Genomic DNA, 1096496 nt, shown 5'->3' with positions numbered 1-1096496 from the left:
TGGATCGATTGGAAAATTATACACATTACATGATTGGAAGGTGATTGGAACGAGATTATTAAACAGTACGACCAATCAAATGAATCGACAATCTGCACTTTGGAGCGACTTTCGACCGTCGTGTATTTATACACACTTAGTCGACCTCCGAATGTACAGTGGTATGTCGGCTGCTTCTTAAAGGTAATAGACTTGAGAGGCCTAAATGTTGGCATTTTTAGGGCTACAGAACAATGGTCAAACACAAAGGATGATTCTTAAACTGAACACGTCTCTTTAACCTCTGCACTGCTTAGTACATATAAAGCCCTGTCACTGCGCAGGGGTGGATCTACATTTTTTGAGGGGTATGATTTAGTTCCCGTCCCTTTTTTGCTTCTATCAGTGGGCTGCTTGCGGCCACACACTGTGTGCAGGTCTGTATTGGCAGGCAAAGTATGCTGCCCGGCTGCTCTGATCGTGTTTAAAACACATCCACCTGCACATAGTGTGCTGGGGGGACAATTGCCCTGATCCTATCCCCCCTCCCCCCGGATCCACCATTGTCTCTGTGTGCAGTCTGAGATATGCATGAGGGCAGCAATGCATCCACTCTCCTTTGCTCTTCTATGCTCTCTCAAGCTTGTGTGTATAGACATAAGTGATCAGAAGGTTCCCTTCAGATGTAAGGACAATGTCTCTAGTGGCTGGACACAAGTGTAGAAAGGTGGTTATGCAGTGTAAAAGTTCTAGCAAAGTTGGGCACCAGACCATCTCTTTATCACAAAATAAACTATTTACACTCCTTTAAAAAAACTTTTAATCGCCATTGGCATCAGAACGCCCTCGGTCTGCCCTTACTGCACATTGCCTGTGTTAGTCCGCCCCTTCCCTCCCCTGGTCCACCTGTAAAGTTGTAGGCGGTCGTCAGTGTAATTTGTAATGTAGAATTGTCCCCAAAATATTGGTAATATAAAAGAATCTATGGCTATGATTCACTATAGTAATCTGTCTCATGGTATAAATGGTGTTCACTCGAGGCAGTTATGCAGACAGACTGATAGTAACACTGTCCAAAAAGCAGAAACAATTGAGCACTCAGAAAGAATAGCGACACTACTGAGGCTCAAAGTTCCTCAGTGTGGTTGGAAGAAATGCTGAACCATGAGTATGTACTCTCTATGAGAGCTGTAGCAGACTTAACTCATATTACAGTGCTGTAGAAGGAGGCGGTATATGCAGGGCCGCAGAGAGGGGGGGAGCGGGTACATTTTACGCAGGCCCGGGCTTGCCAGCGGGCCCAGGCCGGGCCCTCACGTGCTAATTTGTAATTTTTTTGTTGACTTTATTTTTTTTTATTTTTCTATTTTATTTTTCCGTGGGGGGGGGGGGGGGGGGGGAGGGGGGGGATTTAGGAGCTGGAAAGAAAAAAAAAAAAAAAAGATTCATACCCACGTGATCGGCGCTGCGTCCCTCCTTCCTCTCTTCTCCATTCACACTGACTGCCGGGCATGACATCATCAAGTAACGCCCGGCAGTCAGTGAGGAGCGCCAGACAAGACCAGAAGAAAGAAGAGAAGAAAAGAAAGAAGGTGAGTAAAGAAGCGGAGAGGCAAGGGGAGGGAAACAGAAAGGGACAGTGCTATAAAGAAGAGAGAGTAAAAAAAACAGGAGGGAGGCAGAGAGTATAAAAAAAAAAAAAAAAAAGGGGAGAGAGACACTAAAAAAAAAAAAGGGGAGAGAAACACAAAAAAAGGGGAGAGAAACACAAAAAAGGGGAGAGGAACACAAAAAAAGGGGAGAGGAACACAAAAAAAGGGGAGAGGAACACAAAAAAAAAAGGGGAGAGGAACACTAAAAAAAAAAGGGGGAAAGAAACACTAAAAAAAAAAGGGGATAGAAACAGTAAAAAAAAAAAAGGGGATAGAAACACTAAAAAAAAAGGGGAGAGAAGCACTAATTAATGGGCGCTATTTTGTTTGTAGGGTGATGGTGGGGCAATTTAATAGTGGGGACTATTTATTTAAGATGGGGTGGTTTGGGGGCTATTGAATATGCGGGTGAGTTTAGGGAGAATGAGATCTATTTATTACATGTGACTATGAGTTATTTAATGGCAGTAATAATGATTGCGGGAAATAGGTATTGCTGTTTGCAGGAAGGGAATAGGTTTATTTATTAAATGTGAATACTATTATTTTAATGTTGGGGCTGGAGGAAGGCTTAATTATTAATCGTGGGTGCTATTGATTCAACACCGGAGCTGGCTGTAATTTTCTAAATGTAGCCATTTTTTTTTTCCAAATAGGTCCTTCAACATTCCAGGATCCGGACAAGCCGCAACTAAAGAAAGCAGCAGTCACAGGTGGTGAAAGTGAGAAGAACAGGTAGGAGAGAGCAGCAGAGTGTGTGAAATGTTGTGATTCTAGTAGGGACAATGTCAATTTTTGGTGAGTGTTGTGCCCAATGTAAGGTGCAAGCAAAGACTGAACTTTTTGTGTACACACTGCATTCTTTGTATACTACACTGTGGTGCTAGATGTCTTAAAAGTCAGGAGTGCTGGGACATATGTGACACTCTGGTGAATTCAGGACCTAGTGATTTTGATGTGCTAGCCACACCCCAACGGCGCATTGCCATGCCCCCAAATGTATGACCACACCCCGAAAATTTTTGCACCGCCGTTAGGCTAGCTACGCCCCTGAATGTATGTCCACACACCTAAAAAAAAATTGCGCCACCGTAAGTCGGGGCAAAATTTTGGGGGGGCTTACTCGACTATGAGGGGGGGCCCCATGAATTTGCTGTACCCGGGCCCTGAATTCCTTTTGGCAGCCCTGGGTATACGAAACTCAAGTTGAAGTTTATCACTCAGTATCATTAAAAGGTAATTAGCATTGCCCTTGCCTTATAAGAGAATAACTGCACCAAGACCATGCCAGCAAAATGTGCTTCAAAACATTACAGAATCACCATTTACTGTTGGGAACAAGCACTTAGGGATGTAGGGCTATTTAGTTTGACACCAACGGTGTGTTCTCTGCATTACTGTACTTATAAGCATGCATTGCCAGGTTTGATGAGCATTTTATGCATTGCGTGACAAGGATAACACAATAACAGTCTTGTTATATGCACATGAACAGACTTGCAGCAGGCTGTGAATCAGTGGAGGCACAATAGAGAGAAACAAAGTCTTTGTAATATGCACAAGGTGATACTTGCAGCAGGGGAGTCCCAGTAGAAGTGCACCAGCACTAGGCAGAGAAATTAAACTCATCCACAGCAAAGACACAGGTTCAGGATACACAGGAGTCCAAGAAATCAGGTTAGCAACAAGTTGCACTGACAGTGAGCAGATGTCAGTGCTGGGTTTAAATAGAGCAGGTTAGAGTGACACGCCCTGAGGGCGAGTCATGTGATGCACAGAAAAGCAGAGCAGACAGGGAAAGGAACAAATCTTGGTCAGGATTGTTACAAACTGCTTGCCTGCTTTTCCTTGCACCTTGAATTAATGCATGGATAACATGATCCTCAAGTATGCACTTCTGATTGCTGTTACCCTTTGCTGATGATGTTTTCAAATTTCAATGCCAACGTCACCATAGATACTGTTGTTTATAAAAAAAAATAGCAAGTTGAGCTGACTTGGTCACTGAAGCGCCCAGCAAATCATCTCATTGATCTCTTCTCTTCCAATGTCAATGAATGTCAAAAATATACTCTTGCAGAAATACTAGCCAAAAATTAATGGTCACCAATACAGTCCTAACATTGCAAATCACATATTGCATATAAATAACTCCATTCCAAAGCACACAATGCATAGAATTACAACTAGTTACAAACAATAAATATTATAGTAAAATACAAACCCAGAGTATATCCCTAATTGCAGACTATGGGTTAGATTTACTAAGCTGCGGGTTTGAAAAAGTGAGGATGTTGCCTATAGCAACCAATCAGATTCTAGCTTTCATTTATTTAGTACTTTCAACAAAATAACAGCTAGAATCTGATTGGTTGCTATAGGCAACATCCCCACTTTTTCAAACCCGCAGCTTAGTAAATCTAGCCCTATGTGTTGCAGAAATATATACCACTCCTGCAAAACACATATTACAGAGAAATATCCCCCTCATTGCAAGTCATATTTCAGATAAATAACCCCATTGCACACCATATATTGCAGATAAATATTAATGGGAAATTCACTCATTTGCAATTCCCCCAAGGGAGACCAGGCCAGGGTATTTTGTACCAGCTCTCCCATATATAGATTAGGGATGTGCACCGGCGACTTTTGAGGTCTCGTGTTTTGTGTTTTGGATCCGGATTTTCGTTATTTTTGAGGTTCGGATTTGTCTCGCAAAACACTTGACGAAAGGTCTCGGTTCGGATTTAAGGTATTGGATTCGGATTTTTTTTGAAAAAAACATAAAAAGTTTAAAAATCAAGTTTTTGGGCTTATTTTCACTCCTAGGCTATTATTAACCTCAATAACATTCAATAACAAGCATTTCCACTAATTTACAGTGTATTCTGAACACCTCACAATATAGTTATTAGTCCAAAACGTTGCAACAAGGTATCTTTCTGGACTGCGTAGAGGAGTGGGTCACCACAATATATATTAAAAACCCTGAACTTTTATGATTCGCACCAATAATTGTACCTGGACTGCGTAGAGGAGTGGGTCACCACAATATATTAAAAACCCTGAACTTTTATGAATCGCACCAATAAATGTACCTGGACTGCGTAGAGGAGTGGGTCACCACAATATATATAATAAGAAAACCATCAACTGGTTTGATTCGCACCAATAAATGTACCTGGACTGCGTAGAGGAGTGGGTCACCACAATATATTAAAAACCCTGAACTTTTATGAATCGCACCAATAAATGTACCTGGACTGCGTAGAGGAGTGGGTCACCACAATATATATAATAAGAAAACCATCAACTGGTTTGATTCGCACCAATAAATGTACCTGGACTGCGTAGAGGAGTGGGTCACCACAATATATTAAAAACCCTGAACTTTTATGAATCGCACCAATAAATGTACCTTGACTGCGTAGAGGAGTGGGTCACCACAATATATATAATAAGAAAACCATCAACTTGTTTGATTCGCACCAATAAATGTACCTGGACTGCGTAGAGGAGTGGGTCACCACAATATATTAAAAACCCTGAACTTTTATGAATCGCACCAATAAATGTACCTGGACTGCGTAGAGGAGTGGGTCACCACAATATATATAATAAGAAAACCATCAACTGGTTTGATTCGCACCAATAAATGTACCTGGACTGCGTAGAGGAGTGGGTCACCACAATATATTAAAAACCCTGAACTTTTATGAATCGCACCAATAAATGTACCTGGACTGCGTAGAGGAGTGGGTCACCACAATATATATAATAAGAAAACCATCAACTTGTTTGATTCGCACCAATAAATGTACCTGGACTGCGTAGAGGAGTGGGTCACCACAATATCTTAAAAACCCTGAACTTTTATGAATCGCACCAATAAATGTACCTGGACTGCGTAGAGGAGTGGGTCACCACAATATATATAATAAGAAAACCATCAACTTGTTTGATTCGCACCAATAAATGTACCTGGACTGCGTAGAGGAGTGGGTCACCACAATATATTAAAAACCCTGAACTTTTATGAATCGCACCAATAAATGTACCTGGACTGCGTAGAGGAGTGGGTCACCACAATATCTTAAAAACCCTGAACTTTTATGAATCGCACCAATAAATGTACCTGGACTGCGTAGAGGAGTGGGTCACCACAATATATATAATAAGAAAACCATCAACTTGTTTGATTCGCACCAATAAATGTACCTGGACTGCGTAGAGGAGTGGGTCACCACAATATATATAATAAGAAAACCATCAACTTGTTTGATTCGCACCAATAAATGTACCTGGACTGCGTAGAGGAGTGGGCACTGGGCACCACAATAAAATATATAAAAAACCTTCAACAGGTCTGCATTACACTACACATACGGCTGCTCCTCCATCCTCTCCATCATATACATGTTGGAGTTTTAGCATGTGACAACCTCTTGTTTTTGATAATGTCAGTGCATTTTGAATATTTTTCAATTTGCCCCACACCACTGAATGTACTTTATCTATGATACGCATCTATCTATCTTGACTGCGTAGTGTGGTGGCCCCGGTACACAATTTGGTACCGGGGCCACAATAAAATAAATACACCCTCCACGTGTCAGAATTCCACCAAACAAGTATCTGGACTGCGTAGTGGGGTGGCCCCGGTACCCAACTTGATACCGGGGCCACAATAAAATAAATACACCCTCCACGTGTCAGAATTCCACCAAACAAGTATCTGGACTGCGTAGTGGGGTGGCCCCGGTACCCAACTTGATACCGGGGCCACAATAAAATAAATACACCCTCCACGTGTCAGAATTCCACCAAACAAGTATCTGGACTGCGTAGTGGGGTGGCCCCGGTACCCAACTTGATACCGGGGCCACAATAAAATAAATACACCCTCCACGTGTCAGAATTCCACCAAACAAGTATCTGGACTGCGTAGTGGGGTGGCCCCGGTACCCAACTTGATACCGGGGCCACAATAAAATAAATACACCCTCCACGTGTCAGAATTCCACCAAACAAGTATCTGGACTGCGTAGTGGGGTGGCCCCGGTACCCAACTTGATACCGGGGCCACAATAAAATAAATACACCCTCCACGTGTCAGAATTCCACCAAACAAGTATCTGGACTGCGTAGTGGGGTGGCCCCGGTACCCAACTTGATACCGGGGCCACAATAAAATAAATACACCCTCCACGTGTCAGAATTCCACCAAACAAGTATCTGGACTGCGTAGTGGGGTGGCCCCGGTACCCAACTTGATACCGGGGCCACAATACCTCCTCCAAACATGCTACAGACAATTCGTCATTGAGATCCCATTAAGTATGTTAAAGACAGACAGGGTCCAAGTGTTATTAGTTGACTTTGTAAAGAAAAAAACTGTCCCTGTTGCACATAGTCGTGCAATGAAGACTTACTTTTTCATTTAAAGGCACGATCTTTCAAGTGTAGTGTTTGTAAGTCTAAGTCATATTATACTTTTGGTAAAATTGGTTTTTTTGGTTCCTCTTTATGGTAATTAATTAGTAATAGAATTAAAGTAGGAAATAGAATTAAATAGAATTAAAGTAGGAAATAGAGTGGTATAGAGTTGTAGTGTGGTATAGATAGAGTGGTCCACACAATATAATAATAAAACCCTCAACTGGTCTGAATTCCACCAAACAAGTATCTTGACTGCGTAGTGTGGTGGCCCCGGTACACAATTTGGTACCGAGGCCACAATATAATTAAAAAACCCTCCACGTGTCGGAATTCCACCAAACAAGTATCTGGACTGCATAGTGGGGTGGCCCCGGTACCCAATTTGATACCGGGGCCACAATACCTCCTCAAAACATGCTCCAGACAATTCGTCATTGACAGACCCCAGACAGACAGGGTCGTAGTGTTACTGTTTGACTTTGTAAACCCAAAAAAATGTCCCTGTTGCACTTGCACATAGTCGTGCAATCAAGACTGACTTTTTCATTTAAAGGCACGATCTTTCAAGTGTCAGAAAGAGAGAGAAGACACAGGAGAGGAGAGTTGTAGCTGGGGACCTGGGGTGGAAGCTCCCAGGCTCCCCCAGCATTGCCTGGAAGTCTGAGCGTGGTGACTGAGCCAGGGCAAGGAATGTGTGCCCTGGATGAGGGGGAGAACTCCATGCCACTATAGTGAACCCAAGAGAGAGGGGGACACTGCACATGGAAGAGGCCCTGGAGTGAGGGCTGCTACAAGAGGCATGGTAGCTGTAGTGTCAGATCCTGAGGCTGAGAGTACACAGAGTGACGTGTCAGAGCACAGGAGACATTATCCCCGCAGAGGAGGGATGAGCTGCAGTTGAGAGGTCTGCTGTTGAAATAGGACATGCACACTTTAACAAACCAATCATTTCAGCGACAGGGCCTACCAAACAACTTTGACTGAAATGATTGGTTTGTTTGGGCCCCCACACCAAAAAAGCTATTCATCTCTCCCTGTACAGACTAAACAGGCTCTACTGAGGCAAGATGTCGTCCTCATCCTCAACCTCTGATTCCTCTCCCCCTACAGTGTCTACTTCCTCCTCATCACACATTATCAATTCGTCCCCGCTGGACTCCACAACCACAGGTCCCTCTGTAGTATCTGGAGGGCAGTGCTGTACTTCATTGAGGAATTGATTATTCATTTTTATAAACATCATTTTTTCAACGTTGTGAGGAAGCAACCTCCTTCGCCGCTCACTGACCAGGTTCCCCGCTGCACTAAAAACTCTTTCCGAGTACACACTGGAGGGGGGACAACTCAGGTAAAATAGAGCCAGTTTGTACAGGGGCTTCCAAACTGCCTTTTTTTCCTGCCAGTAACAATATGGACTGTCTGACATGTCTACTTGGATGGTGTCAGCAAAGTAATCATCCACAATTTTTTCTATTGTGACAGCATCCAATGCAGCGAGAGTAGACATGTCTGCAATGGTTGGCAGGTCCTTCAGTCCGGACCAGATGTTATCAGCATCCCCGCCAGTGCCTCTTTTGGGAAAACTGAGCTTTTTCCTCGCAGCCATAGATGTGGAAGAAAATGAGGGTGGAGCTGTTGGCATGTCACGGTCCTCTTCAGAGGACAATCTCCTGACCAGCAGGTCTTTGCACCGCTGTAGATTTGTGTCCGCCGGAAACAGAGACACAACATACGCTTTAAACCGAGGATCGAGCACGGTGGCCAGAATGTATTCCTCTGACTTTAAAAGAGTGACCACCCTCGGATCCTGGCAAAGCGTACGAAGGGCTACATCCACAAGAGCTACATGCTTGCTGTAATCGCAATGGCTTACCAGCTCCTCCCTCACTTTCTCCAGCTGCTTCTGCAACAGCCTGATCAGGGGAATGACCTGACTCAAGCTGGCAGTGTCGGAACTGACTTCTCGTGTGGCAAGTTCAAATGGCTGCAGAACCTTGCACAACACGGAAATCAGTCTCCACTGCGCTTGACTCAGGCGCATCCCCACTCCTTTGCCTATGTCGTAGGTGGCTGTGTAGGCCTGAATGGCCTTTTGCTGCTCCTCCATCCTCTGCAGCATATAGAGGGTGGAGTTCCAGCGCGTCACAACCTCTTGTTTGAGGTGATGGCAGGGCAGGTTCAAGCTTTTCTGATGTGCCTCTAGTCTGCGGTAGGCACTGGCTGAATGCCGAAAGTGTCCAGCAATTTTGCGGGCCACCGCAAGCATCTCCTGCACACCCCTGTCACTCTTGAGGTAATGCTGCACCACCAAATTAATGGTGTGGGCAAAACATGGGACGTGCTGGAAATTGCCCATATTTAATGCCCGCACAATGTTACTGGCATTGTCTGACACCACAAATCCCCATGAGAGTCTAAGTGGGGTAAGCCACTGGGAGATAATTTCCCTCATTTTCTCTAATATGTTGGCAGCGTTGTGCCTCTTATTAAAGCCTGTAATGCACAATGTTGCCTGCCTTTGCATGAGCAGCCATTTTGTAGATGCTGCTACTGATGCAGCTGTTGCTGTTGCTGCGGAAGGGGATGCATCTACCCAGTGGGCTGTCACAGTCATATAGTCCTTCGTTTGCCCAGAACCACTTGTCCACATGTCCGTGGTTAAGTGGACAGTGGGTACAACCGCATTTTTAAGAGCACTGAGGACACTTGATCGTACTTCTCTGTACATTTTTGGTATCGCCTGCCTAGTGAAGTGGAATCTCGAGGGGATTTGGTACCGGGGACACAATACCTCCATCAACCCTCTAAATCCCACTCCACTGATGGCGGACACCGGGCGCACGTCTAACACCAACATTGCAGTTACAGCCGCAGTTATACGCTTTGCAATAGGGTGACTACTATCGTATTTGGTGGTCATGGCAAACGACTGTTGGACGGTCAATTGTTTGGTGAAAGACTTAGCGGTCTTACGACTTCCCCTCTGGGAAGAGATGACCGACTAACAGCAGCAACAGCAGCAGTGGCAGTAGTAGGCGTACCGCTGCAGGATTCCTCGGATGAATCCCGTATTGAGGAGGACTCAGTCTGGCTGGTGACTTGGGCTGCAGGACTGAATCTGATGGAGATTGTGGAGGAAGTTGACGAGGAGGGTGTTGCTGGTGTGTATCCAACTGGACCACGGGATTTAGGTGTCCCTGTACCGATGAGGGTCCTAGCCCCAGTTCCTGAACTAACCACTGAACTATGAAGGTTATTCAGGTGACGTATAAGGGAGGATGTTCCTAGGTGGGCAAGATCCTTACCCCTGCTTATTTGAGCTTTACATAAGCTACATATTGCCATACATTGGTTGTCTGGATTTGGATAAAAATAACTCCAGACCGAAGAGGTGCATTTTTTGGTCTTCTGACCAGGCATGACGATGGGCTTTTTCATCCCATGGACATCAGCTGTTTCCCCCCCTGGTGCCTCATTTACAATAACCACATCACCATCCTCATCATCAAGTTCCTCCACAGCGCCAGCTACATCATCAATAGCCTCCTCCCGAGCCACCTCTTCCCGTACAGTGATGGGAAGGTCAGGCTTGACAACCACCAACACGCTTGGACTCGCCTTGGGGATTTGTGATAATTTCTCTTTAGAAGGCAGAGTTGTTTGCTGTTTTGTTGCTGACAGCATAACTCTCTTCAATTTTTTGTAGGGGGGGGGAGGAGGAGGAGGGCTAAGATCCGTGGGTGAAGCTGAACCACTAGTCATGAACACGGGCCAGGGCCTAAGCCGTTCCTTGCCACTCCGTGTCGTAAATGGCATATTGGCAACTTTACGTTTCTCCTCAGATGATTTTAAGTTTCTCTTTTTGCTACTTTTTCTTAACTTGGGCTTTTTGGATTTTACATGCCCGGTACTACGAGATTGGGCATCGGGCTTGGAAGACGACGTTGATGGCATTTCATCGTCTATGTCATGACTAGTGGCAGCAGCTTCAGCATTAGGAGGAAGTGGGTCTTGATCTTTCCCTACTTTATCCTCCAAATTTTTGGTCTCCATTATATGTAGCACAAGATACTGCAGAATGTGTGAACTTGGTAATATTGCAGTACCAATGGACTTATAATGCTGGATTGGTTTTGCAAATTTGGTTATAATTATTATATATATTTTTTTTTTTTTAAATTTTTTATTTTTTTTTACTTTTTTTTTATTTTTTACAAACTTGGGAATAATGGGGAAATAACTATGCCCTTAGAAGCACAGAGCACAGGACACAGCACCACTGGACTGAACAGGACACGGCACAGGACCCAGCAGCACTACGGAACTCAGCAGGACAGAGCACAGGACACAGCACCACTGGACTGATACTGCAGAATGTGTAAACTTTGTAATATTGCAGTACCACTGGACTTTTACTGCTGAATGTGTGAACTTGGTAATATTGCAGTACCAATGGACTTATAATGCTGGATTGGTTTTGCAAATTTGGTTATAATTATTATATATATTTTTTTTTTTTTTAATTTTTTATTTTTTTTTACTTTTTTTTTATTTTTTACAAACTTGGGAATAATGGGGAAATAACTATGCCCTTAGAAGCACAGAGCACAGGACACAGCACCACTGGACTGAACAGGACACGGCACAGGACCCAGCAGCACTACGGAACTCAGCAGGACAGAGCACAGGACACAGCACCACTGGACTGATACTGCAGAATGTGTAAACTTTGTAATATTGCAGTACCACTGGACTTTTACTGCTGAATGTGTGAACTTGGTAATATTGCAGTACCAATGGACTTATAATGCTGGATTGGTTTTGCAAATTTGGTTATAATTATTATATATTTTTTTTTTTTTTTAATTTTTTTATTTTTTTTTACTTTTTTTTTATTTTTTACAAACTTGGGAATAATGGGGAAATAACTATGCCCTTAGAAGCACAGAGCACAGGACACAGCACCACTGGACTGAACAGGACACGGCACAGGACCCAGCAGCACTACGGAACTCAGCAGGACAGAGCACAGGACACAGCACCACTGGACTGATACTGCAGAATGTGTAAACTTTGTAATATTGCAGTACCACTGGACTTTTACTGCTGAATGTGTGAACTTGGTAATATTGCAGTACCAATGGGCTTATACTGCAGGATTGGTTGTGAAAATTTTGTGGTAATTAAAAAATATTAAAGTAGTTTTTGGTATTTTATAAAAAAAACTTTTTTTTATTTTTTTAAACACAGGGGAATATTGGGGAAATAACTATGCCCTTAGAAGCACAGAGCACAGGACACAGCACCACTGGACTGAACAGGACACAGCACAGGACCCAGCAGCACCACTGACCTCAGAAGGACAGAGCACAGCACACAGCACCACTGGACTGATACTGCAGAACACAGCACAGCACTAAACAGCACAGCACTAAACAGCACAGCACTAAACAGCACAGCACTAAACAGCACAGCACTAAACAGCACAGCACTAAACAGCACAGAACTAAACAGCACAGAACTAAACAGCACAGAGGACCACCTAACACACCCTCCCTCTACCCTGATCAATGCCCGAGTGAAGATGGCGGCGACTAGCGGGGAATTTATAGGATCCGAGTATCGCGAGATCCGACAACGGGATTATGAGTCAGAGCCTCAGTTTCACTTTTGAATTTGGCGCCAATACCCGGATCTGTCTCGGATCCGACTCGGATCCGCAACGTTCGGGTGGGCTCGGATTTCAGAAATCCGAGCGCGCTCATCCCTAATATAGATGGCTCAGTTTGCTAACCATCCCACAACTGTAATGGTTTGAGAAAATTGTCCTATTTTATCCTCAATGTTATACAGCATGAAAGTGTTTTCCAGTGTGCTAGAGTAAGGTAACATGGCCCGCCCTCTCTCTATGATATGTAGGTCCTGATGGATTGCTGTTGCTCCTGTTGCTGAAGCATCTAAAGTGTGGAATTTCACCTCATTACTACCTCTTGCTTCAGTTGGTGGCGTGGCAGGTAATTTTTTTGCACCTGCTGCAATGATCTACATGCAGTTGATGAATGCCAAAAATGCCCAGAAATTGTAAGGGACAAAGATAGCTCCTGCACTGATTTGTCATTTTTTAAGAAAATCTGAATAGTTAAGTTTATTTTGTGTGCATAGCATGATATGTGCTGAAATTCACCCAGTCACACACAATATTTGCTCCATTATCAGCAATAAGAAATCCCAGAGAGAGTCTCAGCTGGGTGAGCCATTTTGCTATGACATTCCTGAGTTTTTACAACAAATTAACACAGGATTTTCCATACTAAAGCCAGCAAAACAGAGAGTAACTTGCCTGTGGATTTAAACAATCTATATAGCAGGGTTTCCCAAACCCAGTCCTCAGGACTCCCCAACAGTGCAGGTTTTCCGGATCACATGTGACATAGTTAGGGCCACCTGTGGGTCTGTTACAATGTGTCAGTCAGTAATGAATACACCTGTGCTCCAGCAAGGAGATATGGAAAACCTGCACTGTTAGGGAGCCCTGAGGACTGGGTTTGGAAAACCCTGCTATATAGCATAAATGTAGGCTGTGTTCAGCATAGCTCAACAAATGAATGCATACCCTTCAATTTAAGTTATAATATAAAGTAATCTCTAGGTAGAAGCCACCTGAGAATAAAAGTAAACATATTAAAATGTATCCCAAATTTGCTATAAAAAAATCACAAATGAATATGTAATAAAGGCTTCCTTGTTAACAGAGTACCGATCACACTAATTATTTTTTTGAAAAAATGTTGATTTAGATTCAACTAGTAGGTACTGCTCAATCATGAGACAATGCAAACTACAGAATACTAGTTTAAATGCATGTACAAAGGAGCAGAACAATCCGACTACTTTTAATTATAGGATGCTCATCACAGATAAGTGAGTAACATATGGGGCTAGTTTTACTAGGAATCGAGTTTGATGGCGGCTTTAAACCACCACACATCACCGGCGGTTTAGTGGCTCAAACCGCCACATTTACTATAGGGCGGTATGAGGCTGCGATTTTAAAATGGCTGGCGATGTATGGCGGGTTGAAAAAGCTAAACCACTGGCGGTTTTGTCCAAACTACCAGCGGTTTGGTTAAAACCGCCATCAAAACTGCCATCCAAAAGACAGGACAGGACAGATTTAATACCTGCTTCTGAATGACTTGATAGCTCAAACATGTTGTTTGAGCTATTTTGCCATTTAGAACATAAGAGAGAGGATTATTGACAATTAAATTATTTGGGCAATCCTTATTTATTAAGGGGCAAAATTAATTTAATATTAACTTATGGGGGATTTTTTTCCCATTATATTAAGGGAACTAAAGTATTTAATTATTATATTATTCGGTCACCATGTAATGCCAAATTGTGCAACATAAATAATTACGCCCACCATTAACAATCAGTTAATATTATTATATATTCACATTTCCCCATAATACAATGCTATAATAGTGTCCCCTTAAAAAAAACCTGAGAAGTTAATATTTAATAAATTTTATCCCTTAATCAATTAATAATGATTGCCCAAATAATTTAAATGTCAATGGCGCTTTCTCTTATGTCCTTAATGGCAAAATAGCTTAAACAGCATGCAATTTGAACAATGTTGTCACTCACATTCACCTCTTTTGTTTTGGTAATTTGGATGGCGGTTTTGTGGCAGTTTTGCAAACCCCCAGCTAAATCTGTGGTTTGTATGTTCATCATTGTTAAAATTGGGATAGCGTTTTGTAAAATGGTGGTTTTGAAAAATGTCAATTCTGACTGTTTTAATGATGGTTTGGGCTTTCGTAAAAACACCACTTGGAAAATCTAAAACATCCTTTAGTAAATCAAGCCCATAGAGTATGATTCATGTACGGACATAAGTCCTGTTTGAAAAAGCTCTGCCCATACTCAGAAACAGATCTCACACCAATGAACGTAATTACATGCAATTTATGTTTGGATACAAAAGACACTTACTACTCCCTAGAGAGATGGAGTAGGGGAGGGAAGAGGCAGACTAATGTCATACTTACCAACTTTCTGTTGGTGAAATCCGGGAGCCTGCAGAGGAGGTGGGCGTAACTGGTGGGCGGGGCTCCAAGTGGCGTCATTTTGGACCTGCCCCCATGATGTGATGACGCAAAATGCGTCATTTGACAGCGGGGGGCGGGGCCAAATGCCGCGATTCACCGGGAATCGCGGCGTTTGGGACTTAATGCTGCCCACTTCACTAGGAAGTGGGCAGAATTATCCAGATGCGGGGGATTGCCACACTCGCCCGGGAGCCCGGGAGACTCTCGCAAAATGCGGGAGTCTCCCGGATATTTCGGGAGAGTTGGCAAGTCTGACTAATGTAGCCCAGGTATAGTAAGGGCATTCCCACACAGTATGCTTCTTGTCAGACTTAAAGTTTCACCAGCTCCAGGGCAGGTGTAACTGATGGATGATAGTAATGACCAAACACAGCATTACCTCTCACAATATAATGGGATGATTGCCAATTCAGCTGCACACCTGACATCACTCATCTCATCAAACAACAAGATCACTGCAGGGGAACTTGACTGTGCCATGCTGTTTCAAAACAGCCTTTCATTGTGTGCTAAAGAGGTAGGTGTAACTTTCACATATGCATCTCAGTAGCAATTTTTTTTATTTTATTTATAAAGCATTGCATACATTAGCATGTGCAGATATTTCAGATATTTTAAATTGTTTTTCTGACCCATTGAAAGTATTTGCATACATTCACTTTGCTATTTTGTTATATATAAATATATATATAAAACAAAACAAATGGGAGGGGGCGCCACATAGTATAATGCTGTATTTTAAAGCCAATACAGAATGGTGTACCACAAGCTGGAATATTAATCAACCACGTGGATATAGATAAAAGGTGATCATATGATACACAGAGTATACAGTATATAGTGTGCGTACCAGATAGTATAACTTTAAAGCTTATCTGTTGGTTTAAATTATGTCATCACTTAGATGAATGCTCTTTACCACTTATATGTGTAGTGAACAGATTCTTCAAACAACTCTTGTGAGGTCCGGTACAGGCACTTCATATATAGCTGTAATCTTTAATATTACTACTGAGGTCCCTCAGTGGTATACAGGATGTGTTAAAGGAGAAAGACTCACATAGTGTAATGCTGTATATACAACACATTTATTGCACATAAGATGTAGGTATCACACTTACATAAGTAAAAATATAAAAAGCTTATCTAGGTATCTTTGTGACAACCATCAGAGAATGGATCACTCTGTTTAGCTCGGCAGCTGTATCCAGGCAATAATAGCCACGCTACCAGAAAACAGGAAATGGAGTCTACAAGGTCCCATACACGATAGCACAAGTCCTCAACACGTTTCGTCTTATCAGCAAAAGACTTCATCAGGAGGTAATAGAATGTGTGACTCTCCTGGTCACAGACTTAAATAGTGTGCGCCGCGCCATCTTGCGCATGCGCACAAGCAGCGTCTTCCGGCGCTTTGTACAGGAACGTCTGTGCGTCGTAGGTTTAAGGTCACATGATCCAAGTATCAACAAACATTACTGCATTCACATTTCAAAACATGATGGGATGTGTCTATATCACTAGACTACAAAGAGGCTGACAAGTAGTACTAATACATTAGTTCAATGTTGAATGAACATTCTTCGTAAAACAGACATAGCACAAATATACCAAGATATTAGAAATCTATAAAAAAGGGGCTATTTCATAATTATCGTTAAACCCTTGGGGCATAAGTGTACCCAATGTATAAATCCAGAACATCTCTATTTGGGAGAGAAGTTTCTGCAAATTTCCACCTCTTTCGCCCAGCTCTACATGTTCCAATGCTGTGAATTTTAAATATTGGGGATCCGCAAGGACATTCTAAAAGGTATACAACAGATGGATATATATATATATATATATATATATATATATATATATATATATATATATGTAGTTGCATACATTAGCATTGTTATATATTTTTCCAAATGTATATACATAGTTGCATACTTTAGCATAGCGGTTTTGTTTCTAAGTGTAATATTTGTTCAGAAAGTATCTCTAACATTACACACTTTATTAATCTTAATTGCAATTAAATTTTTTCTTATAAAATAAAATTTACACACAGGACATTAGAAAAATAGTGAAACAAATATGGAAGATGCTGAGCTAGCTATATTTTTGGTTTATAATGTATCATTTCAAAGGGGCCCCAAAAATCTACAATGCATATGGTAATTTGTATTTATTATTTCCTCTCCCCTCCATCTTTCTCACATATAGCCATTTGTTGCGCAAGCAATGATTCTGGAGGATGACAGATGTTGTCCCCTCCAAAATCAGAAAATGGTGCAACGTTGCTGGGACCAAGGGACCATGTCTTCAAGACATGAGTCAGACTCATTGGAATGTCAGATGTTGTAATGATCCATTGCTATCAGTTTTCACCTCATGTTATAATGGATACAGAGTGACCAAGAATCTCTGCACAACATCCCGATAGCATTATCACCACTGACCAAACTCTTGGCAGTGGTACATTTCTGTGTGTCTGGATCATTCCACACTACAGTGGGTATAACGGTAGGACTTTACCAACCCACCTTTAGTTGTGGGTTGAAGGTGTTGCTGTCGGCTTTCCTGTTGCACATTTATCAATTTATCCATCTGCCACTCAATAAGGTGCCCATATATAAGCAGTTTTCTGGCTTTCTGCATGCTATAGGGGCAGTAGATGGTACAAATATAGCCCTGATCCCATCAATTGGAAATTAATCTATTTTTCACAAAAAAGCCATTTCCATTCGATACATTTTCAGGCTATATGTGATGAATCTCTCCAGATTCAATGCCTATTGCTAAATGGCCTGGAAGTAAACATGATTTCTTTGCACTCATGCAATCAGGCTCGTGGCACAAATTAGCCCAGAGGTAAGGAGGCGCAAGGCCACATGGAGACATGTGGCTATTAGGTGCAATTTAAATTTACATACTTGTTTATTGTTAGGCTAGTTTGGTTCCAAAATAGACTCGTATAAAATGGACTTTTGCAACTGTGCAAACCTTGTCGTTTATGTGAACTCTGTTTAAAGCAAATTGTGCTAGATTAATGCTAGGGAGAACCAAAGGCTTCCTAAATAAGAGTGTCAGCTCTTGTCCGAAAAACCTTGGTGGTGGTAATTAGTATCGCAAAGCTAGTATGTGGCATAGATAGGGAAGGATTTAATCATTTTAGACAGACCAGGTGGTTGTTGTTTGGTTAACCCTGTGTCACATAAGCATTACGCAGACTCAGGTGAGTGCTGTTCGTGACAATGTGTAAACACACAATTGAAGAATTTTAATAACACCTCTATGTCATACAGGGGCAGGCTGTGCTGGGGTTCAGGGGGGCAACTGTCCCCAGGGCCGGTCCTATGGTGGGCTACCTTGGGCTGGGTCACTGGGTCACCTGCATTTTTTTTCCTTTAAAATAGGCTGCTGAGTCAAATCTTGCCCCCCGTGCTGAAATTTGCCCCATATATCATAGGTACTGTATGCAAGTGCTCAGTTTAGTAAATAAAACAAAAAACAAACTATCTATCAATCTATCTATCTATCTGCATCTAAGAGAGAGAATATTTATAACAATAATGTGTGAAATTTATATTAATGTAAGTGTCTTAATTGAATAATATAGGAGAATATTTTAGCATGTTGCTTCAGGATAAAAAATTGGCCTCACAAATTATACTTTTCTCATTCTGTATTTGACTAGGCCTAGGGAAATGCTGCTACTATACAGGTGTATGAGTTAATGAGCCTAATAACTATTTGCCCTTAAGTAAAACAAGTCCACCCTAATAAAGCTGCATTAGTCCTTTCGCTAGTACTTTGTTAACAATAAGATGAATCTTTATGAAATAATAATGTAGCACCTCTCAACTCTGTAGAGCTCTAGAAATGTAGGACCACACTACACCCAAAGAGCTTAAATATGTTTATGTCATATAATAATGTTGTGAAGTTTATGAAAAATATAAATATTTTTGCATGTGCAGAACCACCTCCCCTGCACATTTTATTATTAAAAAAAAAGTAAAAATCCAAAAATACGTGGATCTGATTGAAAATATAATGTCAAGTTGTTTTTTATTTACATTTGTGAAAAGTTTAAAAATATTTTTTGATATAAAAGTTATATGTTGTGTCAAAATTTTTTGTGTATCGTTTATTGTTAAACTGCCAAATGTGTAATAATGAGACATATTTGATTAAGATTGTGATAAAGAGGTAAATGTTAGAATTATCCCTTACAGGTTAATGAGGCAATTCAGTGAAAGGGTTAATAATATTTCATTGTCAAGAAACATCAGTGTTAGGACTAATAAGAGCAAATAAGGAAATGCACGCATGTGCATTCAGATGTGAATTAGGAGTAAATACGAATGTGGGGGAAAACAGTGCAATTGCCCAAAACACCATACCAAGCAGAAAAGAAATGCACTTATGTATGTGGGCGACTTATGTCTTGTAAGTGATCTACTACTGTATTAACTTCCAACCGTATCTTAGGAAACATGTGCATTTTAATAAAAGCCTACATACGAAGTTCCGTTTTAAAAACTTATGCGCAAGAATTAGGCCCATAGTGTCCATCCTAAGACAGTTCTCTATTGCCTTGGTGATTCTAAGGTATATGCCAGTCAAGGTTTCTGATTCTAGGAAACTAACCTCAAGCAATGAAGTAAACCAAGTGTAACACCCCCCCTAGTGGCGTGTTAGTAAAACCCTGCACCTCAGTGAATTCAGGAGGGGTCACCTAGAGGGTATGCTAATAGTTTATGAAAAGTTACATAAACAGGTTACCATGGTGATAACCCAGCCCAGCCTGGAGACTGAGGGAGAAGAAGGAGGGGCTGTCAGCAAGGGGGAAAAGAAGATAGAGAGAAAGAGGAGAGAGTTGTAGCTGGGGACCTGGGGGTGGAAGCTCCCAGGCTCCCCCAGCATTGCCTGGCTGTCTGAGCGTGGTGACTGAGCCAGGGCAAGTAATGTGTGCCCTGGATGAGGGGGAGAACTCCATGCCACTATAGAGAACCCAAGGAAGAAGGGGACACTTTGCATGGAAGAGGCCCTGGAGGGCTGCTACAAGAGGCAAGGTAGCTGTAGTGTCAGATCCTGAGGCTGAGAGTACACAGAGTGACGTGTCAGAGCACAGGAGACATTATCCCCACAGAGGAGGGATGAGCTGCAGTTGAGAGGTACACAGAGTGTGTCAGAGCTGCATGGAGGAGAAGCTGCCTGCCTATTAGCATCCATGTGGGTGCCCCTGCAGAAAGGGTGATCTGCAGTGAGTATGGAGTGTAAGAGAGACCTATGATTTATGTTATATAACATCTGGATAACATTAAGAACTGTGCAGGAGGAGAAATGAGATATATTTGCAACCATATTCGTATTGCTCATTAAGAACTGTGCTGGAGAGAGTAAGGAGATGTACATATATTTCTTTATTGCTGCAACCACTATGATTATCGTGCTGGAGGAAGAGGAGTGTAAATAAAGAGTTGAGTTTGTTGTAGAGATGGTCTGGCGCCCAAATTATTGTGACTTCTATTACACTGCACCACAAAGTGACATTCCCTGTGTCCCACTAACTACAGAGAAACACCTGCATGTGCAGGGACCCCCTGATCATTTACACCCATGCCCATCAGCTAGCCAGGGCTTGAGAAGGAGGTGCACTGTGTACCCACTGCACCTCATACTACACACAGTGACAGGGGGTTACACAAGTACAGCATGTTAGTTAACGTTCATTGTGCTAAAACAGCTTCAAAATGATTAAGAGCAACATCTCTGAATAAAAATAATTGTGTAGGTTGTCTTGTATCAAAGAAGCTTTATAATAATTAAGAACAACACTGGACACCCTCTCTCCCAATCTAGGCTTGTAGGGGGCATTGTATGTATCATTGTGTTCAAGGTATGTGAAGGTCACTGTTTCAATCTGATATTCTCTATACTCCTTTCCCCCTCTTGGATCATCACCTAATCAGCTACAAGTTCTCCCTCAGTTCTTTAACATCTCTGCTGTCTAACACTATCAAGCTTTTTCATACACGCAGAAATCTTAACACTATTAATTTTCGGTATTGTTTCCACTGTTAATACACTTGTAACATTTATGTATCAATACTGTGTAACAGTAGTACTGCTGCAGTTAAGAGACTTGTTAAAAAGCGCAGAAGGCAGCTATCCTTCACTCACTGCTAATACCTATTATTCCTATTGGTTCATGGATTTATGCCATCGGTCATTCCTCGTATTATGTAATGCCTGTCAAATGGATACCAATTTTGTTTGGTTCTTAATTAATTGAAAATCTCATATATGTATATATAGAGAGAGAGCATTTGAGGTTTTTGACAATATTAAAAGATCAAATTCAAGAACAAAGCAGGTTATATTCCAAATGAAAAAAAGTCCAGAGTGTTCACAGTGTTATTAGGCCAATTCTTGCAAACGTACATCGCAATGTTGGCGGAAACATATCATTAATCCTTCAGGATTTTTATATACCATAAATAAAGAATATCCCGATATACCTAACATCTAAAAAGACATGACCCACAGCATTTGTATAATATTGTAAGTTTCCTGAAAATGCAGTGAGTAAAATGATCTATTCTGCCTGTATGCTTATTCTGGTAGTTAACCCAATGTGTTCAACCTGCTATCCATTAAACAGCTTCACTTGTAAAAAAAAAGCATCCTGCCGTTTCCAAATTGTATCTTATAACCTCATCAAAATTGCATTGAATAGCCAATAGGGATCAATTGAGTAAGCATATATACAATTAATATGTTTTTTTTAAAAATATTCCACTTACTTAAAGGAATGCTTCAGTGGAGATTTGCGTGTAATTACTAATTAGAAAATAATGTGAGTGGCAGTACTTAAACCCATATCTGTATATGAAGCTGAATAAATTTGACAGCGATGATACTGAGTGATAGATTGGATCTTCAACTTTTATCAGGTCTGTAATTTTTCTGTATTGTTTAATTAACAGCAGCGTCCAAGGTGACTGAGACCACTTTTAAATCACTTCTTATGGTGATATTATAGATTATAAAATATCAAGCTATCCGTGAACTTGTAAAAGTGTCACATATTTTCCAGCTGAAATAAAAATAGGATCTGATCTAATTTTCAGGTAAAGTGAATCCTAAACTAAATTCTCCTTAGCTTTATTTTTCCACATATTCTCTAAAAACCTAGCGTACATTTCACTTAGTGCTTCATCTTATCATAATGCTTTGAACACTGCAAAACAAACATGCTTCCAATCTCTCATGCTCGGGCTTCAAAACCCAAATGCCTTTTTAACATATTGAAATCTCTTCTCAAGCCTTCCACCACTAACCCCTCTGACTACTATCAGTGCCCAAGATCTTGCTTAATACATCAAGGACAAGATTGTTGAAATATTACTTGACATGGGATCAACTTCCTCGACAAATAGCCAGCTCAATTTCTTCCCAGACCATCTTACACCCTCTATTCATTTGATCCAACAAATGAAGATGAATTATCCACTTTCTTCTTATCTTCCTAACTTACCACCTGTCTTCTTGATCATATATCCTCACAAATCGGTATATCTTGTCTCCTTTGCTTATTCCACACCTAACTAAAATCTGTACTTTCCTCTCTCTTGGTATCTTTCCATCATTATTGAAGCACGCTGTAATTACTACTGTTTGGGAAAAGACAAAATTCTAACCTAAATTACCTTACCATAACTCAGCTCCCATGCGCCTCCACTCTTCTTGGGCAAGTTGCCTATACTCGGCCGATGATGATGATGATGAAGGTAGCGCAACTTTAACAGTTTATATTTGATTGCATCATATATGTCTTTGTCTATATTATCATATATGTCTTTGTCTATATTAAGTATTGTCCATACTTAAATAGGGGTTCTGGGTAATTATCAGGAAGATCCCTGTCACATGTCCTACAGAGGGCCGCAGTACCCGGTCCCACCCGGTGGCAGGAAGTCATGATCAACTGGTATCCAGGTTCTGGAGTAAAGTAAAGAAAAGGATTACATTTTAAGCCGCTCAGTCTTTATCAAGAATCAGATGCTTAGTTAACCTAATTGGGGCCCCATTGTTCTGTGCTGTTGCCCAGGGCCATCTTTTCCATTGGGCACGATGGGCAGCTGCCCGGGGGCCCCATGGGCAAGGGGGCCCCATAGGCGCGGCTCTTAAGGAGAATAAATAATCCTGCAAAAGAAAAAAACCTGCAAAAAAAATCTACAAGGGTCACTGAGCAAGTACATCTATCTATCTCTATCTCTATATATCTATATCTGTATCTGTATACATCTATATATCTATATCTATATCTAGGGGCCCCGGTGCACTGCTTTGCCCGGGGGCCCATAATGTTGTTAAGATGTCCCTGCTGTTGCCAGCTAGAAAGTCCAGAGTCATACCAGCAGGAGGGCCTGTGGTTAAGTCCATTTGGGAAAATACAGTCCCATAGCAGTCTCCGTTTTACAGCTACCAATTCCTGTTAGGAACCCTATCTAAAGATGCCCTAGTCAATAAGCGTGGGTACCAAACTGAATAAAAAAAAAGAAGCAAGGATCCAAGCTGAGAGGCTGTGTTTTGCTTGGGACAGTCTATGCATTGAAGGTTAGGCTTATGCTAGACTGAACATATTGTTATTGCTGTTGAAGATCACTGAAAACCTGTAAGTACTGTTACTTGGTGAGCATGCTGAAGCTGGAAGACCTTTGGCTTGATTCCTACCATGCTGGTAGAGGGGAAAATATTGGGCCAAGCAGCTAGGACCAAGGGACACAAAACTGAGATCAGTGAGTGTGGTTAATATATAGTAACACAAAAAAGAGTCTGCTTATTGAGGGGCACACTGGACATACAATAATAATAAAATAAATAAAAATGTAAGGTAACTTCCCACTAAAGATTGTGTCTAAGTGATTCTAAGGTAGAAAATAAATCTGGTTTATCTAGATGGAATTCTTATCTGAAAATAATGTTGAACACTGCTATAGCCTTCTACCTCAGTCATTAAAAGAGGAGTCCAATATAAATCACTCCAAATCCTTGCACAATATATTAAATATACAATAGGGGGATCTAATCTATCCAAAAAGAAAAGATCTATTAATTTGGCAAATGAACCCTCTAGGAGTTTTCAACCTAACAAGAAAGAAACTCATAGAACAGCAGCGCAGCTTATTAGGCAATGGATTAAACTTTGCCCCTGGCTCTTCTGTTTACAAATGTTTACAATATGTAAGAATGAACTTTATTGTTTACATAATATTCATCCAAAGATTCCAATCTTTTAGCACATACCTTAAGTACATGTGTGATTGGATTCTCTGCCAGGACACCCGAAAATCTCAGGCATTCTTTATGTGTGTGAATTTATCTAATTTTATAGATTTAAATCTACAACCTTATGTTGAGGTCATATTTGAGGGGCTTAATATCAGCTTTGCAACTGTTAGAGGGATATAAGTGGCAAAACAGTTATGTTTGGGTGACAATCTATGTAAAGGACTTATACACCTCCACTCCCCATGCTAAAGGTATCAGTACAGTTAACAATTTGTTAGTTACGGATGAGAATTTCATAGCACAAAATATCTGATGGTAGGAATACATTATATTCTTACCCATAATTACTTTTTTTTGATCACCAGTTCTTTTTACAATTTCAAGGCACAGCAATGGGCCCCCAGTTACGCCAACATTTTTGTGGGGTGTTGGGAGGATAATCATATTTTTTTATTTAATCCTTATATGAATGTATCAATTTGCTGCTTATACTACATTGAGAATATCTTGTAAATAAGGGACTCTTTCCTCCTTAATCAATCATTGATACAGATAATAGCACAATCGTGTAGAATGAATGAACAGTGAATGCCGTTTATACAAGATATTAAGCAGCAGTCTCTACAGTTTAGGCTGTCTGCTTGAAAACACTCTGGGGTTTTATGACTCTGAAGAGTAAAATTACTGCTCAATCTTTTCATTGTGAATATCTCGGGAGTGACTATATAGCATCCTTATATAACATTGTGCCCTAACATTATAAAGTATCATAAAAATACTATTGTGTGAATGAATGGAATCATGTTAGTGTACTGACAAACAAATATTTCATAATCTCTCCGCTTTTCAACAAGTATCACTCTTAGAAACAACAATGTAGTCTTCATAGTATAGATTGTAGTTAGACCTTGTCTCTGTCTATTTGAGGCTAAATTAGTGAATTTAACAGACATCATACATTGTGTGTTAAGGGATATAGAAGTATAGGAATTTGATATGTTATTCGAGTGAAAGATAGTATCAATAGAAATATTTTATGTGAGGTGCAGTACTACAAGTTTGATACATTTTCTGTATTCAATATTAGTTAAGATGGCAGCAGTTAGATTTATAAGACAAGAACCAATGAAGATCTGTTATTGGAGATAGGACTTCTAATTGACTCTGCGTGTATATTAAAAAGGTCAGGACTCCACTGACAGAGAAGAATCCATGGCCATTATATTATTTAGTGGGCAAAATTATTAGAAGGTCAGTATTCCCAAGGATAAGGACTAGATGCCTTTTGTAAGATAGATATCCCAATATATTATTGTAACATAATAAGCATTCAGAAAGATGAAGTGCTAGGAGGGACACCTCTGTGTCTAATTAACAAACGGATTCTCAGCATATTATGGAAATCACAATATTTTATTACACTATTTGAATTTCTTTTTGCATTTCAAAATTATTTCTTATATTTTAATATTTCGCTGTCTATCTTATAAGCCATGTGGAAATGTAATTAACTATTTTAATAAATTAAATTAAATAATTAAATTAAATTTAAAATTGCATAGATTTTTCTGGCTAACACAGTACTGTAATAATAATAACAAAATATTTTTTGCTATACATTTTAATACATTAAATAAATTTTTTGATTCTACAGGTAAATAAAAATGTTAGTGTGAGTTTAGAGTGCCCCCACATTTTTCTCCCATTTTTTCATATTTATAATTCATTAACTTATAATTCACTAGTAGTTCTACCAACATTATATATATATATATATATATATATATATATATATATATATATATATATATATATAACTGAAGAAACCACCCTTAGCGTGGGATTCAACTCACTCAGGCAGAACAGAATATATCCAAAATAAGACTTTATTACAGCCGCACAATACCATAAGATTTCCATTATAAAGTCCCCTTTTTCCTATTACAGTTATTCAGGTCCGTTTTGAACATAGAGCAATGGATTTGTTGGGGCCTTGGAAAAGTCTGCTCATGAACACCAATATATCCTAGTTTTTCTGGACTATGTCACTCAATATCCAGATGCAATTTTATTAAGAAATATAAAATCCAGTAACATTGCTAAGGAGCTGCTTCTTTTTTATACCCATCTGGGAATCCATCCCAAAAGAGATCCTGACGACCAGAGCACCCTATTCATTTTTAAGCTCATGAAGGATCTTTTATGAGTTCCTAAACGTAAAGTGCTGCATACTGCAGTTGTAGCATTCACAAACTGATAGTTTGGTGGACCGCTTTACTAGGACACAAATGTGCATGATTAGGAATGCAATGAAGTCATCTCTATCTATGAATCTTTGTTTTAGGAATTCAGATTGTTCAATAAATGTACCAAAACTAAATCTAACAAACAAATAGCTGTGGTACTTGTTTTAAAGGTAAAATAAAGATTCCAATCATACTCATTTAGTTACATCACAAATTTTTCGATTTCAAATAGCTGATCTGTTCCAAATCAAAATCAGGTGATTGTAACGAAACGGGGCCCTCTGGACTGAGGACTTTTTATTCATCACCCGTTTCTCACAGTTTACTGTACCTTTTTACTTTGGCTTAGTCTAAGTTTCTACACCAGTGCATCGGTGTATTATGTGTATTGTTATTTCAAGGCATAGATGCAGCCTTATCTGGTTCCCTTTCTTCAGTAGTTTTCTTGTTGACTCCCTTCGAAAGGACACAATAACCTGGCATTGGCTTTGGAAACCATGCCAGAGGGGGTTAATTTTATAGCCTTTGTTGAAGTCGTATAATTGGATGAACAAAAGTATATTGGTTTAATATTGTTTTGCCGTGTAATTGCGATCCGTACGCCACGTAACACGTGGCGTGGTGCGATCGCACGGTAAAATACGCACGCACACACTCGCATTACAACATTTAGTTATCTATATAATTAGTATTCATATTGGTACCGTTACACTGTAATTTATGAGCAGATAGTATTTGGTTTATTATTAGTTTATATAATATGATTATATGTACATTTTAGTGTTATTAAAGGATTAGGTTATAGGAAAGGTGTCATGCCTGATATCATATTGATCCCCTATTCATCAGCAGCTGTCCGGTGCAGTCGGCGAAGAGATCGCACATTGCATACTTTAGTTATTGATATTAGGGAATAATCCTTTGTATGATGCTGGCTATGAAAGGAGCAGACCCCCTGGAGAGACGACCCCCACCTTTGAATTCCTTAGATTGAATCAGCCTATGACCTGTTTACCCTGGACCCACCCAACGTCTGGACCTATAGAAACAATCTACGTCATCTCTATTGTTCACTGTGTAACACTGTACTGTATATAATCATCGCAGCACTCCCCATGGCTCTCAGTCAACTCTGACACAGTATTTTAACAGATATACTGTCCACCGGGTCCCGTGGGTACGCAGCGAGCGCATGCGATAGCATCGGTATGTATTTATCTTTTGGTATTGGCTGTACTGTACTGTATCATAATATAATAATGTATTGAAAAATTAACTGTTTACATCTGCTAAAATAAATCTCTTTGTGCTTTGGAAACACATACAATTGATTGGGCAATGCTTATTTGAAAATGATAAAATTACTTTAATACCTTCAATTGTGGATAGTCAGAGACTAGTGTCTCCTCCAAGTCCATGTTAGTGTCCTGGGCTTCCAAGTATGCTTCCACATCAACAAAAGCTGACATTTTCTGTAGACCCGTATCAGACTGAGTAAACCTGTCACAACTCAGCTGGTCAACTTGAATTTGAACGGATAGCTTTTCTGGATATTTATCTAGGATATTTATCTAGGACTTCTAAAGGAGAACCAAGAAGAAACATGCATTTATAAATCAAAATTGAAGTGACTTCACATATTGAAACTGCAACAACATTCCAAAAAGAAGCAATCTTTGGACAGGACCTTCAGATATGGAGGAAGGTACTCTGATTCCTGCAACCTCTCTGTGATGAAACGAGTTTAATAACAGTATAGTGGCTCAGTGGTTAGCACTTCTGCTTTACAGCACTGGGGTCATGAGTTCAATTCCCGACCATGGCCTTATCTGTGTGGAGCTTGTATGTTCTCCCCGTGTTTGCGTGGGTTTCCTCTGGGTGCTCGGGTTTCCTCCCACATTCCAAAAACACACTGGTAGGTTAATTGGCTGCTAACAAATTGACCCTACTGTGTGTGTGTGTGTGTGTGTGTGTGTGTGTGTGTGTGTGTGTGTGTATGTTAGGGAATTTAGACTGTATGCCCTAATGAGGCAGGGACTGATGTGAGTGAGTTCTCTGTACAGCGCTGCGGAATCAGTGACGCTATATAAATAAATGATGATGATGATCTTAACCAGCCTGTCACTCATTTAGTTTCTCACAAATTTTGGAGTATAACAACATGTACTTTTTATATGCATATAAAAGAGACTTCTTCATTCCATGTTGCCCACTGTAAAAATGTGTTTGTTGTTATTGCAGTGATGCTATTATTCATTATTCTTAAAGTGAAGCCAAGTAGGTTTTGGGTAAGGATCAGATTGCAGGATACAGTTGACGGGGTTGTAGCTACATTCGTTCTCACCCTCCTTTCTTTATAGGAAGCCATGAACAGTTGAAAGCTAGGTTGGGCTGAAAAAGCTTGTAAGGAGTTAATTTCAGGAGAGTCTTACTGCAATCCTATATCGGGAGGTGGGAAAGGCCAATAACTATCCATTGTCCTCCTCAGAATTAGTCCAGACATTTAGTCTAGAACCCAGCAAGGGAGCCATTGTGGAAGGACAGCTCATCTCCACTCCCCCTCCAACCCCTTGATTCAGAACCTCCCAATGTTTCAGAGAGAGAGAGAGAGAGCCAGGTGTTTGCCCAAGTAATAACCATAATAGTCTCACAATGTATGTATATGCATTTGATCCTGGAATTTAATGGATACATTTAACACATTTACATCTTATGGTGTCAGGTTATCATTATTAACAATAATATTAACATTTGTAATGAGTACATTGAGAACATGCCTGTAGCTCTACAGCTCTGTATGAGTGTGCTCTTTAAAGCTAAGAAAAGCCAGACCGGGTTAGTACCTGGATGGGAGACTTCTTTGGATTTTTAGATAAGAAGTCTATTTAATTGATTTTTTTTTACTTAATATTGGGTTTGGCATTTTTGTATGTTCATTTGTCCTATATAATATTAATCTTTTCTTTATAGTTTTGTTTGGTTTATAATTATTAAACTTTAAATGCGGGGATCATGAGTCTTTTCAAATTATAATATTGTTAGTATATTTAATACTGAATTATGTTTGTGATAGTATTTATTTATATTTGTTTTAATATTTTTTATATTTTAATGTATCCAATCCCTGTGGGAAAGGATATATAGCTCTGACACTTTATGCGGACAGAGACCAGTAATAAAGAACTGCGGGATGTCCATTAATAAAAGACACAGGAATTTTTCTAGGTAGCTATCACAGCGAGGTCATGTGATCATCTGAGACTGGATGTGATCAACAAAGTAATTGGACACCTGTGGGATCACTTAAATATCTTCGGAATTTTTTTAGGTTGAACTAGCTTCTGAAGAAACGGCTGTAGAGCCGAGAAATGCGTCAAGCTTTTGCTCCATACATGGTATATCTGTTTTGGCTATTGGACTCACTTTGTATCAGTACGGACTATTATGTGTTCCAATACAATCGGGTGCAGTGAATAAGACGGCTCCTCATACACCAGACTCACAAGTCGGATGAAGGAACAGGTGATTTAATATTACCGATATAATATCAGCCTTCATCTAATGCCTGTGTTGAGAACTGCAGGAATCCATATACACACACAGCTGTGTTGGACCAATGTACACGGAGTAAGGTTGACTACTCTATTGGCAGTATTATCGGGACATATGAATATATCACTAAAGGGATTTTGAGAATTATCTCTCCTTGTGCCACAGGCTGGAATGTATACGGACTATTGTGATACATCCCGTTTTAAGTTCCTTCTCCGCCATCATTATTCCTGTTATTCTATCATATATCTGTGAGCCTAATCTCTATACTAGCCCCGATATACCACATTTTCTAGTGTTGTGAATTGATTTTTTTTATATATATGTTTTTTATCAGCAATTATATGCTTTATATGCGATTGTTATGTGCTATTTTTAACATTTTATTTGTATTTAGATTTATAATAAATAATTGTGAAGTGATTTACCTAGCGCTCCTATTTTCTTTGTACATTTAGGTAGGGGAAAGCACTGTGAAAATGTGACCCTGGATATAATGAACCACTTAAGGGGGATGTTTATTCTTAGAAGTCATTCCTGGAAGGTGCAACATGGCTGGTGCTGAGTTGCCATTCTCTAGTGGACAACAGTCGTGGCAAAAAGTTTTAAGAATGACACAAATATTATTTTTCACAAACTCTGCCTTAGTTATTATGATGACAATTTGTATATACTCCAGAATGTCATGAGGAGTGATTAGTTGAATTGCAAACAATTTCAAAGTCCCTTTTTGTCATGACAATGAACTATATCCCATATACAAAATTTCAACTGCATTTCAGCCCTGTCACAAAAGGACCAGCTGACATCAGGTCAGTGATTCTGTCGTTAACACAACTAAGAGTGTTGACGAGGACAAGACTGGAGATCACTCTGTCATGCTGATTGACTTAGAATAACAGACTGAAAGCATAAAAATTAGGGTGGTGCATGAAATCATTGTTCTTCCTCTGTTAACCATTGTTATCTGCAAGGAAACATGTGCAATCATCATTGCTTTGCACGAAAAGGGCTTCACAGGCAAGTTAGTAAGATTGCACCTAAAACAACCATTTATCAGATCATCAAGAACTGCATGCACAATGAGGCGAACACTTTTGGAGGATGGCTTGGTGTCAAGAAGGCCAGCAAAGGAGCCACTTCTCTACAAGAAAAACATCAGGGACAGACTGATATTCTGCAAAAGGTACAGGGATTGAACTGCTGAGGACTGGGGTAAAGTCATTTTCTCTGCTAAATCCCCTTTCAGATTGTTTGGGGCATCTGGAAAAACGCTTGTCCGGAGAAGGAAAGGTGAGGGCTGCCATCAATCCTTTGTCTTGCCAACAGTAATTCATCCTGAGACCATTCATTTGTTGGGTTGCTTTTTAGCCAAGGGAGTGGGCTCACTCACAATTTTGCCTAAGAACACAGCCATGAATAAAGAATGGTACCAAAACATCCTCCAAGAGCAACTTCTCCCAACCATCCAAGAACAGTTTGGTGATGAACAATGCCTTTTCCAGCATGATGGAGCACCTTGCCATAAGGCAAAAGTGATAACTAAGTGGCTCAGGGATCAAAACATCAAAATTTTGGGTCCAAGGCCAGTAAATTCACCAGATCTTAATCCCATTGAGAAACTTGTGGTTGAAAAACCCCCCACAAATTCTGACAAACTCCAAGTATTGATTAGGCAAGAATGGGCAACCATCAGTCAGTATATGTCCCAGAAGTTGATTGACAGCATGCCAGGGCGAATTGCAAAGGTCTTCAAAAAGAAGGGTCAACACTGCAAATAAGGACTCTTTGCATAAACTTAATGTAATTGTCAATGACACTTATGAAATGCTTGTAATTTTGCTTCAGTACACCATAGCAACATCTGACAAAAAGGTCTAAAATCCCTGAAGCAGCAAACTTTGTGAAAACCAATAGTTGTGTCATTCTCAAAACCTTTGACCATGACTGTACATATGCAGCTGAGAGACTGTAACTCCTTAAACTAGTGGGGTAAGGGACAAATAATGTAGAAAACTGCCTGGTATTTATTTACTGTTTGTATATTTTATTCAAGTGATTGTTTTTATTACAACAAATGTATTGTGGTATATTTCCCGAGTGACTATGAGGACCCTAGGAGGTAATGGGTAGGCTTCACTGGCATAGTAAAGCACCCCTGGGTGGCCAGCCAGCATTAAGTGGGTAGAATTGGGCCAGATACACCTGGTATCCTCACACTCTCCAACATAAGTCAGAAGTGGTTCCATATATTCTTTTCAGTTTAGTGTGAACCAGATACCATCTGTAACATATTTTGTAAGTATTTTCTTTAACTAGAGAGGAAATAGAGGATTTGGATATCCCGTCTCTAATCATTGTCCAAGTAATCCCATCTGGTGGTTTGCCCAAGTCAGGTTCCCCTCTAATTTCATGTATAGGGTTGGTGGATTGTGTGGAGGAGATGAGGAGATTTTATAAAGTGTAGATAATACCTTTATGTAGGGGTCTCTATTGAAGTTAAAGGTCTGGTTATGTCAAGTTTAGGAAGGGAGTCAACATAGTTCCTCACTTGTAAATAAATAAATGGGCTTACAATTGGAAGGATACATATTTTTCTCATTTCCTGCAGTGAGATACACTGACCTGGGGTTATTATATTACCGACCATCCTGAGTCCTTTCTTCTGCCAGGATTTAAAATGAGAGAAGCATTGTCCCGAGGTGAAAGCGGGGTTGTCCCAGAGAGTTATAGAAGAGGCTATTGAGGCAGTTTTAAATTGAGGTCTACAATTGTTCCATATTTGACAAGCGAAAGTAGTGACAGGGTGGGTTCATAGTAAAGGAGTTCTGTCATCTCTCAAAATATTGACTAAGATTTCTTTAATCTTCTGTTAAGCAATAATTGAGATAAGCAGATTTCCAATATAATATCTTTTGTTTTAATATAAGATGAGATACAGCCATTTACTAAGCAAAGCAGAATGCTTAGGGTCTCAAATGCCAATTGACAATGTATCTTTAGTTAGATCATTTTTTTTTATAGAAAACGTTACTTATCATTGCCAAAACCACTAATTATTCTTTCCAAATCCAAACCCTTCCAGACAAGGCTGACATATCTTTTTTCATTACTCTTCATTAATTTGACACGTTGCACCTTAATTTTGGACCTTATTGTTGGAATTATTTTATCCAAAAAGTCATGGAAATTTACTAAACATCTAGGGCCTGATTCATTAAGGATCTTAACTTAAGAAACTTCTCATTTCAGTCTCCTGGACAAAACCATGTTACAATGCAAGGGGTGCAAATTAGTATTCTGTTTTGCACATAAGCTAAATGCTGACTGTTTTTTCATGTAGCACACAAATACGTGACAGCTTATTTGTACACTGAAGTCTAAAAATAATATTTGTGTGCTACATGAAAAAACAGTCAGTATTTAACTTATGTGCAAAACATGGTTTTGTCCAGGAGACTGAAATAAGAAGTTTCTTAAGTTAAGATCCTTAATGAATCAGGTTCTTATCTGTGTCATACAACGTGTTTTTATCTTATTTATTGTGTAATATTTTTTTGTCCTTTCTCTTAAAAGCACAGACATATACAATTCAAGTTCATTAGTTCATTCAAATAGGCTTTGTAATTGGTAATATAGGTTTTTGTTAATTGTTACTTCCCTAATTCCACCCTTTTCATATACACATAAAAAGGTACTTTTTCATGTGATTATAATTAGCTAAATGGGAGTATATAATTCTGTCAGCATAATGTTTTTGGGTTTAGGTCTGGTTTTCGCAAGTCTTTGTATACAATACAAACCATACTTGAAACAAACATAAAGAAACATTATTACCAAAATAAATTTATTGTAAAAATACAATAGGTTTGATAACCACTTTCCAAGTCCAAAGAACAATGTGCTGGATTTAACCATAATCATGATGTATCATTTTCAGAGTCTTTATCATAATTTTGTTGTTGAAATTCTTATTTCATATTGTGGGTATAACTTGTAATTACAGTTTCTGCATCAAAAGTGTCTTTAATCAGTTTAATAAACAATGGACTCTAAATTTAATCTCATGGATTAAACAATATCCGCATTTTTAAGCCATTAGTATAAGACTAAACGATTTTACAAAAGTTAATTTTTTTTTGGAATACCTGTAATTCATAACAAAAGAAATCATCAAAAATTCCATTTACATTATCAATAAAACCAGTTAAATGTTCAATTTCGTATTGATTAGTCATAAATCCAAAATTTCAATAAATAAACATATTGCCAGTACTTATACCAACTTTATTTCTTACTGACTTGTCAATAAGCGGAACATATGTTTACTGACTGGCACATTTTCCTTTTTCTTTCTAAACACATTGTACTTTTTTTTCAACTCATCATGTGATATTGTATAAAACTGAGGAACCACTCTTCCTAAATGGCATAATTTTTCAGAATTAATTGATGACCATTTATATACATATTTTCCATATAAATAATAAATGTCTCCTGGTAAAAGAAATGGAACATGATATTTTAACACCATGGTTAAGACTGACATACCTAAATGACATTTTGTATCTGGTATAGTATCTCCTTCGTCTGAATCTAGTTTTATAATTAATTTTATAGTAATACATAGTGCATTGTGTACATATTTTACTTTTAAGAGCTTTGCTGACATACAGGGGCAGGCAGTGCTGGGGGGCAGGGGGGCATCTGCACCCCTGGCTGGTCCCATAGTGGGCTACTTTGGGCTGGGTCACTGGGCCACCTGCATTTGTTTTCCTTTAAAATGGCATAGTAAGGCACCCCTGGGTGGCTAGCCAGCATTAAGTGGGTAGAATTGGGTCAGATAAACCCGGTATCCTCACACTCTCCACCATAAGTCAGAAGTGGTTCTATATATTCCTTTCAGTTTAGTGGGAACCAGATACCATCTATAACATATTTTGTAAGTATTTTCTTTAACTAGAGAGGAAATAGATTATTTGGATATCCTGTCTCTTATTGTTGTCCAAGTAATCTCATCTGGTTGTCTGACCAAGTCAGGTTCCCATCTAAGTTCATTTATAGGGTTGGAGGATTGTGTGGAGGAGATGAGGAGATTTTATAAAGTGAAGATAATACTCTTCATTAAGTTGACACATTGAACTTTAATTTTGGACCTTATTGTTGTAATTTTTTCATCCAAAAGGTCATGGAAATTTACTAAACATCTATTTCTTATCTGTGTTATACAACGTGTTTTTATCTTATTATTGTGCAATATGTTCTTGTCCTTTCTCTTAAAAGCACAGACATATACAATACAATCTGTTTTAGATATGACGCTGCCCAACTGTACTAGAGACTGCCAAGAACCGTGCCAAGAATGGTACTTTTACATTTGAAAACTCGCAAAATCCGATGACGCAACAATGACATTTTGCCTCGTTTTCACATCCAAGGGTGATTGAAAGTACCGGATACTCGGTACTCGGATCGACAAAGTTCTATTGGGCTCGGTTCTCGGAGAACCAAGTTCGAGCATCCCTAATTAAAATCCCTTTTCCCCTTTCCCCCACACTTATATTAAAAGTTCCTCCAAGCCTATGTTTACAAAGGTACTATTACATTAAATCCCCCCACATTAAAATCAAAGAAGAACCCCCCCACCCATACCCATACACACACACACACACACGCACACACACACACACACTCACCCTCTTCAACTAGTGTTATGTCTTGTGTCCTCCTGGTGGACACATGAGAAATGCAGGCAGTGGGAGAAAGGGGCAGGGACACACAGTAGGGAGAGAGGAGCAGGGACACACAGCAGGGAAAAGATGGCTGTGAATAGTGCAGACAGAAACGATCTGCACCCAAGCTGCAAAGTGGCTGGTCCCGCCACTTTGCAGTGGACAGGGTCAAGCCACCTCAATCATACAGTTCCCCAGGCTGGGAGGGGGGTCCAGGCACTAGGAACCCCCCCTCCCCCCTCTCGGTTTGCCTATGTTAGTAGGCGTTAGTAGTGCAATTTAATTTCCCATTGTGAAAACCTTGCTGCACACATAGTCTAATCTGTCCACTAAAATAACCCATAAATCTAAGTTATGTGTAAATTTACGTAAAGACTCTTAAACATCCTAAGCAGAGTTCTCATCATCAGTACAGTACAACTGAAAAGATTTCTTATAATTGGAAATGCCTAACTCCAGGGTAAAGGCCAAGAGTTTTTTAATCTCTTAAAAATGCCTCATGGATTCAGGAGTGTGTTCAACCTTATCTGGCATATAGCTAAGGCTGAAAATCCTGGTATCCACTAACAGAATTATCACATACCAAGGAATGAACTTACTCCTTTTTTTTTCTTCTCCTTTTCGGGGTAAAGAATGTTTAAGAATCAGGACCACCCTTTAGGAAACCTAAATGTTTCTGGCCAAGTTTCAAATAATTCAAACTTTTCAGTGCATAGCTACCAAGCCTAAAATGATTTGGAACACAGCAGAAAATTATCCAGAAATTCAGGACAGAACCACCTATGGGTACAAAAGATTGCAAATTATTTATGCAAACATTATGAAAAATAATTCTCTAAAGCCTTGTGAAGACAAGTCAAGGTGTATTCAACCCCTGTAGGTAGAAACAAAACAATGTATTGTGACTAGTTCTTATTAGTATTAAAAAGAACACTTCAGAAATCTTTGACTGTAATAAATATTTCTTATCTGCAGGGATCTGTATCAGAATACAGGACAGGGTTCAGTCATTTGTCCATTTTGTGGTGCAAAAGACTATGAGATATCCATATACTGAGCTCAAAACTCCTCTTGGCAAAAAACATCCAACTCATTCAATCGAATGAGAGAGATGGGAGGAGAGACAACTTTGTAACATGGGGAATAATACAACCAAATGAAAAAACTGACGCAGTCGAAGATCCCACTGTGTAACACTACACAGATGCTTTTTGCAAACGAGTTTATTATTTTGCACATAAGGAAAATACTGTCTGTTTTTTACCTCTTTTTTATGTAGCACACAAATTCTTGATAGTTTATTTGTACACTTAAATTTAAGGTTGATCTAGGACATGCCCTAACCCAAATATAAATCTGTCATCACATTTTAAATATTCCCCCCTCCAATGCAACATGGTTTTGTCTTACTTGCTTACTTTTGCCTAACTTTCCTTAATGAATCAGGCCCATGTGTTTTATGATCGAAGATTAGGTTCACACTGGGACGTGGATTTCTACAATGATGTGCCAAAATCCTAACATAGCACAAGCACATTTATCAGACTTTACATTTGCAAAATCACGATTTAAAACATATTTACTTAACTTGTTTTCTTTTGAAAAAAAAAATATTATTTTCATGCCTCACTTAATTCATCCATAAAAAGTCCTTTAATCAGGGGCGTGACCTGGCAGCCATCGTGAAAGGACACATAGAAGCAGAGCTCTGTCCTTGTACTTAACAAACACCCTATTTGAGCACCGAACTGAGCATTATAGAACCACGTCTATTGCTCCAGAGACCCACCAGATTACACTGCACACGTTTCTTGTTCCTGCTGGGGTCTCCTGCGGTGGCCATCAACATCCGCAGCTGCTGACACAGATCAGTACGCTGTGTCAAACCAAGTTGCATCAGGACTCAATACGGGCTAAGGCAAAGTGGCTGGTTTCCACTAGAAACTACCCTGCTCATTCGGAACCTCTCTGAACTGCTGACCTCTCACTGCTGCTCCTATTATCTCGTGCCAGACTTCTGTAACTGCAGTTAAACATCTGGACTGGTACTGAATGACAAGCCAAGTCACCTCTGGTCCTGGGACTGATCGGAAAGGAGATCACCACTCCAGTGGTTCTGGTTCCTACGGTCCACTGATGCATATTCCAGCAGCAATATCTTACTGCACTTAGAGGTACCTCAAGCCTGACATTGAGTGCTGCACTGAGGAGGACCTTTTAGGGATCATTTGAGAAACCACGATAACTAAATCGGTCCTGCACAAATATTCTTGTAATATCACAGTGTTAACGCAAAGAAGAAAAAAATCCAGTCTTTGCATTGTCTGTCAAGCTACTGCTCAATCTAGTCACTCTGCAAATTGTTTTTCTCTTTTTCCCGCCATTGCTCTCCCAGGCTCATAGCACTAGCCGCCATCTTGAATCTAGGTCCCTTGTATCTTTAATGCTGAGCTTATACTCAAATGTAATAGCTCTTTATTCCCACATTTATGTGAAACAAATATTTGTGTTAAACTATAGAACACTGCAAGGCTTCATTTCTTCATCCACATCAATAGACTTTTAAATATATCCAAAATATCTTAAATTGGATCTTCTGCTTTTCATTGGATATAGCAAGACTAAAAATATATGCCAACTTTTCATACTGTATACTAAATTTTGAGTGCCATCTCTTCAAATCATTAGATTCTCACCAGACATAAAGCTTTGTGGAACTTTACTGCCAACTAGAGGCTGTCACGGGCACTAGGAGTCTTTACCCAGGGATCACCAGGTGATAGGCTTACCAGAGCAGTATAGGTGGTAATATGGTACTCTGGTAGCAGGGTGATCACGGAACAGGAAATAGCAGATGATGAGATGCTCAGGAAAGTCTATGACTAGCAGCACTGGCAATATGGAAGTAGTAATACACGAGGAACTGTATGGACAAAGGACACGTGAAGGTAGTCAGTGGTCTGCGGTAGCAAGTTGTACCACTGCTATAGTGAGGAGGAATGTCCAACAGAAACGAGGAGGTGATGAGAGTCAGCGGTCTGCGGATAGCAAGTTGTACCGCTGTCTGAGTGAAGGAATGGAATCCAAGTGGAGGTATCCGGGGAGTCAGTGGTCTGCGTTTGCAAGTTGTACCACTGCTATGTGAGAGGATACTGGAACGGGTGAAACTGTAAACAGGAGTCAGTGGTCTGCTACTAGCAAGTTGTACCACTGAATATATATGTGAGGAGGTGCACGGGGAGAGACTGCAACACAATATATACACGGGCACCTTGAGTTTGATCCACAGTAATATGCACAATATAAATGTATAAATGACTGAACAACACTGCCAATATAGAAAGTCTCTTGAAGTAATCCAACATGAGATAACACAGTCAATGATGGCAATAGAGTCAGCAGATAGTACACTCCAGAGGAGAACCAACACAGTCCAGCAAGGTATGCAATACACAGCACAGTCAATGGGAAGTATGCATACCGTGGTTCAGGAGAAGCAGTCAGACAGGAGTGCAGAGATACCTGAAGGGCAGGAGGCCGGCAGGATCCAAAGTCCCTGGATGGGTGAAGCGGTGGTCTAGCAGGTGCAGAGCACAGGTAGGTAGACCAGCAGGGAACACAGGAAGGCGTGGAGAGCGGATCAGCAGTAGATGGATGAGTAGCGCTGAGATGTAACAGCAGCGGGTGTCTGCGGGAACACGGAGGTAGCCAATAGCAACCAGCAGGTGCAGTAACGATGGCACACCGGAGCAGAGATGAACTGGAACAGTAGGTCACGGAGAGTAGCGGGTAGCAATAGTGGCAGCAGACTCAAGGAAACACGGGAGAGTAGACAAGAGCTGAAGACTGAAGCGCACAGGGGCAGCGGATAGGAATCAGCCAAACAGTCACGATGAAACACAGACGGGTTGCAGGTTGAAGACTGTAGTGCACGGAGGCAGCGGATAGGAATCAGCTAAACAGTCACGATGAAACACAGACGGGTTGCAGGTTGAAGACTGTAGTGCACGGAGGCAGCGGATAGGAATCAGCTAGCAGTCACGATGATGAAACACAGACGAGTTGCAGGTTGAAGACTGTAGTGCACGGAGGCAGCGGATAGGAATCAGCCAAACAGTCACGATGATGAAACACAGACGAGTTGCAGGTTGAAGCCTGTAGTGCACGGAGGCAGCGGATAGGAATCAGCTGGCAGTCACAATCATGAACAGGTGAGTGGATGTGAATGAAAGACTGTAGTGCACGGAGGCAGCGGATAGGCATCAGCTAACAGTCCCAATGATGCATGGTAGAGTTGAAGTGATTAGAAGACTGTAGTGCACGGAGGCAGCGGATAGGAATCAGCTCACAGTCACGATGAAACAGTAGATGGTAGAAGTGGTATGGGAACCACAGTAGTAGAAGTGGTTTGGAAACCACAGAGGTAGAGGTGGTTTGGAAACCACAGGAATCAGCTGGGCTGAATAAACGAGGAAACACAGGAACACCTTCAGAGACTCATGGGGAATGAGACTCCAAGATCAGGCAACGTGGTGTTGACCACAGGTGCTTAATATAGGGAGGTTGCCTGATCTGCCAATTTAGTTAAAGGAACATACTCTGGAGGTATGGAAAGGGCTGCGCATGCGCAGTCCCTCAGGATGGAGGACGGCCACGGTTCCTAAATGTCCGGGAAGAGGCACTCACGGTCCGGTGAGTGACAGTACCCCCCCTTTTAAAGGTGGGCACAGAACGCCTGGAACCGGGTTTGTCCGGATTTTTGGAATAAAACTTCTTCAAAAGGGCAGGAGCATTAAGATCTTCAGCTTTGATCCAAGAGCGCTCCTCCGGACCAAAGCCCTTCCAATGAACGAGGAAACGGAGGACTCCTCGCGAAATTTTTGCATCCAATACCTCAGTAATCTCGAAATCCTCCTCCTGATGAACTTGAACTGGCTGCGGTGCTGAGGGAGGAGTCGAGAAACGGTTGATGATGAGAGGTTTGAGCAAGGACACATGGAAGGCATCGGAGATCCGAAGATTCTTAGGAAGAAGAAGTTTAACACATACTGGATTGATAACTTGAATGATCCTATATGGACCAATAAAACGAGGGGCGAATTTCATAGATGGAACCTTCAAACGAATATTTTTGGTAGATAACCAGACACGATCTCCAATTTTTAGTGGTGGAATAGCCCGCCTCTTCTTATCTGCGAAAGACTTATATTTGTTAGATGTTTTCTTTAAACAGGTTTTGACCTGAGACCAGATATTTTTGAAGGTCTGACAAGCAGTCTCCACAGCAGGAACTTGGGTGGGCGGGAGGGCAGGAAATTCCGGAAAAGACGGATGGTGACCGTAGACCACAAAGAATGGAGTTTTGGATGATGACTCATGGTACATGTTGTTATGGGCGAATTCAGCCCAAGGGAGCAATTCTACCCAGTTGTCTTGGTTGGCTGAAGAGAACATCCTAATAAAGGTCTCAAGATCTTGATTGACTCGTTCTGTTTGTCCGTTAGATTGCGGATGGTAAGAAGATGAGAGTGCTAATCGTATGCCCAAGGTTTTACAAAGGGCCCGCCAGAATCTGGAAACGAATTGTACTCCTCTATCCGACACAATCTCAGACGGACATCCATGGATGCGGAAGATTTCTTTAATGAAATGTTCAGCCAGAGTAGACGAGGAAGGTAAACCGGACAGAGGGACGAAATGAGCCATCTTCGAAAATCTGTCTACCACTACCCAAATAGTATTGTGATTCTTACTTGGTGGCAAATCAGTAACGAAATCCATACTAATATGGGTCCAAGGCTTGGACGGAATGGGTAGTGGTCGCAACAACCCTGCTGGAGTTCTGCGGGAGGATTTGAACTGAGAACATAAATCACAGGAAGCAACAAACTCTTTGACGTCTCTCCTCATTGAAGGCCACCAGTAACTACGAGAGAGAATCTCAAAGGTCTTGTGTTCACCGGCGTGTCCAGAAAAACGAGAGGCATGGAACCACGAAAGGATTTTCCTCCTCAGAGTAGGAGGCACAAGGGTCTTCCCAAATGGTAGCATTTTGGTGGATGAAGCAGCCAGAGAAATACATTTGGGGTCTAGAATAGCATGGTTGGGAACCTCCTCTACCTCAGAGGACGTCACAAAAGCTCGAGATAGAGCGTCAGCTTTCTTGTTCTTAGCGGCTGGTTTGAAGGTTATAATTAATTCAAAACGGGAAAAGAAAAGAGACCATCTTGCTTGACGAGGGTTCAAGCATTGAGCAGATTGCAAATATGACAAGTTCTTATGATCCGTGAAGATCGTCACCGGATGGCAAGCTCCTTCCAACAAGTATCTCCATTCCTCTAATGCAACTTTGATGGCCAGTAACTCCTTGTCCCCGATAGTATAATTTTTCTCTGCGGGCAGAAGACCCCGAGAGTAGAAGGCACAAGGATGTAATTTTTGTTGCTCCGAGTGTTGGGAGAGAATAGCTCCTAAGCCCACATTAGAGGCATCTACTTCTAGGAAGAAGGGGAGTGTCACATCAGGCTGTCGCAGAATGGGAGCAGACGAGAAGGACTCTTTAAGGATTTGAAAGGCTTGGAGAGCCTCAGATGACCATTGCTTAGTATTAGCCCCTTTCCGAGTTAGGGCCACAATGGGAGATGCAATGGATGAAAAGTCTTGAATGAAGCGTCTATAGTAATTGGCAAAACCTAAAAAACGCTGGATGGCACGAAGAGTAGTTGGCTGAGGCCAATGTAGTACAGCATTTACTTTGTCTGGATCCATCTTCAGGCCAACTCCGGAGACTATATACCCCAAGAATGGAATCTGGGGTAACTCGAATGAACATTTCTCCAATTTACAGAACAACGAGTTCTTCCGTAGTCTGGAGAGGACCTCTGCCACATGTTGGTGATGAGAAGGCAGGTCCTGTGAGAAGATCAATATGTCGTCCAGGTAGACAACGACACATACATATAATAAGTCCCGAAAGATCTCATTGATGAAACCCTGGAAAACCGCGGGGGCATTACACAGCCCGAAGGGCATTACTAAATATTCGTAATGCCCATCTCTGGTGTTAAACGCGGTCTTCCATTCGTCACCGGAACGGATTCTAATTAAATTGTAGGCACCACGAAGATCCAACTTAGTAAATATCCGAGCTCCCTTGATGCGATCAAATAGCTCAGTGATCAGCGGAATAGGATACCGATTCTTGATAGTAATGGCGTTGAGTCCACGAAAATCTATACAAGGGCGTAATGATCCATCCTTCTTTTTGACGAAGAAGAACCCAGCTCCAGCGGGAGAGGTGGAAGGTCGAATGAACCCACGCTGGAGATTCTCCTGTATGTACTCAGATGTGGCTTGAGTTTCAGGTAACGAGAGAGGATAGACCCGACCCCTGGGAGGAGTCTTGCCAGGTAGAAGGTCGATCGGACAATCCCAAGAACGATGAGGAGGAAGACGTTCAGACTGAGCTTTATCAAACACATCGGCATATGAAGCATACTGAGGAGGGAGTCCCGGGGAGGAAGATGAGATGGAAGATTGCTGTACTTTAAGAGGAATAACTTGAGAGAGGCAACGATGGTGACATTCAGACCCCCAAGACGTAACTTGAGGGGTGCGCCAGTCAATCTGGGGAGAGTGACACTGAAGCCATGGAAGGCCTAAGACAATCGGACTTGTCGTAACTGGAAGAATTAAAAACGAAATTTCTTCATGGTGTAGTACACCAATCTGAAGGGTTACTGGAGACGTACTCTGGGTGATGAGACCATTGATGAGGCGTGATCCATCTATAGCCGTCACAGTAATGGGTGTTTTTAAAGTGATCACTGGTAGGGACCATTGATTCACTAGTGATTTAGAAATGAAATTTCCTGCTGCTCCGGAATCAATCAATGCCTGTGACTCAAAGGATTTGGTAGCAAAGGAAATCGTAACATCGAAAGCGCAGACTTTAGATTTCATAGACAATGGAGAGGACTCCAGGGACCCTAACTTCACCTCTCCAGAACTAGTTAGGGCCTGGCATTTCCCGATCTCTTAGGGCAAGAGCTGAGCATATGCGTGGAATCAGCACAATAGATACAGAGTCTATTCTTTACTCTTCGTTTCCTCTCCTCTGAAGATAATTTGGAACGTCCTATCTCCATGGGAATCGCAGAGGATGGAGCTGGACGAAATTGAGGGTTAGAACGAAGAGGTGCTTTGACAGCCGTTGTTTTCTCAGACTCTCTTTCACGAAATCTCATATCTACACGATGGCAAAGAGAGATCAAATCTTCTAGTGACGAAGGAAGTTCTTGGGTAGTCAGTGCATCCTTAATTTTATCGGAGAGCCCCTGCCAGAAGGCGGCAACTAATGCTTCAGAGTTCCACTGAAGTTCAGAGGCTAAGATCCTAAATTGAATGACATACTGTCCTACTGTATGGGAGCCTTGTCGCAAACGAAGAATGCTGGAAGCAGCGGAGGTCACACGACCTGGTTCATCGAACACACTTCGGAACGTGGAAATGAATTTAGCACTATCTTGTAGAATTGGATCGTTTCTCTCCCACAGAGGGGAGGCCCAAGCCAGGGCTTGTCCAGAAAACAATGAGATAAGATAGGCCACTCTGGAACGATGGGTAGAAAAATTTTGAGGTTGAAGTTCAAAATGGACTGAACATTGGTTAAGGAAACCTCTACAAGTTTTGGGGTCCCCGTCATATTTTGACGGAGTAGGCAGGTGTAGCGTAGGAACTGTAGACACCTGGGATGGCACTGGGGAAACGGAGGAAAGCACAGGAGCTTCAACATTAGCTGTAACGGTCTGTCCAGATGTTCCTTGGGAGGTTAAAGATTGGTAACATTGAAGTAACAGCTGTTGGCGAGCATCCTGTTGCTCCACACGGCTGACCAGATGCTGCAGCATCTCTTTAGCGGTAGGTTCCGTATCTGGGTCTGTCATGGCCTGATCTTACTGTCACGGGCACTAGGAGTCTTTACCCAGGGATCACCAGGTGATAGGCTTACCAGAGCAGTATAGGTGGTAATATGGTACTCTGGTAGCAGGGTGATCACGGAACAGGAAATAGCAGATGATGAGATGCTCAGGAAAGTCTATGACTAGCAGCACTGGCAATATGGAAGTAGTAATACACGAGGAACTGTATGGACAAAGGACACGTGAAGGTAGTCAGTGGTCTGCGGTAGCAAGTTGTACCACTGCTATAGTGAGGAGGAATGTCCAACAGAAACGAGGAGGTGATGAGAGTCAGCGGTCTGCGGATAGCAAGTTGTACAGCTGTCTGAGTGAAGGAATGGAATCCAAGTGGAGGTATCCGGGGAGTCAGTGGTCTGCGTTTGCAAGTTGTACCACTGCTATGTGAGAGGATACTGGAACGGGTGAAACTGTAAACAGGAGTCAGTGGTCTGCTACTAGCAAGTTGTACCACTGAATATATATGTGAGGAGGTGCACGGGGAGAGACTGCAACACAATATATACACGGGCACCTTGAGTTTGATCCACAGTAATATGCACAATATAAATGTATAAATGACTGAACAACACTGCCAATATAGAAAGTCTCTTGAAGTAATCCAACATGAGATAACACAGTCAATGATGGCAATAGAGTCAGCAGATAGTACACTCCAGAGGAGAACCAACACAGTCCAGCAAGGTATGCAATACACAGCACAGTCAATGGGAAGTATGCATACCGTGGTTCAGGAGAAGCAGTCAGACAGGAGTGCAGAGATACCTGAAGGGCAGGAGGCCGGCAGGATCCAAAGTCCCTGGATGGGTGAAGCGGTGGTCTAGCAGGTGCAGAGCACAGGTAGGTAGACCAGCAGGGAACACAGGAAGGCGTGGAGAGCGGATCAGCAGTAGATGGATGAGTAGCGCTGAGATGTAACAGCAGTGGGTGTCTGCGGGAACACGGAGGTAGCCAATAGCAACCAGCAGGTGCAGTAACGATGGCACACCGGAGCAGAGATGAACTGGAACAGTAGGTCACGGAGAGTAGCGGGTAGCAATAGTGGCAGCAGACTCAAGGAAACACGGGAGAGTAGACAAGAGCTGAAGACTGAAGCGCACAGGGGCAGCGGATAGGAATCAGCCAAACAGTCACGATGAAACACAGACGGGTTGCAGGTTGAAGACTGTAGTGCACGGAGGCAGCGGATAGGAATCAGCTAAACAGTCACGATGAAACACAGACGGGTTGCAGGTTGAAGACTGTAGTGCACGGAGGCAGCGGATAGGAATCAGCTAGCAGTCACGATGATGAAACACAGACGAGTTGCAGGTTGAAGACTGTAGTGCACGGAGGCAGCGGATAGGAATCAGCCAAACAGTCACGATGATGAAACACAGACGAGTTGCAGGTTGAAGCCTGTAGTGCACGGAGGCAGCGGATAGGAATCAGCTGGCAGTCACAATCATGAACAGGTGAGTGGATGTGAATGAAAGACTGTAGTGCACGGAGGCAGCGGATAGGCATCAGCTAACAGTCCCAATGATGCATGGTAGAGTTGAAGTGATTAGAAGACTGTAGTGCACGGAGGCAGCGGATAGGAATCAGCTCACAGTCACGATGAAACAGTAGATGGTAGAAGTGGTATGGGAACCACAGTAGTAGAAGTGGTTTGGAAACCACAGAGGTAGAGGTGGTTTGGAAACCACAGGAATCAGCTGGGCTGAATAAACGAGGAAACACAGGAACACCTTCAGAGACTCATGGGGAATGAGACTCCAAGATCAGGCAACGTGGTGTTGACCACAGGTGCTTAATATAGGGAGGTTGCCTGATCTGCCAATTTAGTTAAAGGAACATACTCTGGAGGTATGGAAAGGGCTGCGCATGCGCAGTCCCTCAGGATGGAGGACGGCCACGGTTCCTAAATGTCCGGGAAGAGGCACTCACGGTCCGGTGAGTGACAGAGGCCCTACAGACATTAAGTCCTCACTACTCATTCTCATTGACTTTCATCTACATATTTAATAATCTACTCTCTTCAAACTCTTTGCATCTATTTTGTTTATTATCCCTGGAAGATATGCCTGTCTAACTATAGGATAATAATTGATGATCTTTCTTTTGATTTCAACACGTAACTTTACTTGAATATGTAATACTGTACCTGTACTGAGCTTAGGATTCATCTTACTGGACTCTTGCTTTTGACTCGTTCTTTATCTGTATTTTTCTAGATTAAGGCAATTAGTTGATATGTCGCATAGACAGAAAAAAGTAGTCCAACCCGTGATGTTCTTGCATAAAGAAAAAACAAACCCAGATTCTCGTGCATCATGGTCCTCGCAGTCTCCAAGTTTAGATCATGAAGAATGTCAGCCCTCGGGACTCATCTGTTCCACCTCAGAACTGATGAAACTGATATAGACCACTATCCAAACAGAAATGAGGGCAATAATCCAGGATATTAAATCCGAGGTTTAGGTTCTCGAACAGACTCTTTAGAACATAAAGTGGATGAAGTCTGGAATTATCAGGAATCTGTTGAGAGACAACTCACAGAATTATATCAAACCATGGTGGACATTTAAGATCACATAGAGGATGTTGAGAACCGCTAAAGACGTAACAACGTGCAGATCAAAAACATACCTTAATCGATGCTGACACCCTTTTCAAAATACTTAGAAGGCCTTTTCCACCAAATTCTTCCAGATTCTCCTCTATCAGATTTCCCTCTGGATCGGGTTCATAGAGCTCTCTGAGTCAAACCATCAGCAGATCAACATTCTTGAGATGTAATTGTGAGATTTCACTACTATAGATTTAAGAAACTGTTCATCACCTCCACACGCAATGCACCAGTCATCCCATACTTTACAATTTTTTTAAGATCTATCCCCCTCTACTCTTCGGAAGCGTTGTAGCCTTGTTAACATCTGAAAAGTTATCAGAAATCATCGCATCCAGTACCTGTGACAGGATGGACCGCCTATGCCACCCTGTCTGTTGTTGCTGCGAACCGGCTGGGCTTACTTTGCCACCGTTCCCTTTTGTTATCCCGAAAGCACCCTCTTGCCGCAGTAGGAGGGGCTTATAATGCTTATACCACTGAGCTCCTTCTATGGTACTCAGAACCACATTCCTTCTGGGTCACTGATGCTGCTACTGTACCTCGTTGCTGGTGTACCCAGGCTGGTAACTCCAGACCTTTTACTATGGATCTGGGTTGCTTTGAATGGATCCCCCCTGGCCTATCACACTAACCAGGCTGCATGGGTAGCAGGCAGAGCGGTGGTAGTGGAAAAGCTTGGGTCCAAACCTCAGACACAGTCGGAGAACGGATTAGATTTGGGTCTAATCTGTAGATCACAGGAATACAGCGATATTGAAGATGTTTCCAAGCAGGTCTTTGAAGCAAGATGGTTTATTTTCTCTCACCATAGTTGAAGGTACCAGGGTGATCAGGTCAGATGAAGTCAGAAGAATGATTACATACTCACACAGCTCATCTTTTATACAGTTCAGAAATAGTCTATTTTTAGAATCAGGATGGAACCCTGCTAAGCAGAATATAAATTTACATGTATTGCAAAGCTAACAATATTTACATTTATCTATGAAATTCTAAAAACAATGTGATCGTTTTCAGATGCCAAGAATCCAGGAGCCAGTCTTAATTAAAAATTCCTGCCTTCAATGTTGAACCTTCATACATCAAAAGATCTAATTAACATGTGGAATTTCATCAGACCATTCGGAATACATATTCACACAGAACAACAAAAAACAAAAACAAGCTAGTTTCCCACATCGCAATGCACAATAGGCTTTGTAAACACAGGCTCATTGTATCTGATATATATATCAGAAATAGGCATATCCTATAGCAAGGTTAGACAAGAGACAAATTTCTTCCCTGGTCTCAGAAATAACGATTACCTGTCCCACAATATAAACAATATCAAAAAATAAGTGCAAATGCAATTACATAAATAAATGCCCTGCGCTATTTGCTTTAAATAAATTTTTAGCAAAAGTTATTTAATAGTGATCCAGTCACAGTACCATTGGGGGCTTCCAATTTCTCTTCATATCTCCCACAATGATACCACTTACAGAGTCAAAACTCACCAAGAGCGCCTTTCTGTTTTCAAAAATTGGGAGTGCCTTTAGCTCCCCCTAATTCTACAAATGACACCTCTTCTATGGCTCGGAAAGCACTCTTGGCTTCCTGGACTAAAGCCTAAGTTTCATTGTGGGCCCAATGTCAGCTGGATCAATATGTAGTGCATATATTGTTGCTTTCTGTTTCTCTCTTGATATTTTCTTTTACAGGTTCTTCAGTGCTTTTCAGTGCCTACACAAATGAAGTTGAAATTGACTTGGTCTTGCACAAGAATCTTCTCGTGGTCTGATTCTTCTACACAGTAATTGATGATTGATAATATATCTTTTCCCAATGTTTTCTTGCAATAGTTAATGTAACAAGTTAGGCTCAGCAAGTTATTTTTTCTGCAGTCTGACATGGGTCCACCGTTTGGCTCCTCTATTCAAATGTTTAAATGATCAATTGTTCAAAGTTCAAGTATTGTTCACTTATAACATTTTACTTGGTAAGATGAGATAAACAGAAAATTATTTGTTTGACTAGTTAAACAAGATTTTATATTCTTATTCAATTTTCGTTTTGTGGGTTGCATAGCGGCAACTGGAGTGGCTTATTGCGTTTTTTTCTTCTGTACTGAAAACTATCACTTTCTGTCGTAAGTTTAACATATACAGTTTTGGCTGCCCTGTTGCTGGGATGCCATCCTGTATGCTTGTATACTTGCTATTTAATTGCCCAGTCTCTTAATATGTGCAACCTCTTCATTAGCTCACTACTCACATAATTGCCTCACCGATCTGTTTCTTTTTCTTCCCCAGTAAGTCCCCCCCCATGGCTCAATATCTCTCACTTATTCAGTTATGTGTTTCCACTTTCTTCTCACATTATCACTTTGGGTTTCAGTTACAGCCCCCACTACCCTCTTTACACACAGGATGTGTCCTACTATCTACAACAGACTGGTAGTTGATCACTCAGCTTTCGTCCCAAACCGACTTACCTCCCCTCTTCCTTACTAACATCCCCATTTCCTAATAACTCAATTATTTACTTCTCAATCTATGTTTTCAGACTCGGTCTACACAGCATCCATTAATACCATTGTTGGAGTATCGGAGTTCACCGATACTTCTATCAATCACCTTCAATGTCAGTCAGATCTTCCTTGAGTTTTCAGTCAACTTGTGAACAGAAAAATACTCAACACCTGTATGATATAATGCTGAGCAGCTTTTATTCTGTTCCAATTTGAGACCACGTCAGCATCCATATTTATACATATAAGTCTAGGGGTATAGATGCTGAACAACCAATTATAAGACAGTAGATTATGAAAGTAAGTCAATCAACAATTATATATATATTGCAGTTTTCCAACAAAGTTCAAACAATTCTTTCTTCTTTCTGCATTATCTCTTTCCAGGTGTTCTGCCAATATACTTGTGCTACCCCCAGCTTTGAGACCTTGGGTTTTATCTGTAAAGAACGTCTCACTTTGCTGTGTGTCCTTGGTCTGTTTCTGTTCATGGGAACATCCTGCTATGTAGTTTCACAACCTTGAATAATTCGTCTTTAAAACTGAACATAATATATGCTAATTTCTCTTAAGGTTATAGCATAACATATTAGTTTCTAAAGCTTAATATATGATAGATATTGAATCAATAATCATACAATTTTACCCTTACTCTCCCTTCTTTGATTAAATATCTACTATTAACTTTTACCTATCAGTCATGGCGATACTCAGCAGAAGACAGTTAGTACCTACCTTTACACCATATGGTATCTTAAGGACCCCATATAGGTAGAGCAATAATTCATTAAGCACATATCTCTGGTACTTTATCACCATAATTTTTTTCCCTATTTAATGTTTTATCTAGGTACATAGAGGGGAATACTTTGCTGATATCTATTTAAAAGCTTTCTTGTATTACATGTTAAGTAGCAGTTCCATATAATCATTATAGTTAGTACAAGAACAATTAGTAACAATGGATGAATCAAGATATTCATTGCTTTTTTCATAGAATAAGATCCATTAACAAATATGTCCCACTAATGATGTGACAATTCATTTTTCAATTTCATCCTACAATTGTCTGTCCATTCTGCTGATATTTTTTTTTTTAACCAACTTAGTATTTGACCCAAGGTCCACTCCTGCCCTAGGATTCTCATCAATACTATCACAAAAAGAATATAAATTTTCACTCTGGTTTCTCGATGGTCACTGTCAATCTCTTGTTGCAGGCTGTGCAGGTTTTTGGTTTGATTGTTGACCATTGTTCATAATGTTCACTGTTTGTCTCAGGCATTAAACTTGTAGAAATTTCTGTGATCCTTACTGGTTCAGGAAGCTCATTATTTTTCCTGCAGGAACAACAATCAAGTGTCAGTAATTTCTTAATTAGCCATATAACAATTTTCTCTACCACATATACAATGAGCAGGATTGCCAAACCCTTTGCTACTAATGGCAATATTCTCAAAATCCAAAATGAATCATTGCTGACAACTTTGCCAATGAGTTTATGTATTCACAAAGGCATTTTCAGAGTTTACTCTCCTATGAGTGCAAATTGTTGAGCACTCCTTCCCCTTTTGTTTCTCACAGTGGCATAGAATTTTTTTTCACTTATCTGTCTGTTTCACACTGGGTTAGGGAGGCCTTGATCCCTACTTCAGTCACAACTATTCTGGTAAGACATATCAATACCATAAGAAAGTACATTTTTATTTATCAGAACAAGACTCCCCTGATTTGAAGACTTTGCAGTGTGATACATGAATTCAGGTGTCTTATTCCCTGCACTTTCACTGCCTTGGGAGTTGTCAACAGGACTTGATAAGGACCCTTGTATCTGGGTTCAAGACTTCTTATGACGTGCTTTCTCATGACCACCCAGTCCCCAGGTTGCAGTTTATCGGTACCTGTATCAAAATTAGGGTCTGGAATGGAAGAGAACACTTTACCATGTATTTCAGTTAGTTGTTTCTGTAATAAGGCAACATAGTTCAACAAATCACCACTTACATGTTGTAATTGCTATGGAAAATATCAGCCTGTTCTGTGTGCTGTGCCACACAGTATCTTTGGTGCTAAACCTGTGTCTCTTCATAAGTGTAGTTCTAATGTTAAACAGAACTATTGGTAAACATTCTAACCAAGTATTTTTGGTTTCTTCCATCATTTTCTGTAGTTTCAATTTAGTGTCACCATTAAGCCGTTCTACCCACCCACTTGCTGGTGGCTATAAGGAGTGTGAAAAGCTTGTGATACTCCAAAGTCCATCATTACATGCTTCATTATCTCTCATGTAAAGGTTGTACCTCTATCTGATTCAATAACTTCAGGTATGCCATATCTACAGATGACTTCTGAGATTAATTTCTGTGCTGTATTTTTGGCAGTAGCTTTTCCTGCTGGCCAGACCTCTGCCCAATGGCTGAAAATGTCTGTGGCTACTAACACATACTCATAGGTACCACATTTAGGAAGTTGTGTATAATCGATCTGAAGTCTCTGAAAGGGATAGAAAGCCTTTGGAATGCTTCCTCCTGGGGTCTTTACACTTTGCCCTGGATTGTGTATTCCACATACCCAGCAAGCTGCCACATAATTTGTGGCCGCAGAGTTGAATCCAGGGGCAATCCAGTTTTTCCATACCCTATTAGTCATTGCTTCTTTAGAATGATGTACTTGTCCATGTGCAATTTGAGTCATTACTGGGTATAAAGCTCTTGGCAGGCACCATTTATTTTCTTTTGACCATATTCCTTGCTCATCAAGCTGTGCACCTTCTTTTTCCCACTTTTTCTTTTCTTCCTTTGATGCTTGTTTCTGAAAGTCATTAAGGCTTTGTAGGTCTGGAAATTGAAATACGTCTGCGTCCCCTTCCATTGAGTCTGCTAGAAAAGTAGTATTCTTTTGTTGGAGGGCTGCCTTTTTTGCTGTGTGATCTGCAAAATTATTTCCTCTTGCTTCTGGAGTTTGCTCTTTAGTGTGAGCTTGAACTTTTATAAATTCCCACTTGTTTAGGGAGTTCGAATGCTCTAAATAGGTCATTAATTAAATTGACGTGTTTGATGGGTTTTCCACTTGACCCTTGAAAGACTCTACTTTTCCAAATGGGACTGAAATCTTGCGCCACTCCCCAGGCATAACGTGAATCTGTATATACATTGGCTATTTGTCCTTCTGCATATACACAAGCCTTAGTTAGAGCTATCAATTCTTATTCTTGTGCTGATGTTCCATTAGACAGTGTTACCGATTGAAGCACCTCTTCCCCAGTAGTGATGGCATAGCCTGTGTATGGAACTCCATCCACATAGTATCTAGATCCCTCTACATAAAGAGTTAGGGTTGCATCTAAAAGTAGGGAGTCACTGACATTATGCAAAGCTGAAGTTTCTAATTTCATAAGTTCCAAACAGTCATGTGAAAATTTTTGTGTGTGTATTGTTTCAGCTTTTTCTGTTTCTTCTTCAGACGCTTCACTCAGGTCCTCATATCCCATCTGATGATTCATCTCCTTTGTGACTCCCCTGAATCCCCTCTTCTGAATCATCAATGGGGAGCAGGGTTGCTGGATTGAGGACTGTGCATCTAGTAAATGTCATGTATGAGGCGCTAAGCAAGTGTTAAGTGCGTAATGTAGCTAACCAATAACGATTGTCGAATCTCGATTTGTGTTTCCAACGCACAAAGATATATTCTCAAAAAGTAGCAGTAGATATTCAAGCGAAAATTATAATAAGTACAGCCGTTCAATCCTGAAGTCTGGGGACGAGATGTCTGCACACTAGATGAGGAGCTGCTGTTTATATGCACACAGAAATACAGTAAAACAATGCAGAATGGTATAGCTTGCTTCTATTGGTCCAGGTTTCAGGAAGGTCCAAGGGGTTGTCAATCATTGGCTAGTTCAACCTAAAGAATCCAAAGGAGGGGGTCATCTCCTCAGGGGGTATGCTCTGATCTTCCCGCCAAGATTCCTTAGTCTTAAATAGTTCATAATTCCCTATCATTCATAACTTGCGTATGCACTCTGCGATTCCTTCGCAGTGTGGCCCGGACAGTTGCAAATGTTAAGAGGAGTATTATGATACCACACATGATATGATTCCTTCAACCTGTAACATATGTTTTACTGATATGCATATAACTTATGATATTACACATAAATACTACTATATTTCGACATAAATGACTATGTGTTGCAACTACCATTAATGTGTACTATTTTACAAGTGTGCGTGTGTGCGAATGTATGTAAAAGACTAAATACTTTTGTTGCCACGTGTTGCAGCTGCGTACGCCCTTTTACGCCGTAGCGTGCCCTTTTACGCTGTAGCGTGCCGTACGCATCTTTTCAGACAAAGACAACCAAGTTTGCTCGATTTTAATTGAAATATCCAATATGCTGACTTCGACACAAGGCTACCTCATATTTAGTTAGTCTAGCTGCAGACAAATGTCTTGTCCTTGCTTGATTGATAATTTCTGTGACTGCATGTGGAACTTGAATAACAAGTGCATGGTCCAAAACCATATCTGCTACCTTTTCTTTTACTATTGCTGCTGCTGCTACTGCTTTTATACATGATGGACAGCCTCTTATAACTGGATCGAGTTGTGCCAAATAATTGGCCAGTGGTCTTTGTTTCATTCCATGTTTCTGTGTGAGGACTCCTAGAGCATGTCCTGACTGCTCTTGGCAGAACAATGTGAATGGTTTCAGGTAGTCTGGTAGTCCAAGTGCTGGTGCAGTAGAGATGGCGTGTTTCAAGGCTTGTACTGCGTTTTCTCTTTCAGTTAAACTTTAACTCTTTCAGTTGTAAGATGTCTTGCTCCTGCAGAGATACAATGTCCCAAGAATGTTACTTTTTCCTGTACTAGTTGCAACTTGCTTGGTGATACTCTGCAGTCTTGTTGAGCTAGGAAACAAAGTAATGACAGTGTTTCTGCTTTGCATTCTTTTTCAGTTTCCGCAGCCACCATGAGATCATCTAATGAGTTGAGTAGTTGGATTAATAGGCCTCCATCCTTGGAGAATTAGTGCCATTGCCACTGAAAATTCTGATGGGCTGGTGGCTCCTCTTTGAGGCAGTCTTGTAGAACAGTATTGGTTTCCATCATGGGTGAAGACTAGAAGAAGTTGACTATCTTCTGTAATGGGGACTGAGAAGAAGGCGTTTGCCAAGTCTATTACTGAGAACCATTTTGCATTTGGAGGTATCTGATTAAGCAAAGTGTGGGGGTTGGGCACAATGGTAGTGTTGATCAGTAATCTTTTGTTGACCTCTCTTAGGTCATAAACCATCCGGTATTGCACCCCTTGTCCGACATCTCATTTCTTTACTGGGAATAGGGGTATGCTATAAGGAGAGCGACATTTTCTTAACACCCCTATTTGTAGGTATCTTTGTATTTGTTCTGAGATTGCTTTAGTTTGAGCTGCAGCAAGTGGGTACTGTTTAATTGAGACAGGATGTGTTTCTGGTTTTAGTGTCAGTTTTATAGGACTTACTTTAAGTGTACCCACATCCTGTTTTCCTTTGGACCATAACTTGTCTGGTACTATGTTCAGCCAATCTGGTAGATTAACAGTCTTATCCTTTTGACATGTGCTAATCTGCTCTAGCATGTAGATTGCTGCTGTAAGCTCTTCTCGGACTGGAGATGGGAGTTGACTTTGGAGTTTTACTCCCTTTGGGGTGTATTTGATACTGGATTGTATCATTGAAAGTACATCTGCTCCCAACAGATTAGAGAGACAAGACGAGGAAGTGAGAAATTGTATTGGTACTTCAATTTTCTCTTCACCTACTAAAAGTGTGGCTGGTTTACTTTCTGTTAATTGTACTTCTTTTCCTGCTAGGCCTGAAGCAGGTAAATCAATTTTTGCTAATAGTTGTTGACGTACCTCCTGTTTTCTTAATACAGTGCGACTTGCTCCAGTATCAATTAGACACTTACATTTTTGACCATTAGGTAATATGACATTCACTAGGCCTTTAGTCAAGTCGTCTTTCAGAGTTTTGTTATTTGTGAGCTGGAGGTACGTTGGAGTGCCAATTTTCTATGCCAGTTGTTGTTCTGTAGCTTGTTGATTTCTTCTTTCCAGCCATTTCTTATGCTTAGTGCAATCTCTTTTCATGTGGCCTCTCTGTTTGCAAAAGAAACAAACTCCTTGTTTTTTCACTTCTTCCATGTTCCATGAGTCATGTTTCCTTTTTGCTTTATTTGTTGCTCAGGTGCACCTTTTGTGTCTGTACGAACCTTCCAGTCTTGATTTTCTGGGATCACATGAATGGTTTGGCACTTGTCTTTGACTTTCCTCTGCTTCTCCTTTTTCCGGTCTGCTATACCTTCCAGGACTTGGAGCATGGATTGCATTTCCATTGTCGCTGCTTCTGGTCTTATAAGGAACAATTGTTGATGATATGTTTCAGAAAGGAATCTCGTCTTAAACAGTCTGCGATGTTGGGCATTATCTCGAGTAAAACCTTCATCTTCATGTGCTTAAGTAGCTCTGTCATAATCTGGCAAAGCTGATTGGCAAACAGTGCTGGTGCTGAAGTTACTTTAGCTTAAAATTTGTTAAACATTTGGTTCTGCTCAGCGGAGAGTGGAAATGGCTTACTATCATCCAGAAATGCTAATGCAGGAGCACGGATAATAGCTCATAATGTCTTAAGTTTTTTTTTAAATTTATGTACAAACGTTGAATTCCCAACAATGCATTACCATACCCAAGATACAAAGAAGTACTTGCAGTATATGACGATTATAATGCAGTAAATAAGGGCAGTGAATGTGTTTACAACACTGATTGCCTCAATACTATTATGAGGATAAAAATAAAAACCTTTTTATCTACCATAATTTAACATTACATTGCATTACTTTCTTTCAAACCATCTAATGAAAAATTTGGTTAAAAAAAAACAAAGACAAACACAATCACTATTTCATATGCAACTATGTTAGTCCATTTCTCCTTTTTTCTTTAAAAACATACCTTCTGACCTTCTACGACATACAGAAAAACCACCTAGTTCATGCATTTGCTATGCGAATAGCCCATAAACTCTAATATCTCTTTCCAAAACAAGGTAATCATTACTCAGCAGAGTCTACGTCATTTAAATCCTTCATTCAAACTTCTATTCATTGGAAGTTTGTTAAATTCAATCTGGATTGAAGGGGTCTTTGTAGCTGGAGACCTTCTGTGAAGAAGAAAAACTTTTGCATAGTGATTAACCTTTATTCATTAAAGATTACAGTAACTATCATTAATTCTCATTTCCCAATCATTGTGTATTGCATGTAACATGCTTGTCAATTTCAGTACACTATTATCAGGTAACCAGTAAACATTTTTTGCAGTGAACGGCTGCTAATAACTGTGACGTTATGCGTTCCATGCGATGAAAATATGATTTCCTCAATGGGGCAGTCCCTAATCTCACAAACAGGGAATGTCAAAGTGACGTGACCTGGACTAGTATTCAAAGCCGCTCCTTTTCTCATCATCATCTAGTACAGCCTCCTTGAATGACTCCATTAAAATCCAGGAAGAAACAATCATTCATTCACCAACAGACCCTGGAAAATTTTCTAAGCATTTAGCCATTTTAAAAGCAACACTGCTCCTCTTATAAATCAGAGTACTCTCGTTAGACACCTCCCATTGTGTCTGCAAATCACTCAGCATTTTCTCAACAGAATCTCTCATCACCAAATATTCACACATATTTCCAGATTCTGTGATTTCCATGTTGAAAGTACAAATATATTCACAATTCTCACTCACAGGTGACATTTTATCTCATAATATTTCTTTATGGGCATAACAAACCCTCCTGATTTTTGAGAACATTTATTAGCACCATTTTCACACAGATTAAAACCACTTGTAATCTGCATGTCAAAGCTCATTCCCACAATTCTCTTTTAACTTAAAGTGAAAGCTACCTTTCTCAACTTCAGAAACAAAATTATTTTGTTCCAATACAGAAACGACTTGTTGGACCTCAGCCAGCTTGTCCGTCCACTGAATCGTGCAGTGATGGACCAAACATTTCAACACTTGTTTTGCATCTCTTCAAATTCTAACAATTAAGCAATGCAGGCATTATATTTTTACAAATGTATGTTACAGCTCACGCCCCAGGTATCAACTCCTAGAACCGCTTCAGAGGTCTTCGCCTATAGGAACCACTTTTCCCATAGAGCTAGGTGCGCTCACAGGTACTCTGATGCCCCCAGGTCTTGTACTCTAGTAGTAGGAGCTGATAACCTACCTGATAACGTAGCGCAGATGTTCACACAGAGGTGGAGTGAAGATCCGGCAAAGGTATTGAGGGTCGCCGGCAATACAGTAGCGTCTAAGTCCAGGCCAGGGGTCAAACAGGTCACAGGCAATACGGCAGAGTCAGTATTCGAGCAATGGGTTAGGGTCACAGGCAAATAAGAGGCGTCAGTATCCAGACAAGAGGTCAAGGGTCACAGGCAAAACAACGGTGTCAGAATCCAGGCAAGGGGTCAGCAACGATAATAGAAATGACAGGAGCAACAACTGAGCAGGAGAAGTATGCAGGGTAGCAGGTATTATAACCAGCAGGGAGGCTAATCTGGTAACATATGATTTTGTGGCCAGTATGTAGTATTTCTTCACTCAAATGGCACCCCAACGTACAATTTAGTTCTTTTTCTTCACTTACAAAACCGTAATATGCATTTGTAGTTGTAACACCCTCTTGCAACCTGAATATTTTCTCAGAACAATGCAGCAGAATCAATTCTTACATACACCTCTCTTATTATCTTCTAACTCAAATTGTCTACATCCATCATAATCTACAGTATCCATACATTTATAATTTCATTATCTTTTTCTCTGACTGACCAATGGGTTCATAGAATACCCTCTAATCACCTCAACTGACTTTCCTTAGACATACAAAGAAATACTGAACTGAGTAAGATGATAGAAATCTACACTTTTCTTACTCACAATACGGAATTTAGTTCAGCAGTTCTCCGAACATCATTGGAGTCTGCTGTCAGGGGTGGAGATATTGGGGCATCTCAGATGCTAGCCCCCAGAAATGTTGGGGTATCGGGGTTCACCGATACTTCTATCAATCACCTTCAATGTCAATCAGATCTTCCTTGAGTTTTCAGTCAACTGGTGAACAGAAAAATACTCAACACCTGTATGATATAATGCTGAGCAGCTTTTATTCTGTTCCAATTTGAGACCGATTCAGCGTCTATATTTATACATATAAGTCTAGGGGTATAGATGCCGAACAACCAATTATAAGACAGTAGATTATGAAAGTAAGTCAATCAACAATTATATATATTGCAGTTTTCCAACAAAGTTCAAACAATTCTTTCTTCTTTCTGCATTATCTCTTTCCAGGTGTTCTGCCAATATACTTGCTACCCCCAGCTTTGAGACCTTGGGCTTTATCTGTAAAGAATGTCTCAGTTTGCTGTGTGTCCTTGGTCTGTTTCTGTTCATGGGAACATCCTGCTATGTAGTTTCACAACCTTAAATAATTTGTCTTTGAAACTGAACATAATATCTATTAATTTCTCTTAAGGTTATAGCATAAAATATTAGTTTATAAAGCTTAATATATGATAGATATTAAATCAATAATCACATGCGTTTTACTCTACATCCCCTCGCAATACTTGTGGTACCGCCATTTTAATTCACCAATCAATTATGCTTACAGTACATTCCTTGATATTAGATGACCAAGGAAGATACACGCTCTTGATTGGATCGATTTCCCAGACACCAATGACTATAGCTACTCTCTACGCTCCAAATGGGGAACAGGGCACCTTCTTTACTGACTTTTTTGCCAAGCTGTTTCAATTTGCCAAGAGAAAAATTATTCTGTATAGAGACTTTAATACCACGTTAGATGCAAAATTGGATCGCTCTCCGCCCTCTCCATCCTCTCTGTGCTCCTCCAGAAACTCTCATCAACTGAACTCCCTGATTAAGCTACATGACTTATACAACACATGGTGAGTTTTGAATTCATCTGCACATTTCTCAGTTCCTCACAACATTCATACTCACATAGACATGATCCTCACTGATAGATCTACCACTCCCTTGTTTCACTCCTCGGATGTTGTTTCCATTACCTGGAGGGACCACTTAGCGGTCTTGCTTTATTTTGATATTTTTTCTACTGTTTACCCCTGCCGATTTTGGCATCTATATGATAGCCATCTTTCCAAAAAAGAAAACAAACAAAAGGTTATGCAGGAGATTGTGGAGTTCAAGGAACTAAACACCTCCCCAGATATTTCTTACTCTGTAACATGGGAGTCTCATAAAGCCACAATTGGTGGTCTACTAATCAGCATGTCCTGAACTCTGAAAAACTTCAATCATCTCGTATACAGGACCTTGAAACCGAGATATCTTCTCTCACTGAAAAACATCAGCGACACCCAAAAGTTAAAACCTATTTAACAATCTTGGCTCTTTAAGGCAAGCTACAACAAATGTTATCAACCAAGCCTGCCAATATGCAGAAATGGCTACGCCAAATATATTACGAAATGGGAAACAGTGCTGACTCTCTTTTAGCTTGCAGCTTACGCTCTAAGAGAACTCGTAATAGAATTATCTACATTCAGGATGCTTCTGCTAACAAACTACGATCCACAAAAGATTGCCAACCGTTTCCAAGATTTTTACTCAAAACTTTATGATTTGCCGGCAGATAATCCTCCCCCTAAGGACCTCAGACCAAGAATTAAACATTTTTTGGTAACATGTAATCTTCCTACGTTGAGTGACACGCAGATGTCCACTCTAAACCAAAAGATAACGAACCGAGGAACTGAAACTTACAGTCAAATCCCTCAGAAACGCATTTGACCCAGGCCCGGATAGCTTCACAGCTACAGATTATAAAACAAATGCTTCCTTCCCTTTCTCCCATGTTTATAGACCTATTTAATTCTATTCTCCTCGGAAGGAAATTTGATGGAGCCACTACAAGAGCGAATATAGTTGTAATTCCAATGGAGGGAAAATACCTGCGTCAGTTTGCGAGCTACCAGACAATTTCTTTATTAGATGTTGATTTAAAGCTTTTTGCCAAACTTTTAGCTAACTGTCTTGCCTGTGTGATTCCCTCCCTGGTCCACCCAGACCAAGTGGGTTTCATCTCTAACCGCCAAGCAGTGGATAACACAAGAAAAGTCATTCATTTAATCCATGCTGCTAATAAATATAAGACTCCTGTTCTGGTGGTGGCTCTTGATGCAGAGAAAGTGTTCGACCGTGTCTCGGGGGCCTTTATGTGCAAAATTCTTAACACATTCAAAGTTCTTTCATCATTGCTGTATTACAATCTCTCAGCAATAGTCCTGGCTAATGGCTGTGCCTCTCCGGCTTTTACAATACGAAATGGTACTAGACTTCCTCCCCCTCCTCTTTGCATTAATGATGGAACCCTTTGCTGCTAGAATCTGCCTTAATAAAAACAGTACTGGAATTGTATCTGACTGTAGGTCACCTAAATTAACCCTTTATGCGTGACAATGTACTCGTTACCCTCATGAATCCATACGTTTTAGTTCATTCTGTTTTTTTCTGAAACTAAAGATTACAGTCTATTCTCCAACTTTAAAATTAACTCAGACAAAACTGAAGCCCTAGCTCTTAACTTTCAACCTAATACCCAAAAACTCTTGCAAGACACCCTTAAGTTTAATTGGAAATCACAGCATATTAAATATTTCGGGATCAAGCTAACCAAATGTTATGATAAGCTATTTGCGGCTAACTTTCCCCCTTTAATAGCCATCTTGAACCACAACCTCTGCTCTTGGACACCTCAATGCTTATCATGGATTGGTAGAGTCGCCTCAATAAAAATTAATATCTTACCCAGACTTCTTTATCTATACCAAACCTTACCAGTACGAGTTCGCTCATTCTCAAATATATACAGTCTAGCATCTCCCAGTTTGTATGGTCTGGTAGACACCCAAAAGTTTGGCTAAAAGTTCTTTTTCGACATGGTAAAAATAGTGGCTTGAGTCTTCCCTGCCTCCATAAATACTACTTATCATCACAACTCACTCCAGCTGTTTTAGCTCACGCACGTCCCCACACAAGAAAGTGGGTCGACACAGAAGCCAACCTTCTCCAGATGTTATCTCACAGTATTTTGTTCTGGCTTGATATAAAAGACCATCCCCCTCTTCACACTCTACCTACAACAGTTCGCTTTTCACTTGAAATATGGAAATATTGTACCTTCAAGCTTACAGACAATGCCAACAAATGTTCCCTCTCTGGAATAACCCAGTATTTCCTCTAGGTATTAACCCCAAATCTTTTTCCCACTGGACAAAGCATAACATTATGTTTTTACCCAACATAATTCAGATTGCATTTTTCCCGACCTTCACTGAGCTCCGCAATCGTCTCCATCTTACATCCTCAAACTGTTAACAATATTTGCAAATACGTCACCTATTCAACATCCAAATAGACCTGCAAAGTCCTTGGCGTCTATCTCCTCTAGAGTCTTTCTGTGTCCATAGATCGACTTCTAAAGGCCAAATATCCACCTTTTACTCGCTATTGATGCTGATGAATAGCAATTTATCTGATAAAGAGTTGCATGAGCTGCGTTGGGAGGAAGATATGACCGAGGTTCAAGATCCTGAAGAATGGACAGAAATCCGAGAGGCAGTTGCCAAATCTTCAATTTGTACTCAGATAAAAGAAAATTCGCACAAGCTATTATTTTGTTGTTATTTAGTCCCTTCCAGATTGAAATTTATCCGACAGTTTTTGATTTTTGCTGGCATAATTGTGGTCATCGGGGTTCCCTGTCTACATCCACTGAAATTGTTCAAAAATAATCCGTTTCTGAAGAGAGATAGCTGATCTTATCCACAAAATATCCTAATAATCTAAAGTTTCCATTCCATCTTTCTTACTGTCTTCTTCCCCGTCTTCCCCTCCTGACACTCAAACTTATTTGGAAACTCCCGGCCCACATACTCACCGCTGCTAGATGTGTGATAGCTAGAAAATGGAAACAAACTGAGAGTTCTACAACCCAGAGCTGATTCAGAGCGTGTGGCAAATATATAACTTAGATTACATGACTAGCATCTTAAATGATAGCTCTAACCAGTTCCTCTCAACATGGGATAGTTGGTAGGACCACTTTGCCTCTTCACACTACATTTCTTAATGTATTACACCACCAGAAAGTTTTGAGAACATGACTATTTGCATTGAGTCTCTCTTTACTTTCCTTTACCACCTCCTTTTCTACTCAACCCTTTACTAACAAACCCTCCTCTCCGCCCCATCCCTTTTTTTTCTTTATCTTCTTCCCCCTTTCCTAGTCCTTTCCTCTTTCCCTCCCTGGTACAGATTCTCCCTCACAATGATATTTACTTAATCTGAACTATCCCCTTAGCTTCACTCTAGACTGAGATATGTAAAATATTTGTGCTATTATTTTAAACTTAACTGAAATGTATTTGTTTTTTTCTCATATTATGGGATCTAGTTCCATTTCATTTTCTGTACCTCCTACCTTTGAAAAACCTCAAAAAATATATATTTTTTAAAAAAATTATTCAAATTTACATATTCCTTAATATATAGCAATATATTGAATATGCTATTCAACAACTGTTTCTGACACACATATGAATACAACTTTCCACTGAATCTGAAAACTGCTTAATTGTATCTCCATGCCATTCTGAAATTAAAGGCACAGAAACCATTTTCTTATATGATCTTTCTACCATCTGACATTACATTACTAAAACCAGCTGTTTCTAATCTTTCTAAATACACACACAAAACACACAAAAACTCCTGCTGGAAACACTAAGCTTGATCTTTGCAACAGGACACATTGATGTATATAGACTTTAAAACCAAATTTGATTACTGCACAAGTCTTAACAGGAACTACAGAACATCAGACTGTATTTCACAAATAGACTTATTACACATACAAATATTTACAACTGCTGTAAAAAAAAATTAGGATCGGGAATTGCAATTGCAAATCTGTTTATCTCCAAGGTGACTCCTGCATCATATTGTATTAGATAACCTGTCATATCACGTCTGTATTAGATAACCTGTCATATCACGTCTGTATTAGATAACCTGTCATATCAAGTCTGTATTAGAGCCTGTCAAGTGTAGAATAGTATGAACCGGGACTTTTTTGTCATAGAACGCTCAGAACGGCGTTCCAGCACCTTTTTTCCATGGGTTTTCAAAGTTTAATTAACTTTTTAACACTTTATTTGTTTTTCTCTGTGTGTTTTTTTCATCTTAGTGTGTGTCTTGCTTCTGGCTCCGGCAGCGGTGTGACATCACAGCGCTGCCAGTGAGAGGGGCCACGATCAAGCAGAGAAGTGAGAAAAGAAGCATAGAAGGTAAGTACAGACTTCAGAAAGCGGGGGAAGAGCCGCAGAAAGAGAGGGCTACAGAAAAATGAGGGGGCAGAAAGAGTGGGCTACAGAAAAATGAGGGGGCAGAAAGAGTGGGCTACAGAAAAACGAGGGGGTCAGAAAGAGAGGGCTACAGAAAAATGAGGGGGCAGAAAGAGGTGAGTTCCAGCTAGGGATGAGCGGGCTCGGATATCTGAAATCCGAGCCCACCCGAACCTTGCCGATCCGAGCCGGATCCGAGACAGATCCGGGTATTCCCGCCAATTGCAAAACTGAAAGCGAGGCTCCGAGTCATAATCCCGTTGTTGGATCTTGCGATACTCGGATTCTATAAATTCCCCGCTGGCCGCCGCCATCTTCACTCAGGCATTGATCAGGGTAGAGGGAGGTTGTGTTAGGTGGTCCTCTGCCCTGCTATATCCTGTGCTGTGCTGTGCTGTGCTGTGCTCAGTCCAGTGGTGCTGTGTCCTGTGCTCTGTCCTTCTGGGTTCAGTGTGCTGCTGGGTCCTGTGCTGTGTCCTGTTCAGTCCAGTGGTGCTGTGTCCTGTGCTCTGTCCTTCTAAGGGCATTGTTATTTCCCCATTATTCCCAAGTTATAAAAAATTTTTAAAAAGTTATAAAAAAAAAAAAAAAATTATAAAAAAAAGAAATTAAAAAAAAATATCCAAAAACAATCCTGCAGTATAAGTCCATTGGTACTGCAATATTACAAAGTTCACTGATTCTGCAGTATAAGTCCACCAGTGGTACTACAATATTACAAAGTTCACTGATTCTGCAGTATAAGTCCAGTGGTACTCTCCTGTGCCGCATATAATTTTTAAAGGCTTTGCCGAGTGTGTGTGGCTTAGGGGTACGCTCTCTTGTGCTACATATAATGAAAAACAAAAATTTGGAGGATAAAGCTGCGGGGAAAAAGCTCAGTTTTCATAAAAGACCCGCTGGCGGGGATGCTGATAACATCTGGTCCGGACTGAAGGACCTGCCAATCATTGCAGACATGTCTACTGTTGCTGCATTGGATGCTGTCACAATTGTAAAAATGGTGGAGGATTATTTTGCTGACACCATCCAAATAGACATGTCAGACAGTCCATATTGTTACTGGCAGGAAAAAAAGGCAGTTTGGAAGCCCCTGTACAAACTGGCTCTATTTTACCTGAGTTGTCCCCCCTCCAGTGTGTACTCTGAAAGAGTTTTTAGTGCAGCGGGGAACCTGGTCAGTGAGCGGCGAAGGAGGTTGCTTCCTTACAACGTTGAAAAAAGGATGTTTATAAAAATGAATAATCAATTCCTCAATGAAGTACAGCACTGCCCTCCAGATAGTACAGAGGGACCTGTGGTTGTGGAGTCCAGCGGGGACAAATTGATAATGTGTGAGGAGGAGGAAGTACACACTGTAGGGGGAGAGGAATCAGAGGTTGAGGATGAGGACGACATCTTTCCTCAGTAGAGCCTGTTTAGTTTGTACAGGGAGAGATGAATTTTTTTATTGGTGTGGGGGCCCAAACAAACCAATTATTTCAGCCACAGTTGTTTGGTAGGCCCTGTCGCTGAAATGATTGGTTTGTTAAAGTGTGTATGTCCTATTTCAACAACATAAGGGTGGGTGGGAGGGCCCAAGGACAATTCCATCTTGCAACTCTTTTTTTGGCATTATGTGACCATTCAACAGTCATTTGCCATGTTCAAAAAGTAAAACAAAATGTCAACAAATTCAAAAAATTAAATCAAAAGTTAAATGCCCTGTCATTATTTAAAACAAGAGGTATTGATGTGCTAGAATTAGTGTAGTGTTAATATGTTATAAACACTACACTTGGAACTTGGAGGAGGTATTGTGGCCCCGCTACCAAATTTAGTACCGGGGCCACCCCACTACGCAGTCCAGATACTTGTTTGGTGGAATTCTGACCAGTTGAGGGTGTATTAAGTATATTGTGGCCCCGGTATCAAATTGGGTACCGGGGCCACCCCGCTATGCAGTCCAGAATTTATTTATTTTTGGGAATTCAGACCCGTGGAGGGTTTTTTATTAATTATATTGTGGTGACCACTCCTCTTCGCAGTCCAGATAAATTATTTGGTGTGATTCAGACCAGTTGATGGTTTTCTTATTATATTGTGGTGACCACTTCTCTACGCAGTCCAGGTACATTATTTGGTGCGATTCATACAAGTTCAGGGTTTTTAAATTATATTGTGGTGACCACTCCTCTACGCAGTCCAGGTACATTTTTTTGGTGCGATTCAGACCAGTTGATGGTTTTCTTATTATATTGTGGTGACCACTCCTCTACGCAGTCCAGGTAAATTTTTTGGTGCGATTAAGACCAGTTGATGGTTTTCTTATTATATTGTGGGGACCCACTCCACTACGCAGTCCAGAAAGATACCTCGTTGCAACGTTTTGGACTAATAACAATATTGTGAGGTGTTCAGAATACACTGTAAATTAGTGGAAATGATTGTTATTGAATGTTATTGAGGTTAATAATAGCGTAGGAGTGAAAATAAGCCCAAAAACTTGATTTTTTAACTTTTTATGCTTTTTTCAAAAAAAATCCGAATCCAAAACCTTAAATCCGAACCAAAACCTTTCGGCAGGTGTTTTGCGAGACAAATCCGAACCCAAAACCTCAAGCAAATCCGAATCCAAAACACAAAACACAAGACACCAAAAGTCGCCGGTGCACATCCCTAGTTCCAGCACCATTTTTCTTACAAAAAAAGCACTGGTATGAAAACAGTGGGGGTGTTTACAAGCAGCTAAATAGAAAATGATATATGACATGTTTTCTTGTTTAAATGCTGCAGAAGACTGTCACGAAAAGTGCTGGAATATAATAATCCATGTTAATGTGTTTCTGTAGGTAGGGGGCTGCAGTCATTAGCTGTAGTGGCGGATGGTCTGTGACGTGGCAGCAGTAGGCGACTGCTGTTTTTTTATTACTGGACTCGCTAACCATGAGCTGCAGCTTCTTGATATGTTAATTATGGTTAATTTTCTTTCCATGTACATGGGAACAATCAATAAAATAAACACACATTTTCTTTCAAAACAGCATTTACACTGTGGTCTCAAATATTTGCAGATTCAGGTTCATTAGTGACCCTTCCTGTGTTCATTTAACAGCAGTGGTTCTAAACAATTTACGATCCCTTTTCTGAGAGAGATGTTGCATGTAATTTATAATTCCTGGCACCAAACACTACGAATCAGTTAGAGATACAACTTCACAAATTCTTTTGTTTTCTTCTTCTTTTTCTTTAAGCATCCTCTTCCACATTTGCCCCTCTCACAAATAAGCATGGCGGTACTGTTAAGCATGCTTTGTGATTGCTCCTAAGTGTCATCCACTTTATTCCCTTCTTCCACAGCTTCATCTTCTTTATACTTCCACGTTGTCTCCCTTCTCCACCCTGAAACAAGCATAGGTCTCATTATGTTCTATGTATTATATGCAGATTGTGGCGGTGAGTTTTTTGTATTACCTATTCTTTTCCTTTAGCTACCTGCATAATCATCTCATATTGCACAGTCTGCGTTCCCGCTGGTTGTGAAACTTTAGCTGTAGTTCTCTGCTCAGCCGATCTCGTCCTTATCCTACTAACATATTGGGTGACCTTCTGCCGGTGACTCCTGCATCAGTTTACAAAGCTATGGATGAACAGGTGAGAAGGAATTTGAGAGGCTGAGGTGGCAATGAGATTATTTTTCTGGCAGTGAGACCAAAATGTTTTGGAGGTCAGAGGAAATGGTCAGATGCAAAGATGGGGATATAGGGGCATACCACTGTGTAAGCTTACGCCCCATAATAGCATAGAGATATTGTAAAAGTTTGGCTTGACAGTGTTAGTAGTACATGATAAAGTTGTATTAACTTATTTTGAGACATTATACTAACTCTATTATTTGCTAGATACACTTGAGAGAATAGAGTAGAGCACATTTCAAAATATATGGTAAATTTGTATTTTACATAGTAAATTTAATTTGATATAACCTGAAATGCAAATCAAAAAAGCATATGCAATGTTTTTCATTTAAAAATGGCAATCATCCTTCCTTTAGTACTGCAATTGGAAATGTCAAGTAAGTGTTTTAATTTGTTTTTTGCATATGTCAAACTATACCTGAGCTCCATAATGTTAACTGAAAATATATTTATTTATTTAATTAATGTACATAATGAGAGAAATAGCCTTTAATATATTTTCTCACTTTTGCTACATTCAAACATATTTCCAATAGTCATACACCCATAAAAGAAATATGGATCAATTTGTTATTAACAATTAATAGAAGATTCAACACAGTTGCAGCTCCTATGAATGTTGAATTTAGTGATTGGCTGTGTGTGTGAACAGCTGGGGGTGGCTGTTGGCTGTGTGTGTGTGTGTGAGAGCAGCTGGGGGTTCTGTTGGCTGTGTGTGTGTGTGTGTGTGTGTGTGTGTGTGTGTGTGAGAGAGCAGCTGGGGGGGCCTGTTGGCTGTGCGTGTGTGAGCAGCTGGGGAGGCCTGTTGGCTGTGTGTGTGTGAGCAACTGGGGGGGCCTGTTGGCTGTGTGTGTGAGAGCAGCTGGGGGGGCCTGTTGGCTGTGTGTGTGAGAGCAGCTAGGGGGCCTGTTGGCTGTGTGTGTGAGGGCGGGGGAAGATGACAAAGTTGTGTATGTGAGGGCAGCAGTGGGGGGGGGGCTGATGGCAATGTTGTGTGTGTGAGGGCAGCAGTGGCGGGGGGGGGCTGATGGCAATGTTGTGTGTGTGAGGGCAGCAGTGGGGGGGGGGCTGATGGCAATGTTGTGTGTGTGAGGGCAGCAGTGGCAGGGGGGTTCATGGCAATATTGTGCGTGTGAGGGCAGCAGTGGGGGGGGCTGATGGCAATGTGTGTGTGAGGGCAGCAGTGGCGGGGGGCTGATGGCAATGTTGTATGTGTGAGGGCAGCAGGGAGGGGGCTGATGGCAATGTGTGTGTGTGGGCAGCAGGGAGGGGGCTGATGGCAATGTGTATGTGTGTGTGTGGGCAGTAGGGGTGACTGGTTGCAATGTTGTGTGTTTGCAAAGGGGGCTTGTGGCAATGTAATGTGTGTGTGTGTGTGTGTGTGATGGCAAGGGGGCTTGTGGCAATGTAATGTGTGTGATGGCAAAGGGGGCTCGTGGCAATGTAATATGGGTGTGAGGTAGGTGTTTAATAGCGGGGCCTATTACTTTAAGATGGGGTGGTTTGTGGCTATTAATTGAATGTGGGGCCAGCTGAGTTTGAGAAAGAGGACTATTTATTAAATGTGAATATGAATTATTTAATGCAGGTATGGTTGTGAGAACTGGCTATATTTATTAAACGTAAATGCTATTAAATTTATTGCTGGGGCTGATTGGAGGGAGTGAAATTGGTTTATTTATTAAATTTGAATACTAGTATTTTAATGTTGGGGCTAAGGGAAAGCCAATTTATTAAATGTGGGTGCTATTGATTTAACACTAGAGCTCATTGGAGTTTTCTAAATTTCATGTACTCATTTTTTTACCCAAATAGAGCTCCAGCATTTCAGGATCCAGACAAGCAGCAACTGATCAAGAGACACCAGCAGCCACAGGTAGGGAAAGCAACAAGAACAGGTAGGAGAGAGCAGGACAGTCTGCCAACTGTATTTTTCTATATTGGCAGTTCCTCTGCACCATTTTATTAAATAAACACGAATATGTATATTGTGATGACATTCTCTGATATTGGGTTGCTACTGCTACATTTAGTTGCTCATTTTGTCCTACTTTCTATGTATTCATGTACCCATCACTTGTACACAGAGGAGTGGGTGAACCAATAATCATATATCCCAATTTCAGCGGGTCAGTCCTGTTTTAGAGCTTTGTCCCGTGAGAGGGAATGTTGGGAGAAGGGTGGTATGTAATGGGCATTCTAGCACTTTACAGCCCTCTGGTGGCATATTCAACTTTGTACTAATCCCGCCTACTTTTATGTTTGCCCTGCCTACAGTTGATTTGGTCCCGCCTACATGAGGCCACTTCCAGATTTTTTTCCAGGGACACTTTATGTTCCCAATCCACCCCTGAGAGTCAGTATATCAAGAAAATACATGGCAAGTATTTTGCAAGTAAACTTACATGCTGGCAAAGCAGAACAGACCTTTCACTGATTTGCCAGTTCTTTTACGTTTACACGTTGGATGTATCTTGCAATCTGATTATTCATGTGCTGATTAGAAATGTTCACTGGCCCCCGTGTTCTGTCTTTGGTTTCGGTTTTTTATCTGGATTAACTTCGTGGTTTGGTTTTGGTTTTGGCAGAACTGCCCTTGCGTGTTTTGGTTTTGGTTTTGGATCCCTATTTATTTTAAAATCCCTATTTTTTTGCTAAAATCACATAAGTTTGCTCTTTTTTTCTACATTATTATTAGTAACCTCAATAAAATTAATTTCAAATCAATTGCAGTCAATTTTGACCACCTCACAGGTCACAATATTATTTTCATACACTTTCAAACAAAGACTGCAGCGACCTGGCGGGATGCTAAGCGACAGAGGAATGACACAAACACACAGCAGTTCAAAGCACATCTAGGAAACATTGCAGTGGCTGCAAAAAAAAGAAAAGTGGTGCAAGATGGAATTGTCCTCCCACCCACCCGTATGTAAGATATTGAAAAGGACATGTACAAAGCAAGCACTCCTGCGACAAGCAGTGCCACTTTTGTGGCTGAAGTCCTTGTTTGGGCCCTCACAAAACAAGCAAACAATGGGCTTAAGGAACCTAAGCAAACAGTGCTGTCAATGAACTCTACTGTGGCAAGTCATGCACAAGTGGAAGCAGTTCTTGTCAGTGATAAGAAGAAGACCATTGTCATGCCTGGGCATGGAATTATTTTTACATAAATCCTGACAACAGTTGTCTAAAATTTGTAGCATTGTAAAGTCACAGTCAGTAGAGGTAGGGACCTTAACCATCTAGGAACCTCATCCATGTTACGCCATTTGAAGCGACTTCATGGACAGCTTTAGTTAAAATCAGAAACTTATGCTAAAAAATAACAACAAGCAGTCCAGCATCAGCTACCACCCTTCTCTCAGCTAGATCCCAGCACCTGCAATCTACAACCCCAACACCATTATCATCATCAATATCCTCACAAGTGATCGGAGTTAGTCCTGCATCCAAGTTGCTAAGGAGAGATGACTCCTCCCCTATCCAACGCTCCTCATAAGAATCCTTGAGCATTAGGTCCACTGCTGCTGCTCTTGGTGCTGGGGGGTGGATCTTCAACCCAGAAGTAGACCACGAAGAAGACTACTAGTTGTTTGCAACAATTGACTGCTAAACAATCCTTTGCAAGAGGAAGCAAGTATGGCAACTGTCAACCAGTTGCACAGCGGATCACAGGCGCCATGGCGACTATACTAGTATTTGATCTGCGTCCAATATCCACCATTAATGCAGCAGGAATAAGACAGTTAATTGAGGTCCTGTGTCCCCGTTACAAATTCCATCTGAACACCATTTTACTAGACAAGTAATTCCTCACCTGTATCAGGAGGTTACAAAAAAGAAAATTATTGGGCTAAAAAATGCCATTCAACCCACTGTACACATAACCACAGATATGGGGACAAGCGGAACTGGGGAAACTAAACATTATATGACTGTATATATGACTGTATATGAGTATAATCTGCTTCACTAAGAAGCATATTATTATTATTGTAATTATATTATTATTATTATTATTATTATTATTATTATCATAGATTTGAAGGCGCCACAGTGCTCCACAGCGCAGTACAGTAGGGAATACAAGGACATACATAAAACAAGACATACGTAAAACAAGAACAGACAAGGCAGACAAAATGAATGGAGAAATGAAAACAAGGGGTATGGAGGACCCTGCTCTTTAGAGACCTTACATTCTGAAGGGAAGAGCTGAAACACGAGGAGCGAGTGTGGCTCAGAGTGGAGACTGGGATAGTTGTGAGAGTGCATTAGTGTGAAAAGTGTTATCGAGGATAAGGTCACCTCTAAAAAGGAAATGGGTTTTCAAAGAGCATCTAAAGATTTAAAGCCTTTGGGAAAGTCTGATTGAGCGTGGTAGGGAATTCCATAAGTGGGAAGCAGCACGGGACAAGTCTTGTAGGCGGGAGTGAGAGGAGGTTATCAGAGACGAGACAAGGCACAGATCAGAGATAATACCGCTGACAACCTGTTTGAAAAATTAAGGGATGTCAATGCAACATGGCTTATCCTGCTTGGACTCTCCTGTGGATATGTGATTTCTGATAACGCCACCAATATTGTTAGAGCATTACAGCAGGGGGTATTCCATCACATTTCCTGTTTTGCTCACACAATAAACTTGGTGGTACAGAACTTTTTAAAAAATGACAATGACATGCAGGAGATGCTGTCTGTGTCCCAAAATATTTTGGGTCTTTTTCGGGATTCTGCAACAGCATGTAGCAGAATGCAGCAGCTGCAAGAAGAGTAGAGTTTAGGGGGAATGTACATTAGTCCAACGCAGTGGAGAATACTTTCCGTGCTGTGCAAGGTGCTGAAACCACTCAAAGTATTCACCTGTGAAGAGAGTGCAGACACTGTTTGCTTGAGTCAAGTGATTTACCTAATTAGACTTTTTGAAAAGCAGCTTGAGAAATTGAAAGAGGAAATGAAACAAAACAATTCCGCTAATTATGTTGGACTTGTAGATTAAGTACTATTCGCTTCGCCAGGATCAAAGAGTTGTCAACATCTTGAAATCAGATCATTACATTTTGGCCACTGTGCTTGATCCTAGATTTAAGAGCTATGTCTTCTCTTTCTTTAGAACTGACCCAGTTTTCAAGAGATGCAATGAGCTCCTGATCAGCAAGTTGACGGCTCAAGTGGTACATGACACAATGACGTCTCCTCCTTCAGTTTCTCTGGAAATTGATGCTAGGAAAAAACTTAGCTTTCCCAAGACAAGCAGTCGTGATGCAGATGAGTATGTACAAAATTTTGACATTTGGTTTGGTGTAAAACTATTGCCGAAAAATCGTGACAGCTCTTCCGTAAAATTAACTACAAATTCCATGAGGAAGGCCATTACCGGCAATTACATCAAAGTACATAGACTTTCGTGATGGTGGATTCCAGCGAGGATGAATTAGTATTGTTTGAGGATGAAGTACACAATGATGAGGGTGAATATGATGACATTGTAGATTGCAGGTGCTGAGATTTAGCTGAGAGAAGGGAACTAGCTGATGCTGGTATGCTTGGTAATAATTTGGGTAGAATGGCATGTTGGCGATTTTATGTTTTTCTACAGTAAACTTTCAGCTTTATTAGAGAGGTTTTTTTTCTTTAAAAAGGTACAAGCTTTTTATTTACATTTTTGTTTCCCTGACTTAAAACCACTATGCACTTGAAATAGTGCTGCCTACAATTAGCGGCGGTGGTGATGCTGAACACCACCACCGGAATTACTGGAGAGCCCAGCAACGGAACGCGACCGCCGACCCGGAAGTGTGCTCGGTTGCCTAGACCAAGCAAATCTCGAAAGACATAATTTATAAAATGCTGGAAGGTGGCAGGGGCATTACATAACCCTAACGGCATCACGAGGTACTCATAATGTCCATACTTTGTTCGAAAAGCTGTTTTCCATTCATCACCTGGTCGAATGCGTATTAGGTTGTACGCTCCTCTTAAATCGAGCTTTGTGAAAATACTTGCTGTCTGCAGTCTTTCCAATAATTCTGGGATGAGAGGAAGTGGATGTCTATTCTTTATAGTAACTTTATTTAATTCTCTATAATCAATGCATGGACGCAAAGAACCATCTTTATTTTTCACAAAAAAAATAGGAGCCCCTGCTGGAGATTTTGAAGGACGTATAAAACCTTTAGTTTCATTTTCCTCCAGGTAAGTCTTTAGAGTCTTTAATTCAGGTTCAGCTAATGGATAAACCGAAAGGAATAGCAGCCCCAGGTAGTAGGTCAATGGGACAGTCACATGAACGATGGGGGGGGGGAGGGTAACTTGTCAGCATTCTGTTTGTTACAGATATCTGCAAAATCCTGATATTGAACAGGCAGTTTTTGCTCCACAGAAGAGGGGGAGACTGAGATCTGATTCTCTTTTTGTGCAACAAGAGGGACCACACTGATTATATCTTGAAAATGTAAGGTTTGATACTCCCAATTAATGGAAATTTTGGAGAAGAGATGAGAAAAAAAAGTGAGTTCCTCCTTATGATTAGGTTCTATCATCAGGGACATAAGTTCTGTCTCATGTGTGATGGGACGAGAATTCAGAGGGGAACCATCAACTGTCTCCATCAATAGTGCCAGAGTATTAGGTCCCACCTGTCTCCTTTCTTGCTTGAAATACTATATTGTTTTGTTTAGCAAAATCTATATCCATGAAGTTACCATTGCCTCCAGAATCCAGCATTGTCATGATTGAAATAAGTCAAGAGTTTATTTGAAGTTGTATTGGAAATGAAAAATGATTTTTTATTCTTCTGCTCTCTCTCTCATTTGTAGACAGCGAAGAGATTTGAGGAATAATAGCATTCAGTTGATGTGAACAGCTTGAAATAATAGATTATTGGTCAGAATCTTTAGGTTCCATCAAAGTAGCAACTGTCTTGCGAGGTCATTGAGAACAATTAGATACATAATGTCCAGATTTACCACAATACAAACAGAGATTATCTTGTCGTTGTTGATCTCTTCTTTCAATAGAAATCTGCTTGCGAATGGTATCTATTTGCATTGGCTCAGGCTCCTCAATTTGTTGTGTTGCAGGAGTTGCAGAGTAATTTGATATTAATGGTTCTGAATAATTAGGGTGAGTCCACATGGAACCCCATCTATCCTGTTTCCTCTCCATTTGACGAGCATCAATACGAATACAAAGTTTAACAAAGGCTTCAAATTCAGTCGGTGCATCAGCTCTAGATAATTCATCTTTAATGAACTTAGCTAACCCCTTTCGATAAACAGACAGTTTAGCTGCCGAATTCCAATCTGTGTCCAAGATCCATCTTCGGAAATCAGAGGTGCATTCAGCCACTGAACGTCTTCCCTGACGCATCTTTAATAAAACTGACTCAGCAGTAGCACTTCGATTTGGATCATCAAATATCTGATTCATTGCATCCATAAAATTAGAAAGATTTTGTAATATTGGACTTTTTGCTTCTATCAAAGGAGAAGCCCATGCCAAGGCATCATCTTTCAACAATAAAAGAATACAATGTACTTTTTGTACATCAGTCAAAAAATAAGTAGGATGTAAATCAAAATGCATATTACATTGATTAATAAAACATCTGCATTCTTTACGATCACCTGAGAATCGAGCCGGAGGTAGTGGAAGTGTGGGCTGATGTACTGCAGCCGAAGGTGCTACAGCATTAACTTCTTGAAGCCGCATCTGTAGTTCTGTAATAACTCCATTTTGTAGCATTATTTGATCTTTGAGTTCATGAACATTTATTTGCAACTGTCACACTTCTGGTATCACAAACGGAACCCAATAGCCAGGTATTTCTGAAATCAACAGGATTTATTTTGGTATATAAATAAATCTCCAGTGTCCAACAAATAAAGTCCAAAGTCACAAGAGGATAAAGGTCTGGTGGAAGTATCAAGTACTTGTAGTCCAAATCACAAGGAAGCAAGGTTCTGTGGAAGCATCTGGTTCAGATACAAACACAATACACGTTCAAAGGCTTCATAACAGGAAGTGCCTTTTCTAGGCCCAAACAGGAAATGGGATCCATCTTGGATAAGGGCTATTGTAAGGGCAAGTTCATAACAGAGATCCAAGATGGAAACTTCATGAGGCAATCATGGCCATCTTAAATGAGGGCAAATCTAAGGGCAAGTAAATAACAATGGTCTTCCTGTCACGGGCACTAGGAGTTTTACCCAGAATTCACCAGGTGGAATTTCACTTTACCAGAGGCGTGGAGTCTGCAGAGTCGACAGTGGCTGGTCTTCTTCAGGAACACCCGCAAGGGAGTATGGTTTTAGCGGCTGTCACTGTGCAGGTCGCGGCCCTCTGGGAAGTGTGGTGAATATACGAAACTGTACAACTGAATAGGAAAGAGAATGTCAATGATATAAATGCAGCGTCTCTGAACAATGGAAACAATGGTAACACGGTAGACTGATGAGCAGTAATAAAAGGAGGAGAAAGTTCCAAAGTGCATTAGCACACAGGTAGCATACAGCAGACCAATATATGACAACTGGATAAAGTCTATGGAAGGACCAATCAATAATGCAGCAGGAGAGTCAGCGACTCGCAGCTATACTTCAGAGGCACTATAGGCTTTAGTCCTAATAACAGGTACCATGCAAAATAGTAGGGTAAGCTACTCCTGATGACATATGTTCCCGCTGGTAAATGTAAAGACTTGTGCAGATGCTGGTATAATACTAAATAGCGTGGAGCGGTCTGTGACCGGTAAGTCTCACCACTGAGGTGGAGAGAAGACTTGTCCAGGTGCAGGTATATTACCGGGTAGCATAGAGTGGTCTGCGGCTGGCAAGTTGTACCACGATATGGAGAGAAGGCTTGTCCAGGTGCAGGTATGTAACAAGGTAGCGTGGAGTGGTCTGCGGCTGGCAAGTTGTACCACGATATGGAGAGAAGGCTTGTCCAGGTGCAGGTATGTTCCACAGCAAACAGAGAGCACGAGTAGAAACCGGAAATGCCTCGGAGTCACAAGGGAATGAGAACCAAGAACAGGCAACGGTAATAGAGTAACAGGTGCCTCAAGTAGTGAGAGGTGATTGATTGACCAATGAGACTACGAGCAAGGTTTTAACAGTCCGTGGTTTCTGCACATGCGCAATCCTTGGTCAAGATGGCATACGGCCGCAGCGCAGAACAGGTGCCGGCAAGAGAGAGAGAGACCCACGTCCCAAACCAGAGGTACTAACCGTCCGTGACTGACACTTCCAAAGTAGACATTTGTTTTGAAGACAATTCATTGAAACAGCTTTGTGCTTTCTTCCAAATTCCAGAAGTCCAGGGAACAGTAGGCAGTTTTGGGAGTATGTCAGTTACTTATCAAACAAAGATGACACAATATATGAGCAAATAGATGTTTTCAACACAATAATAATATCCGCCGGCGAATGTGAGCGCTCTTTCAGTGTTATAAACGACATTCTGACAAATAGATATTCATTGTCTGTGGGAACAACATTTAAGCTTATATTCATAAAACTGTAGGATGCCCACTTGAGCTTTTTAAACCAGGAGCCTACTTTCGCTCTTGGCTGGGAAAAGGTCGGCGACATGCGGACTTCACTGGTTGTTGCTTACGACGGAGAAATAAGGCATCTGAAGTCACGGCAGCCATAAAATTGGTTTGGGAGCTGCTAGGTTGATAAACATTGTAACTAAAAGGGTGAACTTGAGACATCCAGGAGGCTATGACCATAAACTATAATCTTTATTATATCAAAAATGTAATTATTTTATCTATCAAGTCGTAGATTGATATATAAACCAATTGAATTGTAGTCATGAGACTTATTTTTTTTTTAAATAAAAATGATTATTGTTTTTCTATTATCTATATAAGGATACTTCCATGATAATTTTCTTCTTATTAAATAGATACATGAAAGGAATGTTTTTAAAATAAGTGTCCCTTTGTACAACTTATATGTGTAACTCTTAACACAAACTATAACACAGGAAGCGCAAAGTTTAGTTAAGGATAAAAAGGTACAGTTTGTGTAAATTGAATTGTACAGACCATAAGCAGTGATAAAAGTGGGGTAATATGTGGTGGTATGCCAAACCACCACTTCTCCTACTCCCTTCATAGTAAGATTATCAAATTCCATTCACTTATATTACATTACATTTTTAAGGCCGCCACTTCAAAATTTCCATACCCCCACTTCTGAATTTCCTCTTTGACACTGGATGAAAGACAAACAAACTTGCAACCCTAGCACTGACTAACACAGCAATACTGTCTAGTCACTGGCCCACTAGTTAGGCATTGGTCACTGAGCCCCCAACAAAAGCACACATTTACATACCTAACTTTAAAGCAAGGAAAAATCAAATCACCCATGAAACATAGGACTTCCACTTTTGTGAGTTTACACTCTCTGTATGCCTGTCTATGGCGATCACCCCACACTGCAATATGTCACCCACCCTTTTCAGCCTTAACATATAACAGTAATGCCCTGTTTGCCAATATGAGTATATATATATATATATATATATATATACATACATACACATATATATATACATACACACATACAGTGGTCTTCTGGGGTGGTTTACTTTTTTCCTAATGCTTTCATTGTAAAACTAGAAAATTCAAATCACTCTTAGGCTGCTAGTGGTTAGATAACGAACCTGCAGAACAGACTGGCGGAGGTCTTTGCCTATAGCAGCCGCTTTTTCCGTAGAGCTAGACACGCTCACAGGTACTCAGATGCTCCCAGGACTTAACTCCTGTTAAAGAGTGCATAAATAATATATTATTTATGTTTAATTTTATAATATATAACAGAGATTCAGTCACAGTTGAATTAGCACACTAGCTTTGCACAAAATCAGCCATCCTGCCCCCACTGGAAATATTTGGCCTGCTTGTAAAAACTTGATAAACAGGTTTGAACATTTGGTCTGTATTTAGCATATGAACGCCTGTAGCAAGCTTCTAGACTCCGCCCACAAGAGGGGTTTACACTGTACAGAGAAATTAGCCCTCACTCCATGCTGGATTTCGGACTGATGCAGGTCATGCAGCTCCTAGGTGAACAGGCCAACATAGGCCCTAAGTAGTGTGAATTATGGAACTGGAATGTAGTAAAATGTGAGTGAGTGGATACATGAATGTTGTAACTTTAGAATGAATGTTGTAAGTGAAAGTTTAAGTGAGAATGAAAGTGTGACATAAATGCATGCCTGGTTGGAATAAATGAAAGCATTTATGTTATACATAGGCAATGCTGTGATTTGTGGAGTGCTGTACTATACATAGTGTGAATTTGTGTTTGAATTGCGATCGATTGGTTAGGCATTGGTCATGGAGACATTTGTGCTATGTGTGAAATATCATGTGTTAAAATTGGCCAGTGGACATTGTGTGTTAACGGCTGAAGAGAGAGCTATTTGTGGTGGATTGGCTAAATACTGCTTGTAATGAGTAATGGGTCTGTACTGAGTTCACATTGTTAACTGAGGCCTTGTGGGCCTACAATGCATGGCAAGTTAGCCATTTTGGATGGTGACTACATTGCATAGAAAGTGATGGATTAGGAAGTGATCAGATCGTTAAATATAACATTTTGTATTGGTGTTATACATAATCCTGTGTGGTTTTGTGTTGGTTTAAGGAAGTGATCAGATTGTTAGATATGCATAGAAAGTGCAGTAGTTTGAACTGGTTAAAACCATGTGTTTGAAAATGGCCGCTGAGTGAGATGAATGGAGTGAGTGTATCTGTATGGATTCTTCCCCTCCCCCTTCACTACACAATGCATGCGCACACACACACACACACACACCTTTAGACAATAGTTAGTCGACACACACACAATTACATATATATCTATATTACAGGCAATGTGTATGATATATTGCACTAAAATCTATATTGTGTGTACAATATTGTTACGCTGTTTATTGTTCTATAATATAATACAACACACTTTAAATGAATCTATATCTTGTCGTGATTATTCTTGAAACTTGTCGATATAAAGAAATATAAAAATTATATTTCTTGGGTTAATTCAGAAATACCTTTTGCGAGGAGTTGGTTGATGGTAATAGTCATATATATATAACGGTATTAAATGGTCATACATACATTTGCCAGTATATTAAGGAGATTGTAACCCAAAAGGAGGGAAAAATCCTTTTATAACTCCAATGTAGTGTAGGTTCGTTATACTAACCGCAGCGCAGACCTGAAGACAGTATAGATGGTAAGGGATGGTCAGACGAAAGCCAAGGTCAGGTGTCACTTGCTAGGTGGAATAGTGAGAAAACACGTCAAGGGTCGGGGTCACAAGCAAATCAGTAGAATCCAAGGTTCAGGCCAAAAGATCAGGGGCACAGGCAATAAGGCAAAATCCAGTAAACAGGCAAAAGGGTCAAAACAGGAGTCCAGCAGAATATCAGAGCAGGTCAGCACATGTAACACACTAGGATGCTATAACCGGCAGGGAGGCTAAGCCCTCCCTTCCTTATATACAGAAATTGGCCAATCAGGGCTCAGCCCTGTAAAGAGCAACAGGCAGCTCTTCCTAATGAATGGTGATTCATTAGCCCGCAGACTATACTTGCTGCAGCACTTGCCGGGGCGCAGCGCATAACACACTTGGCGTCTGGCCGTTGCCTTGGCAACGGTCGGGCCCGAGTAACTGTAAGTGACGCCCCGGCCATCGCCATGATGAGTGGGGCGTCACTTACAGTTACCCAGGCCTGACCGTCAATACAGGAAAGGGGAGAGGCACTGCCGTGGCTCCTGACAGTACCCCCCCATTTGAGGAGGGGTTAAGAAACCCCGACATCCTGGTTTTTCAGGAAATTTTTTGAAAAATATCTTAATAAGTCTATCCGCATGTAGACATCTCTGCGGCCCCCAAGAACGTTCCTTCAAGTCACGGCCCTTCCGTTGAATAAGAAAGTGAACTTGTCCATGGACTTTCTTGAAATCCAATATTTTTTGTATCACAAATTCTCGGTGTCCTTCCACATCAACTGAAAGAGGCCTCCGAGGGTGAACACGTTTGAATTTACTAGAGGAAATTACAGGTTTGAGTAGGGAGCAGTGGAACGTATTAGGGATCTTCAAGGAGCTTGAGAGCTTCAATCTAAAGGCCACCGGATTTACTTGTTTGATAATGACAATGGGACCGATGAATCTGGGACCAAGCTTTTTACAAGGTTGTCTAAGCATGATATTACGGGTGGAGAGCCAGACCTTCTCACCCACTTTCAAAGAGCATGCACTACGGTGTTGCTCTGAACATTTTTTTGAGTAAAAAGAGCCCTATTTTAAGGCAGTGTGAACATTTTTCCAGATGTTCTTCAGAATTGCAGCCGTAGAGCAAATGCCAGGAAGCCCAGAGGAGTCAAGCACAGCCAGAATGTTGGATCTGGGATGAAATCCAAAGTTGCTGTAGAACGGGGAGGTACAAATGGAGGAGTGACAGGAATTGTTGTAGGCGAACTCTGCCCAGGGTAACAGAGTTGACCAGTTGTTGTGGAACTCAGTGGTGTATAACCGTAAAATTGTTCTAAACACATTAGACTGTGGATGATATGCCGAGGAGTGACTGATGTTCTTTCCCAGGAGACTACAGAAGGACTTCCAGAACTGAGCAATGAACTGGGAACCGCGGTCAGAAACAATTTCCAACGGTAAACCATGGAGCCAAAAAATGTGTTGAACAAAAAGTGAGGCCAAGGTCTGTGCGCTAGGGAGTTTGGTCAGAGGTATGAAATGGACCATTTTACTGAAGCAGTCGACCACTACCCAGATAGTATTGTGGCCTGCTGAGGAAGGGAGTTCCACAATAAAATCCATCTACAAGTGAGTCCACAGTCTAGTAGGGACAGACAAAGGTATAATCTGGCCAGAAGGACGACTCCTGGGGGTCTAGTTTTTAGCACAAATTTCACATGGCAAAACAAAATCTCAAACATCCGAAGACATGGTGGGCCAACAAACAGGCATGAGAGATTTTCTATGGTTTTCCGGATACCTGGATGTCCAGCGGTTTGATGGTCGTGGACCTCAGTGAGGACAGAGTTCCGGAGATGGACCGGTACAAATAAGCGGTCAGCAGGGGTCTCTGAGGGTGCCAATTTCTGGAATCTGAGAAGGGTTACCCCCAAGTCCTGAGCTAGACCGGCATGAATAATTGAAGGTGGTAAGATAGGCAGTGGTTTAGTAACTGATGCATGATGAGCGGTAAAGCCTCTGGATAATGCATTAGCCTTAATGTTCTTAGACCCTGGTCTGTAAGTAATAACAAAGCGAAAGCGGGTAAAGAACAATGACCAACGAGCTTGTGTTGGATTCAATCGCTTTGCTGTTTCCATATATTGCAGATTCTTATGATCAGTAATAACTGAGATGACATGGATGGCCTCTTCTAGCCAATGACGCCATTCCTCAAACGCCCATTTGATGGCTAAAAGTTCTCGATTACCAACATCATAGTTGGCCTCTGCGGAAGAGAACTTACGGGAGAAGAAAGCACAGGGAAACAGTCGGTAGTTACCAGGATCCTTCTGAGAAAGTACAGCACCCGCACCAATGTCAGAGGCGTCCATCTCCACAATGAAAGGCAGCTCCGGATTAGGATGCCTTAAGACAGGAGAAGATATAAATGCTTTTTTTAGCGCCTAAAAGGAACTGATGGCCTCAGAAGACCAATTATCAGGAACTGCGCCCTTTCTGGTGAGGGCCACGATAGGAGCCACCAAATCAGAGAACCCCTGAATTAACTTGTGGTAGTAATTGGCGAAGCCTAAGAATCTTTGTATGGCTTTCAGGTTAATGGGTTGCACCCAATCTAAAATAGCTTCCACCTTATTCGGGTCCATAGATAAACCGGAGGCGGATATGACATATCCCAGGAAAGATACTCTCTGGAGCTCAAACTCGCATTTTTCAAGCTTGGCAAACAAATGGTTGTCCCGTAACTTGAGGAGTACTTGCTGGACATGAAGCCGATGTTGAGACAATGAATGAGAGTATATCAATATATCATCTAGGTATACCACGACGAATTGATAAAGTAATTCCCGAAGAACTTCATTAATAAGATCCTGGAAAACTGATGGTGCGTTGCAGATGGACACTATAACCGGCAGGGAGGCTAAGCCCTCCCTTCCTTATATACAGAAATTGGCCAATCAGGGCTCAGCCCTGTAATGAGCAACAAGCAGCACTTCCTAATGAATGGTGATTCATTAGCCCGCAGGCTATACTTAGCGCAAGTGCTACAGCCGGGCGCAGCGCTTAACACACTCAGCGTCCGGCCGTTGCCTTGGCAACGGTCGGGCCCAAGTAACCGGAAATGACGCCCCGGTCATCATGGCGACGGCCGGGACGTCAATACAGGAAGGAGGAGAGTCGCGGCAGTGCCCGTGGCCGCCGCGGCTCCTGACAATCACTTTCAAACTTCCACTTCAACCACTATATATACTATGCATTCATATGTCTATATCTATATATATTTATATATTTATATATATATATCTATCTATCTATCTATATATATATATATATATATATATATATATATATATATATATATATCTACAAGATCAGGGTATGGATGGCAATTCCTAGGGTAGATAGATGGGCAACTAGTCCCAGGAACAAATAGCAGTTTTTCTTCTCTCTATGGGGGAATACAGCCTCTTTCCCTAGCTAATGAGAGAAACTAGCTTAGCAAACAGACTTTTAAACTACACTTTCTAGGTGCAACTATTAAATCACCAGCTGCGATCCGAAATGGACCCAAAAAACCAACTTGGGACATACGGTAGAGAGAAAAGCATGAGCGCTTACATACATACTGTGTATATAAATTAGAGATGGGCGGGCTTGGTTCCCCGAGAATCGAACCCACCCGAACTTTGCCTATCCGAGTACCGAGCCGAGCAGGCTCGGTACTCTCCTGCCTGCTCGGAATCCAAATCGAGGCCGAACGTCATTGTGACGTCATCGGATCTCGGGGCTCGGTTTTCGCGATATTTGAAAATTATAAATCCCTGCTTCCACAGCAATCCATCCCCATTTGACAGAGGGAGAGAGCGGGGTGTAGTCACAGGCTGATTAGAGCAGGGACAGAGAATACAATTCTGATTACAATTCTGATTACAATTCTGATAACAATTGATAGAGAAGAGAGGAGAATAGAGGAATCTTTTTTTTCAATATTTGGCACTACAAGTACTTTGGGGTGTCCCCCATGCTTTTGCATTAATATGTCTGGCTGTCAAATATCCTGTTTATCAGCAGTCTCAAAAAATAATATTTAGCACTCCCAAGTGCTTTTGGGGTGTCCCCCATTCTTATGCATTAATATTTTTGGCTGTCAAATATCCTGTTTGTCAGCAGTCTGAAAAATAATTTTTAGCACTCCCAAGTGCTTTTGGGGTGTCCCCCATTCTTTTGCATTAATTTTTGTGGCTGTCAAAAGTCATATTTGTCAGCAGTATCTAAAACAATTTGTAGCACTACAAGTGTTTTGGGCTCATAATGGATTCAAAGCAGTCCACATATGTGCAGAATGAGCAACCAGGTTCTGTCACCAGTCCTGATGGTAGTGTTCCCAGTACTTCATCTGGGAAAGGCGATGTCAAACTACACAGTCTTTTGAAATCAGTCCAAAAAACACACACCAATTTTTTTTTTACCGTGTTGAAGGGAAATAGAAGTGTAACTGAGGAAAAGTTGACTGCCGATAAAAAAAAATTGCCAACATGCCATTCTACACACGCAGTGGCAAAGAGAGAATGAGGCCTTCACCTTTGTCTATTAGTGGCAGATCAAAAAATGTTACTGAGCCTTCTTCTTGTACGGACACTCGTGACAAAGCAAACCCAAGTAATTTAGAGTCTAAAAGTGGTACACAAGTTCTGTTATGCGTGAAAGCCGAGCTGCAAGAAAACAGTAAGGCATTAGAGGATAATGTATGCTCTGAATCAGAAATGACACCAATCCCTGTGGAGAGTCCATCCACTAGTGGTATGTCTAATCGTGAGCATTCTGTTAGTGACAGTGTACCCATAAAGAAGGTTCCTTTCAGCAGTTCTGCGGATGTGTGCCAAAACAGCCCGAGTGTAGTTGGTGATACACCAATTGAGGATGCCACTTTTGAATTAGAAGAGGATGAGTGGGACATTTGTGTAGGCGACGAGGACACTAATGATGATGTTGATGATTATGATGCAGACAGATACCAAATTGCCTTTCTCAATTTCTATTTATATTCTAGACTCTATAACGGCTGAATAGTTTTCTATTTTACTCCTAGTGGAGAGGGGGTCTGAGGCAGACAGATACCAAACTACCTTGGTCCATTTATTTTTACTTTCTAATTCCACAGTCTATGCAGGCTGCTTTTTTTCTATTCAACTACAAGTGGAGGGTGGGGGGGGGGCATAGATAGCCACCAAACTACCGTGGTCCATTTATTTTTACTTTCTAATTCCACAGTCTATGCAGGCTGCTTTTTTTCTAGTAAACTACAAGTGGAGGGCAGTGGAGGCATAGATAGCCACCAAACTACCTTGGTCCATTTATTTTTACTTTCTAATTCCAAAGTCTATGCAGGCTGCTTTTTTTCTATTGAACTACAAGTGGAGGGCAGGGGGGCATAGATAGCCACCAAACTACCTTGGTCCATTTATTTTTACTTTCTAATTCCACAGTCTATGCAGGCTGCTTTTTTTCTATTAAACTACAAGTGCAGCGTGGGGGGCATAGGTAGCCACCAAACTACCGTGGTCCATTTATTTTTACTTTCTATTTCCACAGTCTATGCAGGCTGCTTTTTTTCTATTCAACTACAAGTGGAGGGTGTAATATATACCCAAAGACGATGGCTACATTGCCAATAATCAAAGATAGAGGAGGTAGACAACCAGGTTTGTCTGTATAATTTGCAGGCAAGTGTTCGCATTAAGGGCGGCCTACCAGGAATTAAACTGGTTTTTTTCATAATTTATTAGCTGTAGAATTACCTCACTTATCCAAGAAACTAGTGGAGCACTAAATTAGGTTATTTTAGACGAAAAAAAATTGTATTATTTTCAAAAACTGGCAAAACAAAACCAAACAAAACCAAAACCAAAACACGCAATGACGGTTTGGCAAAACCAAAACCAATACACGACGGTCATCCAGATCCAAAACCAAAACCAAAACACGGGGGTCAGTGAGCATCTCTAATATAAATATATCATTATCTAATGTTGGGTTGAAGTCCTCCATTAATGTTTATAGAACATTTGCTAACCATGCTCTTCCTCATAAAACCAAACAATGCATTTCTTATTATTTTTTTCAGAAAGTTCTCACCTGCCAATGTAACAATTTAGCAGTATAAAATACATGATTCAATTATGCAGTCAATACTTTCTTACTGTAAACAGTGGAGTCAGAATGGGAAAAATTAGTATTGACTTTAAAATTCAATATCTGGATACGAAATAACAGCATGCAGTTTTCTAAGATTAATTATTTATTCATTTCTGAAAATGTAAAAAAAATATTTTTTGCTGTAATACTGATATAAAACAATACATTATGCAAATGCTTAACTTATATATAATGCTAATATATAAAGATCTTATAAAATTATACTTTTACTATACTCTTCATTTAGTTACCATTGTGTGGCAAAGATGTAACAAAGTGTACCTGCACCGATGGCCAGAATGATCAAGGGTCCATTTGCAGCACCCTAATGTTCTTTCATGATAGCACATACTGTAGGTTCGTACCAGCTTCTAATTGGCCACTCTGATGGGCATATGCATGGCATTTTACTATCAATGAGCAACCCCTGGGAAGCATTCAAAACCTTTGGATTGCTACTGTCATTCTGATTGGTCATTCAGTGATTACCAATTTTAACTTTAAACCATTCATAACATTGGATTAATAAAACCATGCACACATTAGACAACCCAAGCCAACATTAATTTGACCACCCCTTGGGCAGAATGTGTATGTGGGCACAGCTAATTACTGTGTATATGTGGGCATAGCATGTATATGAGCACTCGTACGCATTGACGGGCATAATGTGCAGCTGGCAATGTCCAACATAATGCTTATGTGGCCACTGCGGAACACAGTGAATCTGCTGAACAGTTTGAACTGTCTGAGTACATTGGGCACAATGGGGTATTGACATCTGCTAAATATATTGAGTATGTGGGTTCTGCTGGGCACAATATACATAGAGTAACTGCTAGACACAATGTTGTGAGCACTGCTGAGCACAATATGTGTATACGTGCTATTGGAAAATCATAGAATGTATTATAGAGGAAATATAAAAATTAGGAATGTGCTATACACACTTTTTCAAACTCAAGGGTGGGTCCTCACACTAATTTCTTTTGGTGGGCACAGTCTAAGGAAGAGTGCTATATTACTACCGAAGGGTATATTGGCATATTACTGGCATGTTTCTAGTAAAGGATATATTCCTGGGCATTACTACTCTTGCTGTACATTATAATGGGCATATTAGTGGCATATTCCTACCATTTATGTGCATAATATTATTGTATTACATTTCATACTTGCAACTTTTCTAGTGGATAACATGTTTTCACTGAAGCGTTGAGGTCTTTAGAAAGCGAATAGCTGAGAACAGGACTGATCATGAGGCACAAAGTTCCTGCAAGAATACCGCAGGTCTTGTTCGTGGAACAGGTAACACAGGATACCAACTGAGAAGTGGTGAACTGCAGAGAACTGATGCACGGAGATCCCTGGAAAGTGAATAGCTTGAGGACGGAACCGATGATGAGGCACAAGGTTTTTGCAATAATACCACAGGTCTTGATTGTGAAACAGGTAACACAGGATACCAATGTGCAGACAGGTGCCTCGGAGAACAGCGTCCTAACAGATAAGGAGACCTGAATATGTGGCAAGTTAGTTAAAAAGCAGGTGCTTTAAATAGACAGAGCTGACAGGCATCTAGCCAATCAAGAGAATGCAGGAAGTTTTGAAAAGACCAGGGGGTAAATGTATCAAGCTGAAAGTTTTCCGGCGGGTTTGAAAAGTGGAGATGTTGCCTATAGCAACCAATCAGATTCTAGCTATCATTTTGTAGAATGTACTAAATAAATTATAGCTAGAATCTGATTGGTTTTTCAAACCCGCCAGTAAACTCTCAGCTTGATAAATTTACCTCCTGGTGTGTGCATGCTCAGTTCAGACCAGCAAGTGAATGCAGGGAGTGAGAACCAAGGGAAACAGGTAAGAACAGTGATTAAAATGCAGGTTAGCTGGTGCAATGTGTGACAAGAGGTCAGGAACATTCCAGGTTAGGGTTAATTCACAAGAAATACTGAAAAGCTAGAGTAAAGATTTGGAGCCTAATACTCTGGAACAGGACTGAGCACTGAGCAAACTTAATTAGCTGAGCTGATGAATGGGGCAGGTCTCAGGTCAGAACACATGATCACAGGTTCAGAGCTCTTAAAGGGCCATGCAACTTCAGTTAGACAAAGTATTATTATTACACAAGGTTCTGCGCCAGGACCTGAGGAAACAGTAGAGGGCAGGGCCAGACTGGGACTAAAAATCAACCCTGACATTTAAAGAACACAGACCCACCTTAGTTCCAGCAGGAAAGGAACTATGTGCCGCCGCACAGTGGCTGCTCCGAAAAGAGTGTGACCACATTGTGTTGTGGGTGTGGCCAACATGGGGCATTGATACATACATTATAATAAAACATTACATTTATCACGCCCTCTCAGCCACATCACTCCATCCTCCCCCAGCCCACTATACTTATCTATGCTTCTGGTGCTGCTGACATCCATAAGGGTGGGAACTTCCTGTAGAGTGAGCAGGGAAGCTCTTTGTCTCACGAGATTACCAAATCTTGTGATACTTAGAGCCTCTTTAGCTTGCTCTACAGGCTGTGTCCTGTCCGGGAACTTGGGGCATCTAGCAGTTCCCTTCCCCTAACTAGAGGTGGATTAAGGCTAAGGCCCCTATTATGTACATGGTTATTATTTTAGACAAATACACAGGCAATACTGTGTGCACTACTGTTAGAAGCACACTGCTCTGCCTTCACAAGCAGTACGTTGTGAAGCGTGACATACCTCCCAACAGTCCTTGCAGTCGGACCAAATCATGACTATGTGAGACAGTCACCCAAATTCAAGACTACCCCACCAGATTCAGGACAGTTGGCAGACTGTTCTGTTCATTCCAGACTGTCTTGGTCACTTTCACCACTTGTAGCAGCTGGTTTCTTTAGCTTAGTACCTTCTTGTCTTGATCCTGGATTATTGGATGCCCTATTTTGAAAAAAAATGGGTACATGAAAACTCCAACCAGCCCCGGTGTTAAAACAATAGCACTCACGTTTTATAATTAGGCCTTCCTCCAGTCCCCACAATAATAATATTCACATATCATAAGTAGACCTATTTCCCTCCAACCAGCCCCAAAATTAAATTAACAGTACACACATTTACTCAAAACATATTTCCCTCCCTCCAAACAGTGCCAGCAGAAAATTAAATATCATTAAAGTTTAATAAAAATAGCCATTTTCCACAACCATCCCCGGCAATAAATAATTCATATTTACATTTAATAAATAGCCCTCCTCCCCCAAATCAGCCCCATTCAAGTGATAGCCCTAAACCACCCCAGCATTAAATTAAAGGTTCCTTCACCTCACTAATAATTAGCCCCCACCTACACTCCACCATTAAATAGCCTACCTCCCACACTATATTAAGATCCTCCTCTCCCTCACATATTATATTAAAATACTGCGTGCACACATGCACACTATAGGAGCATGGCCCCACACACACACACTATAGGAACATGGCGCCACGCACGCACACTATAGGAACATGGAGCCACACACGCACACTATAGGAACATGGCGCCCCACACACACGCTACAGGAACATGACGCCCCACACACACACACTATATGAACACGGCTCCACACACGCACACTATAGGAACACTGTGCCACACACGCACACTATAGGAACCTGGCGCAACACACGCACACTATAGGAACATTGCGCCACACATGCACACTATAGGAACATGGCGACACAGACTGACACATAGACAGAGACACACACTTACCTTGTTATCCCTGCTCGGCAGACAGAGTTTCAGTGATGTGCGGCCGATGCAAGTAATCACATGGGACGCGCACAACATGACAAATGTCATCCCATGTGATTAAAATCACATGGCTGCACATCACTGAAAGTCCGTCCACGGAGCAGCAGCAGCAGTCGCTGCTCGCGGGCGGTCATGCTTCCGGCTACATCAGTCCAACTAGCCATTGGCCCTTCTGGCATTTGCCAGGAGAGGCGGATGGCCAGTCCGGGCCTGGTAGAGGGAGTGTATTGGATAGCAGGTTTGAAAAGTAACAGACTGACTCCAATGTGTGACACATACTACTGTGCATGATTCAGGATATATCAACATTGCTGCCATCATACCTTACCTTATACAGCTGAAAAGACTGATATCAAACCTTAATATTGTTTCTTTCGCAGCTACATAATCTGGGCCTTTGTGATTAAAAACATGTTTTTGTGGCTCCAAACTATAGCTAGTGGCTCTTTATTATGACATCTATTGTAGCTCTTTAATGTGTGATCTATTATTGCTTTATAAAAAAAATGACAATTGAATATTATTTGGCTCTGTGTATGTGGCATAATATGTAAATATTTTGTGTGTGTTACCATTTTTGTGCTTCATTAAATATTGTTTACATACTAAGTTGGGTAATACCCCTTTCATACTGCACCAAAAACCCGGGTTTTTGCAGAGGCACGCTGAAAAACCCGGGTCTTGGTGCAGTATGAATAGTCCAACCACAAAATCCCGGGTCTAAAATCCCGGGACTTAGACCCGGGATTTTGCGAGGGGTAATTCCCGTGCTGGACCCCGCTAGCCTGCAGTATGAATGGTGCAACCCGTGTAATTCCCGGGTCTCACCATTCATACTGTAAAAAAAAAAAATTGTGAGGTAAAAAAAAAAGATTTTAATTAATAAAAAATACATAAGAAATGTTTACTTAACTTATTTTCAGCCAGCGGTGTCTCCGGTGCGTTGCCGGCTGTCAGGGGGACCTCTGGGTACTAAAATGACGTCATTTCTAATGGACTAGAAATGACGTCATTTTAGTACCCAGAGGTCCCCCTGACAGCCGGTAACGCACCGGAGACAACGCTGGCTGAAAATAAGTTAAGTAAACATTTCTTATGTATTTTTTTTTAATTAAAATCTTTTTTAACACTTTTTTTTTTCTAAAACCTGGGTCGGGCAGGTGCAGTATGAACCCGCCCGACCCGGGAATCTTGTTATCTATACTGCCTTGTGCCCCGGCAATATCCCGGGTTAACAACCCGGGATATTGCCGGGGCGGCAGTATGAAAGTGGTATAATTGTGAGCACCAAGCACAACAAGCTCTATTGCGTTACTGGGTTAGTCGACGACTGCCACTACGAAATGTTTTCCTGAGGTCACACCATCACGATTACACTGTCCACAAAATATACTTATCACAATTCAAATGCTCTGTATACACTTTCCCTTTTTGAAAAGTCAAATCATCCTTTCTTTTACCTATACTTTCAGCACCTAGACAATGCCACTTACTGTAAAGATAAGATTGGAGCCATCATCACTCAGTCCTTAAACTTATTTAATTCCTCTTCCAAAAGAGCACCACTACAGCTGAAAACTCACACCAAACCACAAATCTCTACTTGATCTTATGTATTTTGTCAAAACCTCTCTGCAGTCACTCAGTCACACTTACCTCAGCACTTATACAAATATTTAACATCTCATTCTCTATTTATGTATTTTACTTTGCGTTCTAAAGTCCAATAATCATTCCAAGTTTTGGAAACACTATTTTGGTCATATTACTACCAGCTGTCATATTGTCTCCTTAACGTCTCGTACTCCATATTCAAAATCTGGTTTAAAGACTAAGTTTATCTTCTTACAACTATCTTCTGTGCTCCTTCTAACAGTGATTCTACATTTAATACTACATCAAGTCAACACTTAAAAGTTGCAAATGACAGTCAAGTTCACTGGACAGTCCTTCCTAATTAGATCTTTCTTTTGCTTTTGATATGATCAACCATACATTATGTCTCACTAAATCACAAAGCACCTTAATGAATTTTTATTTAAAGCGGCAATGTCAGGGCCCCTCTCTTAACAGTTAACATGCATGGTCCCGACATTGCCGCTTTAAATAAAAATTCATTGAGGGCGCACTGACGTCAGACACTACTGCCGGACACCTGCGCATTCGGAAGAAGCTCCTATCATTGTTTTGCTAGGATTGGATATGTGGACAGTCGCTGATCAGGTAAGTCTGTGTATATTCTTGTCGTTTTCTTCTCAAATCGGTTTTCTTTTGTAGGTGTCCTCAGCGTCAGATTGATCAGCATCGGCGAAGAGACTGCCACCGGCTACAACTTGCTCATATCCAAGCTGTATTGGATAATTGAAAGGGCATTTATGGTAGATATTTTTTATCCCTGTGACACTGCAAGTTGTCGCTTATACTTGTGATACACAAACACAAAATCCAAATGTATCCTTACATTCGTAAGGATACAACATATGGTCAGTCAACAGATTACATATTTCCCCAAATTCTCAGGGCAATCAAAGAATAACCAGATAACTAAAATATAAAAATCTCTAATTTCTTAAACAATGAATATAAAATATAGTTTCTTTTTAAACTGGGAATAATGTAAAATATAATATACAGTTAGTATGTATATATATATCTGAATATATATATATATATATATATATATATATATATATATATATATATATATATATATGTCAGTTTACTAAGTACACAATGTTTATATTCTGAATATATATATTTCACTATTTATTTTTATCTAAAGTGAACTTGCGCTAGTAATATATCCTTAGACATACAGTATGTTACTGTTGTCCAGACTTAGTGGCTTTTAAGAGAGGGACTCTAGAGACTGGCTGAAAAAATGTCAGCTTCTTAAACTATTGATTAATTTATACATTTATTCAACAGTTCTATTGACAGGACTATCCAAAGCAGTGTATCTGAGCTTTAGTTTATTGCTTTCCCATAATTTTTAGTATATGCATGTGAATGTGCTGAGTGCTATGATTTGTGTTAGTGGAGTATAGAGAAGTCTAATTATCTTTTTGCTTGATTAATGTATATTGTAGTTTTTCAATAATAGGCTTTAAAACATAGACTTATTTCCCAGCATTTAAAAAATATAAAAACAATTATATTTAAACACAGTATGTGCTGTTTATACGTGCAGCTGATGTTTTTACATACTAATAACTTTATTTCTCCCAGAACTGTATAATTATTTGCTAAATATATTAATAGTGAGAAGTCCCATAGGTTCACAGATAACCAAAATAGTCATGTTCTTATTCCTACACACCCACGCAATTAGATCAACATTGGTAGAATGTGTACACTGATGATGCTGTTGTATGTTATTAAAGTACCCTCATATTATAGTATGATAGACAGATTTTAAATATGTTTGTTTGCTAAACGTTAGATTTCGTCAATTTGCGTCACCAGATCATAAATGATAAATCATAGGATTATGCAGCAAATTAGACAGCGACCTACTTTATAGAGTACAAGCCATCAAGTCTGTTCCCTAGACCAGAGTATGCGGGAACCTCTTGGAATTACACTGCTTTCACACATTTGTTATACATGTCTCTTACAGAATGCATAGGATTATATTTCTCCCAGACTTGCTTTGGCTACATAAACATGCATGGTTTACAAAGAGGTGAAGGTGCTACAATTCAGTTATCTTCAGACACAATGGCCGTTGCCTCCTTCTGTGGCCCATTCTCCAGGCCCTCCTGTTGCCCCTCCTCAGATACCTCATCTGGCACCTCCTCTGCTACCTTTTCAATACAGCTTAACTACACAGGTCTAATCACACTTAACTTTTCTTTAATTGTCAGTATGGTAAAGTAATTGACAGCATAGGGTTCCACATTCTTCTTGTGATCCTAACACTAGATAGACAGAGACCAACTACCTAGCCACCGGTCACTATCTGACATTGATCACAACAGTGCAATGAAACAGACAGGTTCAAAAAGTTTACACTCCTCCCACTGCCCTAACTTGATGGACAGATGACACTCCCACCTTGCCTTTAAAAGGGAGTTTGTTGCTGGTGTTCTGTTTGACTGCAGATTCACCCTGTCAGGCTGTTGCTTGCTGTGGAAAAGACCACTTCAAAATATGTAAGTTAAATCAGATTGGTTACTATTATTTTGTCACACATATGTCCTCCTCCTGTATCTCTTTAACTTAGGTGAACTACTGTACAAATGTGTAACTCGGTTTGCAGCCTTTCTCTGCAGATTGCCCGCTTAATACCTACCTCCTCTTTTAGAAGCTTGTGGAAAACACGTCCCTTTGTCACACTCCAAGGTAAAAATCTTTTAGGTTTTTTAAAGGAACTACTTTAGCTTTACTGCATTACTTTATTACACTTTACGCATGGTGCAAGTTCTTTTATTTTGAATTGTAAATTTACCGAAGAAACCTATCCATGCACTCTTTAATAATCAGAAAATCCTCTCTGCACTACTTAGCAGCTTGCATGCTTACATGCTTGTTAATGTACTCAAACTGACTCGCTGATGCGGAATGCCTAAATCCCTTAATTAAAATGGTGATTGAGCAAACATTCTTGATCAAAACTATAACAATACTTGTTATTAAGGCACAACACTACATAATTGCTACAGCATACTAGAAAAAATAGCACCAGCCATTTGTGTGAAAATTTCCTAGAATATGATCATACACATATCTACTCATTCTGGGCCCAATTCATGTCCAAACACAACTTGGACATAAGTTCCATGTTTAAAAAAAGCATGCAACTTGTGCGTAGTTATTATTATTATTATTATTAATTTTGATTTATAAGGCGCCACTCAGTGTCCGTAGCGCCGTACAGGGATAAACAAGTACAGTACAAGGTGGGACGGCAAAATACAGTAAACAATAAGCACAGTAACTCAGTAAGCTCAGAGCACAGCTAGAGAGAGGGGGGAGAGAAGACCGGCAGGCGCCAGAGCCCAAGAGGAAGGGCGCGGATGACGGGGAGACCCCCAGAGGGGTGGGGGGAAAGGTAGCTGGAGAGCAGAGTAAAAGGTGCAGGAAACAGGAGGAGAGATGGCCCTGCTCAAGGAAGCGTACAATCTAAGGGGAGGGGTAGACAGACAGAGAGACATGGGGTGAGAGGGAGAGAAGGGGGAACGGAGGCAGATTCAGGGGAGGGGGAAGAGGGGAGGGAGACAGAAAAGGTAGGAAGTTAAGTGGGAGACTGGAAGGCTTTGAGAAAGAGGTGGGTTTTTAGAGCCAGTTTGAAACTGGACAGAGTAGGGGATGTTCTGATGGAGGGAGGGAGCTTGTTCCGCCTGTATACTAAAGCATGCATATTTCAAGATACATTGCAATTTCAATATGGATGGAAATACATTCTGTCTAACCAGTACTTGCTGTACAAAGACATACAGTATATACTCGAGTATAAGCCGACCCGAATATAAGCCGAGGCACCTAATTTTACCACAAAAAATTGGGAAAACTTATTGACTCGAGTATAAGCCTAGGTTAGGAAATGCAGCAGCTACTGGTAAATTTCTTTAATAAAAAAAACTTGTCAGCTGACCCAATGCCACTGTTTGCAGGATAGACTGTTATAATAGACCATTATGCTAAATCAATCGCTAACACTAACATCAAATAACACTAACACTTTTTAAGACACTGTGGTACACTATTCAGAAGAGCATACAACTCAAACTTCAGGACAAGTCAGGCAGAGTAGACAAATACTTAGAATACCAATTTATAGGAAATAAAACTGTAACCTTCATGATCTGCGCTTGTACAGAAATGTTCTAAAATTGAATGGAGCTCATTGATGCACTGCAAACACTCACAGATTCACAAGTGTATGTGCCACGTTATCAGCACGGTAAGAGACACTCCTCTATCATCCCACACCTCACTCAAAGGGAACTAACTGTTCAGGAAGTACTTGCTTTTCTGTATTAAACAGAACATTATGCAGCATGCAGCAGCTATATTACACACAATACATAACATACATGTCCTTTATATATACACAGTGTCCTCACATTAACCGTTTACTAGCCACTGACTACAGGATCACGCAGCCCTCTAGGAATCTTGTGGATAAACAAAGGCTGCTTATAAACAAAGGACTTCAGTACTACTGAAGTCCTTTGTTTATAAGCAGCCTTTGTTTATCCACAAGATTCCTAGTCCTTTGTTTATAAGCAGCCTTTGTTTATCCACAAGATTCCTAGAGGGAGAGAAAAAGAGAGAACTTTCACTTACCTCCGCAGTGGAACGCATGTGCGTTCCACAGACAGGAAGTTCGGCATTTGGAACTTCCTGTCAGTGGACATGCGTTCCACTGCGGGAGTTAAGCTGTTGACTCGTGTATAAGCCGAGGGGGGGCTTTTTCAGCATTAAAAATGTGCTGAAAAAGTCGGCTTATACACGAGTATATACGATACATAACAAACTGCAGTATACGCATATGCATACATACAAGAAAAGTTCACATCAGAAAGTATAAAACTTTTATTTAATCATAAATTAAAATTAGATTTGTTAACTGTATAAGGGGCCAATTCAATTCTCAGGGTGTGTAGCCAAACACCATAATGTCCAGCCGTAAACATTTACATGTACTATGGTACCAAACATAACAAATTTTCCTGCATACCTCTGTGTGGTTCGAGGTAAAATGTTACATTGCCATGGAGTGTCCCCGCGATCGTTCCAGAGGCACTCCCTGGCACATTGCCAAGAATTGAACTGGTCCCTAATAATGTAAAAATGTATTTTTGTACGTACAGTACATACAATGCGTCTATATGTTATATAGTTGTATACAGTTGTTCTGTGATCCACCACGACCCTTCCCCGTAGGGATTCACAAGTGTCACTTGTGTGCTGATATGAATTGCCTGCAATTTTATTCATTGATGTAATATCTGTTTCTGGGCATGTGCAATGTGAAATAGTGCAAGAAATGCTATGCAAATCGATATACGTCTGAACATGAATCAAGCTCACTATATATAAGCCACCATAGGCATATCACAAATTGAAATGCTTGTAATTTTCATAATTTTCATAATATAGCAATAAATTGCAAATTATTTAATAACACAAAAAATAAAAAAATGTCCCAAAATGAGTAAAAGGGACTAAACTTATTAATAAAAAATGGCAATAGCTGCAGAGTAGGCATACACAACGGCTTAGCCTAGCCAAATACAATTGTAATGCAAGTTCCTAAGTATAAACATTTGTGGACATTAGCTGTGCTAGAGAGACACGCATGCACTAATCGGTAAACTCACTCTGCATCTGCACCTATATCTCAAGGTTATGCTTCCCACTTAATGTTCTAATAGCATACACTAACAATTATGTAGCTGTAACTAGACATACAACATTTTATGCTGTTGCATAATACGTGTCACATGATACAATCCTGCATATTAGAATAAAAATATAACCATTTTGATTTATGCTTTAGAGCGGGTAACCTACTATATTTATGTGGCGTCATATACAGCCTCTGACTTCAAAGGTCTCCCCTTAAATTTGCTTAAAATGGTAGTGTCAGATGACTCCAATGAAGTCCAATAAAGTTACTATGATTTGGGGAAAACTCGCCTTGAAAAGTTTTGTTTAGGTACAACTCATTTGTAAAAAGCCTTGCAATAGCTGTGTTGAAATTCTAATTGAGTACACGTACAATTTTAAATAAACATTATTTGAATAAACAGCTCCCCAAAACCCTTTTCTAAAATATATTAAATATAACATAAAATCTTCTTTTCTTATTTCTTGATCTTCAGCAAATTAAAAGAAATGGAAAACCGTAAAAAATCCTCCATAAAAACATTACACACCCAAACACTAGTGCTGACTGTCACTTATATGTTCTAAGTCAAAAGTCCCTGAATTAGTACTATCGCTGGGCAACGCTGCTTTATTAATGGGAACAGGGTTGACTGATTCTCCAGTTGGTGTTATATAGTAGCAGAAATTTCAGAATCAATATGCAAGTTAATTTAAATCTCTGAAATTTGGTTAAATTTGCCCATCTCTATTTATATTTTCTATATATAAAAAAACAATGAATTTTCAGAACAGCACTACTGTTACATTCACAAAGCATATATACTCCAAATGTGTGTATTAGAGGGTAAAATACAAGAAGAAAGAAACAGGAGAGGCACTTTAGTCCTCAGAAAAGTCATTAATGTTAAAAACTTAATTTTATTGAAAACTTGATTAAAAATATTTAATTTTCAGACATAAAGGTGAAATACTTGTTAAAAGTAGTAGTATGTATGCATGTATGTATGTATGTATGTATGTATGTGAACCTAATGTATATTAAAAGATAATAGAGAAACCCTTCAGCGGCGTTGCCAGCTAATATTAGAGCAGGATGCTTGTAAAAAAAATTATCTTATATAACAGTCATCCATTGTGTGTTCGAACGCAGTACGCACATTATTCCAACAAATGGTTAATCAGTACTGATGTGTCTTAATAATAATAATTTAAAGTGCTAGACCTCTTATTTGCTCATTTAAAGCATTCAAAGTCCCAAATTGGGTAATTGTGGGAGTGGGCATAAAGTATCAAGGGCCTTGGAGGAAGTAAAAACACTAGAAAGGAATACCCTATTGGAATAAAAAGAGAAAGTCCATTTTAAAACTGAGGATGTTAAATTTATTACCCAATGTAAAAGCAACATAGGGATCTTCAAATCCATCATTCAAAAGCACTGGCATGTGTTGAAGATGGATGAAGATGATAATAAAATTTTCAAAGACCAACCCCGCATTGTCTATAAGAAAGCTAGAAATTTGAAGACTATCTTGACCGACAGTTACATTCTGCCTATTGTAGTCAGTCAAGATACCCTTTATACAAAAGGGTTTTTCTTTTGTGTGAATTGCAATGTCTGTAGAAATTTAGGTCATAAAGATACAAAATCTATTAATAAAATTAAATCTAAAAGTAATGGAAGAAGTTTCTCAATCAAATCACATATCTCATGTAATACTGAGGGAGTTATCTATGTATTAGAATGCCCTTGCGGCCTTCAGTATATTGGGATGACCAAAAGGAAATTAAAACAAAGAACAACTGAACATATTTATAATATTAAAAGAGGATTGAAAACTCACATTGTGTCAGATCATTTTAGCAAAGCACACAAACAAAACCCAAAGGGTTTAAATTTTGTGGGAGTAGAATATATTCCGCCTGATTGGAGAGGAGGGGATCATGTAGAAAAGATTGCAAGGACTGAATCTAGATGGATTTTTAATATGAAAACATGTACCCCCTATGGATTAAATTTGGACTTTGATTTAAGTAATTTTCTCTGATTCATTGTCTTTTTTTATCTCTTTTTGATATTTTTATATTTTTCTATATTTTTATACATTTTAAATATATATATATTTTATAATTAATACTTTCCTTCCATTACATTGTTTTTGATATAGCATTGATATCTGTTCACATTTATTGGTTATATCTGCCTGAATCAAGCTGCATCAGCGCATATAGTACTTCTTAATTTTTTAATATTACCTTCTATTAAAGTAATTTTATCGTTTTCCAATAAGCATTGTCTAAGCGATTTCTTGTGTTTCCAAAGCACAAACAATTTATTTAGCAGATGCAAAATTTAGCAGTTCAATACATAATTATAATACAGTACAGCCGATACCAAAGATATATACATACCGCTGCGCTCGCTTGCTCAAGCTGTGCTCTGCTGGTACCAGCTTACAGTACTTCACTCCAGAATACTGTGGTCAGAGAATGACTGAAGCCAGTACCAGCAAACCTGTATTATATACACTTAGTGTTACAGAGAAAACAATGCAGATGATGTGGCTTGCTTCTATTAGTCCAGGCTTCAGGAAGATCTAGTGTACTGCAGGTCATAGCCAAGTTCAAACCAAAATATCCAAAGGTGGGGGTCATCTCTCCAGGGGATGTGCTCCGACTTTCCTGCTAAGAATCCAGTTTCAACTAGTCTATTTGCATTTTACAGTCTGGATCACTTTAAACATTTATTCCCTAACATCGCTAACTAGAGTATGCAATGTGCGATCTCTTTGGCGAATGAACCGGACAACTGCTGATGAATAGGGGATTAAAATTATACTAAACATGAAATAGTTCCTGCAACCTGAACCTTAAATATCACTAAAGTGTACATATAACCTTAAAATATATATAACTATAACTTAAATACCATCTGCTCATAAATCACTGGGGAATGGAACCATTATAATATAAAATATATAAATAACTAAATGTGAGAGTGCGAGTGTGTGCGCGCGTATTTTACCGTGTGATCGCGCCATGCCACGTGTTACGTGGCATACTGATCGCAATCGCACGGTAAAACAATACTAACCAATATACTTTTGTTCATCCAATTATACGACTTCGACAGTTCTACCCTTTGATAGTATAATAAACTATCACCTTAAAGATTTTATATGCAGGATCTCAGTACCAAGTTTCATTGCTCTGTAATGTAAGTCCCCCTTGGTGTATGACCACGCTGTCTGTAGATCTAAACAGGTTTCCATAAGAGAGAGTCTTAATCCTCAAAACTTTTACTATAGATCGTATACCTCTGGAGCTTGGAGATAACCTTGTTGTATTCCCTTCAAGGGTACAACAAAACATGTAATACATTATTTGGAAGGGTACAGAGTACGATAGAACATGTATCAGCAATATAGAATATTCTACTACAGTTCTTCATGTCTAACAGGTTCATCCGTCCAACACATGTCTTTAAGCTCAGACAACATTTAAACACTTCATGGTCACTAATAACATCATCAACCTGAGTTAAAATATATAGATGTTGATTCAATCGTGATCAACATCGGGATCTATTTCAGGGGGTAAATGTATTAACATGCAGGTTCTTCAACACCCGCGAGTTCAGCGTCTTCTGCGATTAAATTTAAAGCGGCGCTGCATTGTAAAGGGAAACTTCCCCTTACAATGCAGCGCCGCTTTAAATTTAATCACCGAAGACGCTGAACTCGCGGGTGTTGAAGAACCTGCATGTTAATACATTTACCCCCAGATGTTTTAATATATGTGCTTTATAAGATATTTTGTGATACCCACATAAGAGTGTAAAAAATTGAATCTTTTTATAATTATAATCTATGCTTTGCGCTCCCTTTTTTACCTATGGTTAATTTGCAATTTTCATGACAGATCCAGATCCTGTCTTTAGAGAGCTGCAGCATTGAAGTATACTATAAGGGTCTTTTTGCAGCGCCTTACATTGGCTTTTTTGGCTTGTGGAAAAAATCCTACTTCCAATGTTCTACACAGAGATGCATATCTGTATTTCTAACCTCCAGCAATCTCCTGTCTCCACCCGTTGTGCATATATATAAAAGCACACTTTGCACAGGAGACAAAAAAGGCAGATATGCGATCTATAAAACATGAATCATATTTCCACAATAAAAAACCTTTCTGCTTAAACTCAGCAGCTTCTATACACATAAAAACAAACCCCTAGCTGCTTCTGTGACTTATGTCAATCTAGTGTGTGAATCCCTGAGTCCTTCTGAATCCCTGAGTCCTTCTGATGTCACAAACATCTTAGCCCCATGAATGAGACCATGTCTATGTCTTTTTGTATCTCTATACAAGAGAATAGAGAGATACTAACAGAGATGTAAAGAATGAGAAATAGGAAAGCAACAAATAATACGAATACAAGGATTTGAATACAAGGATTTGAAAACAAACAGAAAGGCAGAAAGGAAGATTTTACAGCAAACATGACAGCAGGATTGGACACTATAGGAAAATGGCTGTATTTATTCCACTAATCCCCTTTGCTATTCGCTAAACTATGACCCCTCCCATACTTAACTAGAGGGTCTTACGTCAACCGAGCTATCCAGTGTCATTCGTCGTTAGCTCATATGGAACTCGGTATCACCATAACCATATACCTTTGTGACAGACTTCCTAGCTTATAATAGAGAAGCGGAAAATTAACTCTGAGTGACTCATACTTAGTATCTCACGTGTTTCTATCTGAAATACATAAAACGACATTTTAGAGCAAAGTATGTACATACTTCATTTTTGAATAATGACTCTCAGCCAAACAAATTATCATGAGCTACTACAGCCTAAAACAAAGAGTGTTACAATGATCCATTGTTAATTAGTCTTTCAAGAGTAATTTTTTCACTTCTCCATCTCACCCTTTAATTACTAAGCCTATATTTCTTTTGTTTACCCTTATCTGTGAGAAGAAAAGACAAGATAGTTATTTTTAAACAACAAATGAAACAAACATTTTCATTCTTTACCATCGGCCAACGATCGGGAAAGCAAACATATGACAACATAAAACAAACAAGCACTAACAACAAAATATATTTTTAAATCTGTTTCTTTCTAAACCTGCACACTGATACTTACCATTGATTAGCATTTGCACTGGTCCTAATTTTCTAGCTTTCGCTCTAATATTTTCTTTGCAATCTTTCCTCAAGTGTCCCTTCTTAAGGCAGATTCTTTTGTCCCTTATAGTGGTTTTTATAAATCTGAGGTTGTGAATGTAATCTTTCTAAAGCCTGGATACTCACCATCATTAGCTTATCCCTCTGCGCTTTTTCCTTCTTACATATATTTTTATCATGTTCTACGGCATGCTCTCTAATTTCAATTACCGAGAGACCGCTCCAATTAGGAAAAGAGGCTTTTATCCTGGTCTTTAGATCCTTCCGGAGACCATTCACTAGTACTGCAATAGCTACTTCCCTGTGTTCCACATTTTCCTTTATATCTGATATCCCTGTGTACTTAGTCATGGCTGCTACAGCCCTAGTGAAATAGTCAGCTGTAATCTCACTACCTTTTTGTTTGATAGTGAAAATTTTTCCCCATTCCACTATCACTGGAAAATATATGGCCAACTGTGTGATTATACGTCTAATATTGTCCTGATTATCATCCTCGGTTAAGGATTTATCCTTCTCCAACATACAATCCTTAATGAGCATTTGTATATCAGTATCGCGAGGAAGACAGGCTCTAAACACCACTCGCCAATCTTTATTAGTAGGGTCATGTGCATTACCTAAATGTCTGATAAATTTCTGACACTTGGCCAAATCTTTTCTAGGATCAGGGAAATCAGACAGACATATTTGTAAACAGTTCCGTCCTAGTTCATGGAAAATGCATTGCTACATGTTTTATGGGAACTACACCATCTCTGTCCGCCTTCCCATTGGAAACTGCTGTTGTGCGGACAGGTTGCAGACCTACCAAATCACTACATTCTGAACTAGTTGCTGGAATTGCTGTTGCAGTATAATTGATGTCCCTCATTCTATTAATTTCTATATTATTCTCACTGATTTCAGCCACTGCCCCTGCTGGTGAAACCGTTCCCTTTCCTTGTCCGTGTACTGCTTCTTGTATGTTACTGGCATGGGCAATGGCTGAAATGACGGTGGGTACATTTTCTTCTTCTAAAACATTACTCTCATCATAACTTAAGACATCATACAAATTACTCATTACATTTTTAACATTTTTGGTGTCGGCTGTACTTACCACCCAACGCATTTGGCGGCAAGGGCGCACATGCCCTCAGTTCTCCACACTTTGCAATGCTCACTTCCATTGTGCGTGCACTTTGTGCCACGCCTACTTCCGCTGAGCACGCGCTCCCTTGCCACGTGTACCCTTCTTGTTGCCACAATTTTAAACAGTCATGTTCAATTCTCGTTTTTGTTGATTTAATCAACCGCACTTTATTTCTAACATTATTTAACACCTCTGACTCGAAAAACTACCGATGTTTGGGAAAGGTTTCACACACTCCCGGGTCATCTTGACCAATTTGTCACAGTACGCCGTTGTGTATGCACCATACTTATTATGCATAACATACTTTGCCGCAGCAACTGGCCATTCCTTAGGCAGTACACAATTAGCCATCTCTTCTTGGCCCTGGACGCTTTCAACAGATACGTCCCCTCAACTCCACGTTACTAAGTACCACTGAACAATAAAACGCAATTGTCAATGTACTCACTGGAGAAATAACCTAACACAAATGGAATCAGACAAGTACCAACTTCGCAATACCCTGCCTTTCCTAGTTTGAGTACTTTAGAACTGTTAGCACCCGATACTTATTATGAATATCAGTGGTTGCAGAGTATTTCCCACATCTACCAAGTCACAAAAACGGCTGCACAATCAACCATGCAGTTCGATTGCACCGCCTACAGATACTAACTATCAGTAAGCTTTGCAATTACTATTGGGAATGCCGCGAAAACCTGTTATTTATGCTTCGAGTATACCAGCTGTGTATACTCTGTGGCATCTCTTTTTCTCCTGTTCTTTGTTAGAACAGAACGCCACTCACACAAAGATTTCTTTATATCCTGTTCACCCTTAGAACAGAACCTTTGTTTTCTGTTCCTCTTTTTGCCATGCCTTGTCAGACACACCTGAACAACATTTCTGTCTCTTTTCAACAGTAAAAAGGCCCCAGGAATACTGCAGTACCCTATGTATCCAGCCACTAATTTTACTTTGTCTCTTTTAAACAGTAAATAAAATCTTGTCTTTATGCATACCATTCACATACACATACAACCTTTTGTTTTCTGCACATAAAAATTATTCCCAAACAATAGTAATTTCTTTTCAGAGGCTGTAGCAAGTCATTATACTATACATATAACAAACTATAAAAACGACTGTTTAAACACGTGGCAATATCACCAGAAGTGTGCATACTCAATGCATGAAGTACATATACGCTATGCAATGCAATACATTTTAAAACTGACATTAAAAAGAAACAGTTTTCTTTTTTGTCCCTAGATTCAAGTTAGCGCTCCTTTAGATTATGCAACAACGGACATTCGGTATCACAGCACAGAATAAACAACAGGTTTTGAACACATTGCATTCTTTCCCGTATGTGACGCGTCTTCCACCCTTTGTTGAGGAACCGAAATCCGTATACGTTGCATATCATACGGTAGCGTAACTTCCGACAAGAGCCCCCAAATTATTAAAGTAATTTTATCATTTTCCAATAAGCATTGTCTAAGCGATTTCTTGTGTTTCCAAAGCACAAACAATTTATTTTGTAGATGCAAAATTTAACAGTTCAATACATAATTATAATACAGTACAGCCGATACCAAAGATATATACATATCACTGCGCTCGCCTGCGCTAGCTGCGCTCCGCTGGTACCAGCTTACAGTACTTCACTACAGAATACTGTGGTCAGAGAATGACTGAAGCCAGTGCCAGCAAAGCTGTATTATATACACTCAGTGTTATAGATAAAACAGTGCAGATGATGTGGCTTGCTTCTATTGGTCCAGGCTTCAGGAAGATCTAGTGTACTGCAGGTCATAGGCCAGTTCAAACCAAAATATCCAAAGGTGGGGGTCATCTCTACAGGGAATGTGCTCTGACTTTCCCACCAAGAATCCAGTTTCAACTAGTCTATTTGCATTTTACAGTCTGGATCACTTTAAACATTTATTCCCTAACATCGCTAACTGGAGTATGCAATGTGCGATGTCTTTGGCGAATGAACCGGACAACTGCTGATGAATAGGGGATTAAAATGATACTAAACATGAAACAGTTCCTGCAACCTGAACCTTAAATATCACTAAAGTGTACATATAACCTTAAAATATATATAACTATAACTTAAATACCATCTGCTCATAAATCACTGGGGAATGGAACCATTATAATATAAAATATATAAATAACTAAATGTGAGAGTGCGAGTGTGTGCGTGCATATTTTACAGTGTGATCGCGCCATGCCACGTGTTACGTGGCATACTGATTGCAATCGCATGGTAAACAATATTAACCAATATACTTTCATTCATTCAATTATACGACTTTGACACTTCAATAAAGTGATTAGGGAAGAATGAATAAATAGCTTCTCTTTCATTGCATCATAATTCTTGACAAAGTCCCAAAGTGGATGAAACGCATTAAAACTGACTGCCTCTTTTTGACCCAATGATTACACTGTTTAACAGGAAACTACCACCGAGAGAAGTTGCGAACACACAGAGGAAGCATGTGTACCAGCAGACCTTGGTAAGAAGATTTGGACCAGTGCTACCCCGATCCAATGCATTACTGAAGGATAGGGTATGCACAGTTAGTTAGGTTGAGGGTGAGACCTATCTGAATGAATTTAAGTGGACCTCCGAAATCTCGGCAAAAGGCTATAAACATTAAACATTATACCATTTATTACACTGTTATACCTTCCTTCTATTAGCATTTACGTCTGCCTACCATTGCATCTATCCATCTTTTGCTGTCCTTTCTTCTTTATTTTTGGAATCTGGTTTATAGGAGCAGCATTGAGTTCTCTAGAGAGCGCTCACCTGAAGTGTATTATGTTTATAGATATGCAGCAGTCTGTAATAATTGTGTGACCTTTAGTCAGAAATATAGAGACATATACACCAATCAGCCACATTAAAACCACTGAAGAGAGAATAACAGTGAATAATAAAGATTATCTCCTTAAAATGGCACCTCTCAAGGGGTGGGATAAATTAGACAGCAAGTGAACAGTCAGTTCTTAAAGTTGATGTGTTGAGAGCAGGAAAAATGAGCATGCATAAGGATCTGACCAACTTTGACAAAAGGCAATTTGCGATGGCTAGACTAGGTCAAATTATCTCCAAAACGACAGGTATTGTGTGATGTTCCGGGTATGCAGTGGCTAGTAGAATCTTCCAAAATCCAAAATTGGTCCATTAAAGGATAACTGATGAACCAGCAACAGGGTCATGGGCAGCCATGGCTCATTGATGTGCCTGGGGAGCGAAGACTAGCCAATCTGGTCCAAATCCACAGAAGAGCTACTGTAGCACAAATTGCTGAAAAAAGCTAATGCTGATTGATAGAAACACACAGTGCATTGCAGCTTGATGCATAAGAAGCTGCATAGCTGCAGACCATTCACAGTGCCTATGCAGACCTCTGTCCACCGCCAAAAGTGTCTACAATGGGCACGTGAGCACCAGAACTCGACCATGGAGCAATGGTAGAAGGTGGCCTGTCTGATAAATCACATTTTCTTTTACTTCATGTGGACAGTCGGGTGTGTGTGCGTCGCTTACCTGGGAGCCAGGATGCACTATGTGAAAAAGGCAAACCAGTGGAGGCAGTGTGACGCACTGGGCAAAGTTCTGCTGGGAAACCTTTGGTCCTAGCACTCATGTGGATGTTATTTTGACTCTTACCACCTATGTTCTGTCCTCATCATAAACTTTGGCCTGAGTATAATCAGACAGACAACATAACCACTCCTACTTAAATAATCCAATCCAGACGTGATGATCTGAAAAATGGTGTTTATCTAAGAAGTAAAGAACATGTGAAATCAAGTGGTAAAACTGTAATAAATAGATAGTAGAATGCAATCAAAATGTGAACAGATATAATGTAATGCAAACTAAAACCATGCAATAAATACATAACTTGACAGGAATATTACCATCGATGCTGTGCTAAGGGAAGAAATATAGTGCATATCTGACTTAGCATGTTAAAACTGAGATGGTGACCTTCTGTCATTCACCGAAGTTGACCTGATATTAGGCTGGCCACTAGATGGACTTTACATAGAAATAAATGAATATGTAAAACAACACTGTTGAAGGCATAAAAACTTACCTAAACATTGTTGCAGACCAATTAAACCCCTTCATGATAATGGTATTCCCTGATGGCAGTCACCTCTTTCAGCAGGATAAAGAGCCCTGCAAAATGTGTTTAGGAATGGTTTAAAGATCATGACAAAGAGTTGAAGGTGTTGACTTGGCTTCAAATTCCACAGATCTCAGTCCGATGGTGCATCTGTGAGATATGCTGGAAAATTAAGTCTGAGCCATGGAGGCCCCACCTCGCAACTTACAGGACTTAAAAGATCCGCTGCTAATCTCTTGGCGGCAGATATCACAGGACACCTTCAGAGATTTTGTGGAGTCCTTGCATCAACATTTCAGAGCAGTTTTGGCGACTCAAGGGGGACTGACACAATAATAGGCAGGTCATTTTAATGTTGTGTATATGATATATAATGTATACAATGTGTATATAATGATCGATGTATATGTGTATGTCTGCACCAGTATTTAGTAAATATTTGCCACTATACATAGCAACATTCTAAAATTTGGACATTTCGCACAGGTGGCAGAAGTTTAAGTGTTGAGTTAAGGACAATCTCAAAAATAACGTGCAAGGGGGATAGGTGGTAGTCCAATGGTGTTTCTGGACCTGACCCCTCTGGTCCACAGCATTGCCCTGCATCAATGAGCAACTTGTGCAGGGTGTGAGACTGTGAGCTCCTATATCGCCGCTGATGAAGCAGTCGCGGAGAATGGAGCTTGAACCACACATAATGGCCGCTAGCATTCCACTACTGTTTACATGCACCGAACTTATGTGCAGATTAAGATATGAACTGGCTGAAAGCCAGAGCAATTCAACCAAAGAAATTGTCTCTCATATATGGCTCCACAGTAAGTTAGGTTCAAACAAAGGAAAAATATGTGCTCACAAGTTAAGAAACACAGAGCAGCGAGTCACATTGCAGGCAATGTCCAGCTGCGTGGTGTGGTAAAGGTCACAAGCCCCACCTGAAGCAATGCATTCTGGGTACAGGTTTATAAGCCATTGAAACAGGCAATCGAGTCCTCTTTTGATCATACCACATACACACTTGGAAGTTGGGGACTTATCTTCCGCCTGGAACCCACAGGACACACATACTCCACAGTAAGATTATACCTTATCTGTCTGCAACTTTTATCTTCTTATATCTGTCTGTATATCTTATTATTATTAACGTATCTCTTTATTTACCATATATGTATTATTAATGCAACTTATAATTACTTTGCTTGCACGTATATGTAAAGTTTTTCATTTAACGCTCTGAATCTTTAAGTAACCTTTTCACACATACTTTACAAAGACTAGCTTCTCTGGAATGCTTGCTATCTACACTACAATGGATTCCCATCCCCCATCTTTCTCTCTAGGCAGCACCACATGATACACACACTTGCATTATGTATTCTCTCATTTATCTCATATCTTTCTCTCTCTCATTTAATCTTTGTTTACCTACCACTTAAACACATTTGTACACATTTAAATATACACTAATGTGCTTGTTTACACATTTAAACATACACGAACATGTGCTTGTTTACATATTTAAACATACACGAACATCTGCTTGATTAAAACACATTCTTTCTCTCTCTTGTTACCTCTATACACACACTACACAAAAGGGCAATACTGACAATACACTCCTATACATTTCTGTCTTACAGCATATACACTAGTACATATAAATATATATATATATATATATATATATATATATATATATATATATATACACACAACAGAATATCATATTATATACTTACTTCTGAAGTTTTAGCATTGTCTGTTTAATCTATAATGTATTATCTGTATTGTATGTATGCATTTATGTACTGTTTGTTTTATTATCTTTATAAAGTAAAAGACTTGTATCTTTATGTCTGTTTTGTATGTTTAGATAACTGGAATGAATAGGATGAATGGATGTTTATATAGATAATGCAGTATAGGGAGGTATATATAGCCTTGTCAAACACAGGGATCACTTAAGTTGCTCTCACAGATCTCTAGTTGGGATGCGCAAGCATAAGAACTGGGATACCTTGTTTATGGTTGGCATGGTATTAGGCGAAAAACGCAAAAGATTGAGTGCAATAATGTCTCTAAAGTACATCTGAGATGTCACAGGTGCGTATTATTCGACGTGACTAAAATAGCGAAAAAGATGCAAACTGCATTATATCCCAATAATTAATGAGATTAGTTATTAATAAGATCAAAGGCATTATATCATTATTATGGCAGATCCCAGGATCCTATTACAAGGACGGATAGATAATGGTGAGAGTCCTCCTCAAGCCACACAATAATCGGCCTTTGGGTAAATATCATATTAATGTTGTGACTAAATAAATCTTAATACTAGACCAACAATGCTTATTTTCCAGTATTTGGCAAATCCTCTCCACTTGGCTTTTTAAAAAGGTTGCAATGATTTTGAACCACCCCCTTTAAAGATTAGTACCCTAGACTGCAGCCTAGTCACCTTTTTGGATAAACAGGCCCTGTGGTCAAGTTTACTATGAATTTTCTGTTATGAATAACTAATTAAAATATATGCATATGTAAAATTGCTATCAAGCCAAATAAATGAAGTTTGCACTTTATGTATATTGTCAATCTATTTGGTCCTTTACTTTTTCTCTAAATGACTCTACATAAACACATATCAAATAAAGAGTATACATCTCACAGTGAAATTACTAATGTGTGTAATGAAGTTTACAAGTAAGGTAATCTACATATATGATGCAAATTTTTGGATAAATTCGTTTAGAATGTTTATGACCAATAATAAAGTCAGATTATGGACTAAAACACACATGATGGTAATTACTTTTGTTGTTTCTATTATGTGAGCTGTAGATGGTGAGGGTGAAGATTAACTCCGTGCCAAGGACTGCCGTGACGGTTAGATAGATCAAGAGACGCCTCAGAAAAGCCGAAAAACTGCAGCTCCTGATAGTAAAGCTATGACAATTACACAACAAATCATAAGCAAGATGAATGTGAGCAGCAACAATTTACAAAATAAAATGAATATGTCAGAACCTAAAACATATTAATTTTACATTACAAAAATTGTGTGAAGCAATCATCACAATTTGAATAAACAGAGTTGCGCAACACCAGCCCCTGTGGTCCCACTGATTCTGGGAAGCCTGAGCAGGCAGAGCCAGAGGCTGTATCCTCTGCATTTGTGCCTATTCCATGCCCTGCTTGGGTGGCTAGGAGGCAACTGCGATCCAGCAGCGCTGGGAATATTGGGACAGGGTGCAAGCGAATGCGCAAGTCAAAATTATTTTTTGTGTTTCATTTGTGTTTGTGTGTGTCACCATTTTGCCTGTTTGTTCCACTAAATGTACTGTTTTGGGAAAATAAATAGTATCATTGCTTTTCGTACATTTATTGTAAGCATTAAATTTTAAGTCAAAACCAGAAATAAGGCTGCACTCAGTATATCCCATATTATGTATGGTACCAGCTGCATGGCAATATAAATGCCCATATATATATGGAAAGCAAAAAGACAATAGTTGTCAGGGCTTATCCTTAACACTGCATATCAATGTGTATCTAGCAAAATGAAAACATGACTTATTAGTTAAAATTTTGATCAAAAGATTTAAGGTGAGTGCATCTAATTGACAATGACGCAGTCTTAAATGTTTAGATTAAAATATAAACTAAAACCTCATGTTTTCATTCATGTGTATAAATGAGAGCGAAACTTTGGCATTGTATGGCACTATTATAATCAAATAGTATTCCACACATTCAACCATAATGCAAACAATCTGGAGAGATGCATCACATATAGCCTGAACATTAATCCAGTGGAAATGTTTTCTCTCACAGAATATAAATCAGAGCTATATGTGTACCATCCACTGGCCCAATAATGTGAGGAAAGGCAGCTATTTTTAAAAACTGTTGCTTTATGGGCACCAGGGTCTGGGTGTGGGGTAACAAAATATGTTTTAATATGTTTTAATAATAAACACACCATTTGTGTTGGCATACTACAGCTCGCAGGGCCCTCAGGTTCCTCAAGTGCCAGCATGCCCTGGCAGCCATGAGTATGCTGGTGTTTATAGTACTACAAGCACCAGCATTTCCAAACTGTTAATGGCAGCCTGGACTTGCTGGAATATGTAGTGCACCAATACAAAATGGTGTCTTTATTGTTAAAACAAATTTTATTACTCCACACCCACCACCCAGGGGAGTGGGAAGAGCCGTAGTGCTTTCAACACGGGACTGGTAACCCCTAAGTGGGGCCTGCATTTTAATTTTGCGTACCTCATCTCCCTAGGGCAGGGGCCGGCAACCCCTAGCACTCGTGCCCGATATGGCACACAGCGCTGTGCTGTCTGGCACGTCGGCGCGTCTTTCACTTATGCAGAAGATACCACAGAGAGTGTCACCATTAAAAGAGATTTATATTTGACAAAGCTAAGGAAAACTGACTCCAATGAGTCTGGAGCCTTTTCTATCATGCATGGTCTACTGTTACTGGGATAGAGAAGTGGAGAGATATTTGGTTGTCATTAATTTCTTCATAAGACCACTAAATTGCTTTGCATGCTAAATATGCATATGTTGATGTATAGCATGTTAAGTTAGTGGAAGCATATGTATAGAGTTTAGAATGTGCTATTGCTAGACATTATTACAGTTAGACAATAATTGCAAATAAGCATTTAAGGGAGAGGTACTATATTTCAACTGTTTTAAAGGGATACTTTTAAAATACAGTTTATATAATAAGAGATAATAAGAGAGAATATAAGAGATAATATATTTTTTTGATATATAAAAATTCTAATGAGACACGAAAATCCTTTAAGAGCACGTGCCTAATCAATAAAAGTACTGGTGTGGCTTTCAAATACCAATTTGCCAATTGTTGTCTTTTTCCTTATGTGCCTGTGGTTTTGTTTGTAGGGGGTCCTTGTTTTCCCTCTGGTGTTGCTTGTCAAGAACACTACCCAACGAAGAGCCTACTGCACTGAGACCTAGGTGAAGAAATTGCACTAACTGAAAATAAAGGTAAAATAAAGGTAATAGAAAAACCACAGATCACAAAACATTTTACTTAGACACCCAACTGATCTACTGGAAAGGGGGTGCTATGTTGGAGGCACTGCTGTGATCGAGTCCCAAGCTCAGACTTGCTTACAGAAAAGAAAGCAGTTATCAAGAGATATGGATAGTTGCTTTACACTGAATGATGAATTATTACAGATGAAGAAATGGTCAAGATGGCTGCTGAACGGATATGGATGCCGAGGCCTAAAGTCATTGACAAGAGAGGTGATATACAGAGTTTACCACATATTGTGCTACTAGAGGGTCAAAGCAGGTTAGACAGAGAACTTCTTCCTGACGCCATCTCTGACATGGAAGAACAACGATAGAGTGTGATACTACGCCTAAGACACAGTGAAGAAAGAGTCGCACCAGACCTGAGTTCCAGTGATCAGGAGAAACGTCACTTGGGTGTACAACATCTAGACACCCAAAGTCAATTGTTTCTAGCTACAATTGATAGGCTAGCTGAACAGTTAGGGAAGTTTCAACAGGACGATAGTTACAAAAGGTTGATATGCTTCTCAGGAAATCAGCTTGTCCCAGCTGGAGAAGTTTCATATGAGATGTAGAAAGACTCTGCAATGATATATCTAGAGGAGTGACACTGTTCTGAAATCAATAAGAAGCAGAGGTTAATGGAAACTTTGCAGGATCCTGCAATGGAAATTGTACAGGCTGTTCCTCAAAGTGATCCATTGGCTATAGCAAGAGTAGGGGGAGAAATTGTCAACGTATATATACCGGCTGGATAAACTGATCTATCGTATTGTGGAAAAAAGCTGGCTAACTTTAGAAGAAGTGGATGAGAGACACCTGAAACAGTTACTAAGGGGAGCATTGTATTTGGACCCACTCACTTTGAAACTGAGAGATAGTTGTGCTGCAAAGACTGCACCCACTTTCAAACAACTGATGCAGGAGGTCAAAGAGGAAAAAGCTTTAACAGAAGCCACAGATTGGGTGACAAAGAAAGTGGAAGTGGTCAGTTTAAAGCCTGAGCCCAGCACGAGAGAGGAAGAGCTAACTAAATTCTTTCATGCGCAAAAAGAGCAGATAGATGATTTGATAGCTTTACAACTTGCCAAAGAAACTCCAAAGCCAATGATTACTCCATAAACAGATAAGAACAGTGACCAAAATTCAGGTTAGCTTGTGCAATGTGTGACAGTAACCCCCCCCCCTTTTAAATGTGGACACCGCACACCTAGCTTTGTTGGGATACTTGGCATGAAATTTCTTGACCAAAGATGGAGCATGACATCAGAAGCGTCCACCCAGGACCATTCCTCAGGTCCATATCCCTTCCAATCCACTAAATAATTGGTCTTGTCCCAAAAGTTTGTGCAATCCAGGATCTGAGAAACCTTGAATTCTTCAGATTGCTGAACAGCCAGAGGAGGAGACCTATTCTTATCGGAAGAAAACTGGTTAATGATTAGAGGCTTGAGGAGTGAAGCAAGAAAGGAATTCGAGATGCGGAGTGAGCTAGAAAGCTTGAGTTTGACGGATACTGGGTTGATGACCCAAAGAATTCTGAAAGGTCCAATGAATCGGGGGGCGAACTTCATGGAAGGGACTCATAGGCGGATATTTTTGTGGACAGCCACACCTTGTACCCACCCTTGAGGGGAGGAACCGCCCGACATTTTTTGTTGAGACACTCAATCGTCTGGTTCCAAATAGCAAGTAAATCGTGATGGAGATCATTAGCAGCCAGAACCTGGGTGGGAGGGAGGGCTGAGAAATTGGGAATATTAGGATGAAGGCCATAAACAATGGAGAACGGAGTGGAAGAGGTGGATTCGTGATAAAGGGTGTTATGGCCAATTTCTGCCCAAGGCAAAAGATAAACCCAATTATCCTAGGAAGCAAAAGAATATAGACGAATAAAAGTCTCCAAAACTTGGTTCACTGTTTCAGTTTGAAAATTGGATTGTGGATAGTAAGATGACGAGAAGTTCAGCTGGATATCCAGGAGTTTACAGAGTGCTCTCCAAAATTTGAATGTAAATTGGACTCCTTGGTTGGAGACAATCTCAAGAGGACATCCATGTAAGCAGAATATTTCCTTGACAAATATATTTGCTAAACAGGATGCTGATGGAAGGCCAAAAAGAGGGATACGCCATCTTCGAGAAACGGTCTACGACCACCCAGATTATTTTAAACTTCCTGCAGGGAGGTAGATCAGTCACAAAATCCATGGTTAAGATATATGGATGTGACCATGGTTTGGATGGAATAGGAAGCGGCATGAGAGGACCAGCAGGTGACTGGCGAGAGGTTTTATGTTGTGCACAAAGCTGACAAGCCGCCACAAACTGTTTAACATCTGACTTGAGGATGGGCCACCAATAACTCTCAGAGATGAATTCAATGATTTTGGTGGATCCGGTATGACCGGAAAATCGAGAACAGTGAAACCAACGCAAAAGCTTTTTTCGAAGATGCCAAGTCACAAAACGTCTCCCAGGAAGCGATACTGGGTCAGGAGACAAAGACATGCCCAGAAGAAATTTGGGTTAAAAAATAGGCCGATTCACAACATCCGGAGATTAAGGTTCACAAGGGAATGCCCTCGATAGGGCATCATATTTTTTTTTTCTTGAGCAAAGAAGAGAGACCACCGGACCTGGTGGGGGTTAAGAAATTGCGTTGACTGGAGATACAGTAGGTTTTTCTGACCGGTAAGAATGGTCGCTGGAAAACGTGCACTTTCCAGGAGATACCTCCATTCAGAAAGTGCCAACTTCATAGCTAGGAGTTCTCTGTCACCGATGGTATAATTATTTTCAGCCGGCAGGAATTTGTGTAAAAGAATGTGCAAGGATGAAACTGTTTCCCAGCAGATGAGTACTTGCAAAGAACTGCGCCAACTCCCACTGCTGAAGCGTATACTTCAACTAAGAATGGTTGAGAGGGATCAGGTCGTTTGAGAACTGGAGCTGTGGAGAACGCCTTCTTGAGGGTGCGAAAAGCAGACAGAGCCAGCTGAGACCAATTCTTAGTGTCAGCGCTTTTTTTGGTCAAAGCAATAATGGAAGCAACAATAGAAGAATAACTTCGAATAAACTGTCTATAATAGTTTGCGAACCCTAAGAAGCGTTGAATGGCCTTCAGGCCTAACGGAATAGGCCACTCAATGATGGCTCATGCTTTCTCAGGGTTCATGCGTAAGTTGTCTTCTGAAACAATGTATCCTAAAAAAGAAGTCTCCATGACATCAAATACACATTTCTTGAGCTTGCAATAGAAGTGATTGGTCCTGAGCCTTGAGAGTACCTCAGCCACATTTTGTGTGTGAGAAGGTAGATCCGGGGAAAAATTAAAATATCGTCCAAACAGACTACTACTGAAGAGTGAAGAACGTCTGTGAACAGCTCGTTCATAAAACTTTGAGCATTACTAAGCCCAAAGGGCACAACCATATATTCGTAGTTTACTTAGATTTTGCAAAGGCCTTTGATACAGTGCCACACAAGAGGTTGGTTTGTACTTGGATCGAAAACTGGTTAGAGAATAGGGAACAGAGAGTTGTGATAAATGGAACATTTTCTAATTGGTCAAAAGTCTTAAGTGGAGTACCTCAAGGTTCCGTGCTGGGACCACTCCTTTTTAATATATTTATTAATGACCTTGGTGATGGTTTAGAGAGTAAAGTTTCTATTTTTGCAGATGACACTAAACTCTGTAAGGTAATAAAATCAGAGCAAGATGTAGCTTCTCTACAGAGGGACTTAAATAAACTGGAGCATTGGGCGGCCAAATGGAATATGAGGTTTAACACAGATAAATGTAAGGTTATGCATTCAGGGATCAAAAACAAGAACGCAATCTATAAATTAAATGGAATTAATTTAGGAGAATCTATAATGGAAAAGGATTTGGGAGTGTTCGTAGACAGTAGACTTAGCAATAGTGCTCAATGTCAAGCAGCAGCTGCAAAGGCAAACAAAGTATTGGCATGCATAAAAAGGGGCATAGATGCAAGGGAAGACAGTGTAATTTTGCCACTGTATAAATCGTTGGTAAGACCTTATCTTGAATATGCAGTACAGTTCTGGGCACCACTCTATAAAAAAGATAATTTGGAACTAGAAAGGTTTCAGAGAAGGGCGACAAAATTGATAAAGGGTATGGAGTCATTAAGTTATGAGGAAAGGTTAGCCAGTTTAGGTATGTTTACTTTAGAAAAGAGGCATCTAAGGGGAGATATGATTACTATGTACAAATACATTAGGGGTCAATACAGAGAGCTTTCATGGGAACTTTTTACCCCAAGGACCATACACAGGACATGTGGTCATCCCCTAAGGTTAGAGGAGAGGAAATTTCACAACCAGCAAAGAAAGGGGTTCTTTACAGTAAGGGCAGTCAAGATATGGAATTCATTGCCAGGGAAGGTTGTGATGGCAGATTCAATAGATATGTTTAAGAAAGGGTTAGACAAATTTTTAGCGGAAAGGTGTATCCAGGGATACAACCGTTAATTTAAAATGAAGGATAGTAGTGGATATAGGGTAAAAATAGGACTGCAATATTGAGTCTGGGGGGATTTTCAAAATTGAAACAAATTGGCGGTTGCTTACTCTGGATTAATTTCAAATATAAGTGCAGGATCGCAGGAGATCCAAAATAGGTTGAACTTGATGGACTGGTGTCTTTTTTCAACCTCATCAACTATGTAATGGCCGTCTCTGGTATTAAAAGCGGTCTTCCACTCATCTCCTTTTCTAATTCTGATTAATTGTATGCACCCCTCAGGTCTAACTTGGTAAAGATTTGAGTTCCTTTTATCCGATCAAACAGCTCAGTTATCAGAAGAATTGGATAACAATTTTTCTGAGTAATAGTCGATGCAAGGGCATAATAATTTACAAAAAAGAAACCGGCACCAGCTGGGTAGGAGGAAGGATGAATGAACCCCCATTGAAGGTTTTCTTTGACGTAATCTGCCATGTCCTCTGTCTCGGAAACCGACAGAGGATAGTCACGGCCCCTGGATGGCATCTTGCCAGGAAGGAGATCAATGGAGCAGTCCCAGATACGATGCGGAGGTAAAAATTCAGATTTCTGTTTATCGAAAACATCAGCAAACAAGGAGTATTGGGAAAGAAGAACCTCTCTGGTAGATTCCTCAATAGTAGCAACAGAATGTAAGGGCTTAACATGTACCAAGAACTTGTAATGACAGGATTGACCCCAAAACAGAACTTGAGCGAACGACCAATCAATATGAGGTGAATGCAGACAAAGTCAAGGTAAACCAAGGATAACTGGACTGGAGGTGTCCGATGACACTTAGAAAGATATTTTTTTGAACTGCAGTTCTCTGACTTAGAGAGACAATGGTTCCGTATGTGTAAAAATTCTCCCATTAGTAATCTGACTCCCATCAATGGCTGTGAGCACCACTGGGGTAGGTACTAACGTGGTAGGGAGTGACAAGGATTTCACTAGATCGGAAGAAATAAAATTCTCGGCTGCCCCAGAGTCCAGAAGAGCAGGCAGTTGTTTAGATTCCCTAGGACCATGAAGGGTAATGGGAATTAAACAAGCAAATGATTAAATTCTGGAGAGGACTTGAAACTCCCCAATATGACCGCTCGATCACAGATTAAGGTTTCGCATTTCCCTGGCATTTAGAGCATGATACCAAGTGATGCCCAGGTTCAGCATAATAAAACTACACTTGAAATTCTTCTTCCTCTCTCTTCAGGAGAGAGCCTAGAACGCCCTAACTGCATAATCTCCTCTGTGGCACTAGATAGTAAGGTCTGTTTTGATTTTGCCAAGAAGGTTCTTTCTCTTAAGCTAGGATGCACAGAATAGGGCGCTAGGATAGACCTAGAAAGTGTAAACAGCTGTCCCAAAGATTAGAATACAAGCCTAAAATGTAACAGAGAAATAAAAATAGGGCACTAGTATAAACACTTCACAGTAATTTTATTAAAATACAAATGTAAATAAAATAATCAGATACATGGCCATAAATACCAAAGGAGAAGAACAATCAGTGCACATGGAGCTGTCTCTTATAGATAGTAAATATCTAAACAAATGCAGCTACATCGGAAGAATGAAGCAATGACCATTGATAGATTGTGATGAAAATATAAACGTCAATGTTCACATTTAGAATCCAGTGGAGCAGAACCGATGAAGGAACAGGTAAAAATCAACAGATTGCAGAGGTATGAACTGCGTATAGAGAGCTTGTTGGAGAAAAGTTGTAGTCGGTTTCCTTGGTATAAACGGGACTTCAAAGATATATCACATTTATTCACATATCTCCAGCCTGTGGAATATAGGGAAGATGTAACAAGTATCCCTCATTGTGATGAATTCAAATGTCCCACTGTAAATGCCAATATAACGGTGGAATAATTCCGAATAAAATCGATCCAACCACTTTGCTTAATAAAGCAGTCTTTCAACCTGCACACAAGTGCAATCGGCAGGTCTGATGAAATAAATTGTACTTCAAATCTGCATTATCTGGCAAGACTGCATAGATGTAAAGTGGTCTCGCTAACAAAACATAGCGTGTATTGTGCCCAACTGAGCCAATAGAAAAGAATGTATATCACCTGTTCGCTTGTACGGCTAGACGATCCAACCTGGATAAAGTTCTCTCCTGTATTTCACCATAAGGAGTGCGGTACGTACCAAACCAAATGTTTCTTCCGATGTAGCTGCATTTGTTTAGATACTTACTCTCTATAAAAGACAGCTCCATATGCACTGATTGTTCTTCTCCTTTGGTATTTATGGCCATGTATCTGATTATTTTATTTACATTTGTATTTTAATAAAATTACTGTGAAGTGTTTATACTAGCGCCCTATTTTTATTTCTCTTTTTCTTAAGCCCTCTCTCAACATCAGATGTTAACTCTGTGGCACAATGAGATCAGAGTCTAGGGTAGTAGGCAGTTCCTGCGAAGCTAAAACATCTTTATTTCGGTCAGCCAGCCCTTGCCAGAATTTTGCCATGAGGGCTTCATTATTCCATTGCAGCTCAGATGAAAGTGTACGGAACTGGATAACATACTGAGTAAGGTTACGGGATCCATGTCGGAGTCTGAGTAAACTTGAAGCGGCTGAGGAAACGCGACCTGGCTCATCGAAAATTTTTCGGAAGGTTGGAGTAAATTCAGCATAATCCTGCAATAAAGAATTGTTCCTCTCCCACAGAGGGGAAGCCCATGCCAGAGCTTGTCCAGAGAGGAGCGATATGATGTAAGACACTTTAGTGCGATCAGTGGGTGAATTTTGCAAACTAAACTGAACATTGGTTCAAAAACCCTAGACAAAGTTTAGGGTCACCATCAAACTTTTGAGGAGTAGGTAAACGTAGAGATGAGGATGATTCAGTCTGGGTAACTTTACTGGGCTCGGAAACCGGTGATGCCTGGGCGACCGGTAAGACAGTTTGCAGAGAATCTAACCTAGAGGCAAGGGCCTGTATGCACTGAAAAAAATGCAGTTGCATAGCCTTCTGATGTTCACTGTAACCGACCAAGAGTTGCAGCATGTCTTTAGCAGACAGTTCCGGATCAGGGTCCATTCCTAGTTTGGCCATATCTTACTGTCATGTTTGGAATAGACCTCAAAGCCCCGCTCTAGTTAGACTTACCCCCGGAGAGGTGTTGAGTCTAACAGTAGAGAGGTATTCACTAGGGATCCCCGCAAGGGAATATGGACTTAGCTGCTTTCTAACCGCAGGTCGCGGTCCTCTAAGGGGGATTAGAGCAGGGTGAGATGGAACCGTTCAGTGGAGCAGGACTGCTGGACGATAAATGCAGAGATTCAAGTGGACAGCAGTGAACCGAAGCATTTAAGTCTTTAGAAAGTGAATAGCTAAAAACAGGACGGATAATGAGGCACAAGGTTCCTGCAACAATATCGCAGGTCTTGTTGGTGGAACAGGAAACACAGGATACCAACTGAGAAGTGGTAAACTGCAGAGAACTCATGCATTGAGATCCCTGGAAAGTGAATATCTTGAGAATGGGACCGATGATGAAGAACGAGGTTCTTGTAATAATACCACAGGTCTTGATTGTGGAACAGGTATCACAGGATACCGTTGTGCAGACAGGAGCCAGAGAGAACAGCGTCCTAACAGGTAAGGAGACCTGAAGATCAGGCAACTTAGTAGTGAAGCACTTGCTAAAAACAGACAGAGCTAACAGGCAATTAGCCAATCAAGAGAATGCAGGAAGTTTTGAAAAGAACAGGTGTACGCATGCTCAGTTCAGACCAGCAAGTGAATGTAGGGACAGAGAACCAAGGGAAACAGGTAAGAACAGTGACCAAAATGCAGGTTAGCTGGTGAAATGTGTGACAAGTATATCGCTCTGTATTGTACAGTTGAACCCATTCAAGGTTCAAAATTCAAAGTTTAAAATTATCTAGGCAAGTGTCTAAAATAATATAAATAGGTTTATTTAACAAAATGGTAGCACCAAATAGCAATAATAATATTGAAAAAATAACCCGCAACCAGTGGAGGCCTGGCAAATTTTAACCCGGGGGGCAAGACTCGACTCACCAGCCTATTTTAAAGGGAAAAAAATGCAGGTAGCCCAGTGATCCAGCCCAAGGTAGCCCACTATGGAACCAGCCAGGGCCGGATTTACCGCTAGGCAACTTAGGCAACTGCCTAGGGCCTAGCGGTACCCAGAGGGCCCAGTCAGGACTGGCGGTGAGCGGGGTAGGCAAGGCGGAAGGCCTGCCATCCCTCTCTGTCCGCCGACATACTAAAATAAACTGCGGCCGGAAACAGACTAAAAGACAAAACAGTCACGTGGTCGCATGCGCGGCTCCCAGCAGTCTCTCCTGCTGTCTGTTCCCACTGAATGAGGAGGAGAGACTGCCGGGACCTGTCGCGCAATCACGTGACTGTTTTTTTTTTAGTCTGTTTCCGGCTACTGTGAGGACTAACCGAGGAGCCACGCGCTGGAGAAGAAAGAAGACAAGAAGACAAGAAGACCAGAAGACCAGAAAAGAGGAAAACAAAAGAGAAAAAGACAGGTAAGTAAAACGGAGGCACATTGGGTGAGCTGATAATGAAAGGGAACAGAGTTGACATAATGAAAGGGCACAGAGGTGAACTAATGAAGAGGCACAGAGGTGACATAATGAAGAAGCACAGAGGTGACATAATGAAGGGGCACAGAGGTGACTTAATGAAGGGTCACAGGGGTAATACAATGAAGGGGCACAGAGGTGATACAATGAAGGGGCACAGAGGTGATATAATGAAGAGACACAGAGGTGACATAATAAAGGGGCACAGAGGTGATACAGTGAAGGGGCACAATGGTGATATAGTGAGAGGGCACAGAGATGATATTGTGAAGGGGCAAAAGCGGCATTAAATGGGCATAGTGTGATGATTGAGGGACAAAAGTGACAAGGGCACATCCTTGGAATTATGTGTATTATTTTTCCAAACAACTTAATAAGTATTTCTGTCCTGACTTAAATACTTATTAGGTTGTTTTGACCCAACTACTTAAAAAACAGGATTGCTCTGTAATTATTTAGGGGTGCCTTTTTCTGTAGCAGGGTGGCCTTGCTCTTTTCACATGTTAGGTATGCCCCCAAAGATGCAAGCCACGCCCCCACCTCATGTGGCGGCGTGCCGCGGCGGTACATGCTTTCCCTTCTACTTAACTATAGGGTTATATGGACAGCACGGTGGCTCAGTGGTTAGCACTTCTGCCTTGCAGCACTGGGGTCATGCGTTCAATTCCCGACCATGGCCTTATCTGTGAGGAGTTTGTATATTCTCCCCGTGTTTGCGTGGGTTTCCTCCGGGTGCTCCGGTTTCCTCCCACACTCTAAAAACATACTGGTAGGTTAATTGGCTGCTAACAAATTGACCCTATTCTGTGTGTGTGTGTGTGTGTGTGTTAGGGAATTTAGACTGTAAGCCCCAATGGGGCAGGGACTGATGTGAGTGAGTTCTCTGTACAGCGCTGCGGAATTAGTGGCGCTATATAAATAAATGATGATGATGATATGGTAGGCTACAAAAATATAGTGCTATGGATTGTTTCAGGGAGAGGGCCCAAAACCAGTATCCTGCCTAGAGCCCTATGAGGTCTATATCCGGCTCTGGGACCAGCCCAGGGGAAAGATGCCTGCCTGCCCCCCAGTCCAGCCTGCCTCTGTCCGCAACAAATAGCACTACAGTCTGGCACAGACAACATACAGGGTATAATGAAAACACCTCGCCAGTATCCTAGTCACTCTCAGTGCCATCTATCCAAACTTCCCCCGGGTGGCAGACCCTCTCTCCTCTGAAGCTACCAACAAGGCAGCGGTCTTGGGTTACTGTCACTCTGCTTTTGGCAGACACACAGTTCCCCAAAACCTGGACAGGTAGATAAGAACAAATTTAGTACTCCAGGGAACGATTGTCACTTGCCCATCTCATGGCAGAGATGTAAATCTCAGCGTCAGCCTAACATGTATATACAAGATAAGAAAGCCATGCTACCCGACATATTAACACTTAAAAATACAATATATACAAGTTTAAACATGATTGACAAATATGGGGAGCCAGAGGGCTAGAAAATGTATACGTTTTTATAGCCCACACTTTGTGAGAAAAAAAGAGTAGACTGGTTGAGGTGATATTAATACCTCAATTCATCACAACTTGCACCAGCTACAGGGCAGGTGTAAGCGCTGACTGATAGTGATGACTGACATATGCATGCCAGAACATGTGATTGCTAGTAAGAGAAAGTATAGAAGTGCATTTTATGTGCAGTATGCATTGAGTTGTTAATTTATTTGAAAGAATAATAATCTAAAAAAAAATTTCATGCGTTCTGATGGGACTTTATATTGCACATACGCATTTGCATATCCTGCAGTGTGTCCTGTCTGTTTGCATACGGCAAGTACTGTATAGCCCAGATATGCTTATACTCATATTGAAATGCAAGCGTTTCTTGAGATGTGCATTTACTTGAATATGGGTGGACGGGCGTTACATCAGATTTTTTTAAGTGCAATTTGCGTTCATATTGAGTTCAGAGAGGATTTAGACCCTATTTAATCAATGGAAATCTGATAAAAAATTTCTTACTGCTTTTAAACAATAAAATCCTATATTATTATCCATCTCCTAACATGCAGAAAGTAAAATTGTGTATACTTTTTTACTGCAGTTATGTAAAATAATAAAACAAAAATATTCTAGCCCTTTAAATGCAGATATCAACCATCAGTGCTCAATCTGTGAGCTGCTTTATGTATTTCTGTGCACAGTAACGCGCATATCTCACTTTTCCCTCACAGAAAAGGACGTAGGCAAAACGATGGATCTTAAATAGACGCACACTGTCTGCTGCGGTCGTCACCAGCATCCTTATGACTCCTGCATTAATTGCTGCATTACTACTGCCCGGTTAGACAGACTCTCATTCCTCTCAACTCCACTGCTCTTTACTGAGTCTCCCGGAGTGCTACAATTTATCAACTTCTATTCATGACACCCCAGAGCCACAGGACATGAAATATTGTGATTCCATTCATACAGTGTATGCAAAAAAAAAAGGAATGAAAACGCATTCAGGACGGAGATACCTAGCCATAGCTTAAAAAGCACATTTAAAGGGAACATCACAGATTAATAGAAATTTTGATCTGTTCAACCCCAGATGAAAACCATCAGCATTGTTTTATAATTTGAGTAGTTTTCTCTCTGTTTAAAAGTTTTGTAAAGTCTTCTCTATTTACTGACACCGGCTTCAGGAAGATCCAGGACTGCAGAGATCATGAGTGGCAGCTGTTCTAGGAGATGTAAGCATGGACTCTTTCGTTGTTTCCAGACCCTTTATAAGCTCCTGACAGGTACTCTCCATAAAGGTAAGACACGGTGTCCCTTCTTTTATCATGCTGGTTTCGGAGCTATACAGAACGCAGGTACAGTTATGCAGAATGAGTATCAAGGAAGTTCTTGTGTATGTTACTATATTGGTCTGTAGATTGAGGCAAACGTGGTGCACTGCTTGCGTTGTAGCAGTGAAGATGGTGATATTTATCGGTGTTGTCGCTGACTTTGGCATATCTGGTGCAATGTTGTCCTGCACCAACCTTGCTTTAGTAAAGAATTACTCAGGTGTATACTGTTGTTAGACATGAATCTCTGAGGCAGTTACTATTGGATTTAAGTCACAGAAAGCAGATGCACAGCCTGCGCTGTGGGCTATGACATTTGTTCTGAAATGAAATGGTTGGAGTGCTGTTAGAAGCATTGGGATATCATTTCATCTGCTGCTGATATCTTTTCTATGAAATACAATGACATTGTTCCAGATAGAAAATGAAGTTCTGCCTGGCATGTCCTTGCTGACCTGAAATTTTATGATTAGCTCAGACTTCAATTGCTGGATGCTTATGACTAGTGAGATAGATGGTTAAGGTTAACGATTCATTTAATGATGTGTCTAGCTAATTGCATTTTAAAGGTACAGTGGTGTCGATTGCACCGTTCAGCATGAGAAAGTACATATATTAATTAGTTCATAGAATTGTTTCCACCTACTGTGTTTTGTGTAGCACTTTGCAATGCCTACAAATGTCACATTATTACTATGACTATTACCATCATATCATAGCTCTCCGTATCTGTTACTGTTTGTCTTGTATTATAAAATTAAATATATGGTAGAATGCCAATAATAACTATGCTGGCTTGTTAAAATATACATTAATAAAACATAAAGCATGCTGCCATAAATGTGTGCAAAATCTGTTTTTTTATATGAATCTTATCTGCAAACATAATTTTAAAACATTTTCACATAATTTATTTTAAACTAATACATGTTCATTTATACTTATACTTGATTGAATCTGCTTATCATGTATAACCACTTAATTGAATAAGTTGCTAACTACAGGCATGTGAACATTTCATCATTCTGCAAATAGTTTATTTTATTTTGGTCAAGTTTGCCTTCAGTTGGATGCTGGAGTCATCATTTTAAGTTGTAGGGTTTTCTGAAGAAAATATGTTGGCAGTTCCAATCATACATATTAAATGAGTACAGTTGAAATTCCCCATCATGGTTTCACTTATCTTGAAATTCATCTCCACTCTTGTGTCTATTCACTTGATAATCTATATTTATTTAATGGGTTCAAATTTCAGTGTATATAGCATACTCCTGTAGAACAGAATTGATAGATACTTGCTGAATACTCTTAGACCTCATACTTACTGGCGTTGTTAAAATGCGCTTTACAAGTTTTTAACATTTGTGAGGCCATGTACCTTCCGGGAATTCATGTGCTAGTAGAAAGGCTATTAAAATGCTCCAAAAAAACTTGATTCGCACGTCATGTGTATTTTTCCTAGAATTAATAGGCTTTCCGATGCAAGTAAAAATGGCAATGGGTATGGTAAATCTAGAAATAATGTTTTTTGCACATTTTAAAAAGATGTGTAACTAAAATATATCAATAGGTATGAGGTCTTATACGCTTGTAAACAAGTATGGCACTAGAAATCTGTGTTAACTACGCAGTGGAGTTTTTACTTCAGTTGCCTTCCATTGTACTGCAGTAGTGTGTTTTTGAAAAGCCACTTTTTTAATTCCTGTGCCCTCCGGTGTTTTAAGGCATTAGAAATCCTATTAACGTTCAAACGTGTTTTAGATGCGTTTCTATAAGCATATTTACTAGCATTGAAAATAAACTTATAAAACGCCAATGAATATGTGACCCAAGCTGTCTTATGTAATAATTTGAAATTGCAATAATAATCCATTATATAAATAAATATATATATCTATATATATCTATATATATCTATATATATATATATATATATATATATATATATATATACTAGGGATGTGCACCGGCGACTTTTGAGGTCTCGTGTTTTGTGTTTTGGATCCGGATTTTCGTTATTTTTGAGGTTCGGATTTGTCTCGCAAAACACTTGACGAAAGGTCTCGGTTCGGATTTAAGGTATTGGATTCGGATTTTTTTTGAAAAAAACATAAAAAGTTTAAAAATCAAGTTTTTGGGCTTATTTTCACTCCTAGGCTATTATTAACCTCAATAACATTCAATAACAAGCATTTCCACTAATTTACAGTGTATTCTGAACACCTCACAATATAGTTATTAGTCCAAAACGTTGCAACAAGGTATCTTTCTGGACTGCGTAGAGGAGTGGGTCACCACAATATATATTAAAAACCCTGAACTTTTATGATTCGCACCAATAATTGTACCTGGACTGCGTAGAGGAGTGGGTCACCACAATATATTAAAAACCCTGAACTTTTATGAATCGCACCAATAAATGTACCTGGACTGCGTAGAGGAGTGGGTCACCACAATATATATAATAAGAAAACCATCAACTGGTTTGATTCGCACCAATAAATGTACCTGGACTGCGTAGAGGAGTGGGTCACCACAATATATTAAAAACCCTGAACTTTTATGAATCGCACCAATAAATGTACCTGGACTGCGTAGAGGAGTGGGTCACCACAATATATATAATAAGAAAACCATCAACTTGTTTGATTCGCACCAATAAATGTACCTGGACTGCGTAGAGGAGTGGGTCACCACAATATCTTAAAAACCCTGAACTTTTATGAATCGCACCAATAAATGTACCTGGACTGCGTAGAGGAGTGGGTCACCACAATATATATAATAAGAAAACCATCAACTTGTTTGATTCGCACCAATAAATGTACCTGGACTGCGTAGAGGAGTGGGTCACCACAATATATTAAAAACCCTGAACTTTTATGAATCGCACCAATAAATGTACCTGGACTGCGTAGAGGAGTGGGTCACCACAATATATATAATAAGAAAACCATCAACTGGTTTGATTCGCACCAATAAATGTACCTGGACTGCGTAGAGGAGTGGGTCACCACAATATATTAAAAACCCTGAACTTTTATGAATCGCACCAATAAATGTACCTGGACTGCGTAGAGGAGTGGGTCACCACAATATATATAATAAGAAAACCATCAACTTGTTTGATTCGCACCAATAAATGTACCTGGACTGCGTAGAGGAGTGGGTCACCACAATATCTTAAAAACCCTGAACTTTTATGAATCGCACCAATAAATGTACCTGGACTGCGTAGAGGAGTGGGTCACCACAATATATATAATAAGAAAACCATCAACTTGTTTGATTCGCACCAATAAATGTACCTGGACTGCGTAGAGGAGTGGGTCACCACAATATATTAAAAACCCTGAACTTTTATGAATCGCACCAATAAATGTACCTGGACTGCGTAGAGGAGTGGGTCACCACAATATCTTAAAAACCCTGAACTTTTATGAATCGCACCAATAAATGTACCTGGACTGCGTAGAGGAGTGGGTCACCACAATATATATAATAAGAAAACCATCAACTTGTTTGATTCGCACCAATAAATGTACCTGGACTGCGTAGAGGAGTGGGTCACCACAATATATATAATAAGAAAACCATCAACTTGTTTGATTCGCACCAATAAATGTACCTGGACTGCGTAGAGGAGTGGGCACTGGGCACCACAATAAAATATATAAAAAACCTTCAACAGGTCTGCATTACACTACACATACGGCTGCTCCTCCATCCTCTCCATCATATACATGTTGGAGTTTTAGCATGTGACAACCTCTTGTTTTTGATAATGTCAGTGCATTTTGAATATTTTTCAATTTGCCCCACACCACTGAATGTACTTTATCTATGATACGCATCTATCTATCTTGACTGCGTAGTGTGGTGGCCCCGGTACACAATTTGGTACCGGGGCCACAATAAAATAAATACACCCTCCACGTGTCAGAATTCCACCAAACAAGTATCTGGACTGCGTAGTGGGGTGGCCCCGGTACCCAACTTGATACCGGGGCCACAATAAAATAAATACACCCTCCACGTGTCAGAATTCCACCAAACAAGTATCTGGACTGCGTAGTGGGGTGGCCCCGGTACCCAATTTGATACCGGGGCCACAATACCTCCTCAAAACATGCTCCAGACAATTCGTCATTGACAGACCCCAGACAGACAGGGTCGTAGTGTTATTGTTTGACTTTGTAAACCCAAAAAAATGTCCCTGTTGCACTTGCACATAGTCGTGCAATCAAGACTGACTTTTTCATTTAAAGGCACGATCTTTCAAGTGTAGTGTTTGTAAGTCTAAGTCATATTATACTTTTGGTAAAATTGGTTTTTTTTGTTCCTCTTTATGGTAATTAATTAGTAATAGAATTAAAGTAGGAAATAGAATTAAATAGAATTAAAGTAGGAAATAGAGTGGTATAGAGTTGTAGTGTGGTATAGATAGAGTGGTCCACACAATATAATAATAAAACCCTCAACTGGTCTGAATTCCACCAAACAAGTATCTTGACTGCGTAGTGTGGTGGCCCCGGTACACAATTTGGTACCGAGGCCACAATATAATTTAAAAACCCTCCACGTGTCGGAATTCCACCAAACAAGTATCTGGACTGCGTAGTGGGGTGGCCCCGGTACCCAACTTGATACCGGGGCCACATTACCTCCTCCAATTTCCAAGTGTAGTGTTTATAACATCTTAACACTACACTAATTCTAGCACGTCAAAACCTCTTGTTTTAAATAATGACAGGGCATTTAACTTTTGATTTAATTTATTGAATTTGTTGGCATTTTCTTTTACTTTTTGAACATGGCAAACGACTGTTGAATGGTCACATAATGCCAAAAAAAAAGGTGCAAGATGGAATTGTCCTTGGGCCCTCCCACCCACCCTTATGTTGTTGAAATAGGACATGCACACTTTAACAAACCAATCATTTCAGCGACAGGGCCTACCAAACAACTGTGGCTGAAATGATTGGTTTGTTTGGGCCCCCACACCAATAAAACAATTCATCTCTCCCTGTACAAACTAAACAGGCTCTACTGAGGAAAGATGTCGTCCTTATCCTCAACCTCTGATTCCTCTCCCCCTACAGTGTGTACTTCCTCCTCCTCACACATTATCAATTCGTCCCCGCTGGACTCCACAACCACAGTCCCTCTGTACTGTCTGGAGGGCAGTGCTGTACTTCATTGAGGAATTGATTATTCATTTTTATAAACATCATTTTTTCAACGTTGTGAGGAAGCAACCTCCTTCGCCGCTCACTGACCAGGTTCCCCGCTGCACTAAAAACTCTTTCCGAGTACACACTGGAGGGGGGACAACTCAGTTAAAAAATAGAGCCAGTTTGTACAGGGGCTTCCAAACTGCCTTTTGGAGTTCTACCACGTCACTACCTCTAGTTAATTTAGATTGCAAGGCTTGTAAATATAAATACTTTGAAGATAAAAAAAAGCAGGCTGCACAGACTGTGGAGCTAGAAAGTGAAATTAAATGGACCACGTTACTTTGGTGGCTATCTATGCCCCCCCCCCCCCCCGCCCTACACTTGTAGTTGAATATAAATAAAGCAGCCTGCATAGACTGTAGAACTAGCAATTCAAATATACAAAGAAATGGACAAAGGCAGTTTGGTATCTGTCTGCATCAGATCCCCTCTCCACTAGGAGTAAAACAGAAAACTTTTCAGCCGTTATATAATCTAGAATATAAATAGAAATTGAGAAATGCAATTTGGTATCTGTCTGCATCATAATCATCAACATCCTCCTCAGCGCCAGCTACATCAATATCCTCCTCCCAGTGCACAACATTCACACCTTCATTAGCCAAATCTGTAACTGGACTGTGGGTGATCCTTCCAGCATATGCAGAGGGCGTGCTGCAAATGCTGGATGGAGTCACCTCTTCCCGTACAGTGATGGGAAGGTCAGGGTTCACAACCAACAACACCCTTGGACTCGCCTTGGGGATTTGTGATGTCATCTGTTTAGAAGGCAGAGTTCTTTGCTGTTTTGTTGTTGTTGCTGACAGCATAACTCTCTTAAATTTTTTGTAGGGGGGGGGAGGAGGGCTTTGATCCTTGGGTGAAGTTGGACCACTAGTCATGAACACGGGACAGGGCCTAAGCCGTTCCTTGCCACTACTTGTCGTAATTGGCATATTGCCAACTTTACGTTTCTCCTCAGATGATTTTAAGTTTCTTTTTTTGCTGTTTTTTGAGAACTTGGGCTTTTTGGATTTTACATGCCCTGTACTAGGAGATTGGGCATCGTGCTTGCCAGACGACGTTGATGGCATTTCATCGTCTATGTCATGACTAGTGGCAGCAGCTTCAGCATTAGGAGGAAGTGGGTCTTGATCTTTCCCTACTTTATCCTCCAAATTTTTGCTCTCCATTATATGTAGCACAAGATACTGCAGAATGTGTGAACTTGGTAATATTGCAGTACCAATGGACTTATAATGCTGGATTGGTTTTGCAAATTTGGTTATAATTATTATATATTTTATTTTTTTTTTAATTTTTTATTTTTTTTTACTTTTTTTTTATTTTTTACAAACTTGGGAATAATGGGGAAATAACTATGCCCTTAGAAGCACAGAGCACAGGACACAGCACCACTGGACTGAACAGGACACGGCACAGGACCCAGCAGCACTACGGAACTCAGCAGGACAGAGCACAGGACACAGCACCACTGGACTGATACTGCAGAATGTGTAAACTTTGTAATATTGCAGTACCACTGGACTTTTACTGCTGAATGTGTGAACTTGGTAATATTGCAGTACCAATGGGCTTATACTGCAGGATTGGTTGTGAAAATTTTGTGGTAATTAAAAAATATTAAAGTAGTTTTTGGTATTTTATAAAAAAAACTTTTTTTTATTTTTTTAAACACAGGGGAATATTGGGGAAATAACTATGCCCTTAGAAGCACAGAGCACAGGACACAGCACCACTGGACTGAACAGGACACAGCACAGGACCCAGCAGCACCACTGACCTCAGAAGGACAGAGCACAGCACACAGCACCACTGGACTGATACTGCAGAACACAGCACAGCACAGCACAGCACAGCACTAAACAGCACAGCACTAAACAGCACAGAACTAAACAGCACAGAACTAAACAGCACAGAACTAAACAGCACAGAGGACCACCTAACACACCCTCCCTCTACCCTGATCAATGCCCGAGTGAAGATGGCGGCGACTAGCGGGGAATTTATAGGATCCGAGTATCGCGAGATCCGACAACGGGATTATGAGTCAGAGCCTCAGTTTCACTTTTGAATTTGGCGCCAATACCCGGATCTGTCTCGGATCCGACTCGGATCCGCAACGTTCGGGTGGGCTCGGATTTCAGAAATCCGAGCGCGCTCATCCCTAATATATACACTATATACTATATGCTGTTGGTCTCTGTTATTAGTAATTTGGGCTTATATAGCCTGACACCAATCTCCTTCAATGGTCATGTAGGCAGGACGTTTAGTGCAGTCCATAGGTAAAACATCTCTACCATGATGAAAGCCTCATATTAAATATCTTTAGTTCTCACGTGTGCCCACATTGTTGGCATATACAATTGGTAGTTTGTTATATAAAGTAAATATCACAACTTTGATTTTAGGTTCAGTATCCAGGTAACTTCTGTTATTTGGATACCTTTTATTCTGATATTATAGTACAGTGTTATGCAGTCAACCATTACACGTGCATTTTAAACAATGTTTAATTGATCCTGCTCTGACACATTGTGATTGATGCATCTTAAACATACAGAGCCTATGAGGACTATTAAGAGTGTGTAAGTGGTAATCCTGAAACACCATTCATTACTGTTTATCAGTTTGGGAGTGGATACATTTTGTGTTTAAAACAGGCATATATTAATCAACAGTCTAACACTAAATTTAACTGATTTTGATATAGGAAGATTCTCATTTTATACAGTATGTCTTCACAGTGTTATCAAGGTTTGCTTCAGTAGAACGTCTCTAGGATAATCAATATGTCCTGTTATGAGTTTGCTGAAACAGGACTATAGCACATAGGAGTCAGCAGTAATGATAGGTTTCTATAATACGTAGGAGTCAGCATTGATGACAGGGTTTAGTAGTACAGTGGACCACAGGTAAATGCTTAGAACTGTTGTAACAGATAATGGAAAAACTCTGCTGATGATTTCAATAAACATCTTCCCTGATCACAACATAAATCCTGACTAGTAACAAAAGCCAAGGTGATGAACTGAAGTAGTTTTCAAAATAACACAGTACTGAAATAGTGTAAATGTATATTTGTATTTGTAGTCCAGGTCTAAAGACTTTTTGTTGTTATTTTAACAATTCTAAAGACATTGACAGCTTTATTATCTTATGATAACATACCTTTCCTACTTTTATACATGTATGTTTATTATAGTAAACAAATTCATCTATTTTTACATTTCAAGTAGTGGCCTAGGATTTAAAGAGTACCGCAGGCCATTCTGCAGATGAGGTAAGGTAATAATCTCATTTCATGTGGCACCATTTAAGGGGTTTCACAACTGGGATTTTCACCCTTATGCTCCAAGTCTACATATGTCCACCTAGTATAGGTCTGGCAGTATATCTCTCCTGAAACATTGGACAGTAATGGGATCGCAATCATGTAAACTCACTTGCACAGTCAGTTTACCCCCCTGACAAAGTTCTATATAATGAAACAAGTTGGGGGTTGCCTAACATCATTCACACTTAGGTAACAAATAAAACGTCCATTTATCATGATGTGATCTTCACAGATCACAGATTTCTACATGTTTTGTCATTGTGTTTATCCGCTATGAATCTTTAAATGCACAAGAAGGGTTTTTAAAAATAATGTAACATTAGTGCACAATTATGGAGCAGCACTGTTGTGTGTATAAACGTATATATATATATATATATATATATATATATATATATATATATATATATATATATACAGAGAGAGAGAGAGAGAGAGAGAGAGAGAGGGAGAGACTAAGTAGAATAGATAACACTAGGTATTCTCCTTTGACCTTTGAACAGTTTTTAGATAAGCTGGGATATATATGTATATATATATATATATATATATATATATATATATATATATATATATATATATATCAATATATATACCCAGCTTGACTGAAAACTTTTCAAAGATCAAAAGAGAATGCCTAGTATCGTCTTCTCTCTCTCTCTCACTCTCTCTCTCTCTCTCTCTCTCTCTCTCTCTCTCTCTTTCTCTTTCTCTCTCTCTCTCTCTCTGTATATATATATATATATATATATATATATATATATATATTTATATATATATATATATATATGACATGGATTACTGCTGTGTTTCTTTGACATTAATATATGTTTATATATCCCACCATGCAAGTTTAAAGGATGTGCTGTGGTAAAAGGTAATGTGTTACCTTGTTTATGTTTATGTAAATTTACACTCCTGAGAGGTATGCTGTTTACATTGACATTTACATTTAGCTCTTGACTTGCATAAAAGCTTGTTCACGACCTCATCCACATGATCTCTGAACACTCATAGAAGGAACTCATGTGAAACTCGTAGAAGGAACTCATGTGAAAAATGATCTCTTTGAAAACTCACTTGTGTATGTTGGGGCACAATGATACCCACAGCATTGACAAAACACAAAAATATTTGATGCATGCAGCTGGTTGGACAGTACTGCATGTGTATACTCCAGGCCTTTATGTGTAATAGTCAGGAAAGTTACATCTATTGTATGTGTTTACCAAGGAAAGCCAGCTGAAAATGTTCCCTCCCCATACAATGGAGGCATCCATTTTGTGGACTGAACTAATATGCACCCTATCAATCTGATTAACATTCATGAGACCTGATTTCCATTCATGAGGTATTCTTTCCTAGAGAATACGAGGCTAGATTCTTATGAATATTAGTCCAGTCTACAAAATAGATGTGTAGCCGGTAGGTCCATCTAAACCTTTATTAGACATATATTACTGAAGTAAAAGAGTTGCAAACTTCAACCTTTGCTTTTTGTAGTTGAGTGCTCAAGCTACTGAGGTGTAATACAATTAATGCCAGATGATGGCTACCTGCATTATTTGCTTCCTACCTTTACAATGTTAGAAAACAGCAAATCAATAAAGTCTGTTAAATTCTAAACTCACTTTGCAAAGGTTTATATGAGTAAAATAATCTTATATACTTCTAAAATAACTGAAGCATTTAGAATGGGGTCATAAACCTATTTATGGGCTAGGTGGTAAATTAGGCAGATTTGCATGTAAAAATATGCTAAGCAAATGGAAAAATCCTGCTTCTATGATGCATTGATGGCTGTACTTAGTGATAAGAGCTGCACTTCAGTGATGACATCACTTCTTAGGTAATGGCTATAATAAATATTACAACCTGTAGGCAGTCATGATACCAAATATATCTTATTATTATTTCTGATGTATATTATTTTATCTTACGTGTCACTTATGAGTGTATATCAATGTGCGCATTCTTTCTTCAACACAATTACTGACGTTTGCATTTCCATAATACTACAAATGTCCTTACATTTTATACTTTAGTATTTTCCTTCATTAGATACGTGAATCTTAATAAAGAAGGTAATAGTAATTATTGCACTTTACCTGTACTCTGCTTAACATATAGGAACTACTGTATATTGACATCTTCAGGATTTAACTCATTCCCCAGCATGTGCCTTCATTATAGTCCCATTTCTCTTTTTAACTAGAATGAGTATTGATTTTCCTAGTCATACAAACACTGAGGCATTATAAACCATATTGTCTTGTTTAAAACAAAGCACATATCACAGTAAGCAATAAAAAAAAATGGCTAGAATCAGAATTTTGTTAATTCCCCTTGTACAAATATATCTCTATCTATCTATCTATAAATATACACACACACACACACACAGTATCAGTATATATATATATATATATATATATATATATATATTGTATTTTATTTTATTGTCTACCACATACTTGCCAACTCTCCCTGAATGTCAGGGAGACTCCCTGAAATAGGGGTGGTCTCCCTCACTCCCTGAAGAGTCTGGCATTCTCCCTGAGCCAGTACAAGATGTGGTTGGCTTCGTCATCTGTGGCATGATGACACAGTTCAGAAATTGTGTCCTATGTCCATGTATTGATGCCTATGGAGGTGGCCATTTTAATGGAGACCAATATTTAATTAAAGACTGATAGGTAAGATAACATGACTTCAGTATTGGAGACTGAAATGTAAAAGACACTTCAGTCTCTAGAGATTCATTAGCTGATTTTCTTTAACGCACAGTTGCCTACTCTCCCAGAATGTCCGGGAGACTCCCACATTTCTGGGAGACCTCCCGGTTCTCGCCCCCGCAATTGATAAGTGGCAGGGGCGGGGCTTAATGACTCAAATATTGCATACTTTTAGCCCCACCCCCTGCTGTAATTGGCCACAATTTTGACAATCGTTTAGGGGCGGTGTCAAAATGATGTGATTTGTCAAGCCCCACCCCCGCACGCCCACCTTCCCCGGGATCTCCCTTAAGCCAACGAGGAAAAGTTGGCAAGTATGGTCTACCATGTGCAGTTGCAAGTGAGGCACAGAAACAATATAACATAATATGGGCAACCTTATCTGTGGGTGACAAGTCTAGTACTGACCACTCTCTGGTTGCAGGGTATCAGAACAGATGACCTGCTTGTTTGTGCCTTGTCTGATTCAGAACACATGGAACGGGTCATCAATAGACAACACATGTGCTGTAAGCACTTCATGAACCATAATTAGCCATTTGTTTTTAGGTTGATATTAAGTTGCTATCTGTCACTCCTGTCTACACAATGAAGGAGTAAAGTAGGTCTGTTTGGAAACTTCTTTCTGACAATTCACATGAGATGTTCTGTGAGGTCTTTATTCCTTACCTTTGGGTGTATGATGTCCTTAAGCAGATATGTAGTTTGAGATTAAATCTAGTTTACAATGTACCATAAGCACCTACATGAGGACCAGTAGTCCATCTGACTTCATCTGCCTTTATCATTGAAACTTTTGATAGTAATCACTTCTCTTTCTCAGTCAGTGGGTGACACAAATCAAATAAAATATGTGTGTGCAGCAGAATCCTTCAGAAGTAACTGTGCCCATTTCTCATTTTTATGTTTCAGCAGAGCAGATAATTTATGGGGCACTTGTGTGCAGATTTTTGAATTGTGGTTGAAATGCACATCTACAAATATAAAATCAGCCTCTTAAATTGCTGTCTAATATAACATTTGGACCAATTCATTCATTTCAATTATTGTTTTTCTTCTTAACTATGACTTTTTGGACTCTCTTTTATGCATTATAGCTCATGACAGTAACGGGATATCAGAGCTGCCTTTTGAGTTACACAGTACACTGGTCTATGTGCACTTATTTTCAGAAATGTGCCTCGACTGCGAAAAATAGAGAATGCAACTAAATATGAAGGTCACAAGAATATTTGGTCTTGCAAAACGAAATCTTGTGTATTTGTGTGTGAACTTTACACATGGTCATACTTGCCTACTTTCAGTAGGCGACGTCCGGGAGAGGAGCGTGACTAATGGGCGGGAGGGGACTAATGGGCGGGAGTACAATTACATTTTGTCGCGGGGGGCGGGGCTAAAATGAATTGCATCATTTTAACAAGAGAATTCCAGTATGCGGAAGAAATGTCAGCTCTCACGGGAGCCCGGGAGACTGACCCGAAGTTTGGGAGTCTCCCGGACTTTCCAGGAGAGTTGGCAAGTATGCATATGGTATTGCAGATATCCTACATTTTGCATGGATTGCCATGGTCAACAGATATTTGCCATGATTCCATATCATCCTGCTATTGGCTTGTCCACATTCAAACCCTTTTGTAGTGCTAATCAGTGAATGACTCTATATAAACAGACGATAAGTAGGTACATGATGTCACAAAGCAGGAACAACTTCACCACCACAAACGTGCATTTCCCCCACAATTCTTAAAGACTGAACGCCTGATTTTGAGTTAGGAGCAAAAAAAAGGAGCAAATTTGCACCTTGACAAAACCATGTTGCATTAGAGGGGGAGGTAAATTTAAAATGTAGGGACAGATTTATATTTGGGATTCGCCATGCCATAGAGAAGCTTTAATTTCAGTGTAAAAATAAATCAATCAAGCATTTGTGTGCTACATGAAAAAAGTCAGTCTTTTCCTTGCATGTAAAAAAATAAGTCATTTTGTACCCCTTGCATGTAACATGGTTTGTCCAGGTGCAAAATTGCTCCTTTTCTTTGCTTTGCTCCAAACTTAAATCAGGCCCTGAGTTCTCATGTTGCTTAATTACAACACAAAGTACACATTTGTGGTTTATTATTACAGTATAGCATACCGTTTTGATAAGTTATGTCTGTACAAGCTAATGCTTTTTTCCAATCACTTGCATATTTACTGTCATTTTTGTAACGTAGAAGTGCATGCATAATGCAAGAATAAATAAATGGAATGTGATTACTGCTATTGGGAGTGTTAATCACAATCAGCAGTGTGTATCACTGAATTAATTATGTTCAGTTCATAAAAAGGAATTCTGTATATGCAATCTTGTTTCTGTTTTACCTATGGGGTTATAAATGGTGGAGCAGGAGGAAAAAGTTCTAACGAAGTACAATCAGACTCCCACTGCAGACAGGCTAAAGAGTGGAGGTAGAAGAGCAAATATGGAGAGTTAAGGACAAAATAATCAGGGCCAGCGCTGCCATTACACTAATGTGATGCCTTGGGCACCTCCTGGGCTTGTGCCAGCCTGGAGTACAGTGGTTACATAAGTTTGAAATAAATATGTGGGTAAATAAAATGTTGGCCTAGAGGAGACAGAAAGACACAGGGTGATAGAAAAGACAGAATACAGGGAATGTAAAGGGCCCTATTTATTATCCAAGGGTAACACCCTAAATTATTTATTGCTGCTTATCACAGCGAAAGACCTCATAACTTATGAACCAATTTTTCTCAGCCCCCCAGCAGTACAAGCTGGCAGTGACAAGAGGTTTCTTACCACTTTGGCAGCCAGTCCAGGGAGCCTCTGCGCATACATGACCTGGCATTGCTGGTTCATATATATATGTGCATTGGAACTGGAAGCATTTTTTCTTTTGTACTGTCTCTGCTATCGCCATCCTGAGATGCTGATAGTGATAGGAGGACAGTGGCGGTACTTATACCAAGGCTATCCTTGTTAAATAGGCTTACCCATACTTTGCATCTGGAAGCTTCACCGGAAGCCCCTGGCGATCAGAGCCGGATTTAGACCTCATAGGGCCATAGGCAGGATACTGTTTTTGGGCCCCCTCCCTTAACCATCCATAGCACTATATTTTTGCAGCCTACCATATACCTCTATAGTTAAGTAGATGTGAATGCATGTGCCGCCGCGCTGTGGCGGCACGCCGCCAAAGGAGGTGGGGGCGTGGCTTGCATCTTTGGGGGCGTACCTAACATGTGAAAAGAGCAAGGCCACCCTGCTGCAGAAAAAGGCACCCCTAAATAATTACTGAGCAGTCCCGTTTTTTTAAGTAGTTGGGTCAAAACAACCTAATAAATATTGAAGTCAGGGCAGAAATACTTAAGTTGTTTGCAAAAATAATACGCATAAATCCAAGTATGTGCTCTTGTCACTTTTGTCCCTCTATCATCACACTGTGCCCCTTCATTGTCACTTTTGCCCCTTTACAGTATCACATGTGCCCTTTCACCATCACCTCTGTGCCCATCACCATCACCACCTCTGTGCTCATCACCACCTCTGTGCCCCTTCACCATCACCACCTCTGTGCCCATCACCATCACCACTTCTGTGCCCCTTCACCATCACCACCTCTGTGCCAATCACTATCACCACTTCTGTGCCCCTTCACCATCACCACCTCTGTGCCAATCACCATCACCACTTCTGTGCCCCCTTACCATCACCACCTCTGTGCCAATCACCATCACCACATCTGTGCCCCTTCACCATCACCACCTCTGTGCCAATCACCATCACCACCTCTGTGCCCTTCACCATCACCACTTCTGTGCCCTTCACCATCACCACTTCTGTGCCCCTTCACCATCACCACCTCTGTGCCTCTTCACCATCACCACCTCTGTGCCAATCACCATCACCACTTCTGTGCCCCTTCACCATCACCCCCTCTGTGCCTCTTCACCATCACCACCTCTGTGCCAATCACCATTACCACTTCTGTGCCCCTTCACCATCACCACCTCTGTGCCTCTTCACCATCACCACCTCTGTGCCAATCACCATCACCACTTCTGTGCCCCTTCACCATCACACCTCTGTGCCTCTTCACCATCACCACCTCTGTTCCAATCACCATCACCACTTCTGTGCCCCTTCACCATCACCACCTCTGTGCCTCTTCACCATCACCACCTCTGTGCCTCTTCACCATCACCACCTCTGTCCCTCCGTTGTTTTACTTACCTTTCTATTGCCTTTCTTCTCCGGCGCGCTGCTCCTCCTCAGTTAGTCCAAACAGATTAAAAAAAAAAAAGAGTCATGTGATCGTTCGTCGGGTCCCGGCAGTCTCTCCTCCTCTCTCTCTATCACTGAGACACTGAGAGGAGGAGAGGCTGCCGGGACCCGACGAGCGGTCAGCTGACTTGTTTTTTGTTTTTTTTTAAATCTATTTTCTGCCGGTTCTTGTGTATTATGCCGGCGGCCAGAGGAGGATGGCAGGCGGAGGGGAGTGTCCCTCTGCCTTGCCTACCCCGCTCACCGTCAGCTCTGGCAGGACCCCCTGGGTACCGCTGGGCCCTAGGCAGTTGCCTAGGTTGCCTAGCGGTAAATCCGGCCCTGCTGGCGATAGCTGGCTTTAGTCTTTAAACACCTGATATAGGGCTTTTCTCTGTTTTATAAATAGACCCCTAAGCGATCAAAGAGAAAGTATGAGAGAAAAGGAATACAGTTTGTGGAAAGAGTATTGCAGAAACTAGCCTTATGGAGGAAATTACACTGAATGATCATATATGAAGGATATGCCTTCTGTGTAGCAGAATAATAATTGCTTGCTACTAATCTTCACATAATCAGATGTAACATCAATCTCAAACAGCATACATATATTAAGAGTATAATGGCAGTCGCAAGCAACATATAGTATATAAACAATCCTTGTACCTCTGGTACCAGAGAGTCCTCAGAAAGAGTATGTATCCAGTGCCCAAGTCAAAAGGGAAGTCATGCATTAATGAATAGCATAGTTATCCAGAGCCAAGGTCACAACACAGGTAAGCAATCCAAGGGAGGCTTCAGTAGCACAGGGCCAAGAAGTTGAATCAATAAACTGACAGCAGCAGGTATATTGCTCAGCAGAATACAGCACCAGGAATATAGTTTGTCAGAGTACAGCACTCTGGGGTCTATGCATCAAGATAATTTCCACTTAAAAGATGAAGAAACGGCTGTTTCTGCATCTTTTAAGTATATTTGCTATGCATTAACTGCCTAACGTAGGAGATATCACAGAAATCTCCTCCGTTTAGGCTAATACCATGCAGCATTGCAGTCCCCATAGATGTATATGGGGACTGCGATGCTCTGCAATGCATCAAACTTTGCTAAGCTTCTAAGGATGGCGTTACCTGTCATTTCCTATGGGATTCTGCGGAAGCCTCTTTGGCTTTGCAGAATACGATACAAGGTGAGTGCTATGTGGATGCGCACTGCATTTCCTCCTGTTCCTATAAGCAGGAATAAAAAATTCGCTCTAGAGAGGTCACTTCGCCAGGGCTCCCAGAGTAGCCCCTACATGATGCATCTTAGCTGTCATAGGCAAACCGAGGGGGGGTTTCCTAGTGCCTGGAAACCCCCTCCAAGCCTGGGGCACTGTATAATTGAGGTGGCTGGACCCTGCTCCCGCTTCACACGGCTCTGCTTGAAAAGGGAGAGCTGCGTGCACCTAACAGTAGTACACGCAGCATTGCCCATGTATATTATGGGGATAAGAAGAGTTGGAGAGCAGCCAAGCACTGTCTAAAATTATAGCTACTCCACCATGCATGCTGGTCACGCCCACTGGCGGCGTGGTGTGGAAACCCCCCTCTACAAATCCTGCGTTTGCCCCTGGCTGTACATAAATATGCATCACTGCGATGTGCACCAATGCATATTTAGTTGTTCCACATCAAATTGTTGCATAGACCCCCAAGCATATAGTTTTGGCAGGATAAATATGCATATATTATTTATGGTGAATATAGTGAAACCAGGCTCACCGAGGGAACAATGATAATGCTCTGACACCTTAGCAGTGCACAGAGCAGGTTTACATAGGTAAGTAATAGGCTAGGAGGGGATGTGCTTGGTCATATGAACAAGTCTGTAACAGAATGGCTTGCAAGTGCTCCCACTCATGAGTTTCTGGGACGGGAGCAATTGGCATCTGTGGGAGCACAGGTGGATGATGAGGAGGTTACGATGGCAATGCTGCAGTTTATAACACCAGAGTTCGATTTCCTGGTGGTAGCTTTGGAGTCCAACGATACCAAACTAATGACAGAAATCATGAGGGCCAAATGGTGTAAGTGATGCGCAGAAGAAGGTTGACAAACCAAACGAGTCAGTGTTAAATATTGCAGCCAGTCACAAGGAGGACTGATGGTATATGGACTTGGGGGCCACTAGACACTTCAGCTGCAATCAATAGTGATTCACTTTACTGAAATCATATGAACCCATATCTGTAAAAAAGGATTGGAGACAAAGTCCATATTGCCACAAAAGTCAGGACAATCACATTACTCCTAAGCATAAACAGTGACAGTGTCATCACAGACATCCAAGACGTGCTGTATGTACCAGATTTGAGAACCAATCTTGTTGCTATAAGCATCCTAAAAAGCAAAGGTCAAATTTGCAGAGGGCAAATATGTGTGTGATGCAAAATCTAAGAGGGACTGTAATTACGACAGCAACCTGGTGCAACCAACTATATGTCCTAGACACCGAACAGTGTTGTGCAATCCATAGAGCTGTGGCATAAGAATCTGGGTCATCTGGGATATGACAAAATCCACAAATTGGTTGATAGGATGGTGACAGGGATCACTGTGAGTAGTCCTGAGAGACTGGCACGTAAAGGGTAGGCATACCCGTTGTTTCTTTCCAAAGTCAGCAATTAGGGCTGAAGTACCATTACCTCTAGTACATACAGATGGTCCAATGGAGGTGAAATCGGTTAGTGGCTACAGATATTTAATGACACTCATTGATGACACCACAAGGATGACACATGTGTACTTCATTAAAGCTAACAGTGAAATGGTCAACAAAATTGCGGAATACAACAGCTTGGTAGAGAATTAAACGGGTCTAAAATGAAAAATCTTGAAATCCGACAGTGGCGGAGAGTATGACAACAGGATTTTAGCTGAATTCTTGAGAAAATATGACATACAGCAACAACTAACAATTGCCTACACGCCAGAGCAAAATGGTGTCTGTGTGTGAACGAGCATATCGCACAATTGTTGAAAGAGCACGGACTATGTTAAATGATGCAGGTCTGGAGAAAAGTTTTTGGGTGGAAGCAGTGTCCACTGCAGTATACCTCAAAAACCGTGCTCCCACAGCAGCTGTAAAAGATAAAACTTCACTGGAGGTATGGTCCGGAAAAAGTCCAAGTGTCAGTCATCTCTGTGTCTTCGGCTGTAAGGCATATGCACATATTCCTAAAGAATAGCAGAGTGGTCAAACAACAACCACAACAAAAATTTGGTTGTTGTTTATACAGGCAGCAGAAAGCATGTCTGACCCTGAGAGTGTTATTGCAGCGAGCAGGAGTTCTGTAAGGAGTAACAGAGGTCTTCCCCCTACAAGATAATGCAAGGAATTCACTAATATACTCTTCTGTGAACAGCAAAGCATTGAGGAAACAAAATCAATTAGTTTCTGGGAAGAGTGTAAGTCAGTAATAGGTACAGAGCTAGTAGCTTTGGATGACAACCAGACATGGACTGTAGTTGACAGGCCGAGTAACCGTAAAACAATCTAAACCAAGTCGGTCTTTTGCAAAAAAAGATAAATGCAGATGGAACCATTGCTCACCATAAAGCTCACCTTATTGCTGGAGGATATACCCAAAATTCCGGTATTGACTACGGAGAGATCTTATTGCCTGTCGCAAGGTACAGGACCTTAAGTTTAGTTATTGCCATTTCTACACTCCATGATCTATTACTGAATCAACTTGAATTTGACTCAGCATTCCTAAATGGGGAGTTAGTTGAGAAGATTTACATGGAACCAGTGGCGGATCCAGGGGGGGTAGCCCCCTAGCAGGGGCTTGCTGCAGGTGGCTGCACACTATGTGTAGGTCCGTTTGGTAGAGACAGGCAGGGAGAGTGTGCTGCCTGGCTGCTTTGATTGTGTTTTAAAAACAATCAGAGCGGCCGGGGAGCGCACACTCCCTGCCTGTCTCTGACGAACAGACTTGCACACAGTGTGCAGTCGTAGGCAGCCTTAGCTGTCAAAAAGGGGACTAAATCGCCCCCCGATAAAATAATTTTTTAGATCCGCCCCTGCATGGAACCACCTGAACACTATGGTATAATTGTGGTGTGTTCCAAGAGGGAAAGTCTACCTCCTAAAGAAATCCCTATATGGCCTAAAGAAAAGTCGTTGCTTCTGGTATATTAAACTGGATGCTATACTGCTAGAAATGGACTTTATTTGGTCAGAGACTGATTACTGTCTATATAAAAAAAAACTGTAGAAGAAAAATTGTTCATCATAGTGGTATACGTGGATGATCTATTGCTAGTAGGTCAAGAAAAACATAGCACCATTGTAAAGGATCTGATGAAACAAAAATTTACATTGAAAGATCTAGGACTAGGTCCTGAAATTGTTAGGCATGATTGTGAAAGACATACATAGAGGCAATACAAAGTACGGAATGTCTGATGTGAAACCAGTGACTTCACCCCTAGGCAAAAGCTTAAATATGGCCATTGACGGTTATTGGAGATATTGTCTTGACAAATATATAAAAGGACCAGAGGTTTATATCTAATAAGAGGCCTGTTCCTCAAAACAGTTTACAGCCATTATAAGTATACTGCACATACATGCGGTAAATAATATAAGTGCTATACCAACTGCAATAATGACCTATATAAGCCTGCCTGTCTATATAATAGACTGTGTTACTGCCTGACTGAAAATATAACTGTGAATACCTGCATATACCATCTGCTGCAAGTTCTGAAATAAAACTAACATCTTGGTTAAGTTTAAAATGTGTATGACTTAACATCCATACCCAATACTGCTACTGCACATTTACCATAGTTGCCTTCTTTCCCGGAATGTCCGTGAGACTCCCGAATTTCTGAGAGTCTTCCCGGACTCCCAGGAGAGCAGAGAAACCTCCTGGTTTCTGGCCCGTACGTTTAGTTGACAGGTGGGGGCAGGGTTTAGTGACGCGAATCACGCGTTATCACGGCCCTGCCCCCTGCTCTAATAGGTCAAACTGAATGTGACACATTAAGGGGAGGGGTCAAGTGACATGTCCCCCCAAAAAGTTGCCAGTGAGATCTTCCCTTCCAGAAGGGAGTTCTCAAAAGTTGGCATGTATGATATTTACAGACACCCACAAAGGCTCATTGGTACAATCAACTTGTACTGAAAGCAGAAAGATTTGCAATATTGTTTGTCCTGTACTTACAGCCATATCAGTTATGCAGTTACAGGAGTTTTGGTCAACAGAATTTCCACATGGTGGGAAATGTTATGAGGCCCATATGTTTTGGAATAATTTCAAAATTTAATAAAATAGAAACTTTATAAAATGTTGATAACTCTGTGCGTAAACACAGTCTGTATTATGAGAGTTCTATTCGTGTTTACCTCCATCAATACTTTGATTACTACTTTGCACTTCACAAACAGGGGTGGCAAGTAAAGCTAGATATTACTGTTGTTACTATAGTACAATATGTAAAGGAATATAAGTGTACTTCTTATTTCATGTCTGTTGGAAAACATTAATTAAACATGATTTTCACACCTGGTTATCTTCTTTGCTTTACTGCACTAAATGTCACTAAACTTTGAATATATAAATACAAGGAATAATTATTAGTGTTGATGTTATCACATAAGACTAATAAATAAAATTAAATGGCATAAATGTTTCCACTCTATAGGAAATGATTAATGACTACGTTCAATTTACCTGTTTTCCTTAGTGAATATAACAGGCCATTATAAAAATAAAATAACACTTTTATCTTTGTCATGCTGTGCTAATTATAGTGAGTATGTTTTAAAGCAAAGATTGAAAAGCATTTTTAAAAGTGTATAAATCTCCCCATTCTTTGCACATCAATATACTGTAAATTTCAGTTACTACAATTTATTTAAAAATCTGACATGTAAAAGGACACATTCATTCTTTTAAAGATAAACTAAATATAGCAGACAGCATATTAACTATATATGTGGATTTATATACAGTGTATATTGCAGTATTGATTTCAAGGCACCTTGGATGACAGAATCCATACTTAGGATATCAGAACAGCTTTGCTTACTCCAAACATCGTTTATAAGCTGCTTGATGCACTTGATCTTATTTTTTTACATCATTGGGACTTATTTACAAAAAAGCACTTTGTTGGTGGAGTATTGTATATTTTGATTGGTCTGGTCATACACAGTGCCGTAACTAGAAATTTTGGTGCCCTGGGCGAGACAGGGCACCGGCGCCCCCCCATGTAAGTGGGAGTGGCATTTGACAAGTGGGTGTGGCTAGCACTTTACTGAATATATATATATATATATATATATATATATATGTGCGCACTTACTTACATAAACTGTAGTGGGCATGATTTGAAAGGAGGGGGGGGGGGGTAAGAGAGAGAGATATGAATATGTGACCTGCTGTGAAGTTTTATGTTATATCACTACACTGGGGTTATGTTATATCACTACACTGGGGTTATGTTATATCACTACACTGGGGTTATGTTATATCACTACTCTGGGGACGGTACTGGGAGTGCACACTATATACTGGCCTGTGGTTGGTGCTGGTGATAACCTCTCACTCTCCCACACATTCTCCTCGCCCGGCTCCAGCATCCCGGCAGCTCGTCCCCCCTGCACAACCAGCGGCTACAGAGTCCTGTATGTACTCCGCGGTCCGCGCTGATCCCCTTCACACTGACTGCGGCCAGCACTTCCAGAGTTGGCGTCTCCATAGAAACCGGCTACAGCGGCCGGAGCGGACCAAATCTAGTAACTCTGCGAAGTGATGATGAGCGGAGGAGAATACGGGAGGCGGACATCCAGTTGTCACTGACCGGTCACCACCTCTTATTACACATTGCGGCCGGGGAGGTCACATTATGGTATTGGGGCAGGTAGCGGGCGGCTGCTGCGCCCCCTTGGCCTTGCGCCCTGGGCGATGGCACCGCCCGCACCACCCTCGTTACGGCTCTGGTCATACACACACTCTCTTGAAAAAGTTCTTGGTCCATTTGTGCATTGAACAATTGTTGCGGTTTTCAAAATGGGATTCATATCTTAAATGAGTTACTACATCACCACAAAGCAGCGGCCAATGTCACATTTGGCAGTCTCCTCTGTGAAAAGTGTGCAAACAGATGGCTCCTCACACAGGTTTCTGCTGAAGCACTTTGACGTTTATTTACTTGTCAGGGTGGATAAACAGTCTTGGCAGTGTCTTCAGCAATCAAATATTCACAGAAATAAACATAGTTCCATAGCCCGAAACTCTTTCTATCACAGATAGGTCCCTAACTGGTCAATGGCCACTTGTTGGCTTCAGTCTCTCCCACACAGATCAAACCCAGCTTTTTAAGCTTCCTGTCAGGCCTTGTTCTGGCTGACTGCTCAATTGACTACACCAGGTTCTCCACCTGGTCTCCTGGGGAGGGCGGGTGTGTGTGTGTGTGTGTGTGTGTCTGTGTGTGTGCAGATTTATCCCTCTCTGCACCTTTAGGCTGTAGTTTCCGAGGGAAACCACCACTCTTTCCGCTATTATAAGGTAGCAAATTGTCACAATTGCCACACCTCTAAATATTTTACGTTTATTTGATCTGTGTGGTGTATTTTGTTATTTTTTTTAATTGCTTCACATAATTCTGAAAAATAAGGGAACATTGGGGATTGCATTTATTTGAAGTGATAATTTGTCATTGTTGCATTGTTCCAACCATGTACTGCTCAATAAGAGAGTTCAGCATTACAGCCTACAACATGTAGATGTTTTCATATGGAATAATAATAGAAATGTTCTCATTTCTCCAGTTTGGTTCACCTTTTAAAGTCCATCCTAACTTACATTTTGCAAATTCACCTATCAACACTTCAAGTGTTATATTGCTTAGTTTTCAGCAAAATAATAGATTATTACCCTGATTGAGTATTTGAAAACCTAAAAATATTAAATAGGGCAAAATCGGATCTCATTTGGAGTTAGGAACAAATCCAGCTAGTGAGTGGAAATAGGCATCTGGATAAACCATGGTCCACTACAAGTTGTGCAAATGCATATTATGCATGGAGTGAAAATACTACATCCTTTTGCATGTGAACACAAATACTAGGCTAGGCAGCTTTATTTTTGTACTATAATTTAGAGTTGATCTAAAATGCACACTCTTTCCCAAATCTACATTTGCTCACCAGTCAGTGCAACATGGTTTTGCCAAATTGCTAAAGTGCACTTGCTAACTGGATTTACTCTGAACCAGTTCTCGAAGTATGCCTATTTTCAGATGGGCAGGGCAGAAGATGGTGCAGAGAGGCATGTGAGAGAGACAGGGAAGAAGACGGTACAGCGGAATTTATGAGAGGAACAGAGGAGAAGATGGTACAAAAAGCATACTTGCCAACTCTCCCGTAATGTCCGGGAGACTCCCGCATTTTGCGAGAGTCTCCCGGACGAGTGTGGCAATCTCCCTGATTGTAAGTGGGGAAAAAATCAGTTTAAACGCCGCGATTCACTCGGAATCGCGGCGTTTAGCCCCGCCCCCGCTGTAAAATGACGCGATTTGCGTCATTCCGTAACGGGGGCGGGGCCAAAATGACGCGATTTCGCCGCCCCGCCCCCTGCACGCCCACCTCCCAGCCGGCATCTCCCGGAAAAAGAAAAAGAAATGTTGCCAAGTATGACAAAAAGACATGTGAGAGGGATTTATCATTATTGAACCGTTTACCTGAACAATAATGTGATATCTACATTGTGATTTTTAGCGAGTATAGGTGCTAAAACACAAACTAATAGCAATGTAATTTGGGCAACTATTTTTTTTTCTTTTGTACTACTTGTTATACCTTCATGACAACAGTTTATTTTTGAAGTTTTATTGAAGATTGCTGAAAATTTTTCTGTGGGATTTAAAACAACAATTTTATTACAGTCCTGCCTCACAGTCTTCCTCCCTCCAGTTTCAAAGTGTGACCCCTTGTTTTGCAAATGCTCTTAGTTTTAAAATATAGCCCTCCTAAACTCTTTTAAAATATATTTCATTAGCTGTCTAAAACAATGCTCCCATTAGACAAACCAGAGTGTTGTTAGAAAAGCAGGACAACTTACTTGTGTTTACCCCCCCCCCCCCTACCCCACGCAAGGCTAAAAAATGTCAGCCCTCCCCTGTCTGATTCTTCCAACTGCAACACAAACTCTGCACGCCATTAGATGGGTTGAGGAATTATAGCAGAAGCTTTTTTCCTTTTCTCAAATGATACTTTAGTAGCATATTAGATGCGTAATCATGGAAGGAAGGCGCTTTTCATTATTCACATAAGGCCCTACTTGGTGATTCTGTTTTCATTCCTATGTGTATGGGCCTGAGCACCGTGATAACCTTTGTCAAGTTCCTGCATTCACACAGGACTTGTCAAATGTATTTGTTACCATCAGAACACATACTGTACAAAATGACTTTGCAGACAAGATAATGATTGAAAGCTTTAACCCAAGATTTAACCCTAATTTGTGTTTTATGAGAAATCTTTGTACTGACAACAGCGCTTAATGAAGCAATGTAGAATTATGAGAAATGTTTTTCGGGAGAGTAATGTCCTGAGCTTAACACTTGAAAGATGAAAAAAATAATCCAATAATTGAACTTCTCGGATTGTGCTTGCATTTCCATTAGAATAAATGTATAACAATGAACATGACTAATTAATAGATGGAAAATGCATGACCATGTGCTGCAGTAGTTTTAAGCAACAACGACCTTTACTCTCTGTTGTGACTTTATGCAACTGCTTTTGCACCTCATTGTACATTGTTGAGCAGAGTTTTGCTTACAAGATGATGTGTCTTTCAAAAAAAATGATATGCAGTCAAAGAATTATCCTAACCATAACAATCTACTCGCATTTGTAAGTCAGTTTAAATGCCCATCACACAATAACAAGATTTTGTTATGTACATACGGTATTTAAACAAGTTCTGTCACAAAACTTACTTGTTACACACTCCTGTGCTGCTGATTTCCTCTGCCGCTGTGTGGAGGTCAGCACTTCCTGATTTGGGTGGTCACATGATCATGCCTGGGAGGCAGCATATTCAAATCTGCAGATTATATAAAGTTCACTCTGATACTGCAGCAGTGTAAGTGCAATAGGTTTCCACGACGGTCTTACTTCCTGTTATGTTGCTGAGCTTTCCTGTGCTTCTCCCTTGAAATGCTTCTCTGCCCATTAACTCCTCATGTTCCAGTCCTTGCTTGTATACTACCATTCTTTCCTGGATCCTGATTTTGTAGTGCACTACTGCCTGTGTACCAGTTCCCGACTTGTTATTGGACATCCCTTCTGCATACTGAGTTTGTACCTCATTACTGCCAGTGTACCGTCTTCAGCCAGCTGTCCTGATTGCGGATTACCCTTCCTCTTTTCCTCTGTGTTACGCCTAGTGGCATATCAGAGGGCCGCGACCGGTGCCATTCCCGCATTGTGGCGGTTCTCGGTAAAGACCAAGAGACACTTTAGACTCCGCATCTCTGTTTGGCCAGCGCTAAACCAGGCTAGCATGTGTATTCATCACCCAATGACTCTCCTTAAGATACAATCATTACAGTTACAAAGGTTGGAATTAGGGAAACTTAAAGGTAGCCCCAGGCCCGGCGCTCCCATTAGGCAAGGTTAGGCACTTGCCTAGGGCGCCGGGCTCTGGAGGGCGCCTGGAGGGCGCCACAGAATTCTAAAATACTTTAAAACTGTGCGGCAACCGCTGACCATACCTGTCACGGCCGCCGCACAGCATTCAGATGGACGGGGAGGGGGGGGGGAAGAGGCTATTTTGTCACCACCGCCGCCTCTCTGCTCCGTCTCCTCCCCTCCACTTACTAGTGTCAGTGAGTGGAGGGGAGGAGACGGAGCAGAGAGGCGGCGGAGGTGAGACAAGGTAAGGAGAGGAGGGAGGAGGGCGGCGATTTTTGCTGGGGGGGGCGCTACTTTTTTAAAAATGCCTAGGGCGCCGTTGTGTGCGCAGCCATGAGTAGCCACGATCCAGAAAGGTAATTGATTATGCCCCTTATTGTCAAACATTCTATTATATCAGAGTGATGATTTTGATTTGAATACATCAATACAAGGAGCACTGATGTTTAGGAAATGACAGTCAGAATCTAGATCACTTTTGGGATTGTATAAAAGTTTAAGATACTGATTGCGATAGAATAATAATAAAAAAAAGGCAGCACACACTATTTCTAAGTAAATAATTGCATTTTATTTTAACGATTTCTTACATGTACACTTCTTCAACGTTATTTTATTTTGCTGTTTTGAAGAATATATTCACATTGAGAGCAACATTTATTTTTAATGTATACCAATAAAGATTATTTGTTTTAATAAATATTCTAGTGCAACGTGACAAAAATAACCACTTGCTTCTTTTGGAATCAATTTGTTGAAGCATAGATATATCTTATACCTTAAAATGTGGCTCAGAGGATGCTCTCGAGCAGTCAGCTGGGCTCTTTGAAATAGCAGTCATCTTAGCAGTAGTTTTTGATTGGTTAGGCTCATTCCTAGTGCAATCACGAGATCTCCTGGAGCATTCAGATTTGTACTCTATTTACCACAGGCTTTTTCCTTCATTCTTTGTCAGTTTTAGATGTAGTGCATCTTGCGTCGGAGTATCTGGTATGATTTATTTTCTGTCTAATGTCTCTCCCTTAATCTTAACCTTGCCCTTATTTCTGATTGCCCTGACCAATTGTTTTGATTTTGTCCGCTGAAGTTTGCCCCCTGACTTGACCACTTACCTGTATACGATTACTAAAACCTGTTGCCAGACCTAAATTTGAAATCCCCTCTCATCTTCTCTACCAAGGTGTTTAGTATAAGCTCTTATCTATGGGTTAGGCGGGGCGATGTCCATCTCAACTGTGATTAATAAAAACAAGGATAATTGTAATAAATAGACCAAAAATGGTCAATTATCACAAAATCTTAATGAATTAATTGTCATTAATCTAATGACATCAGATAAATCCCATATTGTTACTAGTTTTACAATTTTAAGTCTGTATTTAATCTATTAAACATCACTCCCACACATGGATATCTGCCATCCAAAATACTAGTTGCTATCCGGGCAAAGTTCAGTTATATAGATTCAGAGAAGGAGGTGTCTTCAAATGATTACATAAACCAATATCAAGGACAAGAGACAATTCAACCACATACCAGATTGGTACTTGATAAACACTTTTCAAATATCCTGGGGTAGGGGATCTCTCCTCATGTCTTTTATTTTAGCATGATAATCTCACTGGGGACTTCCCCAACTCCAAAAACAAGCTTGTAGAAGTAGTGTCACATATATAAAGAGAGTACAACAAACTGCACAAAAGGGTAGTAGTTTTTTTAAAAACATCAATTTACTAAAAGTCCAATATAATTGTATACATAATTAATAAAGCATGAAGGCTATCTTTGACCTTTGTTTTGGTTCCAAACTCGGAAAAACTACAAAAGTAGTAGTTTCTGTGCCCAAAAAGACAACCACTGCAGAAGTGCACCCACATCCAAAGCAAGATAACTTTTCACACAAAGTATCCACAGAGATAGGTACAACAGTACTGCTTCCCAATGTGTTTCGTCCAAAGGGACCCTCAGGTGGATGTGCTTCTGTCTTAACTTAGGGAGTCTATATAATGTGGTTGTATACTAGCATATCAAAGGGCTCCGAATACAGAAATCACAGTCAGAGACTCTAATAAGCAGGGGCAGGCTGGACTGGGAGGCAGGGGGGCGTCTACTTCTGGGACCGGTCCCATAGTGGGCTGCCTTGGACCGGGTCACTGCTCCCCTGCATTTGTTTTCCTTTAAAATGTTCCTAATAGGCTACTGAGTCGAGTCTTGCTCCCCAGGCTAAAATTTGGCACCCCTCCCCAATTAATAAAAAGGATAGTTGAAGTCCACAGCCTCATACGATTTTATTAAGATCATATTGCTAACTACAATTGGGATCTTGCAAAATTGTGGAGTTTCAGTATAAGTCTCTAGTGAGGGCATGAGTTCAGTCCTACAAACCAAAACCCCTATATAAATATTAAAGTGATAAAACATCTAACAATCCTATTAGGCTTTGGTCTTCAACTGTCCTTGGACATGCAGCATTTTAATCCTAAGTAAAAAAAAAAAAAAAGTAAAAAAGACAAAAATCAAAAAACTGTCATTTGTGAAAGTAATAACACTGCAAAGCAAGATGAAGAAGCTTAAAGGTAATTTTTCTTGTGCTTTATAAATTTTGATCAGCTGGATCTTTTGTCTCCATAAAGCTGAGCCCTGTTAGTTCCCACTGTCCCTAAATGTACATCTTTTGCTTCTTAAATTACCATACTTTATCTACTATCCAAACTTTATCTATAGAGACTGACCTTTTGTATTTAAGAGTAATACTTTGCTATCTTAATCAGATATTTGTTTTCTTCTCTAGGCATGCACAAAATATACATTATAGCATTCAATTATTTTATTAAAATGGTCTCTTCAACTTACCCTTCCTCTCTAAAAGACAGTCTGGTATAGGGCTGTGACATCATATGCAAGCGTCACACTCCCAGATAACACTAACATGGAGGAGCAGCAGCCAACAGCTTCACATATAAGAAGCTGCTGCTGCTTCACCTTCATGTCAGCAGCCGGACTTCATGTAGGGGCACAACGGGGGCTTTAAGATCACTGGATGAGGCAAACCTTGGCAACCACATAGATTTGCATAATGGTAGTGCAAGGCCCTGGGTATGAAAAAATAATGAAAAGGTCATATAAAGCAATCAATTATTTAACATATCAATTAGTTGGTTTACTGTGTTGAGCTCTATTATACCATCACATGCAAGCCTTAATATAGAAATTAAAGTTGCCCTGTCACTTTTTAATTTAATCATGCTACAGGTGACAGTTATTTAAAATTTTCGTGGAAAAATAATCCTTTAATATTACTGTAAATTGTCACCTTTTTGAGTATGTCTTAAAGGTAAGAAGACCATTTGCACTTAATATGTTTTTTTATTACCTAGTAGAGTCACATGATAACTGTGAAGGTATTTCATATTTAGGCACCCATTTTACCAGATGGTTATCCATAAAAACTGTTATCGTAAAACTAATTCTGTTATTATGACTGTACCAGAAGTCTGAATGCTAGTTCTAGACAAAACGTTTCCAAATATTAACTGGGAAAAACAAGATGGGAGCCATATTCATGATGAAATCATTGTGTCTGAAGACAAAACCCACAAACAGTAACCTACTTCATTATTTTGGAGGGGAATATTCTGATAATCAGATTCAATGTTTTACTAAAAGGTTGGCAGTGCAGCTTTAAATTAAAATCATGGCTTTGTTATTAAAATGTAGCAGGCTGGTTTTGGGGTGCTAGACACCATTCTCAAAAGATAACTCATAGCAGTCATCCATGCTCTTGCAATTTCACTAGACGGTCAGACTGACAGCACCTGCCTAGTCTGTGCTTGATTTTATTATCTGATGGTCTGATTTGCAGTAAACCAGCTATTGATTTCTAGGGATGTGCACCGGCGACTTTTGAGGTCTCGTGTTTTGTGTTTTGGATCCGGATTTTCGTTATTTTTGAGGTTCGGATTTGTCTCGCAAAACACTTGACGAAAGGTCTCGGTTCGGATTTAAGGTATTGGATTCGGATTTTTTTTGAAAAAAACATAAAAAGTTTAAAAATCAAGTTTTTGGGCTTATTTTCACTCCTAGGCTATTATTAACCTCAATAACATTCAATAACAAGCATTTCCACTAATTTACAGTGTATTCTGAACACCTCACAATATAGTTATTAGTCCAAAACGTTGCAAAAAGGTATCTTTCTGGACTGCGTAGAGGAGTGGGTCACCACAATATATCTTAAAAACCCTGAACTTTTATGATTCGCACCAATAATTGTACCTGGACTGCGTAGAGGAGTGGGTCACCACAATATCTTAAAAACCCTGAACTTTTATGATTCGCACCAATAATTGTACCTGGACTGCGTAGAGGAGTGGGTCACCACAATATCTTAAAAACCCTGAACTTTTATGATTCGCACCAATAATTGTACCTGGACTGCGTAGAGGAGTGGGTCACCACAATATCTTAAAAACCCTGAACTTTTATGATTCGCACCAATAATTGTACCTGGACTGCGTAGAGGAGTGGGTCACCACAATATCTTAAAAACCCTGAACTTTTATGATTCGCACCAATAATTGTACCTGGACTGCGTAGAGGAGTGGGTCACCACAATATATTAAAAACCCTGAACTTTTATGAATCGCACCAATAAATGTACCTGGACTGCGTAGAGGAGTGGGTCACCACAATATATATAATAAGAAAACCATCAACTTGTTTGATTCGCACCAATAAATGTACCTGGACTGCGTAGAGGAGTGGGTCACCACAATATATATAATAAGAAAACCATCAACTTGTTTAATTCGCACCAATAAATGTACCTGGACTGCGTAGAGGAGTGGGTCACCACAATATATATAATAAGAAAACCATCAACTTGTTTGATTCGCACCAATAAATGTACCTGGACTGCGTAGAGGAGTGGGTCACCACAAGATATATTAAAAACCCTGAACTTTTATGATTCGCACCAATAAATGTACCTGGACTGCGTAGAGGAGTGGGTCACCACAATATATTAAAAACCCTGAACTTTTATGAATCGCACCAATAAATGTACCTGGACTGCCTAGAGGAGTGGGCACTGGGCACCACAATAAAATATATAAAAAACCTTCAACAGGTCTGCATTACACTACACATACGGCTGCTCCTCCATCCTCTCCATCATATACATGTTGGAGTTTTAGCGTGTGACAACCTCTTGTTTTTGATAATGTCAGTGCATTTTGAATATTTTTCAATTTGCCCCACACCACTGAATGTACTTTATCTATGATACGCATCTATCTATCTTGACTGCGTAGTGTGGTGGCCCCGGTACACAATTTGGTACCGAGGCCACAATATAATTAAAAAACCCTCCACGTGTCAGAATTCCACCAAACAAGTATCTGGACTGCGTAGTGGGGTGGCCCCGGTACCCAATTTGATACCGGGGCCACAATAAAATAAATACACCCTCCACGTGTCAGAATTCCACCAAACAAGTATCTGGACTGCGTAGTGGGGTGGCCCCGGTACCCAATTTGATACCGGGGCCACAATAAAATAAATAGACCCTCCACGTGTCAGAATTCCACCAAACAAGTATCTGGACTGCGTAGTGGGGTGGCCCCGGTACCCAATTTGATACCGGGGCCACAATAAAATAAATACACCCTCCACGTGTCAGAATTCCACCAAACAAGTATCTGGACTGCGTAGTGGGGTGGCCCCGGTACCCAACTTGATACCGGGGCCACAATACCTCCTCCAAACATGCTACAGACAATTCGTCATTGAGATCCCATCAAGTATGTTAAAGACAGACAGGGTCCAAGTGTTATTAGTTGACTTTGTAAAGAAAAAAACTGTCCCTGTTGCACATAGTCGTGCAATGAAGACTTACTTTTTCATTTAAAGGCACGATCTTTCAAGTGTAGTGTTTGTAAGTCTAAGTCATATTATACTTTTGGTAAAATTGGTTTTTTTTGTTCCTCTTTATGTTAATTAATTAGTAATAGAATTAAAGTAGGAAATATAATTAAATAGAATTAAAGTAGGAAATAGAGTGGTATAGAGTTGTAGTGTGGTATAGATAGAGTGGTCCACACAATATAATAATAAAACCCTCAACTGGTCTGAATTCCACCAAACAAGTATCTTGACTGCGTAGTGTGGTGGCCCCGGTACACAATTTGGTACCGAGGCCACAATATAATTAAAAAACCCTCCACGTGTCGGAATTCCACCAAACAAGTATCTGGACTGCATAGTGGGGTGGCCCCAGTACCCAATTTGATACCGGGGCCACAATACCTCCTCAAAACATGCTCCAGACAATTCGTCATTGACAGACCCCAGACAGACAGGGTCGTAGTGTTATTGTTTGACTTTGTAAACCCAAAAAAATGTCCCTGTTGCACTTGCACATAGTCGTGCAATGAAGACTGACTTTTTCATTTAAAGGCACGATCTTTAAAGTGTCAGAAAGAGAGAGAAGACACAGGAGAGGAGAGTTGTAGCTGGGGACCTGGGGTGGAAGCTCCCAGGCTCCCCCAGCATTGCCTGGAAGTCTGAGCGTGGTGACTGAGCCAGGGCAAGGAATGTGTGCCCTGGATGAGGGGGAGAACTCCATGCCACTATAGTGAACCCAAGAGAGAGGGGGACACTGCACATGGAAGAGGCCCTGGAGTGAGGGCTGCTACAAGAGCCATGGTAGCTGTAGTGTCAGATCCTGAGGCTGAGAGTACACAGAGTGACATGTCAGAGCACAGGAGACATTATCCCCGCAGAGGAGGGATGAGCTGCAGTTGAGAGGTCTGTTGTTGAAATAGGACATGCACACTTTAACAAACCAATCATTTCAGCGACAGGGCCTACCAAACAACTTTGACTGAAATGATTGGTTTGTTTGGGCCCCCACACCAAAAAAGCTATTCATCTCTCCCTGTACAGACTAAACAGGCTCTACTGAGGCAAGATGTCGTCCTCATCCTCAACCTCTGATTCCTCTCCCCCTACAGTGTGTACTTCCTCCTCATCACACATTATCAATTCGTCCCCGCTGGACTCCACAACCACAGGTCCCTCTGTAGTATCTGGAGGGCAGTGCTGTACTTCATTGAGGAATTGATTATTCATTTTTATAAACATCATTTTTTCAACGTTGTGAGGAAGCAACCTCCTTCGCCGCTCACTGACCAGGTTCCCCGCTGCACTAAAAACTCTTTCCGAGTACACACTGGAGGGGGGACAACTCAGGTAAAATAGAGCCAGTTTGTACAGGGGCTTCCAAACTGCCTTTTTTTCCTGCCAGTAACAATATGGACTGTCTGACATGTCTACTTGGATGGTGTCAGCAAAGTAATCATCCACAATTTTTTCTATTGTCACAGCATCCAATGCAGCGAGAGTAGACATGTCTGCAATGGTTGGCAGGTCCTTCAGTCCGGACCAGATGTTATCAGCATCCCCGCCAGTGCCTCTTTTGGGAAAACTGAGCTTTTTCCTCGCAGCCATAGATGTGGAAGAAAATGAGGGTGGAGCTGTTGGCATGTCACGGTCCTCTTCAGAGGACAATCTCCTGACCAGCAGGTCTTTGCACCGCTGTAGATTTGTGTCCGCCGGAAACAGAGACACAACATACGCTTTAAACCGAGGATCGAGCACGGTGGCCAGAATGTATTCCTCTGACTTTAAAAGAGTGACCACCCTCGGATCCTGGCAAAGCGTACGAAGGGCTACATCCACAAGAGCTACATGCTTGCTGTAATCGCAATGGCTTACCAGCTCCTCCCTCACTTTCTCCAGCTGCTTCTGCAACAGCCTGATCAGGGGAATGACCTGACTCAAGCTGGCAGTGTCGGAACTGACTTCTCGTGTGGCAAGTTCAAATGGCTGCAGAACCTTGCACAACACGGAAATCAGTCTCCACTGCGCTTGACTCAGGCACATCCCCACTCCTTTGCCTATGTCGTAGGTGGCTGTGTAGGCCTGAATGGCCTTTTGCTGCTCCTCCATCCTCTGCAGCATATAGAGGGTGGAGTTCCAGCGCGTCACAACCTCTTGTTTGAGGTGATGGCAGGGCAGGTTCAAGCTTTTTTGATGTGCCTCTAGTCTGCGGTAGGCACTGGCTGAATGCCGAAAGTGTCCAGCAATTTTGCGGGCCACCGCAAGCATCTCCTGCACACCCCTGTCACTCTTGAGGTAATGCTGCACCACCAAATTAATGGTGTGGGCAAAACATGGGACGTGCTGGAAATTGCCCATATTTAATGCCCGCACAATGTTACTGGCATTGTCTGACACCACAAATCCCCATGAGAGTCTAAGTGGGGTAAGCCACTGGGAGATAATTTCCCTCATTTTCTCTAATATGTTGTCAGCGTTGTGCCTCTTATTAAAGCCTGTAATGCACAATGTTGCCTGCCTTTGCATGAGCAGCCATTTTGTAGATGCTGCTACTGATGCAGCTGTTGCTGTTGCTGCGGAAGGGGATGCATCTACCCAGTGGGCTGTCACAGTCATATAGTCCTTCGTTTGCCCAGAACCACTTGTCCACATGTCCGTGGTTAAGTGGACAGTGGGTACAACCGCATTTTTAAGAGCACTGAGGACACTTGATCGTACTTCTCTGTACATTTTTGGTATCGCCTGCCTAGTGAAGTGGAATCTCGAGGGGATTTGGTACCGGGGACACAATACCTCCATCAACCCTCTAAATCCCACTCCACTGATGGCGGACACCGGGCGCACGTCTAACACCAACATTGCAGTTACAGCCGCAGTTATACGCTTTGCAATAGGGTGACTACTATCGTATTTGGTGGTCATGGCAAACGACTGTTGGACGGTCAATTGTTTGGTGAAAGACTTAGCGGTCTTACGACTTCCCCTCTGGGAAGATGACCGACTAACAGCAGCAACAGCAGCAGTGGCAGTAGTAGGCGTACCGCTGCAGGATTCCTCGGATGAATCCCGTATTGAGGAGGACTCAGTCTGGCTGGTGACTTGGGCTGCAGGACTGAATCTGATGGAGATTGTGGAGGAAGTTGACGAGGAGGGTGTTGCTGGTGTGTATCCAACTGGACCACGGGATTTAGGTGTCCCTGTACCGATGAGGGTCCTAGCCCCAGTTCCTGAACTAACCACTGAACTATGAAGGTTATTCAGGTGACGTATAAGGGAGGATGTTCCTAGGTGGGCAAGATCCTTACCCCTGCTTATTTGAGCTTTACATAAGCTACATATTGCCATACATTGGTTGTCTGGATTTGGATAAAAATAACTCCAGACCGAAGAGGTGCATTTTTTGGTCTTCTGACCAGGCATGACGATGGGCTTTTTCATCCCATGGACATCAGCTGTTTCCCCCCCTGGTGCCTCATTTACAATAACCACATCACCATCCTCATCATCAAGTTCCTCCACAGCGCCAGCTACATCATCAATAGCCTCCTCCCGAGCCACCTCTTCCCGTACAGTGATGGGAAGGTCAGGCTTGACAACCACCAACACCCTTGGACTCGCCTTGGGGATTTGTGATAATTTCTCTTTAGAAGGCAGAGTTGTTTGCTGTTTTGTTGCTGACAGCATAACTCTCTTCAATTTTTTGTAGGGGGGGGAGGAGGAGGAGGGCTAAGATCCGTGGGTGAAGCTGAACCACTAGTCATGAACACGGGCCAGGGCCTAAGCCGTTCCTTGCCACTCCGTGTCGTAAATGGCATATTGGCAACTTTACGTTTCTCCTCAGATGATTTTAAGTTTCTCTTTTTGCTACTTTTTCTTAACTTGGGCTTTTTGGATTTTACATGCCCGGTACTACGAGATTGGGCATCGGGCTTGGAAGACGACGTTGATGGCATTTCATCGTCTATGTCATGACTAGTGGCAGCAGCTTCAGCATTAGGAGGAAGTGGGTCTTGATCTTTCCCTACTTTATCCTTCAAATTTTTGGTCTCCATTATATGTAGCACAAGATAATGCAGAATGTGTGAACTTGGTAATATTGCAGTACCAATGGACTTATACTGCTGGATTGGTTTTGCAAATTTGGTTATAATTATTATATTTTTTTTTTTTTTATTTTTTTTTATTTTTTTTTACTTTTTTTTTTTTTTAAAAAACTTGGGAATAGTGGGGAAATAACTATGCCCTTAGAAGCACAGAGCACAGGACACAGCACCACTGGACTGAACAGGACACGGCACAGGACCCAGCAGCACTACGGAACTCAGCAGGACAGAGCACAGGACACAGCACCACTGGACTGATACTGCAGAATGTGTGAACTTGGTAATATTGCAGTACCAATGGACTTATAATGCTGGATTGGTTTTGCAAATTTGGTTATAATTATTATATATTTTTTTTTTTTTAAATTTTTTATTATTTTTTACTTTTTTTTTATTTTTTAAAAACTTGGGAATAATGGGGAAATAACTATGCCCTTAGAAGCACAGAGCACAGGACACAGCACCACTGGACTGAACAGGACACGGCACAGGACCCAGCAGCACTACGGAACTCAGCAGGACAGAGCACAGGACACAGCACCACTGGACTGATACTGCAGAATGTGTAAACTTTGTAATATTGCAGTACCACTGGACTTTTACTGCTGAATGTGTGAACTTGGTAATATTGCAGTACCAATGGGCTTATACTGCAGGATTGGTTGTGAAAATTTTGTGGTAATTAAAAAATATTAAAGTAGTTTTTGGTATTTTTTAAAAAAACTTTTTTTTATTTTTTTAAACACAGGGGAATATTGGGGAAATAACTATGCCCTTAGAAGCACAGAGCACAGGACACAGCACCACTGGACTGAACAGGACACAGCACAGGACCCAGCAGCACCACTGACCTCAGAAGGACAGAGCACAGCACACAGCACCACTGGACTGATACTGCAGAACACAGCACAGCACAGCACAGCACAGCACAGCACAGCACAGCACAGAACTAAACAGCACAGAACTAAACAGCACAGAACTAAACAGCACAGAACTAAACAGCACAGAACTAAACAGCACAGAACTAAACAGCACAGAGGACCACCTAACACACCCTCCCTCTACCCTGATCAATGCCCGAGTGAAGATGGCGGCGACTAGCGGGGAATTTATAGGATCCGAGTATCGCGAGATCCGACAACGGGATTATGAGTCAGAGCCTCAGTTTCACTTTTGAATTTGGCGCCAATACCCGGATCTGTCTCGGATCCGACTCGGATCCGCAACGTTCGGGTGGGCTCGGATTTCAGAAATCCGAGCGCGCTCATCCCTATTGATTTCCATAGAAATGATCTTTATATTTTTCAAGTGAAGTGGGTATAGAGTTGACTTTGCAGTATAATTGAGAAGGTGTGTGCAAAATAGACCCTAAATATAACTCGTCTCCTACCTGCATCCATTAGTTAGAGACACTTTCAGTAAGGTTTATAGAGCACTTGCGTATGTGCGGCCCGAGGTTTGGGTCCAGTCCAGAAAAGAAGGAGAACCAATCGGCTTTGCCATGGTATCTACACCCCCTCCCAACTCCTAGAATTCACTACCATAAAAGATGAACCATCGAAAGATTTGAGGTTTGCGGTTTCAAGTGGGGGGTGCAGCTTATGTTAGTTCTTTGGAACTTTGTAAATTAATACAAATTTGTGCCAGCAAAAGGAGACTATCACAGGACAGCACCAAAAAGGAAGCCGTAGAGTTGACTTGACAAGTGGACACTGTGAGACTCATTTAGAGTTGGATGTAGAGTTTCTCCCTAACATAATAAATCTTGCATCAGATCTATAAATGATGATGCAGTCTTTAATCAGAACGTACACAATTTTTAATTTTCATTCTTATCACAACACTGAGAAACAACATTATCTCACTAAATTATTTTCCACTAACATTTAAGTCATATTATAACAGTAGTAGAACTTTGTTTTCTAAATGCCTATGTCAGCATTTATTTGCTACTTGCCTTTGGACCCCATGTGGCTTATTTTATTATGTTTTCCATCATGTTCTACTGTAGTTTTATTTTAATGACTCTCTTGTCTTGAACATTAACACAATGGTATCGTAAAGGATAATATCTAGTATTTTGAATATGGAATATTTAATGTCAGTACAAGAGCACATATTGTATTAACAGCTCCGTTGTAGAAGATCTTGTGAGAGTTTTTTGTGCAGTTTCTCTGTCTTAAATTTTTTATTTATAATTTCTGATACAACACATTTTGCTGTTAGTATATTTTATTGATAACTTTTTCAAAGACGACACAAGATGTATAAACATATATAATTAATCATACAAGTCAATGTTTTGAATAAAAATATGCATTTCTGTACTGCCATGAATGTAAGAAATGTGTAAGCGTAAGTCCCTGTACAGATTCACGCACATTACAGTTATTACTTTGCACGCTTAGAGAGGCAGATGTGGGAGTGAAGGGGCAGGCGAGCTTAGGACAAGTACATCAAGGGTGTGCTAACTAATTATAGCACATTCAGAGGTGGTATCGCCCACGGATATGCCTGTCCAGAGGTGTATCTGTTGCCGATGCTCAACTCCTGGTACAAGATAATAAGATGATGATCACCTTTGGGTCAGAGCAATTGGAAAGCTGTTCTGTATTGGTGAGTAGTCATGAGACCCCATGTGGGGTACATCAATCAGTTACATTGATACAGTGTAGTTGATTGATACATAAAAAACATCTGTAATGACAATGCAATGTTCTGCGAGTTGCCCCTATGCAACGACAGGCTTGCTGTCTGTTAGACTTTAATTACAGAGTAGCTTTACTTTGATTGGTCATGGAGTGGGTATTATCAATTAACTACATTGTATCAATGTAGCTGAGTTTCCAGTGCTCAGACCTCACTGGAGACCCAAATAGCTTTTTGTATGTATAAGCTGCTTGTTTTACTCAGTAGCATTACTCTTTTTCGCATGGAGGCTATAGTTTACTTATTTTGTGGCTCTAAGGAGAATATTAACTGAATTTACAGTTTACAGTCAAACTAAGTGTGATTAACATAGCTTATATTCCTCAAAAATAGTTTTTTATATAGAATTTAGAGGAAAAATACAAGTACAGTTAGAGGACAGCCCACTATATTGCATTAGAGCCCACCTCAAAAGTCGCTCCTAAACAGTGTGGAATAAATATCAGAATCAGATTTACACCTCTTAACCCTTTGTTTGTCTACTGCCCTTCATGTTTTTTCTGTTTTCTAATCCTCACATCTTTACTCATTAGCCACATCATCAATCCTATACATTTGTCACTTCTCTTTGACACTACGCAGGACCTCTGGGACCAGGGAATGCTTTAGGATCTATACAGTGCCAAAAATGTAATCTTTGAGATGATGTTTTGTCCTAAACAGTTTCATATTTAGATTTCCAGAGTACTATCAGAAGTGTCAGGAATTGCTTGGCTGAACATAGCTGATAGCTTAATAGCAAAACACAAATTTAAATCCTATAGGTGGTAATCTTGCAAGCAGGGCCTTCTTACCTCTCTAACTCTCTGTATTGGGCCCAGCATTTCACCCCGGGTGATGTCTCTCTGACGCCGGCTGCAGCTCTCTGGTGCCTGCTGCTACTCTGGTGCTCGGGTGCCTATGGCGATTGTTACCCGCAAAGTCGTCCACCCCTCCCCGGCTGCCACCTCCACTCTAGGCCGCGGCTTGGGGCCCTACCTTACTTCCACCTGGATCTACTCCACTCCACCCAGGAAACCTTTGCCTACCTCTACACCCAGCCGTGCCCTACTCCTGGTCTAATCTCCAATGGGGGTCTGCTGTCTCTTACCCGCCTGCCACCGTTCCAGCTCCTCTGTCGACGCCAGACGCCTCTCTCTGCTCCGTCTGAAGGCGTCTACCTCTCCGTGCTCCGGCCCACGCTTCCAAGTGCCGCACCATGTGTTTCTCTGGCTCCCGCTGCAGGTGATGCTCTGGCTACACGCGTTCCTCTGGCTCCCATTTCCTCGCGCTTCTCTTACCTCCGGCCTCCACGTACCCTCGAAGTGCCGATTCGGCTCCACGTGTTCCTCTGGTCTCCATGTCTCTTCCAAGTGCTGATCCGGCTTCACGTGTTCCTCAGGCTGCCGCTTCCGTGTTCTGCTCCGGCTCCCACATCTCTGGCCTCCACTCCTCTGGCTCCCAAATGCTGCTCCGGCTCCATCTGCTGCACCAGCTCCGTTCCTGACGCTGTTCCTGGTCTGCTTGCTGCCACGTCTTTCTGGTGCCCTGTGTCCCGCAGCTCCGGTCCCGACGCCATCCCTGCCTCCGGCCACAGCTGCCTCCACGCTGCCATACCTCGAAACCGGTGTCTTTCTGCTTCGGTTCCAATGCTGTTCCCCTTTGGCCATCCTGATCTCTGTCCACCTGGACCCACATCATCTCTGGTCACCTGTACTTTGGTCCTACCTGACTCTCTGGATCATTCATCTAGCCTGAACGCTGATCCCCTAGACCATTGTCCCTCCAGCAACTACCCGTGACCTGCCTGGACTCGCCTGCCTGGACTATTGAGGCCTGGACTCGCTGGTTTCCTGTGGTCTCCTTCCTCCTGGTACCTGGCTCTCTTTGTCCTTCTTACTACTTTTACATTGTCTTTTCATTCAATTTTACATTGTGATTTTCAGTTAAATTTTACATTGCATTCTTCATTCCAATTGTACTATTATGTCACCTTAACCTACTCTTATTTTAAGCCTATTTTACTGTATTTTATTTTACTGCATTCCATTTTATTTTTATTTCAATTTTAATTATATTTTATTTTATGTCTACTGAACTCCATATTGTTTTCTGACATTGCCTCTCTATTCCACTCTGGTCCATAGCCCTCTACTGTTCTACTCTCTGTTTGTTACGAGCCGCGGCTCCCCGACGGGCCGTCGCGGCTCGCTTCCGGCTCTCTCAGACGCCCCGGCCGTCTCCATGACGACCGGGGTCTCACTTCCGCCTCTGACGTCCCGGTTGCCTAGGCAACAACCGGGACGCTGTAATCCGGAGGCCGCAGCGCCCGGCCAGCGGGCTCACACCCGGGCATATTCCTGCAGGGAAAGGTAGGGATATTTATACCTTGGAGCAGACTCTGTCAGTGTCGTTTTGACTCAGTATTGGTGCTGTCTTGTCTCTGTCAGTATTTGTCTCGGTGCAGTGATTATGCTGTGGGAGGGGTTGTATTACTACAACTCCTATTGGTTCTCCTTGCTATTTAAGGCAGTGAGGACTTAGCCTCATTGCCAGTTATAGCTTCCTGTTTAGCTAGGCTCCTGTTCCTGTTTTCCTGCTCCTGTGTTTACCCTATTATTGGATTTCCTGTGTATGACCCCTGGCTTGTTTTTTGGACTTCGTTGTATTGCCTGTGACCCCTGACTTCGGCTCGTTTTCTGATATTCCTGTCTGCTGCCGGCCCTTGACCTTTTTGCCTGGATCTCACATCGCTGTGTTCTACCACGCTGCCTCTGGGTTCTCCCCAGTCAGTGCACACTACACGACCCTCCGTTTGTCTGCAGCCCAGTCTGTCCCCACCACTAGGGGCTCCAGTGAACACCAGACATCGGAGCAGATTCCGGGTTCTGTCGTGCTGACTGAAGGAGTGCCTAACATTATAACTGGCCCAAATAAATAACGATCCTATTCTCCACTGATGGAACCCAGTCCAGCTCAAGTCCTAGCAGGGCGGATCCAAGTTGTCTCGCAGATGGTTCAGGATCTTTCACACAGGCTTTCTGCTCAGGAAGAAGCCGCCAAGGCCTCACAAGCAACCCCGGCACCTGAGCCTAAGTTAAATCTTCCGGACCGGTTCTCTGGAGACAGAACCTTATTCCGAAATTTTAAGGAGGGCTGCAAGCTGTATTTTCGTCTCAGGCCCCGCTCCTCGGGCTCGGAGCAACAGAGGGTCGGCATTGTCATCTCCTTACTCCAAGGCGATCCCCAATCCTGGGCGTTCAGTCTGACTCCTGTGGATCCAGCTCTACAGTCCGTAGACGCCTTCTTCAACGCACTTGGTCTCTTATATGATGACCCAGATAGGGTGGCCTCGGCTGAGTCCCACCTAAGAGCGCTAAAACAGGGGAGGCGGACGGCGGAAGAATATTGTGCCGAGTTCCGACGTTGGTCGGTCGACAGTCAGTGGAATGACCCCGCACTACGGAGTCAGTTCCGGCTTGGGCTCTCGGAGCAGATAAAGGACTCCTTAGTCCAATATCCTTCATCATCTTCCTTGGAGGCCTTAATGCAACTAGTTATCAAAATTGACCGCAGGATCAAGGAAAGAAGGTCCGAAAAGGAGGCCGTCTCACCATCCTGGCCCTCTTCAGCCGTCTACTCAGTTCCTCAGGATTTACCGGAGCCCATGCAGTTAGGGGCTTATCGCCTGTCCCCTGAGGAGAAATCCAGGCGCCGGTCACTGGGGCTATGTCTCTATTGTGGCAATAAAGGCCATCTCCTGCGTAGCTGCCCTAACAAGGCGGGAAAAGACCAGGCCTAGGAGTAAAGGAGGAGGTACGCCTAGGTCTCCAGATGGTCTCTTCCAAGAATTCGGTCTTAATCCCTGCTCGGATCATGTATGGTAATCGATCCGTTTCTATCCCTGCCTTTCTTGACAGCGGGGCAGCTGGAAATTTTTTGGATATAAACTTTGCCAAGAGACTTGGTATTCCGTCCGTAAACTTAGACTCAGAAATCACGGTCTGCGGTCTGGACGGTAAACCGTTAACTGACGGAAGGGTCTCATATCAAACACCACCTCTGCAGCTTACGGTGGGAGCTCTCCATTCCGAAGTCCTCTCGTTCTTTCTAATTCCCTGTTCCTCCGTACCATTGATCCTCGGACATCCCTGGCTTCAACTTCACAACCCTCACATAGATTGGAGCACGGGGGAGATCATACGATGGAGTAAGGCTTGTTCCTCAACCTGTCTTGCTCTTCCTCTCCGGATTGTTCAGCCTAGCCCTGAATCTCTTCCATTGCCTTATCGTGAATTCCACGACGTATTCTCGAAAAAAGAAGCAGACGCTTTACCCCCACACCGTAGCTACGATTGCTCCATTGATTTGGTTCCAGATGCCAAGCTTCCTAAGGGAAGATTATATGCCTTGTCTATTCCTGAAACTAAGTCTATGGATGACTATGTGGAGGAAAACCTACGTAAGGGATTCATTCAACCCTCCAAATCACCCGTAGGAGCGGGCTTCTTCTTTGTGGCAAAAAAAGATGGAAGCCTCCGGCCGTGCATAGACTATAGGGGTCTAAATGGGGTTACCGTGAAGAATACTTACCCGTTGCCACTCATCTCCGTACTTTTTGATCAGCTCAAATTAGCCACGATATTCTCCAAGATCGATCTGCGGGGGGCATATAATCTGGTTCGAATAAAAAAGGGCGACGAGTGGAAGACGGCCTTCAATACTCACTCAGGCCATTATGAATATCGGGTCATGCCCTTCGGCCTATGTAACGCCCCCGCAGTGTTCCAAGATTTTATTAACGATGTCCTGCGAGAATTCCTGGGGAGATTCGTTGTAGTTTATCTTGACGACATTTTGATTTATTCCCAGTCACTGGAGCAACACCGTACTCATGTCAAACAGGTACTTCTGAAACTCCGCCAGCACTGCCTCTTCGCTAAACTCGAGAAATGCGAGTTTGAAGTCACTCAGGTCACGTTCCTCGGATACATCATCTCACCTCGTGGCTTCTCCATGGATCCCGGTAAAGTACAGGCAGTTCTCGATTGGATCCGGCCTAGCAATCTTAAAGCCATTCAGAGGTTTTTAGGATTCGCTAATTATTATAGGCGATTCATCCAGTCATTCTCTGTATTGGTGGCTCCAATCACAGCCCTTACACGTAAAGGGGCTGATACCGTTAATTGGTCCTCTACGGCCTTGACGTCCTTTCAAAAGTTAAAAGAGGCCTTCATCTCTGCACCTGTCCTCCGACACCCCAATCCGGAATTACCATTTGTTCTCGAAGTGGATGCCTCTGACGTCGGGGCAGGTGCGATCCTTTCCCAGAAAGATATCACTGATCACTGTTTGCATCCCTGTGCCTTTTTTTCCAGAAAATTTTCCTCCGCTGAGACCCACTATGACGTTGGGAATAGAGAATTGCTAGCTATCAAGTGGGCATTTGAAGAGTGGCGCCACTGGCTAGAGGGAGCTAATCATGTGGTTACAGTATATACTGACCACAAAAATCTACAGTATATTCAATCTGCTAAAATTGTGAACTCCAGGCAAGCCCGGTGGGTCCTTTTCTTCTCCCGTTTCAACTTTACAATTACGTTCCGGCCCGGATCCAAGAACATTAAGGCAGACGCCTTGTCTCGCAGTTTCATCGCCTCCCATCCTTCCCTCACAGAAACCGCTTTCATTATTCCGGCATCCAAAGTAGTCCTTGGCCTAACTCAGGATCTTGGCACAACCCTCCGGGGTCTCCAACAGTTGGCACCATCAGCTACTCCCAGGGGTAAATTATTCGTACCAGCTTATCTGAGGAGGACGGTCTTCACTGAATGTCATGATAATAAAACCTCAGGTCACCCTGGAGTATCCAAGACATTGGAACTTCTGTCTCGTTCCGTCTGGTGGCCTTCCTTGGCAGCCGATACCAAAGAGTTTGTGTTATCCTGTGAAACCTGTGCCAGGAATAAATCTTCTCGCAGACGTCCTGCCGGGCCTCTTATGCCACTATCCGTTCCAACGAGACCCTGGACCCACATATCGATGGACTTCATCGTAGAATTACCACGCTCATCCAGCTTTAACACCATCTGGGTGATAGTAGACAGATTTAGTAAAATGGCACATTTCATCCCTCTTGTAGGATTGCCATGCGCTAAAACCTTGGCATCCCTATTCATTCAGCACGTTTTCAAGCTCCATGGACTTCCTGTTAATATTGTCTCGGACCGCGGCTCCCAATTTGTAGCCACATTCTGGAGAGCATTCTGTGCCCAATTAGGAATTAAACTCTGTCTATCTTCGGGGTATCACCCACAATCCAACGGACAAACGGAGAGGGTTAATCAATCCCTTGAGCAATTTCTCTGTTTATATGTAACTAAATGCCATAGTGATTGGGCTGCTCTGCTTCCATGGGCAGAGTTCGCCTACAACAACTCGTGCCATTCATCTACTCTGGTATCGCCATTCTTCTGTAACTTCGGATTCCATCCTCGGTCCAACTCGCTGGAAGTCTCGAATCAAGCCAAATCTAGTTCTTCGATTTCTTATCTGTGCCGGATATGGAGAAAGGTTCACCTTGCCCTCAAACAAGCTTCATTTAAGTCTAAACATTATGCTGATCAGCATCGTGGACCGTGTCCTTTCAAGGTCGGGGACAAGGTGTGGCTGTCTACCCGCAACATTAAACTTAAGCAACCTTGTAGGAAGTTAGGTCCTAGGTTTATTGGACCCTTCTCCATTATTAAACAGATTAATCCCGTGGCTTTCAAGTTGAAACTTCCTCCTTCACTCAAGATTCCTAACACATTCCATTGTTCCTTGTTGAAAGCAGTTACATGTTCACATAAATTCAGACCACGTCAATTGCACAGACCTCGTCCTGTCTCAGTCAAAGGACACCAGGAGTTCATTGTTGAAAAGATCCTAGACTCCAAAAAGGTGCAAAGTCAACTCCACTTTTTGGTCCACTGGAAAGGCTACGGCCCGGAGGAACGGTCTTGGGTACCGCAGAGGCATCTACATGCTAACCAACTCATTAAGGACTTCTTTAAAAAGTATCCTGGGAAACCTGGAAGTCGGGGTGCATTGACCCCTCCTCAAGGGGGGGGTACTGTTACGAGCCGCGGCTCCCCGACGGGCCGTCGCGGCTCGCTTCCGGCTCTCTCAGACGTCTCCATGACGACCGGGGTCTCACTTCCGCCTCTGACGTCCCGGTTGCCTAGGCAACAACCGGGACGCTGTAATCCGGAGGCCGCAGCGCCCGGCCAGCGGGCTCACACCCGGGCATATTCCTGCAGGGAAAGGTAGGGATATTTATACCTTGGAGCAGACTCTGTGAGAGTCGTTTTGACTCAGTATTGGTGCTGTCTTGTCTCTGTCAGTATTTGTCTCGGTGCAGTGATTATGCTGTGGGAGGGGTTGTATTACTACAACTCCTATTGGTTCTCCTTGCTATTTAAGGCAGTGAGGACTTAGCCTCATTGCCAGTTATAGCTTCCTGTTTAGCTAGGCTCCTGTTCCTGTTTTCCTGCTCCTGTGTTTACCCTATTATTGGATTTCCTGTGTATGACCCCTGGCTTGTTTTTTGGACTTCGTTGTATTGCCTGTGACCCCTGACTTCGGCTCGTTTTCTGATATTCCTGTCTGCTGCCGGCCCTTGACCTTTTTGCCTGGATCTCACATCGCTGTGTTCTACCACGCTGCCTCTGGGTTCTCCCCAGTCAGTGCACACTACACGACCCTCCGTTTGTCTGCAGCCCAGTCTGTCCCCACCACTAGGGGCTCCAGTGAACACCAGACATCGGAGCAGATTCCGGGTTCTGTCGTGCTGACTGAAGGAGTTCCTAACACTGTTCTACTCTGCTCATCAGTCCTTATGGAACTAAACGTCTAATTTGCTCTGTTCCACTACAATCTCCCTTTGCTGCCCTCTGTGTTACTCCCTCACCCCTCCCCTGCCTCCTCTGGCCATTCTCTCATCCCTTGTCCCCCATCTCTCATCATGCCACCTCGCTCTTTTCCTATACCAATCCTCTCCTCTAGCCCCCTTCTATGGCCTAACTCTCACAATCCCATCTCTCACCCTCCCCCTTGCTCCATCAACCCTGACAATCTCATCCACATGTCCCCCTCTCCCTCCCTCCCTTTTTCGTGTGCTCTCTGGAACTCTAGGTCTGTCCGTAACAAACTGTCCTCCATCCACGACCTCTTCATCTCCAACTCTCTCAATCTTCTTGCCATTACCGAAACCTGGCTTACTCCCTCTGATACTGCCTCTCCTGCCGCTCACTCCTACGGGGGCCTATCTTTCACTCACTCCACCAGAACAGATGAGCGTCCAGGAGGTGGAGTGGGCCTCCTCCTATCCCCTAGCTGCACTTTTCGGGTCATTCCCACTTTACCTTCCCTCACCTCCTCCTTTGAAGTTCACTCTATTCGGCTCTTCTCCCCCATCCACCTTCGTGTCTCCGTCATCTACCGTCCCACAGGCCCTACCTCTCTTTTTCTTGACAACTTTGCTGCATGGCTCCCCCATTATCTTTCCTCTGACCTTTCATCCATTATACTAGGAGACTTTAACATCCCTTTTGACAACTGCGCTGACCCTGCCACCATCAAACTTCTCGCCCTTTCCTCCTCTCTAGGCCTTACTCAGTGGACCTCCTACCCCACCCACTGTCTTGGTCACACCCTTGACCTTGTCTTCTCTCATCTCTGCGATCTCTCTGACTTCTCCAACTCTCCCTTCCCACTCTCTGACCACCATCTCCTCTTCTTCACTCTGTCCTCCTCCCCCGCTCCCACCTCGCTTAAAGCCACCCTAACCAGGCGCAACCTTGATGCCATTGACCCCATCTCTTTCTCCTCCTCTCTTGAAACTCTCCTATCACCGCTGCTCTCTATGGCCTGCCCTGATCAGGCGTCCTCTGTCCACAACAAATCCCTCACTACTGCCTTAGACGCTGTCGCCCCGGCCTCTTCTATCCGCCGCCGATGCCTTATTCCCCAACCCTGGCACTCCAAACTTACCCGCTTCCTTCAAAATGCTCTCGCACAGCTGAACGCCTCTGGAGGAAATCTCGTTCCCTGGCTGACTTCCTCCACTTTAAATTTGTGCTCTCCTCTTTCTGCTCTGCCCTGTCCCTTGCTAAGTAATCCTTTTTTAAGTCCCTCATTTCTTCTCAGTCCTCCAATCCCCGTCGTCTCTTTGCCACCTTCAACTCCATCCTCTCTCCCCCCCCTTCCCCTCTCCCACCTTCCCTCTCCGCCTCTGACTTCTCCACCTTTTTCTCTTCCAAAATTGAGGCCATCAGACTGAACATTTCCTCCTCCAATCCCTCTCCCGCCACCACCATCACTTCACCGCCCGCTATTAAACGGCTCTGGTGCTCCTTCACCCCTACATCTGGTGATAATGTTCGCTACCTTATTCTTTCCTCTCCACCCTCTACCTGTCCTCTTGATCCCATCCCCTCTCACCTCCTTCGCTCTCTCTCTCCTACTGCCTGCTCTCACCTGGCTCACCTTTTCAACTTATCACTCTCCTCTGGCATAGTCCCCTCTTCATTCAAACACGCTCTCATCTCTCCTATCTTCAAGAAAGCCAATCTTGACCCCACCTCCCTTGTGAATTATCGCCCTATCTCTCTTCTCCCCTATGCCTCCAAATTACTCGAGCAGATTGTCTGCAGCCGCCCCACCAGACACCTCTCGGTCAACTCCCTCCTTGACCCACTCCAATCTGGCTATCGCCCCCTCCACTCCACTGAAACTGCCTTGGCGAAAGTTACTAATGATCTACTATCAGCCAAAGCAAAGGGTCACTTCTCCCTACTCATCCTCCTCGACCTCTCCGCGGCCTTCGACACTGTAGACCACCCCCTCCTGCTGCAAACTCTTCTCTCTCTTAGCCTTTCTGGTTCTGTCCATGCCTGCTTCACCTCATACCTTGCTAACCGCTCCTTCTCTGTATCCACGTCTGGTTCTTCCTCCACCCCCTCCCCTCTCCCTGTTGGAGTCCCTCAGGGCTCTGTTCTTGGCCCTTTACTCTTTTCGCTCTACACTTCCTCCCTTGGCGCTCTCATCTCCTCTTTCGGTCTTCAGTATCACCTCTATGCTGACGACATTCAACTCTACATATCTTCTCCTGTTCTTTCCTCCTCCCTCCTCTCTCGTGTATCTGACTGCCTCTCAGCCATCACCTCCTGGATGTCCTCGCTCTTTCTTAAAATTAACATCTCTAAAACCAAACTCATTGTCTTTCCCCCACCTAGACTCCCTTCCCACCATGACCTCTCTATCATTGTTAACAACTCCACCATCTCCTATGTCACCCAACTCCGCTGCCTTGGGGTCACTCTTGACTCCTCCCTATCTTTTGCCCCCCATATTCAATCCCTCGCCCAAGCCTGTCGCTTCCAACTCCGCAACATTGCCCGCATCCGTCCCTTCCTCTCTTAGGATGCCACCAAAACTATCATACACGCACTCATCATCTCCCGCCTTGATTACTGCAACCTCCTCCTTACTGGCCTCCCCCACTCCCACCTCGCACCCCTCCGCTCTATACTCAATGCGGCTGCTAGACTCATCTTCCTTTCACGCCGCTCCTCCTCTGCCTCTCCTCTCTGCCTTGCATTACACTGGCTCCCTTTCCCCTCCAGAATCCTTTTCAAACTCCTTACCACCACGTGCAAGGCTCTCTCTCAGTCTACGGCCCCTTATATCTCTAACCTCCTCTCCATTTACACTTCTGCCCGCTCCCAACGCTCAGCAAATGACCGCCGCCTCTCCTCCACTCTTATTACCACTTCCCACTCCAGAATCCAGGACTTCTCCCGTGCTGCCCCCCTTCACTGGAACGACCTCCCTCGCTCCATCCGTCTCTCTCCTAATCTGTGCTCCTTCAAACGAGCACTCAAAACTCACCTGTTCCTCAAAGCGTACCAACCTTCTACCTAACCCCGCATCTCCTCCTAACGTTCTATCCTCTCTCCTCCCGGTCCTTCTCCCCACACTTCAACTTCCTTCAATTGTGTCTGGTTCGTTTCAACCACCCTTAGTATGTAAGCTCGAATGAGCAGGGCCTTCTTCCCTCTTGTCTCCACAACTGTTCTTCTACTCCGCCTCTACTGCATTAACCTGCCTGGAGTTTCTGAAGCATTGGTATTTTTGTCTATTGTTCTGTACTGTCTCACCCTGTATAGTCTACTGTTTGTTTTGTGTACGGCGCTGCGGAAATCTTGTGGCGCCTAACAAATAAATGATAATAATAATAATATTGCCCAGTATTGTTTAATTACTGTGTTTGTTCCCAATTGTATAGCACTACGGAATTTGCTGAAGCTATATAAATATATGTTGATGATGATGATGATGATGAATTAAAGGCAGTAAAGGGCAACTTTGACAAGCTCCACCATCTACCAGTGTAATTTGAGTGCCAGATTAAGGCACTATGCAGAATTAGACCCATACCTCTAATAAATGTGTGCTACCCACTCAGCAAGATGCCAGCTCTCATTGGCTAATGCTCCTCACTGAGTTATCCTGGCGTAAGTCACTTTAAGCATGATAGATACATTTTACATTAATCTTCCAGTAAAAGTAAAAGTATTTTTCAAATATACAATCTCTTTCTTGTTCTGAATATTAATTTTTGAGCTTTAAATCTTGAACACCTGGAGCAATTTAATCCAACATATTTATTTCTTGAGATGAATGAACAGCTCACATTTCAGGTTTGTACTGATATTTTATATTGTTTATAATATTTTCCTCACAATGCCCTAAAAATATAGAAACCAGTGTGAGGACACACATAGCTCACATTCTACTGCACTGATTGGAAATGAGGAAAGATCAGTATAAATTTAATATCCAATTAGTGATCTTCCCCAAGTGCTAGTCAACCCAGATATTGGCCATTAGAAGCAGTGACAACCGAGGATACTATAGTATTATTAAGAACCCCATTGCAGCAACAAGTCTGATTGTTTTTGCAGCTTTTTCGTGGCAATAAGAAACCAGTTATCAATGCAATATAACACAAAAAATGTTGTGCAGCTCAATAATACTCAATGGCACTGTTGATACTGGTCCTGAGTGGTCTAATTTACTGCTTTGCTAGGTCAGTATTTGCAGACGTACAGTTCATGTGTGGGCCAGTTTGCAAGATTTTGGCTTTGGTTCTACTGATGAAACATAAGTAATAAAAGTATTAAAATTGATTGAACACACATTTCACTGGCAACAGGGCTTTTCACCTGTTGATAAATATGTCCAGATGAAAGTTAACACCTCTCTGCTTCCAGTCTCCAACTATTATATCCAGGACAGCGCGATGAATGATACGCAAAAGACAGAGAGGGACGGTTCCTATCTTGTGATACTTTATCTTCCATAGACGTGGAAAAAGATGTTTTAGTATATATTGTCAGAGATTGCTGTAAAGTTTGAAAGTTTTCCTTTGAAAATCAGCCAGTTGCATAGGAAGGATGTGAGTGACATCTAATGTTATTCTAACTGACACCAAACAAGGGTAGATAACTCTGGGTCCTGGGATGCAGTGCTTAGATGTTGGGACCCAGCAACAAGTGATTTGCCTACTGCTGTATGCATCATGTTTATTCTTCTTTTGCTTTCTTTATGTTATAACCAGTTTTTCAAGAACCAATGTTGAAAAGGTTTCTGATTTTTATGTATTACAGTAAAATTAATTTATGTTATGAAGAATAACCATATATTCAGATTATTTATTGTCACACACCCACATACACAAATATTTATGCTGCTCTTTATATATCACATTAGAATAATCAGGCAATAGAGGGGAATGCAGAAAAATGTTTAAAAATATTTTAAACAAAATCCAGGGCTTTTGGATTTGACACTGTTTGTAGTTTTTTTTTAATTGGCTTTGTCTGCTATAAAGTGTCACATGTCATATGGTTAATTTTCCTTTATTTAGCTCTAATTCGGAACTGGAAAGTATTAAAATCCCTCCATGGTTCTCCTTTCTGTTAATAGCACTAATTATAGTTTCTTGGTCTTTTGCTTGGTGAAATGCACGCTTTCCATTACAGTATCTATGGGAGATTAACAGTTTGAGTGTTTTTAGTTTAATACATCTAATGGAGCAGAAATCGCTAATCACTTGTCTCCAAGCATCATAGTATATTGAAGTATATTGAAAAATAATTACATAAGAAACATTGAATTTTAAAATTTTCAGAATTATTTTTGTGTAGTACATATCATTTAACAATAATTATAACATACAACAGTGTTGAAGTTAAATAATTGGACGAAGGCGGTAATTAATCATTTATGTACTCTACAAACAGTTGTGATGCGATCCATACGCAACAAAATTTTTATTATAATATTTAAGTATGTTTAATGTATTTTCTATCTTTTAAATATAAAACTATAATGTGGTGAAGAAGCTAGAAATCTGACAATCTCAAGGAATAATGACTAGAGGAATTCACCACTGCCACATCGAGTTCTTGGGCGATCAAGACCCTTCGACCTATGAATGAAGACCTTACTACTGTAACTGTGTATATTTGTCACTGCTTTTTACAACTGTACAGTGTGTAAATTGTTTACTTCTGGCTTTGGAAACCAGAGCGTTCTGATAGAAATGTGTGTTGCTGCCAACAGGCACAAACGTATGTATGCCAAACTCTGCCTTTTAATAATTTGCTAATAAAACCTACATGCTTTGCAACCACAACGATCGCATTGTAAAATATTGCAAACGATACATATGAACGTATCAACAGTATGACCAATAGGCAATAATTTATTGAGCAAGTGAATCAACTACTACATGTTAATATAGCTTAATGGCTGACCTAAATATTATACATGAACCACCTGGAGTGTTTCTATTTAATTAAATAAGCCTATCATGTCACGTCTCTGCGGCGGGTTGACATGTTAGAAGGGTGTCAGGAACTGAACTGCCAGTGTCTGATCCCTGGTCTACTGCCTTGCTTGTCTGCCATTTAGACAGTTATTTCATCAGCATCTCTTAAGAGACAATTTACAGGGATTTCTAATTGCTCAGTGAACTTCTACTGTTCCTAATCAGTTTAAAATTAGAGGAAACACTGGGATATTTAGTCACACTAGCTTCCTGTTCCCTTGCTTGATCATTGTTGTTTTACCTGTCATCTCGCCTTTCCATTGCTATGATTGTGGCCTGAGTACCAATCAGGCTATTAGTACAAGTCGATTTTTGAAACGTAGTTACTAATTATCACATACGTGGGCAGCACAGTGGCCTAGTGGTTAGCACTTCTGCCTCACAGCACTGAGGTCATGAGTTCAATTCCCGACCAAGGCCTTATCTGTGTGGAGTTTGTATGTTCTCCCTGTGTTTGCGTGGGTTTCCTCCGGGTGCTCCGGTTTCCTCCCACACTCCAAAAACATACTGGTAGGTTAATTGGCTGCTATCAAAATTGACCCTAGTCTGTGTGTGTCTATATTAGGGTATTTAGACTGTAAGCTCCAATGTGGCAGGGACTGATGTGAGTGAGTTCTCTGTACAGCGCTGCGGAATTAGTGGCGCTATATAAATAGATGATGATGATGATGATGATGATGATGATGATGATACAACATGTAGGTGTGCACCCTGGAACTCTACCTGAGCTCTGCAATACAAGGCAGAGTGAATGAGAATTACTATATAACATAGATGATTGGCAGCCCGGCAATGTGGATTCCCATTATGTTATAACTTTTTAAACTCCAAAACAGTAAGATTCTTTGTATGTTCTTTCCTTGGCACCTCCCTTCATGGTGCAATATGTTCTCCTGATCCTCTCTATATTCTACCCCGCTAAAGAACATTTATATTCAGGCTCAATTCTCTTGGTCAACATCCTGAGAGATGTTCAGTAGGTTTTTGCATTGTTGGCAGAACTCAAGTTTTCCTACTAAAGATAACTGTTTAGTTACCCTGTGAGACACTGTTTGTACCTTTAATTCAAACTTTTATAAATTCTGAAGTAGATCACAGTGACTCCTTATAGTTTAATGCTGTGCACCGTAGAAATAGGGCTACAAGGCTATTTTATAGGATATTAACATACGATATTGTTAAAAACATAATAATGACATTGACCTCAATTCTGCTCAGAAAACCTGTGTTTTTACATTACATTTCTAGATGCACATTAAGCATAACTTCATCCAAGTATAAATTGTCAGTATAAAAATGGAAAAGCAGTATTCAACATCCACTTCTGTACACCAAATTAACTATGGGTATTGAATCCATCAAGTTATAAGCTGTTGAGTTTGTGAGACTACAGCATTCCTTTTGAAGGTGTTACTTTCTCTATGAAGTTCTTTGGAGCTTTTACTCTCAACTTCTAAACTATACACTGTATCAGTTTGAAGATGTTAATGTGTTTTGCATCATATGGGTTGTTAATTTTACAACACTCTTAGCTGCTTCACTAACTGACAAATCTTCGTCTATTGTAATCCTTACTTTCCTAATTATTTTAGAAATATAATTTAACCTGCATCTAGTATACTACATACAAGCTTCTACAGTTAATGAACTGTTATGAACCACATTATCTTGGTGAATCAATATGTCATATAGCTTGGCAAACAATTTCTGAAAGTCTTTCCATTGTGAATTATTACATCTCAAAATGCAAAATGTCCACAAGGAATTTTCTTTTGAACTGGATCAGGAATATAGTTTAAAAATGACATTTTCTGTTGTGAACTTAAAGACATTGACAATATAGTTTTGGCAAATGGTCACAGTTTATTGAAACATAAATTATTGTAAGTAATAGCCGGACCAAAACAGTGTATACCCATTCGGCACTAACCACTGGTTCCAGAAGATACTCCTTTATGATTTGGCTGGTGCTATATCTGGAATAAGGGTGACTACTTCCCTTCTGGACTTACAATGATGTGCCCACACAAAGCAGGTCAAGGGATCCCCTCACAAAAGCATCAAGAGCTGCGTTACTTCGAAAGGGGCAATGACCTGCAACCAATCAGCGATAGCACCGTTTATATTAGTTGCTGACCGCAATAGCTTTGCTACCTACTATGTCAGTAAAGGGGAAGAGAAAAAGGTAACTCTACCGAAGATGTGCACCTAAATAGGGGAAATAAACAGCAATAGTATGAAAAAGACCAAAGAAGCACTGCCGCTGCATATGGGATGGTGGGAGGGAATTTGTGCAGCAATAATGGCCCAGTAGCCACAGGGGGGATAATATTTAGGGCAGTCACAGGCCCTCCCCACTGGATACAATTGGCTGTAGTATGCAGTGAAACTTAATCCCTGAGGTAAGTGAATGACTCAGAACAAACAAATGCGTTTTAGTGCATTTGGCTTATGGCCTTACTTGTCAAAGTGTAGTTAGACATGGTTTGGGTTAAGGTGTTTAAAATTTAGCTACATCCCATTTCTAGTTATGGCCACAATGAAATAATGTACAGAAAAACAATTACAGATTTGGTGGTGCTTCTAGGCGGAACTTTTTATATATCGCTATAACTAAATAGTATCCCTTGAAATTGATAATAATCAAAGATAAATAAGGCAGATTTCATGGTCTTTATGACTATGAAACTGTCAACTATTTGTCTATCACAAAACACATGAATATACAGATGCTTGATACATGATGAATGATAAAATTCAGAAAAGCTGTAGCAAAAAAAGTTTTGTCTTTCAGTAGTAAATAAACAGAGCTAGAGGATGCTACGGTCATTGTAATGCAGATTGCGTTCTTACCTCCATAATGGTGTCTGTACATATTGATAGTGATAATATTTTCCAACGGAATATTCTCCTGAAATGGAAATCTTATGAAAAATGCATTCAAGATAGAAGACTGCAAGAATAAACATCTCTCAGAGTGCTGGCCTAAAAGTTTCCTGAGTAAATTATAAACAGATTTATGGTGAAAAAGAGTTTCCCTATTTTAGTATGTTTCATTTTTTTTCATATATGTTAAACTTTAAAAAAAGAACACACAAATATGTTAGTGCAGTAAATGTATCACTAAACAAACTGCACTCAGAGGTAAACACACCAGAAGCGGCCTCTGAAATACCACCACTTCCATCATTTATATGTAAAGATTTATGTTAGTGCAATATACACTATAAAAAAAATGCTGCTTAAATAATTATAATTAATTTATATTATGCCATTATGAAAATTAGGATTTTGTAAATCACTTTATTTGTTTCTACCACCACCCCTGATTGACCTCGTAACAGACACAATTACTGTGATTTGTGTGTGTTTTTGTCGTACTATAATTCAAGTACAACCCTTATGATGTGGTTACTCAGCTCAGAATATAGTTGTTCAGGCTGAAATAGCCAGAATCCTATTCATTTCAACTTCTCAGATAATCCACTTCCAATTAACCTCCATGGGAACAATAGAAAATCTAAAAGCATCAATCCTATTTTTGTTCTTCAGGGCCAGATTTAAATTAATGGAGCCTGTAGGCACACAGCCTTTGATATTGCAAACCTCCCTCCATCAATATGCTACACTTAAAAAACCCAACAATAACTTTATTTAAATGGTTAACATTAGTAATCATAATGACATTAGATCATATAAAATACTTAAATTTTTGTGTATATCATTACACATTGTAAGAAATAAAGTGATACATACAAGTATGGTATATAAAGTATAAATATTAGAGATGGGCAGGCTCAGTTTCCCGAGATCCGAACCCACCCGAACTTCGCCTATCCAAGTACCGAGCCGAACAGTCTCGGTACTCTCCCGCTCGTTCGATATCGAAATCGAGGCCGAACGTCATCGTGACGTATTCGTATTTCTGAGCTCGGTTCTCGCAACATTTGAAAAGCATAAATACCCGCCTTCACACCAATCCATCGCCATTTGACAGAGGGAGAGAGCAGGGTTAGGTCACAGGCTGTATTAGAGCAGGGACAGAGCAATAATTGTACACCTTATTCTTTGTATTATTCTTTCATGTCTAATCTATTCAATTCTATTATTAATTCAAATTCTATTAGCAATTGTTAGAGCAGGAATAGAGGAGGATAGAGGAGGCTTAATTTTCGATTTTTTTGCACTACAAGTGCTTTGGGGTGTCCCATATTCCCCAGTGTGAAACACTAATTTTTCTGGCTGTCACAAAAAGTCATATTTATCAGCAGTATCTATCTAATAAAATATTTTGCACTACAAGTGCTTTGGGCTCATTAAAATGGAGTCAAAGCAGTCCACATATGAGCAGAATCAGCAAGCAGGTGCTGGCACTAGTCCTGATGGTAGTGTTCCCAGTACGTCATCTGCTAAAGCCTATGTAAAAGTACATAGTCTTTTTAAATCAGGGAAAAAAACACACATCAAAATTTTTTTTACAGTGTTGAAGCGAAAAAGAAGTGTAACTGAGGAAAAGTTAACTGCCGATAAAAAAAAATTGCCAACATACCATTCTACACACGCAGTGGCAAAGAAAGATTGAGGCCTTCGCCTTTCTCTATTAGTGGCAGATCAAAAAATGTTACCGAGCCTTCTTCTTCTACGGTCACTCGTGACCAAGCAAGACCAAGTAATTTGGAGTCTAAAAGTGGTGCACAACTACTGTTACGCGTGAAAGGCGAGCTGCAAGAAAACAGTAAGGCATTAGAGGATAATGTATGCTCTGAATCAGAAATGACACCAATCCCTGTGGAAAATCCATCCACCAGTGGTATGTCTAATCGTGAGCATTCTGTTAGTGTACCCATAAAGAAGGGCCCTTTCAGCAGTTCTGCTGATGTGTGCCTGAACAGCCCGAGTGTAGCCGGTGATACACCAATTGAGGATGCCACTTTGGAATTAGAAGAGGATGAGGGGGAGATTTGTGTAGGCGACGAGGGCGCTAATGATGATGTTGATGAGGATGATGCAGACAGATACCAAATTGCCTTTCTCAATTTCTATTTATATTCTAGACTCTATAACGGCTGAATAGTTTTCTATTTTACTCCTACTGGAGAGGGGGTCTGATGCAAATAGATACCAAACTGCCTTTGTCCATTTCTTTTAATATTCTAATTCTACAGCCTATGCAGGCTGATTTTTTTTCTATTTAACTACAAGTGGAGTTGGGGGGGGGTCATAGACAGCCACCAAACTACCTTGGTCCATTTATTTGTTATATTGTTCACTCTATGCAGGCTGCTTTTTTTCTATTTAACTACAAGTGGAGGGTGTAATATACACCCAAAGACGATGGCTACATTGCCAATAGTCAAAGATGGAGGAGGAAGACAACCAGGTTTGTCTGAATAATTTGCAGGTAAGTGTTAGAATTAAGCACAGCCTACCAGGGATTAAACTGTTTTTTTCATAATTTATTAGCTTTAGAATCGCCTCACTTATCCAATAAACTGGTGGAGCACTAAATTAGGTTATAGGTTAGGTTATAAAAGCAAAACAAAACCAAACAAAACCAAAACCAAAACACGCAAGGGCGGTTTGGCAAAACCAAAACCAAAACATGATGGTAATCCAGATCCAAAACCAAAATCAAAACCAAAACACTGTGGTCAGTGAGCATCTCTAATAGAGATGGGCGGGCTCGGTGCCCCAAAATCCGAATCCACTCGAATTTCGCCTATCCGAGTACCGCTCGGTACTCTCCCGCCCATTCGGAATCAAAATCGAGGCGAAGCGTTATTGTGACGTATTCGTATTTCTGAGCTCGGTTCTCGCGAGATTTGAAAAGCATAAATACCAACCTCCACAGCAATCCATCGCCATTTGACAGAGAGAGAGTGCAGGGTTAGGTCACAGGCTATATTAGAGCAGGGACAGAGCAATAATTTTACACATTATTGTTTCAATTCTATTCTATACAATTCATTTATTATTAATACCAATTCTATTAGCAATTGTTAGAGCAGGAAGAGAGGAGGATAGAGGAAGCTTTTTTTTCAATTTTTTGCACTACAAGTGCTTTGGGGTCTCCATATATCCCCGGTGTTTTAGACTAATTTTTCTGGCTGTAAAAAGTGATATTTGTCAGCAGTATTTCTAAAAAAAAATTGCACTGCAAGTGCTTTGGGGTGTCCTATATTCCCCAGTGTGAAACAATAATTTTTCTGGCTGTCAAAAGTGATATTTGTCAGCAGTATTTCTAAAAAATAATTTGCACTACAAGTACTTTGGGGTGTCCCATATTCCCCAGTGTGAAACAATAATTTTTCAGGCTGTCAAAAAAAAGTCATATTTGTCAGCAGTATCTATCTAATACAATTTTTGGCACTACAAGTGCTTTGGGCTCATTAAAATGGATTCAAAGCAGTCCACATATGAGCAGAATCAGCAACCAGGTTCTGTCACCAGTCCTGATCGTAGTGTACCTAGTACGTCATCTGGGAAAGGCGATGTAAAAGGACATAGTCTTTTTAAATCAGGGAAATAAACACACACCAAAAAAAGAATTACTGTGTTGAAGCGAAAAAGAAGTGTAACTGAGGAATAGTTAAATGCCGATAAAAAATAAATTGCCAACATACCATTCTACACACGCAGTGGCAAAGAAAGAATGAGGCCTTCGTCTTTCTCTATTAGTGGCAGATCAAAAAATGTTACCGAGCCTTCTTCTTGTACGGTCACTCGTGACCACGCAAGAACAAGTAATTTGGAGTCTAAAAGTGGTGCACAACTACTGTTACGCGTGAAAGGCGAGCTGCAAGAAAACAGTAAGGCATTAGAGGATAATGTATGCTCTGAATCAGAAATGACACCAATCCCTGTGGAAAATCTATCCACCAGTGGTATGTCTAATCGTGAGCATTCTGTTAGTGTACCCATAAAGAAGGGCCCTTTCAGCAGTTCTGCTGATGTGTGCCTGAACAGCCCGAGAGTAGCCGGTGATACACAAATTGAGGATGCCACTTTGGAATTAAAAGAGGATGAGGGGGAGATTTGCATTGGCGATGAGGGCGCTAATGAGGATGTTGATGAGGATGAGGTTGTTTGTGTAAGTCCCGCACCAGTGGCAGCACTTCTGGCACGTGACAAGAAAAAGGCCATTGTCATGCCTGGCCATAAAACAAAAAAATCCACTTCTTATGTGTGGAATTATTTCTACCCAAATCCAGACAACAATTGTATAGCCATTCGTAGTGTATGTCAAGCCACAGTCAGTCGAGGGTGGGACCTTAACCATCTTGGAACCTTGTCTATGTTACGCCATTTAACGAGAGTTCATGGCAAAGTGTTGGGAAAAGCTGAAAGTTCTTCCCAAAAAATTACAAGCACTCCATCATCAGCTAGGACCCTCCGGTCACCGACCTTCCGACGGCTACAAAATACACCAACAACACCATCCTCATCAATATCCTCAGTAGTGCTCGGAGTTAGCCCTGCATCCCACTTATTAAGGCTGGATGACTCCTGCACTATTATTGATTCCTCTGAAGAAAGCGTTAGTCCCACTGCTGCTGCTGTTGCTACTGCTGGGGGTGAATCGTCAGCCCAGAGGAAGGCCAAGAAAAAGAGCAGTCCTACATTTCAACAATAACCTGTGAAACAATCAATTGCTAGGGGAAGGAAATATGACAGCAGTCACCCAGTTGTCAAGCGAATCACAGATGCCATGGCTGCAATGTTAGTGTTAGATCTGCGTCCAATATTCACAATAAACGCAGATAGTTTTTCACAGTTAATTGAGGTTTTGTGTCCGCGTTACAGAATTCCATCGCAACACCATTTTTCCCGTAAAGCTATTCCACAACTATACCAAAAAGTGTGTACAAATATAGAGATTGCGCTGAAAAATTACATTCTGCCCACTGTCCACTTAACCACAGATATGTGTAGAAGTGGAAGTGGTCAAACCAAAGACTATATGACTGTGACAGCCCACTGGGTTGGTCATTCATCTTCACCAGCAGGAACAGCAGTAGCATGTACACCACTACGTAACATTTGTCACAGGCAGGCCACTCTTTGTATCACCAGCTTCACTAACAGGCATACAGCAGACAATTTGTTACGCAAACTAAGAGATGTGATTGATACATGGCTTATACCACTTGGACTCTCCCCAGGATATATATTATTTCTGATAATGCCAACAATATAGTGCGAGCATTACAGCTAGGTGAATTACATCACATTCCCTGTTTTGCTCACACCATCAAATTGGTGGTGCAGAGCTTCCTATGAAATAACCGTGAGGTGCAGGAGATGCTTTAGGTGGCACGTAAAATTTCAGGCCATTTCAGGCTTTCTGCCACAGCATGTAGGAGATTGCAGCAGCTCCAAAAACAGTTTAACTTGCCCTGCCACCAACTTAAGCAAGAGGTGGTAACTAGGTGGAATTCCACCCTGTACATGCTTCAGAGGATGGAGGAACAGGGCAAAGCCATCCAAGCATATTGCACAAGCCATGACATTGGGAAAGGAGGGGGGATGTATTTCACTATTGCACAGTGGGGAATCCTTTCAGTGCTGTGCAAGGTGCTGAAACCATTTGAAGTTGTGACATGTGAAGTGAGTGCAGATTCTGCTAGTTTGAGCCAAGTCATTCCTTTAATTAGACTATTGGAAAAGCAGCTTGATAAACTGAAGGAGGAGATGAAAGCAAGCAATTCCGCAAAGTATGTTGGCCTTGTAGATCAAGTACTTAATTCGCTTCACAATGATCCTCGAGTTATTAATATTCCTAAATTTTGACCCCCCTCCAGCGTTGCGCCCTGGGCGGTCGCCCCTGTCGCACAGCCCTAGTTACGGCCCTGTGCAGAGGGCAGACCAGAACAGTTTAACATCTGGGCTGGTTTGAAAGATTTTTCAAAAAAATGTGTGACCTTGCACATAACTCAATCCAATATGAGTATTAACATGCAAAGGATGGTGGAGGATTATTTTCAAGAGGTAATTGATATGAAAATGTTAGACAGTCCCTTTTCTTACTGGGAAGAATAGCAGGCCATTTGGAAACCCATGTACAAACTTACATTCCAATACCTAAGCTGCCGACCCTCCAGTGTGTTCTCTGAACGAGTGTTCAGCACAGCCGGGAACTTAGTCAGTGATCGCTGTAGAAGGTTACTTCCCAAAAATGTGGAAAAAATGATGTTTATAAAAATTAACTATATCTTCCACGAGGAAGGCCTTCACCATCAAAGACATCCAAGCACTGACTGTTCTCTAATGGCAGATTCAAGCGGCGATGAATTGATAGTCTGTAATGATGATGATGACGTACACACTGATGAGGGTGAGGGTGAGGATGAAGCTGAAGATGATGATGATAACATCTTTTTAAAACTTTCTATTTAAGTGTAGGGTGCAATCTACCCCCAAGGAGGAAAGGGACTTGGGGCATTTCTATATCACTTACCATCTTGAAAGGCTGCTGTTTGTTTATCATTAAGGGTAGGGTGTCATACACAGACTGACCCCAAACTGGCTTTGTCCATTTCAATTAATATTAGCTTTACAATTACAATACTTATCCAAGAAACAGGTGGAGCACTAAATTTGGTTATTTTATGCCCAAAAGCATTGATTTTTAAACAAAATAGCAAAACAAAACCAAACAAAACCAAAACCAAAACACGCAATGGCGGTTTGGCAAAACCAAAACACGGGGGTCAGTGAGCATCTCTAGTAAATATAAAACTATCAAGTGTTTGTGTGTTACATGAAAAAACAGCCAGTATTTATCTTCTGTGCAAAATAATAAACTAATTTGCACCCCTTGCATTGTAACATGGTTTATCCAGGAGAAGATTTACTCCTTTTTTTGCCTTTCTCTCCTTAATGACTCAGTTTGCAGACTGGGACACCAATGAACATATAGAATATGTTAGCATGCATCAGGCAGTATATCTGTAGTTACAAGCAAGTTTATATACATAATAATGGGAATAATTCAATATGCATTCTGTACTTCATGTGGTAATAGGCACCGTCCCAATGTGCACACTGAAAATGCAAAGCAAAATATATAGATTTTGGTATAGTTCATAAATTTATATTTCTGTAGAACGTGCCTCGTTTCAAATGCAAAATAATAAATACACTTCAGCATGCAGACAGCAAGCACTGATGAAGTTACAAGCACTGATAAAGTTACAAGTAAGGGTGTGCACCGGGCACTTTTAATGTTTTGTGTTTTGTGTTTTGTGTTTTGGGTTCTGATTAGCTTGAGGTTTTGGGTTCTGATTTGTTTTGCCAAAACACCTGACGAAAGGTTTTGGTTCTGATTTAGGGTTTTGGGTTCTGATTTATTTTTAAAAAAGCATAAAAAGTGCTAAAATCTAGTTTTTTGTTGGTTTTTCACTCCTACGCTATTATTAACCTCAATAACATTCAATAACAATCATTTCCACTAATTTCCAGTGTATTTGGAACACCTCACACTTCACAATATTGTTTTTAGTCCAAATTGTTGGACCGAGGTAGCTTTCTGGACTGTGTAGTGGAGTGGCCCCGGTACCCAATTTGGTACCGGGGCCACAATAAAAAAACATAAACTGGTCTCAATTCCACTGCACAGCTATCTGGACTGCGTAGTGTAGTGGCCCCGGTACCCAATTTGGTACCGGGGCCACAATAAAAAAACATAAACTGATCTCAATTCCACTGCACAGCTATCTGGACTGCGTAGTGTAGTGGCCCCGGTACCCAATTTGGTACCAGGGCCACAATAAAAAAACATAAACTGGTCTTAATTCCACTGCACAGCTATCTGGACTGCGTAGTGTAGTGGCCCCGGTACACAATTTGGTATCGGGGCCACAATAAAAAAACATAAACTGGTCTCAATTCCACTGCACAGCTATCTGGACTGCGTAGTGTAGTGGCCCCGGTACCCAATTTGGTACCGGGGCTACAATAAAAAACATAAACTGGTCTCAATTCCACTGCACAGCTATCTGGACTGCGTAGTGTAGTGGCCCCGGTACACAATTTGGTACCAGGGCCACAATAAAAAAAACTTAACTGGTCAGAATTTCACTCTACAGATGGCTGATCCTACATCCTCTGCAGCATATACAGGGTGTAGTTCTAACGCGTCAAAACCTCTTGTTTTTGACGATGACAGGTCATTTTAATTAATTTTGGATTTGGCCCCAACATTGAATGTAGTTTAATATCTGATACGCATCTATCTGGACTGCGTAGTGGAGTGGCCCCGGTACCCAATTTGGTACCCGGGCCACAATATAAAACCCTCAACTGGTCTGAATACCACTGCACAGATGGCGGACACCGGATGCACGTCTAACACCAACATAGCAGTTAAGGCCGCAGTTATTTTTTTTGGAGCTACAAAAAAAAAAAACGTAGCAATACAAATGGCAGTTCCTCTTTTTTGGAAATACAGAAAGAAAGAAAGTAGTAATAGAAATGGCAGTTCCTCTTTTTTTGAAATACAGAATGAAAGAAAGAAAGTATTAATAGAAATGGCAGTTACTCTTTTTGGGAACTACATATAGAATTAAAGTATTCAATAGAAGTGGGAGTTCCTCTTTTTGGGAACTACATATACAATTTAAGTATTCAATAGAAGTGGCAGTTCCTCTTTTTGGAAACTACATATACAATTAAAGTATTCAATAGAAGGGCAGTTCCTCTTTTTGGGAACTACATATACAATTAAAGTATTCAATAGAAGTGGCAGTTCCTCTTTTTGGGAACTACATATACAATTAAAGTATTAAAAACTGTGGCTGAAGTGATTGGTTTGTTTGGGCCCCCACACAAAAAAAGCTATTCATCTCTCCCTGAACTATGAAGGTTATTCAGATGACGTATAAGGCAGGATGTACCTAGGTGGCCAAGATCCTTACCCCTGCTTATTTGAGCTTTACATAAGCTACATATGGCCATACATTTGTTATCCGGATTGGGGTAAAAATAACTCCATACAGAAGAGGTGCATTTCTTGTTCTTCTGACCAGGCATGACGATGGGCTTTTTCATCCCATGGACATCCACTTTTTTCCCCCCTGGTGCCTCATTTAAAATAACCACATCAGCATCCTCCTCAGCAAGTTCCTCCACAACGCCAGCTACATCAATAGCCTCCTTGACACCTTGATTATCCAAATCTGGATCTACACTGTGGGTGATCCTTCCAGCATATGCAGAGGGTGTGCTGCAAATGGTGGATGGAGTCACCTCTTCCCGTACAGTGATGGGAAGGTCAGGCTTCGCAACCACCAACACCCTTGGACTCGCCTTGGGGATTTGTGATGTCATCTGTTTAGAAGGCAGAGTTGATTGCTGTTTTGTTGCTGACAGCATAACTCTTTTAAATTTTTTGGAGAGGGGGAGGAGGAGGGCTTAGATCCTTGGGTGAAGCTGAACCACTAGTCCTGAAAACGGGCCGGGGCCTAAGCCGTTCCTTGCCACTCCGTGTCGTAAAGGGCATATTGGCAAGTTTACGTTTCTCCTCAGATGTTTTCAATTTTCTTTTTTTTACTAATTGTAGTGAACTTTTGCTTTTTGGATTTTACATGCCCTCTACTAGGAGATTGGGCATCGGCCTTGGCAGACGACGTTGATGGCATTTCATCATCTATGTCATGACTAGTGGCAGCAGCTTCAGCATTAGGAGGAAGTGGGTCTTGGTTTTACCCTACTTTATCCCCCAAATTTTGGTGCTCCATTATATGCAGCACACGTTGTATTACAGTACTATTTTTTAAATACTGCAAGAACAGTGAACAATTTTTAATAGATTGCAGTATTAATGTTAATGGACTGAAATAATTTTTTTTAGACTTTTTAGAATATTTTTTAATATTTTTTTAAAAGGATTTTTGTAGAATTTTTCTTTTTTTTTCTTTTTATGGAAGAATTTTTAATACTTTTGAACTTTGGCCCTTCTCCTGCTGAATCCCTGGTTTATCTGCATCAACTGATCTACTGTGTACCGACCCGGCTTGTCAATTAACCCTTCTCCTGCCGAATACCTGGCTTATCTGCATCAACTGATCTACTGTGTACCGACCCGGCTTGTCAGTTAACCCTTCTCCTGCTGAATCCCTGGCTTATCTCCATCAACTGATCTACTGTGTACCGACCCGGCTTTTCAGTTAACCCTTCTCCTGCTGAATCCCTGGCTTATCTACATCAACTGATCTACTGTGTACCAACCCGGCTTATCAATTAACCCTTCTCCTGCTGAGTCCCTGGCTTATCTGTATCAACTGATCTACTGTGTACCGACCCGGCTTGTCAATTAACCCTTCTCCTGCTGAATCCTTGGCTTATCTGCACCAACTGATCTATTGTGTACCGACCCGGCTTGTCAGTTAACCCTTCTCCTGCTGAATCCCTGGCTTATCTACATCAACTGATCTACTGTGTACCGACCCGGCTTATCAATTAACCCTTCTCCTGCTGAGTCCCTGGCTTATCTGTATCAACTGATCTACTGTGTACCGACCTGGCTTGTCAATTAACCCTTCTCCTGCTGAATCCCTGGCTTATCTGCACCAACTGATCTACTGTATACCGACCCGGCTTGTCAGTTAACCCTTCTCCTGCTGAATCCCTGGTTTATCTGCATCAACTGATCTACTGTGTACCGACCCGGCTTTTCAGTTAACCCTTCTCCTGCTGAATCCCTGGCTTATCTACATCAACTGACCTACTGTGTACCGACCCGGCTTGTCAATTAACCCTTCTCCTGCTGAGTCCCTGGCTTACCTGTATCAACTGATCTACTGTGTACCGACCCGGCTTGTCGGTTGGCCCTTCTCCTGCTGGGTCCCTGGCTTGTCTGCACCGGCTGATCTATTGTGTGCCGGCCCGGCTTGTCGGTTGGCCCTTCTCCTGCTGAATCCCTGGCTTATCTACATCAACTGATCTACTGTGTACCGACCCGGCTTGTCAATTGGCCCTTCTCCTGCTGAGTCCCTGGCTTATCTGTATCAACTGATCTACTGTGTATCGACCCGGCTTGTCAATTAACCCTTCTCCTGCTGAATCCCTGGCTTATCTGCACCAACTGATCTACTGTGTACCGACCCGGCTTGTCAATTAACCCTTCTCCTGCTGAATCCCTGGCTTATCTGCATCAACTGATCTACTGTGTACCGACCCGGCTTGTCAGTTAACCCTTCTTCTGCTGAATCCCTGGCTTATCTGCACCAACTGATCTACTGTGTACCGACCCGGCTTGTCAATTAACCCTTCTCCTGCTGAATCCCTGGCTTATCTGCATCAACTGATCTACTGTGTACCGACCCGGCTTGTCAATTAACCCTTCTCCTGCTGAATCCCTGGCTTATCTGCACCAACTGATCTACTGTGTACCGACCCGGCTTGTCAATTAACCCTTCTCCTGCTGAATCCCTGGCTTATCTGCAGCAACTGATCAACTGTGTACCGACCCGGCTTGTCAGTTAACCCTTCTCCTGCTGAATCCCTGGCTTAACTGCATCAACTGCATATAAAACATTATTTTATATGCCATTATTTTGTTTTTCCTGATTGTACATATACAAGTTTCTACTTTTTACCTGTTATTATTCTACTATTTATATGCCTTTATCTTGTTTTTCCTGATTTTATATTTACCAGCAACTAGTTTTACCTGTTATTATTCTTGCCTATTTCCATTGTCCTTATTACCTCTCCTTCTATTATTCTTTGCCTTCCACGCCCTAATTGGTTATTGTCCTCCATCTTGCTATTGTCTCCCTGCTTATTCTTACCTGTTATCCGCTGTCCTTATTATCTTACTGTTCTGCTATCATTCTTACCTGTCTTCATTGTCCTTATTATCTCACTGTACTGTTGTTCCATGCCCTCCACGCCCTAATTCGTTATTATCTTCCACCTTTTCATTGTCTTCCTGCCTTTGTTCTTACCTGTTTTTCACTGTCCCCACTATCTCACTGTTCTGTTACTCTCTCTCCCTACTATGCCTCCCCGCTCTCACTCCATACCCATACTCTCCCCCCGCCCTACCTCTCCCGTTCCTCCCCGCCATCCCCCGCGCGCTGCTCATCTTGCTAACCTCATCCCCATTTCCCCCCTCTCCTCTCCCCCTTTCTTCTGTGCCCTCTGGAATGCCAGATCCGTCCGCAACAAGCTGACTGCTATCCACGACCTCTTTCTATCCAACTCCTTTAACCTTCTTGCCGTTACTGAAACCTGGCTCTCCGATTCTGATACTACTTCCCCCGCTGCCCTCTCCTATGGTGGCCTCTCCTTCACCCACTCCGCCAGGCCTGGTGCCCGCCCTGGCGGTGGAGTTGGCCTCCTCCTCTCCTCCACCTGTACTTTTCGTGTCATTCCCCCTGAACCCTCCCTCTCCTTCTCCTCTTTTGAAGCTCACTCCATCCGCCTCTTCTACCCCATCCATCTCCGCGTCACTGTCATCTACCGCCCCCCTGGCCCCACCTCCCTCTTCCTTGACAACTTTGCTAGCTGGCTTCCTCACTACCTCTCCTCCGATCTCCCCTCGATCATTCTCGGTGACTTTAATATCCCCATCGACAACCCCACCTACCCTGCTTCCAGCAAACTGCTCACCCTCTCTTCCTCCCTTGGTCTCACCCAATGGACCTCCTCCTCTACCCACTGCCTTGGTCACTCCCTTGATCTTGTCTTCTCCTACCTATGTAATCTCTCCGACTTCTCCATCTCTCCCTTTCCTCTATCCGACCACCATCTCCTCTCCTTCTCTCTCTCCTCTTCTCCTGCTCCCCTCCCCCTGCCCAAACCTACTCTGTCCATACGCAACCTCGATGCTCTTGACCCTGCCTCTCTGTCCTCCTCTCTCGATACCCTCCTTTCTCCCCTTTCCTCCCAGGCCTGCCCCAACCAGGCGGTCTCCCTCTACAATCACACCCTCACCTCCGCTCTGGACGCGGTTGCCCCTGCCCACTCCGTCCACCCCCGCTGCTCCAAACCCCAACCCTGGCACTCCAAATTTACCCGCTTCCTCCAAAAATGCTCCCGTTCTGCCGAACGTCACTGGAGAAAATCCCGCTCCCTGGCTGACTTCCTCCACTTTAAATTCATCCTTTCATCCTACAGCTCTGCCCTCTCACTCGCTAAACAATCTTTCTTTAAATCCCTCATCTCTTCCCAGTCCTCTAACCCCCGCCGCCTCTTTGCCACCTTTAGCACTCTCCTGGCCCCCTCCCCTCCCCCCACCCCCTCCTCCCTGACTGCCTCTGATTTCGCCTCCTTCTTCTCCTCTAAAATCGAAGCCATCCGACTTGAAATCTCCTCCTCCACTCTCTCTTCCACCCCTCCCACTCTTCTGTCCTCCCCCCCCAACCACCTTCCCCTCCACTCCTTCCGTCCCACCACCGGCGAGGAAGTCCACTCTCTCATTTTATCATCCCCCCCACTACCTGCCCCCTGGATCCCATCCCCTCCCACCTTCTTCGCTCCCTTTCCCCCACCACCTGCTCCCACCTCGCTCACCTCTTTAATCTCTCCCTCTCCACTGGCATCTTCCCCTCCTCCTTCAAACATGCTCTCGTATCCCCCATTCTTAAGAAACCTAATCTCGACTCCACTTCTCTCTCGAACTATCGCCCCATATCTCTTCTCCCATTTGCCTCCAAAATTCTTGAGAGGCTCGTCTGCAGCCGTCTCACCTCCTACCTTTCTGAATACTCCCTCCTTGATCCTCTCCAGTCTGGTTTCCGCCCCCTCCACTCCACTGAAACTGCCCTGGCTAAAGTCACCAATGACCTCCTCTCTGCAAAAGCCAGGGGCCACTTCTCCCTTCTCATCCTCCTTGACCTCTCTGCAGCCTTTGACACCGTTGACCACCCCCTCCTCCTTCACACCCTCCAGTCTTTCGGCCTCTCCGGCCCAGTCCTGTCCTGGTTCACCTCTTACCTTACTCACCGTTCCTTCTCTGTCACCACCTCTGGGTCTCTCTCCCCCCCATCCACCCTTACAGTCGGGGTCCCTCAGGGCTCTGTTCTGGGACCCTTACTCTTCTCTCTATACACCTCCTCCCTGGGTGAACTCATCAGCTCCTTCGGCTTCAGCTACCACCTTTACGCTGACGACACTCAACTATACCTCTCCTCTCCTAATCTCTCTCCCTCCCTCCTCTCTAGGGTGTCCGCCTGCCTCTCTGCCATCTCCTCCTGGATGTCCTCTCGATTCCTCAAACTTAACCTTGCCAAAACTGAGCTCATAGTTTTTCCTCCCTCTCATACCCCATCCCCTTCTGACCTCTCCATCACTGTCGACAACACCTCTATCTCCCCTGTCCCCCAACTTCGCTGCCTTGGTGTCATCCTCGACTCCTCTCTCTCCTTTGGCCCCCACATCCTCTCTCTTGCTAAATCCTGCCGCTTCCAGCTGCGCAACATCGCTCGCATCCGGCCCTTCCTCTCCCAAGATGCCACCAAATGCCTTATCCACTCTCTGATCATCTCCCGCCTGGACTACTGCAACCTCCTCCTCACTGGCCTCCCCCACTCTCATCTCGATCCCCTTCGATCCGTCCTTAACGCTGCAGCTAGGCTTATTTTCCTCTCTCGCCGCTCCTCTTTTGTCTCCCCCCTCTACCTAGCCCTTCACTGGCTCCCATTCCCCTTCAGAATCCTCTTTAAGCTCCTCACACTCACCTACAAGGCCCTCGCCAACTCCACTGCGCCCTACATCTCCACCCTCCTCTCTATTCATGCTCCATCCCGCCCTCTCCGTTCTGCCTCTGACCGTCGCCTCTCTTCCCCCCTTATAACCTCCTCCCACGCGCGTATCCAAGACTTCGCCCGCGCTGCCCCCCTCCACTGGAACAAGCTCCCTCCCTCCATCAGAACTTCCCCTAATCTATCCAGCTTCAAACGGGCCCTAAAAACCCACCTTTTTCTTAAAGTCTTTCTGTCTCCCACTTAACTTCCTACCTTATCTTCTGCCTCTGTCCCCCTACTCTCCCTCTCTCCCCTGCGTCTCTCTGTCTGTCCACCCCTCCCCTTAGATTGTACGCTCCTCTGAGCAGGGCCATCTCTCCTCCTGTTTCCACCACTTCTAACTCTGCTCTCCAGCTACTTAGCCCTCCTCCTCAAAGGTCCTCCACCCCACATCCACTTTCGCTCCCTCCTCCCCCCTGGGGGTCTCCCTGTCTTCCACGCCCCCCTTCTTGGGCCCCGTCATTTTCGGATCCTCCCTCCCCCTTCCCCGCCCTCTCTAGCTGTGCATTGAGCGTACTGAGTTGCTGTGTTTACTGTACTGTGCTGTCTCCCATTGTATTGTGATTTTGTTTGTCTCTGTACGGCGCTGCGGATGCTTTGTAGCGCCTTATAAATAAATATTAATAATAATAATAATAATAATACTTTTGAAATAAATATGCACTTAGCAGAACAAAGCACAGGACAAAACGCACCGCTGGACTCAGCAAGGACAGAGCACTGGACTGATGCACCACTGGACTCAGCAAGGACAGAGCACTGGACTGATGCACCACTGGACTCAGCAAGGACAGAGCACTGGACTGATGCACCACTGGACTCAGCAAGGACTTTTTTAAAAAAAAAATTAATATTATTTTAAAAGGATTTTTGTAGAATTTTTCTTTTTTTTTCTTTTTATGGAAGAATTTTTAATACTTTTGAAATAAATATGCACTTAGCAGAACAAAGCACAGGACAAAACGCACCGCTGGACTCAGCAAGGACAGAGCACTGGACTGATGCACCACTGGACTCAGCAAGGACAGAGCACTGGACTAATGCACCACTGGACTCAGCAAGGACAGAGCACTGGACTGATGCACCACTGGACTCAGCAGGACAGAGCACTGGCAAAAGCACCACTGGACTCAGCAGGACAGAGCACAGCACAGCACAGCACGAGAAATAGCAGGACAGAGGACCACCTAACACACCCTCCCTCTTCCCTGATCAGTGCCCGAGTGAAGATGGCGGCGGCAAGCGGGGAATTTAAAGGTTCAGAGTATCGCGAGATCCGACAGCGGGATTATGACTCAGAGCCTCGTTTTAAGTTTCGGAATCGGCGGGAATACCCGGACAGTGCTCGGATCTGACTCGGATCCGCGCTGTTCGGGGGGCTCGGATTCCAGGAATCCGAGTCCGCTCATCCTTAGTTACAAGTACTGATGAAGTTGCAAGCTGTGTTAAATGTTCATACAACCTATCACCAAAGTGACTCAGAAGCACCAAATTTATGGTTAACCATAGATTACTGAATTCAAGGCTTACAAGTATTGGAATTTCCCAAGGTTTCAGTGACAGCAAGAATACTGATCAAACACCAATAATAATGCAACTGTGAATTGCCTGAGACAGGTTTTTATATCAACTCCCATTTCCCTTGATGGCATCATCATTCACAATGATTCATCAATCTGTCTGCTAATGCTGCAAAAGTATAGGAGTGGTATTTCAATGTCAGCTTTCTATAATAAGCTTCTCTTAACAAGTATGACTTTTTAGTCCACTGATTACTTGTCAAAGCAATGTGTGCTATTTTATGACACACAGGTCTGGGTAGGCTTTATGTTATTTTATGATTTTGATTCAAGATCTTGTAGTTTTGGCAAGTTTTTTTTTTAGAGGTATACTTATCAGGTGTCCCCTTAGAATTGAAGCATGAACTGTCCATAGGGTTGTGGTTGAGGTATTGGAAATATAATTTAAATTAAAATACTCAGTACGAAGATTTTGAATTTGGTTTTTATTATCTTTATCAAGGATGAGTGTTTCATCAATGTGACATGTCATGGGACAGGGTCTGGGGGCCATACCATGGAGATTAGTCATTGTCTGACTAGACAATTACATACATTTTTATTGAGCCTAATAAGTTACATTTTTAAAATCAAACATTCTGTAGCTTTGCCAGTCCTCTGACAAAGCAGTAGTGATTCTAGAACGCTGAATGTACAGTGTGCCCTTCACAGATAAACTGGTACAAGTTTTTCATTTACTCAGTTATTTCTTCTTTTTGATGGTAAAAACCAAGTTTGACAATGGACTGTATGGGTTGGTAACTTTAGCAGAGCTAGCAATGTTCCTAAAGTATTGACTTAATATAGTCTGTTTTGATGGGCAGCACGGTGGCTTTGTGGTTAGCACTTCTGCCTTACAGCACCGGGGTCATAAGTTAGATTCCCAACCATTGCCTTGTGTGGAGTTTGTATGTTCTCCTTGTGTTTGCGTGGGTTTCCCCCGGGTGCTTCGGTTTTCTCCCACAATCCAAAAACATACTAGTAGGTTAACTGGCTGCTATCAAATTGACCCTAGTCAATCTGTGTGTATGTTAGGGATTTAGACTGTAAGCTCTATTGGGGCAGGGACTAATGTGAGTACATACTCTGGACAGCGCTGCAGAATTAGTGGTGCTATATAAATAAATAATTGATGATGATGTTCTGGGCTGATGCAGGCATATTGCAGTTCTTTGCATGCGTGCCTGGACATCTTTGTTTGACCTTTTTTTTAATATCATTTCCAATAAAAACTGATTTTCTTGATTTGAATTTTGAACACGTACAATGATGCTTTTGGAACTCGTATATTGAGCAGTTTTCCACTAAGCCGAATCTTGCCCCCTCAGCTAAAATTTGCCAGCCCTCCCCTTACATGATCGCAGTACGTATTAAATAGTTAAAACAAGATTTAAGCACTTTTCCCTGGTGAATGTACCAATGAATTACATTGTATCAATGAATTATGTTGTAGTAATATAATACATTGTGACAATAACAGTCATGGACAGCCAGTGCATGTTGGCACTTGTAGTGCCATTAGAGATTGCGCTATATTTTGAAATTTAACATATCTTTGGACAAAGAAGTCCTGTTTCAGGTGCCTTGATATATTTGATAGTGTGGTCTCTATGCCCTTGCAAAGGTGGCTGACATTTTAGTTTCTTGGGGATTACTGCACAATCTGGCTTTAAATCAGCAAGAAAGCAGAAGTTTTTGCATCATCATCTGGTATTACCAAGGGGGACGCAGGTCAGACACAGACTTATTGTCAACTACCTTTAATGTAAGATCACATTTGATTACAAAAAGTGTACTTATGATCAGAGCAGTTGTAACTTTTAAAAATGGGCACTTTTGGGATTTACAAATTGTTGCACATGGACGAATATCCACAGTGGTTTTAGTTTACTACCTCCAAATTCCTAGATAGTAAATCTGGGGCTTGGAGGAACAAGTTGCCAAATATGTGCGGCAGTTTCATAACCACCAACGCATATACATCTTAATAAATTTCTTGACAGGTGTCAGCCAAAACCAATTTTCATGCCTTCATCTGAAGAACATTGATTCTCCTAAAAGATCTTCCTATACTCATCCGTGTATTTGTGTACTCATGTTTGAACTATAACTATGCACTCTACCTGGGTCCCCCAGGAAAGAATTGCACCGCCTGCAACTGCTAGAGAATACAGCAGCCTGTTATTTAACTGGCCCAGTTCTTTTCACATAATACCTTTTCTCCATTCTCTTCACTGGCTGCCTGTAAGATGGTAATTTATGTTTCGATATTGACTTATTGACATACAAATCCAGGATCCTAGATAATTGAAGCAGTTTCTGCTTCCCTATGCTCCTGCTCACTTCGATCCAGAGGCAAAATACTATTTTCATTGCCTAAAATCTCCTATACTTCATATGGGGCCAGAGGTTTTAGCTGTGAGGCTCCCACTCTTTGGAACTTGCTGCCTCACAGAAGGCCTCCTCCCTTGAAATCCTCAAACACAGACTCAAGACCTAGTTTATATTAGTATTAATGCACCTCTACATTCAGAATACCCAGTACTTAGCTCTCTGTTCTGTTTTCTGTTATTCTTAATGGGCCTGATTCATGTGCAGACACAACCTGTACGCAATTTGTATTTAAAAGACGAGCACAGATCTTGAGCGTAGTTCTGAACGTAATCAAATCCAAGTGGACCTTAAGATATATTATTTGCCGGATGTTAACAGACAGGACAGAGTGCAGGATACACACATGTATATGTGCAATATAAAGTCCCACCAGAACACATGCAAAAAAACCCAAAAAACTTCTATAAAGTAAATTAACAGCTCATAATACTATAATCATTAATTAAAATGTTTTTATAAATATATATATATATATATATATATATATATATATATATATATATATATATATATATTTATTTATTTATTTACATTAAATACATATATCAGGATGTTCTTAATGTGTACTATACATACAGTGAGGGTTTAAATTCTCTCTTGCTAGCATACAAATGTTCTTTGCTATCTAGTGACACACATACATGAAGTTTTTAACACAAAGCTGATGAAGTGACAGTCATCACTATGAGTCGGCACTTACACCTGCCCTGCAGCTGGTGCGATAAATGCGAATAAAAAAACCCTACTTTAGAGTAACACAGGACTTGAATCTGCCACATTTGAATTGACACGCCCTCAGCACACCCTTAATGTACACTGCCTTAATGTTCATCCAACCCTTCCCACCCAAGTTTCGCCCTTCAAGTCGTAGGCAGTTGTATATGGTATTTGTGTTTGGACATGAATTGCATGTAATTGCATTCATTGGTGTAAGGTATTTCATTGGTGATGGGCGATTTCACTCAAGGTACGGCACGCAAAAGGACTTCACTTAGGACTTAAGACTTAGCGCCTGAACATGAATCAGGCCCAATATGTTTATTTTATTATGTCTTTTTATTCTGCAAATGTAAATTGCTTTGTCATGCTATTATTATTATTATTATTATTATTATTATTATTATTATTTTGCAAACTAAATAAAATGTAAATACTTATTGAAATCAATGAACCCCCAATATAAGTGAGAAATGGTGTCACATGTTTCAACCTTTGTCTTTGTCGGTAAGAACCCCTGGCAAATCCGAAAAATGAAGCAGGCAGGTTTGGGGGGCTTTCCTCTATTTACTCTGCAACCAGCCTGTGAGGATCAGTCATAAATTTCAATTCTTTCTGGGAGCTCTTAGATTGCCAGGCAGCTGACCGCTTATTGTATAGCATTTATTTTTATTGCTATGTAACCAAATATAGAAGCAGATCTTCCACACTGGAGTAGTTCTAGGAATCTGGTGACGTCAACACTTCTTATTACCACCTCTCTGTGGTATAATGAGTGGTTTGGCTAGCTCTGTATGGGAAGTGTGTATTGACTATATGGTGAGTGCATTAGAATAATTTTGCTCCAGAGATTAGTGCTGTTGGATGTTAAAATGTCTTGGCACCTGGGATATATATATATTTATTATGCAACATTGACTGATACAGTTGCTTACCACAGAGCTCAGAGCATAAGAGTCTATGGGTTATTATACAAAATGTTTTACTGATTACCCACCCTCCCTTAGGATGTAAGCTCGTATGAGCAGGGCCCCTCTCCCCTCCTGTCTCCAGACCTGTTCTTCCGCTCCGTCTTTACAGTATTTGCCTGCCTGGAGTTTCTGAAGTTCTGGTACTTTGTGTTTATTGCTCTGTTTTACCCTGTATAGTCTACTGTTTGTACCATGTAAGGCGCTGCGGATACCTTGTGGCGCCTAACAAATAAACGATAATAATAATAATAATAATAATACCGTCATGCGTTTAATCAGCTTGCATAAAGCCCAATACAGCTCCTATATTTTACAAATTATGCAAATAAATATATACATACATACATACATACATACTAATGCTGGGCTGTTCTGTCCCAGCCATGACCCATTTTACAAAACTTTGTATATGTAAATTATGGTTTTATAAGAGGCTAATCCTGATTCTAAATAGCAAAATTAACAATTCATATATGCACCAAAGAGGTGACTGATATACAGTAATATCTCATTGTTAATGCAAAGAATGATTTATGATCGACCTGGTTTGTATATGTTCCAGTTCTCCTCAGAATGAGCTTTATAATAAATATGATCTTTATTTGGATGACAGATAATTACCATTTTGTTTTTCATATTGAGCTAATAATACTGAGCAGTAACTTTAATGCTATATTTGGCTATTTGATAAAAAGAAACTGCTATACGCTCTTAAACATAACATAAGTTTATGGGCCTTTCTTGAGAATACACTATATGGATAAAAGTATAGGACACTTGACCATTACATCAACAGGGACTGTAATGAAATGTTTACACAAGATGTTGGAGTGTTTCTGTGGGAATTTGTGCCCATTCATTCTGTAGAGCATTTATGAGATCAGGCACTGATGTTGGAAGAGAAGGCCTGGCTCGCAATCTCCGTTCCAGTTCATCCTAAAGGTGTTCGATGGGGTTGAGGTCAGGGCTCTGTGCGGCAGGGCTCTCTCAAACTCAACAAACATGTCTTTGCAGTCCTTGTTTTGTGCACTGGGGTACAGCCATGTTGGAATAGAAAAGTGCCTTCCCCAAACTGATGCCACAAATTTGGAAGCATTGTCCAAAATGACTTGGTATGCTGAAGCATTAAGATTGCCCTTCACTGGAGATAAGCGGCTTAGCCCCAACTCTGAAAAACAGCCCCATACCATTATCACTCCTCCACTAAACTTCACTGTTGCCATAATGCAGTCAGGCAAGTAAAGTTCTCCTGTCATCTGCCAAGCCCAGACTCACCCATCTGACTGCCAAACAGAGAAACGTTGTTTGTAATTCCACAGAACACATTTCCACTGCTCCACAATTCAATGTCGGTGTGTTTTACACCACTCCATCCGATGCTTGACTTTGGTCTTGGTGATGTTAGGCTTGCATGCAGCTGCCCGACCATGGAAAGCCATTCCATTAAGTTACACTGCCGCACAGTTTCTATGCTTACATTAATGCCAGTGGAAGTTTGGAACTCTTCTGCTATACACACAAATTCCTTCCTTCAAGGAGTGTCTACTTTTGAACTACCCCTCCTTAACTTCCACATATAAAATATGGGGATTCCACCTCTCTTACTACTACCTAAAGCCAGGAGTCGGCAAACAATAAATAGCACTGATTTACCCTGCAGTGATGCTGCACTAAAATTACAATGCCCATAGATGATTGAATTCTGTAGCTCTGAGAGGCACAGTGTAAGCCAGCTCTAAGCCTATCTGTGGGGCGACTAGCTTACTTGCTGCTCTTAGGGGTTATATTTGAGATAGAATGGGTATCCAATGTCAATCATTTTAAAGAGAGCATGGTTTATAGGTCCCTATAGATTTGCTCTTCCATAAAAGTTATTGAGTACCTTAAAGAATAGGATTATATTTTCATGGATTCATTTTTTTGGTAGACAAATCACTGATGTTTATCTAATAGCGGCTGCTGAATGTGAACATAAATATAAAGAGCAATAGTTAAGCAAGCCTATATGAGGTCACATTTAGTGCCCAGTGTTCACATAATGAAAGCTGCTGATGAAATCTTTTTTTAAGCTGGAATAGTCTTGTTTTATTAGCAACTTACTTAATAGTATTTGGTTAATTAAGCCAGCTAAATTAAACATGTTTTCCTTTTTTACATTTAGCTGAATAGAAGGAAGAGAGTCTATTTAGTTGAAAGCATATCATTGATTTTATATTCCAGACAGCAAAATATCAGTAACGGGCATTGTGGGCCTTGCACTGCACAAAACAGTCAAGACACAGCACAAAATCCTCTCTGAAGGTACTATGTGCTAGATTTCCAGCAACATGCATACGTTTACCAATAAAAATGGCAGCAGTTTGCACCAGCTGATGGGATAAGTTGGGCACTGCGAGTGGGTTTCTTACCAATTCTCTTAAGTAAGCTCAATGGTATGCTTGTTTTTGCAAAGCTGTGCAAACAGCATATGTCAATGTGCAGAGTGTGATTACTGAAATGAGCTAAAGGGGTGGAGAACATTTTTACTGGTGTTCCTTGCTGTGTGGAAGGGTGCTTGCTCATTTTTCTTCTATTTTTGCTCCAACTCTGATCTGGTTGTCTTATCCATACTTCTCGGCACACCTTGTCCAATGTAAAACAAAGCCTCCAACACACCACCATGCCACATGTAAGTCCTGATGTTCCCACAGGATTAAGTGCTACTTCGTAAGACCCTCTTCTTATACATATTTTCTGATTTGTGATCATACATTTCCAATTTTTCAAACAATTGTATATTGGTATGTTTATTAGCTTATTTAAATGAATATGTTCTACAAGCCCTATTCTTCCTACAGTTGTTACCATAGGCAGGGGCGAACGGAGGATTGTCGGGGGGGGGGGGGGGGTTCCCCCCTGACCCCCCAAAAAAAAACACCCCCGCAAGAGCTGCTGCGCCTGCGCTCCAGCTCCGTTTCTTCAGCGCTGTCCTATACAGCAGCCACGGCGCTGTCTAAGAAGCGTCCGCGGCGGTGCTGTATATACTACAGCACCGCCGCGGACGCTTCTTTGACAGCGCCGCGGCTGCTGTATAGGACAGTGCAGCTATAGCGGCCACTTTCTGGAGACTCAGAAACCCCCCCTGCGTGCGCCACTGATAGGAGCCAGGTCTGTGGGTGCATCAAAACCCCCCAATATTTGTGCTTCCACAGCAACTAACCGTGTCTATGAATAACGTTTTTCAGTGATATGGGGAGGATGTCAGGAACATGAGCGTCCCCAATCATTTTAAACAGGTTGGTTCCCATGGTTGTTACCACTTTGCATGTAAACAGGTCAAATTGCATACAAAATATGTTATTGCACACTAATGTGTTTGTTGACTGCATATAAATGACTATATGGCTTTAACCAGTTTATTGCCGTTATCACTATCTAACATTTGTAAAAAAATAAAAGTTTTGTTATGTAAACCTTCCAGAAATCCTTTGTTGGTGGTGTTCCACAAAATTGAGCATGCCAGCGATTTCTTCTACTTAGCTTCACTAAGCTAGGAGGAAGTGAAGCCTGGCTCATGTAAGGGAGTGATTGGGTGTCTTCTTGGACAATCACCTCATAAACTCACTGGCAGAGAGGTTACTAGATCACTCTGTACTGGGTGTATGAGCTACTTCTGGATTTCCCTGGTGGATGGAGAGACTGGAGGATCTATTTATAGAAAATCTTTTCTCGTACAATTTAGTAATAAAATGTCACTGGGGCAGCTGAGCAATGATCAGCCCCTCCAGTGATACTGACTGGCATTAGTAAGAGGAGTCTTACCGCTTGCCAAGCGAGTTCTGGGACCCTCATGCCTGCTCAAGCATGCGAACTGGAACTGGAAGCCTGTACTTGGGCTTAAAGTTTAGATTCTAAAAAAAGGAAAAAGAAAAGAAAAATAGAAAAAAACATTTTAAAAAATAATAATAATAAAAAAAATTGATAAAGTGCTTTATTTTAATAATAAAGCTTTTTTTTTTTTCTGTAGGTACCCCCTGATAATGCCATCCTGTGAAAAATCCCCTTTTCACAGGATTTTCTGCTTACCTCCCTTTAATAAATGAACCCCATGGCGTTAAAAGACCCACCGTGCCTTTAGTGTTAGAGATTGTCACTGATATCAAAGTTCATGCTATAGATTATCAACATAAACTGAACAAAAGTCAAAAAAAGTATAAGAACCAAATTCACAAAAAATGTATACACTTTATTGTGACCCATATACATAAGCCAAATACTGTGATATTAGGCAATAATGTGATAAGTACAAGTAATAAATAATTAGGTGAATAGTATTAAAATAGGAAATTTGGATGGCGGTTTGTCTTTTGTATGTTAACAATACCCACATTGCCTATTTAAAGTAGCAATTTGTGATACTCCTCATATTGTCAATCATGGGGTCCAAACTGATATGTTGTGATTGTTGTTTTGTTACAGGCTTCTTGAGTTGGTGAATATCTATGTAAAACATAACTATACCACTTTAAGATGGCTGTGGTGTAAGCATAAGGTTCAATCAGAACCTGAAATTTTTTGGTCCACCAGCTCACACAGTCCATCTGCAGTGTCACAACATTTTCATCTATGCTGTGAGAGGAATCATGGCGCCCCAGGAGAAATGGCTGCATGGAGAAACATCTGGGGCACCAAGATGGGAGAGAAGCTAAACATCTCTAGGTGATAATACAGCCTTAATGATGGATATATAAATGTCAACATTGGATCCAATCTGCCTCTCATTACTTAATCGCCACTATCCTGCGCCTATATTGTAAGGTAGGGATCCATTTTTAAAAGTATGTTTCCTAAATTGGAAATGTTCTTTAAGGTTCCAGGCTGATTAAGGTGAATTGACCAATAGCTTTTTGGCTTTTTTTCTTTTAAACTAATAGATGGTCCAGTGTTTTGTTTCTTGTACATTATAAATGCTTATGATGCAAGTTTATTTAATTATAGTAATTGTTTTTAAATTATTCACTTTATATATTTTTGTGTAGTTTATTGTGCTAATTGGGGCCGCCAATGAGGTCACTAAGGGGATGTTCTAACAGTGAGAGTTGAATGTCTCACTCAGTGGGGTAGGTGCCGGTGACAGGGACGGCCACTTCATCTGTGGGAATGTGGCCAATGGTGTAGTGCAAAAGCGCCAGTGTTGGGTATGCTCTGGCTTCCTGCCTTCTGCGGTCAGTAGTCATCTTTAGTAAACTGGGACCTGGGAAGTGGGCTGCTAGTTTTGCGATGGGTGCCGCCAAATGCACTTTATAGACCACAGAAAGGGGAATTAAAAAAACCCACATTGTGTAAGAATCCGTGAGAAGGGTGGTGATAGAGGGGATTGAAATCCCCATAGTAATAAAAGCCCCATAGAGAGGGGTAGAGGAAGCAGAGGGAGATCCCCACCTTCAGGGTTACCCCAAGAGGAGGCACTAGTGTGGACGGGTGCATCAGGTTTTGGCACAGTGACAAGTGTGCACAAGAGGGCAGAGTCACCACACACAAAAGTCCTAAAAGAAGGATTCTTTGGATTGGAGTGCCTGTAAGAGCTTGCCTGAGGAGAGGAATGTATTGACTGAGAGAGACCCTTGGAAGGAGTGAGTATGTTTGGCTGAAAGAGTTATCCCTATGTAGAGCCCCCTTGTAAAGTATGTAAATAAGTATATATAGTGTATATATACTGTATATTGTTACAAAGAGGTTATTTGTCACAGCTCTCCTGCATAAGGATAGGTAAAATCCCAAAGTGTCTGCAGAGACCTGCTTAAGTTCTTGTAGACTCTAGAGTTGAACATAAACAGATTGTATACAGGGTCTAATGAGGTAACTAGACCAAAGGGAGGAGTTTATTTTATGTAAACCTGTATTGTTTCATTGTGCAGTGAGACCGAAGTCAGCTAGTTGGCCTGTGACTAGACAGCGAGACAGTGTCTAGCCAGAGTTAGGGACGCCTGTTGTCATTTTCACAAAAGAATGCTGTGTTATTTGTGATGTGAACGATAAAAACACAGTAAGAAGTGGTTGTGTCTGTCATCTGTCGAGTGTCAGCACCACAATATATATATATATATATATATATATATATATATATACATATATATATATACAGTATATACACACACCCCTGCTGAAGTCTACAATGAAATACGTACAGAGATCTCTGTTATAACTTTTCTGCAACGTTTCATCCGGTCTCAAACCAGAAAGTGGTAGAATAACAGATAACTGCAGTGGAACACCACAATTATAAGGCCAACAACTTTTCAGATAGGCTTTTATTTATTTCTATACAAATTATGAGTTTTCAGTCTTTTTGATATTTAATAAAGAATGTGACATTACTGCACATAAGTGGCCTTATGAAGTTTTTGCTATGTTTTTGCTATGTTTATAGTATTTGTAAGTATTATTGGAACCAATAAAGGATTCAATTTGTTTAAATGAGCCAAATCCTCCAAAAACACCAGTATTGGTGTCCCTGCAACATCTTCACAGTGAGGTCTCGATCTCCAAAAGAATCATTTCCTTATTCCAGACAAGTAGAATTGTAGAATACAAGTTATGTTGCAGTACTTTAGAACCATTCTTATAAAATCTACTCTAAATACTACACTACTGGGCTTTGGTATTTGTTTCTCTTTTATTTCTTGAAAGTGTCCAAAGGTCTATTTGGGTACTGCAATTATAACCCGTTACCAAAAGAAGAGACCATATCCTAAAAAGATTTTTGATATATAAGCATCAGATATTCACTTAATATTATGCAGAACTTTATTAGATAAAATAACATCAAATTTGTGTTCTTCTTCTTTCCCTTCATTTCCTAAACAGGTCCCTTTCTTTAATAAGAAACTGAAAAGTAATTCCTAGTTCAAAACTGTGAAAATAGGTCTGGTCAAAAAAGTGTAAATCACTTCTGGGGGTAAATGTATCAAGGTCCGATTTAGCAAATCCAGCGATTTTATCGTGAGAGTTGAAACTCGCAGATGTATGAAACTGAGATTTCATGCAAAATCGCCAGAGTTGTACTTCTGTCAAAATCGTATGACAGGCCAGTGTAACAGTGATGTGTTTACAACTCGCTGCTACAACACAGGAGAGTTAGCTAAACACGGGAGAATTTACATAGCAGCCAGGGCCATCTTAACAACATTATGGGCCCCCGGGAAAAGCAGTGCACCGGGGCCATATATATATATATATATATATATATATATATATAGATATAGATATAGATGTATAGAGATACAGATATAGAAATATAGATATAGAGATATATAGATGTACTTGCTCAGTGACCCTTGAAAGTTTTTTTTGCAGGTTTTTATTTTTTGCAGGATTATTTATTCTAATTAAGAGCCCTGCATATGGGGCCCCCTTGCCCGTGGGGGCCCCGGGCACCTGCCCATCGTGCCCAATGGAAAATATGGCCCTGATAGCAGCAAATCGCCAGAGATGAGCAGCGATTTTGAAGATCTGGGTCAAAATCGCAGCTTGATACATTTCTGTTTTTTTTTACTAAAATAGCGTGTTAACATCCGCGATTTTAACACGCTGTCAAAATTGGACCTTAATACATTTACCCCCTGATCTCCAAAGTGGTAAACCGGCAAAAAATAAACTAGTGGTCTTTTTAATGCTACATGTTCTTCCTGTACATCTGTTTATTTCTGTCTGCCTGCATGTATTTACCTACAGCTACTTAAAGTACAGAACTGTATCTGAAAAAAGGCACTTAATATATTTCCCCTATAGCAACAACCCAGTGATGGAAACCTGTAAAAATGATCTGCAGATGATCTCACACTGCAGAAGATGTGTATATTTTTTATTATTGATCTGTGTATTTATGATGCAGTGACTGTATATTATATATAGCATCTCATCAAGTGTAATGCATTCATCTTCTATACTGTGAATGCTAAGTCTTCGTTTTCTTAATATATGGGTTTTTGACACGTAACTATAAAACTGTGTTCAGGGAAATCTAATTAAATAGAAAAAATATGTGTTTCGAACCAGGGACATCTGGATTTGGAGGGTATTAATAATTTCCTTTGCTTGTTTGCACAGAAATCATGGCAAAATATTGACTTATTTTTACAATAATAACAACACAAAGTCCAACTGTAAACATTGATGTTGGCCAGAAAAAATATGAAATCAACTTTTGAGGTCCAAATTTTCTCATTAGAACAATGCTCTTCTGTCTTCCCTTGGGATCAAAGTAACATGTAAATGAGGACGATTTATTGAATTTCCCCTGAATCTCTTGTACGTGCAATGCCACTTCTGTGTAATTTTCCTTACATTCAGGTATGTATGAACACTGCAAAGATAAAAGAACATCACTGTTTGGTTAATATTAAAGAAGTTTGGTAAAATGAGTATTACTAATAAAATTACATTGTTGTTGCCCAGCATAAACCATAGTTGTAAGTGGGAGATTCTATGTAAAGTGCCACCGGAGCCTCACGTGATGAGGTCTGGCATGCAGTCTTTACTTATTCTGCAAGCATCTGAGGTGAAACGAGGTATTAATATCACCTCAACCAGTCTGCACCTCGTTTCTCACAAGTGGACTATAAAAACATATACTTTTTCTAGCCCTCTAGTCCTATATTTGTCAGTCATATTAAAACTTGTATATATTCGATTTGTAAGTAGTTAGGATGTATGCCAGCATGGTTTTCTTATCTTGCAGACTAGTCCCTTTTTTCAGCCTAGGCAAGAGGATTATTGTCCACCATTCCTGTATGAATGTACATCACACCATGAGGTCTCATGCATTAAGATGGGAAACCGGTCCACTGATAGAGCTCTATGTTTAGTTACAGAGGACTGCATTGTGTATTTAAATATAATCTGTCTGGATTGTGATATCTCCTGTTTAAACAAACTCTGCTGTATAGCCACAGAACAATACCTATCCCCAATTATATAAACAGTGATTTACCTGCTATTCCTTTGTCTGTATGTTTACCTGTGAAAAGGTAAACACCGGAAAGGACCAATCAGGCAGGTCCTGAAACTCCTGAGTAGGTAATTTTTGGGCTTAAAAGTTAGCTCCAGAGGACATTCACTAACTAGTGATAGCTAAAGTCAGGTTGACATTGAGGCCCCGGTCTCTTCCCCGACAGGAAAGGGACAATCAGTCCCTGGAGTACTTCCTTTGCCCCGATCTACCTCTCCAGGTCTTGGGGAGTTGTGTGTCCGCCAAAAGCGGAGTGACAGTGACTCAGGACCACTTGCTTGCTGGTAGCCTCAAAGGAGATAGGGGTAGAAGTTTGAATAGATAGATCGCAGTCCTTGAGAGTGACTAGGATACTGTTGAGGTGTTTTCATTATACCCTGTATATTGTCTGTGCCAGACTGTAGTGTTATTTGTTGCAGGCTATTATTTAAACATGTTTATTGCTGCTTGGTGCTACCATTTTGTTAAATAAACTTATTTATTTTATTTTGGATATTTGCCTGGGTGATTTTGAACCTTGAATAGGTACCGGTTAGTCCAACTGTACAGCGCAGAGGGTTACCCTAAACCCAGTATCATCACAACATCTTATAAATGTGCGGGCATGAATAAGTGAAGATTTCAGTACTGTATTAACTAGAAATGCACACATGAGCACATTGCACAAGCTTCCTGTGGCACTTTACGGTTAATTGAATTTGATCGTTTGGAAAATATGTATTATAGTGTCATTATGGTAAAACATATTGTGTTTTTTTTGAGACTATGCTAGTGTATGCAGCTGACAACTCTACCTGGGCATAATGTTGTTCCTTTAGAATAGTTTGTAAGAATTGCTTTCAACATACAGAACACGAATTTTCTTGTGCATTGAACTGGAGGCACATTTTTAAAACCTGGGCTGTCCCTGGAAATTGTGGATGGTTGGAAACCACACAAATACCAGTTAAAAAATAGAACATTAATTAGAACTTTCTAACCGACTTCAGTATGCTTTTCATTAGCCATCTTTTCTGAAGCATAATTTGTTGTTTGTGATGGTCAGAGGAAGGAAAACAATTACATTTGACTTTTTATTAAAACTCCACGGTTTACTTATTAAAACATTTCTTAATTAAAAGTTTAATTTCTTAAAGTTACATTTCTTAAGTAAAAGATAGTATTCAATTTGCTAGATGTGTAATTAAAAATGTATACACCACTACGTAAATACACAGTTCAAATGATTGTTATAGAATGGGGTGCAGGTCCCCTGTCCTGGGATAGAAAGTAGAACTATTGTGCCCAGCAATTTTATTTAAGGCATAAAAACAAACAGTAGAATAAATCCTGCCTAAATCGAGAGGACAAAGTATCCACCCCACACAACAAGTTTTTGCCAAGAAGTAATTTCAGGTCACTCACAAACAGTAGCAGATTTCACTCTCTCTGTACAGTCATGGCCAAAAGTTTTGAGAATCACAAGTATTGGTTTTCACAAAGTTTGCTGTTTCAGTGTTTTTAGACCTTTTTGTCAGATGTTGCTATGGCATACTGAAGTAAAGTTACAAGCATTTCATAAATGTCAAAGGCTTTTATTGACAATTACATTAAGTTTATGCAAAGAGTCAATATTTGCAATGTCGATCCTTCTTTTTGAAGACCTCTGCAATTTGCCCTGGCATGCTGTCAACCAACTTCTGGGCCACATACTGACTGATGGCCGCCCATTCTTGCCTAATCAATGCTTGGAGTTTGTCAGAATTTGTGGGTTTTTGTTTGTCTACCTGCCTCTTAAGGGTTGACCACAAGTTCTCAATGGGATTAAGGACTGGGGAGTTTCCTGGCCATGTACCCAAAATTTCGATGTTTTGATCACTGAGCCACTTAGTTTGCACTTTTGCCTTATGGCAAGTGCTCCATCATGCTAGAAAAGACATTGTTTGTCACCAAACTGTTCTTGAATGGTTGGGAGAAGTTGCTCTTGGAGGATGTTTTGTTACCATTCTTTATTCATGACTGTATTCTTAGGCAAAATTGTGAGTGAGCCCACTCACTTGGCTGAGAAGCAACCCCACACATGAATGGTCTCAGGATGCTTTACTGTTAGCATGACACAGGACCAGGGCCGGACTGGCCATCTGGCACTTCTGGCAAATGCCAGAAGGGCCGATGGCTGAATGGGCCGGTGCAGGGAGCAGCCGAAGCAGGGGTAGATTGGCCATTACTTTCTTCCAGATCCCGACAGCTTACAAGTTAGGGCACGCCTCCTCACAACATACGTCAAACAGGAACAGGAAACTGTTTGTGCCTTCCACTGTGGAACGCATGTCAGAGCTCTGATCGTTTTCACATTTCTCAGCTACAAGAAAACCAAACAAACAACGGCACCTAGTTCAGATGGAACCAAAATGTCCTACTACTGTTTCCCTCCAGACTGCAATTAAGGATACACCTGTCATACACTGCCGAAGAATGAGGGAAACTACTGGAGCTGTTTGCTGGCAGCAATCTGTTACTGCAGGAGTGAGTCTATATGTGAGTTTATCCCCTCCAGAGGGGAAATATTGTACCAGCAAGAATAAGTATATTTTATCTCTCCTGCTATGGGACATTCAGACTACTTAAGTACTTGTGGCTTTATTTTTCATCAGGATTTGTTCCACCCAAATGGATTCAGAGTTTTTATCCTGTATATATTAACCTTAATGTTGCTGCATCATTTTGAAACCTTCTGTTTATGATCTAAAGATTTTGTACTTCAGTGAGGTGGTGTTTATGTTTTTATTTATATTAGCTTCATTTTATGTTTTAATATTTTATTGTAACATAGTAACATAGTAACATAGTTGATGAGGTTGAAAAAAGACACCAGTCCATCAAGTTCAACCTATTTTGGATCTCCTGCGATCCTGCACTTATATTTGAAATTAATCCAGAGTAGGCAAATGCCCATCTGTTTCAATTTTGAAAATCCCCCCAGACTCAATATTGCAATCCAATTTTTACCCTATATCCACTACTATCCTTTATTTTAAATTAACGGTCGTATCCCTGGATACACCTTTCCGCTAAAACTTTGTCTAACCCTTTCTTAAACATATCTATTGAATCTGCCATCACAACCTTCCCTGGCAATGAATTCCATATCTTGACTGCCCTTACTGTAAAGAACCCCTTCCTTTGCTGGTTGTGAAATTTCCTCTCCTCTAACCTTAGGGGATGACCACATGTCCTGTGTATGGTCCTTGGGGTAAAAAGTTCCCATGAAAGCTCTCTGTATTGACCCCTAATGTATTTGTACATAGTAATCATATCTCCCCTTAGACGCCTCTTTTCTAAAGTAAACATGCCTAAACTAGCTAACCTTTCCTCATAACTTAATGACTCCATACCCTTTATCAATTTTGTCGCCCTTCTCTGAACCCTTTCTAGTTCCAAATTATCTTTTTTATAGAGTGGTGCCCAGAACTGTACTGCATATTCAAGATGAGGTCTTACCAATGATTTATACAGTGGCAAAATTACACTGTCTTCCCTTGCATCTATGCCATTTTTTATGCATGCCAATACTTTGTTTGCCCTTGCAGCTGCTGCTTGACATTGAGCACTATTGCTAAGTCTACTGTCTACGAGCACTCCCAAATCCTTTTCCATTATAGATTCTCCCAAATTAATTCCATTTAATTTATAGATTGCGTTCTTGTTTTTGATCCCTGAATGCATAACCTTACATTTATCTGTGTTAAACCTCATATTCCATTTAGCCGCCCAATCCTCCACTTTATTTAAGTCCCTCTGTAGAGAAGCTACATCTTGCTCTGATTTTATTACCTTACAGAGTTTAGTGTCATCTGCAAAAATAGAAACTTTACTTGTGTAAAGTTGTGTTGTGTTTAATACATTTTTATGTCATTATTATTCTTATGGTTACATCATTCAGCTATTTGGATGTTATCCTTAAGGGGGAATTTATTTCCACAGCGCTTTCTTCTGCTTTTTGTTTGTGTTTGGTTTTCATGTATAGGGCCATGCAACAGGCCCGAGAATAGCAGCCGTGTTAATATTTATCTGGGGTATTTATCAGATCCATGTTGGCTCTTATTTATAATTCTAATATATATTTTTTATTATTTTTTGTTATATTGTGTATTATAGCCTTGCATAGTAGCGCAGAAGTGTGTCCTTTCTATACAGCTACAAGGACTCGTGTGGACCACAAAATAGCAAGTATCTGGTACCCAGCACTTGAATTATTTTTTGGCATTTTTGGGACAATATAGATGGACTAAGAGACTTTCTCATTTTGATTTTAGTTTAATATTGTACATACAGTCAAAATTATATGGATTTTAGAAAACTGATATATGGTTTTATTAGATTATTGTTTTAGGAATAAATTGTTTATTAGCTTTTTAAAAGAATTTTCCCTTTGAGCTATATATAGCCAATTCTCTTATTATTTGAGAGAAAATGGTACTTGTTAATTATGTGTGTCTTATGTGTGTCTAACTACTCTGTTCTTGATATTTTGTGGGAGATTTGAAAAAAGCAGAACATTGGTTCCCTACAGTGGTGACCATATAATTGGTGGTAGTGCTGCAGTGTGGCGGTGGCATGGTGGTAATGTTGTAGTATTTTTTGGGGTTTAGTATTGTTAATAAGTGGGAGAGGGTATTGCTGTAATGTGGGGGTATTGCTGATTGCTGTAATGTGGGTGGGTATTGATGTAGTATAAGTGTGTGTGTGTCGGAGGGGTTATTTATTGCTGTAATTTGGGTACTAATAATGTATTGACATAGTATTTATTGTTGTAATGGAGGTGCTAACAATGTAATGTTGGTGGTCATTAGGAGAAATAGTCTTATTTGTTACATGTGAATGCTATTGGTTTAATTTTGGAGCTGGTTGGGGGGAGTAGAGTGTTTATTAGTTTCGCAGCAACAGGGCCTATTTATTTAAGGTGAGGTGATGGGACCTTCAATTTAATGCTGGGGTGGTTTAAGGATATTTAATGTCAGGGCTTGTTTGAGGGAAATAGATGTATTTATCAAATGTGAATACTATTATTTTAATGTTGAGGCTGGAGGGAGGCCTAATTATATAACGTGGGTGCTATTGACTTAATGCCAGGGCTGATTGGAGTTTTCTATATTTCATGTACCCATTTTATTTTTAAATAGGGCTCTCAGCATTCCAAGATACAGAAAAGCAGCAACTGAGCTAAAGAAACCAGCAGCCACAGGTGGTGACAACAACAGGTAAGAGAGAGCAGAACAGTCTGCCAACTGTCCTGAATGTGGTGGAGACTGTCCCGCTTAGTCAGGATTTGACTGCAAGGATAGTTGGGAGGTATGTCCTGCTTCACACTGTACTGCTTGTGAAGGCAGAGCTGCGTGCACCTAACAGTAGTGCACACAGTATTGCCTATGTATTTATCTAAAATTTGTCTAATAACTATATTACATCATAGGAGCCCCCTGTCTTGAATGCCCTGAGCCTTAATCTAGCTCTGGTTAGCAGGAGGGAGCGGATAGTTGCTCCCAGTCCCTGATAGGACACAGCCTGCAGAACAGGCCGAGGAGCTCTAAGTCTCATGAGATTTAGTAATCTCGTGAGACTAAGAGCTTCCCTGCTCACTCTACAGAAAGTTCCCATCCTGATGGATGTCAGCAGCACCAGAAACATAAATAAGTACAGTGGTTGTGTCAAAATGTGTTTGGGGGGCGGGGTCGTGATGTGGATGGGGAGGGCGTGATAAATGTAATGTTTTATTATAATGTATGTATCAATGCCCCGTGTTGACCATGTACCCAATGCAATGTAGCTGCGCCTCCTTGGCGGCGCCTCTGCGCAGCGACGGCTCATGGTTTATTTCCTACTCATCAACAGAGGTGGGCCTGTATGCTGTAAATGCCAGGGCTGATTTTTAGTCCCAGTCTGGCCCTGCACAGGACTGAATGAAGCGCTAACCTTTTCTTCTCTGGACAAGCGTTTTTCCAGATGCACCTAACTATCTGAAAGGGTAATTATCAGAGAAAATGACTTTACCCCAGTCCTCAGCAGTCCAATCGCTGAACCTTTTGCAGAATATCAGTCTGTCCCTGATGTTTTTCCTGGAGAGAAGTGGCTTCTTTGCTGGCCTTTTTGACACCAGGCCATCCTCCAAAAGTCTTTGCTTCACTGTGCGTGCAGATGCACTCACACCTGCCTGCTGCCATTCCTGAGCAAACTCTGCACTGGTGGTGCCCCGATCCTTCAGCTGAATCAACTTTGGGAGACTGTCCTGGTGCTTGCTGGATGTTCTAGGGCGCCCTGAAGCCTTCTTCACAACTATTGAACCTCTCTCCTTGAAGTTCTTGATGATTCGATTAATGGTTGATTTAGATGCAATCTTACTAGCCGCAATATCCTTTCCTGTGAAGCCCTTTTTGTGCAAAGCAATGATGACTGCACATGTTTCCTTGCAGATATCGAAGGTTAACAGAGGAAGAACAATGATTTCAAGCACCACCCTTCTTTTAAAGCTTCCAGTCTGTTATTCCATCTCAATCAGCATGACAGAGTGATCTCCAGCCTTGTCCTCATCACCAATCTCACCTGTGTTAATGAGAGAATCATTGACCTGATGTCAGCTGGTCCTTTTGTGACAGGGCTGAAATGCAGTGGAAATGTTGTTTTTGGGATAAAATTCATTGTCATGGCAAAGAGGGAAATTAATTGCAATTCATTTGATCACTCTTCATGAAATTCTGGAGTATATGCAGATTGCCATCATAAAAACTGAAGCAGCAACTTTGTGAAAAATAATAATTGTTGCATTCTTAAAACTTTTGACCATGACTATAGAGCTATTCAGCCTCTTTCCCCATGATCGAGAGAGAGGAAACTAATCACACTTACAATTTTTCAAGCACATCTTACAGGTACCACCATTTGTCCGTCTGTTGTCAGACTGCAAGATCAGATGACCAGGTCTGGGCCTAATGAATGGAGCCCACCCTCTCTCTCCATTCATACCCTTACTCCTGCTTAGAAAGCTGTCTTTCCCAACATACAAATATTTCCCAATGGGCTTAAAATTCAGGACAGAAACCTTGGACATATATACCTTCCTTCATTCACATTCCCAGTCTGTCACAGTACTCATAGTCTTCATGTTTCAAAGTTTTGGAATATGGGAAACATTTAGTTGGTGTCTAAGCAGCTTCATACACAGTAAAAAGAAATTACAGGTTATGGTAATGTATTTGATATATTGGGTAATACCATCACATTATAATATATTTAGACAGTTTAAGTAAAATATAGTTTAGTTGAATCAAATGACATTTAAATTTACACAGCTAACTCACTAAGATTACAACCTGACCACTTTCATTCAGGAGCAATTTGTCAACTCCCGTACTTACTACCGACCTTCTACCTTAATTAACCTAAACTTAATTAATATATGCATCTGAAACAATCCTTTAACAGAACATGAATGAATCTATTGAATTTAAATTAATCCCATCAGAAAGTGTAAATTATCATTGGAGCATAACAACAAACATGAGACCATAAGTCCTTACTTCACACACTTTTAATGCCTGTCTACTTAGTTAAACCATCATAATTATTTCATACTCATATACAGTCTGGCTTACTTTTCAGCTTATGTTCTCATTAAAACACAACAGACCTTCAACCTAAATATATATTCATTAGCACAATAAGCCTCATATCCAAAATTAGTAATTAAAATCAATAGCACTTCCCCAAGTTTACTGTAATATTAGAGATGGGCGGGTCCGGTTCCCAGAGAACCGAACCCACCTGAACTTTGCCTATCCGAGTACCAAGCTGAGTAGCTCGGTACTCTCCCGCCCGCTCCGAATCCAAATCGAGGCCGAACGTCATTGTGATGTCATCGGATCTCGGGGGCTCGGTTCTCGCGATACTTCAACATTATAAATACACGCCTCCACAGCAATCCATCGCCATTTGACAGAGGGAGAGAGCAGGGTGTAGTCACAGGCTGATTAGAGCAGGGACAGAGAATACAATATTCTTCTTGCAATTGCTCTAACAAAAATCGCTAGAGAAGAGAGAAGGATAGATGTTTATTATTTTTTTTTTAATATTTGGCAATCCCCAGTGCTTTTGGGGGTGTCCCCAATAATTGTGCATAAATATTTCTTGCTGTCAAAAGTCATATCTGTCATTAGTATCTACCAACTAATTTTTAGCACTCATCAGTGCTTTTGGGGTGTCCTCCCTAATTGTGCATAAATATTTCTGGCTGTCAAAAGTCATATCTGTCAGTAGTATCTACCAACTAATATTTAGAACTCATCAGTGCTTTTGTGGTGTCCCCCATAATTGTGCATAAATATTTCTGGCTGTCAAAAGTCATATCTGTCAGCAGTATCTACCAACTAATTTTTAGCACTCCCCAGTGCTTTTGGGGTGTCCTCCCTAATTGTGCATACATATTTATGGCTGTCAAAAGTCATATCTGTCAGCAGTATCTACCAACTAATTTTTAGCACTCAGTGGTTTTGGGGTGTCCCCCATAATTGTGCATAAATTTTTCTGGCTGTCAAAAGTCATATCTGGCAGCTGTATCTACCAACTAATTTTTAGCACTCCTTAGTGCTTTTGGGGTGTCCCCCATAATTGTGCATAAATATTTCTGGCTGTCAAAAGTCATATCTGTCAGCAGTATCTACCAACTAATTTTTAGCACTCCTCAGTGCTTTTGGGGTGTCCCCCATAATTGTGCATAAATATTTCTGGCTGTCAAATGTCATATCTGTCAGCAGTATCTACCAACTAATTTTTAGCACTCCTCACTGCTTTTGGGGTGTCCCCCATAATTGTGCATAAATATTTCTGGCTGTCAAAAGTCATATCTGTCAGCAGTATCTACCAACTAATTTTTAGCACTCCCCAGTGCTTTTGGGGTGTCCTCCCTAATTGTGCATAAATATTTCTGGCTGTCAAAAGTCATATCTGTCAGCAGAATCTACCAACTAATTTTTAGCACTCCCCAGTGCTTTTGGGGTGTACTCCCTAATTGTGCATAAATATTTCTGGCTGTCAAAAGTCATATCTGTCAGCAGTATCTACCAAATAATTTTTACCACTACAAGTGCTTTGCGCTCAGAATGGATTCAAAGCAGTCCACATATGGACATGATCAGAATGATGAGAATGAGCAACCAGGTTCTGTCACCAGTCCTGATGTTAGTGTTCCCAGTACGTCATCTGGCCAAGGCGATGTCAAACAACAGAGTGTATCCAAATCAGTGCAAAAAACATTAACCAAAATTTTTTTTACTGTATTGAAGCGAAAAAAAAGTGTTACTGAGCAAAAGTTAAGTGCCGATAAAAAAAAAATTGCAAACATGCCATTCTACACACGCAGTGGCAAAGAGAGAATGAGGCCTTCACCTTTGGCTATTAGTGGCAGATCCCAAAAAGTTACCCAGCCTACAATTAGTGCACAAATACTGTTACGCGCAGGGCCGGACTGGCCATCTGGCACTTCTGGCAAATGCCAGAAGGGCCGATGGCCAGATGGGCCGTTTGCTAGCTGGCCGGCCCCATTGCTCAGCGCACAGACTGTCATGCCGGAATTCGGCATGACAGTCTGTGCGCTGAGCAATGGGGCCAGCACTACACTTACTGATTGCCGCGCGTCCCCTCCTCCCCTCCGATGAAATGAATGGATATGCCGAAGACTGTCACATGGGACGTGCACCATGTGATAAGTGCCGTCCCATGTGATAGAAGACACTACAGAGCGCGCCGCGGAGCGCACAAGGTAAGGGGGGGTAGTTTGTGTACAGGGGATCTATGACAGATTTTGTGAGTGTGACAGGGGATCTATGAAAGGTTTTGTGAGTGTGACAGGGGATCTATGACAGATTTTGTGAGTGTGACAGGGGATCTATGACAGGTTTTGTGAGTGTGACAGGGGATCTATGACAGGTTTCGTGAGTGTGACAGGGGATCTATGACAGGTTTTGTGAGTGTGACGGGATCTATGACAGGTTTTGTGAGTGTGACAGGGGATCTATGACAGGTTTTGTGAGTGTGACAGGGGATCTATGAAAGGTTTTGTGAGTGTGACAGGGGATCTATGACAGATTTTGTGAGTGTGACAGGGGATCTATGAAAGGTTTTGTGAGTGTGACAGGGGATCTATGACAGATTTTGTGAGTGTGACAGGGGATCTATGACAGGTTTTGTGAGTGTGACAGGGGATCTATGACAGGTTTTGTGTGTGTGACAGGGGATCTATGGTAGGTTTTGTGTGCGACAGGGGATCTATAGTATGTGTGCGACAGGGGATCTATAGTATGTGTGCGACAGGGGATCTATAGTATGTGTGTGTTTGGGCCAGTGTATGACTAAAGTGTGTGTGTGGGCCAGTGTATGACTAGAATGTGTGTGTTACAGTGTAACTATAGTATGTTTTGTGTGTGACAGGGTATGACTATAGAGTGTGTATGTGTGTGACAGGGTATGACTACTGTATGTGTGTGGGGGCCGGTGTATGACTATAATGTGTGAGGGGGGAGGGTCTTAATATATTTGTGGGAGTTAGGCTATTAATCTAATGGTGAATTGCAGGTAGGGGCTAATTATTGGGTGCTATTTTATTTGTGAGGTGATGGTGGGGCTATTTAATAATGGGGCCTAACAATTTAAGATGGAGTGATTGGATTTTTAATTTAATGCTGGGGTGGTTTGGGAGCTATTAATTGAATGTGGGGCTGTTTGGGGAAAATGAGGTCTATTTATTAAATGTGATTATGAGTTAATGCCTGGGGGGGTTGTGGGAAATGGATATATTTAGTAAACGTAAATGCTATTTAATTTCTTGCTGGAGTTGTTTGGAGAGAGGTAAATAGTTTTATTTATTAAATGGGAATACTATTTAATGTCAGGGCTAGTTGGAGAGAAATTGATGTATTTATCAAATGTGAATACTAGTATTTTAATGTTGGGGCAGGAGTGAGGCCTAATTTTAAAACGTGGATGCTATATTGATTTAACACTGGGGCTGAATTTCATGTACCCATTTTTTTCCAAATAGGGCATCCAACATTCCAAGATCCAGACAAGCAGCAACTGATCTAAAGACACCAGCAGCCACAAGTGGTGACAATGACAAGACAGGTAGGCGAGACCAGGACAGTCTGCCAACTGTTCTGAATTTGGTGGGTGACTGTCCCGCTTAGTCAGGATTTGGTCTGACTACAAGAACAGTTGGGAGATATGTCCTGCTTCACACTGTACTGCTTGTTAAGGCAGAACTGCGTGCACCTAACAGTAGTGCACACAATATTGCCTGTGTATTTGTCAAAAATGTGTCTAATAGCCAAATTACATCATAGGAGCCCCCCTGACTTAAGTACCCGGGCCCCCCGAGCCTTAATCCAGTTCTGGTCAGCAGGAGGAATCTGTGCTCCCAGTCCAGGGCAGGACACAGCCTGCAGAGCAAGCCGAGGAGCTCTAAGTTGCATGAGCTTTATTAATCTCGTGAGACTAAGAGCTTCCCTGCTCACTCAACAGGAATGTCAGCAGCATTAGAAGCATAGATAAGTACAGTGGGCTAGGGGTGTCAAAATGTGTCTGGGGGGGTGACGTAATGTGGATGGGGAGGGCCTGATAAATGTAATGTTTTATTATAATGTATGTATCAATGCACCATTTTGACCACGCCCTCAACATAATGTAGCCACGCCCTTGGCGGCGCACCAAATGCGCTGTGGCACGTGTTTTTTTTCCTGCTCATCAACAGAGGTGGGCCCGTGTGCTTTAAATGCCAGGGCTGATTTTTAGTCCCAGTCCGGCCCTGGTTAGACGTCAAAGCCGAGCTGCAAGATAACATTAAGGCATTAGAGGAGAATGTTTGCTCTGATTCACAAATGACAACAATCCCTGTGGAGAGTCCATCCAACAGTGGGATGTCTAATCGTGAGCATTCTGCTAATGTGTGCCTTAATAGCCTGAGTGTAGCCGGTGATACCCAAATTGAGGATGCCACTTTAGAATTAGAAGAGGATGAGGGGGACATTTGTGTAGGCGATGAGGGCGCTAATGAGGATGTTGATGAGGATGAGGTTGTTTGTGTAAGTCCTGCACCAGTGGCAGCAGTTCTGGCACGTGACAAGAAAAAGGCCATTGTCATGCCTGGGCATAAAACAAAAAAATCCACTTCTTATGTGTGGAATTATTTCTACCCAAATCCAGAAAACAATTGTATAGCCATTTGCAGTGAATGTCAAGCCACAGTCAGTCGAGGGAGGGACCTTAACCATCTTGGAACCTCGTCTATGTTACGCCATTTAACGAAAGTTCATGGCAAAGTGTTGGGAAAAGCTGAAAGTTGTTCCCAAAAAAATACAAGCACTCCATCATCAGCTAAGACCCTCCGCTCACCGACTACCCGACGACAAAATACACACACCACACCACCCTCATCAATATCCTCAGTAGTGCTCGGAGTTAGCCCGTCATCCCACTTAAGGCTGGATGACTGCTGCTCTATTATTGATTCCTCTGAAGAAAGTGTTAGTCTCACTGCTGCTGCTGTTGCTGTTGCTGCTGCTGGGGGTGAATCGTCATCCCAGAGGCAGGTCAAGAAAATGAGCAGTCCTACATTTCAGCAATTAACTGTGAAACAATCATTTGCGAGGGGAAGCAAATATGACAGCAGTCACCCAGTCGCCAAGTGAATCACAGACGCCATGGCTGCAATGTTAGTGTTAGAACTGCGTCCAATCTCCACAATAAACGCAGCTGGTTTTTTACAGTTAATTGAGGTTTTGTGTCCGCGTTACAGAATTCCATCGCAACACCATTTCTCCCGTAAAGCAGTTCCACAACTATACCAAAAAGTGTGTAAAAATGTAGAGATTGCGCTGAAAAATGCCATTCTGCCCACTGTCCACTTAACCACAAAAATGTGAACAAGTGGAAGTGGCCAAACCAAAGACTATATGACTGTGACAGCCCACTGGGTTGGTCATTCACCTTCACCAGCAGGAACATCAGCAGCATGTACACCACTACGTAACATTTGTCACAGGCAGGCCACTCTTTGTATCACCGGCTTCACTAACAGGCATATGGCAGAAAATTTGTTACGCAAACTGAGAGATGTGATTGATGCATGGCTTATACCACTCGGACTCTCCCCAGGGTATGTCATTTCTGATAACGCCAACAATATAGTTATCAACTTGGTGGTGCAGAGCTTCCTACGAAATAACCTTGAGGTGCAGGAGATGCTTTAGGTGGCCCGTAAAATTTCAGGCCATTTCAGGCATTCAGCCACAGCATGTATGAGATTACAGCAGCTCCAAGAGCAGTTTAACTTGCCCTGCCACCAACTTAAGCAAGAAGTGGTAACTAGGTGGAATTCCACTCTGTACATGCTTCAGAGGATGGAGGAACAGCGCAAAGCCATCCAAGCATATTGCACAAGACGTGACATTGGTAAAGGAGGGGGGATGTATTTCACTCTTGCACAGTGGGGAATCCTTTCAGTCCTGTGCAAGGTGCTGAAACCATTTGAAGTTGTGACGTGTGAGGTGAGTGCAGACTCTGCTAGTTTGAGCCAAGTCATTCCTTCAATTAGACTATTGGAAAAGCAGCTTGAGAAAATGAAGGAGGAGCTGAAAGCAAGCAATTCAGCAAAGTATGTTGGCCTTGTCGATCAAGTACTTAATTTGCTTCACAATGATCCTCGAGTTATTAAGATCTTGAACTCGGATCAGTACTTTTTGGCCACTGTGCTTGATCCAAGGTTTAAAACCTACATTGAGTCTTTACTTGTAAATGAGCGAGATGTGAACTTTTGCAAGGAGCTATTGCTCAGCAAGTTGGCCGCTGAACTGGGCCTCGGCTTGACAACGTGTCCTCCTTCACTTTCTCAAGCTGCTGCTGCTCGTTAAAAATTAAATTTACCAAAAAGAAGCAGGGAAGACGCAGGGGGCAGACCAGAACAATTTAACATCTGGGCTGGTTTGAAGGATTTTTCAAAAAAAAGTGTCACTTTGCCCATAACTCCATCCAATACGAGTATAAACATGCAAAGGATGGTGGAGGATTACTTTCAAGAGGTAGTTGATATGGAAATGTCAGACAGTCCCTTTCCTTACTGGGAAGAAAATCAGGCCATTTGGAAACCCATGTACAAACTTGCTTTGCAATACCTAAGCTGCCCACCCTCCAGTGTGTACTCTGAACGAGTGTTCAGCACAGCAGGGAACTTAGTCAGTGATAGCCGTAGAAGGTTACTTCCCAAAAATGTGGAGAAAATGATGTTTATAAAAATGAACTACATCTTCCACGAGGAACGCCTTCACCATCCAAGACATCCAACAACTGACTGTTCTCTAATGGCGGATTCAAGCGGCGATGAATTGATAGTCTGTGATGATGACGTACACACTGATGAGGGTGAGGATGAAGCTGAAGTTGATGACGATAACATCTTTTTAAAACTTTCTATGTAAGTGTAGGGTGCAATCTACCCCCAAAGAGGAAAGGGACTTGTGGCATTTCCATATCACGTACCTTCTTGAAAGGCTGCTGATTGAGCAATTTATCCTTAAGGGTAGGGTGTCATAGACAGAGTGACCCCAAACTGCCTTTGTCCATTTCTCTAAATATTGTACAATCTATAACGGCTGATTTTTTTGGTATTTTATACAAGTGAAGGGGGGCCTAGAGAGACAAAAACCAAACTGGCTTTCTCTATGTCAATTTATATTGTACAGTCTATAACGGCTGAATTTTTTTGTATTTTATACAAGTGGAGGGGAGCCTAGAGAGACAGAAACCAAACTGGCTTTGTCCATTTCAATTAATATTGTACAGTCTATAATGGCTGAATTTTTTTGTATTTCCGACAAGTGGAGGGGGGCCTATAGAGGCAGAAACCAAACTGGCTTTGTCCATTTCAATTAATATTGTACAGTCTATAACAGCTGAATTTTTGGGTTTTTTAAACAAGTGGAGGGGGGCCTATAGAGACAGAAAGCAAACTGCCTTTTTCCATTTCTTTACATATTTAACTATAAGTGTAGGGTGTAATATACATCCAAAGACGATGGCTGCATTGCCAATATGCATAGATGGAGAGGAAGACAATCTGTTTTGTGTGTAGAATAAATGAAGGCCTACCAATGAAGAATTAAACTGTTTTTTGGATGATTTATTACCTCTACAATTAGATTACTTATCTCTAAAACAGTTGGAGCACTAAATTGGGTTATTTTAGGCCCAAAACCATTGATTTTCCAACAAAATAGCAAAACAAATCCAAACAAAACCAAAACACGCAATGGCGGTTTTGCAAAACCAAAACCAAAACACGACGGTAATCCAGATCCAAAACCGAATCCAAAACCAAAACACAGGGGTCAGTGACCATCTCTATGTAATATACTGCAAGCTCTCTCACAAAGTTTACATTTAATTTGTGAATTTCTAAACCCCTTACAACCTGTAACTTGGGACTATATCCCCAAAAGTCCTTATTATAATCAACCACTGATTACTACAATATTTATTTTAATTGCCCACAAACGCACGTAACACTAATTCTTCTTTGTATTTCACTGGCACATATTGCATTTTAAGCCGGCTTACTAAACTGACTAAAGTAAAAGTAAGGTTCTACTAAGTATATTTATTTGGGTGGAGAGGGGAGGTAGCTAAAAATACAATGTAAATAAATATACTGTATGCATGTTTGTCACAGTGTATGGTAAAGTACAGTGTATACCTTTACAACTCCTCAAGGTTTTTTTGTTTTTCTAATTACGCTGCTAATGAGTAATGAATATAATTTGCTCTGTAAAAATACTACTAGCTCAGCAATTTTGAGGATGTGAGAGCTGTAATATTGCTTAATTTAATTCAGATTTAAAAAGGAAAAGTGATTTCAGTGCACAAATAAGTTATTCAACAACATGTATTATGTAAAATTCTCGTATGGCTTTACCAAGAAATTACCAAGAAATAACTTTTAAAGAAAGATATGGGATTATCATTGTTTTACTCATTAGTAGTATTTAAGCCAGTTTTCAGAAACTGGTTTAAAGTGGAAGGACTGTGGTGGATTATATATTTGTCATGTTTTGTGTTATATTTCCTGACAATTGAGAATTGTGGCAGGTGATATCCCATGTGTATGTTTTCTATTTAAAGGCATCAAATTATGTTTCAAAATATAATTTATATATTTTTTTAAGATTTTAAAAAAGTGACTGTTAGATACGACCAGCACTATTCAAGATTTTCATGTCATGAACTAAAATGCTGTTTGCATGTGTATTTATGTTACAAGCAGATGTTCAAATCACAAAAAATAGGCTGTGGGAAGCTAGATGTTAGAAAAAATATGTGGAGGTCAAAATTTAATCTGTGGGCCACAAGTCTGAGTATTAGCTGAGAACACAATGTTTTTGCTTGAGGAAAGAAAAGTGCAAGCCCTATAATTGTGATCCCAAGCAAAAGTAATATTCACGAGTTACACGGCCCGTGCACTATTACCGTTACTACGGTAATAGTGCGCATTATTACCGTTACCACGATAATTTCAACGCTAATTTTTGCTCACAGCTCTGAAAGTCGCGAGCAGAAATCCACGTTAAAATTACTGTACTAAAAGTAATAATGTGCACTATTACTGTAGTAACGGTAATAATGTGTGGGCTGCGTTACTCCTGAGAGTCAATTGAATTCCCCCCATAATGTAACAATGCCACTGAATGTAACAAAACTAATTAACAATCAGTATACTTGTATACGGTCCTATTTAATAAACAAGGAAAGGCCCTATCTTTGGCAAAAATGGGTATTTTCAATAGAGATAGGGCTTCTACCTATTTATCTCCTGAGAAAGCTTCCTCAAGCATTAGGAAGTTTATTTAAGAAGGACTACAGTGGGACACGTACCACCGCATCCTACTTTCTCTATCGCCATCAAAGCAGAAGATAATGAAAGGAAAAATGCTTAAAATTATTATTTAAAGTCAAAGTCTGAGCATTCAGTAACATTGTGAATACATGAGCTGGCTAGCTCACATGCACAAATGCCTCAAGCCTAGCCCAGAAAGCACTAAGGAAAGCCTTACCGCTCCCAGCCAGTATCGCCAGGCAGCAGAGTATTTGTCTAGTAAATTGCAAAAATTTCTGCGAAATTTACTGTTATCACTGCATATAAATTAATAGGTGCCATAGTGTTTTCATGTAACTGTTTCCTTTACACATCACCAGGGGGTACACTTTCACTCTGACTGATTCCCTGCTGCAAGTGGTTAGGCTGTGCTTACGGACAGAATGTCAGATCAGACACATGAGAAAGGTTTCCATTACCTTGTTATTCCATTCTGAAGATTCCTCTGTGTGATAAAGCATGAAAACGTCTTCTGAAAAATTCAAATTTACCAGTACCTCCAGGCAGGGGTATTTTAATATGATTTCAGATTTTGTGTTGGTGTTATGGATACAATTGGCTCTTTCTTTGAAAGTAGCTTGGACAAGGGTACATTTAGATTCTTCAGTCCACACACTATGAAAACAAAGCAAATTTAGTTTGCTATAAATTTAGTTATACATAATCTTATTGAAATTACAGATATAGTATGCGTCAATTTGTCTTTGTGAATGTATGAGATTACATTGAGAATGACAATTTACTCTAAATGAAAGCATATAGAATATGATGGATGAAAAGTACAGACTTGTGGCACTACAAGTGCCAGCATGCACATCAGCACCTCTAGTGTCACAAGTCTGTAGTTTTAATGGTGTCTGCATCAGGAAATGTTAACTGTTGACATATCATAAAAATATACATATTGCCCAACTACTGATGAAATAGTAAGCCACTGTAAAAAAAAAAAAACACTTAAATTTAATCTATAATTAAATTTGGGCAACTAATTTATTCTTAATATAAATTATCCACCGTTAGAAAATTCATAATAATTTTTGCCCCTCTACAACAAAAAATATGGTTTATTGAAGCTTCCACTGTGCCGCCTGTTATATTAGCATTGCCCTGCAGTGTAACAGTGATGTGTTTGCTAATCTCACCTATAGAAAGCAGCGTGTTGTAAATGGCCATTTTTAATTCAAACCGGGGCGAGTTTGTGTTTAATCTCCCGCAAGTTTGATTATAACATAGGAGAGATAGGGATTTTAAAATCGGCATAAATCGCCACAGATTGAATTTAGGAAAATCAAAATTGCTGGTTAATACATATGGCGATTTTGCACTCCAAACCGCAGGTTATCTCCTGCGACTTTAAATCGCCAAAAAAATTGCAGCTTGATACATTTACCCAGTGGTGTTGTTTCATGATTTATCGTTTTGTCTTATTCATGCGTAGCTTTTTCATGTAAATTTTTGCTCTATTCCATGGTTTAATTTACTTTATGATGACATAAAACATGTGTAAAACTTGTTTGGAGAGAGCCTGCGTTTGATTCCAAAATCTCACCCTACTACTCAAATTGTACTAATAAAATAATTTGATTAACAACACAGCACACTACAAAATATATCTTTCCATTTTCACAACATGTATTTAATGTTTCCTATGTGCCTGCCGTGCTATGCCTGCCATTTAAAGTATTTTGTTTTGCAAAGTATTATGTTTGATGGCTCATACTGTGAAAATGTTTTTCCAAGTTGGCAGGTCTTGTACACTGAAATGTGCATAATTCAGTATAGCTATAGCCATGGGTGGGTAAACGTAAATGGTGTTTGGAATACGATCACCAGAATCTATTGAAACATTTTTTAATCAGACTCACCATAAAGATAAGTAAATAAAACATACCTTTTAAGATATTTAGGCAGCACAGTGACTCCCAGTAGAAAAAACATCAGCACTGAACAAATGATCATTCCAATGCCCAAGCACACTGCTCGTGTTTCCCCTCGTTTTTGGGCCATGAAAAGTTTCTTCCCCATCCTGTATACATTTATGTCCCCTGGCCAATGACTGTTTCATCGATTTAAGGAGAAAATGTCATTTTCCATTCCCCTGTAGCTGTAGAAATCAGAATGTATTGATTACCCTTCATGAAAAAGTATAACATGTAAATAACAGAACATGAACATTAAAATGTATAGCACTTATGTGATAGAAAGAATGGATTGATCATAACATACAACTTAACAGTCATTTATTTTTACATATTAAATAGAGCTGGTATTTTGGAAGGATAAAGTGGACATAGAGGCCACAACCACAGCAGACTACAGTGCATTTCAGCTCCTAAGGTGGTTTTATTGCTGGATTTACATGAAAAATTGTATTCTTGCATTCAGTGGTTGCAAACAAGATCCTGAAGCAAGTTCTCCAAAACACCCAAGGCCAGTGTCGGACTGGGGCATGAAGGGCCCACAGTGGGACTGCAACGGTAGGGGCCCACCGGAGGGGGTGTGGTCAGCCACCATAGAGACGAGACCAGACACTAGAGGGGGAGTGGTCAGCCCATGAAGGGCATGGCTAGCGGCATAGTGTAGTATATAAAGAATGCAGTGTATATAAAGGGTGCATAGTCTAGGCCCCACCCTTTAGATCGGGCCAAAGTCTTGCCCCACTAGAATCAGAACAGTTGGCAGACTGTCCTGCTCTCTCTTACCTGTTCTTGCAGCATTCACTAGATGCTGCTGGTGATGTCTTAAGCTCAGTTACTGTCTGGACCCTGGAATGTTGAGGTCCTGTTTTGAAAAAGGGATATGTACATTAAAAATGGAAAGCCTAGCAATGAGGGCACACTCTAGCCCCCTTCCCCAACCAGTCACAATGTTAAATCAATAGCTCTCACATTTAAAGGGTGCGTGTGAGTGTGAAAAGCACTAGGCCACTTTTCTACAGCAAAAAACTTGCATTGTTGCGTAAACCATCGACAGAAGTGTAGACTGCCTGCTCAAAGAAGTGTGACATATCTCCCGGCAGGCAGAACAGAAGTCCTGAGTTTCAGGGCAGCGGGACAGTGCCCTAAAAGCACTACATACATAGTGGAAAGTATGTAGATATTATAATGAAAGAGACAAATATGAAAAAGTAATGATTCAAAGAAAGACAAAACTTGAAGACACACACAAAACACATATACAAGCAGAGGGGCACCTTGTCTCAGAATAGTTACAATTAACCTGTGTATCCGCATACTATTACTACCCTTAGTAAGAATATACAGTGTCACCACCAAACTTGGCTCCATGGGAATTACCTTTGCTGCAGATCAGGGGTTGGCAAAAATCTAGTCAGCCCAGGTGTGCCAATTTTGCATTTAGATAGAGAAATTTTATATTATATATATATATATATATATATATATATATATATATTATTGATAATAATGGAACCAGCAAATAAACGTTGATATTATGCCACACAGTAGTGCCCCAGTTCAATTTATGCCACATTGTTCAATTTATGCCACAAATCATATTATGCCACACAGTACTGCCCCCAAATCATATTATGCCACACAGTAATGCCCCCAAATCATATTATGTCATAGAGTAGTGTCCCAGTTCAATTTATGCCACCAATCATATCATATTATGCCACAAATTAGGCCCCCAAACAATATTATGCCACAGAGTAGTGCCCCCAAACAATATTATTCAACAGAGTAGTGCCCAAACAATATTATGCCACAGAGTACTCACCCATCATATTATGCCAAGAACAGGCTACCCCCCCCCCCCACCCCCCAGGTAAAAAGGGAACATTGTCAAAAAAAAAAATCACAATCGAATAAAATAAATGTGACTTACCTCTGCTTCATCTCCTCTCTGTGGTCGGCTGGCCAGGGTCCTCGCAGCTCCTGCACGCTGCCAGCATCGCAACGTCATGACGTGTGCAACTCTTAAAGGTGCAGGTGACTTGCGCTATTCAATTTTTGGACTAGGGTGGGCCCTACCTACATAGAAAAAGGCAGGGGCAGATTGGGAACTTAAAGCCTGAAAGTGGCATCATATAGACGGACTAAAGAAATGTTAGGTTGGGCCCAGCATGTGTGTGCGCCTACTGTATGTACCTTAGAATGTGAGTCCTTTTCTTGTCGCTTTCCTGACCTGTGGCTGCTGGTGTCTTTAGCTTAGTTGCTGCTTGTCTGGATCCTGCAATGTTGGGAGTCCTATCTGGAAAAAAAAGGGTACATGACATTTAGAAAACTCCAACCAGCCCCAGCGTTAAATCAATAGTACACACGTTTAATAATTTGGCCTCCCTCCAGCCCCAACATTAAAATAATAGTATTCACTTTTGATAAATAGATCTATTTCCCTACAACCAGCCCCGACATTAAATTAATAGTATCCGCATTTAATAAATAAACCTATTTATCTACCTCCAAACAGGCCAAGCAATAAATAGCATTTAAATTTAATAAATATAACCATTTCCCACAACCATCCCTGACTTTTAAATAATTCACATTCACATTTAATAAATAGCCCTCTTGCCCAAAAGTAACCCCATATTCAATTAATAGCCCCAAACCACCCCAGCATTAAATGTTCCACCACCTCATCTTAAATTAATAGGCCCCACTATTAAATTAATTTGGCCCACCATCACCCCACAAATAAAATTGCACACAGAAGCCACCACCTACCTCACACCCACATTATATTGCCACAAGCCCCCCTGCCCTCACCCCCCTTTTCACCTGTAACAAATCCTCCTGCCCTCACCTCAATTTCATTTATAACAAGCCCCCCTCCCCTCACCCCCATTTCACTTATAACAAACCCCCCTGACCTCACCCCAATTTCACTTATAACAGACCCACCTGTCCTGACCCCCCATTTCACTTATAACAAGCCCCCCCTGCCCTAACTTCCCATTTCACTTATAACAGCCCCCCTGTCCTCACCTTTAGTTCACTTATAACAACCCCCCCTGCCCTAACTCCCCATTTCACTTATAACAAGGCCCCCTGCCCTCACCCCCATTTCACTTATAACAAGCCCCCCCTGTCCTCACCCCCATTACATTTCCACAGGCCCCATTGCCCACACACATAACACACACATTAACATAAACACACACACACCAACACAAATTCATTTCTCATACACACAGACACACACACTAATACATTTATCATGCACACTGAGTCACCCCCCTCTCTCATACACACAATTTTCATACACACAGACACACACAAACATACAGATTAATTTCTCATACACACTGACACACACTCACACAGACACAATAATACATTTATTATGCACACTGACTCACTCCCCCTCTCTCATACACACACTTCTCATACACACAGACATACACACACACACTAATACATTTATCATTCACACTGAGACACATTCTCTCTCATACACACACTAAACTTATCATACACACAAACACACATTCTCTCTCATACATACAGACACACATCTTACCTTTCCTGCTTTGCTTCCTCCAATTGCAGTGTGGGTAGGGTGCGTGTCTGCTCTGATTGGCTAAGTGACTGTGTCAGCCAGTCAGAGCATAGCAGAGGGGGTGATGGGAGACAGTGAGGAGTTTCTGCCTGAGCAGGAAGCTCCTCTGCTTTACCAGCAGCACAGGTTGCTACTACACTTACCTCTCCGTGGGGGCCCTGGTGATCGCATTCTGGCCCCACCCCTAGCAAAAAGGGACGGGTCCATCGGACAGTGGGGTCTACCGGGTATTTCCCTGGGACCCCGCCGGGCCAGTCCGATACTACCCGAGGCACCTTCCCTACTGCACTCTCCCGCAAATGTCAGCAAACCACCAAACTGTAAAAATACCTCCAAAGGCAAGCATGTATCTACATTACTACTAAGGGACACCATTGTTCATGTAACACTAGCTTCCATCCATTAAAGGCTATTATATTCTGGTATGCAGCAGTGAATATAAATGTATATGCTGCAGTTGTGCATAATTTGCTGACTGGCTCAGATGTGCGTAAGTCATTTGTAAGACTACCTGGTTCTCACACTACTCATAAAGTATATGCACAAGCGTTTAGATCTGTAACATAGAGCATGACTGAATTCTACCAGTTTTATTGTGTAAGTGAATACAGTACAATTTTCAGACACTGTAAATGTCAGCAGGTTAAATGCAAACACTTGCATTGTGCAGACAGGTGGACAATGTTGTCAGTCTGATTTGTGACAATCACAATGTCGCCATTCACAATGTCGACATTAAAAGACCCATGCCTTCAAGTTCGGGGTATAACCGCAGAACCCAGCAGCATTGGTCTTTTAATGTCGGCAGATGGAAAAATGTGCGCCACTGGTGTAGGCAGCATGTGTGGCAACCTTTATACCACACTGGGTAATAAATGCAACTGATTATGTAAGTGAGTAACTTCAAGTGTAGCAATGTTTATAGAGCCAGATGGTAGTAGCTTTAACTGTCCTGTTTAACCTCATTCTGCCACATCTTATTCACTGATCATACAGCTTCCCTGGTGCAGGTCAGCACATGGTATAAAAAAAAGCACTGATAGTGTGTATTGTTTTTCAGTTTGTTCCAATGCAATAATAAAAGTGTGCTAACCTGTGAGAGAGTTTAAAACGAGCATTCAACATATACGCTCAGTTGCCCCTTCATCAAATCTTCCACTCTTAGAATATGAGCACACAGGAACTTGTTGTGTAAACAATTTTATACTAGTAAAAACTAATTCAAATAGTGAAAAACCATTTTAAAATACAAAGTCACAATACAGGTTTCACTCACTGGTGTATCAAATGTTAAAGCCCATATTAAGAATTAGAGTGTCACTTGGCACACAGAAAAACATCACTTTGATGTGTTTTGAGAAACTCCGCCCACCTCCTCATAACGAGATCTTTGGAAGTCCAGGGTCTGTATAAATAGCCCCAATGTAACCTCCTATGGTTACCTTACCATAAATTGCACCAATATATATTCCAACTTTAAAATGCTTTAAGACTTAGGGCTAGATTTACTAAGCTGCGGGTTTGAAAAAGTGGGGATGTTGCCTATAGCAAAAAATTGTTTCCACAACTCACTGAAGTTCCTGAGTGCTCCTATTCTAACAGTGGAAGATTTGAGGAAGGAGCAATAGAGAGTGTATGTTGAGTGATTTTTTGAAACTCACCCACAAGTGAGCATACTTTTGTTATTGCATTTGAACAGATTGAAAAACAATACACACTATTGGTGTTTTTCTTTATTTCATGTCAAAACATTTGTCACAATAATTCAATAAATAACTGAATAGATTAAAACATCATAGTAGAGACAATGGACCTAAGTCATTAAGGAGAGCAAAGCAAAAAAAGGAGTAACTTTCTACCTCAGCAAAACCATGTTGCATTGGAGGGGAAGATAAATTTAAAATGTGGGGACAGATTTATAGTTGGGGAAGGGTATGTCATAAATAAAATGTATGTGCTACATGACAAAAAAGCCAGTATTTTATTTATGTGCAAAACAATAAACTATTTTGCACCCGTTGCATTGTAACATGGTTTGTCCTGGATCAAATTTACTCCTATTTTTGCCTTACTCTCCTTAGTGACTCAGGCCCAATGTATTTAGTGATATGATAAAAAGACACGTCCATATTTCTTAATAGGCATGGTATGTGGCTATAGCTGGTCTATGTCCACAGAATGCTCTTTCTAGGAGAGCACTTTTGTGTACTCCCAATCCAGTGAATACAAATCCCTACTCAATCCTAATTTCTGCTGCTGAGCCCAGCTTCCTACTGTTTTGCTGCACAGGAGGGAGGGCAGCCCGACCTTAGAGTATATAATCACACTTACAAGTTGAAGTTTCTATAATGTCTTGAAACAAAGGAACTGTGACAATGCATTTTGAATAAGTTTCATGTAGGAAGCACGATTAACAGTCACTCTAATTATGGTTGGAACTATTTATTAGGATCCATGTGTTGATTATGCAAAAAATGCATGTACATTTTATAGGTATATATGTATTCAAAGTAGAGATGGGCGGGTCCGGTTCTCCAAGAACCGAACCCACCCGAACTTTGGGTATCCGAGTACCGAGCTGAGCAGCTCGGTACTCTCCCGCCCGTTCCGAATCCAAATCGAGGCCGAACGTCATTGTGACGTCATCGGATCTCGGGGCTCGGTTCTCGCGATACTTCAACTTTATAAATACACGCCTCCACAGCAATCCATCGCCATTTGATAGAGGGAGAGAGCAGGGTGTAGTCATAGGCTGATTAGAGCAGGGACAGAAAATACAATATTGTTCTTGCAATTGCTCTAACCAAAATCACTAGTGCAGAGAGGAGGATAGAGGTTTATTATTTTTTCTTAATATTTGGCACTCAGCGCTTTTGGGGTGTCCCCCATAATTGTGCATAAATATTTCTGGCTGTCAAAAGTCATATCTGTCAGCAGTATCTACCAAATAATTTTTAGCACTTCTCAGTGCTTTTGGGGTGTCCTCCCTAATTGTGCATTAATATTTCTGGCTGTCAAAAGTCATATCTGTCAGCAGTATCTACTAAATAATTTTTAGCACTCCTCAGTGCTTTTGGGGTGTCCTCCCTAATTGTGCATTAATATTTCTGGCTGTCAAAAGTCATATCTGTCAGCAGTATCTACTAAATTTTTAGCACTCCTCAGTGCTTTTGGGGTGTCCTCCCTAATTGTGCATTAATATTTCTGGCTGTCAAAAGTCATATCTGTCAGCAGTATCTACCAAATAATTTTTAGCACTCCCCAGTGGTTTGCGCTCAGAATGGATTCAAAGCAGTCCACATATGATCTGAATGAGCAACCAGGTTCTGTCACCAATCCTGATGTTAGTGTTCCCAGTACGTCATCTCGCGAAGGCGATGTCAAACAACAGAGTGTTTCCAAATTAGTGCAAAAAACAAAAACCAAAAAAAAATTTACTGTATTGAAGCGAAAAAGAAGTGTAACTGAGCAAAAGTTAAGTGACGATAAAAAAAAATTGCAAGCATGCCATTCTACACACGCAGTTGCAAAGAGAGAATGAGGCCTTCACCTTTGGGTATTAGTGGCAGATCCCAAAAAGTTACCCAGCCTACAATTGGTGCACAACTACTGTTACGCGTCAAAGCCGAGCTGCAACATTACAGTGAGGCATTACATGAGAATATTTGCTCTGATTCACAAATGACAACAATCCCTGTGGAGAGTCCATCCAACAGTGGGATGTCTAATCGTGAGCATTCTGCTGATGTGTGCCTTAATAGCCCGAGTGTAGCCGGTGATACCCAAATTGAGGATGCCACTTTGGAATTAGAAGAGGATGAGGGGGAGATTTGTGTAGGCGACGAGGGCGCTAATGATGATGTTGATGATTGTGATGCAGACAGATACCAAATTGCCTTTCTCAATTTCTATTTATATTATAGATTATATAACGGCTGAATAGTTTTCTATTTTACTCCTAGTGGAGAGAGGATCTGATGCAGACAGATACCAAACTGCCTTTGTCCATTTCAATTTATATTGTACAGTATATAACGGCTGAATTTATTAGTATTTTATACAAGTGGAGGGGGGCCTAGAGAGACAGAAACCAAACTGGCTTTCTCCATGTCAATTAATATTGTACAGTCTATAATGGCTGAATTTTTTGTTTTTTTAAAAAAGTGGAGGGGGACCTATAGAGACAGAAAGCAAACTGTCTTTTTCCATTTCTTTACATATTTAACTATAAGTGTAGGGTGTAATATACATTCAAAGACGATGGCTGCATTGCCAATATGCATGGATGGAGAGGAAGACAATCTGTTTTGTGTGTAGAATAAATGAAGGCCTACCAACGAAGAATTAAACAGTTTTTTTGGATGATTTATTACCTCAACAATTAGATTACTTATCTCTAAAACAGTTGGAGCACTAAATTGGGTTATTTTAGGCACAAAAACATGTATTTTCCAACAAAATAGCAAAACAAAACCAAACAAAACCAAAACCAAAACCAAAACACGCAATGGCGGTTTTGCAAAACCAAAACCAAAACACGACGGTAATCCAGATCCAAAACCGAATCCAAAACCAAAACACGGGGGTCAGTGACCATCTCTAATTCAAAGTCAGTGTAAGCACGTTGGCATTGGCTCGAGTTCTTCCAGGTGAGTATACATATTACTTTATTACTATCAATGTTCATTATAATATTGCATAATGTGCTATTATAGGTTGATGCATACATTGCATTTATTTACATTAAAATTCTTTTGCTACAAACTGCTGGACTTTTGCAACCCAGTGTTAGAAATGGTAGAGAATTTCAGAAGGCCCAGTTAAAAAAATGTTCTATTTTATTACTGCCACCTCAAATGTAGAAGTTGTCTTGTATTAAATCCTCATGGACACAAGGGCCACATAGAACTCTTTCATAAGTCATTTACTCTATATCTTTGTTCTAATTAACCAATTAATTTGTCAATGCCTTGTTGACATCTCTCTCTCTTTCTCTCTCTCTCTCTCTCCCTCTCTCTCTCTGTGTATATATATATTTATATATATATACAAAAGACAGAAAGAAAAGCGCCAAACATAGTATGATAACGTCAGGTAACAATAATAACCAAAGGCGTTCAAATTGGCCTCATACCAGAAGTATATAAAAAACTGGCTCATCTGAAGGTTATCCCACTGGGATTCCAGTCCCCTTTCTTGTACAGATTACACCTTCTTCTCCAAGGAATCCATACTAAGACTCAAAAGAGAAATAGCAGACAATAGTGTAATGCGTTCATGACAAGTAGAATAATCATTGGATAGTATCAACTTTTAATCAAAAGCTAAATCCGTAAAAGACAATAAAATGCCCGTACATCGGGTAAAAGTAAAACAGGGTTATCTGTTTAGGTAGCGTTCATACAAGTCCTCTTATGAAGCCTCTCTGGCCACGGATAACAGGGACCTCCTTTTCACCACCAATTGCCGATAATAAAGATAAGTACTCCCTTGACGAGTTTCGTCTGTAGCAGACATTATTGATAGGGTATATGTCACCATACACATACATTTTTTTATGTACTTCTGGTATGAGGCCAATTTGAATGCCTCTGGTTATTATTTTTACCTGACGTTATCACACTATGTTTGGCGCTTTTCTTTCTGTCTTTGGTCTACATAGGTTTACATCTGCAATTTGATGTTACAAGCGAAGCAGCCTACTCTATTTGACTTATGTCTATTTAATCACGGTGGTTCACGTGAATTATTATTTTTACACTGAGTGCCTTCTGTATTTTTTACTTTCTGTTTTATATATATATATATATATATATATATATATATATATATATATATATATATATATACAGCTGTTATTTTATGAATAATCATTGACAATTATCTTTATAGTACAAAACACATTGATATATAGTTCAACAGGAACTTACATTATTATTCTTTCTCCACAAATGTATATAAACTTGTTACTTACTTGACACATTTTTTCAATATATCGGAAACTTTTGCTGCAAATATTGTGTCCATTACTGAGTTCAATGCAATCCTAAGCAACAAAAATCACCACACTGAACAGCCAAAATGTAACTGAGTTGATGTTTCACGTATTTGGTTCATTAGACAAATTAAAAAGAAGTGAACCGTATAACGCTGACAATGCATTATCTGTATCCAAATACAAGGTATTTCTTGAGGCTATTTCCGTACTTTAAGTTATATTGTAATCGTTGTGTTTCATTGTATAAAAATAAATCTATGCTTTAGCAATAGAGAATAAAAGAGTAAATTAAGTAAAAAGTAATCTATAAAAAAAGGCCAGATATAAAAATGTAAACAAAAAGCTAAACCTGCAGCACAAATCTCATTTCCCTTCACATTTCATAGTGAACCAAAGTGAAAGTATAGTAAAATATATTAAAGTTAATGCATAGTTAAAATGTGCTGGCAGCAGTAAATGATCACATTCATATACTTGAAATTTCAATAACATATACATCACAGCAGTGTCACCCATACATTACAAAGGTATGTCTCATATCTGGTCCTCAGGAACCACTAACAGTGCATGTTTCTAGATGTCTTCACAGAGTCATAAATGAAATAATTAATACCAACTTGTGGATCTTTTAACATGTGTATGTATTTGAGAAACGCTGCCTTACAGCTCTATCAGAATTAAAAACAAAATTAAGGGGTCTATATGCCAATCAGGGATAGAAAATCTTTGACTGCACAATTCATCAATAAAAGCACGCCAGGGCAGCGGAGTGATGATCAGCTCACTGGCGATACTGGCTAGTAGCGGTAAGAGAATTCTTTCCGTTCATTGCCCCAATCTGGGGTCAATCTGCCAGCTCGCACATACTCACAGGAACTTGAAACCAGGGGGTAAATGTATCAGGCTGAGAGTTTTCCGGTGGGTTTGAAAAGTGGAGATGTTGCCTATAGCAACAAATCAGATTCTAGCTATAATTTTGTAGAATGTATTACATAAATGACAGCTAGAATCTGATTGTTTTTTCAAACCTGCTGGAAAACTCTCAGCTTGATACATATACCCCCAGAGGGTAAATGTATCAAGCTGGACTACTAGGGGCACTAGAGCACGGCATAATATGAACTGTAATAACTACTGTTTGGTATAATATGAAATGGGGGCACTACTCTTTGGAATAATATGAATATCGGGCACTACTGTGTGGCATAATATGAACTGGGGGCAATACTCTGTGACATAATATGAACTGGGGGCACTGCTGTCTGGCATAATATGAATATCGGGCACTACTGTGTGGCATAATATGAACTGGGGGCACTACTGTGTGGCATAATATGAACTGGGGGCACTACTGTTTGACATAATATGAACTGAGGACACTACTGTGTGACATAATATGAACTGGGGGCACTACTGTGTGACATAATATGAACTGGGGACACTGCTGTGTGGCATATTATGAACTGGGGGCACTACTGTGTGACATAATATGAACTGGGGGCACTACTGTGTAACATAATATGAACTGGTGACACTGCTGTGTGGCATAATATGAACTGGGGACACTACTGTGTGGCATAATATGAACTGGGGGCACTGCTGTGTGGCATAATATGAACTGGGGGCATTACTGTGTGACATAATATGAACTGGGAACACTACTGTGTGACATAATATGAACTTGGGGACACTACTGTGTGACATTATATGAACTGGGGACACTACTGTGTGACATAATATGAACTGGGGGCACTGCTGTGTGACATTATATGAACTGGGGACACTACTGTGTGACATAATATAAACTGGGGGCATTACTGTGTGACATAATATGAACTGGGGACACTGCTGTGTGGCATATTATGAACTGGGGGCACTACTGTGTGACATAATATGAACTGGGGGCACTACTGTGTAACATAATATGAACTGGTGACACTGCTGTGTGGCATAATATGAACTGGGGACACTACTGTGTGGCATAATATGAACTGGGGGCACTGCTGTGTGGCATAATATGAACTGGGGGCATTACTGTGTGACATAATATGAACTGGGAACACTACTGTGTGACATAATATGAACTTGGGGACACTACTGTGTGACATTATATGAACTGGGGACACTACTGTGTGACATAATATGAACTGGGGGCACTGCTGTGTGACATTATATGAACTGGGGACACTACTGTGTGACATAATATGAACTGGGGGCACTACTGTGGGACATAATATGAACTGGGGCACTGCTGTGTGACATTATATGAACTGGGGACACTACTGTGTGACATAATATGAACTGGGGACACTACTGTGTGACATAATATGAACTTGGGGACACTACTGTGTGACATTATATGAACTGGGGACACTACTGTGTGACATAATATGAACTGGGGGCACTGCTGTGTGACATAATATGAACTGGGGGCACTGCTGTGTGACATTATATGAACTGGGGACACTACTGTGTGACATAATATGAACTGGGGGCACTACTGTGGGACATAATATGAACTGGGGCACTGCTGTGTGACATTATATGAACTGGGGACACTACTGTGTGACATAATATGAACTGGGGGCACTACTGTGGGACATAATATGAACTGGGGCACTGCTGTGTGACATTTTATGCACTGGGGACACTACTGTGTGACATAATATGAACTGGGGGCGCAACTGTGTGGCATAATATAAACTGGGGGCACTACTGTGTGACATAATATGAACTGGGGGCACTGCTGTGTGGCATAATATGAATATCGGGCACTACTGTGTGACATAATATGAACTGGGGGCACTACTGTGTAACATAATATGAACTGGTGACACTGCTGTGTGGCATAATATGAACTGGGGACACTACTGTGGGACTTAATATGAACTGGGGACACTACTGTGTGGCATAATATGAACTGGGGGCACAGCTGTGTGGCATAATATGAACTGGGGGCATTACTGTGTGACATAATATGAACTGGGGACACTACTGTGTGACATAATATGAACTTGGGGACACTACTGTGTGACATAATATGAACTGGGGGCACTACTGTGTGACATAATATGAACTGGGGGCACTGCTGTGTGACATTATATGAACTGGGGACACTACTGTGTGACATAATATGAACTGGGGGCACTACTGTGGGACATAATATGAACTGGGGCACTGCTGTGTGACATTATATGCACTGGGGACACTACTGTGTGACATAATATGAACTGGGGGCGCAACTGTGTGGCATAATATAAACTGGGGGCACTACTGTGTGACATAATATGTACTGGGGGCACTGCTGTGTGGCATAATATGAATATCGGGCACTACTGTGTGGCATAATATGAACTGGGGGCACTACTGTTTGACATAATATGAACTGAGGGCACTACTGTTTGATATAATATGAACTGAGGACACTACTGTGTGACATAATATGAACTGGGGGCACTACTGTGTGACATAATATGAACTGGGGGCACTACTCTGTGGCATAATATGAACTGGGGGCACTACTGTGTGACATAATATGAACTAGGGGCAGTACTGTGTAACATAATATGAACTGGTGACACTGCTGTGGGACTTAATATGAACTGGGGACACTACTGTGTGGCATAATATGAACTGGGGACACTGCTGTGGGACTTAATATGAACTGGGGACACTACTGTGTGGCATAATATGAACTGGGGGCACTACTGTGTGACATAATATGAACTGGGGGCACTGCTGTGTGACATTATATGAACTGGGGACACTACTGTGTGACATAATATGAACTGGGGGCGCAACTGTGTGGCATAATATGAACTGGGGGCACTACTGTATGACATAATATGAACTGGGGGCACTACTGTGTGATATAATATGAACTGGGGACACTGCTGTGGGACTTAATATGAACTGGGGACACTACTGTGTGGCATAATATGAACTGGGGGCACTACTGTGTGACATAATATGAACTGGGGGCACTGCTGTGTGACATTATATGAACTGGGGACACTACTGTGTGATATAATATGAACTAGGGGCACTACTGTGTGGCATAATATAAACTGGGGACACTATTATGTGGCATAATATGAACTGGGGGCACTACTGTGTGGCATAATATGAACTGGGGACACTACTGTGTGACATAATATGAAAGTGCGGAGCCAAAAAAAAACCACAAAAATAAAATTAAAGAAACAACAACTCCATATGATCTCTTCATTTTCTGTAGCCATGTGCAAGTTTGCTGCCTACTCTGTGAATTTTTGTCTGATTCAGGAGAAAAAAAGTTTCTAAAACTAAAATAGATATACTTGTTTCCAGCCTTATAACTGTGTCAGACCTTGTACCAAGTATCACCTTTTACAGGCTAGTCAGTTACATTATAGGGAAATTGACAAGTGTTGTACTAATAGCCTAAAAGCAGTTTTGGGAAAGCGATTTTTTTCCCTGTATCCCCGTATAAAGTAAATTATAAAATAAATTATAAACTGAAAATATCTGGTAAAAAGTACTGAACATGCGGATTCCTCTACACTAGCCAGATGTTGTAAGCCATAAGACATATAGATATGATTATCATCAGACATTGTCGACTGCAAGTTACAGTGAATGCTGAAACTTAAGTCAGGGAACAATTTTAAGATCTTGGCAGCTAGCCATGAAACAAAGTCCTGAAATGTTATCAGCACCACAAGTTGGAGCAAAGCCTCATAAATAAGCCTAACTCTAAACCGAAACCATCAGTGTAACTCTATTCATGTAATATTCTGTTTTGCAGTATTAAGCTGACAAATGTCAAAAAGTCATCCTCCTTCTCATGGTAATTCTTCTGAAGGGGGACTGAAGAAAGTAATCTGATAGGAGAGTGTCTACTGATACTTTCCGGGAGTCGAAGTTTAACTGGATTTGCTGGGCTAGTCTCGGTTCATGCATGGGCAGTGGAACTGGAAGCCCAGGCATTGGCTTTCAGATCATCCTCTTTAAAAAATAATGTATAAATAGCTTTTAAATATACATGTATTATTGAGGTCCTTATTAAATAGGAATCTGGAAGTTTTTTGCCAGAGAATGTGTTCACGGTGGGGTCTGCTGCCAGCTTTATTTTTTGATAGATAGGCAGAAGCTCTATATCCAGTGAAAGCACCTATTTTCCTTCAGAGATAGGGCTTTCCTCCCTCTGCTCAATAGGCCTGTATGAGCCTGATGAGAGCATTTGCACTCAACTACTGAACTTTCACTTACTATAGTAATTTGTAATCAGCATGTTTATAGCCACATATTCAAGCTTTGATATACATGTCTATCTGTAATAGCATTTATGCTGCCAGTTTTAATAATTGTTCATGCAGTAAAATAAGGAATGTAATAAGTAAATGTTTATGTTTAACTGCAGACATCACTGTAAAAATCCATACACTCCATGTACAGAATGCAATTGTAAAGCTAAATGTCTGTCACTGGGCAAAACATGCATGAATGCAGGCCAAGCCAGGGAGAATTGTACATACGGAGTCTCAAATGTATGCAAATAGAGGCTGTAGTTTTCAGAAAGGTAAAATTTATTTTCTATGTTTGTAGAACAGTTGCTCTGTGCTAACAGAATTAGACTTGTGTATTGATACAACGAGAAAGTGAGACCAAACTTCCTCTCTAAAACTACACCTATGAAACACCCCACAGACTATCTCATTTTCTTTCCACCACCACAAACATGAGCATTTTCATGATTAATAAAGCCGTAATATAGGGCCTATTCATTAAGGAACATAAATGTCAATACATGCTGTATTTTGCGTAGAATCATTCTGCTTATACTCATAATCAAACCATACGCCAGAGAAAGCAGCAATGTCCAATTCATCTTTGAGCGCAAAGGACCTTTACTACAGCCTATAATTTCAGGGGCAGAACGGGGAGGGGAATGGGTGTATGCATATAGACAATGTACAGTAAGGGCATGCCTAGCCCAAGTGCACGCAGGGGCATCTGATTTAAACTCAAAGGTAACTCAACTCAAAGGTAAGTGTTTTTCTATCATACAACTTGCACAAGTTAGAGGTCGGGCGTAAATGCCGATTACTGGTGATGACGGTTGTGTATGCATGCTAGAATATGTGTTTGCAATCAGGAACAACTGTAAAAAATTATTTTATGCACAGTAGACATTCATAACATCCTCTTAAATGTATTTCTTGATATTTTGTCAATAATGACTATATTATTAACCAGTGACATTAATTGAATAGTTTTTTTTCTTCTTATGTGACTTTATATTGCACATATGTATTGGATGCATCCTGCAGTGTATTGTCTGTTAGACCAGTAATATGTGTTATCTAGTACAGCCACATATCTACATCTCTTCACTAGATCAGCATGTCAGTAACAAGCATCTTCTGGCCTGAAGTTGCCCATGATTGCCAATGAGACTCTGTAGTCAATTCTAGTTATCATTTGTTTAGTACACTCTACAAAATGACAGCCAGAATCTAATTGGTTGCTATTGGCAACATCTCCATTTTTTTCAAACCCACAGTTTAGTAAATATACCCCTATAAGTGAAAACGAATATACCATTGTTAAGTATCATTAAGATATGTCGTTGATAATGTCCTGCAGATCTAATATGCCAGTCATTAAATCCTAGTGAACAGTACACCGGCCTCTATCCATAGAGTCCATTTATATCTATGTGAGCTACTGTTTTTCCTTTCAGCAGTCAAAAAAGCAATAGAGAAGATACTAAAGCTAGTGTGGACAATCCTTTATACTATTTTCTCAGTTGCCATCTATAAGCACCTTTTCCTAAATCATGGTAATTATAGTTGCATGAATTATTGCATTTAATCTGTAATATAAGGCAATATATTGGTATGTGCTCTATACCATTCATACTGATTTATGTATTGATATTAATTACAGCTTTTAGTGAATTGTTTTCAGAAAATTTTTACTATAACAGATGATTGGCTGTCAGTTACATGAATAAAGTGGAACATGCAATATAACAACTGCAATCCCATAATCCTCACAAAGTGCTAATGCAATTAAGAACCAGTCAGGCTCACATATCTCCTATGCAGGATTTTTAATTGAATTTCAAACACTGTTATTGGTTTTTAATGATTTTCTGAAATACTATGTTGTCTTATGGAGGAAGCAAATTTGGTAAACAGTTGATTCTGCACTTATCACCATGTGCAGGAAACATTTTAAACCTAAAAAAGGATGATATTGATGCACCATACAATACCATTGTTGGAAATATGAATTTCTTTATTTTTGCTGTTTAGTGTAAAAGAGTATTAAGATTATTATTATTATTATTCCTATTATTATTATTAAATACACAACTCTTTGAAATGAAGTAAATCCCACATTGCTAGGTCATTCAAGAGGTTGTTCACTTTGGAATAACCCCAACATCTATTTAATACCCAATCCTTCTGTATGAGATGCATTTGATAGTTTTAAAAAGAAAGGGCTGTGGAGACTAACAAGAAGTGTCAGATCTGCACTGGAACTGGAATAAGGAAGCAAATGGAGCACCTGTTTGTAGAGGAGGCATAGCAATCCACTCAGATGCCACATTCACTCCTGACTTCCCATACTAAAACACTTTATTTCTGGGTTGGATTTAGTCCTGAGAAACACTCTCTCTTTCTTGTATAACTTTGATCTGATTACTGTTATTAGGTTAGTGGGATCACTTCCAAATTGGGCATGACTAAAAAGGAGGTTGTTTCAAAATGGGCAACACCTTTAAAAAAAATAAAAAGTATTAGTATACAGTTTGTCACAATTTGCCTCTGTTTGCAGTAGAGCAATTCTCCTGTGGATGCTGCTTTGCCTAAACCAGACTCTGCCTTTAAAGGGTTAAGTTCTTATCATTGGATCTGGATCATGATCACCTGTGTCTGGCCTTTATAGGATTGCCTTTTCCTGCAAACTGGACCAGTTCATCAATTGTCATTGTTGTTGGTCTCTCTGAGAAACTTCTGTGATCTGGTCCTGATTTGTCTTCTGGTATCTGACCTGTTTGTCTCATGGCATTGCACCTATTCCTGTGACCCTGACTTTGCCTTTGTTTGACTTTACTCATGTCTTGCAACATGCTCAGTTGTTGATTGTCTAGCTTCCCAGATAAATCTGGTTATTCTGGTATCCTGTACCTGCAGTTACCCTAGCCTGGTCTCCAATAACACCTGCTTCTCAGCTAAGCCTGGAAATCCCGGTATCTACACCTCCAGTTCTCTAACTGTGCCTGGTATCCATTAACTCCAGCTTCTCAGCTAAACCTGGAGATCCTGGTATCCTGTATCTGCTGTTCCGTTACCATGCCTGGCCTCCAGTAAAAATGAATAATCCTGATATCCTGTTTCTATGGACCTGTGTTAGCTGCCTTAGCATCTCGCTTATATCTGTTTGATCTGTGTTTGAAATAAAGACACTCCGTTTCATTTACACTACTCTTCGTTGTCTTCATATTGGGATTCCTGACACAGTGCACTAGTAGAAGTATTTATGTTGGTTTGTGTAATGAATGAAAAGATTGTAATCTTATTTGTAGTCACAGGCAACAGAATGTCGAGGCCTAACTTTACTGATGTCCTTCCCAAAAGCTCTACAATTAAGTTGTTCTGCACAGTTTGTCCAAAATTACCTATGCTGAATAAATGGGAAGATTGTACAAAGCGACCCCCAAAAAATAGCCAAAAGTAGACAAACTATAAAGAAAATGAGCATAAAGCCTATGTCTGCTGTCCAAAATCTTAACCTATGTAGTAGGTGTAATCCTGACTTATACCTAAGAAAATGTAACAAACCAAGCAGTGCATTTACAAACCCTACAATTAATTTCCCAAAAATTGTACAAAAAGACTTTTCCTTACCCTTTGTTGCCAGTTGTTGTATAAGCAATATCATGCACTCCATACTGAGTCTCTATTCTCTGTGCGTTTAATTATACTTTCCCATTCTAATGCTACTTTGAAGTAAAAACATAATATGTAACAGCCGAAAATCAAAACCATAGCAACAACACTTATTTTTAAAGGTGTGTGTATGCTGGAGAACTTGTAAATGACAGCATTTTGCTAAGCATCCATGATAAAGTAATATTTACTTTAGTTTTTATAACATAATTCTTAAACACATACAATTTGTTTCTTTATTCTATATACCTGAATTGAGTGTTTAAAACCATACCAAACACCAAGCCTATAACAGCTGACAGACTGAGTCTTGTAATATATCTTATATATGAAAATATCCTAAGACCTTACATTATACATGTCAATCAAGTGTGAGCTAGAGAAGCTTCATGCATTAGTACATAATAGGAAAGAGGTCTCTGAACAAAGTGTTTGCAATCTAATTGGATACTGTAGTTGGAGACATACATAAAATGGATAAATACAAAGTAATGCTACACAAGCGCTGATCACAGGTGAAGATATAAAGTGTGTGCAGTCATAATTGATGCTAATAATGTAAAATGTAGCATTTTAATACATGGGGTCTCATTCATATTTGGGCGTATGTCAATATTTGTAATGTAAATATATGTATTTCCATACTACGCAGGAGTACCAAAATGTATCCACATCTAGATTTGTGCGTATCTAGGCTTGCAACCTCTTATGCCTCTAGAGGCTTCATAGGAATGGGCAAGCATAAATTAAATACTTTAAGGGCTTATACATGTAAGTAGATCACATTCCTGCAGAAGAAACCTAATGAGACTTGAACACATCCTGAGATACATTTCTTAGAAGGCGTACCGTTTATGGTTTCTGTAGGCCTGGTAAAGATACATGGTGATGATGATGATGATGATAACACCAGCAGCACTATTTAGCAGCTTCTGATTGACTGCTTGCATATAAACCCCCTCTTCTTGTGTATATGACACTTTATTACAATACATTTGTGTAGATTAAATTCCCCGCGTTGCTCAGAGAGCTGAGAGCAAAAATCAGCAGTGAAATTACTGTAGTACCGGTAATAATGCACAGCTATTACCGTAGTAATGGAATTGAATCTGCCCCATTGTGTACGAATAAATGTGACTTTTGCATTTACTACTAGCACAGTCAAGTCACAATATTGTGGCCCTTAAGTGTAGGCATTTGTATGCCTGGTGCATAAATATTGCTGTGTTTTTGTGTGTCGATGTTTATTGAAATATGTGCTACACTGCATAAATATATGCATTTTTGGTGTATGTGTGCATTTGGAGTGCAAAATGCATACAGCTCTAAATACATATATTAGAGTGTCTTAAAATGCAAACTGGTAAAAAAAAATGAAGATGGAGCTAATCCCACTGTAGCTGCAGAGCTTTGGATGGGCTAGAGGAGTAAAATAATAACAAAAAGTAAATTGTGATAGCATGTGGACATGCAAGAGTGGCTTTAGGAAGGAAAAGATGGATTTTCTCTATATTACAGAGGGAAGAGAGGCCCACTGTCGGTGGCAGTGCACATATTAAGTTATAAATTAAGGAAAGTCCACAGGTAATATCTCTCCTCCATCAACAAGTATTATAAGGCGTAGTTAAACCTCATCATTGACATTATCATATATAAAGAACAGAGGCAACACACAGGAACATAAATTAAGTTGTCATCTGCATATAGCTGATAAATTGTGAATTGCTACAATAATCCTATGAAAATGCTGAATACAAACAGTAAAAATATGATTTTGTTCTTTTCTTTTCAATCCAGGATAGTGTCATGGTTACAAAAAAAAAGTTTATTTTCTCAATTATCGTATTGATTTAGAATTGTGTATGCAGGATGCAGACAATGAGGAAGTAAGGTCAGGCTACACATTGAAACACTGCGATTGTGGCATCAGGGAACAGTTACAAATGTTCCTGATTATGTCCTTTTATTTGCAGGCAGTGTGGGGCTTCTCATGGTAATGTGCAGTCACCATAGTTAGTCATTGTAAACTATATAACAATAAACTATAATCACCCTGGAGCAGACTAAAAAAGACAATAAATGTAACATTTAAACATATTTAAATCAAAGGAGACTTTTCTGGAATGACTTTCCCAAAGTTCTGTCAAGTACATCCAATTGTAAAGCACTGTTAAATGAAATGTTTTTATTAAACCAGCAGGCTGAAAGTTTCCAGTATGGAGTATGAGATAATGCCAAATTTTAATTATAGAGGCCTATTACTGAGAAGAAGCGTAGAGGCTGTTTGTCTTTTTGCAGAAAAGGGGTGTTTTTTCTGTCTAGAGTGATCTTGTAAAACCTGCACAAAGGTGCTCTGGCGCAAGGAACTGTTAGAGGATGGGTCAGCTACTCAATCTTCTGCTTCATTTAGGCTTCTTCAGGCATGGCCTGTAGCAGAAGTGTCAAACTCGCGGCCCAAATGTATACATTTTGTGGCCCCGCCAGGGCCCAGAAAAAATAAATAAAATGAAATAAAAAAAACACTTATCTGACGCGGGGGTGTCCGGCGCCCTCCTGCCTTCCTCCCTTCCCTTTGAATGCTGAGTGTGACGCTATCACGACTGACATTTGCAGTGATGAGCTCACAGAGAGGAGCCACGAGAAGAAAAGAAGAAAACAGAAGAGAAGAATGAAAGGTAGGTGAAGGGGGAGAAAAAGCAGCATGGAGAGCGCAGTGTAAAACAGCAGACAGGTGAAGTGGAGCAAAAGCAGCATGGAGGGTAGTGTCAAGCATCGGGAAGAAAACATTAAACTTTATTTTTGTTTTTTCTTAATAATAAACCTTTCAAAATTGGATATGAGACTCTCTCTTTTCTTGCAGCCCACACAATCTTAGACTTTGATTATTTGGCCCATTGGGGGTTTTGAGTTTGACATGCGTGGCCTGGACTGTTTTTTACATCCTGCAGCAGTGCAGGCTCTGATGAGAAGCATAATATACAAAAGTATGTATGAACCAGGAAGGTTGCTACATACAAGTGGCAGTAGAACATAAAATGAGCTTATGTCTTGTTCGGGTTAATTTGCTGACCATAAAAAAGAGTAGTGTTAGTATGTCCGCCTGTCTTATTAGTCTGTCTCCCAATCCTAGCTGTGAATTTGTCTCCCAGTCTGATCAACGGACCTGCACATGTTACTTAACTGATATAGTGTCAGTCTATTACCAAACATTAGTATGTCAGTTACATCAATTATGTGTTTACCTTGTGGGCCCCATAGCAAAACTTTGTAAGCATGGTCATATGGTAAAAAACACATATGGGCTTTGACATTGAAGGCAGGCCTCCCAGAGCTATGGCTTGCACCCCCTGTATCTATGGGGGTTACGCCCTTGACTTAGTGGGATAAGCTTATATTCTTTTCATGAATTTACGTCAATTTGTATTTTTGGGATGTTGCAGGGACTGTAACTAGGGCTGAGTGGCAGGTGCCACCATCCAGGTTGTAAGGCTGAGAGGAATGCCACTCTGACTGTCACAGTAACAGTGACAGCAAGAGAGGATCTGAGCCACTCATTCTAATTATCATAGTGCCTCTGATTAATGCACCGTAGCACAGGGGGAGCCAGCCGGCGCTTGCAAGTCATGTTATTCACATAGCTGTGCTTCTAGTAGCTGATTCCTTTCCCCGGGACCAGCAACCTTATTCTACATACTATGATGCAGATCAGAGATCCCTTTCTCCCCTTCCTATCTCTTTCCTCTCTTCTACTCTCTCTCTCTTTCCTTCTTTTTAAATATGTACAGTGTTAATCCTAATCTTCAATTAATACAAAAAACAAAATCAATTCATGAACAATACTAAAAGCATTATTGCACTGATTCGGTGCAGACCATGAATGTGATGTCCATTCCTGTAAAATGTCTTTTAAAACCTTTATAAAGGAATTGGTCCAGCAGCTTAGTTTCCTATATCCAAAGATGTCCCATGTATTCCAGTCTGTATTGGACATCCCGGTTTACGTTCTTGCAAAATGAGCATTAGTGTTCTTATGAACAGCCTAGTGGCACAGTGGTTAGCATTTCTGCCTCACAGCACTGGGGTTATAAGTTTAAATCCCAACCATGGCCTTATCTGTGTGGAGTTTGTATGTTCTCCCTGTGTTTGTGTGGGTTTCCTTCGAGTGCTCTGGTTTCCTCCCACATGCCAAAAACAAACTGGTAGGTTAATTGACTGCTATCAAATCTTTAGTTAGAGCTTTATGTTTTAATATATGAATGTTACACGAATGAATCATTATAATGTAAATAAATATTCAATATGGGTTATATTTTAAATAAATAAGACTGTCCAGCTCTGCTGTATTTTATGGCACCATATAAACAAATGATAATGATTATGATTATAGCCAGGGTTTCCAGGTAATACACACTGGGCTTGATAGAGATTGGGACCAACAGCTATTTACAGTAGGTAACAGAAAATACTCAAATTTGCACTGCAGATGCCCACATGCAGATTTGTTCGCATTTGACATTTCACCTCCTTACGATTATAGATGTGAAATGGGTGAGGCAGGGCCGGATTAATATTGGGCTGAAGGGCTGCAGCCCCAGGCCTCCCCACAAAATTAGGCCCATGAAGATCAGTGGTTAATATAGGGTTATGGTTAAATCCTACTGGCTTAGAACGGACACGATCCGGCAGGCACTATAAGTTATGAGTCATTATTGTGACACGTAACTTATGCACCGGTTGCTGGCTGACTTCACGCAGGGCTGAAGTATGTTTCTTTATTAAATGGGAATATTATTAATTTACTGTTGGGGCTGCTGGCGGCGAAGGAATATTTTGGTCTATTAAATGGAAATGCTATTAATTTATGTTGATGGTGGTGGTGGGCAGTAGATCTACATAATAAATGGGAATGCTATTAATTTAATGTTGGGGCTGGTTGGGAAGAAGGAGGATTATTTATTAAACGTAACCACTATTAATTCAATGTTAGTTTGGTTAGGGGGAGGAAGGCCTTATTATCAGGCAAGCGTGCTATTGATTTATTATCAGGGCTGTATGTGGGGGGAATAGGCTATCAATTAAATTCTGGGGCTGATTAGGTGGAGGAAGGCTTGGATTGTTCACTCACTGCTCAGATTTCCAGGAGATGAATAATAACTATATTTTTTCAAACAGGGTCCCAATATTCCAGCATCCAGTCAAGCAGCAACTGAGCATAAAACACCGGCAGTAGCATTAGGTTATCAAAGCTGAAAGAACAGGTTTATTTTTCTTATGTTTTCATGGTATGCACCCTGCACTTTGTTCAATGTAAAAACTTGAAAATTAGAATTTTTTTCTGTATTTTTATGTTTAAGCGCTTTATAAATAAAAAATATATATTTTTTAATAATCAGCCACAATTTGTATTTTTGTCTTCAATGGTCAATAAAATAACATAACTTTACCTCCCAACTGTCCCAATTCCATCAGGATAGTCCTGAATTTAGGGATCTATACTGATCATCCAGGAGCTTGTCCGAACATGAGGGACAGTTGTGTGAACCATTTAGAGGTGTACTCTTCGTATAAGGGAAAGTGGAAGGGAGATGTTGGTGAATGGAGGGAGGGGCTAGCTATGCCCTCCATGGTGCTGACCATGCCTACAAATCACTGGTCACACCTTCATTGGGACAGCATTTTTCACAATAGGTATGTTATAATTTTCAGTTACAGGCCATTATTCTAGCTCTGGGAAAGCAATAGGGCAGTATAATGTAGGTACAGTATGGGCGTATTTACGCAAACGTGGCAGACCAGAATGGATATGCATATACACCTTTCTTTTAAAAGTCTCAAAAATTGTTACCTTTGACATAAGTATATTCCAGCTGTGAAGTTACAGATTAAAACAACACAAGATATTTTGATTGTCTGTCTCACAAAAAAGTTACGCAGAGCACAAGCCACACAGATGGCTTAGGCCTGAGACAAGGAGGTGATGGAGGAGAAGTGGCAAGTAGAGGAGGTGCCAGAGCAGGAGATGTCAGAGGAGGCCCAAGAAGAGGCGGAAATGGTGTAAGAGAAGTCAGATGGGGAAGCAATGACTGTTCTGGAGCTGGACCATCAAGGTTAATTATGGATGAAGGTAAATGATGTAGCATCTCATCTTATTTGAAAACCATGTTTGTTTTTGGAGGCATAGCACTGTAGGCCTTAAATAAGTCAATGTAGGTCAAGCCAACTGATTGTGTAGTTGTAACTTCAGAGAGTGTGTGTAGGTGTTTGCATTGATAGAACTTTAATCTGTTTTCACTTTTCTGACAAGCCTCCTCTTTGCCCAAAAAAATCTAAATAAAGCTGTATTTGCTTACAGAAGCAACTCAGGGAGAACTGTACATTTTGGTAAACTACACTCTTATGGCATTCTGTAAGAGATATGTAGAAGTAATGTGTGCCAGCAGTGTAATTCATACAGATTTCCACATGTTCTATGCACTGGAACAGACTTGATGCCTTCTGCTCTATACAGTACAGCTATGTATAATTGTTGTTTTGGTGCATAGACATATAATTGTAAATTTCAGAATCCAAAAGGATATAGCAATAACAAAAATGCATTAAATGTATATAAACAAAGACTAATTTGCCAAAATAATGAATGTACAGTGTAATTAGCAAATGTTTAATTAGTGAAAATAAATGATTATTGCAACACTAATTTCCATTTTCATCTACAGGGGCTGGTGACAAGGACGTTACTCTTTCTACATGCAGGCAGAGGACATAGGCCTACCTGGATGGCCTATGCAAAGAGATTAGAATTATGCAGGACTGCTAGGCCATATGATGCATTATGTGGATTTGCTAGAACAAAATTATTAATCATTTATAAAAATAATATTAAAAAAATGTATTTTCTCCCCAAAAAAGTAAATTTATAAAAGTGAAGTGATTGCATTCTTAGTAAACAGTGCAGTGCGGTTAATGTGAGATATTAAAACTGCAGTGGCAATACAGTATACAAATACGGTGTTAATAGTGAAGGTGCAAAAGTGTTTATTTGTTAAAAATAGGACACATTGCTTGTCAATGGGCAATATATAGACAAAGAATACATATTTAATATATAAAAGCCTAGCGGTGTGTGTGTGTGGAAAAAACTACCGGGTGACAGAGTGCTAAAGCTGCAGCGCCACCTGCTGGGCAGAGTTATATACTACACTGACCTACTAAATCCTTAGCATTATCTAATATATAAAAGCCTAGCGGCGTGTGTGTGTGGTGAGGAAGATGACAAGAACCTTTTTAACACCTTAAGTAGCTTGATTTGACTAGAATGCATGAGTATCATGCACGGGTTAACTTGTATAATATATGTAGTAATAAAAAATAAACACAAGCAATTACTAATGAGGATGTGGAAGAACACCAGAAATGTGCAGTGTTAATGCAACATTTGTGTATTCATATAAGGAATCCTTTGTTAATTATTAGTAGTCTCTATTCAGAAAGACGGCATACGTTGCACTCAACACTTGCTAATAAACATATTTCACATTATACGCACATGTAAGCTCTGGGTTGATTTAGGTAAGAATATTTGATATATGTCTGCTGTAAACATGCAGCGTATGTTATTAAGGCAGAACCACACATCATTTAAGCTAATCATATGGACATAAATATTTTTGCACTTGACATAAACTTGGCACCTATGCTGCTGATACAGAAGCATCTTGTGATACGTATTGCTCAGCAAATGGGCAGAAATACAATATTTTTGCATGTGCTTTTGTTTAGGTTAAATTAAGTGTAATTTGGTTCCAGTTCAGCATCAGGCCCACTATTAACATGTCGGACAAAACTTACATAACACCAGAATATATATATACATATATGAAATATGGAACGGTTTAATGAGATTGGTGTAAACACTGATTCTGAGAATCATAAAGACCCTCATGACTAAGACACCGCATTAATTTCAAGGTGTGTAATTCTTTTACTAGTAACACAAACATATTCAACTTTTTACTTGTGTCACAACAGTTTACTTATAATTAGAATGTTCTACAGAAGACCATTGCTATTATTACTAGTGATCTGATAATTACTGGTAAATGCTAGTCTTCACATAATTTAAGTCTTCCTGTTGAGCATTTTGACAAACGTGCTGAAAATTTCACTAGTATTTACAGTATAAGTGTTCAAGGTCCAGGGCAGTGTATATCTGGATATTCAATTCTAAATATGTCTATGATTTTCAATTAAATTATTCTTATTTATGGATATCTAAGCAACTGTAAATGTAGGAGAATCTGTCTTGGAGGGACAGTGGTCATTAGTACCCAGTGCTAGGTATACAGAGTATGTAATATGTCTGGCAGAAAGCAATTCATGACGTGAATATGCTGTAGGTATTGCTTACATTTTGAAAATGACTGCAGTGTTTGTCAGTGAGAACACTGCATACAGCTCAGGGTAAAAGTCAGAAATTCAGCATGAAGGAAAGTGAAAAATAGTATGCCAATGGTCCGGAGAACGAGGCAATTCATTTTTTGTGAGTAACTTTCTGGTGTTGCACTAATTGTGCAATTTTGATAAGCATAAAACATATACAATTTACAGCCATTCCTACTTATATAATACTTATATAATGCACTTAAAATAAATCAATTATTTATTTGTTTTCTATATGCTCCCATAAGAAAAAGGATATATCCTAAAATAGAAATGCAACATTGGTACATGAAGCATTTCAAAAATAGCTCCCAATATTCCAATTACTGATCATAATAATGTTCTCAGTCATTAATTGATTAAACAATAGCCAAGATGTTAAGGACATGGACTTATAGTTATAATGAATTATTTTATTTCAGAGGAGGTTTGGTGAAGCCAGACCCCAAATGCCCTCATCCGACTGGCTATGTAATGAGGAAATGTCTTGTACATTTTTATACAACAGTTCCACCTGTATGGTACACAAACAGAATACAATAGTTTCCAAAAGCATTGCATATACTGCACTTAAAAAAACAAAAAACACAAGTGATACTAGTGGTATCACTAGTGGCCTAGTGGTTTGCACTTCTGCCTCACAGCACTGGGGTCATGAGTTCGATTCCCAACCATGGCCTTATTTGTGTGGAGTTTGTATGTTCTCCCTGTGTTTGCGTGGGTTTTCTCCGGGTACTCCAGTTTCCTCCCACACGCCAAAAACATACTAGTGGGTTAATTGGCTGCTATCAAAATTGACCCTTGTCTCTCCCTCTCTGTCTGTCTGTATCCCTCTGTGTGTGTGTGTATGTTAGGGAATTTAGACTGTAAGCTCCAATGGGGCAGGGACTGATGTGAATGAGTTCTCTGTACAGTGCTGCGGAATTAGTGGCGCTATATAAATAAATGATGATGATGATGAAAAGAATTTCCCACAAAGCGGGTGACTGGTGGATTATTAAGATTATTTTTTTCTGAGGGGTTTTTGCTCCCATTTGATGACTTAATTACCACATCTAAAAATATATATATTATGAAAAAATATGTTTTTATATAGTGCTCCCAATAGGACTCAAAGGGCCTGATTCTTTAAGGAAAGTAAGGCATAAAAGGAGTAACTTTGCTCCTGGACAAACCATGTTACAATGCAAGGGGTGCAAATTAGTTTATTATTTTGCACACAAGTTAAATACTGGCTGCTTTTTTCAAGTAGCACACAAATATCTGACAGTTTTATTTTTACATTGAAATATAAACTATACAGACTCTACCAATGCAACATGGTTTTGCAAGGTGCAAGGTTACAATTTTTTTTGCTTTACATTCCTTAATGTATCAGGCCCTATGTGTCAACATTATTTCATTAGAATTATTAACTCATGTACTGTCTGTCCTATACTTAGGAGGTCACTTATGTACATTCAGTCTGATGGAACTTGCTCCCAATGTGTTGGATGAACTAAGAACTTCACCTTGACTAAATAGAAACCCCGTTTAGCTTGTATGGAAGACCTGTTCTATCACCAGGCCTCTATGATGTTTTCAACACAGACTCTGAACATTTTCCAGAAATAATGGTGGTTGTTTCCTGGGCAGCAGTTCTAATTAACAAGATCTATGTGCGTACACATATGCAGCTAGAAATGAGTGAAGCTGCTGCTTTCCAATTTGTGGCTCATTGTTTAGATAGACTGCCCCCAGCACTTTGGTTTTCTACAAAATGAATCGATAGAAGTTCTGCATCAATAAGAAACGTAGTGTAATAAATACATTTTTCATCACCTTTTTCACTTATAGAAGGGACATTAAAACTTTTATCACACTTCACTTTTGGAACACTGTTAAAAACATACACACCTACAATACTCTTATGATCACCTCAAACCACCCACTTTATCATTCTGTGTCTTGCATGCTCTCCCATTCTTTCCAAAATGCGTATATATCTATATGAATAATGCCATAGATCCTATTAACCTAAATAGCTCTGTGTCCAAGTGACTGGCCAATTAATGGAAACAAGAAGTAACTTTATTAATTAAAATGTTCTATTAAGGTTGTAGTAGTTTCTGATTTCTCTGCACATCATTTATAAGAATGTTGTCATAAGTCATAAGCAAAATCAATAAGTGCAGCTTTGTAAAATTATATAAAAATATATCTAGCTGATCTTTTTTCATGAAAAATGTTTGAATATATATATAATGCTTTGTTCTGATGCACTATGTTGCTAAGAAGATTTCACTGATTGATTATAAAGCAATGTTCAATTTACTTATTTATACACACCAGCTTAAAATGCGTGTCATGCTAATACTTTTTCTTTAAATACATACTCGGTGATTCATTTTTGGTAAACAATTACCATTATAGTAGATTTCTTATATATATATTTGTAATAAATTTGAAATTTCCATTATATTATTTAACTGAAATGTCCAATATTATTGCAATACTAAGATAACAAACTGCTTTAATATAATAACCACCAATCTCTATTGCAACAAGTGAATTAGAATATGCACCGAAATCAAAATGTACCAAATGACGTAAAGTTTTAACAGTAAAGATTGTTAGCAATACAAACAAAATTCACTCAATAAAATTATACTTACAATGTGCTGTAGTAATCTCTTATTAATGTCTCTTGAAGTTCTGTTCACTTTTCCAACAAAAGAAAAAGTAAATATCTGTCCCGTGAAGGAACAGAACACTGTACTCAGGGTGGCTATTCTAGGCTGACTTCACTGTGTTTCCATTAATCACAACAATTATACTCATCTTTTGGCCATAAATGGTAAGGTATGAATCTCAGGATGGCCTTTCAAATACAGCCCCATAAATTAATGTTAAGCAGCTAAACTGCCATTAAGACTAAAAAAAAAATAGTGTTTAAATATTTAAATGCAGAAACTATCTGGTCTCGGTATCAGTCCTTGCAATAACACTGAAGTTAACTTGTTATTGAAAACATTTTACTTGTGTCCTTATTTTAGTATGAGCAAAGAGTTAAACAAAAGTCTACACATTTTGTTCCGCTCTAGATATTTTCATCTCCTGTAAACTGTTAAAATTTGAGAACTAAAATGCCATGTACTATGCAGATCCTGGATAGTGTACCTGTTAAAATTAATAGTACATAAAAAGTTGATGCTTCACATCTGTCAGTGCTGCTCTTGATCTTAAGAAAGTCAATCTTGCTGTTTACGGTGTGATGTAAGGAATTGAAGCGTAGACGAGGCATAAAAAAACGTGCAGAGGGGATGCAAAAGTAAGAATGAAACTTGAAGGAGGCACCAGTGCCTGCTGTTATCAGCATAGGTGTTGAAATCATGAGCAGTAAGGTCTCTGAGATATACTCTGTAGCCTGCCGTGTTGATTTCACTGGTAATTGAGATGCTACTGGTGTTAGCATTTAGAATTAGAACACTATAGATCACATCACAACAGTTTTCTACCTTTGTCGCTGGCATGCAGTCATCTACCAGGATTTATTTTGTTGTTGTAAAATATACACTGTGATTTCAGTTGTATCATATTTCTTTGCCTAAATACTATTTAGATCAGAACAGTTATATCCAGTTACAAAGAAAACAAAATATTTTTTTATGTTCAGCAAACAAATCTCTTGTTTTCTTTTTTTGGCCCCAAACCCCTTTCCTTCTCTAATGTCTGTCCTTTCAGTATAAATTTTCATGGTGTTGTCCATATTAACGTAAAATAATTTGCTGCAAGATACGACAAAAATAAGTTAGTTTACTAGCAACACTAATAGTAGTAGCTAATATTTGTGAGCTCTGATTAAATAGGATACACAGCTCTGTTTGCCAAGTCAACCATGTTAATTAATTGGAACATTTCTGAGATACACAGGCTGAATGGATAAACTGAAATTAGCTGAAACGCCTGCTGCATGTCTGCGTAGTAAAGACTGCTGTCACAGAGTATGTACAGTATGTCAATGACTTGTACTGCAGCCATGCAGCATGTGTGTAGTCAGTGTAAGTGGATTTATATGGCTGACCTTAGCTCACAGCTTTAGTCAAGCTAGCCTTTCAAACTTCAACTTGTGACAATTATCAAACTTAAACATAGCATTCAGAAATAGTTTTTTCTACAGGAACTAGGTGTTTCAACCCCAGAGACGTTTTGTCCTTTTTCTGATGGGACTAATGTGAAGGTACGCTAGCAGGGGCGAACGGAGGATTGTCGGGGGGGGTTTCCCCCCCCGACCCCCCCCCCCCAAAAAAAAACACCCCCGTGAGAGCTGCAGCTCCGTTTCTTCAGCGCTGTCCTATACAGCAGCCGCGGCGCTGTCTAAGAAGCGTCCGCGGCGGTGCTGTATACACTACAGCACCGTTGCGGATGCTTCTTTGACAGCGCCGCGGCTGCTGTATAGGACAGTGCAGCTATAGCGGCCACTTAGTTAGCTTTTTTCGGCTTTTTCTATTTATTCCCTTCAAGCTAACATTATGGGTTTGAAATTACTCATGCATTTGGCAAAATACAAGTGTCCTTCATTTTATATCGAACTAAATGTATTTACAGAAGCCCCAACACTACATGCATTTACCGAACAGCCAGGGGGCTCACCACAGAAGAAGCTTACTAGACAACTCTATCCTAAAGGGGCTATCATTACCAAATTATCTGGATTGATGTTCCTGATCATCTGGAGCACTGTCTCACCCACAGAGTCACACTGTTCCCTTCTGTGCTAGCTGGGCATGGACTAAGTAAGATGTCCTCCTGCTTTTGTCAGGTAAAAAATGTAGCGAGGTCTATAGATGCTGGAAAGCCAATCCTTGACCAGTCCAACAGGAGCATAACCCCTAGTCAGACTGTCCCAGAGTATAATACACATAGGACAGTTCACCCTTCTAAACCTGACCTGGTTTCCACCATGGTTTGGCCTCAGTGGGGCTGGTTCTAGATAATCAGGTACTCAATCCGGCAGTAAAGTTTAATCAGATGCTGGCTCCTGAGCCTTCTCCCAAGTTCTCGGTTTGCAGCAGGCACTTTGCAGAGAATGACTCAGGGAAGTCTGGCTTGGTATGAAAATGGACCTACAGCTGACTGTCACTTCTGGCACAACATGGCCGGTAGTGGAGGTAATAGAGTCTTTAGCCAGGGATTGGCACCCTGCTCTCATCTCACCCTTCATTACCAAGTCAATGTTTAGGTTTGCGATGAGCCATTTTCTTCATGAATAACATAAAGATAGGCTTTTTAGTAGCAGAATGGAATCAATATAAGCATCAAGAATAATCCCAACTTCCAAGAATATTCTTTTTGGGAATTTTAGTGCGAGCTCATTAATTTAACTACAATTTAATGATTTAGTCTTGCTGAATGTAGCGATACTTAATGTATAGTATATATTTTACATTTTAAGAAATGATAGGGTAAATAGTTGTGATTTTCTACTGTTCTGTTTTACTTGGGGAGCCCTTGGTTTGTTTGATTGATCTCCCCATTAGGCAGCATTAAAGTATTTCAATGCTGTAGTCACAGTTTGTATGAACCCAACACTTTATATTGACCCAATAATTTTAGTCACTGGAGAGCCTTAAACAGCTGTCTTCACTACTTCTGCTAGGGTAAATCCTTGTAGTTTGTCCTTTCACACAACCCTCTGCCATTTTAAAGTGTATTACAGAATCGACAGAGTTGTGGGAAAAATGCATGTAGCAGTGCCAGTGGCTCCAGACTAGTGGTAGGGTGACATTTTTTTTTACCTTGGTTGTAGTGCAGCTTTAAAGACAAAGGGTATGATGCTGAGTTGAGGATGCATCTTGTGTGTAATTTTCACTCAAAAAAAATGCCTTTAAAAAAATGTGTATTTATGCCAATATGCTGAATCCAAAGCATCCAGCTCAGAACCTGTAGCATATGCACCAAGTTCACATTAGACATACATGCACACAGATACACATACATACAAACAGGTCATAAACACAAGATAACTTTGTTAATATTTGTTTTAATAGCGAAAAACACATTTGTTATTTGGCTTGATATAATACAGCAGATATAATATTCCTTCTTGCAAACGAATGAATGTAGTAAAAAAAATAAATATATATATATTTGTACACAAATTCCTATAACATGTATAGTATACGTGATCAATGCAGAAAGCATCTATCAGCTGCAGAGGTGAATCACAATCAGTCAATCAGGAGAGGCTAGCCAGTGTTGGCGACTGTCATCATCCTTGAGTATTTACACCTGCGCTCTAGCACTCTAGCAGTTGCAAAATATATGGCTCCTGCAAAAGATATGGCTCAATTGCAAGTAGACACACAGCTAAACCATAGAATACTAAAGTGAAGCCCCAAGCCCTAATCTCTTGACTGATGCATGTGATTGGTTTCCCTGCTTACCAACCCCCTAAACTCCCCAGTCCCCCCTTCCCCCTTGGCTGTAAGAGGAACGGAGACGTTCCAGTAAAAATTGGCTTGGGAGGGCACCTTCGTAAAATCTCCTGCAAAAAAAATGTCCAAAATTAGAGGAGACATTGCACCACAATTAATCTATAGATTTTAAAATAAGTTAATCTAGACCTTCAAAATACTTTTTCTCAAATAAATCTTCCTGTAGGTTTGGCTTATATTATCAGAATACAGTTTTTACTAACTGCCCATAATAAATGCCTGTTTTATGAAGACCATTTTTTCACTCAAATACAGCAGGCTTCTTTTTCATTGAATTAAAGTTGCAGTAGATATAGGTTTGAAATATTCAAATTCTGTATGTGATAGAAAAAAAGCCTATTTCTCTTTTTAATAAAAAGCACAATAAGGGCTAGATTTACTAAGCTGCGTGTTTGAAAAAGTGGGGATGTTGCCTATAGCAACCAATCAGATTTTAGCTGTCATTTTGTAGAAGGTACTGAATAAATGAAAGCTAGAATCTGATTGGTTGCTATAGGCAACATCCCCACTTTTTCAAACCCGCAGCTTAGTAAATCTAGCCCTAAGAGTGCTTCAGATAATTTTAATATACGTTCTACCAACTGCACCTTAAAATTGCCTGTCTTATAAACATCTATTTTTCACTTAAATAAATATCTCAGTAGGTTGATGTTAAGAAAAAATAAATATCTCAGTAGGTTGATGTTAAAATTCTTAAAATCAATATAGTCAAAATAATCAAATTTGATTTAATAAATAATAAGGATTATTTGTGGAGAGGTTGCCTATAAACTCTGCTCTAGATTTTAAAATGGAAGTAAAAAAATAGAGTCTAGAATTTTCTGAGAGCATGGACACCGCTAGTAGAGGGGGTTTTAAAATGAGCTCCAGGAACTGTTTAATCTGGGGCCTGGAATTGCAATTGCAGCACATAGCATATAAATTGAACACAATGTTCAGCATCCTCATTTGGCTAAGAATTCCTGAGATGTCACTGCAGTAATATCACAAGCCTTTTCTTCCTTTTAATTAGGAATAGTGTTTTACAATAGGCTAATACATCATCTAGTTGAATAAATAGAAAACGTTTTGAGAATTATTTGAAAAAACTAGTAGAAACAACCTGGGTGGTATTATTGTGTCACCTGCGACCGCACACTCTATGTCAGTCCGTGTCAGCAGACAGAGAATCCTGCCCGGCTGCTTTGATTGTGTTTTATATACTCTGGCTTCCTGTCTCTGCCGACATGGACCTGCACGTAGTGTGCGGCCCATTGATAGAAGTTAAAAAGGGTGCGGGGACTTACCACTTCCCCACCCCCTAAAAAAAGAGATATCCGCCCCTACCAGGAATTGCCCTAGGCTCTGTGCTTGTATTTTTTTAATAACAGAGCATAGTTATTCAAAATATATACAATACTGGTATGTCTGCGCTGACCAATCAAAAAAGCGGCCACTATTCACTTACATACATTCCATCAACGTATGACCACAAATTTACACATACAATATTAGTAAATAGAGGTGGCACTAATGATTGAAGGTATTATTCAAATCACAACAATGTCCAGAAAAATCGGTGAAATATTGTCTGATTGGTGTTACAATTGCAAGGCCATGCACATAAAAGTCCACAAAACACAGTTTAAAAGGATTCCCACTTCAAATGATGTAATTGTCCTCAAAAAGTACATAAAGAAAGTGAATAAATCGTATATGATGTAATATAGTACTCCACTTATATTCATCTGCGATCAATGTTTCTCCGTTGTCAGTCCAATATAGAAGAGAAAATCTCTCATGTGTAAAATCTTACATACTTTTATTGAACACTAAACAAGTCTCAAACTGACATAAAACATATAAAATTACATAAAAAACCAGGATCGATTAGTAAGGGTGCACTCTTACCCCCACTCAGAAAAAAACGGGCGTGTAATGGATGTTAAATGTCCAATCCTGGACCGCCAGCTCGATACACTACAGATCCCGCTAGTGATCCTGTTTTTTTATGTAATTTTATATGTTTTATGTCAGTTTGAGACTGTTGTCTAGTGTTCAATAAAAGTCTGTAAGATTTTACACATGAGAGATTTTCTCTTCTATATTGAACTGACAACGGAGAAACATCGATCGCAAATGAATATAAGTGGAATACTATATGACATCATATACGATTTATTCACTTTCTTTATGAACTTTTTGAGGACAATTACATCATTTGAAGTGGGAATCCTTTTAAAATGTTCAGTTTTCAGCATTTATAATATGGTTTAGGATAATACATTGTGAATACATGTTATTTAATAGGAAATTAACTTTGTAAAAGTGATGATATCTATTAAGTCTGCAGTGAGCTGTGAAATTAAAGTGATTGTTTAGACCATACTCTAATGCTGTGAAGACCAAATGCTGTGTTATAGTATAAACTGTATGAACCATAAAAAGATCTGTTTAAGTATATATCTGTACTGTTTTTAAAAATAATTTCATTAACTGAATATGTAGCCAAAACTTACAAACTCGAATCTCAAAACACTGAGGGGTCTATGCATCAAGCTTTTTTTACACTTAAAAGATGCGGAAACTACTAAGGGATGTGCAGGAGTGGTTTTTTTTTTCAAATAAATTTCTTTTCAATCCTGTGTATATATTATTTACATTCTCCATGGTTCAACAAGTGCCAGCATGCCCTGGTAGCAATGGGTATGCTGGCGCTTCTAGTACCAGCATGTCCAAACACTTAATGGCAGCCTGGGACCTAGAGAGCACTATGGACAAATGTTTTTCAAAAATACTTTTTTTATAATATTACCCCACACCCACTGAATCAGGGATGTGGGAAGATGTGGGAAGAGCCCTAATACTTCTCAGCATGGAGCTGGTTATACCTGGTTGCCACATTTTTTATTCCTCCTAGAGACTCCAGCCACATGCTGATCAGCCCAGGGTGGGTTTGGCATTATGCCAGTGGGACTCCGTGTTTGTGATGTTCCCTGCTGTAGAGCCACCAGCCCTGGCTGGCAAAGCCTACTATTGGTACTAGTAAATTCAGAGGGGGGGTTTGTCTCTCCAATTTTGCTAGTAGTAGCCTAGGGTGGCAACACTAATGCTGTTTAAGCTGTTTGGGGGCGGGAAATTTGAATTTATTTACCTCATTATTTTTTTTAACAAAGTCTGTGCTGAAGGTCATCATCATCATCACTTCTTGCAATGTGGGGAGGCAGCCATAACAAATATGTCTCCTATTGGCATATCTGTGGCTACTTCCCCTTGAGCACACTGTGCTAGGCTCACCCACTACCTACCCGGTCAGCCTCTATAAGTATGGAGAGGCTCAAGGGGAGATACATGACAGTTTGAGACTAAGCTTAGATGTATCTTTGTGTACTGCATATGCGCAGATTGAAAAGTGCTTTCTGCGCTTACTAGTTGTACTTACGTCCAACTCTACATGAAGCCCACTGTCTTTATATAAAGGTCTAATCTATTAAAAAAAAGAAGTAACAAATTATCTGCAAAGAGGGCAACTGTTACTTAAACCTGACTACTATTGCCCTCTATTTTGTTATATCTTGCTTGATATATTGAGATATACTGAGAGGGTTTAATAGCTAAGCAAAACATAGGGAGGACAGTTGGCATCCTTGCCTGGTTTCTTTATGTAATGGAAAGGTTCGAAGCACTCTGAGCTTTTGGTACTTGTTTCACTGCACTTGAAAAGCCTTCAAATTGTCCATCTATCCCCATAATTTTTAACACTCAAACCTACTATAAATAATTTATCTGCGTCTTTCATTAAAATGACTGAGTGGGTGTTATCTTGGGTTATCTCTTAACAATTTGACATCCTGGTTTATTTAAAATATAGGGTGATAAAAAGTAGATAATTGTGAGTCCCTACTCTGCTGCAATAATTTAATGAAGGCAGTTGTTTCTTATCCCAGAAATGTCTCCTTCACTAGCATAGTAGTATATATAGAATATATATATATATATATATATATATATATATATAACCACCCCCCTCAAGAAATTGGATAATTAATTTGGCAAGCCACCAAGGCAAAGTTCCTTAGCCTTGTCTGCTTACCCATGGGTCAGGATTAAGTCTATTAAGTAAGGGCTAGGTTTTTTTTTCATTTGACCCAGGACTCCTGATTGGTTAAGTGATAATGAGATAATAATGTATTCTAGGTAGACACCTGTTTCCTACAACAAGTGTCTACCTAGAATACATGGGGACTGCAGCAGAAGTTATTTTGAGCATACTATGATGTCTGATGGTGAGCACTCTGAAATGGTGGGCACAAGGCAAATGTTCCAATTTACCCTTTGTTAAAACAGTCCTGTAACTAGCAAAAAAATACCAATGGCTGATGACAGTAGGGTAACATACATATTAGGAATCAGTACTGTTTCCATTCTCACACTTTGCATTAGTATGGTAACCAAAATGAACCCGAAAAGCATTCAGAGCAACAGAAGACTGCTTTATTGAGGTCCCAGGCATAAATCCAATTACAATTTAAGATGATGCAGTAAGGGTATTCCTTGCAAAGTATGGAGTAGACTCATTTTGAGGAGCAATTCTAAAACAAGATAGCCTTTTGCGGAACAAGATTATTAAAGATATAGGGGTGAAGAGGGTGCATCTTGTGGATATTCCTTGTTGTAATAAAAGCAGTACCCATATCATGTCACTATCATTCAAGCCATAAATTATGCTAAACCAAGCCGTATTTTAGGAAAATAATGGAAAACTTTATTTATTTATTTATTTATTTATTATTCATTTATTTTTTAAACTTTATTTTACGAGGAAACAGGAAAAAATAAGTACATTGAACAATTATATATGAACACACTAAACCTTTCCTTCAACGTTTGCTATTTTAAGAGAGAAAGAGAGGGGGAGAGAAGATCAAGAGAGAGAAGGGTTGAGATGGGTGGGAAGGCGGGCAGATGGGAGGAAGTGGAAGAGGGGTAAAAGGGATGAACAGGCATGGGAATAGAGAGGCAGCTCAGAATCTAGATAGCTGGTAGTCTGCCGCTACTGGAACTTGGAGCAGGGCAGTTGTGCATAGGCAGCTAATGTACAAAGGGGCCCATCATCTTATTGGACAAGGCACTCTTATCAGGTAGAGGACAACAGAGAAGGAAAGTCCAGGGGTCCTTAGACAGTTGTTGTTCGGAAATGGAGTTAATGATCAAGAGGACTATATTCCAGAATGGGAAAAACTTTATTTTATTATAAGGATTGGTACTAATTTGGTAGGTGATTGGTCTTTGGTGTAGCATATACACTATTGCATAGTGCGCTCCTCTAGATTTTTCTAGCACTCCATATATATGACGCACCTCTAGGTTGTGGAGGCATATCCCAAGAGCAGTGGGTAGGTATGCACCTTAATGTGTCCTGTGAAAACCATCCTGGCCCAACTGTGCAAAACCAAGGCGTTCTGTGGTGCAGCATGTAGCATGTACTGCAGTGCGAAAAGCAGAGCCAGATTAGCATATGTATGGGATTACTGTGAAGGTAAAACACATGGAGACTTTATTTCAGACTTTTTAAGGCAGTCTAATTACGCTGGTGAAAGCTGAATTGGTGAACCCCACAAAATACCAAGAGAATACAATTGGAGTAATTTGCATATATATATAGACATTTGTGGGTACATTACAGCTAAGAACATAGTGACTGCTTATGATTCAACTGTCTCTACTGTGGGATCATCCCCTTTCTTATTGCATGACACTAATCTGGAGGAGAGGGATCTACCACACTTCTGAAAATTGTGGGAAGCATTTAAGGGAAGCCTATACATGATTATTCATATACCTCTAGAACAGGGTAGAATAAACCATATCTGTTTGACAGTCTTGTTGACAGTATGTCATTGGGCTTGTTCTCCTAAAACCTTGAAGCCCTACTTTTTTCAAGTATGAATGGGGAGACGAATGTTGATATAGACAGTATAGAACAATGTGTCACTTCCGGTTTCTTCAGACGTCCTGGCCGTCTCCATGACGACCGGGACGTTACTTCCGCCTCCTACATCCCGGTTCCCTCAGGGCCATCTTTTCCATTGGGCACGATGGGCAGGTGCCCGGGGGCCCCACGGGCAAGGGGGCCCCATATGCAGGGCTCTGAATTAGAATGAATAACCCTGCAAAAGAAAAAACCTGCAAAAAAAACCTTCAAGGGATACTGAGCAAGTACATCTATCTATCTCTATCTCTATATATCTATATCTATATCTGTATCTCTATACATCTATATCTATATATATATCTATATATGTGGGGGCCCCGGTGCACTGCTTTGCCGGGGGCCCATAATGTTGTTAAGATGGCCTTGGGTTGCCTGGGAAACAACCGAGACGCTCTAATGTTACTGCCGCAGCGCCCGGCCAGCGGTCTTGCAGCCGGGCGCGTGCGCGCAGAAGAAGATGACACTGTGTCAGATGATCACCTGTGTGGGGGAAGTTGCCCAGGAACAATAGTTTTTGTACCATGTTGTGGCAGATCTGACCATGGTAATGATATCATGTTGCCTGCAATAGTGAGTATTATTTTGGTGCAGTAGGGAGGGGTTTCACTGGCACTCTCTCCTATTGGCTCCTCTCACTATTTAAGGCAGTGAGGACAGAGCCTCATTGCCAGTTTTAGCTTCCTGTGTAGCTAGGATCCTGTTCCTTGTTTCCCTGCTCCTGTGCTGTATTCTAGTTTGGATTTCCCGTGTATGACCCCTGGCTTGTTTCTGGACCTTGTTGTATTGCCTGTGACCTCTGACCTCAGCTCGTTATCTGGTATAGCTGTCTGCTGCCGGCCCTTGACCTTTGCTTGGATCTCACGCTGCTGTGTACTACCTCACGCTACCCCTGGGTTCTCCCCAGTCAGTGCACATTTCACGACCCTCCGTTCGTCTGCATCCAAGTCTGTCCCCACCACTAGGGGCTCCAGCGAACACCAGACTTTGGAGCAGATTCCGGGTTTTGTCGTGCTGACTGGAGGGGTTCCTAACAGTGCTATTGTATTTCTGTACTGAAAAACAGAATGTTGTTTAAGATCTTTAAGTGAAAAAAGACAATTTTTCCTGACAACAGGTGAAAGACCACACACTAGCCATAGAAAGAGGAAATGTAACACAGATTGAAGGGAAGCTGGTAGAAATTGATGTTAGACTTTTGTTCCCTTACATGTCTATAGAACAGAACTTGTTATAATCATCTCTCTGACTGTGGACATTTAATTCATCATTCGTTTCTCCCAGCAGCATGTACTTTTTAGTCCTTAGCCCAATTTAAGTTTATACTCCAGTTGTGTATTATGTTATATATTATTCCATGTTATACTGTACATTTTACCCTTTCTATTACTTGTAATACTCTGTTTATTGGAAATGAAAAGACAGTTGCCACATTGTTCAGATGTGACCAAAATGCTGTATTGTTTCAGCTAAACTCTTAGCTCAGTCAGTTTTGAAGTTAGACTTAAGCATTATTAATTAACCACGTCTTTCAATGGTACTGAAGAGGTCAGGGTCTATTGTTTAATCATAGTTTATCTGTCCTTTAGAAACCAGACATGGAAAAGTACATTTTTTAGGCTAAGGCTGGGTACACACTACGATTTTTCAGCTGATTATTGCTTAATTTAGTGATAAATGACCATTGGTGCTATTAGTGTGTATAGTTAAACGATGAATGACAAATGTTCCAAAGTACTATTGTCATTTTATTGTTTGTTCAGCAAAACTATAAATCTCATTCCAACCACCTTCCAATCCTGCAGAGTGTAGGAAATGACCAATTGCTCAACCAACTGCCGATAATTCCTCAAACAGCGACTCCTTTCTGGGAGTGTATACTTAAATTTATGATGTTGTCTCCACCTCTCTCACATGGTGTAGTGTCAAAACGTCAGTCAAATGTGAATAATGCGCTTTTAATGAAGAAGCAATAGTAAACCTGTTTTATACGCTCCATATGACATTTATGTGTTCCTGTATGCAAGCATATACAACATGTATTCTTACCTCATGTGAAACATTATTATATTCTGATTAAAGTATAATTTATTTCCTAATGTGTCCATCTACTTTATTTGGTATTATTATATGTAATTATTTTTAAAATACAGTGACATAATATTTATATATTTATGTGTATTAATTGTACATGTTATGGCCTATGTATACAGAACTTTCTTAAAGTAATGGCTGAGTAGGAAGCAATTTCTATAGATGTGTATTGCATATCCTGTGTGTCTCCCAAAGACCATAGATGTGTATTGAAAATGTTAATTGGTTTTGCCTTACTTAAAGTTTCTTTCTTGAAAGTACACCAAATAAACCACAATGTTGTTATCGATAGCATTTATTTTTAAACAATATCCAGTGAAATGGGTGTAGAAAAAAAAGAAATAGCAAAACTTCTTAATTCACTAATATATTTAACACTTAACCTGGCTACTGCATTCTAACATTACTTTTATATATATTGGAAACAATTCCAGGTAATTGAAATCACTTTATGCTGTTGTCCCTATTGGATTTGGCCAGGCATGCTGCTGTTCTAGTCCATAGCTACTTAAATATAGATGTCATTTTTTTTTACTATAACAGAACAGGGTGCACCTTATGTTTTCTTAAACTTTTTAATGGTTTTTAATTACCTTTTTATGCTCCACTTTTATTTCTCCAGTTCAGAGATAGCTCTGTGATTTCTTGTTTTATAGTCCTTACAGCATCTTCTATTTTCACGTTTTGAGTACCTAAGAAGCACACTTCCTCATGCATTCTTATTTCTGTAAATAGATGTTTAAATTGTATTAATCGCCCTCTTTTTTATTGGAAAAAAGATGTCTCTAATAAAAAGTTTAAAAAAAATATTTTTTTTCTATTAATCATACTAATGGTCATTGGAGCCGTTGATTACTAACACCATTTACTAACTAGATTTAAACATTTTTAATAACCACTTTTAATGCTCACTATTTTCAAAGTTCTATCGTTTTCTCAAAAGCCTTCTTTGGTCTTTATTTTTTAAGCTGGACCACCATTTTTGGATTTAGAATTTTAACCTTTTTTTATCTCTGATCTGATTTATGAGTTTCTGCAACATTACTTCTTTTCTGTGATTAACTTTTCAGTATCTTCACTTTTGACAGTCGTTGTTTGTGCTGGTCCAGCACTCTCACCATCATCTTCCATTTCCCTTGGTACCTACTTTATAGCACAAGACTTTCTGTAGTTTCGTTTAGGGTATGTATGTTAAATATGATGTTGCTTGTTTTTTTTTTGAGACGGAGAGTAGTTTCTCACCTGAACTTCTACAAACAGATGACATACCTGCAAGTGGAACAGTAAGTGAAACATACAACATTGTAAAGGCGTAAAATATTTATTTACTTACATGTACCTCACAATACAGTTTACAAACATACAATGCTACTGCCAGGACACAGCAGCCTCATCATTAAAATATGGTAAATAGGCCTCCCTATTTAATTTTGCCATGTGACTGCAATTTCTCAATTGGGATGAGTCCAGTGGTGTCAACCCTACAACTTCCCTTTCTTCTAGAGTGTTTATTGTGATAAGGTTTTAATACATTGGTGTGTAGCACAAACGCTTAATCAGCTACAAATACAAAATTTAGTTCATATTTTGTGTCACTTTGTGTTGGCAAATTAAGTTAATTGCTTTTAAGTTTGGCATGGAAAGGAGGCTGCTCCAATGCCTCGCCATCTGACACCTTCCCGTTTTTTCCAATGACCACAAATAGGAATTCATAATTGGCTTACACTATGGCCATCAGATTCATGCTGAAGAATCCTTTATATTTGTAGTAATAGGATCCATTTTTTGAGGGTGGCATAATTCTAAAATGTTTGCCATCAATGACTCCGCCACAGTTTGGGAAATTCCAAAGACTTTCAAAATCTTCAGCAGTAACTTGCCATTGCTCTTCCGTTGCAGGAAACTGAAAGAGAAAGATGGTTGAAATGTTAAATCGGTACATGCATGCAATATTATATTAACTAGTTTACATTCTGTTTTCATTACACAGCCTGCTTTCTTATCTGAAGCCAGATTTTGTGATGTGCTAGAGCAACATGGCACTACAACTCATGCCAGGCAGCTGACATTAGACAGACAGGACATCACAGATCTACCCAAACAGTCACAAGGGGGGATCTCTTACCAGACATTAACACAATTTTCCCACACACACGAGTAAGGACATTTCAGGCCGGCCCAATCATATACATATCGGGCACTACCAATCCACATGCAGCATCCCATTGTGGAGGACAATGTGTTACACCATCAGCCTACAGAACTTCTACACCTATGGGTAGCACAAGTATGCTACAGTATACAGGTAGTCCATCCCCATTGGAAAACAGTAAATTTTGCATTATGAAAAGCTATGACCCCTGTTTTTTTTATTACACTGTTTTTATATGGTTTAAATGTTTATGTAATATTTAGTTTTAATTTTAATAAAAAAATATATATTTAAAAAAAACAGAGTATTTGTTTTACCAACCTTCATATACTATCCACACAGAACTTGAACTATAGCATCACAGGTCTTGGGTATTATCAAACCCAGAGCTTGTGGTGAAATTGCTGTGCTGTATTTGAGACCAGCCAGTCTCCGTCTTGTGGCCAAAATTATCAAGGTAGCAACCAGTCTCTACTCTGAAGACATAGGTCTCCTTAAATCCACATTCTGGATGAGGGGGGTGACAAGTTGGAGCAGCTCCTGGAATGTGGGTTCATTCATCCTTAGGAATATTTTTACCCCAACCCAGACAATATTTGTCAAAACACCTGCAGCCTTGGTGATGTAGAGGTAGGCACGTTGACCATCTAGTCACCTCCTCCTTGTTACTTCATTTGCAGCAAGTTATTCGAGTGGTCTATCAAAAGCAGGGAAATCATGTTTAGTAACAAGAAGTCAAGCATCAGCTACCAGCAAAATGGATAGATACCTTATGCAATCCTCACAGTGAATACCTTCATCATTAAACTCCTTATTATTAGTATGTAGTCCAGCATCCAATTTGTAAATGTGACCTGACTGCCGTAATGCAATCCCTGATTCCCAAGAAGAATCCTTGCATGCTAGGGGTGAAACTTCTATACAGAAGGGGACCAAGAGTAAGCATAGTTTTAAACAACAGCTGTTTATGAAACAATTGTTTACAGGAGGAGCCAGATATCACAGTCAGCGGACCACTAAATTCATGACAGCTATGCTAGCAATTTCCTTCATAAATCCATCAGGTTTTAATAGATTAGCTGAGATCATGTGTCCATGCTACCAAATTCCATCTCTATTCTATTTCTCCTGAACAGCAATACCTCAGCTGTGCTAGAAGATTAAACACAAAGTCATTCAGTCACTAGAAAATGCCATTGTACTGACAATCCACTTATCTACTTTTATGTGGGCAAGCGGTATTAGTCAAACAAAAGATTACATGACCGTGAAAGCACATTGGGTAGGTGCATTGCCTTCAGCAGCAGCAGTGTCTGTAACATCATTATCATCACCCTCCTCATCTTTTCAGCATAGTAATGCAACCACACAATACTAGGTCATTAACAGGAAAGCTACTCTTTGTTTCTCTGGCTTCACTAAGAATATCATATGTGTGGAAAAACTTAGGAATGTTGTAACAAAATGGCTTAACCCCCCTAAGACTCTCCTCAGGATTCCTCATTACCAATAATGGAATGAACATTGTGGGGTAAATGTACGAACATGCAGGTTCTTCAACACCCGCCTGTTCAGCGTGTTCGGCGATTAAATTTTAAGCGGCGCTGCATTGTAAAGGGAAGTTTCCCTTTACGATGCAGCACCGCTTGAAATTTAATCGCTGAACACGCGGGTGTTGAAGAACCTGCATGTTCATACATTTACCCCTGTGTGTGTATTACGATTGTGGGACTTTCAACACATACTATATTATCGTAGATTTGTAAGGCACCACAGTTCTCTGCAGCACCATACAGTAGGGAAAACAAGACATATTATTAATACTATTATTATTACCGTAGATTTGTAAGGCGCCACAGTGCTCCGCAGCGCGTACGCTAGAGAAAACAGTACATACATAAAACAGAGACATAAAAGGTAGACAAAATAAATACAGACAAGAAAAGAAGAATATGGAGGACCCTGCTCATTAGAGAGCTTACATTCTAAGTGGAATAAGTCACAGCTGAAACAAGAGGAGCCAGTGTGGCTCAGAATGGAGATTGGGATAGTTGTAAGAGTGTGACTAGTATTATCGAGGATAAGGTAAGCTTTAAAAAAAGAGATAGGTTTTCAGAGACCGCCTAAAGATATGAAAGCTGTGGGAAAGCCTGATTTGGCATGATAGGGAATTTCGTAAGGGGCAAGCAGCACGGGAGAAGTGTTGTAGATGGGGATGAGTTGGGGTTACCAGAGATGAGACAAGGCGCAGGTCAGAGTTAGATCTAAGAAGAAAGGAGTGTGAGTATTTTGATATGAGATGTGAGATGTATGAAGTGGTATTGTTGTTGATGGCTTTGTAGGTAAGGATGAGTATTTTGAATTGCATTCTAGAGGACAGAGTGAGCCAATGTAGAGATTTGAGAGAAGAAGATCAATCTTGCAGCATCATTTAGCATGGATTGAAGTGGGGATATATGGGTGTTGGGAATGCCAGGTAGCAGAAGGCTGCATGGTCAAGATGGGAGATGATGAGAGTATGGATAAGAGTTCTGGTAGCATGTTGGATAAGAAACGGGCATATTCTGCAATGTTTTTAAGGTGGAGTTGACAGGACTGAGAGGAGAAAAGGGGTTTTTATGTCACACCAATTTTTTTTAGAAAATATTAATTAGATAGGAGTCACTTTATCCTATATTTAAATTCCTGAAATAATACTTATCTTATTAAATGTAGGGCCGACTACTAAACTGAATTAGATAGCTACGAAAGAAAAATAGTCTGTTCGATGTTGTGCATATCTGTTCCACCTAATTACTGATAACTAGTAGATTGATGACTCGTTATACTTAAAAACAACTTTATTATTCTTTATTTATGCTTATTAAGTAGAGAAAAACAGTGAAAAATTTGAATTTATGTATATGTGAATAAAACAAATGTGAGATTAAAGTTGCTGGATGCACAAAATATTTTAGTTTCTATAATTTGTTGAGGTATAAGTTACTTGCTGGCTCAGCATTTATAGATTGTTATATTGAAAGTTAGTTAATCTAGTTATATTACTACTACTGGTATAGGCTTTTTAGGCTTATCCACTATTGGTACTTGGAATATAGATTTTATTGGGAGATATCTTTCCTTGTTCAAGGTTCTAGCGTTCACTCACATTTCTTTTAGTAGATACATTTGTTACTCCTTTGTTTTCATAAAACTTATGGCGTCTACAAATGTATCAATTGAACTTTCACTATATAGGTGGGTTTACAGAAAGCAATGTGTTCACATTCATTTATGCAAATTGATAGCTGCCTAATACATGCTTCATTCTGTCTGTGGCCAGTTTGGAGCTGTAAAACACATAGGGCTAGATTTACAAAGCTGCGGGTTTGAAAAAGTGGGGATGTTGCCTATAGCAACCAATCAGATTCTAGCTTTAATTTATTTAGTACTTTCTACAAAATGAAAGCTAGAATCTGATTGGTTGCTATGGGCAACATCCCCACTTTTTCAAACCCGCAGCTTAGTAAATCTAGCCCATAGTGTTCTCTCGGCCTGTCAGCATTTTCTCTCGATGTACCTCATATTAATATTTCAGGAACTCCGTACAGCCAGCTGAAACGTGTTTCACAGAGTAAACTGCTTTTTGCAAGCTGCAAAAAAGCTAGAACCTTGAACAAGGGATGATATATCCTAATAAAATCTATATTCAAAGTACCAATAGGGAATAATGAAAACTTTATGTGAATAATTAATCCACATTTAAAGCATTAATAGGTGATAGTGGATAATCAATTATAATATAATCTACTATCCACATACAAATGAATGCCAATCCAAATATGGTCTCCCAACCCCTCTCATAAGCCTGTACCAGTAGTAGTAAAATAACTAGATTAACTACCTTTTTAAATAAGACAATCGTCAAACGCTGATTCAGCAAGTAAGTTATACCTCAATGAATTATAGGAACTAAAATACTTAGTGCATCCAGCTATTTTAATCTCACATTTGATTTATTCACATATATGCAAATTTACATTTGTTTTATCTATGTAGCAAGTTTTAATAAAGAATAATAAAGTTTTTTTTAAGTATAAAGAGATGTCAATCTAATATCAGTAGTTATTAGATGAAACACATGTGCACTACATCAAAGTATTTTTTCTTTCATAGCAGGACTGAGAGAGGGTCTGGATGTGGGGAATAAAGCAGAGGTGGATTCATTTGTGAGGGAGATTTGAGGGGAATAGCACAATAAACTCGGTGATTCCGAATTTCTTAAAAAATTAGAGTTTAGTGCAGGAGATGCTGTCTGTGACCCATATTTTTCATAAAAGATCTGAATTTTTTATTAATGCCTCTGGGGTCATAGATCAGAGACCCCCTGTTGTCTCTTGTTACTTTGATGGTTTGTGATGCCTTCTTGACTTTCATCTTATTTGCCAGGAGAGTATCTGGTTTATTGCTTTTTTGTAACATTTATGTTCTCACCACTGAAGACTCCTTTCAGTTTTTACCACCATTAGATTTCATAGTTCAAACTTAAGCTTACTCAGTTGCTCCAGAACAGTTCTATAATCCCACCTCTAATTACCTCTTTATGTGCTTCTTGCATTGTTGAGAAATTAACTTTGACTTAGTATTGTAAAATTTTAGAGGCAATTAGTTCTTTAAACTGAGGGATTTTCAGAAGGGTTTCATTGAGTCTCCAAAAAGGCCTAGCAGTCATAGAGGTTCTTAAGTCAATAAGAACCTCTATAGCTGAATGATCAGACCAAGGATTAGAGTGAAAAGAGGCTGATGTGAGTGAAGGGATGGGAAAAACACAGGAAAGGAACAAAATTCAAGTCTTGTAGGTGTGAGTAAAAGATGAAATTGCTAGCTGTAGAGTAGAGAACTCTCAGTTATCAAACAAGCTTGCCTCGACCATATATCTATTGAGAGTTTTGGAACCAAGAGTGTTGGTTCCAGTTGAAGCGGGGCTGATCTTTCTAGGGAATGAGATAAGGCACTATTGAAATCTCCCCTCTATTAAATAATTGACTTTTTGGCTCATATAAAGCTTGTGGTAAAAGGAGGAGTGTCCTGTGTTTGGGGCATAAATATACTCTAGTATTATGTTGTGAGAGTCTACCTTTCAAATACGTATGAGGAAACACCTTTAAAACTTGTGTTTGGAGTCAAAAATCACAAGAGGGACAGGGTTATTAATCTTTATAACCTTTCCATTGCACTTGATGCTATGATTGGAGTAGAAGTTGGAAATCTTCTCAAAGACAATGAGGGATGGGTCTCTCCCCTAAGATGGGTTTCCTTTAAACAGATAACATCAGAATGAAGTTTATTAACATAGGCATGAAGTAGAATATATTTTTGAGGTGTATTTAGACCGTTTGGTGCCTATCAAAAGAAATTTGAGGGGCATACTACTAAGTGTTGAATTTGAACTGAAGTAGAATACTGGGAAAGTCCAATAAAGAGACAGAAATAATTAAGCATTGGGAAAGGTTAATCAGATAAACTATTGTAAAAAGGGGGAGTCCTGGAGGAGTGGGAAGGAAAAATAAGACGGAAAAATAAGGTACCAAAAGTAGGAGGAGGAGGGTATGTAGCTTAGGGAATCCAGAACTGGCTACTCTTTTGGACTCCAGTGAAAAGAGACTCCAGATTGAGATTTATAACTGCCCGGAAGGCAGACAGTATAAACAACTATACTAAACTAAACTAGTAATCCCTATTTGGCAGCAACTTGTAAAGATTTATGATGACCAAAGGGCATATGAAAAAAAAATAATATTAAAGACCAAAAACATATGTAACACACACTGAAACACAAATTAATGAGTAAAGACTGAAACAATAAAAATAACAGCAACATCTAGAAAGCTAGTGACTTCTAGAATTTAAACTGATAGATGTACTGGGATTAAACAATTATTACCTAGTCAGAATGCGTATGCCGGTGGAGTGGAGGAGGCGCACATGCCCAATCATATGAACTCTCCAACACTCCATGAATGTGGAAAAGTGAAAAAAACAATAACCGTAACCATCTCTAGGTGAATTGGGAATATAGATTCAATCAGTGCAGGAAGCTTCTGAAAGGAAGGAAAAGGAAAAGAGGGCTATAAAACAAGAGACCTATACTTGTATCCTTGATCATGAAGAGTAAGAGTCACCTCCTTTAGGTCCTGCATTTTCACTATGGTGATTAAGACCAGGTCTTGAAAGACTTGGAGCCTTGAACCCTCAAAGAGGATAGTATTGGATTTCCTTGTTGCTGATATAACCTGTTCCTCGACTTTAAAGGAGAGAAGTTTCAAGATACCGTTCTGTGGGAATCAGAATGGTTTTAGACCTAAGGGCCCTTCAATTGCATTTTTTGAGTTACAGAGAGACAAGTCTATGCCCTTTGGTCCGATAGTCTCTGTAATATTCCTTATGCGAAGGTTGTTCCACCTTTCCTGATTCTCTAGCTCCTCATTCTTATCTTTTAGGATTTCTAGTTCTCTGTTGAGGTACTCAAGGTCTCTCTCTGTTTCTACTTGGAAATTTTTATGCTGAGTAGAAGTATTTTCAAGTGCAAAAGTGCGCTGTGTAAGGGCTGCAATATTTTTCTTTAGTTCAGAGACTTTTTTTTTATATGAGGGAGTTTTCCAGTTCCATAAGAAGGTAGCACAGTTCAGTATTTTTTTTTTTATTTGTTGGGTTCTCCTACATGTCTGTATCTGATCATGGGAGTTATATTTTGTTTAGATCTATAGGTTGAAAATAGGATCTGTCCTTTACTCCAATTGTAGTTAAATAATTGGTCACTAGGTGCTAGCAAAGTGATCTATTTATATCACTAAATGGCAAGCACAGAGATTTGTTTTATTGTATGCCTATATTAGATATCTCAGTGTAACTGATAGGTGTGTCAATACTGGAAGTAGCAAATATGTTGTTAATTAAGGTGTAGGAACAGGGATTTTGTTTGTCCAGTTGGTGCGCACTGTAATGTAGTTGCTGCCTTTTTGGAAAGACAAGTTTCCACGAGCAGTTCTGACCTTAACTACATGGACTTTGAGATTGAGATAAGACCCAAGAATTGTAGTGAAGCCAGGCAGGGTGATGTCTAAGCAAGATACTGTTGCTGATAGGCAGGGGCACTGTGATGAGTAAAGCACACTGAAAATCCCCCTGGGTTTGTTAAATCTTGAGCTGCAGCAGTAGGGACAGTTAGGGCATACCCCTATTGCATGGGACCAAGCAGTCAGGGACTGGCGTAATGGATGCGTGTCAGGTCGGTATTATTTTGGGCCATGAGTAGCTGGTCTGAGACCTACACTTGGAATCCGCGAGCCTGGTATGTGTGGCAGTCTTCATGAGCCTTATGAGGGGGCTCCAGTGGGTGTAGGTATGCCCAACTATTGTAGAAAGGGGCCCGATATAAGTAATACCTACAGTGTGAAGTACCAACTTAAGCCACTCATGGGGACCCAGTGAAGGATCCTACCAGGTTAGCCTCGTAGAATTGTACCATTTTTTGGTGTTGGTCCACCCTTGGCTTAGGGATCACAACAAAGGGATGGGAGCATGTATATATTGGAGTCGATGGTGGGAACAAAGCCCCAAATGCTTACTGTTTCCAATGGTTGCATGCAGGTAGGCTACATGTCTGCTGAAGCACCCACACAAGCACACAAGAGTCGCTGGGCATCAATTCAGGTACAGCATTTACTCCTGTACTATGAGCATCAAACATGTACCTGCAGTGCACCATGGACAAAATGTTTTTTTAAATACTATTTTTATACTATTATCCCACGCCCACTGCACCATGGGATTCGTTATACCTAGGGGGAGGCCACATTAGTTTTGAGCCCTGTGCTAACCAGCCTAGGGTTAGTTTGACATTATGGAAGAGGGAACCCACGCTGCAGTTTTCCCTGTTATAGTGCCAAAAGCTCTGACTGGCCAAGACTAGTGCTGGTACTAGTAAATTCAGGGGGGGACATACTGTTTTCCACCTGATTTTGCTAGCACCATCCTAGGCTGGAAGACCTAAGGCTGTTTAAAATGTTGGGGGGGCATGATGTTTTTTTAAAAAAATTGATTTACGGGGCCAGAACGACTGATACACTTAAAGCATATCAGACACTGATAAGTAGAATACGCTTTAGGTAAATCTCATGAAATGTGTACAATTTGTGTTCTAATCTAAATCTAAAGAAATGCGTGGCTCTTAATTCTAAATAGGTTACAGGATGCAATTTATGCTTATACTGTAAGCGTAAATTGTTTCCAACTCTGCATAAGGCAGTGTTGGTTTTACTGGTTAGGATCATTTTCTGACTCTAGAATAAATCAAACAAAATGTAAAATTCTCCCCCTGACATATCCTGCAGTAGGAGCATAAAACTGATAATAGCATCTCACTGAACTGCCTATTGAAGAGTTAAAATATATTAGATTCTGGCTTATATATACACCCTTAATTATAATACAGTAATCAGGAAAATATAACAAGAATTGGGAGGATGGGAGACTTTCCATTTATCACCATAAGGTAGATACAGATTAAGTGAAATGATACGGTTTGCTACCAATTGCAGACAATTCTGCTTCTTATCAAAGACAAAGAAACATTACAACTGACATGCAGCTGATTTATATTGAGTGGTAAAGCTCCACAGATATCATTGAGTAAGCTTCAGTTATCGACCCAGGAGAGGGCGAATAAGGTTACCCAATCATAAGACTGATAACCTTGCTTACATTGTAAGACACATATGGGCATACATCTGTTTTATTTGCGTAAAAATCCACATTTTCTTACTGCTCATGTGTTCAAAAAAAGTATGTTTTACTTATAACTCCACTTTATAACTCCTTGTTTTTGGTGTGGTGAAAAGGGAGGAAAGGGTGTGAGGCAAACATATGACAAGTGTTCACATATCTGTGACTTAAGTAGACTTTGATGCAGACGGAGATATATCTGTTAAGAGTCATATCACTTGGGGGGTGCTGGAGGGATGGTGCAACAATCCGCAATGATGATATTAATTACAATCAGCAGCACTACCTAGCCACTTCTAATTGGCTGCTTGTGGGTTAACCGCACCCCTTGTTTAAAGTAAATCATCAGTGTTTCTGCTATATTACATGAAGTTGTAGCTGTCTGTTTGCATTACTTAATTGATATTCCTTATTAGATTAAATCAGTAAAGGAAAACAACGTGGAAAACAACAAAGTGAAAACAACGTATGTTTTTATTTCATTTAATTTGTTTTTGTGTTGGTACATTTTATGTTTTATAGTGTGACATTCACATTTATTTACTACTGCCCAGACATTATTTTCTCTTGTATATATGACACTTTACTATATTAATTTATTCTGTTTAATTTAAATAGGGTAATGCAACTCTTGTAATTACTGCGAACATTTGCAAACAACATATTTATTATTTCTCTACACTTTCTCTATGCGATTGTGCCACACACCTGTCACAAATCCTTGTGATGTACAGCTGGATGCATCTTCAATCTCAGTGAACTTATGCAATTTTATTCCTGCACATCTTTTTCTTCATAGGTTCAGGGCACACATACGTTCAACTCTACATATTAGAATGGGTAAATCAAACTAACTGTTTAAACACTTACCTGGAATCTCAGTTATCACAACATAGTGTTTGTATATGCTAGTGTCAGGAATCTTGTATTTAGATGCAGGTCTCAGTATTCAACTATCACTGCACTGACTGGCAAGCACAGCTGATGCCAGTTTACCGAGGTAGCAATTAGGAGATTACTGACATCACAGAGGCTGGATTTGAAATTCCAAACAGTATAGTAACCTGCTCTGCCTGTCATTCCCTACCAAGTTATCAGTTTTGCTGTTCTGAGTTCCTGATGTCTTATCCTTGATTCCTGATTATTGATTATTGATCCGGCTTGTTCCTGACTTCATGATACTTGGATCCTGACTTTCTACTGCACTGATATGGTTTTGATTTGTAACCTTTCCTGACTATTCCTCTGCATGCTATTTCTGTTCAGTTTACCTGCCTCCTGCTGACCTTGGCTTGTCTGAGTATTCTGCCAACAGAGCTAGATACCTGCTCTGCCCACCATGCTAAGAGCCAGTTAGGTGGACCGCAGCCTGGTTATTACATGGAGACAAATTCATCCTGATTTGTGGCAGGCTCTGGTGAATACCTGTAGTAACTTAGACTTTACACCACTGCTCTATTGCTGAAAATGCTGTGGTTAGAAAATAAACAACAAACAAATAACTAAAGGAAAATGTTACAAGTGCAATACTCATGAGGCAAATATAAAATATTGCCTCTGATTGTCCTGTTATTGAGCAATTTTTTTTAGTAAAAAAAAATATTAAATATGTCAAAAATGCTGATGTTTTGACGGATTCAAGCCTACTTCTTTTTGACTATGTCCCATGAGAAGAATCTTTTTCCTTTAAGGTTATATTTCTTAATAACATAGTTCACATAGAAATATTGGTGGGGGAAAATACATATTAATGATTTGGATTGCTGAAAGCACCATTGTAAGACAATTGAAAAAGACACTGTTCACACTGATGTCTATAGAGGTCAAAGTCCGAAAGACATACAGAAAATAAGCATGTATTTGTTTTATTTGTAAATGCTTTCACAGAGCAAAGTTAACTCAAATTATGCATTTAATTCTGTAATAAACTGGTAATGCCAAGCTCAATTGTGCAGTTCATTGGGAACATTGGAAATAGATAACATGACATTATGGAGTTATAAAATAATTCATATGGTGGAGATATGTAGCATATAAAGGAGAGTAGTATGAAAACGACACTGTTCCCTATTTATAGTTCCTTTCATTTTTTTAAAGTTTTGCTGACTCCGAGAAGGAGAGGGGGGAAGGGGGGTACAGTAGGAGTGAGGTACATTTATGTCAATATCAATCTCTTCTAAATTTTTAATGCATTACATTGTAGCTTTACTATTGATTTATATTTTGGCTTTGAATGTACAATTTGAAAACGCAATATAGACTTAATGTCAGCCCAAGCCATCTTCCATTAGAAACTCCTAACCCTACAATTAGCTCTGATTTTAGAAAAACTGAATAGAGATTACTAAAATTGTAAGAAACACTCACTGTCTAACTTATATCAATAGTAATATTAGGACAATATCCGATGAAATTATGTGACCCCTAGAACAGCATCACATGGTCTTCACTTATAGCAGCTCCCATTCTTGTTGAGCATGATATGCTCATGAATACTCAGTTGCACCCTGGAACTGACTTGTCGTAGGGGTGAAGTTAAAGATAGACAGTGGCAGGCACTATACAAAACAGAGTTCAGTAAACAATCTGAGGTTAGGGGCAGGCAGCCCCTGGATTCCAGTGACACCTTGAATTCCATGACTTGAGTTCCAGTGATGTAGCCTTGAGCTGTTTCAAGTCACATAGTCTATGTACAAGCATTCAAAGTGAAAGCTGTGTTAAGCTCAATGCAGATACATATATATATATATATACATTAGTGACATTACTAGAGTTTTTTCTTTGTGTGCGGAAGACCTTTGGACTGTAGGAGATACCTGTTTCTACTTTCTTTGGTCTAAAACTTCTGATAGATCCAGTGTAACCTGGATCTAACAATGATTAGCATGTCAACTAGTGAAATGCCTTAAAAAAAAAATATTTTTCATCTCCACATGCTATTAAAAGTAGAGATGCTCACTGACCCCCGTGTTTTGATTTTGGATCTGGATTACCTTCGGGTTTTGGTTTTGCCAAAACCGCCCTTGAATGTTTTGATTTTGGTTTTGTTTAGCTATTTTTTACAAAAATCAATTTTTTGGGATAAAATCACATAATTTCGGTATTATTTTGTACCTACATTATTATTAACCTCACTAACACTAATTTCCAGTCATTTCCATTTAATTTCGACTATCTCACAGGTCACAATATTATTTTCATACACTTTCAAACAAAGATTGCAGCAGATCTTGTCAGTGATAAGAAAAAGGCGATTGTCAGGCCTGGGCATAAAACCAAAAATCAACCTCTTATGTGTTAAATAATTTTTACACAAATCCTGACAACAGTTGTCCAGCCATTTGTAGCATTTTTAAAGCCACACTCAGTAGAGGTAGGGACCTTAACCATCTAGGATCCTCATCCATGTTACGGCATTTGAAGCAAATTCATGGAAACCTGTTGGGAAAATCAGAAACTTATGTTAAAAGAATAACAACAAGCAGTCCAGCATCATCTATCTCCCTTCTCTCACCTAGATTCCAGCACCTGCAATCTACACCCCCAACACCTTCATCATCAATATCCTCACAAGTGATGGGAGTTAGTCCTGCATACAAGTTGCTAAGGCTAGATGACTCCTCCACTAACCATGATTCCTCTGAAGAATTATTGAACGTTAGTCCCGCTGCTGCTGCTGGTAGTGGATCTTTAAACCAGAAGATTATCACTAGTAGTTTACAACAATTGACTTTTAAACAATCCTTTGCTAGAGAAAGTAAGAAAGCTGTCACCCAGTCGCAAAGCGGATCACAGATGCTAGTATTAGATCTGCATCCAATGTCCACTATTAATGTAGCTGGTTTTAGACAGTTACTTGAGGATTTTCTGTCCCTATTTCCAAATTCCATCACGACACCATTTTAATAGAAAAGCTATTCCTCACCTCTACCATAAAGTTTGCAAAAATGTAATTATTGGGCTGCAAAATGCCATTCTACCCACTGTACACTTAACCACAGATATGGGGACAAGCGGAACTGGGCAAACTAAAGATTATATGACTGTGACAGCCCACTGGGTTGGTGATTCACCTTCACCAGCAGGAACAGCAGCAGCATGTACCCAAGTATGTCACATTTTTCAGAAGTAGGCTACTCTGTGTATCAGCGGCTGCACTAAGAGGCATACAGCTGACAATCTGTTACAAAAAGTAAGGGATGTCATTGCAACATAGCTAATCCTGCTTGGACTCTCCTGAGGATATGGGATTTCTAATACCGACACCAATATTGTTAGTGCATTGCAGCAGGGGGGGGGGAGTTCCATCACATTTCTTTTTTTCTCACACAATCAACTTGGTGTTAGAGAGCTTTTAAAAAATGACAATGACATGCAGGAGATGCTGTTTGTGTCCCGAAACATTTAGGGTGATTTTCGGGATTCTGCAACAGCATGTAGGAGAATGCAGCATCTGCAAGAAGACTAGCATTTGAGGGGAATGCACTTTAGTCTCTTCACAGTCACCTGTGAAGAGAGTGCAGACCTGGTTAGCTTGAGTCAAGTGATTGCCTTAATTATAATTTTTGAGAAGCAGCTAAAGAAATTTTACGGGTGAAATAAAACTAAGTAAATCTGCTAACTATATTGTAATTGTAGATTTAGCACTTAGTTAGCTTTGCCAGGATCCAAGAGCTATCAACATCTTGTAATGACGTCTACTCCTTCAGTTTCTCTGGCAACTGCTTCTCGGAAAAACTTAGCACAATGGTGATGCAGATGAGTAAGCACAACATTTTGATATTTGTTCTGCTGTAAAAGAATTGCCCAAAAATCGTGACAGCTCTGCCATAAAATTAACTACAAAATCCATGAGAAACGCCATTATCGGCAATTACATCAAAGTACACAGACTGCTGTGATGGTGGATTCCAGCGGGGATGAATTAGTATTGTTTGAGGAAGATGTACACAATGATGAGGGTGAATATGATGACAGTGTAGATTGCAGCAGGTGCTGAAATCTAGCTAAGAGAAGGGAGCTACCTGATGCTGGTATGCCTGGTAATATTTTGGGTAGAATGGCATGTTGGCAATTTTATGTTTTTCTACAGTAAACTTTCACCTTTTTTAGAGAGGTTTTTTTTTTATTAAAAGGGTATAAGCTTTTTATTTACATTTTTGTTTCCCTGACTTAAAAACACTATGCACTTGAACATAGGCTTTAACACATGAGACTGGAGAGTGACAACAACAATGTCATCCCTCCTGTTTCTGTATGAGCTATGACACAGTACAATGTCACTGGAAACTTTTAAGAACACTGACAGCCCTATTAATGCAATTTCTGTTTCAGCACTGAACCCTGGCACCTCTCCTGTTTCTGAGTGAGCTATAGTACAATAAAATGTAACTGCAGATTTAAACCAAGCTAGGCAGGCCTATAATTTCTATTTCAGCAATTACAATTAGAAATGGAGCAATTGAGCACTCGTCTTTGGGTGTTATCTATATAACGCAATAGAATTTGACTGCAAACTCTACAGACAAGCCTGCTTGTCTTGCTCTTCATCAGTGACTCTTAGCAATTGAGCACTTCTATTTGGGTGTATATTAGACCCTATACTTATTAGTGCAAATTAAGAAAAAAAGCCTGCAAGGACTTGTACATTAATAAAAATGACCAAAACACCTCTTATCTTTGGGTGTATATTAGACCCTACACTTTGTAATGCAAACTCAGAAAGAAAGCCTGCAAGGACTTGTACGTTAATAAAAATGACCAAAGCACCTCTTCTCTTTGGGTGTATATTAGACCCTACACTTATTAGTGCAAATTGAGAAAAAAAGCCTGCAAGGACTTGTACATTAATAAAAATGACCAAAGCACCTCTTCTCTTTAGGTGTATATTAGACCCTACACTTTGTAGGGCAAATTCAGAAAAAAACAGTGCAATGACTGGTATATTAGGATTTCAGCAATAAGCAACGCAGCTCTTCTATAAGGGTGTATATCAGACCCTACACTTTGTAGTGCAAATTCAGAAAAAAACAGTGCAATGACTGGTATATTTACTATATTAAGATTTCAGCAATGAGCAATGCAGCTCTTCTATAAGGGTGTATATTAGACCCTACACTTAGTCGTGCAAATTCCCCAAAAACAGTGTAATAACTGGTATATTTACTATATTAGGATTTCAGCAATGGAGCTTTCTCTAACACAGCTACCACCCTCCTATTTCTATTCTATCACTTTGCCTGCTCTATACTCTGACCTAACCCTTCTCTTTCCCTCTCTCAAATGACGCTTGATCGCTGTGGAGGCGGGTATTTATTGATTTCAAAACTCACAATGACGTTTTGCCTCGTTTTGGAATCCGAATAGGCGCAAGAGTACTGAGCCGACTCGGCTCGGTACTCGGAACCCCAAAGTTCAGGTGGGTTCGGTTTTAAGGAAACCGAGCTCGCCCATCTCTAATTAAAAGAATCCCTAAATGTTCCCAAATATCATGTTAAATTCACTATAGTAAACACATATCTGACATCATTTAATTCGCAACTGCTATTATTATCTTCTTTGTCAGTGGTGTACTTTAACTCTTGAGACCCAAGGACTTTAAATGTTTAATATAATGTGTTTATAGCATAGCTGCATGTTTAAGGTTGTGTTTGAAGCTTACTTTAGCCTTAAACATCTACTTTGTTCGCAATTGCTTAAATGTGTATTCTTTCCTGGAGGTAAGCAGTTGTAGCTGATATATAATAGCGCTGTGTCTATTTTGAAAGACAATCAATATATAATTCCAGCAAAGTTACAAATAAATTAGCAGACTCCACAGCTTTGAACAATTTGCTAGTTTGCATTTTGGCAGGAGAAAATCTGCCATCTTCATCTCTTTCAATTTTTATTCCACAATAACAACTAACATTTTGAAATCCCTTATCTCAAACTTTTGGTTCAGTTTTTTGAATAATGTTGACCCCTGCCCCCTTTTTCTCATAAAATAGTTTGCATGTTATCCACCTAAACTAAGACTTGTCTTAGTCACAATGGATCATTGATATTTAAATACAATAAGGATGAAAACAGTAGATGGATAAGTGAGTAAAAAGAAGATCCCCTCCCTCCAAAGAACTGGAAGCTGGCCTGCTGGAAGAATAGTACAACATTCCCTTTACGTGGGTCCAGCATGTATTTTTTAATCTGCTTCATATAAAATATATAGGCTGTATTGATTATTGGCAGTCTAATAGCACATCATTAAATACTTTTTTTGTAGAAGTCGCTGCAATTTTTTATCAATCACTTGTACTTGTCATGAACCGCTGTGCTGCACAAGCCGCCGCAACTCATCCCTCTCTGGTTGCATTTCAGCCATCTCCCCTCCCTTTCCCACTCGTACTAGTCATCTCAATAGCAACGGCCGAGGCGCTCTTGCGTTTACCGCCATGTCCCGGCATGAAAGACAGTCGGGCGCTGGCGCAATGATTAATTAATTATTAGCCTTCTGTGGCTAATTGTGCCACCAGGGCTTTCTGTCCGTGCCTCACAATTTGCTGACCTTTTCCTTTGGATATCTTACTCTCTTAAATTTGTTTACCTGTTCTGACCTTGGCTCATTTCCTGGACCCTGCTCATTTGCCTGTGCCCTTTTGACCATTTGCCTGTTTCCTGGATTCTCCTTGTTTGCTGCCTGCCCTGACCTTTGGCTTGTATTCTGCCGCGGTCTTAACACTTGTATTTCTTTTAGATGCGTAAGATTGTGTCACAGTTGCATGTTTTACCTCTGGAGCAAAAGTTTTAACATAGTCAAAGACAAATTTTTGTTAGTATTATTTGGCAAGTAGTCCAACATTATAGAGCAATAATTATTCTTTTGTATTGTATTTTAAGTGTACATAATAATACTCTTTGACCTTATGTCAAGAAGTCAAGGACCACAAAATACCATAAAAGTGAAACTCTTTTGTAATGTTAGTTGCCTTCTTTGCTCAGGTGCACCCAATTTAACAGTGAAGCACAGGGATATGTGTATCTTGATTACAGTGTTTGCAAGGGTGCAAAAGTTTTCAAAGTAATATTGGAGGAGTTGGGAATATCGGGGCCTCTTCTTGGTTTCAGTGCATGGGTGCGCATAGTTTTCCATCAATAATTTTAATGAGATTATGAGTGAAGAGGGTTCATTTATAGAGATTTCTGTCTTCTGCTTTAAACATACGAAGCTAATATAGACAGTCCTGATGTCCTATCACTCCCATAATTAATATAAGATATACATAAGGCTAAATTATGCAATATTGTTGAGAAAAACTAAACATTTAAAATAACAAAGTAGTAATGGATAGTGAATGTTCTACTCTTACCACCATTCAAAATGTTATGTGTAAAGCCACAAAAAAACTCAGAGTACGTGTACCTTGAAATGTTATAGCTGGACACACTGACTTGTGCACATAAAGAAGCAGTGAGGAACCAGATTTTTCAGTTTGTAAATGAATGAAAAATGTTTGTTTATTTTGTATGCATGTAATAGATTTCCTCTAGTCCTGTTATTGTGCATTGATTGACTACACTTTAGCAGCTGGTTGATCTTGTAACAGGCGCAGTAGGGTAAAGGACAACACTAACAGAAAATCCTTTCCCTACACCCCACATACTTACCCGATCCTGAGGGACGACTATGGGAAAATCTGTATGCACCTCACTAAGAGACCCTGGTCCAAACTTGGTATAGGGAAGAAACCAGACAGATTACTGAAAGGAAGGAATACTGGATGGGAGAAGAAGGAGTGTCTTAGGCAAAGACAGAGACTAGAGACAGTTCCCTCTACCCCGATTGCCGACACCTAATTTTTGTTCTGGACCTGTGCACAGGACTACGGACGGATCTTTGAGACAGGGAAGAATCCTACTCACTGCTGAACAAGTGACGGCCCCTCCAAGAGACGAAAATGAAAGATGGCACTCACCAATGAATGGTCACCTTCTCTTGATGGTCATCTGCAACTCTGCAATTTGACACCTAGAAACAGGGGCGACACAAAACACAACAATCTGTCAGAGCTATCTAACATCTAAGATGTTTCTCTCACATTAGTGCAATCTACAGTAACAACAAAGCAGCACTCTGATCCTAACAACTTACTATGTGATCAAACACTGCGCAATTGTAACACTACTACAACTAGGTGTGGTGCACTGCCGTAGCTTGCATCATACAGTTCACAGACACAAATCACAGTTTGCAGATGGGGAAATGGATACCAAAAGCCTATCTTTAATGAGAGCCCAACTGCTGGATCCTAGAAAGGAAAATACATAAACACAATACTGTACCATGCAATATATTAAGTATTGACCACCACACAAATAACCACCTAAATGCACTACAAAGGGGAACAGATTGGGCGCAGTATTGATATCATCTCCTTAGGTCTAAAGCTCGAACTAACTGACATCACAGGTCTAAAGTCTGAATCTACTTGTGCCACAGGTCTAAAGCTTGAATTAACTTAGTGCTTACTGCCAATATAACCTCTACAGGCCTAGTGCCTGAATTTCATGCCCATAGGTCTAAAGACTGAACTAAATGCAGCACAGGTGCCTCCTGACTTGCATGCGGCACAGGCTTAAAGCCTGAATTTATTTATTCTCACAGGCTAAGCCTGAATTTACTCTGTTTGCAAAGGCCCAATGTATACATTAAATAATGCACCTGAAAGGAAAATATAAGACTTTCTAAAATGCCCAGGGCCTTATGTCTACTGCTGCTGCCCAGGCCTAGTGACCATTTTGTGTCATGAGTCTTGTGCCAGACCTATCTAGCAGGAGCCATCATCATTCATTTATTGATATAGAGGCACAAATTCCGCAGTGCTGTACAGAGAACGGACTCACATTAGTCCCTACTCCAATAAAGCTTAAAGTCTAAATTCCCTAACACACACTCACAGACAGACTGGGGTCAATTTGATAGTAGACAGTTGAACTACTAGTATGTTTTTGGATTGTGGGAGGAAACCAGAGCGCCCGGGGGAAACCCACGCATACACACAGAGACCATACAAACTCCACACAGATAAGGCAATGGTCGGGGATTGTACTTATGACCCTAGCACTGTCAGGCAGAAGTGCTAACCACTAAGCCACCATGCTGCAAGCGGTGTCTCTTCTTCTGTTCTGTGCTCTTGACTCTTCTATCTTGGAGATTGGTCCTGGACAGCAGTGCTCATGATTGGGTCACCACTCCCACAAATGATTGTGAAGACAAATTTTATTCCCCAGTCTGTACAATCACATAAATATACAAGTGAGGCATATACACTATATGGACAAAAGTATTTGGATGCTTGACCATTACACCAGTCGGGACTGTAATGACATTGTATTCAAATACACATACTTTAATATGGAGTTGGTCCCCCTTTTGCAGCGAAAACAGCTTACACTCTTCTTGGAAGGCATTCCACTCTTCTTGGAAGGATTTCCACTTTGTGTTGGAATGTTTTTATGGGAATTTGTGCCCATTCATTCTGTAGAGCATTTATGAGGTCAGGTACGGATGTTGGACGAGAAGGCTTGACTCGCAATCTCCATTCCAGTTCAGCCCAAAAGTGTTTGATGGGTTTGAGGTCAGGGCTCTGTGCGGGCCAGTCAAGTTATTCCACACCAAACTCATCAAACCATGTCTTTGTAGACCTTGCTTTGTGCTCTTGGGAAGTCATGTTGGAATAGAAAAGGACCTTCCCCAAACTGTTGCCATAAAGTTGTAAGTATAGCATTTTCCAAAATTATTTGGTATGCTAAAGCATTAAGATTGCCCTTCACTGGAGATAATGGGTATACCCCAAATCCTGAAGAACAGCCCCATACCATTATCCCTCCACTACCAAACTTCGCAGTTGGTGTAATGCAGTCAGGCAGGTAACATACTCCCGGCATCCACCAAACAAAGAATCGCCCATCTGACTATCAAACAGAGAAGCGTGATTCGTCACTCCACAGAACACGTTTCCACTACTCCACAGTCCAGTGTCGGTGAGGCATACATGCAACTGCTCATCATGGAAACTCATTCCATTAAGCTCCTGCTGCACAGTTTTTGTGCTTACAGTAATGCCAGTGGAAATTCGGAACTCTTCAGCTATGGAATAAATGCTCTGCTAGCAACTTTTACGCACCATGCACCAGACGGCCCATTTTGTATCTCAAATGTTTGCAAATGGAAATTGCATGGCTATGTGCTTGATTTTTTACACCTCTGGCAACGGGACTAATTTAAACACCTCAATTCAATAATTAACAGGTGTGGCCAAATACTTTTGTCCATATAGTGTGTGTTACAATCTTAACAGTTTCTATACAATTATTTTCAGTCAGATGATTGCTTTATACCCATTACAATCTTTATGTGACACAGCAAGACATTTCCAGTGCAAGCGCAATATAGGATCATACGATTATAATACACACTATTCAATGAGCTATCATACAAGGCTTCATTATAGTAAAGCTGAACTGCTTTGAGGTTTCTAAAGTCACGTTTACAGTATCTTGGCAGTAAGATATCAACACTTACAATAAAAGCAAGGAAATAACCCTATTAGCGTATGGGGTGAAGCAAAAACATCAGGTTTTTAAAGCAAACATGACTTTGCATTTCAATAAATCCCATTATAATCACCCAGGTATGTTTAAAAAAAAAAGTGGTATAGGGAGAAGTAACATATAAAATAAAATGCAATATAAAGTGATGTCTGTTTTTTGTTGCATTATTTATTTTTATTATTTAAGATTTCTTATTTATAATGATAAAGTATCGCTGGATTAAACAACACTAAAATAAGCTCTTTTTATATTGATAAATATATATTGTACCAAAAACCACCCTTTAGGGATAGGCCGCTACTTATGGGCCAGTGCTGTGTGCTTGTTCCCCGGGCTAAAGTCTGCCAGCCAGCCCCTGATGTTCAGACTCTTGTGAATGACGATAGATGGACACACTCAGGTAAAATTAATTCAGCTAGATAAGTATTTAGTATCCACAAATAAGCATAACATCACAAATTGCCTGTAACACAAGCAGAGAAACAAAAGGGAACATAACACATAAACAAGAAGGAGAAAGCACAGAGATTAGGTAACAGAGAGAAGTCCCTCTACAGAGCAACCATTTCCCCACCTTTAGTAATAAAGTATTTGCAACTATTAACATACCTCCCAACAGTTATCTAGGCAAAATTGGGAAAAAACGCCCCAAACATTTAAAGCATATGATTCAGATGAATCAGTGGATGTCATGTCATATGGCAGTCATTCTGTATTCCACAACTTTTACACTTGGAAAGGATTTCAGCAGAAGTTAAATAGTTAAACATGGAGATCTAGCTCTTTTGATATGTAATCTGGGATCCATAACAACTAGGGGTGTGCACCGGCCACTTTTCGGGTTTTGGGTTTTGGGTTCTGATTAGCTTGAGGTTTTGGGTTCAGATTGGTTTTGCCAAAACACCCCACTAAAGGTTTTGGTTCTGATTTTGGGTTTTGGGTTCTGATTTTTTTTTTTAAAAAGCATAAAAAGTGCTAAAATCCATATTTTTGTTTTTTTTTCACTCCTACACTATTATTAACCTCAATAACATTCATTTCCACTAATTTCCAGTCTATTCTGAACACCTCACACCTCACAATATTGTTTTTAGGCCAAAAGGTTGCACCGAGGTAGCTGGATGACTAAGCTAAGCGACACAAGTGGGCGGCACAAACACGTGGCCCATCTAGGAGTGGCACTGCAGTGGCAGACAGGATGGCAGTTTGAAAAACTAGGCCCCAAAGAGCACATAATGGCAAAAAAAGAGGTGCAAGATGGAATTGTCCTTAGGCCCTCCCACCCACCATGATGTTGTTGAAATAGGACATGCGCACTTTAACAAACCAATCATTTCAGCGACAGGGCCTACAAAACTGTGGCTGAAATGATTGGTTTGTTTGGGCCCCCACACAAAAAAAGCAATTCATCTCTTCCTGTACAAAGTGAACTGGCTCTACTGAGGCAAGATGTCGTCCTCATCCTCATCCTCTGATTCCTCGCCCCCTACAGTGTGTACTTCCTCATCCTCACACATTATCAATTCGTCCCCGCTGGACTCCACAATCACAGGTCCCTCTGTAGTCTCTGGAGGCCATTGCTGGTCTTGATTGAAGAATTGATAATTCATTTTTATGAACATCATCTTCTCAACATTTTGAGGAAGCAACCTCCTTCGCCGCTCACTGACCAGGTTCCCCGCTGCACTAAAAACTCTTTCGGAGTACACACCGGAGGGTGGACAACTCAGGTAAAATAGAGCCAGTTTGTACAGGGGCTTCCAAACTGCCTTTTTTTCCTGCCAGTAAAAATAAGGACTGTCTGACATGTCTACTTGGATGGTGTCAGCAAAGTAATCCTCCACCATTTTTTCAATGGTGACAGCATCCAAGGCAGCAACAGTAGACATGTCTGCAATGGTTGGCAGGTCCTTTAGTCCGGACCAGATGTTCTCAGCATCCCCGCCAGCGGGTTGTTTATGAAATCTCAGCTGTTCAGCATCAGGAGGAAGTGGTTCTTGATCTTTCCCTACTTTATCCTCCAAATTTTTGTACTCCATTATATGCAGCACACGTTGTATTGCAGTACTAATTTTTTTATACTGCAGGAACAGTGAACGTAGTTAAATATTGCAGTACAAATTCCTTTTTACTAGGGGTGTGCACCGGCCACTTTTCGGGTTTTGGGTTTTGGGTTCTGATTAGCTTGAGGTTTTGGGTTCTGATTTGTTTTGCTAAAACACCCCACGAAAGGTTTTGGTTCTGATCTTGGGTTTTGGGTTCTGATTTTTTTTTTAAAAAAGCATAAAAAGTGCTAAAATCCATATTTTTTTTTTTTTTTTTAACTCCTACCCTATTATTAACCTCAATAACATTCATTTCCACTCATTTCCAGTCTATTCTGAACACCTCACACCTCACAATATTGTTTTTAGGCCAAAAGGTTGCACCCAGGTAGCTGAATGACTAAGCTAAGCGACACAAGTGGGAGGCAAAAACACGTGGTCCAACACGTGGCAGGATCAGTGGACTTAAACAGCAGTACCACTGTACTTATACGGCAGGATCAGTGCCTTGCTTGTAGTCTCCTAGGTAACGCAAATAATCTGTACAAATATGCACACAGGGCATGGCCAGTAAAATATGGAACACATACTTTATGGATAAACAATGTCACTACACTTCATTCTTGTTGCATGAGGGAAAACAGGAAAGTCAAAGGCGACAGGAATAGACTACAATTTTTAGGAGACTTCCTAGAATTCAGGAAAAGTTGAGAATATTTGTGCACAATAGGTTTCAGGTATGATTTGTTATAAAACAGAATGCAACACCCCCCTCCCCCCCCCCACACCATCACCACAAGACACACACACACACACACACACACACACACATACACATACCTTTCAGGAGGGACTGTATCCTCCTAGTCTGCCCACACTATCTACAAGGGATAAACTCACCTACAAACATTTGTGGACACAAAGTGATCATATGGTCACTTCATTCATAAGAGTTTGCAATGGCATCATTACCTACCATTGATGTATTAAACACTACCTCTATGATACTATTCACTACTAAAAACTATGATAACAATATTTCCTCTATGGAAACAGAGAAACTACTTGAAAACAGAGCTAATCACACTGAGTGTTATAAAGTGTATTTCATATATGATGAGTAAATGATAACAATAAACATATCAAACCACCAAATCTGAACTCACCTCGCTAAAGAAATTATCCATTGTCGTGTATTCCAGCCTCTAGTCTACAGTAGGATCCTGGAACACCATGTGCTACACGTATGTATGTATTAAGTGTGTATAGTTAATACATTCCACTCTTTTCCCAAAACACCATGGAAAGCACCTTTATCCGGAGTCTTTGTTTTACGGGGTATCCTGAGTATAGTTTAGCTGTATTGGGACAACTTGTGACACATGTTCCTCTTGTGTCAGGCACAGCAGACACAAATTCTGGAATGAAAAGATCCTTACAGAAAATAGTTTGGAGCGAGTTAGGTTTCCTTTTATGTCTCAGGATTAAGTTGAAGCAGATTTTGTGCAGACTTGTATAAATCAAGCGCAGACTTCCCGAGCTCTGTCACTGTGCTGACTCTGTGCTTTGCCTCGGCTGCAGTGTACACTTCGCTGGAAGCCTGGCCCTCTCCTCCAGTCACAGTGTGTGAGATCCCTCCCCCGGAGTCTGCATGCTCTACCAATCATTACAATCAGCTCTATCCTGTAGACGTCCTTGTATTGATACAAACATTAGCATTCGCTCCTGTCAAAGGTGCGTTTCTAAATTTTTTGATTGGGGGAAATTAGGCAATCCGAGTCTCGCGAGATCCGACGCGAGACTTGGACGTCATAGCCTCCGTTTCAATTTTTTTGGCCGCCGGAAACACCCAAACAGTGCTCGGATCCCGTCGGATCCGCACTGTTCGGGTGGGCTCGGATTAGTGCAATCCGAGCCCGCTCATCTCTACTTTTTACTGCAGGAACAATGAACGTAGTTAGATATTGCAGTAGTATTTTTTTTATACTGCAGGAACAGTGAAGTAGTTATATATTGCAGTAGAAATTCCTTTTTACTGCAGGAACAGTGAACGTAGTTAGATATTGCAGTAGTATTTTTTTTATACTGCAGGAACAGTGAACGTAGTTAGATATTGCAGTAGAAATTCCTTTTTACTGCAGGAACAGTGAACGTAGTTAGATATTGCAGTAGAAATTCTTTTCTACTGCAGGAACAGTAAACGTAGTTAGATATTGCAGTACTAATTTTTTTTATATTTTTTTTATAATTTTTTTATACCAATGGACTTAGCAGGACAGAGCACAGGACACAGCACCACTGGACTCAGCAGGACAGAGCACAGGACACAGCACCACTGGACTCAGCAGGACAGAGCACTGGACAAAGTACCACTGGACTCAGCAGGACAGAGCACAGGACAAAGCACCACTGGACTCACCAGGACAGAGCACAGGACACAGCACCACTAACAAAACCCAACCTCCCGCTTCCCTGATCAATGCCAGAGTGAAGATGGCAGCGGCAAGCGGGGAATTTATAGGATCCGAGTATCGCGAGATCCGACGGCGGGATTTGGACTCATAGCCTCGTTTTCAGTTTTTCTCAGCGGCAGAAATACCTGAACAGTGCTCGGATCGCCCTCAGATCCGCACTGTTCGGGTGGGCTCGGATTGCGATAATCCGAGTCCACTCATCGTTAATAACAACACAGAATTCACAATTCATATTTATAAGGAATGTTATTTCACACTTATCAATTAAGCCAAACTCACTCTTTAGCAAGTTAACAGAGACTATTTTCCAATAGCATGCTTGGCTTATCATTGTCGCTGGTATATCCCTGCCATGTATTTTTACTTGTCTGCATGTGAGGGGACAATAGATCAGAAAACAAATATAACAAAGATATAAGTATTATATTTTATAGCAGAAAAGTTATCAAAATATTTCAATCTTTTATGTCTATTAATAATGTTGTCAATTCTGTTTTAAACAATTAAATTGGTTCAGAAAATCATTGGCAGCCTATACACTCCACTAACTAAGCTCTTATTTCAAATTTTTGAATGTACTAATTTTCAGAGCATGAATTCATTGTTTACTGAGGTACAAATCCCAATAAACCTCATTTACAGTTGGGCATCTGTCCAGGGCCTGATTAAGAGTTCTGGCCACCTGTACCACTTTTCATTACCTCTCTCCCCTGCAGCCATTTTCATTACACTCCTAAAGCCATTTTCATTACCCCGGCAGCAACTATTTTCATTATCCCCCTGTAGCCATTTCCATTACCTATCACCACTGCAGCCATTTTCCTTACCTCTCCCCCTGCAGCCATTCTCCTTACCTCCCCCTGCAGCCATTTTACTAACCTCCCCCTACAGCTATTTTCCTTAACCCCACAACCATTTTTCTTACCTATTCCCCTTCAGCTATGTTCTATGCCGTAATTTTTGTTACCCAACCCCCCCCCCCCCTGTAGCCAACACCTCTTCGTACTCCATTAACTAAGTCGCAGCAGTCTTCCTCTTCTACATGACAGGCAGCCTGGCAGCAAATCTGCTTGCTGTAGCTGCATGTCAGTGTGGGAATGGAGAGTACTTAGTCCAGTCTTGTGAGATGTGGTAATTTTGCGAGACCTGACTAAAAGAACCTGACAGACTTTGAGTAATTGTAAACTTTCATCTCCCAATGCTGTTGGCTTTTTGTAGTCATATGTGACACCATTAAATTAATTACTTTTTTGATCAAATTCTGCTGTTATTAGAGCTTTTGAGTGTGTGGCAACATTAACACAGCCACTAAATGTTAGCATTGTATCATCTATTTCATGCACTGCTGCTGCTACTAAGGGAGAACAAAGGAACACTTCAATCTTTTAACATGGAATTTAGCTTGATACAACCTGGAACTTGTGTGACTAAATCCAGTATGAGTATTCATTTTTACTACAATGCTCAAAGTTCCAGTATAGCAGCTGAACATATGAGCAGCAAAGCAGGATTAAAAATAGCCAAATATGTCCTCCAGGAACTCTACTTGAAGGAGCAATTAAGGAGATTATCCCCACACAAGATTAATCCAGGTAACGAGTCCCATATATATGCTGTTCTTAATAAAACATTAGTGGTTACATATCCATTCCCTTGGCTAACTTCAGGGATATCAATGTCGTTGGTCTCAATGAAGGCATTGTTCATCACCAAACTGTTGTTGGTTGGTTGGAAGAAGTTGCTTTGGAGGATGTTTTGGTACCATTCTTTATTAATGGCTGTGTTCTTAGGCAAAATTGTGAGTGAGCCCACTTCTCAGCCATGGCTGTCTGCTGCCTTTCCTGAGCAAGCTCTCCACTGGTGCTGTCCCGATCCCACAACTAAAACAACTTCAAGAAATGGTCCTGGTGCTTGCTGGATGTTCTTGGGCGCTCTGAAGCCTTCTTCACAACTATTGAACCTCTCTCCTTGAAGTTCTTGATGATCCAATAAATAGTTGATTTAGGTGCAATCTTACTAGAAGCAATATCCTTGTGTGTGAATCCCTTTTTTGTGCAAAACAATGATGACTGCACATGTTTCCTTGCAGCAAACCATTATTTAAAGTGGAAGAACAATTATTTCAAGCACCACCCTTCTTTTAAACCTTCCAGTCTGTTATTCTAACTCAGTCAGCAGGACAGAGTGATCTGCATCCTTGTCCTCACCAACACTCTCGCATGTGTTAATGAGAGAATCGCAGACCTGATGTTAGCTTTTGTGGTAGGTCTGAAATGCAGTGGAAATGTTGTTTTTGGGATAAAGTTCATTGTTATGACAAAGAGGGACTTTGAAATTAATTGCAATTCATCTAATCATGACATTCTGGAGTATATGTAAATTGCCATCATAAAAACTGAGGCAGCAGACTTTGTGAGAAATAATACTTGTGTCATTCTCAAAACTTTTGGCCATGATGTATGTAATTATAATAATGAAATATTTCTTTATAAAGGTAGATTTACAACAAATTATTGCTTTATTTGCTCTTTTGGGATTTGGGAAGATCCTCACATCCTTTTTCTCAATTAAATTGATTATCACGTTATATCCTGATTTGGGGCTTTAGGCTCAAAAAATGAGTTAGTAGATCAACATACATAGATCCTATGTCACAAAAGTCTGGGTTTGTTCTGATGCACACACTAATGTTTTTACATGTTCTGCCAACTGTTTTCTTAGGTGTTAACTATTAAGAATATTACATATGGGGGGGGTGGTTTGGACGCCATGTAAGTGGGTCGAGGTTTTATAGAGCTCCTCACAAAAAGCCTTCTCTACCCTTAAATTGGCGATTATCCCTTAATAATCCGGGCCAGAACGGGGGCTGAATACCCCAGGAACAGATTGGGATCCTTGGAGCCTCAGGGGAAGGAAACCCCTGCTTACACGGAGCTGCAGCAGAGAGATACCACCCTGGGCCGACAATCCATTAGGCCCTGCTGCATTGATAGGAGCTGGAGCTATTGGGAGATCCCTCGGAGAGGAGACACTGCACCTTACCTCACCTGGCTTGGAGATCTAGACCCTCCAGCGGCGGATTCGCAAGCTGCGGCCTATCCGTGGGCTCAAGGCCGCGGTTTGAGGTACAGAGGACTCCCGGCATGCTCAACTTCCGGTTTTCGGAAGCAGACTTCCGGTCGGCGAGCGCAATTGAAAGAGGTGCCGGCGGTGGGGATCTGGCTGTGGGGACCCTCCTGAGCGGTGCCAGCGATTCCACAGGAGCCCATCTCCCCCCCCCGGCGTCGGAGGAGAGCCAATTGGGGGTTAGAAAAAGAACACCAAACTGGTGAGTCACACCTGTTGGGAGTTCTGTCCAGTAGTCCAGCCAATCCTGGAAAATTCGGGATCACCCATCCCCAAAAAAACTTAACTGGCTCCCTGGGCAGTAAAGAGGCGCTTACCCTTCCATTAATACACTCAGGACCAGATAATATCTTGTTTGCCTGCGGGAAGCCAGGTCTCCCCTGCACATCGCATAGTCAGAGTGGAGGAGATAGAAACCCATCGATTCACAGAGGGACGTTGAGAAGAGCTGAGATTGCTCTTTCTGTTGCAGCATCAACTGCTGAAGTTGCCAACATCAAGATACATAATTCTTGTTACCTCGGGGGTCCAGTTGATGAGCGGATGCTGAAGGTCCCTTGATAATCCCTGTCATGCCGGCTCAAACGCGTCTCCGGTACTCCTGTATCTGACATGGCTGTCTAGGCCTCAAATGGGGGGACGGGTCTAGTGACGACTCATCTATATGCTATAGTACTGCTGAGGAAGACCAGTCTATGTAATGTAAGAAGAAAAACATTTTTTGTAACCTGCCATGGGTATCGGTCGGTGGCCCAGATGGGCAAGGATAAAAAAGGTTCCACCAAGAAAGCTTCTAAACAACCTGCGACTACACCTCAGTGCTCGAATCTACGTGCCTTTCTGAAATCTTCATCTGGATTTGAAGCAAGCGACATGGCGTCATCCACCAGCCACTCTTGGGCATCTACACCCGAGTCGCCAGTAGCCGTCTCCCAGGCCGCTGGAGCTTCTCCTGCAAAAGACCAGCTAGAACTATCCCAGATCTTGGGCATGCTCCGGACCCTGCCAACCAAACAAGAGGTCCCTTCCAAAAAGGATTTCGAGATGTTGGAGACCAGGTTGAAGAAAGCGGTCCGCCACGAGGTGCTACACTCCAAGCAGATCTGGCGCACATGGGTCACAGGTTGGTGGCTTTGGAAGAAAGCAAGGAGGCAGAATCAAGCCGTTATACCACCCTCCAATCCACAGTAACAGCACAGGGGAAAGCCCTACAGTGGCTGCATTACAAGATGGATGATATGGACAATCGAGGTCGCAGAAATAAGGATAAGCGGGTTGCCTGAGGATGTCCCCATACAAGGTCTGGTGGACGCCCTCACGAAAATATTCAATGAAATACTAGAAATGCCATCGGAGAATGTCATCACCTTCGATACAGCACATACGGCATTATGTCCATGAGGGGCTCCGACAGAAAGACCCAGAGATGTCATCTGCCGCTTGCATTATTTCACACAAAAAGATGAGATCGTGCGGAAGCTGCGATGCTTGGATGGCCTCCAATTCAACGGTCATGAGATCCAGGTCTTTCAGGACTTATCATGGCACACGCTCCAGCAAAGGCGAATGCTAAAGCCCCTTACAGAAGAACTACGGAAGAATAACATTAAGTATCGCTGGGGGTTCCCCTTCCAGCTGCAGGTGGTCCATGAAGGGAAATCGGCCGCGCTGGTGGAACCGTCGGGCCTCTCGGATTTCTGCTCATCACTGGGTATCCCAAAGGTTACTCTTCCAGAGTGGCAAGAGTCCTTCTCCCGCTTGACGCTGATGGAGGCTCCTCAGGGAGCGGAAAGGTTCCGACAGGTGGGCAGGTCAAGGAAGAGTCCTCAAAAGCGCCAAAGTCAGCCAAGCCAAGATGGCACTTGACCAACTAATAACAGAATCAAGAGTCCAAATGCTGCAGGGAGTGGATCTAGGAGGACCTGATTTGCTTGCCGCCTTTTGTTTCTAAACAAGAGACACAGTAAAGAAGCCTCGCAGACAAGCCATTTGTCCTCTATGTTTCCTTGTCTCTCCCTTCCACCGTACCCATCCCCTCCCCTTCCCTTCTCTCTTTTCCTGTATCTGTTCCCACAGGTCGAGGTGCTACACCATCAGGAGAAGGGTCAGGAAACCACAGAAAAGAACTGACAGCTAAATGTGATCTGTTTCTTTGAGGGAGGCTGGGTGTAGGGGGGGAGGTTGCTCCCTGCAGAACGTTTTTTCTAAGTTAGAATATTTGCAAGTTATGATTGCTCTGGTTCTTGCTTATATATATATATGTATATATATATATATATATATATATATATATTTACATATATATGTACATTTTTTCTTTGACCGTCTGTTTTTGGTTTTCGAAATGTTAGGTTACACATTTTCTCACTAATAAGCTTAAATAACAGTACAGAAGAATTGTTATACAAATTTGTCACTGACGTTAAACCCCCCCAGTACCCCCTGACCCGCAAGAGTTTTTTCCGAGGCTTGAGAGGTCAACGGCCTCTCAGGTTTCCCCGGAGCGGGCTGATATTTCTGTTTAAAGTTGCTTATACTATTTACAAATGTTTTTGTTATATGCATTTTTCTTCTCCTTGTCCCTCTTTCCCACTCCCCCCTTTTTTCCTTCTCCACATTATACTCCTCTACCACCTTTATGGGTTACACGGACATATCCCCCACAGAGCAGCTGCCATGCCACCACATGTTCCACGTTCCACTTAGATGACAAGAGATAAACTTTAATTGTATGACCCTTAATGTTAAGGGTCTTAATATACCAGAGAAAAGATCTAGGCTTCTAAGGGACCTCATAGCAACCAAAGTAGATGTGGCTTTTTTTACAAGAGACACACTTTAAGCAGGGTGCTGAGCCTCGCCTTCGTAGCCTACATTATCCGCACATTTTCACATGCAATAACCCCGACAGTAAGATATTAGGTGTAGCCATTCTTCTTTTCAGGCGACTGCAGGTCAAAGATATAGCAATTCACAAACTGCAAGCTCTCAGGGGGCTAGCCCTGACCTGCAAAATTTTTGACCAGCCCTTTACCTTGGTGACTCTATATGCGCCTAATCACAATCAACCAGTTTTCTTAGAAGCCATCTTGAATAAGGTGGACCCGCTGCGGAAAGGTATTCTGGTCCTGGGAGGAGATTTCAACTGGGTGCTTCATCCTGCCATTGATGCCTCATCAGGGTTGACTAGATATTCCGGCAAACTTTACAGCAAGGTGAGATGCACCATGCATGGGCACCAGCTGGTCGACACATGGAGGTTTAAACACCCCACGGAGAGAGATTACACTTTTTTCTCCCACCCACTCAACATATATTCCCGACTGGACTACCTTTTACTATCACATAATCACTTAGATCTGATAAGGGAAGCAACAATAGGTCAGGTCACTTGGTCGGACCATGCTCCGGTATACTTGGCCCTTTCATTACCCCAACCTGGCCACAGGCCATTCACGTGGAGATTGAACGAGCTCCTGATCCAAGACAATTATAGTAAATCCCAAATCGAGACAGCACTGGACGACTATATACTTCATAACGACACTCCTGACATATCAAAAATCTCACTATGGGAAGCCCATAAATGTGTTATTCGGGGAAAGATGATCCAGCTAGGCACATTCATGAAAAAAAAAAAAAATAGCATACCGAGACCTAGTCCTGGAATAAATTAAATCCCTTGAAATGAGACACAAAGTCTCTAGAGAGGCAGAAACCCTGGCTGAGTTAGCAGAAGTGAGAAAGACCCTCAATAGGTTGATGTTGGGTAAGATACAGCTGGACTATCGTAATTGCCAAAATAAGTTTTATCAGTGGGGTGACAAGCCGGGAAAACTTTTGGCCCGAGCCCTGCGAACTCAGAGAGCCTAGCTGTATATACCACACATCAAATCAGAAACTGGGAAGATGTGCATTACCTCCTCTGACATAGCTAAAACATTCCACGCATTTTATTCTAATCTCTATAATCTTAACAGTAAGATATCGCCGACAGAGCGCTCTGCTAAGCTTGAACGCATAGCTAATTACCTAGAGAGGGTTCAGTTTCCCACGTTGGACATAGACACCATACAAATGTTGGAGGCGCCTTTCACGTTTGAGGAACTAGAGGAAGCAATCAAAACGACACCCTCAGGGAAAAGTCCTGGGCCAGACGGGTTTACAATATCTTACTACAAAACCTTTAAAGCCAAACTGATACCACTCATGCTTCAAGCCTTTAATACGATTTCCGCCCAATCCCACTTTTCACATCAATCTCTGTCAGCCCACATTACAGTACTGCCTAAAGAGGGAAAAGGCCCAGCGCTTTGTCCAAGCTACAGACCTATATCTCTGCTCAATGTGGACATTAAATTATACGGCAAACTTATAGCAAACAGAATGAAGTCACTGTTACCTAAAATTATCCGCACAGATCAGGTAGGATTTGTCCCAGGGCGCGAAGCTAGTGACAATACCACTAAAATAATTGATTTGACCCAGCATGTCACCTCTACCAGTAATTCAACCGTCTTACTATCCACAGATGCGGAAAAGGCATTTGATAGAGTCGACTGGGATTTTATGCAGGGGACACTTAGGCATTTGGGTTTGGGGCCTGTGGGACTGGCAAGAATCCAAACATTGTACACACTCCCGACGGCCAGAGTTAGAGTTAATGGAGATCTATCAGAACCCGTTAAAATAGCCAACGGAACAAGGCAGGGCTGCCCCCTTTCTCCCTTGATTTTCATCTTATGTATGGAGGCACTCGCGCGGTCAATTAGAGCAAACCCGGATATCTCTGGAGTCCAGATGGGAGGGAGAGAATTTAAACTAGCACTCTTCGCGGATGATCTTCTTGCAATCCTCACGAACCCAATTGTCTCTATTCCGAACTTAGTTTCGGAATTCCGTACCTTCGGAGAGCTACCCAATTTTGAAACTAACTTCTCAAAGTCAGTTGCCCTCAATATTTCCTCTCCACCTAACGTAATTGAAGGCTTGAAGTTGGCTTTCCCCTTTGCCTGGCACCCCACACATATTAAATATTTGGGAGTGATCATTAATAAAGACAACTCAAAGATTTTTGCAGACAACTTTCTACCCATTACTGCAAATGTACGTTCCAACTTAAGGGACTGGCTGCAGAAGGACTTTTCCCTGATGGGCAGAGTTAATATTGTAAAAATGAACCTACTCCCGAGAGTTCTATATCTCCTTCACACACTCCCAATCCATCTCCCCACTTCATGGTTCAATGAGCTACATAAGGCTATTAGACATTTTGATTGGAGGGGGAGGAAACCTCGTTTCAAGCATGACATACTATATAAGCGCAAATGTGACGGTGGTCTTCAGCTGCCACATTTTCCAACATATTATGATGCTGTTATGCTGAACAGGGTTCTTGACTGGACAAGAGGAGGAGGAGAGAGACAATGGGTTTGAATTGAGGACTATGTATTAGACACAGCTATTGATCTTGTCCCATGGCAGTCTTCCCTTCCCAAGATTAAACACCCGACTATCTCCCCTACCCTGGCCAGATGGTCAAAGCTGCGAAATACTCTAAACATTTCCACAAAACACTCTCCCTTGACAACACTTTTTGACAATCCAGATTTCCCCCCGGACCTCGCAAGACAGCCTTTCCAACATTGGATCCAAGCGGGGATAACCCGTGTCGGCCAGCTGGTGGGCAGGTCTGGAGTCATACCTTTTGCCGATCTACAGGCAAAATGGGGCTTACCCAATGTGGAGATTTGGAGGCATATTCAATTGAGACACTTTGCAGGTTCTAGGGGAGTCCGCGAGGAGGCAGGTAGGACGTGCACGCAGTTTGAGATCCTTTGCACAGCGGCTCAGCGCCCCAGGCATACATTATCATCTATATATAAGATCTTGATCGTACATCTATTCAAATCACTACCCAAATTCACCAGGGACTGGGAGCGGGAGTTAAACATGGCCATACCTGAGTCAGACTGGGGAGTCACATTCCAGCGCACCCAAGCCAGCTCAATTAGTTTAAGAGTGGTTGAAACACACTACAAAATATTAACTAGGTGGTACCGGTGCCCAAGCCTCTTGGCAAAGATGTTCCCCGGGGTCCAAGATCTCTGCTGGAGATGTCAAGGAGCTTCGGGCACCCCTTTACATATATGGTGGGAATGCCCGGCAATCAGACATTGGGATGCGGTTATTCTCATCTCCAAATCAATTGTGGGAACCGACTTATCAAACTGCCCGAGATTTTGGCTACTCAACGATACTAACATGCCAGTCTCTCAATACAAAAAGTCCTCGGTAAAATTTCTCAAGGCTGTGATTCCGGTTCACTGGAAATCACTGTTAGCTCCCACTATAAAGGAATGGTTTACACGAATACACTTTTATATGGCAATGGAAGAAATAATCTATTCGGCAGAGGATAAAAATAGAGCTTTCTACGTAATGTGGTCGGAATGGATCGAATTCAAAGACTCAGGGCTATATTTACTAACAGGCGTGTTTGTAAACCCGCCGCCTTTCGGCAGGTCTGGCGGCGGTTTAGCCATCGCCGGATTTACTAACGCTAAACCCGCCGTCCAAATGGCCAGAAATGATGTTTTCAATCCCGCCTCTGTATAAAGCGCCATGACGGTTTCAACAATGTTCAACATACAAACAGCAGGATTTACTATTAGGGGGTTTATATAGCCGCCGGAAAACCGCCATTCAAAAGACCAAAATTAAAGCGCTGCTTGTGAGCGGCGAGATTGTTGAAACAGCGTGCTATTTGAGGTATTTTGTCAATCAGAACAGAAGGGAAAGGGCCATTTCATGTACAAAGTTTGTTCCTTTGGGATTGTATATGTTAAAAGGCCAGTGTCTTGTAATTGCAGTGCTTTTTTGTTTTTGTTTTTTTCTTGTGTTTTTCCACCATGCAATCTATTTACTGATTTTCACATTTGTTGTTTTTTATTTTAATATTGCAATAAATCCCTTAACAGTGTAAAAGCAATTCTAAATTTACTAAATAAAGAATGGGTTTCTGGCTGATGACTCCTCTGCTGCATCCTCAGACATCTGCACAGCACAAATTCAATGAGGCACATACCCACTAGTAGAGGTGTGTTATAACGTACCTTTGTACTTTGGTAAACCAGGTTCAGGTTACTAGAATAATCTGGTGGGATGGCTATGTATGCACCTGAAAAGGGGTCTGATATTATTCTGGCTGGCTGTTTGATACATAATCTAGCATTACATCAACTTACCCCACTGATTATTGCAGTAGACAGTGAAGAAGAAGGGGTCCGTGTCACATCTGGTGATGTGCAGAGCACAGAGGGCGGAAGGCAGATTAGAGACCGTCTCATTACAAACTACTTTACATGTAAGTGCATACTAGGAAAAACATTTATTGCTCTAAAATGTGTTTGATGTGAGTGCAATGTTTTTTTTAATTTAAATTGTTTTCTACATTGGAACCTTTAAAAAGAGGATAGTGTGTACTCCTCATGTGGTAAATATGAACATCCCTGGAAAGTGACAGTCAGAGGTCAATGTGTAAGTGAATTGAGTGCATAGTTTTTTAAAACATCAGTATACTCTTGTTTAATTAGCAGAAAAGAAACACTGACACCATAGAAATTTAACTGCATTTATTGCAGTAGAACACAATAAATAATAAAGTATAATGCTTACACAAACTTAACAAAACATTAGGCAATAATAATGTTTTAGTGCTAGCGACGCCTTTTCGCTGGCATATTGCTATGTTTGGAGCCACTCTCTCCTCTCCCTCGCCCACCCCTGGTGCGAGCACCTCTCCTTGGAGGTGTACTCTGTGCTGATCTGCTAGGCGTACTAGCGGTACTGGTGGTGGCCGAAGAAAAAGGTGCCGGCAAGCGGGCAATAAGTTCCTGCTGTATTTGCCCTGCCAGCCGAGTCACGTTAGCATTCCCCTCACGAACGGTGGAATGTAAGGCCTCCACAGCCCCAGTCATTTGGGCCATCTGCACATTTGATTGTTCCCATGCATTAGCCAGACGGTTGATTGCAGCAGGGATCTGGCTATTGGAGCAGTGTATCCGCCTCAACTGGGCCGCAATTTGGGACATGTGGCGAGTTTGGCTCTGCATGAATATGGTTTGCTGCTGCTGGAAAGCGCCAATAGACAGCGCCATTTCTCTGGCTGGGTACATAGTTGAAGGTGCAGGTTGCTGGTGTGCTGGTGGTTCAGCAGGGCCAGGTGAAACATCCTGGAGGCCAGACACAGGGGCATCCACTGTTTCCAGGGTGATGATGGTTTGATCATCTGGCTCAGGGGACATTTGCAGGGACTCCGGATGAGGTGCCTGGTATGAAGAGAGCCCTGTGTATGAAAAATGACGGTAAGTATATAGGATATAATATGTTTGTATATTGCATTCTGAACACTGGATAGGAAAGAATAATCTTTTGCAACTACAGATTGTTTCACAATGTTTGCATTCCTGATTTCTTGTCCTATGCTACCTGCTTAAGGATGCACTTTTTATCTTTTGAATACACATTATCATTTGGACTATGTATGCCTGAGGGGGCTAAAAAAGCAAAGTATTTTTAACCTACAAATATGAGGATTTAGTCAGCCAAATGCTGCTAGACCGTGCTTTGGGGTAAACTAATACTATTTTAGTACTCCCTCTGTGTAGTACATGATGGGGTATTTTCACTAAACTGCGTGGTTGCAAAAGTGGAGATGTTGCCTATAGCAACCAATCAGATTTTAGCTGTCATTTTGTTGAATGCAATAAATAAAGTAAAGGTATAATCTGATTGGTTGCTATAGGCAACATCTCAGTTTAGTAAATGTAGCCCTAAGTTCTCATTGCAAACCATAAAAAAAAAATATATATAACATTGACAGCAACATTTGCACAGAAAATCAATTAACTCCATTATTTCTCTCCTAAACAGAAATCACGCACCTGCTTGCTCGTCTGTGCCCGAATCTCTCACTGAAGGTGGAGGTGTAGGTCTCTGACTGGCACTGAACTGCGGTCCTGGCGAATCTGGATGTATTAGAAAAAGCATACAATGTATTTGCAGCAAAAAACAATTTAAAAACATACAGTTTAGTTAAAAAATGTGTTTGCAAATAAAAGAAAAGTTTAAATAAAAAAAAATGTCCTTTACAAACTAATAGAGTAAAAAATACACTTTTAAAATAAAAAAAACACTTTTAAAAATAAAAAAAGTCACTTTTAAAAAGAAAAAAGCATTTAAAAAAAGAAAAAAGCATTTTAAAAATGAAAAAAAGCCACCCGTGCGCCTTGTTGCCCTCTTTTCCTGGGCCATCTTCTCTTTCAGCCTCCTTTTTATATCGGAAAACCGCTTGCGGCAGTGCGCCACTGTCCTCTTTAGTGGGCCCACCGCCTTAACGGCATCGCACACTCTAGCCCATAATTGGTGGCACCGCCTTAGCGGAGTGCGGGCTGCAAGGTTCCCCAAGATGACCTCATAGCAGGGAATGATATTGTGCACCAGCACACAATTTTCATCATGGGAGAATCTGACATTTCTCCCTGATTTTGTCTTCCTGCCCTGTTCTGTCTCCTCAAACTCTTTCTCTCCCTCCTCTGCCCCCTCAACCTCCATCTCCCTCTCCTCAGCCTCTGCTCCCCTCCTCTCTCTGGACATGTTCACAAATAAATGTGAACCACACAAAACACAGAAAGACTTACAAACACAAAGGACAAAATACACTAACTACAGACACACTCTTAACACAGTCACACACAAGTAACACAGACAAAGGACAAGTCAAATACAAAAAATACAAGACAGAAAATAAATGAGAAAATAAATATACAAAACAGAAAAATACCACAGGACTACTCACACTTCAATCAGATATCGCTCCACTAATCCACCAAACTCCAACTTTCACCAACTGTCACCAAACCACAATCCTCCAAACTCCTCTCACAAAACTCCTCAAAACCCTATCAAAGAAAAAGTGGCAGTCCAGTGGTTTATATAGGGCTTGTGATGTCAAATCTCCTGATTTTGAAAATAGCCAATAGTAACAGGCCATGAGACAGGTGTAATTTTCAAAAAAAACGACTTCACACGAAAGCGCCATCATTTAAAGCAAAAGCGCCATGTTCTATTCAAAGCCGCCAGCGGCTTTGAGCATTACATCCCGCCGTGACATCGCCAGCGGTTTCAAATTGAACATGAAATGCGCCCATTAGTAAATCCGGCTGTTTGCGATGCAAACCCGCGGCGATGCAGCCGCCATGCATCACGCCTGTTAGTAAATCTAGCCCTCAGTGTTGTTTGCTTAGTGGAATGTATGAAACCCAACTCCCCCACCCCCCCATGCCTTTCCTCCCAACCTTCCCTTCTATTTCTCTATCCCCCATCCCCCTTACTTTCTTTTATTATTTTTATATAAGAAAGGTTAAGCAGATATACACCACTTTAGGTGAATCTGCAATTGTTGATATGCAACAGAATACTTGAAGTACTATATTTATGTGTTAATACTGTTGCATACGCATGTATATGCTGTTTCACTTTAATTAAAAGAGATTACATAAAAAAATATATATATATTACATATGCAGACAAAATCACACAGGCAGTGCTATTACATCTTAAATTAAAAACCTATATAATAACATAGTAGTAAAAGCAATAACCACAAAGCATTAGCATAACAAATACAAGTTCAACATAAAAACCAAAGGTAGCAATCTTGTAAAGAAACCACACATTAGTCTTTCTCCTATAGAATGAAAAATTATAAATATTAATAGCTGGAAAGTAATGCAAACCAGTATGATGCATTTCTCATATTCCTGTAATAAATATTAATGACACAATAATGTATCTAGTTGAGCATGTTATTTTTGCAATAAACATGAAGTAAATCCAGATTTTTTCCTTCATATTCATTGTTTTATTATTAATGTAGACATTTCAGAATACTGAAGACTAAATGGATTTTATGAGTAGTGTTTTATTTAATAGTATTTAGCATTGCTAAACAATGGGGATGTTAGCTGAGAGAATTCACACAAATGCACATATTATTATTTGTATAGCACCTACATAATCCGCGGCACTATACAGAGAATATTACTATTTTATATAAAGTGCCAATCATATTTTGCAACACTGTACAGATAATGTGTAATTATTCACATCAGCCCTTGCCCCAGTGGAGCTTACAATCTAAATCCCATACTATACACACTAGGATCCATTTTGGTCAGAAGCCAAAAGAGTGTGGCAGGAAACCACAGTACAAGAAGGAAATCCACACAAACACTGGGAGAACAAACAAACTCTACACAGAGCATACACACTTACCTGGTAGGTATCAAAACTCTACATTGTGAGACAGCAATGCTAACCACTATAGCGCAGTGCTATATTAGATCCTTCACATCTATCCCTTCCACAGTGGACATTACAGTCAATATTCCCTGCCACACAAACACACACATTACGGTTAATTTTGTCAAATGTCAAATAACCGACCAATAGGTTTTGTGAAGTGTGGGAGGAATCTGTAACGCAGAAAGGAAACCTGCATGAAGAGCATGCAAACTCCACAGAGGTAGTGCCTTGTTGGAATTGAGCATTGTTAGGCAGCAATTCTAACTATTTTGGACTTATGTGTGTAAGTGGAGTCTCATGTATCTCAATATAGCTTTAACTCACAAAAACTGAAGTATTTTTACACTGGGTGAATAAATGTGCATACTTATGCCCAACAATAAAGTAGAGATGTGTCTTGACAGTGTAAGTTATAAATGCAAAAGTTACATTACCCTATTCATACACTATATAATGTAATAAAGTGACATGTGTAAAGTGAGAATAATGTATTTACAGTGTTATTATTTAATGCAAATATCACATTTTCCATACAAAATAAAATGAAATGCAAACCTGCTTACATCCAGTTTGCTGATTTATAAATACAAATGGAATCTTCTTTCCTGCAGTAGTCCAAATAAAAATGACAAATAAGAAACCCAAATAGATAGCTACAACATGACAAAATATAGCAGTGATGCTAATAAATGAAATACCGTCAGTTGGAGAGATCAATATACAGACAACCAGTCATAAGTAGCTCAAAACCAAACAGATACACTTCCTATGAGATGTCCAAATCTCAAAAGGTTGCATCTCTTGCTGTACCCTGCTTATGCTTGTCCGCCCTGTTCTGACTTTCCAGGCGTAAGGGTCAAACAAATGCTCAAATCTAAATATGGACCCATTTTGATAAATATGAGAGGTTTATTTACACTCCACTAATTGACAGATGCAGGGCCTGATGAACCAATAGGCTGATCATGGTGCAGCCTAGGTAGGGCACTGGGTCTCAGGGAGGCACCGCTGGTAAAAAATATCTTTTATACCATTTTTCTCCTAAATTAGGTGCTTCGGGACATCATCGGGGCAGCCCCTTGTTTAATGGGGACGGCCCCGCCAGTCACTATGCAAACAGGCAGTCTGACAGCAAAAAAGCTAATGCAAGGTTTTGTTCTTAAAAATAATAATGAAAATGGAGCAGAAAGACTTCACTTACATCCAGATAAATATAAAAATACAGGTGTTCAAAGTGGGGGTGACGATAATATTGATATTGAATAATCAACTTTGCAATTTTCTACTCATTCCAAAGGATGAGCTGCTCACATGTTCTTCCAACATACTGTGCTTCTGAATCCTTTCCAATACTGTGCTGCTTAGTTCGGTTATGATGATGACAACATTATTACTGCTGATGCATTGCCTGTCACTAGTGATGATGACAATGAAGAATCAGCTAGCCTTCAAATTCATACTTATATTTCTGGTGATAAGTTAGAGTCAAGTAATGGTCATATTGATGAAATTGTGAATGAGAAGGACATGGAGAATGAAGTCAGCAGGAAAACAGTTGAAGCTGCAAGGAATACTCCTGAAATAACCAATCTTTCAAAAAACACAAACAAAAGCAGGAATGTATTTGCAAAGTAAGACAAGAACTTCCAAATGAATAGCAAAGTTGTTATTTAATGACACACACTAAAGCTGGGTACACACTACACTGTTTTCGTCCAATAATCGGCTCAAACAGCCGACATACGACCGCTCGTTCAAAAGTCGGGTCAGTGTGTGCAGTGACACGATGGTCGAATGTCTGCCCAAATGGACAATTATCATCTCATTTGATTGGTCGTACCGTTTAATATTTTCGTTCCAATCTCGTTTCCGCTGTGTAGTGTGTATAAACTTCCGACCAATCCACAACAGTGAGTACGAAATTACAGTCATTGCTCACGACAACATGGCTGTAAAAAGTCGCTAAAGGAACGTCCGCTCTTCCCTTTATCGTCCTAAACAAGGCTAGTGTGTATGCAGTCCATGGACCGAGCAATCGGACCATCGATCGCATGTAAAATCGCTCGGCATAAAAAGTTGGTTGAAATTTCTGTAGTGTGTACCCAGCTTAAGAAGGGGGTCACGTAGTGTAAGTTACCTGTACAGACACTTCTGCAGCATCAACATCCAATGAAGGAGCACATTTCCCCCCTGAACCTTGCTCACTATCCTCTTTACAAGTAACCATACTGTCACCACCACCGACACCACAACCATGATCAGGACCAAGATGTTCTAAGAAAACGCTCTATTACCAAAATACAGTCCATTATCATGTTGTGTTTCCAAATAATCTGCAAATTCTATAGTCTTTATTTTATTAAATATTGCTAAAATCAATGTTTCCACATGAATTTTGACCCCTGTGGTCTATACTGGCTAGTATGAGTAAAGTAAGTAGACGGTTAAGCACAATAGACCCTCTATCGCACCTACTGTGTCATCATAAAACTCATTGCAAGATAGGAAATTTTTCAGAGTAATTTCTCCCATTCTCATCTCAATATTGCTAGTGAAGAATAACTTATTCTAAGTACTAATGGCCTTTCAGTTTGTAGAATCTGCAGCGTTTCAGGAGCTGAAGGAGTGTTTAGGGCCTATGTGGAAGACCCCAGTAGGTACTATTTTTCAGATACAGTCACAAAACAGTTTAACATAAAAATAATCAGACTTGTAGGCTGGGGATGGTCTACATACCCTGGACATATGATCCACTTAAACACTAACATTTGGAGCAGAGGGCTTGGTGCTGGTGACTATGTGACAGTACTTGCCCAGTGGGTAATTACTGTGAGCTGTATAAAGCAAACAGGAAAGGGGCCCAAAGGGAAGAGCAGCAACAACAAACAGCAGCAGCAGCCCTAAGCTATTGTTATCTTCTTTGTCATGATTATGATCAGCAGCAACACTAGAAGTAAACAGGCAACAAATGCATGCAAGGAATTGAAGAAAATCCCATATGGCTTTGGATATCTTGATAAAAATACAATATGTGATTAATTATTGGCTAAGTAGCAGGGTACTACAAATTGGTAGCAACAGATAGTGAGATGACTATTGGGGCTGGGTTGTATCCGCTCCTTGCTTTGCTAATGTCCTTAATCTTATTGTAACTAGATTTGTGACATACATTCTACTCTCATTTTCCCCAACACTGCCGAACATGTTACATTTGCTTTTGGTTAGAAACAAAATGCTATCGCACAATTTCAGGTCCCCACCAGAAGAAATAGTACTTGCTATAAACTTATGGTGCTTCATTCACAACAAAAAATAATTAATATGTTGTGGAACATGCTAGGCTGCTGGAAGGGGCCTACTTGCGTCCTAGACAATGGCAAATCATAAGGTACTTATACCAGATGCTTAGTCCTTAAAGTCACTGTGAATGATGCCACTATGAGTCTGATAATGCCACTACTAATGCTCTTGATTAATTTTTAATAACTATGCAGCTCAACAATGGCAATAAGCATAGTGACGATTATGGTATTGCTGTTGCTGCTGCTGCTTGCAGTTATGAAATAGTGACAATGACATTGGGCCTGAATCATTAAGGAAGTTACATTAAGAGGTTTCTTATTTAAGTCTCTTGGACAAAACCATGTTACAATGCAAGGGGTGAAAATTAGTTTTCTGTTTTGCACATAAGTTAAATACTGACTGTTTTTTCATGTAGCACACAAATATCAACTTTAAATTTCAGTGTACAAATAAGCTATCAAGTATTTGTGCGCTACATGAAAAATCAGTCAGTATTTAACTTATGTGCAAAACAGAAAACTAATATTCACCCCTTGCATTGTAACATGGTTTTGTCCAGGAGACTTAAGAAACGTCTTAATTTAAGTTTCTTAATGAATCAGGCCCATTGTGCTTAACTGCTTTTGAAATTACTCATGTCAACTCAAGAAAGAAACAAAATGATTACCTTCTTGCTATTCTATTATTTCTTCAATCCAAGCACAACATTAGGGATTTTTCCTACAGGACTCTGACAGTAAACAAGACCCACAAGCAGCATTAACAGCCTTATGATTACATCAAGCTTTACCTCGTCATACTCAAGCTAGTGATGGTGGTAGTGGTACCTTTGACAGCAGCAGCAGCAATGGGTGCTTAGAGCAAGATTAAACACTTCCCTTTGGGGATTCCTGCAAAAACACATTTCTGTTGCTACTTCTCCAGAAGTATCAAGTTTGGTGAAGTATAATGCAGTAAAGATGGTTGATGCATATAGTAGCAACACTACTTTTTGAGTAATGAAGCTGATCCTCTCCATTACTGTATCTAAATTGAAAATGTAACCAGAACTTGCTCAGGTGGATATTCAATACTTGATCTATCCTGAAAGTTTTCAATGCAGCATGTACTATTTATAGCATATCGTCACACCAATCTGTCTTCTGTCGGTATAAAAAAGTTTACTTTTTTAAAAAAGGAAATCAGCATTGGATTCTGGACAAATACCGGGAACTGGCTGAATCATGCCTCCTACATCAAAGGTGGAATGATGGGTTTTTTGTTTTCTCTTGACAGATTGTAAAAAAAATATTGAAATATTTGTAAAGGCTGACTGATGTGCGCTCCAATCCAAAACATTCTCTGAGTAATTGCATTGAAGCACAGTCTGTATTTTTCTGTAATCAATTTTGTTGGTCATCTCTGTGTTTTCAGTGCATGACAAGTACTGCTACTCCAGGACAGCATGCAATTTATTGACCTTAATTTGGTGTACCAGAGTAATTGCTACACTAATTCATTTTGCCCACTGGCTAATGGCTATGACCTAACCTACATTGGTCACTGTGAGAAATGTTCTTGTTATGTGACATTTCATAATGTGTAGTGAAAATGCACACCCAACACATGGCTGTTAAGCAAAGTAATAATCTAAAATGTAATCAACTCAGAGTGATGCAGCTGCTGTACTGGTAGTTCGAGCAGTCGTGGCAGAAATCCTTCTAACCATGAAAAGGAAAATGAATAGGAAAACAGTCAGCTGAAATGTGTTGCGAGGATACCAGGCTTGTGTGTAGCTCTTAGGCAAGACAAGTGGAAAGTTGCAAATGTGAATTTATTTTATTTCATAAATAGATATATGTATAATTACAAATCACACAAGAATAGTACGCAGCTAACAAAAGCCAAGGGATTCACCACACCAAGAGCTTACTGAAAAACCTTACTCTATATCAATGTTCTACTGTAGTGCTGTCCTAGTTAGTGAGTCACATAGTTCACTCCTTGTTCTCTTCATAGAGACTCAAACCCTATCCCACCCCAGCAGTAAATTGAGCTTGAAATGAGCCAATGAGCAAAGTGCTTGTGAGAATATCTGGTTCACGAAACGTGAAATACGCACATGAAAAAGTACATTGACGTGTATTTGTTCACTTGTCCAGCTATATGTCTAGCAGAAGGAGAAACAAGTGTGTATATTTATATCTCACAACAGAAAAAAGATAGTGTACGAATATAGCATAGATATGTGGTTTGACAATGTTAGTAGTCAATGAGATATTCGCATTACACTTTTTGCCCAAAATAAAATAATATAATAAATGTCATATACACAAGAAAGAATAGAATAGAATAGAATAGTGTCTTGCCAATTATTAATAGATGTGCATATAGCTCTTACCATATAAAATCTAAATAAATAAAAACACAAATACAAAATACAATTTAAATAAAATTAAAGTAAATGCAAACATCTGTGTGTCCCCTATAACAGTCAAATGGGAATCTTCTTTCCTATGACAATTCAAATTGCAATATCAAGAAATTTTAAGTAATGTGACGTCATATAGTATAGCAGTCACACTAATGATTTAAAAAGTATCAACTTGAGGGGTTAATCTGCAAGCAGCAAATAGAAGCAGCTAGTCGGTGCTGCTGATCGTCATTTCATCATTGCATCTCAGTTCACCAGCCCTCTAGCACCTGCAAGACAATTGCCTCGTGACAGGTGTTTGTCCATCCAGGTCTACCTCAGTTGCAGTTACATGGACACATCTTTACTGTATTGACATACACTCGACCACTCCCCTTCCCTCCACAGTTCTTCCTTTCTAGTCATCAAGAGTCATAAGTGTACTATGCGACAAAATGCACAAGGACGCATATGTACATTCATTTGATGAACATGTGCAATATGGAAATGTGTATTTTTCACAAATAAAGCAGACATATGTCCACCTCTAAGCCCCAAAGCCTCATATTCTAGAGAAGCCTCATATTCCACACCCTGTCCGTCATTTTTATCTCAATAACTGGGACTAATTTGACAAAGGGCATGATTGCATTAGATACAATTGACACGTAACACATTAAATTTGCCTATTGCCAAGGCTAAAAAAACTGTTTGCCATACTGTGGTACTGTGACTTCCTCCAAAACAGTTTTCCATATGCATTATTATACAGTATTGTGAGTGAGGATGAAAGAGGCAAATGCTGACCCAAAGGGCACACAGCACAACATGTTGCTCTAAATCAGGCTCAACAATTGAAAGGCAACTGGGTTGCAGTACAGACCTAACTACTAGGGCATCTGTGCATATGCCAAAGCCCCTTACCAATCTTAGCCCGCTGCCTGGGCAGGCCATATTAAAGTTTTGAAAAAGTCATTTTGTTTTTGTTTTTGTATCTTTGTCCCTAATTCTCTCTTTCCCTCTGTCTTTTATCACCTTTTCACTGTCTCCTGTACTCGCATTTACTCTTTCTTGTCCTCTTATTATCCCTATTTTTGTATTTTTTTCCTTTATTATTAACCTTTTCTATCTCCTTTTCTATCTCCTTTTCTATCTCCTTTTCTATCTCCTTTTAACACCTTTTCTCTTTTCTTTCTTTGTTTCATACTCTGTTTTCCTTTCTCCATTTCACTCGTTGTCTCTCTACTTTTCAATCTTTTTCTCTCTCTCTCACATTCTATTTTTCCCTCTCCTTTTCATACTTTTGGTTATCAATTTCATTCTCCTTTTCTGTTGTATCTCTCTGGGGGTTCTATTTATGAAGTAGTGTTAAGCCTAAACTTCAGCAATAACAGCTGTTTTCAGCAGAGAGTCATTGTTATAATTTATTAAAGGGTTAATGGATGATTTCTTCACCAATAGTCCAGTTTTCTCAGATTCTCGGAGTTCACCTTGAGCACTATGGGGACAGCAAAAAGTGCAGCTTGTGTTAACACTTAATATTTGAAAGGTTAATACCATCTGTGGATGAGAACACCAAAAAGCAAGCAAACTAATTTTCGCTCCAAATAAAACAGGAACGGCCCACTCCACCCCTGAGTTACACCCACAAAATATGAAAATACAATAATAAAAGTGTTTCATTATTTTTTTGTGGATGTTGTTAACCAGGTTTCTGCTTGCTTTTCAGCTGCACTGGAGTATAATGTCACTCATCTCTAGTTGTCCAGTGCACGTACAGCCTATTTGCTCACACCAACCAACGGAGAGTATACACGTAATTGATCTCCAAGAGCTCCCAAACCAAGACAATGCTAAACAGGCTACTTTTCAATGCTCCCAGTACTGTGAATGTCTGAAAGTATTTTCACTCCCAGGCAATTATCTAATCATCAACATTATCATCAACATTTATTTATATAGTGCCAGCAAATTCCTTAGTACAATCCAGTGGCAACAAGTCATCTCTCCCTCTTACTGCCGGGAAGACAGCAGTACAGTTTCAAAGTCACCATGCTTTTGGTGAGCACAGAGCACAGACTTCCACAAGACTTGTAGAACAGGAGAATGAAGCCTCCATTTTTGAATGTCGAGCAGGAGCCCTAACCCCTAGCCAGTAAGGATAATGGGTCCCAGGCAGATTCAACCTTCAATGAACATGCCCTGTACCCACCTATACTTGCCCATAGAAGATATGTTGGGGAACACTAAGGGATACAAAATATTCCCAGTCAATTTAATATGAGAAAATAGGGGCAGCAATGGTAGGGAAAGTTTAACTCCTTATTTCATCACACTAGTCAAGGCATCAAAATATTACTTACATGCAACTCTAAATGAAGTCCAAATTGTTGTGAAGTCAACATATTTCAATGCATCACACCACATGTTTTTTCTTCATCATGGTGACCCACTGTAAAGGGCAGGGTTACCCACTGTTAGGTCAACCAAAAGTTAAAAACATGGGGCCTGATGTAGAGTCGGACGCAATTTACACTTAACAAGTAAGTGTAAATTGCATCCCGTAATTTACACAGTATTCCAAGTCAAAGAGATCTTTAGATCCAATGAACTTAGAATACTATGCAAATTGCACAAACATACCTCTCTATCTGCCTTATGGGCCAATGTGCATGGTACATTTATGTATTGCCAGTCACGGCAGCCCTGTAAAGCAGATTACTGAATAAATTAATGTAACAATAAAAAATTGTGCTTCTCCCTCCCAAACAACACAAGGGTTAGTTATGCTGCTTGGGAGGGAGTGCACACCTTTTTTTAAATGTAATCATTTTTTTAATTCTTTTTTTAATACTGCAAGGTCTGTCGCACCAGCAGAAAGCAGAAAGGAGCAAGAGGGAGATCAGTCTCAGTCTGAGAAGGATCAATGGCTAAAAGTGATTTTGCACTGTTCAGTTGGACTTGCGTTCGACTCTACATTAGGCCCATGGTGTGTAAATAACCACTTCTAGCTTTCAGACAAGAAGAAGGAAGCAGTCAGATTAAATATTAGCGTTGTTAGGTCCTGTGATTCTAATGACAGGCCAGGGACCTGTCCGCAAGTAACCAATCAGAGCAGCTTTGTTCTGAAATGCTTGAGCATAGGAAAGTCGAATGGCTACTTCAGTACAGACCCCACTCGGGGTATAAATGAACTTCATTGCAACATTGTCTTATGAACCTTAATTTGTAGACTTACCTAACCAGAAGTTATATTTTCACATGTAATTTGAAGAGAGCAATAATGCAGTCATAAGGGAAAATATTCTAAAAACTGTGTCATTGACTCACAAATTTGTAATCTCTGATCAAGAAAGAGAAATAGGTGAAGAAGGATTGCTCAAGCAACATGTGTAAAATCAAAGAGTCCAATACATTGTTAAGTCAACATAACCTTTTTCAAATAACTTTAAAAAGTATCATGTTGCAGTACAGGTAACAAAAGACAGGTACTTACAAATTGACCTGTATTTAACATATAGGCAAACTATACACTTGCCTGGGCAGCACTGTTCAGGAGTAAGCATAACAATGTTTATGTTGATTAGGTTTACATTTTTCCTTTTATTTTTTTGGCTACTTTGTTTTTACAAGACCTCTATTTTTTTCCATTAAAATAATGGAGCAAGGCCTTGTAGTGAGCACAATTATTATAATAGTGTTTATTCACTCAAAGGGTAGCTTCAACATTAAATATGGCCTTGACTACAACTAAAGGAATGCAATCTAGTTGGGTTACATAGGAAGAGTCCCACAGCACCGACATGGTTAAAAAATGTTCAATATCTGTACTATGGTTCTTGTGAAAATAAGATAGGACTGAGTTTTTTGTATAGAAATTCAGCAAAGGACTGCCATTGCATTTCTACAATGATGGTGTTTAAGAGTGATAGTTTTAATATACAAGCAAACCTCTGAATTATAACCCCTATGCCAGATACCTTATATTGAACTGCCTTTTGTTGCTTCAGGTCACTGAAATAAATATAACACAGATAAAATATCAGTTCAGTTAAGGAATTTCATTGCATATTATAATAAAAGTTACAGAACATTTCTACATATGCCATATTGCCACCATTGAGTCATCATTACTGCATTATTAAAATATTCTATCAAGGCAAGTACCATTGACAACTAGCAAAATAAACCCAAGTGTTTGCTTTGGGAGGTTATAATTGAAGAAGTAAAGTGAAATCTCATGACTTTTGGAAGTTTGGAACAATGTAGGAGTATGATATGTGTTGGTACAGTATAAGGTTACACATGGGTGATTAATGAAGGGTTCAGGAGGCCAAACTTCCTTATTCTCTACCCAACCTTTAACTCAATTTATTTATGGCCCCAGATAGTCAACAGTAACAATGGTTGTACCTGTGTCCTACTAACCAATAAAGGTAGGTTAAGCTCTGTAATGCCAAGTGCGAATTACTGATTGTACCAATTCTAATAAACTGCTCTCAAATCCAGGCACAAGTATCAATGTGGCATCACAAAGTGTCAGTATATGTGTCCCCCATATAGCACCATACAGCATACATGCTTCTTCCAGCCTCAACAGGACACTGGCAGACAGCCACATACTGTACAAGTAAATTAGAAAACTAAGCAACATATTACTTGTGTTGTGTGAGTAGAGCTTGTACAGTATAATGGAGTTATCAGTATAAAGGTGCTGGTATAATTTTATTATTCTCTAGGAGTACACATTCTTATCAATTCCTACTTGTCTGATTACCCATTCTGATCATATACACTTTTTATGATATATTTTCTCCATTGTATTTATGTTTGGATGTTCATTTTCCTGTATTTTGTAGTAAACAACAACAGATAACAGTAATAACAAGATTTGTGCGATTATGTTAAAGCACAAAACATTTGAAAGCACATGCTATGTATAAAAAGCACGAGAGCACTGTACGGTGCATTGGAATATATTGACACTTTATAAAGTAAAGATAATCAATAACATTATTATTATTATTATTATTATTATTATTATTACTATTATTACACAAGAGGGAGGAGCAACTGAACAACTATTATGGTGGACACAGTGCTAGAATTGCCAAATGTGGGGTGCGTATTCCTTGCAGAATCGAGAGTGGGAGGTACAGATGTGGAATTCTAGTAAATCCTTTTCACAAAGACACAAAGCAGGTCTAATAATGTATGTGGAGGACGGAAGAGATAGTGCTGGTATATGCATGAGTGGTGGTACATAGCGCTAGTATAATAATAGCTGGGTGTCATGTGGACATATTTTTTAATATAAAAAATATTTTTTTGTGAAATTTGAATATGCATTTGGAAATTAAAATCACACTTAAGAATATTATTTTTCTTTGCTTTATTGGTAATGTGGAATTGCTTTTAAAATTTGAAAAAATAGACATCATTGTCACTGTTGAATATATATAACCATTTCAATAGCACTAGCACTTCTATCCTGTTACAAAGCAGTTTGTGGTATAGATTGAATTACTAAAACACAAATAGGAATATTAATCATAGTCGTTCAATTGAAAAATGAAGGTGAAACTGATTATCTGCAGTTTCAAACTAATTTTCTTGTGAAGGTATGATAACTCAGCAGAATCCCAAATATTTTGTTTTCGATATAAACAGAAAGGGTCTTATTGATCAAGGCATGTGTTTAGTCTTTGTGTATCTAGATACATATTGATAAATTCGGGTGTAGGTTTGCTGTGCTTTACTACAAAAGCATGCATACAAGACGGTCAACACTACTGCTCAGGACTTAGTCTAGCCCCTTAGCTGGAGCAAGAGATACGCAGAAAAACATGTACCTTTCAGACAATCAGAGCTGGATTCAGATGTGGCCGTGTGCAATTGAGTTTGGCACGCCCCTACTGTAAATTCACTGCGACAAAACAAACCTTCCCTGCCAAGGTCACTTCTCGAAAATCATAGACTGTAGTAAGTGTCCTTTGCGTTCGAAGACGAAGCAGACAGGACTGTATTTACTTGCGTATTTCCTGGTTCTGGGCATGCATAGAGTGATTTTGCATACTATATTCTCAACATCAGCAGATACATAACTTGATGAATAATGAAATACATGGCAAGAATAATTTCAAGATTGTATTACTTGTTTATCTCAGTGCTATGATTTTCTTTTTAGTTTGATTGTTTTATTTAAGTTTTGTATGTTTAAGTCAAAATTGTATGTTATAGATAGCTGAAATAAATAATGTGTACATAAATCTCAAAAATCTAAACAAAAAGTCCTCACACAATTGTCCATGCCTTGATCCTCCCACTAATGCACCCATTTCACTATTGTCCCACTCCAAATCTGTTAGGCCATGACCATTTTACTCACAGAAATTCAGAACTGTTCATGAAAGGAGATCAGTAGTGTGTGCCTTACAGATGAAATGTAAAAGACTGTAGTTGAATTTGTGCAGTCTCTGTGGTGCTAGTGATTTTTATTGGCTCACCTGACATGCAGAGTGGCAAATACATGGAAAACAATAAGTTTGACATAAGAATGGTACAGTATACAATGGAAAAATAATTGTCTTTGGAGACTTGTGAAAATGATTGTTCAGTGTAAACTCCACCCATTGGAATAAATCTACCATATACTCTTTTTGAGCTGAGATAAAAGTTCAGAGGAAGTTTTTCTTGCTTGACACCATTTATTTGCCCATTAAAAAAATTAATCTTGGTAGTTATTTATATAAATCTGAAAAGAAACTCTATCAATCAATCTTAGACAGTATTAAGAGGCAGACCATCAAGTGGAAACCTTTTCCTAATCAACAGCCTAGCAGGAAAGAGGCAAATGACATGCAATGTGAAGATGATTGCAAGGAGAATGCAGTAGAACATATTAGAGAAAATGTCTACTGCCACCCAAATGAATGAAACTAATAAAAGACAGAAGATAAATAACACAGTCTATAAAGATGCGAGTCCAAGGATTATAAAGTAACTGGAAGAGGAAGAGAAGGACAGCTAAAGCATACACATGGTAAGCTGAGACATAATAATTAATTTCCTTCATTAGACTGGGCGATCAGTATGATTTCAGAATATAGTCTTTGGTCTATAAACTTGGAGTAAGCGGATATGTCTACAAAAAAATTCCAAGGAGGAATTTTAGAGGTGTAGATAGAGGTTACAACAAGAGAGCAAGAAGGATTTCATTAAGGATTCTAAATAAAATCTATGAATTTAGGAAAAGAATAATGCCCATGGAACTTAATGAGGATTCAAACTTTATGCAGAATGAAATACTGGAGATTTTGGTGATCCAAATAGATGTGGATGGGATGAAGTGTCCCCTTGTAGAAGATGTCTCCAATCTTCTAATACCAATTTTAGGGCTATTAAGTGTTGATCTCCAATGGAATATTTATTTTTAGCAGAATATAATGTTTTCGGAAACAATCAACACAACTGATACTCCAAATGATGAGGCATTAACTTTCAATTAGAGAGGTTGGTAAATATCAAAGAATTGCGGAAAAAGCATTTTTAAGACACTAGAAAGAGGATATTTCTTTTATAGTGCATGCGCTATTACGAACAGAAGTATTGGAAGAATAATTCGTAATAAACTTTTGGAAAATTTTATGAACTTATGGAAGTTGTAGGTTGATTTCAAGCAAGTGGGAAAAGGCCAATTCTGTACAGTGGATGCTTTTCAATGTATATTTGGAATCTGGATTTAGTCACAATGTGCCACAGTAATGCTGCATGTGACTATTCAAACACACATTTTCACAAAGGCATTGGAGAACAAATTTAAGATGACAGTGATATGTGGTTAAGTCAGGAGAGTATATCCGAATGCCATTTAATAAATTACAACATAGTGGCACAGAATTTTTCTCAAATGTGATATGTTATATGATTCTGTTTTTCACTGTCTCCTTCTTTAATACAGGGAATGTTATATTCATCTTGTAAATTGGGGTTAAATCAGTAGGTGGCTCATACGAGTTCTGAAATTAGGAATATATGGTAATCCTATTGAATCCTCTGTAAATGATGCAAAGTATTATCGAACAGTCCTTCTTCTCAATGAAGAATACAGTACCTGCAGAAAGGGGAAGTAGACTTGTACATTCATTCTCTCTCTAAATTCCAATTTATTTACTCATGGCTTTGGATTCAGATACAGAGTACAGAAAGTGTGAAGCTTAGAGTTAAATTGATGGCACAATCAAATGAGTGGTGATATGGCAGGGTGTCATCAACATCATCAGCCCCAGCAAATTCTGTAGCACTTTACAGTTGGGAACAATCACAGTAATAAAACAATACTAGATAATACAGACAGAGAGGTAAGCAGGCCCTGCTCGCAAGCTTGCAATTTATAGGGAATCGGCTTTGAGGTTGCAAGAACAATCAGTGCATGAGGAATATTTATTATAGGTTAGAGGTAGCAAAGGGAATACGTGAAACAGGTATTACTATATCAAGATAAGTCCCAAATAATGAAGTTTTGTATGAGAGAATTTTACTAGAACCCCAATTGATTATTGCTGAAGCCAAGGTAAACAATTAAGAACCATATTTAATGTCAAAAGGAATTTTATTCTTTAAGCAATAAATTCTTACTTGAGAGAAATAGCCATTAGGCAAATTGAGCCTCCTGAAGGGAGGTTTCTCTCAACAGCAGCATTATGGAAAGGCTTATCAAGGAAAAACATAAATTTGGTACTTTTTAAGCATCGTTTATTCTAAAAAATTGCTGTCTGCCCATAAATCATGGAAATATTCAGGGCAAAAGTTCACTTCAAAATTTGAAATCTGAACAAGCAATGTTATTTTTAGACAGCAGTTACCAATAATGTTTCCCACAGAATTGTCTAGGCTTTATAATTTTCTGACTTGAGTAGCAGCATTACTTCACAAATTGACTTTTGTTCCACAAGCTTGGAGACCATTTATGATTTTGTTCCTCTTCAAAGAGATGAGTACAATTTACTTGAATAGACTCTTCTGAAGAAGCATTGAAGGGGCACTTTCTGAATGTTAGGAACCAAGTGAGGAAACTGCATCTTCTGACTACAATCCCGTTCTTGAAAGTATTTAAATAATGATGAGCTCATGAAAGTTAATGGGAAGATCACAGACTAGTAATTCATACTTGATTTTGTCTGAGATACCTTTCAGAAGGTCGCTACCAAAGCTTTGTTATTCCAACCAAGTTCCATAACCAACATATAGAATTTGATGACATAATGGCCCACAGTTATTGCACCAACAAAGATGAAACAGAAGAAACCCAGCCAAGAACCTCTAATAAGTGGCAATGAAGGTGAAAACATAATTTATTTAGGATTATTATCTAGAACACTATAAATTAAAGAAAAAACACATTGCCTCTGTCCACATGTCCCAATCATGGTGATGTGTACCCTAACCCCCTAAAAGAGGTTCCACCCTCCCAATGCCCTCTGTACATTTTCTTGGGGTTAGGGGTGGGATTTCAAAGATAGAAAGCACATACCTTTAACTAAAACTGTGATTACTGTCAGAGCCGGATTTACACCTCACGGGGCCCTAGGCAAGATATCGGTTTGGGCCCCCCCTTCACACACACAGTGGCCCCTCACACACACGCAGGGCTGCCATCAGAAATTGTGGGGCCCAGAACAAACTCCTCCCAATGTATAGTGCGGGGTATATTACATTGACTCCATATTAAGCCACACATAGTACACCCAGATCATATTATGCTACACATAGTACCCCCAGATCATATTATCATAAAAATAGTACCCCCAGATCATATTATCATAAACATAGTACCCCCAGATCATATTATCATACACATAGTACCCCCAGATCATATTATCATAAACATAGTACCCCCAGATCATATTATCATACACATAGTACCCCCAGATCATATTATGCTACACATAGTACCCCCAGATCATATTATCATAAACATAGTACCCACAGATCATATTATCATACACATAGTACCCCCAGATCATATTAAGCCACACATAGTACCCCCAGATCATATCAAGCAACACATAGTACCCCCAGATCATATCATGCCCCACATAGTACACCCAGATCATATCATGCCCCACATAGTACCCCCAGATCATATTATCATACACATAGTACCCCCAGATCATATTATGCCCCACATAGTACCCCCAGATCATATCATGCCCCACATAGTACCCCCAGATCATATCATGCCCCACATAGTACCCCCAGATCATATCATGCCCCACATAGTACCCCCAGTAGATATCACGCCACACATAATACCCTCAATACATATTATTTTTGTTACATTTACATATATACATAGTGTAGGAACCCCCTGTGTGCTCACCTTCTACTCAGCACGCCAGCCGAGACAGGAACAGCAGCTGTCAGCACAGGCAGTCCCACAAGCCGGACATGACAGAAGAATACAGCCGCCGGCTCTATCACAACCCTGCCCCCAGTGACAAGAAACAGTTCTCAAAAGGAAAGACCCGACTCCTGGCACCAACCCCTCCCCCTCCCCGCACAATATGTGATATGGGGCTGCACGGGGACTGGAAGAGGCCACACAGGGAGAGGAGGGAGAGAAGATGGATCTATAGATCAAAGGCCAATTTAAGAAAGTTGGAGGGACCAGCCACCCAGCATTGCACTAATACCCACCCCCGCAGGCACCTGGCCTGGGGGAATGGCGGGCTCAGTGCTCGATTCATATTTTTTAAATTTTTATCCAGAAATCTCTACATATTTTTTTTTTAAAATCCCCCATAAAAAACTTTAGGCGGCCTCCTGAGGTCACCAGCCTACTGGTAAAAGTCCTGGTAGGCACTATGGTGAATCCGTCCCTGCCCGCAGAGTACAAGGAAGAACATGTCATAAAATACTTTTTAGGTGTTGTACAATCTCCCACAGATGAGTTACAAATAAGAATTTCCACATAACCAACTACATTTTAGATGCATACCTTGGAGTTGAGTTGGACATACGTCTATTTTTTTGCATATAATACTGATTTCCTAACTTCACATGCACTCCAAAAATGCATATGCATATGTACATATGTAGATTCTATCACAAATTATACTTACAACTTGTTATGCTTGGAGAGGCAAAATGAAGACGGAAAGGGGCAGGCAAGCTGTAGTGGATGTTATTTCCTGGATGAGATCCCAATGGCTGAAGATCAAGAGTATTACCTAGCTCTGTACTGAAGAGGTCTCTGAGACTTAAGATAAGGTGTTTGGAAAGGCCCGGTAAACAGCCTCCAAGGATTGCAAAATAATTGTGCATATACTGGCTATGATCAAGTCCAATATACAGGCTGGGGTAAATAGGACAAGTTCATATGCAGAGTTATGAACACAAATCAAAATTCAGGCGGGAACACCAGTGGGTATGTAGAATATGATAATAAGCACCAGTCAATATATAGATTGTGGTAATAAGCAATAGTTCATATGCAGGATAATAAGCATAAATAAGTGTGCAGGCTCTAAACTACAAGTGGATATGCATGATATAATAATAATAAGTAGCTGTCACTTTATAGGCTGAGGTAATAAGCAATAGTTCATTTTCAGGATAATAAGTACAAATTAAAATGCAGGCTGTGAATACAAGTGGATATGCAGGATACACTAATATGCACCAGTCAATATATAGGCTGTGGAATAAGCAATGTTTCATATGCAGGATAATGTGCTGTGATAATAAGTTAGCAATACAATTTTCAATAGGAAGATTGGGAATAGGAGACAGTGTTCGATTCAGCTGTACAGCATGTGGAACAAATGGGGCAGAGACAAAGTTTCACACAACCTGGTATCAGAAAGATTCTGAACGGGATACTCTGTTAGTGATGCAGTGCTCGAGTAGAGAATTACAGATACAGGATTACCTAGGACTAAAGCGGCAGCAAGATAATGATCAGGCATCAGTAATCTGACAACTGATCCCCTTAATGATGTCATCACTCAACTGTAGCCGTGATTCCTTAATCTGTTTGCTAGTGCTGCAAATCTAGAAGATTGGTATCTCACCGACAGCCTTTTATAATAAGTTTCCCTTGGCACATAAGTCTTTTTACTCCATCGATTACTTGACAGAGCAATTTGTGCTGCAGCTTGTGACACAAGCATAGTACAAGTATAGTAAGGGTGTATTCACGTAATTGCTACGGAAGTAGACCTGGATGCAGAAGTATATACATCCTTCAGGAGGCGCATCTCTTGTAGGTGCTGGAGGACTGGTGCAACGGATGCAATGACAATGATGACGATCAGCATTAGTTAGCCGTTACTGATTGGCGAATCGCCGATTGACTTCTCTAGCTGACAGTACTTAACTCTTTAGTGTAGTTGCTATATTATTTGATATCATTGCTGTCTATTTGCATTACTTATTTAACAGTACCCTATGGACAGCTGCAAGAAAGAAAATTCTCATTTAATTTAATTTAATTTGCATTTATATTATATATTTGTAATTGTATTTAATTATATTGTATATGGTTAATGTGACTTTTGCATTTAATAATTACTGCCAAGATATTGTGCATATGACACATTATTACATTATTATATTGTGTACAAATGGGTTAATGCAACTTTGCAATTACTACTAACACTATCAAGCCTCATCTCTACACTACCTCTAAACTATCATGGGGTATAATTATAAACACTCGTTACCCCTGATGTGAACCTGGTGCATAGGCTGGTTTCGTTTCAGACACAAATGCGCCCAACTCTATATGAGCCTCTTTAAGTTTACCCACATAGAAACACAGCAAAAATACATTGTCAAAATATTACAAATCTCTTGCACACTATGCATAATTCATTTATACATGTAATCATATGGAAAGAAAGGTTTTCTAAACATATATAGAGATAATTTAAGTACAGAATAATACTTAAACATATGTGCTTATTTGTAAAAATAATTTTCTCATTTTAACCTTCCAGCAAAACTGTAATGAGTCCTATGTTCCACTTAATTTTTGTTAAACTGTCAATAGTCAAAATCTTTCTTAATATTTCATTGACTTTAATTGAAACTTAATTTATTTATTTTTTCTGAAATCTATTTTTACACTAGCTTCCTGTAATCTTGATTGAAAATTGTTTGCACAGAAAATAAAGTCTAGCGTAAGCAGGGCACATATTTGTCAACCTGTCTTACTATATCACAAAGATAAAATAGCTCTCTTATATAGATCAATGCAGCGTAACATTATGTGTTATTCTGTAGATTAAATTCATACTGCCCTGGAGACACTGCTACAAAACTGCATCGTGTAAAAGCAAAAAACAACAATTCTCAATTCATTGTACCTGCCACGAGTTTATTGACTTTGTGGTCCAGTGCCCTAAGCCAACTATTTGCTTTGTTGTGGGAAATTAATTTCCTTTGCCAAGCAGAAATGTCAAATTGGTAGACAGGCTAGTGATCCAAATACAATGCCATACCATTTAAAAAGCAATTTAGTGACATTACTCTATACAAATAGTAATTGTAATCACCTGCAAATTCCATGATTAAATTATTAACAAAAAATATTTTACATTATGCCAGATTTAAGCGTATTTAAATTTCATGTATTCCAAGAATAACAATAATGCAAGACAACTTTATCTTAGTGTATCTTGGGATTGCTACAACTATTCACTTGAAAGCTATATCCAAGTATTTATAATCAGTTTAAAACTACATAGTCATATACATCATTGTGGATAAATAAAAACCTTAGGGGTACATTTATCAAGCTGCAGGTTTGAAAAAGGTGAGACGTTACCTACAGCAACTAATCAGATTCTAGCTGTCATTTTGTAGAATGTACAAAATAAATGATAACTAGAATCTGATTGGTTGCTATAGGCAACATATCCATTTTTCCAAACCCACAGCTTGATAAATTTACCCCATAATGTACCAAATAAAAATAGACATGTTAGACATGAGCCAGTGTATTTAGCAAGGTGCAGTATTAATTGGATTTGGGCAAATCCAAACTCAAAAATTTCTTAAAGCAACAGGTAAAAAATTGGGATGGATAGCATGTAGGCAGACTGAGAACATTGCTGATATGTACTGAGTATATTCTTGTTTATGTACTTTCTTGTCTATTCTCAATATAAGACTTAGGCAAGATACTTGACCCTCAAAGCTGCTAATGGTTTACCTCAACTAAATAAGGCTAGGTACACACTGGAGCATTTTCGTCCAATAATAAGGGCAAATCATTTTCAGTACCTATGCAGCACATTTCATCCTGCATTCTTCTTTCTGGAAATAATACAAGATTTGCAATATACTATATACTATTGTCAGTCGTTCATGTCAATAGCACAACATGTCAAACTCACTTTTTTTTAATGTTTCTACAGATTCGCATTAGTCCCCATTGTTCTTTGTTTCTTAGCTTTGACCAACGCTTTTGCACTTGAAATTTAGTTTGTTTCTTTCCAGGTTCGTTTGATTTGTGGCTCAATCAGTGATGGTACCGGTACAGAATGGAGCATTGTGGGTAAAGGCCATTCATATATAATAATCTTGTGTTTGCTGAATATACCAATATATTTAATCCCTAGTGGTCTGAGAAATATAAACAGATACTATTAACATTTTACTCCTTACATCTGTTGCCACACATTTTCAACAACACACCTAGCTTGTGACAGTCTATAAAGAAATATCCACCTTTCTGTAGACAGATTGCATTGCAAGTATGGTTTTAATACATTGTTGTGCAATGCAAATGCTTCATCGGCCACAAACACAAACTTTAGCCCATATTTTGTATTACTTCCAGTTGGAAAATTAGGTTCATAGTTTTTTAGTTTTTCACGGAAGGGTATATGCTCCATTGCACCATCATCAGACACTTTCCTATTTTTCCCAATGTTCACAAATAAGAATTCCTAGTTTGCATCCACTACGGCCATTAGAATTATGCTGAAAAACCCTTTGTAATTATAATAAAAAGATCTACTTTTGGATGGAGGCATAATTCGAACATGTTTCCTATCAATGACACCGCCACAGTTTGGAAAATTCCATTCTTCTGCAATAACTTGCCATTGTTCTACTGTTGCAGGAAACTGAAACATAAAGAGGTGTGAAATAGTTAAATAGGCACATGCAGTTAATATCATACTCTTTTTTTTCTTATTTTTTCATTACACAGCCTGCTGTCCTGTCACAAGAACTCATGTTGGATGTTTCTGTACAACAACTATGTACAGGAAAGCCAGTTGACAGTCTACAGCCAGGATGTACCTGAGGTTGTAATGCAACCACAAACTCAACAGAAGAGGAGGAAAAAAAGGCTCCGGGAAGTTGAACAAAGTGATGCTCTGACTACAAAGATGGCGGAATGCGCAAACAGTTTGATGGCCAAAAAACCTGCACAACACACTTTTGATCTACTTGGAGCAACGCTAGCAAGTAAAATGAAAGGTGCAAGTAGACCAGTACAAGTAGAAATGGAGCATTTGTAGGGCTACTGCGGAGGATTTGTTCCCGGATACAATTATAATGCCAGGAAACCACAGGCAGACACCATTGTACACATTTCGACATAAACAGATGCAGCATGGTGGTATGGGAGGACAATATTTAATGCCAAAACCATACATAACTTCTACTCCTATACCCAGCTCAAACATGCAACAGTTCAGTGGAAGTCCATCACAAATGGATAGTAGCGAAGTGTTGCAATAGGAACGACTATTAACTGTTTATTTGGCTGCTTTTATTGGATTGCACATTATTTATTTAACATATATTATACATTTTATGTATGTTAATAAAATTATACATTTATTTCTAAAGAAGATTATGTTTACTAACCTTCATATACTGTTCATGGAGAACTTCAATGATAGCATCACAGGTCTCAGGTATTATCAAACCCAGAGGATGCGGTGAAATTGCTGTGCTGTCTTTCAGATCAGCTAGAGTCCTTCTTGTTGCCAAAAATCTTAGGGTAGCAACCAGTCTCTGCTCTGCAGATATTGGTCTCCTTAAATGGGTGTCCTCCTTCTGGATGATGAGGGTGACTAGTTGAAACAGTTCCTGAAATGTGGATTCATTCATTCTCAGGAAATTCCTGAAGTCATCGGGGTTGTTGTCACATATCTCCTCTTGCAGGGACATATGAAAGAATGAGTCTCCCCTCTTGAACCAATCTTTGGTCCAACAAGATCTATTCTTTCTCCTTCTTTCATTGCAGTCTTCTTGTCACAGTGAGCAGGAAAAGAGCAGTTATTTGTTGTTCTTATTAGTAAAAAATTGTTGAATTTGCAGGTGCGAACGAATGAACACTATACACGTTGCATTGAATGATTCGCATTTTTATGAGGTTTGGGGTGGTTACTATTGAACATGCTCTGCCCTTTATTTAAATTTCTTGTGAATATCGCTAGCTGGACCTCATATGTTGTTTCAGTGTGTACAAAATTCAAATCTTTACGAACAACAATATGGCTGTGAAAAGTCATTGCCCGGACATCGGTCTTTCAATAATCTTCTAAAATGTGACTAGTGTGTACGCATTAATCATCCAAGCGATCGGATCTTCGGTCAAAGGTAAAGTCTTTGTAGATAACACGTCAGTCGGAAAACTCTCCAGTGTACACATAGACTAAGGAGTGGTATCTAATGAACTCCAATGAGGCTTGGTCTTTTATCACGGGATGTCCAGAGTTCATGGCCCACTAACAAGCCACAGTAGCTAGCTGCTAACTGAAACAAAGGCTTCATAAAAATCAGTCTAGGATAGGCAAGAGGTAATTTAAGAATTAGACCTGTGCCTTGAGCAGCAGAGGTTGGGAGGCAGCTTTATCCTTCCACAACATATATCTTTTTTTCTTCACAATAAGAACAGATACTGGAAACTACACCCACAATACAAATAGTGGCTTTTTACAGAGTATCCCTTATTAAAGGGGTCAGTACTTTGCAAAATTATAAATGCAAAGTACCAACCATTTTTATTACAGATACTCTGTAATTATGTGAATGGCAATCATTTTATAATGAAATATTAATATATTTTCAGAGTAATGAAATTATGTGAACATAGTTGAATGCTGCTCTTCAGGGGCGGGCTGGCCCGGGGTGCAGGGGGGCATGTGTCCCCCGGGCCAGTCGGAAAAAGTGTGTTTCTGGCCGGCCCCCCTCCCACTCAGTGATAGGCAAAGCATTCTGCCTATCACCGAGAATTCTTCTCAGTGATAGGCAGAATGAGAAGTGCAGAGCACGCAGCGTGGATGGAGAAAGGTAAGTGCGGTGGGGGGGAGTTATTTTAATAGTGTGTGAGGAGCATATATACTGTCTGTGTGTGTGTGAGGGGCATATATACTGTCTGTGTGTGTGAGGGAAATATATACTGTCTGTGTGTGTGGCATATATACTGTCTGTGTGTGTGAGGGGCATATATACTGTCTGTGTGTGTGTGGCATAAATACTGCGTGTGTGTGTGTGTGTGTGTGTGTATAGGGCATATATACTGTCTGTGTGTGTGTGTGAGGGGCATATATACTGTCTGTGTGTGTGTGAGGGGCATATATACTGTCTATGTGTGTGTGTGTGTGTGTGTGTGTGTGTATGTGTGTGTGTGAGGGGCATATATACTGTCTGTTTGTGTGTGAGGGGCATATATACTGTCTGTGTGTGTGTGTGTGACGGGCATATATACTGTCTGTGTGTATGTGTGTGTGTGTGTCAGGATCTGCCTGTAGCTTATGCATTACATGCTGCTTTGCCTGGCAGCTCCTGCCTTTTGTCCTTATTATTATTGCAGCAGTACCTCTGATTACAAGAGGTGCTGCTATTGTGCCTTTCTTGTTTGCTTTAGGGGTTAACCTTCACCAATTATCCCATGCACCTGGGTGTGTTCTCATTTCCCCTATGTATACCTGTCTCTCCCAGCATTCATTGCTGGTTATTGATGTCATACTCTATGGTCACTTCCTCATGTTGTGCTCCTGCATTTATACTGCTTGAGACCTATCTCAACATACATTCCGCTGACCTGTCCCATATGTGAACCTGGGACTTACCTGTGATTTCCCTGTACTTGCTGCCTGGAATCTTTTCCTCACCTCCCATTTACCTGCAACTGCTGTATATCTGGTAATTTCTGCAAGCTCATTATTTCATCATCTGTTCATACTTTCCAGCAAAAAACATTGTATGTTTTCTCACCTTATCCATGGCTCCTTGGCTGTATTCCTACATTGATTCGTGACAGTGTATGAGGGGCATATATACTGTGTGTGTGTGTGTGTGTGTGAGGGGCATATATACTGTGTGTGTGTGTGTGTGTGTGTGTGTGTGTGTGAGGGACATATATACTGTCTGTGTGTGTGTGTGTGTGTGTGTGTGAGGGACATATTTACTGTCTGTGTGTGTGTGTGAGTGGCATATATACTGTGTGGTCAGTGTGTTGTGTGTGTGTGTGTGTGTGTGTGTGTGTGTGTGTGTGTGTGTGTGCGTGTGTGTATGTGTGTGTATTGCTATTTTATTTGTGTTGATGGTGGGGCAATTTAATTTAATAGTGGGGCCTATGTAGTTAAAATGGTGTGATTGGACCTTTAATTTATTGCTGGGTTGGTTTGTGATCTATTAATTGAATGTAGCGCTGTTTGGGGAAAATGAGGTCTATTTATTTAAAGTGATTATGACTTATTTAATGCCTGGGATGGTTGTGGGAAATGGTTATATTTATTAAACGTAAATGCTATTTAATTTATTGCTGGGACTGTTTTGAAGGAGGGAAATAGGTTTATTTATTAAATGGTTATACTATTAAATTTAATGTCAGGGTTAGTTGGAGGGAAATAGGTCTATTTATCAAATGTAGATACTATTATTGGTTGGAGTTTTCTAAATTTTATGTACCCATTTTTTTCTCCAAATAGAGCCTCCAATATTCCAGGATTCAGACAAGCAGCAAATGAGCTAAAGAACATTGCAGCCACAAGTGGTGACAGTGACAAGAACAGGTAGGAGAGAGCAGGACAGTCTGCCAACTGTCCTGAATCTAGTGGGGCAGTCCTGAATTTGGGTGATAAATTCACTGTGTACTGCTCGTGAAGGCAGAACTGTGTACACCTAACAGTAGTGCACACAGTATTGCCTGTGTATTTGTCTAAAATGATAACCATGTTACATCATAGGGCGTTACCCTGTCTAAAGTGCCCAGGCCCCCCAGAGCCTTAATCCAGCTCTGGGCCTGGGCATAAAAACATATATATGGATTAAGCAACACTAAAATAGCCTCTTTTTATATAGATAAATATATATTATACCAAAAACCACCCTTTAAGGATGGGCCGCTACTTATGGGCCAGTTCGGTGTGCTTGCCCCCCCGGGCCAAAGTCTGCCAGCCCTCCTCTGCTGCTCTTATTATAACCATTAGATACAATGAACATTCCAATTACCAATAGTATCCTCCGAATAATGCTGGGACAGACCTAGTGGTTCTGAATATAACCAAATGTCAACCAAAAGGGCGATGGTGAATCTTGACATCTGCAGGCAAGCTCGATAAAACAATGGCCCTGATATCTATTTACAATGGCCATTAATTAGATTAGGATTTTATGCTGATTAACCTTTTTATTGGTCATTATTATTAACTTTTCTTTATAAAGTGCCAATGCTGCATTAGTAAATACCAAAAGTACAGTACAGCATATTGGGGTTAAATATCTTGAAAGAAAAAGTGAGGGTGTCCCACCAACTATGTCTTCTTTTGTATAAATATAAAATAAAATGAAAACTGTACTTCAATAGTCCAAATGGAGTTTTGAGACCTTAAGTGCCAAAAAAAAGCATTGTACCTTATATATGTTTTATAAAATTTCAGCTGTAGCCATCTATATATGGCCATCTATAGTATTTAGCAGAAAAACAATGTACTGGGCGCTACACAACCTATACAATAATAAACAGTGCTTGTCTCAGCTCTCATAAATAAACGCTGCAACCTGTAACAACCAAACAATTTATAGTGGTGATATATGAGCTAGTCTGCTGTTATGTCAATATTTATTTTTATGCTTTTTTTTTTATTTATATGTTTTTATGGAGCTATAGGAGTAGGATATTAATTTTAGTCTATTTAATCATGTAATTATAGGGTTTGATGTTTATATTAGACATCATTATTTATTGATAATTAATTAAATTTAATACAATAGATCCTGGGAAGATACTCTGTTTTGTTTCAAGAATGCAATACTCCAAATTATTTTGTGAATATATATTGATATTAATCTGATCCATGGCTGCAATATCATTTACAATAAAGTTCTATGGATGCTTTTGTTATAATCATTGCAATGACAGCAGATTTAGGGACTCAATGAGAGTTTTATTATCGGAATTTTGAATGGAGACCGAATGTGATTGGATGCCGAAGATCACGTGACCTGTCAAATGTTCATTGGCAGATGGGATGCATGTGACCCGGCTGCTTGTTATAAAGAGTGCATGGAATTGAATTATCCTTTATGCCTCTGATGGAACAACTTCTTGACAGCTGAGAAATGTGCCAGACCACTGGCGACAGAATTGGTGAAGTTTGGAGTTTGGTGCGTTCTAAACCTCGGGGTTATCTCTTCATTTGCTACCAGGATATTTTTGTTACACACCACTGGATCTATTGTGGGACTGATTTCTACGTTTTCTCCCTTCATTGCTGGCTGAAGAAACAGATGAGTATTATCTCATATATTACTTGCAATATCTTTGCTATGTACACTATGCTGTTTTCAATCAATGGAAGGTTTATTCACATACAGCTGTGAGAAAAGAGTTGCATCAGCCTAGGAGAACTTTACATCCAGTACCCTATACTAGTCGTGATTATATCATACTTTTCTTCTCTGGAGAGTAGCGCTTGAAGATTTGGGACCATTACATGAAATATTTTGGACTGTGGTATATATAGTATCTGAGATATTTATAATTTATATTGCTGCACCTAAAGTTCATTTTGATCTATCTTCACGAGGAATGCCATATATGTTTTATATATTTTATCAATAATATATTGTATTCAATTTTTATAATTTGTCTAACCTTAGCGCTCTCCTGCTTTTTTCACTATCTATAGTATTTCTAAAAAGTAAGGGGTTCACTTTCTGAAAAATTATAACCGCGTTAATAATTCTTATTATTAGATAGGAATTCACCAGTAACATATTTTAACATGTATTTCACAGTAAGACTTGATTATCAAATATGTTTTTACCAGTGTCAGATTTAGGGCATGATGCAGAGTTGCCTGCAATATAATTTGTGGCACAAAAAGTTTCAATAAACAATAGGATATACCTATATGCTGGGCTGCACAGATCTTGAGATCCGAGTGAATCAGCATATAGGCGTTAATACGTGTGTTTAATTAAAGCTAACATGATATTAAGTGTATATGCCAGTAATCATCAGCGCCTTGGTGTAGAAAACTTATTTTACTTTTTTTTTCAAGAAATAATGTAAAAACCCCAGCATGGCCGTCCACAAAAAAGTGTTGCCAGCAACACTTACATGTGTATTACATGTAATTATTGGCTGGTGCACTACTGGTCTGAGTAAGTCCTGGAAGTCATAAACTGCTTGGGTATGCGGGTAGCTACAAGTGCTAGTATACCCATGGTATTCAATCATAAAAATACACACTGTGGTATAGTCCTTTGCTACAAATAAAAACACCCTCACACAACCTGGTTCTCTACTTTATTTCTCACCTATATCTTTTTGCTTCCAGTTTTTGGTGAGAAACAAAAACTTACTAAATACCTCTTAGTGGAGCCCTGTTCCCCCCAAAAAGCAAACTCTGCATGACTTACTTTTTACTTCCTATAAAATCAATTTCTACTGACTGATGGCTCCAGGATTTCCACCTATATCACCTATTTTCTGGAACTGTCTCCCTCATACCACCAGTCTCAAACCATTAAAACATTTCAATAAAATTAATCTCTTTAGAGAGGCATATTACCTAACCCAGTGATACAAGGCTTTATCCACCTGATCAGAAATGTTCTCACCACTTTTACCATTTTTACACTTTGGGCCGTTATTCATTAAGGCAGTCAAAACGAATATAAATTGCATTTTTTTTTATATATATTCTTTTTTTTATTGAATTTTTTTTTTAACAGCTTTTACAAACATATCTGTTTTGCATTAAACGATGCATTAAAGTCATTTATAAACATTGCATATAAAGATACAATTACACAAATAAGATGTGTCAGTGCACCAGTATAGAAAAAAAAGTACCATTTAGTATACCATAATACATCATGTAGGGATGGGGGAAAGGCCAAGAGGGTTACAGACAGGGAAGGAGGGATGGATAGGTCAGAGAGGAGAAAGAGGGGAGCGGGGGGAGGAGGGGGTTCACTTATTCCACTGAGAATATAGTGGAGAATCCTTAAATTCGAGCCACTTGAACCATATATAGTAATACTCCCTATATTTGTCCCTAGATGAATATAGTATGTCATCCATCATTCTATAGGATTCTAAATGGGCAAACTACTCTTTGATGGTAGGGATATTCTGTGATCTCCAATGCACCGGGATCACGGCCTTTGCCGCGTTGCTAAGATTTTTAATTGTTGATTTTTTTATATTTAGAGATGGTCAATTTATTAAGGTTCAATAACCAGTATTTGGGGCAATTAGGTGGTTCAACACCCATTATTTCTTTAGAAATTGAAAGAACTGCATCCCAGAAGGTTCTAAGAGCTATGCACTCCCACCATATATGCAACGGAGTACCTGGCGCCGACATACATCGCCAGCACATGTTTGATACCCCAGGAACCATCTTAGCCAGCAGGTTGGGGCATCTATACCACCTGGTCAAAATCTTATATTGTGTCTCCACCACCCGTACACTGAAAGAGCTTGACTGAGTGCGTAAGAGGATATTTTTCCAATCTTGCTCAGGTATCGTACAAGCCAGCTCCCTCTCCCATTCTCGAATGAAGGTGGGTTGTTTATTATAAGCATGTTCAATGAGAATACTGTAGATGAGAGACAAAGTTTGGCTAGGATATAATGCAGTCGTACATAAAGATTCAAACTGGGTAAGCGACCTCCCCACCGACTCCCGAACCTCCGAAGATCCCAGAAAATGGCGGAGCAATAAATTGCATTTTTGTTAAAAAAAAACCCTGTAATTCAGGCACTTCTGTATTCAACTACAAGCGGATCTGAAGATGTTTCTTGTTGAATATATGTCTAGGTGCACTATGCTTGACATAATATATTGCAGGACACATTCAATACATAGGTGGAGTATTCAACTAGTCTCACCTGTTAATAATATTTTCATTAATCACATTTAAAAAAAAAATTCTTTTAATTCCCCACTCCATAAAATACATTTGTCATAATGTATATCTACTGTACATAAAATGCATTTTTACAGTTGTTCCTGACTGCAAACACATGTTCTAGCATGCATATACATCCATGTTGAGGAATGCCATGAACAGAGAAATGTTTCTTGAGTTTAAAATTGGTGAAGTTAGCCAGGTAGTCAATTTCATTCCACCCACAATATGAGTCCACTAACACTAAGGGGTAAATGTATCAAGCTGCATGTTTGAAAAAGTGGAGATGTTGACTATAGCAACCAATCAGGTTCTAGTTATATTTTATTTAGTACAGTCTACAAAATTACAGCTATAATCTTATTGGTTGCTTTAAGCAACATCTCCACTTTTTCAAACCAGCAGCTTGATGAATTTATCCCTAAGTGTTCCTTTCCTTTCCAATTGAATATGTCAGCTGTAGTGATTAACCATGGGAGGTCAGGGATCTCATGTAAGATCATAAGTTCTGTTGTTCGGTGTGTTTTGAGGACATTGTAAGGAGAACATGAGTGATCACCCTGTCAATGTCATGGTACATTGTGAGTTAGAACAGAGCCTTTCTAGCTCTGAACTTGGTAGACTCCAGACCAAGGTGTCTTGGTAGACTCAAGACCAAGGTGTCCACATCAAGGTGTCCTTGATGTGTTTATTGGATGTAGTATTTCTGTAAGGAAATCAGTATGATGAATGTCTGACCTTGCAGTAGGATGCCATGCATTTAATGTGATTTCATTTCTCATTGGGAAGAATGGGCATAAGTCATGTTGAAGAATGATGACCAGCCATGTATTACCACTTAAAATGGATGTTGGCCCAGGTCATTTTTCAAGGTTTCCTATTGGAGTTCTTCCAGTTGGTGGGAGGACAGTACCCAAACTTCTGACATCATATTCATCATCTATATTTGTGTTCTCTTCCTGTAGTATGTAAGCATATGACAGTGCTTCCTGTACACAAAATTCTTTACCACATTTGCACATCTACATGATACCATTGTAGTTTGAGCATGTGTATCCTGGAAGACATTGTGTGCAAAGGTTTGAGTAGTATAGTAATCAAAGATTGGTGGGCAGTTTTAAAGATAACTTGGCATCAGTAAAGTCATGAAATGTCTTGCATACAAACACCAATGCCACAAGCTCATTTTAAATTTGGGCATATCTAGTCTTTGTCTCTGAGAGGGATGCCAAAGTGATTGGCCTGTTCAGTTGCATACAAATGGCACCCAGGAGGGCTTGTTTGCATTTCTTTAAGTTTGGATACCACCTTATCATGGTGCTCATGCCAACACCACTCTGCGTCTTAATGTAATAGTTGCTGCAAATGAACAGTTATCTCACTGTAATGGGGTAAGAACTTGGAGAGGTAATATGTCATGCTGAGGAATCGCTGAAAACTCAATTTGTCCTATGGTGTCGACAACTGTTGTATTGCTGTAGTTATTGTTGGGTCTGGTTTTACACCTTGTTCAGTTAGAAGGTGGCTCACATAAGGTACTTCAGAGACTCTGAAGTGGCACTTATCAGGGTTGTGTTTCAAGTTTATTTTGCATACTTTCATTAGGATGCAGCATAAGTGTTCATCATATTCTTGCATGCAGCGTCTCCATACGAGCAGGTCATTCACTGTTATTATACAAGAGTTGCTCACAAATAACTGTTTAATGCACCATTACATTACTTCACTACAAGTGGATAAGACATAGGGAACCCTCAAGAAGCCATATCTGCCTGCTGGCGTCATGAATGTGGTGAGCTTAGATAACTCTTTATCTAGTGATATCCAAACTTTGCATTGATTTTTGCATTAGACATGCCAGTGAATACTTGTTTTATTGTCTTTAACGGGTGACACAGTCTCGAGGGCCTTGTGTACCTGGTCAATACAAATCCACACATCTTTTTTTATTGCTGCAACCATGGCTGACACATATTGAGTGGCCTCCTCTATGGAGTAATAACTCCGAACTGTTTGTGCAGCATTCAGATATTAATGACCGTCTCCAATGTCAGATTTGTTTCTTTAAGAAGATGTGTGCACACATTGTCATTATGTATGCCACAAATAATTCTGTCGTTAGTGATTCACAATTTGTTTAAATGAGTTTAAGGGATGAGACATAAGATTGAGTAATTTCATCACGCTTTTGGACTAGTGTATTAAACACATGTCTGTTCATAATTACATTTTTCACAGGGAAGCATATCTCATGAAAGATTTTTAGTATGTATGGATCCTTCTTATTATCACCTTCTTCATAAACACGTGTCATCTTTGTCAACAGCATCTGCCCCAGCAATGTTTAATAATGTGTATGTTTGTACTTTTTTTGATTTTTCAAATAGACCAGCAATGCAGTACACCCACCAGTCTACCTTGAACTTAAGCCAGCTGTTAGTGATATTTTCATCAAAACTAAACAAATCGATATATGTCAGAGACCCTGAGCCATGTTTATTAATCTTCTGATACCATGTAGATTGGTGTACATCAGGGGTGGGCAAACCAGTCCTCAAGGGCCAACAACAGTTCATGTTTTTAGGATTTCTGTCTGTAGAAACAGCTGGGATAATTACTGACCCAGCCAAATAGATTAACTCAGCTGTGCATGATTAAAGAAATCCTAAAAAAATGAACTGTTGATGGCCCTTGAGGACTGGTTTGCCCACCCCTGGTGTACATTGTAAGGAACTGAAATGACAAGAGGAGAAAGAAAACAGTACACTTTATTCTCCAGCCTCTGTAACATACTAACAATTGATGCCTTCAACTTCTTGTAACCACCAATAACATAATGACAGTTTGTGATATTTACTCAACACATCTGGTTGGCAATTAAATCACTTCCACCCAGGGCTGTAACTAGGGCTGAGTGAAAGGAACAACTGCCCAGACCGCAGTATAATAAATGTTTAAGGTTAATTTTGTTACATTTGAGGGCTAGGAGGCGGAAGATTTCCTTCTTGGGTCAGTAGTTAAAATATTTAGTTCCTGCCACTTTCACTGCCACCACTATCTTTCCAAGACAGAGGAAGTTTAACATGCAACAAAGGCTTCTCTATTGCTTATAAGTCAAAGAACCATCAGAAGTCAAGTTACCAAGCCAGAACCAAGTTTGTCAGTTGCCAAAAACGTCAATTTCTGACATGCATAAGAGCTGGGCCACATGACTTCAGGTGGTCAAGCATTTCTCCCCCAAATCTGGAGTTAGATTTGGAGCTCGGTAGTGGACAGCTTTAGCAGTAGGTAAGGGCAGAGAAGGATTGAAGATAAGTGATGGCACATCACAAAAGTGATCCATAGCACTGTTATGAGTAAAAAAAAAGTTTCACTTATTTATATAGATGAAAGAGAAAGAAAATGTATATTAAGTGGGTTGTAATGGTAATAAACATTTATTTTGTTGATAATCAGTGGTGTTGGAAGCCAAAAATCTATAACGAGAAATGCATGCTAATGTACACTAATGGACAAGAGTACTTTTATTTGACACCTGAAGATTTTCTTTAAAGGGGATAGAAGAATTAGATTTTTTGTTGATGGGCACTACATTTATTTTAATGCAATAGGTCAAAGGGCACTGTGACAGGATGGACCTACTATGTTCCCCAGTCTGTGTTGCTGGAGACCGGCTGGGGTTGCCCCTTTCTTTATCACAAATGTGCTCCTCTAATCACAGTAGGAGGGGCCTGCTACCACCACCAGGCTCCTTCAGCGGCACCTAGAACCATTTTCTTCTGGGTAACTCTCGCTGCTAGTGTACTCCCTTGCTGGTCACCTGGGCTAGTACACTTGACCTCTTCCTTTAGATCAGGGTTGCTGTGGATGATTCTACCTGGTCTATCACACTGGCCAGAGCTGCTGGGTAGCGGGCAAAGCATTGGTATTAGATGCTGGGCCCCAACCTCAGAACAGCTTTATAATGGATTAGATTGGTCTAATTTGTAGGTCACAGGCTTTAAAGCAGTTAAGTAGGCTTCAAAGCAGTATCATTAAGCAGTGATGTTTATTAGCTCAATAATTCTTAAAAAGGACAGTTACATACTGAGGTACTAGTGATATCCAGAAATTAAAGATGGAATAATACATTTCAGGGTAAAACAGGGCTCTTTTTGTACAGCTTTGGACACAAATCCTGGCAAGAGTTAATCCAGCCTTCTGCCCTTTTAGCCAATCCAGACTGATTCATGCAGCTAGCATGTGAGTCAGCCTGGAGGGGGTTAACGCCTTTTTACATTGAAGCTAGTTTCCGGGGTAGTGTACAACCTCCCTGTCCACGAGCTGCCATATATGAGGGGGGCTCAGCCTCCTCTCCTCCCTGGTTCTAGACTATTTAAGACGGGAGATTAATAGCTGAGCTCCAGGATGTGGCTTAGCCTGCTGGGTCCCTCAGGAGGAAATACGCCTCCAGGATTCATTTATGTCCAGGAGGCTAGTCTGTAAGTCCCTCTGGAGGGCCACAGAAGCTGGGGGGGGGCGAAGGCTCCAGGGCAGCCCCCACTGGACCACATGGAGCACAGTTTTTACACTCCCGACACCTAGGGAGTTAACCCTGTCAGTGCTGCACACTGGTCACCTACCAGTGCTGCAGCGCCTAAACAGATATATATAGACACATTTCATTTAAAATACTTCAATATACATTAACACTCTGTAACAGCTAATGCAGAATTGGACCAAACTTTTCCATTGGTGATTAACATCTAAATCAGGGGCACAGGGTCTAAAGGGCATACTGCAACCCAACAGAGGTCCCCGCAAGGGAGCATGGATTTTGCTTCTATGAAGTTACATTTTGTAGACATAAACTAACCCCCTAGCATTTAGCTTAAAATGCAGAAATTAACTGTGGTAAGAAAAAGGCAAATAGTCCTAGTGTACATTATTTGGGTCAATAATGACTAGAGAGGATCACTGAACCACGTGTTTTGGGTTTGGTTTTGTATCGGTATTAACTTCGTGCTTTGGTTATGGTTTTGGTTTTGCAAAACCACTTGCATATTTTTATGGTTGAAGTGCTTGGTTTGTTTGGGCCCCCCACAAATCAAGCTAACAATGGGCTTAAGGCAGCTAAGGTAGCAGTGCTGTCAATGAACTGTAAGATTGCAGCAAGAGGCTGGCTAGACCAATAGCACAAACATACAGCAGTTTATATCATATCTAGGAAACATTGCCAGTGCCACACAGCAGTGTCAGGAAAGAAAAGTGGTGCAAGATGGAATTGTCCTTGGGGACTCACACCTACCCTTATGTAGGATTGACAAAATATAACTGAGGCGCAGACTAGAGAAGTTTAGAGAAGTTTATAAAATCGACAATGACATCAACAGCATTATTAGGACAAAAACAGAAATCTAGACAGTATTTATTAGGTTGACAATTCAAATGTAGACAGTATTATCCCTAAATCTAACATTGTCCCTGTCGCCTAGACATGTCCCTATCCCTAGACATGTCCCTATTCCTGTCCCTAGACCTGTCCCTAACCATATCCCTAGTCCTATAATAATACTGCCCACATTTGAATTGTCTACCTAATCATACTGTCCACCATGTGCATTGGCGACCTAATAATACTGTTGACACTGGAATTGTCGACTGTTACACAAGCTGATAGACCAAGGCTTAAATGTCAAACAGTGCAAGATGGAACTGCCCTTGCTAATGTGTTAAAATGGACATGTACAGTTTAACAAACCATTCACTTCAGTGACGAGGACTGTCACTTTTGTTGCTGAAGTGCTTGGTTTGTTTAGGCCTTCACAAAACTAGCTACCAATGGACTTAAGGCAGATAAACTAACAGTGCTGTCAATGTACTCTACAGTGGCAAGATGTTGTTGTCACTATCTTCAGCCTCATTCTCACCCTCATCAGTGTGTACATCATCCTCACACAATACTAATTCATCCCCGCTGGAATCCACCATTACAGATGTCTTTGTACTTTGATGTAGTTGCCAGTAAAGGCCTTTCTCATGGAATTTGTAGTTCATTTTGATGAACATCATCTTTTACACATTTTTAGGAAGTAGCATTCTAAGCCAAGGTTCCTGGCTGTGCTGAAAACGCTTTCAGAATACACACTGGAGGGTGGGCAGCTTAAGTATTGCAAAGCAAGTTTGTACTTGTGTCTCCAAATTGCCATTTTTTCCTCCCAGTATGTAACTGAACTGTCTGACATACCTATTCTATGCTGTCATTAAAATAATCCTCCACCATTCTTTGAGTCTTGATTGGGTGGAGTTACGGCAGAGGTGCCATGATTTTTGGGCTATTCTTTTAGACCAGACCAGATGTCAAAATATTGTGCTGACTTATATGCATCATCCTGGGTCTCTTGGAAAACTGTTTTTTCCTAGCAGCAGTAGCTTTGGAAAATGAAGGAGGAGATGCTGTCATGTCACATAACACTTGAGCTGTCAACTTGCTCACCAGGAGCTCATTGAATCTCTTGTGATCTGGGACAGTTGGAAATAAAGGAAAGACATAGCTCTTAAACTTAGGATCAAGCACAGTTGCCAAAATGTAGTGATCCGATTTCAAGATGTTGATTTCTTTGATCCTGGCGAAATAAAGTCCTTGATCTACAAGTCCGACATACTTAGCGTAATTGTTTTGTTTCATCTTCTCCTTCAATTTCTCAAGCTGTTTTTCCAAAAGTATAATTAAGGGAATCACTTGACACGAGCTAGCAGTCTCTGAACTCACATCACAGGTGACTACTTCAAATACTTTAAGCACCTGCACAACACGGAAAGTATTGTCCACTGCCCTGGACTAAAACACATTCCTCCTCCTTTCCCAATGTCATGGCTTGTGGAGTAAGCGTGCATGGCTTTTTGCTGTTACTCCATCCTCACAAGCATATAAAGGGTGAAATTCTACCATCTTGCTTCAGTTGGTGGCAGGGCAAATTAAATTGTTCTTGTAGCTGCTGCAATTTCCTACATGCTGTTGCAGAATGTCAGAAATGTCCCGAAATTGTTCGGACCACAGACAGCATCTCCTTCACGTCCCTATCATTTTTCAAAAAGCTCTCTACCACCAAGATGATTGTGTGAGCAAAACAGGGATGTGATGGAATTTACCTAGCTTTAATGCTCTCACATTATTGGTGGCATTGTCAAAAATGATATATCCTGAGAAGAGTCCAAACCAGCAATTACATACTTCTGTAATGGTGGATTTCAGCGGGGATGAATTCATATTGTGTGAGTATGATGTACATACTGATGATGGTGAGGGTGAGGATGATGACAGTGTAGATTGCAGATGCTGGTATCTAGCTGAGAGAAGGGAGCTAGTTAATATTTGGGGTAGAATGGCATGTTGGCAATTTTATGTTTTCCTACAGTAAACTTTCCCTTTATAAGAGAGGTGTTTTTTTCTTTACCAATGTAAAAGGTTGCTTTTTGGATTTCAGTTTTCCTTAAACCCACTATGATCTTGAGCATAGACTTTAGTAGATGATGTAGAAGGACTAGTATCATCATGACTGGTGCCAGCAGCTGGTTTCCGTACCTCTGGCGCTGAGCTATGGCACTGGAGAGTGACAAGAACACTGCCACCCCTCCTGTTTGCTTTCTGCATGAGCAGTGACACAAACCAATATGACTGGAGACTGGAAAGTAACAAAAACACTGCCACTCCTGTTTCTGTGTTAGCAATGGCATTCCGCAATGTGACTGGAGACTGGAAAGTGACAAGAATACTACCACCCCTGTTTCTGTGTTAGCAATGGCACTGATCAATGTCACTGGAGACTGATAAGAACACTGCCTCCCCTCCTGTTTCTGTGTGTGCAATCGCACAGAGCAATGTCCCTGGAGACTGATAAGAACACTTCCACCCCTTCTGTTTTCTGTGTGATGTGAATGACTCTGAGCAATGGCACTGGAGACTGCCAAGAATGCTGCTACCCCTTCTATGTCTGTGAAATGGCGCTGGATCTCTGTGTAGGTACTTATCGAATTCAAAACTCGTGAGATCAGATGAAGCGCCAATGATGTTTTGCCTTAATTTCAGTTGCAAGGATGCGCAAAAATACCAAGCCAGCTCGGTACTCGTATTGCCTTAGTTCGGGGTGGTTTCAAAAAAACGAGCCTGAGCATACCTAATAATGACTTGTGGATTGTGTATAAAGTATTATGATATATCCAGCACAAGCCTGCAGCTTTGTAATAAGAGCTTACTATACTAGTGAAAATGTGCAAATGCCCCACCCCCAGGAATTCCCATACCGCCATAAATAATGACAGACTGCTATGGGGAAGATTATGGTACCATAGCACAGTATATGGTGGTGAGTGCCTAATACTATTGCAATTATCATAGTACAAGATGTAAATATGTTGATGCCCACAGTATTTGAATGCTTTGCACCTTTAGTAGCTTAAAAAGGCATATATGTTTGCATTATATCCCCTTCCCCATAATTAACTGGGATCTGGAATCCCCACTGGTCAGGAAAAAATTAAATATCATCTCTTCTGCGGGAACCAGCCAATCAACTCTTACTGACATATAAGTATCAAGTGATGAGATTCAAAATTCTTCTATTACCTGTGGCAGGAAAATCGACTCTAACCGAGGAATGTGGAGAGGTGTGTGTTAACCGAAAGAGTAGGGGTTTCAGATAATGAACCCTAGCCTTTCTGCTAGTTGGGGGAGGTGTGTTTACTATAACAAAATGTGTTAATGACTAAACTTCCTGAGATTATTAATCTATGTGATGATTATTGCTTGGCTGGAAGTTCAAAAGTAAATTTTAATGTACAGCTCAGTATTTTCCCACTTAATAAGCTAAGATTAAGACACCCATTATTACGCTTTTTTTTATTTCTTACTGCTTAATATAATAGTCCTGTGAGCTGCTGAGTCAACAACACACAAAACTTAAGTGCTCATTTAAACCACTAAGCAAGCAGAATATTGGCAGCCAGGAATGATCGCTCCCTAAATTTAACTAGGCATAGCAAGAACAAGTGTAAATGGACACTTACTATCCAAATCTAAATGAAAAGGTGTTTGTTTAGTCAGCCGTTTGAAATCAGTTAGTCACAAAATGAATCATCATCATAATGTTTAGTGCAAAATCAAATTTAAATTAAACATAAGCATTCAATTGAACTGATAAAATGGCACTTGGAAATTAATAGTTATTAAAGTATTGTCTTTATTGGAATTATACACGAATGTGAAAAATAGCTTGGTGTGTCAAAATTAAATTATAGTGAGAATAGTAACTATTTGTATTAAAAGTATTATTAAACTAAATAAATTAAATATTAAGCATGCTTTATATCAATGTTTCTTAACCAGCAATGTATGAAACCCTAGGACTGCAACACAAAATTTCTGTGGATCCCACCAGATTTTTAACAGAAAATAATTTTTAAATCACAGATTCAAATTGAATTTGAAAAAATGGACTTGGAACAATTCTAATGTTCTCAGTTAGTACCATTTATACAACTGGCAAAGACAGCATTACAAATATTGACACCATTTGTCACCTCCTGACTATGTACGATGGAATTTTCATCACTTCTGCATAAAAACACAGTCTAAATGCTAGTGATGACATATATGTGGCTATTTGTAAAAGAAAACCCTGCTTCAAAATTATTGCTAATAACAACAGCAAAGTAGTCATTGAGAATTGAGTTTATGTTTACATTTTAAGTTAAATTTAAATAAACATATATGTAAAATATTTTGTAATAAATGTATGTTTTTGATATGCGAATCTGAACAAATTTTTTGAGAATCAAAAGGGTGCCTGCCAGGGGTAGGCTAGGCTGAGGGGAAGGTGGCATGTAGCTTGCGGGCCAGTCCCATAGTGGGTGTCACGTTCTGGAGACAGGATAGGAGCCCAGTGGCAGGGAGGAAGGCTGGCTAACAGGAGGTGAGATGGTAAAAAAGGTCAAACAAGCCGGGTTCGGTGCACAGAGAGGCGGAAAGGTCCAAAGGTTGAGGTAGAGGCGAAGTGGAGTGCAAGCCGAGGTCGGTACACGAGTAGTAGATGCTGGTAATCAGGAACAGCAGCAGGAGCTAGATCACAGGCACAGAGCACAATAATCAGGCACTGGAGACAGGAACTGGCCAGGCTTTTATAGGAAGCCAAGGGGTGGAGCTAAGGCATGCTGGAACATCAGGAGATCACTGGAACTGATCTAGAACACAGAATACAGGCAAGGACTGTCCAGCAGCCCGAATAGCTCAGTCAGTAGAGCAGCAGTCCACAGAGGCAGAAGCTCTGGGTTCAAATCCTGACAGTGGGTTACCTTGGTCTGGGTCAATGGGCCACCTGCACTTTTTTCCTTTAAAATGTTCCTAATAAGCTGAGTTGAATCTTGCCCCCCAGGCTAAAATTTACCAGCCCTCCCCTGGTGCCTGTCACCTCAAAGGTTGAGAACCACTGCTTTAGATTAAAATGTAAAAAGGAAGGGTGACAGCATTATGGTCATGAGTATTTTGTGTTGACATATTCTACTTTACAGCATCCTTGCCTACACTTCCGGTATGTCCGTGAGACTCCTTCACTTTGGATAGTTTACCCTGGCCCACGGGAGAGCAAGCCTTTTTCCCAGTTCCCACCCACTTTCCATCAAAGTGGGCTATATGTGGTCTTCTTTGGATGCAATTCACCGCAAATGGTGTTATTTTGATCCCTGGGAACAATGATACGGTTTGCAGCATCACGCCACCCCCTCTGCACTTGCCACTTGTCGTCCTCTCCTAGAGGGTAGGTTTTAAAGTTAGCAAGCATGCTTTACAGTTGTGTTTATGTATTTTAAATGAATATGTGTTCATTTATAATTATACACTTTTACTTATGTATTGTTAGGAAAGACAGTTTGAACACCAAAATGCACAGCTTGCTATGCAATGACACAAATGCCACAAAGCACTGAAACTACAATAATGACTGGACGTAGCAAAAAGCATTGTAGGGCTTAAACAGTCAAGTAAAGTAAAATAACCTCTTTGAACCAGCCTATCTGCTATATGCTTACAGTGAAAGGGACTGGGTCTTGTTTCTAGTGTCATAAATTTATGATGGCTTACTCCCAAGTGCAGCTACAGATATTGAGTTGGGCTATCATTGGTGGCCTGTATGATCACCGTTTCCCAGCACTGAATAGAATGCTGTTCAGTATAAGCCACATATGGTTCTTTTACATTCAGAAAGCAGTGGTGATCCCATTATTCCTGGGATCCCCTGCAGGAGTGTCAGCTTCTGAGTCTGAGAAGATCCATATAGGCGATCAAGAAAAATAACTTGATGTTAATTTAAATATGTGTCATTCCCAAGGATAACATTTCAATTTTATTCACTGCCATATGGGAAGTACTAAGCTTATGGAAAATGGGTTTCATTAATTAATCAGGAGGAATGATTTGTAAGATTAGAGGTGAGAGCATAGGGATGCTATGTGTGTAAGGAAAGTGGTTAATTGGCTGTGGATTTGTGTACCAAAAGCTCCGTGCCTCCAGGTTAAAATGCTGCAGATCCATCTATGGATACAGTTGTGAGCATTTATTTGTGGATAATGGTGCTAATGCTATGAGTGCATTTTGGTCATTTTGGTTTTAATAACTAATTTACAAAGCATGCAGATCTCTGGATTCAGTATATTAAATAAGATGGAAACGGATACAAATATTATTTATTAGCACAAATTTTTATCTGGTCTGATCAAAAAAGATTACCTTATTGCCAGATGCTGGTAGTTGCACAATCTGCAGTGATCCTATAGAGCCCAGTACTGAGAAGGAAGCCATGGTTAAGACTTTTTTGACCAGAGGTTACGAACCTCAATTTGAACAACAATTTATTGCTAAAGTAAATCAAACGGACACTCATCTGATCCCCAAAAATCAGGATGATTTTCAATTTTTAATTATTTTTTTACAGCACTCGCAAATATTTAAAGAATAATACAAGGCAACTGAACATTATTGGCAGTAGATTCTTCTCTCCTGAATATATTTAAAGGGACATGTCCCTTGAGCTATAAGACAGTACACAATTTAAGGGCTCTATTTGTAAAAGAGAAACAGAAAATGACAGATCAATAGCAAAACAGTATAGTTTAAATTATTTTGGGACCAGCAGTTAATTTTTGCATTCAAGTTTAAAGATGATAAAGCTAAAACAGAGATTGACTTGCACAATAATCTATGTAATTTACATAATTCAATGCCCTAGTGCAGTGTTGGTTAACCTGTGGCACTCCAGGTGTTGTGTAAGTACAAGTTCCAGCATACCCTTCTAGCAATAAGCTGCTATATATTGGTAAAGCATGCTGGGGCTTGTAGTTTCACAACACCTGGAGTGCCACAGGTTAGCCAACACTGCCCTAGTGTTATGTTTACCAAACCCAGTCAGAAGGTCAGAATTTAAACTGTTAGAATTGACAGTGGCTAACCACAGGTTATAACAAACAGGTAAAAGTGATCAACCTGTAACTCAGAACTTTGCTCAAATAAAACATGGCTTGCCACTCTGTGATGCGTGGCTATAGAGAAAGAACCCCCATTACCAGGAGGAGGAGGGCATCAAAGACTCGTTAAGTCTACAATGTTTCTGGACTTACCTGTTCTCCGTACCTTTTATGATTCTCGTAAGCTTTGAATATGTTGAGTAGCTTTTTTTTAAATGAGCGATATATATAGATATATATATAGATATAGTGCAGGAATCGGCGCTCAAGGTGTGACAGTATTGGAAAATAAACCAAAGTTCAGTGGAAAATATAAGTCATAAATAAATGGATCTTTCAAGATTCTGGATAGTCCTCTTGGACCAAGGTTATAAGTCCAGTCTTGTATATATGTAAAAGACAGAAAACAGAGAAATCAGAGGACTAGTGTGTATATGTGATAGCCCATCACCATAATCACCACACCAAAAGATCAATAAAATAGCTTATCTGCATAAACTGCTCTTATTCAAAGGCAGGAACCGTTTAGCTGTGTAGCAACTTCCAGAATAATAATATAACCAGCTTCCCCGGTATCATGATGTTTCTCCAGAAATCTGCATAATCAGCACATCTGTATGTCTGTTCCTCAATCATACACCAGTCACAAAACCTCTCCTCCACTCATCAGATATGGGGAAACAAGATAATGTACCATATGGTGTAGTATTTCAAAACAACGGATATTTAATTTGCAATCATATAGAATATGCACTCACAATAGATCAATCAAAAACATGCTTATCTGTTATACAGGTTACACTGATTGCTGTAGATCCAGCCCCTCGGGTATACGCAGGAACTTCCCACAGTCTCCGCACAGAAAACTTAATGGTTAGATATTCCAGGTAGACTCAGGACAGGGATGCACAGTCAGTGGCAAAGCCTCAACGCGTTTCGTCTAAATGACTTCTTCAGGAGGAATGTAGGAATGTAAATCCTGACCACCTTTACCTGTCACAAACCACACTCTGTGCACTCGTTAATTGGAAGTTTACTGTTAGGGAACACAAAGGATTCCAGTCTTACTCGCACTCTCACCGATCTCTTAGGCTACATCTAACTAGTCCTTTACCCAACACAGGCGCATACTTCCACACCTCTCCCCAACTGTGACCAGCTACGTATAAGGCCTGTAGTAAACCTCTGACATAATTACCAATTGAGCACACTCTGCGTTCTGATAGCGAAAATGGTTAACACTTCCCACCATGGTATTTAAAGGGTTTACACGGCCAAGCACTGAACCTCTTCCAAGCAGGCAGTGAATTCATTTAGAGCAATAATCACTTATTAGAGTGTGGATTTAATATACAAAATGTACAATGCTTATAGGTTATAAAAACAATTAATAAAAGTTGACATGACATAACATAAGCAAAACATATAAAATAAAAAGATACAGTTTCAGAGTATAAACTTACATATGAGTTGTATAATCTGAACCAGGGGAAGTTGGCTTGGAAGATGGACAACTGATCAATGTTGATTGATTTCCCAAAAGACTGACAATTTCTAGTAAATATTCTCATCTTGTTAAAGAAATTTTTCCCACCTTCCCCCTCCTACTTGGATAGGGTCTCCAAGGGGGACCTGTGACAGATTTACAACCACAAACTGTTTTAATTCCCAAAGCTAAAACTTCTTTGGAAGTGTCACACCCACCCAATTTTATTATTAATATATCCAGTACCATTTTGTGATTGGCAGTGGCATGTTGGCATGTAGTGGGTGGAGGGGTGCGATAATTGGTGGTAATGTGTAGCGTGCGACTGAAAGGTCGAGATTAGTGAGGGGATGAGTATGGTCACTGTCAGCAGTGATGTTGAGTATGTATGGTTGTAATACAGAGGAATTTTTATTGTTTGAGGGTTTGAGTACTGTCCCTACATAATTTGTAGACTGGACTGTGAAAGTGTAGTCATAGTATTCCAAAGGCCTGGTAGGCAGAGCTGGGGAAGAATCACAGAGAAAGCATTTGTAGAGTTTCTAAAAGAAAGAGGAGAGACTGTGATGCAAAATGAACAAAGCAAAAGAACCTTAGATGCAGCTTTTGATGCTAATTTCAATGTTTGAATATAGGCATTATTAGCAGGAGAGAATAGATGGAGTAAGTGATATAAGTGGGTGTATATTAGGTCATGTGCATTAACATTGCATAATTTATTAAGAAATGAGATACCTTACATCAAGACAACCAAGACCCCTCAGGGACCAAAAGCCAATAGAAATGTCAAGGGGTCATTGAGATTTCACATCAAAATTAAATTTCCCTGTTTTTACTGCTGAAAGGGTCACCAAAGTCCCTCATTAGTTTACAATCCATCATAAATAACAAAAACGCATCTACTGTCCAATTTTTTCGACACATTACAATGTTACAAGGCAACCGTGGATACAGAAGGGGGAACAGGAAACTGTCTGACCACTGGGTCAAACTGTACATCGAATGGCAACCCCTGGCGTAGGTGCAGAATATCTGGGCATGGGGCACTCCTTAGGTCTTGGCATGCCACATGGCTACATGTGTCAATCGTGTCTTGAGCCAGCACTGCGCTATGCAAATGAATGTACATCCGACCATTCATTAAGCCCTCTATGTCCAACTCAACATGACCCCTTGTATGTTCTTAATATCTGTTTTTACTTTTGAATATACAACTTATATATACTTCACCTTCAGATTCTGTTTTGAAGCATTGAAGATTGTCATTGTCATTTTTCAACATTTAAACTTTATAAATACATTTTAGATTGTTACATATGATGGAGAAAATTTACAAATTTAAAATAAAAAAATTTAATAAACTGGTGCTTAGAATCCAATTGGTTGGGTTGCTGTGCAAAAAATGTGTGTTTTTTAGCTAATGATTTATCCTTGGCACCATTTTTCATTATGAATTGCAACATTTATTTAATTGTCCTATATCATATAATGCTAACATATGTTTTAGCAATTGTATCTTAATAAGGTAAGTTTTAATTTCTCACTTTCTGCTTCCTTACTATTCTATTGATATATTCACAATTCTTGCTTATTGAATGTTCTTGTGTTCTAGTACAGTTTAGAATAAAAGCAAACGACTGACTTGTTGCTATGGGTTAGATTTTTGATTCTTCTTAGTTTTTATGAGTATATTCAATTGCATTTTCCCGCTCACTAAACTGATTTCACTGTGAAAGGACATCAGTGATTAGTGGGGATATAAGGGTCTATATACCAAATGGGGAAAAGCCCTTTCTCCAGCAAAACGGACAACCCCCAGGCCGGTGAAAACTATCTCTTCCTATTGTTGGCGATAGTCTTGTCGGAGGCCTCTGTCGTATGCTAGGGAATCCTATTTAACATGACCAGCAGAGGTACAATTAGGACCGCTGTACTCCTATTGCTATTGACATCTCAGATGGACCAAAGATTGTCTGGCAAATGGTAAAAGATCTCTTCCACTGCCAGCCAGTATCTCTGTGGAGCTGCCCTGGAGAAATTCAAGTGGTAAATAAAGGCGAGATAAGATCAGCACCAATAGAAAATATTTCATATCACCAGGTGTCACGAACACCCAGCCTGTCCCAGATACAGCAATCTGAACAGCTGGCCGTGACTGGCGACACCTTAGTCACTTAGTGGTGGCACCTTCGTGGTGGCACCTTTTCTGCCACCACAAAGAATTCCTTACGTTCACCAAAACCACTTATCAACTTTGAACACTTAAATCACATACACATGTAGCATGAGCCTCCCTGGGCTTTGTATGTTCACAAAGAATCACAGAGTATACACTAGATGAAATTTATTTAATCTGAAAAATGTTTCCAAGGCTTATTTACAAAAATGAATAACAAGACATACAATATGTTACACAATTGAGTTTCAGAAAATAAAATAGGAAATAAAATCAGAGTCACTACTTACTAGTTAAGACCTGATGTGTGAGGAAACACAGTTGATAAGGATGGGAAATTTCAGTCTTGATAGACCCCCTCATGAAATGCACACTCTGGTGTTTAAAGCAGAAGATTTTAAACCCTTTTTCCACATATCCCTCACCCCTCACATTTGGAGTTTAGCTGTACATAAAGACAGAATAATCTCACAAAAGTCACAGGGTTTTCAAAGTGCTCGGGATGTCCTGAGATCAGAATGTGCATGGGCCTTGAGTTCTCACCTCTGCTCCTTCTGCTCAGGCTAGATGGTTTACAACTTTGAGCGTCAAACTCCTCCAAGACTCTATCTCTCCCTGATCTGGCTATTTCAAAAAATCAATGACACTTGCATAAGTTCAAACTCATGTCATCTAACAAAGCACACGTTGAGATTACATTACAAGGTTACATAAAATATTCACATGGTCATACATGAATTCAACAGAAAATAACAATCAGTCATTAGATAAACTACATAATCATCACACCTACCCCTAAACCTAGGGCACGGAGATCTGTGACCTGTCACTATCTCTCCTGCCCATTCACCACTTCTGCCCCTAGGTGCGAGAGGCCATGTTCTGTGCTCTTCCAGTGCTGTATGGTGAAGTTATATTGCTTCAAAATTAAGCTCCATCTTATCAGCGTTCCATTATCCCCAGAAACTCTATTCAGCCAACCTAGAGGATTATGGTCTGTGATAATGGTGAAATTAAGTCCATACAGATAGAGCTGTAGTTTTTGAAGTGCCCATACGTTGGCTAGGCCAGGGTTTCCCAAACCCAGTCCTCAGGGCTCCCTAACAGTGCAGGTTTTCTGGATCACATGTGACATATTTGGGACCACCTGTGGATCTGTTACAATGTGTTAGTCAGTAATGAATACACCTTTGCTCCTGCAAGGAGATATGCAAAACCTGCACTGTTAGGGAGCCCTGAGTTTGGGAAACCCTGGGCTAGGTACTCTCGTTCAATGGTAGCATACTACACCTCCTGAGGGAGTAGTTTTCTACTTTGGAAAATGATAGGGTGCTCCTCCCCCTGCGTTGTCACCTGGCTAAGGACAGCTCCTAGTCCATAGTTAGATGCGTTGGTCTGTACTATAAATCTCCATTTGAAATCTGGGGCCTGTAGCTCAGAGGACTGGGCCAGAGCAGATTTCAGAGCTGTAAATGCATTTTCACAATCCTCTGTCCAATTAACCACCTGTGGTAACCTCAGTAAGAGGTTTTGCTAGGGTGCTATAATGGGGTACAAATTTTTACCCAGCTGTACCTAAGAAAGACATGACCTGTTTTTTCATGGTAGGGGTTGGCCACTTCCCGTGATAACCTCTACCTTGCCTGGCTCTGGGCAGAGGGTACCTCCCCCTACACAGTGCCCCAAGTACTGCAGTTCACGCATGCCAAGCTGGCACTTCTCTGGCTTGATAGTCAGACCTGCCTCAGTAATTTGGCCTAAGACACTATTCAGATGGATCAGGTGCTCCTCCCAGGTCTGACTGAACACCGCAATGTCATCCTGTTAGGTAACTGCATGTCCCTCGTGTCCCTCTATCAGGTCATTGACCAGGCGATGGAAGGATGCAGGGGCATTTTTAAAATCCTCCAAGACCCTATCTCTTCCTGGTCTAGCTATTTCAAAAGATTAATGACACTTGCATAAGTTCAAACTTATGTCATATAGCATAGCACACGTTTGAGATTACATTATTCACATAGTCACATAGTGAATTCACATAGTCATATATGAATTCAGCAGAAAATAACATTCAGTCTTAAATATACTACATAATCATCACACCAGATTTTGTTAAAAAGTGTACATATTTTCTTCTGCTGCTAATTACCCATCAGTAAATATAACAACATGAAAGACCGTAAAGCACCTTATGCCCTCTTTCAGTAATATAGAACTTGTCTGCAGCAGGCACCAATAGGGGTATTGTGAACATAGAGAACTTACAGTTATTTGTAAGGGTTAACCCATCACATAATTGTTTGAAATAAAGCCTTAATCATAACTGCAGTGTAAATCGGGTATATCAATTTAATCCATTGATAAGTTGAGCTACTAAAGTGTAAAATGTGAAGTCAGAAAGTCTGTTGTGTGTGTAATTAATGGTTCTGCACATCCCAGTGTTAGAAGATAGCTGTGTCACCTGTAGGAGCTTCAAAGGGCCCCTGCTGTGAGCTATATCCTGACACAAGTTAGTTTTTGGACACCTGAATAGACTTTGGGGGGCCGGTCACAGCTTGACATCCTCGCAGCCAATGGCAGCATTTGAAGGCCTATACAGGTATATATAAATATGAGCTTCAAAGGAAAATGTCTTCATAGTTCATATTTTGGGAAATCTGGGTTGTACTCCATACTGAGGAGCAGATATCGCACCAGGGTTGTGAATGACAGGTACCCGGGAACAGCTATAATCACATATCTTTGGGAAAGGTATGTCACATTGTCATAATTCCATCATGTTTGGTATTTAAATGTCCAGGAGATTATGACCGGTTTATTGAAGGGGGAGATATATCTCTGGAATATATCTGTGAAGAATTACCCAAAGATCAAAACTCTGGGAATATTTGTGAGCAAACTATAGTGCCTGCCCCCCTATTAGCATTAACACTGCCCCTGTGAAGACCGTCCCATTTCATTTTGCTTAAAAAAAACTGTGTTGGGAAGGGGCAAATTGTCAGTCTTTTGGGAAAATCAATCCACATTGATAAGCTGTCCATCTTCCTAGCCAATTTCCCATGGTACAGATTATACAACTCATGTAATTTATGCTCTGAATGTAACCCCTTTTATTTTAAACTGCTATGCTTGTGTATGTTATGTCAGTTGATTATTAATTGTTTTTTTTATATTTGAATGCCCTGTACTTTTGTATATTAAATCTATAAAATTAATAAGTTACTCTAACGAATCCATTAGCCTGTTAAGAAGAATATAGTTCGACCAAGTTAACCCTTTGAATGCCGGTGTGCGATTTGTTAATACAGTTGACTAACAAGCCTAGTGTGTGCTTGCATTTACATCTGTGTAACAGTCTGGAGGTGTGGAGAGTTAACCCTTAGTTTGCTGGTGTGCATCTTGCTAGCCTGTGGGTAGCCAGAAGCCTTGTGTGCCAATGTGGGACAGTACATTGGGGTCCTATTGCCCGTATTCAATAGGTGGTAGCAAACCTGAAGTGTGTGGGGGTGTGAGCGTGTAGTGTGGGGGCGATTCATTAGGTCTATATCCTGTGTGATAGGTAGAGAGATACTGTGGGCTGGAATCGTGTGTAACCTCATACAGTAAACACCCCAAAGTCACGAAAGCTGGGAGCGTGTTTGTGGTAAGGTGTTACAAAGTAAACATTATAGCTACAAGGTAAACAGCATGTGTAAATTCTGTATTCTAACCATAAGGCAGGGCAAGTAGTAACAATGACTTGCAAATAATCTTAGTAGCAAGTTGGGGATACACTGTATATTTTTTGTTATAAAGAGTAGTTACTCCTCACTACAGCACCAGAGGGATGATAATGATATCAGTATAGACCTGCTTGTTCATATTCACAAATGTACTGAAGCTCCCTAGAGGCAGACCTGCTGCGAGGACCATATTAATGCAGAATTTTATCAGCTTTGAAACACTGTAAATGTATTTCAATATTTTATTGTGTGTAGGGAGAAATTGTTCTATACAAAGCAAGATACAACAACGTCAATAGTTTTCATTAATACAATTGAATACTCTATATGCAAAATAATTTTTCTAAGTAATCAAGTACAATGCAGCCACACCTCACTAGTATTGAATGCAGAGCCCATTCTAATACCCAATATACAATACAGAGATACAGAGATAATTCTAGTGAACAAAATGACCAATATATAATACAGTCAGCATGCTAGCAACATCTATACAATATTGAGAGCATTCTATTGACCTTTATATAATATAGAGATAGTTCTAGTGACATCTGTATGATACATAGAGTATTTTAAAGACCACTGTACTATTGATGTTCAACCATTTTCTAATTGGGACCCAAAACATGTTTTTTTCTGGGACCCCAAAAAAGGCAATCCGAAATAGAATGTAGTGTATATCTAAACATCATGGTACACGAAAAACAGATTCTGGAGTCTCGGGTCCAGGTCATGTGCATACATGCTGTATGTTATCTTAGCAATCAGAGTAAAGATCTGCCCAACCCTGCATTGTAATTGGTAAATAATACTGGATGAAAATTGCACATATGCACTACAATTGGCTGCAAGAGTCCACCGTAGAAATGGCAGCCAGCACTGCGCACCAGTTGAAAGTTCAGGTGGCTGTCACTATAGGTTGCTATGATCGTCTTTAGTACTTCCCCTACCAAGTCAGTATAGGTGACTCCTGCAAAAGCATCAGACTTCACAGGCCTGATAAGGTGGATAATTGAGAAATCTTGCTCAACCAGTACACTGATAATCAATCTCCTGTCTCTATTTTCGTGTAATTCTAATTTTGTGTCTTCGTTTTTTTTTTTACAATTTTAATGCTATTTTTAGCAAACAAAACACACTTGGAAATGATCCCCAATATTTTCAGATTGTTGTATATTTAACAGCATTGGAGGAAAATAGTAAGCAACAAAAAATAACTCTAAGGCAAAAGACACTGAACAGTGTATGCAAATATTTAATAAATAAATAAATATTTTTATTGATTAACAATGTGCTAACCATACATTTCACTGCAGTAACATTTACAATATGTAGATAATATATACAGAGTAACCAATCAATCTATAAAATACAGTACAAAATTAAATTTGCACAAAACCCATGTCTATTAGACAAAAACCATCAATATCTGGTTACAATTAGAAAAGGGGGTAGGGAAAGAAATAGCACTGGTAAATGTCACTAATAAATTACACAATTACCATAAATATAGTTTAGTACAACAGAAAAGAGCAGGCCTGGCCAATCTGTGGCTCTCCAGGTGTTTTTGAAACTACAAATCCCAGCATTCTTTGCCAGTACATAGCCAGTTGATAGCTGGCACAGCATGCTGGGACTTGTAGTTTCACAACACCTGAAGAGCCACCCCTGACCAGGCCAGGAATAGTCACATCAATGCAGCTAAATAATAATCTGAACAGTTTAAACATACTCCTGTCGTATCATAAACTGAAATGCAACATCTTTCCTAGTACGGTTTTGGATAATTGTCAACTATAAGCAGCGAATGTAACTGCTTATACATTAAACATCCACTGTAGAAGTGCTGTATAATATGATAGTACAAAATAACTATATATAATACTTGATTAAGCTTTCAATTTCACTTAGCAGGCTCTGGTGAATTTGTATACCTGCATAAATAAAGAAGTATAGTTTTAGTTTACTGTTTTAGTTTGCTGTAGAATTTTGACCTGCGATTTACAATGTATAGCTCAAGGGTGACATCAAGTGGCCAGACAAATGTTATGCACTACATATAATTTGATTGCATATGCAAAAGGAGTTACAAACATAAGTTTAATATCAGGTGGAATATAAAATGACTCTAAATGCCTCACAAATAAACTAAGAGATCCCTGTCTAAAATCCAAAATTCACTAAATAACAATTACATATCTGTTGTTCTATAGTTTTAAAAATGAATTAAATAAAGTAAATAGAAAGAAGCACATATTGGAAATTTGGTAGCTGTCTCTGAACCTCTATAATGTGGTATTGTATAGATTCTCTATACAAGGGGTATCCACAGATAGATTCAAGGGGTGATTCAGTCTGTTTTATCTATCTATAGCATATATATAAAAAAAGCTTCCATTACATTTATTAGTACATATCATTAAGGGGTATTTAGTATAATTAAACACACTATAGGGGGTAAACATTGGTAAACATTCACACATATATGTTAAAAGAGAAACCTCACAACATTTAATCAGGGCTAGACCCTGACCAGCCCACACTCCCCTGCTAACGCTGGCAGTGTGTTCTATGTAGAAGGGGTCAGCAAGTAGAGTGCAGCAGATATCACAGGACTTTCCTTGTTCCTGATGACCTGATCCTTTATCAGACAAGCAATGTTTTTACAGACTGCCAGTTGGAGCTTGTAAGTGTGAGCTGAGCTGCACCTGGCACAATCAATGTGTCGAAGGAATTGTTTGGGAACAGGTTTTATTTCACTTTTGGAAAAATTATCCTTTAATAATAAGTTTAGTAACGGTGAGAAAGTAAATTACTTTCACCTTTATCTTCAAAATAATGTTTTCACTATGAAATTCTTTAAAACATAGGAGCCATCTGTGTGGCTGCTGTGGGTGGTTGAGCATCCCCAATATTTTTGCTGCCACTGCCACTAACCATGTCTATGCATGACATTTATCACTCATATGGGAGGGGGGTGTAACAAGAGCACTCATGGGAACTGTAGATACAAATCATAGACAGAAAAAAAACAAACTTTCCTGGGCATTGACTCAGTCCTCATGTTATACATTTTACCTAAAATACATAAACAGTTAAACAATCCTACTGGAAACATTGACTTGGTTAAAGGGTCATTGCTAGAACCTATTGACATTTATTTAATTTGTTTTTGTGACCAATAGGACAGCAGCAGTTCACAGTCTTAAGGGTTACAAGTAAAGCATTGCAACATATTAACTCACATGATTTAAATGTAAAATTTTATTCATCTTAGAGGTTTTCACACTTTCAAAGCCCACAGTGAACGGCTCTTGTGTATGTATGTATGTATGTATGTATGTATGTACTATGTATGTATGTATGTATGTACAAACATATTAAATCCATGTGTAATTATGATGAAGAATTCACAAGAATTCACTTTTATGGGATTACTGGAATTGCTTTAGGTTTGGTGATAATCTCTAGCAAAAACAACATGGTCTCTTGACGGGCACATCTTTCTTACAATATATTATAGTAGATTTTAATCATATTTTTTTAAAAAACAAAAGTAGCTACTTTGCACAGTTTGGAATGGAATGTTCTTTTTCTGGAAAGGAACTCAAAAATAATTTTTGGATGTTACTACTCTACTTCATACTTGCATTCATACACTTTTTGTGGCACAAGACCGCGAAGGATGAGGGGGTGGGGGAAGGGCACGGTGAATAGTGTCATATTGGCACCGCGTCTCCGACACAATGACATAATTTCACAGTGGGGGTGTGGCCAAGATGATGCAATTCTCTGCAAATTATGTCATGGAGGCCCCATATTACCTACTTCACTAAGGAATGGGCAGGATGTGGGAGAATGGCCTGCTCTTCTGAGAGTCCGAGACACCTACCCAGAATTCAGGAATTTCAGAAGAGTAGGGATTAGTACAGATAATAGAATTTGAATGCAAGTAAAATTTAAACATATTTGTATAGAAAAAAGTACAGATTGAAATCTATTACATGCATCAAGCCATCAACCCACTAATTTTATTAACGGACTTCCCGAATCTTAGTTCTTTAGAATTAGGCAAATTTGTTACAAAGATACAGCATATCTCACACAATCACAAAGATTAGTTAATACTGTAAACATAGATGATATGATATTCACACACTTGAAATAAACAGTGCAGGAAATAAGACATTTAAACAAAACTATCACACAAATGTAAGTCACAAACAATAGAGAGGATACTTGTTTCCACTTACACACACATTTTGTAATGTGCTTGCTTGGATATTATTGATCATTGTTCCAAGCTAACCCATCACTCACAAAACTATGTCGGTATATCCTCTCCTTTTTATAAATGGATACACATCAAAGGATGCATGATTATAAGGCCTGCTATTGGGGTATCTTAGGAGACATCCTCTAGGGACAGTGCTAGACTGTATATGTGTCCAGCATTACCCTAGTAGAGAGATACACATTCATAGGACAGTCAAAAAGAGGGTGGACAAGACCTTTATGCATAGACAAAAAGGTGACAGCAATTAAGAAGCAGAGAGGTAATCAGAGAAGCTCACAGAAAGAGACATCCACAGGAAAATGAAGGGGAGGGCTTTCTTGGGTTTAGCTATCCCAGGAGCTGGCTATGCTGCTGAACTGGAAGGCTTTAACACATGACCATTTAAAATTCTGCCCTTTACTGTTTCATTTTTGCCTGGTGGGTCCTTTCTCGCTGTATATGTTTTTTGAGCACATCTCTTTTGTACCCATCATTGGTTATTTGTAGGGCACCACTTATGCACTTTGCACAAAAAGGCATCTGTCTCCTTCACTTATCGGAGGCATCCATTTTCTGGACTGACCCAATATGCAACCAATTACTTTGCTATCAAACAGTGACATCATTGAGGCATTGCTTGACTAGTAGTCATCATCATCTAATTATTTATATAGTGCCAATAGTCATGAGGTTCTAATGAATACAAGCTAAAAAATATTACTTTAGCCTAGAAAATGGCTACATCCGCTGTGTGAAGATGACAGGTCCTTTTTAAAGTTACAACTGAAAAACTATATACAAGCATACACTTATGATGTAGAGTTCTTTCAACAACTGCCTTATCTAACAATCTCAGGAACTACACGCAAGGAAGAAGTGTTAAATGGTTAAACATGTTTCAATAAAACATAGATGTGTTTAGGTTGGCTAGTACATTTGAAATGCAAGCTTCATGTGTGAATACACATAATCCTGACATTGCTGACTAATTATTATCCTAGCGCCTGACATATGAAGAATTGTGCTCCAAAATTAGGATTTATGCCAGGCTTTGTCCAACTACCAGAAACCCCAGTATAGCCATGACTTGAGGTTGGTATTGCTTGCTTTAAGATGCTTGTCTTGTGGGCTGTATAATAAACAATTTCATTTTTAAGAGTTATTAAGTCACTGATTTTGACGTGAATGCGCAAGAAAAAAACCTCTAAAACCATACATAAAAATAACAAGTTTACAACTATATGCTGAGCCTAAGGCATTTCAAGATGCATCCAGCTCTGCCTCAGTAGCATATACACCAGAGTTACATCAGGTGTACTTACACCCAGAAACACTTTAAATTTGATACGGAAAAATGCATTCACTATTAGGCTTGATTTAAATGAAAAAAAACCTATAATACAGCAGGTATGATATTATTTTGTTAGTATATGAATGAAAGTATCTAAAAGTACCTAAAATATGCCCAAAAGTCAGCTTCAGTGGTCAATCCACATTCAGCCAATCAAAAGCAAGTAGCTACTAGCTAGTGATGTCATCATCACTGTGTATTTGCACCTGCTCTCAGGCTCCCTCTAGTGACACTCTACTGACAGCCGTATCTGCATCTATGCGTCGGTTTGTCTCAGTTCAATTCCGTGAACACACCCTTACTGTATTTAGACTGTATTTGTACGTACCTTCAGGTGTTCATCATCGCTACTTACAACAGTCCCTGAAAACCAGTAAATAAAACCCCTTTTCTGCCACAACTATGACTACATCCCAGTCAGAATCTGAATGCAATTGCTCGAACACATATGTTTATGTATGAAAAATATAAAAACGCATGCATTATTTTGCACAACCCCACCAGCCAGTATGAATCATTCACCCCTAAACCCCTGTTTATGCCGGCTTATAAAGTTTACAGAAATGTGCCCATACCTGAGCAGCCATTAAATTCTAAATTAAAACTGATTGCTTCCACTACAGATGTGAAATAACAGATTAGAAGTAATACCAAAATGAGGAACAGATTATTCAGGAAATGCAGAAAAAATGTAACATATATACTGCATAGCATTATATCCACAAAGTGTATAGTAGGATGGAAATAGTGAGTTATATACAATGAGCTTGCATAATGCAAATAGTGTATGTGCCTGTCCATTGAACATGCATTGTGAACCCACATTTGTACTTGGCATGTAAAACATACATACATTTCCCTGATGTTTGCAGCTGGTCAATTGCGCAAACTGGAGTTTAGCACTGTGCTAAAAAAACACACAATTTGTATTGTGCGTCCATATGAAAGAACACTCTCAAATAATAATTATGAGAAATTAGGAACAGATATTAAACATATTACTTATATGAGATAAAAAAAGATACACTCTAAATATGTAAGAATTGAATTGGATACACACGAGGGCAGTGCTCCAATTTTTGGACTCTGCGTTCCTGTCCGTAGAGACAGCTGCATCTTATAGATTTAGATTCAAAGTGCCTGTGCTGAATATACAAGTAAACAGACTTGACAGGCGTGTAATCTGGGACAGCAGCAAGGCTAACCCAACATGTTTTGAGAAGCTTCTCCTTGCATTCTCATACACATTACACGTCTGTCAAGTCTGTTTACTCGTGATATCAGTACATAGATTTTGAGTCTAAGGCAAAGGTTAACTAAGTTTTTTTTTTATGAGTTTTGATGTGTAGTTTTCAAAGCCATGCAGTTTATCAACGGCAGCCCCCATGGCAAACTACCAGAAGAAAAACAAATATATCAGAACACATGGTCCTGATAGGTGAGATTATTTAAATCACATGTGGTTTGACCATAGTGACGATTTCATGCTTTTTCCCCAGGTCAAGCTGTTTGAATTAGTAGTACATATTATTATTGTCCATTATAAAGCACTGACATATAATGCAGTGCTGTACATTGAGCAGATCATGTCAGAAATTAATTACATACAATGACATAAAACATAAGGTGAAGATGGCCCTGTCCAAATGAGCTTACAATCTAAAACATGTGGACAACACTTGATACATGAAGTAGTGGGATAACAATTGGAGCTGCTGATAGGGAATTTGTCTGTGGCTATTGCAAGAAAGAAGTGTTAGCAGCCACCAAGTATAATGCAGCCATTGGCGACTGGCATTTCCATGCATCCACCAGTTGTGTGGTACAGTTTGAATGAGGTTAGACAGTGATAAGTGGAGACAAGAAAAAAAAAAACAAATAGTCTTTGTAGAAATATTAAAACAGTTAAAACTGTGCCTCACAATCTCCCTTAACTGAACTTCCTTCCTCTTCTGGGTCTAGAGAAGGCTGTTACTTTTGTGCTGCCAGTTTGGAGTAACCTTGAGTAACCCAGTATTTCTCTTTAGCATCATGGTCACTGTTGGAAACAGATTCAGGACGCACCAAAGAAAGAAACGTAGATGGTAATAAATCTTTAGATATAAACTAATAAAGAAAAATTGTGAAGCAGTTCTGTAAATCAACCCCAGCATCCCCCCTAAAAATAACTGTAACCAGCCTCAGCACTATGTATCTATGGGAGTGTGGTCCCTATCTACTATAGTGGACCCCAGGCTAGATAGGTTTGGCTGGTTGCAACTACAACAGGGGAACCACAAACCTGGGCTTCCCCTATCATACTAGAAGCCAGCCCCTCTCTAGTCAGTGCAGGGCTATGTGTTTATGGTGATGGAGGCCACCCTACCTGAGGCTACCAGCCCCACACACTGAAATGCATTGGGGATATTTAAGCCCCCATAGATATGGTGGCTGCGGTAATAAAAGAGATTATCTTCCCTGGAGTGTCAATTCTGCCACCTCTGTGGTCCCAGTAGATACCCCCAGTAGACACTAAAATATTAGAAAATAAAACACGCAAACACAACTGGTAAATAATGTTTTATTCAGAAAAAAAAAAAAATCTCAGAAAAACCCATGTTCACCATTTAACTATATAAAATTATATATATATATATATATCTCACTTATTCCTCTGGTCAACCTTCTGTACTTCTGAATAAATTGAGTGAGCAACTTCCACTTTTGTATTGTTTGTTTGAGAGGCATGTTGGTTTCAGTAGCTGATGAGGAGTGCTGGTGTTGTATTGTCATTTGGAGGCTTCTGGGGTACCTTTTGGTAAGTTAGCTCTCAATTTAGAAAACACACACACACACACACACACACACACACACACACACACACACACACACATATATATATATATATATATATATATATATTATATATATATATATATATATATATATAGCCCAATATAGGGACTCTCACTGTTTAGAGTTCGGACCACCCTATTAGCAGAAGTGCCGTGGAGTGGCAGGTGGCTTTCCATACATTTGCAAATCTGTGCAACTGAGACTTCTGCATTTTTATGTACAAGTAGAAATGGCAGCTCTTTTGCTGGTTATAGCTGTGTGCTGGGGGGATTTTCCCTGTATTGTTCCTTTCAGGATAACCCCACCCTTTCATGCACCTGCTATGAACCTATAAATTGATTGAGCAACTTCCACTTCTGTACAATCTTCTGTACTTGTAATGCATTGCAAAATTTTCTATAATGTAATACAATTTGCAAATGCAAATGCAGTTTGGGTGTTTTCAGACAGCTACATATTGATGGCAGTTTTTTGTATTTCACAACACATTCTGCTTCTTATACCGTTACATTGTTTTTGTAAATTACCATACCTCCTAGCTGTCTCAATTTAGACAGGACAATTCTGTTTCTGTGGGGTGTTCAACTATCCCAATAGTCAGTAAATTTGTCTCAACTCATGTGACTGCTAGTATATATCCGAGATGAGTGATTCGGTTTCTGAGAAATCCGACAGATCCGAGAATTGTGGATCCGAGTATAAACAAAACACCACTCGATTCTCGGATCTGAAAATGAAGCAAAACGTAATTTCCGGATTTTTTTTCCCCAAAACTCTTGCTAGTTTGAATAGATATCTTCATTATACACTATATTGACAAAAGTATTTGGACGCTTGACCATTACACCAACAGGGAGTGTAATGATACTCAATTCAAATACATATACTTTAATATGGAGTTGGTCCCCCTTTTCCAGTGAAAACAGCTTCCACTCTTCTTGGAAGGCTTTCCACAAGATGTTGGAGTGTTTGTGGGAATTTGTGTCCATTCATTCTGTAAAGCTTTTATGAGGTCAGGCACTGATGTTGCACAAGAACGCCTGGCTCGCAATCTCCGTTCCGGTTCATCCCAAAGGTGTTTGACAGGGTTGAGGTCAGGTCTCTGTGCAGGCAAGACAAGTTCTTCCACACCAAACTCCTCAAACCATGTCTTTGTAGTCCTTGCTTTGTGCACAGTCATGTTGGAATAGATAAGTTCCTTTCCCAAACTGTTGCCACAAAGTTGGAAGCATAGCATTGTCCAAAATGACTTTCTATGCCCTTCACTGGATAGAAGAGGCCTAGCCCAAACCCTGAACAACAGCTCCATACCATTATCCCTCCTCCACAAAACTTCACAGTTAGTATAATGCAGTCAGGCAGGTACCATTCTCCAGGCATCCGCTAAACCCTGATTTGTCCATCTGACTGCCAAACAGAGAAGAGTGATTTGTTACTTCCACGGAACACCTTTCCATTGCTCCACAGTCTAGTGTTGGTGTGCTTTACACCACTCCCTCTGACACTTGGCATTGGCCTTGGTTATGTGAGGCTTGCATGCAGGTGCTTGGCCATGGAAACCTATTACATTTAGCTCCCACAGCACAGTTTTTGCACTTACATTGATGCCAGTGGAAGTTCAGAGCTTTTTAGCTATGGAATCAGCATTGGCGAAATTTAACGTTGACCCTGCTCTTTGATTTTGCGTGGTCTTCCACTTCATGGCTGACTTGCTGTTGCTCCTAAACGCTTATGTGGTGGTCGAGACTGATGGGATTTCCTTCCCTTACCTTGTCCTCCAGACACGAGTCAGGTTCTTTTTTGGTCGGATATCCGGTGGTCAGGAGATAAATACTTCAATGAAAGGGACAAGGATTGGTCAAATAACTTGGGTTTATTAATAATGCGGTAAAGATAATTTTGGTAAGCCACCGCGCCACTGACCCCTTCAACTCAATGGTAATGGCAAAATATTAATTTGATCAACATAGAGCACGATAGCATTTAACATATAATATACAACTGGTGAGTATAAGGCACAATTGCGATAACATCTTAAATAACAATAAATCAATTCCCAGGTAAATCACCCAACATTAACATTCATCTAAAACATTTGGTGCACCAATATTATCCCTGGTAACGTTACCATATTTTACACTCAGTACTGGGCTGACCTGTGCACAGGAATTTTGTAGTACATTAAATCTGTCAGCATGAAGGAAAGCAAGTGGAGGAATCTGTGACAAAGGTGATTTGCAGACCTACTGTACTTTCAACTAGAGTTCCTTCATATGATCGACTTCCAGCAGTAATACCTCTTATCTCTCTCAGCCTGTTCCTGAGGTAGTGAGCAGCTACATGGAAAGATTCAACTCAGATTTCTTATCATTCGGTCTGTCTTCTTGTCACTCATAAACCTCCTCTCTCTCCCTCAGAAGTCTAGAACTTTCCTCTCCCCACTGCCTTCTGGGAGTTCACAGTTATTACCAAACTCAGTGGACTTGTTGCTATGACACAAACTCCTCCTTCCTGCACATCATCCTGGGCACACCTCTTCAGTTCAACTGTCAACTGTCATTCCCACTGTGTCTTTCTCAGCCTCTATTAACCCCTTGTAGCTCTGCATTTCAAAAGCGTTTATGTACTTCCTCTGTGCTGTTTAACAGGGTTTTGGGGCACCACACTTCAACTTTCTAATATAATTTACAGTTAAACATGGAATATCCAGCAGGGATGAAATTTCACGAACCGACTTACTGCAAAGATGGCATCCTATCACAGTACCATGCTTGAAGTCACTGAGCTTTTCAGAACGACCCATAGCCCTCCCCCTGTTTTCATCTGCCATTTTAGAACAGTCAGCGTTTAGTTAGGAAGGTGGCTTGCAGGTTGTGCTCCTAAAATAGCTTGAAGGGAGTGACTAGAGCACTGTTTCTCAACTCAAGTCCTCAGGGACCCCTAACAGCGCAGGTTTTCCAGGTACCACCAGTAGATCTTTCAAAATGTGTCAGTAATTTCAAAATGTGTCAGTTAGTAATGAATACACCTGTAGAGATATGGAAAACATGCACTGTTAGGGGTCCATGAGTACTGGAGTTGGGAATGACTGGACTAGAGCGTTAGATTGGGTGAAATAGATTAGTTTACCTAGAAAACAATAGCTGTGATTAGTAGAATAGTTTGCTGATGGTTTGGATGTCAGTCTGTCTAAGCATTTAGATAGAGTACTAGCTGTTGTGTATGTGCACCTTATAGCATAGCATATATTATATAGATAGATCGATATAATTAGTGGCGATATATAAATAACTGATGATGATGATGATGATATATAGGGACAGAGCTGGATTAAGGTTCTGGGGGGCCTGGGGCACTTAAGACAGGGGGGGCCCCCTATTGTGTGATATGGTCTTCATTTTAGACAAATAAACAGGCAATGCTGTGTGCACTACTGTTAGATGCATGTAGCTCTGCCATCACAGCATAACAGTGTGAAGCAGTACATACCTCCCAGCTGTCCTTGCAGTCAGACCAAATCCTGACTAAGTGAGACAGTCACCCACATTCTGGACTGTCCTACTATATTGAGGACAGTTGGAAGATGGTCCTGCTCTCTCCTACCTGCTCTGCTCACTTTCACCACCTGTGGCTGCTGGTGTCTTAAGCACAGTTGCTGCTTGTGTAGATAAATCAATAGCACACCTTTAATAATTAGGCCTCCCTCCCTGCAACCAGCCCCAAACTTGAAATTAAATAAAATTAATACTATTCACATTTAATAATAGAACTATTTTCCCCAAGCATTTACGTTTAATATAACCATTTCCCACAACACCGGCATTAAATAATTCATATTTACAATTACAATTAATAAATAGAATGTATATTATTATATTATTATTATTATAGGAGCTTGTAAATTCATTATAATAGTATTACCTCTGTTCCAACCTCTGCTAAAATTGTAGTTTAGCATTTTTAATATGAAACTGTAATATCATACTTGCCAACGCTCCCGTCCGGAAGACTCCCGGATTCCGGGTGGGTCTCCTGGACTCCCGGAAGAGTGTGGCAGCCTCCCGCATCTGCCCACTTCCTAGTGAAGTGGGCAGATTTAAATCCAAAATGCCACGATTCCCTGAGAATTGCGGCATTTGGCCTCCGCTGTAAAATGATGCGTTTGCGTCATTATGGCAAGGGGCGGGAACAAAATGACGCAATTTTCTGAGCCCCGCCACACGCCAACATTCGCCCATCAGCTCCTGGGCGCCGACTGCCATAAGTTGACAAGTATGTGTAATAGATGAATTTCAAATTAATTGGTTTAGTTCTACTCAAGGGATTAACATGCAGTAGCTGTGCTTCGAGCAAGCAGTACTTCACTATGCATGAGCCATCTCCCACACATTTTTAGAAGAGCAGAGCAGAGGCCAGCCTAGCGGAAGGATGAACTGGCACCATCGGGCGCCCTCACCCCCGGGCCCCATAGCCATCACAGCCCCTGTGACTGCTACACTTCCAATCCTGGTTCTACTTTAATAGTAATGTAGTAGTAATAATTTACAATTGTATTGCCATAATCTGAACATATTTAATTTTATAGTTTTTAAAATAATTCTGTGCAGATTCAAGGCACCAATGATTCACTCATTCGGACAACATAATGGATTGGTGCTGTACATTAATAAAACAAATCTATATTTCTTCTTTTCTGTTTTGTAATGGACATATTGTTATGTATCCCAGAACAATATAACTATATCATATTCTTTTTCTGTAGCCATTGTTGTTGACATAAAAGGATTTAAAAGCACAAAACCCCCCAAAAAAACAAATCACTATTCAATCCTAAAACATTTTCTGTGTGAACAGCAGAGGGCAGCAAAGATTAGGCACAAGCTACTATACCAACTGATACAGTTGTTATGACCAGAATTTATTGACAGTGCTGTGAATTTATTAAGAAATGTAAATGATGTGGAAAGATGACAGCTACAATCAGGACATACACTTAAAAATCAAAACAATGTTTAGTGTAAATATAAACATATCAGTTACTTTCTGGAAAAAATAAAACCAGTTTGCAGAATGTGAATTTAAAAATAGACTTAAATATACAAAAAGGATATTATTTCATTTAATAAGGCAAACTAAAATCAATTGCCAATAGGTATATATTGCAATTGTTAACATAGCAGAATCCACATGGGGGCCTGACATCCTGTTTGGATTTGATTGAAAAGGACCCACTCATAGATGTGAAAACAAAGTGTGATTCATTAATGTTGACACAAAGTTATTACTTCAACATTCATTTAATTATACACCTATGCAATTAGAAGTCTAATATATCTCCTTTCAACTGACCATGATACTTGGTGATCCTATTGTTTAATTACAAACGTACAGTGATTACAACTTTATTAAATAGCAGTGTAGTTTTTGTCACTAGAAAATATGGTTAATTTTTATCTGAATAGTGGCGCTGTAATCCCAGGGGGAGGTGGAGGGATACAGAGGAGAGGTAATTGGACACAGGAGAGGTGGGGGGGCACCGGGAGCACAGCTTTGCATAATTTAATATGTTTTATATTACACTATATAGTGCTAAAATGCATCTAAAAGTAATTTCACTTTATCAAAGTCGAAATTCCTAGGCGACCCCTCAGGCCCCCGGCTGTTCATTTCAAAGTGGAGTTCCATACCAGCATTTCTAAATTTCCACTTCTGCCATTTGTTTCAATGGGTTTTCCAGCGTTCAAGAATTGTATAACCAGCACCAGTGCTATACAGCCTGGGCCTGTTCCCACTAAGACTGGTGAATAACAAGTGTGTGGTCCACCTTCTAAAGTGGAAACCAAAACAAGCTAGACACGCTGGGTTGGTCACACTATGAGTAGCATAGGGTCCTCCATCATAATGTGAGCCGCACCAGCCTTGCCAATTTGGGCTTGAACCTTTATCACCCCATAAAGGTTCACAAACTTATGAACTTGGCTCTTTCTCAAAACCCCTAGGATGTGGGTACAAGAATAATGGAAACAAATTGAGATCCTTGAAGTGGCATCTTTGTCACCCCAGTCATCCCAGTGTAGTGGGCATGGAGTCCATAAAATCTCTGCCTGTTTTACAAATATTTTTTGTAAGTAAATGAAGTAAATAAAGCACACATACACATTTTTAAGATAATGTTTAATGTAAACTACACATCATGATACCTTTGTTCACCATTTTATTATACCATCATTATCTAAATGGAATTATTGCTGTTTTGAATCTATTGGCATTGCATAATTTAATCCAATGAGAGTCCTTAAAAAACTGCTGATAAGCCACTTGTGTTGACCCCTCAAGGGTGTTTACACAGTGCGTTCTCATAGACCTTTAAAAAGCATAGTGTTGATTACCCTTCTCATGTAATTCCCTCTTACTGGTAATAATGTCCAACACAACCATAAAATAAAGACACGGACACCGACTTAAGTTTGGAATGAAAAGGTCCTTTTATTTTTAATATTATTTTTAAATTGTTTTATTTATTTTAGTTTACTTTATTTTATTTCTATCAAAACTATCAAAAGTTTCTATCAACAATTTGGACCTTTTTCTTTATATAGGTGGCGAAGAGCAGGGCAGCCAGCTAAAAACAACATAAACCAATCAGGTGGAAGATCGTTTCCTTTCCACCAAACCATGTTACAACCTTATCTATTGGCCGGTACTTATCGACTATAAATTAACTCAATACCCTCTGGACTCAAACTGGTTAAGCCCTTTCAAGGCAAAACCTGATACTCCTTACTAGAGCATCAACGAGTCTGTTAACGACGAGGGAACCAACACTTGAGTACCGTATGTTTAACAACCATCTGACTGCCATGCTCTCCCACCACCGCCGTGTGTGCTATAGACCGCGCGGCCTGCCACCTAAAGAAAAACGAACCCCCTCAACTCTGAAACGATACTTTATATGAACAAAACCGTTCCTTCCTCCGACGAATGAACCCCATCCTCTCTGAAAAGATGTCTCTTGTCTACCGTTAACCCGGGATGACTTATAACTACCCCAAGCATGCTTTTCACGTTCTGTCTTGCGTATCCGTTTATCTTTTTAACCACCCTTCTCAACGCGGCGGGGGGGCAATAGATGACCTCCAGGACAAACGCGGTATTATGTTGGACCAACAAACCTTCATTGAAGGCCATTGGTCATTTATGTGCGCCAGACCCTTACGAATGTTTGTTATTAGATCCAGGGATTTACCTCTACCCACGTCATTCCCCCCCAAATGAATCACCACTATATCGGGGGTACCGTGTTCCTCCATTTCCTTACCTATCGTGGGAATCAACTCTGCCCATACCATGCCCCTTCTGCCCAACCACCGCAAAAATTAAACGAATGCCCCACGACCCATATTCGCGTGGTCTTTGCCGTAGAACCCAGAACAAAGTAAATAGTCTCGTCAAATCATACTCATATCTGAGAAACATGACGACCACCAACAAAAGGAAACCTATTGAAATCTGTTATCAACTTGCTGAAATAGCCCCCCTATACTAGAGGGGCCACCCCAGCTCAATTGGAGTACTTGAAATGGAAAAAAATTATTTTGTTAGCTTCACGTTAATAACCTCTATGAGGGTCATCAGGTCAAAATTTCCATTTATTTTATTTTAAATTCGCTTTTATTTTATTTATTTTATTTTATTTCTCAAAACTCTTTAATTTTGACTCTTAAACCATCCTGGAAAAGGAAAGTTGGTAACCCACATGAAGGTAAAGGCCCCTTATAACCCTGGGAGGCACACACACTAATCCGGCCTTGTCAAGGAAATAAGAGGAGAAAACCCCTAATGCCCTCGTTCAACACAGCGAGCAGCATGGCCTTGGGTCACCAAGTGATAGAAGAGAAAAGCTAAGATGAAAGCGATAGATAATACTGAAAGCCATGAAGAGATACCAGACTGTGTATAGGAGCCCCTTTCAAAGGCTCATTTGTCAGGCCGGATATATTTCTTATAGGTCTGCGATTTCCATCTCCCTAGCGCTTGAATCTCAGTGAGATGCACCTCTCACTGCAGTGGCAGTGGCAGTGGCAGGCCTTATCCTGAAGGAATGTGTACCATAGTCCCCTGGGTTCAGGCCTATCTCTACTAGGGCCCATTTTAACAAGGCATTAAATTGAAATTTGGTTAATGGGGTATTATCCATATGAATTAAACACAAACCCTCCCCTGGGGGCTGTAGACTAGCAAATTTATTGGCCAACATGACCGGGCATAGATATGTTCCCTGCTGCTCCGTAATTGCTAACCAATGGCCTCTGCCTAACTGATCTGTTTTTGACCTAACTATCTTACAGCGAATCACATTAGGTTGTAAAATCACATTTCTAGACAGCAAAGCTCCACCTATGTTGTTCTTAGATCTGGCTACTAGCTCGCTAATTCAACGCCTTAGCTATAATAAATGCCTTCGTGGGTTCTTGTGCACCCTTTATTCTAGCCATAAATGAAATACCGGCTAACAGGGACCCCATCCTAGCTTTAGAAACCCCCTCGTTATAAAGATTTCCACATAACGCCCATGATAGAGGGAATCTGACCTGAAGTGCCGTTGTTGACAGGCGCCCGGTAACACAACCAACATTCCCCTGCCCTTCAATAACACTTTCTAGTTGCCGGAGCCAAGGACGCTTCCGCTAGCCACCTTATCCCTATCGAGTCGTCTGCCAAACACAAGGGGGACGCTGTAAACCAGTTAAAACGGGCATGTGGGGCCAGAGATCTAAAGCGTTGCCATTCAAACCGAGAAAGAGCGTCCGCTATCTGGTTATCCACGCCAAGAACGTGTCGTGCATGAAAACTAATGTTGAACTCTAGACATCTCAAACCCCAAGATTCGCAACAAGTTGATTGCCGGGCGTGGCGAGGCGCTCTGCTCGCTGATAACCTGGACCACACCTAGGTTGTCACACCAAAAACCCACGCTCCTACCGCGCAACCGGCCAGACGACAACTCCAAAGCCACGACTATGGGGAACAACTCTAACGCTAGCGAGTTCCGAACCAAACCCTCAGCTTCCCATGAGTGCGTCCAAGGCGCGGCGCACCACTCCCCCTGAAAAAACGCACCGAAACCCTTCGAGCCTGATGCGTCTGTATGTAAGTCCAGCGATGTACTGGATACTGAGGGAGCTGGCCATACTCGTATACCGTTGAAAACCTTTAGAAACAGGCTCCATATGCCCAAATCCTCCCTAAATTCTGTGGACAGCCCAACCTGTGAATGGGGACTGCGACAACCTGCCGTCGCCAGTTGCAATTTTCTACAAAATACCCGACCCATGGGTATTACTCGGCATGCAAAATTAAACGAGCCTAACAAAGATAGAACTTTCCGCGAGGAGCAAGCCGGTGACGCTATCACTTCTTCAATAAGGTATTGCAACTTAACAATATTATCAGAGGGTAAGCGACAACAACCTACCCTCGTGTCAATTTCTATGCCTAAAAACGCTAAGCATGTGGCCGGACCCTCTGTTTTATCTGCAGCTACCGGACCACCCATCACCCGAAATAGCGCCTGCGCTGCGTACAATGTGTCCTTACAACAAGGGAATTGGCCGGACCTATAAACAGGAAGTCATCCAGGTAATGCGCTATCCCCGCACCTACACAACAGTGAAGGATGGAACTGAAAGCCTCAAAATATGCGCAAGAAACTGAACAACCCATTGGCAGGCATCTATCCACATAGTACTCATTTCGAATTTTAAACCCCATAAATTTAAAGGACTCGGGATGCAACGGGAGGAGCCGAAATGTGGATTCTATGTCCAATTTGGCCATTCTTGCTCCCTTGCCAAACTCTCTCACTATGGTTAGCGCATCCTCAAAGGACTGGTATACTACTGAGCTGATTTTTGGGTTAATCGCATCATTAACTGACTTGCCCACTGGGTGAGATAAATGCTGAATTAATCTAAATTACCCGAGGTCTTCTTTGGCCCGGTGCCCCTAGGGAAATCTTTGAGGGGATGACTTCCTCTACAATTGGAGCAAATGTGTTTGTATCGGCACCCCTCTCCCCTCCCGCAGGAATTGTTAAATGCAAAGCACCGGTTCCTTGAAGACTGGGGAGCTCTTCGTCTCCCCCCATACTGAAACCTGTTAAACTGTGGAGGGCCGAACCCCCTATGCACCTCCCCATCTGGGACCTATTCAACCTCATCCAGATCTCAACATCCTTATAGGCCAGGGGCAAATAATGCTGGCCGTGCACCTTCTCACGAAAAAGCTTATCGTATAACCTCCAGGCCCCAGGACGTTCAAAGCTATGCATTTCGTTAATCAAATGAAGAAATTTCCAGACATATCATTGCTTCTGGTCTGGTCTCCAAATAACAGGCCGAAAAAACACAATACCCCGCTAGCCAGTTAGAAAAATTTCTGTAAGCATCCTCACCAACTCCCCCTCTAGCGCCAGCGGCTGCCAGCTCCTTTTGTGTGTCCGCAGTCAACTCGAATATATCCACATAGTAACCCCTCTTTATCTTGTGTCTCATGCTGAGCCTCACTCCTATTAACAAAGCTGTATTCTCAGACTTCACTAGCGGGCCTCACGTCAGTGTGGGAGAAGTGGTGTCTAACCGATCCCTGCTCTTCCTCTTACCTCCCCCAAGATGAGTGTTTAGTATTTTAATGAGCTTACGCTGACCCTGTCTCGGGGAAGATGTACCTGACTCATCACTGGTAGTTGATATGCCCGAATCAGACATAAATGAATTGCAGACAGTGGAAACTTCACCGGCTGCTACCTGAGCCTCCTGCTGAACTGCACCCGTTCTGCCCTCCTCCTTCTAACCGCCCTGATGCGGCCCTTGCTGCACCGCCGGCCGCTCCGCTTCTTCTCACTGCTCCCTGCTGTAACCGAGACGCTGTCACCACCACGCCCGTCTGAACAGCTGCTGAAGACAGCTGCCCCTGTGAGACGACATGTTGGTACGAGGGGAAGACAGGTAGAACAAGGTCAGGGGCGGGACTGCAGCCAGGGCAGGCAAGGGGGGTGCGCCCATGACTGATGTCCCATAAAACCCACTGTAGGGGGCACTTCTGGACCCCTATCACCCCGCTGTACAACTACGGGAGGCCGGGAAACCATACCAGAAACAACAGCCGCATTGCCCCAGTAGGGTTCCGGGCGGGTAGGAGTGACAGTACTGACCAGATAAATCAGGATAAGGGGCCGCCCACGTATTCTGCAACCCCACCCCAGATCCATAACCACTAGAGGGGTATGGAAATGACCAAGAGGGGTGAGCACCATCTGCTCTGTGCTGATTGACGAGCCTTGGTTGGCCAGGCCCAGCCTCAGGTGGATCAGAACCATGGGAACGGTTAGGGGTAAATAAGCTGCAGGGGGAAGCTGCTGGGTTGACCCCCGGCTCCCGGGGGGGGGGGGGGCATACCCGAGGGGGACCCAACAACCCAGGGGACCTGTTGGAAGATATAGCAGCCCCTGCTTGAGCAATAGCGTATAAAGAGAACAGCAGAGGGGAGCCACCAAGGGATGGGGAATCCCTGACTTGTGGGAAAGTAAGGGAGGGAAGGACATTGGGAACCCTGACACCACGGAGGGGAGGCAAAAGGGGGGGCCCGCCGCACCCCGCCGAACAGATGAGGTGCCGCTAAAATACCTAGACCAGAGGGGGAGGGGGGGGGAAGGTGTGCCCGTTACTAAGGAGCTCAGTTTGACCAGGGGGCACAAGAGGGTCCAAAATCACTGGGTCCAGGCCTCTGTACGGAGACCCCTGGATTTGATCCCTGCCAGGCTGAACAGAACCCCCGCCTACCCCTACCCCGATGGACGGAGGGAGGGGAACATGAGAAATAGGCACCGCCGCGGCCGGAGAAATCAAAGATGGCTGCCGGGAGCCACGAGCAGCCCCGGGAGCAGGGGAAGGAGATCCCCTGCCCCGGACTCTGGCTGCCCGCCTGATGCGCTGTACTACCCCGGACACGAGCGGCCTCGCCGCCCACTCTGGTGCCCTGGACCTGCGCACGCGACTCGGCCCCGCGAAATGCTCTCGCGCCGGCCGAGTCACGTGTTACACTGCCGGATGTGCCCACCCCTGAAGCTCGCGCCGGCCGGAGCCAGGGACAGGACATGAGCAAGGAGGGGAGGACAGAAGATGAGACAGGGTGAGGGGAAGGAGCGGACACCGCCGCAAGGGGGAGGGGGTGGGCCCAGACAGCCTAGCAGGTATAGACCTGGAGCGGGATGAGGCCATTATATGGGGGGAAATAATTTGAGGCTAAACAAAAAGAAAAATGGAGGGGAGATGGCAACCTAAGAGGTGAAAGATATGAATAGGGGGAAAAGAAATACAAGAAGGAGAAAAAGCAGGAGCAGGCAAAGGAAGAAAAAGCATAGAAAGGGAAAGCAAGATCAAACAGGTAAATCTAACCACACAGATAAATCTAAGCAAGGTCACACAGATTTAGCTGTGTGGTTAGATTCATCTAAGCAAGGTCACACAGATAAATCTAAACAAGATCACACAGTAAATCTAAACAAGTAGAAAGATACTCAGCCTGCTGCTGCTCGGTATCCGGATCCAGGAAACAGGAAGCTCTCCCTTCCTCCACTGCTGGATACATTCTTTCCACGACCACTCCTACCTCATCCCAATTGGCTGATTCCATCACAGACTTACACCCTCTAGTGGTAAGTAACATTATCAGCTCACAACACATGTTTTTACACTCCTTCGGCTTAAATGGCCTCTCTCATACTTCAACACACTGAAATGGAACAAGCAGCATCCACATTACCTATCAGCAACTGTGCTGAAATGCAAACAGACTCAGAAGAGCATGCCTGCAAACCTTTCATTTCTTATATTTTACATATATTGAAGGATCTTACTATCAAAGACAAAGCAACACTTTTCTCACCCCCTACTATGACTAAGGGATGACAAAAATAATGGTGAAAGCTCCTTCTCCCTTTTTCCCTACAGACATAAAATTACAGAGGTTCCTGCTAAGTCAGACCCTATCCATCCTACATGATGTGGATATAAAAAATACAATAATAATAATAATAATAATAATAATAATAATATGCCTTGTCAAGTTGTTTTCGTTGGCAGGCAGCTTGTTGTGAAACTTTAATTCTGTATAATCCCATGGCTAAACATAGTTTATTCAATTCAATATTCATTATCTGTAAATAACTAGTCAGATGCTTAGTTTTTCAAAGGTTTGGTGATACAATTGATTATGGAGGTACAGGGCAATAAGGTAAATTCTGGATAACCTATTGTAAAGCTGTACATGTTATTCTGAAATTGGAAAATTAAAGTTGAGTTCTGTTTTAATTAATTAATGTTCTTTTCATCCAAAGAATCAGCTGTACTGCAGAAATGTAATCTGCAAATGTGTCATCCAGCATGTCTCCTTCCATCAGTTAGCAAGGTGGGCCTACTTGATTCTAGAGTCTCAAATTCCCGTGAAGACTATATGAGGAAACCAGGGATAGACGCCTAAGATGCGCTGCACAACCACTGACAATAAACTCTAGAATGTGTGTCAGCTGTAATAATGTCAGTACAAGGCTTGATAAAGTGTACTGTGTCAAAAAAGATAGCTGTCAGTGTCTTCCTAATAGTATTTCACACTTCAAGGTTATTCATTGCTATGGAAAATGTTATATTTATTTCTGAAGAGATTTTCTGTTATTAATGTTTTTATCTGGCAACTTTCTATTTTTTCTGGACTATAATTTCTCTACAACTAGAGTACAGAAAAATCTATGGTATATTTTTAGATTTAAAATCTGGGTCTATTATTACATATAAATAAATGGAAGTTGCTCAATCAATTTATAGGCTATAGCAGGTGCATGAAAGGGTGGGGTTATCCTAAAAGGAACAAACACACAGAGAACCCCCGGGCACACTGCTATAGCCAGCAACAGATCTGCTCAATCAACTTCCATTTCTTTATTTGTCTGAGAGGCATGTTGGTGTCAGTAGCTGAGGGGGGGTACCGACATTGGATTCCTATTTGGAGGCTTCTGGGGTACCTCTTTGGTAAGTGGCATGGAGAGGCGGGTGGCTTTAACATACATTTGCAAATGTGTGCAACTAAGAATTTTGCATTTTTATTTACAGTAGAAATAGCAGATCTGTTGCTGGCTATAGCAGTGTGCTGGGGGATCTATGTGTGTTTGTTCCTATTATTACATAGGCTTAACCCATGTGACCTAAACTTTGTTCAAGCTGTAAAATCCATCCCTTACTTCCTTTCAGGATCCAAATGTGGCCAAATATATTTGGGAACCTCCTATTTACACCTATATTAATTTCGATGCATCAGGAGTCTGAATCTGAGAGTTAAACATTTTTGGTGGAAAAAAGGGACTGGCATGGAAAAGTAGGGACATATAGAATCTCTATTTTTATTAGACTATAATATTTTTTTTTAGCATTTTACGCTTGCCATCAAATATTTATTTTGCAGCAACAGTAGTCTTTTGCTCAAATACTCATAATTATTATTCTTAACAAGTGTATTTAAATTTGGCTTAACAGGCTTCCCTTTCATGTGTTTTCTTTCCCCTTAGGTTATGACTAGTCTGACAGTAAAAATATCAGAAATAGGCCGCTTGCTCTGATGTTATCTTCCTAGACATTAATTAACTCGTGGCAAATGTTTTAGTGGCTTTAAAATGAAGCAGTATTTTTTCACCATCCTAAGATATATGCTGCCGATCCATGTAGTCGAAAGATTACTTAACAAGACATTTCTAGGTCAGTAACATTTGACCTACAGTGATTATAGAACATCTTAATGAGTAGAAGATAGATACACATATATTGACTTGTGAGCTACAAAACCACATCATAAGATACACCTTATACATAGCTTTTGTAGCAAAATACATAAATAGTTGTCGTGAGCTAAATTAATGTATCATACCATAAAGAAAGTTACAGTGAGAACTATATTATTTTTCCCCAGTCATAATAAAAACTAATTTAAAATTAGGCATGGGTGGAACAACCATTGATATGGAATATATTCGCTGTAGCAAATACTGGCATTTGCGGTTGAGATGTGATTTCATTGACATTTTGTATTAATGCAAAATAAACACCAGTGAGTATAAGGCCTAATATCTGAAGCATAGGCAAGTTACTTATAGCACCAGATATCTCAATTAGAAATGTATACGTAATTTAGGGGGAAATAATAATTGAAATAAAATAAAAATACATTTTTCAAATTGGAGGAAAATTGGTTTAAATATTATAGATGTTCATATTCTGTTGAAATGTATACATTATTAAGGCATTGTAAATACAAAAATACGTTTGCATTTTATTTTTAGTGATGTGTTAGCTTTTTAATTATTTACATAAGTTTAAAGATGTGCCACATTTATTTTATTTTGAACCTTTAACTTCTTGAAAAAAATAATCACTTACTTTTGGTTTTAACAATTATAATTATGACTATTATGACTTGTATTAAAGCATCCAATCTAAATGACACATAAAATAAAATATACTTTTTATTTTTAAGAATAAATATTACCTATGTAACTTAATTCAAAAAAGCGCCAACATTTTATATAATTCCAAATATCAAAATATTTGAAAATCATGCCACCAAATTCTGTCACCTTTACAAATGTATTCAGTACTTTGTCTTTGAAATGTGTTGTTTTTTTCCTGTATCTTTGTCAATTGTATGAAAAGTGCTAATCAAGCTATTTTAATTAGTATAATTAACACAAAGCAGCATCCTACCATTTGATTTTCTTTCTATGCTTGTCATGCAACTCTTTAACTACATAGCCCTGACTACCAGATGGTGACCTGCCCTCTTCATTTTGGTGACTCACTACATGTTTCCAAAGCAATAATGTCACAAATTAATTTAGGGCTTTTAAATGTCTGTATTAAAAAAACACACACAGCGCTATTTTTTTTATTTTTTTTTTTTAAATGTTGTTGCTTTTGCAAAAAGACAGGAAGGAAACATTAGATTTGAAAATGTTATACAGTATGCATGTAACCTGAACTACCGCTTATTCTATAGGGTCACTGTGGAATGTGTGTCTAGACTGTTAGAACATCTTTTCCCTGTTTGTTTTTACTATTCTAGAACCCTGCTCAGGGACATTTTGGGGTTTATGCATCAAGCTTATTTGACATTTAAACTACTGTTTCCACATCTTTTAAGTATGTTTGCTATGCATTAACTGCTTATTGGAGGAGATTTCACAGGAATCTCCATTTAGGCAAATACCATGCAGCATCACAATCCCCATAGATTATTATTTTTATTATTATTATTATTATTAATTTTTATTTATAGGGCGCCACAAAGTATCCGTAGCGCCATACAAGGACAAACAATGGCACAGTACAAGGTGAAACAGCACAGTACAAGTAACAGTAAGCACTATAACTCTGGGGGCTCAGGCACAGCATGAAAGAGAGGGATGGAGGGGAAAAGTGAGTACAGGCAGGTAACTATGGCCCAAGAGGGTGGGCATGGATGACAGGTTGAGAGTCACTGAGGGGAGCGGAGAGAAGCGAGAGGAGACAGAGGGCAGAGGGACTGAGAGGAGGTGAGCTGAGTAGCTGGAGAGCGCAGTTAAAAGTGATGGAAACAGAAGGTAGGAGAGCCCTGCTCAAAGGAGCGAACAATCTAAAGGGAGGGGAAGACAGACACATGGATGAGACGGAGAGACGGGAGGAAGGGGAAGAAGGGATGAGAAAGAGAGGTAGCCGACCGGTGGGAGTTTAGGCATGAGACTGGAAGGCTTTAAAGGAAAAGGTGGGTTTTTAATGTTCGCTTGAAAGAGGACAGATTAGGGGAAGTTCTGATGGAGCGGGGGAGCTTGTTCCAATGGAGGGGAGCGGCGCGGGAGAAGTCTTGGATACGTGCGTGAGAGGAGGTAATCAGAGGGGAAGAGAGGCGATGATCGTTGGACAATCGCAGTGAGCGGGAGGGAGTGTGAATAGAGATAAGGTTAGAGATGTAGGGAGCAGTGGAGTTGGCGAGGGCCTTGTAAGTCAAAGTGAAGAGCTTGAAAAGGATTCTGTAGGGGAAGGGGAGCCAGTGAAGGGCTTGATAGAGTGGGGATACAGAGGTGGAACGGCGAGAGAGGAAAATAAGCCTTGCAGCGGGGTTAAGTACAGATCTAAGGGGAGCGAGATGAGAGAAGAGGAGGCCGATAAGGAGAAGGTTGCAGTAGTCCAAGCTGGAGATAATCAGAGAGTGGACGAGAGATTTGGTGGCATCCTGGGAGAGGAAGGGCCGAATGCGGGCAATGTTGCGAAGCTGGAAAACGGCAGGATTTGGCGAGAGAGTGAATGTGAGGGGCAAAGGAGAGAGAGGAGTCGAGGATGACACCTAGGCAGCGGAGTTGGGGAACAGGGGAGATAGATGAGTTGTCAACAGTGATGGAGAGGTCAGAGGGGAAAGAGGTACGAGAGGGAGGAAAGACAATGAGTTCAGTTTTAGCAAGATTGAGTTTAAGAAATCTAGAGGACATCCAGGAGGAGATGGCAGAGAGGCATGCGGATACCCTGGAAAGAAGGGAGGGAGAGAGATCAGGAGAGGAAAGGTAGAGTTGAGTTTCATCAGCATAAAGGTGGTACTTGAGACAGAAGGAGCTGATGAGTGCACCCAGAGAAGAGGTGTATAATGAGAATAGTAAGGGTCCAAGGACAGAGCCCTGAGGGACCCCGACTGGAAGAAGGGGAGAGAGAATCAGAGGTGGAAACAGAGAAGGAACGGTCGGCAAGGTAAGAGGTGAACCAGGAGAGGACGGTACCGGAGAGGCCAATGGACTGAAGGGTGTGAAGCAGGAGGGGGTGGTCAATGGTGTCAAAGGCCGCTGAGAGGTCGAGGAGAATCAGGAGGGAGTAGTGGCCCATGGCTTTAGCCGAGAGGAGATCGTTCGTAACTTGAGCCAGGGCAGTTTCAGTGGAATGGAGGGGGCGGAAGCCTGATTGGAGAGGGTCAAGGAGGGAGTGTTCAGAGAAGTAGGTGGAGAGACGGTTGCAGACAAGTCTCTCGAGTATTTTGGAGGCAAATGGGACAAGGGAAATGGGGCGGTAATTAGAGAGTGAGGTGGGGTCAAGATTGGGTTTCTTGAGAATGGGTGAGACGAGAGCATGTTTAAAGGTGGAGGGGAAGATGCCGGTGGAGAGGGACAGATTAAAGAGGTGAACGAGGTGGGAGCAGGTGGAGGTGGAAAGGGAGCGAAGAAGGTGAGAAGGGATGGGGTCCTGGGGGCAGGTAGAAGGGGGGGGAAGAAGAAATGAGAGAGTGGACTTCCTCACCCGAGGTGGGGCGGAAGGAGAGAAGGAGTTGGTGGCTGGGGGAGAGGGGGGAAGAGTGGAGGGGGAGGAAGGGCGAGAGGGGGGGTGACAAAAGAGTGGGTGGAGGAGTAGATTTCAAGTCTGATGGCCGCGATTTTAGAGGAGAAAAAGGAGGTGAAGTCAGTGGCAGATAAGGAGGAAGGGAGGGGGGGAGGTGGGGGAGACAGGAGAGTGTTAAAGGTAGCGAAGAGGCGGCGGGGGTTGGAGGACTGGGAGGAGATGAGGGATTTAAAGAAGGATTGCTTAGCGAGCGAGAGGGCAGAGCTGTAGGAGGAGAGGATAAACTTGAAGTGGAGGAAATCAGCCAGGGAGCGAGATTTTCTCCAGTGGCGTTCGGCAGTACGAGAGCATTTTTGGAGGAAACGGGTAAGTTTGGAGTGCCAGGGTTGGGGATTGGAGCAGCGAAGGTGGATGGGCTGGGCAGGGGCAACCGCATCAAGGGCGGAGGAGAGGGTTTGGTTATAGAGGGAGGCCGCCTGATTAGGGCAGGACAGGGTGGAAAGGGGAGAGAGGAGAGTTTCGAGAGAAGAGGATAGAATAGCAGGATCAAGGGTGTCGAGATCGCGCCTGGACCGGGTAGATTTGGGTGGGGGGAGGGGTGCAGGAGTAGAGGAGAGAGAGAATGAGAGGAGATGGTGGTCCGAGAGTGGAAAGGGGGAGATAGAGAAGTCGGACAGACTGCAACGGTGGGAGAAGACAAGGTCAAGGGAGTGACCAAGGCAGTGGGTAGAAGAGGAGGTCCATTGGGAGAGGCCAAGGGAGGAAGAAAGGGCAAGGAGTTTGACGGAAGCAGGGTCGGTGGGGTTGTCAATAGGGATATTGAAGTCGCCAAGGATAATGGAGGGGATGTCAGAGGAGAGGTGGTGTGGGAGCCAGGCAGAAAAGTTGTCAAGGAAAAGGGAGGAGGGCCCAGGGGGGTGGTATATGACAGAGACGCGGAGATGGATGGGGTAGAAGAGACGGATAGAGTGGGCTTAATATGGAGACTGCGATGCTCTGCAATGCATGAAGCTTTGATAAGCTTTGCATTGCGCAGACAAGTGGACCCCGCAGGCTAAGTGTTTAAACAAACATTGTCACTTTAAATTAACATTAATGTACGGCGCACTGACGTCAAAGTGCAGTGCCAGACAGCTGCCTCATCGTAATGACTGGCTGTCTGTCTCCGCTGCCGTTGGAAAGTTGCGTCTTCGGTTTTGAGGTAAGTCTATTTAGATTGCCTTCATTTTTCATGCAATTGGAATTTTCGAAGAGGTGTGAAGAGTGTCGGGGGATCTTGTCCCCATTAAAACAGTTAGCACCGGCAGGAGAGGGGTCACTTTGCCATGGCTCCCATAGTAACCCCGACATAATGCATTCAAGCAGTGCATAAATATGCATCATTGCGATATGCAGCGATGCATATTTAGTTGCACCGCATCTTATTGATGCATAGACCCCTTTATTAATTTAGTGGCTCTGTTTGCAAGAGTAGAACTTGGGCCCTTCCTCACATGAACAAAGTCATCAGAGGTCAGTTGCTGTAATGAGAGATAAAGGACCTTTTTGGGAAGGTTGCACAGAAAAGACTATGGCTGAAAAAACAGATCCATGGTCACAAGCAGTTTGCAAAATGCCATTAGTTGCTAACTAGAAGTTACTACACATATGTGGCAAGTCTTGTGGTCTAACGAAACTAATGTGGGAATATATGGCCTTAAGTATGTCTGTGGTAACCTCATGTCATTGAACTGAAAACTTGTAAGGATCGATTGGAAAAAGGTTCCCATTACAGATAAATCCTGAACAAAATACTGCCGTTTAACTTGAACAGGACACTGATACAAAACACACTACAAGAGCAACACCTCAGTGTCTTAAAATTAAGAAAATAGATGTCCTTAGGTGGTCTGCCCGGAGTTCTGACCTTAATCCCATAAAAAAATCTGTGTCAAGACCTAACTAAGATTCATCAATTTTACAAGGATAGGCAACTATATCTGTGTCGCAAGTTGGAAACTTTTTCAAAAAGACTACAGGCTGTAATAACTTTCAGAGGTAGTTCAACTAGGTATTGACCAAGAGGTGTGAATACTAATTAAATTATATATATTTATTTTCTTATGGTTTAGTTTTAACTTTCTTTTAAGGTGGAAGTTTATTGTGTAAGTCACAAATAAAAAAATCCATTCTAAAAAATATAAATGATAAATTATCGGCATTGAGAACGTGGGAGAAAAGGGATGGGGTCTGAATGTTTTTTCAAGGAACTGTATATTTAAAAGACAATTCATCTTAGAGATAAAGAAGTACAGAGCATAAAAGTAGCTAAACTGAAATAATTAAATGTTAATGTATTCTTTCTTCCCCGTGAAATCTTAAGTTGGTCATGTCTGCACCAAGATTTTTTTTTAGTTGATTGAATATATTATAAATAATAGCTTGCAGACTAGATCCTATTGCACAATGTGCCATTGGTCAAGTATCAAGTTAGTTGCAGGTTCATTCACATTCACTTGTTGGTACAATCATGTCACATGAAATGTTCATTTTTGCCTGTATTTGAATATTTGGATTTGTAGGTTTTCTAAAAGTTAGCTTAATGTGTCACCATAATCTCTGGGGGCCTGCATCATTAAGGAAAGTAAGGCAAAAAAAAGTAGTAAATTATCACGCATCTCACCAGTTTCCCCCCGTGTGGTTCACTGTGTGCTTTGGTTTCCATTGGTTACCGCTATCTGCTGTTCAGCTCGGCATTCCTCTATCATCGGACACCATCTTGGCTAGTGGTCTGTGCGTGCATTTCCCTGGGAACCTTCAAATCCAGTAATTGGATCACCTAGAACCAGTTCCCTTTATAAGGACACTCCTCCCTTTAATGGGTGTCAGATCATCAGGTCTCTCTACCTGATAGGAAGCATTTCCTCTGACTCCTGTTGTTCCTGACATCGTGGAGGGTGCAGCTTGTTACTACTCAGAATACCTGTGCTGCTTACTGCTTCTCAGCAACTACCTGTGCAGCTCACCACTTCTCAGCATTATCTGTGCTGCTCACTGCTTCTTAGCAATTACCTGTGCAGCTCATCTCTACTCAGCTATTACCTGGGCAGCTCCCTGGTGAACACCTCTCCACAGTTAGACACCGCACCTCTCTGGGGGTAAACTGTCACTCTAGCAGCAATCAGGACCATTCCCATAATCTGACTTTTGTGACATAAATGTTCTCTGGGACAAACCATGTTACAATACAAGGGGTGCAAATTAGGTTATTATTTTGCACATAAGTTAAATACTGGCTGTTTTTTCATTTAGCACACAGATACTCGATAGCTTTATTTTTACACTGAAATTTAAAGTTGATCTAGGACATGCCCTACCCCAACTAAAAATCTATCCCCACATTTTAAATTTACTTCCCACTGCAAAGCAACATGGTTTTGCCTGGGTGCAAAGTTACTGCTTTTTATGCTTTGCTCTCCTTAATGACGCAGGCCCTGGGTGTCATCACTGAATTTTATGAGTATAATATTACAATCCTAGGCAAAGATGGAAGGAATTGCAGTTAGACAGTTTCAGGTGTGGAACAATGCATTGCTGGGCCCCATGCAAAACTTAGGTAGGGGCCCAGTGATGCTGCTGTTGCCTCCTGGGTCCCATGCTCTGCTTTAAGACAAAGCGGACAAGGGGCCTCTCGTAAACATGCGCCACTCAGAAGAGGACTCAACTCTGCTCTCAGGGAGGAGGATTTGGGGTGTGCTCCTGGGGCCTGGAGCTGCTATGAGCTTTGGCATGTGGGGAGGAGACATCAGCATAGTTCCCCCTTTTATGTTTTACCGACTCTCCGTTGCTGCAGAGTTTTGTGGCACCTTTTAAATACATGATGATGATTAAAAGTTACTTGTTTTACTGTAGTTTGTACCAACTGTCCCTAAAAACAGGGACAGGCCCAGATTTTGAGTGATATATCCATTTTCAAATATTTGCATTTGGACTTTAAAGTCAAGGGGCCTGATTCATTAAGGATCTTGACTTGAGAAACTTCTTATTTCTTATTAAAGTTGATATTTATGTGCTACATGAAAAAACAGTCAGTATTTAACTTATGGGCAAAACAAAATCTAATTTGCAGCCCTTGCATTGTAACATGGTTTTGTCCAGGAGACTGAAATAAGAAGTTTCTCAAGTTAAGATCCTTAATGAATCAGGCCCCAGGTGATGTCAGTTGTATAACATTAAGCGGGCTATAGTTGTTCAGTCAGGCAGCAGTCATTATAAGTGCCATTCTGTCTCAAAAACTATATAGTACAGCATTCAATTTAAAAATGTTTTTTTTTATGTAACTGATGTGTCTCTACCTACCTGAGACATGGGAATAAATGGAGATTTGCTAAATGCTACAAATGTGCTTCAAAAACATTTGTGCATTTTAAGATCTCCATTCAGTTGAACTCCTGAATGTTTTAAAATACTCTAAAAATTTGTGTGTGCTTTTGAATCATTAAGCAGGGCTCCATTAATTTAAATGCTGAGCAGGTTTTAGCAGGGCTGGAATCCCCCATGCTGTAGTTGAAAGGGATTTTCTAAAAGCCCTTACTATTATTGTGATAGTACACCAGTTGCTTTTCTAACATTGAGCTACCACAGGCAGTTGGATAAAATTGCAGGAAGAGGAACCGATGCCAATGATTAAACAGATTGTTAGGCAAGCAAGATCAATTTCTCTGGCAGCACAAGGGTTATAAAGTAAATGGTTTCTACTGTGTATATTAGCAAACAGAATGGTGATCTGCAGTGTTAGAAATGATGAAAGGCTGTAATATGTTTACTGACCACTAACAGGGACTCTTTTGTGATAAAATGAATAGTTGTACTTACTTTGAATGCAGCAGGTTCCCTATACGGCTTCCTTGGTGCAGCAATCTCCCAACTACTTTTACTGCAAGCTTGGTTTAAGTACACAGTGCTGTTGCCAGTGTCCCTCCCCTGTCTAATTAAATGGGAAGATCATGGGAGTGGGCCATTGTCAAGAAGTAATAGTAGAGGAAAAGAAAGGTTAACTTGGGCATGTCGGATAGAGGTCCACTTGGGCATGTCAGTCAGAGTCAACATCATATCTTAAGTAAGATCTCTATTTTATCATAATTGAGTGAACTCTACACAAAATTAAATGTTATGTTTTGAGTGGAGTTCTCCTTTAATAGTGAACACTTTGCCAGAGAATTCTGTACAGGGATTTGCTCTGAGTGTAAGTGTAATCAAAATTTGAGGTCATGAAAAGCTGAGATTTTACCTGCATTCATTAGCAATTATTTGTTGTGGAATTTAACTGTACATCAAATTTGCATGAATTTACATATCAGCTGGCACTTTGAGATGTTCTGTTTCTTTCTTTCCCCAGGCAGAGGAAATAACTACAGCCAGGGTATAAGGGAAGAATAAACAAGCAGAGACAATGTAGCTGGAAATGAAAATTATCATTATCCTTTTATATCTTGCCTAATATTCATATTTGTAAGTGCAATCAATTATGTTAAGGCATAAAAGTCCATAAATGTCTGCAGCTTATCACCTAATTTTCCTACCACAGGACCACAAACAAACACACTAGGGCCAATTTGGTACAATTATGATTTTGTACAATGTAAGGACCCAAATGTACTCCACACAAACATGAAAATAGCACACAATATCAAAATTGAACTCAAGGCTTCACCACGCTGCCATTACAATGAGATTGCTTTGCAGTCTAAGGTACTTATATAGACTTGGACATACACCAATTTTATGTGTAAGATATGCATCTCCATACTGCGCATGTGCACCAACAATGCTTACGCATAAGTTCATATCTAGATTTTTGTGTATCATCCTGTTTGCGTCCCATTGCGCATGGAGAGGCAGAAACAGGATGGGAAGGAACAGGCAAATATAAGCTGGGAATAGCAAAGAGTGTTCACATTATTGCAACAAAATTAGACTGTAAAGCATTACCAGATACACTTCTAGCGAGGCATATCTTTTGCGGTATTGGTGGGATGGTGCAAAAATACATAATGATGGCGATGGCTGTCAGCAGCACTAGCTATCCACTACTGATTGGCTGTTTACGTATTGAGCTTTCCAGCTGATACTTAAAACATTAGCGTTTCGGCTATGTTATTTCAAAGTCGTATTTGTCTGTTCAAATTGATATTTCTATTTGGACTACTGCAGGAAAGAAGATTCTCATTCAAGCTTTAAAGGAACAAACAACAGATGTCGAGTTGTTTGTATTTAATTACATTTTACGTTGAAAATACAAGTTTTGCATTTATTAATAACTAGAGATGCTCGGATTTCCGAAAACCGAACCTCCCCCTCCCAAGAACATCGCCAATCCAAGTACCGGTTCGGCTCAGTACTTTCCCACTTACTTGGATCTGAATTGAGGCAAAACATAATTGTTGCGTTGTTGGAACTTGTGGGTTTTGTATTGCATAAGTACCCCCCTACCCAGGAGATCCATCGCCATTACTCACACAGAAACAGGGGTAGCAGTGTTCTAGTCACTTGACAAAATTTTTCTGCAAATGAATATTATTGAGGTTAATAATAATGTAGGAACAAAAAATAAATAAATAAATATATATATATATATATATATATATATATATATATATATATATATATATATATATGAGATACATCCTAACTAATTACTCCATCTGTCTAATCGTGTCAAATGTGCCAGTACAGAACAAGATCGCGTGAACTGTTGTAGACAAGTAAAGCAAGCAAAAAACATATCTGGTGTACCAAAGCTTAGTAAGCTATCAAATTGGAATCTGTGTCACTTTGGAAATTGCTAACAAATTGAGATATCACAAACAATTCTGCGCACATTGCTACGCAGGGCTGAGAGGTAAATGCATCATTAGTGACTTCCCGACCCAAGCATATCATTCTGATGCGGATAGAAAACATATTGTGACTTGTACCAGTGGTACCAAACCTTGTGGCATTTATGCATGGTCTTACAGTTTTCCTACATAACCCGCTTGTGCTTCATTACTTCCGTCACCAGGTTGATACAATGAAGGATATTAGGGGAATCCGTACACATCCAGCTCCTAGCTGTAGCCACCGTTGCAAGGAAAGTCAGAGTAAATATATATTTTAAAAGTGGGTTGCCTAGGCTCTTCTCAAGTGTGGTGACAAATAGGCAGATCTTATGATACAGTGGTGGGGTGACAAAGAGCATGGAGGACATGTGGCACCAAACCTTGACCCACAAAGACTGTACAACAGGGCACATCCATAACAAATGCCAGGCCCTGCAACTATGGCACTCGGGCCTATCTTGTAATGTCCTGCATAGCCTGATTGAGGTCATGTATCCTCCATGTAGAAGTGTATTTGCTGGAAACAGGGAAAAGAAGTAGCATCTCTGGTACCCTCTATCACCATACTCCACTCCTCGTCAGTGAGTACAGCCAGATCAGTCTCCTATTGACGTCTGAGTAAGTCTAGGTAACAATAATGCATACAGAACAGATATTGTCCTGCAGGAGCCCACAGAACGCAGTACATTTTTAACAGGAGAATCTAAAAGTTCTGGCAAGCCCTTTAGAAACTGCGCATTCAGGGCATGATGTAGTTTCAAATAATGGAAGAGCACTGAGATGGACATCTGGAAAGCAGTTTTCAGGTGTTTGAATGATTGTAAACAACCATTTATATATAGTTGACCAATGGTATATATACCAGCCCTTCACCAGCTCACATTGCCCTACAACTTCATCAGTTTCCCAAAGTTAGGATTGTGCCACAGAGGAGTATCTGGGTCCAGCCCCTCACCCACCAGTAGACCATGTACCACCGACCAAATCATAGAGGCTTGCCATATTATAGGAGCGATGCCGCCGGGGCCATACCTAGGTAACATACCCTGTACTAGTTCAAGGGAAGGGTCCGTCTGCTCACCCAGAAAGTACCCGAGAGCTATGTCCTGGGATGCGCAAAGCCATGGAACCAGGTGTGTAAGCTGGGAAGCCAGGTAATAGATTTTAAGATAAGGGAGTTCCAACCCTCCTTGAGTTTTTGGTCCTGCGTAAGGTATTAAAGTGTACCCTCTCTCTTTTACACCCCAGACCAGAAAAATTAAATGCTTAATAATTTTTTGAAATACATGAAGTGGTAATTATAAGGGATATAAATATTTCATCTGTACCACCATTTTTATAAGGTTAATCCTACCAGTAACCGTGAGAGGGAGTCTCTGCCAGGTATGGGATTTTTTTTTAAGATAATCAATAATCGTGGTAAATATTAAGTTCCACATAACCCAATGCCCAAATACTTGAATCTGGAGGTCCACAGCAGTGACCATTATGATACATTATCCACCCCAGGTGGATGCTGCCAACCCAGTGGAAACACCAATGATTTGTTCGAATTGATCTTCAGGTCCAAAAAAGTACCTAAACCCTTGATCATCTCTAAAAGGAGAGTCATTATATGTGGTCCATGACCTTTCCCATCCTTATGCCTCTGATGTTATTGTGGGAGCGGATCATACTTCCAATGTTTCAATCGCCGTGGCAAACAGAGCTGGCGATAGTGGACAGCCCTGACGAGTTCCCTGACCCAAACCAAACGGGAGGGTGGTAAAGCTGTTGGGTGTGGTACATGAAACAGACTACCATAACCCGATAGTACGTACCCCAACAAGGATTACCCGACTATCACTTTTCTTACATACTTGTGAAGCCGAATCTTTATTACAGTGATTTGCAACAATTACAATCATATCACAGGGCGGCAGCTGTAAATGACGTAACTTTTAAGCCCGGCAGTATTATTTGTGCTCTTAAAGGGATGATTTATACCTCTAGAATATGTAGAATGAGTGGGATGATAAGGCCATCCCACCCAGGACTTTTCAAGAGAGAGGACTTTGCTACCCCTGAGGTAGGTTTCCAGGAGACACACTACGTCTGGATTATACTTTCTAACCTGGCTTATCACCACCGAGAGCTTGATCTTGTCATTTAATCCCCTAACATTCCAGGCAACCAGATGGAGTGCCCCCGGGCAGGTTTACTCATGATTGGGCTGGCCATACAAATCGACCCACTAGATGAGAGGTCAGGAAGCACCCCAGCAGCTGAAGATACAGACTTAGGCACCTACTCCTTCACCAGCCCTGCGCAGCAAAAATACCAAAGTTACACCAAAACATTCTGTAAAGAGTATAAAAGGACAATACAGCACAATCAATTACAGAGACACAAAAGGTAATGTAAGCTACAACTATACCCATAAATCTACCTAACCCACCTCTACCCTACATCAATTCTAACTAAGGCATACCCTAGTCCCATTAAAAAACAAAACATCCGCCCTAGTTAACCCCTGAAAAGACCCCACCCCCTTTATATAGAGCTAAGGAAAAAGAAGAAACAAGACTATAGTACCTAAATCCTCTAGCACAGAGAATTTAGGAATGATGCAACTGCATTTTAATGGTGTTTAAAGCATATAGGTTAGTGTAGGAACTGCATATCCTGAGGTGCCCTTGACGCTGGGATGCAGGCTTAAATGTTTTGATCAAAATATGAACTAATAGCTCATATTTTCATTTTGTTAGATACACACAGATATGTCTTTTCTGTTTTGTATACATATATGGACATTTAGAGTGCATGTATCCATTCAGACAGCCAGTACTGCTTCACACCGTATTCAGGGCGCAGGTCTGTGTCCGTTAAAGGCTGCAAAATGTGCCCGCTCTCTGGCGCACTGTGAGAGGTACCTATGCAGTCCGGACCCAGGGAATCAACGGCCACACTGTCGGATGTCAGAACCAGGGAGCCGATAAGAGGGATGATGAGCCTCTCCAGGTTCTTCTTCAGTATGCAGCTAGGTAACGACAGCTGAAACAGCACCTCCTTGGAGCTATAAGGGTTTCAGCCATAAAATTGTTTCTCAAATCAGTTTGCTGAATCCGTACTAAAATTTAACATTTCCCCAAAATTTTAGCTCAATTAATTCAATCCAGCTAAATTTTGGGAGGAATTCATACATATTCATCTTGTTCAAGCTTAAACTGATACATCTATTTTGAATGATTAACTGTAAACCTTGAAGCAAAATTCACAATTCAAACTTCAAACACTGTAGAGTTTGCTATGTGTAGTAACTATCAATGTGGCGCTTCATTCGGTTAGCAGCCAAATATGTATACCTGAAGATCCACTGGTACTTCAAAACATTCACATATAAATCACACAAGTGTATACATACATGTGGCGCTGCCTCTACGCACAATAGATATAGAAGATGGTAGACGTGTCTGGTGAGATCTTCCAGACAATATATGCGGGGTGCCCTTCACCCACACTGTTGGATAATTGCAAATGGGCAACCACAGTACATTCCTTAACGATTATCTAAAACACACGGTATTTTCATACCCAGGCAAAACAGCAATGATAGTGCAGACTGTTTAACATTAGTCATCCAACACCATGTAGCTATGACCCAGTGAAATCCCGTGTGTGGGTATGTTAAACGGCACCCTGATTCGTGACGCCTCCCCTTCGGGTATATGCTTAATCAAACACAGCTGTAATCACGCCCTCAAGTATTGAGTGAATTCTCCCTCGTCTTCACAACTCTCACCGACGGCGTTTCTCACCCAGAAAAAATGAAGAAAACAAATCTAACGTAGTACCCTTTAATTAAAACAATATGGGTAGAAACATCTACAGATGGACCCGTTCCCCTGGTGCCTTTTAACATACACACACACGGGATTTCACTGGGTCATAGCTACATGGTGTTGGATGACTAATGTTAAACAGTCTGCACTATCATTGCTGTTTTGTCTGGGTATGAAAATACCGTGTGTTTCAGATAATCGTTAAGGAATGTACTGTGGTTGCCCATTTGCAATTATCCAACAGTGTGGGTGAAGGGCACCCCGCATATATTGTCTGGAAGATCTCACCAGACACGTCTACCATCTTCTATATCTATTGTGCGTAGAGGCAGCGCCACATGTATGTATACACTTGTGTGATTTAACTGTAGAGTTTGCTGTTCAAACAAAAAAAAGTTTTCTATTTTAGATGCAAAAAGGGGGTGCCGGTGCCATCTGTTTATCTTATATCTTCTCCCAACCACAACCAAATCTTTTTTCCCACCTAAACTGCTCATTGTAACAAAGCTAGGCCTGTCCCCCAAAGACCCTGTGAGCACTGATATTGGAATCCTTATACCCAAATAGCACAGATCAATTTTCTGGCCTCTTTTCCTTAATCACACTTGCAAGAATAACAAAAGCTATTAATCAGTTCCCAAAATTCTAGCCTCCAACCATCATTTTCCTTCCTGCCCCCATCTCTACCCACGCAATCTAAATTAAACCACTCCAATGAAAAGAATCCAAAAATTCCACATACTTAACCCTCCAAATATTTTTGATAGTTACTTTCTTAAGGTTACCTACCTTCAAAACAGACATCAAGACTACCCTTAGCTGAATCTGACATGTTCCCTTACTTCTGCACAACAGGCTACATAAGTCTTGCCCCTATTACTGAGTCATTTCTCACCTCAATTTTGTCCACAGGCCATTCCTTCAAAACCTCTGTTCCTTCCCTGATTATAAAAAAACAACCCAAAGCACCCACCAGGAGGGGTGGGATAGCTGTACGCAAGATACACAAAATACCTGTATTGATGCAGATAGCTTTCTATTAGGTCCCCTAAAACTGCTTAGCAAACGTGCTTTAGCAAATTCACTTCTGTTTACTTTACCAGTATTAATTTAATCATCCCCCTTCTCCAGCCAGGTACTACCTGACCCAAAAGGTGTTTGTAAAAATGGAAATGCTGTTTCTTGGACTTCTTCTGTGCTGCCAATCCTGGTAGGCACTTCCTGAAGACTGCAGCTGCGGCTACTCCAGCACTGAAATGAGGAAACCACTGCTTGTAGTCCTCTGTCATCCTAAGACAGCCTCTTCCTACTGCCTTTTCTGATATGACTGGGGTGGGTGTGTTATGTTCATCTTTTCGCTAACAATAAAAATTGTCCGCTACGATCGCTGTGGTTCCAATGCACAAAGGTTTTATTCACAAAGTATATTAAAAAGCAAAGTTTGGTATACATAAGCATGTGCCTGCCAGCACTGACACAAGCTTCTATGAGAACGCTCTGGGGTCCAAAAACCAGAGCTTAACAATTTATACACTATACAGTTGTAAAAGTAGTTAAATCACAGAGATACACAGTTACAGTTGTAAAGTCTTCATTCATAGGTTAAAGGTTCTTGAACTCTGAGGTACTCGACGTGGCATTGGTGAATTTCTCTGGTCATTGCTCTTCACACTGCCAGGTGTCCTTTCCTCAGGCTCCGGCCTCTTGACTTGTAAAAACTGGTTTTTATGACCCCTGTGTACTGGTTATTTGGTGTATGAAATAGTGATATTATTTATAACTAGCGTTCGTAAGATGTGAACGCTACACCAGTAACACCGGAAACTTTCTCATAAAATTGTGAGCAGATTGATACTAAACTCGATGTAATTCAGATGTCAGAAACATTATTTAGCTTTTTCCCCACATTATAATTTATATGAAAAAGATTGTAAAATACATTTTACTAATAGATAAATGTGGATTGGAACCTTAATAAATGTGTATTATTTACAAGTGTAAGTGCAAATATAAAGGTGTGTGTTATGATTCGGTGCGATTGCATCACAACATGTGGCATACCAATCACAAGCACACGGTAAAACAATATTAATTAATTTGGTTTACTTCATCCAATTATTTGACTTCCACAGTTCCACCCTTTGATAGTGCACAAAACTATCACCTTAAATATTTTATTGCAGGATCTCAGCAGTACGTTTAATTTTTCTGTGATGTATGTCCCCCTTTACGTATGACCACATTGTTTGTGGATATCAGTCAGGTAACAAAAAAAGAGAGTCACAATCCTACAAATAATTTTCTTTCTATGGAACATATACCTTTGGAGCTCTTCACCCACATATGTAATACATTATCTGGGGGTGGTAATCGCTTAGCCGATGATGATAATACCAACACAGAGCACACTTACAAGAAAATAAAGATCTCCGATGGCAGCAAAAGGATGACAGGACCTCATTCCAACTGGTCAGCTCTCCGGCAGTACTGTGTGATGCCAGTGCGCCCTTGATGCCTTTAAATTTAAAGCGGAAATGTCGGGACCCTGTTTAAACAGGGTTCCTGTGGGCTCTAAATTTAAAGGCATGAAGGGCACACTGACTTCACACAGTAATGCCGGAGAGCTGGCCAGACGGAAGGAGGCCCTGTCATCCTTCTGCTTCCATCGGAGATCTGCACAGTCGTTTTTAAGTTTGGCAATATACCTGTCGTTTTTTCATTAGATCGTTCTTTATTGTAGATGTGCTCTGTGTCGGTGTTATCTTCATCGGTGACCCGTACCCCACCCTTATCTGGAAGGATACAAGGTACAGTGAAATATGTAACAACAATATAGAATATTCTACTAAAGTTCTTCATGGCTAGCACGTTCATCTGCTCCGAAGCATGTCTTGTAGCTTATATGACATTTAATAATACATTTTCACCAATAAGATCATCCTATGTCTGTTAACAATCTCATTTATGATCTCCTTCAACCTTTGTAGTTAATACCATCTAATAATATCAACGGGTTTTCCATCAACACTTGTCGGGCGGGCTATTGTCTGTTCATTCTGTCCAGTCTCCCAAGACTCAAGTTTCTTTGTATGTGAAATGACGAGCGGCCTGCCGAACATTGGTAGACTTCAAACTAAGGGACCTAGCTGTATTACATTACCCCTACTGGCCTCCCACCGCATAATTCAGGTACCTCAGAAATATTTAGTGGAAAGAGAACTAGTACTACTTGATATAATCTCTGAGGCTCGTGAAAGCACACCCAGCACTCAGTTTGGTCTAAATCCTTACCCACCCAAGAATGAAAATCATTCTCATGGATGCCTTCTTAAGTCCGAATTATTACTGGACTGGCATTGCTGTATGCACCTCTCTTTAATTATGTGGTCAAAGTACTTACGGACACAGTAATCCTCAGACAATAGCCCCTCACACTGTCTCCAAGCTCCAAGGTTAGCAAATTCTTCTTTTACCCCTAAATTGAATAGCTTAATTGGCTCGACCGATTGCGTTAACAACTTCTCCTTCATCACCAACTCTTTAATATTACTATCTGAAACAGCCTTCGTCACCTGTTCGCAATTGAAAGAATAGACTGTCCTGAAAAGAGAATGAGATGAGAGAAACACTGGAAAGGGAAAAACAGGAAAAACTGCTGCTTCATGCAGGATAACAGTCTTTGCAAAGTCCTTGGCTCAGGTGTTGTTAACTGAGATCTTGGGTCTCTTGGCACAGATTCACGAGTGTTGTTCTCGGCTGTAATTCGAACTTTCTCTGGATGTTGACTCCTCTGCAGTGGGTGGAATGGGTACAAGTGTCTCTCTGTTACTCCTTAGGATGTGATTCTGGTCATTAACACTTGGTACCTGTCTGTCAGACAACTTAAGCATAGGAAATTTCTGTCCCTAACATGCTCTCCAAGTCCAACTTCATAACAGTTAGTATAACGTATCAGGCGACAGTGTTTCGAATGTCCTTTGTTGCTGTCTCACTATTTGCCTTTCTTTACAAGATCTTAAACAGTCTCTCTATTATAAACTCAGATTTTCAACAGTCTCTCCATTGTAAACTCAGGGAAAGTCTCAGGGAAAGTCAGGGAATCTCAGGGAAAGTAAAAAGTATTTTCATAAGGTAACAGGTTTACGAGGCGGCTTAGGAGTGATTCTGATGATATGGAGGACTAGTGGCCAAAGCTACCGGCCACTCCAATCTAGTTTCAACCATCATTCTATTCAATTCGTTCTGGATAGTACCATTTACTCTATTTTCCCACTGGCTTGTGGCTGATAAAGAGTATGTAACTTGCTATCACTGCCCATACGTTGTACTCATTATTTAAAAGTTATTACCAGTAAAATGATAACCCCCTATCACTTTTTTTTATAACTCTAGGGCTACCATATCTACTAACAAAAATCTTGAATATGACACAGTAATATTCGAAACATTTCAAAAAACCTTAACCCAGATATATTTCATCAGTACACCAGTATATACCTGGAGAAAGTCCATCTGTAGGAGGGGTATGGGCAGGGCTGGATTAAGGGAATGGAGGCCCCTGGGCTAAGGAAGCCCAGGGGCCCCGTGAGGGCCCCCCTTTCTCCGAGTCGCCCCCCCCGTGATCCGAGCCGCCCCCAAGGCACTTACCTCCTTCCCTGGCGCGCTGTACGCTCTTTACTGAGGAGATCTCGTGAGAGTGAGACTCTCGAGATCTCCTCAGTAAGGAGACTACAGCGCGTCGGGGAAGGACCGCACTGAAAGTGCTCAGCAGCACTGATCGGGTCGGGGGCGCCCCCGACCGATCAATAATGCTGCTGAGCACTTTCAAGGGCCCCCTGGATGCCCAGTTAGCCCTATGGTTAATCCGGCCCTGGGTATGGGATGGTTCTATTGGTATTGTGTCTTTTCTCTCAATCAAGTAAGACAGGACATTGCCTTCCTACTAGCCTGAGAAAAAATGTCTGATGTATACCAATATGCTCTTACCAGCTTGCACATACCTTCTTTACCCAGCTGAGACAGATCATGTGCTGCTTTAGCTAGGTCTGGAAGATACACTTTTGGAACCACTGGCCTACCTTGTCCATCTCTCCAGGGTCCAGAGGACACCTGACCACATTCCTTCGTCTTCCAGACCGCTTTTTTTTCCTGCAGGTAACACAAATCTTTTTAACTAATTCATGTGTGTTTACAATTTGAAAAAACAAAAAACATTGATTTGTCGGTTGTCATATTTAAAGCTGCTGCCCACCTGACAGCTTTGTTCGCCCTGTTATTAAAGTCATGTGTGTAAGCTTTAACTTAAATAACAGCTATTTCAGTTGGTAACTGTGTCACTGTCACAAGTCCTTCATATAATGTGAGTGTTCTACTCATATACTGCTATTGTCATAAAAGTCCCTCAGTCGTTTCAACGTCATCCTCTATCTTAGAAAAGTATTCAAAAGCAATGTATGTCTACTGATTTATCCTCTGCCAACTCACATGCCATTTTCAATCCCACAGGTTCATCTACCTTGCTAAATGAGGAGGGCAAAGGGGTCAATTTTTATAGCACCTTCATCAATTATAACAATATCCAGTACATGTCTATCTAACTATGAAAAATATAAAAACATGACAATTCTAGAGAGTTTCACTTATGTCAAGTCTTGTGGCAAGAATCTTACTCAAATGTTCTACACAGAGATGCATATCTGTATATCTACCTAATTTCACCTTCAACTAGTCTCCTGTCTCCTTCCACCCTTTTTGCATCTAAAAGCACACTTTGTACACTTTGCTCAGGAGGCAAAGGGCAGATACTACATGCAATCTATAAAACATGAATCACATTTCCACAACAAAACTCTTGCTTAAAATCAGCAGCTTCTATAAGCATACAAACAGAAACCTTAGCTACCTTTGTGACTATGTCAGTGTAGTGTGTGTACCCCTAATTCTGTTCCATGTCAAAAATGTCTTAGCCCCGTGGGTGAGACAATATCTCAAGTATTGGACCTTTGTCTGGCATGGCTGGGATCCATCCCCTTGCAACCTCATGTCCTGTTACCGAGAAATGAATGAACAAATCTTTAGTTTCGAGCACTGATGATATAAACAAATCAGGACACAGCAACACTGTTTTTCATACTGCACTCCTTATTTGGTTGAAAAAAAAATGAAAACAGTCATGCCAGACCTATGTCCTAAAATATTGAAGTTGCCTATAACCCTTTGGGACAGTATTTGCGTATTTTGTATCTCTTTATAAGAAAAGAATGAGATACTGACAGAGATGTAAAGAATGGGAAATAGGACAGCAAAGACTAATTATAACGAAAGGATTTTCAGACAAACAAAAGCAGAAAAGGAGATTTACAGCAAGATGACAGCTGGATTGGACACTATGGGGAATTGGCTCTCAACTTTTCCACTAATCCCCTTGACACTTAACTTTTCTATGACCCCTTTCCATTCTTATTAAATTTAACAGGGAGTTAAATCATTCATCCAATCCAGTGTCATCCATCCGCTCGTAAGGAGCCTAGTAGATATCATAACAACTATACCTATATACCTTGCGATGGACTCGATGGACTGATTATAATACAGAAGTGCAAAATTAACCCTTTGTGATGCATACTCTGTATCTCCCATGTGTGTCTTCCTGGAATACATAAAAACAACATTAGAAGCAGAGTATATACACACTTCATTTTAAATAATAAATCTCAACCAAATAACTTATCATAGGCCACCGCAATTAGAAGAAAGAGTGTTACAATGGCAGTTAGAAGAAAGAGTGTTACAATGACCCATTGTTAACTTGTCTTTTAAGGAAAAATTTTGTATTTCTCCTGCAATCCCCATATTTACTAAATATTTTTCACTGGCTGTCCTTGTCTACAAAAGAGAAATACAAAACAAAATTCGTATTAGAAACAAACAAAACATTTTCATTTCTTTACTTTCAACAAACACAAAACACAAAAAAAATCCAAAAAACATCAAAACAAAAACAAACTCAGACTGTATCCCTTGGCAACCGTTTCTTATGCAGAGAATTCCCTAGCAACTATTATCTACAGTCTTTTGTATTGTTCTAAGACTATAAAGCCTCATTGCAGTCAGGGTCAATTAACTAAGACCATTTATCTTGACACAATGGATAGCTCTCACCTGCTAATAATGGAATAGAAACAAAGGCTTCTACAGACTGTTTGAAAAACTGGTCTCACAAGATTCAATTAATGTCCTTTTTAAGGGTGGCCTGAACTTCATAGATCAGTATGCGCACTCATGACATTTGCTGCCACTAAGTGAATACACCCCTAATATTGGCTTCTCTCAAACCTATTATCACTCCTCTGCCAGTTGCCCTGTCTCTTGTTATCTGCACGAAAATGGAAAGACTTCTAATCCTGTCTGCAATTTCTAGAAAAATGCCCTCCTTTCCCACAGTTCTATCATTTTATGGCGTTCATCTGTTCTTGCTGTGACAAACGCTGCTCCTGCACAGCCAGTAAACTTACAGCCATTAACTTCTCTCTCTGCATTTCTTTTTTTCTGATAATAGCTTTATAATGGCTAATAGCAGACTCCCAAAGAGTGTCCACTGTTATACCACTCCAATTTGGAATGGCTGTCTGCACTCTAGTTTTTAAGTTTTCTTTAACACCGTCCATCAAAACTGACATTGGTGAGACAATGGTGAAAATTGTATTTGATGTCTTGAATTCCAGTATATATAACCATGTCTAACATTGCCCGTGTGGAGCAATCTGCAGCACTTTCACTATCCTTTTGGTTGATGGTAAATATTTTATGCCAATTAATTACCACTGGAAAATATACACTGAGTTGGACATTTATGTTCTTTATATTTGTCTGATTGTCTTCATCAGTCAAGGTTTTGTCCTCAAGTTGACTATTTTTTATAAAGTTGAGAATATCAGTATTAGAAGGGAGGCAAGTCCTCAAAACTATGCGCCAATATTTATTTGTTTGTTTGTGTGCATTCCCCAGATCATTGATACAGTTTTGGCATTTAGCTAAATCTTTTCTAGGATCAGGGAAATCTGTGATAATAGAATGCAGTTCAGAACTACTTCAGGAACAATGCATGGCTACATTCCTGACTGGGACCACCCCATCCTTATCTGCTTCCCCATTAGGAACAACTATTGTTCTAACTGGGTGTAATTCAACAATTTCACTACCCCCCTGATCAATAGCACATTTGTTTTTTTCTTAAACAGGGTATAGTTTACAAGGCTCACTATCTTCCCTGGTTACATTTTGGTTGCTATCCACATAAGGTGGGGTTGGCGCTGTTGCTTGTTCAGATTTTAAACAATTGTCTTTATTCGCCTGTGCTAATTCCTTGCACCAAACTTTGCCTTCACTCTGCCACAATTTAAACACGTGATATGTTTAAGCTGTAACTTTTGTGAGCTTAGCATACAAATCTGATCTTTAACTGTATTCAAAACATCAGGATCAAAACTGCCAACAGTAGGACATTTTCTCACACACACTGCAGTTATTTTTGTCCACTTCTCACAATACAATGCTCTAAGACCATATCTCCTGCTCATAATGTATGTTGCAGACCCCTCAGGTGCTACCGTATACTTATGCTCTACCATTGCCCCATATCGTGTCTGCCCGGCTCCCATGACTCTTGGGTAGGTTAAAAAATGCCAATTATTAACCAATACAGGTCTCACACAATTTGCACGTCCGAGGGGTTGTTAGCGCTACTAAAGCGACGTTTCCTCTATCTTCCCACTAGGAACGCTTTCTCCTAATGAGGAACCACTTCCCGAACAGAAAACTTTAATAATTTTATATAATAAAATTGTCCTCTTAATATAATGTTATATTAATATTGCCCCTTTTAAATTAATCATAAATTTGCACCCTTAATCAATAAATAATGATTGCCCTGATAATTACAAAGTCTATTGTGCCATGCAATCTATCCTGCATTTTTGCCTAAACCAAATGCAGTTTTGCCTAGGTTTTAACATAACTCACTAATAATGCATCACAATTTGCACAGATAATAAGTTATCTATTATAACCTAATTATATTATTAGGTTTATAGATAGACAGGTTCCGGGCATGTTCAAATAAAAGTTAAGCCTGACGAAGTCCGCCGTCCTTCAGACACCCCACTTATGTTGTCACTGTATGAAAATGTTAAGGATAATGTATTTGAACTGTGACCCCATGTATGTTCTGCTATTATGGGCCTGATTCAGAGTGAGACGTATGCCCTTTTGTGTAGCGTATATTTTTTTCTCATGCTAATAAAGGTGAACATATAGAGCTAAGCATATTCTGACTCCTTACGAAGGGCGTGTTCTAACAATTGCGTATGGATTCAGCCTGGGACATAGTCGCAGATACGACTGAAAAGGTTTTTTTATTTGCAGGTGGTATGTGGCAGATGTACATCGTGAATGATGATAATGGACACCAGACACTAATTGAGACTTTAACAGTCGCTTGACCATAGATGAGAATTTTCAGAGCGTATTCAAGCAAAGATAAGAAAAAATATTTTTTGTACTCATGTAGGGAATTTGGTCCTGCTGTATTATCTAGGTTATTCAAGTTTAAATGATAGTTCATAGCATTTGCGACCTATAAAATAAAAGTTTTGTACATGTTCGCAAGTTGAATGTACAGTCAAGTCCATAAATATTGGGCTCTATACACCACCACAATGGATTTGAAATGAAACTAACAAGATGTGCTTTAACTACAGACTTTCAGCTTTACTTTGAAGGTGTTTAAATCCAAATCAGGTGAACAGTGTAGGAAATACAACGGTTTCTATATGTGCCTCCCACTTTTTAAGGGACAAAAAGTAATGGGACAAACTAAACAATCCTACATCAAACTTTCACTTTTTAATACTTTGTTGTAAATCATTTGCAGTCAATTACAGCCTGAAGTCTGGAGGGCATAGACATCACCAGACTCTGGGTTTCATCCCTGGTGATGCTCTGCCAGGCCTCTACTGCAAATGTCTTCAGTTCATGCTTGTTCTTGGGCCATTTTCCCTTCAGTTTTGTCTTCATCAAGTAAAATGCATGCTCAATCGGATTCAGGTCAGGTGATTGACTTAGCCATTGCATAACATTCCTACATTATGATTAACCTCAGTAACACTAATTTCAAGTCATTTGCAGTCAATTTTGACCACCTCACAGGTCACAATATTATTTTCATACGCTTTTGGACAAATACTGCAGCGATCTGGCTGGATAGTAAGCGACAGAGCAATGATTCAAACACACAGCAATTCCTACCACATCTAGGACACATTGGCACACAGCAGTGGCAGAAAAGAAAAGTGGGGCAAGATGGAATTGTTCTTGCATCATGAAACCAGTTATAGTCCATTTGATCGCTCTACCTGTTTCTTGGATAAGTAAGGTAATTCTACAGCTAATACATGGCAACAAGTGCTGACCCCCCCCCCGGGATGCATGCTTTTATCAGACACACACCAATCCAGGGTACCAGACAATGCACTATTGTAATTCCCAGCAAATAAGCCAGTTCATCAGTGAACTTCAAATCAGCCCCAATTCCCACAATTTTATAATCTAGTTAGGTACCTTTGTTGTAAGGTGCAGATTACAAACACTTGATGAAACAGCAGCAAAGTGGAAGGTAATACATATACATGTCTATTTAGACATCCATGCTTACATTACTTCTGCAAGCAACATTGTTATTTGTTAATAAAACTGTTGTCTTGTTTTTATTTTTTTACCATAACTTTCTGATTTTCACAACAACTTGCTATGAACTCGTGTCAAATGGCGTAACATGGATGAGGTTCCTAGATGGTTAAGGTCCCTCCCTCGACTGACTTTGGCTTTACATACACTACAAATAGCTAGACAACTGTTGGCAGGATTTGGGTAGAAATAATTCCACACATAAGAAGTGAATTTTTTGGTCTTATGTCCCGGCATGACATTGGCCTTCTTTTTATCATGTGCCAGAACTGCTTCCACTGGTGCAGGACTTACATAAACAACATCATCCTAATCAACATCCTCATTAGCGTCCTCATTGGCTACACAAATATCACCCTCATCCTGTTCCATAGTACGTACATAGTACAAACAGTAGACTATACAGGGTGAAACAGTACTGAACAATAAACAAACAATACCAATACTTCAGAAACTCCAGGCATGGTTATTGCAGTAGCGACAGAGCAGAAGAACAGGTATGAAGACAGGAGGGAGGAGGGCTCTGCTCATATGAGCTTACATCCTAAGGGAAGGAAACATACATCAGACACAGAGTGTAGTCAGATTAGGTGATATAGCAAGGGAGAGTGAAGAGGGGGACGGGAGGAGAGAGGGGAGAATGAGCGGTGGAGTTAAGATAGGGTTAGGTGGATGGTTGGTAGGCTTTGCGGAACAGGTGAGTTTTAAGTGCCTGTTTGAAGGAGCACAGGTTAGGAGACAGACAGATGGAGTGAGGGAGGTATTTCCAGTGAAGGGGGGCAGCACGGGACAAGTCTTGGATTCTGGAGTGGATGAGGTGATCAGAGTGGAGGAGAGGCGACAGTCATTGGCCGAGCGTAGGGAGTGTGCAGGAGTGTGAATGGAGAAGAGGTTAAAGATATAGGCAGCAGTAAACTGGGAGTGAGTCTTGTAGGTGAAGGTGATGAGCTTTAAAAGGATTCTGTAGGGGAAGGGGAGACAGTGTATGGCAAAGCAGAGAGGGGAGGCAGAGGAGGAGCGGCGTGAAAGGAAGATGAGTCTTGCAGCCGCATTGAGTATAGAATGAAGGAGGGCAAGATGGGAGTGGGGGAGGCCAGTAAGGAGGAGGTTGCAGTAATCAAGACGGGAGATGATGAGTGCGTGGATGATAGTATTGGTGGCATCCTGAGAGAGGAAGGGTTGGATGCGGGCAATGTTGCATAGTTGGAAGCGACAGGCTTGGGCAAGGGATTGAATGTGAGGGGCAAAAGAGAGAGAGGAGTTAAGGGTGATGCCCAGGCAGCAGAGTTGGGTGACAGAGGAGATGTTGGTGTTGTTAACAGTGATAGAGAGGTCAAGGTGGGAGGAGAATCTAGAGGGAAGAAAGACAATGAGTTAATTAGAGATGTTAACTTTGAGAAAGTGTGAGGACATCCAGGAGGAGATGGTGAAGAGGCAGTCAGATACACGAGAGAGGAGGGTGGTGGAGAGATCAGAAGAATAGATGTCGAGTTAAATGTCATCAGCATAAAGTGATACTGAAGACCGAAGGAGGAGATGAGAGCACCAAGGAAGATAGTATAGAGCAAAAAGAGAAGAGGGCCGAGAACAGAGCCCTGAGGTACTCCTACAGGGAGAGGTTAAGGGGTGGAGGAAGAACCAGATGTGGATACAGAGAAGGAGCGGTTAGCAAAGTATGAGGTGAACCTGTCTAAGACAGATCCAGAGAGGCAGAGAGAGAGAGAAGTGTTTGCAAAGGAGGGGGAGGTCCACAGTGTCGAAGGCCACGGAGAGGTAGAGGAGGATGAGTATGGAGAAGTGAACCCTGGATTTGGCTGATAGAAGATCATTAGTAACTTTGGCGAGGGCAGTTTTGGTGGAGTGGAGGGGGCCGAAGAGGGAACTGTCCGTGAGGAGTCTGGTGAGGCGGTTGCAGACAATCCGCTCAAATAATTAGGAGGCATAGGGGAGAGCATGTTTAAATGAGGAGGGGACTATGCAGGAGGAGAATGATAGGTTGAAGCAGTGTGCAAGGTATGAGCAGACAGTGGGAGAGAGAGCGAAGGAGGTGAGAGGGGATGGATCAAGATGACAGGTAGAAGGGGGAGAGGAAAGAATAATGGAGCGAACTTCTTCACCCGAAGTAGGGTGAAAAGAGCACCAGAGTTGGTTGTTGGAGGAAGGTGGAGCGATGAGGGTGGCAGGAGAAGGATAGGAGGAGGACATGTTCAGTCTGATGGCCTCAGTTTGGAGGAGAAAACATTGGCGAAGTCAGAAGCAGAGAGGGACAGGTGGGGGCAGAGGAGAGAGTTGAATGTGGCAAAGAGGCGGTGGGGATTAGAGTTCTGAGAAGAAATGAGGGACTTAAAGAAAGATTGTTTAGCGAGTAAAAGGGCAGAGCAGAAGGAAGAGAGGATACATTTTAAAGTGAAGGAAGTCAGCCAGGGAATGAAATTTTCTCCAGAGGCATTCAGCAGTGCGAGTGCACTTTTAAAGGAAGCGGGTGAATTTGGAGTGCCAGGGTTGGGGAACTAGGCGGTGCCGGCATATAGAAGAAGCCGGGGCAACAGCATCCAGGCCAGTGGTGAGGAAGTGGTTGTAGAGAGAGGATGCCTAGTCAGGGCATGTCAGGGTGGGAAGAGGTGATAGGAGAGTTTCGAGAGTGGAGGAGAAAGAAGTAGGGTCAATAGCATAATGGTTGTTCCCAGTGAGGGTAGCTTTAGGCAAGGTGGGAGCAGTGGAGGACCGATTGAAGGAGAGGAGATGGTGGTCAGAGAGTGGGAAGGGAAAGTTGAAGAAGTCAGAGAGATCACAGAGATGAGAGAAGACAAGGTTGACAGACTTTGGGGATGAGGTCCACTGAATGAGGCCAAGGGAGGTGGGGAGGCCGAGAAGTTTGATGGAGGCAGGGTCAGAGCAGTTATCAATAGGGATGTTAAAATCACCAAGTATGATGGAGGGTAGGTCAGAAGAAAGGTAGTGGGGAAGCCAGGCAGCAAAGTTGTCGAGGAAAAGGGAGGTGGGGCCAGGGGAACAGTGGATGACAGAGATACGGAGGTGGATGGGGAGAAAAGACGGATAGATTGTACTTCAAAGGAGGAGAAAGAGTGGGAGGGTACAGTGGGAATGACCCGAAAAGTGCAGCTAAGGGATAGGATGAGGCCCACTCCACCTCCCGGACGTTCATCCGGTCTGGTGGAGTGAGTGAAGGAGAGGCCCACACAGGAGAGAGCAGCGGGTGAGGCAGTGTCGGTAGAAGTGAGCCAGGTTTCAGTGATAGCAAGAAGGTTAAAAGAGTTGGAAATGAAGAGGTCACTGTCATGATGCTTTTATGCCAATAATGATCTAAACTTAACACTATTTAAGGAGAAAATCCGTAAAGGTTAAATGAATAAAGGTGGCTGTCTTAAAGTGTTAATAGGTTGGACTTTGGTGTTACATTTTTACCAACGCTAACCTGCAAATCGTGGTGCAGATTGATTTAACAGGGGTATTTCCACAAATTTTAAGTGGGCATGCATTGTGCACATACTATTCTTAAAACTAGCTCTTACATTATCTATCAAGGGTTGATTAACATGATTTAGGGGAAACCTTCAGAGTGGGGTCTGTCCTATTTACAGAAGACATCATCCTGGATGGCTAGCTCAGCACTATAAAAGTTGAAAAATGGGGTCAAAAAGTATAAAAAAAACTCCAACCACCTCAAACAGTGTTTAAGCCCATCAAGGGTCACTGTAAAAACAGGTAAAATGTGATTTTATTCACTCATCTTCATCCTTTATTTTACTTGTGAGCCAACATAGTGAAAATGGAAAAAAACAAGTTGGATGTATAAACTTAATTTCATATAGAGGGCTTGTTACATACGTACTGTTATATGCAATGACGTAAGGAAGAGATATGAAGATCAGCACTTGCAGAGCTAGACACATCAAAAGCATTGTAAACGCATATGCTTTTCGGACACATTTTTGATGTTATAGGCAGGACTCCTTTCATTGAATGGACTGGGTTTCTTCCGAATGCATGAAAACAACCTAGCCGCTCTGCAAAATTAGGACATGTTCCGGACATCAACAGAACACCATAGACTGTTCCTCTGTTACTAGCGCTGTCTGATTCAAAATTCAAACCAGGAGTCTCATGGACCCACCTTTTTGGCAGCAAAATAGTTACATAGGATTAGACCATGTTATGTATTTCTTGTTTAGTACATATAGTTATATATATGGACCAACTTGCACATACTATACATATTCTATGACATGCTTTATGCTACACTGAATTTGAAGCCTTAAAGCTGCGCTGCCACCTCCGAAACATTTTTCGTGCAGCTTTAAATAAATTCACTTTACAATATTTGTTTGCATTTTTTACTTGATAACACAAGTGTGTTATTAGGTGGAAAAGCAAATTATTTTCAGACAATATTGAATTTGAAAAAATAAGTTATCAGGCGCACTTGAATTTCATCTCAGAAGCAATTTACTTGTTTTTGACCAAAACTCCCCACTGGTTTTTAATAAAATGCATCAGTTGAGATTCAGTTTTCAGAGGTTTTATTGACAATGTAATCAGATTGTATGAGGGAAAAAACGTTAATGTAAAACTAAAGAATGAGTAATTCAGAGTCTGAACACTGAAGCTTGTGCTGATTTAAAAATGAATAACTAGAAAACTGTTCGCAAAGGTTTAACACAGCTTTTTACAATATCACTGAAATTTTCAAAAGACAGTCATAAAAAAATGTGTAGAGCTACTTATATGGAATCAGTATCTACAACTGAACACCCATGATATATGCAGCTGTATGCGAAAGTTACATTTGGAATTTGCAGCATTTTCTTCCTGCTTCTCGACCCAGGTTGGCTATAAACTGTGTGGTTGCACAATTAGTGGTTGTAATGGTTGCCAAGCGGGGTTATTGGTGGACAGCATAAGCCATTAACCAATAACAGTTTTGGGAGGTCCCCACTTGCTGATGGATAATTTGCTCGAACTTCAACTTCATAGGTGAGATAGCATGGGATCACAGAAAATTCATTTTGGTATGTATTGTATTGTATCCTCTGGTATCTGCATTACCCTAGAAAGGCATAAATATGATAAACAAATTTTTCATCTTATATTATATAACTGTGATTATTTAAAATATATGCTTTACCAATGACAGAAGAGTGGAACCAAAGGGGAGTTTTCATAGTTTAAGTAGATGTTATTTAACAGACCAGTGTTTCAATCTAGAAATGTATTCAACAACATAGAAAACTAGCAAAGCCATTTCTTAAAATGGTTACTCAATGGCCTCTATATTAAGCAATGCTCACTAAAATGTTCTCCATATTGCATAATGGTCACTAATATGCTATCTATTGTAAATTGGTGAATAGAAAGCCTTTGTATTGTGAATAGGTAGCTAGAAAGCTCTCTGTATTATATAGCGGTCATTAGAATGCTCTTTGTATTTTATCAGGCACTTGCATAATCGTTGTATTTAAATTGTACATTGAATTGTACATAGAATGCTCTTTGTCTTGTTTAGAGCTCACTAAAAAACATTTTATATTGTACAGATGTCAGAATACTGCCTGTATTTTCTATTGGACACTAAAATCATCTCTTTCTCTATTGTATAGATGTCACCAGAATGTTCTTTGTAGTGTATATTTGTCACTATGATTCTATCAGTATTATAAATTGCTTACTAGAATATGCTTAGCATTGCATACTGACCAGGGTTGTGTGGTATTTTACACATGAAAAATCACTGACCAGTATTCCACTGAGCACTTTAATTCCCCTTTTTCAGTTGCTGCACTTGCCTCCTTTTACCTGCACGCAATAAGTTTTATACTAGTTGGGCACTTTTTATTTATGCTTTTTTTCCATGGATTGAAGTCAGCAGTAGGCACTTATGGGGTCCATCTCCCAGAGATCTAGGGAGTGTGGCCCAGAAATTCCCACCCCATAAACATCCAACATCCTTCCTTCCAGGGTTTGTGCAGAAGATTTTGGACCTTGGGTGAAGCTTTGGTGGATCCCAGGGTAAAAGGACTCCCCTAGCATTGCGGCAAAGTGGTTTCTGAATACTTTCATATGGCTCCAGGGGTTGGGGACAGAGGGGCTCTTCCTCTTGTTAGGAGTGCCTGAATTTGACCTGAATTTCCCCACAACTTTTTGTGTTTTTTGCTCTTTTTGTGGTCACTTGGGTCATGAAAGCACCAATCCTGGGCTTTTAATAATAAAAATAACAATTGTTAATATACATTTTTATGTTGTGTAAAACTACATCCACACTGTTATGCCTCAACTATTTTTCATGTGTGTTGCTACAAGAACCTAGACAAAATGTTTTTCTTTTGTTTCCCAGCAAGGCCAAATCTTGTCTACCCTCCCCTGTATTTAAAATGCAACTTTTGTCTAATTGAAGAGATTGTTGCATTCACCAATATTTGAACTAAAAAAAAAGATTTTATGAGTCTGTTTTAGTACAATTTACATTTACACTTTCACCCTATAGGGTTCAATATACAATTGCTAAAAACATGGATTCAGGAGCACAATGACCATAGGGAGATTTTTTAAAATAAAGTTTTGTCTGGCCAGCCCTGCTAGAGGTCAGCGCCAAAACTAGTCTGGTGGCTGGCTTTGGACTGATCCACTCCTTCCCTTCTTGTTCCTTGCATACCTCTTCCCTTTCCCTATGCCCACTACATGGCCAAAGCCCCTCCCCCCCCCCTTCCCCACACACACACCTGCACAAGCATACTTTTTTTTCATTACACTATACTTTAGTAAATAACTAACACAGTGTGCTTTAGATTGTCTTTCTTTGTATTATTTTAACACTGAGGGCAAATCAAATTGAGGAAAACAAAGCATATTAAATCACTAGTCACATCATTTTTCAAACAAGAATACATGTTCTTAAACTACTGCAAGCATTGGCCCATGCATTTCCTGGAAAACTTTATTTCAAAACTATTATATCATATATCTAAAGCCCGAATCCACCTAGCAATTAATACATAAAAAGCACTACTGGAGATACATTGGGAGGCACATTCAAGTTAGAAAAACACAAAAGAATAGGAAATTCACACTCTTAGAACATAGCCAGAATAAAACCATCCATTTGACAGGCCAATGGTAGGAGTCATAAAAAATAACTTGAACAAGTTTCATTAATCCATGTTGGCTTGAAAATATCTGTGGAGAAGTGGGAGGGGCTTTTGAAATTTGTGTGGTTAGTACAGTGATAGCTGTAGTATGGGGATGGGAATACTGAACTGTGGTGGATAATGCTGCAATGTTGAAGGTATTGCTGATTGCTATAGTATACTGATAATGTAGTGTGTGTGAATGGGGGATATTGATTAATATAATGGTGGTGCTAATATTCTGATGTCAGAAGTGATTATTGATGTTATGGAGTTGCTAATGTATTGTTTGGGGTCATTAGTAAAAATATTTGGTAAATCTGAATGCTATTTATTTAGTGTTGGAGCTGGTTGGGGGAGTTTTAGGTGCTCTGCTCCCCAGGAGGTGAATAGTAGTTAACCTTTTTTCCAAACAGGGTCCATCATTCCTGGATCCAGCCATGCAGCAACTGAGCTTAAGACTCCAGCGGGTAGAGAAAGCTTCAAGAACAGGTAGGCGAGAGGCTGTTAGCCAACTTTCTTGATCGTGGTGAGACAGTCTGTGCACTCAGGACTTTGTCCTGGCTGTAGGGAAAGTTGGAAGATATGTCCGTCTAAGCTGGACTGATTAAATGGGAAGCTACATGCACCTAACAGTGGTGTGCACAGTCCATTGCACGCTAGTTACTCCCACCTCCAGCTGTATTATGTTGATGCAGATTCCGCATGTGGACAATTTGTCCACACCTACTACATTTAGCCACTTTCAGAATATTTTCCAGGACCACTTTAAATTCCCAATCTGCCCTGCATACATTTGTAGCCATATTGTAACCAGGGTTCTACCAGAACCCTCAAGGGATGCAACTCATATAATGGTTTTCATTCAAATATAGGAGTATGCATGCTGGGTGTGGCTAAGACTCGGAGAGGCCAGTTCAATTAGTCCCTTCTTATTTTTCATGTCATCCCTGAAAGTAAGAGGACATTGGAGTTACCCTATTGAAGTGATGAATATGTCAACTGCCTTTTCTTATGGAAAGATACCAGTATGTAGGACTTGCCATCCAAATACTGCTTTATCTGATAAGGAACATTATGGTGTTTATTTAAATGTTTAAGTTTTACAGATACCTGGTTAGAAAATACTGATTCAGCTTCTGTGAGCAAAATGGGCCCATGTAGCATATATGGCACTATAACCTAGAGATTAGCAAAATTGCAGTGAAGTTTCACCCATTCTGCAGAATACAATTTTGTACTGCATTTGCAAATTTGCAACTTGTATCATTTATAATCTATGAATATAGCTGGGCCGAGGAAGGTCAATGCATATGGCTTTCTAGTGGGGTTAGTGTAAGACCAGGATCACTTAAGGCCCAATTCTACTTATGAAACATGCACATTTTTTTAGGTGAATGGTTCATAGAACAGTTTTGATCATTTTGCTAATCTCTTCTGTCACCCATCTTGCCAAATCTTTGTAACAGTCTCAGACCTCTTTAAATCAGTAGTGTAACTACATCTGTTTTTCCCCTCTGACAAGCATTTCACTGGCTCCTCATTCCCTAAATAATCCTCTTCAAAATGCTCACCCTCATGTACAAGGTACTTTCCAACTCCACTGCTCCTTACATCTCCAACCTCATCTCCATAGATAGTCCATCCCGCCAACTCACATCTCACTCCCAAATCAAAGACTTCTCCCGTGCTGCACCCATTCACTGTAACTAATTCCCTTATTATATCAGAATATCCGCTAGCCTGTATAGCTTCAAACAGTCCTTGAAAACCCACATGTTCATAAAAACCTACTGCCATGTTAATGACCTTTTGCAGATGCTACTGACTGACATTAACACCACTAGACAGGGAGGTGCAGCCCTGGTGTTCACTAGGGACCCCCTGCAAGGGGGTATGGGCTTGGCTGCGTGAGGTGCGTAGGTCATGGTTCTCCAAGCTAGTTAACAGTGCAGTGGGAGAGAGCCGGAATGGTCGTACAGTCCGGGTCAGTTGCCAAACGATAGCACATCAGAAGGTAGGTCACAAGCGAGCCAGAAGTCAGAATACAGATAACAATGAAGCCCAAATCGCAAGACAGCGGAAGTCAGGAACAAGCCGGAGTCAGGAACCAGTAAACAACAATAGGAGCAAGGAAGCAGGATAAAGCACGCTGGAGTAGGTGAACCAATACTCTGGCACAGATATGGAAAAGGCGGTGCCTTATATAGCCTGACCTATACCTTGATAGGTAGAGAGAGATTGCAGCAGTCAGGTGCACCTGACCTTGATCCCCGTTGCTAGGCAACGGGACGAGGTCTGCTGCAAGAGACAAGTGTCCGTCCCCAGCACTTATGCATAGTGCGGGGAGGGCGCCTGACACCTACCAGTCCTCTGCTTAACCATTTCACCCTCTTTTATCCTCCATCTCTCTCACTCTTGCTTCTTGCCCTCAGATACCCTTACAAAAGCTCATCCCCATTTGTTAACCATTTGTCTGCTCCTTTCCTTTAAAATTTGCAAGCATTAGTGAGCAGGTTCCTCTTCCCTCCTTTTCTCATTACCTATAACTTTTGCTCACTAGCTATACTGTGCACCTCCTCCTTGGGCTCTCTGTCCCTTGACTCCAGTCCTCTATTGTCTTTGCACCTCTTTCAGTGGCTCTAAACATGTTAATTACTTAACTACACTAATGAGCACAGGTTACAGCTTGCACTGAATACCCCTTGCACCCCATTACCCATCCAGGCTCAGTAGCTGTGTTGAGAGTTGTAGTGTAATTTGTTTAATATATTGTACTGTTATACCATACACTGTCTTGTTGTTTGCCCTCTATACAGCGCTGCGGACCACATGTGGCGCCCTATAATTTAAAATAATATTAATAATATTATTATTAATTATTATTATTATTATTAATAATAAAGCCTGCTGGGCTCAGAAGCAAAATTTGAACCAGCCTCCCTGCGTGTATGATCCCTCTTTAGTTAAAGTAAGGGAGTGGGACCCGGATACTAGTGATGCAGAGTGCATCCATTGTCATAGGTAAGCAATTGGTACCGCATAGCCCTGTTCTCTTGGGAGCAAGGCACATGTGTGACGCTTTGTGTCCTGTTAGTACTCATGCTGACTCCAATGGGTTGCAAAATACTTAGTTTGCTGGGAGAAATTTTGACATTTGAAAATGGAAATATTTGCCACTAATAAACATTGTATATGTTGATCTCTTGTAACCTATATAAAGAATTTTTATATAATGAATTTTTCTTTAAAAGAAAGACAAGTTCAGAACATTTGCAAGGAATACCATACCTCTTTATTTAAAGTTCACTTCACAGAAATGATATCAGTCAGGAAGGCAATTGTTTTGTGAGTGAATAAGTAGATTTTGAGTGAGTTTTTCACATCTCCTATCTGGTTCACAGGTATATTAATTTACAACGTATTAAATCTTAAAGTTCCACATGTGGTACTATTTATTTCACCTCTGCGTCTATGACTTCACCTGTTATTTGGTGGGACACCCTGTAAGTGGCCCCTGAAGACTGAAATTGAAAAATAATGGGCCCTTCTGCCCACCAGCTATTTTGACACATCTCCCCTGCCCACATTCACATGAGGCTGAGCAGCAGCCAGCAGAGGTCAAAGGATCATGTGTTGAGCTCCTCTTCTAATCAAGGCTCAGCACACACTCCCCTGACCTGTGGTCACTAGAAATAGATTAGCAGGAAGAACTTTCCTTGCTGTACAACCCCCTGACCTGCATCCCCATTAAACCTTCAGATGCTGTCCTGACAGTGTGATCTTAGTTCTTTAAAAAAAGAAAAAAAGTGAAATCCTTCATCCTTCATTTTCATCGCCACATCTATCCAGATGTCTATCCAGACACAGTCACCCCCGGCAACCACCAACCACTCCCAACTGTCACTTCTCCTTCAAGAAATATATATATATTTTTTTTACATCTTTATAAACACTTTTAACAATTAAAAAATTGAAAACATCTTAGTATACCAAATTTCATCCCTTTCTGAATTTTTTTTTCCTCACACACTAAGGGGCATATTCAATTAGCTTTTGGATTCGCGGTAACGCGCCGGAACAGCCGCGAAACGTAATACACGGTACCGCAATAACGTGGATTTTCGTTCGCAGCCCATAGGGTTGCGAACGAAAATCCGCGTTAATGCGGTACCGTAATACCCGCAAGAACGCGCACTTTTCGCGGCAACGCGCGTTACCGCGAATCAAAAAGCTAATTGAATATGCCCCTAAGAATTTAATAGGTCAGTGTATAACTCCACCCAGCAGGTGGCGCTGCAGCTTGGTTTTATTTTTTACACACACACAGACAGACTAACACACGCCACTAAGCATTTATATTATATATATATATATATATATATATATATATATATATATATATATATATATATATATATATATATATATATATATATATATATATATAGTGTGTGTGAATATATATATGCACATTTAACGGACAGACATACATACTGTGACATAAGCGTCGGGGAAGTTATTAAATGCACATATATATCGCGCAGGCTTATCTGTGTATGGGAAAAAACTTACCAAAGTGTTTGTTGCCAGCTTTAGGAACAGCCAGTATAAGGGTCTTTGGGGCATAAATGGAGAGAGAAGGGTGGTCTCCATTTATAAGGTATTTCAGGGTTTTCCTACCAGCCATCAATTTGCTGGCAATAAGGAGATGCACCTGATGAGGTACTGTTAAGAGGCTGCTAGGTAGTCCATTCACTGTCTAAATACCGGGGAGGAGGTCAGATGGCTCCTGAGAGATTCTGCAATTTATGATCTGTAAGTTCTGTTGTTTTGTATCTGCATGGGACACTAGGTCCCTCACTTTAAAGAGGGGGTTCCTGTGTATTAGTTAGAAGTCAGTCGGCAAGAATTTTATTTATGTTTTGTTTGCTTTTATACCAACGAATAAAATTAGCTGAGGCTATTTAAACCAAAGCATTGAACTGGTGTGATTTATTGACTTATCTGGCTGAAGTGAATGAAATGTAGCCGTCAGGTCACGGTACTCCTAGCTCGATCTTATGACAATACATACATACATACATACATACATACAGAGACAGAGAAATACACATGAATGCAATTTATAGTACCTTGATTTACCCCTACAATCCAGGTCATTAAGGCCATGAAAGTGTAAAACAGCTTCTGTTATGAGGGTTGAAACATACTTTCCTTCTACAAAAGTATTAGCTTATTCATTCCAGTTACTAACCTTTACTTTTTTCTTATTTCATGTCTTTATTTTTTATTTTCTCTCTTCTATGTTTTATTCTTCCCTCACTTGGGGAATGTAGGGGTTTTTTTCATATGCTCCAGCTGGTTAGTAGTCAGAAGCAAGAAAAATAGTGGCAATAATTTTGAAACACTATCCTTACTATCCGCTCATTGGATCTCTCAGCGCAGTGCTTGGATTAGGGTGATTTTTTTATTTGAACTATGTTAAGATTAAGAATCAAGGACTTTAATCAGGATTTTTTATTTATTCTATTAATACTGATAAATATAAAGATTTGAAGTCTCAATGAATTACTACTGATGAAGATCAGGATGATTAAGTATTCAGATTCTGATTCTTATTAAGTAAGGTTATTTAAAATAAAATATTTTGTAGTTGTGTATTTTTTTTACTTTGTTTTTTTTAATAATAATGAATAATGTTCTCTGTTACACCTAAACCAGTGTACAAATACAACAAGTGATAGCATGGACCTATGGACCCTGGATGTGCTATTAAAGGCCATCTATAAGGGTCTCACATAAGGAAGACCTAGGAAGAACCCCAAATATTTGGTTGGAGCTAGATGTAATATCATTATATTGTTAGGGTTCTGTACAAAACCAATTCCTTAATTACAGCCATGGAGCCAGACACGTGATGTAAACGTTTTAAACTATTTATTGCAGAAAAGTATAGTCCAGGGTAGGCAAAATAAACAGTATACAGTTCAGGCTGAATGGAACAATGGATTTCCAGATCATGGCAAACAATCAGGTAAATAATAATGAAATGCAGCAAAACTTAACTGAAACCAGCAACAGAGACACATGCAGGTAATCCAGGAACAGACACATGAGCAGGCTAGGAAGTTCAATGACCAGCAAAGGGTTTCAGGAAAAGACAGGCATATATAGGCCACAGACAGGTGTGGATAATTAACTAGCAGTGCTAGTTAACCACTGATAGAGGAACGGCCGGACAGCAGCTCCTCTGGAGAATCACAGATAATGCAGGGTAATGTGCACACAGGGTAACAAGACAAATCATAACACAGGGTAAAATCAAGGTAAGAGGAGGTTGCAGTAATCAAGGCGTGAGTTAATGGGGGAGAAGAGAAGAGTTTTGGAAGCATCTTTGGTAAGAAAATACAAATTCTCTCAATATTTCTCAGGTGGAGACAACAGGACTGGGATATATACACTGAATGTGAATAAATGAGAGGGCAGTCACAAGTGTGACACTAAGGTAGGATGTTTAGAAGACTGACAAAATTGTGATATTTATGAGGGTGAGCTAGATTTAATGGGAGGCGGAGAGTCTGAAAGGGGAGAAGATGATAAGTTCTGTTTTGTACATAATGAGCCTAAGGTACCATTTGGACATCTATGTTGAGATAGGAGAGAAACAGTTGGCTGCACAAGATAATACAGAAGGCAGAGGTCAGGGAAGTAGAGGTAGATTTGGGTGCAGCTACTGTAGAGGTGGAGGTTGAATGAGCGACTAATGCTCTGTCAAATAGGATGGCATTATTAGAGTAATTCTATCGTTTTCAAATAAGCATTGCATAAGCTATTGTAATGTGTTTCCGAAGCACAAAGTAATTTATTTTTAGCAGATGTAAACTTTAATAAATTCAATACATGATTATAATACAGTACAGCCAATACCAAAAGATAAATACATACCGCTGCGATCGCTTGCGCTAGCTGCGCTCCCACGGGTACCAGTGAACAGAATTTCACTCCAGAATACTGTGGTCAGAGAATGACTGAAGCCAGTGGGAGCACAGCTATATTATATACGCTCACTGTTACAGAGACAACAATGCAGATGACGTGGCTTGCTTCTATAGGTCCAGACTTCAGGTGGGTCTAGTGTAAACTAGAGATGAGCGCACTCGGATTTCCTGAATCCGAGCCCACCCGAACGTTGCCGATCCGAGTCGGATCCGAGACAGATCCGGGTATTGGCGCCAAATGAAAACTTGAAACCGAGGCTCGGAGTCATAATCCCGCTGTCGGATCTCGCGATACTCGGAACCTATAAATTCCCCGCTAGTCGCCGCCATCTTCACTCGGGCATTGATCAGGGTAGAGGGAGGGTATGTTAGGTGGTCCTCTGTCCTGGTAGATCTCGTGCTGTGCTGTTTAGTTCTGTGCTGTGCTGTTTAGTTCTGTGCTGTGCTTTGCTGTGCTGTGCTGTGTTCTGCAGTATCAGTCCAGTGGTGCTGTGTGCTGTGCTCTGTCAATTTTGAGTTCAGTGGTGCAGCTGGGTCCTGTGCTGTGTCCTGTTCAGTCCAGTGGTCCTGTGTCCTGTGCTCTGTGCTTCTAAGGGCATAGTTCTTATTTCCCCATTATTCCCAAGTGTTTAAAAAAAAAAAAAAAAGTTATAAAAAAAATACAAAAAAATAATTTAAAAAAAAATTAATTACAACAAAATTTGCAAAACCAATCCTGCAGTATAAGCCCATTGGTACTGCAATATTACCAAGTTCACTGATTCTGCAGTATAAGTCCAGTGGTACTGCTATTACAAAGTTCACTGATTCAGCAGTATAAGTCCAGTGGTACTGATATATTACAAAGTTCACTGATTCAGCAGTATAAGTCCAGTGGTACTGATATATTACAAAGTTCACTGATTCAGCAGTATAAGTCCAGTGGTACTGCTATATTACAAAGTTCACTTATTCAGCAGTATAAGTCCAGTGGTACTGCTATTACAAAGTTCACTGATTCAGCAGTATAAGTCCAGTGGTACTGCTATTACAAAGTTCACTGATTCTGCAGTATAAGTCCAGTGGTACTCTCCTGTGCCGCATATAATTTTTAAAGGCTTTGCCGAGTGTGTGTGGCTTAGGGGTACGCTCTCTTGTGCTACATATAATGGAAAACCAAAATTTGGAGTATAAAGTAGGGAAAGATCAAGACCCACTTCCTCCTAATGCTAAAGCTGCTGCCACTAGTCATGACATAGACGATGAAATGCCATCAACGTCGTCTGGCAAGCCCGATGCCCAATCTCCTAGTACAAGGCATGTAAAATCCTAAAAAGCCCAAGTTCTCAAAAAATAGCAAAAAGAGAAACTTAAAATCATCTGAGGAGAAACGTAAAGTTGGCAATATGCCATTTACGACACGTAGTGGCAATGAACGGCTTAGGCCCTGGCCCGTGTTCATGACTAGTGGTCCAGCTTCACCCAAGGATCTAAGCCCTCCTCTCCCCCCCCCCTACAAAAAATTAAAGAGAGTTATGCTGTCAGCAACAACAACAAAACAGCAAAGAACTCTGCCTTCTAAACAGATGACATCACAAATCCCCAAGGCGAGTCCAAGGGTGTTGTTGGTTGTGAACCCTGACCTTCCCATCACTGTACGGGAAGAGGTGACTCCATCCAGCATTTGCAGCACGCCCTCTGCATATGCTGGAAAGATCACCCACAGTCCAGTTACAGATTTGGCTAATGAAGGTGTGAATGTTGTACACCGGGAAGAGGATATTGATGTAGCTGGCGCTGAGGAGGATGTTGATGATTATGATGCAGACAGATACCAAATTGCCTTTCTCAATTTCTATTTATATTCTAGATTATATAATGGCTGAATAGTTTTCTATTTTACTCCTAGTGGAGAGGGGATCTGATGCAGACAGATACCAAACTGCCTTTGTCCATTTCTTTGTATATTTGAATTTCTAGTTCTACAGTCTATGCAGGCTGCTTTTTTTATATTCAACTACAAGTGTAGGGCGTGGGGGGGGGGCATAGATAGCCACCAAAGTAACGTGGTCCATTTAATTTCACTTTCTAGCTCCACAGTCTGTGCAGCCTGCTTTTTTTTATCTTCAAAGTATTTACAAGCCTTGCAATCTAAATTAACTAGAGGTAGTGACGTGGTAGAACTCCAAAAGGCAGTTTGGAAGCCCCTATACAAACTGGCTCTATTTTACCTGAGTTGTCCCTCTTCCAGTGTATACTCGGAAAGAGTTTTTAGTGCAGCGGGGAACCTGGTCAGTGAGCGGCGAAGGAGGTTGCTTCCTCACAACGTTGAAAAAATTATGTTTATAAAAATGAATAATCAATTCCTCAATGAAGTACAGCACTGCCCTCCAGATAGTACAGAGGGACCTGTGGTTGTGGAGTCCAGCGGGGACGAATTGATAATGTGTGAGGAGGAGGAAGTACATACTGTAGGGGGAGAGGAATCAGAGGTTGAGGATGAGGACGACATCTTTCCTCAGTAGAGCCTGTTTAGTTTGTACAGGGAGAGATGAATTGTTATTTTGGTGTGGGGGCCCAAACAAACCAATCATTTCAGCCACAGTTGTTTGGTAGGCCCTGTCGCTGAAATGATTGGTTTGTTAAAGTGTGCATGTCCTATTTCAACAACATAAGGACAATTCCATCTTGCAACTCTTTTTTTGGCATTATGTGACCATTCAACAGTCGTTTGCTATGTTCAAAAAGTAAAAGAAAATGTCAACAAATTCAAAAAATTTAATCAAAAGTTAAATGCCCTGTCATTATTTAAAACAAGAGGGTTTGACATGCTAGAATTAGTGTAGTGTTAATATGTTATAAACACTACACTTGGAACTTGGAGCAGGTATTGTGGCCCCGGTATCAAATTTAGTACTGGGGCCACCCCACTACGCAGTCCAGATACTTGTTTGGTGTAATTCTGACCAGTTGAGGGTGTAACTATTTATTATATTGTGGCCCCAGTATCAAATTTAGTACCGGGGCCACCCCACTACGCAGTCCATATACTTGTTTGGTGGAATTTTGACCAGTTGAGGGTGTAACTATTTATTATATTGTGGCCCCGGTATCAAATTTAGTACCGGGGCCACCCCACTACACAGTCCAGATTTTTTTTTTGGAAATTCAGAGCCGTGGAGGGTTTTTTATTAATTATATTGTGGTGACCACTCCTCTACGCAGTCCAGGTACATTTTTTGGTGCGATTCATACCAGTTGATGGTTTTCTTAATATATATATTGCGGTGACCACTCCTCTACGCAGTCCAGGTACATTATTCGGTGCGATTCAGACCAGTTGATGGTTTTCTTATTATATTGTGGTGACCACTCCTCTACGCAGTCCAGATACATTTATTGGTGCAAATCATACAAGTTCAGGGTTTTTAAATTATATTGTGGTGACCCACTCCTCTACGCAGTCCAGTTACATTTTTTGGTGCGATTAAGACCAGTTGATGGTTTTCTTATTATATTGTGGTGACCCACTCCTCTACGCAGTCCAGATACATTTATTGGTGCGAATCATACAAGTTCAGGTTTTTTAATTTATTTTGTGGTGACCACTCCTCTACGCAGTTCAGGTACATTATTCGGTGCGATTCATACCAGTTGATGGTTTTCTTATTATATATATTGTGGTGACCACTCCTCTACGCAGTCCAGGTACATTATTCGGTGTGATTCAGACCAGTTGATGGTTTTCTTATTATATTGTGGTGACCACTCCTCTACGCAGTCCAGACACATTTATTGGTGCGAATCATACAAGTTCAGGGTTTTTAAATTATATTGTGGTGACCACTCCTCTACGCAGTCCAGGTACATTTTTTGGTGCGATTAAGACCAGTTGATGGTTTTCTTATTATATTGTGGTGACCCACTCCTCTACGCAGTCCAGATACATTTATTGGTGCAAATCATACATGTTCAGGGTTTTTAAATTATATTGTGGTGACCCACTCCTCTACACAGTCCAGGTACATTATTCGGTGCGATTCATACCAGTTGATGGTTTTCTTATTATATTGTGGTGACCACTCCTCTACGCAGTCCAGATACATTTATTGGTGCGAATCATACAAGTTCAGGGTTTTTAAATTATTTTGTGGTGACCCACTCCTCTATGCAGTCCAGGTACATTTTTTGGTGCGATTCATACCAGTTGATGGTTTTCTTATTATATATATTGCGGTGACCACTCCTCTACGCAGTCCAGGTACATTATTCGGTGCGATTCAGACCAGTTGATGGTTTTCTTATTATATTGTGGTGACCACTCCTCTACGCAGTCCAGGTACATTTTTTGGTGCGATTCAGACCAGTTGATGGTTTTCTTATTATATTGTGGTGACCACTCCTCTACGCAGTCCAGGTACATTTATTGGTGCAAATCATACATGTTCAGGGTTTTTAAATTATATTGTGGTGACCCACTCCTCTACGCAGTCCAGGTACATTTTTTGGTGCGATTAAGACCAGTTGATGGTTTTCTTATTATATTGTGGTGACCACTCCTCTACGCAGTCCAGGTACATTATTCGGTGCGATTCAGACCAGTTGATGGTTTTCTTATTATATTGTGGTGACCACTCCTCTACGCAGTCCAGACACATTTATTGGTGCGAATCATACAAGTTCAGGGTTTTTAAATTATATTGTGGTGACCACTCCTCTACGCAGTCCAGGTACATTTTTTGGTGCGATTAAGACCAGTTGATGGTTTTCTTATTATATTGTGGTGACCCACTCCTCTACGCAGTCCAGATACATTTATTGGTGCAAATCATACATGTTCAGGGTTTTTAAATTATATTGTGGTGACCCACTCCTCTACACAGTCCAGGTACATTATTCGGTGCGATTCATACCAGTTGATGGTTTTCTTATTATATTGTGGTGACCACTCCTCTACGCAGTCCAGATACATTTATTGGTGCGAATCATACAAGTTCAGGGTTTTTAAATTATTTTGTGGTGACCCACTCCTCTATGCAGTCCAGGTACATTTTTTGGTGCGATTCATACCAGTTGATGGTTTTCTTATTATATATATTGCGGTGACCACTCCTCTACGCAGTCCAGGTACATTATTCGGTGCGATTCAGACCAGTTGATGGTTTTCTTATTATATTGTGGTGACCACTCCTCTACGCAGTCCAGGTACATTTTTTGGTGCGATTCAGACCAGTTGATGGTTTTCTTATTATATTGTGGTGACCACTCCTCTACGCAGTCCAGGTACATTTATTGGTGCAAATCATACATGTTCAGGGTTTTTAAATTATATTGTGGTGACCCACTCCTCTACGCAGTCCAGGTACATTTTTTGGTGCGATTAAGACCAGTTGATGGTTTTCTTATTATATTGTGGTGACCACTCCTCTACGCAGTCCAGGTACATTTTTTGGTGCGATTAAGACCAGTTGATGGTTTTCTTATTATATTGTGGGGACCACTCCACTACGCAGTCTAGAAAGATACCTCGTTGCAACGTTTTGGACTAATAACTATATTGTGAGGTGTTCAGAATACACTGTAAATTAGTGGAAATGCTTGTTATTGAATGTTATTGAGGTTAATAATAGCGTAGGAGTGAAAATAAGCCCAAAAACTTGATTTTTGAACTTTTTATGCTTTTTTAAAAAAAAAATAGAATCCAAAACCTTAAATCCGAACCAAAACATTTCGGCAGGTGTTTTGCGAAACAAATCCGAACCCAAAACATCACGAAAATCCGAATCCAAAACACAAAACATGAGACACCAAAAGTCGCCGGTGCACATCCCTAGTGTAAACAGGCCATAGGCTAATTCAAACAACCCCCTCTAAGGCTGAGGGTCAACATTTTAGATGATTCTCACACCAAGAAACCAGTTTAAGCTAGCCTATTAACACATCACAGTCAATATAACTTTAAGTATTTATTCCCTAACATCACTAACTAGAGTATGCAATGTGCAATCTTTACGGCGAAAGAACCGGACAACTGCTGATGTATAGGGGATTAAAATGATATCAGACATGACACATTTCCTATAACCTGAACCTTAAATAACACTAAAGTGTACATATAATCGTAATATATAAACTAATAATAAACTAAATACTATCTGCTCATAAATCACTGTGGATTGGAATCATTATAAATATGAAATATATAAATAACTAAATGTTGTAGTGCGAGTGTGTGCGTGCGTATTTTACCTTGCGGTCACAGTATGCCATGTCTAGCGTGGCACACTGAGTGCAATGGCACAATAAAACAATATTAACCAATATACTTTCGTTCATCCAATTATACGACTTTGACAGTTCCACCCTTTGATAGTATAATAAACTATCACCTTAAAGATTTTATATGCAGGATCTCAGTACCACGTTTCATTACTCTGTAATGCAAGTCTCCCTTGATGTATGACCATGCTGTCTGTAAATCTAAACAAGTTATCATAAGAGAGAGTCTTAATCTTTAAAACAATTTCTTCTTTTACTATAGACCGTATACCTCTGGAGCTTCGAGATAACCTTTTTTGTATGCCCCTCAAGGGTACAATAAAACATGTAATACATTATTTGGAGGGGTACAGAGTACAATAGAACATGTATCATCAATACAGAATACTCTACTACAGTTGTTTATGTCTAACAGGTTCATCCAACCAACACAGGTCTTTAAGCTCAGACAACATTTAAACATTTCACATTCACCAATAACATCATAAACCTGAGTTACAATATACATTCCAATAATATTGACATTTCCTTTCTTCAACATTTGTGGGGCAGACTATTGTCTGCTCGTTCTTCCCAATCTCCCAATACTCAAGTCTCTTTGTACGTGAAACAGTGATCAGCTTGCCAAACATTGGGAGACTCTAGACTAAGGGACCTAGCTGTCTTACTTTTCCCCTAGTGACCTCCCACCCATAATTCGGGTGCCCCAGGAATATTTAGTGGAAACAGAACTAGTCCTACTTGATATAACCACTGAGGCATGTGAGAGCACACCCAGCACTTTTTGGTCTACAACCTTACCCACCCAAGAATGATAATCATTCTCAAGGATGCCTGCTCAAGTCTGAATATTACTGGACTGGCTTCGCTGGATGTACCTCTCTTCAACTATGAGGCCAACGTACTTACGGACGTAATACTACTCAGACAATAGCCCCTCGCACTTTCTCCAAGCTCCAAGGTTTCCAAATTTTCCTTTACCCCTGAATTGAATAGAGTAATTTTCTGGACCGATTGTGCTACTAACTTTTCCTTCATCCCCAACTCCTCAATATCATTACCTGAACCAGCCTCTGTCACCTGTCAATAATTAAAAGAATTGACCGTCCTGAGAAGAGAATAAAATGAGAGAAACACAAAACAGGAAAAACTACAACTTCATGCTGGACAACTGTCTTAGCCTTTGGCTCAGGTGCTACTAACTGCATTCGAGGCCTCCCAGAACAGATTCATGAGTGTACTTGGACCCTTCTCTGGGTGTTGACTCCTCTGCAGTGGGTGAAATGGGCACCAGTGTGTCTTTGCTACCCTTGAAGTCATGATGCTGGTAGCCTACACCTGGTACCTGTCTGTCAAATAACCTGAGCCTAGGAAATTACTGTTCCACAACTTACTCTGCTGGTCCAACATCCTGACAGTTAGTGTATTTTTTCAGGAAACAGTGATTTGAACTTTCTCGGTTGCTGTCTCACTATTTACCTTCCCTCCCAAGGTCTAGACTAGTCTCTCAGTTACAAACTCATCACTAGAGAAGTCAAAAACATTTCAAAAGTCAACAGGTTAAGAGGCAGCCTAGTAGTGATCTTGTTAGCGGGGAAGGACTAGTGGCCAAAGCTATCGGCCCCTTCAATCAAGTTTCAACCCTCATTCTATTCAATTTGTTCTAACTAGTACCATTACTTTATGTTCACACTGGTTTGTGGCTAATCAAATGTATGTAATTTGTTACCACTACTCATACATTATACATTTATTATCAATAACATGAATGCCCCTATCACCTATTATAACTCTAGGGTTATCACATTGAATAACAAAAGCTTTGAGTATGACACAGTAATACATTAGACACATTTCAATACACCTTTACCCAGACATATTTCATCGGTACACCAGTGTTTACTTGAGGATCCTGCAAGGTGGTAATTGGATGACGTGGATTTGTTTCACCTGGAGAAATTCTTCAGGTAACCCAAATCTTCATATATTAACTAATATGTGTATGTGTGCATGTGTGTGTATGTGTGTGTTCACATTTTAAAACAATACAACGGAAAACAAAACAAAACATAGATTTGTCAGCTGTCACAAAAAACCCTGCTGTCTACTTGACAGACATGTTCGCCCTGGTGTGACAGCCATGTATAGTCGTGTGTGTAAGTGTGGACTTTACTAGCAGCTACTTCAGTTGGTAACTGTGTCACTGTATAAAGTCCTCGATGTAGTGTCCTACTCATGTGCTGGTATTGCTATAAAGGCTTTCTCAGTCACCTCAACATCGCCTCCTAGACTAGAAAAATGCTGAGGACCAATGTATATCAATCGATTTTCCCTCTGCCAACTCACATGCCATTTTCAGTACCCCACATTCAGCTACTTGACTAAGTGAGAAGAGCAAAGGGGTCTATCTCTATAACACTTTCTTCAAATATAACAGTATCCATTACATGTCTGTCTAACAGTGAAAAAAATATAAAACACGAAAATTCTCCATTTTCTAGGGTTTCACATTATGTCGTATCTTGTGGCAAAAATCCTATTCCAATGTTCTACACAGAGATGCATATCTGTATGTCTAACCTTCAGCAATCTCCTGTCCCCACCCTTTGTGCATACATATAAAGGAACATTTTTGTACAGGAGGCACGAACCAAAAAAAACCAAAAACAGATATGCAATCTATAAAACGTGAATCGTATTTCCACAACAGAACTTTTCTGCTTAAAATTAGCAGCTTCTATACACATAAAACAAACCCCTAACTGTTTCTGTTACTCATGTCAATCTAGTGTGTATATCCCAGAGTTCGTCTTATGTGAAAAATGTCTTAGCCCCATTACTGAGACCGTGTCTACGTCTTTTTGTATCTCTATACAAGAGAAGAGAAAGACAGATACTAGCATAGATGTAAAGAATGAGAAAATAGGAGAGCAACGAATAATAAGAATACAAAGATTTGAATAGAAGGGTTTGCAAACAAACAGACATGCAGAAAGGGAGATTTTACCGCAACATGACAGCTGGATTGGACACTATGGGAAAATGGCTGTATTCATTCCACTAATCCCCGTAGCTATTCGCTAAACTATGACCCCTCCCCATACTTGACTAGGGCGTCTTACATCAACCGTGCAATCCAGTCTCGTACGTCATTTGTTCATTAAGAACTCTGTATCACCATAACTATATACCTTTGCAACGGACTTTCTGGCTTATAATAGAGAAATGAAAGATTAACTCTTAGTGACTCATACTTATCTGAAATACATAAAACGATATTTTGGAGCAAAGTATGTACATACTTCATATTTGGATAATGATTCTCAGCCAAACATATTATCATGAGTCACTGCAGCCTAAAGCAAAGAGTGTTCCAATGATCCATTGTTAATTTGTCTTTCAAGAATAATTTTTCTATTTCTCTATCCCACCCCCTTACGCACTAAGTCTATATTCTTTTTGTCTACCCTTATCTGTGAGAAAAAAAAACCAAGATAGTTATCTTAAAACAGCAGCTGAAACAAACATTTTCATTCTTTACCAGCGATCAGGAAAGCAAAATCAACAAAGTATACTTTTAAATCAGTAACCTGCACACTAATACTTACCACAGTTTAACATTTACCCCACCTGGTTGTAGGTGTTTATGTGACCTTCCTCTAGGATTGTGTTTTTCTTTTTCTACAATCCTTCCTAATATGTCCTTCTTCTCTGCAATTGTAACATCTTAATATTCTAGGTTTCCTGTTATATGGGTTGTATGCTGGTGGTCGTGTGTGCAGTTCCTCTAGTGCTGGGATACTTACCATCATTACCCTATCACTTAGTGTCTCTTTCTGTTTATTTATACTTCTATCATGTCCTATAGCTGACTCCCTGAGAGCACTTACAGTGATTCCTTTCCAGTTTGGTAATTAGGTTTGCACCCTCCTTTTCAAGTTTTCCCTGAGGCCATCCATTAGAACTGAAACAGCAACCTCCCTGTAGTGTACATTATCTTTTATGTCTGATATCGCAGTATAATTGGCCATCGCTATCAGAGCCCTGAAAAAATAGTCTGTTGCCTTTTCACTATCCTTTTGTTTGATAATAAAAATTTTACTCCAGTCCACTATCGTAGGAAAGTATATGGCCAACTGAGAAATTATGCATTTAATATTTTCATGGTTATCACCCTCTGCTGAGGATCTATCCTTCTCCAACATACAATCCCTAATAAACTTTTGTATATCAGTATTGAGAGGAAGACAGGTCTTCAACATTACTCGCCAATCGTTATTAGTTGGCTTGTACATATTACCATAATATCTAATAAACTTCTGACATTTGGCCAAATCTTTCCTAGGATCAGGGAAATCAGACAAAATTGAAAATATTTCAGACCTAGTCCATGGATCATGTTTTGCTACATGTTTAAAAAGAACTTCACCATCTCTGTCCACCTTCCCATTGGGAACTGCTGTTGTGCGGACAGGATGCAGACCTACCAAATTACTAAATCCTGAACTAGTTGCTGGAATTGCTGTTGCAGTACAATGAATGTCCCCCTTTCTATTAATTTCCACATTATTCTCACCGATTTCAGCCGCTGCCCCTGCTGGTGGGATTGTTCCTTTTCCTTGTCCGTGTGGTGCCCGTTTCACATTACCAGCATGAGCAATGGCCGAAATGATGGTGGGTACATTTTCTTCCCTTGATACCTTATCTTTAACGTAAATTATAGGATACAAGTTACTGGTTACATTCTTAACATTTTTGGTATTGGCTGTACTTATCACCTCAATCGCATTTGGCTGCGGAGGCGCACGTGCGCTCAGTTTTCCACGTTTCTCAAATCTCACTTCTGCTGTGCGCATGCTTTTCGCCACGCCTACCTCCGCTGTGCACTCGCTGCTCTGCCATGTGTTGCCTTCCATTTGCCACAATTTTAAACAATCATTATGTTTATTTCTCACTTTTGTTGGTTTAATCAACTGTACTTTATCTGTAACATTATTCAACACCTCTGAATTGAAACTACCGATCTTTGGAAAAGGTCTCTCGCAATCCTTGGTCATCTTGACCCATTTGTCGCAATATGCCGTTGCGTATGCACCATATTTCTTACATATGAGAAATCTTGCTGAACCAATAAGGTCTTCCTTAGGCAGTACATTGGCCATCTCTAGCGTATGTTTATCACTTATTTTGAACAATACCTTTTATGCGGAACACAGATAACAGCGCAGTGCTCTATCCCTTCCAGCAAACAATACCCTTTATGCAGACCACAGATAATACCGCATTACTCTGTTCCTTCCAGCAAACAATTTCAACCACTTGCTATAAACAATCTACCGCTAGAGATCTCTAATGGCCATGGACGTATTTCCTCTAGCCGCGTCCACTCGCTTCCTCTTGCACCAAACGAGGACCCCTAACACAGAAATATCAATGTGGGCTACAGGGCTATCAGCTCCTCGATACCCTGGCTCTACCAACAAAATCTGTTTTCACCATATTGTATGCTACTTATTCAAATCACATACTTCTTCAATACACCATATACTACTCACAATACAGTATACTACTGAAAAACTGCACCGTATGCTACTCAAAATACCACATACTGCCATAAAACCACACCATATACTACTTAAAATACCGTATATTACTTGAAAACTGCACCGTATGCTACTCAAAATACCACATACTACTTAAAATAACACTGCATGCTACTCAAAATGCCGCACACTACTTAAATAGTGTTCTCATTTCAAACACAACCTTGGCCGTCCAGTCCAACTCGTCAGGCAGCAACTGATATCCCTGTCTTTTCAATAGTAAATCACCTCTTTGTCTGTCTTTTTTTCAACAGTATACAAATTCTTCCCTTATTTGTCTCTTTTCAACAGTATACAAACTCCTCTCTTATCTTTATGCATACCATTCACATACAACCTTTTGTTTTCTGCACAGAATTTATTTTTCCCAAACAATGGTAATATCTTTTTCAGAGGTTTTAACAAGTGATTATACTATATATATATATATATATATATATATATATATATATATATAACAGACTATGAACATGATTGTTTAAACACGTGGCAATAATACCAGAAGTACACATATACTATGCAATGCAATACATTTTAAATGCAAAACGACAATAAAAAGAAACAGTTTTCTTTCTTGTACCTAGATTCAAGTTAGCGTTCCTTCAGATTTTGCAACAGCGGACATTCGGTTTCTCAACACAGAATGAACAACAGGTTTTGAACACATTGCGTTCTTTCCCGTATGTGACGCGTCTTCCACCCTTTGGTGAGGAACTGAAATCCGTAAGCATTGCATACCTTCCAGTAACGTAACCACCAACTCAGAGCCCCCAAATTATTAAAGTAATTCTATCGTTTTCAAATAAGCATTGCATAAGCGATTGTAATGTGTTTCCGAAGCACAAAGTAATTTATTTTTAGCAGATGTAAAATTTAACAATTCAATACATGATTATAATACAGTACAGCTAATACCAAAAGATAAATACATACCGCTGCGATCGCTTGCGCTAGCTGCGCTCCCATGGGTACCAGTGAACAGTATTTCACTCCAGAATACTGTGGTCAGAGAATGACTGAAGCCAGTGGGAGCACAGCTATATTATATACACTCACTGTTACAGAGACAACAATGCAGATGACGTGGCTTGCTTCTATAGGTCCAGACTTCAGGTGGGTCCAGTGTAAACAGGTCATAGGATAGTTCAAACAACCCCCTCTAAGGCTGAGGGTCAACATTCCAGATGATTCTCCCGGCCAGAAACCAGTTTAAGCTAGTCTATTAACACATCACAGTCAATATAACTTTAAGTATTTATTCCCTAACATCACTAACTAGAGTATGCAATGTGCGATCTTTACGGCGAAAGAACCGGACAACTGCTGATGTATAGGGGATTAAAACTATATCAGACATGACACATTTCCTATAACCTGAACCTTAAATAACACTAAAGTGTACATATAATTGTAATATATAAACTAATAATAAACTAAATACTATCTGCTCATAAATCACTGTGGATTGGAATCATTATAAATATGAAATATATAAATAACTAAATGTTGTAGTGCGAGTGTGTGCATGCGTATTTTACCGTGCGATCGCAGTATGCCACGTGTATCGTGGCATACTGAGTGCAATGGCACAATAAAACAATATTAACCAATATACTTTCGTTCATCCAATTATACGACTTTGACAGGATATATTGAGTCCTCTTGTGGTGTGCGCTGCAGTGACTATGTTCACACAAACTGCATGGTTCTTGGATTTTGATAATGAATGTTGAATATCTTCTCCCAGAACATCTTCATACCATTGTGGCCAATATTAACTCATTGAATGAGGTCTGTTGTCTTACTAGAAAGACTAAGCTTGGCCAGGGAAAATGCCTCATGTGCCTTTATTAAAAACATAATATTACTGTATTTTCGACTGGTACTCATTTTTTACATCATTTTTTACATAGCAGTATACAAACATTAAAATATATGTACTTATATTTAATGAATGAGATTTAACACATATATGCAATTTAATTGCTCCAGTGACAAAGAAAAAAGCTGGTAATGTTCTGAAGTGCAGTTCAATACATTTAAAGTGTCATCAGATAAGCTCGTACAGAAGATCTAAGGAGAGAATAGAATGTTTTGACAGCATTGAGAGTAATGATATGCAGAATTATACTCAAGAAATGCTGTAAGGAATTATGTATTTTGTTGAAGATTAATAAAAAAATTTGTCCAACATCCACTGACATAAAAAAACAAACAAGGCCCATCACAATTAACTGAATAGAATTTTGACAGACCTTTTGCTACTTCTCTCATTCACCTCCCGCCTAACTATAGAGCTCTAAGCGTCAGATTAACCAAAGGGTGATAAGGCTTACTGTGTATTCGCTGGCAATAGGGCTTCTTTAGTTTTGCGCTAGACTTCAGGGTGTTAAGCTGGGTACACACTACAGGTTTTTCAACCAATTATCGCAACAATCACATGATAAACGACTGTTAGGTTCAATAGCTCATTAGTGTGTACACAACCATGATGTCACGATTCAGGAATAGATCCGTGCGGAGTCTAACAGGGAGACATTTCTCCCATGAACCGCCACAAGGTTGTTTGGTCTTAGCTGCGTCTATCCCGCAGGTCACGGCCCATACTAAGAGTACCAGGTGAAACCCATAGGGGAATATACAGAGATTGTCAGCAATGGCAAAGAACACGAAGATAGGTGAGCTCGCTAGAAGATGAAAAATTGCGGTCAACACGTTACCACTGGAACAATGGCATAGTACACGTGGAAGTGTCAGCTCTGCAGATGGCAGGTTACCACTGGAATAGTGGTGATGTACACTGTGAATTGTCAGCTCTGCGGACAACAGGTTAGCACTGGAATGGCGATGAAATACACTGTGAAGTGTCAGCTCTGCAGTCAGCGGGTTACCACTGAAAGGATGGCGAAGTACAGGAGGAAGTGTCAGCTTGGCAGACAACAGGTTACCACTGGAATAGCGGTGAAGTACGCTGTGAACTGTCAGCTCTGCGGTCAGCAGGTTGTTGCAGGATGCAATCCACAAGGAGAGAAAACAGCAGGAGAAATGGAGCACCTATGAGGTAACTAAAAGAACAGGCACTGGACGTCAGGAGGAGGTGCCTTTTGGGTTTTGGAGCCAAAATGAGTCAGCCAATAGGAGGGAAGCAGAAGAAATGAATAGATCGGGTCTGCGCATGTGCAGACTTGAAATGAAAATGGTGGAAGCCAGGACAGTGCGAGCTGTCAGTGGGGACCAGGTAAGAGCGCCGGGCATCGGATGCGCAGCCCGACTGCCCGGCATGTGACACACGATCATGTGTTATCGTACCAAAGCTACCGTTTGATTTGATTTTATGAACTGACTAAAAATCACTGTCAACGATAAAACCATTGTCACTCACCGGACTGTGAGTGCTTCTTCCCGGACATTTAGGAACCGTGGCCGTCCTCCATCCTGAGGGACTGCGCATGCGCAGCCCTTTCTAAACCTTCAGTGTATGTTCCTTTAACTTAATTGGCAGATCAGGCAACACTCCCTATATTAAGCACCTGTGGTCATCACCACGTTGCCTGATCTTGGAGTCTCATTCCCTATGAGTCTCTGAAGGTGTTCCTGTGTTTCCTCGTTTATTCAGCCCAGCTGATTCCTGTGGTTTCCAAACCACTTCTACCTCTGTGGTTTCCAAACCACTTCTACTACTGTGGTTCCCATACCACAGCTACCCCTCTGTGTATCATCGTGACTGTGAGCTGATTCCTATCCGCTGCCTCCGTGCACTACAGTCTTCTAACCACTTCAACTCTACCGTGTATTATTGGGACTGTTAGCTGATGCCTATCCGCTGCCTCCGTGCACTACAGTCTTCCATCCACATCCACTCACCTGTTCATCATCGTGACTGTTAGCTGATTCCTATCCGCTGCCTCCGTGCACTACAGTCTTCAACCTGCAACTCGTCTGTGTTTCATCATCGTGACTGTTAGCTGATTCCTATCCGCTGCCTCCGTGCACTACAGTCTTCAACCTGCAACTCGTCTGTGTTTCATCATCGTGACTGTTAGCTGATTCCTGTCCGCTGCCTCCGTGCACTACAGTCTTCAACCTGCAACCCGTCTGTGTTTCATCGTGACTGTTTGGCTGATTCCTATCCGCTGCCTCTGTGCGCTTCAGTCTTCAGTTCTTGTCAACTCTCCCGTGTTTCCTTGAGACTGCTGCCACTATTGCTACCCGCTACTCTCCGTGATCAACAGTTCCAGTTCAACTCTGCTCTCCCGTGTCCCATCGTTACTGCACCTGCTGGTTGCTATTGGCTACCTCCGTGTTTCCGCAGAGACCCGCTGCTGCTACTCCTCAGCGCTACTCATCCATCTACTGCTGATCCGCTCTCCACGCTTTCCTGTGTTCCCTGCTGGTCTACCTACCTGTGCGCTGCACCTACTAGACCACCGCTTCACCCATCCAGGGACTTTGCATCCTGCCGGCCTCCTGCCGTTCAGGTATCTCTGCACTCCTGTCTGACTGCCTGCTTCTGAACCACGGTATGCATACTTCTCATTGACTGTGCTGTGTATTGCATACCTTGCTGGACTGTGTTGGTTCTCCTCTGGAGTTTGCTATCCGCTGAGTCTATTGCCATCATTGACTGTGTTATCTCGTGCTGGATTACTTCAAGAGACTTTCTATATTGGCAGTGCTGTTCAGTCATATATACATATATATTGTGCATATTACTGTGGATCAAAGTTAAGGTGCCCGTGTATATCTTGTGTTGCAGTCTCTCCCCGTGCACCTCCTCACATATATATTCAGTGGTACAACTTGCTAGTGGCAGACCACTGACCCCTGTTTCCAGTTTCACCTGTTCCAGTATCCTCTCACATAGCAGTGGTACAACTTGCTAACGCAGACCACTGACTCCCCGGATACCTCCACTTGGATTCCATTCCTTCACTCTGACAGCGGTACAACTTGCTATCCGCAGACCGCTGCCTCTCATCACCTCCTCGTTTCTGTTGGACATTCCTCCTCACTATAGCAGTGGTACAACTTGCTACCGCAGACCACTGACTACCTTCACGTGTCCTTTGTCCATACAGTTCCTCGTGTATTATTACCATCATATTGCCAGTGCTGCTAGTCATAGACTTTCCTGAGCATCTCATCATCTGCTATTTCCTGTTCCGTGATCACCCTGCTACCAGAGTACCATATTACCACCTATACTGCTCTGGTAGGCCTATCACCTGGTGATCCCTGGGTAAAGACTCCTAGTGCCCGTGACAGTAAGATCAGGCCATGACAGACCCAGATACGGAACCTACTGCTAAAGAGATGCTGCAGCATCTGGTCAGCCGTGTGGAGCAACAGGATGCTCGCCAACAGCTGTTACTTCAATGTTACCAATCGTTAACCTCCCAAGGAACATCTGGACAGACTGTTACAGCTAATATTGAAGCTCCTGTGCTTTCCTCCGTTTCCCCAGTGCCATCCCAGGTGTCTACAGCTCCTACGCTTCACCTGCCTACTCCGTCAAAATATGACGGGGACCCCAAAACTTGTAGAGGTTTCCTTAACCAATGTTCAGTCCATTTTGAGCTCCAACCTCAAAATTTTTCTACCCATCGTTCCAGAGTGGCCTATCTTATCTCATTGTTTTCTGGACAAGCCCTGGCTTGGGCCTCCCCTCTGTGGGAAAGAAACGATCCAATTCTACAAGATAGTGCCAAATTCATTTCCACGTTCCGAAGTGTGTTCGATGAACCAGGTCGTGTGACCTCCGCTGCTTCCAGCATTCTTCGTTTGCGACAAGGCTCCCATACAGTAGGCCAGTATGTCATTCAATTTAGGATCTTAGCCTCTGAACTTCAGTGGAACACTGAAGCATTAGTTGCCGCCTTCTGGCAGGGGCTCTCCGATAAAATTAAAGATGCACTGACTACCCAAGAGCTTCCTTCGTCGCTAGAAGATTTGATCTCTCTTTGCCATCGTGTAGATATGAGATTTCGTGAAAGAGAGTCTGAGAAAACAACGGCTGTCAAAGCACCTCTTCGTTCAACCCCTCAATTTCGTCCAGCTCCACCCTCTGTGATTCCCATGGAGATAGGACGTTCCAAATTATCTTCAGAGGAGAGGAAACGAAGAGTAAAGAATAGACTCTATCTATTGTGCTGATTCCACGCATATGCTCAGATCTTGCCCTAAGAGATCTGGAGAGGTGAAGTTAGGGTCCCTGGAGTCCTCTCCATCGTCTATGAAATCTAAAGTCTGCGCTTTTGATGTTACGATTTCCTTTGCTACCAAATCCTTTGAGTCACAGGCATTGATTGATTCCGGAGCAGCAGGAAATTTCATTTCTAAATCACTAGTGAATCAATGGTCCCTACCGGTGATTACTTTAAAAACACCCATTACTGTGACGGCTATAGATGGATCACGTCTCATCAATGGTCTCATCACCCAGAGTACGTCTCCAGTAACTCTTCAGATTGGTGTACTACACCATGAAGAAATTTCGTTTTTAATTCTTCCAGTTACGACAAGTCCGATTGTCTTAGGCCTTCCATGGCTTCAGTGTCACTCTCCCCAGATTGACTGGCGCACCCCTCAAGTTACGTCTTGGGGGTCTGAATGTCACCATCGTTGCCTTTCCCAAGTTATTCCTCTTAAAGTACAGCAATCTTCCATTTCATCTTCCTCCCCGGGACTCCCTCCTCAGTATGCTTCATTTGCCGATGTGTTTGATAAAGCTCAGTCTGAACGTCTTCCTCCTCATCGTTCTTGGGATTGTCCGATCGACCTTCTACCTGGCAAGACTCCTCCCAGGGGTCGGGTCTATCCTCTCTCGTTACCTGAGACTCAAGCCACATCTGAGTACATACAGGAGAATCTCCAGCGAGGGTTTATTCGACCTTCCACCTCTCCCGCTGGAGCTGGGTTCTTCTTCGTCAAAAAGAAGGATGGATCATTACGCCCTTGTATAGATTTTCGTGGACTCAACGCCATTACTATCAAGAATCGGTATCCCATTCCGCTGATCACTGAGCTATTCGATCGCATCAAGGGAGCTCGGATATTTACTAAGTTGGATCTTCGTGGTGCCTACAATTTAATTAGAATCCGTTCCGGTGACGAATGGAAGACCGCGTTCAACACCAGAGATGGGCATTACGAATATTTAGTAATGCCCTTCGGGCTGTGTAATGCCCCCGCTGTTTTCCAAGGCTTCATCAATGAGATCTTTCGGGACTTATTATATGTATGTGTCGTTGTCTACCTGGACGACATATTGATCTTCTCACAGGACCTGCCTTCTCATCACCAACATGTGGCAGAGGTCCTCTCCAGACTACGGAAAAATTCATTGTTCTGTAAATTGGAAAAATGTTCATTCGAGTTAACCCAGATTCCATTCTTGGGGTATATAGTTTCCGGAGTTGGCCTGAAGATGGATCCAGACAAAGTAAATGCTGTATTACATTGGCCTCAGCCAACTACTCTTCGTGCCATCCAGCGTTTTTTAGGTTTTGCCAATTACTATAGACGCTTCATTCAAGACTTTTCATCCATTGCATCTCCTATTGTGGCCCTGACTCGGAAAGGGGCTAATACTAAGCAATGGTCATCTGAGGCTCTCCAAGCCTTTCAAATTCTCAAAGAGTCCTTCTCGTCTGCTCCCATTCTTCGACAGCCTGATGTGACACTCCCCTTCTTCCTAGAAGTAGATGCCTCTAATGTGGGCTTAGGAGCCATTCTCTCCCAACGCTCGGAGCAACAAAAATTACATCCTTGTGCCTTCTACTCTCGGGGTCTTCTGCCCGCAGAGAAAAATTATACTATCGGAGACAAGGAGTTGCTGGCCATCAAAGCTGCATTAGAGGAATGGAGATACTTGTTGGAAGGAGCTCGCCATCCGGTGACGATCTTCACGGATCATAAGAACTTGTCATATTTGCAATCTGCCCAATGCTTGAACCCTCGTCAAGCAAGATGGTCTCTTTTCTTTTCCCGTTTTGAATTAATTATAACCTTCAAACCAGCTGCTAAGAACAAGAAAGCTGACGCTCTATCTCGAGCTTTTGTGACGTCCTCTGATGTAGAAGAGGTTCCCAACCATGCTATTCTAGACCCCAAATGTATTTCTCTGGCTGCTTCATCCACCAAAATGCTACCATTTGGGAAGACCCTCGTGCCTCCTACTCTGAGGAGGAAAATCCTTTCGTGGTTCCATGCCTCTCGTTTTTCTGGACACGCCGGTGAACACAAGACCTTTGAGATTCTCTCTCGAAGTTACTGGTGGCCTTCAATGAGGAGAGACGTCAAAGAGTTTATTGCTTCCTGTGATTTATGTTCTCAGTTCAAATCCTCCCGCAGAACTCCAGCAGGGTTGCTGCGACCACTACCCATTCCGTCCAAGCCTTGGACCCATATTAGTATGGATTTCGTTACTGATTTGCCACCAAGTAAGAATCACAATACTATTTGGGTAGTGGTAGACAGATTTTCGAAGATGGCTCATTTCGTCCCTCTGTCCGGTTTACCTTCCTCGTCTACTCTGGCTGAACATTTCATTAAAGAAATCTTCCGCATCCATGGATGTCCGTCTGAGATTGTGTCAGATAGAGGAGTACAATTCGTTTCCAGATTCTGGCGGGCCCTTTGTAAAACCTTGGGCATACGATTAGCACTCTCATCTTCTTACCATCCGCAATCTAACGGACAAACGGAACGAGTCAATCAAGATCTTGAGACTTTTATAAGGATGTTCTCTTCAGCCAACCAAGACAACTGGGTAGAATTGCTTCCTTGGGCTGAATTCGCCCATAACAACATGTACCATGAGTCATCATCCAAAACTCCATTCTTTGTGGTCTACGGTAACCATCCGTCTTTTCCGGAATTTCCTGCCCTCCCGCCCACCCAAGTTCCTGCTGTGGAGACTGCTTGTCAGACCTTCAAAAATATCTGGTCTCAGGTCAAAACCTGTTTAAAGAAGACATCTAACAAATATAAGTCTTTCGCAGATAAGAAGAGGCGGGCTATTCCACCACTAAAAATTGGAGATCGTGTCTGGTTATCTACCAAAAATATTCGTTTGAAGGTTCCATCTATGAAATTTGCCCCTCGTTTTATTGGTCCATATAGGATCATTCAAGTTATCAATCCAGTATGTGTTAAACCTCTTCTTCCTAAGAGTCTTCGGATTTCCAATGCCTTCCATGTGTCCTTGCTCAAACCTCTCATCATCAACCGTTTCTCGACTCCTCCCTCAGCACCGCAGCCAGTTCAAGTTCATCAGGAGGAGGATTTCGAGATTACTGAGGTATTGGATGCAAAAATTTCGCGAGGAGTTCTCCGTTTCCTCGTTCATTGGAAGGGCTTTGGTCCTGAAGAGCGCTCATGGATCAAAGCTGAAGATCTTAATGCTCCTGCCCTTCTGAAGAAGTTTTATTCCAAAAATCCGGACAAGCCCGGTTCCAGGCGTTCTGTGCCCACCTTTAAAAGGGGGGGTACTGTCACTCACCGGACTGTGAGTGCTTCTTCCCGGACATTTAGGAACCGTGGCCGTCCTCCATCCTGAGGGACTGCGCATGCGCAGCCCTTTCTAAACCTTCAGTGTATGTTCCTTTAACTTAATTGGCAGATCAGGCAACACTCCCTATATTAAGCACCTGTGGTCATCACCACGTTGCCTGATCTTGGAGTCTCATTTCCTATGAGTCTCTGAAGGTGTTCCTGTGTTTCCTCGTTTATTCAGCCCAGCTGATTCCTGTGGTTTCCAAACCACTTCTACCTCTGTGGTTTCCAAACCACTTCTACTACTGTGGTTCCCATACCACAGCTACCCCTCTGTGTATCATCGTGACTGTGAGCTGATTCCTATCCGCTGCCTCCGTGCACTACAGTCTTCTAACCACTTCAACTCTACCGTGTATTATTGGGACTGTTAGCTGATGCCTATCCGCTGCCTCCGTGCACTACAGTCTTCCATCCACATCCACTCACCTGTTCATCATCGTGACTGTTAGCTGATTCCTATCCGCTGCCTCCGTGCACTACAGTCTTCAACCTGCAACTCGTCTGTGTTTCATCATCGTGACTGTTAGCTGATTCCTATCCGCTGCCTCCGTGCACTACAGTCTTCAACCTGCAACTCGTCTGTGTTTCATCATCGTGACTGTTAGCTGATTCCTGTCCGCTGCCTCCGTGCACTACAGTCTTCAACCTGCAACCCGTCTGTGTTTCATCGTGACTGTTTGGCTGATTCCTATCCGCTGCCTCTGTGCGCTTCAGTCTTCAGTTCTTGTCAACTCTCCCGTGTTTCCTTGAGACTGCTGCCACTATTGCTACCCGCTACTCTCCGTGATCAACAGTTCCAGTTCAACTCTGCTCTCCCGTGTCCCATCGTTACTGCACCTGCTGGTTGCTATTGGCTACCTCCGTGTTTCCGCAGAGACCCGCTGCTGCTACTCCTCAGCGCTACTCATCCATCTACTGCTGATCCGCTCTCCACGCTTTCCTGTGTTCCCTGCTGGTCTACCTACCTGTGCGCTGCACCTACTAGACCACCGCTTCACCCATCCAGGGACTTTGCATCCTGCCGGCCTCCTGCCGTTCAGGTATCTCTGCACTCCTGTCTGACTGCCTGCTTCTGAACCACGGTATGCATACTTCTCATTGACTGTGCTGTGTATTGCATACCTTGCTGGACTGTGTTGGTTCTCCTCTGGAGTTTGCTATCCGCTGAGTCTATTGCCATCATTGACTGTGTTATCTCGTGCTGGATTACTTCAAGAGACTTTCTATATTGGCAGTGCTGTTCAGTCATATATACATATATATTGTGCATATTACTGTGGATCAAAGTTAAGGTGCCCGTGTATATCTTGTGTTGCAGTCTCTCCCCGTGCACCTCCTCACATATATATTCAGTGGTACAACTTGCTAGTGGCAGACCACTGACCCCTGTTTCCAGTTTCACCTGTTCCAGTATCCTCTCACATAGCAGTGGTACAACTTGCTAACGCAGACCACTGACTCCCCGGATACCTCCACTTGGATTCCATTCCTTCACTCTGACAGCGGTACAACTTGCTATCCGCAGACCGCTGCCTCTCATCACCTCCTCGTTTCTGTTGGACATTCCTCCTCACTATAGCAGTGGTACAACTTGCTACCGCAGACCACTGACTACCTTCACGTGTCCTTTGTCCATACAGTTCCTCGTGTATTATTACCATCATATTGCCAGTGCTGCTAGTCATAGACTTTCCTGAGCATCTCATCATCTGCTATTTCCTGTTCCGTGATCACCCTGCTACCAGAGTACCATATTACCACCTATACTGCTCTGGTAGGCCTATCACCTGGTGATCCCTGGGTAAAGACTCCTAGTGCCCGTGACAACCATGTCGTGCAAATGTGGAATTGTGTATGCACTCACGACCGACAGTGTAGGCAGATCTCCAAAGAGTGTGCAGAGTCACCATCTTTTCAGCAGATGGTTATGACAGATGTAGAGCTCAGGTCTTAAGGTAAATTGTGTAGGTGTATACACATGAATCTGCATGCTCATTGGAACTTACAGTCATTGGAAAAATCCTTACAGAGATCGCATCTGCAGTAATTTTCTGTAGTGTGTACCCAGCTTTACCGTCAGCAGTAAGATTTGCAGGCTTTGCTTGGGAAGCTTATTTAACATGTTTTGTTCTGTTATTAACACCTGAGAATGGTGATAACAAATTATAATAATGAAACAAATGCTTTATTATTGTGATTATTTTTTTATTCTATTAAATAAACTATAGCTACTTTAAAATATGTTCTTTTTTTATTTCTAAATGAGCGGAACTGAAAATAAGCCCCAGAGGTCCTATAAAACAGGGTAAAACAAATAAATGTATGTTTAAAATACACAAATTTATTTTACCAGAAATTAAAATTGGTCATTACTTTTTATTTTGACAGATGCATTCCAAATACAATATTGAACTACAATGATGATGACAAATGTCTCTGGCCCACAAACCCAAGTCATTGACAGCATTGTATTATCTAGCAGAATTGTTTTAGCCCTCTTGCCAATTTATATTTTGTATCATATTTAAAAAGACAATTAGCGCTAAGTATTTCTATATCATTTATTCTCACTATGTGCAACATGCTCACTTTAATAGCTATCATTATACCAGCCTCCATTCAGAATCAAGATGGCAAACATGATGTAAGTCGAAGGCAGAATGGAAAAATGTAGGCTAAATAGTGGTGTAAAATGGCACAAAGATGTTGCAATAATTTCTGATGTGTTCGCAGGCTGTGTCTAAACTAGATGCCAATAATATTGGATGAACAGAGATTAAAATAACATTTTACACAGTATGTCGGGATATACCTCCCAAATTTTCTTCAGTCTAGAGAAAAATAGTGACTGTCTATTATAACCTCTAGCAGGTCTTACCAAGGAAGGAGGGGCTAAAAATTCCCCATGTCTCAAACTAGCAGGGGGCTCAAAATTTTCTGACTTCTTGTTTTTGAGTTCCATCTTTTTTTTTTATTTAAATATTTATCCATTTGCTAATTCTCCAATAAATAAAAGATCAAAGCTAGCATCTAAACATGTTAATTGGTTAAATTGTCAGCGTCTTATTTGCCTATTGCTTTTTATATCCATGATGGTGCTATCCACACAGACACATGAGAATGTAATTCGTCCTTGAGATTTGCGCGGATGACTGACTCTACAAGGGAATAATTTGTTTATAATTAGGAAACTGAACTGGTCTCATACTACATTTTCTCCAGCTGTGAAAACCAAACACTAAATCTTGTGGGTATTGACTGAGCTGAATACTGTAAGGAGTAAGGAGGCAATTAATTACTTTGGAACTGGGCAACAAATGTACAATATCTTCTGTTCCTCTCCACAGAGATGGGAAATTCTGAAAGAACATCTCCCTGCTTCACTTCATAATATATCCACAGCTAGATGGACTGCACGCTTTGATTCTGTTAAACCAGTTGCACATCATTTGCATTCTTTGGGAATGGCTTTATCAAAAAATGAAATTCTCAATCTCACTGCACAAACTTGATCATAAATTCAGTCCATTAAGCAGTACTTGTCAAAATTTGAATAAGTTCCTATGTCATCATTGTGGATAAAGCTACACTGATGACAATAATCAAACAAACTCATCCTTATTGAAGCACGCAATGTTACATTGGACGTTGAGCTGGAGAATATCAAATGTCTTATCAAAGACAATGAACAGATGCGTGATAAATGGGATGAGATCGTCACAGAGTGCAAAATTGTAGCAAAATACATTGAGATTGAAGCCAAGCTCTCCAGTTTGCCACTTACCTACTCAATCCGATGCTGAAAAGCACTATAGGGTCAACCTTTTCTATGTAGCCATAGACTCCATTCTGTCTGGTCTTCATCGTTGATTTACTTAATTAGAAGTAATTTGTAACTACTTTAAGTTTCTTTGAGAGTTCAACAAAATGAGTAATGAAAACCTACACTGCCCAGCTGAAAACTTTCAGCAACAATACAAGAAAGATATTGCCCAAGATTTCAGTGACAAACTAATTTTCCTGAAGCAAATGTATAGTACAAACTTTAAGTTGGAAAGCAAGCCAGAGAACTTCTTACAGAAATCCTAAGACTACGACTTTCTGGGGTGTTTCCCAACATCACAATTGCTTTAAGTATTTTCCTCAGTTTGCTAGCATCTGTTGCTGCTGATGAATGAAATTAAGTGTGCAGAAAAACCACTCAACTATGGGACAAGGGGATTAAATAGGCAGGCCATGCTCAATATTAACTGCGACGTGGCACGAAATTTGGATTTTTTCCAAATTGATTGCTAAATTTGCAGAAAATAAAAGCTAGAAATGGACTTCTAATTTGAAATCTCCAATAATCCAGTACATCAATATATGATTACAATATTTATTTGGAATTTTTAATAAAGTTAAGTATTAAAATTAATTTAAAATACATTGTTAATGTTGCTTTGTTTTTTTAAGAAAAGGGGGTGGGGGCCTCTGATTTTGGGTTTCTCGTGGGCATCTATCAACCTCTGAAAGTGACTGACCATTAGATTAATTGACTGATCTCACATCCCAGCCCCGATGATTGGCGATATTCCAAGCCAATGATTAATAAATTAATTTCCCCCCATACAATTAGTGAACTATTTCCCTTTCCATAAACATAAAATGGATGCTGAATGACACTTAATTAACACGTAGATTCAAAAAAACTTGATTTTTTTCCAGTTCCATTACATCAAATACTGCATTGCAGAGAAATTAACCTGACCCAATTAACTGAGAAACACTTATCTGTCCATTAAAATGTCAAAGCCCTTTTTACTGAATACCCCTGGTCTCACTAAATACTTAATAAAAAAAAAACAAGCCTTTTACCCAACTTAGTCCAGCTTCATACAATAAAAGGGTGAAATAAATTCATTAGAGGAAAAATATCACCAGGAGGACATGGGTCAGGTTGACATTATACCAAAATCACAAAATGTCATACTGATTACTTGGCTGTACTTGCTGTACATACACTATAATCACTATAATTACATATGTGTCGATGATAAACAGAAACAATTTATTACTACATATTATTATATAATTCACATATGTAATCATTCACATTAATCCCTACCCCTTTATAGCTCACAATCTAAATTCCCTATGCCACCCCCTCCCCTCCCCTCGACAACCACACACACACACACACGTTTCCCTTGAAGTCAGAAACCAATATCATCTATCAGTATGTTTTTGAAGATACAGGGAGAACATTAGGACATGACCTCAGCGTTGTGCAGTGATAACCACTTTAGCAATGTATCACTCTTTTTCATACTGATTAAATCAACAAATTAGTGGTCAAAGTGGTCATATTGTTCAGGCTAAAATAGCATGCAGAAAATGTTTATAAGCTCTAGCATCACATGAGATTTGACTTGTGTTCTGAATCTGTTTAAATCAAATACAGAAGCATTTTGGACTCTTTTCTGCTCACTGGCTAAGTTATATTGCCTTTCATTTCCAGATACAATAACATGCTTATCTTTTATTTTTATAGTGATAATATATCGACAGTATAGTCTACAATGCTATGCAGCAAGACATTTTGAACATAAAACTGAAAACATAAAATTGCAATGCTACAGTTAACACATAAAATAATAATACATAACATAGGATACAAATTATTATTTTGTACTGTTGTATAGTGTGTTTATATCTATCAACTCACAGGCCATTTGTTAAATATATTTGTAAAGCAATGGGCATGGTTTATGGTGTTACAACTCCTTAATCCAATTTATACCTGAACTGCACTTTTTAGCCATGTTACTATCAAGAAGTATCAGTGATGTAACTATAACATCTCCTTGGAAAAGTACTTCAGGTGTTAAATTCCACCTCCACAGGGAACACTCAGGAGTTGATTGAATTAAGCTACCATTGTTATTTCTGTTTGCTCCCTATTGTCCACTAGTGAGCTCTACAGCCAGCCAGGAGCCTGACCCAGCAGGGGTCACCTGAGGGAAGACACCTGGAGAGGTAGGGGAGGTGGCTGGATAGTGTAAGCAGCCCACCAATCGAGACCTTTTACAACTCCCCTGGGCAGGCAGTTTCCAAAGTGGGATTAGGAGGTGATAAAAGAGGCTATCCTGGGGGCTGGACAGAGGTGTGACTTACTTTTGGCCAAGAGGTGATGCTCTGCCAGAGAGTTGCTGTGGAACATATCTCACTGGATTTATTTGAACTGATTTCCTCATTTATTGGACCTGCTATTGATACGGGGCCGTGCTGTATTTAATCCTGTTCCTCAGAATAAATCATTCTTCTATTTTTCTCTAATACCGTGTCTGAGTGATTTGGGAACCACATATCTTTACAATATTGTATAGTGGCTACCAATCAGTTGTGTATTGCATAGAGAGCAGACATCCGTCTAAACCAGGATTGTCCTCACATCTCCAGTCACAATCGGGATTTCAATAAACTCCTGCAACCGGTTGCAAATGGTCTCTGGATCTCAGCTCCAGCAATAGACAATAGCTCCATAATACATTGGAAATCTTAAGGCAAATTTACTAAGGGTGAAAATCAAACCACATGTGGTTTAGGCAAACCGTTGTCCCGTTATCTGAAAAAAATAAATTGTATATGTATAAAAAATGCCTCCTTATAAATCTGATGTAAATGATATGGAATTAATATAAATACCCCAAATAGACGACACTGATCCTTCCCAAGAAGCTTCCAACACAAAATGAGTTAATATCTGCAATAGACAGCCAGCCAATCAGGAGCAGTCTCTCATTTCTTTTTGAAAAAACAGTGGTAAAAGACATCAGAATTAATAGATGTGTGATCTGCTTCGAGGACATTGGCAGGTCGGGACTGGGGCGGTACACCTGTCAAACCGTAATGCAGGTGTCCTAAGGAGAGCTCAGGGAGGACAGAATCCTCCGGGGAGTAGAAGGGTTTATGCACAAACTGTTTTCACATAATCACATTTCCTAGGTAGGGTGCAAATTAGTTTTTGGCCTAACAAAATAAATGCAAGTATGCAATATTTCAATGTAACTACTAAATCATATGGCCACCTTCAAGATAAGTTATAGCTACAATATTAAATCAAATTCTCTTAAAAAATATACTTTATGTGTCACCCATTTAAATAATAGTAAAACAAAATGAGTTATGCAGTGTTTGGATACAGTGAAGAAGAAGACACCTGGCAAAACATAAAATGATTATGTCAACCTGCTGTACCTTGGCTTCCTATAATAGTTACAAATGTACGTAAGTAAAGCTTGATCTTGGCTACATGGTTAAACTGGATGGAACAAGTCCAACATGCTGTTAGACGTATTATTTCACATCTCTTTTTGAGAGTGATTGCTTTTGTTCTCTGCCAGCAAACTTCCAGGGAATACATTATTTTATTAAGGACAGCTACATAATAATTTTGAATAGTGGAAGCATAGCTGGTTTTAGACACAATGGGACCCAGGGCAAAAATGAAGGAAGGAGCTGTCATAAATTTACTGAAATCCACAAACCATTTGTCTTCCTTACACAAACACAATTTAATTCGGAAATTAACTTCTTCATTAACAAATCTTAATATTGCAGAATAGTGAACTCAACATTAAAATAATCTTTATATAAATGACACTAGACTGTAATCTCTTTCACAAGTAGGCAGGGGCGGATTGGGAACTTAAAGTGGCCCTGGAAAAATGTATTGAAGTGGCTTATGTGGGCGGGTCCAAATCAACTGTGGGTGGGGCCAACACAAAAGTAGGCGGGATTTAGAACTACTGGAATTCGGTTGTAGTAACATTTACGAAAACCTAGATGTGATGACTTAAGACACAGTGGGTCATTTCTAAAGCAAAGCAGGGAAAAAGCTGCCAGTCCTGTGCTATAAAAATACATGAATCCTTTTACATTATCTGCGACTGGTTTATGCCTCTGTGCTCAAACTTCTTTATTTGCCTTCTAACACATTCTTCCAAAATTCCCTTCATAGAAACATATCTGACTTTGTTTAATATGTTTAACTATTATGAAACATGTTGGCAGAATCCTATTAGATCAGTCTGCCAGAGCACTGTTGCATTTTTCCCTGACATCATGAAACTGCAAACTACCAGTCAAATCTCTCTCTTTAATATTTAAAAATGCATACTGTGTGTATCACAAAATACGTTAATAATAATCCTTCTAATAAATGGCTATCCAGTGCAATCACCAGAAAGGTAAAATGCTTCAAGCATCTGCAAGAAAACACTTCTTTCATCATCATCACCATTTATTTATATAGTACCACTGTATCCGCAGCGCTGTACAGAGAACTCATTCACATCAGTCCCTGCTCCATTAGAGCTTACAGTCTAAATTCCCTAATGTACGTACGTACGTACGTACGTACGTACGTACGTACGTACGTACACACACACACAGACTAGGGTCAATTTTTGATAGCAGCCGATTAACCTACTAGTATCTTTTTGGAGTGTGGGAGGAAACCCAAGCAAACACAGGGAGAACATACAAATGCCACACAGATAAGGCCATGGTTGGGAATTGAACTCATGACCCCAGTGCTGTGAGACAGAAGTGCTAACCACTTCGCCACCGTACTGCCCTACTTCTTTGGTAACAATTATGTATGAGCCCTAAATGTGCCCAGTGATTGGTGGTGGTTTGATTTAATAACAGTGCAGGGAGGGTTGGCAGACAATGGCATAAGTAAAGGGGAGAGCTATTCCAGGGGTTTGCTGGTGATATAGTAAGTTTAAAGGAGGCAGGATTAATTATATTGTCAGTACAATGGGGGCTGGCCATATGTTCAACAAAGTGATCTGAGAATGGGACCAATGCAAGGTAGAAGGAGGCAATGGAATCAAGGCGAGAACCACTAAAGTATCGCTAGAGCTGGAATAAGGCTCTGGGGGGCCCGGGGCACTTAAGACAGGGGGAGGTTATCATATATGACAAATAAATAGGCAAAACTGTGTGCACTACTGTTAGGTACACGCAGCTCTGCCTTCACAAGTAGTACAGTGTGAAGTGGGACATACCTCACAACTGTCTTTTCAGTAGGACCAAATCCTAAGCGAGACAGTCACCGAAATTCTGGACTGTCCCACCAGATTCAGTTCAGTTGGCAGACTGTCCTCCTCTCTCCTACCTGTTCTTGTCACTGTCACTACCTGAGGCTGTTGGATCAGTTGCTGCTTGTCTGGATCCTGGAATGTTGGAGGCCCTATATGGAAAAAAAAATGGGTAAATGAAAGTTAGAAAACTCCAACCATCCCTGGCATTTAATCAATAGCACCACATTTAATAATTAGGCCTATTTCCCTCCCGCCAAACAGCCCCAGCAATAAATTAATAGCATTTACATTTAATATAACCATTTTCCAAAAACATCACGGCATTAATTAATATTCACATTTAATAAATAGCTCTCCTTCCCAAACTCAGCCCCACATTCCTTTAATAGCCCCAAACCATCCCAGCATTAAATTAAAGGTCCCTTCACTCCATATTAATGTAATAGGCCCCAGTAGTAAATGAAATTGTCCCACCAATAAATTAAATTGCCCTACCATGACCCCACAAATATTAGTATACATTAAATAATTAGCCCCAACATAAACTCCACCATTAAATTAATACCCTACCTCCTTCCCATGAACTATTAAGACAGCCCCCCTCCCTTCCCTCATACCACACAATATATTAAAACCCTCCCATTCCAACCTTTAGCAGCCTCCCTCCTATCCTACACACCCTTTAGTAGCCCCCCTCCTATCCTACACACCCTTTAGTAGCCTCCCTCCTATCCTACACACCCTTTAGTAGCCCCCCTCCTATCCTACACACCCTTTATTAGCCCCCCTCCTATCCTACACACCCTTTAGTATCCCACTCCTATCCTATACACCCTTTAGTAGCCCCCCTCCTATCCTACACACCCTTTAGTAGCCCCCCTCCTATCCTACACACCCTTTAGTAGCCCCCCTCCTATCCTACACACCGTTTAGTATCCCCCTCCTATCATACACACCCTTTAGTAGCCCCCCTCCTATCCTACACACCGTTTAGTATCCCCCTCCTATCATACACACCCTTTAGTAGCCCCCCTCCTATCCTACACACTCTTTAGTAGCCTCCCTCACACACACACTTGAGCTGAGTGACACACACACACAATTTAGCAGAGACACACACACACTTTAGCAGAGTGACACACACACTTTAGCAGAGTGACACACACTTTAGCAGTGACACAAACACACACTTTAGCAGTTACACACACACACACCTTAGCAGAGAGAGACACATACACACACACACACACACACTTTATAGCAAAGAGACACACACACTTTAGCAGAGACACACACACTTTAGCAGTGACACACACACACTTTAGCAGTAACACACACACACACACTTTAGCAGAGAGAGACACATACACACACACACACTTTATTGCAAAGAGACACACACACACACACACACTTTAGCAGACACACACTTACCTTGTTCCTTTTGCAGACTCCCTCACTGCACACATGGGACGGCAGCTGTCATGTGACACGTCCCATGTGACCTGTGTAGAAGACTGCAGCCACAGAGGGGGGAGAGGGGAGAGACGATTATCCGCAGCCATATTAAGGTAGGTGGCTGGTCCCGGAGGAGGGGCCACCTAGTACCACACTGCCTTTCCCCCTCCCCTGCTACACATAATTTTTTTTTTAAACCCCTAAAAAGACACTAGTCGGCCTCCTGAGGCCGTCGGCCTACCGGGATATTTCCCTGCAGGTTACATTGCCAATCCGCCCCTGCAAGTAGGGCACTCCCCACCCTTTGTTTTCATGTTTGTATGTATGTTGTCAGGCTTATATGTCCCTGTTTTATGTATGTTCTGTTTCCCCTACTATCCAATGTTGTGCAGCACTGTGACATCTTACAAATCAAAAACACCAATAATATTGATAATAAAAACAATAACATTAATACATGAATGTAACATAAACTCTGTAACTTGTTAAATTAAAACAAATATATCCCCCAAATTGATTAACTGTTTTTCATGCTGAAAATAGAATGTTTGCTTAATGAAATTAATTGAAAGCAATCCTATTTATTGCAAGCTTGTACACAAGGAAATGCTATTTGAGTTTTGGAAATGAGACATTGGACGATCCAGGAGAATTACTAAAACACTTACCTTTTAACAGCTTGGTGGATGGAAGTTAGACATCCTGTCCAATTAGTTGTGGGAAGAAAAAACTTTTATTTTCACTATTTTCACACCTGATTGGACCAGATAGAAGTGAATCAGATCTGCTAACTGGCACGCTGTAATGCAGTCACGTAAAATTTAAAACATAACAGATAATGTTATGTAGGTTAAGTCCTTATCTCAAGTTACCTGAGTTAGAGTGTTAACAGATTAAAGGCAGGGATATTTTTCACCCAGCTGAATACCACACATAAATTTGGAAGCAGAGGCAAAGAGTTTTTGGCAGTCATCTGGCTCCAACTCCAATTGTATTAGCCTATCAGCTCACCTGGTGCAGTCAGCAGTCATGAAGATTTTTATTAGTATAAACATAGAGCTTGTAGAATTGTATGCTTAATAAGGACTGAGATGTACTATATTCCCCATTGGCAAAAAAAACCCAAAAAAAACCTTCCTTGGAGACCCCTCTGGACTTGTGGCTTTGGGTAACCCTGCTTGCCCAGCCCAAATGCCACACTGAGAAGACGCAGAAAGTTGTCAGAACTTTTCATCTGGTGCAGTAGTGCAGGAGACAATGAATAAATTGTGTGATACATCAAGTTTCCAAAAATATAACTTAGCTTTTTTGTATCCAGGGATCAGCAATGTGAAGTTAAAATGGATGAAGCTGCAGATAAAGCTCAGGCAGTGATTTTGAAGCAGGTGATAAATGCATTCATCTTGAATCTTCAAGTGCAGTAGATGAATAGATGTGTATATATATATATATATATATATATATATATATACAAAACATTGCAGGGGCACCATATATATTAAAAATATAATAATATATATATTTAAAAACATGTTTAAATATATGTACAATGTAAAGGCAAGTGCAGGTTTAGCTCCAGAATAAAATGTCTATTAACCAAATTCAGTTCCTATTTAGTTGAAAGTGCCATATTAGTCTGCTTCAGTGGAAATTTATAAATGGCGGTATGGAAATTTAGAAGTGGCGGCATGGAAAATGTATCTGAATGGGATTTGATAGTTTTACAATCCAAACAGTAGGAGAAGAGGCAGTATGGCACAACACCATATAACCCCCTCCCCTACTTCAACCACTGGTCTACCTCATATTTTACGCTTAAAAATTAATCAATTAATACATTTATATTACTAAAAATGTATAGGATTAGCTGCCACATACTTGTGTATACAACATGCTATGTTTAACACCACGTATTACAACTTATACTTTATACCTAGTCTAAAAAAAGTTAACTTAAAGTTTACATTCAAACCCCAAGGGGTTGGGTTCGCATATTATAAATTAATTTATTCTCCACCTGTGCAATTCTCTTCTCATAATTCCCTCCTCTCTGCTTTCTCTACATTTATTGACTAAAAATTTGAAAAGTTATGTACTTGTTCAAAATGCAATTATACGCTGTGAGTCTGTACGTCTATCATAATATTAGTTTTTCTGTTTGTATATCTGGCCCTTTTTTTTCCTTCCTATATACTAGAGCCCACATGAGCACTCATACACAATATAATTTCCTTAAATTCTTTCTTGTTTGAATTAGAAGTCACTTTATTATGACTTTTCAATGCCCTTCTCATAGTGGTCTTACACCAACAATAAAAAAAGCCTTTATTGTTTTCTCCTTGCCAAGTTCCACTTGATTTTCTTTTTTTCAGGGAGAAAACTTTTTGCAAACTTTTCATTTTATTTCTTAAATCATCACCTTTTTGAAGCACATGCTAGTGCTTTTTTTAAGATATTTTTTACAAGATTCACTGAGCTACTATAATTGGAAATAAAGAATATGAACAATGTCTCAGAATTCTTGTAAACTGTCAACTTGGTATATTATCCTGGTATACTTTATAGTGGTTGCTTTTAGCAGGTATATACGCATTACAATCTACAATTGAGTATGTCTTTGTGCGTTGTTTTTTTTATCCTGCATATAGATTTATAGGTCTACAATAATGACATTCTTTGTGCTGATTTCTGCCATAAATTTTAAATTGAATATTTTTTTTTAAATGGAAATTAAAATCATTTAAATACAGTCCTTCCCCCTCCTTTCTTTTACTTTTTTTATATACCTGAATTATTTCACCAGGTGTGCATAATACAGGTTATTACCGTAGATGGTATTCTCCTACTATTTAGCTAAAAGCAAAATTGTCGAAACTGGGCACAAATTTTGTACCCATTACTGTCCCTTGTATTTGTTTATAAAAGCTGCAATTATAGCAAAATTATTTATGTGTTTGAATTAAGTTTATTACCTCACTAATGACATCTGTCTGGTTGGGTTTAAACACACATATTTCTGAAAGAAAATGTTTTTCCTGCTTGCACCCAGCTTGATTCAAGTCCGAATGTAACTTCCACGGAAGTTGTGTTTTAAAAAGAGCAAGGGACTTGGGCATCGTTCAAATCTAAGCTTAACTCATGATACATTTCAATTTTAATCAGGGAAGAAGTATGCTTGGCTTAAAAGTACTTGCCGTACTTAGCCACACAACAGACTGCATTACATGTGTATGTGCAATAAAAGGTCACAGCAACATGCATAAAAAATTATATAATATAAAATATCAACTCTTGACAGTATCATTTATAGAAATATTTATTTCAATATACTTTTGTTCATTCATATAATAAAGATGCTTGCAATGTGTACTGTTCATACAATGGGTTCTATTCCCGCTCAGGTCGTATGCAGCCTGAGTGTCACTTTACGCTCAGATTTGCATTGATTAGAATAAAGTCCTTTTCTGAGCATACGTAGAGCTATTTCACGGAAGATACGCTATGCAAATGGATGTACGTCAGCAAAAGATCTCTGGAATTTGTTTTGAAATTATGGGATGCGGTGACACTCTATTCAAAAAACATATAACCTGAACAAAAATTCTGTTTCTGTCCTTGTACAACACACTGCATTATATAATTATCCCATAATTGACTGAAGATTGCAGTTAGGCAAGATATTCTGTAAATCCAAATGTGGAATGGTAGTGTCAAAATATGGGCCAGTTACTTGTACTTTGCCCCTGGCCAAAAGTTGTCAGCCCTTCACTGCTCCAAGAGTTTTCAGACTAATTTAATACTTTTTGCTAATAAACCAGGGGCATGTTAGCCTCCGCGCCTTCTAGGTTAGTGGCGTTAATACTGGCAAGTAGTCACCATCCTTCACCTTCATTTGCAACACAAGTTTACAAAAGTAAATAATTGTGTTTGGCTCCTTTGTGATCTCTGCACAATCGGGAACCAGTTCCAATCCCACATCTGCTTAAAGATGAAGTAGGAACTGTACCACATAGCGGAGGAGGGAGAGGAGCAGGAGAAAAGAAAATACAGGAGTCAAGAAACAGGAGGTCAGCCGGCCCGACATCCAGAAGGAGAATCGGATCAGCCTTCTGCCCTCACTGGCTGTGCATCCTGTCCTAGGCTGATAAGGAGCTGAGCCGGTTAGGGCAGGGGGCTGATCCTTCTTTCAGGGCATTTAATAGGGTGGTTCACTGGTCATTGGGAAGCAGTGAACTGAATTCCAGGGCCGGCCCCCTATTAGCATAGGTTAATAAGATCTAGCTGGCCAGAGCAGGGCCCCAGGCTCCCCCTTCCCCCTTGCTAGTCAAATAAAAAAGACTTTGATAAGGCTGTACAACTTTGGATGTAGCATTGGCCAGTAGGTCAAGGGCCTGATGCTGGTCCCTAGTCTGCCCATGTGCACTGTACATTTGTACCCATGGTTGATACGCCACTGGTTCTCCAGTAACACACATTTGTTGTAAAGTTCATTCTGAACTGATGTGCTTCCGTGTGGCAGAGGAGAAATGTTTCCATTTTACAACTAAGAGTGTCACCATATGAGCTATTATTATGGATTCTGTAATTTTTACACTGCTGTATGAACTTTTCTTAATTTTTTCCACATTTGCTTGTGGGAGAATTCTTCTGTAAGATGGTTCAAGTATTTTTATGTCCAGAGTTTTTCCTTTAACAGTTCGATATTGCCATGGTAACATAAAACAAAAATGCAGCACAACTTTATAAAATACATATACTGAGAAAGCTTGTTCTATAAATTACATCTAAAGTGCTTTAATGGAATCAGGTGATTTCCCAGGCATTTAATAGCTGACGCATTTTGTCAGTCTGACTTCCTCTTGAGCAAACTGGGAATTGGGCATGTTTAACTACATATCTCTATATTTATTAACCAATTCGTTATACAATTAACCATTAAAACACAGTATTAATGGATACAAAATTGTAGGTTAAGGTATATATCCATCATTTCTCTACTACATCAATTTAAATACCAAAAGAAGCATCCTAAATGTTATAAATATTTTATAAATCAAGTTGTGTTTCTATGTTACTTTCACTTGATCTTTACTGCTAAAATTGATTAATTACACATAGGAAAGGCTCTCATACAAGATTATTATTTTGTTTCTTGCCAAAGATCCACATTATCTCCTACATCTTCCTCACATTCCTCCATTAGTTAAGCTTATTTTTGTATTCAAGCATTTCATATTCGTTTACTGAAATGATCCCCTCAAAAACACGGCTTTTTTCTTTTTGAGAAAGATCCTTAGTTTTTTTTACCTTCAGCTTTCATGGCTTGGGATTAATCTACATTTTTTTTCTTTATAATTCGTCATTTTATTTATATAATGCCACTAATTCCGCAGTGCTGTACAGAGAACTCACATCAGTCCCTACCCCAATAGAGCTTAAATTCACTAACAAACACACACAGACAGACTATGTTCAATATGATAGCGGACAATTAACCTACTAGCATGTTTTTGGATTGTGGGAGGAAACTGGAGCGCCCGGAGGAAACCCACACAAACACGGACAGAACATACAAACTCTAGACATATAAGGCCATGGTAGGGAATCAAATTCATGACCCCAGTGCTGTGAGGCAGAAGTGCTAACCATTAACCCACCATGCTCCACACACAATTTACAAATGTTATTTGCCTTGTTCAGTTGTCAAAATTGAAGGAGAGAGACTGTATTCTACCCTAGTGCAATCAAATTGACCCCTGCAAGGAGGTACGGGCTTTGCTGCAGGGGATGTGCAGGTCTCGGTTCTCCAAGTCAGTTACCATCTCAGAATGGCGGTAACAGTATGGTGGTTTAGTGGTTAGCACTTCTGCCTCGCAGCACTGGGGTCATGAGTCTGATTCTCGACCATGGCCTTTGCTGTGTGGAGTTTGTATGCTCTCCCCATGTTTGCGTGGGTTTCCTCCAGGTGCTCTGGTTTCCTCCCACACTCCAAAAACATACTGGTAGGTTAATTGTCTACTATCAAAACTGACCCTAATCTCTCTCTCTGTCTGTGTGTGTATGTTAGGGAATTTAGACTGTAAGCTCCAATGGGGCATCATAAATAGCTGATGATGATGATCATAAAACATTAAAAAGGTAAAAAGGTGCTTTATCCTTTTTTTTTTTTCTTTAACTTTAATCTGCACCCGCAAAGCTGCTGACATCAAGTGGGGCTGATTGGAGTGCAGAACCAAGCACAGAAATACAAAGGGGGGTGAGAGAGACACACACAAAGGGGATGAGGGAAATAGACAGAAACACACACCCGCCGAGAGGGGGATGAGTACAAAGTACAGGTAAGCACCGAATTATTATTTTTTTTTAAATTTGCTTTGTTTTTTAATCTGGCGGCACAAGCCTATGCCAAAAACACAGCAGATGGAAATGCAGGTATCAGGGGAGGGCTGGTACAATTTAGCCCAGGGGGAAAGACTCAACTCAACCGCCTATTTTAAAGGAAAAAGAATGCAGGTGGCTCAGTGACCCAGCCCAAGTTATGGGAACGGCCTTGGAGGCAGATGCTCCCCTGTCCCCCCAGCTCAACCAGCCACTGAGTATGTGTGTGCTGCTGTTGGGAAGACAGGACACAGGAGTTGAAGAAACACAAATAGCTGCTATTCTTTCTAGTATAGTTCTGGAGCAGGAGTATCGATGTTGGACCCAATTGAAACTCAGGGGAGTACACTAAGCAGGTTCTTATAGTGGCTGGTTGATAGGTGATTCCCTCATGTGTCATCAGTACTGGAGGTAAGTAAGGATATGCACATACATACACACACACAAAGGGGAAAATAATGTACACATACATACATACATACATACATACATACATACATACACACACACATACAAATACACACACAAAGGGGAGAATGATATGCACATACCTACATACATACACACACACAAACACATACACAAAGGGGAGAATGATATGCACATACATACACACACACACACACATACACAAAGGGGAGAATGATATACACATACATACATACATACATACATACACACACACATACAAATACACAAAGGGGAGAATGATATGCACATACATACACACACATACACATACACAAAGGAGAGAGATATGTACACGCCAACATACATACACATACAAAGGGAGGTGGGCATGGGCACACATGAGGAGGCAGAGGGAAATAAATACACATATAAAACAAACTACCTCTAATGGAAGCAGTCTGCTTTCTTACATTCTGGTCTGAGTCATCTCAGCAGAAAACACACAACTGCTGCCGTTTACCGATATATTGTAACTGTTGGTACTCTTGCTTAAAGCTTAAGCAACAGGTGCTTAATGAATGTACACACTCCTGAAATGGTGATTCAGTCATGGAGGGTTTCTGGGCAACTAGAAACCCCCTAAGTGAGTGCCTGGTCCAATATAAATTGCAATATAAATGCCATACATGAAAACAAACAAAAAACACAGGTGTTGTCAGCTCTTATCCTTACTACTACATATCTATTGATCAAACTGCAAGTATTAGTCCAGAGAAGTCTGCAAAAATAAGATATTAAAAATATTGTTAAGAGACAAGCAAATACGTATCATAGTGAGAACTTTTTACAACAATTAAAAGAAGACAATAATTACAAATCGGAGAATATGAGTTTAAATTATCATTGACCCATTTTTCTTATTTAACTCATAAATAAGAGAGTAGAGTTATTAAAAACTTTACACGTACAGGTTTTTAACAGTGTGAAATAAAGAAAGGAAACAGAAAAGAAATCAAGTTAGAATTGTAGGATGAAAAGTGTACATTAGCAAGATAGAGACTCCATAATCATTAAACTAGAAACCTTTACATTAGATCCAGAGAATTGCATTCCTTTGGTTCATCCAATTACTGCATCTGAAGTACAAATGGCTATTAAAAGAAAGAGAACACTTGGCTCTGATAATCTGACTTTATTGATTTTTCTGTGATTTGCTTCGACTAATCCTCTGTGAATTTTCTAATTTAGTATTGAGTGACACAGCATTCTCAACTTCTCAGTGTCCAATCCTTGCTCTATAAATATGTAGACAGAAGTTGAAGAACCAGCACTATTTTTAACTGTTAAATAAAATCCTCTTAAGGTTTCACCATCTAGTAATCTGTTATCCGTTTTACAATCACTTGTTAAAAGATAATTTTCTATGCAGATTAGTTTATTTCTATTGCATTTAGAGATGACATCAGATCTGCTGTATAGATACAATTGTACTCAGTACGCAGACCTAAGTCTGGGGAGACACTACAGTGTTTTCAGCCAATTATTGTGCCAATCAAAAGGTAAACGGCAACTTGGCCCGATATCGCATTAGTGTGTGCGCTGCAACAATGAACGATTATCGTTCTAAAGCACATTGTGTCATTTCATTTGATTTCTAAACCAGACTAAAAAAATGTCGTTCAACGATGGACTAATGTCATTCCAATTCTGCAGTGTATATGCACTCACGACTTGCGGTGTCCATATATCTCTATAGAGTGTGCAGAGTGATGATCTTTCCAGTCAATGGTTATGACAGATGAAGAGCACAGATCTGAAGGTAAATTGTGTTTACTGTGTACACATAAATTGGCAGGCTGATCGGGAATTTTTTTTCCTTAGTCGTGGGTAAAATCATTAAAGATATCGCATCAGGAGAAATTTTGTATAGTGTGTATCCAGCCTAAGCCTACTGATGTGAGTGAGTTCTTTGTAGAGATGAGCGGGCTCGGATTTCACCTGAACGTTGCCGATCCGAGCCGGATCCGAGACAGATCCGGGTATTCCCGCCAATTGCAAAACTGAAACCGAGGCTCTGAGTCATAATCCCGCTGTCGGATCTTGCGATACTCGGATCCTATAAATTCCCCGCTAGTCGCCGCCATCTTCACTCAGGCATTGATCAGGGTAGAGGGAGGGTGTGTTAGGTGGTCCTCTGTCCTGCTATATCTCGTGCTGTGCTGGGAAAACAGCACAGCACAGCACAGCACAGCACTTTTTAAAAAAGTTATAAAAAAAAATATCCAAAAACAATCCTGCAGTATAGGTCCATTGGTACTACAATATTACAAAGTTCACTGATTTTGCAGAATAGACTGGGAATTAGTGGAAATTATTGTTATTGAATGTTATTGAGGTTAATAATAGCGTAGGAGTGAAAATAAACCAAAAAACTTGTTTTTAACACTTTTTATGTTTTTTTTCAAAATAAATCCAAATCCAAAACCTTAAATCCGAACCAAAACCTTTCGTCAGGTGTTTTGCGAAACAAATCCGAACCCAAAACCTCAAGTAAATCCGAATCCAAAACACAAAACACGAGACACCAAAAGTGGCCGCTGCACATCCCTAGTTCTTTGTACAGCACTATAGAATTAGTGGCGCTATATAAATAGCTGCTACTGATATATATTGTGTTCAAGGACAATAAAAATATACAAAACTGCCAGGACAAAATCTCTTCAAGTGAATAAGAGATATCCACAAGACACCATTTTATAGGTTATTGGCAATGTATCTGTGGGTGGTAAATCCCCACCAAAAATGTGAAAGTCAGTTTATCTGATTTAATCTAAAAACTCTCCTGAAATTCTTACATTAATACACACATCTGTGGTCTTTTAGCTAAGCAACAGCCAAGTTTGAGCTGCCGCCTTTCGCAGTTACGGTCTAAAATATAAAAGTTGAATTGCTGTAACTCACTGTAGGCAGATAACAAAGGGGTTAATCTACCTTTGCTGACAAGTCACTTTATCATTTAGAGGAGTCTTGAGCCCAGTCCAGGATGTATAAGAACAAGAACAACTTGCCAGAACTAGCTAACAGTGTCACCACTGAAGAGTTTTTTTTAGCATGTAACAAAGGCAGTAGCATTACTTGGTAAGAGACACCTCTTTTGTGATAAACACATGCATTTGTCACAGCTTTCTGCGAAACAAACCAACACCTATTTAATCAGTTTCCGTAATATCAACTGTGATATTCCTTACATATTTACTTATTATAAACAGAAATATATATAGTGTATGTTTATAACTTCATATGAAATTCTATTGCACTGACGTCTAGATGTTGTATATCCCATTAGAATATTTGCAATACTTTCAAGTTAACATGATTATAACAAATACAGGAAACACAACACTAAATATTTAAAATGCTAGATATCATAACTGTAATGATAGCAACCCACACAGACAGTATACATATAGAAATAGAGCAAATTAGGCAAAAATAAAGGAATGTAATAATAATAATAATAATAATAATAATAATCTTCAGATTTGATATTACATATTAATAAAAAGCAAATAATTAAAATTTCAAAGATCTATGTTGTTTCCACACAGTTCATCAAAGCTATAAGATGACCAATGCTCCAATTGGGTTTAATGCATGCTTTCCAACTCTCCCGGAATGTCCGGTAGACTCCCGCTTTTTGCGAGAGTCTCACGGACTCCCGGGAGAGTGTGGCAATCTCCCGGATCTGCCCACTTGAAGTGGGCAGAATTAGGTCCCAAACGCCGCAATTCCCGGTGAATCGCAGCGTTTGGCCCTGCCCCCCACTGTCAAATGACATGTTTTCATCATTACGTTATGACGCGCATTTTGGAGCCCGTCCCCCATCACGCCCACCTCCCCCGGAGGCTCCCGGAAACCAACATTTTAAAGTTGGTAAGTATGGTTTAATGGTTTCAATACAATGGACAGAAACCCTCTGTAAACTATAATTAAAAGTTCTGAAAGTATTTTGATGGTATTTTTTCACTTCCAGTGATGATTTTATGGAAATATGCAATAATCCTTTTAAAGTGGTGATCGCAATATGATCAACATATTTTGGGGTTGTCAGATATAGATTGCAACTTTTGTATTACATGTATAAAACATTAGTTTTAAGTTCTTTTTTAGTTGAAATAGTTATAAGGGTTTACATTTTTTTCACCCCATACTATTTTTGCACATTTGGTAAAAACTAGTACTAGCTTACCTGAGTCAGTTGTTGGTTAATTACCCAGTTTTCCTACTTGTTTAAAGTTGGACTTCATCTGGAATGGTTTGGAAACAGACCTCCACTAATATGGCTTTTTTTCAGTTGTCTATTTAATCTTTGTTTTTTTGTCTTCATTACAATTGTAATAATGACTCATGGCTTATTTTTCTTTCTACCTTTAAGAAATATTTCAGTTTGCTAAATATAGCCTTTAACAATAAACTGATATGTCATACTGGTAGATTATTCTTCAAAGTTGGACCTCAACTGAGAAGTTTTGGCCAAAACATAGTTAATAAGAAGCAGGCCAAAGATTTTCTGTGATTTGTGTAAATTCCAGGTTAATATTACTGGTATTTAGACCCTGGAGAAGCTTCATTAAAAACATGACACCACTCCATATGAATTGTTGCAATAGCACCAGGTTCGTACAATTCTTAATTGTGCTACATACCTGCCTATGTACAAATTGTTGTTGTGAGGTAAGAACCTGGTGCCTGTAAAACTTAGGCAGTGTTTATCTAACATGACCTTCAAAATAAAGATTATGGGGCTGACGCAGAGTACAATTTACACCTGTTTGCACAACGAAAACTATGCAAAGCACAGCACTGGATTTCTATAGAGATATTTAAAAATATGAGGCATGATAAAAAAAAATATATTATAGTGATTAGCGAATATGTATCCCGCTAGCCAAACGAATGCCAGCAAACATTTCTTCTTAGGGTATTTACATTACAGTTATGTTTGGTTAGGCTTATGGGATTGCAATTGTTAGTGTCCTGCTGTTGACACTTTTAAAATTAATACTTTAAACACACTGCACTGTCCCTTGCATCTTTTCTTGGTTTGGAAATACAACATGTTAAGATTATTACCAGTAATAGTTTTTTTTTAATCTGATTGTAATAGCTATGCAAATATTATGGGCCTGATTCAGAGTGGAACACAAGCTTCCGAGGAACTTGTAAAAGTCACACACAGGTGTTTGTCTATGCATGCCGTATTCAGAGGTGAAGACGTGCTCAGGTTTGAATGAGTAACAGATGTGTTGGCTTGACAGAAGACACAACCCTCAGACAACTTCCGAAACATGTACAAAAACCTTTTTTTGTTTTATATATTCTAATGCAGTTGCTATAAAGCATCATTTAAACTTGAATAACCTAACTATTACAGCAGGAACAACTTTCTGAAAAGCATACATTTTTTTTTATCTTTGCTACAACATGTTAGGAAATCCTAATCTATAACAAAGTAACTACTAAAGTCTCAATAAGCAGCTGTGAATCATTCACAAACAAGTGCTTACCCTATCCAGCCATGACTCCTGACACCTAGACCAACAAGTTGCATGCAGTTCTCCATATACCTCCTCCAGGTCAGTCATTGTATGAATGTTTGGCCTTCTCAAAGTCAATGTTATTGCATTGACCTGTCCACAGGAGCCCTCGTGTATGCGCCAGATGTTATATGCCACATTATTGTTCTGTATGCCATATTTCATACCATTGCAGTTAACAATGAGTGCCTTTAATGAGAAGTTGAAGATTGTTGGGAATGTTCCTGGAGATTATTATCTGGAACATTTACCCATGGAAGAAAACAAGAGCTTTTGAGATTATTCAATAATACTTCAGTTATAAGTGCAAACTAAAGATGCACATTGTGAAACACAAATATTGCATATTATCCCATTTATTTTGTAACTAAAACATCAAATGTTTCATTACCTAAACCATGCTAATTTTGGATTTAAATTTTCAAAACTATGTATTCAAAGACATAGAATGCATGAAAATTTTGCTGCATTCTAAAAGATTTTGACACGTGTTAAATCCCAAAAAGTGTGTGTTAAACATTTTTATTTTTACTGATTTGTTTTTTTTATTGTATGTATTTATGTTGTTTCCCCTAGGGCCAAAGTCAGATCAGTGTACTCTGCCCCAGGCTCCATGTAGGCCAAGCACTGGGGACTGCAGGAGCAGAGGCAGGTCTTGAGACTTTTTCCCTGTTGAACTCAGGCTCACTGGGGCCAAATTCAGAGCCAGGCCCATGTGGACCTCCCCTCTTGATATGTCCTGCCGCTCATAATGGAGCACCCGCTGGTCATTCATCTCCTGGAGGGTTAAATGGATTCCTGTCTGTAGTTCTTTTGTTTTACAAGTCTCTCTTTTTGGATCTTCTTTTCATGTTACCAGATACAAAGGTAAGATAAAAAGAAGATGTTATTATCACTATGCAATAGCATACCCTCACCATGGTAACAAGGTGGCAATAAGGTATTTTGGATATCTGACTTACAAGCAGTTAGGACTTCTTTAAAGTGTTGAACAGATTTGAGGCATGTTTCTTAGTAATGGGCTACATCAAGTGTTCAATAGAAATGGAGCTTGCGGGAGATGAAAACTTCTACTTTAGGGAATAAAACAGGAAGTTTGGGTTTCCATGGAAATAAAGACGTGCCATTACGTCATAGTAAGTGCCCCATAGGAACGGAGCCTGTGGGTAGATGAAATGTTCTGCTATAGTTCAGAATACACAAAGTTCAGGTGTCCATAGAAAAAAAGGCTACCTGCTACAGCAATGCAGCATTAGTATAGTAGAAAGTGAATAGATTACATTATTTGGAAGTGAATTTTGAATTCTTGCAAAAGAATTTCAACTTGTGAACTATCAGAAAGAATTAAGAAGAGATTAAAATGTATGGACAGCTCCAAAAAAGGTGACATCAATAAGAAGATTGGAATACATTTGAGAAAGTCTTTTGTTGTTTACCCTGATTGAGAGACTGATGAGAGACTGATGCAGAGTTGGATGGACACCAGTTTGCTTAGCGCATCTTGAATGTAATCGATCTGTGCATGCATATACTCCTATGTAGACTTGCGAGACTCTGGCTCTTACGCCTGCCTGGAGTGGCGGGACAGAGGAGCGAAGGGGCGTACAAACCGAGGTCGACTACACTATATATGTGTTCACCCAAATGCGACCCATGCAGACCTGCAGAATCACGTCTGTTAGGAATCTTATTTTTTGCACCTGCTATAGGGCAGGTGCAAGTACGCACTGATGATGACTCATTGTAAACCAGGTATATATGGTGCTGACACATCTAAAGTGTATGGCTCTGCATATGGGTGGGGATACATTGATTTTCTGGTGTCTTTTTTTTAAAAAGTAAGTAACTCCTGTTTTGCATCAGCCCCTTACTCTATAAAAATATATATAAAATATATATATTTGTTTGGTGTATTGCAGTTGTTGTATATTTCATTCATGCTATAACTCTATTTTTAAGTAGGAAAATATAGGCCAGTCAACACACACCTGTCAATTTAAAGGGTTAATCAATTAGGCTAATTTATTATATCCCCCCTACATGTGTAGCCAATCTAGACTTCAGTCCCAAAGTCTTGAAAAAGACACCAGGAGGGCTGAAACCCTTAGACATATTGGAATGTAGTGGCAGGTCTTCTACTGAATAACTTGTTCCTGTCTGCAAGAAGAATACACAGGTTTCCTGGGATTTATACAGAAATGTAACGCTGATGTGCAAACTTCATAAAAGATGGTACAAGGATGTGGTACAAATGCTTGCTGATATTTTGTGAAGGAGACAACCTGTTTTATATATGTTTTAAGAGATGTTACTAAATTGAAAGTGGCATTGCTAGTATTTTATAATGGAAAAACTAATAACAATACACCAGATTTTTCTGGCCTTGTTTCTCTAATTTTCTTTGAGCAGACAAACTAATGAAATAGTATAGGGAGAATAGGCATTATATAAAAAAGATCATGCTGTGATTACAGGCAGAGGAACTGGGCAAAGGGAGGATATCTTTGAAGGTGCATCTTTAACCATAGTCGGGGGTATGCCCGATGCATATGTAACTTGATGTGTGGTTGTACGTAAGCCTCAGCATATGGGCATAAATATGCTATTTTTACATGACGCTTTTTGAGAGTAAATGTTTACATATATGCGTCTAATTCATCTTCAGGCCCTTTTTCTCTTTTGGAGGAGCACACTGTCTAAACCTGTCACTATGCCATCTACCAAGAACACCTGGGGGTTAATGTATCATACCCCGGTTTTTTCATCTCGCGGGAGATCGGCGTCATCGCAGCTAAAATTCAAAGGCAGGGGCAAACGCAGGATTCGAGGAGAGGGTTTCCGAGCCACGATACAAGTGGACATTGCTGATTTGTCATCGATATTATGCATGGTATTTGCTATACATAATGTAATTTCTCTTATGTGGTACAAAAAAAAAATGTATTTCGCTCAGGTGGGGTCTGTGATTTTCAAACTAATATTAAAAGGTCCACTGTAAAAAAAAAAAAAATATGTAATGGGCTGGAGAGCCCATGGCTTTAAGGCCGTTCTTTACCTCTCTTGTCTCAATTCGCCTCTTTTCCTTCCTCTATCTTCTGGTATTTTGCGGGTTGGCGGGTGACCTTTTTTGGTAGTGTGCTGGCCTGCTGAATATCTTAAGGTAATTTTAGTTAGGGTTTAAGGTATACTTAAGTTGGGTGGAGTATACAGGGTGGGGGTATGGGTTTAGTATTAAAGTTATTTAAGTTGTGGGTAGTTTTAATGTTATCGCAAATATATAGACAAGGATTATATGTGCTTATAAGTATGTCATTGTATGCTCTGCAGGGGTGTGGGATGCAGGGTAGTGAGATAAGAGGGACTACTATTATATGTATTCTGGTACATCTGATAAGGAGCTGAAAATTCTCTCCTGGAATATGCGGGGCCTAAATAATGCTGTGAAACGTTCTCTTGTACTAAGACAAATTAGAAAAAATGATCCTGATATTGTTTGTCTATTGGAGACTCACTTACACGGTGATAGAATACTCGCCCTTAAAAAAGCATGGGTAGGTAGGGCATACCACTCTACGTACACGACTAATTCTCGAGGGGTCTCTATATTGGTACATAAACGTCTCTGCTTCTCCTTGGAAAAAATTCAAGTGGATGCAGGGGGAAGGTTTATACTGATAAAGGCTGTCATTAATTGGGTTCCGGTGATTCTGTTAGCTGTATATATACCCCCCACCGTATAATGGTGAGGTGTTAAGGAAATGTGGAGAATTCATGGCATTGTTCCCAGAGGTTCCAGCCATTTGTATAGGGGATTTTAATAATGTGATAAATGGAGAGGTGGACAGATGGCGAGAGAAAAATGCTGTAGTTGGCAACTCTAAGTCGGCTTTTTCTGCTCTGGTTGAGATAATGGGGTTAGTAGATGTATGGCGTTTGAGGCACTCAGAAGATGTCCAATTCTCCTGCTTTTCTACATCACATAATGCATTTTCAAGAATTGATCTGGCTCTGCTGTCACACTCTCTGGTACCGCTGGTGAGGAGCGTGGAATATAGGGCTAGGGGAATCTCTGACCACTCGCCCCTCTGCCTATCTATTGATTTTGCAATTGATAGAGGCCAGTCCTTTTGGAAATTAAATCCCTTCTGGCTCTCCTTGATGAGTACAGGAGCGACCTTGGTGACACAGTGGGAAGGCTTCTTTGTAGATAATCTGGTAACAGCAAGGCCACCTATAGTTTGGGATGCTTTTAAGGCTTTCCTAAGGGGGACATTAATTGCTGGCATAGCTGAAATTAAAAAGTCGTCCAGACAAAAAGAACAGATATTAGAGAAAAAGTGTAAATCCTTAGAAGCACAATACATTGCGGACAAAACTGAGGTTGCAAGGGGAACATGGCAGTTGGCCCAGAGAGAGTGGGTAGAGTATGTATTTGAGAAATCCAAATGTAAACGATAGAAATGGTAGCTTCCTGGCTTATCTGACGAGGGCGGAGAGGGCAGATGCAGCAGTACCGGTTATCTGTGATGACAGTGGGGTTAAGAAGTATCTGATGCCTGATATTGTTGAGGTATTTTATAAATATTACACAAATACATATAAGTCACAGGTCAGATATGACATGGATACGTTACAGCAGTATTTGAATGGTATGTCCCTTCCTGTCCTCTCCGATGATAGTAGGGAGTTTTTGGACTCACCCTTTACTCTTGAAGAGATTGATATAGCTATTATGTCATTCCCTAATGGTAAAGCCCCTGGAGTAGATGGAATCCCAATTGAATTATATAAAAAAACACCGGCCCTTTTTTGTGTCTAGGTTGTTGGATACATTCAGCGAGCTGGGTGAGATTGGCGCTCTTTCCCCTTCAATGGCAGAGGCAATAGTAGTGGTGCTGCCTAAGTCAGGGAAAGATTTGTTGTACCCTGAGTCCTACCGCCCGATTTCACTTTTGTCAAATGATGTTAAGATTCTAGCAAAATTACTGGCTTTGAGGTTAAGTAGAGTGGTGCTGGAATTAATTCATCCGGATCAGACGGGATTTATGCCGGGCAAGTCCACGTCTATCAATCTTAGAAGGCTGTATACTCTCCTGCAGGTGCGGTCACCCTCTTTTGAGAGCGAAGTTGTGGTGTCCTTGGACGCAGCCAAGGCGTTTGACTCGGTGGAGTGGCCATACCTGTGGGAGGTATTGTCCCGATTTGGAGTGGGCCCGGAATTTATAAAATGGGTTAAACTTTTGTATTCACATCCAGTGGCGCGGGTCTGTGTCAATGGGCATCTTTCTCAACAATTTCAATTAGAGCGGGGTACTAGACAGGGATGCCCGTTGTCTCCGGCCCTGTTTGCATTAGCAATAGAGCCACTGGCCTGTAAGATCCGGCATGATAGAGAAATTGTGGGACTTAGATCAGAGCACAGAGAGGATAAGGTGGCATTATATGCAGATGATATGCTGTTGTTCCTTTCAGATCACGACACTTCCCTAAAACATTTGCTGCAGGTGGTTGATGGATTTGGGTTTTTTTCCGGCCTAAAAATTAATTGGGATAAATCTAGCGTGTTCCCTCTGGGATGGGAGTGTCCCGTGACAATGCCAGAAGGCTTACAGTTAAAATGGGCATCGAAATTTAAATACTTGGGAATATGGATCTCTAATACCCCCGCTGAATATGTAGAACTTAATTTGCGACCCCAGATCAAATACATTAAAGAAAAAACTCATGTATGGAAGAAGCTCCCACTTTCTGTCTCCGGTAGGATAAATTTAATTAAGATGATGGTGCAGCCAAAGTTTTTATATATACTCCAGCAGTCACCTGTATATATTCCACCCTCCATTTTCCGATGCATTGATAGCTATTTGATTTCATTGGTTTGGGGAGGGGGAAGGGCTAAGGTCAAGCTCAGCTCGCTGTATAGATCCAGATCTTCTGGTGGATTTGCACTTCCTAACTTGAAATTATATTATTTTGCCTCTCAATTGGTCCACCTTAAGGCATGGCATTCGGACCCCGATAACCATGAGCTACATTGGGTGTTGGTACACCAATTTAATTCTAATCACACTCCCTTACAGTCACTGCTGGCGGGGCGGCTTGGTATGCGGGCTCCTCCGCTCCTGATTCAGGCAGGTAAGATTTGGACAATCTGTAATAAAATAATGAAACAAACTGACATTGATCCATATACTCCTATCTGGGGGGCAAAGAAATTTAAGAAGTTGAATACAGTGAAAAGGGGCCAAGGAGTGGTCTCGGTTGGGTGTGGTGTCGGTAGGTCAGCTTTATGATACAAATGTACTTAAATCCTTCGAACAGTTGGTTGGGGAATTCTCTGTACCCAGAACAATGTTTTATTCTTACCTTCAGTTACGACACGCCCTAGACACACAATTTAAAGGGGAGACTTTGGTGTTTGGGGTGGATCCACTGAGGAAACAATACAGGCCTTGGGTTATAGAGGTCTGATTTCTCGAATGTATTCATGTCTTCTGTATGAATCCACTGCAGATGATTTGGATGGTTTGAGGAATCAGTGGGAAATAGATATTGGCCCTTTATCAGACAAGGAGTGGGAAATGGTTACAGACAGTACTAAAGGTTATACTTCATCATTAAAATTTCAACAAATACAGGTGTTTATCTTACACAGGGCCTACTTTACCCCTATTAGATTGGCAAAATTTCGCCTGGATGCTACCCCTAACTGTCCGAAATGCAATTCGATCAATGCTAACTTTTGGCACCTTCTATGGGAGTGTTCATGTATACAAATCTTCTGGCGAAGGATCAGGAGATGTATTCAGGTTACTGGAATTGGAGTGTCTCTTAGTTCACCGGCCACTTGTCTCTTTGGGCTCCGATTGAAGGGGAAAGTTAATAAACTGACAAAAATGTACATTTCACAGTTATTGATGTTGGCTAAGGTCTGTATAGCGAGGCTGTGGTTGGCCCCGACGAGTCCCACGGTTAAAAATTGGAAGGCACTGGTCAATACCACCATAAGGCACGAGAGATTTGTTTATACTAGCAGACAGGCTCTGAAGGAATTTGAGAATATATGGTACAGATGGTTAGAGTCTCCATTCTATCCTATGTCATCTAGTACAGATGCTCTATCTACTTAAATGTATGGCTACCGCAGTTCTTATAATAAGTATCTGAGTCCATGTAATAAATCCTGCATGTGTAACATACTTATGTATAAGCATTTACGATGTATGATCCTGAATGAATATAGCACATTTATTATTATTATGCTTTAATGTAATCTTGTAAATTCCGTCATTTAATTCTGGTATGTATGCGATTGTTTTTCTTTTCTTTTTGTTGTTTAGTATGTTTATATCTTAAAAAATTTCAATAAAAATACTGGATTTAAAAAAAAAAACAAAACACACAGATATGTAAGCTGTCACATACACCCACATACATAAACACGGAGGATTAAACACACAGATATGTAAGCTGTCACATACATATACATACAGATACATAAACACAGATATGTAAGCTGTCACATACACATACATACATAAACACACACATACACACTTAAGCACACAGACACACACATTCTTACCTTCTTCTTCTGCTGCTGCCTCCTGCATATCACCCATGCTGGCTGTGTGGGAGGAAGGGGCGGAGCCAACCTACCGCCAGAGAGCTGGGCTCACACAGCAGGGGACTGACTGGGAAATGATTACAAGCAGTAGTGGCTGGTCCCAGGAGAGGGTTCAGCCACTGTAAGCATAGACACCCCAGGTAGGACAGGGGTTTTTGGGGACTAGGAAACCCCCCTGGGTGCGCCCCTGAAAGGGGCGATGGCTTGTAAGGGCAAACTTGCCTTTACAAGCCATCGCCCCTTTAAATTTTAGCTGCGAAGACGCCAATCTCCCGCGAAATGAAAAAACCGGGGTATGATACATTTACCCCCTGGTGTAAAACCTGCAGCTGAAAAGCGATTTGCTATGCAAAAATTTAACCTGTTCTTGGAAATAACATGATAATGGAGGTGAGCATGTATGCATACACTCCCCTTCCTAGAGGAGAGCATATATTACTTTGCATGTAATGTTGGAAACACTATGTGACAGAGTGTATTTTTTTATTGATATATTACTGTTGCTAATTTGTAGTGCACTTTCTAACAAATAACAAGTCGTCGCACTACAGGCAATGGGTCCCTTTGTTCCAGCAGGGAAGCTTCTTCCAGCTGAGAGTTTTTGCTCTCATTGTATCCTCCATCCCAGCTGGTTGCTAGGCAGTTGGGATGCTGTAGCTCTATTAGGCGATCACATGATCACAATTAGCCTATTATCTTGGGAGGGGGCTTGCTCCTAGGGAGAGTTCTCATTGGTCTTCATTACCATAAATAGATGGGAGGGCTTAGCCTCCTTGCCAGTAAAAAAATAAAAGGGAATAAAAAGAAAATTGCTTTGCTTTATCACTTCAATAATAATGAAGTCTGCTATCTTGGAATCAATATACTCATTTATTAAAAATGCATAAATACAACAATCAATGTTATCCATAAACTACCAGCTGGTATCAATTAAAATAGGTATCTAAACAAAGCCACATACAATGTTAAGATACACTTCACGCAAATTGTTCATATAATTATGCAGGATCTACGTTATATGTGATTATTTAGCTGTATGAGATATGTATATCAGCTTTAAGGAACTAATAATGTAAAAGGCTATCTGTGGTAGAAATTGGTAAGCAGTTCCAAATGTATTTTCCAGTATTGCTGGCATTTTAGAAATACCGTATATACTCGAGTATAAGTCGACCCGAATATAAGCCGAGGCACCTAATTTTACTACATAAAACTGGGAAAACTTATTGACTCGAGTATAAGCCTAGGGTGGAAAAGAGCGCTAATTTAAAAACCTAAATAAAAATGATAGGTTCAATCTATGAAATCATTTTTAGCTAGATGACAAGGAACATTCATAAATGATTATAAAATCAGAGAGAGAGAGAGAGAGAGAGAGAGTCAGAAAATATATAAGGATATTATGCCTCCTCTCAACAAGCATGCAAGTTCTTCTAAGCAACTGACTGAGGACTTCAAAACAACGATAACTCAGAGTTACAAGGTAGAGAAAAGCTATACAAATATAGCAAAATGCTTCCAGTTAGGAATTTACCCTGTCAGAACCATCATTAAGAAGTAGAAGAGGTACTGGTGCTGTTTAAATCAAGGCAAAACCTGGAGACCCAGAAGATGTGATCGAACGGCTTGTAAATCCACCCCGCAGTGGAACGCATATGCGTTCCAACAACAGGAAGTTCGGCATTTGGAACGCAAGTTTGCGTTCCAAATGCCGAACTTCCTGTTGCTGGAACGCATATGCAGAAGTTGACAGCCGAGGGACTGGACACCAGGTAAGTTCACCCGTGTATAAGCCGAGTGCCCTTTTTCAGCATACAAAAGTATGCTGAAAAACTCGGCTTATACACGAGTATATACGGTAAGCTGTGTGTAGTGTAAAATCTTTGATCCGTAACATGTTTCAGTGCCTATGGACACTTTCATCAGAAGGAAGTGCGTGTCGGTGAAGCATACAATTTTGTTGAACCTGCTTCCTTCTGATAACCTGTTGCCTGACCTTTTGCCTATCCCTGGATATTCTCTGCCTGTTCTCCGTCTTAGACCCCTGTCTTTAGTTTATGGACCTCAGTGTTTGCTGCCCGCCCTAAACTTTGGCTAGTCTCTGGTTATAAAACAAAAACAAGAAATCCGTAGCGCTGGATAGACCAAAATATAGGAATGATGACTAGATTAAGTGGTGGTAAAAAATTGCTGCAGCTGAGAAGGATCTGTGCGTCCTAAAGGAAAGAATATAAATAAAAAAATTCACAGCGCTGGAAAATGTATCATCACTTTCATGATTTTGAATAAAAATAGAGCTTGTGGAATGTACCATATCGTTGAAATCCAGCAATGAATTTGCCTATTACACAGCTCCTTTCAGTCTAGTCTCTCTCTGTTTGTCCGCTGTCTCACTCCCTCATCCTACTTGGTGGATATCAGTCACGCTGACAGCCAAAAGTCCTGACAACCTGGTGGTTGATTCCATAGGTGAGCCACTCGTGTGGTAAACAAATGGGCAGATAGTGTAAAATGAGAGCAAGAACAGCCTGGACTACAGCCTGCACTACACTGAAAGGAGCTGTGTTATAAGCAAATTTATTGCCGGATTTCAACGATACAGTACCTGTTTCCATATTATGGGGCACATTTATCATTCATCGGCAGAAATGAGAAATAGTTATCAATCCTTATCGCATGGATAAGGATTGATCTATTTCTCAAATTTATTAAAAATGGATCACAGAACCAGCAGTTCCGAAAAACTGCTGTTTCTGTGATACAAAAAAAATCTCACTTACCCCCCTCTTCGGGACGCGCTGTCTCTATGATCTCCTCCACGTCATCTTCGTTCCTCTTCTTCTTTCCATTGCGCATGTGCAGTTCCACAAAGATCCCGGTCTGTCTGCAATTCTGCGAGCGGTGAGTGACAGGGAGGGATCATGTGATCACTCCACACATGCACTGTCCAGCTCTGCTCTTCGGAGCAGAGCTGACAGCATTGGGTTTTTTCATTTCTGATAATGTACGCCAGCTTCAGCTGGCGTACATTATCAAGACAAGTTTCCGAAAAAAACGTTTTTTCGGAACTTGTTAGATTGCAGCTGGGAGCAGTCACCATACTGTTGAATGGTGACTGCTCCCAAAAACGAAGAGGAGTGCAAAGCAGCAGATATCCATGATATCTGCTGCGATGTACCCTTAATAAATTTGCGGAGGACATGGAGGCACCTTAATTACCCGGTAAAAGCACTATTGTGCTTTCTTAAATATGCCCCTAAATGAGATAGGTGCTTTCTTTCCATACCAGTGATTCTCTGTCAATATCTACTCACATGCATTTGAAAATCATTTGCTACAACACTGGATGCTGTCATATGCTGTTGATTTATCCAAGCTCTCCATGGTTATTATTCATCAAAGTTACATCTATATAGTCACGCTGATATCGCTATTAAGCATTGATTTTCTACCCAGAGCCAGCTGTTCACAAGGATTGTTGGTGGACTGATTTCAATCTATATTTCTGAGTACTTCAGGTGACTGAAAACTTTCAGATTCATCTACTTATCATAGATGCACAGTGTGCCATGATTATATTACTGAGAGAGGATAAATCAAGGGGATCTAAGAACATTTAAGGAGTCTCTTATATCAATTTATCTGATCATAACATTTGGAGATTTCTATATTTTTTATATTTACATTTAATTCTAGGTCAGTGCACTGATCAGTCAATACATGCATGTGATTTTTAGTTTTATTTTGTTTTTATTGTTTTAGTGTTTATGTGAAATAAAACTTGTTCATCTTTGCAATATTCCACAAGCTCTATTTTTTTATTCAATATCATGATAGTGATCGTACATTTTCTGGCGCTGTGAATTTTTTGATGTATAGTCTTTGGTTATCACTGCTCGCTGAATGCCCTTGACCAATTGTTTCTCTCTGGTTTATCTTTTGTATACTGTCTGGTATAGTTCTCCCAGTCTCTATACCTCCTCACTACTTGCTTTCAAAGATAAAATCTTACTACTCTGAGTATAAATCCTGGGGACATTTGAGCACCTGTGAGAATATCCCTCTGTACAGAAAGGTAGCTTGCTATAGGTGAAGGTCTCTCACTGCCCTGCTCTAAGAGTTTATCCTGTTTCCAGTGGGAGCAATTACATAGGGTGTGTAATTTACAAACTGAGCCTGTAACATATATTACAGACGGCCTTTCATTGTCAAATTTCAGGGTCAGAAATGGGCGAGTTTACATATTTTGCGTGTGTGGTCTATTATATCACACATTTTAGCCCTGAAATTTGGTAGGCAACAAAACAGTCCACAAAACGCAGACCATCCAACAAGGCACAAAGCAAGATGGCCGCTCCAAGTGCTAAAGGTAAAGTGTTTAGCTACATTGTTTACAAATTGTTCAGGAGAAAAAGATGTTAGTGGAGAAAAAAATAATAATTTAATTAAACTTGTTAAAACATAGTTGTGGGACAGTGAATCTCAGAAGTCGCCAGAATAAGCTCAAAATAAATTTTAGATCCAGGTTGATGAGAATCTTAATATGTTAAGGGCTGGCTGCAAATATTATTGTTCAAGTGTTTAAAGTCTGGAGTATACATACTTTATGCCTTAAATAATATTTTAGCAAGTCTACAATATTGATTTCATTTATAGCTACATTTAATTTTGTCAGCACTATCTCTTTTTTAAAAACTGGTGTAAGTAATACATTTTAATACACTTAAAGGATATCTCTAAGGGTAAGCAATGGTGTGACAATTATGTATTATTGTTATTTTCCCTTAATAATCAGGTATGACAATGTATATTGTATGTAATCTTGTAACGTAATCTTGACGTGTGCTTTGCTAGATGACATGAGTCTGAACCTATGCAAGTGTTAATAATCTTTTGAAATTAGCCCAAAGGATATAGATAAGCATCTCTGAGGAGTTTTTTTGGTATGCAGAGGATGTGGACCTGACCAGCTAATCCGAACTAGCAAAGGTGAGAACTCAGGTCCTGTGAACATTCCAGATCTCAGGACATCCCTAGTTCACTCCAAAAGCCCTGTGACATTTAGGAGATCAATCTGTCCTTATTGACAGCTAAACTCCAAAGGTGGAGGGTGAGAGCTATGTGGAAAAAGGTTTAAAATCTTCTGCCTTAGACAATAACGTGGGAATTTTCATGAGTGGGTCCATCAAGACTGAAATGTCTCATATTTCTCAATTATGTTCCCTCACACACATGCCAAGTCTTAACTAGTAAGTAGTGACTCTGGTTTTATTTCCTCTTTAATTTTCTGAAACTTACTTGTGCAAATTAATGTATGTCTAGTTATAAACTTTTTTGTAACTAAGCCTTGGAAACATTTTTCAGATTAAATAAATGTAATCTAGTTTGTTCTCCTTGATTCTTTGTAAATTTACGAAGCCCAGGGAGGCTCATGCTACATGTGTATGTTATTTAAGTGTGAAACATTAACAAAGTGGTTCTGGTGAAAGTAAGGACACCATAATAAATCCTTTGTGGTGGCAGAAAAGGTGTATTCATTGCTAAGTGACTAAGATTACGCCAGTCACGCACAGCTGTTCAGATTGCTGTATCTGGGACAGGCTGGGCGTTCATGACATGTTATAAAGAATTAGTCCTGTATTTACATGCATTTGACATACATATTTTGTTGCCTTATTCATTGTTTGTTGTTGCTTACATACCCTATAGTTATTGATTACACTACCTTATGATTAAAGTATAGCTACCATAATTTGTCCTGTAGTGTTTTATGTTATTTAGTTTATTACAAGTTCAGTATACTGTATTATTAGTGTAGTAAATTATTTTCCACTTTGCTCACAGGTACATAATGCATATTCTTCAGCATAACAATCCGAAGATATTTATCATAAAATGTTTTGTATTGAATGCATTACATACTTGTATTAGAACGTACCTTTTGCATTAACTTAGAAATTAAATGTTAATCCATCTGATGTATTATGTCTTAATTCAAAATACTGTACTTAATGTACTTTTATTTACTAATATACAGGAAACATATTTAGCATTCTTTAACAAGCAAGGGTTGTGATGTTATGATTTAAAATGTTCCTTTTATAATACAAAAATTTAGTTACTTATCAGGGCAATTTAACATTGCTTTTGACATTTCACGCGATTGCTAAACTGTATTTAGCCATAAGGCACCTCAGGGGATAGAGAGAAAACCACAGTATGCTACCTTTCAGTGTCATAACAAGCCTTCAAGCAACTGCCACAATTGCTATTCACATGAAAGGTGTCTCCTTGTAGATGTCCGTTTCTACAATTCCCTGATAGAGTGAAATTGCCCATTGCAATAGCCCTATTTTAATATACTGTAAAACAATACTATCTAAATGGTGGTTATTAGACATCTGTCTAGAGCACAGCCTGCAGACAATTTGTGTAACAACACATTCTGAATTACTCTATGAGGACAAAATAGCATTGATACATTAAAATTTGTAGAAATGTTAATACTAATACCTTTTACAGATTAGTTTATAATGACATTTGGTACCACTATTTACTATTTTTTTTTTAAGAAAAATATATTTTTGCAGATGTTTATGCAAACCACCTTTCATTCAAAATGATTTGGTAGTAAATAGTGTGCATTTTAAATGCTCATGGAGCACAGGGGCGAACGCAGGATTTAGAAGGGAGGGTTTCCCCCCCCCAAAAATAAAAATAGAGCGCAGCAGCTCCATTTCGGCGAGTCTGAATTGTACAGCATCTGCAGCAGTGCTGTATTATACTACAATACAGCACTGCTGCGGACACTTCTTTGACAGCGCCGCGGCTGCTGTACAGTACCGTTGGTTCGCGGAGGGGAGGGGTTTCTGGAGAACCAGAAACCCCCCCTGCGTGCGCCACTGGAGCAACACATGCTTGGACAAACAGCCCAATAAGACACATGTTGTGCTCAATTACACTGCTTCTCCTGCTTATAGCAAAACTCTGCCCAACGGTTAAACTCATTACCATGATGCAAAGAACTGTAACTATATTTTATATGTGGCATTATCCTATATTTTTTGTTTTTATGGTCCAATAATAATGTCACTCAGTGCTAGCCTGTTCAGCATGAGGAATCTGGCATGCAAACAAAATGTGCCCCCCACCCAGTAGAAAACAGCCATGGGCTGAAATCACTAGGACCCCTGTGTGGTGTGTGTGTGCGTGGGTGATACATTTGTAAAAGATAGATATATACATTTTGTTGCTGGTGCACTACTAGTCTCAGCAAGCCCTGGCAGCCATAAACTGTTTGGTTACCCATGGCTGCCAGAACATGCTGGAACATGTAGAACTACAAATGCCAGCATGCTGGGCATCCAGGACCTGCTGGTACCTCTAGTGCACCTGCATAAAAGTACTGTTAGATACTACTGATACTGTGAAAAATTACTTTATGAAAATATAAAAACTCTCCCATACTATATTGATCACGTAAATCCAAGGAGAGATCTTCTTAATGACTAAAATTAGCAAGCAGAAAAACCCCAAAAACTTATGGATGATGGAGCTTGCCAGCTTCTAATCAATACAGAGCAGCTTCTCTCTGATTGGTTGGAAAAGCCGGCCTGTATTGGTTAGTAGTGGTTACACTCCACTTGGGATATAACCACTAGGATCTACGTAATAATAATATGTAAACATAACGTGTTATTTTAGAGATAATGATAATGTGTTATGTTAAAGATAGCAACAATAAAAGAGTTATTATTGTCATCTGTACTTTACAAAAATGGGAAAGTTGATCTAATCATCGAGATACAAAATATTGCAGTCCATTAAGGGGCTGAAGACTCAGCTTCCAATCTAAAATTTGCAGACTACTAGTTCTTTTAATTTTTGTTTAGATGTATTATTGTACAATCTTATTTAATTTTTATACAATGGCACTTATTCGTATCGAATGCTTTCTGTTTCTCACTTCTTAAGATTTCCTTAAAAGTAGTAGCTTTAATCTATGGCCTAAGGTGAATGCCTAGCAAAATCTCATTTATGTTTCCTTCTACTAACCTTTGCAACGTTTGTCAAGAGACAAGGGAAAAGAGATGAATACTGTGTAAAAAAGCATTACAGTTACTGAGGCTAGAAGAATATGTTGTTAAACGGACTGCAAGAACAAGCTCAATAACATAATATGGGCACAAGCTTTATTGAATGGTAGGAAAATTCATATATAGTGATGGTTTCCAGAATCAAATATGCAGACACACCGTAAACAATAACTGTCAATATCAAACTGTTCAAATATATGTTAAAAAATGTGATTACACTTAGCATGCACTATAATAGCTTAAAATCTTGCATATAATCTATTTAATGTATATTGTGAAACTGAAATTATAATGACCTGCCTGACTGTGTTATTTTTTTTTATATACTTTTTCCATTTCAGACTGGAACTACATGTATGACACAGGTAGTCTCATGTTCATATAAAAAAAATCATTGAAAAATCGCAGCCTCACTATTCACTACTCATATATGTGTTTGAAACTGTCCCAGGGAGCATGGCGAATGTATCCTGACAGCCTGTACATAGGCCAGGCTACGCAATGGGGATGTCATCCAACAGTGAACCAATCCACCGCTGTCGCATCATATCCCTGCCCATCATGAGCGGCTATAGATGTAGTTGGTCCAAGGGGAAATTAGAGTTAATGTTGGAGTGGAAGACACAAAGAGAGAAGAGAAAGAAGTTCCTGGCAGCAGATAAAGGAGCATGCAGAACAGTGAGACCTGACCCAGCCATGACCCCCGGGAAGAGATGGTGGCAGCATGGTGGCTAAGTGGTTAACACTTCTGCCTCACAGTGCTCGGGTCATGAGTTCAATTCCCTACCATGGCCTTATCTGTGTGGAGTTTGTATGTTCTCTCTGTGTTTGCGTGGATTTCCTCCGGGTGCTCCGGTTTCCTCTCACATACTAGTAGGTTAATTGGCTGCTATTAAATTTGACCCTAATCTCTCTTTCTCTCTCTCTCAGTCTGTGTGTATGTTAGGGAATTTAGACTGTAAGCTCCAATGGGGCAGGGACTGATGTGTATGAGTTCTCTGTACAGCACTGCAGAATCAGTAGCGCTATATAAATAAATGGTGAGGATGATGATGATGAGTCATGAGGACAGTGGCAAGTTCAGATGAGCATCGTAGACTGCCACCCCAGCCTAGCCCAGTTCCACGCAATCTCAATCCCCTGGCCTCTTATGCCCCCAGGGGCAAGACTCGACTCAGCAGTCTATTAGGAACATTTTAAAGGAAAACAATTGCAAGTGACCTATTGATCCAGCCTAAGATAGCCCATAATGGGACCAGCTCAGGGAGAGATGCCCCACTGCCCCCGAGCCCAGCCTGCCCCTGACCCCAGGCCTATCTCCTTAGTCTCATAAGCCCCGGGCTCCTGCTTCCCAATCACAAAGCTCCAGGCCCCTGGCCCCAAACCTCTTAGACTCCAGGCCAACTCTTCCTAGTCTCTAGGCCTCAGCCAGCCACAAGCTGCATCCAGCCTCAATCAGCCCCAGGATTTAACTTGTCTCAGGCTTTAAGCCTCAACCCGTCCCTGGAACTAGGCCTCAGCTAGTCCCAGGCCTCATCCAGTCCCATGCACTAGGCCTCATCAATTGTGTCATCAAATGGACAGGGCAATGAGTATCATGCCCCTGCTCACTCAGTACTCACTTGATATGATATGTGTCATTATGAGATGTCCTTGCCCAATGCAGGCAGATGAGCAGCCTTAATTGAGAATTGACTTCCCCAAGAAGTCTCTCGATAATCTGAGAGTTTCATGTGTGTTACATTAGAGTAGGCAACATTGGCATTATGCCCTCTAAACCAGCAAGAAAAAATATTATTAAAAAGATGCAAAAGCAAGGCAAAATATACAATTTCAAGGAAAATAAAATTGCCAAATAGAATTACAAAGCATTGGCTGGCTGGTATGTTGGACTTATACACATAGGGCCTGAGTCATTAAGGAGGTCCAAAATATACAATTTCAAGTAAAATAAAACTGCCAAATAGAATTGCAAAGCATTGGCTGGCTGATATATTGGACATATACACATAGGGCCCATAGAGTCATTAAGGAGAGCAAATCATAATAAAAGTAGTAACTTTGTTCCTGGTCAAAACCATGTTGCATTGGTGTGGGAGGTCAATTTAAAATGTAGGGACAGATTTATAGTTGGGGTAGAGCTTGCATCCCTTGCATTGTAACATGTTTTGTCCTGAAGAACATTTACTTATTTTTTTGCCTTACTTTCCTTAATGACTCATGCCCATATACTTTAGTTATACATCTGATTTTTTTGGATGTAATATTTACTTTTGATTATATATTTTACACTATGTTCTTTTCAATATGAGACAATAATGGTATTGGGTTGACAATTTGATTATATTTTCAATCATTGTATAGACAGTAGTCCACTCGCTATTGAACTTCTACAGCACTGACCACTTGGGTATTTGGTCAAATAGCATAATAACATTGGCAGGTCTCTTCTCAGCTTTTCATTAATTTTAGATGTGTGTTTTCTATCTGATTGTGCATACGTAATAATAAACTCTGTGATATTTTGCAATTACTGGTATGCTGGTATCATTTCATGTGCATTTTCTTTGAAGTGTCCTTTGGTATTCTATTTGACGTTTTGTTTCTTTTTGCCTGTTTCCTGGAAACATCAATAATCCAGGCATCTTCAGTTAATAGTCCCTGACTGGTATCCATCCCTGATAACTGACAATATTGATATTTGAAATATTACAACTCTAGTGAGAAAATTCACATTTTTTTACATATTTCATACTGCTGTAGACCAATAATAAAACATGTATTGAAGTATATTCCAAAAATATACCCTCTGAAGATAGCTGAGTGGAATTCTCAAAACTGTGCAGTGAAATATTCATTCCACACACTTTGTTCCCACATGCCAGCTATACCACACAGCAGAATAAATTGACCATTGTCATTCTAGCTCAATTCATAGACTATAAATTTAGGTAAATGCAAATGAACAAATACAGTGTGGAGTGGCATTCTGTGGCATGGCGAAGTAGTAACGTAACTCAAAGATTGCATTGCACCTGCACACCTCTGCGACATGGCCTTTTCAACTGTGAAAGTCAATTTGCACAGAGTTCCACTGCGATTTGCTAGTTTCTACTACTGAACAGTTTTGTATTTCTTAATGTATGACTCTCTACTCTTCTGTACAATGCAGTCCTTAGATTAAGGTGACAAATTCTAACACAAACGAAGAAAATTTGCATGTGTCCTCTGGCTGACATGTCTAGGTTAGCAACCTATTCATGGCTTGTCTAGTCTGCTTGTCACCTATAGAAGTCCTTATTTCTCTTAAAGCTCAGTGGGCCTGATTCATTAATTAAAGTAAGGCAAAAAAATGAGTAAGTTTTCTCCTGGACAAAACCATGCTACAATGCAAGGGGTGCAAATGAGTTTATTATTTGCACATAAGATAAACACTGGCTGTTTTTTCATGTAGCACACAAATACTTGATTGCTTTATTTGTACATTGAAATTTAAGATAGCCTAGGATATGCCTTACCCCAACTATAAATCTGCCATCACATTTTAAATTTACCTCCGCCTCCAATGCAACATGGTTTTGCCAAAGGACAAAGTTACAAATGTTTTTTTGCTTTACTTTCCTTATTGAATCAGGCCCGGTGAGTTTACCGGTATTCTTGTGAACAATTCAGATATGCTGCTAATAGAGTGAACAGGGAATCAGACAATGAATGGCTTTTGGAGGTAAAATAAAAGGCAAATTAGTAAATCACACTCCAAAAGGCAGGCCCAGGTTCAGGCAGGGTTTGATAATAGGCAATGAAGTACAGAATAAGAATCTAAAAACAGGATAAATTATAAGTAAGGGTCAGTAACTAGCAGACAATGAGGTACACAATCAGAATGAAGTTAAAGAATCCAAGGCAAGGGTCAGGGAAGGGAGCAGCAGGCAGGACCCAACAGAATAATCATATCCAGGTATCCAAACAGAAACTATCAGGGCCGATAATATCATGCCAGGCCACAAGTTATATATAGGTGCATTTGCATCATACACAATATAGTCACCCTACATGCTCTGCGTTGTCCCGCATTACTGACTGTCTGTCTGCCATTTAATTTTGCATGTCCTCTCACCAACTCAAACTCAATCCTTCAAAAACAGAGTTAATAATATTCCCACCCACCTACAGAAGTTGCCTACTAGACATTTCTATTTGTGTTGACAACATACCCATAAATCCCCCACCCTGCAAGCTCGCTGTCTAGATGTGAACCTGGAGTCAGAACTATCCTTTGTTCCCCACATGGACTCTATATCTAAATCATGTTACATACATCTAAAAAACATTTCCAGAATATGCACATATCTCACACAAGACACTGCAACAACTCTAATTCATGCACTCATTTCCCGCATTGACTATTGCAAATCCCTCCTTACTGGTCTTCCCCGAGACAGACTTGAGTGCCTACAATCTATTCTGTGCACGCAGCAGCTAGATTGATTTTACTTACAAATTGTTCTTCCTCTGCTGAGCCACTTTGTCAGTCTTTACATTGGTTGCCTGCTTTATACCAAATCCAATATAAAATACTTCTACTAACCTATAAGGCCATCAACAAAACTGCACCAACAATACATCTCCCCACTTGTCTCAAAATATCTCCCAACTCAACAACTCCATTCTGCACAAGATCTTCGTCTCTCATCCACTTTCATTACATCTTCTCATTGTCGATTACAGGACTTTTTTCAAACTGCACCCACTCTATGGCATTCCCTTCTGGTCTACAAACCTTCAAGCGTTCTCTGAAAACCCACCTCTTAAGGCAAGCTTATAATGTTCTTCAACCACTCTCTTATCCTAGGTAACCCTATTATCAGCCCTTACACAATTCACACAAGACAACAACCCTCTGACACCCTGACCAACATTGCTGCATGACTGGTTTATATAGCTTACTAATCACTTTTTCCCTTTGCAATATGGCTGGACCAAAATACAATATGTAGATTTAACCTCGTGTATTCAACTCCCGTGGTCCCATAGTTTGTAAGCTTGTGAGCAGGGCCCTCTTACCTCTCTGTCTTTCTGTATTGCACAGTATTGTTTTATTACTGTGTTTGTTCCCAATTGTAAAGTGCTTCGGAGTTTGCTGGTGCTATATAAATAATTGTTGATGATGATGATGATGCCAATGATGCTGAAATCAGCACAATCATGTGCCCGCTCAAGTCTGTGTCTGCTCAGACATATGAGGCAGTGAAGCATGTGAATGCCAAATCCTTACAGCTGTGAAACCCATTTTCAGTTTTATTGGTGTATTTGACGAAGGGCAAAGCATTTTCATCTATCTTCAGCTCCTGCTTGTCCATCCAGTTTTGAAGTGGACAGCTATAAAACAACATCTAGCCAATCAGAACATGTGAATAAAAACATATTGGTAGGTTAACGGTAGTTTAATGTTTACTGTTAGGTTAATGTTAGTGTGTGTGTATGTGTGGTATATACTGTACTTTCAGCTGCAATCTCTACCGGGACAGGGACTGATGTGAATTATTAAACATTGTTGTAAACTGCCTTATAATATATTGGTGCTATATAAATAAATGTTAGTAAGTAAATAAATGTAGTGTTTCACGGTATTTCAGGTGATGCATGTGCTGATCTTGTTGGAGACAATGACAAATCTGTTCTCCGATACAAATAACATGAGGGTCTCCATTTTGTTATATGAGGGGGGACTGGACTGATTAAGAAGATTTTCTTCCACCATTATCACCTGGTTTAGACAAATATAACTTGTTTATTGTATTCAGCATTCAAAATAAGCAACGTGTGACCTTCATGAGCTTCATGTTGTATGAAAGTCTTAGTTTTCTGTCCCAAAATAATTGACGCCCTAAATGTGTCCCTCTAGGTCTCCAGGTCTTTCTTTCTTTTTCCTGTATCAAAAACATTAATATAAAATGATACATTGTTAATAAATTAGTATTGAATTAAATATAACATTTAACAAACATAAAAATTAAAAAACAGGTTGTCCCCAATATGGCTTTTGATATATTCAGTAACAAACCATACAAATGTTTAAACAAGTAGGCACAACTATGGGAAGAGAAACATGTAGCAATGGAGCAAGGCATGGATTTATAGATCTATGGAATAAAATTCATGGTGGGCAGATGTGTATTTTTGGTAGCAAATTAGAATAAATAACATTTTAGGTTCAATATAAAGGGAAATATATGCAAAACAGGACAATAAAATGACTTCTTAAAATTACACAAAATTATGTTTTCGAATGTTTAGTACTTTTTGTAACATTTTATGTTATATTCCAATAAACCTACACAATTACCAGACCTCCAATATAGGTATTAATGTATAATGGAGACTTCCAAGATGGTGGCAGTAAATAATGCAGACATGTAATATTGTGGCTTGTGTTTAAAGCAGATTTATTATATGGTGGCTAGTATATACCATATCCCAAATCTGGTGCTAGTTTATAGCAGGCTTCAAATCTATGGGTAGATTTATGAAACCTTCTAATCATTATATTCTAGCTATAATTTTATAAAATGTACTAGATAAATGATAGCTAGAATGGATTGGTTGTTATGGACAACACTTCCACGTTTCCATTTCAGATGGTTTGGTAAATCTGCCCCTTGCATCTAGTGTATAGTAGAGTAGACATGCAATTATTATTATTTTTTATTTATAAGGCGTCACAAGGCTTTAGCAGTGGCATATATAGGGGGTTAGAACATGCAACAAATTACATAGGTACATACAGATAAGAACTATGGGTACAGATAAACAGAATAAAACATGCATGGTTGCAATTAACAGAACAAATTGTATGGTGATACAAAAACAATTCAACATAAGACAAAACAGGGACAGAGAGGAGGATGGAGCGTAGGCATAAATGAGACATAGTGAGGTTCACTATGGGTCAGAGGTTAGCAAGATATTGAGGCTATGATGTAAAGAGGCCTAGCTGGTCCAATGATGGTGCAGGGTACAGAGTCCTGGAGGGTCCAGATGTCGCAGAGGACTACTTGGGCAAGTCCAGAATAGTTCAGGGGCCTACAAGGTATAAGGGCCATTATTGTGTCTGGGCGTAGGAAGTGTAGAAATCAGGATAGTGACCAGGTAGGTATGACAGTGGCAATGTAATCAGCAATGCAATAAGTAGTAAAACAACAGCAAGGCAATACTATGGCAAAGCAATGTTATGGTAGAGTTAAGAGAGAGGTAGGGAAATAAAAAGAGTAAACAAAAACATAATTAGCTAGTAGCAATGTCCAGGACATGGAATAAGAAGTGGAATGTCAGGCTGCAGCAGGTGAAGTTTGTTACTGGCTGGTATCGGAGGTTGTTCCCTGTTTGTTCAACTGTGTCATTTAACTGTGCATTTCCTAACACTTTGTAAGAAAACCCACTGAGTGTAGGAAAACCCCCACACGTCCACAGCTCTTAGGAAGAGTACACCGGAAGCTGCCTGCTAGATGTTTATGGCAGCTGCTAAAGGCGCTTTTACCTAGCAACAATCCGAACAGGGGTTGGGAGTATAAATCTTATCATAGTTAATAGATGGTGCCACGTATGCGGCTCTCCATACTCCCTGATAGCTGCCTTTCACAGTCATTCCCTATAATGAACATTTGTAAATGTATAAAATTTCAGTTTAAAATTTGGCATCAGGGTAAGCAGGTATCATCCTAGTGTTTCATTTATGAAATGGAGCTAAAATTTTAATAACCAAAGTTATGGAAGAATAAATTATTACAAATATAGCATGGTGGGTAATCAAGGTATATGTGTTATTAAATATGCATAAATATGTTCAGTCTATTGCAGTAATATCCTGGAATTTTCAGAAATGAGGACTATTAGGGTCAACTTTACATAATGTCAGACTCTTGCACTTATCAGCACAAAGAGTTTAACAACATCTCCTTTCAATGGAAAAAAAATATGTTTAAGGCTACAATATAGTGCATATTACCATTATATGAGAAGAGGCAAGGTTCAGCAGGACTATACAGTAAAGCTCAGAAAAAAGTTATAATTTCAGTAATCATTTTACCAAACTAAATTCCACTGCCTCAAAACATTGAACCAAAGTACTTCTGAGTGAATCATGTCACTTCTGGTTCTTTGCTACACTATGTACTATCTACTGTCTATGGAAGAAGTGCTTGTTGCATGTTACACATAGGAGGAGATTCTGTTAGGAGGTAGGTGCCATCAAATTTTGCCTTGATGTCTGAATGCACACATTTTCTCCTATTACAGTATGAAATCTCCATTTTCCTTTGCACATTTGGGGGACACAAGGATAAATCAGTGTATATTTCAGCCTCAACATTGCGTCAAAGTATCTCCATAGACTTCACGCTAAACTGAATCTCCTCCATAGAAAGAGCTTTTTATCTGCATGTGATCAACCAGCCCCATCATTTTAACGATGTTTGGGAGCTACACTAGTTGGGTAGGTAGCAGAGTGAAGCTGGATACTGAAGTCAGTGCTCTATAATATATGATTATGTGTTAAGTTTGGTAATGTGATTCAGTAGGATCATGACATACTTTTACTGAGGAGATTATTTATGTCCTCATTGTGTGCCTGAAAACTTACTGGTATATTGACCATTATGGTAAAAGTAGAGGAAACTAGAATGTAACAGTGGCTCCAACCAGACAATTTTGCAGTTACATTTCCCTGAACCCTGTTTGATCACCTTTCTCTCCTTTGGAGCATTTATTTTGGCAGACACATGCATGTCAAGTAATTAGAATGTTAGACCTTTCAACTGTCACGTAACAGTTCTGAATCATCCTCAAATCTGCAATTGTGTTTAGGACACTTAGGGGGGTATTCAATTGTTGCTTTTAACGCGCTAAAACAAAAAAAAACGAGCGCTCGAAAAATATTACAGTTTATACGGTAATATGCGCGTAAATACCGTTAATACGGTAGTTTACTCGCTGAATTTCATCTCGCAGCTCAGGGAGCTGCGAGATGAAATTTAGCGAGTAATTACCGTATTAACGCTAATATTTTTAGAGCGCTCGTTTTTTTTTGTTTTAGCGCGTTAAAAGCAACAATTGAATACCCCCCTTAATCATCATCAATCTTCAGCCTTCTATTTTGATTGAGAAAGTTTACAGTTCTACAAAATAAGAACTTTGTACTTTGGCTTGTTTTATGATGTGGTACTTTAACTGTTTGTTAGTTAGCAGCCATCTGGCAAAGTTCCCGTGATCCTCCTGCAGCAGAATCTGGTAAAAACCAGGAGGATCATTAGATTTTGTGCCCCAGAGGAGCTAGAGCCTATTACCAGATGTACCTCATCACAGAAATTTTTACAGGGAACTTATATTAAACTGTCACATTGTCCTGTGCCATTTCCTTCATTATGTTTTACAACGGCCAAAGTGAGGACATTATCTCCTGCACAAAGGTTCATCTATATCATAAGATACAGGGCTAGGTTTACTAAACTGCGGGTTTGAAAAAAGTTGAGATGTTGCCTATAGCAACCAATCAGATTCTAGTTATCATTTATTTAGTGCATTCTACAAAATGACAACTATAATCTGATTGGTTGCTATAGGCAACATCACCACTTCTTCAAATCCGCAGTTTAGTAAATATAACCCACAATGTCTAAAGTTTTAGAACATAGCTAAGAGTAATGTATTTGATTTACCAAGACAGAATAGTGTTTTGAAGCCTTTTGATAGTTTGATTAACTCAACCAAAAACTCCAGGAATTGCACAAACTTGAGACTGTATTTTACTGGTATATTATTGCTCATTTAACATCAGATGGAATTGTTATTTTGGTGGGAAAGGTCTGACTTAGAGTCATATGTGGATCTGTGGAATGGTTTGAGCAGATTGTACAACTGATAAATCATGGCTATGTATCAGTAGGTCCATTAAGAGTCACTTCCCAATCAAAGCTCTTAAATGCAAAATACAAGCAATACAAGCAAATTGGTTAAATTAATTTGCTTACCTTATATATCATAGCCTGAAACAAAGAATAACGGGCCACTGTCCTCACTACAATTAATGATTACTTCTTACAAATTGATTTAGCAGATTTCCCCTTGGCTCTGTTTAAAAATGTTTTTTAAAGAAGCCAATTTACCTACCAGTATATTTTGGAGTGTGGGAGGAAACCCAGACAAACATGGGGAGAACATATACACCCAACATGAATAGTGCCCTGGTTTGAATTGAGACCATGGGGTAAATGTATCAAGTTAAGAGTTTTCAAGCGGGTTTGAAAAACCAATCAGATTCTAGCTATCATTTATTTAGTGCATTCTACAAAATGAAAGCTAGAATCTGACTGGTTGCTACAGGCAACATCTCCACTTTTCAAAACTCTCAGCTTCATACATTTACCCCCATGTGTCACAGTGCTGCCGAAACTTTGCACAGTTCGTAAGGACTGTTAGAAGATAAGGGTTTTGAACACAAATGTTCAAACTCTTAGGATTATAGTTCTACTTAACACAAAAAGAATAAAACACATTACAAATAAATGTAAGTTGTATGCATGCATACATTTATCCGACAATTGGCCTCATTTAATTTTAGGATAAAATCCAGCTAAAGGTTACATATTTCCTCCTAGATAAACTATGTTACAATGCAAGGGGTGCAAATGCAATTTTAATGTTTGGATGCAGTTAAAACACTGCCTGTATTTGCATTTAGCGCACAAATACTGGGCAGCTTAATTTTAACACAGCAATTTAGGTTTAAGCTACAAATAGCCCCTTCAAAGCTCTAATTTTGGCAAAAAAATTAAATTTATCTCTCTGTATATTTATTTTAACATTTGTGTATTTTCATTTTAGTGCTTAAAGAAATCTGCATGCAGTCCAATTGCACTGCAATCGATTTTTGGTGCTTGGGATACAGGGAGACATCATTGCTAGTCAGGCGCGGGCTGGGAGAGGGATGGCCGGGGGGCACACAGGCGGCCGCATCATATGACAGGGGATGCGGCCACGTCATTGATGACGCGGCCGCATCCCCTGTCATGTGATGCGGCCGCCTGCGCGCTGACACGGCCGCATCTGATGTCATCAGATGCGGCCGCGGGGGGTAACCTATGTTTTTTGCACCAGGGGGGGCGGCCGGCCGGCCTACCCCCCGGCCCTAATAGCCGTCTGACCCAGCGGCCCGGGCCAGCCCGACCCTGTTGCTAGTGCAAGGTCACAAGATTCTGACACTGGGATTTGATTTGTTGACTCAAGCAATTCTCTCAGTGTTATTTTACCCACCAAGCCTTCACCTAAGGCCCTCCAGCCAACTGCTCCTGATCTTATTATAACTTCTGTGTCATGTGACCTCCTGTGATCATAGCAGAGGTCCCCGCCTCCGGGTATGATTCTTATGACCTGCCATAAGAGTCATACCCGGAGGCGGAGGGAATGCACTGTGCTCTCTCTCCTAACTCTGTGCGGCCCCTTTAAAGACTGAAGGACTGCATGCAATCATTGATGTTGTCCATCACTGCCTATCATTGACCTAAGCTGTCTGTCTGACCAATCTTTGCTCAAAGTGAGCAAAACTGTATTCTGCATGATGAGAAAACAGTGTTAATATCGCCAGTTTTTAATTATAATTCTTCAGCTCCAAATTCAGTAAAGTGTAAAGTTAAGACTGCTACTGTAAAACCATTTATTAATTACAGTATTTAACACCAAACCTTTGGAACAAAGCAATAGCTAAAATTTGTTTTCTTATATTAACTTTGAAGTTAGTAACTCCAAATTATCAGAAATTCTTTATGTGCAAAGTATTTTCTAACCTTTGTCATTCATTTCTATGGTCTGTCAGATAATATAGTTGCTGCATTCCTTTCAGCCTGGCCAGTGTGGACATTTCTGTGTAGCGGGAGTATCTGAGCAGTCTATCAGAGATGCAGAGTAGTATGCTAATGAAAAGGATGGTGCTGCCACGTTTCCATGGAGACGTGGGTGTGTGCAAAGAGATGCAGGAAAGATGAAGACTTCTAATGAATAAACAGTGATAATTCTGTATGGAGTAGATGGCATTGTCAAATGAGATTAAAGATTTGCAAGAAAGAAGCAGATATAAAAAAATTGACATTCATATACAATGAGGGAAAATGAAGGGGGGTACACTTTGAAATGCAGAGTGTATTAAAGGGGGGGGATTTGATACGTTAAAAAGCTTAAGGCTATTTTGTGTTAATTGGCTCCAATGCATACAATTTTAAAGATAACTGATAAGTTTTGAGTATAATCAGTAAGCTTGTTTGAGCTTTCTTTTCCCTTACAATCAAGAGAATTTCCCACAAACTCTCACTAGAACTATTTTGACTATTGAATAACTCTAAACCCATCCGTATATCCATCTACCCTGAGAATTACCAAAACTATTTATACCTTTAATTGATGGCTTTTTTTTTTGTGTGTGTTGACGTCTGCATTATTTACAAAACTAAAATCTGTAAAAAATAATATGTATATATGAAATGCATACCCATTTATGTTCAATTAATAATCAAAAACAATATCTAATATAAAGGCACTTTATTAGTTTATTAGTTGCAACATTATTAAACAAACACATTTTATATTAAAAGTGTGGAAAGCTTAATATATTCCACAAACACAAATGGAATAGCATGAATGTATTATATGTACATACCCATTTGCCTTACACAGCAATATAATAATTAAAATAAAAGATGCAAAACTACGTAAATAACAAACATAATTAAGGGGGTATCCAACTGGAGACATTTGAACTCTCTATTTTATATTTAAATGAAGAAAGAAAAATCATAAAACAAAAAATAAGCTACTACTATTCTCTCACATTAAATATGGTTTGGTGAAAGTGGGGGTCAGACCCATGCATATAAAAGCTAAGACTGTTTTTCAAATCCTTTCACCCAGATAGTAATAAAAATAATATGTCCCCACTGGACTCTTAATTGTCATACGTGTTCTGCAAATTTCTACGACCATTTCACTGCATGAGTTATTTATGCTTGTATGGCTTCAGTTGGTGTGAATGAAGCATGTATGGCCAGAAAATTCTTGTGACCAGGGGGAGGAAAAGAGTAGTTTTCCACTCCATGATTAAAGTCACAGTTAACTGAGGACAATGTCTTCCTAGTTCTAATCTGACCACTGTCTCCTTTCTTTACTATTGTATCCACTAATGAATTTCACATGTATGAAGCATGTTAGAGCAAAATCAGCCATCGAAAAAGTCTGAAGTGCAGCTGCATATCCCCTGTGGACTTCTCATATAGTCTAGTTGAATTCCTGAAGATTTTGCTCTTAGATGTCTTCTAGGTTCTGAGGAAGATGCAGTAATATTCAGTAAGACTTAGAACATCAATTATTTATCGCCAGGTGAAACCTGCTTCAGTGAAGGGACATTACAGCCTTCTAAACACACCGGGGTAACTTAGTCATTAGATCATGAAGTAAGTCGTAGTTATGTACTCCTTAATAAAATAAGCCCTTTATTACAGAACAGCAATTTTCGCATGTCTTGCACTAGAAACTATCATTGTACACAGGGCACCCTGTGGCAGTTACAAAACTTTCTTTAGGATATATGCCAAGCTCTCCATAGTAACCAGACAAAGAAAGCAGTATCTGGTGAAAAACAAGTTGGAAGTGCTTGTTTGTTGCATCTCTTTTGTAACTTGCCACATGCATTATATATATATATATATATATATATATATATATATACACAAGTTAACCCGTGCATGATACTCATGCATTCTAGTCAAATCAAGCTACTTAAGGTGTTAAAAAGGTTCTTGTCATGCATTTGGGCCATAGCCCAGGCCTCAACCACCAACTACTCCCCACTGTCACCCCCGGCAACCACCAACCACTCCCAACTGTCACTTCTCCTTCAAGAAATATATATTTATTTTTTTTTAAAATCTTTATAAACACTTTTAACAATTAACAAATTAAATTAACAAATTAAAAACATCTTAGTATACCAAATTTCAGCCCTTTCTGAATTTTTTTTCCCACACACACTAAGAATTTAGTAGGTCAGTGTATAACTCCGCCCAGCAGGTGGCACTGCAGCTTGGTTTTATTTTTTCCAAACACACACAGACAGACTAACACACGCCACTAGACATTTATATTATAGATATATATATATATATATATATATATATATAGATATATATATATATATATATATATATATATATATATATATATATACATATATATATAGGCAATCACAGCAGCACAGCATTTGGACATATGGGAAATGTTTGTAGTGCAAATTGATGCTAATTATACTATTTCTAACAGTTGAACAAATATCTGCAAATGTTTATATATTGTATCATCAGTAATATATATTTTTATACACTATTAAAAATTATGCTTTAATTATTACATCTGTAGGCTACCAGGGACAGGTACTTGACACATTTCACAGCAACACACATCAGACTTTGCGGCTTTGAATATATCACTGGACAACAAAAATTTACCTATTGCATCTCTCCTATAAACCACATATGATATATCGATTACCTTTCACTTTAGTTTAATTTTTTTCCATGTCTTGTCAGCTAAGAAAAGATCATCAGAAAATATCATATTCTAATTACCTTAAGTGGTTAAGTATCATTTTCTTTTTTACTGTCTGTGGTTTTCAGCCCAAAGTATAGCACACTCATTTTTGTTATTCATCATTAATCTACATGAAGAAGTTTTCCTAATTTCAAAAAAGCATCTACCTTGGCATTTATGAACATTTTCTTAAAATCTCATTAAAATTAATAGAGGAGCATTTTATTAGGGTCTTAGGAGCAAATCTGAAATGTCATACTCTCCAAAAAAATATCCAGGTAGACAGGATCTCAGATGTTTTTATTTAATTAGTTTAAAAGCCAAAACTATATATTGGTGCAAAACTATCTCAAATTCTAAAAAACTATTTTTAAAAATGTGGATATATTCTGAGCGAACCATAGCCACCATTCTCTCCTAAGGCCAAAATAATGAAGTACACACTGTCTTTTAATACGCAACCATAACTTTTCAGCATATCCATAGGTTTCCTGACAATATTAAATGTGATCTTCAAAAGCATAATGACCTGCCATAAATCTCAAGGGAAGCCATTAGCTTTACATTATTTTGCTTCATTCTGAGGTCTAAACTGTAGATATTAAACAATTGCCATTGCCTACGGTGATTCCTCGGAATGTACAGCAGATTCAAAGACTGAAACCAGACTGTAATATTCCGAATAGTTATTATATACCCATTTTTTTGAGTTTTAGAAATATGTGGGGGGTGATCTTATTACTGACAATCTTACACTTATGCACACATTTTTAAATTATTATTTTTTGTTTTGTAATGAAAAAATTAAATCCTATATATTTTCTGTTAGATCATATAGAAAGTTAAAACCTAGACAGCCGGTTGATAGACAACAGCACTATGAGTTAATGATTTTATAGTAGACAATGTCATTACTTGTCGTTATTTACTTGAGGCACCAGCTATTTATGTTGATGCAAAGAATCTGCTGCCAATTGATTAGTGAAAAGCAAAGCTATAATGAAACAACAAGAGTCTTAAAGCAAACACTTTTGCACCATTTGCTAAGTGATGCTTTTCTTGGGTTAAAATATTAAGAGTTATGACTACAATGCTCTGTAAAGGATATCTATGTCTGAATTTTCTTAGACATCAAATGTTTAAAAGTTGAAAAGTTAGAAAATCACTCAAGTACTATAATTACATGCAAGTGATGCAAGGCATAACAAGTTACTCAAAAGTGATTTAAAGAAGAACTCCAGGCACATGTATTTTTTAATAAGACAAAACCCCCTCTCATAAACCATTGGGTTCTGGTCCAGGACAGAGCAGAACAGTTGTACCCATTCTTGTCTTGGTCAATTAATAACCCTGGAGAATTTTGAAAGAAAACAGAAATCTGTAAAGTGTTTTCATACAGAGATCAGTAAAGTGTTCTGATTTTTCCCATTTTTCTAGTCCTGTGTCGGGAAATCAGGCCAAATGATGATGCTACCAAAACTAGAAGAGAATACTTCATTGCAGTGGTCATGTATTGTACCTGCTGATATGGGAATTAGCTAATAGGCATCAATGTGTTCTATTTCTAATGCCCAATTTGGACATTGAAACATACATGAAAATAATGCAATGACAGTGCTTAGATGTGAATCAACCATTAGTTGGTAATTCATCTCGGTCATATATTTATTAATGATTACGCTACTGTCACCTGTATTACCCACACTAAAGCACCCTCTCATCAGTCCCAATCTCCACTGTGAGCCACACTCATTCTACTTGGCTCAAATCTGTGTGTCTGTGCCCTCTTCCACTTAGAATGTAAGCTCTCACTACCCTTTGTTTTCATGTCTGCATTTATTTTGTCTACCTTCTATGTATATATATATAATATATTCTCAATGACACTCTCTAGAAATGGGATGTTTGATACCTCTCTGTGCTGGCCCAATTATATTAATATACCTTATAAGAATGTTTTTTTGGGCTTGGTCTAGGTACAACTGGTGAGATGAAACCCTAGGGTAATTATACCATTGAGGGGTAAAAATTAGTCCAAGATGCCAGATAACCCATTTTCGTAAGCCTGTAATCTTGGCACTTGATTCCAGCTCAGATATGGAGGACACCTTATCAGTAAAAAAGATTGCAAATACATTGCACATTGATTTAAAAAGTGCTGCATCGGTTGCAGAGAGGCTGGACTGCAAAGCCTCTCTACTGTATGGAAAATCAGAACTAGACTGTTGTTTGCTGCCATAATCTCACATGAAAGGAAATCTTACAGTTTATTGTAGACTGGTATTCTTCAGTATACTTGATTATTTTTCGCTAACACCAATCCCCAATCCAAATATGCAGTTCCTAATGCCTAAATCTAGTCCCTAAATTAAAGTCCAAAATCCGCACCCTGGGTTCCTAAATCTTGTGCTAAATACTTAATCCAATAGCTCTGAGTTTAAATGGCAAAGCCAAAACAAACTGTTTCTCAGAACAATCTGTTTCTCAGTCTTAGGCCATTTTACAAAGAGGTAAAAGGAAGCCAACTGGACAGAGGGCCCAACATTAGACATAATAAGGTACTTGGACTAGAAATGACCAAAATTAAATTTTCTCTTAACCTCTAGCTACCCTGGGATGCGAAAAAACTTATTGGGGAGTCTCTTTTTTAAAGTGCGTTGCTTATTGACTACGTTTTTTTGGGTGAAATAAAGAAAAACAACAAGCTTTTAAAGTATGCCCAAGTTTTCTTAAATCTAAGCCATACAAGCTTTAAATTTTAGACTAAACATTAGCATAAACCACTAATCCACTGCTCAGTCATAAATATCAAACTCTTCCTTTTTTTAATCCCATTCCCAATTTTTCACCAGCTGTCACCATTAATCACAGGAATGTGTGTATATTCTTCATAGCATCTTTTGAAACACTACTTATAAAAGTAGACCAGTTGTCACACCAGTCTCTCTCAAGATCAGCTGCTTACAAACACTTGGGACCAGAACTGCACAGGGTGCACATCCACAGTAGCTTGCAAGCAAAGTGTAGGATAAAAGCAGAGACCAGGGCAGGGCCCAAACAGCAAGATGAGAGGCCTTGTAGGGTACATGCAGGGCTGCCAAGAGGAATTCAGGGCCCGGGTACAACAAACTCATGGGGCCCCCCCATAGTTGAGTAAGCCCTAAAAAACACGACGCGGGTTTGGTCATACATTCAGGGGCGTGTCAATGCGCCATTGGGGCGTGGCTAGCCTAACGACGGTGCAAAAATTTTCGGGAATGTGGTCATACATTTGGGGCCGTGGCAATGCACCGTTGGGCGCATAGCTAGCACATCAAAATCACTAGGTCCTGAATTCACCACAGCGTCACATATGTCCAAGCACTCCTGACTTTTAAGACATCCAGCACCACAGTGTAGTATACAAAGAATGCAGTGTGTACACAAACAGTTCAGTCTTGGCCTGCGCCCACTGGGCTCACCAAACATTGGCATTGTCCCTACTAGAATCACAACATTTCACACACTATGCTGCTCTGTCCTACCTGTTCTTCTCACTTTCTCCACCCGAGGCTGCTGGTTTCTTTAGTTGTGGCTTACCTGGATCTTGGAATGTAGAAGGACCTATTTGGGAAAAAAATGGCTACATTTAGAAAATTTCAGTCAGACGCAGCGTTAAATCAATAGCACCCACGATTAATAATTAGGCCTTCCTCCAGCCCCAACATTAAAATAATAGAATTCACATGTAATAAATAAACCTATTTCCCGTCATGCAAACAGCCTAGCAATACCTATTTCCCGCAACCATCACTGCCATTAAATAATTCATAGTCACATTTAATAAATAGACCTCATCCTCCCCAAACTCACCTCCACATTCAATAGGCCCCAAATCACCCCATCTTAAATTAATAATCCCCACTATTAAATTGCCTCACCATCACCCTACAAACAAAATAGCGCCCATTAATTAGCCACCACCTACCGCACACACACTACATTGCAACAAGCCCCATCACAACTACACTGCGCCCTCCATGCTGCTTTCCCCCCTTTTTATTCACTCTGTGCCTCTTTGCCCCTTTTTTTTATAACTCTGTGCCTCTCTGCCGCTGTTTTCCTCCTCTGTGCCTCTCTGCCCCTGTTTTCCTCCTCTGTGCCTCTCTGCCCCTCTTTTCCTCCTCTGTGCCTCTCTGCCCCTCTTTTCCTCCTCTGTGCCTCTCTGCCCCTCTTTTCCTCCTCTGTGCCTCTCTGCCCCTCTTTTCCTCCTCTGTGCCTCTCTGCCCCTCTTTTCCTCCTCTGTGCCTCTCTTTTCCTCCTCTGTGCCCCTCTTTTCCTCCTCTGTGCCCCTCTTTTCCTCCTCTGTGCCCCTCTTTTCCTCCTCTGTGCCTCTCTTTTCCTCCTCTGTGCCTCTCTTTTCCTCCTCTGTGCCTCTCTTTTCCTCCTCTGTGCCCCTCTTTTCCTCCTCTGTGCCCCTCTTTTCCTCCTCTGTGCCCCTCTTTTCCTCCTCTGTGCCTCTCTTTTCCTCCTCTGTGCCCCTCTTTTCCTCCTCTGTGCCTCTCTTTTCCTCCTCTGTGCCTCTCTTTTCCTCCTCTGTGCCTCTCTTTTCCTCCTCTGTGCCTCTCTTTTCCTCCTCTGTCCCTCTCTTTTCCTCCTCTGTGCCTCTCAGTTTCTTTCCTTACCTTTTGTCAGCTTCTTTCTTTTCTTCTCTTCTCTTCTGTCTTCTCTTCTTTCTTCTTCTTTGGTCTTGTCAGGCTGCGGCGCTCCTCACTGACTGACTGCCGGGCGTGACTTGATGACGTCACGCCCGACAGTCAGTGTGAATGGAGAAGACAGGAGAGGAGGGACGCGGCGCCGCGGTCACGTGAGTATTGATTTTTTTTTTTTTTTTTTATTTCTTATAGCTCCCCCCACCAACGCCCCCCCCCCCCCCCTCCCCCTACCCCGCGGGAATTTTTTTTTTAAAAAAATAAAAATACGCAAAATACAAAAAAATAAAATAAAAAAAAAAAATGACAAAAAATAGCAGCAAGGGCCCGGCCCGGGCCCCCTGGCATGGCCGGGCCCGGGTAAAATGTACCCGCTCCCCCCCCCTCTCGGCGGCCCTGGGTACATGCATAGTAGCTAGTACACCTACTTTGCTCAGGTACTAGAAGCAGCCCAGTGAGCATACAACGGGGTTGTGGGGTATATAAGTCAGACCTGGCCTGACCAGTGCACAGTCCCAAACCCAGCCTCTATGTTCAGACTGCACATTACACTGGTTTCCTCTACCCCCTCCAACATACTGTTAAGAATGCAGTTTTCATTTTTACATTTGACTGATATCAAAATGGTATAATTATATTATATTACTTTTTTAGTGTGGTCAAGAAAGATGAAAATGGGCATGTTTTACTTGTCGCCACTGAAGAGCACTTCCCATCAGGTTACCCACACATACTGTATAAATGGAGCTCACCCCCACTGTGATGACATAGTTCTAGTGGTGATGCAGTTCCAAATCTCATGCACACAACTTTACTACTGTCATCACTATCAATGGTAATATTAGAGCCTGACCTCCTGTGGCATCCTGTCTGGGCTGCCTAGTAAGGTACAGAGGCACAAGTGGATAAGGACACAGTGTGCTCAGCCTAACAGATAGCTCTTAAATATATTTGCTGCTAATGTAAAAGGATCCCAACATCCAAGCATGAATTTAATATATAAAATATAAGGTTTAAAAAAAATGCACATAACTTCTCTATAGTAATCTTTTCTTAAACCACAGGGAGCCTAATTTTACAATAAAAAAATAAACACAATTTTATTTCTCAAGATCAGCAAATAAATACTTTTTTTTAGAGGTTAGGTGCCAGAATAGTCAACAACCCCCCCCCCCCTCCCCTATAATTTTAATAGATTTGTTGGCACCAGAATAATCATGTTAAATCCATTTTTATAGATTGGTCGAAAGAATATTCAGAAATTAGAAGCCAAAATAGTCATATCAACCACACTCTCTATATTTGTTCTTATAGATTGGTCACTATAACAGTCAAATCAAAACCCCAGCCCCTCTACTCCTATATTATTTATAAATTACGAGTCAGCAGGTCCGGCGTTACAATTAAGAAGCTTTGTGCAGCTGTCTTGGGCACTGAGCTCTTGTGGGTGCTACTGAGGGCTGATGCCAAGTATTTGTGTGGTCTGCTGCCACCCAAAAAGAAGAAAATACTGTGGGTTAATCTCTTCACACAAAGTGCATGGATCATGGAGCACACGGCACCTATGTTCCCCTGCTTGCTACTTGGGCTGACAGGCACCTGTGAAAACTCCCCCTCTGCTCCGGACTACATGTTGTGTTGTGTTGGGGTGGTATTGGTGTAATGTGTGGGGACTGGTGTGGGGGTGGTATTGGTGTAATGTGTGAAAAGAGGGGTGGGATAGGTATTGGTGTAATGGGTATGGAAATAGTAGGGGCTAGGGTGGGGGGCGTTGCCCCTTTATTATTACAAATGGGTTTTTTGCTTTATTTGAAATCCATCATTTGGAAACACCATCTGCATTTGCCCCTGGGATAACGTTCTGCACCCGCTATCAGTGCATCTTGACTGCAGCCTTACCTGCCAACCAGGAGAAGGTAAGGTATTATTTTTATTTTGCAAAAGTTAAGTGTGTAAAGGTGCGGGCATTGTGGGGGGATGGTGGGACAAGACGGTAAGTTGAAGCTTTGCCTAAAGCAGCAAGAATCCTTGCATCGGCCCAGGGAGCCAGAATAGTCATGTCAATCCCCCCATAATGTTTATAGATTTGCCACCAAGTTTCCTAAGAGTGGAGTGGGTGCGGTACCAACTTCTTGATCAATTTTATTTTGTACTAGTAATGGAACAAAAACAGGGTTTTCATACAGAATAACGTACAAAATCCAGTTAAAGAGCATGATTCTTGGATAGTGAGTGAGCAATATGGGTAAACACTATTTCCTATAGAGAAGGAACGCACCCCAACTCCCTTCCCGTACTTTACTTACAGACTTCTCTAATTCTTCTTTCTTTTTATAATTCTTCCTCTTCTTTCTTCTGGCACTGACAGCTCCTGTCAGCTCCTCTTCACATTGTCGCAACATCATAACATCATGTGGCCAGCGCTTCAGGGCAGAGAGCAAAGAACTGGGGATAGGTGCCGCCTTTGTTACTGACCCTGCTGCATGACTTTAGCTGCAAGTTACGGCGGGCTCCCTCGTCATTTCAGGCCCCTTAGAGCTATACCCCCATACCCCCATGATGGCAGCCCTGGTCATACCATTATTTTATGTTTATACATTTTTTTTGTTAGGTACTCATAAATAAGCATATGGTGGCTTTATCTGACTGAGGGAATTTCAAGTGAAAATGTCTGCATTCTGTATAGAAAAAATAGGAGCCCTAGCAACGAGGATTTTATCCAATGACAAACGTATCTATATATTCAATTATTGGTAAACATATATAATCTATCAAGCCAATTTAAGGGGTAACTATTGCAATAATCCACATTTGCACTAGTAATTCATGGATTACATTCACAAAAGCTTTCTATGGTCTCTTCTTTTGGCAGACTTTAGCGAGGAGTGAGGCAAGTTTTCAGCCAGCAGCAGACCAATTAAAACCCAGCTCCGACGCTTTACACAGCAACTAGGGATGTTATAGGTTTTAGCACTTGTGGTTAAAGGGGGCATACTTAAATATAGAATTTTGGGGGCTGAATCCATTAAGGTACGTAAATCCCGATATGTGTAGTTTACGTAAAATGTCTCTGCACATGCTCAGAAACAGACTATACGCCAGTGAGCGCAAGCGCATATAATTCATCTTCAAACGCAAAGGACACTTCTGACAACCTATGATTTGAAGGCTGGAATAAAGGAGGTAAGGGGCGTATGTAAGTAGCCAAGGTTAAGAGCACGCACATCCATCCGATTCAAACTCTGGGCATTTCTGAAGTACATGATTTTTAATTGTATCACTCGCACCAACTACAGGGCAGGTGTAAGTGTAGATTGATAGTGATGACGATGGCATTTGCATGCCAGAACATGAGTTTGCAATTAAGAGCAACTGTAAAAATGCTTTTTATGTACAGAAGGCATTAATACCACTCTGATATATGTATTTGATGTATTAAAATAATGACAAAAACAAATAGATTAAACTAAAACATTTTAATGTTTTTTATTAATGATTTTATTATTAATAACAGGTGTTCATTTTTTATGTGTGTGTGTTCTGATGGGACTTTATATTGCACATATGCATTGTGTGTATCCTGCAGTGCATTGTATCTGTCTGCATATGGCAAGAGGCATACAGACAGAGCCTACTTAGACCCATATTCAACTAGAACCGTTTGTTCAGATCCACTTGTAATATATGGGTGTAAATGTGTGTAATTTCCAAATTGCGTTTACTTTGCTTCCCTAACGAATCAGGCCCTTGATGTCCAATAGACTTTGTTTAATAACGAGATTACAATATAATACAAAATTTATTAATATCTAATCAATGAAAAGTAGCCAGAATGTTGTCATACCAACAGTCCTCTTTGATTAACAAAGTATGTACATACAATCAGGATCACACAGGGCAAATAAAACAGTGCTGTAATGGATAAATTATATGAATAATAGACTACTAAGATGTGAAGCACACATAAATTATCCAGTTCTTTGCAGGAGATAATCCAGAGCTTCAAATCTCCAAATCTGTCTAAATAAATTTGAAAGGTAAGAATCAGTCTGTGAGAACAGAGGATTGAAACCATCCTGGAATAATGCTGGCACAAATTATTAAACAAAACAAAAATAATGAAATAATATACTTTGCAACACACATACAAAAAAGTAGAACAACAAATGCAAAACAAATAAATAAAAGTAGAGCAACAAATGGTTCAATACTGTGTGTTTAAAGCAGACAGCTGTAATACTGGCAGACTTTTAGACTATACTGCAGTTTTTACCTTTAGGCTTGCATGCTTACTATGTAATCACACACACATAATGTATAACAATGTTACCATTGTATCAAATCAAATCAAATAACGATCAACTTAATTTAAAACAGAAATCACACAAAAAAATCCTATCTTCATATTCGAATATTCTACATTAATCATTGTAACTGTACATTCCTCTGACCTCCTACTGCCCCTACTTGTTTACTTGCTATCAATTCTATCGAGCAGGAGGATCTCAGTCATTCATGATTGGTACCCGTACAAGACCATTTTCATCCCACGAGACCCCCACCATGCTTACAGATCCGTAGTTTAGTATTCTGTAAGTGATGCATTGATGTGTGTGTGTTTAAGTCAGCCTGCCGGTGGGAGCCATAAGTGAACAAAAGAGAGAAAAAAAAAATACTGTGTGTTTATATGGCAGCTCTCCAGATATGTTTTAATGCAATCTGCTGCCAGCTCTAGTCTAAGGGAATCTACCTAGCATTTAAAATTTGATGGGGATCTGTTTTGAATAATAACTGTGAAGACTGTGTGAGTCAGTGTATGTGTGTTGATTGAAAGAGAGAGAGAGAGAGGAAGGGAGAGGAGAGGAGAGGGGGAGAGGGAAAGCAAACCTCTGAACACAACGCTGGCTGACGGCTGAGCTGCAGTGTTATTTTTTTTTTCCTGGAGTAGTCAATCTGAGCGGATTTATATTTAAGGGGGATAAAAAAAAGTCACACAAGTATCATTTCCAAAATGGGTGCAGTGATGGGCACGTTCTCCTCCTTTCAGACCAAACAAAGAAGACAGTCTAAAGGTAAGATTCCGTCCTTGCTTGAATGTTTTAAATTAAAATCACTAATCACTTAAACTGGATAACCATGTGCAGTCTGTAGCCGAAGAATTAAGCCATAAACTGGCTGCATGCTCAGGTAGCTGAGAAACGTATTGATGTTGTAGACGTAGTGAATGAAAAAGGTTCTTTATTACCGCAACCAAATAGCATATAGCATTGGTTTCTTTGCTTATTATAATGAGACAGACTGTGGAAATGTCTGACATATATCTCACGTATCTTCCCACAGACCCACAACTCACCCACGATATGCAGTTTCTGATATAACATAGATACAGCGACAATCAGTCCTCTAACAGATGCAATGAGCTGTCATATTCAATCCAAGCATAAATTAACATGTGTCCACTTTGTTGCAAGGAAGAGCTTGCAAAACATGACTAGGGGGTTCAGTGGGATGTCACAAGGACGGGAGGGACAGTGGCTGGGGTGTTCATGGGCTGTGGAAGGGATGAAGATGTGATCCATTATGTAAACATTCTACAATGTATATTTCTATATAGTGTATAGTACAATTACAGCAGTACTCGAGTGTTTCGAAAACAACAAGCTAAGGCTTTTGAATGCAACAAGCATACAGAACAGCACTTAAGACTCAAATCATTCAAATTTAAAATCCTATTTATTTATCTCGATTATACTTTTATAGGGTATTTCTTTCGAGAAGCAAATTTAAAGTGCTGCTGAAAAAAAGAAATAATATATATAAATAGGAAAGACTTATGCCTCTGAAACTGGAGATTGCCATATTGAAAACTGTTGCATCCTTTTGTGTGGGGAAAAATACTAGTTTTTACATCAGTTTACTGAATACACAAGAGAAACATCTGAGAAAGGGAATCATCTAATGATCGATATACTCAGACAAGTGCTGATCCTGTAGCAAATTAGATTCATTTGCTTATGTTTTATAATATAGCTAACAGTGCTACTGTATTCCTCAAACAACTGTTGATTCTTGCAGTTTCTTTAATTATGTATGTGTTTTGTTTACCTACTTATCATACATACCTAATTATGTTTCTGCTTTGATAGAAAACATGTGGCTCTTAGTGTGTACAGCACCTGTAGAAGTCTTTTCAGGTCAAAACAATAACTAGTAGATAATAGGTTTATTACACAAATGAACACCTTGTCAAAAATCAATGCAAATACTGTAGACATTTTTTTTGCACTGGTCACATTGGTATGTCAGTTAGTATAGTAGGCTGTGGATTGACATAAGAATAACAAAACAAAAGACAACTGCAGCTTACACTTGTCCAGATTAATAACAATGGTTTTTAGTGCTGTGTGAAACATATATTTGGTGACAACAGGTGCAGTGATACATCAGTAATAATTACATAAATATTGAACATTTTTTTTAGAACATTCTCAACTGTTGAGTAATAAATCTAAATTGGGATGCCGATTTAGAAGAAGAGCTATATTAGTATATCCAGGGCTATTTACTCTGTCCAATTGTTTATAGTGTTAATAACATATGGGTTCTACGAGTTTTAAATTCATCCTTGCTCCTTCCCCTGGATGTTTCATCAAAGTATCCTCAAGACAATTCTTGCCAATTCTACTGCAAATCTATTCATCTTCAGTTATAAGTGATTTGTACTTTGGTGTTACAATACTGCTGCGTTGAAGGAATCTTAAGTCTTCCTATCAACTGGCATTAAATACGTGCTTTTTATCACTAGTAAAATGCATGCCAATGGGTATGACACTAGACACCATTGTTTTGATACCCATTACCACTGTTACAAGCATTGGCATTGCAATAGCGCACCTTTTCCTGTAACACATCTTGTTCTATGAGCATGTGTATACAAATGCAATGTGGAAGCCTATAGTTAGCTCCAAATGCAACTACTAATGTTAATAACAAATGTATGTCAAATGTGTTTTACTTTGAAATGCAGTTTCACTTAAGTTTTTGAAACCACACGTCAAAGCAAAAACTAAAGCAGCGCAAAGGGGTACCTGTCCTTAAATACATATTGATACATTTATATTGTCCCTCCTTAATAACTAATGATTTCCTTCATAATTTATATGTCTGTTGTGGTTCATCTTAAGTTCTGAATGGCAAGATAGCTCAAATGGCATAAAATATCACACCTATAAGAAGCAGGTCTGACAAACCTGACTTGGTTTCTGGTAGTTTGGTATGTGGTTTTGCAAACAGCGCATTGACAAATCACATGGGTTTTATACCTGCCATTTAAAAAAAATAGATGGTGGTTTGAAAACATGTGGTCAGGGCCGGATTAACCCTAGGGCTAACTGGGCTACAGCCCAGGGGCCTCAGGCATCCAGGGGGCCCTTGAAAGTGCTCAGCAGCAGTATTGATTGGTCGGGGGCGGGGACGCCCCTGACGCAATCAGTGCTGGTGAGCACTTTCACTGCGGTCCTTCCCCGACGCTCTGTAGTCTCCTTACAGAGGAGATCTCGTGAGTCTCACTCTCCCAAGATCTCCTCAGTAAAGAGCGTACAGCACGCCGGGGAAGGAGGTAAGTGCCTTGGGGGCGGCTCGGATCACTGGGGGGCGGGTCGGATCATGCGGGGTGGGGGGGCGGTGGCCTCATGGGGGAATGGAGGCCCCCTTAGCCCAGGGGCCTCCATTCCCTTAATCCGGCCCTGCATGTGGTTCTCTGTGCAGTTTGGTTTCTAATAAATCTCACGTTTTTAAAATTGCACATGAAACTGTCAAAAAATGCACTTCTGCCTTGGAGTTGTTCAATACCTATAGCTTTTTCTACCTCTTGTATATCCTTTTTGCTCTGAATACTGCAATATAAGTCTTTCTCCAATCACAAGAAAGAGGAGAGTAGGGGAAGGAAGGTTGTAAAAGAAAAGAAGGTTTAACTATCATACTGCTTTTGGATTTTAAATAAAGACCAATTAGGAAAACTAACTGGTTAATATTCTGTCTAACATAGTTTAGATTTCATGATCATTTCTCTTTAACTGCTAAAAGTTTTATCTCAATGGTTTTCTTTTAAAATTTTAAATAATTAGACTAAAGCTGTGTACGCACTATTACATTTTACCTCAAAATTGATTTCTGAAACGATTTTACCAATGACTGTAAGTTCCGATGAGCATGCAGATTTATAGTATGTGTACACACCTACATGATTTACCTTCAGATCTGTGATCTTCATCTCTCACAACCATCTGCTGAAAATATCATGAATGTACAGTCTATAGAGATCTGCTTATGCTGCTGGTCGTGAGTGCATACACACTTCCACATTTGCCAGACATCGTTCAATCGTTTATCGTGATTATTAGGAAGTTTATAGAATCAAATGAAACAATACAGTGTGCTTTGGTATGATAAAACATGACTGTGGAAGTGTATACACTCTTGCAATATCTGATCAAACAATCGTTTATTGTGTGATCTGCACGATATTTGCATCAGTGTGTATCCAGCTTAACTGCTGAATCTGGAAGCATCCTTACCATAGAGTGGTACTTACTTTATGAAGAGGTTGTCAAAAACAGTAACAAAAGGAAAGAACAGATAAAAACCTACTAGACTGCTATTTTGTTGACCAAATGCTGTAATGATTGATCATTTTGTAAGTACTATATAGCCCATACAGTGTATATGATGAGACTTACAGTATGAAGACTAGATCAGTAATATATATATTTAGCTAATTATAAACACTCCAGCAATTTCATATGTATTAATGAACACAGTAAAACATTACCTTATACTTATCAACTTTGGAAATCTCGGGGTGGGGGGAGATCTCCATGGTGCTTCTTGGGGATGTAGCCAGGTGGGTTGCATCATTAGGGCCCACCCCTCTGCTAAACTGTACCAATTTGGGCCTATTACAGCAGGAGGTGGGGCCAGGATGCCACTATTAGCCCCGCCTCCACCCTCTTCACCAACAACGTTAAACATTTCTATGCCATGTTCTTTAGTTAATATTGCTTAGTGCTGTCCATTGTGCATGTATCATCATGGCAGCCCCTATACAGCTTAGGCTGATATTATAGGACTCTGTAAGTCATAAAACATACTTATATGTCATTTTAGAAAGGACGGCATGAACAGATGTTAAATACATTTTTACTGATGGTTTAGGTCCACTTAAACATGTTACAATTGCTAATCACTTAATGAAAGATGTACCCACCACACTGTATTTGTTATGTGTATTAGACAGCTTGGTTAAACCAGATGTATGGCATTAATGTATTAATGGGATATTGTTTACACTTTCCAATTGTAATGTTCTTTGTCATTATGCAGACACTACAGATGAAACAATGATTTCCTAGAACTGTATAAATTACCTGTTTAATAATATATATGATTTATTGTGTATGGATCGAGTATTTGTATTTAGAACATTTAATATGCTACAGTAAATTAAACATTTTTACATGTGTTTGTACACCTGCCAATGTAGTTATGATTATTACAATATACATGTGTCATTAAATTCTTAATACTTCACTAGAAAAGTACAATTTTCATTTATTTTACAAATTATTTCAGAAACACACAAGAAGCACAGCTATCTGGAAATAGGTCTTTTCACATGATTAAAAAAAATGCTGGATTCTATGTTTTAACAAAAACATATATAATATGCTGCAAATTTTATATATTTTTATTTATTTTTATTTGGACTTTGCTGCTGCAAATAATTTTTTTTAAGCGTTATCAGGTGTTCTTGAAAATTTAATTATGCAGACAATTTGATCTGTTCATTTTTTTTAAAATAAAATTGCCACTACTCTGTATTTATCAGTAAATGTTGCCAAAATTCTTCTTGCTGCAACACTGTCTCCATATGCGCTGTCCTAAACCTGTGCTCACTCAACATAGCTGCCAGCCAACATTTCAATGACATTTCCAAGGACTCTTGCTGCTGCCCTGGTGAATTTATACATATCATGTACTATGCACTGTAGCTGGACATCACATATTAAACCTGCTTCATTGATAGGGTGACCATATATCCTAATTTTTGGTATTGGATATTAACAATGTGTATTGATTGTTTTTCTGAAAGTTAATATTTTCTTGGATACAGATTAGTAGAATATTAAAGATAGGCTCATATAACTAATTTAACACATGTTTACAGTCTTCAAATCATGAATATATAAAAACCCAGTATCACTGAGTTGTGAACTATGACCTCCATAACATAATACTTGCCTCAAGCAGCACAGCCTAGCCATACAATTGTATCCAATGCATATGGTACTTTTTAGTTGTTCACTACAGATGTAGCAAGTATCTAAGTTTCTTTTAACGCAGGTGATTCTGCTGCCATTACATAACTCAAGGGCCGGCGCTACCATTAGGCAGCCTTAGGCAACTGCCTAGGAAGCCAGCCTCTGGGTGGTGGCACTGAGGCCGGGGACCCAATAATGGCTGTTAAATGAATGCGGGTGGTGCGATCATCCAGGACAGATCGCCCACCCACAATAATGCAATAAAATCTGCCCGGCTTCTGGCAGCGTCGTGACGACACAACGCTGTCAGTGTAGAGGAGCCGGAAGGAGTCGGACAGAGACAGAAGAAAGAAGCAAGGAGCAAGAAGAGAAAGGAAGAAAAAGGAAGAACCTAAGGTGAGTACAGAAAAGAGGAGGCTACAGAAAAGAGGGGGGGGGGAGAGAACTGAGGCTACAGAAAGGGGGGGAGAACAGAGGCTGCCGAAAGGGGGAGAACAGAGGCTGCAGAAAGGGGGAAGAATGGATGCTGCAGAAAGGGGGGAGAACAGAGGCTACAGAAAGGGGGGAGAACGGAGGCTGCAGAAAGGAGGGAGAATGGAGGCTGCAGAAAGGGGAGAGAACGGAGGCTACAGAAAGGAGGGAGAACGGAGGCTGCAGAAAGGGGAGAGAACGGAGGCTACAGAAAGGGGGAAGAATGGATGCTATACAAAGTGGGGAGGGTGGAGGCTATAGAAAGGGGGGTGAAGGCTATAGAAAGGGGTGGTGGGAGATTTAGAAAGAGGGGGAATGAATGCTATTGAAAGGGGGGAGAATGGACGCTACAGAAAGGGGGCAGAAATGGATGCTATAGAAAGGGGGGGAATGGATGCTATAGAAATGGGGGAAATGGATGCTATAGAAAGGGGGGAGGATGGATGCTATACAATGTGGGGAGGTGGAGGCTATAGAAAGGGGGGTGGAGGCTATAGAAAGGGGTGGTGGAGGCTATAGAAAGGAGGGGTGGAGAAAGGATGCTACAGAAAAGTTAGAGACTATGGGGTCTATGTGCTAAAATAGTGCGGTGACAAATTGCAGCAATGCATAATGAAGCACCGCTGTTATTCACCAAGCCGGGGCTACTCTAGGATAGTTGAGGAACCATTAATATTTTTTACTATTTGCCCTCTATTTGGCTCTCCTTTGTTGCTTTCAATTAGTATAATTAATTTTACATCTACAGAATAAATTAACAAATGCAAATAATTATAGAACGATCTACATTATCTGTATCATTTACAATACCTTTCCTTATTTATTTGCATGTGTTAGTATATTTAATATTACATTTACAGAATACATTAATAGACAACAACAGAGGAGAGCCAAGTAGTGGGCAAATACTAAAAAATATAAGTGGTTGCTCAACCATTAAGCATTAAGATGTTTATTATATGTTTGTAAACAAGAGGGTTTGTGGAAAAAAATCTGGTTTCAAAGGGGGTATGTGAGATTAAAGCAGTTTGGCAAAGAAATATGTTTAGGAAAAGCAGGTGGATAAGGAGGGCATTTTAAAGAAAAGCTGGTGGGCAAAAAGCTGGCTAGGATACTTAGGACAGCGGTGTATGTGAGAGGTAAGCTGGTGGGCAGGGGGGCATGTAAGTGACGTTGGTGTTATGTGGGTAGTGACAAAAGCTGATGGGCAAGGGGTGGCATATGTGAGAATAGCTAGGGGCAGATGGGCATATGTAAGAAAAGTTGTGGGCCAGCTAGGAACATGCCAGTGTGTACCAGGTGAGTGATGTCAAGTTTTTTTTGTTTTGTTCTGAAATCTGACATTTGGAGCCTCCCATCTAGATATCCTGCGTTTGCTCCTGGGCAGCAGTGAAGTCTGGACAGCATTAGGTGTCAGACATCAGTTCATTTGGACTTCAGTTCATCGGGACTTCAGTTCATCTGGATATCAGTGCATCTGGACATCAGTGCATTTGGACTGCAGCCTTACCTGCCAGCCAGGAGGAGGTAAGAGTTATTAATTTTATTTTAGAAATGTCAAGTGTGTTAGGAGCTGTGAAATGAGATGTTTTGGGAGGAGAAAGGGTGGAAAGTTTAATTTTTGCCTAGGGTGCCAAGCAACCTTGCACTGGCACTGCATAGCCCATGTTGTACAATTTCTCCATGCATAATGTTAATGCTAAGCACCAAACGGTTAACTTGCAATACCAGGGATAACTCCATGGTTTGCTGCTGAGTCATAGTAAATATGACTGCAGTTTACACTGAATACAGATGCTGGCTATAACATATAATTATCAGCAACATCTGTAGTCTCAGCTGTTGTTAAAAATACACACTCTGCTGAATGCAAGTGATTGACAGTTACCATCATTCAGACCACAGATGCAGCATTGCAAAATAAAAACATATCTACACTAGCTGGCAAAAGTTGGGAATCCCTAAGAAATTTCTTGTTTTTTGAAAGAATTGACACTTTTTCAAGGTACCATTAAATTGACCTAAAATTATAATCAACACGTTGACAATGTCATACCTTAATATTTTTATCTCTTACAACTGTTCTATTCATCAAACTTTCATTAAAGAATGTAGTAATTAGAACTTTGCGGATGTTGTACCCACGACTTTCCAGAAGTGTGAATGGCTTGTACATCCCTCCCAATATTTAGAATCCCGAAAAGGGGGTAAAAATAAGCCCCGTCTGAATAATCCAAACTGCGTCCATAAATGGGCATATTTAGGTAAAACTCCACCCATTTTATGTTAAACCCCACCTCTTTTGTGGGCCACAAAATGGTAAATTCCTCCAAAATCTGGACAGTTGGGAAGTTTGCTTGTAGGGCATTTTTTCCTGACACTACGGTCAAGCTCATCACACAAGAGCTCAATAGGGTTGAGATGTGGTCAGTCCATCAAAGACAGTTCTCCGGCTCCCTGTTTAGTTTTTGAATTTTGAATAGTTTTCAAACCTGCTGCTGCATGCTGAAATTTGCACCAATAAAATGCTGACCACAGGGGATGGCGTGACATTGTAAAATAGAGTGGTAACCTTTCTGGTTATTTGTTCCCTGAAATCTGTGTAAATCTCCACCTTACCAGCACCAAAATAGTGCCATACTATTACATTTACACCTCCATGCTTGACAGAAGACATCAAACACTTCTCCAGTATCCTTTAATTTGATCTAAATGTCCCATATGTACTCGTCTTTGTGCCAAATACCTCAAACTTAGACTCATCTATACATAATACTCTTTTTCAGTTATCCACCATCCAATGTCTGTGTTCGTTTGCCAATTTTAACTTTTCTTTCTATTTGAAAGTTTGAAATATTTTTGTTTCTTTGCAAATCTGCCTATAAGGTCAGCATCCTGGAGTCGTTTTTTTACTGTTACAGATTAATCTGATATTTGGTAAGTACTATTTAAGGAAGACTCTGTAAGGCAACTGTTTTTATAGACTCTGACATACTTATCGTAGTGGGCAGTTGTTGTTCTGGGACTTGCACTTCTTTTTCTACCCTGGCTAGATCCAATTTGCCATTTTTTCTCCAGATACCTTTGTATGAAATCTTCAGTTTCTTCTTGTCAATCTGAATCATGAAATAGCCATAATTTCTCAAAACAACAAAAGACTGACTTGTTACTTGAGAAAGCTGTTTTATTTTGCCCAATTTTGAACCCAGAATTAGTACTCTGGAGTAATGGCTGCTGAACATGGAGCTTTGCAGTCATACGTGAATAATAAATTATAAATCAGTCATTTCATGCTGTAATAATCATTTGCAACATTACTAACGTCTTAACTATATTTTTAAATTTATTTAATGGTACATTGACAAAAAAAAGTATCAATTCTTTAAAAAAAATCTAAGATATTTCGTAGTGATTCCAAACTTTTGCACATTACTGTATAACTGTATATTTAAAAAAAAAAAAAAACACCAAACAGGCAGCATGCCACCTCTCCGAATCCTAATCCATCCTCAGTGCTAAACAGCCTGGGCTGACATCTACAATAACAAGGAGACTGCAAGCATTGGTGTTAAGTAAGTGGGTATATTGAAAACCTGCCCCAGACTGGTCAACACAGAGCTGGGGCCTACTTGAGGAGTGGGTGAGGAAACGGAAAATGGGTGAGGAAACGGAAGAGTCAACTATGCCAGTGTCGTTTTATTCTCTTTGGTGAATAGGTCTTGAACATCTATATACATATGCAAAAGAGGGGAGGCTCACACTTCTAGATAGAAGAACTGAAATAGTTTAGAAAGTATATTTAGGTTGAAAAAAGTGGTAACTTTTACAATTTCATGATTATGTCCCTTCGTTATTGAGTTGTAGTGTCGAGTACACGGAGTGGATAGCTTTGCATAAAAAGCGTCTATAATTAGGGCTAAAATTAATGTAAACCTATCAAATCCCCTAAAGCTTTTGGGGCTACATGGTCGATGGCCATTAAGTTACATTTTCTATACCATCATTTATAAATTTCCACTTCGAACATTCCATATCATGATCTGCCCATTCTGCCTTACATATAATATTCTTTATGACATTTTTTGCTCATTAGCAGTGCATGGTGTATATTTAACTGGAGATCACAGATTCCTTGCTTGCCCATATTAAACCCCATAGTTTATTTTTCTCATATACTAAGTACCAGACCTTGGAACAATTTCAGTAATTGTAATAATAATTCCTAATAGAATAGACCTGTTGTTTTTCTGAGTGTGTGTTTTTTTTCTTACAAATTCACCTTTGCATGCCATAAGCTGAAGAATACTTGTCCACTCTCCTGGAATGTCCGGGAGGCTCCTGCATTCCGGGAAGGTCTCCTGGACTCCTGGGAGAGCAGTCCATTTTCCTGCATTCTGCCCACTTCCTAGTGAATTCTGCTTGATAGGAGGCTTCATGACGTGATTTGCGGTATATTGTGTAATTTTTGCTACATCTCCCTGGTAAAATTACACTTTGCATCAGTGCGATTCACCGTGCCCGCCCACTTCACACTTCATCTCCCCTTCGTGATCTCTCGGAGGGAAAGAGTAAAGACTTGCAGAGTATATAAAGTTAAAGTTGAAGTCTAGGTGTAGGTAGGGTGTATGAAAGGATAATAATAGTTTTGGTGGATGTGTTGTTCTTGTAAGTACCTGGACAAAAGTCCTGTTCTTTGCACGGAGAGCAGTCATGTGACAGACTCTCCAACTTTGCAGTTGGCAGAGGTGTGACCGCACATACCTGTACAGAGGAGGAGATCCATCTGCTCAGCTCTCTCACTGTAAAGCCTGAGCCACGTGGCAGCCCACAGGCATTGGGCGGGTAGGTCTGTCCGAGACAGGCCTCCAGCGGAAGAGCACCTTAGTAAATTTTTCTTAGGTGGTGGTGCAGCTTTAAGTTGTGTCATCTAAATATAAAACATGTTTCTTAAATTGGAATTTATTTGAATTGAACCAGTTATAAATTATATGAACTAATGGGTTTAATGTTTTTTACAGTAAATGGCAAATATCTTGTTATTGTTAGCCATTATTTAAAGGACCAATATCATAAATAAACAAAATGTAGTTATTGTATTGTTTGTGTCAAATAATTGTATTTTAATTTTCTTTTTCATCCCCTTGGAATTGTACATAAATCTAATTTATATCGTTTTCTATGTTTCTTCTTTCCAAGAATCTATGCTCACTTCCTTCCAGTCTCTCTGTCAGCAACTGCTTAAACTCACACCCTATAGAACTGCCTATTGAGCTTATATCAGGGCTTTCAATGAAGCTCTGATTTAGCGCTACCTAGCATCAGGGCCGCCATCGGGGGGGCGTACGGCCGGTACAGCTGTGAGGGGCCTGGACAGACTAGGGGCCCGGACAAACCTTCTGTCCGGGTCCCCTAGACTGTCTGGGTCTCTTATTGTGACCGACCGGACCCCTTTTCCTCCGCAATGTTGCTTCTCCAAGGCTCTGCTAGGCTGCGCAATGCGCTCCCTGTCTATCAGTGACCAGGAGCTGTTGCATCGCGGGGGAGAAGGTAAGTTAAATGAGCATTAATTTGATATGAGAGGGGGCACTTACTGTGAAAGGAGGGGGAGGATAAGAGAGTGGGACACATACTGTGATTGGAGGTTGGGAAGGGAGAGGGTGACACTTACTGTGATTGGAGGGGGGAATAGGAGAATGGGACTTTTACTGTGATTGAAGGGGGGATAGGAGAGGGGGACTTTTACTGTGATTGGAAGGGGGATATAGGAGAGGGGAACATTTATTGTGATTGGAGGGGGAGATAGGAGAGGGAGGCATTTACTGTGAGTGGAAGGAGGAGATAGGAGAGGGGAGCATTTACTGCGATTGGGGGGAGGGGAGAGGGGGACATTTACTGTGATTAATGAGGGATAGAGGGGGACGTTTACTGTGATTGGGAAGGGGGGCACATGTATGGCGAAGAGGGAAAAGGCATGTATGGGGGAGGGCCCTGCCAGATTAATTAGTACTGGGCCCCAGAGTTTCTGATGGCAGCCCTGCCTGTCATTGCACCAATCACTAGTAAGCTCTCTCCTTCCCAAGCTTACTATCATATGTAGAAAGAAAGAGAAAGTATGTTTGTGATTAGCGGGTGGATTTACTTTGTTGTATGGTCAGGGGAGGTACATGTGACCAGACCACAACTCACAGCTCTGACAAGGACGTGTCTTAGTTGGCAGTATCATGAAACGTCAGTATGCTAATGAGTTTGCTGACAGGCAGTGCATCAAGGGGAAAGTAAGCACAAATAGGCTCCTATTTATGAATCTGTGGTTATAACATTGATTTTATGTCACCGCTTATCGTAATGATAGAAAAACAATTATTGCCACAATTTACTGAGCATTACTAAGTATTGACTGGGAGTGGTAAGGCTTACCTTAACGCTTCGCCAGGCTAGTCTTGGGGCATATGTGTATGCTAGCCAGTTCACAAGTGCGCAGTGGAACCCTGACATGTGTTCTTATTTTAATTTGTTTTGGGGGGAAGTTTAAAAGAAAAGGGGGAAAAAAAGGGAAAAAATAGATAAAAATTGAAAATAAAAATATTTACCATTGGAAATAAGTTCTTGTTAAATATAGTTCCCATGGCTTTGCATGTGAATTTTTTCCCAGGAGGATGCAGGCAAATCTCTCTCTTTGATAAATAGGCCCCTCATTCCTGTAAGATAAACATAATAAGTGACATACATTACTGTATATACATGCAGGATTCCATGGTGTTGAAAAACTTCAGTGCAGCTTACAATCTAATTCCCTTGACATGGGTTCAATCAGACATAATTTAATCAGATAATTAATTCAATAACACCATAATTTAATCAGATAATTTAAATAAAATCTGCATTCTATAGCTCCTTTGATCCCTTTGGTTTACTAATACCTTCTAATACCAAAGCCGAGTTGTGCTATGTCGAGATTGGGACTATTGGTTTTAACAGAGGTATATTTGCATATATATTGCATAGTATTGTTGTTGTCTTTTTTTGTTAAATGAACATAGTTAAATGAATCCTGTTAGCATAAGCTGCTGAAATAATGTGGATATATCTCTTAAGCAAGAGCCATAAGTGGTTAACAGCCACAAACAGAACGGGTATCAATAATCACAGGCAGTATAATAAAATACTATGAAAAAATAATCTGAGCATTCAATATACATGGCGAACACTAGAATAAAAAAATAAAAATAAATATATATATATATATATATATATATATATATATATATATATATATATACACATATGTAATATTTTGTTGCATAAGATTTGAAAGCAGATCTGGCTCTGGTTAAGTAGATGCCACTTTAGCTTAAAATGCACATGGAATCTAGTGGCAGAACAGAAGGAATGCAGTATTAAGGGCTGCTTAAACATGCAGCATAATATGAGGTGCCCTTGTAATGGAAATGTATTCTCACATTCGTTATATTAGCAGCAGATGTACCAGAAGTGTTACTTTTGTATTGATTTTTTTATACTTTTAAATGTGTTTAATATTTTAAAAATAGTTTTTTTATATGGTAATATTTATTGAAAATGTTATAGCGGCGAGAAAATATCTTACAATATTGTAAATTCACAAATTCTGGTTTGGTTTTGTGAGTTGGACCACTTCCATTAGGTGCTGCATGCTTTGGAGAATGGAGGCTCAGGGAAGGTTTTAATTGTGACACCTTGAGTGCACTATATAAATAGATGACGATGATGATGATGCTAAACTGGCTAGGGTCTCACATACAGCAGATGCCTTGACAGGTGAGCTTTTCCCAATACTATAAGGCCCAATTCATTAATTAAAGTAAGGCAAAAAAAAATGAGTACATTTTCTTTTGGACAAAACCAAGTTACAATGCAAGCAGAGCCGGATTTAGACCTCATAGGGCCCTAGGCAGGATACTGGTTTGGTGCCCCCCCCTCCCCCCCGTGAAGCAATATTAACTTTTAATAGGTTCTAGAAAAGATAGTGCAGACAATGTTATACCAATAAATATTAACTTTTAATTAAATCCTTACATAAAACAGAGTGCAAATAATGTTGTATATAGCTTTAAATGCTAAGAATTCTTACCCCAAACTTTTTTTTGGAACTATACACTTGACATAAAACATACTGCAAACAATCTTCTATTCCAATTTTTGCTGTTAAATAGAATATATTAACTTTAAACGTCTGATATCAGAGACATGCTCCACCCATGATTTCGCACTATATAAAGACTTGTAGTGTAATTAGGGGAATAGGTACTATCTCCTGGGTGAGCAGCAGCAGTAAACCACACAAGTCCAGACGTTTCACCATAACAACCACAGACAGTTTATTCACCAGCTTGTAAACAAAACAGAATATAATCAAAATCCTAGCCGTCTGGCTACTAGACAATACATTTTGCAAGACCCTTTTTCAGAACTACAACTTATTATTGCTCACTGCAGCAGAGTGTCTGAGGAGTCAGCTCATCTCCTCCCCAGGTCTAAGACACTGGATGCATATCCCAGCTGCCTTTTCACAGACACCTCCCATTTCTTGATCAGTCTGTTTTAAAGTACAACCGACAGGAACAGGAAGCTTCTGTCACAGACTGAAGAGTGCACATTATTACAATAGAGATAATTACATTTTAATAATAGGATTTTTACAATAATCGTTTAGAATGATAACTTTTCATTACTCACATTTGCTGATGAAAAGAAAGCTTATTTCAGTCCCTGCAGGTTGATATTATTGGTCCAACTCTGCGCACTGTACCTTGATCCTCTGTATGATGTCACTTCAGTCCCTGCACGCCCAGTCCAAGCCCACTGGGCCTGTGTAAGCTCTCACAGCTCCCTCTTACAAAAAATGTATTTAGGCAAATAAGTTGAAGTACAGAAGAGAAAAAAATGTCCCCTACTTCATCACTTTTGCTCCTCCTTCACACTTCCCCTTTAGTACACTGTACTCCCTTCATCATCACACTGTGCCCTCCATCATGCTTTTGCCCTTTAATCATCACACTGTGCACCCTTCACCATCACACTGGGCCCTTCATATTTTTGCTCCCCTTGTTTATTTACCCTCACACGGCCTGTTCCACATTTCTGTCATCATGACCCTCTGCTACTAATTATTGCCATCATACCCCTCATGCCCCTCTGCTACTTATTATTGCCATCATGCCCCTCTGCTACTTATTATTGCCATCATGCCCCCTCATTTATTTAATATTGCCATCATGCCCCCTCATATACTTAATATTGCCATCATGCCCCCTCATATATTTAATATTGCCATCATGCCCCCTCATATATTTAATATTGTCATCATGCCCCCTCATATATTTAATATTGCCATCATGCCCCCTCATATATTTAATATTGCCATCATGCCCCCTCATATATTTAATATTGCCATCATGCCCCCTCATATACTTAATATTGCCATCATGCCCCCTCATTTATTTAATATTACCATCATGCCCCCTCATATACTTAATATTGCCATCATGCCCCCTCATATACTTAATATTGCCATCATGCCCCCTCATATATTTAATATTGCCATCATGCCCCCTCATATATTTAATATTGCCATCATGCCCCTCATATAATTAATATTGCCATCATGCCCCCTCCCTTAATACCTGTTTCAAACTTCTCTGACATGGCCCCACAGTTAGTTAACTTACCTTCTATTGTTTACTTCTTTGTCCGATGTCGCGCTGCCGCTGCTCCTCCTCTCTGATCAGCCACTGCTCCTCGCCGACTTCTTGTTGAAAACCACGTCGGGAGTGACGTCATCACACCCAACGTCATTTTCATGAGGAGAGGAGAGGAGACTGCCGGGTCCCGCCGGTCAGCTGACTTCTTTTTTTTTTTTCTTTTTAAAACTTTATTTTTGCCGTTATGCCGGCGGACAGAGGGGGATGCAGGCGGAGGGGAGCGCCCCTCTGCCTTGCCTAGCCCACTCACCGTCGGCTCTGACAGGGCCCTCTAGGTCCCGCTGGGCCCTAGGCAGTTGCCTAGGGTGCCTAGCGGGAAATCCGGCCCTGAATGCAAGGGGTGCAAATGAGTTTATTATTTTGCACATAAGATAAATACTGGCTGTTTTTTTCATGTAGCAGACAAATACTTGATAACTTTATTTGTACACTGAAATTTATAGTTGATCTAGAACATGCCTCACCGCAACTATAAATCTGCCATCACCTTTTAAATTTACCTCCCCTCCAAAGCAACATGGTTTTGTCAAGGTGAAAAGTTACTCATTTTTTTGCTTTCCTTTCCTTAATGAATCAGGCGCATATTGTCCACACAATTCTCCTTTTTATGACACATAGTAATTACATTATAGACAAAAATTTTGGACCCTTGTTGTTTTTTCTAATAATGCACAATTTCTTCCAGAAAATTGTTCAAATTAAAACATATTTGGTGTCCACATATGTATTTCTTTGATTTTCAGTGGAATAAAATACAAAAAGCAGAGAAATGTACTAAAATGTACTAAATTGTAGCTTATTCCACACAGGGCTGGATAAAATTATTGCCAACTTTTAGAAAGAAATAGATGTCAAGCAGATGATTCTCCTTTACTTTGGAACTGAACTTACCTGTGGTGAGTAGCAGGTGCCTGCACTATAAAAAAAAAATCACTCATTAAACGTTTTTATGTCACTGTGTTTACTGCAATGAGCATGGAGAAAAGACAGTCTTGTTTGAGAATGAGAGACAGAAGATTGTAGCCAAACATGGACAAACTCAAGACTACAAATTAATCTCCAGAGATGTTGATGTTCTTGTTTCTGCCTGGAATTATTAGGAAGATTAAAGCTCATGACATTATAGCCATCCTCCATGGAAAGAAAATGCTCGACTGAAGATTGCAGCACAGGATTGTTCAAATGGTGGAGAAAGGACCTCAGTCAACTGCCAAACAGATTCAGGCTGAACTTCAGACACAAGGTACAACAATTTCAACTCACACCATCTATCATCAAGTCATGAAAGGATGTTATATGGTAAGGGTCCAGGAGGCCCCATTCCTGAGAGAGACATAGAAACGCCTGATTGCCCATTTGCCAAAACACACCTAAACAGGACATATTTCTTCTGGGAGAATGTCCTGTGGAAAATGAGACCAGTCAAACATGACGGAGGTTTACTGATGTTTTAGGGTTGTTGTTCTGCATCTGGCACTGTGTCTCTTGAATGTGTGCAGAACATGGGTCACAGGTGGTCCAGATGGACAGTGACCCCAAACACACTTCAAAAAGCACCCAGGAATGGTTCAGGACAACACTGGAATCATAACACCCGGGGAGAGATCTGAAAAACTGTTGGAGAAAGAAACTTTCAACTCCTGGAGAACTGGAGTTTGCCCAAGAAAAGTGGACCAAACTGCCAGTAGAGAGGTGCGGGAAGCTCTTCCATGGCTACAAGAAGTCTTGAATTCAGTTATTTTAACTACATGCTGTGCTACCAAATATTAAGTCTAGGGTATCAGTAATTTTGCAATGCCATTTCTTTTCATTTTATGATTTAAAGTATTAAATTCAAAAACAAAATCAAATGTTCTGTATATTAACAGAGAAAGACTTTTGGAGACCAAACACTATTGTTAATTTCACCTTATGTATAGAGTAAATTGTGAGTTATTTGAATAGAAGTGCAAAGGTGCCAATATTTTTGTCCTCCACAGTGAGACATGATTCTATAAACTACTCTACATATACTATAGTACTCAAAAAAGGTCTTGTTTTTATTGTCTTATTTATAGCATGTATATGATGATTTTAACAGATATATGTGTATACTTCTTGCTACCCAATTGTACCAATTAACTTCATACTGTGTTGACGCCTGCAGGTTTCCAGGAGAACCCAGTTCACCACAAACATGTTGGAAGAGTTTAAAACTGTTAAATTGACAATGCAATAATCTATATGAGACTGACTTTTCCTTTACTTTATTAATATCATGTTTTTACTTTGGGGTATGGGACAGGGGAGCATCTACCTCCCGGGCCAGTCCATAATGGGCTACCTTGGGCTGGGTTGCTGGGCCACCTGCAATTATTTCCCTTTAAAATGTTCCTAATAGGCTGCTGAGTCAAGTCTTTCCCCCGGGCTAAAATTTGCCAGCCCTCCCCAGGTAGGAAAGGTACATTCTGGTAGGCTTTTTCAGTTATACGGGTAGCTGCACAGTACGTTTGCCCTATGCAAAAGGACCTGTGCGTTAACCCTATGCAAAAGGACCTGGCTTTCTGCTTGCTCAGCGGCAATATAAACCAGGCTTCAGGCCTTTAGTTTACATAGGAAGCATTTTGAACCTGCCAGTTTCACTTTGGCTAAAAAGCACATTTCTAATTGCATTATGGAAAATGTAATAAAAAGCTTCAAATGCACAAAAGTCAGTCCTCATGCCCATTTAAGACATGAATGCTAAATCAAGCAGTGTTTAGGAGAAACACATATGTGTTTAAATTAATTAAGGGGGTAGTCCTAAAGCGGAATAGTTTAAAACTTTGATGTGACATTTTTACTGTTTCGGCTCACAAAAATCTAGTTCAAATTTTTAGTAATTTTGTCACTGCATGATTGGCTTGGACAGCCATTGGCTCTGTACCTTATTATACTGCGCAACTTTGTCACAGTCAACACCACTGTTCACTAATTATTTAAAGGTCATGTGCACAAAAAAAATCTATTTTGTGCAGCAAATGCGTGCAGGCAAGTATGATGCATGTAGTAATGTATTATTCTTGTTTTTATTAATAATTAATCAACATCACCATGGACTTGAAAATATATAAAGCAGTGTGTAGCAGAGATGATTTATTCATGATGTCCATTGCATTTATATCTCTTTTACACACCGGTCAGCTACAATATTAAAACCACATGCCTAATGTTGTATAGAACCCTTTGATGCCGCCAAAACAGCTCTGACCCGTCGAGACATTGACTCCACAAGACCTCTGAAGGAGTCCTGTGGTATCTGGCACCAAGACGTTGGCAGCAGATCCTTTAAATCCTGTAAATTTGGAGGTGTGGCCTACATGACTTCAATTTGCTTTTCCTGCACATCCCACATTCGCTCGATCGAATTGAGATCTGGGGAATTTGGAGACCAATTCAACGCCTTGAACTCTTTGTCATGTCCCTCAAACCATTCTTGAACAAATTTTGCAGTGTGGCAGGGCGTATTATCCTGCTGGAACAGGCTACTTCCATTAGGGAATACCATTCCCATGAAGGGGTGTACTTGGTCTGTAACAATGTTTAGGTAGGTGGTACATGTCAAAGTACAATTCACTGCCAGGACCCAAGGTTTCCCAGCAGAAGAATGCCGCTGACTTGCCTTCTTCCCATATTGCATCCTGGTGCTATTTCTTCCCCAGGTAAATGACGCACAAGCACATGCCATCCACATGATAGTTCAGTTCTGGTGCTCATGTGCCCATTGTAGGCACTTTCGGTGGTGGACAGGGTCAGCATGGGTGTTCTGAAAGGTCTGCTACTCATCCCCATATGAAGCAAGCTGCGATGCACTGTGTGTTTTGACACCTTCCTGCCATAGCCAGCATTAACTTTTTCAGCAATTTGTGCTACAGTAGTTCTGTGGAATTGGACCAGACGGGCTAATCTTCACTCCCCATGCGCATAAAGTGAGCATTGGGCCCCCATTACACTGTCGCCTGTTCACTGGTTGTCCTTCCTTGGACCACTTTTGGTAGGTAGTAACCACTGCATACTGGGAACACTCTAAATGGCCTGCTTGTTTTGGAGATGCTCTTACCTAGTTGTCTAGCCATTACGATTTGGTCCTTCTCAAAGTCGCTCAGATCTTTACATTTACCCACTTTTCCTGCTTATGACACATCAACTTCAAGAACTGACTGTTCAATTGCTGCCTAATATATCCTACTCATTGACAGATGCCATTATAACAAGATAATCAATGTTATTCGCTTCACTTGCCAGTGGTTTTAATGTTGTGGCTGAGCGGTATCTATCTATCTATCTATCTATCTATCTATCTATCTATCTATCTATCTTTATATATCTATTTCTCTCTCTCTCTCTCTCTCTCTCTCTCTCTCTCTCTCTCTCTCTCTCTCTCTATATATATATATATATATATATATAAGGCTTCACTTTATAGTACCTTTTATGTGCTAACTTATCACGGCATACATAATGTGTCTAATAAAAAAATATACAGAACATAGATTGTATAGAAAAGCTTACAAAAACAACTGTAAAACATGGCATACCAAGACAGGGCACGGTAACATCTGTTATGGGATGCTTTTTGACATTGAATAAAATAAACATTATATTATGTGCTTATAATAATTTAAGTTTGTAGTGCTGCTGAAATTTACTGTTATATATAATAATCACATATTTACGTCTGCATACAGTGATATTGCCATCTATTGGGCCTGATTTTCCATTCTTCACAATGTTATTCCTCACAAGAGATTAATGTGCTCACAGAATGAGAGCGGCTATCCTAATTATAATTTAAACAATATTTGACTCATTACACACTGTTCACAAGAGTTTATAAACATATTAACATCATGGGGTAAATTTATCAAGCTGCGAGTTCAAAAAAGTGGAGATGTTTTAATCAGTGTGACAATGTGACAAGAATGAATGAATGAATATTGTGCTGTCATCCTCTGAAGACTAGAGGACCAGATGAAGAGCACAGATCTGAAGATAAATCGTGTCAGTGTGTATGGATGAATCGGCAGACTGATAAGACCTTTAGTCGTAGGTACAATCATTTGAAATAACACATTGGGCGGAAAATTCTTCAGTGTGTACCTAGCCATAGTCAGCCAGCAGAATTCTTCACTCAGTAGTGTTGCTATTGTTTGTCATCCCCATTATCCCTTTATCTTCTGCCAGAGCCCTCCTTTCAATCTTATTTATTTGTGCTAATCCTCTCACATTGTAATAACCTGGGAGTTTGTACTAGTGATAAGGAATGCAATTATATAGGAATGCATTATATACACTGTATTCTTTATGAGAAGGTCAAGGGGTATCAAAATTTGTGCACAAAGAATAATAGTCAAAATAAGGGCATCATAGCAAACATTCTTACATTTACAAGATCAAGAAAGAAGCAAGCATACATAATCCTCATAACAGCCAAATCTAAGAAAACATTACAGTTTCAGTGATAAATCAGTCGGCTTTACAAACATCCTACCATGAAGGGAGGCCTTTATTTAACCATTTTAAAAGAGGGAAATGTGTAAAACACACAAAAGTGCATCACAGGGGAAAGGAAAATGGTTTGGAAAGAGAGAAGGAGATAAAGGGGAGGAGTAAGGGGGGGTGTCTCAGGAATCAGGGTCTCAGTTTTTGATGATGGCAAAATATGTATTGAGGTGGAATAATAACGTGTTTTTACTAATTGAAACTCCCTGTGAGGGAACTATCTAGATAGGGTAGAATATCTCTCAGTGTCCTGAAATTCTAAACACTGAATCCACATGGAACAATAGTCTTCAAACTTATCAGAAGAGGAAAGGATCAGATCATCCATATATCTATATAATTCAATGTGGGTGAACTATTCTTTTAAGGCTGGAGGAACTCCAGTGCACAGAGATCAGTACCTTTGCAGCACTGTTTAGGTGTTTTTTGTATTGTTAAATCGAGAGTTTTGTCAGATTCAACAACCAGAAACTGGGATTTTCTGGTATATCAATTTGCATAATCTCTTTTGATATGGCAATAACTCCATCCAAAATGTCCTTAATCTAGGCCAGAGGTTGCAATCTCTTACTATCAGTGTGCCCTCAAAATTTTTTTCAAGCCCAGGTGTGCCAGTTTTATGTATGTATGTCAAAGAGTGCTGTCATACAGCGGTATGCTATACACCACTTAATTTACTGTTTTGATTGACTATCAAATTCCATTCACTTACATTATTCATATCGCAACTTATGAATTTCCACTTCGACCACTGTGCATTTATATTTATGTAACATTTAATAATTTCTTATTTTATAATGCTAATATCATTATAATATTAATAATAATGGGACCAACAAATAAATGTTCATGTTATGCCACACAATAGTGCCCCCAGTTCATATTATGCCACACAGTTGTGTCCCATTTTATTTTATCCTTCATAATTGTGACCCCAGTTCATTATCCCTCATAGTTGTGCCCCCAATCATATCTTGCCTCATAGATGTGTCACCAGTCATATTTTGCCTCTTAGAGGTGCCCCCAGTCATATTGTGCCTCATAGTTGTGCCCCAAGTCATATTGTGCCTCTTAGTTGTGCCCCCAGTCATATTGTGCTTCTTAGTTGTGCCTCCAGTCATATTGTGCTTCTTAGTTGTGCTCCAGTCATATTGTGCCACTTAGGTGTGCCCCCAGTCATATTATGCTTCTTAGATGTGCCCCAATCATATTGTGCCTCTTAGTTGTGCCCCCAGTCATATTGTGCCTCATACTTGCCTAAGATGCTGATGTTCTGTTCCACAGGAGCAGCTTCACTTAAGCAGCCGAAGATTACTGAAACGGAGCTGCTGCGCATTGTTCAGCCATCTTTGGCTGTCTTAGTTTGACAGCAGTAGAGCTTGGTGTGCAAGACAGAAGTGGTCCGTGTGCCACGTCTGGCATGCATGCCAGGGGGTTGTCGACCCCTGATCTAGGCCATTCCCACTAATTATGCAATGGCGTCCCAATAGCTGAAGTCCATCTACAACAGGTCTTAAGAGTCCTGGGGTACATTTTGGCATGGATATTGGGACATCGGTACCATCTGGAAAGGACCTCGTAATGAGTCTCAAGTACCGATGAACTAAGTGAGCTAGCTTGAGTAGCCTGAAAGATACCATGCCAGTGTCCCTCCTGAACTAGATTACCAAAATTTCTCTCCCTGTCTTTTGTGAACTTTGGTAGAGTGTCAAAACGGTTTTCTATCAAGAGTTTTCATTAAATTCCCTGACAGGATATGAGAAGGGCATATGGGAGTAATCTCAAATGTGTCAGTTCCCTGCCTGCTCCCTTGTATACCTCCTCTGTGCTAAAAAATATGTTTAAGCTGTAAATAGTGCCAAAGTTCTGACATGGGTAGATTCCACCTGGCTTTGATATAATTGAAGGCATGCACCGATTTTACTACTGTCCTAGAAAAGTCAAGTGCTGACACAACGCAAGAGAGATGTTTGTCAAGGGCTGACCCATTTTATTATAAGTTATCAGAAATTGCTACAGAACATAGCATCCATACTAGTTGCAGCTCTGAATCTTAATTATTCCTATACATGGTAGGACTATGGAGCTGTAATGTGTGTCATAATGAGATTCTAGCATGGAGCAGGGGGGGGGGCGGGGGGGCGGTTCTAAATGCATATCTGTGTATGCTTTTCATAGGCACAAGGCTTGACAGCCAGCTATCTGAAATATGACGAGAGGAAAAAGGTGGCACACAATCTCCCTAAGTTAACATATAACCTGTATAGAGAGATAACCCCAAACTTTGTCTAGCAATAATGTTGCCTAAGTTGGTGTTCATCACTATTCCGCATTATAGTTTGGTACATACATACTTGAACACTCTCCTGAAATTTCAAGGGAGATTTCCGAAATCTGGGTGGGTCGCCTGGACTCCTAGGACAGCAGTACATTCTCCCGCATCCCGCCTACTGCCTAGTGAAATGGGTAGAATGGGGGCCTCCATGATGCGATTCACAACAAATTGTGTAATTTTGCCCCTGCCCTCCCACTCCCCCCACGGCAAAATGAAAAGATAACGGCATTGTGTTGTTGCGGGGGCGGGGCCGAACCACAGTAATTCATGATGCCTGGTCTGCTCCATACTTGTAGTTAGTTCCCCTCCGGAATCTCCCTGTGGGGAGAAAAAAATAGTTGGCTAGTATGGCTAAATAAGATGAGATTACTAGGTATAGGGCAAACAATGTGTACACGGGTAAACTACTGGTTGAAGGATAGAAGACAATTGATGTTTATAAATGGAACATATTTAGAACGAAGTTCAATGAATATTTTCGCAATTACTTTTGATGCTTAGATATACATTGTAGGGTCTTATCAGGTACTTCATCTTCACATTCCAGGTATCTGCTATGGCTGTACAAGGCCAACTCTAGCAGCTTCCTCCAGAAGCCTCTCAATAATCACATTCATCTTGTCAGCGGGGCATCGAAATCAATAATCATCATCCATATGTAAATCTTTTGCATAGTCCACTTTATTTCTTTGGCTGGTGCACATCTGTTGCTCCTGCTCAAAACTCTAGGCTCCAGTTGTTGGTCATCCTACACATACTAATCTTCTGCTGAAGCATTCTCATATATGAAGTTATTACTCTGTAGATTAGCAATCCATGTTTTAGTGATACTTGCAGCATCCATTTGGATCAAGGGCAGTATTAATTATGCAGTTTTAAGGGGAAGAAAAGCCCACAGGTGTTGTGTTTGCAATCAGCATTGTCCAGTGATAATTAGCTGGCAACATAGAAGGACCCTCACTGAAGTACCATACCGGTGGTGTAGGGACGTTACAGTGTAGCATTGCAATTTTACCATTTCATATTAAAAACAGATACTTTTTACATTGTGCGTGGGTTTATTTCTCACCTAGTTGCAGTGTGGAATCTCTTTGCAATTCTCTTGTTTTATGAATAATTTAAAAGTGGGTTTGGTTCTTTTATGCCATTTAGAAAGCAAGATGTAGAAGAAAACTATTATATAATGCTGTAGCTTCTAAAAAATCTTTGCATTGATATTATGGTTCATTTAAATGCAAATTAATAATAAAGCAATCCAAAATGTTTAGTATCTGAGAATTTGTGGAGCTTTGTGACATCTGCATGATAAAAGCTATTTGATTCATTCCTACACAGAAATCAGCAAACACAAGTTAAAAAAAAATGTTAAATAAGAAATGTGAGCTATTTATTTAGCTCTGTAACAGCGATCACATGTAAGGTGTATATCAGTTCTACAAACTAAACCTGAGAGCTGCCTTGTGCCTTTCTTAGAGTGAACCATAATGACCTACCTGTATGTGCAGAAAGGAAAGATAGCCACATGACAATGACATATAATCCTGCTCATCCACTACTACTAGTAATTCTAATAATAGGTTAACAATATATGCTGTATCATAAATCCCTGCTTACAGGTAGCTCTATTAACTCATCCATCTCAATAAGGGTCATTGCATACTGGGTCATTGGTTCTGATTGAACATCTTGTGCAGCTGAAGATGCAGGCCTACTTGGCACTCTTTAAAAACACGCTCATAAAAGGGGGATTCCTCTACATTTGCTGATTTACAGATACTCTGGAAGATGCTCATAGTGTATACCAAACCTGGATGGTAAAGCGCTATGGAATTTGCTGGCACTATATAAATAAATAATAATGATGATGATGATGATGTGGCTCTTCAGGTGCTCTGAAACTACAAGTCCCAGCATATCGGCGAATGGTGTCACAAAAACATCACTTACACTGCTCTTGTGTTAATGATTTACGATCTGGGATGGACTATTGCAGACATATTGCACCAGTCTGTGAACAACTTAATAATTTGTGCGTAAAATGTACATTCATATGAGCAATACTTAAGACATAACAATTCACTATAACAGTCTTCTGAATGCCTCTTCTTTGTCAATCTCATCAATGTGTCTGTTCCTGTAAATGTGTGTCCAGAATCAGGGCCGCCATCAGGGGGGTACAGGGGGTACCCTTGTACCGGGCCCGGGCTCACGAGAGGGCCCGGTGGCACACTCTTACCTGGGGGCCCACTATCTTCAGCCTGGCTGTCACTGTGACAGCCAGACTGAAGACAGCAGCGAAGACGCCAGGGCTGAAGAAAGTCCTTCAGCCCTAACTTCAGCAGTGGAACGCATCCACCAACAGGAAGTTCCAAATCCCAAACTTCCTGTTGGTGGAACACATATGCGTTCCACCAACAGGAAGTTCCAAATGCTGAACTTCCTGTTGGTGGAGTTAAGGTCTGAAGTGTCTCTTTCCCTGCCTCTCCTTTAATACTAATATATATATATATATATATATATATATATATATATAATATAGAGGAGTGTCCTATCTGCGCTCCTATAGGATGGGGGAAGGGAGTAGGGAATGCAGCACAATTCACTTTGGAAGTACCTACTCAACTTCCAAAAACGCAGTCAAAGTAATACAGAGGGTTGGAATAAGGCGCAAAAGGGGCGGTAATTGGATAATAGGGTTTCTGAGTATCACAACATCAATACACATACATCAGTATCAACAAAAAAATTATATAATAGAATAGTCTATAGTCACAATAAACGTTATTAGTCCAAATGTGAAGTCTCTCTAGATCCTCTGAATAAGGTTCCAGTTGATCGCTCGATGTATCCTCACATATTCTCCCAGAATCCACCATAAATTTCATATATATGCGGGAGACAAAAAGAACAAAAAAATTGCCCCAATAGTGTAGTAGTTCAATATAAAATGTTTATTTTACAACGATTAAAATTCACTTACATTTAGTAAGGGTTGTAATCCAATGAGTGTTGAGATTGGTTACCGGGACAACCATACCCGGAAGTTACTACGGAGATCTAACCACGCTGCAGTTTACGAATAGAAACTTCTCTGCGGGACTAAAGATACCTTGATATGCATTACAACCCTTACTAAATGTAAGTGAATTTTAATCGTTGTAAAATAAACATTTTATATTGAACTACTACACTATTGGGGCAATTTTTTTGTTCTTTTTGTGACAATGTTATGTTCGATTAAAGTAGTGCGCCCAGGAATGGAAGAGAAGACATCCCTGTTCCAGCGAATTATTTCTTCAGTCTGTTGACTCTGCTCAATGGACAAAGCTGGCTCTATGGGCACTTCAGACTTTTCAGTGGCAGTACTCACTACCTGAGGAGAGGTTTCCTCATCATGCCAAGGTTTAAGGAGGTTAACATGATATATTTGCTCCTCCCTTCTACCTAACTGGCGGACTCTGTAATTGACAGGACCGACAGCCTCTAGAACTTCATATGGACCATGCCAATGGGCGAAAAGTTTGCTTTCCTGGGTGGGAACCAGGACTGGGACCTTGTCCCCAGGCTTGAAAGATCGAACAACAGCACTTTTATCATAACTTTTCCTCTGTTGTTTCTGAGCCACTTTTACATGTTGCTGCACAATGGGCCCTATCTTTCCTAGCCTCTCATACATTTGGGACACAAATTGTACCAGATTTGGCTCCTGGGACCTTGCTGCTCCCACCCTTCTTTTAACATATCCAAGATACCCCTGGGCTGTCTCCCAAACAATAACTCAAAGGGACTAAACCCTGTTGAAGCTTGATGGCAAACATTAAATAGGGAATAAGAGTGTCCCAATCTTTTTTCTCTTGAGCCACTGCTTTCCTGAGCATGTGCTTTAATGTGCGGTTAAAGCGTTCCACCAAGCCATCTGTTTGTGGATGGTATACAGAGGTGTGAAGTGCCGTAACCCCTAGCAACTGGCACATGTCCTTCATCAGTTTGGACATGAATGGAGTACCCTGATCTGTGAGGATTACTTTGGGTATTCCCAAGTGTGTAAACATCAATACAAGTTCTCTAGCTATAGTGCTGAACTTTATGTTTCGTAGGGGAATTGCTTCTGGATACCTGGTTGCATAGTCAAGCACCACTAGTATATATTGGTGCCCACGTTTTTCCAATGGCCCCACGAGGTCCATGGCTATTCGTTCAAAAGGAACTTGTACTATTGGTATTGGAATGAGAGGTGCCCTGTACATGGGTTTGGGACAGGCTCGCTGACAAATGGGACAGGACCGGCAATACTTTTTCACTGCCATGTGTACCCCGGGCCAGTAAAACCTAAGCAGAACTCGTTCCCGTGTTTTATCCTCCCCTAGATGTCCCCCACAGACATGTGTGTGTGCTGCTTTTAACACTAGGGGTACATGGACCTGAGCAACCATCAACTGTTCTACTTTTTCACCCTGTACAACAGCAACTCTATGCAATAAATTATTTTTGACAATAAAATAGGGTATACCTTCTGCAGGCTGGGCGGTTTTCGCTACCCCATTTTCCTCAGTCACACTTTTATAGGCATGTTCCAAAGTGGCATCATTAAGTTGGTCCCGAGCAAAGTCCTGAAGAGGAAACAAAATTGGTATTGCGGACCAGTCCGTATCCTCACTGACAGACGGGGTGGGCTCATCTGCGACATCACCGACCAATGCTAGTTTGGACTGTCCAAGTTTCCTCGCAGGTGGATGCTTTTGTGGAACTCCAGCTGTGACTCCCAGGATGGCATTCCGGTTTGGCGGTTCCTAAAGATAAATGTCCAGATGTTGTGGATTCTTAGGCGGTTCCTTTAAGACCGGGTTTCCGACCGTTGCATCAGTTGCCGGCATGTCCGGCCGGATCCGCTCACCGAGGACATCATTAAACAGTGGGAAGTCTCGCCCCAAAATGAGTGGATATGGGAGTTTAGGTGCTATGGCAGCTACCACCATAACAGTTTTGTCTTTGAGTGTGACTGGTAGTATTGTTCTTTCATACTCCTCTGTCGTGCCATGTACGCAAAAAAAACCTTCACCTTGGGCAACGGAGAAGTTATGGTTTCGGGTAAGGCAGAGCTGGAAACAAATGAAAGTTCACTCCCCGAGTCAACCAAGGCCAGAACAAGGTTTTGGTTGATTAGCACAGTCACCCGGAACAAACAAGGACTTCCTGATGTGGGACTCATGGTAAAACAGCTTGGAAAAGCAGGCCCAATATGTGCCACGGAACAGTCCATGGGTTTAGGATACTCTGCCTTAAAGTGGCCTGGCTCACCACATTCGAAACACTTCAGATTAGACAGCTTTGCACCTGGCCCTCTGTCCGTAGCAGTTTTGCCATTAGGCCCTGTAGCAAGGATTGCCAAACCTGGCATTTGGCGTGGCAGCGGCTTTGGCACGAATGCAGGTTCTTTAGTCATTTGCTGTAGCGCACAAAACCTTTCTACCATGGTGGCAAGCTCTTCATAAGTTTGTGGGTCTGATTGCAGCACCCACCTTTGCAAATCGCGGTTCAGCCCCTGGATTCAGTCATCTATCCCCAGAACTTCAATAATCCGAGAAGGCGAATTCTCCTCAGGCTGCAGCCACTGCTTTAAAATTTTAGAAAGCTCAGCCACTTGCGCTCTGACCGGTTTTTCTTTATCATAGCGCCATTGGTGATAGCGCTGGGCTCGGCCTGGCCCAGAAACTCCAATGCGAGCCAATATCTCAGACTTTAGGCACAAATAATCAGAGGCCCGGTCCTCATATAGATCCATATAAGCTCGCTGAGCTTCACCAGTCAGATATGGCGCCAGCCTCTCAGCCCAATCTTTAGGAGGCCATTTTGCCCTTTTTGCAAGTCTCTCAAATGACACCAGATATGCTTCTATGTCATCACCTGGCGACATTTTCTGGAGAACAGGACCAGGTGGTTCATTTCTGTCATGCCTCACCTGGCTTAACTCTGCCCTTAAGAGCCTTGTGTTTTCCACCTGTGCCTCGGCAGCTCGTAGCATCTGAGCTTGCTGCTGTTGCTGCGCAGAGGCAACATTCATGAGGGTTCTCAGTACTTCCTCCATGTTGACGTCTGGGCGGGTTGGGTAGCAGAAACTGGCTTCCCTGTGTATTTCACTCCTGATACCACTTGTGGCAAAAGCCCGTTACTGCTGAAGCACACGCGAACAACCTCTTCTTTTTATGCAGCTTTATTGTCAGGATGGTTTAACATGTATTTGACACCACATGAATTTCACAGCAGATATGGAGACCCTAAAGCTAGCTAGACATAGACAATTTCTCTCAAGACCAGCCAGCTTCCCCAGCGTTGGTCTTAGTGCACAAATGACACAAACAAGCTTTTATGCATGATACTCCTCCCCCAGCCCTAGCTTGGTGGACAGGTGACACACCCACCTTCTCTTTAAAAAGGAAACGCCCATCACTTGCTCTGTTTGCACTAACAGACACACCCTGTCTGTTTGCTGAGAGGAAATCATGTAAGTTAACAAACTTTAAACTACACATACGTTTTTACCTGGTATAATCTCAACTTAGGTGCATAACTGTGCCAATGTTTTATTCTGTTTGTATACTTTCTCTGCCTCTTGTCAGATAAATGCCTCCCTTTGTTACAATATATATATATATATATATATATATATATATATATATATGTATAATCACTTTTTACACAGGGAGGGAGCTGGATCGTGACCACAAAAGGTAAGTGTTTTTTTTTTTCTACAGGATTTTTTTTTCTACAGGATTTTTTTTTTCAATGCCCTGGGCCCCCTTTCCCCCTGGGTCTCCAGGCACCTGCCCCTCGTGCCCAGTCGGAAAGATGGCTCTAGTTCATGGGGGGGGGTCATCGGGCGGGGGGGGAGCCCTGCCTGCTTCATTGTACTGGGCCCCACGATTTCTGATGGCGGCCCTGTCCAGAATGTTTGTCCCTGTTTATGCATGTCCCAGGTGTCTGTGCCTGTATATGTGTGCCCAGAGTATCTGTTCATATCTGTTCCTGTGTATGTGTGTCCAGTGTATCTGTTCCTGTATAGGTGTGCCCAATGTGTCTGTCAATGTATATGTGTGCACAGAGTGTCTGTTCATATCTGTTCCTGTATATGTGTGCCCAGTTTGTCTGTTCCTGTAAATGTGTGCCTAGAGTGTCTGTCCATGTGTATGTGTGCCCAGATTGTCTGTTCATATCTGTTCCTCTATATGTGTGCCCAATGTGTCTGTCAATGTATATGTGTGCCCAGAGTGTATGTGCCTGTATATGTGTGCCCAAAGCTTCTGTCCCTGTATATGTGTTCCCAGAGTGTCTGTCCCTGTACATGTGTGAAAAGAGTGCCTGTCCTTGTAGATGTGTGAATAGAGTGTCTGTCCCTGTATATGTGTGAATAGAGTGTCTGTCCCTGTAGATGTGTGAATAGAGTGTCTGTCCCTGTATTTGTGTGAATAGAGTGTCTGTCCCTGTGTATATGTGCCCAGATTGTCTGTCCCAGTATATGTGTGGTCAGATTTTCTGCCCCTGTAGATGTGTGCACAGTATATGTCCCTGTATATGTGTGCCCGGTGTCTATACCAGTATATGTGTGCCCAGTGTCTGTACCTGTAAATTGAGTTTCATATAAATTACTTACCATAAGATGTCCAGGCACTTGTCAGGGACAGCACAGCAGTGCCATAGAGTGGAGGAAGTGGGTCCTGCTGCTGGTGTGAGGGTTAGGGTCCATCAGAAAACAATAGGCTGCACTGCCGCTGCTTTGAAAATGAGGCAAAAGGAGGGATTAAGGCGGTGTCCAATTTTATTAAAATAACAATATTTCAGCAGGCTGCGGATTGGCCCTGATGAATCGACTCCACTGCCAGGTAAAATATAAATAAAGAATTTTATTTATTTTTTAAATAAAAAACAAAACAAAAAAATTCCCCGTAGGTTCTATGGCTAATCCGCCCCTGATTATAAATAAGCATATGATGATGAAAATACATATATTTTCAAATTGGGTTCCTCTAAAGCCATTGTATTAAACTAGTGAAAGATGATACTTACTGATCTAATCACTATGATTATATGTGCAATAAAATGAGTTTTATTCTTTCAGTTTCTGAAAATATAAATTTAGTAAAACTTGAATCCTGTTTCTGTTTTTCTGTTGTCAATCATAAATCATATTTCAAGACATAATTGTCTTTAATTTGGTTAAGATATGTGCAGGGAGTAATATTAATAAGACATGTATGAGCATAGCAAAAGTTTCAAAATGCCCCCGTGCACTGCCAAAAAGTTGAAAAAATACCACGCATACACATGGTTCTTTATCAGAGGAGAGGCTCCACCCTCTGCTACTATGGTATTTCTGCCTTTGCGTATGTGACAGGTATCATTGAGTTGCTAGTTAATGCCAATCAGTAATCGTAGGCATCATCATCAAGAGTCATCTCTCTCCAGAGAACAAACTTCAATTTCTACATTGTTCAGTAGAGGTATTTTAGGTGTTTTCTGAAGTGTAAAGCTTTTACACAATTTAGGCTTCATAGAACAACTTGGCCATAAGGGAGTGCCTATCCATTAGAGCATAAAGCATTTCATCTCCCCAATCCTTCACAAGTCTAGAGGATATTGTACAGTCTGCTCTGGTTATCGGTGTCATTTATAATTTTCAACCTCCATAACTATGTGAGTTTCTTAAACTCTTGGGAGATGGAGGCTCGTAAGAAAGTAGGATAAAAATCTGTATTGTTTCGAACAGTTTAAACAAAGTATTAGTTGAGAATTGTACATAGAAAGAGAGAATAAAATAAAAATTAAAAAGGCCCAAAACGGAACTGATTTACCAGCTGTTTGGCTGACTATATTTTTGGCCTCTATAGGTTTTTACTTGTTTATATGGTAGTTTTGTTTTAGAATAGCTGAAAATCAGATACGTTTATTTTACATTTTCACAAAATCATTCTTAAAGATGTGAACATTTGCTGAAACTTAGCAATGTCTATTTCAGCCCTTTGGCAATGCTTAAAGTAATCAAGTTCTCATCACATTTTGTAACAGCTTATTTGTTAACAGTGATTTAACTAAAATATATATTCACATTAAGGGTTCCTAAACCCTATATTATCAACTGGTCACCCCCTAACCATTTTGGAGCCCTATGCTTTAATACTTTTATTACCAATTGACAGATTCCATGGTGGACCATTGTTGTGGCCTGCAGGCCACATAGCTGCTGGTCAATAACTAGATAGATATCATTCGTTGGAGTGTCTGGTGTCTCTTCATACTTGAAAGACTCCTTAAAATGTCTTTTACTGCAACAGCCCTTTCTGCTATTGTTTAGGGCTTTCAAGTGAAAATGTGATGAGCAACTATCAATTAAAAGTGGTACTAAACCTAAAACAATAGAACATATATTTTAAAACTCTTTGTTATTCCCCCCCCCCCCCTCCTTAAGCAATAGAAATTTCTGTAACATTGTCAGTGTAGTGCACTTCCTTTGGAAGATGGTGGAGGCCTGTCCCACAGCCTGGAATTCCCACATTGTAATACCGTGCTGTCAAAGTACTTATCTGAAGTGGTCCACATATTCATAGCTATATACTTGAAGGCCAAATACTGTTTAAAGAAAAATAATGTCATACATTAAATTCTATGCAGGTTGTTAGAGATAGTGGGGACCATAAAAACATTTTAGGACTGCATTTAGCCCATAGACAGCTAGTGCAACTGTGCAATAAAGGTGAATTGCATTGTATTATTTTTCCTTGACTTTTAATATTTTTTAATCTGGGAATTATAAAAGGACTGTTCACTGGATGCGACGTATTTTTGAAAAAGTCCATCACATGTCCCTCAACACTTGCTCAGTGCTAGTTAACAAGCAGAGAATTGGTGGAGTGATCATGTCAGCATGTTGCAATAAGTTATAATAGCAATAACTTTTGCAAGAGAAAAGTTCTCAGTGATGCCATAGAGTATAGTATCTGCAATCAGAAATAGGTGATGCATGTTAAACACATGGAAAAAAGCATTTAATCCAGAAAGCAGATGTGATGCATGCAGCTTTTGCCATTTGTCTTTATTGTCCATTCAGTTGAATGGGGTTGCCAGCATGTGTGCTACATGTAGTGCACCCATTGAAATGAGCAGGCTTCTAAAATTAATGGGAGAAGATCCATATATTAAAAATAAATAAGTAAATAAAATCAAGCAGCGCCCTCCCCCCCTCTTCCCCCCGAAAAAAAAAAATCAACTAGTCATCCCCTCCCTACTACCCTGCGAGAGTTGAAACCAGGTCCAGATGAGAAAGCTTGGTCTGGGTCCCACTGTTAGCATGGAAGCCTGCAGCATAGGGACACCATCTCCCAGCAGATCCAACACAGTAAACTTGCCATGGAAAATCATAGGAAATATTTGTACATCAATGGGAATTCTTCTTGGAATCCATGGAAATTCATCTTGTAATCCACAGGAAATATTACTAATCCGATGGGAATTCTTCTTGTGCACAGAAAAAAATATCCATTGTAAATTATAATCCACAGAAATACTTCTAATGCCAGGGAACTTTTTGTGTAATCCAAAGTTAAATCTTCTTGTAATTCATTGGAATAAAAACAGAACTGAACTGCAATGACTGGGACTCCACTTAGCTACTCAGCCAATTACAAGCAGTACCGCACATTAGCTGTGAGGTGAGTGATTGGCAGTGAGGGGAGTTCAGGGGTCTATCTTTTTTAATCTGAGACCAATATACATTAATTTAATTTCTACTGATGTGGGAAAAATGTTTTTTTTACAATACTGGGTCCATTTATTTCAATAGTATATCCATTCCAATGGAGTTTGTAAATATAGAGCACAACTCCACTAATATGAACAGGATATTGGAATTAATGGGGAAAAAACAGAAATATACTGGTTCAGTTGCTAGTGTTAACCCCTACTGGATATCTACACAATAATATTTTTGAAGAGCAGCTACACAATGCAAGCATGGACACAAATAGGATATGGATACATAGAATAAGATTTGCAGTTAGGTGCAGTGATCAGTGGGTAACCATCCTCAGACAGCAAAGATTTGATTAGTGTACAATTTGTGATAAGAAAGAATATGTATACTGTAAAATGGAATGTCTGTCTTTGTTTATATACATATTTGTTTTTGACACAATCATCTTTGTAAACAGGGGATGGCTATTTGCATGTTTGCAAATTTTAGCCCGGAGGGGGCAAGACTCGACTCAGCAGCCTATTTGGAACATTTTAAAGGAAAAACAATCCAAGTAGCCCAGTGACCCAGCCCAAGATAGTCCACTATGGGACCGGCCCGGGGAGCAGATGCCCCCTGCCCTCTAGCCCAGCTTGCCCCTGCATGCAAAATAATAAACTAATTTACACTCCTTGCATTTAACATGGTTTGTCCAGGATCAAATATACTCCTTTTTTGCCTTACTCTTCTTAATGACTCATGCCCAATATGTGTTCTAATTGACACTAAGGGCTAGATTTACTAAGCTGCGGGTTTTGGAAAAGTGGAGATGTTGCCTAAGGCAACCAATCAGTTTCTAAGTTTCATTTATTTGGTACATTCTACAATGTGACAGCTAGAATCTGATTGGTTGCTATAGGCAACATCTCCACTTTTTCAAACCTGCAGTATAGTAAATATGGGCCCGATTCATTAAGGTTCTTAAATGAAGAGGATTCTCATTTCAGTCTCCTGGACAAAACCATGTTACAATGGAAGGGGTGCAAATAAGTGTTCTGTTTTACACATAAGTTAACTACTGCCTGTTTTTTCATGTAGCACCCAAATATCAACTTTAAATTTCAGTGTACAAATAAGCTATCAAATATTTGTGTGTTACATGAAAAAACAGGCAGTATTTAACTTATGTGTAAGACAGAACACTTATTTGCACCCCTTCCATTGTAACATGGTTTTGTCCAGGAGACTGAAATGAGTATCCTCTTCATTTGAGATCCTTAATGAATCAGGCCCTATATGCCTAAGCCTTTTTCTCATCTCAGAAATGCAGTCAGGTACAGATTTCTATTATTTCTCCTCTCTGTAATTTTTTTGCTGATCTTCTAACATGCATCAGTGCATTGACCCATTGCGTACATAGTAATAAGAAATGTACTTCAGTACAGATTGATTTTTTCATGTTGGCATGCATACCTAATGAAAATAAATATGGAAAGATGATCAACTAAGTGACAGCTTATTGTATTTATATAAATATGGATCTGAATAAAATTATATATATATATATATATATATATATATACACATATATATAGATAGATAGATCTATAGCCATTAATTTACATTGTGCAAACAAAATTATTTTCTATGTGTTTTCTACCTTCACCGCTGATGGAATTTGTTCTGGCATTTATTTACATGAAACAGTTGCATTATTTATTTGTTTCTCTGTCACCCTATCATCTGCCCTCTAATACTGCCTGATGCCTTCATTTTGAATCGGACACTTAAGCATGTAAGGCACAGAAAAAGATAAGTTATTATTGGTTTATTGTCAGAGGTAGTAAATATGGAAACTTAGGGCAGTAATCCTACTTCTTTCTTTGAACTCTGCACATGATGTCCTAGTGTGAAAATAAATATGGGTGACATATTTATTTGTTGCAATTGAAAACTTAACCCTTAAGATATCCATTAAATTTCACTATTAAAGAACTTAATGGCTGATATCATGTCTTCCTTTACCTTCTTATCCCTATTTAACTATAACCTTAAATAACTGACACGAGACCTGAGTGTGTCAAATTGAAATAGATTATTTAAATTTGGTAGTGGAGAAGAGAGCAGTCAGTCTGATGTTTGCCAGGCATAACCCAACTGTCCCAGCATTAACCATTGGGACCTCATGAACTGGGAGAAAACCAAATAAACCCCTGGGTTCAAGTGGGGGACAATCAATCACGCACCGGGTGCACATATCTACCTTAGTGGGACACCGCCTCCCGGGCTTACAGAACCCACCCATCTTCTCGACTAGACAGAAAGCAACCACAGATTCACTCGAAGAGAGGTGGGTTCATCATGCTCACTACCGTAATGTGCGCCACAACCACTGGTCGTCGACTGTACTGCATTTTCCGGCCACGCCTGGATCTCTAAGAGCTGTGGCCCGCTCACACCTGCCTATGCTAAACTCCTACATGTCTCCTACAACCAACGTCAGTGCCCTCATCACTCAAGCGAACTCCAACCGGCCTTTAGAGGAACGGGAATGCGAATCCGATTCGCGGGTGCTCCATTCGCCAGCCATCTAAAGGGCACATGAACCAGGGCAACAGACAACACAGGACAAACTATCATCCGGATCACAACTGTCCCGCGCCCTTTAGGGCAGAAACGCCAGACCCTCCTAGGCATTACATCGGACCAGCATAGGAGCAGGGCAGCCATGGAGGCATGGACCCAAGCAAACTTGGATTGCATCAATAACATCAGGTTTATGGATTTACAGCAGCCCAAATCACTCTCCCGAATGTATCACCAAGATATGAGGCATCCCAAGTCTAGCTATGTTAGCCTCCAGGAGAACCCTAAACCCGGGCCATCATAGACCCCTTTAACCTCTCCCATAGACCACTACTGACCCCAAAAACGGAAAGGCGTCCCTAGCTATCCTATGGAAAGCAGGCCATTTGACATCTAAGGGTACCATCACCCAAATCTACAGCGGGATCCGGTGGTCTGTAAGACAGGAAATAAACCACAATGTTAGCATACATAAGCAACGGCAAATTAAAACCGGAGGAGTGGGGAAAAGGAAATTTGAAAAAGAAAGAAAGAAGAAAGAGACAAGTCGAGAACCTCACACACCCAGCAGCACCAGCAGCTCATCATACCAGAGGTGTACACGCTCACGAGGCAAAAGTGGAAACAAATGGGGGGGACACAAGCGAAGGTAAAACCAGGGAAGAAGTAGGGCTGCGATACGAGGTCATAGACGACCCTGTAGGAGGGGAAAGGCGACAGTGTCATTAACAGAGGAGACCACTTCCAAAATATCGTCAGCTCATGGGCCCTATTCAAATTTGAAAGACTGTGCATTCCTACAGCCTGCCCCAGGAACGCATATTACCATACGTAAAGAAATATTCTGAAAGTACAGCCCCCTTGCTTTAACTAGTACCTTTGTTGATAGCCCAAAGTTCTCTGCATGTAACTATATCCAAATGCCCTGGGTCTTTGTAAATTAAGTCTAAAATTAAACAAGCTCTGTCTTGAACACTCTACAAACCCAGTAGCTTCATACGAGGAGCAGTGCTTGATCACATGAACCCAGGGGTGCAATGCAATCCTCACATGTATCTGTATCCAATCATTATATCTGTATCCGTATCATGTCTCTGCATATATATAAATATCTGTATCTATACCTATCTTTATCAATGTCAAAATATTCGCTTAACCGAAAAATAGAAAAATTAAATAAAAAACCTGTCCCCACAGATGCAGATAGAACAGCAGATACAGACTTTGTGTAATATAAAGCTGAGTGATGTTGCCCTTTCACATTGCAGGTTTATTCCCCTGTGTTAGTAGTGTAATCCGCCTGCACAGGACTGCTCACAAAAAAAGTTAATAAGCCATACTGTCCTTGACACGTCCTGAGAATATTCGACCAGTGTAGCTGAAGAAAATCTTAGATCGGGTGGATGGTGGTGCTATATCGAATGACACTATCTTTAATAATGGATAAATAGTTATCCCGTGGACAATAGAACACCTAGCAAATATAGCAAATCTCACTATGATTTACTTTTAGGGAATGTATTACAAAAATGATCTGCCTCCTTTATCAACACAGATGACACAAACTGGTCCTGTCTTTCTCCAGCTCATTGTGGTATCGCTCCAGTAATTGGCTCTCAGTGTGTAAAATCGTTTCATTGGTCACTCCCTTAAACAAAACCTCCTGGGAGTAACATAGTTCAAGTGTAGATCTGTATCCACAACCGATGGGTACCAGATTGCCAGCAAAATGTCCCTCAAAATAAAAATGGCCCTGGCTGGCACAATAAACCTGTATGCCTCCTTCTGGTAGAGTATTACAGAATAGTGTACTACCTATGCACATGCAAGAACAATCTCAAATATATCTAATAAGTAAACCAGGACGAGCCCGGGGTGGCGCTACCCACAATTAACTGAATGTTATAGGTAAAATTATCATGCGATAACTGCTATACCTAGGAACATAAAGCCTGTGTACATAAGTCTGCATGCACCGTGACAACTGCGAGAATAGAGGGAACTTGCTAAGGAGAACCACTACTCCAAACCTGTTAGCTGTATTGCAGAGCTGGCAGTTTCTTCATAATATCAAGTGTACTTACTGCCCTTCCTTATAGCAGATCCCCTCCATATGAACTGCATCTGTTACGAGGACATAATGAAGTGTTAGAAAACGTGCATACATATACTGATATACCCACAGTACATGGAGATGTGCCAGTACAAAAATATACATCACAATTATATTATGGACAGTCAAACCTTCAACCATCACATAAAATTCCTTATAAGTTCAGCAGAGATTCTGCTACACAACTCGCAAATACTGTCACAAAGGCATTAATGAGCAGTCTATTGATACACTCCCTAATGGGCACATCCCTACATGTTATATAAGCAATTGCCTCATGTAAATTGATATAGGGTAATGCGCATAGTAGAGGTTACACACTGCTGGCATCAAGCAGAGGTGTTGCGTCATAAGAAATTTACATATGTGTGTGGGGGTGGGGGGGAGAGACTGTTGGCAGGAAAACTGTGATGGGCCCTGCATGTGGAAGCTGTGGGCAGACACCCCTTTCCCGTATGCAGGTAGTGGACGCACTTATAACTGTGCGTCCACTACCTGCTGCCACTACTGCTGCCAGCAAAGAGGGGGGACACAACCTTATTAAGGAGTTGCAAATCAGTATCTCCATTTAAATACAATAGGTGGGGACAGCATGTAAGGAGGATCCCAATGTCTGCAAGTTATAAGGCAGCACCTTAAAAGCAGAGATCAGTGTAAATACCCTTTTTTTTTTTCTTTAGCTTAAGTGGCTAAAGAAGAGCTGGGGGAGGGGGGAATCCTTGCTACATGATGAGTGCAAAAATTGATATCACCTAAAATCTTAATTAACCTGACAATTACCACACATGTATTCTATACCACTGACCCACATGCCACTGAATGGATGGCAGGGGGAAGTGAAAAAGCACATAGGAAAATGATGAAGACTAGAATAGTTGTTATAAAGATTAGCTGCAGGCAAAACCCTTTTAGAATACATTAGTTATCATAACTAGAACAGCCATAATAGTAAACTTAGCTCTGTGGGCTCCTGCAGCCCAACATATTGAACTCAAGAGTAAAAGTACAATGCTAGTGTAGAAACTCTAAGGGAGGGGATGGCTGAATTGGAAGGGGGCTAACAAAGTACTGTTATGTGGAACTAAACAGGGAGGAAAAAACAGTAAAAGACAGGAGAGGTATAGAATAATTAAAGGGAAAGAACTAGACAAAGGGAGAAAGCCACAGGAGAGGAATTACAATGAAAAATGCAGCAGAGTACAGACAGGAACACAGGCTACTCATCCAGCAACATCCAGAATTGCAGAGACTGCTCAATTCTCCGCCCATTATTGACCCTGTCTACCCCGTCCCTATGACACCAGGTGGGCGTACTCCCATAGTTAACTATTAAACCCCAGAGAATAATCCAGTTTGAAGATACACCCTCAGCTTTTAAATTGCCTTCAGGCTTATTTCAGTCTTCAGTTATTATTGCATGAATGTACCATACTGGCTTATTGACATCAATATCTGTTGGTGGACTGAATTTTTTTTTTTTTCACTATGAGTAATCTTTTGCTCTAGACACTACACAGAGGCAATCTGAGTTTCTGTACCAAACAAGCCTGCCTGGTCCCTAGACATCTACCTATCATGCTTCTTCAAAAGCATATACTAATAGATTCTGGCAAACAACCACTTCATTGAAAACAATGCAAATGGTGAGAAACGAAAATGGCTCTGAAGACACATTCTTAATTAATCTTGAGCTGTGAACAGGACTGGATTTATATATTTGCCCCTGAACAGTTTTTCCTTTTGCCCACCGCTTGTTACAGCGATGTATGCCCCTCAACCACCACGGCATCCAATATGTAGAATATAATAAAATTTATTATACCAATGAATAAAAATTATCATGGATTTTTTTTTTACGGCGAATGGTATTTATGAACCAATATCACTACTTTCCCACCTGTACTGGCAGTACAGATGCATATAATTGTGTCTTACACAAAAGTGAATCTGGCTGTGGAGCCTTCTGTTTAGGTGCACAGGTGGGCTTCATGTACTGTTTATTACAGATCATGACTACGTTTCAAATTGTGATCTGCATAGTTTTAACTAGGTATAACAAAATAACAATAGCAATAACTAGTCATTAAAAATGTAAAATGAATACAACATATCTCAGCACATGTCAAACGTGTTGTAATTATCCTTCATATAATTTAAATTTGACTTAGAAATGAGCTGGTAAATGGCACAAATCAATTCACAAAGCTTTTATGAGTGGTAAACAAAAATCATTTAGAGCAGAAAATTAACTTTTTCTAACAACTTTTAATTTAAAATTATAAAATAACAATCAAAAAATTAATTTTGTGCAGAGCAGTGATCTGATTTACAGTATCAGTTTATCACTGTATCAGAGAATTCACACAAGCAGAGAATCTCATCATTTTCTGAGTGCTGAGCCTTATTGAGGCCTGCAACTTTCAGGGCATGTAGTATAAATCATGTACTATATTGTACATATAAACTATTTTTAGATAGCACATAAAAAGAAGAAAAAGGAAACTAGAAACATAATATTAGTACTGTAATTGGTTGAAGGATGCAGGTAATATGATGAGTTTTAGTGCCTGACATTCAGAATGTCATTCTGAACAAAAACATTGAAATAAAGAATTACATATTGGTAGCCACATGTACAAGAAACATTTCTCCAAGGCACTGACAGACAAATGTATCCAAGGCAACAGCACTTATAAACACTGACTGTAATGGGCATTGCCATGGACAACATTATTTTATGGGAAATTGTGACAGAGTAACAAACGTCAAGCAGAAGCATGTTTGACAGATTTTAGTCATCTTAAGGGGTCAAGAAAAGGGCACAGTGTCACTATTTACCCAAGTATATAATTGTTCAGCGATCAAATTATTCTTCTACTGTATGAATATGTACTGCAGCTTTCACTGACATACTGATATGAAATGTAATTATATAGAAGTGGCAGCCAAATAAATTCACAGGCAAAAATGTCTGAGAGCTGACAGCATGCAATGTTCCTGTCTCATAGAGAAAATAATTTTCTTCATTATTGCATTTTAGATAGACGTTAAAATGAAAGTTTCTTCCTTCTCTTGCCTGAGGAACTGATATAATTTGTACATTAATTCTTATTAGATTACTTAATTTACATGAACAATTTGTATTTTGCTGGGAGACTGTAACATAGGTGTGTATAAGCTGAATGGATAATGCAAGACGAGTGCAGTGAGCCAAGAAAACCTTGATCCAAGTCCTACGTGAAACAGCTACAAGAAATATTTTAGCCTCTGACATGCAGGTTAATTTGTTATATAATGTAAAAAGAGCTTAGTAATGGGTATATTCACCAACTTTAAAAAAGGGAGGTCAAGTGACAAGTACAGGTGGGGGTGGGCGTGACGACTTAAATTACATCAGATTTGCCCTGCTGCCCAGTGCTGCTTCTCACTTGTGAAATACCCTTCCATGCTCAGTCTAACTCTCCCATAGCCTTTAAATCTTTAGACACTCTCTGTATACCCATCTCTTTATCAGAGCACTAGTCCTGCTGATATTACTCACACTAATGCAATCTTCACTCTGAGCCACACTTGCTCCTTGCTTGTTTCAGCTGTGCCCTCTGCCACTTGAGATTGAAAGTTCACTCATGAGTTGTCCCTACATTTTGTTTTCATGTCTTTATTTATTTTGTCTACCTTGTATGTCCATTTTATGTATGTCCTGTTTTCCCTACTGTACAGCGCTGCAGAGCACTGGGGCACCTTACAAATCTACAATAATAATAATAATAATAATAATAATAATAATAATACTTACAGTTAAGGCTGAACTGTGAAAATTTAAATTTCTCCACAATCTAAATAAAACATCTAAAGTCTCATACTATATTAAAATAATTTATAATAGATTTCAGGGTGAGCCAAGTATTTGTGAATACCTGTCCACTGTGCAGGACCTCTCCCCAGTGGATATAATAAATTAATAGGCATAAAGAAGCCCATAATTTGCTCTGTAACTGATATATGATATTTAAACATTTTTTGTGATATTTTAAATATACAACATGTTTTTGTTACCTCCATAAATTGTGATTATGAGTAGAAATGTCACATTTAAAAAAATGCAATCATACATTTGACAACACTGAGGAGAAACAATATATTATTGAGTATCTTGACCTAGAATATATATACACTTACAGCATTATATTCAAAACTTGGACTGTGACTACAACACATGCACAATGCAGGGAGGTCACACAGTATACCAGAAGGGGAGATGGAGGAAGTGCAGTGTGCTTTCTCCTTCCTCTGTGGTCTCCAGCTGTTAAAGTGGGGGAGGTGTGTGAGGCATGTGGAGAAGGTGTGAAAGGCATTTGGGGCAGGTATAAGAGGCATGTGGGGGAGGTTTAAGACATATATGGGGGAGATCTGATGGGAAAGTAGGGGAGGACTGATAAGCATGTGGGGGATATTTGGTAGGCAAATGAGGGGGTCTGATGGGCGTTTGTGGTCTGATCTGCATGTGCTTATCACTCCATGAAAATATCTCTCAACCCTGCCTCTCTCTCCAGCTACCTCCCTACTACCCTTCATTATAAACTTCTTAAACGGTTAGTCCACAACTCTTTGATGCACTTTCTCACTGTGAACTCTCTCTTTGACCCCTTACAATTGGACTTTTCTTTCTCCTCTCCACTAAAACTGGCCACACCAAGGTGATTAATGATGTATTCTTGGCTAAGTCGAAGAGTCACTTTTCCCTGCTCTTGCTCCTTGATCTCTCTGCCACTTTTGGCATTGTTGTCCACCCTATCCTCCTTAAAACCTCTCACTCCTTGGCCTTCTTGGCACTGTTTTTTCCTGGTTTACCTCCTAATTCTCTCATCGCTCCTTCAGCATTTGCTTCTCTGATCCCTGATCCTCTTTTTTCCCTTTATCTGTCAGAGTCCCCCAAGGCTCTGTTTTGACCCATTGATTACCTTCTTTACACCTCCTCTCTTAGCAAATTCGTCAGCTCCTCAGGTCTCCATTATCATATTTATGTCCATGACAATCTACCTTTCCTTTCCTAGCATCTCTCATCATCCATATGTCCACCTCCCTCTCTGCCTTTTTTACTTGGATTGCTGAACACTATCTCAAGTTCAGCAGATCAAAAACTGAGCTAATTGAATTGCCACCACCCAGTGTCAAACACATTCCTTCCATCTCCCTTAGGGTCAATGATGTCCCCCTCTCCCCTATTCCCCATGTTCTCTGCCTGGGGGTCATTATTGACACAACCATCGACTTCATTCCCCATATCCAGTCCCTTGCCCAATCCTGTCATCTCCATCTTCCCAACATTGCCAAGATTACCATATTTCTCACCCTGGATGTCACCAAGATCATCATACACACTCTTGTTATCCCACGTTTACTTCATTACAATCTCCTCCTCTCTGGCCTGTCAGTCACATGCCTGTCTTACCTTCAACCTATCTGATTGTGGCATTATGGCTAATCTTTCTCTCCTGCAGATCCTCTTCAACTGTAGCTCTCTGCTAAGCCATCCATTGGTTTCCGTTTTTCTCCAGAATACAATTCGAGCTGCTTACCCTCATCTATAAAGCCCTCTTTAATATCTCCCCCTCCTATATCTCTGACCTTGTCAAGAAATGCTCACCTACTCGCCAATGCATTCTGTCAGTGATCTTCACCTCTCCTCCTCTCCTGTGTTCACTTCATATTCCCACCTTCAGGACCTGCGCTGCTCCTCACCTTTGAAACTTACTGTCCCATCTGACCAGACTCACCTGCAACCTCCAATCTTTCAGGCAATTCCTCAAACTTACCTTGTTACATTTGCCTGAGGGCTTGTGAGAATCTGAGTGTATGTAGTTGCATTTTGTAGCAAGTGGGGGCCTGAGAGCATGTGGAGCTATTTTGGAGCAAATGGGAGGTCTTGGTGGCATGCAATGGAATTTTGGTGCAAGTGAGGGTGTTTGGGATGATATGGATGTGCTCAGGTTGTTTTCGGGCTGTATTTTCATTCTTCAAATTAAGGGCAATATGTGTCACTTTTGTAGACTGTATGTATATCAGTTTGTCCATCAATGGAATAAACCCTGTTTTTATGTTTTACTGATACAATTATTATTTTAAAAAGATAATATAATATTTTTTTAAAATATTAATAGTAAGAAGTCTTTGAAAAGTATTGAACATTTTGTTCCATTTACTTTAGCTAATTGTTGCAAGTTAACCATAAAACAGAAACATACTGCACAATTTACACTAGCAAAGAGAACACAAATTTGGTGAAAAAAAGGCTGCAGTAGTCAACACATTACACATATCTCTCAAATGAATTATCACCTCTTTACATGGTTACATTGTAAGTAAGTAGTCCATCAATGTCAACCTATTCTTCTAGCTATGTTGGTTACAAGGAGGACAAAACAGAACTCCATCAAGGCATCTACCAGTTTATATTACTGTATGGGAAAAAATTCTTCCTGACCCTACAGCTACCAATATGCATTCTAATAATAATTTAAGCCAGATGAAACACTACATATATCTTACTATTCCAACATGAGATTTGTTAATGTCACAAAAGCAGTACCTTCCTTTTGGTTGTCAAATGCATGACAATAGATATGTGAACCAATGCTGTCTAAATATGTTAATGCAGGTGCTTCTGGAGTCTTAATTTAAGGACATTAAGCTTTAAAGCATAACTATTCTGGAAAATCATTAACCCACGTCTTATATCCAGCAATTACTCTACATATCATTGGTGGAAAATGATATCTAATATATCACCGGTTATTGCAGCGATACAAAAAACAGTTTTCCTGCAATTTACCAAAATTATCCTGCCAAGAGACCAGGAGAAAAATCTCCTTGTCTTTCGACGGCAGCCTAATATTGCAGCGAATGGCTGTTGTACAGGAACTTTATGGAATCTTGCCTGGAACATTAGCAGTTAAAAGTCTAGAGATGTTGTTTTAATTACCAGCTGCAACCTCGTCTGTACAAGGCTGAGGTGCCAGAGCTGATCTCAACTGCAATGCCCACCTTGTGAACATTACTGACCCTGGAAAAGCAAAACCAAACATTTTTTATTACAATCCTTCTCTTCCTCCTCCTCTCCCACACAGTATCCTATCCATCTTAGAAAGCTGTGCCCGAATCTGACTTTTGAAGTGTCCAGTGCGAAGGTGACTGTAGCTGCTGTGTGAGTGACCGGTTGCTGTGAAGGATAGAAGTATGGAGCCAGCTGAGGAGTAATCAAGAGAAGCTACTGCTTCTTGGGTTTCTGTCCACTGTTGGGACTAAGAAGGCTGATTGCAGAACTAACACCATCCTAAGACAGCGTTAGGTTTTTAGGGCTTGATAAATTAAAACCATTTGCAGTCCCCATAGAGTTCTTTTAACCAATGGAAAGTAGGTTAAGGCTGGAAAAATCTCTCTAACCCTTTGATAAACTAATTGAAGAGCTGTGATAGCCATTCTCCATAGAAAACAGACATTTTCTTCGGATTGCAGCTTCAAAAATAGAGCCCTGACTCTCTATGCATTTGATGTTTTACATTGCCTAGTTTTTAACTGTTTTATTCAGGGAGATTATTTAAACTGCAAGTGAATTATATTATGATCATACCCAGGGGTCATGTACTGTTGGAATGTGTACTGTCCTATGTCTGCATAGATTGTTACATAGATTTACTTGCACAAAATACACCTTTAATGCCTGTAAGAAAGATATTAAAGCTAGTTTTTTTGTGTGAAAATAATCATATTACAACAGATCAATTTACTGTGATCCTTTCATATTCATAACACATCTGCTGATTTCATTTGAAACTATTGAGACAAAGTTGATTAAGATTTGTGTTTAGCCCTGTTATCTTTGTATTGTGAGCTTCCTTCTGCAATTTGTTCTGTTTATTCGTCTCTTTTTTTGCACTTTTTACAGTTTGAAAAGACAGATTAAACAATAAATGAAAACAAAAAACAGTTATAAAACACAGTAAAATGAAAATTGGAGTACAGTGGGCTCTGACCTACTAACCAAAAACGAAATTTGCTGTTCTATGCTTACTGAGATAAAAATTTGGTTACAAAGGATAATCTATAGTAAAACTCTACTTTATTTAATCCTGCACAATATTTAGCTACAAATATAAAAAATGCTTTCACTACAGCTGTTGTATTCTCTATAAATGACATTGTGAACGTCTCCTGAGAATGTCTTTTTGTCATTTATGTTATGGATTTTTTAGCATTTGAATAATCTTTTGTTCCCTGCTTTCACCTCTCATCTCATTACTCATTATTGTAAACACATTCTTATTGCAAGCCTGGAAAAGTCTATCACTCTGTCTACTCCAACTTTAAAGAAAGTAACTTTTTAATGTTTTTCATCTACGAAGTGGATCAGTATTTGTGTATATATATATTATATATATACATGAATAAAAAGAAACGGGGGCGTCGGATGGAGAACTGCAGTTTAGGATTGCACAGTGATAAGGCACAATGAGCTGAATTGGAATGCACTGTTCGGGAGTGTTTTACTAAAATAAATACAACCAGCTGAAAATTGTTTACGTGAGCCAGGATATGTTTTACCAAACCATATGAGGAGGTCCTGCCTGATTCAAAGAAGCTCAATTGCTATTTTTGTCTTGTACATGGCTACTCACTTAATCTTTGTGCTTTATCACGGTTTAATTATAAGCTGTACTTTACTATTGGACACCCCTTTTTATATTTATTCAAATGTTTTTCCTTACTGATGAAACAGGCTGTGTGAAAAAGGATGGCTGCTGGCTGCCACTATTTCTTGCATTTTCCTTTTCATTGCTGTGGTGTCAACACTTACGTTCATTGATTGACACTGATTATAATTCACAATCCGTAGCACCTTCACATTGTTTTTTATTATATATATATATATATATATATATATATATATACATAAATACACCTATATATAAATATATATATATACACACATATATACATTTAAATACATATATATATATATATATATATATATATATATATATATATTTATATATATATATATATATATATGAAGAGAGCAGCCCGTCCGGAAGTGAGAGCGCATCAGTACAACACAGGATTCAGAATGTGGACAGGTAAATTCCTAAGAGTACACTCTCCCCTAGGGGTAGACTCCATATACCCTAAAAGGTTTGTTTGGAATTTTTTATGGAAGAGCCTTAAGAGATCAGGAGCATGAATATCTCTAGCAGGAATCAAAGGATGTTCCTCATGGCCATACCCATTCCAGTCAACCAAAAACTGAACAGTACATTTCAAAATTCATGAATCGAAAATATCATTGACCTCATGTTCCTGTTGATCTTGAATAGCAATAGGTGAAGGATCTTTCTTAGGAGAAAAGACTTAATGGATGACAAGGGGCTTAAAAAGAGAGACTTCAGGGTACGGAGCAATTTTAGCCTAATAGCCACCAGATTGGTAACTTCCAGGATCTCAAAAAGTCCAATAAAATGTGGGGCAAATTTCCTATAAGGTACCTGAAGACGCACATTCTGAGTGGGTAACCACACCTTATCTCCAGGAGCAGGAAGCTGAGCGGGACATCTCTTCTTGTCAAAAAAACCTTTTGCCTTGATTGGAGGTTTGGGTTAGTCTCTGTTTACTTTGAGACCACCAAGAAGAAAAATTTTGAAGAAGTGAATCCATAGCGGGAACTCCAGATGAGGGAACATTGAAAATGGAGAAAGCTTGGGGTGAAATCCATAGATTGTGAAAAAAGGAGAAACCGGACTTGATTCGTGATACTGATTATTATGGGTGAACTCTGTCCATGACAGTAAATAAATCCAGTTGTCCTATTTGGCAGAGATGTAACATCTGAGGAATTTTTCTAGTTTTTGATTAGTCCTATCTGTGAGACCATTGGTCTGGAGGTAACATAGTAACATAGTAACATAGTTGATGAGGTTGAAAAAAGACACCAGTCCATCAAGTTCAACCTATTTTGGATCTCCTGCGATCCTGCACTTATATTTGAAATTAATCCAGAGTAGGCAACCGCCCATCTGTTTCAATTTTGAAAATCCCCCCAGACTCAATATTGCAATCCAATTTTAACCCTATATCCACTACTATCCTTTATTTTAAATTAACGGTCGTATCCCTGGATACACCTTTCCGCTAAAAATTTGTCTAACCCTTTCTTAAACAGGTGATAAGTGGAAGAGAATTTAAGCTTTTGTCACTCTCTCAAGAGCGACAAAAGCATCTCCAGAATTTAGCCACGAACTGGCTGCCACGGTCAGATATAATCTCATCAGGATACCCGTGCAAGGGAAAAAATTCTTTAATAAACAGTTGAGCAAAGGTAGAGGAAGAAAGAAGCTCTTTCAGGGGTATGAAATAGTCTATACGCGAAAAATGGTCTATGGCAACCCAAACTACAGAACATATTTTGGATCGGGATAGATCAGTAATGAAGTCCATTGAAAGATGGCTCCACTCTCTCCTCTCTTTCCACAGTGCCAGACATTGAGGTTGCAAGCCACACCACCTCCCGGACGTTCCTTCCATTCTTTCTTCGATAAGCTCTCCTTTTCCTTTTTTTCTCTCGGGATCTAGTCTATAACCCTTCCCTGCCAACACCCCTTACCTATTCTTTCCCTCCTCCCCGCCTTTTTCTTCCCTTTCCCACTTATATAGAAAAACAAAACATCATGTAGGTCTTTAGAACTCCATTCCTGGTTCCTCTATAGTGACTCTTACCATAGCATCAGATAACACCCAGAGCATCTAGGTCTATGGAAAAATTAAATACGTGAAGGACAGAAAACAAATCAAATACATTGCATTAGTGATGTATGGAGCAGTGGCCTATCTCTTACATTGGCATTTATAGAGGTTGTTTGATTTAATCATACAAGATATCCCAATGTGTTTCAATGGACATAAACAGTCATTTACAAAGCTACAAAAGTGTGGTCCTGCAGCGCATATGCCATTTTGTGACATCGTGCTTCTGTTTTGCCTGCACTTCACCTATTTTTGCCTGTAAATGGCACTTTTTAGTGGAAGTTCATAGACAAGCACATCAAGATTATGGCAATTGTGGGAGAAAGGGTTGCAAACATTTCCCTCTTCTGTTAGAAAGAAATAAGTAGGGTGATGCATTCATGGCTAAATGCAGTTGGTATCACCATCACATATAAAAGCAAGGTTTTGGTCTGTTAGATGAGATGTTGAGGGCTTGACGGTGTGAATTTATTGGTGCCTTCCCAGGTTAGTGGGTAGCTGCAGAGCATTCTACTTGCTTTTTACAAATACTCTGCATGTTTCAATAATTAGTTTTAATGGGATACTTTTAGTACATTTTTATGGGCACAAATCCAAATATAAAAATTGTACAAAAATGTGACACGTGAAATAACAAATGAGCTAATGTCTCCATACTTTGATGACTTATTTAGGGATATACAGATTGAGCTCAATAGTAATAGACAAATGTAATGATTATGTGACTGTTGCATGGTGTGTTGATCACAGCATTTGCAAGTAAACCAACCCTGATACAATTTGCATACAATGGAGTGGGTGGGGTAAATGCAAAAGGATCCAGCGCTTTTTCTTTCTTACTGCTGGCTGGATCAAGTTGAATGTCCAAAACGAGCATTTTCTATCTGTTCATGAGGCTCGACCAAGCAGTATTTTAGAACAGTATTTTAGAAGTTAAATGTAAACATTGAAATTTATGAGTATGTGGGACTTTGACAATATCTTTTTCTCTTTCCATCATGTGCATTTCTATTAGCATCTGCAATACCACCAAAGGCTGGTCAGTCTCACTTTACTGGGGCATCTTCCAAAAGTGAAATGGGGGCATGTAGAGCTTAGTGGACATAAAGGAGGGTGCACACATAATGAAATATATGATGTGTTCTTTTCATGTATTATGAAAAAAAAAGATAATTTAGCATTGAATCCAAATCAGTATACAATATATAGAAACTGCATTTGCAACACACAGTATTGTGCTTGGTTAGCTGATAATTCATTATGTCAGTGAAAATGTATATAATAATTTAAAGACACATGACATGATATGATAAAATACAATAAATATAGCAATTGAAAGGTATTAAACATTCTAAACGTTCGATGAGTTGTGAATTTAACTGCTGTGTTCCACACAATTTTAAATTTGCAAGTTTATATGTAAATTTTTACATTTAACATAAAATAATAGCGTGCCTTGAGGTGAAAATGTAAGTTCTTGCCAATGTAGGCAAGTATGGTAATACCCTAGAGCAGCCTGAACCCTTAATCAGTTCCTGATTCTTTTACCCTACGGGGGATAATCAGTTAGAAAAAATACACACAATGTGTCTCTGGGACAGTCATGGAGACACCTTTCACGTATTTTTCAGTGAAATATTTGCTCATTTTTCCTTGCTCCCCAGCATAAATTAGCAGATTTGTTTTCCGCACTAACAGTAAAAATGCGTAACCGCAATGTTCTCATGAACATCGTGGCTAATTTATTCTCTCCCTTTGAGTCTCCACTACAACTGCTGAGAGCCTGTACCATGGATCTATCAACCTTTCTTTAAAAAAAACACCTTACATTCCGTGATCTGCTTTTGAACCATTTTCTGAAAAATTTTGCTGTGCAGCCCATGCATCATTTTAGTGGCAATTCTCAGATATCTTTTTCTATGTTATTTTTCTATTTTATTGATGTCTTTTTTGGAGAAAGGGTATCCAGAACTGTACACAATGTAAGATCTTAAAAGTAACCTATAATGTGGAAATACAACCTCTCTATTCCACTTACCAGTACCTCTCCCTTTATAACCAAGAATTCTACTGGCTTTTCACATTGATTGAGTATACTTTTCGCTTCCTTTATATCATCTGACACTATAACACAAAGGCACCATTCATTCAATATTTTTTTTTACTACAGTAACTGGATATGCGTCTTTTCTATTCATTTTAAATAACACAGTATATAAATTAAGGGGGATAGAGGAGGTGGGTGAGAGATAATTGGATGTGATCCATCAATTTGATTACATAGTAAAGATTTAGATTATTTACCTGGAGACATCTGCTCCCTTGACTCACAGGCAGGGCTGACAAGAGGAATTTTGGGACCCAGTGCAGCAACTTCTTTGGGCCCCCGTCATATTCAACAATGAGAGACTTGCCTTTGGCAGAAGTTCATATGATGCCACCGTAGTGTGCCCAGTTCATATTATGCCACATCGTAGTGCCCCATGGTCATATTATGCCACATAGTATTACCCTCAATTCATATTTGGTCATGCAGAAGTGCCCACAAATCATATTATGGCATAGTAGTGCCCCCAAAACATATACCATACAGTAGTGCCCCCAAATCATATTATGTCACAACAGTGCCTCCAAATCATATTATACCACAATAGTGCCCCCAAATAACATTATGCCATAGTAGTGCCCCCAAATCATTAGTAGTACCCAGACAAAAACTCATTCACAAATAAAAACTGGTACAGCATATCAGATACTGAGTGTGAGTCCCAAGACCAGCTTAATACATCATTTACAATGCAATCAAAAATAGATATATCGACACAATCACAGATAAAATTTATGACAAGCAATGTTTTTTGCTCTTAATTAAAAATCTCTGTACAGATAAATATGCAACAAACATTACAGCGCAATAATGAGCAATACATAGTGTTAAACATTATTGGATACGCTGTAGTGTCCCCTGTTCAAGAAAGGATGGTTAAAAACACATTGCACACGAGAAAATATATGAACTTAACCGATTATGGCATCCTGTTTTCTGTTCTCCTACTGGGCGCTGGGCAAGGAGGGATCAGCAGCTGTCAGCTCACACAGGAAGTCAGGAGCAGGAATAGAGGGCAGTGGTCGAAGCAGAAATTTAGAAGTGGGGGTATGGAAAATATAAGTGAATGGAGTATGAAGGCTTGATTTTTTTTAACACTTGTCCCCTCTGTGCATTTCCATTCTTCATTACTACTTGTGTTTTATGATGGCTGCATCCCTGACATTCCCAATGTTAAGATGTCTCTCCCTTTACACTTTCTTTTACCTATGTCCCTGCACCATCTTCTCCTTTGTCCCTCTCACTTAACCCCCTGCACCGTCTACCCCCCTGGCACTCACACGTCTTCTTGCACCCTCTACCCCCTGGCTCTCTCACCCCTCTTCCTGCACCCTCTATCCCCCTGGCTCTCTCACCCCTCTTCCTATACCCCCTACCACCCTGGCTCTCTCATCCCCTCTCCCAGCACCCCCTTCCCCCTGGCTCTCTCACCCCTCTCCCAGCACCCCCTTCCCCTTTGGCTCTCTCACTCCCTTTCCCAGCGCCCCCTTCCCCTTTGGCTCTCTCACCCCCTCTCCCAGCGCCCCCTTCCCCTTTGGCTCTCTCACCCCCTCTCCCAGCGCCCCCTTCCCCTTTGGCTCTCTCACCCCCTCTCCCAGCGTCCCCTTTCCCTTTGGCTCTCTCACCCCCTCTCCCAGTACCCCCTTCCCCTTTGGCTCTCTCACCCCCTCACCCAGCGCCACCTTCCCCTTTGGCTCTCTCACCCCCTCACCCAGCGCCCCTTCTCCTTTGGCTCATTTACCCCCTCTCCAAGCGCCCCCTTCCCCTTTGGCTCTCTGAACCCCTCTGCCAGCACCCCCTTCCCCTTTGGCTCTCTCAACCCCTCTCCCAGCGCCCCTTTCCCCTTTGGCTCTCTCACCCCCTCTCCCAGCGCCCCCTTCCTATTTGACTCTCTCAGCCCCTCTCCCTGCGCCCTCTTCCCCTTTGGCTCTCTCACCCCTCTCCCAACGCCCCCTTCCCCTTTGGCTCTCTCACCCCCTCTCCAAGTGCCCCCTTCCCCTTTGCTCTCTCACCCCCTCTCCCAGCGCCCCCTTCCCCTTTGGCTCTCTCACCCCCTCTCCCAGCGCCCCCTTCCCCTTTGGCTCTCTCACCCCCTCTCCCAGCGCCCCCTTCCCCTTTGGCTCTCTCACATTCTCTCCCAGCACCCCCTTCCCCTTTGGCTCTCTCACCCCTCTCCCAGCACCCCCTGGCTCTCTCACCCCCTCTCCCAGCACCCCCTTCCCCTTTGGCTCTCTCACCCCCTCTCCCAGCGCCCCCTTCCCCTTTGGCTCTCTCACCCCCTCTCCCAGCGCCCCTTCCCCTTTGCTCTCTCACCCCTTCTCCCAGCGCCCCCTTCCCCTTTGGCTCTCTCACCCCCTCTCCCAGTGCCCCCTTCCCCTTTGGCTCTCTCACCTCCTCTCCCAGCGCCCCCTTCCCATTTGGCTCTCTCACCCCCCTCTCCCAGTGCCCCCTTCCCCTTTGGCTCTCTCACCTTCTCTCCCAGCACCCCCTTCCCCTTTGGCTCTCTCACCCCCTTTCCCAGCACCCCCTGGCTCTCTCACCCCCTCTACCAGCACCTCCTGGCTCTCTCACCCTTCTCACAGCACCCCTTCCCCTTTGGCTCACTCACCCCCTCTCACTTCCCCTTTGGCTCTCTCATCCCCTCTCACTTCCCCTTTGGCTCTCTCACCCCCTTTCCCAGCACTCCCTACCCCTTGGCTCTCACACTCTTGCCCCCCCACACGAAAATAGCGGCACCCCCGCAACCCCCCCCCCCCGAAAATCAGTAAAGAGGAAAACAGGAAGCTCACAGCATACAGCATAATGGAGGAGGGAACTGAGGAGCGCGCAATACTGGTGGCTGGTTCCCGGGGAGGAACCAGCCACTACAAAGACAGGAGGAGTCGGGCCGGCCCATCCAGCCATCGGCCCTTCTGGCATTTGCCAGATGGCCAGTCGGCCCTGAATATAACTATTATATATTTTAAAGTTTATTTTAATGAAAGGCTGATTTTAATGAAAACGAAATTAGTAATAAAGATTGACGTCACCCATTTAAAAAGCCATGTAGTGATGAATTTTGAAACAGCAGGGGAACAACAACATTGGTAGGGGTGAAGGATGCAGAGTTCTAAATTATGGATGAGTTCATTTTTTACCTACAGTGTATTAGCCTGGCATGGAAGCCGGGAGACGCTATGAGTATATTAGCCTATGGTGGCCTGAACCCTTAATTGGGTCCTGTTGGTTGCTATGAGCTCTACTCTACGCTCTACTTTTCCTTTTCAGAATGTTTGATGAATCTACTGCACAATCTGATATATATATATATATATATATATATATATATATATATATATATTATAGCCACAACGTATTCTGAGTGCAGTTACACCATATATCCATTGTAAAAGCACTATACAATTTATTGTATAATCACCATACATTCACTCTACAGTTTCATGTCTCATCCACAGCACAGCCACTACAACATCTACTGTGCAGACATTATGGATGTTATATACGAAGCACACTTGAGTCGCACTTCAATACCTTGGTCATGCCCCAATAGCACATTAAGATGCACGCCTCATCTCCATACTTAGGAGCAGCCTCTGAAAAGTAAAGGTGGACCATGATGTTTGGAGATGCAACTGTGCAAAATTGAAGCCTCAAATTAAAGTCTTATCTTCTACCCCGTTAGAACTTTAGTAGTGTGCCAACGCTGGACAGCCTGGGCTGGTTCTCATTATAAATGGCAGACCATGAATGTGGGGCCTCCTTGCCATAGTGAAAACCAACTCTCAGATCTGGTGTCCCTATGGTGTGGTGCAAATAATGGCATGCTCCCCCTCCCAGTGGCTACTAAGACACCGGACAATTATAACAAATAGCATACATCTCCCAAATGGGGAAATCCCCACAAACTCTAGCTTCTCCATTGCTCCATATAAGGAGTGCACCCAACTCTACCCAACTGATCTCCTCCCTGTGCAAAGTGCAAATGTGGCCATCTTTCTTCACAAACATGTGTGCTCCTGCTGAAATCTAGGAATATGTGAAAATCTTATCACACAAAGGATTAAATTATATATTTGTGCTGCAGAGGGCCATTATGATTTCTATGTATTGATACTATGCGCACACTGTATACACACTATTCTTTTACTAAATACCCAACACCACCTGCCCTATGTGTTTACTCTGCGGTCACAACCATATCTACTATACAGCTGCAGCAATGTGCACTGCACAGGTATTACTGCATCCATTGAATAGCTGCTTCCACATATAGCAACACTATATGCTACCTTTACAGCCACTACAACATCCATTATAGAGCTATCTGCTATATAAGTATTAACCCACCTTTATAGTCATTATGTATCCACTCTATAGCCACTATACATCCACTGCATAGTACTAATAAGATCAAAGTCATATATTTAGTAAACAAATAGTTTACATTTTTACATCTAACTAATAGTGTAATATTTGTTTATTGTTTATTTTACCTGCAAATATTATGTTTTGATATTATTATTATTATTATTATTTTTTATTTATAGGGCGCCACTAGCTATCCGTAGCGCCGTACAGGGACAGACAGAAACACAATACAGGGTGAGACAGCACGGTACAGTTAACAAAAAGCACAGTAACTCCGAAGCTCAATGTACAGCTAGATGAGAGGTGAGAGCCCCAAGCGGGGTAGAGAGAGGGGTAGAAGGGCAGGGACGACCTTGTGGAAGAGACAAGGAGCTGAAGAGCAGAGTTAAGGTGGTGGAGAACAGAAGGAGAGGAGGCCCTGCTCGAAGGAGCGTACAATCTAAGGGGAGGGTAGGACGGACAGAGATGCAATGGTAGGAAGAGGGAATGGGGAGAACAGAGGCAGAGGCAGAGAGGGGGTAAGAGGAGAATGAAAAGGAGGGAGGTAAGAGGGGGATAGGAGGGAGGGCAGGAGTGGGAGGGGGGTAGGGGGAGACTGGGAGGAGGTCAATTAGGTGGGGGACTGGAGGGCTTTAAGGAAGAGGTGGGTTTTTAAGGCCCGTTTTAAGCTAGACAGGTTGGGGAAGTTCTGATGGAGCGGGGGAGCTGGTTCCAGTAAAGGGGGGCAGCGCGGGAGAAGTCTTGGATGCAAGCATGGGAGGAGGTAACCAGGGAGGAAGAGAGGTGGCGGTCGTTAGCCGAGCGCAAAGGGCGGTATGGAGCGTGAATGGAGATTAGGTTGGAGATGTAGGGAGCAGTGGAGTTGGAGAGGGCCTTGAAAGTAAGAGTGAGGAGCTTGAACACGATTCTGTAGGGGATGGGGAGCCAGTGGAGGGATTGATAGAGGGGGGAGACAGAAGAGGAGCGTCGAGAAAGGAAAATGAAACGAGCGGCAGCATTGAGTACGGTGCGAAGGGGAGCGAGATGGGAGCGGGGGAGGCCAGTAAGGAGGAGGTTACAGTAGTCATTGATACCGAACAAGATCCTTAACTGGAGTTTTATACCGTGAGAATTATACAGGAAATAGAAAAAAATAAAAGACTATTATGTCTATAATGTAAAAAACAGGAGATTTGACCAAAAAAGTTTGTCTACAAACCTTAAGTAGCCCCACACGCAAGATTTGTGTGATGATGTCTTCCATAAAATTATACAGTATGATAAATTGATAAATTACATCATTACATCACAATTTAAACATTATCTAATATATCATATTTATCATCAAAATCACACCCACAGCAGCATTATATAGTTACCTACTTAGTAAGGTTGAAATATTACACAAATCCATCAAAGTCAACTTTTCATCATTTTTAATTGTCTTAATCCAGTTAATAGCAAAATCGGACCACTATTGTGACTGCAATTTGGCCAAACAAGGGCAATAAACTTGTTCCTTAATTTAAAAATTTCAATCTAATAAATTCTCTTGATCAATTACTTCCATAATGCCCTCTGCTAATTATAGTTACACATGCAGAGCCATTACTTACAAGAAAGGCAACCAATCCATTTTTAAATTCTGCTAGTGAATTTGCAATCAACACGTTATGTGGTTAGGAATTTCACAGCTTCACTACAGTTACAGTAAAGGATCCCATACTCATCGGATGGTAAAAACATCTACCTTTTATTTGCAACTTTATGGTCCTTGGTGTAACAAAGTGAATTAGACAAATTATTTTAGAATCTTTGATTCCAAAAATCACAATCGCAATGATTTTGACAATATATTCAAAATGAGAATAATGAATATTTAAAATATTTTGAAATTGTAAATAGAGTACAACTATCAATGCTGTAGGATGCCCATTATTTTATTACAGAAACCTGGGTGCAGGTCAGATCATCTCATAATAATTATCTTTGCTCAGACTGTTCAAATAATGCATTAAAAAAATCATGTAAATAAGTATATTGCGTAAAGTTACCTCTTCTAAATCCAAAATGTAAGCCAATGCATATTCACTTGTACCAGGACTTTGTCAAGGCAGGTAACACATGATTATTACACTGGATCTCTACACATCTGAGTGAACAGCACCTACCTAGCAAACACAATTAAAATATGTTACACTTTAAATTCAAAAATATATTAACTTAAAAACATACATTTTCATGCACCAGTTAATTTAGATACAACATATTATGTATATTGTAACCCTGAGGCCATATAGTTCAATCAATGAATACAACAACATTCTCTTTGGAGTAATCATTGCCACTCATGGAACTGCTTGCCTCCACATAGTCTAAAACCCTAATTTTAATTAGACCCTACTTAGTTTGATATATCATTTCTTAATCACATTTCATGTGTCATTTTGCCCTCACCCGACGAGAGCAAATCATCTAATATATAACATATGATCTATTGCAAATAATAACCTGATTAATAATATTTAATTTCTCCAAACAAGGAATTACCTCTAGTAATGTACAATTATAGTTGCCTGCAAACATTTCAATTACCAAAGCAAAAAAAATCCCCTTTGGTTTACTGAATGCTGAAGTTGGTGCTAAAAATACATTCCAGTACTTTAGTCTCTCAAATTAGCAATTCTATGAAAGTCCACCTTTACTGCTCTGGGCCAGTATCACCTAGATAGTCACTTTCCCGGAGATATTAATTTGAGAAATTACAGTAATAAAGATTTTTTTTTCAAATAAGGCTTGGAGTTGCCATCTGGGCTTTATTGATAAATAGGTAAATAATGATGCAACTCTGAAATAAAAACAAAAAAAACCCCTTTATTTCCAATTTCTAACTTTATCTTAAATTTTGTGTTTGTAAGACTATGATCATAACCTCTTTGTTCTAAAACAAAATTGTTTGGCACCTCTATCATAATAAGAAATATCAGTGTTATTCTTACATAATCTCAAAATCTCACCATAAGGAATTACATTCTTAACAGTAGGTGGATTATATCTTCTAGAATGGGGGTTCATTAATGTTTTCTCTGAGAAATGAGATTCACAGCTGAATAGATCGTTTTCACAGAGTTGCAAAGAAATTATCAAGCTCCTCTATTGCTCCACCACTGTGCCTTTACAGGGCCATGCAATAATGATAATTTAGTAATTTGAAACCAGGCAGTGTGCTGCTCAAATCCTTGAACAGCCGCAGTGTTGGACATCATGGGCTGTTTTCCACTATACCAGGGAGACCATGAGGTCAGGTCCCCTGCTACAGTAAAAAAACAGCCCCAGTATGTTCAAAGCAGGTATGGTGTCTTTATTATGGGGGCATACAGTATGTCTGCCTTCCACAGCCAGCCAAATACTGATAAATGCTGAAACTCATCCTGACCCCCAAGGGTTGTGGGAGCTGGGGTAATAAACAAGATTGTTAACCCAAGTGTTGCATCTTCAACACTCAAGTGGTCCTTACGGCCCCTGTCCATTATAAGGCAGAAGTAAATTAATAAATAAAAACACACACACACTCTGTAAGCAGTATTTAATTGAATAAATTATTCACTCAAACACTTGTTCACTACTTTAATAAATAGACCCCTGTTTACCTTTGGTGAATTAGCAAACAGGAGACCATGCGCATGCAAGTTTAACAACAGTAAAGTGTATGTAGTGCAGCTTTTTAGTTGATGTAATAATGGTGGCAGAATATCTTTCCCTTTGAAATAAACAAGGTTGCTTCATTTACATAACCAAAAATTTAGATTCCAGCACAGTTCCTAGTTAATTAGCATTATAAATATATTGCACATCTGGGCACCAGAGCTGGCATTCTCACATGACAGGTTTCCTCTCCTGTCGCTAGTCTCTGCTTCTAACATGGGTGTGCTCACACCAGCATTCTGTATCACATTGGGAACCGGCAACTTCTCTCTGTCACTGGCCACACTAGGTAAACTAACAAGTGCAGTCTCAATACTCACAGCTGTCTCTCAGAGCAAGCAACCAAACTCACAAGGTTTCAATTCCCTTATATCATCCTTCTCTGAAATCTCTCTCAAGCTCACTCCCTGACTCCCCATTAATTCTCCTCTCACACTGAGTTCCAGAAACTCTCTCTTGGAAGTCAGACATGCTTGGTAACACAGAAACAGGTTACTCGATTAGAATTAAAGGGGTAACAAGAAGACTCAAGGCACTTTTTCTGAAAAATCTCAAGCTCAATCTTGAGTTCTTAAACTCACTAATGAGTCCTGAGGTACTCTTTTTAAACATTCGCCCCGCTTCATCCACACTCCTTGGATGTCCCACTTGCTCACACAAGGGAGCGCCATTTTCTCTCTAGTGCTCAAGGGGGTATTTTGTGAAATTTTATTTGTAGTACTGGGATTTCTGGTTAGAACAAACATGGTTGAAAATCAAAGGAGAAAGACCGAAATATTTCTGTACTTTTTTCAAAGTGGTAGGAGAGCTAGACAAGCCAATAAATGTAAATAATTGGGAACACTTTTTAAACCTTGAACATCCATTTTATTTCTTGTGTACCAACACTGTTCAAATTATGTTTTTATTGATTTTTTCCCAAGTGTAGACGGTTCTTTTTGTTAGAAAAGTAGCAAATATATTTTATTTCAACTATAGCTTGTCAAGACAAACGTTATTACCTTGCATCCCTACAACTGGTGCATATTGCCATACTTTAGACAGCACACTCAAAATAACATAGAGATCAATGATTCTCTATCCTGTGGCATTTTATCAGTGTTTTCATCACCTTTTTATTCCATTTGTGTTCCTGCTGAAACAAAAATGGGTGAATACATGCAAAATAATATCTACCACATCATGAATTAATTACACATAGTTACCGGTAATACTATCACCACACCTTAACTAATTATTCTAATTACATGTGTACTTTGCTTAGATAAATACTTTAAAAGGTAAATTCATATATATATTTTTATTTTATTTCTTCATTTAGTTTATAATATCAATTTATCACTGTTCAATTTATGAAAAGAAGCTTCACAAATGGAGTTTTAACATACTTATATTAAAAACATTTCCCAGTCTGTTTAAACCATAGAAACAGATAATGTTTCCAAAACATGTTATTTAAATATTTAAATTGACTGATGGCTAATGATAATCCTGTTTAATTTTAACATGATCCCTTTTTATGGAAATTTGGAAATGTGGCATTTTTGGATGTTTCAAGAGTGTTTTCTGGATAATCATAAAATAAACTCTATTTTGTGAATCTATTGCTAATAAGAAGATAAAAAGAAATGCATCATTCGTAGCACAAAACTTTATTGATTTAATCTATATAATATATATATATATATATATATATATATATATATATATATATATATATATATGTATTTCTTATAATGGTGCTTATTTTTCTTAAATCAACATAATCTGAATAATAAATGTTTTCATTTGTATATGCAGTATGTCATGTATTAACTATGTTGTTAAAATATAATAGCTATTAGCATTTATTATTGAATATCTATATAGAACCAACCATATTACAAAGCGCTACACAGAGAATATGTAATCATTCACATCAGTCCTGCCCTACTGGAGTTTGCAATCTAAACGCCAGAGAAATCAGAGATCAGCTTTAGGCTGCAGATGAATAAGAAAAAATCATTGCGCAGGAGGGGGTCTTCTCCTGGGCTCCCAAAGCAGCCATGACATGGTAAATAGCGGCAGTTCTTCATGATGTATCTCTGCAATTTCCAATAAGAAATAGACCCCCAATCAGATTCTTGTCATCTATCATTTATTTAGTAAAAAATAGTTAGAAAATTTCTAAAAAATGACAACTAGAATCTGATTGGTTGCTATAGGCAACGTGTCCACTGTTTCAAATCTGCAGTTTAGCCAACTTACCCCCTAGATTCCTTACTTAAGCCACACCAGGGCCCATTTTGTTAGAAGGCAATTAAGCTACCAGCATCTTTTTGGACTGTGGGAGTAAACCGAAGCACCCAGGGAAAAGGGTAAAGCCCAAGTTGGAATCAAACCCACAAGCTCAGCGCAGTGAGGCAGCATTGCTAACCACTGAGCCACAATGCTGCATATGAATGTATTCTTTGTTAGTCTAGTTGTTAATTATTGTTCTCTATTACACGAGTTTACTGTTAGGAGCTTTAGGGTACAGATTGTAATTTTGTATACTTTGACACATTTTAATATTATTACAAGTGTATATTAACTGTTTTGCTGTAACTTGTGATGACTAAGTTCAACAGCTATAAGGTTTCTTGAAAATATAGAGAAAAGTGTAATTAGTGTGATACCCTATAATGGCTAACTGAATTGATGTTAGCAAGCTTTTAAGACTACTTAGGTCACTTTGTGAGACATGTTATATAAACATACTAAACATACACTAAAATTTATACACACACACACACACAGATAAAAAGGCTAGAAATGTATCACATGCATGTGAAAAGTATTTGATTACAGATACATATGCCCAAATACTGATCTTTAATTTCATTAATTTATCGAGAAGTGAGCCAGAGAAGGAATTATCTGCTCTTTAAATATATAGCTATGAATTAAGGACTATTTGATTATGACTGTCTATTTTGACAGAATGTATTTATCTGCCAGTTGTTTATATTGTACTTTGGAATACTTTGAGAGGAGTCACAGATGTTGAGACTTCACACCTGTATAAATATAGTGCATACTTATGTAAAACACTACTAAATACATATTATTGCACATAGTGCCACCCCCCAGTAAGTTGCTAGACTAAACAGGGAACATTGTATAATTAAACTATTAATTAAAGGGATAAATATAACAAGAAATGGACACAGTAAGATTGCTGGTTTTAAGGCAGCAATGCCACGCCCCACCACCTGGATTACATTATGCAGTCAGCAGGTCCTGCCATTGCCATCTTAAAACCGGCAGTCTCACTGTGTCCATTGTAAGTGACGAGAATCCCAATGCTTGTATTTTCTACAGCAATTTATAACAGCTGTGTATCAAGCGTGTCGGGAATGTTGTCTGTCTCTTATATGTTGGGTCTGTATTACCCCCTTGTCCCCCTTACAGTAATTGCTATTTTTAGGTCACTATTACTAGTGTTGAAATTATTGGTACTGGAAAAATGTATCCCACCCATACAATTAATAAAATTGAAACTTGAACTTCACATTTATTCAGTAGGGCACACATTCTGAGCAAAATCGTGCTCCCTAGTCTTCGCACACATCCATGAGTTCTGGACTCCTGAATTCAGGAACGAACGGATCTCAAGATAATGTGTGCTGTTGAATTCAAAAGTAGGTCTGCTGTGCTCTACTACACATGACACTGCACGATACGTCCAATACCTATCTTGATTATAAATTCTTAAAAGACTGCGCAGGAAAGTAAAAACTTATAGAATTAATGTCATCTGCTAATAATAAAGGCATTAATGAAAAAGCAGTCAAAAAAATTATTTTGTTTATTTTAAAAGAACTTTGCTAATGTCTACTGAACATACAAATACATTTTACAGTTGCTCGTGATTGCAAAATCATGTTACAGGATGCATACGAGACTGTCATCATTAATGATCGGGACTTAGACTAGCTCCAGAGAACGTACAAGATATGTGACAGAAAAACAATTGACAATCACGGCCATACAGCTTGATACGGCCATGGCTGTACGCTCAATTTGGCACACCCTTTAGTATATTGAGAGTGACTACACGCTCCTTCCCCTGCCCACTTCACTCCCTGGAGTCGGAAGCTGAAGCAAATGTTGCTTGCACTCACTATTGCACAAATATTGTTTGCATACATGTCCGTGTCTCTTTGTTTCATGGCCGTCTTGGTCTGTTCTGGGCATGCACATAGTGATTCTGCATACTATACGCTTAAAATCAGCAGATACGTGCCCTAATGAATCAGGCTCTACGGGCCTGATTCATTAAGGATCTTAACTTAAGAAACTTCTTATTTCAGTCTCCTGGACAAAATCATGTTACAATGCAAGGGGTGCAAATTAGTATTCTGTTTTGCACATAAGTTAAATACTGACTGTTTTTTCATGTAGCACACAAATGCTTGGTAGCTTATTTGTACACTGAAATTTAAACTTGATATTTGTGTGCCACATGAAAAAAACAGTCAGTATTTAACTTATGTGCAAAACAGAATACTAATTTGCACCCCTTGCATTGTAACATGGTTTTGTCCAGGAGACTGGTATAAGAAGTTTCTTAAGTTAAGATCCTTAATGAATCAGGCCCTACATGTTTAAACTTCATTCAGTAATATCTGTTTTTTTTAGCAATTCAATTTTCTTTTGAAAACATCCTTAGTTTATAATAATACAAAAGTTACTGGCATTCATGACCTTAACAGTGAAATAATTGCTTTCTGAATGAAACATTTAAAAAACAAACCACCATAAAAGAGTGATTAAAAACCATAAGGTCACTTATGTGAATGCCTCAATTGATATAAAGTGAACTCTTAATTGAATCCATTAAGCTCCAAATTAAAAAATAAAAACGTACAAACTGAATTTTAGTTACAATACGAAAGAAATACAGATTACAAAATAATAGTTTCAACACTGTGACTCTATTCCTAGATGCATAATTCATAATGCCTTGATGGTTGTTTATGTGCACCCAAACATAACATTTTTATAGTAGAATGTTATAACTTTTTTAGAGCAAAGATTTCCAAATTTCTAAAAAGACCATTAATAATTATTTTGTTCAGTGATACGGCCACTAAAACAACCACATTTATCCAAGTTTTCAATTTAATTCATTTTGGCAATACCATGTAAAATTTATTAGCCCCACTTCAAATGGAAGGCTTTAATGGAATCTCTGTTCCCATCGTCTGCAAAATAACCATTGTATTTTATAGAAAATCTTTATTATTGACAACTGTATATTCATCAGAAGGGGGCTGATTCATTAAGGATCTTAAATGAAGAGGATCCTTATTTCAGTCTCCTGGACAAAACCATGTTACAATGGAAGGGGTGTAAATGTGTGTTCTGTTTTGCACAAGGGTTAAACACTAACTGTTTTTTCATGTAACACACAAAAACTTGATAGCTTATTTGTACACTGAAATGTAAAGTTGATATGTGTGTGTTACATGAAAAAACAGTCAGTATTTAACTTATGTGCAAAACAGAACACTCATTTGCACCCCTTGCATTGTAACATGGTTTTGTCCAGGAGACTGAAATAAGGATCCTCTTCATTTAAGATCGTTAATGAATCAGGCCCAAGGTTTGTATTTTGGTCATGGTTATGTCCAATATAAAAATATCAGGGCACGCTTGACCACACTTCAGTTTGCTCTGTCCCCACTACATTCTAATCCACCTTGACGCTGATGTATAGTCCATGGTCTTTTATTGCACCTGTAACTGTCGATACAAATGTGAGGGGCAGACTCAGATTTTGGAAAGGGCCAGGAGGTAAGTTTGACTGGAGTCTTACACCTGTCAAACCCTAATCAGGTGTTCTATGGTGAGCTCAAGCAGGACAGAAACCTCTTGTGGACAGGGAGGGCAGGGATGCAGGGCTGGCACACTTCTTGTCTTGCACATCATTGTTTTTTTATGTTGTGTAATAATAATTTATTGTTTATGTATTTTAAACACTAACACATGTGGTTAGAAAGGATTATTTACTTTAATTTTATATATTTTATACAGATAAGATGTAGTGTAGGATGACAACATGGAAAAATATGGTGGTGAGAGTTGCGGATGTAAAACAGCACAACCATCTATTAAATAAAAGTACCATCTTTTGTGCATTGTAAAACACAGCAATTTATTATGAGAAAATGCACTGAACACTGTATAGTAAATACAAATTGCCATGTGCAAGAAGATAATGGGTCTACTGTTTCCTCAAAAATCTGACAACCGGATGATGATATCGTGGATATGACTATTAAGCACATATAAAGTGTACCTGAGTACAGTGAAAAATAGATATTTGGCATGCAAGTAAAGTACATGTAAATATTTAATATAGCAGAAAAGTAAATACTATGTACAACAGACTTAATTGTATTTACATACAATATTTCAGCACACACAGTACATCCACCATAAAGGCTTATGCTACCATATAGTCTTTTAATACCACCTACTGTCCAGCACCAATAATGCCACTATATAGAATCAGATGCTAACATATAGACTCACATTATTATCGGATTATTATCTTTTTGCACTTATATAGCTTAATAACATACCTCTAATAACCGTATTGTTTGTGGGACAGTGCCATTTTTGTCCATTGGTCAAAGGAGATTGGGTGATATGGTTGGGTGCATAGAATGTGTGGTAGTTCAATTTGAGGTTTATAAGAATTTTGGGAGGAATGGTTGCCACCATATAGCTCCATAATGGCATCTATCTAGAGGTATAAGTTTCCCTATAGTCTTATAGCATTAGTTACATAATGCTGCATTATAACCTCATATACAACAGTATAGCTTATAAAGCATACATGATGCAAACATATAGACAGTGACAACTTAGCCCAATCTCTTAGAGGATCATACCTGCTACAGGACCTTTATGCTGCCTTCAGCCACTCAAGTCTGAATTTCACATACTGTTTCTACAGTGATAGACTTTCAGTGGTTAAAGCTTAAAGCATCAATCCCATAAAAAAGATTATTTATTTTCTTTAAATAACAAGTTAAGTACCTTTTTCTTAGCTGTCCGTCTACATATCCGTATGTTCTTTTCAAAATGTCTCTGGAGGTCACATAGTATGACTACCAATAGTAAACACATGCACACACATGCACACATAAATAGGCATGTCACGTGAAGACAGTGGGGGGAGAAGTTGGGGTAGAGCTCAGAGAGGTGTTTCAAAGGCTCTCTGCACACTACATAATGTGCCATGTGCCTATGGTTGCCATCAGTGGTGGAACTACCATTGGAGCAGCGGGTGCGGTTCACCGGGGCCCATAAAGATAATGGGGCCCACTTCACGGGGAACTATCAAGCTGTGGGCCCCAGATCCCTCCTTCTCGCTTCCCTGCAGCGGGGCCACAGCTCGCTACTTCTGTCTCTGGTTGCCATGGTAGTCACATGACACTCTTCAGAATTATAAATGCAGCCTGAAGGAACAAGCAAAAGAAAATGGCAATTGTCAAGGTAGCCTGTCTAAGTGTTTTATGTTAAAAAACTTGGGATTGCTGCTTTAAGGCTGTTTCTTAACCCTCCGGCTGTAACCAATGACTTTGTTCCTATGTAGCAACAGTGCCCCTTACTATTTTTCCTGATGCAGTAGCTCACCATGTCTGTGTGTAACAGTCCCAAACTCCTCATCCTTGCAAGTATGATGTGCATTACCTTTGATCTATAAGCAGTAATGTTCTGACTATCCCTTTGTGGGTGTACATTTGTCCTAAATAATAAAAAATATAGTTATACAACTAGATAGATTTAATATGCATTTGCCAGTATATGAAAAGTAGGATAATAATGTACTCTGTTTTTGTGTGCAGCATAATTCAGCTTGACTTTATTTATTTATTTCACCTCATGCTGCTTCAGTGTTGTGCAGATGTATCTCTCTGTTGAAAATGCTTAGAGGGCATAAAACCAGTGGACCATGAACAATGACTATATTTTAGGCCTTGCCTGACATAAGGGATTTAAAACCAAATGCTCCCTCACAGCTAAGTCTTATCTGATCCTGAAACATTTTTTCTTGCACTGAGAAAAAAATCTTGATGGAAAAAAAGGCTGTTCGTTCTAAGACCTATACCGAATGTAAATAATTGATGGTAAATTAACTGAAAGTAAATACTGATGTTGTATAGACTAAACAAAAAAGAGAAAGCCATAGACAAATGTTCATTTAGTTTCAGAGAGATATGGCAAATTTGCATTGTATGCAGTATGAAAAATGCACTGCTTGTGTGTAAAAAAAAAACAAGTAAGAAACATCCAGATAAATTTAAAGTGTCTATAATACATTGTATATTTATAGACTTATTAAATAATTCTACTAAATTTGCTCCATACTATTCATTAATTTGCAACCATTAATTATGTTTTGCAGACCCAGCGAAGGTTCTGTGGGAATGTGTAATAAATCCTTAGGTCAAGATGCAACAGCTGCATCACACATGAGTTTAAAAAAGAAAAGGAAAGCACATCTCTCATCTTTTTAAATGGTAAATGAGGTACAATTAACATTTGTTAAAAAAAATACTGAGTTTGCAAGTATGCATTTTGCCACTGCATTTGCACCTTGGTACAAATTCACATTAGAAACAGTTTTTTGTGCAGTGGACAAAGGAAATTTGGCAACATTGGGCGCGCTTTCAGATGAAGCCCCACCCACTTTCCTGTAAGCCCCACCACTTTCACAGTCTGCAAATCAGGACATTTGGGAGATATGCTCAATATATGAATTCTCCAAGCTTTGTCCCAATAGCATCCCTTTTGTCCGATATAACTTGATGCCATACATGCCAACTCTCTCGGAATGTTCGGGAGACACCCAAATTCTGGGTAGGTCTCCTAAAATCCCTGGAGAGCTGGCAGTTCTTCCACATCTGCCAACTTCACTAGTGAAGTGGACGGATTAAAGGCGGCATGACGCTATTCTCGGGGAATAGCGTAATTTTGGTCCTGCGCTCAGTGACGTAATGCCTGTTTTGGGTCTTTTTACAGCCGTAACAGGCATTACGTCACTGGGGGTGGGGTCAAAACTATGTTATTCGCGAAACCCCATCCCACTCCTCCTACCCTCCAGGAGGTCTTGACCGGACATGACCAACAAAATTGGCATATAAGCTTGATGCAATATATATAGTCAATAGGCTAATATATGGCTACATATTGTTGTTTATAGAACCTTCTTTATAAAGGGAGGGAAAAGGGACACAATGCTTATTAAAAATATACTGTACAGGACCACATACAAGGGTACACTTTTTTACTACTCATTGAATTTAATTTACGAGGCGCACATGATGCATACTGCAAAACACCATGGTTTTGTAAGTACACCAGGATGGTCTGCCCAGTGCACATTAACGTGCCTGAAAACCCTACATTCTCCGCAGACACCTCTACAAACAAGTAGTGAGTCAAGGTGAGCACAGAGACAGAAAATTTGAAGAGGCGCACCTCTAAATAAAATTCACTTAAATATTTTTCTCCTAAAATACTGCTTGGTTTAGCCTCATTTATGCTTTTAAATTAATCATGCAAGTGAGGCAATATGATGACTGCATATCATGTGGAAATATTGTGCATGTGAAGTGGTTTATTACATTGTTCGGAGTGCATCTGAAGAAACACTTATCCACCAACATTCAACATAACGGTGGGCAATGTGTTCCATTAAACAGAAGACCACCAGCTCGGTGCTAAATTGTCCTTTGGCATAATGGAAATTGCTGTGTGTGTTGCTCCACGCAGCAAACAACACCCCTAAAATGCATCCTCTCCACTCCTTAATCATATTTCAATACTTATATTCCACATATTGAAATATTATTCATGCAGTGGTTGGCAAAATTAGTTCCCCTGGTGTGCCTTTCTGTTAGGAACACCCTCACTTAACCCCTTTTAGCCTGTGCAAACTTCTCCTCCGTTTTCTTTGCAAACTCAATTCTCTCTATAGTACAATTGCAGCTGGTTTTGAATTGTACAGCTTTGTACTTTGTATATTATTTTTTAAATATATGCTTAAAAAAAGGTCTATATACAGAGCATGTAAAATAAACTAAATTTCCCTTTATTATGCTTAACTTTGTACTGGAATAATGCGAGTTATGGGATGCACTGATGATGACAAAGTGGAATGTGAGTATCCTAGGCTTTCACAATTGCTTTCTCAGATGGGCAGTTCAATATTGTTCCAAGATTGGGACCTGAAGAATTTGGGGACTACCACTCTTCTCCTTGTGGAGTTTGTATTTTTCTCTCAGTTTGTAGATGAAATTAACCCTAGTGTTCATGTGCCGATGTGGTAGGAAATATATATTGTATATGCTTCACTGGGGCAAGGATATATGTAAGTAATTAAATATTTTCTTTATATTGTTTCTTAATATGTGGGCACTATATAAATTACTGATACTAAAAAAGCAGAGAGTCTGAGCTAGTGAATCTCATATATGTAAAGGATTTATATAAAGTGTTGCAAGATCGTGGTATAGATGCAGTCTCCTGGGGTAGAAGGGATGCTTTTCTATACAGCAGCCATAAAAAGTCCAAGCATTACAATGTTATGGTACAACTTGCTTCAGCTAGTTTTATTAAAGATGGAAAACAAAACAAAATATAACTTAGCCTGTTTGGCTCCAATACATTAGAGAATACATCTCTAAGTGTGGAAGGATGACCAGCTCACAAATAAACAGCTGGGGGTAAATGTATGAATCTCCGGATTCTTCATCTCCGGCATGTTCAGCCTCTTCAGCGCTTAAATTTAAAGCGGCGCTGCGTTGTAAAGGGAAACTTCCCTTTACAATGCAGCGCCGCTTTAAATTTAAGCGCTGAAGAGGCTGAACACGCCGGAGATGAAGAATCCGGAGATTCATACATTTACCCCCTGATGTCCCATTTTGCTCACTTACGACTAAATAGCACTTTTCTCTCTCTCTCTCTCTCTCTCTCTCTCTCTCTCTCTATGGAGGATTCCAGACTTCTTTCTCCAGGTAGTTAGAGAGACTAACTAAGCAGACTGAGAACATTTTAAACTACACCGTGCAAGATAAATTGAAAATTAGCCTACCGTCTGTGTGACAGGTCAGAAGACCCCAAATGGCCCTAATGAATAGAGGCCCTCCCTTTCTCTCCATTCACTCCATGGAATCCTTTTATCTGGCTCTTACTAGAGCTTAAAGCTTTTGGAAAGCTGTCTTACCTGCACCAACAATTTTCCTGGGTTTCTGTCACAACAGGTTTTAACACATTTTTGAATTTGGGTTTACTTTCAAAGAGGATGCTAACTGCATGGAGTTTATAATTGTATTTCCTCCAGGCGGTCCAGTTTCTAACACAGTCCAACTCCAAACTTATCCAAAAACATAGATATTGGCCCCCTGACGAAAAATTGGCCCATGTGTCTGTATACCTACAGAAGGGAATTTTGATTATAAGCTCCTCTGGGGCATGAATTGGTGTGACTGTACTGTGCTGTGTAATACACTGGGACTATAGAAATAAAGAATAGTATTATTAATAATAATAATAATAATAATAGTTACATAGGAATATCATAGCAACATATTGTATTTGGGGGAAAAAAAAGGATCTTTGATGAATAGACTCAGATTGTAGAATTTAGCTGATAAGCAATATGGTTTCTATTAACTAACACACAGCATTTTGCTTCCTCCACAGAAATGATTGTTGTCACCATGAGCTTCATGTCTATGCTTTGATTGCTATTTGCTGTTGATTGAGTTGTGTTTAGAGTTGACAATATTTCCCACCATTCAACACATCAAATTATAAGTAGGCTTTCTGCAAAGCTTTTTCTATAAATGAACGAAAACAAAACACATCACTAAAATAGACAGTCAATACCTCAAAAAGATTTGCTTATTTGTGATACTTTAAATTGTAAGCTCTCTGGAGCAAAGCTCTCAACACTCTTTAGGTCTATTTTACTAATACTATATAAAGGTTAAAAATTTGCACTGAACTATAGTATCCAATCAGTAGTTAGCTGTTATCTGTCTAGTCCAAGCTTCTAATGTGGTTTAGTCCACATTATGTACCTAAGCGCATTGTTAGTAATGGAGCCCTTATGCGTGGTGTGCCTTATCTAATTAAACAGTACTGCACAAAATGTTGGAGCTTTTTAAATAGAGTATGAACCTAATAACAATAGTAGAATACTATTTGAAAATGTGATTTTATTTACAGTGTCAAGAAGGAAACTAATGGTATTTTCTAAAAGTACAAAGTTTTTTAAAAAAAACAAAAAACATAGTTTTTGTGGGCATAAACAAACTACTGATATTGATGTTGGAGTGTGACTAGTCCAAAATGTGCCAAAATAGGCTCAGCACAGGGGTGTAAAAAGTCTGAGTAGTGAAATGGTTAAACAGATTAAATAATTTATATAACTATATAATATGTAAAATATATATTTTTTTAATTTTATGTCTATAAACCCCGAATTTTAGTTTCACAATTCTCCTAAATTTTCTGGCAGATGGGTGATGCTTTGTATTTCACAACTTGGTGTTAAAATCCGTAATTAAAATATAATTTCTTCATTTTTCAAAATATAATAATTCTAATTCTCCATGTTTAAATTTATCAGTAAAAGTAGCACACAGGATAATTCTTTATCACCAACACAGTTGAACACCATAACGTATTTATATATATTTATATATGTCTTCTAAAACCAGTCATTTTCTACTGTATCATAATATTAATTAATTAAATAGCTACAGTCTCTCATTAATTTACTAAAAACACAGGCAATTGGTTGCACTGACGGCAGAACAAATTGAATATTAATTATTTTGGGTGTGTTTACTATTAAATGCCAAACAAATTACACAAATGAAGATCACAATCAGCAATCTACAAAAAAGATGTTTCAAGTCAGTCACCAAAAATTACATACACACTGATGGTAACATTCTGCATGTAAGACCTGAGACAGCACGTATTTGTGCCTTAAAATTGCATTGTGCTGCACTGTTTGTTTTGACTACTAGTTCCATTTCAGTGCATCTGACTTTCATCAAGCTGTTGAAAGCTTAAATTGATTTCAATGGGAAAATATACTTATTTATCTACAAAGCAATAGGCAGTACACAGAAACATATACACTGCTCACATACGACTTTATTACGACAGATGCATAAATCACAATCAGGGCCGCCTTCGGGGGGGTATGGCCAGTACAGCTATAAGGGGCTCGGACAGACACCTCCATCTCTCTGAGCCCCCTGGACTGTCTGGGCCCTTTAGTCTGACTAACCACCTTCCTCTCCCTCGTGATGCTGCGGCTCCCAGGTACTGATAGGCTGGGAGCATGTGGTGATGTCATCACTGCGCTCTGCGCTCCCGGTCTATCAGTAACTGCCGCATCGTTTCAAGAACAAGATAAGTTAATTGAGCATTTAGTATGATAGGGGAGGGGGAGGGAGTGGAACATTTATTATGATGGGGAGGGGGAAACGGAGCATTTTCTGTGATGGGGTAGCGGAGCATTTACTGTGATGGGATGGTGAGGAGGGGAGCATTTACTGTGATTGGATGGTGAGGGGGGAGCAGTGCGTTTACTGTGATCAGGGAGTGGGGGAGGCATATACTGTGATCAGGGAGTAGGGGGAGACATTTACTGTGATGAGGAAGTGGGGGGACACATGTACTGTGATGGGATGGTGAGGAGGGGAGCATTTACTGTGATTGGATGGTGAGGGGGTAGCAGTGCGTTTACTGTGATCAGGGAGTGGGGGAGGCATATACTGTGATCAGGGAGTGGGGGAGGCATATACTGTGATCAGGGAGTGGGGGAGGCATATACTGTGATCAGGGAGTGGGGGAAGCATATACTGTGATCATGGAGTGGGAGAGGCATATACTGTGATCAGGGAGTGGGGGGAGGCATTTACTGTGATCAGGGAGTGGGGGGAGGCATTTACTGTGATGAGGAAGTGAGGGGAGGCATTTACTGTGATGAGGAAGTGGGGGGAGGCATATACTGTGATCAGGGAGTGGGGGAGGCATATATTGGGATCAGGGAGTGGGGGAGACATATACTGTGATCAGGGAGTGGGGGGAGGCATTTACTGTGATGAGGAAGTGGGGGGAGGCATTTACTGTGATGAGGAAGTGGGGGGAGGCATATACTGTGATCAGGGAGTGGGGGGAGGCATATACTGTGATCAGGGAGTGGGGGGAGGCATTTACTGTGATGAGGAAGTGGGGGGAGGCATTTACTGTGATGAGGAAGGGGGGAGGCATTTACTGTGATGAGGAAGTGGGGGGAGGCATATACTGTGATCAGGGAGTGGGGGACGCATATACTGTGATCAGGGAGTGGGGGAGGCATATACTGTGATGAGGAAGTGGGGGGAGGCATTTACTATGATGAGGAAGTGGGGGGAGGCATTTACTGTGATGAGGAAGTGGGGGGAGGCATTTACTGTGATGAGGGAGGGGGGAGGCATGTACAGCAAATAGGGACGGGTGAGAGGGCGACCTGCCAAATTCATTAGTACTGAGCCCCACAGATTCTGATGGCAGCTCTGATCACAATAATCATACCAAGTTTGTAACTGCCAAACAAATTATGAAAGTCAAAGTACATATTATTTTCAGCCTATAGATGGAAATCCAATTGTGTTTTATTTAACATTATTTAAATTTTGAAAAGTTTATTTGAAAATCGGCTGCACATCCTTTTCCCTACCTCTCTGTCAATATGCTGCATTGCATATTACTTATTACTTTTAAAAGTGTTAATGTATGTCTTGTACATGTTGTTTAATACAAGCTTTTCATTTTTAGACTGTAAGAAATGCTGCAAAGGAGACTCTGGGCCTCATCTAGGGCTGCTATTTTACATATGGACAGTATAGCAAGAATTCTAAGACACCCTTACAGAGGTGGAGTTCTGGTGCAGAATTGAGAATTTTTGTTGATTAGTCCAACACATACCTGTCTTGATAGTAAGATGACTGTATCAAAACTGCAGAAGACTTAGGGCAGTGTCAGATGGGTGCTTTCGAAAACTTTTCTAAACAGAAGACTGTAGTATTCTATTGTGAACATACCCTCAGGCAACATGCCATGATAATAATTCACAACGTAGCAACCTATTGTGATTGTGCAAGGTAGAGAACAGCATCATTTTCCAAGCTGTTCCACAATTTATTTGCCTCGAGCTGCATTTATCTGCCAAACTTTGCACATTTTACGGATGGTCTTACGTGTTCACAATCTCACCCCAATCACACCATATTGCAGAATAAACTGTCTTCATCTCAGATCTATCAATAGACTTTGAATTCCACAAATTGCAAACTAAACACAGTGTGGAATGACATTACATGGAATGACAAACCCGAGCAAAAGCAAAAGCAAAACTTGACAATAGCTTCACTGATATGTCAGAAATGTCTAAAATTTCCACTGCAAAACTTGATATATATCACTGCATTTTACTCACTGAAAAACAATTGTTCTCTGCAAATAAGATAAATCATGTTTTATTAGTTTTCTTAATCGTTTTGCATTTATCAACAATACACTTCATTTGTACACAAGAGTAAAGTAGTTTAAAGGAAGAACAGTGAAAAGCCTTGAGTTGCAAAGCTGATTGTTGGCTTCTGGTTGTGAAAGGTAATATGGGTTGCCCTATTTTGAACTTCTTCCTTTAATATATCCTGTCCTCCCTCCTTGTAGTAAATAAAGGGCTTCCCCTCTATCAATTCCTCCACCTTACCTGAAGCTTGGACACAGATTGTACTCACTCTGCTGCATTTCCCTGTGAGATTGGCTCCCGGTTTCAAGCAATGGAGGGAGATGCCGATTTGCTACAGGAGAGCTGGTTATATTAAAGAGTGTGATTGTCCACTTTTGGATACTTTAGAACCCCTAAATTGGTATATTTTTTTATACTATTAAATAGCTTTGTAAAGATGACAATGTTGTCCATAGGATAATAAGTCTGTTTTTATTAGAAAGCTGTTATAGCTCTGTTGAGTGGAAAATGGTAAATGAAGGTCTAAAGCAAACTTTTGGCAAATAGTTTTTTTCCATATTGCCTTTTGCTTGAGCATCGGGCTGCATACTGCCTCGCCAACACTTACTCTGGAGTGGAAATGAAGACATTTGCTGTCCTGGATTGAGTATAGAACATTGTTTGTCCTGACTCTCAGCAGAGTCAGGACATTTGCATTCATTGTTTGCTGTTTGTCTATGATCTCTCCCATCTGGGAGTATAGAAAAACTGTTTTCTTTTTTGCACATCTATTTGTGCAAAGTATACTACAAAAAAATGAATTTACTAGAAAGTGACAGGTTCTCTTTAAAACTCGCCAGAGAACGACTGTGAATAATAAAATAGTTTTTTTCAAAAAATAGCACTGAGTAAAAGTAATTTTCAATTACACACTTTGAGCCATTAATTTAATACCTGGCCTGTTTCTACTTTATTAGGTATGCATTCATGGCTTTGAAAAACATATACAGCATTTAAGTGCTTTTTTCCTGCTGAATTTCTGAATTCTTAGATATGATCATAAATATTACATTTCCTGTCAGAAAAATGGTTACTGAGTCTTTGTAATATATGAAGCAAATATTAAAGAGAACAAAAGAGTTATAGATAAGATAATACCAAGATAAGTCTTTATTTTAACTAAAGCAAAGATGTTGGTTACTATTTTTATCAAGCGTTTTTATTTAACTTGTTGCAAGCTATTGACCACTGTCATCTGGCCTTTTGGATGGAAGAAAATTGCTTTCAATATTTTAATATGGTTATTGTCAATAAGCTTTGACTATATGCGAAAAATAATTCTGCTCAATAAAACCCATTCTCTGATATCTTGATTCATTAACATAATAGGATTGAATAGTTTATGAGAATAAAAGAAAAATATATAGTAAACTTTAGCAGATAAGTAGCTGTTTAAATGAGCAACTGACATTTAAGTTTATTAATATTTAATTGAAGTAGACAAATCATTTTACAAATCATGTTTCTGATTTATTAACTTCATATAAAACTGTGTATTTGATGAATAACAACACATAAATGAGATAAGTAATGACCTGTAAAATGGTGTTTTTAAATTAATATAATTAAGATGTCTCATTATTCAAAAATAATACACACATTTGGCCTTGTGTAGCATTTTATGCAAAAAACGTGAATGTCTGTATGTTGAGCTGTATGTATCTTATGTGCGTATATAAAATTTGTGATACAAATGGATTTCATTGATACATTTGTATGAATAGAATTCATTCATGTTATACCCCACATGGAATGTAACTGATTTTAACCAATTTTCCCATACTCTGTCCAATCAGAGCGAAGCCCAACCTGTGGCTTTTCTCCTCTGCAAGTTATCATTGTTAATAGGGTTTGTTATTTTTTTCTACATGGTTTTACAACTGGAAGAAAGAAGAGGATTTTCCCTGGATTTAGGTGTAGGGAAGTCTTTTTTGTAAATAAACTACTTTGTGTGTGTGATTTTACGGTATATTTTCCTGCTGCCCTACAGGTACCAGAGCATCTCTTTGGTCATGACTTTGCTGGTACTTGTATTTCTACAAGCACCAACATACTCCAGCAGTTTAGGGCTGTCAGGGCTTGCTGGGACGAGTAGTGCCAGAGGAAGAAAATACTGCTTTTAATTTGTTATCTATTTATTATCCAAACCCACCTGCAATGGTAATGGGAGAAACCCTGCTGTTTCAGCATGAGGCTGTTTTCTTCTAGGGAGGGGGGCATTTTTGTGTGGGACCAGTTCCCCTATGGAATTAAGCCCCATGCTGAACAGGCTAGGGTTGAGTGACATTACAGCAAGGGGACCCCACGCTGCAGTTTTCCCTGTTATAGTTGTGGTTTTTTCGGGGCCCCCAAGCTGTTCACCACTCCCACCCTGAATGAAATAGTCACTACTAGTCTAGGCTATGAGCCCTAATAGCACTTTCTTTGGTGGAGCACACACTGCTTCTTTTTAAATCATTTTTTTTTTTTTTTTTTTTAAATGGCAATGTCCGTATCTTGCGCCAGAGATCATGTCCTGACAGATGTATCTTCTTGTGCTTCCCCTTCCTAATGTGCCACAATTAGGTGACTACGCCCCACTTGTGCGCTGCTTCCCCCACATTTACCGCCTCTCTATGCGTAAAGGGATGTATGTGTACGTTTTTTGTGTACAGTACGCAAAAAAATTGACTTAGGCTTCTATTTTTTTCTTTTTTTTTTTAAATCACACTTTGAAGTATTTTATAACATTTATCTGAAGATTTATGGAATATTAAGGTTACGTTCAATAACCTTGTTCACTTTCTCAAAGTAAAATGTAGCATTTTACATGCTGAGCAGTAAACCTTATGGCACATGATCAGATTAAAACTGTACGTATGTTGGTTGGTGTTATTCTTTAAATACCCAGTGGATAAACTATTGACTAAAAGTGCATATAAAATTCATAGAAATTATGTCTCCTGCAACTGAGAGTAAAAGTCCCCTTAACTTTGATAATTTTTGCAGTGAATTTGTTTTAGATTTTAACTAGATAATAATAATGAAATAACCTAGAGTTTACTGTACAATCAACATCCAAACACTGGACCCAAAAAACGTACATTTCTAAGTAAATACATAGATATTTATAAATGGCGCTCTGTGTGGCTGTCACTCAGGGCCGGATTGGGACTAAAAATCAGCCCTGGCATTTAAAGCACACAGGCCCAAGTGTTGTGGGCTCCATGCACTGTATTGTTGCACACTGACGCTGGTGTAGTGCGCATTGTTGGTGCAGTACAGCATGATGTAGTATGAGTGTGTGTGGTGTGTGTGTGGGGGGGGGGATTTATTTCTCCTAATGACCCTCAACATTACATTGTTAGCACCCCGATTACATCAATAAATACCATGACAATACATGATTGCTACCCAAAATTACAGCAATAAATAACCCCCCACACACACTCATACTACATCAATTCCCACCCACAGTACAGCAACCAGCATTGCCCCCACATTACAGCAACCAGATAACCCCCACATTAAAGAAACCAGCATTACCCCCACATTACAGCAACCAGAATTACTCCCCACATTACAGCAACCAGAATTACCCCCCACATTACAGCAACCGGCATTACCCCCCACATTACAACAACCAGTATTACCCCCTACTTTACAGAAACCAGCGTTACCCCCCATATTACAGCAACCAGCATCACACCCCACATAACAGCAACCAGCATCATTTTCCATCACCTCCATCCCTCCTGGCTCTCTGACGTTTTTAGACAATTGTTGCTAGTGCTATTAGCAATATAGGTGCATAAATATCCAGGAAATACATTGTTATATCAACCAATATAAATGTTTTAATAAACTGACTGATGTAAAACATATTTATTTTCTGTAATTGTCCTTAGTGCCATTGCCTATCTAATTACAAAATAAGAGGCGTTTTTACCACATCTGAAAGGAAGTTTGCACATTGCAAATGTGCATTTTTTGTTCATAATAACCTCATGTCATCGACAAAGAATATAGTAATGAAGCTCAGCAAAGGGAAAAAGAAAATCTATTACGTTTGGGAAAAGAATAAGCTAATTCTGCAGCTTATGCTGTAGAACTTCCACCTGATCCAAAATTTGCCATTGAAACACTTCCCTGACCATGTTCTAGTGCAGGGTTTCCCAAACCCAGTCCTCATGGCCCCCTAACAGTGGCTGTTTTATATATGATAAGGTGTATTCATTACCGACTGACACATTGTAACAGATCCACAGGTTGTACTAAATATTTCACCTGTCACCTGAAAATTCTGCACTATTAGGAGGCACTGAAGACTGGGCTTGGGAAACCCTGTTCTAGTGATTTATCTAAACATTGTCTGCTGGTGGAATTACAATCGAAAAGTGTTACTCCCCAAAAATGTGGAAATGAAAACTTTCATAGGGCTGCTGTTTTTGAAATGTTTAAGCCAACACTACTGGTGCCCATTACATTCAGAATCACTTTTCTTATATATTCTCCGTCTCCATTTAAACGAAGGTATGGTGCACTTAATAAACTGGCCTCTTAGTTGCTTAGTATGTGTTGGGATACCATAATTTGAATTATAACTCAAGCATTATGTTCTGTTTAACAGTGTCTATGTTTCATTATTGGAGGCAGTGAATAATTACAGAGCATAGTTAAAGCAATGTGTGCCATCAGAAAGAAATGCCCACAAGTAAAGGAGGTGATAGAATGAATAATGTGATAAAACAAGGTAGTCTTGATGCTGTGAAGGAGTAACATGATGTACAAGTGAATTTTAGAATGAAATAGCTTTTCATTCAGTCATTCATTATTACTATCATATGCTCAAGTTTTTACAAAACAGCCCCAATTTAATACTGTGCTGGTTTAGCTCAGAATACATTTATATTAAAATTCAGACTTCTGATGCTGCTGAATTGTCAGGATGAATAAGAATAGGTTACAATTACAATTCTACTGCATTTGCTGAGCAAAAAAAGAAATAGGAAGTTGTGATTATACACTGAATATCTGATATCATCATTGACTACCTCTTACACAAACACATAAAGTAGAAATTTTCCCAATATACATACCATGTCGGGATCATTAATAATGCTCATTCCAATGAGAGAGTGCTGAGCTGAACTGCTAATACATTATTCTTTGACTCTTGAACCTGCGCAGTAATTAGATTAGCACTTCACACTCTGAGCCTCAAACAGTCACCGAAAATTCAGTACTGTTGGTATGTTTTTTAAGGTATATCTATTAGCCATCCTCAGAATAAACTATAGCACATATAGGCAACATAATATATTTCAGTGGCCACATGGGCGGCCCTTCAACCTTCAAAGCTCTGCACATTTATTTTAATCTCAATTAAAACAATACATTTATTCAAAGAAATAGACCCCGGTTTGTAATAATATATCAGCAGGCATTTTAAACAAATGTTACAAACTATAACAATCAAAACTGACAATAAAGCAGGAATGAGCAGGGGCTGCTGATGAAGGCTCAGAGGGTTTCTTGTTGCCAATCGCTGATCTATAGGGATCTGTAGAAATAGCTTAGCTCCACGTGGACAGTTTACTTTGGTGCCTCTATCTTGGTGATGGGAAAACTAAAAAATAATATTAATGAAAATCATTATTATTTATTATTGCTTTGACAAAAATAAACAATAAAATAAATAATTTGAAAGCCATGGAATATGTTTTATACAGTGAGAGATTTCTTTTAAATCACTACTCTTCATATTGAATGAGACACCTCTTATCAAACTCCTTAATCTGTACCATAGCACAGTGTTCACCTTTAGTCCACTCACCTCCTCTGTGATATAAAGTATCCACTACCTACTGTAGAATCTCTTGCATTTCCTTTAAATGTTTATTAAAGTTTGCAGTCCAAGAACTTTATCTGTCTGCAGATGTGCATCTATCAATTTGCGTGAAAGCAATCATATTAGGAATTATCAAACCATACCATTTATTTTATCACAAATAAAATGCATATTGAAAACATAAGTAAAAGGTTATTATGAAGTGACTATTATATGCTACATAATTTCTAATTTGGTAGACATTACAACAGATTTTCGAGTGTTGCTATTGCTTCAAACTACTATATCTGCTTTCTATATATGTCTCTTTACCAGTTTCGGCCTATTTAATGTTTTAAGGTTGAGGACATGGACTAAGTCTGAGTGGAGCAAGTACAAATTTGTGAATAGTAAAACTGTATGATAAAAGAGAGAGAAAATTAAATTGTGGAAAGAAAAGATTTGGGTTATAATTATCATACTTTTGTTCAATGGTATGGTTGTTAATATTACATGTTTCTTATAATATATTTATTAAAGTTTTTATTAAATAAATAATAAACAACAGTGCACACTTCAAACAGCATTCTGTCCGTCACATTAATTTGAACAGAGGTGTGAGATGGGAGGGTCTAAAAGGAAAAGAAGCCTGGGCTAAAGCTATATATATATATATATATATATATATATATATTTATATATATATATATATATATAAGTAAATACTAGGGGGTTTATTTCTGGCCTATCACATTTTTTTCACATAAATTATAATTTCTTATCACAACTATAAGAAATGTTTTAGCTCTACTATTTATTAAAATTCTTCAGCTGGGACAGTGGCACTGATAGAAGCCTGTCCCGTTGAATAATCTATAGCAAAGAGATTGCAATCGCGATCACTTTACTTACACATTCTGATAGGCTTTGCAAATTTGCAATGGATCGGAGCACAAAGATCCCTTTCCTGTGATGCTCTACCCATAGGATAGAATTGCTAATGCCATCTTCAGATGGAATCAGCTGTCGGGTCAAGCTCAAAATTTATTGTAAATAGGACATTTTCGCAGTTCCTATTTTAAGGGGATTTAAACTTTTCGGAGGTTCATAAACAGGCCTCTAGGTATGCAGAATACATACCTAGAACATAATCGGGGACTAATGTTGGACATTTGTCAATAATCGGGGACTAATGTTGGAAATTTGGCTTGTCTCTTGTGTTCCAAAGGTTCCAAATGAGGGTAGACTAATATGCTTTGCCCTGCTAAATCGACAATACAACTTACAAGGAACATACTTGTTCTGCTTATTTAAGAAATATTGTGAATTATTAAGTAGGCTGCAGCCATATAATTGCTATAGTCTACTTCCCTACTGCTGTTAAAAAAAAAGAAAAGGCAGGTCAAACCTCTCCTGACAAGCGATCAGCAAGTGCTAAACCTGCATTCATTCCATTACCCTGTATTTTTAATAAACATATTCTGTAGTGTTTCTTACCACATGCACATTTTACCAGCCACTTTGTTTTAGTTAGGAGCCAGTTAATGTTATATCTTTGGATTTTGTGAGAAACTGTAGCTCTTAGACATAATGCTATTATTGTATATATCACAGAGTAGGGTATGAAATGAATTGTTGTTAAACATGGGAAGATTTTATTGTGTTAGGGAAATTAAAAATAGCATTCTCCTGAAATGACTAAACAAGAAAATAATGACTTTGAAACATGCACATCTCTCACTTTCAAATCATGGCTGTCATTAGATTTGTATGACAATGTCCCCAAAAATATTTTTCAGAACAGTAATCTCCAACCCTGCCACAATTGTACTGTAATACCTGTTTTATTTTGTAGTGTAGGTGTAATGTTGTGTACCCTCTGTTGTTTGGTGGGTTTTTATGGGAATATAATTTAGCTAACTGAGCTTGCTGATGCAGTTTCTATGTATGCATTGATAGACCTCTGTCAATACGTATATAAAAACAGATGTCCCTAATTTACATGTCAAAAAATGCTGTAGCCACATAATATTTTCCTGACTTTTACATACCTGGTTAATATCCCTCTGTGCTCTGTAGTTGTATTTCTTTTGTTATCCTTGATGAGCCAGCAAATTATGATTTCACACAGGGTAAAAAGTAATCTAAGGCCCCTTCCTACCTATACGTTTCCTGAGGCTCCTCAAAACTTATGATTTTTAAGGTACATTTGACTAGTGTGTGAGTACCATATCGACTCCAATTTTCAATTGAACAGGTGTATTCATGCTCGAGTTGGTTTGACCATATTCGTGCCTATTCACCAATGTTCAAGCCAATTATTTTTTTTAGCGTAAACTGAACTATTGTGTCTGTTTTAACGGTCAGTCTTTCATGCTTTTTAATTATTTTGAAAATATTTTAAAACTATGGTTTAAAATAATTTAATGTCACTAATTTTAATAACAACTTCAAACACAAACTTCAAACTCAAACAGTGATTCTTCAACTGCTAATGTGCCACAAACTTTGAATGCAAATTTGAATCAGGGTCAATTCGAGATTGTTCCACAAACAAGTGGACATTGAAGTAGAGAAATTTGATAAAATTTCAAATCTGTTTTGTCATTATATAAGTGGAGACAGGGCTTCTTGTGGCAGGTGCAGTGTGATGATGTGAGGAGAGGAATGGAGGTAAGCGGAAAATCACATAGTCAAACTTAGAAAATGAAAGGATACTATGTTTCCGAATAGCACAAATTATATTGAGTACACTCTGCCAGTAGTCTAACTGTCAAGAATGTGTACATGGCTTGATGAATGTGTATATAACAGAAAAGTGTAACTCACGGCGCTAGAGGAATCACATGCAGTGGAATGCCAGCATATATGGATAGCTGTAACACATAAAATAATACACACATAGAGTAGTACAGTCCCAACAGGTGGATAGATGTTTAAAGTGCCTTCAGATGATTAGTCCCTCTTCCAATTGTGATCTATGTGGACAACTGATGTCAATAACCACGTGAAGGGGTCCCCGCAGGGTAAACGCTTACAAGACGCTTTCTTTAGGCACAGCTCATCACACAACCATCTGATGGTACATCCGAAATTTTCTTCCACAGAAAACTCCAACGATAAGAGATATATGCAGAAAAACAATCATAGCATAATACCGTTTTATTTAGAATATTTAAAACAATATACAAAATTTGATGTGCTTCTAGGAGCGTACCCCAATGTAGAATTCAAATAGCATTTCAAAAGGGAATAGAAGTGGGTTTACCCGATGTTCATCCGTTTCCACACCATCAAAAGTTGAATCTTGGGGTAGTCCAGAAGCAAGGTCTTCCTAGTTAACCAACGCGCTTCGAATATCAAGTATTCTTTATCAAGGTTGATTAAAGTGTGTTTACCCGGTGTAAAATTTGAATTGTGTTTAGCTATTTATCTGTGCTGTATTATATTGTGTACTCATTGAAGTTATATCCTGTTCAATGGGACTGTGTAATATGTTGAACATTTGTTGTATTTTCACTTTACTATATGCTGGGTATGCAGGCGATGGCTAGACATTAATGTGGTCGACATTCAGAAAGTTGACAACATTAGATCGTCAATTCAAATGTTGACACTATTTTGAGGTCAACAATTGAAATCTAGACATTACTATTAGATCAACAATTCGAATATAGACAGTTAAATTAGGTTATTAGGTTGACAGTTCGAATGTAAACAGTATAATATGGGATAGGGTATGTCAGGGATAGGGTTTGGCTTAAGGATAGGAATAGCGTTAGGGATAGGGATATTATTGACAACCTAATAATACTGTCTACATTTGAATTGCTGACCTTATACTACTGTCTGCATTAAAACTGTCAACCTAATAACACTGTAATTGTTACTATTGTCGACTTTCCAACCATGTCTATATTATGGTGTCGACCATATAATGTCGATCATGTAAATGTTGAAGATATATATCACACCCATATGCTGGATGTTATTTTTAAAGTGGTGCCAAACAATATAGTAATAACTGTTCGCAGAAAACTATTGTGGGGGCACAAGTGTTAATCACAGAGGTGGCAAAGGGACCTGGTTTATGAACAGGTAATGACATTGGTAAATATGTGTAATTAGTGTTCTTCATTCTGCTGAGCAGAAGCAAGACTGAAAAGGGTATAAAGAGTTATTATGCAGAAAGTGTAGGAAGTGATTTGGAACAATCCTGTACATGTTCAGAGTTTCATATATATCGATCATAGGGTTATTGTCACTCACCGGACCGTGAGTGCCTCTTCCCGGACATTTAGGAACCGTGGTCGTCCACCATCCTGAGGGTCTGCGCATGCGCAGCCCTTTTCTATACTTCAGTGTATACCCCTTTAACTCAATTGGCAGATCAGGCAACCTCCCTATATTAAGCACCTGTGGTCAACACCACGTTGCCTGATCTTGGAGTCTCATTCCTCATGAGTCTCTGAAGGTGTTCCTGTATTCCTCGTGTATTCAGCGCTGCTGATTCCTGTGGTTTCCAAGCCACTTCTATTCCTGTGGTTCCCATACCACTTCTACCATCAACTGTATCATCAGGACTGTTTGCTGATTCCTATCCGCTGCCTCCGTGCACTACAGTCTTCTAAACCACTTCAACGTTATTTTATATCAACGTGACTGTTTGCTCATTGCTATCCGCTGCCTCCGTGCACTCCAGCTTTTACTTCACTCACCTGTTTCTCATCAAGTCTGTCTGCTGATTTCTATCCGCTGCCTCCGTGCACTACAGCCTCCTGCTTGCAACTCGCCTGTGTTCATCATCGTGACTGCCAGCTGACTACTATCCGCTGCCTCCGTGCACTACAGTCTCCTGCTTGCAACTCGCCTGTGTTCAACATCGTGACTGCCAGCTGATTACTATCCGCTGCCTCCGTGCACTACAGTCTCATCTCATCTTTGCTGTGACTTCCTCGAGACTGCCGCTTTCATTACCATCTGCTACACTTCGTGATCTACAGCTCCTGCCCTGCGCTGCACTCCTGTTTCCCATCGCTGTTGGTTCCTGTGGTTGCTACTGGTTACCTCCGTGTGCCGCTGAGTCCTGCCGCTGTGGTCAGCGCTATCGTCCATCTCCTGCTGATCCACTCTCCACGCCTTCACGTGTTCCACTGGTCTCTACCCTCCTGTCAGCATTGGATTTGTATCTCATCTACTACCCTCTGCTGGATCATCTCCATTCTCCTGGGTCCCCTATGAGTCCAGTCCCACGTGTTGCTGACTCCTGTGGATTCGTGTCCCTGTCGGTCTACTCACCTGTGCGCTGCACCTGCTAGACCGCTGCCTCACCTATCCAGGGACTTCCTATCCAGTCGGTCTCCAGCCGCTCAGGTACCGCTGCAATCCCATCTGACTGCTACTGCTGAACCACGGTATGCATACTTCTCATTGACTGTGCTGTGTATTGCATATCTTGCTGGACTGTGTTTGGTTCTCTCTGGAGTCTGCTATCCGCTGAGTCTATTGCCATCATTGACTGTGTTATCATTGTGCTGGACTACTTCAAGAGACTTTCTAGATTGCAGACCTGCTCAGTCATTTATATCCATATATATATCTATATTGTGCATATTACTGTGGATCGTGTATAAGGTGCCTGTGTATATCCTGTGTTGCAGTCTTCCCCTGTGCACCTCCTCACATATATATTCAGTGGTACAACTTGCTACCGCAGACCACTGACTACCTGGATACCTCCACTTGGATTCCATTCCTTCACTCAGACAGCGGTGCAACTTGCTACCCGCAGACCGCTGACTCTCATCACCTCCTTGTTTCTGTTGGACATTCCTCCTCACTATAGCAGTGGTACAACTTGCTATCGCAGACCACTGACTACCTTCACGTGTCCTTGTCCATACAGTTCCTTGTGTATTATTACCTCATTATTACCAGTGTTGCTAGTCATAGACTTTCCTGAGCATCTCATCGGCCATCATTTCATGTTCCGTGATCACCCAGCTACCAGAGTACTCTATTACCATCTACATTGCTCTGGTAAGCCTACCATCTGGTGATCCCTGGGTAAAGACTCCTAGTGCCCGTGACAGTAAGATCAGGCCATGACAGACCCAGATGCGGAACCTACCGCCAAAGAGATGCTGCAACATCTGGTTAGCCGTGTGGAACAACAGGATGCCCGCCAACAGCTGTTACTTCAGTGTTATCAGTCATTAACCTCCCAAGGAACATCTGGACAGACTGTGACAGCTACTACTGAAGCTCCTGTGCTTTCCTCCGTTTCCCCATTGCCATCCCAGGTGTCTACAGCTTCCACGCTTCACCTGCCTACTCCGTCAAAGTACGATGGAGACCCCAAAACTTGTAGGGGTTTCCTTAACCAATGTTCAGTCCATTTTGAGCTCCAACCTCAAAATTTTTCTACCCATCGTTCCAGAGTGGCCTATCTTATCTCTTTGTTTTCAGGACAAGCCCTGGCTTGGGCCTCCCCTCTGTGGGAGAGGAACGATCCAATATTACAAGATAGTGCCAAATTCATTTCTACATTTCGAAGTGTGTTCGATGAACCAGGTCGTGTGACCTCCGCTGCTTCCAGCATCCTCCGTCTGCGACAAGGATCTCATACTGTAGGCCAGTACGTCATTCAATTTAGGATCTTAGCCTCTGAACTTCAGTGGAACACTGAAGCCCTAGTTGCCGCCTTCTGGCAGGGGATTTCCGATAAAATTAAAGATGCACTGACTACTCAAGAGCTTCCTTCGTCACTTGAAGATTTGATCTCTCTATGCCATCGTGTTGATATGAGATTTCGTGAAAGAGAGGCTGAGAGAACGACTTCTGCTAAAGCACCTCTTCGCTCTAACCCTCAATTTCGTCCAGTGTCACCTGCTGTGATTCCCATGGAGATAGGACGTTCCAAGTTATCTTCTGAGGAGAGGAAACGAAGAGTCAAGAATAGACTCTGTATCTATTGTGCTGATTCCACTCATGTCCTCAGCTCCTGCCCTAAAAGATCGGGAAATGCCAGGCCCTAACTAGTTCTGGAGAGGTGAAGTTAGGGTCCCTGGAGTCCTCTCCATCGTCTATGAAATCTAAAGTCTGCGCTTTTGATGTGACTATCTCCTTTGCTACCAAAACCTTTGAGTCACAGGCATTGATTGATTCCGGAGCAGCAGGAAATTTTATTTCCAAATCGTTAGTAAATCAATGGTCTCTACCAGTGATTACCTTAAAAACTCCCATTACTGTGACGGCTATCGATGGATCACGTCTCATCAACGGTCTCATCACCCAGAGTACGTCTCCAGTAACCCTTCAGATTGGTGCTCTGCACCATGAAGAGATATCGTTTTTAATTCTTCCTGTGACGACAAGTCCGATTGTCCTAGGCCTTCCATGGCTTCAGTGTCACTCTCCCCGGATTGACTGGCGCACCCCTCAAGTCACGTCTTGGGGGTCTGAATGTCACCATCATTGCCTTTGCCAAGTCATTCCTCTCAAGGTACAGCAAGCTTCCATCTCAGCTATTTCACCGGGACTCCCTCCTCAATATGCTTCATTTACCGATGTTTTTGATAAAGCTCAGTCTGAACGTCTTCCTCCTCATCGTTCTTGGGATTGTCCGATTGATCTTCTTCCTGGCAAAACTCCTCCCAGGGGCCGGGTCTATCCACTCTCGTTACCTGAAACTCAAGCTACATCCGAATATATACGGGAGAACCTCCAGCGTGGGTTCATTCGACCTTCCACCTCGCCCGCTGGAGCTGGGTTCTTCTTTGTCAAAAAGAAGGATGGATCATTACGCCCTTGTATAGATTTTCGTGGACTCAACGCCATTACTATCAAGAATCGGTATCCCATTCCGTTGATCACTGAGCTATTTGACCGCATCAAGGGAGCCCGTATTTTTACTAAGTTGGATCTTCGTGGTGCCTACAATTTAATCAGAATCCGTTCCGGTGACGAATGGAAGACAGCGTTTAACACCAGAGATGGGCATTACGAATATCTGGTAATGCCTTTCGGGCTATGTAATGCCCCCGCTGTTTTTCAGGGCTTCATCAATGAGATTTTTCGGGACTTATTATATGTATGTGTCGTCGTCTACCTGGACGACATATTGATTTTTTCACAGGACCTGCCTTCTCACCACCAACATGTGGCAGAAGTCCTCTCCAGGCTACGGAAAAATTCATTGTTCTGTAAATTAGAAAAATGTTCATTCGAATTACCCCAGATTCCATTCTTGGGGTATATTGTTTCCGGAGTTGGTCTGAAGATGGATCCTGACAAAGTAAATGCTGTACTACATTGGCCCCAGCCAACTACTCTTCGTGCGATCCAGCGTTTTTTAGGTTTTGCCAATTACTATAGACGCTTCATTCAAGACTTTTCTTCCATTGCATCTCCTATTGTGGCCCTGACTCGAAAAGGGGCTAATCCTAAGCAATGGTCAACTGAGGCTATTCAAGCCTTTCAAACATTAAAAGAGTCCTTCTCTTCGGCTCCAATCCTTCGTCAGCCTGATGTGACACTCCCCTTCTTCCTAGAAGTAGATGCCTCTAATGTGGGCTTAGGAGCTATTCTCTCCCAACGCTCGGAACAGCAAAAATTCCACCCTTGTGCCTTCTATTCTCGGGGTCTCCTACCCGCAGAGAAGAATTATACCATCGGAGACAAGGAATTACTGGCTATCAAAGCCGCATTAGAGGAATGGAGATACTTGTTGGAGGGAGCTCGCCATCCGGTGACGATCTTCACGGATCATAAGAACTTGTCATATCTCCAGTCTGCCCAATGCTTGAATCCTCGTCAAGCAAGATGGTCTCTTTTCTTTTCCCGTTTTGAATTAATAATTACCTTCAAACCAGCTGCCAAGAACAAAAAAGCTGATGCCTTATCTAGAGCCTTTGTTACGTCCTCTGATATAGAAGAGGTTTCCAACCATACCATTCTTGACCCCAAATGTATCTCACTGGCTGCTTCATCCACCAAAACGCTACCATTTGGGAAGACCCTCGTGCCTCCTACTCTAAGGAGGAAAATCCTTTCGTGGTTCCATGCCTCTCGTTTTTCTGGACACGCCGGTGAACACAAGACTTTTGAGATCCTCTCTCGAAGTTACTGGTGGCCTTCAATGAGGAGAGACGTCAAAGAGTTCATTGCTTCCTGTGAATTATGTTCGCAATTCAAATCCTCCCGCAGAACCCCAGCAGGGTTGCTGCGACCACTACCCATTCCGTCCAAACCATGGACCCATATTAGTATGGATTTCGTTACTGACTTACCACCTAGTAAGAACCATAACACTATTTGGGTGGTAGTGGACAGATTTTCGAAGATGGCTCATTTCATCCCTCTGTCTGGTTTGCCTTCCTCGTCTATCCTGGCTGAACATTTCATTAAAGAGATCTTCCGTATCCATGGATGTCCATCTGAGATTGTGTCTGATAGAGGAGTACAATTCGTGTCCAGATTCTGGCGAGCCCTTTGTAAAACCTTGGGCATACGATTAGCACTCTCATCTTCTTACCATCCGCAATCCAATGGACAAACCGAACGTGTCAATCAAGATCTTGAGACTTTTATAAGGATATTTTCATCAGCCAATCAAGACAACTGGGTAGAGTTACTCCCTTGGGCTGAGTTCGCCCATAACAACATGTACCATGAGTCATCATCCAAAACTCCATTTTTTGTGGTCTACGGTCACCATCCGTCTTTTCCGGAATTTCCTGCCCTCCCGCCCACCCAAGTTCCTGCGGTGGAAACTGTTTGTCAGACCTTTAAAAATATCTGGTCTCAGGTCAGAACCTGTTTAAAGAAGACATCTGTCAAATATAAATCTTTCGCTGATAAGAAGAGGCGGGCTATTCCACCACTAAAAATTGGAGATCGTGTCTGGGTATCCACAAAAAATATTCGTTTGAAGGTTCCATCCATGAAATTCGCCCCTCGTTTTATTGGTCCATATAGGATCATTCAAGTTATCAATCCAGTATGTGTGAAACTCCTTCTTCCTAAGAGTCTTCGGATTTCTAATGCCTTCCATGTATCTTTGCTCAAACCTCTTATTATCAATCGTTTTTCAACTCCTCCCTCAGCTCCGCAGCCAGTTCAAGTTCATCAGGAGGAGGATTTTGAGATTACTGAGGTACTAGATGCAAAAATTTCGCGAGGAGTCCTCCACTTCCTCGTTCATTGGAAGGGCTTTGGTCCTGAGGAGCGCTCTTGGATCAAAGCTGAAGATCTTAATGCTCCTGCCCTTTTGAAGAAGTTTTACTCCAAAAATCCGGACAAGCCCGGTTCCAGGCGTTCTGTGCCCACCTTTAAAAGGGGGGGTACTGTCACTCACCGGACCGTGAGTGCCTCTTCCCGGACATTTAGGAACCGTGGTCGTCCACCATCCTGAGGGTCTGCGCATGCGCAGCCCTTTTCTATACTTCAGTGTATACCCCTTTAACTCAATTGGCAGATCAGGCAACCTCCCTATATTAAGCACCTGTGGTCAACACCACGTTGCCTGATCTTGGAGTCTCATTCCTCATGAGTCTCTGAAGGTGTTCCTGTATTCCTCGTGTATTCAGCGCTGCTGATTCCTGTGGTTTCCAAGCCACTTCTATTCCTGTGGTTCCCATACCACTTCTACCATCAACTGTATCATCAGGACTGTTTGCTGATTCCTATCCGCTGCCTCCGTGCACTACAGTCTTCTAAACCACTTCAACGTTATTTTATATCAACGTGACTGTTTGCTCATTGCTATCCGCTGCCTCCGTGCACTCCAGCTTTTACTTCACTCACCTGTTTCTCATCAAGTCTGTCTGCTGATTTCTATCCGCTGCCTCCGTGCACTACAGCCTCCTGCTTGCAACTCGCCTGTGTTCATCATCGTGACTGCCAGCTGACTACTATCCGCTGCCTCCGTGCACTACAGTCTCCTGCTTGCAACTCGCCTGTGTTCAACATCGTGACTGCCAGCTGATTACTATCCGCTGCCTCCGTGCACTACAGTCTCATCTCATCTTTGCTGTGACTTCCTCGAGACTGCCGCTTTCATTACCATCTGCTACACTTCGTGATCTACAGCTCCTGCCCTGCGCTGCACTCCTGTTTCCCATCGCTGTTGGTTCCTGTGGTTGCTACTGGTTACCTCCGTGTGCCGCTGAGTCCTGCCGCTGTGGTCAGCGCTATCGTCCATCTCCTGCTGATCCACTCTCCACGCCTTCACGTGTTCCACTGGTCTCTACCCTCCTGTCAGCATTGGATTTGTATCTCATCTACTACCCTCTGCTGGATCATCTCCATTCTCCTGGGTCCCCTATGAGTCCAGTCCCACGTGTTGCTGACTCCTGTGGATTCGTGTCCCTGTCGGTCTACTCACCTGTGCGCTGCACCTGCTAGACCGCTGCCTCACCTATCCAGGGACTTCCTATCCAGTCGGTCTCCAGCCGCTCAGGTACCGCTGCAATCCCATCTGACTGCTACTGCTGAACCACGGTATGCATACTTCTCATTGACTGTGCTGTGTATTGCATATCTTGCTGGACTGTGTTTGGTTCTCTCTGGAGTCTGCTATCCGCTGAGTCTATTGCCATCATTGACTGTGTTATCATTGTGCTGGACTACTTCAAGAGACTTTCTAGATTGCAGACCTGCTCAGTCATTTATATCCATATATATATCTATATTGTGCATATTACTGTGGATCGTGTATAAGGTGCCTGTGTATATCCTGTGTTGCAGTCTTCCCCTGTGCACCTCCTCACATATATATTCAGTGGTACAACTTGCTACCGCAGACCACTGACTACCTGGATACCTCCACTTGGATTCCATTCCTTCACTCAGACAGCGGTGCAACTTGCTACCCGCAGACCGCTGACTCTCATCACCTCCTTGTTTCTGTTGGACATTCCTCCTCACTATAGCAGTGGTACAACTTGCTATCGCAGACCACTGACTACCTTCACGTGTCCTTGTCCATACAGTTCCTTGTGTATTATTACCTCATTATTACCAGTGTTGCTAGTCATAGACTTTCCTGAGCATCTCATCGGCCATCATTTCATGTTCCGTGATCACCCAGCTACCAGAGTACTCTATTACCATCTACATTGCTCTGGTAAGCCTACCATCTGGTGATCCCTGGGTAAAGACTCCTAGTGCCCGTGACAGTTATGTTTGAAGTCGGATCGAAAGGTTCCAGTTTAAAAAGATTCTATGATAACATATAAAAGGTAAAGTAAAGCTAATAATTAAAAAGCCTATTTATCAAGCATTTATTTACCACGATGAAGGCAAATATTAGGATCAGGGCTATTTAAAAATAGGTCAAAGCAGGAGATATTGCAGATATTGATCAATATTGTTAGTCTATGGGCACTGTACTACATTGGGTTGAATAGAGTGATCTTTTCAGACCCCCCCTATGTCAAGTTATTGACATATGTGTGGAAGTAAGGATGGAGACATAATCCAGAAGCAAAGTTGTTTTTTATTTGGATATATCCCTCTGATAAGAGCTGTCCTAGCATGATAAGGATCTAAAATTGATCCATAATGCGTGTCTTATCTGCAAAAATAAATGCACCCCTACATAAATAGACCCCTAAAGGATAAATATATCAATACTTCATTTTCATCTCTCCACACACCCATAATGAGGACTCTTCTATTAATTATACTAACTGTAGTTTTTGAACTGATCTTGTGATGATTGGGCCGTATTTTGGCTTTGTACAAGGTCAGCTCCTGTTTCACAGCAGTATTTAGAGCTTTGACTGATTTCTTGACTAACATATCCATGGGTCTCGGCTGGCTTTCCTGTTTACTGTAATGTATATGTGATAACACATTATACTACCTAACTCAACAACAATAATAATGTGGTATCACAGATATGTAGCTAAATGTTGTCCTCCCCCAACCCATTTCCATATAACTACATGGCCCCAACCTCCATGTGTATGAAAATAAATAAATCTGTTTTATTTAAAAAATAACAAAGATAAACAAGACATTGAAACAAAGAGCTGCCTTTCGCATATGAAATTATGTTGCCTTAGATCCGCCCACAAATCGAGGCCTAATTACATCAAGCATAACAAAAATTTGGAATGTATTTAAAATCAATGTAGAGCACAAATGTAAGTAATTGCTGCTTACAAATATCCAGGGCTGTTGCATCACTAAAAGGAATGTCACCCCCAATTATTGTTTTCTGATGGACCGTAGTCTGACACCATTCACCTGTACTTCACCCTGCAGTCACTGCAGTATCAGCACTGATTGGCAGAGTGAGTAGTGGCAATGGGGAGAAGGAGAAAGTATCCTCCCTAACCTACACATCCAGGGGCGGATCCAGACTTTTGCTATACCCCGGGCGATTTTAGGGGGGGCGATTTAGGCCCCGCCCCCTTTCTAATTTCTAAGGCTAATTTCTAACACAATCAGAGCAGCCGGGCAGCACACTGTCACTGCTGAACGGACCTGCACAGTGTGAAGTCGCCGGCAGCAAGCCCCTGCTAGGGGGGGGGGGGGGGCGATCGCCCCGATCGCCCCCCCCCCCTGGATCCGCCACTGTACACATCTGATTCTCAGGTTACCAGTGACAGCAATGATAATGACTTCAAGAGGAGATTCAGGTGATTGGTGTCACATGATGTTTTATTTGCAATTAATGTTGTAGTCGTATGGTGACTTGTTGAAAGACAAGAATAATCTCTGCCACTACTAGCGTTGTGTCGCATCAAATTCTCCCATGAGAGAAACAGCCCTATCAATACCCTAAAATAATGCATAATTCCTCATTTCCATGAGAAGATGGAAGAATTGTAGGACATAAAAATAGCTCTTGAAAAGAATGATAATGAGGTGAGAAATTGTTAGGACCTGCAGGTGAAAACTGTAGACGACCTCACCCTAGTCTCCTTCTGCAGATAAATTAATGGTAAATTTAATATTGGAAAAATATTTTGTGATATGCAAATGATTCATGTTTAACAAATGCAGAATTGAAAATAAAAAAATAAGATATTACATAATAATATAAAAATCAAACAAAATACTGATGTGCTTATAATTTGTACTAAACAAAAAGATTAATAGAGCTTCAGAAAGTATTGCTTTAGGACATGGTTTACAAATCTGAAGCTGTGTTATTATTATTATTTTCTACTGAAGTTAAATAGGCCTGTCAACACACATTTAATCAATTAGAGAGAAAAAAAGTGAGGTGCAGAGTATGTGGCTTTGCTGTCAAGCCATTGTAAGAACATGCTGAGCAAATAAACCTAGACTTAAAAATCTTTAAATCTGCTCTTGAATTGAAAAATTAATTGGTAAATGTACTACACATTAATTTAATGTCCACCGTTCAAACTGCTGAAGTTTCATTGAATGAATGTAGAAAAACTATTATGGTTATATTTGTAATTCACTTAAACCACAATTACAAAGCATTTTCAACTTATACAAGACCATCTCAAATTACTTACCCCAAATCAAAGAATGTTAAAGAAAATGTAATGCAATTGTTTGTGGTACATCTACTTGATTAGTCAATGCCATAGCATATTTTACATTCAAAGGCATAACTATCGTAAGTGGAGGGGGTGCAGCTGCTATGGGCACACATATGGAAACCCCATATGTATGAGAAGTTCTCACTATTGGTGTGGCCCGTACCACATTTTTGCTATAGGGCCTACAAATGTCTACTTACGCCCCTGCTTCCATACCTAATTAATGGGGAGTTATGTCTCTGGAATATATATCTGAGAAAAATTAAGAAAGGTTAAAACTTTTGGAATATTTTGTAACAAACCCTAGTTTACACCCAGGAGACATTCCCCCCCCCCCCCCCCCCCCCATATTCGCATATACACTGCCCCTCTGAATGCCAGCCCATTTCAGTTTATTTTTATAGGTGTGATAGGTGAGAAAAAGATTGAGCGCTGGAATCGCATGTAAGCCCATTCAGTAAACACTCAAAGTCAAGAAAGCTGGGAGCGCGTTCATGACAATGGGCACAAGGCTATTTCTTGGTAAAGCTTAGTCCTTTACTGAACTCAACCAGCACACATTTAGTTTATACAAGAAATACTTGTCAGTGTAAACAAGTCCTACACTGATTAGTACTGTAAGCTCTATCACCTTGTCTCCCAACTGCTATGCTGTCAACAGCTCATCTGGCCGATCCACATAAGGTCTCTCCATCTTACTTGACCTTTTGTTTAGTCTACAGAAGCAAATTTCATATTGTTTTCTGGAGATATATTGAATTAGGCTTTAGGTTGGTAAGATATTGGAATACATATATTTTACTTCCAATCTACAGGAACCCAAAGGTAAAAATAGGGAATAATCATTTAAGACAAAGGATATGTTCACAAAAACAGGCCAATCCCAACATTTTAATTACCATTTTTTCTAGTAAAGTGATGGCACACATATTTAGCTTTAAAGTTTTTGGTATAGACAAACAGGGATATAATTGTATTTATTTTTCCCTTTCTTTAAACCAGAATTCACAAGGGATCAGCACTTATAAATTGAATGTACACAGGTTCTAATCATAATCAACTAGGAATAAGCTGCTTTTAGATCCAGTTTATCTTAATGTATTAGTGCATGTTGACAGAAGATGCCTGATTGGGCTTATGGATGGGGTACAGCATGTCCAGATTGCAGCACATACATTTTGTCTTTTTATGTACTGTAGGAGATTGGAAAGGATTTACTGTGAAGAGGGTGATGGACCTTGCTACATGACATCGTGGAATCCAATCTATTTAGGGCTCATCATTTTTTATAATACACAAGCTTCAAATGTAAACAACAAGTTGCTTTTGTAAGGTGAATGCAGCTGTGTTTTCACCTTTGTATATTGATAAGTTGGTAATATCCTTGTTACCATTTTAGTTTTGGACATTTATAGGCTGTCCCTTGATTTTGTAGTCTATTAAATTACACTGAAGTGCACTTGTGTTTTAAAATTCATTAGTTTTTTAGTCCCATTCTCTCCCTCCCAATTTTGTCAACACCCAGCTAATTAAGTGCTTTGTATAGAAAAGTGTAAGCCCTCAGCAATAAGAAGCTAATAAAGTAATGTGATAGTGGAACATGAGTAAGCAACTGAACAATGTACTGTAAGTAACAAACCAGTGTAAATTACAGTTGTAGCTATTCCTCATTCATTCATCACTCCATATTGTCACACACCAGGCTCTCAGGTTCTGTCACTTACCTTTTCGCTGCCTTTCCAAGTTGTCCTTGCGGTCCTCAGGCTCTGCTGGTTTCAGACCTCTCTTTAAGATGCTGTTCAGTCTGTCTCCACTCCAGAGTTCCCTGCAGAATCAGAGTATGGGCGCAGCTATCTTTGAATTGGTCACATGATTCCTCTCAGCCAATCAGGTGATAGCAGCCTCCATTTCAGATTCCCTCCAAAACCAGTCCATGGGAGCTGCCATCTTGGATATATTCACCTGATTCATCTCAGCAACTCAGAGTGCTGCTTCTACCCAGCTGATTGCAGTCTCCAATCAGGACAACATGTATAATAGAGAAAAAAAAATTCTTATAGTGCATTTTCCTCAGGATTTTTTTCATTTAAAATAACAATATAAAAACATGAATGCATAAATCCTGGACTGATATAAATGGCTGCTTACCAGAGCAAGCTGAAGATCAGTGCACATAACAAGATCTTTGATGCGTAACAAGGCCTTTATCTTCTACACAAAGCAGTGGCAACAACAGTCAGATGTACAGAGTCCACACCGACGCGTTTCGACCCTCCAGGGGTCTTTCTCAAGGACGCATGTGCACCTTGAGAAAGACCCCTTTGAGGAGATCCTTTTGAAGAGGACGACGTATAAGAAAGAATTTAACCCATACATCGATTGACCGTTTGATGTCTTATAAGAATCCATCATCTAAGGGGATTGATGTGGGACATTTTTTATGGACTTGTGGACTATTTCTTTGAAGCATTTTCTATTGTGCACTGTTTATTGTTCTGCTTACATATATATAAGCTGTGAATGCAAATATTTTTTTGTGTGTAGATATCCATATAGGAACTACATATAATCCGGGGTTCCAGCATTAGCGCCTTAAGTAAAGTGTATTTTTGTACACTATATATTTTTGGATGTGTTGGTGACATCCTAGACACACTTTTGAGGCTGCTTCTGCGAGTAGCGCTCTACCTGTGATTTAATTGTCTAGTATCCAATCAGGAATCAACAACAACTATAAAAGGACTTCCTGGAGTCCTTACCTGTTGCCAGTGCAACGTTGTATTTCAGATGCCAACCTGGTTCCTAGCAGTTTGCAGTCTTGCTATCTATCTTGCTTCAGTCTTGCTATTAATCCAGCTCTGACAGTGCAGTCTGCATTCTGGCTTGAGTCTTATTTCAGCAATCTGGTTTCATTCCAGCATTCAAGTTCAATTCCGGTTCCAGCAATCCTCTTCCAGTATTCCGGTTCCAGCCCGGTTCCAGCAATCCACTTCCAGCATTTCGGTTACAGCATTCCGGTTCCAGTCTGGTTACAGCAATTCTCTTCCAGCATTCTGGTTTTATTCCGGTTACAGTATTCCGGTTGCATTACGGTTACAGCAATCCTCTTCCAGCATTCCAGTTACAGCATTCAGATTACAGTCCGGTCCAGCAATCCAGTTCCTGTTTGATCTCCCCTGCTAGTGTAAATACCATCTGCACCAGTCCATTCACTACATGCAGAGGAACATTATCAGGCCACCTAGCTTTGTCCACATAGTCACCAGTCCAGCTCCAGAGACACAACCCAGTCTGGGTACAGACAGATGCTCAGGCGTGACACATATAGAGTAAGATCTGTAGTCATAGGAGACATAACTGAAATAATATAGTCATATACAGTAGGATGCAAATTCTAAAGCAAACAGAGGTAGCTGTCATAGGCTGCAGCATTTGTTGTAGAGTAACATGGAAGGAAATACATGAAAAACATTGAATTGCTATTGTTACTGTAGCCTAAATATGACCACATAGATGGTAACTCAGTACCAGATGTACACCATTGGAGTTCGCAGGGACAATACCTGTGGTATCCTATACCCTACCCCAGCCATTAGCCACACTTCTTTTACACAAAACAACTCCTTAATCTTGCAGGCTCTAACAAAGAATATAATATAATTATGTCCTAAGAGAAATAATGTTGTTCTGAAAAGCCTCCCCACAGCCATTTAACTAACAATTAATTAATGTAACTGCAGATTGAGTTCTTCTCATTGATTAAATATTTTTTTCTTTGACTAAGAAAGAAAAAAAAATCTGAGACATACACATTGTGCAAGTAATAAGCAACTTCTAAGCCACTGCTGCTATTGGGTTATGGCCTAGTGTGAATGAAGCTCAATCCAGCTCAGAAGTAATACCAGTAGCCAAGTTAGTCTAGAATTTGAATGAAATTTAGTTATTTAATTTGATTGAGCTAAGAGTTCAATCATATTGTCCTAAAACAGTATCAGCCTGTGTATGTGGTCATAGGCATAATGGAACATTGTGTCTATAGAAACTAACTGGAATTTTTCAAATTGTCCATCTACATATGTATTTGGATCCAGATTCACTGGTTGTACTGAACAACGGAATCACAGAATTTGTGGGGGATTTGGTGCATTTTTTGTTTGTTTCTAATGATGAATAAAGTGGCACTAGGTGTCTTTTAAAGTTTACATTAGTCTTATAAATGTTTATAGATGTGTGTGTAAAGGATGAGATGGGGGTCATTGCATTTGCCCCTTCAGTAAGCAGAGTGGCCATGATCAAATCATTCTACATAGGTTCCTTATGATGGCAGTTTACATTTATCCTTTGGAAAGCATTTAGCAAAGTGTGATATTACATTAGGGAAATGAACAGAATGTATAAGAAGTGGATTTTTTCTGCTGCAACTATACCTATACATTTATTGGAATGTCTATTGAGTTTTATTTCTCTAATATTTTAAACTTTCAATGTCCCATTATGGTGTTACGTATAAGTAACCTAAGCATAATTTGATGCAGGTTTCCATTTCCTGCCTCAGAAGATGGAGATCACATTTTCATAAAGGGAAGTGGCTTTTAGTAGTGTAAATACTTACCTTTCTGATCTCTATCTTCAGCATCTTTCTAGCAGCTCTTGTTGGTGGTGTGCCTGTAGTATGGAGTATAGATGCTGTGGTTACTATGAAGGACCCTCTTTACATTAATCAGGAATTATTCATTAACAGTTATTTATATAGCACCTATATATTACACAGTGCTTTACAGAGGTTATTTAATCATTTACATCAGACCCTGTCCCAGTGGAACTTACGTTCTACATTCTCTACGACATGCACACACACTAGGGTTGATGTCATCACAAGCCAATTAACCTACCATATATGTCTTTGTAGTGTGGGGGGAAACAGGAAGAATCTAATGAATAACCCCAGTGCTGTGAGGCAGCAACACTAATCAAAGTGCTACTGTGCTGTTACTAAAAAGGCAAGTTGCTGTTCCACAAAGCTTTTTTACACATCACACGCCACAGTAAAAAGATCCACGCTGGTATATCTCCTGAAAACTGTGTGCTGTCAGGCTTAATACCTACATACTGAGAGCTCTCTATCACCCTGAAGACTCTCTTTGATTTGGTAGAAGGGCTTTATTTATGCAACTGTTAACCAACATAATCATAATTCCAACTAATATCTATTACACACATTTGCTGCCTGAGGAACTCCTTTTTATATGTGGAAAATTCCAGTTGCCTGGATCAAAATATAATTTCTTTACTGTGACATGAAGGAACAATTTTTCTGTGCATATTTTTACAGATGAGCACAATGATTTGTGTGACAAGATGCTGCTGAAGTGCTACATATGATGGGCAGAGCTGGTATATCTGGATGGATCAGGGCACTACATATGAAATGTGGGATAGGCAATAACATGTGCATAGATTGTGCATGCAAATATAGAAAAGGTGCAAACTCCACTAGCTTGGAGGTGGGAGTAAAAAGTACTCTGTCATGAATTTGATGAGAACTACTTTTGCTCCGTCTTGGCCAAATTTATAGAGCAATCATATTTAACGGAGACATGATCCAATGTAGAGAAAATAACATGAATAAAAATGGTGACAATTGAAATAAAGACATTGGTGCGACCAGGCAAAGATCACATTAGTTATATAGGGGCACATTTATCAATCATCAGCTAAACCGAGAAGTATTTATCAATCCTTATCGCATGGATAAGGATTGAACTATTTCTCAAATTTATGAAAAACGGATCACAGAAGCAGCAGTTCCGAAAAACTGCTGTTTCTGTGATAAAAAAAATCATACTTACCCACCTCTTCGGGACGCGCTGTCTCAGGATCTCCTACTGAAAATGGAAATCGTAGAGCTAGTACTCGACCTCAGTATCATCCCCAAAGGTTAAATGGCATAAATGTCATGTCTACAGCACTGAGGTTGAAGATCAACCTGAATGGATGGTAATCTGACAACCTGCTCATTAAGTTTAATTTATGTTATGTGACTGTTATAACACTTACATGTAATATTGATACTGGAGCTTTACGATATACCCCAAAATTTATATTGACCGCTGATAATGTAGGTTAATCTCTGTTATGATAATGCTATAGCCATACCCCTATATCCTTATATTCTAAAATCAATAAAAAAAGAAAACAAACCACTCATAAGTAATAGCATGGTTGCCAAAACATAAATCTGCATACACATTGTGGTAACTAAGCATAATGTGACAACAAATGACAGTAAATGAAGAATTAATGACTGACATTTTGTGCTGTCTCACTGCTTACAAAGATACTGATTTTCCTTTAATAATGTGTTTTTTTTCTATTTCACCCACTTGTTCTGTAAGACTTAACATATTTTATTTATGCAACAACTGTTAGATTAAAGGATGGCGATAGACCCATAGTGACAGACACCTTTTCTGTGCTGGTGATGATGAGTCTCATTTGTTTTAACTGGGTTTTATGAGTCTCTTCCCTACATATAGCAGATTCATTTCTTGGCAGTGATATAGTTTTTCTTCTAATTTATTATTGATGATTATTACTTACAACTCAATTGTTGAAATCACATGCAGTATGGCACATGAAAGGAATCTTTGTATGTCATTGCTAAATTGAATTTAAAAGCAACAAAATCACATTTAGCTTTTTTATATTGAACTATACTTTGTCTGATAAAATATTCTATTTATAAACATATTCTTAATATACAATTCATATTATACCAATAGCATATAGTACAAATCCTGATTTTAAAAACCTTAAAGGTTTTCTCACAGTTACACCATGTTGCTGAATTTCAAAGTGATCTAACTGTAGGAGATTTGATGGTTCACACATGATTGGATAGCTCTGGCTCTCTTCTGATCACATACTAACTACCACCCTCTTTCGCCTGTGTCAGAAACATCTCTGTCATTTCAAATTGTCAGATATCCAGTACTTGCTAAATACAGTGACACAACATGACACAACATAGGTGTGAAATCCTGCAATCAAACTGAGAGTTTACAGTATGAAGGCCAATTATGTCTTGTTTATATTTAGGGTTTACTTTTATTTTTTTCCTTTTTTAATTTTTTTTTTTAGAAATCTGTAAATGCAGGTTATGCAGGTTATTGTGCAGAAATAGCTTTATTTTCTCTGCATATTTTTGGCATATTTGCATTTCAGCCATAGACAACAGTGGAACAATTTTCCAATGGGCTATAATGATTGGAAAGTGGTGGTATGGAAATTTTGAAGTGGTGGCATCCAAATGTAAGCAAATGAACTTTGATAGTTTTACAATAAAATTATTTGGAAAAGTGGTGGTATGTCCTACCACAGTACACTAGCCCACCTCAACCACTATATAGTGGTATACTGTGATATTACAAACTGCCACTACATATATTATATATTAGCAGGGTCAACCACAGTTGCGCAGGTCTGATTTGTAATGTGTAGCAGTTTTTATTTATTAGCAAATTATTTGGTAAATAGACCAAAAAGGCTATCTAGAAAATAAGTTTTGTCGCTTTGCCGTATTGTTGTGTTGTGGCTGCATGGTCTAACAGCTTACTTTTTCGATGCTAAACAACTATGTAAGATTTGGCAGCTTTACAAACAAACAAACACACACACATATATATATATATATATATATATATATATATATATATAGTAAGAATTACCAAGTAAGTGACTCCTTACTCCGGTCTTCTTAACCAGTTGCTGCTTTATTTTGTCAGCACTGTAACCTAACTATCATCCGGCTGCTATTCAGCAATCCTTGCTTAAGGTAACAGCAGGGTCCTTAACCCTGTCTGTACCTTTCCCTGGGGAACAAACAGGTCCTGTTCTGGTAAATTAACCCTTACCCACAAAATATATATATACCAGGTAATTGACAGGACAGAGCTTAGTTTTTCTTTTCTTCATTTATTTTGTCTGGAGAAAATATGAACCTTTTTTCCATAAAATACCAAATAAATTTGCAACCCTAGCACACAGCAACACACTCAAACACACTTAACTACCTAACTTTTACCCAAGTATTAATCTAAAAAAGTAATGCAATTCATAACGCAATATATTTATTATATGACTCATATTGGACTCATCTTGGAATTCAACAATGCTTGTTCCATTTTCCCCAAGAAGTTTTTTTCAGTAGTCATCAGAGGTCATTTATAAACCCCCAAAATTGAGAACCTGCAAAATTTATATTAGTGTGCAAGCGTGCCTTATTGCACATTATAGCAAAATGTTTGTTTCCTGGGTAAATTTCATTTTAATTTCCTGTCCATAATTTCTGCAGTTTGTGTTTTGCGACTTGGGTGCAGTCAGAGTATTGACAAAACAAAACACTGGCTGGTGCGCTCATGCACCTGATAAGCACTCCGCTATGAACGCCACCAATCTACTCAACTCTCTTCATTGGCCGGTGTAGAATTTTGCATCACAAATCCAAATGCCTAGTTGCAAATTTTGGATTTGAGCAGAAGTAGGCACCTGACATAACAAAACAGCAACGTTTTCATGGCCAAGCAAGATTTCTACAATTGCTATTGATATTCTAGACATGGGGGAACTGTTCCTCAGCCTTCTCTTCTATTACTTCAGCAGCGCATATTTTGAATATGTCTTTAATAATACTGAAGTAAATTGTAATGTTTGTTTTTGGTCAGTAATTATGCCAAATGTTCTCACACAAGAAGAACTTCAAAACATTACCTGCTGAAAATACTTGAGGAGAACGTTGCCTCTGCAGTGCATGAAGGATGCCTGCTTTCATTAAAAAGTTTGAATGAATGATCAGTGAAATATTTCAGTCCAGATTAACCTACATGCATTATTTTGCTGAATATTAATAGACTAAAATTAATGGAATATAAAACTGCCATCCTTGTAAGTTAGTCCTATAGCCGAGAGAATTTCAGAAACACCCACAACAGCTCAAGAAAAGTAGAGGAAGCCTTTTAATCAATGTGTAAGTTCTAATGGTCCTTTTATATAATGAGAACTCCTGTCTCAGCATTTCAGTGGGGAGTTATCCAAAACCAGTCTGCTAGAGGATGAAAAGTGTCTAATGATAGGTCTGAAAGCAGTTAGCTAGTATAAGAAATAGATATATTTTTTATAGATATATATAAAAAAATGTATGTGCCACATACAGTCATGGTCAAATTTTTGAAAGTGACACAAATATTGGTTTTCACAAAGTTTGCTGCTTCAGTGTTTTTAGACGTTTGCTGTGGTTATCATAGCTGATATCATCTGTGCTGTGAACAAGACTGCTGTTGTGTATATCACCTTGCCATGCTCAGCCGAGGCTAACTGACACCAGCATTTTATCACTGCCTCTGCTACAGTCATAGCTACGTTCCGCCATAGCTAATTACCACCCCTCCCGTGTGCTTAACCTTGACGGTTTGCCCATCTATGCACTGTGACTTATCGGTTCTCTCTGCATTGCTCTCTATGGTGTTCCGCTCTGGATTCCTCACTGCCCAGTCCCAGTACTATGTCTTTGTGTATATTGATGCTTGCATTGCTATATGCTCTCTTTATGATTTGCAGTACTTGTTGCTGCTTCCATTAATCTAACCCATTCTCTTTATTCTCTATTTATGTATGGTACTAATACTTCCACGTTTTAGCTGTAAAATCTATACGTGTTTATGCTCCTCCATTATCTGTGATATCTGTATTATACATCTGCAGACTATACTTCATTCCTGTCATCTATGCATATTTATATATATGTTTATTATCTACTCATTGAAGTATTGTAGAAGCAACATCCGTGTCTTGCCTCATTATCCTGGAAACCCTAGTTAAGACTCAACATCAGGTCATGTATATAGGCCTGATTTGACTAATCAGGTCTGTATCAAGCCAGATCTGTAACAAAGCTGAGGTATAGTATCTGACCTAGTACAGTTGGTTTTAAATGCCCTGAATCAGAGAATGGTTGTCAATTTTTAGCCCTGGGGGGAAATACTCTACTCAGTAGCCTATTAGGAACATTTTAAAGGGAAAAAAAAGCAGATAGCCCAGTGACCCGGCCCAAGGTAGCCCACTATTGGACCGGCCCAGGGGGCAAGTGCCACCCTGCTCCCCAGCCTAGCCTGCCTTTGTGATCATTCTAGATTATTCCTTCTCCATATATAAGTGATCAGTCACCCAACCAGCAATCCACTTGCAGTTGAGTGGTTCACATTGTCTATTGTGTTTTTCTTGTTTCTCATCCATGTAATAAATTTGTAATTAGTGTAAATAAGTCAAATTGTATATGGAATGGTTGTAGTGAATATTTGTATATACTCGAGAATAGATAGGGATGTTAACAAATGAATCATGGGCATTTGGATAACAGTGGTCACTGGTCATCTTCCTCAATGATGATGAATGACAATGTTATCATCACCCTCATCAAAGATTTCTACACCAATTACATATTCATTTTTGTTAGGGCCAATTGTTACCAGCATAAACTTTTAGAACAGATGTCTTTCCCGTGCAGCTTTATGCACTCACAGGTACTTAGATGCACCCAGGTCTTAAGCTATAGTGTAGTAAAAGTGTATTCTTTGAACCCGTAGCACAGCTGGAAATAGGAGGCAGTAGATAGGATGGTTGTGGGTAGTCAGACATAAGCCGAGGTCAGGGATCCGTAACAAATACGTGGTCAGGAACAGGCTAAAGGTCAGGGCTGGAGGTGAGCAGGAATATCCGACTTGAAGAGGTCAGGGCAATCTGAGTTCAAGCACAATCAGAAAAACAAAGTCAGTGGTCACAACAGGTATCAGTCAGTATGATATCCAGAGGAGACATAAACACAGCAGCAGGTCAGCAAACCTAAAAGAGACGCTATAACCAGTAGGGAGACTAAGCCCTCCCTTCCTTAAATAGCATAACTGACCAGTCAGGAAACAAGGGCACTACCCCAGTAATTGTGTCCCATTAGTTCTAAATAATTACTTAATTTATTAATGTGCACACACCCGGCTGCTACCTAAAACCAGGATGTAGTGCTGGCTGAGGAGGTGGCTGGGAGGGAAGGGGAAGTGACATCCCGGTTATCATGGTGATGGTCGGGACACAACCTAGCAGAATAGAGGGAGTTGCGGCTGCTTGGGGACCGCCACGACTCATGACAATTTTTTTAAAAAAAGATACACCAAGTAGGTATATCTCTAGATCCACAACCAAAATCAAAACTTTTCATAATTTGGGGGCAAAACCTGTAACAAAACCAAAACGCGAAGACATTTGATAACCAAAACCACATCCAAAACCAAGACATAGGGGTCAGTGCACACCTCTAAAAAAATCTCTGTATGATTTTTCCATTTAAAATGAAGTGAATCCTGAACCAGTTTTATCAAGGAATTACATTTTCACACCTCATTGTAAAAATGTCACATAGAAAAATCCCACTATAGTCCATATAAAGCAGCAGTTGTATTTTATACATCAAAAACACAGCTGTATTATTTTTGTTCTGCTCCAACATTGATTTCATACATAAGTGAATTGCCTTCTCACGGGAATTATAAGTTCACTTTTTGTCACTCAGCGGCATACAAAAGCACCTCATTAGCTTATTTCAGTTATACCTTGAACTACAGATATGTGATTTGCACTAGTAACTTACAAGCTGAAATTGATTTTTAATTCTATTCAATTCATGACCCAAACTGCTATTTAGTTGAGATTGTTGTGTTTTACTTTGAGATTTAGTGATTTTTTTTCACAAGCCTTGTCAAGATATCAGTGTAATATTCCAAGTTTGCAGCCAAGAAAATTATGTTAAATGGAGTATCTGTTACCTCTGCTGAATTGTATATTTAATTTACAGTTAAAATGGCTTGGTTGAATAATTAGTGCTCATCGCCTCCACCATTTCACACTTTCTCCTCTCACTAAATTGCTAGCAATCTGCAGTATGTGATTGTGTGCAAACAGCAGCAAGTTTAAATTCACCTATGCAAATAGATTTTTGTGCTAGTGATTTCTGTTGAAATAGATGGGTGCTGTCTCCAGTCATAGGAGGGCTGGCAAATTAGACCCTGGGGGACAAGATTCTACTGTGCAGCCTCATAGGAACATTTTAAAGGAAAGAAAAATGCAGGTGGCCCAGTGACCCAGTCCAAGGAAGCCCACTATGGGACCGGCTCAGGGAGCAGATGCACCCTGCCCTCCAGCCTGCCCCTGTCTCCAGTGTCGGGTATCAGACCCACAGTGCCGTCTCGTCCGTCTGGGGTGTTTACTGCACATGCACAATTAGGTCTGCCAAAATGTCTTCTGCGCATGTGCAATATTGTTTCTTTACTACGTATGAGTGCTGTAGTGCTGTACTTAACTCCTTGTCTATTATCCTGATTCCACAAGCTTGCTTAATATATATACAAACCTAAATCCTGTTTTCAATAAACCAACATTCTGGTTAACTTCCTTACTTTCCTTTGCTGACATCTGCTACAATCTAATAGGCCAATAACTTCAAGCCTTTTGAAGTCTGATGGGTGAAGCAACAGTAGATGCTGGGGATTGATACATTATAAACTGTTTGCCATTTCTTTACAGATCTATCTTGGTGTTCTAAATAGCTTACAAATCTCAATAATTCTTTGTAAAGCATAAAAAGCATAATGTGTAAACACTATATAAATAACCATACTTGGCGATGTTTTAGACTTCCCCTCCTGGGTCTTCAAGGGAGAAGTTCGGTGGGTGAGGGGGGGGGGGGTTGATGTTGTTTGTATTATCACGGGTTCTGCCCCAAGGCTCTACCACATGATTCTCATCAGAGTGTTGGTGAGACCTTGATGATGCTATTCGATGCGAGTCACATCATCATGGTGTGATCCAGGTGCGATGTTGGGTGGTGTCCTATTCCATCGGACATCTCACTGACATTTAGGCAAGTATGTAAATAACTGTTAATAAATAATAATCAGAACAGTCCCAGTTTTATTGCAGGGAAAGGAGACATTGCAATGATGGATAGAGGTATAGCCTGGTGCATGTGGCACAATTTAAAATCAGGAATGTCAGGTCTGTCATAGCCTTAAAGCCTTAAAGCAGTAAGCAATCTGTGTGACAAACACAGGCTTTACATTGGGAATATCATACTAGCCTGTTCTGTCATCAGTGGGCTTTGTTGTTAAATGCAGTTGTGGATCCTGTGACATCAAAAAAAGTGGAAAGGGTTAAAAACAGGAGGATCAGGACTTTATCTAAGATCAGGAGGTGGCCTGTCTGCTTACTATTTTTTCAGCAACTCTTCAACTCAGTCTGAATGGTACTATCACAGCAAATGGGAGACCACTGATATCATGCTCTACCTCCACCCCTGTTACTCCCCAAACTCTTCACAACACCAATCACAAGAGGACAATGAGTGGGGGGTTGATCAAGAGAGGGCGCCACAATCGGGTGCCTTTTGAGAAGGGACAAAAAGGAGATGTCTGGGCAGGGGAGGGGTTGTTGAGAATCTTGGGAGAGCAATGACTTGTACTGATTGAGAGTAACTGTATTATCTCAGGGCCAGAAATTATTCCTATAGCAGGAGCTTCTTCAGACAGAGCGGAGTGCACATCTAGGACTGATTCTATCACCAATCCATTGTAAGACACTCATAGATTCTGGGAAATTAGTGAGCCTCCATCGTCAGGGAGACTAATACCAAATGTCCCATCAAGCTAGTGGAGAGTTAGCCGACCGGCTGGGACCCTCAAGGTACATGGACCTACCTTCAGATCAGAACCCCTGGCCCACTTGGGCTATCTTCTGTGGACTGTTATTGACAGGACTGTGTGCCTGCTAGAACTCTGAGGATGAAACATGCTGGGGACTTTGTTGGGGAATTTACTTACGCTGGTGCTATTCTGACAATTATTATATTTGATGGGGGAACACGTTTCTCCTTGGGAAACACTGTTGTATTTTACTTAGTGTGCACAAATTGTTTAATAAATAGGGTTACTATCTCTTTCCTGTCTCCTTACCTGTGTTACCTGTGAACTTAGAGGACCAGATATCTAGTGGGCTTCGGTTCCAACCCCAGTATCCTCATAATTTGCTTTTGATATTTTATGTATTTAAAGGGAGAACTCATATCCATTCACTTGTATTAACTTAGTACATGTACTACATACCCACATTATTTCACAGTTAGTGAAGAGTCAATAAAATAATCCCCAAAAATTGAATGCTGTCCCTAATCTCAGTTCCCCTTTTTATGTGGTAAATTGTTACATTTTTGGAAGTACATTATTGTATGAACAGTTATTTATGTAGTGCATACATATTAATTGAACCATTGTGCTACAGTGCTGCTATTTATTATTATTATTATTATTATTATTATTATTATTTCAAATTCTGTAGATGAATATTATTTATTTTTCTTCTAAATAAGCAGATACTTTACAGAACGTCTAAATTTTATTTTGTAAGGTCATATGATATGTTTAGACCACATTTATTTTATAGCAAAGGTTACAGGTCTAACTTAATAGCAGTCTACTTTATGTTTTTTGAAACATTTTTTCTCATGCAAGACAAAAACAAATATGAGAAAACAGGAAAACAAGAACAAAATATAAGTAATGCAAACAGCTTGCACGTCTTAAATAAATGTATAGTATCGTATTGGCTACTGTCTGGAGAAGACATTAAGGTAAGTATGCCACTCCTCTGGTTGCAGTTATCATCATAAACAGCTGTATAGCTTCTCTTTTTTTTTACTTATTCATTTACTGACTGCCACAATCTTATTTGCATTCCTCTACAAACCTAGAGGCTCTTCTCACAGCTTGAAGAGACTGGGTGGACCAGCTAAGCACACCAGTGCAAAATCAAAATGATGTGTGGTGCTTATGCATTCCTCTTTGTAATATAGGTCACACAATCTGGGCCTATAGGCAATATGTAGCTAACGGAATATTAAGCAGAATTATTGAAGTTGAAAGACAAGCCCAGCACATTTATATTCCAATTTTTCTTACCTATTTCAGCTGACAAAATAAAGTGAGTGCACTATATATTTTTATATTTATTCAAAATCCCAGTATGATGCTTTTATTTCAGTAAGGAAACCGTGTCCACCAAAATCTTCTTCACTCCTTTATTTGCTAAGGCTAATTGCTAGACTAGCGTTCCAGCATAGGAGAAGTGTGGGTGGTTTTAATAAATAAAGAAGAATGCTTAAAAAAACACAACACCACCTGGTCCCCTGTACAGTGACAGTGCAAGAGATGCTGAAGCAGTCATTCACAGTGTGTTTTCTTTTGTTTGTAAAACGGAGTGGTGCTTCAGTGCCTGTTTCATTTCTTTGATTTCACCTGTCTCCTCTCTGAAGGAAAGTATTTTGCTGAACTATATATTGCACAGTAGACACACAGCTGGATTCCAGCCAACAAAACTCACACAGCTGCATCACTTGATAAATGTATGTGTTGTCACTGTTAATAATCATACAACGAAAGGCAACCACGTACCCTGGGAAATAATGGCTCACAAATTTCTTTGTCACATTATGACAATGAATAAATACATTGTTGTTATACCTTTCAAGTTTCTTGACAATACCTCATTGATGCCATGACTTGAATATAACTTTTTAGTAATATTTGCTATAGAAAATATTACCAAAAACTATGATTATATGATCCTTGTTCCTACTTTTGCATGGAACTAATTAAGGATAGGGTTAATTGTTTGATTAGTTGCACATGCATAACATGTTTTTCAGTTTTCCTCTTCATGTTTACTTATTGTGAACTAAACGTATCAACCAAAAAGTTAATGCAGTAACTACAGTTTTTTCACTAGGCCTCTATTAATAATTGCCAGTGTAATATAGGTTACTAATTGTGCACTATGTTTTATTAGATAACTGCAGAGCCTACGCAGAACGAAAGTAATAACAAGCATAAAGAAAAGCCATGAAATCAGTTTCTGCCTTATAACACTGCCGACCTGTATATGTAAATTAAGTAACCATATTGAACAGACTAATTTAATTGGTATCAGAAAGTCTATATCCATGTTCTCAAGGGTCACATTTATTGTATATTAACTAGCCAAGTCATCTAACTAGAACTGTGAATTATACCTTTATGTAAATTTGATTAAAGGACTATTTTGGCTATCAAATGTGTTGTTCATTTCTGAGCTATATATGCTTCCACATGGAAGATAATTGGGATAATACACTTCTTTCATGTTTAAATGTAGTGTAGCACTATATCCGGCTGAGGTGAATTGTAGTAAATCACTTAATTTATGGTTTAATTTGTACACTTTGGGCCTGATTTAGAGTCGGACGCAGGTCGTTCTGTTCAGTGCTAAAAAAGCATTTTTGGACAAAGATCCAGATCTCCCCGTTGCACCTTTCTGCACTTAGAGAGCTGGAAAGGGGGAAGTAGTGGGCGAGCCTAGCAGTGTAAATGTGTGTTCACACTCCTTACTTGCTATTTTGAGTTGAAAGCAACTGCAGATAGGTCTCTAGGGGACGTATCTTTTGCGGTGCTGTCAGATGGTACAAGAGACCTTGATGTATTAAGAAACAAAGTAAAATAAAATTAAATTACAAAAACGGTGTGCACCCCCTCCCAAACAGCATAACCAACCCATGTGCTGTTTTCTGGGGGGTGGGGAGAACAGTTTTTATTTTATTTTTACATTATTATTATTTTTTTTAATTATCTGCTTTACAGGGCGCTGTGCATGATACACTTGCCCGCTGGCCCATAAGGCAGATAAAGAGGCGTGTTTGTGTAAATTATACAGTATTCTAAGGCACACTAATCTAAAGATCTGTGCCACTTTAAATACTGTGTAAATTACGGGATGCAATATACACTTATGATTTCAGTGTAAATTGCGTCCGACTCTAAATGAGGTCCTTTATGTGGAAGGAGTGTTATGCAGCATTATATAGTTTATATTTTAGTTTTAAGGGAAGGAAACCTTGACCACAGGGGCATTTTAACATTCTGCCCATTTTGAATACCATATAACAACTTCACAGAACAATGATAATAAAACGGAGAGGAGAAAGAATGACAAGATATATAGAAAGAAAGGAGGTGTCTATGGTTTACAATATTAACAATAAACAGACGTAATGAATGCTCAAGCTGATTTTACCAAGTAGAACGCCCTGCATCTGAAGCACACAAATAGTCAATGATGTTGAAATATTTCACGTCAAAGAGCAATGAATTAAAATAGTACCTGCATGTGTTAGATATTTCCGGTAATCACTTAGGCCAGTTAGAGAATGAAGGTGACTGCACACATGGTTTTAAATACCCCTCCCCTCCATTCAATATGCGCATAAAGGTAGTTTGGTTGTACCGGTTCACACATTATTCTTCCAATTTTGAGAATATTCTACTGTACATTATTTCTTTTACAGGTCAACTGTATGTTATGGACTACGCCCCTCGCCAAAATAAGTCAGGTATTGGATTTTTGAATTTCTGACTTGCTGGCTTATGCATTGGCATCAGAATCACCACATACTCTATGGATACCATTTGCATTAATTCATAGCTGTATGTCAGCGTCTCATGTTCCTGTTACATTGGCTTTTAAAAGCGCTTCAGTCTTCTTTTTAACCTATTTTATCAATAATAGAAATAGTTTTCAGTGCATGACATGTGCTGTTTCCTCAAGTTCCAGGACAGTTGGAGAAAATTTTTATGAATGTATATATTTATTTGTGTGCTTTAATATATACTAAAAATGGCAAAATATGTTGCAATATCCATAAATAATACATTTTAAAATTATTATAATAATAGTTAATCGATTAGTGACATCATCTGTCTTAATGTATCAAGCCACAATTCTGTAAAATGCATGGAATCATGGCTTGTTGAGTAAAAATTATATTGTATAGGTTAATACAATTTAAACAATGTTGGCTGTTTGTTTTCATTGCTTCTCCTCATAATTTACTGCATGAAAGCATATATTTGTATAGCACTGTATTTTACTTAACATTTTTACATTGACAGTGTTAGATATTGGATTTAACCCTTTCTTTGCCAGGAGGAAATCGAATACAAATAATTAAAAAAATGAACTGCATCAACCAAATGTATTAAAAAAGGTGATATTTTAAAGTATAGATTTATATCAGAATGAATACAGATTAAAATTTGTGCAGGTAAAACATTTACTGTACACGGATATTACAATTATTTTCCGTGAGGAAAGAAAGTTTCAGTTTGTTTGCAACTTTTAAATGTGGTAACTTCCAAACTTATGCAACCAATTATAATGTATTTTTTTCTCTGGAGCCAAAAAGCTATTAGCAAACAGCTAAAACATTTTTTTTACCTGCTAGAAAATCTATACAAAATGAATGGCGAAGCCATTCTTATTTTTTGGTGCCTTGGATTGTATGAATACAACCAATTACTTTTAAACATTAAGAATTTTACATTTATGTAATGTAAAATCTATTTTATTCTCGCACATTATATTCTTTTGTCAATACAATTTCACTAAAATCGGCACCAGTTTTGTGTTATGGTTCTAAAACTGCATATTGAGTTTGTTGAACTAAAGTCAAATATCTTCACTGTAAACAAGCAAAGCCAGCATGCTTAAACATGCAAACTTTATTTGAAGGGTAACTACACACAAAACAAACTAGTTTTGGGTGGAAATCAATGAATTAGTAAAAAAATAAAAAAAAACAAGATTGCACTTATTATGAATGCTCTGTTCACTGAACTAGCTGAGGTCCACAGTGGCTGCAATGGTCTGTACTCCTTTCTCCCTTTACCGCTGTGCAAGTGTCTGTGCCCCTCCCCCATAAAATTCCCATTCATTCAGATGGTTTGTTCACTGAATGGCAGCATTGAAACCCACAACTAGCTTTAAATATACAGAGCAGTAAAAAAACTGTTTCAGCCATTGAAAAAACAAATCTTACCACAATAGCACCTTTGACTACATGAAAAATATACACATAATCAAAATTAAAAAAAGGTAAAAAAAAAAAATACTCAGGCGCTGCATTCACTCAGACTAGTGGGTAAATTTATTAAGTTGCAGGTTTTAAAAACTGGAGATATCTATAGCAACCATTCAGATTCTAGCTGTCATTTTATATAATGTACTAAATAAATGATAACTAGGTGCCTGATTCATTAAGGATCTTAAATGAAGAGGTATCTTGTTTCAGTCCCCTGGACAAAACCATGTTACAATGCAAGGGGTGCAAACTAGTTTTCTGTTTTGCACATAAGTAAAATACTGACTGTTTTTTCATATAGCACACAAATAATTGATAGCTTATTTGTATACTGAAATTTAAAGTTGATATTTGTGTGCTACATGAAAAAACAGTCAGTATTTAACTTATGTGCGAAACAGAAAACTAATTTTTACCTCTTGAATTGTAACATGGTTTTGTCCAGGAGAATGAAATAAGATACCTCTTCATTTAAGATCCTTAATGAATCAGGCCCTAGAATCTGATTGGTTGTTATAGGCAACATCTCCATGTTTTCAAACCCGCAGCTTGATAAAGTTACCCCTAGGTGAGAGATGTGAACCTCAATTGTAATATCTTGAATTATACAATGGCCGGTGTTTCTGAGAGGATGTGGGGTATCACTAATGATGGTGAACTGGGTATGTAAGTGATTTGCCAACCATGAATAGTGTGTCTAGATAATATGAAAATTCAATGTATAGAGAAAATAAAATTCCCTGATATTAAGTCTGTAGCAGGACTTTTATGTTTAATCAACAGCATCAAAGCATCTATTAAAATCAATTTTATTTTCTCTAAACAGTGAATTTTCATATGTTCTAGACACACTATTCATGTTTGGCAATAAACATACATACCTAGATCAATATCATCAGTGATACTCTATGGCCTATCAGAAACACCTACCTTGTGTCTATTCCATCATATAATTCAAGATATTATAATTGAGGTTTACATCTCTCACCCAGTCTGAGTGGATGCAGCGATTGAGTAATTTTTCATTTACCTGTCTATTATTAGAGCGTGGGAATCTCCATACCTGAGCAGCTCCCTTAAAGAATTAGCACCACAGTTGAGTAAACTCTGAGCTCAGATCAATTGTTCTTTATTCACACTTATATCCTTTCCCAGATCCTGCCGCACCAATTTACACTGACAATTAATATTCTATATACATATAGGTCTTCTGGACACAGGACAAAACAGGATAGGGCAGGCACAAAACATATATTCAGAATTAGAAGCTAAAGAACAGGATGCCCAAACAGGATAGTGTTTTTGCCATCCATTTCTGGATTACTTAAACAAGAAAGTGGGACAAATATACTTTAAAATAGTATATAACACAAAGAATCATTCCAAAAGGATTAAAAATACATAAGAAACCATCCACAAATAAATGTAGTTTAGATTTCATCACAAAGTTGCAGGTCATTCTGGACAATTGTTCATATCAATTAATAACTTCGCCACATCTGAACACCAAGCTAAATTGCACACATGGCATTTAGTAAACTGGGTGGGCAGATATAGCCCAATTGGTCCACTGACTGACAGCCTAGGTTGACCCGATATTCCCACTGTGGTGCCCGATCTTGTCACATACCTCCCCCTTATTAAGTCAAGGGGATAATTGAAGTCTTGTGTTTGATGTAATGGTGTTCTCCTTGGCCCAGTGGGGCCTGGGTATCCTCCTCTTTTCTGAAGAGTCCATCAGCATTGGCCTAATCCTTACTCTTTATATGAGAAATCATAAAGTTATATTCTTGCAATGCCAGACTCCACTATATTAACCTCTAATTTTCCACAGAATATTTTTGCAGCCAGCATAATTGGTTGTTGTCCATGATGATTGTGAACTCTTGCCTGTAAATTTAAGGTTGCAATTTCTTCAGGGCCCACACTACAATCAAGCACTATTTTTCAATTATGGCATAGGCCACCTTTCTGTCCACCAGTTATCTGGACAAATAGACCACAGAGTGTTCTTGTTCATCCTCCCTCACTTGGCTGAGCACAGCCCTCAGTGCACACCCAGAAGCATCTGTTTCTGCCAGGAATCTTTTGCTAAAATCTGGGGCTGCTAATACTGGAGACTGTGTCAGAGCTGTCTTTAGTTCCCCGAAGGCCCTCTCATAAGCTGGGGTCAACTCTATTTGCCTAGAGTATGTTTTCTTTGTCAAGTCAGTCAGGGGGTTTGGCAACAGTACTATAGTGGGTACACATTTTCTGTAGTATCCTGCAATCCCTAGTAATGCTCAACTTGTTCCTTGTTGGTGGGACGAGCCAATGAACTATGGCCTCTACTTTTGCCGTTTCAGGCTTAATATTTTCCCCACCAACTCGGTGCCCTAAGTATTGTACTTCTACCATTCCTATGAAACATTTGTTCGGGCGGATGGTCGGCATGACCTGTCTGAGACTCCACAAGACATCTGCCACTTGCATTAGGTGATCCTTCCATGTCTGGCTGAAAATAGCTATTCCATCAATGTAGCTTGGGCAAACTCCTGACAACCTTCCAATAGGTCATCAGCCATCTGTTTGAATGAGGCCAGAGCATTCTTCAACCCCAAAGGCATTGTAGTGCAATCAAACGATTCCAATGGAGTTATAAAAGCTGAATGCTCCTGGACCTCGGGGTTGAGGTTAATATGCCAGTAGCCCTTACTTAGATCTAAGGTGGACTTAAACTGGTCAGCCCCTAGACTGTCCTGAAACTTATTTATTCAGGCCCTGGAATAAGCATCCATAGTGGTGGGTGGGGTACGAAATTTTGGAGGTGGTGTCACCGACAGTGACTACCACGAAGGGAAAAAAACGAAAATGACTTCCCCGACTTAGAAGAAATGATGACTGACCTTAACAATGACAGAAGAAGTTCCAGCAGTGTAAGAACAAATCACGATCCCTAGTAAGAACGGCATCTTGTTTCTACGTCATTTTCAATTGCGACCTTTGTATCACTATTTTTAAAGTGGCAATGCCGCTTCCTATTCGACCTAAGTATTACACTAAGGCTTAAGTGTAACAGGTCGGATAAGAAGCGGCATTGCTGCTTTAAAAATAGTGATACAAAGGTCGCAATTGAAAATGATGTAGAAACAAGATGCCGTTCTTACTAGGGATCGTGATTTGTTCTCACACTGCCGGGAACTTCTTCTGTCATTGTTAGGGTCAGTCATCATTTCTTCTAAGTCGGGGAAGTCATTTTCATTTTTTTCCCTTCGTGGTAGCCACTCAGTGGCGCACGCAGGGGGGGTTTCTGAGTCTCTATAACCCCCCCCCCTGCGCTAACTAAGTGGCCACTGTCCTATACAGCAGCCACGGCGCTGTCAAAGAAGTGTCCGCGGCGGTGCTGTATTGTATACAGCACCGCCGCGGACACTTCTTAGACAGCGCCGCGGCTGCTGTATAGGACAGCGCTGCCGAAACGGAGCTGCTGTGCATGTGCAACAATCCTAGTGCGCCCCTGTCACTGTTGGTGTTATCAGCACCGTTAAAGTGACTACCACTGGTGGTGGTAGCCTTGTTTAACTTAAATTAGTTCACGCAGAAGCGGGTGGTCCCGTCCTTTTTCTGAACCAACACCACCATGAGGCCCAGGGACTATGTGATTTTTTAATTACAACTAAGGCCAGCATCTTTTCTATCTCAAATGGGCCAATACTGCAGGGGTCATGCGGTATGCCACTTACCTTATGGGTTTGGACTCCCCGTGTCTACATGGTTGGTGGCCAAGTGGGTACATCTGGGCCTACAGGTAAAGTGGGCTTGCTCCTTCTCTAGTACTTGCCTCATTTCTGGCTTCTACCCCTTATCTAGCTGTATTCCCACCATTACAGCCTCCACCCATTAATCCCCTTTCACATCCCCTATCAGCTCCAGCAAGGGGTCTTGATTCCTAGGGGGGACAATATACCACTGTCTGCCGTTCCACATACCCCTTCAACTGGTTAATGTGGATGGTTTTCAACCATTTCTCCTCATCATCTAGGACCATCACATAGTTAACAGGCCCTACCTGTTTCGCTATTTTGTATGGGCTATCTCAGGTGGCTTGAAGTTTATTTCTGCCTCACTGGGGTGAGCACCTTCACTATCTGCCCTGGGGTCAGTCTCCTATCTTGGGCATAACACCACTTCTTCTGCCTGGTCTGTGCCCTCCTTTAAATGCCCTTGCACTAACTGATCTAACCTTTTAATTTTGGCCCTTATTTCCTCCACATATTGGAGGATAGGTCTGGAATGTCCCTTTCCAACTGTCTTTGACCAGATCTAGGGTCCCACAGGCCCTCCAGCCGTATAATAGTTCATAAGGGGAGTTTCCAGTGGACTCCTTTATGCAAATAGGAGCTGCTGCATGGCCCCTTTACCAATATCTCACTTTGGAATATACTTATGCCTTGAGGAGGTGTTTCAACTTTCCATTAAAACATTCGCACAGATCATTAATCTAGGGATGGTACGGGGTGGTTTGCATGGGGCTTAATGCCCCATTTCTCCCAAAGGGTCTAGGCTATTTCCCCTTGGAATTGTGTCCCATGGTCAGTGACCACTTCTCTGGGATATCCTTTCTGGCTGAAGATGTCCACCAGTGCCTGGGAAACAAGCTCTGTGTCTAAGAACGACAAGGCTACTTCCTTTGGGTATCTGGTGACCTTTTTGCGGTGTAACTGGGGATGTTTAGTGGGCTTAAAGTGTCTATGGCCACCCCAGCAAAGACTACTCAATTATGTGCAGTGGCTGCAGTGAGCCTTTCTTAGGAACTCCCTATCTTCTGGCAGATGTCACAGGAGGCTTTATGCTGCTTCACATCCTGGGTGACTCAGGCCAGATAAGGTTCGCAACACACAGGCCAATGTTTTTTTTTTAATTTTTATTTTTGGAAGGTCAAATAACAAACAAAACCGATATGCAGTGTCAGCAAGAAAAAAAAACCACATCACATAAAACATGATATAAAATCAACAGAATATCGTAAAAAATCAGTGCAAAGAGGTCAAATTACGTGTATAAAGATTGACCAAATTTTTTTTTTTTTTAAAAGATGTAAGGGAGAGAGCGAAATGCCGCGAAAGAGGAGGGCATAACGCAGGGAGAGAGGAGAAGAGAGACTAGAACAGAGCAGAAAAGGAAAGGAAGAAAGGGGTTCTCAAAAAGAGGACGGATATATGTAGGTGTAAAGTCAAGTGAAAGGGGGGTAAGCCTGAAAAAACGAGAGCCATGGGCTCCATACCTTAGTGAACGATCTTGATGTCCTATTGATGATGCTGGTCATGTATTCCAGGCGCTGAACCTGCCAAACTCTGTTAATAACGGCCTGAAGCAAAGGTGGAGATTGCTGCCTCCAGTCTGCTGCAATTTGGCAGGTAGCTGCCGTCAGGATGTGCCTAGCTAACTTGTTTTGGTGTCGAGTCGCCGCTGGTGCTCCCAAGGGCAAAAGAAAAAATTTAGGCTCTAATGGTATTGCTATCTGGAGAATCGATTGGATCAGGTGTTTAATCTCGGCCCAAAAGTTTGATAATTTGGGACAAGTCCACCATATATGGATAAAGTTACCCTCATGGGAGCACCCGCGCCAACAGCGATCAGAAGAGTCTGGAAGAATTTTATGAATCCAGGAGGGAACGTTGTACCATCGGTACAATACCTTATAGACATTCTCTTTTATTTTAACGCAGATTGAGCTGGAGGCAGCATTCTCATATATCTCCGACCATTCCTCGCTCAAAAGAACTTCACCAAGGTCACGTTCCCAGGCCAGTTCATGCGAAACTCTAAGGTCTGAGGAAGGTAGGGCGAGTTCATAATATAATGTTGAAATAAGGCCTTTCGTGGAGGACTGACGGAGACAAAGATGTTCAAATGTGGTAAGGGGACGGGAGGAGAGGCGAGTTTTGGCAGTATGGTGAAAATGGCGGAGCTGGAGGAATTGGTAGAATAATTTAGTGGGAATATTTAATTGCGATTGGATGTCAGAAAATGAGGGGAACACAGCCGTAGAGGTTAGATCGTTCAAGAAACGGACCCCTTGTGAGGTCCACGAGGAGAATGCTTTAGGAGTAAGGCCTGGAGCGAAGTCTGAGGAGTTAAACAAAGGAATTAGGGGAGAGGGATGGGGATTTCTCAGATTTCTGAGAGCATGAGTCCCAGACCGCCAGGGAATGTGTAATGACCGGATAAAGGGAGACACGTTTTGGTCGACGAGCCCGTGGGAGCCATAGGAGAGTAGATAGGGAAAGCATACCCAGACTCTCAGCCTCGATCTCGGCCCAGACCCTGGAGGGAGTTAAACTACACCACAGAACGCATTGAGCAAACTGAGCGGAGAGGTAATAGCATCGAAAATCAGGGATTCCCAGTCCCCCTCACCGCGGGGCTCTCTGTAAAAGCTTGAAACGGACTCGGGGCGCTTACCTGCCCAGATGAATTTAGATGCATGGAAATGGAGAAACTTGAAAACGTAGGGGGGGACCCGGATGGGGAGGGTTTGAAAAAGGTAGAGGAGTCTAGGGAGTATGTTCATCTTGACCGCATTAATACGACCTATCCAGGAGATGTATAATTGCGACCATGAAACAAGATCCGACTTAATTTGAGCAAGGATGCGAGGTAAGTTGGCCTGAAAAAGCTGGTAAAGTTGCTTAGTCAAGTATACCCCAAGGTACTTGAGTTTTTGAAGCCGCCAGTTAAATGGGAAGGAACTTTCTAAAGACACCTTGTCTGCTGAGGAAACATAAAAGTCTAAGACTTCTGTCTTGTCAGTGTTAACTATATATCCTGAGAAGTGGCCGTAGAGATTTAATTTGTCTACAAGAGGAGGAACGGAAAGATTTGGGTGAGCAATAGTTAACAGGACGTCATCCGCATATAATGCTATCTTATGAGAAGAGCTACCCACCGGGATGCCTAGTATCTGCTGGTTAGCCCGGATTCTAGCTGCTAATGGCTCTATGATAAGGGCAAAAATGAGCGGGGAGAGGGAGCAGCCCTGCCGTGTGCCATTGGAAATAGTGAAGGGGACCGAGGTCAGACCATTTGCAGAGACTGTGGCCGATGGGGAGCGGTACAAGGCTGAGATGGCAGTCATAAATTTGCCAGAGAAACCCATCGCTCCCAGCACCCCAACCATAAACGACCAGGAGATGCGGTCGAACGCCTTCTCAGCATCTAATGACATAAGGAGGGAGGGGAGCTTACCCCTGTGAATTGTATGGATCAGGTCGATTGTTCTCCTAGTGTTGTCCGGGGCTTGACGCCCTGGGATAAATCCCACCTGGTCGGGATGGATGAGGGAAGGGAGGAGGGGATTCAATCTAGAGGCCAAAATTTTTGCATAAATTTTAAGGTCCACATTGAGGAGGGATATTGGTCTATAGCTAGAGCAGAGAATTGGGTCCTTCCCTGGCTTTGGAATGACAATGATGTTAGCTCTGGTTGTGGCTGCATCAAACATGGCACCATCCAAGATCTCGTTAAAAAAAGATGTCAGATGGGGGCCTAGAATTGCAGCGAAATTCTTATAATATTGTGGGGTGAAACCGTCAGGGCCTGGAGCTGAAGAGAGTTTCAGGGATTTAATAGCCACCAAAACCTCGGTCAGGGTAATGTCTTCATTCAGGGACTCTATGTGAGGTGGAGTGAGCCTAGGGAGGGGGGTGGCGGCTAGATATTCGTCTAGAGACGGCACCGTATGAGCTCTTAGAAGGGGGGGTGGTGGGGCTAAGTTATAAAGGGAGGAATAAAATTCCTGAAACGTCTGGACTATCTCCTTAGGGTTATATGTAACTCTGCTCGCTTGTGAGTTGTAAATTTTATCGATGTGACCTAGAGCCATCTTCTTACGAAGCTTTCTGGCTAACACAGAATCTGCTTTGTCAGATTTATCGTAGTACCATTGCTGTAATTTCTGCATAGTAATAGCAGCCCTACGGGAGAGAAGACGTGTTAAGTTGACCTTTCAACGAGGTGATCTGGCAGGGCCAATATTTTTATGGTCCCAAAGTGCCCCGCTGCTGGGATCTTTTGGGCCAGTGCTAACAATTGGACCCAGTAAGCACATGGGACCACCCGCTTCTTCACCTCTGTTCCTGGTTCTAGTGTGGAAGTGTCTAACCTGTATAATAGTCCCTTGTCCCACACTACCTTGCTGCCTGCCATTTCCCCTCTACCAGCGTCAGCTGCACTTCTCAATTTAACTAGAGATGGTTCAGTCTTTTGGGCCTGTCTAAACTCCCTTCGGTCCACCTCCCCCAAAACAACTTCTGGTACAATATCAGATACCCCCAGGTTACTCACGAATGGTCCTGCCTCCAGCTCACTGTCTCTGGTTGTCGGGGTGGCCTTTGTGGTCCCCTCTGGGTTGGAGTGGTTGATGTTCTGGCTTGTACTTGGCTCTGACTTTGGGTCACAGTCTGCACAAAGTGGGTGACCAACCCCTGGCTCAAATCATTTCCCAAGTTCACCTTGGCTGTTAACCCATCTAAAATGCCCAACTCTACCATGCCAAAACCCGCACCCCAATCCAATCAATGAGGTCACAATTGCAACACAGGAAAATGTTGGCAGTTAATCCACCAGCATTGGTCTTTTATTATTGGCATTGTGATTGTCGACATTGTGAATGTCGACAATCACACTTTCGACATTTTCAAGCAGCCCCCACAATTGAAATGTCGGCATTTAGCATGCTGATATTTTCATATCGACAGATTAACTGCCGACATTTTCTGTGTCGAAAATTAGTACTCAACAGTCTAAATGTGCATGGGCCACCTGGATGTCTGTGAGATGGCCCACCATTGTGGAGATTTGGACCTGCTGTCCCTCCATAAGTTGCAACCTCTTGCTCACATCAGGTTCTGCTTCAGAGTCCTTCAACCCCTAGACCTTGTAGTCCCCCACCCACACATGCTGTTGATGGCCCTGCATATTCTGAGAGCTCTGACTTGACTCCCCCCAAGACCAGGTCCACCTCGTACACCCTGTCTCTTGCATCTGGCACATCTGGACAGGGGGCCTCTGCCTCAATGCCAATTTTCAGATCTTCTAGATTAGATTATACAGTGACCTCCAATACAGTTCTGGCTCCCTGGAACTGGCTTTTGGTGTGGGAACATTCCCTGTGGAGGTGCCCCATCTGGTTGCACCAATAACACCTCTTGGGGTTCAGGTACTTGGGTTTGGATTGGGCTGGTTCCTCTTGTGGATTCCAGGCAGAGTGGGTCCGAACTGGTCCTGCTGGAATTGGCCAGCGCCTCCTTCCCGCAGATGCTTGGCTGGGCACACTTGGGGCTCTCTAGCTAGCCCCCTAGCTAGCCCTGCTGCCTCTTCTATGGTTTCTGGGTTTTGGTCTGCCAACTATTCCCTGATTTCTCGAGCCATTTTTAGGGTTAGGTGCTCCAGCATTATTAGTTCTTTAATTTGTTTTGCATAGTGGGCCCCTTTTCCCTCCAACGATTTTCTGCAGGCCCTCTGAAGCCGGCTGGCAAACTCTTGGTAAGACTGAGACCGACACTTGTTTAAGGTCCAGAACTCTGCATTGTAATTTTACAATCAGAGCCTTCTTTACCAGTCCATGGTTCCCACATTCTTGAGGGTGTAGAGCTTGGTAAGCCTCCAGCGCTCTCCCTATCAAGCTGGGTCCCAAATATTTGGGCCACTCCTCCTTAGTGACACCATGGACCACCATTAGATGTTCGAAGATCTGTAACTTGGTGTCGACCTATGTCTCAGATTCCGCAAAAATTGGGACTTCACTGTAACCCAACTTTGGTGTCCGCCGGGCCTCTCCCCAAACTTCTTCTCGTGGTCTTCTTACAGGGTTGCTCCTTCCTCCAATGCTACCAGACAATCTTGCAGCCCTGCTGTGGTGCCAGCCAGTGGACTAGGTTGCATACCACTGGGGGGGTCTCTGTGGTGGGCCCACGGCCTCATACTCTCCTTCAGCTTGGACACCAGAATCACCTCATCCTTTGTCCTCAAAGTTAATCCCCTTGGTTCTGCAGAATCCCTGCAAATGTTGCTTTCTGGCCTTCAAATAGAACTTTTCTATGTTCTACAGGTTACTTTGGCTTGTTTCTGTGGACATCTTTTTTAACTTGTCAGTTAAGTTTTGCACTTGCACTGGAATGACAGTCTGTTGCCGCACTTCCTTACAGAACCTGACCATATCTGAATACGAGTCTATGCACTCTACCCAAATGTTGGGACTGTGTGATCACACCGATACCACCAAAATGTGAGGACACCGGGTTTTGAAAAATAGTTCTCTAGCTACCCGACCCTCTAGGTTCACAGATCACACAGGTAAGGAGGCAAGAGGTAATGACCTCTTTATTTAACAAATGTGTGCACGTAAGGAGAAATGTTTTCCCCTATCAAATATAACAATGTGTCAATAGCTTCACCAGTGTCAGCAAAAACCCCAGCAATGTCCCCAGCAGGTTACCTTACAGCTCAGAGTCCCAACAGTCACCAGTTGAACAATCAAGGTGGGCCAGGGGGCCAGGGGTTTTAGTCCAGTTGGTGTGTCTATGTACTTGCTGATCCCAGCTGCTTGGTTGACTATCCACCAGTTTGGTGGGACTCTGGGTATCGGTCTACCTACAAATGTATGCACATCATTTACCCAGAATCTACAAGTATCTCCCGATGGAGTGATGACAAATCAGTCCCAAAGATACAGCACCCGATCTGACTGAGTATTTTTCAAACAATCTCCTCTAGCACTGATTGAGTATGACTACTCAACATTAGTCCAAATCCGTCTCCAAGAAAATCCCATAGCAACAACCACAATGTCCCTTCAAAATTCCTCAGTCCATACCTTTTCCCTGAGCCAATCCCCTGGTCATAATACCTTTTCATTGGTGGTGGCTGGACTCTGGGTGGTAACAGGGGTGGAGGTACAATATGACCTCAGCAGCCTGTGGACAGCCTCTCCCTCCCTCTTTGGTCACAAAACAATGCTGCCACGGGGTGGCATTGCATAAACTGGGTGTGCTGATATAGCCCGACTGGCCCACTGACTGACAGCCCGGGTTGCCCCAATAATCCCTCTGCGGTGCCCGGTCTTCTCACAGAGCCATACAGATTTCAACTAGAATTCATCAATTTAGAGTCACTAATCAAAAACAGATTGGTCAAAGAGGAAAATCCGATGATTACATTAAAATAATATAAAGCACTAAGAGATAAATTTGGGCTTAAAATGCACAAAAAAGCACGAAAGGCACAGAAATCATCTGATAGACACAAAAAAGAATAATTCCTGACACTACCAAAAGAAGGCCACCAGAGAGCATCAAACATATATAAAAAACAGGGATTTACATACCAGGGTTATATGAGATACCTACATAATATCGATAATGGTGGTAGACCAAAATCTGTAAGGGAGAACTTGTGTGAACCTGAGGTTCACAATCAGCAAGACTCATCAATATCTATATATTTACCTCTTTCATCCCATTCAGAATCCAATAGAGAGGTGTCTTTCTCTTTTTATGAGACAGAAGAACAAAATGATTATAACCAATTAATGAGGGCATCCTTTGGTATAGGTTGGTTAAATCTGAACATAGACACAGTATCAAATTCACACCCATCAACTAACATTACCATCTTGTTCAACATAACAAACACAAGCATTGAACAGTCATTAAAATATGCAAAAGTACAACCACCAGACTGTTATTTTTTAGAAACAAGCCAGACCAACCAAGACAACCCTTATCATCTACAACAGACAAGTGCAAGCAACCACAAAAGAAAGCTGATCTGAGCAGATTGTCAGTGTATTATTTGATTCTAGGTAGTTGTATAACTGGTGGCTCCCCAGGGTGCAATTTAAAGAATCACAATCCTGGTCAATCTTTTGACACATCTGCAAATGAAAGTTTTTTTAAATTTTTATTTGAATTTCAGTATACAACTGCCTATTGCTTTGAACATATTGTCACCATATATTAATTGTTTTGGCTGTTTCTATTTAATCAATAACATAATAAGTGTGCAGGGTTATTCAATTTATTTGTACAAATGAGTTAAACTTCAAATTAATTATATTTGCTCTTTACACACTTTACGTATGCAAATACTTAAAGTGTGTAAATACTTTAAGTATTTGCAAATATGCAAATACATAATTTGGCTCTGCATAAAAAAATAGCTAAAGAGCAATGCAAAATTATTATTATTATTATTATTATTATCGTAGATTTGTATGGCGTCACAGTGTTCTGCAGCGTTATACAGTAGGGAAAACAAGGACATACATAAAACAGTACATATGTAAAACAAGAACAGACAAAATGAATGGAGACATGAAAACAAAGGGTATGGAGGACGCTGCACATTATAGTGCTTACATTCTAAGGGGAAGAGTGCACAGTTGCAATAAGAGGAGCGAGTGTGGCTCAGAGTTGAGATTCAGATAGTTGTGAGGGTGCATTAGTGTGAATAGTGTTATCGAGGATAAGGTCACCTCTAAAAAATTAGATGGTTTTTCAAAGAGCATCTAAACATTAGAAGGCTGTGGGAAAGTCTGATTGAGCGTGGTAGGGAATTCCATTAATGGGGAGCAGCATGGGAGAAGTCTTGTAGGTGGGACTGAGAGTTGGTTTTCAAAGACGAGACAATGCACAGGTCAGAGGTAGATCTAAGAGGGTGGGACGGAGAGTATTTTGATTTGAGATTTGAGATATATTCAGGGGTGTTGTTGTTGAGGGCTTTGTAGGTAAGGGTGAGTAATTTGAATTTGATTCTGGAGGACACAGTGGGGCCAGTGTAGGGATTTTCAAACTGGTGCAGCAGATGTGGAATGATGAGAGAGGAAGATCAGTCTTGCAGCAGCATTAAGGGGGAATTGAAGTGTGGACATATGGGTGTCGGGAATGCCAGATAGCAGGAGGTTGCAATAGTCAAGACAGGAGATGATGAGAGAATGGATAAGAGTTTTGGTAGCATGTTGAGTAAGAAAAGGACATATTATGGCAATGTTTTTAAGCTGGAAACGACAGAACTGGGAGAGGAATAAAGCAGAGGGGGAGTCAAGTGTGACACCAAGGCAGCGGACTTGGGAGACTGAGGAAATTGCGGTGTTATTGACAGTGAGGGAGATTTGAGGGCAGGTGGTGACTCTGACAGGAGGGAAGATAATAAGTTCTGTTTTGGACATATTGAGCTTTAGGTAGCATTGGGACATCCATGTGGAGATAGCAGAAAGACATTTGGTTACACGAGATAGTATAGAAGGAGAAAGATCGGGGAAAGAGATATAGATTTGGGTGTCATCAGCGTAAAGGTGGTATTGGAGGCTGAATGAGCGAATTAGTGCCCCAAGAGAAAAGGTGTACAATGAAAAAAGTAAAGGGTCAAGAACAGAGCCTTGTGGGACCCCAGCAGATAGTGGGAGTGGAGCATGTGTCAGAGGTAGAAACACTAAAGGAGCGGTTCAATAGGTAGGAAGTGACCTAAGAAAGGACTGTGTCACAAAGGCCAATGGAGTGAAGGGTGTGTAGGAGAAGAGGTTGATCAACAGTATCAAACACAGCAGAGAGGTCCAGGAGAATGAGTATGGAGAAATTACCATTAGATTTTGCAGTAAGTAGATCATTGGTCACTTTTGTGAGAGCAGTTTCATTGGAATATGGGGGTCAGAAGCCTGAATGCAGAGAATCGAGAATGGAATGAGCGGAGAGAACGTGAGACAGGCGTTTGTACACTAATCGCTCAAGTAGTTTGGAAGCAAAGGGGAGTACAGAAGTAGGATGGAAGTTGGAGAGAGAGGCTGGATCTAGAGATGGTTTCTTTAGAATAGGTGAGATGAGCGCATATTTAAATTAGGATGGAAATGTGCCAGTGGAGAGAGACAGGTTGAAGAGGTAAGAGGCGGGCATGCAGTGGAGGAGAGGGAGCGGGGTAGGCAATTGAAAGGGCAGTGCTGTAAGATGAAAGGATGAATTTATAGTGGAAGAAATCGGGATAGGAACGAGATTTCCTCCAGTGTCTTTCTGCAGTGCGGGAGCACTTTTGCAGGTAGCGGGTCTGTTTGTTGTGCCATGGCTGGGGTTAGGATTGTTAGAGACTTTATGTAGTAACGGGAGCTGCATTGTCTAGGGCTGAAGTGAGTGTTTTGTTATAGAAAGAGGCAGCCTGATTAGGACAGGACAATGCAGTCATTGGCGAAAATAGTAGTTTTAGTGAAAATGAAAAGTGGATTGGGTTAAGGGTAATTAGATTTCGTTGTGTACACGTGTATTTGGGTGCAGGGGGAAGGGCATAAGGTTAGGTGAGGCTGAAGGAAAGAAGGTTGTGGTCGGAGAATGGGAAGGCCAAATTGGAGAAATTAGAGATGAAGCAGTAGTTGGAGAAGACAAGGTCAAGGGAGTGCCTATCACAGTGGGTGGGCAATGAGGTCCATTGGGAGAGACCAAAGGAGGAAGCAAGTGAAAGAAGTTTAGTGGCAGAAGAGACAGTGGGATTATCAGTGGGAATGTTGAAATTATTATTAGTATTTTTGCTGTTGAGATGCCACAGTGCTCCGCAGCTCCGGACAGTGGGGAAAACAAGAACATATAGGAAATCTCTCTGGCACTGGTGTTGTGTGGTCACTTATTTGGGAGCCATGTTGTGATGTGGTACTCGCTCGCTGTTTTCCTCCTCTTCTTCTCCTCCGGCTATGGGGTAGGTGTAGCATCCGCAACCAGAGGGTCCTCCAAAATACACAGGTGTTTAAACAGAATTAACATGAAGTGTACATTAGTGGTGTGCAGTGCAAAGTCAAATAAATGTTTGGCGTCATTACATCTCATAGCAAAAATAAACAGTTTTTATTTTCCAATGTGTTCTTCTTCTGCACATATCATAATGGTTGCAATGGACATGAATTCAAGCTCCAAAATCCTCCAGCACTTTTCATAACGGTTGCAAGCAGAACTTTTTCAAGCACATAAACTTCAGCAGATGCTAAGCTTTCACTCCACCTGTACATTTCTTCCTTAAGTCCATTAAATATAATTATAGAGCTACATACCCAGTGTTGCTGGGTGCAGTAGTTCCACACTTTCTAGTAATGCTGGGTTCACTCTTAGAAGTGTCAGCAGCCAATGGACATATTTCAGAGGCCCATGCTCATGCTTCAACAAGTACTGACTAACATCCCACTATCTCTTTGCCATGGTGTACCCCATCCCTCACAGGGACCCTCTTAGTCCAGCCCCACTGCTGCTACTGGCCACACTGCACTTGCAAATTGTAGTCCCAATTTCAAGGGACCCTCGCATTCTTAGGAACTACACTGCAGTACTGTGCAATTCAGGGATATTAAATAGTCAGACAGTCATCTTAAACATCCAAATAGCCAGGTACTTGATGATACAGTTACTGCACCACAGGACTCCATCAACTTCTCACTGTGGGAACACCTTTCCTCCAGAGTAGCCAACTGCCTTATTGCAGTGACCCCCCCCCCCACACAGTATTGAGGTATTTTCAAGTGAATTTTCTTACAGGGGGAGCCTCCTCTCCTAATTCAGCTTCTGCTAGCCTCTGCAGCGACCCCCCCAAACAGTATGGGGTTTTTACAGAAAGCCCTATACTGTTTGGGAGAGCTCTACATAGCGTTTTCTCTCACAGCATATGTAGCTTTCAGCCAATCACACTCAATTCTTTCAAGGGTCTCTGTCTACCATTTTATTCCGCTCTTGTTGAATTGGATAATTTGGGACATGGGGTGCTAGTATAGGAATTTGCAGAGTGGTGCAGTAGATGTGGAGTGGTGAGATAGGTTGTTAGTAAACAGGTGGTAACTGTAGGCTAAGTCAGATAATTAGTTCACCAAGAGAAGAGGTGTACTGCGAGAAAAGCAAAGGGCTGAGACCAGAGCCTTGTGGTGGAAGAAAAGATGTGCCAGAGATAGATAGTATTTGAAAGTGGCTGTGTCAATAGATAGATTCTGTAGAATTGTTAAGATGTGTGTGGATTTAAAGGAGGATGGGGATGTGATAGTGGAGAGAGAATGAGTGAGTTAGAGGTATGCAAGGATGAAAGGGAGCTGAAAGTCTGGGAAGGAATAGAGTTGATGGGGTACAGTGCAGGGTGAGATGATGAGTTGAGTGCAGTAACCTCATCCTCAGTTACTAGGTAAAATGAACTGAGGGTGAATTGGGGAATGTAGAAGAAAGTGGGTCCTGTGTCTTGGATGAGGCGATATATATTGACAAATGGTGTCCATTTAGTCATTGAAGTAGGTGGCAAAATCATGGTTTGTGGGGGAGAAGAAGAGAAGGTGTAGGTGGGCAGAGAAGTGATCTGAAGTTGGCAACAGTGGTGTCAGGGTTAGAAGACTGAGAGTGTTTAGTTGATAGTGTGGGCATGTGGATTTGGGTCCAGGGGTAGCATGGGGTAAGTTGAGGCTGTAGGACATGTGATTGTAGTCAAAGAGAAGGAAGACTAATATGGAGAAACTAGAGATCAGAAAAGGAAGAAGACAAGGTAAAGAGAGTGTTTATCACAGAAGCTAGGAATTGAAGCACACTGTCAGAGAGCAAATAAGTGGAAAAAGTCTCTTCTGTGGCTCTATATGCCTTCATTTATGCAAATGCACCTAGATTTTCACAAAAAAACTTGTTTATACAGAACAAGATGTCGATGTATACGGAGGAGCAGATGTATGTGTACAGTCATGGGCAAAAGTTTTGAGAATTGCACAAATATTACTTTTCACAAAGTCTGCTTGCTCAGTTTTTATGATGGCAATTTGCATATACTCCAGAATGTCATGAAGAGTGATCAGATGAATTGCAATTAATTTCAATGTTCCTCTTTGCCATGACAGTGAACTTTATCCCAAAAACAACAGTTCCACTGCATTTCAGCCCTGCCACAAAAGGACCAGCTGACATCAGGTCAGTAATTCTCTCATTAACACAGGTGAGAGTGTTGACGTGGACAAGCTGGAGATCACTCTGTCATGCTGATTGAGTTAGAATAACAGATTGACAGCTTTAAAAGGAGGGAGGTGCTTGAAATCATTGCTGTTAGCCATGGTTACCTGCAAGGAAACACGTGCAGTCATCATTGCTTTGCACAAAAAGGGTTTCACAGGCAAGGATATTGCTGCTAGTAAGATTGCACCTAAATCAACCATTTATCGGCTCATCAAGATCTTAAAGGAGAGAGGTTCAATAGTTGTGAAGAAGGCTTCAGGGCGCCCAAGAACGTCCAGCAAGCATCAGGACCGTCTCCTAAATTTGATTCAGCTGCGGGATCGGGGCACCATCAGTGCAGAGGTTGCTCTGGAATGGCAGCAGTCAGGTGTGAGTGCATCTACACGCACAGTGAGGAAAAGACTTTTGGAGGATGGTCTGGTGTCAAGAAGGCCAGCAAAGGAGACACTTCTCTCCAGTATAACATCAGGGACAGACTGATATTCTACAAAAGTAACAGGAATTGGACTGCTGAGGATTGGCGTAAAGTCATTTTCTCTGATAAATCCCCTTTCAGGTGTTTGGGGCATCTTGAAAATGCTTGTCCAGAGAAGGAAAGGTAAACGCTCCTATCAGTCCTATGTCATGCCAACAGTAAAGCATCCTGACACCATTCATGTGTGGGGTTGCTTCTCAGCCAAGGGAGTGGGTTCACTCACAATTTTGCCTAAGAACACAGCCATGAATAAAGAATTGTACCAAAACATCTTCCAAGAGCAACTTCTCCCAACCATCCAAGAACAGTTTGGTGATGAACAATGCCTCTTCCAACATGATGGAGCACCTTGCCATAAGGCAAAGTGATAACTAAGTAGTTCGTGGATCAAAAAAATCAAAATTTTGGGTCCATGGCCAGGGCACAACCCAGACTTTAATCCCATTGAGAACTTGTCAATTCTCAAGAGGCGGGTGGACAAACAAAAACCCAGAAATTCTGACAAACTCCAAACATTGATTAGGCAAGAATTGGCGGCCATCAGTCAGTATGTGGCCCAGAAGTTGATTGACAGCATGCCAGGGCGATTTACAGAGGTCTTCAAAAATAAGGGTCAACACTGCAAATAATGACTCTTTGCAGAAACTTAATGTAATAGTCAATAAAAGCCTTTGACACTTATGAAATGCTTGTCATTTTACTTCAGTATACCATAGCAACATCTGACAAAAAGGTATAAAAACATTGAAGCAGCAAACTTTGTGAAAACCAATACTTGTGTCATTCTCAAAACTTTTATCCATGACGCTCTTAGTTTTGCCGAACAGTGCAAAAATGATTTAATTTTGCAGCATGAGATCATTGCAATGCTTTGCAGAAAGGCATAGGCCAATTTCTCATTAGCAAAAACACTTGAATGTTATATTACCTCTAAGCTTGAAATTGAGTCCCTTTCTATAATTTTTTTCCAAAGAAATTTGCATCTTCTAGTCGCATTTCTAGGTGCACTTTACGCAAAGTAAAAAAATCTTTGAAACACTCAAAATTGTCACATATAATAAAGAAAAATTTAAGTAATAAAGGCAAATCTGAATGCTAGTGTATTAGGAGAGAAATGGAAAACTTGAAATTAATGATTGCGGTCTTTCTCACATGATAGGAGGTTAGACTTTAATGTAATTTATACTTTTCAATCATGCATCCCCTGAGATTGTTCTAACTCCCCACAAATGGATGTGGGCGTGCATCAATAAATGTATTAGACAGTCTGTTATTGACTGTATTGAGCAAATACAAAATCCCTGCACTATTGCTCTATTGTCAATTATCTTTAGTCACCAGGGAGCCACCAGATTCAGTTTTGTTTGTAGATGGCTAGCATTGTCTTATACCAAATCCTTATTATTTTCTGTATATCGATTTATTTATTATATCACTGCTATATAATCAGCATCTTTGTCTGTACAAATCTTTTGGTGCCCCTAGTGAGAGAGTTTCAATATATAAACTCATATGTGCTATTCCTAATATTTTCGAATTTTGCAGACAAAAGATGTTGAGGAAACAGAACATTCAAGTGATGTAAATGTTTTACTTTGTACTTATCAAAAGGTCCAACTGAAAAACAAAAATATTTTTTACAGTTGATACACAGGTCAGTACTACCATCTAGTGTTCACATTTAAAAATTCGATTTGGAACAGAAAGAATTATAAAAAGCAAACAAATAGAAATCTGTACAACATCCTTGTACATTAGGTTAAATACACAGCCTCACAACAATCTACAAACACTTTCCAAACACACACATTTACTTTATTTTTTCGGGTACTGTATTCAGCAAAACTTTATTCTGGAAAACACTTGTCAATAAACACTTGTTAATAAATGAAGATTACGACATGAACACATTTTTGGGATATTCTACAGGGCTTCTGTATCTCAAAGGACAGATATGAACAAGCTCCATTAATAGTAGAATTCACAAATATTTATTCCTAAAGAATTCTTTAATTTCTTCTTACAACCTTCTTATTAACTTAACTCTTTATCTGGCAAGCATGACAATTTCAAGGAAAACATGTTTTGCAGTACTTGTATTAATACACCATCTAGTGATCAATATAGGAACTTCTGAAACAAATGACTACTGTAAACAAACATTTAGATGTTGCTTGAGAGCACCGCTTCCAAAAAAAAGGATAAACATGTAAATGTTATTTCATAAAAGTAATGCAAATTTCATGTTACTTGAGAGCATCATCGCAACACAAAGGGTTAATTCATATTCATGGTTTATTTTCACTTTTTGTAAATTATTATTATAATTGTTAATAATTAACTAATAATATTTTCATTAGGACACAACAAAACAATATATCATTAAAGGAAAATTTTTTAGCAACGAAAACATTTGGTATTTTTGGATATAATAAGAAAATTGTAAGTTACATTTCACACAAACATTGATTAAATATAATGGTTATATGAAAACACACACTTTACATTTCTAAAATAACTTTTATGTTGGAAATAAATTCATTATTCGCTTGTGAATCTTTGTGTTGGAGGGGGAGATAAATTTAAAATGTGGAGACAGTTTTAAAGTTGGGGTAAGGCATGTTCTAGATCAACTTTAAGTTTCAGTGTTAAAATAAAGCTATCAGGTATTCCTGTGCTATATGAAAAAGCAGACAGTATTTTCCTTGAGTGCAAAATAATAAACTAATTTGCACCCCATTGTAACATGGTTTGTCCAGGAACAAATTTACTCTTTTTTGTTAGCTTGCCTTAATGAATCGAGCCCACAGTATGTAAAAAAATATGTAATATGTAATAACTTTGTTAAATCCAAAGGGATGACCAAATGACCATATTTTTTTTAAAAAAAATGTTTTTTTGCGGCTATGTTTTATGAACACCCAAAATTAACAATTATTTCCTTTGTCAAAAGTGCTTCATTAAACATTTCTACATGGGGATGCTTTGCGCTAATCTTAAAGGTTACAGCCTTTGAAATAAAGATCTTTTTTTATCTGCTGATCACTCCACTAAAACTATTTGTTGATAATGATAATAATTTAAAACAATAGCATTTACTTGTAAATAATGGATAATTCACAAAACAGTGTAAATAACTCCATGGATTTCATGTTAATAAGAAATGCAATCCCTTTGAAGGAGATAGCAGGTCTAATCCACATAAACATATTGAGTCATTAAGGACAGCAAATCATAGAAAGAGAGTAACTTTGCATCTGGACAAAACCATGTTGCATTGGAAGGGGAGGTAAACTTAAAATGTGGGGACAGATTTATAGTTAGGATAGGGCATGTCCGAGATCCACTTTAAATTTCAGTGTAAAAATAAAGTTATCAAGTATTTGTGTGCTACATGAAAAAACAGTCAGTATTTAAGTTATGTGCAAAGTAATAAACTAATTTGCACCACTTACATTGTAACATAGTTTGTCCCCGAGAATATTTACTAATTTTTTGCCTTACTTTTTTTAATGACTCAGGCCCATTAAGAGTACTACAGTGTACAGTTCACTAGCTGAAAATATACAGACAAAATAAGTGTATATATAGACAAGGTTATATCATAGTTGTCTACTCTCCCGGAATGTGCAGGAGACTACCAAATTTCTGGGAGTCTTCCCACACTCCCTGGAGAGCAGGCAATTCTCCCTGATCCCTGCCATCTCTCTCTCTCTCTCTCTCTCTCTCTCTCTCTCTATATATATATATATATATATATATATATATATATACACATGTATATACCTGAGTGAGACAATGAATAGGGCAGCAGCATTCATGGTGCATAATAGAAATTGTCATTTAATTTACGTCCCCCCCTTTTCTATTGTTGTTGTTACTTGGTCTATCTTTTTCACAATAAAATAATGTCAATTCTAAGAAATAACTTCTGTAACCAATAATACTTCATTTCCTAGAATTCCCAGTATTCACTTTCTTTAGCAGGATCCCAGCACTCACATAAGCCAGGACCTCTGCATATCACCTTTGGTGCTGATTGACTTGTACCATAGCAATCTGTATAGAGATCTGTCATCCCTTAGAGCTGGTGTTTTGGATTACCCCTGCTACAGAGAGATCTTAGCAATCCTGAAGCAACCCCTTTCAAATATATATATTCACAATCCCTATGGCACTGTCATCTCTAAATAAGGATTTGAAAAGACGAGAATAGAGCTGCTATAACAGAGATTTAGGTAGGTATATGGTGTGTAGAGAGCATGCAAAGAAGGTAGGCAGGTAACACAAAGTGTTTTGGGTTTGAGGTGTGGCTACAAATGTTCTCGGCGTACCTTATACTCCCTCCTTGCACCCAACTTGACAAGGACACAGTGATACTTAAATGCCCTTGACCCGATCCACTTCTATTCTTCACTAAAGGTACTCCTATTTCATATAACCACACTGTCCTGCTGGCTGCCTCTTTGTACAACAACATATTGGCCTCAGCCCTAGACAAAGCAGCTACCACATACAGTTTCTGTCAAACCAAACCTAAACCAAATTGCTCCCGAAATGTTGCGTGTCACTTGAGAAAATGTCACTCCCACACAGAATTCCTTTACTACAAATTCTTCCTTTTATCTTACAACACTGCACTTCCCCTAGCCAAGCAAACATACTTCACTTTTCTAATATCTCCCCAGTGTTCAACCTCCTGATGCCTCTTTGCCATCTTCAACTTGCTTCTCTGCCCATTTGCACCAACCCCCATTACTCCCTCACAGCCATGAATTTACCACCTACTTCAAAGACAAAAGTGACACCATTTAACACAATATCTTATAATGCCAAACCCTGCACACTCCACATACCTTCTCCTACATTTCCCAATTCATCCTCATCTCATCATCACACTCTACACCCTGCCCTTTAAACCCTGCCCCCTTGAATCTATTTTCTCTGAAGTTTTTCACTCTCTCATCCCTCCACTGCATGGCTGCCTTTAGCTTACCTTTCCAACCTGTCTCCCTCCATTGGCACATACCATCCTCCTTTAGACTTATCTCACTAATCCTAAGTAAACAATCTTTTAAGGTGGCCTCTCTCTCTCAAATTACCATCTTAATTCACTCCTCTCTTCTGCCTCCAAATTACTTGTGTGACTTGCAATCACCTATCTTGCTTGTTCTTCTCTCACTCCATTTTCAAATCTTTGCATTCAGGCTTTCACCCCTGAAATTCCACTTAAACTGTACTCATAAAAGTGATAAAAAATCTACTTATTAGAAAGTGTAAGGGATACTTCTCTATAATCCTTCTCCTGGGCATTTCTGCTGCTTTCAACACCGTTAATCACTTTCTTCTCCTGCACACCCTTCACTTCTTTGGTCTTTGTGACAATTCTTTACTGATCCACCACCTAACTATTCAACCTCTCTTTAAGTGTCTCTACCTCCAATCCCACTATCTGTTTGGGCCCCACAAGGCTCTATTCTTGGCCTTCTGCTTTTCTCACTATAATCTCTTCTCTTGGTGAACTACACTGGTTACACCCAAATCTACTTCTCCTTTCCTAATTGCTACCCTTCTCTACAATTTCCACATCAATTTCCCAGTGCTAATTAATGTCCATAACTTTCATGGCTAGAATATGTATTTTCCCCACCTAAGGCTAGGTACACACTGAAGAATTTTCCTACCGACGTGTTATCTCAAACGATTGTACCTATGACTGAAAGTCCGGTCAGTCTGACGATTCAAGCATAAACACTGAAACGATTTACCTTAAGATCTGTGCTCTTCTTCTGGTCCTTCATCTAGTCCTATAGTCTTCAGAGAATGACAGCACAATATTCATTCATTCATTCATTATTGTCACATTGTTACACTGATTGAAACCGCCTTGTTATAGCTATCCACATGTCCTAACGAATTTCGTTAGCTTTTGTAACTCAGAAAAACGAAACTTTCTGCCTCAGAATGATCAAATGAATTATTCCTTCTACAGCACTCTCTACATTTATTCACCGGAACGTTCATTGCTAGCATCGGCTGAAAAGAACATGACTCTGTAAACTCTATGGAGATCATGAGCATGAGTGCATACACACTACATGATCGGTGATTGGTCAGAAAATATTAAACAGTACACCCAACCAAATGAAATGATGATCAGCACTTTGGGATGACTTTAGATCATCGTGTCACTATACACACACACAATATCTGACCAAATTGTTGGATGTCGGCTGATGGGAGGATTTTCGTGCAATCATCGGGCCAGTGTGTACCTAGCCTAAGATGCAATCAAAACTCTTATCCATTCTCTTACAACTTCCCACCATAACAATTGCAACCTTTTCCTATCTGACTTCCCCTTCACCCAGCTACCCAGCTTAAATCCATTCTAAATACCATGGTAAGACTGACATTTCTCTCACCACTCCACATATGCTCTACTCTGCAAATCCCTACTCACTCCCCATATGCTCCAGAATTCAATGTAAATTACTCAACGTAACCTACAAAGTCCTTAACAACAACAGCACTCCTTCATACATATCAAACCTCATCTTAAAATAGTCTCCCAGATGCCCTATTAGATTTGCCTCTAACCTATCCTCACCTCCTCTCTGTCAACCACCTCTCACTCCTACAAGACTTCTGACATTCTGGTACTCACATATGAAATACTTTATGTCTGATAAGACTATCCCACAGCCTTTAGATGTTTAAAAACTCTCCAAAACCCACCTTTTATTCAAGCCTATGCTATACTCTCCTATAATACTCACACTAGTACACCTACTCTACAGTTCCAACTCCCCTGTAAGCCGCACTCACTCTTATTGTCTCAGCTCTGCCCTTCTCCCACTAGATTGCAGGCTTCCATGAGTAGGGCCCACCCTACACTGTGTTTTATGCATTTATTTTGTCTACCTTGCATGCCTTTGTTTTATGTATACTCTGATTTCGCCGCTATCTGACATTGCATAGCACTGTAGCACCTTGCAAATCAATAATATCAATAATAAGATCAATTATGTGCTGCTATTGGGTGCATGTCAGTGTTTAATGGGCGTTTATTTTAAGGAGATTCATGTTTTTTTTGAGAAGTGCATCCTCAACAGCATATGTTTATAACTGGGTTTATGCCAGAATGCATGATATGTATACATGTGCTTGTTATTTTAATTTATATTACTGTATATTTTTTGTTATTTACAAGGTTATTGTTATATATTTGGAATTCAGGTTCCAAAGAAATATCAGGAATGTCCTATAATCAGAATGGAAAAAAACCAAGCATCATACCTCATCTAATTTGTAAATAAGAGTGCCGAGAAAACAATCAGAATAAAAAAGAAAAATCAAATGACTAACATTAATTTACACATAAAACAAGTGAACAAGACACAGAACCAGGTGGAAAAAAGAGAGTGAGGGATTAGAAGAAGGGTTATGGGCAGGGAAGGGTATTAACAACAAAGGGAGAAGTATTACAGAAAGATGCACTACAGACAGACTGTACACACTTTTAACAGGGCACTGAGAGTCTAGAAATGCAGGACAGGCGCTATCATTAGGCATCCTAAGACATCATTGGCTGCCAATGAGGGAGAAAGGTTGTGTTTAATAATTTATATTAAATTGAGCACTGCCGGTGCACTTCTTACCTGTAGTGATGTGTCCAACTCTTTCTTCTTCATTACCATTATAGACTGAAATAATAGTGCTGGGCTGTGATATCGTTGTCATGCAGAAGGAGCAGCAGCCAACAGCAGTGCTGACATGTCCTTCTCTTCTTGCGCCCAAGGGAGAGCATTTATGAAGGTAGTATTAAAATAGAATTGTCTTCTAAATGGCGCAGGATTCTGCTGGTACAGTGCCCTCTAAAACATTCACAAGTAAGCATAGAGGAGAATACTATACAAGTGCTTCCAAGACAAAAAATGGGAGCTTTCTAGATGATAAGAGACTGTAAATATAGTATATACCACACTGTCAATATGTTCTATTTTATTTTTTATTTTATTTTTTATTTTTTTTTAAAAGATATTTTATTGAGTTTTGCAATACAGACAATGAGGGAAACAGACAATACAGGTAAAACAGAACTGCAATGAAGTTTCCACGTAATATAAGCAGCGTATTGTTATTAATATGAAAATACAAAAGAAAATTTAGGGAGGGTTGGTGGAAGAGAGAAGAGAAAGGAAAGAATAGGGGTGAGAGGGACAGGGGAAATCACTAGCCAAAGTGATAGGGAGAAAAGTAAGAAGAAGATGATGAACCGTGACGAGGATCAAGATTAGTAGTTAGGGCTCAGCGGCCTTAAAATGCAAGAGGAGGGGAGGCTCTGTGAAACTCAGTCCAAGGACTCCAGACCTTATCGAATTGGACAGGAGTGCGGTGAAGGATGCTAGTCGTATACTCCATATGATAGACTTGCCAAGTGCGGTTTATCACAGAGGGCAGGGAGGGAGGGCACGGGTTTTTCCAAAGAAGGGCAATTTGGCATCTAGCAGTACTAAGCATATGTGTAATAAGTTTCCGAGTTGCTTTTGATATCTTGGGACTAGAGCGCGGGAGTAGGGAATATGAGAGAGATGGAGGGAGAGAAATCTGAGTGATACTGGAGATTAACTGATGGACCGACTTCCAGAAAGGAAGTAGTTTTGGACAATGCCACCATATAAGAGACAGGGTGCCCTCCTGACCACATTGACGCTAGCATAGCGATGAGGAACCTGGATAAATCATGTGAATACGGTGAGGCACCAAGTACAAATGGTAGAAAATCTTGCAACTGTTTTCGCTTATCTTAACGCAAATAGAGGTCTTTGAGAGGTTCAGGCGAATCTTAACCCATTCCCCAGGAGTGAGCGACTCCCCCATGTCCTCCTCCCATTTAAGCTTGTGAGAATCCTTAGGGGGGCAATTGTATTTTACCATAAGGTGATAGAACGTGGAAATCAAGCCCTGAGAAGAGGAGCGGAGATGACAGAACGAGTGTATGTCAGTGACTGTACGTCGGATAGAGTTATAAAAATGTTGAAGTTGGAGGTATTGAAAGAAGCAGGACGAGGGGATACAAAAGCGCGCTTGGATATCAGCAAAAGAGGGAAAGATTTGTAGCGGAGTGATGTCGGAGAGGAAGTTGATGCCACATCGCGTCCAGTAAGAGAATTGAATCGGTCGAAGTCCAGGAGGGAAGGCGGGATTGTTCCAAAGAGGCGTCATACACCATGAGTTAGGAGCTAGGTTATATGAGGAGACTGAATGAGTCCAGGAAGCAAGTGAGAATGCTAGAGGAGGGGGGAGGCGTGAGGGAGGAGGCCGGCGTTGAGGTTTCAGCCAGAGAAGCAAGGAGGGCGAGGTAGTATCTGTGAGAGCAGCTTCAATATCGACCCAAACTCTCTGTCCCGGAGGAGAATGAAGGAGAACACACTGGGTAAGATGGGTAGCCCGATAATATTTAAGAAAGTGCGGAACTCCCAGGCCTCCCTCCTGGATTGATTTATGGAGAGTCTGCATACGAATCCTGGGCTTCCTAGCCGACCAAACAAATTTAGTAGCCATTTGTTGGAGGAGTTTAAAGGAGTTAGTGGGGACTTTAAGGGGTAAGGTCTGAAACAGGTATAAAAGACGAGGAAGGATGTTCATTTTAAAAGAGTTTATTCTGCCCGTCCAGGAGATAATAAGTTTGTCCCACTTTAAAAGGTCAGTCTTAATGGCTGAGAACAAAGAGGGGAAGTTTGCCGCGTACAGCTGCTCTTAGGAGCAAGTGAGGTAGATCCCGAGATATTTTAGTTTGTGGGGCTGCCATCTAAAATCGAAGCTGGTTTTGAGGGTTGAGAGCAGAGTAGAGGGGATGTTAAGGTCGAGAATTTCTGATTTGGAGGCATTGATTTTATAATTGGAAAGAGTGCCAAAGAGGGAAATGTCCTTGAGTAAGTTTGGAAGTGATATAAGAGGGTTTGTAAGTGACAACAGGATATCATCTGCGTATAAAGATATTTTGTGTTCAGAGGGACCTACCCGAACACCCAAGATATCAGGATTGATGCGAATTTTGCGAGCCAGGGGTTCAATCATTAATGCGAAGATGAGTGGGGATAATGGACACCCCTATCGAGTGCCATTTCGGATTTCAAAGGGAGAGGACTGAATGCCATTAGCCAGAACAGAGGCAGTCGGATTAAAGTAAAGAGAAGCAATGCCCCAGAGGAAAGGGCATCTCAGGCCCATGATCTCAAGAGTCTGTTGCATATAGGGCCAGCCCACCCTGTCAAAAGCCTTCTCCGCATCTAATGCTATAAGCAGGGTGGAGAGGTTGCGGGAGTTCGAGACATAAGTCAGGTCAATTGCACGTCGGGTGTTGTCCGATGCCTGGCGGCCCGGAATGAATCCAACCTGGTCAGGGTGAACAAGAGAGGTGATGACAGAGTTCAGGCGATTGGCAAGGAGTTTTGCAAACAATTTGAGGTCTACATTCAGTAGAGATATGGGTCTATAGTTTCCACAGAGTTGGGGGTCGCGATCAGGTTTGGGAATAATGACAATATCTGCCCGAGTTGTTGCCTGATCGAATTTAGAGCCAAGGAGTATAGAGTTGAAAAGTTCGAGGATCATGGGCATAAGTTTTATAATATACGGCCGTGAAGCCATCGGGGCCAGGAGCTGAAGTATTTTTGAGTTCCTTAATTGTTTGTGCAATTTCATCAGATGTAAACGGCTCGTTGAGAAAATCAGATTGTGAAGAGGCAAGTGTGGGCAGGGCAATAGAGGACAAGAAGTCCCTAATTTTAGATTGCAAAGAGATCGGATCTGAAATTTGAGGTGGGAGGTTATAGAGGGAGGAATAGAAGTCTCTAAAGATATCGGCTATTAATTTTGGATCTTAAGTAGGGTCCCCTGAGTGATTCTTGATGGAGATAATGCTGTTGCGAGTACGTTTATCCCGTAATTTCTGTGCTAGGAGTCTGTCCGCTCTATCTCCCTTCTCGTAGAACTTCTGGTGAAGCCAACCAAGAGTTTTGGCTGCCTTCTTGGAAAGGATTTGCTGTAACTGCCCGCGGAGATTGATCAGTTTGAGGCGCGTCTTGCGTTTAGGGAAACGCTCATGTAATGCCGTAAGAGCATTGATTTGCGATTCAAGTTCAGCGATGCGGGTGAGTTCAGCCTTACGGCGAGAAGCCGACAAACCATTCAGTGTGCCACGTATGGTAGCTTTATGTGCTTCCCAGAGAACTGAGGGCGAAATATCTGGCGAAGAATTCAGAGAGATAAATTCCTTAACAGAGTCGAAAATGGAGGTAATCTGATCAGGCTTAAGGAGAAGAGTATTGTCTAGTCGGCATTTTGGGGGAGAAGTGCGCGGACGAGGGAGGGTAATTTCGAGAAGAACCAGGGCATGATCGGACCAGCTAACCGGAAGAATGTCAGAATCGATAAGTTGTTGAGTGGTGGAGCGATCGATGAGAACGAGGTCAATGCGAGTGTGGATGTTGTGCGGAGCTGAAAAATGAGTGTATTGCCTACCGGAAGGGTGAGCAAGACGCCAGGCATCATAGAGGTCATAGGATCTAAGGAGGGTTACCAAGGTTTTAGATTTGCGGCGAGCAGAGGCATGGGAGGAGGAGACAGAAGAGCGATCCGTCCCGGGATCCAGGGTGGAGTTGAAATCGCCACCTATAATTATTTGACCTTGAGCTACGGTGGAAAGTTGTTCAAAGAATGCGGAGAAGAAGGCACCCTGTCCCACACTAGGAGCGTAAAGCAAAAATAGAGTAATGTTCTATTTTATTATGGAACCGAATGTTATTTTTCAGGGAATTTTATCATTGTCACATTTATTTCAACCTTAATTGTTCAACTTCACATATATTAAAATAATGAATCGTCAAACATGATCCACTGTTGCTGTTCTAAACACAAGAGTTGATTGATTTCAATTGCATCTCACTAAAGCCGGCTCTCTTCCATTGAGTCTGAGTTCTACCTGTGTTAAATTCTCCGGGGGATCCTGAATAATGAAACCAATTTGTGGAAACAAATGTCTTTAAAGTTGGTCAATCTCTATGGTTCCAACCCAAATACGGTTCAAATCCAAGATCTTTCAAGTATATGATCAGTGATAGTGATCCCCGATAATTATATGAAAAGACAATAGAGATTTGTACATAGCATAAAACTATTTTTTTTATTATTATTTCAAAGGAAATCTTCCTGCATGCATGCATTACGATTGATGGGGGACCGGATTTTACACAGCACCATCTCTTGTGTGTATAGAATCTGTTCTGTTTAATGCATACCATGTTACACATTTTTATACTACTTCTGAAAAACTTGTTGAAGTGCAAAAACAGTTGATGTGTCACAAGATCAATTTCCTGACAAGCCGGCAATTATACTTGTTCTAGCCTTATGGTGCAATTTTCCAAGACGCTTAAAGGTAGCACTGTTACTTGTAATTAGCTACTTCTGCAAAAGTCATCTTTACTTCTGCTTCTAACATCCTCTGCAAAACTTCTTACAATTTCTAATATATATACTATATAAATGCCTAGTGGCATGTGTGGAAAAAGAAAAACCAAGCTGCAGCGCCACCTGCTGGGCAGAGTTATACACTGACCTATATATTTCTTGAAGGAGACGTGACAGTTGGGAGTGGTTGGTGGTTGCCGGGGGTGACAGTGGGGAGTTTTTAACACCTTAAGTAGCTTGATTTGACCAGAATGCATGAGTATCATGCACGGGTTAACTTGTATATATATATGCTCTCTGAGCATATAAAAACTTCCCAGTAACGCGTTTCAATCAAACTGATCTTTATCAAGGTGGAAGGGGCTAGGCATTAACTTTCTTATTCTTATACCAGCAATTACCTTCCAGCTGAATTAAAATGAACCTAGGTTCACAAACATATTTTCACATCATATTCTTTCAATTAAGTGGAGGTACAATTTCTCTTCTCGTTAGCAAACACTTTGTGTATGCATGTAAACAAAATAACCATAAACACACTATAAAGTGGTTTCAGTCAACATTCAAAAACTCAAAAAATTCGATGTCCAAATATAAGCCTACAAGAGTTCTTTAAACATTTATCCATCTCATTTCTATTTTGGCTAATAATATGGGTGTGTCCTTCCTTCTCCAATTGTTTTCTATCTTCTCTCCTCTCCAAAAGTTTTTTTAAGACTGTTGCTGAACTATTGTTCAGTAACAGTTAGCTTCAGCTAAAACACAATAGTTCAGAAATAATGAGCAGAGGCAGAATGATTCTTGTAACCTTTTTTAACATTCCTTATATGCTCTGCCAATCGTACTTTAAGTGAACGTGAAGTCTTTCCCATGTGAAAGAAACCAAAAGATACATTCAAATACATTTAGAACATTTGTGGTGTTACACCTGATGAAGTCTTTAATAGTGAAAGATTGATCACTCACTTGGAGCTCCACCTGTTTATTTTTCTGATTCCTAAATGTACTCTTGCATTACAAAAAAAGTCACATCAGTCACCTCCGCAGTCAACTGCTGTATTTACTATTGCCACTGGACAGGAACTACCATGTTCACAACAAAAACTATTCTGTGGGAAAACATTACTCACCACGTGAGGGTCACCAGAACCCAGGCAGGTCACCACAGCAATTTCATTTGGTACCTAAGGAATGAAACAGAACAGCCCTCCCAGACAACTAAGCTAACTCTTTACTCAGTAAAGTATGCCACCCACAGTATGACAGACTCTAACAGCATCCGCGAAGATCCCCGGAACTAACTGACCTCCCAAGTACAAACTGGTCTAAACCTGGGTTACCAACTGTTGGCTGGCAATAAACACAATCCCCAATACACAAGACAAGGTATCAAACACACTGTAGCCGGGTGAAAGCCGCCTGCTATTAATAGGGGCTGACTAGTGGGACCATGTCCTAGTTAACTGGGCCAACTGTGGAAGCTAACCCTCCATCCCAATATGAGATGCTCACACTCTTCCAGTGACCAATTGACAACCCAGTCAAGGAAGGGCTACAAAAGAAACAGCACACTGCAGAAGGAGGAGCTTCCACCTGGAACTGTCAGCAGCCACTGCCGGAACTCAGAATGAGTACCTCCAACACTCCAAGGTGAAACATTGACATATTTGGAACTGCTCCACCAGAACTCAAAACAAGAACCCCGACTGGGACCACCAGCAGCCACTGCCAGAACTCAAAATTAGCTGTATTGCACTGCCAACTCTGAGCCTGCCACCCCAGAACAGCCAACCAGGCCACCGGAGACTGCGAACGTGTCAGGGCGTTAACAGGCCTCAAGAGCTTGACACAGGCCTAAACAAATGTATGGACAAAGGTGGCCTTAACACCACCCTAACACAGTGACCTAACTATAGGCTATAGATTAACAGCTTTTTCTTTACTTGTATTTACTACAACAAATAAAATGGCGGCTATGGGAGAGTATACAAGATGGCTGACTACAGCGCCCTAGTACCTTACTTTATTTGGAATGCACAGGCTAACTCTGACATCAAAGTGTCCCATAGGCCTAAGCCTGAATGCTATAATATGCATCCACAGGCCTCAGCCTGACTAATTTGGGGCAACAAGCCTAAAAGTTTTTACCTAGAATGCAATACCAAAGTGTTATCCATTGAATACCAAGGAATATAAGTTTCTTGCATGTAAACTGGATATACAAAATAAAGCCATGCTGGATACATACAGGGAGTTGAAGCACCTCTGTTGTGGTAGTCTCTTCCTGAGATGAGAAGATGAACACATTTTGGGGCATATTTATTAATGAACGCATTTTGAACATGACCCATTTCAATCGTTATCGCAAAGATAAGGATTGAAATATCATGAGTATTTATTAAAAATCTTCAACCAAAACAGCAGTCTCGAAAAAAACGCTGTTCCTGCGAAATTGTAAACTTCCCCTTTTCACTGTCTCTTCTCTTCCAATGACAGGTGCAATGTCCAGCAGCCTTGAAACTCCATGTGTACATGCACCGTCCGAAAAGTTTGGGTATGTGCACAAACAAATCTGAGGAGTCAAGGCAGCTTGTGAGTGGGAGGGATTATATGATCCCTCTACACATGTACTGTTCAGCTCTGCTCTTCAGATAAGAGCTGAAAAATGTCACATATGGTAAGGTACACCAGCCTGAGCTGGTGTACATTAATGTCAACAAGTTCAGATATTCGGAACTTGCTGAATTGCGGAATAGAGCAGTCCCCATAGACATCTATGGGGGCTGCTCTGCAGTTCGAAAGGAAATACAAAGCATTAGATATAAATGATATTTATGATATCTGCGGCGATGCACTGTTAATAAATGTGAATTATACTTAAAAGTAAAAGAAAAGAATAATAAATAGGCACTAAAAGACAAATGTGGCTGCACTCTGAATCTTTGTTCTATTCAGTACGATAAATATTCACATTCCCATTTGTATTTATACATAAAAAAGTTTTTTCAAAAAATATAGTAATAGTATTATTGTTATTATTATTATTATTATTATTATTATTATTATTAATAATAATAATAATAATAATAATAATAAAAACACAATAAACACACACAATTGTCAATGTCATTACATTTTGAACACTGGATTAATATGCGATCTGTGTATTTCATTTCACTTGTCACTATAATAGATTGTTCAATTCCTATTGGATCCTCCTTTAATAATAGCTAATGCTACTTAAGCATTACCAGCTACTTAAGCTGATATATATCAGCTACTGGAACCAAGACAACGCAATGTTGGTAAGGAATGTTAACAAGCGTAATATTGAATTACCGTATCATCACTTGGGTAATTTTTTGCTCACTATAGAGAGTAATGTAATACATCTGATACCAACCTCATCACTTCTTGATTAACTAAAAACACAAAAATCTCAGGATGTTTTAAATATTAAATGAAGAAATGCATTACCTATAATTTTATTCAATGTAAGAATTTCTTTCAGTCTACTTTCACTACAGAAAAAAATCTGTATTAAATCTTTTATTAATTGCACCACAAATTATGTTATATATGATATACTGTACAAGTGGATGTAAATATATAGGTCAGACATTTCATAAACTAAAAACATATTTTTTTTAAATACAGATGTAATATTGAGTTACAATAATTAAACCATAGTGTTCCATGTCATTTTAGGGATAAACATAATAGCAATCCAATAGGTCTGAAACTAAAAGGGCTAGAGCATATCCCCTACTGCTAAAGGGAGTGATAGATTTAAACATCTATGCTTTAGAGAAACATTTTGGATCCACCAACTGAATACCCTATATCCTGAGGGACTTAATGAATGTACAGAGTTAGATTTCAGATAACCTTAGTTATAATTTTATTGTAATCAGTGTGGAAAAACTTGTTTGTTAATTTTAATTTTTTTGGTTAATTGGCTATGTTTAATTTTAATTATTTCTAATATTTTACAAATTATTCAAAAGTTTATGATTACCTGATAACTGTTGTATACTGGTATGTTACCTTACAGTATGATCCATATTGTTATCGGCTCATATTATCAGTTTTTCTTATAGTAATAGTTTTGGTACATATGTTGTAAATAGATATTATACCAATGTTTAATTAAATTAAATTTTGATTACATTTAAGCATACTGATGAATACTGTATGTGAATACTATTTTAAGTGTCCTTCTGTGATTATACGATATGTTCTTATATATTTTACCTTTTAATTTACATATATTCAATTAACATTCTTGAAACTTTTAAGCAAGATCCGACAATACCGTTTTTCAGTATAATATGATTGAAAAGTATTTATATATAATTTATGTCTAATTCCTTTTTCATGTTATTAATATGTATTGTTACAATAGTTATATATATATATTGGTTAGTGTTGAATTAAATAGACCCTGAGCATCCACGCTAACTTATTGCCCTCCTGAGTCCAACAACTTAAATGTAATGTTAACGCTTTTGCACAAAGCCCCTCTTCGAATTTTCTTGCTACCCCAAAAACCTGAGTGCATTTCTAGTTCATGGAGGTGTCTCCTGTGATCAGTAAATAAGCTAACATCTTGGTGTGCGCTGGGCGGAACATATTGATGCAACAGTGCCAAATCAAGGCACTTTGCAGTTCATATCTTGGATTTGATTTACAGTTAGGCACAAGTGGATTTGCAAGACATGATTATATGTCTATGAGTGCATTCATATACACATAATCGTTGAGGGCAATACTAACACCTCTATAATAAAATGTTCATCTCCATAGATATCACTTTATTTCTATATTTGCAATTAAATTTAAAATGAGAATACTGTAGCTAGATCACACAGCAGCTCTAAAAATGCCCCAGTTCTTTTGCCTACCTCTGTCTTCCTTACAGTCCCAGACCTTGAGCACCATATCTGTTTTGGTGAATATCTTTTACAGCTCTCAAGGTAAAGCTGCCAAATCTTACAAAGTTATTTAGTAGCGACAAAGCGACAGAGTGACAAATATTGAAAACATAATTTTTTGGTTGTAAACAATTGTTTGACTGCTAGAAGGAAACCTCACTACAACACGACATACGACAATGCGACAAAGCAACACATCTTGTGAAAATTGCATTTTTTTAGTGAAAGTATAACTTGACAATAAAATAAATCAGTTGCAATAAAATTAATTTAATTTTACTGAAAGAAAATTTTGTTTAAAATTGTATTTTATTTCTCTAATCAGAGTTTTTGTAAATTTTCTAAATAGCAGGTCTATTTACCAAATAATTTGCTAATATATAAAACCTGCTACACATTTCAAATCGGACCCACGCAATGCTTGTAGCTACTATTTGTATTCCTTTCATGTAATATTGTCAATGAGACAAACATAACACAGATAATCCTTTGCAACTGTATGGAAGTTAATAAGCCGTCTTTATAAAAGTCTGTTCATTCCATTGTAAAATCTACAGAAAACAAGGGAAAATGGCAATAATAAGCTACGCAATACTCCTTTAATCTTTTACCTATTTTTACTCAGCCTTAATGTTCTACTTCCCTGAAGGATAGTGCAATATAACATGCTTACAATTGTATTGGGAAAACGTAGCAATTTCACTAAATTTCTTTGTAATAGGTCTGAAAACTTTATTAAACTATTTTTCTCTACCTTTATGTTCAACTGAACTGTTATAAACAGGATGTAACACATTTATTTTTCCGTTAGATACTCAGGCAGCAGTACAATTTTCATGTCCCCTGAGCTATAAAAGTGTGAATTTAAGATGACTTGGGAGATTACAGAGAATAGAAGTGCAAATGAATTTGGGAAAGATAAAAATCTGCTCAGAATTTGTCAGCTTGGACACATGGGAGTATAGTCTGAACCTGAACAATTCCCAGTTGCATCTTTATTTCTCATATTTTAATGCCTCTGGAATGGGTATACAGTGTATCTATTTGCTGAAAAATAAATTCCGTGAACTTGTTTGGCTGAAGCTTTATGATGGTAAATGAGTTCCAATATTTGATTGAACTTTTACATAAATATTTGAGTAAATGAGCTGTATTTATGAAATATCTCTATTAAGTTGTTTTAATTGTTTTACAATACATTCAAGAAATAAACAGCAACCAGTTAAACTATTAATATTAGTATTACAATGTAATTATTAGTATACCTGAAGCTTTGAAAACACAGTATCTAATTATCCATATCATTGCCCTCATCAAATTTATTGTATTTAATTCCATAGTATCTGGCTGAGATCATTTTCCAAATGGCATCGCCACAATACTGGAAGTCACCAATGGCCTTTTAATGTGCCATTACGATTTGCAAAATAAATTTGTCTGTGCAATTCACCTCCTGGTGCTACAAAGATCTAGGATGTTAGCTAATAACCCAGTTTGTAAGCAATATACTAATGTAGAGACTGCCTTGAAAACTTTTATATAGTATACACATAATGCATAAGAGGCATCACATACTGGTTGTAAGATACTCATAGCTTTGTGGTCATTTTAATGCCTAGGTGGCTCCATGCAATATCACTTTAAATTTTCAACATGTGAGGCATAACCTTCTGTTGTCAGTTATTTCTAGACATATAGACACATGAAATGAGAGATGACAAGTAGGTGTACCTAAATCTAGAGTGAACCAAAATTGTATTTGTTTTATGTTTCTGATAGTTAATGTCACATGACGTACAACAGCCTGAATCTGATGTGCATCTACTTTGCTGCTTTGCGGTGTTGCTTTGCAGAGTATTAAAGGCTCAGTCACATGACTACTCAAGCCTCCACTGGGTCCCCTGAACACTCTGACCTCTATTTAAACTGGCTCTGTGCTATGATATCTCTGTTTGCAGTGATTCCTGGCTTCCCTGTGTACTATCCAGTGCTGCATTATCCTGGTGTTGCAATTAGCTGCTGTTGCATTATCCTAGTGCTGCATTCCTTGTGCTAAATATACTAGTGCTGTATTATCCTGGTCCTGTATATACCTGTTGCTACATAATCTTGGCGCTGCATGTTCTAATGCTGCATATTCCTGGTGTCACATAATCCTAGTGCTGCATATTTCTGGTACTGCATATATTCATTGATACATACATACAATCTCTCTTTCAGTGTTAATTTCTCTGGATCCACCTCTGCTCCGCTTTCTTTCTCAGTTGGAGTTCCACAAGGCTCAGTCCTAGGTCGTCTGCTATTCTCTCTCTACACCACTTCTCTTGGAAAACGAATACGCTCCTTTGTATTTCAGTATCATCTCTTTGCGGATGATACACAAAACTATCTATCCTATCCTGATCTATAAGCATCTGTGTTGTCTTGTGTTACTGACTATCTTTCTGCCATTTCATCTTGGATGTCTTCTCGCCAACTCAAACTCAATCTTTCAAAACTGAATTAATAATATTCCCACCCAAAACCAGAAGCTTTCTGCCTGACATTTCTATTTCTGTTGATAACATGACCATAAATCCCACCCTGCAAGCTAACTGCCTAGGTGTGATTCTTGACTCAAAAGTATCCTTTGTTCCCAACTCTATATCTAAATCATGTTACATACATCTAAAGAACATTTCCAGAATATGCACATATCTCACACCATCAAAAACCTTAATTCATGCACTCATCATCTCCTGAATCGACTATTGAAATTCTCTCCTTACTGGTCTTTCCAAAATCAGACTTGAACCCCTACAATCTATTTGCATGCAGCAGCTAGATTGATTTTCCTTGCAAACTGTTCTTCCTCTGTTGAGTCACTCTGTCAGTCTCTACATTGGTTGCCTATTTTTCAACAAATCCAATATAAAATTATTCTACTAACCCACCTCTTCAGACTAGCTTATACTATTCCTCAATCAGCATCTTAATCTCCCTAGGTTACCCTATTACCACCCTCTACACATCTAACACAAGACAACAACTTTCTGACCAACACAGCCCATTCAATACTTTTCACCTTTGCATTCTATCTCGTTCAATGTGCAATATGATGTAGTACGTGCCCTTGTGTTTCAAACTCCCATTGTCCCTCTTGCCTCTCTGTCTTTATGTATTACCCAGTATTGTTTTATTTATATTTATTCCCAATTGTAAAGCACTACGGAATTTGCTGGCGCTATATAAATAAATGTTGTTGATGAAGATGATGATACTCCTGATATCTGCATTCCAGTTAGTCTCCTGTACTTTAATTCCTGGCATATGAACTACTCTCAAGACCCACCATAGGGGCCATGACCTGCGTGGTGTTTGCAGCCGAATCCATACCTCCTTGCGGGGGTCCATGCTAAAGACCAGTGTTATGTTGGACCTAGATGGTAGTAGTGAAAACTTGAGTTGATTCATGATTCTGAGTCTCCTCAGAATCAGTTAGTGCAATATTTGCAGGATCTGTCTACATGTTTAGATTCATTACAAAGTAACAAATATATAAAATAAATATGCTTTATAAGCTTAGGTACAAACAATTATATGTGTGTGTATACCACACCTGAGGATTTACATTGAGATAGTAATAGTGTTCTATCATCACCTCTGATGTTCTATGAAGAATATATATCATGAAAGGCTCTTGAGAATATACTATAACATGCATCTCAAAGTTCATAAGATCAATAAATCTCCAGTAAATTCCTCCAAAATGTTGGAACAATCATAATAACAACAGGCTCCTTAGTGTTATTAACACAATATTTCTGCTGGGAAGTAAAAATGCTCCATCTGACCTGAAGCCTTGTGAATGGGGGGAACAACCCCCACCAATCATATAGACATACACAGTAATAGACATCTGTTTAATAGTTACCCAGCTTCAGGAGTCCAATATCCTTATCGGTAGCAAATAATACAAAGTCATCATTCTTTCAGTGTGTAATTTATACAGCTCAACTTAGGACACTCCTATAATTTAAAAAGATTATTTTATATATTTTTTATTTTATATTAAATGAACTTTTTAACTCACAATCTGGGATCAGCGCTCTCCTTACTGTTGTTGTTTTGTTATTTCTAATTGGGTACAGATGCTATGTTTCGGCGAGCTGCGATTCAGATTAGCACTGTTTATTGTATTGGTCTCTAGCACCCAATTTTTTTTTCTTTTCTTATTCTTCATTACAAAATACTCTAGCTACTCCGATTTCAGCAGCTCATGTTGCTTCCGCATCCCACACAGGTAAAAATTCCGGCATCATCGGTGGAATCCTCTCAACTTTAGATTACAAATCCAGCCAAATTCGATGGTGAACCCATGTTCTGCTGAGGATTCCTAAACCAATGTGCTATTCAGTTCAAATTGAGCCATCCAATTTTCTTCATAGAAAGTTAAAGTGGTGTATATTATTTCACTTCTCTCTGGACGGGCATTATCTTGGGCTCCTTTTCTCTGGGAGTACAATGATCCACTATTCCACAACTGCATTTTTGGACTGCATTCAGATGATATTCGATGAGATTGGACTAGCATCTAGCAGACTTTAAATTTTTGTAAACCTAATTTTTAGAGATCTTTTATATAGTTTCATAGTAGTATATCTTGATGACCTTCTAATCTATTCTAGAGATGTCTCTTCTCATCTTTCCCATGTCATGGGCGTACACTCCCATCTTCTCAAACATCATGGGTTTGCAAACTTGAGAAGTGTGTCTTTCAGCAGGGCAGCCTACCCTTCATTGGCTAATTTGTCTCAGGTACTGGATTGCAGATGGAGCTTGAGAAAATTCACATCATAGGTAATTGGCCTCAAACAACAGGGTTAAACATGATCCAATGATTTCTGGCTTAGTCAACTACTATCACCAATTTATCCAAGGCAACTCCAATTTAGTGGCTTCCATCATAGCTTTCACTAAAAAATGTCAAGGAATGGTCACTTAAGGTTATTCAAACCTTTATCAATTAAAACAATATTTTATCTCTGCTCCCGTTCTCAAGCAACCTGATCCATCTCAGTCATTGTTGTTGAAGTCGATGCCTCTTCAGTAAGAATATGAGCTGTTCTTTCTCAGCAATCATCTTCTGGTAAACTACATCCATGTGGCTTTTATTCCAGAAAATGTATTCCTGTAGAATTACAAAATTGGGGATAAGGGATTACTTGCAATTAAATTTGCTCTGGAAGTATGGAGGCATTTCCTTGAAGGCTCTTGTTATCTTCAGATATCTCAAAAACCTTTTAGGTCTTCAAAATGCTCAGTATCTAAATCCTTGCTAAGCTCGGTGATTCCACTTTTTCTTCTTGTTTGATCTTTTTGTCACCTTTCACCCAGAATAAATAAGAAAGACAACACACTGTCTCCTTATTTTGAAATTAAGAATTATGAAAATTCTCATACAAATCATCCCATTTTGAATCCACAAACTCTTCATCTTACGGGATCTTCTTCCACTCCACCACCTGGTAAAACTTTTGTGCCAGAAAATCTTTGAAAGAAACATCTCCTTTGGACCCATATCTATTATCAAGAATAACATAGTACTTACTGAAATGGTGGCCAAAGTTAAAGAACTTGAGGCAGCCTGTGAAACCTGTGCCCAGACCGAACTCCTAAACATCATCCCTATGGTCCAATATCCTTACTTTGTGTCCTCCAGATAGACCATAGTCCCATGGTACCATGGACTTCATCACGGATCTCCTCTATTAGTGCAACACCATCTGGGTTGTGGAGAATCTGTTTTCTAAGGCTACATTTAATTTCTATTGCTGGTGTTCCCAATGCTTCAACATTCACTGAGCTCTTCATTAAGGAAATATTTTGTTTGCATGATTTGTCTAAAAGAAATTATCTAGTGTACAGTTTGTCTCAAGATTCTGGAGATCCCTGTGTAAACAACTTGGTATCAAGTTAAATTTCTTCTCTTTGCTTACCATCCATAATCTAGTGGTCATTCTGAAAGAGTAAACCAAAATTTGGAGACCTTCATAAGAATTTTTTTTATCCATCAACCAAGACAACTGGGTAGACATAATATCAAGGGCAATCGTCCACAATAACAATTTTCATGAATCCTCTTCTTTCACTCCATTTTTCATCATTTATGGATATCATTCCATTCATCCAACTTTAAACTTGCACATTCTGAGATTCTTGTGGTAGATGGTTTGTTTCATAAATTTTGAAAACGGTGGTCTTCAGTCAAGGAGAGTCTTGTGAAATCTTCTTACTGTTATAAATGTTTTGCTGATAAAGAAATGTTGAATAGTCACAAATAACATAAGTTGTGGCTACCCACTCTAAATATCCAACCATGTATTCAAAATATGAATTTTGCCCCCAGATATCTCAGACAAGAGATATAAGAGAGATAAAGAGATACAATTTTACAAGTAGTCAATACGGTGGCTTTTAGATTAAAACTAACATATACTTTGTGTATACTTTGTGATGCTGCCTGTATCACTTCTGAAACCTCTTATCATCAGTGGATGTACATTAAGCAAATTTTGGACTCCCGCATCTCCAAAGGGACAAATTAATTCCCTATTGATTTGAAAGGATATAGGCCTGGAGACCGCTGTTGGGTAAAATCTGAAGATATTCATGCCCCTCATTCTCTACAGGAATTCTATAATAAACATCTTAAACCATTCGTAAGGTGTTTGGAGCCCATTTTTGAAGGGAGGGATAATGTCATATGCCTGACTTACCCGATTTTGGCATGCATCTCCTTTGGTGATTTGTGGTGCCTAATAAGATAATATAGGGTTAATACCCGGCTGGGGACTGGTTTAAAGCTTGTGTTATGGCTACAATTACATCTAATGATTGCAATTATAAATATAGTTTGAGTTTTACAGTCTTTTTTCTATTAAAATAGCAAACATCAAAATTCAGTAAAATACACTTTCTATAAAGGTGTCTTTTCTTTTTTTTTTTTTTTTTAAGGTTCCCAGAAACCCTACTGTCGTGGCACCTAGGTATAAATTATTGTATATTAAAAAACTCAAAATAACCTGAATTCTGTGTGCTACATGTTTTATGGTGAACAGTCCACTTTAATCTTGACTTATTAGCCAAGAAAAATGCTGTTCAGAAACATAAATCTTTTTATACAATCATTGCAGCAGAGGACGGAAGTTAATGACATTACTTTATAAAACAGCTTCAGATAAATGTAGAGAAATCATGGCTATTGGAAGAATCTTACTCTACACGTATCTCAATAAACTTTGTATCCAAGACAATACGAAACTGGCTATCATTATTATTAATCTTGACAGAAATTATTACAGAATTAACCCATAGGGGCCGATTCAATCCTTTGAAAAGCACTGCAGGAAAGTCCCGTGAAGAGACTCCATAGCAATGTCTGGCCAGAAATCTCCACTCATTTTTGCTTGCACCTTATAGAGCCTGAATGTATTGCACTGTCAAATGAACAAATTTTCTTGAAATAAAAGCTCAGCAATGTAACTCAGTAGTAGTTAGATATTATCTGTAACACTATACTACAAAGTGAAACCAGTTTGCTTTTGGGGGGGATATTGTGAGATGACGGTAAAGAAAATGAGGTACATATAGTTGACAATAATTCTTCAAGTTGGCACAGTGAGTAAACCATATTCAACACTGCAGGCAAATAGGGAGGTATGGTAAATGAATTATTTTTATGTTTAATATTTATTTATATAGATTGTGAACAAACAGTAATAAAACAAGACTTCACAGACAAACAAATAGGTAGGCTATTGAAAATTTGAAGTGGCTAAGGGAAATCCAAGATGAAATAGCAGAAAGTCAGTCTGTACTGCAAGCCAACACAGGTAGTGAGAGATTCAGAGAGGAAAAGTAAATTTGGGTATTATCTGCATAGATACGATATTGAAAGCCAAAGGAGCTTCTTTGTCTTCAAAGAGTAGTATTATAGATGGAGAAGATCAGGGGACCTAGGTCTGTGCCTTGTGGTCCTCCAACTGATAGAGGAAGTGGAGAGGAGCTGGATCCAGAGAAATGAACACTAAAAGAGCAATTTGAGTAAGATGAGAAACAGGATAAGAGTAGTCCTGAAGTAAATTCAGCAAATATGTCCAGGAGAATTAGAAATGGGCTTTAGATTTAGCAGTGATCAATTCACTGACCACCTTAGTCAGTGCATTCTCAGGGTTAGGCACAAAAACCTGACTGAAAAGAGTTCAATAGGTTGTGTAAGCAAAGAATATGTGTAAGGTAGATTTCCACAAAGGATGGATTAATATGAGGGAAAGTTGGATGTTTACAGATTTATTAATATGATATTATTTGTGACCAAGAGGTACTAGGTAAGGACAATCAAATCAATTATAGCACATATGGGCTCATATAGAGATGGAAGCATATGCATTGTTCAATAACAGCCCCACATGCCATCAGACCTGCAATTGTCACAAAATGCCCTCAAATCCCGCATGTAGTACAAAACTCTTCTATATGCCTCTCACACCTTCTCACATACCCCTTATGACCCCCACATGCCATTTAGACCTCCCCACAGGCTACTCAAACCCCTCTCCCCACATGCCCTATGCCACTCAGACCTCCCCAATTGCCACTAAAACCTCCCCACATTTCACATTATGCCACTTAGAGTTCCCCCACATGCCACTCACTCCTGAATCACAGATCTAAAATACACTTTCCTTCACAGCCAGAGCCCGCAGAGGAAGGAAGGAGAGCGTGTAGTGCAAAATACACTGCATGCTATCCCTACCCTCCACTGATTGGATGTGCTGTGTAACCTCCCTGCAGTGTGCAGAGGAGGTCCTTTGACATTTAAGCCAGGCACTCCCATTCAGTTTTATTCTCTGCTTTGAACAAAGGATGGCCCTCCAGAGATATTCCCAGTATCCTGAGTTATCACAGTCTAATTAATTTATTTTTTTATACTTGTGATATTAAATAATAGGCAATGTAACAAAAGGAGGCATTTAGCTGGCAATATGCAGAGAAAGCAGTGAAGTAGAGTAAAACATTGGCACAGTTATGTACCTAGGTGGAGATTAAACCAGGTAAAAACATATGTGTAGTTTAAAATTGGTTTACTTACATGATTTAAAAGCTGCTTCCTATCAGCAAACAGACAGGGTGGGTCTGATAGTCTAAACAGAGCCAGGGATGGGCGTTTCCTTTTAAAGAGAAGGTGGGTGTGTCACCTATCCATCAAGCTAGGCCTGTGGGAGGAGTGTCAGGTATAAAACCCTGCTTGTTTCATTGTTCAGGGAGATCAACGCTGGGCTAGCTGGCTGATCTGGACAGAGAGCTGGACTATGTATAGTAAGCGTTGAGGGTCTCCATAATTGCTGTGCAAGTATACGGTGTCAAAACATTATTACCATCCTGACAATAAAGAACCATAAAAAGGAAGAAGTTGTACGCGTGTGCTTCTGCAGTAGCGGGCTCTTGCCAATATCTTAATTAAATATTTTATTGTAATAAATCTGGATTAATATGGATATTATCTGGATCTGCAAACATTGTTTGAAGTGTGTGTTTCTTCATTAGTATTATAGCAATTTCCCATGTTATATACAGTTTTTTAAATAATGACCTCAGGTATTTTAGTAGTTGTTTAAAGCCAATCTTGAAAGATACCTTGAAAAATGATGACATTTATTGATGCTTTGTTTTGAAATTGTAGTTATATAAATCTGCAGAAAGGAGTATGATTCAAGTGTAAATTTAAGACATAGTTTATTACTTGATACATTGACAAATACAATTGTTTGTAAAAATATGGAACTCTGTGGTATTCAAGCAAGCAGCCTTATCCATCAATAAAACAAATTGGAATCTGGATTGGGGAGAGAATGATCCTGGAATAATCACATCATTTGTGATCATGGGATAGCAGAAGAGGAAGGTGCAGAGGTACCCATCATCATCATTATTATCAATTATTTATATAGCAGCGTTGTACAAAGAACTCACTTGCATCATAATGTGTGCTCAGTGTTGCTAGTCCAATCTAAACTCTAGAATGGCTTCAGTCCTATTCTACTAGGAAAAAAAGGTTTATAACACATTCTAGGCTATAATATAAAAGCAGCTTTTCTACATATCAAAAACAGTACTGGCAGCACTATCACATGTGTTTCAGTGGTGGTTTATTGTCATCGATATGTGACAATGTACACAGGGCCAGTACTACAGTATGCTCAGTAAGAGTGGTAGGAGGAGTCCCACCACCACTGATAAAATATATTTCCTTTCTGCTGCGCGCAGGCTTGTAACCTCTTCTGGAGCAAGTATGGGGATTTGGGAGATGAGTGGCACATGCATAGTGGCACCTCTCCCATGCATGCCTGAATGAATCTTTATGGCACATACGTCGACCCAGGGCATGGGGGTGCCGGAGAACCCAACACCAACCCTGAATGCATATGCACTGATTATTGTGTCAATGCATAATTTCTTATGCAGCCATTCATTCGTTTTTAAAGTGTACCTTGCCCACACACAGTTAAGGCAGTAATTTTGTGGGCTGAACCACTGTTTATTCTGTTGGTTTACTAATAACATCAATGAGGCATGAGGTACAAATGTGACTTCAATAACTACTAACTTTCAGGAGTTATATAAAAAAAATTAACTGCAGGACAAAATAATATTCCTTTGGAAAAACCAAAGGAAAAGTCTCCAATGCTGATGGATTGAACCAAATGTGCATAGGATATGCTTAGTGGTGATGTTTTTGGTTGTGTGACACATGCTGTGGCTTTGAGTTGCACCTGTAAAATTGCAATAAACATGCACATCGGATATGAAGATTGCCGGTGGATTTGCTCAATTATGACATATACTTATGATCCATAAAAAACTGTGAACTTCACTGCATATGTCATGAACTACAGATAAGTCTTCATAAAGTAAATTGGAGAGGAGACCTCAGATAAAAGTTTAACAAAATGTTTCTCTGGCTATACCAAACTCATAAGATACACCATCTTGTATAACCAAAATACTGATATATGGTAATACACTGCAAATAAATGACATATTATTATTTAAATTACTTATTTGATAACATGTTGGGGAATATATAAAATTGCTGTAATCGACAGCAACTTATCAGATATTGGACTAATACTAAAACTATTATTTGTTTGGTTGCAATTGGTTGTAATTAATGATAAGCAAACCTTTAGCTGATTAAATTACAGACAATGTGAGATAGGCCTATGGAGAAAGAGTATAACTGGTATAGGATGCCACTACAAGGGAATGACTTAGCACCGCTTTCTCCGTGGTGTACAGATGAATTTTACTGTAAGTGCTAAAAATAAATAATAGGGATTATACTATAACTTTGTGCTCCAATAGAAATAAAATCTAAATAATGGATGGCAAAGGTTACTGAAATTACAAATACAAGCAACAGAAAATCTATTTTCTAAAATCTTCTTTTTCTTCTATCCATAGGTCGTTTAAATTTTCAGATATTATTTTCAGATCATAATACACATTTTTAAGCCAGCTGGGTCATAAAATACACCAAAAGGTTCCAGAAGATCTTACAGATCTTTTGGGAGTTGTTTAATTACTTCTTACAAACAAGCCGCATAACCGTTACAGCAATGTTGTTGCATTTCCCTTGGAAGAACTATTATTCACAGTCATTGATGTTCATGGAACCTCTGCGTAATCTGTGATCACATGTGAAAACTTTTGAGCTCAAGTTTAAAATGCACACTGTCTCTGAACTGCATCATCTGGGCTGTATCCAGGAGCTGAAGTCAGCTGCAGAGCTTATGGAGGATTCAGTTTTATGAGTTGGATTTCTCGTATTCATGTTACGGGGTTGTGAGGACCAGACACCCTAGTGGGTTCCTTGAAATTACCTAGGCAGGTTGTTGCAACCAAAACATAGATTTTTCCATAGATGACAATACAGACATGTAACTTAGTAACATAGTAACATTGTTGATGAGGTTGAAAAAAGACATCAGTCCATCAAGTTCAACCTATTTTGGATCTCCTGCGATCCCTCACTTATATTTGAAATTGATCCAGATTAATTTTTTATTAATGATTGTATCCCTATGCTATTCTCTATCTACACCACTTCTCTTGGAAAACTAATAAGCTCCTTTGGATTTCAGTATCATCTCTATGCGGATGATACACAAATCTATCTATCCTCTCCTGATCTTTCACCATCTGTGTTGTCTCGCGTTACTGACTGTCTCTCTGCCATTTCATCTTGGATGTCTTCTCGCCAACTCAAACTCCATCTTTCAAAAACTGAATTAATAATATTCCCACCCAAAAACAGACGTTTCCTGCCTGACATTTCTATTTCTGTTGATAGCATGACCATAAATCCCACCCCGCAAGCTCGTTGCCTAGGTGTAATCCTTGACTCACAACTATCGTTTATTCCCCACATCAACTCTATATCTAAATCATGTTACATACAGCTAAAGAACATTTACAGAATATGCACATATCTCACACAAGACACCGCAAAAACATTAATTCATGCACTCATCATCTCCCGTATCGACTATTGCAATTCCCTCCTAACTGGTCTTCCCAAAGTCTGACTTGAACCCCTACAATCTATTTTGCACGCAGATTAGATAGATTGATTTTCCTTGCAAACCGTTCTTCCTCTGCTGAGACACTCTGTCAGTCTCTACATTGGTTGCCTGTATTTCAACGAATCCAATATAAAATTCTTCTACTAGCATACAAGGCCATCAACAAAATTGCACCAACAAACATTTCCTCACTTGTCTCAAAATATCTTTCAACTCGACACCTCCGTTCTGCACAAGATTTGCATCACTCTTCCACTCTCATCACATCCTCCCATTCTCGGTTACTGGATTTTTTCTGGGCTACACCCACTTTGTGTAATTCCCTCCCATGCACAGTAAGACTTTCCTCTAGTCTTCAAACCTTCAAGCCTTCACTGAAAACCCACCTCTTCAGACAAGGTTATGATATTCCTCAACCACCATCTTAATTTCCCTAGATTACCCTATTACCATCCTCTACACAGCTAACGCAAGACAACAACCCTCTGACCAACATTGCCACACACACAGCCCACTCAATACTTTTCCCTTTGCATTCTAGCTGGTCCATTGTGCAATATAATGTAGCACATGCCCTTGTGTTTCATACTCCCATTGTCCAATAGATTGTAAGCTTGCGAGCAGGGTTCTCTTACCTCTCTGTCTGTATGTATTACCCAGTATTGTCTTATTAATGTTTGTTCCCAATTGTAAAGCGCTACGGAATCTGCTGGCGCTATATAAATAAATGTTGATGATGATGATGATCCCTAGATACACTTTTCTGCTAAAAAATTTGTCTAGTCCTTCTAAAAAATATCTATTGAAGCTGCCATCATAACCTTCCCTGACAGTGAATTCCATATCTTGACTGTCCTTACTGTAAAGAATCCTTTTCTTTACTGGTTGTGAAACTTTCTCTCCTCTAAACTTAGGTGGTGACCGCGTGTCCTGTGTATAGTCCTTGGGGTAAAAAGTTCCCATGAAAGCTCTCTGTATTGACCCTTAATGTATTTGTACATAGTAATCTCATATCTCCTCTTAGACGCCTCTTTTATAAAGTAAGCATGCCTAAACTGACTAACCTTTGCTCATAACTTAATGACTCCATATCTTTTATCAATTTAAGTCTCTCTGTAAAGAAGCTACATCTTGCTCTGATTTTATTACCTTGCAGAATTTAGTGTTATCTGCAAAAATGGAAACTTTACTCTCTAAGCCATCCCCAATGTCATTAATAAATATATTAAAAAGGAGTGGCCCCAGCACGGAATCTTGAGGTACTCAACTTAAAACTTTTTACCATTTAGAAAATGTTCCATTTATCACAAATCTCTGTTCCCTATTCTCGTCTAACCAGTTTCCTAAGTACAAATGTTGTTTCCTAGACCCACTTCCCTTATTTTGTAAAGCAGCCTCTTGTGTGGCACTGTATCATAGGCCTTTGCAAAATATATGTAGGCCACATCTACTGTGTTGCCCTGGTCTAAGCTCCACTAAATTCCTCATAGATTAGTTTGACATGACCTATCCCTCACAAATCCATGCTGATTCCCATTAATAATCTTATTGCGCACCAAGTAATCCACAATATTCCCTTAAAATACCTTCCAGTAGTTTCCCCACAATTGATGTCAGGCTTACAGGTCTATAATTTCCTGGGTGTGATCTCATCCCGATTTTGAAACAATGGCACCACATCTGCTATTCGCCAATTCCTTCATGCTCAACCTGATGAGATTGAATCTATGAAAATTAAGAATAGCGGTCTAGCTATTTCTGAGTTTAGCTACATGAGAACCCTTGGGTGTATGCCATGTGGACCTGTCTGGTGAATATTCAATCATCAGACAGGTGCGTTTCTTTGCAGGTACAGCATACACATGTAACGGAAGTGCAATACTTAGTCACTAATCCTCGAACACAACATACCCACGTGATAGAAGCGCAGTTCCTAGTCTCTAATCCACTTCTCCTCCAAATGGTAAAAACCACAGGTATATCCCCTTCAGTATTCCCACAGTGGTGGGACCAATGGTGGATGGATTAGGGGTGGCAGCCAGTTTGTGATAGATGGGAAATGATAATGCTTAACCCTGAGTGTTGTCCCCCTGGTGGTTGGGGACTGTTGGCTCCCTGTCGAAAAGCTGCTTAGGAGTCTAATTCAGGTTACTAGTATGCAATGACCTTCTTGGCTAACCATGAAAAGGTTGATAGTATCTTCATATGCTAGTTGTTTAACCCAAACCTATTGTTCTCTTTTATCCCTGATTAAAAACTCAATCTGGCTACATTAAAGAATGATTTGTCTAACTTATTGAACAATGAACATAAATATGCACAGGATACAATCTTAATACAATGATGCCTTCCTCATGGAAAGTCAATGCGTTTAGACTATCTACTTGCAGATGGTAAACTGCACATTTTACCATTTAAACTACAGCATGTGTCTTAACTAGCCAGGTATTAAATATATACTGTCAAGTCCATAACTGTGTTAATAATAACCTTAGAAATACATCACAACGTTGGCATACTGTATAATCACAATATATAGCAACATTCGTGATACAATTTTAGAAGACATGTAGAGCTTTAAACCACATTGAATCACGTGGGCGCAGGGCCGGATTAAGGGGGGGGCACGTGCCCCGGGCCCCCCTCTCTAAGAGGGCCCCCCGCCGCCTGCCGTCTGCTGATCGAATTGGATCACCTGGTGATCCGATACTTCTCCTGCTGGTGCAGCAGCTGTGGGAGCCCCGCTGACGCATGCGCCCACGGAAAAAATCCTTGTCAGCGGGGCAGATGTACAGCAGCACCGCGGCTGCTGTAAATATTAAAATGGGCGAAATGGAGCTGCTGCGCATGCCCAGCTGCAGCAGCTCCTGACAGGCGAGGACAACTATGAAAGACCTGAAGAGTGGGCTGATCGTGGCTTCCTAGGTGAGTCACACTTTCCCTGGCCAATCTTAGTTGTAATAATAGTTCACTTAAATATATCATATACAATTATTTTTTTTTAACTTTAGAAAGTTTTTATTAGTTTTGATTTTTTTTTTTGTTTTTAAAGGGGTACAGAAATAAAAAGAGGGGGGGGAGGGAAGGACAATAAAAACAAATGGGGTAGGGGGGGTACATAGTGGGTGAGGAACACATATATCAGACGGTACATGCTTTAGCCAAATATAACACATCAAAACCCTAGCAATATATTGTTACTGGCACAGTATCAGACCGGATAGCCCTACAATATTCCCTCTCTTATGACGAAACTCGTCCAATATATTCAATTTATTTTAATTTAAATAGGTAATGAAGAGAGTAGGAATAGGTATGTAATAGAATAATCCCCTACTTTATTAATCATTATTAAAGTATTACTGAAGCCAGCCACTTATATTAAAGGTTGAATTAGATTTCAGTATATATATATATATATATATATATATATATAAAATATAATTAAAGCTTTAATATGAGAGACATGCTTTGATAATTACTTTAGTAATGATTAATAAAATAGAGGATCCTATAGCATATCTGCTGCATCATGTATGTGTATGTGTATACATATATATATATATATATATATATATATATATATAATATATTATGTGCAGTATTGTTGCTAGTTTTCATGTGCGGTATCATCGGTAGTTTCAATGTGCGGTATCAATGGTGTTTTTCATGTGCGGTATCAGTGGTGTTTTTCATGTGCGGTATCAATGGTGTTTTTCATGTGCGGTATCAATGGGGTTTTTCATGTGCGGTATCAACGGTAGTTTCAATGTGCGGTATCAATGGTGTTTTTCATGTGCGGTATCAGTGGTGTTTTTCATGTGCGGTATCAATGGTGTTTTTCATGTGCGGTATCAATGGTGTTTTTCATGTGCGGTATCAATGGTGTTTTTTTTTATGTGCGGTATCAATGGTATTTTTCATGTGCGGTATCAATAGTATCAATGGTATTTTTCATGTGCGGTATCAATGGTATTTTTCATGTGCGGTATTAATGGTGTTTTTCATGTGCGGTATCAATGGTGTTTTTCATGTGCGGTATCAATGGTGTTTTTCATGTGCGGTATCAATGGTATTTTCATGTGCGGTATCAATGGTATTTTTCATGTGCGGTATCAATGGTATTTTTCATGTGCGGTATCATTGCTAGTTTTACTGTATGTTATCAATGGTATTTTTAATGTGAAATATCATTGCTAGTTTTTATGTGTGGTGTCAATACCCATTTTAATGTGGTGTTTTGATGATTGTTTTAATGTACAGTATTTTAATTTGTGGAAGCAATGATTTTTCTTATGCAGACAACCTAGGCGAGCGCTCTGGGAGAGCTGTAAGTGTCATACTGTGGGCTGTAGGTGATGTAATGCAGGATGTGTCACTATGCCCTTAATTTTAGATCTTAGGGGCCCCCCTGTCATAAGTGCCCCGGGCCCCCCGAAGCCTTAATCCAGCTCTGCGTGGGCGCTATTAGTGCCCAAAAGTGTGCTTAGAGACATCATTTAAATCAAAGTCCAATGGTTGAAGAGGAGCAGGACCAGGGTTATAAAAGTCCATTAACCTCATCCTTGGTTTCCTCATAGGGGCCATCAGTAAATTATATGATGATGAACGGTGTCTCGAGTATGCAATTTAAATGTATCATGTGGATGCATTCTTGTGTTTATTTTGAAGTACACATATCATAAGATATGTGAAACGCAAAATAAAAATGTAATAGCTCTTTTTTGGAACAATGTTTTTTACGCCTGCACTTTTTGCGTAAATCCATCCAAATTCTAAATGAGCCCTGGGATGTGTACAGTAGGGTGGCAATGTATTGTACCTAATGGAAACCAGATACTGTATGCATTATTTGACTATTTAGTACTAGGGAGATACAATGCTATACCTGTGATCTTGTGCTGTCAGATGATACTTTGAACCTGGTCCATTCATATGAACCATTATTCAATGAATACTCATATGTTAAAGCTATTAACTTGGAATATTCATGACATAAACATTAAGACTAAGATGACTTTGGTTGTATGCTATTGTAAATTGCCCAGTGCCAACCATGCTTGCTTAATGGAGACCTACTTTATGTGCAATAAAGTACTGGCACTATGCGACACTTGGCTGGGTTAGTTATACCACTGGACAACCTCACACAACTTCATCTTTGGATACATTGTTGTGTATTTTTCTATTATGGCAGATCATATGTTAATGGTGGTCTTCTTTTCGGCCAACCATGTGCCCCTATCTTGGATTAATATGGCATTAATAAAGCTAGATTGCTGTACCTTTCTAGGGTAGAATACTTAGCCCAAACAATTCTAGGCCTTGTCAGACTTTTTGCTCAATTATGCTAGGACACCAATCCTACCTCCAAGGTATAAGAGCCAAACTCATTTTGGTTACAATTGTACATAAGGATGACATATTTTAAATAATTTAGCCTATTATTTTCAACTTCATGTGGGCACTGTTGTTAATGAGATGCTATGGAATCTTTTCAAAGTATATGTGTGTGCTCATTTCTTAACACGAAGTGGAGCAATTGCGATTTGCTGACCAAGAGTTAGAAGGCTTATGTCTTCTGTTCAGTTATGCTTGGGTAGCCATCTCTTCCCCCAGGAGACAGGGACTGAACCCATTTTGTTTAAAATTGTCCCCTGAGTACAATGCATTAGAAGAGAACGTGGCTTGTTATTTTCACCTGAATGTGGATACTGTGGCTGACGAGATGGTATGGGAACTAGTCAAAGCATAAGTGCATGCATGTTTGTCCACATAGGTTTGAGCAATTGTGACTGGGTGACCAAGAGTCAGAAGGCTTATGCCATGATGCTAAAAGACAAGGAAAACCATTGGCTTTTATCCAGAAAAAATAATAGTGGATTCAAGTGTGAAGGCAGGTGCTGCTGCTTGCTGGCCTACTTTTCAGTGAATATATAAGTTCAAAAGTTAAAAGGCTTGTGTCAACTGATCAGAAAAGTTAAACCAACTGTACAGTAAAAAGTCCAATTCTTTAGAGTCCAATAAACTGCTGCTTGGAGTGGTGAAGCTCCCATATCTTGCTTCTAGTACAACTCAGTAACTCAGTATGGGAAAAAATCTGAAGTAGTAGGGCCCATGAAGAATAAAGGACAACCAAATAGTAGATATTGTAACCAGTATGTATTATTCAAATTTTTATAGAAATCATGATACTTCTTGTGAATCTCAGAACCAGGTGTTTACTTCAGTATCAGTGCCAATTCTTGGAATTTTCTGTTAAAAAAAAGGAAAGAACAATATATAGCGTAATCTGAATAAAATCTTTACAGAGCTTGAAACAAATATGCTTTCAAAATGCACTGCAAACTTATAACAAGGTGATATTGATGAGTGTCTTTAAATTAGAGATGGGCAGGCTCGGTTCCCCGAGATCCGAACCCACCCAAACTTTGCCTATCCAGCTCGGTACTCTCCCGCCCATTCGGATTCGAAATCGAGGCAAAATGTCATCGTGACGTAGTCGGATCTCAGAGCTCGGTTCTCGCGATACTTGAAAGGCATAAATACCAGCCTACACAGCAATCCATCGCCATTTGACAGAGGGAGAGAGCAGGCTTAGGTCACAGACAGCATTAGAGCAGGGACAGAGCAATAATTGTATACCTTATTCTTTCTATTATTATTTCAATTCTGATACCAGTTCTGTTAGCAATTGTTAGAGCAGGACGAGAGGAGGATAGAGGAGGCATTTTGTTCAATATTTTGCACTACAAGTGCTTTGGGGTGTCCCATATTCCCCAGTGTGAAACAATAATTTTTCTGGCTGCCAATAGTCATATTTAGCAGCAGTATCCATCTATACAATATTTTGCCCTACTAGTGCTTTGGGGTGTCCCATACTCCCTAGTGTGAAACACTAATTTTTCTGGCTGCAAAAAGTCATATTTAGCAGCAGTATCTATTAAATATTTTTCACTACAAGTGGTTTGGGCTCATTAAAATGAATTCAAAGCAGTCCACATATGAGCAGAATCAGCAAGCAGGTGCTGGCACCAGTCCTGATGGTAGTCTTTCCTGTACGTTATCTGGTAAAGCCTATGTAAAAGTACATAGGGCTAGATTTACATAGTTAAGGCTAAATGATAAGCTGAGTGTTACTGTGATACCCAGAAACTGCAGGTCATTAGGACCCAGTGGAACAGGACTGTTTCACAACATGATACAGGAAGGACTCTAGGGCCCAGAAAAAGTCCATTCTGTAAGGCAGCTGGGGAGTTTGGTGACAAAGGGCTAGATTTACTAAGCTGCGGGTTTGAAAAAGTGGGGATGTTGCCTATAGCAACCAATCAGATTCTAGCTGTCATTTTGTAGAAAGTACTAAATAATTGAAAGCTAGAATCTGATTGGTTGCTATAGGCAACATCCCCACTTTTTCAAACCCGCAGCTTAGTAAATATACCCCATAGTCTTTTTAAATCAGGGAAAAAAAACACACCAAAAAAAAAAAAGTATACTTATAAGTATAAGTATAAGTATAAGTGTAGGGTGCAATCTGCCCCCAAATAGGAAATGGACTTGGGGCATTTCTATATCACGTACAGTCTTGAAAGGCTGCTGTTTTGGCAATTTCTCAATAAGGGTAGGGTGTCATACACAGACTGACCCCAAACTGGCTTTGTCCATTTCAATTTATATTGTACAGTCTATAACGGCTGAATTTTTTACTATTTTCTACAAGTGGAGGGGGGCCTATACAGACAGAAACCAAACTGCCTTTGTCTATTTCTTTATATATTTAACTATAAGTGTAGGGTGCAATATACATCCAAAGACGATGGCTGCATTGCCAATAGGCATAGATGGAGAGGAAGACAATCTGTTTTGTGTTTAGAATTAATGACGGCCTACCAGGAATTAAACTGTTTTTTTCATAATTTATTAGCTTTACAATTACCTTACTTATCCAAGAAACAGGTGGAGCACTAAGTTATATTAGGCCCAAACAAATTGATTTTTAAACAAAATTGCAAAACAAAACCAAACAAAACCAAAACTAAAACACGCAAGGGTGATTATGCCAAAACCAAAACCCGAAGGTAATCCAGATCCAAAACCAAAATCAAAGCCAAAACACGGGGGTCAGTGACCATCTCTACTTTAAATCTATTGTAAAGTCATGTACCCATGTTGAAAAATGTTAATGATAAAAGAATAATAACTGAAAGAAAGGAACAACAATTGTGTAATTTTTTTTAACAATAAAATACATTAATAAATATGATACCACTCATCTACTGTTTAACTGTTTTATTCAAATTCATCTCTTGGCATATATAAGCTTTTATTTTTTTCTGAATTCAAAAAAAAATATGTAGAGAGATAATGCATTTCAACATTGTAATTCTCAGCCAAATATATTATAATAGCCAGAGTTCAGTTGGAGATGGTAACTCTTAAGGTCCTTTTGGTCTATATGCATGGAAAATCTCTCATAACATCCATTGTGCTATATTTTTTAACAATAAAATACATGAATCAATATGTTAGCACTCACCTACTATGTGATATAGATTGTTTTATACAAATCTGCTATATCTCAAGGTGTATATCAGCTTTGCTTTTATTCGGAATTTAAAGAGTCCATGGGATAAATTAATCAAATTGCAATTTTCCAGCGGGATTGAAAAGTGGAGATGTTGCCTATAACAACCAATCAGATTCTAGCTACCATTTTGTAGAATGTGCTAAATAAATGAAAAGTGGAGATGTTGCTATAAGCAACATCTCCACTTTTCAAATCCGCCGGAAACTCACAGCTTCATAAATTTACCTGCAGGTGGATATGGTAACTGTAAAGGTCTTTCTCATTTATAAGCATCATCATCATCATTTATTTTTATAGCGCCACTAATTCTGCAGCGCTGTACAGAGAACTCGTTCACATCAGTCCCTGCCCCATTGGGGCTTACAATCTAAATTCCATACCATTCACACACACACACACACACACACACACACAGACAGACTAGGGTGAATTTGTTAGCAGCCAATTAACCTACCAGTATGTTTTTGGAGTGTGGGAGGAAACCGGAGCACCCGGAGGAAACCCATGCAAACACGGGGAGATCATACAAACTCCTCACAGATAAGGAAGGCCATGGTCGGGAATTGAACTCACAACCCCCGTGCTGTGAGGCAGAAGTGCTAACCACTAAGCCACCGTGTTGCCCATATACAATCTCTCTCACAAATTTCTACGCATATCACAGAGTAAGTCTGCTTCATCAAGAAAGTGTTTAGAGAAGGAAGTTCCAAGATATATATAGTAGTCCAACCTTTCTCATCGGTGCTTAAAAGTAGTTCACCCTATTCTGACTTTCAGGCATACATTTACCATGTTGTTATTTTGCTGACATTTAAGGCCTGATTCATTAAGGAAAGTAAGACAAAAATGATTAAGTTTTCTACTGGACAAAACCATGTTCCAATGCGAGGGGTTAGTTTATTACTTTGCACATAAGATAAATATTGGCTGTTTTTTTTCATGTAGCACACAAATGCTTGCTAGCTTAAATTTTGCACTGAAATTTAAAGTTGATTTAGTACATGCCGTATGCCAAATATACATCTCTTCCCACATTTTAAATGTACCTCCACCTCCAATGCAACATGGTTTTGCCAAGGTGAAACGTTACTGATTTTTTTTGCTTTCATTTCCTTAATGAATCTGGCCCTTAATCTTTACATTGGTCTACTGTATTTTTATTTTGTAGATTTAACTTGAAATATTTAAACAGAGAAAAAAACATTTTATGTAGGTTAATAGGAAATTGTAAATAGTTTATCTAGTCCAGTATTTTCCAACTCTGGTCCTCAAGCCTCCCTATAGACAACCCAGAGTATAAGTATATTTTAATTAGTGCCAAAATCATTTTGATTCAACCATCTGTGCTCAATCTTTAAAACCTAGACTGTTATGGGGGATTGATGACTGAAGTTGGGAACCACTGCTGTAGTCAATATGTTTAAACCTGTGTAAACGTATTATGCAACATCATTGGTTAACATGTAATATCATTGCAAAATGGGGACAAGGCCATGTTTTCCAATTTTAATCTTAAAAATCCTGAGGCAAGCAAATCTACTTATCATATTCCTGAAATTTTTGCTATAGGGTTCAGAAAAGGTTAATTGGATTTGCAGTCAAAGTTATTGAACCATAGCTGAACTAAATTGTACTTGGTCCTATTCTTGTGTCATTGGGAAGACATGCTCCATGCTTCTGATATTACAAAAATATATTTTTAGTTACTAAAACTATAATATAAATGTGAAAAGTGACTATAGAATAAATTGTTGGAAGGGAAATAATAACTGTGCAAATTATGTGACTATACAGATTTACATTGGATAACTTAACACATAATTAATGATAATTGTCTAGGTGACTATATCTTTTTAATCACTATCGTAGAATAGGTAAGATATTTAGTCTCTAGTAATTCACCTAATGCATATTTCTTACATCAGGAAATATATTTAAATGTTAAAAATATATTAGCACTGGGAAATTCAAACCAAATGATATAACAATAGGGAAGAAAACAGAATAAATAATAAGTGAAGGCTAAATAACCAAAATATTTTTATTGTTATAAAAAACGTATTAGTAGTCATTACAGGTCCCATTTAATCCATACACCAGTAAAAATCTTTTCCCTACTATTTTCAGAAAGTTCAACTCTCTTTTTTTAAGTCATATTATTCATAAAAACCGCTTCGAGGGAAGCTATAAGGGAAATGGTCTTTGGAGTTTTAGTACAACATTTGCCAATACATAGTCATTTTGTTCATCTGAAAATATGTAGTGCAGTTTTAAATAGCAGATTTAATAATGAAACTATATCTATGCAGCATACTGAAAGATATTGAGCTGTGATTTTGGAATGAGTAGGATAAATGTGAACACATTGGCCTTAGTAATGTAAAGGAGTGATTGATGCTGTGATATATGATATTTGAGCTTTGTTTTTGATGTTTGCATCATATTTAAAGTTAAGTCCTATGCTAGTCTCTCAGACTGTTTCAATGGATATATGAAATAGATAAGTGGCTTTGTATTGCTATTACTTTTGCATAAGTATTTATGTAGGCTGTATGACTTTATGAATGTATTTGTACAGTTGTATTTTAACTTCGATTTTTAGTTTTATATAGAATTTGGAAAGAGATGTGGAATTGTATTTGCCTAGCTTAATACAAGGTTTAGAAGTATGTTGACATTATTAAAGAGGTTGCAAATCTTTTTACTAGCCCTGCTGGTTAGACACCCTTCCTCTCAGATACAGAATTTGTGTTATGCCTCACTATACCCAACTCCAACTAGTACCAGCTTGACTATAAGAAGTGACCAATCCATTCAGGAGTCACTCTTACTAAACAATAGAAATGAGCAGGATCTTTGCTGCAAATGTTACTAGTCCAACCCTAACCACACCAAACAGCAGAATGATTTGGCCATTGTTGTCCCAGCTCTATTCATAATTTATATATTCCATGAAATGCCAATATAGCAATACAGTGCAGAATGGCATTCCTTGGAATGGTAAAGCAAAAAAAAAAATTTGGAAATTGTATGAAATTTGCAAAATGGTCTATTCAGCCATAAAAATCAATGTCTGCAAAATTCACAAGATAGCAAAATGTTTGAAAAAAATTAGCATGTTGTTATAAATGTTCTCTCACATTTATTGAATATAATGTTGGTCAAATATTGCTCTAATGTTAGTCAAAAGTGGCTTTTTAAATATTGTTTTGAAAACACTTTAAGTAATTCCATGGACTTTATAGTCTAACATATTTTCTAATATACTTATACTGCTCATACTGTTCTTAAAACCTTTCACTTGAAAATTCAGATAGTACTGATCCCAGTAGGTGCTTCCTTATTCATTCAATGAATAAGGAAGCAAATTATATTTCTCTGAAGAGATTCCTCTGTCTCAGTATAAAAACCTTTTTATTATTAAACTATAAAGACAAAAATGTTTAATTATGTCTATTCAAAGTGGCCAGCTGTTCAGTGTTATTAAATATTTTATTATCAGATAATGTGTCATCATTTGCTATGTATTAATTTTCATTTATGTTTTATTTTGCAGGTAAGTCAAGATCTAGCAATTTCATGGAATGTCTGTTTGGAAATCAAAGCCATTTTCAAAAATTTTTAATAACTGTTGAAGAAGACCATTAAAAAGGTCAGACTATTTCTACTATTCCATTCTATTTTCACTGTTCTAAAAAATAAAAAAATGTTACTTGATGTAGTAAAGTAATTCATTGTAATTCTCTTTTATTATGATAATTACATTATTACAATAGTTAATAGTGAATTTGTAAAACATGTTACTGTAGTGTACAGCAGTAGCACAACTAAATTAAATGGGTTCTACTGCAAAATAGTTCTAGGGGATCAAAATCTAGTTGAAGAAACTAGAGATGAGCGGGCTCGGATATCTGAAATCTGAGCCCACCCGAACGTTGCCGATCCGAGCCGGATCCGAGACAGATCCGGGTATTCCCGCCAATTGCAAAACTGAAACCGAGGCTCTGAGTCATAATCCCGCTGTCGGATCTCGCGATACTCGGATCCTATAAATTCCCCGCTAGTCGCTGCCATCTTCACTCGGGCATTGATCAGGGTAGAGGGAGGTTGTGTTAGGTGGTCCTCTGTCCTGCTATATCTCGTGCTGTGGTGTGCTGTTCAGTTCTGTGCTGTGCTGTGCTGTGCTGTGTTCTGCTCAGTCCAGTGGTGCTGTGTCCTGTGCTCTGTCCTTCTGAGTTCAGTGGTGCTGCTGGGTCCTGTGCTGTGTCCTGTTCAGTCCAGTGGTGCTGTGTTCTGTGCTCTGTCCTTCTAAGGGCATTGTTATTTCCCCATTATTCCCAAGTTAAGAAAGTTATAAAAAAAGAAAAGAAAAAAGTAATTATAAAAAATTTTTTTAAAAAAAAAATATCCAAAAACAATCCTGCAGTATAAGTCCATTGGTACTGCAATATTACAAAGTTCACTGATTCTGCAGTATAATTCCAGTGGTACTGCTATATTACAAAGTTCACTTATTCAGCAGTATAAGTCCAGTGGTACTGCTATATTACAAAGTTCACTGATTCAGCAGTATAAGTCCAGTGGTACTGCCATATTACAAAGTTCACTGATTCAGCAGTATAAGTCCAGTGGTACTGCAATATTACAAAGTTCACTTATTCAGCAGTATAAGTCCAGTGGTACTGCAATATTACAAAGTTCACTCATTCTGCAGTATAAGTCCAGTGGTACTGCAATATTACAAAGTTCACTCATTCTCTAAGTCCAGTGGTACTGCAATATTACAAAGTTCACTCATTCTGCAGTATAAGTCCAGTGGTACTGCTATATTACAAAGTTCACTCATTCTGCAGTATAAGTCCAGTGGTACTGCAATATTACAACGTTTACTCATTCTGCAGTATAAGTCCAGTGGTACTGCAATATTACAAAGTTCACTCATTCTCTAAGTCCAGTGGTACTGCAATATTACAAAGTTCACTTATTCTGGAGTATAAGTCCATTGTTGTTACTGCCATATTACAAATTTCACTGTATCTGCAGTATAAGTCCAGTGGTACTGCAATATTACAAAGTTCACTCATTCTGCAGTATAAGTCCAGTGGTACTGCAATATTACAAAGTTCACTCATTCTGCAGTATAAGTCCATTGTTATTACTGCCATATTACAAATTTCACTGATTCTGCAGTATAAGTCCAGTGGTACTGCTGTATAACTCCAGTCCAGTAGTACTCTCCTGTGCCGCATATAATTTTTAAAGGCTTTGCTGAGTGTGTGTGGCTTCGGGGTACACTCTCTTGTGCTACATATAATGCAGAACAAAAATTTGGAGGATAAAGTAGGGAAAGATCAAGACCCACTTCCTCCTAATGCTGAAGCTGCTGCCACTAGTCATGACAGAGACGATGAAACGCCATCAACGTCGTCTGGCAAGCCCGATGCCCAATCTCCTAGTACAGGGCATGTAAAATCCAAAAAGCCCAAGTTCAGTAAAAGTAGCAAAAAGAGAAACTTAAAATCATCTGAGGAGAAACGTAAAGTTGCCAATATGTCATTTACGACACGCAGTGGCAAGGAACGGATTAGGCCCTGGCCCGTGTTCATGACTAGTGGTTCAGCTTCACCCAAGGAACTAAGCCCTCCTCCCCCCCCTACAAAAAATTTAAGAGAGTTATGCTGTCAGCAACAACACAGCAAACAACTCTGTCTTCTAAAGAGAAATTATCACAAATCCCCAAGGCGAGTCCGAGCGTGTTGGTGGTTGCGAAGCCTGACCTTTTCATCATTGTACGGGAAGAGGTGGCTCCTTCCACCATTTGCAGCACGCCCTCTGCATATGCTGGAATTATCACCCACAGTCCAGTTACAGATTTGGCTAATGAAGGTGTAAATGTTGTACACCGGGAGGAGGATATTGATGTAGCTGGCGCTGAGGAGGATGTTGATGATTATGATGCAGACAGATATCAAATTGCCTTTCTCAATTTCTATTTATATTCTAGATTATATAACGGCTGAATAATTTTCTATTTTACTCCTAGTGGAGAGGGGATCTGATGCAGACAGATACCAAACTGCCTTTGTCCATTACTTTGTATATTTGAATTTCTAGTTCTACAGTCTATGCAGGCTGCTTTTTTTTATATTCAACTACAAGTGTAGGGTGGGGGGGGGGGCATAGATAGCCACCAAAGTAACGTGGTCCATTTAATTTCACTTTCTAGCTCCACAGTCTGTGCAGCCTGCTTTTTTTATCTTCAAAGTATTTACAAGCCTTGCAATCTAAATTAACAAGAGGTAGTGACGTGCTAGAACTCCACCCTCTATATGCTGCAGAGGATGGAGGAGCATCAAAAGGCCATTCAAGCCTACACAGCCACCTACGACATAGGAAAAGGAGTGGGGATGCGCCTGAGTCAAGCGCACTGGAGAATGATTTCCTTGTTGTGCAAGGTTCTGCAGCCATTTGAACTTGCCACACGAGAAGTCAGTTCCGACACTGCCAGCTTGAGTGAGGTGATTCCCCTGATCAGGCTTTTGCAGAAGCAGCTGGAGAAAGTGAGGGAGGAGCTGGTACACCATTGCGATTCCACCAAGCATGTAGCTCTTGTGGATGAAGCCCTTCGTACGCTTTGCCAGGATCCGAGGGTGGTCAGTCTTTTAAAGTCAGAGGAATACATTCTGGCCACCGTTCTCGATCCTCGGTTTAAAGCTTATGCTGTGTCTCTGTTTCCGGCGGACACAAGTCTACAGCGGTGCAAAGACCTGCTGGTCAGGAGATTGTCCTCTGAAGAGGACCGTGACATGCCACCAGCTCCACCTTCATTTTAATCACTGTTTGTGCAGTTCCAAAAAACAGGAACTGCCATTTCTATTGCTACCTTCTTTCTTTCTGTATTTCCTGTGTCCTGTGGTCTGTTCTGCTAAGGGCATTGTTATTTCCAAGTTATCCAAAAGTTCAAAAAAAACAAATTTATTTTTATAAAAAAAATTATAAAAAATGAATTTAAAAAAAAAAAAAAAAAAAATTTCCAAAAATAATTGGAAAAAAATATTACAAAATTTTAAAAAATCTAGCTTGTACTGCTATTTAAAAGTTTAACTACGATCATTCACTGTTGCTGTACCCAAAAATAATAGGTACTGCTATTAAAGTACAGTCCAGTGGTACTCTCCTGTGCCGCAGATAATTTGTAAAAGCTTTGCCGAGTGTGTGTAGTTATGTATCACAGGTTTTAAGAAGAGGCACAACACTGACAACCTGTTAGAGAAACTGAGGGAAATAATCTCTCTGTGGCTCACCCCACTTAGACTCTCCTGGGGATTCGAATAACTGCCATTGCTATTACTACCTTCTTTCTTTCTTTCTCTATTTAAAAAAAACTAAATAACTGCCATTTCTAGTACTACCTTCTTTCTTTCTATATTTAAAACAAAAAAAACCTGTCATTTCTATTACTACGTTAATTGTTTGTGCAGTCACTAAAAAGAGGAACTGCGCCCTTAACTGCTATGTTGGTTTTAGACGTCCATCCGGTGTCCGCCATCCGTTCCCTGGAATTCAGACCAGATGAGGTTTTTTTTATTATATTGTGGCCCCGGTATCAAATTGGGTACCGGGGCCACTCCACTACGCAGTCCAGATACTTGTTTGGTGGAATTCAGACCAGTTGAGGTTTTTTTTATTATATTGTGGGGACCACTCCACAACGCAGTCCAGATACTTTTTTGGTGGAATTCAGACCAGTTGAGGGTGATATATTGTGGCCCCGGTACCAAATTGTGTACCGGGACCACTGCACTATGCAGTCCAGAAAGCTACCTCGGTGAAATGTTTTGGACTAAAAACAATATTGTGAGGAGTGAGGTGTTCAGATTAGACTGGGAATTAGTGGAAATGCGTAGGAGTGAACATAAACCAAAAAAAACTTGATTTTAACACTTTTTATGTTTTTTTCAAAATAAATCCGAATCCAAAACCTTAAATCCGAACCAAAACCTTTCGTCAGGTGTTTTCGAAACAAATCCGAACCCAAAACCTAAAGCAAATCCGAATCCAAAACACAAAACACGAGACACCAAAAGTGGCCGGTGCACATCCCTAGAAGAAGCTCATGCTTGTATATTTTAAACATCATAATCAACAGGCCAATCAGTTTCCAGAGTAATAAGAACAGTGTGTGCACTAATAGATATATTATATTTGTAAAGATGTATAATGGTCCTAAATGTAGTGTCCTAAATTGCATTATGTTACTATGTTAGATTAGTGGTGAAATCATTAACAATGAAAATATGTATTAAATGCATCACAACAAACATTGTCATAAAATAATTTGTGATTAAAAATACATGGCAACAAACAATCACACTAGATTAGTACCATTTTCTAAGCCAGTTGCACTTGAAAGATTTCACCTGTGTTCCCCAAACACTGTTAAGTATATCATTCAGAGTAAATCAAACACTATTAAATGTCCCTACCTTGTGTCTCTATAGTCCTAATTTATTTGACATAACAGTTTAATTTATATTTTAATTCTTATGTAACAAATGTAACAAATAATACAATGCCGATTAGTTGTTTTTTTTGTAAATCAAATTAATTAGTTTAGTCACTATTTAAAAAGTCTTAATAGGGTACTAGATGGGCAATCACTTCTTTTTCAGGGCACTTCTGTCACTCAAAGTGTTAATTCTCATATTTTTCTAATGATAAATAAATGATGTTCCCAACAGATCATCATAAACATTTGTCCATTTGTCCATTTCCATCTAAGTGGATTTCAAGCGTATTTTGAAATACTCTCCCTCCTGTCCTCTTAGACCTACCTCTGACCTGAGCCTTGTCTCATCTCTGATAACTACCTCTCACTCCTACAAGTCTTCTCCCGTGCTGCTCCCCACTTATGGAATTCCCGACCACGCCCAATCAGACTTTCCCATAGCCTTCAAATCTTTAGAGGTTCTCTAAAACCCATCTCTTTTTTAAAGCTTACCTTATCTCTGATGCTACTAATCACATTAATACAACCTCTTGTTTGAGCCCTGCCCTTTCTACTTAGAATGTAAGCTGTCTAATAATCAGGGTCCTCCATACCCTTTTATTTCTTATCTGCATTTATTTTGCATCCCTTGTATGTCCTTGTTTTATGTAAGTCTTGTTTTCCCTACTGTATGGTGCTGTGGAGCACTGTGGCGCCTTACAAATCTACGATAACAATAATAGTAATAACAATAATAATAAGCGTTCATAAGCTGTGAGAGTTAAAAGTGCTTTAATTTTGCCACTGCCATAAAAACGCTCTGAAAATTAAGCACAAGCACTTCTGAAGCTGGAAAAGCATTAGCTTGTCCTCTTTGAGATATTTTCACGGCTCCCTAAAGGTCACAACTAGTGGTCAAACAATCCCTCTCTGATAAGATGTCTCCAGCCCCAGTTGTTTAAGTGGACAGGGGGTACCACAATTGATAGCAGCATTATCACCAGTGGTGCTCCTTTGATGCATGGGGCAAAACAAATAAAGACATTTTGACAGTAATTGTGCTTTTTGTCCTTTCTCTAAAAATTTGGAACATTTAAAACAGTGATGAAAAGAACCTGAAAGGGTGATTAGAAAAGTGCAACAGAGTACACTGTATGAAATGGGTTTACTTAAGGTGCTCCTATCAGCCAGGCACAGGCTGGAAGATGTCAGCCTGGGGGGCGCACGCCGCACAGGTGGCCGCAGGGCCATAACTAGGGCTGTGCGACAGGGGTGACTGCCCAGGGCGCAACGCTGAAGGGGGGCGCAACGCTGAAGGGGGGCGCAATTTAGGAATATTTTAGGTAAATTTGGTTAAAATTGAGGCCTAGGGGGCGGCATTTGTCTTTCTCGCCCCAGGTGCTAGAATTCTAAGTTACGGCTCTGGGCGGCAGCATCCCATGACATGGGATGCAGCCGCTTCACACATGCATCACATTTATCGCCGTTTTTTACAGGCGATATTGCTTCCGGAGGGCGGCCGGCCCTAACAACTGTAATTCTGATTGGCCTGGGGGGCCGATGCCACCCTGCCCCCCGGCCCAGGGCGCCCCTGCTATCACCCAATTTGTTATGTAGTGGTTAATGAAAGCTTGTACTTGTGATCAGGGGAGTATCCTTAATTTACCCAATGCATTCCCTTGTGGTAAACACAAATAAATGTAGCAGTCGGATTCTTAAAAAATTTGTCCTGCACTATAAATTCTACAGTGACCTCATTGGATCCAATAGGTTCCATTCCCATGCCCTTTAACATGCTTTTACGAACATTAAAAACTAGTAGTAAAAGCATTTATTTTTAAAAACTATATTTTCTAGAGATTTGAACAAAATTGTAGAACATGCTGTCAAAGGTTATCACACTTGTTTAGCTATTAAAGATGATAATATATATATATATATATATATATATATATATATATATATATATATATATCTATATCTATATATATAAAAATATATAAGACACAATTTTACATTGTTACGGTAACGCATAGGCAGAAAATATATATATTTTTAAATACCATGCACTTGAGTCGTTGTGATGTGCTAAATTTGCTGTTGTCTTGTATGGTTAGTTAAAAGAAGATGAGGCTTGGTTGCTGCAATGTGTCTTCTTTTAGTGTTCTAAAATATGGTACCCATAACTATAAATAAGGCCTAAAGACTTGTTTGAAAAAAAATAGAGAGGAGAGGAGATAATTAATGACCCTAGATTTAGTGTTTCATCAGTTGCTTTCCAGCTTATCTATTTTTTAACTTTGGCAGAATTCCTTCTTAAAAGCTGCCACACCACTGTTTCATCTGAGAAATCTTGCCTATGATAGCCAAGCCAGCAAAAAGATAATGGCTTCTACTTTTTGACACTTTGATTTATGAAAACCAGATATTATACATCAAAAATCACTGTTTAGTGAATACACCAATTCATCATTTATTGAACAATGTAACCTATAAAATCACTGAACACAGCTGCAGGTAGGTAACAGAACATATAAATAAACAATTTTACATTTATTGTTACAAAAGAGTACAATCTATCCATATTAACCTATTTACCTGAGATGTAGCCACAAGCATAATTGTACTGCACATTCATTCCAGATTCAAAGTATGTGGCTATACAATAGTGTCACACATGTTGGATGCCCCAGCATGACACAAATGCATCACAACTGTCTGAAGATCTTTTATAAAACTTGCTTAAGCTCTGTTGGATGTGACATTGAGTAGAAAGTCCTATAGATGAATGCCACTACAGAACACTATTGCATTACAGCAAAATAAGGCTCAATAGATCTTAAGACAGCTCTGGTCTGCTGGTGCAACACTTTTGTATACAATACGATCATTCAGTTCTACTGTTTGTGTGGTCCTTGCCTAAACCAAAACATAATCTTTTTTCTCTCATAATTACAAACTATCTACAAGTACAAATCAAGTAGTGTCAAAGAAAAGAACTTCATAAAAACACTTGAAATTTGAAATACTAAAATTCCAAATAACTAAATACCAAAGTGATATAAATAATACTATCAGCTTATTATGAAAGCCTAACCTTTGACTAAGCCATATCTTTTATATTTAATTAGAGATCAAGGAAACAATTCTACTCTGTGTTACTTTTACAAATGTATGGAAACACTTTAAATATCACCCTAAATCTGTTAATATTTTTATAGGGAGGTTTCCTATATTTATGTAGATCAGAAAAAGTATATATGTTATAGTATATAGGTAGGGATTTTGTCCCCAACAGCTGATGTAACCGCACAAATGTATTACAAAATCTATTCTGTAATATATTTATAGGAATACATAATATATGCACTTTATTACAGGTTACACTGAGTGTTATAATATACCATATATTAATGTAGAAACCTCTCACTGAGGTTTCTAGTGAAGCTAGAAAGGGAAGATCCCTTCCCATGCATAACATTCTACACTGAACACTGTGCAAGAGTGATCTAATTGTTTGGAGCCGATCATTATGGTTCCCGGCTGTCTTACAGGAACCAGAGGCTTTCAGTGACAACTTGTTTCCAATGTAGCCAGTGATTGCAAGACCTAACTGTATCGCCTTGTGTGCTAAGATATCACACAGCAGGATGGAAATTTTTGCTGCTTTGCACAAAAGGGTTCCTTTGTTTTATCTCTATTTGGGAGACATGTTTTGTTTGTATTTATGACATAGGTTTATAGCTAAGCATGATTAGAGATAAGCAAAGAAGTTATTCAGAAAATTTTAAGATTCTACAAATTCAATGATTCTTATACAAAAAAATTGTTTGAAAATTATGAACCAAAGAGATTGATACAAGATTTAGAGTTAATAAAAGAGATAATTAAAAATATGGCCATGGATATGTTTGTTTATATGAATTTTAAGAGAATGGGATGTACGTCCTACGTAGAACATTCCCCAGCTGCATTCTATCAAAGTACACAACGTTCTATTATCATCATCATCATGATTTATTTATATAGTGCCATCATATTCCATAGCACTTTACAATTGGGTTCTATGTATGAAGTTTTATTTTGGAACTTTGGCAATTCACCTCTAAGTTAATCAACTTACTATAGGTTGTAACACAAGTCTTGCACGTCACACAAATCTTGCATCAGTGAAAATCAATAAATCTAATACAGTTTCTTGGACCTTCAGAGAGAGTATTCCTTACAAGTTTATTTTTTAAATAAGAGGCCTTTTAACTTAGCACAGTATCTTTTTTTAGACTCTTCCAATGCGTGCTAAAAATATTCTCTACCTTTCTGTAATCTCAAATGTATTGTGAAATACATGCCAATTTTACCATTTTTAAAAAAACAGAATGTACCCTTAACTCTAATAGATTCTGTCTATCTTATGGATCTCTTCCTTCGCCTTCTCAATATTTTAATTTTTATAAACCCTACTAAAAAAACTGATCTTTCTTTGATTCCCAACAAACAGATGATACAGACATGATTTATAGAAGATTAATCTAGAAAGAATAAGGGTTATTGGAGACATTTTAAGTAGATATTATACTTGGTAGCTCTATTTATCTTTTCTGTGGTCTGTAAGAACCAAAGTACTTATATATGCTTTTCATCTAATAAGTGCCAAAATAGGCTCAGAACATGGGCGAGATAATTCTCAGCAATGAAGGGTTTAATAGAGTTATAGGCACTCTTTGTACACTCCACCCTTCACATACACCCACCTCCCCTCTTACACCTATGTACTAAATCAACTGATAATTTCCTTTTTTGGCTCACATTTGTCATAGCTTATACCAAACAGAAATCGTCAAATGGGCTGGACAAATTTATTGGCACTGTTTAGAAGCAATTAGAAATAATTAGATTTCAAGCAACTGATTCTACTTCAGTTTGAACCTGAACTCACCTGTGGTGAGAGCAGGTGCCTGCAATAAAAAAACACTCATTTAATGAGCTTGAATAGAGAAAAGCACTCATTCTCCTGTTTTGTGCCACTGTGTGTACTGCAATGAGCATGGAGTAAAGACAAAAAGCCAGAGAATTATCTGAAGAGCTCAGACAAAAGCTTGTAGCCAAGCATAACTAACCTCAAGGCTTCAAATTAATCTTCAGAGACCTTGATGTTCCCGTTTCCACCATACGTAATGTTAATAAGAAGTCCCATGTCACTTTATCTAATATCCCTGGAAAGAGAGAACTTGATCAAAGAATGCAGTGAAGATATGTTCGAATGTTTCAAGAAAGCATCTGGATCAATTGCCAAACAGATTCAAGCTAACTTTCAGACACAAGTAAGCAAATAATCCCTATGTTTACAGAAAGCAAAGTAAAAGATCACCTTCCCTATAGCCAAACATGGAGGTGGTTCTGGCATTGGGTGTCTTGAATGTGTGCATGGGAAATATGGAGATTACTAATCCATTTTGGAGAGCAATGCTGAACCCAGTGTTAAAAAGCTGGGTCTCCGTTTAAGGTCTTGAGTCTTCCAGTAGAATAATGACCCCCAAACACACTTCAAAAACCACCCGGGAAGGGTTCAAGACAAGATGCTGGACTGTTCTGAAATGCAAGCTGTAAGCCCAATTCTAAAATGCCAGAACACCTGTGGAGAGATCTGAAAACAGCAATTGGGAGAAGGCACTATTTATACATGTAAGAATTGGAGCAGTTTGCACAAGAACAGTGGACCAAACTGGCAGTAGAGAGGTTCAGGAAGCTCATTCATGACTTTAGGAAACTGCTGATTTTGACCAAAGACTGTGCTAACAAATATTAAGTCTAGGGGTTCAAGTCAATAATTTTGTCAATGCCATTTTTTTTCATTTTTTGATTTAAAAGTACCGTATATACAGTATTAACTTCAAAATCAAAAACAAAGATTTTATATATTAACAGAGAAATAATTGTTAACACCAAACACTGTTGTTAATTTTACCTTATGTTTAAAGGAAATTGTGAGTTTTTTTAAAAAGTGCAAGGGTGCCAACATTTTTGGATATAACTGTATATCTGTGTAACAGTTCCTCTTCCACTTATACATGTAGTTCACTTTTATCCTTTTGCAGTAGGGTTCCATGTTAGTAGGTAGGTGCATCTTCAACTAAGCAGATACAGAAAGTGTGCACTGAGAGAGTGCACTGGGATCACTTGAATTATCTCTGTATTGTATAACAGTCAGAGGAGTTTAACTTGTATTGTATAGTAGACATTAAGGTGTTCTCTGTATTGTATATTTGTCATCTGAATGCTCTCTGTGTTGTATATGGGTCGCTAAAATGTTCCTATTATATGTTTTACTAGAGAGCTTTCTAAATTGCATAGAGGTCACTAGAAGGTCCTTTGTATATTGGTCACTATAATAGGCTCTTCATTGAATACTGGCCATGCCAGGTTGCATTATATTTTATCCAGATCTTTGAAATAACAATAAACATTTCTAATGTATTTATTGCCTTACAAAACAGTACCCACATTTTTCACACTCTGGATATAATACATATGGGGACACTGTCAGACATAGTAGGTACAGTATGTGGGCAGTGTGTTTCAGCGCACTAATAGGAATAATGTGTTTCTGAAATAAAAGAGAATACAAAAGATGGATTAATATAAATGTAATATTTAATGTGCGATTTGTGTGGCATTGTATCTTACAGTTTAGAATAATGTGTATTGCACACAGTGTATATGTAGACACAAAATATGTGTAATCACTGCTGGTCACAATGTTGTGGACATTGTGTACACATGGGCTGCATGTACAATGATAAAAGGGAATGTGTTGGGGGCAGGGGGGAAATTATTCACAGCACTTTCTTAAATTCAAGGTTGTGGTTTCAGAGTAATTCCCTCTGGTGGTCCCAGTCCTGACTGAGTTAATTGAAACTAATATAAACAATATTAAAATTAGTGCTATATTAACTCACCCAGTGCTTCACATCACACCCACCAGTCAAGTAACTGTGAGTACAGGTAATTTACTTTTGTATTTTCTTGTTCCCACAGAAAAACACTGTAGGCCTCATGTTGAAATACATTTGCACCCTGAACATACTCAAACAAACAAAGCACACATGGAAAAGAGTATTTACTTGCATATGGTCAATTTAATGCATCTCAAGATGCGTCCAGCTCTACAACACTAGCATATGCACCAGGTTTATAACAGGAGTCACAAGTGTGTAAATTTACGCACCATGTTAGAATAGACAAAGCATAAGGATAGCAATGAGAAGTGGCTTCACAGTGTAAGTAGCAAATGTGAAAATGGCATTACCCTATTTGTATACAATATAATACTCTAATGAACTGTCAAATATATTAAATTCAATTAAATATGATTTAATATGTAAGAATCAAATGGAAATCTTCTTTTCTGCCACAGTCTAAACAGAGATATCAATTAATCAATATTAATAGACTGCTGTGGCTTTTTATAATATAACAGCCACACTAATGTATTAAGTACTATCAATGGGAGGAGTTAAAAGGCAATAAGCCAATGAATAATGAGAAGCTAATGCTGCAGATTTTCATTATCATCAGTGCACACTCTCTTTTTGCTGCAGTCCAGGATTACCTCAGTCGTGTTAACAAGATCATACCCTTACTGTATTCTGCTTATGCTTGCTATGCACATCCATATATGAGGCCTCAAAGCACTAAAACATACAGGTATGAAAGAACAATACATTAGAGCAAAAAATAAGCAGAAACAATAGTGGTGGCCATTTTGTTAAAGCAGAGTCCCACGAAAATGATTCTTAGACTGTAAGCAAAGTGTTATAGGATATTTCATACAGGCACATATGGGAGGTTCCTAGAATATTTGTTCTACTTACAGCTCTAACCCACTGTTGACAGGTTACTAAATACCATGAACAGAGCAAGTATGGTGGTGTGGATCTCATGATTCAAGTGTGTGTGAAGGTTCTGGGCAATGGTAAACACCCGTCACCCATGTGTGCCTCTGATTCTTAGTGTGGTGCTTACCTGTGGCTCCCTGATCTCTCAAAATCACTAATGCCTATACAACAACATTGATTGTAAGTTACTAAGGCACCATTGTGTTGTTTCAACCATGCCTACCAGATGCAGCCACTTGCCAGCATAACACTTATAAGCCCACAGTATACTGTGTGAAGTTTTCTCATATACAGCCTTATACCACAATTATACCCACTAAACAGAACACAGTTCCAATTGCCCAACATATATTATTATTTTTATTATTATTATAATAAAATAATTATTATTGTTGCTACCATATACAGCTCAATTTAGCAAAATACATGAATTCTCACCACATACAGGTCAATGCTCACACCTTAATGTGCCATGGTGTTTCAATGGCATGCCAAGAACATAGAGTCCTGTGCCCTCATCTACAGATTTTGTTCACAATATACAGCTCTGTAATAATAATGATTACTAATTCTATACAATTGCTGCAATTCCCTTGTTTGGTTTCTTGAGCGGAGAGCTGTTTTAGCTTTTGTAACAGAAACAAACAATTATACTTTTGTAGCTGTAATAATAATGTTGGCATGGTTTAGGGTTTTGTGTCTATAGGCTCATTTTGGCCAATTTGTAAAATGATATACTTAGGCATGCCTAATATGAATGCCCTAAGCAAAGTGGTTTTAAATAATTGGAGTTTTCCATTTAGTACTTTGGATTTGTGTGAACAAATCCTGCAATTGCGGCAATTGTTTTTGCAAAGGTGAGACCTGTAATATTTTGAGGTTGTGTTAGTTATTTTTATTTTTTATCTGCATATTTCACACTTATAGGGAACCTGTCACCATGTCCTTTGGTGTTATTTTTTTGCTTTAGGCACTATTCCCCAGAACCTTCATTTTATAGAGCACGCTATGCTCTCTCCAAGCAGCCTTTCTCCAGCCCACACAGTAGTAGAGCTGTGATGTGTAGAAGAAGCCTGCCAGAAAGCACTTTGTATTAGAGGCTACTGTATGGCACACCTGTGAGTGGGCCTGCACATATATGGTATGTGTGTATTGTCTAGACTGTTAAAATTTCATCTTGATTTAAATTGTTTCATATATTGGAAATAGCATAATGATTTATTTATTCATGGATCATTACAACATGGCATGTGTCTTCCATTTGTTATTTTTTATATATTTATTAACAATTCCTAGCTGTCTTTGTGGATTCCTAGGCTGTCCATGAGTTTGTGGCAATCATAAACTTACAGTTACTTTTTGGCGCATTAATCTCTACCTATTCTCTGATCAAATAATTCCATGGGTCATGCTTATAGCGTAGAAGGGGAAAGAATAGTTATGCAGTTATAATTTTTTAAAAGCTCCTGCAACACAATTCTGTAGTTACAATTTTTTTTATCCTTTACTTACTATTCTTTGTTATGCAGTCACTAATTCTAATACAATATAATTGAATACAATTTTACAGGTTACGTTTGTTAATTTGCCAAGGTTATTCAGTAGTATTTACACAAAAGACAAAAACATACAATAGTTGTATACAGAATAAGAGAAGGGCTACTATGTATTAGTATATACCCATGCAACAGGTATTGATAACTGCTACCTTAGTCCAGTACTGCAGAATATTACAGGTGAAATAACTCTAATATTGCCTGCATAACTTAATTGGAATTAAATTGTACGGTCTCTGTATTTTGTTTCTAGGGGGTTCATTGTTGCTTGCTTTCTCTAAGGCTTACAATTGGGAATTCCATCCTCTGCTTCATCATTATTAATTAATTGCCATGTGACAGAAGTACAATAAATGGTTTAAATACATTTTAAATAACATCAGTCTCTAGGACACTTTGAAGAAAATGATAATGGGTCTGATTTAATAAGGAAAGTAAATAAAAGAAATGAGTAACTTTTAACCTTGGCAAAACCATGTTGGAATTGGAGGAAGAGGTAAGTTTAAAATGTGGAGACAGATTTATAGTTTGGGTAGGGCATGTCCTTGATCACCATTAAATTTCAGTGCAAAAATAAAACTATCAAGTATTTGTGTGCTACATGAGAAAGCAGACATTTTCCTTATGTGCAAAATAATAAACTAATTTGCACCCCTTGCATTGTAACATGGTTTTGTCCAGGAAAAAAAAGTTTTTTTTTTGTCTTACTCTCCTTAATGAATCAGGCCCAATGTATCTAGATTGGGGATGGGCATTCCGTGGCTCTCAATTTCTGTAAAATAACAAATCCAAGAAATACTGTGACATTTCCAATACATATAGGACACTAATACCTACCTTACAAAAGAATCATAATCATTTTTATTATTATTATTATTATTATTTATATTTTATTAAAATGGTGCTGCAAAGGGTCAGCAGGGCTGTACATAGATCATGGGATAAAACAGAACATGGCATACAGGGTAGTACAAAAACAGAAACAAACGGCAATAAAAAACCATTTAAGCTGAGAATAGGTGCACTGGTCACAGAGCTATAAGTGAATTCCAGAACACTGAGAAACTAGGACAGGGAAGGAGGAGATGTGGGGTGTGAACAAAAGCAAGCTGAACCTGTGCCCTGCAGTGTGGGTGCAACTAACAGAATTAGAGCAGTGGTGGAGTTGGGAGAAGAGAAGAACCAACTACAAGGGCCTAGTGTTGCGGTGCAAAAATGAGGCTTGGGAGCTGAAGGCAGAGGGCCCTGCTCACGGGAGCTTACAATCTTAAGGGAAGGGGCTGACTGACAAGAAAACTGAAAGTGGGGAGTCAGGGTGACGAGAACTCTGAAATGAGAGATGAACAAGAGGGTAGTGTGAGGAGCAGAGGAAGAAGAGAGGTGTACTATGATTAGTGAAGAAGGAAGATGAGGAGAGGACAGAGGAGGTTAGACAAAGGAAAGGTAGGCTTTCCTGAACAGGTGGTGTTGAGGGATCGCTTGAAGATTTGCAGGCATGGGGATAGCCTGACAGAAAGAGGGAGAAATTCCATAATCAAAGTAAGAGTGGAGATAATAGAGCAACCGATCAATGTAATAAATGAAAATATTTAATGTTACATTAAAATGTTATATCATTTTTTATTTGATCCATGTATAATCCATGTATGAATATGCAGTGAAAATATACAGATAATCTAAATTAACCTAAATACAGGTGTGCTAAATCTAGGAAACCAGCTATCCAGTAAGAATTGGAGAACAAGGATGCAAAACAAGTAAATAATTGCTGTTCAGTGAGAATGTCATACATGTTCACTAAATTTCTCCTCCTGCAAACACTGTGAGAAGCAATGTTAACCAATATCACAATGGAAATACCAGGAGCAGTGTCAGGTAAAGATATCAGTTTCAAGAATAATTTGGTAGAGTTTAGGCATTTTGCTCCAAATAATGGAAATACCACTTATCCATAAAATCCCAGGTCTAAAGCATTCTTAAAAATAGCTTCCAAACCTGCTATATGTGGCATAGATTATTAAAATATGTCTTTCATTAAAAGTTTATCAGCAAATTATTAAATAATAATCTGGGGAGTAAATGATTAGAAACATGATTCCTAAAAAAAATAAAGCAATAAGCACTCTAGGCATAATATGATAATAAATCATTCATAACTGTCTATTCAGAACAAGGCCCATTCTTGATGCATGTTTAGCAATGTCCTATAATAGTGTCCAAAAATTCATATTATGCTACACATTAGGGCCCCAATTCACATTATGCCACATAGTAGCTCCATTTCATATTATTTCACATAGATTTGTCCCCAGTTCATATAATGCCACATAGTACTGTGTTCCCCTCCATTGGAACAAGCTCCCCCGCTCCATCAGAACTTCCCCTAATCTGTCCTCTTTCAAACGAACATTAAAAACCCACCTTTTCCTTAAAGCTTTCAGTCTCATGCCTAAACTCCCACCGGTCGGCTACCTCTCTCTCATCCCTTCTTCCCTTCTCCCCCTTCCTCGACTCCGTCTCCGTTTCTCCCATCTCTCCTTCTCATCCATGTGTCTGTCTGTCTTCCCCTCCCTTTAGATTGTTCGCTCCTTTGAGCAGGGCTCTCCTACCTTCTGTTTCCATCACTTTTAACTGCGCTCTCCAGCTACTCAGCTCACCTCCTCTCAGTACCTCTGCCCTCTGTCTCCTCTCGCTTCTCTCCGCTCCTCTCAGTGACTCTCAACCTGTCATCCGTAGTTACCTGCCTATACTCACTTTTCCCCTCCCTCCCTCTCTTTCATGCTGTGCCTGAGCCCCCAGAGTTATAGTGCTTACTGTTACTTGTACTGTGCTGTTTCACCTTGTACTGTGCCATTGTTTGTCCTTGTACGGCGCTACGGATACTTTGTGGCGCCCTATAAATAAAAATTAATAATAATAGTAGTGCCTCAATACATATTATGTCACAGTAGTGCCCTTAATTCATAATATGCCACAGTAGTGCCTCCAATTCACAGTATGCCACTATCAAGTTCTGCCTGCAGCTTGCATTGGCAGCTCCTGCCTCCAGGACTATTGGACTTTATTATTGTGTTCATTGTATATATATCTGGCAGTACATCTGTTCACCACAGGTGCTGCTATTGTGCCTTTCCTTTGTTATTACTAAGGGTCAACCTGTCTCACCTATTATCTCTGTTCCCTACTTATACCTGCCTCCCTCTATCTCCTGTGCTGGTCCTTGTTGTTTTGTTGCCTTCCCCTTTGGTTTGCATTCTGGTTCTCCAGTGCTCTTGGACTCCACATCACTACTCCGTATCCCTCTTCATCTAACCATTTCTCCTGTATCTGTAGTATTCCTTGCAACCAGTATCCAGTCATCTCAGATATTCTTGTGCAGTTTCAGCATTGTTCGGTTCATACTATTTATTTACAAAAACACCTATATTCTTTATCACATCCTGGGCTCCATAGCTGTTACTTACTTACTTTGAAACGTGACAGCCACATCTTAGTGCCCCTAATTTATATTATGCCACATAGTAGTGCTCCAAGTTCATATTATGCCACATAGTGGTGCCCCAGTTAATTTTATACCACAGTAGTGCCTCCAATTCATATTATGCCACCCATTAGTGCCTTCCCATTTCATCTTATGTCACATAGTAGTGCCCTGAATTAATTTATTATTATCATCATCATCATCATTTATTTATATAGCGCCACTGATTCCGCAGCGCTGTACAGAGAACTCACTCACATCAATCCCTGCCCCATTGTAGCTTACAGTCTAAATTCCCCAATACACACACACTGACAGAGAGAGAGAGAGAGAGAGAGAGAGAGAGAGAAACTAGGGTCAATTTTGATATCAGCCAATTAACCTACCAGTATGTTTTTGGAGTGTGGGAGGAAACCGGAGCACCCGGAGGAAATCCACACAAACACGGAGAGAACACACAAATTCCACACAGATAAGACCATGGTCGGGAATTGAACTCATGACCCCAGCGCTGTGAGGCAGAAGTGTAATCACTGAGCCACCATTATGCCATATAGTAGTGCCACCAGTTGATATTATGCCATATAGTAGTGCCACCAGTTGATATTATGCCTTATAGTAGTGCCCCCAGTTCAAATCATGCCACAATATTGGCCCCAGTTCATTTTATGCCACACATTATTTTCCCGATTAATTTCAAATATGTGTAGGCAACTTTTTTTGTATGTGCAGCTCACCTCATCAGCACACATGTCTTCAGTTCTGTAACAAAACCGAGGAGGAGCTCTATTTCAGCCATCTTTGGCTGCTTTAGTGAAACAGCTCCAGAGCTCTAGCATGCCAGATTACACTAATCTGTGTGCCACGTCTGGCACTTGTGCCGGGGTTTGCCGACCCCTTCTTTAGAGAGTTTATGCTGTTATAATAGTAAATACTCATGAGATTACTACAGAGATAGTGCCGTATTAGGCTAACTTAAGGAAGTTGTGTATTCTATTTCCCTTTTATAACATCTCATTCATACAGAAAGTCATGGAAACAAGATAACCATTAAGTGAGTAAACAGTAATTCTATTACAGTGATTATTAGTGATGATTAGTATGCTGTGTAACAAAATATTACAAAATATGAAATTGAAGGCTTTACTATTTTTTTCGTTAATGCTTTCCAATTTTTCAGCAACTGTCACATTTTTAAGTGTATAAGGTTAAGATAATACAAATTTAAACTTGGTGTGGTATACACATATATATATTATTAAAGTTATTTCATTGCTTACCAATAATCATTGTCCGCTGCGATTTGTGTGGTTCCAATGCACAATCAGCTTTAATAGCAGAATACAGCAGAGTAACAATCTAATAAAATAAGTACAGCCAATACATACGCAGGCACCCTGGATCCAGCATACAGTCATTCAATCCTGAAGTCTGTGTTCAAAGAGACAGTCCGTTGGCCCCAGAGCTCCTGCTTATATACAGTTAGTGATACAGTGAAAACAATAGAGATGATTTGGCTTGTTTCCATAGGTTCAGGCTTCAGGACAGACTCATATAATGCAGTTAATAGGTCAGTTCAAACAATGCCCTCCAAGGGTGGGAGTCAGCTCTCCAACAGCTGCATACTAACCTTCCCTCTGAAAGCTTGTTCAAACTGGTCTATTTATATTACACACACATTACCATTCTGATCATTAATTTCCTATACTCCATAACTCCCATACGCAAGTGGCGATCTTTTAGCCGATAGGAACGGATCTCTGAGGATAAATAGGGGATTAGAATGATACCAAACATGACATGCTTTCTGTATCCTGAACTTTAGATCTCAATAAAGTGCTTTTAACATTATTATATTTAACTATAAACTCTATTACATTTGATTGTAAACGACTGTATGTTGAAACTATTTTTAAGGTGAACTATTTACAAGTGAATGTGTCAGTGTAAGTGTATGTGTGCATTATTTATCTCAATTGCATCATAACACGTGGCGTACTTATCGCAATCGCTCGGTAAAACAATATTAATCAATATGGTTCACTTCATCTAATTAAACTGTCATATTTTTAAGTGTATAAGGTTAAGATAATAAAAATGTAAATTTGGTGTGGTTATATATATATATATATATATATATATATATATATATATATATACTGTATATAACAGTCAACTGCTGGTGACCATGACCATGTGGAACTCATGTGGTACCTTATGAATTAAACATAATAATAATGATGTCTTGGTCCAGCAACTGAGCTAAGATGGTATTTCAGCAGTATTCCTTGGGGTGATGAAACTGCCACAAGCTTGGGATCTTTCTGCTCCTATGAAAACTAGCCCCAGGCTGTTCAGCACAGAGATGGTGCCTATAATGGGAGGAAGCCATAAAAAACAATAGGACCCCACTCCATAGGCTGCCCCAGTAACTCTACATTAGAATTAGAAAGTAAAAAATAGTTTTTTTCCTGCTTTGGACTACAACAGATCAAGAAAGAAGACAGGAAGATTTCAATTATGATTTTAGTTTATCTGCATTGAATAAAGTGGTGAATGAGCATTTGGTGGATTGTTTAATACAATTAAAATTGATCTAAAAAGTGTGTGTGTGTGTGTGTGTGTGTGTGTGTGTGTGTGTGTGTGTGTGTGTTATTTAATCCTTATTTTTTTAGTATAAATGGGTATTGATCTTAAAGACCCTGTCCCTTGTATTGGGCATACTGGGGTAGTAAGGTTGCCACTTCAGATGTCCAAAGTTAATTTTTGTGACTACATGTTACATGGTAGTAACTGCATCCAACTCAACTCTTTATGTATCAAGCACACTTAAATTAGAAGTTACCAACACATACTTCAAAAATGATTTACCAGTGATATGTGACATGGTTTCTTGAGAAAGTTAATCAGTGAAATGTTGAGATATAAGTGGTTTTGGCAGCTCTACTCTAATTGCTGTTTTCGACCTGCTCTCTCAGATTATTTAGTCTTTATGAAGTTTTATGATGTATTCATCTATTTTCTGATGTTGATTACTTATCATACTTGAAACAGTTCTTTTTCTCCATTACTTTATCTTACATTTGAATTGTGTTTTGAGATGTGACATCACAGGAGAACATGGATCATCATCTGACAAACTGCTGAGTGTTTCATTTTATAACTTTGACAATTTCTACGTTTTCCAGCAAGCATTTAATACTTTAGTACTGCTGCTTTACTTTAAAAGACATTACAGTTTATTGATCTGATCTGCAAACGCATCAAATGTGTACAATTATTAATAGTGTGTACTGTTATTGAGCATGTATGCTGGTATGTACTCCTGCCTAATATCTTTGTAAAATTAAGCAACAAGAATATTTTATTACAATGCCACAGATTTGAAATATCTATTTAGCAATGTTGAGTGGTAGATATGGACACGTTATATTCATAGCAGGATTCTTTGCAACCACTTGTTTGGCTAGAATCAAATTAATTAATTCATTTAACATGTGTATTGTTGTATTGTCACTACTTTATAACCTCAGGCTTCAAGATCCCAGTTTGCAAACTAATGACTTAAAAAATTATATATCAAGCTGTTGTTCATAGTACAAGCTCTGTGTTGCAATTTATTCGAACACCCCATATTAGCAAGAGATGGCAGAATATTACCTGGACATTTGCCACTATAATTTAAAATATGTCAAAGTGGTTTTCTTTACATGTATTCTTCATATAACGATTCATACACCTTTGGCCGTGAACTTTAACCCTTTAATAATCAGAAAAAGTTTATCGATTGCTTAGGCAGATTTACGGTTGAGGGCAGGGATCTACATTCTGTTTTTATTTTAAGCCCCACAATTTGTTGAGCAACCTCTAGGAGCCCCTATAAAATATGTTTGAGACTATAGCATGTTGGTTGTTTACAATATTTATTTATTGTTTACACAAAAAAGCTGAAAAAAGACACAGACCCATGGAGTTCAAGTTTTAACAAATGTTAATTGAATTGTTTATTTACTTTTAAACCTTTCAAGTTATGCCTATTTTTTCTATATTTGGTTGAGTGACGGTGATACATTATAATTGTTATAATATTAATGTTGCAATTAATGATACAAAGACAAACCATTTAGTCTTACATACAAAGTCAATCTATCTATCTATCTAAAAACATTAAACAGTGGAAAAGGAACACTACCCAGTACACCAATAGAAATACCTCATATCCTAAGAGTGCCCCTAAGTCTGATACTAACTGGAAAACAGCTCAGCATGCGCATAAAAGACCACGGTCTAGCCCACAAACTAGGAAATATCCTCCAACGGAACCACTACCACTTAGAAACAGATTTGTGACACTAGATAGAGCTGATGCAAGCGATAGTGATGATTTTTTGTCCCCAGTCCGAATGCTACACGAAAGAGGGGGCAACAAGAGACACATGAGAGAGAATATAAAGATAGCTTCACCAATGAAACACAGATACACGGAAGAAGAGGAAAATGAGGGGGCGTTCAGAAAAATAAGGAGAAAGTAATCTATATTGATAATGATAAGCTAAAAGAAAATGGTATTTTCAACCTATCTAAACATCAACTAAAAACATCAGAATTTTCATTACTCAGTAAGGGTCTCTCCTTTGCCCCTACTAAGAAACCAAACAAGTTTCAAATGTTTATTGATATAAACAAGTTCACTAGAAAACTAACGCTTAAGAGACACTTCGCTAGAAAAGAAACAGCCGTAATCACTAACTATGAGAGCGCATCCAAATCAGGTCTCAAACCAACTTCAAAATTCTATCCATTGGAATCTAAAAGCAGCCACATAGATTTATTCCAGGAATTAGTTGTTAAAGATTTATGTCAGACCAATTACACTACCCCCAAAAATCTAAATCTATCCAAACAAGAACTGTTAGCTGTAGACACTCTAACAAATAATAAAGAAATAGTTATCAAACAAGCAGATAAAGGGGGAGGAATTGTTCTGCTGGATAGATCAGCCTATATCGAGGAGGCTGAGAGACTCCTAAATGATGAGACATCATATATTAAACTACAGAATGATCCGACTAATGATTACATATCTATCCTGAGAGACACACTGTTAAAAGGCCTACGGAAGCATATACTTACGAAAGATGAATATCAGTTCCTTCTTATGTCAAACTCGATTATCCCCATCTTCTATTACCTCCCAAAAATTCATAAAACCCTGACCAAACCCCCTGGGAGACCCATTAATGCTGGTATAGACTCCCTTACATCCCACTCGTCTGAATATGTCAAGATATTCCTCAGCAAATATGTAACGAAACTAGAGTCCTATCTAAAAGACACCACCAGTGTGCTGCATATTTTTAAAGATTTTGAATGGAATTCCAACTATACATGGCTCACCATTGACGTGCAATCCCTGTACACAGCGATAGAACACACCAAAGGAATCAATGCATGCCGAGAATTTTTAGACCCAGATCCGAAACTGTCTCCGGAACATAAAGATTTTATATGTGAACTGATTAATTTTATTCTCACTTACAATTATTTTAAATTTTTAGATACCTTTTATCTCCAGGTGTGTGGAACCGCTATGGGAACGATTTTTGCACCGAGTTTTGCTAATCTTTTAATGGGAAGTTGGGAAAAAATGTATATTTTTAACCCTAACCCATTTTCCATACATAAAAAAATCTATAAAAGGTACATAGACGACATCCTCATGGTATGGGAAGGTGATGATGATTCTATCAACTCATTTTTAACATACATTGGCAATAACGATTATAATTTGAAATTCACCGCAAACCGCAGCAAAGTTAATATTGAATTTCTGGACCTAGTACTAATAGGTTCTGACAGTATGGTCGAGTTTCAAAATTTTATTAAGACAGTTGACACAAACAGTTACCTGCATTTTAAAAGTGGCCATGTCAAAAAATGGAAGTCAAATATCCCCTTTTCGCAATTTTCCAGAGTTAAACGGAACTGCAGTAATCAACCACAATTTAAAGAACAGCTCTCCCTATATGCACAACGTTTTATTAACAGAGGCTATCCAGAACAACTCATATCAGAAGCCCTAGCCAAAACTGAAAGGGTAACGAGGTCAGAACTAATGGTGTATAAGCACAAAGAGATTAAGATGGGGTATGTTCCTTTCATTACAAACTATAACGCCTGCGAATACAGGATCAGGTCCACATTATCCAAACATTGGGACATTTTAAGGATGGATCCCATACTAGCGAATATCTTACCTGCTAAACCTGATATAGTCTTCCGTAAAAGTAGAAATCTGAAGGATACTCTGGCCCCCAGTATGATACCTGAGAGACCCCTAATGTCAGGAAAACTTTCTTGGAAATTAAAGGCTTTAACAAATGCAATCATTGTAATATATGTAAGTACACTAATTCTGATAGAAAGGTATTCTGTAATCACAACAATAGTGTGAAATATAACATTAAACACTTTATGAACTGTCAGACAACTTCCGTCATCTACTTACTTGAATGCAGCTGCAGCTTAAAGTATATAGGAAAAACCAAAAGGCCTTTAAAAATACGTATACAAGAGCATATCCGTAATTTAAAAAATAAGATTGAATCACATTCAGTCTCTAGACATTTTATCAGTGTACATCACTCCGACCCCACCCACCTTACATTTAAAGGAATAGAGAGTGTCTGTCTGGGTGCAAGGGGTGAAGATATTCAAACTAAACTATCCAGAAGGAAAATGTTCTGGATATTCCAAATTAACACCCTGGCTCCGGCTGGACTTAACAAAGGTTATGAGATCGCTCCGTTCTTATGATGATTACGCTTTTATGTTGATTTTGCTTCTTTTGTGCCTTTTATCTTATTATGGGTCTTAACATAATTTTATATTGATTCTGTATAAGTCCAACTAGGATACTGTATCAGAACATAGGTAGGAGACATACCATGATTATGCAACTTTCTGCCTTGCTGTATATGCCAATATACATAGGTTATACATGTGGATATATACCTTTTATTTCTTTTCAATATCTCTATATTTTTATATTTTCATATTTTTATATATTTTTATATTATTTTATCATGTCCAACAACCATATGATGTTTATTATGTTTATCATGTTATTATGCCTGCTATTTATTAATTACTACTTAATATGTCATTATTATCATCTATTGCTGTTTATACCTTAATGTCACTATCTAAGGTCACTCTGTTTTCCCTCAACTAAGATGGCCCCCATAATTGAAATGATGTGTCCATATCAACCTTGGGCTTATTGTTTCCCAAAAACAAAATGGCCACCGGCAAATCGCCGTTTTTTTTTTTTTAAATCCAGTATTTTTATCGAAATTTTTTAAGATATAAACATACTAAACAACAAAAAGAAAAGAAAAACAATCGCATACATATCGGAATTAAATGACGGAATTTACAAGATTACATTAAAGCATAATAATAATAAATGTGCTATATTCATTCAGGATCATACATCGTAAATGCTTATACATAAGTATGTTACACATGCAGGGTTTATTACATGGACTCAGATACTTACTATAAGAACTGCGGTAGCCATACATTTAAGTAGATAGAGCATCTGTACTAGATGACATAGGATAGAATGGAGACTCTAACCATCTGTACCATATATTCTCAAATTCCTTCAGATCCTGTCTGCTAGTATAAACAAATCTCTCATGCCTTATGGTGGTATTGACCAGTGCCTTCCAATTTTTAACCGTGGGACTCGTCGGGGCCAACCACAGCCTCGCTATACAGATCTTAGCCAACATCATTAACTGTGAAATGTACATTTTTGTCAGTTTATTAACTTTCCCCTTCAATCGGAGCCCAAAGAGACAAGTGGCAGGTGAACTAAGAGACACTTCAATTCCAGTAACCTGAATACATCTCCTGATCCTTCGCCAGAAGATTTGTATACATGAACACTCCCATAGAAGGTGCCAAAAGTTAGCATTGAATGAATTGCATTTTGGACAGTTAGGGGTAGCATCCGGGCGAAATTTTGCCAATCTAATAGGGGTAAAGTAGGCCCTGTGTAAGATAAACACCTGTATTTGTTGAAATTTTAATGATGAAGTATAACCTTTAGTACTGTCTGTAACCATTTCCCACTCCTTGTCTGATGAAGGGCCAATATCTATTTCCCACTGATTCCTCAAACCATCCAAATCATCTGCAGTGGATTCATACAGAAGACATGAATACATTTGAGAGATCAGACCTCTATAACCCAAGGCCTGTAATTGTTTCCTCAGTGGATCCACCCCAAACACCAAAGTCTCCCCTTTAAATTGTGTGTTTAGGGCGTGTCGTAACTGAAGGTAAGAATAAAACATTGTTCTGGGTACAGAGAATTCCCCAACCAACTGTTCGAAGGATTTAAGTACATTTGTATCATAAAGCTGACCTACCGACACCACACCCAACCGGGACCACTCCCTGTCCCTCTTCACTGTATTCAACTTCACAAATTTCTTTGCCCCCCCAGATAGGAGTATATGGATCAATGTCAGTTTGTTTCATTATTTTATTACAGATTGTCCAAATCTTAACTGCCTGAATCAGGAGCGGAGGAGCCCGCATACCAAGCCGCCCCGCCAGCAGTGACTGTAAGGGAGTGTGGTTAGAATTAAATTGGTGTACCAACACCCAATGTAGCTCATGGTAATCGGGGTCCGAAACCCATGCCTTAAGGTGGACCAATTGAGAGGCAAAATAATATAATTTCAAGTTAGGAAGTGCAAATCCACCAGAAGATCTGGATCTATACAGCGAGCTGAGCTTGACCTTAGCCCTTCCCCCTCCCCAAACCAATGAAATCAAATAGCTATCAATGCATCGAAAAATGGAGGGTGGAATATATACAGGTGACTGCTGGAGTATATATAAAAACTTTGGCTGCACCATCATCTTAATTAAATTTATCCTACCGGAGACAGAAAGTGGGAGCTTCTTCCATACATGAGTTTTTTCTTTAATGTATTTGATCTGGGGCCGCAAATTAAGTTCTACATATTCAGCGGGGGTATTAGAGATCCATATTCCCAAGTATTTGAATTTCGATGCCCATTTTAACTGTAAGCCTTCTAGCATTGTCACGGGACACTCCCATCCCAGAGGGAACACGCTAGATTTATCCCAATTAATCTTTAGGCCGGAAAAAAAACCAAATCCATCAACCACCCGCAGCAAATGTTTTAGGGAAGTGTCGTGATCTGAAAGGAACAACAGCATATCATCTGCATATAATGCCACCTTATCTTCTCTGTGCTCTGATCTAAGTCCCACAATTTCTCTATCATGCCGGATCTTACAGGCCAGCGGCCTTATTGCTAATGCAAACAGGGCCGGAGACAACGGGCATCCCTGTCTAGTACCCCGCTCTAATTGAAATTTTTGAGAAAGATGCCCATTGACACAGACCCACGCCACTGGATGTGAATACAAAAGTTTAACCCATTTTATAAATTCCGGGCCCACTGCAAATCGGGACAATACCTCCCACAGGTATGGCCACTCCACCGAGTCAAATGCCTTGGCTGCGTCCAAGGACACTACAACTTCGCTCTCAGAAGAGGGTGACCGCACCTGCAGGAGAGTATACAGCCTTCTAAGATTGATAGACGTGGACTTTCCCGGCATAAATCCCGTCTGATCTGGATGAATTAATTCCAGCACCACTCTACTTAACCTCAAAGCCAGTAATTTTGCTAGAATCTTAACATCATTTGACAAAAGTGAAATCGGGCGGTAGGACTCAGGGTACAACAAATCTTTCCCTGACATAGGCATCACCACCACTATTGCCTCTGCCATTGAAGGGGAAAGAGCGCCAGTCTCACCCAGCTCGCTGAATGTATCCAACAACCTAGACACAAAAAAGGGCCGGTGTTTTTTATATAATTCAATTGGGATTCCATCTACTCCAGGGGCTTTACCATTAGGGAATGACATAATAGCTATATCAATCTCTTCAAGAGTAAAGGGTGAGTCCAAAAACTCCCTACTATCATCGGAGAGGACAGGAAGGGAGATACCATTCAAATACCGCTGTAACATATCCATGTCATATCTGACCTGTGACTTATATGTATTAGTGTAATATTTATGAAATACCTCAACAATATCAGGCATCAGATACCTCTTAACCCCACTGTCATCACAGATAACCAGTACTGCTGCATCTGCCCTCTCCGCCCTTGTCAGATAAGCCAGAAAGCTACCATTTCTATCGTCCTCTGCATATCGTACATGCTTAGAAAACAGAAATTTACGTTTGGATTTCTCAAATACATACTCTACCCACTCTCTCTGGGCCAACTGCCATGTTCCCCTTGCAACCTCAGTTTTGTCTGCAATGTATTGTGCTTCTAAGGATTTACACTTTTTCGCTAATATCTGTTCTTTTTGTCTGGACGACTTTTTAATTTCAGCTATGCCAGCAATTAATGTACCCCTTAGGAAAGCCTTAAAAGCGTCCCAAACTATAGGTGGCCTTGCTGTTACCAGATTATCTACAAAGAAGCCTTCCCACTGTGTCACCAAGGTCGCTCCTGTACCCATCAAGGAGAGCCAGAAGGGATTTAATTTCCAAAAGGACTGGCCTCTATCAATTGCAAAATCAATAGATAGGCAGAGGGGCGAGTGGTCAGAAATTCCCCTAGCCCTATATTCCACGCTCCTTACCAGCGGTACCAGAGAGTGTGACAGCAGAGCCAGATCAATTCTTGAAAATGCATTATGTGATGTAGAAAAGCAGGAGAATTGGACATCTTCTGAGTGCCTCAAACGCCATACATCTACTAACCCCATTTCCTCAACCAGAGCAGAAAAAGCCGACTTAGAGTTGCCAACTACAGCATTTTTCTCTCGCCATCTGTCCACCTCTCCGTTTTTGTACCACAGAAGAGAAATTACATTATGTATAGCAAATACCATGCATAATATCAATGACAAATCAACAATGTCCAAAGGACTATCAGGAGAGACATAAAAAAGTACTCATCCAGCATCAGCGTCCAGCAGCAGCTAGGCGATCCAACCAAATTGTAGCCTCTCGGGGAGTATCAAAAAAGGATGTACGGCCCTCCGAAACCACTCTCAACCGGGCAGGGAAAATCATGGCATATGGGATCTGTAAATCTCTCAATCTTCTCCTCACCGGAATGAATTGAGCCCTGTTCTTTTGTACATCCAGAGCGAAGTCAGGATACATTGCTACTCGCTGACCATTGTATTCCACTGAACCTTTCTGCCTAGCCAAGCGTAGAATGCTATTTCGGTCACGATAGTGCAACAATTTGGCTATGAAGGTGCGTGGGGGGGCTCCAGGAGGGGGTGCTTGAGTTGGAATGCGGTGGGCCCGCTCCACTGCGAATTGGGCTGTAAATGAATCTGTACCAAACAGTTGGATTAACCACTTTTCCAAGAAGGATTCTGGGGAGACACCTTCTGCGTTCTCGGGCAATCCAACAAACCGAATGTTGCTGCGACGCAAACGCCCCTCCATATCTGTAAGCTTTTGTTTAAACAGAGAGGCTTGCGACTCCAGACTCTCCAACCGGCCCGCAACTGGTGCAGAAGTGTCCTCCAATGTAGACACACGTGTCTCCACTTCACCCACTCTCTCCCTGATTTTTTGCACGTCTTGCCGGAGAAGAGAGAGGTCCACCTGCACCTCTCCTATTTTATCCGTAATACGCTTTTCAGATGCCCCAATGGTCTGCAGGACCTGCTGTAATGTAACTTCAGGGTCCGCCAGTGGAGCCGACAAAGGGGGGGTTACGGGATGTGATGCATCTCCTGAACCAGAGGCTGTAGTGGAGGAGCGAGCAAAGCGGTCCAATTTTCCAGCTGCGGTGGACTGGTTATGTTTGCCCATAATTTCACAGGAAAGATGGGATGATATTTATCCTATAAGCTTATATGCAACACTGTAACCTGTATAGCTTTAATTACATATAGGTGTACAGCTCAGATTGTATTGCTAGCAGTGCATTGCAGTCAGCTATCTTCACAGAGAAAGGTATATCTCCTCCAATAACACTGATAATGATAATCAAATAAGTCCAGAGTCCAATTCAGTTACTCCTCACTTGTACAAGGATATAAATGTACCTGTATCAGATGGCTATCACAGGCTGTGTTCACCTAGGCCAGTATGTGGTATTACATAGGCGCTATGTCCCAGCAGTCATCAACTGCCACAAACTGCCACAGACTGCCTGTAGTATTCCTGTACCCAGATGCTCAACTCTTTCTCTCCCAGTCTCGGGTAAAATGGCAAGAGCACTATCAAAACAGGTACACTATGTACAGCAACTATTCGGAAGCACAGTTTTGGGTCCAAAAGTTTCTTTATTCCACTATAACGGAGATCAACAGGATATCTGGGATGGAGAGCTCGTAACTGTGCTTGCTACTCCATGCTCGTCCAGGCCACGCCCCCAAAATCACAGTTTTTTACACTATCTATGCCCCTCCTGGTGTTGAGCACTAGTCCCTAGGTGCCCCCATGAACCTATTTAACCATTCCTGAAATAAGTGAGAAATAACTCACTCTAAACACAGCAGAGTAATCGTGGCTAGGTCGCGCATGCGCAGTAGCGATCGCGCAATGCGCATGTGCAAAATGGCCACCGCCATATACAAATTACACTCCTGTAGCTAGGAAGTACTCTACATTCCTCCTGAAGAAGTCATTAGACGAAACGCGTTGAGGCCCTTCCACTGACTGTACATCCCTGTCCTGAGTTTACCTGGAGTATCTGACCATCGAGTTTTCTGTGCGGAGACTGTGGGAAGTTCCTGTGTACACCCGAGGGGCTGGTTTTACAACAATCAGTGTAACCTGTACAACAGATAAGCTTGTTTTTGATTGTTTTATTGTGAGTGCACATTCTATATGATTTGCTAATTAAATATCCATTTTTTGAAATACTACACCATATGGTACATTATCTTGTTTCCCCATATCTGATGAGTGGAGGAGAGGTTTTGTGACTGGTGTATGACTGAGGAACAGATATACAGATGTGTTGATTATGCAGACTTTCGGAGAAATATCGTGATACCGGAGAAGCTGGTTATATTATTATATTGGAAGCTGCTACACAGCTAAACGGTTCCTGCCTCTGAATAAGAGCAGTCTATGCAGATAAGCTAATTTATTAATTTTCTGGTGTGTTTATTATGGTGATGGGCTATCACAAACACACACTAGTCCTCTGATTTTTCTGTTTTTCTGTCTTTTACATATATACAAGACTGGACTTATAACCTTGGTCCAAGAGGACTATCCAGAATCTTGAAAGATCTATCTATTTATGACTTATATTTTCCACTGAACTTTGGCTTATTATCCAATACTGTCACACCTTGAGCGCCGATTCCTGCACTATACCTATCTATCTATCTATCTATCTATCTATCTATCTATCTATCTATCTATCTATATCTATATAGTACTTGTAAGTTACTTTAGAGCTATCCATGCATTTTTAATGTTTCTTCCTTTTCTAATTTATTTAGTGAAACAATCCTCAAATAAAAGGTGCCAGATATCCAATCTGTGCATTCATAATACACAACATGATGGCATTACTTAGTAGGCAAGTTCTCTCAATTGGCAAGGACAAAAGCATAATGCTCCCACTAATTGGAATCTGAGTCATATGAATCAAAGGTTAATAATGACCGCATGGAATATACAGCTTCCATTTGCTTGAAAATACAAAAAAAAAACCCTATTCAACGTTGTTGGATTTATTTCACTCACCATAAAGCTAAGTTCCATTTTAGAATATAAAGCAAGGTTTAACTTTGATTTAAGCAAGATGCAATACTTAGTTGTGATGGTTATACTTATTCTTAATACTTATCTTGTTCTAAAATGACATTTAGAGAATATTAACATGTCACTGTGGAAAACATACTAATGTTACACATATAGTGCTTTGGCCCACTGTTGTGAGGCAAAAAGGCTAACCACATTCTAACCACTGTGCCACCATGCTTCACAACACTAAAAAGTCAAGATTTATTCAAGTAGTCATAATCAACCAGCGTCTCAATGATCCATAGTTTTGGATCACTGAGTCATAGAATGTCTTATAAGATTTCTTATATATTTATCTAGGGCTTTCATTCAGAGTCCAGACAGAGGGTATAGTCATCCTCTGAAAGGAAAAGTTCCCTAAAGCAAATCTATTGCCAATTTTACTCCCTATGAGGTGGTAGTAGGTTTACTTGATTATTACTGAAGACATCTGCCGACTCTACATACATTTTAGGTACTCCAGAAATCTGAACAGAGGCTACAGTTGTATAATTTACTCAAAAACATTTAGTAAAGCTCAAAATGGCTCCGAATAAAAAGCTCAACTTGTGACAGATAAATGTGGGGATCATGGGTCTGCAAACAGTGAAACCCTAAAACGAGGGAACAAGTGGCAGACTAAATATCTGAAATGAAAGTGTCTTAAAATGTAATAATGTCAGAGCTAATGGGGTGTCATTAAGAGACTGGACCTTGCTACTACTCTTGAATCAATGAAAGATTCAAAGTTATAAAAGGAAGAGTTGTAATGTTTTTCTTCTAAATTAAGAAGATATAATTTTACTTTTACTAGTCATTTTGAACATTTTCCTGTGATTTAGGACAAGCAGATATGAACGATACCACAACAGAAGAAAAGGGCAAGATCATGGCAACGTCATCTATTTCCCTCTCACTTCTGTCAACCAAACTCGACCCATTTGCATTGATGCATTTTGTTACCTATTTGTATTGTTGCTGTAATAGATAGTCTTTGCTATGCAGATAGATGGTAAGGTGTGTAAAGAAACACAGCATCAGTGTCAGGTTATAACATACTACAGAGAAGTCTAGAATCAGTTATTTTTGGATGCATGTACAATGGGTTTAAGTAGCTCCTCTGCAAACAGTCTAACAAAGAGAGTGCAGGAAATGTATTGCCACAGATTCTCCTCTGTAACAAAAAAGTATTGAATCAAAGAGCAAGGGTACTGCTGTTTCTTTGGTGGCCAGTGTCTAAGAGACACAGGAAAGCTGGACTACAGATCTAAAGCTGTTAAAAGTAAAACACTCAGAGCTGAATCTGATATTTGATTTGTTTACTTATCTTGAACTCTCCATGCTGCTGTACCCTTGGTAAAAGTGTCCATACATGGAAAGAGTGTTAAAAGTGGCAACAATTGCTTTAAAGACGAAACTAGCCACTATAAATGAAAGTATTTATATGAATTACCTGGTACGTTGTTGTCTATACACCCTAATCACCCTAGTCATTATCTACTACAATGTTCGCCATACAAGTGGCTCATAACAATTTGTTACAATGGGTGTGCATAAAGTAGGCCAGAAAGGACACCGATAGAGGATGTGTCTTAAGGCTATGTTAATGCCAACGCAGTTCAAAAGGAAAATATTCAGGATTTAAAGAAGCCAAACAGCAGCTCACTATGATGATACAAAGCAGATGATAGAAAAGACAGTCAATGACAGAGCTATATATATATATATATATATATATATATATATATATATATATATATATATATATATAGCAAAAAGCTCTAAATTAAACAAACCCTCCCCCACTCCCCCAAAGTATTAAATACACAGCTGTCACAAACCAAAATGCCTTTACCATGTCTGCTGAAAAAGGAATAACTTATCTGCTTCTGGCTAAGGGTAAAAGATGTTTGATGAAGGTGGATGCCTTCTGTACTTCCAGACCTGTATATGTGAGTGCATGGCACAATAAGAGTCCTGGGAACATGCTAAATGATCATCAGTCACAGCTCTTTTCCTAATCAGCAAAGCTCAAAATGCTTACTATAATCAAAAATAGGTTGTAGCCAATAAAAAACAGAAGCAAAAGTTAAAAATTGGCAATCAAGGGACACACTTGCTTGAATACAATAATTCCCTGTATTGAGGTATAAGGGGAATTATTTTACAAGGTTACAACTATTTGACTTCTTGCACCTGGGAAAAAATGTTTAAAGCTAGAGTGTTGAAGGACTTAGAACATTGTGAAAGACAAGTTTCTACATACCGGTTGACAAGGCCTCGTGGGTGGATACAATAGAACACTGCAACTTGCATTGATGAGATGGACGTAACTAATCTCATGACAAAATAATGGAGATTTCCTTTACCGGTTACTGGCTCAGCAGAAAGTAAGCACAGAGTTGCAAAACTGTTTGATAAAGTTAAGAAACATAATTTTGATTTAAAGAGAGATATGTTTCTTAATTGTACTTAAATCATACACAATGCAAAAGAAAATTGCTGAACTTTCTTTTAAGAAATGGAAAACTCACAGATAAGGGAGGCTTAATAAATAAAGCAAAAAAAAAGACATTTCAAAGGGTTGACTCAGGTGTATATATTTCAAATGACAAGGCAATAGAGAAACAGTGTTTTATTGACTCAGGGTTGGAAACAGGTATTTTCCATAAATCTAGAGAGTAGACGGACACCTGCATGGAATTGGATGTATTAACAATATTTTTTTGAATCTCAAGGTGTCAGCAGCAAAATGTGTCTGGCATTAGGCAAATGGATGACATCTCAGACAATGCAAACGGGTTGAGGTGAAGCAGAATCATAGACCCTACTTTATTCTAATTAATAACTTGCTATTTCAAGTCTCTGCAGAAAAAAACATAGGTGACTGGTAATGAACCTAGATCAACAGGTATTCATTACCCAGACCGACTCCCTGTCATGATGAATTGCTGCTGACCTTGGCTTTCTCTGTGACTCCTTCTTGGATAGTGCTTCTGCCTGTTAACCCCTCATGTGCCAGTCCTTGCTTGTTTTGACCACTCTCTCTCAGATCCTGATTTTGTACTGCACTATTGCCTGTGTACCAGATCCCGGCCGGTTATTGGAACTCACTTTTGATATCCAGCCTTGCGGTCGTTCGTGGCAAAAAACAGGGGGACCCGTTAGACTCCACGCCTCTGTTTGGCCAGCACTAAGCTAGGCTAACACACGTATTCATCACTCCAGGGCTCTCTTCCTGAGACAATCGTTACAATACTGAACATAATTGATATAAATATAAAATAAGACAAACCAACTATAGAGAATGCAACAGATTCATTATCTTAACCTCTAGAAACTCTGGACACTTCGCACTACATTTCAGAAGCAATTATGTAAGAAACACCAGCAGATAAATTAACCTACCTCTTCAATAAAACTTGTGAGGTCATGATATCTAAGGAGAAAATTCCTTAACAATTAGCAGTGACTCTTAATATGATTGAAATATAGGTTTTCTCTGGTAAACCAGGAAAACAACTGAAATTTACTATGATCTTGTTCAGTCAATTGTAAGGACTAACTACACAATTTATAAAATACCTATAAAATACCTATTGCAAATAAAAGATGCTATACTTGGGCATAATAGTCAAACAGTGAATAGTCCAGTCCCATCATTTTAGTCCTCATTCAGATGGCAGTACAAGATTTAGTAATATTTTTTGTTAAGTAATTCAAATGTTAAAGTCTGACACGTATCCAATTCCTGTAGTAAATAAGTATGTTAGGGAAAGCCAGGCATATCAGTACCTTAGATCTGGGGGTAAATGTATGAAGTGCAGATTTTTTCAACTAACCACTATTCGGCGAGTTTGCAGTGGAAATTTAAAGCGGTAATGGCTTTAAAGGTAAAACAATACCTTTAATACCAATACCTTACCTGGGGGTAAATGTATCATACTCCGGTTTCTTCAAGGCGCCGGAAATCAGCGAGTTGACAGCTAAAATTTAAAGCGGCGCTGCCTTGTAAAGGCAAGTTTCCCTTTACAAGGCAGCGCCGCTTTAAATTTTAGCTGTCAACTCGCCGATTTCCGGCGACTTGAAGAAACTGGAGTATGCTATATTTAGCCCGTAGTGTCTTGGCTAGTTTTCAGAGGCTTATGGATAAGCATTTATGCTCAAACCTCAAATATGCTGCTGCATATTTAGAATGCATAGTCATCTACAAGGAAGACTAAGAAACTCATAGACAAAAAGAAGCAGCAGTCTTGAGTGATGTACAGAAACAGGTTTGACTGCTATTCTGTAATTGGGGTAGAAGAAGGATTCTACTTTTGTTATGTTAATTAATATTGTCTGGAAATTGTTCTGGCTAAAAAACAGCATCTTTAGATTTGCATGGTTAATACCAAAGATTTATTTCAAACATTGCTGATAGAGTAGTTGCCCTGACAGATTTGACCCAGATGTTCTAAGGTGGATTGGTGAGATACAGGAAACCTACCTAGATCTATCGGGGTACCAAGGCTTGGTTATTATCGATCTCTGATAACCTGATTTCCTTTTAGCATAATACAGTCGACTATTGAGGATGTTAATGAAACAAACAAGTTGTTGTAGTTTCAAAATCAGCTCTCAGACTGCTCCTTTATTTATACCTAAGCTCGAGCATTAACTGGTTAACAAGTACATATAAGGAAAAATCTTTCTTTGCAACAGTAAGTACTTTGTCCAGTGCTGCGTATTGTCATCCAGACCGTTGTTTTAAGTCTTGCATTCTGTTATTGTCTCTGTTCCATGGGAAACACTTGTTTTTTCTTCATTCTTATGTCAAAGGCGTAGTTCTCATATCTGTAGTTATAGCTTTTTAAGGTATTTCACACATATATTTGTACCTTTGATAACTATTCATTGTTTTATTATCTCCCAGACCTTTGTACAGTGTTGTGTACCTCAACATACAAAACAGTTGTTTTACAAATAGATGCATTGGTAAGAGAGATTTGGAGTTTGAGCTGTTTTGAATATAATGTTTAGAGCCATATCCATTCCTCTACCTCAGGAGGAAAAAACAACAAACATATACTGTAGGCTTCAGATTATTGACATGTTTCTCCACAGATGGATTTAAAGGCATACAAAAATCATCACAATATGAACAAATAGAATTTTGAGGCTCCCAAATCACTGGCTCAGTCCAAAGCATTACCAGAGATCAAAGTGATTGTATAATCAGGGTTTGCATGTAGAGTAGATCATTTTGGTGGGTTCAGGGCAAAGACTAATGTGTATCTCCCAAGAACGTTATACAGCATTACTAAGTTATAGTAAAATAACTTCTTTCTGGAAATGGCACTGTAAATTCATAGCTTCATTTTATTTTTAAGAAATATTTTGATTTTATGAGGGTTTTAGTGTTGTTTATCAGTAACGTTTATTTTAGGAGTAGAGCTGTATCTGCCATTTCTTTTTCATAATAAAATACAATCTTGCATGGATATGTGGAACCCCACGAAAGAGATCAGTTATGTAATTCTCTCCAGTCTTTATTCTGTATAAATCAGCTTTAACTAAAGCTTTAGGATATTTTTCTATATTCCCCTGACTATATGCAGAGTTATCACTTATGCATGTAGCCACATGCTGATATTTCAAATAAATAAACTTGGTGAGTGCACATTTTTTTAGGGTCTTGCATATTCTTACATTGTTTCCAATGCTGTAAGAACACTGGCCAGCTGGCTGTCTCTCAAGCTTGCTCTGGTAAAACTGTGTAGTGATATGTAGTGTTCTTTCTGTTTGTATAATTTAAATGTTCAGTGCAGCACAGGTGCTCTTTGTCTTCTCAAATAATTTTATGTTGTCTATCTTACAACTGACTGCAGGTTGTTCAAAAGATCTTCATGAAGCATCACATCACTTCTTCATAGAAAATTAAATTCCTACCCATGGGTAATTTTCCAAAAAGTTGTATATCTAGGGTTTTGTAGTTACTGGAGCAAAATCTGAGCCTGTCACCACCCACAAATCTTCTCACTTTCATTCAAATATTCCTACAAAGTGTCTCTGCGTTGCACTTTCACCTCTCACTATACAGTAGCAAAGTACTATGAGTACTATGATATTGGGTTTATGCAATGTGCTCATGACATACAAAAAACGTCAGACAAGATCTAGGGGTAAATGTATGAACATGAGGGTTCTTCAACACCCGCGTGTTCAGTGTGTTCGGCGATTAAATTTCAAGCGGCGCTGCATTGTAAAGGGAAGTTTCCCTTTACAATGCAGCGCCGCTTGAAATTTAATCGCCGAACACGCGGGTGTTGAAGAACCCGCATGTTCATACATTTACCCCCTAGTCTGGGTTGATCGACAGCTTATAAGTGCATAAACGAATTGAGCAAATTGTCAATAAATCAATGTAAAACGTTGTCAAAAAATTTTAATTAACTATTAATTGTTTAAGGTAGGTCATGAATGAAGTCTCAATTATTACATATATTGCAGATAGCAGAGATGTTAGGTAATAATTTTGAACAGAAGTTGACTTATTAACCAATGACAGCATCCAAACAGGATAAAATAATGTACTTGTAATTGCTGATTTAACCTTCTGCAAGAGCTCACAGTCAGACTGGTTATGTTTGCAGAAATATTGAAATAAAATATCCCTATACATCCATTAAATATTAGTGCTGGGTGGGACATGGAAATAGAGACTATATGGTGTTAGGATTCCTAGTGCATTCACGGGGCAGCAACAGAAGTATTAAACCAAATGTCTTTATTCAGGCAAAGTATAGGACAAGGATTCTGTTCAGAGAATATGCAGATTTCGGAAAGCTGGATCAACAGGTATACCAAAAACACAGTTATGAACAGGTGATTAATGGCAGGAAATATCCACAGAAATAACAGGTTCCAGTGAATGCAAATACAGTTAAAATGCAGGCATAAGAATGGTGAGTTACCCAATGCCAAGATGCAAGAGTCTGTCCAAGGAAGCAAACAGAGGAGAAGAGTCCAGTGACCAGGCAGAGGTCTGAGCAACACAAGTATAAGCAAAGTCCAGAAGTCTAGCCAAAGGTCAGGGCAACAGGCAAACAAGCAGGGTCCAGGAATCAAGCCAAGGGTCACAATAGAAGATCAAGCAGAAATTGAGCAAACACAGGAACAGAGCAGCAGCAGCCAGGAATAAATGGATAAATTGCACTGAGCACAGGTTGAGGCAGGTATTAGAAGCTATGAGCCAGGTGTAGTTCTGATTAGGCCAAGAGGTTAACCCCTTCAGGCATGGTGCAGGCTCAGGAGCAGAACAGCAGCACCTCTGGAGGATTACTGGTACTGCTGACACATACAAAAACACAGGCAGAGTCGTAACATATGGAGGCTATTTCTGAAATGCAACTGTAATAGTTGAACAATAGTAAGTGTGCTAGCCACTCTAAGACTATCTTCTGTCAGGTGTATTCAATTTTCCGGTGTGTGAACAATAAATGAAAGCAAAAACTCCACCATAGTGTTTAGATAAAATTAGTCACTTTACAGAGTGATTAATGGAACAAAGGGTCCTGCAATGCTGGTCTGGCTAAATCTGTAGATTTATGCGACAAGTTACTTTATCAAAAGACTACTTAAATATTCCTGCATAAACTTTCTCACCTCATGGTTGATGTGTGTGTTGAATCATTTTCTTACCTTAGTATTATCAAAGTAACTGTTCATAAATAATATAATCGTTTGACTTACTGGCACAAAAATTATGCTGACATACGTTGATGGCGCTGACCTAAATATAATCATGGAAAGTATCTGTTAGTTGCCACTTAACTAGTTTTCATACAATAAATGTAATTTCCCCAAGCTCCTCCTCTACTTTCAAACAATCTTATATAAGTTTTTTAAAGACTTTACTCTTTCATCACTACACTAAAGTGTCTGTTTGACACTTTAGCAGTGTCGGACTGGGGCATGAAGGGCCCACCGGGATACTGCAACACTAGGAGCCCACCAGAGGGGGTGTGGTCAGTCATAGAGGCGGGACCAGACACTAGAGGGGGAGTGGTCAGTCCACGAAGGACAGCTAGCACCTTAGTGTAGTATATAAAGAATGCAGTGTGTGTATAAAGAATACACAGTGTTTACCTGCCCCTTAGATTGGGCAGAACAGTCACCAAAAATCAGGATTGTCCCACTAGATCAGGGTTGGCTAACCTGTGACACTATTGAAAAAGACAGGAAGGACATGAAAAAAGGGGCACTCAGAATCTATAGATGATTAATTGGATAATTGAATAATACATAACTTTTATTGTTATATGTAAAACACGTGTACTCCTCTTAATTCCGAAAGGCTTGCGAAATAATAAAATCCAAAAACATATAAAGTGAATTAAAATTGCAGTTCAACTGCAATAGCTCTGTGATCCTATCCAATATCTATTATACTTTATATAGGACAGTGGATATTCATTGTATAGTATATTAGGATAACCCGTCCACTAAATGATTTTACATATCAAAATAAGGAGCTACCCATCCTCTATATCATATCAGATGTATTATAATATGCAACCTAGTCTATAGTGATGAGATATCTATCCACTATTATTTCAAGGAAATGAATCCCTTGCTTTTTAACCTATTAGTACAATATGACTCTTGGTCCAATTGGCATTGTTTATATGCCTGTCTGATTTTATTTAAACATATAAAGCAAGGAGAGGCTAATTGTATATTTCTCCTTTTATGGCTTATTAATTTGATATCCTTGGTGGTTTTAGATAATACTAATAATCCGTTTATCAATTATTTATTCAGACATACACAGGATATAGAGATTAACTCTCAGTAGTAATTCGTTTTGTAATGTGATATAGAGGTGTCTCCGTTTGCAGTCTGTTAGTTTAGCATAATTACCAGTCTAAGTAGCGCTGGCACTCTGCTTGTCAGCTATTGTTATAGGCACAGAGGGGTTAATTCTTAATGGTGGCTAACTTGAGAATGCAATACTGTATTAGTCTATAGCCTATTAGCTCAGTGTGATATGCAGTCTAAAAGACACTGAGGATCTGCCTGTCAGCTATCATTGTCGGCTGCTGATTTATGTGAGGCACCGGGGGATTAACTCCCACTGATAATTAACTCTCAAAACCAAGCTAAGAATTCTTCCGTATTGGAACCTCTTAAGTCCACATAATTAGCAGACTAGATAACGTTAGCGATCTGCTAGTTAGCTGCTATTGAAACACATAAGGAACGCAGAAGTTGCCTCTCAATAGTGGCTGAATTCAAAAGAAACTACTGTGGTTCCTTAATTTGCATATAGCCTCTTGATACAGTCTGAATAACATTAACAGTCTGCCTGTCAGCTATCGTACGGAACGTATAGGGCATGGAGACTGATCCTGATTAGTAATTAGGTTTAAAGATTCCCTAGACTAGGGCATCTTTAAACCTCATTATTAATCAGGATCAGTCTCCATGCCCTATACGTTCCGTACGATAGCTGACAGGCAGACTGTTAATGTTATTCAGACTGTTTATCACATTGCATCAAAAGGGGGCGGGGCTTAACCGCGGCCGGGCCTACCGGTCTATAGCCCAGCTGGACGGCGGATCAGAGGTCCAAGAAGTTCTTTTATAGGAACTGCTATGCCCTGATTGGAGGGTGTGATCTGTCACATGCTTCCTCTAGCTGAGAGGGAGCATGTGACAGAATTCAAGATGGCGGCACCCATACACTGGTTTTGGAGGGATCTCTGGTGGGGAGAGAGACTGGGCAGTATTCTGAAAAGAGATCTGAGACCAGCAGAAACTGCAGACCCAGGGACAGCTGAGAAAAATAGCAGAGGGGCAAGTAAAAGAACCTGAGAGTCCCGTGTATGAGAGTCTGTACTCAAGGTCTTATTTCTGCCTCTCTGTCCTATTTTCTGTCCCTGTCTTGTCTTAGACCGAATTGTTTTTGTATGTCATGTAATGTGTTCTGTTAATTGCATCCATACATTTATTATAATGCTTATCTGTACCCAATGTTCTTATCTGTATGTACTTATGTAATTGTCAGGATGTGAGGGTGTAAGAGCCAGAGCTCACTATGTGGCCCTGGAACTTTAGGGTTCTTTGTATCACACAGGTAAAGAAAGAATAGCTTTTAATATGGAACAATGATTGAAACAACACCCAAGTGCTATCCAAGCTTCAACCGCTACCCACTAGCACCCCAGTCTCCAATAACTCCCAAACGCTTTATAAATAATAGTAAAAGTTTTTCCCTGCAACAAACTGTGTTTCTATGCTTCTCTGGCCAAGATGTAAGACTCCAGTGGTCTTAATGCAGTTGCCAGGACACCCGCAAGGGAGATGCACCAGAACGTTGTTAGTACTGCCAGCCCAGACAAGCTGTTTAATACAGTCTCCTAAATGGATAAACTGCAAAGAGTGAGGATGATGATGACGATGACTTGTGTATCAACAGCATGCACACACATTTAGAAGTATGTATTGGGAGGGAGGGGGTGCATGCTATCTCAACTCTAAATTGCAGTAATGAAGGAAAACTGCCCAGTTTGTGTTACATGCAAAATCCTGCAGTATTTTTCCTGCATGCAAAAAACAAAAATACATTTGCACCCCCTTGCATTAATGCTTGCATACGTCCCATATTTGTTCCATGGGTGGGAATGTTGGGGGTGGAGGTATCTAATGGGCAGCCTAACCTATTAGATACTAGGCAGCCATCTGGGAGCATGGCCACGCCTCTGCCGCGACATGGCAACGTCACCTGTCCCGCTGCCGGGACTTACATGCTAGGAGGTATGATAGATGGTTTGTCTAGGTGCAAGTCTGTATCCTTTAACTATATTTGCTCCTAACTTCGCCCTTGTATTCATTATTGTTTTTTGCTGCATGCTTGTTTTCTAATTTCATGTCCTATTCACATTGCATTTTACATTCCAAAATACAGCAATCAAACCAAAATTAGATTGCACGGTTTAAAGAACATTATTTCTCTGGTTTAATAAATGTTGTACAGATAATATATTGTAACCTATGTTTTAATATATGTTATAATTAATAGTGACCTTTTAGTTTAGGTTTTGTTTCAAGTAAATAATTCTAACAGCAGGGATGGGAATACTCAATAACACATTTACTGCAGATAGTCTGAAAACATTCACAATGTTATTGAACTTTGCCTCCCACTGTTTTTGAAATTTCTCAAGAACATGCAATTTGATGAAGTGGCATAAAAGGTTTCTCTGCAAGCATTCACGTTGTTGATTTTTTTAGAGTGTATATTGTTTTTCTAGATGTGAAATCCTAAATCTATTCACCTTGTTGATGTCCTTGACTCAGAAATACAATTATACATTTGAGTATCATCAAATATAATAATATTATAAAAATACGATTACTACTACTTCTAACTACTACTACTACTACTACTACTACTACTACTACTACTACTACTACTACTAATAATAATAATAATAATGTTAATAATAAAAATAATAATAAAGAGGTGTAAATATAAGTAGGTAACTTGCAGTGCAATATATTCTTGTTTTCTATATATATTTTTGACCTGATGGGCTTATTCTGCCACCCTATATTTCACTTGGCAGTTTATCTGTTGCTTTATCGATTCATCTAGGGGTTCCCTTTTATCTATCAGTAATCTGCTATTAATGACTACCCTTACTGGTGTTACTTGGCCTGTTGTAGGAGAGTAGTAACCGTCACACCAGGCTCATTCACCAGCACCTGGAACCTCTTACTTCTGCGTGCTGTGTATAACTGTTGCAGGGCATCTTTGCTGGTGAGTTGTAGCTGGCCGCTCCGGACTGCTTAATTGGAACAAGGCTGCAGGGTGGTAAGCAATGCATAGACTCAGGACAGCGGGGAAATGTATTAGAGTGTTATGTCTTATTTGTAGGTGACAGGATTAGAGCAGGTAACATGGAGGATCTAATAGGAAGAATGTGTTCAGAAGTAGTTCCTACAAGGACTATTACACAACCATATGTGGTATGGATGCTCTCCCAGATGGAATACAAGAATGCACATACACACAATACATCAAATTGTACAGTTTAAAAGAGCTAAATCCATTATTCACCTCTGCCATAAATTAAAGTAAGCACTGGAAATGCTGTACCAATCCTAGTGGATGTTTAAGCAGCGTGGCCAATCTGGGAGAGGGGCTAGACTGCGCCTAGCGAACCAATCAGAACTAAATTTGAATTGGTCAATAGTCAAGAACTTTATGAGCATGCCCAGCTCATTAATCCCCTAGTTTTATCCCAAAATAAGAACTGTTTAGTGGCAGGAAAAATCTCTGGTCACAGAGAGCAATGGGATATCTAAAATAATGGGGATTTAAATTACAGATGACTTTCTATTGTGTTTAACAAGGAGCTGTATGTTTCATCTTTGAGACAATTCCAGAGGAAACACACACACAGACAGGAGACACCCCTGCTAGCAAAGAAATGCATTTGTTAAGATGATATATTCCGCTGATCCTGGCCAAGGTGTGATGCTAATTTACATAGAATATCCTGTTTTAGTGTCACACAATATGGTGCTTCAAAGAATGGCAACTCATACCCGTTTGGCATTTACAAAAATATACCTCAGGTACACTGTGCCAACAATATAAATAAATTGATACAGTAACTTCTCTCTTCACATTTTTGTGTGGGTGAAAGTGATGCCGGTCACATTATTATTAAAAAATTCTATGTTTAAATGTATCAGCAACATTTTGGTTCAAGCAGCTGGCTAAAAGTCAAATAATAATTTTGAAAACATTTGTTTTTCACAGCTTTTTCTGAAAAAAAGCAAGGAACACCCGGAGGAAGGGTTTGTTAAATGTTATTGCTGAGTAATGTTAAGCAAATACCATATTTCATATTATTTAGGCTGGCCATTATAAGCTGTTTGACACTTATTGACATTTCATCTTTCCTCAGCAGAACAAACATAACAAAAGACAGAAATGCAATCCCAAATTTAAATATGCACTAAGTAAGTTTATCTATGCAGAATAATGTATTATCACACATTTTCTAAACATTCATAGAACTAATTATAATTTACAAAGATAAAGGTACTGTATGTGAAACATGCTCATATTTAGCATGTCAAACATGCTTATATTTAACATGTCAAACATGCTCATTTTTAATATGCAGAGCCTGATTCATCAAGGCACATAATTGCCGATATATGCCGTATTTTGTGTAAAATCGCACTGCGTGTGCATAGAAATGAACCATACGCCAGAGAACGCAGTAACATCCAATTCATCTTCGGGTGCAAAGGACTCTTACAACCTATGACTTTGTGGGCGGAACATAGAGGGCAATGGGCATATGAATGTAGTCAATTTACAGCAAGGGTGTGGCAAGCTGTAGCGGACTGAGCAGCATCTGATTCAAATTTTGGGTATCTCAAAGGTGCGTGTTTTTCAGTTGTAACACTTGCACCAGCTGCACGTCTAGTGTAAGTGCAGATTACTAGTGATGACGGTCGCTAGAACATGTATTTGCAAAAATGTATTTTGTGCAAAGTAGACATTTATAACATCCTCAGAAATGTATTTTAAGGGGGGACACCTTTCATATTTTTTAATGTTTTATATTATTAACAGGTGACATTAATTGAAAAGTTATTTTATTTTCTGTGCATTCTTTTGGGGCTTTATATTCCAGATATGTGTTGGTTGCATCCTGCACTGTATTGTCTGTTAGTGCAGAATGGACCTAGTCCCATATTCATTAACATATGTATCTTTACATCCGCTCCTTATTGAATACAGATGTATATATGCCCAATTTATAAAAAAACCACACAATACGTTCACTTTGTGTTCTTTGGTGAATCAGGCCCACAGTATGTAACTAGCAATTATACTTGTGCTTGGGGAGGAAAGGTGTAGTGAAAAGGGAGGAATTACAGTTATAAGTATTAACCCATAGCAAAACTGTGGTGAATAAAGCTTAATCATAAGGAATTGCATTGTAAATACTGTATATCAAATTAATCCATTTAGTAAGCTAGAAGGTAATGCAAATGACTTCAAAGCAAAACCTGCTCTCAGAGGGTTAATGACCTAACTGAATGTGTAAAATGTGATGCCAGAAATACTGGCCAGTGTTTATTCTGAGGCTCTGAAGACCAAAGGACTACAAGATAACATTGCCACCTTTAGGGGAAAATGAATAGCTTCTGAGACCTCGTGTGGTGAGCTATCCTCAACATCATCATCAATATTTATTTATATAGTTCCAGCAGATTCTGTAGAGCTTTACCTGGCACTGTAATAGTTTTTGGCACCTTAAGAGACTTTAAGGAATCAACCTAAGAGGAGGTCTTACACAAAGATACATGGGCTTTGTGACCACATGAGGGTTTGCTATTTTTTTTATCAGGCACATATTCATAAATAATATGAGGAAGGGCATATGTCAAATAAAGCTGTCTGTCACACAGAGAATGAGAAAAAATGAGTATCAGCCCAGCTACTACACTTGACCTATCTCTGTTTGGTATCTGTAGATTTGTAAATTTATATTGGATTTATTCATGATAAAAATGGGTCTGTCTGACATTCCCCAGAAAAGATATGCTACATTTTAGTATTGGGAATTAAATAGGTAACATTTAAATTGTGGTTGTAAAATTGTGTCACAGGCCTCCCCTGGAGACCAGCCCCTGTAGGAGGGGAAAGGTGAAAAAAGAGTCTTTAAAAGAGGAGACCACATATGGTCAGACTTTTGGGAAATCAATCAAATGATGAGCTGTTCATTTCCCAAGCCAATTTCCCTTGGCACAGCTAATGCAACTAATATGTAAATTTAAACTTTCTCCTGTTTATTTTACATGGTTTGCAGTATACACTATATGGACAAAAGTATTTGGCCACACCTGTTAATTATTGATCTGAAGTGTATCAATCAGACCCGTTGCCAGAGGTGTATAAAATCAAGCACCTAGCCATGCAGTGTCCATTTGAAAACATTTGTGATGCAAATTGGGTCCTTCTGAAGAGCTCAGTGACTTCAAGCGTGGTATTGTGATAGGATACCACCTTTGCAATAAGATGATTCATGACATTTCATCCCTACTGGATATTCCATGGTCAACTGTAAGTGATATTATTAGAAAGTGGAAGCGTTTAGGAACAACAGCAACTCAGCCATGAAGCAGAAAACCATATAAAATCACAGAGCGGGGTCAACAACTTCTAAGGCGCATGTTGTGTAAAAGTCATCAACATTCTGCTGATTGCATAGCTGAAGAGGTCCGAACTTTCACTGGCATTAATGTAAGCACAAAAACTGTGCAGCAAAAGCTTAATGGAATGGTTTTCCATGGCCGAGCAGCTGCATCCAAGGCTCACATCACCAAGACCGATGCCAAGCTTTGGATGGAGTGGTGTAATGCACACGGACACTGGACTGTAGAGCAGTGGAAACATGTTCTGTGGAGTGATGAATCACGCTTCTCTGTTTGGCAGTCAGATGGTTGAGTCTGAGTTTGGCTGATGCCTGGAGAACGTTACCTGCCTGACTGCATTATGCCAACTGTGAAGTTTCTTGGAGGAGGGATAATGGTATGGGGCTGTTTTTCATGGTTTGGGGTAGGTGCCTTATCTCAAGTGAAGGGCAATCTTAATGCTTCAGCATACCAAGTCATTTTGGACAATGTTATGCTTCCAACTTTTTGGCAACAGTTTGGGAAAGGCCCTTTTCCAGTCCAACATGACTGTGCTCCAGAGCAAGAACTACAAAGACATTGTTTGATGAGTTTGGTGTGGAAGAACTTGACTGGCCCGCAGCGAGCCCTAAACTCAGCACCATCAAACGCCTTTGGGATGAACTGGAACAGAGATTGCGAGCCAGGCCTTCTTGTCCAACATCAGTGCCTGACCTCATCAATGCTCTACAGAATGAATGGGAACAAATTCACACAGAAGCATTCCAACATTTTGTAGAAAGCCTTCCAAGAAGAGTGGAAGCTGTTATTGCTGCAAAAGAGGGACCAACTCCATATTAAAGTATATGTATTTGAACACAATGTCATTCCCTATTTGTGTAATGGTTAGGCATCTGAATACTTTTTTCCATATAGTGTATTTTGTCACCTTTTATTAATTCTTATTATAGTATGTTAGCATTAGACTTTTTTATTTTTTAAATGCAAAATTGAATAAGTGCCATCCTTATAGCACTAAACAAATTCACTGCCTGTTTAGAAGAGGTTGATTGAGTGACTGTTTTAACCCTTTATATACCAGTGTCGGAAGTGTTAACTATTTTAACTAGAAGAGCGCAGAGTGTGCATAAATAGATAAATAAGTCATAGTTATCCTATGGAACTTATGCATAGATTTTGTCAGTTGAGGAGGGGCGTGGAAGTGTCTGCCTGTGGTGGGGAAGGGACCAGTTATATCTGTAACCTAAGGGATAAGTGAGTGGAAGATTTAGACTGCAATCCTGTGTGTCCACTTAAAGTAAACTTTCAGGTCATGAGTGCACAGCGTGCGGTGCATGGCAGGTAAAAGTGGTCAGAAGTGGTTTCCTGACAAAATTGAGGTGTTAATTTGTTTGACTTAATTATTTGATAAATTATCACATCAGGCTGCTGATAGAGCCGGGTCTCTCTGACATGGGGAGTATAAAGGTTGCCCATCCACCATTTGCTGACTGCTGGTGTAAGCATAAGTGGCTATGGGGTTATTGGAAATAATAGGTTCGAACCTTATATGCTTCTGCAAGCTTTTGCTGGTAAAAGTATGCTTTTCACTCCAGTGACTAACTGGTCTAATGATAAGATATTTTAATTGTTTAGTGAACTCTCTCTATATGTCTCACAAAATGTTTAGCATATGACAATATTTAGACCTTGAACAAAAGGACTTTCATACTTTTATTTTTTTTAAACAGCAAATGTATAGTGTATTGTTAGTACTGAGCAGATGGAGAACTGTTGTAACTTGCTGCTTCATGAAATATTGAACTGTCTCTCTGGCTCATATATGGAGTACACACTGGCAGTTTCTCCAACTGTCACTACAAACACACACACATAGACATCTGCAGCTATATATGACAATGTTATCTATCATGAAAAAATAAATCTTTCCTTAATATATTAAATACAATAAAAAAACTAATTCCATAAAATAGTAGCTGCTTTTAGATCGGTGGTAATCTTTTTCCCGAAGTTTCTAACCCACTATTATTACTGCAGTTAAGGGCGCAATTGAAAAAGGCACTGCCTCTACAATGTTTTTTAGTACGACTTACATAATGTAGCCTTAAGGAAGTCTAGAAGTGCGCCTTTAACTGCAGTAATAATAGTGTCAGCATACACACCAACTTCATTCTCTGCTGCCAGTCTCTTAAAGGATCGCATTCACTTCAAGTAATTTTTCCTGAACAGTCGAGATGAAGAATATGTCGGGGTCCTCAGTATTTGGAATGAAGATGTCGCGGTATCTGTTGTCGGTGTTTGAAGCTTCGGAAAAAAGTGCCCAACCCTTTTCGATTACTGTAAACAAACAGTCAACATTGTTGTATTTCATATTTGCATATTCATTGCCCCCTACTTCTAATAATTAACTTGGCCCTATACTCTTAGATCATTTTTGATACAGGAACTTTTACAAAATACAATCACAATAAAGTTGAACATAGCTAACGAATACATTAATTCCGACTACAAGTACATAGACAATAAAATGAAGAAGGGGATTATACCAACATATAAAAAAATACAGACATACCTAAAAAGTAACATGATTTCTGACATGAGTTGAATATATCGCAACAGCACAAAATTCAGGCAGTATGACAGGTGACAGTTAAGCGTGCGACACTTACATTAACGACATTAAGGGGGCAATAACAGATCCCGGCGACTGTTTAATGTTTGCACTTTTGTAAAATATCTTTAATAACTATAAAGTTGCTTAGATGGTTAAAAAACATTTTAATTAGACCAGCAGAATATGTTTTGTGCTTTCAATTCCAATGACTCATTTTTAAGACCATCTACATTGTTTCAATTAGTCTATTTAGATAATTTTGTTACTTAAGATCTTTTAATGCCTTTTAGGTCTCTGTGTGCTGTCCAGGATTTTCCAACACATTTCCTAGTGATGCACATTACAGAAGCTGCAACCACAGACGCCGATTTTTAAATCACTTCTTAGCAAAGAGAATGGAACAGGCTATTTAATATGTCTGAAAAATGTTTTCAATTATGACCACTTTGATATATGTTCAGTAACTAATTTGATTATTTTTATGTATTTATTGTTATTGATTATTATATCAAACAATGGTGTTTCATGATACTCCATTACTTAATGTTAAAAAATGATATTTAGCTTACCTTATGGTTTTCAGACTGTCATCTTGCAATCAGTTAGCACCAGCAAGATGTGTCTGTAAGAGGGGATCACAGACATTAGGGGTGTGGTAATCAGCAAGCTAGGCTTGGTTCCATGAAGTGTCAGCCAATTGAGAATGAGGCTTGGCTCCAGGAACCACTTGCTGGAGGGAGGTTGGAGGAGTTTCATAATATGTTGTTGTTGTGGATGGCCCTATGAATGTCGGAATAGCCGGCCAATATATGGAGAGTGGATTCATGGTTAGCTAGGTGTAGGGAAGAGCCTATGGATTATGCTCGTAAGATGGGAAGAAACCAGAGAATCCGGAGGAAACCCATGAAAACATGGAGAGGACATACAAACCCTACAAAGATAAGGCCCTGGTCAGAAATTGAACTAATTTTCCTACAAATAAGGCCTTGTGGGAATGCTGTCCTACATTATAGTAAGAACACATTACAGAATATATTATTATATTTATTTATTATTATTTGTTATCTAGAATGAGAAATATTATTTTAGCTAGATTACAAATACAACCATAGCCTAAAGTATTAGACATTACAATGCTTGTTTTTTGTTTTGCATTTTATAATTATGGGATATATATAGTTATTGATAAAAAGAGCAGTAAAAAACTGTTCATACTGAATAAATACCTTTATATATTTATATTATTTACAATTAGGCAAGCTATCCTTGTTTAAGTATTGCTAGTATCTTGATGCTACCTAATGAGCTCTGTGTGATGTTTAAGCACAGAGACGTTAAGCTTTATAAACATCAAATACACTGATTGACTGTATTTCCTGTCTTTGAAAAACAGTTTTTTATGCTTAGATTCCTTAGTCACTGACAAAGGATAAAACATAATTAATGTCCTGCTGGGTTGGTATACAATTCAAATTCATTTCAACAGAGAAGATAGCTTGCAATCATATCTAGTTCCTCCAAACACTGCTTGCATTTGAAGAACCCATAAATACCAAATACAAATAAACACCAATCAAGGATATGGATAGATAATAATATTTTTTTTAATAAATAATTCTCACTCTATATATAAAATATGTCATATCTAGTATATTTTCAACTAGTACTTCAGACTTTTCTGGATAATGTTTTTTTTTTTGGATGGTTATATAAAAAATATTATAAATTAATATTGTCCATCTTCCCCCATCTCTCTCCAAGCTGCCACTTGTATGACCCTCTTCAAATTGTATAACAGTAATCCTTGCAGTGATTTAGCAGAAGACACTTTGATCATGGTTGTGGGCATGACATCATCATCATCACTCTAGTTTCTATAACTTTGTGCACAACAGGTTTCCAGATAAAAGACCCCTGTAATTAAAAATCTGTAATTACAAAAAAAATAGAAACGTTATAGGCTAATTTTAACAGACTGAAGTACTCCTTGCATGTGCTACCATTATACTGTTATTGCTGAATACAGAATGCAAATTATATACACAAGCATGTACACACGTGCACTTTTGATTTGTATTGTCAATACCAATTATTTTGTGATAGGAATGCAAATACACTGTAATGTATCATAGAAACATTTGAAGTAAACAAAGCACTGAATAGTGCTTATGGATTAACGCAAATGAAAAGGGTATTAAACAATATGGTCAATGCATTATTTACAAAATATATATTATCTGATATATAACTGCAACTGTGAATATCTACTTGTTGAGGTCATTAATAACACTATACAGTATGTGCTGCTTAAAATAATTAAAACAATATTGTTTTCCCAATATCAGCACAAATTAAACTCTAAATAGTATAATAATGTAACAGCGTAACAATAAGGAATAACGAAGTTCACATAAGATAATGCAGTATCAGTTATTGAAGATCAAAAATACGCTTGGGATTATTGTCCCAAAGAAACAGTAAAGAAAATAAGGGTTTTTAAGAGCAAAAATAGCTTACATGCAGAAGGACGAGAATGAGTATTTGTAAGGGACACAGAAGGCAGTAATAGAGGAAGGCAGTTTATAGAATAGCAACAGAAAATCAGAGAGAAAATGAGCCAAACACTTACAGAGCAGCAGTGGACTTCAAACAGACGATTTCACAGCTATAGATAACTGCCAGTTGTTTGAGTAAAACATCAGAGGATATTTTCGTGCCTTAAGCGATGTGGAGTGAAGGGGAGTCAGAAGGACTGCACACTTTGGGCATTGTGTTGGTTGTGTGTTCATCTCTTAAACTTTTGCACTACCTGGGTCTAATTGACTTATCAGATGGTAAGATAATCATTAAATTTTCATATCCTTTTTATATTATTTGTTTGCTTGTGTAGTGTGTGAATGTGTAATGTGTGTGCACATATGTGATAGATAGAATAGTTATTACAATTAATTTATTGTTATTAACTGTGTTTATAATAAAAGTAAGGAAATGTGTTTGAAATATTTAATTATACTATGTCAAATGAATACATTAAAAAAAGTAATTTAACACAGCAATCTTGTTTTAATAAATGTAGGTTGTGACTTATGATACATATTTAGACAAAAATGTAATTTACTGAAAGGAAATAAAAACAGTTTATTCAGACATTATCCTGCAGTCGCTGAACATCTACATTATCAATTAAATAATTATTTTCAATTAACTTACTAATACTTTCAGGCAGCATAATGTTGAGAATTTATTTAGCTATATTGGGACTTAATAATAATAATAATAATAATAATAATAATAATAATAACAATAACTATTATGATTATTCAGCTAGCAATTCAATGTCAATCCTTACACCGTATTTTCAGGAACTACTACTTTTGCTATTATGTGCACAACTCATTAATTTTGAATAATTAAATATACATTGTCTTGGTAAAGTATGTTTATGTCTATCTTTTAAATATAGAGTAGAAGTATTGGTCCACAAAATCTCTCCCAGACCTATTATGACTATTTAAAGGACTTCTAAACCTTAAATACAAGTTGCCTTTTATAAAAAAGCTACAAATACAATCTTTTTTATGTTAAGTTCCCATATGGTGACATAACCCGAGTTATTTGACGTTGTATTTACACTTGCTGCATAGTTCAATTAGTGCAAACTAATGTTTGTTTTTTTTAAATAAGCCATTTTTTGACTAAATGAAACTGTCTGACGTCCTTCAATATGATTACTGGCAAGAAGTTTGTCATGTGTAGGCAAATATCTACCCTTATAATCAAAACTGTATCTTCAGTTCTGATAAACTACAACTTTTACATATATAATTCTGAATGTTATTAACAGCTCTTTTAAGTAAGGCAACTTGCACAAAATGTAGGCAGAGCTTTTTTATTTTCTAATTGCATGTACAGTGAAATATATTTAATAATAGTACTACTATTGTTATTAAAATAATAATTGGTAACTTAGCAGTAATATTCCCATCTCTGAGCTGCAACAGAAAAATCTGTGTTTAAAACCTGAAATGCATTAACAATAAAGGATAACCCCACCTTTTAATGATGTTTATATCCCTAACATACAGTACTTGTGGACAACATATATAGCATGGTATAGGGAATGACTGATGCAGCAATTGTTTACTTGATGTTTACTGGCATTGTATTCCTTTCAGAACACCATGCAAGTAAATGTTTTTTGTTTTGTGTTTTAAAAATATTTTTATTGTGGCAGCAATAGGAGCAACATCGTAAAATACAATTAGACATAGTACAAAGATAAAGGAGCAAGGCAACAAACAACATAACTGACATTGGTGGCCACATTTTCAATTTAACACTAGAGGCCTATACCAAAAGCTGAGGCTAAATCATTTGTAAAGAGCAATGAGATAGATTACAAGTAACTTAAAAACTAGCTATCAAAACTATCTAAACATCTAGCAAACCAACTAATTAACTAACTAACTTAACTATCTAACTAAGTAACTAATGGTCACTCAGATCCAAAAGTCAGCTATCCATCCCTGGAGGTGGACGTTGGATGTCTAAAAGAGTGTATGGGGAAGATGTAGTAGTGGCAGCTTATGGAGGCAAGGATCGGAAGTGAGGGTAAAATAAGAGGGGTGTGTCACATAACTATGGGGGTCTGGCAGTTAAAAGCTGGAGAGAGTACCAGGATGTGTATTGGAAGCAGTTCTTGGCGCGAGTTTGGTGCATGACAGATATGTATGTATGAATTGTCCCTAGCATTGAAAGAGGGCAGATGCCAAGAGTTCTTTGTTGTGTGTCATTTCCAACCAGTCCATTTGGAATAAAAAGAAGAGTCTAAAGGTAGCCAAGTTGGGGGATGGGGGAATTGAGTGAATCCACTGCTGAAGGACAGCTTTACATCCCACCACAGCCAATAACATCATTTTGTTTAGTCATATCTGGGGATATTCAGTTCATCTACTAGATATCCTAGAATGGCCCATTGAGGCGTAGCTTGAAAGGGAAAACCCAGCACGGTACTACCAAAGGCCACCAATTTGTGTATATTCTGAAAATCCCAAAGACACTTAAACAGATCCTCTTCAGGCTGTGCACATTTGAGGCAGAGGCTATCCAAGGAGAGGCCAATTCGGTTGCAGCACCTAGGAAATAAATAAGTGTGATGTAATATCTTATAAGTCATATTCTGGTAACTGCTAGCTGGGGTAGTTTTGAGCACAAGGTGGAAAGTGCAGAGGATGTCCGTGTTGGTGAGGGTGAAGAAATGATGTGACCATGTCTGGATTTCCTGATATCTTGTCTTCTGGGAAGTGTTCAGGTTTAATAGCTGAATAAATAGAAGAGATGGAATGAGGGCTGTGTGAAAAGAGGGAGTCAAAAGTACTAGCAATATTCTGCTACATGAAAAAACAGTCAGTATTTAACTTATGTGCAAAACAGAATGCTAGTTTGCACCCCTTGCATTGTAACATGGTTTTGTCCAGGAGACTGAAATAAGAAGTTTCTCAAGTTAAGATCCTTAATGAATCAGGCCCAAGGTTATCAAGCTTTGTTCAAGTGGGTGGCTTGAATGGCAACAATAGCTGCTCACATCCCAATCACAGACTGTCTTGGCCTGATTCATTAAGGAAAGAAAGGCAAAAAATTAGTACGTTTTCTCCTGGACAAACCGTTAGTTTACTATTTTGAACATGAGTTAAATAGTGGGTTTTTTTTCAAGTAGTACACAAATACTTGAGAGGTTTATTTTTCACTGAAATTTAAAGCTCATCTAGGACCTGCTGTACCCCAAATAGAAATCTATCCCCACATTTTAAATTTATCTCCCCCTCTAATGCAACGTGGTTTTGCAAAGTTACTCATTTTTTTCCCTTACTTTCCTTAATGAGATACGCCCTCTGTGTTTAACGAATCCCAATGGGGCTGGGGAAATTATGTGTGGCAAAGTTTTGAGTGGACATTATTTTAGTGAGTATTTTGAAATCCTGATTTAGCAAACAAATGAGTCTATAAGACAAGTGTAGGGTTTTTTCCTGGTTTAGGCAAGACAATGATCCTGGCTTCGTTGAAGTGTTATGGTGCGGTATCAGTAGTGAGATAGAGAGGTGAGAATTGGGGTGAAGTGAGTCTTTAGGATCTTATAATATTCATGGCGGAACCCATCCAATTCAGGAGATTTGCCATTGGCTAGGGAGGTAATAATGTAGGTAACTTCTGACTCGGTAATAGGTTCCTCTAGGATCAACCTCTCCACAGATGAAAGCTTGGACAATGCTGCATGGAGGAACCAGATGCCCTCTTCCTTACTATCAGAATCAGTTATATATAGAGACTTATAAATAATGCATGAAGGCATTACAGATTGTGGTGGGATCAGACATAAACGTGCCATTCAGTTTTTATAGCGTTACCAAAGTTTTAGATCTCTGGCCTTTCACTAGTTTAGCCAGGAGTTTCCCAGACTATTTTCCCTAGCAATTATATCTATTTAATTGGTAGTCATTTTGGTGTTGTGCCCTCTCAGTAAGAAAGGTGTCATAGACTTCTTTAGTCTGAAATAAGCAGTACTGTTGACCTCAGAGTCATGCTGTATTTATGAGAGATATGCGGCCATGAGGGCAATACTAAGGTCGGTTAGCTTGTTTGTAAATTCCTTGTTTCTGCTATGAACATAAGAGAGATTCTTCAACATGGTCAATATTATCATGCACATAGTTGTGTACCAGGAAGTCTGGAGAAAGTGTCTAAATGTTTTAGATTGGGACATACCGTATATACTCGTGTATAAGCCGAGTTTTTCAGCACATTTTTTTATGCTGAAAAAGCCCCCCTCGGCTTATACACGGGTGAACTTACCTGGTCTCCGTTTCCTCAGCTCTTCAGTTCCGCAGTGGAACGCATGTGCGTTCCACCGACAGGAAGTTCGGCACAAATGCCGAACTTCCTGTCATTGGAACGCACATGCGTTCCACTGCGGAACTGAAGAGCTGAGGGAACGGAGACCAGGTAAGTTCGTTCTCTCTCCCTCACTCGCTCCCTCCCTCCCTCTCTCCCCCTTCAATATTAACATAACGTGATTTCCCTATTCTTTGAGGGTGAATTTGGGGGTGAATTTCAGATATGGCATTTGCTGGGTCTCATAATACATTATTATTCAGGATACCGTACATTGATGGTTCTAATTTATACGATTCATTTATAAAACAGTTTTTTCAAATTAAATCAATAAAGTAGAGTAACAAATCAGGGGGTGTGGAAATATTAATGCACACATATATAAAGATATTTATTGACAGTGTCCCCCTGCACCCCATTTTGAAATGTGTCAGGGCTTCACTAAAATGGCAAGCTTATATCAGGACCATAAAGCCATATTTATGGAGCAGTTGTGAAAAAATGGCAAACAAACTGTGTATTTTTTTTTTAAATTGATGCTGGGTGTCACACCTACAAGACCACGTTCAAAATCAGTCCTGCTTTTTCTAGATATGCTCCCGAAGCTGGTTGTTTTCATGCCTGCTTTCTGCAAGATAGGGGACAGACAGCATGCCAAAAAGATTTAGCTTAGTATCAACTCTGTGTTTCAGGAATAATAGTTCAATAATTTCTTCTGTGTACCAAGAAATATTCTCTGATTCATTTTTAAAGAAAGAAAGGTGCATATGTCCAAAGAACCAGTCAGATTAAAAATACATGAATCATTCAGTAGCTAATCAATCAAAAACACACATGATATAAAAATGTGTAAAATAAAAATGCATATACAGATGTAAATAAAAAACATAATAATGAATAAATCTACAAAAATTACCAGTAGCTGCTGCATTTCCCACCCTAGGCTTATACTCGAGTCAATAAGTTTTCCCAGTTTTTTGAGGTAAAATTAGGTGCCTCGGCTTATATTCGGGTCGACTTATACTCGAGTATATACGGTATATCCTGGGAAACGCCAGATTTTAGAGTAACTGCGAGGAGTGTCAAGCTCTAATGTCATGAGAATGGGGGCATGGTCAGAAATGATCATTTCTATGATGGAAGTGCTCCGAATTTTGTGGAACTGACTCTGAGTTTATGCGAGAGTGGGTACCATGGGGGTGCGAGAAAAATGTGTGATCGCGTTGGAGAGGATTATGGAGATGCCATGGGTCTACCATATCCAAAATGGATATAAGGATATGTTTATTGTTGTGTGCGTTAGTATGTCCAGTGTTACTAACCTCTGATTTGTCCAGGGAAGAATCGCTGATTGAATTAAAGTAGCCACCAACAAGGTTATGTTCACCCCATTCTAACAGTTTATGTAGAAGACATGTCAAAAAAGAGTGGTTAGGGGCATAGAGGTTAAGCAGTGTATATTGAACATTATCCATGGTTATATCTAGCAAGATGAACCTGCCCTCTGGATCAAGGAATTGTCTCTCAATGGAATAGTTAAGCAACTTATTGATAAGAATCACATTTCCAAGCTGCTTTATAACATAGGGGGCTGAGATACAGTGGTCAATCCAAGAATCATGTAAAATAATTCTAAAGTCTAAAGTCCAATGTGTTTCCTGTAAAAACACTATGTGTAGATTAAGGCGTTTGAGGTGAGCAGTCACCTTCTTTCTCTTTACAGGATGATTAAGGCGTTCCACATTCCAGGAGGTTATGTTCAAATTATTAGGGACAGTCTCAACATCTGATGAAGAGATGAAGAGGGAGGAGTAACAGCAGCTGCAGGGTTATTCAACTCCAGCTATCAGCGGACTAGATGTCATGGTAGAAGCAGAATAGCAGGGCTCCGCTCCATTCCAGCGAGCGGAGTGGAGGAATCCCACAGGAAGGGGTTGCTGTTTTCTCGGGTGAGCAAAGTAAAAACAAAACTTGAAAAGTCAATACTAATACATTGATGCCCACTTATGGGCCGTTTGATTTTGGGGAAAACATGGAATGGAGGAAAAAGTGTCTAACCCCTCTCGTGCTTGAGAAGAGGAAAGAAGAGAGAATTAGCTCCAAGTCATGATTCATTCACTGTGTTGATCAAAAAATTTCCTAGCCTCTGCTGTGTCCTCAAATAGTGACCCTTTACAGTTGAGGACAATTCTCAGTTTGGCCGGATATCAAAGGGAAAACTTAATGTGATGATCAAAAAGGTGTTAAATTCTCTGCATTTGGCGGTGGCAATGTTTCAGAAGTCCTGAAAGTTCAATAAATGTTCAACCCTGATATGAAAGATCTGGAGTTTTCTGGTAATAATCCAGAAGTTTGGTTTTATCTGAGTGGTTCAGGAGTTGCATTATCACTTGTCTAGGGCGGTTAGAGTCCTGCTGTCTGTCAGGGCCAATTCTTTGCACCTCCTCAATGGTCAGGGTATCGTCTTTAGTGTCCATCGCCAGTTGCTGAGGTAGCCAAGTACTCAAAAAGCAGATCATTTGATGGATTCGGGGAGGCCGACAATTCTCAGAATGTTGCGTCTGCTGCGGTTCATTAGATTGTTGACTTTGTGAGCAAAAGAATTAAGCAATTTTTATTGATATTCGATAGTTCTCTTAGCAGCCTGGAGCTCATCCTCTACAGCTGATATGCATTCAGCTTTATTGAGGCAGTGGGCATGCAGATTGATTTTGGTAAGTGCAGAATCTATAGATACCTAGCGCTGGCTAGTTTTTTGTCTAGCAGGAGTCAAGGACCGCAGTAATGTCAGATGGTTTCATTTTCGCCAATTTGCAGTTATTACAGATTGTCCTTTTCTTGGTAGAGCTTGCTAAGAATGTTGATTGATCAGAGTCACTCGACTGAAGGCTCGGACAGTCCTCCTATGGGACAAATAAATAATATTTCGCTTGTTTAGATTGGAATTTGCTCAGGAATTTCTCCATTTAATACAAATTGTAGAAAGCTTGGATATGAGGTGTCACCAAGCGCTAGGATTGAAGAGGGGTTCACTACAAATAATAGGAAACACTGAGGCTAAGTTGTATATTTAAAGCAGGATTAAGAGTAAAGTTCAGGTATCAGCAATAGCAGATACCACATCAATGATATGTCTCAGGAACTTCCCATAGTGGGGCCACGGGATGGCCAGCGGTCTGAGACGCATTAGAATTCATTCCAGTGGAAAAGTAAACAACCAGGCACCAGCGATAATAACAGGCAAAGTGGCCAGGTAAGGAAAAGAATCTGCACCACAGCAGGTGGCAAAGATTTAGCAGGTCAGATCACAATGACTCAGTAGCAGAAGGTACAATGCTGCCAGGTGCATTGTAAGAATATCCACAAGGAGGCAGTAGATATGAGCCTGCTGTGAGAAGGAGCACCATCTGCAGCAGATCATTACTGTCAATCGGTGGCAAAAAATTTAAATTATAGCAGACTTGTAGGGGACCCACAGGTGCAACAGGGCGATCCATGCCAGCAGGTAATGCAGTTTACCCCAAAACACTGAGCCACAGTCAAAGATGCAGAGGACACATCAGAGAATATATGGAGAGGCACCCAGTTCAACAGGGACAAGAGTCAGGGAGCAGGTAACATGGGAGGGCTGTGAGACAGGCACCAACCATACCTGTATATTTATGGAGATCTAGATATGGTCCGCAGCGTTAGCAGTCGAGTAGTTAAGCAGGTAACATTCACAGATACACTGAAGCCTGTTCTGGAAAGGAAGATGTGTCCTGACGAATTTCCTGACTCTCAGGGGGGAAATGAAGCGATTTTTGAACATTGCTGATATTCATTGATTTTGACAGCTAAACTTAAAAGGCAATGTATTTAAAGGCAAGATTTGCCTTTAAACACATTGTTAGAAATGGATGAAGCATTAGCAAGAGCCGTCCGCCATCTTCAGCCTCCAGGTCGTAAATGTTTAAAATAAAGTGTTCATCTACATGAGCCCTAAATATGTTGCAAATATATGAATTACAGATATAAATTTGTGATGGTTGAAAAATATCTATTTTTCTCTTACTGAAGTTTGTCTCAATTTAACATTATAATTTATTACATGTTTCATAATACCTCATCTGAACAGTAATAATAATTCCGTGATACCTAGATACCCAAAAATAATTCAACACTATAAAATACCAAAAAGAGTAAAAATAAGCTAAACCAGACTCCCCAATCAATGTATACCATACATCCAAAAAATTGGTTATAAAATTTAAATATTTGGTCACATAATCATACATAGACTTTATGCATAAAAATAATCCACCTTGTTAAGCAAAAAACACTAAAGAGAACCAAATACCTATAGTGTATTAATTTCAATAAAATGAATGGTTCTGGTGGTGCAGACAGTTGAACTCATTCATTCACAGTCTCACATAGTAAAAAAATTGTCTATCTACGGAAACATCATAGAAGGAAGGACACTCTCTTCGCACTGAAAATACAGACATTTCTCTCTTTATACCTTATTAAACCAGTCCAGTCCCTTATTCCAAGGATATATCTATCTATCTATCTATATAGATAGGCTTGCTTAAATCCTTCTGCTTCTTCATGTAATCCCTGACAGACTTGATGTTGTTGAGATCAGGGCTCTGTGGGGGCCATATCATCACTACCAGGATTCCTTGTTCTTCTTTACGCTGAAGATGCTTCTTATGACATTGACTGTATGTTTGGGGTCATTGTCATGCTGCAGAATAAAGTTGGAGCCAGTCAGACACCTCCCTCATGGTATTAAATGATGAATAAATACCTGCCTGTATTTGTCAGATTGAGGACACAATTAATCCTGACCAAATCCCCAACTCCATTTGCTGAAAAGCATCCGCAAACTTTCAAGGAGCTTTCACCATGATTCACTGTTGCCTGCAGACACTCATTATTGTACCGCTCTCCAGTCCTCTGGCTAACAAACTGCCTTCTGTTACAACCAAATATTAACTTATCAGTTCAGATCACATGCTGCCATTTTTCTGCACCCAAGTTCCTATGTTTTCAAGCCTAGTGGAGTCGCTTGGCCTTGTGTCCACTTTGAAGGTATGGCCTTTTGGCCCCAATTCTTCAATGAAGACCACTTCTGGCCAGACTTCTCCAAACATTCTCCAAACAGTAGATGAGTGTACCTGGGTCCCATTGTTTTTTTCCAGTTCTGAGCTGATGGCAGTGCTGGACATCTTCCGATTTCGAAGGGAAGTAAGCATGATGTGTCTTTCATTTGATGCACTAAGTTTCATTGGCCGACCACTGCATCTACGGTTCTCGATGTTGCCTGTTTCTTTGTGTTTCTTCAAAAGAGCTTGAACAGCACATCTTGAAACCCCAGTCTGCTTTGAAATCTTTGCCTGCAAGAGACCTTGCTGATGCAGTATAACTACCTTGTGTCTTGTTGCTGTGCTCAGTCTTGCTATGGTCATGAAACTGTCTTCCACAACCTCACCTATGCAGCAGAGTCTGGCTGTTCCTCACCCAGTTTTTAGCCTCCTACGCAACTGTTGCTGTTTCAGTTAATGACTCGAGCTACATATTAAAATGATTATCATTATCACCTGTTTGGTATGATTGGTTAATCATGCACCTGACTAATATCCTACAAAATCCCTGTCTTTGTGCAAGTGTACCTAGAAGAATTTATTCTGCTTTGAAGGCAATGGGTGGTCACACCAAATATTGATTTGATTTAGATTTCTCTTCCGTGCATTCACTGAGCATTTTGTTAATTGATAAAAACAAACTATTAACAATTCTATTTTTGAAAGCATTCTTACTTTACCACCATACAGATTCGCTCTCACTTAAGTCTCTCCCACAGTGGCAAATTTAGAATAACAGTCGTATCTGTTGCCTTCTACAACAGATGAATTGACAAATATATCTTGGGAATAATCTAATATATATATATATATATATATATCTGTGTTAGGATGTTAATATTTTATGATTTTTAGAATACCACCATCCACTTTGTTTTATAGGTTTAAGATGATAGTGGCCAAGGTATGATTTATGATGATATATTATATATTGTACTACTAATTCAAACACCTGAAATCTGTGGAAAAGAAGGCCATGATTGGTCAGTTCCATTTTAAAAGGAAGTCCTAGTGGTATGTGGTATGATTGTATATAAGGACTCAATGTCACACATCAAGAAATGGTAATCATCTACCCATTGGACCACAGATACTAAATTTAGATTTTCCATAATGTCCTTAATATGTGACCTTAAGGATGTGACGTGGGACTGTAGCAAGAAATGTTCGAAACAAATAATGGATCTATCTGGGAGTTGGTCAGTTCCATTTAAAAAAAAACTCCTGCTATTAATTTAATTTCTCTTAGGAAACTGCAGAAATACTATGTGGAGAAACTCAACAGTGGAGTTAAACAGAAGTGCAAAGAAACATGCCTGAGTCGTTATAATCGACATACAGAGATATACAAGCTAAAACTAGAGACCTGGGTCCAGAAGCTTTAAGATATACTTGTCAATTTAACTGTTGTAGAAGGCAACAGACACTACTGTTGTTCTAAATTTGCAGCTGTGAGAGAAACTTAGCTGAGAGCTGTTCTGTACAGTGGAACATACTGCGTGCCACTGATTATGCAGACTCTGATTAGTCGAAGCCCCGGATATAGCGGTCAAATTATTGATATATATATATATATATATATATATACTCTTGAAATAAGGGACCAGACTGGTTTTACAAGGTATAAAGAAAGAAGCGTCTGCATTTTCAGTCTGAAGAAATTGTCTTTCCTTATGTGATGAGTTCATAAGCAACTAAATTTTTTACTATATGATACTGTGAACGAATGAGTTATGCTATGTATAGACTGAGTCAAAGACTTGCGTCCCCTTATGTATGGGCATGTAGGGGCAAGTGTGACATATGTAGACTAGGGGGCATATTTACTAAACTGCGGGTTTGAAAAAGTGAAGATGTTACCTGTAGCAACCAATCAGATTCTAGCTATCATTTTGTAGCATGTACTAAATAAACATACACTAGAATCTGATTGGTTGCTATAGACAAAATCGCCGTTTAATAAATATACCCCTAAGACTTAAATGCATATGCTTCTATCAAGAGATGTGAAAACTTATGGGTGCTCGATCAATGGTGTAAGAAATGATCTTATAGTGATGAACATCAACTTAACTGTGTCTGGCTCAACAGACCCATGTATGCTGCGTCTTTTTTGGGGGTGCAGTTTCTGTCTGTGTTTTAGACGGAAATTGTATCCAACTCTACATGGGTTTTGCACAAACCAATCAAAGGTCCCAGAATATCCTAATTCATATAAATCACTTTCTTTGCCAAGTTTTAATCATAAATTGTTCACTAAAATGTTTAATGCAAGACTCAAAGTGTTTGGCTCTGACATAATTCTTCTGGTCAAACAGAGTTTATACAGAATTAATTTTTTGTGCTCAATATTTCTAAAGTTTCTCCTATATTATTTGCATATGAAGTCTCCTTAGTTATCTCACATAGGCTGAATCTTCATGTATTTAATCAAAGCATACAGTAGGATCATAAATCTTGAAAAAAATGATTGTGCATCTAAATGTATCCCCAGACATCCATCTAGGACTTGAGCAATGTGTATGCTTTTATTAAATGAACTTCAGATTTCTATATTAACGATGAAAACCAGCAGAAAGCAAGGTTGAACGAAAAAGTTTTACAAAAATTGAAATGCTTATTTAGCAAGTACTTAAAATTAACAGGCACCACTCTAAAATACAAATAAATAGGGATTACATTAGATTGTCAGGAGATGTAACAGTGTTTATCTATGTAATTAAGTAGGATCTGAGCACCTATTATTATCCTTTAACACAGGGCATTCGGATGAGCAGGAAATAAAGTGTACTGGATTAAAGCCACCTGTAGTCTATCAGAGCATTAGAAAGTTATCAGAAGCCCATAGTATTTCAGCTCAGGGAACTTCTATCTGTCCTTGTGTAGCTATGTCAAGTAGGAGGGGTTAGATCAGCATGGAACCAATCTAACCATCTAAACATTAAAAAACAGCACAAAACAGTGATTTCTAATCTGGAACAAGTTGAGCCATGCCCTGATCCACCCTTTGTGGTAAGCAACACTCAAAATATACAAATGTCCTGCTGAAATCAGAAGTATAAAGCAGAAAGATTGTGATGTCAAATGCACCTCTATATGAAAGTTCAATCACTCAATTTGCACTTTATTTAATTGGAAAACAACTTTATTACTCTAAAAATAATCTGTGTTAAAAACCTTTCAAATGTAATGATGTTAGCTTTGATTAGGAAATAAGTAATATCAATAAGCAAAATACTGCCTGTATGATAAAAACCCATCTCGGCTGGAGCTAGGAGAACATCCCTGTACCCCAGAAAACAAATCTCTTCACTCCTGCTGATGCAGCCTTCTTTCATATAGTCCGCACATTGGCCAATGACAACATGGTACTGGCAGGAGCGAAGACAGCCTTCCCCGACCAAAGCTGACTCAGAGATACTTGTTGGATCAGTTTGATTCTTGGTTCCCAGGTAAGTAATTTTCTGCACTTATGTTTAACATAAGGAGCTCCACCCAAAACTGAATTTACTTGCTATGCACAATGCAACATTGATCAGACATAATGGGATCAATAAAGTTTACAGTGCTAATGGTTACAGTGCTGTGCTGAATCTCAGTAAGGAGATAAAAAACCATAACTGAATTTATAAATTGAATAATACATATAATTATATAGTATATTCATAGGGATATTAATACTGTTTGGTAATTATTTTAGCTTCTGGCACTTATCAATTAATTGAAGTACCCAGTGGAGGAGGAAAGCTGTTAAGTGTGCAGATGGATTTCCAATTCATTCTTTTACTCCCTTATAGATTACTTTATAATTTTATATGTAAATACAGTAAAAATTACTTTTTGATCAGATTGGAGCCCCTCTTTGGAGTTAGTGCAGGCCCTTTATACCTTACATATTGTACTTGTCACTATTGTAAAACACTGGATGTTTGGACTGCTTGCATGACAACTTATTGATTAGAAAGTTCAAAACTAAGACAGTTTGAAACATGACACCACTCAGGGCATTAACTTGCGGGTGGCTGGCCAGGGGAGGATTGGCCACGTTATTGTATTGTATTTGTCGTAAATCTGGGTCTTAGTCATGTTTACATCACTCGGCGGTACCATATCACCGTGCATCTCCCTCCTGGTCGAATGCAGCATTCTTTCCTGGGACAAGCGTGACTTCTGTCTGCAGTACTGGAGGCTGTCATATTGGGTGAGACATTTGCTAAAACATCCTGCTGAACACCTGATCTATTCCACCAATTGGCTTCCTCTGCAGACTATAAGAGTCTCCTACTACACTCAGTTATTTGCCAGTGCAACACTTTCCTAGTTCCAGGTTTCAGAATACCACAGTTGCTATTTGTTTGCTTTATTCTGCCTGCTGTATACAGATCTCAACCATCAACCCTTCATGTGAATTCAGCTTCATCCTGTTTACTGTTATATGAAGTTCAACCATTTAACCATTTACCCTCTGAGTGAGTGTAGATCCATACTGTTTGCTGTTATAGGATTTTCAAACCATTAACCCTTTGCGTGAATTCAGATTCATCCTGTTGCTGATATATTGATTTCAAACCATTAACCCTTTGTGGGAATTCAGCTTCATCCTTTTGCTATTATATGGACTTCAAACCATTAACCCTTTGTGTGAATTCAACTTCCCTCTGCTTGCTGTTATACAAACTTTAACCATTAACCCTTTGTGTGATTTTGGCTTCATTCTACCTGCTAAAGTAAAGACTTTGGCTATTTATTCCTCATGTGGATTCACCTTCATTATATCTGCTCGCATTAAGATTTCAGCTGTTACCTTCTGTGTGGATCCTCCTCTCACCAATCTATTCCTGTCTATCCTACTGGCTATCTGGGGTAGCAGGTTGTTGTTCTGAGTCATCCAATTTCTGGAGCCATCTCTGTCTCGGGGTACCGACTTCCAGTTCCAGGCCTAACCTAGATTCTGAGTTCTGAGTTGTCCATGGCCAGTTTCAGGCTTATTCTATTCAGGAGTTTTCCACCGGTGTATATCCTCTGCCTGAGTTATGAGTCTTTCCAGAACATACTTTTGCTGCTGTGTCCTCACATCCTGCAGAATGCAGGTGCTTGTGCACAACCTTGAAACCTTATTCAGTGGTAACAAAGTGCATTTTTTGTTGTTTTTTCGGTGTGTGTGTATCCAATGGAGTTTGCTTATTTTGTGGGTGTGCATCCCATTCAGCTTAGTGGAGTGTACTGTAATGTATGTCCCTTATGCATACATTGTATGTGGGGAAGTGGATCACTGTTAACTCTTTTGGTGTGGCAGACGATTTTTAGGCTCAAGATCTTCCTGCATCTTTTTCAGGCACCATAAACCATAGATAACATCAACCTATATTATGTTAGGAGATTGATACTATGCCTGGTTTATAGTTGTATACAATCAATTTTATTATATATTTCTCTGCATGGAAGCATGCATCTAACGTTCAACAATTTGTATATTTGGCACATGTAAAATATCGGGAAGTTATGGCTGTGTAGTGTGTGTAACAGCATATGTTACTATGTTCTGGTGTGTTATATGATACAGTATAGGGTGCTGAGTAGATAGATGCACAATACCCTGCATAATGTATAATGTGTTCTGCTTGCTATGGATTTTGAAATCTGTATTGTATCTGGATTTTCATATGACTAGTTACGATAAATATTTTAGTGACTGTAGTGTGTAAAATTATTTTAAAATCAATATACTTTATGTGGTGTTCAGTTTAGATGTATGCCACAACCTGTGGTGACAACATTTTTTGGGACTTTATCTTGCAGACATTTATAGCTGCAAGATAAAGTCCCAAAAAATGTTGCCACACCTCCACACTCCTCCCTTCATTCCTTCTTTACCTATTACTGGGGGAGGGAATGGATGTATGCAATGAACATTAAGGGTGCGCTGAAGACGAGTACATGTATTTTTTGTTAATGTTTATAGTATTAACAGGTGTTAATGTTTTTAATATTTTATTATGTGCGTTCTGATAGGACTTTATATTGCACATATGGATGTGTGTATCCTGAATTCTGTTCTGTCTGTGTGCATGCAGCAAGTATCATATAGCCAGAGCGCACTTATACCCATATTCAAGTGGAAAAGTTTCTTGAGATCCACTTGTAGTTGAATACAGGCATATATGTGTGCAATTTTTGTCCATTTTTTATAAAAACAGATTGACTTAATGAATCAGGCCTAAGGATAAGGATAAGGATAACAGACACATCTAAATGCTGAAAGTTATATATCATAACAGTAAAAGGCTGTTGAAATTGTGAAGTGGCTTGCTCTGACCCTTAATTTCCCACATGCTATTTCATATTAGGTGGAATGAACCCTGTTCTGAAAATTTAGACTCCAAATAGTTGCTAAAATATACTTTCACATCAAATTGTAAATCAAATATAATGGTAGCACAATGAAATACATACCACCACTGTAGAATGGAGTAAAGGCGTGTAAATTAATAAAATGTGTAAAAAGGTATTTAAAATATCTAACACAGATGGGACAGTTTGTGTAGAAACTGCAAATAAAGAAAATTATTATTTCCCAAGGATACAATAGAAAACATATTAAATATCAGATTTGTATACATATCTAATAGGTACTATAATGTTTCAGCACCCAGAACACCCAGAAGGTAGTTGAACTAGATAAGAATGATTAGCAGGAGAATTAAGAGGCTATTGAAACTTTGGGTACCTATCTGGGCTGTCCAACAGCTTTTTCCAGATTTTTAACAATTTAGCTTGGTAATTCCATCTTCAATTAACCATTGTAATGAACCTGTAAAATGCACATTTTCAGTGATTAGGAGCAGCAGGAAAAATGTTTTGATTCCATGCTTGTAACAACATTTTCTGCAGCAAAGTTTGTTGGTATTGAGACAACACTCTTGTCAAGTTGGACAATCACATACTAGGTGAAACAAGTCACCTAGTGCTTTCTACATTTAAACAGAAACAATTTTTAATAACATTTTGTCAAGCTCACTAAAGACTAATACGCCCTATGTATTATAAATGTCTGGAATAATTGTCCAGAGAGACAAGTGGACATAACTTCTATTGTGTAGTGTGTGAGAATACACAATCAACTTGATTAAACAGACCTCTTTCCTGTTGTGTAGATAGGTGTCAGCTCCAATCTGACTCAATGTTATCAGTCCTTGTCTTCAAGTCTTTACAAATAGAGGGTTCTGGCTGGCAAAACAAATCAGCATTCTTCAACAGTCTATCTCTCAGCAACAACACTTGCCTGATTTTTCCTCACAACAACATAGCAGATAACGTGTCTCTTTTCACAAAATGTCTCCTCAATCTTCACGACTCTGAGGTTCCTCCTCATAACAGTCTTTGGGCTAGATTTACTAAGCTGCGGGTTTGAAAAAGTGGGGATGTTGCCTATAGCAACCAATCAGATTCTAGCTTTCATTTATTTAGTACCTTCTACAAAATGATAGCTAGAATCTGATTGGTTGCTATAGGCAACATCCCCACTTTTTCAAACCCGCAGCTTAGTAAATCTAGCCCTTTGTCACCAAACTCCCCAGCTGCCTTACAAAATGGACTTTTTCTGGGCCCTAGAGTCCTTCCTGTATCATGTTGTGAAACAGTCCTGTTCCACTGGGTCCTAATGACCTGCAGTTTCTGGGTATCACAGTAACACTCAGCTTTTCATTTAGCCTTAACTATGTGCGATGCAAAAACTGCTACCATAGCCAATACATTATACCTCATTTGATGGATGCTTTTATATTTTTTTTAAAATGGTGTGTAACTAATCAGCTGATGTATTGACTTGTTTACATGCACACCTGTGAAATGTACGGATATTTGTTTTGCACTGTTTCTGTCCAATAAAACACAGATTGGCTCAAAAGCTGCACCATATCATACTCATTATTAATAATGTGCATTTCAAATGATTGAAATATCAATCAATAATAATGCATACATTATTTATGCACATAGCTCTACAGTGTATCTCATAAGGTCTGACGCTGTGGCAGGAGTATCTTATGAATGCAGTTGGAAAAAAATTCAATAAACACCAGTCTGTACCCCACATGCATGCTCTTCACCAATTCTGCTTGTCTTCTTCTCAGACTGCCCAATCCTTAACCATCCTCATCACTAGAGAGTCTGGGCTGAGTTGCACTATAGCAGAGAGACATTGGGGTGCCCCTGCTATAGTGAAACTAGATCTGGGCTACCTATATGTGCATATGGGGGAGGATTAAAAAAGTAATACATTTTTATTTTCTTCCTTTTTTTTATCCATTGTATTTCAAATAGAAACCCCTATGAAAAACCTGAAAGTCAATCACAAGAGTTTTCCCACAGTGGCTGCTTATATTTGGTTGACATAGAAGGGGAGTCCTAGGGACTTTCTGTTTTGCTGTTTTGATACTTTAGCGGTGGTTGGTGTTTTTTCCTTTCAGCTATTTTAAGTATGGGTGGATGTGGTTGTATCTCTGAGCCCCTGCACTGATCTAGGTCTCAGGTGATTGCATCCACCCATGTTATAAGCTGTCACTGGCCATGTCACTGTGGGAGCAGGAGGCCCACAATAAAAGGAGACGTGTGCATCCCCCTTGACTCATGAGACCATGTGCACTACACACCCTGCACCTGTGAAGATTCAGGATTAATGTTTAGCTGACTGGCTTGCCTGGCACTCCGTTGCCACTAAGTGGGTAAAAATTAGCTAGACAATTACTATCAAAAACAATAGAAAGGGTTATATCACTTTACATGTTTAAATACCTGTGGACCACAACACAAAACCTATTTGAAAGGAGCTATAGGCACTGTGCTTTAGTATTACTGTTCCAGCTGCTGGGCCATGATCTTTCACTCCTCTACATGTGAGGTAGGATTCTAATTCCAATTAATACATGTATTGTTTTTAAAAAAAAAGTATTTTATTATATTGGCTTACTATCTAATTGCCAGTGGGGCAATATTTTTTTCTCATGAAGTTAATATTTCTTGATGGGGATACCATTTAAAATATATACTTGTGGCATTATAAGTGCCCATGTACATGCTGACACTTCTAGTGCCACAAGTATGTACTTTTAATGGTCAGGAAATATTATGTGTTGCCACATCATAAAAATATAAATATGATAGTGATGAAATATTAAGCCACTGTAATGTAATAAAATAAAAAAAAAATATCCTACAAATAATCATTAATTAAATTTGATCCACTAAATTATTCATAAAATATTTTGTCCCCATAAGAAAATTAGTAATCATTTTTGCCCAACTACAACAGAAACATGCTTTATTTAAACTTCCATTGTGCCTCTTGTTATATTAACATTGACCAGATAGCTCAGACAATATGCTTTTATTTCTGTTCTTTCCATTTCTGTTGAAACTCAGGCGAGTTTGTGTTTAATCTCCTGCGAGTTTGACTACAACAAGGGGGAGATAGGTGTTTTAAAATCCATACAAATCGCCAGAGATTACATTTTGAAAAGTCAAAATCAAAGGTTAATACATATGGCGGTTTTGCACGTAAAATTGTCAGTTACCTCTCGCGATTTGCTGCAATTTAAATCAATGAAAAAATTATAGTTTGATATATTTACCGCCAAAAAGTGAAAACAATGAATAAATACCTTTGATTGTAATGGATCTCTACCTTTTGCACAGGCCTGCATTTGTATGTGTCATCCTTTATAAACCATTATTTTACAGCTCTACAGAAGCTGCTTGTATTAGGGTCCTGATTCAGAGCTCAATGCAAGTTCTGTTTACAACAAACAAAACAAAAATTACGCAACTATGGTGCATATGCACCCGTATTCAGAGCCGAAAGTATCGCAAGTTCAGTGTGAATAGAGTGTACTTCCACCCATGTGCAGAGACACACATGTAGGTGGAAGTTGCAAATGGGAGAAAATGCATAACTTTTACTACCAGCGTATTTACACTTAAGATAATGCTCAATTATACTCATTAACCAAATCACACTGCTGGCTCTTACAAATTATCCCTTTCAATGTAGAAACCTTTATACTTTCACTATAAAAATTACACCTCTATCTTATCATTTCTCACAAATTATATACATCAAAATATATTTAATAAATTAATTAGTTTTTTTTAATAAAATAAGTTTATATTCACTAGTTATATATTATATAGATTTTATAATTGTATACAACAATTATAATATTAGAAAATTGTTAACATTATAAAACAAATAAAAAAGCTAAACCAAATCAAATTATAAATTTTCCCTTAACAATTTTTATTAAATCTTCCATTCTTTGGAGGTTTTCCCTTGCAAAAATAATTTCTTTCTCCAGCATCATAAAATATTCTTTACACATTTGTGTCTTGCAGCGCAGGCCAACTAGTTCTATGAGGGGTGGAAACAAATAAAACAGATATATATATATTTAGATAAATGTTCTACAAATTTGAATATGTAGTAAAAAAAAAAAAGATTGATACAAGTAGTTATTACTGCTAAAAGTATTGTAAATATAAAAATGCTTACTATGGGAAAATCCTCAATGCTTTTTGTCCTAAATAAATGACCACCTTTCTAATATTTGAAAAAAAATACAAATTTGCATATATTTGCAAAGTACATGGATGCAGAATAACCACACAGTGTTATAAGCCCAGCACAACATGTTTCACTGTAATTAGTAAATAATAAATTGCGGAGTTTGCTTTGTTAGCAAGCTACATGCATGCGTGATCCTGCACACACTGTATAAACAGCCTTTACGTACCTTCGCGAATACCCTTGTCAAAGTTCCACTAAGACGTGTTCATTTAATCATCTTTTATAGTTGTGGTTGATCACTACAGTGGTGTCAACCATGCACGTAATTTGGCAATCATCCAATAAGAACCACTGAGCTAATGCTGCCTTGCTCATCATTTTCAGCTGGGCTTTACACCTGCCCTATAGCAAGTGCAAAAGATATGGTTGAAAGCATGTATATTTATGCAAATGTCTGTATCTGAATGAGCTTATCTGTGTGAACATTCCATGATTGTACATGGGTTATGCTTGTCCACCCCTTTCCTCCCCTGTTCCACTTCTCAAGTTGTAACAGGTCAGAGGGAGTCAGATGCATTTGGGCATAAAGTCTGCTTATTTGCTTATCGTCAGGATTCCTAGTATGAACACCACGGTGGTCATACTAGGACCCTGCAATGTAAACAGTCTAGAATTACATTACCAAATGTTACAATTATTTGTTTTGCTTTACTTTAGAAATAATTACTTTGTTCTAGGGATACATAATCTCATGAGTACTTTTTGTCAAATAGTCAAATAAGATGTTTAATGTGTTTTTTTTTTACTTTTATTTCATACTATAGTTTATCTGTATTCAATTTTGAATATAATTAAAAGTAATAAAGCATGTTGACATTTATAAGAATTGCTCCTTCCATAAATCAAGGACCAGTAAATATGATTAATTGCAGAAAAGATAAAGCTATTATTCTTATCGCAAAGATTCATGTCATGAGTCTATTGGTGATGCCCTACATGTTCTCATTCTTGGTATTTGATTAACAACCTTGAAGAGCATGTAAAAATTCAATTAAATGTGAATTACTTAATTTGTAATGCAAAGTACTTTAGTAATTTAGTATGGATTTCATTTATATAGAACACAGATTGGAAAGTCCTCGTTTAATCTCAAACTAAGAGCATAATTAGTCATTTTGACATTTCCCTGTATGTGCAAGGATCTCAATGTAGAGCAGTAACCTCCCACAAAGTAGACAGCACACTATTGTTTGTCATAAATGGTAGACGTTAGCAGTAAATTGACAGTATTTGGAAAAGGTACTACTGCACATTGGAACTTTATAGCAGTGTTGGAATATCATAAGGCCCAGAACTGTAGGGGGCACACAACTCTGGCTCCATCTGCCCTACAGAAGTGCCATATACCAATATTAAAGTAATACGGCAGTAATAAAAAAAGTGAGATATTGATATTTTTATTACCATGCCTTTAGTTGACTATGCAGGGGTGAGGCTTTTTTAAACAAATATATTAGTCATTGCTAGATGTAATGAGGGGTGTTGCAATCTTTATTAGATAAGTGAGAAAACTGCAGGAAAGGGGGGGGGGAGACATAGAGAGAATATTATGTACTGTGTGTAAAAGTTCTCTCTGTCAAAGTATTTTGCAAACTAACATGACCATCTTCTAACATAGTCCACATGGAGCATTTAACTAACTCTTCCGATCACATATGTATTCTGCAGCGTTACCTAAACCTTAGCCCTAAAAGATCTCTACAAGTAAATACCTTTGCATTATTACCATCTCTACCATACCTCATCTGATATTTAAGACCCAAATATCCTAAAGGAAATGATGTGGCTATCTGTTAACTTTACGAACAGTCCCTTATTTTTATGCAGGTAGGAGATGTCTTAAATAGTTCAGCTTTTCAGGGGAAGGCACACCTGCACTATAGCTCAGGATTAAATAAAAGAAAAGATGCAGGAAAAAAACAGCTGATCTCTAACAATTACAATATGCTATCTTTCAATGCTACAGTACAAGTAATTAACCAACATCATTCAATACTGCTACAAATGTATTTCCTAGTTCTTCATTTATTTAGAAGAAAGTTTATACCATTTTGAATTCTACAGTGGATGCAATAGAGGAATTAATATAATAGAGACTGGGGGCATATTCAATTAGGTTTGGAGATTATGGTTATGTGGCTGCACATTACATAAGATAATATGGTACCTCAACAACGTGGATTTCCCTTCATAACCCTATGGAGGCGAAGTAAAATTCACGTTATTACAGTAACGCGTAGTACCTTCGCTGCCTGTTCCAGAGTGTAACAACAATCACGGGACCTAATGGAATATGACCCAAAGTTTAATTGTTTCAAATTATGTCATGATCTAAATACCCAAATCATGTGGGTACACCAGCTTGCACCTCCATTCTATTCAATCACAGTGGTACAAGGTTAAGTGAGTGTGAGGATACCACCCTTAGCTGGGATGGAAGTTACCCTCTGTGGGATTCAACTCACTTGGGTAGACCAGGATATATCCAAAATAAGACTTTATTACGACAGCACAACACCACAAGACGTTCACAAGTTACAGGGTAAATGGTAGCATGTATCCTCCAGCAGTCTCCTGCAGTCAGCACTCCAAAGTAATAATCTCTGTCTCTTTCAGGGTCTTATCCTCCCGCAATATTACCACTACCGATTAGCAAAACAGTCAGGGTGTTCCCCAGCCTGGGATACTGGCTCACACAGCCCCTGTCCTGGTAGGGTTTCCTCCAGCGGCACCACGATGCCTGGCCCAGAGTCCTTTTCACTGATGTCTTCTACACCAGGATCCTCCAAACTAGAATAGCCCCACTGGCATTCTCCTAGCCCTATATTATTTTCTGTATACCCAGGAAGTAGGGTCAAATGTCTCAAACCTCCCCTTTACAGTAGGGGTCTCCCAGTCAACAATTTAGCTGCTAGACATACTGTCCCTGTTACCTTGATTAGACAATAGAATGGCTTGACTCAATTAGCTGTTTTGGCTGGATACACTACACATGGGGTTACAATAGTACATCAAGGAATGACACTGCACGCTTACATGGAACAATAAGACTTTTGACACATTATATCAGCAGGGTTACACAATATAAGTCTGTGATACCTTTTGATACAATTACCTTTATATTGATACATATTGATACATTTCCCCATGCTATTTCAACCAATATATTACTCATATACAATGTGAGGCACATTGCATATGAGTAGAAGTTCTAACCTCATTACCTCTCAGGTTATCTGTTGACCTAGCTAATTAACATGGGCTGCCAACTAGTTAACTCAGACATTGTTCTGATAACAAACCAAATCTCAGCTGCCCCCCCATAACAATGGACATTGGAGACAAATGGTAATTACATTAGCTAGCACAAGCAAAATGACTTCTGCTGTTCTGTTATTTTCACACAGTATGGCAATATTCTTTATATTTATACTACATAAAATATCGCAGGTAATAGTATGGGAAAAATGTACCTAATAACATGAAATAATAATACACATAATACACCGATGCTCTGGTGTATATACTTAGACTGGGCCAAGGATTAAAAAGTACATTAAACCGTGAGAAACGGGTGATGATTACATAGTTCTCAGTCCAGTAGCAACCCGTTTCCTCACAGTGAGGATGAAACAATGGATGTGATGGCTGTGTGATTGGCTGTTCACCAAAAATGAATATTGGTCCATGTGTTCTTATTTTCTCACTGAATATTACTGTAACCTTTTCATAAAAATACTCTCATGTTAAAGTTGTATATAAAGAATCATGTGTTGAAACCCAAATATAATCACTACATTGACATAAATTAAATAGTTAACATTGAGCTATACATTTCCTGTGTTTGAGAAATTCCCTTTGAGCAATATACTATATGTCCCTGCAGGCATGCCACAACAAAGATACATTTGGACTAGTGGTGCAATTGATAGCCAACAAAGCCATGGGAGGCACACTCAGTCACGCTATACCAGTCTCTTATCCCTTTACAATTTATTATCTACTAAACTTGAACTTGACTGATCAACAATAACTTTTTTTTTAAAAAAGGTGTTCGGTTTTAAACCATCAATGTCCATGTTAATATCAGCCCTCTCTAATCTACAATATTAGACAAATTCTTTCCACTTACCACTTTGAAAAAATATGTGGCATCATTTATTTTCCAGTTAGATTATTTTTATATTGCATATATTAAAAATTCCTCAGAATCTAGTCTGATGGGCGTAGTTAAAGAATATGTTCACCTGTTAGATTTTTTTTCAAATAATATACCTATGCTCATTTGATAGTTAGATACATTACTCTAGTAGGCAGCATCTAATATACCTGACCCGTGTGAATGTATTTTGCTCATTCAGGGGGCCATATATTCTACAGAGAAAAAGGAAAGGCTTCTACCACCACTGCTGCATCATTAGTCTAATATCATCAGGTATCTTCTAGAGAGTAGATGTAATGAACAAATGACATAGGTATATCATTTCAATTTTAAAAAATATATATGGATCTTTTGCATTTTATTATTTGCCATAATTTTTCACAACAATGGACATATCCTTTAAAGGATATGTACTCTCCAGTGCTTCTTGTTTCTGTGATGAGCGTGCCTATCTCCTCTAGTTACACTTGTGCTTACAAAGGCTTTGAAGAGAAAGCTGAGAAACTCTTGCTTAGTGCATACTAGTTGTTGATAGTGAAATAAGGGATAGATAAGCTATGTTTTTTCTCACCATTTTATATTCTCTTGGTCATTAAATATCCACTTATACCACTACCAAGATGGCATAGTACTAAATGTTTTTTAAACTTGAATTACCACTTTTGGATTTTCAAATGCAACTTAAGATTCCTATGCACATATGTCATTACTTCTTCTGTTTCTTTATATCTTGCTAAAATAAAAATTATATTTTGAAATCTTTATATAATATTTTTGCCTTTCTTGATTGCTTTTTCAATAGTAATGTTTTTTACTTTTAGACAAAATAGAAGATGAGCTGGAAATGACAACAGTTTGTTATCGACCAGAAGGACTAGAACAACTTGAGGCACAAACTAATTTTTCAAAAAGAGAGCTCCAGGTTCTTTACAGGGGATTCAAAAATGTAAGTTTATGTTTTTTTATTGAAAAGCAACTGCTAACAAAAGGAGCAGGCAACTAATTAAATTAGTTACTTATTTCCTGTTTTAGAGGTACCAAGACTGACTTGGTGTACTACAAATACCATATACTCTTTAAATGCTAAATACCCATTTCTTTTTATTAAACTGGTAGAATTTTTATGCACACTTACATGTCTTTGGAAGAAGTGTGAAACTGTGTTAATAGTAGTTGTTTGAAGCAACTATTTGAAATATGACATATGATAGTCTGTGAACAATGAGAATTGTGTCAGATTGAGCATGCACAGTACTGTAGTTTTGAACTACAAAATATTAATTTCAGCTATATTATTATGGAATACAAATGGTAAATACCAAAATGTTTGTTTGACACAGTCAACAAATTAAATCATTTATGTATGTATGGAAAAACACAAATATTTTATAGGTACGCTTTTTTTCCTTTGTCTTTCCATGATTAGTGTATAATATTTAGTGTATAAAATTAGTGTATAAGATTCAGTGCATTGAACCTAAACCAATAATATTAGGGAATGCTGGATTTGGAGCACACTGTCCAAAATAAACTTAGAATACCCACACCCAAATTGAGAGACAATTTTGAATTTGGATTTTGAAGCTCTAGATAGGCTCTAAGAGTATATCTATACTGGGGCAACTATGGGACCTATTTAACAAGCTCCTTATCCCCAGAAAACTGCAATTTTTGGGGACCATCACAATTTTTACTATCGCCTTTATTTATAACTAAAGGATCACAGCAGATATTGGAGATTTGTGCTGCGGTTCCACTGTTATCAAATGCAAAAGCAGTTTAACAAGTTCCAAAAAAGCTAAGATTTGTGCCCAATGACTAACACCATATGAATATCGTGTTGGCAATTTAAGCCTATTGTGGTAGACGGATCTTTGGATCCCTCACCGCATCTTACTTGCTATGCCCTCCGGTTACTATCGCAAGAGGGCGATAGTGACCATAGAGGAGATAGGAGATGGGTACACTTGTGTGTTCACAGGGACAGCAGTTTATCGTGACTGCTGTTCCAAAAAAACTATTTTGATAAATAGTCACAATCTTTCATTCCTTATCATTGTGATAAGGATTGAAAATGATTGCGTACAAAATGTGATGATTATTAAATATGCCCCCTCCTTCTCTCACTGTTCGATTATTGTGCCACCTACCTCTTAATGTGTGATTAAGAGCTCCAATCTTTCTGAAATTAAAACCTTGGACACCCATGTTTTTGTTCTGGTGTTTTCCCAGGCCATAGCACCCATCCCATACATCTTTTTAGGTCTGTTATGCACGTTTTGTCGCTATCCAATAACGATTGCCGAATCTCGATTTGTGTTTCCAACGCACAAATATTTATTCTCAAAAAGTAGCAGAATAATTCAAGCAGAATAATAATAATAAGTACAGCCGTTACTTATCGCAGGCGCTCTGGATCCAGTGAACAGTCATTCAGGCCTGAAGTCTGTGGTCAAGATGACTGAACACTAGATAAAAAGCTCCTGCTTATATGCAAACAGAAATACAGTAAAACAATGCAGATGGTGTGGCTTGCTTCTATTGGTCCAGGCTTCAGGAAGGTCCAGGGGATTGCAGATCATAGGCTAGTTCAAACTAAAGAATCCAAAGGTGGGGGTCATCTCTCCAGGGGATGTGCCCCATTTTTCACGCCAAGACTCCAGTTTCAACTAGTCCATTAGCATTTTATAGTCAGCATCATATTAAAGGTTTATTCCCTAACATCAATAACTAGAGTATGGAATGTGCGAATTAACCGGACAGCTGCTGATGTAAAGGGGATTAATATGATACCAGACATGACACATTCCTTTAACCTGTACCATGTGTATTACTAATATGCATAAAACTTATAATATTACACATAAACGCTACTATATTTCGACATAAATAACTATGTGATGCAACTACAATTAATGTGTACTATTTACAAACGTGTGTGTTTGTGCGAATGTATACAAAGGTGTAAAAACTGTCACATAATCACCGTTTCAAGTTCAGGATTATATAACATTTCTTCACAGACCATGATCTCGGTATCTCTCACCACCCTTTCAGTCTCGTTCTCAGTGTTTCTCCCAGAAGACTGTTTTCCACACTTCAACACAGTAGGAACACATTTGACACATAAACAAATTGCTAAAATGACACCCAGTATAAGGAGAAGGAGCTTACCTACGCTAGCAACCATTTCCTGTACCCACTCCCCCAGACCATAGAACCATTTCACAGGGTTCAACCACGAGAACCAACCTGCCACCTTTTCCCCCAACTCATATAATGAAGAATTATGGTTCCTTCGAAATTCCCATTTCAGTTGCAGAATTTCATCCATCTTCCGGTCTATAACCTCTTTGGGGTCATCTGTATTATTGGTGATGTACTTGCAACATTTGACACCAAACTGGGTGGCCAAAGTCACACAGAATCCACCAGTAATAGAGGTGAGATAATTCAGTACCAACCTATGTTGCACCAACTCCCTCTTGTACACTTGTTGCTCCCTTCCAGTATATCTGAAAGTGTCATCATACATCTCAGTGATATTGTCTGTCAATTTAGCTAGGTCTTGAATATATTTAAAATTGATTGTTCCCCGAGCAGTCCTGGTGAGATCTAGAGCAACCATTACTTGAAATCCAGCGGTTTCACTAATCAATTTTGTAGCTTTGGGTTCCTCACCAGGAATCATATTTCTCTTGCCACGGTGTACATACTGTGTGCGTATGTATGGTGTGGATGTATCCTTGTGAATACCAACCATTTCTTCATGAGTAATAGTCATGATTTCAGGAACCAGTTTACCTAAGAAACACAAACCCTTGGAACTCGGAGTCATCCAGGAATAAGCTTTTCTCACACAAACAAAGTACACATCATCAGGGAGAACATAAGGAACAGTATGTCCATTAATTATATCACATAAGGTTTTGACAAAACTACCCCTGCCTAATGTCTCCATTTGTTCAAGACACGTGTCAGCATGGATGACAATCTTACAATTACCTGTAGAGACCTTTCCAATGGATACTCTCTTATGTTTAGTTACACGCCCTAATTTGTGGTGTCCATCAACATTCCTGCCTATTGGTGACCTTGCAAGTCTCCCTCCAAAATGAGTGTGCCGAGCCATTGTCTGATCTGATAGGTCAGCTTCCCAATTCTCCAGACGATTTGCATGAGAGATATTCAGGCACATTAAAGATCTGTCTAAGGAGTATTGTCGAAGCTTCAGACTAGGGGACCTAGTGTTATTGTACTTCCCTTCTGTGGGCCTCCCTCCCCTTAATTCGAGCACCTCAGAGATGTTTAGTGGGAACGGCACTAGTCCTATGTTATGTTGTCCCTGAGGTACATGAGAGCACACCCAGCACTCAGTTTGGTTTAGAACCTTACCCACTAAGGAGTGATAATCCTCCAGAAGATGCCCGCCCATGTCCAGATTACCAGTGGACTGGCATTGTTGGATGCACATCTCTTCAACTAGGGAGTCACAGAACTTACAGATACAATAGTCATCAGATAATAGCCCCTCACACTGTCTCCGAGATCCAGAGCTAGCAGACCTTTTCATAACCCCTGGACCAAGCTTGATAATGAGCTGCTTTGAGTATTCTAGTAACTTTTCCTCAATATCCATTTCATTGGTATCACTACCAGAACCTTCCTCTGTCCTCCATTCTCCGTCTCAAAAATAAGGTGTCCTATAAAAAGTAAAAACAAGAAAAATCCTGGAACAAAAGAAAAACAAAAACCGCCACTCCATTGCTGGAAAGATAGTTTTGAGGCAACGTCGCTGGCTCAGGTGTCTTGACTGCAGGCTTTAGATCTCCTGGAACAGGTTTACGAGTGACAGATCTGTGTTGTCAGTCTTAGCTTTGTCTCGCACTTTCTCTGGGTTACTGACTTTCCTGCAGTGGGTGGAGTGGACCCAAGTGTCTCTCTCTGCAACCTTCAGCGATGTGGTACTGGTCAGCAGCTCTTGGTATGGGCCTTCCCAACGGTCTGTTAAACAACCTGAGTGTAAGAAATTGCAGATCATAACATAGTCCCCAGGTTCAACATCATGACAGTTCGTTTCTGGCATACCAGGTGACAGCATTTTTATTTTTTGTTGTTGTTGCTTTAGCTGTCTGCTCATTTTTATAAGATATTGTACAGTCACTTCATTATTACACTTTAAGTCGTCTTGCGGACTCACGATCAAATGAGGTTGTCGGCCAAACAGTATCTCAAAGGGGGACAGATTAAGAGGAGGTCTAGGAGTGGTTCGGATGCTATGGAGGACTAGTGGCAAAGCTTCAGGCCACGCCAACCCAGTTTCAGCCATTATCTTACCGAGCTTGTTCTTAATAGTACCATTTACTCTTTCCACCTTACCACTGGCTTGTGGTCGGTAAGGGGTGTGAAGTCTGCTACTGATTCCCATGAGTTTACACATATTTTGGAAGATATCACCAGTAAAGTGGGTACCCCTATCACTTTCGATGATTCTAGGGATACCGAACCTACACACAAACTCTTGTATAATTTTCTTTGCAGTGAACACAGCAGTATTAGTGGCTGCCAGATATGCTTCTACCCAACCGGAAAACACATCAATACATACTAACACATACTTTAGATTCCTGCAAGGTGGTAATTGGATATAGTCAATTTGTATTACCTGAAAAGGTCCGTCTGTAGGAGGGATGTGTGATGGCTCAGTTGGAATAGTTTGCCTTCTTACTAGCCTGAGAGGAAAATCCAGGAGCACACCAGTATGCTCTCACTAGTTTGCACATACCTTCTTTACCCAGGTGAGTCAGACCGTGTGCTGCTTCAGCCAGGCTTGGATAGTATGTTCTGGGAGCTACAGGCTTACCTTGTCCATCTCTCCAGAGTCCTGAGGACTCTTGACCACATCTCTTCGCCTTCCAGACCGCCTTTTCCTGCAGGGAACACAAATCTTGCATTTCAATTAATTTCTGCATGTCTAATGTCTGAAAAATCATCATAGTCTAGGTCGATACAGTCACAGGTTGCCCTGCTGCCCATTTAGCAGCTTTGTCCGCCCTGTTGTTGTACAATGACACCGGGTCTTTTTCAGAAGTGTGGGCCTTACATTTTATGATGGCTACTGTCCTGGGTAACTGTATCGCTGTCAAAAATAATTTTATGTGTTGTGAGTGTGCCACTGGCATGACTGCTGCTGTCGTAAAGTTTCTAAGATGCCAAAGGGCCCCAAAATTGTGCACTATCCCGAAGGCGTACCTAGAGTCAGTATATATATTAGCTGACTTACCCTTTGCCAACTTACAAGCTCTCCTTAATGCTACTAGTTCAGCCACCTGGGCTGAGTGAGGTGGGCCAAGGGGTCTAGCTTCTACAACATCCTGATCGTCTACAACAGCATAACCAGTACATAGTTCTCCCGTCTCTGTCTGTCTATGACAACTTCCATCTGTATAAAACATAAAATCTACATTTTCTAAGGGGGTGTCACATATGTCGGGCCTTGCAGTAAGGTCTGGTTCAGGTACTCCATACAATCATGCATATCAGTACTCTTGCCAAACTCATCACTACCCAGAGTCTCCTCACATCCCACCCTTTGTGTCTCTTGAGACACATATGGAAGGTATGTAGCTGGATTTAAGGTGCTACATCGTTTGATGGTGATGTTTGAGGGTGCCATCAGAGCTAGTTCCCATTTTGTGAATCTAGCTGAAGAGACATGTCTGGTTTGAGCTGAATTTAACAGAGCTGATACAGCATAGGGTGTGTAGACAGTTGAATCATGTCCTAATACTACGTCCTAGCTCTTACTTACCAGAAGAGCAGTTGCTGCTATACTTCTGAGACATGTTGGGAGTGATCTTGCCACATTGTCCAATTGTGCACTGTAGTATGCTACCGGTCTGCTAGCGTCACCATGTTTCTGTGTGAGGACACCTGCTGCACAACCATCAGCTTCCGTACAGTATAGCTCGAAAGGCTTTTCATAATCAGATATTCCTAATGCAGGTGCTCTAGTCAGACTATCTTTGAGATTAAAGAACGCTTGCTCTGACTCCTCTGTGTGTACGACACGTTCTGGTTTTGAGGAAGAGACTAGCTCTTGCAATGGTAATGCCAGAATAGAAAAACCTGGGATGCAGGATCTACAGTATCCACACATCCCCAAGAAGGTACGAATTTGCTTCTGACTCTGCGGCAGAGTCATGTGTTGTATAGCTTCAATTCTGTCCGTTGTCAAGTGTCTTAGCCCCTGGGTGAGACAGTGTCCTAAGTAATTGACCTTAGTCTGACATGGCTGTAACTTGTCCTTTGCCACCTTGTGCCCTGTTTGTGAGAGATGGGGCAACAACAATTTAGTATCATGTAAACATGACATAAAAGAATCAGCGCACAACAACAAATCGTCCACATATTGAATTAGAACAGACCCATTGCTTGGTTGGAAGGATTGTAAACAGTAATGTAAGGCTTGGGAGAAAATACTGGGGCTGTCAATGAACCCCTGGGGCAGTCTGGTCCATGTATATTGCACCCCCAGGTAGGAGAATGCAAAAAGGTATTGGCAGTCAGGGAGAAGAGGGACTGAGAAGAAAGCAGAATATAGATCAATGACAGTAAAATGACTAGCAGACGGTGGAATCTGCATGAGGATGACAGCTGGATTGGGCACTACGGGGAATTGGCTCTCAACAACTTTATTAATTCCCCTTAAGTCCTGGACTAATCTATAGCCCCTCCCCCCACTCTTCTTCACAGGGAAAATGGGACTATTTGCTGTGCTGGATGTACAAATTAAAATCCCTTGTTGCAACAGCCTCTCAATAACAGGATATACCCCTAGTTCCACCTCTGGTTTTAATGAATACTGTGGGATGTTTGGAGCTATCCTACCACTTTTTAGATTTACCATCACAGGAGCTACATTTGCCATCAATCCAGTGTCCTGTCCATCTCTGGTCCATAGGGACCCCGGTATTTCCAGCAACATCCCCTTTACTTGAGATGGACTTTGTTCTATAACGGTAGAGTGCAACATTAACCTTTGAGGGGTGTCCAATTTATCCTGTACCTCATGCACGACCTTCTCTGGTATATCTAGGAATACACCATCTGGGGTACAGTATATGAAACATCCCATTTTACATAACAAGTCTCTTCCCAGCAAGTTAGTAGGAGCTGCTGCAGCCAAGAGAATGCTTGGTATGCAGGAGCCCGATAGTAACTTCTGTGGGTTTAGTTAAAGGATAATGTAACACTCTTCCCGTTACCCCCATAGCTGGAATAGTTATACTGGTCACCTGTAGATTGAAGAGAGAGGTTATCACAGATCTGGCCGCCCCTGTATCTACAAGACAAGTTTGTTTCCTACCAGCTATGTCAACTATCATTGTTGGTTCTTCTCTCAGACTCTCAGTTAACCTCACTGGCTGTAGACTACAAGTATGACCTGACCCCTAGCGCTATCGCTTTCCCGCACAGCATTTGCTGCTATAACATGCGCGGGCAGGTGTGAGTCTTCTAGTCTATGTGAATTCCTCCTTGGAGGATATTTACGTGACCCACCCCTATGTGTATTGTGTCTTTCCTTTTTACAATCTCTCATGAAATGTCCTTCTTCGTTACAGTTGAAACACCTGATTATTTTATGTTTCTTGTTATGTGGGTTGTATGCTGGTGGTCGTGTATGCATTCCCTCTAGAGCCTGTATACTTACCGTCATTAACCTATCACTCTTCTCTTCCTTTTTTCTAAAGACATTTTTGTCATGCTCCACAGCAGACTCCCTAAGAGAATATACTGTGATGCCTCTCCAATTAGGTAATGAGGTTTGCACTCTGGTTTTTAAATTTTCCCTAAGACCATCCATTAGTACTCATACAGCTATACCTCCCTGTGATGTGGTTCCTCACCTATGTTTGATATCCCAGTGAACCGTTTTATCGCTGCTATGGCTCTAGTGAAGTAATCCAATGCTGATTCACTATCTTTTTGTTTAATGGTGAAAATTTTACTCTAATTTACTACTACTGGAAAATAGATGGCTAAATGTGTGACAATTTGTTCTATATTCTCTTGATTCACCTCAAATGTCAAGGTGTCGTCTCCCTTCAACAAACAATCTTTAATACATTTTTGTATGTTAGTATTGGGAGGAAGACATGCCCTCAACACTACACGCCAATCCTTATTGGTTGGTTCGTGTGCAAGTCTTTAACAAACTTCTGACACTTAGCCAACGCTTTTCTAGGATCTGGGAATTCAGTCATAATGGAACGTAATTCTGATCTAGTCCAAGGACAATGCATTGTAACATTTCTTAAAGGAACTACACCATCCTTATCCGCCTTCCCATTGGGAACTGATATTGTGCGGACAGCATACGTACCCACCGGTTCACTATTTTCAGGATTAACTACTTCAGTACTTTGGATGTTATCCCTCCTAGTGGTAATACTACTCTCACCTATCTCAGCCATTGCCCCCTTTCCATACTTACGCTGAACCTCTAGGCATATTAACAGCATGAGCAATGGCTGAAATTACAGTGGGTTCATCCTCTTCTTCGGAAACACTTGTTTTAAACTGATTTAAAACAGGATATAACTTAGCAAATTCCTTTTTTTAATTTTTAATAATGGCTGTACTTACTCCTCCCGCCACATAGGGTGGCGGGGGCGCGCTTGCGCTGAGTTCTCCACGCTTCTCAACGGCTGCTTCCGCTGGGCGCACGCCTCTCGCCACGCCTACTTCCGCTGTGCACTCGCTTCCCTGCCACGTGTTGCCTTACATTTGCCACAATTTCAAACAATCATTATGTTTATTTCTCACTTTCGTTGACTTAATCAACCACACTTTATCTTTTACATTATTTAGTACCTCTGCATTAAAACTCCCTATTGTTGGGAAAGGCCTAACACAATCCTTGGTCATCTTGACCCACGTGTCGCAATACGCAGTTGCGTATGCACCATATTTCTTACACATAAGAAATCTTGCTGAACCAATAGGCCCTTCCTTAGGCAGCACATTGACCATATCTAGCGTATGCTTAGCACCCATGTTGAACAATACCCTTTATGCGGACCACAGATAATACCGCAGTACTCTGTCCCTTCCAGCAAACACTTTCAACCCTTTGCTACAAGCAATCTACCGCTAGAGACCTTTAATGGCCGTGGACGTATTTCCGCAAGCCACGTCCACTCGCTTCCTTTCGCACCAGACGAGGACCCTTAACACAGAAATATCACTGTGGGCCCCAGGGCTATCAGCTTCTCGATACCCTGGCTCTATCACAAAATCTGTTGAGTTTATTATCACTGGTAGCACAAAGTCGATACAATCAGCCAGCCTTTCCAATATAATTCCTCCAAGCTGCTCTCCCAATTCACATTCATGGTTGTCCTTACCGTGCGGTTAGATCACACCGCTTACTAGTACTAATTAGCAGTAAACCTTGCGATCTATTGCTGGCGCTTTGCGAAAACCCCCTTTGTTTTCGCACTCAGTATACCTGCCCCGTATTAATACAGTAATATTCTGCGCTAGACCTAAATATGGATTAATATAGATCAGCCTAATGTGGTAAAAATGCCTTTATCAACTGGTATTAAATATACATTTGGTGGATTACAGGACATATGAATCATATACAGGGGTGTAAATAGACATCATATATACATCATAAGTACATCATATATATTGAACATATTCATATAAAAAATCTAGGGTACAATGATCCAATAGTACTGGAAAGGGAGTGGAGCAGACGGTAAAATAATATTGAGCAGATTAGAGTCCTGCGGATGTAGGGTATCCAGAAATGTATGATCCAGATAGGAGGGGGAGGAGGGGAAAAGAAAACAACGACAGTTGCATATGAAAAACAGTCTCCAATAGTCCAGCACAATAAATAAAATAAAAATGATTAAAATGAACAAAATAATGTCCAGCGGAGGAGTAAAGGGGTAATATTACTTGCGCTTGAGCCAATCCAGGATGCAGCGGAGATCCTGATGTAGCGATGATAAACCTGGTGTAATCCGTGTGGGGTCCAAACCTAAGATAGGTGATCCTCGCGAGGATTATTCAGTGTATAATCCAGAGGCCGAGAGAATGGATAGTTTGGAGAGCAGAGTAGCGAGCGGGATGTCGGCGTGCGTGCCAGCTGTGGAACGCACGCTTCCTGACTGTCACGACCGGATGTGCACAAACCGGAAGTGATGCGTGATAGGCCGACGCGTTTCGTCACCTAGGTGACTTCTTCAAGGCAGTGATGTATGTGTAGGGGAGGGCGAGTCTTATATACGCTGTGTTGGAGTATTCAGATCTTCTGAGTCACATGTTCTTATGTGATTGGCGTTTCAACGTAATCTGTCCTTTACCGTTGATAAGTGTAGATTGATCAAAAATGGAAATACAACATAACAAATGTACATGTCTCCAGAGGACTTTGTTGTATGTAATACTTATATAAACCAGAGTGCAAGAGTAATCTATATTTAAGCACACTTTAGTAAACTCACATCATAGTAATGTTATGGATGTATAAATGCGGGATACCGCATGATATGTATAGGGAGGAGGGGGGGGGGGGGAAAGGAGAGGGAGAAACTGACTGTTCCTGATGTTTAAGGTGCAGTTTGGGTCATGTGTCTCACATATCTCCAAATGTGGAGTTGAGTGTGTATGTACAGAGATATAGCCATAATGATTGTGTATACGTGTATTGATACATATATATAAATATATAGATAAAGCAGAATTAGACATCTATGTCCATATATAGATGGATGGGATGTGGATGGTATATATGTTTACGATTAGGAAAGTGATCAATGACTTCAATTAAAGAGATACAGTATAATGGGAGTGTTATACTTCTGCACTCATCTAATGTATCGTTATTAGAACAGATGGATAAAATATATAAATAGATGGTTGACAATAAGTGGCTGGTATTTTCACTCTGATGATGGTGCATTACTAGCAATCATACGGGGGTGTTAGTTCCGTTATGAGTTAGCGTCTGTTCTCTGTCACTAGGTAGGGAGATTAACTCTACAGATTGCGCACCGTGCTGAACCTGATATTCTCCATCGTTCGCACAATGGGTACTTGTCAGGCCTACACAGTATCGCCTCCGAGTTCGGGTGGGATCGGGCATGGACTGTGTGGTATGTCAGCACGGTGCGCATCTGACCTTGCCGTACGTGATGAGTTTCACAGACAGCTACAGATATCGAACTCAATATTAAGTCCTTTGGGAGTCTGGGTATCTAGTTGAAAAATCCATCTATGTTCTTCTTTGTTGATATTTTTGGTCAGATTTCCACCTCGCCAATTCTTCGCCACCCAGACTCCCAAAGGACTTAATATTGAGTTCGATATCTGGTGCGCAATCTGTAGAGTTAATCTCCCTACCTAGTGACAGAGAACAGACGCTAACTCATAACGGAACTAACACCCCCGTATGATTGCTAGTAATGCACCATCATCAGAGTGAAAATACCAGCCACTTATTGTCAACCATCTATTTATATATTTTATCCATCTGTTCTAATAACGATACATTAGATGAGTGCAGAAGTATAACACTCCCATTATACTGTATCTCTTTAATTGAAGTCATTGATCACTTTCCTAATCGTAAACATATATACCATCCACATCCCATCCATCTATATATGGACATAGATGTCTAATTCTGCTTTATCTATATATTTATATATATGTATCAATACACGTATACACAATCATTATGGCTATATCTCTGTACATACACACTCAACTCCACATTTGGAGATATGTGAGACACATGACCCAAACTGCACCTTAAACATCAGGAACAGTCAGTTTCTCCCTCTCCTTTCCCCCCCCCCTCCTCCCTATACATATCATGCGGTATCCCGCATTTATACATCCATAACATTACTATGATGTGAGTTTACTAAAGTGTGCTTAAATATAGATTACTCTTGCACTCTGGTTTATATAAGTATTACATACAACAAAGTCCTCTGGAGACATGTACATTTGTTATGTTGTATTTCCATTTTTGATCAATCTACACTTATCAACGGTAAAGGACAGATTACGTTGAAACGCCAATCACATAAGAACATGTGACTCAGAAGATCTGAATACTCCAACACAGCGTATATAAGACTCGCCCTCCCCTACACATACATCACTGCCTTGAAGAAGTCACCTAGGTGACGAAACGCGTCGGCCTATCACGCATCACTTCCGGTTTGTGCACATCCGGTCGTGACAGTCAGGAAGCGTGCGTTCCACAGCTGGCACGCACGCCGACATCCCGCTCGCTACTCTGCTCTCCAAACTATCCATTCTCTCGGCCTCTGGATTATACACTGAATAATCCTCGCGAGGATCACCTATCTTAGGTTTGGACCCCACACGGATTACACCAGGTTTATCATCGCTACATCAGGATCTCCGCTGCATCCTGGATTGGCTCAAGCGCAAGTAATATTACCCCTTTACTCCTCCGCTGGACATTATTTTGTTCATTTTAATCATTTTTATTTTATTTATTGTGCTGGACTATTGGAGACTGTTTTTCATATGCAACTGTCGTTGTTTTCTTTTCCCCTCCTCCCCCTCCTATCTGGATCATACATTTCTGGATACCCTACATCCGCAGGACTCTAATCTGCTCAATATTATTTTACCGTCTGCTCCACTCCCTTTCCAGTACTATTGGATCATTGTACCCTAGATTTTTTATATGAATATGTTCAATATATATGATGTACTTATGATGTATATATGATGTCTATTTACACCCCTGTATATGATTCATATGTCCTGTAATCCACCAAATGTATATTTAATACCAGTTGATAAAGGCATTTTTACCACATTAGGCTGATCTATATTAATCCATATTTAGGTCTAGCGCAGAATATTACTGTATTAATGCTCTATCTCAGGTTGGACTAACCTGATATTCTGCTGCTTTTACCTATACATATTCGTAGTGCGCTTCCCTCTGTTCTGCTCAATACCTGCCCCGTATACCTTCCTTCAGTTGGGCAACCTGCCTCGTCAGACAGCAACTGAGCACAATCCACAATAAATCAGTGTATCTACATCACAAAATTACACAATATACACCTTTTCTGCGCAGAAAATCAAAAGTTCCCAACAATAGTAATAACGTTTCAGAGGTTTTCACAAGTGATTATACTATGCATGTATAATAGCTATCAAAACGATTGTTTGAACACGTGGCAAATCTACCGGAAGTTCACATACGCTAGACAGGAAGTACACATACGCTAAGCAATACCATATATTAAAATGCAATATGACAATAAAAAGAAGCAGTTTTCTCTTTTGTCCCTAGATTCAAGTTAGCGCACCTTCAGATTATGCAAAACGGACATTCGGTTTCACAACACAGAGTAAATATCAGGTTTTTAACACATTGCGTTCTTGCCCGTATTTGACGCGTCTCCACCCTTTTTTGCGGAACCGAAATCCGTTGGTTTTGCGTATCGTCCGGTAACGTAACCTCCGCACGAGCCCCCAAATTGTTATGCACGTTTTTTCGCTATCCAATAACGATTGCCGAATCTCGATTTGTGTTTCCAACGCACAAATATTTATTCTCAAAAAGAAGCAGAATAATTCAAGCAGAATAATAATAATAAGTACAGCCGTTACTTATCGCAAGCGCTCTGGATCCAGTGAACAGTCATTCAGGTCTGAAGTCTGTGGTCAAGGTGACTGAACACTAGATAAAAAGCTCCTGCTTATATGTAAACAGAAATACAGTAAAACAATGCAGATGGTGTGGCTTGCTTCTATTGGTCCAGGCTTCAGGAAGGTCCAGGGGGTTGCAGATCATAGGCTAGTTCAAACTAAAGAATCCAAAGGTGGGGGTCATCTCTCCAGGGGATGTACTCCGTTTTTCCTGCCAAGACTCCAGTTTCAACTAGTCCATTAGCATTTTATAGTCAGCATCATATTAAAGGTTTATTCCCTAACATCAATAACTAGAGTATGCAATGTGCGATCTCTTCACCGAATGACCCGGACAGCTGCTGATGTAAAGGGGATTAATATGATACCAGACATGACACAATTCCTTTAGCCTGTACCATATGCATTACCAATATGCATATAACTTATAATATTACACATAAACGCTACTATATTTCGACATAAATAACTATGTGTTGCAACTACAATTAATGTGTACTATTTACAAACGTGTGTTTGTGCGAATGTATACAAAAGTGTAAAAACTGTTATTGCCACATGTTGCGGCTGGACACGCCCTTCCACGACGTAGCGTGCTCTACGCATATTTTCAGACAAAGACAACCAAGTTTGCTCGATATTAATTGAAATGACTTTATCCAATTTGCTGACTTCGACAGGTCTCAATTAAGGTCAATCAGTTATATAAAAAAATTCCCTCTTAATTTGGCTTCATCAGGAATTCAAGTTATGGGAAAAATTGTTGCTATGAGAAATAGTATTACGAGCTTAACATTTTTTGGGGGAAAATGGACTATCCTGGCATAATCAGGACACATGAAAGCCATACACATAATTTGTTGTTTTAAATAACTTTTCTGGCCACTACATGGGTACTTGTCCTCTATCTCTCTGCCCAAGCTCCCTGCCCATGCACAATTTATTGTTAAAAAAAAAATCTTCCTCAATGAAGGCTAGTGCCCAGCAACTGATTCTCTAGTTCTATATACAATTTCACATGCCTCATTGACATTAATATTGCACAGCTCAATTGCCAGTCATACTGATAGCCATCAGTCCTAGCTGAACTCTAAAATACAGTGTACAAATAAAGCTTCCTAGTATTTTTTGCCACATGTAGTATTTTCCTAGCATGCTAAGAAAAATGCATTGGTACCACCTGTATTTCAACGTGGTTTCTCCATGTATAAATCTGACAGGTCTATTTAGCAAACTGAAAAAATAATGAATGAATGAATGAAAGTGGTGCGGATCAACCAGCTCCGAGTTCCCGGTTGGCAATCCCTCTTTCTAACACCGCCAGCAATTCTCTGTAGCTCCTACGAGCGCCTGCAGCGTAACTGAGGTCTGTGAATAGATAGGAAGGGCCGGGGCTGAGTGTTTTGTCGGGTTTTCTTTAGAAGCTTTCGTTGATCCGAGACAATCGCGTGTGATTTGGTAGATGTAGGGTTTATAGATTCCTTATTTGCGTTGCAAGTAAATGAACACAGTCGGTATAATAAGTAGAAGTATGTCTGTTGTGTACCATTAAACACACTATACAATTTATGTTCTAGCGCCGAGGTACTTTCTATTATATCCTATTTTGTCTAGGGATAGGGGTTCACTATTTCCCTCTGGCTGCTCACATTCCACATCTGTGTTGCCCTATACTTTCCATTTATAAGGTGGAAACGCATGGCTATTAGGTATGAATGCAAATTTTCATACATTTTCTGAACATGACTTTGGTCATGTCAGTATTACTCATCATACATCACTTTAGTTGTCACAATGCTCCTTCTATGTTAAGATAAATTCACTTTGCAGATAGCCTTTGGAGAATCATGGTCTTTCACATATACTTTGTCCCATCTGTAATTACCTACCCTCTCTAACCTTGGTTACTCACTACTATACTAAATCCAGCCACAGAGCACCAGGTTGCATACAGTTCTGCATAAGCCTTGAGCAGGTCAGTTTTAAACAAACTTTTGGATTCCTAAAACCCCATTTTTGTTGTCTTCATCGGTCTGGAGGAGCCCTCGTGTATGCTATGGGTTTTGTGTGCAATAGTATTGCTCTGTGTGCCATTTTTGATAACGTCGCTATTAGGCATGGGGTGCCACTCGAGGAGTAAGTCAAGCTTGCTGGCCAAGAAGCAACATCCATTTTAATCCTGTGCCCTGTCAGTAAAATATGACTTTCAGAGATTATGTGATTCAACAATACTTCAGTTGTGAGTGTAATAAAACATGTACAGTATATTGTTTCATTCTATCTTGGTACTAAAAGGACAAGATTTCTAAGATCTGACTTCAAATGGTATCATCTTTCTTGAAAAACAATGAGCTCAATCCCTTCCCAGCACCCTCTAACAACCTCTCTTTGTTGATTGCTCAAATGAAGATGAAGTATCTAAACTCTTCTTATCTTCCTACTCTGCCTTTTTTCCTCTTGATCCTATTGTCACACAAATTGGTAGATTCCTGTCTTCTTGTGCTCATTCCACCTCTACCTAAAATCTGTAATCTCTCTCTTTCTACTGGAAACTTTCTGTCATTATTCAAACATGCAGAGATTACTCCTATTCTGAAACGGCAAAATTCTCACCCAAACTTCTCAATTTCTTTCTGCAAACAACCTATTGTATCCTCTTCAGTCAAGCTTTTATTCTGAACACTCCATAAACTGTGTTGACTAAGATTGTTAATTATTTGATCACTGATAATACTAGAAACCATTACTCTCTTTTACTCTTCTCGCTGCCTTGGTGTGATCCTTGATTTAAAATTATCCTTTGCTCTCTCCACTTAAAAATTATATTTAAATCATGTTGCATACATCTAAAAAACATTTCCAGAATAAACAGATATCTCACACAAGGCACTGCAAAAACTTTTATCATGCACTCATCATCTCCCGCATTGTCCACTGCAATTTCCCAAATCAGAGTCTCACCTCTACAATCTATAATGCACTCAGAGGCTAAATTGATTTTTCTTGTAAATCTTTCTTTCTTTGCTGAGCCACTCTGTCAGTCTCTATATTAGTTGCCTGTTTTTTACCGAATTTAATATAAAATACTTTTACTAACATACAAGGCCATCAACAAAACTGCACCAACATTAATCTCACTTGACTCAAGATATTTCCCAACTCAACATCTCTGCTCTGCTCAAGATCTGTGTCTGTCATCCACACTCATTACATGCTCCCATTCCTGGTTACAGGACTTTTAGAGCAGCACCCAATTTGTAGAATTCCCTCCTTTGCACAATAAGACTTTCCTATAGTCTTCAAATCTTCAAGCATTCTCTGAAAACTCAACTGTTCAAACAAGCTTATAATATTCCTCAACCATCCTCTTTACCCCACTAGGTTAGCCTATTACCACTCTTTACACAGTTCACGCAAGAAAACAACCCTCTGATCCCCTGACCAACATTGCTGTGTGACTGGATCACTAATCACGTTTTACCTTTGCATTCTTGCAGGACCAATATGCAGTATGTAGCACTTAACCTCATGTATCAAACTCACATTGTCCCATAGATTGTAAGCTTGCGAGCAGGGCCTTCTTACCTCTATGTCTGTATTACCCAGTGTTGTTTTATTACTGTGTTTGTGTCCAATTGTAAAGCACTGTGGATTTTGCCGGTGCTATACACAGCACTAAATGGTTTATTTACCATGAGTTGGTGACCAGAAGCTCCATCAGGCAACTTGAACGTCAGTGGGGCATCTTAAAGAGTCTGCACCATCTCATAGACAAGCTGCAAAGGAAGATTAGAAAGGGTAAGTTAGCAATTACATTTCCTGAAAATAATCGATCAGAATTAGAGTGGTTAGAATAATGTGTGATTGATAGCAGTCCTCCCCTTCCCTTCAACAAAAAGTGAACCATATACTATGTAATTGGTATTGATAAATTATAGGTTCAAATCTCTAAGCAACAGATATACATTGAAAAAATGATTATAATATTGGGATTAGTTATTGTGAGTAATTTATTATGCCTTCCCCTCTGGAAGTTACCCCAAGGGTTATTGTAAGAAAATTAAAATAAACGACATACATCATGTGAAGAGTTTAGTAAAACGGTCCATTATTTGTTGATGTTCTTTCTTTAAAAAAAAACTAAAAGTATGTTACCTTGGACATAAGTGTTCATCAGCACTGTGTAGTTATTGATTACAAATAAAAAAAACGTACTATTTTGTTTTTTATCTCACAAGCAGGAACACAAAGAGCGGACTGAACAAGCGGTAGCGGAGGAGGGGCCTGAAGAAATAGTAGAGAAGGGGACACAGGAGGGCTTGGAGGTAGGGTCAGAAGAGGAAGCAATGAACATTGTATCATCCTCTTCTCTTTGCAAACCATGTTTCTTTATGTAGGCATAACACTGTAGGCCTTAGATGAGTCAATGTCGGCCAAGGCAATTGATGGTGTAGGTGTAGCTTCATAGAGTGTGTAGGTACTTGCATTAATGGAACTTTATTATTGAACGTATTCACCTATTTTGTTACCCCCCGCTCCCCCCCCCCCCCCGCCGCCGAAAAAATACATTTGCTCATAGGGAAAATTCTGAAAAAAACAGAAATGTTCTCAAACTGCACCCTTATGACATTCTGTAACAGACAAGTAAAACAAAGGTAGTGTAATTCCTAGAGGTTTCCTCAATATTCTGTGATAGCCTTATTGGCTTGTGCTCTATTAAGTAGAGCTCTGTCTAATTGTTGCTTTGCTACATAAGCCTTAAATTTACGATTCAAAGAAAATAGAAAGGAACTGCGCTCAACCCCAAATTCGACAAGAGCAGCAGTACTCAGGAATCCCTCCCTGTAAAGCAACCAATATACACACAATGTATTGCGCTCAATCACCTAAAGATTACTGAATGCTTGACATATATGTAATTGTAATATTACATGAACAGTGCAAGGCAATGTATAAGGAGTTATAATAGGATCAAATGTCAAACAAGTCAAAGTAAATGGTGTAAAGTAAATGTATTGTGCTCAATACCACTTATAAAAACAATTAAATACAAGTGGAAGTATGGTATGACATAAAAGAGCAAACAGTAAATCAACAAAAATTTTATATAAAAAATAATATTAATCACACAAGCAGATAATAAACAATACAAATGACACCAGTGACACCAGGGATTGGTGCATAGGGATTATTAAAACAGAAGTCCATATAAACAAATGTCCAAATAAGGGAGGCAAACCTAGTGCTCTGGAGAAGGTACATCTATGATGTCCTGATCATATGGGATGGGCCAGAATCTTCTCTTTTACAATTTCTGAATCACATTAATACTAATAGTTACGGTCTACAATTCACCGCTAATCATAGCCAGTCATCTATAGAATTTCTTGATTTAGAAATCTTTATACAAAATAATTGTCTAGCAACTAAAACATACAGGAAGCAAGTGGATGTCAATAGCTATATTCTGTCACGGGCACTAGGAGTCTTTACCCAGGGATCACCAGGTGATGGACTTACCAGAGCAATATAGGTGGTAATATGGTACTCTGGTAGCGGGGTGATCACGGAACAGGAGACAGCAGATGGTAGAGAATGCTCGTGGAAAGTCTATGACTAGCAGCACTGGTAATATATAAGTAATAGTACACGAGGAACTGAATGGACAAAGGAAACGTGAGGGTAGTCAGTGGTCTGCGGATAGCAAGTTGTACCACTGCTATAGTGAGGAGGAATGTCCAGAAGTAACGAGGAGGTGATGAGAGTCAGCGGTCTGCGTTTAGCAAGTTGTACCGCTGTCTAGGTGAAGGAATGGAATCCAGGTGGAGGTATCCGGAAAGTCAGTGGTCTGCGTTAGCAAGTTGTACCACTGCTATGTGGAAGGATACTGGAAACAGGTGACACAAAGAACAGGAATCAGTGGTCTGCCTCTAGCAAGTTGTACCACTGAAATATATAAGTGAGGAGGAGCACAGGGAGATAAATGTAATGCAGAGTATACCCGGGCACACTGAACTTGATCCCACGATGATATGCACAAAGTATTAATAACTGAACAGCACTGCACAAAGATACAAAGTCACAGGAACTATCCAGACTACAAGGTAACACAGTCAAATGATGGCAATAGTCTCAGTGGATAGGCAACTCCAGAGAAGAACAACTCAGTCCAGCAAGGTATGCAATACACGAGCACAGTCAATGATAAGTATGCATACCGTGGTTCAGAAGAGCAGGCTGTCAGAAAGGAGTGCAGGGATACCTGAGCGGCAGGAGACCGGCAGGATGCGAAGTCCCAGGGAAATGGAAGCGGAATCCAAGTAGGTGCAGCGCACAGGTAGGTAGACCAGCAACGATGGAAACAATACTCAGGAAGCAGTAGTATATAGGACTGGTCGCCTGGAGATCACTGAAGAGTAGAAGTGGTATGGCAGAGAAGACAGCAGCGGAGCGTTGATCCAATGCAGACAGGCGAGTTGACACAGGCAGGAACACTGTAGGAGCACGGAGAGCGGATCAGCTGGCTGCAGACACGAGGAGTACTGGAGGGTAGCGATAAGCAGGACACTGCAGATACACGGAGGTAGCGGATAGGAATCAGCAGGTGCAGTCACGATGAAACACGAGAGAGTTGAGGTAAGCTGGAACTGTTGAGCACGGAGACAGCGGATAGGAATCAGCTGGTGCAGTCTCGATGAAACACGGGAGAGTTGAAGTGAGCTGGTAACTGTAGTGCACGGAGGCAGCGGATAGGAATCAGCTGGAGTAGTCACGATGAAACACGGGAGAGTTGAAGTGAGCTGGTAACTGTAGTGCACGGAGGCAGCGGATAGGAATCAGCTGGAGTAGTCACGATGAAACACAGGAGAGTTGAAGTGGTCTGGAAACCACAGGGGAGTTAAAGTGGTCTGGAAACCACAAGGGAGTTGAAGTGGTCTGGGAACCACAGGAATCAGCTGGGCTGAATACACGAGGAAACACAGGAACACCTTCAGAGGCTCATGGGGAATGAGACTCCAAGATCAGGCAACGAGGTATAGACAGCAGGTGCTTTAAATAGGGAGTGTTGCCTGATCAGCCAATTAACTAAAAGGAACATGTACTGAAGGTTTGAAAGGGCTGCACATGCGCAGACCCTCAGGATGGTGGACGGCCACGGTTCCTAAACATACGGGAAGAAGCACTCACAGTCTGGTGAGTGACATATTCTTTCAACCAGTCATCACCATCCGCAGTGGCTTAGGAGCATCCCATTCAGCCAATTCACAAGGATTAGACACAATTGCACCAATATGCAGGATTACATTATTCAAGGTATTGAATTGAAGTCCCAATTTCAAGAAAAAAAGTATGACAACTACATTATTGATACAGCATTTGATAAACTTCTAAATACTAACCGAGATCAACTATTGGAATTTAAAACTTCAACACAAATAAACCCTCTTGATAATGAAACAACTGGGAATAACCAGATATACTTTGTCTCAGATTATTCCAATGAAGCCAATCGTTTAAAACATATTATCCATAAACATTGGCACATCATAAAGAAGGATGAAATTTTAGGCCCCCTAATTCCTGCCGAACCAAAAATAGTTTTTAGAAAAGCGCAGATTTGAAGGAAGTTTGAAGAAAGTTTTAGTTAAAAATCACATTAAGGACAATATCACACATACCAATTGGTTAACCAAGATTGGACAAAAACCAGGATTCTATTATTGTGGAAAATGCGTCAATTGTCGAACCACCCAACACAACACTCAAGGAACAACTGAGGTTTTTTTCGTCTCACGATAATAGAAAGTTCACAATCAAAGATTTCATTACGTGCAACACCAAGAACTTTATTTATCTTATACAATGCCCATGTGGGAAGCAATACATCGGCCGAACAAGCAGGTCTTTGAAGGTCAGAATTGGTGAGCACATCAAGAATATCAAAAATGGATTTTAAAAACACCACCTTTTGAGCCACTTTAAAACCATACACAATTGTGAACCCTTAGGGTTTAAATTCCTAGGTTTTAAGTGTGTACAATTGGCGAGGAGGGGATCCCATAAAAAATATCGATAGACAAGAAACCAAATTGATCCTCTATTTTAATTCTCTAACACCACGAGGACTTAATGTGGAGTATAATGTTTCATTGTAAGTTAGTGCTTTAGTATCATCTAGGATTATTATGTCTATATTGGTTATAAGTTGGTGACTCCTTAGTGCCCATGCCCCTTTGTCCCTTTGGGTAAAATATCTCCATGTAGACTACGGTCTTACCACCCTGGCAATGCCCAATCCCCACCGACCTTGGAAGCCAAGCAGAGTGGAGCTGGTCTAGTACCGGGATGGATGACCTCCCGGGAACATCTGGTACAGTAGCACACATGTAGTAGATTAATCCCAAAACGGGGATAATTAGTGGCAGGGCGCATCACCTCTTATTTACCATGAGGCAATGTACCATTCACATTGTTGTTTAGTTTAAGTAGCGTTATTTATCACAATTATTCATATTGAGGACAGCTCCAATCCTAGATATACTAACACTTAGTCCTATTGTAGATTTAACCATCTGTAGATCTTAACATCTCAATACAATTGACTCTAGGCTATTTAGCCATCTGGGTCACCCAGTGTTTAGTTCTATATCCAAATTAATATCTACATTAATATTGAGTACCCTCTTTAATTGAAGTATTTGGCTCATATTTCTCCCATTTTCTCACAGCTTGCTTTAAACTTGTAATGAGAACCTTTATTAATGTTTAAATTCTGTGATTTCTATCACTATATCCACAATCAGTATGACATTTGATTAGAATATTGTTCTTATTACTGTAATAAGATTAAGCATAATTTGTTTAATTGATTAATCTATTCAAGTGGGTTTACTAGTTTGATTTTTGCTAGTTATCGCTGGTACTATTACATGTATAATGCACAATTTAGTTAATTACATTTCCATCTGTTTCTTGTTTACATAAACTTTTTATTTAGACTAAAATGTTTAGTCACTTTGCCAGGTCCGCTGATATTATTATATGTACAATGCATAACTCAGTTAATGTACAATTTCATCTGTGTGCATATTAGATGTGGTGCTCTGATAGTTGTTAATGAGATAATGAGGCTTAGCGAACGATGTCTTTTGACACTTTATTGGGTAATTATTCAATCAACAGACGCTACATTTATAGAAATTTATCATGACTTTACCCCAGGCCCGGCGCTCCCATTAGGCAAGGTTAGGCACTTGCCTAGGGCGCCGGGCTCTGGAGGGCGCCACAGAACTGGAAATTAATTTTAAAACTGTGCGGCGACCGCTGACTATACCTGTCACGGCCGCCGCACAGCATTCAGATGCATGGGGAGGGGGGAAGAGGCTATTGCTCACCACCGCTGCCTCTCTGCTCCGTCTCCTCCCCTCCACTCACTAGTGTCAGTGAGTGGAGGGGAGGAGACGGAGCAGAGAGGCGGCGGTGGTGAGACAAGGTAAGAAAAGACGGGGTGAGGGGGGGAGGAGGGAGGAGGGAGGAGGGCGCCGATTTTTGCGGGGGGGGGGGGGGGAGAGGGCGCCGATTTTGCCTAGGGCGCCATGGACCCTAGCACCGGCCCTGCTTTACCCACTTCTCACATTCCCTGAAGAAATCTACGCTGCAGGTGAGACGTGTTGGTGACACACCTACTTCCGCTGACGTCACAGGACTTCAGGTTTTTGCGTTCCACAGTGGAACGCACGACAGTCTTTCCATCTGTACCATCCAGTTTCAGTACACCGTATGAGCTCCATCGCTAGCCAACTATCTGCTTCACATCCGAATTGCGGTCTCCGGAACTACACATCCCGATTCAGGTACCCTAGGTTCACTCACACCGTGACCTGGTCCATTGTGAGTTTTCAGCTATTCTGGTTTATCCTCAGTATTCACCTCCATCGTGGAAACATTTCTACGAATCTGGACTGTAGTTTTTTAGTTAATAATACAATCCATGGATCTATACCCGCTGGTGTAGGATTTATTTTATGTGACACTTTTATTTGGACATTTGTTTATCTGGACTTCTGTTTTAATAATCCCTATGCACCAAACTGGTGTCATTTGTATTGTTTATTATCTGCTTGTGTGATTAATATTAATTTTTATATAACATTTTTGTTGATTTACAGTTTGCTCTTTTATGTCATACCATACTTCCACTTGTATTTGATTGTTTTTATAAGTGGTATTGAGCGCAATACATTTACTTTACACCATTTACTTTAACTTGTTTGACATTTGATCCTATTATAACTCCTTATACATTGCCTTGCACTGTTCATATAATATTACAATTACATATATGTCAAGCATTCAGTAATCTTTAGGTGATTGACCGCAATACATTGTGTGTATATTAAATTTACAATTGCATAATCCAAACCGATATAGTAAATAAAAAAGAAAGAAAACACCAACCTCAAACAACTAACTGCCATTCAGCAAAATGAAATATTTAGTGTATAATTATGAATGTTTAATTATTGAAAATAAATAATGGCTGCAACACTGATATGTTACCTTTGTATCACCCGCAGATACTGGTGAGGAGGAACTACCTCTCTCAGTTTAGAGACAGAGGGCATATGTGCATGGTCTGCACTGAGAAACCCAAAACCTGCACCTGGAGTTACTGGAGGACATAATCTGAATTTGATTTAAAAAAACCAATAATAAATACTATATTTTTGATCACCATTGACTGCTTCCTTGAAAATAATTTGCATGATTTTGTTCAAATTAAGGGAATGGAATTTTCGTAAACAGTGTGATTAAGATCTTTGCATTGCAGTGACACATACATAAACCTAATAAGGTGTTAATAAAGAAGAAGGAGAAAAGTGTTTATTGCCCACATATCAGTGGTAATGGGCAATACAAACAGGAATTGGTGGAAAAAAGTGAAGAAATTTAACCATGAGCAAAGAAACATATTTAATATCTTTCTATCATACTATAATATGAGGGTACTTTAATAGCATACAACACCATAATCATTGTGCAAATTCTACTAATATAGTCTTCCTTGATAAAAAGGCTTATATAGCCTCTTCTGTAAGGCTTTCGCTCACAACACTCCACAGATACTGCGCTGACCAAGGTTGTCAATGATTTGATCACAGTAAAAACGATTACTCTTTTCTAATTCTCCTGGATCTCTCTGCTGCATTCGACACTGTTGACCACTCTCTCCTCATACAAACGCTACAATACCTAGGTCTTGAAGGCATTGTCATATCCTGGTCTCATCCTACCTATCTAATCGCTCTTTCAGTGTTAATTTCTCTGGATCCACCTCTGCTCCGCTTCTTTTATCAGTTGGAGTACCACAAGGCTCAGTCCTAGGTCCTCTGCTATTCTTTATCTACATCACTTTTCTTGGAAAACTAATACGCTCCTTTGAATTTCAGTGTCATCTCTGTGCGGATGATATACAAATCTATCTATCCTCTCCTGATCTTTCACCATCTGTGTTGTCTCGCGTTACTGACTGTCTTTCTGCCATTTCATCTTGGATGTCTTCTCGCCAACTCAAACTCACTCTTTCAAAAACTGAATTGATAATATTTACACCCAAAAACAGAAGCTTCCTGCCTGACATTTATATTTCTGTTGATAACATGACCATAAATCCCACCCCGCAAGCTCGCTGCCTAGGTGTAGGTCTAGGTTTCCAGAATACGCACATATCTCACACAAGACACCGCAAAAAACTTAATTCATGCACTCCTCATCGACTATTGAAATTCCTTCCTTACTGCTCTTCCCAAAGTCAGACATGAACCCCTACAATCTATTTTGCACGCAGATTAGATAGATTGATTTTCCTTGCAAACCGTTCTTCCTCTGCTGAGCCACTCTGTCAGTCTCTTACATTGGTTGCCTGTATTTCAACGAATCCAAAATAAAATTCTTCTACTAGCATACAAGAACGTCAAGAAAATTTCACCGACATACATTTCCTCACTTGTCTCAAAATATCTCCCAACCTGACACCTCCGTTCTGCACAAGATCTGCGTCTCTTCCACTCTCATCACATCCTCCCATTCTCGGTTATAGGGCTTTTTTCAGGCTGCACCCACTTTGTGGAATTCCCTCCCTCTCGTCTTCAAACCTTCAAGTGTTCTCTGAAACACCACCTCTTCAGACAAGCTTATGATCTTCCTCAACCACCATCTTAATCTCCCTAGGTTACCCTATTATCACCCTCTACACAGCTAACACAAGACAACAACCCTCTGACCAACATTGCTACACACACAGCCCACTCAATACTTTTACCTTTGCATTCTAGCTGGCTCAGTGTGCAATATGATGTAGCACAGGCCCTTGTGTTTCAAACTCCCATTGTCCCATAGATTGCAAGTTTGCGAGCAGGGTTCTCTTACCTCTCTGTCTGTATGTACTACCCAGTATTGTTTTATTATTGCTTGCTCCCAATTGTAAAGCGCTACGGAATTTGCTGTCGCTATATAAATAAATGTTGATGATGATGATGATATAGCACTGGTTAATCAGGGTTAAACTAATATTTTGTGGTGTTGTAACAACAACTCACTTGCAAATCGGGGTCATACAGGAGCTTTATTGTGAGGATTCACAGCATAACATAGCAATATACATGAACAGCAAACCAAAGCAATGTAGAAAGTTCAGCATATATTGTCTCCTTCAGTGGAGAGGTGTGAGACTTCCAACCATTCCAGACACAAGTCAAGAATAAACTGAAATTGAGCCCTTAAATAGGCCCAAACTCCTCCTCTATGAGAAATGGGTGAGAATTCCTCCAGACTCCCAGGAGGTTGACCCTTTCTTCAGATGTGGCAGTTTCTCATCCCGTCACACAGACAATAAAGCAATTACATGTGAGACTATTGTTGTTTTGAAACAATAAGTATGTGTTTTGCATAGCTAAACACATTTGAAATGTTTCTAATACATAAATAGGTAGTAATAAGAATGTGGCAGTGCACCATAAATGCACACTGACATTAATATAGCACAGGTTAATACGATTTCATTGATAAATGAGAGTAGAATTCATTCGCTAATGAGCTTAATTGACACTATACACACATTTACATTCTGGATTGGTTTAAGTGTGAATATGCCTGCCATAAACATTTAGCATATGCTTTTAATGCAGACTCTTTTTGTCCCTGCATAAGGACATAAATATGCTATTTTAACCCTTGCTCTTTTGCTGTCAATCCTGAACCTTATACATCCCGAGATGCACATGGTTCTGCATATGGGCACAAATATGCTATTTCAGTGTGAGCTTACTTTAGTGTAAATTGCTACTATTTTGCAGACAACTCAGGCCCTTTAAATTTGAGGTTTGTGCACGGACAATGTGTTATCCTGGAGGGGTTAACATGAAATTAGTCTATTTATTGATACTTACACATTATCAGAATTCCTCTTTTATTTATCCCTCTTTATAATTTTGTCTGTCTTAGCAGGACCAGGTTTACTGGACATTTTTTTCATGTCTCTTTCTGTGAACACATTTTATAAATTGATCCCTTGTGGTGTACCATCAAAATCATGTATTATGTCCAAGGACTTTAACACATATTGATTCCAAGATACTTTGCATGAATTTTAAAAACAGTACATTTACAGTGCACATAAAAAGTCTACACACACTTGTTGAAATTGCAGGTGTTTTTATCTAAAGCCTGAACACAAGATAAATCATGTTATACCTTTTATGACCTTTACTGTGACCTTACAACAAACGTATAGAGAGTTTTTAGGAAAAATAAATGATGCAATGATTTAAAACTTTTTCTTTCTTTAACATGCATTAAGGAATGTCCTACTGGAGTTGTTAATGAAGATACCTTTAAACAGATCTACTCGCAATTCTTTCCTCATGGAGGTAAGTGTCTTCTGTTCTATTGCAATTTAATCCTGTTTCTTCAGATTTTAGCTAGTAACCAGTCACACAAAATCATAATGTGCTTTGCACTACCTAATGTTAAGTTGCTAAAAATGTACACAAAATCTAATTTACTGTTCAATAAATAACACTATTTACTAATTATAGGATTAGTATGCATCTTCCACATTCAGTGGTAGGGTAATGTGTGGTGACACTTATGTAGTAATAACTTTGGCACATTCCACAATGACAGATCTCCCTTGCACACTTACATGATTAAATGTGTTACTATCTGTATGCAACAGCAGTTTTCACGTAATATGATTTCAATCTTCCCTGCCACTAAAGCTATTAGATCCAGTGTACCTTCTATTTAACAGCAGTTTATATGAAAACTGCTATTGTACAGTTAGCACCAGATTTAATCATATTAGTGTGCATGGGATATCCACAAAACTCTCTTGACACAAGGGGAGGGCTGGCAAATATTTGCTCGAGGGGCAAAACTCGATTCAGCTGCCTATTAGGAATATTTTAAAGGAAATAAAATGCTTGTGTGCAAATGCAGCATGTCATCGGGAAAAACACTTTTCAAATTAACATGTCAGCTTGGGCCCTGGATCCTATAAATATGCCAGAAAGCAAATTGTTTTCTCAAAGCTGAATTCTGATATGAGAACATGGAATGATTGGTTCATTTTTGACAGGTTTTCAGGTTTTTGGTGTTTTACTTATCTTCTGATTTGCTGCATTTTTCTCCAAGATATACCTTGTTTATTCTTGCGATGAGGGGCGTCGAAAAGGGCAGGTACAGAATTGTGGCCTAGGCCTGTCTGTTTAGTGTGTGTTGTGTCTCATAGCAGTGGTCGGGGCGATGACACAGCTTGCAGGGAGATCACAGCTAATTTTAGGGGGCAGGCTGCACTTTTTGCTGTGTTTTCACTGCATTTCTTGGATGCAGTTTGAGCTGTGGGCTGAATTACTTCCTGTGTGGGGCAGATTATAGACAGGAGGTTTGGGAGCTGCATAGAAACTGAACAAAAAGGAATAACAGAGAAAGGTGCTCTAGACTCTGGGTGACAAATAATGGATTCATTTATATATGATTATTTCTTGTGGGACATAATGGGCACTTGAATTGGCAGAAGGAAAGTCATCATTCTTTCAACTCCTTTTTGCCCACCTGGATCCAACACAGATATGGAGGAAACAAGAAAACTGGCATAATAGTTATTTCAATATTATTTATAAGAAATTAGTGTGAACTGGTTACAGATGCAGACATTTACACAATAGCTTTTATTGTTGCTGACCAGAAATGCTATTTAAATTGTGCAGGTAGCACATTTTGTTTACTTTCGGATTCCAGGTTTAAAGAACAGTGCAGCAGTTTAAATTGCCTCAATTTGAAAGAAAGAAAAATAATGTCTGTGTGTATGTATTAGAGATGTTCACTGACCCCCGTGTTCTGGTTTTGGATCTGGATTAACTCCATGTTTTGGATTTGGTTTTGGTTTTGGCAAAACCGCCCTTGCGTGTTTTGGTTTTGGTCTTGGATCCCTATTTTTTTTTCTAAGATCCCTATTTTTGTTGCTAAAATCACATAATTTTACTCCCCCCTACATTATTATTAACCTCAATAACACTAATTTCAAGTCATTTGCAGTCACAATATTATTTTCATACACTTTCAAACAAGGACTGCAGCAGTTCTGGCCAGTGATAAGAAGAAGGCCATTGTCATGCCTGGGCATAAGACCCAAAAATCCACCTCTTATGTATGGAATTATTTTTACACAAATCCTGACAACAATTGTCTAGCCATTTGTAGCATTGTAAAGCGACAGTCAGTAGAGGTAGGGACCTTAACCATCTAGGATCCTCATCCATGTTACTGCATTTGAGGCAAATTCATGGAAAGCTTTTGTGAAAATCAGAAACTTATGCTAAAAATAACAACAAGCAGTTCAGCATCAGCTACCACCCTTCTCTCAGCTAGATCCCAGCACCTGCAATCTACACCCCCAACACCTTCAACATCAATATCCTCACAAGTGATCGGAGTTAGTCCTGCATCCAAATTTCTAAGGCAAGCTGACTCCTCCCCTACCCAGGACTCCTCAGAAGAATTCTTGAGTGTTAGGCCCACTGCTGCTGCTGCTCCTGCTGCTGGGGGTGGATCTTCAACCCAGAAGCAGACCAAGAAGAAGACTATTAGTAGTTTACAACAACTGACTGTTAAACAATCTTTTGCAAGAGGAAACAAGTATGAAAGCTGTCAACGCTGACAACCTGTTTGAAAAACTAAGGGATGTCATTGCAACATGGCTTATCCTGCTTTCACTCTCCTGAGGATATGTGATTTCTGATAACGCCACCAATATTGTTAGAGCATTACAGCGGGGGGAATTCCATCACATTCCCTGTTTTGCTCACACCATCAACTTGGTGGTACATAACTTTACATAAAAACTATTGCATTGCCTACTTCAGCTGCTCTATCTATGTATAAATGTTCCTTTCATATCTGTGTATGAATGTCTGTATATCAGATTTCACTGTGTGTGTGAAATCTAAGTATTTGCACTTAATCTATGCAATCTGCACAGTTTCTTCGCTATCCCATACACATTACTAATAGTTAAACCAACAATCTATGTAAAATTTTACACTGAGCAATCTGACCACTTCCTGCAAAACTTTCTCACACAATCTTATAATTTGCACTATCCCATACACATTACCAGGGCTGGCGGAATGCAGTAAGTGGTGTAACTAAGGCAGGGGGCGTCATGCCTGTGAGGTGCTCCCCTCTGCCTGCCATCCACACCGGCACAAAAAACAACAACAGCAAAAAACAGCCGGCACCCCCACTCCTCCTTCCTCTCGGCCTCTGTCTCACTGACGGGTGTCGGGTGTGACGTCATCACATCCCGACACTGTCAGTGAGAAGCGGCACAGTGCGGAGCCGCACATTGACAGAGCAAGAAGAGAAGAAGAAAAGACTGAGAGAAGAAGATAGAAGAAAAGAAGAGAAGGAAGCGAAGAAAAGAAGGTCATAGAAAGATAAGTAAAGATCGGAGGTGGAAGCAATGTGATGAAATAGGAGGGGGGGGCAGTGATGACTAAGGTGAGAGCAATGTGATGAAGGAGGATGGGGGCAGTGATGCTTAAGGTGACAGCAATGTGATAAAAGGGACAGCAATGGACGGTGCACAATGCAATTAATGAGGGGGGGAACATTGATGATTAAGATGACAGAAATGTGACAAAAAAACAGCAATGGAGAGTGTTCAATGTGATTAAGAAGGGGGGGCAGTGATGATTAAGGTAACAGAAATGTTATGCAGGGTACAGTAATGGAGGGTATACTATGTGATTTAAGGAGGGCTGGGACAGTGATGATTAAGGTGACAGCAGTGTCATGCAGGGGACAGCCATAGTGGGCACACAATGTGATTACAGAGGGGGGGGGGGAAGTGATAAATAAGATGACAGCAATGTGATGAAAGGGACAGCAATGGAGGGGGTACAGTGTGATGAGGAGGGGGCACAATGTGGAGAAGGGGGCAAAGTGGTATAAGAAGGGACACAGTGTGAAGCAAGGGATATAGTGGGATGAGGAGGGGCACGTTGAAGGAGGGGGGGCAATGAAGATGAAGGGGCACAGTGTGATAAGGGTGCACAGTGTGACGATGAAGGGGTAGTTTGATAACGATGGCACCGTGTGAAGTTGAAGGGGCACAGTGTGACGATGAAGTGGACACAGTGTGATGTTGAAGGAAGATACAGTGTAATGATTGTAAAGGCACTGTTTCATGGAGGGGGCACAGTATGATGAAGGTGGGGGCACAACCAAATTACTTTGCCAAAAATTTAAAATTTTATTACCATGAATACATATTCTGTATTTATATTATTTATATAGCAAATCATGTTTGCAGTTTAATGTATTTATTTGTATTATTCTCTTTATTAAAGTTTATTATATGATTTATAAAAGGAAAGGAAAGGAAAAGCATTATTGAATGAACAAATAATTAAAAAAGTGGAGGGCGCAAATTTATTTTTTGCATCGGTTGCCAGACATGCTAATACCGGCCCTGAACATTACTCATACTTGCCAACTTCAGAATGTTGGTATCCTGGAGCCTGCAGGGGAGGAGAGCGTGATGGGGGGCGGGCCTCCAAAATGTGCGTCATTTTGGACCCGTCCCCGTGAGGTCATGACGCGTCAATTGACAGCAGGGGGCGGGGCCAAACTCCACGATTCACCGGGAATTGCAGCGTTTGGGACCTAATTCTGCCCACTTCACAAGGAAGTGGGCACTTGCTAGTGAAGTGGGCAGATCCGGGAGATTGCCACACTCTCCCGGGATTCCGGGAGACTCTCGCAAAATGCGGGAGTCTCCCGGACATTCCGGGAGAGTTGGCAAGTATGACATTACTACTATTTAAACCAACAATCTATGCAAAACTTTACACTGAACAATCTGTCCACTTCCTGCAAAAAATTTTCACCCAATTTTTTCGTTTCTAGCAAACAGACTATGCACTCACAAACAGGCTTTACCCTGTAACCTAACATCATTACATAGTACTTGAATAACAATTTTAATCTATCAAGTCAGTTTCTTAGTATACTAACAATATACAGTGTACATATTAATCATATTTAAGTCTATTTCCTCATATTCAAAATGTTACCAGAGCCCTATGAAAGGGCCCATATATATGACACTTTCCTGTTTCCAAAATAGGAAGCAAAATCCTGTGTGTGTGTCTGTTTCTAAGTCCAGGTATTAAGAGAGGAATGAAGCTGTGTCTAGTATAGTGAGGGGGAGGAAAGAAACCAGATCTTGTAAATTATTTTATGTGAAAAGGAAAATGTAGAATATCATATTTTATTTCATTCCCCTGGTTTGTCAATGTCTGAAATTATAGTCTTTTGAATTAATTATTATTCGTTGTCCTTGGCTCTCAGGGCATACGGCCTAAATCTGCTTAGAAGAGTTTGCTATCTATCACAAATGAATGTAAAAGTTGATGCATGTAAACTAAGCAAGCCTGGGCAAATTGTGCACCAGAACAATGAAAGTTAAAATCATATTCCCAAACCTCAAATACAGTCAGGAGTATGAGAACAGAGAATTAAACACTGTTGATAAAATACAATTTTAACATTTATAGCAATACAGATCCTACTAAATCTCTCAAAAGAAGTCATTGAGTCTTTAAATAAGTATACCAGGCCTCTTTCTGTCTACAAAAAAAATATGTTTTTATATCTATCTTAGACTGTTATGATGAGTAAACATGAAACATTTCACTGCCAAGGGTCAATGCCAAATTTGCAAATAATAAGGGCTCAGGAACCTGGGATTTCTGGGAACTTTTATTGTTTTTAACTGTACCTAAGCAAATTTTAAATTGTGTTTCCAGGACCGATGTATTTTTTTTTTTGTTAGCTTACTTAAGTAAAAGTCTCACAAAATCTTAATTTATGGAGAAAAAGGGCAACAATTTAAAAATGCATTTGTTTTTATTCTTCCATTAATTACTTTCACAAAATTAACTCAACCAAAGACATATAGCAACAGTATTATTTTGTGGCTTCTAACATTTACTTTGATACCAAATTTGTGTACTTTATTAAAGGTTTGGTGTAAAGTAAAACTTACTGTATGTTTGTGTATTTTTTTTACTATTTATTTTTTCCAGTTTAAACACAAGTTTTTTAATTTAGATTTTAAAGCATGTTTTAACATGCAATCCGATAGACTTGAATGTTAAAGCATGCTTTAAAAAATCAGATGGATGACATTTTTTGTCAGTATATCTTCAATTTTAAATATTTTTTTATGGAATAGTGGCTTATGGGATACAGAAAACAAAATAGGGGTTAAGAGGCATTTCCAGAAACAGAGTTACAGGATTGCATTTGCTTAACAATTTACATGTTTCTAGAAATTAATATATATCTTGTAGTAAATTTCCCTATACATTCTAGCCATTAGTGTTTTACTCAAGTATATCAGTGTTATCATGAATGTACTCTTTTAAAAGTATGGGAACTGTAGCTACCAGTGAGAAATGCAAAACAATTTTTTTTAAAATCAGCAAGATTATATGAGTTTATTTTAGCAACACGATTGGCAAGAGATTTAATGATATTTATGCATTCTCTAACCAATGCATTGAAAAGGAAAGTAGTTTGTTCTTTCAAGGAATTCCATGTTCTCCAATATATATGGAGAAATAAAGAGTGGTAGCTATTCAATATTTTTCCATTTTTATTTTGTTCCATGTTGAACAAATAGCCATCAATAAAGGTTTGTCCAATAAATTTTTGGGAATATCAAATGTTTATGTAATAGGAGAAAGTAAGATAAGGTAATATTAGGCAGCAATTGTTGTTGCGATGATGCATTCACATATGTGTCGTGTTTATGAATCCAGTCAGTTATATAATGGCATACTACAATAAAGTGTAAACACCCAAAAGTTTATACCACTTTTTGTTCTAGTTTTTTTTGCAAAATAAAAAAGCTAGTTTTATTTTTCTTGCAGTTGATAAACTGTTTGTGAAAGCTTTAATCATGTTGTTTTTGTTTGTATTGGGTAAAATATTTTTGGCAATGTTATAATTTTAATTAAAGTTGCTCTACCTAAGTATGAGAGTGTTCAGTGTTGCCATTTTTTAAGTTCCTCAATGGAGCTTACAAGAATATTTTTAAGATTAAGCTTATATAAATTGTATATATTCTTGTGTTATTGAATCCCTAGATAAGTAATACTTTGTTATGCCCATTGCAGGCAAAGCATTTTACTACAGGGTGATTTTTTCTTATTTTACAAATGCTAAAGCAACATAAGTTTCTTTCCAAAAATAGAGAAAAGAAGAAATCCCCAGCACTGTCACAATATATAAACAAGATAATAATAAAAAGGAATACTTGATCAGACATTCTGAGTTGTTCTGTTGTACTTCCACATTTGCTATCCTCCTCCTGCTGTAATATGCAATTTTCTTGATTATTTTGACATGGAAGGAGAACACAATAATATAATATATATCCTTGAACTATACAGTCCAATGTAGATTTTGTGGACAAATACATCTTCATGGGGGAGAGGGTTATTCATGTATGCATGGTCACAGTGTTTCAGTCACTTATAACATTCTTAATGCTTTCTCAGTATGTGGTTAATTTAATTGTATTTATGTGTGCAATGAAACAGAGACCAATAATCCTGATGTTTAGAGTCTGGGCACACTGATTATGCCTTTGTACACATACTATAAAAAAAATCACATTCCTATGATGTTTGATGCTTTCTGTTTAAGCTGGGCAACAGCTATGTTTTGATTCATTGTGTTCAGTCCTTGGCAGCCTGACCTTGTGATTCTGGTCCAGTTTGTTCCTAACTTTGATAGATGCTTGTGACCCTGGCTTGTTTGACATTTCTGCCTGTGCTGACCTCAGACTGTATATTTACCATGGGTTCACTCTCATTTTCACTATGTAGTCAGCTGCTGTCTTTTGAGTTTTGACCTGGAGGGCTGGACCTGTAGTTTGCCTGTGAAGTCCATGACTCCAATGTGGGATCCCAGGGTTTCCATTAGACTCCACGCTACAGATCTAACCAGCGACAAACTTTAGCAGCACAGTGGGATATTATACTACACAAGTGGTTAAATGTATTTAATAACCATAATTCTCTTAAACAATTATAAAATGTCTGTGTAAGTTGTTGTATTTCTTATTTGTATTGTTTATAAAGTAAATAAAATATAATTTAGTAACCTATTATTTGTATATTTAAATTCAACAGATGCAAGTATGTATGCACATTATCTATTCAATGCATTTGATGCTGCACAATCTGGATCCGTTAAATTTGAGGTAATTATATTTTTGTTTTATTAAAAAATACTGAAAGGTTATTTTAAAAATGTCAACTTTTTATTGTTTATTTATATAGTGCCAATCATGTTGTGCAGCGTTGTACAGGGCATCAGTCTCTGTCCCATTGGAGCCTACAGTCTTCATTTACTACCACACACAAATATTTATCCATTTTGTTAGAGCCAATTAACCTACTAGTACTGTCATGGCCAAAAGTTTTGAAAATGACATAATTATTGGTTTTCACAAAGTTTGCTGCTTCAAAGGTTTTATACATTTTGTCAGATGTTGCTATGGTATGCTGAAGTAAAATAACAAGTATTTCATAAGTGTCAAATGCTTTTATTGACAATTACCTAAGTTTATGCAAAGAGTCAATATTTGCAATGTTGATCCTTGTTTTTGAAGACCTCTGCAACTCACCGGCGTGCTGTCAGTTTATGGGCCACATATTGAGTGATGGCCGCCCATTCTTGCCTAATCAATGCTTGGAGTTGTCAGAATTTGTGGGTTTTTGTTTGTTCACCTGCCTCTTGAGGATTGACCACAAGTTCTCAATGGAATTAAGGTCTGAGGAGTTTCCTGGCCATGGACCCAAAATTTCGATGTTTTGATCCCCGAGCCACTTAGTTATCACTTTTGCTTTATGGCAAGGTGCTCCATCATGCTGGAAAAGGCATTGTTCGTCACCAAACTGTTCTTGGATGGTTGAGAGAAATTGCTCTTGGAGGATGTTTTGGTACCATTCTTTATTCATGGCTGTGTTCTTAGGCAAACTTGTGAGTGAACTCACTCCCTTGGCTGAGAAGCAACCCCACACATGAATGGTCTCAGGATGCCTTAGTGTTGGCATGACAGAGGACTGATGGTTGCGCTCCCAGTTCCTTCTCCAGACAAGCGTTTTTCCAGATGCCCCAAACAATCTGAAAGGGGATTCATCAGAGAAAATGACTTTACCCCAGTCTTCAGCAGTCCAATCCCTAAACATTTTGCAGAATATCAGTTTGTCCCTGATGTTTTTTCTGTAGAGAAGTGGCTCATTTTCTGGCCTTCTTGACACCAGGCCATCCTCCAAAAGTCTTCGCCTCACTGTGCGTGCAGATGCACTCACACCTGCCTGTTGCCATGCCTGAGCAAGCTCTGCACTGGTGGTCCCCCGATCCCGCAGCTGAATCAACTTTAGGAGACGTTCTGGCGCTTGCTGGATGTTTAATAGAAGAACAAATATATCGCACTAGGACAATCCTATGTTATCCAGGAGGTGGAATTAATGATAAGCTTTTAATAATATATCCATCTACCTGGAAAAGGTGCACCCACACATATTACTAAATGTAGACATAGACAAAGAACAAGTATGTGTTTTAGGGGCACTCAAATGATAATTGGAATATTATAAAATTTAAAGTTTATGGATATAAATTAAAATAATTTCACATAGTGAAATGATGATAGGAGTAGTGAAATATTACAAACTTAAAATGGAATAAATGACCAAAATACACAATATCTGGTAAAACTAGCAAACGTACTGCCAGAACTCGCTAACCCTCCTAGGATTAAATATAAGTTGTCAATGGGTGCTGGGTTTTATAGATCAACCCAAACACCTAACATTCACGATACAATGGAAGGATTAATTTTTTCAAAAGGTTGACTCAATCTGAATACACTTTATAGGAACTCTTATTCCTACTAATCTTATAGCAGCAGAACTACATATTCAATAAGTAATAGCAATACCGAGCAAACTGGACCAATGATAGATACAAAATAATTGTAGTGTGGAGCAAAAAACTCTACAATCTCCCTCTAGTGTCATGAAACGGCAGAGCAGCCTCAATATACTATAAGTGTGATGTGTTAATATGTTACAGCTGTCTCTGTCAGAATAATTATCTTAATAGATTGAATAACCCGTGATTCATCCACTCTTTATACTCAAGGATTATCCTGATCTAATACAAGTGGATCCAAATTAAGGAATTTCCTCACTAGGAAACAAGTTAGGTAGCGTTATTATTGAGCAAAATCACAGATCAGCCTAAATATATTGTAGATATAATGTATCAAAGCACTACAGCTGTCTCTGCTGCATATGCTTGCTTAATAAGTGAAATGGTCCGTGGTTAGCCCACTCTTATTGCTAAGGCACTGAGTATTGCCTCAATATAAAGTAAACAGGAATTTCCTCACTAAGAGGTATGTTATGCAGAGTGACTATTGAGCAGACTCGTAGGGGTTGATTATAAAACTAGTCTGTGGTTCCCCGATTAGAAATGTGAATATGTTAAGGATTGCCAAGCTAGATTAGACACACCAGCTCAAGCACGACTGACTGCTATAAAAGAATTAAAGTTAAGTCTAACCAGCACCCATAATATGAGTCTAATAATAAGAACAGAGGAGAGTCAGCGTGTGTAACGCCAACGTGCGTTTCACTAAACTCAGCTTTTTCAAGGCTTGCTGGATGTTCTTGTGTGCCCTGAAGCCTTCTTCGCATCTATTGAACCTCTGTCCTTGAAGTTCTTGATGATTTGATAAATGGTTGATTTAGGTGCAATCTTGCTAGCAGCAATATCCTTGCCTGTGAGACCATTTTTGTGCAAGGTAATGATGGCTGCACATGCTTCTTTGAAGGTAACCATGGTTAAAAGAGGAAGAACAGTGATTTCAAGCACCACCATCTTTTTAAAGCTCCCATTCTGTTATTCTTGCTCAATCAGCATGACAGAGTGATCTCCAGCCTTGTCCTCATCAACACTCTCACCTGTGTTAACGAGAGAATCATTGACCTGATGTCAACTTGTCCTTTTGTGGCAGGGCTGCAATGCAGTGGAAATGTTGTTTTTGGGATAAGTCATTCTTTCATGACAAAGAGGGACTTTGAAATTAATTGAAATTCATCTACTCACTCTTCATGACATTCTGGAGCATATGCAAATTGCCATCATAAAAACTGAGGCAGCAGACTTTGTGAGAAATAATATTTTTGTAATTCTCAAAACTTTTTGGCCATGACTGTATGTTTTGGGCTGTAGATGGAAATTAGAGCTCAAGGAGGAAATCCATGCAAATACTAGAAGATCAAACAAACTCCACACAAGAGAGCCATGGTTGAAATTGAACTTGTGACCCCAGTGATGTTAACCACTGTACTGCCCTATTATGCCTGTGTAACAAATTTTCTGTCATGTGCAACTGATATTTCAGGATGTTTTGCTTTAAGTTTAACCACAAAAATGCTTTGAAATGTAATTAACTCCAATTAGTCATATTGAATCAAAGATTGCTGGTCACCCAATAAATGCACTGGTGCACCATTTCTACAGCATGGAAGGGGGTTCAATCTAATTTTGCTTTTATAAGACTGATATGTAGTTTAAAGATAAGCATCTGAATCCTTTGTAGGATTAGGATAGGACTCAGCAAACTGAATATTCACACCATGCCTAACTTGAAAATAATTGAAGAAGTGGTTGCAAGGAAAATAAAACTTTTCTTGCACCTGTTCAAATTTGTTGAGTTGGCCAGCATCATAAAATTGCCTAAATAGTAAAACCCCCCTGTCTAATAAAAGTAGGTAAATCAGTAAATTGTGGAAATATTGAATTATCCCTTAAGGGGGTCTCAAGTGGCAGTTTTTTATGCCTGTAAATTTTCCAGATGGCTTGCTAGAAGCTAAGCTGCTATCTTGTAAGACAATGACAGGTCTCTTTCAATAAAGGAAACAAGCTTACAGATATTGAACAAGATTGTTGTGCAGATTATAGTGATAAAGTAATATCTCAGAAGGTTGGGAACAACTTATCATTGACCCATGTCTGAAGGTATCTCAACTGTCCTGCTAATTAGTAGGGATGAGCGCACTCGGATTTATGAAATCCGAGCCCACCCGAACGTTGCGGATCCGAGTCGGATCCGAGACAGATCCGGGTATTGGCGCCAAATTCAAATGTGAAACTGAGGCTCTGACTCATAATCCCATTGTCGGATCTCGCGATACTCGGATCCTATAAATTCCCCGCTAGTCGCCGCCATCTTCACTCGGGCATTGATCAGGGTAGAGGGAGGGTGTGTTAGGTGGTCCTCTGTCCTGGTAGATCTCGTGCTGTGCTGTTTAGTTCTGTGCTGTGCTGTTTAGTTCTGTGCTGTGCTGTGCTGTGCTGTGTTCTGCAGTATCAGTCCAGTGGTGCTGTGTGCTGTGCTCTGTCCTTCTGAGGTCAGTGTTGCTGCTGGGTCCTGTGCTGTGTCCTGTTCAGTCCAGTGGTGCTGTGTCCTGTGCTCTGTGCTTCTAAGGGCATAGTTATTTCCCCAATATTCCCCTGTGTTTAAAAAAATAAAAAAAAGTTTTTTTAAAAAATACCAAAAACTACTTTAATTTTTTTTAATTACCACAAAATTTGCACAACCAATCCTGCAGTATAAGCCCATTGGTACTGCAATATTTCCAAGTTCACACATTCAGCAGTAAAAGTCCAGTGGTACTGCAATATTACAAAGTTTACACATTCTGCAGTATCAGTCCAGTGGTGCTGTGTCCTGTGCTCTGTCCTGCTGAGTTCCGTAGTGCTGCTGGGTCCTGTGCCGTGTCCTGTTCAGTCCAGTGGTGCTGTGTCCTGTGCTCTGTGCTTCTAAGGGCATAGTTATTTACCCATTATTCCCAAGTTTTTAAAAAATAAAAAAAAAGTAAAAAAAAAAAAAAAATTAAAAAAAAAAATAAATATATAATAATTATAACCAAATTTGCAAAACCAATCCAGCAGTATAAGTCCATTGGTACTGCAATATTACAAAGTTCACACATTCTGCAGTATCAGTCCAGTGGTGCTGTGTCCTGTGCTCTGTCCTGCTGAGGTCCGTAGTGCTGCTGGGTCCTGTGCCGTGTCCTGTTCAGTCCAGTGGTGCTGTGTCCTGTGCTCTGTGCTTCTAAGGGCATAGTTATTTCCCCATTATTCCCAAGTTTTTAAAAAATAAAAAAAAGTAAAAAAAAATAAAAAATTAAAAAAAAAATAAATAAATATAATAATTATAACCAAATTTGCAAAACCAATCCAGCAGTATAAGTCCATTGGAACTGCAATATTACAAAGTTCACATATTCTGCAGTATCAGTCCAGTGGTGCTGTGTCCTGTGCTCTGTCCTGCTGAGTTCCGTAGTGCTGCTGGGTCCTGTGCCGTGTCCTGTTCAGTCCAGTGGTGCTGTGTCCTGTGCTCTGTGCTTCTAAGGGCATAGTTATTTCCCCACTATTCCCAAGTTTTTTAAAAATAAAAAAAAAGTGAAAAAAATTTAAAAATTTAAAAAAAAAAAAATATATAATAATTATAACCAAATTTGCAAAACCATTCCAGCAGTATAAGTCCATTGGTACTGCAATATTACCAAGTTCACACATTCTGCAGTATCTTGTGCTACATATAATGGAGAGCAAAAATTTGGAGGATAAAGTAGGGAAAGATCAAGACCCACTTCCTCCTAATGCTGAAGCTGCTGCCACTAGTCATGACATAGACGATGAAATGCCATCAACGTCGTCTTCCAAGCCCGATGCCCAATCTCGTAGTACCGGGCATGTAAAATCCAAAAAGCCCAAGTTAAGAAAAAGTAGCAAAAAGAGAAACTTAAAATCATCTGAGGAGAAACGTAAAGTTGCCAATATGCCATTTACGACACGGAGTGGCAAGGAACGGCTTAGGCCCTGGCCCGTGTTCATGACTAGTGGTTCAGCTTCACCCACGGATCTTAGCCCTCCTCCTCCTCCCCCCCCCTACAAAAAATTGAAGAGAGTTATGCTGTCAGCAACAAAACAGCAAACAACTCTGCCTTCTAAAGAGAAATTATCACAAATCCACAAGGCGAGTCCAAGGATGTTGGTGGTTGTCAAGCCTGACCTTCCCATCACTGTACGGGAAGAGGTGGCTCGGGAGGAGGCTATTGATGATGTAGCTGGCGCTGTGGAGGAACTTGATGATGAGGATGGTGATGTGGTTATTGTAAATGAGGCACCAGGGGGGGAAACAGCTGATGTCCATGGGATGAAAAAGCCCATCGTCATGCCTGGTCAGAAGACCAAAAAATGCACCTCTTCGGTCTGGAGTTATTTTTATCCAAATCCAGACAACCAATGTATGGCCATATGTAGCTTATGTAAAGCTCAAATAAGCAGGGGTAAGGATCTTGCCCACCTAGGAACATCCTCCCTTATACGTCACCTGAATAACCTTCATAGTTCAGTGGTTAGTTCAGGAACTGGGGCTAGGACCCTCATCGGTACAGGGACACCTAAATCCCGTGGTCCAGTTGGATACACACCAGCAACACCCTCCTCGTCAACTTCCTCCACAATCTCCATCAGATTCAGTCCTGCAGCCCAAGTCAGCAGCCAGACTGAGTCCTCCTCAATACGGGATTCATCCGAGGAATCCTGCAGCGGTACGCCTACTACTGCCACTGCTGCTGTTGCTGCTGTTAGTCGGTCATCTTCCCAGAGGGGAAGTCGTAAGACCGCTAAGTCTTTCACAAAACAATTGACCGTCCAACAGTCGTTTGCCATGACCACAAAATACGATAGTAGTCATCCTATTGCAAAGCGTATAACTGCGGCTGTAACTGCAATGTTGGTGTTAGACGTGCGCCCGGTGTCCGCCATCAGTGGAGTGGGATTTAGAGGGTTGATGGAGGTATCGTGTCCCCGGTATCAAATTGGGTACCGGGGCCACCCCACTACGCCGTCCAGATACTTGTTTGGTGGAATTCTGACATGTGGAGGGTGTATTTATTTTATTGTGGCCCCGGTATCAAATTGGGTACCGGGGCCACCCCACTACGCAGTCCAGATACTTGTTTGGTGGAATTCTGACACGTGGAGGGTTTTTTAATTATATTGTGGCCTCGGTACCAAATTGTGTACCGGGGCCACCACACTACGCAGTCAAGATAGATAGATGCGTATCATAGATAAAGTACATTCAGTGGTGTGGGGCAAATTGAAAAATATTCAAAATGCACTGACATTATCAAAAACAAGAGGTTGTCACACGCTAAAACTCCAACATGTATATGATGGAGAGGATGGAGGAGCAGCCGTATGTGTAGTGTAATGCAGACCTGTTGAAGGTTTTTTATATATTTTATTGTGGTGCCCAGTGCCCACTCCTCTAGGCAGTCCAGGTACATTTATTGGTGCGATTCATAAAAGTTCAGGGTTTTTAATATATTGTGGTGACCCACTCCTCTACGCAGTCCAGGTACATTTATTGGTGCGAATCAAACAAGTTGATGGTTTTCTTATTATATATATTGTGGTGACCCACTCCTCTACGCAGACCAGGTACATTTATTGGTGCGATTCATAAAAGTTCAGGGTTTTTAATATATTGTGGTGACCCACTCCTCTACGCAGTCCAGGTACATTTATTGGTGCGAATCAAACAAGTTGATGGTTTTCTTATTATATATATTGTGGTGACCCACTCCTCTACGCAGTCCAGGTACATTTATTGGTGCGATTCATAAAAGTTCAGGGTTTTTAATATATTGTGGTGACCCACTCCTCTACGCAGTCCAGGTACATTTATTGGTGCGAATCAAACTAGTTGATGGTTTTCTTATTATATATATTGTGGTGACCCACTCCTCTACGCAGTCCAGGTACATTTATTGGTGCGATTCATAAAAGTTCAGGGTTTTTAATATATTGTGGTGACCCACTCCTCTACGCAGTCCAGGTACATTTATTGGTGCGAATCAAACTAGTTGATGGTTTTCTTATTATATATATTGTGGTGACCCACTCCTCTAGGCAGTCCAGGTACATTTATTGGTGCGATTCATAAAAGTTCAGGGTTTTTAATATATTGTGGTGACCCACTCCTCTACGCAGTCCAGGTACATTTATTGGTGCGAATCAAACAAGTTGATGGTTTTCTTATTATATATATTGTGGTGACCCACTCCTCTACGCAGTCCAGGTACATTTTTTGGTGCGATTCATAAAAGTTCAGGGTTTTTAATATATTGTGGTGACCCACTCCTCTACGCAGTCCAGGTACATTTATTGGTGCGATTCATAAAAGTTCAGGGTTTTTAATATATATTGTGGTGACCCACTCCTCTAGGCAGTCCAGGTACATTTATTGGTGCGATTCATAAAAGTTCAGGGTTTTTAATATATTGTGGTGACCCACTCCTCTACGCAGTCCAGGTACATTTATTGGTGCGAATCAAACAAGTTGATGGTTTTCTTATTATATATATTGTGGTGACCCACTCCTCTACGCAGTCCAGGTACATTTATTGGTGCGATTCATAAAAGTTCAGGGTTTTTAATATATTGTGGTGACCCACTCCTCTACGCAGTCCAGGTACATTTATTGGTGCGAATCAAACAAGTTGATGGTTTTCTTATTATATATATTGTGGTGACCCACTCCTCTACGCAGTCCAGGTACATTTTTTGGTGCGATTCATAAAAGTTCAGGGTTTTTAATATATTGTGGTGACCCACTCCTTTACGCAGTCCAGGTACATTTATTGGTGCGATTCATAAAAGTTCAGGGTTTTTAATATATATTGTGGTGACCCACTCCTCTACGCAGTCCAGGTACATTTATTGGTGCGAATCATAAAAGTTCAGGGTTTTTAATATATATTGTGGTGACCCACTCCTCTACGCAGTCCAGAAAGATACCTTGTTGCAATGTTTTGGACTAATAACTATATTGTGAGGTGTTCAGAATACACTGTAAATTAGTGGAAATGCTTGTTATTGAATGTTATTGAGGTTAATAATAGCCTAGGATTGAAAATAAGCCCAAAAACTTGATTTTTAAACTTTTTATGTTTTTTTCAAAAAAAATCCGAATCCAAAACCTTAAATCCGAACCGAGACCTTTCGTCAAGTGTTTTGCGAGACAAATCCGAACCCCAAAAATAACGAAAATCCGGATCCAAAACACAAAACACGAGACCTCAAAAGTCGCCGGTGCACATCCCTACTAATTAGTATAAATTAATTTCTGACAGTGCCGTACCCACATATTCCTTCGGCACACTGAAGAGATAAAACTAGGACAATTAGCTCACTTTTCCATGATTCTTTCTATAGTTAATGTTATGAAATTGTTACTACTCCATATATTTAGACCAAACTGTAATCAGCTAATTCTCAGAAAGACAGGGATGCCAAGTATGTGAACTTTATACAAATCCTAATACTATTCTAGGTTTCAGGGACAAAGCTCTGCTTTTCTGCAATTTTTTTCACCCTTATATTGTACTATCAATGGACTTGGGTACAATATGCCCATGTAAACAATTTTTTAAAGTGGAAATAATTTGGGAAAGGGCATTGGAACACGCAACCGTCATTAACGTCTGCTGCTTTCTACGTTGTTTCAGACCAATAGGTTGCTGCCAACGCAGTGGGTGTAAAATATTGCTTTTAATCTTCAAGATTAAGTATATTTTAAGAAGAATTGTTTTGAAAATGTATTTTACAGCTTCACTAAATGATGTAGCCCATTGCTAAATCAGTATCCCTAGTTGTGAAAATGTGACTTAATGAGTGCAGTGAATTATTTTCTTTTCACTTTTAAGTATTTGTGCTCATTTAGCTCATTGTGTTATATAATGAATAATTACTTTTAATAATTACTTTTAATATATTCATCAATCTACTGTATTTTTCTTCATATAGGATTTTGTAGCAGCTTTGTCGGTTTTGTTGAGAGGAACCATTCATGAAAAGCTAAGGTGGACTTTCAACCTCTATGATATAAACAAAGATGGATATATAAACAAGGAGGTAAATTAATACTTTAAAAGGATAAAGCATTTTACTAAATTTTTGGTGCATACTGTTTTTAACAACTGTATTTGTATTAGTTTGTCACAATTTTTTGTATTGTTTGACTTGCAATTTCTAAAAACTGGATGTATACACTCAGTGGCCACTTTCTTAGGTATAGCTATGCACGTTAATGCAAATATCTAATCACTTGCAACTCAATGCATAAAGACATGCTTACTTGGTCAAGATGGTGTTCAGACCAAACATCAGAATGGGGAAGAAGTGTGATCTAAGTGACTTTGACCATGGAATGAATGTGGGATACATCCAGAGAGTGGCAGTTCTGTGGGCAAAAATGCCTTGTTAATGAGATAGGTCAGTGGAGAATGGCCAGACTGGTTCAAGCTGACAATCAAAATAGAGTAACTCAAATAACAAGTTTTGCAGCAATCCCAGCTGTCTTTTCTATGAGAAGTAAGTACTAACTTGGCCACCTGAAAGAGTAGCTGACTACTTCTGTGAACTGTAGATAATTTCTGTGGATAGAAAAAAAGACAGACATTCACATGCATGTGTTTTATAAGATAAAAATATACTTTATGAAATTTATACTGCAATTTATGTATAATTACATTTTTATATAGGAAATGATGGATATTGTTAAAGCCATATATGACATGATGGGAAAGTATACGTATCCAGTTCTCAAAGAAGATGCTCCTAAGCAACACGTGGAATTATTTTTTCAGGTTAGTTAAAAACTTAGACTGAAACTGAAATAGGTACTCAGGTGCCAACTGACTGAAAGACTGGTAATCTGGCATAAAAACACTTATGGCTTCTTAATGTATCACAAATTGTCATTTACAAATACTTCTATACTGTTGTTATATTTTCTGATTTTCATTGTTACTTTATATATAACAATTTCTGGACCCCATAGCTAAATGTAGGTGGGGGCCTGATGACCTGGAACTAAAAGCCTATAGAATTCAATGCCCATGAGATGGCCCACCCATACTCAGAAGAGCAGGGTGTGGGCCTCCGTTCAGGATGGACCGGATCACCTGGCCACCCTCACCATCAGGCTCCATAGCAAAGAATACTTCATTACAATGTTTCTACACTACAAATGGAAGTTCATTTAAACTTATTAAAATATAAAACATTTTAAAGGAGAGTACCTACCCACCTTTTGACTAGCATCTAGTACTAGTATTTTCTGTATTTCTTCATAAGTGTCTATGTCTGTAGCTGTGTCCATAGATTTATGTTGTGTTGAATGGTCTTAAAAGAGTATTTTCTGTCTTAGCTAACTCAAATCAATATACAAATGTATAATGGGAGATAAACCTAACTGGTATGTTTATTTGGGGGCAATGTGGAAGAGTTGTAAATGGTATCAAGGAGATGATATAAAACAGAATAATTACACTTTGTTGCATACTGGATAATAGTACACAGGAATTGTAAAAGATAGTCGATAGTATTCTCACAGTGTAAGGACTTATTTATCAATTAATTAAATACTAGCTACTTGAATTATTAATACAGTCATGACATTAACCATTTCAATACTCGTATACTGAAAAAAATAACACTCTCACACACCAACATGTCTCTATTAAACTCTTTTAGACTAACATATAACATATTTGCACTGCTTTGGCAGGTGATGGTACATATATGATTTAAAGTACAATGTCCCATTCAGACTGGTGGTCGCAATAGGTCTGTCTCCAGTCACTTGCAGTTCTTTTTCACACAATCAGTTAGGTGATAACACATGTTTTCTTGATATTCCTCCCTAATATCTTCAAATGTTAAATGATTTAGAATGTCCCTTGAAAACATGCGAGGCAGTCTTTATTAATATAAAGAAAAGCACTTGGAAATATAAATCACAAATAATTGGCGGTATCTATAATGTAGCAGTAAGTCACTGGAGCCTTTCAGTCTGTGAGATAGTTGCTCCCAGTCTGCAGTCTCACTCAGTATCGCCAATTGTCTCTTAACCTAATGCTTTACCTGAGTAAAGTTCATTCATCTGGAGCTTCCCTGATGCTGTCTTACTCTTTCTCCAATCAGTCCTAGTGGCAAAGGGTTCAAGAAAATGTACATTACCCCAGCAGCCAATCACAGGTTTTACATACAAGGATTTTCTGAGGATCATTCATAAAATTCACGTAACAAATTATTTAATTAATTAATGTCACTGATAACTGCACATGGAACATTACAAGCTTTATTACATCTCTGATCACTCATCTAACATAAAGTCTCATCAAAGTTCAGCAAAAACCTTGATTATACAGATCCCCATAATAAGCTATTGACCAGTAAAGGATAATATGCCTATAGTCGACATACCACTGTATACTTAGAATAGCACATATTGAGGGCTATTTGTTAACATCTGCAATTAGTGTCGATGTGAGGATTCAATTTGAGGATACCTCATTTCGGAAGAGAGGTGCTGACAATGTTATGTGTACTTACTGTGGTAAACCAAGTTACTATGTAGTTAATTGTCCTAACAGTGTCAATAGGACAACATTTACATTAAGTAGCACAAGAAAAAACTTTTCCTGGGATGTGTAATTCATTCTATCACACATCCACCACTCTCTACATATCAGGAAGCTTAAGATAACTTGTCCATAGTATACCCCATTTATTTCTGCCTAATAAAAATTAAGGACACTAGACATATGACTTCTACTACTGCAATGACTACGATAACTGTTGATTCTGGTGCTGTAAGCAATTTTATGGACAGGTTTTGTGATACCTTTTGGTTGCATTCATTCTCTCTCTGAACAAGGAATACTTAAAGGATGATAAAGCTAAGGGGGTTATCTGACCTTCAGCTTCTTTGCCTGGACCATGTTAGACACATTGATACCTAGGATCGCATCCCAACATAGATGTATTAGAAGTCAGTAGTCTTCTCACAGCTTTATTGCAAGACACACAACAAATCTTAAAGTGAGAAATACAGCTTAAATCTCCATTGCACGCAACTAGATGTTCCTGATCAACAGAATTCACAATAAAGTTTTTATTCTTCAAACATTATACATTCTTATTCAGAATTACACACATCAATTTGATTACAATTGAGAACAGTCTCATGTGATAATTTCACATGTAGCTATGGGTGTGGTACGGTTTTCCTATCAGGCCGACATGAAAAAAAACAGACTTGCCATCAAACACCCAGACAACATTTTCAGCACATCTCGTATTAATTGCGAACACAGTAAATTTCGTCAGTTGTAATTTACGTCACTTACATTTGCGACACTGAGATTTTCATGACATATCTCCTGCAATGTTTATTATAAACATTGCTTAATCCTTTTGACATTCAGCTTTGTTGATCAAGCATGTGTTATGTCATCAGGCAAAGTCTGCTTTTTCCCAATTGCTCTGAGGCATCTTATCTAAATCCTTTTCACCTCTACTTCATTTTTGAAAAGTAACAAGAGGATAGTCAGAAGCTCACAAAGAGATCATTGTGTACAAAGCGTAAGATGGGACAGGGTCTGTACTGAACATATTCTACTTTCTATACTAGCATAGTTATCGATAGAGATCTATGACCTATATGTGAATTTCCAGATTTCATCACTCATCCGTTCCCATTTGACATGTAAACAAATGCAAAATAGATTTAAATAACAAGTGGCTGAACAAGCCATTATACAAACCTAGTTGCTACTTATATTCAAATCCCATATATTATGTTAATATTTATTTCAAACTAGCTTCATTTTTCTTTCAGAAAATGGACAAAAATAAAGATGGTGTTGTAACTTTAGATGAATTCATTGAATCATGCCACGAGGTAAGAAATTATTTTGTTTATTTTAAAACTAGACAGTGATCTATGCAACAAATTAAGAAAATAATGTTTCTGTCTTCAGAATATTTAGCCTTAAAGGTAATTTTGTACTTTATGTATCACTTTCTACTGTTCTTCAGTATATTCCTGCTATAACATTTCACTGGAAATTGAGATGAAAGTGCCCAAGTGCCATGGGCACGTACATCTTCCTGCAAACCTGCCATCTAAGAACCCTTGAGCGAGATCAACCCAGATTATGTTTTTCCATTTATTGTGACTTTTTAAGGAGCTATTGCTATAGAAAGCAATAAAAATGTAGGAATATGTTGAAGGTGAGTATAGCAGCAGATGTACAGTAATAGAGCAGTTTGTGAGATTTAGAAGTGGGAGGCTGGCATTCCAGTCTTAATGCAATGCAGCTTTTCACACTATAATAGCATCTACCAAGTGTCTTACTTTCTCCTGGGTGGCACATTTACATTTGCACTAAGGTCATTTTTTGCTATGAGGTGATAGAATTATAGGAGGCAGAGGAGGACAATTTATTATATTGTATATTAATGCAAAAACTCCCCAACTATTTTTATCTAACCAGGTGCTATGTGTGCAACCTGGACTTCACCCTTATGCCCCCTCTCCAACTTCCCTACTTCTGCTGTTACTCTGTTTCTTGGGAGCAATGAGCCTTCTGAGAAATTCAGGGTCATACAACATAAGTTTTTTTCTTTGTGTATAAAGTTTAAAAAAATACTTTGAATAGTGGTTTGTCAAGGAGAGGAGCAGAATGTGAGAATGAGGCGTAGTATTGGCTAGGATCATACTAGGGGCATTTATGAATGCATTGGTCCTGCACAAGTGTAAAGCATACACCTCCCTCCCTCCTAAAAAAAAGGATTTTAAAGAGTGCAAGCAATTGTATATTTATTTCTTTCTATCATCCCCAGTGCAGAGGTCCTCCTGCCATATTGAAAAACAGCCCCATGCAGGTCACTGCAAGGATGGTACCTTTATGGGAAAAGGCTGCAAAAACAGCATGTCTACACTCCTCCCAGAGCACTGGATCTTTTCCCATCTGTCCTTGGTTGTAGTTTAGTTGCAGTCAATGCTGGGAGTCAGTAATAAAGCTCACCACATAGTAGATGATGGAACTGGGACCATGGGCCTCTATACTGTTCTGGGGGCCAGATGGTAACTGTATACACCTTTTTATAATCTGTCACCGGCTGTGTCACACTGAGTGTGGGGAGCCAACAAGTTGTGGGGATAGGTTCCAGGCACCCCTGACATGTATGTATTTGAGTGTATTTGTCTTGCAGGGACAGTCTTCATCACATACTGTGGGATGCCATTTAAAAAATCATGCACAGTTTGAAAATACACATCCCCTCTTTTGTGCCTGCACTTCACATAGACATATGTATACGTTTGTGAATAAATAACAAGTAATATAAGCGCTAGCTGATATGTATATAAATACACACAACAGGTATTTCATCCATCATAAATGACTGTTTGGCAAAATATTCCATTAGTGTTTACACTCACACAATCATGTTTAATCGTACCACATCACATCATATCATTTCACTTGATTTTATAAACTGCCTAAAAATCATGATCAATGATGGAGTGATGTTGGGCAAATGTGGAAGTGTGTATGCACTCATGACCAGCAATGTAGGCAGATCACTGTCTGTGCAGAGTCATGATCTTTTCAGCAGATGGTTATGAGAGATGAAGAGCACAGAATTGAAAGTAAATTGTGTAGGTGTGTACACATAAATCTGCAGGCTCATCAGGACTTTCAGTCATAAAATCGTTACAAAAATCACATCTGCAGTAATTTTCTGTAGTGATTACCCAGCTAAACTGTTTAAAGCCATATATAAACCAAAGAAGGTGCCAAACTTATGGTAGTAGCTATTATAAGAAATTATGTTATAGAAATCTCCCTTTATACATATATCTCTCTTATGAATTCTGATTTGCCATGTTACTTTTAGATTAAACTATAGCATTTAGTACAATCAGATATTCAGTCAGGCTTTACTTTCTTTTCTTTTATCTTATAAATTGACACACTATATACCTGATCAGCTTAACTCCATAATGCCAACAACTAACCACATCAAGACTAGAGATGGGCGGGTCCGGTTCCCCGAGAATCGAACCCACCCGAACTTTGGGTATCCAAATACTGAGCTGAGTAGCTCGGTACTCTCCCGCCCGCTCCGGATCCAAATCGAGGCCGAACGTCCTTGTGACGTCATCGGATCTCGGGGCTTGGTTCTCGCGATACTTCAAGATTATAAATACACGCCTCCACAGCAATCCATCGCCATTTGACAGAGGGAGAGAGCAGGGTGTAGTCACAGGCTGATTAGAGCAGGGACAGAGAATACAATATTCTTATTCCAATTGTTGTAACAAAAATCGCTAGAGAAGAGAGGAGGATAGAGGGTTTTTTTCTTTTCAAAATTTGGCACTCCCCAGTGCTTTTGGGGTGTCCCCATAATTGTGCATAAATATTTCTGGCTGTCAAAATTACTATCTGTCAGCAGTATCTACCAACTAATTTTTAGCACTCCCCAGTGCTTTTAGGGTGTCCCCCCTAATTGTGCATAAATATTTCTGGCTGTCAAAATTACTATCTGTCAGCAGTATCTACCAACTAATTTTTAGCACTCCCCAGTGCTTTTGGGGTCTCCCCACTAATTGTGCATAAATATTTCTGGCTGTCAAAATTACTATCTGTCAGCAGTATCTACCAACTAATTTTTAGCCCTCCCTAGTGCTTTTGGGGTGTCCCCCATAGTTGTGCATAAATATTTCTGGCTGTCAAAATTACTATCTGTCAGCAGTATCTTACCAAATAATTTTTAGCACTACAAGTGCTTTGGGCTGAGAATGGATTCAAAGCAGTCCACATATGAGCAGATTGAGCAACCAGGTTCTGTCACCAGTCCTGATATTAGTGTTCCCAGTACGTCATCTGGACAAGGCGATGTTAAACTATAGAGTGTTTCGAAATCAGTCCAAAAAATAAAAACAAATTTTTTTTTTTACTGTGTTGAATCGAAAAAGAAGTGTTACTGAGCAAAAGTTAAGTGCCGATAAAAAAAAAATTGCCAACATGCCATTCTACACACGCAGTGGCAAAGAGAGAATGAGGCCTTCACCTTTGGCTATTAGTGGCAGATCCCAAAAAGTTACCGAGCCTACAATTGGTGCACAGCTACTGTTATGCATCAAAGCCGAGCTGCAAGATAACAGTAAGGCATTAGAGGATAATGTTTGCTCTGATTCACAAATGACACCAATCCCTGTGGAGAGTCCATCCAACAATGGGATGTCTAATCGTGAGCATTCTGCTGATGTGTACCTTAATAGCCCGAGTGTAGCCGGTGATACACAAATTGAGGATGCCACTTTGGAATTAGAAGAGGATGAGGGGGAGATTTGTGTAGGCGACGAGGGCGCTAATGAGGATGTTGATGAGGATGAGGTTGTTTGTGTAAGTCCTGCACCAGTGACAGCAGTTCTGGCACGTGACAAGAAAAAGGCCATTGTTATGCCTGGGCATAAAACAAAAAAATCCACTTATGTGTGGAATTATTTCTACCCAAATCCAGACAACAATTGTATAGCCATTTGTAGTGTATGTCAAGCCACAGTCAGTCGAGGGAGGGACCTTAACCATCTTGTAACCTTGTCTATGTTACGCCATTTAAAGAGAGTTCATGGCAAAGTGTTGGGAAAAGCTAAAAGTTCTTCCCAAAAAATTACAAGCACTCCATCATCAGCTAAGACCCTCCGTTCACCGACATCCCGACGGCTACAAAATACACCCACCACACCAGCCTGATAAATATCCTCAGTAGGGCTCGGAGTTAGCCCGGCATCCCACTTAAGGCTGGATGACTCCTGCACTATTATTGATTCCTCTGAAGAAAGCGTTAGTCCCACTGCTGCTGCTGTTGCTGCTGCTGGGGGTGAATCGTCATCCCAGAGGCAGGTCAAGAAAATGAGCAGTCCAACATTTCAGCAATTAACTGTGAAACAACCATTTGCGAGGGGAAGCAAATATGACAGCAGTCACCCAGTCGCCAAGCGAATCACAGACGCCATGTCTGCAATGTTAGTGTTAGATCTGCGTCCAATCTCCACAATAAACGCAGCTGGTTTTTCACAGTTAATTGAGGTTTTGTGTCCGCGTTACAGAATTCCACCATTTCTCCCGTAAAGCAATTCCACAACTATACCAAAAAGTGTGTAAAAATGTAGAGATTGCGCTGAAAAATGCCATTCTGCCCACTGTCCACTTAACCACAGATATGTGGACAAGTGAAAGTGGCCAAACCAAAGACTATATGACTGTGACAGCCCACTGGGTTGGTCATTCACCTTCACCAGCAGGAACAGCAGCAGCATGTACACCACTACGTAACATTTGTCACAGGCAGGCCACTCTTTGTATCACCGGCTTCACTAACAGGCATACAGCTGACAATTTGTTACGCAAACTGAGAGATGTGATTGATGCATGGCTTATACCACTTGGACTCTCCCCAGGGTATGTCATTTCTGATAACGCCAACAATATAGTGCGAGCATTACAGCTGGGTGATTTCCAACACATTCCCTATTTTGCTCACACCATCGACTTGGTGATGCAGAGCTTCCTACGAAATAACCGTGAGGTGCAGGAGATGCTCTCGGTGGCCCGTAAAATTTCAGGCCATTTCAGGCATTCAGCCACAGCATGTAGGAGATTACAGCAGCTCCAAGAGCAGTTTAACTTGCCCTGCCACCAACTTAAGCAAGAGGTGGTAACCAGGTGGAATTCCACCCTGTACATGCTTCAGAGGATGGAGGAACAGCGCAAAGCCATCCAAGCATATTGCACAAGCCATGACATTGGGAAAGGAGGGGGGATGTATTTCACTCTTGCACAGTGGGGAATCCTTTCAGTGCTGTGCAAGGTGCTGAAACCATTTGAAGTTGTGACGTGTGAGGTGAGTGCAGACTCTGCTAGTCTAATTAGACTATTGGAAAAGCAGCTTGAGAAAATGAAGGAGGAGCTGAAGGCAAGCAATTCAGCAAAGTATGTTGGCCTTGTCGATCAAGTACTTCATTCGCTTCACAATGATCCTCGAGTTATTAAGATCTTGAACTCGGATCAGTACATTTTGGCCACTGTGCTTGATCCAAGGTTTAAGACCTACAGCTGCTGCTGCTCGTAAAAAATTAAATTTCCCAAAAAGAAGCAGGGAAGACGCAGGGGGCAGACTAGAACAATTTAACATCTGGGCTGGTTTGAAGGATGGTATATTGCTGTATACTGGCCTACTTGAACCACTGGGAGCAACTGGAAAAACGTATTTGATATACATAGTCATATACATAAATGTATTTTATGGAGAAAATAAAAAACACTTTTTTTATTTTTTAATGTTTTGTTATAAATGACTATTTTATTAACAGGTGACAATTGAATAGTTTTCTTTTTTCTGCTATTTTGTGACTTGATATTCCACATATGCATTGGACATATCCTATGGTGTATTGTCTGTTATAGCAGAGCGGACCTAGACCCATCCATATTCATCAGACGTATGTTCAGATCCGCTCCTTGCTGAAAACAGACGTGCCTATCTTCGATGTACATGTTTTTTTTAAAGAAAGCACATTACACTCGTTATGCGTTGCTTGATGAATGAGGCCCTCTTTGTATAAAACAAACAACTTTAGAGTCTGTGTTGTGGGATCAGCTCCTAAATATCAAGTGAAGTGAATTACTTTGCAGATGTTGAGATGTATAAAGCTTATTAATTAATCATCTTTCTTGGCATTATCTGTGATGCTCTAAACAATCATTGTAATCCATAATTTAGTTTCATAGTTACAGATATTGCCAATAAAATAGAAATAAGAGTATGTTTCTGAGTTTTTAACTGACAGTTTGAGTCATGAATCTTATTTCAACCGCCATCAGTTATTCCAGCCAGTTATTTTACCTTAAATAATCATTTTAATTGGGCATCATAATTTGTAAGTAGAATACAGGATAGTAAACCAATCAATTTATCTAAATAACTGTATAATTAGACAATACCATGCTTGCTTATACAGAGGGAAACGTTCAATTTCCTGCATATTAACAATGCTGTTTTTTCTTTATTTTAGGATGACAATATTATGAGGTCGTTACAGCTTTTTGAAAATGTTATGTAACATCACAGAAGAACAATGATGTTAATGGAGAATGACGCTGTGAAACACTGGTCACCTTATAAAACTATACAATAAACCACAAAGATTTTATTCTTTTGAAATGTGAGAAATTTTACAAATATAAAGAGAAGAATTTTGTACAAGTCTATGACATCAAGCAACAAACTCCAATTGAAGGTGGAAAAAAGCCAACTTTCTTTCCCTAATATTACACATTCATTGGATTTAATATCCTTTTGGATGCATGCTGAATTTAAATACATATACATAAAAACAAACATTTTTTTTACTTTCACCTGAATTGTTAGCAGACAAAATATTGCTTGTTATAAATGCTTCTGCTTTTTAACTTCATACTGTTAAGTAGGTACACACTACACAAAATTTCTCCCGAAGCAATGTCTTTAATGATTTTAATAATGACTGAAAGTCCCAAAAAGCATGCCGATTCATGTATACACACTTCCATAATTTACCACGATTTATCTTCTGATCTGTGCTCTTGATCTGCCATAACCATCTGCTGAAAAGATCGTGACTCTGTAAACTCTATGTAGATCTGCCTACACTGCTGGTCGTGAGTGCATACACACTTTAGGATTTGCCTGACATCGTTCCATCGTTTATAGAGATTTTTAGTCTGGTTATAAAATCAAATGAAATGATACAATGTGCTTTGGAAGAATAAAACATGGTCGTGGAAGCATGCACACTAACACAATCCCAAACAGTCGTTTATCGTGTGATTGGCACGATAATTGGGTGAAAAACCTGTAGTGTGTACCTAGGTTTAGTATGATTACAAAGCATAAGACTATATACTGTTAGCTTGCTTAGCTATTTACTGTGATTGGAAGCTGAATGCTTACCATACAATTTTATATTTGTTTTAGAAACTCATCATACCAAATTATAGTTTAGCAATTTAACTATATAGCAAAATTATTTCCATACCATCTAAGAAAATTGTAAAAATAATGTATCATGCTTTATTTTTTCATTTTGTGTATGATGGATTGATATTTTTATTTTTGAATACAGCGCAAAAGGAAACTAAATTCCAAATACATTATAACTAGCATTAAAAATAAAATGTGAACATATGACCTACTTCAGCTTGTTTATTTATCACCTTGTTGAAAAAATATATGTATTTATTTATTTTACTGTTCAAATTCAAATTATGTTCTAATATAAGTTTTAATAAATGATTCATTTTGTGTATTAGTAGATCCTTCAACTATTGTGTATTTAAGTGCCAGAACTTGAGTAAAGTTTTTGTTTGCATATAGTAGTCTGCGTAGGGCATTAACAAACTAAACCCAATATTCTTTTTATATGTACTTCAAATTTATTTCTACAGTGTGTCAACATTTTATTTAAATATATTAGATAAGTATCATTGTGTCTGACTTTGTGGTGTATATCACTGATTAAAAAAGGGGTAAAGGTTTTATATTTTTGCATTTAAATATGTGTGTAATATGTAGGGGTGTGGTTGTGTGTGTGTGTGTGTGTGTGTGTGTGTGTGTGTGTGTGTGTGTTTCGTACTTGACTGTACATCATAAATAAAATATACACTGCTTAATGCTGTTCTATGGCTCCTAAAGCAGATTTACCTATTTTTAATACAAGAACGGATACAATGAAAATGCAAAACATGTGCAATATAGGTTTTGTTTATACATTGTTTTCAGGACAAAAAGAGATGTACCCAAGTAACTTTGCTTTAAAGGGGCTTCCTCTGAAAATTTTCCTGGTACTAGAGAAAGTTCACTATAGTTTGACACAATAGGCATAATTGCCTTTAAGGTAAACATTTGTCTTTTTAGATTTATATCCATTCATTACTTTCACATGGCTGAATTCAGATGTTGTACAAGGAGTTCTTGAATAAAAGTCTTTATTTTCTAGGTTTAGTTCAGTAGTAGCAGTCAGATGGCTCATAAACACACTAGCCCTGATTCATTAAGGAATGTAAATGCAAGCGTGATATTCTGCATTAAATTGCACTGCTCATGCCCAGTACTAGACTATATGCCAGTCATCACAAGTACAGCCAATTAATCTTTGAAAGCAAAGGACACTTTGGACAGCCTATGATTTCATGGGTGGAACAGAGGAAGGAGGAGACACATGCTCGTAGACAATGTACAGTAAGGGTGTGCCAAAGTTGAGCAGACTCAGCAGCATCCGATTCAAGCTTTAGGAAACTCTAACCTTTATTCTTGTCCTACACCAATCCATAACCTGTACCCTAACTCTAAATGTAACTCTAAACCTAACACTAACCCTAAATTTATCCCGAAATCTAACCCTCAACTAATGAAAAACCCTAACCCAAACGATAACCCTTACTTAACTCTAACCCACATTTTTCCCTGTATCTCTAGTTCAGAAAGAGGCATCATTTTTAAAACTTAGTATAGTGTAGGCCTACACACAATACACTAGGATAATGCTAAATTTCCACCCCATTGCTTCCAGTAGAAAAATCAAAATATAGGTGCAGATTTGGAGAAAGTGCAGAACTGTAACAGTAGAAAAATGACCCTAACCTTAACTCTAACCCTAAATGTAATCCTAACTCTTATCTTATCCCTAACCCTAATCATAACCCAACTCTAACCCTAAACCCAACTCTTAGCCTCACCCCAAACCCAACTCTAATCCTAAACCAAACTACAACTACAAGAGAGCCCTAATCCTAACCCTAACACTAATCTTAACACTAACCCTAACTCTTACTCTGCCCCTAACCCTCACTTTAACCCTAAACCAAACTTTCTTGCCCTGTACTTTCAGTTGAGAAAGAGGTAGCAACTTTATAGATAAATTTACATACAAGTTTGATATCATGCACAATTGCCGTTCCACCACGTTGCATCCTTGTGAAAAATAAATGTTTGTGCAGTTTTTGGGATTGTTTATTATTTGCAAAGTAGAGTCCTTATCTGAGCGTCATCCTTAACCCAAACCCGAACTTTAACCCAAACACTCAGCCTCACTTAACCCTTTCCATAACCCTAACATTAACCTTAACTCTAACCCTAACTCCAACCCTAACTTTAATTCTTAACCCTGTCCAATAACCCTAACTCCAACCCTAACTTTCATCCTTAACCCTGTCCAATAACCCTAACTCCAACCCAGCTTTAATCCTTAAGTTTATTCAAACCCACACTTTGCTTTGTACCTCCTGTTCAGAAAGATGCAGCAACTTTAAAATTTAGTATAGTGTAGGTCTACAAACAATACACTGCGATTATGCAAAATAGTAATTCCACTTTGTTGCTTCATGATGAAAAGCAAGATTGTATGTGCAGTTTTCAAGGGAGTGCATTATTGATAAAGTAGAACCAGAACCCTAACCTAACCCCCCTCTACCAATCCCTCCACTGGCTCCCCATCCCCTACAGAATCGTGTTCAAGCTCCTCACTCTTACTTTCAAGGCCCTCTTCAACTCCACTGCTCCCTACATCTCCAACCTTATCTCCATTCACGCTCCATCCAGCCCTCTGCGTTCGGCTAACGACCGCCGCCTCTCTTCCCCCCTGGTTTCCTCCTCCCATGCTCGCATCCAAGACTTCTCCCGCGCTGCCCCCCTCCACTGGAACCAGCTCCCCCGCTCCATCAGAACTTCCCCCAACTTGTCCAGCTTCAAACGGGCCTTAAAAACCCACCTCTTCCTTAAAGCCCTCCAGTCCCCCACCTTTTGACCTCCTCTCAGTCTCCCCCTACCCCCTTCCCACTCCTGTCCCCCTCTTACCTCCCTCCTCTTCATTCACCTCTCCCCCCTCTCCATCTCTGCCTCCGTTCTCCCCATTCTCTTCTACCATTGTGTCTCCGTCCGTCCTACCCTCCCCTTAGATTGTACGCTCCTTCGAGCAGGGCCTCCTCTCCTTCTGTTCTCTACCACCTTAACTCTGCTCTCCAGCTCCTCGTCTCTTCCGTGAGGTCCTCCTGCCCTTCTATCCCTCTCTCTACCCCGCTGGGGGCTCTCACCTCTCATCTAGCTGTTCATTGAGCTTCTGAGTTACTGTGCTTTTTGTTAACTGTACCGTGCTGTCTTACCCTGTATCGTGTTTCTGTCTGTCTCTGTACGGCGCTACGGATACCTAGTGGCGCCCTATAAATAAAATTTATTAATAATATTAATAATAATAACCCTTACCTTAAACCTAACCCTAACCCAAATTGTTACACTCACTTAACTCTAACCATAACCCTAAACCTCATTCTAACCTAAACCCTAACTCAAACCAAATATCTAACCCTCACTCTAACTCTAACCATAATTTTAACCCTCAAACTTTAAGTTTAGTCCTAACTTTAACTCTAACTGTAGCTCAAGCTTTAACTTTAGTCCTGAACCTAACTCTAGCCCATACCCTAAGCCTAACAATAATACTCACTCTAACGCTAACCATCACACTAACTCTGACTTTAACCTTAATCCCAGCCATAACCCTAACTGTAACTCTAACCCTAACCATAACCCTAACCTTAATTCTGGGTTGAAGACGATATTACATTGATGACTATGTAGACAGTTATACTGTTGACACTAAAATGGTAACAGTGTAAATGTTGACATATTCATTCTGTCAACATGTTTAAATGGTGACATTGTGACTGTTCACAGTAGTAATGTCAACATTGTGACTGTTCACTTTACTACTGTCACCAGTCACAATATCACCATTTTGAAAATGTCAACAGAATGAATATGTCGATATTTACACCATCACCAAACCTTAACTCTAACTCATAACTCTAGCTCTAATTCCAACCCTAAAAGAAACCCTAACTCTAAGCTTAGCTCTGAACCTGGTCCTAACACTAAGCCTACCTCTAACCCTAGCCCTAACTTTAACCCTAACTCTAGCTCTATCCCAAACCCGAGCATCGCATTTTACCCTTAATCCCAAACCTACCACTAAATCTAACCCTAACTCTAACCATCAGCTAATATGTGCATTTTTGGAAAAATGCATAATTTTAAAAGTAGAACCCTACAATAATTCTAAATCAAACCCTAACCATAAAACAAAACCTAACCTTAATTCTAACCCGAACAGTAATTCTAACCATAGCCATAACTTTAACCCTAGCTTTAACTGTAACCCTAGCCATAACACTAACCATAACTCTTACCCTCACACTAACCCTAACTCTTATTCTAACCCAAACTCTACCGCTAACTCAACTGTAATCCTAACATTAAACCTAAACCTAATAGATGTGCATTTTTGGAACAGTGCATTACAGCCTAATTCATATAGCTAATTGTAACCCTAGTAGATCAGATAGCATCTTTAAAAGTTAGTATAGTGTATATCTACATACAATTCATTAGGATTATGGAAAATTGTTAATCCACTTCATTGCTTATTGGAGAAAAATAAAAATGTATGTAAATTTAATCCTAACAGTAATCCAAACTATAACACTCACCTAACAAAAACACTAGCTATAACCCAACTCTAGCCCTTAACTATAAACTAACCAAAAAACTAACTCTAACCCTAATCCTTAGTGGAACCTTAACCTGAAATCTAATTTTAACCTAAACAATACCTCTAACCCTATTCTTAAGTAGAAAAACTACCTCTACCCATAACACTAACTTTTTCCCTAACCCAAAACCTATTTGTCATCTAAACCTAATATGTATATTTTTGAATAAATGCATTATTTTCACAGTAGAACCATATCATTAATTCTAACCCTAATATACTATGTAGCAAATGTAAAACTTAGTGTAGGTCTATATGCAGTACAATAGCGCCAAGCAAAATGTAGGTGTATCCACCTCATGGTTTCCAGGAGAAAAATTTTGAGAAAATGCAGTATTTTAAAAGTATAACTTTAAACCTAACCTTGAACCTAACTCTAACTATAAGCATACACCTAACGCTATACCTAACCCTAACACTATTCCTAACCCTAACCTTAATCCTAACTCTAACTCTAATCATAACCCTAACCTAACTTTAAACCTAACCCTAACTCTTAACCTAACCCTATTTAGAATCTAACCTAAGAATCTAATCTAACTCTAAATCTAACAATAACCCTAAACTTAAACATATCCCCACCTCTAACACTAACTATAAACCTGACCCTAAGCCTCACTCTAACCCCAACTTTAAAGTTTAGTATTGTGTAGGTCTAGATACAGGACTTTGGGATCATGAAAAATTGTAATTCCTCCTCTTTGCTTCCTAGAGAAAAATAAAAATGTAATGGAATTTTTGAGAAAGTGCTTTAAGTAGGACCCTAATACTAATGCTAACCATAACGCTAACCCTTTTTGTAACTGTGATCCTAACCCTAAACATAACTCTAACCGTAAACCAAACTCTAACCCTAACATTAACGTTAACCCTAACCCTAACACTAACCCTTACTCTAATCATAGCTCTAAACCCAACCCTAATAAGTGTAGGTCTACACACAATTCACTAGGATTATGCTAAATGGTTAATCCACCGCATTGCTTTCTGGTGAAATATCCAAATTTTTATGTTTTTATTGATAAAAGTTTATTATTGTACATTTTATTCAAAAAACAAACCTAAAGTAACCCTAACACTAATCATAAACCTAACTGCAAGCCTAATCCTAACTCTAAGTTTATCTCTAAACCCTAAACCTAACTCAAAATACAGCCCTAGCACTAATTCAAACTTTAACACTCACCTAGCACTAACTATAACCCTCACCCTTATTGTAACCCTAACTATAACCCTAGACCTAACCATAACCCTAACACTAACTCTAACCTTAACTCACCCTAAATTTAACAGTAACTGTAAAGCTAAACCTAAAAAAACACCTAACCTTAACTCTAACTTTCACCCTATCTCGAACTCTTACCCTAAGTAGAACACTAACCCTAAGTAGAACCGTAATCCTCAATCTATATCTAATATTAACTTTAAAAAAATAACCTTGCCCTAATATGTGCATTTTTGAGAAAGTGCTTAATTTTCACAGTAGAACTGACCCTAGCCGTAAGCCTAAACCTAAACCTAAACCTAATTCTAACTCTACCCTAACTCTAACCCTAACAATAAATAGAATCTTAACCCTAAACTGAACTCTAACCATAATCCTAAATCTAACTCTATCCCTAGCTCTAACCTTAACCCTGACTCAAAACCAAAACCTAACTTTATCACTAACCTAACCATAATTCAAACAGTAATATTAACTTTAACATGGGCTTCAAATATGTAGTTCAGTATAGTGTATGTCTACAAAAAAAATTGCTAATCTATCTAATTGCTTCCTAGAAAAAAAACAAAATGCATGTGCTGTTTTTGAGAAAGTGTATTATTTCAAAGTACAACCCTAATCCTAATGCTATTCCTAATCCTAGTCCTAATGCCAATCCTAGCTCTAACTCTAACCTTAACCCTAACCCTAACTCTCACCCTAACTAACCCTAGAATAAGTTAGAATAAGGTTTAGGTTTAAGGTAAGGTTTAGGGCTAGTGTTAGGGGTATAGTTAATGATATGGTTTGAGTGTGGATTAGGGTTAGGGTTGGATTTAGCTTTAGGGTTAGGGTTAAGGTTAGGATTGGAGTTCTACTTTGCAACTTCTCTTCTGCCTCCCCTCTCTGCCTTGCCTTACACGGGCTCCCCTTCCTCTACTGAATTATTTTTAATCCCCTAACATCACCTACTATTTCACACTGTATAGTCTACTTTTTGTATTGTGTACAGTGCTAAAGAAATCTTGTGGTGCCTAATAAATAAAGGATAATAATAATAACACTTTAAAAATAATGCATTTTCTTAAAAATATGCATATTAGGGAAAGGTCTAGGGTTTGAGTTAGGGTTATGGTTCTAACTAGACTCAGGGTTAGAGTGAGGGTTAGGGTTAGGACTTTGGTTAAAGTTAAGGTTATGGTAAGAGTTATAATTAGGATTAGGTTTTAGCATCAGGTTTAGGATTAGAGTTAGGTTTAGGGCTAGAATTATGATTAGGGTTAGTGTTGGGTGAGTGTTAGTGTTTGGATTAGGGTTATGGTTAAATTTAAAGTAAGGCTTAGGGATCAAGTTGGGACTGGGGTTAGGATTAGAGTTATTATTAGTTTTATAGTTAGGGTTATTTAGGGTTAGAGATAGATTTAGCATTAGGATTAGGTTTAGGGTTAGGTTTATGGTTAGGTTTAGAGTTACTGTTTGGACTATAGCTAGTTTCAGGGTTAGAGTTATAGTTACTGTTTGGTGAGTTAAATTTTGATTACAGTTAGGTTTAGAGCTAGGATTAGTTTTAGCTTTAGAGCTAGGTTTAGGATTAGTGTTTTACTTTCAAAATAATTAACTTTTTTCAAAAATGCTCATACAGATGTGTCCTCATTCACCTTGACAAAAATTTTACCAGACTCTAATTTGTCATAACACAGAGCCGATACATTCTTGCGTCATGCAAGCAATTCACAGTGCAACCACTGGGTGGCCACTGTACTGCTTTGTCTTTGAGAGACTTGCTTTCATTATAGTGACAGAGAGAGGGAAAAACAGGCTAGATTACAGATATTTATAATACGAGAAATAACAGATTGTTATTACTAGATCTATATTGGAACAAAATATCTGTTAGGCATATATTATGCTTCATGGAGTCTCTCTAAGATCACTAAATCATCTAACTGTTGCAATATATAATTATTATGTAACAGTGTATTGTATACCCTGTATACTATCCTCTTTGCACTATATGTGATTTCTGTGGGCTACAGGAGTGAGATCTTAAACAGTGGAAGGGGCAATGATTGCACAAGGGGACAAAATGAAGGATAAGGAGATTCTAATTAAAAATATCTTGGGCATATGATTAGCCTTGTCTATTTTCAGGGAAAACTCTGCTGCTTTACAGAAGTTCTGACTTTTATAAGCTCCAAGCAAGTAAGTTCAAAGTTTGCAAACTACTGTACTGATAGAGTGTAACACATTGTTACTCGCCAGTAAAGTGATCTTTCACACGTGTATATTTTTTTCTTAATGGTACATGTGATGTTAAGACATTTTGTTAAGATACACAATAGCACTGTTTAGGATCAATCAAATTGGGCAATACATAAGTAACATATTGGGCCTCATTTATCAATAAAGGCAAAACAAACATAATGTGTGCCCAAACCTTGAACCAGACGCTGCTGTGTGTGCTCGAGCTTGGCCCGCCTTTACTGTACATTGACAATGTGTATACGTCCAGTTCCCCTCCGTTCTGTCCCTGAAATTGTACACTGTAGTAAGGGTTCTTTGCGCTCGTAGAAATTAAGATTATTGATAGTATTTTTAGCCTCTTCTTTTTTTCCACAAAGATCAATTATTTAGATGGTGAACATAGATGTGGTTTGGCAATTAGTCTTTCTGACATTGATAGGATATTAGAAGTGGACACATAGAAATAGGAGGCTTTCTTTCAGTAGAAACACATACTAAATTAGGAGGTGTGATATTAATAGATACACACGTTTTGTGAGCTTAAACTCTGTTAACAATTAACAGGCTTCTCCTGCAATTAAATAAAGATTTCTCCCTCACCCCACAGTAGTGTTTGCCATTCTTTAACAGGTAGCAAAGAATAATCTAATTCCCACCTACCCCCAGAGGTCTTGCTGGGAAGTTGAGAGGGATAGACTACTCATTTTGAGCACAGCAGTTATCTTCTAGTTTTTGACATCACAAAAGGAATAATGTGATTGTAGCACTTGGTAGCATGTATAAATCCAGTCTCTCCAACATCTGATGTCAGAATCAGACATTCTGATTCATACAGCTTTTCATTAGAGCTTAACAAAACTGACTGCTAATAAGTACATATATATTGTTACAATAGGTGCCTGCTTTGGACAGTTACAACTTTAAAGTTCATTCACAGTAATCTAAATCAGTGTTTCTCTAACCCAGTCCTCATGACCCCTAACAGTGCATGTTTTCCAGGTGACAAGGGAAATTATTATACCAACTGTAGATCTGTTACAATGTGTGTCAGTCAGTAATGAACATACCTGTGCTAAAGCAAATAAATATGGAAAACATGCGCTGTTAGGGGTCCTGAGGACCAGGTTTAAGAAACACTGATCTAAATTACTAATACTTTTTATATCAACTTCCCGCTCCTAGCTCAATGTGCAGTGAATAAATTAGCAACATTAAAGAGGGGGTGGGAATTCTATAAAGACCATTTATTTTTAAACTTTTCCAGCTTTTCTTTTTTATTCATTTATTCTGCAATTTGGCATGCAGCACCCCCAAATGGTATACCATTGACCTGACAAATTCTAGATTAATACCAATGATTCTGATTGAGATAGCATCCATTGAACACCGTGCCTCCCCTTTCACAAATGTAACCTGGTGGAATTCCTTAATATTAGGTTATACTGTATTCTATCCTGTGTAATTTCCATGAGCCAAGAGTTGCTTGGGAGGGACAATGACAGGACAAGGGAACAAAATGAAGAATAATGAAATTCTAATTAGAAATATGCACTGCCCACTTTTAGGTGTAACTCTGTCCCTTTCACAGAACCTCCAATGTCTTTAATTTTTTTTTTTTTTTAAATCAGATAAAGTTTTATTGCATTTTTAATTTTTTTTTTAACACTTTAACAGCAGAAAAGCCTAAAACATTAGGCTAAAACAACAACTACAACCCACACAGTGATACAAGCAGTGTCAAATAGTCATACACAGTAGACCCAAAATGCATTGATATTCAGATTTTCAAACCAGGGTATGCACATCATCCAAAATTTCAAGACACAGTAGTATTAATACAAAATACAATCATTGACCTTAATAATAATAATAAAGGAGGCGGCTGGATGTCTGCCCCGAGCATTGTATTAAGAAAGCTCCACCTCCCTCAATCCTTCTGTAACATATGGGGATATTCTCCACCTGTACCATATTCTTTCATATTTATCCACTAGGTTCCTACTGGTGTACATGAACCTCTCATGGCCGACTGTATCATTAACAAGGTCAATCCAGCTACTCAAAGTCGGGCCGTTCGGTGCCATCCACCTCCTAGCTATGACCACTTTTGCCAACATAAGTAACATATTAATGAGCAATCTAATAAGCCTACGGGTGTTTTTGTTGAAGCCGAAAACCAAATATACATAGTTTTGGCGTCAATACAGATACTCCCACCTCCAATCGTTTAATACAATCCTCCACCTCTCCCAAAAAGCATGAAACCAATGGACACTCCCAGAGCATATGCCAAAAGTTCCTTTTCTCATTCCCACACTTAGGACACAAAACCACCTGACCCCTATTAAAACTGAACCTGACGAAATTTAACTGATGCAGTGACCTCTTTCGGGCTACACAACACCATATCCCACGCCTTATCACCAATTTGCCCGAGATCACCCTCCCACCTGCATCTCAGCTCCGGCAAGCCCCCCATACCAGATCCTTCCACCAATAATGAATACAGAAATGAAATTTGCCGCCTCTGGCCCAACCTTGACAGTTGCACCCTCAAAGAATCTGCATTGAAACTCGGGGCAGCTCCCCGAAATTGCGAGGCAAGAGCATGTCTTAACTGCAAATACCTATAAAAGTAACCCCTGACTTTAAGTTTTAATAGGAACTGTCCTGTATGTCTGTGACAGCTTGTCATTGTCCACCTCATCCCACTCTGTGTGCAATAGTCTCTCCATTTCTGTTACCCTCCCCACCATGTGTGTTCTCCCTCGTTCCCATTTTGATTGACAAAGATTCTAATTAAAAATATGTTTCTCAGGGAGGAGATAAGTTTTGCTTACTTTTGTGGAAAACTCTGCCCCTTTCACATAAGCTCCAAAGTCTGTGATAGCTTTTGCTATTTCCTTATGTAACTGCTGACAAGATGGCCTGGAGAATAGTGTAGAAGATTGTACTGGAGCACAGGGTTAGAGTTAGAGTTAGGTATAGTGTTAGGTGTAGGGTTAGTTAGGTTCAAGACTAGAGTAAGGTTTAGAGTTAGATTTTGGTTAAAGTCTAGAGATAGGGTGAGGTTTCAGGTAAAAATAAGGTTTAGGGTTAAGTTTTGGTTTAGGATTAGCTTTAGGGTTAGTGTAAGGTTTAAGTCTATAATTAGGGTTAGGGACAGGTTTAGAGATAGAGTTAGGTTTAAATTAGGGTAACAATTAGGTTTAGGGTTAAAGATAGAATTATAGCTAGAGTTAGGGTTAAGTGAGTGTTAGGGTTAGGTTTAAGGCTAGAATTGCTTTAAATCTACAGTTAGGGTTTGTGTTGATTAAGGTAAAATTTAGGGTTAGGCTTTGTGTTAGAGTGGGGGCTAGATTTAGGGTTAGGGAATAGGTTAGGGTTAGGTTTAAGGTTAAAGTTAGGTTTAGGATTTGTGTTAGGGTTAGTGTTAGGGTAAGTGTTAGGATTAGTGTTAGGGTTAGTATTAGTATAAGGGTTAGGGTTAGGTTTAAGGCTAGATTTAGGCTTAGGGTTAGAATTTGGGTTATGGTTAAGACTAAAGTTAGGGTTAGGGTTTGGATTAAGGCTATATTTAGTGTTAAGGCTAGAATTAGTTTTAGGTTTAGCATTAGGTTGCATGCTAGAGTTTCGGTTTAGGGTTGTTTTAGGATTATATAGGGTTAAGGTTAAAGTCCCCTCTGGCCTATCACACTGGCCAGCAGCTCTGGCCAGTGTAATAGGCCAGGGGGGACCCATCCACAGCACCCTGTTCCATAGCAAGCGGTCAGGAGTACCAGCCCAAATGTACCAGCACGAGAGTACACTAGCAGCGACAGTTACCCAGAAGGAACATGGTTCTGGGAGCCATGAAGGAGTCCAGTGGTGGCAGCAGGCTCCTCCTACTGTGGCAGGAGGGGCATATTCAGAATAACGAAAGGGAACAGTGACAATGTAAGCCCAGCTGGTTCCCAGCAACAACAGACAGGGTGGCATAGGCGGTCCATCCTGTCACAGGTTAGGATTAGGTTTAGCAATAGGTATAGGATTAAATTTACTCTTAAATCTAGAATTAGGGTTATGGGAGCTAGAGTTCGGTTTAGGTTAGGGTTACCATTAGGTTTATAGTTAACATCAGGGTTAGGTAGGGTTTAACTAAAGTGCATGCTGAGATATGTAGAATGCCTGTATCCTTGAGGCCACCATTCCCTCAGAGAACTCCAAGAGACATTCTATATAGACTACTCTGAGCCCTAAAAGGGGGAGATTTCCAGAGAGACACAGACACATCCCACAAGCTGTAACATTGCAAAACTCATATGCTGCTCTTGCAGGGCTGGGATGTTAAAATAATATAGGTAATACACACAATGATGATATGGGGAATCCTATTAGCAATAGGAACAAGAAACTGAAATGTCCAAAACGGACTATACTTCTCTTGGGGGATTCCATTATATGAGGCATACATCTGGGAAAAACTACTGAAGTAGAGAAAGAAGTAAGGGGCATTCCTGGAGCCACAGCTCCAATGTATAAAGAGTGTATGTTAAAAATCATGAAGACAGCAAGAAAAGATGTGGAGGTGAATGTCATTGTCCACCTAGGGAAAATGACCGGGCTAATGCTTAAGTCATGACAGTAAAAGTTGAGTTTAGAAAGGTAGGGACTGCTCTAAAGCAGGTGGCAATCATTGTAACTTTTTGAACAGTATTGCCAGTACACAAAGGTGAAGACAGAACATCAGAAATTTCAAAGTGTGGTTAAGGAAGTTGTATAATGAGGAGAGATTTGAAATAATAGACCATAGTTATGACATCTGGCAAAATAGGGGCTTCTACAAAAGTGACAGCCTGCACCTATCTTCAAGGGGAGCCAGAATATTAATTGAGCAGTTTGGAAGCTTAATCAGTAACTATTGAAATTAGCAGAGGGGCAGTAAACTAAATAGGAATAAAGCAATCTGCTCCCCCAAACAAAAGCTATTGTTTCTGTAGGATAATAGAACAGGAAACATATCCACAGTAATAGAAGACAATGCAGATAAAAACAAAATGAATATAGGCAGTGATCTGAACATAGCTAGGAGTGGGAGATGCACAAACAAAACTCTTAGAGCTATGTGTGCTAATACTGAGAGCTTAGGAAATCAAATCCCAGAACTAAGTGTGAGAATGACAAGGGATGATCTGATATTGTGGCTATCACAGAGTTCTGGTGTAATGAATATCATTACACCAGAATGAATATTATTTTATTTAGGAAGGACAGATTGTGAAGAATCGGAGGAGGAATAGCAATGTATGTGAAAAAAGCATAAATACTTTAATACAAAGTATTGAAGAAAAAACTGAAACCCTTTGGGTCACCTTAGACATTGAGCATAAGGTTGTTCTTCATACTGGGGTGATCTATAGACCACCAGGTCAGAAAGAGGATCTGGACAGGAACCTATTGCCAGACATCACTACAATGGCATTAAAAGGAGAGGTAAAAAAATAGCTGATATGAACTGGGAGGGTTCTTTTGCAAGTTCCACTAGAAATAGGGACATTCTGAAATCCTTGCATTGGGCATGCCTCAAGAAAATGGTGAGGGAGTCCACTCACAAAGATTCAATATTAGACTTAATACTTACAAATGGTGACAGAATGTCTGATGTAAATGTGGGTGAGAACCTAGGATCCAGCAACCATCAAGCAGTATTGTTTAGTATAAAAACAGAGACCGACTCATACCACACAAAAACAAAGGTGCTAGATTTTAAGAAGGCTGACTTTGTAGAGATGGAATATATAAGTGACTATTTGGCAGAGTGGAGGGACTTAAAAGAAGTGCAGCAGAGGTGGGAAAATTTAAAAAGTGCTTTATTAAAACCAACAGACTTTTATATCAAAAGGGTTAGGAGAAGCACAAGGAAAAGGATGCCAGTGAGGTTTGCAAAAAGAGAAAATGGCCCATTTCTTGAATGTAGAGGGGACACTTTTTTTAGGCAAATAAATGAAAGGAGATTAACAAAAGGAGGAATAATACAAATAAAGAAAGTGAGTGAGAGTCTTGTTGAAGTAGACAAGGTAATAGCAGACTATCTAAATAAATAGTTTTGCTCAGTGTTCACAACAGAAAGAGAATGGATGGGTCCACAGTTAAGTTGCAAGTATATTCATAAAAATTAGATAGATATAAGTACATTTACAGAGGAGAAGGTCCTAACAGAACTCTCAAAACTCGATTGAATACATCCAAGGATACGAAAAGAGCTTCAAGGGGTGCTGGCAACATCATTAACAGAATTATTAAGCCAGTCACTAGCTACAGAAGTAATTCCAGAGGACTGGAAAAGAGCAAATGTAGTCCCACTGCACAGAAGTGGAAGCAAGGAAGAGACAAGCAACTACAGACCAGTGAGACTTAGTTCAGTAGTAGGGAATTTGATGGAAAAACTCTTAAAAGAAAGTATTGTACATTTTCTATAATCCTGTAATTTACATGGATTTACTAAGGGGAGATCGTGTCAAACAAATCTTATTGACTTTTCTGTTGGTGTAACTAAAGTAATAGATCAAGGAGGCACCATAGATGTAGCTTATCTAGACTTTAGTAAGGCTTTTGACACTGTCCCACATTGCAGGCTGTTAAATAAACTTTAGAATTTAGGATTGGATTCTAAGATGGTTGAATAGATCTTGGCTACAGGATAGAAATCATAGAGTTGTAGTAAATGGAGTGAATTCACAGGAGGGATATGTTATAAGTGGAGTACCCCAGGGATCCGTGCTTGAACCAGTGCTTTTTAATACCTTTATTGGGGACGTTGCAAAAGATATTAAATGGAAAGTATGCCTTTTTGCACAAAGATATGCAACAGGGTAGACACACCAGGAGGGGTTAATCAAATGATTGATAATCTAGGTAGACTAGAGGAAAGGTCAGAGTGTGGCAACTACAGTTTAATGCAAAAAATGCAAAATCATGCACTTGGGCCTCAAAAACCAAAAGGCTAATTATAATATTAATGGCACTATAATGGAAACTACTGAGGAGGAAAGGAATCTGAGTGTTACAGTTTTAGGTGGTCTAAAGGCAAGTAAGAAATGTAACTAGAAAGGCAAGCCAGATGCTTGATTGCACAGGTAGAGGAATTAGTAGCAGAACGAAATAAGTAATAATGCCACTGTATAGGTCATTGGCATGGCCTCATCTAGAATACAGTGTTCACTTTTGGAGGCCATATCTTCAGAAGGATATCTATATATATATATATATATATATATATATATATATATGTATATATATATATATATATATATATATATACACATAAGAGACTGTCCAAAGAAGGGCAATTAAAATGGTGCATGCCCTATATCAGAAAACTTACCCGGAAAAAAGACTAAAATATCTTAATATTCTTCAACCTAATAAAATACCACAATAAGGAGTGTCATTCACCTTGGTTATATCAAATAAAAAATAATATGAAGCAGATATGGCAGAATACACTCAGATTCCTGATGTTCTTTAAAAAAATATTTATTTAAGATAAAATCAATAAAATATATTATGTATATAACTATATCATTATTATCTACAAACTCATTTAACATTGATATCACTCATAGAATATGTACAGAAATGTATATGATGATGGGGTTGTCCAAGATGGTAAGAACAATAATTACGTGATTATCAAGTCTAATATGAAAATAACATATATATATATATATATATATATATATATATATATATAAAACACTAAACAGATGGGGGCGCTTCCATAGTGCGTTATCAAAATAACAAAATTTTATTAAAAACAGAATATACACGTACCAGATATACAGTATAGTCAAGCATTGGCTGGTCATTAATAGTTCTGTGCCTGTTTATGTTTGCTTCCTTGGATGAACTGCCTTGCTTTCTCTGTTTGTGTGGAAACCCTTGCTTATCCAGTTCCTGCTTCTCTGTAAGCATTTACCACTCACCTGTATCCTGTCTCCTGGAGTGATGATCCGCCCCTCCTGATGAAATCTGTTTAGATGAAACGCGTCGAGGTGGCTGTGGATCCAGGGTCTATTTTATGATGTCCGCTGTTGCAGGAGTCAATTGATTGCTGGTTCAATGCTTGACTATACTGTATATCTGGTACGTGTATATTCTGTTTTTAATAAAATCTTGTTATTTTGATAACGCACTATGGAAGCGCCCATCTGTTTGGTGTTTTAGGAATTGATTAACCCGTGGAGATCGGGTTAGTGAAGGGGAAGACGCGCAGACCAGTGACTGCTAGTGCTGACAACATTTGTGGGAACAGTACTTATGAAGGACTATCTAACACGGACACTATTTAAACATTTTTTACCTGTTGAGGTGATCTAACAGAATTGTGTCTGAGCGCACTGAATTTGTTGTATTGTGATATATATATATATATATATCTATTGATATCAATTCATATCTGGACATTGTTAGTAATTCAAAGAGTCCCTGGAGGGTCGAGTGGCCAGCTCACCCCCCTCTCTACCTAAATCGCTCATTATGTGATGGACTGTATGATATCCACATTTTTGGAAATTCAAATATGCAGGCTGAAGTGTCCAAACTGTAAATATAACTTCTTAAAACAAGCCAGTAGTTGGAAATAGAATGAAATACAATACTTGCCAGGACCATTCACGGTAACCTTTGTGGCACTGATAATTTATGAAGATTTCCTCGGCACACATTGTGCACAGCTAACTTCAGGACTGAGCATCCCTCTATGCAAACAGATAGCCTGATAAAATAGATGCCTCTTACACCAGATCTCACATTTAGTACGTCCTTTCCAAATGCAGTAATCAATCATGTAAGCAAAGACTGTGTAATCACTTATCTGTATGTGGGTATATTACTCCATGAAAATGTCCACATCAGTCAAGGGGTAAATATAAAAGGCCACCTCATTCTGAATTTCCCCACATTCATATATCAGTAATACCCCAAAACTTATGAATTTCATCACACCTCTGTGACTCTATCAAAGATATGTTTAGGGTTAAGGTTTTAGAAAGGATTAGGGCTAGGGTTAGTGATAGGTTTAGGGTCACAGGTTTAAGGCTAGAATTAGGGCTAAGGATATGGATAGGTTTAGGTTAAAGGATAGAGTTAGTGTAAGGTTTAGGGTTGAAGTTAGAGTCAGGGTTAGAATGAAGGTTAACGATAGGTTTAGGATTATGGTTACGTTTAAGTCAAATAGTAGGGTTCAAAATACGCACAGGGTTAGGCTAAAGGCTAGAGTTACGTTTAAACTTAGAGTAAGGGTTAGAATTAGGATGAGCAATAGGTTTAAGGTTACAGTTAGGTTTAAGGTTGAAGTTAGGAGTAGGGTTAGAGTTAGAGTTAAATTCAGAGTTATAGTTAGGGTTAGTTTTAAGGGCAGTGTTAGATTTAAAGGTAGAGTTAGGGTTTGAATGAGAGTTAGGGTTAGGATTAAGGCTATAGTTATGGTTTGGATTACTGGTAGAATGACTGTTAGGGTTAGCTGTAAGGCTGTAGTTTGGTTTAGGTTTTAAGTTAGGATTACGGCTAGACATAGGTTAGGCTAGGTTTAAGGGTTAGGATAAGGTTTAGCGTTTATGTCAGGGTAAGGATTAAATTTAGGCTTAAAGCTAAAATTAGGGTTATGGTTAGAATAAGGATAAGATTAGGTTTAAGGGTAGCATTAGAGTTAGGGTTAGAGTAAGAGTTAGGGTTAGGTTTATGGCTAGAGTTAGGTTTATGGTTGGTTTAGCATTAAAGTTAGGCTTAGTGTTAAAGTTAGGGTTAGGGTTATGTCTAGGCTTACGACTAGAGTTATGGTTAGGGTTAGATTTAAAAATAATGTCAGACTTAGGGATAGGGTTACAAATAGGTTTAGTGTTAAAATTAGAGTTAGGGTTAGGGCTAAGATTAAGATTAGGTTTAGGGTTAGTCTTAGGTTTAAGGCTAGATTTAGTGTGAGTTTTAAAGGGTTAGAATGAGGAGTATGGTTAGGTTTAAGATTAATGTGAGGCCTATGGTTACGGTTAAGTTGAGGTTAAGGTTAGGCAATGGTTAAGGTAATGCTAGCATTATAGTTAGGTTGAAGTAAGAGTTAGGGTTAAATTTAACGCTAGAGTTAGGGTCAGAGTTGGTTTAGGGTTAATGTTAGTCTTAGTGTTAGAGTTAGTGTTTAGGTTATGTTAGGACTATGTTTAAGACTAGAGTTAGGTATAGGGTTAAATTTAGTATTAGCATCAGGCTTAGGGATAGGGTAACATTTAGGTTTAGGGTTAAATTTGGAGTTAGGGTTAGGTTAGGGTTAGGTTTGGGGTAAGGTTTAAGGCAAGAGTTAGTCTTAGGGTTAGAATTAGGTTTAGTTAGTGTTCAGTTTGGAGACACGGTTAGGGTTAGATCTAAGACTAGAACTAGGATAAGACTTAGGCTTAAAGTTAGGGTTAGGGTTAGAGATTGGGTTAGGAATAGTGTTACAGTTTGGTTTAGGGATAAGTTAGCTTTAGGTTTAAGGATAGAATTTGCATTGGTTTAGGGTTAAAGTTAGGGTTAGGATTAGAGTTAGAGTTAGAGTTAGGCTTAAAGCAATAGTAAGGGTTAGGGTTAGGCTTAAGTTGAGTTTGGGGGTTACATTTAGGGTAAGGGTAAAATTAGGGGTGTGGCTAGATTTAGGGTTAGAATGAGGCTTAGTGTTAGGGGTAATCTAAGGTTAAGGTTAGATTTAAGGCTAGGGTTAGGGTTTGGGTTAGTTTTAGGTATAGAATTAGGTTCAGGCTTAAGGATAGGGTTACATTTTGGATGAGAGGTAGGCTTAGGGTTAGGATTAATGCTAGAGTTAGGGTTTGGGTTAGTGTTAAGATAAGGTTAGGATTATGTTATGATTATGATTAGGATTTAGGGTTAGATTTAAAATAAACATCATGTTTAGTGATTGTGTTACATATAGCTTAAGGTTCAGGCTTAAGGTTAGGGTCAGGCTTAAGGTTAGGGCTATGTTTAATACTAGAGTTAAGGTTTGGGTTGATTAGGTTTAATGTTAGGGTTAGTGTTAGAGTTAGGGTTAGCATTAGAGTTAAATTTAGGTTAGACTTAGGTTTTGGCTAGAGTTATGGTTAGGTTTAATGCTAGAGTTTGGTTTAGGGTTGAATTTAGTGTTAGGTTTAATGCTAGAGTTAGGGTTTTGGTTAGGGTTAAGATAGGGTTAGGGTTTTGTTAGTGTTGAAAATATTACATTTATGATATATTCTTTTTATTTTTTTTATATTTAATTATAAATGGTCATGATTATACAGATAAAATGTATTATTACAACATAACAAAATATCTGAGGTAGCAGCAAAATCCACAGGGATAGAAATGACAGTAATGGAAACAATCAGAACTAACTTATTGAAATGACCAAAAATCATTCTTTAGGTATAGGGGAGAGAGAGAAGTGAAAAAAAGAAGAATTAAAAAGACAAGATAAGAAGGAGAAGAGAGGGGGAGATTAAGAGAGAGAGAGAGAGAGACAGACAGAGAGAGAGGGACAGAGAGAGATAAAAGCTAGAACCAGTAGAGAAAAGGGAAAGAGAAGAATAGAGAATGGAAAGAGATAGCAAAGGAAGGGCATAAATTCAGCCTTAAGTATAGGGAGAACAAAATTGAAAAAGGACAACCATGGGTCTCAAACCTTATTGAATGATTTAGAGAAGTTGTTAATAATACTGGTCATGAACTACATTCAATGAACATGCCAAACCCTTCTAATAATGGTTTGGAGCATGGGAGGAGTGGACAGGTGACCGCCAATATAAAGTGTCTGGCAAATTTATTCTGGTGACGAGTGGTGGAGGGGAATCCAAGGGGAAGAAGGAAAAATTTAGGGTCTAATGGTATATCGATCTGAATAATAGTAATAATTCGATTTTTAATGTCAAGCCAAAGCCGGGCTATTTTCATGCAATCTCATCATACATGAAGTTATGTGGCTGAATGTCATGCTATCACCTATCTGAAGAGTCGGATAGCATTTTTTTGAGATGGGGAGGGACATAATACCTACAAAATAGAAATTTATATACATTTTATTTTATTTGAACACAAATGGAGCAAAAGGCAGCATTCTCCCAAATCTCACTCCAGTTGTCATTGTCTATTAAGTCACCAAAGTCTCATTCCCATGGCAGTTCATGGTGGTCACGTGTAGCCTCAGTAGGAAAGTTCAGAGAAAATGGGATAAATCAGGCCGAGTGTAGATGTCTGGTGCAGGCACAATGTCTCAAAGGTGGCGAGGTGGTGGGAAGAGAAACAACGCTTAATAGTGGAGTGGAAAATTTGTAACTGTAGATATTCATAAAAGTACTATGTATGTTTATCAAATTTGGTTTGAATGTTAGGGAATTGAGTTAAGAGATTGCGCAAAAGAGATTATTTAAATACCTTGTACCCTGGAAGTGTCAAGAGGAGAATGCTGAGGGTGCCAAACTAGTGGGAAATTCTAGTGAAATGAAAAGAATGATAATTTGAGAGAAAGCCCACACAATCAGGAGGTAGTATCCCTGATCGCCAATGAGTAAGGGACCGTGGGATGAGCCATAGCTTGTTTTGTCCAGATCAGCCTGCCAATTCATGTGTACAAATTATACATGTTTTACACAATTTACCAGATCTGTGCTCTTCATCTGTCATACCCATCGGTTGAAAAAATCAAGACTTTGCTCACTCCACAGAGATCTATGGACACTGCTGGTCATCAGTACATAGACACTGCAGAACTGTAACAACACTATTTCATCATTGAATGACATTTTTAGTCCGATTTAAAAATCAAATCAAATGATACTATGTGCTTTAGAATGATAATCATTCATCATTGCAGCATACACACTAATGTGATATCGGGTCAAATGGTTGTTTATCGATAATCAACTGAACACTGTAGTTGTTCTGTCTTCACTATAATCTTCTCTTTAGCCTGAATATAATCAGACAGACAGCATAACCACTCCTACTTCAATGTTGTTTATTCAAATAGTTAAGAATGTTATAATTCAAGTGGTAAAACTGTAATACAGAAATAAGGAAATACATTTACAACATGAACAAATGTATTGTAATGCAAACATGAAAACACATGGCAAAAGTGCATAACTAGGGAGCATTGATGCTGTGCTAAGGGGAGAGATATACTGCACCTCTTGCTTCTAGCATGTAATATCTAAAATGGAGACCTGTAGCTACCCATAGTGCATTGGTAATTAAACTACAGAGGCTCTGAGAGATCAATTTTAGTTAATACCAGGCTGACCACTATATGGAGTTTACACAGAATACATACATATGTAAATACATAACTGCTGAAGGCATAACACTCCCCGCCTGGTATCAATTGATGCCACCACTTAAGTCCTCTGAAGGTAACAACAAGATCAGCTCAGATACTGGTCTAAGAAATAACTTAGTCTCTCCATGCTTGCAAATCTTGACCTCGACCTTACGGACCTTCCCATCTTTGCTTAGGAATGTTTTAGTGACAAGACTTAAAGGCCACTCATTGCCCTGTGATTGACAATCTCTGGCGAGCACAATGTCACCAGGTTTTAAGTTAGGTTTGGCAGCTTGCCACTTGTTCCTTGATTGCAGCGTAGAGAAGTACTGTCTCTTCCACCTGTCCCAGAAGGTGTTTGCAAGACTTTGTACTTGCCTCCATTGATGTTTATATAAGTCTTGGGTGTTGAACTCTCCAGGAGGAGCATGGATAGTCCCAGTTTTCTGGGTAAGAAGAGTGGCAGGAGTAAGCAGGAATGGGTCTTCTGGGTCATTAGAAACTGAAGTCAGGGGTCAAGCATTGATAATAGCTGAGACTTCAGCCATGAAGGTTGTTAAACACTCGTGAGTGAGTCTTGCAGTTCCTACTTGTAGGAAGATGGAATCAAGGATTCTGCGAATTATGCCGATCATTCTCTCCCATGTCCCTCCCATATGAGAAGAATGAGGTGGGTTGAAGGTCCATGCACAACCCTGTTCACTAAGGTATCACTGCCCACCTTTCATGTCGATGTTCGAGCAAATTTGTAATTCTTTGGCTGCTCCAATGAAGATAGTGCCTCTGTCAGAGCGGATGTGTTTTATAGGACCACGGATGGCAATGAAACGCTTAAGAGCATTAATGAAGCTTGAAGTGTCCATTGATTCTATGACTTCAATATGAACAGCTCTGATAGCCATAGAGGTGAATGCAACTGCCCAGCGTTCACTGCTTGCATTTGCCCCTCTTGTATGTCGGGTGATGATAGTCCAGGGACCAAATACATCTAGACCAATGTTAGAAAAGGGAGGTTCTGTACTAAGCCTGTCTGCTGGAAGATTGGTCATTTTCTGAGTTTGAGAAGTACCACGAAGTCTGCGACAAGTGATACATTTGAAGATTATGTTACTTACACGTCGTTTTGCTCCAATAATCCAGAATCCAGCTGATCGTAGAGCCCCTTCGGTAAATAATTGTCCCTGATGTTTGACTTCATTGTGATAGTGTTGCACAATTAAAGAAGTAACGTGGTGACTTCCAGGAATGATTAATGGATGCTTCTCATTGAATCCTAAATTCGCTTCTTCAAGGCGACCTTCTACTCTCAGCAAATTATGCTTGTCTAGGAATGGGTCTAGCTTCTTCAGGATGCTGTCTCTATGTATAGATTTTCCACTGGTAATACAGTCAATCTCTCTAGTATAGGTTTGACATTGCACAACACAGATAATGAGGTTCTTGGATTGTTGTGTCTCTGTTACTATGTAAGTATTTTGAGAGTGATGCCAACCCTTACATCAATTTGCATTTACAGGTGTGGTGTTTTTAAATGACTGAGCTATGTGGGTTAGACAAGTAAAAGCTCTGACAAGTGATTTCCAAGTTGAGAACCTTTGAAATCTGTGAGGCTCTAATTGACAATCTGAAATTGTGGTATAGATTGTAATCACTTGTGTACGAATTTCAACATCTGAGTCTGCGTCTACTAATTCAATTGTGTGGCTTTCTGGACTGTTCCAATCTGCTTTGTACAAGAATTCAGGTCCTGTGAGCCATGAAGTGTCTTTAAGGAGATTGGCTGTGACAGCTCTTGTAGCGTGGTCTGCAGCATTGTGAACAGTAGACACATAGTGCCACTGTTTTGGATTGGTAGATCTCCTAATCCGTAGCACTCGATTGCTGACATAAACATGAAATTGTCTGGTCTCTTTGTTAATGTAGCCTAACACTACTTTACTGTCTGTGTAGAATTCTGCTTCTGCAAGCTTAATAGGCAACTCTGATGCGATGAGTTCAGATAACTCAACAGCTAGTACTGCAGCACAAAGTTCCAGTCTGGGTACGGTGTGCTCTGGTTCTGGTGCTAACTTTGCTTTGCCCATAACAAACCCGATATGACATTGTCCTTTTATGTCCACAGTTTTAAGATATGTAACAGCTGCTATTGCTTTAACTGAAGCATCAGAGAATACACACAGTCTCTGGTTCTGTACCTCTGTAGAAGGCACAGGAGCATATGAACGTGCAATATAAAGGTTAGTTAAGGCAGATAGGGAGTTCTTCCATTCTTCCCACTGATCATTTTTCTGTGTAGGCAGTGGGGCATCCCAGTCAGTTGACTCGCAGGTTAGGTCCCTGAGCAGGGTTTTACCTTGGATAGTGACAGGAGCTGCAAATCCTAAGGGGTCATACAAGCTGTTTATAGCAGACAAGACACCTCTGCGAGTGAAGGGCTTTTCTTCATTGTTCACTTGGAAGGTGAAGGAATCAGATTTTAAGTCCCATAAGAGCCCAAGGTTACGTTGAGCTGGTGGATAATCAGTTATTAAATCTAAATCCTTTAAATCACTAGTATGGTCTTGAGAGGGAAAGGCTTCCATCACTCCTCTGCTGTTAGAAGCTATTATGTGAAGCCTGAGATTTGAGCAAAGAAGCATTTCCTGAGCTCTTTTGAGGAGGCTGACCGCAGTCTCATCTGTTGGTAAAGATTTTAAACAATCATCCACGTAGAGGTCCTTTTCTATGAGCTGTATAACATCTGAATCGTACTCTTGTTCACCCTCATGAGCTGAATGTCTGAGTCCATAGATGGCAACTGCAGGAGAAGGGCTGTTACCAAAGATGTGTACCCTCATGCGGTACTCTGCAATGTCTTTAGAAGGGTCATTGTCTCTGAACCAAAGGAATCTTAAGAAATTCCTGTTTTTTTCACTCACAAGGAAACAATGGAACATTTGTTGAATATCAGCAGTGAAGGCGATAGCGTCCTTTCGGAAACGCATAAGTACTCCTAGAAGTTTGTTGTTAAGATCTGGCCCTGTCAACAGAATGTAATTTAAGGAGACGCCTTCAAACTTGGCACTGGAATAAAACACGACTCTGACCTGACCTGGTTTCTTGGGGTGATATACTCCAAACATAGGTAGGTACCAGCATTACTCTGTATCTTTGAGGATGGGAGCTATCTCAGCATGGCCATTCTCAAATATTTTGTTCATGAAAGAGAAGAAGTGATCTCTCATCTCTGGTTTCCTGTGAAAGTTACGTTTAAGTGAAGAGAAGCATTTAAGTACTTGTTCTCTGTTGTTAGGTAGGCGAGGTCTGTGGCTTCTAAAGGGTAGAGGTGCAAACCAGCTGTTTGCCTCATCTTTGACTAGTTCATTCTGCATTATTTTTAAGAATTGTTTATCCTCAATGGACATTGCCACCTGATCATCCTTCTGTGTTCTTTGGAAGACTGTGCACCCTAAATGATCTTGGTAGTTGTCACAGACGTGATTGTTACTGGAGGTGTCTATAACAGGACAGTGTGGCAATTCTTTTATGAGAAAGCGATTGTGACATGGTTGGAAAATAGAAGGACGTCCATTTCCCAAGGTATGGGTAAGCATGCTGTTAACAGAAGAAGGTCTGTGTACGTTTCCCAGACATACATCTCCTATTATGACCCATCCCAGATCTAGTCGTAGAGCATAAGGTGCATTGTATGGACCGTTGATCTGGCTTCTGACTCTGTGGACCCCTAAGATATCTCTCCCTATGAGTAGAATTATCTGGGCTTGAAGGTCCAGTTCTGGTAACAGGTGTGCTATACGTTTCAAGTGTGCATGATGAATAGCTGCATCTGGTGTAGGAATTTCAGACCTGTTATCTGGGATCTGGTTGTACTCAGTGATAGTTGGTAAGGGAAGAAAAGTCTTTCCGTCCATGGACTCGACTTGATAGCCAGTAGCTCTCCTCCCTGTTGTCTCAAAACTCCCTGCACAAGTCTTTAAGGAGTAAGGAGTGTTGGGGCCTTTGATACTAAAGATTTCAAAGAAGGTTGATCTGGCTAGAGACTTGTTACTTTGATCGTCTAGGATTGCATAGAGTTTGACAGCTTTGTCTGGCTGGTCCTTTCGGTAGACTCTTACTAAACAGATTTTGGAACAAGATCTGCCGCTTATGGCTTCTTTGCAGACTTCAGTACATTGTGAAGTGATCTCTGGTGTGACTGTAGTAGTGTTCCTTCCCTCTCCACTGTGCTCCCCGCCATGCTCGGTGTCACTGTGACCGTGTAATAAAGTCCATGGGGGAGGTCCAGGGTGTAGAGCTGTGTTGTGATCTGTGCTGTTGCACTCTGTGCAGTTGACACTGACCTTACAGTCCTTGGCGAAGTGGGATGTTGAAGAGCAGCACTTGTAGCAGATGTCGTTTTCTCGAAGGAAGGCTTTGCGGTTCTCCAGGGACTTCTCTCTGAAGGTTCTGCATTTCAGGAGAGGTCTCTGATGTAGGGGACACTGTTTGCTAGGATCCTTGTCTTTAGTCTCTTGACTGATATATCTGGAAGACCTGTGGAAGGAATCTGGAGGATACACAGTAGTCTTGTAAACTGCAACTGATGTTTTGCGTGGGTTAGGTAGCGTTGGTGTAGCACCTGATAGGGTAAAGGCAAAACTAGGATTGTTTCTGACCTTAGCTAGCTGGTGTACAAAGTCCACGAAAACAGAGAATGGGGGAAATGGCACATTGTTCCGCTGTTTGTATTTGGAGCCATGGGTGACCCATTGTTCCTGCAGATTGTAAGGTAGCTATGGGGTTAATGCCTCTGGCTGTGTCAAGGTAGACAAGTCCCGGGAAGTCTCCTTCAGACTTGGCTACTTGAAGCTCCATTAATAAGTCACTCAGTTCTCTAAGTCTCTGGTAGCCCTTGTTAAGTAATCTAGGGAAATCGTCAATTCTTTTGAATAGTGCAGCTTCTATTGCTTCTGGTGAGCCATAACATTCATCATGACTATCCCAGATAATTTTAAGGCCAGACTCTGGGTAGTTTATATTAATTGCTCTGATCCTTTTAGCATGTTCAACAGACTCATTTCCAAGCCATTTAATCAAGAGGTCTATCTCCTCGCTATATGAAAGGTCTAAGCCTCTGATTGCATTTAGGAAGGAGGATCGCCAAGCTCTGAAGCTCTCAGGTCGATCATTAAACTTTAAAAGTCCTTGTGTTACTAGCTCTCGTTGTGCAAGAAACTTGGCAAAGTCTAGTGTATCCTGGTTGGCTCTAGGATGTGCTGTCGATGTATGAACATAGTGAGCAAGTGGTGTGTGATCATAACTGCTAGGATTGTCTGTTTCCAGCCGGCCTGTGTCATACCACTTTTGTCTGCAGGAGCTGCTGCCTTTGTTGTAGTTTACAGACTCAAACTCTTGGCGTGGAGGAGGGATGTCCCTCGTGGTTTCACCTTGTGTAGAATTCTCTTGCTTATAAATTTGCGGTTTGTTGCTCACATGTGGTTGCACTGTACAGCGGGTTAGACTTTTTTCACTGATAAAGTCTGTTTGCATACCTCGTGCTTCTGGAGGGTTGCTACTCATTTTGGAGACTTGATAGACATATTCTGATGTGCGTTGCAGTGGATCTTGGGATCCGAGCACTGAATCAAGTACATTGATGGTGCCTTTTATATCACGGCGATCTGCAGTCTCCAAGAAGTCTGCTTCAGCAATGGCAGCTGCGGCTTCTTTTTCTGCAGCAAGCTTTTCCATAATTGCCTCTAAGCGTAATTTCTCTACTGTCATTTCTGCCTCCTGACGTGATATCTCTGCCTCCAAAAGTGATTTCTCTTCCTCCAAACGTGATTTCTCTATTGTCATTTCTGCCTCCTGACGTGATTTCTCTATTTTCAATTGCATTTCTTGCTCTGCAAAGTTGGAGCCTACTTTCGCGGCTACAGCTTTTGCGCGGGCAATGATGGCTGCGTTGGTGACAGATGAAGATTTTGAGGAACCACATGTTTGAGACCTTGTTTTGTATGAAGGTGTCGTTTTCTGTGACATGATGTTGAGAGGTAGGTGTTTGACTGTATAGAGATCACTATATTGCAGTATACAGGTAACTGCATATACTGAGTGCCAGTTTCTGAGAAGCCAGAGTGTTGGCTCCTTTAAGAAGGTGCTTGACTATGCAGGAACTGTTTTATTGCTGAATCAGGATGGCTGCACTGACAATTTGTAGGTTTCTGTGAAGTCAAGTGGCTGTACTCCTCTTGCTGAGTGGCCACTGTGTTGCAGACTATGTAGAAAACTGCTGAGTTGTCATATGCAGATAACTGAGCTGGCAGTGTAGCAGGTCTGTTAATCAGAATATATGTGTTCCACTTGCTGACAGCCAATGTTTTACTGTTCTGTCTTCAATATAATCTTCTCTTTAGCCTGAATATAATCAGACAGACAGCATAACCACTCCTAAATACAGAAATAAGGAAATACATTTACAACATGAACAAATGTATTGTAATGCAAACATGAAAACACATGGCAAAAGTGCATAACTAGGGAGCAATCTTAACATTGATGCTGTGCTAAGGGGAGAGATATACTGCACCTCTTGCTTCTAGCATGCAATATCTAAAATGGAGACCTGTAGCTACCCATAGTGCATTGGTAATTAAACTACAGAGGCTCTGAGAGATCAATTTTAGTTAATACCAGGCTGACCACTATATGGAGTTTACACAGAATACATACATATGTAAATACATAACTGCTGAAGGCATAACAGTAGTGTGTACCCAGCCTTAGCGCATAGTTTTAAATCAACATTTTGTAGAGAAATTGGCCTGTAGCTAGAGCATTAAGTATGGTCTTTTCTGGGCTTCGGGTTCAGCATGTTAGCTAAAGTAGTGACTGAATCAAAGGACACCCTTTCTAATACTTTGATAACGACATTTGTCAGATGAGAAGTAAGGTCCATTGCAAACTTCTTATAATACTGAGCTGTAAAACTATCTGATCCAGGGTTGAATTAGCTCTTAGGAGACTTTATGGCTGTTAGGACTTCTTCGAGTGTAATATCTGCATTTAAGAGGGAAAGTTGAGGTAGGGTGAGTTTGAGGAGGAAGGGGGGGTGTTAGCTAGATACCAATCAAGTGAGGTCTCCTCTGGGCTGAGAACCAGAAAGTTTATTCAAGGAGGCATAAAAGTCCCTAAATTCACTAACAATTTCCCAGAGGGTCATAAGTAATGGAATTTGAAGGATTCTTCTGAATTTTATAAATAAGGCCATGAGTACATTTCTGTCGAAGCTTCCTATGCAGCATAGAATCTGCCTTGTCAACTTTATCATAGTTTGCTGAAGCTGCTGCATGAGTGAAGCCGTCTGGTGCGCAAATTTCATATTTAATTGACCTTTTAGAGACACTAACTCGTGATAGCAGGGTAGAGTTAGGGTTTTGCTTTGCTGGGCTAAAAGAGCCTCAATATGTTGTTCAAGGGAGGAATCTTCTATGGCAGCCAGTTTCCTAATTTTTGAAGCGGTGTTGATGTGTTGCACACAAATGGTGGCTTCATGGGTTTCCCATACTACACCTGGCGGGATCTCCAGAGACTTTATTAATAATTGAAAATTGAAACATATACATCCAAATGATGGTGTATAACCTCATTGGTAAAAAAGTGAAATATTAAAAGAAAGATATAGAATATGGTGTAAAAGAAAATGAAAAAAGTGTATTAAAAACTAGGATAGTGGAGCCAATAGGACGACTATATACCAATATAGTTGTCACCTTAAAAGGCCACAAATGATTGATGAATATATTATGGGCAGGTGAAGACACCGAAAACTCAGTCCAACAAGATTCGTTTTATTGGCAATTTTTGCCAAGAATGGAGAGATATCCGTCAGATAATACAGAAACATTGGCCGATCTTATTGAATAATGATACTCTCAAGTCAGTCTTGGATGACAGAGTAAATCTTACATGGCGTAGATCCAGGAACTTAAAGGACAGGTTGGTTGACAGTCATTTTAGTAATACCAAGAAGGCATTACCAATTACCACAGGATTTTTTAAATGTGGAAACTGTAAAGCCTGTGACTACATGAGTAAAACTAAGGAATTCAAGGATAAATTTGGAGAAAATCATAAAATAGATAAATTCCTCAACTGCAATTCCAAGGGTGTTATCTATGCCCTTAGGTGTCCATGCAATAAATATTATATTGGTATGACCAGCAGAATTATGAAAACACGTATTCTTGAACACGCAGGAACCATTAGGAATGCCAAATCTGACAGAGAGAAATTTAAACAACTTACCTAAGTGGCTAGGCATTTCCTGAATGAACATGATGGTACTGTTCGTGGTTTGGAAGCCTTTGCAATAGAACAGATCCATTTGGGTATAAGAGGAGGGGATATGAATAGACAACTACTTCAGAGAGAGAGTAGATGGATTTTTCTTTTTGACTCCCTCATACTCAATGGTTTGAATGAGTATACCAATTATGCATGTTTTTTGGGGTGACTAGTTTAATACTCAGGTACCCTATGCGACTATGATACAATCCCATTCAATCCTTTTCCTCCTTTTTTTGAGAATCACATGTTTTATGTCCATTGTCACATATTTTGTGTCATCATCTTTTTTTTCCAACTCATGATAACTCAACATGTTCACTGAATGATTATGATACCCAAATTTACAAATAGAATATGATACTACATTTTTTCTGGTCATGAAATGGCTGATGGGGTGTCTTTATTACATGAGAAAACATCCTTTTAACATCATGACCTCCATGTATTTGTACTTTTATACTTACCTCTACTCCTTATATGTCATATTCTATGTCCATGGTGATCATATATCCGCTCACTTGCATATATCTATTTTCTGGCATAAGATTGATTTCCATCTAATATTATGCCATAATCTGTATGAATCCATTAGTTTTCTAAAGCCAATTATATCATGAGATTTATACTAATAATGGGCTATTATACATCTGAGACTTAAAAACACAAGCTTAAATAATCTTTTTTAATGGGATCATATATCTGCTCATTTTTATGCCTCCGTATAAGATCTATTCTTTTTTAATATGATGCAATACTATATATAAATCCATTATCCTTCCTGAAGCTGAATGACAGTAATAGATTTATATTAGTAACGGATTATTGTACATTTGAGACTGGATAATACAAGCCTTCGTATATTTACAGCTGATATATTTCCATGCTGATGCAATCATTGGCTGTTTCGGATGCCAGTCATTTTTTCAGACATCCGACTGGCTGTCCCCGCTATAAAAGACCCGGTTTATGTTACAATCGGTTCCTCTTGATAAAGCTTGTTTTGAAGTGAAACGTACGTTGGGGTTATGGGTAATTTACGTCAACACTGACGTCATACCCGGAAGTGGAGCCAGCGAGCGGTGGTGCCGCGAGCGCTCTTATACCACTGACTATGTGGTTAGTACCCTAGAAAATTCCTGAGCAACAGCGCTTTATATATATTTAGCTAGGGAACTAATGGCAATCGCTATAGCTAGTTGGTGCGCTTATATCTAGATTATCATATACGATTATTCCATCTTGTCCTATTACCAGTTATGGACATCTAGTGTAAGCATTATGGCACATACTTGTCTGGGGCATTATCTTATTAACCTATGCTGTTTTGTCAACTTTGACTAATAAATACCACTGACTATGTGGTTAGTACTTTAGGATGTACTGAGTAACAGTGCTTCACATATATTTAGTCAGGGAACCCATGGCAATTGCCACAGCCAGTTGGTGCGCCTATATCTAGATTATTACACACGACTATCTAATCCCGTCATATTATCAGTTATGGACATTTAGAGAAGCACTACGGCACATAATTGTCTGGGACATTATCTTATCCAACCTATGCTGTTTTGGCAATTTTGATTAATAAATATCACTATATTAATATTTAATCTAATGACAGCATTCAGTGTTTTTTTGATCTCTTGATCAATATCCACATTTACTCCCACCAATTTGTATGTGCCATATATGCTCCTAGTAATGTAATTTAACCAAATATCACATATTATATTAATCTAGGAGGTGTAGCTATTTATTATCATTTATAGCTTGTCTGTATAATCGGCATTCATCTTCTCTTTGATACTTCTCCCTATGATAAGGGATATCAACATTAGTTCCTTCACCTGCCCATAATATATTCATCAATCATTTGTGGCCTTTTAAGGTGACAACTATATTGGTATATAGTCGTCCTATTGGCTCCACTATCCTAGTTTTTAATACACTTTTTTCATACACTTTTTTCATTTTCTTTTACACCATATTCTATATCTTTCTTTTAATATTTCACTTTTTTACCAATGAGGTTATACACCATCATTTGATGGATATGTTTAAATTTTCAATTATTAATAAAGGCTTTTGCCCGTAACTATTAAGCAGTAATTATTGAGTTACTTTTGCAATGTGGATAGGAGTGCTCTTACAATCCATTCTTTTCTTGATCTCCTCCCATGTTCTATTATGGTGAGGAGCACCCCCTCATTTATATAGATTATGATTTCTATATAGCTTGAGGTATATCCCAGCTCTGTGCAGGACAATATATGTTCTTTCTTGATCTCCAGAGACGTATTCTCTTGAAAATAGTTTGAGATCTCCATTTTTATATCAGAGCAAGTTGTTGTCTTTAACAGCAGTAAATCATTTAGGCATCATCTAAATGGACGTGGATATTGTTGTAATAAATCTAGAAAAATACATTATTCTGCATGATCAGTCCATGAAAATGGAATGATACCAGTTTGTATGGTCAGAGCCATCTATAGTTGGGATACATGAATCATGTCAATGTGAGAGTATATTTGATGGGGGCTGAGAAGTGGGTATAATGCCTGCAATGGAGTTTTTAAGGCGTCAAGTGTCGAATAGGATGACTTAGTCTGCTTTGCAGACAAAGTCAGTGAGTCTCTGAGAGGCAAAATACTTAATTTTTTGGGGGAGGAGGTTTTATCTGATATCAGATCTAAAATAACATTAAAGTCACCACCCATGGGTTGAGTACGCTTGATTGATGAGGAAAAATCCGACATCGAGAAGTCCTCCAACTAAAATCCGACTTTCTGAGAAACCGATGTGAAAATAAACAGACTTACCTTGAAGGCAACACTGGAGATCTCCGATTGGATGACCATGCTGAAAGCAAGTTATCCCGATTAGGGGTCCCCACATTTCTGCTTTAAATTTGTATTGACAGATGTCGCGATGACATCAAGCTGCAGTGCCGAACACTTTTGCAATTGGGATAACTTGATGTCAGCATGGTCATCAATCGGAGATCTCCAGCATTGCCTTCAAGGTAAGTCTGTTTATTTTCACATAGGTTTGCCAGAAATTTAGATTTTAGTTGGAGGACTTGTCGATGTCGGAGTGGTGGTAATTTTTTTCACAATTACCACCGCCTCCCACTACAATGTGTCCTTGCGGCAGCCTCTCAATGTGTCTAAATAGTTTAGTTTAGATGAGTCCTGACCCTGGTGCAGGGCATAAACCAGTACCTAAGTAAAAAGAGTGGAGAGGAGAGTACCAGCAACCAGCAGAAAATGACCTTCTAGATCAGCGAAGGAGGTCAAGATCAAAAAGGGGGCCTTATTGTTTATAAGGATTGCGACTCCCAATTTTTTGAGGCGAAAGATATCTGAAATAACCGTCTGCCATGTAACTGTGTATGGGTACCTGTGATATTGGGTTCCTGAAAGAAGACTATATTCGCCATTTCTCTCTTGCAGGCTCCCAGGACTATGGTACATTTGCAGGGGGAGTTAAGACATTATTAACATTGATGGAGAAAATTTTCAGACATTGGGATAAACACAACTTCTATATAAATGGCAAGCAACATACTGCAAAGAGAGACAGAATTAGTCCATCCATGTGTAAATAGGAGGGAGAAGGGGAAAGAAAAAGAGAGAAAGAAGAGAAAAGTCACAACAAAAATAAGAGACAGGAGAGAAGAAACATAGACCAATTTGGCAAGAACCCTTAAATATAGGAATCCTGAGGTGGGCCAATAATATTTGACACCAACATTTTAAGACAATATACCAGTCGTGTGGATGGGGGTGGACTGAAGTAATTTAGCAGGACTGCAAAGATACGGGAGCATCTAAATAAAACTGGCTAAGTAAAAGAAAAAAGTACATTTTGCAATCAAAAATTCAAATATATGAGGAGTCGTGCAGTGGGGAAAGGGGGATCGGGAGAAAAGGAGTGGGTGCGGGAGGGAGGGGGTGGAGTGGGTGGCAACAGAGGGAGGGAGAGGGGGCAGATAGAGGAGGAAAGGAAGAAGAGCAGGAAAGAAGATATGGGAAAAAGAAAACAAAATGGTGAGCAAGGGAGAAGACTCACTTGGGATGAGAAAACTGAGAAGGGAGAGAAAACAATAGCAAATAGATATAAACCAAGGAGAATATTAAACAATATGTAAATGGTATTTTAAATCATTAGCATGAGTTGCAAACATAACACAATAGTGCAAAAAAGTTGAACATGTTTCAATAAGCGTTTGCAGTCAGGAACTTAACAGTAGTAGTCTGTTGGAAAACAAGATGAATTGTAGAAATCGAGAAAGTATAGAGGTGAACAGTAGTAGATATTTCAGAGTGAAGACATATCCCAAAATTGACGTTGATTAACTTTGTACCATGTCGGATATGAAGAAGTCAATCATCTGGGTTTCGATGTTCCATTTGGTGGATGAGATGGATCAAGGAGAATTTCCAATTCCGCTAGGACTGCTTGGGCTTAATCCATGTTTTTAACATAATAAGGGGAGTTAGCAGCAAAACTTGTTGCTGGAAAGGGAATCCTCAGCGATACCTGACGTTATGCTGATGAAGAACTCTGGTAACCAGTTGAAGGTGCTGATGTGTCTGAATAGTGGAAAGGTTGAGGTCCTGAAATAGTTGTTTGTCCATATCCTTGTAGTTAATTAAGGAGTTATTTCTAGCGCCCATAAGAATCCATTCCGAGGTGCAGAAATAATGTAGTCGGACAATAATATCATGTGGAGCTTGAACCAATAGAGCCTGATGTGCCCAGTCCATGAGACAGCCCGAATCAGAGATCTGTGCGGGTACCCAGTGAGGGTATTTCAGACTTGAAATCATTGATCACTTTTGAAAGTACATGATTAAAAGCCACCTTTATTCCTTCAAAAAGGTTTGTCATTACAGCTTGAATTTGTGGATCAAGTTCAACTTCTGAAGCCAGTGGGGAATGAGAAGCTTCGGGTTGGTCAGGTTGTAAAAGGGAAGATATGCCTTTTGTTCCAAAGAAAATAGTAGAGGAGCCGTTAGTCGGCTTTTTGTAACTCTGAGACAAAATTGGTGAGGAAATAAGTTCAGGTTCACCTGGTAGTGTATGAAGAGAGATAGGAGGGTCACAGGAGAGCAGGGGAAGAAGAGATATAGCACAATCGTCTATGAGCACATAATGAAGGTCTTCAAGATCTTAGACAGAGAACGGTGACACAGATCTGGAGAGCCATGGGATCTGTGATCATATCGGAAATGTCAAGTTTCCTAGAAGTATGTAGAGAAGAAGAAGGTCTGCCAGGTAAGGGGTCAGCGTAAGGTTATCACCGCAAAGTGAGGCCCGTAACATGACAAATGGTTAGCGAAATTTGTCTGTAAAGAAAGTTCCTAGTTAGTGAGGTCGCAAAGTGTGTAACAACAATACCAAAAGAGAATCTTTCAGTGATGGATCTGCACTCCTCAATCTGAAATCTAGATTCAAAGGTGTGGTATTGCAATTGCGCTCTCTATACTATTAAAAACATCAAGAGATTCATGGATAATAAGTCCAATTTATTAAACAACTAATTATACAGAATAAGCAATATGAGCTCATATAATATATAGCTTGTAATACAATTTGTAAACATAAATATTATAACAACTACATATGTAGTATTAACAGACTTATAATCCTTCAGAAACTAATGACAATTCATGTCCCAAGTTGTTAAATATTTAGCTAACTCACTATATCACATATAAGTCAATACAACAAATCCATCTTAGAAGGAAATGTTCAAATATTATAAATCAGTTTTTTTTAATTGTGTGTCTAATTAGTAATAGGAATATTATAGTTAGTAAAATTCAGCTGTGCAATTGATAATTGAGCTCATGTTCTATTCAAAAATTATTATAAATCAAAGCATGTCATCTAACCATTGAGTAAAACCAAAACTGTGAATGTGATTCGGTCATTGATTTATACATCAAAAGGAGGTGACGGACACTACTTACTCCAAGATAATGGGTACAGACTATGGGATTTCGGCTTCAGTCCGACGGAGCCACACCAACACAGGAAGATGCTGATCATTTGTTGATACAGAGTAACATATGTGAGTAATATCATTCCTCTGCATAGGATCCTGTTGACACTTTGGACCTTTATAGCTTTTGGATTGTTGGGGCTGTATAACAACCACAAGAAGCCCAATAACTTTTACTTAATGATGATTCGCTGTGTGCTAGTTCACACACTAAAGACAAACTGTGTATGTACAATACGACACATGGAGTAGCAAAGATATTAGTTAATCTGAGAAGTGTGTATTAAATTTAATGAAAGGCCTTTTGGAGAGCAATATTATCATTAATACTACTGATTTTTACAAACTATAATATTCCTATTGCTAATAGGAAACACAATAAAAAAACTCATTTGCAATTATTCCTTCTAAGATGGATGTTTTGTTGTATTGACTCATATGTGATATGATGAGTAAGCTAAATATTTAACTACTTGGGACATAAGTTGACCTTTAGGTCACAAAGTGTGCAGCAAATCTTTCTAGGAGTGTGAGTACAGGATACTAACAAATATTATCAACAGCTAGAAAGAGAGGTGCACAAAATCTAAACAGTGGTGCAGCCATAAGCCGGGACTGATCATGCAATGAAAAAGAATTAATGATGACTTCTCAACAATGATCACCAGAGGGCAGCAAACAACAATAGTAGTTAATACTGGTTGTTAAATGTGGTTGCTAACAGATTAAATGATCACTTCTAACCTATGCTGGCATAACCGTATTAGGAGGTGATATTTAGGGAGCAGACTTGCAAAACGTCTTGCATAGAAAGCCTGGTGGGAAATGTTGACAGGAAGGAATAGACATGTATTCCCTCCAGGGCCTTGTCTAATGGGAGGCTGTGTGAGGGTTGGGGTGGGGTTAGGAGGGCCCTAACCCTATCCCTATCTCTAGCTTTAAAGCTAACTGAAATCCTAAATGTAACCCTAAATTTTTCCCTAATGTTAACCCTAAATTTAACCCTAACCCTTTCACTGACTTTTATCCTTTACGTAACTCTCACCCAAACTATAGTCTTAAACTTAGCCCTAACCTTATCTCTAAACCTAATCCTAACTCTAATTCCAACTTTAGCTTTCAACCTAACCCTACCCCAGCTCTAAATTTAACTTTTTTATTTAACCCTAATTCAAGTCTTAAACCTAACCATAACCCTAACTAAACTCTAGCCTTAAACCTAACCTTAATCATAACTTTAACTCTAGCCTTAAACCTAATCATATCTCTAAATTTAACCCTAAATCTAAGCCTAACCCTAACCTTGACTTTAACTTAAACCCTAACCCTAACTCTAGCAATAAACCTAACCCTAACCTTAACTTCAATTCTAAATTTATCCTTAAAGCTAACCCTAACCATAAAATTAACCCTAACAATAATCCTAACTCTTACTTTAACCCTAAACCCTGAATATTAGCCTGAATTTAACTCTAAACCTACCCCTAACCCTATTCATTTATCTAGCGTTAAATCTTACCCTTACACTAAATTTAACACTAAAACTAACCCTAACCCTATATCTAGCCTTAAACCTAATCATAACCCTAACCATAATGCTATGTCTATTGTATGTAGTGCTAACTCTAAATTCAAACCTTAGTATAATCCTAACTTATACTCTAAACACTTACCTTAACCCTAAATTTACCCCTAACCATAAACCTGACTTTAACCATTACTGTAATCCTAACTCTAACTTTAGCTTTATACCTAACCCTAAATTTAACTGTAACTTTAAGTCTAAATTTAAGTCTAACCAAAGCCCTAGTTCTAAATTTAATCTTAAACCTAACTCTAAATTTAACATTACATTTAACACTAACCCTAACTTTAAATAAAATTGTAACTATAACACTAACTTTAATCCTACACCTAAGTCTATCCCTAACTTAAACCTAACCCAAACCCTAACTCTGGCCTTAAACCTAAACCTAAGTCTAAATTTAACCCTAAATCTAACCCAAACCCTAGTCCTTATTTTAACCCTAACCATAAATCGAACTCCAGCCTTAAAGGTAATCCCAACCCTAACTTTAACCCTAAAGTTAACCCTAAAACTAACCCTATCCCTGACTTCAACCCTTAACCTAAATCTAGCCCTAACTTAAACTCTGCCTCTAGCCTTAAACCTAATCCTAACTTTAAACCTAGATTTAACCCTAATCCTTACCATATGTCTGACTTCAATCCAAAACCTAACCCTAACCCAAACTCTAACCTTAAACCTAACCCTAACTTTAACCTAAATTTAACCCTAAACCTAACCCTTACCCTATATTTTACCCTACATTGAACCCTAACCATATTTTTAACCCTAAATTGAACCCTAACTATAATCCCTAAATTTGACCTTAACCATAATCCTAGCCCTATCACTGACTTTAATTATAAACCTAACCCTAAATTTAACTCTACTTTTAAGACCTAAACATAATCCGGACCCTAAGGTTAACTGTATAAATTACCATAGGCATAACTGTAAACCTAGATTGAACTGTAACTTTAAGCCTATTCATGACTTAGGGCCTGATTCATTAAGGATCTTAAATGAAGAGGTATCTTATTTCAGTCTCCTGGACAAAACCATGTTACAATGCAAGGTGTGCAAACTAGTTTTCTGTTTTGCACATAAGTTAAATACTGACTGTTTTTCATGTAGCACACAAATACTTGATAGCGTATTTGTACACTGAAATTTAAAGTTGATATTTGTGTGCAACATGAAAAAACAGTCAGTATTTAACTTATGTGCAAAACAGAAAACTAGCTTGCACCCCTTGCATTGTAACATGGTTTTGTCCAGGAGACTGAAATAAGATACCTCTTCATTTAAGATCCTTAATGAATCAGGCCCTTAAATCCTAAACCTAATCCTAACTCTAGCTTTAAACCTAACCCTAACTCTAAACCTAACTCAATACTTAAACCTAACCCTGATACTAGCTCTTAATTTAGCCATAAACCTAACCCTAACACTAATGTTAACCCTAAAATTGACCCTAAACCAACCCTAACCCTAACTCTAGTCTTAACCTAAACCTAACCCTAACCCAAGCTCTAGCCTTAAACCTAATCCTAACCTAACTCTAAATTTAATGCTAAATATAACCCTATATCAAACCCTGATTTTTAACCCTAACTTTAACCTTAATTATAGCCTTAAACCTAGCCCTAGCCCTAAAATTAATCCTAACGGTACCCCTAAACCTAACTTTAACCTTCAATTTAACTGTAAACCTAACACTGAAATTAATCTTAAACTTAACCCAAGCCCTATCAATTTCACAAGCCTTGACCCGACCCTAACCCTGACTTCTACCCTAAACTTAACCCTAAAACTAACCCTAACCCTGACTTCAACCCTAAACCTAACCCTACTTTTAAATTTAACCCTAATCCTAAACCTAACACTAACTTTAACCCTAATACTATAACTAACTTTAACCTTAAACCTAACCCTAACTCTAAGTTTAGTCCTAAATCTAAATCTAACCCTGATTTTAACACTAACTTTAAATCTAGCCTTAAACACAACCCTACATGTGATAATAAAATTATACGCACAATTGTCTACAAGACCTGCTAAATAAGATGGATGTACTGGATCTAGATATTAAATAAGTCAATTTATTAATAGGATTAACTATACACTAAAAGATAATATATTGGTCACATTAATGGTTAAAAATTGAAAACATTCATATTCAATTAACAATTACAATAGGCTAGCAGATAGACCAATCGTATAAGACCATATACAAAAGTGGACATGAATGCAAAATATATATTTATATATATATAGAACGTAAAATGTGAAAAAAGGGAAAAAGGAAAAAAACAGTCCAATGATCATGTGTCCATAGAAATCCAAAAACCAAAACACAATAATTGATGCCCAATGTTCAGATCTAATCGATTAACTCACAACTCCTTGTATGCACTGTGTGGACGACACACTGTTCCTATGACCCATCGCACCAGCTTTTGGTTAACACCAGGGGGTAAATGTATGAATCTCCGGATTCTTCATCTCCGGCGTGTTCAGCCTCTTCAGCGCTTAAATTTAAAGCGGCGCTGCATTGTAAAGGGAAACTCCCCTTTACAATGCAGCGCCGCTTTAAATTTAAGCGCTGAAGAGGCTGAACACGCCGGAGATGAAGAATCCGGAGATTCATACATTTACCCCCAGATCTTCCACACAGCAGTTCAAATTACATCTGAAAGCAGTACATACAAGGAGTAGTGAGTTAATCGATTACTTACCTCTGCGTTAATTTTACCACCTTTTTCTGTTCACTTCTACTGATTGGTACAATCTGGAAAATTGGGCATCAATTATTGTGTTTTGATTGTTGGATTTCTATGAACACATGATCGGTGGACTGTTTTTATCTTTTTTCCCTTTTTTTACATTTTACATTCATTAAGTCATTAAGGATAGCAAGGCAAAAAATTAGTACATTTGATCCTGGACAAACCATGTTACAATGCAAGGGGGGCAAATTAGTTTATTATTTCAGACAAAAATAAAATACTGTCTTTTTGTCATGTAGCACACAAATACTTGATAGCTTTATTATTACACTGAAATTTAAAGTTGACATGCCCTAACCAAACTATAAATTTGTCCCCACATTTTAAATTCATTTTCCCCTCCAATGAAACATGGTTTTGCCATGGTGTAAAGCTACTCCTTTTTCTTGCTTTGCTCTCTTTAATGACCCACTGCCTTCCCTTGCATCTATGCCCCTTTATAAGCATTCCATTACTGTATTGGCCCTTGCAGCTGCTGCTTGACGTTGAGCACTATTGTTAAGTCTACTGTCTATGAGTACTCCCAAATCCTTTTAAATTTTAGATAACTCTTAATGTATCCCATTTAATTTGTATATAGCCTGCTTGTTTTTGATCCCTAATTACATAACCTTAAATTTATCTATGTTCAACTTCATGTTTGGCTGCCCAAGCCTCCAGTTTATTCAAGTCACTCTGCAGAGAAACTACATCTTGCTCTGAGTTTATTATCTTGCAAAGTTTGGTGTCATCTGCAAAAATGGAAAATTTACTCTCTAAACCATCCCCAAGGTCATTAATAAATATATTACAAATGTTAATTAAAAATATTACAAAGGAGTGGCCCAAGTAGGGTACCTTGACGTACACCACTTAAAACTTTTGACCAATTAGAAAGTGTTACATTAATCACAACTCTCTGTTTCCTATTCCCCAACTAGTTTTCGAGCCAAGTACAAATTGTGTTTCCTAGACCCAGTTTCCTTGTTTTGTAAACCAACCTTGTGTGGCACTGTATCAAAGGCCTTTGCAAAATCTAAGCAGACTTGTAGAAACTAATTAGATTAGTTTGACATAATTTATCCATCACAAATCCATGCTGATTCTCACTAATAATCTTATTGCTCATCAAGTAATCCTGAATACTATCCCTTAATATACCTTCCAATAGTTTTTGCACTACTGATGTCAGGCTTACAAGTCTATAATGCCCTGGTTAATGTTAATGACTAAATGTATATTGATGATCAATATACATTTAGTCATTAACATTTTCAGTTGTTATTCTGCATTATATATTTTATACATGCCATTACCTATAAACACATTTATTTTTATTTTCAGTAGCCTTTCTTTTTTTCATTTTTATTTGTATTTTTGTTTATATCCATATTTTTCTTTATATTAATACACTTTTTTTTTATAATTTTTCATCATTTTTCTAATATTTTCGTTAATTTTTTATTCATTTTTTATTTTATTTATTCATAGTTTTATTTTTTTTGCATTTTTATTTTTATTTTTATAATATATTTTTTCATTTTTTCTTTATTTATACTTTATACTATCTCTAGATATTTATACATTACATCACTTTATTTGTCACTCTTTACCATTATTATTTTTTATTATTTTTATTTTTGTCCATTAATATTATTTTATTTTTTATTTTTTATTTTCTGTCTTTATTATTTTTTATTTTTTATATTTTATAATATTATTTTTACACACTTTGTTTTTGTTTTTGTTTTATTTTCAATAACATTTTATTAGTGTTATGGGGCTATGCTGTGGTTAATAGAGATATATTAGACAGCAAGGTACTTCTTACTACGATATGGAATTGGTGCATAGATTTTTGTTCTCCTATTAGTGAGTTAACTAATAATTGATTGTGGTTTCTTTCATTGGTGGGATTGACTTCTAATTTTGTTTTCCTTTATTGCAGTCACAAATCATCTGTGTTTTAAAATTATATGATTAATTGGTTAATTGATTTCTGAGTGTATATAGGGCTCTTGTGAGTCCTGTGTTAATATCACTATTACCTCTGATGAAGTTACATTGTAATGAAACGCGTTAGGGAGATTAGGGTGACTTTGTTGTTCCCTGTACATATTTTCGCTGTCCATCTATTTCTTATATTCATGATAGTGCCTACTATTGGACCTTTTATTGTTCATCATTCAGTAGGTGGCAATTTTGCGGATAATTAACACCTAAAACACTGAGCTTTGTTTTCTCCAGGATTGCTCAGATCTCCGCATGCTCTTTCCCTTGGAGCACTTTCTACACTTGGATTGTATCAGAGAGAGAACCGTGTCAGTCTCCACACGCAGCTGTGGAAGGAGGGGAATATCTCCGCTTATCATCTTACGAGTTTGCCTGTTTTTGATGAGAAATATTTCTCCTGTGAAAGAGTGTGACCGTAATAAGCTGGTTATACAGAGCCCCTGATACCAGGTATTATCTGAGAGAGCTCCGATATACATCCACTCGATCTACTGGAGATACTCCGATGGTACAAACTGATTCGAATCCGCAGTTGGTTATCAGCTACAAGAGACGGTAATTACCGTATATACTCGTGTATAAGCCGAGTTTTTCAGCACATTTTTTGTGCTGAAAAAAGCCCTCCTCGGCTTATACACGAGTGAACTCCTGTTCTCCCGTCCCTCAGCTCTTAACTTCCGCAGTGGAACGCATGTGCGTTCCACGGACAGGAAGTTCGGCATTTGGAATGCAAACTTGCATTCCAAATGCCAAACTTCCTGTCAGTGGAACACACATGCGTTCCACTGCGGGGGTAAGTAAAAGGCTGAACTCCTCCTCCTGATCCCTTATTGCACTGCTTCAAGCTGATGACCTTTGATGTCTCAGCAACAATAGTATGAAATGTGATTGGCATTAACTGGCGCAATGAGGAGACATGGAACTGGGGCATTGACTTGCAGCCTATTTGCACATTGGACCCTTAATTGTGGACACTCATTATAAAAATCTAGCGATCCCAACAGCGCAGTGGAGAAGACCCCGAGGGAGGAAAACTCCATGATTCTGGTAAGGTGCAGCAACTTTAGTAGCCCGCCACAACCAGGGTTTTAATTATTACAGCATCAATTTGCTCATATTTCAGGCGCTGGTAGCAATGGTTGCTAAAAACAGGAACTAAAATGTTAGTTTAGGTAACATATTCAGGGAGATATTAGACTCCAATTTTCCCAACCTATCTGCCATGTCCTGCTGGATCCACCAGAAACTGTAAGATATTAGTTCCCCTCCATCACTTACATATGTCTCCTGTTTACCAGTAGCTGCTGCATTTCCCACCCTAGGCTTATACTCGAGTCAATAAGTTTTCCCAGTTTTTTTAGGTAAAATTAGGTGCCTCGGCTTATACTCGGGTCGACTTATACTCGAGTATATACGGTATATACATGTTTCACGCTATGGGGCATATTTAAGAAATCTTGCACTTACCGTGGAAATCAGGTCCCGATGTGCCCTCCACAAATTTATTAAAGGTGCATATCCATGATATCTGCTGCTTTGCACTCCTGATCGTTTTTGCGAGCAGTCACCATTCAACAGTATGGTGACTGCTCTGGCCGCAATCTTACAAGTCCCGAAAAACATTTTTTTTCGGGAACAGCTGAAGCTGGCGTACATTATCAAAATTGAAAAAATCCAATGCTGTCAGCTCTGCTCCGAAGAGCAGAGCTGGACAGTGCATGTGTGGAGGGATCACATGATCCCTCCCTGTCACTCAACGCTCTCTCTCTGCAACGATACTTGCAGAGACAGAGCGGGGATCTTTGTGCACATGTGCATTTCTTCGAACTGCACATGCGCAATTGAAGAATGAAGAGGAACGAAGAACACCTGGAGGAGATCCTGAGACAGCGCTTCCGAAGAGGCGGGGTAAGTATGATTTTTTTTATCACAGAAACAGCAGTTTTTCGGAACTGCTGTTTCTGTGATTCGTTTTTAATAAATTTGAGAAATAGTTCAATCCTTATCCATGCGATAAGGATTGATAACTATTTCTCATTTTTGCCGATGAATGATAAATGTGCCCCTATATCTCTACATATTTAGAGAACATTCATTCAAAGCTCTATAAAATCTTTGCATAATGCGAATTACGACCAGAGTCATTCATAAAATATGGAACGGGACATTACTCTCTCTATAAGTTCATTATCAGAGCTTGATTGCCTATACTGAGTTTCTCTGTGATTAACATCTATAAAGGATCTAAATAGCGGACAGACTGAGTCACTTTTCTGTGGAAGTGCAATATTAATATGAATATATGTTATATGAACTTTATACTACTAGTACCGTTAATTGCGCTTTTAACATTCCGAGAATCATCGCATTAGCTCGTTACATCATACCAAGCAATATTTTGAATCCCATCTATGTCCCATTCTGTGTCACTAATTAAGATATTTTTCATTACGGAACTACTCCGGATACTACTTGTGTGTTATATTTGCATTCCTTTGAGTTACATCAGTTTCAGCCGGCATATACTACTCAAAAGTAGCAACATCATATGGTTTGCTCATATCTATCTGTGTTCAACACATCACAGTGCACTGTGATTTATAGATTAGGAGAGTTCCATTTATGTGTTATATATCTGCATAATTTTATGAAGATAGATGTTTAGTGTTTATTTTTATGTTTATTCATTGTATTATACAATAAATTTTATATTTTATGATCCGTGACTGCATATTGGATTATATCAACATTGTTGCTATTTTTACAGGCCAGTTTGATTTTTAGCGCTGCAATTCTTTCTTTTAGTTATTGCAATTTTTGAGAAAGTGTATTATTTTTACAGTAGAACCCTAACCATAACTCTATCCCTTATATTCCAGGTAGCAAGTTTAAAATTTAGTATCATGTAGGTTAACATACAATACACTAGCATCATGCAAAATGGTTAATCCACATCATTGCTTCCTAGAGAAATATCATAATGTATATACAGTTTTATGAAAGTGCATTATTTTCAAAGTAGAGTGCAAATCCTAACATTGACCCAATCCCTAATCCTAATGCTAATTATATCCCTAACCCTAAATCTTACTATAGCCTTACACCTAAGTCTAACCCTAACCCTAACTCCTAACCATATCCTTTACTCAAACCCTTATCCTAACTCTAACCCTAGCCCTAATAGGTGCAAGGAAAAATGAGCAGAGATTTTACAGTAGTAATGGTAAAAATGTGCAGCCGCATTGTTCATCAGAACATTGCGGCTAATTATAACTAACTCTCCTTTGCATGTGCATGTTTGAGACGATGCATTATTTTAAAAGTTAGACCTTAATCTTAATGCTTTCCCTATTCTTAATGCTAACCCTAAATTGAACCCTAGACCTAACCTAACCCCAAACCTAGTCCGAACCCATGTTTTGCTCTTTATCTTCAGTTCAGATAGAGGAAGCAACTTTAAAACTTAGTATAGTGTAGAACAACATACAATACTAGGGTTGTGCAAATTGGCTAAACCTCTTGCTTCCAGGATAAAAATCAAAATGTATGTACATTTATGAGAAAGTGCATAATTTTCAAAGTATAACACTATCCCTAACAAAACAACTCATTTTAACCCAAAACCGCATGTTGCTTTGTTTCTCCTATCCAGAAAATGGTAGCAACTTTAAAATTTAGTACAGAGAAGATCAGGCCTGGCAAACCTGTGGCTCTCCGGATGTTGTCAAACTAAAATTTCCAGCATACACTGTCAGCTATTGACTGGTTATCTGTGGAAAGAGCATGCTGGGGCTTTAAGGTTTGCAACACCTGAAGAGACACAGGTTGGCCAGGCCTGGTGTATATCTACAGCTTGAAATACACAAGAATCATTGAAAATGCTTAATGTATGTGCATTTTTGAGAGCATTATTTTCAATATAGGCCCTTAAACCTACCCCTAGCCCTTATACTGACACTTAACCTAACTTTAGGGTTAGGTAAGGAAGCTGAGTAACTGGAAGAAACCTATGCAAATGCAATAAAAACATCCACCTAGACGTAGTCTTACTTATAATTTATTTTTTGACTACAATTTGTTCTTAAATGCTATGGTTTTCTCTCTATGAGTTCTTCCAGAACTCATAGGGGGGTATTCAATTGTTCCTCCGGCCGCCGGAAAAACGAGCGTGTTAAAACTATTACTGTTTATACGGTAATATTGCGCACAAAAAACGTTAATACGGTAGTTTACTCGCTGAATTTCATCTCGCAGCTCAGGGAGCTGCGAGATGAAATTCAGCGAGTAATTACCGTATAAACGGTAATAGTTTTAGAGCGCTCGTTTTTCCGGCGGCCGGAGGAACAATTGAATACGCCCCATAGAAGGAGAGCTTTGGTATAAAGGATGCTAGAATTATAGCACAATCTGCTTGTTTGACTTGAGAGCAGTGCTTTCTCCAAAGCCAACAAGGTCTATATAGTAAAGCAAAATAACGACAATGTATTATAGTTTAGGTAAATGTAAAAGCATATATTCTAATGTTGCCACATCATAAATATCTCTATTTTAAAGTACATTTTTTCTTTATACTAAACTGTAAGTAGTGTCATGCCAAATCATGTTATTATATAAGTTATATACAAATTATTAGAGTATATAAGAGATGATTGAAAAATTGTGTAAAAAACATGTCATTTATTCCTAGATTTAAAAATATTTTAAATCAAAATTGGACAAAGATAGTTATATATTCCAGAACTGTATATAAATATGGCCTGATTCATTAAGACACGTATCTGGCATCGTTGTGCCTTTTATATGCAAAATCACTCTGCGCATGCCCAGAACTGGGACATACGCCAATGAACGCAGCAATGGTCACTGCATCTAAGCACTCAAAAGACACTTACTACAGCCTACGATTTCTATGAGTGAACAGGGTGGGGAAGGGAAATTCGCCGATAGTCAATGTACAGCTAGGGTGTGACAAACCTGAGAGCACGCAGCCACGTCCGAATCGAGCTTTGGGCATCTGACAGTTACTGTCACACATTGCACCAGCTAAACCTGCATTATGGCCCCTGTTCTCACCTGTTTCCCTCTTTCTGCATTCACTTACTGGGCTGAACTGAGCAGGCACATACCTGATCTGCTCAATACTTCCTGCATTCTCTTGATTGGCAAAGTGCCTGTCAGCTCTGTCTATTTAAAGCACCAGCTTCTCTACCAAGTTGCCAGATCTTCAGACCTTCAGTCTACTCTCCTGTTCAAATGTCATGTTCCCTGGCTCCTGTTTGCTACCTGTTCTCTGAAGTCTCCAGCGCATCTATCCACAGATCATCACAGCCTCTGTAACTACTCCACTATCCTGTGGTAACGCTCTGCAGATTATTGCTACCTGTTACCTGAAGTCTTCAGCACATCTATCCGCAGATCATCACAGCCTCTGTAACTACTCTACTATCCTGTGGTAATGCTCTGCAGATTATTGCTACCTGTTCTCTGAGTCTTCAGCATATCAATCCGCAGATCATCACAGCCTCTAAATCTACTCCACTATCCTTGTGGTAAACGCTCTGCCAGTTATTGCTACCATCGTTACCAGCCTTCTGTGTTAATCAGCACACTGCTCTACTGTCTCCTAATCTCTCGGCCATCTGGTATTCCTCATCCGAAGCATCTTCAGTTATAGTCCTGGTTCTCTTTACAGTTTCGCTCATCATCTATTAGAAGAACCGCGACCTGCAGTCAGGGAGATGCGAAAACCAAGCACCATTGTGGGAGCCTCTGGCGCAAACCTCCCATTTCGTTAGACTCCGCTCCTTCTAGGAGGTAGTGTCAATGTGAGCAGACTGTACGAGAACTCCTCTGACTCTACTGGTTGTGACAGTTACTTACGTTGTTTGTTATATCTCTTACTCCAGGTACAGGTCTAGTCTATGTCCTGAGTACTAGTGATAACAGTGTCATAAGCATGCTCTAAAACTTGTGTTTGCAATTAAAAGCAACTGTAAAAATATATTGTATGTGCTGTAGACATTACGATCATCTTAATAAATGTATTTCATGAATTTTGTTTATTAAATAACTTTTTTTAACTGTTTTGTCATTAATGTTTAAATTATTAACAAGTGACATTAATTCAATAGATTTTTTTTTTTCTGTGCATTTCTTTGCAGATGTATAATCCACATAGACATTGGACGTACCCTGCAGTGTCTTGTATAGTAGAGCAGAGCAGACCTACACCCAAATTCATCAGTGCACATATCTTCAGATCCGTTCTCTGTTGAATTCAGGAGTACACAGAGCCAATTTATGTGTGTTTAAAAACAAACTCACGTTGCGCTCAGTATGTGTGTCCTGAGAAACCAGGCCCATTGTGTACAATAAAATACCTAAAGTTTCTGTCTTTGAACTCAGTTAGTGCAGTCAGGCTTTAAATTGCAACAAACATTTTGGAGAAACTTTTTTCTTTTTACTTACATTTTATGTCTTAGTGAATTTGGAAACTTTTAGACCAAATCACAAATAAGATTCTAAATAATTTATGTTATGATGATTGTTGACCACTAGATGGGAGTATACTCCCACAATATGAAGTGCATTACATAACTATTTAATCTGTAAACATAAAAGGAATGTTTTACACTGGTACTACTTGGAGACTATTGCTAGAACAAGCTGAAACAAATATCAGCAGGCTTGGACTGGTCATTAAAAGTTAGCAGAGGATCCCATCTATCACAATTCTTTTAGAAGAAGTAACCTTATAGACATTTTTTATATGTTAATATACCTTTATAAAGTTCCACCACACCCTGCTGTTCTTTTCAATTGTGAACAAATATAGTTATAACACTGGGTATTAACAGACAACAGCAAGGTATCTAATTAGACCATATTTTAAATTAATGCTCATTTATGGTATAAGTGTGCTTTATAGAATATATTTGGTGGCTGCAGTGGGCACTGTCGAGTTGGTGGCGCGGAGTTGGAAGGTATAAAAATGAAAACTTTTATTGTCAGGAGGGCATGAACATCATACAACAACAGGTGCTCAGTGAACAGAATCACAGTACATCAATGAGTACACAGCAGTAAGTGCACAGAAAACAATTATACAGCAATACCCAGAAGGGTTCTGGATGTGCACACCTAGTTAATAGAACTATCCCTGGCACAGGATTCACAGGATTTAACACCAGTAGAACAACTCACTCTGGTGTTATAACCTGTAAGGAAAGACCAGGGCTATCAGACTCACTCTAAACTAAATATCTTCCTCACATGTAGTAATCCTGCCACGGGGCATTTATAAAAAATGTTCCAAAGATAATCATTTAGAATCTGTAATTTTCTAGTACGGGTTCAAAGTTTAAAGTAAAAGTCTGATTGATTATGATGTGCAAAACCACCAAAAATGAATGTCCTTCATTATGGTGGCCTAGTGGTTAGCACTCTGCCTCACAGCACTGGGGTCATGAGTTCGATTCCCAACCATGGCCTTATCTGTGTGGAGTTTGTATGTTCTCCCTGTGTTTGTGTGGATTTCCTCCAGGTGCTCTGGTTTCCTCCCACACTCCAAAAACATACTGGTAGGTTAATTGGCTGCTATCAAAAAATTGACCCTAGTCTCTCTCTCTGTCTGTCTGTCTGTCTGTGAGTGTGTGTCTATATTAGGGAATTTAGACTGTAAGCTCCAATGGGGCAGGGACTGATGTGAGTGAGTTCTCTGTACAGCGCTGCAGAATTAGTGGCGCTATATAAATAAATGATGATGATGATATGTTCAGCTCTACATTTGGTATTTACAGATTGATGCATTATGCTATTAACACTGAATATTATTATGTGTACTTAGAAGATGGAAGCAAGATGGAAGCCAGATTAAACATTAAATAAAGTTAGCCACATAACCCATATTTTTGTTTCCAAATGATAAACAGTATTTCTTTAAAAACACAACAATATACACAAGTTAGGGTCTGCATGTTTATTGTTCAAATTAGTGAGCAAGGTGGATCTCCTCCATCGGTCCTCTCTCTGGCAGTGACGACTTTGTCATGTACAGACCCGTTTTTACATATTTCCCTATTAAGTCATTTTGTGAGTGCCTTTCACTTGCCCTCATCTTCCAGACTATTTAAGGCAACTGCTCAGGCAATATGTTTCCAGATCTTCCTATCCTGTAGCCTGTTAAGCTGCTGGATTGTTTGCTCCTGTGTATTCCTGAAAACCTTCACCTCAATAGACTCTTCACCTTCGTGGTGGGTGGATTCAAACCAGGCAGATTGCAAAATATCCAACCATTCCTCTTTGTTACTTGATACTCCCTCTGTAAATCACTTGCTTGGAACCATTAGAACTGGTATCCACCAATAAGAGTTCATATACACAAAGTTATAACATGCTTATTGTAGCAGTTAGTGCCTTCCTTCCATGTTTCAGAAACCCCAGTGACATGATGGCTGACAATGAGTAATGAAGGTTTGTTTCAACTATGTGAACTGTTAATAGTTGCAAGATTCCAATACTGATCAAACTGGTTCCCTCATCTCTAGTCATGGTACAAGTTTGTGTATGGGTTCATTGAAGGACAAAGTAAAGCTAAATATTGTACAAAATTGCTGAAGTAGCACAACTTTGTTGTTTTGACATGTGAGATAAATGCAACATTACTCCCATGCTCAAAGTTAAGGATAGGTCTTAGTATCTGTTAAGAATTTAGTTTTTTTTATATAGCTAGGTAAAATGATTACCCATGCAGTGCTTATAGTTTGGAGTACAATTTGGTTATCAATGAATTGATAACCGAATGTCATGGCTGTTTAGGCATAATGGCCTCCTTTGTGCATTTTAACCTCTTTTAACCTTTTAGGCTGCTGACAGTGTCTCTGATAATTTTACTTCAGGAATTAAAGGACGTTGGGTTATTGGCGGGCTTGGTTCAGCTGCCAGGGCTAACCTATCCTTCCTGGGTTTTATTAGGTTTGCATGATAAATTTACTCTGGATTTCTTTTCCCCAGCTTATACACTTTATAGTTGACCTCAGTTACTTTTCCCTGATCTCAAATGGGCATTGCCATTTAAACAAAACTGTGCTTTCAACTGTGGGCACTAGAATCAAAACTCTGTCCCAGGGGTTAAAAGTACATACACAGACATTCCTATTATACACCCTCTGTTAAGCCCGTTGGGCCTGTTCCATGTGCTCCCTGACAATGGGTGCCACTGAAGAAATGTGGCCCCGCATCTGAGACATGTGTTCAATAACACTTTTATATAGAGTGGGTTGTCCCTCCCACGTTTCTTTTGACACATTCATCAATTCTCTAGGGTGTCTCCCATATAATTGATCAAATGGAGAGAACTCTGTAGAGGACTGAGGAACTTCCCTTATGGCCAAGAATAAATAAAGTAACAAATAGTCACAGTTTTTCCCATCTCTGTCTACAACTTTTTTGAGCATGGTTTTCAAGATTTTGTTGAATCTTTCCACCAAACCATCAGTCTGGGGACAATAAACTGAGGTCCCGAGGTGAGCGGCTTTAAGCAATTTAAACATTTCTTTAATGATTCTAGATCTGCCTTGGTTAGTCAGAATTTCTTTAGGTATTCCTACCCGGCTGAAAACATGCACAAACTCTCTAACTATCATCTTGGTTGAAATATTGCGCAAGGGGATTGCTTTGGGTTAGCGGGTAGCATAATCCATTATAACTAAGATATTCTAATGCCCCCGAGAATGCTTTAAGAAAGACTCACCAAGGTACAGAGCTATCCTGTTAAACAGGACTTCTATAATAGGCATGGGCAATAGCGAGCTCCTGAAATGGGGTCTGGGAGCATAATACAGGTACTCGGGACAGGAAGAACAATAACTGAATACCTCTTTATGCACCCTTGTCCAGATGAACTGCTGCAAGATCCTTTCAGTGTTTTTTCTGCCCTTAAGTGTCCAGCTGGGATGTGACTATGAGCTAGGGCTAGCAGATTTCTCCTGCATGAGTGGGAAATAGCAGTTGTTCTTTAACTTTCTAGCCCCTGTTTATCATTTGGTACAGAATCGCATTACGAATGGCCATGTGTGGGTACGCAAGCCTGTCATTAGGTTTTAATAGTTTCCCATCAGTAACTTTCACATTTTCTCTAGCTGTCATTAGGGTGGATTCTCTTGACGCAAACAGTTCTTTCCTCACTTCAATGTTAGGCATCTTTCAGCTCTGTCTATTGCTTCCCTGTCCCCGTAGGAGGTGCCTCATTTTGGTCCTTATTACTCATTATTTCCCCAGCCATTCTAGAAAACGGAAACCGCTCCATGAGATCACTGGACACATCCACTGCCGGTGGACCATCAGTGCAGTCAAACGGCTCTTTAATCTTCACACCTGAGACCATACGGGATTCCTATAACTTCCAATAATGGGGAAAATTTCTTCCTATTAAAGCATCATGCACCAAGGAAGGGACCAAAGAATAGCCAAACCACAAGAGGTCTCAATATTCACCTCGGCAGTGACATAGTACCAGGTGTCACCATGTATACAAGTTACCCCAACAGTTGGTCACCACTATTTTGAGTAGTTTACTAATTCTGCTTTCAGAAGAGTAATTACACTTACTATTGGATTAAGGTCACCCTCTCTTTCCAGCCATAAACCCCATGACCCTTTCCCGGCTTTTCATCAAGCCTATAGCACTTCAGCAGCTCACAGATACTACAGACAAACATTCTTCTGGGGTTTTTAAAATCAGTAGGTTAGGAATCTAGGTGAAATATCCCTGTTTTCAAACACCAATCCAGTGACTTTGTCATATGATATAAGTGCCCAGTTGTCAATGTATTCTCTGCCATAAAATTGTGTTAGAACAGCTGGTAAAAGTGTGTCAGAATTGGTATATTTAATAATGACTAAGCATTGTCCTTCTAAAACAGCAGCAAATGGATACATTTTTTGAATTGTTTCTTTTTTCTCATCAAACCACTATATCCCCATAGACCCCATCAATAGTTACATAACCATGCCCTCCAATAATCCTCTATTACCTCATCCCCCCCATTAATCTACCAAGCCCTACAATCACACACATTCAGTCACAGTCATTCATTCACACACTTCAACTCACACACAGTCACTCAGAGTCACTCCATTTACTTTATCTGTGGGTTGGCCAACTCCTCCTGCTCTGACTAGTGCTTCACTGTTCAAGTTCTTCACTTCCTGCACAGAGAGAAGGCAAGCATCATAGTTCCATTGCCTGTGGTATTGACGGTCACACATTAGGGAGCTTAAGCAGCTTCCTGGTGCTGACTGCTGATATTGCCAGTGTGCCCACAGCTGCTACTAAGGGTGAGAGGGTGCCTCACTGAGGGGAGGTGAATAATAGGGGAGGAACACCACACATACAATAATTTGGCTGGTCTCTGGAGAAGGGTCATACACACACAATGCATAACAATGTTTTTTTTTTTTTTTTTTAAAAACTATAAATTACGTTTTAGCACACATAGTTCCCAGAGTACAACTCCATTTGTTACACCTCTGTTTATTACCTTTCTCGGACACATAAAAAAATAAATTTGTGGCTGCTTTGTTTCCCTAGACAAATACAGCTCTTGGATTATTTTTCGTAAGCCACCATCGTGGCTTACCGTTGATGAGACAGTCTCTTCCACAGCCAGTTCCTCATCAGGGCAATCTCCGCAGTCTTCTATTGGTCCTATTTCTGCTGGGTCTGCTGTTTGTATCGCTGCTCTGTAAAACAAAGAATAATTGTTTTTGTTTTGTTTTTGTTTAAGTTCATTATAGCAAAAAAACAGAAAAAATGAAGAAGAACCAGGGCACTCACAAGCTTCATCAAAAGCTGTATTTACCCATAGCCAAATGTAACAATACAATCTAACAATTTTGGAGTAACCTCCTTTATCAGGTGCAAAAAAACCCACAGAAATATATAAAGAAGTATGTGCTTACCTTTGGGCATTTGCCTTACCATTTTGCCCATCTTGCCTATCTTTTGTCCATTAATAACCACTGTGACAAAGAGATTGATTTGCAACAAGCACCTAAGAGAGGAGTTAGGTTAGCTGGCAATCTGCAGAGCAAGACTGCAAACAGAGTTACACATTTGTACAGTAGTTCACCGAGGTTAAAGAGATACAAGTGGAGAACATATGTGTGACAAAATATTAAATAGTCATATTTAACTTACATATTTTGAAGTTGTTTAAAAAGCAGCAAGCAGCAGGCTGACAGGGTGATTCTGCAATCAAACAGAACAACTGCAAAGATCTCCCTTTTAAAGGCAAGATGGGAATGTCATTTGCCCATCAAGTTAAGGCTTTTGGAGGAGTGTAAACTATTTAAATCTGTCTTTTTCTTTTATGCAATGCAACCAATGCCAAACAGAGGCCGGTGTCTAGGAAGCTGGTCTCTGTTACATTAGCATTAGGGTCACAAGAAAGTGTGTGCAATTTTATGTTATAAATTGAAAAATAATGGCACTGGAAGAGTAATAACTCCCAAGTAAAAAGTAGATATAAGTTTAATATATCACATATGACAAAATGCAAAAATTGAAAAATATGTCAACACAGATCAGATAATTAGAATGATACAATTCCTCAGTAATATTAGTGCTGGTGGAATAATGAGTGGAATATAACCATATACTTCTGGATCCAGATAGTAAAAATATAGAGACTGTCCAGAAAGACAAACATGCATACCAAATTCTAATCACGGGAAATGAGGGCAATATTCCTGAAGGGTTGGTAGGCAGTTCCTATTAAGCAGATAGCAAATGTGAAGTGAAGCTTGTCCGCACAGTAGGTATAAATAATAGAAAGTTCCTCCGGCAGAGAAGAATAAATAATACGGCTCCTTACCAGGTCTATTGGATGTCCTGCAATCCCTCAAGGGGGAGAACAAATAGGTCCACTAGGCGTGAGTAATATACGGAATATATCCACTGCAGAAACAGAATGCACTCACTAATCTCCTCCGTGGAGGCTTCGCTCTGGCCGTACGTCCACGCAGGTGCACCTGCTAACTCCGTCGGGTCGGAACTGAATATGAGGAGAAAGGTTGCAGCCACATATATCAGCATGTCTTGTGGGGACTAATATGGAGATAATATTTCAGATTGCAGAGTCAGATAAAAAGCAAAACTTCTGTTTATTGTGTGCACACAGATGCCTAGTTTACACAAGAAAAGACATCCCATTGAAAGCTTACTTACAGTTATATAGTATTTTGACTAGCACTTGTCTGAACATCACTAGTTATAACAAAGGTCATAAATTAACAAAACATGCATAGATACAAGATAGTCATCTTTGTCCAAGGACCCTATTAAATCATATGGTAACGAGTGACTTGACTCTTATTGGCTATTAAGCAATATGGTTCCAAGGTCTCAGAACATCTGCAAGTTAATTTTAAACATCATATATAAAGTCCTGTCACATAAAATATATAATTGTGCCTGTAAACTTGTTATAATACTTGATTTTATTGCAACTAAGTTACTGTATATTCAGAGTATTAATTGAGATAGATAAATAGTTCATTGTTTAGATTCTTCTAAGTTTTAGTGCTTCCCTTCAGGCACAAATTAACCACAATACATTAAAAATAAAGTAGAGACTCAAGTCTGACAGCTTCTATTACTTAATATATATGTGGGACACCATCAGACGAAAGTTCATCATGTCTACAGTACATGAGAAGTAGTACATAATATAAATTCTATCTTGACCCTTATTTGTCCTTCAGATATCTATTTTTTAATTTCATTCAGCTCCCGAATTTCTTTATCAGGACCATGCCCAGCAATGTAACTTCAATGGAAGAAGTTATACATGTAGTGTATAAAGAAATTATTTACTTCCTTTAATATAGTGATTGATAATATAGTTATTTATTCAGTATACTCCGTTGTTAAAATTTCTACATGTAATGTAGAAACCAGTCTAAAAAACTCTTTGGATTTTGTTAATAAAGTAATTTAGTCATTACATTTCAGTTTCATTTAAAGCGGTTTACACTGGGTTTCTCTAGTTAACTGATAATTTATGACTCCTAATCTTCCTATACAAGCTTGCTAGGAGTTCAGGCTGCCTGCGCATAAGTTGTTCCACCACCTTTGTAATAGGTCAGTGGAATGCACATTATCTTGTTCAGGAACAGAAACTCCTCTTTTGAGAACCTGTTTACTTACATGTTTGCAACTGAAAAAAGGATTTCAATATTTGTAACACTGATTGGCAGTATGTCATCATGTCATTATGCTGAAGCGCCAACACGGAGTGAAAAATTCCCTTAAACAAAATGGCTGCTATGCCTTCTTTCATATACTAAGTTTAAAGATATACAAGTTGGAGGATAAGTGAGAAAATAATAGTATAGGGTGTGATTTAACTTACAATTGTGGTTTAGAGGTATCTTACAAGAAGTGGTTTAGAGGTATCTTTTTCCACAGCTAACAGCAGCTGACAGGGTGTGTCTGCAGTGAGACTAATCAAGCAGTGCACCTGAAGATAACTCCTATGTGAGTGTGTTACCTGTCCACCAAGCTAGGGCTGTGGGACAAGTGTAAAGTATTTGAGCAAATATTTAAGAGTTGTTCATTATGCAGATGCCAAACAAGTTGGACGGTGATTAGGGAGCTGGTCTCTGTTAACTTAACATTAGTGTTACAAGACGACATGCGGAATAATGAGCTTAATTGGCATCCTGACATTAAAAGTACAAGCAAGAAGTTGTCATGTGTGCATCATCCAAATGGTGCTTGTAACAGAGTGGGATGCTTAGGGAGGCACGTTTTTGCTTCCCTACCTGCGTAAACATTAACATGGCGGAAGTTTTGAGAGCCCTTGTGAGTATGGCCGTTGCACTGCAGTAGAAGCAAGTTAAGGTGCTATAAGTTGCAGAGGCACAGGAGGAAAACATCAGGCTCTTACGGGTAGAATTAGCCCAGGTGAGGCATGACAGAAGCATATCACCTGGCCAGACTCTGCAGAAAATGTCACCAGCTGATGAGCCTGACACCATATTTAACTGGTAAAGCCTATATGGATCTGGATGAGGACCAGGCCTCCTATTATCTGTGTTTACAGCTTGAGATATTAGCTACCATTAGGGTTTTAGGGGCCAGGACGAGCCCAGCGCTATCACAGTGGAGCTATGACAAAGAAAAACTTATCAGTGCACATATTGAAGTTTTGGTAAAATATCACTACATCTTGGGTGTTTACCATGATCTGCAAAGGTGGGTGCTGCAGTCGGATGCACAGTCTTACGAAGAGCTTGCCACAGTGGTAGAGAGGTTTGGTACTTTGAAGCAAATTACAAAAGCACCTGCGTTCGTGACAAAACTGATGCCACATCAAAAGCAGGTTTGACAATCCTTACCACGGAGCCAAATGGTAAAACTACTATTGACAGAGGGCCAGTTACAAAGGTGTGTGTAATCCAAAGTGCTTTGAATGTGGGGAGCTAGACCACTTTCAGGCCAGGTCTCCTAGGTTACAGGAACCCATGGACTGTTCTGTCACACATGTTGGGCCGGCTTATCAAAGCTGTTGTACTATGAGTCCCACATCTGGAAGTCCTTGTTTGTTTCCGAGTGACTGCGCAGATCAACCAAAATATTGTTAGCCTAGCTTTGGCTGACTCTGAAAGTGAGCTTACACTGGATCCCAGCTCTGTCCTGCTCAAAACCATAGCTTCTTGGTTAACCAAAGTGAAAGTCCTTTGTATACATGGGACGACTGAGTAAATTGAGTGAACTCTTCTGCCGCTCACACTTAAAAACCAAACCAGTATGGTGGTGGCTACCATAGTGCCTAAACTGCTATATCCACTTATCCTGGGATCTGACTTTCCACTGTTTAAAGTGACCCTCTTTGATCAAGTCTGACCAAACATGCCGGCAACTGATTCAGTGGTCAGAAACCCATTTTTAAAGGATCTGCCTAAGAAAACACAGTAGTTGGATCTTGATTTTTGGAAACTGTCAAACCAGAAAGCTATCCTAGGGTCACAGCATGACTTCTACAACAGTTTCACCATTCAGGGAATCCAGGACCATTGAAAGCAGCGCTGAGAGGTGATGTTCTGAATGAGCCCTCTCTGCCTATCAGTGAGGATATGGACTGGTCCGCAATATCAACTTTGTTTCCTTTGCCATCCTTTGGAACATGCATTTGAAAATGTCACTGAGATGAATGGTGTAGCAAAAGCCACTCAGTCTGCAGTAGGTATACCTGTATAGAATTGGTATTGTGCAAGGGGAAAAGGTAGAACAACTAATGGTTCCTCGTGTTCATCTGCCTCTAGTGTTAAAAGCGGCACATACACATGTCTGTGGAGGTCACTTGGGGAAAGATTAAACATGGGAATTAGTTCTGCTCAGGTTTACTGGCCCAGTGTACATAATTCAGTAAGAAAGTATTGCCGGTCAGTGAAAGGAATTTTTCACTGAACAGGGCAACCCGTCCATGTCCAAGTTGATGAAGGACATGTGTCAGAAGTTATGGGTCTTTACTTCTCCATGTACCTTCCACAATGAGATGGCTTGGTGGAGTGCTTTAACCACACATTAAAGCGCATGGTGAGGAAAGCTTTGACGCAAGAGAAAAATGATTGGGACACTCTTATGTCATTTGTTGTTTGCCATCCATGGGGTACCTCAAGCCTTAACAGGGTTTAGTCCTCTTAAGCTATTGTTCAGGAGTCAGCCAAAGGCATCTTTCATCTGTTTACAGAAGGGTGGAGACAGCAAGGATCCAGGCAGCCAAATGTGGTGAAATTTGTGGCCCAAATGTATGAGCATTTAGAAATGATAGAGTGTGGTAGTACAACATGTAAAAGAGTCTCAGGAATGGCAATAGACAGTTATGATGAAACTGCTGTAGTTTGGTCTTGGTAAGAAATAAGGTTGAATGTGATTGATGAATCCACTAGTGAATGGAACAGTTCTATTATGCTTCTTCCAAACCCAATCAGAGTATTCAGTTCCGCAACAGCATATCCCAGTTCTTTGCTTATTCTACACCACAGGACGAAATAATAGAATATCTGCTAGTTAAGATTTGACTACTCTTGACTTAACAAAGTGGAATGGGCAAGTTCCCTTCCTCAGCCAAGCAAAAGACTGCATTTTCTACCTTTGATGATCTCTTCCAGTATTGATCTGTTTACAGAAGGGTGGAAGCAGCAAGGGTCCAGGGAGCTAAATGTGGTGAAATTTGTGGCCCAAATGTATGAGCATTTAGAAATGATAGAGAGTGGTAGTACAACATGTAAAACAGTCTCAGGAATGGCAATAGACAGTTATGATAAAAATGCTGTAGTTTGGTCTTGGTAAGAAATAAGGTTGAGAAGATACTTCAGCTGAATGTGATTGATGAATCCACTAGTGAATGGAACAGTCCTTTTATGCTTGTTCCAAACCCAATCGGAGTATTCAGTTCTGCAACAGCATATCCCAGTTATATGCTTATCCTACACCACAGAAATAGTAGAAAATCTGCTAGTTAAGATTTGACTACTCTTGAATTAACAAAGTGGTATGGGAAATTTCCCTTCCTCATTCCAAGAATGGAATGGAGAACCCAGTCCTGTATCTGAGTTGGAATGTACTTTCAAGGGAACAAAAATGTGAAACCGTGGAAACAGAAATTCTCGCCTTAAAATGGGCCACAGAAGCTAGGCGCTATTATCTTTTAGGCAGAGAATTCTCCTTAATAAATCAACATGCACCATTGCAGAACCGGAAGGTAAATACCAAGGTAACACACTGGTACTTGGCATTGCAACCTTTTGGATTTACAGTGGAATGCAGAGCGGGGATTTTTCACAAAAAATGCAGATGCATTGTTACAAACAATTGTTGTCCTCGTGAGGTCTGTGCCACCCATCTTGGTCATGCAAGGGGGAGGGATATGTGACAAAAAGATTGGTTTTCCACAGGCCTCTGAGGGAGGAGTTGAGTATTCAGCTGACAGTCTGCAGGGCAAGGCTTCAGACAAAGTTACAAATTTATACAACAGTGCACCTAGTTTAAAGATATACAGATGGAGGAGTGTGACAAAATAGTAGCTGAGTGTGATTTACATATTTACATAGTGGTTGAAAGGTATATTTTTGTACAGCTAACAGCAGCTGACAAGGTGTTTATGCAATGTGACTAATCAAGCAGGACATCTGAAAAGACCTCCTATATAAAAACCAAGTGGGAGTGTCACCTGTACAACATCAACCTAGTGCTGTGAGAGGAGTGTAATATATTTTTATATGATATGCTGTCTGTTCCGGAATACAATAAATCAAATCCAATGGTAACAGGAACAAGAAGTATAGCAGGCTAGTAACAGCAAAGCAGGAACTATAACCGGCAGGAAGGCTTTACCCTTCCTGCCTTAAATACCAGCATGGTCCAATGGGAGAAAGGCAGCCCCGGGATGGATCATTAGCCAGCTGGCTTCTTTTGTATTTGTGCATGCGCCCGGCTGTACTGAATGCCGGAGCGCAGCGCAGTACAGTGATTGCGTCCCGACCGTTGCCCTTTTAATTGAGGGAAAAGGGTACCTGTTAACTATATGTGTGTAAGTATTCTGTTGTTGCTATTTTGTGGGAGACTTGAAAATAGCAAAACATTTCATTTCCTACAGTTGCGCCTGTATAATTGGTGGGATTGCTGTAGTATGGGGTGGCGTGCTGGTGGCAATGTTGTAGTGTGTTTGGGGCTTAGTATTGCTAATAACTAGGAGAGGGTATTGCTGTAATGTGGGGGGTGACAACGGTTGCTGTAATGTGGGAGTGATGCTGGTTGCTGTAATGTGGGGGGGGTTAATTCTGGTTGCTGCAATGTGGGAATGATGCTGGTTGCTGTAATGTGGGGGGGGTTAATTCTGGTTGCTGTAATGTGGGTGGGTATTGATGTAGTATGAGTGTGTGTGGGGGGTTATTTACTGCTGTAATTTTGGCACAAATAATGTATAGCTATGGTATTTATTGATGTAATTGGGGTACTAATAATGTAAGTTTGCTGGTCATTAGGAGAAATAAATACCCCCCACACACACACACTCATACTACATCATGTTGTACTGCACCAGCAACGCACACTACACCAGCATCAGTGTGCAACAATATAGTGCATGAAGCCCACAATAGATGGGCCTGTGTGCTTTAAATTCCAGGGCTGATTTTTAGTCCCAGTCCGACCCTGGATGTAAGGATTCTGCTTCTGTTTCCCAGTGTGTGAGAGCTGCTTGCTTCAATTAGTTTGAACTGCATTGCAGGTGTGCTATCTAAATGTGTTAGTATTCTATTGTTAGATGTAAGGTTTTGCTGTATGAGAGCTCTTTGCTTTCGGCTTTCAATTAGGCTGAGCTGCAGTGCAGATGTGTTACCTGCATCATCTTGATTGGTTGTCTGCACTATTTAAGGCATGTCCTGAGAGTCCATCTCTTCCAATTATAGTGTTTGCTTCTAGTGGCAGCATCCTGATTCCTGTACTGTATTCTCCCGTGTCAGCCTTCTGGCTCTTATCCCTGATTACATCTGACTATGATTCTGGTTCTCTTCCCTGACTATGTCTGACTACAAGTTTGGCTCAGACTTCTGGCTATGTCTGACTACAATTCTGGCTATTACCTGTCTGGCTGCCAAATACTTAATGCTCCATTCCTGGCTGGAGTGGTAGTGTCCAGAGAAAGCCACAACAGTGGTTACTTTACCATTTAGACAACTCCTTCTGTTTGCAGATGTCTGGTGGTACATCTCTCTCTGGTGTGCAACTACTCCACATCCATTCCAGCCTGCATCCTGACCATCAGTTGAGAAACTCCTCTCAATCCAATTGGAGCTGTAAGAATTATCATTGACTTTTGTACTGCTTCTAGTGCTATTGTGGCCGGCTGTTCTAAGGGACTCTGGGTCTGTCTCAGAATACTTTGGATACTTTTGGACTTATACATTGCTGATAATTACACCATGATATTCCGCTGTACCATGTCAGCTGATTTGGGTTAATCTCCTGCTCTGATATTTGGACTTTCTGTAACCTGGATTTCTGCCTGTTGATTGCAGAACCATCTGTATATAATTATTAAATTGATAAACTGCATATGATTCTGAACCTGCTTGGCTGCAGAGATAGGAGTATGAGAGAGAGAGAGAGTAAGAAAGACAACACATGCTGAATTGCAGTTTAGGGATAGTGATAAATTATCCATTGTAAAAAATTGAAGTGTAGGTTAGAAGTAAAAAAGCAGTGCGAATACAATGCAGGCATTATATACCACCTTCAATGTTTCAATGTAAGCCACCTTAGGGAAATGTCTTGCACAGGCTCAAAGAGATGAGACATCAGAGTGTTGAAAACTAAATTAAGATGACCATGGTGCCAAAAAGAACTTAATGTAAAAAAGAATTATCTTGAAAAAAAAATGATAATAAGGTTTTCTGAAGGATTATCTAGGCTGTATACTCCTGTACCTTTAAAGATGAGAGTGAGATACCATTACTAAGACCATCCTGAAGACAATCAAGAACATGTACAATAGTTGAGGCTGGATTCACTTTCACCTAATACCACATGATGAATATCTTCCAAATGTTATAATACACCACCAAATAATCTTTTCCTTGTCTGCAGAAGATTGTCAATTACTTACTTTGAGATTCCTTAACTTTTGATCAGTGACCACTCAATCTCCATGGCAACAAAAGTAGCATATTTGGATTTGGATGAAGAAATTGACCTTAGTGTAGAGTTCTGGCCGATAACATAGAGGTCCAGATGCTCCTGAAGTATCTCCCAAGCTCCTGCAAACCAAGGGGGACATTGCCAGAATGGAAGGATCTCTATAACATCTGATTTTTCTTATTTGATCTTTTTCAGGGAGTGAGCAATGAGAGGAAATAGAGAATAACTTGGGCACTTTGGTATTCTGATTCATGTTTACTTGAGGGCCACCAAAGTTTCTTGTTAACAATTGGAATATTTCCTTGTGCAGAGTCCACTCACTTGGATGTGCTTGTTTTCTGCTGAGATAATCAGCTATGACATTCTGTCATGAACTGCAGAGAGGGATTTCAGGTTTCTTCTTACACTGTTTCTGTCTGTTTATATACAGCAAGTAACATTTGGGCTGAGCGTACTTACAACCAGATTCAACATATCTTGAGATCCGCTAGGATTTGAATATAGTTGAAACTAATTTTAAATTATGTCCTCAGTTTTTAAACACAAGTTGCATCTAGGTTGCATCTAAATGTAAATCAGGACCATTTAGTTTTATAACATATCTATTTAAACTCTCAGAAATGTTATCTGCTGTGATAGTGTAATGGCACGAGATGACTAGTGATTTCCACTGCATTTTGAGTTCAGGTGCATTTTGTTTAAAGTGTGGAGTTAGATCCAGTAAGGAGTGCTGTACTGTGCTGAGAGAGTGATATACATTGGGGAATTATTCTGAGTGCTTATTGAAGAGAATTTGTTTTTCTGTGTTTATTAAGTGTCATTTTTTCTATTAGAGCTAGCGGGGTTGGTTAAATTGCATTAGTTGATACAGCTGGTTAGTGCAAGCTCTTTTCAACAGGAGGTGTCAAGCAATTTCATTGAGCTTGTGATTTCCACTGCATTTTGATTTTTAAGTGCGTTTTGTTTAAAGTGTGGAGTTACATCCAGTAAGGAGTGCAACCCAGGAGGGGTTTAATCTGGTAAGGGGCTAGCAAAGGTTAGTACTTTCAGAATAAGATGAGTGGTAGCAGGCTTGATGATCTCACCCAATGCATATCTTATTATATGTATGCATACCTCTGGAAAAATGTGAGCAATTGGTCTCTTTGGAAGCCCAGTTAACTGATCTAAAGCAGACAATTGCAACATTGAGAGAGATGGCCAACCTGGAACAGAGTTTACAGCTCATTGTTGATGCGTTAGCTGAGCAGGTGGAGCAGAATCAAAGGAGGATGCACAGGTAGGCAGCTGAGTAACAGTTACTAGGGGTAGCAGAAGGAGGAAGAGACAGGTCAGTTCTGAGCTAAGCATTTCCAGCAGAATTGCCAGATCGGATTAAGATACAGTAGAAGGCAGTTCAAAATTGGTAAAGTTGGGTGAGACTGCTTCCTCTAGCAACCAGGGAAACGGTCTCTCAAGCATAGAGGGAAATAAAGTTAATCAGGGACCCAGGCAGATTGTGGTGGTAGGGGATTCAATTATTAAGAAGGTAGATAGGGCAATCTGTTACTGAGACTGTGCATGCCAAACAGTGTGTTGTCTCCCAGGTGCTCTGGCTTGGCATATTACGGATCGGATGGACAGATTGTTGGGAGGGGCTGGGAATGACCCGGCGGTTTTGGTGCATGTTGGCACCAATGACCAAGTTAGAGGAAAAAGGGTGTCCTAAAGAATGATTTCAGAGACATAGGTCACAAACTTAAGGCAAGGACATCCAAGGTATCATTTTCGGAAATACTACTTGTACCACGCGCTAGTGTGGGGAGGCAGCGGGAAATTAGAGAGATTAATTTGTGGCTATAAGATTGGTGTAGGAAGGAGGGTTTTGGATTCTTACAGCATTGGGCTGATTTCTCGTCCAGTTGCCATCTTTATTGTCGAGATGGACTGCACCTGAATGAGGAGGGGGCTGCTGAGCAAGGGGAAAGGATGGTTAGAAAGTTGGAGGAGATTTTAAACTAGGCTTCGGGGGAAAGGGGCGAGCAAGTATATATGGGATAGACATTGAGAGTAGTAAGGAGGAATTTAACAAGAGTCAATGGGCTGGAGAGGGGGGGATAAGCAGATGCCTTTGTTAAAGCAAAAATAAATACCTAAGGAAAGCAATAGACTTAAGTGTATGCTTGCAAATGCAAGAAGCCTGACAGGCAAAATGGGGTAGTTGACACTAGTAGCAATGAATGAGCAGTATGATATTATAGGTATTACGGAGACCTGGTGGGATGATACACATGACTGGGCAGTCAACTTGGAAGGCTATACTCTCTTCAGGAGGGATAGGGTAAATACAAGTGAAGGAGGAGTATGTCTTTATATTAAGCCAGAGTTGAAACCAAGTATTCAGGATGTTATTTACGAGAAAATTGGTGATAATATAAAGGCATTGTGGGTGGAAATATCCAGTGGAGGAAAAAGTTCAGAGAAGTTGCTGATAGGGATATGCTATAAAGCGCCAGATATTAGAATGATTGAGGAAGCCCAACTTCTACAACAAATTGAAAAGGCTAGACAACTCTGTCAATTTTTAATTATGGGGGATTTTAATTATCTGGACATTGACTGGAGTACTGAGACCTGTGGTACATCTAGGGGAAACAGGTTTCTGAGCATGTTAAAAGACCATTACATATCCCAATTAGTAGAGGAGTCAACTAGGATCTGAACTATACTGGACCTAGTAATAACAATTAATATAGGCGTAATATCAAATATTCAAGTAAGGGAGCACTTGGGAAACAGTGATCATAATATGGTCTCACTTGAAATTAGTTTCTATAAGCGATATAAGGGATCAACTAGGACTTTAAACCTTATAAAGGCAAATTTTAATATGCTAAAGGAGTGCATAGACTGGGACAAAGTTTTTGAAGGAAAGGATACGGAAGAATAGTGGGCTGTCTTTAAAATGTTGTTGGAAACATACACGTATAAGTTCATTCCTATGGGAAATAAATGTAAAAGAATTAAGTTTAAACTAATGTGGCTAAATAAAAAGGGAAGAAACACAAAGAAAGAAGCATGCATTTAAGTTGTTTAAGTCTGAAGGGTCTGATGAGTCCTTCTGCAGGTACAATGAATGTAATAAAACTGTTACGAGCCGCGACAGTGCCCAGCCGCTGCGACTCTCTCTTCCGCGTCCCGGCCGTCACTATGACGAACAGGACGTCACTTCCAGGTCATGTCCCGGCCGTTGCCTAGGCAACGGTCGGGACACTGTAGGACATAGCGCCGCGTCCCGGCATTAGACGCAGCCGGGCACGCGCTAATTAGCAGGTGGGGCAAATAAGACAGCCTCTAGGGCTGACTGCTCCCCTTACCCCATCGGCCAGTGGTTGTTTATTAGGCAGGGAGGGCTTAGCCTCCCTGCCGGTTAAAGTTCTGTCTGTCAGTGTATAGCCTGCTCCTGAGCCATTGTTCCTGACTACATTTTGATTGGATTTCCTGTGTATGACCTATTGCATGTCCTTGGATACTGAACCTTTGCCTGTGACCTTGACCTATTGCCTGTCCTTGGATGCTGAACCTTTGCCTGTGACCCCGACCCTGCTGGTACCTGACATCCCCTCTGGTGCTCCGTCCAGTCTGCAAGATCGCTGGCCTGCCTCTGTTCCGTGTACCTGTGTGCAGCATTGTGAGTATAAACTTATACTACTTAGAGTTTAAGACCTGGTGGCATCTGAGTACCTGTGAGCATAACCAGTCTCTACGGGAAAGGCGGCTGCTAAAGGTGAAGACCTCGTCACATGTTCTATAAGTTTATGCCGCACTGCTTGCCGTAACAAAAACATGCAAAAAGGAAATTAGATTGGCTAAATTAGTAAATGAAAAAACAAGTTGCTAAAGAATGTAAGACAGACCCCAAAAAGTTTTTTAAGTATATAAATGGCAAAAGGATTAAAAAAGATAATATAGGACTCCTAAGACGTGAGATGGGTGAATTGATAAATGATACTAAGGAAAAAGAAGAGGTAAATTTCCTTTTTTTTTTCTTCAAATTTTACTAGAGAGGAACAAATGTTGGGAATAATACATAAAAATGGAAATTAAAATGTTGCATTAATTAACACTTGGCTGACAAAGGAAGAAGTCCAAAGGCAACTGAAGAATATTAAGATATATAAAACTCCAGGTCAAGATGGCATACACCCAAAGGTACTTATGAAGCTAAGCTCAGAAATAGCTAGACCACTATTCTTAATTTTCATAGATTAAATCTCATCAGGCTCAGTACCAAGAGATTGGCTAATAGCAGATGTGGAGTGCCTCAAGGTTCCGTGCTGCAGCCATTCCTTTTTAATATATTTATTAATGACCTTGGAGATGGTTTAGAGAGTATAATTTCCAATTTTGCAGATAACACTAAATTCTGTAAGGTAATAAAATCAGAGCAATTTAAATAAACTGGAGGATTGGCGTCCAAATAGAATATTAGGTTTAACATAGATAAATGTAAGGTTATGCATTTAGGGATCAAAAACAAGCATGTAATCTATAAATTAAATGGGATTAATTTAGAGGAATCTTTAATGGAAAAGGGACATAGATGCAAGGGAATACAGAGTAACTTTGCCACTGTATAAATCGTTGGTAAGACCTCATCTTGAATATGGAGTATAGTTCTGGGCACCACTCTATAAATAAGATATTTTGGAACTAGAAAGGTTTCAGAGAAGGGCGACAAAATTGAAAAAGGGTATAGAGTCATTAAGTTATGAGAAAAGGTTATCCAGTTTTGGCATGTTTACTTTAGAAAAGAGGCATCTAAGAGGAAATATGCTTACTATGTAAAAATACATTAAGGGTCAATACATAGAACTTTCATGGGAACTTTTACCCAAAGAACTATACACAGGACACGCGGTCAGGCCCGGAGCTTCCATTAGTCAACCTTAGGCAGTTGCCTAGGGCACCGGGACCTGCAGGGCGCCGCTGACTAGATTTTCTAATCTAGTCAGCGGTTTGGGGACAGAAGTGCAGCGGCGCCAGCTGATTTGTAAAGTCCGTCGGATGGATGCGACCGGGCAGTCGCACTCACACATGATCACTGACTGGCACAAAGATGCTCAGTCCAATAGGCGCAACAAATAATCAAACTGAAAGGCAGCTTGTAGCAAAAAAAATAGGTCACACCAAAACCTATAAACAAAATCAAACAAACATCAAATTTGCTGACAGGCGCCAATCAAAGGATGGGATAATCAAATAAACCCACTAATAACTAAATGGCATGGACCATCAAGGGCAAGTAAATATGAACATGTATAAAAGACAGGTAATAGTAATCAAATAACAATTGCTAGATGTCCTGCACACAAATAAAATAGGGATGAGTCTTTTGGAGAGTTCCCAATAACTTCATACTTTGCCGTGATGGGTGCCCTATTACTTATTTTATATACGTATTTATATACAAATTATATACAAATTTTACTTATATATGAATGTTATTGTGGATGTATTATTATTATTATTTATTATTATTATTATCTACTATATAAATGCCTAGTGGCGTGTGTGGATAAAAAAAAAACCAAGCTGCAGCGCCATCTGCTGGGCAGAGTTATACACTGACCTATATATTTCTTGAAGGAGAAGTGACAGTTGGGAGTGGTTGTTGGTTGCCAGGGGTGACAGTGGGGAGTTTTTAACACCTTAAGTAGCTTTATGAAGGATGTGGCGATGAAGATGAAGGATAAGGTGATGGAGAAAAACGATGAGGTGGTGACATGTGGACAAAACCACGTTAAAAAAGGGCGCTTGCGTCGGGAAGTAACGCTCTTCCCCTGAGAAGGCCTGGGCTAGGCCCAAATGCATGACAAGAACCTTTTTAACACCTTAAGTAGTTTGATTTAACTAGAATGCATGAGTATCATGCACGGGTTAACTTGTTTTTAATATTTTAATTATTATTATTATTTGTATAATCAGTTATTTAATTGTTTTATATTGCTTTATATCTTTTCGATTCATTTGATTGGTTTTCTCTATTCAGATTATATAGGGACTTTTATCTATTGCTGTGCATCTTTTGTTTTTATTATGGCTTATATAGCTAAGTTTGTGATGTTCAAATACCAGATTTGGGAAGATAAGCAGTATTATCTTTTTGTATGATATATGTATTTTTATGTATGTATCCTTAGTTTTTACTTATTGTATGTGGTGTATATGTTTTTTATAAAACTTGATATGTACCCTCCTATCCGGACTATATAAGGAACTTCTTTTGGGAACCCCGGTTACATGCCTTGACAAAGGCTCTAGATGAGCCGAAACGCGTTGGTTGACGGGGTTTGTTGTGACGTCAGATGCCAGACGCCTGTAGCGGGGGATTTCCCTGATCGGACCTGTTGTGCTTGCGTACGGAGCGGACATCATGAGAGAGAGGTGACCCGGGACACCGCTCGCAGGAGATCATCTTGTGACTTTTATGATACGCTCGGTGCAAGTTATAGGACGGTAAGGGTCCATCCATTCCCGTTTGCAGGTTTTTTCTGTCGTGCTTTTTGTAAGGTTCTGTGTTTCTGTGAATAAAGTGTGTATACATTTTTACACTATGGAGCAATTTTTTTTTTTCTTGGTCCAACTATGGTCGCTTGGCGCTTCATATTAGAAGATTTGTCTCTACAGGAGGAACAACATTTTATTTATATGCTTGTCTTTTTATACCCTCTGGTGAGTGCGTACTCCTGAGGGGTTCAGAGTGTCCTCTACAGCACGTGGTGTTTATGTTTCTCTTACCAGTGCACGGGCAGCTAAGGGTTACTTTCTATCATTCGATTGGATCTACAGTTTGCACTATGTTTTGTTTTGTGTTTTTCTTTTTCATATGGACTCACGGCAAAGTATGAAGTTATTGGGAACTCTCCAGAAGACTCATCCCTATTTTGTTTGTGTGCAGGACATCTAGCAATTGTTATTTGATTACTATTGCTCGTCTTTTATACATGATCACTGACTGTCAGTGATCATGTGATCTCTCTTCAGCGGCGCCTTTGTGCAATGTGCTCGTCTGAACCTGCAACTGATCTCACACTGTCTGTCAGTGACAGTGTGAGTAAAATTATTTCCCCACACTCCTCCCCTTCCAACATGCACTGCTCCACCCCCCTCCTCTGTGTGCAGAAGCCGAGGAGCAGCCATTGAAGAGATTAAAGAGAAGAGAGAAGAGACCAGACTGCTGACCAGACTTCATCAGAAAAAAGAGTGAGTAAACACAATCTAATTGTTTATTTATTTATTTTTTAAAAGAGGGTGCCCAAAGTCCAATCTAGGAAGTAGGGAGGTAAAAAAATGGTGCTGGGGGGGGGGGGGGGGAGTAAACTATGGTGGAGAAAATGACTATTTTATTGCCACCTTAAGCTCTATATTTTACTTGCAAACTATGGGGTAGAATAGGCTTATTGTGTCAAGTTTTTTTGGTCCGAAATCTAACACCTGCATACCTCCACTCTCGAAAGTCCGTGTCTGCAGTGGAGTCTGGACAACGTTCTGCATCAAACATCACTGCATCTGGACTGCTGGAGGAGGTAAAGCTTATCTTTTCTTCTTTTTTTTTTTAAACACAAAAGCACAAAGTCAAGTATGTAAAGGTCTGTGAGGTGGGTATTTGGGGTGTTTTCCAGGGGGAGGGGTGTATTTTGAAATTTTGCATAGAGCGCCGAGGACCCATGCACCGACCCTGGATACAGGAAAAAAATAGGACTGCAATATTGGGTCTGAGGGGATTTTTCCTGATTGAAACCGATTGGCGGTTGCTTAATCTGGATCAATTTCAAATATTAGTGAGGGATCGCAGGAGATCCAAAATAGGTTGAACTTGATGGACTGGTGTCTTTTTCTAACCTCATCAACTATGTTACTATATGATTCTGCCTTGTTTATAATCCAGTCGTGTTCTTGTAAAAAGATCATTACTTTAATTATTCTGGATTGGACTATCTGCTGTGACTTCCCTATCACTCGGGTATCATCCAGGTAGGGCCAGAGAGGGACCACCTGTTTCCATAATTTTAGCACATATATATTTAAAACCTTAGTGAAAGGAGGATATTAGTATAAAATGAAAGTGCAACCTTTATGTTGTCTGCAGAGGCGGGTTGGGCCGGGGTGCAGGATTTATGAGCCTCTGTACCGTCTTTGGAAGGGAAGGATCCGTAGCTGGAATGAATACGTTGGTTTTATAATTGTTTTTATTATTACTGATTGTATCGGTTAGAGTAATTGTATCACTAGTTTGAAGACTAATGTGAGCGATTTATATAAATAGAAAGATGAAGCTTTATTTTCATAACCGGACTATCCGACTGATGATTGGACACTTTAGGTTTAAATGGAAGCTGAATGGACTCTGCGTATGCCTTGACAAAGACCCCAGAGGTGAGGTTGAAACGCGTCGGTTAACACAGATCCACCCACTAGACAACAGTGTTACACGAGCCAGAGGAGAGAGGACTGTTTAGCGGAGATTGCCCGGGAGTTATTTAATCTACACGCTGACTCTTCACTTAAGTTCGGTACGAGTCCATTTGTTGTGGATGTTGGGATTTTGTACATGACATGATGATTTTATTGTGGTGTTTTTAAATTGTGTGAAGAGATTATGCCAGATTCTTTTTGTATGCTTTTCTCGTTGTATATACTACGATTGGGTACTATGTGACAACGGAATCAGGACTGTTAATTACTCAGCTGGTCTTGCAACATATGACCTTAGGACACATACACCTAGAGCGGTGGGTGGAATCATTTTCTGCTTGTTATACAAACTTCTTCCCAGGAGGAGCATTTTTCCTGGAATCACGCTAACTGCAGACGCGCCAGGGAGCCAGAAACCCATTCAAGCCTTGCTAACTGAGGAGGGCATCTAGAAATGCGATTGGTGTTATAGAAATATATACCTTTGTATTTGTCAACACTTGTAGCTAAGTATATTTTAAATACATCTATTTGATGTGCTAACTGAAGTTGTGTCTCTTACTTGACTTGGGATGATACATCCAAGGTCTCATTGAACTTTTACATCTACTAGGTTAGAGAACCTCACCCCATAGTGTGAGTGTGTTAGCCACTGAATCCATAGCTACACCTGACTTCAAGGTATGTCTAGAGGAAATATAAAGCTTTTTAAAACAACTTTTGATTGTCCAAACCATAGGATCACAGAGAGGACCACAATATTCTAAAGGAATAGGGCTCTTGCTGAAAAACCTACTATTGCTGCATCCGCTTTTTGAAATTAACTCCTTTCTGTGCCACCTCCTCACTAAAGGGTTGTAACCTTTTTAACTTGATCCAACTCTATTATTTTTACTACAATTCTCAAAGAGGTACTGTGACTGGATCACTATTAAATACCTTTTGGTAAAAATTTATTTAAAGCAAATAGCGCAGGGCATTTATTTATGTAATTGCATGTGCACTTATTTTTTTATATTGTGTAGGTAGGAAATCATTATTTCTGAGACCAGGGGAAGAAATTTGCCTCTTGTTTAACCTTGCTATAGGATATGCCTATTTCTGATGTATATATCTGATACAATGAGCCTGTGTTTACCAAGCCTTTGATATATTGTGATGTGGGGAAGTAGCTTGTTTTGGGGGGTTTTTTTGTTGTTCTGTGGGAATGGGTATTCGGCGACTGACTAAAGTATTCATGCCAGTCAGACCTATTGACTTGCTAGTGAGTCTCCTGCCTCTGAAATAAGATCCTGGAAATCACAGCAAGGTTTATAAGAATTTCATTCCTAAGTATAAATATTAGTGGCTTTGCAATGCATGTAAATCCATGTTTGTGTAAATAGAGTACATCCTGATTCTAAAAATAGAGTATTTCGGAACTGTATAAAAGGTGAGCTGTGTGAGCATGTAATATATCATTCTTCTGATTTCAACATCTGACTTGATCACTGGTACCTCAAACCAGTGTGAGCAAATAAACATCTTGCTTCAAAGACCTGCTTGGAAACATTTTCAATATCGCTGTATGCCTGTGATCTACAGATTAGACCCTAAATCTAATCTGTTCTCCGGCTGTCACTGAGGTTTGGACGCAAGCTTTTCTAGTACCACCGCTCTGCCTGCTACCCAGCAGCCCTAGTCAATGTGATAGGCATGGGGGGATCCATTCACAGCAACCCGGATCCATAGTAAGAGGTCCGAAGTTACCAGCCCAGGTACACCAGCAACAGGACACGCTAGCAGCATCAGTTACGCAGAAGGAACGTGGTTCTGAGTGCCATAGAAGGAGCAGAGTGGTGGCAGCATTATAAGCCCCATCTACTGTCGCAAGAGGGCGTGTTTGGGATAACTAAAGGGAACGGTGGCAAAGTAAGCCCAGTCGGTTGACAGCAACAACAGACAGGGTGGCATAGGCGGTCCATCCTGTCACAGGTACTTTTGAACTGCAGTAGAGGTTGATGCTTCATTCCCATACATTTATATATTTGCCCAAGTAGAATTTCTACATTCTTCACATGAAATAGTCTGGGCGCTTCTTTAATCTCCCCCGATACACTACTAATGGGTTCATTTATATTCTCTAACAAGTGAAGTTCTGACTGGGAGACCCTGTCCTCTAAGTCCATACTTGTCTGAGATCTTGTTCTCTTCGCCCTCTGCATAGCAAATAAATCTTTAGTCAGAAATGATTTTGTGGTCTAGACAATCAATTCATTAAATAGTTCATGGGGCTGGGGATTGCTTCCTTGGGACTGCAAAATATATGCTGCCCAATTGACATCATCATAATCTGGAGATAATGGTTTGTCACAGACTCCACATACTATATGCTCCTGGGCTTTTCTTTTTTTCTTCCACTTTGTAGGCTCTACAAGAGTACTGATATTGAACAGTATAACTAAAATCCAGAACAAAATAAGCACCCCTATATTAGGGGCTTACCTAGGACAGGTGTTGTTCAGCTGTTTGTGGTTGGACTCAGGCTCCATTCTGCTGGCAATGATTCTGTGTTCTTTTGGCAGTACCAGCAGAGCTTTCACTGAGCAGGGAATGCTGTATTAGCTGTTCCAGAGTGCTGCTGTTATTTAAACTTGGGCGCTGCACCTTCGCATGGGCAGAGCTTGAGATTAGCTCATTGCATACCATTTAAAATTTTTATTTTCAAGAACCTATTTTTGCATTGCATTTGCTACCAAATGTAACAAATAGTGTTCCCTGGGTAGCTGGCCCTTCTCCATGTCTTGCACCTCTAGCGGTGCGTTGCCAGTACACTTACAACAGATAAGCCCCTATACATTAAAAAACCAGAGATCTACTACCTGACCTTTCTAACTTGACCTAGAGGCAGGAAAAGACAGAGGGGAGGAAAAGGAGCTGCACTATATTCTACCTGTGGGCACTTCTAATTTCCTGTCTCTACCTAAAGTTAAAAGAGACTAACCCATTGTAATAGCTGTCATTGAGGATGAAAGAGGGAATACAAATGTTGTTAGTTTGCTACAATTTTCTTAAACTTTAAATTGCAGGCTATTTTTAAAAAGTCTAAAAGAGTCAACGATACCAAAGTAATTAAGAGTTATCACTGTTTTTCTGAAGTTTAATAATTTTTATTAATGGTAAGTACCTACAGTATACGATTCCCTTTTTCATTGTATAGTAGCAGTCACTATACCTCTCTTTTAGACCCTGCCTGGCAGAAAGAAAAACAGGTCACTGGTAAGCTTTCAGAACAGGTGAAAGAAGTCTTCTCCTATCGCAGCCGCTTTTACCGTAGAGCTTGTCCCATTCACAGGTACTAGGTCTTATCACTTAATGTAGTGGAAGCTTATATGCAATACCGACGCAGGTGGATAGAAGGTGGTGGCCAATGCAGGAGCAGATGGTCAGAAGCAGGCCGGGGTCAGAGGTCAGTAGCAGGCAGAATAGTCCGGAGCAGGCCAAAAGGTCAGCCCTGTCAGGAAAAAAGGATATCCAGATAATAGGCCAAAGATCAGGACAATGAGATAATAAGCAGAGTCCAAAACAAGCCAGAGGTCAGCAATGCTGAATCAAACAGCAACAAAATGTAGAATCCAGAGGACAAGAGCAGGTTAGCAATAGAAGGATCTCTCCCTGCCTTAAATACACACATGCACCAATTATAGGCCAGGGCACCATGGAAAATAATTGGCCACAGGAGGCTCATAATGAAAACATTTATACACTTGCGCAAATGCCTGGCTGTCCTCAAACGGGAAGTGACGTCCCAGTCATCATGGGGATGGTCGGGATACAGCCAGGTATTAAACAACAAGCCAGCGCGGAATGGGGCACCTCCGCGACTTGTGACAAGATCTAAAACTTTCCAGTCTACATGGTTGTGATCCCATTTAAATTAGTTAATCATTCATTCATTAATGAATTATTTTCAAGATTATTATCTTTTTTTACTCTTGGTTGCACTACAGAGCACTCTAATATTTGAGCTCTTTCCTATCCCCACCTCAGTGCAAAAGGACAGCCATCATGAAGAAGCAGTTGTATATATAAAAATTTCAATATTTGCGTCATTCCATGGCACAGGAAAGTGACCTCTCTTTTAAATCTGAGGTCTTCCATGGCTCAACCCACTGGGAGGTAGCTCCCTTCACTAGTCACTAGTCACCATCTGACTAACCCTAAAATGACACAGTGATTTTTAAATTCTGTTTGTTTCTGAGCGCCGGACAACATTTTTCTTTTATTTGCACTTGCACATTGGTCCTATTTGTCCTTGGCTGCCGTTTCAAATGATTTTATACACTTGTACACATTTCATTAATTTAAAGAAGTGCCCTTTTTTCCTTTCACTATTTTCTAGTTTTTTGGGAGTTGACCACTCCCTACAAAGGTGCTGCAGGCTTTATAAGATGGAGGTTCAGGGGAAGGTTTTAAATGGAACACCCTGAATGTAAATTTGTATCACTAGCTTAGGGACTCACCTACAGGAGATGCCTTGACGTCCGGCAGGTGAGCTTAACCCCAATATAGCTATATTGTGCACAAAATTCTCCTTTATGTTTATGCTGACACAGTGATTTTTAAATTCTGTTTGTTTCTGAGCGCCGGACAACATTTTTCTTTTATTTTAACCCTAAAATGAAGCTAATATCAGTACATGATTCAATGCCAGTTTGCACAAACATACATACATACATACATACATACATGTATGTATGTATATATATATATATATATATATATATATATATACATTATAATATATATATATATATATATATATATATATATATATATATATATATATATATATATACATATATATATATACATATATATATATATACATATTATAATATATATATATATATATTATAATATATATATATATATATATATGTATATATATATGTATATATATATATATATATATGTATATATGTATATATATATGTATATATGTATATATATATATATATATATATATATATATATATATATATTAAAGTATATATAAGTATCAGACATTGTCCTTGGATATTGAGCTCTCCACAACATTTATGTTCTGATTTGGGATGTCTGGCACTGAAGATAAAGATGAATTGGAAGACAACCAAGCACTCTTTTGGGGAATTGAAGGGGGGGAAGTGTAGGTCATGCACAGTAAAGGCATATAGACGTAATTACTACTGAGGTAGACCTAGTCACAAACACCTATACACCTGTCAGGAGGCATATTGATACGCAATGATTATGATGAAGAGCAGCGGTCCTAGCTAGCCACATCTGATTAGCTGATTGCGGATTGACACAATTCTCTGTTGAGTTTCATTACATTATTATATTTTGTACAAATAGGGTATTGCAACTTTTGCATCCATTTCTACAACTATCTACACTGTTATGGTGCATACGCATACACACTTGTTACTCCTGACATAAATCTTATATTCTAGTGTTGTAGAGCTGGACACGTCTTGAGATGTGTATGACTGAATAAATGTACTTAAATGAGTTTTTTCATACATGCCTCTTTTATTGCTTATGTACAGGGCGTAAATGTGTCCAGGTGTACATGAGCCACATAGTATGTAAAGTATAAAAGCCAGCAATCATGTTTGCCAATACTTCAACAGAAAAGTTTCTTATCAAATTTGCTGGCACTGTGCCTTTACAGTATGTCTGATACTATAAATTAAGCACATGCTCAGACACTTGTCTATGTGTACAGCATGTGCCAAAGTTCAGACAAGGCAGGATGTTACTCATCACCAAAGGTGTGAATGCCAAATGTCTTATATTAGGGCAGTGATGTTCAACTTCTCCAGTGCTGTCCAACTTATCCAGTATGGAGGGTCACATGGCAGAGTATAATGAAAAAGTAAGCCGTATTTGTATGCAGTATGTGGAAAATGAGCAAACATACTGTGTTAGCACACTGTAAAGTACGGTGATATATACTGCATCTCATGCATGATATAGTGTAAAAATTACTAGGCTGGCTTTTTTAATTCAACGAATAAATAAATACATTTTTTATTAGGAAAACACATAAAACAAAATGTATGCAGATATTAATTCTGCCATCTCTGACTAAAGTGACTTTGATACAATATTTATTTTCTCCAAGAGTTTACATTGGATGACTAGTAAAAATAAACAAATGTTTTCTAAAAACTGAGCTATTTCAGTTTTCTTCTACAGCATCCTATAGAACTAAAGTCAAGTTTTGAGCATCACAATGAACATGTGATGTCAGTTCTATTTTGAACACTACTGTACATACCATTCATTACAGGAATACCACCATAACTTTGACCATGACAAATGTTTATATTCAACCCTTTTTGCTTGATTGACTAAGCATTTTTTTTCCACTTCACTAGTAGATTGATATTTGACTTCCCTAAATGGTGGGAATATTTTGCAGATCTTCTATTTAGATGGCTTATCACTATCATTATTATTAATTTTGATGTAGCTAAAAACTTCACTTAATTGGTCAATTTTACTAACATCTTGGTGTAAATTTACTATGCAGCCATGGATTCCCTGCATTTTGAAAGTATTTTCTTCAAAAGGCAATTTTATTAAAGACAAAATTTGATAGGCTTTGTCCCTAATAAAAGTGCCAATTTAAAAATGCCTTTAAAGTGTTGGGAATCGGGGGATCTAAGGAAACGCCACATAGTAAATATACCCTTGGATTGTTTACATATTTATTGAAAATAAGGGAGCATTTGTGACTCAGTATTAAGTTCACTAAATACTTGTGTCGTGTGAAAGGGAATCGGGTTATGTTATAGGGCTTAAATAGTTTACAGACCCATTTGAAAGCTATAGCAACTGTTTTAGAACAGGGTAATATTTTGAAAGAAGTTCACTCACAGAGAGAAAGTTCCTCCTGTTCTGGTTTATACGTTTTTCACTCATTATTGTCCACAGCTAACATTAGTGAAATATTTATTGTTTAATACTTTGCACCAGAAACTTTGTTAATCTTTTAAGCTTCTTTCTAATGCTTCGTCTTTTGCACCATGCTTCTGCCACTCTTAATAGATAACACGAGAAGTTTCATGGCACTGTGATCTTTCATGAATTTGAATATGTTCTAAAAGATGTTTCCAGTCCCACACTGCAGTATTCCATGTTTTTTGTGATCCAGTTGACAATCCAACAGCAATGAGAAGCACAGTCACAGCCAATTTCAATTCAGTTTTAATCCAGACTTCACTGAAAAGTGTAATAATTGCTTGAAAGAGAATGTCCATTTTGTTGAATGTCATCTTTAGGGAAAAAGATTGGTGATTGGTTTTGGCGAGACACAATGATAACATGATTCATCTCTGAGTCCATGATAGTATTTTGAAAATTATTTGTTGCACTTTGAAGTAGAGATGAGCGCACTCGGATTTATGAAATCCAAGCCCACCCGAACGTTGCCGATCCGAGTCGGATCCGAGACAGATCCGGGTATTGGCGCCAAATTCAAATCTGAAACTGAGGCTCTGACTCATAATCCCGTTGTCGGATCTCGCGATACTCGCATCCTATAAATTCCCCGCTAGTCGCCACCATCTTCACTCGGGCATTGATCAGGGTAGAGGGAGGGTGTGTTAGGTGGTCCTCTGTCCTGCTATATCTCGTGCTGTTCAGTTAAGTTCTGTGCTGTTCAGTTAAGTTCTGTGCTGTGCTGTGCTGTGCTGTGCTCAGTCCAGTGGTGCTGTGTCCTGTGCTCTGTCCTTCTGAGGTCAGTGGTGCTGCTGGGTCCTGTGCTGTGTCCTGTTCAGTCCAGTGGTGCTGTGTCCTGTGCTCTGTGCTTCTAAGGGCATAGTTATTTCCTCAATATTCCCAAGTGTTTAAAAAAATAAAAAAAGTTATTTAAAAAAAATACAAAAAACTAATTACATTTTTTTTTAATTACAACAAAATTTGCACAACCAATCCTGCAGTATAAGCCCATTGGTACTGCAATATTACCAAGTTCACACATTCAGCAGTAAAAGTCCAGTGGTTCTGCAATAATACAAAGTTCACACATTCTGCAGTATCAGTCCAATGGTGCTGTGTCCTGTGCTCTGTCCTGCTAAGTTTAGTAGTGCTGCTGGGTCCTGTGCTGTGTCCTGTTCAGTCTAGTGGTGCTGTGTCCTGTGCTCTGTGCTTCTAAGGGCATAGTTATTTCCCCATTATTCCCAAGTTTTTAAAAAATAAAAAAAAAGTTATAAAAAAAATAAAAATAAAAAAAATAAAAAAAAATAATTATAACCAAATTTGCAAAACCAATCCAGCAGTATATAAGCCCATTGGTACTGCTATTACAAAGTTCACTGATTCAGCAGTGTATAAGTCCAGTGGTACTGCTATTACAAAGTTCACTGATTCAGCAGTGTATAAGTCCAGTGGTACTGCTATTACAAAGTTCACTGATTCAGCAGTGTATAAGTCCAGTGGTACTGCTATTACAAAGTTCACTGATTCAGCAGTGTATAAGTCCAGTGATACTGCTATTAGAAAGTTCACTGATTCAGCAGTATAAGTCCAGTGGTACTGCTATTACAAAGTTCACTGATTCAGCAGTATAAGTCCAGTGCTACTCTTCTGTGCCGCATATAATTTTTAAAGGCTTTGCCGAGTGTGTGTGGCTTAGGGGTACGCTCTCTTGTGCTACATATAATGGAAAACCAAAATTTGGAGGATAAAGTAGGGAAAGATCAAGACCCACTTCCTCCTAATGCTGAAGCTGCTGCCACTAGTCGTGACATAGACGATGAAATGCCATCAACGTCGTCTGGCAAGCCCGATGCCCAATCTCTTAGTACAGGGCATGTAAAATCCAAAAAGCCCAAGTTCTCAAAAAATAGCAAAAAGAGAAACTTAAAATCATCTGAGGAGAAACGTAAAGTTGGCAATATGCCATTTACGACACGTAGTTGCAAGGAACAGCTTAGGCCCTGGCCCGTGTTCATGACTAGTGGTCCAGCTTCACCCAAGGATCTAAGCCCTCCTACTCCCCCCCCTACAAAAAATTTAAGAGAGCTATGCTGTCAGCAACAACAACAAAACAGCAAAGAACTCTGCCTTCTAAACAGATGACATCACAAATCCCCAAGGCGAGTCCAAGGGTGTTGTTGGTTGTGAACCCTGACCTTCCCATCACTGTACGGGAAGAGGTGACTCCATCCAGCATTTGCAGCACGCCCTCTGCATATGCTGGAAGGATCACCCACAGTCCAGTTACAGATTTGGCTAATGAAGGTGTGAATGTTGTACACCGGGAGGAGGATATTGATGTAGCTGGCGCTGAGGAGGATGTTGATGATTATGATGCAGACAGATACCAAATTGCCTTTCTCAATTTCTATTTATATTCTAGATTATATAACGGCTGAAAAGTTTTCTGTTTTACTCCTAGTGGAGAGGGGATCTGATGCAGACAGATACCAAACTGCCTTTGTCCATTTCTTTGTATATTTGAATTTCTAGTTCTACAGTCTATGCAGGCTGCTTTATTTATATTCAACTACAAGTGTAGGGCGGGGGGCGGGCATAGATAGCCACCAAAGTAACGTGGTCCATTTAATTTCACTTTCTAGCTCCACAGTCTGTGCAGCCTGCTTTTTTTATTATCTTCAAAGTATTCATATTTACAAGCCTTGCAATCTAAATTAACTAGAGGTAGTGACGTGGTAGAACTCCAAAAGGCAGTTTGGAAGCCCCTGTACAAACTGGCTCTATTTTTTAACTGAGTTGTCCCCCCTCCAGTGTGTACTCGGAAAGAGTTTTTAGTGCAGCGGGGAACCTGGTCAGTGAGCGGCGAAGGAGGTTGCTTCCTCACAACGTTGAAAAAATGATGTTTATAAAAATGAATAATCAATTCCTCAATGAAGTACAGCACTGCCCTCCAGACAGTACAGAGGGACCTGTGGTTGTGGAGTCCAGCGGGGACGAATTGATAATGTGTGAGGAGGAGGAAGTACACACTGTAGGGGGAGAGGAATCAGAGGTTGAGGATGAGGACGACATCTTTCCTCAGTAGAGCCTGTTTAGTTTGTACAGGGAGAGATGAATTGTTTTATTGGTGTGGGGGCCCAAACAAAGCAATCATTTCAGACACAGTTGTTTGGTAGGCCCTGTCGCTGAAATGATTGGTTTGTTAAAGTGTGCATGTCCTATTTCAACAACATAAGGGTGGGTGGGAGGCTCCAAGGACAATTCCATCTTGCAACTATTTTTTTGGCATTATGTGACCATTCAACAGTCGTTTGCCATGTTCAAAAAGTAAAAGAAAATGCCTACAAATTCAATAAATTAAATCAAAAGTTAAATGCCCTGTCATTATTTAAAACAAGAGGTTTTGACGTGCTAGAATTAGTGTAGTGTTAAGATGTTATAATATAAACACTTCACTTGGAACTTGGAGGAGGTATTGTGGCCCCGGTATCAAATTGGGTACCGGGGCCACCCCACTACGCAGTCCAGATACTTGTTTGGTGGAATTCAGACCAGTTAAGGGTTTTATTATTATATTGTGGGGACCACTCTATACCACACTACCACTCTATACCACTCTATTTAATACTTTAATTCTATTTAATACTTTAATTCTATTACTAATTCCCATAAAGAGGAACTGCCGCTTCTATTTAATACTTTAATTCTATTAGTAGTTACCATAAAGAGGAACAAAATAAACAAATTTTACCAAAAGTATAATATGACTTACAAACACTACACTTGAAAGATGGTGCCTTTAAATGAAAAAGTCAGTCTTCATTGCACGACTATGTGCAACAGGGACAGTTTTTTGGTTTACAAAGTCAACCAATAACACTTCGACCCTCTCTGTCTTTAACATACTTGATGGGATCTCAATGACGAATGGTTGGAGGAGGTATTGTGGCCCCGGTACCAAATTGGGTACCGTGGCCACTCCACTATGCAGTCCAGATAGAGGTGTATCAGATATTAAACAACGTTGACTGTTGCTGCAAAATTTTTAAATAATATTGTGGGGAACACTACACTACGCAGTCCATAAACTTTTTGGGTGGAATTCAGACCCGTGTAGGGTTTTTTAATAATATTGTTGTGACCCACTCCGATACGCAGTCCAGGTACATTATTGGTACGAATCATGCAAGTTCAGGGTTTTTAATTTATATTGTGGTGACCCACTCCTCTACGCAGTCCAGGTACATTATTCGGTGCGATTCATACCAGTTGATGGTTTTCTTATTATATATATTGTGGTGACCCACTCCTCTACGCAGTCCAGGTACATTATTGGTGCGAATCATACAAGTTCAGGGTTTTTAATTTATATTGTGGTGACCCACTCCTCTACGCAGTCCAGTTACATTATTCTGTGCGATTCATACCAGTTGATGGTTTTCTTATTATATATATTGTGGTGACCCACTCCTCTACGCAGTCCAGGTACATTATTGGTGCGAATCATACAAGTTCAGGGTTTTTAATTTATATTGTGGTGACCCACTCCTCTACGCAGTCCAGGTACTTTATTCAGTGCGATTCATACCAGTTGATGGTTTTCTTATTATATATATTGTGGTGACCCACTCCTCTACGCAGTCCAGGTACATTATTGGTGCGAATCATACAAGTTCAGGGTTTTTAATTTATATTGTGGTGACCCACTCCTCTACGCAGTCCAGGTACATTATTCGGTGCGATTCATACCAGTTGATGGTTTTCTTATTATATATATTGTGGTGACCCACTCCTCTACGCAGTCCAGGTACATTATTGGTGCGAATCATACAAGTTCATGGTTTTTAATTTATATTGTGGTGACCCACTCCTCCATGCAGTCCAGGTACATGTTTTGGTGCGATTAAGACCAGTTGATGGTTTTCTTATTATATTGTGGGGACCACTCCACTACGCAGTCCAGAAAGATACCTCGTTGCAACGTTTTGGACTAATAACTATATTGTGAGGTGTTCAGAATACACGGTAAATTAGTGGAAATGCTTGTTATTGAATGTTATTGAGGTCAATAATAGCATAGGAGTGAAAATAAGCCCAAAAACTTGATTTTTTAACTTTTTATGCTTTTTTCAAAAAAAATCAGAATCCAAAACCTTAAATCCGAACTAAAACCTTTCGGCAGGTGTTTTGCGAAACAAATCCGAACCCAAAACATCGAGAAAATCCGGATCCAAAACACAAAACACGAGACCTCAAAAGTCGCCGGTGCACATCCCTACTTTGAAGTGGAATGTTCTCAGCCCCAGCAGGAGCAGATACAGAAGATGAAACCTATAAAACAGAAACCACCAAAAATAGTAATATCTAATGACAAAGTGAGTTTGGTAATTTTTATTTCAGATGGTAACTTACATGTTGACCCCTTCAATCCCTGTGAACATTTGCTTTATTTATTTCTGCTAGGTCAGTGGGTGCTATAGACTGTTCCATTTCTGATATTTCAATAGTTCAGCCATAAGTTTCATCATTTGATACATTTTCTTGTAGTTTGTTTTACATAACCAAAGAATTACAAGGTGCTTTTTCTGGGAAACATATCTCAAGGCGGGGTCATATATGACCCCAGCCTATAAAAATCCTTAGCAAGGTCTAATTGCTCAAAATGTAATATTACTGACATACATAACTTTTATGGATCTAATACTATCTGAATAAAGGTTAATAATAATAATAATAATAATAATAATAATGATAATAATGGCTTGGTTGTTTTGCAATGATTAGTCAATCGAAGGATTTGAGGGGTTGGCCTGGGCTGGTGTGGTTATATAAACTTAGGCATGTGCTGGTTACTTTCTCTTGCACTGGAAATTTCCAGAAGGCAGCCTGCTATGGTGAGTCCTTGCTGCAAAGCAATTTGTTTTTTGCTTCTACCTGTTCTTGCATTTGTCTGTTGCCTTCTGTTTCTTCTCTGTACTTTTTCTTTTCAAACCTCTTCTCCTTCCACCCCCCCCCCCCCCCCCAGCAGGCATGCTGAAAAATCCCTCACCTATAGACACCCTTTTTGTCCCACTTAGACTAGATGACACTGAATGACCCTTAACAACTTGACAAGTATCGCAAAATACAAAAAAGTTTAAAGTATAGTCTGCTTTTTGGCGGGGTTCTGCTGCTGACCCTTACACACAAACACCCAATTTTTTCCCACATAATACAGATGTCACTGCTCCACACAACATTACTTTCACCAGAATAAATTAAAATGTTAATTTTTTGGGTTCTGTTACTAGTAGTCATACAACATAGGTACACTGTTTTTCTCCACTAAATATATTAGTTAGTTTAGAATATCTAACTCGGTCTATACACTAGTACTGTATATATGTCTGAATAACAACTAGTAGCCACTGCTCCATCTAAACGTGCTGATTGAAATTAAAACAAATTGATTGGCAAACTATTCTAGCTGACTGACCCTTACAGAACTGCTTTACAATAATCACAACTATTCTATTGTTTTCTCTGCCCATCTTTCACCCTGAATGCTATTTTCTCAGCAGAGTACTGCAGCTAACATCCTCACTACATGCTGACTGTTCTACAATGGCTCATGAGAAAACGAGGGAGGGATGTATTTTGAAGTCATGACTCGGTTCCTTTGATTTTAATAATAACAATGACAATGATGATGATGAAATAAGAGTTCCATGTATTTCCATGTACGTGATTAAACCTGGTTATCACAAGTAATATAGATTGTGACTTGCTAAAGCTTTTCTAAGAATTTTTATATTGCTGCTTATACTATGTATTAACATACATGTATTATTTAATTATATGATCTGTGTTTTACAAATAATCCTACCTGACCAGTATGACAGGATATGCCACATCTTTTTCCTGACGTTATTTGAACTACCCAAGTTATATAAGGCCTCACACGCCTAAGCAAAGCATGTATTATTGCACACTAGTAAAAAATCATCATCATCAGCAACTATTTATATAGCACCACTAATTGAACAGTGCTGTACAAAGAACGCACTCACATTAGTCCCTGCCCAATAGAGCTTAAAGTTTAAATTCCCTAACATACACACAGACAGACAAGGGTCAGTTTAATAGCAGTCAATTAACCTACTAGTATGTTTTTGGAGAGTGGAATGTAACCAGAGCACCCGAAGGAAACCCACACAAACACGGGGAGAACATACAAACTCCACACAGATAAGGCCATGGTTGGGAATCGAACTAATGACCCTGGTGCTGTGAGGCACTAAGCCACCATGCTGCCCCAAAATATATACCTAGTGCACACTCGACAGTATTTTTCAGCACTTATTCTTCAAAAACTAAAGGAAATGAGAATAAAGGGTCTCTACTGAAGGGTTCGTCCACTGTCTGGTGACTATGGGTCTCAACCTGTATGTATTGTGCATGTTTTTAAAAATGCATGTAATTCTGGCATTCCCACGTCCATATTCAACTACAAGCAGATCTAAAAAAACGTCTCTTATTGAATATGATTCTGTTTGGTGTGAAATTTATGAGCAAATATTACATTTTATACTTTTGATCTAATTTGCCTTTTTGTGGGCTAAGAAGAAACCACCAATTCTAAATAAGTATTTGATGGGTGTGATTATTGATATGGTATAACCCTTGTGTATAGATCAGACAAGGAGAAATAGTTATTAGTACAGGTGTTTTTATTTGCCCAGTAGCCTTCGGACAACATATAAGTGAATGCTGATGCATAGTGTTCCTATATTGTTTTAAACATTGCATTTTCTGCATTATAATTAATGTTTTCTATGTGGTTTTATAATGACTGACTATTTAATTAAATAAAATGTTATTACATTTCCATGGTTCACTCATTTTGTGGCTCTAGTATGCTTTTGCATTTTTGTATAGTTAGTTTCTGGACATATGCAGTGCAATTTAATGCAAAATAAGGCATGTATCCGCATTTACTTAATCAATCAGGCCCTATATGTTATATACATATCCTCCTGCAACTGGTACTGGCTATGGTTGAAGTGTGCTGGTATAAAACAGTATACCATACCGCCACTTCTGCCACTGCTTTCATTTTGGCTCCCAATGTGCCACTGGGTACATCTATGTAATGTGTGGCTGCACATTCACCTTATGTGTCTTTGCATTTTTTACCTTTTTGTATCTGAATGCTATTTACGTGATAGATAAGTATTAGAGAAAAGGGAGAGTACCACAGAGAAAACATAAGAGACAGAGAAGAGGAATATCTGAAGTGAAAAATCTGCTTGAGCAACCTACATCACCCTAGTTATTATTGAACTACAAGGCAGGTAGAGAAGGACATGCTTGGATTTGTAGTTAGACAGCAGATGAAAATACACAAAATGTCTACATTGATGGTAGAGGGGCATTTTTTCCACCTAACTGTATATGGTTACTATATTTTCTACAGCAAGTCTTAGGATGGTTCACCCTAATTGTTGATTATTTGATTTATTTACATATACATGGAGAGATAATCATCTGACTACAAGATTTGACACTATCTAGCAAGTAATTACGGCGCTACAGACAACTTGGGTGAATTATGGACTAACTTTATTGGACTCTCTATAGTGATTTGTGTTTTATAGGTAATAGATGTGATCTTTCTACATATCTCTTTACGTATACACCATTGACCTGATATCACTTTTCATTACCGATATTAAAGGGTTATCTTTATTAGCATTCAGTATAGGGATTGAGCGCTGTCACTTTGTTTCTGTTTTGCTATAGTATGGAAGATCGCCAATATGATAAGCTGCTCTCCCTGACCAATAAAGCTTATTCTACATGAACGCATCCTATTTCCACAAATATTATTTCTTCTAAGTCTGTACAGATGTCATAATCATCTTTCACTTTGGTGTACTGGGTTGACTAATCATCAGTATGACTCTTAGAAAATATGCTTTTTTCTGGCAGTAGCATTTTTAGGAGAAGCTGAAGCAGGGAATCTGTTGTGTGCAACTTGACCCTTTCCCTATGGCTTGTTGTATAGGCTTTTATGGCTTATTGCTGTTCCTCCATTAGCTGAAGTATATAAAGTATGAAATTCTACCTTGCTACTATCTCTTACTTCATTTGGTGGCATGGCAGAGGATATTTTTTTTTGTTTGCAGCTGCTGCAATGTTCAACATGCAGTTGCTGAATGGTAAAAATGCCCAGAAATTTGTACAGAAAACAACACCTGCTATCACTGAGAAATGCATTCCTATAACAAGGATACCATTCAGTAGTTATAGATGAACAGATCCACAGAGCCACAAGGATTCCAAGGAGTAACCTCCGATATTTCAAACAGAAGGAGGTTAACAGCAGGGTGCCCCTAGTGGTCACTTACAATCCCCACATTAACATCTTGGGGAGAATTGCTGCTGACCTTCAACCCATATTTCAGAAAGACAATAAACTGAAGGAAATATTCCAAGATTTACCACTCCGTTCATACAAACAGCCTCCCAACTTAAGTAATCCCCTCGTTAGAAGTGCCCTCCCATCACCATCAGAGACTGGCACCTTTCCTTGCAAAAACAAAAAATGCAAAACCTGCATCCATGTCCTACCAACAAACACAGTCCGCATACCCAACACACAATGGGACTATAAAATCACTGACACATTCTCATGTACATCCTCCAATGTGGTGTACATGATACAGTGTACAAGGTGCCCTGAGGGAATTTACATTGGAGAGACCAAGCAGAAACTGCAATCCAGGATGATTTTACACAGGCATACAATAAAGAAGACTCCGGACACCCCTTTGGGTAAACACTTCTCTGGATCAGGACACAGTATGACAGATTTAAAAGTCCTAATACTGAAAGGTCTTTTTAAAAATGACACGGAGAGAAAAATATGGGAATTCAAACTGATAAGAACATTTCAGTCATTGACAAAATAACTCAATCTAACACCTGGATTTATGACCCACTACATGGACACACTTCACTCTCGACAGCAGAGTGCAGACCTCTAAACTCGCAGGACTTTTACTCTTCCATCCATAATGAAAACCTCCTTTTTATTACTTTAGCTTATCTTAATGATGCATTCCCCCTGTACAAATTTCTTGATGTAACAGCTCTTAAATATTGTGCCTTTTTCTCAGTCATTCATTTGTAAACTTGCCTGATGAAGAGGCCTCTGTGCTCTGAAAGCTAGCAAATATAATATTTTTTTTTGTTAGCCAATAAAGGTATCACTCCTATAATAATTTTGTCACAAAAATATTTAACATCACATAGATTTTTCTGGCTAACACGGTACTGCAATAATAATAAAAACATATTTTTTGCTACACATTAAGCTATTGCTAGGTTATTTCTATTGGTTGTTATGACAATATACTGCTAAACTTTGTTAATAACACTAATGGAATAAACAGAACAATTGGAATCGCGTGCTATTGGCCGTCCAGGACCATGTGATCGCCGGTCCAGCATTTAAACAGGCACCTGAATAGTATGGAGATTCAGTTAACCTAATTCCTTTGTTGAATCTGTCTTTTACGCATCAGAATGAATAGAGGTATTTTATTATATACTTCACGGTACCAGGGATAAGTACTCTGTATATTTAACACTGTTATGATTTTTGCTGCGGCCTTATATTGTACTAGGGATGTGCACCGGCGACTTTTGAGGTCTCGTGTTTTGTGTTTTGGATCCGGATTTTCGTTATTTTTGGGGTTCGGATTTGTCTCGCAAAACACTTGACGAAAGGTCTCGGTTCGGATTTAAGGTTTTGGATTCGGATTTTTTTGGAAAAAAACATAAAAAGTTTAAAAATCAAGTTTTTGGGCTTATTTTCACTCCTAGGCTATTATTAACCTCAATAACATTCAATAACAAGCATTTCCACTAATTTACAGTGTATTCTGAACACCTCACAATATAGTTATTAGTCCAAAACGTTGCAACAAGGTATCTTTCTGGACTGCGTAGAGGAGTGGGTCACCACAAGATATATTAAAAACCCTGAACTTTTATGATTCGCACCAATAAATGTACCTGGACTGCGTAGAGGAGTGGGTCACCACAATATCTATTAAAAACCCTGAACTTTTATGAATCGCACCAATAAATGTACCTGGACTGCGTATAGGAGTGGGTCACCACAAGATATATTAAAAACCCTGAACTTTTATGATTCGCACCAATAAATGTACCTGGACTGCGTAGAGGAGTGGGTCACCACAAGATATATTAAAAACCCTGAACTTTTATGAATCGCACCAATAAATGTACCTGGACTGCGTAGAGGAGTGGGTCACCACAATATATTAAAAACCCTGAACTTTTATGAATCGCACCAATAAATGTACCTGGACTGCCTAGAGGAGTGGGTCACCACAATATATATTAAAAACCCTGAACTTTTATGATTCGCACCAATAAATGTACCTGGACTGCGTAGAGGAGTGGGTCACCACAAGATATATTAAAAACCCTGAACTTTTATGATTCGCACCAATAAATGTACCTGGACTGCGTAGAGGAGTGGGTAACCACAATATCTATTAAAAACCCTGAACTTTTATGAATCGCACCAATAAATGTACCTGGACTGCGTATAGGAGTGGGTCACCACAAGATATATTAAAAACCCTGAACTTTTATGATTCGCACCAATAAATGTACCTGGACTGCCTAGAGGAGTGGGCACTGGGCACCACAATAAAATATATAAAAAACCTTCAACAGGTCTGCATTACACTACACATACGGCTGCTCCTCCATCCTCTCCATTATATACATGTTGGAGTTTTAGCGTGTGACAACCTCTTGTTTTTGATAATGTCAGTGCATTTTGAATATTTTTCAATTTGCCCCACACCACTGAATGAACTTTATCTATGATACGCATCTATCTATCTTGACTGCGTAGTGTGGTGGCCCCGGTACACAATTTGGTACCGAGGCCACAATATAATTAAAAAACCCTCCACGTGTCAGAATTCCACCAAAAAAGGGTATGGACTGCGTAGTGTGGTGGCCCCGGTACACAATTTGGTACCGAGGCCACAATATAATTAAAAAATTGGGCATCAACAGTCAACGTTGTTTAATATCTGATACACCTCTATCTGGACTGCATAGTGGAGTGGCCCCGGTACCCAATTTGGTACCGGGGCCACAATACCTCCTCCAAACATGGTACAGACAATTCGTCATTGAGATCCCATCAAGTATGTTAAAGACAGACAGGGTCGAAGTGTTATTCGTTGACTTTGTAAACCCAAAAAACTGTCCCTGTTGCACATAGTCGTGCAATGAAGACTGACTTTTTCATTTAAAGGCACGATCTTTCAAGTGTAGTGTTTGTAAGTCTAAGTCATATTATACTTTTGGTAAAATTGGTTTATTTTGTTCCTCTTTATGGTAATTAGTCATAGAATTAAAGTATGAAATAGAGTTAAAGTATGAAATAGAATTAAAGTATGAAATAGAATTAAAGTATGAAATAGAGTGGTATAGAGTTGTAGTGTGGTATAGATAGAGTGGTCCACACAATATAATAATAAAACCCTCAACTGGTCTGAATTCCACCAAACAAGTATCTGGACTGCGTAGTGTGGTGGCCCCGGTACACAATTTGGTACCGAGGACACAATATAATTAAAAAACCCTCCACGTGTCAGAATTCCACCAAACAAGTATCTGGACTGCATAGTGGGGTGGCCCCGGTACCCAATTTGATACCGGGGACACAATACCTCCATCAACCCTCTAAATCCCACTCCACTGATGGCGGACACCGGGCGCACGTCTAACACCAAAATTGCAGTTACAGCCGCAGTTATACGCTTTGCAATAGGGTGACTACTATCGTATTTTGTGGTCATGGCAAACGACTGTTGGACGGTCAATTGTTTTGTGAAAGACTTAGCGGTCTTACAACTTCCCCTCTGGGAAGATGACCGACTAACAGCAGCAACAGCAGCAGTGGCAGTAGTAGGCGTACCGCTGCAGGATTCCTCGGATGAATCCCGTATTGAGGAGGACTCAGTCTGGCTGCTGACTTGGGCTGCAGGACTGAATCTGATGGAGATTGTGGAGGAAGTTGACGAGGAGGGTGTTGCTGGTGTGTATCCAACTGGACCACGGGATTTAGGTGTCCCTGTACCGATGAGGGTCCTAGCCCCAGTTCCTGAACTAACCACTGAACTATGAAGGTTATTCAGGTGACGTATAAGGGAGGATGTTCCTAGGTGGGCAAGATCCTTACCCCTGCTTATTTGAGCTTTACATAAGCTACATATGGCCATACATTGGTTGTCTGGATTTGGATAAAAATAACTCCAGACCGAAGAGGTGCATTTTTTGGTCTTCTGACCAGGCATGACGATGGGCTTTTTCATCCCATGGACATCAGCTGTTTCCCCCCCTGGTGCCTCATTTACAATAACCACATCACCATCCTCATCATCAAGTTCCTCCACAGCGCCAGCTACATCATCAATAGCCTCCTCCCGAGCCACCTCTTCCCGTACAGTGATGGGAAGGTCAGGCTTGACAACCACCAACATCCTTGGACTCGCCTTGTGGATTTGTGATAATTTCTCTTTAGAAGGCAGAGTTGTTTGCTGTTTTGTTGCTGACAGCATAACTCTCTTCAATTTTTTGTAGGGGGGGGGGAGGAGGAGGAGGGCTAAGATCCGTGGGTGAAGCTGAACCACTAGTCATGAACACGGGCCAGGGCCTAAGCCGTTCCTTGCCACTCCGTGTCATAAATGGCATATTGGCAACTTTACGTTTCTCCTCAGATGATTTTAAGTTTCTCTTTTTGCTACTTTTTCTTAACTTGGGCTTTTTGGATTTTACATGCCCGGTACTACGAGATTGGGCATCGGGCTTGGAAGACGACGTTGATGGCATTTCATCGTCTATGTCATGACTAGTGGCAGCAGCTCCAGCATTAGGAGGAAGTGGGTCTTGATCTTTCCCTACTTTATCCTCCAAATTTTTGGTCTCCATTATATGTAGCACAAGATACTGCAGAATGTGTGAACTTGGTAATATTGCAGTACCAATGGACTTATACTGCTGGATTGGTTTTGCAAATTTGGTTATAATTATTATATATTTTTTTTTTTTTAAATTTTTTATTTTTTTTTACTTTTTTTTTATTTTTAAAAAACTTGGGAATAGTGGGGAAATAACTATGCCCTTAGAAGCACAGAGCACAGGACACAGCACCACTGGACTGAACAGGACACGGCACAGGACCCAGCAGCACTACGGAACTCAGCAGGACAGAGCACAGGACACAGCACCACTGGACTGATACTGCAGAATGTGTAAACTTTGTAATATTGCAGTACCACTGGACTTTTACTGCTGAATGTGTGAACTTGGTAATATTGCAGTACCAATGGGCTTATACTGCAGGATTGGTTGTGCAAATTTTGTGGTAATTAAAAAAAATTAAAGTAGTTTTTGGTATTTTTTAAAAAAACTTTTTTTTATTTTTTTAAACACAGGGGAATATTGGGGAAATAACTATGCCCTTAGAAGCACAGAGCACAGGACACAGCACCACTGGACTGAACAGGACACAGCACAGGACCCAGCAGCACCACTGACCTCAGAAGGACAGAGCACAGCACACAGCACCACTGGACTGATACTGCAGAACACAGCACAGCACAGCACAGCACAGCACAGAACTAAACAGCACAGAGGACCACCTAACACACCCTCCCTCTACCCTGATCAATGCCCGAGTGAAGATGGCGGCGACTAGCGGGGAATTTATAGGATCCGAGTATCGCGAGATCCGACAACGGGATTATGAGTCAGAGCCTCAGTTTCACATTTGAATTTGGCGCCAATACCCGGATCTGTCTCGGATCCGACTCGGATCCGCAACGTTCGGGTGGGCTCGGATTTCATAAATCCGAGTGCGCTCATCCCTATATTGTACCCTGTTTTGTCACAACTTAGTTATTGTTTAACACACTTATCAGAGACTGCTATGTCTCAGTTTCTTAAGGCCTATTGGTAGGCTTCAGGATTCTTTACAATAGCTACAAAATTCTGTGCAAGCTGTCTAACCTGTTAACAGGCAAATCCTGGAAGCACTGTTCCCACAGAACTAGCACACCTCCCAGATACAGAGAGACCCTTCCAGATAATCCATGTTGATTTTATTCAACACCCAATGATAACAAGTATGCAATATGTATTAGTTTGCGTATATTTCTTTTCTGGGTTGGTGGAGGCATAGTCCATTACCGCAGCAAACATAGCTGCAAAGATGTTTCAGGAATTTGGAAGCAGGTACAGGTTACCTCAAGTGATATCCTCAGACTAAGGTACACATTGCACAGGTAAAGTGTTTACAGTAATGTGTGATTTGATTAATCTAAAGCAACAATTATATACCTCATACTATCCAAAATCCAGTAAAATTTTTGAAAGGTATAATCAGAAAATAAATACTACATTGACTAAGATTGAGAAGGAAACTGGTTTTACCTGGCAAAAACCATTGCCATTTCTGTTACACATTATGCAGATCACCCCTAGTGGACTATTGTACATTTTGCCTTATGAAATTGTTTTTGGGAAACTCTCTAATGTTGCAATGGGCCCTTTACCAGACTTACCTACAGGAAATGACTTGATTGTTTAATACTTTTCTCATGTGACCAGACTAATAAAGCAGATCCCTGATACACTGCTTTCTACTCATCCACCTGATATTGATAAATGTCATGATCTAAAGCCAGGTGACCTGTGAAGATAAAGGTGTTCATAAGACAAAGAGGACTTTCTGATCAGTGGGAAGCTTCTTACCAAGTTCTCCTGACATCTTCTACTTCGGTCAGGGTGGGGAAGAAGTCAACCTGGATAAACTGCAAGAAGGTAACTGCTCCCTTACACTACTGGAAAAAGACATCCTTGCACACACTTCCTCCACTCTCTTTGCGACAACTCCAGGTACACCAGCTTAGACGGGCATATTAAACTCCAGCCTGAAGTTGCATCAGTCAGCTCCAGGTAAGCACATAAAAGGTCCCTGCTGTGAAGAAAAAGTTAGACAAGGAATCTGACAATGAATTGGTTAGGAAACATACAGATAAAGGACTTTGGGCATTCATAACAGCCTCAACCATCTTTGTTGGAGGAATCATCTTTATTTTGAAAGCATAGTGTCACACACACACACACACACACACACACACACACACACACACACACTTTTGGCTTAGGAAACCAATGAAACAAATTGGGTATGTTTACATATACCTCCCACAGAAGGAAAGACACCTTCTGTATACAGTACCAGTTTCTTGGTCTGAGGTAGCAAAAATTAGAAACAAAAGCTGCCTTCAGTTTAAAATACTTCAGCTACATATCACCCTCAGAGATAGTGTTTAAGATTTGCAGGTGGTTTTAGTAAACGGGACATCTGTATGACAGTTCAGAATCCAATGGGTTAGAAAATTCATGTTAATTAATTAGGATGTAGCCATTTCTGATTGTAGCTATGCTAATATATCAGTAATTATTTTCATAGCAAAGTGATACAAAGAAAGAAATCATATTTAATGTTAATATGACATGGCACTGACCTAAATGTAACTCCTCCTACAAATATATGAAATGGTAGAAAGCAGCCCAAGCCATAAGTTATGGGGCCCCTTTGCGTTACCCAGGGGGCTGTATTTTGTGTGTGGAAAAAGGACTAATTCATGGTTACCGGCTGGGGCTAATGGAGCTTGTTTCCTCAGCTGAGTTATCCCTGCAATAGTGATAAGGTATAGTTTACCAGAAGTACATATAGTACAGAAAGAGGGAAGGGACATTAGCAGACAGACATGGCTAGGTGCAGGCTTTTCCCAATGGCTATCAGGTATAGGTATAGTACAATACATAGTAATAATATATAGCGACAAGTCTTGGGTTCCTATTGATCATTTATATCATTAGTAGATCCCTTCCTACACGTCTTTGTGCAAGCAAGGAAAGAAAAATATTAGAAAAAAATTAGGCCTTGAATATCCATCATCTTATGAGAATCCCAGAAGAGGCAACTTAGTAGGGTAATCAAATTAAATGAGGTACCATAGAATTGTTTGAATATTCAGTCTGGTTTACAAAATGGAATCTATCAGCCACTATTGTACTATAGGCTATAGCTTTAATGAAACCAAGTTTTGCAAGAGCTGTTTTGGACTTCATGCTTCACACAATGTGCCCTTTCCCCAAGGCCATAATAGTTATCCAATCAGTGTACATGCCAAGCCAAATTCCCCTCTGCACAATGGTGCCAGGATTATTGTGTACATGAGAGTTATTAAATTTGACTATTTAAAAATATTATGTTTTCAGACTTCTTTTCTGAAACAGTCATGATCATTTATATATATATATATATATATATATATATATATATATATATATATATATATATATATAAAATGTATAAAAAGGATGCTGAGCTAGGGACATGATATTTCAATGCAAAAAATATAAATAGATCAGAAGACTGCAAAGTAACATATTGGATTGGAGCTCTCACAAATTGGCAATGCAAAATCTATTACTTCAGCTTTATATAGTGTCTGCAAACTTGTACTCTCCCGCCATTTCTTTCATATGAAGCCTCTAGCATTGGACTGCCCCTAATGGTGTTGGTACACCACTTAATGCTTTGGTATGATTGACTATTATTAGTAAAAGACATATCACAGGTAATGCAGTGTGGAGAAGCAAAATGAACGTAAATCCACAAATTTAGATTTTGTCTTGCACACCAATCAGTAAGGAGAATGTTGAAAAGTCTCATTCATTTGCAAACATGCGTTCAGTAAACTTTTTGCATGCTGAGCTATGAGCCCTGACATGTGTGGAGGACCACTTTTTGGTCATGCACCTCAATATGTCCGAAATGTGGCCAAAAATGCAGCCTACAGGGCAGCAAAATATTATTTGTGGTGACCAGTGGGCAGCAGGTGGATAGTTCCATAGCTGCAGTGCAGCTGAAGTGACGACCCCCGGAGACAACCACAGCCCCTCGAGGAGGGGCATATAGCAAGGATTAAATTATGTATTACAAATAAAATATTAAAAATTATTTTTGTCTGGACCATGTAGTTATCCCAGAGTATAAGATAAAGTATTATATGTAGTAATGTTCCTTTCACACAACAAAGTAGAACACATGCTATATAATGCTGATGTGTTAGTATTACATGTGTGATTACATACAATTGAATATATTTAATTTTAATAGCACCTCCTATATCCGCTCCATATATAAGTGATGTAGAGGTGTTTTTAAAATAGTGTTTCATGGAGTAATTCTCCATTTCTAGTGTTTGTTTGCAACCATACACTGAAAGGTCAATGGTGTACCCAAAATAAAAATAAAAAAAATCACATGTTTAAAAATACTAATATTCATAAAAAAAAAAAAAAAATAAAGGAAAGTTTTCTCTCTATCTAGGAGACAGATATTTATTAAAATAATAATGTGTAACATTTTTTTCAAACAGAGCACCTTCTTCATGTCTATCAACAGGTAGGGCAGGTAGGAGGCAAGGAAGCAGGATACAGATTAGGTGCTGCAGGAGGATCTCCTGAAGGATCCTTTCACACATTCCTACTTTCTCGCACATCTTTCTTTTTCAACCTCCATTCCTCCATTTTCACCACTTTATCCCTCCTCTTTTTTCCTCCTTCTACCCAATTTGCAACCCCTACTGCAGTCCATTTTCCCCCTGAAGATGTCCTAGCCTAAGCGAGTTGTTTCCCACCAATTTAGACTCCAAGATAGCTCCTCTTCCTTCAGGGAAAGCCATCTTGTGGTCCTCAGCGTCATGCAGCCCAGCAGTTAATAGCCAGCGGAAGCATGACCAGTGCCGGCCGACAGACTATTTTGCCTCCACCTGCCTCCTCCATCTTTGGTGGCTCCAGTTGCAGGTCCAGGAGATGGCGCGGCATGGCAGTTCAGTGCAAAATGAAAAATTTAATTTTTAGCATTCAAGGAGCCCCCTTTGTTTTTTTACGTAAAGTTCAATCCCTGTTAAGTTAATTTAATATTGCATTTAGGATTATTCTCATGGGCCGAGTTTTTTGTCAAAAACTACAACGGGCCACAACAGACCTTACAAGTCCCCATGTCGCTGTTATCAGAGGAAATAAAATCTGATCTCCAGGTGTGGTTGAGGTCAATTAAAGACTTTATTGTGGTGTGTATGTGGGCCAGCCCGCCTATTTCTAGCGTGCAGCTGTACGAGATAGCAAAGCTCAGGCTCGGGTTTGTTAGCTTGACATATGCCAATTCACGATACCCATATAAATTGTAAATTGCTAAGTCTAAGATATACCGGGCTGGAGTCGACATACCATCTCACATGGATATGACAATTTGCCAGCTGCTTTTGTCCAAGCAGTTCTCGGGGTTTAGACCTATTCCTTGTGCACATGGATGGTTCCCCTATCACCAAATACCAATTTAATGGTCAAAAGGTTTAGCGTTTGTAGGTCTAGATCCAGCTCTCTACGGCACCTACTCCTTTAGGATTGGGGCAGCTATGTTCACTGTCTTGGCTGACTCTTCCATTGCTACTATTAAATCCTTAGGCAAATGGAAGTCCGAAGCCTACAAAAATATATTGGACTGAATAAATGATTGGCCAATTTAACTCTCTTGGTGACCCAGGGCTTTGTTGCCTGTTGCTTTTAGCGATGACATGAAGGGATTTTTCCAGTTTTTTCCTAGGATCAAGGCCTGATTAGTTACGTACCTTCATATGGGTTTCCTTTTTCCCCTCCAACAATTCCCTCCTGTAGATTTAGTATAGTTAACAGACGACCTACTCTGTATGTTTTTGCTCTACATGTAAGGTTACGATAAGTTATTATCATTAGGGCGGATTTGAGAATAGTGAAATGCAGATGGCCGGCCAATATGTAATTTTGGTCTGAAATGGTTCCACGCCGCTGTTGGCGAGGCGTTATTTCCTTGTCAGTTACGCATAAGCTCATCAAAAAGCATAATCACTCTACAGGGCATGCGATCCGTTCCTTTTGGGGTGTTTGTTATTGACCACACTTTAATATCAGTGAATCAGGTCCAATTGATTGGAAGGAAGGGAGTTCACCTCACCGGGGAAGGTCTATGGATGTTCATAGAACAGATTTATTGGAAGTTGGGGGACTGGCTTAAGTCCTTTGCTGCTGGGCTGTTGGTCCATTAAAGGACAACAGTGTTAGAGGGAAAGCACTGCAATCAGCGACTGATACATATGGCACTATTGCTGATTAACAGCAGATCACTGCCCCTTACAAGGTAAAGATGGTTCTTGGTCCTTTTGTGTGGAAAACCCCTTGACCTGCTTTGTTTGGGCACTTCATAGTGAGTCTAGAGGGGGTGTAGTCACTCTGATGCCAGGTTTAGCACCGACCATTCAGTAAGGTATTTTTATCCTTGGTTAGGGGAAACAGAACCATTTTGCCATCCACTCTTTTGGATTAGAATTCAGTTGTTTTTGCTGTTTTATATTTTGCTTTCTCAGCCACCAATTTGTTTTAATAAACTGTGACCTATTTTGCCAAGTTATCTACATGTCTGAGTATTTTTTTTATTTTAATTACAGCATTTAAGTCTTAATATTGGAGGGCGATTGTGCAGTGGAAAAGGGGCATCAACTATATGCAGTTTATGCTATTTACAACATAACGCGATACATCTGGATTTGAAAATGGGTATTTGTACACACAAATTATTGCTCTTTTTTAAATATGCAACTTACATACAAGTTACGTTCTGATTTGAGTCACGCCCAGGGCCGGACTGGCCATCTGGCACTTCTGGCAAATGCCAGAAGGGCTGATGGCCAATGGGCCGGTTGCTAGCTGGCCGGCCCCATCGCTCAGCACACAGACTGTCATGCCAGAATTCCTGCATGACAGTCTGTGCGCTGAGAAATGGGGCCGGCTGTATACTTACTTCCTGGTGGCCGCGCGTCCTCTTCTCCCCTCCTCTTCTATGAATGGATCTGGCTATGTCACATGGGACGCGCACCACGTGATAGGTGCCGTCCCATGTGATAGGAGAGACTGCACAGCGCGCCGCGGAGCGCACAAGGTAAGGAGGGAGGGGGGGGGGGGTAGTTTATGTGCCAGATTATGTAAAGTATGTGGGTTCCAGATTATGTAAAGTATGTGGGTGCCAGGGTATGTAAAGTATGTGGGTGCCAGGGTATGTAAAGTATGTGGGTGCCAGATTATGTAAAGTATGTGGGTGCCAGGGTATGTAAAGTATGTGGGTGCCAGATTATGTAAAGTATGTGGGTGCCAGGGTATGTAAAGTATGTGGGTGCCAGATTATGTAAAGTATGTGGGTGCCAGGGTATGTAAAGTATGTGGGTGCCAGATTATGTAAAGTATGTGGGTGCCAGGGTATGTAAAGTATGTGGGTGCCAGATTATGTAAAGTATGTGGGTGCCAGATTATGTAAAGTATGTGTGTGTGACAGGGTATGTAAAGTATGTGGGTGCCAGGGTATGTAAAGTATGTGGGTGCCAGATTATGTATAGTATGTGGGTGCCAGGGTATGTAAAGTATGTGGGTGCCAGGGTATGTAAAGTATGTGGGTGCCAGGGTATGTAAAGTATGTGGGTGCCAGATTATGTAAAGTATGTGGGTGCCAGGGTATGTAAAGTATGTGGGTGCCAGGGTATGTAAAGTATGTGGGTGCCAGGGTATGTAAAGTATGTGGGTGCCAGGGTATGTAAAGTATGTGTGTGTGACAGGGTATGATTATAGTGTGTACGTGTGTGACAGTGAAAATATAGTATGTTTTGTGTGTGACAGGGTATGACTATTGTATGTGTGTGGGGGCCGGCGTATGACCATAATGTGTGTGTGTGTGGGGGCCGGTGTATGACCATAATGTGTGTGTGGGGGGGTCAGTGTATGACCATAATGTGTGTGTGGGGGGGGTCAGTGTATGACCATAATGTGTGTGTGTGTGTGGGGGCCGGCGTACAACTATAATGTGTGTGTGTGTGTGTGGGGGGGGGGATCGGTGTATGACTATAATGTGTGGATGGGGGGGGTCTTAATATAATGTGGGAGGTAGGCTGGTTAATCTAATGGTGAATTGCAGGTAGGGGCTAATTATTGGGTGCTATTCAATTTGTGGGGGGATGGAGGGGCAATTTAACAGTGGGGCCTATCAATTTAAGATGGGGTGATTGGATTTTTAATTTAATGCTGGGGTGGTTTGGGAGCTATTAATTGAATGTGGGGCTGTGTGTGGAAAATGAGGTCTATTTATTAAATGTGATTATGAGTTATTTAATGCCTGGGGTGGTTGTAGGAAATGGATATATTTATTAAACTTAAATGCTATTTAATTTCTTGCTGGGGTTGTTTTGAGAGAGGAAAATATTTTTATTTATTAAATGGGAATGCTATTTAATGTCAGGGCTAGTTGGAGGGAAATAGATTTATTTATCAAATGTGAATACTAGTATTTTAATGAGTGGGCGCAGTGAGGCCTAATTTTAAAACGTGGATGCTATATTGATTTAACACCAGGGCTAAATTTCATTTACTCATGTACTTTTTCTCCTAATAGGGCATCCAACATTCCAGGATCCAGACAAGCAGCAACTGATCTAAAGACACCAGCAGCCACAAGTGGTGACCATGACAAGACAGGTAGGAGAGACCAGGACAGTCTGCCAACTGTTCTGAATTTGGTGGGTGACTGTCCCGCTTAGTCAGGATTTGGTCTGACTACAAGAACAGTTGAGAGATATGTCCTACTTCACACTGTACTGCTTGTTAAGGCAGAACTGCGTGCACCTAACAGTAGTGCACACAGTATTGCCTGTGTATTTGTCAAAAATTTGTCTAGTAGCCAAATTACATTATAAGAGCCCCTATGACTTAAGTGCCGGGCCCCCGAGCCTTAATCCAGTTCTGGTCAGCAGGAGAATTTGTGCTCCCAGTTCCGCCCAGGACACAGCCTGCAGAGCAAGCCGAGGAGCTCTAAGTCTCATGAGATTTATTAATCTCGTGAAACTAAGAGCTTCCCTGCTCACTCTACAGGAATGTCAGCAGCATCAGAAGCATAGATAAGTACAGTGGGCTGGTGGTGTCATAATGTTTCTGGGGGGGTGGCGTAATGTGGATGGGGAGGGTCTGATAAATGTAATGTTTTATTATAATGTATGTATCAACGCACCATTTTGACCACGCCCCCAACATAATGTAGCTACGCCCTTGGCGGCACCGCCACTGCACTGCGGCACACATTTTTTTCAACAGAGGTGGGCCCGTGTGCTTTAAATGCCAGGGCTGATTTTTAGTCCCAGTCCGGCCCTGGTCACGCCCATTGGGAGCAGATCCAATGGGGCTCTAGTGACCAGCTGTGCAATAAGAATCTGGCTGTCATATTTGGTTTCCCTTGCACATGATTGTTTTACAGCCAGTTTTTGTTTATATTCCCTTGGTGGCATCATTGCACACCTGCAGATCAGTTTAATATTAAGAGGTGACTATAAAATATATTTATATCATTTTTAAGGCAGCATCAGCATACTTATGTCTTACATCCAAAAGTGTACATTACATATATTGCATATATTAACTTCCACCACTATTGTATCCCTAACCCTACTATTTTGTTATATCATTCATTGCTACACTTCCGTATTAGTGGATCCAAGCCTCGCTTCCAACAAAAAACCTACCAGAGAACAGACCACACTGGAAGAAATGGACTCGGAAAATAATATATTAGGTTGTTGTACACATACAACTTATTCCCGAAATAAAAAAAATAAAATAAAAAAAAGGTTAACGAGGTGGTAACAAAATTATTAGGCTTCTTGAGCTGAAACAAAAACTTTAGATTAGAAAAGAATTGAAAAAGAGTTAATAAGAAAGGATATCTCTAATTCCCAATCTATTAGTAATATCTTTAATCTTAGTTCACAACCTCTAACCCAAAGTGAAGCCACATTGCTGTCAAAGGGCCTTAAATTTGCACCAGATACTTTTAAATTGTATTTAGATGTACAGAAGTGTATAAGAAAACTTACTATCACGAAATTCTTTAGTATGAGGGATCAAAAGAGTCATACTTACAATATGGTCTCTATTGAAGATCATGTTGTTTTTAAAAAAACATCCACTTTCTATCCAGCACATGTGAAAGGTCCGTATTTTGAAACATTTAATAAGGTTGTGGTTGACGATTTGAGAATAATCAATGCACAAAAAGAAAATAGAAAAAAAGCTTATTCTAATTTATCTCATAAAGAAAGAATTGCTTTGAAAACACTAAAAGATGATGCAAATTTAGTTATTAAACCAGCCGATAAAGGCGGAGGTGTGGTGATACTGGACAAAATTGATTACCATAATGAGATTAGCAGACAACTTAATGATCTCAATACTAACTCTAAATTGAAAAGTGATCAGACAAATAAAAAAAAGAAAAAATTTGAGGAGCTTATTGACAAATATGAAAATATGGAAGTTCTTAAGAAGGAAGAAAGTGAATATTTGAGTGGTGGTAACCATACAACACATTTTATATCTATATAGTTCCGAAGGTACATAAGGGGTTAGATAACTCCCCAGGACGTTCCATTATTTTCTGTGTCAATAGTCTTACCTCAAATTTGTCGGCCTTTATTGATCATTTTATACAGCCGTTGTTAAAAATAATTTATCATATCTGAAAGATACGAATGATGTTCTAACTAAACTCAAAACGGTTAACTGGGATACCCATATGTTTTTACTAACAGCAGATGTTACTTCATTATACACTATAATTCATCATGAAAGAGGTTTGACATCTGTTAGATTCTTTTTGGCTAAATCCACCATGAATGAGAGTTTAAAAAAATTTCTTCTTGAAGGTATTAATTTTATTTTAAATGATAATTATTTTGATTATAACGGTACTTATTATGTTCAGAAGAGGGGAACGGTAATGGGTACCAGGTTTGCCTCGAGCTATGCCAATTTATTTATGGCATATTGGGAAGATCATTTCATTAACGATAGGCTTGGGGAAAACCTGGTATCATGGAAGAGGTACATTGAGGATGTCCTCTTCTTTTGGAAAGGGGATAGGTTTTAATTGGATTTATTCTGTTCTAGTCTTAACTTTTAAAGTTGAAATATAAAATACTCTTTTGATATAAGTAAGATTTCAGTTCATTTTTTGGAATTAGAGATTTACATTAAATATATGAATATACACACAAAGGGGCATATTCAATTCTTTAGAATCCCCACGGCGTTAAGACTATTTCCGTTATTACGGTAATAGTAATCTGGATTTCAGCTCACAGCTCCCTGAGCCGCGAGCTGAAATTCAGCGAGAAAACTACCGTAATAACGGTATTTACACGCACTGTTACCGTATTAACAGTAATCGCGCGCCGCGAGATTTTTGGCTATAACACCAAGAATTGAATATGCCCCTAAGAGTTTTAGAAAACTAACTGACACAAATTCATATATTCTACCTTCAATTCAACACCATAAAAATTGGCTTAGGGAGGTTCCCTATAGCCAATTTCTTCAGTTACATAGAAATTGTACCGAAGATTCAGTTCTTTCATTACAGGCAGATGATATGTATAATAATTTTTGTGAGAAAGGATATGATAGAGAACTATTAAATAAAGCTAGGGATAAAGCAATTGCGAGAAATCGTGATAATCTATTTGTGAAAGAAGTGTGTCTAGGGTTAGAAAATCAGAAATGGCTTTTTATCATTGACTATAATGATTCATTTAGAGATATTGAAAATATCTTTTCAAAGCACTGGAATGTTTTGGGTAAAGATCAACATTTTATTAAAGTTGTCCCTTCAAAACCTAATTTTATCTATAGGTGATCATGTAGCCTAAAGGACAAACTAGTTAAAGGGGCGACAATAGAATCACCTAGAATAGGAAGAACTAGGTCTAAATGTTTCCATCGATGTGGTGAATGCTCAATGTGTAAACATGTAAAAACTGATGAAAGCAAAATAGAGGAGTTTACCGTTCATAATCAGAGATACAAGATTAAAAAAATTATCACTTGTAACTCCTGTAATGTTGTTTATTTAATTGAATGTAATTGTGGACTCACATATGTTGGCAAGAATTCTGACCCCTTGAAAAGACGTCTATATGGACATATACGCAATATCAAATTAGGTTATGAGTTACACTCATTATCTCTATACTATATTGATCACAATTGCACTGTGGTACAATCTGGTACAAAGAGATTGGAAACATAGAGATATTTGCAATTTATTGTCCAAAAGAGAAATGCAATGGATTATTACATGTAATTCTTTGATGCCTGTAGGTTTGAACAAGGATTTTGAACTTAAATGTTTTTTAGAACAATACATTGGAGTTAGATTATGATGCTTCTTTTTTCCTCTTTCCTTATGCCATAATCCGTTTGTGTGCCAAGTTTGAGGACAACAGAAGATGAAAGGATCGGCAGCATATCATGATTATGACAAACTTATAAATATTTTACATGTATTTGGGTTTCTTCACCTTGTAAATCCAAGCTTCGTGTTTATCTTCTATCTGAAGCACTATGGATTAGAATAATATAGATTCTGATTTCAGAGTTTTTATTTAGGAAGTATCTAAATAAGATCCACATAAGTTCCGATTACATACCATCTATATTTGGAAACGAGGCTTGGATCCGCTAATATGGAAGTGTAGTAATGAATGATATAGCCGATGTCTGGATTAACTTCTGCTTTTGTTTGACATTTGGATTTTAGAATTTGTAATATGATTGATCTTGTGTTTCCAATAAGGAAACATAGGAATGCACATTGCAATGTTTTTATTATGTTACATTTACATCTGGAAATGAGGCTTGGATCCACTAACACGGAAGTGTAGCTGTGAACGATATAACCGAGGCTTGGATAATTTTGAGTTTTAATATTTCATTTTTTAGAACTCTGTTAATATATGAATATTGTTTAATTGATGTGGTGAGTTCACCCTGTTTAATGTAAAGCGTAAAAGTTTTATTATATGTTTTTATCTGAATGTGCGATCATGTGACAGACGCTGAATATATATAGCAATTGAGAACTGCTTAACACACTACCTTGATAAAGACCTACGGTTGAGGGTTGAAACGCATTGGTGAGTGTGTTTACAAGCTCAGAGGTACTCCCATACCTGCCTACTTTCAACATCTTAGGGGAACACCAGCATTGATTTTGCGGCATAATACATCTTATTTTCAATGCCTATCACTCCTGTATTTCGGTAGGAGTACCCTTGTACTTTTTTAATTTTATTAAATATTTTTGAAAGTACTGCATTAGATCCTTTTTATTTATGTTTTTCATTGCACTCGTGGGTTTGCTGTTGTCTACTGAAACAGTGGAAAAGAATGGATCTATATGAAAATCTGAAATAAAGTGTCCTGTGAGTAGGGCCTCTTAGGGGGCGTTGAACCCGTGTAGTGGTGACTCACACAAAATTACTTATGTGCACCAATATTTGTATTTTTTTTGTGAAAGCATGATCAGAATAAATATACTCAATTTTATGGATTTATATGTATAAATAATTCATATTCTTATAAACAGTGTTGCACTATTATCCTGTATATTTCTTTTTCATGTACATTATCATCTGAGGATTTGTGAAAATTAATCATGTGTAAGAAACTTTGAATTTAAGTATTGTTTAGTTTCTTCTTGTTCTCTTTTGGGTGAGCGCAGAATAACTTGCTTACTTTGTATCTACCGTATGTTTCGACTTGTGTATTAGTCATTAGCGAATTAGACTGCTGCAGTAGATTTTGAAGCACTAAAAGGGCAGTCATACTTCTTGAATAAACTTGCACTTGCCCACTCCCAATGTGGAACATGTGCCCTGGGCTCATCTCTCTCAGGGCCCACCGGAGAAGACACTATATTGTTCTTGGTGGCTGGCACCTCCTCCAGGACAACTCACCTTCATATGGCCGCAGATTTTATGATCTGATCCTTACTCCCTTCAACTATGTGTGACTGCCTCCCCCTATCCGTCACTGACATGTCACATGGGAGTTGCTCCACATGACAGATGTGCTGTCCCATGTGTGCATGCTACAATGGAGACAGACAGAAGAGTGGCTGGAAGAAGTCAAGGGTGAGAGGGAGTGGGTCTTATTATAAGGAGGATGGGAAGTGGGCTATTAACTTAATAGTGGAGTGTGGGTAAGGTGATGTTGTTGTATTTAATTTAATGGTAAGGTCTATTAATTTAAGGAGATATTTACTGCTGGGGTAGTGTGGGGGCTATTAATTGGATGTGTGGCTGATTCTGGGGAGAAGAAGGACTTTATTAAAAGTAAATTTGAATTATTTAATGTCAGTGAGGATTGTGGGAAAAAGGACTATTTATTAAATCTAAATGATGTTAATTTATTGCTGGGACTGTTTAGGAGGGAAGGAAATAGGTTTATATATTAAATGTTTATATTATTAGTATAATGCCTGGGTATTTATATGGAAATAGTGTTCACATTTAATAAATGGACCTATTAAAGTAATTTAATATTCAAGGCTTTTTGCAGGGAGGGAGGCCTGTTTATTAAAAGTGGGTGCTGGTTGGAGCTTTCTAAATTTGATGTAACTGTCTTTTTCCCCAAATAGGGCACCAACATTGTAGGATCCAGACATGCAGTAATGGAGCTTAAGATACCAGCAGCCGCAGGTAGTGAAAGCTGCAAGAACAGATATTAGAGAGCAGGACACTGCTAACTGGGCTTAATCTGGTGGAGCAGACCTGAATTTAGGTGAATGCCACTTAATCAGGATTTGGCCGACTGCCAGAACTGTTGGGCGGTAAAACTCATTTTATACTGCTCTAGTTCTGAAGTGAGAGCTGTGTTTACAGTAGTGTATGCAGTATTGTCAGTGTATTGTCTTGAAATGATTGAGTCCCCCCTGTCTTAAGTTCTCTTGCCCCTCTAAAGCCTTAATTCAGCTCTGCTCTCCAAATGTAAGGGACCGCAACTCAAAATCCGGCTGCATTTTACTGTGCATACTCAGTTTGATAAAGCAGAAATCTAGCCACCTGCAGTTGGACTGACGTTCAACTCTGAATCAGGCCCATATTATTTATTACTCTGGTCTGAAATGCAGATAAATAAACAATCACTAACATTTATCTGATCAACAAAAGGCTGCAAAGAAACCCTACTTACAACAGTTATTACTACTAGAGCAACCAGCACTCCAAATGATCCAATTGGTCTCTATTTATCAATGGGAGAAAAGTCATGAAACCCATGAAAACTCTTGTTGTCGACACTTTTAAGACTTTTCGGCTATTGCTGGCTTGTAAAGCCTATTCAAGTATCACTGCTGTCCACCTATTGCTATTGCCATCCTGGCAGGAGACTGTGGATTCAACAGAGGTGTCATAAACCAGGATTGACATCCATAGCCTGAGTCGCCTAGAATGAAACATAAATACATTTAGATGATTTAAACATCATATAAAAAAAAAAAAAAAAATCCCACGTGGCCTGTGCAGCCTAAGAGGAGCCTGATGTTGGGAATGTTCCTATCTCCCTCTCTCTGTTGACTCTAAAATCAGAAGTTGCTCCGAAGCACCCAACAACAATTTTCCTGAAAACATCATTTAAAACCGCCCTCAGATTATTAGCCATTTGAGTCCCTTTTTATAGTCTTCATTAGCCAGCATAGACCAATGGCTGATGCTTTTGCTAATCATGCCTATACAAAGTAGCGTGTTTATAGTATCACAAGTACTTTAAATGGTGTCACCATCTGGAAATATTAAGTTTTGCCAAAGCATTTAAAAATTTTAATTACAAAAACCCACTGGTAATTAAATAGTAAATGTGGCTGGTTCACTTATAAATAACTTATTCTATAAATATATTTAAATTATTAAGGCAGTGCGCAAATTTATATCATAGCATACTTACTGATTTTTAATACTGTGTATTAGACATGCACTGATTTCTGCGGTATTGATTTCTGAGACAGTATGTAATGTTTGGGTTTTGTAACTTTTGTATAGAAAATCCCAAGTAAGCATATGTGTGGAGTGGATGTGTTTTTGAAATTGTCTGGAGACAGGTAATCTCATGCTAATTAGACCTTTTCATCGCTGAGTGACCAACACGTCTGCTGACCCTGAAAGCACAGGAAGGGAAATTAGACTTACTGGTAGACTTCCTATGTGTGTAAGACTCAAGATGCAAGTGATCACAGATTAGTCTGTATTTTGCAAGTTAAATTGTGTTAAAAGCAAGATTAGAGAAAATGTTATATCCTGATGGTAAACATTCAATATAAAACCTCAGACGTTGTATTGCCACTAGCAGCAATGTAAAAAGGTATTAAAGCTGATTTATGCGCAGGATGCATGAAGCACCTGGATTGTTTAGAGAAGCAGGATGGCAGGATTACCTTCTTCCAGGGTATCTGTATAAATCTGTGTAAAAAGCGGACTGGTTGACCATGTGTTATAGTAGTATTATTTCATCTGTACCTTGCTGGAGATCACTAGTACCACAAACTAGTGTAACTGTTTTTATTAGGACACTTGAGCTAATAACCATTACTGCTTCAACACCTACTTACCTGTGGCAATTCATGTGACCTTCAGATTAGAATAATCAAATCCGTTATTCAGCTGTGCTAAGGTTGGGACCCAGCATTCCCGTACCAATGTGCTGTCTGCTAACTGCAGCTCTGGCCAGTGTGATAGGCAAGGGGGAACCACCCACAGCAACACTGATCTAAAGATGTCAGGGGTACAAGCTCAGGCACCGAGCGAGGGGATATGCTATCAGCAAGAGTTACCTAGAAGGATGCAGTTCAAGGTCCAAGTGAAGAAACCTGTGGTGGCAGGAGGCCCCTCCTATTGCGGTTAGAGGGGCACAATTTGGGATAAAGAAAGGGGACGATGGCAAGGCAAGCCAAATTGGTCCCCAGCAGCAACAGGGTGGCATAGGAGATCCATCCGGTCACAGTAAGCTAATGTAATAAAATTAAACTTGTATTGTGCCTTCTGTTATATTAACATTGACCACCAGTATAACAGTGATGTATTTGCGAATCTCACCTATAGAAAGCCGTGTGGTCTTTAAGTGGTTAGCACTTGTGCCTCACAGCACTGGGGTCATGAGTTCAATTCCCAACCATGGCCTTATCTGTGTGGAGTTTGTATGTTCTCCTTGTGTTTGCGTGGGTTTCCTCCGTGTACTTCAGTTTCCCCCCACACGCCAAAAACATACTAGTAGGTTAACTGGCTGCTATCAAAATTGTCCCTAGTCTCTCTCTCTCTCTCTCTGTGTATGTTAGTTAATTTAGACTGTAAGCTCCAATGGGGCAGGGAAGGATGTGAATGATTTCTCTGTACAGCGATGCGGAATCAGTGGCTCTATATAAATAAATGATGATGATGATTCTGGCGATATTCACATCAACCACTCGTGAGTTTGCAAAATTACAGCTTCATACATATGGTGACTTGTATTGCTAGAGTTCCAAATCATCGCAATTGGGATTTCTAGCAATTGTAGAAATGATGATTTTGAAATAAACACTTTACTGGTGATTTTCTATCAAATCGCACTTTAATACATCCCTGATTTTGAACTCGCCCTAGAAAAATCGCTGGAAATGCAAAATCACAGCTTGATACATTTACCCCAGGAGGGTTAAATCCTACAATTCTCACTGTTTAGTCCCAGCGGGGATAACATGGCAACTAGAAGTGTTTGTACTATAAACTTCAAATCATCATTATACAAGTTAAATATCTTGGTCAATCAGTGACAATTATAGTTAAATACACTGACATTTACAATCTGAACCTATTATCTTAGATTGTTTATATGTTACATACCGTACATATTACAATCAAGGTGGCACCAAAAGTTTACTGTATATTTTGCCTCCAGGCAAACAAGTTCACATGTTTATTCTGTATAGATCAGAGATTCTCAAACTTGTTCTCTGCCCTACCCAACATTGTGTGTCTTGTGAATCATCAAGTGGAATCACAGGTGGAATGATTTTTGCTCAAAATCTGATTTAAGTATTTATGCCCCTGTGTGGAGAGCAACAAAAAAATGCACTTTAGTGAGGTCTCAGAACAGTTATTAGAACAGATCAATCAGCCACAATATTAAAACCACTGTCAGTGAAGAGAATAACATTTGATTATCTTGTTACAATTGCACATGTCAAGGGATGAGATGCATTAGGCAGCAAGTGAACAGACAGTTCTTGAAGATGATGTGTTGGAAGCAGGAGAAGTGGACAAGCATAAGGATCTGAGTGACTTTGACAAGGTCCAAATTGCGATGGGCAGAAAACTGTGACAGAGCATCTCCAAAATGGCAGGACTTGTGGAGTGTTCCCAGTATGCAGCGGTTAGTACCTACCAAAGTGGTCCAATAAAGGACAATTGGTGACTGGGTCATGGGCTTCCAAGGCACACTGATTCGCATGGAGCACTAAGGCTAGCCTGTCTGGTCCAATCCCACAAAACACTACTGTAGCATAAATTGCTGAAAAGTGAATGCTGGCTAAAACAGCTTTTTTGACCAAAAAGGTGTGGAACTACAGCTGGATTTCACTTTCACCAATTGTACATGAGGAGAAAAAACAGCCACTAAATGGTTCAAAGATACATTGCTTCTTCATAGACAAAGGAGTAAATTTACCAAGCTGCAAGTTCCCGGCGGGTTTGAAAAGTGGAGATATTGCCTTTAGCAACCAATCAGATTCTAGCTATCATTTTGTAGAATGTACTAAACAAAGAATAACTATAATCTGATTGGTTGCTATAGGCAACATCTCTACTTGGCAAACCCGCTGGAAACTCACAGTTTGATAAATATACCCCAAAGTGCTTGCTTCCCTTGAAAAACATCAATTAACTGCAACTGACAACTCATAAACACTTTATTTATTTTCCTGTCTCTTGCTAGACAAAGCATCCACTTGATATTGGTAAATTAATACAGTTCCATTGTATTTAAACTGTTTGTCACTTTTAAAAATTCACACATATGCAGAAAACATTATAGAGATTTGTCACTCAACCCTCCCTCATAAGAGTTTAAATCCAGTCTGGCTGGGTTTTATTGACATCAAAACAAGCTACCATGTTTCCACATTATTTTAATAAAGAATACACAAGGCAAGAAATACTTACAAACATCTGTGCTCTTCATCTGCACAATCCAAATCTTGTAAGCTTTTGATCCAATTTGCATGTAAAAATTAAAACCCCAAAAAACTATTCTAAACATGTTTAAAAAAATCTTCTTTTCTTCTTGCTTAAAACCACCAAAATATTCCACAGGAACAAGCTTTACCAAAAAATAAACCATGTCAGATGCTCAGAACTTGCTTCTATATATAGAAGCAGATGCTGCTGTGAGATCTATTTATAACTCAGGCCCATAAAGTGTTTTTGACCCCATTTTTGAAGTTTGCATGCTTCTCTAATTGATATAAAGGACTTGAAACCATTTGTATTTATCCTCTTGCTTTTATTGTAACACCCCCTCCGATATTGCGATTTACACATTGCAGTGATAGAATGTGTGGCTCTGGTACTAGCACCCAGAGGAGAGACACAAGGAACAGCAAACTTCCCAACTGTCCCGAGTTTGGTGGAACATCCCAAGTGGTGGCCTGCTGAAGGGGCAAGGCTTAACTGGAAAGTGGGTAGAGTATTGCCCAAATATGTGCATTTGTGGGCAGAGTTTGGGCAGAACAGGGGTGGTGCTTATTTTGTTCAGCTTTTCGGTGACATCCCGGGACCCAGAGCATGGGGAAGGAAGTTATGGGACCCCCTGAAATCTTTGGGTCCATGGCCTGCTTTCATGAGGGCCAAAGTACATTTTGACAGAGAGAATATGAGTAAAATGAGACAGAATAGACTGCAATTAGTATAATGGGGCAGATTTAAGGGATAAATTACCTCAGAATATAACTGTATAATAAAGAGGAGGGCTCATTCAGGTGTAATATACTGAAATGCCTCAGAGCGTAGCTTTATGATAGACAGGTTGGCTCAGTCAATAGGTAATATGCCTGAGATATGATTGGAGTGAGAAACAACACAGTTTAATACATAATTATTACAGAAAGCTAATTAACAACAACTTTCTACAGTCCACATTCAGTATATGAAATTTATGTCAACACGTAGAGAGGCAACATTGTATGCATTAAAGCGGTTTAGAACTACACTAGAGGAAGTATTAAAGACCAGGAGCTGAAGTTACACAATAGTGAATGTGTAGTAGAAGCGAGAGTGAGGAGTCTAGTTCAGGGAACATAGCAAGTGAGTAATGTTTTTAGTTCTGTAAAGGAAACAAATTCTTTGTTGCAGAGACTGTGATTACCTATTTCAAATTACCTGATTACCTGTTTCAAAGTTACAGATGAGTATGCGTTAAGAATTCATCGGAATCTGAGGACATAAGAGTACATTAATATGAATGTAGTGGGTCTGACTCATCTTTGGATATTCATGTTCAAACACAACCTGCACACAACTTGCTGTTAAAAAAAAAGAGTACAGAAATTGAGCATACTTTATTCCTTATTAAAATTCAAGCATATCTCAGCATGCGTTTCGATTTGAATCTGGGTGTAAGTATGCTCCGTCTAAACGTTACTTGCCGTATGTTAACAGGCAGAACAGAGTTCAGTATAAGCATATGTGCAATATAAGGTCACATAAGAACACATAAAAACTAAGTGTATATTATGAAATAAATGTGCAAATCTACAGTCCAATCATTACTAAAATTATGAATTGTTTAAAAAAAAGATTTTTTTTTTTTTACATTAAATACATAAGTCAAAATGTTATTAATGCATACTGTACATACCATGTGTTTTTTTATGGTCTCCCTTTGTCTCTCTTATACACATACTCTGTTCTATCTAGTGGAATTTTCACCTGCCCAGTAGCTGGTGCAAATGATATAGCTAAATAACATTTACCTAAGAGATAACCAATATTTGAATCCACAGAAATTGTGTACATTGGCATAAAGTCCATTTCAGAGCATGCACAGAGTAATTTTATGCAATGTATACGCCATGCAATTCTGAACATGAATCAGGCCCAGTATGTCATAAATTAGGAAAAATACATACTGTCTTAATCAGCATGATTAATAAGGTGCATTCTGCAAGTGGAGTTAGAGCAACCAAGGAACAATTATTTAGATTTTAGATTTGAAACACATAATGTGGAAAGAAATAGTCCCTAAAGTGAGTGTATGTCAACTATAGAGATGAGACTAATAATACCTGAGTTGCCACAGATGTGATTTGCACTACTAAGTCTAACTGATGAGAGATGTGAGGGCTGTATGTATATATAGAGCCTGTTGATGAATAAATCATTAGAATTTAATTATCCAACAAAGGTGACCTGGCCGACACTTATTTCATCAATGGTAACTATCTACTATGTCATCTGCTGCATCTGCATTAGATCTGTTCTCTTAATATCAAACCTGAATGTATAGGATCACATGCTTTCTAATCAAGCTGAAGGTTTCTGAGGTTGGAGTGAGTTACAGCTGGGTGATTTACCTAAAGGTAATACCAGAAAGCAGTTATACAGAACACATTATCACAAGGCATCCATGCAAACAGGGTCATAGACATATAATTGAGCATTACCACTAATTTCTTACACACAGAGGCAGATTCAATTCTGAAAATATCCGCACGAGGCGCCTCCGGAACAGCTACGAGACACCTTATGCAGATTATTTTCTGACAGAAGTAACGCTGATTTCTCCTCGCGTTCCATAGAGGTCCAAGCAAAAATCTGCATTATTTTTTAGCATAGTAACGGTAACAAAGCGCGGTCACGATGTTCCTCAGAGCTGAATCTACCCCGTAGACGTTGTTATCACTATTGTCTTATTAATGGGCATTATTGTTCCTTCTGTTATATTATAGGGCATTAGTACTACTGGTTACATTTGTTATCTACGGGCGGGATAATAATGAGCATTAGTATGACTGCTGGCTAAGCATCCATTTTACCGCTATACTTACTACTACTGGCATACTCAACACTGTTGATTCTGTATGATGGTTCTCAAGTGTTCTAGTAAAAATCCTCAGTGCTCGTGGCTCACAGTAATATTGCAAACCACCATTTCTTTAACGTGTAAGTTCTCAAAAATTTATCATGTTGCTTTCTACTACTCATTTACATAATGTGTTGCATTATGAAGTATTTGTATATCATTGACATTTAAAATAAAACATTGTAACAGGCTTATGGGTTAATAAGGTTAACAAGATGCCTTATGTCTGAATGAATATCTTATAGAACATTTTATTTTATTTCTACTCAAAGCACTCTCTATTTGACGTACAAGAAATCCTAAATCATGAATCATCTAAGTACAATTCATGTTTATGTAGAAATTGGCATAATAGGTGGAGCCCCATCTGCTGCAGGCTTATTCATACAATTATTTTGATTGCTGTACATCATGTTCTTCCTGCAATGTAAATGATGTTAACTGATTGTTATGTTTGCACTAGAAAACATTCTTTGCAGTAAAAATGTTTACTGTACTAACAACGTTCTAACTCTGCAATTTCTTCTGAGAAGTTCAGTGCTGAACATTTCTTGAAGGGCAGGATTTTTCTCTGGTGTCATGAAAGGTGCATTGCATTGTAATGATGGAAAAATTATTTTTGCCATTGTTCAAATAGCTTAGGAACACATCTTGTTATTTCATGTACTGACATATAGTCATATTGCTTTATTCAACATCGAAAGTAATGACTATTTACTGTTACTTAAATATGACTGCTACTAAAACTACTTCTCACAGCTGAAAAAAACCCCATGAAATGCCAATGTAAAGAAGACCTTGCAGGTGGTGGTAGTAGTTGGTGTTTGGCTTACTAAACGCCAATAGCTGCATAATTGGGAATGCAAACATCAATCAAAGCTAGGGAGAGACCATGATATGCGTAGTCTGAACAATTAAAAAATAATGCAAATTGGTATCATATGAATGACTAAGCAACCAGAGTCATGCAAAATACTGCAAATCTGCTTTTAGAACAGAAGCCATGAGATGTTAAATGGAGCAATAGAGCTGTCATGAGAGAGACAGGAGCTTTATCACTCCTTGGATTTCCTAATCAAGAATAGTGGGTCAGTTTTGCTCAGTTGAGCACCAGGGGCCTGATTCATTAAGGATCTTAACTTGAGAAACTTCTTATTTGAGTCTCCTGGACAAAACCATGTTACAATGCAATGGGTGCAAATTAGTATTTTGTTTTGCACATAAGTTAAATACTTACTGTTTTTTTCATGTAGCACACAAATACTTGATAGTTTATTTGTACACTGAAATTTTAAGTTGATATTTGTGTGCTACATGAAAAAAGAGTCAGTATTTAACTTATGTGCAAAACAAAATACTAATTTGCACCCCTTGCATTGTACCATGGTTTTGTCCAGGAGACTGAAATAAGAAGTTTCTCAAATTAAGATCCTTAATGAATCAGGCCCCAGATCACAACCCTCTTTAGTGGAAGTGCTGTTCAGATACAGACAAATAACATCAGAGAAATAATGCACAATGCCTTCTCCTTCTGCCCTGTGGTAAATAAGAGAAAAAGTAACAAAGTAGACAGGGCCTGATTCAGGGTTCAGGCTGCGCTAGGCTCGTAGCGCCCTTCACCTAGTACGCGGTAGGAAAAAATGAACTTATCCTTAACTTAAAATCCGGCTTCCTTTACCCACCCTCAATGTTCATGTCTTTTAAAAATTCAGTTCCATTAGGCATTTTAAATGTGTCATGGCAATCTTTGTCATTAATTTAATTCCATTAAAATCAAAACTGTATAGCATTAGCACCAGTTCATACCACTGTTCTGAGGGTGAAGATGGAATGGGCTGTCATGCCTTTCTTTGCCTGTCCCCATCCTTGTCTGTTTTATTTACTTATTCGTATCCTTTTCATCTACAGGTATGTCCATCCTCTGCTAATCTGAACTACATTAATTTGTGTATCTCATCTCTGCAACTATGTGTTTAAAAAGTATGTTATAGGAATTTGTTATCTGTACTAACTTAGGTTGGCCTAGTCTTTTATTTATGCCTAATTTATGATAGGTATCTGGCCTCCTCTAGCCTATTTGACAAATGTTGTTCTATTCCTTTGATTATCTGACCAATTAGCACAGCTGTAGTCAGAGCCAGATTTAGACCTCATGGGGCCCTAGGCAAGATATTGGTTTGGGCCCCCCCCCCACCCTGAAACAATCCATAGCACAGTGGTTCCCAAATTTTTGCAGTTCGCGGCACCGTTAGAGTCTCCAAATTTTTTCAAGGCACCCCTCCAAAATAATTACTGAGCAGTCCTGTTTTAGAAGTAGTTGGGTCAAAAAATTGTACTAAGTATTTAGGTCACCACAGAAATACTTATTTAGTTGTATGCAAAAATGCCCCTCTGCATCCAAAAACTCTGCCCCCTCTGCATCCAGACACTCTGCCCACTCTGCATCCAGACACTCTGCCCACTCTGCATCCAGACACTCTGCCCCCTCTGCATCCAGGCACACTGCCCCCTCTGCATCCAGGCACACTGCCCCCTCTGCATCCAGGCACACTGCCCCCTCTGCATCCAGGCACACTGCCCCCTCTGCAACCAGGCACACTGCCCCCTCTGCATCCAGGCACACTGCCCCCTCTGCATCCAGGCACACTGCCCCCTCTGCATCCAGGAACACTGCCCCCTCTGCATCCAGGCACACTGCCCCCTCTGCATCCAGGCACACTGCACCCTCTGTCATGCTGTCCCCTTCTCTGCCCTCTGTCCCCTCCTCTGCCCTCTGTCCCCCTCCTCTGCTCTCTGTCCCCCTCCTCTGCTCTCTGTCCTCCTCCTCTGCTCTCTGTCCTCCTCCTCTGCTCTCTGTCACGCTGTCCCCCTCCTCTGCTCTCAGTCTTGCTGTCCCCCTCCTCTGTTCTCTGTCACGCTCCTCTGCCCTCTGTCCCCCTCCTCTGCTCTCTGTCACGCTGTCCCCCTCCTCTGCCTTCTGCCGCCCTCCTCTGCTCTCTGTCCCCCTCCTCTGCCCTCTGTCCCTCTCCTCTGCTCTCTGTCACGCTGTTTCCCTCCTCTGCTCTCTGTCCCCCTCCTCTGCCCTCTGTCCCCCTCCTTTGCTCTCTGTCACGCTGACCCCCTCCTCTGCTCTCTGTCCCCCTCCTCTGCCCCCCTCCTTTGCTCTCTGTCATGCTGTCCCCCTCCTCTGCTCTCTGTCCCCCTCCTCTGCTCTCTGTCCCCCCCCCTCTGCACCTTCACACATGCCCCATCTCTGCCCAGCAACATCACACATGCCCCCTTTCTAAAGGACTTAACCATGCACAAATTAAAATATCCTCTGCATCCAGGCACACTGCCCCCTCTGCATCCAGGAACACTGCCCCCTCTGCATCCAGGCACACTGCCCCCTCTGCATCCAGGCACACTGCGCCCTCTGTCACGCTGTCCCCTCCTCTGCCCTCTGTCACGCTGTCCCCCTCCTCTGCTCTCTGTCCCCCTCCTCTGCTCTCTGTCACCCTCCTCTGCTCTCTGTCACCCTCCTCTGCTCTCTGTCACCCTCCTCTGCTCTCTGTCCCCCTCCTCTGCCCTCTGTCCCCCCCTCTGCCCTGCACCTTCACACATGCCCCATCTCTGCCCAGCAACATCACACATGCCCCCTTTCTAAAGGACTTAACCATGCACAAATTAAAATATCCTCTTTCCAAACTGTGTTCAATGCCCCTGGCCCCTCCAGGTAAAAATGAAAAATTAAATGGTTTAATTTCCAGAAATATACCCCTTCAGAGACATTAAGTGCAATAGAACTTTAGTCTCAACCAATTGCGGATTAAAACTATGATCGTTTTTACATCCCACTTCTCTGGCCAGGCAGATCAAGCAGCTATGATTAGCCTTTCACTAATCTCAATTCAGTATCTAGCAATATGCATGGATTTTAAGTTATTTTTTTAACTTACGTGCCCCTGTTGATATGCTCTTGCATGAGTCAGCTTTCAGTTTCAATACCAAGTAGCTGCGGTCACATGACCCTGCAAACACAACACCAGCCCCTCCCCGTGACCTGCAACCACAACACCAGCCCCTCCCCGTGACCTGCAACCACAACACCAGCCCCTCCCCGTGACCTGCAACCACAACACCAGCCCCTCCCCGTGACCTGCAACCACAACACCAGCCCCTCCCCGTGATCTGAAACCACAACACCAGCCCCTCCCCGTGATCTGCAACCACAACACCAGCCCCTCCCCCGACTCCCAGCACTCGGCACCCGACCCCCCGTTCTTCTTGTTCCCCCCAATCTGGGCCCCCTGAGAACCGCTAGGCCCTAGGCAGGTGCCTAGGTTGCCTAGCGGTAAATCCGGCCCTGCCTGTAGTGTATTCCTAATAAGCTACATCTGCCACAGCCTATTTCGGCATTACTTGTCTACCTAAACGGAACACTGCAAATAGGAAATTCTTTAAAATCCCCTAACTTTTTTGCTTTTATTCTTTTATCAAAATGGTTAACAAATTGCTTTTCTTGGTCTTTTTTTGTGGCATTATGTTTAGGACTGTATCATTTTTCACCCCTCCACCAACACAAACATTTGTCCACATTGCACCTTCATTACTTCACTCACCTCTAGTTAACACCCATGAACTTTTGTCCTATTTATTATCTCTAACAAGTACAGCCTCCACCTGTCGCCAGAAAATAAAAAGTCACACATCTTACAATACCCTTACCTATCTTTCTCTCTGCTTCTATTAGCCCAGGTCCCCCACACTCCTCACACACACAAACATCAGAACACTACCGCTCTATAGCAAACCTCCAACACATCACCTGTGTCCTTTAAATGTGCCCTTTGGAGTGCACGCTCTGTTTGTAACAAACTTACCCCCATACATGATCTCTTCCTCTCAAAAAACCTCAACCTTCTGGCAATAACAGAAACATGGCTCATGGAATCAGACACTGCCTCACTTGCAGCCCTTTCATATGGTGGCCTCCATCTCACCCACATCTCCAGACCTGAAGGCAGACAAGGAGATGGGTTGGACTACTTCTCTCCCCACAGTGCACGTTCACAGTTCTATCAAATGTCCCATCACTCACATGTACCTCATAGAAGGTCTTTATGTGCCCAGTTAGCCTGTATTGCAGACCGACAGGCTAAGCCTCACAAATTTATGTGTGAAGTTTCTGTAGAAGGTAAAAAAGGTAAAATGCACTGCTAGATTCAGACAGCATGGTTTCTCTTGTAAAAGCAGAGTTGGTCCCTTAAAGCGTCAAGGGAAAACTGTTGGCGTAACCTGCACACACTGGGAAACACTGCGTTATGATGCTACTGAGGTACAAGTAGAAACACAGTATGGTCATGTGGTAGTCACTATGGGATTAGTTCCCGGTTTGAAATTTTATGTGATATTGGGGAGAGATTGTTCTCACTTTTGGAAGCTGTGGGAAGCCCAGTCGATTGCCAAAGTGAATAGCCCAGACCCACCTGGTAATGTCACTGATACAGTGGTAGGGGCTGTGTTTCCCAAGTCAGATGTGTTTCCTTATTCAAATGTGGTTGGGGAGTCAGGAAATGACAAGAGTAGCAATGGACTGCAGGTGAGTGTAAGTTCTATTGAGATGGGAAATGTTGTCAAGACTGCTAACTGTACACCTGGGGGTAAATGTATCATACCCCGGTTTCTTCAACTCGCGGGAGTTCGGCGTCTTCGCAGCTTAAATTTAAATTGGCGCTGCCTTGTCAAGGGAAGTTTACAAGTTGAAGAAACTGGGGTATGATACATTTACCCCCTGATGTTAAAGTAAAGAAAGATGTTTGTGCCTCGGAGCAATTAAGAGACCCCACTCTAATAAAAGCCAGAGAGAGAGTGAAAATTATTAATGAGAAGCCAGTAAAACCTGGTAGTAGATTTTTGTATCCTTACTTGGAAATAAACCAGCAGTTCGAAAAGAGGTCTTTGATTGTTGATAATCCTGCTCTGAGTGTCTGTGCCATGTTTCCACGTCTCATTACAAAAATGTGCTGGCAACTACCCCAGTTTCTCCACTATCCATTGTTCCTTTGGGTTAGAAAGGATCTGTAACCAATACCCTCACACTCAGTTTACAGCATAAAGCTAAACGTTTTTGGAAAGAAATAGAGGAACATGTAGGGTTACAAGTGTTCCACCCATAGATTGAAACAAAGGGGGGGGGGAATGTGACAGAGTCACTGGAAGGAGGCTCAATGGCAGAGTTATGTGTCCCAGGCTTCCAACATTGTGTACGTTAAAACACCAGGGATAATGTGTAGATGTGTGGAAAAAGCTTCCTACAGGGTGTTTCCATGTGGTAACAAAACATGGTAAGGGTCCCTGGTGTTATGTTAGGAGAAAGAAAAGGGTGGGCTCCATACATAAGGGCCAGTCTGGGTCTTCTGGCATGCCAGTCTCTAAACAGACTGATCAAGAGATGCACCTGTGAGGTGCCTGTGAAAAGGCCGCTAGAATATACAATCATTGTCTCAGACCTGGGGAGGAGGTGAGTTGCCTCCTGAAACACTCTGCTGTGGTGAGCGACAATACATGTTTGATTTGTGTGTCAGACATAAGGTCCTGCACAGGAGAGAGGGCCTCCACAAATGTATTAGTTAGTAGCCAAATGGCTAGGATTTTGTTTGTTATGTTTTGTTTGCAAGCTGGTGAATAAAACTAGCTGTGGCTTTAAACTGAAATCTTTGTATTTGTGTGGCTTACTGCTGCTGTTCATCGCCATCTTCCCCAGGAGATGATACCCATCCCCCTGATTATACCACAATATATATATATATATATATATATATATATATATATATATATAAAATGTACGAAAAGTATTTTTCTAACACTTAACCCGCAGTATGCTAGTCCAAGTTTCTCTTCCATGCAGTCCACTAGCTGTGATGGCTCCCACAGTTCCACTTAGGCCCCATGTCTGGGAAGATAGCTTCAATCTCTACACAGTTTATCAGTAACTACGTAGATTTTATTTACTCTTTATTTTCATCTCTTAACTTCTCAACACTTATTATCACAGCACTCATACATACATACATACATACATACATACATACTCTGATAAGCAGTTCACAAAGCAGCACACTTTTGTAAAGCAAATATCATTTCAATACCTACACTCAAATAACAGAAATATATATAATGTACTGTTTAGCAAAGTGGCAGACAAAAATATGCAACAATTTAGACCCTGACTTTTAAATTGTAAAACAGTTATTGCAAACAAAGCAAAACAATAATAAAATAAAAGTCAGGCTCTGACTGTACAATATTTTTTTTACAAAGGATTCTACATTGTACAGATGTCGCCTCCTTGCATTGCCCCCTTAACAGCAGGAATAATAGTGTCACTCTTGAAAGTGATGTCCATCTTTGGTGCTGGGATGCTGATGGGTTGCATTTGTTGGAGGTCAGTTTTTCAAACAGTCGGGATTAGTAGTATGTTGGAAATTACAGCTTCGCAGTAACCATGTCGCGGAAAGTGTTGTCTGTGTTTTCTTATTTGATGTAATGACTATCACCGCCCGTTTTATAGTTTGTGTTAAGAGTTACACATATAAGTTGTACACTTATTTTAAAGACATTCCATTCAAGATGAAGTCTGAAATACAGTTGCCAAAAGATGAGCTTGCAATCACTTGTTTGAATAAATTATTCATGCAAACATAGTAATTTACAATGCACAGAAATTAAGCTGTATCATCTCCGTTTTTACTTGGTGACAGAGTCCTGTCCTGTAGATGAAGTCTGGGCACACAGCCAGGCCTAACTAGTAGTAACCAACAGACTTAATATGGGACATTTTGTCTTATAATACTACATTCCTTTAAGTGTCTTCCTAACTTGCCATTTAATAGAGGTATTAAAACTAAAATGAGTTGCCCTACATAAAAGAGCAAATACATTTACAAATAGGTCTATGACAAATTCAGGACCTTGTCAAAACTGAAGGTGAATGAGATAAAGACAGACACCTGTGTTCATAGGGAAAATATGATCATGGATGAAATACTTTTTGCTTTGTGTTGTATTTATAAGGTTTTATAGCTGTATATGGTGATGTTAAAAAATCACTTTCATATTTCATCCATTGAGTTCTTTTTTTGCATTTTAACTCCAATGACCCTTTAGCAAAACGGTCTATTTTATTCTTTATAAACTGGAACAAAATGCGTTGATATATTTAAATATATTATTTGTATTTGTCAATACTAATATATGTAGAATTTTGCTTTAATGATCCTGTTAATAAAGTGTCTTTCCAGCTGATGTAATTAATTGATTATTGGAAGAGCACTCCACAGACTCTGCAGCAGAACAATCAGAACTGGCAGTGAGGGCAGTGTCAGTGTCCAGCCTATTACTCACAGTAATGTTGCACAGTCTTGAGTCTATACATGACTCCTACTTTCCTTGGGAGAGTTCCTCTTCACAGGTGCCTAATCCACCGTCCATGCAGAGAGACAGGAAGAGGGAGCCGTGTTAAAGTTGATAGGTCACAATGCTGTGTCGGCAGAGCCCCGATCCACCCCGCCCCCTCTGATGCATCATTCACATTTACACTGAGGACCCAGTACCAGCCGCAACCCACTACCATCACCAGAAATCCCATACAAACAATGAGCATTGGAGCTCTGGGTTCTGCAGGGGCAGAATACGTGCCTCAAATGCTTGCAAGCAACACACTTGCTTGCAGCTTTTTTAGTTATATAGTTTTATATTGAGTTTATATATTTTATATTGAATTTATAGAAAAGTGCAGGTATGACATACCGTCTCATACCAGCACACTTCGAGCACTGATTTAAATGTCATGTTACAATTGGTTGGAATAGAGTATAGGCTTTCCATGGTCCATTGGGTTCCTAAGTCTGTGAGGGAGAGTGAAGAATGTCTTTGTTCACCAGGAGTTAATTGGCAACATCTGTTCTTAGAATTAACTCTTCCATTGCTCCTCTCATCTCTCTTCAGCACACAAACAAATACAATTGGCATCAAGAATACCACATCAAATAAAATAAAACAATGTAAATATATTTCATGTTAATATACTGGCTTCATCCAAAAATACCTTTGACATTTGCCCTCCTGATTTCGGCATTGCACCATGCCTGGCTATATGTGAGAAAATAAAAAAAATGATTGCCTCATGCCTTGCATATAATGAGGTGCCCTTGACGTGGGATGCAGGCTTAAATCTTTTGATCAAAATATGAACTAATACCTCATGTTTTCATTTTGCTAGACACACACAGATATGCAGTTTAAAGGATAAGCGCTGGCCACTGTTGCCTGCAGACACTCATTGTACAGCTCTCCAGTGTACATAAATCCAAAAATTCAATGCAGGAGTACATCTGGCTTGTTGTCATAGTAAAACATTCATCTTCTCATCTTATGACAGACATAGTAACCTGTGAAAAGGAAAATTTGATACTGACTTCCTGATCTTCAAATAAAATAACAGCAGCAGTATGGTCCACAATTTCTGTCCTGCCTGCGGTGTGAATATTTTCCTACTTTGTAGTTTATGAGGCTTGAGCTATAGATGCCCAATGATGTAGTTGGTAATTTGGTGGATCATTATTATTATCCTTTACGTATATAGTGTCAACATTTTATGTAATACTATACATTTAGTGGATTATGATAAATAAATATCATGCAATCATATGAAACAGAAGGTAAAGATGGTACTGCCCAAAAGAGCTTGCAATCTAAGAGGTGTGGGAACAATATCTGCTGGAATTGTGCCCCCCGGATGCAATATATCCTGTTTTCACCGCGGCCGCATCTCATGTCATGAGATGCGGCCGCGTCAGCGCACAGGCGGCCGCATCACATGACATGCGATGCGGCCGCATCATCAATAACGCGGCCGCATCGCGTGTCATGTGATGCGGCCGCCTGTGTGCCCCCCGGGCTTCCCTCTCCCAGCCCACGCCTGCACAAGACCCCTGTGCCATCACACATACATTACTGTGCCCCTTCTGATCACACTGCGTCCTCCATGCTTCTTTTGCCCACACTGTGCCATCCTGCTCCCACCTTCCTCACTCTGTTCCATCCTGCTTCCCCCCATCACCACACTGTGCCATCCTGCTCCCCCTTCACCACACTGTGCCATCCTGCTCCCCCCTTCATTACTCTGTGCCATCCTACTCCCCCTTCATCATTCTGCGCCTTTCTGCCCCCCCTTCATCCCTCTGTGCCATTCGTCTCCCCTCCCCCTTCATCACTCTGTGCCATCCTGCTCCCCTTTCATCACTCAGTGCCATTCTGCTTCCCTCCCTTCATCACTCTGTGCCCTTCTGCTCCCCTCCCCCTTCATGACTCTGTGCCATCCTGCTTCCCCCCCCTTGCCTGCATTCCTTTATTTACCTTTATTTGCTTCTTTCTTCTCTTTTCTTCTCTTCTCTTCTCTTCTCTTCTCTTCTCTTCTATCTTCATGCTTGTAGCTCCTCTCTGCACCACTCCTCACTGAATTTGTCGGGCGTGAACACGTCACGCTCGACATTCAGTGTGAACGGAGCTGGGCGGTCCTGTGATCAGGTAAGTTTTTCTTTTAGTGTTCCACCCCTCCAGTGAAGAGGGCGAATACATCAGTTTTGGGGTACACCGGGGAAAACCCAAACTCCCCGGTGGGCCATTTCGACCCTGCTCTAGTCTTCATTGTAATGACTGTCTTCCGTGTCACTGCCATTGCCCATTGCTCTTACAATTTTTTTCCCCTATTTGTAATTTTATGGAATATCAGAGAATGTACGCATTTTATTTTATCCCTTCGGTGTGTGGTGTAAGCTTACGCATCTGCTCCTTTAACAAACCATTAATTTGCTCAATCACCTTCAGCTTATGGGCTGTAGCATTATGGAATACCTAGTGTACTCTATTTTCTTGTGCCCATTGTCACATTTTCTGTCCTATGAAATGGGTGCATTATGTGTTTGAATTTCTATAGGCATCCTGTAATATAGAATAAATCTTTGTCATACTTACCAACTTTATGTCAGTCACGTCCGGGAGGGTATGGGAGGAGGGAGCGGGGCTTCACAAATTACGCCTTACTCTCCCAGGATTCCAGGAGACTTACCCAGAATTCAGGAGTCTCCAAGACATTTCGGGAGAGTTGGCATGTTTGTCTTTGTAGTAACTTTAAGTTGTCTCTTGAATTGCTGGAATAGCTGGTTTATCTAACATCACTCATGAGTGCCCACTGCAGTTACACAATGTGGCGCTTCCCTTCTACCTTTTAGTAGGAGATCACTTTGCTGCACCTGTGCAGCTGTTGTTTCACAGTAAATATGAGTAGCAGACAAGGTAGGCCAAGTTTTTAACTGTTGACATATTTGACATTTCTTTACAATGTGTCCACTGATATTTTGGTCATAATTTGTGGTTTATTGTGAGTTTGTGGGAATATAGCTTCAGCTACATTGTGAAACTTGCACTCTGCAGACTTGAGTTTATCTGCTTGCAGATTACTAAAATTATCTGTGTATGCATTAGCATGCAACACACAAATCTTCTGGATATGGGAAACGGACCATATTTTCTTCCACACATCATCTCCTCCTCAAATGGGTGTGTTATTCATTGTGCAATTGTCATGCAGCAACCCACACATAAGTAAACCAACACTGCTTTTTCATATACTGGTGCTTCTGATAAAATTTATTCAAATGTAAGTTTTGCTAGTTGTTATAATACTATTTGGGATCATGTTTACTACTTGGATCTTGATTTATTAAGGAACGTAAATACAGATACATGCCATATTGTGCATTAAATTGTTCTGCACATGCCCAGAAACAGACTATAAGCCAGTGAATGCAAGGGTATGCAATCCATCTTCAAAACACAAAGGATACTTCCGACAGCCTAAAATTTCATGGGCGGAATGGGGGAGGGAAGGGATGTATGCATATACTCAATGTACAAGTTTGAGCACTTGCACATCCATCCAATTCAAGCTCTGGGCATATGTAGGTATATGATTTTCAGCTACAGGGCAGGTGTAAGTGCTGAGTGATCGTGACGACAGTTGTTTATACATGCTATGATATGTGTTTGCAATCAATAGCAATGGTACAAAATTAACTTTGTGTACATTAGACATTAATAACATCCTGATAAGTGTATTGCATATATAAAAAAAACATTTTTTTTGTTTTTTTGTTTTATCATTAATAATTATATTATTAACAGGTGTTAATGTATGCAATAATTTTCATATTTTTTGTGCGTTCTGATGGGACTTTGTATATACATCTGTATTGTAAGTATCGTGCAGTGTGTTGTGTGTCTCTGCATACCGCAAGTTCCATATGGGCAGACGGTATGTACACCCGTATTCAGCTAGAAACGTTTCTTGTTGCATATGGTTGTAACTGCTAACAATTTCCATCCGTTTTAAAAAAACGCAAATTGCGTTTTTTTTGCGTTCCTTATTAAATAAAGCCCTTTATGTATAACAGAGTGTGATCTCCTTTTCTCTCTTGTGCTGACAACTCCACCCCTAAATCCCATATATAACACCCAAGTTAGTAACATCTCTCCTTTTTTTCTCTGTGACTTGTGCATGACTAGTGCTGGTTGATTTGTCATCAACACAGTCTGTAATACATGTGATCTCCCTCCCCTGCTACATTGGCAACTATGTGTTAAAGAAAAGCAGCTAATGAATCTCTAGAGACTGAAGTGTCTTTTACATTTCTGTCTCCATTACTGAAGTCATGTTGTCTTACCTGTCAGTCTTTGATTAAATCTTGGTCTCCATGAAAATGGCAACCTGCATATGCATCAATACTTGGACATAGAACACAATTTCTGAACTTTGTCATCATGCCACAGATGGCGAAGCCAACCATGTCTTGTACTGGCTCAGCATCAGGGAGAATGTCAGACTCTTCAGGAAGAGAGGGAGAGCACCCCTATTTCAGGAAGTCTCCCTGACATTCAGGGAGAGTTGGCAAGTATGATTTAATATATTTATCTATACCATACTGTGGACAATTTGTTTCTCCCTCTCTGATTTTTGCTACTGGTTTACAACATCTACTTTTGTCTATCCTCTTCTTATCTAAAATGTTGTTTTAACAGAGATAGTTTACCACTTCCACTGCCTGCAGCTCAGTTTAAACTGCCTCCTGTTGCTAGGTAACTTTATAGTGCACTTCGAGCAAATTCCATGTTACTAATGATGTAGTGTTTTGCTCCTTGTAATTATATTTACTTAAATCTAATACCTATACTTGTTTAAAAACAATAGATAGTATCTGGCTTGATAACACTGGGCAACAAAATTTTACTTTTGTTATGTTAAATAACAAGGGTGCTTCTTATAGTATCTTTTGCGCTGATTTCAAATCTGTTTTACAAATTTATTGTGGAGTGCAGGCTTATTGAGCAACATGCATTTTAAAAAAAAAATGGTATTTTCCAAAATATACACATGTACTGTTAACTCACATAAATTGTACTTTTAGTTGATCTACTGCTGTAGTTTCCTTGAGGAATGTCCTTTTGTAGTGTCTAGCAATAATGTGCAAGAAATTTTGAGTTCCATTTTCCATTATTGATATATCCTGGTAGAAGCGTTCACCATGTTGGTCACTTACATCTCCAAGATTTTTTTGAAAATGTGAATCCAATAAATGACTTTTCAGGGACATATTGCATCCCAGGGCTCTGTAGTTTTCAAGAAGCTCGCTAACCAGTTTTTGTAGTTCTTGGCCTTCTTGTTTTTCAGAAAGTTCCTGTCGTGAACATAGAGAGCTTGCAGTTATTTAAAAGGGATAATTCATAACTGCAGTGTAAATAGGTGATATCAAAGGAATCCATTGATAAGTTAGTGTAACAGTTAAAGACGCAGAGTCTGATGTAATTGTGTTTGATGGCTTTGCACACCCCAGTGTGAACAGATAGAAGTGTCACCTGGGGGCAGTTCAAAGGACTCCCGGGGTGAGATCTAGACTATTTGTGACATTTGAATAGACTTTTAGGTACCGCTCAGCATGTGGTCTGGCTCAATGAGGCCATGTGCTAACATAGCCTATATGTAATACTGTATGGACAAAAAGAATTCAGTTTTAAAATATGCCACTTAAAATCAATAAAAGTAGCGATCAACCACATATTCCTCAATAGCATGATAAAGGGCAGCTCATATGTTAAATTAAGAATTCTGCCCCACAGAGAAATGAAGAAAAGGAGTGTAAGCTCTGCTAATGCACTGTACTTAGGCATGTTTGATATGAAAAGATGGACAAAGTCATAGGGAATTTGTTAATGATAAAATTGGATCGATGTAACGCTGTCCAGGAAAAATATATCAAACAGTAGAAATGGTTAGTAAATCAGGCAACATGTAAATTTGGTTTGAAAAAGTGTCCCAGGACACAACCCCCGATTAGCATTAACACTGCCCTTGTGAATGCCATCCCATTTGAGTTTGCTTAAGAATCTGTGTTCTGAGGGGAAAAGCTGTCAGACTTCTGGGGAAATCAAGTTACATTGATAAGCTGTCCATCTTCCTAGCCAAATTCCCCTTGGCCAGATGCAATTCATGTAAGTGCAAATCTGAATGTAATCCTTTTTATTTTAAACTGTTTTTGCTTGTTATGTCAAATTCATTAATTGTTATTCCTTATTTTTGTTATCTGTATGCCCTGTACTTTTTGTATATTAAATCTAGAATTTAATAAGTTGCGTCCTTGATACTCTAAAGAATCCATTAGCCTTTTAGAAGAGAGATTGCTCATCCAGGTTACCCTGTGTGTGTGATTTGTTGATGCATTTGATTAACAAGCTGTGTGTGCTTGTATTTACATTTGTGTAGCAGTCTGGAGGTGTGAAGAGTTAACCCTGTGTGTGCTGGTGTGAGTCTTGCTAGTTTGTGGAACTAGAAGCCTGTGTGCCAGTGTGGGACAGTATATTGGGGTCCTATTGCCCGTACCCAATAGGTGGTGGCTGAGCCTTGAAGTGTCTGGGGGGTGTGAGAGCACTGTGTTTGGGGCGATCACGTAGCTCTAGAACCTGTGTGATAGTTGAGAGAGACTGCGGGCTAAAATCGTGTGTGATCTCATACAGCAAACACCCCAAAGTCACGGCAGCAGGGAGTGTGTTCGTGACAGTTCCTTACAGCTTTTTGAAATGATCCCCATGCAGCTGCCTATAAGGTACCAGAGGTTTTAGGATTCCTCATGTTAACCTAGATTGGCGCTGGCTGACCAGAGGTGCGTAGTCTAACAAGTTCCCCGGAGTGTTCCTAGAAGCACCACAAGGCAGGTTTGGCTGAGCTGCCAAGAACTTGCAGGTCGTGGTCCTCTGTCCTCTAGATATAACACTAGGATACAAATCAGGAAGCAATAGCTAGGTAAATGAGTCAGGGAACTGGTACACAGGCGGTCAGCAGAATATAGGGAAGCTCAGGGGAGAGTTCACACGGAAGCAAGACACCAGATAGAGCACACAGGAACCAGGAGTAAGACAAGCTAGGTAACTTGTTGCTCTGACACTGCCAAAGTGTCAGAGTGAATTTAAATAGTAAAGGGGATTTGAATTCCTAGCCTCCCAGCTGCAGTCACATGATGCTGTCACCCGGAAGTGTCAGCCGGCGCGCTGTCAGTGAATGGACAGCACTGGAAAGGGGAGCAGATAACATCTTCACAGAACCTCCTCCCATAAGTGTGGACCTGAATATCCTGGAATGGTCTATCAGGAAATTTGTTGTGGAGTTGCTTGAGAAGTCGAGGGGCATGAACATCAGAGGTTCTAATCCAGTAATGTTCCTGCAATCTACCAAAAACTGTAAGGAACCTCTGGATATGCGATAATCTAAGATTTATCTAACCTCATACTTCGATTTCCGACCCACACTGGTAATGGCGGTTTAACTGTGGTGGAGAATTGGTTGGTAATCACTGGTTTTAAAAGGGAGATATGGAAAACATTAGGTATTCGTAAGGAGGATGGTATTTCTAATCTAAAGGCTACCAGATTGATGATTTCTGTAATTATGTAGGGGCAACAAATTGAGTTGCTAATTTCATACTGGGTACTTGCTACTGAAGGTTATGGGTGGACAACCAGACTTGGTCTCAAAGCCTCAATTTAGAATGGGGCCTCTCCTTTAGTCTGAGACTTCCTTATATTGGGCAGATGTTTTACTGGGATTCTCTTATATTAGAGAGCTAATGGAAGAACAGTCTCTTAGGAGAGAATTCACTGTGGGTAGCTCAGAATATGGATCCTGAGGTAATGAAAAGTCTATGGTGGCAACCATAAATCATGAAGAAGGGAGAATTGGATATGGCCTCATAAAAGTGGTATTGTGGAACTATGCCTAAGGAGGCAATTTGACCCAGTAGTTTTGTTTGGCAGAGACATACATACGAAGACACTTGTCAAGTTCTTGATTGATTCTCTCAGTGAGTCCATTGGACTGAGGATAAGTGGATGAAAAACTGAGTTGGATACTAATGTTTTTACAAAAGTATCTCCAGAATTTAGACATAAATTAGAACCTCGGTCAGACACGATTTCTTGCAGACATCCATGTAACTGGAATATTTCCTGATTGAAGTGTTTGGCTAAAGTGGAGGCCAGGGGAAGACCTTTGAGAGGTATGAAGTGAGCGGCTGGGGAGAAGCGATCAGGGATGACCCAAATGACCTGGTAAACTTTCAAGAAGGGTAGATCTGTAATGAAGTCCATCGAAAGATGAGACCAAGGGCAATCAGGAGTGGGTTATGGAACAAGAGGACCATAAGGCTTTTTTTGAGGCACCTTGTGCTGAGTGAAGGTGGAGCATGCAGAGACAAAGTTCTTTCCGTCATTAAAAAAGGAAGGCCACCAATAATTTCAAGAAATCAATTCCCAGGTTCTCTTAATGCCAGCATGCCCGGAGACTCAAGAGATGTGCGTCAACGTAACAGTTTGGCACATAGTTTGTAGAGGAAAAAAGTGGTGTTCAGAGGGAAATTAATGATCGTAGAGGGAATGGCAGATACAAAACATTTGGGATTTAAAATTAGATTATTTTACTTGAGGGGTTCAGGATCGAAGGATTGCGAGAGGGCATCCACCTTATTATTTTTGGAGCCAGGGTATAAATAAGAATAATGTCAAAACTTGAGAAAAATAGCACCTACCTTGCATGACGAGGGCTTAGACACTGGGCTGTCTGTATGTATAATACATTTTTATGTTTGCTGTTGATGGTTACTGAAAACTGGGCTCCCTCCAAAGATGTCTCATTTCTGTGAGGGCTAATTTAATAGCCAAGAGCAACTTATCTCCTATCCCATAATTCTTTGCTGTAGGAAGACGTTTATGAGAAAAGAAGCCACAGGGATGAAGCTTTCCTGAAGAGTCTCATTGAGATAGGACTTCACCTGCTCCATAGGATGATGCATCCACTTCTAAGAAGAAGGGGCACGCACAATTTGGTTGTTGCAAGATGGGCGCTGATGAAAATACCTCCTTTAGATGTTTAAAGGCTTGTACTGCTTCAGGCAGCCATTTTTTCGCATTGGCTGCTTTCTGGATTAGAGAATTAATGGGAGAAACCAAAGAAGAATACCACCTGATGAACTTTTGAAAATAATTTGCAAATCCCAAAAAGCGCTGCATTGCTTTCAATACTGAAGGTTGAGGTCAAGTGGTGATAGCCTTGAGTTTAGCAGGGTCCATTCAAAGGCCAGTGCCGAAATGATTTAACCCAGGAAAAGCAGCGGATCCTGGTCAAATATGTGTTTTTTAAGCTTCTAGAGCAGATTATTTGTCCTGAGGCTGGTGAAGAACTCAGTTACATGTCCCGATGGGGAATGGAGTTTTCGTGAGAAGATGAAAATATCATCCAGGTATACCACTATGAAACGGTACAGAAGATCCAAGAAAATCTTTTTAATAAAATTCTGAAAGCGACTTGGGCATTACATAAGCCGAAGGGCATAACCAAATATTCAAAATGCTTATCCCGGGTGTTGAAAGCCATTTTCACTTGTCCCCTTCCTTAACACAAATGAGATTGCTAGGCTCCTCATAAGTCTAGTTATGAAAAGATGGAGGCACCCTTGATTCAAAGAGCTCAATAATTAAAATCTGATATCTGTTTTTTTGGCGATGGCATTTAATCCCGATAGCCTATGCTGGGCCAAAGACCACCTTCCTTTTTTTTCATGATGAAAAAACCTGCTCCAGTGGGTTAAGATGACTTCCTGATAAAGCCCTGTTTCATGCAGTTCTGAACATACCCCGCCATGGCATTGGTTTCTGGAAGGGATAACGGGTACACACAACCTCGAGGAGGAATTTTACCAGGGAGTAAGTCAAGTCCACAATCCCATGTCTGGTGAAGTTGAAGTTCGGCAGCACTTTGTTTCCTGAAAATGTCAGAAAAGTATTGGTACTGGGGAGGAAGTAGGTCAGAGTTTAGACAGGTGTTACACAGGTGAGTGGGAGAGACTACCTTCTGAAGAAATTGAAATAGACAACGTGATCCCCAAGAGAGAATTTGGCCAGTCTGCCAATCAAAGGTAGGAGAATGTAGGCAAAACTATGGCAAGCCCAAAGCCACCGGGTTAATTGCTTTGAGAACGATGGATTTTCTATTCATGGATCCAACTTGTAAAGTTAGGGGAGCTGTGGAATTTTGAATGAAGCCCTCAGATATTTTACTTCCATCGATGTTGGTATTATAGACAGGTTTTTCAAGGGGCACGGTTGAAAGGCTAGTGACAACAGAAGCTGAAATGGAGATGCCTGAAATTGCATATTATCCTAGGGGTAGATTGCCTTGATGGAGGCGTAGTATTTCTGTGGCAACATTAAACATTCTGCCTGGTTTATCAAAGGTTTTCTTAAACGTAGTTAAAAAACTCAAACAATTATGAAGCAAGGGATCACTGCTTTCCCAAAAAGGGGAAGCCCAGGCAAGTGTTTATCCAGAAAGGGGGGAAATAATATAAGCGACTTTGGCTTTTTCAGAAGAGAAATACCAGAGTGAAGTTAGAAAAGGATCACGCATTGGTTCAAAAACCCTCTGCATAGTTTAAGGCCTTCATGAAACTTAGTTGGGAATGTGCAATTGAGAGGTAACTGCAGGAGAGGATGTTGGTTCCACAGAAGCAGTAGATTGCCCAGAAGCGATCAGGGTACCTTGGAGGGTACATTCAAAAAGAGGCAAGGGATGAGCAATGAAGCTCTGGAGTGCTTAGCTGCCGAGATCTCGCAGTTCGCGGTCCTCTCACCTGCCACTAGATGCAATGCTGCGGAACAATTGAGGAAACAATAGTGGGGTCAACGAGCCGTGAACTCATAGGCAGTCAGCGAGGTACAAAATCAGGAGGCAGATGGGAGAGTCAATGGAGCTGGGAACTGGTACACAGGCAGTCAGCAGAATAAAGGGAAGCTCAAGGGGGAGAGATCACAGGGGACCAAGACACCAGGTAGAGCACACAGGAACCAGGAGTAAGACAAGCTAGGTAACTTGTTGCTCTGACACTGCTAAAGTGTCAGAGTGAGTTTAAATAGTTAATGGAGATTTGAATTTCTGGCCTCCTGGCTGCGGGCACTAGGCTTCCGGTAAACATGAAGAAGACTTCTCACCAGAGAGGTCACTTTGCTGGTCCCAGAGTAGCCCCTGCATGGTGCATTTGAGCTGTGCTTAAATAAGTACACCTGTGATGTGGAAGGATGCAAATTTAGTGGCACCGCATTATATTGATGCATAGACCCCTCACAGTTTGACATGTCAGTATGATGTTGGTCATATTATTGGCAGGTATACATGAGTATTAATGAGCGTGGAAACAACCATATACTGGCCGAGCTATTTTATGTATATAGGGTTTGTGCTAGGTCTTTCCTGCTAAGGTGTAATGCCTGGCTGAGGTAAATGGAGGTAGAAAGGAATGAAGCAGCATTAGTATAAACACTTTAAATATTGTTCAAATATGTAACCAAATGTCAAGTATTTTTTAATTTTGTCACTCTCCCACATGGATGTGGTACTACATATTGGCATCAGTTTGAGAAATATATCTTAAATAAAGTATATTAGGATAATGCACAAGGTATCTACCTATATTTTTAGTGATATTAATAAGGTGCATTGTTTACATTGAAATTAACAATGTATTGATCACTAACAGGGAAAATACATGTCTGTTCACAAAAGTTGCTTTTCTTGGCTTTATGCAATTGTTTTAATTCACGTCCCTGCACAAAAGACAGAGGAAGCAATATTAATTTATTCTCTCTGTGATACAATGTATGGGTTTGATCATAGGTGTGGAATCTAAATTACATCATATCATAAAGTGCGTGTATGTGTGTGTGTGTATATCGATATATATCTATCTATATTTATCTATCCATATCTATATATCATATATATATATATATATATATATATATATATATATATATATATATATATATATACTTATATATATATATATATATATATATATATATATATGTATATATATATATATATATACATATATATATATATATATATATATATCTATATCATATTAGGACTGACCAGAATGGGAAGTCTTTGGCGTCAGTTGGTCAGCTTAACATATATTGCAATATGTGGAACTAACATTCCCTGTTTTTAATATAGCACAGTACTTGGTATAGCATTAATTATGTGTTTGGAGAGTGCAGAGTATTCTTTCTTGTCTATATATATATATATATATATATATATATATATATATATGTATATATATATATATATATATATATGTGTATACATCTATCGGCATCTATATCTCTCTATAGATATATCTATATCTCTCATACATATATATATATATATACATATATATATATATATATATATATATATAATCCTTCTCTTTCTCTCTCTCTCTCTCTCTTTCTCTCCTCTCTCTCTCTCTCTCTCTGTATATATATATATATATATATATCAGGGCCCTCTTAACAACATTTGGGGCCCCCGGGCAAAGCAGTGCACCGGGGCCCCTATATATATATAAAAAAAAAAAAATGATTATATATATGGGCCCTGCATCCCAGGGGGCCCGTCAGAGGTAGCGAGAGATAAAAGTTCCTGAAAAAAAAAAGAAGAAAATACGTACCTTGCTCTCAGCTGGCGATCCGGCTCCCTCCATGCTCTCCTCCGTGCTGCGCTCCGCAATGGATGTCGGGCGGGCGTGATTATGTCACGCCCGACATGCACTGCGAGCTCAGCACGGAGGAGACCATGGTGGGAGCCGGATCGCCAGCTGAGAGCAAGGTAAGTATTTTCTTCTTCTTTTTTTCAGGAACTTTTTTTTTTAGCTGCCTCTGATGGACCCCCTCGGCTGCAGGGCCTCCGGGGCACCTGCCCATTTTGCCCTATGGAAGAGACGGCCCTGATATATATATATATATATATATATATATATATATATATATATATACATCTATCCGCATTGATATCTCTCTATAGATATATCTATATCTCTCATATATATATATATATATATATATATATATATATATATATATATAAAATCTCTCTCTCTCTGTATATATATATATATATATATATATATATATATATATCATACTTACCAACTTTCTGTTGGTGAAATCCGGGAGCCTGCAGAGGAGGTGGGCGTAACGGGGGGGGGGGGCTCCAAATGGCGTCATTTTGGACCCACCCCCATGACGTGATGACGCAAAATGCGTCATTTGACAGCGGGGGGCGGGGCCAAATGCCACGAGTTACCGGGAATCGCGGCGTTTGGGACTTAATTCTGCCCACTTCACTAGGAAGTGGGCAGAATTATCCAGATGCGGGGGATTGCCACACTCGCCCGGGAGCCCGGGAGACTCTCGCAAAATGCCGGAGTCTCCCGGATATTTCGGGAGAGTTGGCAAGTATGATATATATATATATATATATCTACTTAAATATGTTCTCATTCATTTACCAATAGCATAATGAGCCTGTCCAGACTATCCAGCCCAATGTTGTATACTATATTCTGCAGAAGACACACATTGACAGAAACTTTGCCCTTTGTCAGTAACAAACATGATGCATTATATGGGCAAATTCCATTACTGAATTGTAGCATATGGTTGATTAACTTGGTCAATGTCAGTTTAAATAAAACTATGCAACTAAAATACTCTTAAATCATCGTTAACTATTCTTATATCAACAGGAACCAAATTTATATGTACCATTAGTTCAGTCAAAGTCATGTTGGGACATGTTACTTCTAAGAAATTTGGAAAACCTATACAGATGGAGAACAATTTATTGCAGTGGAATGATGAAGTGGATAATCTCTGTTGTTTTATTAGGGCACTCAAATACTTTTTGACCTTGAATAGCTTGAAATACCTTGAATAGCTTGTCTTACCTGTATGTGTTGTTCATTGAAATCCTGGGATAAACTTCTCACCTGTAATTGCTTGCAAGTGCTTTTGTCAGCCTTCATTTTTCAACCTCCTCACTTGATCTACATATATCATGCCTCAAACCATAGCAACCCTTTTTGCTTGGAAGTTGTACTTGAAGGAAGGGGTATTGTCAGACTGTTCACCTATAATTGCTGCAAGTTTGACTCAATTCTGCCCATTGTCCAATCTCATGGTGGCATATGCAGTTAAGTCTTGGAATTATGCCAAATTAGCATATACATTACAATCCCAGACCCTCTTGTGATTGCGCAGGTGTTGCAATACCGATTGGGGGGTGGTCATTACTGCTCAGTGCACTATTCACAGGCATGCACACATTGTAGTTTGTGTCAGTGCATGTAACCAATTGTGTCTTATGGCGAAAAGTGTGATCAGTTGGACACAAGCATTGGGTCTCCAGTGTGTGCCATTTGAAAGACTTGAAATGTTATTTAAGATGGGGCCAGATTATTGTGTTACGTGCCAATAATTCAATATTTTATTACATTTCTGTCCTGCTTTCCTGTTGTCAACTTTGGCCTGTCATGACTCCTTCCCTGACTCTGATATTTTGGCTTGTTTGACTATCCTTCTGGTTCTGAACTTTTGCACCATATGTCCTGGCTTGTGTTTTTAACTATTCTATTGCTGCATTTTTTTTATATTTGCCCATTAGAATACTACTTTTGGATTCAGACCCATTTTTTACAGTAAAAACCCATGTAGCTTAATTTGGGAAAATCTGAAGGACGAACCTTAGGTGACCTGAATATTGTTATAAATTAAATCCCTGACAAAAAGTATTGTTTATTACAGGTGCCAAGAAAACCTGCCAACTCCAACAAATCTAGTCATTAGCACACTGAATAACTAAATCTTAGCATGCGTGTGAATATGTAATCAATATACAGCTTGTAATAAACCCTAACCATAATCCTTCAATTGAACAATGAGTAAGAGATTATAATCCTGCATTACTAGTTTATCAAAAATACAATTACTAAACAATGGGCTAACTAAGAAACAAAGTCGCATATTTAGAACACTGTCTGGAACTTCTTAATGTGTAGCCATGTGTTTGGTACAGTAACAGCATCGGAATGGCCCACTGGGGTACTGTGGAAATCCCTCGTGGGCCCCACTACCTGAATACCCTGCCACCTGTAGACTCTGTATTAACTGCCAGGTAGCAGCTGTTCTCAGACAGGACAGTATCAGAGTGGCTTGGTTTCATTACGTCACTTCCACTATGCTTAAGAGAGCATGGAGTTGCACTTCATTCATTGCAGGAAGAGAGTAGAATAAAAGAAAAAGAAGTCAGAAGCCCTAAGATAAGTATCATGAAGTACTATTATGTATGCATATAATTACGAGGGTGCTATGATTAATTTAAATAATCATAAGTACACTATCATTAATTCATATAATCACTAGGGCACTGTCACACACCGGGGTCTTAGCCACACTTACCATGTCCGCCTCTGTCATATCACAGCTATCAGGTCCCCCACTGGTTGCCTGCAGCAATCCTGTCCATCACATCTTTGTTTGTAAACAAGCACATACTGTTTGTTCTGCTATATGGATGTAGCCATCTTGGATGCAGTCAGGTGATCATTTCAGACCAACCAGATAGAGCAGCTGTGACCACATGAACTATTCAACCAATAGCTATTTGGAACACCCTATTTAAACCTGCTGCTGAGATCTGTTCAATGCTAGAACAACACACTCTTCTCCTGAGGATAGGTTTTGACTCCAGGTGCCAGTTGTGCCTGCACTGTTCCTGATTACCCTAAGTTTACAAAGTGAGCATCTTTTCTGTGAACATTCTGCATTAACAATTAATCATATCCTGCATTTTCAAGTGCACATCTTTCTACAAATAACTGCAATTCCAAAGTGCATATATTTCTACAAGTATCCTGCATTACACGGAGTTCATCACTCTGCAAGTACTCTGCACTTCCAAGTTGCTCATCTTCTTGCAATATTCTGAATTTATCAAGAGTGCTTACCTTAGTAAGAACTTTGCACTATCCAGTGTTTATTCTGCAATACCTGTGGTTTTACCGGTATCACCAGTGTAGAGATGTGTCCCTCGGATTGTGCAGCTGTGCCCATGAAGAGGGAGAAGATGGACCTGGCTGCTGTGCCCATGAAGAGGGCGAAGAAAGAAGAGGAGACTTACTTACCGTTCCTGCGATCTACCGTTGGTAAGAATTTTTCTTCTTCCGCAGGTCCTGTCAGCAGAGGGAAGATGAGCCAATCAGGGCTCACCTTCCCCTGCTGGCCAATCGGCGGCCTGATAAATGAGGAAATCCTGGCTCACCTCCGGCCATTCAAAGGATTGGCGCTGTGGCGAGCCAACGAGCGCTCAGTGATGACGGCGGGCGGCGCCATTACTTCAGAAGTTCGCCGGCGGAGAGAAGAGAGGCCGTCGCGGGACGTTCGGAGCACCGGATCAAGATCAAGACGGCCGAAGCAAGGAGCTACCCTGCCACTGAAAATCACCAGCGGAGACGTCGTTCGGCGGGGAGCCCTTGTAAGGGCTAAGAGCGCCCCCGCCCACAAGACTGCAGAGAAGCGCCAGAGACGCTGGTGGGGAGCCCTTGTAAGGGCTAAGAGCGCCCCTGCCCAGAGCATTGGCGGAGGCCCCGTGCCGAACAGGAGAAGATGCGCCGCCGGCTGGAGGGTCTGGAAGACTTGGAAAAGAAGACGGTGAAGTCAAGCTGAGTATCCTGTGTAGAGCAGGTAAGTATATTTAGCACTTAGGTTGGGCACAAGGCCTGTGGGCACAGTCGGGCACTAGGCCCATGGCCACAAGTTAGGGGCACAAGGCCCAGTGTATAAGGGCACAAGGCCCTTGTTAGTGGGCTAGTGCCCATAGTTAGGTAAGGCCAAAAGGACTAGTCAGGGGGCATAGTGCCCCTAGTGTATAAGGGCACAATGCTCTAGGTAGGGGCTCAAATCCCATAGTTATAAGGGCGCAAGGCCCTAGTTAGAGGGCTCAGAGCTTAGGTAGAGAGGGCAGCAAAAGGCCCATAGTCAGAGCATAAGGCCCTGTAGCTTGCTGGGCAGAGAGGCCCATGGTGTAGGGCATAAGTCCCATCGTACAAAGGGCATAAGACCCTGTAGGTAGTGGCGTGAGAGCCCTGAGAGAGTAGGTTGCAGTCCCATGTGTGGTGAGTATGCTAAGTTATAGGCCTAGGCAACAGTAGAGCAGAAGGCTCCTGTTAGTGCTATACCAAACCGTTTGGTTGGAGAGCAGGTGTGTGTACTACGTGACAGCCTTCCAGGTACGGAAGCAGGGTCTTATTCCGCCTGTGCAGTGAATACTGCATTGTGCTTTGTATTTTGGTGTGCTGTGTGTGTTTCTTTACAGGTACAAGATGTCAGACCCCCATTAAAGGTAGGCTCTTTTTCCTTGCTATTTTCCTGCAATAATCTGTACTGTGGGGATAAGGTGTAGTAAAGCACACACATAGCCAGGGAAGAACACACAGTAGTCCTCCTGTCCCGTAGGTCCCTGGGGTTACGCTGGTTTCCAGAGGCGGTGACTGAGCATCTCAATAGCAGTGCAGCACAGTTTCAGGGGCATGCCGTGGTTCTATTTGGGTGTTCAAGTCCTCAGTTCCAGCAGGTTCTCTGCCGGTTTCGGACTGGGACACATGTTCCGCTTGAATGAAGGCAGTCGTTTCGAGTTCTGGTAGTGATGACTGGCGGTTCCGTGCGGCAGTTGGCACTTCGGTGGTGCGCGGCTCCACCGAGCCTCTTTCGTGCACACGTGCGACTAGTCCTGAGTATTCTGTGGGTGACCTCATAGTGAGAAGACAGTCTTCTCGGTAGGACCTGGGAGAGGGTTTAGGAATTGACCTCCGGAGTAGACCTTGAACACCAGCTGGTGTTCCCCGTAAAGTAGAGGGAGGAGGCTTAGGCAGTACACTACACCCAGTTTATAGTCAAGTTGCGTTCCTGGCCATTAGTTAGTTGTTAGGATCGGGTCGCCTGTTGTTAGTTAGTGCAGTTGTGTGGGTGTACATACTAGCCTCACTGGTAGAGTGTAATGCTCCGGTCCCGCAGATAGTACCTGTCTCGATACCTGCATTCCATTCATCTGGAAACTGCCATGTCCCAGCATCAGACATTCTTCAGTTCATTCATTCAGCTATATTCAGATCTGTGCAGGTGTAAACCTATTGCACTTCAGGACCTCCTCCCTCTTTTTTATTGGCTAAGCACTTCTGGAGCACTATTTAAACCTCCTGGATTCACCTGCTTGATGCCTGTTCTTCAAGCTCACTTCCTGCAGCCTGTGGTTCTGGTTCCTGTACTCCTCGTGGTTTGCCTGTGTTCCAGTCTGCTCTCAGTTCATGGCCTGTGCTGAACCATCGTTGTTCCAGTACCTCTCTTACCATCTCTAGTGTACTTCATCGTGACAGCTCCAGATCTCTCATCGCTACCACTCAGAGCCGCTATTACACCTGTGACTCCTCAGCTGCTATCATGGGTTACCTCCGCTACTCCAGTCTGCTCTCAGTCTCTGGCCGTGTTGAACTATCGCTGCTCCAGTATCTCTGGGCCTGATTCATTAAGGATCTTAAATGAAGAGGATCCTTATTTCAGTCTCCTGGACAAAACCATGTTAAAATGAAAGGGGTGCAAATGAGTGTTCTGTTTTGCACATAAGTTAAATACTGACTGTTTTTTCATGTAGCACACAAATACTTGATAGCTTATTTGTACACGGAAATTTAAAGTTGATATTTGTGTACTACATGAAAAAACAGTCAGTATTTAACTTATGTGCCAAACAGAACACTCATTTGCACCCCTTGCATTGTAACATGGTTTTGTCCAGGAGACTGAAATAAGGATCCTCTTCATTTAAGATCCTTAATGAATCAGGCCCTCTATTACCATCTCCAGTGTACTTCATCGTGACAGCTTCAGTTCTCTCATCGCTACCACACAGAGCCGCTACTATATCTGTGACTCATCAACTGCTTCTACAAGTTACATCAGCTACTCTAGTCTGCTCTCAGTCTCTGGCTGTGTTGAACTATTGCTTATTCAGTACTTCCATTACCATCTCCAGAGTACTTCATAGTGACAGCCTATGTTCTCTCGTTGTTATACCACAGAGCACCTATTCTCCTAGTGACTCATTGGGTGCTGACCATCAGCCTATATTATTGTTGTGTCTTTATCGATACCTCTTGTCTGTGGAATCCATCGTCTCCATCCACTTCATCTGGCTCCCCCACATCGTTCTGCTGTACACTCACGGGACAGCGACCTGCAGGTTTGGTGCAGCTAAGGCCATACATCCTTGCGGGGGTTCCTGGTGAAAACCACCTGCCTGTTAGACTCCGCGCCCGTGGGTGGGCCTAGCCATGTTCAGCAGTGCCTAGGGATCAAGTTCCTGAAAGCCAACCGTGACAAAGAGTAGAGGGAGGCTGGCACGGGCACTAGGAGTTCTGCCAAGGATTCACCAGTTGATAATGCTTACCAGAGGAGCGGGGTCTACACAGCAGTCCTCTGGCAGTAGGGTGAATAGTAGGAACGTATATAACAGCAGATGGAGAGAGAATGCCAATGGAATAGATGAGAGTCAGTGACTTGCAGCTATACTGGTAGGAGAGTCAGCGACTTGCAGCTGTACTGGTAGGAGAGTAGAGTGGACGTGAACAGGTGAACAGTTGAAGGAAGGTAACGGGAGAGTCAGTGGTCTGCGTATAGCAAGTTGTACCACTGCTGTGATGAGAAGACTTTTCCAGGTGTAGGTAGGTAATGTGACAGTCAGTGGTCTGTGTACAGCAAGTTGTACCACTGCTGTGAAGGGAAGACTTGTCCAGGTGCAGGTAGGTAGCGGGAGAGTCAGTGGTCTGCGTATAGCAAGTTGTACCACTGCTGTGAAGGGAAGACTTGTCCAGGTTTAGGTAGGTAGCGGGAGAGTCAGTGGTCTGCGTATAGCAAGTTGTATCACTGCTGTGATGAGGTGAGGACTTGTCCAGGTGCGGATAAGTGGAGAGTGATAAGAGTCTATAACTGTAAAAATACAATTGGAGAGTAGAGGAGCTAGTAACATAGTAACATAGTAACATAGTTGATGAGGTTGAAAAAAGACACCAGTCCATCAAGTTCAACCTATTTTGGATCTCCTGCGATCCTGCACTTATATTTGAAATTAATCCAGAATAGGCAACCGCCCATCTGTTTCAATTTTGAAAATCCCCCCAGACTCAATATTGCAATCCAATTTTTACCCTATATCCACTACTATCCTTTATTTTAAATTAACGGTCGTATCCCTGGATACACCTTTCCGCTAAAAATTTGTCTAACCCTTTCTTAAACATATCTATTAAATCTGCCATCACAACCTTCCCTGGCAATGAATTCCATATCTTGACTGCCCTTACTGTAAAAAACCCCTTCCTTTGCTGGTTGTGAAATTTCCTCTCCTCTAACCTTAGGGGATGACCACGTGTCCTGTGTATGGTCCTTGGGGTAAAAAGTTCCCATGAAAGCTCTCTGTATTGACCCCTAATGTATTTGTACATAGTAATCATATCTCCCCTTAGACGCCTCTTTTCTAAAGTAAACATGCCTAAACTGGCTAACCTTTCCTCATAACTTAATGACTCCATACCCTTTATCAATTTTGTCGCCCTTCTCTGAACCCTTTCTAGTTCCAAATTATCTTTTTTATAGAGTGGTGCCCAGAACTGTACTGCATATTCAAGATGAGGTCTTGCCAATGATTTATACAGTGGCAAAATTACACTGTCTTCCCTTGCATCTATGCCCCTTTTTATGCATGCCAATACTTTGTTTGCCCTTGCAGCTGCTGCTTGACATTGAGCACTATTGCTAAGTCTACTGTCTACGAGCACTCCCAAATCCTTTTCCATTATAGATTCTCCCAAATTAATTCCATTTAATTTATAGATTGCGTTCTTGTTTTTGATCCCTGAATGCATAACCTTACATTTATCTGTGTTAAACCTCATATTCCATTTAGCCGCCCAATCCTCCAGTTTTTTTAAGTCTCTCTGTAGAGAAGCTACATCTTGCTCTGATTTTATTACCTTACAGAGTTTAGTGTCATCTGCAAAAATAGAAACTTTACTCTCTAAACCATCACCAAGGTCATTAATAAATATATTAAAAAGGAGTGGTCCCAGCACGGAACCTTGAGGAACTCCACTTAAGACCTTTGACCAATTAGAAAATGTTCCATTTATCACAACTCTCTGTTCCCTATTCTCTAACCAGTTTTCGATCCAAGTACAAATTTTGATTTCTAGACCCAGTTCCCTTATTTTGTAAACCAACCTCTTGTGTGGCACTGTATCAAAGGCCTTTGCAAAATCTAAGTAGACCACATCTACTGTCCTGCCCTGGTCTAAGTTCCCACTAACTTCCTCGTAGAAACTAATTAGATTAGTTTGACATGACCTATCCCTCACAAATCCATGTTGATTCCCACTAATAATTTTATTGCGTACCAAGTAATCCTGAATACTGTCCCTTAAAATACCTTCCAGTAGTTTCCCCACTATTGATGTCAGGCTTACAGGTCTATAATTCTCTGGTTGTGATCTCGTCCCCTTTTTAAACAACGGCACCACATCTTCTATTCGCCAATCCCTTGGTACTGAGCCTGATGAGATTGAATCTCTGAAAATTAAGAATAGCGGTTTAGCTATTTCCGAGTTTAATTCCATAAGGACCCTTGGGTGTATGCCATCTGGACCTGGAGCTTTATTTATCTTAATATTCTTCAGTCGCATTTGGACTTCTTCCTCTGACAACCAAGTATTAATTAATGGCATGGTTTCATTTCCATTTTTATGTATTACTCCTGCCATTTGTTCCTCTCTGGTAAATACTGAAGAAAAGAACGTGTTTAATATCTCTGCTTTTTCCTTAGTATCATTTATCAATTCACCCATCTCACTTCTTAGTGGTCCTATATTATCTTTTTTAATCCTTTTGCCATTTATATACTTAAAAAACTTTTTAGGGTTTGTCTTACTTTCTTTTGCAACGTGCCTTTCATTTTCTAATTTAGCCAATCTAATTTCCTTTTTGCATGTTTTATTACATTCCTTGTACCTATGGAAGGACTCCTCTGACACTTCAGACTTAAACAATTTAAATGCACGCTTCTTCCTTTGCATTTCTTCCCTTACCTTTTTATTTAGCCACATTGGTTTAGACTTAATTCTTTTACATTTATTTCCTATAGGAATGAACTTATACGTGTATGTTTCCAACAACATTTTAAAGACAGCCCACATTTCTTCCGTATTTTTTCCTTCAAAGGCTTTGTCCCAGTCTATGCTCTTTATAGACTCCTTTAGCATATTAAAATTTGCCTTTTTAAAGTTTAAAGTCCTAGTTGATCCCTTATACTGTTGTTTCTGGAAACTAATTTCAAATGAGACCATATTATGATCACTGTTTCCCAAGTGCTCCTTTACTTGAATATTTGATATTACGTCTACATTGTTTGTTATTATTAGGTCCAGTATAGTCCGGTTCCTAGTTGGTTTCTCAACTAATTGGGACATGTAATGGTCTTTTAGCGTGCTTAGAAACCTATTTCCCCTAGCTGTACCGCAGGTCTCAGTACTCCAATCAATGTCCGGATAATTAAAATCCCCCATAATTAAAATTTGACCTAGTTGTGTAGCCTTTTCAATTTGCTGTAGAAGTTGGGCTTCCTCAATCGTACTAATATCTGGCGGTTTATAGCATATCCCTATCAGAAACTTCTCTGAACTTTTTCCTCCGCTGGATATTTCCACCCACAATGCCTCTATATTATCACCAATATTCTCGTATATAACTTCCTGAATACTTGGTTTTAATTCTGGCTTAATATAAAGACATACTCCTCCTCCCCTTTTATTTACCCAAAAAGTCCCAAAAAGATATGCAGCGTCACAGCTAATAGTCTATAGCGGGTATGTATACCGCTGCTGAATAGAGAGGCTTGTCCAGAGCGGATATGCAGGATAACAATTGAAAGTCAATAACAAGTATGCATATCGCTGCTGAGTAGAGAAGCTTGTTCAAACAGATATGCAGCGTAACGGCTAATAGTCTATAGCGGGTATGGATACCGCTGCTGAGTAGAGAAGCTTGTCCAACGAGGATATGCAGGATAACAGCTGATAGTCAATAGCAAGTATTCATACCGCTGCTGAGTAGAGAAATTTGTCCAACGAGGATATGCAGGCACAGCAGAAGAGCTGAGAGACTGTAGCGGGTATGGGAACCGCAGGTGAGCAGAGCAGGTAATCCAGCAGACAGCTAAAGACACGAGCAGGACACCGGAGTCAGTAGCGGGTATGGAAACTGCCGATGAGCAGAGCAGGTAATCCAGCAGACAGCTGAAGACACGAGCAGGACACAGGAGTCAGTAGCGGGTATGGGAACCGCCGATGAGCAGAGCAGGTAATCCAGCAGGAAACTGAAGACACGAGCAGGACACAGGAGTCAGTAGCGGGTATGGGAACCGCCGATGAGCAGAGCAGGTAATCCAGCAGGAAACTGAAGATACGAGCAGGACACAGGAGACACCTTCAGAGACTCACAGGGAATGAGACTCAAGATCAGGCCACGATACCATGGCCACAGGTGCCTTAAATAGGGAGAGGTGATTGATCCACCAATTAGGTTAAAAGCAAGGTCATAAGAGTTCATGGATGCTGTGCATGCGCAGTCCATCAAGATGGCGGATGGCCGCGGGTCAGGACAGGCGCCGGCAGGAAGGATAGAGAACCACGCACCAGCGCAGAGACACTCACGGTCCGGTGAGTGACAGAGGCTGTGTTTTGTCTGTCGTCCACAGGTGTCGGGGAGGAGCAGGAGAGGTAGGACCGGAAGTTGGAGTGCCCAGGGAGTATAATGCTCTATTCCTTCTTTTGGTTAGGCCCTCATCGAGAGGTGGAGAGGTGAGTGGGGTACTTGAGGCGGGACTGTTGCTGGTCTTAAGTACTCGTAGTCCCGTGCCCTTTGCAAGAGTAAAACGAGGTGGCGGCAAGCGAGATTGACACTAAAGTGTCTCTGCTCATTGCCGTAGTCTCGGACAGCCCTTTCCTGGTAGGCACGGCCTTAATTTCTGTTTTTTCCTCAGAGCGAAGTGGTTGGAGGTGGCAGAGGTTTGGCTGCTGGTCTGCAGGGATAGAAATCATTCAGTGGCACAATATGTCATTGATTTCCGTACTCCATCTTCTGAATTGTCTTGGAACGATGAAGCATTAGTGGCTGCTTTCTAGCAGGGGTTATCTGACGCATTAGCCGCCAAAGAACTTCCTACTACCCTGGATGCCATAATATCGTTATGTAATAAAGTGGATCTACGCTTCAGAGAGAGAACGGTGGAGAAGGAGGTATCTCGTCGCCTAATCCATGGGTCTGTGCCACATCCTGTCTCACATTCTTCTATAATTGATGAGTCCATGCAAATTGGGAGATCCCGGCTGACTCCTGAAGAACGTGACCACAGACGCCGAGACAAGTTATGTATCTATTGTGGTGACTCGGGTCACTTCTTATATTCTTGTCACAAGAGGCCGGGAAACGCCAAACCCTGATCTGTTCTGGGGAGGTCAGATTGGGGCTTGAAGAAACCTCCTCTTCTGCTGCTTGTCATTCCTGTTTCTCTACTATGTGACTCTAAAAGACACTCTACCCAAGCTTTAATTGATTCTGGTGCTGCTGGGAATTTTATTTCGCAAGGTGTAGTTACTCAATGGTCCATTCCCTTTGTTCCTTTAGGAACTCCTGTCGTCATTATAGCTATTGACGGATCTCAGCTTTCAAAAGGGGTAATTCGTACCCGGACCAAGCCTCTTCTCCTCGGTGTAGGAGCATTACATTCTGAAAGTATCTCCTTCCTAATATTGCCTTGTAACACATCCCCAGTCATCCTGGGCCTTCCATGGCTCCAACTCCACTCGCCACAACTAGACTGGAATACGTCTGAGATCCTATCCTGGGGTTCTCGGTGCCATTCAGATTGTTTAACCAAAGTAAGACCACTCAGTTCCTCCGAGGTCATTTCACGGTCAGATCCTTCTATGTTGCCTCCTCAATATCAATCATTTGCTGACGTCTTTGATAAAGTTCGTGCAGAGACTCTGCCACCTCATCGTCCATGGGATTGCCCCAAATAATTAATTCCTGACAAAGTTCCACCTAGAGGTCGAGTTTTTCCTCTCTCTCAACCTGAAACTGAAGCTATGTCCATTTATGTCAAAGAGAACCTCCAAAGAGGCTTTATCAGACCATCTATCTCACCGGCTGGGGCTGGCTTCTTTTTTGTAAAAAAGAAAGACGGCTCACTTCGTCCCTGCATTGACCATCGCGGCCTTAATCTGGTGACCATCAAGAATCGCTATCCTATTCCTCTGATTACCGAGCTATCTTACCAATTTAAAGGAGCTAAGATCTTCACGAAGCTGGATCTCAGAGGCGCCTATAATCTAATTCGTATTTGGTCCGGAGATGAGTGGAAAACCGCTTTCAATACCCGCGATGGCCACTACAAATATTTGGTGATGCCATTTGGACTTTGTAATGCCCCAGCCATTTTCAAAGTTTTATTATTATATTTTGGGATCTTCTCTACTCCTATGTTGTTGTGTATTTAGACTATATTATCATTTTTTCTAAGACTCTGGATACTCATAGGGAGCATGTGGCCAAAGCAGGCTTCGCAGGAATCATCTGTACTGCAAGTTGGAGAAATGTTCTTTTGAAGCAGCTTCTATGCCTTTTCTAGGTTTCATCATTTCCGGATTGGGTCTACAGATGGATCGAAAAAAAGGTACAGTCCATTCTAGACTGACTGCTGCCAGCTACACTCAAAGCCATTCAATGCTTTCTAGGCTTTGCAAACTACTACCGACAGTTCATCTTAAATTACTCCTGCATAGTGGCTCCCATTACAGCCCTAACCAAAAAAGGGGCTAACCCAAGAAAGTGGCCAGTGGAGGCCTTAGAGGCTTTCTCTTATCTCAAAAATACTTTTTCTTCAGCGCCCATTCTTCAACAACCAAATCTTTCACAACCATTCTTCTTAGAAGTGGATGCATCAGCAGTTGGTGTTGGAGCAGTCCTCTCCCAATGGTCATCTACCAACCGCCTGTTGCCGTGTGCTTTTTTCTCTCGAAAGTTTTTACCAGCAGAACAAAATTCCACTATCGATGACAAAGAATTACTAGCTATGAAGTTGGCATTATCTGAGTGGCGATACCTCTTGGAAGGGGCTCAACATGTAGTAACGATTTTCACTGACCATAAAAATTTGCTGTATCTACAAATGGCACAATGTCTCAATCCTCTGCAAGTTCGATGGTCTCTCTTTTTCTCTTGTTTTAATCTCCATGTCACTTTTAAACCTGGACATTTGAATAAAAGAGCGGATGCTTTGTCTCGAGCCTTTGATACTTCAGCAGATTCAGATCCATCTACTTATCGCCCCATCTTGGATCCTAAGTGCTTGCTAGCTTCTACTGTGTCTCAATCTCAAGTTTGCTCATAATAACTTGTTTCATGAATCTACTTCTTCTACTCCATTTTTTATTGTATATGGGTTACACCCTAATTTGCCCAAGTTTTCAGCTAACCCTCTCACCCATGTTCCTGCTGCCACAGAACTCCTGCGGAACTTTTCTTCTACCTGGGGCCAAGTTATATCCCGACTCAAGAAAACTTCTGCCCGCTATAAGACAGCGGCAGACAAGAAACGCAGGGCCGTAGCGGCTCTTAAAGAGGGTGATAAAGTTTGATTATCTACCCGGAACATTCGGCTTAAAGTTCCTTCAATGAAGTTCGCCCCTCGATTCATCGGACCGTATACAATTTTGAAAGTCATCAATCCAGTGTCCTTCAAATTAAAGTTACCAGCTTCACTTCATATTTCAAACTCCTTCCACATTTCTCTGTTGAAACCAGTAATTATTAATCGTTTCTCATCTGCAACATCTTCTTCAACAGTACCAGAATTCTCTCAACAGGAGGACTTTGAGATCACTCAAATTCTGGATTCAAAGGTGGTTCGAGGAGTATTCAAATATTTAGAGGATTTAAAGGGGTTCGGTCCTGAAGAGCGGTCCTGGGTAAATGCTTCTGACATCAATGCTCCTGCACTATTACGCAACTTTCATATCAAGTTTCCACGGAAAGTCCAGTGGCCACTTTTAAAAGGGGGGGTACTGTCACACGCCAGTCCCATAGTTAGGTGCCGGCGCTGTGACTTTCCCTTTAAGAACCATGACTCTGCTTGCTTCTGCCTCAGAGACATTACTTTTCATAGGTGTTCCTGGCTACTGTGATCTGGACCTCCTCCCGAACCTCATTGTTCCTGGAGCACTATATTGACCTCCCATGGTTATGGGCTCATTGCCTGTTCTTCGTGTTACTCTGGTTGCATTTGGATCTGGCTGTATACCTCTCCTTCCGTGTGTCCGTTACCTGCTCGCTGGACTGAACTTCACCTGCAAGCTGCAAACTCCTCACTGCTGTTCATCTACAAGCTGCAAACTCCTCACCGCTGTTCACCTGCAAGCTGGAACTCCTCTCCGCTATTCATCTGCACGCTAAACGAGTATCGTGAGTTGTTGCTAAACCTGTGCCTTATCTATTGGTTCACCTTTACGTCTGGCTGGCTAAGATCGCTGCATCTCGCTGTAAGAGCTACTATCAAGTTACTTGTCACCTGTAGTTCCACGTCTGACACGGGTTATCCTTACTCTGCTGTTACCTGTTTACTGGACTGTTATTGTGAACTACTTGTTGTGCCGGTGGCTAGTACTTGGGCTCAAGTTACGTGTCTCTGTTCATTTACTTCATACGACAGCAAACTTACCATTGCAGTTACAACGAATCCTGCTACCTGTAGTTCCACACATGGTTCAGATACTACTCACATCTCTGCTACTTCTAGGCAACATTCTACTGCACGTGTCAATGTTCATCCAAATCCTTGGGTGATGTTTAACGCTTGCTGTTCTACTTAATAATAATCACAGTGTTTCCAGTACCACCTGCTATGTTGCGTCATCTCTACTCTCGGATCAGCTAAGTTCTATATACTACTCTGTTTGGACTGTAAGCTGTACCAGTGATTCACATTCATCTGCTGTGTGGTTCTCTATTGGATCCTAGTGTTCTTGTTTATCATCACTGCGTTGAACTGTATATCATCTCATCTCATGCTGTTGCCAAGGGTTACCGACTATGAAGTAGCATATGTGATTAATGTCTGCATTACAACAAATTGCCGTGTATTCATCTTTGCCAATATATATATCTAATGCCTTCCATTCCTGTTGTACCAACATTCAATATAATACGTTGCAGCACTATTACTTTCTCCTGTGTTATTTTTGATGCATGTAAGCCGTGAACTTATCCTGAGAATATTATTGTGTTCTGCCTACACCATCCTCTATAGTAGAGGCAAGGGATCTGCAAAACACCCTCAGAGCCGTGACATTTATTAGTGGGTTCCAGTCTCGTGAGCTTGGTTACAGGTGCCGGGATTGAGTTCCCACGAATAGTTCCAGTGTGTTATTACACAGGATTCCAGTTCTGTACTCTAGCGCAAATTCCAGTCCTAGACTCCAAAACTGCTAGTGCTACTCAGATTATTTAATATGAGCAGAGATTTCATCCTCCAGATTCCATTTTTACTCAAGCTTCAGCCAGACCCAAGAGTCCCAAATCAAATCGAGAAATATACATGACCATGACAGGCACTATAATTCATAAAATCACAAGGGCACTATAATTTATTCATATAATCACAGGGCATTATGATTTATGTATATAACCATGAGGGCACTATAATTATTTATTTACAGGTCTGTAAAAAAATATTTTTGGACAGCTGTTTTGATCTAGTTGACTGATTCTTACGTTTTTTGGTGCGCTGAATCCAAAAATGACAGCCGTTTTGTCCTGGGACGTCAGGTTTTCGAACAAACGGGTGGTCATCATTTAAAAAAATCTCTTAACGCAAATATTTTATTTACATGAAAAATATTAACTCATTTGCACAGGTGACGACAAAATTAACACCACACTCAAGTAGATTGCTTGTGAAATCGTCTTTTTTCAAACTCTAAACTTCTTTTTCAGCTTTTCCTCCTGTAGGTGGCTTCCGGAAGATCCCTGTACAACATCCAGCAGTAGTCAGCCATCATCGTAACACTCCATTTCCCTTGATACCTTCTTTCCATTTCTTTTATGTCTTGATGGAAACATTTTCTCTGCTCTTCACTCACTGCTCCCAAATTTTCAGGAAAATAGCCAAGGTGTGAGTTGAGAAAATGGACTTTTAAGCTCAAGGAGCAACCAAGCTTGTGGAACGCTTTCAACATTGTTTCCACCATTTCCTTGTAATTTGGGTCCTTTTGGTCTCCCAAAAAGTTTTTATGACCACAGTAAAGGCAACCCACGCTTCTTTTTGAGTTGGAGTCATTGAACTGATGAAGTCTTTGTCGGATATGAGTTTTCTAATATCCGAGTCAACAAAAACCCCCTCTTTCAGTTTTGCCTCCGTTAAACCTGGAAACTTGGATGCCAAGTACTTGAAGCATTCGCTATCTTTGGGAAGTGCCTTAACAAATTGCTTCATTAATCCTAATTTTATATGGAGTGGTGGTAATAAAACCTTCTCAGGGAGTATCAATGTATCTCTGAGAACATTCTTTTCACCAACAACTAGACTTCTTGGTGGCCAATTTTTATGCTTCCAGTGATTTTGTCGGTCTCTACTGTCCCATAAACATAGAAAACAAGGGTATTTGGTGCACCCAGCCTGTTGTCCCAGCAGCATACACAATACTTTAAATCCCCACATATCAACCAGTTTTGGTTTAGATAACCCACTTTCTTGAGTACCAACTAAAAGTTCTCATAAGTCTCCTTCAAGTACATACGCTTACATACTTTATGAGGAGCCCAAACTTTATCTTGGTCACCAAGTTTTAATTTAAAATAAACGAAATAAACTTTCTTAACAAAATCCGTAATATTCAACTGCTGCTTTTTCACCATGAACTCTCCACATATGAAACAGAAACTGTCAGGCGAATTTACACACTTTTTTGGAGGCATTGCACTAATTTTGAACCACACAGGCAATAGCAGGATGACAACTGAAATGAAATACAAGATTGTGGAGGAATCAGAGAACAAGTTAATGCATGAAGGAACATGTCCGGGCAGGCCCTAGCAAGCACACTCAACAATGCAGTGATCACCATCAGGACCAATAAACATGTATTTTCATGTTTTTGGGAGCACTGGCAGTGAAAATAAATTAGTTTTTTCATGTTCAGTTTTTTTTCCCCCAAGTATGATGAATTTGAAATTTAGCGATTTCCAGCTACCTGTTTTACCAAGGCACATTTCGATTGTGAAAAAACGTGATGTTCCTGGAAAAAACGGTGGTCATTTTCAAATTCAGCGCACCAAAAAACATAAGAATCAGATAAAATTAAGAAAACAGCTTTTTGGTTGCAGACCTGTGTAATCAATGGACACTATTATTTTATTACATAATCATAGAGACACTGGACCTGATTCATTAAGGAAAGCAAGGCAAAGAAATGAGTAAGTTTTCTTCTGGACAAAACCATGTTACAATTCAAGAGGTGCAATTTAGTTTATTATTCTGCTCATAAGGAAAATGCTGGCTGTTTTTTCATGTAGGACACAAATACGTGATAGCTTTATTTCTACACTGACATTTGAAATTGATCTAGGACATGCCTTACCTGAATTATAAATCTGTCCCCACACTTTAAATGTACCCCCCTCCAATGCAACATGGTTTTGGTAGGGTGAAAAGTTACTTATTTTTTTTGCTTTACTTTCCTTAATGAATCAGGCTCACTATTGCTAGTCTATATAATCATGAAAGTCTATTGTTAAGATCATTGAGGGGCACTGGTAATTAGTTAACAGGGGGACACTTATTTATTTACTGTATATCATTGGGTGCACTATTTTTTTATTTATCTCATCAGGGGGGCATTAGTTTTTATATCATCAGGGGAGCACTAGTATTCATTTATACCATAACGGAGGTATTATTTTTTATGTATATCATAGCATGGACCCTATTATTTATTTATATAATTATGTGCAATTATGGGGGCAACAATTGGTAGTGCACTCTTGGCACTACAAGTTACTTTATGCACTGGTGCTCATATGCATTTTTTTATATGATTACATATATTTGACTTTAATCAATGTTTCATCTATGTATTTAACATTTTATGTCCTTGTCATTGTACCATAAACTTGTATTTTTTAGCTGTAATCTGCTCTATTCCAGTTGTAATAATGTTATAATATTTGTTAATCTGTTAATAATTGTTTCTTTAAAAGTTTTATTTATTTATTAACTTGTATTTTTTATATAAGATGTTTTAGCGTATGTAAGTGATTTAAAAAGGTTTGGTCCATCTAGTAAAAATAACAATTCTTATGTACACCAAGTAATTACAGTAAGCTTATGTGATGAAACTGGGGGAGGTGGTTGGTTAATTTGACATCACCATTTCATGTGCCTTATTTCTCAAAGAGTATGGGCTCTGCTCAGTATACTTTTTAGCCCTTTCTTTCCCTAAGCACCAGGTTGGAGGAAAGATGGATCCTGGCATGATCAGTAAGGATTAATTCCACCAGGTCTTGATCTCCTTGGGATTTCCCTTTTTATATATATCCCTATGTATGTATTATGCATAAGGTGAGTTTTAATTGTAATTCATGCTTGCCATTGTACTATGGCTGTAAAACAGCTGCAGCCTCCTTGGGTAAACCGGATCCAACTGAGAAGAAGGAGTTACTGCTCCTGTTGACCAGACAGAAGAACCAGAGGCTACAGTGGAGAAGTGAGAAGACAGCACTCTTCATTTTTCTTCTGGATTCCCTGCAGATATAGTGAATCTGTGGGCCCACTGAAAGCAGAATTACAGTAGAGTATGTTTGTCAGTATGGAAGCAAGCCTAGAGTGGATTTGTTTTAGATGACAACTAATAAACTGGTATTGTTATGTACTTCTATACCTTTTTATTTTATGTTGCACCAAATGTAGCTTGATTGCTTTAACCAGTTCCTCTAAATGCTATATTCGCTGTTGGTGCTTTTCTATTAATAATGCATAACTTTTTTCAGATATTTGCCTGGGTGTGTAAATATGTTCCCATGTCCAGGGTACTGAGGATGAGCTTAAGGCTGAGGGTAGCCTGGTAAGAACTAATCTTTTGTCAGAGAATTTGCCAGTTAGTTCTAGATACACTCTACACCAGTTGGCCAGGCTGCCCCAGTATTGTAACAACATAGCTATGCTATTTATTTTCTTGTCCCATAACTTGCATAGTGAATCTATGTAAATGTGAATCCTCTCCATTCTGCTTATCTGGTTTTCTAAATAAATATGATTCTGGTCATTGTCACATTATATAAATTTTTGGTTGTTGAATTCTTTGATACATTATAGCAGTTACACCATGGTTTCCAGTGACACCTAAAGTGTTGTATGTTGCGATTGGCATTAGAGCATATTTCTTTGTATTGACCATGGACATTGATAACTTGCATGTGGTTGCAGTTAGTGTAACTTACCTCACAAATAATATTTTCTCAAATATATAAAACAATTAAAAATTGCTGAAGGCAGTGGGAAATTACATGTTAATGCCGATATTCAGTGTCATCACTAAATACCATTTCAATTCAGCTGATAGACCCAGATGTCTAATAAAGTTCCAGACATTCACTTCTATTTACTATGTTTGCGAGGGTGCTGGTGCTTTTCTCACAGTTCGTAGAAGACATTGTCCTTCAGCTGAGATTCTCTCTTTTTATTGGAACTTCCCACACCAGAAAACAGACTAGATGCTATTTGGACATATTAACAGTGCCTGTATTCTTAAGTTTTGACCGGCTGTTCAGTGGGCTGTTACTTGGAACTTCACAATCAGATGTCTGCTTGCATTGTATGCAATGACACACCACCTTGTACAATTTCATTAAGATGCACAATTTCAGAGAATCTGAACCAGGATATCCCATGTGCACAAGAGTGCAATTATTTTTTTCTGGTACTGTGAGGTAATGAGAGGTTCATTTGGCACCCTGATGTGGAAGCCAACCTGATTGACACAATATTGACTCTTTATGGTTAATATTGTATCAATTAAGCAATACAATATTTTTATATTTTATGTGTCCAATTCTGTTCTCTTCAGAATTCAGCTGGAAGGGGTCAAAGGTTGATATGGCCTGAACAGATGTATTCATAGTGCAGAATGACAAACTTACTTACTTATAGGTTTAAAGAACAATGAGAAAAGTCAAGCTAAATAAAGTGAAGTGAGATTTATGATCCCAACAGTTATAACAATGTTGGTTTATGTGGTTTCTTTATCTCAAGGTAGCCAGAGTTTAATAAAAACTTATTTACTATATTAGGAAACTGTAAATAAGAGTATAGATCATCACATTGTGTAACAGATGCTGTTAAAATGTATAAAAGCTTGTACTTGTATGCATAAGTAGACAATTCTCTGCTTGAGAGGTGTCCACATCTGATGTGAATACAATAAGACTTCATACTTATTTCAGAAGACTTTGAAAATACATTTTGCCTGATTAACCTCATTCGAAGTGTCTTGTTTCTTATGGAGTATTGATTCTGAGCAGGATTCTTTTGGACTCCATGGGGTAAATGTATCATGGTGTGATTTTGTAATCCAGCGATTTTCTTGGGAGAGTTGAAACTCGCAGATGTATGAAGCTGAGATTTTACTTAAAATAGCCAGAGTTGTGCTTGTCAAAATCGCTATTTTCAAAGTCGAAAGGGATCAAACTCCCGACTGTTTGTCACTCCAGCTATACAAGTCTTAATTGTATAAAGCTGCGATTAAACAAACTCAGGAGAGTTTGCTTTCAAACACGCCAGATACAACACGCTGCTTGCTAGCAGCTCGTTGTATAAACACATCACTGTTACACTGCCCTGTCATACAGCTGCCGGAGCTCCGGCACCTGTCAAAACAGTAAAAAATAGATCAAAGTTAAAAAAAAAAGTCCCCCCTCTATTCAGTCTTAACCCTAGAGCTGCCAGACTACTGCAGGTTCCATGAAAATCGGGGTAAAAAATTTGAGTGGGGTTCCTCCTATTTTTACGGAACCAGCACTAGACAAACCAGCCGGGGTTGGAGGCACTATAGCAGGGGGGCACATGGCAGGGATCCCCCTGCCATAATGACTAACCAACCGCAGGCTGTTCAGCACTGGGCTGGATTCCCTAGGGATTGGGGTCCGCCGAAAAAAAAAATGAGCGGGCCTTCCCTAGGGACACCCAGCCCAGTGCTGATAGCACTAGGGCTCTTCCTACACCCCTGGGCGGTGGGTTTGGGGTAATAATGGCGATTTAAGTGATAAAAAAAAAACAGACGCCATTTTGTTTACAAAGTCCCAGCCAGCCAGGTTGCCCTAAATAGTGTGGGCATGCTGCTACTTGTATAACTACAAGCACCAGCATACCCACGGCAACCAGGGCATGTTGGCACTTGGAGAACCACAAGTGTCAACATGCCCTGACACCCACGGCTGGCTGGGACCTGTAGTTCCACAAAATAAAATGTTTACAAAATCACAACACCCTCATTACAACCACTAACATTTATTAAAAAAAATAAACCCACAATAAACTCACCAATGAAGTTTCAGCAGCTTTTAATTCCAAAATGGCTGTAAACAAAGTCCAAAATAATTTTGTATCCAAAGTCCGGCTTGACCATGTCCAAAATAAATTTGCAATTCCAAAAGTCCATGCTTGTAATGTCCAAAATAAATTTGTAATTCCAAAAGTCCTGCTTGTAATGTCTTCTGTTCTTTTGCCCAGGGAAGGCCCATTGTTGATTGCAGTCTTCTGTTCTTCTGACCAGGGGGGCCCATTGTTGCTTGCAGTTTTCTGTTCTTCAGCCAGGGGGGCCCCTTATTTGTAACATCCCCGAATCTTCTTGCTTGATAGAAGGAAAATAAAACAAATGCAGGACCGCCGCAAACAGCTTCTACTAGCTAGAATCTCCGATACGCAATGAGCTTAGCTAATTGCACTAGGTCTATTTATAGTATATGGGGATTTTCCCATGCTAGTGGGGAAATGCATTTTTACAGTTCCTGTTTCCAAACATATATTATAGCATGCATACGAGACTATCATCGCTAGTACTCAGGACTTAGATTATTCCTGTAGCTGGAGCAAGGGTACAGCAGAAAAGCAAGTAACTTTGCAACGCCCAACGCTTTATTCGGATGTGGCTGCATGTTCTTGAGTTTGGCATGCCCTTACTGTAAATGAACTACGTCCAAATGCCCCTTCCCTGCAGTGGCGCACGCAGGGGGGGTTTCTGGGTCTCCAGAAACCCCCCCCTCCGCTAACTAAGTGGCCACCATAGCACCACTGTACTATACAGCAGCCACGGTGCTGTCAAAGAAGCGTCCGCGGCGGTGCTGTATTGTATACAGCACCGCCGCGGACGCTTATTTGACAGCACCGCGGCTGCTGTGTAGGACAGCGCTGTCAAAACGGAGCTGCTGCGCATGCACGGGCGCATGCGCAGCAGCTCTCTCGCGGTTTTGTTTTTTGTTTTGTTTTTTGGTCAGGGGGGAAACCCCCCCCTGACAATCCTGCATGTGCCCCTGCCCTGATCTGTTCACTCCCTGAAAATGTAGTAAGTGCCCAAGACAGAGCGGACATAGCTATGTTTACTGGTGTATGGTTCGGTTCTGGGCATGCGCAGAGTGATTTTGCCCCTATCAGTTACTTAGTGCTTACATTTTAAGCATAAATTGTGTGTAACTCTAAATAAGGCCTTGTATGTCTAATGCTGCGCTCAACAAGCAAAAGTTCTTTAGCTTCATCAGAAAATATCATTATTACTTGATGTCCTGTGTCTATCCCTGTGTCTCTATTACTTGTGCCTGACAAAGGTGAAGCACATTGTTGTTTGAATGGTTTCTATGTACAAGACACTCCTTTACACAATACAGTTTGCTGCTTTATGTTAAAAGGTCTTATCTCAGTAATGACAAAGGGAATTTGGCTTAAGGATATGTTTTCAACATGAGATCACTGAAAGTAACTGTTTGTATTTAGCACATTTATCTCAGGTTAGTGAAATAATTATCCTTACTGATCAAGTGCCCTGGCAAATAAAAGTATCTTTACAAAGCTGTAAACATTTTTACTGATTCTCGCTATGTGTTTGACATGGTGCATAATCACTGGCAATTGTGGACACAAACAGGATTTTTCAACTTTAAAGACACACATTACAAAAATGGTCTTTATGCTGCTAATTACTTGATGCTTTAATGCAACCTTCTTTTGTCACTGTTATCAAATGCATTGTACATTTAAAAGCTCCTTATTTAACAAGAAGAAATAATTTAGCTAAATTTCTAATTTTGCTAATGACAGCAACCCTTTTCCTTACCTCAGGATACACATGTGTCACCTTCAATTTCAACTGATCAGTGGCTACACTTAAGAATATAGCGCCTCATGTAGAGTAGAATACAGTTTTGCAGCCCAAGTGTAAATGTAAAAAGATGGCTTAAAAATGTATCTGTCAGGGCAACAACTGGGACGCGGGCCCAGCACACAGTAACTGAAATGCCATGGTGGCGACACATAACAGTACCCCCCTGTCTTTGAGCAGTGGATAACTTCCTTCTTCAGGCAGGCCGTGAAGATGAAAATATTGCTGTATGAAGAGTGAAGCCAGGTTTGGTCATTCGATAGCTTAGCCAGGGGCATGAAGTGGGCCATTTTACTAAAGCAATCCACCACCACCCAAATGGTATTTTGACCAGATGACCAGAGTAGATCTACTATAAAGTCCATTGAAATATGTGACCAAGGTTTGGTTGGAGTGGGTAAAGACATGAGTTGGCCCGGACGGTAGTTTCTGGCGGACTTGTTTCTGGCACAATCCCGACATTAGTTAACAAAATCTTTAACATTGGAAGGCAAGGAGGGCTACCAGATGGTACGTAAGAGGATTTCCGCAGTCTTGGAAATGCCTGGATATCCAGCGATTTTATTTTCATGAGCTTCAGACAGTACAGCCTTCCCAAGACGGACTGGTACAAACAACCTGTCTTTATAGATTTCTGGAGTTGCCAGTTTTTAGAATCGTTGAAGCGTCTCCCCAAAATTTTGGGCTAACCCGGCAAGAATTGAAGAAGATGGAATGATGAGAAAAGTTTCAGTCAGTGAAGATTGGCAAGAAACAAAACTTCTGGAGAGTGCATCAGCTTTCATGTTCTTAGAACCAAGTCCATCGAAAATGATTGACCTGAAGCGGGTGAAAAACAATGCCTAGCATGCCTGCCTAAAATTCAGACATTTAGTAGATTCAACGAATAGGAAATTTGTGTGATCTGCAATGACAGACATGGCATGCACTGCCCCTTCTAGCCAGTGTCGCCATTCTTCAAAAGCCCATTTTATGGCCAGGAGTTCATGGTAGCCCATGTCATAGTTAGCCTTGGCAGAAAAGAATTTCTGCAAGAAAAAGGCACATGGATGCAACTTGTGGACACGAGGATCCTTCTGTGACAAAATGGCACCCGCACCAATATCAGATGCATCTAGTTCCACCACGAAAGGTAGATCTGGATTATGATGTCTCAAGATGAGAGCAGAAATGAAAGCAGTCTTCAGGGCCTCAAAGAAAGTGATAACATCAGAGGTCTATTAACAGTATTGGCAGTTTTTGACTCCACCAGGTCCGAGAAGGTATGAATGAATTTTCGGTAATAGATTTTAAAGTCTAAGAATGTTTGGATGGCCTTCAGATTGATTGGCCTCACCCAATCTAAGATAGCTTGAACCTTACTAGGGTCTATAGAGAACCTAGTGGAAGAAATCACATATCCTAGAAACCTTCTTGACTTCAAATTTGCATTTTTCAATGTCAGCGTACAGTTGCTGTTCTCTAAGTTTTAAGAGGACTTACTTGATGTGAAGATGGTGCTGAACTAAAGACTGTGAATAAATCAGAATATCATCCAGGTATACCACAAATAAATGACTCTGGAATTCACAGAGTAAATCATTGATTAGATCCTGGAAAACCATGGGAACATTACATAGGCCAAATAGCATTACCAGATACTCATAATGACCTGACTGGGTGTTAAAGGTGGTTTTCCATTTGTCCCCCTCTCTGATGTTTACAAAGTACTATGCTCCGCATACGTAGATCTTGATGAATACTGTGGCACCCCGGAGCTGATCAAACAGGATTGAGTGGAAGCAAGTAGGTGTTTTTGATGGTGATTTTATTTACCCCACGAAAGTCTATGCAGGGTTGTAGAGTACCGTCCTTCGTGGACACAAGAAAGAACCCGGCTCCTACGAGGGACTTACAAGGTCTGATGAAGCCCTTTTGGAGCTTTTCCCATACATAATCTTCTCTGTCCTTAGATTTGTGCACTGAGAGATAATATAATCTCTCCTTGGATAATTTGGAGCAGGATACAAATCTATTGTGCAATCATAATTATGATGTAGGGGTAATGTTTTTTGAAGAAAACATTCCAAAGGTCATGATATTTTAAAGGTAACAGATCAGGCAGGGGCTAAAGCTACCAGATAGGGAGAGGTAAACAGGAAGAGGAACAGAACGGGGCTCCAAAAATTTTTTTGTCCCTTGTTCTAATCGATTTTCGGATTATGGAGTTGGAACCAGGGATGCCCCAAAATTAGTGGAACAGAGGGGCAACTGATGAAATAAAACAACAAGGACTCAGTATGCAGGGATTCCACAGTGAGCTGCAGAAGAGGTGCCACCATCCAGACCACAGACAATGATGGCTGGATCAACCTTAATGGGAGCAATTCCCAGGGAGTTGCCAAAATCAACATCTAGGAAGTTCCCACAGCTCCACTGTCTGGGAACACAGAGACAGGAGAAAGTATGTGCACCCAAGAAATCAAGGCTGAAACTAGAAGGGCATTTTTGAAAGATATGATCTGCAGACCTAGACAAACTTCTTCCTCATTTTCTAGGCCTGTTCTTTTCCTGGCTTATTAGGACAGGAGTGGAGAAGAAGTCCCTTGTTTCCACATTATAGATAGAGGTCCAAGGTAAGTCTCCTTGTTCTTTCCCATGACGGGAGACGAGAAACAAGGATGAGGGGAGGTGCTTCCTTCTCAGGTTTCCTCTGTTTAATGCACCAATTTCAATAGCAATTTGCATAAGTCCTTCCAGAGAAGTGGGTGATGGATCTTGTACCAGAGTATCTGTCATGGTTGGCTTACAGGAAATTGATCCCTAGGCTCTGCTGAACATGGCTAAGCCCATCCACTGGCACGGAGTCTAACAGACAGGTGGTTTTCACCAGGAACCCCCTCAAGGAGGTATGGTCTTCGCTGCACCAAGTCTGCAGATCGCGGTCCCTTGAGTGAGTATACAGCAGAACGATGTGGGGGTGCCAGGTGAAGTGGATGGAGATGATGGAGTCCACAGATGAGTGGTATAAATAAAGGCACAACAATAATATAGGCTGATGGTCAGCAGCCAATGAGTCACTAGGAGAATAGGTGCTCTGTGGTATACAATGAGAGGACAGAGGCTGTCACTATGAAGTACTCTGGAGATGGTAACAGAAGTACTGCAGCAGCAATAGTTCAACACAGCCAGAAGCTAAAGGCTGACTGGAGTGGTGGAGGTAACTTGTAGTAACAGCTGATGAGTCCCAGATGAAATAGCAGCTCTGAACGATAGTGATGAGAGAACTGGAGCTGTCACAATAGAGTACACTGGAGATGGTAATAGAGGTACTGGAACAGCGATAGTTCAACATAGCAGCAGACTGAGAGCAAACTGGAGTTGTGGAGCTAACTCGTAGTAACAGCTGATGAGTCGCAGAAAGAGTAGCGGCTCTGAGCGGTAGCGATGAGAGAACTGAAGCTGTCACGATGAAGTACACTGGGGATGGTAAGTGAGGCACTGGAGCAGCGAAGGTTCAACATGGCCAGAGACTGAAAGCAGGCTGGAGTAGCGGAGGTAACTCGTAATAGCAGCTGAGGAGTCACAGGTGGAATAGCGGCTCTGAGTGGTAACGATGAGAGAACCGGAGCTGTCACAATGAAGTACACTGGAGATGGTAAGATAGGTACTGGAGCAGCGAAGGTTCAGCACAGACCACGAACTGAGAGCAGACTGGAACACAGGCAAACCCACAAGGAGAACAGGAGCCAGAACCACAGGCTGCAGGAAGTGAGCTTCAAGAACAGGCATCAGATAGGTGAATCCAGGAGGTTTAAATAGTGCTCCAGAAGTGCTTAGCCAATGAAAAAGAGGGAGGAGGTGAAGTGCAATAGGCTTGCACCTGCACAGATCTGAATATAGCTGAATGAATGAACTGGAGAATGTCTGATGCTGGGACATGGCAGTTTCCAAATGAATAGACTGCAGGTATCGAGACAGGTACTATCTGTGGGACCGGAAAATTACAGTATCCTTGATTTGATCTGATAAACCTAAGTGAAACTGACCAGGTAGTGCTGGGTTGTTCCACTCGCTGTCAGTGGACCACTGGCAAAACTCGGAAGAATATTCCTCTGTGGAACGCGGACCTTGCTTCAGCGACCTCAAATGTGACTCAGCAGAGGACACCCAAGCCAGATCGTCAAACCAAGTTTTGCCTCTGCTAAGCTTGGAAGATATGCTTTGGGAACTACTGGTCTACCTTGTCCATCTTTCCAGAGTCCAGAAGACTCTTGCCCACATCCCTTCAACTTGCAGACGACCTTCTACTGTAGTGGACACAAATCTTGCATTTTTATAAATTTCTGTACACTTAGAGCTTCAAAGATCATTAATTTGTTCACATTGTCACAGAATTCGTAAGACGTCATAGAGCCCCAAAGTCGCGCACTATCCTAAAAGTGTACATGAAAACAGTGTATATTAACTGATTTACCCTTTGCCAACTCACATGCCTTTTTCAATCTCATAGGTTCAGCTACATGGCTAAGTGAGGTGGGCCAAGGGGTTCAGCTTTTATGGCACTTTCGTCTTCTATACCAGTATAACCAGTACATATCCGTCTTTCTATGACAAATCCCATCCATATAAAACATAACATTTTTACATTTTCTAAAGGGGAGTCACGTATGTCAAGTCTTACAGTAAAAGACTGATTCAAATATTCCATACAATCATGTTTCTCTGTATACCTGTCAAATTCACCCTTAGCTAGAGTCTCCTCTACTTCCACCCTTTGTGCATCTCAATGCACATTTTCTAAATCTTGGTGAGGAGACATGCCTAATTTGGGCAGTATTTAGGAATTTAGAAGGGCAGATACTGCATGCGGTGTATAGGCAGTTAAATCATGTCCCAGTACTCTGTCCTTACTCTTCCGTACAAGAAAAACAGTTGCTGCTTCACTTCTTAAACACATAGGGAGATATCTCACAACAGTGCACAATTGTGCATTATAGTATGTTACTGGTCTGCTAGCGTCACCTTGTTTCTGCGTCAAAACTCTTGCAGCGAAAACAAGGGCTTTAGTGCAGTATAAAAGTATTAATCTGCAATTGGTTGTGTGAGTGTAGTTTATAACCTTAATCCTGTCCTTCCCAAATGTCTTAGGCCCTGTGTGAGACATTATTATTATTATTATTATTAATTATTATTAATTTTTATTTATAAGGTGCCACAAGGCATCCGCAGCGCCGTACAGAGACAAACAAATTACAATACAATGGGAGACAGCACAGTACAGTAAACAGTAAGCACAGCAACTCAGTAAGCTCAATGCACAGCTAGAGAGGGCGGGGAAGGGGGAGGGAGGATCCGCAAACGACGGGGCCCAAGAAAGAGGGCGCGGAAGACAGGGAGACCCCCAGGGGGGAGGAGGGAGCGAGAGTGGAAGTAGGGTGGAGGACCCTTGAGGAGGAGGGCTAAGTAGCTGGAGAGCAGAGTTAGAAGTGGTGGAAGCAGGAGGAGAGATGGCCCTGCTCAGAGGAGCGTACAATCTAAGGGGAGGGGTGGACAGACAGAGAGATGCAGGGGAGAGAGGGAGAGTAGGGGGACGGAGGCAGAAGATAAGGTAGTAAGTTAAGTGGGAGACAGAAAGGCTTTAAGAAAAAGGTGGGTTTTTAGGGCCCGTTTGAAACTGGACAGATTAGGGGAAGTTCTGATGGAGGGAGGGAGCTTGTTCCAGTGGAGGGGGGCAGCGTGGGCGAAGTGGAAGGACGGAAGAGTGGGAGGGGTGGAAGAGAGAGTGGAGGAGGAGATTTCAAGTCGGATGGCCTCGATTTTAGAGGAGAAGAAGGAGGTGAAATCGGAGGCAGTCAGGGAGGAGGGAGGGGGGGGAGGGGAGGGGGCCAGGAGAGTGCTGAAGGTGGCAAAGAGGCGGCGGCGGTTAGAGGACTGGGAAGAGATGAAGGATTTAAAGAAAGATTGTTTAGCGAGTGAGAGGGCAGAGCTGTAGGATGAAAGGATGAATTTAAAGTGGAGGAAGTCAGCCAGGGAGCGGGATTTTCTCCAGTGACGTTCGGCTGTATGGGAGCATTTTTGGAGAAAGCAGGTAAATTTGGAATGCCAGGGTTGGGGTTTGGTGCAGCGGGGGTGGACGGAGTGGGCAGGGGTGACCGCTTCCAGAGCGGAGGTGAGGGTGTGATTGAAGAGGGAGACCGCCTGGTTGGGACAGGCCTGGGAGGAAAGGGGAGAAAAGAGGGTATCGAGAGAGAAGGACAGAAAGGCAGGGTCAAGAGCGTCGAGGTTGCTTATGGACAGAGTAGGTTTGGGCAGGGGGAGGGGAGCAGGAGAAGAGGAGAGAGAGAAGGAGAGGAGATGGTGGTCGGATAGAGGAAAGGGAGAGATGGAGAAGTCGGAGAGACTACATAGGTAGAAGAAGACAAGATCAAGGGAGTGAACAAGGCAGTGGGTAGAGGAGGAGGTCCATTGGGTGAGACCAAGGGAGGAAGAGAGGGTGAGCAGTTTGCTGGAAGCAGGGTAGGTGGGGTTGTCGATGGGAATGTTAAAGTCATCGAGAATGATCGAGAGGAGATCGGAGGAGAAGTGGTGAGGAAGCCAGCTAGCAAAGTTGTCAAGGAAGAGGGAGGTGGGGCCAGGGGGGCGGTAGATCACAGTGACGCGGAGGTTGATGGGGTAGAAGAGGCGGATGGAGTGAGCTTTAAAGGAGGAGAAGGAGAGGGAGGGTTCAGGGGGAAGGTAACACGAAAAGTACAGGTGGAGGAGAGGAGGAGGCCAACTCCACCGCCTGGGCGGGCACCAGGCCTGGCGGAGTGGGTGAAGGAGAGGCCACCAAAGGAGAGAGCAGCGGGGGAAGTAGTATCAGAATCGGAGAGCCAGGTTTCAGTAATGGCAAGAAGGTTAAAGGAGTTGGAAAGAAAGAGGTCGTGGATAGCAGTCAGCTTGTTGCGAACGGATCTGGCATTCCAGAGGGCACAGAAGAAAGGGGGAGAGGAGAGGGGGGAAATGGGGATGAGGTTAGCAAGATGAGCAACGTACGGGGGAGGGCGGGGAGGAACGGGAGAGGTAGGGCGGGGGGAGAGTATGGGTATGGAGTGAGAGCGGGGAGGCATAGTAGGGAGAGAGAGTAACAGAACAGTGAGATAGTGTGGACAGTGAAAAACAGGTAAGAACAATGGCAGTGTTATATTATTATATATATTATTATATTATATCAAGTATTTGACCTTAGTCATTATGGCTGTAATTTATTCTTTGCAATCTTGTGTCCTGCTTGTGATAAATTAAGGAACATCTGTTTAGTATTAGACACCGATGACATAAATGAATCATAACACAGCAATAAATCATCTACCTATTGATCTAGGAGAGATTGAAAAAGATTGTAAAACAGTAATGCAAGGCTAGTTATTGTGGCTCATACTAACTTACTTGGCCGAGATTTAACATTTAAAATGGGATGTGTAATATACTGTACTTTTGATGGTGTTTTCAGATATTCCAGGATGGCACGCATGCGAGTTATAGGATTTGCTTCACAGGGGCTAATGTTGCACTCCACTGCAATAGATACAAGTCCATCATATGTAAAATAAATGTTATCAGAGATACCGGGAACCTTATGAACTAAAGATGGACAGGACACTGGACTGAGGATTGATGTAACTCCCCGTTACGATTAAAAAAGAATTGAGGAGGGGATCCAGATTAGTTCAAGATTTAAGGGGCATTAATAAAATAGTTGAGAGCCAATTCCCCATAGTGCCCAATCCAGCTGTCATCTTGATGCAAATCTTCTTTTCTGCAAATCATGTCATTATTATTATTTTTTGCTGATTTATTTTATGACCTTACACTTTAGGTCTTTAGTTCTTTATTTATTTCTCTTATGAAGGGGTATAATATATATATAGACAGTGTCCCTTTTAGGACTAACAGAAAATATATAAACTTGTAGAACAGGCAGGAGAGGTCTTCACCTATAGCAGCCTCCTTTCCCGTAGAGCTGTACGCGCTCACAGGTAGTCAGATGCCCCCAGGTCTTAACTCAGAGTAGTACAAGTTTATAATATTACTGCAGCGCAGGCAAGGGCCTGATGATAGAAGGTAGCGAAGTCCAGAAACAGGTCGAGGTCAGAGGGGCAACAGCAGGCAGCAGAGTGAAGTCCAGGCAAGGGTCAGGGCCGGCAGAAAGCAACGTATCCGGAAAACAGGCAGAGGTCAGGGTCACAGGCAATCCAACAAAGTCCAGAAACAAACCAGGGGTCTTACACAAAGAGTCAATCCAAAATAGCACAGGAGCAGGAGAAAGGAGCAGGTCAGCAACCATTAGCAGAGAGCTATAACCGGCATTGAGGCTCAGTCCTCACTGCCTTAAATAGTGATGTGGTCCAATACATGCAGAGTGCACAGTTGAACCCATTCCCCAATCAGCCATAGGGCTGCACTCACACACACCTGCAAACGAAGAAGGAGGAAGTGACGTCCCGGTCATTATGGTGACGGCCGGGAGGGTCGAGACAGAAGGAAGCGAGCCGCTGCGGCCAGCAGTGGAGCCACGGCTCGTGACAGTCCTAAAAGATTTATAGACAGACTCATTATCTTGACACAAGCAATACACAAGTGACCATGATTGCTCTTGGCAAGTACTGTATGTCATTCTATTTCCAACTATTGGCTTGTTTTAAGGAGTTATAATTACAGTTTGGACACTTCAGCCTGTATATTTGAATTTCCAGAAACGTGGATATTATGCAGTCCATCACATATAATGAGTGATTTAGTTAGAGAGGGGGGCGAGCTGGCTACTCAACCCCACCAGGTACTGTTTGAATTACTAACAATGTTCAGATAGGACTTGATTTTAGTATATATAATATACAGTCAAGTCCATAAATATTGGGACATCAACACAATTCTCGTTTGGGCTCTATACACCACCACAATGGATTTGAAATTAAACTAACAAGATTTCCTTTAACTGCAGACTTTCAGCTTTAATTTGAGGGTATTTACATCCAAATCAGGTGAACAGTGTAGGAAGTACAACGGTTTCTATATGTGTCTCCCACTTTTTAAGGGACCAAAAGTAATGGGACAATCTAAACAATTCTAAATCAAACTTTCACTTTTTAATACTTTGTTACAAAACTTTTGCAGTCAATTACAGCCTGAAGTCTGGCAGGCATAGACATCACCAGACGCTGGGTTTCGTCCCTGGCGATGCTCTGCCAGGCCTCTACTGCAAATGTCTTCAGTTCCTGCTTGTTCTTTTTCCCTTCAGTTTTGTCTTCATCAAGTGAAATGCATGCTCAATCAGATTTAGGTCAGGTGATTGACTTGACCATTGCATAACATTCCACTTGTTAGCCTTAAAACACTATTTGGTTGCTTTTGCAGTATGCGTCGGGTCATTGTCCATCTGCACTGTGAAGCGCCGTCCAATGAGTTCTGAAGCATTTGACTGAATATGAGCAGATAATATTGCCCGAAACACTTCAGAATTCATCCTGCTGCTGTTGTCAGCAGTCACATCATCAATAAATACAAGGGAACCAGTTCCATTGGCAGCCATACATGCCCATGCCATGACACTACCACCACCATGCTTCACTGATGAGGTGGTATGTTTTGGATCATGAGCAGTTCCTTTCCTTCTCCATACTCTTCTCTTCTCATCACTCTGGTACAAGTTGATCTTTGTCTCATCTGTCCATAGGATGTTGGTCCAGAACTGTAAAGGCTTTTTTAGATGTTGCTTGGCAAACTCTAATCTGGTCCTCCTGTTTTTGTGGCTCACAAATGGTTTACATCTTGTGGTGAACCCTCTATATTCACTCTTGTGAAGTCTTCTCTTGATTGTTGACTTTGACACATATACACCTACCTCCTGGAGATTGTTCTTGATTTGGCCAACTGTTGTGAAGGGGTTTTTCTTCACCAGGGAAAAAATTCTTCTGTCATCCACCACAGTTGTTTTCCGTGGCCTTCTGGGTCTTTTGGTGTTGCTGAGCTCTCTGGTGCGTTCTTTCTTTTTAAGAATGCTCCAAACAGTTGATTTGGCTACACCTAATGTTTTTTTGCTATCTCTCTGATGGGTTTGTTTTGGTTTTTCAGCCTAATGATGGCTTGCTTCACTAATAGTGACAGCTATTTGGATCTCATATTGAGAGTCGACAGCAACAGATTCCAAATGCAAATGTCACACCTAGAATCAACTCCAGACTGTTAGGAACTCCCAAGCCAGTACAGTGAAACTTGTAACTACTCTGAAGGCCCGGTGTTCGCTGGAGCACCTAGTGGTGGGGACAGACCGGAAGTGACGTCCCGGTCACATGGCGACGGCCGGGACGTCTGAACATACAGGAACTGAGTCGCGGCGGTGCCCGCGGCCGCCGCGGCTCGTGACAGTACCCCCCCCTTGAGGAGGGGTCAAAGAACCCCGATATCCAGGCTTAGTGGGAAACTTCCTAAAAAATTCTTTAATGAGTCTTCCAGCGTGCAGACGTCTCTGCGGTATCCAAGAACGCTCCTCAGGGCCATAACCCTTCCAATGTACGAGGAATTGAACTTGGCCTTGAACCTTCCTTGAGTCAATAATTTTTTCAATAATATATTCGTGGTCTCCGTTCACCATCAGAGGCCTGGGCCTGTTAGAGAGACACCGATTAAACTTGCTGGGAGCAGCGACTTTCTTCAGAAGCGAACAATTAAAGGTCGCAGGTATTTTTAAGGAGGTTGGTAGTTTTAACCTAAATGCCACTGGATAAATTTTCTTCTCAATTGGAAGCGGTCCAATGTATCGGGGCCCCAGCTTCCTACAAGGTTGCCGCAACTTGATGTTCCGCGTGGATAACCAAACCTGATCCCCCACTTTCAATGAACAAGGTCTACGGTGACAGTCAGCGAAGACCTTGAATTTTAGGGAAGCTTGACCTAGTGCAGCGTGCACCTTTTTCCAGACGGACCTCAGCCTGGCCATAAAAGCAGGCGTTCCGAAATCCCCGCACGGAACAGTAGTAGAGAATGAGTTGGATTGTGGGTGAAACCCGAAGTTGCAGAAAAACGGGGATGTATGAATAGTGGAATGGCAAGAATTATTATACGCAAATTCTACCCAGGGCAAGAGAGAGGACCAGTTGTTGTGGAATTTAGACACATAGATGCGCAGAAACTGTTACAGAGCCTGGTTCGTCCTCTCTGTCTGTCTATTCGACTGAGGGTGATACGCCGAGGACAGACTGATAGAGATCCCGATGGAATTACAAAAGGCTTTCCAAAACCGGGCAATAAACTTGGATCCTCGATCTGATACGATATCTTCAGGAGTCCCATGAAGACGGAAAATATGCGTCAAAAATAAGGTTGGCCAAGGTCCTGGCATCTGGTAACTTGGGCAATGATATAAAATGTGCCATCTTACTGAACCGATCTACAACTACCAGGATGGTGTTATGTCCTGTGGATACTGGTAGGTCGACAATGAAATCCATCAATAAATGGGTCCAAGGCCTGCTCGGCGCCGGCAGGGGTAACAATAGCCCAGAAGGACGGTTCCTATCCGTTTTGTTTTTAGCACACTCAGGACAAGCCCGAACATAATTCTCCATATCGTCTGACAAGGTGGGCCACCACAGCCAACGAGAAAGAACCTTGATAGTCCTACGAATTCCCGGATGGCCAGCAGAGCGGTTGTTGTGGCCTTCAATGAGAACAGAATTCCTTAAATGTACTGGGACAAATAATTTGTTGACCGGTGTCTGAACTAGAGCGATTCTCTGGAAGTGCCGGATAGTTGCTCCTAGATCCTGGGTGAGTCCAAGATGAACAGCAGTTGTAGGAACAATAGGCAACGGGTCAGGAGACTGAGGATGATGGGCCAAAAAAACTTCGGGACAAGGAATCGGCCTTAGTATTTTTAGAACCTGGACGGAATGTAATAACGAACTTAAATCTGGTGAAAAATAAGGCCCAGCGGGCCTGCCTGGGATTCAGGGTTTTAGCGGTCTGGATGTATTGGAGGTTTTTATGGTCTGTGAAGATGGTAATGGTATGAGTAGCTCCCTCTAACCAATGTCGCCATTCCTCCAGTGCCAACTTAATGGCCAACATTTCACGATTGCCGACATCATAATTACATTCGGCAGATAGAAATTTTCTAGAGAAAAATGCACAGGGATGTAACTTTTTGCTCCTTGGGTCTTTTTGTGAAAGGATGGCGCCCGCACCGATATCTGAAGCGTCCACCTCTACAATAAACGGAAGTTCCGGGTCAGGATGTCTCAGCACTGGAGCAGAAATGAAAGCAGCTTTGAGTGCCGAGAAACTCGCCAATGCCTCCGAAGGCCACTTTGCTGGGTTAGCTCCCTTTCGAGTGAGGGCAGTGATAGGAGCCACTAACGAGGAAAAAGAATCAATAAACCTACGGTAATAATTTGCGAATCCGAGGAATCTCTGGATCGCATTCAGATTAGTAGGGAGGACCCAATCCTGGATTGCCCGAACTTTGGCAGGGTCCATTGCGAATCCTGATGAGGAGATGATATATCCCAGGAATGACACTGTGGCCACCTCGAATTCGCATTTCTCCCTTTTTGCATATAGATGATGTTCCCGTAATTTCAATAGAACTTGGCGAACATGCTGACGGTGCTGAAGTAAAGACTCAGAGTAGATTAAAATATCATCCAGATATACAACTACTGTTTTACCCAGGAATTCTCGTAAAACATCGTTGATCAGGTCCTGGAAAACCGCCGGAGCGTTGCATAACCCGAATGGCATCACAAGATATTCATAATGTCCCGACTGGGTATTGAAAGCGGTCTTCCACTCATCCCCTTTCTTGATGCGAATAAGATTGTAAGCCCCTCTGAGGTCAATCTTCGAAAATATAGTGGCAGAATTTAATTGATCAAACAACACCGAAATCAACGGTAACGGGTACATATTCTTAATAGTGATGTTATTCAGTCCACGGAAATCAATACAAGGTCTAAGACTGCCATCTTTTTTTGACACGAAAAAGCAACCTGCGCCTACGGGAGATTTAGAAGGACGTATGAATCCCTTTTTCAGGTTTTCCTCTACGTATAGCTCCATGGCCTGAGTCTCCGGAATGGACAAGGAGTATAACCGCCCTTTGGGCAACTTGGAACCCGGGACTAAATCAATTGCGCAGTCATATTCTCGATGTGGTGGAAGGGAATCAGCTTTCTTTTTGCAGAACACATCAGTGAAGTCCTGGTAGGGTACCGGCAAAAAGTCTGGACTAGGCTGTAGGATTCTAACCGGCAGGGTCAAGCAAGACGTGGAACACTCGGAACTCCAGCGAATAATCTCTCCACTTTTCCAGTCAATAAGGGGATTATGACTGCGAAGCCAGGGATACCCCAATATCAAAGGAGCAGAGGAACAAGTAATAAGATAGAAGGAGAGTTCCTCCGTATGGAGGGCTCCTACAGACAACCGAACCATTGGAGTCCTAGCGAGAAACCTTCCCCCAGGCAAGGGGTTACCATCCAAACCACATGTGGTAATGCTTGATCCTAACTTGATATGTGGAATATCAAGCATCCGAGCCAAATATATATCCAGGAAATTACCGGCCGCACCACTATCAAGAAAGGCTTTCAGATCCATGGATTTCCCACGGAAAGTTAGACGTCCAGGGACTAATAAAGAATTTTCTGAAGAGGTAATCTGAAGACCCAAGCGCACCTCTTCACCTGCACTTAGGTTTTGGAGTTTCCCGGCTTGTTGGGACATGATCGATCTAAGTGGCCTGGTTGACCACAATACATACACAGGCCTAGTGAGCGTCTTCTGGAGCGTTCCTCCGGAGGCAAGCAGTAAGCGCCCAACTGCATGGGTTCAGAGGAATCGGGCAAAGTGGTACCGGAGCTATAGAATAAATCCATAGGAACAGAGGACTCCCATTCAGTCTTCCTTTCTCTGATCCGACGATCAATTTTTATGACGAGTTGCATCAACTCCTCCAGTGAATCGGATACCGGATACTGGACTAAGGAATCCTTAATCTGCTTGGTAAGTCCTAAGCGAAATTGACTTTGCAGTGCAGGATCGTTCCAGGCACAAACGGTGGACCATCGCCGGAACTCCGCACAATATTCCTCCGCGGAGCGACGTCCTTGCCTCAACCCTCGGAGATGAGACTCAGCTGAGGCTACCCTGTCTGGGTCATCGTACAATAAACCCAGGGCCTGGAAAATAGCATCCACGGACCGCAAGGCTGGGCTTGTTGAAGGCAAAGAGAAGGCCCAAGACTGAGGGTCGCCCTGGAGTAAAGAGATGATGATCCCTACCCGTTGTTGCTCAGAACCAGAGGAGCGTGGTTTCAGACGGAAGTACAACTTGCAGCTCTCTTTGAAATTACGGAAGGCTGACCTGCTTCCAGAGAATCGGTCCGGCAAGTTCATTTTAGGCTCCGATGTGTCACCCGCGGGGACTTGCTGGAGCTGCAAGTCTCTGGAAGCCCCTTCTTGGACTGCCAGGCGCTGGGATAAATTCTGCACCACTTGGGAAATCGCCTGTATCTGATTTGCCAGAATCTGGGCCGGGGATAGGTTTGACTCTTCGTCGTCCATGGCCGAATAATACCAATCTTCCTTGGCCGGTTATAAAGTTAGGAACTCCCAAGCCAGTACAGTGAAACTCGGAACTACTCTGAAGGCCCGGTGTTCGCTGGAGCCCCTAGTGGTGGGGACAGACTTGGCTGCGGGCCGACCGAGGGTCGAGTAATGTATACTGACTTAAAGGAGCACCCAGGAGTGGAATAGATTGGCGGGCTGTAGTGAAGAAGGAATCCAAGGTCAAAGGTCACTAGCACAGGTACAAAATCCAGGGACAAGCGAAGGGTCAGACACACAGGCAACGAAGCAAAATCCGGAGTCCAGGCAAAAGGTCAGGGTCAGAAGCGAGGGTTCAAAGGTCCAGGAACAAGCAAAGGTCAAAACACGGGTAGTCAATTCAAGGTAGAAATAACCAACAGATAGAACAAGCAGGCAGCAGAACTGAGGACAGAACGCTATAACCGGCAGTGAGGCTGCAGACCTCACTGCCTAAAATACCAGTATCAACCAATCAGAGCTTAGCTCTGATACTAGTCACAGCCCCTGCTGATTGCGCCAGACTGCACATGTGCCCTACTATCTAGTGCGCCCAGAGCGACTAGGCAAACCTCCCGGCGTCCTGCCGTTGCCCTGGCAACGGTCGGGCCAGATTTCCGGAAGTGACGTCCCGGTCGCGTTGGCGACGGCCGGGACGTCTGAACATAGAGGAACTGAGTCGCGGCGGTGCCCGGGGCTCGTGACACAGACATTTTACTTGCTTAATTGATGATGAAATAACGAGGGAATAGCCCACACATGTCCATGAAATAGCTTTTGAGTCGATTGTCACATTACTTTTGGTCCCTTAAAAAGTGGGAGGCACATATAGAAACCGTTGTACTTCCTACACTGTTCACCTGATTTGGATGTAAATATCCTCAAATTAAAGCTGAAAGTCTGCAGTTAAAGCAAATCTTGTTAGTTTAATTTGAAATCCATTGTGGTGGTGTATAGAGCCCAAAATATGAGAATTGTTTCGATGTCCCAATATTTATGGACTTGACTGTATATAATATATATGTGATTTTTATGTTAGATTTGATAATCTGGTAATTATTGTTCTTACCATCTTGGACAATCCCAGCATCATATACATTTGTGTACATATTTTATATGTGATATGAATGTTAAACAAGTTTGTAGATAATAATGATATAGTTATATACATAATTAATTTTATTGATTTTATGTTAAATGTTTTTTTAATGATTATCAAGAGTCTGAGTATATTGGGCCATATCTGTTTAATTTTTAATTTTTATTTGATATAACCAAGGTGACTAGCGCTCCTTATTGTGTTTTTTACATCCAAAAACATGTCTTTCATTCTTAAGAGAAACTCTTTAGCCTCACGCTATTGGGCAATTGAGAGGGATTTAGTTAATGTTACTTCCGGGGTTAGAGTTATAGCGGTCGCTGGGGAAGCTACGGCAGTTGACAAAGATACTCTGTCTTTGCAAGGTTTTATAATGTTTACATGGTAAATCTGTTCTTGCTTTCTTTTCCCTGGCTGATATACCTTGTAATTAACTTGCCCCACTTTATCCATTGTTTGATAGGGTCCTCGCCATTTAGCCATAAATTAACTTTCTATGGTATTTACTAAAACAAGTACTCTGTCCCCGGGAGCAAAGGTGCGAACATGGGCATTACAGTTATACACCCTTTGATGTGCCTGTTGGGCTTGTTCTAGGTGCTCTTTTACTATCGGCACCACTGCAAATATTCTTTCTTGCATCTGGGAAAGATGTTCAACCACAGTTTTATAGGGACTTAGTTGCCCCTCCAATGTTTCCTTGGTGATATCCAATAATGTTGTCTCCCATACAACAAATGGAAAGGTAAGAACCCCATGAAGGACTGAGATACCTCTCTAATGGCCATTACCAATTAAGGTAGCAAACAGTCCCAATTTTTGCCATCTTTATCCACTACCATCTTTAACATATGCTTTAAAGTTTTGTTATATTTCTCTACTAAACCATCAGTCTGTGGGTGTGGCGACTATGTAGTATATCTAATGACTGATTCCTATTTTCTGTTGAATTCATGTATGACAATGTATATTGTATGTAACCTTGTAATATAATCTCAAAGTGTGCTTTGCTAGGTGACATGAGTTTGAACGTATGCAAGTACCAGTAATATTTTGAAGGGTCTTGAGGGAGTTGTAAACCATCTAGCACAGCAAAAAAGAGCAGAGGTGAGAACTCAAGGTCTGTTGAACATTCCATCTCCAGACATCCCTAGCTCACTTTGAAGCCCTGGGACATTTGGAAGATCAATCTGTCTTTATTGACAGCTAATCTCCAAAGGTGGGGGTGAGAGTTATGAAGAAAAAAGGGTTTAAAATCTTCTGCTCTTAGACATCAAATTGGTCATTTCTTTGAGGGAGCCTGTCAAGGCTGAAATGTGCCATTCTCCTCAATGTGTATTCCTCACATGCCAAATCCTGAATTTGTAAGTAAGGATTCTGGTTTTATTTCCTATTTTATTTTCTGAAACTCTTTTGTGCAAAACCTATTGTATGTCTGTTTATTACCTTTATGTAAATAAGTCTTGGAAATATTTTTCAGATTAAACATATTTAATCTAGCGTATTTCTCTGTGATTCTTTGTGAACTTACAATGCCCAGGGAGACTCATGCTACAGGTGTATGTGATTTAAGTGTGAAACATTAATAAGTGGTTCTGGTGAACGCAAGGACATCATAATAAATCCTTTATAGTGGCAGAAAAGGTGTATTCATTGTTAATTAATTAAGGTAACAACACTCACGGCCAGCTGTTCAGATTGCTGTATCTGAGACAGGCTGGGTGTTCATGACAAACTGGTTGGCAGCTTGGTGGGATTGATAAAAATGTTCTTTTTATCATGAGAACTTAAGTGTATTTGTGGTGTGTGATTCTAGAGTGACTCAGCATCCTAATTGATCAGAGATAACGCTCGAGACTTTTAAAAGACATACTGCGCAAATAGTTTCTGTTTCCCTCCTCTCTTGTTTTCTTTTCTATATTTTGTTTGGAGGAAGTGTGAGGTCCAGGATGGCCCCTGACTATAAACAGAAGAAAAAGGACGAGGTTTTGGCTTTGTGTGCTGAAAGAGTGTGCGACTTGTTGTCGTCCCCGTCAGGAACCGAGAGAAACTGATTCAAGCACTTGTGGATGCTGATCAGAAGCTAAGTGCCGGGGGAGGCCAGGGAGAAAGCATCTCTGCTTCAGACATTACCACAAATAACTCTGTTGAACCAAGTGAGGAACCTACCCTGGACAGTTACATGCATGCTGCCTTCAAACAGCTGAAGGATACTGATCCTGTAACATAGCTGCAACTGATCCATCAACTCTAAGAGGCTGCAGAACGCCGTGCAGCTGCAGACCGGTAGGCTGCTGAACGCGAATAACAATTAGAGCTAGCCAGGCTCAATGGCCAGTCGGCAGACCGAGGTTTGGGTTAGAAAAAACCCAGGCACGACCAATTCCCTGTGTTGGAAAAAGAAGGCGACCTTGATGCGTTCCTGAGGTGATTTGAAAGGACTTGCCAACAGTTTGAGCTGGACTCCAGTGAGTGGGCCAGCTATTTAACCCCTGGACTGAGAGGGAAAGTTTGCAGACCTTTGAAATTAAGAAAGCCTTATTACTTCGTTTCAACATAACTCCTGAGGCTTACCAGCGGAAATTCAGAGACTCAAAGCTCAGTCCCTCTGATACCAATGCCGGACTGTTAGCGCAATTATCATCCATGATCCATCAATGGATTGAGTGATTGCAGGTACTAAACTATGATAAACTAAAGGATATTATTCTCCTGGAGCAGTACCTCACACTATGCCCAGCTGAGGTGAGAGAATGGTTTGTAGATCATGACCCTAAGACGGTGCAAGCGGCTGCTAGCCTGGCCGACAAGTACACAGTTACCAGGGCTTCTGTAACAAAGAAGAGTTGGGGAGCGCCAAGGCAAACTACATGGAAAGAGAGGCAACCTGAAGGATCACCTCTGAGTTCCCCGTCAACCAATCCAGCTGTTGTTGCAACTTTTAGGGGTCGGGTGAAAACCTTTTTTGGCAACTGGTCCAGGTGTTTTACATGTGATGAAGTAGGGCACATCAGTGTCAATTGCCCCAAAAAGAAGAGAACCACTCATTCTCCTGTGGGGGGCCTGGCAGTAAAGCCAGTGCCAGCCCTAACGTGTGCAGCAGGACCCCAAGAACGCCCCAGAGACAATCTGCAAGCGGTTAAGGTAGGACACCAATTCACATTTGGATTGTTAAACTCTGGAGTAAACCTGACTCTTGTACATCCAGCTCTAGTGAGCCCAGAGAACATTATTCCCGGGAAGACAATTGCTGTGCGAGGAGTAAGGGGCCTTCATTCTGCAGTACCCCTAGCCAGAGTATATCTAGATTAGGGATCTGGTAGAGGAATACGAGATTTTGGGGTACTAGATAATCTGCCTACCACGGTATTGTTGGGGACTGATTTGGGAACGATGCAGACTGCTTATATAAATGAAAGTGATGTCATTTCAGGTGACTCTGCTGACCCGCATCGAATAAGTGCAACAATATGTAATGAAATTTCATGTGCTGCTGAGAATACTTATGCAGATTTGCAGGTACCTGTGATGCAGAGGGAGGGGTTATGAGTCAATGTGCTTGATGATAATGCTCTTGTTGGAGAGACTAACCCTTTACATCCCCTAGGTTGTGAATTTTATCAGGACAAAATGTGTGAGATTGTGCCTAAATGTGATACCATTTCTGCTAATGTTTTAGGTAAGCAGGTCAATGTACAAGTACCCAATCCTGAAGGTGTCTCAAGTGTGAAAATGTATCAAATGTATTAGCAGTAGTGACTCAGAGAGCAGCATAGAGGATAAGTGCATTAACCCCGGAGAGTGTGGAAGAAAGTTCACTAGAAACTAATCCCCCTCCATCCCCTTCCTCACTGTAGGAGCTGCAGATTCAGGCAGTGATTTGAATGGGCTGTGTCCTGCTGTAGGCAACACTGAGCTCAGAAGTGCCATTTTCAAATCAGAACAAAAGACTGATCCCAGCTTATCAACAGTAAGGGGGAGGACTGGTTAGATTGGCTACCCGATTGATTCAACGGGATTTGTGGTTATTTGCACATGCTTATATCCATAAAAAATGGGGTAAGGGTCCAACCTCATCGGTGGTGTTTGTTTCCTTTGTGGATCATTTACATTTTCTTTTACGTATTATTCAATGTATATTTGGTAGTTTTTTTGTTTATTAAATCTATTTTTGTTGGGATAATGCACCATTGCTAGCATTTGTTTTTCTGGTACTTATTGCAAGGAGCATTTTACCAGAGAGATCTACCTGATCAATCAGGAGGAGTTTCTCTTCATGCTTGTTGAGCCACGTTGACCTAAGACTTTCCTCTCGTAAGTTTGAAACTAAAGGGTGATTTATTCATATCACGTGGTGTTATCATGATAAGGCCATATATACATCGGTTCCCACGGGCTTTAATACCATTTCAGTTAACATGCATGTTACGCTTTGATGTGATTCTCTGATTCATTTTTATGTATGAACATCCATGGAAGAAATTTTTTGAATACTACAGCCATCCTGGATATATTGACTTTTTGGAGAATACGTTATTCTGCTGTTACATACAAAATTGCTTCATAGGAGTTTTTGCATTACTTCTGGACACATATAGGTTGCACTACGATCTTTTCAGTGTACCATTGATATGAATATTTACGGAAGTGATTATTGATACTTATAACTACTTTGGACATACAGACTCTTCAAATTTATTTGTTTTCATTATTTCATTAAGTCTGTTTTCATTTTGTATGTAATATCTAGAATCCTCTTCATTTTAAGATTTCATTAGGTTGTTAGCGCCCTAACCACTCATCATATTTTGTACCACTATTCATAAACATACTTGGGTGGATTGTATGTAGGTTAGTAGTGGGCTGCTCCAACTTGTCAGAATGGACAAACCTATATATATCTTTTCTAATCATTGTTCATGAGGTTTAGAGAAATAAAACATATAAGAAACCTTACATAAAAGCACAACACAAAAATAAGGAGAAGAGACATGTAGAGCATGAAATAACACATCAAAAATATATGCTCAATAACATTGGTCCGGGAGGGCCCAAGATTCTTAATCTGAGGATATTTGGGCCTGTGGGAGGTGCCAGTCCATGCAGAACATGTACCACGAGTACCATTTAACCATGGGGGAGGACACCTAGGTTGAGTATTTAAACTCAATGGTCTCCATAACACAGGTATTTTGAGTCTTAGAGACAATTTTAGAAAGGGGCCGGAGTGCGGGGTACTTCCAATTTCGGGTTATTGCCGCCATAATGGCAATAAGAATATGACTCATAACATAATAGTTATGGCGTTGGAATTGTGGAGGGTAGAGGTGGAGGAGGGCCATAACGGGATTTGGAAGAAGACATGTGTTGGTGACTTGCTCAATCAGGAGGAACACTGCTTCCCATAGTGGTTTAAGCCTCGGGCAGGTCCAAAAGTTCTTTCTTTTTTCTATTTCTTTCTTTTAATCTTTCCTTTTTTAAAAAAAAATTAATAAATGATTTATTTATTTTTTTTATCTAGAAGAGTGGGATAGATGCTCTGCTGTATGGACTCATTTAGGCTGGCCCTAACACAAAAGGGGTTTCCCCGAATGTGTGCATTCTGAAACAGACATTCTGACAGCAAATCATTTGCCAGGCTTTCTCTCATTGCAGCCAGCAGAGCTCTTAGTCCTAAACTTGTGGGATTGCTTGCTGTGCAGGAAATATCACAAAGAGCCAAGGCACGGGGCAGGTAGGAAACATGGGTGTGTGTATACAGCTGATATGTCTTATCTTATGTTGACAAAGCTTATTTAATGCTATATCTTTCCTGGGTTTCATATTTGATCATGAGTAATCTCGTCTACAACTGATACCACAAAGCCATTTTCAGATTGTTTTTAAGGGTCATTTTAAATTCCCATCGACCCTTGCAGATCACTAACATAGTACAATACTGGGAGGTATAACACATAATTGACAGTCTTTTCTATAAGCATAACAGCTGTTGCTACTGATCTAAGGCAGGTTAGTTGGCCTGGGCAACAGTATTAAGGTTTGTGTGGTAGTATGCTATTGTTTTCTGTTTACCTGGGTTTGGAATAATGCTACCAATGCATGCCCAAATTTTCATGACAAAATGAAAGGTGCCTGGTAATCAGACAGACCCAATTCAGGAGCGGCAGTTATGTATTGCTTATGCAGCATAAACTATTTGTGAGTATCTCCTGACCTTTGCAAGGAGTCTATCTAATTATTATGAGTCATGTTTTTGAGTCCAGTTATATCCTGAAATAACCTTGATTGTGGTTTTGTAACTTGTTTATAAGCTTTCATGATGGCTTGAATCCTGTCATTACTAAATAATTGTTTGCAGTATGTGATGAAGTACCTAAACATTGTACAGATGTTTTTTGTAAAATTTAAGTTTCTCTCTAGAATCTTCATGACCTTTCTCTGTCAATTTAGACAAACATTGCACAGTATCTACTGGGCATTGTTTTTTTGGTATCCGAAGGAAGCAAAATATCACCTACATTTAGAGTTGGAAATATGTCAATTATTTTTACGTAAGAAAACCTCTCTTTTCTGGATCTACATGGATCTTTACACATTCGGCAGCCCCCGTCTTTCCTACTTGATTCGGTCAAGTGAGTCAAGAAGGCATTGACTCTATAATGGAACTGAATACATAAGGTAGGGGATGTATAGAAATAAAGTACTGTATGTTCACCTGTAAGGGGCCAGCTTAATACTTATTTGAATAGATTCTTCATTAGGAATCAAAATATTCCCTATATCTACTGAATTAATAATCCTGCAAGTAATGTGTGGGACAGATTCTAAATCATAAGTTTTTACCAAATAATTATAATTAGATCCACTGTACATGTTAAATTTGATATCTCATTAATAAAAGATATAGAAGTCATTGCAAACTCTCTGTCAGCCTCAGCATGTCAGAGACTGTATGTCTGACTCAACTGGTCTTAGATTTGGGCCTGAACATTTTCTCTCCTGCTTTCAGCAGGACACACCTCATTTTCTTACTGAGCTCTCTACAGAGCCCTCTACTGAACTCTCAACTGAGCTTCCGAATGAGCTATGGATGTTGTGTTCACAAATCCTTTATTATGTAAGATCTCACAAGCAGGACCCTCTTTCCTCGTGTTCCCTTCTACTATTCCATTACCCACTGTACCTCTAGGCCTTCTACCCTGGCCCTGTTTTCTTAAGCCCAGGACTACTTCATATTGGAGCATTACTCTCACTTACTGTCCCATAAATAACTTGATCCAAGGTACCTGCGTATATTTTTTTTTAATCAGGAGATATGAGAGTCTGTTTTTTGCAATATTTTGTTTCTCATGTATGATATAATTTGTTATGAATCTTTGCTGCTTGTTTATTGAATACTTCTGTAACTGTACTTTACGGTGCTGCAGACTTTATATGGCACCTTAAAAGATAATAATAATAATTATAATAATAATTATAATAATAATGCTGTTGGGGAGGATCCCATACTAATTCAGGAAAAGATTGCAAACTAGCACAACCTAGCCTGGAATTATCACATTGGTTAGACAGCTGGTTGAGATTTAAAATGAGCAACTAGGGGGGATAGTAAAGATAAAAGTAGTGTAACATATAATGGAGACAGGGAATAGGGCTTAGGTGAGGGACATTAGGAAGAAGTAATAAATGGGCCCCATAAAATATCCTTGACCACCCCCTTTTTTTCTTTACTGTAAGTACACTGGGCTTGGAAACATAGTTCTCTAGGTACACAGCCCTCTAGGTTCACGGATCACACAGGTAAGGAAGCAAGAAATAGATAATAACCTCTTTATTTAAGCAAATTGTACACAAAAAGTAAATACAACAAAGCTCCCCAAGGAGAAATGTATTTGCCAACCAAATATAACAATGTGTCAGTAAAATCACCAGTGTCAGTAAAAAAAAGCAAAGTCCCCATCAGGTTTCCTCCCAGTTCAGAGTCCTAGCAGGCACAAACTCGCGGCAACAAAGTCCACAGATGACAATTCAAGTAGCCCAGGGGTACTGATTCGTTAGTTGAGGCTGTATATCTTGCTGATCTCAGCCGCTCGGCCAACTCTCCACCAGCTTGGTGGAACTCTGGGTACCAGTCTCCCTACCTATCTAGGCTCACTAATTTCTGAGAATCTGCGAGTGTCTGCTTATGAAGTGATGACAAAATAAGTCCTAGAGGTTCAGAACCCAATTTGGCTAAATTAGCTCCTGCTTCAAAACAATCCTCTCTGGCCCTGATAGAGTATGGCTACTCAACATCAGTCCAAGCCCTCTTTTTCCAAGATCCACCAACAACAACCCCTCCGGGTTATCTGTTTTTATCTCTCTCCAAGTTACCCGATCCTTTCCCCTTCACTGGGCCAACCCCACAGCCCTGAGCCAACCCCATTTTCATTTTTAGTGGATGGAATCTAGGTGGAAACAGGGATGAAGGTAGAACATGATATCAGCAGTAGCCCACCTGCTGCTTCAGTGCCATCAAGTCTGGATTGCGATGTGCTGGGACAATGGTTGTTAACATCAGATCCCACCTCCTGATCTTAGAGAGTCCAGACCCTCATGTTATTAACCCCTTCTACTACCCTAAGATGTCACAGGCTCCCCAGCTGTTTCTTGCTTCCTGTGGACTGCCTCCCCCTCCCTCTGATCACAAAGCAGTGCTGGATCCGGCCACCAGGTGATATTTAATAACTGAGTGGGTCGATGTCCCTCAATTGGTCCACTGACTGACAGACAGGGTCAGCCCGATATTCCCCTTGTGATGCCAGGTCTTGTCACATTCACTATCCCCCCTAGTTACTAATTTTAAATCTCAACCAAAGATCTGTTATCTTACTATGTTTTTCTAACATTTGCTCAATCTTGTTATTGTATTGTTTAAAAATCCCCATGGAAATGTATAGCTATAAATAAGTCACCAACTACAACATTATGTTCTTTTTAAAGGTTTCTTTCATCTTCAAAGATATACTCTATTCATATTTTCCATGTGTTAAAATTATATAACTATTATAATTCCATTAACTTGGACTATACCCATGACTTGAGATTCCTTAAATAATACCATACCTCACACCCATCATGTGAAAATATAACATCCATGACGAAATAGAGCATGAAATACAGAATCACACGTTTCAAGAAATGAACACAACATAGCTAAAACAATAAGTCAGAACACTGACAAGGAAGAGTGACAGTGACACGCTACGTGTAGAGTCTAGCAGGGCAAGGACTTATTATATATTCATTGCCTGGGTGAGGCCACAAAAAAAATGTTTCCACCTTGTTATGCATTTAAAAGAAACATTTCATCACCCTCCAGGTAGAACTCTTAGATCACTTCTTTCAAAATGTACTGCAAACCTAGTCACATGCTTTTCTTCTGGAATTTTCTATTTCTCTGGTAAGTGAACTGTAACTTTTTATAAATAACATAGCATAAAGAAAATATTTTGGGATTTGCTTACTTTTATCTCAATGTAATGAATGAGATAAAACTATGACTTTTTATTTTAGGATTACTGAAACTGGAAAAGTTATATAAATAAGCAATTCAGTAATTTACAATTTTTTATACTGCATTATTTTGAACTGTGATGCCAAGTTGGCTTTCTTCCATGGGCTCCCCATATTTGTAATCATGGTCATAGTGCGATGTCTTAAATTTTGTTCTTGTTTGTCCTCATTACATAATATAACAGATTACTACCACCTGAAGGATTATTTTTATGCTAAGCTGGCATTGATTTGCTTAGGCAGCTCCCACCACGTGCAGATGGTGGAGACTTCAGCCCCTGGCTGCTGATACACAGCATTACATTTCAAATGAGGTACAATTATGTACTTATGGTGATAATTCTCATAAAACCTCCAGTAAAGTATTCTTATTTTGCATCTGTGCATATGTTAGAAATCGTAGAATAAAATTAGGGAATAATTTTATAGAGGACTCTTCACCAGGTCATCTGAAGATTTAGTTTTATAGTGAGCAAAAAAGAGGATTCAACAGGAACCCTGTCCACTTTGGAGAGAGCATTTCATTCAAAACACTGTTTACTCACCTGTAAAAAAGCTGTTTTCCATTCATCACCTGGACATATTTGAACCAGATTATAAACTCCTCTCAAGTCCAGCTTGGTAAAAAAAAATCTGACAGTATGGAATGTTTCAAATAATTCAAGTGAGAGGTATCTATTTTGAATGGGGAAGGCAATTAAGGCTCTATATTCCACACAAGATCAAAGACCTCCATCTTTCTTGCTTACAAAGAAACGTGGTGTACCAGCAGGTGAAGTCAAAGGACAAATAAAACTCTGGTGACTTTACATGTCTCAATATTAAAAATGACTGAGAACTATTATTTAATATGATGTCACCTTAAAGCAGACTAAGACTATCATTGTCATTTTAAATATTTACCTTGGTTAAACTATATATCTACTAAGCCATGGAGTTTATCTCAAATTTCTATCTAATCACATTATATTTTAATGTATTCCTAGTTATATGTCCGCTTCAGAAGCAGAGGAAACAAATGAACTCCCAGGGTTTCAAAATCTCACAAAAAACTACAACAAATACCTGCGGCCAAAGTTGAATGGTAAGTATCATTTTTAAATATTAATTTCCCGTTATTCTACCAAAACCTTTTGGGCACAAATTCCCCTGTGCCACTTACTTTCATGTTGGCCCTTTCTTTTATAAAACAATGAGAAAAAAGGACATTACTACTGGAGACACACAGATTTGGAAGGAACATCAATCGCAAAATCAAAAATCCTATTCTTTATTATTATTCATTCAATAGGAAAACACAACCTATCCGAGTCTTCATTAAATACACTTGTGAAATATTATGAAACTCATTTCTTAAAATACTGTAAATATGCTTGTGAAATAAAGAGAAAGGTAAAAAAAATGTAAAATGTATAATTAAAATAAAAGAGTCCCTATCCTTATAATTAAAAATATTCAATAAGAACTTCTTATATATAATCATTAAGTTTGATGGCCCGAATATATTAATTTATATGATATTATCACATATAGCTTTATCATAGCTAGATATTTAGTAAATCATAGAAATATATTTATTGCAGTGTAATGTTTAACCAAATGTTCTCAGATTTATCAGCAGCTCACTATATGTTTCATAGGAGGGTATTTTCTCTGCCTTTATTTATAGATCCCCAAAAAATGGATCTTTTAAATGCACAATATGAGGTGTGCCACCGTTAATTCAAGTAATGGCACAGTTACTTGCAATGTTAAAAATCTAATCTTAATTTTATGGTTTAGCAGCCACTGGGTCTTTCTCAAATCCAATTGCATATTTCTACCAATTATTAGATCTTTCAGACATATTGTGTAATGTCTCAATTTATTTGTGTAATTACATTATTTTTTTATTTTCACTTTATTGATGTTAAGTCTCCAACCCACAATTACCTCAGAGTATTTCAATGTTCCTATTTATTTATTTACAAGTTTATTTAACGCTACACACTTCATACTTCACACTGATTGGTATGCATTTATTTAATTTGTATCACTTTCAATCAAAGCCCCAGTTCTTATAGCTTAAATATCAGAATGTGTCTATTCCTCAGTGGTTATTACTGTTACAATATGAAAAGCTCAGCTTGTTATTCCGTTCCATATTTAACACTAAAATTATTTACACTGTGACATTCCTTTAATATCATCCTTTTAAATGCTTGCTGCCTATTAGTTATTGCTCTTACATCCCTCAGTCCACACTGATTGATTAATTCACTGTCTGCTGTTTGTTCACTACTGGTGTCTCATTTGAAGTCATTCACTATACTCTCTCTATGATCTACATTGATTGCTTTTCTTTCACCCCCTTTAGTTATTTTTTTACTGATAATTTATCATTTTATTGATTGAATTTACTCTGACTATTTTCTCTGGCTCACTATTATATTGCATTTCAATGATTTCTACAATGGGTCCTTCTGTGCTAACATTCATCCCTTATTCAAGCTAATCTCACATGTTCCCTCACTATAACCTACATATGTATCGCAAGGGTCCTTTTTCAGATCAGATGTATGTAAAGATAAATATGAGTAGACTTCTCCATTGGCTCTAAATATTACCATCCATGTTTTGTACCTTTGTGAATTTTTATTAACATGCTGTATTTATAAATGTATAAAGTCATATATAATTCTGTTTTATACAAATATAATGTGTCACTATTTAGCCATTTAAAATGTTTAGAGGCATGTTTTCTATATCTGGGTTATTTTTATGAAATGGTTAATATGTCATTTATATAGCAATTCTGCACACATTTTTTTGGCAATATAAATTTATCTATTATTTGTATTTATCAAGTGTTATGGAAAATACTCAGTGCTGTAATTTTTAACTAAATCATAGAAAAATCAGATTATCTGTTGGGGAAAAGCAAGGATGACAGTTAACTTTTGGATTAAGTATCATAAGGGTTATTTATGTCATCTAGTTGCATAACTGTAAAGCTCTGCATAAAAAAATAATACTGAATAAGTATTGTCATGTTGGTTCAGCACAAGTTACCAATTCCTGAAATGATGCAAATTTAACAAATCAGAAAGGCATCATTTCTAAAGTTACCATTTTGCTACAAGATTGTTTAGGGAAAGTGTTTTTTGATTTGTGCTGCTATATTTTTTTCCCCTCCATCTAATACTGTCAGAAGTGATGGTTTATGGCCATAGCTGTGATTGGTTTGGACTTTCCTGATGGAATTATTAAAAATATTAAGAGATGATGACTGATAATTTACAATTTGCACTTCACAGTTGACATCAGATGCAACTTCAGTCCCAAAATGAGCAGTATGTACATCACCATCGCTCTCATTGATATTATAAGAATGGGAAACAATGCTAGATATACAATTATCAAGTTAACTTGTATTTTTGAATAAGTCATCATCTGGTTTGGCAGTTGTTACATGGAATGCTATGATGCCTTTCCATATGTTGGATCATGGTCAATGTTCTGAGCTTTGTTGCATGGTCATTGGCCCTTTGTGCTCATACTACATACACCATGGCCATGTTGTCAATAACAAGCTGAAAAAAAAGACTAAACTACTGTTTCTGGCTTGTAATGGTGACTGACCTTTTTGTAAATTTATGGTTTTTACAGTTTATTTAAAAGGTTTACAAACCATTTTTGAAATTTAGGTATTTGTGATGTAAAATCTATAATTAAGATAAACCATGCCAGAGCATTTTCCTTTAATGTGACCTTGCAACCCACAAAATGCAAGTGAAAAACTAATAGACAATTTTTATGAAAAAGAAGTGAAAATAAAAAAAAAACTTACAATACCATGGGTGCATAGGTATATACCCATAAACGAATTCTTTGTGGAAGCACCTTTAGCATTGAGCCTTTTTGAATAAGTCTGTATCAACTTTGCATGCCTGGACTTTGCAACTATATCCCACACTTCCCTGCAAAATAGTTCAAGGCTCATCACATTGCAAAGGATCTCCTGGTAACAGCCCACTTTAGGTCATTCCACAGGTTTTCAATGGGACTGAGGCCTGAGCTCTTACTGGAGCAATCCAAGACTTTGATATTCCATTTCTGAAGACACTCCTTGGTTAACTGGGATGTGTGCTCCGGATCCTTATCATGTTAGAAGAAGAAATTTCTCTTCATCTTCAGTTTTCTGCAAACTGCAGAAACAGCAGGTTTCTCGCCAAAATATCTTGATATTTGGAGCTATTTACTATGTCGCCTATCCTGACTAGAGTTCATGTCCCAGCTGAAGAGTACCAGTCCCAAAGCACAACACACCATGCTTCACTGTAGGCATGGTGTTCTTTCGGGAATGAGCAGTGTTGTCATTGAGACAAACATGTCTTTCAGAATTAAAGCCAAAAAGTTCAACCTTGGTCTCATCAGACCATAAGACATTTTACCACATGGTGTGGGGTGATTAGATGTATTTTTTCCAAAATACAGATGGGCTTGGCTGTTCTTTTTTGTGAGAAATGGCTTCTGTCTTGCCACTCTACCCCATAGCCTAGACATGTACAGCATATAGGAGATTGTTTTCACATGCAGGGTATAACCAGTTCCTAACAAAAACACCTGCACCACCTGTAATGTTGCCATAGGACTCTTGGTAGCCTCCCTGATGTGTATTCTCCTTGTCCTGTCCTCAAGTTTTGTGGATATCCTAATCTCAGCAATGTCACTGTTGTGCCACATTATCTCCACTTATTGATGATAATCTTGATGGTACATGTAATGCCTTTGAAATTCTTCCAACAATGAGAACTCAAGGATATTTTGAAGGCTCCTTGTGGACCATGGTTATCCCAGTAGGATGCATCCAAGATAACTGCAAGGAAATCCTACAGGAATTGTGTTACATTTAATCATGATTTTGAATGTAATTGGATAACTCAGATCACAGTTACAGCTCCATTATGAAAGCTTGTCCACATTTATCCAACCAGGGTTTTGTATGCTTTTTTGTTTTCACTTATTTTTCCTATTTTTTTTTCCTATTAATTTTTTTGTATGGTCACATTAAAGGTAGAAAAAGGTATGACATGGTTTTTCTTTATTTCTTGCAGTACTACAAGTGCCAGCATCCACATGGGTGGCAGTGCATATAAACACATATAGTGCCTCAAGTGTGCATTTCAAGTGTTTGACCAGTAATAAAAATAATTAATAGTGTTGCCCGATTGATCTAAGGAATACATTAATGTTGCCCCCTTTGATCTATCTAAGTCATTAAATTATTGTACCTCCATTTATCAAACTAATAAATTAATAGTGCCCCCATTGATTACATATTAAAATGATAGTAACCCCATTGATCTAAGTGATAAAGTAATAGTACCCCCCATTGATCATAATGATTAATTTATACTAAAGAATCATAATGCTCCTTTAGTATAAATTAATCGTTAGTATTGCTACATTAATATAGTATTTTGATGCCATATTTTTTTTCTGTAGTATAGTTTCCTAATAAATACTTACCTGGAATCTTCTTCTTGTCTTGATCCAACGTGATCCAATGTTTTTTCCTAGAACAACTTTAACAAAATGAATACCGGTGAGGCTGTAAGTTCCTTTTATAAGGCTATAGACATGTGGCATTTCTTAATCTTTTTTGATTGGCTTCATTCCTTGCAGCGTGCTTGACCTAATTCAGCAGAGGGTGTAACTTTGGTTGAATTTGAACTTATACACAAATTTGTTTGGTAAGTGCTACATTTTTGTTAAATTCAGAATCAGCCAAATCCATTTGTCCAGCTTTATTCAACATCAATTTTAGAGAAATGGCTCCATCTTGTGGCATTTTTTCATAACTGACAATAATGCAGTCAGGGGGCCTTATTCAATAAGGTTAGTAAGGCAAAAAAAGAGTTTTTCTCCTGGATAAACCATGTTACACTGCAAGGGGAGCAAATTTAGTTTATTTTGCACATGAGTTAAATACTTGCATCTTTTTCATGTAGCACACAAATAAATACCTGATAGCTTTTTTTACACTGAAATTTAAAGATAACATGCCCTACTCAAACTATAAATCTGTTTTAAATTTACATCCCCCTTCAATGCAACATGGTTTTGTCATGGTGCAAACTTACACCTTTTTGTAGTGGATTCTAGTTGTCAACCAAGATTATCGCTAGTGGGATAAAGGTGCAGATTCTAATGAACCTCCTGGTATTCAGTGGGGAACCCCGCAAGATTTTTTTGGCAGGGTGTTCACAAGTCAAAGCCCTCATATGTGCATTGGTACTTGCGGAAATAATATTAGAGAAAGCTTGGAGTACAATCTTATTGCAGAAAAATGGTCAAACAAACCCAAGTGAAATGCATGGAAGGAGCACAGAGGAAGACTGGTTAAATTACCTGAGGGATGCTATACAGGAGCACAGGAGTATAGGTCTGGAACACAGGAGCCCAAAAAATATAAAATGTAGGAGTAAAAAGCAAGCTTTATATTCTGCCACTGACAAGTGTTCAGAGTCCCTTTTAAATAGAGCATGATTGAGTTTATTGTGTCACTGATGTCAGTTGACCACAATTTGAAAACTAGAGAGAGGCGTGATCAAGCGCTAAACCATAGGAGCGAGGAGATCAGCATAGCGACAATGTTGCTGCTAAGAAACAATAACATACTAAACTGTTTCAACAATCTAGAATTCTGTTATAAGGAACTTTGGTGATAATTTCATACATTTAAGTTCCTTCATTACTTCATAAATCATACAAAGGCAACAAAGGTTAGAATGCAAGGTCTCTCCATTATAATGGGGAAGCTATAAAGCTGGTTACTGGATAAAATACTGGAAGGTCAATACATACTGTCCTTACCAACTCCTGAACAGGTTATGAAATTATCAGAGCTGCAATACTCAGTGTGTAACCAAGGTTACAAAGGTAATGTGAAGCTGCTGTGACTAAATGGAAGCAGAACAGTAATTAAGGAAAGGGGACATGTCAAGGATGAGAGAATAAACTTCAGCTCCATTCATCTCTACATTTCAGTGCAGGTACACTGGGAAGAACTGCCATCCTTTGGCATGTTAGGTCCATTTTTTTGGCATGGCAGAGAAGGTTTCTTCCAGAGGCTTATGAAACATATTTTGTTCAGTGGATTGTTCACGTTTTTGTTTGAGTTAATTATGAAGCTTTTTTAAATTATGTACAGTACTTTATTTTTCACAAATAAAGATAAACATATACATAATTTTTTTGCTAAGGAAAATAAAAACATATTCCCACTACTCTATAACCAATATATTTGCCAATTCTTTATACTCATGCAGAGTAATACGCCCCCAGTCAAGAAAGGGTAAAATATTCCTGTTGAGTGATAACAAAAGGATTTAGGAAAATGGATTTTCTACTTTGTGAGGGGATTTCTGAAGTTACAAAATTCAACTCTAATTGATTGCTAAATACAGTCAAAAAGTGGCATGTATGTAAGGGTTGGGTACAACCTGTCGACGCTGCACCTATCAACAGTCAAAATGTTAACAGGTTCAGTGTGTAAAATAATGACATTGAGGGGCATATTCAAAAGTAACGTGACTTGCGCACTATTACCGTCATTATGGTAATAGTGCACGTAAATACCGTTATTACGGTACCTTTCAGGTTGGATTTCAGCTCGCGGTTCAGGGAGCTGCGAGCTGAAATGCGGCTTAGTATTACCGTAATAACGGTAATACTTTTAACGCCACTGGGAAACTCAACAATTGAATATGCTCCTGAGACTGTTGCCAGCAATACAGCTACTGGACCTGCCAGCAATACAACTATCTGACCTGCCGGCATAATACAGTAAATACAATAAACAAAATAAATAAGCTGTCAATACATAAAGAAAAAAACAGCGCCCCACACCCTCTTCCAAACAACTTAACCCTGGTGCTGCCATCCTAGCATGGTACTAGCAAAATCAGGGGACAAAATGCATGGGGGCCCACTGATTTTACCGGTACCAGCACTATGCTTAGCCAGCCAGGGTTCATGACACTATAGCAGGGGAACCCACAATGTTGGGTCTCCCTGCCATAATGACAACCAATCCCAGGCTGGTCAGCAGGTGTCTGGATTCCACCATTTTGCCTTGGTGCACTACAGGTCCCAGCTAGCCCAGGCTGCCATTAACAGTTTGGGCATGCTGCTGCTTGTAGTGCTACAATACCCATGTCCATAAAGAACAATACCAAAAACAACCACATCCTCAATCCTGCAGTTTAAAAAATAAATAAATAATAATCCAGAGGATCCTTGCTTGGCAAAATGGAAAGCTCCCATCATGTAATGAAATATTTGCAGCCACAAGGCTATTTATAGCAGGGATTTCCCATGCCCTGTGAGATGAGGCTCAGTCATCTTAACGCATTGGGATGCTGGGCAGTTGCCCAAGGGCCTCACAAGCATAGGGGCCACATAGGCTTGCCAACTTTTCAGTATATTATTCTGGGATTTATCTCTGCTGTACAGCATGTTTTTTAATGTTTAAATATCATCATCATCATCATCATCATCATTTATTTATATAGCGCCAACATATTCCGTAGCGCTTTACAATTGGGGACAAACATAATAAACTAATAAACAAACTGGGTAAAAAAGACAAAGAGGTGAGAAGGCCCTGCTCGCAAGCTTACAATCTATGGGACAATGGGAGATTGACACATGAGGTTAAGTATACATTTTGCATCTTGGCTCAGCCAGACTGCAAAGGTAAGGTGACTCATAAGCTAAATGATCCTGTCACACAACAATGTTGGTCAGGGTGTACTTGTCTTGTGTGAAATTGTGTAACAGGCTAAAGGTAGTGAGGTTAAGAGGGTGGTTGAGGAATATTATAAGCTTGTCTGAATAGGTAGGCTTTCAGAGAACGCTTGAAATTTTGTAGACCAGAGGAGAGTCTTATTGTGCGAGGGAGAGAGTTCCATAGAGTGGGTGCAGCCCGAAAAAAGTCCTGTAACCGGGAATGGGAGGATGTAATGAGGGTGGATGAGAGACGCAGATCTTTTGCAGAACGGAGTTGCCGAGTTGGGAGATATTTTGAGACAAGAGAGGAGATGTATGTTGGTGCAGCTTTGTTGATGGCCTTGTAGGTTAGTAAAAGTATTTTATATTGGATTCGGTAGAAGACAGGCAGCCAGTGTAGAGACATACAGAGTGATTCAACCGAGGAATAGCTATTTGCAAGGAAAATCAGTCTTGCCGCAGCATGCAAAATAGATTTTAGGGGTTTGAGTCTGTTTTTGGGAAGACCAGTAAGGAGGGAATTGTTTGAGATACCAATAAATATAAGCTTAATTTTATCGATAATTTACACTTTTATACACTGTTTGCCCAGGGGCAAATAATGCTGTTAAGAGGGCCCTGCACTGAGGTCATAGGAAATCCCCATGAATCAATAAGTCTATTGTGTGTAATGGCTCATTACGCACGCCAGACCAATTGATAACATGGGATGTATGCCCTATTTGTATACAAAATATAATAATGTAATGAAGTATGATATGCACAAGACAGAATAGTGTATTGACAGTGTTATTAATAAATGTAAAGTTGCATTTGCTATTTAAAATGTAATTAAATATAAACACAAATACGAATTAATTTCAGTTATATTAGATGCAAACATCTATTGTTTTGATTTTAACAGTCAAATGCGAATTGCCAATTGATATAATTAGAGAGCAATACTAATGAATGAAGTACTATAAACTAGAAGTGTAAATCTGCAATCAGTTAATCAGAAGCAATTAGCTAGTGCTGCTGATTGTTATCATCATCATGTCTCATTGCACCAGCCCTACAGCACCCACAAGGGATACACCTTCCGACAGTTGTATATGCATCTGTGTACACTTCAGTTGCAATTATGATGACATGCACTTAATATGCTCAGCCTACGTTGACCTTCCCCATTCCTCCCCATTGTTCTATTATAGTCGCAATGAATCATAAGTTTAAGAAATAATAAAATCTGCATATGCATGTATGCATACACGTTTTTGGTTCACATGTGCAGTACTGAAATGCATATTTTATGGAAAAAATACTGATCGCTCTATGCATCAAACTACGATGAGCCAGAAGTTAACTCCGTTAAATGGCCATCGCAGAATGCATCAAGGGCTTATTACAGAAGAAAGCAAAGATTTCTCCTGCCATACCCACTTAACGCTTGTCTTCGCCGTCCCCATATATTAATATGGGAACTGCGAAGTTCTGCAATGCATGAAGCTTTGATAAGCTTTGCATTGCTCAGAAAGGTAACACCATCTTAGGATGGCTTTGCCTGTCTTTTCCTATGGGATTCTGCTGAAGCCTCTCCTGCTTTGCAGAATCCGTTATAGTGGAAGTTCTTAGCGCATGCGCACATTACTTCCTCCTTTCACTGACAGCGCTAGGCTGCCGGTAAATAGGAAAAAAAGATCGCAGCAGAGGGATCACTTCACCGAGGCTCCCAGAGTAGCCCCGGCATAATTCATTCCAGTGCTGCCTAAATATGCCTCACTGCGATGTGCAGCTATGCATATTTAGTGGCACTGCAGTGTAATGAAGCATAGACCCCTAAGGCCTTAGTATTTTTGGAAACCATTGCGATACAATGTGTTTCCTTAAAGCTTTACAGCAAGTTACACAAATGGCTGCGTTATGGGGCTGGTATCCAAATCCAAACGCAAAAAATTGAAAAACATTTGCAGTGCATTACTAAGCCATGTCTATTAAAAGATAAATGTCTAAAACACTACAATCATTGCATTTAGTTAAGATAACATTGTTTTGAAAGCTATCACTTTTACAGTATAGCTTCTAAAATGATTTTATAATACAATAAGGTATGTCATTAGTATGTACTTTTGTTTTCTTCAGAAAAGCCAGTCGAAATAGCAGTAACTCTGGAAGTTGCAAACATTGCTTCTGTTTCAGAAGAAAACATGGTAAGCAATTCTTTTTTTTTTATCAGTTCCTTGTGCTTTTCATCACATTATAGTATATATTATTATTACCATTGTTTATAAAGGAGAAATTTATTCTGTGGCAATGTACAAGTTGGAAACACAGTAGAATGTGATAGCCTAAAATGCATTTTATATATGGACCATTGGCGGTACAGCATGTACTGTTCCTGAAGACAGGTGGAACATTAGAAGAAAAATGTGTTTCTTGTAGAACAAAAATATGTGCTCTGAGGTTATGGAAAGTGGAAAGGGCAAGCCTTCTTTCATTCAGGACATTGAGACCCCTAACATTTAGAATTAAGGAGTGCTCTGTGTACTACTGTGACAATGAAAAATGGCCAGTGGGGAGACACAGGGTGGAGATAGTGAGAAAAGGAATGGGATAGAAAAAGGTTGGAGGGAAAAAGAAACAGAACTAACCTGAGGAATTGGACGACAGTATTTGTTGCAGAGGGGAGGTGCAGCACAATGTTTAACAGGTGGGGGGTGGCTAATGTCACTACCAAACAAGCAACACACTCAAAAACAGTAAAATAGTATAATTTTTCAAATACAACCAGAACAAATAGGTATTATAACAATATATAACACTATTTTCATATATTTAAATTGTGCAAATATAAACTAACTTATTGTAAATTGGAAGTCTCCCATGCATTAAACAAACTGAAGGGTATAAAATGGGCACATACCTAAATGTACAAGTCTGTTCTTACTAGTCTAAGCGGTAAGCAGTACAACATATGGCACAGACCAGTCCTGTGCAATATACTTATCTTACCTCAGATGAAAAGCACGATCAGATCTAAGCTGGGTTTAGACTAAATCAACCTTTCCCAACCTCAATTCACTTTGAATGTGTGGAGGTACTGGACTTGATAGGGATATTCCATTCTTCCAGGAGCCTCTAGAGAGGAGACCACATATGTAGACCCTTCATGCTTGATGAGGCGTTTCACAGGAAAAGCCCATCTGTAAGGAATTCCACTAGCAAATTTTTCTTATTAATCGTCAAAAAGTTCCGAAATTAGCTGAATGTCTAATAGGATTTACGCATTATCATTACTCCTCACTGCTCTGAGAATATTATCCTTGATATGGGAAAAGATACCGTACGGTGAGATGAATTTCCAACCCTGGGTTAATATCCAGGTCTTTTTGTAACATAGGTTCCTTCTGGATGGTGACAGGAGAAGAAGATTATTTTTGCTTGTTATCCCTATTGCTAGGGGAGGCCCTTTACCACTTGGGACTTGTGGCTGGAAATGCTTGATTTATGATTTTTTTTTAAAGCATAGTGGAGAGGTATCTATGCAAAACATTAGAAGTTTAATCTGATGCACAGGTTGAATGCTATGTTTCAGAAAACTTTGCATGGTTTGTGAAACCAGTTTAACTGTTCAAGACCATACTGAGAAAATAGCAGAGTAGTATAACTCGTATGAAGTTGCAGGTAAGGAATGTATCCAATTGTCTAGCACTTATATAAGGGATATTTCTAAAGAGTGCCATGTAAGTAAGTGTCCAGGACAGTTGAAAAATCTTCCTTGAGTAGTTGGTTTACTGAGACATGAGTTATATTGGATTAGCTAGGATGTGTTAGAATAACATATAATATTAGAGAATTGCTGAAAAATGAATCCAGCATAAGCAAACAGTAAAGTATGATGGGCTGCAAAATGCAGAGAAACCACAAGATGGCATAAGGTCTCACTCAGGAAACATTCTGCAAAATAATATCAGAATGAAGGATAATCTGTTCATTAAAGAGTGACAGCAAGTATAAATGGAACTAAATGCTAATAGCCCCACAGACTATGATAGACTACTTAACGTGAAATAATGTATTGTTTTGCTGAATTAGTGGTCTGATGAAATAAAATGGAGGCCCTCTCTTTACAATTATAATGCAGTGTACATGTTGGCCAAAAACAATGTAACAAAATAATAAAAACAAAACAGACTCCAGCACTGTTGCAGTACTCTGCTCTTGTAGGCAGTAGGATATGAGTTAGGCAGTTGCCTCAATCCAAGCAGGATTTAAAGGAGCACTATAACAATGTACTATACTTTGGGGGCCCAGCTGTATAGCATCCGTTTTTAGGGGTGGACTGTGAGCAGTGAGCAGTGAGTGGGGCCTATAGTGGTATAGCAATATGCAACTTCATTAAGATACTCACAGTACAGTGACACTTCCGATGTGGCTGCTTATGCTTGGACAGTGCAGGGAATTCGTGGAGGCAGAACTGTTTCGGGATGGCAGCAACTTGAGTGTTTCAGGTACACCAGTAAGAAAATAATCCTACCCATAGCATCAGACCTGTTCAAGCAACAGGATTAATCACTGGATCCTGCCAGACGTTGACAGGAACACCACCCTGGGTGAATAGCAAGAGGGGTCTACGCGGCACCCTATTAAAGCTTGTAGTTTCCAAGCCAGTACAACTCAAGACCCCATTCTCCAGGGGAAAGAACGGTTCTTTGAGAGGTGCCACCGCTGATAAATGTCTGGTGTTCCAATGTTTGTAGGGATCTCTATCCTCAGAGAGGTATGAGCAATCAATTTGGAGTGTCGGGTCTCATTGTTGGGCCCAAGAGGGGTAGGCCTAGGTCACATCCTCATCTGTCGGTGGAAAGTTCACGAGTGGGTCTCTATCAAAGAAGCCCTGAAGGTGGTAATGGTGACAATCTGTAGTGATATTGAAGAATGGAGAAGCAGGGTAACTAATATTTGCAGGCTTTACATTGTGTCTTGCAGAGATTTAGTGAGATGCGACTGAACAGTATGGCCTCCTATCCAAGCCTCCAAACCACAGAAGTCTTACCAATAGACTTTAGTTACATTCATATATACACACAGTTGTCTATATAAGTACAATATATAAGTATATATAGACAAATGTGTCTTCTTGCTATTTTCTTATTCTAGTGAAATGTTATAACTACACAACCAGTGATGACAACTAAGCAGTTTATTATTTGTATTAACAGGATTACACAGCCACAATATTTTTGCGTCAGCGCTGGACAGATGAACGTCTGATGTTTGAAGGCAATAAAAGCATTACTTTGGATCCTAGACTTGTACAATTGCTTTGGGTCCCAGATACATACATTGTAGATTCCAAGAAATCCTTCTTACATGATATTACTGTGGAAAACCGTCTCATTCGACTATTTTCCAATGGAACTGTATTATATGCAATCAGGTACCATAAGCATTCCTAAATGTTAAGTGATAGGGAAAAAAAATTCTAAGGATATGTTTAGCATATTTAAACATATTTGACAGGTCAAGGTATTTGATCATATTAGTATAAAAATGTATATGGTTTTTGCAACTCAAGTTCCAATCTACACTTTGAGCTACACTTGCTCCTCTTGCTCCCTTTGTATATTGTCATGCAACACCAAATCACCACAAGTAAGACTCCTAGCTGTAATTCACCTAGGAACACACTGATCCAACAAGCTATACCCATCATAAGGAGCACAATTTTGTGCCTCTGCAGTCTCTACCATCTAAACCATGGTGAAATAGGCTCATTACCTAAAAAGGCATTTGCTCTGTGTGGGTCTGCAGTTACCTTTAAAGGGTAACTCCCCTGAAAATGAAATTGCCTGAATAAAATCATTATCCTAGGTATTGCAAATTCTAAATTGTAACTCCTGATTCTTGAAATAAGTCTTCTGCCTAAAACTAACTTATGAAACTTTAAAAACACACTGTTTGACTGGATTACATAATGAGGGTATGTTAATTAGAAAAGGAATTAAAATTGCAATTTCGGACAGAAACCTATTTGAAGTATCAGATGTTATTGTATTAACGGTACCTTGGCTAATGATTTCATTTAGGCAAAATCATTTTATTTAGTATGAATGGGTTCTAACTTAGTGATTACATATGTCACACATTCCTAAACAGTTCAGAAATCTCTGTCCTGCCACATAGTACTTTACAAATTGTGATCCTTTTCATTCTGAACTCTGGTTATTCTCTTGACCACATTGTCTGGGTGTGCTTACAAGCTTCTTGCTTTTTCATATAAGTCATTCCACCTATTGCTGGGTATGTTGATATTCCATACAATACACTGCATTACACTTTAAAGCTATAGAATTATGTTTTCATTTTATCTAGTATTACCAATAAAAGTTTTCACAACCAATTATTTATTTATTAATCATTATCATGTTGTTACAATATATTAACACATTTCTTCTATTTAGAATAACTACAACTGTGGCTTGCAATATGGATCTGACAAAATACCCCATGGATAGACAGACATGCAAACTACAGCTAGAGAGCTGTAAGTATCTGATCCATTTTACATATTATTGAGTTATTACTGAGTTATTAATCAGTGTAATATTAGCAATAATTTGAAAACACAATTCTTAATGTCTGATGAGAAGTGCAGTAAAAAAAAAAGGATTTTTATACTTACTATAAATCCCTTTTTTCTGATTTCATCTGGGGGACACTGATACCATGGTGTTGTAGCTGGGGAGTGTGGATTTGGCACTTAACTAGGTAAACTGTGTCTTCTGACAGACTCCTCCCCTCTGCAACCCCCTGGAGCTAGTCAGTATAATTCTAAATCCCTCAAGGAAAGGGAGTCAAACAACCAAGAAGCAAACAGCAGAAGAAAAGAGAGGAGGGAACGCAGTGTCGCCAGATGGAATCAGAGAAAGGGATTTATCGTAAGTTTAAAAATCTTTTTTTTTCTTTCTTCCTATCTGGGGGACACTGCTACCAATGGACTTACAAAAGCAGCCCCCCTAAGTGAGGGACTGTCCTGCATGCCCAGCTCGTAGCACGCTACAGCCGAAGCTAGCATCTGAGGACGCAAACTCACTGAACTGATAAAATTTGGTGAATGTATGGACTGAGGACCATGAGCGGCCGCTCAGCATAGCTGATCAGCCGAGGCCCCATTCCACGCAGCCCAGGAAGCCCCCACAGATCTGGTGGAGTGTGCCGTAATGTGGGTAGGTACAGTCCGGTCTGCCCTAAGATACACCTGTTTTATTATAAAGGTAAGCCATTTAGCAATGGTCTGCTTGGAAGCTGGCCAGCCTTTTTTCCGGGAATCGACTAGGACAAAAAGAGAGTCCGTACGCCGGATGTCCGAAGTTCTTTGAGCATAAATACGAAATGCCTTGACCATGTCTAAATATTCTAAGGTGGAACCTGCGGAAGCATCTTGGAACACTGGCACCATTATTTCCTGAGTAATGTGAGATCCGGAAACTACTTTCGGTAGAAAGGAAGGGAAAGTCTGAAACACTTCTGGATGGAGCTACCATTCCCCTGGCATTGCTGTGTGACGACTTAGGAAGTCGGCTTCCCAATTTAGAATGTCTGTAATGAATACGGCTGACAGAGATGTGAAGAACTGTTCTCCCCAGGCAAATATCTGGACTGATATGCCCATTGCCTTTCTACTCCTTCTTGACTCTTCCACCATCTAAGAGATAGATGAGCCTCTGGGGACAACAGTATCCTCTGGTGTTCCAAGTGGAGAGATGAACCTGACCACTTCTCTAGGAGATCCTCCTGGAAGCACCTCGACTGAAACCTTCCATAGGTGATCGTCTGGAAGGTCGAGACCATCTTTTCCAGTAACCTCATGCAAAAAAGCATGGAAGGTTTGTTACTGTCTAGGACCTTGGTCACTAGGTCTTTTAGCAGCAAATCTTATCCTGTGGAAGGAAAATTTTCTGTCTTCTGGTGTCCATTATAAGACTTAAGAAAATCATCCCCTGGACAGGTATTAACTGCAACTTCTGGACGTTTATCAACCAATTGTGAAGCTGCAGGGTCTCTAAAGTGAGGTGTAAATGGTGACAAAGAAGCTGATCTGAGAGGGCTTTGATCAGAAAGTTGAGATAGGGCACTATGCTCACACCCATAGATAGGAGGCAGGCAGCCATTAGTGCCATGATTTTTGTAAATACCCTGGGCGCTGTGGCCAGGTCAAAAGGAAGCACCCTGAATTGGTAATGGGCCGCTCCTGCCATGTAGCGGAGCAATGGCTGGTGTCCCTCCCATATAGGTACATGCAGATATGCGTCCTGAATATCTATGGACACCAGGAATTCTCCCTCCTCCAACCCATTTATCACTGAACGAAGAGACTCCATTCGAAAGCGGTCTATTCTCAGGTGTAGATTTAGAGACTTCAGGTTCAAAATAGGATGGAAGGAAGACCAAACAGAGATTTCAGTAGAATCCCTGGCGTCTCTGATTCTCTGGGACCGGGCAGACTACTCCCGCTGAAATAAGAGAATCTACACATTGCAACATTGCTTGCCTTCTGTTGTGGCCGAGGAGCAAGAAAGTTGCAAAGAACCGATGAGGGGCCTGAACTAAAAGATCTATGATATATCCCCTTGCCATGATACCCAGGGATCTGGAGAGGATTTTATCCACTGCTCTGGATAAACGCCCCCTGCAGCTGAGAGGAGAGGAGGGCGAGAGTCAGACTGCCAGCTTCCCCGGAAGTCTGGCCTGGCGCCTGCTACCAGCTGAGGAACTTCCTCTATGAGAGAGACCTCTAAACCATGAAGGCCTACTTCTGCTTGTCTGGCCTCTAAAAGCGGGCCCTCCACGAAAAGGCTGGTGAAAGGTGCTAAACCTCAGAGTACGAGGCTTTATCACATTCACAGGAAGGGAAGTACTCTTCCCCCCTGTCGCCTGGGAGATAAAGTTATCTTACTCTGGTCCAAAAAGTACAGAGCCCAAAAAAAGAAGGGCCTCCAAGGCCCTTTTCGATTCTGCGTCAGCTTTCCAGGACCAAAGTCAGAGAGTTCTTCTAGCAGCTACCGCAGTAGCTGACATTAAAGATGACAAGGATGCTGCATTCTGCGCTGCCACATACAGATACTCTGCAGCTTCCTTCAGGTGTAAGGCCAGGGAAAGAGGGTCCAACACCTGCAATCCCCCTGCTAGACGGTCAGCCCATGTTTCCATCACTCTAGCAACACATGCAGAAGATATAATGGGTCTAAAGGAGGCTCCCGCTATACCATAAATGGATTTTAAAAATCCTTCCACTTTACGATCAGTGACATCCTAAAGATTGGCGGTGCCCGGAACTGGCAGAGTAGTCTGGCGCACCAGTTTAAGCCACCATTGTATCCACTCTAGGAAACTGTTACCAGTGTGCTATGTCATCTGGCTACAATGGGTACGGGGACAGAAACCTACGTGTAACCACCATTTTGCGATCAGGCGAGACAAGGCCGATTAAGCAATCTCCCTTAATTCCGAAGAAGGGGTGAAATAAATTATGGGTTTTTTAATCACTTTGAATAACCCGTGGTTAACTGGTCTCGTCAATGTCTACGATATCTAAGGCTCGCCGAACTGCCAGAACCAGATCCTCATCACCTTGGTTTCTATTAGAGTCATCGAGGTCTAAGACCTGTGTCTGGAAATCTGACTCATGCAGAAGTGTCCCATCCTCCTCTGATAAGGCCTCAGAGTCAGAAACCGAGAAGACAGGATGGCTCACTTTGTGTCTTTTGTACCTAGACCCCGATGGTCCAGGGTAGTCTAAAAAACAGTTTAATTTATCTTTACATATCGCTAACTAAAGCACTGGACCAGGCCGGTTCCCCCTGGGAAAGGCCCGAAGGAGCCAATGAGGATGGAAGGCCACTTGGATCTACACCTGCATTCTCCTCTTGTTAAGACAATACTGCCGTTTGGGCTATCCCAACTAACGAGGTAGAGGGGAGTTACTCTACTATAGTCCCTTTTGGACGGCACAAAAAATGCACCAGAGAGTCTACAGATTGTTGCAAGGACATTGCCCACTTCGGTTCCTCAATGGCTATAGAAGCCGAAATCTGAGACTGCACGGCCTGGGACCCTGCATCACAGCCCATGCAGAGGGTCCCCGGGTCCTGTTGTCCCATAGGTAATTTTATTTTACATTTTGAACAATTATAGAACTTAGCTGGTAGATTTTCCTTTATCAGACATGATTACTGAATAGGAGTAGAAAGTATAGCATACAATCACACAGGTATAGATTAACCCCTAAGAATACTGCTAATCCCTGACAAAAATATTAAACACATAAACTATCATTTGTATAGTAAACTGCAATATTGCTATATAATTTCTGAAATTAAAAAAGGTTCTTAGCCTACATTTTGATCACATTGTAAATGTCTATATATAGATAGGGAGAGTGGCAAGTGTAAGAGGGGGCGTCACTGCAGCCCCGTCCCTTGTGACTATTCCTGGCATTGCATGGCAGTTGTGGGGCTTAACTATGCAAGTAATGTCATTAAGCCCTGCCTCTGATCGCGATCCAAGAGAGTGCTTGCTCTTCAGGGAATCTTGGAGGATTCCCCAATTTGAGAGCCCCCCAGACATATCAGGAGAGTAGACAAGTATGATGTTGAGATATATCTCTCTATATATATATAGAGAGAGAGAAAGATTGATTATGATGCCGATTTTGATGAATTTTTTCCTTTCTTCCTAGGGGGCTATAATATTAAAGATCTTGTCTATACCTGGATGAGAGGAAATGATTCAATACGTGGTATGGATACTTTGCAACTTGCACAATACACAGTTGAAAGATATTACACTAAAGTCTCCACTGGAAATGATGAAACTGGTAAAGCTTGTTATATTCTCTTAAACACACTTTTGTTTTCTACATGCAAATCAAATTAAGTTGTATATACAATTTTTGTTTGGAATAATAGGACATAGTAAAAGAGCAAATGAACATTTTCTTGAGAATACAATGCATATGGTACATACAGTATTAAAAAGGAGTAAAGACAGCAGGTGGAGACATATCCTAACTATTGCAATGGAATGGTGCAATAGATGAAATGTGTCATTAAAGGAAAATGGAAAGTTTAAACCATATCCTTTAGCCTTAAATTATTTCACATTTATCAGTACTCCAGCAGGTGCAGTATTATATAGTACATAGCTCTTATAAAAATGTGGCCACAGGCCAATGTACCTATTTTGCAACAATAAGCATGTATAACAATATGCAAGTTAATTGTTACATATAGCAAGTTGAATTTTCATATTTATTCAGATAAAGTCAATGGGCCTACATCATTAAGGAGAGCAAAGCAAAAAAGGAGTAAGTTTGCTTCTGGATAAACCATGTTACAATGCAAGGGATGCAAATTAGTTTATTATTTTGCACATAAGTAAAATACTGGTTGCCTTTTCATGTTTCACACAAATACTTGCTTTATTTTTACACTAAAATCTAAAGTTGATCTTGCTGCCATACCCCAACTATAAATCTATCCACATATTTTAAATTAACCTCCCCCTCCAATGCAATATAGTTTTGCCAAGGTACAAATTTACTCCTTTTTTATGCTTTGCTCTCCTTAATGACTCAGGCCTAATATGAATTATAAAATAATGTGGAACGATGGCTCCAGTATAATAAACAGTTTATATGGGGTATAGTGTTTAATTGTGATCTTTATTAAGCAATATTTTCTTCTCTAAAGGTACTTACCCTAGGCTTACTTTAAATTTTGTGCTCAAAAGAAACATTATCTACTTCATTTTGGAAACCTATGTCCCTGCTTCGTTATTGGTTGTCCTATCATGGATATCTTTTTGGATTTCCAGAACTTCTGTTCCTGCAAGGACATGCTTTGGTAAGATAGTGAATAATGCATAAAAACCAGAATAGATGTAAACATATTCTACTATTTCATATTCTACACCTTTATATTTTTAAACATTTTGATAACTGTTTTTTCTTATAAATGTTATCATTATATGAAAAATAATTTTAAAAGGGGAGTTCATCCAGACATATACAATGGTAGTTATCAACAAAGATGGCTAAGAACATTTTATGGAACTCTATTATTAGTAAGAAAACAGTGGATATCCTCTGGTTTGTTGTATGTTTTATTTACAAAACAATATCAAACCTTGAAAACAAGATTATTTTAAAATGTTAATATCTTTAAATCAACTTTTTTTGTTGCTGAGATGTTCATATGCTATAAGCTGCAGTTTTTTAAAAATAAACTTTAGTTGCTTTTCAGTAATATCTCTGCACAAATGGAACACAGCTAATTTTATTTAGTAATTAACAGTATTGTCATGCCATATTTAGAATAACTTATTTAGAACATAATTTTGACAATTATCAGAATTATATTTGAACCCACATTTGATACATACACGTTTAGTGTGATTGTTATCATTTGGTACTCTACTGTGGCAGTAAATGGGCATTCACAACTTAATCTAAGAACCTCATATTTATTTAAGATACTATATTGTATCTTAATATTACAGTCTAATGCACACATGTTTGTTATTTGTATGTATTTAGTGTGTAAAGTGTGCTCCTACATTTTGTCCTTTAAAAATTATACATATTTTTTTTTCTCTTTGGAAATCCCTAATTTACTATATTATTAGCTATTACACAGTATATAATTCAATATGCATGATTCAAACTAACATTACTTTCATTACTTAGCACATTTTTTTGCTATTTCATTTCAGGGGTCACAACTGTTTTAGCCATGACCACAATTTTGATGGGTTCTCGGTCAACTTTTCCTACTGCCAACTGTTTTATAAAAGCCATTGATGTTTACCTTGCAATCTGCTTCAGTTTTGTTTTTGGTGCACTAGTGGAATATGCAATTGCTCATTATTGCACTGAACAATACAGTGCTATAAACACAAGTGAAAAAAAGGTAGGATAAACTTAAAATAAACTTAAAATAACTTTGTAACTATTGTATTCATATAATGGTAATTGTAGTAATTGCAGTAGAAAGAGATTAAATACAAATGGAGCAAGATTTGTCTAGACAAGCAGCATGATTTGGTGTCTAATTGACATACAGTATATGGGCCTTATTCATTAAGAAAAGTAAGGCAAAAAAAGAGTAACTTTGCACCTTGGCAAAACCATATTGAATTAGAGGGGGAGATAAATTTAAAATGTGATGGCAGATTTATAGTTGGGGTAGGGAATGTCCTATATCACCTTTACATTTTAGTGTAAAAATAAAGCTATCAAGTATTTGTGTGCTACATGAAAAAACAGCCAGTATTTAACTATTAATAAACTAATTTGCAACCCTTGAATTGTAACATGGTTTGCCCAGGAGAAGATTTATTCCTTATTTTTGCCTTGTTTTCCTTAATGAATCAGGCTGTGCAGACCATGCAGCATTAACCACACACTATCACAAACTTCAATGTGAGTGTGGCATTACTAGATTCACATTGCAAAATTGGTAGACTCCATAAAAGGCACCCAGTCACGTCACGAACGGAACCCGCTCCACCTGTCTGGTACAGTATACTGCCCAGAAAAAATTACACAAATAATAAAAATCACCTACAAGATATGTGATTATGTATTGGCTTAAGGCCACATAAATTGATCTCTGAGGTAGTTTGTTTGTAATCAAAGATAGATGTTATGTTAATCCTTATAACGTGATTTTTTAATGAATACTGAAGTGATGACAATATCACTATAATGAAGAAACTATGTTAATTGCACGTTGTCTGACACAGCATTTTAAAACATGGAGGACAATTTATCAGGGACTGGAGTAGAGTATGGCTAACCACAAGTTTTTGCATTTGTAATATCATTGCACCACAATTTAAGAGGATGGTGGGTTTGCAAAGATACACAAAAATTGGCTGAACAATGAGAAGTAATAAAGGCAAAATTAGTGGATAATGTGTATCCCATAGGCACAAACAGCATAATATATGTATTCTATCTGGAACAGGGAAAAGGTGCAAAACAAAACCAAGGGAAAGAGTTCCTAATATTTACGTCAGGGCTGTTTAATTGGCAACCCTCTAACTGAATGCATCACTCCAGAAAAAATAATCTATTATATAATATACAATAATATATACAATACGCAACACAATTTACAGATATATCAAGTGTTAAAAAGATACCTGGTATGTCACAACAAATTGCATTGTTTTTGAATTACAATTTCGTTCAAAATCCATAACCAGCAGATAATGCCACACAGTCTGGGCTGATTCCCAATAAAACATGGGGGAAGTGAGCATTGGGTCCTCCTGCTAAAGTGGAAACCAGCGCACAGACTGGGCCAGTCACACTATAAATGGGAAACTCACAGCATTGGGTCCACTACAAAAATGCAAAGCTGAAAACATTTGAGAAATGGGCATCAGGAAAAAATTAGCAGACCCACCTCTAAAAAACTACCAGTTCCTTGATAAACAGCACTGCTGCTCTTCCCAACACAGCCTGGTTGTGGATGCCAGGGTAATGGTTGAAAAAAAAAATGTGACCATAGAGTGTACAAAGATCCTACCTCTATTAATCTAGTATATAACAATTAGTATATAAAACATAAAATCAAGGGTTGCAATTATTTTATTTAATACAAATTCTTAAAAAACTTATTTCATGACATATTCCATTGGGAATATTATTGCTTGGTAAACCCTAGGGAATAAACTAAAAGAAAGCATATTAAATTATATAAAATTTTCACTACAAGTACTCTGCACACACTGAGAGTGCCCCGGCCAATCCTTCACCTTTCAACCAATCACAATCAGCTTTCCCATGCTAACCACTTTTGATTGGCTAGTGTGTGGCCTTCTTAATATAAAATCACTGTTTTAAAGAAGGGGCAAGGGCAAGGTGTAAAAGAAAAAAAAAAGCGTCAATCAACAAGTACTTCAAATGTATTGTGCAGCTATAGATCCAAATGGTTATCCAGTAAGAATCCAAAATGCAGACAATACATATATGGAAAGGATTCTCTACACACACAGTCCTTAAAAATTGTGCCCATCATTTTCAGTATTTTCAGTATATACAGCAATATATCATAAAAAACTCTCAATTAGAACATAGTTATTTATGGCTATGCTTTTGGTGTAAATTACATCTGACTCAACATAGGTGTTCAGATTTGTTTTATTTTTTAATGCCATGTAAAATAATAACGATGATGATGATAATAATAATAATAATAGATTGCATAGATTTCCAAAGTGCAAAACAGGCTGACTTACATTGCTGATCTAAATGTGTTCTTAAACTTGAGTTTCAACAGTAAAGATGTTTTATAGAAAGTGCATGTATTGCAATACAATTTTAAATTCTAAATGCCTTCAATCCTATCTATCACTTGCTTAATGTGAAAAAGAGCGTAAAATAAGCAGTTAAACATTTGCAAGAAAGTAACATTAATTTACTGATGGTGGTGGGCCAAAAGAACACAAATAAGCAGTGTGGCTATAGATAACAAAGCTCCCATCATGTGTTCTGGTTTTCCCTTTTTGTAATCTAAGATGTTTAACTCACAAGCTTTGTTTTTCAAAAATTCATACTGTGATGTACCCAAATCAACAGGATATACAGAAAGAGGTTCTGATAACCTTGTGTAGCTTATTTGGAAGCTATAAGAAAGTAAGAAGTAGATGTTATGGACTAAGTAAACTTCGGGACACATAGGTGTCCCTGTCCTTTTTATTTCAGAATTATAAGAGCCCTAGACATGGGCAGATTAAACTTGCAAATAGGTCACAATATTGTTAGCAATTGCCAATCTACCAAAAAATATTATACATTTCTGTTTGTTTTAAGTAAGCACATAAGTGTGTACACAGGTGTCCAAGCGTGAATTAATATATACAGTTTTGCAATGCCTAAGCCTATTACTGACCTCAGTGCACCTTAATATGTTTTTCTATTTTAAGAAAGGGGTTAAAAATAAAGATTTGCAGTACAGAGAAAAAAGTCAGTATTACTAAAGCTCACAGGCATACTTGATTAAAAACAAGTAAGTCACGATACAGATTCGGGTACTCAATTGACATATAGTCAAACACATTTATAATTGAAAATATAGCTGTTACATATATTATATGTGTGTGTGTATATATATATATATATATATATATATATATATATATATATTTATATATATATATATATATATATATATATATATATATACATAGTATCCGCAAAGCTATATGAAATTGAATAAATGTCTGACTGGAGCAAATCAACAAATGGAGGAGTTTACTAGCAATCAGTGTTGGATTGGGGCAGTAAGAGCCCACCATCATCATCATTTATTTAAATAGCACCAGCAAATTCCGTAACGCTTTACAATTGGGAACAAACATTAATAAAACATTACTGGGTAATACATACAGACAGAGAGGTAAGAGAACCCAGCTCGCAAGCTTACAATCTATGATCCATGTATCCACCAGCAGTTCCAGTTACAAGAACCCACTGTTATATATTTAATATCATATATACACAATAGTATACAATGTGGACTTAATTGTTTTTTTCCTTTTATGATATCAGATGACAACATTTTTTCTAGTGCATTCTTTCTAATGAATTTGTTGTAGGTGCCCATTTAGGCTTAATGCTCACTGAAAGATCCCCTGATATTTTTCATTGCCAGTCCAAGCCTAGTATCATTCGAGTTGTTGATCAGATAAATAATGAAACGCAGGCAACTGTAAATACAATTTATTAAGTTGAGTCAACTTTGTTTATCTGATCGAAGTGACCAAAGTAACATTTCTTTTACACTCTTTGCTTTTGCTCTATTTTAGAATCTATCTGAAGGTCGAGAAGATAATGTTGTCATCCCTATCAACGAAGCTTCAAAAGAACTGAGTAGAAAAGACAGCCAAATAGAAAATATTGTGGTTGAAAGAAAGACTGATCCAAATAAATTAAAAACAAATATAAAATTCACATTTTGGCTGAAAATCAGAGAAAAATTAGACACGTTTGTTGATTTTTTCACAGTGAAAAACCCTGAAAACATTGATCGTTATTCAAGAATAGCTTTTCCTCTAGTATTTTTGGTCATTAATCTATTCTACTGGTGTTACTACCTCTATTTTTAACATACTTGTTTAATACATTTGAAGATTATGTGATCGTTATAGATGCACAGACTAAAATATATTTTTCATTACATGAACAGTATTTTTCTACTCATATATTAATTTAAATGATATATTTTTATTTTTAAATAAAATTACAAAGTGTTGTTTTTTTCTATAGACTGAAATAAACTCCATTAAACAATTTGTATGGTGCCTATTACTGAGTCTGAAGGATTGCTATAATTTTACTGCAAGTTATATAAGAGCCATGTTTTAATATAAGAGAATCAAACAATTTTAAAATATATCAAACATAAAATGTTTTCTTCTAAGCATATTTTTCTAATCAAGCAGACAGTTAATTTTAAGAGTAAACAGTGGTGTGAATTATAAAACAAAATGGAGAATGATATGTTTATAACAATAACAACAGTCTGTTTACCTTGTTTCTAAGTATATTAAAGTGTATTATAAACAATATGGATTTGCTGTGGTGCTACTACTGCTACAGCAGGGGGTGCACCACTACAGTGCTCAGATGTAAGGGGGGGTCTGCAATATTTGGAAAACCTCCTGAGGCCACTGCTCTGCTATTCAGAAGAGAATATGCAACATGTGCTACCTATCACCATGTGCAATTTATTTGGGGCTTAATTGAAACTATGTAGTTCCTGTTGCAGCAAAGAGGTAGGTGAAATGATATCTGAACCTGGGGGTGTCCCTGAGACACTTGATTGTCTATTACTTTCATTAACAAACGTTTTGCTGATACTGATGATTCCCCTTTGCTTCTTGACAAGACACACAGTGAATCAGTCACAAATTAATTAATATAATGTTTGGATGCCACATAGCTATTTTACTGTTTTTATACTGTTGTTTTTTCATTGGCGTGCCCCCTCTTGTGTTGGTAGTCATACCCTCTAGTAACTGTGTGGCCCCGGCACTAGGAGCAAGTGGAGAGACACAAGGAATGTTAGCTTAGCGACATAAAGCTGGGATGAGCTGATCACAACAAACGTGGTGCAAAAGTGAAAGTTCAAGGGGAGAAGACTCCACGAATCCCTGTCAATATGGAGGGTGGGTATGTGGCCTTCTGTCATGAGGGCCAAAGTGCACTATGATAGAAAGAATACGAGTAAAATTAGACAGAATAAACATGAATCAGTTAGAGACAGTTAAATGAAAGACTAGGGAGAAGTTACCTCAGAATATATAAATGTAATATAGAGGAGAGAGCTTAGTCAGGGGCTAATATGCTGAATCACCTCAGGATATAACCTCAGAATATAACTGTATAATATAGACGAGAGCTAAGTGAGGGACTGGTATGCTGAATTACCTCAGAATATATCTATGTGATTAAGAGGTGAGCTCAGTTAGGGGGAAATTTACTGCATTACCTCAGAATGGGGCTGCAGCATTGAGAGATCAATCCGTGGGTAATATGTCTAACGAGATACAATTGGAATGAGAAAAGACATGGTTTAATGCATCATTATTACATAAAGTTAATTAACTACAGCTTCCTCCAGTCCATATTCAGTACATGAAATTTATGGACACATGCACAGTATATTATTTAGATAATTATTCTAAACATTAGTAAATTGTAATTTATTTAATATGACAAACAATAATACAGAAATTAGCACCAGAACTTGTGGGTAACAGACCCCAGTAAAGTATCCCAATGGAAAGCCCCAAATGAAGCCCATATAAAAAAAATAGAGAAAGACCTTACTGATGAGAGAGGGGAGTGCTGGTGGGAGCAGAGAGGCAGCATTGTGTGTATTGAAGGTGCTGATAGCTACACTGGAGGAAGTGTCAGAGTCTATAGGCTGAAACTACATAAGAGAAAGTGTGTGGGCCCAAGTAAATGGAAATGTCACTCCTGCAGAGGAGGGGTGAATTTTGGCTGAAGGTGCACCAGAGACAGCGCCAGAGCCAAGTAGTGAAAAATATTACCTCCGCAGAGGAGGTGTGAGTAAAACACTACTGGGAGAGTATGGAAATGCACCAAGGCACCGACTGTCACTGTCCTATTAACATACCCATGTTAATTGTTTAAGGACTGTGCTGGATGAGTAAGGAGAAGTTTCTTGTAGAGATGCTCAGGCTCGGTTCATCGGAAATCGAACACACCCAAACTTAGGGGATCCGAGTACCGAGCCGAGTCATCTCAGTCCATTCGCGCTTTTTCAGATTCCAAAACGAGGCAAAACGTCATTTTGATGTTCTCGGTTCTTGGATCTTGGGAGTTTTGTAATCTATAAATACCGTCCTCCATGGCGACCTAGCGCCATTTGAGAGAGCGATACAGAAGGGGTAGCATAGAGTGTAGAGCAGTTGGGCAGACAAAGTTAGAGAATTGAAAGAGGAGGGTGATAGCAGTGTTAAAGAAAGTAATCAGTGACATTTAGGAGAGCTCCATAGCTCCAGTGTTAAATCTCATTGCAGAAAAATACAAATACTATTGCTGCTGGCAGGGTTGGTGCAATTCTGAAGTCTAATTCTACTGTGTTATATAGGTAACACACAAAAAGGAGAGCTGCGTAGGTAATTCTCATTGGATAAAAATGAAAAAACTAGTGCTGTCAGGGTTGGTGTAATTCTACAGTAAAATTCTACAGTGTTATATAGGTAACACAAAAAGGAGAGATGCATTGCTAATTGTCATTGCTGCAATACAAATACTAGTCCTTGCAGGCTTTTCTTCTGAATTTGCACCAAAAAGTGTACGGTGTTATATACACCCAAAGACAAGAGCTCCATTGCTAATTGTCATTACTTAAATACAAATACTAGTCCTTGCAGGCTCTTCTTCTGAATTTGCACCAAAAAGTGTACGGTGTTATATACACCCAAAGACAAGAGCTCCATTGCTAATTGTCATTGATGAAATACAAATACAAGTCCTTACAGGCATTTCTTCTGAATTTGCAGGCAAATTCAGAAGTGTTATATAGGTAACAGACAAAGAGGAGTACACCATTGCTAAGAGTCATTGCTGAAATACAAATAGGAGGGCTAGTAGGCTTGTCTTCTGAATTTGCAGGCAAATTCTACTGCGTTATATAGGTAACAGACAAAGAGGAGTGCTACATTGCTAAGAGTCATTGCTGAAATAGAAATTATAGGGCTGGCTAGCTTGTCTAAATCTGCAGTTACATTTTACTGTACCATAGCTCACTCAGAAACAGGAGAGGTGGTAGGGTTCAGTGCTGAAACTGAAAATGTAATAATAGGGCTGTCAGTGTTCTTCAAAGTCTCCAGCGACATTGTATTGTGCCATAGCTCATACAGAAACAGGAGGTGTGACATTGTTGGTGTCACTCTCCAGTCTCAGTCATGATGATACTAATCCCTCTAACTCATGTACTAAAGCCTATGTTCAAGTGCATAGTGGTTTTAAGTCAGGTAAACAAAAATGTAAATTAAAAGCTTGTAGCTTTTTAAAGAAAAAAAAAACATCTCTAAAAAAGGTGAAAGTATACTGTAGAAAAACATAAAATTGACAAGATACCATTCAACCCAAAATATTACCAGGCATACCAGGATCAGGTAGCTCCCTTCTCTTAGCTAGATTTCAGCACCTGCAATCTACACTGTCATCATATTTATCCTCATCATTGTTTACATCTTCCTCAAACAATACTAATTCATCCCCGCTGGTATCCACCATCACAGAAGTCTGTGTACTTTGATGTAATTGCCGATAATGGCCTTCCTCATGAAATTTGTAGTTCATTTTATGGCTGTCACAAACTTACTTGCTTTCATGCTGCTGATTTTCCTGTCTCTGTACAGCAGCACTTCCTGGTTTCGGTGGTCACATGATCGTGGCTGGGAGGCGGCTTTTACTATATACAGACTATATTAAGCTCACCTAGACACTGCAGCCTTCTCAGAGCAACAAGTTACCACTTACCTGTTCCTGGCTCCTGTGCTTCATGGATTGCTGAGTCTTCCAGTCTGTGTCTTCTTGTGTTCTGATCTCTGCTTGTTAGACTTTCCTGGCTCTCCAACCCCTGTGTACCGACCCAGCTTGCTGACTATCCCTCTACTCTTGTGACCCGTGTACCGACCCCGTCTTGATTGACTCTGAGTTGCCTCCTGATTCTCCCTAACAAAAAGAAAGTTGTCACCGCTTATCCTTTAAACTGCATATCTGTGTGAGTCTAGCAAAATGAAAACATGAGGTATTAGTTCATATTTTGATCAAAAGACTTAAGCCTGCATCCCAACATCAAGGGTACCTCATTATATGCAGGTCCTACACTGACCTATATGCTTTAAACACTATCAAAATGCAGTTAAAATCAGATGCACTCACCTCCCAGGTATAGGGGTTTACATCTAGCAAAGGCTGGCTTGTGAGCCACACCCAAATGTGCCTCAAATAGGCTTGATGGACAGATGCTATGACAAAAAGGCATAATTTTGAAACAAAACCAGAGAAAAATAAGCCTGCACTCGGTATATCCCACATTATATATGGTACCAGCTGTGGTACAGCTGGTAAAGCATATAGGTCATTGTAGGACCTGCATATAATAAGGTACCCTTGATGTTGGAATGCAGGCTTAAGTCTTTTGATCAAAATATGAATTAATACCTCATGTTTTCATTTTGCTAGACACACACAGATATGCAGTTTAAAGGATAAGCGCTGACAAATTTCTTTTTGTTTTGTATACATATATGGGCATTTATATTGCCACGCAGCTGGTACCACATATAATATGGGATATACCGAGTGCGGGCTTATTGCCAAGCAGCTGGTACTATATATAATGTGGGATATACTGAGCGCGGGCTTATTTTTCTCTGCTTTTGTTTCATAATATTGCCTTTTTGTCATAGCAGCTGTCCATCAAGCCTATTTGAGGCACATTTGGGTGTGGCTCACAAGCCAGCCTTTGCTAGATGTAAACCCCTATACCTGGGAGGTGAGTGCATCTGATTTTAACTGCATTTTTATAGTGTTTAAAGCATATAGGTCATTGTAGGACCTGCATATAATGAGGTACCCTTGACGTTGGGATGCAGGCTTAAGTCTTTTGATCAAAATATGAACTAATACCTCATGTTTTCATTTTGCTAGACACACACAGATATGCAGTTTAAAGGATAAGCGCTGACAACTTTCTTTTTGTTTTGTATACATATATGGGCATTTATATTGCCACGCAGCTGGTACCACATATAATATGGGATATACCGAGCGCAGGCTTATTGCCAAGCAGCTGGTACCATATATAATGTGGGATATACTGAGCGCGGGCTTATTTTTCCTGATTCTGCCTGCCTCCATTCCTGTGTACCGACCCGGCTTGATTGACTCCGCATCTTCCGCTCCACTCTGCTGCACTACATCTTGGGGTGAACCTGCGACTCCTGGCAGTGAAGCCCACCCCGCCTTGCGGCAGTTCTTGGTGAACACCGGGGAGATCGTTAGACTCCGCACCTTAGGTAAGCCAGCGCTAATCAAGATTAGTAATAGTAATCCAGCATCTGTTACAATGGCAGAGCTGTCACGTTTTTAGGCAATTCTTTTAGAGCAGAGCAAATGTCAAAATGTTGTGCTGACTCATCTGCACCACCACTGGGTGTCTTGGCAAAGCTAATTTTTTTCTGAGAAGCAGTTGCCAGAGAAACTGAAGGAGGAGATGTCATTACAAGATGTTGATAGCTCTTGGATCCTGGCAATGGGAATTAAGTCCTAGATCTACAATTACAATATAGTTGGCAGGTTTGCTTAGTTTAATTTCATCCTTCAATTTCTCTAGCTGCTTCTTAAAAAATATAATTAAGGCAATCACTTGACTCAAGCTAACCATGTCTGCACTCTCTTCACAGGTGACTACTTCGCTGGACTAAAGTACATTCCCCCTCAAATTCTAGTCTTCTTGCAGCTGCTGCATTCTCCTACATGCTGTTGCAGAATCCCGAAAATTACCCTAAATTTTTGAGAACACAGACAGCATCTCCTGCATGTCATTGTCATTTTTTAAAAAAGTTCTGTAACACCAAGTTGATTGTTTGAGCAAAACAGGAAATGTGATGGAATTCCCCCCGTTTTAATGCTCAACAATATTGATATGTGATTTATCAGAAATCACATATCCTCAGGAGAGTCCAAACAGTATTAGCCATTTTGCAATGACATCCCTTATCTTTGTAACAGATTATCAGCTGTATGCCTCTTAGTGAAGCCGCTGGTACACAGAGTAGCCTACTTCTGAAAAATGTGACGTACTTGGGTACATGCTGCGCTGTTCCTGCTAGTGAAGACGAATCACCAACCCAGTGGGCTGTCACAGTCATATAATCTTTAGTTTGCCCAGTTCCGCTTGTCCACATATCTGTGGTCAAGTGTACAGTGGGTAGAGTGGCATTTTGTAGCCCAAAAATTTAATTTTTATGAACTTTCTGGTAGAGGGGAGGAATAGCTTTTCTAGTAAAATGGTGTCATGATGGAATTTGGTAATAGAGACAGAAGACCTCAAGTAACTGTCTAAAACCAGCTGCATTAATAGTGGATATTGGATGCAGATCTAATACTAGCATAGTCCCCATGGCGTTTCTGATCCGCTTTGCGACTGGGTGACTGCTTTCTTACTTTCTTCCTCTAGCAAAGGATTGTTTAACAGTCAATTGTTGTAAATACTAGTAATATTCTTCTGAGTTGAAGATCGATCCCCAGAAGCAGCAGCAGCGGGACTAACGCTCAATAATTCTTCAGAGGAATCATGGTTAGTGGAGGAGTCATCTAGCCTTAGCAATTTGGATGCAGGACTAACTTCCATCACTTGTGAGGATATTGATGAGGAAGGTGTAGGGGGTGTAGATTGCAGGTGCTGGGATCTAGATGAGAGAAAAGAGGTAGATGATGCTGTACTGCTTCTTGTTATTTTTTAACATAAGTTTCTGATTTTCCCAACAGCTTTCCATGAATTCCATGAAAAGGTGGAGTTTTGGTCTTATGCCCAGGCATAACAATGACCTTTTTCTTATCACTGGCAAGAGCTGCTGCAATCTATGTTTGAAAGTGTATGAAAATAATATTGTGACCTGTGAGGTGGTCAAAATTGACTGCAAATGACCTGAAATTAGTGTTAGTGAAGTTAATAATAATGTAGGATCAAAAAAAGATCAAAATTATGGGATTTTAGCATATTTTAGCAACTTGTCTAAAAAAATACAGATCCAAAACAGAAAACCACTTCAGGGGGGTCAGTGAACGTCTCTAGTTTATAGTTGCTTTACTATTGTGACCTAAGCATGGTGCTGGAGGAAAAGGAGTGTAAATAAAGAGTTTATATTTTGTAATACAGGGATGGTCTGGTGCCCAACTTATTATTTTTTCTACATTATACCACCACTTCAGCTTTATTCACACTTAATAGACATTGCTATAAAACCTGTATGTGTGGTAACTCTCTGGTCACTTATGCCCACACCCAAGAGCTAGCCAGGGTAGAGAAAAAAGAGCAGGTGAGAAGATGCATTACCCACCTTTGCACCCCAGGACTGCATACAGTGACAGGGGGTTACATAATCAGGTCTTTTTATTAACATAATACTATAATTTTTTATAACATACAAACCAAATATACAAACATACCAAACCCCAACTGAAAAACTACCCCATGGTACATTGTGATACTGTCATATTACATAGAGAATTAAAGAACAATTCGTTATCATTGTTATTTGGACAGATCATAATGAAATATATATTGCAGAGAGAAAATGATAAAGGGGACTGAAACAGATTAAAGGAGGTGTAATTTATTTGCAATTATTTCAAAGCTATGTCCTGGTTCTAAATTATTATTTTCAGCAACTTGCCGAAATACATAAAAATACCAATAAGAATTAGTATGTTATAATTATTGAGTTGGAACAGACGAATGGTGATATATTAATTACTTACAGCAAAATATCTCATGAACCAACACAGCAGCAATATCTCAGTGTGGACTGAATGCCTACTTCAACAACTGCAAAATGAATAGGGACCTTGTCCAGTTTTTAAACTGTGTATTTTTATTGAAAGATCCCAGAGGTTCAGAGGAATCGGGCAAAGTATTATCAGAGCTTGTAAAAACGTCCATCGGAGCAGCGGACTCCCATTCAGCCTTTCTCTCTCTGATCCGACGATCAATTTTTATGACAAGTTGCATCAGGTTCTCCAGCGTGTCGGACATCGGATACTGAACTAAGGAATCCTTAATCTGCTCAGTAAGTCCTAAGCGAAATTGGCTTCGCAATGCTGGGTCATTCCAGGCGCTATCAGTGGACCATCGCCGAAATTCCGCACAATACTCTTCCGCTGAGCGACGTCCTTGCCTTAGCGTACGGAGATGAGCCTCAGCTGAGGCTACCCTGTCCGGGTCATTGTACAATAGCCCCAAAGCTTGAAAGAAGGCATCCACAGACTGTAAGGCTGGCATTGTGGAAGGCAAGGAGAAGGCCCAAGACTGCGGGTCGCCCTGGAGCAATGAGATGATGATCCCTACCCTCTGCTGTTCGGAACCAGAAGAACGTGGTTTCAGCCGGAAGTACAATTTGCAGCTCTCTTTGAAATTACGGAAGGCTGGCCTGCTTCCAGAGAATCGGTCAGGCAAATTAATTTTAGGCTCCGGTGTGTCACCAGCGGGAACTTGCTGGAGCTGCCGGTCTCTGGAAACCCCTTCTTGGACTGCCAGACGCTGGGATAAGGTCTGCACCACTTGGGAAACCGTCTGTATCTGGTTGGCCAGAATCTGGGCTGGAGACAGATTTCATTCTTCTCCGTCCATGGCCGTATGATACCAATCTTCCTTGGCCGGTTATAATGTTAGGAACTCCCAAGTCAGTACAGTGAAACTCGGGAACTACTCAGGCCAGGTGTTCGCTGGAGCCCCTAGTGGTGGGGACAGACTGGGCTGCAGGCCGACCGAGGGTCGAGAAACGTATACTGACTTAAAGGAGTTCCCAGGAGTGGAGTGATTGGTGGACAGTAGTATAAGAAGAATCCTAGGTCAAAAGGTCACAGGCACAGATGCAATATCCAAGGGCAAGCGAAGGGTCAAACTCACAGGCAGAGAAGCAAAATCCGAATTCCAGGCAAAAGGTCTGTCACGGGCACTAGGAGTCTTTACCCAGGGATCACCAGGTGGTAGGCTTACCAGAGCAGTATAGGTGGTAATATGGTACTCTGGTAGCGGGGTGATCACGGAACAGGAAATAGCAGATGATGAGATGCTCAGGAAAGTCTATGACTCGCAGCACTGGCAATATGGAAGTAGTAATACACGAGGAACTGTATGGACAAAGGACACGTGAAGGTAGTCAGTGGTCTGCGGTAGCAAGTTGTACCACTGCTATAGTGAGGAGGAATGTCCAACAGAAACGAGGAGGTGATGAGAGTCAGCGGTCTGCGGATAGCAAGTTGTACCGCTGTCTGAGTGAAGGAATGGAATCCAAGTGGAGGTATCCGGGGAGTCAGTGGTCTGCGTTAGCAAGTTGTACCACTGCTATGTGAGAGGATACTGGAACGGGTGAAACTGTAAACAGGAGTCAGTGGTCTGCTACTAGCAAGTTGTACCACTGAATATATATGTGAGGAGGTGCACGGGGAGAGACTGCAACACAATATATACACGGGCACCTTGACTTTGATCCACAGTAATATGCACAATATAAATGTATAAATGACTGAACAACACTGCCAATGTAGAAAGTCTCTTGAAGTAATCCAGCATGAGATAACAGTCAATGATGGCAATAGAGTCAGCAGATAGTAAACTCCAGAGGAGAACCAACACAGTCAATGATGGCAATAGACTCAGCGGATAGTACACTCCAGAGGAGAACCAACACAGTCCAGCAAGGTATGCAACACACAGCACAGTCAATGGGAAGTATGCATACCGTGGTTCAGGAGAAGGCAGTTAGACAGGAGTGCAGAGATACCTGAAGGGCAGGAGGCCGGCAGGATCCAAAGTCCCTGGATGGGTGAAGCGGTGGTCTAGCAGGTGCAGCGCACAGGTAGGTAGACCAGCAGGGAACACAGGAAGGCGTGGAGAGCGGATCAGTAGTAGATGGATGAGTAGCGCTGAGAAGTAACAGCAGCGGGTCTCTGCGGGAACACGGAGGTAGCCAATAGCAACCAGTAGGTGCAGTAACGATGGGACACCGGAGCAGAGTTGAACTGGAACAGTTGATCACGGAGAGTAGCGGGTAGCAATAGTGGCAGCAGACTCAAGGAAACACGGGAGAGTTGACAAGGGCTGAAGACTGAAGCGCACAGGGGCAGCGGATAGAAATCAGCCAAACAGTCACGATGGAACACAGACGGGTTGCAGGTTGAAGACTGTAGTGCACGGAGGCAGCGGATAGGAATCAGCTAGCAGTCACGATGATGAAACACAGACGAGTTGCAGGTTGAAGACTGTAGCGCACGGAGGCAGCGGATAGGAACCAGCCAAACAGTCACGATGATGAAACACAGACGAGTTGCAGGTTGAAGTCTGTAGTGCACGGAGGCAGCGGATAGGAATCAGCTGGCAGTCACAATCATGAACAGGTGAGTGGATGTGAATGAAAGACTGTAGTGCACGGAGGCAGCGGATAGGCATCAGCTAACAGTCCCAATGATACATGGTAGAGTTGAAGTGATTAGAAGACTGTAGTGCACGGAGGCAGCGGATAGGAATCAGCTCACAGTCACGATGATACAGTAGATGGTAGAAGTGGTATGGGAACCACAGTAGTAGAAGTGGTTTGGAAACCACAGAGGTAGAAGTGGTTTGGAAACCACAGGAATCAGCTGGGCTGAATAACGAGGAAACACAGGAACACCCTCAGAGACTCATGGGGAATGAGACTCCAAGATCAGGCAACGTGGTGTTGACCACAGGTGCTTAATATAGGGAGGTTGCCTGATCTGCCAATTTAGTTAAAGGAACATACACTGGAGGTATGGAAAGGGCTGCGCATGCGCAGTCCCTCAGGATGGAGGACGGCCACGGTTCCTAAATGTCCGGGAAGAAGCACTCACAGTCCGGTGAGTGACAGTACCCCCCCTTTTAAAGGTGGGCACAGAACGCCTGGAACCGGGCTTGTCCGGATTTTTGGAATAAAACTTCTTCAGAAGGGCAGGAGCATTAAGATCTTCAGCTTTGATCCATGAACGCTCTTCAGGACCAAAGCCCTTCCAATGAACGAGGAAACGGAGGACTCCTCGCGAAATTTTTGCATCCAGTACCTCAGTAATCTCGAAATCCTCCTCCTGATGAACTTGAACTGGCTGCGGTGCTGAGGGAGGAGTCGAGAAACGGTTGATGATGAGAGGTTTGAGCAAGGACACATGGAAGGCATTGGAGATCCGAAGATTCTTAGGAAGAAGAAGTTTAACACATACTGGATTGATAACTTGAATGATCCTATATGGACCAATAAAACGAGGGGCGAATTTCATAGATGGAACCTTCAAACGAATATTTTTGGTAGATAACCAGACACGATCTCCAATTTTTAGTGGTGGAATAGCCCGCCTCTTCTTATCTGCGAAAGACTTATATTTGTTAGATGTCTTCTTTAAACAGGTTTTGACCTGAGACCAGATATTTTTGAAGGTCTGACAAGCAGTCTCCACAGCAGGAACTTGGGTGGGCGGGAGGGCAGGAAATTCCGGAAAAGACGGAGTTTTGGATGATGACTCATGGTACATGTTGTTATGGGCGAATTCAGCCCAAGGGAGCAATTCTACCCAGTTGTCTTGGTTGGCTGAAGAGAACATCCTAATAAAGGTCTCAAGATCTTGATTGACTCGTTCTGTTTGTCCGTTAGATTGCGGATGGTAAGAAGATGAGAGTGCTAATCGTATGCCCAAGGTTTTACAAAGGGCCCGCCAGAATCTGGAAACGAATTGTACTCCTCTATCCGACACAATCTCAGACGGACATCCATGGATGCGGAAGATTTCTTTAATGAAATGTTCAGCCAGAGTAGACGAGGAAGGTAAACCGGACAGAGGGACGAAATGAGCCATCTTCGAAAATCTGTCTACCACTACCCAAATAGTATTGTGATTCTTACTTGGTGGCAAATCAGTAACGAAATCCATACTAATATGGGTCCAAGGCTTGGACGGAATGGGTAGTGGTCGCAGCAACCCTGCTGGAGTTCTGCGGGAGGATTTGAACTGAGAACATAAATCACAGGAAGCAACAAACTCTTTGACGTCTCTCCTCATTGAAGGCCACCAGTAACTACGAGAGAGAATCTCAAAGGTCTTGTGTTCACCGGCGTGTCCAGAAAAACGAGAGGCATGGAACCACGAAAGGATTTTCCTCCTCAGAGTAGGAGGCACAAGGGTCTTCCCAAATGGCAGCATTTTGGTGGATGAAGCAGCCAGAGAAATACATTTGGGGTCTAGAATAGCATGGTTGGGAACCTCTTCTACATCAGAGGACGTCACAAAAGCTCGAGATAGAGCGTCAGCTTTCTTGTTCTTAGCGGCTGGTTTGAAGGTTATAATTAATTCAAAACGGGAAAAGAAAAGAGACCATCTTGCTTGACGAGGGTTCAAGCATTGAGCAGATTGCAAATATGACAAGTTCTTATGATCCGTGAAGATCGTCACCGGATGGCGAGCTCCTTCCAACAAGTATCTCCATTCCTCTAATGCAGCTTTGATGGCCAGCAACTCCTTGTCCCCGATAGTATAATTTTTCTCTGCGGGCAGAAGACCCCGAGAGTAGAAGGCACAAGGATGTAATTTTTGTTGCTCCGAGCGTTGGGAGAGAATAGCTCCTAAGCCCACATTAGAGGCATCTACTTCTAGGAAGAAGGGGAGTGTCACATTAGGCTGTCGCAGAATGGGAGCAGACGAGAAGGACTCTGTGAGGATTTGAAAGGCTTGGAGAGCCTCAGATGACCATTGCTTAGTATTAGCCCCTTTCCGAGTTAGGGCCACAATGGGAGATGCAATGGATGAAAAGTCTTGAATGAAGCGTCTATAGTAATTGGCAAAACCTAAAAAACGCTGGATGGCACGAAGAGTAGTTGGCTGAGGCCAATGTAGTACAGCATTTACTTTGTCTGGATCCATCTTCAGGCCAACTCCGGAAACTATATACCCCAAGAATGGAATCTGGGGTAACTCGAATGAACATTTCTCCAATTTACAGAACAACGAGTTCTTCCGTAGTCTGGAGAGGACCTCTGCCACATGTTGGTGATGAGAAGGCAGGTCCTGTGAGAAGATCAATATGTCGTCCAGGTAGACAACGACACATACATATAATAAGTCCCGAAAGATCTCATTGATGAAACCCTGGAAAACCGCGGGGGCATTACACAGCCCGAAGGGCATTACTAAATATTCGTAATGCCCATCTCTGGTGTTAAACGCGGTCTTCCATTCGTCACCGGAACGGATTCTAATTAAATTGTAGGCACCACGAAGATCCAACTTAGTAAATATCCGAGCTCCCTTGATGCGATCAAATAGCTCAGTGATCAGCGGAATGGGATACCGATTCTTGATAGTAATGGCGTTGAGTCCACGAAAATCTATACAAGGGCGTAATGATCCATCCTTCTTTTTGACGAAGAAGAACCCAGCTCCAGCGGGAGAGGTGGAAGGTCGAATGAACCCACGCTGGAGATTCTCCTGTATGTACTCAGATGTGGCTTGAGTTTCAGGTAACGAGAGAGGATAGACCCGACCCCTGGGAGGAGTCTTGCCAGGTAGAAGGTCGATCGGACAATCCCAAGAACGATGAGGAGGAAGACGTTCAGACTGAGCTTTATCAAACACATCGGCATATGAAGCATACTGAGGAGGGAGTCCCGGGGAGGAAGATGAGATGGAAGATTGCTGTACTTTAAGAGGAATAACTTGAGAGAGGCAACGATGGTGACATTCAGACCCCCAAGACGTAACTTGAGGGGTGCGCCAGTCAATCTGGGGAGAGTGACACTGAAGCCATGGAAGGCCTAAGACAATCGGACTTGTCGTAACTGGAAGAATTAAAAACGAAATTTCTTCATGGTGTAGTACACCAATCTGAAGGGTTACTGGAGACGTACTCTGGGTGATGAGACCATTGATGAGGCGTGATCCATCTATAGCCGTCACAGTAATGGGTGTTTTTAAAGTGATCACTGGTAGGGACCATTGATTCACTAGTGATTTAGAAATGAAATTTCCTGCTGCTCCGGAATCAATCAATGCCTGTGACTCAAAGGATTTGGTAGCAAAGGAAATCGTAACATCGAAAGCGCAGACTTTAGATTTCATAGACAATGGAGAGGACTCCAGGGACCCTAACTTCACCTCTCCAGAACTAGTTAGGGCCTGGCATTTCCCGATCTCTTAGGGCAAGAGCTGAGCATATGCGTGGAATCAGCACAATAGATACAGAGTCTATTCTTTACTCTTCGTTTCCTCTCCTCTGAAGATAATTTGGAACGTCCTATCTCCATGGGAATCGCAGAGGATGGAGCTGGACGAAATTGAGGGTTAGAACGAAGAGGTGCTTTGACAGCCGTTGTTTTCTCAGACTCTCTTTCACGAAATCTCATATCTACACGATGGCAAAGAGAGATCAAATCTTCTAGTGACGAAGGAAGTTCTTGGGTAGTCAGTGCATCCTTAATTTTATCGGAGAGCCCCTGCCAGAAGGCGGCAACTAATGCTTCAGAGTTCCACTGAAGTTCAGAGGCTAAGATCCTAAATTGAATGACATACTGTCCTACTGTATGGGAGCCTTGTCGCAAACGAAGAATGCTGGAAGCAGCGGAGGTCACACGACCTGGTTCATCGAACACACTTCGGAACGTGGAAATGAATTTGGCACTATCTTGTAGAATTGGATCGTTTCTCTCCCACAGAGGGGAGGCCCAAGCCAGGGCTTGTCCAGAAAACAATGAGATAAGATAGGCCACTCTGGAACGATGGGTAGAAAAATTTTGAGGTTGAAGTTCAAAATGGACTGAACATTGGTTAAGGAAACCTCTACAAGTTTTGGGGTCCCCGTCATATTTTGACGGAGTAGGCAGGTGTAGCGTAGGAACTGTAGACACCTGGGATGGCACTGGGGAAACGGAGGAAAGCACAGAAGCTTCAATATTAGCTGTAACGGTCTGTCCAGATGTTCCTTGGGAGGTTAAAGATTGGTAACATTGAAGTAACAGCTGTTGGCGAGCATCCTGTTGCTCCACACGGCTGACCAGATGCTGCAGCATCTCTTTAGCGGTAGGTTCCGTATCTGGGTCTGTCATGGCCTGATCTTACTGTCACGGGCACTAGGAGTCTTTACCCAGGGATCACCAGGTGGTAGGCTTACCAGAGCAGTATAGGTGGTAATATGGTACTCTGGTAGCGGGGTGATCACGGAACAGGAAATAGCAGATGATGAGATGCTCAGGAAAGTCTATGACTCGCAGCACTGGCAATATGGAAGTAGTAATACACGAGGAACTGTATGGACAAAGGGCACGTGAAGGTAGTCAGTGGTCTGCGGTAGCAAGTTGTACCACTGCTATAGTGAGGAGGAATGTCCAACAGAAACGAGGAGGTGATGAGAGTCAGCGGTCTGCGGATAGCAAGTTGTACCGCTGTCTGAGTGAAGGAATGGAATCCAAGTGGAGGTATCCGGGGAGTCAGTGGTCTGCGTTAGCAAGTTGTACCACTGCTATGTGAGAGGATACTGGAACGGGTGAAACTGTAAACAGGAGTCAGTGGTCTGCTACTAGCAAGTTGTACCACTGAATATATATGTGAGGAGGTGCACGGGGAGAGACTGCAACACAATATATACACGGGCACCTTGACTTTGATCCACAGTAATATGCACAATATAAATGTATAAATGACTGAACAACACTGCCAATGTAGAAAGTCTCTTGAAGTAATCCAGCATGAGATAACACAGTCAATGATGGCAATAGAGTCAGCAGATAGTACACTCCAGAGGAGAACCAACACAGTCAATGATGGCAATAGACTCAGCGGATAGTACACTCCAGAGGAGAACCAACACAGTCCAGCAAGGTATGCAACACACAGCACAGTCAATGGGAAGTATGCATACCGTGGTTCAGGAGAAGGCAGTTAGACAGGAGTGCAGAGATACCTGAAGGGCAGGAGGCCGGCAGGATCCAAAGTCCCTGGATGGGTGAAGCGGTGGTCTAGCAGGTGCAGCGCACAGGTAGGTAGACCAGCAGGGAACACAGGAAGGCGTGGAGAGCGGATCAGTAGTAGATGGATGAGTAGCGCTGAGAAGTAACAGCAGCGGGTCTCTGCGGGAACACGGAGGTAGCCAATAGCAACCAGTAGGTGCAGTAACGATGGGACACCGGAGCAGAGTTGAACTGGAACAGTTGATCACGGAGAGTAGCGGGTAGCAATAGTGGCAGCAGACTCAAGGAAACACGGGAGAGTTGACAAGGGCTGAAGACTGAAGCGCACAGGGGCAGCGGATAGAAATCAGCCAAACAGTCACGATGGAACACAGACGGGTTGCAGGTTGAAGACTGTAGTGCACGGAGGCAGCGGATAGGAATCAGCTAGCAGTCACGATGATGAAACACAGACGAGTTGCAGGTTGAAGACTGTAGCGCACGGAGGCAGCGGATAGGAACCAGCCAAACAGTCACGATGATGAAACACAGACGAGTTGCAGGTTGAAGTCTGTAGTGCACGGAGGCAGCGGATAGGAATCAGCTGGCAGTCACAATCATGAACAGGTGAGTGGATGTGAATGAAAGACTGTAGTGCACGGAGGCAGCGGATAGGCATCAGCTAACAGTCCCAATGATACATGGTAGAGTTGAAGTGATTAGAAGACTGTAGTGCACGGAGGCAGCGGATAGGAATCAGCTCACAGTCACGATGATACAGTAGATGGTAGAAGTGGTATGGGAACCACAGTAGTAGAAGTGGTTTGGAAACCACAGAGGTAGAAGTGGTTTGGAAACCACAGGAATCAGCTGGGCTGAATAACGAGGAAACACAGGAACACCCTCAGAGACTCATGGGGAATGAGACTCCAAGATCAGGCAACGTGGTGTTGACCACAGGTGCTTAATATAGGGAGGTTGCCTGATCTGCCAATTTAGTTAAAGGAACATACACTGGAGGTATGGAAAGGGCTGCGCATGCGCAGTCCCTCAGGATGGAGGACGGCCACGGTTCCTAAATGTCCGGGAAGAAGCACTCACAGTCCGGTGAGTGACAAGGTCAAGGTCAGAAGAGAAGGGTCACAGGTCCAATAACAAGCAGGGGTCAAAACACGGGTAGTCAAATCCAAGGTAGCAGGAACCAAAATGGATAGCACAAGCAGGCAGCAGAACTGAGGACAGAACGCTATAACCGGCAGTGAGGCTGCAGACCTCACTGCCCTAAATACCACAAACCACCAATCAGAGCCTAGCTCTGAGTCTCACACAGCCCCCATGATAATTGCATTAATCAGCCCACAGGCTGTGTTAAATTACGCGCATGCGCCCGGCCACTAGTACCGCCGGGACGCAGCGCTATATTATCAGCGTCGGACCGTTGCCTTGGCAACGGCCGATGAGGAAGCGGAAGTGACGTCCCGGTCGTCAAGGTGACGGCCGGGACGCTAGCAGGACCAGGAGACGAGCCGCGGCGGCTCGTAACAACAGCATATTCAGAAGTGTTGTTGGTCCAAATACTTAAATATTTTTAAATTTATCTGTCCAGACCAGGGAATGGCAAGGGCCCCACATGACCCATCAAAATGAAAAAATATGGAAAGATACTGGACTTAGTGTCACGAGCCGCGGCGGTGCCCTGAGCCGCTGCGACTATCTGTGTTCTCTCCGGCCGAGTCCCAGCCATAACTATGATGACCGGGATGCCACTTCCCTTCTGTCCCGGCCGTTATTAGGGCAGCGGTCGGGATGCTCTTTTTTACAGTACTGCGTCCCAGCATGCTGGGCGCATGCGCAAAATGCCTAATTATTACAGCCTTCTGTGAGGGTGCCTGTGCCTCTCTCTCCTGATTGGTCCACCTATGTATTTAAGGCAGGAAGGGCTTAGCCTCCTAACAAAGTGAATGTTCTATTTCTATAAGTATTTGCCATCATCAATAAATTGTTCCATATATGAGTGGCTGTTTAATCAAGGCTTTTGAAATAAACACTTTTAAGCCTAAAAATATCAGGAAGATATCACTTCTATTAGGACTGTGTTGTGATATTAATAGTTGGATTACTTAGCAGGTCTTATTTATGTGTTATGTTATCAGGATTTTGATGAGACATACACTCTGTTTATGATTATTTAGATAGGGGTAATGATATCAGTGGACTGATTTTATTTTATAATGCGTATATATTACTCATGCTGTTTTTTATATGAATGTATTTACATTAAAAATTGGTAAAGATTTGTCAAGCTTCACAGTTTCATCAATCGTTTAGTGGTGTATTTCAATTTCAAGCACTGTCATCATTTTTTGTATTGTTTTGTACTGGTTGAGAACACACAGGTTATGCACAGCTTCAGGCATTGAATCACGAGCGCTCCAAATTTTTGGGATCATAGTATATCAGTGCTAGGAATATTTTTGAGGCACGTTCGCCTATCATCATCAACATTTATTTTTATAGTGACAGCAAATTAAGTTGGGCATCTACTAGTCTAAATTTCTACTGATGCCTCTGTCAATCTTTTGACATTTGATTGTAATTGCCTCTTCACTCTCCCTGAAACATGCTGTGTAATCTTCCAAACTTAGTGTGTGTGTGTAGCATTTCAACATTTTTATCTCTTGCACCTTACACTAAATTTTTTTGGTTGTTTAATTTTTCTAATGGGCTTGCTTCAGTTGAAGGCATGGCAGATTAATTTTTTTTTTTGCAGCCGCTGCAATGTTTACGTGCAGTTGCTGAATGTCGAAAATGTCGAGAAAAAGCCCTCACATGCAACACCCTTTTTAAAATATAAATGTCACTGAAAGGCCCTTTGCAAACTGACAAGTATTGAAAAATAGAAAATATTAGAATATATAGTATTTTTTGGTGTGTGCAGCTGCTTCTGAACCTCACACGCAAACATCCTTTTTTTAATATGGATGTCACTGAATGACCATTAAAATTGGCAAGGATTAAAAAATAAAAAGATTAGAATATATAGCATTTTGGGGGGTGTGCAGCTGTTGCTGAACTTCACACGCAAAAACCCTTCTTTCAATATGGATGTCACTGAATGACCCTTGACAAGTATTGAAAAAGAGAAAAAAATTGAATTTATAGCATTTCTTTGGGGAGTGCAGATACTGCTGAACGCAAAAACCCAGTTGTTTTCCAAAATTATTCCAGATATCACTGCCCCACACAAAATTACTTTCACTAGAAAAACTTTAATTTTTAAAATAAATAAATCTATTTCTTTTTTAGATTCTGCTGCTATTAGTCATACAGCAAACATACACTGTTTTCCTCCACTAAATATACTACTTAGTTCAGAATGAGATCTAACTCAGTCTATATAATAGTACTATTATATATGCATTAATAACAACAAGTAGCCACTAGTCCGTCTAAACGCTCTGAAAGATTGAAATTAATAACAAACTATTCTAGCAGCCTAATCTCTGCACAACTGCTTTACAATACAATAATGATGTACTTCTATTGATTTCTATGTCCCTCTTTTACCCTGAATGCTATTTTCAGAGCAATGCAATTGCAGCTAACTTCCTATCTACAAATTTTCCTGGAAATAACGTTTTGCCTCATTTTTAGATCCGAAATTGGAATGTAAAACCTAGACATGACTCATTTTCACTCAAATTCTAAAATCAGATCTTATCGAATATCTCCAACTCCAAACTGCTTATGTCTAGTAAATATTTTTGAATTGTTCGACCTCCAAATGCAACATGTATTGTTTTCGTGTTGTAATGATGGAAGAGCTAATCAACTAAGCCCATAAACATGGCTAATGGCATGTCACTGTGGTAAAACACAAGTTGAATTAATGTCAGATATATTAAAAGCACAAGGAAGTCCAGTAGGTGTCCCCTCTCAACCGATAAGTTGAGGTCTGCAAAATGGTGATAGAAAATCACAGGAAAATTTGTGGCAAAAAAATGACTGTCATAGAGAAGATGTGTTCTTTTTCCTAATACATCTGGTACCTGAGCTGTGGTGGGTTATTTATTGTCTCAAATATTATTATCCACCCTTGAGAGGAGCACAGATCTGCTGATATGCACTGGATGTTAACGTACATAGGGGTGTAGTCACAGGCATTATGGTGAAGGACTAAATCCAGGTCTGACCAAGACTACTGATATGATGGGATTCAATGAGAGATTATTCAGAATCAGGGGGGAAAGAAGCCTCTTACTTGCTCAGTTGTTAAGTTCTCAGCCAGGTGTAGATCGGTAGGCTAGTGCAGAGGAGGATAATATGGACGATTGCCCAGTCCTGACCTCCAGGCACCATTCCCTTCTGGAATATATGTGCACTGGATGATGATAACAGCCAGAGCTGCAGCCACAGCTCATGGATAGACAGTTGTGGCTGGATCAGTTAAAACTAACTTATTGTATAAATGTATTTCAACTGGTGCTGCAATGTGCCACCACTTATCATTGCAAATGTACTGATGTTTGGATTGGTATTCCATGTTGGAGGAAATTTGTGTGTATAACCATTCTGAAAAAAATCCCATGCTAATGAAGCCTTTTCATCTTAGAGTGACCAACACATCTTTTTAGACTGAATGCATAGGAGGGGGTCGTTAGTCTTTTACCTGTGTCTTAGAGAAATAGGGAACCTGTCTGAACCAGCAAGTAATTTAGGAAATTGCAGATTGTTGTGAATTTTGCTAAGGTTTAGAGTATTTATTGCATCCTGATGCTAAACATTGAATGTAAAATCTCAGACATTGTGTTGCCAGATATGGAAAAGGGACTGGATTGGTCAGTAACAGTCAGTTGCTGACGGTGATAAAGCAACCCGGACAAACTGTGTAATATCTCTTTTTTCCCCCACAGACTAGGTGGAAAATAAAGCCCATTTGGCCACAGCGGTATATAAACAGCCTCGTCAGAGGTAACTTGATTGGCAGCAAATGTCATGCTTCCGCTGCAACCATCCGCTCCCAAGATACTGTCAGTTCAGAAGAGCTATTGCTCTGGAAGACACTGACCTTCAGATGACATTCACACCTCCCCAAACTTGTACAGTTAATTGTATCAAGCACTAGGAAACTGAAATGCTACAGTTCAAGAAAATAGTTCCATAGGAATAGGATACAATTGTAGGGTCAGTGCGAAAGAGTAGGAAATATGCAACCTACTCCATGCTGGTCCAAGCCATGCCCCCTGAACCTTTTCTATTTTAACATTTTTTTGTATAGAATTTCTACTTGTACATATGAAGCACTCCTGCCCCATAGTGTAATTATCAAAGGTCACTTGATTGCTTTTCTCCTGCCATCCAGGTTCTGGCTATGATGACCTCAGGGAATCACAACAAATGTAGTTCCTTTTAGATGAAAAAAAGAATTGAGAACAATACAACTCACTTATCCTGTGTCCAGTCTCCAGCCAAAGATCAATTAGCTTTAAAATGAAAACAGCAACAACTGAGATGTGCCCTTGACGCGTTTCTCTAGCGTTTCAGCTAGTTTCATCAGAGGATAAATGATGGTGTCCATTGAATCAACATGTATTTAAATCACTTGCATTCAATCAGAATACATTAATCAGCATGCACCTGTAGGACAAATCTCGTGGGAATGTCTCAGAATAGTGAACCTATTAAAGTCTGAATTATTTAAGAAGTTTACTGTTATTATTAAATACTTAACATTAAAAAATTAAAAGAAACATCTCACAATGTTCATGCAACAAAATAGAAAAAAAATATATAAATGAAAAGCAATAATCATGCCTAAAACGGGTGATGATACTCATTATTCTGACACTACTTACCCAGACGTGGAGAGACCAAAGGGCTCCTTCCCCGACCAGCGTGCAGGACAACTTCTGTGTATTGCGACTGGAAGTGATGGAGATCCCTGAAGAAGGTGGCGGCAGCTAATGACATCACCGATAACCGCAACACGGTCATCGGTGCTGTGAAGGGGGTAAGTAGTGTCGGGGTAGTCACCATCGATATGCTGACTACCACCAGCCTAAAACAATGTGTAGCACTGATTACTTTCCATCATTATGATACTCGATAGATAAGAGTCATACAAACAATAGAATTCTTAATGGATTAGTTGATAAACCAGTCCACTAGTTATAATTTAAGTGGTTTTAGAGATAAAATGATTACATATTAAAAATTGTGTGATATGCATAAACATATAAACCAAAAAACTCTTGCTTAGCAGCAGAACGGAGCCCATCACTAGGTCAAACAGCAGTTCCTCCTTCAATGTGGAAACACTTAAAAAATAGATATATGCAAGATACCCAACCAAATTAAATCTATATTTCAGATGTACGAAGAGTACGAAAAATAAGATTAAGTGTATAGAAAACTTATTATAATACATCAATCCCATTAAGGAATAATAGATTACTAGGCAAATTGTGTATGTAACAATAAACAACTATATCTATTAGTTATATAATTTATTGAACAAAGTTAGGAAACTTTACAGCATAACAAAAATACAAGAATAGAGGAAAAGTCTTTTGAAATTTCAAGGATTGGCATGGGTACAGTTTAAATTATCTAAAGTTTTCACATATCATTTAGTTCAGTATTCTCATTTAAGCCAGTTGGAAAAAAGTATACTCAACCTAAAGGTCCAGTAAGCTTCCCTTTTACAGTGTATCCTAAAATGATCCCCACCTTTACATGTTAATATGTTACATGTTATTAGTTATTAAACAATAACTATTATACCTCTAATTATAAGACTTTAAGGGCTAGATTTACTATCAGGCGTGATGCATGGCGGCTTGAAGCCGCCATGCATCGCGGCGGTTTTCCGGCGGGTTTGCATTGCAAACAGCCGGATTTACTAATGGGCGCATATCAGCTTCAATTTGAAGCCGCCGGCGATGTCACGGCGGGATGTAATGCTCAAAGCCGCCGGCGGCTTTGAATAGAACATGGCACTTTTGCTTTAAATGACGGCACTTTTGTGTAAAGGCGGTTTTTTTGAAAATTACACCTGTCTCCTGGCCTGTTACAATTGACTATTTTCAAAGTCAGGAGATTTGACATCACAAGCCCTTTATAAACCACTGGCCTGACACTTTTTTCTCTGATAGGGTTTAGAGGAGTTTTGTGAGAGGAGTTTGGAGGATAGTGGTTTGCTGAGAGTTGGTGAGAGTTGGAGTTTGGTGGATTGGTGGAGCGATATCTGTTTGAAGTGTGAGTAGTCCTGTGGTTTTTTCCTGTTTTGTACATTTATTTTCTCATTTATTTTCTGTCTTGTATTTTTTGTATTTGATTTGTCCTTTGTCTGTGTTACTTGTGTGTGACTGTGTGGAGAGTGTGTCTGTAGGTAGTGTAGTTTGTTCTTTGTGTTTGTAAGTCCTTCAGTGTTTTGTGTTTTTCTGTCTTCTGGGTAAAAATGTTCAGAGATAGGAGGGGAGAACAGGCTGAGGAGAGGGAGATGGAGGTTGAGGGGTCAGAGGAGGGAGAGGGAGAGGTTGAGGAGACAGGACAGGGCAGGAAGACCAAGACAGGGAGGAATGTGCGCTTCTCACATGATGAGAATTGTGTGTTGGTGCACAACATCATTCCCTGCTACGAGGTCATCCTAGGGAACCTGGCAGCCCGGACTCCTCTAAGGCGGCGTCACCAACTGTGGGGGAGAGTCTGTGATGCCGTGAACGCGGTGGGCCCACTGAAGCGGACAGTGGCACACTGCTGCAAGCGCTTCTCTGATATTAAGAGGAGGCTTAAAGAGAAGATGGCCCAGGAAAGGAGGTCGACAAGGCGCACGGGTGGTGGCCCCCCACTTCGTATGGAGTACACCACGTACGAGGAGGAGCTGCGCCAGATAATGCCGGCTGAAATTGTAGAGGGCATAAATGTCCAGGACACCGACTCGCCCTCTTTTGGCCAAGTAGTTGGTGAGTTATTTGTTTTTTTTACCCTAACAGTATTTTAACTGCTTTTCTCTTTTTAAAACTGCTTTTCTCTTTTTAAAACTGCTTTTCTCTTTTTGAAACTGCTTTTCTCTTTGCAAACGTTTTTTCTTAAATTTTTTTTTTGTTTTTGTTTTTCAAAGTGTATTTTTGCCTCTAATAGTTTGTAAAGGTTTTTTTTTCTCATAGAAAAAAAAAAAATTGCAAACACATTTGTGCAATAAACAGTATATTTGGAAATTGTTTTTTTCAGGAAATACATTGTATGCTTTTTCTAATACATCCAGAATCGCCAGGACCGCAGTTCAGTCCCAGTGCCAGACCTACACCTCCACCTTCAGCGAGAGATTCGGGCACAGACGAGCAAGCAGGTGCGTGATTTCTGTTTAGGAGAGAAATAATGGAGTTACTTGATTTTCTGTGCAAATGTTGCGGTCAATGTTGTTTTTTTTCCCTTTTTATTGTTTGCAATGAGAAGTTAGGGCTACATTTTACTAAACTGATATGTTGCCTATAGAAACCCATCAGAATATACCTTTACTTTATTTATTGCATTCAACAAAATGACAGCTAAAATCTGATTGGTTGCTATAGGCAACATCTCCACTTTTTATAGCATGCAGTTGAGTCAAAATAACCCAGCATGTACTACACAGTCCAAATGATAATGGGTATTAAAAGGATAATAAGTGCATCCGTAAGCAGGTAGCATAGGACTAGAAATCAGGAATGCAAACATTGTGAAAGAATCTGTAGTTGCTAAAGAATATTCTTTCCTATCCAGTGTTCAGAATGCAATATACAAACATATTATATACTATATACTTACCGTCATTTTCCATACACAGGGCCCTCTTCATACCAGCCACCTCAGGCGGAGTCCTTGGAAATGTCCCCTGAGCCAGAGGATCTAACGACCATCACCCTGGTAACAGTGGATGCCCCTGTGTCTGGCCTCCAGGAAGTTTCACCTGGCCCTGCTGAACCATCACACCACCAACCTGCACCTGAAACTATGGACCCAGCCAGAGAAATGGCGCTGTCTATTGGCGCATTCCAGCAGCAACAGACATTGTTCATGGACAGGCAAACTGGCCACATGGCACAAATTGCGGCCCAGTTGAGGCGAATACACCGCTCCACTAGCCAAATCCCTGCTGCAATAAACCGGCTGGCAAGCGCTTTGGAGCAGACGAATGTGCAGCTGGCCCAAATGTCTGGGTCTGTGGACGCCATGCATTCCTCCGTTCGTGAGGGGAATGCCAATGTTATACGGCTGGCAGGCCAACTCCAGCAGGAACTGATTGCCCGCTTGCCGGCCCCTTTTTCATCGGCCTCCACCAGTACTGCTAATACGCCGACCAGATCAACATATAGCACTCCTCCAAGGAGAGGTGCTCGCACCAGGGGTGGGCGAGGGAGGGTAGAGAGTGGGCCTAAGCACAGTGATATGCCAGCGAAAAGACGGCGCTAGGGCAAAAAATGTATTTTTGGGGAATGTGTAAGCGTTATACTTTTTCTTTTATTATGTTGTAATGCAATAAATGCTGTTATATTTCATTCATTTCATTCTTTATTTTCTTCCCATTAAACAAGAGTATACTGTTTTCTTTAAAACGATGCACTAATTTCACGTACACATTGACCACTAACTGTCACTTTACAGGGATTTTAACTATTACAACATTCACAGTACACACTATCCTCTGTTTAAAGGGTCCAATTTTATTAAAATATTCCATTAATAAAACCATTGCACTGACATAAAATCAAAAACCAATATATGTTTTTTATTGTATGCACTTACATTTAAAGTAGTTTGTAATGAGACGGTCTCAAATCTGCCTCCCCCTGTGTGCTTTGCACATCAGCAAATGGGACACGGGCCCCTACTTGTTCGTTGTGTACTGCAATAATCGGTGGGGTAAGTTGATGTAAAGCTAGATTATGTATCAGACAGCAAGCCAGGATAATATCAGACACCTTAAAAGGTGCATACATAAGCACCCCACCAAATATATCTAGGAACCTGGTTTACATGAGTACAAACATTGGTACTACGTCCACATCAGGCAAAGATTCCAGATTCATACGCACTTTAAATGCACGTGGAGTAAACCTTTACATCAGTATATAGGATTCAATAATACAGGATGGGAAAAAAAATAAAAAATCCTCAAATTACATGCCAGTTTGCCCATTTCCCATATACAATCCTAAAGGAGGAAACTTTGCACAAAATGGCTCTTTCTCTTATGTTAGAAATGGCTAAATAGTTCAAACAGCACACTGTTTGAACAATCTCGCTGCTCACAAGCAGCGCTTTCATTTTGGTCTATTGAATGGCGGTTTTCCGGCGGCTTTATAAACCCCCTAATAGTAAATCCGGCTGTTTGTATGTAGAACATTGTTGAAACCGTCATGGCACTTTATACAGAGGCGGGTTTGGAAACATCATTTTTGGCCGTTTGGACGGCGGGTTTAGCCTTAGTAAATCCGGCGATGGCTAAACCGCCGCCAAACCCGCCGAAAGTCGGCGGGTTTACAAACACGCCTGATAGTAAATCTAGCCCTAAATATCAACTTTCTGTCTCAGAACACTATGACCTTCACTTTGTTTCATGATGTTACATCAGTATTCCAAAACAAATAATAATATGTGACCTCCTTTTCCACACTACATATTGTAGGCCACATTTACGATCCAAAAGATAAATTATAAAGGAGGACTGACAGTTAATAAAACTTTCTATCTTAAAGACTTCCATAGACGCTTTTGAATAAAAATCCACAAATTTATTCTTAATAAAGATACAAGTTACAAATAATCTTGTTCCACTTATAACACCCTTTCATTTTGTTTGACAGCCATATGGAACCCTGAGATTTTAACATATCAATAGTTTAATTACTACATGTATACTTATTTCTAAAAAAGCTGGGGGCCAGTTTGTCTTTCAAGGTATTAGATCTTCTAAAAATCACAGTTGGTTTATCAAGCAAAAGTGGTCGCAATATCTTATCATGTTTCAAAAGTCCAACATTTTTGTTATTTTTTTTCTAACTTGATATGAAAAATAATTATATTTTGATTTAAAAAATATAAAGATTTATCAGATGATTTTTCATAATGCATTTTTTCGGAGCCAATAGAGAGTTTCTTTCATAGAAACCTCCTCAAAAGTTGGCCTTAACAATTCAAGAAAATAACAAATATTTCCACAAATTAATTAAGAAGAGGGATAGAGTTATTCCTCCTTACATGTAAAAGATACCCCTTAGGGATATTTTATTTTCAGGTATTCAAATTACTGCTCGAAAAAACTCAAAATGTATTGCATTCGACCTTTTTGTGATAAGTCTCGGTAATAATAACATTATTACAAACCGAGAGGGCTATATTCAAGAAAATAATGTGGTATGTGTAGAACGTGCTGCTAAACTTTAAATTATACTGCATATATTTCAAGCATGCAACAAAATCTATTATAGAATCAGAATCACCATTCCTGTGGAAAAATAAATCATCAGTACATCTGTCATAGAGGACCAGGTTTACCCTGAATCCACCAGTCCAGATATACTCAGACTCAAATGATCCCATATCCAAATTAGCAAACCTCAATGCAAACCTAGTCCCCATGGCAGTCCCAAGTGCTTGGAGATAAAACAGTGTGTCAAATAAAAAATAGTTGTGTGACAAATTAAAAGCATGTCATGCCTCTCCAAGTTCCCTATTCATAAGAAGAAATGTATAACTGCCCATATACCTGTCAAATGAGTAATATTACTGTAAAGGGATTCTACACCACAGGTAAGAAAGTAGGTGGTGTGTCAAGTGATTTATAATCTTTCAAAGTTGATAATATGTGGGTACTACTGGTTATGGATCAAATAAGAAAAGCCAAGTATCTCTAGATATAACCCCCTCAGTAAGAGATTCATCAAATAATATCTTAAGTTGAGATTGAAACAGGTTTGTAGTTGTAACGATACTGGTGGTATTACCAGAAGTCTAATGGCCAATCAGATATACATCAATTGTCAGATGTTTGGGGGGTCAGTACACAAGTGCGTAATGAGATGTTTGATAGCTCGTTACAAAAGTGGGTAATCATGGGTGGAAGAAAGTGTGGCAAGCAACAGGAGCTAAACAGGCAGAATACTCAAGCATATGTTTGATCAAGGAGGTGCCTATCATAGGACCAAACATAAAACAGGAACCAAGATGGTTTCTCATTGATGCTATACTGGCCATCTTGGAAAAGCTCACATTTAAGGTCAACTTTACAATTCCAATGACCTCTAGTGGTATAATAGAGGTGCAAATAACAGAGTCATTCCTTAGAGTAGGATTACTTTTAAGTTTTTGATGAAATCTTATTTCACTTAACCATCTATTAGTTTCAAACAAATAGTCTTCCAAATTTTAAATAACAAGCCCGGCACCTTTATCAGCGGACTTGATGATATTGAAAGTATCTGCCAGTAAGATTTAATTATGGCTTTTCTTTCTTCATGGGACAGGTTATCTCTCAAGTAGCCTTTCTCTGCTTTTGTACACCATTTGCTAAAGTCTTCTAATATAGTCTGATAGAAACTTCTATGAACACATGTATTTGTTGAAAGGGATAGAATTGCTCCTAAACTGAAATAATGATAGGGGCTTGGAGCCATTAAATAGCTTAACTTCTTTGTGTAACCTGATCCCTTTTTCTCATACAGTAGAGGATCCAAAATGTTCACATAGCCCCTATGTGAGTGAGCTAAGATTACGGGAGTCCCTTCAATGATTTAACTTTTTAGATCTTTCGAGGCAAAGTATCTTTTGCGACTGAGTGTCCATATAAATCTCTTCAGATCTATAAATAAATCAAACAAATTAAATTTTGTACAGATTTCAATCCTTAATCCAATAAAATCAATTCATGCATAGTTAAAGTTTTAGATAATAGATTAAATACTACTTTGTGATTTACCTTAGCTTTAGACTTTTTGCAATAAATCTTACGTCTTCCTTTGGATCCTTGTCAATATTCTCTCGGTTTCTTTTTGGGGTTAGCTGTTGTAATGGCCTCAATCGATTCATCTCAGTTAAGTTAAATCACACCCTCATCTTAGATGTTTTGGGTCTGATTCCATGACTATCAGCACTCCTCTTATCTTTGTTGGTGATGTGTTTTCGAGAATTCTTGCACCTTCTTTATACAGGGAAAATTTGGACCTCAAGGGTCTAGAAACTTTAGTGGATTTAGGTGTATTACTAGGTTTATAAGGATCTCTCATCCTATATCTAAAATGCCTATTAAGAAATTCTGGACTGTAAACTGAACTGTGTTGGACATCATTTTTCTCATTATAAGCCAGTTCATCAGGATGTTGATTGAAACTACTTATATTATGGCTGTTTGTATTTTGATCATGTTTAAAATCTGTATGGCGATTTTTAGTGGTTGGTTTGTTAAACTGTGGTTTTCAGCCTTTTAGCTGTTGATTTAGCCTTTACTAAATCCTACGGTTTTAAAGTCACTGGCAAACCACCGAAAACTGATTGTTTCATCAAACCGCCCTTTAGCAAATCAAGCTGTTGGCAGTTTATAAACAGGAAGTTTAGCTATTTGTTCAGTTCCTGACTAGTCCTATGTATATCAAATATGTGGGCATTACATGCATGGCTCGACAAAATCTCAGGCCTGAAAAGATAAGGAGTTGCCCCTGCACATTTTTAGCTGTATAACTGCGGAAAAGCTCATAACCATTTTTTCTCTGCAAGAGGACTTTATATTTGCACCACCTCTAAGCTGGCAGATATCGTCACAATTACACTTTGCCAGAAAACCACATTTCTAGCCACACTTTTTCCAAAAGTAAAAAAAATATTCACTGTTTTTGTGACTATACATTTTTCTGATTTGCTGATTTGGAAAAACTTGAACTATGTGACATACAAAAGTAATAAATAAGGCAATATCATTTACCCTTTGGCTCCTTATACCTGGATCACAAAAATGTGAACTGTAGGAAAATCATTGACATTTATATCTTAAAAACATTGTTACAATTCTTTGTTTCACTGTTTCTCATACTTAGATTATACGGTTCAAAATAAGCACATTTATATCATACAGTTTAAAAAAAAATATTAAAAGAACACCAACACTCACATAACTTAAAAAGTAATTGTTTTGCATTATTAATAAGTATAATTTGAATGAAATACATCTAAACTAAAACAATGGTTCTTAATCCCAATATCACAGATTTTACAGCTCTGCTGTATTTAAATGATGTCTGAGATCACATATGCTCCCTTAATGCCATAACATCTCAATGAAATTGAGGTCTGGACTTTAACTTGCCAATTGCAAAACCTCAATTTGTTTGTTTTTTTATTCATTCAATTGTAGATTTGCTGGTGTGTCTACATATCCTGTTACCTGATTCAATATTGGCACAACTTCAGTTATCAGACAGAGGGTTTCACATTTTCCTCTAGAATACTCTGACATAAAGTGTTCATGGTGAACTCAATGATTGGGAGGTGTTCAGGTCCTGTGGTTACAAAACAAAGTCATATTATCACCGTTGCACTGTGGGGGCTCCGGCTGTAATTGGCTCAACTTAAATGAGGGCAAGAAAGGCTGCATATGCCGCAGCCTAGTGAGCTGCTGTGCAGCCCCATCAAATTATTGTGTCAGTGTTATTATATGTAAAATTCCAAGGGGTAATTGTATCAAGCTCCGATTTTTTCAGAGATTAAACATTGCGGAAAATCGCTGGTGATAACCCGCAATATTATTCCCCAATTTGTGAAATGTATTGGCTGCGTTTTTTACTCTGATCTTCAAAATCGCTGGTCATCTCTTGTGATTTGCTGGGATTTCAATAGCGCCTGTATTTAGCCAACTCTCCCATGTTTAGCTAACTCTCCCATGTTTAGGTGAAAATTGCCATAGACAACATGCTGCTCCTAGCTGCGAGATTAGTAAACACATCCCTGTTACACTGGTCTGCCTATACAGCCGCAGGTCCCGGTAGCTGTCAAAAGTAAAAAAATAGATAAATGCTGGTAAAAAAATGTGTGGAGTGCCCCGTCTGACCACTATTAACCCTGGTGTTACCAGCCTCCTACTGGTTGCACGAAAATTGGGGAAAAATTTGCGTAGGGTCCCCCAATTTTTATGCAACCAGCACTAGGCAATCCATCCAAGGTGGTTGGCACTATAGCAGGGTGACACGCGGCAGGCGTCCCCCTGCCATAATGACTTACCAACCCAGGCTGTTCAGCACTGGGCTGGATTCAAAAGGGAGTGAAGTCAGCAAAAAAAGTGCAGGCCCCGCTCTAGAAATAATCAGCCCAGTGCTGAAGGCACTAAGGTTCTTCCTACAACCCTGGGCGGTGGGTGAAGGGTAATAACGAAAATTAAATTGTGAGAAAAAAAAGCAAAACAGACGCCATTTTGTTTTGTCCCAGCCATGCCAAGGTGCCATAAAATATCTGGGCATGCTGATGCTTTTAAAACTACAAGAACCAGCATACCCATGGCAACCAGGTCATGCTGCACTTGCAGAACCACACGTGCCAACATAGCATGACACCAATGGCTGGGTGCGACCTGTAGTTCCACAAAACAAAATGTGAAAAAAATCACCACACCCTGTTTAACATAACAAAAATTTAATAAAAATAAAAACCCCAATAAATGCATATCATAACCTCTTTAATGCCACATCAAATTATTAAAAATAATAAAAACCAATATACTCTTCTTCAGCAGCTTTTATTCTAAAATTGATTGTTGACAACCATGTCCCAAAATAGTTGTATTCCAAAATGTCCATGCTTGAATTACATCTTCTTATCTTTTGGTCACAATGACCCCATATTTCTAATTCCAAAACCAGAACATGCTTGTGAAAAATATAAACCCTTATCACATGCGAACGTACTTCTGCTTGTACAGTGTATAAGCAGCCCGACGGTAATGATTACAATACAGCCTCGCTCTATTTATACTCTAAGGGAACTTCCTATGACCAGCGTAACAGTGATGTGTTTACTAATCGCGCAGCTAGGAAGCAACGTGTTTTATCAAGTGATATTTAAGCAAACTCTGTAGAGTTTTCTTAATGGCAGCATCATACATTTGGAAATTTGCATACCTAGAGTGGCAAACAGTCGGGACTTCGATCTCTAGTGATTTTTGAAATAGTTATTTTGACAGAAACACATCTCTGGTGATTTTTCATCAAATCTCAGGTTAATACATTGGTGAGTTTCAACTTCAAATGCGGGATTTTCAAAGTCACAGCTTGATACAGTTATCTACAAGCAGCTTCGGACTGGCCTGCCGGCCAGCTGGGCTATTCACCTGTAGGCTCCGCCGCTATTAAGCTACGCCCCCTCTGACATTAGGGCGGACCTTGCAGGCATCCCCTGACTGACCGATGCCTGCGGTGGCAGTGTCAATAACAAACACACTACCGCGCAGGTGCAGAGAGCCGTGTCTGGGTAGTGTGTTTTTAACTTCAGCAGGGGAGGAGGAGTTGTCTTCCTGTCGAGGCCGCCCAGATAAGCAGGATGCTGGAGCATTTCAGAGTCACAGGTAAGTGACACATTGCGCTCCCCAACCAGCCAGCCTGTTTTTGGTTTTTTTTAAAACAAAAGAGCACATAAGCCCTATGCTGAGAGAAACGGGGGATCCATATATATATATATATATATATATATATATATATATATAACGAAAGAGGGAAATGGGGAGAGCCCTGAGGGATGAAATGGGGAGAGCCCGGAGGGATGAAAGGAGGAGAGCCCTGAGGGATGAAAGGGGGATATGGGGAGAGCCCTGAGGGATGAAATGGGGAGAGCCCTGAGGGATGAAAGGAGGAGAGCCCTGAGGGATGAAAGGAGGAGAGCCCCGAGGGATGAAAGGGGGAAATGGGGAGAAAATAAACACAGCACTTGGCGCAAAGAGATCTGATGATCAAAAAATGCAGAAAAGGGTATGCTGGCATCTGCAGCTGACAAGATCGGTAAGATCTTAATATATAGAAGCAACACACAAAAACAGCGCTGACTGCCGGCATACACAAAAACTGCTAAAACAGTCCGTGAGATAATAAAAAAAACATTTATTAATGATTAAAACAATGTAACTGTAATATAGAGAACATACACTGGCCAGTGAAGATGTAAATAACTGCAGTGAAATATATACTGATCGCTGAATGTGTGATATCAAAACACCATTCTTAAATACATCAATAATGCATCACAATACATTGAAAATGTGCCTCTAACTTCAGTCCCAGTAACATGAAAGTGGAAATAGAGGTGTGGCCACACCAAGAAATGAAATACTTTCCAATGGTTATATATATTCCACTCTATGAGACAATAAAGAATTTCCTCAACTGCAGAAGGTGAATGGATAATAGTAAATGATGCCCTTCATCCACGGACTCCTCAATAAGATTCACATATGGCTCACTCTCTTGTAATAAATGGAAATGCTGTACAGACCTTGGTTCGATATGTCATTCAATGCTGTACAGACCTTGGTTCGATATGTCATTCAATTCATTAATTGTAACACCTGCTATACCATTTATCTTTTAAAGTGCAGTTGTAACCTCATTTACGTAGGGAGAACGACAAGAGCATTGAAACTGCCATTTCTAGAACATAGGAGGAACATTCTTAATGGGAAAAATGAACCATAGTGTCTCCCGACACTTTGGTCTAGTTCACAATAGTAAAGTAGATTATTTGATGAACATGTTAAACAAACGGTTCGAGGGCGAGACAGATTCAAGAGACTGTGTACGCAAGATGTCTTTTGGATTCACCAACTTGATTCCTTGAGTCCCAGAGGACTCAATGAGGCATTGGAGATTAATTAAATTCTTTCATAGGTTTAGGATTCTACAGAATATGTATTCTTGGATAGAAAGGGGGGTGTTATATGGGAATATGCACTTGAGCACATTTGATATATATACGTACTCTTTGTGTAATAACTTGTGTTTCCAAACACATACAGGCTATGCGATTTTGGTGGTAATTTGTGAGGTTTATACCAAATAAAGAAGGGGTTATGACATATATGGATGAGTTATATTGTTTTATGTTATTTTGCTTAAATTATCAAATATGGATATTTTTTTGAAATCAATGCAAAATGAAAAATAAGGATTTTTTGGAAAATACTGGAAGAATACTAATAATGGAAAATAGGGATAAAAAGTGGGAAATTAAAATAAGTACTTAGAGATTTTGTTATTTTTTGCTATTTACAATTATTTTTTATTCTTTTCACCTGTAGGGTTTTAGGAGATAAATATTCGCACATTTTGTGTATCAGATATGGATATGGTGAAACTATGTTCATTATTATGCCATATTGTCCTGTCTTTGTAGAATTATATTTATCCATTTTAGATTAGGTATATATATTTTTTTGGTCACTTTATTATTCCTTTTGCGATCAATCAATGAGTTCTGTATGAATTATGTGTCTATTGGTATTTTAGCCAGGATATGGAGAATGAAATATGAGTGCCCTTTTTCAGATGGGATCTCTTTTTGTGTTAGTGTGTAGATCGGAGCTATTGGAATTTGATTTCCGACATACCCCATCTTTAGGTTTAGATGTATATAGATTTTTATTGTTTCGATTTGTATTATTTATATTTGTGACAGTCCGTGAGAGTTGTTTTAGTGCTTAAGAGGATATTCGCTTTTGCTCAATGTATCCCATATATTTTATGCTATATATTTTAATTTATAGATATTGCAAATGTAACCGCTTAAGACATAGAGATGAATATGATGAGTATTTAATAATATGAAGGTCTCTGTTTCTGAATGGAGTAAAAAATGTCTTATCTATGAGAGAACGAGAGATTTTTACCTCGTGAAGGAGACTATCACTCATTTTTGACCCAGCTGCTACTTAATTAAATAGATGGAGAATATTTAACAAGAGCTCGCACTACAGCAATCAAACCACGTCTGATGAAATCACTCTCAGGTGATGAAACGCATCAGCAAGAGAGAGACACGCTGAGACTTTTTGATCTGATCAGCTATACGAGTGCATCACTATTTCCACGATACCGCTTACATCTTTGAATACTCCCTGCTGTGTGTTGCAAGTCCACGGACGCTACGGTCAGTTCAGCTCTGACTTAGAAAACATCAGCGCTCTTGTTGAAGCTACAGGCTCTTGCACCTCGGTCTATCTATTGATTGTACGGAATACGCTGTTTGTCAGAATTGTTACATCTTCCAGACCACCACATGGAATGACATATCGAACCAAGGTCTGTACAGCATTTCCATTTATTACAAGAGAGTGAGCCATATGTAAATCTTATTGAGGAGTCCGTGGATGAACGGCATCATTAACTATTATCCATTCACGTTCTGCAGTTGAGGAAATTCTTTATTGTCTCATAGGGTGGAATATATATAACCATTCAGGCGTGGGCTGGCATATTTCAGCCCAGGGGGTGCACAGGCGGCCACATCACATAACACGTGATGCGGCCGCGTCCAATGACGCGGCCGCATCATGTGTCATGTGATGCGGCCGCCTGTGCGCTGACGAGCCCGCATCCCGTGTCATGAGATGCGGCCGCGGGTCAAAATCAGGTGAACTTCCATCCCAGGGGTGGCCGGCCCTAACAACGCTGAAACTGAGCGGCCGGGGGACCGATGTCCCTTTGCCCCCCGGGCCAGCCCTCCCCTGTAATTATTGGAACTGCAAGTATTTCATTTTTTGGTGTGGCCACACCTCTATTTCCACTTTCATGTTACTGGGACTGAAGTTAGCAGCACATTTTCAATGTATTTTGATGCATTATTGATGTATTTAAGAATGGTGTTTTTGATATCACACATTCAGCGATCAGTATATATTTCACTGCAGTTATTTACATCTTCACTGGCCAGTGTATGTTCTCTATATTACAGTTACATTGTTTTAATCATTAATAAATGTTTTTTTTTGTGTGTTGGAAATTAGGAGAGCCCTGAGGGATGAAAGGGGGATGAAAGGGGGAAATGGGGAGAGCCATGAGGGATGAAAAGGGAAATGGAAAGAGCCCTGAGGCATGAGGGATGAAAGAGGGAAATGTGGAGAGCCCTGAGGCATGAGGGATGAAAGAGGGAAATGGGGAGAGCCCTGAGGCATGAGGGATGAAAGAGGGAAATGGGGAGAGCCCTGAGGCATGCGGGATGAAAGAGGGAAATGGGGAGAGCCCTGAGGCATGAGGGATGAAAGGGGGAAATGGGGAGTGCCCTGAGGCATGAGGGATGAAAGGAGGAAATGGGGAGAGCCCTCAGGCATGAGGGAGGAAAGGGGGAAATGGGGAGAGCCCTGAGGCAAAAGCATTTGTGATAACATTTTCTTGTATATTACAATACAGAAAACACACTGGGCCCCATTTGAAAACTGGAAGATAATCAGAAAAACCTGACCAATCTTGAATTGAGCTGCACCCAGATTGAGAAGTAAGGATCAATCAAAGCTAAAGATACTCATTATTTATTGTTAGGAAAACATTTCTCTATACTAATATTTTGAATGTTTCTAAAGATTTCATTTTAGCAAGCCACTCTGAAAATGTATACTAAGTTTGCATGACATGATGAAAACGGCTTTGTTCATGGAATATCATGATTACGAGATTATATAATGTTCCTAATTATGTGATCATTGCATATAATTAGTATATTTTAGTATATTTTGAGGGAATGGAATGTTGGAGGGCATGGCATGATTATAACAAAGTAGGATAGCATGTATATGGTTGACAGAGGCTTGCATGATTCTAATGAAGTAGGATGGCATGATTATATTGCGGTGGCAATACCCTAATAATGTGTATTTTGTCCTGCTAAGGTGGCATGATAATATTGAAGTAAGATAGACTTGCCTTTATAATACTGTGTATGTGTTAATCATAGCTATATAGGATGGAATTATTAAATTGAGATCTTGGTAATTGTGTTTTCTTGCCATGTTGGCATCATTAATATGTGAGGTTGTTTATAATGAAGAGATTGTAGGACAGCATTATAAAGGATGAGATTCAAGAAATTGTTATGCATGATTGAGGGAAACTCTGCAGTCAGGGCATCAAGCAATCTTCAGTGGGCATCACTGATATCAAAAATATTGTTTGTGTTATTGACACTACAAAATGTCTTCAAAAAGAAGTGCAGTTTCAGAAGACAAAAGCCAAGCGGAAGTGCCTAAAAAGAAGAAATATAGTAGTGGCTCAGTAAAGAGATTGCAAGCGTCACAAAAGAGTCTGAGAGAAGCAGGAAATGCACCAGGCCAACAAAAGCTATGGAAGTCTAAAGATGTTACTGTAGAACCAAAGGACTTAAACCTTCAACATGTTTCTGAAAGCACAGTACAGAAGGATGCTGCTACATCAGTGTCTAGAGCAGACGAAGGTCCGTCCGTTGTATTAAGTGAACCGGAAGGCTCAGGAGAAAACATTTGTTTGCTCGGAATCACCGAGACCCATGGTCAAAATACGGACAGTTTTGCAGAAAGTGAGATCTTGTTTTCACCTATTCCATCTGTATCTGAAAAATGTAATGTTTTTGTTGCACCAGAAGCAATATGCAGTCTTTCAGTAAAATTGCATTTTATGAAAGATCACCCTGTGCAGCCACCCTCAGATGCCTTGCCTTTTCAAGCTCATAAAGTCTACTTTCAACCGGTACCCGGTGGAAGTGCCATTCAGAGGAAATGGCTGTCTTACTGTGTTGAAAGTCCAAAAAATATTTTGTTCAACTTGTATGGCATTTTGTTGTAATCATAAGTTAATAAACACCATGTGTATGACAGAGTAAGGGAACATGAAGAATCTAGCCTAGCCAATATCAAGTAGCTGTCAGTGCATATTTGCATGCAGAAAGGAAAAGTGATAGAGAAACTTTAATCAATGTAAATTTAGTAAACAAACATAGAGAAGAAGTGCAGCACAATCGCATTGTAATCAGTCGCCTAATTGCTATCATACTATACATTGCAAAGCAAGCGCTTCCTTATAGATGGAAGGATGAGGCTGCTCATACTTTACTCAATAGTGACCTCAACCATGGTAACTTTCTTGAGTTAGTTCTGCTTCTGAGTAAATATGATGGTGTACTGCAAAAACACATAGAGCAAGCAGTAGCAAAAAGTGAGGCCAGGAATACACGCCATCAGAAGAGTAAAGGAAGGGGTGGAATGGTAAACAACTGTTAACAAGCTGATAATAATAATGGGAAATATGGTAAACCAGAAAATAAGCCAGGAGGTGAAAGATGCTGTGAAATTTAGTGTAGACTTTGACAGTAAACAGGATATTGGTGTTGTGGAACAATGTAGCATCATTTTAAGGTATGCCAAAGACAGCATGGTTTTTGAAAGACTCTTCGGTCTTGTTGATGTCAGAAGCACTACTGGGGAAGCTCTGTTTTCCGTTCTGAAGGAGCAACTGGAAATGTTCAATCTAAGCATAAGTAACATTATTGGTTGCTCTTTTGATGGTGCTGCAAACATGAGTGGGCACGACAGTGGAGTACAGGCCTATATAAGAAAAGAGTCCTGTAATTCAGTGTACACTTGGTGTTTTGCTCATATTCTCAATTTGGTCATTGTAGATATCACACAGTGTGTTACTCCAGTAAAGTCTTTATTTGGGCTTTTAGAGAAAACAGCATGTTTTTTTTCAGAGTCTTACAAGAGATCATCTGTGTGGGCAGAACATGTCTCCAACCAGCATCAAGGGAGGAAAAACTGTCACGACTAAAGAAAATTGGTGATACACGCTGGTCGAGCAAACCAAGGGCATTAAGTATAATTTTTGGATCATCTTCTGAACAATCCAATGAATTGTACAGCACATTGCTTTCTTGCCTGGAGTATATTTTACCACAGTTTGACAGTAAAATCATTAATGAGGCAAAGTTCTTACTCCATGGCTGGACAAGATATGAAACACTACTTGTATCATTTATGTTCATGCAGATCTTTGAAATTGCAACTCCAGTTTCAGATTATCTGCAGACTGCTGGCTTGGACATATTACAGACATTGTGAATGGTTGACATTGCCAAGGGTCTGCTTCATAAGCTTAGACCTTCATTTTCGAAAGTAATTGAATTAGTGAATTCATTTATTGACAAAGTTGAGAGTTCGCTTGAAGACCATTCTGTAACTGCTGAAGTCCAAAAAAGTCTACCAGAAAAAAGGACAGCAAGGAAAAAAAAGATGCCTGGTGAGTTATCTCAGGATGAGCCAATTGAAGACTCTCTAAAAGCTTTCAAAATACAGACATACTATGTTGTACTTGATCAAACAGTAGAGAGTATTGATAAAAGGTTTTCAAAAAATGAAAGCCTCATTCAGAATTTAACCTACTTTGACCCAAGGCAGTTTAACCAAATGATGAAGGATCAGTGTGAGATACCAACAGAGGCTCTGAGAACTGTTGCAGCTTAAAGCAGAGCTTCTAAATTTTGTGCAGAATTATTTTGTGCTTAAAAAGCCATATTCTCTTCCAAGCACAAGTGCAGAAGAAACAAATGTTGAAGAGACAATGTCCAGTCATATAAACATGAAAGCCTGTGAAAACTGCCTGACCTGTTGCTACCGGCTCCTATATGATCACAATTTACACTCTGCTGCATATACCAATCTGTTTGCTGTGTACAAAACTCTTCTTACATTAGCTTGTACTCAAGTATCTTGCGAAAGAGTTTTTTCAAAGCTTAAAATTGTAATAAATAGATTGAGATCAATGATTGGCCAAGAATTGTTACAATCATTTCTGCTTCTTAATATAGTAAGGGATATTGTTGGAAATTTCATATTTGATGACATAATTGATACATTTGCACATTCATCTTCTCTTCTATAAAGATTGCTTCTGTAACAGCTTAATTGCTGTTACCGATAATGCTTCATCAATACAGCGCCAAAAAATGAAGGAGGTTAATATGCGGGTATTTTGCACTGTCCGTGATAAGCAGATTATAAACATGTTTACATAGAGTGATTTGAAAATCACTACTGTGTGGTGTTGGAATATTCAGGAACGTTTTTTGTTTTTTTTTGCGTTCTGTCAGATGTTCTCAGTGTTACACTAAATAGTTGTTTGTTTTAATTTTCTAGTTCTAATTTATATTTTTGTATTCATACATGTGTTTATTACTTTAAATAAAGGTTATTTATTGATTGATACATATTTTATCTATAGTTTTGTGTACATGATATATGTGAAACCCGCCTTATTTGCAATGTCCACTTTGTTCTTTAAGGACCACATTATAGTTGTCCTCCATGGGCTGACCACACCCCCTTGACTGGCCACACCCAATCTTACAGTTGGCCACACCCCAATGTAGTGGGCCCCTATCACTGCATTCCCCTGGTGGGCCCTTTATGCCCCAGTCCGACACTGTCTCCAAGAGTGCATTTACAAAGTGCAAAATATTCTTTGCTGACACTTTGGTTTTCAATTTGCGATGTTACATCAAATCGCACTGATTAGCAGAGTAAAATACCAATGTTTGTAAGTATAGTTTGTAAGTATAGTAAGTATAGAGTAGTGCAAAATCAAGATTTCCCTTTCAGTGTATTTTTGGGAATGTTACTTGTTTATGAAAGAGAGTGCGGCCACTTTCACTTTGGAAAAACAATTTTACTATGGCAATGACCAGGTTTTGTTCATTTGCACAGTATCCCTAAGTCGCTTAGGAGTTGATCCTACATTAAATGTTACATAAATGCCCTTAGCAACTTTATCATACTTAATAAATAAAGACACATGAGGATTGTTTGGTGAAGAAAAAAATCACAAAAATTATTGAAAATAAATAAATTAAGGTGTTGGCAAATAAAAGCATGACCAATCAGTTACAGCCATTCTTCCACCAAATTGTGGCAACAAAATAAAACGTACTCTGAAACTTCTAGACAGCAAAGCCCCACTCTCCCTCATTTGGCTCAGTAGATGGAATCCAGCCACAAAAGCGGAGTTCCATAACTCCCCAAGGGGGGAGTGTTGGAACAATGAACATCCCTTTTGAGGGAAAGTGCTTCACAGCCACTCAAATGTGTAATTTATGGCTGCTGATTAGCAAGCATTTCTGCCACACCAAAACCCATCTGAGATAAAAATACAGATTAAATATCAATTGAAAAGAAGATCAATAATAAGGGACCAGGTGGGAGGGGAAATTTATAGTGAAAGAGAAAGAAATCAGCCTATGCTTAAAAAATCTCCCCAGCTCTTGCCATCCCCCAAAATCGTTCTGGTTGTGTGACAAACAGTAATTAACAAACCTTGCATTATTATCTATTGCAGGGCACTCAATGTTTTTTTTTATTTTACCAGAACCTGGGTGCTTATATGGCTTTTGGCCCATTACCTGTGCTTTGTTATCCTTTTCAGATTTTTCCATTTTTCCAGTCCTAGTTTGCAGAAGCATCTCCCAATAGTGGATAGGAGGCATATATCTTAAAAGTGTGCTGAGCAAACCATCTAGGCAAATCAGTACAAAACAAAATGATTAGCAGTGAGCATTCAGAGTGCTTTATAAATTAGTTTCACAGGGTGTTTACTATAACTCTCTGGAGGCCAGATTTCATCCAGAGTCCCCACAAAGTGAAGGGACCACAACCAAACTGAACCTTTTAAAAGTTCAGTAAAAGTTGTAATTATCCTTAAAGATTTTTAAAATTGCATTAATGTTTGATTAGCTGATGGATCTTCAAGGACATATTTCATTTGAAATCTAACTTAACATTTAAAATTCCAAACACCTCAGTTATTTCATGACAAACGTATTAACCAATGAAAACATGAACTACCAAATACATAGAGGTTTAAAAATACATACAGAGTTAAACAGAGAATGATACAGCTTCAGATTTCTTTAAACCTTAATATACACAACATTTTTAAGCGCATATTAACACAGGTATTACATGCAGCATCATTTTGCCTATTTACACTTCTCTGGAAATAAAGCTGCCTACATTCCTAGTTAGATGTACCTCAAATTAGATGCTTAATGGCTTTTAATAATTTAAAAATGAAATATGCTATGAGTGTTCATTTGTTTTATGTTGCCTTTTGAGTTTTTATGAATATTAGTAGAGTAACAATTTGCTAAATCAATAACCCCCTAGAAATTGGCCATTAATGGTGGTTAACGATTATGTGTGATGTATGTTAATGACTGATTTCTTTGGGAGTATTGCAGTTATAAAACATAATTACAGATTATTATAGTGATAATTATTTTTGGAAAACAAATGTAGTTGCAGATTGAGCAGCTGCAGAGATGAGAAATAGTTCATTGTTGTTGTAACTCTTCTAAATAAAACATAAAAATCATTTGAAAAGGCTACGTCTGTTAAGTAGTGTTATAGCAGTAATATTGATAAAATGCATATAATTAAATATTAAAATGACTATAATGTGTTTGTTTCGTAACAGATTTAGTGTGTGTTATATATATATATATATATATATATATATATATATATATATATATATATATATATAAATATATATATATATATATATATACATGTATATGGGATACTCTGCACTCACTAAATACACAATTAACGCTGTATTGACTACCTTTCTATTTTAAAAACAGGGAATGTAAATTACACATTTTGCAATATTTGTTCAACTAACCAACTCTCGCCAAAGTCAGGCCAGTGCTAAAATGATTTTCTATATATATATATATATATACACACACATACACACATATAGATACACAACCACACTATATAGACAAAAGTATTTGGACGATTGACCTTTACACCAACAGGAACTGTGTTGACATCATATCCATATACATATACTTTGATATGAATTTGGTCCCTTTTTGCAGCAATAATAGCTTCCACTTTTCTTGGAAGGCTTTTCACAAGATGTTGGAGCGGAGTGCTTCCGTGGGAATTTGTGCCTGTTCATTTTATAGAGCATTTATGAGGTCAGGCACTGATGTTGGACGAGAAGGCCTGTCTCGCAATCTTTGCTCCAGTTCATCCCATAGGTGTTTAATGGGGTTAAAGTCAGGATTCTGTGTGGGCCAGTCAAGTTCTTACACACCAAACTCATCAATCCATGTCTTTGTAGTCCTTCTTTTGTACACTGGGGCACTGTCATGTTGGAATAGAAAAGGGCCTTCCACAAACTGTTGCCACAAAGTTGGAAGCATAGCATTGTCCATAATCACTTGGTATGCTGAAGCATTATAATTGCCCTTCACTGGAGATAAGGGGAGTAGCCCTAACTGTTAAAAACAGCCCCATACCATTATCCCTCCTCCACCAAACTTCACAGTTGGCATAATGCAGGCAGACAGGTTGTGTTCTCCCAGCATCCGCCAAACCCATACTCACCCATCTGAATGCCAAACAGAGAAGTGTGATTCGTCAATCCACAGAACACGTTTTCACTGCTCCACAGTCCAGTGTCGGTGTGCTTTACATCACTCCATCCAACGCTTGGCATTGGTCTTGGTGATGTAAGACTTGCATGCAGCTTCTTTATCATGGACACCCATTTCATTAAGCTCCCACTTCACAGTTTTTGTGCTTACATTAATGCCAATGGAAGTTCGGAACTCTTCAGCTATGGAATCAGCAGAGCATTGACGACTTTTACACACCATGCTTCTTAGCAGTCGTTGACCCCGCTCTGTGCTTTTATGTGGTGTTCCGCTTAAAGGCTGATTTGCTGTTGTTCCTAAACGCTTTGACTTTCTAATAATATCACTTACAGTTGACCGTGAAATCTAGCAGAGATGAAATTTCATGAACCGTCTTATTGCAAAGGTGGCATCCTATCACAATATCATGTTCAAAGTCACTGAGCTCTTCAGAACGACCCATTTTGTATCACAAATGTTTGCAAATGGAGACTGCATGGCTAGGTGCTTGATTTTGTACACCTCCGGAAACGGGTCTTGTTGAAACACCTCAACTCAATAATTAACAGGTGTGGCTAAATACTTTTGTCCATATACGATATAGATATATATATATATATATATATATATATATATATATATATATATATATATATAGATATAGCATTGCTTTTTAAATTTAGCTGCAAAAGTCGTAGAATATTTGCAGAACTTGCAGATTAATACATTTACCCCAGAGAGTACATTCCTTTTAGATAAATTACACACTCCAGCTCATGGGGGATGCATGAAATGGTCACCACAGTATTTCTGTATTTTTCTGAATTTTAGTGGTGCAAGCCCAATTTTAGACTTAAACTAGGCATTCACTGGAGTCAATTTCATTATTTATTAAAGCAGTTACATCTGTAGGAATTTACTCAGTATAGAGCATAGCCCTACTACACTGTATACAGTACAGCCAAATTGCATAGTATATAGTAGAGATAGACGGTTCGTATTTGGAGAACGCCGTCAGAAGTATATTAGTACATTATAAAAGTAAGTTAACTTGGAGAGGACAGAAACAAATCCATTCTTGCTTTTAAAATCCAAGTGTTTTCAATCTGAAGGCAATTGGGTGAGGAGTAGTAGAAATGGCATCTGTACTGGTTAGCTGGTACTGGTAAGCAGCCTGAAAACAGAGTGCTCTTTGACTGAGATTAGCTCACCACCCAAAAAAACAATATGTTTATTGCTTTTAAAAAAGTGTTTGATTGTGAAATCAATTGTGTGAGGGGCAGTATCATTAACATCTATACCAGAACATGAAAAAAAAATAGGATGCTCTTTGACTGTGAGCAGCACGCCCCCAAAAATACAAAGACATTTTTTTACAATAGAGTTGTATAAATTTTAATAATATTGTGAAGCAGTGAAGACTTGCAAAGTAACAGGACCTTCTTTTTTTATGATCTTATTGTGTGTTTACCTGGTGTAGTGGTAGCTAAAAAGTAATTCCAACTTCAAGTAGCTTTACTCCTGTTGTCATTCATGGGTCAGTCTACAGATCAGAAGCATCCCAGTGCTAGTTCTGGCAGTAGAGTACTTTTTCAACCTCTACTAGTAAAAGAGATCATAAGGGAAGAAATAAGAAATCCAAACACTGTTTGTCAATCCTAAAAAGAAAACGACAGCTCTGTAAGGATTAAGGGAAAAGTTACTGGGGAATGTGGTGATTTGCCTAAAAAATGAAAATAGCTAACATTCCACCCACAGTGCCAACAACACGGTCATACATCTTCTGTAACTTCCCAGGAAAACATCTTTTCGCTTTGAGTGTTGGTCTGTCCCCTGCAAAACAGCCACATCACTAACCTGCATGAACAGAACACTTAGGCATTCACAGAATGAGGAGTGTCTATGAACAATATATGCTGGGTCTGACATTTCAGATTCTGATATTGTTATTATAGAACAGTCTTCTCAACCATTTGTAAATGTAAATGAATTCCATCTTTATTCCATTTCTTCCAAACAGCAATTCATCAGCTGAATCAAAGCTAAAACCAAAACACAGGTATCTGCACTAAAGGTGAGCGATCCAAATTCTGTGAAATCCAACAGGTACGAATTTTGGTGTACTGAGTTGAAACGAATCATGACTCGGTTTCTCGCACCAAAGGTAGGAACTTTGAACATCTAGGCACCTTCTCCCTGTTCCTTCATTTGCATCAATTTAATTTAAGTAGTTTTTCAAAAGGTGGACAATTGTGTATACAGAAGTAGCAAGAAGCCCAGTGTCAGGATCTTCCTGCAGCCCTCTGCATTACATGCTGCTTGCATTGGCAGCTCCTGCCTCCTGGACTTTGGTGTTATGTTTTATCTGCAGTGCCTCTGCTCACCAAAGGTGCTACTATTGTGCCTTCTCGCTCATCCCTAGGGGTTTACTTGTTGCACTAATTATCTCTTGTACTTGGGTGTCTCTCTACTTATACCTGTCACTCGTTGCATACCTTGTTGGTCATTGTTGTTGTTACTGTTGTATGTTGCTGTGCTGTTCCCTGCTGTGCTCCTTGTTCACCTGTTCCCTGGGATTTCTTCATATTAGTTTACCTGCATCAGCCGTGTTCCTGGTATTTGCTTTCTTAATCTCGCTGCAATCCTCATTCTATACCTACACCATTCGGTTTGCACCATCCTGCAATAAACATTGTGTGTTTCACCATATTCCGGGCTCCTTAGCTGTGATTTCTGCATTGAAGTGTGACAGTATGATCAACCCAAAAACCAGCTTTGGAGCCATGTCATAGATTCTTCTTCAGATTTTTATTCCTAAAAAATTTCCTGCAATTGTTTTCATTCGCTTAATCCTGCAACATGTCTGCCTTACAAATCACCAAGCTACCTCAGCTACAGACTCTACAAGCAGATATAATTTTATTACAATATCAGCTGGCTCACTTTTTTGCCTTACTCATGGACCCGCTGTGGAGACTGTCAGATTTTGTCTATCCCAGTTCTGATGCTGTTGATTTGCCTCAACCAACCGTCTCTGTTGCTGAATCAGTGCAAACATCATCTTTTAATAATGCTACTACAAATTTACTCTTTACCCAGAACTATGGTCTAACAAACTCCAGGTTCACAGGTGGTCCATGCCCCCATCTCACCGAAGAGGAGCAGAAGCACAGAAGAACTAATAAATTATGTCTTTACTGTGCCAGTAATATACACTTTTTACAAGACTGTCCTCTCCGCAGACCACGACAGCCTACAGAACTGTCTTATGTTTATTTCCCTCCTCATTTTGGATTTGTTTGCGCATCACTTCCTGTTCCCACATTACAGCCTGTTCTGCTCTCTGGGATGAGGCCTAGCATGCCAGTTCCAGCCTTCTGTCCTGAGGCACCGGTTCCAGCTGCCTGTCTCGAGATGCTAGTCTCTGCCACCAGTCCAGAGGTGCCAGTTTCAGGCCGCCAGTCCTGAGGTGCCAGTTGCGGCCTCCAGTCCAGAGGTGCCAGTTCCGACCGCTCGTCTCGAGGTGCCAGTTCCAACCGCCTGTCTCAAGGTGCCACTTACGGCTGCCAGTCCCAAGGTGCTAGCTCCAGCCGCCTGTCTCGAGGTGACAGTTACAGCTGCCAGTCCCAAGGTGCTAGCTCCAGCTGCCTGTCTCTAGATTCCAGTCTCTGCCGGCAGTCCTGAGGTGCCAGCTCCTGTTGCCTGTGCTGAGGTTCCAGATCCTGTCGTCTGTCCTGCAGTGCCAGATTCCTCTGCCTCTAGCCCCAAGGTACCATCCTCTGCCTTTAGCTCCGTGGTGCCATCCTCTGCCTCCAGGCCGAGGTGCCATCCTCTGCCTCCAGTTCCGTGGGGCCATCCTCTGCTCCAGTTCTGGGATGCTATCCTCTGCTTCCAGTTCCAAGGTGCTATCATCTGCCTCCAGTTCTGAGGTGCCATCCTCTGCTTCCAGTCCCGAGGCACCATCCAGTTCTGAAGTGCCAGCCTCTGCTGCCAGTCCTGAGTCTCCTGCCATTGTCTCCAGTCCTGAATATCCTGCCATTTTCTCCAGTCCTGGGTGTCCTGCCATTTTCTCCGGTCTTGAGTCTCTAACCACTGTCTCCGGTCTTGCGCCTTCAGCCTCCACCTCTGTCTCCAGCCTTTATTTTCAGTTCCGAGTCGCCAGCCTCGGTCTCCAGTTCCGAATTGACAGCCGCTGTCTCCAGTTCCGAGTCACCAGCCATTGTCTCTAGTTCCAAGTCGCCAGCCACTGTCTCCAGTTCCGAGATGCCAGCTGCTGTCTCTGTTCCTGAGCTTCAGAGAGAGTGCTGACCCTGCAGCCTGCTTCAGAGAGGGCGCTTCCTTTACAGCCCACTCCAGAGAGGGTCCTGCCCCTCCAGTCCGCTCCAGAAACTTTGCTGATGCAGCCTAGTCCGGTTCAGCCCGAATTGCAGCCTAATTAAGTTCAGCCCGAGTTGTCACTTGATGCGGTTCAGCCTGAGTTGACACTGAGTGCTATCCGCTCTGAGTCTTCTCAAAGTGCTGTCCAGTCCAGGCCCCCTGCCAAGTCCTCTGCCCTGTCTGGGCCCGCTGCCAAGTCATCTGCCCTGGCAGGCCCCTTGCCACGTCGTCCGCACAGTCCGGGCCTTCTGCCAAGTCGTCCGACCTGTCCGGGCCTCCTGCCAAGTGTGCCAAGTCTGAGCCGTCTCTTGCCGAGGGTGCCAAGTCAGAGCCATCTTTTGCTGAGGGTGCCAAGTCCGAGCCGTTTCCTGCCGAGGGTGCCAAGTCCAAGCCTTCTCTTGCTGAAGGTGTCTTTCTCGTACCAGGCTCTAGAATTCTAAGATATGGCTCTGCTTTGAGGGGCACCTTTCCCAACTTCCCTTCTGAGGTTTTATGCATCACATATTCCCTCCATACCTGGCCTTCTTAATGACCCTAAGAGACAGGTACTGTTTCTAATATCGCATTTAGAGGGGAAACCTTGCAATGGGTAAACCCATTTATTGAATAATTCCATCATATCGAACTTGAAATCCTTTCCTGAGGCAGTTATTGACAACTTTACAACATCTCCTGCTATGCCATCTTACAGGGCCTCTGTACATTCGACAACATCACCTATTTCATCTTTCCAAGAGATACCACTGTTCTCCACCCAATTAGTACAGGTTGCTGTTCCGGGTAATCCTCGCAAAAAGAAAAGGCAAAAGAAGAGAGCAGGGTCTGCTGCGCCTCAACTTCCCTCTGGCATGATCTCCATCACCTTTCCGCCCTTGGATAAGGACTTGCATGCCGGGCCCCTTACAGTGTACTATGAATCAGACTGTTTAATTTACTTTTGGTAATTTGGAGTCTGGAATCTGCCCTAAAAGGGAGGGGGGTATTGTCAAGCTCTGCCTGCAGCCCTCTGCATTACATTCTTCTTGCATTGGCAGCTCCTGCCTCCTGGACTTTGGACTTGTGTTATGTATTATCTGCAGTGCTTCTGTTCACCAGAGGTGCTACTATTGTGCCTTCCCTTTCATTACTAGAGGTTTACTTATTGCACTAATTATCTCTTGCACCTGGATGTCTCTCTACTTATACCTGCCACTAGTTGCATACCTTGCTGATCATTGTTTTTGTTGCTGTTGCTGTGCTGTTTCCTGCTGTGCTCCTGGTTCAACTGTTCCCTGGGATTTCTTCATATTACCTATCTGCCTGCATCAGCCACGTTCCTGGTATTTGCATTCTGACTCTCCCTCTACAATCTTCATTCTATACCTACTCCATCCGGTTCGTATCAATAAACTGCAATACAACATTGTGTGTTTCACCATTTTCCGGGCTCCTTAGATTTGATTTCTGTATTGAAGTGTCAGGTAGCAGCTGAATTGATAGACACCTCCTGCAATACTTACCGTCAACACCTTCATCATCAACCTCCTCATTATTAGTATTTAGACAAGCATCCAATTTTCCAATTCCAACTGAATCCCCTAATGCAATGATTCCCTGTTTCTCAAGAGACATCATTGTGCGCTACAGCTGCTGCTGTGGGTGGTACATCTATACAGAAAGAGACCAAAAAGAGTAAACATATTATTACACAAAATGTTTGTGAAGCAAGCGTTTGTATGAGGAATGAAGTAAGACAGTCAGGATCCTGTTACATAGCAGATGACTAATGCCATGACAGCTATCTTAGCCTTGAATGTGCAACCAATTTCCGCCATCAAAGCATCAGCTTTTAGTAATTAGGAGCCTGATTCATTAAGGATCTTAAATGAAGAGGTATCTTATTCTAGTCTCCTGGACAAAACCATGTTACAATGCAAGGGGTGCAAACTAGTTTTCTGTTTTGCACATAAGTTAAATACTGACTGTTTTTTCATGTAGCACACAAATATCAACTTTAAATTTCAGTGTACAAATATGCTATCAAGTATTTAAGATCCTTAATGAATCAGGCCCTAGTTCACTAAACTAATGTGTCCTCACTTCCAAATGCCACCTTGATTCCATATCTCCAGAACAACAATATCAGAGCTATACAGCTAGGTTAAAAAAAAAATAGCTATTGTACCAACTGTCCACTTAATTAGGGATATGTGGACAAGCGGTGCTGGGCCCACAAAAGACTACATGACCGTGACAGCCCACTGGGTAGGTGTCACCATCAACAGCAGCTTCACCATCCTCCTCCTCCTCATCTTTTCAATATAGTAGTGCTAGCACACAAGGCCAGGTCATTCACATACAAACTACTCTTTCTATCCCTGGATTCACAATGAAATAGTGTCAATCTTTTTGAAAAACTCAGAAATGTCATAGCAAAATGATCTTTTTCTGTACAATTACACTTCCTTTTTGGAATCATTTAGAAGTTTCTCTGATGAACCTGGTCACTATTTGCATTCCTGGATTGACTATGGAGGCCTGAATGCCAACAGTTAAAATTATTTATCCTCTACCGTTTATTTTGGACTTAATGGACTACATCGAAGTTAGACCTTCAAAGTGCCTACAATTTTATTTTCATTAAAAGAGAAGACAAGTGGAAGACTGCATTCAATACCAGTGATGGGAATTACAAATATTTCACTTATGCAACGCTTCAATGGTTTTTCAAAATTTTGAAAATTAAATATTCTGAGATATTTTAGACCAGTTTGTCGTAGTATATCTTAATCACATCTTAATCTTCTCCCCTGATATCAATACTCACAGAAATCTTGTGGCAAAATATTGCCCCGACTTCACGCTCATCACTTGTATTGTAAATAAGAAAAGTGTATGTTTGAACTAAGGGTGTGCACCGGGCACTTTTAGTGTTTTGGGTTTTGGGTTTTGGGTTCTGATTAGCTTGAGGTTTTGGGTTCTGATTTGTTTTGGCAAAACACCTGACGAAAGGTTTTGGTTCTGATTTAGGGTTTTGGATTCTGATTTATTTTTAAAAAAGCATAAAAAGTGCTAAAATCTAGTTTTTGGTTTGTGTTTCACTCCTACGCTATTATTAACCTCAATAACATTTAATAACAATCATTTCCACTAATTTCCAGTGTATTTGGAACGCCTCACACCTCACAATATTGTTTTTAGTCTAAAACGTTGGACCGAGGTAGCTTTCTGGACTGCGTAGTGGAGTGGCCCCGGTACCCAATTTGGTACCGGGGCCACAATAAAAAACCTTAACTGGTCTCAATTCCACTGCACAGCTATCTGGACTGAAAGTAGTAATAGAAATGTCAGTTCCTCTTTTTGGGAACTACATATAGAATGAAAATATCAATAGAAATGGCAGTTCCTCTTTTTGGGAACTACATATAGAATGAAAATATTAATAGAAATGGCAGTTCCTCTTTTTGGGAACTACATATAGAATGAAAATATCAATAGAAATGGCAGTTCCTCTTTTTGGGAACTACATATAGAATGAAAATATTAATAGAAATGGCAGTTCCTCATTTTTTGAACTACACAAACAATGAACGTAGTAATAGAAATGGCAGTTCCTCTTTTTGGGAACTTAACAAGAATTAGAGCATTTTTTTTATTCAGAAATGATGAGTCTCTCTATTAGAGTGTAATGCCCCTTAAAACTCCTTTAAATAAAATAGTATGTATTCTATAGTATGTATTCTAGGAGACCCTGTTTATATATTTAAATTGGTTCTGCAAAAATATGCATGATGATCACTGTACAGAGATCTGTAATAGAGCAGTGATTAAAGTGGCCTGATTAAAGGTCATGTAAGATCTTAAAGCACTCACAATTATATAGATACTGTATTCTCGTTAAAGACGCTGCCTAAGGTGTATAAAAGTTGGCACTTATATAGCGCTTGCTTCACTGGGTGATGTGAGCAAGCGGAGTGTGTTAATATGTAGAGACCCTATGTAAACATTAATATAATAGAACAAATAGCAGCGCTGTATACGCTGTGTGTAGGTAAGGTAAGGATCTCAAATACCATGACACTCTGTTTAGCCTAATCCCTGACAATGTAATATCACGGAAAGCCTATTTGATTATTAAGGCCAATGGCTAGCTTCTGCTAAATCAGACAGAGTATGCAGCGCACGTCTAACACCAACATAGCTGTGCCGGTGACATGGCCTGTAGGAATATCTCTGATGGAGATAGAACTAGGCCCCAAAGAGCACATAATGCCAAAAAAAGAGTTGCAAGATGGTATTGTCCTTGGGCCCTCCCACCCACCCTGATGTTGTTGAAATAGGACATTCACACTTTAACAAGCCAATCATTTCAGCGACAGGGCCTACCAAACTACTGTGGCTGAAATGATAGGATGTCCCTAGGTGGCCAAGATCCTTACCCCTGCTTATTTGAGCTTTACATAAGCTACATATGGCCATACATTTGTTGTCCGGATTCGGATAAAAATAGCTCCAGACAGAAGAGGTGGATTTTTGGGTCTTCTGACCAGGCATGACGATGGGCTTTTTCATCCCATGGACAACAACTGTTTTCCCCCCTGGTGGCTCATTTATGATAACCACATCAGCATCCTCCTCGTCAAGTTCCTCCACAACGCCAGCTACATCAATAGCCTCCTTGACACCTTGATTATCCAAATCTGAATCTACACTGTGGGTCATCCTTCCAGCATATGCAGAGGGTGTGCTGCAAATGGTGGATGGAGTCGCCTCTTCCCGTACAGTGATGGGAAGGTCAGGCTTTGCAACCACCAACACCCTTGGACTCGCCTTGGGGATTTGTGATGTCATCTGTTTAGAAGACAGAGTTGTTTGCTGTTTTGTTGTTGTTGCTGACAGCATAACTCTCTTCAATTTTTTTGAGAGGGGGGAGGAGGAGGGCTTAGATCCTTGGGTGAAGCTGAACCACTAGTCCTGAACACGGGCCAGGGCCTAAGCCGTTCCTTGCCACTCCGTGTCGTAATAGGCATATTGGCAAGTTTACTTTTCTCTTCAGATGTTTTAAATTTTCTTTTTTTGCTAATTTTAGTCAACTTTGGGTTTTTGGATTTTACATGCCCTGTACTAGGAGATTGGGCATCGGCCTTTGCAGACGACGTTGATGGTATTTCATCGTCTATGTCATGACTAGTGGCAGCAGCTTCAGCATTAGGAGGAAGTGGTTCTTGATCTTTCCCTACTTTATCCTCAAAATTTTGGTACTCCATTATATGCAGCACAAGAGAGCGTACCCCTAAATCACACACACTCGGCAAAGCCTTTACAAATTATCTGCGGCACAGGAGAGTACCACTGGACTGTAGTTATACAGCAGTACCTAATTTTTGTGACAGCTGGAAGAGTGAACGTAATGGGACTTTGAATTGAAATAGTACTACCTAATTTTTGTGACAGCTGCAAGCGTGAACGTAATGTGACTTTGAATTGAAATACTACTACCTATTTTTTGTGACAGCTGCAAGAGTGAACGTAGTGTGACTTTGAATTGAAATAGTACTACCTATTTTTTTCAACCTAATTTTTATTTTTTTTTCGTATATTTTTTTTATAATTTTTTTATATTTATTTTTTTTTATAACTTTTTAATACATTTTTTATAACTTTGTAATAATTACGAAATAACAATGCCCTTAGCAGAACAGAGCACAGGACACAGCACCACTGGAATCAGCAGGACACAGCACTGCACAAAGCACCACTGGACTCAGCAGGACAGAGCACAGGACACAGCACCACTGGACTCAGCAGGACAGAGCACAGGACACAGCACCACTGGACTGGACTGAGCAGAGCACAGCACAGCACAGCACAGCACGAGAAATCACAGGACAGAGGACCACCTAACACACCCTCCATCTTCCCTGATCAATGCCCGAGTGAAGATGGAGGCGGCAAGCGGGGAATTTAAAGGAAAAGGGTATCGCGAGATCCGACAGCGGGATTATCAGTCAGAGCCTCGTTTTAAGTTTCGGAATCGGCGGGAATACCCGGACATCACTCGGATCTGACTCGGAATCACACTGTTCGAGTGGGCTCGGATTCCAGACATCCGAGCCCGCTCATACTTAGTTTGAACAACACCAACTACTTTTTCTAGGTTATTTTGTTTCCAAGTCTGGTCTCTAGATGGATCTTGAAAGTAGAGGCTATTCAGAAATGGACACAACCCACAGATCTTAAGGCTTTACAATGCTTCTTAAGGTTCTATTGTCAATTCAGTAAAGGTTATTCCTCGGTAGTAACACCTATTACCACTTTGACTGTTAACCATAAGAAATGGTCACCCAAGGCCACTGAAGCCTTCTTTGCACTCAAACAAGCCTTCACATCTGCATCAATTCTCCATCAACCTGATATATCTTATCCTTTCTTCTTGGAGGTAGCCTTAGCAATTGTAGTAGGAGCAGTCCTGTCCCAATTTATACCTTCAGGCAAACTCCACTCAGGTGGATTCTTTTCATGAAAGCTACAAACAGCATAAAAACATTATACTGGTGAAGATAGGGTGGTTGACCTTGCACTTGAAGAGAGGGGACATCTTTTGGAGGGTGCCTCCTTCACAGTGAACGTATATACAGACCATAAAAACTTCTTTGTCTTAATTCCCACTGTCACGGTTATAGTCATAGCGGGCAGCAGCTGGTATTTATGCAACTGAACAGTGAAGAGTGGAGTGTAACGCACCTTCAGTCTTCACCAGGGACCCCCACAAGGAGGTATTGTCTTCGCTGCTTGGGATGCGCAGGTCACGTGTCTCCAAGTCGGTTATCAGCACGGTGGAGTTGTAGACAGGAAAATTCAGATGATCTGGGTCAAGCCAAACAGTAGCGCAGTACACAGGGAGAAACAGAAGAAGTTTCAGGGACGAGCAGAAGATAAATACCAAACGGACTTTGTAGCACCTAATTCGGGAGCCAAGGAACAAGCCAGAAGTAAGCCAAATACAAAGGAGCATACAAACAGGAAGTGCTGAAGCTGGTGTGAACCAATACTCTGACACCCTAATGATGCCAGAGTGCTACTTAAATAGAGGGGAGAGGAAGCTGATTCAGCGGTCAGAACCAGCTGATTGCCTACAGTAAGCACAGGCATGCATGCACAGAGAGTGCCCCCAAAGCAGAAGTGCGTCCCGTTGCCGAGCACCAGGGAACAGGCGACCATCCCTTGCACTTAGGAGGAGAGAGGGGACGAGGCCTGACACCCACCAAGTGAGATGGTCTCTGTTCTTCTATCATTTCAATTTAATCCTCACTTTTCATCCAGGTTTCAAGAATTTGAATATTAATGCCGTATTTCCCTATTTCCTCAGCTCATGAATTGTCCTTCAATGGTCATCCCATCATTGATTCTAACTGTATCACTGCCGTGACTCCTATTTTTCCAGCAACCCCCCCTCTAGGGAAACCATTTATTACTCCTAGATTTTATCTCAGTTTTTTACGATGGGTATATGCATCTCAGTTCGCAGGCCATGCAGGAGTTAAATAGACAGCAGAACTAATTTCTAAAAATTATTGGTGGCCCACTCTTCCTCTTGTTATTAAGTAGTATGTTCCAACCTGTTTCACTCCACGTCAAAAAACTCTTGGTCCTTTACATTCTCTAAAGGTTCCAGACATGTGTCGGACACACTACAGCAAGGAATGCAATACCATCTGGATGTTGGTTAATTGATTACGAAGAAGGCCCACTTTGTTCCCCTATTCAGATTACATGGTTGCCAAAAAGTTTCTGATCGAGGAGTGCAAATTATGCACCAAATTAAGTTTTCCCACTGCATAATGCCCATAGTCAAAAGGCAAATAGAAAGTGTGAACAAAGATCTGGAGACATTCATTAGGTTGTATATTTCTGCAAGTCAAGACAACTGGGTCGAATTGCTACCTTTGGCTTAGTTTGCTCATAATAAGCACACTCATGAAGGGATGTCCATGTCTCCCATTCTCCTTCAATATAGTGTGTTATGTGCGTATGTTCGCTAACCAATAACGATTGTCGAACCTCGATTTGTGTTTCCAACGCACAAAGATTTATTCTCAAAAAGTAGTATAATATGTTCAAGCGATGTGATAATAAATACAGCCGTTACTTATCGCAGGCACTCTGAATCCAGTGTGCAGTCATTCAATCCTGAAGTCTGGGGACAAGATGTCTGAACACTAGATGTGAAGCTGCTGCTTATATGCACACAGAAATACAGTAATACAATGAAGATGGTATAGCTTGCATCTATTGGTCCATGTCTCAGGAAGGTCCAAGGGGTTGTCAATCAGTGGCTAGTTCATCCCAAGGAATCCAAAGGAGGGGGGTCATCTCTCCAGGGGGTATGCTCGGCTCTTCCCGCCAAGATTCCTTAGTCTTAAGTAGTTCATAATTCCCTATCATTCATAACTTGTGTATGCACTCTGCGATTCCTTCGCAGAGTGAACCAAACAGTAGGAAATGTAAAGAGGTTTATTATGATACCACTCATGATATGATTCCTTCAAACTACTTCGTATATTTCACTAATATGCATGTAACTTTAATATAACATATAAATACTACTATATTTCGACATAACTGACTATGTGTTGCAACTACCATTAATGTGTACTATTTTATAAGTATGCGTGTTTGTGCGAATGTATGGTAAAAGACCAATTACTGTTGCTGCCACTTGTAGTGGATGCGTACGCCCTTTCACGCCGTAGCGTGCCCTTGTACGTCGTAGCGTACCGTACGCATCTTTTCAGACAAAGACAACCAAGTTTGCTCGACTTTAATTGAAATGACTTTATCCAATTTGCTGACTTCGACAGCTCCACCCTTTGATAGTGTAATAAACTTTCACCCAATCACCGTTTCAAGTTCAGGATTATACAATACTTCTTCACAGACCATGATCTCGGTATTTGGTACCACCCTTTCAGTCTCTTTCTCAGTTTTACTCCTATGAGACAGTTTTCCATACTTCAACACAGTAGGAACACATTTGACAACTAAACCAATTGCTAAGATGACACCCAGTATAAGGAGAAGGAGCTTACCTACACTAGCAACCATTTCCTGTACCCACTCCCCCAGACCGGAGAACCATTTCACAGGGTTCAACCACGAGAACCAACCCGCCACCTTCTCCCCGACCTCATATAATGAAGAATTGTGACTCTTTCGAAATTCATATCTCAGCTGCCAAATTTCATCCATCTTCCGGTCTATAACCTCTTTAGGGTCATCCGTATTATTAGTGATGTACGTGCAACATTTGACACCGAACTGGGTGGCCAGTGCTACACAGTACCCACCAGTAATAGAGGTGAGATAATTTAGTACCAGTCTATGTTGCACCAACTCCTTCTTGTACGCTTGTAGCTCCCTTCCAGTATACCTGAAAGTGTCATCATACATCTCGGTGATATTATCTATTAATTTAGCAAGGTCTTGGATATATTTAAAGTTTAATGTTCCCCGAGCGGTCCTGGTGAGATCTAGAGCAACCATAACTTGGAAACCAGCAGTTTCACGAATCAATTTTGTAGCTATGGGTTCCTCACCAGGAATCATATTTCTCTTGCCACGGTGTTCATACTGTGTGTGTATGTATGGTGGGGATGTAGTCTTGTGAATACCAACCATTTCTTCATGAGTAATAGTCATGATTTCAGGAACCAGTTTAGCTAAGAAACACAAGCCCTTGGAACTCTGAGTCACCCAGGAATAAGCTTTCCTTCCACAAACAAAATACACATCATCAGGGAGAACATAAGGAACAGTATGCCCATGAATTATATCACACAGAGTTTTGATAAAACTACCCATGCCTAGTGTCTCCATTTGCTCTAGACACGTGTCGGCATTATTGACATTTTTACATGTATCTGTAGAGACTTTTCCAATGGATACCTTCTTATGTTTGGTTATACGCCCTAATTTGTGACTTCCATCAACATTCCTGCCTAGTAGTGACCTTGTGAGTCTCCCTCTAAAATGAGTGGGGCAAGCCATTGTCTGATCTGATAGGTCAGCCTCTCAATTCTCCAGGCGCTTTGCATGAGATATATTTAGGCACAGCAAAGATCTGCCTATTGAGTATTGTCGAAGCGTCAGACTAGGGGACCTAGTGTTATTGTACCTCCCGTCTATGGGCCTCCCACCCCTCAATTTGAGTACTTCGGATATGTTTAGAGGGAATGGCACTAGTCCTATATTATGCTGCCCTTGCGGAAAGTGAGAGCACACCCAACACTCGGTCTGGTTTAGCACCTTACCCACCAGGGAGTGATAATCCTCCAAAGGATGCCCGCCTATATTCAGAGTACTGGGGGACTGGCATCGTTGGATGCATCTCTCTTGAACTAGGTAGTCGCAGAACTTGCAGATACAATACTCATCAGACAATAGCCCCTCACACTGCCTCCGAGTTCCTGAGCTAGCAGACCTTATCATAACCCCCGGACCAAGTTTGATAATGGGCTGCTCTGAGTATGGTAATAACTTTTTCTCTGCCTCCATCTCATCTGTATCACTACCAGAACTCTCCTCCGTCCTCCATCCTCCTTCACAAAAATAGAATGTCCTAGAAAGAGTAAAAACAAGGAAAATCCTGTAACAAAGGAAAAACAAAAACCGCCACTCCATCGCTGGAAAGATAGTTCTGGGGCAACGTCTCTGGTTCAGGTGTCTCGACTGCAGGCTTTAGGTCTCCCGGAACAGGCTCACAAGTGACAGATCTATGTCGTCGGTCTTAGTTTTATCTTGCACTTTCTCCGGATTATGGACTCTCCTGCAGTGGGTGGAATGGACCCAAGTGTCTCTCTCTGCAACCTTCAGTGATGTAGTACTGGTCAGCAGCACTTGGTACGGGCCTTCCCAATGGTCTGTTAAACAACCTGAATGTAAGAAATTGCGGATCATAACATAGTCTCCAAGTTCAACATCATGACAGTTCGTTTCTGGCATACCAGGTGACAGCATTTTTAGTTTTTGTTGTTGTTGCTTTAGCTGTCTACTCATTCTTATAAGATATTGTACAGTCACATCATTATTACACTTCAAGTCATCTTGTGGACTCACGATCAAATGAGGTTGTCGTCCAAACAGTATCTCAAAGGGGGACAGATTAAGAGGAGGTCTATGAGTGGTCCGAATGCTATGGAGGACCAATGGCAAAGCCTCAGGCCATGCCAACCCAGTTTCAGCCATTATCTTACAAAGCTTGTTCCTTATAGTACCGTTTACTCTCTCCACCTTACCACTGGCTTGTGGTCGGTAAGTGGTGTGAAGTCTGCTACCGATTCCCATGAGTTTACACATATTTTGGAAGATATCACCAGTAAAATGGGTACCCATATCACTTTCAATGTTTCTAGGGATACCGAACCTACACACAAAGTCTTTTACAATTTTCTTTGCAGTGAACACAGCAGTATTAGTGGCTGCCGGATATGCTTCTACCCAACCGGAAAACACATCAATACACACTAACACATACTTTAGATTCCTGCACGGTGGTAATTGGATATAGTCAATTTGTATTACCTGGAAAGGTCCGTCTGTAGGAGGGATGTGGGATGGCTCAGTTGGAATAGTTTTCCCAACATTTTTCCTTAAACAAGTAAGACATGACATTGCTTTCTTACCAGACTGAGAGGAAAATCCGTGAGCACACCAGTATGCTCTCACCAGTTTGCACATACCTTCTTTACCCAGGTGAGTCAGACCGTGTGCTGCTTCAGCCAGGCTTCGATAGTATGTTCGGGGAGCTACAGGCTTACCTTGTCCATCCCTCCAGAGTCCTGAGGACTCTTGACCACATCCCTTCGCCTTCCAGACCGCCTTTTCCTGCAGGGAACACAAATCTTGCATTTCAATTAATTTCTGCATGTCTAATGTCTGAAAAACCATCATAGTCTCGGTCGATACAGTCATAGGTTGCCCTGCTGCCCATTTAGCAGATTCGTCTGCCCTGTTGTTGCCCAATGACACTGGGTCTTCTTCAAAGGTATGGGCTTTGCACTTTATGACGGCTACTGTTCTAGGTAACTGTATCGCTGTCAGAAGTCCTTTTATGTGTTGTGAGTGTGCCACTGGTGTACCTGCTGCTTTCGTAAAGTTTCTAAGACGCGAAAGGGCCCCAAAATCGTGCACTACCCCGAAGGCGTACCTAGAGTCAGTATATATATTGGCTGATTTACCCTCTGCCAATTCACACGCTCTCCTAAGTGCTGCTAGTTCCGCCACCTGGGCTGAGTGAGGTGGGCCAAGGGGTTCAGCTTCTACCACATCCTGATCGTCTACAGCAGCGTAACCAGTACATAGCTCTCCCGTCTCTGTCTGTCTATGACAACTTCCATCTGTATAAAATGTAAAATCTACATTTTCTAAGGGGGTGTCACGTATGTCGGGCCTTGCAGTAAAGGTCTGTTTCAGGTGTTCCATACAGTCATGCGTGTCAGTATTCTTGCCTAACTCATCATCAACCAGGGTCTCCTCACCTCCCACCCTTTGTGTCTCTAGAGACACATACGGAAGGTATGTAGCTGGATTTAAGGTGCTACATCGTTTGATGGTGATGTTTGAGGGTGCCATCAGGGCTAGTTCCCACTTTGTGAATCTAGCTGAAGAAACATGTCTGGTTTGGGCTGAATTTAACAGAGCTGATACAGCATGGGGTGTATAGATAGTTGAATTATGTCCTAATACTACGTTCTCGCTCTTACTTACCAGAAGAGCCGTTGCTGCTACACTTCTGAGACATGTTGGGAGTGATCCTGCCACATTGTCTAATTGTGCACTGTAGTATGCTACCGGTCTGCTAGCGTCACCATGTTTCTGTACGAGGACACCTGCTGCACAACCATCAGCTTCTGTACAAAATAGCTCAAAAGGCTTTTCATAATCAGGTATTCCCAATGCAGGTGCTCTAGTCAGACTGTCTTTAAGATTAAAGAACGCTTGCTCTGAATCTTCTGTGTGTACAACACGTTCTGGTTTTGAGGAAGAGACTAGCTCCTGCAATGGTAATACCAGAATAGAAAAACCTGGGATCCAGGATCTACAGTATGCACACATCCCCAGGAAAGTACGAATCTGCTTCTGGCTCTGCGGCAGAGTCATGTGTTGTATGGCCTCAATCCTGTCGGTTGTCAGGTGTCTTAGCCCCTTAGTGAGGCAGTGTCCTAAGTATTTGACATTAGTCTGACATGGCTGTAATTTATCCTTTGCCACCTTGTGCCCTGTTTGTGAAAGATGAAGCAACAACAATTTAGTATCATGTAAACATGACATAAAAGAATCAGAGCACAACAACAAATCGTCCACATATTGAATTAGAACAGACCCATTATGGGGTTGAAAGGATTGCAAACAGTCATGTAAGGCTTGGGAGAAAATACTGGGGCTGTCAATGAACCCCTGGGGTAGTTTGGTCCATGTGTATTGCACTCCCCTGTAGGAGAATGCAAAAAGGTATTGGCAGTCAGGGTGAAGAGGGACTGAGAAGAAAGCAGAACATAGATCAATGACAGTAAAATGACTGGCAGACGGTGGAATCTGCATGAGGATGACAGCTGGATTCGGCACTACGGGGAATTGGCTCTCAACAACTTTATTAATTCCCCTTAAGTCCTGGACTAATCTACAGCTCCTCCCCTCATTCTTCTTCACAGGAAAAATGGGACTATTTGCTGTACTGGCTGTACGAATTAAAATCCCTTGTTGTAACAGCCTCTCAATAACAGGATATACCCCTAGTTCCACCTCCGGTTTTAATGGATACTGTGGGATTTTTGGAGCTATCCTACAACTTTTTAGATTTACCATGACAGGGGCTACGTTTGCCATCAGTCCAGTGTCCTGTACATCTCTGGTCCATAGTTAACCTGGTATTTCCAGCAACATCCCCTTTACTTGAGATGGACTTTGTTCTATAACAGGAGAGTGTAACATTAACCTTTGAGGGGTGTCCAATATATCCTGTACCTCATGTGCGACCTTCTCCGGTATATCTAAGAACACACCATCAGAAGTACAGTATATGACACATCCCATTTTACATAACAAGTCTCTCCCTAGCAAGTTAGTAGGAGCCGCTGCAGCCAAGAGAAACGAATGCTGCCCGATAGTAACCTCAGCTGGTTTAGTTAGTGGATAATGCAACACTTTTCCCGTTACCCCAATGGCTGGAATTGTTTTACTGGTCACCTATAGATTGAAAGGAGAGGTTATCACAGATCGGGCCGCCCCTGTATCTACAAGAAAAGTTTGTTTCCTACCAGTTATGTCAACTATCATTGTTGGTTCGTCTCTCTGACTCTCAGTTAACCTCACTGGCTGTAGACTACAGGTATGACCTGACCCCTAGCGCTGACTATTGCTTTCCCGCGCAGCATTTGCTGCTATAACATGCGCAGGTAACGGTGTGTTCTCTTGCCTATGTGTGTTTCTCCGTGGAGGATACCTATATGATTCCCTATCCATATGTGTATCCTGTCTTGATTTTTTACAGTCTCTTGCAATATGGCCTTCTTCGTTACACCTGAAACATCTGATCACTTTAGGTTTCTTGTTATATGGGTTGTATGCTGGTGGTCGTGTATGCATCCCCTCTAGAGCATGTATACTCACCGTCATTAACCTATCACCTTTCTCCACCTTCTGTCTAAAAAGGTTTTTGTCATGCTCCACAGCAGACTCCCTAAGAGAATCTACTGTGATGCCTCTCCAATTAGGTAATGTGGTTTGTACTCTGGTTTTTAAATTTTCTCTAAGGCCATCCATTAATACTCCTACAGCTACTTCCCTATGATGTGGGTCCTACCCTATGTTGGATATCCCAGTAAACCGTCTTATCGCTGCTATAGCTCTAGCAAAGTAATCTGAGGCTGTTTCACTATCCTTTTGTTTTATGGTGAAAATCTTACTCCAATTTACTACTACTGGAAAATAGATGGCTAAGTGTTTGACAATTTGTTCTATATTTTTTTGGTTAATCTCATCAGTCAAGGTGTCATCTTCCTCCAACAAACAATCTTTAATAAATTTTTGTATGTCAGTATTGGGAGGAAGACACGCCCTCAACACTGCACGCCAAACCTTATCGGTTGGTTCGTGTGCATTTCCTAAGTCTTTAACAAATTTCTGACACTTTGCCAACTCTTTTCTAGGATTTGGGAATTCAGTCATAATGGAACGCAATTCTGATCTAGTCCAGGGACAATGCATTGTAACATTTCTTAAAGGAACTACACCATCCTTATCCGGTTTCCCATTGGGAACTGATATTGTGCGGACTGGGTACGCACCCACTCGTAAACTGACTTTAGGGGACACTACAGGATTTGCTGTTTCAATATTTAGAACTTTTTCACTCCTATTGATCACGTTACTCTCACCTATCTCAGCCATTTTCTCATACTTGTGCTGAGCCTCTAGTACACTAACAGCATGGGCAATGGCCGAAATCACAGTGGGTTCATCTTCATCTTCAGATACACTTGATTTAAACTGGCTTAAAACAGGATACAACTTAGCAATTTTTCTTTTTTCAGTTTTAATAACGGCTGCACTTACCGCTCCCGCCTCAGAAGGGGGCGGGGGCACGCTTGCGCTGCGTTCGCCACGCTTCTCAACGGCCACGACCGTTGTGCGCGTGCTTTTAGCCACGCCTACTTCCGCTGTGCATTCGCTGCTCTGCCACGTGTTACCTTCCATTTGCCACAATTTTAAATAATCATTATGTTTATTCCTCACTTTCGTTGAGGTAATCAACCATACTTTATCTTTTACAGTATTTAGTACCTCTGCATTAAAACTTCCTATTGTTGGGAAAGTCCTATCACAATCTTTGGTCATCTTGACCCACGTGTCACAATACACAGTTGCGTATGCACCATATTTCTTACACATGAGAAACCTCGCTGAACCAATAGGGCCTTCCTTAGGCAGTACACTGACCTTCTCTAGCGTATGCTTAGCACCCATGTTGAACAACTCCAATCTACACGGAACACAGACACACCGCAATGTTCTGTTCCTTCCGGCCAACAATACTCTTCTCTGTGGAACACAGACACACCGCAATGCTCTGTTCTTTCCACCCAACAATTTCAACCCTGTTGCTACAATCACTGCTAGAGATCTCTAATACCCTTGTGAACGTATTTCCAGATAGCCGCGTCCACTCGCTTTCTCTTGTTCCGAACAAGAATCCCTAATACAGAAATATCACTGTGGGCCCCAAGGGCTATCAGCTCCTCGATACCCTGGCTCACCACAAAATCTGCTGAGTTTATTATCGCTGGGAGCACAAGTTGATAAAATCAATCTGCCTTTCCAGTATAATTCCTCCTAGTTGCTTCACCAATTTGCACTAACGGTGCGGTTAGATCGCACTGCCTACCAATACTAATTATTAGCAAACCTTGCGATCTATTGGTAGCGCTTTGCGAAAACCCAGTTTTCTCATTTGGTATACCTGCCCTGTATATCGTCCTTCAGTTGGGCAATCCGCCTCGTCAGACAGCAACTGAGCACAATGAATAATAAACAGTGTATCTACGTTACAAAATCACACACTATACACCTTTTCTGCGCAGAAAATCAAAAGTTCCCAACAACAGTAATAATGTCTCAGAGGTTTTCAAAAGTAATTATACTATATACATATAATAACTATCAAAACGATTGTTTAACCACGTGGCAAATCTACCGGAAGTTCGCGTACGCACAGCAGGAAATACACATACGCTAAGCAATGCAATACAGTTAAAACGCACAATGACAGTAAAAAGAAACAGTTTTCTCTTTTGTCCCTAGGTTCTAGTTAGCGTGCCCTAGACAATGCAAAACGGACATTCGGTTTCACAACACAGAGTAAAATTCAGGTTTTGAACACATTGCGTTCTTACCCGTTTATGACGCGTCTCCACCCTTTGTTGAGGAACCGAAATCCGTTGGTCTTGCGTATCATCGGCAACGAAACCTCCAAAGCTCACGAGCCTCCAAATTGTTATGTGCGTATGATCGCTAACCAATAACGATTGTCGAACCTCGATTTGTGTTTCCAACGCACAAAGATTTATTCGCAAAAAGTAGTGTAATATGTTCAAGCGAAGTGATAATAAATACAGCCGTTACTTATCGCAGGCGCTCTGGATCCAGTGTGCAGTCATTCAATCCTGAAGTCTGGGGACAAGATGTCTGAACACTAGATGTGAAGCTGCTGCTTATATGCACACAGAAATACAGTAATACAATGAAGATGGTATAGCTTGCATCTATTGATCCAGGTCTCAGGAAGGTCCAAGGGGTTGTCAATCATTGGCTAGTTCATCCCAAGGAATCCAAAGGAGGGGGTCATCTCTCCAGGGGGTATGCTCGGCTCTTCCCGCCAAGATTCCTTAGTCTTAAGTAGTTCATAATTCCCTATCATTCATAACTTGTGTATGCACTCTGCGATTCCTTCGCAGAGTGAACCAAACAGTAGGAAATGTAAAGAGGTTTATTATGATACCACTCATGATAGGATTTCTTCAACCTGTTCCGTATATTTCACTAATATGCATGTAACTTTAATATAACATATAAATACTACTTTATTTCGACATAACTGACTATGTGTTGCAACTACCATTAATGTGTACTATTTTATAAGTATGCATGTTTGTGCGAATGTATGGTAAAAGACCAATTACTGTTGCTGCCACGTGTAGTGGATGCGTACACCCTTTCACGCCGTAGCGTGCCTTTGTACGTCGTAGCGTACCGTACGCATCTTTTCAGACAAAGACAACCAAGTTTGCTCGACTTTAATTGAAATGACTTTATCCAATTTGCTGACTTCGACAAGTGTTTCTCTAAAAATATAATGCCCTTTAGGTTGGATTTACATGTTAATTACGTGTTCTCAATGTGTTTGTCACGGGCACTAGGAGTCTTTACCCAGGGATCACCAGGTGATAGGCTTACCAGAGCAGTATAGGTGGTAATATGGTACTCTGGTAGCAGGGTGATCACGGAACAGGAAATAGCAGATGATGAGATGCTCAGGAAAGTCTATGACTAGCAGCACTGGCAATATGGAGGTAGTAATACACGAGGAACTGTATGGACAAAGGACACGTGAAGGTAGTCAGTGGTCTGCGGTAGCAAGTTGTACCACTGCTATAGTGAGGAGGAATGTCCAACAGAAACGAGGAGGTGATGAGAGTCAGCGGTCTGCGGATAGCAAGTTGTACCGCTGTCTGAGTGAAGGAATGGAATCCAAGTGGAGGTATCCGGGGAGTCAGTGGTCTGCGTTAGCAAGTAGTACCACTGCTATGTGAGAGGATACTGGAACAGGTGAAACTGTAAACAGGAGTCAGTGGTCTGCCACTAGCAAGTTGTACTACTGAATATATATGTGAGGAGGTGCACGGGGAGAGACTGCAACACAATATATACACGGGCACCTTGACTTTGATCCACAGTAATATGCACAATATAAATGTATAAATGACTGAACAACACTGCCAATATAGAAAGTCTCTTGAAGTAATCCGGCATGAGATAACACAGTCAATGATGGCAGTAGAGTCAGCAGATAGTACACTCCAGAGGAGAACCAACACAGTCAATGATGGCAATAGACTCAGCGGATAGTACACTCCAGAGGAGAACCAACACAGTCCAGCAAGGTATGCAATACACAGCACAGTCAATGGGAAGTATGCATACCGTGGTTCAGGAGAAGGCAGTCAGACAGGAGTGCAGAGATACCTGAAGGGCAGGAGGCCAGCAGGATACAAGTCCCTGGATGGGTGAAGCAGGGGTCTAGCAGGTGCAGCGCACAGGTAGGTAGACCAGCAGGGAACACAGGAAGGCGTGGAGAGCGGATCAGCAGTAGATGGATGAGTAGCGCTGAGAAGTAACAGCAGCGGGTCTCTGCGGGAACACGGAGGTAACCAATAGCAACCAGCAGGTGCAGTAACGATGGGACACCGGAGCAGAGTTGAACTGGAACAGATGATCACGGAGAGTAGCGGGTAGCAATAGTGGCAGCAGACTCAAGGAAACACGGTAGAGTAGACAAGGACTGAAGACTGAAGCGCACAGAGGCAGCGGATAGGAATCAGCTAAACAGTCACGATGTAACACAGACGGGTTGCAGGTTGAAAACTGTAGTGCACGGAGGCAGCGGATAGGAATCAGCTAGCAGTCACGATGATGAAACACAGACGAGTTGCAGGTTGAAGACTGTAGTGCACGGAGGCAGCGGATAGGAATCAGCCAAACAGTCACGATGATGAAACACAGACGAGTTGCAGGTTGAAGCCTGTAGTGCACGGAGGCAGCGGATAGGAATCAGCTGGCAGTCACAATCATGAACAGGTGAGTGGATGTGGTTGAAGCCTGTAATGCACGGAGGCAGCGGATAGGCATCAGCTAACAGTCCCAATGATACATGGTAGAGTTGAAGTGATTAGAAGACTGTAGTGCACGGAGGCAGCGGATAGGAATCAGCTCACAGTCACGATGATACAGTAGATGGTAGAAGTGGTATGGGAACCACAGTAGCAGAAGTGGTTTGGAAACCACAGAGGTAGAAGTGGTTTGGAAACCACAGGGATCAGCAGGGCTGAATAAACAAGGAAACACAGGAACACCTTCAGAGACTCATGGGGAATGAGACTCCAAGATCAGGCAACGTGGTGTTGACCACAGGTGCTTAATATAGGGAGGTTGCCTGATCTGCCAATTAAGTTAAAGGAACATACACTGGAGGTATAGAAAGGGCTGCGCATGCGCAGTCCCTCAGGATGGAGGACGGCCACGGTTCCTAAATGTCCGGGAAGAAGCACTCACAGTCCGGTGAGTGACAGTACCCCCCCTTTTAAAGGTGGGCACAGAACGCCTGGAACCGGGCTTGTCCGGATTTTTGGAATAAAACTTCTTCAGAAGGGCAGGAGCATTAAGATCTTCAGCTTTGATCCATGAACGCTCTTCAGGACCAAAGCCCTTCCAATGAACGAGGAAACGGAGGACTCCTCGCGAAATTTTTGCATCCAATACCTCAGTAATCTCGAAATCCTCCTCCTGATGAACTTGAACTGGCTGCGGTGCTGAGGAAGGAGTCGAGAAACGGTTGATGATAAGAGGTTTGAGCAAGGACACATGGAAGGCATTGGAGATCCGAAGATTCTTAGGAAGAAGAAGTTTAACACATACTGGATTGATAACTTGAATGATCCTATATGGACCAATAAAACGAGGGGCGAATTTCATAGATGGAACCTTCAAACGAATATTTTTGGTAGATAACCAGACACGATCTCCAATTTTTAGTGGTGGAATAGCCCGCCTCTTCTTATCTGCGAAAGACTTATATTTGTTAGATGTCTTCTTTAAACAGGTTTTGACCTGAGACCAGATATTTTTGAAGGTCTGACAAGCAGTCTCCACAGCAGGAACTTGGGTGGGCGGGAGGGCAGGAAATTCCGGAAAAGACGGATGGTGACCGTAGACCACAAAGAATGGAGTTTTGGATGATGACTCATGGTACATGTTGTTATGGGCGAATTCAGCCCAAGGGAGCAATTCTACCCAGTTGTCTTGGTTGGCTGAAGAGAACATCCTAATAAAAGTCTCAAGATCTTGATTGACTCGTTCCGTTTGTCCGTTAGATTGCGGATGGTAAGACGATGAGAGTGCTAATCGTATGCCCAAGGTTTTACAAAGGGCCCGCCAGAATCTGGAAACGAATTGTACTCCTCTATCTGACACAATCTCAGACGGACATCCATGGATGCGGAAGATTTCTTTAATGAAATGTTCAGCCAGAGTAGACGAGGAAGGTAAACCGGACAGAGGGACGAAATGAGCCATCTTCGAAAATCTGTCTACCACTACCCAAATAGTATTGTGATTCTTACTTGGTGGCAAATCAGTAACGAAATCCATACTAATATGGGTCCAAGGCTTGGACGGAATGGGTAGTGGTCGCAGCAACCCTGCTGGAGTTCTGCGGGAGGATTTGAACTGAGAACATAAATCACAGGAAGCAATAAACTCTTTGACGTCTCTCCTCATTGAAGGCCACCAGTAACTACGAGAGAGAATCTCAAAGGTCTTATGTTCACCGGCGTGTCCAGAAAAACGAGAGGCATGGAACCACGAAAGGATTTTCCTCCTCAGAGTAGGAGGCACGAGGGTCTTCCCAAATGGTAGCATTTTGGTGGATGAAGCAGCCAGAGAAATACATTTGGGGTCTAGAATAGCATGGTTGGGAACCTCTTCTACATCAGAGGACGTCACAAAAGCTCGAGATAGAGCGTCAGCTTTCTTGTTCTTAGCAGCTGGTTTGAAGGTTATAATTAATTCAAAACGGGAAAAGAAAAGAGACCATCTTGCTTGACGAGGGTTCAAGCATTGAGCAGATTGCAAATATGACAAGTTCTTATGATCCGTGAAGATCGTCACCGGATGGCGAGCTCCTTCCAACAAGTATCTCCATTCCTCTAATGCAGCTTTGATGGCCAGCAAC

At 39.9% G+C, this 1096496-nt stretch overlaps 3 protein-coding genes and 1 long non-coding RNA gene across 8 annotated transcripts; 2 read left to right on the top strand and 2 right to left on the bottom strand.

Annotated features, from left to right (window-relative positions):
• Window positions 1–124832: 124832 nt before the first annotated feature.
• On the top strand, window positions 124833–816899 carry KCNIP1 (potassium voltage-gated channel interacting protein 1). Of its 3 annotated transcripts, XM_075209805.1 has the most exons (9): window positions 507972–508397; window positions 621509–621553; window positions 759873–759997; window positions 787640–787709; window positions 795549–795619; window positions 805321–805428; window positions 806058–806162; window positions 809201–809263; window positions 815450–816899. In XM_075209805.1, the coding sequence occupies exons 1-9, from the start codon at window positions 508337–508339 to the stop codon at window positions 815495–815497; spliced, it is 696 nt and encodes a 231-aa protein (XP_075065906.1). In that variant the 5' UTR covers window positions 507972–508336; the 3' UTR covers window positions 815498–816899. The 3 variants fall into 3 exon arrangements, with proteins under 3 accessions (XP_075065907.1, XP_075065908.1, XP_075065906.1); XM_075209806.1 differs by lacking the exons at window positions 507972–508397; window positions 621509–621553 and adding an exon at window positions 124833–125308; XM_075209807.1 differs by lacking the exon at window positions 621509–621553 and having other exon boundaries at window positions 507930–508397.
• On the bottom strand, window positions 205842–259384 carry KCNMB1 (potassium calcium-activated channel subfamily M regulatory beta subunit 1). 3 transcript variants are annotated; one of them, XM_075209804.1, is made up of 5 exons: window positions 259134–259384; window positions 238235–238339; window positions 229466–229678; window positions 227994–228189; window positions 205842–209981 (listed from the first exon to the last, which is right to left on the bottom strand). In XM_075209804.1, exons 3-5 carry the CDS (start codon window positions 229597–229599, stop codon window positions 209697–209699), a joined length of 615 nt encoding a protein of 204 aa, XP_075065905.1. In that variant the 5' UTR covers window positions 229600–229678; window positions 238235–238339; window positions 259134–259384; the 3' UTR covers window positions 205842–209696. The 3 variants fall into 3 exon arrangements, with proteins under 3 accessions (XP_075065905.1, XP_075065903.1, XP_075065904.1); XM_075209802.1 differs by lacking the exon at window positions 238235–238339 and adding an exon at window positions 230277–230355 and having other exon boundaries at window positions 259134–259383; XM_075209803.1 differs by lacking the exon at window positions 238235–238339 and having other exon boundaries at window positions 259134–259382.
• Window positions 588924–605858, bottom strand: LOC142150151 (uncharacterized). Its single transcript, XR_012691048.1, has 2 exons — window positions 605763–605858; window positions 588924–589309 (listed from the first exon to the last, which is right to left on the bottom strand). It is a non-coding gene; the product is annotated as an uncharacterized LOC142150151 (long non-coding RNA).
• Window positions 816900–1000883: 183984 nt separating the features above from the next.
• Window positions 1000884–1027129, top strand: GABRP (gamma-aminobutyric acid type A receptor subunit pi). Its single transcript, XM_075209800.1, has 9 exons — window positions 1000884–1000976; window positions 1002076–1002173; window positions 1011986–1012053; window positions 1015066–1015283; window positions 1016308–1016390; window positions 1020585–1020722; window positions 1021597–1021749; window positions 1022618–1022814; window positions 1026722–1027129. The coding sequence occupies exons 1-9, from the start codon at window positions 1000924–1000926 to the stop codon at window positions 1027019–1027021; spliced, it is 1308 nt and encodes a 435-aa protein (XP_075065901.1). The 5' UTR covers window positions 1000884–1000923; the 3' UTR covers window positions 1027022–1027129.
• Window positions 1027130–1096496: the final 69367 nt, after the last annotated feature.

The sequence above is a fragment of the Mixophyes fleayi genome, chromosome 4 (genome assembly GCF_038048845.1).
Source record: "Mixophyes fleayi isolate aMixFle1 chromosome 4, aMixFle1.hap1, whole genome shotgun sequence".
Taxonomy (NCBI): Eukaryota; Metazoa; Chordata; class Amphibia; order Anura; family Limnodynastidae; genus Mixophyes; species Mixophyes fleayi.
Note: the sequence above shows the minus strand (reverse complement) of the source record. Positions and strands in the feature narration are given on the sequence as shown.

Coding starts and splice junctions, on each gene's coding strand:
- KCNMB1 (XM_075209804.1), bottom strand. CDS start 229,599: ATGGGGAAGAAACTTTTCATGGCCCAAAAACGAGGGGAAACACGAGCA. Junction 228,190..229,465: donor CTGCCTAAATATCTTAAAAG/GTATGTTTTATT, acceptor TTGTTTTCATAG/TGTGTGGACTGAAGAATCTA. Junction 209,982..227,993: donor CTTCAGAATGGAATAACAAG/GTAATGGAAACC, acceptor TTATCTTTGCAG/TGTTCATACATACCTGAATG.
- KCNIP1 (XM_075209805.1), top strand. CDS start 508,337: ATGGGTGCAGTGATGGGCACGTTCTCCTCCTTTCAGACCAAACAAAGA. Junction 621,554..759,872: donor CCCTCGCCAAAATAAGTCAG/GTATTGGATTTT, acceptor TTTTACTTTTAG/ACAAAATAGAAGATGAGCTG. Junction 806,163..809,200: donor ACGTGGAATTATTTTTTCAG/GTTAGTTAAAAA, acceptor TTTTTCTTTCAG/AAAATGGACAAAAATAAAGA.
- GABRP (XM_075209800.1), top strand. CDS start 1,000,924: ATGTACTGCAAACCTAGTCACATGCTTTTCTTCTGGAATTTTCTATTT. Junction 1,000,977..1,002,075: donor TGGAATTTTCTATTTCTCTG/GTAAGTGAACTG, acceptor ATGTATTCCTAG/TTATATGTCCGCTTCAGAAG. Junction 1,015,284..1,016,307: donor ACTGTATTATATGCAATCAG/GTACCATAAGCA, acceptor TCTTCTATTTAG/AATAACTACAACTGTGGCTT.